Source organism: Lissotriton helveticus, chromosome 3_1, assembly GCF_964261635.1.
Source record: "Lissotriton helveticus chromosome 3_1, aLisHel1.1, whole genome shotgun sequence".
In the NCBI taxonomy this organism is placed as follows: Eukaryota; Metazoa; Chordata; class Amphibia; order Caudata; family Salamandridae; genus Lissotriton; species Lissotriton helveticus.
Window position 1 is genome coordinate 1,498,437,863 of NC_136061.1, and position 1,153,433 is coordinate 1,499,591,295.

The following is a 1,153,433-nucleotide window of genomic DNA, read 5'->3' on the forward strand; positions in this document are numbered from 1 at the left end:
GTATTTCTCAGAAGCAAGAATGCTATACAGAAAGGGGTGCCACATCCACATGTGCTTCCGTGGCTGGATGGCTGGACTATTCCTATCGCAATGTTTCATATCACCGTCTATTGCGGGGAAATAACTCTGTGTTAACGTCCTATTCACATCACGGTGGTAACATGCAATAGTTTCCTGATAACATGTCAAATGTCCGCGATAAAGTCACCGGGAGGGTGATAAAAATGTAAACCCGAACGTGAAAAAAGTTGCGATGGGCCCAACAGCGATAAAAAAAATCAGCAATAATCTTCACCAGGCCTGCAATTCACACATGTCAGGTGGGAAACATCACTATATAAGTAGAAAAAAAACACAAACAAAACCAAAACAACTGCGAAGCCCAATGGAGGTAGCCTGAGCAAGTACAGAGGACAACCAGAACCCCACAAGCCCCAAGGAGGACCAGCCTGGGACTTAGGGGTCAGGGAAGGGCAGGGAGATGAAGAAGAAGATCAAGACGCGGTTCAGTCTGCAGGAAAACAGGATCCTGATAACGGAGGTGATATAACACCATCAACTACTATTCGTCACCTCCACTGTGTCATTGGCAACAAAAAATGGAATATGGCAATCCATTGTGGACAAGGTGAATGCAGTCGGAGTGCTGAGGAGGACAATGGAAGAGGTCAAGGGGCGCTGGAATGATGTGAAGCACAAAGCCAAGCAGAATCTCGCCAACAATCAGAAGGCAGCAATGCAGACTGGAGGTGGGAGTCCAGCGCCACAGGAGGAGCTGGATGAGATGGAGGAAATGGTGTCTACAGTCATCAGTGTGAAGATGGTGGCAGGAGTTGGGGGTTCGGACACTGCTCAACATGACCTGACACAACAGCAACAGGGTGAGTAACGACCAGGGACTGGGGGGACGAGGGGAGATGGACACAATGGCACACATGCACAATTAAGTATAGCACAGTGCACACCCACAATGACTCTGGATCATGTCCCTGACCCCCTTAGCACACTGCAGCACACCTGTAAATAGCAAGTAGGCCCCCGTCAACTATGTGCCCAGAGGGTGCCCTTCCCACACACCACCAATCTCACAACCAACCAATGCACATGTGCCTTACCCAGCAAAGTGGCGTGTCTGTGAGCAACACTGACAATGCAAGTGACACTGCATGACGAATAGCATTGCTGCAGTCAATATATCATGAAATGTTGCACGCCACAACACTGAGGTGGCTGAGTGTGGACCACATCTGTAAAGGAGCAGGTCACACTCTGACATATCCACATGCGCAAACAACCACTGACGTCAACAACACATCTGGGGACAAACCATGCCCAGACTCCCAACTCCCACCAAGAGCCCAATGTACCCAAGTATGCAACATCTCAGCACTGTATAGGCACAGAAGTCAAAGGCACACCGCATAAAAGGGATAAGGGGCAGCAAAATCATAGCTGCAGGGGCGACTGTCTCAAAATGCAGCACACAAACACACATAACATTCAGAGCACATCAACATTGACAACAATGTGGTACAAATTGCAACACATTTAGAACAGAGGACACAACTGGTGCCGCTTGTGTATAGAAACTGGCCAATCACATTTGGCATAGCAGGGAAATGTCAGTTGATAATGTACAAGTGCAAACACACATCGGTGATGTTGTTGAAATGTCCACTGTCAAATAGGCAGCTCCTCCCAAACAGTCACAATGTACACTGTCATGCCGTCTGTATGTAAACATGTACAATGCGTCAACATACATGTGAGCACAATGTTAAACTGCATCTACCCTTCACATTGCAGAGGGAGAATCAACACCTCCTGCAGAGCATACCCAACAATTCTTCACTGATGACGAAGAGGACCTCCCCACCTTCGACACAGATGCCCTCCAAGAGCTCATGGACACCCTCAGCACCCCACCTCCAGGAGCAGGGCAGCCCAGTCACATTGATTAGACCCCACCCCTGCACAGACCACACAGCAGGAAGCACCCACCACCACGGCTGCCTCCCAGGACCCCCACGAACAACACATGGCCTTACAACGCCATGTGTAGGGGTGCCAGTAGAAGATGGTTGAACAGGCGTGGTGGGGTTTGACCTCATGGCATCCAAACTAGATGCCATACGTGGGTGTCTAATGTCCCATCAGGGACCACTCACAGTCCCTAACGGACACCCACAGTCCGCTCCATGCTCTCCAATGAACCATGGCTAAAATTGCAGGAGTCCTGACTCAGAGACAAGAAGAACTGTCTAGTCAGAGTAGCTCCAGCGATGTCAGCCGGGAGTTGGGACAAATGCGGAGGATCATGGAGAACATGGAGTGGACGCAGGCCGAACGAACGACTGCCACAGGTGCACACCAGCGAGAGGTAGCCGGGTTCTTCCATGCCCTGCAGACCCTCATCATGGCATTGCTGCCACACGGCCTGGCACGGATGAATGCAGCTGCTATCACTTCATCCACATGTCCGCCCCTGAAGTGTCAGTGCCACACAGTGCGGCAGACATTCTCCCTCCGGCCCCTAATGTGTCACTGCCACACAGTGATGCAGACAAAACAACACCACCCACATGTGAGGCACATGGTACATCAGAGGACGAAGATGCAGAAGATTCTGCCTCAGTGGTAAGAAGGACGCAGTAGCATTCACCTGTTTCTGCTTGGTTCTGCCCTCTGCATCATCACCTTCCACTGTCCCCCGATACACTCTGCGACACTCACCTTGGACCTCGGCATGGGCTGCATATTCTGTTTGGTTACCAATGACACAGCAATCAGACTGCAGACTGAACTCTTCCTCTTCCGGTGAACTTGTCATTCCCTATAGGACTATGGCTGGCCCTCCACGGGGCAACAATGTAAAGTGGGGTTTGCATGACCCGGTACTGCTCCAGCTGCAACACTCCACTGAATGTGCATTAAACATTCAAATTCACACAGATGTGTCATGTATATGATCATTCAACTGTGGATGTATGGATGAATGTAGGGTCAGTAATTCCCCTTACGTCCATGTTGCCCATGTTGTGGCACTTGTGTCGCAGGGTGCAACATTACCGATTGCGGTCTGGGTCACGCCGACACTACAACAGAGACACACGCATTAGTTACTTCCTGGTCCAGCCCAGAACGGTACCACACCCAGAGCCCCGGGGTCATTGATCACACCCCTACGCTGGACTGGCATACCCCAGGCCAGCCCACTCCGCTTACACTTACAGTGGGGGACGACAACACTACATGTCCCAGGTCTTCCCTTTAGTGATCTGCTGATCACAGTACTAGTTGTCAGCATGCCACAGCCACTCCCTGAGGGCTGGTTTACACCCACACCCCACCCATCCAGCACAGGCATCACAGGACATATGACCCTGCCAATAAAACGGGCCGGGCGCACATGCTCGAGGCCATTTTCACTATCTATCTGAGTGTGTCCGTGTGGTGATTATTTATGCAGGAGGGCCTAGGGCCCTACCACATCACATTCCCCACTGCCGGAGGTGACATGATGGCTTCCGCACCACGAGACTCAATCATAAAGGGCCCATGACTTGCGGTGCAGAGTTGGTGGCAGCCGAGGAATTTTGGCTGGCACGGGCCTACAGCCACGAGACGGTGACTTCCAGTGCACAGAGATGGTGGCAGCCGAGGCAATTTGGTCGGCATGGGCCTACCGCCACGTGGCGATGACTTGCGGTGCACTGAGTTAGTGGCACCAGAGCTGAGTGGGTGTTCAGCCTGCGATGATGAGTAGGCCTTGATATGCCGTCCTGCCAATCAAGATTCGATTTGAATTATGAGCCCAGCTGGACCGCAGTGTACGCCGAAGTCAGCAGGCTGCACAGACATGACTCTGAAGCACGGTGCATCAGGGTGCGCTGGGTGCCTGTGGCGCGGAATCCAGCGAAGGCTGAGCAGGTTGCACCGGCATAAGGTGGGCCTTCTTGGAGACACGCAAGTGGTGGCAGATGAGTATTGAGGCCTGGGTGTGTGGTCATCGCTGGGCGGTGGACCGGTCTGGGGACCAGGGCTGGGGTGCAGCAGGTGCACAGGGTCGCGTAGGCACCACCGGTCACGGCGGCGCCGTCGTGGCTGGGTGGGGGGAGTGAAGGTGCATGTGTATCAAGCTGATGCAAACCGTGATGCTTACAGGTTTGAGAAATCCTGCATCATGAGACCATAACAGAAGTTTGTGTGACTGTAACCTTCCTTTTCTTTCCTATGAAGGTTATGACCGCACGTACTTCTGTTACGGTCTTTTTGAGCAGGATTTTTCCTTCATGTAAGCATTCCGGTTTGTCCAAGTGCTATACACTGTACCAGATTGGGTTTGTGGCTATACTGATTCTTGACCATTGTCTCCATTTGTCCAACAGGTTTCTGAATACCGACTTCCGGGGTAAGGAATTGTATTGGGGATTTCCCGCAACATATGCAGTTACTTAATTCCACAAGTTGCCCTGATGAAGTTCCCTGTTGGGCGTTGGCTGTGCTTTTCGTTTAGTTTATTTGTGTATTTGTAATAAAGGACTGTTTTTGCACTACTGTTGACTACTGGACTTCATGACCGTGCGCACCCCCATTTCAGTTACTACAATCTTGGATCTGGGGAAAGAGGCCTCTGGCAGCGGCGATAAGTCCTTGAGAATATGCCCCCGATTTCGCTGTTTGAGTAGATCTTCTGTTTGAGTAGATCCTTTGGACAGATATTTTTGGGTGGAGAAGCAGCATCCTTTATAATTCAGAAAGCAAACTATAGCTAGTATCAGAGCCCTTTTATTTGGGTGGACAAGAAGGAGGGAAATCATCTGCTAAAGAAATCAGTGTATAGGCCAAAGGGCCTTGTTCTTACTCCATTAGTCCAAACCCAGTCATGAATCCCTCTCAAATTCAAAGGATGAGCAGAAATGTGTTGGTAACAGTAGCATCTTTTAGTAGCACGTAGTGCCACGTCAAAGTGTATGTATGCATACACTTTGTATGTATGTATGCATCTATGTGAGTTGTGTATAGCGAAAACCAGGGCAAGGGCAACAGAGCACTACAAGGGCCCAGAAGACAAGATTAAGATACAGAATATTTTATAAAAATGTAGGGGATACAGATGAATAACTAATTAGCAAAGGGAGAGGGGATTTTCAGCAGTGCAGTGGGGTAGTGCTTCTGTAATGGCTGAGTATTATGTGCTTGCATGACCAGATGATGTGTGGCTTAGAAAATGATGCGGGCAGGCAAATGAACACAGCAGAGTTTCATGAGGGTAGGGCTGATGAGGACAAATGTCATCACACCTTTGATGAGGCATGCCAGAGTGTGTAAAATTCCTTTAGGGCAACCAGTGTCATGTTCAAAAGGCTCTTGAGGATAGCACTCACTTGTCTTAATCCAATTGCAAGAGTTCAATTGTTTGAACAGCAGTTCTGAAATTACGTACATGGTGGAACAGTTTCTCTGTTTTTCGACAGGGAGAGCTGCTACCACACCATCTTCATCTTTTTAGCTATGGGATAAGTCTATGGTGAATCTGCGTAATTTGTATTAGTTTGTTGTTGGGGGTTGAAACCAGGTTTGGACTAGTAGTTGTTTGTTGTTAGCAAGCAGTAAGAATTTGGTCTTTGCAGGATTGTTTTTCAGGTTGACACTGAGCATCCAAGTATGAATAGATGAAGGCAGTGATTGATCAACTGAATGTTAAGAGCTGAGAAGATAGATTTTCATGCACTGAGGTGTGTCTCGTGAGCAAATTGCTGATTTCTGATGTGATTGTCACTGTCCATGTTTGATTATATACATTTAGAATACTATATCCTAAATATTTTACTTCAAATATATATTTATAAGTATAGATTTTCTATACTTAACTCCACAAGTATGTACATTGTTAATGTATGTGTCATCAAGACATGTAGATGTGGAAACAAGAACAGCAAATCTATACTTACCTATATAACCATTACTTCACAATATTCTAACTGATGTTCTGGGGGTCCATGTAGTGTTCAAAGTGATGGGGAGCAGGGTGTAGCCCTTGGGTACTCCACAGGTGATAGGGCCCTTCTGGCATCTTGAGGTCCTCATCTTGACAAGGGGGTGTCAGTTAAGTAGACAGAGAACCAGTATAGCTTAATACTGACAAATCCTATTAAGTATAGTAGGGTACGAATGAGGGTATGATGGTCAACTGATCTGAAGGCAACTGAGAAATGTAGAAGCATTAGGAAGCAGGGGTCCCCCTTGTCTGTAGTTGAGAGGGCATATTCTACCCCTTGGATGGTGTCTGTTTCAGTGATGCAGCATTATCTGAAGACTCATTTTGAATTGTTTAGGAGATGATTTATGCTGGCGTTTTCTGGCAGTTGAACATAGACTTTTTTTCTGCGAGCTTGCTGATGAAGAGTAGATGTTATGTAATGTTAAAAATACTTGTTACACCAAGCGGTTTCCTGGCGCTGAGAGCGGGAGGGGCGACAGTTACACAATAACAGCAGATGGATGATGGACCAGTATGTGACATGATCATCTGGGGCTTACCATTAGGCCTGACTTGGGTATACAAGGAATATTCCACAGTTTTTCTTGATCAATTGCAGCTTCATACTGAAGTGCCACTATGCGTAGAAACAAACTTACATACTCAAACAACACTGACTTACACACTTACTCAAATCTGTTACCAGGGCTTACATTAAAAAAAAAAAGTAAAAACACTTAAAATGAACTAGAGCTAAAACAAATTGTGGGTGTTTTTTATCCTTGCTACATCTCCTTTGGTTATTGTCGATGTTTAGGGATGCCACCAATTGCATATCTCCCATCATTGAAAAACTAGAAAGATCAGAAGAGGGATATTTTGAGTATAAAAATTTGATTTTCTTTTGCTCATTGAATACTCTTAGTGACATGGATTTTTCAGTTGGCCAGACCTGTTAAAAAAAATAATAAATAAGATAAACAGGAAATGATCCATCCATGCAAATGGCTGGCAATATTACATAACGTTTTGCACTGAGGGAAAAGAGAGCAAAATACATTGTTCATGTTCTGATTTACTAGTTGTGTTAAGGGAATTGAGAAAAAAGGAACTAGGCTGAATTTGAACAACTTCTGCAACTGTGAAATAAACACATTTCTTTTGCTTTAGGCACAGGTATGTCTTACATGTGTAAAACATGTGTGGGGTGTTGTTTCTAACGAGCAAACTTAGTGTACATATCGATTTTCTATGTTTTGTGTTCTGATGTGAACCTTTCTATTAAAAGCCTCTATCCTCCTTTCGTTATGCAAACAGCAAAAATGCTGTATAATATAAATCTTCATTTTTTTGGGCCGTAGTGCAAAATGTTATGCAAACTAGAATAGGGAATGGATAAGTATGCAGGTATGCAGTGTGTTATTTCAAATAATTTGCTACATTGGTTCTCATGACCAGTCTACAAGTCTGTTCCTTGTCTCTGTCCAACCAGTGGGCTGCGGCCTGGCCCTGGCAATAGACTACTACAGGGCAAGTGTCGGGGAAGGGCACGAAGGAGGGAAGCAAACACCTTTCCCAGACATAACAAATACATCACCTTCTCCAACATATCCAAGACATGACCAAACATGGTCAAAACATAACCCAGAGAAAAACAAAGATTTAAAAAAATAGAAGACACATAACCCTTAAACACCGGGTGTGTCAAGGCCCCTCTGAGTTCGCTGTGTGTGATGGTTGGCATTTCGTATCCACTCACAATATGAGTTATCTTTCGTTTATCATTTGTTTTTGGCATTTTTTTTCTGGCGAAGGCGGAAATGGGATCCCCTGGGGCAAGATTGGCTCAGCCTCTGAAGATACATGTGCTACAGAATCCAGATCACTCTTCGACTCAAATGCCCCGATTTACAGATTTTCATGGGGTATTTGTGCCCCCTCACTCCACTCCTGGAGCAGCTGCTACTTCTGACAGTCTTAAGTGGAACTACTTTCCAAACCCTCTTGAGTGGTCCTCCCAAGCGACAGAGCACTCTGATGTCTTTCCACATCACAGCTTTCTCGGACTACTTTAGTGTGAGGCTGGAAGTTGCCTATCCCATTGCAGACTATTGGCACAATTTCTGAATCCACCTTGTGGGTACATTTGGCACGAATTGTCTCTGCATTGGCACTCTTTGCTGAAAAGCAGCTCTGCTGGCGGTTTAAAGATACCCTTTTTTTCGTGATGCACACTGACCGGATGCCCTTGCAGCGAACACGGCAAACCGCCTGGCCTAGGGGCATGAGGCGATCCTTCTGCTGGGCTACTCCTCTGCGTTTTGGAAGCGTGGTAACGGCTTAAGTTTTTAAAAACAACGCTGGAATTTTTTTAAAGAGTGTGTCATAAAAAAGTGGAGTTGTTCCCTCGCTCTTCGTAGCAGAGTCATTGGTTCTACTCAGGACCGCTGCAGTCTGTATTCTTCTCCCAGTCCAAGCTGTCCTCGCTCTGTGACGGCGAGGGCCTAGACCGCAGTCCTTGGAACCGGCGGCACTCCGGACAGACCCGGATGTGAGTGCAGCCCCGTGCCACAAGAGCCGCCTCTTGAGCAAGTCTCTGGGCCAGCGGGTCAGGCCCACTCCCCCCACACAGTTTGCCGTTGCTGAGAGTGGTGGTGGCGCGTGCACGGCGCTCCTCCTGTGTAACGGGCCGCGTCCTCACCACGCCCACTCGCCGGCGACGAGGCTGGAAAGTGTCTCTGCAGAGGATGATGCTTTGCAACTCAGTCGCCATCTCCTGACACACTGACACCTGCGGGACAGAAGAGGAACAGTTATGACGTAGGTACTAAGATCAGGATATGTCAGAGAACAAAAAGTATACAGAACAGTTACCGTATCTATAGAATTGCGGCTACAGGTGCACACACAAGATTAGAAGGCCTACCATAAAATGAAATTGGACATGTGGTGGAATATTTTCCCAAGAGATTTCCTCCCCCCCTATGAACAAAGTTGTTTCCAACATGAAAAGTGTAACTGGCCATTAGACTGGCAACTCAATACAAAGGTCTTAGCCTGTAAATAAAGCAGCAAGGGCAGAACTAATAGTATTGGCTGCACTTCCCACTGTATTTAGATCTCTCATTTAATTTGGGGGATACATAGTAGACACGTCCTTTCTCCTCTTAATTTTGCAACCATTGTCTACCAGCAAAACGCATTGAGAGACATCTAAAAAAATTACATGGAAGTCAGCATTAATAATACCGCAGCATCCCGTGCTTATACCATTGCATGTTTGCTCTTAGTACCTAGCAGAGCATAAATCTGTAATCTGATTGCCAGCCTTTTTTGCACTCTTTTGTGATAGATTCATGATGCCAGGGATAATTCACTCTGTATTCTGCTGTTCTCCTTTCTTTATATTAAAGACCCAAAGTCCCTATCTAATGATATTCCAGAAAAAGTTTTTAAAAGTTGACATCTGCTACCTAACCTTTTCCCTCCTGAGGCGGAAAGCCGGGAGGTCTCCTCTCTTCCCTTTGGCAATTTTAAATCGAGTGTGTTGACTTTCGTGTTAGTCACTTTTAATTGAATTTCTCTGCAGCTTAGGATCGCGCTTGTGCTGTAAGCGTGCTGCTGCCTTGCCTCAGACTTCCCAGCGCTTGTAAGCGCTTCGCCTGCTCCCTCCTCCTTGCTTGGGGTTTCAGACCGCCCTCGGCTGAGTATTGACGCCGAGCGCTGGGATCTGACTTTGGCTGACATCTTGGGGGTAGGACTCTCCGCCCTCGCGCTCTAGTAGCGCTATAAAAGGGAACTGCAACATCTTGCGTGTGATTAACATCTGCTACCTAACCTTTTCCCTCCTGAGGCGGAAAGCCGGGAGGTCTCCTCTCTTTCCTTTGGCAATTTTAAATCGAGTGTGTTGACTTTCGTGTTAGTCACTTTTAATTGAATTTCTCTGCAGCTTAGGATCGCGCTTGTGCTGTAAGCGTGCTGCTGCCTTGCCTCAGACTTCCCAGCGCTTGTAAGAGTTTCGCCTGCTCCCTCCTCCTTGCTTGGGGTTTCAGACCGCCCTCGGCTGAGTATTGACGCCGAGGGCTGGGATCTGACTTTGGCTGACATCTTGGGGGTAGGACTCTCCGCCCTCGCGCTCTAGTAGCGCTATAAAAGGGAACTGCAACATCTTGCGTGTGATTAACATCTGCTACCTAACCTTTTCCCTCCTGAGGCGGAAAGCCGGGAGGTCTCCTCTCTTTCCTTTGGCAATTTTAAATCGAGTGTGTTGACTTTCGTGTTAGTCACTTTTAATTGAATTTCTCTGCAGCTTAGGATCGCGCTTGTGCTGTAAGCATGCTGCTGCCTTGCCTCAGACTTCCCAGCGCTTGTAAGAGCTTCGCCTGTTCCCTCCTCCTTGCTTGGGGTTTCAGACCGCCCTCGGCTGAGTATTGACGCCGAGGGCTGGGATCTGACTTTGGCTGACATCTTGGGGGTAGGACTCTCCGCCCTCGCGCTCTAGTAGCGCTATAAATAGTTCCTCCCTCTCTCCGCGCAGCGGACGCGTTCTGCGGACGCGCCGGATCTGCGCCGGAGTCGTGCCAGAGTCCTGCCCGTCTGCGCCCGTCAGCGTCCCGGAGGCGTGTGGTGTGGCAGGTTCTCTTGGTCGGCACTTCCAACCCCCTGCAGCACTATGCTGTCATATACATCCAAGGAGCTCCATTCCCTACGCTTTGGCAATAGGTCGTGTTATTCAGTTTTTCCTGGTCGCTACAGGGGCAAACACAAATGCCCAGTTTGTAATTGGCATCTTACTAGCGTTCTCCCTCACACTACTCATGTGAATGGCTGTAGCATTAAACATCTTTGCTTACTCCTTAACACCAGGTCACTGCACAGACACACTCAGGAGATTTTCGATCTGCTCTCTACGAATGACCCCTCTTGTCTTATGCTCACCGAGACTTGGCTGAATGAGTCCTCCCACCCGGACATTGTGGCAGCCATTCCATCTGAGTATAACATCTATAGACAAGACAGAATTAAGGGAAGGGGGGGAGGAGTTGCCCTGGTTGTGAAAAAATCTCTTTCGTGTGCACTTTTGTGCACGGAAACCATCATGGGTGCTGAATCCCTTGCCTTTACCCTGTCCTTAACACCTCAACAAACGGTGAAGGGTCTCGTAGTATATAGACCCCCGGGCCCTGTGGGTTCCTTTTTTGAGGATCTCCAGCAGGTCCTGTCGGTTCTTGTCCTGAGGTCGGAGCAGTGCATATTGGCGGGAGATTTTAACTTCCACATGGAAGATCAGAGGGACCAGGATGTCAATAAGCTGTTCGATATCACGTCTGCTCTGGGATTGCTCCCTTACCTTTCTGGCCCGACACATGACAAAGGCCACACATTAGACCAGGTCTTTTCTACCTCCCCAATTGCGGTTACTGCTCTCATGCCGGTACTGTGGTCTGACCATCTTCTTGCCCATTTCCAAATATCTAGTACGGAGAAACCATCTGCCAGGGCCTCGAGACAGCTGGGTAGTAGCTACAGGGCGTATCATCGGGTGACTCCTGATTTGTTAGCTCAGGCCCTGGTGAACCATCCTCCCTCGTATACGGGTGATCTGGAGCATGATCTGGACACCCTGCAGTCCTGGCTCTCAGCTAGATTGAACGAGTTGGCTCCTCTACAGCCGCCTAGATCTGATACTAAACGCTCTACGGCCCCTTGGTTCTCGGCAGAGTTGGCCCTTTCCCGGAGACAATGCAAAGTCGCCGAACGGGCCTGGAGAGCCCAATACGATGATGAGGCAAAACAAACCTACAAAACTGTGATGAAATCCTATCATGGCTTAATCCTACGGGGTAAGAAGGATTACTTTTCTAAAAAAATTGAGGAAGCAGCCAACTCCTGTAAGGAGATCTTTTCGATTGTACGAGAATTTACGACCCCGCGTGCGACTATAGATCAGGAGATTCCGGATGAGACCTGGGCTGACACTCTTGCTAATTTTTTTACAACTAAAATTAGGCAGATTCAGGACTCTTTTTCTCCGAGACCAACAGCTGCTCCTCCTATACTGCCGAATGAGATAGTCCACCAGACGATCCCTGGTCCGGTTTTGTTGAACTTTCCGCCTCTCACGATCTCCTCATCTTTAGATCTGATGAGGAATCTCAAATCAGGATCGCCGTGTGATCCCTGCCCGGCTAAATTCCTAGCTAGAATGGCGGATGTTATTAATCCCCTAGTTAATCCCATTCTCAACCTTTCCTTGAGTCAGGGGATCCTGTCTCAATCCTGGAAACAGGCCATGGTGATTCCTCTCCTTAAAAAGTCCAACCTTGCCCCGGAAGCCCCGTCCAACTATCGACCAATTTCGCTCCTCCCTGCACTTACTAAAATCCTCGAGAAGCACGTCCATAGCGTGCTCTCTAACTTCCTGGAGTCGAATGAACTGCTCCATGCGTCGCAATCGGGCTTTCGATCCAACTTAAGCACCGAGACGGCGCTCCTGGAAGTTTCTGAGATTGTGAAGGAGGTGCAGGATGATGGGGGCAGGGTGATGTTAGTCATGTTAGACTTGTCGGCGGCGTTCGACACCGTCCCCCATGAGGATCTCCTCGCTAGACTGCAGGACATCGGTCTGGGGGGGACGGTGCTCAGCTGGTTTCGTTCCTTCTTGGCCAACCGCCGACAAACTGTCTGGGCCCCACCCGGTTCTGCCGAAATGCCGCCATTGGGAGTCGGAGTTCCTCAGGGCTCAGTCTTGAGTCCTACCCTATTTAACATCCTCATGACCCCTCTGGCGGATCTGGTGGAGTCCTATGGGGCCCGGATAGTCTCATACGCTGACGACACCCAGCTTCTTTTCACCTGTTACAAGAGCGAAGAATTCGATGGGGAAAGTATCCGTGAGTGCCTTGGGGCTGTTTTCAATTGGTTCCATCTGAACAGCCTCAAGTGCAACTCGGATAAATCCGAGATACTTTTCTTCGGTTGCCCTGTGGAACCGGATTGGCATGGTTGGTGGCCTGCTGACAAGTTCCCGCCAGCCCAGTCTTCTAAATGGGCCAAGAACTTGGGAATTAAAATCGACAACGGGCTCACGCTTAAATCCCAGGTGGCAACCTTGACTGGGACCTGTTTCGGGATCCTCAGGATGCTCCGAAAGTTTTTCCCTTTGCTGTCTGTGGAGCATCGGAGAATAACTGTTCAGGCCCTCATTGGATCCAGATTGGATTATGCCAACATTTTGTATCTGGGTCTTCCAGAATACCTTTTACAGCGTATGCAGGTGACCCAGAATGCTGCCGCACGAGCAATTTTCGGCCTACATCGCCGAGCCAGTGCCTCTAACCTGCTACAATCCCTCCATTGGCTTCCGATACGGAAGAGGATAATGTTCAAGGCCTTGACATTAGCCCACAAAGCACTGCACGCCACGGGTGCAAAATATTTACAGAAGAGGCTGAACTTTTATCAGCCGACACGTTCCCTACGATCAGAGTCTTTAGCACTCGCTGTAGTCCCACGTATTAAGAAGGCACGTCTGGGAGGGCGATCTTTCAGATTTCTGGCCCCTCAGCTATGGAATTCCTTACCATTGTCCTTACGACTCACATCCAATTTGCTGGCTTTTAGGAAGGGTCTTAAGACTTGGTTATTTGCTGGGTAGAGTTTTGTTCCCCCTTCTCTTTTGTTGTTCTGCTAACTGTTATGTTCTTTTTTAGTCTCCTTTCTGGGTCTGGAGCATAAAGCGCCGGGACACTCCTTTGGAGTAGCCGTTGCGCTATACAAGACCCATTAATAACATAACATAACATAACAGTTGCAAAAAGAAAAGGCAAGCAAATGTAACTCTCCATCGCCAAAAATCTGCCCTTTCCAATTTAATTTAAAAATTCCAGTAACCACCTGTGGTCTGCCTCCCAAAGAATTAATAAAAAAAGAATGGTGGCTGCCAGTACTACATACGAGGAGAATAAATGCATTCCACCCAAAATAGTTCACTATTATTATGGTTAAACGATTTCCTTGTGACTGGTCATTGAGTCTCTCTTTTGTGGACACTGCACTGCCATCTTTTAATACGGGCCGTTGTTAACAAAATGTAGGTCAGCTGTTAGTCTGGAGCCCAACTTTCTTTTCCTGTACTATCTTAGCTACTTCCACTCCATCCTTTTTTTTTACCAGAAGGAAAAGGAATGGTAATAAAATGGAAATATTCAGTGAATACTTATATCCCATTAGACGCAGGCAATGGGTGTTGTAGAGGGCGTTCCACCGCAACACCCATTGCTTTTTGATGCTACCCCAGGTTTACGATAACTGGTCTTACAATGGCGATACTAGGGAAAATGATTCTTTTCTTCTCGGTTTTTGCTCTTTCTATGTGTGCTGCACAGCACACTTAGAAAGAGCAAATTGCCATCTTTGATTGTTTATGTGCAGGAAGGTGTCCCTTCCTGCACATATACATTCACCCCTGCAGCGCAGACATGCTTGCAATATGGAACAAGGGTGCCTGCACTGGCGCTAGGCAGTTTTTTTTAGCACTAGAGCTAGGGAAAACACAAGGGATGCACCATATTTTTGTAAATATGACACATCCCTGCATTTTGAAAATGGAGCAAAGAATTGCCAAATTTGGCGTAACACCGCACTCCAGCATTTCCTTGTACATATCCCAGAAGGTTTGTGCAGGTTCAAAACACTGGTGGTAGAGTGGGATTTTATATACACAATATACTTGGTGCACAGGACTTTGATGTCACCATCACATTTGTGCCCATAAACTGATTTACTTCTTTTAACCTTTATACCCAGATTCTTCAATCAATGACTTCCTTGCGCATTTTACTGATACCCACCGCCTTCCTATTGCTAATGTTTTAATGAGGAAGAAAGTGCAATTAGTTTTTGCTGAGTGGGAATAGCCCTGGGCACTTCTAGCTCTTCTGTTAGATTCCTGTTGCTAACCTTCCCTCACACCTCCAAAGCACCGTTACCCAAGTCACTAGGATAATCTTCCAGAAGTAGATTTGAAACAGCAATGCGACATACCATGCTGGCGTGGGGACAAACTATTTACCTCGGTCTCCCCAGAATGTCGGACTGTCCACAGGAACTCCAGCATAGCCATAAAAATGGCCACTATCAGACCACAGATCAGGACCACAAAGATCCCTCCAATGTTCTCCATTCCGAGACCTAGGGAAAGGAGCGACATATCGTGTTACTCTGGAGAAACGTCACACGCTGGGAAAGACAGAACTAGATTGAAGTAGCAATTACTAAATAGTGTCACATAATATACACAATACACAGGCAAAAGTAACGCTCCATGGAAGTATAACTGACCACCTTCCCCACGCCTCCCCAGCACCTTGAGTCCCTCATGGGTGAGTTGCCGTGCTTTACAAACCCTGATTGATTGATTGCTTGACCTTCGCTTTAAACCTTTGACAGCCAGTCATCAACATCCAAATACATCATGTTGCTTAACAAACTTGTCTTTAAACAGGATTTTCCCCAAGAACTACTCACCATGATCCAGTCAACATTTATTTCTAATTTGTCAATTCTAATATATCCTTCATAGTCACTCACCTGCTTTGTACTGTCTGCAATCGATGAAGATTCACCGAGTGTACCATCCTTGCCACCCTTGTGACCTCTTACTACTTCTACAAAATTGGCCCTATACTAGCAGCAATTTCCTCTACCCTCGCTTCCCTTCTTTATCCACTCCACATTTTGTTAGAAACCCCTGCGGTACCATCAGCTCTCCTCTAAATTGTCAACATATTTTTTTTAATGTATGAAAGCAGAAATAGTTTCTAGACAAAATGAACTACATAGTAATTTAAATGCCACACAGAAATATTGGTCTGGAGTGCATTTACAGAGGAATTGAAGGCATGATTCATGGATAATATGTGAGGGCTACTTAGATTGTACATTATATACAAAGGTACAGATTTCATAAGCAGAATTGAGATCAGAGGCTTTGGAAGAGAGGGTTAAGTTTTTCTTATCTGGGTGTTTACTTGGCAGGGGTGGGCTTTGAGTAGGGATTCTGCATGCTGGAAGAAAGGAGGTGGTGATTAACTCAGGAGAGGACACACAAGTGTAGGAGTCTCTGTACGGAAGGCTCTGATCCGGGCTGCAGCATGCATTGCTTTAGGGGGCATTGGGGGTGGTAGATGGATGTACCGATTGTTTTCCTGACAGTGGGAAATGGGCATATTGACGTGCATTGATCTACACCAAAGTGAGGGTCTGATAGACAGCATAATACTTGTCTGGTAGCCATCAAGGCTGATGATGGGGTTGGGACTTTGGGGCGTAACAAGAAAGACTGATAGGATCATAGTGGAAACAACTATGACTTTGTCTATCAGGGTAAAGAAGTGGTTTTATGAGGCTGGGCAAGAGCTTGTTACCAGATTTCAGCCAGCTCATTAAAGTGGCGCTGAGGAATGATTTGGCTGTATGAAATTAGTGGCAACTGAAAAGTATGTCGCTGGTTAAAATCGAAATGACTTATAATTTACTATAATCTCCACCTTCGATCCTCAATTACTACTTGCCTTATTTGCTCAGCCACTACTAGCACATGATGTACCAACTATGATACTTACCACTTAAGCTTCCTAGTCACCACTTGTAGGTAGATCATCCTAGAAAAATAACAACAGGGGGGAGAGGGAGAGAAGTGGATCCAGTCTCCCTAGGCGTCATGAATAAACAAAATAGAATCCACAAGGTGGTTTGCAGTGGTCCCTAAAAGGATGGGGAGCACACCGTGTTTTTTAAATGCCCCTCACACACCAACAGGCCCCTTGGTGTCATGCTTCATCATTGGGGCCTTCGCACCCCTCTACGGTGGATAAAAAATACCTGGCACTAAGGATGCCTTTTTTACTAATACCAGCCAAGGACGGAATAAAAATATTTTCTTTTTTCTTTTTATCCTTAGTGCCAGGTATTTTTTATCCACCTTTTCACCTCACCTCACTCACATCACTCAATACACACCCTCACATAGCTCACTGTCAAGTGCTCCTACGTAGTGGTTTTGTCGTAGCACGCCGCATCCCGTAGAGGGGTGCGAAGGCCCCAATGATGAAGCATGACACCAAGGGGCCTGTTGGTGTGTGAGGGGCATTTAAAAAACACGGTGTGCTCCCCATCCTTTTAGGGACCACTGCAAACCACCTTGTGGATTCTATTTTGGTAGATCATCCTAGCCGCTGGTACACAACCAGTGAAAAGGACCATCTTTTTTTCTGCTTCCACTATCCTACACAATGTCAATAAAAGGTTTGAAGCACCAGAATTGGATCCATATTTCGTAACAAATTATTAGCACCGACCAAAATCTTATTCTTAAAAAATGAAAATCCAAATCGCTCATCCCCTGTAAAAAGGTGGATTCTTGTTTTCGCATTAAAAATGATAATATCATGACAGTGAAAGCAATGTTAGTGAGCTCACAGTCTGTAGTTGAGGAGTTCGGCAAAATAGTTGACCATATTGAATTCCATACATTAGATCTCATGTTTTTTTACACAGACTTAACGAACAGCGTATTGTGCCCCCTTTTTATGTGAGCATGTTGTAATGTTTTTATTCATGTTTTTGTTCTATGCATGTATTACATGTTAATCGTTTCTTGACACGGTGCAGATAGTCTTCAGCATCATATTTAGAGATCAATGCCCATCATCTTTTCTGTAGATCACAATTATATCTTTTGCATTGTTCATTCAGACACTGTCTTTACTTCAATCCTTTACGTCAAACTATGCTGCACAGCAATGGCAATTTAACCAGGCAAGGCAACCGGGGTCAATGGTCATCCCTGGGATCTCTTTTTTTCTATTTAGAAAAAATTATTTAATAGTCCTACAGTCTAAGGGACAGATTTAGAATTTGGTGGACAGGGTACTCCGTCGCAAACACAACAGAGTAACGGTTATCAAAGGAAGGGATTTACAGTATGCACCCTTTGTAGTGTAATGTCTGTCACCGTTAGCAAAAACCTGGAGGTGAGGAGCAGAAAAAAAATATTACCCACCCCACACTCACACACTCTGTGAAAAAGCTTTCAGGGAATAGGAGGTCATTATTATTATTATTTTTTTTAAACAAACTTTCACTTTGGGAGTTGTCTCTGAAAGCCAAAACAAAGTTAAACTTTTGGTGAATGGCCATCAAAACTGACGACAGTCATCCACCAAATTATTTTGCACATTGAAAAAGAACCACTGTGATGACGGTACCTTTCAATGTGCAGAGATAGTCGCTGGGATGGCAATCATCTCTAAATTTGATGGGACAGTATTCTGTCAAATTGGAAAAAGTCTACATAGAGGATGCGGCCTAACGGCCACAGTGGTCGACCTTGAATGCTGGGCAACTGGGTTTGTGTATGGGCAGGGACACTCAACATCCTGTGATTATGGGCAAATTACTCAATCTCTCTGTGCCTAATAAAATGAATGTGTCCGTCTGTAATGCAGCTGGTGCTCATGTAAAGCGCTCTGATGCCTTCAAGTCGAGTTCGCGATACAAAAACCAAAAAAAAAAAAAACATGCAAAATCAGGTCCTATATTTCACGTTAGCAGATTCCTCAGCAGTTCCTCAGACTTGTGGAATGAAACGCCAGTGGCTTTAGGAGCAGTGGTGAGGCCATTCTGGTAAAGGTTATAATTAATGAAGGAGAAGAATAAAGGGCCTAATTGGGGGAGAAAGCTGCAAGAGAGAGTAAGTGCCTCACTCTCCTCTATTAACATTTATTTATAGATGTTTAATTGCAAGCAAGCTAGTCATCTTCATTTCTAATGGTTCATCTTGTGTGGCCACACTACTGGATGACGCCAAATCCCATGTTTTGATAAATGTTTATTTGCGTTTGCACAATTAATTAAAACTGTTACTACAAAGGCAATAAGAAACCAATTCAAATGTCTTTTCATAGTCTTAGTAAAAAAGAGCTACTTCTAACCAGACACCATGTTTTCTCTTTCACTCTGGTGCATTTTTTAATTCTAAGAAACAAGTGCTGCTTATCTCACTTGGCCAAAAGGAAAAAAGAATCCAGGGCTGCATTAAGTTTTGGGTCCAGGCCTAGCAAGCCTGTACACCAATCAGGATAAATATCAGAAAGTATGTATGAAAAATGTTGCTTCATACCAGAAGTTTTTTTTGTATAGGTAGCGAAAAAACATGATTTGATCTTTTTTTTACCTGCAGCTCGAGAACATTTTGTGAAATAAGATAATTTGATAAATGTACCTTTTTAAACGAACATTGCATAATTGCTATCAGCTGCACTCACCTAAGTAGGGGGAGGGGCTTTCTCACCTCAAAAATCTTAAAACAGTCATTTACCATCTACACTGTGCCCACCATTTTGTTTTTTAAGGACTCATTGCTATTGAAGGGCGGAGGGTGCAGGGCTCAGCAGTGTAGGGGTTGAAAAATAAGGGGCCTTATTTACATGAAAGTGCTGCAGCGTGGCACCGCAAGCCCTTTGGCTGTGCCACGCTGCTGCACTTTCAAAGCACAGGGATGCGTCATATCTACAAGGATAGGGTGAGTGTCTGAAATGGTTTAGCGCTCCGTCCATCAACTCCTTGTGTTTGCTTTATTTGCCTTAAGTTGGCAGGGTATACCCAGACGTGGGTCCCTTGCTCACTTTGCCACTGGATTCAAGCTAGCCTGTTTAAGAAGAGTGTAACTTCAAAACTGGTCCCAGGATGGTTGTTTCCGGTCCAGGGAAGACATGGCTTGGCAGTTTGTTCTGGACTGTTCCCATGAGGCACAGGGTCAAGACTGATTTGCATATAGCTGTGTCTGAACTGGGGTTGTGAAGTGAGCTAAAGAATGATGATGGATTCAACCAAGATCTGTGCTTGAGGGTGAGAGTCTGAAAAGTTTCAGCGCTCCGTCCATCATCTCCTTGTGATCCCTTTGCTCTCCCCTGTGCTGGTGCACAATTTGCTGCCATGCACTGATGCAGCATGGTACAAGGATGCCTGCGACATGGGGATGATTGTTTACATGCAGGAAGGTGTCCCTTCCTGCACATAAACAATCTGAAATGGCATTTTTCAACTTCTATGTGTGCTGCATTTGCACATACAGAACTTGCAAAACGTCATTTTTAATGATTGTTAATGTGCAGGAAGGGGCACTTTCCTGCACATAAACAATCACCAGAGGTGATTTCCTCATTGTATGTGGGCTGTAGAATGCAGCATGTATAGAAAGAGGAAAAATACGAAGAGAAATTAATAAATTTCTCCTCATTGAGCCTCCCTATGCCTTGGAGGCGTAGCATTGAGACGCATTCCCAGGTTTACAATTTCTCGTAAATCTGGAAATTTGTCATTTTGCATGGGTGTAGCGTGGGAACACCCACAGCAAAACCCATGGAACGCCCCTTTCACACAAAGTGCTGCGTGTAAAGGGGTCGTATTTACAAGGACAGGAAAAGCCACGCAGGGTGGCTTTTCCTGTCCTTGTAAATATGGGGATGCAAAATATGCCGCCGATGCATCACATAAAGTGATGCACCGGCAGCTCAAGTGGCTTGTAAATAAGCCCCAGGGTCTTAAATGATCAAAGTCAGTGTTTAATTTGTCTGTGTGGCGGGCTGGAGCTCTCATGTTTGGGCAGCAGTACTTATGTTTCCTTAATATACTTTGAGCTAGAGAACAACAGAGAAAGGCAAACAAGTGATAATGACAAAGAAAGAGTGCTTTTGCAGGGTGCCCATCAGAGTTTTGCATTCTGTTATTTTACCTGATTTTGCTGGCTTTAGGAACCTGAGTACTCCTTCACTGTACAGTGGTAACATGCTTATGCTCTTTCCCTAAAATATCGTACTATTGGCATATACCTTATTGGTACACTTAATTTACTTGTAAGTCCCTAGTAAATGGTACTACCTGTACCCGAGGCCCGTAACTTAAATGGTACTAGTGGGCAGCAGCACTCATTTTGCCACCCACTAAAGTAGCCTTGTAAAACATTTCTCAGGGCTGTCACTGCAGCCTGTAGAGTAGTATTAAACTGCCATTTCGACATGGCAAGATACACCTTTTGTCAGGGCGAAACCTTCCTTTTTAATACACATCATTCATCCCTAAGGTAGGCTCTAAAGGCTCATAGTGCAGGGTGTACTGTATTAAAAAAGTAGGACATGCTATTTTCACCCAAAACATTAAAATGTAATATTTTTTATTCTACTAATTGGATTTTTGTCATTCTGGTATCACTTTATTTATTACGTTTCACTATATTGTTCTAAATTGGTTTGGGATTTTTCTTGTTTTGTGCTTTCACTTTATTACTGTTTGTGCGCTGCAAAAATACTTTACACCTTACCTTTAAAAAAAGCCTGACTGATTTTGCCAAACCACAGCTAATTACTCGATTGCTGCAAAACATATTTTCAAACTTACGGTGGTCAGGCTAGTTCTCCATCTAAAATAGCACTTAATGGTGACCTTATCCTGAATCTTTTGCATCCTTCTATGATTTTTAATGTTAAAATAATAGCCGAGCTGGAAAAACTTTATATTAATAAAATTAAGTTACTACTTGGCCTCTGCTCTTCACCTCCTCAGTGTAAAATTTGGTTGGAGTTTGTTTTAACCTCATTAATCTTAAAACAAATGGGAACAGTCATAAACTATATATGTGACTGGAAGATTCGCTGAAACATCATATGCAGAACTAGTTTCAATTGTCAAGCAACTGTGGTGTAACTCTGAGCATTGCTGGTGTCAGTAACACTATGGGGCATATGTACAAGGAAGTGGCGGAGTGAGGAGTTAGCCATCATGGCTTAATGCTTCACTCCGCTACTTCAGTGACGCAAGGCTGCACCACATTTACAAGGATATGGTGCAGACTTGTGTTTCCCCCTGCGCTGGCGCTACACTTAGCAGTGTAACGCCAACGCAGGCACCCTTGCATCATAGTGCAAGGGTGTCTGCGTGTAGGGGAAGATTGTTTATGTGCAGGAAGGTGTCCCTTCCTGCACATAAACAATCCTGAAATGCCACTTTGTTAAGCAGCACACATGGAAGTTACAACATTTCTTTTTTTTACAGATAGTTTATGTACAGGAAGGGACACCTTCCTGCACATAAATAGTCCAAGGCATATTGCTTTTTCCATGTGTGCTGCACAAGGCAGCATACATGGGAAATGCAAAAATGAGGAGGAATAAAGCATTTCTCCTCATTTCGCCAACTTAAGATCAGCTTTTTCCTGGTCTTAATTTTGGCGCTGCCTTCTAGTAGGGGGTGTTGTGGTGGGCATTCCACCACAACACCCATTGATTTTGACGCTGCCCCCAATTTACAAGGGCAGCGTCAAAATCAATGGGTGTTGTGGTGGAATGCCCACCACAACACCCCCTGCCCACACCTTTCACACTAAGCATAGAGTGGAAGTGGGGCTTTTTACAAGGCAGCGTTAAGCCACGATACGTGGCTTAACGCTGCCTTTTAAATAAGGCAAGACCCCTATCGCCACCACAAGGTCACTGAAAGTGACATTGTGATGGCGATAGGGGCTTATACACATGTCCCTGTAAGTCAGAATAATTTACTCCCCTTGCCGGAATGTTCAAGATTGCTGTGGTTGTCTCGGAAAGCTGACCCTGAGGGTCATCTTGAAATAGATAGATTTAGCCCACCTACAGGTTTACAAGCACTCAGGTCATACCTCTGATACTTTTTTGGATACATCTCAGAGGTATTTGTCTTGCACTTTAGATCCAGTTTGTAAGCTTAAGTACTTGAGGTTTTGCTTTTTTTACATTCCAATCGCTCAATTTGAAGGCTTGTGGAATAAGAAGTGTCACCCACTAATATTGTGTCACCTTTGTGGTTACAAGAATGAATCTTTAGAACACAGTGTGTTTTCGTGTCCACTTCTGCATGGAAGGAAAAAACATTTGAAGCCTGGTTTTATAAAAGCAAATCGTAGAACGATTTATTTTCTACTAATGACAAGCAATTTATAGGGAAGCTTGTAAAATGTCTGTTGTATCCTGAGTGCTGATGTTTTGAACAGATAATATTATTTAACATATTTGACTTGATTTGATTTATAAATTTGTATAGTGCGCGTATGCCCAGAGGCGTCTTGGCGCTCGAATTAGCATGACATAAGAGTAGGCGGGACCGAGTGATGCTCGTACGAGATCCGAGCAGCATCAGTTGGAAAATAGCCATGTTTTCAGTAGTTTTCTAAAGAACATGAGTGACATACTGCTCTTTATCGAGATTGGCAGGAGGTTCCAGGTTTTCGCTGTCCCCAATAGGAAGCTGCTGCCTCCCCAGCGAACCTGCTTAAACTTGGGTATTTGTAGCAATTTTGACTGAGATGATCTTAGATGTCTGGCTGGTACATCCAATTTCAGGTGCGATCTCAAATATAGTGGTCCTTTACCCTGTAGCGCTTTATAAGCTAGGCATATGGTTGTAATTTCTTACTTTCTCTATTCACACTGATTTAATTGTTTTTATGATTGTTTTTATGGTTTTGCCAAGCAAACCGAGGGTTAAGCACAGGTTAATTTAGTGACTTTTAGTGGTTCACTCTGATAAGGATTGTGGTTGATTCTTGAGTAAGAATTCCACCCTTCTCAACCAATAGCCCAATTTAATACATAGAGAAAGACTGTAACACTGTGGCAAGGGGGGAATGCAGGTATTAAATGGAACCTGCAATGCTGAGATAAACAGGAAGTATAGGGTGGTGGAAAAGGTGGAATAAAGGCTAGACAGGTGGATTCAAGAAGTGGCAACCTTGGTATTCTATAAACTAACCATTCTGCAGCTTTGGCACCGGGCTTCTAAGAAGAATCTTTTGGCCTTGAACGTATGTTATTTATACAAAAACATGTGATAAGGGTGATATTAGCAATTGGTATAATTTGCACAGAATAGCAAGCATTGACAAAGCCAATAGTTCTAGCCTTTACAACCTATTCGAATTGCCAATGATTTTTTAGCAACGCAGCACGGCATCTGTAATGCTGTGTAATGTGTCAAAAGTAAAAGAAAATACTTAATTTGCTCAGCCACACATAAAAAAAAGACACTGATGATTTGTTTTCTTTCTTGTTACTGAGCCGAGATGGTTCAATTACTTAAAATAAAAGAAAGCGTGCAAAAGCGTTTTCAAGCAGTCATGGGGAGTGGAACAACTATGGGAGCAATATGGGAGCGTGTGGTGGGAATGGTGAAGCAACACAAAGGAAGATGTGTGGTGAATGGCAGAACAGCAAGGGAGTGTGGGTGTGGGTGGGGAAAGCCTCAGTGTGAGGGAACAAGAAAGGAACAAAAGAGAAGGTCAGGAGCAAAATCAACACATCAATTGGGGGAAATACAACATGGGACACGTTAGCAATGGGAGAAGCATATGGGTGAGATCAAGAAGGAGAGGGTGGGGAGAAACCAACCAATGGGAAGCAATGGGCAATCTCTAAACCCCTCCATGTTTTAGGTAAGCCACAAAATGAATCACAACAGGCCATGTTTGCACAGTCTAGTAGTCTTGACCTAAAAAGTATTGCACTCCATTAAATTCCTGAAGCCATAATGCTAGTAGGCAAGCAACAATGATTTACTATTGGTAGGAGTTATGGTGTTGTGATGCAGGAAGACTTGTAGCTAGGGCATGAGCTTCATTCATTCCTAAAGAGGTCCCATGTCAAGTGGGGAGCCAGAACTGCCCTCTCCATCTAGGGAGTTTGTAGGGGAGAAGAAGAGAGACTAAGGTTGATGCAGTGGCCACGCGGATGTAGTGCTGGTGTATTACGTCATTTGTATCAGCATGGGGAGAGTCTAGTTCAGTTCTGTCTGTGAGCATAGCAAGACACAATTTCGGCATGGATGCCAGCAGTCAGGTGGCTCGACCAAGGATGTCTCCCTTACCTGCCTTCAGGCTAGGCAAAGTAGGCTAAAGATAGTAGTGGGTTCACAGCCTTGCCAGCGGCTTCCCCCACTCTCTTTGGGGTTGGAACACAAGGCATCTAGAGAAATGCCCACAGGAAGCTATGTGCAAGGGCGATGGTGTTGCAGGCCCAGTACAGGGACCGCACATCTGAAAAAGGTGACTTTCTGAGTTCATGGATACCAGTATTTCCATACCTTAATGACCAGCATTGAAGGCGGGCTTGCCACACTATGTCATGGACCACCTCCGGATCAGAATAGGCTCCATCACTGACATACTTAAAGTCTGTCTACCTATAAATCAGGCAAGTGGACCTTCAGTTTGGTAGCGAGTGTACTCTATCTCCGTTACTGTGGAGTATTCTCACCACCAAACTCTAAATCAACCATAGTATCGGCATAACCAGACATTTGAGTCTATCGGGGTACAGATTACAGGATGCGTTTGGTATGCTTGAGTTTAGAGTGTGTACATAGCAGTATGGGCTTTCAGCTTAGCAGAAAGAGCACCACAGGGGAGGGTTTTTCTGGTGGCACTGAGAGAACTCAGAAAAAGCAACATGTTAGAGCAGGGGGATAGTTGAAAGGTAGAAAAAGGAAAGTGAAATAAGAAGAAAACTGAAAGGCAGCCCTGGGCCAGAAACAGCCAGGTTGCCATGAACATGCAGAAATCTCAGAGCAATGAGGATGGAGTATCATATGGAGCCAGTAGGCCTGGAGTACTACAAAGGGAAGAACTTGGTTCATATTTATTATAAGGGAGCAAAGCTGGAAGAAGCCTTAGGGCCAATGGGTGAGTTGAGTTGTGTAGAGGTTGGAAGGGGAGTTAGTGTTCAATGTTTTGTTTAAAAAAATCTTTTTATTGGTAGTATGTATATGTTATAAGGATATTTGTAGCGCGCACAACTACTCAAGAGTATCCTGGCGCGAAGCATAACCACAGCGAAGTCAGGGCTGAACAGCAAAGCGAAGCAATTTTAATAGGCAATGTTAAAAAGATGGGTCTTAAGGAGCTTCTTAAAACACCCAAGGTCTCTAGTGTTCCTGAGAGTGAGTGGGAGGGAGTTCCAGAGGGTGGCGGCTTTGACCGAAAAGGATAGACCGCCCATTCTGGTTCGCCGGAAGCGGGGAACTACCATCCTGCGTTGGGAAGCCGACCTTAGGTTGCGACTTGGGACATGGAAGGTCACTCTTTTCCTGAGATAGACAGGGCCTGTATCGTGGAGGGCTCGATGCGTGAGTACCAAAGCTTTAAATTGGACTCTTTGAGCCACCGGCAGCCAATGAAGGGTAGCTAGTTGATGTCTTATGCTGTTTCGTCTAGAGATACCCAGCAGGAGTCTTGCGGCAGCATTCTGGATAAGCTGGAGTTTATTAACCAGATAGGAAGGGGAACCCAGATACAAGGCGTTAGCATAATCCAGGCGGGACAATATAAGGGCCCTAGCGACCGTTTCCTTAGCTGACTGGGGTAGGAGAGGAAAGAATCTACTCAGAGATCTGAGGGTCCCGAAGCAGGCGCCCGTCAAACGCTTGATCTGCTCTGCGAACCTCAGGTCTTCATTAAACCATATGCCCAGGTTCTTGGCTGGGCCACCTTCAGAGAGGGGACGGGGAGAATCAGGGGGCCAAAGTAGTTCAGTAAATTGGCTTGGGAATTGACCATACAGTAAAATCTCTGATTTTCCCTCATTACATTTGAGTTTGGCATGAGCTAGCCAGGTGAAAACGGCTGCCAAACATTTTTGTGCTGCATCAGTATCTAATGACGAGTTGCCCCATGTAAACAGAAGCTGGGTGTCATCAGCGTAGGCCATAATTTTTGCACCCAGCTCCTCGGCCAGGTAGATCAACGGGGTCATATAGATGTTAAAAAGAAGTGGGCTCAATGTAGAGCCCTGTGGGACCCCGGTCTGAACACGCCTGGCCGAAGAAGAGTACGGGGGCATCCAGACTTGCTGATAGCGGGAGTCAAGAAAGGATTCCAGCCAGGACCACGCAGCCCCAGTGATACCAATCTCGGTGAGGCGAGCCAGGAGGAGTTGGTGGGGGACCGTATCAAAGGCGGCAGAGAGGTCCAATAAAATTAGCGCCGCTCTGCCACCCTTGTCCGTGCACTCCCTGATGGCTTCCACCACCTCCACCAGAGCTGTCTCAGTGCTGAAAGATGACCTAAAGCCCGACTGGGCTGGATGTAGCGCACCAGACTCCTCAACAAAAGCGTTCAGCTGCCGAAAGACAACTTTTTCGCAGACTTTCGCCAGTGCCGGGAGCAGAGAGATGGGGCGGTAGTTGGCTGCAGTAGCAGGGTCTGCCGAAGGTTTCTTCAGGAGAGGCAAGAGTTTAGCTTGCTTCCACTGTTTAGGGACCACTGCCGATTTTAAAGACCAATTGATCAAAGTAGTGACCTCCGGGCCTACACAATCTGCAACTCCCGCCAGAACTCTTGCCGGGCAAGGATCGGAGGGGGAGCCTGATTTTAAAGATTTTAGAAGTGTTAGGATGTCCAATTGATCCACCCTGGTGAATTTGGTGAGGCAGCTGCTAGCGGGGGCGCTAGGAACCAGCTCCGGGGGGTGTGAGACAGCAGTACTCAGTGCTAATCCCTCTTCAATAAGCCTGATTTTATTAATAAAGAAGGAAGAGAGCTCCTCACACCATTCGGCGGAAACCGGGATTTTTTTGTGCTCCGCTATAGGTGAAAGGAAGCTTTGAACTATAGTAAAGATTTCTTTATCATTGTTAGCTGCTTTTTGGATCCTAGCCGCAAAATAAGCCCCCTTCGCAGTCTTAACTGCTGTGTAGTATTCTCTTTGGGCTGTACGGAGGTCTGCTTTAGTGTGTGGGGAGTATGCAACCCTCCAGAGCCGCTCGAGTTTTTTGCAGGACCTTTTTAGTTCTTTTAATGCTGGCGTATACCAGGGTTGAGAAGGTGGCACGCGTTGTAAAATATTCCGAGCCGGTTTGGAGGCAATCTCAGCCCCCCGGCTGACCCAGCTGTTGAAAAGATCCACCTGGCTTTCTAGGTCGTCAGACTGGTCGATTTGGGAGTGCATGAGAGCTTCCACCAGTCCAGGAATATTAATTTTTCGTGCTAAGGGACCTGACTGGGTGGGAGGGTGGTGGGATGACAGTGTCACACACCAGGAGAACATAATCACAGCATGGTCAGACCAGGTGACTGGCTGGGGATCTTTAAGGGCCAAATCAAAATTGGAACAAACCAAGTCCAGCACGTGACCTAGCGAGTGCGTTGGTTTAGAGACCCACTGAGTTAGGTGCGTTAAGGCCAAAAGGTCTTGGAGACCCAATGTGTCCGAGGAGCTAACAGAATCTAAATGAATGTTAAAATCACCTAGAAGGAGAAACCTTGGGAACCGTAATACCCGGTCCGTCAAAGTGTCACCCAAGGAGGTTAAGAAGGAGCTGATCGGCCCCGGCGGTCTGTAGACCAGGGTACCTCCGAGAGTAAAATGGGGAGAGATAGTAAAGGAGAAGTCAAGGGCTTCACCATCCAGCACACTCAGAGATTTATCACAAGAAAAAGCCCATGTATCTCTGAATATAACAGCGGTGCCGCCCCCTCTACCTAAGGAGCGATCCGCTCTGGCCAAACGATATCCATGTGGGACTGCTAGTGCAACCACTGGGGCACATGAGTCGGTTAGCCACGTTTCTGTGATGAATAACATGTCTAGGTTGTTGTCTCTAATGAGGTCGAATACATTCTCTGCATGTTTCACCATAGAACGGGCGTTTATAAGAGCTGCCTTGATAGAATGCTCACTTTGCTTTTTAGAGGATGAATGGGATGTACATGAGGGAAGGTGAAAATTACAGACCTTACAGTCCCATATGGTGTTGGAGCTCAGCGAGCACCTCAGCAGCCCCGCATGAGAGCCAGGGTTCAGGGCGATCAAGGAGTCGCGGCTGTAAGACAGGGGGCTCAAGATATCTAAGGGAGTAAGGGCAGCCGGACCGGCACTAGGCACGGTCCTGGCGCGGACGGGCGCAGACGGGCTTGACTTTTGCGCGACTTCGGCGCGCATTCGGCGCGCCCGCTGCGCCCGCCCGCTGCGCCCCCACCAGCACATGTTGATATATAGAAAGATTAGGGGTAGCGGGAGGCGCGGTCACCAGTCTCCGCCCTCCGGCTTGCTGTAAGGTCCCTGATTGGTCCGCCTACCTCCCCATGAGCTCTCCACTCAATCGGCACCCAGCCATGGTGGAACGGCTGGCTATATGAGAATCAATGTACAGACATCATCTTACAAACATCTATGCAATATATTGCTGCCCGGCTGTAAGCCAGGGCTCGGCAAGTGTTCAATGTTAAAGTGTTGACGGGGCATTTAAAGTTAATATGGCTTATCCAAAGGACATGATTATGTGAGCTCAACTTGCTTCTGAAATAAAAAGTGACCCTTTTCAGTTAAGAAATCAAGTTGATGTCTTTCCTTTTTCTCAAGGGACGAATGAGTGGACATCTGATCGACCAATACTAGTGGTTGCATTCCTGCTTGTAGCCTACAAATTGTGGTGATTCCCATTTTGCTTGGTAAGGATGGTTATGCCTTAGAAAAACTAAAGCTGCAGTGTCCAAATTGTATGCTGTGACATCAGCATCATCGTGACAGAAGACCTGTGGCAAGGTTCGCTGTAAGAGTTTCCTGGTTGCTTTTCTGCTCTATCAAAATGGCCGCACTTTGGTATAGTATCCAGTATCCATGCTGAGCTGCCAATACGCCTACTGTTTCTCAAAGGAAAACAAACTGCAAAATCGAGCACCTTCATCAGCAAAATGTAAAATGGCTGAAAGCTGCTCCTTTGTAGTGCTTAGGGTTCCCAGCACAAGCTGAGGTACCGTTACGTTCCCCATTTTTGTCTCTTTCCAGCTGCCAGCATTGGAGGCTTTAATAGGTTTTTTCACCTCAGGGTACTTTTAATTCTTCTGTGCATCTCCAAGACCTTGAGGCTCTTTTCACCCTGCTCACACATTCTCTCATATTTAGTCTGGAAAATGCACGCCATTATTTGAGTTTTTCCCCAATTGTAAACCCTTAGCAACACCAGTCATATATGACTTGCCATTCCTCCGCTCCTTAATCAGTTCCCCTTTTGTTGTGGGAATAATTTGCCCTCTACCCAAGTCACACTTGATCGATTTGTTTCCGTGTTGGTGTTATTGAGAAATACACATGTTAATATGGATTTCTTTTATCTCTTTCAAGTGTTATATTCATGTATATTTCCTGTCATGTCATGAGCATTTGCATAGCCCCTTCTACCATTATTAGGGCACCAAAATTCATTTTTAGTCTGGGTGTCACTGTAACATGGTTCTGGGATTTCAGTTGATCGGTTGTGTACGATTTGTTTGGCTGTGATTGTTATGATGAGTCGAGATTAGTTGAAGCTTTGATTTGATAATGGTTCATTTTGGATAAAGTTCAAGTAAAAGAATCTTGATCCTTCCAAAGGTCTTTGTACTGTTATGTACAGGGTTGGGTGTGCCAAAGGACTCTGCAGTTTTTCGTTGCGCTTAATGATAAGTATATCCATCGCCAAACCTATATGAATTGTTTTCTATACTTAATTGCTATCCAGACAAATAGCTAGGGCACGTTACTGTTCACAGTAGATGTGCTATGTTTTAGGTACCTTCATTTGCATACTTATAAAATATATGTTTTTCGGGGGATAGGGCTGTTGGGTTGGCTGCATTGTTCCGGCGTAATGGTGTATGTACTATTGTTGGAATTGGCTCTTTTTGCAGGGCTATCCCCAAACTTTTTGCTTCTTCCTCCTCTTTTGTTTCCTGACCTGTTGCTGTTGGCTAATGAACTCTAGGTATTTTACCACTGCTAATCATTGCTAAAGGTCATATGCTCTCTATATAAATTGTTATCATGATTGGTTATCCATGATTGGCATATTTGATTTACTGGTAAGCCCCTACTAAAGTACACTAAGTGTTCCAGGGCCTGTAAATCAAATTCTACTCGTGGGCCTGCAGCACTGATTGTGCCACACCACGAGTAGCACTGAAAAGGTAACTCAGACCTGCCACTGCAGTGTCTGCGTGCAGTTTTTACTGCCATGTCAACCTGGCAAGTGCACCCACTTGCCAGGCCCTAACCATCCCTTTTCTTACAAGTAATCACCTCTATGGTAGGCCCAATGTACCCCCATGGGCATGTTGCAGTGTATGTGAAAGGTAGGACATGTACTGGTGTGTGTGACATGTCCTGATAGTGAAATACTGCCAATTTCGTTGTTCATAATGAAAGGCTATCTGCCCCATAGGACAGAATGTGATATACGTTGTAACATCTTACAAGTATAACTCCCCTTTGGGACAAGATGGTGAAATAAAGTTTAGGCTCTCTGATCTCAGAATTTGATAACACATCTTTTGTAAAGAGGGTTTTTAAATTGTGTGTTTGAAAATGCCACTTTTAGAAAGTAGGCATTCTCTTGTTTGACCATCTTGTGTGCCTCTGTCTTGTTGTGAATTGACTATCTGGTTTTGGATTGACAGGGGCTGGGGATGTGCATTCACTGTAGACAGCCACTGTGGGGGTTGGGGTGTTCCTGGCCCCTCCTGGATGACTCAGAGCAGAGCTGAATAGGCCTTGGCTGCATTTAGAGTAGTGGGAGGAGTTTTCCTTGTACCTGAATACGGCCTGTCTCCCTTGCCCAATGCCGTCTCCACCTCCTGTGATCATACTGCACCAGTGAGGACAGAACTGGTTTAGACTGGGCTCAGAGACCCTTGCACAAAGAGAATACAGACAAAAAGGGGTAAAAGTAGTAGACCTTAAACCCCACAACTTTAGATTACTTCTGGACTGAAGAGGACAATTTGCCAAGGAGAAGAGCTGAAAAGCTGTGAGGAGTACTGCCACTTTGCTGTGTGCTGTGTGGGTTTGGCCTGCAGTTGCTGTTCCTGCCAAGGAAAGGACAAAGACTGGAACTTTGCTTGAACCTGCTTGAAGAAGATCTCAAAGGGCCTGTGTGTGCGAGCCTGTGTGTGCTGGCCTCCTGTTCTGAAGTCTCAGGGACACAACAACTTCACCCCAAGCTCCCCTGAACTCTGCTGCTGAGAGTTCTGACCTGCCAGGAGATGCCTGTTCCAGTTTTTGGCCTCTGGAGGTTGTTCCTGCTGTTAGGAGCTGGAAGAAAAGAAAAATTGAAGAAATCGATGCATCGCTCTTCTTGCAACTGTTTTTCCGATGCAGCACCGCTGTTTGAGAAGAAATTCCATGCATCGCCGTGCCACTGCAGAACCGACACAGCACCTGTCGCCACTGCAAGAACCATCGCATTGAGGATCGTGGTTGAAGAAACTGATGCAGCTAGTTAGTTTAGTGGTTTATCTCGATAGTCCCTCATCATATTACTGATCACCCTTCACTGTTTGTGACAGGTTCAGTGTGTTTTTAAATGTCAGTTTCAGTTTTCCCGAAAGTATCCCATCCTTGTACTGATAAAACGGTGTGCTGTGAAAAGTCTCGAATCGTGATTTGTCAGTGTGGACGCCCAGCACGGGTTTAGCCGAAGCGAAAGCGTACACACACGCAGTCCTTACGCACTGCGCATGCGTGCTGCCAACTTTGCCTGGGAGCGCGCTGCAGTGTCCGGCTCCCGTGAGCTGAGGGATTCGTGCGTTTTCGGAGCCTGGAGCAGTGTCCGGGGCTCCCGTGAGCTAAGGGAGCCCCGCATTTTCGGAGCCTGTACAAGAAAGAGCCCGGTGAGTGGTGGGGGGAGGGGTGCATATTTGTGTGTGTGCGCGCGCTAGTGTGTCTGCGTGTGTGTGTGGGAGATTGGTGTCAGGGGCAGCGCCGTAGCCTGGTTTGAAGACTACCTCGCCGGCCGCTATACCTATCTCAAAATGAACACCCATGTATCAAGGAACATGCCTCTCACTGTGGGGGTGCCACAGAGGTTGATTCTTAGTCCCCTGTTGTTCAACCTATATTTGACCCCGTTGGCCAATATTATAAAATCCTTTGGCTTCTCCACAGTGTCCTACGCAGATGATACGCAGGTGTTAATCCCCTGCAGTTCTCAGTTTCCTGACACCTATGTTAGGTTCAAATGGTGCATGGTTCACATTAGCGGTTGGATGAGTGATAATAAGCTCCAACTCAAATATAGCAAAACTGAAATCTTGCTATTTGGTAAAGCCAAAACCATTTGGTCCCAGGATTGGTAGCCTCACGAACTTGGACCCTGCCCGGAGCCTAAAGAAGTGGTGCGTGACCTGGGCATCATGCTGGACAGTGCTCTCTCGATGAAAGCACATGTCAACGGAATACTTAAACAACTGCGCAAAATCTTTAAATGGCTTCCTCTAGAGGCAAGAAAGCCTCTGTTCAGGGGCTTATTATAAGCCGTCTAGATTATGGAAATGCCATGTTTGTGTCGATCAATGAGTGTGTGCTTACTAAACTTCAAATACTACAGAATGCGGCCGCCCAATTGGTACTGGGACTACCGCCGAGGTCTGCTTCTGCACCTAGTCTAAAAGAACTGCACTGGCTTCCCGTGCGCCAAAGATGTCCGTTTAAAATCCTAAGTCTCACTCATAAACTCCTTTACGGTACAGGCCCTTCCTACCTGGCAAAAAAACTAGTTTGGTATAGACCGTTCAGAACTCTACGTTCTAGCTCGAAGTCCCTTCTTGCCCAGCCAAAGGCGCGTACCTCCAGAAATGGATTCAGGGCTTTCTCCTACCTGGCACCGCAATTATGGAACAAGTTGCCCTCCCATCTGCTGTCTCTCTCTAACCACCAAGCGTTCCGCAGGAGTCTGAAGACCTGGCTCTTTGCTTTTATTTAATTTTTTTAAATATATTTTTTATTAGACTTTGGATGACACACATTATACATTCTGCAGTTTGTTTACTCCACAAACTAAAGTTCATCATAGTATTACAGTACAAGCATTTACAGAAAGAATAAAAAGAGAAAGCAAATTACAACCAGACCGTTGTACTTCGAATCTTCCAAGATCCCCCTATTTTAAACCAAACTCAAAATTTTAAATTTTAAATTTTTTTTTTTACCCTAACCCATCCCTCCATCGAGCCAAAGGCTCCCAGATTCTTACTCCTCGAGCTCTCCCTACCCTTCCCTTCCTAGCATATATAGGTTTCTCCAAATTATATGCAGCTATTAAGTTTGCCAACCAGATTTGCATCAGCAGGGGCGTCTTGTCAAGCCAAGCCCTTGCTAAAGTTAATCTGTAGACTGCCATAACAAGAAACATAAACTCGGTCTGTGCAATATTACTTCCGTCTGGTCCAATTCCCAACAGAATCCAGATGGGGATTAAAGTTATCTGTATCCCTAATGACCTATCCAGGAACCCCTCTATATCTTTAATTAAAGTATGAAGTTGTGGACAGGTGGCGAACATGTGAACAATGTCTGCTTCAGGGGAATTACATCTGGGACAAGTCATCCCCTCAGAGCCCCCCCAATGAGCAATCCTAGCTGGCGTATGGTAGAGTGAATATAAGGTCTCATAGTGTTGGGATTGCAGGGGAGATGAACACAAGATAGTATGGCCGAGATCCAATGACTCCTGGAAGGCTTCAGGTTCGGCCCCTAATTTCTCTACCCACTTACTCCTATATTTATCCATATCATCCGGTTTGCCCCTTGCTAAGAACGCATATGCTGAGCTTATCGTAGACTCTCCACCGGTAGTTATATTCTCCATGAAGTCGTTACAAGTGTTCCCTACTGGGCCCCCCTGTTTGTTATTCAAGAAGCTCCTGACCTGTAGGTACTTAAAAAAATCTTTTCTGTCTATGCCATATCTAATTACAAGATCCCCAAACTGTACTATTCCCTCAGAATTCCTTAAATCTCCAATCTGTGTAATTCCTTTGACCTCCCAAGCAGCCATTACTGAATCAGAGAAGATTTCTGGAGGAAAGGATTTATTGTTGTATAATTTAATATACCTGTTGTATCTACCCATGCCCGTCTTTTTCAAAAAGGCATTCCATATTTTAATTGCTGCACTAATAGTCTTTGACTGTTTCCTTCTAAAATAACCTAACTCAGTGTGATACAAAAAACAATTTTCTGCCTCCTGCCCTAACACTACTGCGTATATTTCCATGGACATAGTTTTTATTTTCTGTAGGATGCCCCCCCTCCAATCAATCCCTGCATGTATCGCAGTGCAGCCGATAAATAGTACAGCCTAAAATCTGGTGCGCCCCAACCCCCTCTTTCTCTTGGTAAAGACATAAATCTATACGCTCTACGAGTTCTTCCATGAGCCCATATAAACCTGTTTAAAATGCCTTCCAACGTATTAAACCATTTGGCTTAAAAAAAAAGTGGAATCGATATAAATAAATAAAGAAATTTAGGTAAGATCACCATTTTCACAACATTGGTGCAGCCTACCAAAGAAAGATGCAAATTATTCATCCTCTCTAAGTCTTTTTTAACTTTAGCCAGTAACGGAGCAATATTGATCTCAACCACAGTATCCAAGTTCGCGGAAATTAAAATCCCCAAATATGTTGCTGAACTCACCACCCTGCTGTCAATACTCCTAGTGAAGTGATTCCTAACAATTTGAGTCTTGGACTTGTTTCGACTATAGCCCGAGACTTGGCCAAACAGATGAGCCTCTGTTTCCACCCCCCTGATAGCTGTGTCTGGGTCCGGGGTTAGTACAGCCACATCGTCAGCGTAAGCTAAAGATTTAACTGAGTAGCCATTCAGAATCATTGGTGGAATCCCTTCATTTCGTTCGAGTCTTCGTAGTAGTGGCTCAAGGTATAATGCAAAAAGCAGTGGGGATGATGGACACCCCTGCCTCGTCCCCCTTAGAATTTTAACTGCCTCCGAGTGCCCCCTATTCACTCTGATCTTTGCAGTTGGATCCTTATACAAGGCTTGTATGGCTGTTATAAAGCCTTCACCTATGCCACTCCACCTCAGAACTGCCCATAGGAATTCCCAGGCGACCCTATCAAAGGCCTTTTCGCCGTCTAAAAAGAGTGCCGCTATAGGATCACCCAGGACCCCTGCAGCATCAAACATAGTAACTACCATTCTAACATGCTGGGTCGTACCCTTACCAGGTATGAAGCCATGTTGTGATGGGCATACCAGCTGTTCAATACACCCTGCAAGCCTTTTTGCTAACATTTTTTAATATAATTTGACATCTGAATTCATCAGGGTAATAGGTCTGTATGAACAAGGAAGTGTTGGAGGCTTCCCTTTTTTTGCGATGACAATAATATCCGCACCGCCCCAGGACTCTGGAGGTAAACCACCCCGTTGTGTGTGTTGCATAATATCAAACATGTCGGCCAACATTACATTTTGGAACACTTTATAAAATTCAACCGGAATTTGGTCTGGCCCAGCTGCTTTCACTGAGGGGAGGCTACCCAAAGCCCCAGTAAGCTCCTCCAATGACAATGGGGCATCTAAGATCTCCTTCTCCTCAAGAGAGAAAGAGGGGGAAAGAATATCGCGAAGATATCTATCTATCTTGTCCTGGCTCCTTACATCCCCTAGGGAATATAATTCATCATAAAATTTCCTGAAAACTTCTCTTATCAGGTCTGGATCTGTAACACAAACCCCCTGTGGATCGAGGATCTTCTTTATGTCAGTTGCAGCTGCACGCTGCCTGGTTCGCACTGCCAGGATATGACCAACTCTCTCACTTAGTTCGTACGCGTCCTGCTTTTTAACTAGATAGCTCTCAGCTGCTTTCCTACTGAAACCTTCTATAGCATCCCCTTTGAGGGCTATGATTTTAAGCAAGAAGGACTCCAGTGAGATGTTCTGTCTTATAGCTGCGGCTAAGTTTCCTTCTTCTATGATTAGCCTTTGCCGAATTTCTTCAATTTTAATTCTTTCCCTTTTTTGTCTTGCCAACACATAGCTCATCGTTTCCCCTCTTATGTCTGCTTTGAAGCAGTCCCAAACCACCCCTGGAGGTGCCGAGCGTCTATTTGTATCCCAAAACAACTTTATCCAAGCTTCCATATGTTTCTGGTAAGCCCATCTTTTAATAAGATACGTTCAAAAGTCCACTGTGTGTTCCTGCACTGAACCATAGGGATATTAAATGTTAACACTAGGGGACTGTGGTCTGAGATAATCCTAGGTTGTTTTTCGATTTGGACACCAGGAATTAAAGATTTAGAAATTAAAAAATAATCTAATCTAACCAAAATTTTGTGGGAGGCGGAGAAAAAGGTACTACCATCCAAAAAAGGATGTAGCTTCACCCATGGGTCAGCTAAAGAATTGTGCTGAGCCGTATTGGCTAGTTCGCTATATGTTTTTTTCTTTCTCCCTGCATATCTCCCCCCCGGTTCAGTAAAATAACTTTCTGGGTCATGAATGTTGAAGTCCCCACAACATACAATGGGCTCTGGCCACTGAGCAAGTTCAGAATCAATAAACTGCCACACATCAGGGTCATCATCAGTGGAGGCATATATAGTAACCAAAGTAAAACTCACCCCTTTAAAGCATATTTCCACTATAACCCACCTACCCCATTGGTCCTCCTTTTTCCTACGAACCACCAGATCCCTATTCCTCCCCAGGATTGCCACCCCTCTAGTCCTGGTTCCTTGTTTACTGGCTGCTAATACTGCAAACCCCATCTGATCCAAAAGATATACCTGCGTTGCCTGAATGTGAGTCTCCTAGAGACATACCAGGTCGAGATGGAGAGCTCTCAGCAATCCTGCTACTTTCAATCTCTTATTAGGATCGTTAAGGCCACATACATTAATTGAAGCAATCTTACAAGACATTAGGAAACGTCAAACATGCCTCTGCTCATAAACCATCCTACAACAGAAAAAAAGTTAACGAATATGAAAACAACATTATGCATTCTTTATACATTGCCTGTACTGCCGGTACTTTATCCAACACTCAGTGAAAATGTGTGTTATTACACCAAAAAAACCAACAAATTTAACCATGTTTAAAACCCCCAACCCCCTCCCTTGCCTACCCTTCCCCTTTCCATCCCCCGACCCGCTACAGGCAAATAGGTCAAAAATGACCTATATGTGCCCGTTTCTGGGATACATCAGTAGCACCTCTCCCCCATCACCACTCACCAACTGGTAACCCCCTTAGAAGCCCCTTCTCACCCGATGACCCTTTAAGACCCATATGGCTCAAGATATTACTGCTTCACTACCGAACCAGCAATTCAATTCGATCTATTCATAGTATATCCTATTTTTTCAGCTCTTCCATAAATTGCTGTGCTTTAATCTCTGATAAAAACATTCTAACTCTCCCTTTCGTGACAACTTTCAACTTAGCAGGAAACAATAGATAGGCCTCTGATCCCAGGGCCTGAAATTGAGAAATCAACTGCCTCAACCTCCACCTCCTCTCAACCGTCACATGACAAAAATCTGGCCTGGCGAAGAATGTGATACCCTCAAAAGATCTCTTCCTATCAGGTCTCACCTTGTCAATAATCTCTTGTCGTAACAAAAAATTCCCTACGTATACTAGAATAGTTCTAGGAAAGGATGCCTGGCCTCCTCCTTCTGCGCCGTGCACCTTCTTCTGAGTAAAAGGGAACCTATGTGCCCTCTGAATCTCCCTGTCCCACTGCCACTGGGACTCTGGAAACGCACCCTGAAGTAGGTTCATTACAAAGCGCCTGGTGTCCTCGCCCTCCAGCCCCTCAGCCACACCCAAGATTCTGACATTGTTACGTCTCTGTCGATTCTCAAAATCCACCATCTTCCATTGGAGGTCTTCCGACAGCTTTTCCTGTGTCATTTTAAAAGATTGCCAGTTTCCAAGATCGTCTTCAAGCTTGCCCGTTCGCTCTTCCACCTCTGCAACTCTACCAACAAGATCATCGTACAGCTTATTCGTCTTCTTCAAAGTCAATTGTATTTTTTTAGAATCCTGCCTTGCTTTCTGGCTCACTGATCTGGCCTCAGCCTGCATTTGCTTCAGCATATTGAACAGCAGATCAAATGGGGCACTGTGCTTTGAAGAGCCAGCTGACTCCTCTTCCTGATATGTCTGGGAGGTTGCTGAGTAATCCCAAAGGAGCCGCTTCTCTGTGCACCCCGGGGAGCCTGCCAACCGTCTAAGCTGTTTTGACTGCCTTTTCTTTTGAGTGGTATCATTGCCCATATCTGTGCCTGAAGAGCTAGAACCCGACAATAGATCCTCATCAGCTTCGCTCTCTTCCTCTGAGGTCTCTTCATTAGGCTGCACTGAGTCAGAGTCTTCATTTAAGGAGTAAAAGTGCTCCCCCTCCACTGAGCCCACATAACCTTTTTTCACCACTTCCTGATCTCCAGAGCCCCCAACAGTACTCATATCTCTATTTGCAAGGCTGACTGAGCTCCCCCATGTGGCATTTGCATTTTTAGAGGCACGCAGCTCCTCCTCTAGCGAGATAATGGCACTCATCATGTCGGCTCTCCCAGTCTCACCTTTGGATGCGCTCCCCGCTGACGCCGGTGTCGTGTATCCCGATAGCAATTCAGAGGCTAATTCATTCTGCTTCAGAGGCCATTCAGCAACCTGGGACCCAGACCCAGAACCGACGATTTCTAGGCTCACAGCGCTCTGACTGGGCTGTTGCCTAGCAACATTCGGGGGAACAAACAGAGCGTCTGCAGCGTCCTCGAGGACACCTCCACCATTGCGCTGATCTCCAGGATTGCTACCGCTGTGCCTACTTGGGATACCGACACTTTGCCCAGCTGACCGTGCGGTGAAAACCTCCGACAGGGTAGACTGCCTGAGGGGGTTCTCCTTAGATTTAGTCTTTTCCGTCCTGTCAGCGGGTTTTCCCAGCATCTCCGAGTGCGTCTCAGCAGGGCTACTTAGATCGGTGCCGGAGATTGCGCTGGATTTCCCCCGTGGGTCGGTCTTCTTCTTCGACAGTGAGGCTACCGTTTTCCTAATTGCCCCTGGGTTCTTGACGGGAAGCGTGGTCTCTTCAGCCGGGAGATTTCCCCCTGTGTCCATTTTTTTCCTTTACCTTCTCCTTCCCTTTGTCGATCTTAGCAGGGCGAGGGGGCGTTTTGGCTGGCTGCTGATGCAAAGTTCTTTTAGAGCCAAGGGAGCTCATAAGGTCATAAATCTTTCTCTTTAGCCACAGTAATTCCACTAAAAATCGAGACTTAAATACCGCACTGACAGGAGATATCACACGCGTTTGCCACCACACTTCAGAGGCCATTGGGGGTCATTTATCTGATCATAAGGCTGACATCATCTTAGTAATGACGGGAGAGAGGTCTTGATGCGACCTTTCAGCACAGCCCGTCCGCGGCCATCTTGCCCCTCACAGGTCTCTTTCTGTGCATTCTTAATAGTAAAGCCAGACCTGGCTCTTTCCTAATTAATTCCCCTCACAACCATTTTTGCTCCCCTCAAGGTTGATGCCTTCTTTTTGCCAAGTGCCCTGAGACCTCTTCTGGTGAATTGTTGCACTATACAAAAGCCTTTGACATTGACATTGACATTGACATTGTGTGTGCGTGTGTCTGTGTACGTGTGTCTGTGTGTACCTGTCTGTTTGTGTGTGCGTGTCGATATCCATTGTGTGTGTGTGAACAGCCTGCCGGAATCGGAGCGCGTGTTCACGCGCGGGACCTGATCCGATTCCGGCAGACTGCATGCGCGTGCCAGTCTCTTGTTTCCTCTTGGTAGTCCTTGAAAGCTGAAACGACTGAAACGATTACAATAGACTCGCTTTGCGACAGCAGGGCTTTTCGCCCTGCAATCGCAGGCGCGAGACCTAAAAAGGGCTCCCCGCTCTTACCTGTCAACTATCGTCCGATTAGTTTGATAGATGTAAGCCAAAGATTTTTTGCACGTGTCCTACTGGGGCATCTCCAAAACTGGATAGAGGAACATAAGATCCTTACTCCCCTCCAAGCCGGTTTTCGAGCAAGGATATCAACAACCGACCAGCTACTAAGGCTACAGATGATTTTCTGGAAAACTATCAGTATAGAGGGTGGCAGCCTCTATCTTATATTTGTAGACCTTAAGTCAGCTTTTGATCTGGTCCCAAGGGACAAACTTAGGGCTACTCCATTAGACTCTGTAGGTCATGTTCTGAAAAACGGGTGAGTCCTGTGGTGGAAAATGAAAAGGCCCAGGCCAGAACGGCAGCACTTTATGGAGCCGAACTATGGGGGCATTGTCCATTTGGCCAGCTAGCCCATACTGAGAATTTATTTGCTAGACAATTCATGGGATTGCCACCCAGTACACCATCAATACCCCTACGTATGGAACTAGGGATCAGACCTATCGAGGAATTAGCTTCTTATAGGGAAGAACTGATCGATGTCATGGGGTTGCGAGGTGCAGGGAAGTTGCCTTGGCTGTTATATGTCAAAAAATCATGTGAGGACTTGGGCAGGGGCAGCTTGTGGCACAATGCAAATGAAATCTTCCAGATAACTTCCAGAAAAGCTTTGGTTGAGAGTTCTAGAGACCGTAAGTTCTCCCAGCTTGAGATGAGACCCGTAGTGGGGAGATTGACGGCTGAGTTCCTGGAAGTAAAAACAACATACATCTTACAACCAGTGTTGGACGACATGCAGCCATTCCTGGCTAAGAAGCTTTATCTGCAATTTACGCATGGAGTCCTTCCGCTGCGCTCATTTACAAAAAAGTGGGAGGGCCACACAAACGCAGAGTGACCGGTGTGCCATAACGTAGATGAGACTGATCTCCATGTGATATTTTTTTGCCAGGGATACAGGAAGGCCTGGTCGCGATGGCTACTACAGCTTTGCAGGAACTTGGGGTAGAGACATTGTCGTAACGGGTATAGGATTTTAAAATCTGACACAAGCATGCCCATTATTTTTTCAATTTCACGCTTTTTATTCACCATGTGGTGCGCACGTAGAGCTATCTTGCATAAGTCTCTAAATAGGAATGACAATTGTCTATGACATGTTTTAATAGATGTTCTTGCACAAGTTGTATTTACTTGACTCCTGAAGACAATTGAATTATTTTTAATGACCAACATGCCTGTCTTTGAATGTGTATAGACCTTTCCCCCTGAATGTTTGGGGTTTTATTCAGGCATTGTGATGATAACTGTAGGCAAATATGTCGGTTATGTAAATCTTCTTCTATTTTGCTTACTTTGCCTTTGCTTTTTTAGTCACAATTTTTATGTCTAGCGCAATTCTTAAACTTGTAATACAAAATGGAGCTAATAATCATATGGAACTAGCCTCTAAAAGCATATGCACATGCACGTTATGTCCTGCTCTATAAGATGGCAGATGCCTGGGAAAGTTCTCCCAGCGTGTGGAATGTAAATCCTTTTGTCTTGCTTTTTATTTATTGTATTTTATCCGATTTTTAAATACTATTCAATAATTGTGCTTTTATGGCCAATTGTGCCGAAATAAAAATGTATGAACAGAGCAGAACAAATACTTTATACATTGCCTTTGGGATAAGTCTGTCTGCTTGTGCCAAGCTACACAGAGGGTGAGTAGGGGTTATCTAAAGTGTGTATACCCCTTACCCTGAATAGAAGCAAAGGTCCCCATTTGGACAAAGGTACCTACCTCTGCCAACTAGAGATCCCCATTTCTGACAACTATGCTATGCACACCAGAGTGTTATACGGTCATCTAGTATGGTCTGATTGAAAAAGCAAATGTAGGTGTTATTATAAAGTTGTAGTCTAATCAGCCTTGGGTGGAACATGATGTTGGGTGTCCGATGGCAGCGTTTTATAAAGTATCAGCATCTCTCAATGTGGCTTAAAACATTCAGGGGCAGATCTACAAGAAAGTGACGCATCTGTATAGATGAGTCACTTTCTCTGCACCACCATTAGAAACCCTTGTGCCTCTATGGATGCACGTATTTACAATACGGTGCATCATTGCGCAAGGATTGACAGAAATTCTGACGCATCTGTTGACGCAAAAGTCACGCATTGCTGTTGCAAGCACGACACAACTCCAGCACTTCAGGGGAGGCCTATCCTCATTGTGTTGTGTCACTCCTTACGCCTGCTTCAAGCAGGCGTAAGAATTTGAGGCAGGGGCATCCTAGAAGTGGCGCAGTGAAATCTTGTAGATTTCACGGCGTCACTTCTACGAGGCTTTTTTGCATTGGAAAGCCCACCCTGCATACATTATACCTGACGCAGGTATAACGTGACGCAGGGCTTTACAACATGACGCATCTTCCTAGATGCATCACATTGTAAATGGGCCGCATTTTTACGCTCTGCTGCGTGACAAAAAGTGACGCAATAGTGGTGCAAAAATGGCGCAAGGGGCTTGTAAATCTGCCCCTCAATTTTTTACTTCAACTGCTTCCTGCAGGAAGCCATGAGCCTTTCAATCTAAAGCGGTATATGTTTATTTTTTGTGCACTCGTCTGTCGTACTGTATAGCCTTATAGCCCGCCGTAGAGGGCTATACCGGCTATTAAAGGCCCTATCCAGGCGAGGGCCTTTAACAAGGGAGAGGGACTTTACTAGCCAGTATAGCCCAGCTATGAAGGGCTATAATATTAGAACATTCTGCTACTAGAGGGCAGAATGTTCTAACAAAAAAAACAAAGCCTTATGGGAGCGTGAGGGGATTGGAACCCCCTCAGGCTCCCTGAAGCCTTTGTTCACAGCCAGAGCTGCGAATAAAGAAACATTGGAATGTTGGAGCTCCAGGCTTATACCAGCCATTATAAGCCTGGAGCACTCCATTGTTTTCAATGGAGCTCCCAACATTCCAATGTTCTAATGACACATATATATCAAAGCAATACATTTTGGTAATCGAGTGCTCACAGCTTTTGGATTGTGATATCATGTTATATTTCAATACGTGCAGTTTGAATTGGATGCCTACTAATTCTCACTGACTCACTGTATAAACAAGCAGTTCCAATTAGTTTACTCCACGGTTTAAGAACATTTTGGTTTCAACCAATGACAAGCTGTTGTGGTGTTTGGCTTAATTGTATTCCCCGCACAAAAAAAATAATAATAGGAAAAAATCCTGAAATCTATTTTTTGTGAAATTGTGAAACAGATTAATTAGTTACCTGTGCAATCACGTCAAAGGCAACATTTTGCTCTGCATAGTTATTTTAATAAATTGACTGTATAAAATGTCATCCAAGCTGTGGATAAGAAATAAGATAGGAGCGTGTCCATTGCTGAGAAAAAAAACTGGTCATTTAATGTGCATAGTTTGATGTCACAGGGATACCTCTTAAAGTGAGTGTAAATTTTGTACTTCAACAGTTGATTTACAAAAAAATAATTTTTACAAAAATACTTTGATGTGGGTGTTAGCGCCGAAATCTCACGGTAATCTCTCCTTGAAAAATTTAGAAAGTGTGGCACCATTACCACCTTTAATTACCATTACTTTTGTTTCCCCTTTTATCTATTCTCAATGTGATGAATCTTTGCCACCGTATTATGACTAAAAGAGCTCCTTCATAAACATGGGCAAATAATCAAAGAAAAAAAATATTTTTGTAAAAAATAGGAGTTGTGAGTAGTTGTAATGGAATTTATTTTCCAATAAAAAATTAAGATTCTCTGACTTCATTCATTAGTCAGATATCAACCAGGTTACAGAATTAATAATAAAAAAATAAGTTAGTACAGAGCATATAATAATTTACAATAAAGCGTATTCTATAAGGGAAGAATTCCTATTCTAAGAAAGTGAGGTACACATAATGTCAGTCAGAACTCATGAAGAGTTCAAGAAAAAAAGCAAGAGTGAGTTTAGCATGAAGGTAAATCAATAATTATTAATTGAAAAATCTCCTTTGAGGAGAAATAAAGCATCAAGCAAATATGCCTTGGTAAATCCAATTAATCAAAGCATACAGCTTAGGCTTTTAACAAATAGCCTGGATTTAATCTGCCCTTGTCTCAGCTGATTATGTCTCCCCTTGTAAAGCTTCATCTGAACCTGTCTGCTTTTCACCAGAGTCTGCCCACTCCACCTCCTGCAGATCTCTAAATAAAAAAGTCTGAAAGAGTCTACAAAAATCCTGCCAAAAATCCCACAACAATCCTCAGCTAGGAACACATTTATAGTTCTGCCAAATGTTTCAAAACATGTGGCATGATCTTCGTCCTCCAAACAATTGAAATACAGCATTCCTCCGAAAAGAGATCCACACCTTTCGGGTGGCTGCACACGTCATCATCCATCAGGCGAGCAAGCCATATCCTTCTCCTGACACATTTAAATCTTATTCATCTCCTAACTTTTCATTAAAGAAACATTTTTATTTTCCAAAAAGAACTTATTATTTAGTTAGGAAATATTAAAAACATTTTAGGAAAATACAAAAAATGTGTGTGCTTTACAGTTTACTCTACGCTATGAAATGAATGAGGCTTTGTTAACAGCAACTAAATATGATAAGCTTCTTTCTTTTGCGGAGAGGGAAACATTCCTTTCTTATATGAAGGACAGAGCTGAACCTTTCAAAGCAAACTAAATCACAAGCTGTTTTCAGCTCTCTCTTCACTTTAAAATATTGTGTTAATTCTGTACAAGTATATGCTACTACTGCAGGTTTAAAACACGTTTTCAAATTAAATCTACATACTACAGTGAGGTCAAGTCTAAACTAAACACATTAAAGTCGACTATGAATTAATTGTGCACGTTTTACATGATTCATTAAATTGAAAACGTCTGACTAAGGCCTCATGTTTTTATTTTAAAGCATCAAATGTCCGCTTGTCATTTTTTAAATGCAGTTTTATGTCTGAAGCTCAAGGCAGCTTTGTCATTAGTAATGCTTAAATCTATAGGAAATGTTTATGCTCTCACATGGGTAAAATGTGTAATTAAGTCTGAATTTAAAAATCATGCAATGAACATTATCATCATGATTATTAAACTTAGGGTTAGGGTAAATAGGCAAGTAAACTGCTCTGTTTGAATTCTACAACAACTTTATATTTATGGTTGGAAAAGTCAACTAATAAGTTTTGCTAAATATTCTTTTACTTCATAAACACACATCACTTTTTGCTGATTTCTTTTTTACACAAACCCAGCATCAATTGCTAGTCTCCGCTACTATGCTGATTTTGCAAATTTTGGAATTTTATGAAGTTTTAAATATTTGCTTTATTTTCTGATGCGATTAGTCACTAACAATTTCACATATCTACTTGATGTTGAAACAAGCCTTTCAATTTATAACTTCAATAAGTAATCAATGCTTATCACATCAGCAAATGCAAGTATTATACAAACACCATCAAAGAAGCCACTAAAAGAAACACTGAATCAATCCCCTGCCATATGTGCAAAAGTGCAATGCCATGAACTTCTATAGTGAAAAACTACAGAAGGTTGCACAGCACATTAACAGCACCAAGCCGGCTTTATCTCTTATGTCTGCCCTTTCCTGTAGAATGCTGCACTAGCCAGCCATCAATGCTGGATCTCTCACAAAGATTGCTGAAATACTCAACTCCCTCAAAGCAACTTCTTACAAAGATGATTTCTTCCCTTATTCTTCCTCACAGCTATCTCTGGAGATACCCTCTCAACTCGATTCACCATTGTCAACCCCTCCCTCACTCACAACCTCTTCTCAGAAGCTTCAAAGCAAGCCAGATCCTCTCACCCCCGTTGAAATCTAAACTAGTCTCTGACCAACTACCAGCCCATCGCTCACCTATCACTCATCAGCAAAATCATTAAGAAAGCAGTCTATGTTCGACTCCAAGATCACATTTATGCTAACCATCTCCTAGAAGACTACCAGTCTGTCCTCAGATTATGCTGCAGTGCAGAGACCGATTTGTAAAACATCACAGATAGAGCCCTCTTGACCACAGATCAAGATCTCCTGTGCCTCTTAATAATGCTGGACCTCTCAGCTGTCTTCCCCACAATCGACCATGACACCCTCAAATGCACTTTGGAGTCTCAAATGGGATTCACCCGCAATGTCCTTAACTGATTTTCCTCCTACCTTTCCAACCAACACCTGTTTGTTCACATTTCCAGGTTCCAAATGATCCCTATCACATGTGGAGTCTCCTACGATTCCATACTCTCCCCATACATCTTCAACAAACACATGGAGCTTCTTGGCTCTCTACTCACAATTAATAGCATCACAGTTCACTGATGAGCTGATGATACACATCTCTATTTCAAAGTCTCCTCTGCGTCAGACATAAAATGCATAGTGCCTACCTGAAGCTCAACCCAACCAAGACAGAATTGCTTTTATTTGTCAAGAACAATAAACAGGAAACAGTGCAAACCTTGCTTAGTGACATGAACCTTGACTGCTTTGAACCCCCAACTTTCTCTGAATTCCAATTAACTTGAATTGACCCCGGACACCAACCTCACCCTCAAGGAACACATTGCTAAAATACAAAGATGGTCTTGTATTTGAATTTGAATTTGAATAAGAATTTAAAAACATTTATTGAGCGCACTTATACCCAGCGGTTTCATGGCGCTTTAAGGACTACGACCAGCGGCAACAGCAGAAGGACAGGCTAGGCAGCGAAGGCTCTGGAGAATAAGAATGTTTTCAAATTTTTCCGGAACTCCAAATAGGAGGATGAGGTTCTGAGTGTCATAGGGAGGGAGTTCCAGAAAACAGGTGCAAGGGCCGCAAATTTCGCCCCGCCAGCTTTCTTTTTCTTGAAACGGGGTGTAGCCAGGAGTGCCATATGGGTAGAGCGGAGTTCTCTACCCGGCAAATAGGGCCTGATGGCTGAGCAAATAAACTCAGGGGCAGTGCCCATCCTGGCCTGAAAAGTGAGGCAACCTAGCTTGAATAGGGCCCGCTCTCTCACAGGCAGCCAGTGCAGCGACTTCAGCAGTGGGGTAACCCGGTGGAATTTGGGCAGCCCATGGATCAGGCGAGCAGCCTGATTTTGCACTAGTTGCAGGCGGTGTATAGCGTAGGCCGGCGCGCCATTATAGATTATGTTCCCATAATCGAGGCGCGAGAGCACCATTGCCATCACAATTATCTTAAGTGCAGGGAGGGAGAAGAAGCGGGATATTTTCCTAATTGTCCGGAGGGAGAAGAAACAAGAGGATACCACCGAGCTGACCTGGGGGTGTACAGAGAGTTGAGAATTGAGGACGATCCCGCGGGTTTTAACTTTAGGAACCGGGAGTGGGGGGACACCAAGTGAAGGGGGCCAAAAGGAAGGGGACCAGGGGCTGCAACCACCTCCTGTCAAGACCAACTCTGTCTTGTCAGGGTTGAGTTTGAGGTGGTTGCAGTTCATCCAGTCCTGAATGAATAACATAACGGTTTGAAAATTCTGGGCAGAGGAAGGGGAATGGGAAAGATTGAAAATTAGCTGGAGGTCATCGGCGTAGTTGAACACCGTGACCTCGAGCTGCTGCAACATAAAAATGAGGGGATAGATGTATAAATTAAAGAAAAGAGGGGATAAAGAAGAGCCCTGGGGGACGCCGCACTCCACCTTTCGAGAAGAGGCAGCGAAGCCAGCGAGATGGACAGCCTGTGCCCTGTCGCACAGGAAAGATTTAAGCCAAGAGAGGGCTGAGCCCTCTATGCCCGCCGCCTTGACACGGGTGAGGAAGATGGAGTGATCCACCGTGTCAAAAGCGGCGGACAGGTCCAGCAGGACAAGGGTTTGCGAAAGGTTGGTGTCAATACCCTCGCGGAGTCCGTCCATCACTGAGATCACTACCTTCTCCGTGGAGTGCAGAGGTCGAAAGCCCGCCTGACAGGGAAAGAGGCAATGGTTTGCCTCCACATAGGTGCTCAAAGTGCTGGTGACATGTGTTTCTAGGACCTTTCCCAAATAGGGCAAAAGGGAAATGGGGCGGTAATTGGATGGGGATAGGGGATCAGCGGCAGCTTTTTTTTAGAATCGGGATAATGACCGCTGATTTGTGAGAGCTAGGGACAACACCGTTACTTAATGAATCATTGAGGAAGGTGAGGGGGGGGTTAGGGCAAGCCGAGAAAATCTCTCTTAGGACATGGGCGGGACCAAAATCTAGGGGGGAGCCCGACTTCACCCGTCGGAGCAGAGGAAGAAGTGAGTCCTTGGTCAGCAGGGGGTTATTAGCCAAATTGGAGGCAATTGATGGAGGGGAAGTATTGACAAATGTTGACGAAGGAGGTGGTATGTTAATTTTGATCTGCGCAACCTTCTCAATGAAAAACTCATTGAGCGAGTTGCACAGATGTTGGGAGGGGGGAATCTTAGCCGTTGCTCTGTCGGATGCTGCCAGTTCATGAACGGTAGCAAAGATCTCTTTGGACTGGGACTCCGCCGCTAGTATCCTGCCTGGGTAGTATTCTGTCTTAGCCTCGAGGATGCCTTTTTTATAAGTCTGTAGGACAGAGAGGTATACAGATTTTAGTGAAGGACGATAGGCTCTCCTCCAGGCTCGCTCAGCTCTCCGTGCAGCTAATTTTTTCACCTTGTACCAGCTCTTTCTTCTAAAGAAAGTGAAACCGTTTCTTCTAGATGGCAATTTTAGAACTACTTTTCAAACCCTCACACTGCTAATCATATGGCACGTACAATGTTGGCCCGTTTAATTGCTTGTTTCCTCTTTTTGTTAACCCAAAAGTTATCTCAAATAAAAATAATAAAGAAAAAACTGCTTTCAAAAGGTCAAATCACAAATGTATATAAAATATTTCATTAGCACACATACAGAAAATAATTTGCTTCCTCAAGTTTTCCATGGGTGACCAGCTGACGATTCTCTTGTGTTCGACCAGTTACAGCTTAATACTAATGTACATAAATATAAATCTGGAAATAAATGTTGAGTATGACTGATATCATATGTTCTACCTCTCACTGTACATTGTCAAAAACAGTGACTGCATAGATATAGCCATACGGGAGGGATGCCTAACTATCTCAATCTCTGAAATTATTTATTTATTTATTTATAAAGTCTTATATAGCGCGAACGTGACCCACGAGGGTATCAGAGCGCTTTACAATAGAAGAATAAGCCATGGAAAAGGTAGTCAATACAAACAACATGTCAAATTGTCATAGTAGAGCAATAGCATCTGCAGAACATATTACATTAGACATTGTGCTATCAGCCGCACAGATCTATATCCCACGAAAAACATTAATTAGCAAACAATTGTGGAGCAACATGGGATGTGATAAAAGACATGCAGCCAGATACGTCCCATACTTGGATTTAGGACATTAGTTTGTTCATTAATAGACGTTTTACTTCCTTTTTGAATACAGTAAGGGATGTGATTCCACGCACTCTGGGTGGAAGAGAGTTCCAGATCTTTGGAGCAATCCCTGAAAAAGCTCTACAGCCTGTTCTCTTCTTTCTGAAGGATTGGGGTTTCAGAAGTAGAGTGGTCGCACTTCGTAGTAATCTCTGAAATTAACATTGTATCAAAAATGCAAACCCCTCTGATCCTATTGTTATGTGCTGTATGCAAGGCTCACCCAAGTCGTTTCATATTAGTTTATGGGTCACCTCATATGCTATAGGCCAGGTACTGAGTATAGGACATGCTAAATGCCATATTCAAAGTAAATTGGAATTAAGAAATCTACCCATAGGGTGCAGGAAATTTCACCCGATCATCCTCCAGATTATGAAATACCACCATGAAATCGGAGAATGGTGCGATCCTACTGAAGTCATTGGCCAACCCTGTAAAATTTTACGGTGACCCCTAGATATGTTATGTGTATTTGTAAAGCGCAGTATCACATGTGAGGGTATCCTTGCGCTTAGCAGCTGTGTGTGCTTCACCCTGCCTATTGTAGGTTGGTTAATTGAAAAGCCAGGTCTTCAGATTCTTGTGGATTTCAAGAAGAGAGCAGATATTGTGGCAGCCCTTGACTGCTTTTTCCCAAAAATGTACTTTGAATAATAAATATTATTTGGATCTCGGGAGTAATAGCATGACATATACTAGGTTATACCTTGTACGCTCAAAGTGGCTGGAGCGAACGATTGTGAGATCAACAGCAAGGCAACAAAACTCCAACATCTTACACGCCACTGTAATATGAAATCAAAGATATTTCAGAAGACAATTTAATGAGTGATTCCACAGCTGGCCTCCAGATATTCAGGGTCAGGTCGCTGGATTCTTTGTAGATCTGTGAACTGCTAGGTTGTTAACACCCAGGGCCAAAGTTTCCCAATACGATCTATCATTCTTCCTTCAAGCTCCTGTTTTAGCCAATAAATTCGATTTCTCTGGAAATAGTCTGCCAGTGCTGACTGCAAAAAAGGCAGATTTTTCCTTGTAGGGAACATCTCTGCATTTGTAAGGCATGGGGAACTTGGTGTGGCACAGACATTAGCCGTAAGTGGAGGGGAAAGTGCATAACATTCATGGTTTGATTGGCTGATGCCAATAATCGGGCAGGGGAGTACTGTCAGGAGAGAACAAACTGCAGCCCTGTACTTCACAGCATGTCATTGTATTTATTGCATCCCATCGGAAGTAGGGCTAGGCCACTTTATTTTAGCCTGTGGGAAGTGAAAGTGAATTCTGGGGTTACATGTCTTTTTTAGGGGCTGGGCTTCTGCTTACCACATGCCTTTAAAAAAAAACATGCAAACAGCTAGTGTTGTCTCACTGATATCCACAGACTACAGCGAGATTGCCCATCCACAAATAAGCTGTGGGCAGTTTGTGCCTCAGCTATTCTGGTATGCTGCCAGCAAGTAAGCATAAGTGTGCTAGCGTAGGACCTGTTTTCTGATTGGTTAAAAGGGTGGCCAATTGGACTGCTGAATCAGCAGCAATTTGTTTGCCACCATTTTCACCAAATTAGATCTCTGTGTATAGAGCAATTTGATTATTTGCCCACAGTCAGAATATATGGGGTTGAATATGTTTTCTTGGTCCAGTGAGGAAGAGTCAGCCTGAACATTGGTGCTTTTGTATGTTCAGGGATACATGGCACCCTCTTTTGTATCATGCCCACGTTCAACAGTTTGATGCTTTTTCAAACCAGATCTTACTTTTAAAAAGTACAAATTTCAGAAATTTTGGCTTTTTTGGTAAATCGCTTGATCAACTCCACTCACACTCTTACAGCTACTGGTTGTGCCTGTAGTGCACCTCAGTTCTGCAAGGGTATTCCTCGCAACACTGCATCAAGTGTTAGGAGCCTGTCCAATCACTATTCTAGCACCCCTGTGATTTCTCACAGACTTCCTTGAAATGCCGGTGACAATGTTACAGAATTCTCAGGTCCATTGGAAGCTTGAAATAAGCATCTCAAACAAAGGAGAAGTGTTTCTAATGGATTATATGGTTACTTTTATTTTTAGTTCATAATAATCACAACTTTGTTTCTGTACAACAACATAGGAACCAAGGGCTACATGTACGAACGTTAGAAATAGCGATTTTCTAATTGTGATGCCCTGCGAATAGCAATTAGGAATTTGCAATTCCAAATGTATACATTTTTTTGACTTTCAGTAGCCATTTGTAGTGAGGCGCAAATAGACCTACCCCATGACTATTAAAAAAGTAGGTTGCAATTTGTGTACCATTAGGAATTGCAGCCATCACAGGGATGAGCAGACCACCATATCTGTGATTGCTTTTAAATAAAGCAATCTTTTTCTTTTTTTAAACGAAGCGCATTTTCCTTAAAGGAATGGCCGAATTGCTTAGGGTTCCCAGCATCAGCTGATGTACTGTTATCTTCCCCATGTTTGTCTCTTTGCAGCTGCCAGCATTGGAGGCTTTAAAAGGTTATTTCAGCTCAGGGTACTTTTAATGCTTCTATGCATCTCCAAGACTTTGAGGCTCTTTTCACCCTGCCCGCACAATCTCCCATAAATAGTCTGCAAAATGCACACCAATATTTAAGTTTATTTTTCAATTGTTAACCCTTAGCAACCCCAATCACCTACGACTTGCTACTACCCTGCACCTTAATCAGGTCCCCTCTTGTTGTGAGGATAACTTGCCCTCTACCAAAGTCACACTTGATCGATTTGTTTCCCTGTTGGTGTTAATTAGAAATGCATCTGTCAATGTAGATTTATGTTTTGCTCTTAAGTGTGTTGTATTTCTGTGTATTTCCTGTCATGGGCGTTTGAATAGCCCCTTCTACCATTATTAGGGCAGCAAGATTCCCTTATAGTCTTTTTCTGGGACTCCCTTTGATTGGTTGTGTACGTTTTTTGTGTGGTGATTATTTTGACTGAGATTTGTTGAGGCTATAATTTGATAATGGTTCATTTTGGATAATGTTTAAGTAAAAGGAGTATGATTCTGCCAAAGGTCTTTTACTGTAATGCATAGGGTTGGAAGTGCCAAAGGACTCTGCAGTTTTTCGTTGGGCTCAGTTTATCCATTGCCAAACCCACATTAATTATTTTCTATACTTGAATGCTAGCCAGCTAAGACGGGTTACTGGTCACAGTAGGCATGGTATTATTTAGGTACCTTCATTTGCATAGTTCTAAGATTCATCAATCAATAAAACTTTATTTCGGTTTTTGTTTTAAAAACCACAAAAGTACAATTACAGTAATACAGAAAATTCGTAGTACATTAAAAATACAGATCATAACAGGATACAGAGGTGCAAAAAGGTATAATTACATCATTTCATAAATACCGATGAAGTACATAATTTATCCAAATTGTACTGACAAATTCATAAAAAGATTTCATTGAGTAAAGACCATTACAAATCCAGGCAATTTCTGTATTTAACGGTTGATTTTAAAAATTCAAGAACATGGAGAATACTGTCATTGTGCAAAAGTTGTAAGTACATCAAGGCTGGTCTGATTTGAGTAAAATTAAGGTTTCTTAAAAGTGTCACCAGAAAACGTTTACGGGGGTATTCATAAAAGCTACATAAGAATATAAAATGCAGCATATCCTGCGGAGACTTCCTGTCGCAGCCGCAGGGAGCTGCAGCCTTACTAAAAATAGAAGATCTTGGCCTAGTAAGCAAGAGATGAAAGAGATTCAGCCTAAATCTGGTCAATAAAATTTTTTCATGAGAGGTCAGAGAGCCCATTAAATAGGGCTCGGGAGATGCAGATGTTTTCAGCATAAGATATTTTCTGACACTCTGCTTCTGAATCTCAATGGCTTCCCTCTGTAGCTTCCTATCCATGAGGTAAGACAGTTTTGTTTCCTCCAGGTCTCCCTTAACAATGCTGCTAGGGTTTTCAAACAATTCGGAACAACCCAATCGGAGAAAACTAGATTTCAAATATTTTATCCATGGAATAGCCAGTGCATTATCCTGAATCAAACAATCTTTCACAATTAAGTGCGTTAGAGGGATATCAGGATTCAGCCAAAGTTTTATCCAACAGGTCAGTGGACGTAGGGAGAAAATATCACTTATGTATTGTGTCTCTAATTCTTCATGGACTGCTAGATTAGGTGTGCCCGTAGGGACACACAAAAGACGCTTCATGAAAGAATTTTCCACAATCTGGAGCTGGTCTCCTGCTACATACCCCCATATTTCACTGCCATATACGGCCGTGGCCACTGATTTGGCATTATATAATTGCAACATGGCGCCAATAGTTTTTTTCCCCAATTTGGATGCAAAATTAAAAATAGATGCATTCACCCTAGCCAATTCTCCTTTCTTTTTTTGCAGAAGCGGCCCCCAGTTTAATTTACTGTCAAAAAGGACCCCGAGATAGGAGAATGTCTTTGATATGGGGATTACTGCTTCATCTACTTTAAATAGGAAGTTCCTTCTAGGTTGATGACCTACTTGCATGACAACGATTTGGAATTATTAATCATTAAATCCCTATCTGTTATGAAGGTCTTAAAAGCATTTAGAAGAGCTTGGAGGCCCTTTTCAGTCCTCGATATAAGTACTGCATCATCTGCATATAATAGGACTGAATACCCCGGCGACCGACTCTAGGACAGTCAGCCGACACCTCCTGTAACACGCTATCCAAGTCATTGATATAAAAGTTAAAAAGAAAGGGAGCCAGAATGCATCCTTGTCGGACTCCTTTTCTGATATTAAAATTATTAGTCACGCTCAGATCTTGAGAGAATCGAACGTTCACTCTAGTATTGCTATGAAGATCTGCTAGGAGGTCAACAATACCACTGTCCAACCATCTCGCCCTCATGGACTGCCACAGCTTCCGCCTGTACACACAGTCAAAAGCTGAAGAAAAGTCCATGAAGGCGAGGTGGATGGTACCCCTGTTAGCCACTGTATATTTGCCTAAAATTAGCAAAAGATTAAGGCATTGGGTTGTTGTTGAACAACCACTACAGAATCCATACTGGGAGATGGACATGATGTTATTTTCCTCCACCCAAGTTATAGATTTTTTGTGGGATAGTACTGTTGGGATGGCTTCTTTTTTCCTGCTGAATGGTGTACGTACTATGCTGTGCACACCAGGATGGCAGGAGGTCTGTCTAGTATGTTCTGTTAAAAAAAAAAAATGTAAGTGTATAAAGTTGTTACTTCTTAAGCTCAACTGCTTCCTGTAGGAAACAATGAGCCTTTCAATCTAAAGCAGTATAAGTGTATTTTTTTTCCACCCTTACGTCAGCCTGCAACACATATTTATCGAAGAGCAAAATGTGTTAATCGATTGCTTCTTGCTTGTGGAATGTGATATTAGGTTATATTTAAGTATATGCAAATTCAGCTTGGTGCCATCTCATTCTCACTGCCTCACTGTGTTAGCAAGTAGTTCAAATTATTTTACTCCACGGTTTAAAATAATTTTGGTTTCAACCAATGACAGGCTGTTCTGGGGTTTGGCAGAATTTTATTTCCCAAAAAATAAAAATAGAAACCGTTAGAAAAAAAATCCTAAAATCTATTTTTGTGAAATTGTGAAATGAATTGGTTATCTCTGCAATTATGACAAAGGCAACCTTTTCCTCTGCAAAGTTTTTTTAAATAAATTGCCTGTATAATATGTCAACAATGTTGTTGAAAAGAAATAAGATTGGAGCGGGGCCATTTCTGACAGAAATAAACTGGTCATCTAATGTGGATAGTTTATTTAACATGAAGATTGCTCTTAAAGTGAGTGTTAAATTCATACTTTGAAAGTCGATTTTTTTAAATAAAAAACATTAATAACAAAAATATTTTGATGTGAGTAAAATGTGTAATTAAGTCAGAATTTAAAAATCATGCAGTGGACATTATTATCAGGATCATTAAAATTAGGGTTAGGGTAAATAGGCAATTAAATTGAATTGAATTCTACAGCAACTCCATTTTATTATTGGAAAATTCAACTAACAAGTTTTGCTAAATATTCTTTTCCTTCATTAACACACATCACTTTTTGCTGATTTGTTTTTTACAAAAACCCAGTTTCAGTTGCTAATCTTCACTTTTATGCGGATTTTGCAAATTTGGGAACTTCATGAAGTTTGAAAAATCTGCTCTAGTTTGTGATGCGATTAGGCACAAAAGATTTCACAATTCTACTTGATATTGAAATACCCCTTTCGATGTATATTGCAATAAGTGATCAATGCTAATCACACCAGCAAATGCAAGTATTATACCAACACTATTAAAGAAGCCACTAAAAAAACATTGCATCTATGTCCTGCCAAAAGTACCTATTTCTCACTCCACAGAAAAGTGCAATACCATGAACTACTTCTTCAGTGAAAAAATACAGAAGGTTCCCCAGCACATTAACAACATCAAGCCTGCTTTATCTCTTATGTCTACCCCTTCCTGTAGAATGCTGCATTAGCCAACCATCAATGCTGTATCTCTCACAAATATCACTGAAACTTCCTCAAAGCCACTTCTTATGAAGATGATTTCTTCCTGGTTCTTTCCCACAGCTGTCTCTAGAGATACTCTCTCGCAAGCCTACTCACCATTGTCAATCCCTTCCTCACTCACGGCATCTTCTCAGAAGATTCAAGACAAGCCAGATCCTCTCACTCCTGATTAAATATACACTAGTGTCTTAGGACCTGACCAACTACCAGCCCATCGCTCACCTATCATTCATCAGAAAGCTCATTGAGAAAGCAGTCTAAGGTCAACTCCAAGATCACATTAATGCTAACCATCTCCTATACAACTACCAGTCCGGCCTCAGATCTTGCTGCAGTACAGAGACCGCTTTGTAAAACATCACAGACATAGTGTTCTTGACCACAGATCAAGATGTGCTCAGCCTCGTGATAATGTTGGACCTCTCAGCTGTCTTCACCACAGTCCACCATGCCACCCTCAAATGCACTTTGAAGTCTCAAATTGGATTCACCAGCAATGTGCTTCACTGATCCTTCTCCTAACTTTCCATTCAACACCACTTTGTTCATATGGACATTTCCAGTTCTAAATGATTCCTGTCACATGTGGAGTCCCCCAGGGTTCCATACTCTCCTCAAACATCTTCAACAAACACATGGAGCCTCTTGGCACTCTACTCACAGTTAATAGCATCACAGTTCACTGGTAAGCTGATGATACACAACTCTATTTGAAAGTCTCCTCTGCTTGAGACATTAAATGCCTTACACAATGCCTGTGTACAGAGAAATTCACAAAGTTTTCATACATATTACTCGTACCATGATTTTAAGAGAGATGTTATTTATTCATAAACCTTCTCCCAATCCCCCCCCCCCTTCTTCCTTTCTTTTATGGGCACATATGTAAATATTGAATATGCATTATACATAGAATGAATGATAACGAGGATGTGAATAAATGACATCTCTCTTATAATCATGGTACGAGTAATATGTATGAAAACTTTGTGAATTTCTCTGTACATACGAATGCTACATAGTCTGGGACCCTTATCTATGTACCACTTGACACCCAGGTCCCAGTACCATTGGGTCAACCCTTCAATTGTAACTTTACACAATGCCTGCACATCATCCGTACCTAGATGCCCATTGCCTACCCAAAGCTCAACCCAACCAAGACACAATCGCTTTTTATTTGTCAAGAACAATAAACAGTTCAAACCTTGCTCAATGACATGACATAAACCTTGACTTCTTCGAAACCCAACTTTCTCCGAATTCCAATCAACTTAAATTCAACCCGGACACCAAACTCACCCTCAAGGAACACATTGCTAAAAAACAAAGAGGATCTGGTACCAGCTCTTTCTTCTAAAGAAAGTGAAACTGTTTCTTCTAGCTGGCAATTTTACAACTGCTTTTCAAACCCTCACTCTCTTGCATATCGATGGTGGTAACGCCTTGCTCCATGGCTTCCCAGACTCCACTCTGGCACCCCTTAAGGATATTCTTCAGGTCGCGGCACATCTCATCAAAGCCTTGCAGAAATAAGATGGCATTACTCCCATGCTTAAGGAAATCCATTGGCTCCACTTGCCAGCCCGCACCATCTTCAAATTCAGCTGCATCATTTTTAAAACCACCACGACCAGCACACCCGTTTAGCTTACAGACAAGCTTATCATCTCTGGTGGTTCTCGGCACACCCGCTGCCAGGACACAATTAACTGAAGACTAAGAAGTGCAAAAAAGAAAAAATGAGGCAACAGGTTTTTCATCTAATCACCCGGCCCTGGAACAACATCCCCTTATCCATCAGGACTGCCTCAACTCAGACCAAAGTTTCAGAAGAGTTGAAGGCATACTTTGTTAAAGAACCACACATCACAATGCATTAACTGTCTACAAACCATTCACCTCTCCTAACACTCTTTGACTTTATGCTTCTCTTTGACCATGAACAACGCTCCACTGCCTTTTGACTAGGTTCACGCTATAGAAATAAAACATACATACATACATACATGCATGCATACAATGGTAATCAGAGTATTGTTCAAAATAAAATTTAATTATAGCACCTGGAGGAGCTGGTAATTCAAATATGTGAGCAATTTGGAGAGAGGACGAGCCTTACTGCTAGAGCGGTAGACCTCGAAGCTGGGGAACCGGGTTCGAGTCTCGGCAACGGCGCTCAACATCCTGTGATTCTGGGCAAATCACTTAATCTCCCCGTGCCTAACAAAAATGAATGTGTCCTCATGTAACGAAACAGGTGCTCAAGTAGAGCCCTTTGATACCCGATGTCTCGGGTCTAGTTGGCGCTATATAAAACTCTAAAAAATATATATATATATTCTCAGATAAACACGAAGTTTGAAACATAATTTGATTCAAAATACAAGTAATTGAATGCATATGAATTAGGAAATACATGTCAGTTTCATCATTAAGAAATATGTATAGTGATGACCGTTCACATGTGAAAACATTCACTCTTGTAGCAAATACTGTTTTACAAAATTGTAATTTCAAATGTTTGTATAAACAAATAAATATTCTATCACAAAAATGTCGATTGCCAATAGTAAAATATTACATTTTCCAGTATGAATTAATTAAGCGACTGAATACAAACTATCTGGAGGTAAATAGTTAGGATCAAAACATTAAAACACATATCTCACATCATAACAGGATCTGTTCAACTTTGTGGCCAATCTGAAATCTCAAAGTATATTTAAATGTGTTTATTTATTTTTAACTGGTTATAATTGCAATGCATGCAGACTGCTAATCGTATGGCATGTAAAATGTTGGCCCGTTTTATTGCTTCTTTCTTCTTTTTGTTAACCCTAAACTTATCTCAAATAAAAAAATTAAAGAAACAGGAGTTGGCCTAACGGCTAGGGCGCTCAACTTCGGACCTGGGGATCTGGGTTCGAGTCTCGGTAACGACGCCAAAACCTCCTGTGATTCTGGGCAAATCACTTAATCTCCCTGTGCCTAAAATGAATGTGTGTCCGTCCTCATGTAACGTAACTGGTGCTATGTAAAGCGCTTAGATACCTGATTCGGTTCGGGTCTAGTTTGCGCGATATAAAACTCTGCAAAAAAAAAATATATATATATATATTCAAATGTGCAAATCACAAATTTATATAAAATATTTCATTAGCACACATACAGAAAATATTTTGCTGCCACAAGTTTTCCGTGGGTGACCAGCTGAAGATTCTCTTGTGTTCGGCCTGTTACATCCTAATACTAATGTACATAAATATACTTCTGCAAATAAAAATAAATTTTGAGTATGACTAATATCATACGTTCTAACTCTCACTGTGCATTGTCAAAAACAGTGACTGCATACATACAGTCATGACGGGAGGGCTGCTCCACTATCTCAATCTCTGAAATTAACAGTGTATAAAAAATGCAAACCTCCTTAATCTTACTGTTAGGTCCTTTAAGGTGTTGCAAGGTGGATATCTGACTATATGGTTACCCCAACTTTTTGCCTAGTGTTTAGCTGGTTTTTGACTTAGTTGGCCTGGGATCCTGCTATTCAGGGCCCCAGGCTATCTGCTCTCCCTATAAAATGGACTCCATGTACTTTAGGTACATACCTGATTGGGTATTGGGTCACCTCTGTGAGCCCCTGTATAGTGTACAATAGGTACCCAGGGTATAGGTGCATCCAAGGCCTACCAGGGGCTGCAGCATGTATTATGCCACCCCTGACTGGCCATCCAAACTGACGCCACAGGCTGATCACTCAGCTTGGGTAAGGTGGTGTAATCACCCCTTATTTAGATATAGTATATCTATATCTACCTTATATATAGACACATAGTAACCTATAAGTCACTCCTATGGCAGGCCTTAACAATCCTGGAGCCAGAGTGCTTGGTTTTATGTGAGAGGGTGCCCTAGCATGAGCTGAGCCCCTCTACAGCTTTCAGAACCATGTCCTTATAGCTGTTCTATGATATAGCCATACCATATACTCTTAAGTGCATTATAATCCTCGCGGTTAATGCTAACTTTGATTTGGCTTTATCAAAACATGTTGTGTAAGGTGTCGAACACTTTGGAATACTACCCCCCCCCCCGCCAACTCTGGCGGCGGGCCAGCATTCCACCCTTCTAGAGGGAAAAGACATGTATGTTCCTACTTTACCCGGTTAAAGTTAAACAGAGCCTCAGCATCACAAAATGGATGCTGCTGCCACCGAAACGAGTCTGACCTCCTGCAGCTGGACGAAACTCCAGCAAGGGAGGCCTGGACAATAGATTTCCTGTTTAGGGAGGTGCTAGCATCTCCCCAGACAGCCTGTAGTGCATTGGGGCAGGGTGGGTTGAATGGAAAGATGCTTTTCCAGACACTGCCTGGGGCACACATGGTGCTCCATGCATAGCTCGGTTCAAACCAGTTGCTGGGGCACTCCAGTCCCGCTCTGGCGTGAAACTGGACAAAGGGAAAGGGGTGTAACCACCCCCTTCTCAGGTCCACCCATAGGAGGGACCTAGCAGGTAATCCAGCCCCCAAAATCAGTATAAAGATAGGAGCTGTGTCTAGAGACTTTAGATTATCCTGGACTGAAACTCTGAAACAAAACTCTTGGACCTTCGACGTTCTATATCGACTAGAAGACTGAAGACATCTCCCTTGTGGTCAAGGAGTGACCACCCTGTGCAAACAGGCACCACCAGTAACTTGCCTGTTTGCTTTGTTGACGCTCCTGCTAGAACCCGAAGACTCAGCGACTCAAGAACTGGACTTCCAGAATTCTCCGACTCCGATCCACATCCAGAGCAAAGCTGAGACCCGTGGCGGACACGAGAGACGTGGGACCAGACACCCTGGACTACTTGCACTTTGCTAACAGTGCAACTACCGAGGCACCCTCGCAGTTGTGCATTGGGGTTTGAGAAGCCCCAGACCCAAGGGCCATTTGCACTAAAGCTCAGCCCTCCACACTCCAGGAGTGCAGCGTGGGGCCTGCTCCTGCATTTCAGCTCGATGCGACTTCCCGGTTGCTAGCCCGTTGGCTAGTGAGCCCTCTGCAGATGAACCTTTGAATTTACAGCACTGGCCTGGTTGCTCCAGGCTTGCCCGAGCTTCCCTCCGGAGGAGAAGCTCCCCAGACCTTGCTGGTCTGACCTGAAGCCAATCTTCACTTCCTGCGTGGATTGCGGTTACCAAGGCTTGTTGGGTCCAGTCCGGATACCGACACCGCAGTCAACTAGATCCTTCGTGGGACAGCTCGAATCCAGCTCCTGGTTGTTGTCAGTCCATCATCCCCTTTTGTATCGCTTTGTTCGCCCTAAGTGTGGCAGGGTATGCTCAGACGTGAGTCCCTTGCTCACTTGGCCACTGGATTCAAGATAGCCTGGCTGATGAGGATTATGAATCCGAAACCGGTCCCAGGATGCTTGTTTCTGGTCCAGGGAAGACATGGCTTGGCACTTCGGGCTGGACTGTTCCCATGAGGCACAGGGTCAGACTGATTTGCATATGGCATGTCTGAACTGGGGTGGCTGAGTGAGCTAAAGAATGGTGATGGATTAAACCCAGATCAGTTGACTGGGCGTGAGTGTTTGATTTGCTCAAACGCTCCATCCATCATCCCCTTTTGTATCGCTTTGTTCGCCCTAAGTGTGGCAGGGTATGCTCAGACGTGAGTCCCTTGCTCACTTGGCCACTGGATTCAAGATAGCCTGGCTGATGAGGATTATGAATCCGAAACCGGTCCCAGGATGCTTGTTTCCGGTCCAGGGAAGACATGGCTTGGCAGTTCGGGCTGGCCTGTTCCCATGAGGCACAGGGTAAGACTGATTTGCATATGGCCATGTCTGAAATGGGGTGGTGGAGTGAGCTAAAGAATGGTGATGGATTAAACCCAGATCAGTTGACTGGCGGTGAGTGTTTGATTTGCTCAGACGCTCCGTCCATCATCCCCTTTGGTATCCCATATGCTATAGGCCAGGTACTGAGTATAGAAAGGCTCAGACCCCAGGTAGTAAACACAGGGAGAGACACGGGTTGGAATTTGGTACTGATGATTGAATGTGAGATCATTGTTTAAACACAGTTTAGAATGTGCTTTACTGTTGGAAGCCGAAAACATTAAAATAGCTTTCATTACTGAATCTTGGACGGATAATGCTTCCGGACCTGACCTTGTCAAGGCGACACCACCGAATTTTGTGTGTCATACCTTGAACAGGCCCAAGGGAAGAGGTGGTGGCCTAGCGGTTATCTACCATTCCTCTGTGTGTGCGTCTTTTAGCCCTGGAGAGGTGGAGGGCAGTGAGGCTTTGGACTTCTCCTTCCATTTATCCCCCCACTATACCTTTCAAGGGTCACTTATTTACAGACCACCTTGCCCCAGAGGCCGCTTTATTGAGCAGGTGGGTAAACTTATCGAATCAGGTATCCTGGCTAGTTCCTACACCATTCTAGGAGATTTTAACTTCCATCTGGAAGCCTTCTTAGATCCTGATTCAGTTAAATTCCTAGATTTAATGAAATGCAGCAATCTTGAGCAGCTGGTATAGGAGGCGACTCATCAAGCAGGACATACGCTTGATGGTATTTTTTCAAATAATTTGCACCTGCTAGTTACCAAGATGGTGGCACTTTCATGGTTGGACCACAAAGCGGTTTTATTTGAGCTTTCTGTTCCAGAGCATCTTTCGCAGAAACCAGCCGGAAAACATAAGCTGGCAATAAGAGCGTGGAACAAAGTGGAAGCCAAGGATCTGTGTGATACCTTAAATAAGACCATAGGGGGGCCGCCCCACAATTTAGATGATGCCACTCGTCGCTTCTCTAGCTGGCTAGAAACTGCTGGAAATGAGTTGGCCCCAATAAAAATTATTTATCCCACCAAATCACGGCCTTCCGCCCCTTGGTACTCACAAGCACTCAGGGAACAAAAATTATTATGTAAACACCTGGAGAAAAAATGGAGATTAGAATATAAGGAGTCCGATAAGAAGAAGTACAAAGGCACCCTTTCTATATATAAACAGCAGATTAACCAGGCCAAAATCCAATTCTGCTCTATGAAGATCAATAAAGCCAAAAATTCAGCGAGAGAATTGTTTAATACTGTCACCAGCCTGGCTAATCCAGTAATGATTACTGCTACGCCTAGCCAGGAGTTATGTGATAAACTGGCTACATTCTTCTTTGATAAATTGGATGCCATTTTTTCCACTTTCTCTAACACAATGGTTAAGAACACTGCTAACCAAACCGTTAATCGATCCACAGAGCTGGAGATGATATTGGATACTTTTGTTCCGCCACGGTCACAGAAACTCGCGACCTTCTTAGTCTGGTGAAGTCCGGCTCCCCCTCGGATCCGTGCCCAATCACTATATTAAAGTTAGCGGCTGAGCCAGTAGCTCAACTTCTTACACCTATTTTTAATTTAATGTATTCAGAGGGACATTTCCCACGGGATTGGAAAAAAGCTTCTATTTTGCCGCTGCTGAAGAAATCAAATCCGGAATCTAAAGAGCCAAACAATTATAGACCGATATCTAGACTCCCGGTTCCCGCTAAAATGATTGAAAAAAACTTAAACATGCAATTGAGCCAATTTCTCGAGTCCTCTCAAGCATTGGACTGCACACAATACGGCTTTCGAGGGGGCCACAGCATGGAAGTTGCCCTCTTGAAATCAACTGAAGAAATAAGGACTGTTCTGGATCTAGGCGGTAAAGCGGCCCTGATCCTGTTAGATCTTTGTGCAGCATTCGACACAGTCCATCACGTATTGTTGATGGATCGGCTGCAGGAGATCGGGGTTCAGAGCGCGGCCTGGAGATTATTAAAATCATTTTTGTCTAATAGGACCCAGTAGGTGGCGATGGGAGAATTTGTATCTCATCCGTTCTCACTACCATGTGGGGTCCCTCAAGGGTCCTCACTGAGTTTGACACTTTTTAATATTTATGTGTCCTCCCTCGCACCCCTTATTCAGTCCTTTGGGTTTAGCATTACTAGCTATGCTGATGATACCCAAATAGTGGTGTCTCTCTTTCCGGCGGAGTCTAAAAGCACAGCAATCCAATTCAACGATTGCATGAACGCAGTTGGGACGTGGATGGCCCAGAACTGCCTCAAGTTAAATTCTAACAAGGCGGAGGTGGTATGCTTCGGGAATTATGCCAACTTCTGGACACCAGAATGGTGGCCAGATACTCTGGGTCCTCTTCCCCTACCTATTAAGAAGGCAAAAAATCTTGGGGTCTGGATAGATCAGAAGCTCAATTTTAAAGACCAGGTTAATTCGGTGGCTTCTGCCACGTCCTAAGCCCTGCGGTCTTGTAAGAAAATTCTGCCTCTGCTCCCGTCAGACTGTCGTAAAACGGTGATTACAACTCTCACTATGTCGAGGCTGGATTACTGCAACAGTCCGTATTTTACCATTCAGGAAGGCTCAATGCAGAAGTTACAACTCTTACAGAATGCAGATGCCAGACTGCTGTTGGGCATTCCTAAATATTCTCCAATAGCGGATGAGATACGAAAATTACATTGGCTGCCACTCAGGAAGCGCACCATGTTTAAGGCGATGTGTTTAGTTCACAAGGCCCTCTATGGAGTAGGGGCGGCTTATCTAAAAGAACGCCTTTATTGGTATAAGCCAAGCAGATTACTACGATCATCCGATGCCAAATTGGTGTATGTCCCATTTGTCAGAAAGGCCACCTGGGGTGGTAAAAGCTTTGTGGCAAATGCAACCAAAGCACGGAACAAGCTCCCCTTTCAGCTTAGAGCTATCTCAAAATTTGTATTTTTCGAAAGAACCTAAAAACCTGGTTGTTTACAGTATAGTTGACCAGCTATCTGCCTGGCTTGGTCACTTCGGAGAGATTTCACTTAGCGCCAGGACACCTATGGGTAGCAGTGTGCTCTATAAATGCCATATATAAATAAATAAATAAATAAATAAATAGGACATTCTGAATGCCACATTTTTAGTAAGTTGGGAATAAGAAAACTACCCATAGGGTATAGGAAATTTCACACGATCATCCTCCAGATTATGAAAAACCACCATGAAATCGGAGAATATTGTGATCCTACTGAAGTCTGTGACCACACCTGTAAAATTTGAAGGCGACCCCTGATTTGTTATGTGTATTTCTAAAGCACACTATCACCTGTGAGCGTAACCTGGCGCTGAGCAGCTGTGTGTGCTTTGCCCTGTGTATTGTATGTTGGTTAATTGAATAGTCAGGTCTTCAGATTCTTGTGAATTTCAAGAAGAGAGAAGATATTGTGGCAGCCCTTGACTGCTTAATCAAAAATATGTCCTTTGAATAATAAATATTATTTGGGTCTTTGGAGTAATTCCATGACATATACTAGGTTATACCTGGTACGCTCAAAGTGGCTGGAGCGAACAATTGTGAGACGAACAGCAAGGCAGCAAAACTCTGACATCCTCCAGGTCACTGTAATATGAAATCAAAAATATTTCAGAAGAAAATTTAATGAGTGATTCTACAGCTGGCCTCCAGATATTCAGGGTTAGGTCGCTGGATTCTCTGTAGATCTGTGAACTGCTAGGTTGTTAACACCCAGGGCAAAAGTTCTCTCCTCCGATCTTTCATTCTTTCTGCAGGCTCCCGTGTTAGCCAATAAATCAGATTTCTCCGGAAATAGTATGCCCTTGCTGACTGCAAAAAAGGGCAGTTTTTTTTCCTTGTAGGGAACATCCTTGCAGTTGTAAAGCTAGTGGAACTCTGTGCGACAGGCATAAGCAGTAAGTGGAGGGGAAAGTGCACAACATACATGGTTTGAATTGCTGATGCCAATAATCGTGCAGGGGTGTACTGTCAGGTGAGAACTAACCGCAGCAGTCCTGTACTACACAGTATGCCATTGTATTTATTGCATCTCATCGCAAGTAGGACTAGGCCATTTTTTTTTGCCTGTAGTGAGTGAAATTTGGGTTAACTGTCTTTTGTTAGGGGCTGGGCTTTCGCTTACCACATATCTTTAAAAAAAATAGCTAGTGTTGTCCCACAGATATCCACAGACTGCAGCGAGATTGCCCATCCACAAATAAGCTGTGGGCAATTTGTGTCTCAGCTATTCTGGTATGCTGCCAGCAGGTAATCATAATTGTCCTCGTACATGACCTTTTTCCTGATTGGTTGAAATGGTGGCCAATCGGATTGTTGAATCAGCAGCAATTTGTTTGCCACCATTCTAACTAAATTTGATCTCTGTGTATCGAGCAATTGGATTATCTGCCCACAGCCAATCAGAATATATGGTGTTGACCAAAACCTCCTATGTATTCTTGGTCCAGCGAGGAAGAGTCAGCCTGAACATTGATGCTTTTGTATGTTCAGGTACACATGCCACCCTTTTTCGTATTCTGCCCACGTTCAACAGTTTGATGTTTTTCAAACCAGATTTTTACTTTAAAAGGTACACATTTCTGCAATTTTTGTTTTTGGTTAACCTCTTCGATGCTCATGACGGCTCCCGGCCGCCATGAGTCACGGTGGGCGTGTGCTGATGATGGCCAGGAGCCGTCATGACCACGCCCGCGATCGGAATGTCAGCACTGCGGCAGAATTCACGCCGCAGTGATGAGGTCAAATCATTTGCCCAACTTTACTCACACTCCTACAGCTACTGGTTGTGCCTGTAGTGCACCTAAGTTCCTAACGGGTATTCCATGCAACACTTCATCAAGTGTCAGAAGCCTGCCCAATGACCATTCTAGAACCCCTGTGACTTCTCACAGACGTCCTTAAAATGCAGGTGACTGTGTTACAAAACTCTCGGGTCCATTGGAACCTTGAAATAAGCATCTCAAACACAGGAGTAGTGTTTCTAATGGATTCTATGAATTACTTTTCTTTTTAGTTCACAATAATCACAACTTTGTGTCTGCACTAGAACATAGGAACCAAGTGCTAAATGTACAAAAGTTAAGGAAATTTTTATTGCTTTTCCCTGTGAATCGCAGTTAGGAAATCACTATTCCCAATGTATTGAACTCTTTTGAATTTCAGTAGCAATTCGTAGTGGGTCGCAAATAGACCAACCCCATGAATATTAATAAGGTAGATCGCAATTTACAACCAATTAGGAATTGCAGCCATTACAGTGATGGTGACCTGCTTGGGTAAGCAGACCACCATTTTTTTTTATGTTTAAAGACTTTTATTGCATAGAATGTAGTTTACACAGCACTTAGCCTACAACCCCCGAGGGGTCGGCTGCGTAAAGCGCAAATCACATGAAGTATTGGCGGGGTAACACAGCCATGTGGCCGACAACCCTGGGGTCCGGCAGCGTGGTACAACAAGAAGGAAAGAGAAATAAGTTGCACACATTATACATTGTATATCACGATGTAGTGATAGGTCTGTTTTTTGTTTTACTGTTAGTGTTCATGGTGTGTCAACAGTTCTCTGGCATCGGAAACATGCTATCAGTAGTTCATGTTCTTGGGTAGTGATAGAGAATAACCATAACAGTAACTGACAGTGAGAAGAGTGGTAAGAAAAGCTAGATGTTAGTCGCATGTGATGCAGCTCAAGTGGGAATAGGTAGGTGGCGGTATAGCGCACCAAGTCAAAGGAGCAGTCTCGGCTGGCAGCAGTGTCAGGAAGAGACCGCCATGGCCCTGGTCGGTGCGTCTGTTGTCCCTATATATGTGTTGTCCTCCAATATCGGCGGTGTTAGTGCGGAGGTCAGGAGCAATGGCCATTACATAAGATTGTCCGTCCGCCTCCGGGCGTCGCATTTCTTAAGTGGTATTAGGAACATGATCACCAATAAAACATGCGCGACATGTACAGTGTCTCGCCAATAAAGAGAGAAAAGGCCCTGGTCGTGAAACATGACCAGCGTATAAACAAAAACGTGAACTGTATCAGGGGAAGGTTGGAAGAGGAGGGCAACGGAAGGGTGAGGGTGTCTGCGTGTAAAGAAGGAAGGAGGGACGCAGCTGTAGATTAGGTTCGATGACGTGGAATCGAGATAAGTCGTGAGAGCAATGGGGTCGCGGGGGGGGGTCAGCGCAGGAGCGCACCGGTGATGTCCCCCGAGCGTGGCAGTCACAACAACCACACTCAAGGCGCGGGGTCAGTTTTTGTCGAGTGGGAGAAGGGGGAAGGGTAGGGACTACTTGACCGTGTCAAGAATTGCCAGTAATCTGTAGCGTACAGGGGCTGCGTGTGTGGTTCCCCTCATATGCATGAATCGCGGCTTCTACTCAAGGGTACAATTCTTCGGCATGGGCTTGGTCACAGAGAAATAAGGGGGGAAATGGGGGGAGGGAGCAGTTGGCGCTCGGGCGCTCCGCTACGTCCTGTGTTAATGGGTTAGTCCAGGTGCAGGCCTGTTCAGGTGATACCCTGTTCCAAACTTGCCTGCTGAAATGACTTAGGGACGTCATCCCAGAGCTGCGCAATGGGGAATTTCCTGAGTCCCGCCGTCTCCTCCCGGTGTAATACTGTGCTTTCCGCCCGTGCCCAATTGGTAAAAGACGTGTACCAATGTCGGGCATGCGGCGGCGTATTGGCCTTCCATCGTTTGGTCAGGAGACGTTTGGCCGTGATCAATCCCAGGTCCCAGAACCTGGTCGGCACCTTGTTCGGCTTGGTGCGTTTATAGAGCCCTAGGATGCAGGCTTCCCACGTTCGCGGCACGTTTTCGTTAGTACATTGTGTGAGCAGTGTTGTGATCTCGTCCCAGTATGTCTGGATGGCGGGGCACATCCAGAGCATATGCAAGAGGTCCGCTCCAACTAGGGAGCAGCGCTGACAGGCGGTGTCGGTGATTGAGAAATACTTGTTAATTTTATCGGGAGTCAGATAAGCTCGGTGTAATATATAAAATTGGATGATCTTGAATCGGGGACTGCGCGGGACATTGATCGGTCCAACTAGCACCATCGCCCACTCCTTATCAGTCCAGTCTCTCCCTCTATCCGCCGCCCACTTCTCCCTCAGCTGTAGGGTGGAGGTTTGCGTGTGGGTTAGTAGGGCCTGCGTCAACCAGTGTACAATGTGGGAACCATTGCCCATAGTATGTAAGTATTGTAGGAAGGGGTGCATTGGTGGCTCTTCAGATATGTCGCCCCAGGCGGCGGTCAGTGTGTGTATGAGGGACGCATGCAATAGGAATTGCCCAGCTGGGAGATCTGTGTTAGTCGTGAGGTCAGCAAAAGGAAGTAGAGCTCCATCCGTATAAAGGTCTCCCAGGGTTTCCACGCCCGCCCGCGACCAGCTCTCCAGCACAGTCTCTGTCAGCACCCCGGCCACTCTAGGTGTGCCCAGCAGGGGGAGTATCGGGGCATACGGTGTTGTCGTTCGGGTGAGTCGCAGGCATCGTAGGAAGCATCTGCGCGCCACTGCTAAGTGCAGTTGGGAGGGGTAGGGGGCCCGAGTCAGCGGATGAAACAAGGTGCATATCTGTGTCTGGGTCCAGATGGTGGTGTCTGTGGCAGTGTCTCCCAAGTTGTTGCCACTTAGCCATCCCGACACCCATTGCAGCTGCGCTGCTAAGTAGTACAGCTTCATATTGGGGACCGCTAGGCCTCCCGATTCAGTGGGCATATATAACTTTGTTAGCGCCACACGGGGCCGGCCTGTATTCCAGATAAGACCACGGAGCAAGGTTTCTAGGTCGCGGAATATCCTGGTGTGGACATAGGACGGGGTGTTGGCAAAGTATTATAATAGTCGCGGTAGGGCTATCTTTTTGTCAGCGCTACTCGGCTAGGCACGTTTAGGGGCAAGGTCTTTCAAAAGCCTATCTGTGCGGCAATCGCCGCATCAAATTTCCCTCCAGTACGTCTAAGGGGTTCCGATATATGTGAATTCCCAAATATCGGAACGTAGTGAAGTACCACTGCAGCCTCCCGCCGCCGAGATGGATATCGCTTGCAGGCTAAAGGAGTAGGCTCCTGACCTGGACCAGTTGACACGTAATCCCGCCATATCTTCGAATGTCCGAAATATGTCAGTGAGAGATCTCAGGACATTGGTCAAATCCTTGACATACAGGAGGAGGTCGTCCGCGTAAAGCGATATCACATGGACACCGTCCGCCATCAGGATTCCCCACTCGTCTCCCTGAGTCCGGAGAATCATGGCTAGTGGTTCCATGGCTAAGGAAAACAGCAGGGGTAATAGGGGGCAGCCCTGACTGGTGCCTCTCCGCACTCGGATAGTGTCAGAGAGCTGTTTGCCTGTGCGTACACGGACCGTTGGCCCTTGGTACAGCATGTCAACCATGTCACCATAGCCACCCCCCCAGGTCGTATTTCTCCATTACTGCCCTCAGATACGGCCATTCTACAGAATCAAACGCCTTTTCAAGGTCCAATACCAGGCACCCCGCTCGTGGCCAGTGGCGGGTGGCGTATTCCTGGATGCGAAACAGGCGGCGAATATTATGAGAGGTGTGGCGCATTGGAACAAAGCCGTTCTGGTCTAGGTGCACTAGGGTGGGGACCAAGGGGGCTAGTCGCTGGGCCAGGGTAGAGGTGAGTATTTTATAATCCGTGTTCAAGAGGGCCAGGGGGCGATAAGAGCCCATGTGTGTGCCGTCTCTGCCTGGTTTGAGTATTGAGACAAGGTTGGCCTCGTTGAGTGTAGGAGGAAGGGAGGAGTCATCCGCGGCCGCAGCATACATCTTCAGTAGCTCAGGAATGAGGATGTCCGAGCCAGCCTTATAAAATTCGGCCGGTAACCCGTCCGGGCCAGGGGATTTACCGTTGGACAGGTTGAAGATAGCGGCACGAAGTTCCTCAGGTGTGAGCGGTGCCCCGAGTTCGTCCTTCTGTGCGTCAGTCAGGTGTGGCATTGGTAATGGGGAAAGGTATTCCGCTATGTCTGAATGTGGGACGTGGAGCCGGGAGCGATATAAGGCTCTGTAGTGGGTCGTGAATGCTTCGTGGATGTGGCGCTGTGTGTAGAGCAGCCCTCTCCCATCTACTCGTATCGCCGACACTGGGGCCATGCGATCCTCCTGCTTTATCAGCCAGGCCAGCAGTTTGCCAGGTTTATCGCCTATGTGGTGTGTGCGCGCTGAGTGGGCGGCATAATTAAGGTTGCGTAGGTGTTCTAGGAGGCGCGCGTGTTCCACCCGTGCTTCTGTCAGGGAGTCGCTAGCGCCATCGACCACCTCCTGTTCACGACCAAGCAGGTTGGCTTCTAGCTGTCTCTGCATGTTTCCCTGTGTGCCCAAGCCGTGCCCTCGAATCACCACCTTAAAGGCGTCCCATTCAACCTGTGGGGAGGACGCCGTGTCAGAATTATCTTCAAAGTATTGCGCGATTTGTGTGAGAAGGGAGCCGCGGAAAGCCGCATCTAGCAGGAGGGCCGGTTGAAGTCGCCAAGTAGGGATGGGCGGGTGCGGGCGCTCCCATGCAACGGTGAGGATGTGTGGGTTATGATCTGAGTGTGTGCGGCCCATGTAGCGCGTGTCTGCAACAAGGGGGAGGAGGTCAGCGGATACCATAAATCTATCCAAGCGTACATGTAGATCATGTGCGCCTGAGTAATAGGAATACATCCTTGTCGCAGGGTTGTGTGTCCGCCACGCATCGTGTAGGTCCCAGTGTGTAGCCCAGCTGATCAGCGCTTTCATAGCGCCGTGTGCCGGCGTGCCATCTTGAGGTGGGGAGGAGCGGTCTAATGTCGTGTCTAAGATACAGTTATAGTCGCCCTCCAGGATCCATGGGATACCATGCCAAGCCGCCAATGTTGTCGAAAGTCGGGCGAAGAAGCTGCCCTGGTCAGTGTTCGGGGAATATAAGGAGGCCAGTACCACCTGTTGCCCATCCAGTCTGCCTTGGGCCACTATGTATTTACCATCAGGGTCTATGTGGGTGCTTGAGGCCGCCGAAGGGGTCCCAGGACGGACCCATAGGAGCGTTCCACGGGCAAAGGAGGAGTACTCTGTGGCGTATAGTTGTCCACGCCACCTGCGATGTAGTGCGCGCACTTCCCTTCTGTTCAGATGCGTTTCTTGTAATAGTGCTATATTTATCTTATGGCGCTTTAAATAAGAGTAGATCTGGTATCTTCGTGTTGGTGTATGTATGCCCCTGACGTTCCAGGTACATATCTGGATTTCAGCCATGGTCATCGACTATGCAGGTCCTATTCTCACCATCCGACCCTGGTTCCCTAAGTGGAACTCTCCTCCGACCCCCCTGTCCCATCCCCGCCTCCAGTCCAATCAGAGCTGCATACACAGTTGGTAATGACCCACACAGGCGTAAAGGGGTGGGGAGAACAGGGAGCACAAAGAGGCTAAAAAAGGTAATACAACAGTAAATGCCAAAAGGTCGGCTGCCCAACATGCCGCCGTCCAAACACTCAAGTGAGCTGAATAAACTATATAGTACTAGGGGGTGCTAAGTGAATGGCACCAAAAGAGGTCAGGTAACAATATTGTCCACAGGGGTGGTATCGTCCCACCCCGGGCGAGTAAGGAAAGGCCTCATCCGGCAGGCAGCACCGGGCCCCAGCCCGCCCAATGACGTGGTTAAAATGTCTGTCCGATGCCATAGGATGAAAGGAAGGTCCGTGTGGGGGCTCTCACCTCCGGTGGAGCCGGGCCATAAGTCTCTAAGGTGCATGCGCCCACAGCAGAGGGAGAGTCGCCGTGGCGGCGTAAAGCAGGTGCGTGTTAAGTCTGCAAGATATTACTCACTGCGTCCCGTCGCTGCTTTGTCGCTCGGGGCTAGAGGGCCTCCACGTCCGTCGTCGTTAAATATCGCTCATCTCAGGATGAGCGAGGACACTGTGGGTACGGCAATGTTGTCCATGCACCGTGGATGGGAGCTCTGGGTCGCTCCTCGGGTGAGAAGGTCCGCTGTTGGAGGCGTGATGTCCGGTAGATCCACGGACAACTGGGAGTCCGGCAGACCGTAGATGGCCTCGTCGTCACTCGGAAACGTGTGCGGGCTGGCATTAGGGGCAGAGGACGGCGCCGGAGAGCCGCTGATCTCCGTAACTTTGCACAATGCATCTCATTGCTCCTGCAAGATCAAGTCCACTGGTGGGGAGTGTGCCGCCATCTCCTGTGTGTGGGAAGGTGTGGGTGATCTGCGCCTACGGCGCGTCTCGATCCCCGTGTGCGCGACACCGTGGAGTTGCCCTGCGCTTTCTGAGGCATCTCAGTCACTCCGCCATCCAGCCAGGCCTCAACCTCCTCAGGGCTAGTGAAGAAATGGGTTTTGTCCTGTGCTACCACTCTTAATTTGGCAGGGAAGAGTAGCGAATACTTGAGACTCGCCTGCCGCAGCCTCCGCTTCACCTCCAGGAAGGAATGTCTCTGCCTTTGCACCTGTATTGTGTAGTCGGGGAAGAACATCACCGTGGTGTTATCAATCCGGACTTCGCCGAGCTTCCTAGATTCACAGAGAATCGTGTCGCGGTCCCTGTGGTTGAGGACGCGAAGGATCAGTGGTCTGGGGTTGGAGCCAGTGGGAAGGGGCCTCGTGGGTACGCGGTGCGCACGTTCCACCACGAAGTGTGACGATAGTGTGCCCTCCGGCAATAGGTCTCTCAGCCAGTCCTCCACTCGTCGTGTGGGGTCCATCCCTTCCCATTTCTCTGGTATGCCAACCAGTCTGATGTTGTTCCTTCGCGCCCGCCCTTCCGCATCCTCAGCGCGATCTTCCAAAAATTCTACCCTGTTGAGGAGGTCTCGTATGTGTTTGTCCGCTTGGCTCACCTTGGGTTCCAGTGTCGCCACCACTCCTTCCAAGGTTGTGGTGCGGTCTTGCAGTTTCTTGTGGTCGGCCCTGAGGTGGGTCAGGTCTATCGCTACGCTGTCAATTTTAGTTTCCAGGGAGGTGCGAGTTTGTTGGAGGGATTCTTCCAGGCGTTCCACGACAGCCAGCACGTTGTCCAGTTTCCACGTGACATGGTCGGTATCCATCTTGGGCGTCTGCTTGACCAGTTTCCCTTTCGTCGACGTGCCTCCGGTTCCAGTGCGCGTTTTCACCCCCCCAGACATGGGCCAGGTGTTGCGTGAGAGTGGTTTCTGCGCTTTGAGAGGGGTCGTCACAGAGCGTGGCGTGCTGCACTAGTGGACGGTTAAGCAAATCTTCAGGAGGCCGGCGCTTCTGGGGACAGGCCGGTCACACGGTAGTGCCAGTTGGAACGTCAGCAGGTAGGTCGCGCAGCTCTGTTTTGCAGGGCCGGAGCTAGCGTTGGTGTCCTCCTGGGAGGTTACGGGATGGTAGGGCAGATGGAGAGTGCGCACAGCAGGGGTGTAGGCGCCTCAATATGTCAACTTTCCGCCTGGCGCACGCTGTCTGTCTCCGCCAGTGCAGTACTCTCAGGGGAGCGAGTGCCCAGTTGGAGGTACGTAGTACTTATCACCCAAGGGGCCCGTCGCTTCTCGTCAGCTCCCCCCAAGATCCGCGATCTCTGCTTATAGGCGATGTCTGCACGGGATTACCAGTCTCTGGGGGGGTGTCTCACCAGTGGTCAGCGATGGTGGTCTCTCCTCTCCAAGCCGGGACATGGGCCAGCACCGGGCATATCTCGGTGTGTCACGGGGGTTGTTGTCTCTCAGTAGTCTATCCTCGAGGGCCCCGGTGTCTCCAGCCTCGAGGGTCCGCACCTGTGGGGCACCGGTCAGCAGATGTCACTTCAATCTTGTGGCAGTTCAGCCCCCAGGAGCCAGCAGCACACCAGTGCGACCTGGGGGCGAGCAGGTGCCCCCCCTCCACCGCAGGTCCCGCTGGTGCGCCGGAAGCGGCGGTGTATGCGTCCGTGCGCCCGGCCACGTGTGCAGCCCAGCCGCGGGCGCGAAACTCCCGTGCAGCCTACCGGGTCTCCAGCTCCCTCGGCCCCCACACTACAACAAAATCGCGGACATACACAACAGCTTCAGCACTCAACCGACGCACGCCACGACCGAACGACCGCCCCCCACCACCATCCTCCGCGACTGGACCCCGACCAGCACCGAAGACACCGTCCGCACGATGAACTCCATCCACTCCGGATCTCCGACTGACCCCTGCCCTCACCACGTCTTCAACAAGGCCGACGCTGTCATCGCACCCCACCTGCGGGACATCATCAACACCTCCTTCGACACCGCTACCTTCCCGGAGAGCTGGAAGCACGCCGAACTCAGCGCTCTACTTAAGAAGCCATCAGCCGACCCCACCGACCTCAAGAACTACCGCCCCATCTCGCTGCTCCCGTTTCCTGCAAAAGTCATCGAGAAGACGTCAACAAGCAGCTGGCCGCCTTCCTCGAGACGAACGGATCCCTCGACCTCTCGCAGTCTGGATTCCGGGCCAACCACAGCACCGAGACTGCCCTGATCGCAGCCACCGATGACATCCGAGCACTGCTCGACAACGGAGAAACAGCGGCCCTTATCCTCCTAGACCTCTCCGCGGCCTTCGACACTGTCTGCCACCGCACCCTAGTGCAGCGCCTCAGCAACGTCGGAATCCAGGAGAAGGCACTGGAGTGGATCATCTCCTTCCTCGCCGGAAGGACACAGAGAGTCCGCCTCCCCCGTTCAGATCAGAAGCCACCGAAGTCATCTGCGGCGTTCCTCAAGGCTCCTCGCTCAGCCCAACCCTCTTCAACGTCTACATGAGCCCCCTCGCAGCCATCGCTCGCCAACACAACCTCAACATCATCTCCTACGCCGACGACACCCAGCTGATCCTCTCCCTCACCAACGACCCCACCACCGCCAGAGCCAACCTACACGAAGGGATGACAGACGTTGCCAAGTGGATGATGAACAGTCGCCTGAAACTGAACTCGGACAAGACGGAAGTCCTCATCCTGGGATCTTCACCCTCCGCCTGGAACGACTCCTGATGGCCCCCGCCCTGGGCAGCGCACCCAAACCAACAGACCACGCACGCAACCTGGGCTTCATCCTGGACTCCTCCCTCTCCATGACCGGACAAATCATCGCCGTCTCCTCGTCATGCTTCAACATCCTGCGCATGCTACGTAAGATCTTCCGGTGGATCCCCACCGAGACCAGGACGACGGTCACCCAGGCCCTCGTCACCAGCCGTCTGGACTACGGCAGCTCCCTCTACGCCGGTACCACCGCCAAACTCCAGAAGAGATTCCAGCGGATCCAGAACGCCTCAGCACGACTCATCCTGGACATCCCCCGTCGCAGCCACATCTCCGGACACCTGAGAGACCTGCACTGGCTCCCGGTCAACAAGAGAATCACCTTCCGTCTCCTCACCCACGCACACAAAGCCCTACACAACCAAGGCCCAGGATACCTCAACAGCCGCCTCAACTTCTACGCTCCCACACGCCAGCTTCGATCGACCGGCCACGCCCTCGCCGCCGTCCCCCGCTTCCGAAGAGCCACCAGAGGGGGAAGGTCCTTCTCCTACCTGGCCGCCAAGACTTGGAACTCCCTCCCGACCCACCTCCGCCTGACCCAGGACCACCTCGCCTTCAGGAAGCAGCTCAAGACCTGGCTGTTTGAGCAGTAGCGGACCCCCCCCCCCTCCCCTAGCGCCTTGAGACCCTCCGGGTGAGTAGCGCGCTATATAAATGCAGTGATTGATTGATTGACTGCGCGTCGTCCCGCTGTCCTCCTCTGGCGGTAGGAGCCGCCTCGCCACCACAGCGCCGCAGCAGGTGCACAGCGGTTCCAGGAGTCCACTGCAGCTACACAGTCCCGGCGAGGGTAGGGGCAGCAACCCGGCCTGTCTCCACGAGCGACACGGGTTCCAGCAGTGCATCTTGTAGGCCGCCACTCGAGGCCTGGTTCCTCAGTCGGGCCGCGGCCTCGCGTATACAGATACCCCGGGGCAGTGATGGGCGGGGCGGGTGCAGATCTCTAAGCGGTGTGTCTCTCCCCCGTCGCAGGTCTCAGCGGTGTTGTGGGGGCAGCGGTCCGCGCCCCGCCGTGTCCAGGCACACCCACGATGTAGCCGGCAGCACAGGGCTCCAGCACGGCCGATCCGCTGTCGCAGCCACCACAGGCCACGGCACCATCCGGAGCGCGGGGCCGCCCCGCCTCACCAGCTCCACTGCAGTTCTTCACGGCGGTGTGGTCCGATGGGGGAGTAGTGCTGCAGGGGGGGGCCGCCTCAGTTATGCAGTCCAGGGGACAGGGGGGAGCCGCACGATCGCCCCCCGTAATTGCCGCAGGCCCCAGCAGGGCTTTGTGTAGGCCGCCACTTCAGGCCCGGCGATCTGATCAAGTCCACGGGCTCGCGTAGGCAGGTAGCGACGCCCGGGGCGGCCGCAGTCCCCTAGGCAGCGCCGGTGCGGAGTCAGGCAGGCAATCAGCTCCAAAATCGGACGGTGGGTGGGTGAAGGTTGACTCCGGTTCCGCCCGCAGTTTCAACCTGCACAGGAGAGTTGTAACGGAGAATCGGCCCGGGGAAGGGGAGCTCGGATCGGAGCTCTACCCTACCATGTCTGCCTCCATTGCGCGCCAAGCCACGCCCCCGGGTAAGCAGACCACCATGTCTGTGATTGCTTTCAAAGAAAGCAATCTTTTTCTTTTTTTAAACAAAGCCTGTTTTCCTTAGAGGAAAATGGGATGCATTTACATCGAAAGAAATGAAACTTGGAAGTGTCACTTTTTAAGAGCAGGAAGTGGTCTCTTGAACCCCTGCCTGCTCTTAAGAAATACTTTTTCAACCATTCGCAAAGGAGAAGGGTTCCCTTCTCATCTGCGAATGGGGTACCACCAACTTTCAAATAGCAGTAAATGGCTAATGTTTTGCGACCGCATTTGTGTCGCAAAACATTTGTACATATCATTCCAATTCGGCATTAGGAAGGGACACCCTCAACACACCACTTTCAAATACCGAATCGCAAAACCCAAATTGCTTTTCGGTAACTAACAAGTTACGGAATCATAATTTATGGCGTTGTGCATCCCTAAAAGCATTTTTGTGGTTGCAAATGTCCAGATTCTGACAATTGGACCATTTGCGACCACAAAAAAGCTTCATCAGATGCTAAAGTTTCTGCAAAACCTCCTGACATATTACTGCATTATGATCATAGATAAGTATTTTAAAATAGCATACCTATCATTATAGTTTATGAAAAATATAATTGCACGGACCTACAATCTTACATAAAAATGTGGTGATTCACATTTGACTTGGTAAGGATGCTTATGCGTCAGAAAAACTAAAGATGCAGTGCTCAAATTGTATGCTGAGGCCTCAGCATCATAATGACAGGAGACCTATGGCAACGATTGCTGTAAGAGTTTTATGGTCGCTTTTCTACTTTATCAAGAGTGTCGCACGTTGGTGTAGTATCCAGTATCTATCCAAAGCTGCCAGTACCTCTACTCTCCCTTCACAGGAACAAAAACTTCAAAATCGAGCACCTTCATCAGCAAAATGTAAAATGGCTGAAAGCTGCTCCTTTGTATTGCTTAGGGTTCCCAGCACAAGCTGAGGTACCGTTATGTTCCCCTTTTTTTGTCTCTTTCCAGCTGCCAGCATTGGAGGCTTCAATAGGGTATTTCAGCTCAGGGTACTTTTAATGCTTCTGTGCATCTCCAAGACCTTGAGGCTCTTTTCACCCTGCCAGCATAATCTCTCACATTTAGTCTTGAAAATGCATGACATTATTTGAGTTTTTTACAATTGTTAACCCTTAGCAACCCCAATCGTCTAAGACTTGCTATTCCCATGCTCCTTAATCAGTTCCCCTCTTGTTGTGAGGTTAAGCTACCCTCAAATCATACGTGATCGATTTGTTTCTCTGTTGTGTTAATTAGAAATTAATCTGTTTATGTATTTCTTTTTAGCTCTTTCGTGTGTTGTATTCCTGTCTATTTCGTGTCATGTCATGAGCATTTGCATGGCCCCTTCTACCATTATTAGGGCACCAAAAATGGTTCTGGGATTTCCTTTGATAGGTTGTGTACATTGTTTTGGTGGTGATTGTTATGAGTAGAGATTTGTTGAAGCTCTAATTTGATAATGGGTAATCCGGGTTTCAACTCATTCTCACAGACTCACTATGTAAGCAAGCTGTTCCAATTAGTTTACTCCACGGTTTAACATAATTCTGGTTGCAACTAATGACAGGTTGGTGTGGGGTTTGGCATAATTGTATCCCCCACCCAAAAAACACATAACAATAAGAAAAAAATCATAAAATCTATTTTTGTGTGAAATTGTGGAATGAATTGGTTATCTGTGCATCTGAAAAACATTTTTTAATAAATTGCCTGTATAGAATGTTAACAAAGCAGTGGAAAAGAAATAAGATAGGAGCGTATCCATTTCTGACAGAAATAAACTAGTCATCTAATGTGCATAGTTTAATATCACAAAGCTACCTCTTAAGGTGAGTGTAAAATGGATACTCCAAAAGTTGATTTAAAAAAAAATAATAAAAATATTCATGACAAAAATACTTTGCTGTGGGTAATATGCGTAATTTAGTCAGAATATAAAAATCATGCATTGAACATTATCATCACGATTATTAAAATTAGGGTTAGGATAAATAGGCAAATAAACTGTTCTGTTTGAATTCTAGGGCAACTTTCATTTATGGTTGGAAAAATCAACTAACAAGTTTTACTAAATATTCTTTAACTTCATTAACACACATCACTTTTTGTCGATTTCGTTTTTACACAAACCCATCTTCAGTTACTAGTCTCTACTACTATGCTGATATTGCAAATTTGTGAAAGTAATGAAGTTTGAAATATTTGCTCTAGCATATGATGTGATTAGTCACAAACATTTTACATATCTACTTGATACCGAAATAAGCCTTTCGATTTATAACTGCAATAAGTAATCAATGCTGATCACAACAGCAATTGCAAGTTTTATACTAACACCATCAAAGAAGTGACTAAAAAATCACTGGATCAATGCCCTGCCAGACATACCTATTTCTCACTCCACCTTCGACAGAAGGTCCCCCAGCACATTAATAGCATCAAGCCTGTTTCCTGTAGAATGCTGCACTAGTCAGCCATCAATGCTGTATCTCTCACAAATATCACCCAAGTACTCAACTACCTCAAAGCCACTTCTTATGAAGATTATTTCTTCCATCGTTCTTCTTCACAGCTCATTCTGGAGATACTCTCTCGACTCGACTCCATTGTCAATCCCTCCCTCACTCATAGCATCTTCTCTGAAGCTTCAAGTCCAGCCATATTCTCCCACGTCTGATGAAAACTACACTAGTCTCTGAGGACCTGACCAACTACCAGCCCATTGCTCAGCTATCATTCATCAGGAAGGTCATTGAGAAAGCAGTCTATGTTCAACTACAAAATCACTTTAATGCTAACCATCTCCTACACAACTACCAGTAGGGCCTCAGATCTTGCTGCAGTACATAGACCGCTTTGTAAAACATCACAGACAGTGCCCTCTTGACCACAGATCAAGATGTCCTCTGCCACTTGATAATGCTGGACCTCTCAGCTGTCTTCACCACAGTCAACCATTTCACTCTCAAAAGTACTTTGGAGTCTCTAATGGGATTCACCAGCAATGTCCGTCACTGATTCTTCTCCTAACTTTCCAACCAACACCAGTTTGTTCACATGGACATTTCCAATTCCAAATGATCCCTATCACACGTGGAGTCCCCTACGGTTCCATACTCTCCTTAAACATATTCAACAAACACATGGAGCCTCGTGGCTCTCTACTCACAGTTAATAGCATCACAATTCACTGGTGAGCTGATGATACACAACTCTATTTGAAAGTCTCCTCTGGTTCAGACATATGATGCCTTACAGAATACCTGCACAACAGCCATACCTCAATGCCCAGTGTCTACATAAAGCTCATCCCAACCAAGATAGAATTGCTTTTATTTGTCAAGAACAATGAACAGGAAACAGTACAAAACGTACTCAATGACATGAATCTTGACTGCTTTGAACCCCAACTTTCTCTGAATTCCAATAAACTTAAATTCACCCGGACACCAACCTCAACCTCAAGGAAAGCATTTCTAAAAACCAAAGAGGATCTGGTACCAGCTCATTCTGCTAAGGAAAGTGAAAGTGTTTCTTCTAGCTGGCAATTTCAGAACTGCTTTTCAAACCCTCACTCTCTTGCATATAGATGGTGGTAACACCTTGCTCCATGGCTCCCAGACTCCACTCTTGTACCCCTTAACGGCGTCCTTCAAGTCCCGGCACATCTCATCAAATCCAAGCTGACATTTGTTTGCATCACCCCATCCTGATGAAACTCCATTGGCTCCACTTGTCGGCCTGCACCATCTTCAAAATCAGCTGTATCATTTTTAAACCCATCACAACCAGTACACCTGATTAGCTTACAGATAAGCTTATCATCTCCGGCGGTTCTCGGCACACCCGCTGCCAGGTCATCATTAGGCTGCTGGCTAAAAAGTGTAAAAAAGACAAAATGAGGCAACAGGTCTTTTCATCTATGCACCCAGGACCTGGAACAACACCCCCTTATCCATCAGGACTGCCTCAACACAGACCAAACTTTCAGAAGAGTTGAAGGTACACCTCATTAAAGAACCCTACATCACAATGCATTAACTGTCTACAAACCATCCACCTCTCCTATCACTCTGAAATTATGTTTCTCTTTGACCATGAACAGCACTCTGCTGCCCTTTGGCTAGGTTCACGGTATAGAAATACCACATCCTTTACTGTAGAAACAAATAAATACTCCATAATAAAAAAATGCTGATTGCCAATAGTAAAATATTACATTTTGTAGTATGAATTAATTTTCAAGTGATTGAATACAAACAATTTGGAGGTGAATATTTAGGATCAAAACAATAAAACACATGTCTCACAACATATTAGGATCTGTTTAATGTTTTGGCCAATCTGAAATCTCGAAGTAATTTAAAGGTATTTCTTTTTTTCATAACTGTTTTAATTGCTTTGCTTTCGGACTGCTAATCGCATGGCACTTACAACGTTGGCCCGTTTAATTCCTTTTTTTTTCTTTTTGTTAACACGAGACTCACCTCACATAAAAAAAAGTAAGGGAAAAACTATCTTCAAAAGTGCAAATCACAAATTTATATAAAATATTTCCTTAGCACAGAAAATAATTTGTTTCCACGAGATTTCCGTGAGCAACCTGAAGATTCTCTTGTATTTGACCCGTCACACCTTAATATTAATTCAAGAAATAAATGTTGAGTATGGCTGATATCATAGGTTCTAACTCTCACTGTACATTGTCAAAAACAGTGACTGCATTACTATAGCCATTACAGGAGGGCTACCCCACTATTTCAATCTCTGAAATTAACATTGTATCAAAAATGCAAACCTCTCTAATCCTAGTGTTACATCCTGTATGCAAGGCTTACACCAGTCCTTTCATATTAGTTTATAGGTCAAACCCCATATGCTAAAGACCAGGTACTTAGTATAGGACATGCTAAATGCCATATTTAGAGTAAGTTGGTAATACGAAAACTACCCATAGGGTGCCGGAAAAGAATGTTGTGATCCTACTGAAGTCTGTGACCGTACCTGTGAATTTTGAAGGTGACCCCTACATATGTTATGTGTATTTGTAAAGCACACTGTCACCTGTGAGGGTATCTTTGCACTTAGCAGCTGTGTGTGCCTTGCCCTGCCTATTGTAGGTTGGTTAATTGAAAAGCCAGGTCTTCAGCTTCTGGCGGAATTCAAGAAGAGAGAAGATACTGTGGCAGACCTTGACTGTTTTTAACAAAAAATTGTCCTTTGAATACTAAAAAATATTTAGTTCTCGGGAGTAATAGCATGACATATACTAGGTTATACCTGGTACGCTCAAAGTGGCTGGAGCAAACAATTGTGAGACCAACAGCAAGGCTGCACAACTCTGACATCCTCCAGGTCACTGTAATATGAAATCAAAAATATTTCAGAAGAAAATTTAATGAGTGATTCTACAGCTGGCCTCCAGATATTCAGGGTCAGGTCGCTGGATTCTCTGTAGATCTGTGAAATACCAGGTTGTTAACACCCAGGGCAAAAGTTCTCTCCTACGATCTATCATTCTCCCTGCAGGCTCCTGTGTTAGCCAATAAATTAGATTTCTCTGCAAATAGTGTGCTCTCTCTTTGACTGGAAAAAAGGCTGCTTTTTCCTTGTTCCTTGTAGGGAACTTCCTTGCATTTTTAAAGCTAGGGGAACACGGCGAGGCGCAGACATATAGCAGTAAGTGTAGTGGAAGGTGCATAACATACATGGTTTGATTTGCTGACGCCAATAATCGGACAGGCATGTACTGTCAGGAGGGAAGTAACCGCAGTATGCCATTCTATTTATTGCATCCCATTGAAAGTAGGGCTAGGCCATTTTTTAGCCTGTAGTGAATAAAAGTAAATTATGGGATAAACTATCTTTTTTTAGGGGCTGGGCTTTCGCTTAACACATATCTTTAAAAAACCTCCACGACTGTGAGGCTGTTTTCACCCTGCCCACCCAATCTCTCATATTTAGGGGCTGATTACGATGGAGGATTTTCCGCATCCTCCGGGCCGGCGGAAGCCACCGCCGGCCCAGAGGATGCGGAAAATCCTCTGCGGACCCACCGCCACATTAGGATGGCTGGTGGGTCCTGGTTTCAGTCCGCCGCTTTTCCGCCGCGGTTGGCTTACAACCGCGGCGGAAAAGGCCTAATATGGTGGGGTGTCTCTCAGACACCGCCTGACATATTAGGATGGCTGAGAAAACATGCTTTTCCGTGGCAGCTTCTCCGCCGAGGAAAAGCATGCGGATCTTCACCTCGGGGGCCCGTAGCGAGCCCCCTGGGTGAAGGGGGGGTGGGGGGTGCACGTGGCATTTGTATGCAGAAATCGGCAGGCACCGCGCGGTGCCTGCCGCTTTCTGCATACAAATGCAATGTATGCATTTGTAACATTGTGGCGGGTGCAGCTTGAAGCCGCACCCACCGCAATGTTACAAATAGAGGATGTGACCGCCAGGGTGGCGGTCACATCCTAATTGGACAGGAGGGAACTCTGCATGCCCATGCGGAGGTTCCCTCCTCCTCGGTGCTCGCGGATGGACTTAAGTCCGTCCGCGATCATAATGGGCCCCTTAGTCTGGAAAATGTAGGACATTATTTGATTTTTTTCCAATTATAAACCCTTAGCAAACTCAATCGTCTACGATTTGCTATTTTTCTGCTCCTTAATCAGTTCCACTCTTGTTGTGAGGATAATTTGCCCTCAATTCACACTTGATCGATTAGATTCCCTGTTGGTGTTAATTAGATAAAATTCTGTTTATGCAGATGTCTTTTTTGCTCTTTCGTGTGTTGTATTCCTGTGTTTTTTGTGACTTTTCATGAACATATGCATTGCCCCTTCTACCATTATTAGTGCACCAAAATTCCTTTTTAGTCTAGGTGCCGCTGTAACATGGTCTGGGATTTCCTTTGGTCGGTTCTGTTTGCTTTTTTGGTTGTGATTGTTAAGATGAGTAGAGATTTGTTGAAGTCCTAATTTGATAATGGTTCATTTTGGATAATGTTTAAGTAAAAAGAATTTGATCCCTCCAAAGGTCTTTGTACTGTTATGTATTGGGTTGAGTTAGTGCCAAAGGAAGTTTTTCGTTGTGCTCAGTGGTCAGTTTATCCATTGCCAAACCTACGTGAATTATTTTCTAAACTTGATTGCTAGCCAGATAAATAGCCAGGACACGTTATTTGTTCACAGTAGGCGCGCTATTTTTTTAGGGACCTTCAGTTGCATAGTTTTAAGATATAGGATTTTGTGGAATGGGCTGTTGGGTTGGCTGCATTTTTCTGACTGGACGGTGTATGTACTATGCTGTGCACACCAAGTTTTCAGGAGGTCTCTCTTGTATGTCTTGTTTAAAAAAAGCAAACGTAGGTGTTATTATAAAGTTGTTGTCTAGTGAGCGTTGGCTGGCACATGCTGTTGGGTTTCCAATGGTAGCCGATGATGAAGTATCAGATTATTGTAGCCTATCGCTACTCTCAATGTAGCTTGAAACATTCACTTCCGAAGCTCAACTGCTTCCTGTAGGAAACCATGAGCCTTTGAATCTAAAGCAGAGTATGTTTATTTTTTGTGCAGCCATATGTCATCCTGCAACACATATTTATTCAAGCACTAAATGTTGTTAATCGATTCCACACTGCTTCTGGAATGTGATATTAGATTATATTTCAGTATGTGCAGTTTCATCCGGGTGTCACCTCATTTTCACTGACTCATTGTGTAAGCAAGCTGTACTGGTTAACTAATGCGCATAGTTTAAATATCACAAACATACTTCTTAAAGTGAGTCTACAATTCATACTCCGAAAGTTGATTGTTTTTTAAAAGAAAAACAAAACAAACATTCCTAACAAAAATACTTTGATGTGGGTAATATGTGTAATTCAGTCAGAATATATAAATCATGCAGTGAACATTATCATCTTTGTTAGAAATAAGGGTCTCTAGTTGGTAATGGTTTGCACCTTTGTCCGCGTATGGACCCTTCTTCCTAGTCAGGGTAAGAGGGATACACTTCAAAAATAACCCCTGCTCACCCCTTTGGTAGCTTGGCCGGAGCAGACAGGCTTATCTCAGAAGCAGTGTGTAAACCATGTATGCATGCATGCAGTAACATTTTGAAAATACTACAAATGGACACCACATCAGTTTAGAAAAATAAGCAAATCTCTATCTATACCAAACAAGACCGAAAACGACAAAAAATCCAACATACAATGCTGGAAAATAGGTACTTTGCAAGATAACCCTAAATTGCAAGAATAGCTTGAAAACACAGTTCTTCCGAGTCGGTATCTCTGTCCGGGGCTACCACGATGCTGAAAACAAAAGAGTCTAACAGTTCCAGCTGACCACGTCGGAATGGGTCAACTATAGCGTCAACAGATTTGTAGACAGTACCTTTCACATTGCAGCCGATCCCATAGGCACGAGTCGATCAGGGCAACCGTCGTGGTTGCGATGCGAAGTGATAGCAGTGCAGCGTGCGGTACCCTCATGGCACGGTGCCGGCAGCGGCTTGTTGACGGTCATCCAATGGCGTTGGTGAGGCCAAACTTTACAATGCGGAGTGAGGCGGTGCCTGATGCGGTGCTGGCAGGTCACTTTGCAGGCGACGGACCAGGTCGATGTTTGGGCAGGCAGCAACGGTGTCGGTGAGATCCGGGCAGAGTGATGCAAGGCTATGTGGAGTGCGGTTCCCACAGGACACGGTGCAAGCGACAGCTCGGAGACAGTTGCCAGGCAGCATGGGTGAGAGCAAGAATGCGGTACGAAGTGCGGTGGTGCCTTCTGCGGTGCCTTCAGGACACGGGACCAGCAAAGGTCTCGGTGACAGAGTCAGCTGCTCTTTTCGTCTGTGGCAACTGAATCCAGCGGTTTCAGAGATGGTGCACAGAATGTTGGTGAAGTCTTTTCAGTTCCTGAGACTTCTTGAACAGGGGGCAGGCTCTACCTCAAGCCCTTTGTCAAGCAGGATACACACACAGTTCCTCTCCTTGGCAGAAACAGCTACTGCAGGCCAACCCCAGACAGCACACAACAAAGGGGCAGTGCTTCTCCTCCAGCTTCTTCCAGATCTTCTCCGTGGCAGAGGTTCCTCTTGAATTGCAAAAGTGATCTAAAAGTCTGGGATCTGGGCCCCAGCTTTCTAAAGTACAAATACCTTTGTTATCTGGTGTCAGAGAGACTCTGTGCTTAATGAAAACCAGTTCTGTCCTCTCTGGAGCAGCTTCCTAGCAGGAGGTGGAGACAGCATTGTCCAAGGCAGACCCGGCCCATTTAGGTGTAAAGGAAATCTCTTCCGCCCTACTCTAAATGCAGCACAGGTTTATTCAGCTCACCATGGAAAGGCTGGACACACCTCACCCCGCCCCCCCCCCCCAAGTGGCTGTCTCAACAGAATGCCCATCCCCAGCCCCTGCCCCTGTCACTCCAAAGCCAGGCAGTCAATACACAACCCAGCAGAGGCACACTGGATGACTAAGCAAGAGAATACCTACTTTCTAAAAAATTTATTTTCAAACCCATGTTGTCAGGACATGCCTCACACATCAGGACATGTCCTACCTTCTGCTTACACGGCACCCTGCCCACAGGGGTATCTTGGGCCTACTTTAGGGGTTACTCGCATGTAAGAAAAGGTAATGTTAGGGCCTGGTAAGTGGGTGCACTTGCCAGGTCGACATGGCAGCACTAGACTGCACACAGACACCTACTGAAGTCTGTGTCAGTACCTGTAAAATTTGAAGTTGACCCCTACATATGTTATGTGTATTTGTAAAACCGCACTGTCCTCTGTGAGGGTATCCTGGAACTGAGCAGCTGTGTGTGCCTTGCCCTGCCTATTGTAAGTTTGTTAATTGAAAAGCCAGGTCTTTAGCTTCTTGTGGAATTAATGAACAGAGAGGATATTGTGGCAGCCCTTGACTGCTTTTTCCCAAAAATTTCCTCTGAATAATAAAAAATATTGCGTTCTCGGGGATAATAGCATGACATATACCAGGTTATACCTGGCACACTCAAAGTGGCTGGAGCGAAGATTGTGAGACCAACAGCAAGGCAGCAAAAACTCCAACATCTCCGAGGCCACTGTAATATTAAATCAGAAATCTTTCAGAAGAAAATTTAATGAGTGATTCTACAGCTGGCCTCCAGATATTCAGGGTCAGGTCGTTGGATTCTCTGCAGATCTGTGAGCTGCTAAGTTGTTAACACCCAGGGCCAAAGTTCTCTACTACGATCTATCATTCTTCCTTCATGCTCCCGTGTTAGCCAATAAATTAGATTTCTCTGGAAAGTAGTATGCCCTTGCTGACTGCAAAAAAAGGCTGCCTTTTCCTTGTGGGAAACATCTCCGCATTTGTAAAGCTAGTGAAACTCGGTGTGGTACAGACATAAACAGTAAGTGGAGAGGAAAGTGCATAACATACATGGTTTGATTTAGTATGTTCATCTGTTGTGTTATCTTGAGGTTGGTAACATCGAGGTTTATGCAGTTATGGGCTTGTTTTGTGGGTATAATATGGAAGATGAGGTATTGTGTTTGTATTATATATCGGTTTCAGGGGGAGGAATATGTATCACGCTATGGGATAAGAGGTAACATAAATGAGTTTTTTGTAGGCATGTTCATTTTTGGGATTGACGTATGCTGTTTAATTATTGTAGATGCCCCTGAAGAAGGTCTAAAAACGACTGAAATGCATTGGGTGAAATGTATAAGACGGAGAAATAAAGTTTATACGTGCTTGAGAATAGTCCCGGATGGGCAATTCCTGTGCAAATGAAAATGGGTGAAAATATGAAACTTTATGTCTTTGACGTGACGGACAAAACATGGATAAAACATTGAGAATAAATTGGATGAATTTTGACAACAATATTGAGTACGTGGTTAAATTTGCTCACAAATGTGTATCAGGCTGTGCAACTCTTTCGTGACACACAATGACTGTGTCACATTCTGGTGATTGATTTGCTGATGCAATAATTGGACAGGGGCGTACTGTTAGGAGAGAACTAACCGCAGCAGTCCTGTACTACACAGTATGCCATTCTATTTATTGCATCCGATCGCAAGTATGACTAGGTCATTTTTGCTTTTGTCTGTAGAAAATGAACGCAAATTCAGAAATTAATTGTCCTTTTTTAGGGGCTGTGCTATCGCTTATCACATTTTATTTAAAAACATGCAGTTTGTGTTGTCCCACAAATGCCTATAGTCTGCAGTGAGATTGCCCACCCAGCATCAGTTTGTTTGCCATCATTTTAACCAAATTAGATCTCTGTGTATAGATCAATTGTGTTATCTGTCTCCATCCAATCAGAATATATGGTAGTGAACAAAACCGCCTGACCACAAGGAACCACTTCCAGCAAGAAAGAGTCAGCTTGAACATTGGTGCTTTTGTATGTTCAGGGACATATGCTACCCTTTTTTATATTCTGTCCACGTTCAGATCTTTCTTTGAAAAAGTACACATTTCAGCAATTTTTGCTTTTTTGGTTAAATTGTTTGCTCAACTTTACTCACACTCTCATAGCTCCTGATTGTGCCTGTAGTGTACCTAAGTTCCCCACGGGTATTCCTCGCAACACTTCATCAAGTGTCAGGAGCCTGCCGAATGATTATTCTAGAACCCCTATGATATCTCACAGACGTCCTTGAAATGCAGGTGACACTGTTACAAAATTCTCTGGTCCATTGGAACCTTGAAATAAGCATCTCAAACACAGGAGTAGTGTTTCTAATGGATTATATGAGTTACTTTTCTTTTAAGTTCACAATAATCACAACTTAGTTTCTGTACTACAACATAGGAACCAAGGGCTACATGTACGAAAGTTAGTAATAGCGATTTTCTAATCTCTATTCCCTGCAAATAGCAATTAGGTTATCACAATTCCTAATGTATGAAACTGAAATCGTAGAGGGTCATAAATTGACCTACTCCATGAATATTAATGAGGTAGGTCACAATTTGCGAACCATTAGGAATCGCAGCCATCACAGGGATGATGGCCTACTGGGGTCAGCAGACCACCATGTCTGTGATTGCTTTTTAAATAAAGCAATCTTTTTCTTTATTAAATGTAGTCCATTTTCCTTAAAGGAAAATGGGATGCGTTTAAAAAGAAAGAAATTAAACTTTCATTTTTTAAGAGCAGCCAGTGGTCCCTTAGACTTACCTGAGACTGGCCAGTGGCGTAACAATAATTGAGGGGCCCCCCTGCAAGTTATGTGGAGGGGTCCCCTCCGGACTCTATCAGGAGCTCACCAGACGAAGTGATCTGCTGAGGGCCCCCCTGGAGCTTGCCACTCCCCCCACTGCGGGGGCTCTGGGGGTCTGTGTTACACCCCTGGTTATCACCAACTTACAATTGGCGGTAAATTGCGAATGTTTTGCGACCATATTTCTCTCACAAACCATTTGAACATACCATTCCAATTCTGAACTAGGAAGGGACGCCCTCAACACACCCCTTCCTAGCATCGAATCCTAATGCCCAAATTGCAATTCGTTAACAAGTTAATAAAACACAATTTGGACTTTGAACATCACTAAAAGCATTTTCGCTGTTGCAAATGGGCCGATTATGAGAATTGGACCATTTGCGATCCTAAAAATGCTTCATCAAATGCTACAGTTTCTGCCTAAATGGCAGAAACCTCTGTCGTATTTCCGCATTCTAATCATAGATAAGCATGTTAAAATAGCAAACCTATCATTATCGTTTATGAAAAATATAATTGCAGACCTACATTCTAAGAGTATAAAATCCTTTTTAGATCTTGATTACAGGCAGATTCTAGCGGTCTGTCGTTGAAGACCTTTTGCACATACTACCAAAACATAATGCATGCTTTGGGTCATCTCCTTGCTTACCATTGGTTGGCTTTCTTTTACTCACATTTGCTTGCATTTTATTTGATGGAATTCCTTCTTTTTCTTCTTTTGTCCTTCCTCTGGAGCAAAGCTTCTTTACCATTCTTTTGGCTGAATGACATGTATATTTTCACAGATCCACCTCAGGGAACTACTTTTGTCTTTAGCATCCAGTCCTTCATGGGTGTACATGTGTTTTCTAGCTCTCTTTCCCATGAGCTGATCCTCCTCAGATCTCTTGTTTTCCTTGTCGTACATTTCTGTCCCTGCCCCTTCCCATTGCACTCAGATTTGTCCTTTTTTCAGTGATAGATACCTACATCTCCACAATACCCGCCACTACTCCTGTTCTTTACTTAACTCCCCACCACTGATCCATCATTGCTCCCCCATGCCTGTTGCATTCTTTTTTCCTTTTTTAAATAAGGGACGCATTCAATATTTGGTACACAACCCACCAATTCTCCTGGACAACGTTGACCCTGGCCTCTTTTTCCTGGCGAGGTAATGCCGGTCACTTTGGGCTTCGCATACGAAAATGCAACAATGACCCCAACTATAACAGAGATAGCGTGGCAGGAGCTCTACCAAATTATGGCAGACATCCTGCTATTCCACCCCTAAATGAGGCCCTGTGTGTTCGTTTTTAACTGGTTTACAGCTGTTTGGGCTCATGCCCTTTTTAACTCAGTAGTTTTTATGTCTTCTGTCCTTTTCCAACTATGATGGTCTTAAGTCATGATGCATGGCCTCCCTTGCAGGCCTATCGCCAATTCAAGCAGCATCATGAACCTCAGATGATCCAATCATTGACCCAAACTCTGCCCCATTCTCTCAATTGCCCCCCCCCTTCCTCTGGCCCTTTCCACAGTTGTTTTTCGAACCCTATTTGTCACATTGCGGTTATCAAGAGACACACTCCTTCCTCCTTTCTATCATGGTGCCATGGTGTCCCAGCCATTTTCCCTGTTGGAATGAGACTGTCCCCTGATGTGTATTCCACCTGCCTAGGGTGTCTGTCAGTGTGTATCTGGTATACTGGATTTTGATTTTGGCCTTATCTTCACATTACATTAGTGTGTGCACCGAGACCAAGACCTGCAGGCAGTGGGCTACTGTTCATGCCATTGGCTTAGTACATTGAGTGGTTTTGATGGCAGAGTACTGTATTTTGTGAATTCATAGAAGGGACCAGAGCTATTTATCTGTGTCACTGAAGAGGAGGACTACTGGGCCACTTGAATAAAGGTCTACTTCTATATGCTAATCCAGATCCTCGCACTAACATTCCAATTGTACGCTTTGCTTTTGTGTTTAAGTGATGGAGGTTCATGGAATCCATTTTGTATGCTCCTGGTATGGGCTTTTGCACAAGATGAATGTGAGGTTGTTTTCCCAGATAAGGCTCCTTTCGAAATTCGATTAAGCTTTTTGCTGAGAGGAGCTTCTGGTTAGTTTTCCTGTCCCACGGCCACTTAGGAAATGGTGGGAGTGAAGGGTGGTGATGCAGTCTATATTTTTCCAGGTAAAATGAAACCCTAGGTCAGGCCAGTCTTTTGTCTTTCCCCTGATCATCTCTCAGTGAGGCTGATGACAGTCAGGTGCACAAAGCTCACACCTTTGTGCCTCTATTGTAGGTACTCCAGCTGGAGACTACCCTCCTGTAAGCAGCACCACTCTGCACAATTGCTGCATCTGGGAGTAGTCTGAAGAAGACACTTTAAAGGAGAACTAATCCAAACTGGTTCTGACAGTGCAGACTTTAGTTCTAAATCGCCGCTCGACTGCCTGTATAAAACTAGGACCCACAGACTGACTTCTTGTTCCCATACCGATTTCTCTATGACCAAGGAAGGGAGTGATATGCAGAGTGTTCAAACGCTTCCTGTTCAACCAGAGCTAGTGTCTGCCTGATAGCCAGCTTCCGGAGGTGAGGGGACATCACCTGAGTTTACCCCTTGCTGTAAGAGCTGATCACCTATTCTGAAGTGCATGGAAGCCAACCAGTCTGCTGAGAAATTGAAGGATCCTGCCAACCCTGCAGGACAAGTGATTGTCCAGGAGGAGTGAGGTCCAGTGTGACCTCAGTGTGCTGAGTCTGCAGGAGTGCAGGACTATGGAGAGCAATCTGTGCATCCTGAAGTCGGTGACCTCAAGACTAAGGGCCATATTCATTACCCGGTTTACGTCGCAGCACAAACCTTAAGTCATATTTTTTAAGCCAAGCAAAGCCACTTTGCGTGACTATCAGTGCCTCCAAAAAGATGGAGTAACGCAGCACAAATAGCTTCATGGGTTGTTCTGCCATGGGTAGGCATTCCATGGCCATTATGTGGGTGTTCCCATGCAACTCCCATGGTTCTTAATGCATTCCCAGCTGGGCGTTGGACAAGGGGAGGCGTAATGAGGAGAAATATCTTTATTTCTCCTTGTTTTTCAATATTTCTATGTGTGTTGCATTCTGCAGCACAAATAGAAAGAGGAAAAAGTCTCTCAGCATTGTTTTTGACAAGGAAGATGCCCCGTCCTACACAAAAACATGCCTGCCTACAACACAGGCACCCTTGCAGCATGGTGCAAGGGTGTCCCCATTGTGCACCACTGCAAGGGAAAAGGGAAGGAATGTGCAGTCTTGGATATATAATGCACATTCCTGCTCTTTCCCTGTGATGGAGGGAACTGCCGCAAGGTGACTTGCTGCGCTGCCCCGCACAACCAAACTCGAAAATAAGGGCCTCAGTGTTTAGTAAAATATATGATTATTCCAGTCTTTAATTAGTCTGAAGGGCTAATTTAAGGGAGCACGAAGCAAGTTCATTTGGAAATTATATCCTTTAACAATCACGTTGATCTGGGTATGGAGGACAGTTTCAATTCTACTCAGAACAGATCACTTTCCGAGTACATGTATACAAACTTTTTTCCCCACTTTTAAAGCTTTGCGACGTTCTCAGCTTTAGCTTCATGAAGTGTGCAACATTTCCCAAGTTTCCTTCACTTTTTCCCATGCACTGAGTTTGCTCTACACGGAGAGCTCATTTTCATGCTAGCAGGACCCAGCAAAGCCATGTATGATGGATAGGTGAAGAGCGGTTCAAGCTACCAGTGGAGTAGATAGACCTTTTGCCACCCATGGCAGCCGTTGATTTTGCCACCTGCGGAGGCTACATGTTAGAGCGGGGGGGGGGGGGGTGCTGGGGATTCCTGCCCTTGCCACCCGGTGGCGGCCGCAGGTAAGAGCAGGGCAGGGTGGAAAGGCCACCGCCCCCACAACATGTACCGCCTGGGGCGGACCCCACTCCCCGGACCCCCTCGATGCCCCACTGCAATCTACTTCCATGTTTGTGACTTAATTCAAGCTTTGCTAGGAAAAACGACTTTGTAGAGGCAAAGAACACTGTTCCCTACAAAGTATATTTCTACCGAAATATTTAACATGAAACGGGGATAAATGCAACAGAAATTCTTCCAAAGGTCTCAATTTTCGCACAGATGTTCAAACTCACAAACTATGTGAAGTTACAAACTTTTCCACAGATCATCATAAAGTTTATGAAAAAAATGCAACCCCACACCTATTTTTAGAGCGCTGTTTTTGTTTATATTCCTACCATTATTTGGACTCTTTGCTGAGCATGGCAAATGTACCAGCTGTGCTGCTTGTCCATTGGGTATAGGAACACTCCCTCCTGGGATTCCATGTAATGTTTTCAAGACCATTAATTACTTCGGGATTGGTGTCAGAAGGTTCGTCTTGTAATAATTAATCGTGAGTCCCTGTATTTTACTTATCTTGCATTAACATTGTTTTAATCTGAAGTTTATTTCGGGGTTTTTGTGCTTTACCGTGGAGTGTTGGTTACTCCCCCTTTTTTTTTTTTTAATAAACGAACTATGTTTTTTAACCTTTTATTTTACTTAACACTTCCCGTCATCCTTATTATACTTCCCTATTTCTTTCCTTTCCGATTTCATCCCAATATTTTTTCCCAACATATTTACTGTTTCAGTGGTTTCCCCACCCCCTAATATTTTGGGGACAATTTATTCACATACCAGTCCTACAGAAAACTGAACTACATCCCCATGCCAGACAGGCAATAGACAAAGTAGCTGGTGGTCATGAAATGTGCTTAGCATAGAATGAGGTTGAGCCTGGACCTCATTGCCGCCCCTAGAGGCTCACAGATAGAGTGGAAGCTGCTAAAGTACCGACGTTTTGTGGCCCACTTTCAGTGCACCTCCTAAGAGTATGTTTGCCTCTGCTAGGTTTGCCTGAGGTCGTAGCTTCTGCATTTCAGGGATCTAGGAGGATTTCCACATGTGAGGCTTGTAATTGCTATTGGCCCTCCTTCCAACCATGGGTTACAGGGAAGGATTTAGTCCCCTGGGAACGTGATCTTCGAACCTGTGAACCTTGCGGTGGTGTTCTCTCTGGTCAGGCCTTTGCTTCCAGTCTTCTTGAAAAGTTTTCTTTGGCCCGACTTTCATATAAAGAAGATTCTCTTTCTTAGATCTTGACTTTGGTTCTATCTGGTCTCCGTGGAATCCCTTTGAATCCTTGTACAAAGTTTCCCTTAACACTTTCCATGTTCATGACGAGCTCAGCTCGTCATGAGGCACGGTTGAGCTGTGCTCATGACGAGCTGAGCTCGTCATGACGGTTGGAACGTTCACACGCGGGGATAATTTCCCCGCTGTGCTGAACGTTCCAAAACGGGTGGGGTCGTGACGAGCTCCGCTCGTCATGAGTGCAGCTTCACTGTGCCTCATGACGAGCCGAGGTCGTCACAAGCACAGCGGTGCCGCGCGCAGCCCCCCTCCTCCCCGCACAGCGGGTGGAAACGCCCCGCAGCAAAGGCTTTAAATTTCAAACATTGAAGACATTTTTTCTGTTCACTATCACCTTGACCAGGAGATTAGGTGCTCTGACATCTTAATGTTTTAAACGTCCTACCTTTGTGTCTTTCCTGACAGAATGGTTCTACCGAGGGTTTCAGGTTTGTCCCCAAGATTTTGTCCAAATTTCACAAGGAGCTTATTCTTTTAGGGTTCTTTCCTAACCTGGTCTCTCCAGAAGTTGTATCTCTGCACACTGTGGGCTTTTTCAGGGCCATGTCCATTTGTTTGGATAAGGTTTCCATCAGTGTGATAAGCTGTTTGTTAACTTTTGTACAGCTGACAAGGAGTAGCTTTTTCTATGTCCAGCTTGAGACGTTAGGTAAAATCAACCACTTATAAGGTTTAAGATCTTTCAGGTAAGGGGTTACCTGGACATATTCAAGGACGTTCTACCAGGGGCATGGCTTCCAGGGTTTAGGTGCAATGAGTCTCTCAGGGGCATCTGCACTGGAGAGACTGAGGCAGCTCCCTCTACATCTGTGTTTCATTAGTGACTGTATGTTCATTCTCGGAACACTTCTTCTTTTAATACTGGGGTTCTTTGAGTTGTATGTGGTTGAATTTATTGATTGATTTCATTTAAATGACCCATTGGTGATGCATTGCTTTTACCTTTTCGGCCAAAGCTGCGCTGCAGCATTGTTATTGTCTCTATTGAAAGGATGGGGATGAGGAAGTGAAATTACGAGGTAGTGTCCAGATGGATGTATGACGGTACAACGCGGGTTTTACACCGCAGTACCATTACAACAAGGGTTTTACAACGCAAGTCGTTACCACGACTTGGGCTGTAGGGTGCTGGACTTAGGAATAGTAAGATTTACTATTCCAACACCAGCCTACGTACAGTAGGGAAGGTGTTGGAATAGTAAATCTTTCATTCCTTAGTCTAGAGCGCCCTCCAGCGCAAGTCGTGGTAACGACTTGCGTTGTAAATGCCTCGTTGTAATGGCACTGCGGTGTAAAACCCGCGTTATAATGGATGTTCCCCTGTCCAGATTACTTATGTTAATCTCATAACTCAGATTTTGTCTTCTTCGTTCCATGCTTTGCTCCCTCCCACCTTCATTGGTGTACACAACGTTGTCCTTAGGCTTGTACCAGGAAGTGGTATGGTCTGTACACCATTATGCAGAGTAGTATGGTAGGAGTTAGGTCTGGTTTCTTATTGGTTCCGCTTAAAGGTGTAGACTTCTACACCTGCAGGGAGGCAGAGCCTCTGATAATGAAAGACCTGGACGAGGAAGGGATACATCGCAGAATTGGGATTACCATAAGTAATCTGAAGATTGTGCATTATTATAGATGTTCTTCATTCCTTATTTCATCAAGAGTTTTCATCCTGAAAACAGAGGCAGCAGTCATGGGAAGGCAAATAAACACATGAAAACGACCACCTCAATGCATATACTAGAAGCACTGTCTCCTTCCAACACCTGCTGCCTTTGTATATAATATGATTGTTGCTGAGACAGGTGGATGAGTATGGGCTTTACGCTACAGTGGTCAGGGCCCAATGGTGGTGGTGGATGCACCTTACAAATGGCTGCACCCAAGAGCCATTAACCCTTTAAGTGCTGCGCACGTTCAGCGGACGGCGCGTGCACTACCTCAGTAGTGCTGCGCACGTCCGCTGAACGCCGCGTCCCCGCCCGCGCAATAGAACGTTCCGCACCAGCGCTGAACATTCAGCGCAGCGGAGGGGTTAAAGAATACGATAGTTTAAGTTGTGGGCGGAGGTCTGTGCCTTCTTATTAGATGTCGTAAGTGGAATAATTTCCACTTACGAAATCTAATAAGAAGGGAGAGACCTCCGCCCACAACTTAAACTATTGTATATAATATAATGCCTAACCATAGTGTCATACCGTTTTATAGTGATATAAATGTCAGGTTTTACTTTTATCCTAATCTATAGAACTCATTTCATCAGTCTCAGTAGGCTCCAGCGTCATTCGGTGCAGGTAAGCGCGGTGGGCGGGAGGGGGGTGAAGTCGACAGACGATGGAATAGGGAAAATTAAATAAATAAATCATATCCCAACGTCTGTCGACGTCCCCCGCCCCACCCCCTGCGCTTACCTGCACCAACCGCCGCTGGTAGACTCAAAGGCGTATTCCAACTTGTGGCGAATTGCAACTACTCTTGCGCAACAAACATGATAATTAAATCATTTGTTTTTTTATAGCAAAAGAATGATATTAAGAAGGCGACAGGTGAAAAAAATACACAGATACCCTACATTTTAACACCCTGATCATCACACACGTTCTTCTGTGAGGCGTGGTATAGTGGGATCCGTATTAGCGAGTCTCTGGGTCAATTTCAAGGCTTGACACGTTCTGGCTAATCAGCAATAACCGTTTGAGCGAGCAGCTAGCTGAATTGATTTGGCACAAGGAATCTCAGATGTGTGGCATTGAGGGATTCCCTCCCACACGCCCAGGGTTAAAAATGCGAAGATGCAGAAACACTGCCAGTAGGGGACAGAGATAAGAATCGTGGGGTGATCCCCCGACCTTTCCCGTGCACCGGCACTAACCAGGGATCCCTTTACACCTGCCTCTGACAGCTGCTCCAAATTCCCCCCCTCCAGGCCCCTTACATCACTGGTTGCCGCAGGATCAGCAGCTGTCAGGAGTCTGACAGCATCACAAGCCTCTCTCAGGGCAGGAGCAAAGGGACTTCAACTGCGCCGCCATGACACCTACCCTCCTCGCGGAGGGCTGAGGGCTGACAGAGAGGGAACTGCGGCGGGCCTCTCCGCTGTATGTCAGCAGATTGTTCGCAAAGAGAGGGATCTTTAATCTCTCAGCTAAAAAAGAAAACCGGCTGCTTCATTATTTCAAGAATATTATTAGAAACCGCTGCATGTGGAGAAACAGTCAACATCTATCCTCGTAAGCAGCGCAGCTGCTTTTCAGACTTCCACATGAGGTGCACTCCGCGCCTTCCTGTGTTCGCCACTAATTCTAAATCACTTAATGACACCATTGAAAGAGGTCACTGCGGTCTAATGTCAGAGACATTATTCTAAGTCAAGACAGTGCCTCCCACGTGAAGCGCGCGCAGAAGAGGGGGTTGTAGAGACATCTTTCAAGCACAAGTTTGGGTTCACAGATATTCACTAAAAAAAATATGAGACCATTGCACAGAAAAATTAAGTCACTGCACAGTTCCCTCATGCAATGTGAAGCCCCACATAAGCATAGCAGTCAAACACGTGACCTCACGAACGAAAGCAGCAGAAAGGTGCCAGTCACAAGTTACAACCAGACTTCAGACAAGGGTGAGGCCACTCAAACTCCTACGAGCAAAGAGTGAGCGCTTTCAAGGCCGAAGAGTGATTGTCACTATGCAGCCAGAAAAGGCTGTAACCCACAATGACCTCTTTGCAAGAGTTGTAATTTCAAAAACATGCTTTGGACAGGGGTATCATCTCACGTGCGGCTTCAAGGCGCATGTGGAACCACAGAAACACCTCACAGACCGGATGTGTCTCCAAAAACAACCTCCTCGTGTGATTTCACAAACAAATCCCGAGTTGGAGGCCGATCTAACTAGGAACTTCCAGGCTGGAGTATGACCTAACACTTCTCAGGAAACGGTATATGAGAACACGCACACATCCAAGTCAAAAATTTGGTTTATTTACACCATGGTTACTGATGTCTAGATTCAAGTCTAGTAGAGTTTGGCTAGTAAGAATCTAGCCTCCAACTGATAGCTGGAAATCCTCCACTGTCGAGTTCCATGAGGTAAAATAAGATGGCGGCGTTCCAAGCACAATATAACATCCCACTACATTACCCCTCCCTAAATATTCCCACAACAGGAAGGTAAATCACTTTAACAACAAAGCATTGAAACTATAAAACAGTCCAGAAAAAATCTCGCACAACTATATTACAAGAGTAAACACACATACCGACTACAGTGAGTAGACCGTCAACAAAATCTTCCATCCTAGGTTGCACCCTGCAAACTCCCCACACACTTTCCATAAAATAGATTGTTGTCCTACTCACAGATTCCAAAGCTAGGTCATCTTTCTCATTAGTTCTTTCCAGAACAAACCATGGCAACTGTACAATCTTCCTATCTTTAGTATCATGCTAGTGGCCCTCGCTAGCATCATGTAAAAGGTTGCGTGTGGGTAGCGTGTGTGCACTTGAAATGCCAATGGTTGTTGGGGCAGGAGCTGGTTCATGGCTGGCAGCTGTAGATTGCTGGAGTCAGACATGGCCTGGTGTTCTCTCTCTGTTTGTTGACTACTTATGTCTCAATAAAGAACAAACCTAGAAGATACCCATTGGACAACCATCTTTTGAAACACAATGAGACAGGTGAACAACCGCAATGAGATCAGAGACCGGGAAATGTGAGAGGATGCCTCAGGCTCTTTAGAGAAGCTCACTGCAGAGCCCAGCCAGAGTTTGAGAGGGCTGGTCCTGGGCTGGCCACAGAAGATGGGGCACCAAGTGAAGCTGGTCACTGTGAAGGTGTGATTTCCTTGTATGTTGGGTGTCTACCTTAACCCAGCATCTGTTGTGACGGCACGAGGATGCTGCACCATGAGACTAGAAAGAACAGATGTGCACACAAGTTATGTTGTGCAATGCTAAATGATGGGATGAGTCTCATGTTAATATGCTCAATTTAAGGTCAAGCTGGTCACTGATGCTGTTGATTGTTCTCCAGAAGTCACGCCTCTCACTGACGTAACCTGTCACTAAGGACTCCTTCTCCAGCTCAGTGTGTGTGAGGCAGGAAGCACATGCTGAGGCAGACATTTGTATTTGTTCCAGAGGTGCGTGCTCAACGAGGCGGAAGAGCGCAAGGGCACACTCGTCATTGATATTGCACAGTCACTGCGTGCCAACATTGTCGTCATCGTTGAGGTTCAGTTTCCAGCTAGGCCAGTAATGCATGGACTGAGCCCCTGCCCATATAACAGGTAATTCTTCAAGGCAGATCTTCACAAACAACACACAAGAAGAGAAGGGAGAATTTGAATCAATACCCCAACTTTCATTGTGTTTCATCTTTGCACATATCTGCAAAGTTTGACAAGCATAGGCTAGTCAGGTTACTTTATCCTTTTATACAATAGACATGTGGAGAAGCTTGATTAGTGATTGAATCATTCCCCCCCATACAACAGTGGCAATTTGTTTATTTTAGTTTGTTGTGTGCCAGCGCGGACAACAGTGGCCATCTTTTGTTTTGTTGGATTTGGCAAGCAACAGTAGAGTTCGCAGCTGTCATTTATTCACCAAGCAGGTGGGTTCTCTTTGTCATTTGAAGACTTCAATGAAGGATTTGTAGCCTATGTGGAAGTTTTTGGAGGGAGAAAACTATATGGCTGCATAAAATGTAGATATTGAAGGTTTTAGGAGATTCAAAAACCTATCACCATTAGAGCAAAATGTAGCAACAGGATTTGATGTGTTTGAGTATGCAGAACCAACCTAAAGAAGGCTTGGGGGAGGGGATGGGGGTTCCTTCTCCCAAATCTGAAGGGTAGGGAGGTACTTCCACCTTATGGAAGATTGACAGGTGGGATACGTCCTCCCAGGCTATAATATACACACACAAAGTATCCCACCTAATATTTAAATGCAGTGCTGTATGCTATTGTTGTCAGGTGGAACACGGCCTGCCTAGAGGCGGGGTAAGGAAAGGATTGCTTTTCTTTAAATAACTCTCACACACTCTGATAGTGTCATGCTTCATCATCGGGTTCACCTTGACTCCTAAAGGTCAGGGTGGGCTCGACCATGTTCCAGGGAGCACTTGAAAGAAAAAGACCTGGGGTGTAAAGATAACAAATCCTCCGTCTTACTCCAAGCTATGATTTAGAATCTCACATCGAGATTCATTATAATGCACCGGCCATTCATACTTATGAAAAAATACTATGAATACCTACATTAGTATGGCCTTTTTAATTACAGGTTCGACTCAAAAAGAAAAAAGAACAGAGTAACAAGAATGGCAAGTATACACTTTGCCCCTAGATGCAGTGATTTACATGCATCTGTTGTGTATGAACTGGATACCGCGCAGCATGCACACACTAGGGAGGTGATTCTAGCCACCCTAATAAAAGCCCCAGGCCTTTCTGGGTCATAGAGTAGGGCTGAAATGTGTTGGTACAGGGTCATAGGACCATCAAATCCTAATACCCTCTTCACATTCTTTTTAACATCCCGACTACTCCACTAATAGAGGGATACCTTGCAATAGGCAGGAGAATTTTTAATGAATAAAGTGGCTTTTGTGGCCTCATACACAGCCAAGCCAATCTTGTTTGGGCGTCTGCTAATGGCTACATATTAAATGTATTTGGGGACCATATCGCTCGTGTGCCAGCAAGTCCACATCTCCTCTCCTGTTGCTGGTAGTCAGTAACTGCTCGTGTCTGGATCCATATTGCGCTCAACTGCTTTTTCTTAGTTCTGACCTTGATGTAGCAAACTCACAACAAACAGCCATTAAGGTATACGTTGCTTTCACTGCTCCACTATTCATGCCCAAGTCATAGAGGTCACAGTGACACCATAAGTGGCCCAACAAAGTGAAATATAACCATAGTAGCTTCAACATGTAGTTTCGCAACACATTTTCATATGTTCCAGAGCTTAGAAACTTCTAAAGATCAATGCTGTCTTAACGCATGGGCACGCTGGGCAGTTGCCCGGGGGCCCCACGAACAAAGGGGCCAAATGCAGACCAGAATTTAACACAAATTTTCCATTAAACGTTTTTATTCCTGTGAGTGGCTGTGGAGGCAGGAGCCAGTGCACTGCTTTGCTCGGGGGCCTGTAATGCTGTTAAGATGGCCCTGTTGAAGATACAGAATTTCCCCTCCAGCATTGTCAGCAGCCGTTCCCATGTTGTCCTTTTTTTTTTTGCACAGGCCTGGCCCTTCTCCTCCAAGTGCCGCCCACTTGTCAATAGTGAAAGGAGGGACACACAAGCAGTAAAAATGAAGTCTATTTACACCAAGGTAACTGAAGTCCAGAAGCAACAGTGGAGGAGGAGCTCATAACTGAGAGCTGAAACTACACCTGAATGAAGTTCCATGATGTCAAAAAATGGTAGAGTTCCCTTCCCAGCACAATATAACATCCCACCACATTACAGTGCTGTCTTATAAACAATTCTTTGGAGGAAGTGTGACCTCACAAACCCCTCTAAGGTAGAGGACTATTGATTTACAAGAACATTTCATGTACAGAAGTGGTACCTTACCAATAATTCAAAGGTCTATAATGTGTCAGGAGTTTAACCTCACAAACACCTCTTGGCCAGCTGGTCACCTCATGAGAACTTCCTGGGGCAGAGGATGGTCAGGCAGCCAACTCCCAGGCAGAAATGTCACCTCCCAAACACTTCCTGTCTCGAGCATGCCTCCGCAAAATTCTCTCAACACAAGAGTCGCCATGAAGCACTTTCTGTAAAAGTGTGGCTTCACAAAGTGAACACAAACGTGACATCACCACCTTGCCACCACTAAACTTATGGACTCATGACCATCAACCATATAAATGGGATCCCACAAACTTCTCCAATGTGTACAGGACCTGGCAAACCCCACTCACAAAAACTTCCCATGCTAGGGTGTTATTTCAAACCCAAATTTGAGTACGTGTGAGGGGTGAGCGAGATCTCAAAATCAATGGACCTAGCCACCATTATGGAATGGGGAAGGTATCCAATGTAACAAAAAACATCTCTCACGGAAATGAAGTCAGTCTGTTGATACGAGGCAAATGCCAACATAGACTGCCTTTCACAACATTGGGGTCTGGAGATGGTGGCACTGGATGGCTAAATTCAACTCTACATGCTCTCACCTGTCTAATGACATGGCACAATTGTACTTAATCAGTCAAGAACTAAGAAGATACTGTGTGACATCTCTACCCTTGGTTAACATAACATACTTGTGTAAAGGTGTTTCAGATATATGCATTGGCTTGTGGTAGAGCAGAGCTCCAGTGGTGCATTTGGGATAAGCATGGGTAGGCCTCACGTTCCTTTTACACACTCCACTGTTACCCTGCTCTATTCTATTTGTAGTTTTATAAAGCGCTCTTTTACCCAAAGGGCATCCTGTTGTTGGAAAAAAAGAAAAGGATAATGTGTGATCACTGTACACTGATCACAAATGCAGTCTAATTTGTCCCAAAAAAACGTGCTTAATACTTTCCTAAAGGAAAAAGTCTCTTAGGTCGGATTCAGAGAGGGGTAGGTAAAGAGTTCCATAGTTTTGAGACTGCCGCAGAAAAGGTACGACCTGCCGTCTAACTTGTGTAATTCCATGTATCTCCAAGAGTCCCTGTGTAGCTGATTGTAAGTTATGACTAGGTTTCTATGAACAGATCATTCGTTCAGAATAAAAGACTTGTGGCAGATACAAAGGGCCTCAGTTACAAGGTTTTGGCAGAGGGCAGTGCCACGAGGAATCATGCTGCGCTACGTCAAAAGAAAAGGGCAGGAAAGCACCGTAGAGATACGGCGCATTCCTGTCCCTTTTCCCTGCGCTGCACACAATGGGCTGCCATGCGCCAAAGCTGGCACCCTTGTGCCATGGTGCAAGTGTGTCTGAGTTGCAGGGGGATTGTTTTTGTGCAGGAAGGGACACGTTTCTGCAAAAAAACAAGCATGAGCAGTAGCATTACGAAACTTGAGCCCCCCCCCCCGCTAGACACACATAGGAGCTCTCAGGCCAGGACACTATGCTGAGGGGATCATCTGGAGCTTAACCCCCCCCCCCCCCCCCCCCCCCACCCGCTGGGGCTGCAGGGGCCTTTGTTACGCCACTGATCACAAGAGGTGTTTTCCTCTTTCTCTGTGTGTTGCAGAACAGCAACTCCTATGGAACGCCCCTTTCATGCAGTGTTGTGCGTGAAAGGGGCACATATTTAGAAGGCCATGAAAAGCCACACAAAGTAGCTTTGTGTGGCCTTGTAAAAATGCTGCGGCACATTACACCACCGGAGCATCAAAAAAGTGATGCTTTGGCAGTGCAAAAGTGCCACTAGGGGACTCGCAAATGAGACCCAGAGTGCTTAAATGTAATCCTTTTTTTCTATTGGTAGCCAATCCAATTGTTTTAGACTGTTCATTGGTGGTGCCACGATGTCAAAGCATCCACTCATGCATGTAGAAATGCGTATTTATGTGTCACATGTCTGCAAGTACATATGTCGAATACACACTGGTATATTGTGCATGTTGTACCATGGGCAAGTCAGACGGCTATATCTATGCACACCACATGATGTCACAAATATGCACATGCGCACAGGGATGTTGGCACTGATGCATCATCTCACTATGTCTACTAATGGCAGCACAGGTAATTTGACACCTCTGCACGTGCAGTCAGGAACCAGGAAGGACAACCATTTTATGCTTACCTTTCGCTCTATGATCCTCTTCCTTTGGGCACTTTCCACCTTCCCACCACTTGCGCTTTAAAATCTCCAGACGATTGTTTTCCTGCAGTTGGAGAATCGCCAAGTCGATCTCATCGCGGAAGGCGGAGCCTGTATCGAAAGAGGAAGTGTTAATCAAATATTTTCATCCACCTACAATCTGGAACGAGAAGGAGCCTCAAGGACTAAGAGAAAGAAGACTAAGAGAAAGTCCCCATCCCACATTCCAAGTCACGCCACCGCCATTCTTCCAAAAGTTCGAGAACCTTGGAAGTTCTCTTATCACCTCATTTTCAGACTCTGCAGCTTATTTTAAAACTGATGTGTTTGCTAAAAAGCTGGTGGGGCTGGTACAGAGCCATTCATGCAACTCCCTCCACGAAGGAAAAATCGATTCAGTATCCTGCATTTTCTCTTTAAACATTTTAAATCCTTTTAGGAACCATTCAGAACACACTCTTGTATTGCGTCACTCATTTGGGCTCCGCCACACCCGACCATCACCTCACAATTTCTGTTGTGCAAGAGAGCACATCCACATCACACAGTGATATCGGCTGCACGTCTATTCCCCATTCCATAGATATCCACAATCATTTTGTGTTCTAACAAGCATCCCTCAACATTTAGATGGCTATGAAACAATGTCCGGCTTAAGCACCGTAGGGCAGTCTTTAATAAATCATTACTGCCCCATGCTGTGGGTGCTATCTGCCCACCCTGCAACAATGGGTCCAGGGTGACGACAGTTAATAAGAGGAAGGGCAATAAACAGCTATTAACGCCGAACAGCCGGTGGGCAATGAGCCTACCGGCCACTGGAACTAGCAAGCACAAACCCAACCACAGTTAGTGCCTGGAATCTGAGCATTCTATTGGAGTCAATCTCAACATTCCAAGCAGATTGATAACGTTGGTATTCTGGGCTACTGTAATGCTTTTTACGTTGGTAACCCAATACTCTGACCACCAACCCCAGACACACATGCCAGCTTTGCTTGATCTTTTTATGTTAAAAGGCCGGCACACTCAGAAGCATATTTAAAGTGGCTACAATATACTTTGGGCTCCCGGTTGTATGGTATATATTTTTTTGACATTTCCGTCTGTATTTATCCATATTTATTATTTCCGTTGTTATACACATTTGAAAATAAATACAGACAAGAAAATAAAGGGTTTTCTGTCTGTATTTATCTATAAAAATCAGTAAAAACGGAAAGCAGGGAGCCTTAAATATACTTTAATTCCATTTCTGAGAAGTGTCACAGTCTAGAAAGGGCTGTTCCCCTAGTTTGTGTCCCAAGATAAGTATCAAATCATCCAGTTGTTTAAGGATACAACCAAAGATTTGCCTAGGCTACCATTACTGGTTCTACCCGTAGGCTGACCTTAGGCAAACTACCAATCTAGTGGCTACCGAAGGGGAATGGGTGCAGACACAATTTCACAGTATCCCATCTGGGTAAGAAGACAAGCATGCATTCCAGAAAACCCTCAAGTGTGTTCCTCATTGAATACTGGCCTGAAATGTGAATGGGGTAATACCCCAGTAACAAGTTTGAAATGTGATGGTGCCACCTAGGAGCGTGCGATGCATATATACATCAAAAGAATCTGCATGTCAATCAGCACAACTGGTGGTGCGAAAGTCATGCAGCAATGTGTGTCGGTCTGTGCCCATCTGAAGGGGGTCTGCTGCATACCTACTGGCATGCCGATTCCGTAGCCCTTGGTATCCAGCAGCCCTCCAACCTGCGTGAGGTTGCAGTTTCGCTGTCTGTAGTACTCATTCATAGTCGATTCCAACAGGAATGCGTAGTTGGAGTTCAGGACCCGCGCAATCCCTTCCTCTGTGCTCTTCACAAAGACGCTAGGCTGCTTGGAGTACATGTAGTTCCACATGCGCTGGTAGGTCTGGTAACGGGAGTTCTGCAACACAGAGAAAGAGAAGCACTTGTCAAACTCACAGCGACTGAATCAATACCTGGTTGGGCGGCGGGACCTGAATTTGGGACTTCGACAACCCCAACAGTAAAGGCCTGTGGGAGAGGTGCTTCAAAATGTAAATTTCCACAATCAAAAAGGTCTTGGCCAGATTATGATCTACCCAGAGGGAGACACTGGAGTAATATGAGCATTGAATACTTGGACAAGAGTGTTGACCATGTTTGCTTTGTGAGGCATGGACTTCCATGTAGGGGTGAGTGAAGAATTCCGCTCCGCCAGTGGAGTTTGCTGAGTTTTGCCCACTCTGCGCGGATTTCGGAAAAACGCTGCAAAGTAACGTGGAGTTGAGTCACTGTGAGTTGGCAAGAGCGCATGAGAAAAAATTGCGTGCTATACCTCCTCTTGGCGGGATTTCACAATGCGGGCGGTTGCGGCAGGTCACGGCTGCTCGCATTGAGAAATCTGCTGCTCGTGTTGAGGAAGCTGCTACTCAGGTAGGATGTCTACTCGAGTGGCAGAAAGCAGCAGCACCCTCTGGCACGACGCGTATTGCTATTCACACCAATTTTACAGTGCTAGGCGATCTCCTGGCGCTAAACATCAGTGCGAGCAGTGCAACTTAACAGACTCCGTTGCTGGCAGAACTCCATGGATTGCAGTGGAGTTTTTCCAGCACTTCACGGAGTTCCACGGAGTGAAGCTCCGCGAACTCCGCCCAGGCCTACTTCCATGCTGTGTATTTTTAGGTATAGGAAGCTGGCTAAGCAGACCTATCTTATGAAGAGCATCCCTTGCTAGTGCAGCTGTGAGTTCTCAGCATACCTTTGGTTGGTGTGCCCATGCAAGCTATGTTGCGTGTACTCAAATACAGCATCAATCTGTGCCCATATTTCTCAGGCTGCATCTTTCCAAACAACTTTTGATGTGACACTGCTTACCCTAGAGTTTGTTTTATGAATGGAAGTTTTTATTTAGTTTCGTTCTCTGGCATTCCTGTTGGAAGTAGGACCATGCTTTGACAATCACACACCTGAGATATACTAAAAGGAAATGTGCATGGACCTTTGGCCAACACCAAAGAACAGACAGGATTGTGCAATGTTTAACGTATGTAGTCAAAGAGCTTTTCAGTTAAAACATAATGATGTGCCATTGAACATTTTTCATTTTGCCTTTTATGATAGAGTGAACACAATAGCATTAAAAATCAGAGATGTATGGCAACCAGGCACTACTAGTTGACGCGTGAAGAACTGACAGCCTTGGGAAGGCACGCGCCAGACAAGTGGAAAGAGAGCAGAAGAAACAAACACAGACACTTGACTTCTCTGCAGTGATGAACAAAGCGCTATCAAGAATCAATACAAGCTGCCATAGAAACAGCTTTCATGGCGCACATAAATCAAGAGAGTTGATCAAAACCACCTCACGATTTCATGCTATAAACTTGCATTGCCTTCTAAGTCGCAGAAATGGATGAAAGTTTCAAAGAAGTGCAAAAGACCTCAATAAATAAAAGCTGAAAACATCAAGCATCTATACCTGTCCAGTCAAACTCATGTCGCTCAAAGCCAGATACACGATAGACGTTTGGGAGAGCCACAAGATACTTTTTCATCCAATGAATCAAAATGGAATTTATTTGAAAAGCTAGCATGTACCCTGAAAATGTGACATGGATCTTACCATCTGGAGCTACATATGAAAACCATATCTAAATCCTTAAGCGTCTCAAATAGGTAAGGAAACAGACACTCTTATCCCATACGTGTCAAACGTTACCTCCTCTCAGAGTAGGACCAAACATCTGTCTCCCCTGTCTCCAGGGGGAAACAGCCACTACAACGTGGCCGTTTCCACGAATACACTAACCACGCATGCTTTACAACGCATGCATGGTTACCACGTATAACCTTTACCACGCATTCCTTTACTACGAAATACGTAGTAAAGGAATGTGAGTAAAAGGCCGATCTAAAAAAAGGGGGCTTGAGGGGGTCTCCCCCCCCAAAAAAAAGGAGTGGGTTTTAACAAAAAAATAAAACTTACCTAAAAACGATATCCTGTGCCTATTGTCCTTCATGTGATGAGCCTCAATAACGACGTAATTACGTACGTACGTGTACGAAATGCATTTTCAAGAAAAATAGCAAAAGGACCACTTACAACTGTGTAAGAAGAAGGAGAATTACGAACATAGAAACTGTAAGTATATTATTTTTATTATAATAATTTATTAGGTTAGGCTTCATTAAAAATATATTTATAAATTTGAACAAAATAATCATCCCTGCAGTCGGTTTACCATGAAAATTCCATTATCATGCATAGCTATACAACGAAAATCGTTGTAAAGGCACTTTCGTGGTAAAACCATATGTTTATGTTTATGTTTATGATTTTTATTGCGCACAACTACCCAGGGGTGTCTCGGCGCATATCAGACTGCCAAGGCGGAGAGCTACCCAATGTATCATTGGTTAAATAACCAGGTTTTCAGGAGTTTACGAAAAATGATAAGAGTGGGACTAATTTTGATGTGCAAAGGAAGAGTATTCCACAACCTGGGGGTTGCCACTAAAAAGCGTCTGTCTCCCCAGCTAGTGGTTCTGGTACGTGGGACGGGAAGGAGGTGGGTGCAAGCTGAACGAAGGGGTCTTTGAGGAGAATAGATCCGGAAGGCGTCCTTGAGGAACCTAGGTCCTGAGTCATGGATGGCCTTATAGGCGATGCATAGTGCCTTAAACTTTATCCGGCTTTTGACTCTTAGCCAATGCAGGTGACGTATGGCCAGCGAAGTAGGAATGTCTAGCAGAACTCTGGCCGCTGCATTTTGCACCGATTGTAGTTTGGTTAGGATCTGTTCTTGCGTGCCGAGGAATAGAGCGTTGCCGTAATCCAATTTAGAGAAAACGAGAGTGGTGATCAAGGTTTTCCCTGCCCCTGAAGGGAGATATGGCAACAACTTTTTGATTTTCCTAAGGGTAAAGAAGGACGATGAGACCACCGTATTCACGTGGTGATTAAATAGCAGCTTCTCATCGAACATGATACCGAGGTTTCTGACCTTGGCAACCGGAGTGGGGGGTAGGCCCATTTCAGTGGGCCACCAGATGGAGGACCATTCCGGAGAAAGGTTGCCAAAGGTCATCACCTCGGTCTTGTCCGAGTTTAACTTCAAGAAGTTGCTTGACATCCATGAGTCGATGGCCAGCATCCCCTCCTGAAATCTTGCAGCCACGGCTGGTCCATCCTTGTGAACCGCCAACACCAGTTGGGTGTCATCCGCATAGGTGGTTAGGCGGAGCCCATGTGCTTTAATAACTCTCGCCAGATCCGCCACATATATGTTGAATAATGTGGGGCTTAGCGAGGAGCCCTGGGGCACCCCGCACGGAAGGGTGAAGATGGCAAATAAAAAGTGCCCAGTTTTACCGCCTGGGTGCGGTTGGCCAGAAACGAAACAATGAGATCCCTGGCAAGATGGGTCACCCCCATGGCTGTGACACGGTCGATCAGGATGGAATGATCGACCGTGTCAAAGGCAGCGGACAGATCCAGGAGTATAAGGACCGCTGCCCCACCCTGGTCCGTTATACTCCTGATCTCGTCCGAGGCCTTTATCAAAGCCGTCTCCGTGCTGTGGCCCTTCCTGAAGCCGAACTGGGTATCATCTAGCAGTTGATGGCAATCGATGAAACCCGAAAGCTGTGTGTTCATGATGGCTTCAAATATTTTGGCCGGGAATGGAAGACAGGCGATAGGTCTGTAGTTGACAGAGTCCGCGGGGGTCCAGGGAAGGCTTTTTTAGCAAGGGCTTGATGACTGCCCTTTTCCAGATGTCAGGGTATATACCTGTCTGGAAGATGGTATTGCATAAGTCCGTGGTAATGGCATTCCGTTGTAACGCATGCGTGGAAAAGGCATGCGTTGCAACGGAATGCGTTATAACGTCATACAACCGTCTCCAGGCAGCTACCAAAAGTTATCTGATAGGAGCCACGAACACTCTTTTGAAATTATCTTTTACTAGGTATTTCAATCCGCCTATCATAAGCAGAATAATTGTCTCATTATGTGGTTTATTTAAAAGACGCTAACTGCAACCCCAAAATAATATCTACCATCAAGTGTGGAATGTACCACACATTTTGAGGCTGATTAGAAAAAAAGGGGCGCTCAACTATGAGGGAAGTTGAATAAGGATAATATTCTCGACCTGTACAGTCAGGGCTAAATGAGCTTTAGATCCATCACGCTGGCAGCAGAATACAAAGTTCCCCAGGAAGAGTGTGACAACGTGGAGCGCGGAGTTGGTATAGTCAGTACCGTGACTGGAAGGGTTCCCTAGTCGGAACTTAGAGAGCCTCACACACCCAGAGTATTAGGTGTGGAACACACCCTTACTGGAGGGTGTCCAGTGTCATCATCGACTCACTGCCCCTCGTCAGACCGGCGCTGCAATATCTGACGGAGTAACCAAAAGGTACTCTTTTGACGGGGTTCTTTTAGTTCCTTGCCGATGGTGGGTGTGAGTGAGGATGAAGAAAAGTTTAGTCAGTGTAGATCCATCAAACATGGCCTCATTTTTCATTTTGGGTCCGATTTGACTTTTAGGTTTTCTTGAGAATGGTGCTACATGCCAATATGGCGTAAATACTCCTGTGGCTCCAACCACATGGAAGAAAACATCTACCTGAGAGTCAAGGCAGCCTGAGGAGATTGCCATGCATGTGCCTGTTCCTCCTCATCTTCACTTCCGGTCCCGTGAAATGACAAGGGTTCATCTGTCATTAGTGCAACAGACTCAAAGGCCCCGAGCCCATTACTTTGAGGGGCCCATGGGTTTGAGGAGCCCACCACACCCAATTATTACTTGCTTTTACTACCTAGCCAAGGGGATAGTGCTATTTTTGTGTCTTTGGTCAGGGCGCTTTGAACTGATGTTACGCTGTCCGCTACTTCTTATGTCTCCGATCTTCCTCGGACTTCTATCCTTACTGTTAGTTTCTCTGCTCATCTCCTTGTCATAGCGGCTCTCCGGCTTTCCACCTGCAGTCACTGTCTATCTATCAGTACCTGACCAGTCATAGGCTTCCAGTTTGTTACCAGCCCTGCAACCCTGTTGTGTCACACAGACTCCATTTTGGAATGGGGAGTTCCTGAAATTTCTTGTCATTCTCTTTTGCCAAAGCCTGCTCTGCTGACATCATCTAGTCTCCCAATTGCCTACCCGCAGTCTCCGTCCCCTCCTTGTCTGAAGCTCTATCACCTCCTTTGCTTGTTTTAATTTGCCTTTCTTGCCATAACACTCCCACCCGAAGCGTCATGTCATGGGGCCCGCAATCATTACATACATGCGTGACCAGTAAGAAAGGAAACATAGACCTGCAGGCGTGTATGTAGACAACTAAGCGGGAGCATCTACTGCTTGTATAAAGTCATTCAGCACTGCGGAAGATTTTGTTATGATGCAGTGGCCACAGAGAGAGACTTGGGCATGTCACGATAAGGCCCCTTTCTGTTTGAATGCAGACTTCAAATTAATATGTTGCGAGAAATAACCTGCCTGCTCCCTGGGGCTTGGTGAACATGGGGCCTCCTGCATTTATGTTCACAAGCAAGCAGCCTCTGAGTGACATGCCAGTGCAGAGTTTTACATTGGCGTGGAGGGTCCCCAAATATTCATAAGGGTTGTATGACATTACAACGCGGGCTTTTACCCCGCGTGCCATTACAAAGCTGTTTTTACAACGCAAGTCATTACAACGACTTGCGCTGTAAGCGCTGGATAGTGGAATAGTTTAATTTTCTATTCCAACTCCAGCCCACGTTACAGTAGGGAAGGTGTTGGAATAGAAAATTAAACTATTACTTTTCCAACAGCGCCCTCCAGCGCAAGTCGTTGAAACGACTTGCATTGTAAAAGCAGCGTCGTAATGGCAGCGCGTGGTAATGCCCACGTTGTGATGGCTGCTCACCTTCACAAGCCTCTTTTGAGACAACATTTAGCACTCTAACATTATTGACCCCGGTTCTGTTACCATTCCATTTGAAGTGTGTTGAAGCGGCAAGCGGGAGCATCCTCGCCCACCAGCCTGTGGCATCAAAGAGCTCCAAAGGGCAGGACAAGTGGAGTGCGGGTGGACTGCCCTTTAGAGTAGGGCCAACACTGATCTTCAACTATTTAGTCCCTGTCTGTAATGACACAACAAACAAAAAATTGAATGAAATGGAATGCTACCTACAGCATTTAAGTGGTTATGATTTATTCTCACCTTATGTCCATCACATTTTTGTTCTTTTAAGATCTCTTTATGGCATGACCCATGGCTGATCTCATTATTCGTTTATTTAGGCATTTTATAGAAGCTAGAAGAGCACTTTTGATGACTTCTGGTTCATGGAAGTCTTGAATGAGACATTCAAGAAGTCTTGAATGAGACACTAATTTGGAATGTGAGAGGCGTTTATGTGAAGTGTAGCCTTTTCCAATGTTGTGCAGTCATGATCCTTTTCCCGATTAATTCTCACTTATCAAAAACTTATATTTCAACCCCCTTTAAGGAGTGTCTGGCATTTTCCCTACCGGTCAGACAGAGAAAGGTAGAGCAGCAATGCCGTTCTCTACAAGCCGAGAATCCCCCGAAAACCACAACATCATTTACTTGGAAGAAGGTCATGCTGGAGCCGCCATGGATGGTCCCATACTCGATCGCCGTCTGATCCGCCAAGTCGTCCACCGACTCAATGGGCACATCCATGCGCTGGACTGTCAGGAAGGCCGCCAGGTTGGCTGTGTAGGAGGAGATGATGATCAGGGTGAAGGCCCACCTGTAAAGAGACGGAGAGGCATACCAGTAATGCAGAACATAGCGCATACTACTTGTCATCTACCTGTGTCTAAGCATCCATAATGGATTGGACCTCATTCCCATTGGGATAAAGTGATCTGTCTGGACTCACAGTTTTGGTCAAAAGAGGGAATATGAGTTGTAAACTTGGGTTGCCATGGTCAACAGTAATCATTCTGGCACCATCTTTATAGTACGGTAGAAGGAAAATACAAGGTACTGACACAGAGCTGCAAGAAAGATGTAAGTCTAGTCATGGAGTTAGGGCTGGATTCAATGTTTTTATTGCCCTTCGTGAAAATGTCCATGTACATCTCAGCGCACCGCCCATTACGCGGTAACACACACATAACTGTTATAAGCAAATGCAATGCCATTTTTTATCTTTTGTAAATACCTTGTATCTCTTCCACATTCAAATTAATAAGTGATATTGGCACTCACTCGAGGTGAAAGTATCTAAAAAGAAACTACAATTGACCGTGCTTAACATATCTAAAAGGTACGCTTTTTAATGCCGCTGAGAAAAAAAAGTAATTCTGTTTGTATTTTTTTTTTAAACCGTAATTGTTTTTGGTGCAACTGCCACCCAAAACTGTTACCTTCTTAATAAAATAAAAGCAGTGCATGCTTTTTACTCTTTGACAGTACACCAAAAGGTGCCATTGAGAAGCTTAAATGCGCCTAAATAGCACACTTGTTGTTTGAAAAATAGACATTCTAGCAACAAAACAATAAAGCTGAGATCAGTTGATTCCATTGGATGCAATATTTTGCATTCCCTGTGTTTTAGTGCAGCTCCAGTCTTGGGTACGTACTGATGTGACCAAGTTTTGGGACAGGCCTTGGCTAGAGCATGGGTTATATACTTAAGCACCAGACTCCATTTTATTCTTACAGGATGTTACACCTCTGCCAAAGCAGAGCATTGTGAAGCAATAATATGGGTCCCACATAGGCATATCAAAAGGCCAAGTGAATGCATAAAAAACCACCAGTATGAATGTCTCCAGATCTCAAGTAGCTCCTTCCGGAGTTGTCATTCAAAGCCATGCCTGCATAGGGGCTGTCACAGGACCACTGCAGAGCCGTAAGGCAGGGGACGCAACAGAGTTTAATGAGCCTTACCAGACACCGCTGACACACCGCGTGGACAGAGCGCGTGGCGCGATAGTCGATCCCTGCTGCATGAAGCCACCGACTGGGAACCAAAGGCTGTTCCCCAGCGAGTACTGGTTTACCACCAGGTTACATCTGCCCTGTGCACAGGGGTGAGGGCTGTACCACTCGTATGGTGTTAACCTGGCAACACAAGAACAAGAAGTCAGAGAGCTCGAGCCTCGTACATCACGTGCAAAGTATGCAAGCAGCAGACAATTTAACTCAACAACGAAATAATATCGACTGTAGCAAACTAAACACAGTGGCCCTGATTACAAGGTTTGAGGAGCGAAATGAACACATAATTTATGCATTCATTTTGTTGTGCATTATTATGTCATGTTTGGTTTTATCTCACTTGGTTTTATCTGGTGTGGGAGAGCCAAACACTGAGGTGATGGCTGCAGCAGCAGTAGTGAAGCCTGATTACAAATGTTTAATTTCTAGCAGAGGGAGCATTGAAAGATCCTCTTGCTAGAAAGAAAAACCTTTCCATTCCCTCCTGTACACCCCTACCCCATCTCCACTTCTACACCCCTCCCACGGGCCTGCGCATACATTTAACATCTGCTCACAGCAGGTGGTAAATATATGCAGTAAAAGTGAATGGAATAGTGGATTCTGTGTGGTTTTACAACCCAAAAATCGGTCCCACATGGTTTTTTCTCATTCCATTGGGTTTTACTCAAAATTACACGGTGCTGAGTTGATTTTATAGGACGGAAACAGAAAAATTGCATGTGGTTTCATGTGGTTTAACTGCGGACCCAGTACTGTGCAATTCTGAATTAGGGCCATTATCTTCTATAAATCTAGGGGCAGATTACTTGGAGTTCACGCAACGCAGTGTGGCAAGTCAATCTGCTGTGCTGCATTGCATGAATGGGAGTGAGCAGAAAAGTGCCATATCTAATGGGTTATGGAGCTCTTAAGCTTTCTCCCTGCGCTTGCGCACATGAGGTTGTCTAGCGCCAGTGCAAGCACCATGCACTGTGGAGCCAGGGTGCCTGCCTCTTTTTTTTGTGCAGGAAGGTATACCTTCCTGCACCACAACATTCCTTAAGGAATATTACAAGCATATTTCTCTTTCTGTGTCTGCTACAGAATGCGGCATACATATATGCCTTTCTGGTGAAGGCGTATCATTTTGAAGCATTACCAGGTTTACTAGCTTTAGTAAATCTGGGAATGTGCCAAAATCCAATTGTAGCTGTATAGGAACACCCATGCGTCACCCATGCAACGCCTTCCCAACACAAGGCAATGCAAGATAGCGCTATGCGCTGCCTTGTATTACTTTGTATAACCCAGTTATGAAGCGTTACATCACATAACGTACTGATCTGAACTTTTATGGCGGGCACCTCGGTACAGAACCTAACCTAATTTAAGTCTTGATTTATATCTTGGCTGCAAGAATACTCTATCACAACTGCCAAGATAATGGTCCGCCTACCCAATTTAGTTTTGGGTTGACCACTGGTCTAACCATAGCAGAAACGACTCTGTCTTAGCTGCATTTACACCTCTCTGATGGCCCAACAGAGTAAGGGCAATCGGAGGTTGACCTCTAAGTCCGCTCACCTGGTGGATATACAGGTCAATTTCCACTGCCCATCATCTCCAGGAAATCCCTGCCTCAAAGGGGCAGTGAAAACTGTCTAATGCTCCTCTCGCCATGGGCTTTAACTTCCATGGCAAGGGGGGCATTTAAAAAAAGAAAACAGTTTGACGAACAGCCCTGTCGTGATGATGGAGCCATGCGTCAAACTTTTAAAAAGCGTTGGCAAGAAACGCTGTGGCCACGATTCCTGCCAAAGCTTTAGAAATGACCGCCAGCTTTACTCCGTCGCCCTGATGGAGTAAAGTCCATCCGTCAAAATCCAAATCACCCCCTTAATTATAATCTCTGATGTAAAAGCTCAATTGGCTGTTGGAAATAGTTTGTGTTTTTTAACTTGCTAGATGTAGTATCCAGCTGCATAAAGTCTAGTGTTTCAATACTGATGTAACCCACACTAGACACCCACCCACCACAGGCGTCGCCAGTCAGGTGACCCTGTCAATAAAAGTGGGCCGGGCGCACGTGCCTGGGCCAGTTATCGCACCATACGATCCGTGTGTCTGTGTCCTTGCTTCCATACCATGTGGGATTGAGGCCCGACGTTACACTAGACATAGCTTACTGTTTGTGTAAAACAACGTAGTGCCTCAATTAAAATGGTCAACTCTGGGAAGTATTTTAATTTAAATGTAACAAATTGAATCTAAGGACAGTAGGATAGTCGGACAGGGGCGTTGTAGGCGTCTTTCTATTGTCATTCTACCTTTGGATTAATTCTCTACAATTCATGAAGTTCCTACATATGGACACTTGATGGCGCGAAAGGCCAAGAAACCAGAAGCCCATTACCTTGCCACTAAGAAAAGCACACAGCTGACGGCTAGGTAGGCCAGCAGCATGAACAGCCACACACCAGGGGAGAATGGGTCCAGGAAGGAGAAGTATCCAGGTTTGCGACCCTAAAAAAAAAACAAAAAAAAACCGCATTATTTAATGTTTGATCTATCCAGGTGTTTTTCAGAGCGCGAACACGACCCTGAGGGTACTCTGAGCGCTGTACAAAAAATCAATTTGCAAGCACAGAGATAAAAAGAGACATGATTATTATATGTAGATGAGAAATGATTATACATAATCATTACACATTAGGTATTCTTTCAACACGAAATATGTTTGCTTGCAATAGGGTTTGGGGGAGGGAAGTGTCCACAGCACGGATAATGGACGAAAATCCAAACAGCAATGGCTAGATGACAGTGATGAAAATCTCAGAACAGGAGACTAGAATTCTAATCCTGATTTCCCTCCTCACAGCAACGTGTGATCCTGGGAACCCCGCTCTTGATTTCCCTTTGCTTACATTTCCTCTTCTGAGAAAACTGAGCATTTAGAAAACCGCTTAATGGTGGTCTTTAAAACTATGAAAAACATATTTGATATTTACCTAATGGTCGCGCGGGCCTCCCCATAAAGGTCAGTTGTTTTGCTTGAATTTCGGGACTGTCAAGCGATCCGTTGTCATGGATACCAAATTCTATGGCGCCCTCGCAAGATTTTAGATTTACTGCTAGGAGGCTGTTTGGACTATGCTAGTGGGCCATTGTTCAGCCCTAACAACCTCGGACCGCCTGCACAGACTCAACAAAAGGGAGTAGTACGATGAAAGTCCGTTTTTTGGGATATCACTGGCACTGCAACACCATTTGATACACACAAAAAAATACAAAAGATTGTATAAAGCGCATGGCTGCATCCAAAGAGGCGTCCTGGCGCTGGAATAGGCAACTGATCAAACCAGAGGATAGGAGGGCAATACATCAAAGATATGAGGCTTCAGAAGCTTACAAAATACTAGATCCGTGGGCGCAAAGAGTCGAAGGCAACGAGTTCCAGAGTTTGGCGGTCAAGAAGTGAGTGAGCACCTTTTCTTACCTTGTGGACCTTAGGAACAGGTCAAAGTTTTTGTCCATTGGAGTGCAGTGACCGCCCCTGTTGGTAGCGATGCAGTCTTCTTAAATATAAATAATTTTTTTGTTTGCAAGCTCTGAAAGTGAATATCCGAGCTTTGAATTTGACGCGACTAACAATAGGCAGCCAATGGATCCTGTGACAGATGATCGAGCTGGGATCTTCAGGATCAACTGAGCTGCCGCGTTCTGAGTATAGCGGGTATGGTGGTAGAACTAACTAAAGGCAACTTGCACACTCTAGCTTTGAGGTTACCAAGGCATGAATCATGGATTTACAATTTTCCTCAGGAATCAGATGGAGCAGCTTTCTGACGGATTTCAGAGTGAGTAAACAACTGGCTGACACTCCTACCCAAGCATCCTGCCTGACCGCATCACTTGGGCCATTCCTAGGTGAAGAAATGCAAAAACTGGGGTGGAGTTCCCCAAGGAGTGGCAAAACCACCCACTCAGTCCCTCACCTTGGAAGGAAATCCTGGGGCTGTCCCGGTATTTAGTATTTACAAGTTTCATATGACTTGGGAACCGTACACAGGTGCTCTGCACCCCTACAGCCACTTCTCATAAATCAAAGTTTGCTCCAACACTGATACCCACCACAAAATGGACACCCTTGCTCGCCCCCCGGTTTCCTTTTCAAGAAAAAAAAAAAAAAAAACACGGTTTACTGCTTCTAGTCTGACTCAATCCCACCACCTTATTAGGGTGACCACCTGACTTCAGGATTATACAGACACTGTTTCCAGTTCTGGGCTTTTGTTTGACAGCTTAATGCATTCTGAGTGTTGGAGTTTTGTTTTACTTCCATTGAATAAATTAAACTAATAAATCAATGGTTTGTGGGTTAAAAGCTCAGGGCTAGAGATAGTGTCTATTCCCAGAGTCAGTTGGTCACCCCTCCCCTTCTATGTTAAAACTCAGAATTGTTAATGTGGGTTTCTCCCTCTCAAGTTATTACCACCCCACAGTATCCTGAATGAAAGTGATGAAGGACATGTGCTTTCTAGTGCAAAAGGTGTTAATCTCTTTTGTTACCTTGGTCAAGCTTGGCAATATATATTTGCACTATGCCAAAGACAAACTGAAGAATAACTTTTTGATATTGTATTAATAACTCTTTTGGATATCTGATTACTTATCCCAAGGCACACCACCTGAAATGTGTAACCACAGGGAAGTAAAGAAAGGGCCTTTGACAGGGTCACTGCGTATTCTCACCGAGAAGCAGCTGGAAACTATTAGAATGTTGGTGCCATGTGTTTTTATTTGGACCCCACGTGGAAGTGTGCTCTTTAACGACAGAGTCCCAGGGCGCTAGCGTTTCTCCAGCCTTAGCAAAGCCCTCAGATGCAGGGAGCTGGGCAGGTCAGTGTTGTTAATCGCTCATCCTTTCTTTCCTTGATTGGTCAAATCCAAGATCCTTCCACCAACAAAAAAATCCCATGCAGACTGAAGTATGGAGGTTATCCTTCAGCTGGCCTTAACAAACATTATATTATCAATTTTTTCCAGAGATACTGAGGTGGTCCATGGACATAGGTGCCACAAATGTGACTGCCCACCTCCTGCTCGCAGCGTCTCTTTACAGGTTCCAAATGCCTCAATGTATGGAACGTAATGGCCCTCTGACCGTGGGGCATAAAGCTTAATAACACAAATTACCAGAGGAGTAACCACGAATTAAGTAAATAAGAAAAAATGGAGACATTAAAAACCTCCTTCAGTCAGATATTGCAGTTCCCTTAGAGAGCCCTAGATCCGAATTCATGCCAGAAAGCTTCTAAGGAGGAACTGAATCCCCTACCTGATATCAGAGCTTGCCAGAGAGACTCGCCCCTTTTCATGTCATAGCTCCCCTCTCATCTCACTTTTGAGGAGATTGGGCATCCACCTATTTCCAAAGCCACACAGTCACAGGCTTCAACATATAACTGTCAGAAAAGGGCAGAGGTCGAACTGGATGAGAACTATTAGCTTTTTGTAAACATCATTCATAGCCTTTTACTTAAAAAAGGTCAAGGAACTGTTAATCTTGACTTTAATATGCTAGAGGCTGAAGGGGAAGGAGGGATCTCTTCCTGTGTACAGAGAAGCGGATGGGTGGCTAAAGGGGGAGTGGGGTGTAGTGAAGTGCCCTTTTTTGCATGGTTGCTCCCACTTTTTGCCAAACTGTTGATGTACTATGACTCAGTGTGCCCTGGGTTCTTGCCAACCAGGTACCCAGGGCCTATCTTCTTTCCCTAAACTGTACTGTTGCAAAGCCCAATTGGCAGCTCTCCTGCCACATGTAAGTCCCTTGTAAAAGGTACCATGGTACTAAGGGCACTGTGACCAGGGAAGGCCTCTAAGGGTGGCAGCACTTATTGTGCCACACTTAGAGGCCCTGTACCTTTACACACACTACCATTGCAGGCTGCTTATTTTGGTGCAAAACAAAGTGAAGAGTCGACATGACACACATCCTTGTGTGCCATTCCTACAATCTACTGCCCTGGCATAGGTAAGCCACCCCTCTAGCGGGGTGCACTATGCCAGTGATGAGGGTACAGGTGCATCAGCCCTGTACCCCTACAGTGTCTAAGTCAATTTGTAGACATTGTAAGTGCAGTAATGCCATAAAGAGTATAGGGTGCTGGAGTTTGTCATTACAAACTCCAAAGCACCATAATGCATTTACTGCAAAACTGGGAAGTTTGGTATCAAACTTCTCAGCACATTAACCCATACTGATGCAGTGTGAGATTTACTGAAATATGCATTCAGGGGACATCTTAGAGATGCCCCATGAAAAAAGACCAAACTCTTGTGTCCTGGCTGAGTGGCTGCTTGCCAGCTGCCACCACCAGACATGTTTATAGGCCCCTGGGTCGAGAGTCTGCTGCTCTCGGGGTCCTGGAAAAATGCACATCCTGGGACGAGGTGCCAAGCCTCCTCCCTCAGGATGGGCAGGGTCCACGAAGGGGAAGCTTCAAAGACTTGCCGCCTTTGTGAGCTACCCCAGGCATTTGCGGCTCCCAGCAACTGGCCCCCACCGGTTCTGACCCCACTTTGGGTGAGAGAATCAGCTGCAAAACCAAGTTAGGAGGAGAGGTGTGCCCCCCTTTGCTAACACCACCCCTCAGGTGGGGGAAGCGAGGAGAAGCACAACTCTCAGTCCCCACCATCTTGTAGATAGGGGGACCCAGCCAGCAAGAGTGAGGCTTATGCCCACCTCCCACTGGAGGGTGGCATAAAAGGTGGTGTAACCACCTCAAGGAAAGGACCCATTGGTCCCGAACTGTACCTACCTGTAACAACCCTAAATCTAGTATTAAGGGGCAACCCCAAACTAGGCCTCCTCAGACAAGAAGAAACAAGAAGAAGAAGGACTGAAGAGCTGTGCTGATGAAGAAGAGGAGGACACCAAGGGCCTTTGCCCCCTGCTCTGCCGGCCTGTCCGGACCTCGACCTGCTCCAGCCAAATCCTGCATGTCCTGCAGCCAGCAGCCCCCAAGAACCCAGAGGACCTGCCCTGCCTTCCCAAACCAAGACTTTGTCTCCCGTGAGCACCGGTTTTGCTCATTCACAGATTCTGACTCCGGCCAAATCCGTGAGTCTGCACCACTCTGCACCCAATGCCCACGACCCCAGTTTGACTGGCCCAACACCATAAGGAAGTCTCCCCAGTGATCCTGACCTGGGATCTGGTGATCCCTGACCTGCCTCGAGCCTCCAATCGACGCCTGCAGCGGCTTTCTGGAGGATCTCCCCGACCGTGACCGGAGCTGGTCAGAAAAAACAGACGCCTAAAGACACCGACGCACCCAACATCCCACGGCCTTTGGTGGCCCAACTGACAGTGTCCCAGCATCCTCAGGCATCCCAACTTACCTCACCAACCGGTGGTCGTCCTTAGAAGATCTTTGTCCCAGAGCCTGCAGTATTTGTTGCAACCGGAGAATCCCCATTGAAATCAACATGGCACCCAACGCCAAAACAGCACCCTGCACCCAGCCGCCCCTTTGCCTCTGCAGGTGCACCTTGTGTACTAACTCGGATCCCCCTGTGCCCTGAGCCTAACACCAGAAGCTTTGCTCCCACAACCTTGTGGCCTGCTCGTGAGCAGCCACCAACCGAAGGCCCCCTATTCCCAATTGGATAACATTGGGCCTCTGCACTCTGCATCCGGCTGCCCTAGTGCCGCTGATGGTGTTCTGAGAGTGCATCCTCGATCCTGGGGGAACCCTGGTTCTAACCCCAGAAACCAAGCTCTCACAACCAAGTACTTACCTGTAAACTGATAACATCATTTCCTCCCGTAGGATTGCATTGACTGCTTTTCTTTGAAAATTCTTTTAAGTGTGGAGTTAGTTTGTATTAAACCTTGAAAAACTACAAATGTACCCAAAAACATAGTTACCTTTTGTCTAGGAAATGTCCCAGTGTGATATCTAGGCATATCACACTGACTAGCAAAAGTAACTTAAAAAGTAATCCAAGAAGTAAAGTGTACAGTAATCTACAAAGTAACTAAAAAGTATTTTTGATTATTGATTTACCTGTAAATCAACCAACTGAATTTGAACCTGCATTCAACTGTAATTCACTGCATACATCTTGCAAAGTATTATTTCACTTACCTGCACCAGGCCTGACTTGGTTCTAGAAATAAAATAACTAAATAATATTTTTATACAAACAAAATTGGTCTGAGTTCAGTTTTTGAGTGTGTGACATCATTTCTTGCCTGAGTGTGTACAATAAATGCTTAACACTACCCAATGATAAAACCTTACTGCTCGCCCACACTACCAGAAATAGAGAGGAAGGTATTATCTACTTTTACCCCTGCCTACCTTTGGGGTTCAGCTGGACTCTGTGCACACTATACCTTACTTTGGTAGAGTATATACAGAGTCAGCTTCCTACAGGGTGCCCTTTTATTCTCTGCTTGGTATAGGGTATGATTTTCCACAGAAGTGTAAAAGTGCTAAGCCGGATGAGCACCGAAAGGTGAACTTATAGAGGACAATATTATCAGGAGGAAGCACCATGACTCCCTGTGGAACTATTGTAGCACAAGTGACAGATGTGAGGAAAAACACTTTATGTAACTGTACTGAATAATTTTGCATCTTGTCTTAATTAAGAGTCAGGCGACAGAAAGAGAAAGAAAATTAAGCAGATTTTTAAACATTGGCGTAGCAAGGGGGGGCGGCCCGCCCCGGGTTGCACGAGTATTGGGGACGGTGGACTACCCCCTTACCTGCGGCTGTCGCCAGCAATCTACCCCCACACCCTCCCTCCGCTCTTACACACGGCCATGGGGCATCAAATGCAGGGGCAGCCTCTAGCTACGCCTGCTCTGGCAGCTCCTGGACAGTCTGGAAAGCTATTTTGTGTGCTATGGATCTAAAGTGGAGACAAGTCTGCATTCAACTCTCCCTCAGAGTGAAGGGACGTAGTGTAATTTCATAGGTAATAAACTGAAAATACATGGGCAAGAAACAAAAAAATGCAAATTTTAGTTTTAAAATAAAATTAGACACACATTAAATTTATGAAGAATAGAAAGTCCTAATTTAATGAATACGGGCTTAATGGAAAGGAATGAGAATTGGAAACCAAAGGTTACAAGCAATACTTGTTTAATTTTTTTCGTCTGTTCTTAAAGGAACTTGAAACATGGGTTTATAGAGTTTACTAAAATGAGACAAGTGATAGGTAAAGACGAACAATACAGTACTCATTGACAAGCCATTATACTGGAAAACATGGAGACCGGCATCGGTTTCGAACGTAGGACGATCAGATTCATGTCTGATGTTCAGGGTACCCATAAGTAATACACTTACACACAATGAGGCCAGAGTTCATTTACATAGTTAGTAGTTATTCTGAAAATCTGGCATGGAACAAGCACTCCTGGACCTCCCTTGGACACTTTGGCATAGAATATGCACCCTCGAAAACCAGTGGTGTAGCAAGGGGGGACGTACAGCCTGGGTGGCACATGTTTTGAGGACGGCGGCCTCACCTGAACCCCCGCTCATACTTGCAACTTTCGCAGGGGCGGCTGCCACAGGAATCACCAGCACCGCCCCCTGCTCTTTCATACGGCCGCCGTGGGGCAGGGGCGGCTCTAGGCTCATGGCGGCCCTGTGCAGGGAGCGTTGGTAGGGGGCCCCGGAAGAGGGCATGAACGTGCGATGTCATAATTTCTCACAGTCAGAGTCAGCACAAGACTACAGTATTGGCGTGGAGGCCCCTGGGGTTTGGTGGCCCTGTGCAGGTGCACAGCTTGCACATGCCTAAGGCCGCCACTGCGTGGGGTGGTAAACGCATGGGCTGACATGGGAGGACGAAGGCCTAGCTGCGCCACTGAATAAAACATGTTCTATAAATTCGACAAACGCACAGGCACTCGTGCATGCAGGCCAACAAACATACAGGCATCAGTACACACTTAACTATCCACAGGAAGGGGGGGCTAGGGTGTACATCACTGCAGCACAGGAAGATGAGCTGCATTGGTGTACTGCCGCCGGGGAGCACTAGGCGACGCCTCTTGCAGCACTGCGTTGTGGACACTCAGGTGTGGGCTACTTGACAGCTCCCTCCCAGCAAAACGGTGACCTTCAAAGTGTGGATTTTTAAGAGCCCCAAATTTAGCAAAGGTGTTTAAACGTCAACAATCTATCTTCTAGAAATCAAATAAAACCTTTTTGGACTGTCAGTATTAAGTACACCTGGTCCTTATATTTTATGTGAAGTTATTAGAAGATGAAAGGCCATTAAAACTGTCACATCATTTGTCACTCTTTCCAACCAAGCATCTGGCACACAGACTCCTGCCCCCAGTCTCTCCCCCTCCCTTTGCATTTAATATTACATTTCTCAGTGCTTAATTTGGAACTAAATAAATAAATAAATAAAGTAAATGCCTGGGCACTTTTTAGGAGGCCAATGCAGCTTGCACCGGGCATTGTCCCTGCCAGTGCTGCCAATGGCAGAACAAACAAAACTACTAGCCATGACACTCCTACAAGTGTGACAATTTAGACTATTATTCCAGGCCACTCAAAGCTATACAAATGGTGGCGTGAGCAGCATGTATTATTCATATATAACATGGGTACTCACAAACATTTACCAGGGGGCTAAGAAGTTTGCCTAACATGTGATTGAGGGCTCCATTGATGTTAGGTGGGGGCGGTGGAGTGTAAGGTGGGCATAGGGGAAGCAAAGCATGTACATATAAAGGCTGAATTGCACACTATTAAGCAAGGAAACATGGGGTCAGTCCTGGCTTTCCCACTTGAATAAACTGTGTGATCCTAGACAATTGTTTTATTTCACTTTACCTTCTTTACCTTCTTTTTCTTCATTATCACATTTAGGAGAACCTTGCAATACATTACTTCAGGAAGTGCACTGTATGGAACCTTCTCTTGCATTGTATTTGCTAAACTATAATGTCATCCATGTATAATAGGAACCCTTGCCACTCAGGTGGTAAACATAGCAACTGACTTGCCTCTTAGTTCACTATTTGCAGTGTTGCCAGGGTGGAGGGGAAACATGAATGTTTCTAAATTCACATTTGCAAACTGACACTTTAAAGAAAAAAAATCTCTATGTACTGATATAATCTAATGTACTGAGACGAAACACTTCTGCATGTTAATGCAATACACTTTTTGAATTTTGAAGAGACTATCAGATTTTTATAGTTGTAACATGTCTTTACAAACTGAAGGTGTTCCTAAATTTAAATGGTGCACCACACCTTTATTACTTCCTTTAACTACAGTTAAGCTGCAACATCTGTTGTTGTGCTTATCTCAAAATTAGACAGACAGCACCACCATGTGGAAGACTGTCATAAGGTACCGGAGTGCCGGTGTTGAGAATTTAGTGCTGTGCCGAGCACTGGAAAGCACCTGCTCAAACTAAGCACTGCCTCCAATTAATCTCATAGCCCCAAGGAGAAACACATTTCCTATCTTCATATCCTACAGAAGGGGACGGTGCTCCTAATAACTACATTGTAACATTTATATAGCACGTACTACCCCATGAGAGGACACTGAAGCACTTGCCTACATGGCTAGCGTGTTACACTGCTTACAGTGCTTGGTTGCAAAAAATACTGCTGAGATCCCCATCCGTCCTCATTTGATGCTTTCACAACACACAGATGTGGCACCCCTATCTTGTAGCTTCTAGAGGACACCCATTTTTCAGGGTTTATAAAGACAGGAGAGCCTTTTTCTCATGAGATCACATACCTATTGTACACACTTTCTCCATTGGACATCATGCCCCCGCTCCAGGAGAAACCACCTTCTTCTCACCTCATCTTCTGTTGAGCATCTCCCCCGCTCCGCGAAGGCTCCACATTACCCATTAATGAGATTGAAAGACCTACCTGGTCAGACGCCGAGCAAGAAGCCAGCGCTATTAGAGTCCGCGGGTCAGAAATCCATACTTATTACATACATCTCAACAAGTGAAATTGAGAGAAATGACAGCGCCTTTTAAGGCTGTCAGATATGGTTATAGGTGATGCAAGCCAGGGAGTAGGCCTAGAGACGGAAATATTGGGGACAAACTAAATGTCAAATTAAAATGAGTGGCTAACCCGTGTGCCACGGTCCGGTTTTGTGCAGACTCTTAGCAAAGAGACCCTGCATTGTCTTCAGTTTTGCCTTTCTTGCATAAGACTACTCTGTCTTTGTTTTTGTGTTAAGCTGTTTGAATTCATGTACTCTACCTAGGTTCATTCCTGCCGTTGGGTGGATGTAAAAAGGTACAAAAGGGGGTGGTGATGGACGGAGAATCTAAACCAATCAAACACTCACACCCAGTCAACAGATCTGGGTTTAATCCATCACCGTTCATTAGCCCACTCTGCCACCCCAGTTCAGACATGGCCATATGCAAATCAGTCTGACCCTGTGCCTCATGGGATCAGTCCAGCCCGAACTGCCAAGCCATGCCTTCCCTGGAACGGAAACAAGCTTCCGAGGACCAGTTTCTGGCATTGCAGCCGTCTTCAGCCCGGCTTGCTTGAATCCAGTGGCAAAGTGAGCAAGGGACTCACGTCTGAGCATACCCTGCCAACTTAAGGCGAAACAAAATGGTACAAAAGGGGGTGGTGATGGACGGAGAATCTGAACCAATCAAACACTCACACCAAGTCAACAGATTTGGGTTTAATCCATCACCGTTCTTTAGCCCACTCTGCCATCCCAGTTCAGACATGTATGCACATGCAGTATTATGCAAGGCAAGCATCTTTCCTCTTACGTCACCTGAGCCTCATCATGATTTCCAGTCTCCATCTGCCGCTCTACATTTCCTTCAACATGGGGAGGGAATAAGTGGGGCAGATCATGTTTGTCACTGAACAGGAGTCGGACACTTTGTGAGTTTGCACCAAATTGTGGGGTCACTCAAAGATTTCACAGTGGAGCTCTATATGAAGAATCAGCAGCCCTCTTTATAAGCTCAGATCCCACTGTTCTTTTTAAAACTTTCCAACATTTAAAGGAGAGATAAACTGTGTTCGGCACGATCCCTTTGGGTTTCATCTTTATTGGGTGAAACATCAAAGTACCCCTGAGGAAGGCCATTGACATATTACGGTTGGTTTGAAACGCATCACTACTTATATCTTTGAATTGGATCAAAACGCAATCCCTCAGTCTATGCTCCTTGCTAGTTTAAAAATTTAATTATTAGCATATGATTAAAGGGCCTGCAATATATAAATTACAACAAAAGTGTGAAGTCATCGGTCCATTTATACAACAATTCGATTTTCGTAAAGAATTGGAGTATTAATTTGTATGCACATACTAATAAATATGTTTGCATATTCATACAGCAATTTTTACATCCTTCTGAAACTGATTAATGAAGCGTTGACTGACTTAAATCTTTACATTTACTTTCAGAGACAATGCCCCATAAAGAAGACACAGTACCCCAGAGGATGCCTCCACAAAGCGGTGAACTGCACAATAGACAACACACCCTTCCATTTTGTGGGGGCGACAATGACTTCGTCATTGCAAACGTCATTCTTGCTTCATTCTATTTCCCGGTCATATTTTCTGGCTACAATAAAGTAATTTGACAAGATATTGGAATAGCGGACTCCGCGATGGTGGCTTTAAGATCTCGCCTCCATTCAGCCACTTTCTCATTTTTACGGCACCATAAATGTCCAACATTGCATTTAGATGTAGTCAATTGTGGTCCCTACCTCCCAGACCACAATTTGTGTTGCTTTAAATTGCTGGCTGTATGTTACTTCTCAGGGCTGTCCACGCGCCTCCCGTCAATGAGCCTAGGCCGCCTTGATTCTGTGCGCCACCCTCCTTCCCCGCTCCCACCGTAAGGACTGGAAATACATTGACTTTCTTCCATTATTTCAGAAGCTTGGGCGTCAATGTCACCATCTGCCCTGCCACCACCTCTCCGTGGGCTGCTATTATCCGAGGATGTACCTCATCTGGCCCCATTGCCTCAACGACCCCAGGTTTCACAAGCTCCAGCGGGGTCGTTTCCTCTGCATATGAGCTGTCATCTTCTTCCCTTGCATTTTTTCTTCCATCAATCATCTGTCGCTATCATTTTCTGTTGTGAATGCTGAACAAAGTGTGGAATAAATAATTCAGTGTTCTCTCCGTTCTCTTCCCTTCTCCCTCCTTCCGCCCCAGCATTTTCTGCTTTAGTAATCTACCTTAATGTGGCATGGTCCTCTGTGTTTTATGGATCTGGCGATTTTCTCTGCTTTTAGAGCTTCCTCTCAGTGTTCTGTTTCCCTCCTGGTGACTCTCGAACTTCTGTATAGTGGCTGTATCTGTTACTCGGGCTAGGGGGGTTCGGGGGGGAGGGGGTTAGAGAGTTTCCAGGGGACTTCGAGTGGAACACAGAGGGATGGATGACGGTACAACGCGGTATAAAACACCGCAGACCATCACAACGCAGGGTTTACAACGCAAGTTGTTGCAACGACTTGCGTTGGAGGGCGCTGGACTTAGGAGTAGTATAATTTACTATTCCAACTCCAGTCTACATACAGTAGGGAAGGTGTTGGATAGTAAATGATACTATTCCTTGTCCTAGAGCGCCCTCCTGCGCAAGTCGTGGTAACGACTTGCGTTGTGAAACCCGCGTTGTAAGGGCACTGCGGTGCCATTACTGCGTTGTAAAGGATGTTCCCCACACAGAGGGGTCCCTTCGAAATAATTACGGGGATATCACTTTTGCCTCCTCTGTCAAACCATTTGTAAATAGGGATTTATTTTGGTCACCATTAACTAAAAATTTAACTACGGTTACAACTCGTGTATTACGTAATCGTTCTGAAAATCTTCGGCCTCCATAAACTACGATTGCCTCTGCTTTCTCCTCTACATAATTTTTTCACTATTGAATTGCATTTTATATGTTCTAGGCATTTGTTTATTCCTTAAGTAGGTTTATTATTGTTACACGATCTTCAATTGTAGATTTGAATTATATTCCCCCTTTTTCCCCCCTTCCTCGCTCCCTATGTTATTGTCAAAATGAAAATAGCTTTCCACTCTGTTTTATTGCCTGTTTTTCCCTTTCTAATATATCACAGATATTTTGTATATTTGAGGGCTATTTTGTATGTAGTTGTTATTTACTCAATAAAGCTTCTTAAACCCAAAAAGCAATAATTACAGGGGAATGGACAATTCCTAATTTTACCCCAAAGCTCACCTAGATATTTCGATCCCACAGTGTTCCCGCGGATCTCCTAATTCCAAGAGGGCTGGTACCTGCTGATACTGATCCAATGGAAACTAAGAAGGACCCTGTACTCAAATAGCTTTGCCATCCTTGTTCACTTCCTTCTAGTCAAATGTTTCACTCTGAAATGCTACTTCGCTTATTATGACCCCCTGGCAGGAGGACATTTCTGTCACTTTCTGAGGTTGTGATGACGACATCTCTTTTCCCTTTACCATTTTAATCTTTTTCCTTTGAGAAAGGACTGGAGCCTCGATAAAGAAACCCTGGTTATCTCCATAGTTCTGCTCCAGCCAAGTTCTCTAGTCACAAGCGCCACTCACTGAGATAAGCTACCATGTTACGGACAGATCTCTTCTGTAGGAGGCTGGCTGTCTTTATAGGGCACTAAAACACAGTACACTGTGCAGAGTCCAGTGAGTTCCAGATTGGGATACAAGGCAAAAGCAGATAAAACTAACACTATTTGTGACAGTGTGGGTGAGCAGTTAGGCTTATCAGAGGGTAGTGCTAAGTATTAGTTGTACTCACAGAGGCAATAAATTAGATACACACTCAAGAATAAATCTGAGACTAATTTGCAAAAATAACTATCAATTTTTATATAATTTTTTAGACCAAGAAATGTGATCTACAGTAAGTACTTTTTAAGATAGCAATTTTTAAAGTTCGAAAATGAATTACTTTTGTGCACAATTATGCACCATTGAATGCAATAGAAGAAAATAGAAAACTGCATATAAAATCATACATGTGGATCTCATGGTTCACCTTTGGAATTTAAGTAAGTAGCAAGGCCAGGCCCAATGTTTCACCAGCTGAATTTTCGGGAGCGTCCCGGAGTTGGCCAGGAGAAAAGTGCTGAGTTTGTTGGTAGCTGGTGTGCTAAGAAGAAGGGGGCCACTTGAAAATACACTGCACAAAGGAACTTAAAGGTAAGTCAGAGGGGTCCCACTCGAGTGAGCAGGTTGAAAAGGCATCAGTACCATGGGAGGAAAGCTGGATCATTGTTACCAAGGCTGGTCGGGCCGGTGAAGAGCACATATGTCAGCCGGGCGGCGTGCAACAAGATGTCCTCGCAGTCAGGAGCAGGCAGCTTGTAAAGGCGATTCCGGGACAGCTGGGTCACTCACAAAGTGTGTCTCAGGGTCTTGTTGTCTCTCGACGGATGCTTCCTCCCCGGACAGATGGAGTACGGAATGGACTCTTCGTCTCACTGTATGCTGAAGGGGGTCCGGTACTCAAAGTATTGGCATGGCTCCAGTAGGTCCTGGAGCCGTGCCACATTTGCTGGGGGAACAGATTTGACTCTCTGGAGCTGAAATACCTCTTTTGGCTTGGATGCTGTATCTGAGTCGCAAGTCGAACAGCAAGTTGGCGAACCAGACTTTGCAATTCGGTACCTGCGGTCTGCAGGGGAATGGTACCTTAACTCCAAGGGAGTTCTTTGGTGATTTGTAGAAGGCTGGAGTGGCTCTGGGTTTCTTGTAGGCCTCGCAGTTGCAGGACAAGACAGCACACCATGATTGCTGAGTCCTTAAGACAGCAGGCAAGGTTTGCCATCAAAATTCTGCCATCCCTAGATGGAGGAATAGGAAAAGTTGTGCTCCCATTACCTGCCCCACCTTATGGGTGAATGTGGACAACCCTCCTCATCAAACTCATTTTCTCACCAAATGTGGAGGAGGAAAGAGGGTTGGCATCCTCCACTATCTGGAGATGCCTGGGTTGTATTTCAAAGGTGGCATCACCTTTGAAGCTTCCGGCTTAGGAAGGCCATTCTGGCCTGGAGGAGGTTTAAAAACACCTCTGCCCAGAGCAGGCTTTGTTCTGGGCCTCTGAGAGCTCTGACCTTCACCCCATGAACAACGGCCCCAGCAACGCCGGGGATGCCTAGCTTCACCTTGGGGTGCCCTCTCACAGGGAAAGCCAGGACGGGTTCCCCAGCGGTATACAGCGCCAGGACACCACGTAACGAGGTAACAGTGCGCTTTACAAGTATACATACATTACAATGAGGTCATAAACATGTCTGGTGGTGGCAGGCTGGCGAAGACTAGTCAGAGACCACACCAGTGCTTGGTAGGTTTTCAGGAGGCCATTCAAGCTGTCTCTTGTGTGCATTTATTAATGAATCCAACACTGACATCAGTGAGGATTTATTAAGACCAGATGTTTAGCACCAAACACCTTACGGTAGAGTGAAGCCATCATGGAGCTAGAAACTCGTAATGACACGTATCCAGCACATGCACACTCTATGACTTCCCTGTGCACTTACATTATCCAAGAATGGACTTGAAATTGTAGGGTCATATCTGCTCATGCAGATATGTCCACACATGGGATATAGTGCACCCTGCCTTAAGCTATAAGGCATGCAGTTGGGGTGACGTACCTATACCTCATGCAGTGTATGGGGGCATGGCACACAGGGATGTGTGCCATGTGGACTCTTCACTTTTCTCTGCACCCAGACATGCAGCCTGCCCTGGCAGTGTGCATGGTCTTGGCGAGGAGTCCCTAGGGTGGCACAATTGGTGCTGCAGCTCATAGTGGACCATCTTCAGTCCCAATGCCCTAGGTACCAAGGGCACCATTTACTAGGGACATACAGGGGTTGCTGAAGTTGTACCAAATGTGGTACCATTTTGGGGAAAGAACACTGGTACTGGGAACCTGGTTGACTGACCTAGCATGCTACAATCAAAGTTGTATCAAAAACCAGGCAAAAAGTGGGGGTGTACTACAACAAGAACTCAATTTCCCACATCTTCTCCCTAAAGTCACTACACCGTTTGTAAAGTCTGATGTCAGACACCATTGCTGCCATTTTGGCGCGGTGCAAGATGTGATCCAGGTCCTAGGACAGACTCAGGATCTACTCAGCGATCAGCTCACCTACTGAGCAGTGTAAACCCTAAGACACGCTCATGGACTTACTATGTTACTGTTGTATGGGATGTAGTGAGTTAGGCTGTAGGGCAGAAGATGGGTCTTTGTAGATTGGGACATGTCGAGTGACTCAGATTTCTGGAAGGAATGCTGATCTTACAATTTGAACCAGGAAGAGAATATTATGGTTGAAATTCTAGACTAGAATGACAGACCTTACCATGTAAATGTGATCCAAGGTCTAGTGACCCAGACCTTAAGAATGATTGCCAGAGCTTACGATGTGAATGCGATACAGGGCCTACTGAACCAGACCCTAGGATTCATTGACGGAGCTTACATGTGAACATGATACAGGGTCTATTGTCCAAGATCTTAGGGTTCATTAAAGGAGCTTACCATGTGAAAGCGATACAGGGTATAGTGACCGGACCGTAGGATTCATTGATGGAGCTTACCATGTGAACGCAATACAGGGTATAGTGACTCAGATCTTAGGATTCATTAAAGGAGCTTACCATATGACCGCAATACAGGGTATAGTGACTCATCAGATCTTAGGATTCATTGACGGAGCTTACCATATGACCGCGATACAGGGTAGAATGACCCAGACCGTAGGATTCATTGACGGAGCTTACCATATGACCGCGATACAGGGTATAGTGACCCAGACCGTAGGATTCATTGACGGAGCTTACCATGTGAACGCGATACAGGGTATAATGACCCAGAGCGTAGGATTCATTGATGGAGCTTACCAAGTGAACGCGGTAGAGGATGCTGATGCCCAAGGTCATGAACGGTTTCGTGAAGTCAATAACCTTCTCCCTCTCGGCTGTGATCGTGAGGCCAGCGACAGCTAAGTCTGCTTTCTACAAAGTAAAAATCAATATGTCAGATCTGATCAACATTGACTCAACATCTGTTATACGTATTTATGTGGATCTGTAACTGCATGAGGGTGACAGCGTGTGTGTGTGCTTGTTTGCCTGCATGTCTCTGTGTTTATCCATGTATTTGTGTCTTTCAAAGTGGGTCTGTGTATTTGTACATATGTGTTTCAGTGTTTGGACCAGCAGTGATTTATTATGCAACCTCAATGTGAAGAATGGTGTGGGAGCTGGTGCCAGGATGCTCTGTCTGAGTGACCGTGCGCTTTGCAAGTACCCTTTTCATTCATTCATGTGTGTCAACATGTCCGTGCATGTGTCATATCAGTCTGTGTATACAGGCAAAGGCATGCACTTTATGTATCTGCGTGTGTCTACCTCTGTATGTGTGTTCATATGTGCTCATGGCCGTCCTTGCTTCTGTGTGTGTTTGCGTGTCTCACTTTGTATCGCTGTGTATCTATACATTTGTGCAGTTGTTTAAATGTCACTGTGTACATGCACGTGTGCATGTGTACGTGTATGTATGTCTGTGTGTGATTTCTGTATATTTGGATTTCTGTGTATGTACATGAACATGTGTATGCATGTTTGCGCATGTCTGTGTGCGTGCATGGGTGTGTGTTTTTAGCTATGTGACCTTGAATAAGTCTCTGTGCAGCTGAGTCCCCTTAACCTGTTGGTTTGCGTCTTTGTGTATTTTGTGCCCATCTCAATATGCCTGTTTCATGCATGTAACGGCCTCATTATCTTCAAAACAACACCGGTCATTGTGTGTATTTATGCGATTTAAGTGTTGTAGTGATTAAGATCTGCGTGTGACTTCAAAATCACAAGTAAACATGTCCCTTCGATCTGGACACACACGTCTGCCCTCGGCTTTTCGCCCCTACTGCTATCTGACCCACATACAAAGAGCACTTCCAGGAAAGCACCAAGAAATACCATTAATAGACACATGGTGGGTGTAGGTGTGACTATTTATAAACCCTGTGACAATCTTTAATTCAGCACCCAGGAAGCAGGCACTTAATTACATTGAAACCATATTATGAGACACCGCAGTCTTTTCATTCTCTGACAATGGTTCTTAGTTTATGTGGTATGTACCACAAATATGAACTTGCTCATTTTTGGGTTAAGCTTTCATACAGAATCAAAAACTGGAAAAAATCACGGTGGCCACCAAATGTTTTTTAAATGTATATGTTTCAAATTAATCTGTTCGCCAGAGGTGGAAATTTCCAAACGTGGGGCTCACACTACAACACAAGTGTGAATGTCGGATCTGGGGTCATATTTACTAGGAAGTGGTGGAGCGCTGTGGCATTAGCCACCTTGGCTTAACACCGCACTCAGCCATTTCCAAAAAGCAGGGCTGCACCGTATTTTCAAGGATAGGGTGCAGCCCTGTGTTTCCTCCTGAACTGGCGCTAATTTTAGCTGCCTAGCGCCAACGCAGACACCCTTGCACCATAGTGCAAGGGTATCCTGCATTGTAGGGGAATATTGTTTATGTGCAGGAAGGTGCAACACAAACAATCTGAAATAGCATTTTGAAACTTCTATGTGTGCTGCTTATTGATGCACACACAGAAGTTGCAAAACATATATATATATATATTTTTTTTTTTTATTGTTTATGTGCAGGAAGGGTCCCCTTTCTGCACATAAACAATCAATGGCATTTTGCTGTTTCTTGTCTTCTGCACAATGCAGCACACAGAAACAGCAAAAACGAGGAGAAATGAAACATTTCTCCTCTTTGCACCTGTTTAAGACCAGGTTTTCCCTGGTCTTAATTTTGGCACTGCCCCATATTTACACTGCCCTTGTAAATATGGGGCAACGTCAAAATCAATGGATATTGTGGCGGAACGCCCCCCCACCACAACACACACTACAGGCCCCTTTCACCCTAAGTATAACGTGAAAGGGTGCCTTATTTAAAAGGCAGCATTAACCCACGTTAAGTGTCTTAACGCTGCCTTGTAAATAAGGTGAAGCACATAGGAACGTCACTAAAAGTGATGTTCCTGTGGCAATAGGGGCTTGTAAATATGCCACCTGGTCTGTTAGCAGGAGACAAAGGGCTATAGGAGGCACCAGCCTGACGGTCCACCCAGCACCACAAAGGACGGTAGGGTGTGAGATCTTGGTTCATGCAGCGACAATCTGACAAAGCCTTCCAGAGGCGAGCATTCTTCTTAGACATGACACTGCTGGCCCTTGGGGAAAAATTACACAACAGGAACTGGCGCAGAATTGTATCAAACACAATTATACAACACAACATGCCGTGCAAATGTATTCTTTGGAGTTTCATGGTGCTACAAATGAAGGCAGGTATAACCAGTGAAACATTTATCTTCATAGTGCTTGAAAGGGTACATTATTAATTCCTAAGTGTAGTTGCCAAAAGGTAGTTATAGTTAGGACCAAAGTCTCCCTACCCTAGGAAAAACGTTTTTATTTTGCCAATAACTAGAGAGAGAGAGAGAGAGAGAAAGAGACAGAGAGAGAGAGTGTGTGTGATAGGACACAGAAAGCTCAATTTTCTTTAGCTTGTCATCGATAGGAGAGAACAAAGTACTCGTTCTGGTCTTCAGATCGTAAGGGATGTGCTGGCTTGTGTTCTAGGCATATTTGCATCAACAACATAAGAACCTGCACAACAACACATTACTGACCACATACAATGTCTTATTGACAACCATTTTTCTAACAAAAAGAAAACTATTAAACAATACAGAGTAATCTGAGGAATAACATTGTCAATGGCAACATAATAAGCCAATCCAGTCAGGGTCAGTCTGACCTATAGGGCAATCCCTTAAGTGCACACTGTGTCCAGGAACCAAGGCCGTACCCAGCTGATGAGCCCATAACTAGCGTAAAACTGTTCCTGGGTTGCATGTGTTCCTGTTCAGGTAGAACCTGGCCTGGCAGTTCGGGCTAGACTTTTTTGATTTTTAACAGGGTCCAGACAGATTTGCATATAGCTGGGTCCGAACTGAGGTGTCACGGTGTGCAGAATAATTGATGGATTGGGATGCAGCCAGAGTGATCGCCAGTGGCTAAGATTAATTCAAGTATTCCATCCATCACTGTTTTGTATACTGATTGTGTTGTGCGTATGCCCAAAAGTGGGTCCAGTGCACACTGTGTCACGAGAACCAAGTTCTACCTGACTGATAACTAGGCTGAAACCGGTGCTGGGTTACTGGTGTTCTGGTTCAGGGAGCACCTGCCTTTGCAGTTTGGGCTGAACTGTTCCAAATGGCGCAAGTTCAAGACTGATTTGCATATAGCTGGGTCCAAACTGAGGTTGCATGGTGTGCAGAATAATAATAACAAGTGATTACCAGTGGCTGGTTTTGTATGCTATAAGGCAATCAGGCAAGGGCTGGTGTGACAGGTCAGTGTGTGCACCAGTTCTGTAGCTGGTTGTAGGTCTGTTTATTGTTTGTTGGTCCAATTTTGTTGTTTATTTCCATGATATTATCACAAACATTGCCTGCAATAAGCACAAATCTATGCAGTAATTCATTCCTTGCAAAACACTTATACAGCGTGCCTGTCCATGTAATTAATTTGTGAACATGTGCCTTTTTTTTTTAGATATCTAATTCCCTAATGGTGGCTACTTTTAGATTGGTGCTTGGGCCTATTTTTTGTACAAGTCCGACCCTGAATCCGGAGAATTTTTGTTGGGGGGTGAGTGCTGTTTAAGGTCACTCCTTTTCATTTTCTCCTCGTTTTACTACACTTTTTTACTCTGTTTGCCTTCCAGTGTCTCTCTGGATGAATGATATGTAAGCACGAGCAATGTGACTCCACCGAGCACCTCCAGGGGAAGACTTGAAAGAGGTGACTTTCAGCTGCTGGCGCAGAGCTGGTGGAAGACAAGGAGTATGTCTGGTTGGGTTTTCTAGCGGAATAATTGTTCAGTAAGCAGGGACGTCACACAGCGCTTCCCTAGAGAGGCGAAATGTTACCCCTTAGTCAAGTGCTGGGGTTGTCTGCATATTCCATCCAGGGCCATCTTAACAGCATTATAGGCCCCAGGGCAAAGAAGTGCATTGGGCAATGCCTACAAAACCACAGACAGGAATAAAAATGTTTAACAGAAAAATGTGTGTTAAATTCTGCTCTGCATGGGGCTCCTATGCTCGTGGGGTCCCTGGCCAATTGTCCAGCGTGCCCATGCGTAAGACGCCACCGATTCCATCCATGTAAGGCCATCTTCATCCCTTAAGCGACTGCTTAGACATGCTGGGATGTATTAACAAAGCCCAGCAAATGATTGGTTTCTGATACTTTTTCTATGCACAAAGTCCATATGCAGATACACTCTGCACTGGATTGACACTAAGAAAATGTGTATTTACCTACAACAATCAATATGCTGTCTATAGTTCTGTAGATTCACATGTTGTACATACTCCTGCAGTGTTAGAGTGTTAGAGTTAGAATGTTTTTCTTCGCTGAAGGAGTTTCAGTTTTGAGTTGACTGGTTGCCTTCTCTCAAAAACCCATAGTGCAGTGGGATAAACACTATTTTAGATTGTGTCATCACACATTTGACCGTGCTTGCTTCCAGGGAAGTGGGTAGCCTAGATGTGAATCCACAGCACTACACAAGGTAGCTGACTGACTGCAGCGCGAGCGCTTAGCGCGCTGTGTTAAAAGTGCTATTTTAATTGTGTTGGCTTTATTTTGGTCACTTGGACCCTGTTTTTAATTTCCCCCTCACTTGCACTGTAATTTGTGGCCCCCACCGCCGTTTGGGCGGGTCTGGTTCTGGGGTGGGTGCTTTATTCCATCTTGGTCGCCATTTTGGAGTGGGGTTTTGGTTAGAGGCAGCTCGATCTGCCTGCGCTTTACTGCGCATGTGCGGACCTGGAACACCTATTTAAGGCGAGTCCTTCCTCACCTCGCCCCCTGACAAGGTAGCTGACTGACTGCAGCGCGAGCGCTTAGCGCGCTGTGTTAAAAGTGCTATTTTAATTGTGTTGGCTTTATTTTGGTCACTTGGACCCTGTTTTTAATTTCCCCCTCACTTGCACTGTAATTTGTGGCCCCCACCGCCGTTTGGGCGGGTCTGGTTCTGGGGTGGGTGCTTTATTCCATCTTGGTCGCCATTTTGGAGTGGGGTTTTGGTTAGAGGCAGCTCGATCTGCCTGCGCTTTACTGCGCATGTGCGGACCTGGAACACCTATTTAAGGCGAGTCCTTCCTCACCTCGCCCCCTGACAAGGTAGCTGACTGACTGCAGCGCGAGCGCTTAGCGCGCTGTGTTAAAAGTGCTATTTTAATTGTGTTGGCTTTATTTTGGTCACTTGGACCCTGTTTTTAATTTCCCCCTCACTTGCACTGTAATTTGTGGCCCCCACCGCCGTTTGGGCGGGTCTGGTTCTGGGGTGGGTGCTTTATTCCATCTTGGTCGCCATTTTGGAGTGGGGTTTTGGTTAGAGGCAGCTCGATCTGCCTGCGCTTTACTGCGCATGTGCGGACCTGGAACACCTATTTAAAGCTCCTCCCCTAGCGCAGCGGGATCGCGCAGCGGGCGCGTCCTCGCGTGGCCGGAGTCGTGCCAGAGTCCTGCCCGTCTGCGCCCGTCCGCGCTAAGGACGCGCTGGACGTCGCGGTACTCTGGCTAGGGAGCATCATTCTATCCCGGCTCTACCATGCTGACGTATTCGCGGGACTGCCTGCTTTCCATCGGTCAGGTAAGCCGCTGTTGCACCCTGCCTCCGGTACACCCACTGCGTGGCCCTTATCATTGCCTCTGTAATGGGTGGGCTCTAGACTCCCCGCGCCCCCTCTCAAGGACGGTTTCCTCGGAGACGCACCGCATTATAGGCATTCCTACTACTTTGAGGATCCTGAACCTAAATGTCAGGTCCGCGCTGAAGCATTATCAGCATATTTATGACCTTATTGAGGAGGAAGCTCCCGACGTACTCGCCATGACGGAAACATGGCTGCAGGACGCTGATACCGCTATTACCAATCTAGCCTGCCCACCCGGCTATTCAATATACACCTTGAATAGGCTGTCTAGGGGCGGTGGTATCGCGTTAGTGGTAAAAACTATCTACCCTTGCGTCTGGAGTGCCCTAACCATCTCTGGGTGCGAAAGTGCCATGTTCAAGGTCTCTGTCAGCCCGGAGTTTACCCTGTCCGGGATGGTCGTTTATCGTCCACCCGGCAGTGAGGTGGCGTTCAGAAATGCCTTCCCCGATATTGTTGGCCCTCTGGTTGCAGATTGTGCCAACTTTTCTATCATGGGTGATTTAAACCTGCATTTCGACACCCTCTCTGGCCTGACAGTGCGTTCCATCTCCTCTGACCTAGAGGCCTTTCAACTCCTTCAGATGGTGTCCCAGCCTACCCACTCGGGGGGGCATATTTTGGATCCCTTGTTCACCAATCTGCCGGGGATTCAAATTACTTCTGTTTCTCCGGTGGAGTGGACAGATCACTTCTTGGTGTCCATTCTATGCCCTGTCTCTGCCACTCCCTCCATCTCGTCGGCTAGATGGGTTCAGAAGAGGGCTTGGAAAAAGCTTAGGTTAGAAGACTTCCATCGTCTTCTATTAGAGGAGCCGCTGGACCTTTTGACGGATGTGGAAAAGGGGTATGACCTCTTCTGTTCTTGGATCACCAGGGCCTTGGACTCTCTGATACCTATTGTATCAACTAAAATCAACTCTAGAGAGTCCAGTCCCTGGTACGATGGCGCACTTCGGGCCCTAAAGGGCGCCTGTAGACGAGCAGAGAGGGCCTGGAGGAAAACCTATGCGGCTGATTTAAAAGCCGCATATACCAGGTCCGTTAAGCTCTACCATCGAGCTATCTGCAGGGCTCGTGCGGCCTTCTATGCTACCGAATTCCGGAACAGCCCAAATCCGTCAAAGGCTATTTTTAAGGCCGTAAAACAACTTATGGCGAAGCGGACTACCACTACAACCGTAAGCTCCCTTTCCCAATGTGAATCCCTTGCCTCTTATTTTTTGGGGAAGGTCCTAGCCATCTACAGGACATTCCCTAGCATAGGGTCCACTGTGGAAAGTATTAATCGGGTTCACCATCAGACCACACTGCTTGTTTTCCCCCCCCTTGCCTTGGACGGTTTTGACAAACTTGCGTTGCAAGTTAAATCTGGGTCTCCATCTGACCCAGTAAGGCCTGCTCTCTTTCGAGACCAGGCTTTTATGGGGCGTACAGTTGTATGCTCCCTTGTCAATCTCTCCTTGGAATCGGGAATTGTACCATCTAAGTGGAAACAAGCCGTGGTATCCCCGATTATTAAAAAGCCTACCCTGGACCCCTCTAAGCCTGAAAGCTATCGCCCCATCTCGCTGCTACCCTGGCCAGCCAAGATCACTGAAGCCCACGTCAATTTGGCCCTGTCTGAACATCTGACTCGGACCAATGCCCTCGACCCCACACAAAACGGATTCCGTGCTGGGCACAGTACGGAAACTGCGTTACTTGTGATGGTGGAACATCTCCGGGCAAGGTTGGATGCTGGTCAAACGGCGGCGCTTATTCTGTTAGATCTCAGCGCCGCCTTTGATACGGTAGACCACAGCATCCTCCTGCGTCGGCTCGAGGAGACCGGCATTGGCGGTGTGGTATTGCAATGGTTCCGCTCCTTCTTAGACGACCGCTCCTTCTGTGTTGCCATCCCTCCCTTCAAGTCCAGTTACCATCCACTGGCCATGGGGGTTCCGCAAGGGTCCTCGCTGAGTCCCACGTTGTTCAATCTTTACGTGAGGCCGCTGGCTGATGTCGCCAGGCAGTGGGGCCTCACCCTGGTCTCGTATGCCGACGACACTCAGCTGGCGGTTACGCTCAGCGGGGATGCGGAAATTGAGGCCCCCAGGTTTCAGTCCGGACTGAAGGCGGTGGCTAGTTGGCTGACAGGCAACTGCCTTCAGCTAAACGCCACTAAAACAGAGGTGTTGGTCGTCGGGAAGGGAGTGGAGCTGTGGGGTGACCACTGGTGGCCTCCAGAGTTGGGTCCCACTCCGATCCCGGTATCGGAAGTGAAAAATCTGGGGATATGGCTGGATGCGGGCCTCTCTTTTATAGACCATACGAAAAGAACTGCGGCCTGCTGTTTCGGTCTTCTGAGGGGCTTGAGACCTGTTCTCAAGTTCTTTGACGCCCCGACCAGGCAGCTGGTGATCCAGGCCACTATCATCTCTCGCCTGGATTATGCCAGCTCTCTCCTGGCTGGGGCCAATCAGGCTGAACTAACCCGATTACAACGGGTTCAGAATGCTGCGGCGAGGGCGATCGTCGGCTTACCAAGATTTTGCTCAGTGACAGGTGTCCTTCGCTCCCTACACTGGCTTCCGGTTAGGAAGCGTATTCTCTTTAAAGTCCTGTGCCTCGCTTTTAAAATCTTGAGAGGTACAGGCCCGGAAATCCTGTCGAATTGTCTGTCTTTCTATGTTCCTGCCCGTTGCCTCCGCTCCCAAGGTCTGGCCCTTGCGGTGGTTCCCAGATTCAGGCTTAGCCGCATGGGAGGCCGCTCGTTTCGGGTACTGGCTGCGTCAGCATGGAACTCCTTGCCTGTTGAAATCCGCTTGCTTGAGGACCTTCTGACTTTCCGGAAGGCGATAAAAACCTTCCTGTTTTAGTTGTCTTTGTCCCTGCTCCTGTTTTAGCTGTTTATTTGCCTCTTTTTACTTCCCGTTGTGTTACGAGCTACCTTGTCTTTGCGCCGGGACGCTCCTTGGCTGGAGTCGCTGCGCGCACAATAAATAGACGTAACATAACATAACATAACATAACATGCTGGAAACCAACTATTACGGGTAAATGTTCTGTTTACAGAATGTATAGCTGTTGATCGTGTGCTTTGCATATACCATCCATACCCCAAATGTGGTGACTTACGAGAACAGGAGGAAGACATGCAGCGGCGGCCGACACAGGTAAATGCGGTGGGCGGGGTGGGAGTCGACAAATGACGGAATAGGTATAATTAAATAAATGAATAATACCTATTCCGTTGTCTGTTGACTCCCCCCCCTCCCACCCTGCCCCTCCCCTGCACCACCCCACCGCGATTATCTGTGCCGGCCGCTGCTGAAAACATGTGCAACAATGTTTTAAGAGCTATCTTCACTACTAAGGCTTCTTGTTCAGCTCAACTGTCTGCACAATAGTAATAGTATTTGGTAAATACATGGATGGAAGTCCAGGTAGAAGTCTTACAAAGTCCGCCACTGAAACATTCCCCAATAATGTCATTGAGACACCTTTCTTATGAGTGGATATGCTCTCAGAATGTCATGCAGTGTACATTTGGCTTTGGCATAATGTAGTTTGGTTCATCTGTCTATCTATTCTGCAAGTCTTGCTTTCAATATAAGGTTTCCAAGGTAGTAGTTGAGCAAAAGCAGCAAAAAGTAATTCAAATTTCCTAATGGAATGAGTGCGGTCATCCTAGTATAGGATGGCCGGATATCTAATGTGTGCAATGATTTTTCCGCTAGTAGTTGAGGCTGTGTATTGAAAAAATAAGGCAATTCTATAGACTGATTCACATGAAAGGGCAATACTAATTTTGGCAAATGAGGGGGGAGGGGGGTGCATCACAACTCCGTCTTTGTGAACTGGTTTAAAGGGTGCCTTAACTGACAAGACTAGAAGTTCACCCACTCTTCTGCGCTGTTGTGAGTCTGAACGGTAGGACTTTAAATTGATGATGTGTTCCACATCCACAAGCCTTATGCACTGCGATGCGGCTGATATTTGGGATGAAACTATGTGTCTTTGTGGCTAAGACACATGTGGATATAGTCTCCACAGTAAGAAGCGGGCCATAACTTGCACTGCGATCATCTTGATATGAGTGGATGTGACATAGCGGTTGAGCACTCACAAGTCCAAACTGGTGTCAAGGGTTCGTGCCTTTTTTGGGACGAGGTAGTACAGAGAGGATGCACCCTGTTCAATACCCCTTCCAGTAGACGTTTGAGAGGATCATTTTTTGATGTTGTGAGGGTGTGGTGTGATATTCTGAGGGACGAATGCTCCCAATGTGGAAGGCATCAGGATGTTACATGGTTGGAGGAAGGCGAGGAAGGTCATTGCTTGGTAGTGGAGGTGCTTTTGGCTTCTGCACCTCTAGCCCTTGAGCATCCATTACCAAGATACATTCCTCTAGAATACTGTTCTTGCCTGGCTTGCTCCTGACTTTCTGGAAAATGGTGTGGTGGCTGATATGGCATATGCGTCTGCTGTAGCCAAGACACACATGATGCTGGTGTTGGAAATTAGTTTCTACTCTTCTTCAAACTCTTTGGTTTCTAAGGCATCAAGGAGATGCTGCATTACTGCTTCTATCTCCTACCTTGCAGCAAACACCTCCAACACTGGACATGGCAATTCAAATCAAAATCAAATCAAAAAAGCTTTATTCGATACACAAATGAATTCATAAAAGCAAACATTTTAAAATACCTACTACAACAATTATCTTATTAAATCTAGATAGCATTTCATTAAAAAAGAATCTTCTGTTCCGGTTAAAACACAGTCAATTTAAAAACATGATTATTTACATAGAGTTTCTAAACTTGATCACTAATTTTAAAAAACTGGACACTGCATAAGTAACATCATCATTTTCAAGCTGTTGTAACTTAACAAAAGCCGTTCTACATGTGCGGTGCCCCCACGCCCTCAAGATGGGTTTCAGATAGACCCCTCTGGGTACAGAATAAAATTTACAAAATAGGATACAGTGAATATTTGATTGCACAGAGGTATCATCACATGGGCAAATAAGCTTCTCCCTTGACCAGTTATTAGATACTGGAAAAGTTGTCAACCGAAAAAAGATGCCAAACCTAAAGCGGGTCAATAGCATGCGTGTATAACAACTCGCTTGGCTTAAGAGATACCTTTGAGTACCTTCATTAATGGTAATTTGCTGGTACTCCAGGACTGACGGTTTGGCTTTTTCCAGTTCCCATCCCTTGTTAATTAGATGGTCAGACGCCATTTTTTTCAGCGTCTTCCTGGCAACCAGTTCCATACTGGATGGCCTTGTGAAGTACTCTGGGTGGCCCATCTCAGTCAGCATGTTTCTTACGTAGGCTAACCACTTGATATTACTGACACCGTCAAGGGCGAAGCAATCAGAGATTAAATCTCTGTTAAGCGATGTCTCGGGGGTAATCCACACCTTGTGCCATAGCATTAAGGGCGCAATTTTTATCGCATCTGCAATATATGGTAAACCTAATTCGATGTGCAAAATGAATGTAGTAGTTGATTTAGGGGCGCCTAGGAGATATCGAAGATACTGGTTCTCACTCTGTTGGATTGGTTGAGCGGTTTCAATTCCCCAGAGTCCAGCTCCGTAAATGGCAGTTAAAATGCATTTGGCCTTATAAATAAGGGTCAGTTCTTTCACCGGTCTGCCCCCAGATTAGCTGCAAAGTTGTTGAGGGCGCCTATTGCCCTAGAGAAGGCTAGGTTTCTGGCCTTCACAGCTGTGTGCCAGTTATCTTTCCTATCGAACTTTATTCCCAGATAGGAGAACTGATCGGTAGCTACAATCCTCTTCCCATCGAGGAAAATTGGACAAGGAGCCCTCTTTGTCCCAGGCCCACAAGCCATCGTATAAGTTTTTGTAGTATTGACCTTTAGGCCCCGATTACTCATGAAATCCGTGAATTTCTGGACCGCCCTTTGTAGGCCGATCCTTGTTCAGGACATGATGGCAGCGTCATCGGCGTTGTTTTCCAATAGAATTTATATAGAGGGTGAGGAGAAGGGGTGCTAGAATGCACCCCTGTCTCACTCCCCTCCTAATGGGGAATCTCCCTGAACACTTCCCCAATCTACCATAGCGAACTCTGGCCCCCGCTCCTCTATATAACTCCCTGATGAAGACATGAATTTTTTCATCTATGCCCATTTCAGAAAGTGTGGACCACAATTTATTATGGTCCACACAATCGAAGGCAGAGCTCAGGTCAACAAAGGTAACAAATAGATGACCCCTTTTGGCCTGAGTGTACTTGGAGATTATTAGAGCTAAGTTGAGACCCTGCTCGACTGTCCCCTTGCCCTGTCTGAAACCATATTGTAAATTAGAAATAATATTACCCTCTTCTGCCCATATCTGGATCCTCTTTAAAATTATCCGGCCTGCTACCTTCATTAGCGCATCAAGAAGTGAAATGGGACGGTAGCAGGTAGGGTCGTTCCTATCTCCTTTTTTAAAGATTGGAACGACTATGGCTTCTGTCCAGGATGGTATGAACCCATGGTCAATTGTGTTGTTCAATACATTAGTTAGCAAAGGAGCCCACAAACTGATCTTTGTTTTAAAAACATCAATAGGGACTCCATCGGGTCCGGGGTCTTTGCCCGAAGAGCTTTCTTTGATTGCAATAGTGACCTCCTTGAGGGTAAAGATAATGCTTATCGGGAAGACGCCAGATGGATTATTTCCTTTTTCAGGTGTCGCTATCTCATTGGTGGAACTTTCAGGAGCCACAGGGTTTACTTTATCATAAAGCTGTTTAAAATGATTAACCCACGTTTCCCCGTTGATGGCTATGTCTATCGCATCCATATCTTTTTTCCGAGAATAAGTGGCACGTATCGCTTTCCAAAAAGCGCTGCTATCCCTACACTTTGAGGCCACAATCAGAGTCACCCAGGCCTCTTGTTTTAGTAGTTTTTTCCTATTTTTAACTGCTAAATTATACAAATTTCTAGCTTGTCGGATCTCGGAGAGAGATCTTGGTGTATCACGGAGGGCCTTTTTTAATGCTTTCAATGCTTTAGTGCAGTTTTTATCGAACCAGCCAGTGGGTCGGTTTGCATCCGGTCGATGGTCTCTGGTCCGTAATCCCTTTAGTTCTGCTTGGATTTTTAAAAAGGAACCCAAGATTTTTGACGGCTCCTCTAATTGTGACAGACAAATGTAGATATCTTCACCTGTTTGTGTTACTAACTTTTTTTAAAGTCCCTTGGGTTCCACCTTATCCCATTTGATGGAATAGCCATTTCTAGTAGCCAGGTTGATCTCTGGCTGATAAAGCAATCTATCCCTTAAATTCTGTTGGATCCCATCAATTTTTACTTTAAAAGAGATCGGGTAGTGATCACTAAAAATAACATCAAGGGTTTCCCATGACATTACTAATCGTGCATAAGTTGCAGTTAAGAAAGTGAAATCTATCGTTGAATTGCACCCTCTTCCATGGAAGGTTGACTGAAACAGGATGGGAGGAGAGCAAAGCTCGTTAATATAAGACAAATTAAAATGAAAAATCATGCTATTCGACATGGCAATTCAACTTCGTCGCTTCAAACAGATGCCTGCGTAGAGAGACCCAATTTTCATGAGTCAACATGCCTGCATTATATCTAATATACCTATACCCTATCAAGCCACTGCGATTCCCCCTTTGCATCATTATATCCTAGCGATGGTTACCACAGATAGTCTCGCCTTTTTATGATTTCTATTTTGATTTTATTCTTATTTGACTGCCATTAGGGTGGTTCATAATTACATCCACACAAGGTGTGCATACATACCACTTATCACACCACGCTAAGATGGCGCCTGATTCTATTAGTTTCCTCTGACCTCAATATGGCCGCCATCCACACTCCCTAAAAGACTTGGTGGTTGGCACTCTAGCTCCTGTACCATGATGTGGACGCTTGACGTTGCACTCCATTTCCGGGGATAACATCAGCAGGTACCGGACTGGTCAGTTACCTTCCCGGAACCGGCATTCAAGGTTAGGTCTTCGCCGAGTGGGTGCAAGTTGCTGTGAGTACCTACACCTCTCTTCTTTAATGCAGCTAATGAGGTAAGATTCACCAAGGTTTTATGATGCTTTAGCAGTGAAAATCACGCTGTTTTATGGTATTGTTCCCTACGTTTTAGGGAATTGACAACGTACCTCACAGGGGTCATAGGCACAGGCCGCCGCATTTGTTGACAGCCACGGCGCCGGACTGCTGGGCCTAGGGGGTCACGCTTGATCCCTCCATATCCCGCGCCTTCTGGTTCATGTCTATGCACCGCACTGTGAGCACCTAGCCTCGGAGGGCCATACCTATGGATGGTCAACGACACGAACCACCTTTCAGGGACATATTGCCCTGCTAACGCTATCACTGAACGCTGGATCCACCACGTCCCAGTCTGCCTTTCGGTTACATTCCTCATTAACTTGCTGTACCTTTGCATTACCCTCCCGATGGCCAACCCTTTTAGGACACATGTTGGATGAACGTGTCCACTTGATGCCGCAATTCCGATGGGGCCAGTCCTATACTTTATCTAGGTGAGTGGCTGCACCTTTCACTACTCTGCTGCTCCACTGCCACTACCAATGCTTTGGTTTGTAATATGCTATATTCTTTGTGCCTTTACGCCATTATTATACTGAACTTTTTATTTTTCCATATGTAATTAGTACCACATTGGTGTGCAAAAAGTTTTTGGATATCATTTACATAATTGGCGATGAGACAATCAGACTAGGATTCGTCATACTATAAGTGACTACTTGTTTTTTATATATTAGTGCTCTTTCCTAGATTGACTACTGCACCCACCGACACCGCACGCCACTGGTGCCACCGGACTGGTAATATTTAGGTTACTACACCTCATTATCAGCCACGTAGTGTAGATTACAACTCTTATTTATAGGTCCTGAAGAATTGCCGCCTGATCCTCTAGGGGACATACTAGGCAAGAAACATATTGACCGCATGACACTTTGAGCAGCTGCCTATAACATTATAATAGACAGTCGCCATCACTCCCTTTTTAACCAGGGTGGGAGACAGGATTATTAAATTAGTTGCCCTGATCCTCCCTCTCCTTGTTTTAACTCACTTTTTTTAGACACCATTACACTACACTTCTATACTTTAGGGCCCCTTACACGCACTCACCTAAACAGCAAGGATTAAAAGATCTCCGCCAAAGAGCCCTCACTGAGAGTGCCTGTCAGGTATTGCAGCACCGACCTGAAGAGGAGCATATCCAATGATGAAGTATGACACCCAGCTGGCTGGGTGTGTGAGGGCCCTAAATCCGAAAGGAGGAATTCCCCATCCTCCTTCTTGGTAGTCAGTCAATTGCACTTCTTCCCCAGTCACTTTTGGTCTCCTTAGGAACTGCATACTCCGTTTTGATCTTGCTTCTATCTCCTTCCACTGATATTTCTAGCCATTTCTATCTAACAGGTCCATGGAATGGGCAATTTGCTACAAAGTTGCTGGCCTCAATGCATGATTTTCCCTGCTTCACCTGTCTTTTTACTTTTCATGTCAAGGAGTGAGGTGTCACTGCGTGAGTATGACCCAAGTGAGAATCTAGAGGCACATGTTCAGGTATAAAAAACAGGTCTTTAGGCAACCTTTCAAATGTTCCAATAACTTGTAACATAACCACTCCAACCTTCACCTTTTGTCTTTAATGTTTTCAATGGAGTAGTTTAACATTGTTTTTAACATAGATAAGAACAGAAAACTCTTCTCAGGTTTAGATAACGTTTGTACAAGGAATTCATCCTTTTCCTCTTAGACATGTGGTGCAACTGTGGTCCTTTCAATAATGCCATGATAGGTGGAGGTGCTGTTAGGGAGAGATGTCTTTAATATGTACTACTACAGGGCTGTGACCTCTAGACTGGCCACTCTGTTACTCACCCTCCTGGTGTTTCTTTTAGTCTGGCTCTTATTATGTGGGAGGTGTGCCTGCAGAGGGATCCTCACCCAAGCCAGAAATGTATAGACCATGATGCCAATATCTATGATGGTAGGCTAGGTCCACTGTCTGTTTTTTCATCTAAAGAATTGAGAAAACGTTTAGTTCCTTCAGAAATGTCCCCCTAAATGTAATTCTATGTTTCCTGGGAAGAAATTGCGTGTCCTGTGGTCAAGGCCGGCTTTAGGGCAGTGCGAATGGTGCAGCCGCACTGGGCGCTGACTTGTTGGAGGGGGGGGGGCGCTGACCTCAAAGGTGGGCGCTGTGTATAGCAATATATTATGCTAGGAGAGATGAGGAACTTTTGTCCTGTGGTACTGAGAGATTCCGAGGAGGCAGTCATGGGGCGGAGGCGGTGCCAAAAGTGTTTGTCGCACCAGGCGCCAACAGCGCTAAAGCCGGCCCTGCCTGTGGTAGTCGGGCAATTATACAGCCCATGTCATGATCAATCCATGGCTTTCTTTGTCTTATGTCAGACTGTCAACGTCTTCAGTTTTGCAGTCCTTGTAGCCTGGGTACTGAAGACTAGCTTGGGTTTTAAGCTGATGTCGGCTCCAAAACACAATGAGTTTTCATGCACCTCCACGAATCCTTTCCTCAACTTCGATCGACCTTCCTTCAGCATTGAAGATGATTTTTGGCGTCAACTGGTCCCAATTACAGTGAGTGTTGCCAAATGAGCTTTTTTCCGATGGAGGTATTCGAACAAGGTTGGCGCTCTTGGGCTGTTCCCTTCTGTGGAGTTGAAACTTCTTTCAGGGATGAATCCATGCCAAACTCAGTAGAGTACTGGAACTGCATCTCTGCATAATGTGGACAGGAGTCCCATCAATGCTGAATAGCTTTCTTGGATCAAAATACATTGCCTGCCTAATATCAGCTTTGTTGTGGTCCCATAGTGGACAGGTGCTACCGACTCAATGTTGATCCGACCATGGAATTTTGTTATTGCAAGAGGGGCAACATTTAAATGGAGTATTTTCAATACTCTCTCCCCAAACAAGTCATTCTTATAGAACCTGGTCCGGGCTATTCAAACTGCTCCATCTCGATGCACTCTAAGCGTTTACATTTTGATGTTGTGGATGGAAGTCCTGATCATTCCTATTCTCTGGTGACAAAACTTTCTAAATTTCTCAATTGCAAGAGAGCACTCAAATCACGCCAGAATGTGATGGTAAAAAAAGAGAACCTAAGTTGGAGTCTGTGCCCTGGAACATTATGGGTTTCATGGAAGGGACTACTGGTCACCTTGAAATTGAAACTCCTTTTCGGAAGTAAAACATTTTTTTAACATTCCAATCCCTAACATCAGATGCCACAAGAGTGCACAGCATGTGAATTACAGGTATATGCGGTAAATGCTACTTTCTCTCAGTTGTTTAGAAGATCTGCTGTATGGAGACATGGAAACAGGGCCAGCTTTAGCTCTGGTTGAACTCGGTGGGACAAGTGCCCCAGCCCAAACACAGGACGATTGCCTTATGCTCAGCTAAGGTAAAGCACTAACAAGGGCATGTCTGCAAAGGAGCAGGGTTAATGTCTGAGCGCTGTAGGCCATATGCCATTCACTATTCCAGCATTAGTGCATTTGCTTGAAAGACCTTGAAAGTTACAACGCAAATACTGTCCAAGAGAGGCGTAGAGGCTGCAACAGAGATGCAACATGTTTCTGGGGCATGGTGTTAAGAGTGTTGGGTTGACAACCTCTTTGGACACAAAATAACGATCTCTTGACGGAAAGATTTGTGAGGTATCGGAGTTTTTTTTATATTAGGCTGGTTTGCCAGCAGTTTCTGAAAACACCTTCCCTTCATCTCATGGATGGATCAGCTAAAAGTCATGCTTTTTCGGTAAATAGGCCATGCCCCTTTCCATTTTCAAATCAACACCTTTAAAAAGTAGACCAACATAGATGCAGGCACAAATGGACATCCAATATAAACAGGTAAGAGCAAAACAACTATTATGCCTTCTATTCTGTAGCCAGAAACTGAAAAAACTGTTTATTTGGTAAATCAGGTTTTCAGCTTTAGTAATACGTGTTTGCAAATAAATGGATGCAGTTTGGTAACAGTGGTGAAAATAAACCAAAGTCATATTTCATAAGCCCTTTGGATGGCTTTGATTTGGGATTTTAATTAATGCCCTTCACTCCCTCCTAAAAGTTTATGATGCTAATGATGTTTGGTTTTATAGACAGCCACCTGGTGTCTATAAGAACTGTATTGGTGGCGAAACTAACTGGATGACGCATCTTCTTCAGTAGAGTTATCCAAAGGAGCTCCATGAGGCCAACTCTCGGCCAAATTTCTTGAGGTTTGTGTAAATTATTTTCTGTTACATCGATTGCCCATTAATTCTTATAAGTGGGTGTCCCGAACAGCTGCTGGACCTACGTTGGGCACGGCTGCTCTAGGCTAGGGTGATACTGAGGATCTGAAAAGAGTTAATCATGCAGCCCTCCCAAATAGTGGTGCTGACTCATTTTCACACTACTTCTGGCTCCAAGTGCCCCTGTCGAAACACCACCTCATCTTGGCTTGTGAATGCACAATCTACTTGGAGACAGCCAGCTAACTACCAACTAGCTGTAGAAGCTCAAAACGTGTCTAGAGGTGCATCTTCAGTTGAACCCCCTACATGCATTGCTTTTGTTTTTTGCAGTTTTATATAGCCTGAACTTGACCCGAAGGTATTGGAACGCTTTTACGTGAGCATCAGTTACATTACACAAGGACACATTTTTTTATTAGGTAAGTGATGCGCCTAGAATCACAGAATGTTGATCCGACGCCGAGACTCTAACCTGGTTCCCTAGTTCTAAAGTCGGCAGATCTAGCCGTTATGCCACACCTTCTTCCCCGTTTTTTTTTGAGGGGGGGTGATGGATAGGGCGCTCAAACATAATGTGCATGGTGTGAATCGTACCCTCCCCGCCCCCAGTCTGATTCAGCCCACTCCTTGGCTGTGCGCGCCGCGCCGTTATTCTCTACCTAAGTTAGCGCTCCTTACGTAACCGTGCGTAAAAGACGTGAGTGCTGCTCTCGAGGCAGCGCGAGGGCCACTTACCCGCGTGATCAGCTCTCCCACCATGCCGGTCCAGCTGCCGTTGGCCTCGGGCACGCCGTAGACGCCGTCCGCCACCAGCCGGATCTCGTAGTTGAAGCGCAGAATCTCGGCTAGCTCCTGGAGCATGTCCACGCAGAAGCCCTCGTAGCGCTCGTTGCCCTTCAGGTCCTGCTGGTTGCCCTTCAGCATCAAGTATGGGTTTTCCTGCGGAGAAACTGGGATGCGTCATTTCCCCTTTCACAGGGTTCGCGCTCTCCAACCAACCTCACCTGCGCCTCGCGCCATCACGCACCTGAGAGTCAAAAGCATAGCACGTGGTGTTTTACTTGTCCGCACAATCAGAAATAATAAAAAATATCGTGCTGGCGTTATTTTTATGGAAATTCCTCTTTGGCTTCTTTGTTTTTAATCATTTTAGTTAATAAAGTCGGGCGTCTGAGGTCAATTTGAGACCTGTGGTACTCTCCTCCAGGCGCCAGAAATCTCATTGTAATTTTACATAAAAGATAAAGCATACAAGATTTGAATGCATAATAAAAATTCGAGTTTCAAATAAACACGTAAAAAAAAATTAAACATTAACAGGAAGAGGAAGAAAACAAAAGAAAGGCTGAATTGAACTAAAATGAGGCCTAAGTGTCCTGGGACTCTTGCAGATAATCAGTTCTTGTATTCTGAGTAAACACTGATGGGGATCTGGGAAGTCAGTGCCTCTGGAAGAAGGGGCAGAGCCAGTCTCATTAACTGGCATGTGACTATCTATCCTGACTGATGGTTGAAAGGTACCAGCATGTCAGGGATGCTCACAGTTATCCTTTTAGACCGGTGGCAGCCTTTGCGCTCATCTGCTCCCTCCAATGAGCTTCCGCCCTTCACAGAGAGCGCCTCTTCAGCCTGCTTTCAGGATGCAAACACGGCGACAGCCTCTCATGCTCCACTGGCTGCTGGGAGAGTCCCCCAGCTGCTTCGGAGCCCAGCAAATGTCACTGTACATTTCCGCATGAATCATCGCCACAGGCTTAATCTGCATTGTCAGGAGTTCTTATCTCGGCTGTAATGAGAGGTCCCTGACACACTGAGTGCTTGCAGAATTAGGGCAATCACACCAGAGGGCTTCCCTGAGGAGCCCACACTTACCAAGATGGTGGTGACGATCAGCGTGGTGTTGAACAGGCTGTCCGAGATGTTGGAGGAGAAGACCCTCGCGTCCATGGTCAACCGGTCGGACACGTGCCACTGGCCAATCTAGGCAGGAATGGTTGTATTTACCAAAGAGCAGGCGAGATCTCAGACAGTATGAACTACAACAAGGTCAAACCTGATCAAAATCACAAGAGCATAAAATAACAGGGGTCCATGCGGGACCAAGCACCCGTCCATCAATCTAACCAGAACAGAACCTAGAGAAATCCTTCCTACATGTAATTCGTGGGATCCTCTAATCCCTGTATAATAGCCCGTCTCTAAAGTGGCATATCTAGCTGCGTGTAATAAAGAAAAGATGCACACACTCATCTGTATTAACTTATTACAGTTAAGTTCTGACATCACAATACCTGCTGCCAGAACCAGCAGCAGGGGTGAAAGGCAGGTCACTGAGCATAATTGCAATATCAAATGAAACAAATAAAAAAGGAACTGCCTTTTCTTTCAACTGATATGTTTTCCTAAAATGAAACAGGTTCACAAAAAGGAGATATTTATGGTAATACGTTTATTGTTTTGCACTCTACAGTTCTTTACTGGAAAGATGGAGTCTTTCCATCCTTCAACACAGCATTAAAAAAATATACATAATTTGCATGAAACTGATCCTAATACCTTTTGGAAAAAACGGCTAGTTGCATTTTAGTGTGCTAAAGTTCACAGTACATGTTCTGCTTTTTTCTGTCTGTAATGAACATGAAAGAGCAGGACATCAAGGATTTAATTAGTTTGTGGGAAAGGCGATGTTGTGACCATGTATCATGGGGAATAAACTACCCTTTGTCATACATTTAAAGTAAATTGCAAGTCACCTGGAGTTCCGTGATCATATAAAGGAAATTTGCTTTCCACCTTGTTCCTCTATATGGTCATCAAACTACTTGGTGACTTGCGATATCCTTATAATGTACCCCAGGGGCCATATTATGGAAAAAGCGCATTTTCATTTTTTGCGCCGGGCGCACCTTTAAAAAGGTGTGCCGGGCGCAAACAGTGAAAATGAGCTCTGTTACAATGAATGCGCTGCCCCCAGGGCAGCTGCAAACTCGTGCTGCCCTGCGGGTAGAGCATTCAGGTGAAAACCGGAGCAGCTGCTTTACAGCCGCTCTGTGTTGTCACTTTGCAGGCAGCACCCGCTTGCAATTTTGAAGGGGATTAGTGATCCCCTTGCAGGTGGGTGCAGCCAGTAACTAAACCCACCTGCAAGGGGATGTCTGGGGGTGTCCATTGGACCCCCCCTTTCCCGCCTCCCGGGGACAGCCATCAAGAAGTGCACTCAAAGTGCTCCATCCTTTAGGTGGTGCACTGTGAGTGTGCCTCCTGCGAGTTCCAATGCCTTTACGCCTGCGTCTGTAATACGGCGCAGGCGCAGAGGCAAAGAGATTCCCTCATTTGCATAGGACACACCATATGCAAATGAGGGAAAGCCCTTGCAGATTGCACTGGTGCTTTGTGTACACCAGTGCTATCGGTATTACATAAGGGGCCGCACAAGCGTCTTTGGCCCCATATGTAATACTAAAGTGTTCCAGGGGTGAGCAAAGCAGGCACAAACACCCGTTGCGCCCCCAGGGCACTCACTGTAAAACAGCCATGGAGGTACTTTGTCGCATAAATACTGTACAACAACTGACTCTCCTTGCTCAGCCTCTAACATTCCCTGATGTCACCACATTCTCAGGAGGAATGTTACACTTAAAGGCTTAGATATAACACATCTCCCTTTTTATAATAATAAAAAATAATGAAAAGAACATAAAACAAATAACAGAAACAATTCATCAAACAAATCTTGATAGAAGTATCTTTATTCACACACACACCGGAGAGGCTTGCGGCACAGGAGATAACAACTGACTCTCGTTGCTCAGCCTCTAACATTCCCTGATGTCACCACATTCTCAGGAGGAATGTTACACTTAAAGGCATAGATATAACAGAAGTGTTGCATCAATGTAGACTAATTCTTTCAAATAAATTGATAGGAAATATGACAGCACAGGGAAGAATTACATGTGATATATAATAGGCATACCCCATTCAAAACACCACATATCTCAGTGAAATAATGTACCTAATACTAGAGGGATCTGCTTATATCCAGCACTATTGAAGAGTCAAGAGTCCCACACGCAACATTAGGACTCATCCGCTCTCACCAACGTTGAAAACAGGTGCAGCAATGCCAAGCTAATGACAGATTGTGTGCTTCACCAATAGAAATGAACAACAATAGCTGTAAGAACATCATTGTACTAACATTGACGGGATAGCCATTACCCTGTGCTAAAGACCAAGATGCAATCCTATATCAGACTTACACCAAATTCTTCAACACACGGAATATAAATGTCTCTATTACTTACCTGTAGTTTAATTACTCCAGTTCAAACTTCCTGTCCCAGTCCTTACTAGCATGAGGTGTGTGCGCCTCCCAGAGAGGCATTCCGCTATCCACCTAACATGCGCCCTCTCTTCTTAAGATGGGAGACTCTGCTCCCGCTCCAGTCACTACATTCCAAATCTGCCAAACAAACTCATGATTAAACTACGCAAGCCCCCAACAGATAAAGCCATAGGTTTACTTCAAAATGTTGAGCGGGATGTGCAGACTGGCAGGAGGAAGGTGGACTCATGGGAATGAGATTACCAGTAATTAATTGAAGCATTACCTCCTCAACCAATTCCTCATCCTAGTTCTAAGTTGAATCTAAACCCAATGAGATATATGCAACATCTAAGGAAAGCACAACACTGTAAAGACTAGCTACACACAAGTGTAACCCAAAAAAGTGTAATAGTTAGCCCCACTAACATGTAGTTTGAATGACAACACATGATAACAAAGTCTCCGCACCGCCACCACCAGGTAGATGGAACAAGTCAGAGGGAGCAGCCCAGACGCAGCAGCACAACAGACATGCCTGTCTAAGGAAGTGATAGCCTCTAGGGAACAAAACGTTAGAAAACAACACAAGCATGCCAATCTCTCAATAAGAAAAGATGGAGAAGAGAACACTCAGAGCAAGGCGATCACAAATGAACAGGCAATACCCATGAGAATGACCACGGAACATCAAGTATTCCAGCTTCTCACACTTCAGGCAGAGGCGAGGAATATCTGAAGGAGAATGGATGGAGACAATAGTCTATGAGACTCTGACCCCAGATATCTAATCTGAAAGTTGAAGGTATTTGAGAGGCATAGGTTACGAAAAGGAAGACAAGGAGATGTGGAGGAAATAGGAGCACCCAGTACCCAGCAAAAGACAGGAATAGCAGAAGACAAACCACACCTACTGTAGCAAGTGTGTAACCTACAAAACAGTCCACACCAAAGCCCAATGAATCAGACACAGGGAATAGGACAAGGGAAGAAAGATAAAAAAGGAGGTCCCACTTTCGAGGGAAGAGAAAACTGACCAATTTCCATGCACCCGGACCTGAAAATAAGTGCAATAGAGAGGAAGTAAGCAACGGCCGAAAAAGTAAACATTTTCGTGGAGGGAAAATTAAGCACTCTGTTTAGGGTAGTTAACACCTTCTAAGGTGGACAGAATCCAAGAGAGGAGAGGAAAGCCTGGCAAAGAGTGTCCACTAGCACATTAACCACACGGAGGAAGACCCAGCAAAAGATGCCTCTGAGCACAATAATCAATACAGAGAAGATCGGTCGACTAAACAAGATGGGAACCCAGTCCAAGAGCAAATCAAGCTGGACACTGCTACATGGTTCTCAGGACCTGAGAAAATCTGAAGGGCCACAGAGGTCACCAATACATTGTCAGCAGCCGTAACCTCCACCACCCAGAGGTGAAAAGAAATCACTGAGGATGAGAGAGAGAGGCAGACAATTCACACTTTTGACCAAACCAAAGTTCGAGGTGGGACAAAAGCTAGCACCCAACCTCAGGCTCGAATAATAAGCAGGAAAGAAAACGAGCTCCAGAATGGTCAGTTGAACCTCCCTGGGACATCGTTACCGCAGCAACCTCCTTTTGACAAGAACAACAGTGGGAGAGGTGCAATGAGCAGCATACTACTAGGCCCCATCAATGAAAGTTGTGAGAAAATCCAAGCCCCTAAGCAGTCTTATCTAAAGAACAACAAAGAAAGTAGCAGTGCATATGAAAGGCATCCACAAGAACCTCAAAAACGTATACGCCTTTGATGTAACAGACTGGTCCAGAGGGTTAGAATACACAAGGACCAATTGAGGTGGATGGGTGCCTCATGAGAAGAACCATCCAAGAAAGGAGCCAATACCAACAGGAAGACATTGGGCGTTGACTCAGGCCAGAAGGGTAAAACCTGGATCGTACATGTGTAAAGATGTAGGAAATGAAGGCACTGGAAGTGACAGATCAAATTAAGGGATACATCTTGCAGATCCAAACAGCCTTCACATACTATGCCAGCACCGCTCAAAGAAGGCTCCATAAGTCAGTACTGGTGAAAGAAATCAGCAAAACACACCTCTAAACAGCTATTGAAAGCCAACACAGGTCTCCCAACCACAAAAACTAAAACAGACCTCCCCCACCCTTTCCTATAAGAATGGCACTGAAAAGAACACCCACTGGACAGTAGAACCTCTGCTGGATTAGAGCACTGCCCACCCAAGGCCAATTTGATGGCAGAGAGTTGACCAACATCTAGTGATGGAATGAATTGTGGAAGTTCATCTGATATCCCACATGCCACACTGTGAAGAACCGGTATACCAACACTGATGACTGCACAAACAACAAGGACTGTAAATCACCTCCCACAGAGAGCCCAGTGCATTAGAGAACGCTAGGAACGCCAAGTAGATATGGAAGAAGGTTGCATGCCCACACACATCCAATGAGATGGATCCTTGAAGATGAGCGATAGAAGGACCGCCTTCAATAAAAGCAGAAGCAGGCATAACAGACATCTTCAAGACCAGAAGAGCAGAATATCACTAGTTACTGGGAATCCCAATTAAACAAGGTGATCCAAGACAAACAAAACAGCTCAGAGCCCATTGGAGAGAGCTTCATGATGGCTGCCACCATAGTACAATGTTGAGCAATATCTATTCCACGATTGATCAGTGTGGGAGGTGCCACTGGTCAAGGCAGAACAGAACACCAAGATGGACAGACTAAACCTTTTCAGACAGCTGCAGAAGTTTGTTTGAGTTGGTGTCACTGACAGGCCCTGACTGAAGGAACAGGAATCCAACCATAATGCAACAGTTAAGTAGCAATAGACTCAGACAGTAGGGTGTAAGGGAATAGCAATCTCAGTAGATTAACCCAACCAGTGCAGCAGGCTGCCATTAGAACAACACTAGGTGGCAAGGAGCCTGGAATGGCAGGTAGCCAAAGAAACAAAACGGCAGTGGAGCAAGGACCACACACCCGATGCATTGGACAATAGGAGCAGGGATCTGGTGGAAAGAAAGCAGAAGAACCAAAAGGAAAAAAGTGAGGTCAACCAGACAATCAGCAGCCACAAGACTCCTGACCATGGAGCATGCCAGTTCCAATAAGCCTTGCAAAAGTAGCAAGCTAAAGCGCTCACAAATCCACCACAGACAAGGACCTCTCATAGTGAGAAGGACAAAAGAAGAATCATCTCTTGTGAATGATATCATGCACTAGAGAGACCGCTGAAACACCTTGTGAGTGAACTGATCCTCAAGTTGAAAACGGACCATGACGAAAGCAGGACTTGAAGCTATATTAGAATTTCTGGCTCCAACCAGTGAACAGCAGGCCGAAAAACCCTAACTGCTATTGTTTCATGGCCTTCCCTCTTATAGAGAGCCATAGACATCAACCACTAATCCACACATAAGTTTAGTTGCATCCGAAGCATAGGTCGCTGAAGCTGACTAAAAGCAATGAAGATGTACACGTTAGAGGTAGATTGGAGATTGTGTTGTGAGAATGGGAGAGAGCTGAAAAGTGACATAGCTACAATGACATGGCGCTCTTCAGTTCTCTGCCTGCGCTGGCACACTCGAGGCTATGTAGCGCCAACGCAGGCACCATTGCCCCATGGTGCAAGGCTGCCCGAGTTGCCAGCAGGATTCTTTTTGTGCAGGAAGGTAGCCCTTTGAGGTGTATTCCTCTTTCTATATGAGATGCAGAATGCAGCACACGTGGTATAAAGCTATTCTTCCTTGTTACGTGTTACTTGGGAAGGCGCACAATTTTGACACATTCCCATGTTTAGTAGCTTTAGTAAATCTGGGCACGTGCTAAAATCCATTTGTGGATGAATGGGAATGCTCATACTTTACCTATGCAATGCCTTCCAAAAGGAAGGTAAGCAAGGCAGTTTTATGTGCTTTGTTGCGTTACTTTGTATTTACTAAACCACGCATAACAGCTTCGCATGGCTTAGCAAATACCAAATATGGTTTTGCATTCGGGCTGCGCCACAAAAGTAATGCAACCCTGGCACAAAGTCATACTAAATCTGTCCCTAAATACCTATCAATGAACTCTCGACAAGAGCACAGCAGGGAAATGTCACAATCACAAAAACATGAGTTGCAACGGGGTGAACTCTGGGATATATGCCCACATGCATCATTGAGAATTGCATTTGAAAACGGTGCGAATCGCAATTTTCGGCCGTTTGCGAATGCATTTCTGAAATTTTGGATGCATCATGCTTTTCGCAATTTTAGGAATCGCAACCATGTTGCGATTTCTAAAATTGCGTTTGCATTTAAGAAATCGCAATTTGAGATTTCTTAAATGCAATGCATGATAATCTTTAAATAGAGAATTCGCAAATTGGAAGGGGTAAATTAGCATGAAGTTAAACTTCATGCTAATTTACAGAAAACTTTTAAGCATGCACAAGTTACATATTTGAAAGTTTTAATTTACACACACACATGTCCTTGGGGCATGTGTGTGTGTAAATGCATTTAAAGTTAAATTTCAGGGGTGCAGGGAGGGGTTCTTTGGACCCCCCCCCTGCACCCTTGAAATTGCATTCACATTTTGCAAATTCGCAAATTGAAAATCGCAAAATGTGAATGCCTTCCCATTCAGGAATCAATGGGAAGGTTTTCCTTAATTGCGATTCGCAAACTGTGAATCGCAATTAAGGAAAAATAAGGAATCGCAAAAAAAGTTGCGATTTTTTCATGCATTGCCGTTTGCAATATCTAAATTGCGATTCCTTAATTTTCGCAATTTAGGAATCGCAAACGGCAACAATGATGCATGTGGCCGATAGTCTCAAGTGTGAAACCTTCCATCATAAGGACCCAGCTCATTTGTAGATTTGTCAGATTTACACACTACTCATGAATACGGACTTGGATGAGGAAGTGGTTGAGAATCTAATGTATCTCACAGTGAGGATATACCCTAATTTAATTTAATTTAATTGCAGGTTTATATAGAGCTAGGAATCGACTCCCGGAGGAGTATCTCCACGCTTCGACCGCTGGGGAACCCGTCCTGGCTCACCCTGAGAGATGGTCCCTGATGGGTATCTCTAAGGTGCAACCAAGCATCCCCGGCGATCTGGGGGGCCGTTGTGAAGATGAGGCAAGCTGATGCCCAGAGTTGCCGAGTGTGGTTTCTGACTAGAGTAGGCACCGAGGCGAGAATTATCGAGTCCGCTGACCCTGGTCCACGACCCTGCCGCGTCGGGAATCGAACCCTGGTCCCAGGCCGTTCTCTGCTTACGGGTCTGCCGCCTCTAACCAGTGAGCCACACTTCTCCACGCAAACACTAAGGCACAGAGTGAATTTATCCATCTATTGCGAGAGGGAGATACGTGATGCCCAGTAATAAACACCACAAGCAACCTCACAACCCGCTTTAAGCACTCGTCCTATACCACAACACTTGTAGAATCATTCGCATTATGATGAAAGAATAGGCAATATGAAGAACTGTAACACTAGAACAAATCGTATCCAGACAACGAACAATCACTACAGCACAAGAAGCAGCCTCTGATCAACACTGAAAATATACAACATGAAACTCCATGCCTCTGGCTGGAACTGTAGACTGGGCACTGCAGGAAGCTACTAAAGCAGGCACTATGGAATCATCTCAAATTAAAAGTTCACAGTCAGATGTGCAATATCATGCATTGCAGTACAGGAAACAATTCTGTATTATTTACATACAGAGTGAATCTACATTAAAACTACAGCACAGGGATTTATTTTATTAACAACAAATACGAGGACCATAACTCTGTATTTTATTTCTTGCACACATTTCTAGAAAAGATGGCCACAAGGCAAATCCCACTACAAACAACCGAACAGTACCCTTTGTGAGTCTGTCAGGCGCTTGCCAGATTCTTGGAGAGCGAGGCATGTCCTTGACAGATGTTGTAAGGAGCCCACTGCTTATACTGTTGAGTACCCAGGCTGTCCAGCCTAGATATCACTTCATGTCGCTTTTTTCACCTCCCTAAACTTTCTGTTTCTTTTTCTCACTCTTGCATGTTCTTCTTTAACCCTGCTTACCCTCTTTGTTAGTTTTCTTGCCTTTTGCCTCCTTCTTTTCCCTTTTTCTGACGTTCGCTCTTTTGATCTGGTCTGATGAGGGGAAGTGAGTCTTGGTCACCAAAAATGAGTGTTGGTGCCCACCACTATCACAAATTTAGCACTGGTTTCCTCACCTTTCAACATTGAAGGACTCGAGACCAATACTGAAGCACTGGTGCAAAACCGGCCCCCACCATTGTAAAACCGGCCCCTATCCTTCCAGCCTCCTGGGGAAATGTCAGATGCCCACTGCCGCCAGTCCAGCCATGAGTGTAGGGGACACTTTGTAATTATATACTTTTAGGTCTTCCTTTTCTCTTTGATTGGCTGTTCATTCCAAGATTCCACCGGTTCACTCCGCTTCCTGGCCCTTTCAATATATAATTTTGAACTTCAACCATGGATGCAGCTTTATTTTTGAAACCTATGCCAAAGACTGATGGTGAAAAATCCTCATCGAATTGAACAACTCAAAGGAGAAATCTGACCGACTGCAAGCGTGTATAGGGTACATAGGCCTGTTAATGCTACTTGCTCCAGATGAACTGCAGTTAGATGTCCAAGGTCAAAACAGAACACATCTTTTCACTCCTGTCCAATTTACATCAGAGGTTTGCAAATCTGCAACATTTTATCGCTCAAACTTCCTCTAATGCTCGCTTAACTCCACACAAATAACCACCAGCAGAAAAAAATAGCACATAGTATTAAATAACTTTTTAGGAGAATCAAATGTGCATTTTTTGGTTGCAAAAAGAGAGTTACAATTTATGCAGAAGATGAATCTCATTTAATTTTTTCACTGTTATGTTTAGCTGATGGCGCACGCATTTTCTCGATCAGGATAAAAATGTGTACAGACTAGTATAAATTATGTACTGAATACTGTACACAATTAAAACATGGCCCATTTCTGCAGGCGAAATTGTATAAAAACAGGCTAGCTGATGATAACAGAATCTGAAAATGATCTTGAATGAGCCCAATCCAAAATTTTAACCAAATTGTAAAAAACAAAAAAGCAATTTTGGTTTGCTACAACTTGTTGACTTGTTTCAAATGTCATGGCCTTTCCTTGGTCTTTCATCACAGAGGATAAAAGAGCACTTGCATGTGTCTGATGGTCAGAAGAGTTTCCAACGACTGTGTCTCTTCTGTAGCTCTAACTGACTTCAAAATAAATTGTTTGTGGACAGGGATGCTTGTGAGTGAGACCACATGTAAGGGAATCTCCTGGTGAAAATAAGAATTTTACCCTTGCTAATAGAGAAACAAAGGTTTCAAATTCTCAAAGCCTTGCAAATTGTGTAAAGCAAAAATGTGCATAGCAACAGTGGTGGCTACAAATATTAAAATATGGTGATGTGCTATGGCGCAAAACTCTCCATATACTGCTCCTTCGGGTGTGCACCTCTCTCCACAATCAGCTTCTATGAGCAGAAATGGGAAGGACTTCCTTCCTGCTCAGTGGACATAAATAGAACTAATCAGGGAGCTGCTCTCATGCTGAGAGCAGCTCCAAGATTGGTGGGAGAAGGCCAACCCAGCGCTCATTTTGAGGCCGGAGGCCTGTTTCACAGCCAGGGGATTTCTGGCTTTACAGTGCGCATGTCAGGTCGGCTGTAGCAATAGAGCTGTCCAACCTGACATGCACACTTCAGGCGAAGCTGTAATCCTGCAATTGCAGGATTCAACCCCACCCCCTGCCTTCGCACTTTAACGTTTATCTTCATGAAGACTAGGATTGGCAAAACAGTTTGAAGCATGTTAATTCCATTAATTTTCCCTATACTGCATTTAGTAGTCCACCCTGCCCTTTTGATCCATAAGGGCAAATAAAAGCTAATAATTTGTTTTCTCTCCACAATTTGTAACTCTTTTACTGGAACTGGCAGTCATTGTATATCTAATGAAATTCCAGGCCATTAGCCAGTGCTCACCAGTAAAAACAAATGGGAGGACCTGTTGTGTATAGAAAATGGATGCTATTGACATGAGTGTTCAGAAAAGGTTAATTTTCCAATTTTTATCTGACAGCACTATTCACTTATTGCATTGAAGCTAGAGGTGGGTGAGCATGGTTTGAGCAAAAAGTCTACTTCTGGCTTAGCTGGAGGTCCTCGTGGGACCTCAAGCCTAAAAATGAACCATGCCTTAGTGTGATTTCTGGCTCCCGCCCTCTTGCCTCAATTCCTATTTTCTCGAAAATCTTCTTGTTTCAAATTAATTCAAAGTGAAATACATGGATTTGTTTAACACCCTGCACTGATGTAGCTCCTCAAAGAATTAAGGACAAAGAATTAATCTTTGATGTAAAATGAGCAAGAGAAAAAGATACCCATCTAGGAAATTGTCAAACCCACTTTCTCTGCTTGACCAAATTGTGTGATCCTAGGCAAGTGCCTTTTTTCACTTTGCCTCTTTTTCTTTCATCATCACATGTGAAGCACCTTGAATTACATCAGTTCAGGATGCTTGCTGAGGCAAAACTTTACTTGTATATGTTTTAATAGACTGTCATGTTGCTTTAGGTATAATAATTGCCTACACCACGTATGGATTACAACAACTGACTGGCCTCAGGTGCATTAAGGGCATTGCCGTAAGGACAGTAGAGCAAGGGGCCCAGGTGTTTTTCAGTGCATGTTTAGATGCTATCACCTCTAATAAATGCTACTCAATGCATTGATACCATCTAATGCACTAAAATGAAATGCTTTGGCATGTTAAAGAAACACACTTTTTTATTTTTATTTTAAAGGACCTTTATATTATTGATATCTATTGCCCAGTTTACATGTAAAATGTGTTGGAGGGTTGTCTTGAATTAAGGCTCTTAGAGCCAAGCCAGACGCTTAGCCCTGCTTTGGCTCAGCCGGGCTCTCCGTTAACTTGCTGGCTCGCCACCTCTCTTTGAAGCAGCCGGATGGTGACGTGCACCACCATTTATACATCTACTTCATTACCTAACTAGTTCTTTTTTATAAACCTCCTTCATGGATTTTTGTCTGTGAAGAAATAGTAAAACACACATTTACTCTGTAGATTATTTATATATATTAGCAGTTACAAAGGCACTACAGCAAAGTATTAATAACAAACTAACGTATATATTTACATAGCACTTGATATGTTAACCATAGCCATTTTAAAGCACTGTAAAAAACGAGGGGCATATTAGCAAAGGCGATATCGCCGCTTTAGCGGGACTTTTTCCCGCGAAAGCGCTGATATTTTTATCGCCCTATTAGCAAGATGTCGCTAACAGCAGTTAGCAACAGCTTGTAGGCGATAGCTACAGGATTGGGGCTCGTTTTGCATGTCAGCGATATTTATCGCTAATGACATGCAAAGCAGGCGTACCCAACCTGTTAGCGACTACACAGCTATTGCCTATTAGCAAAGCAGGCGAAGCGATAAAAAAACTCGCGCTACGCGCGATTATCGCCAAAACCTAACGCCTCTTCAGACCACTTCTTAACCTGTATATCCAATAGGAGGTGGATATTCAGGTTAAGTCCCCATTAGCGATGATGCATGAATATCGCTGGATTTCCAGCGATATTCACCCATTGAGCCGCTATCGCCAGATATTTTATCGCTTCGGAGATAAACATTGCTAATAGCACGTTATCTCTGCGATAATATCTGGTGATAGCCAGCGATAAAAAAAAATGCGCTAAGCACATTTAGCGATAATTATCGCTATTTGTTGCTAATACGCCCACAAGAGTTTATTAAAACTCGTCTCAATGAAACACATTTAATCCACCTGTGAAGGAGGAAAAGTCGAGTCAACCTTCCGAAATTCTAAACTGATCTCTTCAGAATACCCTCAAATCCCAGAAGAAGGTGTGCTGCCTCGAAGTGCTTTGTTAATTAGGAAACAACAATGCAAGAAGGAAACATGAAGGAGAATTTAAGCTATTGTGAAGCTCTGGGAAAGGAAAAGGTCTATTACTTTTCATTTTGTTTGATTTCAGAATTCAAGAAACTCTTTATTTTACTGTGATACTCTGATAAACTACAACAATAAGTCAATAAATGTAGATTGCTTTAGAGATCTTTAGAAGGCGCAACGCATTGCCAACATTCATTGCTCCTTACCTGTCTGAAGCCGTTCCTTGTGTACTGAAGAATCTTCAAGGCATAATTCGACCTCTGACCTTTGCTGTTGAATTCAATGTGGCCGGTGAGACCTTCCAATTCTACCTGTCCAAGAGAGAATGAGTTACAGCACCATGCTGGGTTCACCTCAACACCCCCGGGGAGCTCGACATTACCCACCGGACAGGTTGCACGCGTTTCCAGTGCATGACCCTAAGCGTTGTATTGCCCAATGTAAATTTTGCCAGATACCGCACTGTACACTATGCTACACCTACCTGTTTGGGGTTCCCATTGAGCCTAGTTAATCAACGGACAACCATACAAAGCAACCAAGCAAGGTGTCAACCCCCATTCCACCTGCCACAACAGACATATGCATGTCTTTAATCCAGAAAACCCCTTCCAGATACTCCCTTTTCTTTGTGTAAATTCATAAACCACCTTGGACAATGACCACATTCACAGCATTACCCAAAAGCAACACTGCCACAACAGACCCATGCATGCATTAAATCCACAATGCACCTTCTTTGTGGATCTTACTCAATGTATTAAAAAATGACCTACAAAACGCTGCTATGCATGGCATTAATTGATAAACTGTCTTAACAGGAATCCTAGGTGATATTAATCCTTCAACCACTTTCAACATGGGTCATGTGCCTGTGTCAACCCATAAACCACCTTCCACGAGGACCATGTTCAGGTTGTTAACCCACAAACTGCTACCACATTCACCATAGGCATTTGACAAAGGCCAAATGAAAAGTTCTCACCGATAATTCACCTAAAAAACGTCCAAGTGTATGGTGTTAACAAATAAAACATTTACCACGTGTGCTGCGTGCACTGTGCTAATCCGTAGACCACTTTTTATAAGGAGCTCATACTTGGTTTTAATCACTAAACTAACAATAGATCCATGCAATGTTTCAACCGATAAATCATCTACCACAAGACACCCCCTCTTTCCCCATGGCGTTAGGCTATAAACTACCTTCGACAAGCGAAGCATATGTAATGTTAACCGATAAATCAACTTCTCTTTTGCCGCTGTGCATGGTTTTTTCATTACACCAACTTTTAAATGTTCCCCATAATGTGGTTAACACGTAAACCACCTTCTACAATGAGTACCTTCAAAATGTAAGCCAAACATTCACATTGTACAACAATCCGATGAATTATCCCAACCCACAAATAATTCCACCCATTGTTACATGCTTTGTATTATCCTAAACAGCCGCCTTTTAAAGAGCCCATGGATTGTCTTAAACAATCTACCCCTTCAAATCTACCCCAGTGCCTTGAATTAACAAAAAACACTATTTGCATTGACCGAAATCAATTGGAACCGATTAACCAACCTTCCTGAAAACCGATGTGTCTTGTTAAGCAAAGAACCACCCTTTACAAGCCCAAGTACAGCAAGGTGTAGACGTTTTGATGGGGCCCATCCTGGCTGTTAACCCCTTAGGTCTCTCGTCAACACCATTTACCCGTAAACCATCCACGACAAGGCCTCATTGCATGTAGCAAGTGGGCCACCTCCGCAAATGCCATTGGGCCCGATGTGTAACAATATGCCACCTTCTCCAAGGCCACATGTGTTGTGTTAACCGCTAGCAAACAGCTTCCAGAGCATGATCTTAACCAATAATCTACGTTCTACAAGTAAGCTTTGCATTTTGGTAGATAATAAACTATTTTACCCAAGATTCATAATACTGGTGTACACCCGAGCAAAAGCCACAAGCCACTGCCAAAGGATTTTATCATTTTTCTTGCCTGGAAGGAGCCTGACGCTCTGCCATAGCGGACAGGACTGCCCCAGAGACTAGGAAGTCACCGCTCACCACAGAGGACACGCTCAAGACTATGAAAAGCATTGACTCAGGGGCCCAGATGGTACCACAGCTTCCACAGAGCAGCCGCCACCATCGCCCCCCAGCTCTGCTGTACCATCAACTGCTCCAGGCGCGCAACACCCATTGGGCTCACCGGGCTTCAGCCCCCCCCCCCCCCCCCCCCGTCGCCTCCTCTGCCCGGGCTAAGATGACACGCACTGAAATCATTAACTAACTGCGCATCGGAGCCGAGAATGTGATTTTTATTATGCATTCTGAGAGGCCCAGCAGCCCGAGCAGACAGCCAGCCTCTGAACAGTTTCCTCGAGTGAACCCCCCTGCCCTGACCTCTTGTTTTCCTTTAGAGTGGCGCAGAGGTGAAATCCTTGCCTGAAGGCAGGGATTCACCTAAGCACTTGATGGGTTATAAGCATGGGGTGTGAAGTGCACAGCAGGGAGGAAGGCATGGCCAGTGCAGGTGACGCTTTTCTTTTGTATGGGAATTTCTGCTGGCTCATAGCCCAGGGTGTGCTGTCTGTGCACTTGTAAGGATGTGTATTCCATACAAGTGCACAGACAGCAAACCCTGGGCTAAGACACCAGCAGAAATTAATTTTCAAAGGAAAAGCATCACCTGCACTGCCATCCCTTTGCCACTGCTGTCTGTGCACTTGGATGGAATTCACATCCACCGCACTGCTCACCAGATAAATGGTGAACAGGGCCATGGATCTTTCTATTTTCGCATCCAAGGGCAGCAGCGAAGAAGCAGAGGAGGTCCAGGCAAGGAGAATCCAGGAGACCTATCTACTCTGAGACCTTCGAGGGGCTGGATGCCAGGACGCAGTGCTGCTGATCAGCCCGACTCCACAGTATAGTATCAGAGGAGCAGTCAGAAGTTTTTTATGTAAGTTCCAGTAACTTTAATGCATTTTTCAGCACATCATTACCTTTTGGGGGTGCCAGTGGGTAACTTTAGAGTTCAGAGTGGGTGTAGGTTTTAGGGAGCCAGTGAGTAATTTTATGGTTCATGGTGGGTTACAAATTGGGGTGCCAGGGTTTAATTTTAGGGTTCTGAGCGGGTATGGGTTTTGGGGTTCCAGGGGGCAATTTTAGGGTTTAGGGTGGGTATGGGTTTTGGGGTGCCAGGGGTCATTTTAGGGTTCAGCGCGGGTATGTGTTTTGGTGTGCCAGGGGTGATTTTAGGGTTCAGGGAAGGTGTGGGTTTTGGGGTGTCAGCGGGCAATTTTAGGGTTCAGGGTGGGTATGGGTTATGGGGTGCCGGGGGAATTTATGGTTCAGCATGGGTATGGGTTTTTGGGTGCCAGAGGGTAATTTTAGGGTGTGGGGTGGGTATGGGTTTTGGGGTGCCAGGGGTGGGGGGATACTTTTAGGGTTCAGGGTGGGTGTGGGTTTTGGGGTGCCATGGGATTAATTTTAGGGTTCAGCGTGGGTATGTGTTTTATAGTGCCAGGGGTAATTTTAGGGTTTAGGGCAGGTGTGGGTTTTGGGATGTTAGGGGGCTATTTTAGGGTTCAGGGTGGTTATGGGGTGCCAGAGGGGAATTTATGGTTCTGCATGGGTATGGGTTTTGGGGTGCCTGGGGTAATTGTAAGGTTCAGGGTGGGTATGGGTTTTGGAGGGCAATGAGGGAATTTATGGTTCAGCATGGGTATGGTTTCTGGGGTGCCAGGGGTAATTTAAGGTTCAGGGTGGTAAAGGGTTTTGGGGTGCCAGGGGGTAATTTTAGGGTGTAGGGTGGGTATGGGTTTTGGGGTGCCGGGGGGGGGGGATAATTTTAGGGATCAGGATGGGTATGGGTTTTGGGGTGCCAGGGGGGCGGATACTTTTAGGGTTCAGGGTGGGTGTGGGTTTTGGGGTGCCATGGGATTAATTTTAGGGTTCAGCGTGGGTATGTGTTTTATAGTGCCAAGGGTAATTTTAGGGTTTAGGGCAGGTGTGGGTTTTGGGATGTCAGGGGGCTATTTTAGGGTTCAGGGTGGGTATGGGTTATGGGGTGCCAGAGGGGAATTTATGGTTCTGCATGGGTATGGGTTTTGGGGTGCCTGGGGTAATTTTAAGGTTCAGGGTGGGTATGGGTTTTGGAGGGCAATGAGGGAATTTATGGTTCAGCATGGGTATGGTTTCTGGGGTGCCAGGGGTAATTTAAGGTTCAGGGTGGTAATGGGTTTTGGGGTGCCAGGAGGTAATTTTAGGGTGTAGGGTGGGTATGGGTTTTGGGGTGCCGGGGGGGGGATAATTTTAGGGATCAGGATGGGTATGGGTTTTGGGGTGCCAGGGGGGCGGGTACTTTTAGGGTTCAGGGTGGGTGTGGGTTTTGGGGTGCCATGGGATTAATTTTAGGGTTCAGCGTGGGTATGTGTTTTATAGTGCCAAGGGTAATTTTAGGGTTTAGGGCAGGTGTGGGTTTTGGGATGTCAGGGGGCTATTTTAGGGTTCAGGGTGGGTATGGGTTATGGGGTGCCAGAGGGGAATTTATGGCTCTGCATGGGTATGGGTTTTGGGGTGCCTGGGGTAATTTTAAGGTTCAGGGTGGGTATGGGTTTTGGGGGGCAAGGGGGGAATTTATGGTTCAGCATGGGTATGGTTTCTGGGGTGCCAGGGGTAATTTAAGGTTCAGGGTGGTAAAGGGTTTTGGGGTGCCAGGGGGTAATTTTAGGGTGTAGGGTGGGTATGGGTTTTGGGGTGCCGGGGGGGGGGGATAATTTTAGGGATCAGGATGGGTATGGGTTTTGGGGTGCCAGGGGGGCGGATACTTTTAGGGTTCAGGGTGGGTGTGGGTTTTGGGGTGCCATGGGATTAATTTTAGGGTTCAGCGTGGGTATGTGTTTTATAGTGCCAAGGGTAATTTTAGGGTTTAGGGCAGGTGTGGGTTTTGGGATGTCAGGGGGCTATTTTAGGGTTCAGGGTGGGTATGGGTTATGGGGTGCCAGAGGGGAATTTATGGTTCTGCATGGGTATGGGTTTTGGGGTGCCTGGGGTAATTTTAAGGTTCAGGGTGGGTATGGGTTTTGGAGGGCAATGAGGGAATTTATGGTTCAGCATGGGTATGGTTTCTGGGGTGCCAGGGGTAATTTAAGGTTCAGGGTGGTAATGGGTTTTGGGGTGCCAGGAGGTAATTTTAGGGTGTAGGGTGGGTATGGGTTTTGGGGTGCCGGGGGGGGGGGGGGGGGATAATTTTAGGGATCAGGATGGGTATGGGTTTTGGGGTGCCAGGGGGGCGGGTACTTTTAGGGTTCAGGGTGGGTGTGGGTTTTGGGGTGCCATGGGATTAATTTTAGGGTTCAGCGTGGGTATGTGTTTTATAGTGCCAAGGGTAATTTTAGGGTTTAGGGCAGGTGTGGGTTTTGGGATGTCAGGGGGCTATTTTAGGGTTCAGGGTGGGTATGGGTTATGGGGTGCCAGAGGGGAATTTATGGCTCTGCATGGGTATGGGTTTTGGGGTGCCTGGGGTAATTTTAAGGTTCAGGGTGGGTATGGGTTTTGGGGGGCAAGGGGGGAATTTATGGTTCAGCATGGGTATGGTTTCTGGGGTGCCAGGGGTAATTTAAGGTTCAGGGTGGTAAGGCGTTTTGGGGTGCCAGGGGGTAATTTTAGGGTGTGGGGTGGGTATGGGTTTTGGGATGCCGCGGGGGGGGTAATTTTAAGGATCAGGATGGGTATGGGTTTTGGGGCGCCAGGGGTAATTTTAGGGTTCAGGGCGGGTATGGGTTTTAGGGTGTGAGGGGGTTAATTTTAGGGTTCAGCGTGGGTATGTGTTTTGGTGTGCCAGGGGTAATTTTAAGATTCTGGGTGAGTATGGGTTTTGGGGGGCAAGGGTGTAACTTTAGGGATCACTGCGGTATGGGTTTTGGGGTGCCAGGGGTAATTTTAGGGTTCAGGGCGGGTATGGGTTTTAGGGTGTGAGGGGGTTAATGTTAGGGTTCAGCGTGGGTATGTGTTTTGGTGTGTCAGGGGTAATTTTAAGATTCAGGGTGAGTATGGGTTTTGGGGGGCAAGGGTGTAATTTTAGGGATCACTGCGGGTATGGGTTTTGGGGTGCCAGAGGTCATTTTAGGGTTCAGGGTGGGTATGGGTTTTGGGGTGCCAGGGGGGTGATTTTAGGGTTCAGGATGGTAATGGGTTTTGGGGTGCCAGGGGGTAATTTTAGGGTGTGGGGTGGGTATGGGTCTTGGGGTGCGGGGTGGATAATTTTAGGGATCGGTATGGGTTTTGGGGTGCCAGGGGTAATTTTAGGGTTCAGGGCGGGTATGGGTTTTAGGGTGTGAGGGGGTTAATGTTAGGGTTCAGCGTGGGTATGTGTTTTGGTGTGTCAGGGGTAATTTTAAGATTCAGGGTGAGTATGGGTTTTGGGGGGCAAGGGTGTAATTTTAGGGATCACTGCGGGTATGGGTTTTGGGGTCCAGGGGTCATTTTAGGGTTCAGGGTGGGTATGGGTTTTGGGGTGCCAGGGGTAATTTAAGGGTTCAGGGCGGGTATGGGCTTTGGGGCTCTAGGGGGGTGATTTTAGGGTTCAGGGTGGTAATGGGTTTTGGGGTGCCAGGGGGTAATTTTAGGGTGTGGGGTGAGTATGGGTTTTGGGGTGCCAGGGGGGGATAATTTTAGGGATCAGGATGGGTATGGGTTTTGGGGTGCCGGGGTTAATTTTAGAGTTCAGGGCGGGTATGGGTTTTAAGGTGTGAGGGGGCATTAACCGATCCTGATTATCTGCCATTTTAGCTCCGCCCCATTGATTAACATTAGCCACGCCCCTTCTTTTGCCATGTTAGCCCCCCCGAAATGAAGACCTAGTTGCGCCCCTGAACTGCTCCATCGAAACTGCCACTTTCCCAAAGACTGAAAGCACACCAAGATCAAACCCCTGCTGAAGACGCCATCCTCAAATCCGACGGACCTCAATAACTTCAGACCGATCTCCCTCCTCCCCTTCCCAGCCAAGGTAATTGAGAAGGCCATCAACGCCAAACTCTGCGCGCTCATCGAAGTGAACCACCTCCTGTACTACTCCCAATCCGGCTTCCGAAGCAACCACAGCAGAGACTGCACTCCTCCCCACCACAGACAACATCCGCTCCCTCCTTGACCAGGCTGAGACAGCAGCCCTCTTCCTACTACACCTCTCAGCCGCCTTCGACACCGTCTCCCACTACACCCTAATCAGCAGACTCCACGACGCCTGCATCTGCGACAGGGCTCTGGACTGGATCCACTCCTTCCTTACTGGCTGGACCCAGCGAGTCAGACTACCACCATTCCTCTCAGAACCATGGATATTATCTGTGGAGTCCCCCAGGGCTCCTCCATGAGCCCCACCCTCTTCAACATCTACAAGGCCCCCCTTGCAGCCATCGTCAGAAACCATGGATCCAACATCGCCTCCTACACTGACAACACCCAGCTTATCCTCTCCCTTACCAATGAACCGTCAACCGCCAGAACAAGCTTCGACAGTGTAATGTAGGCCGTTGCGACATGGATGAAAGACAGCTGCCGCAAACTCAACTCGGACAAGATCAAAGTTCTCATCCTGGAACCTATTGCGTCAGCCTTGAACAACTCTTGGTAGCCAGCTGCTCTGGGTGCCCCCTCCCACCCGAAGGACTATTTTGCCATCATACTGGACTGTTCGCTCACGATGGACTGCCAAATCTATGCAGTTTCCTCAGCCTCTACTTCCACACGCTCCACCTGCTCTGAAAGACTTTCAGATGGATCCCCACAGAACCACGAAGTATGGTCACCCATGCACATATCACCAGCAGACTCAACTAAGGCAACGCATTCTATGCAGGCGTCACCCAGAAACAGCTCAGGAAACTACAATATGTCCAAAAGGCTGAAGCCAGACTGGGCCTCGACATCCCCTGTCGCAGCCACTTCACGCAACACCTCTGACAACTCCACGGGCTCTCACTCAACAAGAGAGTTACTTTCAAGCTCCTCACTGACGCCTACAAAGCCCTGCACAACGAAGGACCAGCATAGCTGAACCACCGCCTCACATTCCAAGTGCCCACCAAACAACTCCGATCCTCCCAACTCGCCTCCATCCCTAGGATCCACAAGACCAGAACCGGAGGAAGATCGTTATCTTACCTCGCCACCGAGACAATGAACTCCCTGCCCCTGCACCTCAGACAATCAGCGTCACTGACCCAATTCATGCAGGACTTCAAGACATGGCTCTTCGAATGATCCTCCACCCAGTCCAACCAGCAGCCTGTCTCTACCCCACCCCAGCGACCATGAGACCCTCACGGGTGAGTAGCCGCGCTTTACAAGCCCCTGATTGATTGACTAGAACCACACCACCTGGTGCCTATACTGTACACCATAGCCATGCCACTGGCTTCTGTAGTTTTCACCACAGTGCAGCCACTGGATCTGAGTAATGTGCACCACAGTCATACCACTGTGACTGCCAGTAGCCGCAGCCGACCCACCGGATGTCAGTGATGTGCACCCCACCGCCATGCCGCTCATTTCCTGTCATTTTCATTTTCACCACTGGGTGTCAGTGATGGCTTAACAGCCATGCCACTGACTGTAACCACAGTCCAGTCACTGACTGTCTGTCATTTTCACCACAGCTCATGGGTGTCTGTAATGTGCACCACGGCACTGCCAGGTATTTCCTGTACAGTTCACCTCAACAGTGTCACCTGGTCTCCGAGTGTGCAAGCTCCATACATGGGCACAGGCACAACACACCAGGCCACCTGCATCTAACACTTTGCAGTTTGCAGATAAATCTTGCCACTGGTGCTTCCACAACACCTTCAGGTATCCAGGCAACTCAATGACCGTGGTGTCCACCACGACACTGAACGCGGTGACAACACAGGGCTCTCATGCTGTGCTTTTCTGTGCAGCACACCAGAGACGAGCTAAATGACTGACATATTTATAAAGTGCAAACTACCATAACTGTGGAAACTTGAAGTATCCACCAGAGGCCTGTCGCTGGAATCTGTTTCAGTGCACCACAGTAATCCCCCTGGCCAATAGTACAGAGCATGCAAGCCCTCAGGCACACAGCACTGGGTGGCTGTACAGAGCCCCAGACCCAGAACAGAGCACCTGTAGATGTCCGTACAGTGCCACGAGCTCTGTACTCTAAGGCATAGTGCCTGGCGACACAGCTCTGCTGCCCAATGCCAGCTTGGTGCACCACAGCCATGCCAGTCAGTGCCAGTACATTTTATCAAAGCTATGCCGCTACGCGCTCTCGCGGTACACTAAATGTGTGCCCCTCAGTACCCACACACTGCGCCCCCGAGTGCCCGCGCAGCTAGGGTACCCCAGGGCACGCGCCGGACTTCAGTCCCTTCTCACCATTCGCAGGTAGTTCATGAGGCTCGTGCCGTGCTGCCAGATCTGGGCAGAGCCGCAGGACAGCGGCTTCACGCCGATCTCCTGGCTCCGGTTCAGCTCCTGGACCGCACTCACCACGGTGTACACGGCGTCGAAGAGCAGGGCCGAGGACAGCTGCAAGGGGCAGAGAAACAGGGGTGAGAAGAGGCAGGGAGCAGAGAAACAGGGGTGAGAAGAGGCAAGGAGCAGAGAAACAGGGGTGAGAAGGGGCAGGGAGCAGAGAAACAGGGCTGAGAGAGAGGAAGGGGTAGAACACAGGGGTGAGAAGGGGCAAGGAGCAGAGAAACAAGGCTGAGAGAAGGCAAGGAGATGAGAAACATGGGTGAGAGAAGGCAAGGAGCAGAGAAACAGGGGCGAGAGAAGGGAAAGCGCAGAGAAACAGGGTTGAGAAAAGGCAAGGAGCAGAGAAACAGGGCTGAGAAAAGGCAAAGAGCAGAGAAACAGGGGTAAGAGAAAGCAAGGAGATGAGAAACAGGGTGAGAGAAGGCAAGGAGATGAGAAACAGGGTGAGAGAAGGCAAGGAGTAGAGAAACAGGGGTGAGAAAAGGCAAGGAGCAGAGAAACAGGGGTGAGAGAAGGCAGGGAGAAGAGAAACAGGGTGAGAGAAGGCAAGGAGATGAGAAACAGGGGTGAGAAAAGGCAAGGAGCAGAGAAACAGGGGTGAGAGAAGGCAGGGAGAAGAGAAACAGGGTGAGAGAAGGCAAGGAGATGAGAAACAGGGTGAGAGAAGGCAAGGAGTAGAGAAACAGGGATGAGAAAAGGCAAGGAGCAGAGAAACAGGGGTGAGAGAAGGCAGGGAGAAGAGAAACAGGGTGAGAGAAGGCAAGGAGATGAGAAACAGGGTGAGAGAAGGCAAGGAGTAGAGAAACAGGGATGAGAAAAGGCAAGGAGCAGAGAAACAGGGGTGAGAGAAGGCAGGGAGAAGAGAAACAGGGTGAGAGAAGGCAAGGAGATGAGAAACAGGGTGAGAGAAGGCAAGGAGTAGAGAAACAGGGTGAGAGAAGGCAAGGAGTAGAGAAACAGGGATGAGAAAAGGCAAGGAGCAGAGAAACAGGGGTGAGAGAAGGCAGGGAGAAGAGAAACAGTGGTGAGAAAAGGCGAGGCAAGGAGCAGAGAACAGGGCTAAGGAAAGGCAAGGAGCTGGGGCAGCTGCAAGCAAGGGGCAGATAAACAGCTGTGAGAAATGGCAAGGAGTGGAGGAGATCAGAAAGGAACTGAACAGAAGAAACAGGGGTGAGAAAATGTAAGGAGAAGAGCGCTGCAAGAAGCAGGATAAGCAGGAGTGTGAAAGACACGAGCCAGTGGAAAGCTGAAAGGCACAAAAGAAACAGGGGCGAGAAAGTCAGGGGCCAGAGGAGAGCTGAAACTCAAGCACTTAACGGTAGGGAGAAAGTCATGGACCAGAAGAGAGATGCGAAGGAGCAGAAGAATCTGGGGTGATAAAGGCAAGGAGGAGAGAAGAGCTGCAAGGAACAGGAGACACATGGCAGAGAAAGACATGGACAGAGGAGAGCTGGAAAGACTAGGAGAAAGAGGGTCGGGAAAGCAGGGACCATGTATTTATTTCTGCACTTAACTTATGTTGCCTTCTCTAGCACTAACACCACCAAGTGTCATTAGAGCGCTTTGTAAAGGAGCAGGAATAGTTTACATATCATGATAAACAAACTTAATGACCAAATCAATAAAAGTTAAAAATCAAACACAGCCAGTAAACAGAGGCAGAAAAGATGACCAGCAAGACAGAGAGACCAGTAGGAGAAACAGACATGTAGAATAAGCGCTAGACAGTGGAGCGAACCAGAAAACGTAAAGTACAGAAAGGAACTAACAAATAATATATAAAAATCTAGAAACATTCAGAGGGGAGTGGGAAGGATGTACAGCAAGGTGGGGACGTTTTGATGGGGCCCATCTTTGGAAAGGTGATAGAGGTTATATATTAAATGAGTAAATCATTTTCTCAGTTTCAATCAGTGTTTTTTTTTGTAAGAGGGGGAGTTTAAGCTTCTTTCTAATAGTTGCATGAAATGTGGCAGTGGTCTGCTGAGCTGGTGGAATGGAATTGAATTCCAAATACTTGTGATGGTGCCAGAGTAGGGTTGCTTGATAGGCTGCTCTTTTTTGAAGCCAGGTGGCATTTCTCAATCCTCGATGGCTACCAGAGAGTTTCAATTTCTAAGCCAAATGCAAATTACACTTGCTAAAGTACATTCGTACCGAACAGGGAAAATGAATGTAAGAAATTGCAGAGAACTAAAAGTAAGGGGTGAACGCATGATGGGAACAGTAAGAAACAGAAGAAGGGAGGGTCCCAGAACAAGTTGTATGTGAAAGGGAGACAGAGTGGACAGCAAGATGGAAGTTAAAATGGAAGCAGGGGCTTCAGTGCCCTAAATGGAAAAGATTTACTCCAGGATACTATAAACCGAGAATCAAAGGCCAGCAGAAAGCGGCTGTAGTAATGAGGAGCAGAGTAAAAAAAAACAACTTAACCATTCATCTTTTCAGAAGTTGTGCGTCAAATACTTTGGCAACAAGGTCATATGTGCTAGTAAAAGTGTTCTTGCGTACCCAATTCCTCACAAAGAGACACCATTATCAGTCTATTAAATGGAATATAGAAGTCTAGATACTCACTATTTGGAGTACCTGTTTCCTCCAGAGAAGTGCCGGTTCTTTCCCATTAAATATATATTGCAGCAGACCTGAGAAGTACAGGCACTCTTCTTTTCAAATTAAAGAAGTGCATGTATTCTTCTGTTCAAATTAAAAAAGTGCGGGTACTCCATACCAGACAGTACCTCCCCATTTAAAGCACCGATCGTTATAAAATCATCTTATGAGGCTAAGTCACCTGTTACAGAGATATTTGCATACCAAGTAAGTTCCATGGTATAAAGGAGTAAGATAGCTATAAAGGTTAATGCACTTGCTGTAGAGATATAAGTGCAGACTTTTCACAGGTTTGACACATCCTAAAATACCAAATACGGTTCATGTGCCTGGTGGAAAACATAGTGGATACGATGAAGCACAAACATTTGCATTTGATGTACATAATTCAGGGGGTAATTAATTTTCCGCAGAGATCCGTGTGTTACCTGCAGATCACAGCACAGTCCGTGAAATCTAGATTAGTGAAGTTCAAAATCAACATGGAGGGACGACATTCGATCAGCCAGGCACAGTTTAGAACAATATTTGCTTTTTTTCTCGATAGGTCTGAAAGTCGTACACACCTATTAGTGAGATGTTCTTAGTGTGACTGCTTAGAAAAATAAATCTGGCACTGTTCCAGTGCTTGCATATATCTGACGTACAGAGAGAGGAAAAGTCATAAACCTGCCTTCACATCATAGTTTATCTCTTAAGCACTTGTGAAGTGAGAACATGCTGTGTCTTTGTTTCCATATGGCAGCGGCATCCAGCTAGCTCCCAGGCAGGATGAGGCTCCAACAAAAGGCGGGCTGATGGCCCCCTAAGTGCGTCATTTTAGTTGGGCCCAGCTGGAGCTGAAAATAAACGACCTTCCTCACTCCCTGCAGGTCGCTGCTTTGAACACGCAGCACACACAATGCGACCACCACTAAATGTCTCCAGGTGGCCACAATTCCAGCTGGGACACAGTCGGCACCTTTCACTGGGGCAGGCCCAGATCCAGGAATCGGCACAATTATATCTGCCAAAACTTGAATCCGCCCGGATGCCCCGAAATGATGAATAAGAATCAGGATGAAGAAAACAAGAGGAGCAAAAAAGGACAATGAGCAGGACAAGTATAGAGGAAAGACAAAGAATGTGGTGGCGAGGATGGGGCGGAGGGATAAAAGTTGTAAGAAGAAAATAGTTTTATAATTAGGGAAGACAGAAGCAGAAGCAGAAGTGAGAAGGGAGGCAGTCAGAGAGAAAATCAAAATAAGAAGGGGCGTTCAGACAGAACAACATGGTGAGTGGACAGTCTTAAAGGGGAGTATTGGGGAAAAGGTAAAAAAGGGAAGACAGAAGAGGCAGACGTTGTGTACATGACACATGATAAATTGAACAGGATAAACTATACAGAGGCTTTTGCGTGGTTGACCTTGTGCATAGGAAGCCTTCCTAATTTGAAGTCTTAATTTTTAGGAAACATCACAGGAACAAGATCAGCTTACAGAAGACACAAATATCTTCCAGAGCACAGGTCAGAGTGAAGGAAACACCACCTGCCATGGTTGTATCTCCTTCTTGAAATGCACACTAACCACTTCATTCAGTTTCCCCATCCTAGGCAGGCAGGCTAGGCAGGATCAAACAACAGCCTCCATAGCACAGCATCACAACAGCAACGAAGCTGGAGACTAGGTAAGATCTGAGTAGACCTCAGAGGGTGGAGCAAAGGAAATCTGGTGGTTGATGCTTTTGTCAAATTATGTGCCCTTGAAGACCACCAGCCAAGAGCGCTTAATTTGTGCAGGTTGTTACATTGGCGGACCCCGGTACTCATGTTTGGGGAGTGGTACTTATCTTTGATCTTCAAACTTTGCCCCACAGTAAGAGAGAAATACACAAACGGGAGGTAGAATGAGAAGGAGAAAGAGAGAAAAGCCGTGACCAAAGAGGAAAGCAGTGATAAAAAGAAGAATGACATAGGAGACAGGGAGTGTAGGGCGGAGGACAAACGGTGTGCGGTGGAATCAAGACTGGGTACCCTGTATATAGACAATGCAGGCATTCAATAGCATAGAAAGTCCATGGCAACCAGTGCAACACATCCAGAATTAGTGAATTGGTGACCAGGTATACGTTGAACATATAAGTTCCGAAAAAGTGGACTATGTTTTGCTAAAAGCAGGACGTTGACACACATTACTGTACCAACCTACCTGTAGTCTGTTTTAGATGAAATTACTGTGGACACTGCCTGGAGAGTAGACTTTAAGGCCAAGCCCGGTAGTCCACGAGTGTCCTTACTCGGCTAGAATTTGATCTCTCTAAGTTATCCAGGCCAGTGGTAGACACACAAAGAACCATTTTGGGGACTGTGAGGCACTCCATGTGTGCTACTAGGATCTTTCTGAAGGGCCTGCCAAATAGCTTTCCTTTCTACAGTGACTTGGTGAAAACAGACATTTTTGCAAACAAACTAATAATGCATGGAACAGCCACCAGGGGCCTGATGCCTTATCTCATCCCATTACGCCATCTTGCAGGGGGTCACCCCGAGGAGGGCACTACTCATTCACAAGCCTCATGCCTCAGGGATGTTTGGATTCCTCAGAGACCAGTCCTTTGAGCACCTCTGAAAACATGTAAATGAAAACTGTCAGCACCCAAAAAGAGGCACCAGCTGTTACTGTCCAATGGGGAATTATCTGCTAATAGGCGAATTAAACACGTACATACACACAGTAAGACAGACACCTGCTGCAGTGCCTTGGTGCTTATTGCCTAGCCGATGTAACGCTGTCTCTATGCGGTTGGATGGTATCTTCTCAATGTGTGGGGGTGAAGGTAATTTTATAGTCCACAATGGAGAGAAACACCTCCCAAGCCCCAAAGGAAACACGGCTCTCTAATACCGCACGGGAAACAAGGCCCTCCCCAGCTTTTTAGGCAATTCGTCTCAGGCCTCCCGCAGGAAACAAGGCCCGTCTAGGCCTCACAGGAAACAAGTCCTCCCACATGCCAGAGGAAACTAGGCGTTCCCGGAATCCACAGGAAGCAAGGCCCTCTCCGACCTTATAGGAAATAAGGCCCTTCAGACCTTTCAGAGAAAAAGGCCCTCCCTGACACACTATAGGAAACCAGGCCCTCCCGGAACAATAGGAAACAAGGCCCTCTCAGACTCTACAGGAAACAAAGCCCTCTTAGACTCTGCAGGAAAAAAGGCCCTCTCAGACTCTACAGGAAACAAGGCCCTCTCAGACTCTGCAGGAAACAAGGCCCTCTCAGACTCTGCAGGAAACAAGGCCCTCTCAGACTCTGCAGGAAACAAGGCCCTCTCAGACTCTGCAGGAAAAAAGGCCCTCTCAGACTCTACAAGAAACAAGGCCCTCTCAGACTCTGCAGGAAAAAGGCCCTCTCAGACTCTACAAGAAACACGGCCCTCTCAGACTCTACAGGAAACAAGGCCCTCTCAGACTCTGCAGGAAAAAGGCCCTCTCAGACTCTACAGGAAACAAGGCCCTCTCAGACTCTACAGTAAACCAGGCCCTCTCAGACTCTACAGGAAACAAGGCCCTCTCAGACTCTGCAGGAAACAAGGCCCTCTCAGACTCTGCAGGAAACAAGGCCCTCTCAGACTCTGCAGGAAACAAGGCCCTCTCAGACTCTGCAGGAAACAAGGCCCTCTCAGACTCTGCAGGAAACAAGGCCCTCTCGGACTCTACAGGAAACAAGGCCCTCTCGGACTCCACAGGAAACAAGGCCCTCTCAGATTCTACAGGAAACAAGGCCCTCTCAGACTCTGCAGGAAACAAGGCCCTCTCAGACTCTACAGGAAACAAGGCCCTCTCAGACTCTGCAGGAAACAAGGCCCTCTCAGACTCTGCAGGAAACAAGGCCCTCTCACACTCTACAAGAAACAAGGCCCTCTCAGACTCTACAGGAAACAAGGCCCTCTCAGACTCTGCAGGAAAAAGGCCCTCTCAGACTCTACAGGAAACAAGGCCCTCTCAGACTCTGCAGGAAACAAGGCCCTCTCAGACTCTGCAGGAAACAAGGCCCTCTCACACTCTACAAGAAACAAGGCCCTCTCAGACTCTACAGGAAACAAGGCCCTCTCAGACTCTGCAGGAAAAAGGCCCTCTCAGACTCTACAGGAAACAAGGCCCTCTCACACTCTGCAGGAAACAAGGCCCTCTCAGACTCTACAGTAAACCAGGCCCTCTCAGACTCTACAGGAAACAAGGCCCTCTCAGACTCTGCAGGAAACAAGGCCCTCTCAGACTCTGCAGGAAACAAGGCCCTCTCAGACTCTACAGGAAACAAGGCCCTCTCAGACTCTGCAGGAAACAAGGCCCTCTCGGACTCTGCAGGAAACAAGGCCCTCTCGGACTCTACAGGAAACCAGGCCCTCTCGGACTCTACAGGAAACAAGGCCCTCTCAGACTCTACAGGAAACAAGGCCCTCTCAGACTCTGCAGGAAACAAGGCCCTCTCAGACTCTACAGGAAACAAGGCCCTCTCAGACTCTGCAGGAAACAAGGCCCTCTCAGACTCTGCAGGAAACAAGGTTCTCTCAGACTCTACAGGAAACAAAGACCTCTCAGAACTCACAGGAAACTAGGCGTTCTATGACCCAGTTTGAAAGAATGTCCTCTCAGACCCAATAGGAAAAAGACTATTTAACACTCCACAGAAAACAAGGCCCCCTCACACCCAATGGGGAATATGGCCCTCTCGGACCCACAGAGGGAGGTCCATCTCGAATTCCATATTGAACAAGGGATTGCCAGACCCAATGGGAACAATGTTGTTTTAGACTCTATAGGAAACAAAGCCTCAAAGCCTCCACCCGGGACAAGGCCTGCTCACCTTTGTTGTTAAACTAGGCCCAATAGACTCCTGAGAAAGCATGGATATCACATCTTGGGCAAGATCCCCTCAAACGTCATATAAAACAAGGACCCCATAGAACGAGTATCTTCTTAGACACCTTGTGGAATAAAACTTCAGACTCCTTAGGAAACAAAGTCCTCTCATACTCCTTAAGGGCAAGACTCTCACAGACACCTTATGGGACAAGGCTTTGGAATCATGAGAAAACACAGCCCTCTCACAATCTGGGTAGATATATAAACATCCCACAACCTCTTTGACACCCAAGCTCCAGACTCACTAAGGTAGAAGATCCCCTTAGTACACAATGCTCTCTCAATCTCCATGCAGAACACAGCTTGCAACACCCCACATGGGATAACAACCTCACAGACTCCATATGGGTAAATGCCCCGTTGGACGCCATAGGAAACAAGGCCCTTCCACACTCTACTGGTGGCAAGACACTTTCAAACACTGTGCAGGAGAAAAAATACTGGGACTCCGAATGGGAACCAACACTGTATAACTCCATATACACATTAGGCTGCAGAGGATAGACTCTCAAACTCTCTAGAGAGTCGTGAGAGGAGCCAAGAGACGGTTACCTGAGGTTCTATCGGGGAGATGGTACTCTCAAATTTAATAGAGCAGAAACCACTTTGACTCTTCATTGGGAAGAAGACAATTCTGACTCCAAAAGGTAGCTGGTGTTCACATTCAACAGTGAGGAACCATATCTTGTACCCAGTAGGGCGAAAACCTCAATCCGACACAATAGGGAAGATGTTCCTCAAACTCCATTACATGAGAAGACACTCTTGGACTACAATATTATAAGACACTTGAACTCCACAAACAAATAAGACACTTAAACGCGACAACAATTTCTGACTCGAAAGAACAATACATTTCACAGAGGAGACGTATTCTAAACCATATTGTGGGAAGGCATTCACACTCATAAGGGAGGCAGTAGCATCAGACCACTTGAGGGGTAAAGGACTCTTAGGGGAGAAGGTATTCTCAGACTTCTGGGGGCAAGGCAGTCATACCACCAGAGAGAAGCACCTTCCATACACCCATGGACCAATCCTTGGAGTTTCCCTATGGGTCTCCAAATGGGAGAAGATGTTCTCACACAAGGGATGGCAGCTAACACTCACTTCAGAGTTCTTATTCTTTGGAAATCAGTACTCATTCTGCGAAGACTGGTTTTATTCTGCAGAAAATGATTCATATTCTGAAGAGAATACTCTTATTCTTAGGAATTCCATTCTCACTCAGAGAAAGCAGCAACTCTAAGGGGCCTCAGCTTTAACTTTTTCATACAAGAAACGGGAATAGTCTAAGGGCCTCAGTTCAAACTCTGAAGAGAAAATGACTTGATCCTCTCTCTGAGGACAATGAATCTCCTCTATGGAACTTATGTTTCACATTGAGATGGACCCTTCTCTGTGAGATTCAGAACTCTACCTGAAGTGGCCCACACTCTCTGAGACTCCGACCTCTGCATGTGTTGACTCCTGCACTATAAGAATCGGATTTCATTCTGAGATAGTTCCTACACAATAAGACTTACATTTCCCTCTGAGGTGGCTTGTATACTATGACACTTAGATCTCATTCTGAGATGGCCCCTCCTCTTTGGCAGTCTGATCTCACACTGAGGTGAGCCTTAAACTATGAATTTCATATCTCCCTCTCAGGTGTCCCCTTCTCTCTGAGGCTCAGATGGAGATGGTCCTTATACTCTGAGACCTATATATCACTCTGATGTGTACCTTACTCTAAACTGCCCGTACACTGTGGCACTCAGATATTGTGCAGATGTTGCACCTCCTTTACATGGCTCACATTTCAATTCAAAGTAGCTCTTATTCTATGTGACTTGGATCTCACTATGAGGTGGCCCATCTGTCAGAGGCTGAGATGTCATTACGAAAGCTCCGTTAACTATTAAACTTATAACTCAGCCTGAGGTCGCCCTTGCCCTATGAGACTCTGGTCTCACTCTGAGTTGACCCGTCATCTATGAGACTCAGATTGAGGTATAAGCGTCCCCACTTTAGGAGACTCAGATCTCACTCAGACTCACATCTACTCCCTCCAAGGCACACAGACATCACTCTGTATTGGTGCCTACTCCACATGACTTACACATTTTACTCTAAGGTAAACCTTACTCTATGGAACTCAGATCTCACTCTGAGGTGGCCCCTACACTATGACATTCATATCTCGCTCTGTTGTTAGCACTACTCTATGAGACTGAGGTTGTCCTCACACTATTAGACTCATATTTCACTTGAGGTATCGCCTTCTCCAAGTCAGGCCTGCTTTAGGAGATTCAGATCTAACTCATACTTAGATCTATTCCAAGGTCTCTACTGAAAGGAATTCAAGCCTCACTCTGTGTTGCTTCCTACTCTACCTGACTCACATTTCACTCCTCAACCTTACTGCTTAGATTCATATCTCAGTTCAAAGTGGCCCCTCCTCTATGAGACTCATCAGTTCCTATAAAGCGCCCCCTATTCTAAGACACTTAGGGGCAGATTTACAAGCCCCATGCGCCACTTTTACATCAATTTTAACATGGGAAAAGTGACGCAAAAGTGGCGCAAGGGGCTTGTAAATCAACCCCTTTTTTTGTCACTCAGGGGTGGTCACCTGTTCTGTGACACTTAAGTTTCGCTCTGAGGTGGCCCCTAATCTGTGGGACTCATATCTGATTCATGGCAGATTCTTATGCTAAGGGCCGGCTTCCTCATTTCACGTAGAACGCGCTTAGTTCATGACATTGGGGGTATCATATAGTGTATATTGTCTTGATATTTCTATAGTGTGGTCTTGGAAGGCTCTTACTTACGGCTGGTCCGGTGAAGGGAGCATGGTCACAGTTTTCTTGCCAGGATTGGTTGAGGGTCTGTACAAATTCTTGGTAGAAGCCATGTGATTGGTTGAAGATTGAAAATGCCAATATGTTGACACGGTCATCTAGAGTGTTGTCCAATGGTTGAAGAGAAAACTCCTGCATTATCCATATAATCAAAAAGAAGAAAGGCATATGTAATATTAGCATAGACTCTTAGAGTGCAGAGAGCAACCATGTGGTGATGAACAGAAGAGCAACAAGTGGGTTCCAAGTATGATGGGACTAACAAAAGCACAATACCACACAATCACTCTTTGATCCAGAATGAATTCAAAATATCCCAGAGATCAGTTCAAAGATCTCCCCTCCCCACAAAAAACACATCAAGGAAGGCACTCAAGTAGATTGGTGGGCCAATAAGCACCAGTAACCACATCAAGGTATCTCAGCTCATCGGGAGACTTCTGGCAACAGCAGTGAACCCACAATCACTGGAGGAAGCAGATCTGAAGCAGGGAATTCAAGGAAGCCAAGACCACTACAATGCACCGGGGAGCATGTCGACTGCACACACGATTCTCTCCTAAATCCCCAGTAGCTTATAGACACATCTAGAAACCTGGCAGCTGATTACCACAACTTGAATGGCAGCAGCTTATGAGCTCAGTTGGAACACCAGCACTTTATGGGCCAACCTTGAATCACCTGCAGCAACCGGACACACCTAGATTCCCAGTTGGTTATCGACAAACATGGAACGCTGCAGCTTATGGACACACCAGGAACACTTGCAGCTTTGACCCCGGGTAGTTTACAGATACATATGCAACTCTGGTAGCTGATTAGCACACCTTGAATCCCAGTGGCTTAAGGCATTCCTGGAACACCGGCTTCTTATGGCACACAGTGAACGCCCAGCAGCATCCGGGTATGCCTTGATCCAGTGCAGCATTCATACTCACCAGGCATATCAGCGACTGCCCTCAAACAGGGTCATAGCTTCAGGGGGGTGTTTGAGGTGTGACACCCCCCAAATAAATGCATTCTAGGCTTGGTATTTGGGTCTCGGGCCCTGCGTTGTGCCTGCCTGCCTGCCATGTCATTCTCAGATTTTCTCACTGTGCACCAAGAATAAAAGAACAACCACAGTGACCTTGGTGGTAAAAACAGGAGAGTGAGAGAGACAGAGAGATGCATCTGATGGATGAATGTCACGAAATGAAACCAGATAAACTTGAAACAATGCCAGCTTCACTGCTTGTCCAAATTGTGTGATCCAAGGCAAACATTTTATTTCACAAAACCTCTTTTTTATTTATAATCACATATGAGAGCATTTTTAATACATGAGTTCAGGATGCATGCTGTACAAATACTTATCATGTTTGATTTAATAGACTATAATGTTGTTGAATTTCTAATGAGAATATAGGCCATGGTTAGGGTTTAAATGACTACTGACTTGCCTCTTAGTTCACTAATGGCATTTCGCTAGGGGGAGAGACATTAATTTTGCTAAATTCATGTTTAAAAAACACCACATTTAATAAGTATCTGTCTATGCAGGGATATAAACTGATGTATTAAGGTAAATCACTTTCGCATGTCACAGAAAAATAATTTTTTTAACTTTCAAGACATTGTATCATATTTTTACATTACAGTTTGATGCACAATATACATGTCAAATGTTGTCATGGCTTGGATCATGTTTGGACTCTTAGAGCCAAACCAGACTCTTGGCTGGGAGCTGGCTCAGCTCACCCTATTAATTTGCAGGTGCACCAACCTCTATTTTTAACTTGGGCTTAGCACATGGGACCATCAGTCGCTTGAAAAAAGATTTGGAAATTCAAGGCATGGAAACATGGAGTCCTGTCCACATATACCCATTTTGAAAACTCTACCATCAAGGCTCCTCATAGCAATGACAAATAGGAGTGCGCGCAGTGAAAATACATTTAACATAAGTGAATCCAGGGCAGGGACTCCAGGCCATTGTGTTTGTATATGACCATAGTCATGAGCTCCCAGGGAGAACAACCATGGCCAGGTGGGATGGGCAGGGGCTTAGCTTTAGAGGAATGTTTGTGATGTGACACCATACAAATACATTCTTGGCTTGGTAGTTGAGTCTTATAACCCTGGGATGTTTCTGCTATGTCTGTGTCCGTTTTTTTTCTCTTTGGCTTCATTTGGTTAAGATCGTTTAACTTTCATCTTTTAGAATGGAACCTTAAATGTCTATAGTGACTGGCTTATCACAAAAATAGTAAATTTGCATATCTAAACACACTGACGTACTCCTTGAATGGGGGTAAGTTTAATACTTTTTTGAATTCACAAGCATTGGCAGCCAAGCATTGGCTTGGAAAGCTAAGCCAGTTTCAGTTTCCAGACATTCAGCTATTATTAAACTACCAAAAGGTAGTGGGATGGCTGCTTGTAAACAGTCCTACCAGTGGCAATCACTGGATAGCATTCCAACCCATTGTTTTTTGCTCACTGTGCCACTCTAGACAGAGGCCCACCTAATGCAAATCAGTACTGACCCTGGTCCTCATGAAAGCAGTCCATCCCAAATGCTGGTCATCTCACCCCTCCACCCTGCAGACCACTGCTCTTTTAGCTGGTAAATTTGAGGTTCACACCCCCTGAAACACAGTGACTAGGCTACGCCCCTTGCCCACAAAACTGTGTCTTTACAGATACCGAAAAGAAAAATCTGAACCGAGAGCTGCATTACAGTGAATAACAGCACAGTTTTCTGAAACCCTGTCTCAGAATTGATGTTCTTTCCTAAAATACACATTTGCAGACATCCTTCAGGCATCGAACATACCGTACGGGGAAAGTTCCCCGCATTTCATTATGTTTCCCAGCACAGTTTTTAATGTGAGAAAAATGGAAATAGGTTTATTGATAGGAAATGAATGTAGAAGGATCAGCGATCCTTATAAGCACTTGGGGTGTTTCTCAGGGGAGCAGAGGCTGCAGAGAGGATGCACTGCTTTTAACATGAGGTCTTGGAGGGGGAGATGGAGGAAGGGCGAGGAAGAGAGTGGGCGCGGGATGAAGAGACAAGAAGAAGGAAGGAGAAGAAGAGACAGAGAGAGGGGACGAAACAAAGATGGGAGAGAACGAGAGGAGGGAAAGAAGGGCAGAAGAGACTGAAAGAGAGAGAGTGCGTGGAGAAAGACAGTGGACGATATGGGGAAACAGACAAAGAGAACTAAAGAGGGAAGGCGAGAACGATGGAGAAAGGACAGAGAAAGGATTGGCGGGTTTAGAGTGTGAGAGTGATGGGGAATTTAGAACAGATAGAAAGAAAGAGGTGAGAAAGTGTGAGTAGTAAGGAGAACAAAAGACAGAGAAAGAAAGAGAACGTGAGGGGAGAGAGAATGAGAGAAAAAAATTAACAGAGAAGAGAGAGAACGAGTGATAAGAGTATTAGATACAGCATAGAGATGAACAATGTAAGAAGAGGTGAAAATAGAAAGTGAGGGTTGGAGGTAAGGTAGAACGTGACGAAACGAGTCAAAGGAGGTCAGAGGGCGCGAAGGAAGAGAATAAGCAGGCGGTGGGAGAACATGAATACAGGGGGAGCTAGCAGAGGGACGGAAGAGAGGAAGATATAGAGACAGAAACCAAATGGAAAGGAGTTAGAACAAGGGGAAGCATGAAGCAAACTAAAGAGTGTGTACCCACTATGGAAAGGGATAACGTTGAAGAAAAAGAGTCGAAAGAAAGTAGATGGGCAGGTACTGATGCTGTCATGAGAGAGTAAACAAGCAAAACAAGAAGACGTGTAGGGTAGAGGAAGAAATTAATAGGGAGGGAGTAAGAGATACGCAGGTATCCAGAGAGATATGGTCAAGAGCGGGATAGAAAGAAAGAGGGAGAAGAGGGTGATAGGAAAAGAGCGCAAGATTGTATTGTATTGTATTGTAATTGCATTTATATAGCGCTTACTACCCCTGACGAGGCGTCGAAGCGCTTATTCGGCGAGTAGCATGCTACTCCAGGACCCATAGAGGATTAGTGTTGAATTAGTATAGTGAAACATGCAAGTACATTTTAAGTGGTGGATAGGTTAGTCAGTTATTTGTATTTGGAATGATAGAAGAAGGATAGAGGAGGGCAAAGGTTTGTATTTACATATCGCTTGTTGACGCACGCTATTCAGGAAGCCTACAAAGGGTTAGTGGTGAATTAATATGGTGAAATATGAAGTAATTTCAGTGGTATTAGTCAGTTACTTGGAGTGAGAAGGATAGCAGAGGGATAAAAGGGGAAGAAAGATTTGCGTTTATATAGCACTTGTTACCCCTGATGGGTGTTGAATCGATTTTCTGGCGAGCAACACGCCACGCCAACCCATAAAGGATTACTGTAGAAAATTAGTACAGTAAAAATATAAAAAATATGAAGTAATTTGAGTAGTGGATATGTTATTCAGATATTTGGGTAGTATATAAGTATAGTTTAATATGGAATTTGAGAAGTGAACGTGTTAGTCTGTTAATTTCAATTGAAAAGGATAGTGGAGGGATAAAAGAGTGAAAGATTTTTTTATTTATTTATTTATGTCTTAGCAATAGGAGGAGGCTTTTGGATGAGTAAAAATGAGTTTTGGAGGGGAAGAGTCAGAGGAAAGAGTTTAGAAAGGTTTGTTTTAGGGATCAGTATAATAAAAGAGGTGTCAGGTGCTGCAAGGAGGGGTAGAGTAGGAGAGAGTCTAGAAAGGGCTATTTTGGCAATCATAGTAGTGATATGGGGTTTGGGATAAATGAGAGAGTGATGTAGAGGATATCTTGATAGATGTATAGGATGAGAGATACGGTAGTGCATTGGAAGGAGTAGTAGAAGAAGTTTGAGATGAGTCAGAAGGTTGGGCTAGAAGATATATTGAGCGAAGTATAGGCTGAGAAATAGGGTAGTGCATTGGAAATGCTAAATTAAAAGAAAGTGATACATTTATAGATCCATAATTACATTGAAAGTATATAGATACATAAAGGAGGTAAGTATATGTAGATTAAAGATATTGAAAGAGGCACAGGATGAGAAATAGGGTAGTACATTGGATATGCTTTTTCAGGAGAAAAGTAACAGACACACAGATCCAAGTACATGGAAGGTACATAGATGCACAATGGAAGTATGTACATGTAGACCAAAGATGATTTTTATTTATTTATTATTTTTTTTTTTTCTCTCAACAACATAATTATTTTACATGTTTATACAAAGTAATACACAAAGATAGGTACATATCTATAGTGAGAAAAATGCTTGTATACAGAGGGAAATGCTGTAAATTTCTGTTTGCGTATGGCGTTTATGTGGGGAAGAGCAAAATCTTGAGTAATTTTCTGAAGATAAGGTGGTTGTCGGTGGACCTTATGTTGGGGGCTAAAGAGTTCCATAGTTTGGCTGCTTGAACAGAAAAGGATGTGCCACCCATGGTTTTTTCCTTGTATGGTGGGATTTTGAGGCGAGATGCTCCTTTAGAGTGGAGGCTCCTTTGTTGAATGTGTTTGGTGATTTTATTCCTGATGAAGAGTGGTCCAATTCCATGTATTGCTTTGTGGGTGATACAAAGCAGCTTGAACGTGGATCTTCTGGCAACCGGTAACCAAGGTAGGGGAGATGTGGTCTCGCGGTTCGATATGCAAGAGTAGTCTGGCAGCCGAGTTCTGAATCCATTGTAGTCTTTTCATGGTCATTAAAGGTGATCCATAGTAGAGGCTATTGGCGTAATCGAGTTTGGACAGAACAAGGGAGATGGTAGCTTGGACCTTGTATGGAAATCCCAAATGAGGGAAAATTAGTCGCAGCGTTTTTATAGTAGCAAAGCTTGATCTTGCTAGTTTATCTACTTGGGCATTCATCGACAGCTTGGAGTCCATGGTCATTCCGAGGTTTCTTACTTACTTCAAAACTTTAGGCAGTGATCCCAGTTCATAAGGCCATGCGGCAAGTGGGTTGTAATGTTTCCAATCGCCGCACGTGAGTATTTCAGTTTTTGAAGCAAGATAGAAAGATAGAGAAAAAGAGGGAGAGAAGCAAGCTAGAAAGAGAGGAAGAAACATTCAATATGGAGTTTTCTCAATAAAGGGAGAGCAGGGCATATTTTTTGCGGCCATGGCTCACAAAATTAACACGCCAAATAGGTAGGGATTATGTTTAGTTACAGCCCTGAGCACTGGGCTCGTGTTCGCAATTGAAGGGCTGTAGTCTCTCAGGACCAAGTACCACAGAGACTGCCTCGAATACTTACCGGTAATCTTCGTTACTCCGAGTCCTTGTCTTCCCTGACCCAGTTCTTACCCACGAGATGCTTCTCCAACTGCAGAACATATTCCCTAGCCAACAAAACAATTCCCCTAGGATGGCCACTATTTACCCAGCCATCCTATAAACTGTAAACCATGACATCACTTCCTGTTGAAATACCAAGCACAGAAAAATCATAATATAGAGTAATAGCATAATATAATCACTCCAGTTGCGGCTGGCATTAATCGCGGGCGGGGTCTGGGGGGTCACGCGGGGAGGTAAATGTAATAATACATTTAAAAAAATTCCCTGGCTGCAGACCGGGTCCCATGTTTTCTTTGGTGGGGTCGCCGCCTAGCCAGGGGTATACTGGGAGGCCATTTTCTCCTTGTAGGCTGCATTGCAGCCTGCATGGAGAAATGGCAGAGTGCGCATGACTGGTTTGGGTGGCCCCAGAAGGCTGACCAAACAGTCATTGCTCCCTCAGGAGTGGGCAAACACTCCTCCTCTGCCCAGCCCTGCTCGCAGAACAGCCCCGCCCGCAACCAAACCCTTCTGCTTTCTCATAGAGCGAGAAGCAGAAACATAAAATGGTAATTATTACCATTTTATGTTTCTGCTTCTCGCACTGAGATAAAGCAGTGGGGTGACGCCCCTCCGCCCTAGTGGAGGAGCCGCCCCTGAATCAATCCCAACTCCAGGAGGTAGGGGCGGGAATCAGGACTCTGTCCAGAAAGACCAGGACTCGGAGTAGTGAAGATTACTGGTAAGTAACCGGGGCATTACCCCCTCATCCATCTTCCCTGGCCGAGTCCTTAGACACAAGAACATGCCCAAGCATCAAGATTGGTTGTACAAATTAGTAACACAAGGGCCACACACTGTAAATATGCCAAAAAATGAACATTTAATACAGGTGTGTAGAAAAGTGGAAACAAAACGAAATCAAGTCTGCAAAACAGAAGTCAACACATGTTCGCCAAGAAAAAGAGCAACCCAACTGAATCCTGACATGATCAAGGGAGGTATGAGGAGAACTCGATGTAGGTGCAGCACAAACATTTTTTCAAAAAAGCCCCCTGAAAAAGTCACCCAAAGCTGACACACATCGAGTCGACTGACACTGAACGAGAGGAGAAAATTGAAGCTGAGCAAACTCATAAGCCTTCACAACCACAGGCTTAATCCACCTAGAGACAGAAGACGTGAAAGGATGGGAAGTGACAAAAAATGCATCCACTTTATGAAAAGCAGAGCTCCTATCCCAAAAAAAGAATAATGCCATAAGCAGATCTAAGGTGTGCAATGCCTCCTCCTCAGCATGGATGTAATTTGGGAGCAGTCAGGGGTCACAGCTGTGACCTCTTGCTTGCTCCCTGCTACTCCTGGCACTCCCCTAGCAACGTCTGGCCTTGGAGGTGCCAAAATACGTGCCTCCTCTGAGGCCAGGGGTCGTAAAGAAAGTGCTAGGAGTAGCAAGGAGCAAGCTAGAGGTCACCGCTGTGACCCTTGACTATCCTCAAATTATGTCCATGCTCCTCAGGGGAGGAAAGGGAAGGAAACAACACAGGAAGGACAATATCTGAATCTGTGTGAAAACTAGACACAACATTAGGCAAAAAAACAGAACTAGGTCAGAAAATCATTTTATCTTCAAGAAACCTAATAAATAGAGCCACTGACAAAAGAGCACCAATCTCACAAATACTTCTACCTGAACATATGGCCACAAGAAACACCACCTTCTCAATGAGAAATTTCAAATCCATCAACTGCAAAGGCTCAAAAGGCAGAGACGTGAGAGCTTTAAGGACCAATGGCAAATCCCAAGGAGGGACAGGAGATTGAATAAGAGGATGCTGAAGAAAAAACCCACAATAGCTTTGAAGTAACAGGAGCTAGTTCAGCCACCCTTTACCCCTAACCACCTGGATTGCAGCCCAATGAGCCCTTATGGTAGAAACAGCAGGGCCAAGCACAAAACCTTCACACAAGAAATCAAGAATCCTCATGGGATCACCCTAAGGAGGATCTAAATCATGTGCCAAACACCACTTTTCAAAATTACCCCAACGACGGACATAAGATTTTCTTGTAGCAGGATGATGGGCCAAGTAAATTGCATCCGCCACTTCCCCTGAACAACCCTGCTAAAGAAGAACTAACCTTTCAGCAACCATGCTGCCAGACTCAGACGCCTGAGCGCAGCTGTCGAGATCAATGGAAGGGACAACGGAGAGGGCTGAAGTGGAAGTGACTGCTAGAAGCAATATCTGAGAGTACCAAGGCCCCCTCATCCATCTCGGAGCCACCAGGATGACTGAGGCATGGTCCGCCCTGATTTTCCGCAGGACTGCTGGAAGGAGAGGAAGTGGCAGAAAACAATACAGGAGACTGGTCAGCCGCTTGAACGACAGGACTCCCCAATGCTAACGGTGAGGGAGACAGGGCAAAATAACTGGGGCAGATGTGCATTTTCCTCTGTCCCAAAAAGGTCCAACCATGAAGCACAAAATCTGAGAATCAGCTCCTGAAAAACCTCAGGGTTCAGACAGAGGGAAACGGATGATGGAAACCTTCGGCTCAACTGGTCTGCAGGCCCATTCTCCCTCCCCAGAAGATAAGCAGTCTTCAGGGATAGGAGATTGAGCTCTGACCACAAGCAGATCCCCTGTGCCAGCTGAAAAAGAGCAGAAGCCATACCCCCTGCCAATTCAGGTACGACCATACCAACTAATTGTTCGTCACAGGTGTAACCCCTCTGGGCCACATCTCCTGTGAGCTGAAGATATAGCCAACAGTGCCCCCCAACCCGACTTGCTGTTATCTGTCGATATCACCACAGGAGCTTGGGGACCCAAGACAACTATCCTTCTCAGAAAGTCTGGATGTAACCACTATGGGAAAGTCTCCTGCATCTTCGCAGTCACTGGAATTAATGTCTTGTACATTTGAGATTGAGGGAGCCAGTGAGCCAGGAGATGGCGCACCAGAATATACATACATGGCTCCGAGGCACAGTGTTCAAAATGGATACCATCTCCCCCTGACTCCACAACAACATCCTGGAAGAGGCTGAAGTTAAGACCAACAAATTCTGCAGATGCTGAATTGACCAGAGGTGTCACTCCTCCGAGAGGAACACTTTCCTGCTTACCATGCAAAATCTGGTCCCTAGAAACTACAAATTCTGAGTGGGGCATAGATGTGATTTTGCATAGTTCAATAGGAACTTAAAAGTCTGAAGCAGATTGCACACTCCCTTGATATCTGCTTGTGCCTTTGAAAAACAATTATTATAATAATTTGAAATTAGCCAATCTTCGAGGTAAAGAAAAAGGTAAATACCATTACCACACAAGGTACCCATCAATGGTGCTAGCAGCTTGGTGAACACCCTCGGAGGTGGGAAAGGCCAAGGGGAAGGACCCTGAACTGAAAGTGCTAGGTGCCTACAGCAAAACAAACATAACGATGGTGAGGGGAAAAAATCGGCACATGAAGATATGCTTCCATCATGTCTACAGATGCCGGAAAATCCCCCTTGGTCAGGAAAGGAAAAATAGACTGCAGGGCAACCATCTTGAATGGACAATGTACAAGGATCGGATTTAAAGCCTTCAAACCCAATGCTGGAGGAAAATCACCTGTTGGCTTCTGCACCAAAAAGAGAATGGAATAAAACCCTTCTCCTTCACTCCGGAGCACATTTCCACCAAAGTCTGATCACTGTCCAACAAAGCCGGATGTCTCACCGGATCCCTTGAAAGTGGTGTTGACTTGAACAAACTTGGAGGTAGAAAATTCTAGGTGGCAACCCTCCGAAACCACACTGCCCACTGATCTGAAACCGAATGCTGCCAAACCTCCCCGAAAAACAGGAACCGATCACCAACCGGAGGCAAATCTAAATAGTTATACTCTTGAAGGAAGCTGCGGGGTGGAAGCCCCATTTCCTGCCTGGAGCCAGGTCTTATCGGGAACTGGGGCACCCCGGCCATGATCCCGACCACGAAAGGGCTGATATGCCCCATAGCTGGAGGAAAAATGCATTTTTGTAACCAACCCCGTGACCTTGGAAAGCCGACCGAACAGGAGCCAGCAACTTTTTTTTCTCAGCAGTCTTTTTAACCAGATCCTCTACCTGTTGCCCAAGCAACTTAAAACCATCAAAGGGCAACTTCATCAAAGTTAACTTCCGGGCTGAGTCATCTTTCCAAGATCCAGCCAAAGATTACACCATGCTGCAACTACTGCCCTAGATACTACTGCTGAAACACATATATTGTTAAGAATCGGACCTCCTCCTCCATCATACTTAACAAGGCAGAAGGATCCTTCTCTCCCTTCATCAGATCTGGCAGGGATTGGAAATCTTGAAGCAAATATTTGACCGCATAATTAGCATATGTTTTCACAAAAATCCCAACATTTGAAACTACATAAGAACGCTACAAAGCAGTCATCAATTTTTTGTCCACCGCATCCAGAAGGAAGGCATCCTCCGAAATAACATTGCCCTGTGTCGAAAGCCAGCCATGATGCTGTCCACCTTAGCCACTGGAGGAAGCTCTTCTGCAAGGTTCTCCTCAGGATATTTTTCAGGAAGAAAATGAGGAAAAGTTATCTTGTCAACCTCCCTATATTGAGAAGTAAGTACTTTACGAATGGCCGCACGGAGTGGAACAGGCTCAGTCTCAGATAACAAGTGAAAAAAACCTTCCTCCTCAACTCGAGTTGGAGCAGGATCAGGAAGACCCAAATTCTGCCTCAGATGGAGCAACAGAGAGGACAGCTCCTCCCCATGGAGAAAACGCCCTCTCGTACCCTCCTCCGCATTCCTCATGTGGACCCACCACCTCAGGATCCGCCAACCGGGGATTTTTGAGAGAAATAGGACAGTCACTCTTCTGCAAGGCAGCCTCCACTGCCTTCTCAGTCATGGTTTGAAACTCTGCCATAGAATAAACAGCTCCCAAAGAACCTGCTTCCTCCATATCTTCAAACACTGCCCAATCCACAAACAGAATCCACTGCCAACGCTCCAAGATACTGCCATTGTAATCAGCTGGAGTGCCGGCAATAAACTCCAGAAAACTCACAGGATCACGGCAGAATGAAGGAAACACGGGCACATATTGGAATGGGTGCCCGTAGTAATAAAATCAGCGAAGAACGCTTCGCGTTCACTGGAAAATGCCCAAAAGCTGTCCAAACTGCATAATAGATGCAGCATAATGCGCCAAACGTTGCCAACAGCGCATTAGGAACCGCTAAAGCAGGTTACTAGCAGTGCGATTAAGACAATGGCATAGCAAGGCCCGCCCGCTCGAGCAGGGCGTGAATGGACCAACTGACTTAGGCTAATACAGCAAGCCTAAACACAAATATGAAACAGAAATATACATAAATAAAAAAGAACTTCCAGTCCTTGTATCAACGTAATCATAGTCAGCTTGGGTCAATGAACAGAAGAAAAATATGACAGGAAGTGATGTCATGGTCTCCCTTTATAGGATGGCTGGGTAAATAGCAGCCACTTAGAGGAATTATTTTGTTGGCCATGGAATATTTTCTGCAGTTGGAGAAGAATATCATGTGTACGGACTGGGTCAGAGACGAGGAGGTAATGCAGGAGACAGGGCAGAAGGAACGTTGTAGCACAGTAAAGTAGCACGCGGTCTTAGACGGGATGGTGGATAGTGAGCACATGACTGCTACCTGTATAATCTCTGTAATTTGTATTTTATTTTCCGCTTTGTTCACCCCTGCATGTCTCCAACTGCCCAGAATATGGTTTATCTGGAGGTGGGCTCTGCATACCAGAAAACGTAACTGCCCATGAAAGGGAAGCTACATTCCAGTGCTAAATTGCTGTTTTTAACAGCATGCTATTGTAATTTATCCCAGCACATTAGATCAGAAAACTTGTCTTTACAGGGGCCAGTGTGCAAATGGTTCTTTCCAAGGCGTTATGTTCCAGAAGGTTCCATTGGCTACAGGCTATCCTATCCCTGTATACCCGAAGGTCCCTGCATCCTTTTAAGACTCCTTCAAAGTTTTCAGGCAATTAAGGGCTTTGTATTCCACAACGCTTTATTGCTCACTTAATTTTCCCATGAAAATACGTTTTATGTAACCAGTATCTTTACTTTGTAATTTTTTTTTTTGTGGAGCCAAATTCTTCTGTCAAACATGTTTCTTCACAAACGGAGTAAAAGCCACAATTGCTTAACAAATAGAGTTGCTTCGATTTTGTTTTTAAGAAAATGAATAATCAGCGCTTTTGTCGGCCGACCAACAATGCTTAATTATCAAGCTGAACTGCAACCAATCCCTGACACTCACACCCGTCTGTTCTGGGACGCAGGTGCTAACTCTGCTCCGAGTGAATATTTGTATCTGTCAGATCCCAGATTGGAGGTGATCTCGGCCCTCCAGGGATGAGGTAATTCGGTGGACCGCCTCCGAGCCAGAGAGAAGCACAACCTACTCCCCCTCACCACTGCTCCCTCTCTCAGTCAATTTACCTCATGGCGATTGTATCAAAACCAGCAATTGCAAACCTCGGTGGATCCATTAGCAGTCAATAATCACGCGAGATTTATTACTTTTAATTGCTGAATTGCTCCCGCTCCTTCCATTCCCTTTAGTCATCGCTAATTTCCCGCCTTCTTCGCCGGCTGATTCTCTACAGACCCCTTAAACGCTGTTTGGCTGCTCCTCCTCCTGGCTGCACTTGGCAGCATGTCGTGCTCTCGAAAGCCAGGCTAGCACAGCACAGTATCAACGTGCTCTCGACCCTTTGCCCCTCACAGTCGTTATGAAATTGGAGGGCAAAGTGTTCCACAGACTGCATCTTGACGTTGTTGGACTTGTCAACTGCATACATGCCAACCCTCCCTCCCCATTCAGGCGCAAAACTTCCGATTTCAAGGCTAGTCCCCCGCCTCCCAATTCCTGCATGCAAAAACCCGATTCTATGGCAGGACCGGAGGTTTCTGATTATGCTTTCTCATTTCTTTACTGCACAAACAGCAGCCAATGAAAGTAAAACTACAATGATAAAAAACAACATTTCCCATGAGGCTTTGAACCACGCCTCCAATATTACAACCAACCACATTAGTAACAAGCATATAAAGTATATAGACACTAATCTGGCCTCCTCTTTCTTTGCTGCTCCGCAGCCCAGATAAGTGCTCTTTACCTTATATGCTTGTACTGCTGTATGGCAGGCCTCATGTTGTAGATATCGCCTCTGGCGTGATTGTTTGCTTATAATTACTGATTTCGTGTATGTTTGCACTGTTTTTCGCACCTTGTATGCGCTGCTTATGCCGCTATTGCGACTCTTGGGATCGACGCCGCTATCGGCTCCTGTTTCCTTTCAGACTTCGGATCGGGGTTTCTCTGACCCACTCCGTGCCCCGTAGATAATTCTTGAAGCGCGTGTTGCGCCCGTAGGCCCCCGCTCTCTCCCTGCTTAGCTGCTTTGTGCGTGGCCGCCTGACTCGTGGTCCGCGATTTCGAGGGACTTGGACCTCCCTCGGGGAAGGAGGCGCACGTCGGAGCCCGGCTGAGGCCCGGCGTGCGTCTTCGGGGACTTGCGCACGCCAGTGTGCGCGCGCAGCCCGCCATTAGTGCCGATAGACGCTCTGCCCCCGGCTGAAAGGGGGAATCACGCAGTTTGGCCAGGAGCCGAGGGGCCGTTTTTGATAATAGAAAAGCAGCGTTTTCTTTCCCTTTTGCAATCGGAGGTCTTGGACATTAACCCCTAGCTTCCCAGTGACTGAGAAAGTGGGGCAATTTTTGGAAACCCTTTTCTAAGCTGGATAAGGGTTTTTTCCCTCCATTAGTCCTTGAATTGGACTTTATTCGCCTGATATTACTTGGTATTTCCGGCTCCTGCGCCTGGCACTTCCCCCTGATCGACGCCCTTGCCTGGGCTGGCAATTGTGCTTCCCTCTGGGGATTTCGAGTGGAATTTGACAATTTCCTTGTGAATATGGCAGATACAGAGTACTGCGAGGAGGAGGGTACTGCGTGCGACTACCAGGGCAATGATGAGTATTACGATGAGGAGTCCATGGAGGATATTATTGACAAAAAGCTGGACGCTAAACTAGATAAGGCCCTTTCCTCGGCCCTGCTTCCATTAGCCAAAAAATTGGAGCTGTTGGTCCCTGGTAAGCTACTTCCTCTTCCTGGCCAGGATCATTCACGTCCCCCCCCCCCTAAGAAGGTGGCTTTTGACCCGGCCTGGCCCCATGCCCAGTCCTATGATAAGCTTTATAAATCCAAGGAGTCTTCCACTGGTGACAAGGCCTTACCGTTTCCCCCCCCCCCGAAAGATACCACTACTGACACTGATACTGATACGGATTCCTCAGATGCTGCTCCTCGCAAGCGAACTAAGAAACGTAAGCATGCCTCCCCACCGGCCAACCCTTCGCCCTTCTCCTTTGACCCATCGGACATTGTACACCCTAGGTCCTCTGATTGGGTCCCTCCACCGGCTGTGGTGGAATACCTGGAAACTCACCTCCGTAAAGGTTTTGACAAAGAGGTGAGAGCACGCCTTAAGTCTGAGTGTCCTCGTCCCGATTTGGCCCACAAGGTGGCCGTCACCCCCGACATTGACACTTCCATGACTACTTTCCTCAAGAAATATAAAAAAGACCCTAAGAAAGGGATTGATCGCGCGCTCAGGGCGTGCCAAGATAAGGTCCTTGACCTTTCGGGGCCATTGGCCAAGATCCTGGAACTGGCCCTCCAGGCTCAAGAGACAGGGGAAGCCATTCATTCTGAAGTCCTAGCGGGTTGGGCGCAATGTGCCATTTGCATGCTGGGGAACGCCAACTGCGCTTTAGCTTCTGAAAGGCGGAAGTCAGTCTTGCTCCGGATTGACCCTCAGTTAGTAGAGTTGGCTTCGTCAGAGCCGGGTCCTTTGGCGGAAGGACAGTTGTTTGGGGACAACTTTGTGAAAGACATTGCGAAATTTGTTAATACCTTTGCGTCCCTTGATAAATCTCAGGCCTCCTTGAAGAGGGTGTTGCACCAGGTCTCTAATAGGGCCGGGCGTGGCAGAGGACGCTCGACCGGCCGCTATTCGAATACCAGTCCTCAAAGGGGGTACGCTCCTAGACGGGGCAGAGGATACACACAAGAGCCGGACCAGGCCGGTTTCTACCCGTCAAGATCCCGCGGCTTCAGTGGCCGCTATAATCGAGGTGTCAACAGAGGTTACAAGAATTTCGACAATCAGTCCTCTGGTAAGTCACGTGTGCCCTTTGGCCACTTTAGGGGGCAGGTTGCGTCACTTTGTGATGAATTGGACGAGTCTCACTTCAGATGCTTGGGTCCTACAGACCGTCTAGGGCTACCAGATAGAGTTGTTAGAATGTCCCCTTCAGACCTTCCCCCCTCAGCCTCTCCTTTTTTCCCTTCTAGAACAGAGTTTTATCGACTCAGAGCTGGAAGAATTGTTAGCCAAAAGGGCTATTGCTGTAGGACCCTTCATTCCCGAAGGCTTCTCCAGCAACGTCTTCCTGGTACAGAAGAAAGGAGGCGGCCAACGCCTGGTTTTAAATTTAAGAGACTTCAACCCCTATGTCACTTATCGCCACTTCAAGATGGAGGGTATCCATCTTTTACAGGACCTTCTGTTGGAGAACGACTGGATGGTCCCTTTAGATTTAAAAGCTGCCTATCTGACAGTCCCCGTCTGCCCCTCTCATCAAAAATTCTTACAGTTCCCTTGGAAAGGGCAGTGGTACCGGTACAAGGTGCTTCCCTTTGGTCTGTCCTCAGCCCCATGGGTATTCACCAAGCTCCTCAAACCGGTGATCTCTAGCCTCCGAGAGATGGGAGTGCGTCTCATTGTTTACCTAGACGACATGCTTATTCTAGCCCAAGATCGGTCCCTTCTTCTCACCCACTTAGAGTGGACGACGTCCCTGCTGCAGAATCTGGGGTTCGTTATCAATACCAAGAAATCGGTGATGATACCGAACCAGCAGATGGAATTCCTAGGGTTTCTGATAGACTCTGTGTCAGCTCAACTGCTCCTTCCTCTTCACAAGATCAGGTCCATCAAGGGGGAAATAAAATCCACTTTGACCAAGGAGAAGATTTCCTTGCGTGTGCTAGCGAGGATTGTGGGCCTTCTGGCTTCGTCAATCCAAGCCATTTTCCCGGGCCCCTTACATTACAGAGCCCTTCAGAGACTAAAAATCTTTTATTTACAGAGGAAATTTCATTACGATCACCTTATTCCTCTTTCCCCCGAGGCCCGAGAGGAGCTTCAGTGGTGGCTGGATCACATGTCAGCCTGGAATGGCCGAGCCATCTTCGGCGCAGCCCCAGATGTGGTAGTCGAATCAGACAACAGTCAATGGGGCTGGGGCGCTCGCTGTGGAGACTTTACCACAGGAGGACGGTGGTCAGCGGACAAACTCTCACTACACATAAACTGTCTAGAGTTGTTGGCAGGGTCCTTTGCCATCAGGTCTGTCTCACCGCTGAGGAGCAATTGTTGTATTCTCCTTCGAATGAACAATGTCTCGGCGGTGAGATACATCAATCGGTTAGGGGGGACGAAGTCCCGCATGCTGGTCCACATTGCGAAGGAAGTTTGGCACTTTTGCCTGGATCGCAAGATCTCTGTGGTGGCGGAATACCTTCCGGGGAAATTCAATCAGGTGGCGGATTGGAATTCATGATTTCTCCGAGACTTCAGCGATTGGAGGCTTCACCCATCGCTGTTTACTCAGATCATGACTATGCGAGGCCCCTGTCAGATAGACCTGTTTGCCTCTCGCCTCAATGCTCATCTCCCCCAGTTTTACAGTTGGAGACCGGATCCGATGGCGATGGGAACGGACCCGTTCCTACACCATTGGGGGCAACGGAGGATTTATGCCTTTCCCCCGTTTGCTCTGATCCCGAGAGTGGCGGCTTTGGTGCGCCGGCAGAGGGCGACAATAGTGTTGGTGACTCCGTTCTGGTCGACTCAGTCGTGGTTTCCCACACTGTTGGAGTTATCTGTGGATCTTCCCTTCCGGCTCCCAGTTTTCCCAACGCTTCTGCAGGACCCAGTGGAAGCTTGCCACGCCTTAATCCTGCAGAATCAGTTGACCTTAATGGTGTGGACGCTCTCCGGAGACATGAATGTCTTGCAGGTCTTTCACGAGAAGCTTCCAGCTTTATGCAGCAGGCGTGGGCTCCTTCCACCCGGAAACGATACTCTGCATCTTGGAAGAAGTGGGTGGGTTGGTGCCTTTCAAAACAGGTGGATCCCGTGGGATCAAATGTGACTGATGTGCTGAATTTTCTGTCTGAATGTGCAGCTTCAGGCCTGGCTTACAGGTTGGTTAATAATTTCAGGTCTGCAATTTCTGCTGGTCACGATCACATCGATGGTAAGCCTGTGGGGATGCATCCCTTGGTCTGTAAGTTACTTAAAGGAGTTTGTGTGGCCCACCCTCCTCGGCCCAGGTATTCCACGCTTTGGGATGTTACAAAAGTGCTTAATCTGTTGGAAACCTGGCCAGATAATGGTGATTTATCTTTAAAACAGCTCTCTGCCAAGCTTACTATGTTATTGTGTCTCATTTCATGTCGCAGAGTTTCAGATGTTAGAGCCTTAGATTTGGCTGGTAGAATGTTTTCACCACAGGGTGTCTCCTTTGTTATTACACGTCGGACTAAGACCATGTCACGCTCAGTGGAATATCCCGCCTTTCCACATAACAGCAAGTTATGTGTGTTGCAGTGTCTCAAATGCTATGAAGAGCGTACTATTGCACACAGGACGGATCCTTTAGGCCAGTTGCTAATCTCTGTTCAGAAACCCTTCAAACCAGTCGCTGCAGCTACCTTAGCCAGATGGGTTCGTTGGATTATGTCAGAGGCTGGCATCGATATCTCTGTTTATGGTGCTCATTCAACTAGAGGGGCAATGGCTTCTAAAGCCTATTTATTAGGTTCCGCTTAGAGGACATCCTAAAAGCGGCTGATTGGTCTTCTGATTCAATGTTTAAAGTGTTTTATTACAAACCTATTCCTCATGTTTCTGATGCTGTGATTGATGAGCTTTGAACCAGCATAATCAGAAGCCTCCGGTCCTGCCATAGAATACAACATTTTCTAGCTATCGCGACAAGAATTGTAGATTCTATTAAGGACACGGAGGCGAGGATTATCCCACCCGTTGGGACAGTTATGTAACTGTAAGTTGTTTGAAATGATGTTGTTTAACAACTTGTTCCCTCCCTATGAGAAATGTAGTTGGTGAGCTCCTTTTTCTCAGACTTATTTTTCTGTTTCAGGAAATTATTCCAACAAGAGTTGAATGCCTTCTTTTGATTGTGCTGCTGTTCCTTCCTGGCAGAAGATGATTCCTTCGTGGTTATGGATTGTTCTCCGTTGAGAATTCCTAAGGAACTGTTTTTCTCTCCGTTGAGAGTTCAAGACTTGGTTTATTATGACAAGACTGTTCGCGCAAAGAAAGAGGAGGCCAGATTAGTGTCTCTATACTTTATATGCTTGTTACTAATGTGATTGGTTGTAATATTGGAGGCGTGGTTCAAAGCCTCATGGGAAATGTTGTTTTTTATCATTGTAGTTTTACTTTCATTGGCTGCTGTTTGTGCAGTAAAGAAATGAGAAAGCATAATCCTCGCCTCCGTGTCCTTAATAGAATCTAAAATTCTTGTCACGATAGCTATAAAATTTTGTATTCCTATGCCTATGCTGACTTCAGCCGACAGGGACTGGTCTTGTGTGAATTGGAGTGTGCACTGCCTGTAACCTGCTCCTGCAAGCCAGCGCACAACATTTTGCCATGCTCTCGCTGCCTGCCATAGCGCTATCTTCCGTGCTCCTGACATGTAAAAAAAATATATATATATATTTACATTTCTGATATGCGATCCTGCAGCAGCACACTTTTAAGTCCCACACATGATAATAGACCCAATAGAAATCAATGGGAGAAATACATTGTCCCAATTCTTTTTTTTACATTTCCTTCTTTCCTCTTCTACAGCCACGGCCCGTGGAGGAAGTTCCGGTGGGGCAGAAAGGCGGGGCGGGGGAGGGGCAGGATGGGGGGTGCTGTAAACCGGAATATGGATAATTGGAGGTAAGTAAACAATTTAATACATAAAATGAATTTCGTAGCACGCCCTGCATCGCAAAATGCGATGCAGTGCGCTACGAAATTTGTTTTATTAATTCAATTGTTTACTTACCTCCAATTATCCATATTCCGGTTTTTAGCACCCTGCCCCTCCCCCGCCCCGCCTATCTGCCCCACCAGAACTCCCTCCACGGGCCGCGGCTGCTCTTCTAAAATGTTGACATGTGTGCCACTGGCTCTCACCGAAAATTGCAAACAGTAAAAGCACTATCTGTCGCTCTTGTTAGCAGTGTCTCCACAAAAAACAAGGGTTTGCTTCACATGGAGTCCATTCTCACAGACCTATGCAGGATAACTGGTGGCAGCAGTTCTTAGTTATGCCGAATCTGTGCTCAGAAGACACGGCTCGTACAATTAAACATCGTAGCACCGAACAGCACGGCTGGTACTCCAGCTCCTGTCTCTTAAAAACACAACCACACCCCCCCCCTGCCACTTTATCTCAATTATGCAGGTTACTACTTTTTCCGTTTGGGACGGTTTTACCGTCTTTGCCTTCCTCTGTCTTTCCGAGCTGTGGACCATATTTATAACATGATTTGCGTTGCTCTTGCACCACACAACATGGTGCAAGAGCGACGCAAACCTTAAATCAGATTTTTTAAGCCACACAAAGCCACTTTGAGTGACTTCAAGTGGCTTTAAAAATCTGGACTAACGCAACGCAGCTCAAATAGCTGCATTGCGTTACTCTGCCCTTGGTAGGCATTCCATGGGTGTTGTGTGGGTGTTCCCACACAACTCCTATGGTATATGACACATTCCCAGATCTAAAAAAGATCTCAAAATATATGCCTCCCCACGAGATGCATAATGAGGAGAAATAGCTTTATTTCTCCTTGTTACTTCCTCTTTGTATGCAGCAGACATAGACAGGTGTCCCTTCCTGCACAAAAACAATCCTGCATGCAATGCAGGCACCTTAGATGATGGTGCATGGGTGCCTGCGTTGGCACTAGGATACCAAAAGGGTACCAGCGCAGACTGAAAAGTCAGGAATATGCCGAATGCCTTAAACACAGTACATTCCTTTCCTTTCCCATTGACACAGCACAGAAAGGTGAATTGCTGCGCTGCACTTTGCAGCTATTTCATAAATATCCCCCTGAGTTCCTTAATGATTAATAATTCTCGCAAAGAGTTATTTTCAGAAAGTACCAAGCCGAGACCCCACCTTAAAGGTGTCACCATGTCTCAGACATAAACACTACGTAACCCTACTTCTAATCTAATTGCATATATTGGTGCAGATGTACTGAGCATAACTTTCTAAGTATACATCCTTCCACTAAACCCATAAACATCCCGGTCTGCGTTGCTTTTGCACCACGCAATGTGGTGCACGAGCGACGCAAACCTTACGCTAGATTTTTGAAGCCAAGCAAAGCCACTCTGCGTGGTTCTGAGTGGCACCAAAAATCTGGAATAACGCAATGCGGCACAAATCGCTGTGTTGAGATACTCTGTTCTGGGAGGGCATTCCATGGGCATTGCGTGGGTGTTTTCCAACACACCTCTCATGGCTTTTGACGAATTACCAGATTTAGAAGACCTTGTAAAACTGGGAACGCACCAAAAAGATATGACTTCCCAGGAGAGGCGTAACAAGAAAAAATATCTTTATTTCTTCTCATTACTTTCTATTTGTATGTGGGCTGAATTCTACAGCACACATAGAAAGAGGAATAGGCCTCTCAGGATTGATTTTGTGCAGGAAGGTGTCACTTCCTGTGCACCCTTGCACTGTGGTGCAAGGGTGCCTGCTTTGCCGATAGGCAGCACATTGTGAGCCAGCACAGGGGTAAAAAAACAGGAATGTGCCATATGGTGAATTCCTGCCATTTCCCAGTGATGCAGCGCAGCAAGGTGACTTTCATAAATACACCCCTGTGTGTTTTTGGCTATATTTGCTTGGAAAAGGGCTAAGTCAATCAATCAATCATAACACTTGTATAGCGCGCTACTCACCCGGAGGGGTCTCAAGGCGCTTGGGGGAAGGGGGCCGCTACTGCTCGAACAGCCAGGCCTTGAGTTGTCTCCTGAAGGCGAGGTGGTCCTGGGTCAGCCGAAGGTGGATGGGGAGGGAGTTCCATGTCTTGGCCGCCAGGTAGGAGAAGGATCTGCCTCCGGCGATGGCTCTTCGGATGCGTGGTACGGCGGCGAGGGCGAGGCTAGCGGACCGTAGCTGGCGGGTGGGCGTGTGGAAGGTCAGGCGGTCGTTGAGGTACTTGGGGCCCAGGTTGCGGAGAGACTTGTGTGCGTGGGTGAGGAGCCTGAACGTGATCCTCTTGTTGACGGGGAGCCAGTGCAGGTTCTTCAGGTGGCCGGAGATGTGGCTGCGTCGAGGGATGTCCAGGATGAGTCGGGCGGAGGCGTTCTGGATGCGTTGTAGTCTTTTCTGTAGCTTGGCTGTGGTTCCGGCGTAGAAGGTGTTTCCGTAGTCCAGCCGGCTGGTGATGAGGGCCTGGGTGACTGTCTTCCTGGTTTCGATCGGGATCCATCAGAAGATCTTGCGGAGCATGCGAAGGGTGTGAAAGCATGAAGAGGAGACGGCGTTGACTTGTCTGGTCATCGAGAGGGAGGAGTCCAGGATGAAGCCCAGGTTGCGTGCGTGGTCTGTCGGCTTGAGGGCGGTGCCCAGGGCTGGGGGCCACCAGGAGTCATCCCAGGCGGAGGGTGATGGTCCAAGGATGAGGACTTCCGTCTTGTCTGAGTTCAGTTTCAAGCGGCGACGTCTTTCATCCCTTCGTGGAGGCTGGTTCTGGCGGTGTCGGGGTCTCTGGTGAGGGAGAGGATCAGCTGGGTGTCGTCGGCGTAGGAGATGATGTTGAGGTTGTGTTGGCGTGCGATGGCTGCGAGAGGTCTCATGTAGACGTTGAAGAGGGTGGGGCTGAGTGATGAATCTTGCGGGACGCCGCAGATGACTTCGGTGGCCTCGGAACGAAACGGGGGGAGGCGGACTCTCTGTGTTCTTCCAGCGAGGAACGAGATGATCCACTTCAATGCCTTCTCTTGGATGCCGGTGTTGCTGAGGCGTTGGACTAGGGTGCGGTGGCAGACAGTGTCGAACGCGGCGGAGAGGTCCAGGAGGATGAGTGCCGCTGTTTCCCCGTTGTCGAGAAGGGCTCAGATGTCGTCGGTGGCTGCGATGAGGGCGGTCTCGGTGCTGTGGTTGGCTCTGAAGCCGGACTGAGAGGGGTCGAGGGATCCATTCGTCTCGAGGAAGGTGGCAAGCTGTCTGTTGGCGATCTTCTCGATGACTTTGGCAGGAAAAGGGAGGAGCGAGATGGGGCGGAAGTTTTTGAGGTCGGTGGGGTCCGCTGTTGGTTTCTTCAGTAGGGCGCTGAGCTCGGCATGCTTCCAGCTCTCCGGGAAGGTGGCGGTGCCGAAGGAGGTGTTGATGACGTCTCGGAGTTGGGGTGCGATGGTGGAGTTGGCCTTGTTGAAGACGTGGTGGGGGCAGGAGTCAGTCGGAGATCCGGAGTGGATGGTGTTCATCGTGCGGGCTGTTTCTTCGGTGGTCACTGCGGTCCAGGTGCGGAGGGTGGCGGTGGGGTGCGTTGGTTCGACGATTGGGTGCGAGGATGGTGCACCGAAGCTGTTGTGGATGTCGGCAATCTTGCGGTGGAAGAATGAGGCGAGGGAGTCGCAGAGATCTTGTGAAGGGGTGATGTCGTTGTTGCGGGTGCTGGGGTTGGAGAACTCCTTGACGATGCTGAAGAGTTCCTTGCTGTCGTGGGCGTTGTTGTCCAGTCGATCCTTCAGTGATTTCTTCTTGGTGGTGCGGATGAGCTGGTGGTGCTTGCGGGTGGCGTGTTTGAGGGCGGTCATGTTGTCAGTGGTCCGGTCGAGGAGCCAGGCTTTCTCGAGGGTGCGGCAGGTTTTCTTGGAGTCCTTGAGTTCGTTGGTGAACCAGGGGGCCTTCTTGCTTCTGGGTCTGCTGGGAGGGTTCTTCAGTGGTGCGAGGTCGTCGGCGCAGGCAGTCAGCCACTGCGTGAAGTTGCGGGCTGCTTCGTTGGGGTCCGGTGTGCTGGCAGGTGGGTTCTGGCTGAGGGAGGTGGTAAGCTGGTCGGCGGTGATCTTGCTCCAGCTTCTATGAGGAACCTGTTGCGGGTGGTGGTGGGTAGTGGTTTTTCTGAAGCTGAAGTGGACGCAGCTGTGGTCGGTCCAGTGAAGTCCGGTGGAGTGGCTGAAGGCGATGTGCTTGCTGGATGAGAAGACGGGGTCAAGTGTGTGGCCGGCGTAGTGGGTGGGGGTGTTGAACAGTTGCTTGAGTCCGAGGTTGGCGAGGTTGTCCAGCAGGGCAACGGTGTTGCGGTCCTTGTTGTTCTCCAGGTGGAAGTTGAGGTCACCTAGGAGGATGTAGTCGGCGGAGGGGAGGGCGTGTGGGCTGATGAAGTCCGTGATGTCTTTGCTGAATTGTGTGCGTGGTCCCGGAGGTCTGTAGATGAGGGTGCCTCTGAGGGTCGTCTTGGGGTCGGTGTGAATCTGGAAGTGGAGGTGTTCGGCGGCGGTGAAGGTGTCGTCGGCGTTGGTCGTGATGCGGATGGTGTTCTTGTGGACGATGGAGATTCCTCCTCCGGTCTGGTTGACGCGGTCCCTCCTGATGATCTTGTATCCATCCGGGATGGCGATGGCGATGTCGGGGGCTGAGGAGGCGTTCATCCAGGTTTCAGTGAGGAATGCGACGTCTGGTGATGTTGTGTCGAGCAGGTTCCAGAGTTCGACGGCGTGTCTGTGGACGGAGCGGGTGTTGAGCAGGATGCACTTGAGGTCGCTGCTGGAGTTTGGCTTGGCGGGCGCGGTGCATGTTCGGAGGCAGGTGAACTTGCAGGTTGTGCAGGTGAAGGGTCCGTGGAAGCGTTTCGGGGCGGCCCGGCAGCAGGCGGGGTTCCGGACGGAATTGAGTGCGTTGAGGTCGGCGTCGTCGTAGGTCTGTCTGGTCGTCTTGCGTCGGTGAGGGCCAGGGGTCCTGGTGCTGGGCGCGGTCCAGGCGCGGAAGGGAGCAGACGGGCTTACCTTTGGCGCACTATCGGCGCGCCCACTGCGCGTCCGCACGATCGCCATTTATGGCGAAGTGGGAAGGAGGGAGGAGCAGCTGGGAGGCGGGAGCAGGGAGGGCACAGAAGGAAAAGGGGACGTGGCCGCTAGCACGGCAGCGGGAAGCGGGGGGCGGGGCGGGCAGGCACAGGAGACAGGACAACAGCACGGGCAATAACACAAAATCAAAACAGCAAATGGGAGACAATAATGATATTAACAGAATGCAGGGAGACAAAAAGGAAACAAAATAAGAGCTACAGTACACGCAAGTACGGCGGGGCGGGGTCGGCAAGGCAGGCTCAGCGAGGCTGCGGGCAGCAGCGGGGTGAGAAGCGCACACAACAGCTGGTGGCCGTGCGGCGCGGGGGTGTCCTGAGAACAGGTCACACTCACCTGCGCCGCGCGGTCGCCATTTATGGCCAAGTGGGAGGGAGGGAGGAGCAGCTGGGAGGCGGGAGTGGGGAGGGCACAGAAGGAAAAGGGGCAGTGGCCGCTAGCACGGCGACGGGAAGCGGGGAGCGGGGCGGGCAGGCACAGGAGACAGGTCAACAACACGGGCAATAACACCAAATGAAAACAGCAAATGGGAGACAATAATGATATTAACAGAATGCAGGGAGACAAAAAGGAAACAAAATAAGAGCTACAGTACACGCAAGTACGGCGGGGGGAGGGGTCGGCAAGGCAGGCTCAGCGAGGCTGGGGGCAACAGCGGGGTGAGAAGCGCACACAACAGCTGGTGGCCGTGCGGCGCGGGGGTGTCCTGAGAACAGGTCCACTACCAGTGCCACTACCAGGCCCCAAAAATAACTGCTGCTGGCCCCCAATGGCAAACGGCAGCTCAAATACAGCACTGGGAGGAGTTTAACTTTTTTTTTTGCAGTTTTATATTAGCACGAACTTGGCCTAAGCAGTGGCAAAGTCAGTGTGTCATGGGCCCTAGCTCAAGGAAGGACATGCCCCACAACCAAACCCCATGGCTTCTGCTTTATTTTTAAAATACAGCAATAATCAAGGTTCAGTATGCCTCTGAAAGTCCCACTGCCAATGAACCTGCTGTATCAATGAAAGCTACGCCCCTGGGCCCAAGAGTATTAAAGAGCTTTACAGAACCAGATTACTACACATTTTTAGGCACATGGAGATTTAACGATTTGCTGAGAATCTCACAGATTCTCAGGGTGCGAATTCTCACAAATTGCAATTTTATGCTAAATGGTTTATATATCACACCCAAAGTTATATAAATAAAAAATAGTAATCAATCCAGTAAACTGTTTTAGATGGACTACCACAGACACAGCCAACTGGGCCCAAACCGTACGGAACTGAGATAGACAAACAGATGCATCTAACCTTTTCTGTTTTGTGAGCTAATTATGATCAATAAAAACTACCCTGAGCTACTAATTAGTGTTGTAATAGTAATTACATCAGACAAGATTAGGCTCGTGGCCTCCCTATGTTAAATTATACTCAGTGATCACCTTTGCATCAGGCAGGTTAGCCATCAGTAATGTAAAAAAAATGCTTTGTCAATTTGTAATGCCTTTACATAGGAAATACTTATCAGCCATATCTTAAATGCTCCTGGCACCAAGTTAATAATATTATTAATAATCCTCCCCAAAGCCACATGATTTATCACTGAAATATCAGCTTTAAATATAATTTGAAAATTCAACAATCATCTTAGTCCCCCGCATCCGAAGAGCGTCTTCCGGTGGCAGATTGTTCTCCCACCTCGCTGCCAAGACTTGGAACACCCTCCCCATCCCCCTAGGACAGACCCAAGACGTGCTGACCTTCAGAAGACTCCTCAAGACCTGGCTCTTCGAGCAGTAGCAGCTTCCCCCCCTCCCCCAGCGCCTTGAGGCCCTCACGGGTAAGTAGTGGGCTTTACAAATGTACTGATTGATTGATTAGTTCTAAAACGACACACATTCTAGTTTCAAATATCCATTTTTAAAATTTTTGTACACATATATTAATTCAGTCAAGCAAAAGCTTCTAATTCAGTAAGCTGGACTGAACACAGGAGAGTTACTTCTAGGCAGCTGGAGAGCTACCTGTAGCTCACGAGCTACTCATTGGAGAAGCCATTAAAACATTTTGGGAAGTCATTTTCAATATCTTCCGAAGCTATTTTTGAACCAAATCCCTAGATACTCGTTTATTCCCCTGCTTGGATATTTCCCATTGCAGGGAACAGCTAGAAGTTACCAAAAGCTGATCTTTACTGCAATGTTCGTGACTTGTTCACTGATTTTGCAGAGATGGAGGGCCTCTCTAATTCCCTGTTTAGCAGAAATGGCGCAAGACAATGAATAAAGTGTGACAGTAAGAAGAATTATAGGCGCAAAGAGTTGGTGCAGGTTTTAAATTCTCAAAGATATGGGACCTAAATGTGTATTGAATAAAAATGAGCTAGAATTTTTCTTTTGAATAATTTTATCTCGTTTGGTCACTTTAAATAAAATTAAACACATATCCAATTATTCGCCAGGTCACTGGATGCTCTTCGAAATATGAATATGAATAACTCAATATGGAACAGACTTAATCAGACTGAAACAATATCTTCTTGGTCACGGCTAAGGAACCTATTGAGTGTGTCCTGGCCATTATGCATGATGGTACTTTATGATGTGAAACACTTTTAGTGTATTATTGATACTGTGCTTTTTATATTTCCCAGCATGCATACTAAGTACCAGGCCTTCCTATTCCCACCGTTTTTATTCAGATGTGTTATTTGCTTTATATACTCATCATAACATACATGCCAACATTTTAGAAGAGGAAAGAGGGAGATTTAAAAAAACATAATCAGGAAAATGCATTTTCCCAAATTGACTTGTATTGTGGTCTGAATCGGATCTATTGGCATGTATGGGACTTGTACGTGTGCTGCTGCAGGATCGGACATCAGAACTGGAAATATAGGTTTTTTCCTTACCTGTCAGGAGCTTAGAGAAAAGGCTTTGACAGCGAGAGAGAGCTTGACAAACAGTTTGTGCTTCGGACTGCAGGGGCAGGTTGCTGGCAGTGCATATTTTGAGTCACACAAGACGAGTCCCTATTGGCTGAAGCCTGCTGAGGAATCAGGTTTTTGCAAGCAGGAATCGGAAGGCAGGAGATTAGCCTTGAAATCGGTATTCTCCTGCCTGAATCAGGAGGGTTGGCATGTATGTCATAAGGAGTTGTTTGCACCTTCAAATTAAAAATAGTAAATAACAAAAAAAGAGGATCTCACAGGATGTTGAGGTAAGGCCAAGGGTCCTACCTGGTGCCTCAGTTCCAAAAGTGGCAGTTATGGCCATTAAGCCACATCTCCTCACCACAGGATAAACAGGTCCAAACACAGCGCAGTGCCTTCGAGCAGCGGGCATTGTGAGATGATGGGCAGACTTAATAAGCTCATATTGGTGGGCAGTCTGGGGTTCCCACGCTGTGGCCACTGCACGGATATTTTACTGGTGGGCACTCTGATGAGCTGCAATTGATGGGCGATATAAGGGCTTTCTTTAATGGCCAGTTGTGGGAGACAGGCAGTTGTAGGAAGGGCAATGAATTGGCAGTATTCACTCTGATATTCTGGCACATGGGGCAACTTGAACCAGAAGGAATCTGCACTAGTGGGCATTGTAAACAGCTCTCACTGTTGGCACAGTGGAACTTATTTACAAGCCCCTTGTGCCACGGGTACGTCACTTTTTCCCATATTAATCCCTTAAGTGCTGCCGTTGGACGTCGCGAGCACTACCTTCGTAGTGCTGCGCACGTTCAACGGCCCACGCGGCCCCCGCCCGTTTTGCGGAAGTGCCGCACTGCTGCGAAATCGCGGCTGTGGCAAACGGGTTAAAAGTGACACACCGGTGGCACAAGGGGCTTGGAAATAAGCCCAAGTGTGTCAACAGGGGACTGGCGGGAATTGTGGTGAGTGGGCGCTGGTTCTCACTCGCAGACAGGGTGAGCAACTCCAAACAGGAAGCACAGGAACTTTAGCAATTGTGAAGAGTGTGATCAAGTCCTGTTGGAGGCCTGTGTGTGACTCTGGCACTGGTGGACACTGTGAAGGTTAGCACTAGAGGTCATGGTGAAGAGCTACCACCTCCCCACCCACACCTCTGATTCAAAATCTGCTCAAGCTGTGTTTAAAAAGCTCAAAGGCCATTTTAGTTGACAGAATCTAAGAATCTCAATCTGGATTCCCACAGTCTGTCTTCACTCTTCACTATCAGTGGCAGTCGAGCAGGCAGCCTTTACTGGATTTAGCAGAGACAGGCTGGCAAGGCTTTTTTATGCTTGACTGCGGTAATGGTAACCAGTGCTGGGCATGCTAGCCAGCAAATCAGTTTAACCCGCGACATGGCAATGCCCCCGGAAGATAACTGGGGCTGGTGGAAGGCTTAAAGACGGACAGAGTTTCAATTAAAGGTCTTTCATCTTCTTCAGACCAAACAATCTGCTTTGTCTCTCTTCCCTCCATTTGCCTTCTTCGTCTGGGCTTTCATTTTCAATCCCTTGCCCTGACAATCTGTCTTCCATCGTCTCCTACAGACTCTGTTCCCAGTGTTCATTCATTGCCTTAATAGACTCTTTCGTCATCACCTATACGGCTTGTTGTTATTTTTCATCTATTGCCCTGACAGACCCTTTCATCATCACCTACAAACTGATACCATTTTGAATTCCCCTCCATGACAGACCGTTTCATCATCACCTACAGACTGATACCATTTTTTATTCATCTCCATGGCAATCTCTTACAATATCATCCACCGACTGGTACCATTTTTAATTCATCTGCCTGATAGTCTCTTTCAGCATCGCCTACAGACTGTTACCCTTTTGTGGTATCTGGTTCTCAGTGCTATGCATCTTTCCTGATCTTCTGCCTTGCCTCTCAGCTAGGGTGGATGTGCTTTGGAAAGCTGGTGCATGGTAAGGTAATGGAAAGTTGGGGATGGCTGGTCGGTGGAAAAGGGGGATGCGGCTCCGATTCCTCTGCACAGTGTGGTCACTCATCACTCGAGAGGTACCCTGAAATTAGAGATAAATGCGGTGGACGCTACGGTGTCGGCCTGGTAACGAATAGGGAAACTGGCAAAAAAGTTACCGTTATATGCGCCGGACTTGCGTCTAGAGTATCATGCACACTTGTCAGTCACGCACGAGGCCCCGTCCCTGAGGGTGCTGAGGGAGGGAGGCTTTTCCCATATGCGGGACGTGTACCCCAATGGCACTTTTATCAGACAGGATGACCTGAGTCACATTGTGAATCAGTCGCTGCTCTTTCAATTCGCGATACATCGACTGCGGAACGCGGCCCGTGAACATTACACTGCCTTCCCTGATGAGCCTCCTATCCTGGTGTCGTTACAAACCGTCCTCACTGTACCTAATAACAAGAGATTAATCTCCAAACTCTATAAACTTATTAAAGATGAAACAGTGCTGGGCGAGGATAAGAGCTGGGCCAAGTGGAATGCATGTTTGGCTGTTGACATTTCTGAAGATAATTGGAAGTTCATCTGTGGGCTGACTGGCAGGTTATGTATGAATGGCAATCTCAAGATCATCCATTTTAAATATGTGCATCAGGTGTATTACACCCCGGCACGATTGTACAAATATGGGTTGCGCGACACGGCGAGGTGTGACAGGTGCGGCCAAGATAATGCAGATTTTCTACACTTAGCATGGAACTGCCGGAAGGTGGCTGCTTTCTGGACTGCTGTGATGAGTAGCTTACGTGAGATGGTAGTTGCGGATCTACCCTGTACGCCGCTGATATGTTTACTCTGCTGTGTGCCACATGTTAACGGGACAATGGCATGTTTGTGCGCCTGGCGCTGCTCATTGCTGCTCGGAGAGTGGCAATCACGTGGGGGCAGGGTAAACGGCCTCTCCTAAAGGCTTGGCTTCAGGATTTAGTGTATTGTCGGGATAGCCTCAGCGTCTATGCGGAGGAGCTGCCCCTGACGTCAAGGCCGAGGGATATATGAGAACCTCTGAGGCTTTATCTGCTAGCACATGCAGATGAGGGCATAGGCTGAACACTGGCGAGAGGCGAGTTGTGAGATGGAGGGTAGTGGCTGAGTGTTCCTCTAAGGGGGGGCGGCGTGATGGCCGCAAGAACACGGGATGTACCGAATGGCACTGTGGTTGCGCTCTGTGCATGAGAAAGCACTGTGATTGAGGATGTTCTTTCATTATAATTTTATGTTATTATTTTTTTCCCTTTTCTGTTGCATTGGGGTTTTTCTTTGTTATTCTTTGTTATGGAGCTGACATCCGCTGACTTGCATTTGCTCTGGATTGTTTTTCTATTGCTGATATGTATTGCACTTACATGGGAAGGTTTTTCTTTTTTAAGGACGGCCAGATTGTTGCTGTAAGTAATCCTGAGATGTTATTCCGTTCATGTCTGTGCTCTATTAATGCTGCGGATGTGTCTGTTGTTTTTGTCTTTTTCTTTTACTGCTGACAATAAAAAGAATAAAAAAATGAAAATAAAAAAAACGATGAAAAAGTTGGGGATGTCTGGTGGACGAGTGTCAGTTGGGAGTATGGAGTGAGCAGCAAGGGAGCTGCTCCTGGTGGGGCTTCATTATATCTACTTATCTACATCTAGAACTTCATCATTAAACCTTCATCATCTATCTACACCTCGGCTACTGGACTTATTTTCCCTTACAACACCTTTTTATTTGGGAAACTTTATTTACCACGCAGTCTGAGCCACTCAGTGCCTTTACAAAGCAGTCTGAACGACTATTGTGTCTTTACCATGCATCTCTTTAGCCATTACAACGACTTGCTTTAGCAAAAGTGGTGCTGGACTGGTGCTGGATTTTAAGTCTAACACTATCCCTACTGATGGGCAGACTGGAGTTGGAATAGAAAATAATACCAGCACTTCCTTAAGGCAAGTCACTGTAACAACTTGCGTGGTAAAGGAACGCGTGATAACGACGCATTCGCTGTTTAGACTGTGTTGTTAAGGCATGCATGGTTCAGGCATGCGTGGTTCTGTCATACAACGTTTTCATTCACCTCCCTGACAGTCTTTTTCAGCATCACCTAACGGTCTTTCCATTTTTTATCTTTTGCCCCAACAGACTCCTTCATCATCATGTACAGATTTACCATTTTTAAATCATCTCCCTGATCGTCTTTTTCATCATCGCATAAAGTGTTTCCATTTTTTATCCATCACCCTGACACATTCTCTTTCGTCATCACCTATAGACCATGTTCCCATTGTTAATCCGACGCCTTAGCAGACTCTTTCGTCCTCACCTACATCACCTCACCTGATCAATTCTGATCAATTTTTGATCCCTCTCCCAGATGGACTCTTTCGCCGTTAACTACAACACTGTGTTAGTCAACACAGTTGTTAGACATTCTTTCCTCTTGACCTCATGTATGGATTGACGAAGGGGAAACGTGGACCTGGGAAAGAAGGCGCAAAGCCCAGGTCCCTTTTTATTGTCATCCTTTCCTTCATCGTTCCACAAGATGGACGGGCAATTGTAACTTAACCGGTGTATCGTGGGCCCTAGTGCAAGGAAGAAATGTCCCCCTGTCAGTTTCAATTATAAAACACAGCAATAATCAGGGTTCAGTTTAGTGGGCTCCTCAGGCATCTGAGCCCTGGTGCCACTGCACCTGCTGCACCAAGGACCCCCCCCCCCCCACACACACACACACGTGGCACATGATCCCATCAAACAGCATATTTTGCATTTAATATGACTCTACAAACACAGCAAAGGATCAGGAAAGTGTCTTACCAGATTAGTGAAGATATAAGTGTAATACGCCGACACCATCCCCAGCTCAGACGCCTGTGGAGAAAAGAAATCACATTAAAGAACAGAGAGACAGCTCCATCCTCCAGGCTACAAGGAGCAGGCGGACAGGGAAGCCCAAGAGACACTGGGGTGGATGTCTCTTTCTAGAAACTGTCCAATAGGGCTCCAGACGAGGTGAGCAGAGAGCAATGAGGAAGCTGTCAAGATAGGAGCCACTCTGCGTCAGAGAGAGGTCTCTGTGGACGGAGGAGGGGAGGGGTGTCAAAGCAAGATAGGGGGCAGAAGAGAGGAGGAAAAGCAAGCGAGGGAGCATGGGTGAGAGCAGAGGGAAGAATAATGGCTGTGGGAGGCTGAGGCACAAGGTGAAGATGAAGGAGCGAGTGAGACATGGAAGGGGGAGGGGTAAGGCATTTGAGAGAGAGTGAGATAGCGGAGGTAAGGAGGGAGTGGGGAAGATTGGCAGCACAAATAGGAAAAAGAAATGTGGTAAGAGTTGAAACAGAGCGAAGCAGAATGGCACCAAGAGGAAAAACAAGAAAATAAGCATTGGAAATCCAATAGGTTACATTTTGAGTCCTCTAAAAAACCTGCTGTAGTGATTAAACAAGGTAAAAATGATAACATTCCGAATATATTGCATCTATGAGACAAAAAAGGTAATGTGTGATAATTAAGTTTACTTTTACGTTGTGAGATAGTACTTTGTGTACAGCAATACGCGCACTCTATAGGAGGGGAATGATACCCCAATAGCACGATTTGACAGATTAATAGTCCCCTGGAGACAGCAATATACCACTGGGCTCTAAGTATGTTTTAAACTATTGGTAACAATAAGTCTTGCAGACAGCTGCACTATCAGACAAGACCTTAAAGGGAATGAAAAGGAATTGGAACGAGAAATCACGAAAGACAGTAGGAATGGGTCAAAGAGAAAACTCATGGGTGAACAAGTAAGCAGGTTTACCAGGGAGAGGGGATGGAATGGCAAAGTGAAAAATAGGAGATGTGGGTGACCAGAGAGGTGAATGGGTGTGAGATAGTGAGGACAAATGGGAGAAAAAGGACTAAAAGCAAGTGAAAGAAGAGAACGCGATAGGAAAGGAGAGCGAGTAAGTCAGAAGGGAGGCATGAAGAAGTGGTAGTATGAGTGGAGGAGAGCAGGCGAGGGACCATGGCCTGACGTTTTTAAGGGTCTTCTCCATTCTGTGTCTATGGAAAAATATCTCAAAATACCAGAGGCAAATAACCTGTCGTCCCAGCAACACAAGACAAACTCAGAAGTGCACTGCCTACATCCTACATTAAATGATCCCAAGCAAAGGCATACGCTCCCATTGGAAACAGCAATACTAACACCAAGTAACTAGCTACCGAATGGTAGAAAGGAGCTACACTTTGTCAGAATACTAGCTCATTGTGAGGAACCCCAAACATGGTGAGTGATCGAAGTATGAAGATGAACAAACACTTAGATCTGCAGGTTCCAAACAGAGGCAAACAATGACTATGTGCAGGGTCAGTGTTAGAAATGAGGGTCTCCGGTTGGCAGTGGTATGCACCCTGTCCAAGTAGGGACCCTTGCTTCTAGTCAGGGTAAGGGGTTTACACACTCAAGATAACCCCTGCTCACCCCCTTGGTAGCTGGACATGAAAAGTCAGGCCTACTTCAGAGGCAATGTGTAAAGTATTTGTACATAACACGCACAGTAATACAGTGAAAATACTACAAATGGACACCACATCAGTTTAGAAAAATAACCAATCTTTATCTAAACCAAACAAGACCAAAACAACAAAAATGCAACATACATAACTCAAAATATCACTTTTAAAATGTTTTTAGCAGTTCTGACTATGGAACTCTGTGGATGCAGTGATTTTAGCTCAAAATACCTTTGATGCTTCAAAATCCAAGACGAAAAACAGCCGCAAAGGAGGAAAGCATCAGAAAATACAGCAATGCGTTGGTTATTGAGTCCTTGGTGAATGAATGTGTCAGTTCTGCTCACGCAGGAGAAGTGTTGCGTCGATTCCAGACTGCGAGGAGAAGCAATGCATTGAATTCAGATGCAACTCCTTTTGGCAGTGCAATGCATTGGAAACTTAGCGCACAGGTGTGATGCATGTGAAAATCCAGGTGCTGCAGGTTGATGTAGTGGTGAGACCGGCACTGCATCAATTTCCATAGCCGCAGACAGGTGATGCGTTGATTCCTTCAATTACACATCAGGGCCTACGTCGAAGTAGGAGCGGGGGTCCCGGACAACGGAGACCCAGTGCTCTGGACTCAGGCTGCCGCAGTTCTTTAGGCTGCGAAAAGCCGCTACATCAATTTTTCAGCGGCACCATGGGGATGGTTGTTTTTCAACCGCATGCCAAGCTTGCCGCGGGAAACGTAGCTGGAAAGGAGGTGCATGGATTTTCAAGTCTTGAAACAGCAGAAGCACCTCCAAGGAACCTGTACTGGATTTGGCACCACTTAGCAGGTCAGCACCCCCAGCAGTGGAGTTCACAGATGCTGCAGATCAAGTCTTTGATGGCCTTGAAACTCCCAACAGGAGGCAAGCACATATAGGTCCAATAACAATACCTCTTTTAGCATTTGAAGTAGGCATACTTCAAAGGAAAGTCTTTGTTGTTCATAAAATCCTTCCTTGTCCTGCCTTGGTACCAGACACACTCTGGGGCAGGGGGGCAGTATTGTGAGAGGCCAGGCACAGCCCTATTCAGGTGTCAGTGACAACTCCTCCCACCACTCTAGCTCAGGAAAGCCTGTCAGCCTGGTGATGGCCATCAGGATATGCAGGGTACACCTCAGCTCCCTTTGTGTGACTGTCTAGAATAAATGTACAAACAACCCAGCTGTCAGTTTAAACCAGACATTAATTCCACAGGCAGGCAGGGACGCAGAATGGTAAAGCAAGAACATTACCACTTTCTAAAAATGGCATTTTCGAGCACAGAATTTACAAACCACCTTCACTAAAAGATGTATGTTTAAATCCTGAGTTCAGGGAACCCAAACTCCAAAACTCTTTTTCCAATTGAAAGTTACACTTTTAAGATGTTACAAGGCAGCTCCAATGATAACCTATGGGGAAGATAGTCCTTGCAATAGAGAAAAATGCAATTGGCAGTATTTCACTATTAGGACCTGTAAAACACACCAGTACAAGTTCTACCTTTCACATAACATGCACCCGACACATGGGGCTACCTTGGGCCTACCTTAGAAGTGCCTTTCATGTAGAAAAGGGGAAGGTTTGACCCTGGCAAGTGGGTACACTGGTCAGGTGGGCGTGGCAGTTTAAAATAGCACTCACAGACATTGCAATGGCAGGTCAGAGACAAGCTTACAGGGTTACTCATGTGGGTGGCACAACCAGGGTTGCAGGCCCACCTGTAACATTTGATTTACAGGCCCTGGGCACACACAGTACACTTTACTAGGAACTTACCAGTAAATCAAATATGCCAGACATGGATAACCAATCATAATCACAATTTAAACACGGAGCACTGAGGTTCTGTGAATTCTGTGAATTCTGAACCCGTGGGTTCCATTTTGTGTATGGCAGCCATTTTGTGGTTGCCCTCACATAGGCCGATGATTGTGGCTGAACTAGTCTTTTAAGGACATGTACACCTTAGCTCGAGTTCATGCTGACTCCTGTTTGACCTGAGTGAACTGACCCTGTTGCCTGAAGCTGACCTTGTTAAACCAGTTCCTGCCCTTTAGCTGATCAAGATTAAGGATCAGAGCACAGGACATCATAAAGTTTTACTGCACACAAACATGCCTTATCCTACTTCTATCTGTTTCTGTTTCTTCTATTATGGTCTATTTACGATATGGGTTGTGGTCCTTTTTATTATGGGTTTGTCTGGCTTGTCTAAAGAAGAATGTTGGGTTTGTTCAATGATTGATTATGGGCCGGACAACTGTAAAATTGGTTTGTCGTTTGGCAGACCTTGCATGTCCATGTTAGGCATTTTTTGCATGCTTGCAAAAGCAAGGACTGCCCCTTACTTTTATGCTGAGTTTTGTAACCCTGAGCATATATAAGGCCTCTGTTCTCTGTACTCCTCAGACTACCTCATTCAGTTGCTACGGCTTCTGTGTGTCGTGGCCTCACTTATTAAATTTAATAAAGATGTATTTTCATATTTTCAGCTTCTGTGCCAAGTTCTTTTTTCTATTAGTAAGTATTCCCTGAGAATGAAGACTACATTTCTTCAGCACTTGCACGTTAGCACTGGTCAGCAGTATACAAACCAGCAAATACGAAGTCCAGCACACAGTCAAAAATACAGGAGGTATAGTCAAAAAGAAAGGGGAAACTATGCCAAGGATGCCAGGTCAAACAGTCAGTAATCACTTGCTGAAGATCTAACAGACAACCACTGACCTGGGGATTCTAAACAGAAACAAATAATGACCAAGTGCATGACCCACACTCAGAGGATAAAGAGTGAACAGGCACCCAGAGACCTGTGGATTCTAAACAGAAACAAACAATGACCAAGTGCATGTCTCGTAATCACAGGATAAAGAGTGAACAGGAACCCACAGATCTGGGGATTTGAATCAGAAGCAAACAATGACCAACTGCAGAGTGAGTAATCACTTGGTGAAGATTGAACAGACACCCACACACCAAGAGATTCTAAACAGAAGCAGATTATGCCCAAGAGCAAGTCTAGTAATCATACAAGACGTTTTAATAGACACCCACAGACCTGGAGATTTTAAAAAGAAGCAAATAATGACCAAGTTAATAGTCAGCAATCACAGGCTAAAGACCGGACAAACACACACAAAGAGTTGGGGATTCTAAACAAAAGCAAATAATGACCAAGTTCATGGTCAGCAATCACAGGCTAAAGACCGGACACACACACACAAAGAATTGGGGATTCTAAACAGAAGCAAATAATGACCAAGTTCATGATCAGCAATCACAGGCTAGCAGGAGGAGCCTGTCCCCAACATGTCTGCGCGGAGCTGATGCTCTGTGGTGAACCTTCTCACCAGCTTTCTGAGCGGCGTCCCGCCGCACTGTTATCCCACCCAAAATAAAGATTCCTCTTCAGGAATGCCGGCGGATTTCCGGAAGCTCAATTTTGTCCTTCTCAGACCTTATCTCATTGAGATATGAGCCTCAACATCCCTACCATTGAATGCGGCATGATGGCACCCGGGGAGCTATATGAACGCGCCCGGTACTGAAAGAAATATACGGCGTTGCCGCCAACTTTCCAGCGAACAGCACCCCCCCACCACTCGGCCCACATCCTTAAATGTTGACGTGAGGGCTAACCCCCCTGGGAATGTTTACAGTAGGGGAATACCGCATCGACCCCAAAATGGCGGATTCACCCAATCGATCGCAGCATCTACAGCCCAGTGGTACATCTGTTTCCTTCTCAGAGCGGCTGCTCCTTAAGAGGCAATCTATCTGTATTCCTCTGCTCAAGGTACCATTTGTTTGGTGACTGTTGCACTGTACTCACCATTCACAGCGTTCAGTACTAAGATGCTGCCTGTACCTCCCTGCCTATGGTGGTAGCAATTTCCCCCATTCGTATCTCGGCTGCACTCACCCGCTGCAAATATTTGACCTGTGTGCAATATGGAGCACAAATTGACAGAGCTCCTTCATTAGTGGCCCCTTGATCAGTTGCAATTTCTCAATTGCTCACCTTGGTCTGCTTTTGTTGAGGCAGCCGATTGATCGGCAGTCAAGATGGCGCCCAACACATGTTGAGACTACACTTGACCTACGGTTGTCTTTCCTACAGCATTTGATGCATTGTGTTAGCGGGATCCCATGAAGCTAACCCAGCGTCCCACCAAACTCCTGTGTCCTTAATGCCTTGTAGCTGCACCTGAATCGTAGTCATTGGATACGGCTACGCACCGTCCATCTACATACAATACACTCCTCTGAGCGAGACGTTTCCACTACTTCCGTCGCTAGGGAACCTTTTTCCTTGACTACGCCAGTGATCTCTCTCTGCGTCCTCCGACCTGGGGACGAGATGGAGGATGAGGCAGATGGCACCTCCCAGTAACACCGGGACTGATGCCTTCTACGGAACTAGGACAATGCCCCACAGGCTGAAACTAAAACTGGTTGTACTTACTGCGGAGCCTGAGTACCCATGGACGCTGCCCGGTGGAGCTGTCCTATGCAGCTCTAGTTAAGTCTGACTCTGGGTCAACCCATCGGCCGACACCAACCCAGCCGGACATAGGACATTGTTTTTCACAGTTCTTCACAGTTTTATCTTTCTCTCTCTTCGACTACTTTGACTGCTTTGTTCCACCTGGAGTACTTTCCCCCTTCAGATCTATCTGACTCTGTCTGCTTTCCTCTCCCCTGTTTACCTTTCCCCCACTACCTTCCATTCCCCATATGAGGTGTGTCTTGATATTCTATGCACTAATATCTTGTATTATTGTGTAAGCTCACGTTTTTCTCCCAAGCATGTACTGGTCACTGCAACTGTCTGATGCAATGTCCTATCTCATGTAAAGCGCTCTGATACCACCGGGTCTAGCCAGCGCTATATAAAACTTTTCAAATAAATAAATAAATAATTAAACAGGCTAAAGACCGGGCACACACACAGACAAAGACTTGGGGATTCTAAACAGAAGCAAATAATGACCACGTTCATGGTCAGCAATCACAGGCTAAAGACCGGACACACACACACAAAGACTTGGGTATTCTAAACAGAAGCAAATAATGACCACATTCATGGTCAGCAATCACAGGCTAAAGACCGGACACACACACACACACACACACACAAAGACTTGGGGATTCTAAACAGAAGCAAATAATGACCACGTTCATGGTCAGCAATCACAGGCTAAAGAGTGGACACATACACACACACAAAGACTTTGGGATTCTAAACAGAAGCAAATAATGACCACGTTCATGGTCAGCAATCACAGGCTAAAGAGTGGACACACACACACACACAACGACTTGGGGGTTCTAAACCGAAGCAAATAATGACCACGTTCATGGTCAGCAATCACAGGCTAAAGACCGGACACACACACAACGACTTGGGGATTCTAAACCGAAGCAAATAATGACCACGTTCATGGTCAGCAATCACAGGCTAAAGAGTGGACACACACACACACACAAACACACACAAAGACTTGGGGATTCTAAACAGAAGCAAATAATGACCACGTTCATGGTCAGCAGTCACAGGCTAAAGAGTGGACACATACACACACACAAAGACTTTGGGATTCTAAACAGAAGCAAATAATGACCACGTTCATGGTCAGCAATCACAGGCTAAAGAGTGGACACACACACACACACAACGACTTGGGGATTCTAAACCGAAGCAAATAATGACCACGTTCATGGTCAGCAATCACAGGCTAAAGACCGGACACACACACAACGACTTGGGGATTCTAAACCGAAGCAAATAATGACCACGTTCATGGGCAGCAATCACAGGCTAAAGAGTGGACACACACACACACACACAAACACACACAAAGACTTGGGGATTCTAAACAGAAGCAAATAATGACCACGTTCATGGTCAGCAATCACAGGCTAAAGAGTGGACACACACACACACACAACGACTTGGGGATTCTAAACCGAAGCAAATAATGACCACGTTCATGGTCAGCAATCACAGGCTAAAGACCGGACACACACACAACGACTTGGGGATTCTAAACCGAAGCAAATAATGACCACGTTCATGGGCAGCAATCACAGGCTAAAGAGTGGACACACACACACACACAAACACACACAAAGACTTGGGGATTCTAAACAGAAGCAAATAATGACCACGTTCATGGTCAGCAATCACAGGCTAAAGACCGGACACACACACAACGACTTGGGGATTCTAAACCGAAGCAAATAATGACCACGTTCATGGGCAGCAATCACAGGCTAAAGAGTGGACACACACACACACACAAACACACACAAAGACTTGGGGATTCTAAACAGAAGCAAATAATGACCACGTTCATGGTCAGCAATCCCAGGTTAAAGATTGGACACACACCTACAGCGCTGGGGAATCTAACCAGAAGAAGACAATGACCAAGTGCATTGTAAGCGACCACAGTCTAAAGATTAAAACACAAGAAATCCGACCTGAGGATTCCAAACACAGGCCTGCAATTACCGCACACAGACTCAATGGCTACAGACTGGGGAATGGCCCAGCCACAATTTGATGGAGAGCCCTCAACTATAGGCAAACCACGACCGAATACAGGGCGGTGACTCAAACATGCCCGGAGAGCTGGTGGGCCCCACGCATAGGCTTATAAAGACAAGCGACTTTGTCTGTGACCTCACTCTCAAGTCTGAGAGACTCGGGCCCTTAACGACCAGGAATCAGGAGCAAGACCCGGCCTGCTGGTTCCGGACCCGCGCCTCGCGCGATCCAAAACCTGCGTCATCGGAAGCAAGCCAAAAGATGAGAGGACAAGGCCCTGCTACTGTGGGGATTCACTGACAAGATCCCTCATTAAAAAAAAGATCACAATTCCTAAATCCTGCTGGCGGCACAGCGCGCGCAGGAAGAGCAATGAGATGCGAGCTGGTTAGTTTTTAGCTGCCAGAAACTCAAACACTCATATTAATTTGCCAATCCTGGTAAACATGTAAACCATGTCAAGAAACTATTGCTGTGACTGCCCAAGAGCACAGCGTGCATAAGCCCCTCTCACCTGTGACTAGCAGGCACTGCCTCTCGCTGTCCCTTATTTGCATTTAGAGCCGGCCGGCTTCATGCAAAACTAATTTTACCTGTGTGCTAAGAATTTTAAAACGCATTTCACATTAACTTTTCTTTCTAGAGTGATGTTGTATTACTGCGTTGCAAATCCTCTCACGCCGCTTCTTACTGCATTACAAATACTCTCATGCCGCTTCTTGCTGCATTACAAATACTCTCATGCCGCTTCTTGCTGCATTACAAATACTCTCATGCCGCTCCTTCGTGCAGTCCAAATACTTTCATGCTGCTTATTACTGCATTCATCACATGTACTTTCATACCGCTTATTACCGCATTACATTTCCTCTCATGCCACTTATTACTGCATTACAAATACTGTCATGCCGCTTCTTGCTGCATTACAAATACTTTCATGCTGCTTATTACTGCATTCATCACATGTACTTTCATACCGCTTATTACCGCATTACATTTCCTCTCATGCCACTTATTACTGCATTACAAATACTGTCATGCCGCTTCTTGCTGCATTACAAATACTTTCATGCTGCTTAATACTGCATTACTGCATCACATCACATGCACTTTCATGCCGCTTCTTACTACATTACAAATACTCTCATGCCGCTTCTTACTACATTACAAATACTCTCATGCCGCTTATTATTGCATTACAAATCCTCTCACACCGCTTATTACTGCATTACAAATACTGTCATGCTGCTCATTACTGCATCACATCACATGCACTTTCATGGCGCTTCTTACTGCATTACAAATACTCTGATGCCGCTTCTTCAAGCATTACAAATACTTCATGCCGCTTCTTACTGCATTACAAATATTCTCATGCTGCTTATTACTGCATCACATGTTCTTTCATACCACGTATTACTGCATTACAAATACTCTCATGCCGCTTCTTACTGCATTACTAGCATGTTCATGCCCCTTGTAATTGCATTACAAACACTCTTATGCAGCTTAATACTATTTTCTAATTCAGTGAAGGATGAAAGGCTGAGTTGTTGCTGCTAGGAGTGAAACTTCTGAATGCATAGCATATTGGCCCCTTCTGCCCCCAGCCCTGGTTCTTGTATCGTCCCACAGGGCTCTGGCGGCTATTGACTGGGGCGCTCAATGGTTCCCATAACCACGGGGGCTTCTCAAGCACTGACTAGCCAAATGCCAACAATACGCCTCGCTACAAAAATTGCAACTTGCGCCCATTTCCCACTACCAAGCAGTGCCGCCAAATGTTCTGAGTGGAGTTAGAAAGGTACACCAGCCCACCTTAATATATTGTGGATGTAGTGTGCTTAGATATGAATTAGAGGTCGACATTGTGGTAGGAACGTATTTATGCAAATTCGCGATTTTGGTAGTAATTTACAGCCTGTGTAAAATATGGGTATGTAATCGGAGGCGCTTACGCCCAGATGTAGGTCGCCAATAACCGGTCGGTAACGGCCGATTTCGGCCGTTACCGACCGGTATTTGGGAATTGGTATGTAGGGGGCATTTTATTTACAGAATCGGTATATTTACAGATTTGGTAAATGTACAGAATCGGTAAATATACCGATTCTGCAAATCCAGATGTAGGTGGCACTGTAATCAGTGCCACAGGCCCTTACCGAATCGTTATTTACCATGGAATACTATTCCATGGTAAATAACGAATTCCAGTATACATGCACATCTGTGCATGTACACCTGTGCCATGTGGCACACAGACATGCCCTAAGGGCATATATGTGTGTCACATGGCACACAAGCCAGAAACAGGGGTGCAACAGGGTGTCAAAGTGACACCCTGTCCCCCTTGTAAATTCGGTAATTTTACCGATTGGGTAATTACCGAATCGGTATTTGTTATTGAATCCTATGGGCTGCAAGGCCCATCGGAATCAATGGCAAACACCGATTTGGTAATTACCGAATCGGTAATTACCGAATATTACCGATTCGGTATTTTTACCGATTTATTTACCTACATATCAATTACCGAATTGTAAATACCGAATCGGTAAAATTCGGTATTTACCATTCGGTAATGTGCTATTACCTACATCTGGGCCTATGTTCAGCGTTTTGTATAGTTTTTCCTGGGTGTATCTTGACCTGGGCTAGTGTATGCCCATTTCAATTTCTAGTTAGTAGTTTAATAAGCTTCTTTACGTTTTCTCGGATTTGTCCGGGATGAGGATATATTTTTATTATCCGGGATGGAGTAAGGTAGAACCGGCTTAATAGTCTGAAAGCACGCATAGAACATTATCGGTATGGTCATCCGAGAGTTTATTTAGTTGTTTCCCATCTATATGTTATTTGTTACAGCATTGAATTCTGTTGTTTTGTTTGAGTTATTAGTATGGTGTAATTGAGACTTGTTTTCTATATATTGCTGTATATTTTTATGCCACTGTACGTATATTCTCTAGTACATATTTGTTTCATATTTTGAAGCATGTACATAATAATTATGGTTCCCTTCTCTTGTGTGATAGGACAGGCTTTACCATAATTAAGACAGGAAGTAGCATGTATGACCAATGTTTGATTACATTACATAGGCATGACAGTGTTAGGAACAGTTGTCCTCATCTCTGTCTATTTTTTAGGTCTTGGCCTGACGTAGGCAGCTCATTCGCTGCCTCATCATACGAGGCTTCTTGGAATCGTTACGATTCCAGAAGCCTCGTCCCAGCTCCGCCTTAACTTTTGATTTATGCGTGTTGTTTTGCGTCACAAATTATGCCAAAGGCAGTGCAATGATTGCACTGAAGGCATGTCACTCCCTTATTTTTGTCACCCTTTCTCCTTTTATCTATGCCCTGTGGGATCGGATCTTTTACCCGCGGAGTTACACTAGTGCCTTTATTTACTGGGGAAGCACTATTTGTTTCCCCTTCCGTCTGACTCTCTGAGAACAAGCAGCTGCCTGGCCAATCTGTTTTTACGTGCCCCATTGTATGTTTAATGTGTTTACTGACGAGGCCAGTAGCACAGCCACACCGTGTTTTCCCAGCTAGGCGAGGGCGTATTTAATGTTTTACAAACTTTAGCAACTGTACGTCTGATGCGGTATCTCACTACACTAGTGCCTTTATTTACTGTGGAAGCACTATTTGTTTCCCCTTCCATCTGTCTCTCTGAGACACAGCTGCTTGTTTACAGCGGTTGACTGGCCAATCTGTTTTTACGTGCCCCATTGTATGTTTAATGTGTTTACTGACGAGGCCAGTAGCACAGCCACACTGTGGGGCATATTACCAACAAGTAGCGATATTTATCGCTAAATAGGCTTAGCGACAATTTTCTTATCGCTGCCTATCGCTGGATATGTTAGCGGAGAAAACATGCTATTAGCAACGTTTTTCTCCATTGTGCTAAAATATCCAGTGATAGCGGCGAAATGCGTGAATTTCGCTGAGAATACAGTGATATTCACGCATTAGCGACAAAATGCTCTTAGCCATGTTATCCACCTCCCATTGGATAACATTGCTAAGAACTGGTCTGAGCAGGCGTTAGTTTTTGGCGATAGCGGGAATATTTCCATCGCTACGCCTGCCTTGCTAATAGGCGATAGCGACGTTAGCGACTGCTTTCAGTCGCTAACAGGTTGGGTTCGCCGACTTTGCATGTCATTAGCGATAAATATCGCTGACATGCAAAGCAGGCCTCAAACAGCTCGCTATCGCCTAAAAGCTGTCGCGAACATCAGTTAGAGACAGCTTGCTAATAGAGCGAAAACGGCCGCTAAACCGGCGATAATTGCCTATCGCCACCCTTGGTAATATGCCCCTGTGTTTTCCCAGCTAGGCGAGGGCGTATTTAACGTTTTACAAACTTTAGCAATCATCATTCGAACGCAGTGTCGGCTGCCTGGCCAATCTGTTTTTACGTGCCCCATTGTATGTTTAATGTGTTTACTGACGAGGCCAGTAGCACAGCCACACCGTGTTTTCCCAGCTAGGCGAGGGCGTATTTAACGTGTTACAAACTTTAGCAACTGTACGTCTGATGCAGAATCTCACAAAATTAAATAATATTATATTCATTAACCGCATAGATAAAAGCCTGAGTTAACCTTGAGGGTGTTGAGCACGTGACTCCAAGGTCTTACCAGAGAGCGCTCATCTGCCTAATTTGGTTTGCAGGCTCATGGTGTATGGTGTCTAACACAGGTGTAGTGCCAGGGGCGTAACACAGTCCCCCACAGCCCACGCAGTGCAGGGGGGCCCCTAGCTCCAAGGGGCCCCCTCGGCACTAAACTCTGGCCTGGAGAGCTCCTGATTGAGCCCGGAGGGGGCCCCCCTAAGTACCGTGCAGGGAGGCCCTCTCACTTTTCGTTACGCCAGTGTGACGTGCCTGCAGTGAGTTCCGTGTGTACTTACAGTGAAACATACAGTATGCATGTTAGGCATGTGGTGTGTGGCGTGGTGCGTGGCATATATGGTGTGCATGCAATGTTTCCTACATTTGGCGTGTTTGTGGTGGTAAGTGGTTTCTAAGGGATTTGCAAGAGAAACAGATTTGCTGAGTATAGTGCACTATGCATCCTTCACAGGTGTGCCTGTGGTCTGCATGGTATGTGTGTACACGTGTGTAGAGTATGTGTGATATCTCTGTGTTGTGTTTGATACATATGGTCTTTGTGTGTAGTGTCTGGTGGGTTGGTGTTATTTGTTTTGTATTCAGTGTGTGGTGCCCATTTTAGGTTTATATGGGGCGTGTTCTACATGTGCTGTTTACACGTACCGCTGCATGTGTATGGGTGTGTCCATATGCGTTTGTGTTGCTTACATACATTTGTGCTAGTGTCAGCGGAGAGTGCGCGAGTATAAATGTGAGTAAAGGTGTGTGTGATAAGCACGTGTGTGTATGTTTGTACTGACATCAGTATATGTGCATAAGGGCAGTGGTGTTCGTGTGTGTGTGTGTAGTTGTGTTTGATACTCCCATAGTGTCTGCATGTGTGTGGTGATGTCACTGTGTGTATGCTGATGTCAGTGTGTGTGTAGTGGTGTCAGTGTGTGTACTTGTGCCTAGTGTGTGTGTGGGTGGGGGTCAGGGTGTGTTTGAGTGCGTGTGTGAGATAGAGAGCATGTTTGTGTTGGCGTCAATGTATGTGTCTCTGGTCTGTGGTGTTCGTGTGAGAAGTGGCGCCTGTGTGTGTCAGTGTGTTCTCTCACTGAGTGTGTATATGAGTGCTAGTGTGAGATTATGCCAGTGCTTGTGTGTGAGTTGGTGTCAATATCTGAGTTGTGATGTCTGTGCGTGGGACGGTCACACATTGCGACCCCTATGTCTTTTTGTCTGTGGCTGCAGTTTCAATTTCATTTCAGATATGAGTCTGTGCACATTTTATGTGAAGCTTTAGATCCCATTAAATGCACTAATTTAGAGACAAGTGTAGTTATAATGTCCTGCGCAAAATTAGTTCTATAAAATGCGACTGGTTTTGTGGGCTGTGAACCAAAGAGGCTTGAATTCTAATCCCGGTTTCTCACTTTACGCAAAGGTGTGATCTTGCGCAAATCATCTTTTCGACTTGTGCCTCTGTATGAGAAAAATGAATAATAAACAACAAGTTAAACTGAATCTAATTGCATGTTTAAGGTTCAGCAATTGCTATCTAAGCTGTGTATAGAGACGTTATGCCAGCAAGCCCCTAAAAAACCTGAATAGGAAAACATTTTCACCTTCCCCTCCAAGTTGTCTCGAAGTCTGGGAGGGCTGCGCTTTCACACACCCCTGCACGCTTAACCGAGGAGATTGTTTTAGATCAGAATTTAGATATATAACAGATTTAGATATATAACCGTTACATTCAAATTCTATTGTTTATGAACAGTATAAACGTGGTAATAGCCCCTACGGACTTGGGCCTATTTACCATGAGTCATTTTAAGATTAATGTTTTACTCCATGGTTAACGCAACGGGATAAACAGATTAGACCTTCTTCAGTCACTTAAAAGAAACATCTCTGGCTGTTACGATTTATATTTGCTATAATACGCCACATACATAAGCGGCATACAACAAAACTGGAGTATGCACATGCACACTCTCTACTACTCACTCTGTACTACTCTCTACGACTCACTCTCTACTACTCTCTATTACACACTCTCTACTACTCTCCACTACTCTACTCTCTACTCACTCTTCTACTCTCTATGACTCACTCTCTACTACTCTCTACTCACTCTATACTACTCACTCTGTACTGCTCTCTACAACTCACTCTCTACTACTCTACTCATTTTCTACTACTCTCTATTACACACTCTCTACAACTCTCCACTACTCTACTCTCTACTCACTCTTCTACTCTCTATGACTCACTCTCTACTACTCTCTACTCACTCTATACTACTCACTCTGTACTACTCTCCACGACTCACTCTCTACTACTCTACTCATTCTCTACTACTCTCTACTACACACTCTCTACTACTCTACTCTCTACTCACTCTTCTACTCTCTATGACTCACTCTCTACTACTCTCTACTCACTCTCTACTACTCACTCTGTACTACTCTTTACTACTCACTCTCTACTACTCTCTACTACTCACTCTCTACTCACTCTCTACTACTCACTCGGTACTATTCTCTACGACTCACTCTCTACTACTCTCTACTCACTCTCTACTACTCACTCTGTTCTACTCTCTACTACTCACTCTCTACTACTCTACTCATTCTCTACTACTCTCTAATACTCACTCTCTCCTACTCTCTACTACTCACTTTCTACTACTCTCTTCTATTCTCTACTCACTCTCTACTACTTACTCTCTACTACTCTCTACTAATCACTCTCTACTACTCAATCTCTACTATTCTCTACTACTCACTCTCTACTACTCTACTCTCTACTCACTCTTTACTACTCACTCTCTACTACTTTACTACTCACTCTCTACTACTCATTCTACTACTCACTCTCTACTACTCACTCTCTACTACTCGCGACTACTCTCTACTACTCTCTACTACTTACTCTCTAATACTCACTCTCTACTACTCACTCTACTCTCTACTACTCACCCTCTACTCTCTACTACTCACTCTCTACTCTCTATTACTCACTCTCTACTCACTCTCTACTACTCACTCTCTACTACTCACTCTCTACTCACTCTCTACTACTCACTCTGACTACTCTCTATGACTCACTCTCTACTACTCTCTACTACTCTCTACTCACTCTCTACTCACTCTCTACTACTCTCTATTCCTCACTCTCTACTACTCTACTCTACTCATTCTCTACTACTCTCTACTACACACTCTCTAATACTCACTCTCTCCTACTCTCTACTACTCACTTTCTACTACTCTCTACTCACTCTCTACTACTCACTCTCTACTACTCTCTACTAATCATTCGCTACTACTCACTCTCTACTATTCTCTACTACTCACTCTCTACTACTCTAGTCTCTACTCACTCTCTACTACTCTCTACTACTCACTCTCTACTTTTTACTACTCTACTACTCACTCTCTACTACTCTACTCTACTAATCACTCTCTACTACTCACTATCTACTATTCTACTACTCACTCTCTACTACTCTCTACTCACTCTCTACCTTCTTTACTACTCACTCTCTACTACTCACTCTAGACTACTCTACTACTCACTCTCTACTACTCACTCTCTACCACTCTACTACTCACTCTCTACTACTCACTCTCTACTCTACTACTCACTCTCTACTCTACTGCTCTCTACTCATTCTCTACTACTCTCTACTACTCTCTCTCTACTACTCTTGACTACTCTCTAGTACCCTCTACTACTCTCTACTACTCACTCTAATCTCTAATACTCACTCTCTAATACTCTCTACTACTCACTCTACTCTCTACTACTCACCCTCTACTACTCACTCTCTACTACTCACTCTCTACTCTCTATTACTCACTCTCTACTCTCTACTACTCACTCTCTACTACTCACTCTCCACCTCTCTACCTCTTACCTCGTTCTACCTCTCTACCTCATACCTCTCTACCTCATGTTCTACCTTTCGCTCTACCTCTCTTTCTGCCTCTCTCTCTACTACTCTCTACTCTCTACCTCTCTACCTCTACCCCTCTCGCTACCTCTCTACCTCTACCTCTCTACCTCTCTACTTCTCTACCTCTACCTCTTTATCTCTACTTCTCTACCTCTCTACCTCTACCTCTCTACTCTCTGCCTCTCTACCTCTACCTCTCTACCTCCACCTCTCTACCTCTACCTCTCTACTCTCTACTTATCTACCTCTACCTCTCTACCTTTATCTCTCTATCTCTCTACTCTCTCATTCTCTACCTCTACCTCGACCTCTCTCTCTGCCTCTCTCTCTACTACTCTCTACTCTCTACCTCTCTACCTCTACCTCTCTACCTCTACCTCTCTACGTGCACACATATGCACATATAAATATATATTTATATGTATATATATATATGCATATGCATTTATATCTATGTATGTGTATATATATATATATATATATATATATATATATATATATATATATATATATATATACATATATATTACCTACTGGCGGTCGCCAGTAGGTAGTTATAGTTAGGACCTAGTTTCCATAGGAAATCTGCAACATTCTATTGGGAATAACTTTGGCGCCGGTTGATGACTCTCCGTGAATTTCTCAAAGAAGATGGCCCGCTCCGCTCCTTCCCTGAAAGTCTCGGGAAGATTCGTCAAGCGGGGGCCGAGAAAAAAGGGGGGTCCCAAAAAGTGTTTTCCCCATGGTAATTTCCATAGGACGATTAGACACGGCTACAGCCCGAACCGCTGAACAGAATTACACGAAATTTGGGGAAATGGTAGGGTCTGGTACGCAGATCACGGTTTTGTTTAAATGGTGTAAATCCCTCCAGTAGTTGCTGAGAAAATTAAAGTTGAAATCAATTATATACCTATAAGCGGGCACCGTGCGCGCACCTTGCAGTGCACGAGCTTCATGCTGATTGGCTGCCACTGTCTGTCAACACTCCAAAACAGAAATTGATGGCAGCCATCTTGTGTCTCAGTAGACTGAGGCACAAGAAAGCAGAAAAAAAAGTGTAGAACTCAAAAAGGGGGCAGGGTAGAAGCCTGCTCAGGCGAAAAAAAAAAAAAAAAAAAAACGAAAAATCGCGGGGTGTGCACACGCCATGATTTTCCCCCCCAAAAAGATTTTTTTTTTTGCCTTGGGGGTCCTTGTGGGAACCCCTGAGCAGGCCTAAGGGGTCAGGGTGCTTCTACCCTGCCCCCTTTTTGAGTTCTAAAACTTCTCGAGCACGAGCTGCATGCTCATTGGCTTTCAACACTTCAAACCAGGAAGTGTTGGCAGCCATCTTGTGCTCGGTAGACCGAGGCACAAGAAAGCAGAAAAACAAACGTGTAGAACACAAAAAGGGGGCAGGGTAGAAGCACCCTGACCCCCTAGGCCTGCTCATGGGGTCCCACAAGGACCCCCAAGGCCCAAAAATTATTATTAATTTTTTTTTGTGACGCAGCGGCGGTGCTAAAGATGCGCCATGGTGCGGGCTATTTACAACGTGACGCATCTGGGAGATGCGTCACGTTGTAAAGCCCTGCGCCTTGAGGAGGCGTTCCGGTGCATGGGGGGGCGTTCCTGCGCAGGAACTAAGCATGGGCGTAAAATCCGTTACGCTCGCGGATTTTTCGTATTTTCGGAGAATCCGCAATCCGCGAACTCTCGCGGATGCGGCGAGAATACGCAAAATCCGCGCGAAGCGGATTTTTTGTTTGTGTTCGCACTGCTCGCGCTGCTCGCGGTCCGCGGCGCGGGCAGGAACAATCTCGCACTAGCGAAAGTACAAAAATTACTTAGTAAAGGAAGTGGCCCAGTCTCCAACTTCCTGTTCCTGTCCAGCAAGCTCCTCCCATAGGGGTGGGGTGAAGGAAGTGCCCCAGTCTCCAACTTCCTGTTCCTGTCCAGCAAGCTCCTCCATTTCCTGGCCACTTTTCGATCATTCTTGACTGGGAAGGATTACTTTTTGTGGTTGCTGCTGGATATTTGGATTTGAGGCTTTTTGGATTACTTTTGGATTCGAATTTTGATTTCACAAAGAAGTAAGTTGATGTTGTTTGTTTGTGGTGATTTTTGTGTGTGTTGTTTTTTTTCGACTTTTTTGGGGGGAAAATCTGCAAGTTCGCGAGCTGAGGATGTTTTTGCTTGTGTTCGCACTGCTCGTGTCCCGCGCAGCAACAATCTCGCACTCGCGAAATTGTAAAAATTACAATTCTGCTGCACATGAATTGAAAACCACCAGGCTTATTTATGGGTGCATGGATGATACAACTGTTTTGTTGAAATTATTTTTGTTAACATGATTCTGGCCAGGGCATGGATGACATTGGATTGTGCTGATTTTTGTGTGTTTTAGGACTTTTTGGGGTGGTGTTGGGGGCTTGCTATGGGGGTGGGGGCCATTTTATTGTCTGGTCCCGTGTGGGTGGGGGTCTAGGGGCCATTTGTAAGTTGTGTGCTTTGTGCCATAGGCCTGCACCCACTGTGCTCTGATGTCATCCATTATGCCCAGGGGGGCCCAGAATCGGTCTGTTCGCGGATTTTGTGGGTTTTTGCCACGTTCGCGCCGTGAAGCAACATTCTCGCACTCGCGAAATTGTAAAAAATGCAATTTTGCACCGGAAAACCACCAGCAGGCAGCATAAGCCTTCTGAAAATGGATGGATGGCATTGGATTGTGGTGATTTGATTTGTGTTGTGTGTTTTCACTTTTTGGAGTAGGGGTTGGGTGCTGGCTATGTTGGTGGTGGCCATTTTGAGGCATGGTCCTGGCCATGTGGATGGGGGGGTCAAGCGGCCATTTTGAAGGCAGGCAGTGAGCTTTGAGACATAGGCCTACACCCATTGTGCCTTGCTTTCACCCATTGTGCCCAGGCGGAGTCAGGGGTACATGAAAGCACAACCCTCTGTGTGTGTGCTCTCTTGGATCAATGTTAAATTCCTGTTTCCCAAAAATTTAGCAAATCCTAATTTTGAAAATTCCATATTGTGTGGTGTGCATGTGTGTATTCATAAATGCCTACTTGCTAACTGTTTATTCAAGCGCTACATATGCAACATTTATATTTACTGATGTTCCTCTGTCTTCGTTTGCGTTTAGGTGCACAAAACTACGCATCATCATCGTTGAGCATCAGTGCCAGGAAGAAGTGCTGCTGCGGCCTGTTGTTCCCACATCTGAAGAAGATGGCTCCAAAAAGAGGTGCCCGTAGGTCCTCTTCCAAGAAAGATGTCTCTACTAAGGAGAAGAAGAAGCAAGTGGCACCACTTACCAAGGCGACTGGTTGCTCAACCAAGACATTTTTTGGGCAACAACAACCAAAAAAACAAAGGCCCACCATGAGTGCTGCACAGGTAGCCTGTTTAGTTGTTGAATCACCAACGACCAGTGATGTTGGATCATCGCAAGAAAGTAGCAGCACGCCATCAACACAGGTTTTAACTCATCTCACAAGTACTATTCAACAACCAAAGCCGCAACAACAACTGCATGGGCTACTAGTACAAGCAGAAGTACATGCGCAAGGAGCTGTCCGAGAAGGAGCTGTCCGAGAAGGAGCTGTCCGAGAAGGAGCTGTCCGAGAAGGAGCTGTCCGAGAAGGAGCTGTCCGAGAAGGAGCTGTCCGAGAAGTAGCTGTCCGAGAAGGAGCTGTCCGAGAAGGAGAAGGCCGAGAAGGAGCTGTCCGAGAAGGAGAAGGCCGAGAAGGAGAAGGCCGAGAAGGAGAAGGCCGAGAAGGAGAAGGCCGAGAAGGAGCTGTCCGAGAAGGAGAAGGCCGAGAAGGAGAAGGCCGAGAAGGAGAAGGCCGAGAAGGAGAAGGCCGAGAAGGAGAAGGCCGAGAAGGAGCTGTCCGAGAAGGAGAAGGCCGAGAAGGAGCTGTCCGAGAAGGAGAAGGCCGAGAAGGAGAAGGCCGAGAAGGAGAAGGCCGAGAAGGAGAAGGCCGAGAAGGAGAAGGCCGAGAAGGAGAGGTCCATGGAGACTTGCAAGTAGAGGTCAGTGAAGATGGCCATGGAGCGGTGCAAGTGCCCACAATGGTTGTTCTTCCAGAAGTAGGGGCACAGGAGGAAATTGACTTTGGAGCCGGGGTATCATGTCAGGAAGACGAAGCCACTCCTCCTGATGATTCATTTTCCCCCAGCTCCCCAGCAAGGAAAAGATCAAGGAGGGTGTGTAGAAGTTCCTCTTCAAGCCCCGCTCCATCAGATGATCTGGATCTAGATTGGCAACCATCTCCGACGTCTGAGAGGGAGGCACACCATGAGCTGCGAAAGGTATCAAATGTTAAAAGGAAGGGCCCCGGAAAGCTCATACTTATGGATCCGAACGTCGGACTTGATGAAGTGGTGCATTCTGATGTTGTTGAAGAGGATGACAGCAATGACCTAGTCATCACACATGTCAGTCCAGCCACACCGGCCATGCAGCAGACAGACATTTACACCCTATCCCGACGTCATGCTGAGCGTGACCCTGGCGACGTGCCACTGGTAGCACCACCAACGCAGTCAAGTAGTACCACAAGTTCAACAAAACCTACAGCTCCCATATTTTCTCCCCGGAGGGGGACTCCATCCAGCTCGACTCCCTCAAGTAAGGTTGCTGCAATAATTGCACAACCCAGTAGATGTCTGCAAGGCTCATCCACCACTGCTTCATCTGGCATTGGCAGCAGTATCACCTCGTGCGGCAAAACCAGAAGTTTCCAGTCCCCAGTTTGGAACTTTTTTAGTGTCCATGAAAAATATGATAACATAGCCGTTTGTTGCATTTGTAAGACTAGCGTTAGCCGTGGTAAGACTGGTACCAACTATGGAACCGGAGGCCAGATAGGTCATCTTGAAAGAAAGCACGCTGTCGAATGGTTTCCGCACCTAGCAAACGTCAAGGGAAAGCGATCCCAAAGGGCAAGTGGCCAAAATATACCCATAGTAGGTGTTTCATCTGAAGATGATGGGGAGGTAGAAGAAGCGTCAGACATGTGTCCGGTTGCACCCAGTACCCCTTGCAGCACCACACCCTCCGTAACACATAGCAGGCACACTGAGAGTCTGGGAGACACACCAATGCGGAAAATGTCAACACTGATCAGAAGTGGGTCGAAGAAGGCATCAGCATCATCCCGTAAATTTGTCCAGCGCACCATTTCAGCCATGTTCTCCTCAGATGCGCAATTTCAACGCAACCACCCAACTGTACGCCTCTATAACACTAAGCTGGCAAAAATGCTAGCGGTGGACCTTCTCCCTTTTTCGTTTGTCGAAGGTGTGGGTTTCCTTGAACTCGTGGCAACATTGGCCCCTAAATGGAAGGTTCCTAGCCGGTACTATTTTGCCAGGGTTGCTGTTCCAGCACTACACAAAGAGGTGCTTGAGTTGGTGGGGGCAGCTTTGCAGAAGAGTGCTGTTCACACTATACACCTGACAACAGACATGTGGACCAGTTGCGCAGCCACTGATTACATGTGCATCACTGCACACTGGGTCTCTTTTTCAGGGGTTATTAAACAGATAAATGCAGGTGGTGACTTGGTCGAGATTTTTAAGGGTGCTCGTAAACATGCAACATTAGCCATGTTTGGCATGGAGAAAAGTCATACTGCAGTCAACATTTTGGCTGACTTTAACAAAAAGGTCTTGCAATGGCTGCGCCCAAGACATTGCAAGGTTGGTTATGTTTCTACAGATAATGGCAGCAATGTAGTTAGGGCCATGGCGGACGGTTTCTATTTCAGAGTGCCGTGTTTGGCGCACTGTATCAACCTTGTTGTGCAAAATTTTTTGAAAAAAGAACTTGCAGTCGACAAAACACTGACCATCTGCAGAAGAATATGCACACATTTCAACCATTCTTTTAAGGCCCGGAAGGAGCTGAGGCGCAAGCAAAATGAACGTAGAATGCCAGTGAAAGCACTTATCCAGGAGGTGGCAACACGTTGGAACTCAACCTTCTACATGCTTGAGCGTCTGCATGAGCTGTTTCCAGTAGTCAATGAGTATTTCTACAACCTGGGTGGTGATACGATAGGAATGATACTAGCGGTGGAGCAATGGCAGCTAGTTAAAAGCCTGACAGACATGCTTCGGCCTTTTGAGGTCTTCACGCGTGACGTGAGCAGGGAGGACTGTTCTTTGAGCAAAGCTATCCCACTGTTGCTGAAGCTCGAGCACCAAGTCAAGGTGGTGTCTTCACAATTAAAGGACGTTGGAAAGAACGAAGCACATGAGTTGGCGCAGAGATTATTACAACGCCTAGTTAGCAATGAACGGCTTGTAAATATCAAGAAACAACAGCACTACATTTGTGCTACTATTCTGGATCCACGTTACAAAAAGCCATTGTTTGGCAAAGTAATAATTCCTTTTGAAACATCGGATGTTACAGAGTACAAAGGTTGGCTAGCTCAGTCAGCCATTCGTTTTGAAATAGAACGGAAGGAAACTGTAGGAGAAGACAGTACTACTAGTGAATCAGCAGGCGATCAGGCGTCCCAAAAAAGCACTTCACCATCTGTGCCTGTGGCAGAAGTGAGTGATTTTTCCTCTGAGCCGTTAACCACACCAGCAACCGTATCATCTCCACCAGGCGCATGCGATATGTCTGAAGCGAGTTGGCTAACTCAGCTAGGGTTTCCTGGTCCTAGAAAGGACACAGAAGTGCAAAGTACAGGAATCCGGGAGGACATTCTTTCAATGGTGCAGGCCTATCTGGATGACTTAACAGAGGTCAATATTACTGAGGACCCATTGGCGTATTGGCATGGGAAAAGAAAAATATGGCGAGAGCTCACCAACCTGGCTATCAATTACTTGTCTTGCCCACTCGCAAGCGTGTCTTCAGAACGTGTTTTTAGTTCTGCTGGTGGCATTGTGACTTCCAAAAGGTCCCGCCTCTTGCCCGCAAATGTGGAGCGGCTCACCTTGATAAAGATGAACCAGCACTTCATACCACCAGATTACAGAGTACGAGAATGCACGCAGGAAGAAGAGGACACCGCCCTACCCGAGGAAAGTTCTCCTCAGTTACCAGAAGTAACCCCGACTGATGAGTTAGCAGAGTATGAGGACGAGTTCTGCTTCCCTGACAGCGAGTTCTGAAAATGACTCAATCATTCATTAATTGTAAATAGTCCTCCTTATTCACTTTTATTCCTGTGTGTCTGCCTTTCTTTAGCAAGTGCTTCATCACATTCCCAACAAAACTGTAATCAACCAATAAAACAACAAGCCCATCAACAGAACTATCTTGATTTTGATGCCGCAGCATTCCTCAGGTTCACAACAGTTAGTTGACAAGAACTCAGTCCTGGTCGTCTATCCTGAGTCCTCCTCCTCCAGACTCACCCTATCCATTACCCATAATGCTGATGCCTGGATTCTGCACAATGAAGAAATGAAGGAGCCAGCCCTCAAACACAAATTACAGGTAAGATAAGCTTTTGTATGGGAGGTAGTATAATGGAGTATTCGGAGAGGCGAGAGAGTGACAGTGGTACTAGCAGCAAAGTCCTAGGGCTCTTGAATTAACAAACTCTGTGACAGGCATTTACTTAGGAAAACATTTGGCCTATTGCACGTGAACGTGTAGGCGTTATATTGCTCGCTTGCCTGTCTCAGGGGTGCTGTCTCTGGGGCTTCTAGGTTTTAGGGTTGTGTCAGCACCGCTACCACATTTCTAATGTTGATTGTTTTTGTTTTGCAGAAAATCCACGCCGGGAAACTCCAGTTGTGGCCCTGCTGCAGAACGCGTTAGGAGTCTGTGAATTCCAGGTGGAGCCAGCCCTCAAACACAAATTACAGGTAAGATAAGCTTTTGGATGGGAGGTAGTATAATGGAGTATTCGGAGAGGCGAGAGAGTGACAGTGGTACTAGCAGCAAAGTCCTAGGGCTCTTGAATTAACAAACTCTGTGACAGGCATTTACTTAGGAAAACATTTGGCCTATTGCACGTGAACGTGTAGGCGTTATATTGCTCGCTTGCCTGTCTCAGGGGTGCTGTCTCTGGGGCTTCTAGGTTTTAGGGTTGTGTCAGCACCGCTACCACATTTCTAATGTTGATTGTTTTTGTTTTGCAGAAAATCCACGCCGGGAAACTCCAGTTGTGGCCCTGCTGCAGAACGCGTTAGGACTCTGTGAATTCCAGGTGGAGCCAGCCCTCAAACACAAATTACAGGTAAGATAAGCTTTTGGATGGGAGGTAGTATAATGGAGTATTCGGAGAGGCGAGAGAGTGACAGTGGTACTAGCAGCAAAGTCCTAGGGCTCTTGAATTAACAAACTCTGTGACAGGCATTTACTTAGGAAAACATTTGGCCTATTGCACGTGAACCAACACGATGACAGTGTTCAGTTAAATGAAATTACTGCAAAACCACCACCCACCCAGCTCAAAAGTAGTAAAAAAACAGGTATGCTCAGATAAAGTTTGAAAAAGTATATTTATATCCCTAACAAAATAATCTCCCGCAAGACCCTCCCTAACCCCAACAAATAGTCCTCAAAAGTCCCCAAAAAAACCAACTCCCAATTCCCACCCCCCAAAAGTCTCAAAAAAAGGGGCAAGGGACACTCTAGGGATGCAAGCTGGTAAGTTTGGCCTTCAGGGCATCATGCTTTAGGGCCAGGGCATCATATTTTTCTTGGAGGATGGCTTGCTCTAGGCGGAGGCCCTCCACCACATTTTGAAATTTGTGCCATTTCTGGACCTCCGCCTCTAGGTCTGACACTCTGCGGAGTGCACGGCGCAAGCGACCTTTAACAGTGCTGCGAGGTGCAGCTTTTGCTGCTCGGCGGTGGCGTCTTCCGGCACGGCTCCGGTTCGCTGGAGCACTGTGCTTACCGGCAGAACGTGGGGTAACAGAGGAGGATGTAGACGATGTTAAGTTGGATGCACTGGAGTGCGTGTCATCCCCCTCGAGTTCCACCAGTCGCCGATATTCCGCAACAGTTGCTTCCAGCCTCCGTTGCCGGGCCAGTACAGCCAGCATACTCCTCGTTGGTTTGGAGGTTTTAGTATTGCCAACTATATGAAGAAAGAAAGACATAATCTGTAAGCAATGCTCTTTAGGAATATGATTAACACAAAATGATTCAGCAGGAAGTTGTGTCACAGTACAACTAGCAACTAGCCAGGGCAGTACAAAACTATTCAGGCCAGTATCATGGGCGTCCGCAGGGAGGGGCACTTGAATCACCATTTCCCTTCCCACAACTCTCTTGTATCCTTGGTTTGGTGCTCTTTCATATGAAAGAGATGTGGCAGAAGTGAGTGATTTTTCCTCTGAGCCGTTAACCACACCAGCAACCGTATCATCTGCACCAGGCCCAGGCGATATGTCTGTTTCCCACCCTCTCTCTCTCTCTCTCTCTCTCTCTCTCTCTCTGTCTCCCTCTTTCTGTCTCCCTTTGTCTCCCTCTACCTCGCTGTCTCTCTCTCTCTGTCTCCCTCCCTCACCCTCCCTCTGGCTCCCTCCCTCTCTCTCTCTCTCTCCTTCTGTCTTCCTCTCTCTCTGTCTCTGCCTCTATCTGTCTTTCGGTCCCAGCCTGCTGTAATTACCATATTGTAATTTGTCACTGGGCCACCACTGGATACACATCATATCCTATCTAAGAGTCAGATAGTACCATGATCCAGCTTACCTGTACTCGCCACCGCCACTGTCTCCTTCCTCACAGTCTGTACTTCCTCTTGGTCCGACTCCTCTAGCGCCGCCTCCTCTCCAGATTGACCCTCGGACTCCGAGTCAATGATGACCACATCCGAGCTGGCCCCGCCACCAGATGTTCCACCTACAAAGTAGATTTAAGAATGTTAGATTACACCACTCCACTAGTATTTGGTCTATGAATGAAAAAATGTGAAAACAACTGAAAAAGTAATTGACTGTCTACTCTAGTCTAAAGTAAATGTCCCTCCTTCCAGGGAAAGCTGTTGTCTTGCTTAATTTTTTTGTCACAATTGTTGAATGCTTGCTTAATTTTAACACACATTATTTTTCTCTGAACAGACAGAAACTGGACTTCTAAGGACAAGAGGAACATCAACTTGAAACCAGGTGAAAGCTCGGCTCGACCACAAGAAATTTCTACCAATCCAGTACTCATCAACTCTGCACCAAGCACTTTTCCATTTCCAACTAACTTTATTTTAATATATGTGTTTACTTAAACTTTTAATAAAGCTTTTAAACTTGAATTGACTCTGTAGTTTTTCCTCCAGAGAGTCCAGACTAGAGTGACTGAGCGAAAAGTTTTGCAATTTTTGGAAGGAGGAATCTGTGCTGCTGACACTACCAGGTTTATTTATACAGTGTGCCAAACACGCCACTCTGAAATATTATTACTCTGGTCTTTGGTGTCCATAGTTCGGTTTGTGGAGAAGTGTCCCTGCAACAGTAGTATTATGGATTTTGCTCCTATCTAAACACTATTTCGAAACAATTAAATTAGGAATGCTTGGACAACAATAGGTCCTCTATATTTAAATGAAAACTTACTGGGGCCAGCAAAGGAGCACTCGCCGCCCTGGCCTGCATCCTCCTCCTTTGGAGCCACTGCTGCATCCTCCTTTTCCGCCCGCTTGCCCCTGGGCGGACCTGACGTACAACATGAAAGAAATAACAGAAAACATTGATGATTGCTGCTTGCCGATGTCCTTGTCAACCAAATCAAACATTTAGAAAGAACAAGAACCTACTATTTCAGCCAAAAAGAGGGCTACAATGGAAGGACTGCACCTGAGCCTCTACTCTAGGGGCAGATTTACAAGCCCCTTGCAGCTCTTCTGCTCCATTCTTGCGTCAATTTTGTGACGCAGCGCCACAAGAGAGGCGCCATGGTCTGGCGTATATTAACAACGTGACGCATATGGGAGATGCATCCCATTCTAAAACCCTGCGCCATTAGGGAGCATTCCATCGCAAGGGATGGCGTTCCTGCGCAGGAACGCATGCTAAAAGTGGCTATGGGGAATATATAAAATTTCAATCAGTCATTTAGGACAATGATGCGTCACTGAAACCCTGCGCCTGCATGAAGCAGACTTACGGCTTGACGCAGCATTGCTGGAGCTGCGCCATCGTTGCAACGCAACTCCATCAAAGAGCCGCCTTTACGGCACCGATGCGTAACGCTTCGGTGACGTTTTGGGACCATGGTGTGCCGCATTGTAAATACGGCGCACCATGGGTGGTGCTGCCGTGCCACACACTTTGCAGGGATGCGCAGGTAATTGCTAATCTGACACTTACGGGCATACTTACGAGTTCTGAGCTGGACACCTCCAGATGTGCACCAGAACAAATACGTAACGCAAAACTAACCTTGCGCCACGGCAGATGCGCCGCTATTACAATGCGGCAAACCCTGGCGCAAGGGTAGGCAGATGCGTAACGCATCTCGTGACGAAATAGGGGCGCATCTCTAGAGTCGCTTCGTGGGCGCAATGCAACTATAGCAGTGCTCAGGGCTGCCCAATACTCTACATACCGCATCAGTCCTTACGCCTGCTTCAAGCAAGCAGGCATAAAGAATTGACATAGCAGCGTCGCGGAAGTGCCTGCGCTAAATCTTGTAGATTTTACGCAGGCACTTTTGCGAGGCACACATCTGCCTGACCGGCACCACCCACCCCCCACTCCCCCCCTGCGTGGGAACGCACCCATTGAGGCGCAGGCCCAGGCATTCACGTGGCGCATCTCCTTAGAGATGCATCACGTAACGTTGTACATGACTCGCAGGGATGCGCCACGTTTACGTCGCTGTGCGTCAGGTAAGGCAGTGTAAACGTGGAACAAGGGGCTTGTAAATCTGCCCCTTTGTGTCTAGCATTACGCAGTTCTGTAAAATACACTCATACTCAGCCCAATTAAATGAACACAAAATAGATAACAAATAAGCAGTGGCACCGGCACAGAGAAGGAGAACAGTGCACCTGAAATGCACAGAAGATTTTGAAATATTAATGAAAAAATTGCTACTACTACTCACCAAGACCGGGGACCTCCACTCCCAGCACGTCTAGCAGGTCACGCTCTCGGTCAAGGATGTCGGTCCAGCGGTGGGTGACCTGATTGTAGGTGCGCTGGACCCCCGTGATCTTAAAAAGGGCCCGGCACACCTGCCCCCACCGCTTCCGTCGCTCCTGGCTGTTGGTGTAACCAGCAGCAATCCTGCCGCCTGCCGCGATGGTCCTGGGGAGACGGCGCTGCACGTAAAAAACAAGTGCGCCCCCCTCCTCAGGGCTGAAAATCTCCCGGGGCACCACCATTTCCGCCCTCAATCGACCACACGGGAGCCGGGCACGGGCTGCGGTGCCCGTCTTGGGCAGCTTGACTGCTGTCTTCACCATGTTCTGGGCAGGTAAGGAGATAAAATGAAAAAGAATAAGAGTAGAGAAGAAGGAAAGTAAAAGTTTAAAAAAGTAGTTCAAAAGTAAACAAAATTAGCCTAAAACACAAAAATATAGATCTAGAAAAATACAGGGATAGAAAATAAGTTAAATAGATCAAAAAAATAGTAAAACAAGCAAAGGATGGCAGAGATATAGAGAGGATAGAAACACCATACCCAGACACATAGGAATGAATGAAAAACAAGATGGCGGCCCGATCACGTGCGCGTAAGTAAGTTCGCACGCGATTTCTCTCGCGAACTCGTGCGAACTTGTATTCGCAAGGCGCGAGTCGGGCGAGATTACACTTAGCGGGCGGAAACGGAAATACGTCACGCAAACAAAATGGCGGCGCCCATACTCAACCTTGAGGTAACTCGCACGAGTTCGCGGCCTCCACGGGCCAGTTCGCACTACAACGCGCCCCGCGAATAGGGCGAAATTACCGAAAAACGAGTTTTGCAAAAGCAAAACGAACGAGCAGGTGCAAAAGTTCGAGCTCATCATTTGTAACCATTTACCTGTAGTGCTTCCTGAAGGGGCCCTCCAGAATCCGGTTGCCTACTTGCAACTATTGTGTGACCCTGCTCTGACAGTCACAGAATAGTTACAAGTATGCCATTGCATCCTGTTAAAAAAAATTATTTACTTTGCATTTGCAACAAAAAGGAAAGGGAGCAGACAAGCAGGTGCCAGCCTTCATTAATGTCAGTTGGGGCAGGGCAGGTGTTGTTGTTTGCAAAACTTAAGGCACTTAGCAGGTGTTTGTTCACTCAGTGGTCAATCAGAGGGTGTTGTGATGACACTGAGGGTGGCATGGGTGTGCCAGCCAGAGGGTGGCATGGGTGAACCAGAGTGCCAGTGTTGACAGATGATGGCAGTGCTTTGCTTTGCCCCAATAATGTACACTGGTGAACTAGAGGGTGATGTGATGACACAGAGGGTGACATGGGTGAGCCAGAGGGTGGCATGGGTGACCAAAGAGAGTGCCAGTGGTGACAGAGGGTGGCTGTGATGAAGAAAGCTTAGCAAACAGGCTGGGCACGTAGAAACAACAAGTTCGCTAAACTGGCGACCCGACAAGTAAGTTCGCAATTTGCGAAATAGTACAAAACCCTCGCGAACTTGCAGAAACCCGTGCGAACATACACACCCCCAAAAAATCCGCTAATCCGCGAGAATTCGCGGATTTCGCGTATTTTCGCAATCCGCGAATACGCAAATCCGCAAATTCGCGGATTGCGAATCCGCAAAATCCGCCCATGCTTAGCAGGAACGCCTGCTAAAAGTGACTGAGTGAAATCTACAAGATTTCACTCAGTCACTTTTAGGCCAATGCTATGTCAAAACCCTGCGCCTGCTTGAAGCAGGCGTAAGGCTTGATGCAGCATTAGTTGAATGGGCCCCTCAGGAGCATTGCTAGAGCTGCATCGCGCATGCGACGCAACTCTAGCAATGCGACACCTTTACGGCACAGATGCGTCACGCATCTGTGCCGTTTTTGCCCCATGGTGCACCACATTGTAAATGTGGCACATCAGTGGTGGCGCACGGGTGGTTTTGCTTGTCGTAGGTTACTTGGCGCATCCCTGCTGATTTGCAGAGATGCACAATGTAACGTACATCTGCCCCTTTGTTTCAGTCACTCTTTTACTTCACTTTCTTCAGTCACTATACTTCCTTTACCTCACTCATTTGCTCAGTCCCTTACTCCATTTTTGTCATTCATTTCAGTTAGTCATTTATACACTACACATTCATTCAAAAGAAAGATGACACAGTGCGTAAGAAATAGAGCTCTTTTTGGAAAAATGAGTTAGTTCTGAAAATAACTTTGTATTTTTTTTTTCAAAGTTTTATATTTTTTTTGTTTTTTTGAAACGCAAACTGAAATCCTGAACTTCAAAAGTGTTCAACAGGAACAACAAAAAACTGAAATAAAAAAAAAATATCGCCTTTTCGTGCACACATGCTCCATGATGCGCTTTTCAACAAGCACAAGGCTCTGTTCTGAGTACACGAGAATTTCGAAGCACTTGTTGCACCTCATGTGCACCTTCTTTAAATATGGCCTCAGGTCCAGTTCGGCAGTTGAGGGAGATGGAGGTGTTGCCGAAGAAGTGCTGGCCACAGCTGGTGGCAGTTGTGTGGCCAGGTCTCTGGTGGATGCCTTCGCAAACTGTGGAGGATGAACTTGCCTCACATGCCTAATCATTGTATGGATGGAAAAGGAATATTTTTTGAAAGGGTTTCCCCTTGAAAGAACTCTGTCACAAAGGTTGCATGTGACCTTCGGCGCATTCACCTTTTTTTGGTCCTCTGGATAGCGAAAAAATTGCCAAATGAAGGATTCTTTGACTCGCCGATGAGGAACACGATGTTGGTCATCAGATTCTGATGAAGATGAATCTTGTCTGGCAGCCATTTCAAGTTCTTGTCAGTGAAGCTGGAGAGGGTCCTTCTTCCACAAGACTGAAACAGATAGTGAGGGAAATGGGTGGGGTTCCTGAAGATTCTAGAACTGAAACTACTATGAACCAATGAAAAGTGTTGTTTTCGAGTCACATGACGACGTGCGCGGGATCAAAACGTGAAAAGGAGGCAAGCTAGACACTCCCTGACCCCCTAGAGTTTCTCAGGGGGTCCCAGAAGATCTCGACGGGCCAAAAAACCCTTTTTTTGTTGAAAAAATAGCGGGGTGCGCACACCCCGTTGCGCACGTCGGTTTAAAATGGCGTTTTACCCGATTTACATAAAAGTTTCAAAACGTGAAAAGGAGGCAAGGTAGACAGTCCCTGACCGCCTAGAGCTTCTCAGGGGTCCCTAAACAACTCCGACGGGCAAAAAAAACTTTCTTTTTCTTGAAAAATTTGCGGGGTGTCAAGTCATGTGACTCGAAAACAACATTTTTCATTGGTTCATAGTAGTTTCATTGGTTCATAGTAGTTTCAGATCTAGAATCTTCAAAAACCCACCCATTTCCCTCACTATTTGCTTTATTCTCCTGGAAGAAGGACCCTTTTTGGAGCTGGAAGCAGAAAAAACAACAGGATGGCAGAAAGACAGGAAAGAACATCTTCTTCTTCTGACTCCCACATGGAATATCGCCAGCAAGCCAAGAAGGGGAAATCTTCTTTTATTTGGAAGTTTTTTACTTTTCCTGAGGGACTAAAAAAGGTAAATGCCCCTAAAGTAACGTGTACCCTTTGTGGTACTGTTCTTTCAAGGGGAAACCCTCTTAAAAATACTCTTTTTCAATCCATACTATGATAAGACATGTACAAAATGTCCACCCTGTGCAATATGCCCAAGCAGCCACAAGAGCTCTGGCCCAGCAGATTCCACCAGCTGCGGCCAGCACATCTACAGCTCGACCTCCATCGCCAGCAACAGTAGAAATGGACCTTAAGCCATATTTGGCACATGTGCATATGCGATGCAACAAATGTTTTGATGGTATTGTTTTTGGTGAACAGAGCCTGAAAGTAATTGAACGCAGCATTCAGGATCATAAATGCTCTGAAAAGAGATATATTTTTTTATATTTTTCATTTATTTTGTTCTTGTTGAATAGTTTCCAAATTGCAGTTCCTGATTTTTTTGCAAAAAACCCCCAAAAATATAAAACTTTAAAAAAAAGCTAAAAAAAAATAAAACAACAAAAGAAAAAAAAGTTCTTTTCAGAACTCATTCAATTCTCTAAAAAGAGTTACATTCCAAATACACTGTGTCGTTCATTTTTTTGTTTGAAAGCGTAGTGCATAAATGAGTGATTGAAATGACTGAGTGAAGGGAAGGAAGGGACTAAGAGAAAGAGTGAGAAAAGGGGAGTATGGTGAGTGACAAAAGAGGAGCCGAAGAGTGAGTGAAAGAAGGGGACTATAGGTAGAGGAGTGAGTTAAGGGGTATGAAAAACGAAGGGAAGGGCAGTAAAGAAAGGAGAAAAAAACAACTTTCAGTGTTTTGATGTTGTATTTATATTCATTAAAAAAACAAAGATTTTCACACATTTTATTTAGGGGAGAAAGAGGGTCTGCCATTCTTTCACAAGTATGATGTCATCAGTAATGTCATTTGAGATGTCATCAGTGATGTCATGAGTGATGTCACTGACTATGTCATGAGTGATATAATATGTGACGTCATTAGCAGTGCTTTGCGGGCGCGCCAGTTATAGTGAGTACAACTAACTATAATGTGGGAATTTCAATGGTTTTGTATGAGTAAATTGTCCAGCTAACTATAACTGATATAAAACCTATGGTTTTTTCAATGAATTGGCTAGGTTTTTTAAATGCTAATTCCTAACTATAATGTGTGTAAAACCTATGTTTTTTTCAGTGAATATATATATACATACATCATTCCATGATGCTTGGGGGGCAAATGAGGAATCTTTAAAATGCCGGAAGTGCGATTGAGAAAGCCTGTCTTGCCTCTTTTTAAACAGAGCCCATGAGTAAGAGGCTGAATGCCCTGAAACGCGTTGGGACTGAATTTCATTCCAGGAACAAAGGAGCAAAGGAGTAAATGTTAAGCCCGGATGGCAGGCAAGCTGCGTGTGCCCTCGGAAACAGCTTTCGGGCATTGTGTGACACATATACATACATACATATATAAACATATATATACATCTGCATATCTATATAAATACAAATATAAATGCATGCATACATATACATTTATGCATACATATGCATGTTATGTACATGAAAGTTTGAAAGACACTAATAAAAGCAAAGCTAAAAAGCCACCTAATTACAAACAGAATTGCTTTAACTTAAACGAGGGTGAGACCTATTGCATTTTCAATGCTTGTTTTATTTTAGGGTTATACAGAGAACTACTTTGGGCTCTTTTGTGGATCATTTCTTTGAAAGATTGTTCTTTTTTTTGACCATATATGTATTCTATCGAAACCGAATATAATTGGTCTGGGTGACCAGATTGTCATTCTAGGTATGTATGGGCCGTTCTACAGTGGCTGTGGTACTGTCATCCTGGTGGAGGCTCAGCTGGCTTAGGGCCTTATTACGAGTTTGGTGGTCCTCCTGTTGGCCTGCCCCCGTCTCACTGACAGGAGGACTGCCAAAACTGTAGTGCGCCCTCCTTCCGGATTACAAGTTTAATTCATAGAAAGCAGGCGGTGCTGAGGTGGTTTCCCGGTGGTGGGCTGTTAGACTCATAGGAGAGCCACCACAAGTATGGCTGTCCTGAAGACAGCCGTACTCATAATATGGCCCTTAGTTTTTCACCCTTTCTAGTGGTTCCCTCTTTGATCTAGTGGGACCTTCGGGGTTTCGCCATTGTTTTCCTACTTAGATGTTTCAGACTGCATTGCTACTGCTAGTTCCATGCTGGCGTTTGAAGGTAAGTATGGGACTTGGCCTCTGTATGGTCTGGAGATTGTATGCACAGCTTTTGGCTATAGTATATACATTTGGGTTGAGAGCACACTATGGTTCTCTTGAGCATGGTGTCTACATATGTTCTTTCTTGTTTATTCCATACACTTTATAGGTGGTTGGTATCTACGGCAAGCATTCATGTCTACAATATGAGCATGGTGTATGCACACCACTTGTTTTGACTTTGTTTTAACCTTTTGTCTTAGGGTACGAGTACAGCAAATTCTATTGAATATGGGTAGCTGTGTTATTTAGTAATTTGGGGCATATATATATAAAATATTACCTTTGGACACTCCTATCTGCCCCCCAGTTTTTTTATGTTTGCGCCCTGAAGAAGTTGGCACCCGCGTTTTGGGTTTGACTATTAAACGTGCATCAGGACTTATTGAAATTGATCCTGAAGCCCACAGTATATTTGAAACAACATAAAGAAAATTAGAAGATCCCCGATGTGATACATTGCAATCTTTAGGTCTTTGAAAACCTAAATGAATTGAAAACTATACTAGCATTTATTTAGATTGTAAACAGATAATAGGAAGCATACATATATGCATACACCATTAAGGGCTAGATACCTTTATGCATACATTCATGCGTAATAATTTACACCAATATTTCTCGTTGTTAAACACTTCAGCAGGCAAGTTAAGGGCATATAAACCCCTGTCACTGCTATTGGAGTAACACGGTCCACTGAAATGATATGATTCTGCAATTGCATCCTTTTTTTTCATAATTATGGATTTGCAGCGTTTGCCACATAATCCATCAACTGCTGCATAATCTGCCGATTTTAAAAACAAAGAAAATGTTTCTAGCTCGGTTCAAAAGTTACTAAAAATGTGGCGAGGAGTTTGTGCTCAATGAAAAGCTCTTTGCAAAGGTTAACAGGTTATCTTTCAGTTGAATATTTCTGTAGTTTGTTGTCAAGGAAAAACTAATGAGGTGAAAACTTTGCCCAGACAGTATTACAAAGTGTTGAAAAATGCCAAAATAATGAACTAATACTATGAAAAAGTGTGGCATTATGCCGCACAATTTGACTTTTCTTGCAAAATAATTTAGCTATACCTGCAGCATAATTTAGTGTTCCTCTGGCACATAATTCCAGTGGCTCTAGGTACAGTTTACACCATATAATTAATAAAAACCTCAATAATAAAGATTTTTTAAATTGTGTTTCACGTTAAAGTATGAGTGAGAAAGTCAACGACTTTCTGGATACAAGAAGTTTCTAGGTCCTTAAAAAAATACTGTCGCTATGCCTAGTGAAGTGAGCACTCCTCATTTTTCCTATGGCGCACATTCAACAATAACTAGGCCTCTTGGCGCCTTTCAATGCAGACAATGTGCCTGCAGTTGCAGGTTTGCTCATGTAGGGTCTTCTGTGAAACTGTCTGTGGACAGACCTTTCATAACAGGCAGGGCCACTGGAATTATGCGACATGAGAGCACCACATTATGAGGCAGGGTTATCTATATAAAAACAGTAAGAAAAGGCAAATTATGTGGCAAAATGCGGCATATTTCTTGATAGCATTACCTCAATATTTTGTAATTTGTACACATGGTAATATTGTCTGTGGAAAGATATCACCTCATTAGTACCAGTGTAAAAACAAATACAGAAATAAGCAGCTGAAAGATTTCGAGTTAACCTTCGTGAGGGGTCTTCCGCTCAGCGCAAACACTCACAGGCACGTTTTTAGTAACTTTTGATCTGTTTGAGCTAGAAACAAAGGGGCAGATTTATGAAGGCCTTGCGCCGCCGGTGCGTCATTTTTAACATGGGAAAAAGTGACGCACCGGCGGCGCAAGGCCTTCATAAATCTGCCCCAAAATGTATTCTAAATTCTGCAGGTTATGCAACAGATGATGGATTATGTGGCAATTGCAGCAAAGCCATAATAATGCAAAAAAAAAGTCACAGCCACAGATTCGCATCATTCCAAGTGAGTAGCTTTTGCAGCAAACCTGACAGCCGCGGTCGGTAGTGGGAGTACCTGCCGGGCGGTGAATGGGGAGGGGGAGGGGCAGGGTGGAGGTAGTAATCTATGGATTACGTAGGTTTACAGGTAAGTAAACATATAAATAAATAAAATGAATTTTGTTGCGTGCACTGCATCCCCAAATGCAATGTAGTGCGCGCAACGAAATTCGTTTTATTTATTTATATGTTTACTTACCTGTAAAGCTCCGTAATCCATAGATTACCACCCCCCATCCTGCCGCTCCCCCTCCCCACGTCACCGCCCGGCAGGTACTCCCACTACCTACCGCGGCTAAAAACTGGCAACGTTTCCTGGTGAGTACCAATATTTCCATGCAAGTGGCAGTCAACACTTAAAATGAATGTGCCCTTTTCTCCAGAATAAACTTCAAAAACAAAATCTTGGTGATAAGAAAAGTGGATTGCTGTTGCTAATCCATTTTCTCTCAAAACAGTTCGAAGAGATGCAAAAGTTCCAATTTGTATGTGAAAACGCAGAAAACATTTTTAACTGTGGGAAGCATTCATAGTATTGGCCAGAATTACTGCTATTAACAAGAGAAAAACTTTGCAACTTCGCAAACCTCTAATATCATACGGAGATTGCCTGTAACATTGCACACTGTGCAGCAACTGGCCAACAATGCTCACCATTTGTCCATCACACACAGTCCACTAGAAGACAACACACACCATCCATTGATGCTCTATTGAACACTGCCACTCAGCAACCCCCCTCTTATTGTCTACCAATGGTCAACCACTCAATGTAGAACAAAAAACAAGGATAAATTTTTTACTAATCAACTATCATACACTTCACGAATGGACGACAGCACAATGCCCACAGATAAACCACCATACACTGTCAAACAATGAACCATAAGAGCTTATCGACCAATGGATCACTGCACCCTGTCAACCTATGATCAATTACCAATTAACCAACCACAGATTAGCCTACATGCTCCATCAATAAGACATAACACTCTGACTACCAACAAACCATTGTACAAATTCCACCAATGAACCATTACATCCTGCCCAATAAAAGGCCAACACAAACCACCTCCATTGAAAGTCACACACCTTTCATCAATGAGTCATTGCACAATGTTCACTAGTAAACAACGACATACTCTCAAGAAAGGCAAATGTCCACCAAAGGGATATCTATCAATTAAACCTCAGACTGACAATAAAGAGACCAGTACACATTGTCAAAGAACAGATAATCATGTACTCCCCGACAGGGAACACTGTCCAAAAACAGGCTACCAAACACTGCCTACCAGTGCAAAGCAGCACACTATTCACCAGTGAACAACCACTGATTGTTCACCTATGGACCATTATGCAGTGCAAACAAATGGATCAGTACCCATTGTCCTATGGTGGACCAAATACTGCTGTAAACCAAACAGACATCACAGAGTGTCCAAACTGGGTCATGACAGACTGACCCCTAATACCTTATGTCACACTGCCCAACAACAAACCAATGCACTTTGACCAATAACAGGCTGGTCACCCATAATCCTTCGCACACTACAAAAGAAGAATGAACACTGTCCATTATTGGAAAGTCACATGCTGTCCACCAATGGACCATTACACACTGTGCACTAACAAAGACATCTCACCAGAAGAGCATTGGACACTGCAAACCAATGAAACACTGCCCACCGATAGGATGAACAGCACTATTACTAGACCACCTACAGCACAACCTTCAAACAATGACCACTGCATACTAGATGTAAGAGTACCTTTGCACAACACCAATCCATCAACCACTGCTCTATGCTCTAAAACATGTTCATCAATATGCCGCACATCCTGCCCAATGTAGCACTGTACAGTGTTCTCCAACTGTGGGTCATGGTAAAGTGTTGAACATGAGTCACTGTTCACTGTCCAGCATTAGCCCCTGTGCTATCATTACCCTTTTGACCTTTTTTTCTCCTCACCTGCTCTTGTTATCTTCACACTGGGTCCTTTCTTCACACCTAATTAAAGATTTTGGTAAATACCTAGATTTGTGTTTCGAGTGACTGATGCTGTGTCTCTGGCAGAGCCAACTGGAAACCCGTAAGCAGAACAGCTACTGTCTCGTGTGAGTCAGTGCTCACAGCAAGGTCGCCCATAATGATGATGTTAAAGTCTAAATTTTCCATGATAATTGACCTCAGTTAATGTTGAAAAAATGTGCCTGACACTAGAAAATGTGAGAAATGGGGGTCTCTAGTTGGCAGTGGTTTCCATCCTGTCCAAGTAGGTACCCTTCCTTGTAGTCAGGGTAAGGGGGTTACACACCCACAATAACCCCTGCTCACCTCCTTGGTAGCTTGTTACAAAACAAGACCAAAATGATAAAAATCCAACATACACAAGCAAAGATACGAATTTCTTAAGAATAAAGCAAAAATACAGTTCCATGAAGTCCATAGCCCCAACTGGGGCTATCACAGCATCATGACCAACAAATGCAACAGTTCAATGCGACCTCAATGCAGACGAGGGCTGGCTACGGCATCCGGGAAGACCCACAAACAGTACCTTGGAAATTGAAAATGCCTTGAGGACCTTGCGATGAAGTGTAGCAGTCAGGTGTCGTCAACGTTGCGGGCGTCGGTGCCGCAAGTTGGTGCCAAAGTCGGAGAGTCTTAAAGTCACACGCGTTGCATGCCAAACTCTGCGCGAACGAAGTCAGGAACGCTGACGTTGGCTGTGCCAGGACAGCGGTGTTATCATGGTGGTGCATCCTTCACTTTACAAAGAGGTGTCTGTGGTTTTGGAGCAGGCAGCAGCGTGGCATCAGTGCGGCGCTGTCATCGTCGACGGTGTTGACCATGGCTACAGTGCAGGCAGTGGAGTCGGTGACGGCGCAAAGCATCATAGTTGGGGAGACCAGGGCTGCAGTGTTGTCAAAGTCGGTGTCCCTTGTCATGGTGCAGGCAGCGGTGTCAATGACAACGTGAAGCAACGTCGTCGGTAAGACCAGGGTTGCAGTGTCCTCAATGTCAGTGCTGTGCTTACTCTGAGAGCAATGACTATGGCATTGTTGCAGGCAGTGGCATAGGTGACTGTGTCGGGAATACTTTTCTTGAGGTTACAGCCCAGTAAACACCTCCAAGGGCCCAGAACTGGAATTGTCACCTCTTGGCAGGTCAGAACTCCTACCAGTGGAGTTCAGATGTTGTAGATGAAGGTGAATACTTCTTAACAGGAGGCAAGCACACATAGCCCTTGAAAAAACTTGACAAGCAGGATCCACAGCAAAGCCTAGTCCTTTCCTCTCCAAAGCAGAAGCAGCAACTGCAAGCCAACTCCGCAAAACAACACAAAGCAAAGGGGAAGTACCCCATCTTACAGCTGTTAAGCTCTTCTCCTTGGCAGAGTATCCTCTTGCTCCAGAAGTGTTGTAAAATTCTGAGGTTTTAGGTCCAATACTTACACCCCTTTTGTTCTTTGAAGTAGGCCTTCTTCAAAGGATTGTCCTTGTACTGGATTCTAGTTCTGCCTGGTATTGGCTCAAGGCCCTACTGGCCAGACACATCCCAATTCAGGTGTCAATGACAACTCCTCCCACCACTCTAGCTCAGGAAGACCCATCAGCCTGGGGATGGGCCATCAGGGTATGCAGGGCACACCTCAACTCTCTTTGCGTGGCTGCCTATAGTGAATGCACAAACAGGCCCCTGTCAGTCTAATACGGACATTGAATCCACAGGCAGGAAGAAGCACAGGATGGTTAAACAAGTAAAAGCCCACTTTCTAAAAGTGGCACTTTCAAACACACAATTTAAAGGCCATCTTTACTAGAAGATGTGTTTTTAAATTCTGAGCTTATAGAGCCCAAACTCCAAAGCACTAGGGGTTTCCATTTGAAAGTTACACTTGTAAGATGTTACAGGGCAGCTCCAATGATAGCCTTTGGGAGAGCTAGTCCTTGCAATCGTGAAAAACATTTTCAGTATTTCACTATCATGAAATGTAAAACACATCAGTACATTTCCTACCTTTCACATACACTGCACTCCGCCCATGGGGGTACATTTGACCTACCTGAGGGGTACCTTGCATGTAATAGAAGGGGAGGTTAGGGCCTGGAAAATGGGGCTCTCACCAGGTTGACATGGCAGTTTAAAACTGTACTCATAGACACTTCAATGGCAGGCCTGAGACAAGTTTACAGGGCTACTCATGTGGGTGGCATAATCAATGATGCAGGCCCACTAGTAATATTTGATTTACTGGCCCTGGGCACACACAGTGCACTTTACTAGGGGCTTACTAGTAAATTAAATGTTCCAATCATGGACAAGCAATTAGAATCACAATTTAGAGTGCATATGAACTTTAGCACTGATCAGCAGTGGTAAAGTTCACAGAGTCTGAAAGCCACAGAATGATCGTCAGAAATATAGGAGGCAAAAGCCAAAAAGCGAGGGGATAAACCTGCAAAAAGGGCCAGGTCCAACAAATGTGTTTAACTTTGTCATAACCAAAGAGAAAACCATAGAAAATGTTTCTTTAAAAAATAAAAAAATCATGTAGTTTGAAACCGTAGGAAAAGATGCTTTCTTGAACGTGAAAAATAAACATGCATCTTAAAAAAAGCTGTAGGCCCTCATAATTAATGTGTTTCTACAACAAACTTCTGTTTGACATTTAAATAAAATGCCTTTTATGACTACTGACCTAATTATCCAACTGCAAAACCGTTAATCACTTTAAAATGTGCTGCTCTAAGGGAAATGCATTTCTTTGTTTGATCACACCATATGATTTCCTTATTTCTTTAAACAATGTATTTCACTATATTTTATAATGAATAGAGTATTAGTAATGTTAAGCTCACTGAAGGTACTGTTTTGCAAGGTCTCATCAAGACTTACTGATATAAATGCTTCACCGCTTTAGACTAGCCCTTTGTCAACACAATGGGACACCGACAACAGCTAAAAGAATAGGCCTGTAAAGGTTATCATGAGAACCTTCCATCATGTATCTAGTGCAAGACATTTAGAGACTTTTAGATAACTGTTCACTGGCATGAATGCTTATCGTGGGAAATGGGAGGTGAGACAACCGACCATCGAAAGACCCATTTCCAGTGAACAAGGATGACTTAACCCTGCTGAATTTTGCAAACGCTTCGTGTTTTCATATATATATGTGTTCCTAGTTAGAGTAAATTCCAATTCCAATCCTTTCCATGCCATATACCCTCAGTGCTTTATGAATTATTTCCCTTATTCTTGCCTGGATTTCTGTAAGCTACTGCTAACGGCGATTTCCTTTTACTTTTTGTGGGGAAATTTTCTCCTTGCGTTGCTCACACCTACTGCTGTGATTCATTTCTTTTGAAATATTCAAAGCTGCTACTGCAACTTGTTGGGGAACTCGGATGAGTTGCTGGAACTGCTCTTAATGGGGAATTCATCCTTTGACTAACTAAAAGTTCCAGATTCTTGCTCTTTTCCAAGAGAACTCTATATGGATTCTTATTCAGGTTCGGACTCTTAGACTAAGATAGTGACTATTTCCTGTATGGAGCACACTGTCTATATCATGTTGACTCTAATGAAACCATTTCTCATTATTTCTGTAATTTGACTAATATGAATAAAAAAGATGAAAACAAATACTAATTTCTTAATTAGAAATAAAGCTTTGAAACGCTTTCAAAACTCTCCTCATAGACTGAAAATTAAGATACTGACAATAGATGAATTTACTCGAAATCTAATTTATTACAGCTCCGTTCTGAAACGGTGGCAAAGATCCATTTACCTGAAGATGGAGGAATGCCAAAAATAGGAGGCCATTGCTGTAAGTGCTTTGGGTTTGCACTGGTTACCAATTGGCCCCTTAATTTTGGGCGATGACAATGATAAAGACAGGAGTCCCGTCAGAGTCCACCTCTATGCATACATCTTCCTCTGCAGTGTTCAGAGTGTGTCCTTTTTCAAACAGAACGCATGCATTGCTTCTCTCTAGTATCACCAGCCAACCCCTCAATGACAGGTTACGCTTGAGGAGAGCTACAGAACGAAAGGAGGAGGGGATGGAGAGAGAGAGAAAGAGTGAGATAGAGAGCAGTGGAGCGGGAGGGAGAGAGAAATGGGGAGGAGGGAAGGGGAGAAAGACAGAGACAGACAGCAGGGGAGTGAAAGAGAGAAAGTGAGAGAGTGGATGGGGAGAGAGATAGGAAAGGGGGGGCCGCTCGGCCCCCACACACACATGGCTGGGCCCGCCCCCCCCCTCCACCAGTCCTGGTTGGACCGCGCGTCCCGCCAGTTGACCCGGAAGCAGTTTTGCGCTTCCGGGTTGAGGGGGCGGGATCGCGGCGTAGAGGGGGTTTAAGAGCCTAGGGAAGCTTGGGAAGCGGCCTCTTTGTGCCCACGCTCCCCAAGCTCGCTCCTCGCCCCGCTGTGGGGCCTTTAATTTACCCCACCATCCGTTCCCTTGTAGCAGAATTCTGGTGAGGACACTGGTAGGTATATGGTGCAACGCTATGCAATGTCGTAAGAATAAATGTTTTTCTTCCTTAGGCCTTTTTTCCCCGTTTACAGGCAATGTTAATATGTATATGTTTTCTGGGTGTGTTCTGCTGTTGCATTAACTCTTTTCCTTAGGCCTTTTTTCCCTCTTAGATTAGTAATGTCGTATTTATTATGTGGGTCTGGCGGTAAGGTCATAATCGGTGAGCAGCAATTTAAGGTCCTTAGGTGGGGGCGGCCCCATTCACGAAAGGGGTCGCCCAGGGGGAGGGGCCATTGGTCTCTCCCAGAACTTCAGGGGCAGGATATCCGCTTGCTTGGGTGCGGGGGAGGGGAGTCACGCTTTCCTCAGGCTGGTAGCCACCCCGCACGTACACTATGACGTCATTAAAGGGCGCGAGTGTAAGGGCCCTCCTGTTATGGTTAAATAGAGTTCACGGAGCGCACGAGGGTAAACGGGCCCTTGTTGCGCATGCGCATCTCGGACGTGAGAGCGTAGCTGGGTAAAAGGATCTGACACCGGTTAGCGACCTTGCCGTAGGACCAGAAATTATTAAAATGCAAATTGATATCAGGATGTTAGATTCGGTTAGGAACCACGCTGTATTAGACATTTGTTAAGGTTAGCCCACCATACCTGTCTAAACTGGATGTAAATCTAATGTCTGAATTTTGCATTTAATAATTATGTAAATAATGTTATTTTATTAATTTTTTAATTTTGTTTCATATTTTAATAAATACGGCCGGGGGTCTCGAGCTCGAGACCCCCTGCCTTCCAAAGAATTCTGTTGTTGGTCTGATAAGTGTGTAATTGTAGTATGCATGTTGAGGGGGGGGTGGGGTGGCCGGCAGTCACAGACCATGGGAGAAAGAGAGAGAGAGGAGGGAGAGAGAGAACAAGGGATATCGATAGAGAGAGAGAGAGCAGGAAAGTGAGAATGGGAGAGAAAGAGAGAGAGATAGCTGAATAGAGAGTGATCGAGAGAGAGAGAGAGTGAGATGATGAGATGGAGGTTGAGAGGCACAGAGGTGGAGACTAAATTATGCGTAGGAATTTCATGTTTGTCTGCTGTTATCACCCAAATAGAAATGGATTCAGAACACATAATTCATAGAAATGATGTCATAACCTTGAATAAGTGCCTATAAATCACGGAAATGGCACCATTCTCTGGAATTATCGGTTCACTCAACGCAGAGCCAAGAAAAGTAGCCCCATACCTCCTCCCACACAAGCAACTAGTCTCCAAGCATGAAAATACATTTGAGTATTCAAAACAGCAAACTCAATGTAAACAATTTACTTAGTGCGTTTAGCGCTCTGTGAAAGAAGTGCAAACAAAAGGTAAGCATGTCATGCACTAGGATGTGGATTGTTGGATTGCAAAGCAGTAGCTGTCAGAGCCCCGCTCCTGCAATCAATATATGCTTTTAAAACAGCAATTGAAAAATATAAAAAAAACTCCACTTGAATCCACCTTTTGGCTAGCATAAATCAATCTGCTTTTCCATTCACCTCACATTCTATAGACCCACAAACAGCACACTACAATATTCCACTTACTGCTTGCAATAAAAATGGCTCTCTGCTTAAAAACATAACCTTCACACAACGTAACAATAAATATAGAGCTAGTTGTACTTAGCCTTCGGGTCTGAAGTCTAATTTGCCGAATCAGCCATTTGCGACCTCAAAAACGCCTCTCTGTATGTAGAAGGCACAAACTGTGATTCGGTAACCTGTTACCGATTCACTGTTTGGTTTCGCGTCCAAAGTTTGAATTGGTATGAGGAAGGGGGATGTTTAAGGCGTCTCTTCCAAAAGCTGGTGTGCATTGACATGTTTTCCTGTTTTGCAACTGAATTCCAGTCACAAAATATTACACTTTTTCCAACTTCCTCAATGGAGGTGGTAATCCATTCTCAAACAAAACGGGTTCCCCAAGGGACCCTTTCCCCTTTGTGAATGTTGACCAAAACATTCTTTAACAGTTGGCAGTGGTCTACTCTTATCAAATAAAACATACAATTTTCATTTCTTTTAATCGCATCCACTTTAAAAATAGTGATTTATTTAAAAGTAATCACAGACTATGGGCCAGATGTACATTGCACTGATTGCAAAATACAGGTCGCAATTTGCGCATTTGCAAACAGTGTGGTAATTTGGGAACCGGCATATGTACTAATAGATCATTTTCCAAATTTCCAATTCCTAGTCAGTCACAATTTGACCTACCTCACGAATATTAATGAGGTAGGTCGCAAATTGTGACCCACTAGGAATTGTAACCATCATAGGGAAGATGGCCTGCTGGGATCAGCAAATCACTATAGCTAAGGTGTCGGAAAGACCCGCAAAACAGTACCTTTTAGAAATGCAGAGCGTCGGTGACCTCTCGTTGAGCCGGCGTCGTTTCCAGATGTCGATGCAGGAGTCATCAGGCCTTTGAAGTCCACGCTTTGTAAATCATACTCCTCGCGGTTGAAGTTGGGAGTGTCGGAATCAGTAGGCGTTGGGGCTGCAGTGCGAAGTGCAGCGATGTGGCGTACTGTGCCCTCAGTTCATGGTGCATGCAGCGGCTCAGTGACAGTCGTCCAGTGGCATGGGTGAGACCAGGGCTGTGGTGCAAAGCGATGCGGTGCTCGTCGCGATGCTAGCAGGTCATGGTGTAAGGAGAGGCTTCATGGTTGCGGAAGCGCTGTTGGCGGCTGATGAAATGGGGTGGATGGCACCAGCTTCGGTAGGCCAAGGATGCGGTGCGGAATGAGGGAACTGAGTAGTGTAACTTACGAGTGGTGCCCTCAACCCACTGCGCAAGCCGCAGCGTTGATGTTGGCATGCAACATCGTCGTCGGTGAGACCGTGACTGCAGGATGGTGCTCCATGTGCTCCACGAGCAATGTCCACAGGTCACAGTGCAGGCAGCGGCATCAGTGGCAGTGTTACAACATCGTTGGGGATACCAAGGTGGCAGCTTGAAGCAAGGCTGTACTAGGTGCGGTGCCCACAGTTTACGTGCAAGCAGTGGCTCAGTGACGGTGTTGGGCGGCATCGTCGGTGAGACCTGGGTTGCGGTGCGAAGTGCGATGATGCCCTCTGTGTTGCCCTCTGCCGTGCCTTCAAGTTAGGGAGCTGGCAGCGGCGTCGTTTACAGCGTCGGTTTACCGTTCTCCTCTGTGGCAGCTGAGACATCCAGTTCCAGAAGCCGGTACCCAGAAGAAGTGGAAATCTTTGATTTTCCCTGAGACTTCCAACAAGAGGCAAACTCTACATCAAGCCCTTGGAGAAACTCAAACAAAGAATTTTCAGAAAGTTCAGTCCAGTCCTTTCTCTGCCCAAGACAGAAGCAGCCACTGCAGGCCAACACAGCAAAGCACACACCAAAGTGGTAGTCCATCCTCACACCTTTTCTAGCTCTTGTTCTTTGCTGGTTTCTGAGTCCAAAAGAGTTCTAAAGTTTTGGGGTCTGTGCCCCAATATGTGTACCACAGTTCCCTTTGTTCTCTTGTAGCAGAAAGTCTCTCTGCTTAGTCCAAGCCAGTTATCCTAAGGGAGAGATAGCCTTTCGATTGTGAGAAACTAAATACACTATATTATACTATCAGGTGATGTCCCCAACACCAGTAAATGTCCTTCTTTTCACATAGACTGCACCCTGCTTATGAGGGTACCATGGTCCTGCCTGAGGGTTGCTTTACATGTAAGAAAAGAGAAGGTTTAGGGCCTGGCAGGAGGGTGCACTGGCTAGGTCGACATTGCAGTCACAACTGCATGCAGACAATGCAGTGGAAGGTCTGAGAAACCTTTGAAGGGCTGCTAGTGTGGGTGGTACACCCCGTATTGCAGGCCCGCTAGGAGCATTTTTATTTGCACGCCCTGGGCACATACAATGCACTGTACTAGGGACTTAAAGGTAAATCAGATAAGCCAATCATGGAAACACTAATCCATAAACACAATTTACATGTACAGCATATGCACTTTAGCACTGAATAGCAGTGGTAAAGTGCCCAGAGTCCTAAAACCAACAAAAACAGGAGACCAAAAAGCAAAATGTCTGGGGGTAAACATGCTGAAAATGCCAAGTCTAACATGTTCCATGACAGTCAGTAACACATTCAATGCACACTTTCCTCACAGACTACCCATAGTCACAAAGTACCTGACCAGTGGCTGTGCCTCTGTGTTATGGAGAGCTTTTCTTTTTTTAAACTTTGTTTATTAATTTTACAGCTGAGAGCAGTATACAGTCAAAAAGAAACAATCAACAACAATGACAGAAAAGGTACATAATGACGGAGAAACTTAGTGACTGCGTGCCCGATGGGCAATGAGACACAGCAGCTCGGGTATTTCTAGAGTCAATCAGTACACAGCAATATAAAATTAAAAAAGACAGCGAGCAGTTGGTAGTGATTACATAGAAAGGTGTGCACAACGGTTACCACGAGTGGGCCACATCATAGTCTGTTCAAAGTCACATGGGTGTAATATGTATAGTGGTCATATAACAACCTCCCCGCTAACCCTAGGATTGTGTTTGAATGTTAGGGGCAAGCGGCTCAGCGGCCAAAGGTGATGTCCTCGTATCTTGGGGGATTCAGGGGCCACCCTCTCAGAGCGCGTGTTAGCCCATGCCACGAATGGGGCCCATATGTCTTTGGGTCTCGATGCCATGGGCATGAGATCCCAATATGCCAAAAGCATTTCCTGGCAATATGTAATGTTGTGAATCCAAGTGTCAACTGTGGGTGCCCGAAGTGAGCCCCAGTGCATCGCGATTCAACACTTGGCCAGGAGGATCATCATGGCCGTCAGATGATTCGCCCCCGGAGGGGCATCTGCCATGTAACCTAATAAGGCTATCAGCGGAGAGCGGTCCAGCCGATTCCCCGTTACCTTATAAATTATGTCAAAGACTTCATCCCAGAAGCGCAAAATGGGTGGGCAGGACCACGCCAGGTGGAGGAAGGATGTCTGCATGTAGGCAGATCCCAAACATTTAGTTTCAGGTCTTAGACCCATTTTGAACAGATGTAATAGCATCCGGTAAAGTCTGTGAAGATATTTCAAATGGATGAGTCTCAGTTTGTAATTGAGAGAGAGGTATTGGAGTTGTGAACAGCAGAAGGCCCTGAGCCTCTGTGGGTGGTGGGTTCAGGTCAGCGCACCACTGCTCCAGTGCGTTGGGTGTAACGATCGGTGAGGTATATGTGTAGCGTTGTAAATGCGTGTGACCAGTTGCTTGGGCGACGGGTTCGCTAATATATTTTCTAGCAAAGCTAGCGTCGGCGGTGTCGAGGGGAAGGTAGCATTAGCCTGTCTGCAGTTTGCCCGGAGCTGGTAATATAAAAGGAGTTCCAAAGTCGGTGTCTGGGTGCCGATGGGGTCCAGTGGCCGTGCTAAGAATATCTTCTCTGGATAGAAGTCGTCAAAAGAGGTAAGCCCCATCGGACGTGCACGTTGGATAGAGCCGGTGTCATGTGGGTGGGGGGGGAGCTCGGGTGATGCGCTAGTGGCATCGATGGTACGTACAGTAGGGAAACTCTTGCATGTCATCTGAGACCCTCCTGCAGGGTCTCCCCAATATTTATCTCTTTGTTAGGTCTTTTGTAGGTGTAGTAGGTGGCAGCTGGCAATGGAGCAGAAAAGGCAACAACCTTTTCAATCTCCACGTGAGGCTGGAATGGGATCGGATGAGCCCAGTAATGGAGGTATTGAGCCTGTGTGCTTAAAGCATAAATCTCCAGGTCCGGCACTCCCAGCCCACCCTGTGCAAGTGGCAGTGTCAGCACCTCCCATTTGATATGTGGTTGTTTACCCGCCCAGACGTGTGTCAGTAGAAGGGACCGCAGTTGCTTAAAGGCGACCACTGCGCCTCTACCGGCCTGGTCGCCCCCACGCTCTTCCTGCCTCCCGCTCCTGTACCTACCTGCTTCTGTGCCTGCCGCCGCCGCCGCCTGCTCCCTCCTCCCTCCTCCAGCGCCCCAGCCGCCGCAGGGCCGCCCGCACCCGTTTTTCCCGCCGCTGCCAGCTCGCGGCCCCGCCCCCCCGCCAGCCGATTGGCTAACCCGCTCCCACCTCCCCGCAGACCCTCCCTACCGGCTCCCTTCTTAAGGGGACCCAGACTCCACCTAGGGAGCGACCACTGCGCCTCTACCGGCCTGGTCGCCCCCACGCTCTTCCTGCCTCCCGCTCCTGTACCTACCTGCTCCTGTGCCTGCCGCCGCCGCCGCCGCCTGCTCCCTCCTCCCTCTTCCAGCGCCCCAGCCGCCGCAGGGCCGCCCGCACCCGTTTTTCCCGCCGCTGCCAGCTCGCGGCCCCGCCACCCCGCCAGCCGATTGGCTAACCCGCTCCCGCCTCCCCGCAGACCCTCCCTACCGGCTCCCTTCTTAAGGGGACCCAGACTCCACCTAGGGAGCGACCACTGCGCCTCTACCGGCCTGGTCGCCCCCACGCTCTTCCTGCCTCCCGCTCCTGTACCTACCTGCTCCTGTGCCTGCCGCCGCCGACGCTGCCTGCTCCCTCCTCCCTCCTCCAGCACCCCAGCTGCCGCAGGGCCGCCCGCACCCCTTTTTCCTGCCGCTGCCAGCTCGCGGCCCCGCCCCCCCGCCAGCCAATTGGCTAACCCGCTCCCGCCTCCCCACAGACCCTCCCTACCGGCTCCCTTCTTAAGGGGACCCAAACTCCACCTAGGGAGCGACCACTGCGCCTCTACCGGCCTGGTAGCCCCCACGCTCTTCCTGCCTCCCGCTCCTGTACCTACCTGCTCCTGTGCCTGCCGCCGCCGACGCCGCCTGCTCCCTCCTCCCTCCTCCAGCGCCCCACCCGCCGCAGGGCCGCCCGCACCCATTTTTCCCGCCGCTGCCAGCTCGCGGCCCCGCCCCCCCGCCAGCCGATTGGCTAACCCGCTCCCACCTCCCCGCAGACCCTCCCTACCGGCTCCCTTCTTATGACGCCCCCAGAGCGACCACGCAGCGGACGCGCGCAGCGGACGCGCGCAGCGGGAGCACCGAATGAGCGCCGAAGGTGCGCCAAAGGTAAGCCCGTCTGCGCCCGTCCGTGCCTGGCCCGCGCCCAGCGCCAGGACCCCTGGCCCCCGCAGACACCAGCCCTCCCGCCGGACCTACACCGCCACCGACCTCTACGCACTCAACGCCGGCAGACTCCCGGGCTGCTACCGAGCCATCCCGAGATGCACCCGCGGACCCTTCTGCTGCAACGCCTGCAAGTTCGCCTGCATCCGGACCTGCACCACTCCAGCAGTGCCCAAGACCTCGACGAACATCAGCAACAGCCACCTGAACTGCATCCTGCTCAACACCCGCTCCGTCCACAGACACGCCGTCGAGCTCTGGAACCTGCTCGACACCACAGCCCCAGACGTCGCCTTCCTCACGGAAACCTGGATGAACGCCTCCTCAGCGCCCGACATCGCCATCGCCATCCCGGACGGCTACAAGATCATCCGGAGGGACCGCGTCAACCAGACCGGAGGAGGCATTGCCATCATCCACAGGAACTCCATCCGCATCACGACCAACACCGACGACACCCTCGCACCCGCCGAGCGCCTGCACTTCCAGATCCACATCAACCCCAGGACCACCCTCAGAGGCACCCTCATCTACAGACCCCCGGGACCACGCACACAATTCAGCGAGGACATCGCCGACTTCGTCAGCCCGCATGCCCTCCCCTCCGCTGACTACATCCTCCTCGGGGACCTCAACTTCCACCTGGAGAACAACAACGACCGCAACACCACCACCCTGCTGGACAACCTCGCCAACCTCGGACTCAAGCAACTGGTGACCACCCCCACCCACTACGCCGGACACACTCTCGACCCCGTCTTCTCCTCCAGCAAGGACATCGCCTTCAGCCACGCCACCAGACTCCACTGGACGGACCACAGCTGCGTCCACTTCAGCTTCAAAAGGACCACGATCCACCACCACCAGCAACAGGTTGCACGCAGAAGCTGGAACAAGATCACAGCCGATCAACTCGCAACTTCCCTGAGCAGGAACCCACCCACCAGCGCAGCAAACCCCAGCCAAGCGGCCACCAACCTCACGATGTGGATCAGCGACTGCGCAGACGACCTCGCCCCTCTGAGGACCCCGCCTAACAGACCCGGCAGCAAGAAAGCCCCATGGTTCACCGACGAACTCAAGAACTCGAAGAAGAACTGCAGAGCCCTTGAGAAAGCCTGGCGCAGAGACCCAACATCGGACAACATGACTACCCTCAAGCTCGCCACCCGAAAACACCACCAATTGATCCACACCACCAAGAAAACTGTATTCAAGGAACGACTGGACAACAACGCACACAACAGCAAGGAACTCTTCAACATCGTCAAAGAGCTCTCCAACCCCAACGCCGGAAACAACGACATCACCCCTTCGCAAGACCTCTGCAACTCCCTCGCCTCCTACTTCCACGACAAGATCACGGACATAGACAACAGCTTCAGCACTCAACCGACGCACGCCACGACCGAACCACCGCCCCCCACCACCACCCTCCGCGCCTGGACCCCGATCAGCACCGAAGACACCATCCGCACGATGAACACCATCCACTCCGGATCTCCGACAGACCCCTGCCCTCACCACGTCTTCAACAAGGCCGACGCTGTCATCACACCCCACCTGCGGGACATCATCAACACCTCCTTTGACACCGCTACCTTCCCGGAGAGCTGGAAGCACGCCGAACTCAGCGCCCTACTAAAGAAGCCATCAGCCGACCCCTCCGACCTCAAGAACTACCGACCCATCTCGCTGCTCCCGTTCCCCGCAAAAGTCATCGAGAAGACCGTCAACAAGCAGCTGGCCGCCTTCCTCGAGACGAACGGATCCCTCGACCTCTCGCAGTCTGGCTTCAGGACCAACCACAGCACCGAGACCGCCCTGATCGCAGCCACCGATGACATCAGATCCCTGCTCGACAACGGAGAAACAGCGGCCCTCATCCTCCTAGACCTCTCCGCGGCCTTCGACACCGTCTGCCACCGTACCCTAGTACAGCGCCTCAGCAACGTCGGAATCCGGGAGAAGGGTCTGCAGTGGACCATCTCCTTCCTCGCCGGAAGGACACAGAGAGTCCGCCTCCCACCGTTCAGATCAGAAGCCACCGAAGTCATCTGCGGCGTTCCTCAAGGCTCCTCGCTCAGCCCAACCCTCTTCAACGTCTACATGAGTCCCCTCGCAGCCATCGCACGACAGCACAACCTCAACATCATCTCCTACGCCGACGACACCCAGCTGATCCTCTCCCTCACCAACGACCCCGCCACCGCCAGAGCCAACCTACACGAAGGGATGAAGGAGGTAGCCGAATGGATGAAGAACAGCCGCCTGAAACTGAACTCGGACAAGACAGAAGTCCTCATCCTGGGATCCTCACCCTCCGCCTGGAACGACTCCTGGTGGCCCCCCGCCCTGGGCAGCGCACCCAAACCAACAGACCACGCACGCAACCTGGGCTTCATCCTGGACTCATCCCTCTCCATGACCAGACAAGTCAACGCCGTCTCCTCGTCGTGCTTCAACATCCTACGCATGCTACGCAAGATCTTCCGGTGGATCCCCACCGAGACCAGGAAGACGGTCACCCAGGCCCTCGTCACCAGCCGACTGGACTACGGCAACGCCCTCTACGCCGGAACCACCGCCAAACTCCAGAAGAGACTCCAGCGGATCCAGAACGCCTCAGCAAGGCTCATCCTGGACATCCCCCGTCGCAACCACATCTCCGGACACCTGCGAGACCTGCACTGGCTCCCGGTCAACAAGAGAATCACCTTCCGTCTCCTCACCCACGCACACAAAGCCCTGCACAACCAAGGACCAGGATACCTCAACAGCCGCCTCAATTTCAACGCTCCCAAACGCCAGCTCCGATCGACCGGCCACGCCCTCGCTGCCGTCCCCCGCATCCGAAGAGTCACCACAGGGGGAAGGTCCTTCTCCTACCTCGCCGCCAAGACCTGGAACTCCCTCCCGACTACCTCCGCCTGACCCAGGACCACCTCGCCTTCAGGAAGCAGCTCAAGACCTGGCTGTTCGAGCAGTAGCGGACCCCCCCTCCCCAAGCGCCTTGAGACCCTCCGGGTGAGTAGCGCGCTATACAAATGCTTTGATTGATTGATTGATTGATTGATTGTTAGAGGAAGTGTAATGTTGACAAAAAACATACAGGAACTTAGGTAGAGTGAGAATTTTTGCTATGGCAATTCTGCCGGCCAACGTAAGCGGCAGTTAGGCCAATAGGGCTATTTTACTTTCCAGCCAGGTAATCAGCCTGCCATAATTAATTCGCCAAATCTCCTGTACCTCTCTGCTGAGCCGTGTCCCTAAGTATTTAACCGCCCCTACAGCCCAAGTCAAGCGGAAGTCCATGTCAAGCGCGTTTGGAGCCGGCTTCAGGGGTAAAAGCGTTGATTTGGCCTAGTTGACCTGCATGCCCGACATGCCGCCAAACAGGTTCAATGCAGGGTCGTGAATGTATAGCGTGATATCATCGGCATTGATATGATCAACCCTCTGTCTGAAAGGTCCAATCCTCTAGCCGTATGGTGCTGACAAATCCTGGCAGAAAGAGGCTCCATCGCTATTGCGAATAGAAGTGGCGATAGAGGGCACCCCTGTCCCCTGCCTCGCAATATAGGGAATGAGTCAGATCCCAGGTCATTAACCTTGAGTCTAACAGAAGGGTGTGTGTAAAGCAGGTAAATTAGCTTAAGAAAGTTGGGGCCAATGCCTATTCTAGACAGTACCGTGAAAAGGTACGGCCATTCGAGGGAATCAAACACTTTTGTTGCGTCCAGGAAGGCAGAGAGGGCCGGTAAACCCAGGTCCAATTAAAGGAGGATGGAAAAAAAAGTATGTATGTTATGTGCAGTAGATCTCCCTGGGATAAAACCGGATTGGTCCGGTCTGGCAATAATCGTGAGTAAGGGTTGTAGTCCATTGGCGAGCAGTATAGCTAGTATTTTAACATCAATATTGATGAGGGAGAGTGGGCGATAGGAATCACATTTATTAGCTGGTTTGTCCAGTTTTAAAATTGTGATGATCACAGCCTCTCGCATTGTTGGCGGAAGGTGGCCTCCCTCAAGTGGCTCCTGAGATACCGCCAAGAGATAAGGGGCAAGCACGTCAGCATATGCCTTATAGAAGGAGGCTGACAGCCCGCCCAGACCAGAGGCTTTATCCCCAGGCAGACTGTTTATAACCTGCGTAATATCTTCCACCGTGAAGGGCATATCCAGGTATTCACGGTGGGCGTTGCTCAGCCACACTAGTTCGATGGATTGTAAATAGGCCTGCAACTCTGGTTTCAGGCTGCTCTGTGTGGCATTGTAAAGGGATGCGTAGAAATCTTTTAATCTTTCCAGCGTGGCAGTCTACCCACGGACAGGGCTAGAGTCATTGTCAAGTAATTCAGTGACATAAGATGAGTTGCGAGGTTGCCTAACTGTGTTCGTCAGGGCTCTGCCAAGGCAGTCGCCCTCCCCATATCTACGCACACAAGAGTTCTTCCCCAGGAAGTGCGTCTCACGAACTGCTTCTGTGTCATATTCGGAGATTTTCTCGTGCATAGTTGCCAAGTTTATAGGCAGTCTGCTCTGAAAATATAGAAGTTCCGTCTGATGAATCTCATTCTCTCTCCCTTCCAGGGTGGACCTGATAGACTTTAGTACCCCAGATTGTTTGGCAATGCAGGTCCCTCTTATAACGGCCTTGAAGGCTTCCCATAGTGTGGAGGAGGAATCAACCGATTTTTCATTAGTGGCAAAGTAGTGTAGGATCTCCGTACACACCTCAGCACAAAATGCTGCATCATGTAATGCGTGCGGGGGCAGTCGCCAGCTGAAAACACGTGCCATAGAGATCAATATGGTCCCGCTAAGCAGGACAGGGGCATGATCTGAGAGGGTGCGCGGCATGTGTGTGATGTTCGTGGACCAGGACACAATATCGCCGGATACCAACCAAAAGTCCAGGCGGGGCCATGAATTGTGGCATGCCGATATGCAGGTCCCCTCCCTCACCCCTGGGTGCCAGGCACACCATATATCTATCAGCCCATATTCTTGGGATATAGTAGTGAGAGCGTAGGTATCTTTGGGATGCAATTGACTGTAACTCCCCACCCGGTCAAGAGAATCCTGCAGAACAGTGTTGAAATCCCCACCCCACACCACCATCTCTGCACCCAGTAGTGTGATCTTTGACCAGATAGTTTCAAAGAAGGTAGGGTCGTCGACACTGGGGACATAGACGGCAACTAGTGTCACCCTAGTTGTGTGTAGTGTGCCTCTCAATAGGACATATCGTCCCTCAGGATCAGTGACAGAGTTGGTGGTAGTCCAGTACACACTTCGTCTGATCAAGATTGCTGTACCACGTGCATAATTAGAGCACGCCAAGGAGTGTGTCTCTCCCGAGTACCTGTGATGGAGTTTGGGCTCAGTACTGCTCCTTAAGGTGCGTTTCTTGCAAAAACCAAATATCAATCTTCTGCATAATTAAATAGGCGTGGCGTGGACTAATCTTGCAGTTCTACGATTATTGAGACCACGTATGTTCCAGGTCAGGAACTGAATCGCCGTCATTTGTTACAGTTAGTAGCATGACTTGCGTACTGGGAGTGTGCCGTGAGCTGTGTGTGTGTTACGGAAAGCTTGATGAAGGCGTCCTCACATAGTCCTTCAATGTTCTCAATAATTTATACTGAAGACAGAGAGCAATCAGATTGCGTAAATAAACACACATGACTCCTTTCTGTAACTTTACCACTGAGCTTCAGGCCATCAATCTCTTGCAAGTCCAAAAATACAGTTCTTCACAAAAAGTAACAGATGAATCATGCCCCAAAAGCAACATTTATGTTCAGTTTTCGGAAAACACTGTAAGAAAATTCACCACATCTGATTAAGGCAGTCAGTAATGTTAGTATATGGCCTGGCGCCAAGAGGCCACCAGGACTCCAACACGCACTACTGAGAATGAAATATTTCGTTTGTCAAATTACCAATCAATTTTATCCAATATGGTTCATCAAAAAATTCATCACATTACAGTCATTGTAAAGAAATACACTTTGTAAATTGTCAATTTCACATTACATTTGGATGACAAAAGTGCAACTTTATACATCAAGTAGAAAATACAAAAACACCCAATGCACTTCGGGGCATCAGCCCCTTCGTCAGGGGTCTGTAAAAAAACCAAAAAGGAAACCTTATTACTTTCGGTGTCGGGGAGAGTCAATGCTGCCGTGTACTAGCTCTTATATTATAATGCTTACCTCGTGATTGCAAGTACTGAATGCTACTATGTAATATGAAGCATTAAGAAAATTCTATAATGAAAAAAGAAAAAAATGTTTTAACAACGACGTGTTATTTAAAAATAAGTAATGACCTTAGAATGATAATCATATTTGTAAATTAGTCTCCTCATATAGGGAGTCCTTAGATTTACCTGATCCTCCTTTGAGTGTATAGAGTCTGTGAAAAAATAATAATAATCACAGGCTTTTAATAATTGGGCTCAAAAAGTATATATAAACTATGACATTTCAATGTCATTAATGTTGTATGAAGCTCACCTGTTGTTTTCTTAAATGTGACCTTAATCCATCATATCTGTAATATGCAAATAAGCAAATTTCAATATTTCTTGTCACTTACTTCAAAAAGCGGTATAGGTTTTGTGTAAAGGAGCTCGTTTTACCTGCAGGGCTTCAGTTAAAGCTTGACCCCGCTTTTTCGCCTGTGGACAATTCTACCTGTGAAACATTGAAGTCGAAGAAATCAATGCACCGCTATTAAACGTGACGCTTGAAGACTCGACATTCCCTACTAATCTACCTCCATCCGCTTACCTGCGGGTTTCTGAATTTAAGACGGTTCCACTTCGTATTTTAATGACTCTGCGTGAAAAAAGATACACGCAGGAGTTAAGCAAACTAACGTGAACTCGGCGAGAATATTCACCATTAAATACTCTAAAGGAGTTTGGCTTACCTATATAAACGCAATTGGTCTGTTATCTGCACGACCGGAGGCATCAGTGTCAATGCTCTATCCAGGTTACGCTGTTTATAAAAAAAGTCCCTTCTCTTCGTTACTACTCTGTTCAAAAATGGAAATAGGACTGAACGATATGCAAGCGCCATCTATTGAGTAGTATTTTACCGCATTATGATATGTCGTGAGTTTGCTCTAATGCATTGAATGCTCGTTAATTCAAAATTAAAGATTTAGGAAGCCATTTCTAAATGGTGTTTTACCTCGTTTTCAAATTTAAAAGGTTGAGAGTCTTTGAAGCAGTAATTTAAAAAAACAGGACAAAGCGAACGAAAAATGAACAAAAAATAACAATTAAACCTAAAGTAATTACAAGCTATGCGAACAACATGTCGCCTGCCTATTTACAGTCTGGTCAATATAAACATAGGGTGGCATACTGTGGTCAGATCGATATTATGTGTACTCTCTGTTGGTGTCATGTGCATATTAGTATCACTGTGTGTTCGTGCCCCATGAGGTCTTGTATACTATGGGCTTATATATCGATGTTCAGTGTTTGCTTAGTTTGCTTATAAAAAGCAAGCCATATCCATTTTGTCATTTAACCCAGTTGGGGCCAAAGTCTGGAGTTTCCGAATCCAAAAAGCTTCCCTCTGGAGTAGGATTTTTGAGTTTTCAAAGCCTAATCGTTGTGGGAGTGATTCTATGATTTGAAATCTCAGTTGCGCAATAGTGTGCCCAGCCTCCAACCAATGTTTCGCAAGTGGTGATGTCAAGTTTTTGTTCCAAATGCGGCTTTTGTGCTCCGAAAGCCGCAGTTTCAGTTTGCGTTCAGTCTTTCCGACGTATAATAAGCCACAAGGGCATTTGATGGAATAAACTACGTGCTCGGAATTACAAGTTGTGTTGTGTCTGAGTTGGATTTTTTCACCTGTTCGTGGGTGTAGGAGGATATTTCCAGCTATTACATTGTTGCAATTTTTGCAGTTAAAGCATCGTGTAGTGCCTTTGTATACTTCTTGTTGCAGGGTGGTGCCCATATTCCGTGTTGGTTTGTTCAATAGCTCTTTCAAATTCTGTGCTCTCTTATACGCAAACAAGGGTTTATCGCTGAACAAGGTTCCAAAATCCTTTTCCACTTGTACAATCTCCCATCGCTTCAAGATAATGCGTTTGATATCTCTGGATGCAGTGGAGTATTTAGAAACAAACACCATTCTTTTATTTTCAGTCCGTATTTTTTTCTTTAAAAGATCTGCCCTAGGAATTGCTTTGATCTTGTCCATATGTGCTTCCAGCAGTTTTTTCGGATAGCCTCTGTCTAGATATCGTTGCTTCTGTTCTTCGATATGCTTATTACAACTCTCTTCATCGGAAGATATTCTTTTAATCCTCATAAATTGGGACACTGGCAGGTTGTTGATGAGATTTGAAGGATGGAAGCTTCCATACAATAAAGCGGTGTTCTTATCTGTAGGTTTTTTGTAAAGGGTGGTGATGATAGAATTGCCTTTAAGTTCTAGCCATACATCCAAGAACGATAGGGCTGTCTTGCTGATGGTGTGTGTGAATTGAATTCTGGGATTTGCAAGATTTAAACTCCTGATGTTATGAATTAAATCTGCAATTGGTCGTTTCCATATTATGAAGATGTCATCAATAAATCGCTTGTAATATACAAGCCCCTCTTGCCAAGTGTGATCTTCAAGAATATAATCCAGTTCGAACTTAGCCATGAAGATGTTGGCATATATACAGGCCCCCGGAAAACCCATTGCTGTCCCCGTGAGCTGTAAGTAGTAGTCATTTGCCCATGAAAAGTAACTGTTTTCTAAACAGAATTCCAACAGTTGTAGAATTAAACCTTTCAATTCTTCAGGCTTGTCATCCCGAAGTAAAGCCCATTCCATGGCTTCTAGACCTTGCCTGTGGGGGATGGATGTGTACAATGATGTCACATCTATTGTACATAGTGTCCAGTCCATGACTCCTTCTGTGTCAATGGTTGACAAACTCCGTAAGAAATCCGATGTGTCTTCCAGATAAGTCGGCCAATTTCGAATGAATGATTGCATGTGCGCATCAATGAAAATGCCCAAATTTTAAAAAATCGACGAACAACCAGATACTATCGGCCTGAATGGGGGTTTTTTCAGATCTTTGTGTATTTTTGGCAAAAAATATATTTTGGTCTCCTTGGGTAGATTTGTCTCAAGTAGCGTTTAGTCGTATTGTTCAACCAACCTAATTCTTCTGACTTGTCCAGAATTGCATCAAGATTTTTGGTAATTTCAATAGTTGGATCTCCTTCTAGTTTGACATAAGTATTCACATCCTTTTTTTTTTATTTTTTTTTTTAAATTTGTTTTATTGTTGCATCAAAGTATACGGTACATCGTGAATAAGCCGCTGACGTGGCCTCAACATTCAGCCATGCGTGCAACGTGTTTTGCGTTTAAACAACTGGTACAAATATCCATTTCCTCCAAAAATCAGTACATACCATGCAACCATGTGTGTGGGTCAGAAGACCATGAACTTGTAGAGCAAGGAGGACAGTACATGTTAACAGGAGTATAATGTCCCGTCTCAAAGGGCGGTGGAGCGGGGCCTGTATAGTCCATGTAATGGTGGTACCAGAAAACGGGGGGGGATAAAACCGTGGGGGGGAAGCGTGTATGCGCTAGTGTGGTGGAAATATCGGCGGTGGGCGTCGGGGGGGGGGGCGGGGAGAAACGAGCCCAAGGGGCTATTCATCTCGCATTCCAGGAGGGTGGGAAGTCAATCAGGATGCAGGGGGCATCTGGAACCTGCCTCAGGGGGGGGAACAACAGCCAGGCGTAAACGGTCTTCACGGGTCGGGGGGGGGAGAAGGAGTAGGGGGGTCATCCATTCGCGTGGATTGTCGAAAACTGTAGAGAAGCATGGCCCATTCCATGGAAATGGGAAATTTTCGTGCGCCCCTGGCTTCTTCCTCTCTAAGAGCATCTTCCTCCGCCGCCGCCCATTTACTGACCGCCCCCGTCCATGCTGCTATAGGGGGACCTTCCGGGGATCGCCAGCGCATGGCTATGCATCTATTCGCCAGCAGGAGCGCTAAGGACACGAAGCGCCTATGCACTGGGGCTTGCTTAGGGACATGGAGGATACCTAATGCACTGGATTCCCAGGTGGATAGTGTAGTAAGGCCTGTCAGGTCAGACAGCGTGTTGTGTACCGCTTGCCAAAAGGAGTGAAGGCCTGGACAGCTCCAGAACATATGGCGAAAGTCTGCGGCAGGGGAGCAGCATCTGGGGCATAAGAATGGTGTGGAGGGATAGAACTTCTGTAAGCGCGCTGGGGTGAGGTACGCCCTGTGGAGGATATAGTATTGGATGTTCTTGAAGCGGGCATTCCTAGAGACGCGTTTAGGGGCCTCAAGCGCTTTAGTCCATTCCGAGTCATGCAGTGCGCGACCTATGTCCTCCTCCCATGTAGCCCGCAAGGTTGTCAGAGGTGCTTGTGAAAGTTCCCGAATGGATTTATACAGCCAGGTAACTAAGTGGCGTCCCACCCCCATACGCAGGACAGCGTGTATTACTGGATGCGTGTCTGGCTCGCCAGTGTAGAGGTTAAAATGGGGTCGGTATCCGGCAATCAGCTGTCGATACCTGAGGAATTGGCCCGGGGGGAGACCGTATTCAGCGGTCAAGCGGTCAAGTGATTTTAAGTGGCCTTCCTCAAATAACGATTCCAGATCCGTGATGCCGCAGTGCGACCATTCGGTGAAGAATGGCGCCGTAAAGTAGGAGTCTTGCCTGGGGCTGCCTATCAATGGTAACAGCGGGGAATACGGAGGCCTATGAGGGGACAATCGGTGGATCCGCATCATGCACCGGCGCGCTACCGCCACCTGGAGGGGGTACGTACGTCGTGGCTTGGTTCCCGGGAGAAGAAGACGGGTGAGTTCCGGGGTTGCGATTCTGCCCGTCGAAGTGACAGTCTCCTGAGGGTAACGATCCGCCGTCCAGTATGACAGCCATTGGAGTTGTGCCGCAAGGAAATATGACTCGAAGGACGGAGCTCCGAGCCCTCCCAGTGTCGTAGGAAGTTGAAGGGTTTTCAGGGCGACCCTATGGCGGCCCTCGCCCCAGATAAGGGTCCCTAGGAGGGAGTCTACATCGCGGAAGAAGGATCTAGGCGGTACTACCGGCAAATTCGTGAAGTGGTAAAGGAGTCGGGGAAGCATAATCATTTTGGCTAGAGCTATTCTTCCTATCGGGGCCAGTGGGAGCTTATTCCAAAAAGCGACCGCCGGGCGTAGACTGGCAAGTGCCTTACGGTGATTCCCCTCGAAAAGGTCAGCTGGGGAATGATACAAGCGGACACCAAGGTAACGGGGGGCTTCCGCGGACCACGAGAGGGTGTGCGCTCCGAGCCCGACCTCCCGGGGGGGTAGGTTCGGGTGTAAGGGGTAAACTGTGGACTTGTCCCAGTTTACCTGTAGTCCCGAGGCCTCTGCGAAGTCCGCTAGTGCCGTTCCTATAGGGGTCATGTCCGTTTCGATGTCTCGGACGTAAATGAGAAGATCATCCGCGTACATGGATACGCAATGCGTACTGTCTGCAAGTGGAATGCCCCATTCCATCCCTTCCTGGCGGAGCCGAACCGCCAGCGGTTCGACTGCTAGCGCAAATAAGAGAGGCGACAGGGGGCACCCTTGTCGCGTACCTCGCCGAACCGCGAACGCCGGTGATATGCGTTTCCCGATACGTACCCGCGCGGTCAAGTCGGTGTACAAGAGGCGTGTGTACGCCATGAGTGTTGGGCCGATATTCAGGCGTTGCAAGATCGAGAAGAGATAGGGCCAGGTGAGGGTGTCAAACGCCTTCTCCAGGTCCATAATGAGGCAGGCGGCGCGGGGAAATCTGTCACGTATCTGGTCTTGAACGTGGAAGATTCGGCGGAGGTTCTGGGAGGTGTTCCTTCCCGGAACAAAGCCGCATTGGTCTGGGTGGACCAGCGGGCGTATGATCTGCGCATAACGGTCAGCCAGAATTTTCCCCATAATTTTACAGTCAGCCGACAGGAGCGTGATGGGGCGATACGACCCCATGTGGAGTGGGTCTCTGTAGGGTTTGGGAAAGGTGACAATCACGGATTCCCGCAGTGACTGGGGTAATCTCCCTAGATGAAGAGACGTCTCGAGCACCTGTGATAAATGGGGGACTATTAGAGGCGAGAAAGTCGAGTAGTATTCCAGCGGGAAACCGTCCAGTCCCGGCGCTTTATTCCGGGACATGGCACGAATTGCCTGGGTAATGTCAGAGGGTTTTATCCTGGCGTCGAGGGCGCGCTTGTCTATGTCCGAGATTTTGGGCAGCGTCAGTGGGTCCAAAAAGCGGTCCACAGAGAATGGGGAGGATTGGGTCGGGGTCCCGTACACTTGCGTGTAGTGGCGCTGGAACGCCAGGAGGATCTCGGCCTGCGAGCGTACCAATACACCATCCGGGTTGATAATATCTGTGATCGGCTTGAGTTCGGTGTCCTGTTTCGCCATCCAGGCTAGTAGCGTTCCAGTCTTGTCCCTGTCCTTATGAACCCTAGAGGCGTAAGCCCTAAAATTGTATCTGCGGAGGTCAGCGCAGGCAGTCTGATACTCCGTCTTCGTCTTGGCCATGAGTACAGCGTGTTCCTCCGAGTCGTCAAGCCGCTTAGTAAGCGCGGCCAGAGATTGTTCCGAGGTTTGGAGCGCCCGTTCCAAGGTGCGACGCACTCCCACCACCTGTTGGATGCATTCCCCTCGCGCCACCACCTTAAACGCATCCCATTCAACCAGTACCGACGATGCCGTGTTAGTGTTGTGCGCAAAATAATCGCGGATACTGGATTCGTGAGCGTCTCTGAATACTGGATCTGAAAGGCAGTCCCTAGGGAGACGCCAGGTGGGGACAGGTGGGTGCGGGGGGCGCCAGGTTAGACGGATGACATGAGCGTCATGATCCGAAAGGATCCGACCTAGGTAATCCGTGGAAGTGATCTTAGGGAGGATAGGTGCAGAGCAGAGGAAACGGTCCAGGCGGACCCTAAGGTTATGTGGGATCGAGTGAAAGGAATAAACGCGAGCCAGTGGGTGTAGGTGTCGCCATGCATCAGTGAGTGCCCAGTGCGTGGTCCATGCCCTGAAGAGTTCTGCCTGTCGGGGAGCCGGGGAGTGTGCGGGAGGAGAATGTGAGCGGTCCAAGGTGGGGTCCAGCGTGCAGTTATAGTCACCTCCCAACACCCACGGGACTGCAGTGAACTGGGCCAGAACGCCCGTGAGGTGATCCCAGAATTTATCCTGATCTATATTGGGGGCGTAAATGCTGCCAAGGAGTATACCCTGTCCATCAAGTATTCCCTCTAGGAGCGCATACCTGCCCTCTCTATCTATCACCCGTCGGAGCTCTCGGAAGGGAGTACCTGGCCTAACCCAAATTAACGCGCCGCGTGCAAATGCTGAATAGTGTGTGGCGCAGAGGGTCCCTCGCCATTTGTGCTGCAGGCGAGAGAGTTCAGTGGCGTTCATATGCGTCTCTTGCAGGAACGCAATATTGGCTGACATACGCTTAATGTATGAGTAGACAGTGTAGCGTTTGCTGGGCGTGTGCAGGCCTCGCACATTCAGTGTGAGGATATTAATGTCTGACCGTGAGTCTGCCATTCATACGGTATCAAGAGTGGGAGAGGGACCCCCTTGAATCCCCCGTCGGCCGCCAGTGTGTATGCGTCTCGAGTATTTCTAATGCGCCATGCTTCCACAATCATGGGGGAGGGACTCAGGGAATTAACCGTAAACAGAACTTTGGGTGGGAAACAGTCCCAATACTGAGGATATTTCACCGGAGGTGGCATATCCAAACAAATGTCCCACTAGGGGAAAAATACAACGGGTATCTGCGGGGGTGGCAGCGTGTGTCGCTGCTGGGCCTGTGCGCGGGTCGGGCTCTGGTAGGATAAGCGTCTATCGCTCGCAAGCGCTCACAATTATTAAACAAAACAGTCTAGGCTCCTAGACTTCGCGCAACACAATAGGTCACCATGAGAAGGATATAACAGTGGAAAGTTATTTCATCATGAAGAGGTGCCAGGTTGAGTGGCCAGGGTAGCGTCCGAGGTTTGTATCATAACAAGGGGGGAGGAGATCGGTCCAATTCCCGACATCGTTCCGTCGCTGTCCCGGTCTTTCTCTGGGGTGAACAGGTGTGGATGACCCTCCAAATCCGACACCATGGGTGACGTGTGTAGTCCAGTCACCGCTCTCAAGGCCTCTCGTCGTTCTTGCATGATTTGCGTAAGATCGGGTGAGCCCGTAGGGGATGAAGCTTGGCTTTTGGGGCGGCCTGCTCGAGTGCGGCTCGCACCTCGTCTCCTGGAGCGTCTGAAGGCGTTGTTGCGTGCTCTCTGGGGTCCAGGATTAGGGATTGTTGGGCAGTGGAACTCAGTCCATTCCTGTGCTTCCTCCGCCGTGTTGAAAAAGAGGGCTTTCCCCTTGTGTAGTACTTTTAGGCGGGCCGGGAACAGCAGAGAGTATTGAAGGTCATTTGCGCGGAGGCGTCTTTTGACGTCGAGGTAGGTGGAACGCTGTTGTTGGATCTCTCGGGCATAGTCCGGGAACACCATAACGTGTTGGTCTTCCACTTGTAGGGGGCCCGCCGTCCGGGCCGCACGAAGCACCGCATCGCGGTCCCGGAAGTGTAAGAATTTAGCCAACATGGGGCGTGGAGGGAGGCCCGGCTTGGGCGCCCGGGCTGGGACCCTATGTGCTCTTTCAATGGAAAAAAAGGCCGACCTTTCCGCCTCCGGTGTGAAAGATTTGGTCCAGAGCTCCATGTACGTAAGGGGGTCCGAGTTCTCAATGCCTTCCGGCAAGCCCAGGACGCGGATGTTACAGCGTCTCGAGCGCCCCTCCAGGTCCACCGTGCGTTCCTCGAGGGCCGCCACGCGGTGCAGGACTTCCTTCAGTTCCGCCTCCTGTGTTTTCATCGCAGGTTGCAGCTCGGTCACAATCCGTTCTCCGTCTTTCACTCTGTCCGCCAATTTGCGGTGGTCGTCGCGGATTAGATTGATGTCCGTCGTCAGGACGCCCAGTCTCTCCTCCATTGATAGGCGGGATAATTCGATTGCCGCCAATACTTGGTCCAATTTTGCCGAGAGTGTGGGGTCGGTCTGCGACGCGTTGGCTTGCGTCCATGTTCTCGTTTGGGGCATCCTCTCGGGGGCCGTCTCGGGGATAGTCGTTGTCTGCGTGGGTCTCGGCTTCCCCATGAGTGCAGTTAGAGATGGGGGGGGGCTTGCCCTCCGCGCGTTCCGCAATCCGTAAACCACCTCTCCTCAGTATATCTGGGTGGGCAGTAGCTCAGGGTAAGTCGGGCCCCTAGCCTCTCCCGGTCTCGGGGCGGACACTGCGTTCCCCCCCTCCAGGGAACCTCTGCTAGGGTAATGCGCGATAGCGAGGGGGTGACAGCCCAGGTGTCAGGAGATGCACAGCAAATGGTGACTGCTCCCACCGTCCAGGTTTCTCCGGGGACAGGGTGCCTGGCAGCGAGGTCCGATCCCACCCCCCCAGGCGATCCCGGGGGTCGACGAGCAGGTGACCAGGGCCCGGGAGGGAGGAGGGGGTCGATGAGCGACTCCGGTATGGCGTGTGAGCGTCCTGGGGTCAGTGGAGCACCGCACTTGCAGGGTGAAGTCCGCGTCGATCACGGCGTCTCGGCCTCTGCGGGCGCCATCTTAAAGTCAGGCACTCGGGTCCACTGGGTCACGTAATGCGGCAGAAGCGTTCTGAGCTTCCCCCCCCCCCCCCCCCTGACCAAGGGCCGGCGCCGTCCGCGACCCTTCGGCGGGCCCCAGATGGGGTAGGATGCCGCCGGGTCTCCGGCACCGAGGGTCACAGGAGGAGAAAAAGGGGGGGGGGTCGTCACTCACCGCCTTCCGATGGGATCGAGGTCGCCTGAAGGACCCAGCGGCATACAGGTGGTACCCCCACCGGCGTCCGTCAGCCAGAGGTAGTGGGCCGATCAGTGCTGGGGTGGGCTCCCAGTCGTGCAGGAGCGCCGGGTTAGTGGATCGTCGGGACGACGGCCGCCATCTTGCGTACCCGGCTGTCACCACAAGAGTTCAGATGGCGTGGTGCAAGGGCTCGTGAGTCGGTCTCTGCGCCCTGCGGTGAAGTCCTGGGGTCGCCAGTCGTCCTCACTGCCAAATGCTGTCGCCTCGAGGATAGTCCCTCAGTGGTTCCCCCCGCTGGTAGAGGGAGCCGCGCCCGCCATCTTAGAGACTCGGCGCCCGGCTCCGGTTCCGATGTGGGACGGGACGGTGATCAGCGCTCGTCCGCAGCCCCCGTAGTGTCTCCAGGGGTCGCCTACAGCAGGTAAGTCTCAGAGGAGCAAAATGTGCGGGCTGAGGCTCCCGGCGATCTTAGGAAATGGGCAGGATGCTAGCCCGATCGCGGAGCCTCAGCAGGACACAGCCGCCATCGTGGCCTGCCAAGCCACGCCCGTGCCACGTCTTATCACATGATCGTCTATTTGTGTCAAGTATTCACATCCTGTACACGTTCAAATCCCTTCCTTTCATAAAAATCCGAATCCATTATTATGAGTCCTCCTTCTTTGTCGGCTTTCTGGATAACGATCTCTTTTTTGTTAATCAATGTTTGGAGAGTACTGTATTCAGACCTTGTTAAATTATTGAGTTTCCTCTTGTATTGAATCTTGCTGAGATCAGCCTTGACTAGCAGCTCAAAAGTTTCCAAACTTTTGTGAGAAATTGGAGCCATAAACGTACTTTTAGGTTTAAATTTGACAGAAGTGTTGTCTTCATTCTCAATGGGGTTTAGTATTGTAAAGAAATGCTTCAATCTCAAAATCCTCATGAACTTAAAGAGAGCTATTTCAGTTTCTAATTGGTTCATGTGGTAAGTATTGACAAAAGTTGTACCTTTATTAAGCAATTTTTCTTCAGACTTCGTCAAATGATGATTGGAAATATTGATCACGAGGTTTTCGTCTGACTCCGTAAACCCGTTTTTTTGTTTTCCCTTTCCTTTTCCTTTTCCTCGTCGCGTTTTTTTTCGCTCACTAGGGTTGATATGTCCGGTGGTTTGCTCTGGGCATGGCCCTTCTCCAAAAAAAGGTCAGATGTTGATGCTGGTGAACTCTCTGCCCCAGGAGTCGGGTCTTGCTGTCTTGGTTTACGTAATTGCTGTTTATCCATGGGTTGTCTAGTCGAACTGGTATCGCTATCAGATACTCCACTCTCTTCAGATGAAGCTGCTTGTTGCTTCTTACCAGTGTACCTCCTCTTTGCATATATTTCAGCCCAAGTATAAGCTTCATTTAATTTATAGTCAATGGTATCGCGCTTAAACTTGAGCAGTTTTGTCTCCTGTAACTCCTTCCCATATCTGTCAAGTTTGATTTCTAGATCTTCAAGAAATTTGTTCCATGGCTCATCCTCCATTCTCGTGGACAGTTCTTTCTTGGCATTAAAAATCTCTTCCTCAAGATCTCGAATAGTTTTAGCTAATTCTTCAATCAGAAGTAGTATCAGGTCGAGTGAACACTTGTTAAGTATTTCGAACCACTTCTCCATGAATTGGGGATTATTGTTCAGCCTATATAACATGGGTCTGATAGCTAGCCGTAACCCCCTTGGGATTCGTCTCACACGGTGATACTGTATTAGTGTTGACGCGTGTAACCGCTGGTTCAGTTCGCGTCTAGTTAAATATTCTAATTGTTTGAGTTGTTGTGCAACAGATCCTCCTTGAACATCAAAAGTCTTTGTTTCCTTGATTAATTTATAAATTTGTGCGGCCTCTTCCACAGTATATACCTTGGTATTTGCTCTATTATCTGTGATTCCAGCAATTGATTCGAACGACATCTTATCGTGGTGCAATCTCCCGTGTTGCAGTGGAAAATATAACAATGTATGAGAGCGGGTGCTGCACTCAAAATGATAAATTTTTATATGTTTGTGCGGTATGTGTGCTGTGTTAGACTAGTGCCTGCACACTGACGTAATATTTGTATATGATTCAAAAAGGGGGGTGGTGATGGACAGAGTATCTGAGTTAATCAGAACACTCCTACCCAGTCAACAGATCAGGGCTTGATCCATCACCGTTTTTTAGCTCACTGCGCCATCCCAGTTCAGAACCTGGCTATATGCAAAGGGTGCAGTGAGCAAGGGACTCACATCTGAGCATACCCTTCCACGCTTGTGGTGGCCAAAATGATTCAAAAAGGGGGGTGGTGATGGACAGAGTATCTGAGTTAATCAGAACACTCCTACCCAGTCAACAGATCAGGGCTTGATCCATCACCGTTTTTTAGCTCACTGCACCATCCCAGTTCAGAACCTGGCTATATGCAAATTAGTCTGTCCCTGGCCCACTGCATCAGGATTCAAGCAAGCCGGGCCGAAGACAGCTGTAATGCCAGAAACCGGTCCCCGGAAGCTTGTTTCCTTTCCAGTGAAGAATTGGCTTGGTAGTTTGGTCTGCCCTGTTCCCATGATGCACTGGGCCAGGGACAGACTAATTTGCATATAGCCAGGTCCTGAACTGGGATGGTGCAGTGAGCTAAAAAACGGTGATGGATCAAGCCCTGATATCTTGACTGGGTAGGAGTGTTCTGATTAACTCAGATATTCTGTCCATCACCACCCCCTTTTTGTAAGTAATATTTGTATATGGCCTGGCGCCAAGAGGCCACCAGGACTCCAACACGCACTACTGAGAATGAAATATTTCGTTTGTCAAATTACCAATCAATTTTATCCAATATGGTTCATCAAAAAATTCAACAAAAGGAGTGGTGGAGGGTCCTAGGGGAGTTTGTTTATAGACCGTGAGAGTACCTAGTCCCCCAACTTGACAGCAAAAAACACGAGAGGTACTAAAAGTCTAGAAATCAGAGAACTACTGGAACCTAATAGTGTCCCATATTAATGTTCAGACCACACTGTTAATCTAAACAAGTGACAATGTCATGCCAGAGAAGTAAGACAGAGAAGATACAAAGTCTGAAAGACTAGAAAAAGTACCCATCAGCCCACTCAAAAGTGGAATCTCGTCATCTGGGTTGTTCAGTGTTGGAGACAGGTGTCCTGTAGGCTCCTCCTCAGGGAGAGTCTGAGGTTGCCTAATGATGGACCCTGGGATCAAGCATCCAACCAACAAAAGACAGTCTGTGAGCGGAAGGGGCAAAAGTTGCAGTGCTCAAAAGAAGAACAGAAAAGGAAAATAATCCTAGTGATTTAAAAATACCTACTTTGATGACATAAAGAAACTTTATTGGGTCTGACCATCAAAGTGGTATTATTAAAAGCAGTATGCTGATAGCGTGCAAGGAATTGCTATCTACCATGAATGTTAGTTGGTCGACATGTTTCAGCCTAGAGCGGCTTTCTTCAGGACCTATGATTTGCTACTGCAACACTTACTTATCGTGTTATAAGACGTGATTTACAACCATTCTCCAATTGATTAAGAGGGAAGATGGTATATCTTCTCCCTCATTGTGGGGAGAAAAAAACCTCACCTCACCTGGCGACAGCTCAGGTTGGAAGGAGGCCACGCACTCTCCGTCGTTGCCTCGGATTGAAAACTGAGCCGAGGGGGCTCAGTTTTCGGCTCAGTTTTCAATCCGAGGCAACGACGGAGAGTGCGTGGCCTCCTTCCAACCTGAGCTGTCGCCAGGTGAGGTGAGGTTTTTTTCTCCCCACAATGAGGGAGAAGATATACCATCTTTCCTCTTAATCAATTGGAGAATGGTTGTAAATCACGTCTTATAACACGATAAGTAAGTGTTGCAGTAGCAAATCATAGGTCCTGAAGAAAGCCGCTCTAGGCTGAAACATGTCGACCAACTAACATTCATGGTAGATAGCAATTCCTTGCACGCTATCAGCATACTGCTTTTAATAATACCACTTTGATGGTCAGACCCAATAAAGTTTCTTTATGTCATCAAAGTAGGTATTTTTAAATCACTAGGATTATTTTCCTTTTCTGTTCTTCTTTTGAGCACTGCAACTTTTGCCCCTTCCGCTCACAGACTGTCTTTTGTTGGTTGGATGCTTGATCCCAGGGTCCATCATTAGGCAACCTCAGACTCTCCCTGAGGAGGAGCCTACAGGACACCTGTCTCCAACACTGAACAACCCAGATGACGAGATTCCACTTTTGAGTGGGCTGATGGGTACTTTTTCTAGTCTTTCAGACTTTGTATCTTCTCTGTCTTACTTCTCTGGCATGACATTGTCACTTGTTTAGATTAACAGTGTGGTCTGAACATTAATATGGGACACTATTAGGTTCCAGTAGTTCTCTGATTTCTAGACTTTTAGTACCTCTCATCAAAAAATTCATCACATTACAGTCATTGTAAAGAAATACACTTTGTAAATTGTCAATTTCATATTACATTTGGATGACAAAAGTGCAACTTTATACATCAAGTAGAAAATACAAAAACACCCAATGCATTTCGGGGCATCAGCCCCTTCGTCAGGGGTCTGTTGAAAAAACAAAAAGGAAACCTTATTACTTTCGGTGTCGGGGAGAGTCAATGCTGCCGTGTACTAGCTCTTATATTATAATGCTTACCTCGTGATTGCAAGTACTTAATGCTACTATGTAATATGAAGCATTAAGAAAATTCTATAATGAAAAAAGAAAAAATGTTTTAACAACGACGTGTTATTTAAAAATAAGTAATGACCTTAGAATGATAATCATATTTGTAAATTAGTCTCCTCATATAGGGAGTCCTTAAATTTACCTGATCCTCCTTTGAGTGTATAGAGTCTGTGAAAAAATAATAATAATCACAGGCTTTTAATAATTGGGCTCAAAAAGTATATATAAACAATGACATTTCAATGTCATTAATGTTGTATGAAGCTCACCTGTTGTTTTCTTAAATGTGACCGTAATCGATCATATCTGTAATATGCAAATAAGCAAATTTCAATATTTCTTGTCACTTACTTCAAAAAGCGGTATAGGTTTTGTGTAAAGGAGCTCGTTTTACCTGCAGGGCTTCAGTTAAAGCTTGACCCCGCTTTTTCGCCTGTGGACAATTCTACCTGTGAAACATTGAAGTCGAAGAAATCAATGCACCGCTATTAAACGTGACTCTTGAAGACTCGACATTCCCTACTAATCTACCTCCATCCGCTTACCTGCGGGTTTCTGAATTTAAGACGGTTCCACTTCGTATTTTAATGACTCTGCGTGAAAAAAGATACACGCATGAGTTAAGCAAACTAACGTGAACTCGGCGAGAATATTCACCATTAAATACTCTAAAGGAGTTCGGCTTACCTATATAAACGCAATTGGTCTGTTATCTGCACGACCGGAGGCATCAGTGTCAATGCTCTATCCAGGTTACGCTGTTTATAAAAAAAGTCCCTTCTCTTCGTTACTACTAATTTGAAATTAAATTAAATTAAATGAAATATTATTAAATTTAATTAATTTAAATTAAAAAAAATAATATATATTAAATTAAATTAAATAATATATTTAATTAATATAATTTAATATAATTAATTTAAATTAAATGAAATTAAATTAAATTACATTACATTAAATTAAAATAAATAATATTAATTTTAATTATTTAAATTAAAAAAATTAATATATACTAAATTAAATTAAATAATATATTTAATTAATATAATTTAATATAAGTAATTTAAATTAAATGAAATTAAATGAAATTAAATTAAATTACATTAAACTAAATTAAATAATATTAAATTTAATTAATTTAAATTAAAAAAATAAATATATACTTAGCAATACTTACGTTGTAATGGTATGCGATGTAAAGGTACCTGCGTTGTAAAAACAAGCGTTGTAAATACATGCGTTGTAATGGTTTTTGCGTTGTAAAAAATTTGTTGTAATGGTATGCGTTGTAAAAGTATGCGTTGTAACGTCATACATCCGTCACTGGCATGTATTTCAACTAAATGCTGTCATAGAAATAGTATTTTTGTAATGCCTAAACATTGGCCCCCATATGACTAAACTTTGTGAATCACTTTGAAATCAAAATATGTTGGGACACAAATATCTCCTGGATAATAAATGTGTTTACCTCCCCTGATTGCCTGCATGCATGCAAATCTGGTACTCTCATTTTTATTTTGGTCCTGGCATCATGCTAATCTAGCTAGTGTGGCAAAGCTTAAGCCTGTCCCTAGCACTGCAAGATCCAGGACCTGCCTTGTGACCTAGAGGGGTGTACCAAGTATGCCCTCGTAGTGGACGGAAGACTATTTTCCTGTCCAGGGTAGATGGAGAGGCGGTGGCATTGTTTTCGGCTTTCTAGTGTTTTAATTGCAAGTGAGTGTGTGGCCTACTGACCTCTCTTGTGTTAAGTTCTGCTATTATGTCAGAACCTAGCGAAGAAATCATGTGTACCTTTGGCCCACAAGAAAGTCACTTTTTTGACGTTGTGGTGGCTGTATGTGGCTGCGCATACTTAAAAGACCACCTAAAGCCACTTTACGTGGCTTTTCATGGCCTTGTAAATATGTGCCCCTTTTGCGCAGACCTCGCGTGAAAGGGGCGTTCCATGGATGTTGCTGTGGTTGTTCCTACGCAACGCCCATGAAATCTGAAGCATTCTCAGATTTACGTGAAATCGTAAACCTGGAAATTGTTGTTCAAGGTGAGGAAGTTTCTAGGTCAGCTCTGCCCTTTTTTCCGTCCCTGTTTACTGCTTTAGAAAGGCTGATGACAGTCAGGTAGGGAAACCTCACACTTCACTGTGGCATGTGATGGGTGCTCCTGGTTGAAGACAGCCTCATTCTTATCTGCTGTGAGAAGTATCACATTACACAAAGGCTGTTTCTGGAGAGCAGCCTGAGAAAGACACTTGAAAGAAAACCTCCCCAAACAGGTTCTGAAGTTTCAGGCAGCAGATCCACATCCCTTGTCTAGAAAATGTACATGAAATGGGACACACACATCCCATTTTGTTCCAATTATGTTATTATTGCCCAAGGTAGGGCGGTGCTTTGCTGAGTGCTCGAAGTTTTGCTGTATAACCAGAGTTAGTGTCTGCCTCACAGCCAGTTTCCCAGATGTAAGGGGAAATCAACTGATGTCTGCACTTACTGCTGGAGGAGCTGAGGGTCTACTTAGTGCCTAGAAGCCTGCATGCCTGCTGAGAGAGGGAAGGAGTGAGCCTGTCCCCGCAGGGGAAGAGATTGTCAAGGAGGTGATGTCATGTGTATTTCCGATGAGTGGATCAGCAGTAAAAGCAGAGACTATCAGAGAGCAAAGCCATGTACTTCTTACCTGAGAACTGACTGTTTCAACCAGACATGGCCGTATCCACCATCCAGGGCAGCACTGACTCTGTGCTTCTGCCACTGCACTGTGCTACTGTGAACTCAAGTGGCCAGAGAGGCGACAAATGTACCTCACTGCTGAACGCCTGATTGGCCTGGGAGGCGGTAACTGCACCTCGCAGCTGTGATCCCTATTAGCCCTGGAGCCCATACCTGCACAACCCCACTGTGAAACTGATGGGCCTGAGAGGCTGCCCTATTATGACACTACTGTGAACCTGACTGAAGAGACTACCTCTGTTGGGGAGGCCAGGCTTCGACACCCTGAGCCGTATAGCATCCAACCAGGGACATCGACGTCACTGAGTGGCTTCCCGTCAACAAGAGAATAACGTTCCGCCTCCTCACCCATGCACACAAAGCCCACTACGACCTTGGACCAGAATACCTCAACACGCGCCTGTCCTTTTACACCCCCACCCGCCAACTTCGATCATCCAATCAAGCCCTCACCGCAGTTCCACGCATCCAAAGATCCACCATGGGGGGGAAGATCCTTCTCCTACTTAGCGGCCAAGACCTGGAATTCCCTCCCCACCCACCTCCCCCTCACACAGAACCACCTCTCCTTCAAAAAACAACTAAAAACTTGGATATTTGATAAGTAAAGCTCCCCCCCTCCCTCAAGCGCCTTGAGACCCTCTGGGTGAGTAGTGCGCTATACAAATCTAAACTTGACTTGACTTGACTGAGTGGCACTGGCTACTACGGGAACAGACTGCGAAGACCAGCAAGCAGGCACCAAAAGCCACCCACCACCAACAGAGCACACATGCTGAGACTTGCTCAAAGGAAAATTACCTGAAGTAAACCCAGGGTAAAATTGAGTGACTGGATTGCTCTTGTAAACCCTGCGGGGTTGTTGATAATCTGAACTTGTGCCTAATTTATATATGCTATAAGGTACAGAGGTCCCTAGCTAGCAATGAAGCAAACAATACACAGGGAACAAAATAATAATGCCCAGTTAGTGTTGAATCGATTGTTAAAATCACATTTATTATTAAAGACAACAGAAACAGCAGTGTAGGGGTGCCAGCCCCTACAGGGCACACTGTACAGTTATCAACACACACACAGGCAGGTTTAGGTGACACAGAAAATACAATGATCAAGGTCAAAACGTATTCTTTTACAACACTTCTGCACCCATATTAAAAGCACATTTGGTTGCTGGTATCAGAGTGTTTTAAGTCGATGACGTTTTGATCCCTTCATAATGATGGTTCCATCATCAGGACAAAACAACGCTTGCCTGGGATGAATGTACACAAATCAAAATAAAGGCCAGGGAGTGGGTCTTCCATAAATCACCCTCAGATAAGGAAGCCAGGGGTGGAAAACCCCAATTTGCAAGGCTTGCAAAGGCACTCCAGGAAGCAGGGTGCCCTAACTCGAAGGAGCTCCCCCAGTAACACGGGGGAACTAAGGTTTACTGTAAAAATGGGAAATATTGATTGCCTGTTGGCAACAAATACGGAGTAACCGCGAGGAACTGCTGGAATCAGGAAATCAACCACGCCCACGGAGGCAACGAACCACTACACTATTTTCAGAGCATAACATTCTGACATCCTTATATTCACTAAGTTACAAGAAGGTATATTCCAAGGACGTATTAGATGTGTAATATTGTAAGATTTTAAATAATCAACACAATAAACTACTTTGTACTTTGTATATTCCAAGGACATAACGCCAATACCTCATGCAGCACTACATAAAAGAAGCTGTCAATACTACAGTTACCCTCTCAACCGTGACACTCTATGCACTGATCATAAACCTGACGAGAGGAGAGAGTAGGAGAATAAGTGAGGGTGGGTAAAGTAGAGGATCTGGAGATGAAAGGAGGAGAAATGAAATGAGAGGAGGGGAAGGTAAGAGTCAAAACTATATAGAAGATGAAGAAAGAAGGAGGGAGAGGAGAAAAAGAAAGTGAAAGAATGGTGATGGGAGACGGAGACAAAAAAGGTGTAAGGGGGATTGAAATGAGAAGGATAGCATGAGCAAGGATAGAAAATGAAAAGAGATGAAAGAGAAGAGGCTCATAGATGGAAGAAGTTGACAGAAGATGCGGGGTCACAGGATCTGGCATTTCCATGACAATCCTTGACTGCTATGCTGCCTGTGCACGGTCTAAGCTGCTGGTCTCGGTGAAGGTCTCACTGAGTTGGCCTTCGCTTCATTAGAAGATCCCTCTGCTGCCAGCAGCATAGTTAGTATTCAGGGGACAGTAACCGTCAGTGTGAGGGTGCCAGTCCAAAGCCTGGCTCTCATACCGGGAGGAGGTTCCTGAAGAGCACGATGAGGCATTTTAACCGAGTCCTTGACCCATGACAGGCTAGACTTGAAGCCAGGTGCATGCTGAATTATACCTGCTGTTGGTGTCATCTGGCCCACACTACGCGTAAGGGCAATGCACCATTCCATTCTGCCATCTGATGATTTGTAATGCCGTCCTGCTGAAAGCTACTCATCCAGCAAACTTATTCCCAAAGATCCATCGCTATAGTTGACTCCATTCAGAGATCCTACATCGAATTACTAATGACTGAACGCCGGAAGCTGGGCAAGGTGGAACTACGTTTGTCAAGAGTCTGGGGGCTAACATGACGCTAGGGCCATCGGGCCCCTGGCCAGAGATGGCCTTTCAGGCACAAGCCTAGGGTTGTGGTGAATTCCGTCCATGGGCAAGGCTGTCATTGATGCAGCAGGTTTAGTGGCATCAGGAAGTAGGAGGCGAAGCGCCTATTACAACCCAATCATGAGTTCTTTAGCTACGCAAACTTACCTGTTTGAATGAGGGCCTCTGACACTATATCTAGACGAGAGGCCTCGTCTATTTCATTGAGGTTGTGCATTATAGAGCCTTGCTTTACATTTAAGCAGTCTCACTTGCTCTTCAGATTCTTAGGTCATTCTCAAGCTTTAAAGGAAGTCAGTCTTTCAGTAGTACTATGTTGATCTCTGCTAGTGGTGCCACCACAAATGTCCTTTCTTTCTGAAGACCTCAAACTTCTGGTCACTCACGTTTGCCTTTGTACTGTGTGGAGCAGGAAGACTCCGTCTCCATTGAGTGGTAATGAAGAATGAGCGGTCCGCTTCCACCAGATGGAGACGGGGATGTCCTTACTTGCCTGGTTGCTCTCATTGTTGAGTTGTGAATTAATTCCTAAGCTGCTGTCACTGAACTCAGATGACGGTGGCTTTATGTTTGGTTCCTCTGCACCCTGGTTGGTGAGTGAAATGCTTCTAGTTGGCGCATCGTGGGAAATTAGCTTTTGAGGGCACTGTGGGTTCTTTTTTCCATCTAGAGCCATTAGGACATGGTGTTACGGCCAGAGCTGCGACATTGGAGCTGGGAAACCAGGTTCAAGTCTTGGCGTCAGCTCAACATCCTGTGATTCTGGACAAATCGCTTAATCTCCTTGTGCGTCCCGAAAATGAATGTATCCTTGTGTAATGTAACTGGTACTCATATAAAGCGCTCAAATACTTTCGAGTCTAATTTGCGCTGTATAAAACTGCAAGAAAAAACAATGTGAAAAGGTGTGACAAATTTACTTCTGAATTACACCGAGAGTCAGTAGAACACTTTTACGGTGTGTTTTTATACGATGAGAGAGGACGCAAGGCTGACAAAAAGAAAACAAGAGACAGAGAGAGTAAAAAAGAGAGAAACAGAGAGCAAGTCAGCTAGTCAACTCTCTTCTGTCAACAGTCAAAAGGGCACTTTTAAGGGGTGCTTATATGATTACACATAGGTAAATGAGCGAAATAGAGGAGAAGATGAGAGAGGGGCAGAAGGTGAGAGGGAGAAAGAGAAAAATCAAGAAAGAAAGGGATAGCATTAGCGAGAGAGAGAGAAATAGCAGGGCTGATTTTAGCATAGGTAGCACCTGGTGTGAAAATATTTGTTGGCGCCACCCACAATGACCTTCTTCTTCAAGGATTCCCTCACTTCCACACAAAAATGTTGCTTCTCATCTCTCCTAAACCACTCTCTCACATTTATTTTATTTTATAGTGCTACTCATCCCAATTCAGACTGTCATTGCGTGATACATTCTAATGTGTAGAAAATGTTACTTAAGAGGAACTTCAGGGTGTAGGATTCACATGCCTCATACATAATGGTGCTGGGTATAGAGAAACAAAGTGTCAGTTTAACTAAACTTTATGATGAACAGAAACCAAAGTTGTTGTGCTGCGCTGTGTGAAAATGAGAGAGCACAACAGCTCCATATCTACTAAGATATGGCGCAGCTGCTCTGTCCTGTAGCGCTGGTGTACCTAAGGCGGTCTCGCGCCATTGCACACACCCTTGCACCATAGTACAAGAGTGTGTAAATCATATCTTGCATTGGCTTTATACCGGAAGGGTAGCTCCTAGCATAGCATTCTATACTTTGACAAAGTTTAATACATTACCACTTTGTATGGGTGCTGTACCGTGCAGCAGCAATGCTAGGTGGGAAAGGACTGCAGAAGATAAATGCTTTCTACGACTACACCTGCCTGGAGGAGGTATAATTTTTTTATGCAACTCCCTTTCTACCAACTTTAGTCGATAGGAATTAGCATCAAAATCCATGGGTGAATGCATGGGACTGTCCATGTACCACCCATGGTATGACTCCTTAACATAAAGTAGCGCATAGTGCTACTTTGGGACTACTGCCCAATTCAGGTTTTGAACTGGAAATGAAGCCCAAAACAACACTTTTCACTAGGTTTGCATCTCTTTTTTGATGCAAACTATATATTGTTAGTTAATCCACTCCATAAACTGAGGATTTGAAAGGTAACGCAAAGGTTGGGGGGGCGTCATAGTAACACAATTGTACTACTATCCAAAGGAACCCTTTTTAGCAATTTTTGAATATTTTAGACCCAGCCATATGCAAATCAGTCACCCCGACTGGGACGGGTATGCCCAGACATTGGTCCTGTGCTCTCCATGCCACTGGAGTTAAGCAGTCCTGGCTGATAAAACCGGTCCTAGGATGCTTGTTTTCAGTCCAGGGAGGGCCTGGCCTGGCAGTTCGTCCTGGACTGTTCCCATTGGGTGCAGGGTCAAGACTTATTTGCATATGGATGGGTCCAAACTGGAATGGCATGGTGAGCAAAAAACACATGGATTTAGGCCCAGATCTCTGTACTGGGGTTAATGTATGACATTGTTCTGCATTCTGTCCATCAATTGTTTTTTTGTGCATTTCAATTTGCATGAAGCCCTTTGATGGCAGTTTATAACTCAATGTGCTATGTTAGAAGGGTTGTAATCTATGAACTCGAAGTAGCAAAAGCATCTCTGCCTGTGACAAAAGCAGTAACTCATTGAACTAGCTCCATAAAATACTAATCTGTGATCTGCATGTTACACATTGGGCTTTGCAGCAGGACCGTTAACCACCTAGGCTACTTTACCATGAATCAAAACTGTGATAAAAAAAATCACAAATCTCTCCATCAGAGCCTGAACCACCACAGTTACCATGCAGTTGTAATTATCCCCCGAAAATGTGGCACACAAAGACCTCTGCAGGCTGTACTTTCTCCCCTCAGCCCGTCCTGCAAAGGGTGTCCTTTCCAGCTTGCTGTCCAATGCCATGGCACTGGTCGCACCACCTTAAATGTGGCCCTGAGAAATAGACTGACAGAGAGACACTGAGATGGGGAAGGAAGTGGTCGCCTTTAAAGCACTCTTCACGGATGTGTGTTTCTAGGCGCTCATCATCTTAAAGCTGGCAATTACCAGGGAAGGAGTCAAGGAAAAGAAGGCAGGGGGAGAGAGAAACGCATCAGAAGAAAAGCCAGGGTGGAGGACAAGAGAAACAAGGCTAGGAAATTGTGGGAGACACTATAAAAGAGAGAGGCATGAGAGGCATGGAAGGGAAGGGAGTGCAAGAAGAAGGCGAGACTGCGAGGTGAGGAAGGGTGAACATGAAGGGAGAGAGAGTCAGATAATAGGTGCCTGTAGGGTCATAAAAAAAGTATGAAATCAGAAAGAACCTATGTCTTAACTAAGATTTTCGGAAAGTTAAAGTAAGTAGGAAAATGACATTTTGCGTTGAACTTAGCATTATTATAAGGTAACAGGGCCTAGCCCTTCTAGACCCGCAGTAACCACAGGCAAGTGACACGATTCCATCACATGGTGACAACCCGCAGACAGATGAACAGCTGCTGAAATGTTGTAAAGAGCCTGCAGGAAATGATGTCCCAGGGTGAAAACAACACACAGCATCATTCGGCAGCCCACAGAAGGTGGGAGAAGTTATTTACTTCATACTGCATAATGGGAAACCTTCAGAGCAACTCTACGTGGTATCAACAAAGCTGGCCCATTTCGCATAACAGCTGCTAACTCAAAAAAACACGACTGTTAGCAGACAGGTGCCTGTGTAACAGCAGGAAAATACCAGGGGGTGGTGGCATCCTGCTAAGCCACAGAGGAATCCGCCAAGCAAACAGGATTCACCCCAACACCAGCAGGCACACCTGAAAAACTATAAAGCAAGTGATGGCAACAGCGGTTCAACAATGAACAAAACGGTGTGTGCTTGTTTCGTGTGGATTTTTTTATTTTGACTTACCAGTACATCGGGTCATTGATTTTGGATTTGAAATTAGCTTGGATTACAGTTTAGTTGAACTATTTTGTTCCGAATTCGGATGGTAAGCATGTATAATATATGGGATTCTGCTATCCCTGTATAAAGTACCTGTCTCTAATTTCTATGTAATAGGCTGCTTTTGATGCACATGATCGCCAATTATAAAGAAATGGCATCAGAACTCAACTGTAATAGATTATTACACTCGAGTTCTGACATCACACTGCCTGCAGGATTAAAGCAGCTGTTTAAAGAATGAAAAGAAACATTGCTTTTCTTGTTCCTGCTCTGTATTCTAGCTGTACAATGTCAAGCAGAAAATAGATATTTATGGCAGCATGTTTATTTTTTGCACTCATTAGGTAATATTGGAAAAGTTAGAATCTTTCTGCATGTTTCTGCTGCGTCTTTTTTTAAACTGACTTGTAATACACTGATTCTAATATATTTTTGCAACACTTATCTAAGAGCTTATTAGATGTGTTTAGTTTTGCACTATAGATTTTATTTGTATTCAAGTTTACAACCATGCTCTCTCTTTCATATGAAAGAGCCGTGCACCAAGGATTAGGTGGATTATGAGAAAGGTGATAGTGTGACCATGTATTATAAGGGATAAAGTACTCCCTGATGCATATGATAAGAGTATTGTAAGTAACCTCGGAGTTCCATAACCTTATGAAGGAAATCAGCATTTGGCCTTATTCCTCAACATGGTCATGAAACTCCTCCATGCTTTATTAATTTAATCAAAACAGTTCCAATAACTTTTATTTAGAAAAATGTTCCTGAACAAATGAGTTGCTGAAGGTTGAAAGGGAGGAAGACAGGACTCCTCTACCATGAAGTGAGCGAAGGGAGAGGCAGGTAAAGAAGAAACAAGCCTTCTCTCCAGGGTGCTTGCTGCCTGAAAGAAATGTAAATGTATGTGTAAACCAATATAGGCTTTAATTGATAGAATCTGGAATTTATTATTTTGATGGAAACCTAAACAAAAAGATTTGCACTAGATACAATCAGGTTGTTACTAGAAACATAACTTTTGAAAGCACTGCAAACATTTAAAAAAATGATTTTGCACATTTTGTGACAGTCTATGTTGTGTGCAACCTATCTTAAACACATTACTTATATACAGCGCTTTCTGTTGGAGGCTGGAACCTTGTAGCACTATAAATGCATGTCACTATTTCCCCAGTGTCTGACTAGATTTTAAATCAGCGACCATTCGGTTATACCTATAGACATCTGATGTGATTGCATTTTCCATCTGATCTGTCTTACCAGACAAAATGCATTTCACACAGGAAATTTAAGTTGCATTTATTTAAGATTTGTACATTATATATAGGTGAAAGGCCAACAAAAATGTTACAAAATATTTTGTTCCTTTTTAGCCATGTCTCTGACCCCACCCCCCTAGACTCGCTTACCCTGCCCCCATTGGACCCAGGATCACAGTTCCAATACTTTTCTTTATGCACTTTGACCACTGCAGGCATTACAGGACTCATGGATATGGTCCTTCTTGAAAAGCATTGCACTGAGTATCAGGTTTTGATGGTCATAAAATGGAGTACACATAAAGAGTGATAACAAAATAACAATATAAATCATATGCAGAGTCACTATCAATAAAACTGTATTCGATCTAGTTAAATGACATAGATTATAAAAGTGTACAAATTTAAAAAGAAACAATTTAAACATCCTTTTATAAAATTGACACAAACTGATGGTAAAAGGAAACCTTTATGACTCTGCCAAGATAAACTTCAAGTGGCTCTAGGTACGTTATTTAATCATACAGCGGGTCTTACCCAACCTTCTTCCATTTAATTAATAAAGAAATTAAAAAGGCAATTAAAGGAAATAGCTTATTTAAAATTGTACAAGTAAAAAATAGCAATAATTTGATCTATAATGTTAAAATCTCAGATCTAAGAAACATGATTAATCCTGCAATTAATAATGGGAGCTCGAGGGAAGAAATTATTTTAATCTAACACATTTCTCCTTTATAAATGGTGTCTGTTGCGCAGACTGGCCCACAAAAAAGATGCTATACAAAAAAGACATAGGGATCACAAAGTTTCTTCATAAAAAGGAGAGCAATTCGACAATGGGTAAAATAGTACCGCCTTAGGAGAGGTACAATATATCTGAGTCTCTGGTCCCTGTAGTATTTACAGAAAAAAAGATGAAGGTCAGATTGCGTTGACAGGTTATCACCAGGACATTGATCCAGATCACTGTGACAGTACTTTTTTACTGGGAAGGCCAACATCAGGGAGATCAAGTGTGTGGGAAACCTTAAGACAATAAACCTATGTTGTGGGTTATTTACTTCATCCAGATAAGAGTATTCACATTCGTTTATACAAGGAATTTGGTGATAGGATTGTGCTACTGTTTTAGCCCGGTGTCTCTCCTTCCTTGCATAATCAGCCTTGGCCAAAAATAGGGACTAAAGTTTCTTTTTTGGGAATTTGGAGCAAGAACCTGGGTTTGTATACAGTTATGAGACCCCTATTGAGTATAACGTGGTCTTAACATACTCTAGCCAGGGAATTCTATGTACATTGTCTAATGACAAACAATTTTGTAGAATAGCCTGGTTGACATCCACAGTGTTTCTTCTCCAAACCGAATGCCACAACATAATCGGTGCAAGTTTTATTATATCGGTAATGTATGGCAACCCCAATTCTAAATGGCAAACATAAGTAGAATCCAATTCTAAATGGCAAACATATATAGGTCACTAGAATAATGCGTTTCCGGATGTTTTTTTCTACACAATTATGGATTTGCTGCAATTGCCATATGATTCATCATCTATTGCAAAATCTGCCTATTTTAACAAAAAAATGTTTCTAGTTCAAATGGATCAAACTTTTCTAAAAATGTTGTGATGTGTTCATGCACAGTGGAAGGGCTTTTGCAGAGGTTAAGTGGTCATCTTTCAGGTGCTTATTTCAGTGGTACTAATGAGGTGAAATATTTGGCCAGACAGTAATAATGTGTGTTAAAATAACAAAATAATGAAGTAATACTATCAAAAAAATTGCTGCATTGTGCCACAAATTTATCAAAAAATTCGCTGCATTGTGTTGCATAATTTGCCTTTTTTTGCTGCAAAATATAGCCAATACTGCCACATAATTTGATGCGTCCCTCCCGCATACTTCCCGTGGCAGTGATCATATGTTGGTTGTGTCATACTCATTTTAGGAATTCTGGTAAGTTTTCAGGTGATATTACCCTTTGAAAAATGCTGCCCTTGTGTTAAGATTTGATGAACCATGTTTAAGAAGAAACCGGTTCTAATAGAGGTTATTGAAGAGGCTCCAGAAGCTAAAATGAAAGCAAATTTTTTATACGTTCACACTATTTTCCTCAGCCATGTGAGAATAAAGGCTGATATGCTGAGTAAAACATGTACTTCCGACAGCAGCAGCTGACTGTCACTTGATTCCCTGCTATTCATCTGCAGCTTCACCACAGTATTCTAATGAGGAACTAGAGTGCTAACATTCTATAAGTATGGCAAAAGTGTGGCACACCTGAATCGTAGTGGGATTTCCTGCAGAGGATACTGCAGTAAATGTACAGAATGAGGTACTACTATTTGTCACAGAAGCTAATGTTAGTGCTCTAGAAAGCTAAACTTAGGACACATTTTCCAAGAGTTTCTCAAACATCTGCCTAAACCATTTCAGTAAAACACGCTGGCATGCAGAGTGAAACAAGTGCTTCCAAAATCAGGGGCAGTCGGTCAGTTATCTACCTGGTAATCAACTGCTGGGTCATACTAGAGTTCTAATGAACAACCAGAGTGCTAACATTTTGTATTCAAGTCACAATTGAGACACTCCTGGGCGTCATTTTGTTCTAACAGAAGCTGTTGAATATCAAGTCTATCCGGAGGAGCAGGCTAAAGTAAATGTGCTTTGAGATATTAATGCAAGCATGAAATCAGGGAGTACAATATGTGAGGGGAAGGTTTTTATTAGTTTGTGACACAATGTATTTTTGAAGCAGCCAAAATATATTTTTTAAATGTCTACATAAGTACAGCATCTCCTTTCCACCTCCGTTTACTTAGCCTCCCCATCTTATCAGTCACTTAACAGCTCCCTAATTTTAAAATAGTAACCTTTTGGTAGAACAATATATACATATTTAAACAAAGGATAAAGGGCCATATTATCAAGAAAGGGCGATACATTATCGACGCTTTTATCGACAGGAAACTGCCAGGGCATATTATCAAGCCCATTATCGCCGCTTTAGCTGCAGTTTCCTGCCGATACGAGCGGCGATAATGTCTTGCCCTTTCTTGATAATATGGCCCACAGTGTTGCTGTAGTTAGATTATGTGCCAGAACCTAAACCTATGCCAATTAAATCCCCAGAAATTATGTGTGTATATATATATATATATATATATATATATATATATATATATATATATATATATATATATATATATATATATATATATATATATTCACTGAAAAAACCATAGGTTATAGACCATATATAGTTAGGAATTAGCATTTAAAAAACCTTATTTTACTCACACAAAACCATTGAAATTCCATATATAGTTAGTTGCACTAACTATATATCGCGCACCCGCAATCCACTGCTGATCATGTCACATATTACATCATTCATGACATGGTCAGTGACATCACTGATGACATCACTGATGACATCTCAAATGACATCACTGATGACATCACTGATGACAACATCCAGTGACTGTATTTTTCTGTAAAGTTAAAATATGTCTTGAGTGGATGTATAAGTGTCTGGATGAAGGATTTAGTAGGTGCATGACTGACTGTATGAGTGAGTGATTAAATGTGTCTCACTGAATGCATGGGTTAGTGACTAAACTGTCTTAATTTGTGCATCATTATGTCTGTTGTTCTGTAAACTGCTGCATGTGTTGATCATTAGCTATACGAGAGGCTATATGTGTTATTAATTGGTTGCCCAAGTATTTCTATGGGAGATTGAGTTTGTGTGGGGGTGGCTGGAAGGTGTGAGACTCTATGCATAGATGTGTGAGCAGTTGATTCACTAGGTGTATGAGTTCAAGAGTGCATGTGGAAACAGCTACATGGGCAGTTGACTGTGTGCATGAGTGTATTGATGAGTGAATGGATATCTCAATGCTACATGTCATAGTAAGTACATATGTAAAACACAGTACATGTGAGAGTTGGCATATATAAATAACTGTGCATGAGAGCCACTGAATGAGTGAGTGGTTGTATCGATCATTGTGAACTTGTATCAGGGATTGTATAAGAGAGTAAATATGTGTTAGTATATGTTTCAATAAGTAAGGTGTGTTTAACTGTATAGTTGAAGAAATGGAGGTGAGATTGTTTCTTTGCATGACTGACTGGGTGTGTGAGTAACTCCATGGATGAGTGGCAGTGTGTGAGTGTCTGTATACACTGAGTGTATCTAAGGTTATATTAGAGTCTGAAGAGGTTTATCGTATTAGCACAAGAATGATGTCAAATGAGATGTCATCAGTGATGTCATCAGTGATGTCATTTGAGATGTCATCAGTGATGTCATCAGTGATGTCACTGACCATGTCATGAATGATGTAATATGTGACATGATCAGCAGTGGATTGCGGGTGCGCGATATATAGTTAGTGCAACTAACTATATATGGAATTTCAATGGTTTTGTGTGAGTAAAATAAGGTTTTTTAAATGCTAATTCCTAACTATATATGGTCTATAACCTATGGTTTTTTCAGTTAATTTTCAAGGTTTTGTAAATGCTAATTCCTAACTATATATGGTCTATAACCTATGGTTTTTTCAGTGAATTTCAATGGTTTTTTAATAGCAAATATCATAAGCTGTCGAATGTCAAGTACGTGGTAAGTAAAAACATTTTCGTGTTTATGCACACTGATCTGCTTTGAATGCTGCCCCCCACCCCTCATTTCTATTAGGAGTACTCTCTCTTTGCAGATAGTGAAGGGTAGTTAACGCAGCCCTTTGCCCCCTTTGTAATCCGTCGTGCCTGCTTCTCTCTCCATTTGATTGATTGTTCTCTTTGGTTCATTCTCTATTTACAAACAAGCACAGAGTCGCAATACTCTGTTTAGTCTTTGCAGATAGCGAAAAATCGTGTAAAAAAACAAAAGGAATCGAGCAAAATCAGTAGGCCACTAATGGGATCTCTTTTTGACCTCGCTAAAATAGAAACATTAGGAACAACCTGTTGAAAATAGCAATGCGTATGTACATAAGCGGCGTTCATTTGTGTTCACAGTACCCCTTGTTGATTGTTTCAATCGAGCATTGAATTGTTCGAAGTTAATTCTCTTAAGGATCTTCTCTACCTGCAAACGAGGAAGAATAGGAATATTCTCTCTCCCTTTGCAGATAGTGAAGGGTAGGTAACGCAAGCCTTTAACACGTCGTACCTATTTCATTCCTCATTGATTGATTGATTGTCCGAACATTGACTGTTTGGGAATTAGTTCTTTTTGGAGGTATTCCCTGTTTGCAAATAAACGTAGGAAAATCTTTGCAAGTAGTGAAAGGGTACGTAATGCGGACCTTTCTCCCCCGTTGTAATCTGTCATGCCTATCTACTCCCCACTGATTGATGCACCTTTTTCACCCGGACCATTTACTAGAGATACGTCATCTGGCCCGACCAGAGAGCACCCCTAGTGAAAAGGACATATGCAATAATAACGAAGTGATCACTGTATCCTGTTAACAGAAACTTTACCATGAAACAACCTGGAAAGAAAAAAATAGGAAAACGAAAATCAGTAGGCCACTGATGAACATGAACTTTTATTAAACAACGAACAAAGAAACGATAACATAACGTAATGATAAAACCTATTAATGTCCTAGAAACAAGAAAACGTTAAAATATGCCAGTGGTGAGAGACCAGAAAAACAGTAAGAGAAACCAAATCACCCCTCGCTGTCCCACCGCCTGCCACGCCAAAAAAATCGATAGACTAGGGAAAATGCAAGTCAGTAGAACATCCGCCCCCACTCTGGAAACTTCCAAGGTGGGGCAGGGTTCCGGCTACGCCCAGCCGGGAGCAGCCCATATAAGGCAGGTCCTGCTGCCACGCCTCGGCCAGGAGATCCTAACGTAGGGTGTAGCCGGAGGAGAGGCCGAGGCCAGCGGGACCCGGCCAGGGGATTGCCTTTACAACGCTGAACAGTTGCAGGGGGGGGGAATGTCTCCTCGACCCTCCCCTCTCTCTCCCAGTCCGGCCGCGGTGGCCCTTGAGAGTTGCAGGTAGTCCCGCCACATGCTCTTCCGGTCCGGCCACCAACGGTCGGGGGGCCGAGGCCGACGGGATCCGGCTGCAGCCGATAAACCAAGAAACCCGTTCATGGGGCCAGAGCCAGGGGCGTCCGGCCGACATCTACCGGAAGCCCGGCCCGAAGACGGACGGGACACTTCTTCTTTCTTGAATAATGGCTGCGACAACACTGGGGGGGGATGTCTTGCACATGCCTCCGAAACCCCCCCCCCCCCTCGTCCTCATCGCCTGGTCCGGCCATAACAAATCTCAAGCGAGACGCCGTGGGGTGCACTGGGAGGGAGAGACGGTGCGAACAGGCCTCTCCCGCCTCCCCAGGTGGAGGCTTCCCAGCTGCACCCTCAGCGCTCCAGGCGCCCGGAAAAGGGTTCTTCCACTGTGGCCATGCTGCAACGTCTCGCCCGGCAGGGTGGAGCCCGTCCGCTCATGTGACCCCGCGATCGCCGGTAGCTGCCGAACTCTCAAAATGGCGGTCGACCTGGCAAGAGCGGGCCCAGCATAAAGAAATGGCCCGGTCACTGGTTGACTCCACCACCGTAGTCCTCCACGACCTTGAAAATTCTAGAGGAGCCGCGGGAGTCTCCGAACCCCGATGGGGAATGGCTGCCATGATCGCCCGTGGAGTGACGAAACTGTATCCGCGGGACGTCGGCGCTCCCATGCTGGCGCCAGCCTCACTTTGAATTACTAGAATCCTGCAGACCTCACTTCCGGTGAAAGCACAGTGTGACCCGGTAGGAAAAATTATTGCACCCCCTCCCCTTTTTGACTGATAGTTCAAACCACCGATCCTTTCCTTTGCCCTTTTAACGGAACTTTGGACTGCCTCCCCCTCTTTTACATTTTCTAGAGAAAACAAAACATTAACCACTACATTAGCATAGCAGTTGACACCAGAACTGTTTTCAAATTGAAAACCAACAACATCTTCAACAGAATCCTTTTTGTTTCTGCTGTGACCCTGCTACAGCACAGGCATTGTCCCCAGCAGTAATTCTGCAATGCCGGTAAGAATAGCTGTGGTGCCTACTGGACTCACTCACCCCCGCGGCGCCCCACGCCGTTTTTTGCTGGGCGGCAACTTACTAGACATCACTTTCGTGCCATCTAGATTTCAGCGCGTTCTGCTGCCTTGGAACTATTCGCACAACAGACCGCTACTGACAAGAATATTTCATTATTGGTGCTGTCAATTTCAATAAATCTATTGGATAATTCAAAAGAAATTGCCACGGTCTCTTCGTTGTTTAAATGTTTTTACTGTTTTTGTTTTCTTGTATATATTTATATGTTATTAAAGTTTTATATTCCTACTACTTTGTTGGAGTGCTATATATTTTTAATGTGACACATAATTGTAAAAACTTTGATGTACAAAGAGTCATTCCTGGAATCTTCCGCTTCAGGCTCGGTCCCCTCCCCAATCACAATACAGGATGGTTTTCAGATAGTAGGAACACGTGTGGTGTGACGGATCTCATCGGGTGTGGGCCTTGATCTACTATAACTCCTTTGAAGAGGGGTGATTCTTTACAGCTGGGGCCATAAACTACATCTGCAGGGCTAGCTGATAGCCTGGACAATCGGACACAGAGAAAGAGGAGTGTCAGAGGGTGCGGTAGTGAATAGGGCGAAAGGGAGGTGTCGGGCGGGCACAGAGTGTGATTCTCAGGGAAGAGCAGCGCAGATGGGGGGAGGTTTATTGCCCATGCATAAGACAGAGAGCGGTGGTGACCAGTGCCTAGGGAAGATGCTTGCGTGGGTGAGGAGCCATGCTACGAATCGACAGCGTGCAGAGAGTGGGTCTGGTCAAGACATCTAAAATGGCTGCCGTGCACGACAAAAGTGTGGCATTTCAAAAAAGGCAAGATGGCGCAGACAATGTTTTTCAACACTTCCTCATTTCCTTCGAATCGAACGTTAACAGACGTTGGGGCATATTACCAAAGTTAAGCGATATTTATCGCTAACGATGCTTACCAACCAATTTTTTACCACTAAGCATCGTCAGAAATTATCGAAGATAAACCTTGCTATTATCAAGGTTTATCGCAAATGCGATAATAAACGATAACATGGCTAAGAACTGCTCAGGGCAGGTGTTACTTTTTGGAGATATTCGCGCTTAGCGCGAATATCTCCAAAAGTTGGTAATAGGAGATAGATATCTTGCATGTTGTAATGCAAGTTATTGTGGTATATGGAACTCATACCATAATCTCTCAGGAAAGCAGAAACTGATCCTTTTGGGACCGCCTAAAAAGGCCTAGGGGGTGAGGAGTACTCTACTTTGCCCCCTTTTCACGTTCCGAACTATTTTATTTTACTCTCTTCTGTAATTACACAAAATAACAGCGATAAGATGCATCGGAGACACACAGTGAGAGAAAGGAGGCCGGAGATAAAGAAGAGATGTCAAATACACATTGGAGATAATATAGTGGCAGAAGGCAAGTAAATATGAGTAAACTTACCATGTAACATAAAAATGTTGCACTCTATACTATAAGTCTCATTTTATACTACAATCACTTCGCTACAACCTCATAAATTAAAAATAAAAATGAATAATGTCTCAAACAATTTTTGATTTCTAAATATAAATTTATTCTTCAGAATTTTCTAAATTTGAAAGAACTAGTAACATGTCCTCATCAGCAATGTCCTCATTAAAAGTCTCCAATGATGATTCTTGTAACTCTATGGTCTCCAAACACTCGATAAATTCGCCATCAAGAGATTGATCAAAAAAATCATTCAAGTCATCTCCTCCTTGTGACAATATTTCATTATTGGTGCTGTCAATTTCAATCAATGTAGTGGAATCATTCAAGTCATCTTCTCGTGACAATATTTCATTATTGGTGCTCTCAATTTCAATCAATGTAGTGGAATCATTCAAGTCATCTCCTCCTTGTGACAATATTTCATTATTGGTGCTGTCCATTTCAATCAATCTAATGGAATCATACAAGTCATGTCCTCCTTGTGACAATATTTCATTATTGGTGCTCTCAATTTCAATCAATGTAGTGGACAATTCAAAAGAAATTGCCACGGTCTCTTCATTGTGAGCCATTTTATTTTGAAATTGCTTGCTGTAAATTGCAGAAAAAAATAATCACTTTCATTTATCGTTTTTAGTAATACATAATATAAAACTAACTTCATCAAGTATTTAGTATAACAGAAGGACTGCAAATAAATAACAGAAAACATTTTTCAAATTATCTTCAAGTGTACAACATAGTTCCCCTTACAAATTAACAACTCACCTTTTTAAAAGTAGCAGAAGTGTTAGTACTGTGTAAATCAAACACCAGAAATTCACCACCAAAAATTCCTCACAAATGTACCTCAGACAGTAGTATCACAAAATGGCTGTGGTTTCCTCTCATTTGACATATATACATAACCAATTAACTTTCATCACACACAAATACAAAACCAAAGTAACATTTTAATTGGTTCTAAATTTCAACACTTTCAAATGTGTTTTCCCCATGCAATTTTCCATAGGACATTTACATACGTCTACAGCCTGAATGGCTGAACGGAATTACACCAAACTTGACAAAATGGTACATCAAACCTAAGAGGTCAGGAAGGATCTACTATGCCCCCTTATGGTCATTTCCCCCTTCGCTTTGGCCTCCTCTTGTCTCTCAATCCTACCGAGAGACAAGATGGCGGCCGCTACGGACTGTTTGGAATGTTGACAGACGCCGGAGAACCAATCAGCTTCGCAAAGCTCCGTAACGCGAAAAGTACGCGAAGCGGAGCGCTGTTACAGATATATATCTTTTTTTGAACGTTAATTTCTCAAAATCCACTGGAGCACATATATTGAGACCTAGCAAAGGCACATCGGGCTACCAGTCCCTAATATTTTGCCAAGTTTCGTGCAAATCCATTCAGCCGTTCGATTATTATTATTTTTTTTTTTTTTGCCCCGCGGAGCCCTTTTAAAACCTCCACATCAAACGTAGGGGGTCAGCGAGGATCTACTATTCCCCCTTATGGTCATTTGCCCCTTCGCTTTGGCCTCCTCTTGTCTCTCGATCCTACCGAGAGACAAGATGGCGGCCGCTACGGACTGTTTGGAATGTTGACAGACGCCGGAGAACCAATCAGCTTCGCTTCACAAAGCTCCGTTGCGCGAAAAGTCCGCGAACCAGAGCGCTGCCCGGTCCGCTGTTACAGATATATATCTTTTTTTAAACGTTAATTTCTCAAAATCCACTGTAGCACATATATTGAGACCTACAAAAGGCACATCGGGCTACCAGTCCCTACAATTTTGCCAAGTTTCATGCAAATCCATTCAGCCGTTCGGGCTAAAAGTGAGGCCAACCGCCCTATGGAAAACGCAATGTTAAAAACACGTTTTGGGACCCCCCTTTTTTCTCAACCCCCCCCTTAACGAACACCCCCCAAATTTTCAAGGGCTGATCAGAAACAAAATGTTCCATTTTCCTGAAAATTTCAGCCAATTCCGTCCACAAACGCCAAAGTTATTAGACATAGAATTTTCAAAAATCCCATAGAGAAAAAATCCTAACTATATATACCTACTGGCGACCGCCAGTAGGTAATATATATATATATATACTACACTGTGGAAGTCAATTGAGATGTCATTAATGATGTCATCATTGATGGCATCAAACCTGTCATCATAGATGTAATATGTGAGGTCAAAAACAGCGCATGGTGGGGATGCACGTTATAGTTAGCGCAGGAAAATATAACTGGTGAACATCAATGTTTTTTTGGGGGAAATTTTATTTAGAAATATATGGAACTAAAAACAATCAGACCTGACAGAACACTCAGTAATTCCAAATTAAATTTCATCCGACCCAATTGTATGAAAACTAAATAAACTCATCAGATGAGACACAACCTTACACAACAGTACCTAATAGGTAGCAAGATAAATGTCTGTTCTAAACAGAAAAATGTGATTGCCTTCTTGGTCAACAACCTCTTGCCCCTGGGTGTGGGTAGAGCTCAATACATTGATCAAACTAAAAATAAGTACAGATTCAGTTGTACACCCTACAGTTATTATCACCCAAATATATAAAAACAGACTGTAGCATCTTTCTTTGGTTTTATATTTTAAATACTTAAAGTAGTGTAAGGGTTTATATGATATCACAAGAGCCAACATGTTTTTCTCCCACAGTCATCCTTTTCCTGAGCTCTGAACTAAGAACATTAAGTCACTGTGTTCAAAAGTTAAGCTTTCCCTCCTAATCTGGGGTGTATTATACACTCTTTCACATATGATAGTAGCATTACATCTGGTTTGAAGTCTTCAGCTCGAGAGTCCTTTTTGTTAAAGAAGGCTAAGCAGTTCAATTTGAGTAAAAACCTTAATGCAAAGTATCTGTAGGCATGCTGTCTTTGAGCACCAAAAGAATATTCTGACTCTGAGGTAAAAGTGAAGTGAAAGAAAAAGAATAGCAGCAGGGAGAAGCAATCCGTTTTTTTCCTCAGTGGATCTCGTATAACACTATGAAGATGCCTCTATTTTAAAATGGCTTGCATAACTTTTTATTTGAAGTACTGAAAGCTTAACTATTGAACAGAGTGACCTGGTGCTCCCAATTCCAGAGCTTTGAGAAAGTGCGAATGGGGATGAAAAGTGTTTTGGCAGCTTTGATATGAATCTGCACAGCGCTGGTGTGCATTAAAAAGTCATAATCACAGACACGCTGAAGACTACTTCTATTGTTATATCTGCGATAAAATTAAACAATATAGGTAGTGCAGGGACGGTGGAAGTATCTGGACAATCGCCTCTGTGGATCAGTGCAAGGGTTTCTCTGGTGGCAGCAGCTGCTGGTGAAAGAAGTGAAAACACAATGGCCAGTGGGGCAGGAAACATGCGATCCAATCCCATACAAAACAGCAGCCTGTGATAAAGAGAGTGCACAGCTACCATTGTGAAAGGAAATATGTATAATAATAATAATAATAATAATAATCCACATTTGTAAAGCGCACAATCACCCGTAAGGGTCTCTAGGCGCTGGGGGCCGTCGGGAAGATTAAGCAAGCTATTGCCCAGAGTCACATGGTGCTGGGCTAACCTGCCGCCGGTGCCGGGGATCAAACCGTGATCCCCAGATTCCAGCGTCAGTCGCCCTGGCCGCGACGCCACACCTCTTCCATCAGTGCTAGAACGTTTACTGTAATAGCAGACAGTTGTGAGGCTCAAGATTGCACAACTGCACCGCAGTAGTGAAAAAGTTAGGAATGGCCTCTCTGTTTTAAACCTGTTTAGGTCAAGCCTGGGCAGCACATGCGCTGCTCTGCGGCATGCGGTTTTCGAGTATAGACTTGAAGCCCCGCCCACTCTCCGCCCATATTTGACATTGGCTTGTGTCAATGTCCTTCGTAAATGCTGGCTTCTGATTCGTTGATATGCTTGTGTGTCCCTCCTTAGTACCGCCTTGTCATCATTTGTAATCTCCCAGGAGGACTAGCCCTTTTACTTCTCTTGTTAAACGGTATGTCTTATTTAGTCTGAAAGCACTATATTCTTTTATGAGTTTCTCCTACCACAGACACGACATGCTTTCATGCAAAATTCAGCTCGCCATGCGTGCTTTCACTATCCAAGCAGCCTGGGACAATGGCAGCCGCTTATTTGAAACAGGGGCGTAACACAGGCCCCCGCAGCCCACGCGGTGCGGGGGGCCTGAAGCTCCAGGGGGCCCCCTCGGCACTGCACTCTGTCCGAAAAGCCCCTAATTGAGCCCGGAGGGGGCCCCTCTACATACCTTGCAGGGAGGCCCCCTCCATTTTCGTTACGCCAGTGATTTGAAATGAAATAGGTCTTGCATTTACAAGAGTTTGACCTATTGGCATTGTAAATGGCAATGCCTTTTATTGATATGTTAATTAGCAAAACAGATCAATAAAAGGCATTGTCATTTACAATGCCAATAGCTTAAACTCTTGCTAAAATACCTCTTGTATTTTGTTTGCTAACGATTGTCACTTTTGCCTCATGTAATGTAACGTTTGCTTTTGTAATTTGTTCACTTGTAATGTTCTCATGTATCAGTTCTTTTCCTATTGTGAAGCGCTCTGACACCTTCGGGTAATGTCCGCGCTATATAAAATCGCATAAATAAATAAATAAATGTGAGGAGACCTATTGCATTGCAAATGCTTGTTTTTCTTTGAGAGCACTCTTGCCCAAATGACAGAGAGGTTCATAAATCCTCTCTGCGAGCCTACAAACTCCAAGTGATAATTGAGAAACAGAGTTATTTTTCCAATCTGACCAGCTCCCTCTCCTCTTCTAGAGAGCTCTTTAAAATCGCCGACTCTCTATGCTCCCTACAACTCCCTGACCCCGTAGTTAGCTCTCAACAACTCTGTAACGATATTTCTAATTTCTTTCATAGCAAAATCCATGACATACATGTCTCTCTTGAAGCCCACTGTCGTGCTCTTGACCAAAAAATTCCATCTGACATTTCCAGTCTTGATTCACTAGGCAAAGATCCTTCGTGCCTACTCACGACATTCCCATCATTATCCCTTGAATCACTGAACCTACTATTGGACAGGACCAAATCGGCTTCTCCCCTTGATCCGATACCGCTTAAAAAACTGAAAGAATGCAGAAATTGCCTCCTTCCTCCCTTGCTTCAGGTCCTTAACCAGGCCATTTCCCAAGGATCTTTCCCCCCTATTTGGAAGAAAGCAATTGTCAAGCCTCTTCTCAAGAAACCATCCCTGGATCCGGCCTTGCTGAAAAATTTCAGGCCGATCTCCCTCCTTCCAGCACCCGCGAAGATGCTTGAGGCACATTTGAACTTCCACCTGTCCTCCTTCCTTGACTCTTCTGAATACCTGGATAACACACAACACGGTTTTAGAAAACACCACAGCACAGAGTCCGCCCTTACCTGTGTGGTCGATAACATCCGACGTAAGGTGGACTCTGGCCAAACTACTGTTCTGGTCCTTTTAGACCTCACGGCCGCGTTCGACACCCTATCCCCCGCCATTCTTACATCTCAGCTGAGGGAAGCTGGTGTCACAGGACCGGCCCTGAGCCTCTTAAACTCCTTCCTGACTGAAAGGGAACAGAGAGTTATGCTTGGGAACCACCTCTCCCCTGCCAAGTCATTGCAGTGTGGGGTGCCACAAGGGTCGGCCTTGAGCCCGACCCTGTTTAACCCCTTCGACACTCATGACGAGCTGGGCTCGTCATGCAGTAGCCTCCCAGCACGCTCATGACGAGCCCAGCTCGTCATGAATAATGGGTTTTTGTAAATCCCAGCGCAGCAGCAGAATATGATGAGCTTCCAAGTGGTTAACATCTATGTGGCCCCCCTTGCAAGACTGGTTAAATCTCAGGGGATGGAGGTGGTATCCTACGCAGATGATACCCAGATCATGGTATCACTAGCCCACACCTCTGTTATTACAGCTGCCGCTAGTTTCAGGGTATGCATGCAGTATGTGGCAGACTGGATGCCTATAAATTCCCTCAAACTAAACGGCGAAAAAACGGAGGTGTTGGTCTTTGGGAAGAGTCAAAATCTGTGGTCGAGCGAGTGGTGGCCTTCTTCTCTTGGCATCTGCCCCACTCCCTCCCCTTCTGCCAGAAATCTTGGAGTATTATTTGACACCTCGCTCTCTATGTCCCTGCAAGTCAACAGGACCGTGGCCACCTGCTGGGGCGTGATCAGGACGCTCAATAAAATCCGCGGTTACCTATCCCCCCAGGCGCGTAAACAGGTTGCAGTCGCCCTGGTTGGCTCAAGGCTGGATTACTGCAACTCCCTGTACATGGAAGCCAATAAAGGCCTGATACATCGTCTGCAGATTCTCCAGAACGCTGCAGCACGCTTTGTTTTGGATCTCCCAAAAGCATCTTCAGCCACCTTAGCCAGGAAGGAGCTTCACGGGCTCCCGGTGCAGCACAGAATTGCTTTTAAAATTCTCTGTCTGACCCACATAGCATTGAAGGATGGTCCTGCCAGTGCTATCGGATCTCTTCTTATGCTTTATGTCCCCACAAGAAACCTCCGATCTGCGGGACTCTGTCAACTGGTTTTTCCTCGTTTCAAACTTGCCAGATGGGGCGCCAGAGCTTTTTCCGTGGTTGCTCCGCAGCTGTGGAACTCCATTCCCACAGAAATAAAAACGCTCCCGACCATCGAGTCTTTCAAAAAGGCTCTCAAAACCTATTTTTTAAAGAGGGCCTACCCATGAGCAAATAGGACTTCGTAGTTGTGCTAGCTTCTGCATTTGATTTGATTAGGCGCCTTGACGCCCATTGGGCTTAGTCTGCGCATCTACAAGAATTGTTTCATTCATTCATTCATGTGGCGGGAAACGGGTTCCTGGGAGGGAGAGTTTTTCCCTAACAGCAGGGCAGAGATAAAATGAAAAATACAACTGCCATTGGGGCGTGGTATTTGTTCGACCAATTATAGGCCTAGAGAGCAGGCACTTGTGGCGGAAGTGAAACATTTCGCTCCCCAACACCCAGACAAGGAATCCAGATCATTTTATGAGCGCTTACAATGTTGAGACGGTGGTTAGCACAACGAGTGTGTAAGTGCCCATTGGACAGGGCATCTGGAGTTGTGCATACACTTCTACAATAACAAGAAACTGCCCCAGAAGACCTAAGTGTCTATCACAAATATGAAAGTAGAATGAAAAAACCTCAGAGCACGAAAGAGGGAAACAAAGTGAATCGCCAGAGAGAATAACCAGCGCGAAGAAATGTTTTCGGGAAGAAGTTCAAGGGAATGTATTATTTTATTAATTCACACATCTGAACTCTAACAGCACGACCAAAATAACTAGGATAGAATCAAATACACATTGAAGCACACAACCAGAGCGGTATCCCGTCACCAGCTTGGTAAACTGAAAATCTTTGATTATACGAGTTTCGTTCCTTGATTAACATTTCAAATCTACTCTAGCTCTCTGTAATATTCATAATTGAAATAAAATATGCACCCAGCAAGCAAAACAAAGAAGCATGTTTGATCTTCAAGCTAGCAATTAGTCTGGAGACTGTGGAGAATGGAACACAGCTTCCTGGGGTTAGGGGGAAAGGTGTGTGTGTGGGAGGGGGGGGGCGGGGGAAGGGTAGAGGTGGGCTGCAATTTGCAGAGGACCAAGCAAAGAGGTGAGTGGCTGGAAGAAGCACGAGCAACAGACCATCAGGGAAAGAGGGAGCGGGGATACCTCAGCTCCTAGACATGCCTCAAGGCAGCTGAGATCCAAAATCAGATAAAAAAGGTTATTGACGGCCACATCTGTGCAAACCACTTGAACTTTTTACTTATCGGCGCAGAGAAAGCGATATGCTGCTTCTGATCCGTCCACGAAAGCCACTCGATCAGAAAAAGAGTTCAGCAGATCCGATGGCCAGGGAAAGAACGGAAGCCAAGAATAATAAAGCAGTGGCAAAAACAAACAGATGGGAATCGTGCACAGTGAATGCGTCCCTCGCGCACACACAGAACAGTTACAAGCAGGGGCAGCAGCTGATCAGGATGCTCTCGCGCTGTGGGTGCTGACGTCATCTTTAATGTCATGTCAGGCAGGGAGGCGTGGCTTCACAGATGGCGTTACCTCCTCGTCCTATCTCCCCGTCCCATTCCTGATGAAGTGAGTTGGCACTTCCTCCTAGGATGATGTCACCATCACGTGACTACAAAAGGGGGAAGTGCCGGAAGAAACATCCTGAAATACCAAAGACAACAGAACGAAACACATACAATCACCCATAGACACCCCAAACCAGGGAGGGAGGGAAGGGCTCAGGAATGGGACGGGGAGACCAGGACTCGGAGTAATGGGTATTACCAGTGAGTAACCGGGCATTGCACTGCACGGGGGGGGGCGACATGCACACCTCAGTCTCCCCCGCCTAGCCTGCAGCGCATCATCTTGGTCTCCGGCTCTTCTGGCTTAAAACAAGGCCCCGCCACCCAAGAAGATCGGGAGCCTATCCTAGGCCCCGAGAGGTCACGAATTAGTTGGAGTTAAAGCAGAAATCTCGTTGTGGGATTGCAGGTGGTATCAGTCAGTGCCCGCGTGCTCTGGTATCCCGAGGCCTAATCGTGAGTGGGATTACTTTCTATTAAAGCACGGACACTCGAAGGTGGCTAATGTAACATGTATTCTTTTCTGTCCACCAGCACACCCCAGGGCCTGTGGCTAGAAAACTGCTTACTGGGTACAAAGTTTCTCAAGTTAGAGGGCATAATAATGGACGCAGCCCAGCTCTCCATGCACTAGGTCATTGTTTCCTGCATCAGGCTACCCACGGAGCTGGGAAGGGGTGTGAAGCAGTGACAAATAAGATTGCACAGAGGAGGTTTTCAAAGTTAAATATCGTTGTAACCAATAGATGTTTTCGGACATGACACTGGCTTTCAAAGCCTTTGGTTTGGCACAACCAGGGGCACTCAGTGAATGTTTCTGGGACAGAGCAGATGTACTGTTCCTTGTATGGCTAATCCTTCCCCATGGCCTCTCATTGATGACGTAGATATGACTCCTGTGTCCCTCTGTACTGCTTTCTCAGACAGCAGGACTTTGTGATCTGACCTCCTACTCTACAAAAACTTTTCCTCCTCCAGGGGTCACACAGTAGTTGGCTTCCTACCTCACGTTCGGAGTCAAGATGCACTTTTAAGAGAGTTCAGGTCCCATAAATTCTTTTCCTGACTTGGTATGGGATAAGGCAGCCAGCATGGCTCGCAGGTGGGAGGGGGGAGAACGCGGGGTGTCGCGCAAGGAGTAGGGTGGAGGGGCCGTGACTGTGGAAGGGAGCTTCACAACATAAAAAAAAAAAAAAAAACTTACCTTTCCACCAGGTCCCGCATCTCTGGTCCTGCTCCTGCTTTCCTGCTTCTGACTTCAGGAACAGGAAGCAGGCAGCCAGGCTCCCTCCCCTCAGCCAATCACAACACTACAATGCAGTGTTGTGACTGGTCTGAGCACACGGCGCTCACGCAGGGACTGTAGGGTGGGCATGTTCTCTATGCAGGCTATAATGCAGCCTGTATGGAGAAGGGGAAAATTGGTTTGTACCAAAACAGTTATTGCACACTTAGGTGTGGACAAACTACTCCTCCCCTGCCCTGCTCCGTGAGCTGAGCAGCCCCGCCTGCCCACAAACAAATCATAAAACGATAATAACTTAAAGTTATTATCAATATATATTTCGTTTCCACTGCTCGAAAGTAGGAGGTCAACGCTGCTCCGCCATAGTGGAGGAGCTGCTACTAGGGCAGTCAGACATTCCAACCTTGATGCTCAAAATCTAACTCAGACACATGACTGTGGGATCTCCAGTTCCGATCAAATGTATCCCGGCACACTGATCTCACTTACTACCTAGTATTTATACTTGACTGGCCAACACTTATGTCAATTACAGAACCTCTCTCTTTTAGATTGGATCTGGTTTGGGGAGTTGACGTGTTTCACGGAGGCCGTCCCCGCCATAGTCTTTTGACCTGCATGATCAGCAGAGAAAGGGTGTGGAGTTGAGTGTGCTCTTGATGTGAAACCAAGTCAAAAGTTAGAGAGTGTAAGACAAAAGAGGGGCAGGCATCTCACCAAGGCACTACTCAAAACTGTCTGTAGTAGCACATATGAGTTAGGGACAGCAGAAAGAAGTCGGGGAGGGAGGTCTGCCTTTGCACTTCAAAGAACTGTCACGCCCACACTCCACCTACCGGTGCTTACCACGGTTCAAATAGGAGACTGTGGAAGGGTCCAGGCAGTGGCGTAACGGAATGTGATGGACCCCGCTGCAAGGTAGGTGGAGGGCCCCCTTCGGACATGATCAGGCGCTCTCCTGTCAGGGTACTGTGCTGAGGGGGGCACCCGAAGCTTGGGGCCCCCCCAAGAACCGAGGGGGCTACGGGAGCTTGAGTTTCGCCACTGGGTCAATAAAGAACCTGATCAGGCTCTCCTCTAGTCTCCATTTTGTCGGCCGTCCATAGATAGAAGATACAAAATGAATTTCTATCCTCATAGAATAAAGTACAACAGACACACTCCAAACTTGTCTTCCCTCATACGGAGAGAATAAACCTGCACTCTCCTCCTGTGTCCTACATGGATGAAGCAAAGCACCCTATTGAGGGGACTAGGCATGCCTTTAAACAGGGAAGTCCAACCAGCATCTGTCCCTCTGAAGGCTCCATCTAAATGGTTAAATCCCCTCTGCTGTAATTGAATGCTGCAACCAAGCTAAGAACCTCTCCGCCCAGTGAGAGGACCCTAGTTACTCTCAAAAGAAGGGGCCGACTTTGAAGGAGAACACTTCATAATAAAAGACAATGTTTGGGCACAATTAAGTGTGTGCTGCAAAGAGAGAGAGAGAGAGAGAGAGAGAGAGAGAGAGAGAGAGAGAGAGAGAGAGAGAGAGAGAGAGAGAGAGAGAGAGAAAAGTCCTTCATTTGGAGTCTTTATGAAAAGGCAACTATTTTTCTGGCCCCTTACTCCTCCCCTGGGTAGAAGGCGAGATGGGAGGGCAGGCACAAGCCTACGGAAAGATGAGTGCAAATAGGAATTGCACACAGAACACCTGTGCCCATTCCAGGGAGAGATCATAATAACATAAGCATAATGTATTTTTTATCATTTTTGCTGATATAATGGTTCACAGTTTATTATTTCGCTCAGCTGGGATTCAAATGCTTGAACTACAAGCCACACGGATATGAAGCATGAGCATTTAACTCTCTCTGCTGTCGAACCAATTTACGATGATGAACGATGAAATATGCATTAGCTATGCAACTAGTTGCACACAGGCGGTTTGCTCAGTATGTCTGTGTGTTCGAAATGTAGAGCTGCTCCTTCGGTCAGCAACTGCGTTGATGCGAGGGCTCATTTCATTCTGATATTTGCAGTTTCCCCCATCAAATGTGTGGACTTTAAGTCCCAGCATTCAAAGTTTTATTAGAATAAAGGCCAGAAGTGAGTGGAGGATGGCGTCAGGCATTACAATGGGTCTGGATTCTGTACCATATATATATAAGGCTTCCAGTTTTCCATTTTTACAGATAAATAAAGACAGAAAACAGTCTATTTCCTGTCGGACTATATTTTTTAAAAGTGGAAAAATACAGAAAATTGTACTTCTTGTAAGTGACCCTCCTTGTTGTCCTTAATGAATTCCAGACCAACGGCTAAGCAGATAGACACAATGGGGATTTAAAAACAGAATCAGATTCCTTTAAATACAGACATATGTTAACACATATTTGTATATTATGTTAATATTTACCTGTCGGTGTAGTATTTTGTTATATTTGGCTGCTTAATTTGCTAAAACGTGACGGCATTAAAGTATGAGTGCATCTTTATCAGTTAAATAAATGTGGAAATATACAATTTTTAAAGCTCCATTTACTCTCAAAACATGAAATAAATACGGATAAATACTAATAAAATGGCAAAAAAATATGGATAAACGGAAATGTTAAAAAAATAAATACCATATAATCGGGAGCGCTACTTATATAGCACAGGTCCACCACAGCTGTTCTTAAAGTTTTGACGTCAGTCGACCCCTTGTGATGATGTGAGGGGCCACAGCCTAAGCAATTTTAGCACTTTGAACTTCAAATCAATACAAAACAAGCATACATCAAACAAATACATAAATTATGGAATATATGTCATTTATTGCATACACAAAAACACGTGATTTTAAGCAGAAGGTTGCCACCAGGGCTGCTGAATGCTAGGTTTGCTGAATACCTAGGCTGCTACACCGTGATTATACCCCATACCTTTTTCTTCCGCCACCCTACACTTCTTGTCTCACTCCTGCATGTTCTTTTTCATCACTGCTTCCTCCTTTGTAACTGCTGTCCTATTTTTCCTTCTCTTTTTGTCTTTCTCTTTGTTACTTTAGATCTAAGTGTGATGATGAAACATGAGTGCCAGTCCCTAAAAATGAGTGCCAGCACCTACGCACCTTCGACCCGCAGCAGAAAGTAAACACTGCGGATGTCCCTTTTATGGAGTTTGCTGTGAGAGTTTTATAGGTGCCACGTAGGTGGTGCCATTTGTGAGTTGGACGGTGATTTGTGTATTTTTTTAACAAACTTACTTCGCATTCTGGGATTTGAAATGAGTCTTGTGCGTTGGCTGGGTGCTATGAGCATCAGTTATTGGGAGCAAATGTGGAATGATCGTGCCTGTAGGTGCTGTGTACGGATGTACTTCGTTACAACACATGCTTTGACAACGCATGCCTTTACGACGCAACTTTTACAACGCAAGTCGTTACAACGACTTGCTTTAGGGGGCGCTGGATAGTGAATAGTTTAATTTACTATTCCAACTCCAGTCCCTGTGGATAGTAGGGAAGGTGTTGGATAGTAAATTAAAACTATTCCCTACCCTATCCTACAGCGCCCCCAGCGCAAGTCGTTGTAATGACTTGCGTTGTAATGGTTGCGTTGTAAAGGTACTGCGTTGTTAAAGTTGCGTTGTAAACGCTGTTCCCCGCTGTGCACACGTTACAGTGCTATGGACTGTGTGTTGGTGTGCATCTGTGTATCTGTTTTATATGGGCTCACTCTTAGTGAATACTGAAGGGAGAGCCTGGAGAAGACTGTGAGACCCGGCCCTGATGGGCACTGAACTGTCAATGTATCTGTATTACTGGAGGAAAATCAAGATGACACAGAATGTAAATAGACGTAAAAATCCCATCATGCAAAGTGCTGCTGGTTAAAAAACAACGAGAAGCTGAAGGTTTCCTGTACTTCTTGGGCATGAATCACTTTATGTACCTCATGTAATTTCTGAAGAAGTCTTTATCAGGCTTGTCATTTCAATGATGTATTTTACATTCGACTGTAAGTATACGACGTTGTGCTAGTTGTGTGAAGAAAGCATGACGGTAGCGCGTTACTGTAATAAGTATAGGAAATGAAAGACATATACAACCCTGACTGCTGTCTTCATCAACCATCAGAGCAATCACCCGAAGAAAGCAGGAGAGGAAAATCAGATTGTGGTGAACGCCGCATATCAGTCATGTTCAAATACTGCGACATTTTTTGCACATAAACAGTACAATCCAACCCAACATGGGCCTGTAATCGATGCTTATTATTGCTTGTGGAACACTCTTTTGATTTTGCTAAAATTATATGTATGGTGTACCTACTCAAATGATTTTCCTGTCAGTCCTTTTCATCCCTTGGCCTTCTGTTGTGTCACTCACATTTTTAGGTTTCGCCTGTACAGCACTTGAGCTGAGCTTGAGAAACCTATTGTTTTCAACATTAAAGACATCCCGCCTCCTCACTTTCCTGGCTTCTAATTGGTCCCTGAGTGTGCCACTTAGCTTTCCTCCATTTCTATTCCCTGTAGCATATTTTCCTGCATTTACCAATGCTTGTTCCTCATCTGTTTCTTTTGTCAGTTTCCTGCCGCCGAAATACTGTTAACATCTGCTTTGGTGGAACTATATTTCCATAAAGGTTTGCCTTTTACTCTTTCAGCATATTTACGGAACAATTTATCACCCGGAGAGATTAAGTGATTTTCATAGTATCACAGGATGTTACACGGCACCGCAGAGACTAAAATCGGGATCCCCAGCTTTCGAGTCAGCATCTCTAGCCGCTGCACCACATCCTCTCCACTTCCGTGTTATCTGTCAGGGATCTCTTTCCTTCTCCCGGACGACGATTGATGAAAACAGCTCTATATTAATTACACAGGCGAAACTGATGCATTACCAATTCTTGTTCTTCCACCCACTACGGCATACCGCATGAAGCAGTGGGTCAGCTCACTTCAGTAAATGGCTAAATTTCCAGTAAATGACTGCATTCTGCTCTTTCACAAAGAACACATCCACACAAAAAGTAGTTTCCTATATGCCAGGGACTACAATGACTAAAATATGTTTTTAGATACCAAAATGCATTTTTTTTATTTTGCCTGCAGTCCAAGTTTTCTCTTTTTTATACTGGCAATGGTCCACGAGCTCCCCTAACAATAATGTTTTACAAAGACCATGACAAAACAAAACAAGCACTGACATAAGCAAAAGGCTTGCAGCCAATGCCTGACCTACTGCTTTGACAATGCTTGTTCTAATTCAAGTCACAAATTTTAAGGCCTAATCACCAGGGTATATTCTCCCAACCCACACCAGGATGCATTCGGAATGCTAGAACTCGTACCTCTGACAATGTGCCTAACTCTGCAAATGTCTAACTAATGTCTCTTAATTTAAGGGTGATTGAAATGAAACCCAAAGACAGAAGACAAATGTGAGACAATACCTGTGAGTGCACATAAACTAGGAATGTGTGATATTAAAAGCAAAGCTAAACATTTCTGATTGGGGACATATGGAAAGGCACATCAGTAAACAAATCTGTTGATGAATATAGTGGCGACCAGATACCAAGTTTGAAATGTGTGTTGTTGTATGGACGCAAAGATTAAGCATTATGAGTACATTGGAAAATCGACAGCTCCATTTAAGACAGTGAAGTGGCTCAGGGCCTACAATGGCTTTTATAGTCCTTCTGCTTTAGCATTCCAATGGGTGTCTTTCTCTTTTCCCAATTTTAATTTATAATATTTAACCATAAGTGTGTGGAATGTTGTAATAGGCTTTTATCTCTTCCACCTTGGGCTATGATGGATGTTGAAGGCCTTCTCCCTTTGTAGAGGCCCTTGCCAGAGGCTCATGCCAGTACTGACATTTCGGGCCTTTAACAATTGGTATAGACCATGGCAGCGGGCCATAAAGCTATAAAACATATTTTTTTATGGAGAAAATATTTGCAACCTACTGTGCTCACATGATGATCAGGTTCTGAAGTAAAGATATTAAAAACCTATTGAAAGCTTTTGTTATGGCTGTTATTTAGGAGGTGGATGAATACATGGGTAGGGCTCTGATAATGAGGCTAGCATCTTTATAAGTGAGTTCAGTATCTATATGAGTGATTTATCATCCAATTTGCAACTCAAGTATTTAGGGGGCACTCATTAAGTGCTGTCTTTTTTAATGTGAGACAATTTTAAGTTTAATACCAATTAGAACATTGGAATGTTGGGTGTTCCAATGAAGACAATGAAGTGGTTTAGGGCTAATAATGGCTGTACAAGCCTTCTGCTCAACACAACAATGTTTGTTTATCTGTTTCTCCCTTTTTAATTTAGAACATTCTGCGCTCAGCAGGTACAATGTTCTAAAAACCTTATAACCCTTCTCGGTGATTAATTTGTAAAAAAAATATGTGCTAGCACCCTCATCAGGACACCACTGCAGCTTGCACCACACATTGCCCCTGACAGCACTGCCAATGATAGTACCAACAAAACTACTAACCATCACAGTCCTACAAGTGCAACAATTAAGACTAGTCCAGACCCCCAGAGCTATCGAAATGGCTTAGATGGCAGGTATTAGTCATTTTCAATCTATATTGAATTAATAAACAACTGTTTTTGTGCTTATCTCTAAATTAGAGAGACATTGCCACCCAGTGGCAGACTGTCCCAAGTGCCGGTGTTGACAATTATGTGCTGGTGCTGAGCACCGGAAACCACTGGCTCAAATTAAGCACTGGGCTTCTGCCTCGGGCTAGACCGGTTAGTAAACGCCCTCTCCCACTTTGGTTTAGGGACTTTAATAACCTGTATAACCCTCAGCAGTGGGTTAAAAGGCTATATTGATTGTTTCTAAGAAGCGTTAATTTGTATACAGGGAGAAACAAGGAAAAAATATAAAAAGTGAAAAAACTGCTTGGGATATCAGCACCGAAAATTCGACGCAGATGTTATCTTCTACTGCCCAAGGAATCCACCCGTTCGTCACTTTTTTGATTCATCAGTTGTTTGGTTGCAGCTCGCGGTCTCCCATGGTTAAAGCGTGCAAGAGATAGCCTGTTCCCTGGAAAGGAAATACCAAACTCCAGTGCAGAGCACAAAACAGGCAAAAATCAATCTCCCAGTATAAGCAGACACACATGCTCGATATTCCACAAAGGGTTAATTAGACAGCATTGCCAAAAACAATATATTTTCACAATTACGAGCCAAATCATACCTGCTTCATAGCAGTTTTAAAGGTAAAAAAGCACTTTTATCTCTCAATATAAAATACCACTTTAACCTCTTCGCTGCGGCGGCTATTCCGCCGCAGCGCTAAGGGGACGGGGAGGCCGCGCGGCGCTCATACGCTGGTGACGGAACCGCTCCGTCACCAGCCTCGGGTGCGCTGTGCGGATGACGGAGCGGTTCCGTCATGGCCCCGCCCACTCAATAGAAAGTGCAGCGCAGGCGCAAAATCAGCGCCGCGCAGGCACGTCGGGCAGGCCATGACGGAACCGCTCCGTCATCAGCACAGCACCACCGCGGCTGATGACGGAGCGGTTCCGTCATCAGCATCAATGCGGTTAAAAACATGCACCAACAACAGCCAAATGACAACAAAAGATACCACGGAAACGAACAAGAACGTTAACCACTATAATAACACCAACCCACAGCAGCGTCACTGTGGCACAGTGCATCTCAGTAAAACAGGGATAAGAATGTTTACAATATTACTTAGATACAACATTTGACTGTTACCCAGCTAGCTAAGGTGGCTAATTAATGGATAAAAAAATAGTATACTCATGGGAAACAAAAAAAAAATCACCAACACAATTAGAGTGTTTTGAGATCTAAGGACCAACATAACCTCATTACCAGAGAAATAACCATAGCCGCATAAAATTAGCTTTAACCACAAAATCAATGTCATGAAAACTAAGCACTAACACTACCACAACACCAAACAAACTTTGAGCCATTAGAACTTGCAATTACCAGAAGTGTCCTGCACACAGAATGTGGGTCCTGATGAACAAAGCTATTTTGAGGTTGCAAACCCATGAAGTTTGCAAAATCACAGGGTTTGCAATTGAAAATGGCTTTTTGCTATCTACCAAAGCTATTTTGCAATTGGGTAAAGCCTTTCCAAACTTAACAAGCATTGGCATAGCCAATAGGTCTCGCCTTTGGGACCTTATAAATGTTAAGTTATCCAGCACAATATCCTTGGTGCAACAACATCAACTGTTGCATGGCTAAACCCTTATAAGGTCCCAAAGGCGAGACTTATTGACTATGCCAATGCTTGTTCTGATTTCAGCTGGGCTGAGGAGATCTTGAGTTTTGGGCGAGTATTTCGGTTAAGAAGTGCCTTCGATAGTGTACTGAGAGGCAGTTGGAAAGCAGGTAAATCCTATTTCTGTATAGCTCAGGGTAAATGGCAGTTAAATAGATGAAAATCATTTCAAATCAGAGCTCATCAATTAAAATAGATGTCCTGTACCATTGTAACTAAAGGTTTATAAAGAGATCAGCTAAACGTCAATTAAATTCTGCAATATTTATTGGTATTTAACAGCTATTGGATAGCTATGAAGAAAGCAGATTTCATACAGGTTATGCTTGAAATAAAGCATGACGATAGGTCAGCTGACTGAGTCAATATTTGTAATGTAAGTAACTTCCAATACCTTCCGTAACTGGACAAAGAACACCTCATCCGCTCTGTGTTTTTTTCCAATCTGGATGGCGGTGACAGTCTCACCGCCTGTATCAGTTACTCTTCTCGGGGTGCAATGAAAAGCACCATGCGTGCTTCAACAGAGTTTAGAAGTGCTACCACAGCACTCCCACCCCAACAGGCCTACACTGGACAGGGGCGTAACAAAACTTGAAAGGGCCCCCTGCAAAGTACATGGAGCTCCCTTCCCCCTGCCCCTACCCCCTCCCCGACCCAGTCAGGAGCTCTCAAGCCAGGGACGCACTGTGGGGGCTAATATTACGCTACTTACACCTAGTACCCACGACTAGCGAGCTTCAACTTTAGGACCACCTAACATCCGGGAGATTAGCAACCAACAAGCTACGGTACCTGTGTAAAACCCCACCATCGTAATGTGTTTATTATATCACAGATATACTGCAAGTCCAAAGCGATGACATCACCTGACTTGAAATCAAGAAGGCAAAAAAGGGAACACATTCCCAAGCGATGCAGGCAGCCACGACCTGAACAAGGCCATACCACATAATCGCCTTTTGCATTCACTCCTTCCCTTCAAAAAGAGTCTGAACACAACCAGGAAAAATGCGGCCATTTTAACCATCGTTTTCAATCATCCCCGCTAGCCCCTCAATGTGCACAGTCCGTTGCTTGCTGGTTTTAGTCTATGCAAGCTCGAAGATCTACAAATACTAATCAGTTTTGCGGGGATAAAGGTCAGCACTCACAACAGACACAAGGGGAAACAGACACGAAGGATCATCCGTGGTTATATGGTATCAGTACAGAAAACAACAGACAGGGTTTACAAACGTGACGTGAATCTGAGGCATTGGTCAGCTAACCCATTGTTGTTTGTTAGCCAGCTACGGTGCCACGCTGACAATCTACATGACATATCAACATGCTGTTAGTTTTTGATGCGCCCACTGTTAATCCTTAACAGGACAACGTAACACGCCCAACGTATGGCATCTTAAAGGGCCATTCACATGAATAATGTCACAATGGGGCTCAAAAGCCAAGCAGACACCATCAAACAAGCGCTCTAGAAGTGCCTGCAGCTGGGGATTGTATGAGGTGCTGGGCTCGGTAAAGATGCCCATTTTTATCACTAAACCAGACAGCCCCTTTAAACAACCTGTTTAAACAGCCCTCTAGCTGCCACTCACAGTCAAAGATTGGCACAGCTAAAGGATAGCTCCTGGCAACTCCAACATACCCATGGCAAAGAATTTTCACCCCAACAACCGAAGGAATGCCATTGGAAACAAGGTATATGTGGCGTTAAGACCAGAGCTGCTGACTTAGAAACTGGGGAACCAGGTTTGAGTCTCGGCCTCGGCTCAACATCCTGTGATTCTGGGCAAATCACAAACTCGCCGTGCCTAACAAATAAAAATAAATGAATACGACCTTGTGGGTAACGTAACTGGTTCTAATGTGATGTGCAATGTAGTTTGTGCTCATGTAAAGCACTTCAAACCCTTCGGGTCCAGTTCGTGCTATACAAAGCTGCAACAAATAAATACAAATTATATGGCACTGGACCTCTTGTCATGGGGAGAGCTCAAGCCAACCTCTTCCACACCTGTTCATTGCACAAGCACCTGCCCGAGTACTGCAGACACCGGCTAACCGATAAAAGTCTCTAATTTTGCTGTCATAGTTTTGAACATTACTGCAGTGAGATTATGGAGAGCCAAGGGTCTGTAATCGGACACACACAGTACCACTAGAGAGAAAAGGTGCAGTCAGTGCCACTCCATAATTAATCAGCAATCCGCAACACAGTACCACCAGAGAAAAAAGGTGCAGTCAGTGCCACTCCATAATTAATCAGCAATCTTTGACAAAACCAGTGTCCCACCCACCCTTAAAAGTCACTTCAATGACTTGCAATCACCATGCGGCAAATTCTTTTCAGATTGACCCTGGACTCACTGCATTGTTACAAAATTAAATCACCAGGTACAAGCCAATCAAAAAACTCCCGTCGGTTGGAGAGAGAGAGCCAGGAACAGAGTTTGTTGAGCGGTGCCTTTATATCGCGATTTCTCCCCAAAAAAAGTGCCTAGAGTGTTACGCCGCCAGTGAAGCCTCCAGTCTACGCGTGCACATCTTCTTTCCGTCTGCGTGCACATCGGCACCCGTATTGATTCCAAAAGGCCCTTGCATGGTGAGTGGAGCGCATTTGCTCCGCTAACGCCAAGCGAGACCTAATAATGGGTCTATTCACTTGTTTGAAATTAGGAAGGAGTTTTCAAGGGTCATTCAGTTCTAACTGTGATTGCAAGGAGATGTGTGAATGGTTTGTGACTGCAATTTATGGCTGCACACAATTGATAACTTACTGACTTTTCACAGGAGGCAGTAACCAATTCACAAAGGGGAAGCTGTCCCCATTGGCTATCTTTGCCTTTGGAATTTGTGTCAGGCGGCCTCGAAGGCCACTTCTAGCACCATGTAATGTTTATAAAAAAGCATCATTTACTTTAAGGAACAAAATGCTTTACGAAACACAATCATTGACAAAGCCAGTAGATCTGGCATTGGTCTGCTCTATGTTGGATATTGTTTTTAATTATTTATTGCAAGCCCATGTCTCAAAACGAAAAAATATAAAATATAAATACGGCTTTCATAGCTTTGCAATAAACATTTTAAATAAAAATTCACTGTGTGTCCATTTTACTAGCGATGTTTTGTAAAATAACGATCCTTTCAATTGTGCCATGCATTTTATTATTATGATCACTATTGTTATTAGTGAAGGAGACAAGAATGGATCACTACTAACCAAGCAATCAAGTTGCAGGCAGCTATAATGTTACTTAAACACTTTATAACGTTTGACTGTAGACAGAAAATAAATCACCATCTAAATGGGCAAAAGTGCAAGCATAATAAATAGCTATTATTTAACGCTGATATACGAAATTAATTTTAAAAAATAGGTACACTTTATACCAACATTATCATGGATGAAAGGAACTATTTTTAGGCAGAAGTTAACAATGAACACAGGTTTTGAGCAGTCACTCAAAGTGAAGGGAGCTCTTAAGAAATTGGGTTTCTGGGCTGGCAGAGGTATGCGCCCTGTCCAAGCAGGAAATCCAATACTAGTCATGGTAAGTAACAACACGCCCTAAATATTCCTGTGCTCCCCCTCTGGTAGCTTGGCACAGAGCAGTCAGGCTTAACTTAAGAGGCAATGTGTAAAGTATTTGTGCAACTCTTCAAACAGTAACACAGTGAAAACACTACAAAAAGAATCCACACCAGGTTAAAAAAAAGAAAAAAGAGAATGATTTTGAAAATAAATTATGACAACAACTGAAAAAAACAATAGGTTGAAGTTGTCATATTAATTTTTAAAGAAAAAACTGAAACATAGTGCTTAGAGCAATAAGCTCTTAAATGGGATATCTGGTTGTGCCGGACCAGGATAAAGTCAAAAGTTCCTGCTGAACACGATGGAGCATGGGTCGGGTACAGGGACCCAGTTAGGCCTGCTGAACAAAAGTACCACTGCATAGTCGTAAACGAAGATGTGAGGTGTAGTCAAATCGATGCATCAGTGTCGAGACGCAGTGGACGAGATGCGTAAATTTTCTCCAAACAACAGCGGTGATGCGTCGGTTCTGACTCCGATGCGCTGGTTTCGAATGCGATGCACTGCTACTGCTCCTGCAGCAGAGAATGCATAGGTTCTGAGGGCGATGCGCTGATTCCAAAGGCAATGTGCCGGCCGTGCGTGACACAATAACAAGGATGCGCTGATTTCAATCCACACAAAGCCGAAGATGCACTGTTTAAGAGCCACACAAAAGCAAAGATACACCAGCTCTGATTAGGATGCATGGGTTGGTTTGAAGAAACACATTAGGCCTCACTTCCAAGGGCCCAGGACTGGGTAGTACCACTTGGCAGGGCAGAGTCCAGGTGCAGATGCAGTTAAAATGGATGTCTTTTAGGCCCCTGAGACTACAATGGAGGCAAACTTACGAGGGCGAAGAGCAGACGAGGCCCGGGTGGGATAAATGTGAAGCAGCTCCTTACTGGATTTGGACAGGACCGGCATAAATGCTATGGAAATGTATAGCTTTATTGGAACTATGTACAAAAAAGTGGTGTGGTATCATGTCATAAACTGCCCAAAACTAATAAATAGATTTATTTAAAAAATCAGGAGGCAACCCAGCAAGCCCTTAGAGTAACTCTGGGTTTAAGTATTGCAGTTCCAGTTCTTATCTCCCAGGCATGGGAACAGCAGTTAGCAGGGTAAGACAGCATGACAGGACTCGGGCATAGCAGCAGTCCAGTCCAGCAGAGTGGCAGTACTTTCAGCAGCACATCAGTTCTTCTTCCTGATAGAGAGGTCACAGGTCCAGAAGTGAAGTGAAGTAGTGGTGTCAGAGGTCGAGTACTTATACCCAGTTGTGCCTTTGAAGTGGGGGAGACGGAGACTTCAAAGAATGGTCTTTGCAGTGCACAGAGGCCCTCCCTTCCTGCCCTGGCTCCAGACTCACTACGGGGGCGGGAGGGCGGGGTGGAAATCCTTTGTGTGGGGATGGGACAAAGCCTATTCAGGTGTAAGTGTGGGGCAGTGTCCAGCTCCTACCTCCCATCCTGCCCATGATGGCCCATCAGGATGTAGAGGGCCCATCAGTCACACCTAAGCTCCCTTTGTGTGTGACTGTCTAGTGGGAATGAGCAAAGCCCAGCTGTCACTCACACCAGACGTGTATTCAGAGACAGGCAGAAGGCAGAATGGTTAAAATAAGAAAATAGCAACTTTCTTAAAGGGGCATTTTTAGACTTGCAATTGAGTATCCAACTTCAATTGTGTTTTTAAATTGTGAGTCCAGAGACACAAAACTTGAAAAATCTATCTCTTCACAATTGGGAATTACACTTAATAGATGTAATAAGGTAATCCCAATGTTATCCTATGAGAGAAAGATAGGCATTGCAGTTGTGAAAAACGAATTTGGGAGTTTTTCACTACCAAGGCATAAACCTAAAAGTAGATGTCCTACCTTTTAAATACATTGCATTCTGACCTCTGGGTTACCCAGTGCCTACCTTAGGGGTGATATATGTATGAAAAGGGAATGGTTAGGCCTCGCAAAAGGCATATCTTGCAAGGTCAAAATGGCAGTGTAAACTGCATAGACAGGCACTGCAATGGCAGGCCTAAGCCATGGTTGGAGGGCTACTTAAGTGAGAGGTACAATGAGTGCTGTAGGCCCACTAGTGCCATTTAATGTACCGGCCCTGGGCATATGTGGTGCACTTTACTAGGGACATGTAAGTAAATCATATCTGCAATTGGAAATAAGCCAATATTACCATGTTTAGAGGAGAGAAATGTACTTTAGCACCAGTTAGCAGTGGTAAAGTAAACAGAGTCCTAAAGCCAGCAGAAACGAGGTCAGGAAAACGGTGGAGGTAAGCAAAATGTTGGGGGATGACCACCCTAAGGATGTCAAGTCTAACAGGACTCAATATGTAAAGTGGGCTGGTCCATTTCCCCCATGTGTTATGCTGGAATAAGTAAAAGCAAAATGTGACAGATGATTTAACAGACCAATGGATGAAGCTCTCTTTCCAAACGTACCTCTAAGTAGGTATTGTATTTATAAATTTTGGGAAAAAACGAAATGTGGGGTGAGAGAGTCCCAAGGGCCAAACATAAAAAAGTTTCCAATTATCAAATGCAAATGCAGGGATTCTGCTGTTTGTTGCAGGCCACCATATCACATGGGATCTCAGCAACCTGTGTAATTATTATTCATCAAACAAATCACTTTGAAATCCCCTACAACTGGAGAGTTTGTGACATGACATGTTAATAAATAGGCCTCATCAAAACGCAAACTACAGATCACTAATGATCAGTGTGAAATTTGCAACCACTACTTGCAACCTTTCTCTTTCCCTATGACAAATACATATTTTAACACATTAATAATCCTCAGTACTAGAAAATCTAGTCACAGATAAAACATCAGCAAAAAATCAGACCAACACAGTACTAGTATAACAAGGTACTTTCATTACCTCACAGTCAAAAGACCTGTCACTAACACCACCCCAGTAACAGTAAAAGTAGCCATTGTCAAAATTGCAGACCAATCAACCAAAACATCCTTAGCCAAAGAAAACTGGCCACCAATATAACTTTATCGCATACAAAACTAGCTACCAAGCAAACCAACGATGATAAAACTGAACAACAATGTCTTAGCATAGACAAAACTACTATCCAATACAACCCCACTCTAAAAACAATTACCACTTCCTATCCAAGTATGAAGGCACTGTTTTGTGAAGCAGAACCTGTGCTTCTTTATGTCATGTCATAAAAATAAAGCACCAGAAGAGAAAATGATTTTGTTTTGAAGACGGATGTTTACCTAAATCTTCTTGCCACCTACTAACAATCCTATAACCAACGCTAAACACAGTCAATCCCTCAACATGAGCAGACTAAATATTGTCAGCAGCTGCCAAACTAAGCAGCAATACTGTTTCGGAATTAGAAAAAATTACCCAAGAAGATCAGCAGCCTTGAAAAAGCCTAAAAACAAGTAAACCTAGCCATCATAACAACTCCAGCAAATAGACAATACGTCAGTGCAATCTTAACCATCCAATGCCACAATCTCAGCAATATTACAGCCAGCTGCTAGTACAACTTAGTAATAGAAACATGAGCCTGCAAAGCAGACTAAAAACTAACAATACAACCTTCTTTAACCCCTTGGCTGTGGGGTTAATTTTTCCACGGTGCGAGGGGCTGTGTGGGCGCAGAGCCGCGGTGCTCAGGACGGCTCCCGACAATCATGAGTCATGGTAGTCATGTGCTCATGACGGCAGGGAGTCATCCGAACTCCGCCCACTGATTAATTCGCCCGCACAGGCGGGGAATTAATCGCGCATGGGCGGAGCGGCAACGTTCGGACGGCTCCCGGCCGTCATGAGCACATGACTACCATGACTCATGACGGCCGGGAGCCGTCCTGAGCACGTAACCAGTTAAAGAACTCCATAGGAACAGTGCTAAACAGTACTGTCTTATCAAAATCAAAACACACCTAAGCAACAGAAAAACTGACATCACAACCGGTAAAACTAACTGCCAGGGCAACCTTAATACTCATAAATCAATTGTACATCTCAATTATAATAATAAAAATTAAAGAGCACTGGCCAAACGACCATTTATCACAAGCAAAACTAGTAATTATCAGAAGTTCAGCATTAAAAAAATATGCATACACACAACTCCTGCCTAGAACATTGTACATTCAAAACACGCTCTTATTTTAATTAATTGCCAAAATACCAAATAACCTCTGTTTCAGAAAAACCTACCAACATCATAGCAACAATATCACATTCACTAGCTTACAACACTATCTAAACAGCAGCAATAATAATGCACCAACACAAATGTTGCACTGCAGGAAGAAATCCAACCAAACAAAATCTTTGTTCTTACAAAACTAATAACCAATAAATTACCAACTCAAAGATTATCCCAGCAAAACTATTCGTTAACAGAACCTAAACACCAAAAATAAATCTCATGACTACACTGGTAGCACCAACAACATAACTCGCTGATTCAACCTAGAACCTGCAAAACTAGCCATCAACACAAACTCAGAAAAACCAAACCAAAAACACAATTTCAGCACCAGCAAAGCAACTTAACAAGGCAAGTTACGCACAAGGTAAACTATCTACCAGCTCGGAGTGGGAGGATTGTGCCCTGGTTGTTCCTTGGAGGGGAACAGTATAAAAGTAGCCCGTCATCTCTCCCATGATTTCCAGAGTGTGTGGCACAGCTCCTGTGCAACGGTAGGGAAGGTGTTGGCTTCTAAATCCAACACCTTCTGCCCCCTAAAGCAAGTTGTTGTTCCTGCATTTTAATGGTATGCGATGTAAAAAACGTTCGTTGTAATGACCGTGTTGTAATGGCATGCGTTGTATTACATGCGTGGTAATCAATGTTTACTCTTTGAATGGTTCAACAACAACCATATATCTCATCAAATTGCAATATGATTTGATGGCTTTGGGTCAATCATCCTGACCCAATGCTTCAATGATCAGCAGGACAGTCAAATTGTGGCTGTGAAGGTAGTCAGAGGTGCTCCACTGCATCTCAAGAATAATGCTTACGGATCCAACATTTTGCCTGTCTTTTGGAATATTCGACCTGCACTTAGTATAATCTCAATCATAGCGCCAGAAACCTATTCAAACCTGTACTCAAGCACTGCTACATTCAAGGAATGAGCACGGATTCATTTCAAGATGTAACCACAGACAGAGCAGATGGATTCTAAAACAAAAAGCTTAGACCTTTCTGACTTTAAAGAAACTACACACAATTTATGCAAAAACATTCATGCTTCTAAACCACGCACTGATATTGGTATGTAGTTAAACACGTTTGCTTTGTAAGGATCTGTCAACAGCTGGTGTTTTCTGGGCATTGGGCCTACATCTTGAAGGATTGAGGAGCCGAGCCACCCTCCCTTTCTAGGCGCCACTCTGCAGAGTCTAAGATTCACAGATGGCAAATTAGTGCTACGATGAAAGGCTGGGAGACAACACCTGTATTTCAGGAAAAAAACAAAGACTATATCAAAGAAAACACATCTGTGCAATTCTGGCAAACAGGGACTTGTAAAAGGCAGGCATATCTTTGGGAGCAATATTTATGTTGGCAAATTAAGCACTGATCTGCAACCTGCGTATATTGTGTTAGGAACAGGAAGTACCAGTTCTGACCTGGAAAAGGATGGTCACCATCTTGGAATGGTCTTCCACATATACTGAAGCACTGCAGAAAGATAATATAATCGAATGGGCTTATCTTTCTATCCTATGTTCAAGACAATATAGATATAACTACTGCCGCAGGCACAAGTTATTAAGAATAAATATCTATACATCTTTTATGTGTGAACTGCATACAGATCAAGAGAGCTCCACACTTTCTGTAAGAGCTGAGTGTGCCACTACAAGTACTCTGAACAACAGTCACCAGCATAGAACGTGACTTCCAAAAAGCACTTCCAACTGAAGACACTAAGGGCCAGAAGTACATAGGTGAGAGTTTGCGATTACCAAATAGCGAATCTTTGCGATTCGCAATTTAATCATCTCAAACACCCATGTACTAATTTGTCTTTGACACATTTTGTGTTTGTCTCAATGGGTTGCAAATAGACCAAACTCATAAATATTAATGAGGTAGTTCTCAGTTTGCAACCCTTTGAGAATCGCAAAAATCACAGGGCTAATGGCCTGTTGAATTCAGCAGACCACAATGTCTGTGATTACTTTTCAATAAAACAATTTTTTTAAAGTGCAGCCCACTTTCCTTAAAGGAAAACACGATGCATTACAAATAGAGAAATTACAAGTTTTATTTTTATTTTTCAAGACCAGCTCTTAACAAATGTTTTTACCATCATTCACAAAGGGGAAGGGGCGCCTTGGGGACCCCTAACCATTTGCAAATGGGTTACAACCTCCTTGAATTAGGTAGTAAACTGCGAATGTTTTGCGACCGTATTTCGGGCACAAGACTTTCACACATGCCACTGCAATTTGGTATTGGGAAGGGACGCCCTAAACACGACCCTTCCTACTACCAAATCGCAAACCCTATTTGCAATTTAGGTTACTAAATCGCAAATAGGGCTTAGGACATAGAAAAAAAAAAATTCATTCACAAATGGACCCCGACCGCTATAGGTTTGTACATCTAGCCCTAACAGTTAAAAAGTTGACAGGCGAGATGTTTGGAGGGAGCCATGACATCCAGTATTGAATGATAAAGGTGCTAAATCCCAATCTGTATAAATATTCTTTGAAATCTTTTGCCATTTGTCAACCGTAGCCCTACAGGTAGGAGAGGTGGGACTGGGTTTTGGGGAGGGATTCGACAGACGACTATGAGGGGAATTAATTTTTTTGTAATTTTCCCTCGTCGTCGTCTGTCGAAATCCCTCCGCTCCCAGCTCCACCGCCCAACCGTTCTTACCTGCACGGGTCATGGCTGACATTTGTATGCAAAAGCCTTGACTAAGTCACTGCATTTCATTGTATTTTGTGTTTGTTCATATTTTGCATTACAATGAATCATATCTTCTCTGAATAATAGAAAGGACTACCCAAGGCCAAAAACCAACATTACTAGGGGGAAATCTGATAATCAGGATTTCATTTTTGACATAATGAAACTCTGATTGGTTCTATTTTGTAAAAACAAAATTCAAATATGCATTTACTTGACGGATAAACATATTTCAAAATGTCTACCAGAAAGGAAAATATACAATTGCGGGTATTCAGAAAGACTTTTAGCAAGCGCTAATTTAATCGCTAACATTTTCAAAGGAGAGTGCTATAGCATGAAGATAATCACATATTTAGAGAGAAAACATACTATTTTTAACACTGGTTTACCGAAAGAAAGCAAAAGTCCAGGACAGTGCCATTAACGGTGGTGAGAACACATTATTGCACATGTGCAAATGCCCTTAAAAGTCACAGGAAGAGCACGACAAACAAAAGATTTATTTGACGATGTTCAGAAGCAACAAGAAGAGAACGCAAAAGATTACTGTTGATGCTGAAAAGCATTGGCAAAAAAATATGAAAAAAGAAAACCCCAGTGCAGTGATGAATACACATGCGTGTGTAACCAAGCATGTGCATGGATAGAAGTGTCATGATGATAACATGACCTCAAGGCAAAGACCTTTAAATGTGCATACTCACTAACCATGTGCTGCAAAAGCCATTTTTTAGGTCTCGCCTAGCGAATGCAGCTCATGCGCGGTTTGCCTTGGCGAGACTATTGTTGTCCGTTGGGTGCGTGAAGGGAACAAAACATGTGAGTGCCCGGACAGGCGATGTGCATGTGCACGGGGACAGGAGATGTGCACTCCGTACCCATGCACATCTCCTGTCCCCGTGTAGGGCTGGCGTTACACAGCGCGCACATCACGCGCTTTCACTTTACCTCCCCCCGTTGGATTCACGGAGACAACTTGCTTAAAAACATGCTATCACATGTGTATTTTGGTTTCTATAATAAGGGTATGTGTTATTTCATGACTGCAAGTGAAAACCGTGACATGTAATATACCAGGTAGACCTTATGTCTCACTCACTGATGAGCAGACACCAAAATGCTCACACTGCCATCTGAAACCTCTGAAAATTGCACTAATCCTCCTTTCCATGTGCCCCACAATTGTGAGGTTTAAACGCTTTAAAATCTTACAAGTTGTAAAAACAATTACGCCCATAATTTAAAAAATAAGCAGAATGCGGCCTTCAAAAGAACGTGAACCTTTAACACTTCACAGCTAAATGGGGCCTTGTGCTGCAGCCGGGAGGAGGCCGGGTCTGAGGAAACACAGAGGTGTCCTGTGAATTTGTTGATGCCAGTTCAGACGGCTGTTTATTTTCATGATTTCATGGAAGAATTTTTATTTAATGAGTGGTTTAAACACTAATATAAAGCGCAGTTTCGACCCTATAATTACTGTGTCAAGAGATCCTAGCTGAAACAGCAGCAGCTGACTGCAGAAATGTGATTTGTGCCTGATTTTTGCCAGGAGGATCGCCCCCAGAAAGGTCAGTAGCAAGGGGTCCATGCTGCCCGGCAGAGCCTTGCAGTCACCCAGGTTTCAGCAAGCATGAAGCACCGCGCTGTAATTCTACTATTTGCTGTGGGGCACCCCATATATAACATATAACGTACACAAATCGAATGTTTTTGTTTTTACAGCTACGAAATTCTGTCATTACAGAGTAACGTGTCACCTCTTGTGAGTGTTTCTTTACCCTTGAAATTCCATTTTGGGCTGAAATGTAATGCTGCAGGCGAGTGGGCAGAACATCTGTGGTAGGTAAAGGAATTAATAATATTAGGGCACCAGATCTATTTATTAGGTCTTAGTGATTAATTGCAGTATATTAAAAAATACAGGATTTTACGCGGATCTCTAAACGCTCATATCTAGTTGTAATATCGGTGTATATATTTGTACTGGCCAAATAAAATGTGTTATCAATTCCACATAATCTGCTACGGAATTGTAAAACAGGTTAAGCAAATGGTAAATTAAAGCATTACACAGTATTATTTGTTAGTACGAACATTTGGAAGCAAGGGGAGATATTTGCCTTGTTATGGTTATCTTTACTTTTTCAGTGCTGGCTATGCTAGCACCCATGCTGAATGTTGGCTGGTATTTTGAAAAGGAAGAGCGCTTCCAGACGGGCCTTCCTTGCTCCAGCTGCTGAACAATGAAATTCTCTGCTGAAGCAAACTTATCTTGCTACACCACTTTGTGGCATCTTCTATTGCAAAATGAAATCATTCTCTGAAACAACATACTCCTGCCTATTACTGATGCTACATAGGTGGGATTTCCTCTTGCATAGAAAACACTATCCTTAAAATCTAAATAATTCTTGTTATCACTGCTGTAAGAAAAATGACTCTTTTGCCCTGTGACCATAACTTTTCATTCCTGCTAAAGACCCTTGCCAAAAAATCCAAGTAAAATTGAAATGTGTTAACAATGATCAAACTGATGGTATATTTGTAATTTTCCCTGTTGGACAACGATAATGTACGTGTGCCCACATTGCTCACTCTGTGATGTAAATATTATTCTGTATACATAATGATTGTTACTTATTGTTTTCTAAGCACATAAGGAATCTCTCTATGAGGTCGTTAGTGTACAACTTGAGTTTTAATTAGTATTGATCAAAAAAGTGGGGTAAAGTTACTTATACGGTTTTGTGGAAGTAATTAATGTGCAGTTATATTTTTTTCCTTCGTCCCTTTCGGACACATATAGTTAAGAACCAACATGCCAACCCACTTCATGTCAATGTTAAGTCATAGCAATTTTTGCATACGAAAGTGTGGGGCCAGTGTCTGAGTTTCCGTGTACCACTCCTGCTCCCATTCACATAAAATCAAGTTAGATCATGTCACCTTGCAAAACTTGGGAGCGTGTGTTCTTCTTGGGGACTTTCCTTTGGTTTCCCCATTAAAACTGTGATGTGCCACTCACACACAAACACACATACACACAGCCCAATTCATACTCCCCTTGTGCCACTAACCAGAAGTGACATGACATTGAGAGAGAATGTAATATATTCTTCAAGGTTGGACTTTTGAGTAGGAAGACAGAGTTTTAAATATAGTGTTATGCACACATTATTGTAGTTCATTAAAGCAATGCTATTGTATTCCACTGATAAGGTCATACAACCGCATGAAATGGAGGTGTACAATTTGAACATCAGAGACACACCCCTCAAACAGGATAAATGTGAGTGCATGGACCATCGACCCTTCCAGCAGAAACTGCGTGACCTAATGACCTTCAACACCAATATTATTTATTTTAAATCACAGCTCACACATACAGATAAGGCTATAGCCAGACACCACTTGACTGCTAAATGATTTTGGTTACCAGGTAATTCCCAAGCAAACACCTTTATGGTCACAACAGAAAGGAGCAGTGCCCCGATTAGCCAGGATAATGCTTTTTTGGTGGAGCCTGGGCAGCTCAGGCGCTGGTCTGCGAGGCATGCTGTATTCAGGAATGGACTTGAAGCTTTGCCCATTTTCCGCCCATCTTTTTAATTGACTCCTGTCACTGTCCTTTGTTAGCTGTGGCTTTTCTTTAGTCGATAGGCTTATAGTCACTCCTTAGTACCGCCTTGTATCATCTTGTAAACTCCCATAAGGACTGGTCCTCTTACGTGTGTTGTTACTCAGTAGGCTTTAATTACAGCCTCCGAGCACTATTTGGTTAAATGGTTTTCTCCTGCCTGCTGTTGCAGGCAGGACATGCTCTCTTGTAACACTTTCTTTTTTGTTTTTCATAGCAGAGCACTCCTCAGATGATATAGTGGTTTGTTGTTTGTGGGGCTGAATGCAGCCGCATGTTTTTTTGTCTTCCTATTTGTTCACTTTTTTGTCTTAAAGTGCCCCATTCTGAGCTTGGATTTTAATGGCGGATGTGCCCCTTTCTTTAGACAGGGCTTGTCTAAAGAAAGGGGCTTGGACACCATTAAAGTAAAAGCACGGCATAGAGCGCTTTCAGCAAAAAAAATCATTTGTTTGTCAACTTGACAAACAAATACTTTTTTTTTAGTAAAAGTGCCCCATACCGTGCTTTCACTTTATTGGCACCCACACACCTTTATTTAGATGCGGCTCGGCTAAAGAGAGGGACGCTGCCGCCATTAAAGTGAAAGAGCGGCATGGGGTGCTTTTACAAACAAGGATCTGCAATGCAACAGGTCTCGCATTTGCGAGAGTTTAAGCTATTGGCATTATAAATGAGAATCCCTCTTATTTATTTGTTTTCAAAGCCAACACATAAACTAAAGGCATTGTCATTTTACAATGCCAATAGCCCAAACTCTCGCAAATGCGAGACCTACTGCATTGCAAATGCTTGTTTTATTTCTCGTTAACTGGTCCAGGCTCCCGTCTTGGATAGGTAAGTTTAATAAATATATACAAAAAGTGTCTGGAGACACATTATTTAACAGGCATTGGCAAAACCAGATGATCTGGTACTACTCACCAGACTTTTGGGCTTGTCAGTGCTTGCTTTGTCATGATTGTTGCAAAATTTTACAGTTAGGGAAGCTGCTGGGCCTTCCTCAATGTAAAAAAACAAACATTGGGCAAAGCAAAAATATATTTTGGTTTCAGAATGCACTCCTTGTCATAGTATTCCCTAGCACCTAAGGAAACTACTTTGTGTGTGGATGAGCTCCTTGTTAAGTGGCAGAACGCCATCACTCGCAGTGAAGTTAGCCAATGAATGAAGTGGGCTGATCCATTGCCTTGTGCTCTATGCAGTAGCGAGCAGAAGAAACTGTGAATGACACAATAGCAAACCAATGGATGAAGAGGGAGGGGCCAAAGTACGTTATCCATGTCATTTTAGAAAAATAAAAAGGTACTGGATAATGCCACTATAAAAAGGAGTGATCTGAAAGCAAGTTGGAGGGACAGGGTAGCTGCGGCAGAGAGGGTGGGGGTGGAATGCATGAGCAAGTAAATGCAGATGAGTCACAGGAGTAACAGGGATCGATAGGAGCACTGGAGGAGAAGGGTGGGTTTAAACTTATAAGAACAGTGAAATAGGAAGGCCAAATATGAGATGAAGGGATGGACTTGGAGGTGGAACAACATAGATAGAGCAATGATTGGTACATGAACGGAGAAGTAGCACACAGGGGAGAGAGCTGAAAAACACAAGCTCTGCCATAGCTTGTTGAAAGAAAAAGAAAACAATTTTCCCTGCTTTTGAACTGCGGAAAGATACAAGTCATCTATTCAAAAAGATGGTAAAGAAGCTATGGTCCAAGAGACAGACAAGTGCAAGAAGAGGAAAGAACATCTTTGAATAATATCAAACAGTTGAGATTGACAGGAAAGGCAACCAATGGACCACCACTGGGCAGACCCAAAGCCCTCTGTAACTATTTGCATTGGCCACAATAGGTTTTCAACAATAGTCAGTTAAAATCTGTCTGAAGGCAAGAATTCCTCTGAATCCCTCCTCCTCCTTTCTATCCCTCTTTCTAATGCGTTGAAGAGGTCAGCACTACGCATTAACCGACATAACATTACACAACACAACACAACGTAATGTAACATAACATAACGTAATGTAACGTAACATCATAACATAACATAACTGCAAGTCAGATATTTCAATTCAGAAAGTAGGTTGATGGTTTAATGCAAGCACATATTGGGGTGAGTTGCCTGCACGTTTCGGGATATAATATTAGTAAGGTAGCTCAGCAGTATAGTTCAACAGTACAGAGATGAATGTATAACCAGAGCCACTTCAATTATGTGGCAGGGGAGGGCTAAATTATGCGGCAGGGTTGAGTAAATTATGCAACAAGAAAAGCTAAATAAAATGGCGTAATGCAGCACATATTGTGATAGTTTTACTTCAATATTTTGTCATTTTTACACTTGTTAACCCTGTCTGGGGATTGCCTGCACCTAATTAGTACTAGTGTAACACCAAAATATAGCGATAAGAAACAGAAAGTTGCCCAGATAAGCTTTGAAAACGTTCATCCACTGCGCAACAACACGTGTTGCTGCATTTTTTGTAACTTTTGGACCGTTTGAGCTAGAAACAAACTTTTTTTTGTTAAATTCTGCAGATGATAGATTATGTGTCAAATTGTGCACATCTATAATTACGTGAAAAAACGCCACAGCCGCACAATCACATAATTCCAGTGGCCCTCTGTATAAACTCCTGGTCAACATTTTCGTGCCCAGTCTGAAAACCAGTATGTTGATGGCTCTACTGCAGAGATTTAAGTATTGGGTCTGAAACCAGATGCCAGAACAACAATCACTGACGCCTCCAGAGGCACATGAATGCGAGGAACTCTCTTCATGAGGAGGGAGGGGACATGCACACTGGAAGCCAGGGCTGTACATTCAGCTACATCTGTCACATCATTTGCTGAAAACAAGCCTCATTTTCGTGGTGCATTAACAGGAAGTTATAGCCGAGCAAGGGTCATCCTCCCAGGCAGGCACAATAAGAGTTGCACAGTATAGGATCAGTCAATACGGTGTATGTTCCCAGCCTAGAACTTGTGAGGATCTGTTGCTGCAATTTGTGGCATTTCCCTATCACCCATTCTGGTGCCATGTCTTTATATGAGCCCCACCACTTATATGTATGTGGGACAATTGTATGCGGACCCAAACGGCTCACAATTAGGCCTGACTACAATAAATGACTTTTCTAAGAATGTGCAAAAACAGAAGAGAGTTGAGTCTGAAGCGTCAGTGGCAGCCATTTTGCTGTGTGCAAAAGCTGTGTCTGTGTTCTTTGATTTATTTGACACCTGCCTTCTTACTTGGAAAATGCAAGACATATTGAAATCGTCAAGCAACAAGCATGCTTCATGACTAACCCTATGGAACTAAACGTCCGGGCTACACCCACCTGTGGTGAACTTGGCAATTTCTTCCACAAAAAGACTAAGACCATTGAGCTCGACATCCAATTTAAGAAGGCTCTCCCACAACTGGATACTAAATGTTGCAAACAACTAAAGGGCCATTTTAATACTCCTGGGGAAGTCACAAAAAACAATGCCTCATGGCACACCTTCTCGCCAATCTCTCAGCAAAATATCTATAACACTCTTCAAGCAATCATCCCCCCAATCACTTCTCTGACCCTCTTCCTCCTGCTCTATTCAAAATGATAAAAACAACTATCCCACCACTATGGGCAAAAATTGTAAATGCCTCTCTGAAACAAGGCGCCATACCAGACTGTCTTAAAATAGGGCAGGTCACACTTATACTAAAGAAATCCAACGCCCCCCCATCTGATCTCAACAACTACCGCCCTATATCCAACATTCCCACTTTGGTGAAACTGCTGGAGAAATGTGTAAAAAATTCAATTATACAACCATATTGAGAATAACAACCTCCTAGGCAGTCACCAATCTGGCTTCCGTCAAGGTCACAGCACAGAATCTGCACTCACAAACATAATGGATGACATACTAAAAATGCTTGACCCCAACGAATCATGCCTAATGATACTTCTTGACTTATCCTCCGCCTTTGATACGGTCAAGCATGACAACCTATTGTCCCTACTGGAACGACGGATGGGCCTCTCGGGCACAGTGTTACAATGGTTCTCCTCCAACCTAAATAACAGAACACAAAGAATCAAGATGAAGAACTCACTCTCTCAACCCTCCGTGGTCACCCTGGGTGTTCCACAGGGATCAGCCCTATCACCTATTCTTTTCAATCTATTAATGGAACCCCTGGCGAATGCATTGAAATCAATGAATATTCTATATCACCTGTATGTGGACGACACCCAACTGTATTTGAAAATCTCCACTCCAGAAGACTTCATTTCCCTCAACGCTATTCTACAGAACACGCAAAGCTGGCTCACTAACAACCACCTCATGCTGAATACCAAAAAACACAAATTAATTCTCCTCTCCCCACCGAATCACGCACCTAAAATAGACCTGTGGTTGATTGACCTAACCTCCTTTAACTGTAATCCCCTCATCATTGACTCCGCAAAATTCCTAGGAATCACCATAGACAAACACCTGAATATGCAGACGCACATCACTAATGCCACTAAGGGAGCTAATCACAAGTTGAGTATACTAAGGAAACTCAAACCCTTCCTCCCGCAGGCCGACCTAAAAATGGCAGTGCAAGCCCTAGTGCTACCAAGATTAGACTATGGAAGCACCACTCTTTACGGTCTCCCCAAATACAAGTTGGCTACGCTGAGGGAATCACTTAATGCTGCAGCAAGTCTGGTATCAGGAACAAAGAGAAATAGCCACATCTCTCTGACCCTAAAAGCTTTGAACTGGCTGCCATATGAGGCAAGAATATACTTGAAAGTTGCCTGCATGACCCATAGAGCATACATAACAACACACCCAGTTACTTAGCCCTTAAGCTAGAAAGGTCAGGAGGATGCAGACAGCTACAAAGTGCGAGTACTTTACTGCTGAAACCAAAATACTTCCATAAGAAAAGAACTGGTTGCAGGGCTTTCTCAGGGATTGCACCAAAGATTTGGAACTCCCTACCTCCAGGGGTACGTGGAATCTCTTCCTTTACTGCATTAAAAAAAGAAGTAAAAACACTACTAATGAACAAATTCACATCCTAAGACTTAATTATATGATAACATTGAGTCACCTATACAATCCTCTTATCACTGCCTACCTCTGGTGGAATGGACGAGAATATTATCTGTACGTTTATCATATCCACGTAATGCTCAATAACTGTATGTAGTGTAATGCTCTATTGGCCGCGGGTCTCCTATATTATCCATATACTACATTTCGACGGTAGACTGAAGGGGAATATATATGTATGTTTATTATCACAACCTCCTAACGCTTAATAACTGTATATAGTGCAATGTTCTGTTGGCTACATGTCAGCTATGTTAACCATATACCGCATACCTCATTTGTACGTAATGACGAATACCGAATGCTTGTATACTACCTCATCTTTTTATGTGTTATACTGTATACTGTAAAGCGCTCTGATACCCTCGTGGGTCATGTTTGCTCTATATAAAACCTTATAAATAAATATGCATGTGACCTGCATGGTCTGTGTTAATCCTATGTACCGCCTGCATGTGAAACGGACGCTAAGGGCCGGTCCTCGTTTACACCCGGGATGGCCCCCACTTGAACTGTGTTTGGCCAGCACCCACAGGACCGACATCTGGGTGTTTGGTAGTGTGGGAAGACTGGAAGTGGGGTGAACGGATTTGTTATTTTGAAAATACCCCTAAGGGTACAACATTGACATTGGCCGGGCAGAGCAGTACCTCACTCGAAGCCACAAAGGAGTCTGGGCACTATTTGGAAGGTGTGTATGGGGTTGGTGAGATTGCCTATTGAAAGATGAAGCTAATGGGTTGCCGAAAAGAGCTGTGATCCGTGCCCACCTTGAATTCCTTTGTCAAGCCTTGAAGGGCAGGAATTGGGAAGGTTACACTTGGGCTTGGCTTAGTATGAATCATAAAAAGGTACATAGGGGTTGTAGGTGTGGGGGCTGGTGCATAAACTCAGCACACCCCAGCCTTTCAAAATTCAGACGGGATACTCTTTTCAGGGGAACTTGTTCTCATTTTTAACAATGAATAAAATATAGATCTGCCCAGTTTGAGTACCCTTATTTTCCCCACTAATCTCCCAATGGTCTTCCTTTATTTTGTGCCAATATATTGACCTGATCATTTGTGTCAGTATACCTTCATTTACATTTCTTAAGAACCTTAAAAAAATATGGAGTGCGAAGAGGAAACCTAGATTAAATTATTTGAGGGACCTCTGTACACCACTGTGAACACTCACAATGATTTCCAATTGAACCCTCACAAAGACTGACATAAAAGTGGCATTAGGGTACGTGGAGATGAAGTAAGTTTACCACAATCCCAAATTGCTTCCAAAATCTGGGATACAATTACAACAGCTGGTTCCACAGTTGGTAATTTAACAATTGGGCTCCATCTTACCCACACTGCTCCTAATCACTGCATTGTACTGGTGCGTGATTGATGAAAATACTGGATGATTCACACCCATTTACTAACTAGCTCCCTCTCTCTCTCAAAGTGCATTTTCCTAAAGGCTGTTTTGTGCATTTAGTTGTGCTGTCAGTTCTCTGTTTCTTAATAAAGTTGAGCAGGATCTCAGACTAATGTCACCAACGAATGCGTGGAGAGGACATCAACAAAATGAGATTCTGCGAGAACAGATGCATATCTGCCCTCATTTTAGGCCTTATTTTATTCTCTAAGCCGCAAAGAGGAGACATGTTCAATGAAAGCTTGTCTTGTTATTGGTAAAATAAGTCCCCACTTAAGAGAAGACACGCTAAAATGTACCTTTCAGATGAGAACTCTGAAATACCCCTTATTTGGTACATATCTTGCGAACCTGTGCTGTAAACTATCGTCCCCTAAAATTGATGGCCAAGGATGAAACACTGGTGTGTTGGGGAATCTGAGTTTAGGTCCAGTTTTTCCCTAAGATGGAATGCTTGTGTGAACCCAAAACTTTCCAAAAAAGTATACTTCATATTTGCTTGTGTAATTAACTTTGGGAGCCAAACTTTAAGGGCAAACGTAAAAAAACATCTACTCCAGCATTTACAGGCTCTCCTTTCCATGACTGCATTATTTAGCCATATATTCTCTCACTTTGCTATGATCCCAGTAGCGGCTGTTACTGGACCCAGGGGAGGGATAAAAAAGATTTTTTTTAAACCACTTACCTGTGACGAGGCCACCACCTCTCCTCTGTCCTCTTCTTCCTGACTCTGGTCCTGAAGCAGAATACAGGAAGCAACAGGAATCACCGTCTCCTAGTCTCCCCATAGCCAATCACAATGCTGCAATGCAGCTGTGTGATTGGCCTGAGCACTGTGGAACGACGCTCAGCCAGGGAATTGGGGACCTTGGCATGTTCTCCACACAGGCTGTAATGCAACGTGTTTTGAAAAGATGCGTAGTGTGCATGAATGTTTGGCCGGCCCGAGAGTGCCGGACATACAGTCATGTGCACTTAGGAGAGGGCAAACCACTCCTTCCCTGCTCCTCTGTCGGTTGAGCAGCCCTGCCCCAAATGCAAAGCTGCAGTAGAAGGAAACATAAAATAATAAAGTGAGTTATTAGCATTTTGTGTTTCCTTTACTTCACTAATGCAAAGCTGTGGGGCGACGCTACTGTGCCTTAGCGGAGGAGTCGCCACTGCATGATCCCAAGGTTACTGCTTACTTTAAATGCAGCCTAATGCTCTTGCTATTTCTCAGAATATGGGCACAGTCACTACTTTATTCATGCTTCCAGCTCTTCAGTTGATTAGCTAGTCTTGCTGAAGCAGTGGATTAGTGATAGACAGACTATTTGCATGATTCTAATGACTATCAAAAGTACCAAAAATAGCACTACCTCACATGCAAATATTGACATTTCATCTACAGTTTTACATCCTCAGATTACATGCTAGCTTATAAAGCTCCCTCCCGCGATACTCATAAAACCACACACAAATATTGATCTTGGCCTTGCTGCCTCTTTTTACTTTCTTTTAAGGGACCCCTACTTTCTGTCCAATACGTGTCTCCTCTCTGAGCATAGCCTACTTCGTGTCTCACAACTCCTACCTTGATATCTATCATTGTCTTTTTTGCAACTTAACTCCACCTCATTTCATAGAGCACAATCTCTCTTTATGTGCAGCCATACCTCTGCAACATAACAATGCTCATGGCCCGATTTAGAGTTTGGAGAGGGTACTCCATCACACATGTGAAGGAATAGCCTGTCTGCCAAATCGGTGTCCCCCTTTCCCTATTTAGGGTTAGGGGCACCTCCAGGTGTCAATCAAAAGATCTCACTTTAGCTCCATTGATGGAAGGTGTCCTCAGATGGCCCAACAGAGTAGGTGCTGTCAGAAGAAGGCCCTTCCACTGCCCTTTCTATTTAGAGTGCATGATGTGATGTCCCTTTTTAGGTCGAGCCTAGGCAGCATCCATGCGGTGTCTCTCGACATGCTGTATCGCCTCTGTGGGCTTTTGGCACGCCCATCAATTTCCATTGGTTAATTTTTGTTCCATCATGAAATGTGGGCTTTTTATAAGTACTTTGGTTGTATTTGTCCCTCCTTTGTATGCTTGGTTCCCTCCCATGGTGACTGACCCTATTGCATGTACTCTACACTGCTGTCAATTTATGCTTGTTGCGGCGCACTGTTTTGTTTTTCCATTCATTCATGTTATAGAAATTGCTGTTTTCTGTGCTTGGCGAGCGAAACATGGAAAAACGCTCTGCTGATGGCATTAGGAACTAGGTGAGCAGGGGCATGTTTTTTTAATGCTTTTGTAGCCCACATGGCTTTTGTTGCATAAGCACACACTGCTTCAACCACAGCTTTTGCTGCATGATCAGTGCGGCGCCCGCTTCATGGACGCAGCTGCACTACATGTTTCAGCATGCTTCAGCAAGAGGCTGGCTTGGGGGACCGCACCCCTTTCTAATTGGTGCACACTTGTTATCGATGAAAGCATTGTGTTTATCTTGATCAGTGTGGCACCTACTTCCAGATGCTGCACTTAATGTTTCAACATGTTTCAAACACTTGTTATATTTAGCTGATGATCAGTGTAGCTGCCGCACTTCATCTTTAGGCATGGCGGTCTTGAGCACACACTGCACGCACCCAACACAGCTGCGCTCCTCCTCATAAACTCCTGCAGCACTTTGGATTCCCAGAAGTATAAAGTACCACAAACTTGGTAGCCATCATATAGTAATTTTGCACATCTTCCTTTCTCTAACATCTTTACGGATCTGTGTCATGACTCCAATGCTATGTCTATAAGACATGTTGTTTCCCTCATGTGTCCTATCTCCATGGGCACTGCTCAGGCAGAGTCGCAGTCTGTACCAGCCTGGTAGCGTTTCCTTCTGGGTTGTAACATCATGCAGGGACACCAACCTTAGGTGGTCCGCTCACAGGAGGGAGAGCAATGTGGAGACGGCTGTAGTGCCGGGGGTGAGGGTGCCTCAGCACCACATTATCTGTCATTGTTGCAAGGGGAAGTTCAGCCTGAAGCTGCCGGTAAGAATACGTGGAGGAGAGATGCTTATGATTAGTTAGAGCGCTCTATGTCTAGTGTGTTTAACCACTGCTCCTGTCAATCAGTTTCTTATAAAGTGAAAGGGTTGAAACACTTGAGCGTGAAGCGTGTGAGGCACGTCTGGCTAGCCGCAATGAAGGTATTGATCTGTAGACAAAACGGTAGATCTCATGACAGGATTACAACCCTGAAGGATCAATAAGACTGCTACACAGTCAGTATGATGTGACTGACTCCATACCAGCCTTTGTTGCCTCTCAGGTCTGCTTCTTTCTTATATAGTTTAGGCGTAGTAGTCCATAGCATCCTGCATGGCTACCTTCATGGTTGTTCGCTATTGTGTGCCCCTTTGCATGCAGAGTGTCTGTTCATCTGTTCTGTTCTCTTTTCCCCTAAAGGCATTTTAATTATCACCAACATGCTTATATTTTCTCACAGCCTCCAATGACTGGTGGTGGCGACATTTGGAAAGAGGACAAGGATTGAATGGGCCTTCAGACTGAAGTTTCACTCTTTGCGTGTTGTGTGCCCTGTGGATGAGTGTGGCGGAGTGTGGCCCGGGGCAGTGTGAATAGCTGGCACTCCTTTCACTCGCACCAAAAAGCACACCAAGTCTGACAAGCGCTTCAAGGTGATTCTGTCCATAACCTGCCCAATGAAATAAAAGCAACCATTCTTATCCTGGCATAATGCTACCAATGACTCCATGTCGTCCACAGCGATGTGCCCCGGGGTTTTTATTCAACCACCTATTGCATCTGGGAGTTGTGGTTAAGTGATTGTTCACGTCAGTAATCCAATTTAAGAACGTCAGAAAAACTATAATTTTAACAGAACAACACAGCCCTTTAATTCTAAAGATATTAAATGAAACATTTATTAGAATCTCTTTATTTAATACCGATATTTAAAATCAGATACTGACCACATAAAACTGTAATCTCTGTTTGTATTTATTTTCATTGTTGCTATTATTTAGCAATTCACATGAATGCATATTTCTTCCTGAAACACTTTGCGACTAATCCTGCAACACTCTTCAATAAAAGGTATTCTTTTATTTATGTATAATTAGGTTTCATTTCCTTGTTGTCTTTTACTGTCAATTAAACTTTCCACATATTTTCGGTGCCTTTAGGGAAATTGAACACTAAGGAGTATGACCCCTCCGTTTGATTTTCAGTTAAGCTAAGGCATGGATTTAGGGGTTTAACTTAGTGTTTCTTCAAATTTGTAAACCTGGAAATTCTGTTGCATTTGTATTTAGAACCAGTCACTGATACAATAGATCTGGAAACAATTTACAAAAAATGTAGCCGTCTTCGGATACCATTTTGCCATGTGAAGCATCTTGCAACACTCTCCCTTGCACTTCCACCAACCATGTCAACTCCATCCCCCACACACTCACTGCCCCTCTCATCTCTCCCTCACACTGCCACGACCCCCTCTCATTTACCAATCTGACTTCCCCCTCTCATCCCTGTCACTCCCTATCTCCTCTCTATGCTGCCTGTTCACACATACTAAGCATTCCCATGCCTTTCAAGGTGTCCGTCGCTTAAACCCACGCTCTCCTCCTCTACTTAGGGTGTGTTCTGCATACACAGGTCCTCCCTCTTAATGCGTCTGATGCCTTCTGTCCCCTTCTTTCTCTCTTTCTCACATACTCTTTCTGCTCCTCTGTCTCGAGTTCATTCACTACTTTCTGCACAAACTGCCTACCCCTCTCTATCATCCTTTCTGTCTAATCTGTGCAGCTCTGACCCCTATCTAGTCACCATGCCACACAATTCCACTATACAAATACACTCAACACACAATTCCACCCTACACAATTCCACAACTAACTATTCCAATACAAACCCATATAATTCCACTCCTCACCACATACATCCACCACACTCTAAACCAAAACACATAGGTAAAAGGCATTGTCATTTACGCCAATATGCCCAAATCTCCTAAATGCGAGATCTATTGCATTGCAAATGCTTGTTTCTGTCTGTCACAACTGCGGAAACCTGGTGGTGAGCGACAGAAAAAAACACAAATAATGACCCCACAAAAAATTCCCTGTGTGTGGGGATCATTAGTATTGTTTGTAGTTCAGTAGCAAATTACAGCTACAGCAGTTTTTTTTCTTAAAAACAATAACTTTAGTAAAGTTTGATGACCAACTGAGGCCAGCTCCAGACTTTTTGTACCTTGCCAAGAACCACCGTGATGGCGGTTTAGGGCAAGGAACAGAGATCACTTCTGGGCCAGCAGTGATATTTAAATTGGACGGTATTCCTTCCGGGTGGTGCAGGCAGTATCCTATACCACCCTGATTGAATGTTTTCTGCCCGCCAAACAATAAAGCAGGCCTTTAATCTCCTCTTACCCGTCAATTCCACCAACCAACTTCATGTACTCACATAGCACTCGCTTATCATCCCACTTAATTGGCATTAGTTAATCTACTACAAAGAAATTCGAGTAAATGAATGAAATAATTTTTCTTGAGAGCACAAGACTAAGCTCAATAGCCAACAATAACTAATGAATTAACTACTAACATTGGGTTCCTGAGTACGCACCGCAAAATGCTTCAATGCCCTGTCAGGTTTGGTAAGCGCTATATAAATGCAATTACAATACAATTACAAGAAGACAAGGCAACCTAACACACCACATCATAACACAACATAACAGTGAATTTCACCTTAACCAGAGGAAAGTTAACGATGAATAAATAACCTGAACATGTAACGTCATATTAAAGAAAAAAATCCAATTTCCACAGTATAGCTTTATACATTAGCAGTCCACTGGTGTCCCTAATGACTGTAGCTCCTTCATACACTCTCCAGAAACTCCCAACTAAATATTTATTGACTAATGGAATCATATTTCCATTGATTGCAATTTAAAAATATGTGTTCAGGAACATTATTATAGCTTCTATAGAAATAAACAAAATACTTATCAGAGCAGCAAAATAATTGCTGATGGTCAATTCGTTTAGCTGGTGGAGTAAAAAATAATACACATTTGAAAAAGAAACAATGACAAAGCCCTAATAAAAGGGCCACTAGCAAATAATTAAATAAAAGTGGTGCGAAGAAGTATAACATGTTTGACACATATATGGAGGTGATTAAAATGCATAATAAGCAAAATAAGAAACGCCTTTGAAAACAATATTATCTAAAATTGTGGAACACATCATATCTATAGTATAAATCATTCAGTTCTAGAAATCAGTAAAGAAAATTTGAGAAAAGTAGATCACTGACAGGGGGTTTAAAATTCAACAGACGCAATTTTCAAAGACCAAGTAGACAGTATTTTACAAAAGTGGCACATTCTGGAGCGAGACATTAAGAAAAACAGACACACTTAATAGTCTTGTCATTACAAGTAAGATCAAACATTGCTTCTGGAACAAAGCAACTTTTCAACTTGAACCTATAATTTTGCCATTTCCTGGGGACTGGTCAAGACTAGAGGATTAATGAGATGGCTGCTTAAACACCACTAGTATTGCCATGAATGCAAGTGCTTTTGAATAGTTGATGGTTTTAGGCACTAAATAGGTCATCATACATGGTCTCTGTTGCTCATCTTTGCACTCAGGCACCCATTCATCCATCCACCGAGTCATTCTTGCATGTATCCTCTGACACAATTCCATTAATACACAAACTCACCAACATATGCAAGATAAATGAGCAGAATACACCTAGAAAAAGAAAACATGCTGGCATCTGAGCACAACAGGGATATGTTTGCAATAATTAAACAGGGTAGAGTATGTAGCCTATTGACTAGGACAGTCAACCTCAAATCTGGGGTACCGGGTTCGAGTCTCGGCAATGACGCTCAACCTCCTGTGATTCTGGGTAAATCACTTAATCTCCCTGTGGCTAACAAAAATGAATGTGTCATCATGTAACATAACTGGTGCTCATGTAAAGTGCTCTGATACCTGATTTAGGGTCAAGTGTGCGCCATATAAAACTTTGGGGAAAAAATATAGCAGCAGGTGCCCAGCTTGCATTAGTGTTGTAAGTAGTTTATTGTTATTTTAAAGTGCTTGCATGGTCACCACGTTTAGAACCAACATGTTGGCTTTTTGGAGGGGTAATAGAATGATAGACTTGGACAACAGCATTCCGTAATGGTTGCCTGGTTTAGAGGAAGTGGTCACACAAGATGCAACGCACTGCAACAAATGGCCTGTTAGCACTGCCCAGGGAACTGTAATATCCTAGTTAGAAAAATTTAAATAATAAGAGGGGAAGCGAAGAAATGAAGGAGAACTATTAAAGGGAAAATTGGAAAGTAAAGGATTGACCAACCAACCGTGATACTGAAGCACCCTCATTCTCATGTGGATGTGGATGTGATCAGAAAATGGAGTTATTCACAAGGCAAGAGTGTCAGTGGCTGCTGTAAATTGAACCATTACCCATGCAGAATGTTGTCATGGATGGAAGATGAGCATAAATGACACTCAGAAAAGCCAATAGTAGAAGAGCGCTAACCATAACACCTTCCATGTATCTATATGAATATTGTAAGAAATGTGCCCTTTCTGCAAGATCACCACAGACTGTTTGCCTTTTACTCATCTCTGTGTTTTTGCTGGCTCTAGTTATCTGTGCACTTTGCTCCTGGTAACCAGTGATAAATGGCATGTGCTTCCCCCTTTCAACATGGTGAAATTGCCATACCCCTAATTGCCATATTTATCTTACTTCTAAATCCCTTGTATATGATACCAAGTGTACCCAGGGCTGTTAACCCCTCTACTGCGCCCGCAATTTTGTGGAAGTGCCGCACTTCCGCAAAATGGGCGGGGCCGCGTCGGCCATTGGCCGACGGCAGCACCAGCGAGGTAGTGTTGCCGTCGGCAGCATGGAAGGGATTAAGCTAAATGCCACTAACGGAGTGCAGGAATTCTTGTGCCACTACAATGACAGTGTAAACACGACTGAAGGCCTACCATTCATAGTCTGGCTGTTGCAGTTTTAAACTTCAAATCTGACATGAGAAAAATAGGACTAATGAGGTTGGGCCCAGAAACTGTATTAACTTCAAAGAGGCTTCTTCTCTCACAGCCAAATCTTAGCTGCAACCTGGGCAGGGCCATTCTTCTGTCCACCCCCAACCAGGCAGGCCCCAATCAAAGAGAGCCTCTTTTTGACACTGTAGTGTAAAATCTTGCTGGAGTGTGAAATCCTGCTGGACAGAGCTGAATGGGTTTTAGATACAACACTGGAGGCTCACTTCATGAAACGAGAACAGGATGCCAAAACAAATCTTGTGCATCCACTACCTGGTTGCTCGAATGCCCTGCTATGCTCTACCAGGCTACTCTCTCTGGGTATATTGGGGGTACAGTGACTGCCCCAAACTGGATTTTAGTGTTAGATGTGAGAGGACACTAGGATTAGAAGGGTACATTCCCAACATACCACCCACGCCCTCAGAGCCTAAGTTTAATGTGGCCGAAGACTTCTGCCATTTTGAAAATATGGAATGTGGGTAAGGTTGGCCCTGGGAACTTTTACCCCATTGGTTAGGGCATGCCAAGTATTCATCCATTAGTTTGCAAAAGGCATAAATATTGCAATTTCAGGCACCCACTTCAGAACCCTCCTGAACCTGTGGAAGACCAGAAGAGGATTGAACCTGCTGGCTGGGACATGAGAAGAGCATAGATGTCTGGACTTGTTCTCTCTTGTATACAGGACAAGGAATTGGACACCAAGTGTCATAAGGCTGACCTAATGTTAAAGCTACATGGAGACAACAAGCTTCATGAGACTTTTTCCTGCAACTGCCCAGCTGACCAGTGTCAACAGGACTTGGACAGGGTCTGTGTTGGCCTCTGTTTGCCACCCGGTGAGTCTCTTAGTGTCCTCCCCGAGTACCTGGGGAGGGGGGTGCTAAGCAGTGTAATCCTGTGGTGGATTGGGGCTTAAAGGACTAAACTAAATTCAGAAGGTAAAATTTTGAGCAGGATGAACCTGGTTGCTGTATCCAACCAACGCTCCATCGCAGTCAGCGTCAAATTCCGCCTTGGTCCCTGTCTACTGCAACCATTGACTTTATTAATCTTGGAGCTAATTCTACTTAAAAAATGTTAAATGTATATCTCCCATTTCCCTTTATGGATTTTTCTTATTTTTGTGTCATTTTGTTAATTAAAATTACCTTCATTTTTTTGATTGAGTTAGCGATTTTATTGTTTTGCATTGCAACTTAATTACTGTTTTGGTACAGCACAAATGTTTTACAGATTGCTCTAAATTAAGCCTTTCTGCTCTGTCCCAAACCTACCAAGAGCTTAAGCTCAGGGTTATTTAGTGACTTTGAGGGTTCACCCTTACATGGAGTGTGATTGTTCATTGAGGTGGGTAGTCACACAATTCCATTCAGATATATATTTAAATATGTGAATGTATGTATTATTTAATGATTTTCTATTACAAGACCCTAGGAGATAGCTAAGCCCATCGGGACCCTGAAGAGATTCTATAAAAAATTATTACAGTGCAAATCTTCTATCCCTAGGGTTTGTCAAATGTGGTGACCAAAACCAAAATCCTTCCCTACAAAGGTCTTCTATGAGATTACAAAATACCTGGCTACAGGACTTTACAGCATAAACCGATCAGAATTTGGGCATCCGAAATATTTGTCCTAGTGAATCATTCAGGCATGTAGCTGTTATCATTGGTTTGTTACCAAAACCAACTCAGGCCTAATGTCTTGCGCTTAAGCTTTCCCATAAAATAACTATCGGGGATACAATCATAAAATGACAAAATTATACAAAATTACAATCGGCATAACAAAATACTACCTAACCTGATAGAGTGTAACAAGGATTTTCACAGAGCAATTTTTCTATACCCACTGTTTGTCACAGGGGGTACCGAATACCAAAACCCTTTCCTACTATGGTAATCTGTGAGATTCTATATAACAAAATACCACAGGTAGACTTTAATACAAAGTGATAAAAATCCACCCTTAAATGCCCATTAACTATAACCTATGCTTTTGAGAATAGATATGCCTAGTCTACTGCCTTTATTGTAACCTTTTAGGGTTATAACATTTAATTTTAGCTTGTCACCATAACCCCCCAGGCCTCCTGTGTTGGGTATAAGCTTTTCCACAAGCAAACCATCAAATGCCGAGTTATAAAATTATAAATATGTACACAATTACAGTCGTCATAACAATATAAAATGCCTCCTAAAATAGCCTAATTTTCGTATTGTACATCTTCAATCCATACGGTTTGTTTGAGTGGGTCACCAACTCCACAGCCCTTGCCTACTCAGGTAATCCCTGAGACTCCATGCAATGCCTACTTAAAGGCTTTAGCACAGCATAATAATGATCAATCCTTAAAAATCAATAGCCTTTAACACATACTTGTCTGGAGACTTTGTCATAACGGTTCATAATAAACAGATCAAACCTGTGGAGTATGGCATAACTTCTCCAAACTAACCGATACAACCTATAGACTTTACCATTGGCTTGACACATTACCACAAGCTATTCAAGTTCACATACACTGACAACCAGCATCCATACCGTTATAAAATTACACATATGTAGAAAAATAGATTACAAAACCATCGCCAACCTCTCTTAATAGGGCCAAATAAGAAACATCTGAGTGAAAACTCCCAGAGATTGTCACATAGGCGCTCAACACCAACACTCTTACCTACTATGGTATTAAGTGAGATTACATGAAACAAAATAACTCTCTATAGCCTGTAACACACTGTGATGGCAACACTTTGTTAGAGACTTACTGGCTTAAAGAACTGCTTTTCACAATAAATAAGCTAGACCAATTGCCTTTGTCATAATGTTTCATAATAAGCACGCCGGACTTATGGCAGCAGACTTAGCACTTCCCGGGGCACCAATCAGACCTATAGCTTATTGCCATAACCAACTCAAGTGTACTGTTCTGAGTGTACACTTCCCCACCAGGCAACAATCAGGCACATAGTCATAAAATTACAAAGGTATACATATGAACAGGTGGCTAAGCAAACTACTATCTCTCTTAAGGGAGGGCTAGCAAGGATTTTCATATAGAAAACATTCTACATAGACAGTTTGTCATAGGTGATAACCAAAACCAAAAACCTTATCTACTACCGTATTCTGTGAGATTCCATGTAACAAAAATCTTTTCTTCAGGCTTTCATAGACAGTAATGAGAATCTACCCTTAAATGGATTTATGTTAACGTATGCTTTTCACAATACATTTGTGGTACCTACTGCCTTTATCATACCATTTCATAAAAAACAGATCAGGGGCACATTTATCAAGCTTTCACGCAGCACAACGCAGCAAGCCACCTTGCTGCGATGCAGAAAGGCGAAAGGAAAGGAGTGCACCGTATTAAACATTATACGGCGCATTACTGTCCTTTCCTTGCGCTGGCGCACAATGTGCTCCCTAACGCCAATGTAGGCACCCTTGTGCCATGGTGCCTTTGCTGCAGGTAGGATTGCTTTTGTGCAGGAAGAGACACCTTCCTACACAAAAACAATCCTCAGAGGCATTTTCCTCTTTCTAAGTGTGCTGCAGAATGCACACAGAAAGAGGAATCAATGAGATGAAATAAAGATATTTCTCCTCGTTACACCTCACCTGGGGAGATGTAGCATTTTGACACATTCTGAGGTCTACCAGTAATGGTAAAGCTGGGAATGTGCCAAAATCCATGGGTGGATGCGTGGGAACACCCATGCTCCACTCATGGAACATTTCCTTGGGGAAAAGTAATGCAACGCAGTGATTTGCGCTGTGTTGCGTTTCTCTAGAATTATCAAGTCATGCAGGGCTACACAAGGTGGACATGCGTGCCTGGATAAATCTGACTTAGTTATTTTTGATCACATAAAGACAGGCCACAGCTGCACTAAAACTAAACACAGTTAACTGAAATAAGTGGGATCTGTGTCAGCAGCATCCTGGCAAGTACTTCTTCAGCAATATTAATATTAGAACAGCTGAGTTTCTGAACATCAGTACTAGCTCATAGAAACGCCACGAAGAGCTCTTCCTTAAACACATCACCACTGATAATAACTTCACCTTACAAGCCCGATCATCTTTTGTATGAAAAAAGTTAACAAATATGCACACTTAATGCATTTCACTAGGAAAATGTGACTCTGCTTGGCATATGTACTACAGAACACTGCAGGCCGAAATTGTTCAGAAGGCCAAATCAAGTTAAGATAAAGAACAAACGGGTGCCTTGGAAAAGGAGTAATGGTTTCCCTTCTTTGAGGTACTGCTGCATAATGCCATATAGACAAAACACCCTCAAACCACCCGCTTCCATGATGACAAATTAGTTATTTGTGTCCCTCTCTGTAAGTATAATGCCCTGGACTGGATCCACTCCTTCCTTATGAGCCGAACACAGCGAGTTCAACCACCTACTTTACTCTCAGAACCTAGAGAGATCAACTGTGGAGTGCCCCATGGCACCTCCCTGAGCCTTACCCTCTCAACATCTACATGGCCCCCCTCGCTGCCATCGTCAGGAACCACGTACTCAACATCGTCCCCTATGATGACGACACTCAGCTGATCCTCTCCCTCACCAACGAACCCACAGCCACCAGAATCAACTTCCACAGAGGGATGAAAGCTGTTGCAACCTGAATGGAAGAGAGCTGCCTCAAGCTCAACACGAACAAGAACGAGGTACCCATCCTGGGACCTGCCCCTTCAGCCTGGGATGACTCCCGGTGGCCCGCCGCACTGGAAACCCTCCCCACCCCTACATACCGTGCACCTAACCTTCGCATCATACTGGACTCCTTGCTCACAAAGACCTGCCAGATCAACGACCTATCCTCATTTTGCTTCCACATGCTCCGCCTGCTGTGAAAGACATTCAGATGGACCCCACAGAATCATGAAAGAAGGTCACCCACGCACTCATCACCAGCAGGCTGGACTTCAGCAATGCACTCTACGCTGGCATCACACAGAAACTCCTTCGGAAACTACAGAACGTTCAAAACACTGCAGCCAGACTGGTCTTCCGCAACCCCCGCCACAGCCACGATTCCAAACACCTCGAGAACTCCTCTGGCTTCCAGTCAACAAAAGAATCACCGTCAGGCTCCTCACACATGCCTACAAAGCTCTCCATGACGCAGGACCAGCATGTCTGAGCCACCCCCCTCATTCCATGTAACCGCCAGACACCTTCACTCCACCCAACTGGCCCTGGCCACCATCCTATGGATCCACAAGACCAAAAATGGAGGAACATCCTTCTCCCACCATGCTGCCAAGACCTGGAACACCCTGCCTAAGGCAATCCCTGTTGCTGACCCAAATCAGGAAGGATGGGAAAACCTGGCTCTTTGACTGAACCCATGTGCCCAGACGGATCAGCAGCCCCCCGCCCTCCCCAGCACATTGAGACACTCACAGGTGAGTAGCTGTGTAATATAAACCCCCAATTGATTGGTTGAAGGCTTAAAAAAGAACCTGGACCAGTCTGAGGGCCTCAAACCTAATGTGTTTTCTAGGTCTATTTACAACATATCTAAATTAGACTCTTCAAAGCGAGCCCACCAAAACTAAACTCAATCAAAACATTTAATCAATTTTGTATGAATAGAGCAGAGTTATGACTATACATGACCTTATGAGAACACTCATCTAGGGATTTCAAACATGGATCACAAATCACTGCACGGAAAACACCACATACCTAATACACCATGAAGACATCAATTAATGAGTTATCCCCAATATATATTTATTAACCTCTTCCATGCTCATGACGGAGCCGCTCCGTCATGAGCCTCGGTTGAGCTGTGCTCATGACGGAGCGGTTCCGTCATGGCCCGCTCGGCGCGCCTGCGCGGCGCAAATTCCGCGCCTGCGCTGGACGATCTATTGAGCGTGCGGGGCCATTGCGGAACCGCTCCGTCATGAGCACAGCTCAATCGCGGCTCGTGACGGAGCGGCTCCGTCATGAGCATGCGAGCGCAGCTCGGCCCCCCGCCCCCCTAGCGCTGCGGCGGAATTGCCGCCGCAGTGAAGGGGTTAATCAAGAAGTCTCATTGTGTTCCTCCTTAATTATATACAGGTGTTTAGAGACTAAAACTATTGAACTATAAAAACCTGTCAATTACATTTTATTACACCAAGCAGACTATGTACGTTTTCACCAACATATCCACAGGACCATCTAGATCCATGTTTCCCTTTTAATAATTCCTCGAGTATTATTTTTTGTTATACAAGCCAGCCGACAATTCTTTCCAATTCTGTGAGGACTGGCAATGTACCTTTTCAAGACATCCTCCTGATCCCTCCTCTTTCTCCGGTCTCATACTACTCATCTGCGTTCCCATTTATGCCACATTTTTTCTCCTGCCTGTTCTTACACTACTCTTCTCCCTTTTGCCCAGCCCTATGCTACGAAGCAGATGCTCTGCAAAAGGTCTTCTATAAACGTGCAATGAATAAACACATTTCCACATCAAAAGCCCCAGGGGAAGGAACAAGAATACAGGCGATTCATTACACAAATATCACTTCATGGGCAAGAACCCAAATCCGCCCCGGTAGATGATATCACACTTATTCACTTATCCCCCGCTAAGCTTACAAGACACAAAACCACTCATGGAAGATTAAGCAAAAAGACTTTGCATAAATTATATAACATGCCACATCAAAATTCAAACCTGCAATTAAATGAGCCACCAACAATCTCCTGTTTTACAGGAGATAATTACCCTGCAAAATGTGTGGTTTTCATGGTATTTCTCTCAGTTTTTTAAGTTTGCAAAAGTTGTGTAGATCAATTGGTTTAGAGGCCTTTTATTAAAAAAGGATGGGGGAGGGTAGCAGCAGTGTTGCCCAACTTCCCTGAGGTAATTTGGTAGTACAAGTGCATTACAGGATCCATTTGCTGAATGATGTCAAAATAGGCCTCAAAACTAAAGCAGATATTATGGAACAAAGGAACATTTTGAAATACAAGTTGTTGCAGATTGTTAGGGATGCAGGACTAGGTAAAGAGATAAATGTTTACTCTCCACAATGGATGGCCCCCATATAACTGATGTATGCTGGGGCAACGGTGAGTAACATGAGAGGGATATGCGTGTGTCAGAGGTAATAGAGGGCAAAAGAGCAAGGACACTGAAAAAAGAGGCGAAAGAATTGGTGGTGGAACATAGAAAGTTAAGAGACCTCTATAGGAAGTGCTTAGTTTGTTAAGTAATAAGTGCTGGTGCTCAAAATTGTGCTCTGATGCCCAAGACCAGGGCTACCAAGGGTTGGATTTCCAGATACCAATGATGCTTAGTTTTGAATACTACCCCTGCATCTTTAATTCACCATCAGACACTCCATGCCTCTTTATCTCACACTAGCAAGTTCTTTTTCACACCTTCTTTCTCCCTTTGTCATTGTTTTTCAGTCTTTCCCTTCCACCTTGTTTTGCTTGTTTGTGCTTTTTAATTGCTCTAGATCAAAGTGTGTTTAGGAAAAATAAGTGGCGGTCCCCAAACATGAGTGCAGGTGAACCTCACCTGCAACCACTGGCTCAAGCTAAGCACTGACTATAAAATAACAAAAATTGCCCAAAAACCTTTGTTCTCTGCCTCCCAGAAGCAATACATGGTTCCAATGTTTGTTTCTGCCATCAGGATTTGAACCTACAAACAAAAAGAGGCAAGCACCCAGACTGCGTAACAGGGGTGAGTAGACTAAATGATACACACAAGGCGCGTGTGGGTATTAAACATCTTCAGAGACATTGGTACATGTGAGGATTCCCTTCAAACACTGGCAAAGGTAAGAGACTGTTGTACCAGAAAGGAACATGTCTTCATGAAAAATGTTGACATAATCAGAAGCAGAATTAGAGGTGCTTCGTTCCTGGCTTATTTCTTACAATCCTTAGCTTTCTTTAGAAATATTACAAGGGAATGGGTATTGTTTTGCTGGTAATTCCTCTATAAGCATGCCATATAATCCATCATCTGCTGCATAATTTACAGATTTTTGACAAAAACAATTTTGTTTCAGCTCAAATGGATCAACGGATACAAATGACGCTGCTGTGTATGTTAACGCACTGCGGAAAGTCCTTTGCAAAGGGTAAATGGTCACCTTTCAGTTCCTGATTTCTGGTTTTAGGTGTTAAATTGATACAAATGAGGTGAAACCTTTGCCAAGACAGTGCTAACATGTGTAACAAGTACTGGCAAAGCCAATCAATCTTCTTTCCTTTTCCAATGCTCAGCGAGCTGCAGGATTGGATTTGCATGCAATGCATGTGGTCTCAGGCACCATGGAGGTACATTTTTTGTACTGGAAGTTATGTTTTCTATACTTCTATGATAGCTTATGACTACCACTGGCTTTGCCAGTGCCAGATGATTTTGGAACCCTCCAGCAATTGCAACATTAATGAATGTTATCAACATGGCACAAATACAGGGTGGTGGGTGAGAAAAATAGTCAGAAGACAATGGAGCAAGGTTGATCTGGAGCAGCAGGAACAATAACAAGAAAGGGGCAAAAGGCGAAACATGTTCAGAAGACGGTGCACCAAGCTGGTATTTGGAGCAACTGGAAGAACGAACAGACAGTGAAGACGGGGAATAAAATCTTTCAGAACACAAAGGCATAACTAGGAATCTAGTGCAACCAGAAGAAGCCCAAAACAAGAATGAGCAGGGATCTGGTGCAGTCAGAAGGAAAAACGACCAGAAGAGGAGACCAATGACATAAAAAGTAGCAGAAGGAAAAAATAGTCCCCTGACATCAGCTATGTAATGATACAACACCTACAACCAACAAGAAAGAGCTATGTTCCAGGGATGAAGCAAAGAAGGAACAGGTTGAAAAGCAGCTAATCCAATGCTGAACATTGAAATAGACAATAATGCCATCACAAGAATGGACACCATGTACATGGAAATATGGAATGCAATGCTGCCGGCACAGAAGAGCAAAAGCTGTCTATAGCGAGATCACAAAAAGACAAAATAATGAAGTAAAACTGTCGCAAAATGAGTCACATTATGCTACATCATTTTAATTTGTTGCTGTATAATTTAGTCAACACTCTCACACAATGTAGTCCACTTTCGCTGAAGGATTTCATTGGCTCTGTTTATAAGGCTTATTAAATTAACTCCATCTCCAATTTGCCCAAGCCACTTTTATAGGACCGCATTTTATTTCTAAAAAATTTAAATCCGAGATGCAAACAATCTTGAATCCTTTCCAGTTTAAATGCTTTTAACCTAAAAGGAGATGCTAGTCTCTTTCCTTCTTCTTTTATAACTGCCAATGATTGTTGTAGAGTGCTTTGAAGGTTACAGTTTTCAAAGAACATCAGAAACCATTTCACAGCTATATCCTTGCTCCCTTTTTAAATAGAAGAATGGATGTAGAAAGATCTATGGTTCTCACTAACCCATTTAATACAATTGTGTATTTAAACAACATGTATCCTGCTTTTGTTGAACTGCATTATTAACATAAACCAGCAGGGAAAAAACAGTCAAATGTCTTCACTGTATCTTCCTTAATCATCACTACTCAGTCTATACCTTACTCTCATCTGATTCGTCTGAGTCTCAGACAATACATATTTACGTAAAAACATCTTACGGAAACCCATTTTTCCAGTCGTCCGGAGTATAATATTGCCTTAGATAGCTTGGTTACAATTGACCAGAGATGTTGGTCAACAACCGTGGAGCTCATTCACATTCCATGTATAAACAATAAAACTTCTTTTGCATATGTCATTGAACCCAGGGTCGCAATAGCGGGGGACCTTCGCTTAATCTAATCTGTAAGTATTGTGAACCATTTTCTGATCATTCCAATTCAATAAGAAAAGATGTTTTATTGTGCTTCCCAGGTCGCTCTACTTGTAATCAGCAACCCACCTATCCTCACCATAAGATTGTACTCTTGAATATTGAATAGAAGAATATCGTGGTGCACTAAATTGGTAAACGAAATATCGAGGGACAAAAAGCCAAAAGGTAAGTGGAGTTAGGGGAGAGGATGTGGCCTAACGGCTAGAGCGGTCGACCTCGAAGTAGGGGAACCGGGATCGAGTTTCGGCAGGGACGCTCAACATCCTGTGATTAGAGGCAATTTACTCAATCTCTCTGAAGCCTAACAAAATGAATGTGTCGGTCTGTAATGCAACAGGTGCTCGTGTACAGCGCTCTGATGCCTTCGGATCGAGTTTGCACAATATAAAACTTTAAAAAAACAAAGTGCAGAGAGGTTAATATAGATTTACTATTCTTATCTCCACATCTATGTACCTTGATGATATAGATATATCATAAATGTGTTCATATATAGAGTTACGTATAGAAAATCCATACATACTTACCTTTCAATACTTTGTGCCCCAATATCATGCCTGTGATATTAATGTTCGATGATATCCTCGACTCGATAGTCAGGCTCATAATAAGTTGTCAGCTGTTGAATACTGCTTTGTCTCACGTGACACAAGTCTTTTGAAGGCTCCTGTGTCTCGATCCTTATTGCTGTTATCAAATCCTCCCAAAACCTTAGCTAACACATCAGCTTTATCTTTTTATTAGACATTTGTTCATTTACCTTGGAAAGCTGTGTCCTTTACCTCAGTTCTGATGTGGCCCTGTACCACTCCATGGCAAGCCCTTTAAACTTCCTTTTTAAATTCTTGTCTACAGACAGTTTTAGCTGTTTGTTGTGACAAGTTTTGTCACTTGTATATTAAAATTCATTCATATGAAGGGCTTTGGGTTGACCCATTGCTTTTGATAGGATGGCTTTCTTGTCTATGTCATTTCCAGGCTTCTTATTCAAAGGCTTTCGTCCCTATTCTTTGTTTGCTCTGATTCACTGGCACTTCCCCTTTACTGTGTTCTTATGGGTGAATTGTGTCCAGCACTATATGGGGTCAACTGTTTTCTTGCTTTGTACCTCATGTGCTGCTTGCGCCCTCAATTGCCCCATGCGCTCCGTTTTGCACACCCCTCCTACCACAGCTATTCCATTGCTCCCTACCAGCTTCTTAATTTTTGAAAAATTGTTTAAACCCTTACAACCCCATTGCTCCTCTGCCCCCTGTGGTTCTCACTAGTTGGCGGTATTGATTTCCACCCTGCCCCTCTGTTGCCCTCACCTTTACCGGTTGTGTTCTTGTTCAACTCTTTTTGGAAGGGCCTGGCAGCTGCAGGTTGATGGTCAACTCTTTTTTTCAACAAGCCCTTTCACACCTGTTGTGTTCATTCTTTTATTTACCTCTCCAAGGTCAGAGTCCACTATTATGGAACAGCTAATTTAAAAAAATGGTGGTTGCGCAATGCCATATGTACACGCAAGAGTGTATAAATCATTACCTTGTGCCGCCAAAGCTGTCATAACGGATATGCACGCATACGTCATGTCGCAAGCACAAGTAGACATCATTGCTCTTTCTTTTACTATGCTGTTCAGCATCAGCGAAGAAGTCTTTTTTTTTCTTTTTTGCCAATGCAGAACAGGCATAAATGCATTAGCAGAACCAGTAGGTCCACATTGGTTTTAAAAGGCAAGACTGATTGGCTTTGCCAATTCTTGTTTCCTTGGAGGTTTTGCTGATTTGGAGCAGATGCTCTTGAGAATCATGACACATTGCACAGAATCCATGGCTAGTTCTATGATCATAGACATCGACAAGTCAAAAAAAGAATATATTGTTCCTAAACTTCTGCAAAGTACACAGCATATACATATGCCCACCACCTAAGACCATGTCAGAGTAGAGTAATAATTGTGAAATATGTAACACTAAGGTCAATAATGCAACTAGAGGCAGGAAAAAAGAAAGTAATGTCAATGCTTTGGCTCACACCTGATGAATGGAGATGCTTGTCCATAATACCGAGTAAACTGCATACGTTTTTAGCGTTTTTTATCACAAGTTACTTAGTAGGAAAACACAATCAAACTGTCTAGAATGTTAACTTTGTGAGGCTCTGAAAATATCACCAAAGAGGAATGTCCCTGAAGGGTGAATTCAGGATGAGGGCAGACTCAAGACACAAAATGAAGTCTTAGGTAGTCAGTAGAAGTCTCTTTGGAAGGGCAAATTCACTAGACAGAGACATCTTGCAGTACTGTTGGTCAGCGTTGTGCCGGTACAACAGTGTAAAAGACACTTCTTGTTTGTCCAAGAGAAGGAAACAGATACAGGCTCGATGACCATACACTCGAGACTAAAACAGATTGAGATGACAAAAGTAAAACCCTAGAGTAAGCAAGCACTGACTTTAGCTATATCAGACTAGGTAGCCGGTGTAGAAGGACAGAGGTTCTGAGAGGCCAATTTGTGCGGGGAACAATAACTTGGGGATACCTGAAGAGGGCAGGCTTTAATGTAGGAGATATAAGGCTCTGCAGAAAAGGTGATATAAGGGGTGCCTAAAATGGCCACACTCAACAGTGATACTGTGAGAGGGTAGATGCCTAGTAAGGTCAGTTTTCACAATGAGCTTGATATGGAAGATGCCACACAGGCTAGGCTCTCCGGGGAATGTGATGTGATGAGAAAAGGAAAACAAGCATTGGCATAGCCAATAGGTCTCGCTTTTCGGACCCTATAAGTATTTAGTTATGCATGGCTAAACACTTATAAGGTCCCAAATGCGAGACCTATTGGCTGTGCCAGTGCTTGTTCTCCTTCTTGTGGGTGACCACTGCGCCCAATTTTGGAACAGTTACCCTTTGTTTGAATTGAGATTAACACAGAGAATACAGGTACTGGAGCACAACAAGCTCCTAGTCATCACTTTGTTCTTGGTACATCCCCTGAACCCATCACATCGCTTCAAAGCAGCGTTGTGATTGGTCTGAGTGCCGTGGTTCTGTACTGAGCCAGGGAATGGGAGCCTGGACATGTTCTCCATGTAGGCTATAGTGCAGCCATCGTGGAGAACATGCAAAGTGCGCTTGACCGTTTGGCCGCCCCAAAAGGGCCTGCAAACATTCATGCTCTCTTGGGGTGGGAAAACCACTCCTCCCCCTGGTCCTCTATCATCGGGCAGCCCTGCCCGACAGCAAACCTGCCACAGCAAGAAAAAATTAAATGATAATAACCTCGAGTTAGCATTTTATGTTTCCTTTATTTCATGACTGCAAAGCGTTAGGACGACACTCCTCCGCCTTACCGGAGGAGCCGCCACTGGTTGAAACAGAACAGGGTGCTGTTACAGAAGCCCAGGTTGCTCAAGAGCAAGGTGTTGACAATGATTTAGAAAAACAAAATGATAGATGATTATGCATATATTGATTTGGAAGTAATGAATAACAATGAATGGGATGAAGACAGGTTATTGGTGATTGTCAATATGGACTCGGGTTCGGCAGAGTGTGGGGAAATATTGTTACAGGAAGAACGTGGGGGCGATGATTGCTGTTGACAAGGTGGAGGATGCAGTGTTGTGACCTCAGGTTTTGCAGTGTTTAGCACAGGCCTGTTAAGAGGCCTGTGCCAGGGGTGTGCGGAGATGAATATTCGGTTTGCTGCCTCTGTACCCGTTCAGGCAAACCAGTGTGTTGGCACCGCTGGCTGGTAATAGCATCATATAAAATAATAAAAGAAGAAAGGACAATAGTTTGCGTACGATCACTCAACTTGTTGAAGTAAGCATGCGATGATTAGAACCTTGGCCCCTGTGGTCCACAATCAACAATTTACTTTATCATATGCTTATATTAGTAGCCTTGACTTACCAACAAGCAGTCTGAGTAAGGCAGTTCCACTGCAGTCTAATTACTCGCTTCCAGAATCCACAGCAGGAAGCAGCAGGCCGTGTTTCCACTTGTGATTAGAGGCGCACGGTGATAATGTGCATGTAATTCTCTTTAGCCGGGTACTCAAAAATATGTACGTGTCTCTCCTACGTTATCAGGCAACACAGTAAGTAAGTCCTTTAAAGTGTGCTTAAATGCCTAGCCCCAGGGTGCAAACATCAGTGCAATAGTCAGTCAAGTCAAATTATCTTTATTCGGTTTCCATAATTTGTAGAAAACCATAAAAGTACATAAAATAGACAGTATCTTTACAAAATATAAAATCAGTATAGAACATAATATACATTTGCAAATTCATCAGTTAGTTGGGCATATAAAATCAGTGCAAACATGCAGTACATTTGTGAATTCATGAACTAAGATTAGGACGGTGTTTAACACAAAATTTCAGAAGCATGCTATAGGTTTGGCATGTAGTTCGCTTTCCATAAACTGGAGAACTAAAAAAGCTGGGCGACAACCTCGTAAACCCAAAACTCTAAGTAAAGGGACGATCCATCGTCTGCGTGGAGCAATATAAAATTTGCAGAAAAACAATATGTGGATCGAGAATTGTGCAGAAATGGTATCACACGGGCAAACAGATAAATTCGTGGACCAGTCATTCTGTTGGGGAAAGGAAATTAAACGGTGAAACATGTTAAACCTAAAACGAGTCCGCAAACTTTTTTCGTACTGGTTCAGGTTATATGTTAAGTTTGGTTGTACAGAAAAAGTAGTCTGGATCGACAGTGCAATAGTCACTTCCTGGCAGCTGTAAACCGACCTAAGCCACCTCTCCAGAAAATTTCTGCAAAAAGCATCCAGCCTGCTGACAGAGCCCAAGACCGGATCTGTAAACTACACGTCGGCTAGCTAGAAAGAGGGCAGGCGTCAGCGCTTTGTGTCTCAGCTTCACTGTCGCAGTGCCTATTTTAGCATAACTACAGACAAGCCTGAGCACCAGGAATAAATATCATGAAAGGTGCTCATAATCTTTCGCTGAGGTTTTACTAGCAACGTGTCTAAGCAGCAATGTGCGTGGCTCCAGAATGCAGATAGAAATGTTTCTGAAGCTAGGCCATGCTGGCACGCAACTCCAAACAGCATACACAGGTAAGCAGGAGCAGGACAACTACTTTTTAGTGTTACTAACATTCTCGTTTTGTTTTCCAGGGTGTGACTTGAAGCTGTTTCTTCACACAAGTACAAAGAGAGGATAAAAACTCGTCCCCAGGCCCCTTCATGCCCAGGCGTCTTTCTGAGGGTGTTTAAGGCGGGAGTGTGGCTGCTCTTTGAGTTCCCTGTCCCCCTCCAGGCACAAAAGTGAAGAACAAACAATCTCAGCAGTGTCCCATCCCCCGCTTTCACCCCCAACAAAACCTTTTCTTTCCCGTCACCGTGTTTCCTGCACCCCGCACCCAGATGGAACTCCGTGGCTTCAAAAGGACCCAGATGCACTTCTTTCGTCACTAAACTGCGATGACGAAATGCCCGGTATGATGATACATATTCTATATTTCCTGATAACGCGCCAAACAACCCACAAAAATGTCCTCGCCAATAGGTACCTGCCCAAAGCGTTCAGAATGTGATTTAAAGAAATAGGGCGCTAGTCCTTTGGGTAGGCAAACGCACTGAGACAGAAATATGTCCTCATAAGATGTGCCTCGACTGTTTGCAGGGTCCAAAAATCTCAAACTGTGCCAGCTAGCCCTATATAAAATGTAAATTATCATCACCAATAGCGGCAGTTCGTCAGACTCTCACCACTAGCATATCACAGACTTTGTACAGAAGTGTGAGCTCAGATTGCACGTCTATGCTACAAGCTTCACTTTGGCAATAAAACCATCAAAGGCATCCAAAAGATACATGAAACAAAAATATTTTAAATTATGCATCGCCTCTTCAAGAAGAACAAGAACTTAAATAAACAAGCACGCGGCAGCAGGGGAGGGGGCCGGCACGATTCCCTTGCGGGAGCGTGCGACCATATGGCGCCGCGTGCTCCCGCAAGGAAATCGCCAGACGTGCATGCGTTGCCATTGCAAGCAATGCAACGCATGCACGTTTTTGCCCCCAAAGCTGTGCCGATGGCATTAGGTCTCTCTCCTATGCAGCGCATGCGCGCTGCATAGGCGAGACCTAAACAACCCAAGCTCTGAAGGGTTTTCAGATTTGGGAGGAGCCAGTACAGGCCAAGCTTTGCAGGAAATGTGATACGAGGAGCCCAGGAGGAGGCCAGTCTCTTTCGTAATGTAGCAAATAAGCTACCAAGAAATGTCAGCTTCTGCAAGAAATGTAATAGGAGAGAAGCCCAGAGAACCTGAAGTGTCAAAATATATGTAGTAGGAGATTGGCCAACATACACAGGAAGCAGGATCGGGGAGAGTCCCAGAGAGGCCAGGCATTGCACCGCAATGCAGCAACGAAATACCAGAAACTGAAGAACGTATTCTACTTCACTGTCCAAGATACAGTAAGGTGTTAGGCACATAATTTCTCTGCATCTACAAAAAGAAAAAGGATTCCCTCCCAACTTGAAAGATCAATTGTGCATTAGAGAATTGATCAAAGGAGTAATAGCATTAATTGTTTAATGTTTAATATTTCTATTGGTGTCTGTGGTCTAATATTTGTTTTCATATCACCAACATTGTGGGTGTGCCTGAGACAGCAGGATTTTGCTTCAGCAGAATTTGTGGAAATCCATGATTATTTGACCTGTCAGCCTTAGGGGGATTTTCCTCCAAACTGTTTGCCTTCACGCTCCTAGTTTGCTGAATTTGTTTTGGTTGACTTTAGGGCTCTGTGCGCTTTACTACTGCTAGCAAGTGCTAAAGTGCTTGTTCTCGCTTCCTAAAACATGGTACAATTGGCTTACAACTGATTGGCATATTTAATGTACTTATAAGTTCTTAGAAAAGCGACATACCATATACTCATGGCCTGTAAATTAAATGCTACCAGTGGGCCTGCAGGACTTGTTGTGCCATCCACTTAAATAGCCCTTTAAAACATGTCCCAGGCCGGCACTGAAGCCTGTATGGAGTTTTAAACTGCCAATTCGACTTGGCAATATAAACCCCTTTCCAAGCCTCAAACTCCCTGTTTTATTGCATATGGGTCACAAAAAATGTAGGCCCTAAGTAACTCATAGGGCGGTGTGCATTGTGATTAAAAGGCTGTACATGTACATTTAGGTTTTGCATGTCCTAGAAGTGAGAACGTCCTAAATGAGTTTTTCACTACTGTGAGGCCTACCTCTCTCCAAGTATAACAATGGGTTGCCTTACTGCATTTAATAAGTGCTAACTATTGACTGGGAACAGGTAACTATTTCATGGTTGGTGTGTGAGAAATTATAATTTAATGCCTCTTTAATGGGAAAGTAGGATTCTAGGTTACAATTTAGCAAATTTCAGAAAGCTGGCATTTTCCTTCCCTAGCTATTTGGTGCCTGTTGCCTGCTCCTGTGTCATATAGATGGGCGTAGTTGGCAGTTGAACCTTGTTTATTTCTCCCAGACAGCCACACATAGACGGATTATGTGTGCCAGGCTCGACCATGACTGGCAGAATGGGGGGGCGGCGGAGCTGGGCACAGACCCACATGCAACTTAATAGGTTGTGCTCTGACTTCACACAAATGACTTGTCACCCCTTCATTGTTCATACAGACTGCCAGGGCAAGGGAAGAAGGAATTTTCCAGCACTTCAAACTGAATTCTCTAGAAACTTCTCCTACTTCAAAGAAGGCATGAGGCATAAAAATAGGAACCTCAGACCCATTCTTCAGTTCACCTTTTGGACAGCCAAAAGATTCTCAAAGGACTACCTGCTTTTGTGGCTTGCTGTGTACTTCAGAGAACTGCTTTGTTGCATCTGGAAGGACTGTGTTGCTGAGTAAATACTGTCTTGAACCCTCAGAGGCCTGCCCTGCTGCCTAAGCCCTGTTCCACTTCTTAAACTCAAGCCTATCAGAGTGACCCCAAGGGCTAGTTGTCTGACCGCCTGATCAGAGACTCAGGGACAGAAAATTCTCCAACCATCTTGAACCCGCACCTGGACCCAACCTGAGTGAGTGCTAATCCTCCGTTTGGTGTCCCTCCACTCCCAGATGGTGTTGTTAAGGGTACACAGATAGTCAAAAACACAAAATCACAAACTTGGGACTTGGATAAGCTTTGGCTAAAAACTGCACTGAGAACCAAGAGGAGACCAGAATCAACCTGCTCATCTATCTGCCCATGGTGCAAAGTCCACCTGACTTTGCAGTAGGTCCAGTTACGTTCTTCTCCGGAGCAAATCCTGTTCAGCGGTCCTTATCCAAAAGACCAGAAAGAGTACACCATTCTTGCTAGCTAGGTTTCCCCATTTGGCCGTGTGGAATTCTTGGCTGCTGCATCCTCCAGCCTCATCCCCTGGAGATTTTTGACTTCCAAAAAAGAGACTAAGACTGAACGTAGAAATCTTCAGTGTGACTTCATCCAGTGGCTCTCCGACTACAACGCCTCCTCCTCAGACACCGTCAGCAGCCCTGACCTGCTGAACTTAACTTCTCAAACTACTTTTTGTACAAATGTATTCTAAGTCTGAAAGTAAGCACTGACCGGGAGCAATCCACTTTTTGTATCCAACTCACAGTCTAGTCCACCGCAGTCAGCCGTATTTTTCGAGTTTGACTCAGTCTCATGTGACTAGATGTCTGCAGTTGGCTCTTTGGCCTTTTAGGCACTAGATTCTACCTTAAGCTTTAAAAATTCATAACTCTGGTTCTACTGTTTGGATTTTTGTCATTTTGGTGTAAATGTATTAATATTTACTCTATTTATCTAAATGAGTGTGGGATTTTTATTGTTTCGTGTTTTCACTTAATTACTGTTTGTGCTGCATTAATACTTTACACGTTGCTTCTAAGTTAAGCCTGACTGCTTTTGTGACAAGCTACTAAGGATTAAGCACAGGTTAATTTAAAGTCTTTTGTGGTGCACCCTGACTTAGATTGTTGCTGTTGCTTGAGCAGGCTTAATGCTGCACTCAACCAACAAACAGCCCAGTTTCTCACTAGTGAAATAAAGACATTTCCTAACTTTATTGTGTAAAAACAATTGTATGAGGAAAAGTCAGCGTGGGTTTTTAGAGACATAAAACTTCATTTTCAGAAAATGTATTTTCATTTGAAAAACTGAACAATCATTGGCAGTTTCAGTATTTTATATATACAAGACTACAAAATCAATTTAGAAAGAAGAGCATTTTGCACCAAAAATAGGAAAATGTCTCATGAAGTGATACAGACTAAAAAATATAACTTTGCAATTTCATACAGTATAAAATGATAACTTTGGCTGCTAAAATGCTAATTCTTTAGAAGCCCCAAGAAAAGCTCGAGGGGACAGAAACAACCCGCTCTGGTTTGATTTCTCTGTGAAATATTAAAATACATACAGAATAATAGAAAATAAAGAGGGGAGTCTTGTTCCCTGCTGACCGCAGGCCCAGCCGCGGCCACGAGGGGCGGGTAGGGGTTGGGTGATCAGACACAGAAAGGTTAAAATGGCTTTCACACAATCTGTGCTCTCAGAAATAAAAGACCGGGCTCATTAAGCTCCCTGGTAAACAAGGGGCGGCTGCTGGAACAGAGGCTCAATAAGGTGCGGGATTAGTTACTAAATCCTGGCAGGGCTGAGAGATGCGTTTCAATGCTGAACACATAGGACTGGGAAATGCATGGCCAACTGCAGCTCTCTTGAGGTATGCGGGGCTGTGTTGTGTGGCTTTGTGTCTGTGCAAACTGAGGGGGTGCGTGTGCCTGCATGTGTGCAGGACAGGCCTGTGGTAGGCTGGATCTTGATGTGCGTGTACCTATGCTTGCCCTGGGGGTTTGTTTGGATTCTGCATGCATCCTTACTGGCTTAATGCACGTGCATGTGTGAACATTTGTGGCATTGTGCATAATGCTACATGTGTGTAGGTATCCCAATGAGTGGGAGGTAACGTTTTTTTCACATGTGGACATGTGCACGCCACGTTTGCATTTGAGCTGTACTCGCGTGTAATCAGGGTGTAGCTCTGGGCGGGGCGTTGGGGTACGACACTCCCCAAATAGATGCATGCTTTGGTTGTTTGTTGGGTCTGGTGGGCCAGAGTTGGGTCTGTTATCTCTGTGTTCGTTTTTCTCCTCCTGAACCAAGAATGAAAGAGAAAAAAGTCACCTTTAACCTCAGCGAAAGACAAGACACAGAGATGCCTATCTGGTGGCTGAATTTCAAAATGTGAAACCGGCTAACCGGGATTCAACACTGGCTTCCCTGGTTGTTCAAATGTGGTGATCCTAGGCAAATAGTTTATTTCACTCAGCCTCCTTTTAATTTATTATTGCATATGAGTGCGCCTTTAAATACTTGAGTTCAGGATGGGCACTGCACAAGTACCTCTTATGTTTGATTTAACCCCTTGCCTGCGGGGCTAATTCCCCCGCTGTGCTGGGGGGCGGGGGCACCCACAGCGCCCCGGTGCTCATGACGAGCTCAGCTCGTCATGAGCCACGGTGGCCGTGTGCTCATGACGAGCTCAGCTCGTCACGGCCACACCTGTTTTTGTAGAACGTTCAGCACAGCGGGGGAACTAGCCCCGCGTGCAAGCGTTGCGGCCGTTATGATGAGCTCAGCTCGTCATGAGCACACGGCCACCGTGGCTCGTCATGAGCATGGGAGGGGTTAATCGAATATAATGTTGCTCCATCTATTTTAAGAATCTAGGCCACGTTTATCGTGTACATGACTAGTGACTTACCTCTTAGTTCACTAATGATTGCATTTTTCCTGAGGGACACATTTGAATCTTTCTACAAACTATCACTTTTGATAAATGTATGTCTATGCAGGGATATAATCTGATGCACTAAGGTAAAACGCTTCCTCGTGTTAAAGCAATACACTTTTGAATTTTTTTAAAGAGATTGTATCGTATTTGCACATTATGTTTGTTGCATGATATTCATTCCTAAAGATTTTAAGGCCAAGCCAGACCCATAGCGAGCCCTTTTATTTGCCTGTGAGCCCTCCACCATTTGCGACTAGAGCTTAGTGCATGGGGCTGTCAGTCACTTTATAAAATGATTTTTAAAAGGCAAGGACTTGAAACATGGAGCCCTGCCCACATGCACTGATTCGACAACTCTACCAGCAAGGCTTCTTGTAGCAGAGATAAAGAAGAGTGTGTGGACACAAAATACATTTAAAATAAGTGATCCCATGGCAAGGACTCCAGACTGTTGTGTGGTACTTGAACATGTATGCAAACTGATTCATGAATTCCAAGGGGAAACTACCTGGCCCATTTGGGACAGACAGGGACGTAGCTTCAGTGGGGGTATTTGTTGTGTGACAGTCCCCGAAATGCTTTTTTTGGATTGGAATCTTAAATAATATATATATATATATCTATATATATAGATATATATATATATAGTGTTTTAACAAAAAAGAAGGGAATCTGCATCCAAAGAAGTACTCTTGAATGGGTGCGATGGAGCACGATTTTTGATAATAAAATCTGCTCGATTAAATCCACTCTAAATGCATGCCTTTTAAATAACATACGCAAAACCACTAATGAAACACAAGAGTTTTTAACATGAGAAATGTGCACAAGGCACAAAAGATGATTTTTCTTAGCTAAATAATGTGAATTATGCTAACTGAATGATGTTATTCTGTTTTCTTAACTGCAGAAATATAAACGACAAAAAGAAAAGACTTTTTTATCTACGTGAAAGTAGTGTAGGTCTTTAGAAGTTATTCTATGTTTGCTAAATTAATGTAGGCCTCAGAATTGCCAGGGGATGTTTTTTCTGTGCTCCTGTCCCTCAAATGTTACAAATACTTCCTTATAGTATAGATATTTAGCCTGTTTATGAAAATCTTCTAGGTTTCTTTCCTGTCTAGGCCAGGGATGTAGATGACGAATGTAACTGTTATAATATTCTAGATACATTTGTAACAAGGTTTTTTTCTCTTTCTCTCTTGGAAGTTGTACAATATTTAGACAAAGAGTGTTTAGAAACTAGTAGTAAAGTCACTGTCAGTAGATGGTCATACCACTGTGAATAACCAATATAGAGGCTTGCTGAAGAGAGATAATGCAACATTTTATCAGAAGAAAGGAAGTAGCGTGCTATAAGGTAAAGTGTTCCTTGGCTCGTTCACATGACTGGTGACCCGTCCTGCAATCTTGTTGAGGCATGTAGTGCTGATTCCTGATTCTCTAGCTGGCAAAACCTGCTGATCCTAGGAGACTATCCTATAGACTTTGCACATCCTCGCCTGGTGATGCTGCCTTTGCTATACTCCAATTGCCGTGGAGTTAGCTTTTCAGACTAATTGCACGCTGTGCATTAGTATTTCATTTCGTAAGTGAATCGTTGTTTCACTGATGTTTTCTTTCTCTCTCACTCGTCTATACCTGACGTTCTGATGTTTCATGAATACTATGTATTAATTATTGTGAATCTATTTTGTACTATTATAAACTGAATAATAACGTTCTAATTTGTGTTTTGTACTTGACCATTCAATTTATGATATAACAAGAAGAACTAATAGAAAATAATAGTGTTTGCTTTTATTATTGAGTTACTGAGTTATTTTTGATGTTGTTTATAATGACCTATGTTTAGCGTATTTCTTTACTGTAGGTCCTGGTGGAGAAATAGCATTCGATCTTTCCTTATTTAGTCCCTTTTATCTCTACTAGAGATTCATCGGAGGACCTTTGATATTGCTAATCAAGTGATAATGACTTATGGGCCCATCATTAGAGTTATGCTTCTGATTTTTATATAATGGTTGGTGTGGATAAGTAAGCAACAAAAACCCCCCAACGCTTCCAAGGCATCCGGTGCAAATGTACTACTTTTAGGAATTTGTGAACACTGGCAGTAGTAGGCTTGGAAACTGTGGCACGCTCAAGTTTCCAAGCATACTACTGGCTATCAAACACCCAAAAGATGATGTGATAAATGCTTGAAAATAGTCAAACCAAGGGCAATCGCTCAGGGTAGCATTCCAACTCATCGTTTTCGCTCACTATGACTCTCTAGAAAGAGGATTCCACCTAATACAAATAAATACTGACACTGTTCCTCATGAAAACATCCTGAACCTTGATCATCTCACCCCTACAACCCACTGCTTTTTTAGTTGTGTAATTTGAGAATCACATCTCCGAACTCACTCACTAAACTATGAACCTGTGAGTAATATACTCTGCAATTACGTATAGTCAGGAAGATTTGTAGGACTGTAAATGTATGTGTATGTGCAGCCAGTAACAGCCCTGTATACTATATGGAGCCAGTTCCATGGAATTGTTTTTTTAAACCATGGGTGTTTAATTATACATGTCTGTATGTCCACACATGTCGGCACTATGTCACATATCAATTCAGATATGCGAGCTAAATGTTTTCACGCAGGGGAATGCATGTATCAATGTGCTTACAGATGTGGGCTGTGGGAAACAGAAGGCATGCATGTACATGGTTTTCATGTATGTATCTTCAATTATTGAAAATTTGTTGTGGATGATGGGTATTTATATTTTGCATTTTCATGCATGTGGGCTTTATGATGTTCGCCTGTACATATAAATAATGGCTGTAAGTATGCAAGCAGTTATATGATTTTCCTGCAAGCATTTGGCTTTAACTGGCTGAGAAATATTTCCATGACCTGCGCATGTGTGTGTTGAATTCAGTAGGAAATGTAACAGGCAGTGCCACCAGAATCATTTGCTCTAGATCATGGGTACTCGCAAACATTGTTCTAGGGGCCACAAAGTATGGTCTGTGGTGTGCCGGAGGACCGCATTGATTCCAGCAGGGTGGGCGAGAATCTTTGCGGGGAAGAGGTTAAGGTGGGCATAGGGGAAACCAGAAAATCTGAGGTCAATCTCGGCTTCCCTACTTGATCAAATAGTGTGATCCTAGGCAATTGTTTTATTTCTTTTTGCCTCCTTTTTCCTCATTATCACATATAAGAGAACCGTAAAATAATCAAATTCAGGATGCGTGCTCTACAAAACCTTCTCCTGTGTTTGATTTAATAAACTATAATTTTATCAATTTTTAGCAACAACCAAGGCCACACAGGAGGGGCCACATGATCCTGATGATTTACTAACTTGTCCCTTAGCTCACTAATAGCATTGTCAGGGTGGGAGGAGGCATGAACATTTCTACATTCATTTTTAAAAACTATCCCTTCAAAAAATACTTACTAATGCACTGATTTAATCCAATGTGTTAAGGTGAAACGCATCAGCAAGTTAATAATATACACTTTTATGAAATTTGGAGTGGCTTTTATCATATTCTATACACATTTAATGCTAGATATCTTAAAACTAAATGTGGTGCTAAAAATAGTGGTGCAGGACAACTTATTTGTATCTTTTCTTTTTATTCATTTAGGTGTAAATAAACGTTTAACAATTTATTTAACATCTTTCTGAATGTTAGTGCTCACAAGAAGTTACAGCAGGCCAGTGCTGTTGTTCTGCAGGCATGTAAAGGTCAGGAGGGCAGCATGTGAAGGTTAGGAGGGGCGCAAAAGGCCCCTGGACCGTACTTTGCGTATCACTGATGTAGATGAAGTCTCTTTTGAGACTGTCTCATGCCCTTGGACCCGTATTTACTCAAACGCTCGTATCCTATAGCACATTTGGGCGATTAGGAACGTAGATGAGTCCTACCCTGTGGTGAGGCATTTTAAGCAGCATCATGATTGCAATCCAACCCTTTTGCGATACACAGTGATTGGCCAGCTAGAGAAATCACAGAGAGGAGGTGCTAGAGAGAGAGCAATTGGAGTGTAGGTATATCCTTACACTGAATACATGTGAAACTGTTGGTCTAAATGTCGTTGAAGAAATGTGTTCGAGGCATGTGGGCTGCTAAATTCATATCTTAGCATTAGATCGCCGCCTAGTGTTGGGTCCGGATGATCGCACATTGTTGTCCTGGAAGAGTCTTCGAAGTATCCTGAGATAGGTGGCTCCTCCCCTGGACTACAGTGCGCATGGGCATCGGCTCCATCCCCAGATTGTTTTTTTCCGCCATTGGGTTCGGATGCGGTCTCGACCTCTCTCTGTCGGAACCGAGAAAAACTAACTTTTTAAGGCCAAAAGGCCTTGTTTTCATAGCGTCGGTATTGTTTGCGCACGGTCTCGAGTTCTTCCGTCTCTTGGAGTCGGATTCAGCGGTGTTTTTTCACTCTTCGGACATCGAGGCCTTCTCATCGCGACACGACTGCAACTTTCCAACATGGAGCGGAGTCCGTTTAAGTTCTGTCCGCTCTGTGGGTCCAAATACCCACATATAGATTTGCACCCCGTCTGTAACAAATGCCTTTCACCAGACCATGACGACGGAAAGTGCAAGGCCTGCGCACAATTCAGGTCTAAGAAGACTCTCAAGCTTCGGCGCGCGGTGCGCCTGGAAGCCAGACAAGCGGCCCCGGATCCGGAAAACATTTTCGGCGACCAAGAAGAGGAGGACCAGAGTCATCATCTCCAAATCTCCCCGCCCGAGACGGAGGTCGAGGCGGATCCGGTAGACGACGACGGAGTCGTGGGTCAAGGCCTTGCATACGTCGAAGAGGTAGGGGACGTCGAAGAGATTTATGGGGCCGCGGAAGATAGCTCAGGGGACGAGCTATGCCCCGAAGGTTACGAAGATCACGATCGGGTCACGGGATCGCCTGTTGGCCTTACCCAAGACCCCGTACCGCAAGCCACGGCCCCGCCTTCCGGCCTGGCCACGGACACACTTGTTGCGCAGCACATTTCGAAACCGAAACGAAACCTACGGTATCGACAACACCTAAAATGGCCGACCCGAAAACGAAACCGAAACTTATGGACTCGAGCGTCCCTAAAATGGCGGCCGTACCTATAAAAGCTACCGCACCGGCTACTTCATCGACTCCGTCGGCCTCCGGTCCACAGAAGTCGAAGAAATCGGTCGATTCCACGGGGTCGAAGTCGGCGCCAGAGGAGGGATCCTCTAAGAAGGGTGGTCGGCACGGGTCAACCGCTGCGACACCGTCCAAGCACGCCAAAGCCAGCGGCACGGCTCCGGTTCCGACTGGGACTTCGTTAGTCGGACGCGTGGTGGACACGGAGGCGACACAAGCACACGGATCGAAGGCTGGCACATCTGCGCATCGGTCCAAGGACTCTGGGTCGGCGGCGGCAGCATCTTCGTCCAAGACTCAGAAGGGCCAAGACGTCGGATCCGAGGGGAAAGTCAAGCCATCCTCGTCGACGCAAAAGGCCACTGCAAGTGAAGCGTCCCTCATCGCCTCTTCACTACAGTGAATCAGGGAGAAGGCCGCTGCTACGTCGGCTCCGATGCCATCGCCACACACTCCGGCAAAGCCTGCGAGTAAACTTCTTTTCCTTCTGCCACCAAAAGAGGCGCCGAAGGCCTTTTCAACGAAATCGACGCCAAAGAAGTCGGATTCTTCAACGGCAGGGGCACTTTCAAGTCGGGTACTCGACTCAGAAGAGGATTCTGAGCGTTTTATCGACGCCGACACAGGCAAATTGACCCTTTACAAGAGGAGGATCACTTCAGAGCCAGTGGACTCCTATGTCATCCCCCTGAAGAAGAAAAGGCTTCCTCAAGACGCTTCAAGCCTCATAGAACCTATCCAGCCTCCTCCAAGGAGGAGCCCTACACCCTCACCAGATCACTCTGAGGGTGAGGGATATAATGAGGATGACCAATACACCTTCCCCATCAATGAACCAGATGCACAGCCAGATTCATATGATGACATTGGTGACCAAGGCACCCAAAGTGTGGGGCAAGACCCACAGCCTTTCAGTGCACGTGCATCCCCAACAGAGGACTCTGCAGGTTTTCATGCACTCATTGAGAGGGCAGCTGCTAATCATGATGTGGACATGCATGCTGACCCAGTTGAAGAAGACTTTCTATTTGACACTTTTTCAGTCTCTGAAAGATCAGTGAAGACGCTGCCTATGCTCAAAGGGGTCCTCAAGCATGCTGCGGACATCTTTAAAGAGCCTACCAGAGCGAGAGTGGTCAATCCACGTATCGAACAAAAGTACAGACCAGCACCTGCAGACCCTGCATACATTCGGGGACAGTTGCCACTGGACTCTCTTGTGGTCGCAAATGCCAGGAAACGGGCCAACTCCCAGACGACGGGTGAAGCTCCTCCCCCGGACAAAGAGTCCAAGGTGCTAGAGGCAGGAGGCAAAAGAGTAGCTGCACAAGCTGCCAATTTTTGGCGTATTGCAAATACACAAGCACTCTTAGCACGTTACGATAGGGCGCATTACGACACCCTAGAGCAGATTATACAACACCTGCCTCCGCAGTTTCAAGAGGGCACCAAACTGCTTATAGAGGATGGAAAACTGATCTCCAACGCAGCCATCAAGTGTGCACTTGACGCCGCAGACACAGCAGCTAGGGCTATCAACACTAGCGTCATGCTAAGACGACAAGCTTGGCTCCGCATATCGGGGTTTAAACCAGATATCCAGACAACCATACTTAATCAGCCAGTCAATCCTGATAGACTGTTTGGTCCAGATGTTGACACCACCCTAGAAAAAATTAAAAAAGACACCGAAACTGCTAAGTCAATGGGGGCCCTACAGTCACAACAGTTTCGTGGCAATAATTTTCGTCGCTCAGGTGCGCGTGGAGTCACCAGAGGACAGATGGGTCAACAATCGCAATTCTCTAGAGGTGGAGCACAATCCTCGTACACCAAACAGAACAAGGGGGGTTACCGAGGAAACAGCACCAGAGGACGCAGCAGAGGGAACAACAACTCCCGCTCCTCTCCCCAAGCAAACAGTGACTCTCTGTCACTACCCCCCGACCACTTGACACCTGTCGGGGGGAGACTGCAGCAGTTCCTGCCCGTCTGGAGAAACATCACCACAGACAGGTGGGTGCGACAACTAGTCCAGTACGGTTATTGTCTAGAGTTGAAATCCACTCCACCCAACATTCCACCAAGGCAAAGGCCTATGTCCGCAGAGCACTTGCACTTATTGCAGCAGGAAGTAGTGGCGATGCTGCAAAAAGGCGCAATCGAGCTCGTGCCAGTGGGACAGGAAGGCACAGGGGTATATTCCCTGTACTTCCTTATTCCAAAGAAGGACGGATCTCTCAGACCCATTCTAGATCTACGTCCCCTCAACCTGTATATACTGTCAGAACATTTCCATATGCTTACACTGCAACAGATTCTTCCCTTGTTAAACCAAGGGGACTTCTTAGCAACCTTAGATCTCAAGGATGCTTATTTCCACATTCCACTACACCCGTCCCACAGGAAATACCTCAGGTTCACTATCCAAGGCGAGCATTACCAGTTCAAGGTCCTACCCTTCGGAGTCACCACAGCCCCAAGGGTGTTTACCAAGTGTCTGGCGACAGTAGCAGCGCACCTCAGGAGGCAGAACATCCATGTCTACCCCTACCTGGACGACTGGCTCGTTCAAGCCAAGTCGGAACAACAGTGCGCCGCGGACATGTCGACTACCATTCACCTCCTTCACAATCTAGGTTTCTCGTTGAACTACCCAAAGTCGCATCTTCAGCCGGCACATGTCCGGCAGTTTCTAGGTGCGACGATCAATACCCTGACGGCCATGGCTCAACCAAACCAAGTCAGGATAGACAGCATGCAGTCTCTAATCCAGAAATTCAGACCACAACACTCCCTTCCAGCGAGAGTGTTCATGCAGTTGATAGGCATGATGGCCTCCTGCATCTTCATAGTCCCTCACGCACGGTTACATATGCGCCCGCTCCAAGAGTGCTTAGCAAATCAGTGGACACAGGCTCAAGGACAATTAACAGACCTAGTGTTGGTTACCAGTCGGGCATACGACTCTCTGCATTGGTGGACTCCACACAACCTTTGCAAGGGCCGACTGTTCCAGGAGCCAGTGCCACAGATTATCCTGACAACGGACGCATCTCTCCAGGGATGGGGAGCTCATCTGCTCACTTACACAGTGCAGGGACTATGGACGACGCAGCAACAGAAGATGCACATCAACTATCTGGAACTGATGGCAATCTTCATGGCGCTCAAGTCCTTCATTGTACATCTGTGCAACAAGGTAGTGTTAGTCCGGACGGACAACATGACCGCGATGTACTACATTCAAAAGCAGGGGGGCACCCACTCGCCACAGCTGTCTCATCTGGCTCAGGGCATGTGGCGGTGGGCCATTCAGAGGAACATCTTCCTCATGGCAGAACACCTCCCAGGCAAGGACAATCAGATGGCGGATCTGCTCAGCAGATACAGCCATCAAATGCACGAGTGGGAGTTACACCCATCTGTACTCCACCCGTACTTCCAGCAGTGGGGTCATCCGGAGATAGACCTGTTTGCCACAAAAGAAAACGCAAAATGCCAACACTTTGCCGCCAGGTTTCCTCACCCACAGTCGCAGGGGAATGCGATATGGATGAACTGGTCAGGCAAATTTGCGTACGCTTTTCCGCCAGCCCCTCTGATACTACTGGTGGCAAGAAAGCTAAGGCAGCACGCGATGACTCTCATCCTGGTTGCTCCAACGTGGGCGCGCCAAGCGTGGTACACCACGTTCCTCGAACTCTCAGTGGTGCCGCATCAAAGACTGCGCCTCACGCCCAGACTTTTGACGCAGAACCATGGAGAAATTCAGCATCCAGATCCGCAACAGCTCAACCTGGCGATCTGGCTCCTGCGGTCCTAGAGTTTGGATACCTTAACCTGCCTCCAGAATGCATGAACATCATCAAGGAGGCAAGGAGGCCAACTACCAGAGCATGCTATGCTGCAAAATGGAAGCGCTTTGTCATTTATTGTACAGCCAATTACATCAACCCGCTAGATGCATCTATCCCTAACATCATTTGCTATCTGTTGCATCTTTACAAGTGCAATCTAGCGTACACTTCCATTCGGATACATCTATCCGCCATAGCAGCTTATCTTCAGAACAGGCAGCATCTCTCTGTCTTCAGGGTGCCTGCCATTAAAGCTTTCCTTGAAGGTCTGAAACGAGTCATTCCCCCAAGAACACCACCAGCTCCGGTGTGGAACCTCAATGTGGTCCTCACCAGACTGATGGGACCACCATTTGAGCCACTGCACTCGTGTGAACTCCAGTTCCTAACGTGGAAAGTAGCTTTCCTGATAGCTATTACGTCACTGAGGCGGGTTAGTGAGCTACAAGCGCTCACAATCCAAGAGCCTTTCATTCAAATTCATCCAAATAGGGTAGTGCTACGCACTAACCCCAAATTCCTTCCGAAGGTGGTGTCACAGTTTCATCTCAACCAAACTATTGACTTGCCGGCATTCTTCCAAAACCCACAAACGGTGGCGGAAAGAATGCTCCATACCTTAGATGTACGGAGGGCGTTGATGTACTACATAGACAGGACACAACCCTTTAGGAAAACAAAACAACTTTTTGTTGCCTTCGCACCACAACACAAAGGCAACCCTATTTCCAAAGCAGGAATAGCCAGGTGGATTGTTAAGTGCATCCAAATCTGTTATCAAAAGGCCAAGCGCACTTTAACGATACCCCCAAGGGCGCACTCCACACGCAAATTGGGGGCATCCATGGCTTTCCTAGGGAACATTCCTTTAGAGGACATTTGCAGAGCAGCCACGTGGGTTACACCACATACCTTTACAAAACACTACTGTGTTGATGTGCATTCCAAGCAGCAAGCTGCTGTAGGGCAGGCTGTTCTCAAGACACTTTTTCAGGTTTCTGCAGCTGGCACGGGCAACCGCCGCTGATGGAGGAACTGCTATGTATTCTATGCTAAGATATGAATTTAGCAGCCCACATGCCTCGAGCTGAATATGCTACTTACCAGTATGCATCTGTTCTTGGCATGTAGGGCTGCTAACATTCATATCGCCCACCCTCCTCCCCGGTGCCTGTCGCAGCTGCAGATGTACTATTGTATTCAGTCATTAGCATGGACATCCTTTACACTTTTCACTCCATCTTCTGCCACAATGGCGAAAAACAATCTGGGGATGGAGCCGATGCCCATGCGCACTGTAGTCCAGGGGAGGAGCCACCTATCTCAGGATACTTCGAAGACTCTTCCAGGACAACAATGTGAGATCATCCGGACCCAACACTAGGCGGCGATCTAATGCTAAGATATGAATGTTAGCAGCCCTACATGCCAAGAACAGATGCATACTGGTAAGTAGCATATTCAATACTTACCTGTAACAATAGCAAGATCTGTACCTGTTTCTATAACCAGTTTAATGTTCTTAACATTTGCAGTTACAAGTGGAGGGTGAGAATATGTATACAGAGGGGTACTAGCTAACATTAACTTGGGACTTATACATATCTTTTGTATTTCTTATTTTTCAGGCCCTGGTTAGAAGTGAATGTCTCATTGGAGTGTGGATTTCAAGCTCAATGAGAGTGATGTAAAAGAGCTGAGATATCTTTTCTCTTTTTTCAATTTATTTTCATTCATTAGTTTTATTTTCTTGTAATTTATTGTCTTTCCCTATTGCAATTTAGTTATTAGGAGAATTATAACGTACATAGCAGGGATTATAGGCTTGAGTATATCTTGCACAGTGTTTTTAATTTGGTGGAGGGGCAGAATTTCACTACAACTCAGTATTACTAGACCCAATGGGGTAAGATTGATTAAAACAAGAAGGAGGTACCCTTTTTCAACTGGAAAAGGGAGGGGGTGTATAATACTACAAACATTAAAGAGCTCCCTTTCTCTGCTTTTGTACAAAATGAGGCTAAGTGCCTCTTACAGTTTTTATTGTGAGATATTTACCCTTCTATTTTTTATTTAGTCAGTCTACTACTAACCTACTTTAGACCGACTAAATAAAAAATAGAATGGTAAATATCTCACATTAAGAACTGTAAGAGGCACTTAGCCTCATTTTGTACAAAAGCAGCAGGGAAAGGGAGCTCTTTAATATTTGTAGTAAGATTGATGATTACCATCTTGAGCTTGCAAAATGTCAGTTTAGCCTCCCCGTATTAAGCATAACCATAAAGTAATTGGGATTGTCAAGGTTTGCCCAATGGGGCATGAGATGTTCAGATGGCATAAGTATTAATAGAAATTGCTTCATTTTGTTTTTTCATTCGCCAATGTTAAAATTCAAGTTATTAGTTGTAATCGAATGTGGCGCAACAAACTGTTATTATTTTTAAATTAGATGTATTTTGTACTCTAATTGGAACAATTTTGACGTTCTTTCTGTCCAAAAACATGTTACAATATGGCCGCTGCTATGTGCAAAGCAATTAATGAGATGCACATATACCCTTCTTTTATGTTTAGCTATGTTTGTGAGTTTAAATTATGCATGGTAACTGCAAGTCATCCTACTGTGCAGGACAATATCTACAAGTTATCCAATATTTGTACAATGTGTAATATACAATATATAATATACATTATCTGCGAGTTATCCTACTGTGCAGGACAATATCTACTGAACGGGTTGTCTCCCACTTGAGGCATTTATTGGCCACTGATGCTAATATACATTGGTGCGTTTTCGGATCTTTCTACGAGTCTCTTGACTCTAACTACTTTTAAGATTGTTCCCGTTCCTATTTGTGACACATAAGGGCACCAATATTTGACAGATACCTAATGCTACGTAGTGTGCCCCCTAGCTACGTATCTTCGATCTTGTGTATTATACGAGGCTTATTCCGCCCAAGCGTCTCTAAGTACCATTTCCCCTCTCGACGTACATTGCGATTTTTTCTAATCATTTTACCCTACTTTTCTACAAAACGATTAGAGGATTACGGAGCTTATTTGTGTCTACTGCAGTCCATGTTTGAGTCTTGAAGAAGTTGTCTACACGACGAAACAAGTGTCGGCTGTCTGCATCAACGTGACTTCAGCATTTCAACAATACTATAAGCTTTATTGAAATTTCATATATGGACAATATTTCAGTTGGATTGTCATGTATTTGGCCCATATAAGACTGCGCATATATTTGTTTTTCTCCATTTGCTTGTTTGTAATTAAAATTGACTGACAACAGAGTCAGTCTCTAAAACAATTTTGCTGTGCTCTATATTGTTTAAATTATATATACATATATATATATATATATATATATTCACTTAAAAAAACAAAGGTTACAGGGACGTTATAGTTAGGCTGACATTTCACTTGTGCAAAACCAGAGAAATTCAGCAGTTATAGTTAGCTGATCTAACTATAACTCGTACCGCCACAATGCACTGCTTATAACCTCACATATTACATCACTCATGACATGGTCAGTGACATCACTGATGACATCATTGATGACATGTCAAACGACATCACTGATTACATCACCCTGTGTTTAAAAAGCAAAGTGTGCTCCGCTTTGAGCAAGCGAGAGCATAATGCTGTTGCTTGCTCAACATGGAGCACACTGTTTGCTATAGCATGGAGGGAGCATGCCATAGCAAAGTGCATTGACCCGGGGTGAGCGCCCAGGCAAATTGCTTGAGCCAGATGTGGGGGTGGTGGTCCTTAGGTCCATGTAGGGTTCCCCCCTGCTTTATTCAAATTTGCCACAGGAAGGTGGTGGTCCATGGGGGGGGGGGCTGCAGCGGGCCACCTTTAATTATTGAGTGGTGCATTTCCTTGCACAAGCTCATATTTTCTCATGAATGCTTCACAGCCATAGATATATCTATCTTTGCCGTCTTAAATTTCTCAAAAACTACTCAACGTGATTACACCAAATAACAAAAACACAATCTGTAGAACAATATCTACCTTTCTGCCAAATGTGGTGTAAGTCTTTCCATCGGTTCGGGCTGTAGATTCAACAACACATTCCTATAGGAATTAACATTACAAATGCACCCTTTTTTTGTTCCACTATTTCTCAGGCCCCACTGCATGGATCACTCCCAAATGTTTCAGGGCAAACAGAACCTACATTTACACGTTTTTGGGAAAAGTTTATGAAGCTTGGTCAAATTACGCCAAAGTTATAGGCAAGTAAAAAAATGTTTTTCGTATGGAAACTTGAGCCTAATTTTAACTACCTACTGATGATCGCCAGTAGTTAATAAATATGTATATATATATATATTCACTGAAAAAACCATAGGTTATAGACCATATATAGTTAGGAATTAGCATTTAAAAAACCTTATTTTACTCACACAAAACCATTGAAATTCCATATATAGTTAGTTGCACTAACTATATATCGCGCACCCGCAATCCACTGCTGATGATGTCACATATTACATCATTCATGACATGGTCAGTGACATCACTGATGACATCACTGATGACATCTCAAATGACATCACTGATGACATCATCCAGTGACTGTGTGTTTCTGTAAAGTTTAAATATGTTTTACATATTGAAGAATGAGTAGATGTAGAAGTGTCTGGATGAAGGATTTAGTAGGTGCGTGACTGACTGTATGAGTGAGTGATTAAATGTGTCTCACTGAGTGCATGGGTTAGTGACTAAACTGTCTTAATTTGTGCATCATTATGTCTGTTGTTCTGTAAACTGCTGCATGTGTTGGTCAGTAGCTATATGAGTAACTATATGGGTTATTGATTGATTGCCCAAGTATTTGTATGGGAGACTGAGTGTGTGTGTGGCTGGCTGGGAGGTGTGTGACTCTGTGCAGATCAATGTGTACTTGTATCAATGATTGTATAAGAGAGTAAGTATGTGTTAGTATATGTTTCAAAATGTAAGGTGCTCTATGTTTAACTGTATAGATTAGAAAATGGAAGTGTGATTGATTATTTACAGGACTGACTAGGTGTGTGAATAACTCCATGGATGAGTGACAGAGTGTGAGAGTCTGTATAGGTGTATGAGTGCATATGATAGTGTTGTAAAGATGAGTGATTGTATGTATGAATGATTGTATGGGTAAATGAGTGAATGTGTGTGTAAACATAGGAATCACTGAGTGCGTATGTAGTAACTAGTATTGGTGTGTCAATGGTTTCAAAAATTATACTCTGTATTTAACACTGGGTGTAACAGAGGTTATATTAAAGTGTGAGGAGATGCATTGTATTGTCACATGAATGATATCATCAGTGATGTGGTCATTGATGTCAAATGAGATGTCATCAGTGATGTCATCAGTGATGTCATTTGAGATGTCATCAGTGATGTCATTTGAGATGTTATCAGTGATGTCATTTCAGATGTCATCAGTGATGTCATCAGTGATGTCATTTGAGATGTCATCAGTGATGTCATCAGTGATGTCACTGACCATGTCATGAATGATGTAATATGTGACATCATCAGCAGTGGATTGCGGGTGCGCGATATATAGTTAGTGCAACTAACTATATATGGAATTTCAATGGTTTTGTGTGAGTAAAATAAGGTTTTTTAAATGCTAATTCCTAACTATATATGGTCTATAACCTATGGTTTTTTCAGTGAATTTTCAAGGTTTTGTAAATGCTAATTCCTAACTATATATGATCTATAACCTATGGTTTTTTCAGTGAATTTCAATGGTTTTTTAATAGCAAATATCATAAGCTGTTGAATGTCAAGTACGTGGTAAGTGAAAACATTTTCGTGTTTATGCACACTGATCTGCTTTGAATGGTGCCCCCCCCTCATTTCTATTAGGAGTACTCTCTCTTTGCACATAGTGAAGGGTAGTTAACGCAGGCCTTTGCCCCCGTTGTAATACGTCGTGCCTGCTTCTCTCTCCATTTGATTGATTGTTATCCAAGTATTTACTGTTTTAGAATTGGTTCTCTTTGGTTCATTCTCTATTTACAAACAAACACAGAGTCGCAATACTCTGTTTAGTCTTTGCAGATAACGAAAAATCGTGTAAAAAAAAAAAGAAAAGGAATCGAGCAAAATCAGTAGGCCACTAACGGGATCTCTTTTTGACCTCGCTAAAATAGAAACATTAGGAACAACCCCTCATGACAAATACAAAACTAGTGAAATGAACTGAACTCCACACAATGATGGCTGCAAAACAGCTCGGCTCCGCCACCCACCCCGCCCAAAATAACGATAAAGAGCGGCTGCCATGATTGGTTGCGGAATGGCCACGATGGAGCTACGAAATGGTACTGCTCTCATGCTAACCCCAGCTTCAGTCTGAAACATCCAGAAACACTGTAGACTACCAATTCGATCAGTTCCGGTAGCGCCCCAATGTAACCCGGTAGAGAAGAACTAGCCCTCCCCTCTTTGACTGATGGCTCTTGTTGCCTGTCCCTTCTGTTGTCATTTAACAGAACTATTTAGCCTGCTGAAAGGGGTTGTGTTCCGACCGCTGGTTGGTGGAGACATTTTGACTATATTCTGGACCTGCGTTGTCGCGTAATGCGTCATATGACGCGCCGCGTTAGCGCATCCGGAAGTCATCCGGGGCGCGCAGCGCGTAACGTAAGCATAACAAGTCATGTGACTTGTTAATAAAACTTTTCATTGGTTCATTTTACTTTTCTTATTCTAATGATGAAAGGCTTGGTCATATGACCTAAAAATTACGCTTTTTATTACTTCCGAACATTATTTTTTCTTAAATATATGTTATAATGTTCCAGGCTAATGTACTTTCCCGGAAAATTTACAACTGTCCTGCAAGTAAAATATATTCTTTTTTCGAAAAAAAGAGCGTTTCTTCGTCCCATGACGGAGCCGTTGAGCAAAAGAGGGTCGACCTGCTGTCTTAGTCGCCGATACGCCTGAATATGAGATTCTTATCGATCACTTTATGTTGCAGGAATAGAAAACACAACAGCCCTTGACCATTTATCTTTACTGCGTTCCTTCGTATTATACCTTTTACCCTTCATGTAATTGGTCTGCTTTATTTCACTTGCCTTTTAATGATTCTAAAACAGTGACTATTATTAAAAACTTTACCAATGTATATACTACTACCATGTTTTCTTTTAAAAACCTTTATTGTGAAAATTTCATTATACAAATACGAGCCTATAACCACGTGGGCCTGCCACAGAGCAAACTGTAATCGTATATGATGAGTAGACATTTACACTGTAGAGGAACGTAACGGGCGGGCCATTAGGTTGCAAGAACTAAGGTGTCTAACAGTTACGGAATCGGTGGACGTACATTTTATAATTAAAATACGACAGGGCCAGTTACAATAAAATTATCTAGATATACATTTGCGGGCAAGTACCATGGGTGACGTTAATTCGAACTTTCAATAGTACAGTAATCAATAACACATCAGAACTTAATATCAATAGGGATGTCGAAATATTCAATCAATTCTCGTCCCCGCCCGCCATGTGCTTCAAAACTGCATACGTATCTCGTGATTTCAAGGTTCTGCAACCAGTACACAACAAGGAGTTACGAGTCCCATTTATTCCGGCGCCATTTTGGGCGAGGACGGGCAGGTCCAGGATATAGTCAAAATGTCTCTACCAACCATCGACTATGATGATGTTCATATGCTGTATTTATTAGAGTAACACTCATCTGTCCACATGAAATTAATTTGCCACAATCTAAACATGTCATTTTAATCTTTCCAAAGTTCTTCTAAATATTTGGGACCGTTTCCCTTGCCTCTGATGCTGTCAGTGCCACTTCTTTGATGAATGTACTAGCAGGTCAGGGGTTCTCCTCCAAATCTCTCTTTTATGCAGCACTATAATTAATTGGTGCCACCTCTCCATATGACGATGCATGGTATAGTTACCATAACTATATTTTTTTTCGGTTCCTCTGGAGAGTTCATCGTGGCAGATGAAGCGTGTAACGTACCGGGCATTTACCTTTTTTTGCATGTACAGGAAAGGAAAAAAAAATCGAGCGTCCGAGTTCTAAGGTGTCCCAGGGCCATTTTAGTGGACCAGGCCCAAATCCAAAGAACAGGCCGCCATTTTGAGAGTCCTGTTGCAGCCGCCTGTCGCTGTAGCATCAAGAGCAGCCGAAACTCAGCTGAATGGCAACTGAAACGGTAAAGGGGCGCCCCACTACAGCAGACGAGCCTCCACCTAGGAAGGCCCGTTCACGCCGCCTCCCCCCCCCCCTTTCGGGCACCCCACGCCGTTATTCGGAGCAGTATTGTAGGATGGCCACACCAGTGCGGCAACTTGCTAGACATCACCTCGGTGGTAACCGAATCTCAACGCCTTGTGGTGTCTTCTATTCAGAAAACATTGTTATGCTGCCTTCGACCTATTCGCCGCAAGTGCGCACACAACTCAACTGCATAGCTTGCTAGACACCACCTCGATGCCATCCGGATCTTGGAATCTCAGCGCCTTTTGGTGTCTTCTCTTCAGAAAATATTGTTGCGCTGCCTTTGGCCCCATTCGCACATCGGTCCGCTACTGACGCCATCTCACAGGCTAATGGGGCGCCCCACGCCGACTTTCAGCATTGTAGGATGACCACACCAGTACAGCAACTTGCTAGACATCACCTCGGTGCCATCCGGATCTCGGCGCCCCACTGCAGATGAAGTGCCTCTCAACTATGAAACCACCACGGTGACATCCGGATCTTGGCGCGTTGTGCTGCCTTCGGCCTATTCGCACATCGGTCCGCTACTGACGCCATCTCACAGGCTAATGGGGCGCCCCACGCCGAGTTTCAGCATTGTAGGATGACCACACCAGTACAGCAACTTGCTAGACATCACCTCGGTGCCATCCGGATCTCGGCGCCCCACTGCAGATGAAGTGCCTCTCAACTATGAAACCACCACGGTGACATCCGGATATTGGCGCGTTGTGCTGCCTTCGGCCTATTCGCACATCGGTCCGCTACTGACGCCATCTCACAGACTAATGGGGCGCCCCACGCCGAGTTTCAGCATTGTAGGATGACCACACCAGTGCACCTTACTAGACACCACCTCGGTGCCATCCGGATCTTGGCATCTCAGCGCCTTGTGGTGTCTTCTATTCAGAAAATATTCTTGCGCTACCTTTGCCCCATTCACACATCGGTCCGCTACTGACGCCATCTCACAGGCTAATAGGGCGCCCCACGCCGAGTTTCAGCATTGTAGGATGACCACACCAGTACAGCAACTTGCTAGACATCACCTCGGTGCCATCCGGATCTTGGCATCGCAACGCCTAGTGGTATCTTCCATACAGAAAATATTGTTGCGCTGCCTTTGGCCCCATTCGCACATCGGTCCGCAACTTAGACATCACCTCGGTGCCATCCGGATCTTGGCATCTCAGCGCCTTGTGGTGTCAGTCAGAAAATATTGTTGCTCTGCCTTTGGCCCCATTCGCACATCAGTCCGCTACTGACACCATCTCACAGGCCAACAGGGCGCCCCACGCCGACTTTTACCATTGTAGGATGGCCACACCAGTGCCACAACTTGCTAGACACCACCTCGGTGCCATCCGGATCTTGGCATCTCAGCGCCTTGTGGTGTCTTCTATTCCGAAAATATTGTTGCGCTGCCTTTGGCCCCATTCGCACATCGGTCCGCTACTGCCGCCATCTCACAGGCCAACTGGGCGCCCCACGCCGACTTTCAACATTGTAGGATGGCCACACCAGTGCGGCAACTTACTAGACACCACCTCGGTGCCATCCGGATCTTGGCGCGTTGTGCTGCCTTCGGCCTATTCGCACATCGGTCCGCTACTGACGCAAACTCACAGGCCAACGGGGCGCCCCACGCCGACTTTCAGCATTGTAGGATGGCCACACCAGTGCTGCAACTTGCTGGACACCACCTCGGTGCCATCCGGATCTTGGCGCGTTGTATTGCCTTCGGCCTATTCGCACATCGGTCCGCTACTGACGCCGCCTCACGTGCCAACGTATTTTCTCCGCATTTTATACCCTATGCCGCATAACATGTCATGTGACTTGTTTATAAAACTTTTCATTGGTTCATTTTACTTTTGGTTTCCTAATGATGGAAGGCTTGATCATATGACCTAAAAACAACACTTTTCATTGGATGAAAACTTTTTTTTTTTCCCAAACGATGAAAGCCCCACCTTGTTTCTGGATGTTTCAGACTGAAGCTGGCGTCAGCATGAGAGCACCACCATCTCGTAGCTCCGTCGTGGTCATTCCGCGAGCAATCATGGCAACCGCTCCCCACCAGAAGCCTACAGGAGTCGGGGGCCCCCAAAACTTTTCATGAATCCTCAAGGCGGAGGGGACGCTTTCGAGAATGGGGTCCAAGACCTAGCAGACAAGCGTCCGATTTCCAAGGTGTCCCAGGGCCATTTCAGTGGACCAGGCCCAAAAAGAAAAGAGCCTGACGCCATTTTGAGAGTCCTGTGACAGCCGCCTATCGCTGCACCGCAAGAGTGGGCGCAACTCAGCTGAATTGCGGCTTTTGACACAGTGGACCAAAAACGGACGGAATGGCAACTGAAACGGTAAAGGGGCGCCCCACTACAACAGATGACACTCCACCTGGAGAGGCCCGTTCACGCCGCCTCCCCCGGGGCGCCCCACGCCGTTATTCGGAGCAGCATTGTAGGATACCAAAACCAGTGCGGCAACTTACTGGACATCACCTTGGTGCCATCGTTCTGCTGCCTTGGAACTATTCGCACAACAGTTTGCTACTGATGACCCACCCCCCGCGACGCCCCACGCCGGAAATCTGGACGTTGTGCTGCGTTGGGACTATTCGCACAGCCGACCGCTACTTCGTTGTTTTTCCCTAAAAATGTTTATATGTTATTACTATTTTTGTTTTCTTGTATATATTTATAAGTTATTAAAGTTTTATAATCTTACTACTTTGTCGGAGTGCTATATATTTTTAATGTGACACATAATTGTAAAAACTTTGATGTACAAAGAGTCATCCCTGGAATCTTCCGCTTCAGGCTCGGTCCCCTCCCCAATCACAATACAGGATGGTTTTCAGATAATAGGAACGCGTCTGCTGTGACGGATCTCATCGAGTGTGGGCCTTGATCTACTATAACTCCTTTGAAGAGGGGTGATTCTTTACAGCTGGGGCCATAAACTACATCTGCAGGGCTAGCTGATACCCTAGGACCAGCCTGGACAATCGGACACAGAGGAAAAGGAGTGTCAGAGGGTGCGGTAGTGAATAGGGCGAAAGGGAGGTGTCGGGCGGGCACAGGGTGTGATTCTCAGGGAAGAGCAGCGCAGATGGGGGGAGGTTTATTACCCATGCATAAGACAGAGAGCGGGGGTGACCACTGCCTGGGGGAGATGCTTGCGAGGGTGGGGAGCCATGCTAAGGATCGACAGCGTGCACAGAGTGGGTCTGGTCAAGGCATCTAAAATGGCTGCCGTGCACGACAAAAGTGTGGCATTTGAAAAAAGACAAGATGGCGCAGACAATGTTTTTCAACACTTCCTGATTTCCTTCGAATCGAACGTTAACAGACGTTGGGGCATATTACCAAAGTTAAGCGATATTTATCCCTAACGATGCTTAGCAACGATTTTTTTACTGCTAAGCATCGTCAGAAATTATCGCAGATAAACCTTGCTATTATCAAGGTTTATCGCAAATACGATAATAAACGACCGCAATGCATTAATATCGCTGAAAACTCAGCGATATTCATGCATTACCGAGCTAATGCTCTTAGCCATGTTATCCACCTCCCATTGGATAACATGGCTAAGAACTGCTCAGGGCAGGTGCTAGCTTTTGGAGATATTCGCGCTTATCTCGAATATTTCCAAAAGTTGATAATAGGAGATAGCGATGTTAGCGACTGTTTCCAGTCGCTAACATCTTGGCATGCCCACTTTGCATGTCATTAGTGATAAATATCACTCACATGCAAAGTGGGGCCCAAGATGGTCGCTATCTCCTACTAGCCGTCGCTAACTGGTGTTAGCAACAGCTAGGTAATACAGATATAATTTTATCTCCGCGAAGCGGAGCGCTGTTACAGATATATATCTTGTTTTTGAACGTTAATTTCTCAAAATCCACTGAAGCACATATATTGAGACCTAGCAAAGGCACATCGAGCTACCAGTCCCTACAATTTTGCCAAGTTTCGTGCAAATCCATTCAGCCGTTCGATTATTATTATTATTTTTTTTTTGCCCCGCGGGGCCCTTTTAAAACCTCCACATCAAACCTAAGAGGTCAAGGAGGATCTACTATGCCCCCTTATGGTCATTTGCCCCTTCGCTTTGGCCTCCTCTTGTCTCTCGATCCTACCGAGAGACAAGATGGCGGCCGCTACAGACTGTTTGGAATGTTTACAGACGCCGAAGAACCAATCAGCTTCGCAAAGCTCCGAAGCGGAGCGCTGTTACAGATATATACCTTTTTTTGAACGTTAATTTCTCAAAATCCACTGGAGCACATATATTGAGACCTAGCAAAGGCACATCGGGCTACCAGTCCCTACAATTTTGCCAAGTTTCGTGCAAATCCATTCAGCCGTTCGATTATTATTATTATTTTTTTTTTTTGCCCCGCGGGGCCCTTTTAAAACCTCCACATCAAACCTAGGGGGTCAGCGAGAATCTACTATGCCCCCTTATGGTCATTTGCCCCTTCGCTTTGGCCTCCTCTTGTCTCTTGATCCTACCGAGAGACAAGATGGCGGCCGCTACGGACTGTTTGGAATGTTTACAGACGCCGGAGAACCAATCAGCTTCGCTTCACAAAGCTCCGTTGCGCGAAAAGTACGCGAACTGGAGCGCTGCCCGGTCCGCTGTTACAGATATATATCTTTTTTTGAACGTTAATTTCTCAAAATCCACTGAAGCACATATATTGAGACCTACAAAAGGCACATCGGGCTACCAGTCCCTACAATTTTGCCAAGTTTCGTGCAAATCCATTCAGCCCTTCGGGCTAAAAGTGAGGCCAACCGCCCTATGGAAAACTCAATGTTAAAAACACGTTTTGGGACCCCCCTTTTTTCTCGGCCCCCCCTTGACGAACCCCCCCCAAATTTTCAAGGGCTGCTCAGAAACAAAATGTGCCATTTTCCTGAAAATTTCAGCCAATTCCGTCCACAAACGCCAAAGTTATTAGACATAGAATTTTCAAAAATCCTAACTATATATACCTACTGGCGACCGCCAGTAGGTAATATAATATAATATACATATTAGTTACAGTAAGTACCATTTTTCCATAAGAAAAGCTTTTATTGACTTGCCTATATCCTTGGCGCTGGTTGAAGAATCTTCACAAACTTTTCCAAAAAAAGAGTGCCAGTGAATCTTGTGCATGGAAAGTTTCGGGGTGATCATTGAAGCGGGGGTCAAGAAAAAGGGGTGTAAAAAAGTGTGTTTTATCATGTTAATTTCCATGGGACCTTTGCGCATGACTGCAGCCCAAACCGCTAGATGGAATGACACCACATTTAGCAGAAAGGTAGATTTGGTTACTCAGATTGTGCTTTTTTAGTGATATCTGTGGCCGCAACGACTACGCAAAATATAATGAGTTTGTGCAGGAAAATGAAGAGTTCCGATTGGCTGCCAACACTTCAACCAGGATGTGTTGGCAGCCATCTAGGGACTTCAGCCGAGTCCCAAAATAAAATGCAAAAAAAAGCAAAGGGGCAGGGTAGGAATACCCTGACCACCAAGCCCTGGGCTTGGAGTCCACCTGCGACCTCCCCATGGCTTAAAAGCATTTAAAAAGAAATTGCTGTGAATTCACACTATTTGCATATTAGCTGAAAAAGAAAAACAAACCGAAAGAAAGAGGCAAAATAAAGGTCGGAAAGAGGCGAGATAAAGGTGAGAAATGAGCAGAAAGAGGCAGAATAAAGGTCAGAAGTAAGCAGCAAGAGGCAGAATAAAGATAAGAAAGGAGCAGAAAGAGGCAGAATAAAGGTCAGAAACTAGCAGAAAGACGCAGAAAAAAGGATAGAAATGAGCAGAAAGAGGCTAAATAAAGGTGAGAAACAAGCAGCAAGAGGCTGAATAGAGATCAGAAATGAGCAAAATAGGGATCAGAAACGAGCAGCAAGAGCCAAAATAGAGGTCTGAAATGATCAGAAAGAGGAAGCAGAAAAAAGGTAGGAAATGAGCAGAAAAAGGCAGAATAGAGGTCAGAAAAGAGCAGAATAAGGCAGAATAAAGGTCAGAAACGAGCAGAAAGACAAAATAGAGGTCACAAACAAGCAGCAAGAGGCAGAATAAAGGTGAGAAATGAGCCATAAGTGGTCAAATAAAGGTGAAAAACAAGCAGAAAGAGGCAGAAAAAATGCTTGAAATTAGCAGAAAGAGGCTAAATAAAGGTGTGAAACAATCAGTGGGAGGCAGAATAGAGGTCAAAAACAAGCACAATAGGCATCTGAAACAAGCAGCAAGAGGCAACATAAAGGTTTGAAACAAGCAGAAAAAGGCAGAATAAAGGTCAGAAGCTAACAGAAAGAGGCAGAATAGAGGTTAGGAAAGAGCAGAAAAGTCATATTGAAGGTCAGAAATGAGGAGACAGAGGCAAAATAATGGTCAGAAACTATCAGAAAGATGCAAAATAAAGGTCAGAAACGAGCAGATAAAGGCAGAATATAGATCAGAAGGGAGCAGAAAAAGCAGAATAAAGGTCAACAAGTAGCAGAAAGAAGCAAAATAGAGGCCGGAAACCAGCAGCAAGAGGCAAAATAAAGGTCAGCAATGAGCAGAAGGGGTCAAATAAAGGTGAGAAACGAGCACAAAGAGGCAAAATAAAGGTCAGCAACAAACAAAAAGAGGCAGAATAGAGGTCAGAAACTAGCAGAGGAAGAGTATAGGTCTGAAATGAGCAGAAAGAGACAAAATATAGATGAGAAACAAACAGAAAGAGCCAGAATAAAGGTCAGAACCGAGCAGAAAGAGACAAAGTACAGGTAACAAACAAGCAGCAAGAGGCAAAATAAAGGTGTGAAACGAGCAGAATGAGGCAGAATAAAGGTAAGAAAGAAGCAGAAAAAGGCAGAAAAAGTCAGAAACAATTAGAAAGCGGCAATACAGAGGTTGGGAACAACCTAGAAGAGACAGAATAATGGTCACAAATGAACAGGAAGAGGCAGAATAAGGGTCAGCAACGAGCAGAAAGAGGCAAGATAAAGGTGAGAAATGAACAGAAAGAGGCAGAATATGTGTCAAAATTAGCAGAAAGGTGGAAAAAAAGGTGAGAAACAAGCAGAAAGATGCAAAATAAATGTCAGCAATGAGCAGAAAAAGGCAGAATAAAGGTCAGAAACGAGCAGAAAGAGGCAGAAAAAAGGTTAGAAATTAGCAGAAAGAGGCTAAGTAAAGATGAGAAACAAGCAGCAAGAGGCAGAATAGAGGTCAGAAAAGAGCAGAATAGGGATCTGACACGAACAGCAAGAGGCAAAATTGAGGTTTGAAACAATCAGAAAGAGGAAGCAGAAAAGGGTAGGAAAAGAGCAGAAAGAGGCAGAATAGTGGTTAGAAAAGAGCAGAACAAGGCAGAATAAATGTCAGAAACGAGCAGAAAGAGACGAAATAGAGGTCAGAAACAAGCAGCAAGAGGTAGAATAAAGATGAGAAAGGAACAAAAAGAGGCAAAATAAAGGTCAGAAACAAGCAGAAAGAGGCAGAAAAAGGTTAGAAATGAGCAGAAAGAGGCTAAATAAAGGTGAGAAACAATCAGTGATAAGCAGAATAGAGGTCAGAAACAAGTAGAATAGGGATCAGAAGCAAGCAGCAAGAGGCAAAATAAAGATTTGAAACGAGTAGAAAAGGCAGAATAAAGGTCAGAAGCGAGCAGAGAGAGGCAGAATAGAGGTTAGAAAAGAGCAGGAATGGCGGAATAAAGGTCAGAAATGAGCAAAAAGAGGCAAAATTAAGGTCAGAAACTAGCAGAAAAATGCAAAATAAAGGTCAGAAAGGAGAAGAAAAAGGCAGAACAAAGGCCAGAAGGGAGCAGAAAAAGCAGAATAAAGGTCAAAAACTAGCAGAAAGAGGGAAAATAGAGGCTGAAAACGAGCAGCAAGAGGCAAATTAAAAGCAACAAGCAGAAAGAGGCAAAACAGAAGGCAGAATGAAGCACACAGAGGTAAAATAAAGGTCAGCAACAAGCACAAAGAGGCAAAAATAAAGGTCAGCAACAAACAAAAAGAGGCAGACTAGATGTCAGAAACTAAGAGAAAGAGGCAGATTAGAGGTCCGAAATGAGCAGAAAGAGGCGGAATATAGATGAGAAATGAACAGAAAGAGTCCTAATAAAGGCCAGAACCGAGCGGAAAGAGGCAAAATACAGGTCAGAAATGAGCGGCAACAGGCAGAATAAAAGTGTGAAACAAGCAGAAAGAAGCAGAACAAAGGTGAGAAACGAGCAGAAAAAGGCAGAATAAAGGTCAGAAACAATTAGAAAGAGGCTAAATACAGGTCAGAAACAAACTGCAAAAGACAGAATAAAGGTCACAAACGAGCAGAAAGAGGCAGAATAAGGGTCAGCAACGAGCAGAAAGAGGCAAAAAAGGTGAAAAACAAGCAGAAATAGGCAGAATATAGGTCAAAACAAGCAGAAAGAGGGAGGAAAAAGGTGATAAACAAGCGGAAAGAGGCTAAATAAATATCAGCAATGAGCAGAAATAGGCAAAAAAAAGCTGAGAAATTAGCAGAATTAGTGTGAATAAAGCTCAGAAACAATGAGAAAGAGGCAAAATAGAGGTTGGAAACAAGCTGCAAGAGACAAAATAAAGGTGGGGAAACGGGCACAGAGACAAAATACAAGTCAGAAACTAGCAGAAAGAGGCAAGATAAAGGTGATGAATGAGCAGAAAGAGGCAGAATAGAGGTCAGAAACGAGCAGCAAGAGGGATGATAAAGGTCAAAAACTAGCAGAATGAAGCAAAATAAAGAGGCATTATAAAGGTCAGAAATGAGCAGAGACAGGCCAAAAACGAGAAGAGAATTGCTGAGACCTCATTGGAGGCCCTTCCCTTTCTCAGCCACTCTGCACAGGGGCCTCCTGGCGCAATACTGGATGAGGAATGAAGCCAACTTGGCTGTTGAGGGTCAGTGGGGTCAAGAACCCTATATGTTGCCATAAGCAAGACCCCCACAGCTGGATTGCTGAGACGTCGTCAGAGGCCCTGCCCCATTCCTCAACCACTCTGCACAGAGGCCTCCTGGTGCACTACTGGTTGGGGGATAAAATCCCCTTGGCTGCTGAGCGCCAAGAACCCCTATTGTTACCACCAGTAAGTCCCTTACAGCTACATTACTGAGATGTCATCAGCGGCCCTCCCCCCTTTCTCAACTACTCTGCACAGGGGCCTCCTGGTGCACTACTGGTTGGGGGATTAAGTCCCCTTGGCTGTCGAGGGTCGTTAGGTGCCAAGAACCCCTATTGTTGCCACAAATAAGTCCGCCACAGCCAGATTGCTGAGACATAATCGTAGGACCACCCTTTTCCCAGCCACTCTGAAAAGGACCCGACTTCCTGGCGCACTACAGGTTGCAGCTGTGGCCGCTCGTGCTCGATCATGCTCACTTATGGCACAAACATGTTATGCTTTATTGCTGAGTTAATGGTAACTCTGCGTTAACTGCAGAAGGTGGAGTTGCCAAAACGCAGCTAACTCTGCGAGCAGAGCAGAATTTTAAGTCCAGGCCTAGTTACCATTCACAGACCCACTCAGAGACTCATGCACCCACTCACAGATCCACTCAAACATTCACACACCCACTTACTAACCCACTCAGGGACTCACCTATCTATACAGCCACTCACACACCCACTCTCAAAGGTTACATGTTACAGTTAGAAAAATAAAATGTAAAAAACCTTAGAAATTCTTTGAAAAAACCAAAGGTTACAGGTACATTATAGTTAGGAAAAAACATTAAAAAATGTTAGAAATTCACTGAAAAAAACCAAAAGGTTACAGTGACATTATAGTAAGGAAATAGAATAAAAAAAACTTAGAATTTCATTGAAAAAAGAAAGGTTATATGGACGTTATAGCTAGGCTCAGATTTCACTTGTACAGAACCAATAGAATTCAGCAGTTATAGTTACCTGAGCTAACTATAACTTACACCGTAGCAATGCACTGCTTATGATCTCACATATTACATCACTCATGATATGGTCAGTGACATCACTGATGACATCACTGAATTACTTTATAAACATGTGCCCTGGGGTGATGGTTGTCCCCGTGGCATGGTAGATGCTACATAGGCACCACCCCATACATAAAAAGCATTGTCCCAGGAAGGTGGCTGTCCCCGGGGCTTTCATAAGCCAGGGGAGGGGGTCCATGCACCCCTCCTATTTTTATGGTATGCACCCGGAACCTGGCTGACCCAGGGGGGTTTATTTAAAAACAAGTGTGGGAGACCACGCTTGTACTCCTACCCTTACCCTTTTTCTTTTTTTTTTACATTGTATTGTGGGATTCAGCTGAAACTGAGTCCCAACATGGCTTCCAACACTTCCTATTTAAAGTGTTGGCAGAGGTGTTGGCAGTCAATCAGAGCTCTGCATTTCCCTGCACACACTCAGTATTGTTTGCACAATACAGCCACAGATATCCTTATTTTCCCCTTAAATTTCTGAACAATTATTCAGTGTAATTCTGTCCAGTGGTTCGGCTGTAGGCGTGTCTAAAGCTCCAATGGGAATTACTATGGGCAACACACTTTCTTTTACCCCCACCTTTTTCTCTACCACCACTTGACGGATCGCCCCAAAACTTTCCATGCAGAACAATATTCACTGGGGCACTTTTAAAAAATAATTGGTGAAGATTCATCAAACGGAACTAAAGATATATGCAAGCCCAAAAATTATTTTCCTATGGAAACATGGTTCTAACTATAACTACCTCCAGGCAATTGGCAGTAGGTAATATATGGATATATATATATATATATATATATATATATATATTCACAGAACAATCCACTCCAGTCAGGCTAGATAGAAGACCAGCACGCCATACCATTGAATTTCAAGAGTGTTTAATTACAGCCCCTACCCCCACAACAGACGCGTTTCGCCAGAAGGCTTCGTCAGTGTTCACCAAAAAAAAAATATATATATATATATATATATATATATATATATATATATATATATACAAGCAACGGTCCCGCTCCCCATTTTAGAAGCAGGCGCCGACACCGTGGATGATTCAACACCAAACGTTTAATTCAGAAGGCGGCCCTGATGCGTTTCTGAGGACATACCACCTTTCTCACATAGTCGGGCGCCATTAAAGTTACTAGTTTTATACATACACACAGATAGGGTTGTCATGGTAACCCTGTCAACTTCATAGAAATGGAAGATCACTTGTACATATTAAATATAAAAAGAAGAAAATTTAAAGTAAAGTAAAACGACCACAGGCGTGACATATTGGCCTAATTGAAAATTTGTGGTAAAATGAAACTTGCAGATACTTTTTATCAAAATGTACTTCAGCCACAGTTCAATACTCCAGTTTTGCTTTTCCATTATCCATGGAATCACACTAATATAATATAGAACTGTTACAGGTTGTGCTCATAGTGAGCAATTATTATACGTGTTTCATACACACTCACACTCTCCTGTGTCTAATATAGAGACGACTATTAAGCCCAGTGGGCCTAGACCCCGGTATGAGAGTACAGCAGCATAGATTTACTGTTTTTTTTCTCAAATTTTACCTCTACATTAAATGTACACAGTAGCTTGTCTGCATCAGGTACTCCTGTCAAACACCAGGACACTACATTTCCAAAGAATACAAATAAAATACACCTAATAAAAAGTGTGGTTGGGTAAGATTTAAGTAAATATACCAAGCACCTCTGCCTTCTGGATTGGGAGTATCGAGCTAAAGATGTACAGTTTACTCTTTATCAGAATTCAATCCCTGTGGTATTTTGGTATTCCGCATCAATATGTACCGCGATTCTAGTCTCCTTAATTGAAGCTGTCTATTTCTTCAGGGGTTCTTATGGACAGCATCAATAACAAAGTATACTAGATCCTTCGCATCATCTTGATGGCCTTGATTTATATGTCTTACTACCGGATAGCTTTTATCATCATTAGCTATAGCTCTAAGGTGTTGCAGTATCCTGGTGTGGACCTTGTGTATTGTGCTACCCACATAGCGTTTGTGGCAAGTACACTCAAGCACGTAAACTGCAGAGTAACTTTTGCAGTTATATGATCCTCCGATCTCAATAGGTGTTTCTCTGAGGGGTGACTGTATAGTCTTCGTGTTACGATCATACTTACACGCCTTGCATTTTGAGCATTTCTGAAATCCTCTATTCGCTCTCAGTCACTCAGAACCACTCCTGCCCTGCAGAGAGTTCTGTACAAGCTCTCTGCACATAGATTGTGCCCTTCTAAAATATATAATTGGGGCACAGGGGATATCAGGGCCTATTATTGGATCGCTTTTCACAATTTTCCAATTGCTATGTAAGATGTTTCGCAATCTGGAATGATAGGCTGAGTATCCTTTGATAGGAAATACTGGGCCAGTGTCATTGACTGTTGCTTTCTCTTCAATGTACCAAACAACATATCCTCTCTTTTTTTGTTTTTCACTTTTGCTTCTGCTGACATCAGCCCTACCTGGCTGTAGCCTCGCACCTTTAGTCTTTTCAATAAGTAATGTTGTACTTCGCCCAGTGCCTCTTCATGACTGCAGTTGCTCTTCATGCGCAGGCATTCTGCATAGGGGATACTGTTCTAAAGTCTAGTAGGGTGAAAGCTGCTAGTGTCTAGGATAGAATTACCTGATGTAGCCTTCCTATATGTTCTTGTCTGGATGCTGTTATTCTCTACATATACCACTATATCCAAAAAGTGTACTTCTTTTGTGCTAATGTCACATGTGAACGAGAGGTCAGATCATTGCTATTTAGTCCTTGTGAAAACATCTTTGCTGACTCTGGTGACCCCTTTCACAAAATGAACAAATCATCAATAATCTGACCATTCCTGTGCATGGTTAACCATGAGTACCTGCTCCTTCCACCAGCCCATCTGCATATTAGCATAGCTGGGGGTGAAGCAGATACCCATGGCCATCCCCTGAATTTGTTTGTAAGTATGTTGTTCATACATGTAGAGGTTATTTTCAAGACACCACTTGGCCATGCTTATAAGCATAAGTGTATGCTGATGTAAATAAATAGGTCTTGTGCCTAAGTAGTGTTTTAATGCTCTGATTCCATCGATATGTCTGATACTTTGATAAAGAGCCGTGGCATCTAGGGTCATAAGGACATAAGACTCATCCCAAGATATATCATATATTTTGTGCAGGAAGTCTCCAGTGTCCCTTATGAAGGAGGGTAGATTGCGTGCATGTTCCTGGAGGAAGCGGTCAATGAATCTTGATGTGTTTTTGAATAGCCCACCTATAGCCGAAATTATAGGTCGGCCAGGTGGGTTTCTTGATTTCTTATGATCCTTGGGAATTAAGTATAGGATAGGTGTAATTGGGTAGTCAATTTTTAGATAATCTTACTCTCCCTTGGAGATCAAACCCAAACCCCTCCATCTATAAAGTTCAGCATAGAATTTCTCTTTTATCCCCTGAAGACTCATTGAACCAACCCTACAGTAGCGCTCCCTATCCATGTACTTTATTGGTGTACATATCTAGAGGCCGGAGTACAATATTGCCCACTTTATCTGACTATCTTACCACTATGTCTTGTCTGTCCTGAACTTTCCTAACACATGAGTATATTGAGTTCTGAGACTGTGTTCTGTGTGCAATAATTTACTACTGGATTCAATTGCAAGTTGTTTTAAACCACTTATAACATTCTCTGCAAATATGTCCAAAGAGGCTCGGGCATAACATGCAGAAAGACGTATTTGCGTCTGAATAGAGTTTGTACGCTGCCATATATATCTAGTCCCATTTCTGCGGCTAGTTCTTCCAAGGGCCGGGTCATCTGCTGTATTCCCTTTGTAGTTCATCCAGTTCTTGCAATAATGACATGTCCTCATCTGCCAGATATCTCATTAATGTGATATTCTCATTGTCCCTCTGTATTCGACTTGTCTTGCCCTAGAAATATTTTTGTAATTTCAATTTCCTCATAAAACGCAGAAAGTCAATTCTTGTTTGTGTATAATCAAAATTAGTAGTGGAACAATATGACAGTCCCAGTGATAAACTGTTTTCTTCTTCTTAGCTTAACTCTATATATGAAAGATTTATAACTGCTGTCAATATTCGGCTCGCTAGTTAATTGATCTGTGTCTGTTTTGTTGTTTTCTTTGAACCTCCCTCCCCAGCGTCTGCCTTTTCTATTGTTTTTCCTCTTCCTACTTTCTCTTTGCGCTGTGGCCGAGGCCGGAGGTTGAAAGTCCTGTCTAGCTGTAAAAAGCGTAGCTCTTCGACCGCTGATGGTACCTCTTTGCCAGTGCCCACACCACCAGTAGCATTACTCTCCTCAAGATCTATAACTACCTCGGAGCTCTAATCTGAGCTGGTGTATCCGCTTGCTTGTTGGATTGTGGGTTCTGCACTCGCTAAGAGTTGCTGATGTCTTATGTTATCAAAATGTCTTGTGAAGCTGTAGATCCTCCCCTTCTGATAGTCCATCCTAACGTGAAGGAATGTAGTTGCTTTCCACTCTTTAGTAGACTGTTCATATTTCTGCAGTCTACTGGCCATTTCCATCTGCAATTTTGCCGCTTCTTCTTTGTGAGGGACCTGGTCTAGTTCTTTAAGTATAATATCGGTTTTGGTCATAATAGCTTCTCTGTCGCTAACCTCATATATAATAAGTATTCACAGAATGCGCTGAGATGATTCAATGCTGTTCTCCGCCCATTCTTTAAGCATGTTAGGGTCAGGGTTTTCGTAGGTGGGTGCTACAAAGATCCTTAACCCTCTTGGAATCCTGCCCACATTGAGATATCTTTGGAATGACTTGCACTCCCACCATTTTGATATTTCGTTGGTACGTAGCTTCTCCAGATTTCGCAGATGAGACCTCAAGTTGGTCCCTGGCGATTTTGGTCTAGTATTCTCTCTCGACCCATCTGGAACTGGAGTGCAGTCATCATTGAAAACTTCCCCAGCTGCTCGCTCCCCCAGCCATTCATCAGCCATCCTTGCTGAATGTGTGGTTACGGTGTTCTCCACTCATTGTTCAAAGTTCAGCAACTACCTCTCCCATCAGCCACCTTACTCGCGCTTCTGTGAACAGACTTGGAAGAGCTTACCTGGCGTTCTGATTTCCTTGCGGCTTTCTCGATACCAGCAGTTTTCTCTGACGTCTGTCACTCAGCTACTCAGAGTATGTGTCAGCTGCAGGGGGATTGTGGTTATTGAAGCAATCCCAAGCCACTTTTTCCGGATACGCGGTGCACTAAAATATATATATATATGGAGATATGGGATTCATGCCAGGTCACTTCATTCACTGGCCCGTTAATGTGTCATTCACATTTTATTTCCACCCACTACATCTTGCAGCTTGGTGTAGCCCACTTTGGATGATTTCAAAGTGAGTGATAACATTCTGTCCTTTCACAAGGACCACATAAACACATAAAATAGTTCCCATAAGTGCCATGTACTTCTTTGGCAAGGTGTGCTTTTTGAGACAACAATGATTTTATTTAGATTACAGAGGGAATGGCAGCTCCCCAGCAAAAAAGGTTTGCAAAAACCATGCGAAAACAAGCATTGACAAAGTCAAAAGTCTAACAGCCAAGGCCTGACCTCTTGGATTTGCCGACGTTTGTTTCTTTTAAATTTAAAGACATTCCTGGTGCAGTGTTCTTACAACACCAAGGGCAAGGTGAGGATTGTAGGCCATATTGTGACAGTGGTTTAACCTGTATCTCAGTGCTTGTATTACAATAAAAGGGTGGCAGAAAAAGCCTAGGGCTCAGAGAAGAGGTTGGCAGTGAGACAAGATTAATGACTGACCTTGTTTTTTTAATATATAAAAATGTCTCCAATAGGGAGTTTTGATTTATCACTGAAATGACAGATTTCATCCGGTTCTCAGTAGAAGTGTTTATTGATGTCTTGTAAAACACAGCCACAAAGCTGGTCTGAGCCCAGGGAAGGCCCATAGAACAGGCACCCTTTGACTATTGCAGAAGAGTGGCAACTATCTTTCCAGTACGTCGAAGACAAGTGGTATTGTAAATGCCTAGGCAAATAGTTTCCACACCAGGCAGTAAAGAGCCTGATTACTCCTTTGCAAAGAATTTATTTATACATATTATTGTGTTTGGTGATGTCTTTTTTTCCGTCTTTGCCACCCAGCAAGGATAGCATTGAACCATACTCATAAAGGAGCCCAAGAGAAGAGTAGGACAAATGGAGCTAGGCCAAAGGACCCATAACTACCCCACCCCCACTGCTCTCTCTCCTCCAAGTTTCCAGTGTTTCTGTGTCTTTGTGTGACTCTTTTTGCATCTCTACTGGTGAGGGCATGCCACACTTTCTTTTTATTTTCATGCTTTCAAATCCTGGCAGCTGTGTTGCTCAGCCCCTTAGAATGAGAGTGGACAGAAAGACTCATGAAGTTACCTCTAGGTATCGCTTGAAAAGATCCATAGAGAAGCCCCTAGAAACTACAGGCTTGTGCCTCAAAGCCTTGTGCTCGAAATACTGAAAGTACTACCACTTCACCAGATGGTGATAGCCAAGTCTTTTGTTGGGACCCCATTTCGTGAAAGAACCTGATGAAATGTTAAGTTTGGAAGCCTTCTTACTGTTGTACCAGAAACTTTACGTTTCAAAGTCAGCACCATCCCCTTTCTTATGGTCTGGCTTGAGAGCACATCTGTAGCCAGCCAAATATGTTAGAATCACCAAGAGAGAGATTTTGTTTCCACCCACATGGAGGGAGCCAGGAGTACATGCTTGTCTTCCAGCAGCTCTGATCGTTTTGTTTATTTAATTTGAATCAAAACAATTTAGAAACGTTGAAGATAATGTTGCGGACCCGAAAAGCATACACAATATTCAATACATGTACTGCTAGGTACAAAAGAATATATTTTTTATTTTTTATTTTTTACTCTTATTTTATACAATAATCATATATTAATGTCATGTAAAAACAGAGACAACAGAATATAATGTAGGTAATAATAACCTCTATATATAATATTTAGACATTTGATGTCATCAATTGTTCTAGACAAGAAATCAATTGTTCTAGGCAAAAAATACAGTAATATCTCTAGTGTCTAAAAATCATTGAACATTTATCAAAATATTGCACCAATGTTTATTTAATTGTTGAGATAAAGTGCACATTCATTAGGCATGGCTCTAGAATTGTTAGATCCTACGCGCGTTTCGGCTTGGAGCCTTCATCAGGACGCCATGTATGTATATCTTATTAAACCTTTGTTATGTTTTAGGTTCTAATAACCTCTAAAAGACTTCAAGTACAGTGAAAATCTAGTACGCAAAGTTCTTGAATTGATTTCTTGTGTTAAGAGTGTAGTTTTAAGGTTGGCTGTGGCGATGTCTGTAATATCCTGCCTGTGTATTTAGTCAGCAGGTCATGGTATATCAACTCGTATATCGTGCACCAAGTTCGATACTTGTATGGTCTAATAGGCAAAAGGTGCTGTATGCTGTACGATCCCAAACAGCTACCGCTATGGAAACCTTAGGGTTCGTTGTATGATGTAGCCACAAGCGTATTTAAGCTTCTTTACAAGTAAGCGGAGAACAAGACTCGTCCGTCCGAGTCTTAGATGTAGAAGAGTTTATATCTATGGAGGAAATCTGGAGTCACCGGGGATCCGCTCTAAGTAAATCCTCCGAACATGATATCGCCTAACCTGATGGACACCGTCAGTGGAAATGGTGACTCCAGATTTCCTCCATAGATATAAACTCTTCTACATCGAAGTCTCAGGTGGACGAGTATTGTCCCCCGCTTTCTTGTAAAGAAGCTTAAATACGCTTGTGGCTACATCATACAACGAACCCTAAGGTTTCCATAGCGGTAGCTGTTTGGGATCATACAGCATACAGCACCTTTTGCATATTAGACTATTAGAATAGGAACAAAAAAAATAAATATATATATATATATATATATATACATATATACTTTTGTACCTAGTTGTATATGTATTGAATATTGCGTATGCTTTTTGGGTCCGCAACATTATCTTCAACGTTTCTAAATTGTTTTGATTAAAATTGCTTGATGCACCCTGATTTAGGAACTTAATCAGGGGTACCCTTTTTCTTACAAACCATTTTGTTTATTTATCCAGCTGCCTGAGCTTGAACTTTCAGGGACACATGCTTGGAATTGTAATGTACATAAAGTGCTCTAAGATAACTCTACAATATATTGTGCTTTTCTCTGGCAGCAACACAGATGGGAGGAGGGCAGTCATTAACCTATAAGGATTTTTAGGTCTGGCTTGACAGTGCAACTTTCAACTGACCTTTTAACCTACACCAATATTATTCTACAGTTGTTTTCTTCCACACAAACCCATATTCATTCCCATGATATCAACTTGTGATATTTCACATTACTATACACATTCTTTTAAAGCCAGACCTATTGGCATTGCTGATGCTTGTTACATTAAAGGAACTCTCAAACGGCTTTGACCCAGATTCACCAATATTGTCCTGCAAGTAGCTGTGACATGCACTTCACCTGCTCTTGACTTTCCAGGATTAGTCAGACCCACTGACAAAAGCTTTGTGACAAGTGTAAAATGTTATGAGAGCCAGAGCCCACCTCAAGAGCCCTCCACATTAATCCAGAGGATGATCAGTCCTTCTCGGTCTGCAGCCTCGCCTGCTCCCACAGCAGTCCTTCACCGCAAGCTCCTGCTCATCTGATACATATGCTGAGAACAATGGTGGGCATCACTGGAGACAACAAGCATATTCTCTCACCTCATGCTTTTTTACACCCTCTCAAGAGTACTGAACAACTGATATGATCTATGATTGGAGAATGTTTTTCTTTCACAACTGACTAACTTTCTTTGTCACAAGACCAAACTACTCATGCCCTCTTGCAGCCCCGGCTCCTCACAGATCTCCAGTTCTACCCAAAAAAGAATCATATATGCATTTAGAAACTTCTCTGGAATTTTGTCTATCTACCACAGATACTAATAAACTCCATGAGAAAGCCTTAGGTACTGCTGCAATGCACGTGGGGAACAGCCTTTACAACGCGGCTGTTACACCGCGTGCCGTTACAACGCGGTTTTTTCAACGCAAGTTGTTACCACGACTTGCACTGGAGGGCGCTGCAGTACAAGGAATTTTTTAATTTACTATCCAACACCTTCCCTACTGTACGTAGGCTGGTGTTAGAATAGTAAATTAAAAAATTCCTAAGTCCGCACCCCTCCAACGCAAGTCGTGGCAACGACTTGTGTTGAAAAAACCGCGTTGTAACGGGACGCGGTGTAAACGTACGCGTTGTAAAGCGATACAACCATGCACGTAGACAAATAGAGAAGGAATTGTTCTTGTAGGTTAAATTCTGCTTCCCACTGATACTAATACAAATTCGCAGGAAAGCATTATGTAATGGTGTAAAGCAGGTAGGGAAATAAATAAGAAATTGTTTTTATAGGTGAATTGATTCTCCCACAGATACTAATAAACTTCGATGAGAAAACCTTTTGCAGTGCTGTAGCACTGATAGAAAAAATACAGAAGAAATTGTTTTTGTAGGTGAATTTTATGAAGTATAATATAATCTCTCTGGATTGGTAGTTTGTGATGAATAGTGATGTTCTAGTGTCTGTGAATTTATGACAAACGAGGTGTCGTTTTAATGTCAAATCTGCTAGTGTTTTTTAGTTTTAGTTTAAGCATGCTATCCTTCCTTTTCTTTACTTTTTTATTTAAAGTTTGTATTTCTAACTGCATTACAATAAAAAAAATGCAACTACAATATACTGAAAAGCGTTATAGCAATGATTCCAGTTGACTTCTAATAAATGATTAAGTTTGATGCCTTTCTGTTATTTTCAACATAGATCTTTTGTTGCTTTTCATTAATAGCTATTTCCTATTTTTATAAATTACTTTATTTACCCCTTTATTTCTCAGGGCCTCATTTATAAAGAATTAATGAGGCGCGGTGCCGCAAGCCATTTGGCTGCACCACGTTAATTTCGAAGCACAGGGATGCATCATATCTACAATGATATGACAGATCTCTTTGTTCTCACCGGCACATAATTAGCTGCCATGCACCGACGCAGGCACCCTTGCACCATGGTGCAATGATGCCTGCGTCATGGGATGATTGTTTATGTGCAGGAAGGCACACTATCCTGCACATAAATAATCTGTGGTAGCATTTTTCAACTTCTATGTGTGCTGCATTAGCACACATAGAACTTGCAAAACGTCATAAAAAAATGATTGTTTCTGTGCAGGGAGGGACACCTTCCTGCACATAAACAATCACAAGAGGTAATTTCCTCATTCTGTGTGTGCTGCAGCATGCAGCACACACAGAAAGAGGAAAGAAAACGAGTAGAAATTAATATGTTTCTCCTCGTTGCGCCTCCCTACATCTCCCCTGGGGAGGCGTAGCATTCAGGCGCAATTCCAGGTTTACTATTTCTCGTAAATCTGGAAATATGTCAGGTTCCATGGGTGCTGTGTCAGAACCCCCACATCAACACCCATGGAACGCCCCATTCACGCAAAGTGCTGTATGCCAAGGGGCCATATTTACAAGGACAGGAAAGCCACGCAGGGTGGCTTTTCGTGTCCCTGCAAATATGGGGCAGCAAAATTCAAATGTATTGCAAATGTGCTTAAAGATTAATGTTTCTACAGCATATCTGATGAAGCTCAGACTTGAAGAATTAGGCGCTCATTCTAATTAGCGAGCCAAAGGTAATCTGAGTAATCATTTAACCAGTAAAAAAGTAGAAAATAACAAAGCTTAAAGTAACGTTATAGTTAGGTGAATATGTCCATAAAAACAGAAATTCATCAGTTATAGTTAGCAGAGCCAACTATAACTTGCGCGCCCGCCATGCACTGCTTACGACCTCACATATTGCATTATCCATGAGATGTTCTATGGTATCATTTATGACATCAATAAAGACATCATAAATGACATCTTTGATGACATCACCCAACTTTATAAACTAGTAGGCATTAGAGGCATTAAAGTGCAAAATAGCTCAGAATAATATGAAGAATCATTAATGCCATCTCAGATACAACTCCCTTAACTGCAGAAAGCATGTGTTATGTGCAACATTGACCCTATACCATACACTTCACTGGTAGCCTAGGTCACATTAACAATCAACTACAGATATATGAGAAACCCTTATTGCACACGGTGTTCAATATGTATACAAGAGTTTAGAGGAATCCAAGTTTTCAAAGATACTAAGCGTTTGTACCAAAATTAATGCCCTACTACAGTCGGCTTTTACCCGTATCAAACCCCTCACAGTCACTGAACATACATTGAGAACTTACGTTAAAATGAGTCGAAGAGTGGGTGCAGTAAACAGTGTTTACTCTATGGCGAGAGTTTACTGTTTACCACACTGTTTGCAGACAGTGAAACTCTCAAATTAAACAAAATAATTGACATTCTATGCAACACAAATGGAAAAAGGCACTATTCACTTAACATAATCAAGGTCTGGAGGTGCTAAAGATCATACTACCTTGAGCCTTCATAATGTGGAGAAAACTTTACAGATAGTCCATATTCTGAAGCAAAACAAGTACATGTACATAGGGTAGTACCTGGTGCACACATGTTATGTAGAAGTTGCCATGCTGAGACGATTCAAATAACTTTCTAGGCTGCTTACTATGTAGAATCTTTGCTCTGTTAGAAACGTTTTCTGTATGACCAAAAAATGTGTGTTAGACGTACTGGTCACAAGTTATTACCTGCCATCTGCACAAAGAGTTATTCTTCAATTCAAAGATTTATAACATATTCAATACTTCTACACACCTATGATGCCTAAGAAGCATATGGTTTTGTAAACACTTGCACCCATTAGCTGGACCCAAGTTGTACAAAATTAGGTGGCCCAGTAATATGGTGATAGCATGCCACTATGTAAATTATGAAACAAACACATTCATTTGAGATGCCATCAGTGATGTCATAAATGACGTTATAGAACATGTCATGAGTGATGTCAAATATGATGACCTAAGCAGTGCATGGCGGGGGCACAAGTTATAGTTAGTGCTGCTAACTATAACTGATAAATTTCTGTGGATTTTGTTAGCTTAATGTTGTCATTGACAAACTCACCTAAAACTATAGCTTTACTTTAACCTTTAGGGGCTTATTTACAAGGCCCTTGCGCCACTTTTGCGTCATTTTTATCATGGGAAAAGTGACCCAAGAGTGGAGCAAGTGCCTTGTAAATCTGCCCCTTAGTTCTTTCAGTGAATTGCTAAGGCTTTTTTTTTTAAAACAAAAAGAGATCTTTTATCACACCCAACAATAATGTCATTTTAACATTTGTTTTTTTCAGGGAATTTTTAGGTTTTTTAATGTAAAGTAATATTTAATTATAATACGTAAATCAAACCAACAACAATGCACGACTGCAGCAAAAGCCCTACAGTCAGCCCCCCACATGCATCCAACCAAACACTGTGTACAGCCTTCGTCCGTGCGCTGTGGTGGGTTGGCCACAGGGCCAGGGCCTAGTGACCCCATCACCAGGGTCCTTTTTTTTAAAGGGGGGGGCGCATGGTCCCCCTCCCAGAGTCTCATTAGACTCTGGGGACCCCATCCCCCAGGGCTGCTGATTTTTATTAAAGGGGCGAGGGCATGCATGGCCACCCTCCCCAGACCAATTTCAGCCCTGGGGAACTCATCACCCAGGACCTGGCATGATTAGGGGAGGGGCATATGGTCCCCTCCCCCAGCAGATTTAGGCCTCCGGCTTTCCCATTCCTCAGGGCCCGGTGTCCATATCTGGAAGAGGTGGCACGCAGCCCCACTCCCTGGGCCGATTTTGGCCCTGGGGACCTCATCCCCTGGGGAACGGTGCACTTTTTAAGGGGAGGGGAGCACATGGTCCCTCTCCCTGGGTTGATTTTGGCCCTGGGCACCCATCCCCTGGGAACGAGCATCATTATCAGGGGGAGGGTGGCACACAGCCTCCTCCGAGGGACACTTTTGGGCCAGGGACCCCATCCTCTAGGGCATAGTATCATTGTTTGGAAAGAGGGGCATGCATCCCCCGCCAGAGGCCAATTTTGTCCCTTAGACCCCATTCACAGGGCCTGGTATCACATTTACAGAGAGGGGGCATGTGGCTCCCTTCCCCAGGCATATTTCAGCCCCAGGGACCCTATGCCCCTGGACCCTGCACAATAAAAGGTGGGTGACCTGGTGCCCTCCCAGAGCACCCACCATAGTCTTGCTGGGGGTCACGCGGGGAGCCACAAGGCCCCCCTGGCCGCAGCTGGCTCCCTGCATACAACAGGAGTCGGCATTGCCTAGGCCCACAGAGAGCATCTACTAATGCTGCTGCCTGTGGTCTGGAGCAATATTCTGATCTGTTTCCCTCCTTGCATCACTGCAGGCAGGGAAACAGATCAAAAGTCCTCTCCCAGCAGGTGGGAGCAATGTTAAGCTCCCGCCCACTGGGAGCAGACTTGGTGTTTGCTCCAACTTGGCATGAGTTTTAAAAATCCTCAACTAAGCGAGAGCAAACAAAAGTTTCCCTGCCCGTGCTGGTGCGGGCAGGGAAATTGCTATGTCCCGGGGTGGGTTCCCCAGGATGTAGTGTTAATATGGAACTGGATGTATTTATTGATAAAAATGAAATACTGTCTGTTTTCATACAACCGCCCATTGTGAACTCTACACCAACCTAAACGCGCAAATATGTAGTTAGGCAGGCTCTGAGACCCAGGTCCGGGGATTGCTGATTGCTAGGTCACCGGTGAGAGGGTGCTTAGTTGGCAGGCTAACACTCGACAAGAAACTCTTGATCAATCCCACAGATAGGTGCAGCGACATTACAATGTTCAGAAGAGAATGAACCAATAAAGAACACATAGCCAGAGGGGGTAAGCACGCTTCCAAAACACCATAGTCAGAGGCCACATGAGTTAGGAACACATAGCCAATCAGGACCTAGCACACATAGTTATCATGCGCTCTCCAAGCTGCACATCTGGACACATTCACCACTGGTCACACTGTCCACACAAGGTCGAGACCCACCTGCAGTTCACACGGACCCTCAATTTATTACTCTAAATGCAGCAACCAGCATTCCTCGCCATATATGTTATGGAGGAAACTTTTTATTGCTTACTGTATTTTGTATAAAAGATGGATACCAACCTGATGTAAATTGACACAGTCCTCAGACATTGTGTCTGTAACTGCTCTCCTGGTCACATCATTTAATTAAACAAACTTTTCCTGTTTTGCCAAACTCCTCTTGTCTTCTTTTTTTTAACAAATTCTATTTTGAGCAACATTTTGCCGAGCCAGATAGAAAGATTGTCACCTAGTACCCGACTGCAGCCGAAGGAAGGTGGACGGACAGATTCACGTTTGCGCAATGAGAAAGGTGGGCAGACACCACAATTGATTGGAACTTCTGCTGAATCCCAGGGCGGATGTCAGTCCTGAAGCAGCTGTCACAGAGGGTAAGAAACTACTTCCAAACATAAAACATAGTCTAAAGCTTTTGGCATATGGTAAACTAGGGAGAAGAGTAAAAAGATAACCCTAGCACCCTGCCACTGACGGGGTTTGGCATATTACCTATTTTATATGTCCTAACTGTGTGCAGAAGTAAGGTGGTTTCAGAGGCGATCCCGTGGAAGTCACCTTTTTTCGATAGTTTAGCAAGCTAGGAAAGGTGAATTGTGAATAGCTCTTGATAACTCCCAGGACCCTATTTTTGTGATACAGCTATCCTGATTGGGCGGAGTTGACACATCAGTCTCGTAGTTTTTAAGTTTAATATTTTCTCTGTACTAAAGAGGTCTCTTAACACCCTTAGTATCTGAAAGGAGTTTGGGAAGTGCATCTAGCTTAGACCTTGAGCAATAAATCAAGGGGGATTTCGGACATTGGGAAAAACTTGGACACAGGAAACTGGGCATAACTGCCTGTGGCCAAGAGGTGCCGATGATACCAGAGTTATTATGATACAGTGTCTATGACTATCACCTTTGTCTAGGAGCAGATATTGGCAGACAATCCAGCTCACATAGGAACGTGTTCCCATGCAAACCTTCCCTGTTTTAGAGGATAATCTGTGTAGCGAGTGTGCTAACCTTTTGGACAAAGATCATTTTTCTGTCAACTATTATCAAATTGTAATGTGTATTTGATGATGTTGTGCTGATTAATAATTGCCAACTGTATTAATGTGCAAAAACTGAGATCATGGAGATGCTATTTTAACATACTACATAGTTGCCCTATGTTGTAATACTACATATGCATTTTATCTTGGGTTTTTATAGAAATGTTATTGGACTAATCAGAGACATGTTGCTGCAGATAAATGTGCACCATGTACAATCCCTACGATTAGACAAACGAAACCACAAAACGTTATTTGAAATTGTATGTATTTAAATTACTAAAATTGTCATTGATTCCCCATTGAAACATGAAAACTAGATTCCCCACGTAAATAAAGAAATGTAATAAGTAATGCCAAGAGTGGCATTTATACACGCAGGCACACACATTCCCCTGGCCTAAAGGGGAACATTTGACACAAACATAATTGAGCACACTAAAACACATATAAAGACCAAATATGCAGGTCAAAAGAGAGACAAGAGAGAAGCTTTATTAGAATTATGGGCCCTCTTTGAAGACTCTAAAACCAATAGCCCTACAGTGAGATTAATGAATAAACCATCAGAACCTCCCCCACCTTAAACAGGGAAGGATGTCTTCACACCAGTTCCCCCTGCATTAGAATATTCAAACCCAGCAGTGATAGAAGCCGATAAGCCCCACCGAAAGGACATCTAGATCTAAGCCAAAGAGAACCAAAAACCCAGCGAGCTCAAACACTGCCAGCGCAGCCCAAATCCATAAGGAGGGTCCTCCAAAAGCTTGACTCCCCATCTTCAAAACTAAACATGTGACCCCTCAAAGGCAATTGAATACCACATCCCCACCAGTTCAGGCGGGCACAAACAAGTGTCAGGGAATTTTGTGGTGATTCTTAATAGCGACTCAGTGAGCTCGTCAGAGGAAGAGAGTGCCAGCCCCCGGGAAGCGATAAGGGTGTAGCCACAGGGCTTGCTCAGGTAGACAAGGAGGAAACGGAGGGTAAATTCGGAAGTGGAGCCGAGTCAACAAAAGCAGCGTGTAGCTCAGAGCAAAGGAGGCAGGCCAAATGGTACAAGGAACAGAGATGTGAGCTCTTGCTTGTGAGAGAAAAGGCATGCAACCAGGAGTTACAGCAAGAGAAAAGGACATCACGCTCTTTACAAGAGGATAGAAGAGCATAGAAAGATCACTGTGCAAGCCTTAATAGGCTCCAGATTGGACTATGCCAACGTCCTCTATTTAGGCCTTCCGGACTATCTTGTCCAGCGGGTGCAGGTTGTGCAGAACTCTGCGGCTCGCGCTATCTTTGGCCTCCATAGGCGAGCTAGAGTGTCCGGTTTGGTGCAGTCGCTTCACTGGTTGCCCATCCGGAAGCGGATTATGTTCAAAGCGTTGACCCTGGCTCACAAAGCGCTTTTTGGCTTTGGAGCTAAGTACTTGCAGCGCAGGCTTGTTTTTCACCGCCCGGTTCGATCTCTGCGGTCGGAATCTTTGTTTCTGGCCGTGGTTCCCCGAGTGACGAAGGCCCGTATCGGGGGGCGCTCCTTCAGTTTGAGGGCCTCTCAGCTCTGGAACACTCTGCCTCTGGCTCTGCGTCGCACATCTAACCTTCTCCTGTTTAGGAAGTGCCTTAAGACCTGGCTTTTTAACCTTTAGGTTGCTTTTTATGTCTCCTGTTTATGTCTGTTTTTATGGTGTTATGTTCTTTTTCACTGAGCTGCCTTAATAAAGCGCCGGGACACTCTTATTGAGTAGCCGTGCGCTATAGAAATTAAATTTAACATAACATAACATAACATAACATAGTGGAGACAGGTACAGGGGGCAGCGCTGGGATGAAATGGAGGTAAATGAAAGGCTACTAGCAGGGCTGAGAGTTACACAGATCCGGGCAACAAGGAGAAGGGCTGACCAAGATACAAGGTATCTAGAAAGCCTAGTACTTACTCTCCCGCGACACAGGAAAAACGAAATGGCTCCTTTGCGTGCACACAAGGAGAGCAGCAATAAGGACATGTGCTGCTTCACACAGGTGCACAACAAAGATATACCCACCCTGATGGGAGATAATAGCAAAAGAGGAAGGCAAGACTTTTGTGTACCTGTTTTATGACCTATTAGCAGACTGGACTGAGGAGAGGGACAGTATAACAGGTCTTGGCCAAGGAAAGGATCATTTGAGCCCGAGGACATAGCAGTAGTGGAGGACTGCATCAGACATGAAGGAAGAAACATGAACAGGAACTTCCTCTACATGCAGCAATGCCTTGCAAAAATGGGAGTGCTATGTTGAGGATAAACCTGTACAGCCACCTGGATCAAGAATGTGCCCATTGTTGTAGAAGGGCACGGCGGGATTATATAAGTGTCATCGGCCCAGATGGACAAAGAGGGGTTAAGAACAAAGTTACGGTCATTGCTGGATGGGGAAGGGAATGGATTGCATGCTGCAAGAAGAACACTGCATTTATTAACCTAGCAATAAGTGACATTAAGAGCTTATAAAGCAGCCCAATTGGAGAACAGACAAAAATGGTGTTCACCCAATCATCCATTCCAGCAATTACGTTAAAAGACACCCATCATGACGGGGATGCATGTAATTCAGACAGGCACCGGATATGGACCGCCCTTAGAGAAATATTCCCTGACCGCCCTCATGTAGGAGTACTAATGGAAGAAACCATGAAGCCTGGGGAAGGCATCAATGGTTTCCTGAATAGAATGAGGGAAAGGTGGGGAAAGGAAAATGGACAGCCATCCGCCAACACGGGCACACACCCTGGAAGTAAATACAAGCTCACATGCTCCACTACCATAAGAAAAATTCAGAAAAGAATAGAGGGAAGCAGGAACAGACACACTTAGATACTACAAAAATAGAGCAGCATAAACTGAAAAAGATTGCCCTCGAGGGAGCAGCGATGACCGAAGCCGTAAAATTAGCGCAAGAGTCAATGGGGGCAGCACCACAAAACTTTAGAGGGTTCCAAACAGGCTATGGTAGTAGAGGCCAGGGAGGCTGGCCACAATCAGACATTAGGGAGTACTACTACTGCCATAGGCAAGGTCACCTGGCAGAGAGATGCTGGCTAATGGCATAGCATGAGCAGCAAAAGCAGCAGGGAATAAGAGTCCGCAGCCACAAAACCCGGTACAGCAGGATAGGGGTTAACGTCCCTCCTAAGTACCAAGCACAGGGTAATCAGAACACAGCATACACTCAGTTGCAGGGAAACCTGCTGAGTGCCATACAACCGCAGCAGGGATAAAGTATTTGGGCGAGCATGTGGCAGCAGCAACCACAGATAGGGAACCCAGCACAACAGGAAGCGGGGCAACAACCCTGGAAAGGAAGGGTGACAGTGTGGTGAGGTAGCACCTTCACGCAACCACAGAGCCAAAATACGCAGTAAAGTAGACTCCCCCAGCAGCAAGCTTCCTTCCCATTTTACAAAATTTCAGCCCCTGTGGTGAGTTCTCAGGGGCTTCTTGAGGCTCAGGGAGGCGGCACCACACGTCCCTCCTCCCCATACATAATATATATGGCCTAATTGTGGGTTCCTTGGGGCCTTTAATGGCACGGGAGGGGGGCCACAAGTCCACCCTCCCCACCCATAATATATTCAGCCATGGGGTAGGCACGCCGGGGCCTCTGGAGGCTGGGAGAGAGGGGTGATGCTGTCCCCTTCCACATTATGAATACAGCCCCGGTGGTGGGTTCCTGGGGCTTATAGTTAATATATGCAGCCCAGCCACAATTTTTCTTGGGTTTTTACCTGACCAAACAGCACATTATGCCTTTCTTTTCTTTTTTTTTTGTCCCCATGGAAGGGTCTCTCTGGGTCACCCCATGGGGCCTAGGGGAGTAGGTTATCCCTTGCCTGCCCCCTTATATAAAGAGAGATTTTTTAACTTCAGGACAGGGGACTAAGTTACTGAGTCCTGTAATTTTGCCAACAATATTTTCTCATGTTGCTGGTAGCTAATCAGAGAGCTTGCTCTCACAGGACCATGACTCCCCTAATGTCTCCCCTAATGCCAGGAATGCGCATGCGCAGGCTCCCGCACATGAACAGTTTCAAAGAATAAGGCGCCATAGACAGGAAGAGATGTCCCCGCGTTAAGGTAAGTGTTTTAAAGTTTATTTCAGGCTTTAATATTTTTAATATTGCGGGCGGGCGGGCAGGTGGCCAACTTCCGTTCCGCCCCGAGTGTGCGGAAATTTGCCCCGTTTTTCCGCCTTCTTTTGCGGAAGGGCAAATTTCCACACATTCCGTGGGCGGAACGGAAATGTCCGACCACCCCTAGTTAAGAGCAGTCCTGAATTCAGCCCAGCAACCACTTGGTTGTCCATGAAGACTGTATTTTTAAAGTGTAGCTCTTGCCGAGCATGTAAATTTGAAGTCAACACCACTGAATACGTCACAGCATTTAACAACAAACCTGTTAAGATTAAAGGGTATTACACGTGTCGTACTGACCATGCTGTCTATGTGTTTGAATGCACGTGCGGACTTAAATATGTGGGGAGCACCAAGCTCCAAGTATTCAATAGAATATTACAATATCTACGAGCTGTCGTGAATTCCGATCCGAATTACCCGTTGGCAAGGCATTTGAAATTAGTTCACCATAATAATCTCAGTGAACTCAAGTACTTTGTGATAGGGGCTGTCCCAAAATCTAGACATGGTGGCAACAGGGAAAAACAATTGCGGCAACTAGAGTCACATTTCATCATGGAGCTAGACACTAGGATTCCTAACGGTTTAAACATCAGTGAGGGTTTTCACAATTTTCTCTGATTGGACAGAAGAATGAGCAAATATGTAATTTTTAATAATTATTCATTTTTAATTCTTTAAGTGTCTGCTGGTTAATCTTATTCCATACAGAATATATTTAGGCAATCTATAATAGCAATAATCTTTCATAGCTGTTGTCTGTGTAATATTCTGTAGGTTCACGGTTAAGCTAGTATTGTAGGACCTAATGTACTAGAGTAATATTGGGCATATGTAGTATTCGTTTCAGCTTTTTGCATTTTTTTAGGAGGTAGGGGGATTTATATTATCAATATTGTGGGTTTTTATTAATGGTATAATCGTTTTTTATATGTATTTTTATATTTTATATTTATATTTTATATTTTTACATACTGTGTGTGTGTGTGTATATATATCTAAATCTAATGATGGACACCGTTTAAGATCAAAGATTTTTTTAATTGCAACACAAACCACTGTATCTATGTACTCAGCTGCCCATGCCAATCAATGTATGTAGGGAGAAAAAAACGGATGCTAGAGCATCAGCGAGCAATTAGGAATCAGGATTTCACTGATTCTGTGACAAAGCACCTTTATGATAAACATGACAGTGATCCTGGCCCACTGATGTTCTTTGCCATTGGCAGAGTTTCCCCTAACATCCGAGGAGGCAACAAAGTACTGTACCTTAGGGGCTTGTAATCAAGATACATCCTGGACCTGAACACGAAATTCCATATGGCCTTAACAGGGATAAGGAGCTAGAGGTCCATCTAAGCTGAATGATTAACTGACATATTGCCTCGCTCCCTTCCCATTCTTTTGGATTATGCCTCATGCTGTTGTAAGTATCGAAATGTGAATGGGTCTTAAATATTGTAATAATAATAACAATGGGAAGTTGATTTTAGAGTTCGCACCATTGCACTTTATATAGAAGGTTGGTCCCTATTTGTAATTTTAGGACACCTGGCACATTTGCACTTTAGACAGATTTTCCAGTGAGAGATTAACAGAACCATTGGGTACTGACTATAATGAGGTAATTCGTAGATGTTTGAAAAAGAGGAATCCATGTCACAAGATGTAGCTCTATCCTTATCATTAGAATATCTTTCCGCTATATTAGGATTGTATGGGCTTGCAAGCTTGGGTTATTTTTTGCATTTAGTCACTTTATATATGCATAGCAGTTTTTGCACAGTTTAAATTAGGTTGGAAGACAGGAAGTGCAATATAAGATGGGAGATTCCCGCTGTATTCCACTTTACATATTGTGATGTTATTTTCCAGTTTATAATTGTGTGATACTTTGGCACTTTACGTATACAGATTTTGCACATGTATAGTTATTTATTGTATTTATGGGTGGGATGGGATGCTTTTTTTAAAATGAAATGTAACGTTGGGATGATGAAGTAACCTATAATGATCCATATAATACATATTTTATCGAATTTCGATGGGGAATTGTATCCTACCATTTCAAGTACTGATTCATTTATAGACACCCATACAGTGTTAACCTAACAATATTTATATGTGCTTGCTTTCTGTTGATACGAGAGCGTTTATGCTATGCATATTGTCATATGTTTTACATCTGGTTAGCATTTTTGACGCAATCCACAGATTATGGGGCACTGGCCCTAGAGCTTGCCTCCCTCCTCTGATTCCCGGTCCAGGGTTAGTTAGATTGTTATGATGGTGCCAAAGAGGCTTGGTTTTACATATATAAAAATGTGTTAAAAAAGTGTAAAATGTATCTTCTGTAAGAAATATATAAAAATATGGAAATTGTATTGAAACACTAAGTGTGCATGGTGAACAGTTTACATTGGTGGGAAAGCATAATGAGAATGGTTATGCTTTCGTTTATGTCTATTGTACTGTGCCTTTAAAAAAAAAGAATCTAATGAAAAAATTACTTTGCAAAGGCTGTCTACATCCGAAACGCGTCAGTACGGACATCGTGCCATGACAAGTAAATAAAGAAAATGCTGCTTATCGGGAGTGCCTGCATTTGCTCTTCTTTGTGAGGGCTGCTATAAGAAAAAAACATAGGTTTCAGGGGTGTTATCGTTAGCTGGACATTTCACTCGTATACAACCATTGAAATTCCCCCTTTATAGTTAGTTGTACTAACTATAACTCACGCGCCCGCAAACCACGGCTGATGATGTCACATATTAAATCCTTCATGACATGGTCAGTGACATCACTGATGACATCTCAAATGACGTCACTGATCACATCATCCAGTGAAAGTGGTTTTGTTTGTTATTTAAATATGTATTATATATATATATATATATATATATATATATATATATATATATATATATATATATATATATAATAGAGAGAGAGAGAGATTTAGTACCAATGTGATTGACTGTCTAAGTGCGGAATTTTAAGTGTCTCAATATATGGGATAGTGATTAAACTGTATGAATACCTGTATCACTCTATCTCTTGTTGTGTAAACTACTACATAAGTTGGTTACTACCTATGTGAAAGTCTACATTAGTTATTAATTAGTTAAATGAGTATCTGTATGGGATAGTGAATGAATGTGTGTGTGGTTGGGTGGGACGTGTGTGACTGTGGAAAGATGTGAAAATAGTTGATTTAGTAAGTTATCCTATGGGTAGAAATTCACTTAGCAGGTAAATAGTGTTATCGTTACCTTTTCTTACTCAGTGGTGGATCCTGGATACAGCACTGCTGCATCTCCTCTAAACAGTTGAAAGAATGCAAATTACCAAAGACGCGTGGAAGCCCACGTCTTTTAAAAAAAAAATATCACTAGAATGCGCGAATCATACGTGTACCACGTGATTTTTCCCCAAAAAAGAAAACAAATTAGGGGCCCTGGGAGACCTTGTGGGACCCTTGAGGAGACCTAGAGGATCAGGGTGTGTCTACGCTCCCCCTTTTCACATTTTAAACACACATTGCACACGCTTCTTCAGCCTCCCTTGTACCGAGACATAAAATGACTGCCAACAGTTTCTAGTTTCGAATGTTGACAGCCACTTGACAGCCAATTAGCCTCCAGCGCATGATCGGAAGGGTGCGCTTATGGTACGATGACAATAAGCGAAGTATACTTATAATTTTTTTTTATGGGAAGTGGGCCGTGTGGCCCCTCCCGTGCTTCCGGGCACCGGGGACCCCAGTCCCCGGGCATGGCTAATTATATATTAGCGTATTATTATTTTATGGAGGACGGCTGCAAAGCCCCCCTCCTGAAGCCACTTCAAGACCAGGGGGACATCCGAACTCCATCTATGTATGTACCCCGTAGGAGTTATCTTCACTTTGCGCATGCATGTTTGTGGTAGCGCATGCGTGGTAATGTTATGCATGCGCACAATACGTACCACCATCTGGCTATGTACCCCTAACGTTTTTCATTTTATTTGCGAATGCTCAATTACAATATGCCCAATCACAGTTCTCACACCCAGTGACATCATGCTCCACCAATCATCCTTCTGCAAAGCATTTATAAGCTTGCAACCTTCTTGAACTTTTCCTATTCCGCAGTCACAGCCATTGGGCGTGTTCATTAAAACCATTCTGCGATAAGCACTTGTGTATTTCATGTGTTTGCAGACAGATAACTGTGTTATTGTCATGTTTTACTAGAATTCGTAAGCATTCTGTAATCAACCAAACGTAAAAAAAGCATTTCCTCCCAATTTTATTGCCCAAATATGTGATTTAAAATTGAACAATGTATGAGTTATAATTTTTCTTGCTTCTATAAATATTTTTATAAAATATAAATCTGCATTGTGATAGTATTAAAGACGTTTCTTTCTGAAACCCATTTCTTATTTCAATGCTTGTTACACGTTTTCAGCCTATAATTCAGATACAAAGTAAAAATGTTGTTGTTTTTTTTGTTTTTTTTGGAAACTTGTCTTTTAATTTTCCTTGCTATTTATTTCTGAATTTCTAGATCATGGAAGTCCAAAAAGGGTTCTATCAGATCAAGCCCAGGAGTTTGTGAATGAAGTGAGTGACCAATCTCGGCCTAACATTTGTATAATGCAATACTATTTCCTATTTTGCTGTCCAAATATAACCTTCTGATGATTAGTTTTCATCCCCAATCCTATTGAGAACAATTGTTTTTATGAACATGAAAATTAATCTTGGACATATGCACATCATATACATTTTTAACTCTTTTTTCAGTTACCACAATATTACATAAGTCAGCAGCAAGTTACCAACATTGAAGAAAGTATATCTTTCTGTTCCAGTTCATTTCACCGTTGTCTCAAATATGGCATGAACTAGTTGTATGAAGCCAAAGAGATTCACAAATTTTTAACGGACAACTTTAAGGTAAATACTTACAATACGACTACTCAAACGAAGTTAAAAAGTAACGGATATAAGTACTTGAGGGGTTTTCGGTGGCAGATAATCTCAAATTCACACTCGTACGGATATGTTTGATACAGGGTAGATCTCAGTAAAACTAAAAGATGATTAGGTATTAGGATGGCATACAGAGCTCCCAACCTTCTTACTTTTTTCTTTAAGGGTTGGGGACGAATATTAGGCTGTGCAGTAGAGGTTGACGGTGTTACTCCACTGGTACTTTGTCCTCCTCATGAAGCAGGAGGAGCCTCTCTCAATCTCCTTAACTCTTCCCTTGAAAAGTTGACCGGATTCTTAGTCTGCAAGTGCTTCCACATACTTGCAGTTCCACACCAGTCCTCTTTATTGGGGTCTCCTCTTGAAAGCAGTCTTGCATATGCGGCAAGTAACTTTTCTTGCATTCACCTTTTTTAAGACTTGGTGTCACTATGCATTGTGTCAAATGCTTTATTAAAAATATGCAGAAAATGTTCCCTTTAATTGTTGTTAACGTCTTTACAAAAGAATTTGAAAGGAGAAAGTAGGAGATGAATAAAAGAGGTAGGACGTTATATCTCGAACTGCAAAAATTGATAAAAAGAGTGGACCAAAGTCTGCATGTACAATGCCAGTGGAAGCATTTCAAGAACACTGCAAAGATTTTTTAAAATATAAATATCGTCAAGTGTTACTTTGACTTGTAATGTTTGACCTCATTTAGTCACATCAATCTAATTTTAAACACTAATTTTCTTTTTTGTTTTGCAGATTAACTTTAATACTTCTTTTGGACTCCATATTATAAGTTGTTTATTATATTGGTTTGTTAGTTATAGTTATAGTTATTTATTGTATTGTTATCTTTTAGTTATAGTTCCAGTTATTGTTTTAATAAAAGTTAATTAAATAAGTACATACGTCTGGGTTTTTTTGTGGGGTAGCAGTCATCAATAGAAATGATATTTATAATTTGAAGTTTAATTCTGAGGCTAACTCATTAGCAACATAGTGTGGTGAACTTTTAACCTCTGTGCTCACGTAAGTGCTACATGAACTTTTACTATGGTAACAGGCAGAAAGGTGTTTGGGGTAGGGTTAAAAGTTACTGGCTGTACAAAAACCGTTATATTTACCTAGGATCTTCTACATCACAGAAAGGAAAGCAAAGTAAAACAAAAACTGTGTACCAGATTTACAACCCCCTTGCATCACTTTCGCGTCCAACCCCCCCTACAAAATTACAAGTATGTGAGCTTCAACGACCCCCCTCAAGCCCCGGGAACCACCACCCCCTGAAATTTGTATATTACGGGCCAAAAACTGCGAGGCCTATGTTTATATTTATTCACATGCCACCTTGCGTGATGCACCACTAGGATACAGGAGGCCTTCAGCCCCAGGAGCCGTAGCGTCAACCTGACCAAAACCCGGGATAAAAGCTGAAAGATCAGAATCAGACCCTAAATATCCCGAACCCGCTGTTCGGAGTGAAAAACCCAAAACTGCGCCAAGTCCAGAACCTCTCCGATGAAGAGGAGCTTCTGAGAGGGGCACAGGTGCCACTTCGGCACGTTGATGGACAACCCCAGCAGGTGCATGAGGTCGACCATAGCCTGGAGGTGGGAGACGACTGTCTGAGGCGAGCCCGCCTTCAACATCCAGTCGTCGAGATAGGGGAAGAATGGAACACCTGATCTGCGCAGATAAGTGAATAAACATGTGAATAAATCTTTCTACTTTTCTATGAGACTATAGAATATTGTCCATATACCACAACAATCTGCGTTTCAATATGCATGGCATCTATTAAAGTGATAGAGTACATTTTACAGATGAAGGAAACCGAGTCCTCCTCATGAACTTTAGACTCTGCATCGGTACTTACTTGTAATTACTAAAATCTCTCAAGAAACACAAGGGCTCTTTCTAGAATCACCCAACATCTATACACATAAGCTTGATATATATCTCAAAAATACATGCTTCATTTTTTTCAGCGACCAAATGCGCGGATCCTAAGCGCATCTTGCGACTTTTTTGTAAAAAAAAATTCTTACTTTTTTTGCCCAACGGGTCCCTATGTCACCCACTGAGCAGGCCTAGGGGGTCAGGGTATGTCTAACCTGCCCCAGTTCACGTTTTGCCAACATATTTCGCAGACTTCTTCACCCTCGCCTCTACCGAGGCACAAAATGGCTGTCAACAGTTCCTGGTTTCGAATGTTTACAACCGCTTGACAGCCAATTAGAAATCAGTGCCTGATCGGAACGGTGCGCTTATCTTACGAGGCCAATCCTCACGCAATCCCCGGATCCTCCGAGCGCATAGATATATAAATTACTTTAACCGTAATTTTCAAAGAAACTACTGAACAGATTGACACCAGATATGCCAAAGGCACAAGTCGGAACTGAGTACTACCTCTCTGCCAAATTTGGTGTAATTCCGTTCAGCCGTTCGAGCTGTAGCCGTGGCTAAAGGTCCTATGAGAAATTGCATGGGAAAAACGTGTTTTGATACCCCCCTTTTTTCTCAGCCCCCGCTTCCCCAAACTTTCAGGGAAGGAGCGGAACTGAGCTGGCCAAAAGTTTGGAAAATGTCAAGAAGATTCATCAATCGACGCCAAAGTTATTGGCAATAGAATGTTGCGGTTTTCCTATGGATAATAGGCCCTAACTATAACTACCTATATATATACATGTGATCAAGGCTCCGCTGAGCCGAAACGTCGGTGACTCTTTCTGCCGAATAAAACTTTTTACACCTCGAGGTCCGTGTCCGGAGTCTGCTTGCTGTGTTGCACGAGCGCGCGAGTTTGGAGACAAACGGTGTACAGGATATATATATATATATATATATATACACACACACACACACACACACACATACAGTTAAAGTGCAGTTATTGTTGTGGTTTACAACCAAAAGTCTACTGGAATTTGCAATATATAACTCTCACAAAGGTCATGGAAATGAGAGCTCACATACCAAATACAATACAATTCTCATTACTTTGTCCTTGATTGATTTCAAATGTCACAAATAATCATACAAATGAGATTACATATCATATATCTGTTAAAAGTATGAAACATATGACTATGAATCAATCAATCAGTCTTGTAGAGCGAACTTGTCACCCCATGGGGTCTCTAGGCGCTAGGGTTCTGTGAGCTTTGGTCGAAGAGCCATGTTTTGAGCTTCTTCCTGAACTCTTCCAGCAAAGGGGCAGCTTGAAGGTGGAGGGGGAGGTCGTTCCAGGACTTGGTGGCGAGGTAGGAGAAGGAACGACCTCCGCAGTGACTCCAGCAGATGAAGGGGATATGAGCCAAGGTGGGAGAGGTGGAGTGGAGCTCCCGGGTAGGTCGGTGATGCATCAGGTGGTGGTTGATGTTGGCGGGCCCGGAGTTGTGGAGGGCTTTGCAGGCATGTGTGTTTGAAGAGGCATTTTGGGAGTGGTGGTGACTTGTTACTTCATGGTCAGTTGACTGTCCAGGATGATTCTGATGTTGCGTGCGTGGTTGGACGGGTGTTGCAACTTGGTATGACCCTTTACCCCTGTTTCCCCCCTCCCTCTTTACTCACCTTGGTATGAACCGCACTGACAGCTCAGGCGCTCGCTATCGAATGTTGAGATAGCAGAGGAGCCCCATGATGATAAGCTGACGGCATCTTTGTGTGTGATTACTTAACTTATTAAAGTAACTTAAACGAACACTGCTTCCTCCTTACCACATTTGTTGGCGACGAGGTGAGGAGACTGTGCCAGGGACAGTGGATGCCGTCCCCCTGGAGTTATTTTCGAGAGCTTATCTGATGAAAGGATTTTTGGACCTAACCGCTATCTACTGAAGGGAGCTAAGTGACACATTTTACAGTGATTTAGCGCTAGCGGAAAGGACATTGGCGTGTGAATTAAAGCACATATATTTTCAGTGCTGTAATTGGAAGTCAGCGTCCGCATGTCATGGTGTGCTTACAGCGTAAATGATAGAAGGAAGGAAGTGGTTTTCGTGTGTCATCTCAGGCACAAAGGGGGCGAATGGTGGTCGGCGCGGCGAAATGGAAAGAGCCTCGCTTGTGGTGGCGTTTGAAGTCGTGGGAAGGAAGCGTAGGAGGCGAGCATGAGTCGGATGAAGGAACGGGCAGTTAATGATTGACACCCGTGTGGTGTTTCTTTTCGTCAATAGTTCAAGCGCCGGCATTTGTGAGGAAAACCCAGCCACTTCATTCCTGACTGCAGCGCAGGGCAGCGCGTCTGCAGAGAATCTCAAGGAAAAGTCTTCCGGCGCCATTCTGTTCATTAGACAATTTCTGACTTTTCGAGAGCATAAGGATTAACTGTTGTTTCGAGTAACTCAGGGTGCAGTTCTACAACGGAATGAAGTTAAAGGAGTAGCCTTACCCACGTTAGCATCAGCGTGCGTCCGACAGGAACTCTTCAGTCAGACGCTCTTCACAGGAAGTTCCCGCCTCGGGGAGGAGACCCGCTCCATTGGTTTTGAGTGACTATTGCCATAGAAAAAGAAAGAGGACTTGTAGAAGTAGTGTATACCTGCTATTGTGAGAGAAATCTACCTTTGGGGTGGGGATTTGGTGTTTTTGTGGTAAATGAATATTTTTTTTTCATAAGATTTTTCGCAAAGGAAGTGGTCCCCTAAGGATTTCACCCTCATATTTAATCTGATAGTTCTTTCCAGCTAACTTGCAAGGAGTGTTGGGATATACTCACAGTCGTATATGGCAATGGCAGGTGCAGGAATGAGCCAACCTCCACCTTTTCTGAATGAATTGGGGGAACCAGTTATTCCCTGGAGGAGGTGGGAAGGCATATTTAAATCGTATCTAATTGCTATTGGTGGAAGTAATTATACTAACTTAAGGAAACAGCACATACTTCTCCACAATTTAGGCACACATGGTAGGAAAATTTATGAGGATATTACTGGAAGACTGGTGGAGGATGATCAAGAAGAAGTAGTGGAGGGTGTCAATGTATATGAGTGCACGTTGAGGGAACTAGAGGCACACTTTAAAGAGAAAATAAATGTGGTAATGGAAAGACATAAGTTTTTTAAGAGGGCACAGAAGAAGGAGGAGAGGGTGAGCGCGTACATAGCAGTGCTGAGAGGATTATCAGCCACATGTGAATTTGGGCAACTCACTGACTCGTTGATAAGAGATCAACTGGTGAGATGTACTAATGATACAAAAACACAGGAGGAATTACTCACTAAGAACCCTAATTTAGAGGAAGCCATCAACATAGCTAAGGGTCTAGAACACACTGCACGGTGTATGAGAGAAATGAAACCGCAGGAGGGGACTAACAAAGAGAGGGCAGAGAACAAGGTCCACCTGGAGGGAGAAACTGTTTGCAAAATGGGGGACAAGAGTAAAGAGATGGTTAGAAGTAAGACAGGAAATATGTTATGTTACAAGTGTGGTAGTCCGAATCACTTAGCCAACAATTGGAAATGTCCAGCGAGAAATGTACAATGCAGGAAGTGTAATAGGTGGGGACACTATTCAAAAGTATGTAAAGCACCCAGCAAGACAGTACATGCGATTGAGGATTATCCTCAGGAAGAGGAGGGGGAGAAATCTTATATTTTTCAGGTAGAAGAAGAGGAGGAAAATAATGATGACATATATCCCAAATGTGATGTTTTACTTGATGGTATAGAGTTCTGTATGTATGCTGATTCATGTTCCCCCTACACTTTGGTTGACAAAAAGGTATTTGATGACAAATTTGCTAATCATCCTGTCAAATTGATGCAGGCAGATATCAGTCCAAAGGGGTACAACAAGGGGAAAATTCCCTTAGAGGGAATGGCAATAATGAGAATTGCATTTAAAGACAGGCACACGGTGGGGAAGGTGTATGTGTCCACCAGTGGTTCGACCTTATTGGGCTGGAAACACCAGAAGCAGTTGGGCATGAAACTAGACCCAAATAACAAGGAGCAAGTATTACTGATAAATCCAGAAGGCATATCAGGGGACCTCACTGAAGAATTTAAGGAGGTATTCAGCGAAAGGCTAGGCGTATTTAAAAACTACATGCACAAGATTATTCTTAAGAAGGAGGCAGTACCAGTAGTGCACAAGACTAGATCAATACCGTTGCGAATGAGAGAACCGCTTCAGCAAGAACTTCAAAGGTTAGTCAGTCAAGGAGTCATCACCGAAATTGAGAGTTCGGCATGGTTGGCTCCCATTGTGATCACGGCAAAAGATGGAGGAAACAGCATAAGACTCTGTGTGGACCTGAGAGATCTAAATGCAAACATCCTGGTGGATAGGTTTCCACTTCCCAGAATCAGTGAAATGTTGAGCACCATCAGGGGGGCCAGATATTTTAGTGTCTTAGATCTTTCCTCTGCATATTACCAAATCAAACTACATCCTGAATCGCAAATTTTAACGGCCTTCACCACTCCTTTTGGAAACTTCAAGTTTCAGAGAATGCCATTCGGTTTGGCGTCGGCGGCTGCTGCCTTCCAAAGAGTCATGCAACATGTGCTGAAAGACTGCAAGAAGACCATCTGTTTCCAGGATGACATATTGATCTATGGAAGTAGCGATGATGAACATAATGAGATGGCAAGGAAGGTGTTAGAGAAGCTGAGAGAAGTAGGATTCACCACCAAACCAAGCAAGTGCAAGCTAGGAGTAAGCTCGGTGGACTACCTTGGACACACCTTGTCGGAGGAAGGCATAAAGCCCAAGTACGATTTAGTCAAAGCTGTGAGAGACGCCCCCACACCCAAAGGCAAGGAGGAGATACTATCTTTTTTAGGGCTTGCTGAGTACATGGCTAAATTTATCAAGGACTTTGCCATGGTCTCGCAGCCCCTAAGAGAATTGATTAAGAAGGATAGTGTTTTCGTGTGGGGAAAGGAACAAGAGACATCCATGATGAGCATAAAGAGGGCAATCATTGAAGCCCCATACATTGGAAAATTTGATCCAAATGGAGCCACTATCATATCGACAGACGCCAGCAACAGAGGCATTGGGGCGACACTGGCGCAGAGAGAGGGAAGCAATATCAAAGTTGTGGCCTTTGCATCAAGGACCCTCACTTCATCAGAAGCTAACTATTCGACCATCGAGAAAGAGGCTCTGGCGGTGTATTGGGCTATCCGCCATTACAAATTCTTTATATGGGGAATTCCGTTTGAAGTACAGACGGACCACAAACCCCTGGTCTCACTCTTCACAAAGAAAGACATGGAAAGCATGACACCCCGTATAGCCAAATGGGCTGTAGGACTACAAGCATATAATTTTAGGGTGACATATATTCCAGGGCAACAGAACAGGATTGCAGATTTTTTATCGAGAGCACCAACCAAAGAAGAGGAGGAGGAAGAGCAGAGCGGTGATTCCATTCTGGAGGTGAGCCTAGCAGCAGTGGAGAAGAATGCTTGGGTAACCCAGATGGAGCAGGATGAGGTTATGAAAAAAGTGAAGGAACACATCCTCAGGGGATGGCCAAAGAAGTGTAAAGACATGGAGAGCGACATCCAGCCATATTGGAATGTGCGGGAAGATCTTTCCATAGAAGGAAATTTCATACTCAAGTCGGGGAAGCTTGTTCCGCCGGAGGCATTAAGGAACCAGATCGTGGAGCTGGCGCATGAAGGTCATCTAGGCCGCAGTTTGAGTAAAGCTAGACTGCGCATGGACTACTGGTTTCCTGCGATGGACAGTGAGATGGAAGACAAGGTGCGTGACTGCTACGCATGCAGCCTAAGCGACAAGTCTAAAGTCACTAGACGGGCACCATTGTCACCAGTGGAAGTTCCAGAGATTCCCTGGGACAAGTTAGGCTTCGACATAGCTGGGCCTGTCCATGGCAAAGGGCCCCAGGATTGGTACTTACTAGTTCTGGTGGATTACTATTCCAGCTGGATCACATGCAAGATGGTCCACAACGTGAACACAAGGACGATCATTGAATTCATGAAGGAGGTGTTCTCAAGAGAAGGCATTCCGAAGACACTGGTAACGGATAATGGGGTGCAACTTATCTCCGAAGAGATGAAGGAGTTTCTGAAAGACTGCTCCATAGCCCATATCCGCACACCACTCTATTGCCCCAAGGCAAATGGCAAGGTGGAAAGAGTTAACCGCATGTTGAAAGAGTGCATGCAGCTGGCCAACCAGGCTGGGGAAAACATCGAGGAAGCAATAAGAGACATGTTGTGGGCATACCACACCACACCGAAGTCAACCACAGGATGTACTCCTTTCGAGTTACTGAGAGGGAGGAAAGCTGGAACGAAGCTGACCCCTAATTGGATGGGAAGGAAACAAACAGAGGAAACCGACCCCAAGGAGATCAAGAAGAGGATCGAAACCAATCAAAGGAAATACAAGGAGTGGTACGACAGGAAGTGGGGAGTCAAGGAGAGGGAGTTTCAGCAAGGACAAAACGTCTACATCAGGAAACCGGAAAGACTAAGAAAAGGGGATGAAAAGTATTATGCCCCCAGTACCATCAGTAGGCCAAAGAAGAACACTGTGGTCATGGAGGATGGAAGGTTATGGAGCCATGACCGGGTGGTGCCCACAGAAGGGATTGAAGCTAGGTCAGGCTTAAGAGGAATGGAGGGTGGAGACATCAAGGATGGGGACAGACAGCACAGAAAGAGCGATAGACCTAGGATCCCACCCCTGTGGCATAAACAGTATGTAATGAGATCCTGAGCTACTATGTTAATACTGTATTATGATTTGTGGGTCTGCCGTGATTACCTGTAACGGCCAGGGTAGGGCGGTAGCTTCGCCCCCAAATTTTCCCTTACCCGTTTTCTCTCCGGTGCTCATTACCTGTTTCCTTCTCACCTCATTTTTCTCTTTCCCTAGGGAGGATGATGTGTTGCAACTTGGTATGACCCTTTACCCCTGTTTCCCCCCTCCCTCTTTACTCACCTTGGTATGAACCGCACTGACAGCTCAGGCGCTCGCTATCGAATGTTGAGATAGCAGAGGAGCCCCATGATGATAAGCTGACGACATCTTTGTGTGTGATTACTTAACTTATTAAAGTAACTTAAACAAACACTGCTTCCTCCTTACTACAACGGGCTTGCTGTGGGGCTCAGTTTTGTGGGCCAATAGGTGTCATCCCAGGGAGAGAGCTTGTTCCCGAAGATGAGCACCTCTGTCTTGTCCGAGCTGAGCTTAAGGCAGTTGGACTTCATCCAGGTTGCCATGCCAGACATGGTGTTTTGGAAGTTGTATATGGTAGTGGCATGGTCTTCTGTGAAGGATTGGAGGAGTTGTGTTTCATCAGCGTATGAGATGATATTGAGTCAGTTGGTGCGGATGATGTCTGCTAGTGGCATCATATAGGTGTTGAAGAAAGTGGGGCTGAGAGAAGGTCCTTGAGGTACGTCACAGAAGATGTTTTTTGTGCAGAGGAGAAAGGAGGTAGAAGGATCCTCTGTGTTTGACAGGAGAGGAAGGAGGATATCCAGTTGAGGTCATTGCCTTGGAGACAGATGTGGTGGAGTCTAGTAATGAGGGAGTGGTGGGGCATGGTGTACAAAAGCTGCCAAGAGTTCGAGGAGGATGAGTGCTGCTCTTTCACCTTGGGCGAGGAGGAGTCTGATGTTGTTTGTTGCTGCGATCAGGGTGGTCTTGTGGTGTCATTGGACCGGAAGCCGGATTGGGAAGTATTAAGCACGTTATTTTATTTGAGATACTCTGTGAGTAGGTGGCTGATGTCTTTCTCCAGGACCTTGGTGGGAAAAGGGAGTAGCAAGATAGGGCGGTAATTCTTGAGCTTGCCAGGGTCTGCGGAGCGTTTCTTCAGGAGCAGCTTGATGTCCACGTGTTCCCATACATCAGGGACTGTCGCCGTGGTGATAGAAGATTTGAGAATCTCTGTGAGGCTGCTGCTGATTTATTTTCTTTCTAGGTTGAAAATGTGGTGCAGCAGGAGTCAGTGGGTGCTCCAGAGTGGATTAACTTCATGATGGTGATGATATTTTGGATCAAAAGCTGCCTGCAGTTGATGAGTCGGTGGCTGAAGGTTGCATGAGCTGGTGTATGTTGGTGGATGAGGCTGATGGGCTGTGGGTCGAAGTTGCTGTAGATGTCTGTAATCTTGTGGTGGAAGTAATCCGCTAAGCTGTCGCAAAGGGCCTTGGAGGGGTGGATCATGCTTCTTGGTGGCGGCTGGGTAGGAGAACTCTCCATCGATAATGAAGAGTTTCCTGGCATGGTTCACGCTTGCCTCGATGTGGTTTGGGAGGGCATCTTTCTTGGCCTTTCTGAGGTGGTGGTGGTAGTTGTTGATGGGTGGACCTTAAAGTTCTGAGGTCAGTGCCGGGCTTGTTGGAGCACCAACATCTTTCCAATTTTTTGCAGTCACGTTTGAGGGTCAGTAGGTCGGGAGTGAACCAGCTGACATGTTTGGTGAGTCTGCTGCTAGTGGTGCTCCTCATGGGGGCAACAGTATCAGCAGCAGTAGAGATCCAATTTAGGAAGCTAAGGACGTTGAATTTGAGGGTGTTGGAGAGATCGAGCTTGGTTTCTTTGGGGGTGGAGCTCCAGGGTGGTTCCGTGACTCCAGTTTCAGCAGGGCTGAGTGTGCGGTTTGGGCGGGGGTTCTGGAGAAGTGTATGATGCTGTGGTGTGTCCAGGTCAGCTTGGTTGCATGGGAGTACTGTATTCTGTTGCTGGCGGAGAAAATCGGGTCCAGTTTGTGTCCTGAGATGTGCATGGTGGTGGTGACCAGCTGCGAGAGACCGATGTTGCTCATGTTCTGTAGGAGGATGGTGAAGCTGGTGTTATAAGGGCCTTGGAGGTGAAAGTTCACGTCGCCGAAGAAGATGCAGTGTTCGGAGTTCATCACCAGGGGTGAGAGGAAGTCTGGGATGGTGTTGCAGAAGATGGGATGGGGGACCGGGAGTCTGTAGGTGAGGGCTCCTCTGATGACAGTTTTGCATCTATTCTGATCTGAAAGCTGACGTATTCCATGATAGGCGTACTATTGTCCTCCAAGGTTTTGCAGTGGAGGGTGTCCTTGTGGATGATGGCAATGTCTCGCCTGTGTCAGCCTGTGTGGTCGCGATGATGCATCTTGAAGCCAGAGGATGTTATGGTGGCGATGTTGGTCATCGATGAGGGGAGAGCCATGTCTCTGTGATGAACATCACGTCGGGCGAGGGTGGCAGTGGTGTTCCAGATTTCTGTGGCATGCTTGCAGATGGACTGGCCATTGAGCAGCGTGCAGTGGAGCGTTGACTTGTGGGCGGGTGGCAGCTGGGTCAGAGTCGCGGGGGTCTTGACGTCACAAATGAAGTGACAGTGCTGGCAGGCAAAAGGTCCTTTTGAAGTTCTCGGGGATGCGCTGCAGCAGTTGGTGTCCTTCCCGGGGCTGAGAGACCGTATCTTTCCGGCGGTGTATTGGTGGAGGATGGAGAAGACAGGGTCCCTGCCGGTGGTGCGGTCCAGGCGTGGACGGGCGCAAATGTGTTTGCCTTTGGCACGCTAGCTGCATGCAGCCACTGCATGGCAGTGCTGCTGCCTCCATTAAGTAGGTCTTGGGGGTGAGAGGGGTGCTGGGAGGTGGGAGGTGGGAGGGGTCAGTGGAAAAACAGCAGCGAAACGTGCAACGTTGTGGGGACAGACTGGTAACAGGGGAGCAGGTTGGCTAGCAGGGGAGAGGCCGCAACAATAAAAACAGTAAAAACAAAGTAAAATACAATGACCTTTGGGGGAAAACACAACAAGATGCACAAAACAATGTCACAGAGCAGGAGGGAGAGGAGGGAAAAATTGGTCGAGCGCTGGAGAGAGCTCAGGACAGCAGAGGCGTCAGGGGGGAGCTGGTGCTGGACCAGCTCAATGGGGCCGCGCTGCAGTCTCCACTAAGTAGGTCCTGGGGGTTAGAGGTGTGCTGGGAGGTGGGAGGGGTCAAAGGAAAAATGGTGGAAAATGGTGCAGCACTGTGGGAGCTGACTTGTAACCAACTAGGACTGTAATATAATTTATTGGTATTTGTATGTGTGTAGTTATATTGTGGTTTTAGGTGTTGTTACTTATTGGCAAAATGTCTGTGGCAAATTTGCAGGACTAGCTGGAAGTAAAACTATCTGTACACTACACAACGCTGCAAGTTTTTCTATAGAGGTTTGCTAAGCTGTCAAAAAAATAAGCATTACAACTTTCCACTCGTTCCATTCCCAATTATCAGGTCCACCGACATTATGCAGCAGGGTTGACTAAATTATGCTGCAAGAAATGGCAAATTATGCAGCATAATGAGGCATAATTTGCAATAGAATTATTTCATTATGTTGTCATTTTTAGGTCGAGCCTGAGTCGGCGCACATGCACTGGTCAGTGAGACTGCTGTAGTGGAGTATGGAAGAGATGCTCCGCCCACTTTCGCCCAATTGTGTCATTGGATTGAGTCAGTGTCCTTCCTAAATGCTGGCGTCTGATTAGTAAAGAGGATTGTTAGTCCCTCCTTACTCCCTCCTTGTCTTCATCTGTAATCCTGTGTGCTATTTTTGAGAAACGTGACAACGATCAAAATTAATCATTGCCAAAAGGAGGAGTTTTGAAAATCGATACAGATTGAGTAGCCTAGGAATTCAAAATGATTTTGGACTCCATTATAGTGATTAGATTTTTTTTTAATATTCTTCAATACTGATTTTTAACTAGCATTATTTTATTCACTTATAATTGTGAGGTAACAAGGACCAAACTCTCGGGACGATCCATAAGAAATGCTAGGATTTTCAGTTATGGCGATCAGGATTCGCAGTTAAGGCCTCAGAAGGTGTATATGGCGTGTCACAGGCCACTCTTGTCAGAAATGACAATGATGTCATATCACTTACTACAGTGCTTAATTTGAGCCGATGGTTGCAGCACCCAGGATAATGTACCTCATGGATAAATACTTATAAGGCCCCACAGGCGAGACCAATTGCATTGCAAATGCTTATTATACTTGTTAACTTCTTCTGGGCACAGGTTGCACCCCATTGGCACCAATTTAACGCCTAAATATACCAATAAGCAATGAAAAGGTGACTAGTCAACTCTTGCAAATGGCCTTCCACTGTGCAGCAACATGTTTTTCTGTGTTTTAGTGACTTTTGAGATGTTTGAGCTAAACACTTTTTGTTAAAATCTGCAGATTACACAACAGATGATGTCTTAAGTGGTAAATGTGGCAAATCCACTGCTATGCGAGTAATGTTAATCGCATAATTCCAGTGGCCCTGACAATTACATATGGCACTACAATACTGGTGATAGATTCCAGGTATAAAGGGTGGACTCTACTTTGTAGTACTGTGTCTGTACCTGTAGACATTGCTTTTGGGTTTGCAGATGTCTGAACTAGCTGTATGTATTTAGGTGCATTAGAGTGATTTTATACCTTGTTATAGGCTAGCACATATGCCTACATTTAATGTTGGCTATATGTTGTTGTTATGTTATCGTATGTTAGCTAATATTTATAAAGTACACGGCTACTCCCAGGAGTGTCCCGGCGCTGAGAAAACGGAGACCATATAACATCAAACAAAACCATTCCACTGCTACGTGCTCACAACTGAAAGAGCCATGTTTTCAGACTCTTCCTAAAAGTAAGGAGGTCTGGGCTCTGTCTAAGGGAGAAGGGAAGGCTATTCCACAGCCAAGAGGCCACTGCTTGGAAGGATCTATCCCCTACCCCAGAAAGCAAGACCTTTGGAGCTGATATCAAACGCTGGGAAGAAGATCTCAGAGTACTCTGTGGAATATAAAGTTGAAATCTTTCCTCAGGTACGGGGCACCAATCTTAGGAAATGCTTTAAAGACCAAAACCAGGGCTTTAAAATGTATTCTTTTCCGGACCATAACCAGTGTAGCGAGAAAAAAAGAAGCTAAGTTGTGTGAATCCTGGGCCCTGTCAGAAAAATGGCCCTGGTCGCCACATTCTGAATCACCTGTAGTCGGCCCAGGAGGTATTCAGGGAGGCCGAGGTACAAGGAGTTAACATAGTCCAATCTAGACACTACCAGGGCCTGGACCACTATTCTTCTATAAGCGACTGAGAGCAAGGGGAGAAAAATCCTCAGTATTTTCAGCACCCCGAAACAGACCCCAGCCACCGATTGAACTTGGGTCTTCATAGAAAGGGCCACATCCAATTTGACCCCTAGATTTTTCACGGTGGGAACTGAGGACGAAGGAGGGGACCATGTCCTGAGGCCACCAGGTATGCCACGCTTCATACGGACGTGAACCAAAGAAAATAATCTCTGTATTCTCCGAGTTACACTTTAATTGATTGCGACTAAGCCAGGAGAAGACTTCAGGGAGACAGGTATTCATTAAGTTGCTGTTGAACTCGACACCCTTCTAGCACGTAAACAGCAACTGGGTGTCATCAGAATCTGACACTATTTTGGCCCCAAATTTCTCAGCGAGAAGGGCAAGAGGGGCCATATACAAATTAAACAATGTTGGGCTCAATATAGAGCACTGAGGGACCCCAACATTCATACGTGGAATCGCAGTGGCGCACGGGCGAGACCAGATAGATTGGGAGTGGTTGGCAAGGAAAGACGCGAACCAACTCAATACCGTGCCACCAATACCGCTCTCCATAAGTCTTTGCAGAAATCTATTATGTGGCACGGTATCGAAGGCTGCAGAGAGATCCAGTAATATCAAGATCACATTCCCTCCTCTATCCAGCGTGGCTTTAATAGTCTCCGCAACTTCACGCAGGGCTGTTTCTGTGCAGAAGCTAGCTCTGAAACACTACTGGCTAGAATGCAACAAGTGATTTGTCTTCACATAATTCGTTGTGACTTCATTGACGTATTTCTCCTAAACCTTGGAAAAGAAAGGCAGGAGTGATGTGGGCCTGTAATGGCTGGCAGCTTCGGGGTTTGCCGTAGGTTTCTTCAACAGCGGAAGACTTTTGGCATGTTTCCACGTTTGTGGCATGAGCCCTTCCTGCATGGGGGTGTTCAAAATAGGGTTAACTACAGGGTTACTCACTTCCGCTATAGAAGACAATACTTTAGCTGGGTATGGATCAGATGGTGAGCCAGACTTCAGAACTTTCATTAGCACTAAAGATTGCTCCAAAGTGATCGTAGGAAACTCCATAAGGGAGGCATTGGTGCAGGGACACACGTCTAATGGAGGTCCACCAGCCGCCTCCAAATCTGTCGACTGAACTACAAAGGAGTCCTAGATATTTTTAATTTTTTCGTAGAAAAAACGAGGCATGCGACCGGTCCAGTTTCTCGTGAGAGCAAAGGGTGGGTTAATTGACGTGGGGGCAGCAAAACATTTTACAATATTAAAAAGTACTTTACTTTTGTTGCCTGCCAAATACATTTTTGTTGTGAGAAAAAGTTTATTTCCCTCACGTACTTTCTTATAATGTTCTTTCAATGCTAGTTTATAGATAGCTTTATCAGTAGAACTATAATTTCTCAGCCATTCTCTTCCAAGGTGTTTACATGCCCTTTTACTTTCCCTCAGGGCTTCCATGAACCAAGGGGCAGAAACTCTGGTGGATTTAGGGGCGGCAAGTTCCAGAGCCTGGAGTTGTAACCAACCCTCTAGGGACTGCACATCCTGTTCTAGATTGCCGCTTAAGGAAATCGGTAGGCGACTCATGGCGCATTGTATTGCCTCTGGTGTAATCAAATGAAAGGGCCTGAAATTATAGCTGACAATGGTATTGCCCAGTATTAGGGACCATGCAGGCTCTCTACGGATTTTAAAACCGACCAGGTGGTGGTCTGACCAGGTTAGAGTGAATGAATCTTGTTAGAAGAAAAAACCTGATCCAATGTGTGCACTTTGTCATGGGTGGGAAGACAGACATATGAAGTCAGGTAGAGATTCACATAACCTCGTGGAGTCAGGATCCAATGGCTTGTCCATATGGATATTAAAATCACCAAGGACCAAACAGTGGCTATACTTGGCACCAATAGGGGATAAGATGTGGCAGATGGACTCCAAAAAATTCCCCGCCGGTCCAGGAGGGCGGTAGATTACTACTCTCACAATAGATTGGTGGGCCGAGATAGTCAGGAGAAAGCCCAAGCTCTCGGCCCCCTCTATCTCCAAACTTGCTAAAGGCACACTGCTAAGGGAACTCTTAAAAATTAAGGCTAAACCTCCGCCTCTCCCAGTAGGGCGATCCTTCCACATGATCTGGTATCCCTGGTGGATCGCGTTTACAATAGTGGGATTCGAGGCATCCATTAGCCATATTTCTGTAAGAAATAGCAGGTCAGGGGAGGAGTCTGATAAAAGATCATAGATTTCGAGTTCATGTTTTTTTATAGAGCAAGCGTTCAGTAAGGAAGCCCTCAGGAAGTTAACTGTAGCCTCCAGTCGAATACTGAGTAAACTTGTGTCAGAATTAACACTGCATTCACCGAGGGAGGGGCAAGATACCCAGTCACAATCTTTGCAACCCTGGGGGGCATTATTCCCCTGCATATCAAGGTGAGGTCTGCAAACCACTCTCTTGCCAATGTCTAAAAGGCAATCTCTGCCGTATAGGATTACCTTGGGCGGATCGGACGCAAAATCGGCAACGTAACCTGTCCCGGCCCCCTCCGGGATGCTGATCGGCACAGATGGGCTTGCCTTAGGCGCGCCTGCTGCGTGCAGCGTTTTTTTTTGTAGTGGCCAGCGTTAAACAACTAGACTGCACCGTCCGAAGGAAAGATGGCGATGTCGCTGGGGAACCGTCTAAAATCAGAGTTCGATTCCCCCTCCCTCATCAAATCAAGCTTCTCAATTGAAATTCCCACACAAACGAAAAACAGTAAGAGAAATTAATTAAAACAACGATCACATTTTTAAAAGATGATTCCTGGCAAAGTGCAAGATGTGCAAAGCTAGCGACATCATAAGCAGGAGTCAATCAGTGTTTTCAAAATTACGGGGTTGAATGTACATCATCTCTAATATGTACTGGCTACATATATCTAAAGGACTGTATGTTTTTTGGTTGTATTTTGACAGGCTCTACGTCTGAGTGTAGATTGCAGACTGCTTTCATGTATGTTGGACTTCTCGTCCAATCTTACCCCAAAAATGCACCTGGATTTCAAATCGTGCGCCTCTACCCATCTACCTCTTGTCTTTGCATCCGCCTCTTTGCAGAAGCAGATTTACAAGGCTCAACGGAACTACTTTGCTGCTTCATTGACTAATGTTCTGAAGTTTAAAGGGCTCGTCAGGCCTGATTGTAAAGTTGCCTGTATCTCCTTTACCTATGAGCTGCAAGACATATTTGTCGCCATAGACAAAGCATGGGTAAAACTCTTTCAATCATCATGCCCCTTGTGACTGTTTATTGTAAGAGTGCAGAAGGTGTTACCACTGCATAATGTTGTGGTACCCATGATACCAGCCTCTGAGTACACAATGTAACGATCACTGTCAATACATGACAGTTTTATTCCAGTATAGCATGAATGAATGTGTTTATTGTATTTGGTTAGTTAAAACCTTTACAACACTACCAAATGAACATCATTAATGTAAGTCTGCAGTACAAATGTAGCATAAAACAATTTGTTTAAATTATATAAAATTGAGTAGAATTAACCCGTTCCGGGATAAAATCGGAACCACTCCGTCACGAGCCACGGGCGCGCTGTGCTCATGACGGAGTGGTTCCGTCACGCCGCGGCCACTCCGCCCACGCGGCATTAATTCCCCCGCTGCGCGGGTGAATTGATGAGCGGGCGGGCCGTGACAGAACCACTCCGTCATGAGCACAGCGCGCCTGTGGCTCGTGACGGAGTGGTTCCGTGACAAGCATAGCGGCATCGCGTGACCACCAGCGCCGCGCAGAATTACCGCCGCGGCCAAGGGGTTAAATAAAATATCACTTTCATTGGATGCCTCGCGGCTGTTAGAACATTCTAAGTGCCATTTGCTGGTTTCCTACAGCTAAATTTTCATGATTTAAACTATTTACTTTTCTTAATTAACATTCACAATCACAGATTTCATATAAAAAAACTCTAAAAACAACACAGTGTGATATAATTTGTAAGTAATTGGTTCAATCGATGCCCCACTATTGAATTTTGAGGTAAACCTATAAAAAGTAGCTACGGTGTATAATACTGTGTTAAGAAATCAATTAAATTGATCTTTGCTGTGAAAGCTAACAAATTCATTTCTTTGAGATAATGAGAATATAATGTGTAACACCTGCTGATCATCAATCGTTGGTCAATAATTTTTATTTAATATGTTTTCTTTTCACTTTCTTATTAAGTCTGTGTGTCCCTAATTGATTTTGAATAATAATTTATATGATATGTTGCACTAGTTTCAAGTCTGTAACCTTCAGAAAATAATTTTATATTATCTCGAGAAGGTTAACTCTGCTGATAATGTAGATATTTGCAATGAAGAAGTGACAAACTACTAATAACAAGGTCATAAAAAACGCTTTGGCAGAACATTGTGAGTTGGCAGTCATGTATATCACACAAAAATAGCAGTGTTTGGTAACTGCATCCGGAATAAGAAATAAAAATCAAGCTATAAAGTTGTACATTGTCTGAGAGCCTCATTTAGTCGTTTTAGTATTAAAATTCAACATAAAGCTTGCCGAAAATGGAAAGTTGATTGGCAAGATATACAAGATAATTTATTCATCCGAACAGATTTCGAAAATGGGGATTTTGCAATGAAATACATTGTGAAAATCCCCATTTTTCACTTGGATACTTGCTGCTGGAAAGATAGTTCTTACAAGAATTTAACACAGCTACAGTTATATCACTCCTAAGATTCAAGTTGATGTACACGTCAGAAGGTGGTGTGCTATTATTTTAAATGTATGTGTATGTTGGTGGTGCACTGATGCCAGGGTTGCATTGCAGCTGTCAGCTTAATTTCAGTCAAATTTCAACATTTTTTTCAGGAGGAATGTGTGATCTGCCCCCGTTTCGAGGGTTCCCCTCCTTCCCACTGAATCCTTCTGGCTCCTGTACACGTGCCCTTCCACCCTCTCAGTGCTTAGTTTGTGAAAAAATAAGTTGCGGCACCCTTCTCAGGAGGCCACTGCAGCTGGCACCACCCATTGCCCTGTCAGCACTGCCAATGACAGCATCAACACAACTACTAACCATTACACTCCTCCAAGTGTGGCAATTTAGACTATTCCAGCCCCCCAAAGTTATGAGAATGGCTTCGGGCAGACATTAGTCATTTTAAGGTATATTGAATGGACAAACAACTGTTGTTGTGCGTTGTACTTGTCTCTAAATGAAATAAACAGCACCACCATGTGACAGACCATCATAAGCTCCGGTGTTGACAATTAAGTACAGGTGCTGAGCACCGGAAGCCACTGGCTCAAATTAAGCACTGCACCCTCTTCTCCTGCTCTTCCATTTTTCTGATCCATGCATTAGACGCTACTCCATTTCCATGTTTGTTTTTAGTACCTACAGTGACACCGACCAAGGCTTTTTTGCCACCTCTATGAAATCAGAAGAGAGGTCTTTATACTATGAATATACAAATGTCTCAAAAGCACAATTTTGAAGAACATGTTTTAATTTATTTTTTTCATTATTTTAATTTTTTTAAACTCTCGTTTTTGATATTTTAATCGGTTACACTGTCACTGGGGATACGTTATCCATGTTGATTTCCATCAGAAGCTCGTGAAATTGAGACATCTTAGAGTGAGTACATATAGTGTAGTGTAGCCTCTTGGTGGATACTGTCAGCAGCCCCATCAATTGTCGCACTCAAGGAGCCTGCTGCCTTCCGGCAGATAAAACAGAAAGTGCCTTGTCACACCAGAGAAGGAGTGCTAGGTGGGAAATCCTTAACCGCATTGCTGCGGCGGCTATTCCGCCGCAGCGCTAAGGGGGGCGGGGCGGCCGCGTGGCGGCCGAATGCTGGTGACGGAACCGCTCCGTCATCAGCCGCGGTTGGGCTGTGCTCATGACGGAGCGGTTCCGTCATGGCCCCGCCCGCCCAATAGAACGTGCCGCGCAGGCGCGAAATCAGCGCCGCGCAGGCGCGGCGGCCGGGCCATGACGGAACCGCTCCGTCATCAGCACAGCCCAACCGCAGCTGATGACGGAGCGGTTCCGTCATCAGCACGGAAAGGGTTAAGTTGCTAAGGAGAGGAGGCACTTTTTGGTAGGTAGATACCCCCTTCAGTAGCTGGGATGAGTCGGAAGCCCTGACAGCTCCGTCATGTGGCTGGAAAGCGACTGCCACCTACAAATGGGCTTCATTCCAAGAAGGGTGAATGCTGAAGGTTAAAGCGATGAGGAGAAATCCTCCTCTTTTCTGATGAATATCCTTCAGGACAGTGCGTACTGTGTAAAAGAATATGTGGACAGTGCTGTTGAATGTCAGGGTGCCGAACACCAAGTCTGCACAGTTTTGATTCCAACTCATGACTCTTTAATCCATCACCAGATAGGCCTGCTCATTGTTCTCACTCTTTCAGGTTATTTTCATCCTTGCTTTCTTTCTTTGCCACTGTTTTCCATCCTTCCATTCCTCCTTCTTTCCCACTTTTGTGTTTTTCTCTCTCTTGCTCTGGGTCAAAGTTTGATGAGGGAAAATAAGTGCCGGTGAGCCCCACATGTAATCACCGGCTCAAATTAGGCACTGGTTCAGGCCCAGCTGCTCAGTAGCTTGTTATTAAATGGCAACTCTTGCCAAATCATGTTACATTGCATACCATTTTTGCTATATATCTTCCATATTGTGCACCACCTGTTAGTTGCTAACCAACTTGAAGTCTCACTTGGATTTTGGCTGATTTGTCACACGAATTTGCTTGCTGGTGGTGTTTGCTCAGTGGTTTTTAGTGCTGCGTAAGTGCTGCTCCCATGCCAGTGTGCACATTTTTCACTCTACTGCTGCTCCATACAACTTATGTCACTAAGGCCTATGTGAAAGTGCTGTGTACTACACAGTAGTTCTACAGCCATTGCATCCCTGTAGCTGTAAAGCATACAGGAGCATAATAGGGAAGAAGTGATAAGCTTTACTAGTCCTTTATCTAGTAATAGATGCTGACTCATGGTCTATGGCCCAAATGTTGACCTACGAGAGCTACAGAAAATGGGCCCGGAAAAAAACATGCAGCCCATATCCACACGAGCCCACTCTCAACCACCTTTAGGTCACATCAGTGCCAAGAACGTGGACACAAGCAACCAGGCTTGTTCAAGTTTGAACACCTGTAAAGATGTGAAACCAACACCAAACAACCAGTCACCCAGACAGCTTCCCATGTTGAAATCACGAAAGGAATTGCCTACTAAATGTGCAATGTGCTGGCTCTAAATTAATCTCTGAGAACAATCAAGCACTCTGAAATGCTTTACAATCCAAAACAGGGCTGCCAATAGTGCCCGACTTTAAGCTGAGATCTACGATTGAAGACAATTTCACCACATAAAGATCCAGACTATAATGTAAAGGAGTCTGCACCAGTGGTTAAGTATCTTAGGCCCAGATGCATGAAGCTAAAAACCGCTCGCAAAGGGGCAGATTTTCATAATCTGCCCATTTGCGACCGGTATTTTTGCATTTGGGGCGCATCATCCCAAATGCAAAAATCACAATTTAAAAAATCGCAAAATTGCGATTACTTAAATTGTTATTGCATTTAAGGAATCTCAAATTGAGATTCCTTAAATGCAATGCATTAAAGTTAAAAAATTAGCGATTTCGCTAATAAGGGGAGCAAATTACCATGAAGTTGAACTTCATGGTAATTTGCAAAAACTTTGAAAAATGCACTAAAGTGCATTTTTCAAAGTTCCATTTTACACACAGACATGCCCTTAGGGCATGTGTGTGTGCAAAATGTACCCATATAGGGGTGCAACAGGGAGTCCTTTTGACACCATGGCACCTTGTCTTCCCATTCATTCCTATGGGCCTATAGGCCCATAGGAATGAATGGGGAGGTATTCCTTAATTGGGACTCGCAATTTGCGAGTCGCAATTAAGGAATTTTAAGAAATCGCTAATTTTTGTGTGATTTCTTCATGCATAGCATTTTGCTATTCCTTATGAGCGAATCCTTATTTTTCACTAATAAGGAATAGCAAAATGGGTGCTTGATGCATCTGAGGATTAGTAAAGAAGTAAATAGTGCCTATGGAAGGAAATGTAGCTGTGGCGCGTCATCATTTTTTTTTTTTTGTAAATAATTTTTATTGCAGACAGGAAGGAAACAGAACATAGTATCAAGCTGTACACGCTGTTGTGACTGCCCATCCACCCAACCCCGTAATATCCATCAACAATCTTTACACAGCCTTAAGGCCCATATCCCGGAGGCTGGGCGGCGCGTTGCTTGGTGATATTCACCCCTGGCAATCTCACAAGGGATAACAGGGTCATCATTCGGTCAAACATCGGATATCTGCTTTTCAAAGATTTTCTCCCCCCCCCCAACTCCCCAGCTACCGACAATCCACGTTGTAGGACACCCTGCAGGATTGAGCTCATCAGAACTCCAAACAGCTCCCTCCAGTCCTACCCCCCAGGTATCTCACCAATGTGTTAAAACACCCCGGATTCCAAAAACCTAATTCAGCATATCAAATACCCACCTCTCGAGCCTAGCGGTGAGACACAATACCCCCTCACATCCGTCCATCCATCAGCCGCGTCATGTCTGTATCCCATGTAGACCCCCCTCCCCTAACTGCAAGTGGTGTGGGCCCCATTAAAGTCAAGGATCTAATCCACTAACGAGTCCAGCACGTCCTCCGTACATGCACTATGTGGTACCCGGGAAGGTAACGTAAAACCCCACCAACTCATTCATCCTCAGGTTCTAAGCTGTTCTTACATGTCTGCACCAGGTCTTCCCACGCTCTCACTCCCTCCAAACACTTTTCATTGGCCGATCGAGTTGCCTGCCTACGTCTAAGCACACCTTCACTACTGGCCCATTTGCACATCTCATGCGCCCACCTTCTAACAGAAGGGCCTTCCTTCGCCTTCCAGTGCCAGGTTATTTCCCTCTGCGCTAGCATAAGTCCCAGATCAATAAACTTACTGGTTACCTTGGTCTTCCTCGTATGGGGGAACCAAAGCAACAGGCAGCTCGCCATATCGTACTCCACCTGTCTGTCCGTAGCTCCATTCAGCAGGTCCCCTACGGCCGTCCAGTAGTGCCCCAATTTGGGGCAGTCCCACAACATATGTTCCAACTCTACCTCAGGCCTCAAGCATCGGGGACAGGCCGCATCTTGGACATGGAAATATTTCTTCATTTTTCCCGGGGTGAGGTATGCCCTATGCAACAAAAAAAAATGCACCTGCTGAAAACGTGCATTTCTACACCCCTTCCAGGTACTCTCTAATATCTGAGCCCAGGTCACATCCGGTATGAGCTTCCCCACACTCTCCTCCCACTTCTGTTTAAGTGTGTCCAACGGCGTCAACCCCTCCTGTAGCAAACGCGACTGCAGACAGGTAACCGCCTTGACAGTGCCCGCCCCCATCACCACATATTGGCATGCCAGCGCAGTCTTGGGTTCCGACTGCCCTGATCTCCAATGTTTTTTCATGGCAGACACCACCGCCATGTGCAATAGGAAACCCCCATCCGGGAGTCCAAACTGGGCCTGTAGTGCCGGGAAGGACAATAATTCTCCATCAGCATAGAGGTCACCGACCATCTGGAGCCCCAACTCCTCCCATTCCAGCAATCTTGACCAGTCCCCCCCATGTGGTAGCGCCGTCAACATGCCCAAGGGGATTTCAGGTGCAAATGGGCGGGGCCCCCCTGCCTTCCGCTGACTCCTGTTCCAACACAGCCTCAGGGTTCTGTCCTCCGATGTCAAGTCTTTCAATTCTAGTTTTTGCTGCATAATGATGTAAGAAAGTATATGCCTCTGCGCACCCGCCCCACGGTCCTCTTCCGGTCCCCTGAATTCCCTCGCAACTTTCTATGTGAGGATCTGCAGCTGAGCTGCTAAGTAATACAATTCAAAGTTCGGGACAGCCAATCCTCCGTCTAATTTGGGCCTGAGTAGCGTGTCCAGCGCCACTCGCCTCCTCCCAGACCCCCATTTAAAATCTATCGTGAGTGTCCTCAGGTCCTGAGAGAACCTGGGGGGTATCCAGAGGGGGAGGGTACGGAAATAATATAAGAGGCGAGGTAGAGCCACCATCTTTAGTAGCGCCACTCTACCCAACACCGAAAGGGGCAACGTAGCCCAGAACGACACACAGCCCCTCAAAGCTCTGATGCAGTGGCCCACATTCCCTTCTAGCATGGCCTCCAAGTCATGATAAATCCGGACCCCCAGGTAGGTAAAACACGACCTCTCCCATAGCAGTCCTGGGGGCAGTAGCGGCTGCTGCATGTCTGCTCTCAGAGGAAATATACACGTCTTACCCCAATTGACCCTGAGGCAAGAAAGCGCCCCAAAATTCGTCAACAGGGTCACCGCTCCCTGAAGAGCCACAGTTGTATCTTCCAATAACAGAAGCAAATCGTCCGCGTAGAGTGCGATATGGCGCAGTACCCCAGCACAGATCATGCCGGTATAAGGTTCCCCCGTTCTAGCTCTAGCCGCTAGAGGTTCGATTGCCAGCGCAAACAGCAGAGGTGAGAGCGAGCAGCCCTGCCTTGTGCCCCTTCGCACCATATATTGCGCTGAAATAACAGGCCCCAGTCGCACCCTCGCCGTCGCTAATGAACATAAAATGGCTGTCCATTTCCTAAATCGTTCCCCTAGCCCAAACATCTCCAGCACCATATCTAGGTAGAGCCATTCCAGGCTGTCAAATGCCTTCTCCATGTCCACCGATAAAACAGCCGGGGACATGTCCTCCTCCAATCTGCCTTCCAACACTCGTATCAACCTACGTATCTTAGACGAGGTATTCCAAGCCGGTATAAACCCTGCCTGATCCACATGCACCAAGGCAGTCATATGGGGCAAGGGTCTCGTGGCCAATATTTTACTCAGTATTTTGTAATCAACCGTTAGCATCGACAGCGGCCTGTACGAGGTTACGTCGCTACCCTCCCTTCCGGACTTTAATAGGGGGATCACCAATGCCTCCCTCATGGAGTGCGGCAGGTAGCCTCTCTCCGCAGCCTCATTATAAACCTCCACTAGTCGCGGAGCCAGGGCATCCACATATTTTGCATAAAATTCTACCGGGAGGCCATCTACCCCTGGCGTCTTGTTCCTGGCCATTTGCTTAATTGCCACGCGTACTTCCTCCAGCCGTATTTTCCCGCCTAACCCCTCTGCATCTTCTTCCGCCAACTGCGGCAACGGAGTCTCTTGCAAAAACTCCATTATCCCCACTTCTTCAGCGACCAGATGACTACTGTATAATGACGTGTAGTATTTCAAAAAACAGGAAAGGATCTCTGATTGGGAGTACACCACCTCCCCCGTGTCAGTTCTAATATGTAAAATCGGGCACCCCCCTGATACTGGTGATGCCAATTTTGCTAAAAGTGTCCCCACTTTGTCCCCTTCCGCATGAACTTTCACCATGTATTGCCTATAATCAAAACAGCGCAACCTCTCCGTTTCCACTGCCACCCGCTCTTTGGCCTCGGTCAATCGTTCCTGCATTCCCGGCTGCTCAGGTCTTTGTAGTTCCAACTCCCTCAGCCCTTCCTCCGCTTTCGCCACATCAGCCAACACCACCTTTCGTTCTCCTGAATGGCTACTAATACAGAGCCCCCTCATCACCACCTTGAAGGCGTCCCATTCCACCCCTCTGGACGTAGCAGTACCCTCATTCCTCGTAAAATAGTTGTCAATCCCTTCCTGTATTCCGTTGCTAAAGACCAGGTCTTCCAGGGTGTCCGGTCGCAACCGCCAGGTGGGTATCGCAGTTCTCTCCTGCTGCCACTGAAACGCCACCACCTGAGGGTTATGATCCGACAATGTCCTGGCCAGATACTCTGAGCGGATCGCCAATGGAGCCAACTCTCGACTACAGAGAATCGCGTCAATCCTAACATGTAATTCGTGCAGTGCAGAGAAGAAAGAATAGTCCCTGTCATCTGGGTTGTGCCCTCTCCAAACATCCAGTAACCCCCATTTCTCCTGCCAGTCCGCCCTCAGTTTCGCTGTCCTACGGACCAAGGAGTCAACCAACGGTGGGTGCGACCTATCAAGCAGCACATCAGTTATGGAGTTAAAATCCCCCCCATTATCACCGTACCAGCCAGGGCATGAGCCAACGAACCAGACAATTTATCCAACCTGGGTTGGTCCGTATTCGGAGCATAGACACTACAGAGCACCACTTCCCTTCCCCACAGTCTCCCTTCCACCGCCACATATCTGCCCTCCTGATCTATCACAGTGTTCGTCATCTGGAAAGGAGTCCCCGCTCTCACCCATACCAGAGCTCCTCTCGCATACGCCGAATAAGTAGTACCAAACACTTGCCCCCTCCATCTCCTTTGTAAGGCGGTACATTCTTGCTTAGTCAAATGGGTTTCTTGAAGGAACGCAATATGGACCCCCCGTCTCACCAAATAAGCGTGCACTTTATGGCGCCTTGACATGCTATACAATCCACGCATGTTCCAGGTAACACATCTCAATTCAGGTAATGTCCCCATTAATAAGGCACGACGCACTCTCCCCAATCCAGTGTTGCCAGCCCACACCAAGAGCTATAAATCGAACCCCCAAACTAAGTAACTCAACACCCATCCCCCTCCACCCAGAACAGGACCCAATAACACATTATCAGTCCCCATCCAAACCTCCACAACAAACACACACTACTATCCCGCAGTCACCACCACAGGACGCCTTAAGGGCTACAAAGAGGTGGCGTAGGCCCGACATGAGGCGGGTCGCAACTCAACCCCCCACCCGTCCTCCCCAGAGGTAACAGTGCAGCCAAACAGTCATGAGGGCCCCTCACGAGCACAGCGGGCGCTCCCCCCATCCAACAGTAGTTACCCTTGCAGATGTGGCGAAAGTCACAGTTCGTCAGCCAGCCTGGGTGTCAATTCTGGGCCCTTGACACTGTCCGTTTCCGAAAACTCAGGACCCGAATGTTGCCTGTCCTCCCCAGAGTCCGTGCCCCTAGCCGAGTTCTCTGTCTGTGATCCAGTGAATGCAGCAGCGGCCAGCAGCGCGTCCTGTTTATCTGCCGCTAACTGCGTGGACTGGGGGCCTTTTTTGGCGTTTCCTCTGTTCCGGATCCTCTTGGACCTGCGCATTCTCGGTTGTTCATATCGTGTGTCGGACCCATGAGGCCTAATGTCCGTTCCCGCTCTATATGTCTCCAGCCATGACCAAGCTTCACCCGGTGACAAGAAAAACTGCGTCACCCCCATCCACGATGATTCGCAGCTTCGCTGGGAATAGCAGCGAATATTGGATGCCTTCATTTCTGAGTTCCTTTTTGATCGCTAGGTAGGAGGCTTTACGTCTCTGGATGTCCTGAGTATAGTCCGGGAACAACGTCACCGGACAGTTCTCCACCTTAAAGGGCCCGTTCGATCGTGCATTTTGAATTAACAAGTCCCGGTCTTTATAGTAAAGCAGTAAGACAAAAGGACCAGAGCAGCAAACCAGGTCATGCACAACGATTCATTTGGTTCCTAGTTAACAGTGGTGCAAACACTTCTGACATCCGCTGCCGTAGGATGCGTGATTAATGAGAATATCGAGACAGAATAGAAGGTGCACTCTAAGAAAAGTCAGTATCAGGAATTGTTTTTTTGTGTAAATTCTTCTTTATTTAGAAATTCTTTCAAACATCATAGGCACAGCCAACGCGTTTCGTTCCACTCTTTGCCTTTTGGAACTTCGTCAGGGCGATAAATAATAAACTTGAGACTCCGAAGAGAAAAAGATTCAAAGTACGATACAGTTCAGCATAGTAATCTGTACAGGCCGGACGTGCGTTCAGTTTCAAAATTTGACCAGCCTCTATTCGTATTTCAAACGTCGAGGTTCCCCGGAATATAATCCCAGCCCAAGTGCCTGAGATCAGTGTAGGAAACGTAAAGTACAAAGTGCCGAACCTGTGATATGGTATCGACTGTCAGACCCTCGGCATGCGCGGCGAGGGTCTGACAGTCGATACCATATCACAGGTTCGGCACTTTGTACTTTACGTTTCCTACACTGATCTCAGGCACTTGGGCTGGGATTATATTCCGGGGAACCTCGACGTTTGAAATACGAATAGAGGCTGGTCAAATTTTGAAACTGAACGCACGTCCGGCCTGTACAGATTACTATGCTGAACTGTATCGTACTTTGAATCTTTTTCTCTTCGGAGTCTCAAGTTTATTATTTATCGCCCTGACGAAGTTCCAAAAGGCAAAGAGTGGAACGAAACGCGTTGGCTGTGCCTATGATGTTTGAAAGAATTTATAGTAAAGCACCCTGGCCACCACAGGTCGGGGCGGGCGACCCTGCAGGGGCGGTTTGGCCGGTACTCTGTGCGCCCTTTCCAGAGTAAAGAAAGGCGATAGGCCCTCAGGTGCCACCCTCGATTTGAACCAGTCTTCCAAATACGCCACCATGTCCGTCCCTTCAATTTCCTCTGGCAGACCCACGACCCGTACATTATCCCGTCGATTGCGACTTTCGGAGTCCTCCGCCCGCCATTCCAGAGTCGCCAGACGGTGCAGTGCATCTTCCAGCTTGCGTTCCACCGTTACCACCGCCGGGTTCAGTTCCAATATTGTGGACTCCGCATCTTTGACCCTATCCACCAGCTTCGCATGGTCCGCTCCCAGGAGCCCCAGTCCAGTAGCCACTTGCGAAATATCCTGATGGAGCGAATTTTTTGTCGCTTCAATGGCTTCTAGAATTTTATCCAGCCGGTCGGCCAGCCGTTTCTCCGCCGGTGTGGTCTCCGCTTCTGCCTCAGCACCCCTGGCGCCGCCTGCAGCCTCTGCTTCCTCCGTCCCGCCTTTGGGTTTCATTGCCATAGTGCCCACAATCAAACCGTTGACCACCACCAGCTAATCGTCAGCTGTACCACTCTTCTAGGAGGGGAGGGACCGCGGACCAGTCATTCAAGGGAACCAGTTTCTGCGGCCTGCGTGCCACATCCTCCACTGATAGCTCGTGGGTCCAGCACTCTCTAGGTCGGCGGGGGTCCCTATACGAGCGGCCTCTCACCACAGCTCGGGGCTCCACTGGCACACCGCCCACCCCTCAAAATGGCCGCTGTCCGTTAAGCCTCTGGGTGGTGGACAGCACAGCCCACCGGGTCCGAACTGCGGGACATCTCCAGCACAGTCCCCAGTCGGATACCAGCCCCGCACCCTCCGTATCCGGGCTGGCGCGCACTGTCCCTCAGCTGCAGGCCGCTCAGCAACTCAGCGCGGCCTCGGATTGCAGGAACGAACGGAGGCCCCGCTCCGAAAACGGTTCGAAGTGCTTGGTCGCCGCCTGACAGGCGAGTCTCACAGCTTCGGGTCACGCCGATACCGGATCCAGTGCGGTCTGCGTCGTCGGCCAGTGTAGGAGAAGCAGCACCCTCTAGGACCCTCCGTCCCGGTCTCAGGCATCGAGCACCGCCGCCATCTTGCCGCACCAGTGTCGAACTCGGCCACAGCAACGATCGCCGTTACTGCTCACCTCGCTGCTCAGGGAGCACCTCCGCTGGATCGCGGAGTCCTCAAATGTTCATACACCCGTAGATGCAAAAACGGCTGCACCACAGGTCGATTGTACAGGAGAATTGGCGGGGATCTGGCCCGGAGCTAAGCGCTCACGCCGCCTCTATCATCGGCGTCCTAGCCACGCCCCTCCTGTGGCGCGTCATCATGAACCTCATTTTGGGGTCACTTGCCCATTGCGACCCCTGGCACCATGCTTGCTACCCCTAGTCTCTGAGCTTGCTGAGGTTAACACAAGCAATAAAAGGAGGACACATCGAAAAGCTACTTTTTCTCCATTAACAGAAAATTGCTACTTGGCTCGTAATTTGAAACCGAATGTTGAATCAATGCATTAGGCTGGGGCCTTGCTTTCAGGACCAGGGAGAGGCCTCCTTCCAAGGGGCTAAAATGATACATTTTACGAGACTGCAACTTGGAGTGGAAAATCCGTGTGGGAGAACAGCCACTTCCAAGGAGAAATGTTACAATGAAGACACAGAACCCAATATGAGGGTGAGGGCTCTCTCCTACCCAAACCCTCACCAAGGGACCAGCGATAATAATGCGGAACGAGTAGTGCCTGCACTTTCCTGTGTGCGGGCCTTCAAACTTGCAGTTGGCATTTCAACTCTACAAGATCAGGGGGCTACAAGACCGATAGCTCACTCCCCCTGATTAATCCTGGCACCCATGCTTGATATCTGGAGCACAGGTACTTCCACCAGGACAGACCCTGTCTCATCTCGAGACCTCACTCAACAACAATGCAACACTATAGAAACCATAACACCAGGAAGCGTCTGGTGAGGGTGGAAGAGAATGAAAGATGATGACATTTCCTTCCTTATGTTGTTTCCTTAACTCACAGAGTATTGTAGGCCAGGCATGGGAACCTCATTCAGTTCAGGATTCATGTTGCATTCTGCTGCTTGTAGTTCTGCAGTGTAAGAGGGGAAACAAAACTACAGGTAACAGAATAGAATGGTGAAATCTGCACTGTGCGCCCTACTCATGTCAGGCACTAGGAACGTGCACGCTCTGACTTACTTGTATCTTGTAAAATTCCATCTGCCAAGCGCATTCCTAGTGAATACGGCTCATTACATCGCGATGTATTACATCGCATGCTTTTACAACGCGGTCGTTATAACGAGCGCGTTGTTAGCACGCAATGCATTTACATTACAAACCATTACAACGACTTGCACTAGGGTGGCGCGCTGGACTTAGGAATAGTATTAATTACTATTCCTACTCCAGTTTGCGCAACAGTAGGGAAGGTGCTGGAATTCTTTTCCAATACCTCAGCGCCCCCTAGTGCAAGTCGTTGTAATGACTTGCAATGTAAATGCATCGCTTAGTAACAACCACGTTGTAATAGTCGCACAATGTGATGACAGCGTTGTAAACGCTGTTTCCCTTCCCAGTACCTCTTTGGAAACATCTGGAGTTCCTTTGTTAAGTTTTACTTGTGCACATATGGAAGCATGTACACTAGAAAGGTATTGGTTGTTGACTCCTCACGCTATCATAATTCAGGCCAGACTCTTTTCACTTACAGCACAGCCTCACTTGTTCCATACATTACTAATCCAATATTAATATTACAATTGAGATCTAACAATGCACCTCAGTCATCACTTGCATCCTAATTGCTGTCAAATGACAAATCTTTCCACAGAGAAGCTCTTGCGATGCTTCTCCATCCTGACTCATACTGTCCATGTCTCTTCCAGAACTAAAAGGTCCAGAGTGCTCTGACAATGCATCTCTGACCTCACTTGAACCATTCTTGCTGTTCCATGATTAATACGTCCATGGATCTCTCAAAATGCATTTCTACCCTCACTTGCACTTTACGGTACTATCGCTGAACAAATATCCGCGAGAAGCTCTCGTAATGTATCTCTGTCCTCTCTTGTTCCATGGAGTGCTACCTCAGGACTACGACCTCCGCAAAACACCCGCAATACATATTTACCCTCAGTTGCACTATCCTTTTTAGAAATCCACAGAGCTCCTGTGAAGCAGCTCTGCTCTGGCCTGCACTACACACAGCTACCCCCTCAAGACTTCCACAAAGCTCTCGCTATGCATTTCTACCCTGACTTGTATCTTGTATTGTTACATCAGTGCGGTTTTTCAAGGAGCTCATTCATCACATCTCTACTCTGCCTTAAACCACCAAGACCTATTCTAGTACATTTTGTACACAGTTGTATTGCTATTCCAGTAAGACTTCCACAAGCTCCAGCAATGAATATCTAATGTGACTTGCAGCATGAACCGTTGTCTCACTTCTAAGGCTTCCGGTGAGTGCTACGGGCAAACACTTCGCCTGATCATGCCACCCGACAAGAACAAACTTAAAGGTAGAACACATCTACTCTGTACAGTTGGCACAATTATGAAATTCCCTCCTGTCTGACATGAAATCATTTGGAGTTCGGTAAAATTGTGTGAATGTTCAGTGCTTTACGGTATGTGGTAATTAGAAATATCAGAAAACACCACTTTTATAGGCAGTTATTGTCTATAAACTATCTGAAAGCAGGTGCAACACCCTTGAACTACTTTATGCAAGGTTACTAACACTATCACTTTCAAAACAAGACACTGGGCACTTGGCAGCTCAATGTTCTTCCCGCTATGTATCTCTGGGCCCTCTGTTGGTGGAAAAGTTTGGACCAGAACCGTGTCCAGTCATATCCTGCCCAAAGTAAACACATCAGGAGACATTTGCAGATGTGCACCATTTCTCATAGACTTGCAGTGCCTCACTGTCCTTGTTTGTGAGCACCTTAAACACCACACACTTTCCAAGGAGAGCCAGGATAGTGAATAGGCTTTGTTTTGTTTCTGTCAGTGAGCAGGCCGGGACCTGATTTAGAGTTCTACCATCATGTAAAACTCCCACCCATGGAAGAAGTGGCAAAAAAGAGGAGACTTAAATCCGCCAAACTATCCCTAATGTGAATTAATATTTTGACCAGTAACTCAATGTGCCCCCACACTGGTACCTTAACCAGGAGCCTGAACATGTTTTACCACAACACATCTACAAACTGGTTTCAGGCTGGGGAACTCCAGGAAAACCTGGATGGTCCTCAGAGGCGACCAAGGAGATCTCTCAGCACTGTGTAAAACTATGTAAAAGTACATTAAAAAATTGTGCTTGTGAGGCACTAGTGATATTGTAGTTGAAGGCCAGAAAACAGTTAGCACTTTCTGTCCCCCCCCCCCCCCCTTTACATCCTTCACATTACCATACACTGCTCCTGCACTCCTTTTGTTGTTTTCTCTCTCTCTTTCTCTCTCTCCGAATTTCACTTCCCACCTTCCTCAGTTCACACTTTCTATCTTTCATTTTCTCTCTTACTTCACTTACTCCATCTTTCCACTCGCCACCATCTTCTCTGTCAGTCTGTCCTCAGTCAACCACTTTTTTCTTTCCCTCCTCTCTGCACCTGTTTTGCTAGCTCTCTTTACTCCTTCCTCTGACTGTTCTGTCTTCTCTCCTTCCTAGTACATCTTCCTCCCCCTTCCTGTTTGTCTTTCTTCAGTCCTTTTCCATCTCTCCTGTCTCCTTCTCACTCCAAATGCATCCCCTAAATTTTACTTTTATATATCTTTCTCCTCCCTTCACCCACAGCGCTCCACATTTGTGGCCCAGTTTTAGTCTAGTGGCCAGGCTACCCCATCGCAAACACAACAGCCAGCCTGCCTCATGTAGACTGAGACGGGTGGACCTCAAGTTCTACGTCCACTGAGCCAATTGTGCAGGGGCTGTCAGAGGAAGGACATTACCCTGCATGCCCTATATAGGGGGATGTCTGTCGTTACTACGCATGCTTTTACAACGCATGCTTTTACAACGCAAGTCGTTGGATAGTGAATAGTTTAATTTACTATTCCAACTTCGGTCCCCGTGGATAGTAGGGAAGGTTTTGGATAGTAAATTAAACTATTCCCTATCCTACAGCGCCCCCCAGCGCAAGTCGTTGTAACAACTTGCGTTGTAAAAGTTGCGTGGTAAAGGTAGTGCGTGGTAAAAGTTGAGTTGTAAACGCTGTTTACCTATATAGGGTGTAATTTTTTTTGTCCGTCACCACAAGGACAGTTTTGTTTTTCAGAAATAAACTCCTGCAAAACAACGAAAAAAAGTAAGATTTGGTGGATGACCATCAAGATTGATGGCAGCCATCCACTAAACATTTTGTACATTGCAATGGACAGTTATGATAGCAGTTGCTTACAATGTAGAGAGACGATCGATTAGTGGGGGTCATTTCTAAATTTAAGGGATATTAGTTTATCAGGATGACATCGGCAATGTCCTCCACCGTCTGTCAAATTCGAAATCGTGTCCTTTGTCTTCTTCACTTCCTCCTCCACTTTTCTCTTCAAACTTTTAAGTCAGTCTGCAGTTCCTGTTTTGTTCGTCGGTATCCCTTGTTATTCCTCTTTTCCTAAAATATCAATCTTCTCCCATTGTCTCTCTCCTCTCCTTTCCTGTCTCTCTTGTTTTTTGCCTCTTTCTCATCTTTTTGTCGTTCCGTCCCTCTTTCCATTCTATCTCCATCACTGTCCCTTCCTCCAAGCCATTCCCTCTTTTTTTCTCTCCCCACTCTTCCTTTAATGTTTCCCTCTCCCACATCTAATATCTTTCTCCACTGTCACGGATGAGATTACTTAACAAAAATAAATCATTTTGCCCTCCGTGTCACTCACTTGGACTACTTTTATGGGCTAATTTTGTAAAAGTATTTAATTTGTTCAGCCTGGTGATGTCATTCATTTGAGAAAAGAACATGTATGTAGATTGTCATGTTTAGTATTATTCTCTAAGTTCTAGTTATTGAAGCTTTAGAAACCACTGTGCACAGATGAGAGCAAGGTCCCTATTGGTGAGTGAGTTCTATGTGCACACAGGTGTGTGGTGTTAGTTGGATGTAGGGGGTAGGAGGAGCTACACACAGCTAATGGAGGTAAAGGTATACGCAAGTAAGAGGTAGCTAAGTGCCCACAGTTGGGTTGAAGAGAATGACTTACGGGCACACACATAAGGCTAGCACATGTACACAAGGGAAATGTGGCTTAGTGAACATAGGTGCCAGTAAGGAAGGTGCATGCAAGCGAGGGGTGTCTAGGGGCACGCAGTAAGAGTGTGAGAGTTGGGTGTGCAGGTGTATAACACATGAGGCGTGGCTGAGTTCTGCATATGAGGCTAACTTAATTTGAATACAGTGTCCATGAAAGATCCATGCATGCTAGACCCATAACAGATCCATATCAAATTTTTATGATAGTCACATAAAATACATTAACGTGTAATTAATCTAAATGCAGCCTATTTAGAGAGTCTATTGTTATTCTGAATCTCAAACACTCCTGGGCCTATACTGGCAACACAAATCAGTTAATAAACTAAACATGTCTCTCCCAGAATAGGCATCCAGGTTTCCTGTGCAGGTAGGTAGTTGTGGTGGATGAAGGGCAAATAACTGGAAATTGTATGTGAGATGAATATGAGCATTTAGTGAGCCATGTTTACCTGGGCCTGAATCTGTGGAGTCTGTGCATATGCTTGCTGTGATGGGGGCTACACTTGTGTTCCACCCAGGGCACCCTCTGTTTAATGATTATTTTCTCACAAGGCATCACTGGGCATATGAGGTTATGCCTGAGTATATTCTGCATTTGTTTTTTTTGCATGTATACCTTCTGCCTGGGCTTTTGAGGCTGTATTTGAGCATTCAAGTCTTCTCTTAAGTATATTCCAGTTGTGCCTACAAACATTATGGTTGTGGTTACCAAATGATGGCTGTAACTGAGCATTCAAGGCTGTGCCTGGGTTTCTGAAGTTATGTTTAGGAATAAGATGATTGAAGCTGACATGTTGTGTCTCTTCTCCTTGCCAATGGTGGCTGTGCTCCTGGCTTTTTGTAAGTACATCACTGAGATATCACAACAGTGGTCTAGTCAGTATTTCGATGGGATCTAATATGCACTTTTAGCTACTTTAGAATCCTTTTTAATCACTTATTGTAGGTTTTTCACTTCAGTGATGTCACATCTTGTAATGCTAAACGGTGATGTGACTTCCCGTGATGTCACCAGGGTCAAAGTTTATATAACATCACTTCCTGTGATGCCACCTTGGTAGAAAAAGGGCATGTGATGTCACTTTCGCTTCCCCTGGCATTTTGATTAATTGACGCCCATGTGCGTCATGTAGCAGTATGGCTTGGATGGGGACAGTGGTTAGACTGTTCAGGGTTTTAGGGAAGGGCAAGTACAGGAAATTGTATTGATGAAACTGCAGAGATTATAGGAGGTATTGGGGAAGACAGTGTTGGCACTAGTGCTTGTTGGGGAAGGAAAAGAGCCGGAAACGAATGTACCTGCCTCCAGCTTACCTTCCCGACATCCCAAGACTGCTCCTATTCCCACGGTTCTCAGAGACGCCACACAGGAAAATAAGCGAACTATTCTCAAGAGTGAAGAATCCAGACCCAGTCAAATAGAAGAATGTGAATTGTCAAAAACAAAGCCACCATTTTTGAAGACTTTTTGTGAGTTTCAGTGAACATTTGAATGTTTAGAATTTGCAAAAATATCAAAATGTGAAAACATGGCAGAAATTAGTGGAGAGTTGCAGAATTCACGAAAAAATTACAAATGTAGACAAAGCCCACCAAAGAGTAAACACAAATTCTCTTTAAAAACGAGAAAACAGACAACACTGTCTGTACTGGTCGTTATATCTAAAGCAGCACTGTGGGAAATAATAAAACCTCCCATGAAGCAATTAAATAGTGGATTTCATTCACATGCATCGTTTACAGGTCCCACTGCAGCTTGATTTCACAAGGGTTATGACAGATAAAGTGTACTGAGTTCTCTGATGAGATGAGCAGGTAATAAAGTCTGGGAAGAGAAAACACAGGGTGATAATGGACAGAGCGCTGAAACATTTCAGACACCCCCATTCACAGATATGGGTTGAATCCATCATCGTTCTTTATCTCACTTCGCCACCCCAGTTCAGACCCAGCCATATGTAAATCAGTTTTGCCTCTGCTCCTCATGGAAACAGTCCAACCGAACTGCCAAGCCAGGTCTTCCCTGGACCGGAAACAAGCATCATGGGACCGGTATTGGATTGTTGGATGTTGTCTATATTGATTCTACCAAAACATTATATCTTATTTCACATAGAAGACTCCGAAAGAAATTGAAGAATTAGGTTGTGAATTAGGGCAAGAACTGCCGAAGTGGAAAGGAAGATAACATGTGTAATGTACTGGTCAGCTCCCAGGCCGATCCTCTTCAATGGCAGCAATCCAAGGTGAGATATGCCTATATCACCATCAGCGGAAGACCGTCTGTGCGCCATATTGAGAGAAAGTTAACAGTGCTAAACAAGCATTGGCATAGCCAATAGGTCTCGCCTTTGGGATCTTATAAGTGTTTAGCCACAGCTATTGGCTTTGGCAATGTTTTTAAGCTATGTTACCCTACCTAGAAAAGAAAGTGTTTGATGTACCCAATGATTGAAGATCTGGTGAGGGTGAATTTAAATGATACACAGACCGTAATGCATAAGCACATGTTAAAAGTGCTTGTGCATGAAGCAGAGAGGCAGTGAAGTTTGCGAACTTAGTTTAGTGACTCCCTCACTGAACACCATACTGCCCCACTGATAGAAACTCGCACTGCCTTCAGCTACAACAAAAGACAACATTTCCAGCAAAAGTGTTTCTTTCTCTTTTGGATCCACTTCACAAGGGAATTAATGAAGGGAAGGAGAGGAAAGAGAGTTTATTGAAGTCACACTTTTATTTAGCAAGTGAGAAGGAGCGAGAGAGAGACAGAAAGAGGGGGAAGAGAGGAGCAGCTGACAGTCACAGAAGGAGAAGAAAGTGTGCGCTTTTCAAGACTACAGAAGTATGACACTCATTTTTACAAAAAGAAAACCTACATTAACAACAATTAAATAACTGTCACACATGTTGTAATCAGTTGTAACATGTTCATTAGTTTGCCACAGTATATGAGGACCATATTGAGCTACGGGACAATTGAGTGATAATAAATTCAAAGTTTACACACAGAAATCACTTTGATTACGTATGCATAGTCGAGTAAAATTAAACTGACAACACGTAGCGTAATTTGTTTTTACACAATGTACTAGCAATATTAAAATTGCCTCGGTTTTATCGCTCTGTACATTTCTTTTAAGTTACTGCCTACATCACATCTGTGGCTAAAGAAGAGAAATAATAAGCCCCATTAAACCTAAGCTTTGATTTCTATGGGTCAGGGGGTTTGTGCAGTGATGGGTTTTGGGGCTTGTTTGAAACGCTTTAACTCACTACATCGACCAGGGATTAAAGGTCCTCTTAAATAAGTGTGTGACTCTTTGAGCTAGCTAGTTGTATGCACTCCGTGCACACTCGCCATCAACAGCTTTGACTCACAGTGAAGCGTTGCGGCTACCCTGACTCTACATGGCACCACTGGTGTTTAGAAGGGCCAGGTAAAATATTTAACACCTCACAAGCAAAATAAAGTTTAAAAAGCACACAATAACAGTGTGTACCTAGGGTGGGAGACGCATACATGATTTGAGTGCGTTTTCCATATGATTCAAATGTGTTTGAAACAAGTGAAAAACAAAGTGGAGAATGGGAATATGAGGGAATAAATCTGAATAATTATTATCGAAGAAACGAAAGTGAACTTAAGCCTGCCGGACTTCAGAGCAGGTTGATCTATTCTAAGTTCACCTGTGGCACCGGCGCCGGGTGGGCTGCACTTGAGTGTTGGGTACAAATTGGAAGTGAGGGCCACTGAAGGGGTTAGCTCGGCAGAGATGGGCAATGGAGGAGTACAAAACTGTACAATTTAGATACTGCAAAAATTAAAACAAAGGCTGTTAGACAAGTAATACACGCACTTGTGCGCAGACATCCTTCACCCGCTATGTGCCCTACTATGTACAATGAAGGTACCATGTCAATCGCATACTAGCAACAAGCCCTCAAGTGTTTATGAACCACCGGTGAAGCTGTCTTGGCCCCTAAGAGGCGCCAAAGCCCTGAGCCTAAGCAGGTCCACCACACTCACTCTTTAAGGTGACCCTGCCTCCAAGCATGCCACGGCCCAGCTCATCTCTTGAGTAAGCACTAGCGTCAGAGAAAATGCGACAGAATTTACAGAAGCCTTGCCCTGGTGACCGAGGCTTGCAAAGCGCAAAATTGCAAGCATATGAAATGCAATAGATCTCGCAATTAATAAACTCTTGAAAATGTGAGACCCAGTAAGTGGTTGTTTGCAAAAGCGCCACATGCAGCTCTTTCAATTTAATGACCACTGTGCGCCTTACCTTAAACATGGCTCGTCTGAAGAAAGTGGCGTGACCGCCTTTAAAGTGAAAGTGCCGCATGGGGCGATTTTTACAAACAAAAGTTAACCAGGAATGCGCGTGAGAGAGAGGAGGAGCAGGAGGTAAACCCGGGAGTGGTGTGTGCGCGCGCGCGCGCGCGCAGTCTGCTCTTTTTGGAAGCACATACTCGTGCTTGTGGCGCCCCCCTGCTCGCTCCCGCAAGGTGGATGCCGCCACAAGCATGAGTGTATGCTTCCAAAAAGAGCAGAGCGACGGCTAAAGGTCCTCCTAAGCGGCGCAGGTGCGCTGTGTAGGCGAGACCTAAAAAGCCGAATGCTGAAATCCAATGAAAACGAGTGGAAAGCGGTGCATGTTTGGGTGTAGGAAGTTCTGAGAAAGCAAGCTTGCAGGATAACGATTTTGAGATTCCATGCCACGCAACCTATTTCCTGAAATTGCCAAAATAAATGGCAATCAGCAAATCATAGAAAGCAATTCAGTGAATGCCTTTTATATTGAAACATGCGTTCTACAAGTTTGTTTTTCTGAAAAGGTGACATAAATCTTTCGTTTTCTCCAGACTCCATAAGTGCTGCACTATTGCCCCGTTTCTTTCTCTCATCTCAGGAGGCTCCGTTCATAGGGGCCTCCCTACTCCATCCCCTCTCCTATCACTTCTCCTTCATTCCTGATCTCTTACCCCATTATTCCTATACCCTCATATGTTTTCATTCTGTTTTGTAGTGTAGTCCCACCCTCCTCTTTATATGCACCTGCCCATCTATGTGGACTCCCACCCACCTTTTTATGCCCACCCACCAATCTCTGTGTTTCTTTATTTCCGCTTCCCTCAAATCTCTTTTTCCCCTCTTCCTCATTTTTTCCTGCCTGTAATTTCTTGTCTTTGCCGTTTTGACTCAGTCTGGCAATGTGCGCTTCTCTTTTATTGAGAACGGAGTTAAAAAATGTGGACAGTTGTGACCCTAACTCATTCTTTTTGCTCATTTTCTTCGTTAGTTATACATTTTTTAAATATAGTTTCCCAAGTTTAACATGTTTTGTGCACTCTTAAAATGTTTTATCTTCTAGGCAAAATATTTGATAGTAGTTCTTTGATGCTTTTCAGTTTTTCTCCCCTGTGGGCATTTCCATAAAAGGATATTCTCGTAAAATCTTTTTTGCCATTATGGGTTCTCATATGTTCTATTCGCATGATTGTTTTTCTATTAAACCACCGACTGCTACATTTACAGCCCTGGAATGAAGCCAGATAGGAGGGGAGGTAGTGATCAAACAGGAGAAAGAGAGCTTTGGGTTATGATAACATAACCACAGTCATTAGAAGTGTGAGAAGACCGAGGGGGAGGAAACAGAAAGCTGAGAGGCATAGTGAGAGGCATAGTTAGCAGGAAGCGGAGGATACATACACTACCAGCAAACAATCATTGGCAAGAACTCATTTTAAGTTTTATGGACATCAAGTCAGGGGCATTGTGAATAGTCTGAGCGTCGCATCAGGAATATTGTGCACAGTTCTGAAGGTAAAGTCTCTGCTATAATGCACAGTTCTAGGATACCACATTCAGCGTGTAGTGCCCGGCACTGGCGTTCACACCTAGGGTGCTATACAGTTATCAAGGTCATATGTTCAGTATGCTGGCAAAAATTAGAAGTGAGTTCTTGGTATTATGCATAGTTCTGGAAACCACCTTTTGAGTATAGATCTAAGTACTGGTGCCCCCCACAAGTTTCTAGTTGAAGTCAGCTCACGTGAAGAAGAAGGTCCCATTTGGAAGGCTTCCCTGGGCGCGCTGCGTGCCATTATGCATGCCACAGTGCCATTATGCATGCCACTATGCCCTGTTGCGGACTCCTCGGGAGAACCGCCAACGGAAAAGAGCGCCCAGTTCTGGATGTCTCTTCTGGAGCATCCTGGCTAGTCCCTGAACCGTACTCCCAAAAGGGGCAAAGACCGCATGGAGACAGTAAAAAGACTATTGAACAAAATGTTTTAAATGCAAAGGTCCTATCTTATATGTGGGCGATTACAGTAACAAAGAGTCACGCATGAGGAAAAAGAAAGTATCGATGCTATGACGCAACGTGCACATTTCCAACGAGAATATATACACTCAAAGGAGCAAATATGAGGCAGCAGAAGAGTAGTGCTCTTTAAATCCAAGAACCTGAAGTGCTTAAGTTAATTTATCAAATAAAATAAATATCCTGGTGTCTCGAGTTTTTCTCATGTGGCCACCACCAACTTTCTTCACTGAAAAGGCCACTTCCACCACGTACAGCCGAGCTGCACCCTCCCTTATATCTTCTACCTGTGCTCTGTTTTCCATCCCTGCTACCCACCCATGCTCCAGTACCTTGTCTTCACCCCTCTTCTCTCTTTCCCTTTTTAACCATGATCTGTAACCTTACCCACTCTGTTTCTGATTCGTCCTCTCTTCTCTCTCCGTCATGCCCCTGCACCCTTTCTCCTCTCCTCTAGCTCTATTCTTCCTGTCCTCTATCCCTCGTGGGATCTCTATCCACGGTACCCTGCTTTGTCCCCTCTTCTACATCTCTGGTTTCTACCCCTTTTTTCTCTCCTCCACACCTGGTCTGTCTTCTCTCTCCACATGGCTCATATGCTGTACTCCTTCTATTCTACTCTGCGGCCTTTTATCTTTCTTCTCTCTTTCTCCTGTCTCCTCTCGATCTTGCTCTATGTCCAGCCTTCAACCCCGATCTTTCTCCTGAATAAAGCCTGCACATCTTTTTCGTGCAGTGTTCACTTGTGTGTGTGCTTCCTATTGTCTGCCAGTCTTCCTTTTTCAGGATATATACTGTAAATTATTGTTACAATTGTAAAATAGCCATAAGACTCAGGCAATAGAAGGACACTCCTTGGTAACACCTGCATCAACTCCTCTGCCTTCCCACGTAAGCCTGTAGGATCGTGGTGAATTGGGCAGTTAAGTTAAATATCGATAAGCATTGGAAAGGCCAATAGGTCTTGCCTTTAAGAACTATTGGCTTTGCCAATTGTTTTTAGCCATGCTCCACAGCATCGCCGATAATATGCAGCATGGCTAAAGAAAAGAAAATGACACAATCATTTTTTTTCCACTTACTAATTTGGATTGATAAATTATAAAAACAATATAAATAAGAAGCACAATTTTTTGTTTTTGAAGCATGGGTTTGGGGGATACAACATGGATGGAATGGGTGGGGGAAGCAACACAGAGGGTGCGGTCGGGAGAATCATGATGAGGAAATGGAGGGAACACAGTGAATGGGGGTGGGGAGGAGAAACAGCGGGAAAGAGAGAAGGAGGGCGCAGGTAGAAGACGCAACACAGAGAGCAGGGTGGGGAGGAGAAGCACCGAGAGAGGAGGGCATGGATGGGATAAGTATTCAGTAGTGGCTCCTCCACTAAGGCGGAGGAGCATCGCCCCACTGCTTCCGCTGCAAGCTGAATAAAAAAATAAAATGATAATAATGTTTGTTATTATTATTTTGTTTTTTGTATTCAGCTTGCAGCTGAAGCCAGTTGGGAGGGGGGATGGTCTCCCCGCGTCACAGGGGGAAGAGTGGTGTCAGCCCCTAAAGTGCGCATGATGCTTTGGCCAGCCGTTTCTGCCGGCCAAAGCGGCATGTGCATGTTCTCCATGCAGGCTGCATCACAGCTTGGGTCAAGAACATGCACAGGCTGCCAGCCCCTATCTGAGCGCCGAACTATGGCCCTCAGACCAATCACAACGCTGCTAAGGCAGCTTTGTGATAGGTCAGGGGATTCTGGAAGAATGTGTGCTCTCTGCCGAGTGCAAAACACATAAGATGATAGACGGAATGTTGCACAATGGCAAAACATTCACCCCCAGTCACAGATCTGGGTTTAATCCATCGTTATTTTGCTCACCAAGCCACCCCAGTTCAGACATAGCCATATGCAAATCAGTCTTGACCCTGTGCCTCATGGGAACAGTCCAGCCCGAAATGCCAAGCCATGTCTTTCCTGGACCGGAATCAAGCATCCTAGGACCGGTTTCTCGCTATCAGCCGTCTTCAGCCAGGATAGCTTGACTCCAGTGGCTTAGTGAGCAAGGGACCCACGTCTGGGCATATGGCCATGTCTGAACTGGGGTGGCAGAGTAGGCTAAAGAATGGTGATGGATTTAACCCAGATCTGTTGACTGGGTGTGAGTGTTTGATTGGTTCAGATGCTCCGTCCATCACCACCCCCTTTTGTACCACCCTGCCGAGTGCAGGCAAGAGGACAGAGGAAGAAGAGGCAGCGTCTGCCGGCAGTAAAAAGGTACGTTCTATTTTTTATTTTATTATTTCCCACTTCCTCCATCCGTCCCTCGTTCCCCCGCCCCATCACCCCTGTTTAGTAGCAGTCACTACTGAGTAACATGGATGGCGTGGATGGGTAGGAGAAGCAACACACGAGAGAACATGCAGAGGGTGGGGAAAAGCACATGGGCGAGAAAGCAATGCGGGAAGCACCCTTGGGCAAGTGCAACATGGGGGTGTGGAGAGAAGCATGCAGGTGACATAGAGCAACATGGAGTGAAGGTGGAGAATACTACACAAGGGAAACAACTCTCGCTCACTTAGTGCTTAACCAAAAAGAAAATATCATAGAAGCAACCGATCAAAAAAAGATAGTAAAGAGGCTGTGCTCCTTGGGCGGGACAAACACTAGATGAACAAAATGGCAGACAAATAAGAAGCAGTCAAATGAGAGTAACAGGAAAGCCAACCATTAGTAAGCAGTGGGTTGGCTCCAAGCCCAGAAATGTTCTCTGTGAGCTCACAATATGTCCTTTGCAATATGTATTTGATAGGGTCGACCTAAAAAGCCACAGCACAAATGGACATTCTAAAACACAATTCTGATCGAGACAGCGGTTCTCTGAAAAGGTTTGACTAGTGTCACGGTTCATGGGCTTCACAATGATTCCATTTTCACAACAGCCAGTAAGACACGCTGGTCAACATTATAAAAAGCTTAGGTTATTCCAGGGGCTGTAATAGTAGCTATTGTTATTTCCCATGTCACTGGTACTCATTGCTTTTTTTAACTTTCTTTATTTAAATAAAAATTAAGGACACAAGCTGATAGCACTTAGTAACTACAAGCAGAAGAACATTGAGCATGACCATAAGCAGAAAAAGTATAACAGAACGTCATTACAAACCACCTGAGGAGCCATGGGGGCCAGGGCGTGGGGGAGTCCAGCAGGAGAGACCTGCACAATCATCAGGGCAGTCCGCCAGGGTCCAGGAAGGAGATGACAAAGGACCTGCCTAGCTATTGGGCAGCAAGAGTGGGCAGCAGGGGTGGGGGATGGCTCTCCCAGGAGCGGGCCATGGGTGAGTAAAGGGAAGGGAGGCGGGGCACCAACGTGGCGGTCTGTTGGGGCATCAAGAAAGGGGTAGCATACGGCAGAAGGAAAGGCCAAGTGTCTCTCAACAAGACAAGTCATCACTTTGATGGTAGAACAAGGGACCCCTGTGTTCCTGCTGGGTGTTCTAAGCATCAGCCCTGTGTGGGGTCCTCTCCATGAACATCCCAGGCAGCGTGACACTGAGAGGCAGACGAGATTGGGCTGGATAATGGATTTGGGTAGAGGTCCATGAGACGACCAGGCAGCGTGACAACCTGGAAGGTATGGTGGAAAGGCTGCGGATCAGGCATCTCGGAGAAAGGCTCCACATGAAATTTGTCATAATGGTCGATGAGTCTAGCAATGATCCTTTCAATAGAAGCCATTTTAAAACAATTCCTGCAGTCAGCCCCCAGGTGACAACACATGGGCAACTTCCAAGTCTCAGGATACAGATCTTGTCAGTGGCCAGGGCCATAGCTAGCCACCTGAGCTGTTGGGTCATGATGGCTGGACATTGGCGAAGTCATGGAGGAGGCTGTCTGTACTTTCAATACCCCAGTGAGGGGCACTGTCTGTCTAATTGTTGTGGTGATGGAGTACCCGAAGGAGCAGGGCAGTCCCAGAGTAAATGAACGATGTCCCCCTCCAGCAAGTCAAACCTCTAGCACATTGTAGATGGGAGAAGGGAAGACCTCTGGAGTCTGAGAGGTGACTAATGCCAGCGATGCAGTACCTTGAAATAACTGAATTTGAGGTGGGCATCCCAGTCTGACTAGCATTCCTTCAGAAAGCGGAATAGAGAGTTGCCGGACTACCAATCTCCGGTTCAGCCCTGATACCATCCCTTTATAAATGTAAATGTACAGGAATTTATATAGCGCAAATCACTGAGCGGTTTCTAAGCGCTTGCTTAGGGAACCCGTCCTGGTATTCCCCTGTGAGATAACCCCGGCAGGGTATCCGCAAGGTGAAAGCCAGGCATCCCGCCGCGAGGGGCCGTTGTGGAGATTAAGCAAGCTATTGCGCAGAGTCGCAGAGTGTGAACCCGTGAATCGAGTAGGCACCGGAGCGAGAATTGTCGAGTCCATGGACATTTTAGGACTCAAGACCCCGCCAAGCCGGGAATTGAACCCTGGTCCCGGGCTGACCTCTGCTTCCAGGTCTGCCTCCTCTAACCAGTGAGCCACACTTCTCAGCTTTATAGGTGCCCCACTTCTGTGGGTAGTATAGCAGTGGTAATGAGAGCAGGGCCAGCAGGTTTGAGGGGGTGTGTGGGGGGAGGTACGGCAAAGGCAGCACTGCAAGCGTTAGTAGTCCCAAAAGTGGCTCGCAAGAAGGCCGTACCGTAATTAACCCTCTGTGAAGGGTTTGTAGACCCCATTCTTGGCCAGGTCTGATTGCTGGTGGATACCCTTGGATTCAAATGTTGGCAGTTCGGCTCTGACCCCGGATCAGCAAAGAGGCTTTACACGATAGAGAGGCCTGTACATAAATGGAAGGGTGGATCTTCAGCAGCAGGTGTGCCTTCCGCCACAGATGGACTGTGGTGACCAGAACAGGATGGGTTGCAATCAGTCTGGGCGCATCTCCAGTGTGCAGCATTTTAACACCCTTAATATGATCCGGGAGGGAGGACTCCAGCCACACCCATCTGGGTATGTCCAAAGTGGTTTGTATGGTTTATTTAAGGGGAGCCAATTGAGTTGCCAGCCAATACCAGTAGATGTTTGACAGCCACATTCCGCCCTGCTCAGTGGCCACATAAAGCTTCTCCAGCTTCAGTTGTGGCTTCCGACCTCCCCGTAGAAATGTTTTCAGGGTTTTCTCAAGAGTGTCAATCAGGCAAGCAGGGATGCGGAGTGGGATCATGCTAAATTCTAGGCATCACATCCATTGTGAGCATTTGCATGTTCCCCCAAAGGGAGATGTTAAACTGGGACCAGCGGGCCATGTCGGCCATTATGCTTGTGTGTAGGGGTTCCAGGTTGCATTCCACCATGTTACAGAGACCCAGGGTGACTTCAATCCTGAGGTATCTTATGGAGGAGGAGGACCATTTAAAAGGCAGACCTGCAATGATAGTCAGAGGTGTGTGGTCTGGGAGTTGGAGGTCCTCGCTTTTATCCCCATTTATCCTGTACCTAGAGAGAGGAGCAATGTGTGATCAAAGTGATGAGAGCCCACAGAGAGGTAGCAGGATGAGTATCCACATACATAGCAAGTTTGTGCTCTCTACTAAGGAGGGGATGCCTTGAATGTCAGGGGAAGTGTGTATGGTGATTGGCAGGGGTTCCAGGGCCAGAATGAAGAAAAGAGGGGACAAGGGGCAACCCTGTCTAGTACCCCTGTCGACTTCAAAGGAGGTAGAGGTATTGCCTTTACAGGTAACTATGGCTGTGGGGTGATAGTACAGCCTACTGGTCGCAGGACTATTACCCCATAGTCCTCTCACCCAGGGCACCAGGAAATGGCTGATACTTCAGCTAATGAACTTCAAACGTGATTCTGTGTTGCTTTCAAAAATAGTTCAATCAAATTTATTCATCATCACTTTTCCATATATTCATGTTGTATTCACATATATATTCTTTTCTTCAACAATATTTTTTACTTGTTCCCAATGTTATCAATTCCAATGCATTTCGGTGCCCTCAGCACCTTCATCAGGGAAACCTGTGAGATTACAAATAAAACTTGCTTCAACCTGTCCTGTTCGCATGAGCAAAAAATAATAACGTAAATGCGTGTTAGTATTATGGCGGTGTTTATTTACAAACTCCTGTGTTCTAACGTGATGTTAATCATTACGCGCTAACTGAAAGACGCTCGGTGCTCAATTATTATCGTGCTACACTTTGTTAGCCTTCCATATCTAGTATACTCAGAACGATGTGTAACACGTTTGTTCAAACATTTACTAATAATGCCACGGTGTTCATAAGCCGCCCAAACGCTTGCCTCTGGCTCTATTTTTTAACTTGCGCTATACAAGATCTAAATAACACGTCGAATTCTCTCACCTAGTAGTCGTTGCTCTCAACTCAAAAACGCTTACGCGAACTCCGCTGTGATTTTCCTGACGTCGGGGTCAAAAGTGCTGGTACTTCTACCAGGAACTGGCGCATGCGCAGTGCTACGCGTGGCGTGTTTTTTTTTTATATCAACTAGCTTTACGTGAATGAACAACAGCAGTCCTAGGCGCTACCACCATAAGTTAACTATAGTTGCTACTCGCCAGTGCCATGTTTGAATGCTGTAATAGCCTGTAACAAGTGTATGTGTTGATAACCCCTGTTTTTGGTCATGGCTTATATCAAGAATGCATTATAGAGATAATCAATAATCACAATATACATTATAAATAACACAAAAATTCTGTTCGGTCATTAAGCCCATCGGGCTTCAAGCTATTTAAGTGATAGATCCAGTGATTCTCTCTCTTGAGTAAGTTCTTCTTGTTTAAGGGGCCCTCAGTTTTAGGGACCACTTCCAGTATACAAGCCCGCAATTGGCTTATATGATGGTGTTTTTCTTTGAAATGAACGGCTAGAGTTGATTTCACGGATTCTGTTCTCATGTTGCTTTTATGTTCTGTTAAGCGTGTTTTTAGTTTTCTTTCAGTATGTCCAACATATACCGAACCACAGGGGCATTTTAGCATATATACTATATTCATTGTGTCACATGTTCCACTAACTTTTAGCGGTATTTTAAAGCCTTTCATCGGGTGGGCGATGACACTCCCCTTCATAATGTTGTGACAACTGCTGCAGTTCATGCATGGGCTTGTTCCACGATATGTGCTCTGTGGTGCTCGTTCAATAGGATATTTCAACATCTCTGCCAAGTTTTTCCCCCTAGTGAACGCAAATAGTGGTTCTTCTGAAAAAATCCCTTGAAAATCAACCTCCAGTTTTAGTATTTGCCAGTGTCGCCTGATAATGGTTTTAAACTGTCAGCTAACATTGGAGAATTTACTTACACATGTTATTCTCTGTGTGGTTGATTTCTTTTTGTTCTTGAATAGTTCATCCCTGGCATCTGAATCAATCAAGCACTCACACCCAGTCAAATGGTCTGGGTTTAATCCATCACCGTTCTTTAGCCCACTCTGCCACCCCAGTTCAGATATGGCTATATGCAAATCAGTCTGACCCTGTGCCTCATGGGAACAGTCCAGCTCGAACTGCCAAGCCATGTCTTCCCTGGACCGGAAACAAGCTTCCCAGGACCGGTTTCTGGCATTCCAGCCGTCTTCAGCCCGGCTTGCTTGAATCCAGTGGCAAAGTGAGCAAGGGACTCACGTCTGAGCATACCCTGCCACACTTATGGCGGCCAAAAGCGGTACAAAAGGGGGTGGTGATGGACGGAGCATCTGAATCAAGATCAGTTGACTGGGGGTGAGTGTTTGATTTTCTCAAACGCTCCGTCCATCATCCTCTTTTGTATCGCTTTGTTCGCTCTACGTGTGGCAGGGTATGCTCAGACGTGAGTCCCTTGCTCACTTGGCCACTGGATTCAAGATAGCCTGGCTGATGAGGATTATGAATACGAAACCGGTCCCAGGATGCTTGTTTCCGGTCCAGGGAAGACATGGCTTGGCAGTTCGGGCTGGACTGTTCCCATGAGGCACAGGGTCAGACTAATTTGCATATGGCCCTGTCTGAACTGGAGTGGCTGAGTGGGCTAAAGAATGGTGATGGATTAAACCCAGATCAGTTGACTGGGGGTGAGTGTTTGATTTGCTCAAACGCTCCGTCCATCATCCCCTTTTGTATCGGGGTGCGGAGATGCAGCAACTGGGATCTCCTGAGCATGCAGAGTATGGTGTGAGTGGGGGTGGCCGCCGTATTTCAGTTCCTACCGTGTGGCCAGCATTAAGGGAGACAAACCAGTGGGAGACCATGTGTATGTGGCCACCAGTGTTCACGGTGGTGTGGTGTGTGTCACACTGACCTGTCGCAGCATGAGGTCAAGGGCAAGATATCTCTTCTGCATGAGTAGCTCATTCAAGTCAGAGGGTACTGGGACTTGTGCCTCGAATGTGGCTCCCTGCGGGTAAGGCGAGACTTGACCCGAGCCACAGACGGGTGCCACAACCTCCCCATCATTGTGATGTGGCTCCATGCAGGCGGGGGCAGCCCTCAGCAGGCAGGACACACTTTTCCAGGAGGTACCACCCCTTAATGGTGGCAGGAAGTGGACCGGTCGCCGCACTCTGGCGGGAGCTCAGCTATGGAGCTGCCATATTGCCCGGGCATCAAGCTCCAAACCCCACTGGTACCCATTTCACATACTTCATAAAAATCAAAGACTGAGTCACAACTGCAAGTCAGTGATAAAGACCTTTAGGCTGGAGAGTAGACAAAAGAGTTTTTCTGTAGCTTAAAAATGATTCATCACTTTGCGAACCACTGGCCAGAACTTTGTTTGCTTCCAGTCTCCTGCCCGCCTCCTGTTCAAATCACAGTCTGTTAGGAACTCTGACCCCTACCATCTGATTCGAAAACTCTCACAGTTTTCTACCCTTTTTGCCTTTTGCTGTCTACGTGGCAGCCCAAGGGCCTTTGCATCATCACAAGTGGCCTTTTGGGAAATAAGCACATGCTAAAGTCTTTTTTCACCCGGGATCAGCAGTGACGCCCGCAGATGCGCTTGTTATATGAGGGGTCTCCTGGCTGTGAGGCACTGACATGTATGGGTAAACTAGGTAACATGCAGGGACACAACTAGACTTGAACTTCGAAGGAAAGGGCTAACAGGTCAACAACTGGAGTCGGAGCTAACATTTCAAATAATGGGCAAGAGGTATCTTTAGAGCTAATACAAGAAATAGAGTGATAGTGCATTTTAAATATATTGGTCACACCTAGTACAGTTATAACAAAATTTTTTTAGTGGATTTGGCAATTTGTATAGACTACTGACAGAGATGTTTAACAAAACGACTGAGAGAGACAACCAAAAAGCAGCATCTACAGATTTCAATCCAAAGCACTTTATAACCAGTTTTTGCAAAGTTATTTTAAGATGACAACCCTTTTTGACATTTCTCAGAAAAATTCCTTCTGTGAAATGATGAGCTCATGAATTATTTCGAATCCCATCTTCAGAAAGACACTCATGCCTGACTGTTGATCAAAAGAAAGAATGTTTTTAGTCTGCTCAATGGTACATTGCAACACATGTTTGTTTGATGTCACACACATGTAACAGGTCTCAAAATATTGAGCTTGGTGGTTTTTCGCACCTAATTTCAGGATGTGTGACTGACAAGTCTCAGGATTGCTTCCTAATGCCTCTTCTATTCCTCGTGAGACTGAATACGTGAATGGCAGTCAGTTGGCAATATTATCACCTGTTAATTACTCTGCCAAGAATCAGTGCTATTTTACATCAAAAAACAAAATAGTTGTTATAGCACCCCACAGTGAGCTATTCACATATGAGATGACAGAGCTGCATCGATGGGAAAAGCCACCAGGCCTAAGAAAAAAGGCAAAAAAAGAGTTACCTTGAAACAACTTTGCACGATTGATGTTCTAGCATGCAAAGGAATTAAGTATTCCTTCGACCTTCAGACACATAAAATAGGTGGCTAATTGGCAATGTTCTGAAAGAGGTGACTCCAACATAGACAGTATAATGCCACTTAATAGCATATGTTATAATAACAACAGCCTTGCTTTCAATTGCATTCTGAAGCCTCAGCACATAAAGTCCAAATCCGCTGAACTATCACTGTTGTTTTTGAATCATGCAGTGGCAATATGCATTGTAGAATGCAACATTTGTTTTAAGTTTCTCCAAAATTCCTTGGAGAAGAATGCCCATATTCTCTATAGAGGTGGCCCCTATATGTGTGTGCAATTTATGGTAATTAGCCTGCCCTGGGTAGAGAAAGAGACAACCTTGAGCAGGCCACAAGACAGTCAGAAGGCAGACAAAAAGATTGCCAGTTTTTCATTGTAATGCACACAGCAGTGTATTCATTGTGCTGTGCTTTCACGTTGGTGTCAGTCACAGTCACAGTTTGACTGTAAAATAGTATTTCACATTAATGTTCCTACCAAACCACACTAGTCTGAAGACGTAGGACACAACAATGCCAAACCAACACAAGGGGAGTATTGGTGTACTTCCTGTGCATAAGACACCATCCTGGAGAAAGAAGACACAATGCATCGGTTAAAGCAAATTATACATCTGTCTTACAAAGCACTTTGAGAAACTGATCATAGAGGCTGCCGCTTTAGGGGGGAGAGATGTGCTTTTGGTCAGACATAAATATATGTTCAGGCTTAGCATAGCTGAGCTATCAATCCACATCAACAGAGTCTACAGTTTATAGACACCTGAGCTTTTCCTCATGTGAAAATGCTCTATCTCGGAAGGACAAGGGTCTAAACCTATTCTTTTAGCTAAATTTCTTCTTAAATTTGCCACCAGCCCTGTGTTTGATGGCTGAGGTCACCCACTAATTATACTGGAAACCTATACAAACCTATAGGTCTTAATCAATACCGAAACCTATAGGTCTTAATCAATACCGACACGTTGTTGCTTTCTCCGATATTAGCCTTTATTTACTAGGTCTAAAACAACATTACTAAGTCTGCACGTCTTACTGCTCTATGCACACTGTATTTGTAATCTATACCATATGACGTTAAGCGCTCTGATACCCATGGGTCATGTCCGCGCTATAGAAAACTGTTAATAAATAAATAAATACAAGCAAGATATAATTTGAGCTGAGTTACATGAATGCAACAACGCTCTAAGACATCTTGGCACTGAACTGACTAACTATATCAGAAAAGATATTAAGATAATCAACAAAATAGATGGCTTTTAAGAGCCTTCTTAAACACAGAACTGTCCTTTGTTTTGCGCAGGTCAAGACTGAGAGTATTTTAAATAGAGGAAGCAACAAAAGGGAAGGAATATGCTCATTTAACCCCTCTCAAACCTTTTCTAAATTGGGGGACTGATAGCAGGATGAAAGAGCCAACGTGAATGGCTTGGCTACCCCTGACTGCAAGCAAATAAGCAGCGTGGTGCCTGCTTCCTAATAGGCTCTGTGGACAAAATGGAGTGCCTTATAATGGAGCTTTCTAGAAACTGGCAACTAGTGCAGCTTATGGAAATTCAGAGAGAATCTATCAAATTTCCTGGAAATTCATGACAAATCCTGCTGCCATAATCTGACCGCCTTGCAGCTTGTACGTAGCTAACGCACGACACAAACTTTCAATGGCACTGAGTAAAAAGAGGGGGTTTCTTCAAGACCTCCTGCATTACAGTCTGATGGAATCTTGAATTCTTTGGCTCTTGTTGAAGTTAAAATTCGGTGAAGTATCCTTCAGTTTATTTGTAGATATGGCTGGATTATTGAATAGGCTTTTCATCCCTAGTGATCTATTTTAGGCACTTTTAAGGGGCACACTATGGCTCCAATTCCAAGTTATATGATATTGGCGAGGAGCAAACTCCGCATTAGTAATTACCAGTACCGCGTGGTAACAACCCACCCATACTATGCAATAATGAGTTAATCCCCAGGGAATGGGGAATTACTGTGTGGACCAGTATTTATCTGGTGATGTTTCACATGGTATTTCCATTTCCGTGAGGTTTAACACGCACATTTGCCACCTGCTCTCAGCAAGTAGTAAAAGCATGCAGGGGGCTGTTTTAAGGAAGGGGCAGAGGGCAGGGGTCACGGAAGAGGTCCAGATTACAATTCAGCTTATTCCCTTACTGCTTTTACCTGCTGGACTTTCCTGTTGGTAAAATTGAGTTATTTGTTCTTGTCCCAGTAAATCTAGATGAAAGACCAATGGTCCTATTATTGTGTGGAATTTACTTCTAAATGGGAATTCCACTATACACAGTTTCCAATCAGGACCCATGTCTTTTATGGGCACCTTGCATGTGGGATGATTAGGCAGAGCGAGTGTACACCATGAGGCATGAGGAGCATTGACAAGACAAAGAAAGCCTTTTTCTACCAGAAAATGGCTTTTGGGTGACCTGATTGGTTAATGTGGGAGGGATCTACAGGAAACAACATTCCCAATCTTTTTTAATTTTTAAAATAATATTTTCCATACTTCAAAAAACAGCCATTCCTAAACATTACACCTACAGATGACTCAGGTTGAAAGGATTGGAGGGGGTCTCATGTTCTATGAAGCCCAGGGAGAGGCAGACAATGAAAGAAGAAACAAGCCTACTTGCCAGGGTGCCTGCAACAGAAAGAGTCAGTATTTGACTTTCATTGATTAAGGTTTCATGTGGCAAAGGTTTATTCTTTGTGAGAGGTAATGCGACGGTGTTATCAGCTGCGTTCTGTAGTGCGTTCTTCTAATGGAAACGTAAAGGTTTTCACTCGGTACAGTATAATAGCACATTGTTAAAAATCTATGTTTAAATTCAGTTGTAACACAAAGTAGCACTATACTAGCCCACTGAGAGTTGCATGCCAGGTGGCATGGGCAGCCGGGTCACCGAGGCTACACTCACATGCTTACACATTACACTGGTAATAGGCCACAGGTCTCATGACTTCAACTGCGCTATGTTACTCTGGGTAACAACATGGGCAGTTGGGGATGCAATATATGTATTTTTCTGCCTACAGGGTAGCAGGCAGATCTGTGCCAGGCTGGCAGCAGTCTGAGACTATCATCTTCCGTGTGAGCTCAGTGTTAGTCAGGGCAGATGGAGTGAGGGGTAGTAGTGCCATAGGCCATGCCAGCAGGTTTAGCCAAGATAAGGTAGCAAGTGCCACATGTGCTGACCTAGGTGCATGACTAGCCCCTCCCCAGCTCATATCACATCAGCCAGATGCACGTGGTGGTTCTGATTAACCCCTTCCGTGCGGGGGTAATTCCCCCGCTGTGCTGGGGGGCAGTGGGGGACACGTACCGCGCCCCTAGGCTCATTACGAGCTCAGCTCGTCATGAGGCACAGCGCTCGTGTGCTCTCAGCTCGTCATGACCATACCCGTTCCCGTGGAACGCTCAGCACAGCAGGGGAATTATCCCCGCGTGTGAGCGTTCCACGGCTCATACCGAGCTGAGCTCGTCATGAGCACCGGAGGGCCTTGCCTCATGACGAGCTCAGCTCGTCATGAGCATGGATGAGGTTAAAAAAGATTTTTGTCCTATTCAGTCCCTTGACTTCCTCAATAGACCCACCAAAGCTCAGGCATCACACTGAGAAAAGCATTCTCCTGCACCACTCACAGCCCGTATTTTCCCACCCAGGTAACTCACTTTGCAGAGAACACATCCTACAGGGATACCAATTATGTAATTTCAATTTAGGGCAGTGCTTAAACCAGGGCGAGCATCATGAGAAACAGGACCAGCTATTTAAGGTGGAGCCTACCAAACAGCGCACGCTGCTTTAAGTGAAAAAGACCTATTGCTATCTTACAAAGCATTTATAGTTGGTTTTAAGCCCACCCATGCCCTATCCTTGGTTGGCTTAAGTATCACTCTAATTTGCTTGCATCTTGTTTGATGGCTTGCCTCATGCATCATGCATTTGCCCTTCACCTGGAGCATAGCCTCTTTACTTGTGATCTTCCACTGCTCCGTTTAGGGAATCTTTCCTTTTTGCTTAACCACCCAATGACAGTGCATGTGTTTTCCAATTGTCTTCCATGTGCGCTTCGCTCCTCTCCACCCTCCGTGTTGCTGTCTCTTTCACCTGTGTGTGATCCTTTCCTCCTCTGCTCCATTCCCATGGTGCGCTTTGTTCTTGTGCTGCTCTATACCTCATGTGTATCTCACTGTTTCATTTTTGTTGCAGTTGCTGCTACACCATAATAGGAGTGTTCCAGTGTTTCTGGGCCTGAAATTACCAGGTCCAAATACAGCAGAACCAGTTGTACTGAATGCAGGTCCTCACCCAGTAAGACCACAGCAAGAGAGGGGCTTGGGCAGTGAGAACAGTCACAGACAGGCGTCTGTCTGTCCCCTCCAGCAACAGGGGGAAGCAGACGAGGCTTCCCTAAGCCAGGTTACAGATTCCTTCGCCCATACTCCAAAATGCCCGCTTCCACGAACCCACACTATACAGATCCCCTTTCCCACCATAGTAGAACAGGTGCCCTGTAGCAGCAGAATAATGACCAGAATCTGGAAAATCGTGGATTTTCACCTAGTGCTCCCAGGTCTGTTTAATTGTTCCCCATGAAAAGAACTATAATTGTAATAGTCAGATTTTGGCGGGAGAACAGCAACTGGATTCAGAGATTCTAGACTGCCGTAATCCCCGCTCCTAAATCTAGCTAACTGGTAATGAGGCCACAAGGTGTTATGCTGAAAAAGCTTGTTGTATCACAGTGGCTGTTGTTTTCACTGGTGTTCGGAAATTGTCCCGAGGGTCATGCATATGAGTTCTTCTTTAAAGCTTTTTTTAATCACAAAATCTCTGAGTTTGATGAAGAAGGTCAAGAAGTTGGTGTAAAGTTGGGAGAGGATGTAGCCTTATGGCTAGAGAGGTCAACCTCAAACCTGGAGAACCAGGTTCGAGTATCGGCAACGACGCTCAGCATCCTGTGAGTAAAGCGCTCTGATAACGGATATCTCAGGTCTAATTTGTGCTATATAAAACTCTACTAAAAAAAACAAATCAGTTGTTCCACAATTAGCTTCCACTGTTTCAGGGTTGTAGCATACTCACTGAAATTTGAGGAGTGTGAATCTCAAATTTACCAACGAAAAAAGCGGTGCGCCTCAAAGTGGAGGGCTGAGATGTCCAAGGTTTGATGCAGATTATTTCCATGAGGAACTGGGGCAGTACTGAATTGCATGAGGTAGGCCTCTGTCTAGAGTGGCACAGTGGGCAAAAACAAATGTGTTGGGACGCTACTCTAATCTATTGCCACTGGTTAGACTATTTGCATGCAGTCATCCCATGACCTTTTTGGTGTTTGAATAGCAGAAGTATGCCAGGAAATTTAACACTGGCATGGCTTTCGGAACGTACTACTGCCAATGTTTGAGAATTGAAGGCCTAAAGTCAACAGTTTCGCCGACTAGCTTCAACTCCTCAAAAAAGTGAGTCGGAACACAAGTCACATAAAATGTGGTTGTGTCTGTTAGTATTTTTGAGGTTGGAGGGGCGCTTTTCAAACTGCGAGCTTACACAGGATTTTTTAGTGTCTAAAGACTTTGGTTTTTTTGCAGTAACAACAAACTGTGTAATGAGCCCTCTCGATTCTTAGATTAGAAGGTACACATTTACCTTTCCAGAATCAAATGAATACATATTCCATTTAGGTTGTGTGTATATGCTTCTTCAGAATACAGATGAGGAAATGGTGATCTCTATGGTTAGACTGGTGTTTATTTGCACATCTGTCCTAAGAGGAAGGCCATCCTTTACATAATGGTGTGAGTTTATTTGCTTTGAAGAGCTTTTTGGGAGATGCCACCTGGCTATCTCGAATTGATAATCTCTGAAAAGGATTGACTATATTAGGGTTGCTAGAATGAGTATGATAAGGACTGACAATGTTTATACCTTTGTGCTCTATTCTATGGTTTCCCTTTGCTTCACCTTACAGAGCGGACCTCTATTTCCTGAGCTAGGTCCAGGTGAGGTGAGGTCCAGTCCCCGGTCAAGCTGGGTGAGCATATACAATGATTTTGAATGATTAGTAGTATAATTTGATGAAACAAGTAAATAAAAGAGCTATACTGGAGTAATGTTGATTTTGTTTTCTCTAGATGCCATCTGCATTCTTTGATGCGGAAGATTAGTACACATAGGTTGTATTTGTTCCACCCTCTTAGTATGCGTGTACTTTCACTATTAATAGTTTTTCCTTACAAATAATCATTTTTTCACTTTAAAGTTAGTACATCTGCAGTAGCAAAGTTTGAGAACAGAGTCCCTGAAGAAAGCCGAGGTGATTTCGTCCCGAGTGGCTGAAACATGTTGGCCTGATTTTTGCAGTTATTTGTTGAAACTGCCCCTTGCACTGTTCTGTTTTTAACCAGGGGGTGAGTCGATATTTATAATAAAATGACTCACTTTTTTGTCTCATTACCCTATTTTAATCATCACTTTTTGTGTTTTGCACTGCACTTAATTCCCTTGTGATCTGTAATTTAGAAACACATCATATGTTTCACTTTCGAAGTGATTTTGGGTTTGATCCAATCAAGCTAATTTCCTTTTGTGTGGTAGATAGTCTCTATGATCAAGAGACACACCATGCTGAGAGGTGGATGACCAAATGATAAGATTGATCACCACGATAAATTGATGGGAATCAAATAAGTTGCTTCTGGATCTCATCATTGATCACTCCATCGTGGCTCTCTATTTCCTTTGTTTCTTTCTTTTTGGGCTTTTATGTGACTTGTGTTCCGACTCACATTTTTGAAGAGTTGAAGCTAGTTGGCGAAACTGTTGACTTTAGACCCCCAGTTCTTTTATGTTATTTGCATTGTAGTATAAGGGGAAGGGAATCTGGGCAGGTCTTTAAATATCCCTTTGACCTCATACCTCTCTGTAGTGTTTATTAATGTTTGAGAATTCCCAAAAGTGGTACATTTGTATAAGCAGTGCGTCTATAGGTGCAGATTTACTACATTTTGGGTAAACCAGCATAGTAAACTGGGCTGCTTTGCGAATGGGCCACACCTTTTGCCCCCATTTAGGAAGCTAGATGCTGGTTTTTGACTCTGATAGTACACTGGGACCTTCTAACCAGGCCTCAGTGCCAGTGCTCTCTCCCTTAAAAGTGATGTGAATTGGTGCACCCAATTGGCAACGTACTGTGCCCCCTTATAAGTCCCTAGTATATGATACTAGTGGTACCCAGATCAATGGTGGTAAAGGGGTCGTAAGGGCTGTGCCACCCTGTGTTGCCCAAGTAAAAGTATGTCTGCAATTCTACAGTTGCATTCCTGCAGAAGCAGCCTGTCTGCTTGAGAGTCACTCTGCATTCATCATGTGCTGCAGAGCCACACCACTGCCTAAATGTAAGTAAGTTACTCTTAATGATGTCCTCCTAAGCCCAGGAAGTAGAGTGTATTATATTAAAGATGCAGATATATATGTATATAGATATAAATCCCTAATGTAACCCTGTAAAGCAAGGTTCTACCATATTTGACTGGCGGTCCATAGAGTAACATGGGCTGGCTGCTGAGAAAACTCAAGATACGCAGCTCAATTATGGAACGACCGAATTGTCTCGTGTTTGGTTTCAAACCCCATGCTTTTTCACCCCAACATGATTCTCGTATCGGGGGTGAGCTGGCATGCAGGTTTGTGCCACCCTCAGTGGGTGCCCACCTAAGGTTTAGTGCTCCAGTGCCTTGGCAGGCTTCCCCAAGACAAGAGTCTGCCCTTCTGGTGGGATGTGCTAGCCCATGATGGAGATAAAGGCCTGGGAAGGAAGAAGGTCACACCTCCTTCCTTCCAGGATGGCTAGTGTTTACAGTCATCCCAGTGGTGAGCCTCAAAGGCTTTCACCGCCCTTGATGTGTAATTACTTGTCCCCCACTTGAGGACAAAGCGCTTCCCGGCTTGTCCATGCAGACAGACGGGAAAATTAGGTAGTCAGGAGTTGTGCACCTCTAAAAGACTATGCGAGGAACAATCGAGAGAGCGTGGACTATGAACGTGGTACGTCCCTATTCCCTGGTTAATACTAAAAAACAACATGGACGGACTCACTGGTGAATCCTTAAACAAGGACGACTCTGCCATACGTATTGGAGTGCCAGGAACCACATGGTTTTTTAAGAATAACCCTCACCCACCTCCCTAGTTGGTGGGATGCTTCATCATCTTGTTCCCAGTTGGGCAGCCGAATGCTACCCAGCTGTGCTTCAACGCCTGAATTACAGCAGAGCGGGTTTTTGTTTTTGTGTGAATAGTGCTCAAAAAAGTGGTGAGGTTAAAAATGCCTCTGGGATTCCTTGCTGACAAATTTTTTATTCACAGCGGCCCAGGACATATTAAAAATAAATCCTTCAGGGACTGGCCGACATATTTCAGCCTCGGAAAACAATTCAGGAGGCTTTCTTCAGGACCAATCAAAGTGAAAAGAATATGCAATGGCAAAAATATGCCACATGTATTTGTTTCAGCACACACGCTAAGGTGTGCTGTGCATGCAGTGGTGTACCCGTACTTACGGTTCCACTTTCTGTTTAAAACCTGTAGGACAATAACACAACATAAAGTACAACAAACATAGAGACTAGTTACAATCGCTCCACTTGGACTGGCTACTGAGAAAACTCGAAATAGGCAGCTCCATTATCGAACAACCGAATTGTCTCATGTTTGGTGTCAAACCCCATGCTTTTTCACACAAACATGACTCTCATATCGAGGGTGAGCTGGCATGCATGTGCATGCCACCCTGAGTGGGTGCCCACCAAAGGTTTAGTGCTCCAGTGCCTTGGCAGGCTTTTCCAAGACAAGAGTCTGCCCTCCAGGTGGGATGTGCTAGCCCAGGATGGAGACAAAGGCCTTGGAAGGAAGAAGGTCACACCTCCTTCCTTCCAGGATGGCTAGTGTTTACAGTCATCAAGGCGGTGAGCCTCAAAGGCTTTCACTGCTCTTGATGTGTAATTACTTGTCCCCCACTTGAGGACAAAACCCTTCCGGCCTGTCCATGCAGACAAGCGGGAAAATTAGGTAGTCAGGAGTTGTACACCTCTAAAAGGCTCACCATAACTCTAGGGTGTGCTAGGAGGTCTGTACAGCCAAAGAAGTGTTCTGTCATTTTGGCAGACCCTAAAATAGTGAGTTCTGGGTAGCATGGTGACGTAAACCTGCAGGATGTTGTCACTGCAGGGGTAGGTTAGCCGCAGGGACCAGTAGTCCATTGGCCTAAACTAGGATTTAAAGGGAATCCCCTGACAACAGAACCTCAGGTCTGCACAAGATTCCACAGAAGGACGCCAAGGGGCAACTAATTATTGACAACAGGTTTTGAACTCTGCCGGAAAGCACAGAGCGAACACTTAAGTTTTCTGAAGAAATCATATACTGGAACTATCTGAACAACTTTGGTTGTTGGCTGAAACTCAACTCTCTCATCAAAAGAGACTCCAGTGGATGCCAAAACTTTAGTCACAGTGCCCTGCACTAGTGGGAGCAGTCCCCTGCAAGTTGCAGGTAAATTGTTGTGCTGTGTCACAATAGGTGCCATTCACTGGACCTGCTGCGAGCTATCCTGAAAAAAGTGTTGAACTGCATGCGGGGAGTTGTAGTCAGGCTCACAATAAGTTTGGAGCTGCTACCATACTCTCCCCAACCTCCAACCATTGAAGTAGCTGTGGACTACTTTTGCTGCAGCCAAGGCTTGTTGATCGCCAGCCCAGTGACCAACCCCTGCAAGGACATCTACACTTCGAGCGCAAGTCCTAGCAAGAGCGACCAATGTCAGCAACTACCCTGCCCTGCTGCTGTGATCCTGCCTCCTCAAGGTGACGACGTTGAGTGTGTGGCAAAGCATCTTTGGCACGACCCTCCTGTGATTAACAGCTGCCAGACTACCGCTGCACCCAGATCTGCCGGACGTGGTAGTAAAATCCCAGCTGTGGAATCTGGGTCCTGGGACCTCAAAGGCCTATACTTTCCAAGGGTAGAGTGTAGATCCATTGATATGTGTTTTGCAGAGTGCTGCATCTTTTTGACAGCACCCGCGGATACCGTCTGCATCAAGGACAGTCAAGAAACCTCTGCACCCGGGCTCCCTGGGCAAGGTAAAGGAGAATTGACTATTGAGGCTTAGTCTAGGGACCTACTAGAGTTAAACTTCACAAGAGTTCCTTTGAACTCACCCTGCAAGTGAATAAATGTCATCTGTATTTTCCCCATTCATTTAAATGGGACCAGTATGACAACTTAAAGAGCATCCTTTTATGAATGCTTTAAAAATCCACAATTCTGGTTGTATGTACGATACAAAGTTCAGATTGGTGTCTATATTTAATATAAACATACACTCTATTTTTATACATTGGTGTTGGATTTCTTTCGAGTCATCTCAACTGCTTATGCACCATAATGGTACTGTAAAATGCTTTACACATGTTCCTCCAGCAATGCCTGACTGCTCTTTGCCACACTACTAGGACTGAGCTAAGGATTATTGTTGTTGAATCCAAGAATCACCTCTATGTATTGTGAGAATATTGCATGGTAAGGCCTCCCAGCCATACCACATAATATTCCACCGTACAACAACCAGTCACTATATATATTTGAGATCTCAATAAAAAAATAAACAATTTAAAGTCTTTTAATGAAAAGCAGACCCGACTTAGTGTCACAGACCCAACTACCAAACAAAGAATGCATTTGAGGGGTTTCCCACCCCAAACACTCCTTCCCAGCCCATCTTGGCTAGGTCGATCTCCTTTGGAACTCATGACTATGGTCCCGAACAACACAGTGACCTGGAGTCCCTGCTCTGCAATCACTTATTTTAAATGTATTTTGTGAGAAAGTGGCTCTATATATACTGGACAATAATGAAGTACATTGTGTATAGAGTCCACCAACCCCAAAGGTATAACAGAGGTTAAAGTCAGGACAGACCTTACTCTCCAAAGTGGTAGCTTGGTCGAGCAGTAAGGCAGTACAGAGGGTAGTGCAAAGCATTTGTTGTACACACTCAGTCAGCAAAGGATTTCACACACTCAAAGACTGAACTCCAGGCCAATTGTTTTTATATCAAAATATATAGTTGTTTTATTTTTAGAACCAACAGGCATAAAAATATACTTTTCTAGATATGAATACTCTCATGTAGTTACTTTGCAAGGAAGCAATAAAGTTTGTGAACACAAATAGATACAGGGGTTGCTGAAGGAAACACAAGTCTAGACACACTTTAGCATTGAGCTCAATGGGTTTTTCAGCATATAAGTACAGTTGATTACCCTACAGATTACTTTTGTAGTTCTAGAACTAGATCCCAGATTCAGTCCTGGGGTCTAAACTGAAACCAATTTAGTAAAACCGTTTTAGTTACTGTAGTGAATTTGCATGAATATAAAGCTGTTTTAAAAGTTGACACTTAGAAAATTTTCAAGGTAAATCTGACAATGTTATCCAATGGGAGAAAATTCAGATTACAGGTAAAGTATGATCGCTTTACTTTTGTAATCCAGTACTGAGCTCTTCTTTTCGTATCGGGATCTAAGGAAGGAAGGTTCAGGGAGCCCCTAAATACTGAATTTAGGGGCGTTACAGGTAGTGCAAGGACAGGGACCAATGGGTCCCTGTCCTGGAGTGAGTACACCCACTAGCCTGCTCCTCTCCTGTGGGAGGGGGGCAGGAGCCTAGCTGGGATAGGGCAGGGTTCCCCATCTTCAAGATGACCGGAGCCCGGGGTTGTGCTTCACCTCGTCTCCCCCACCTGAGTGGTGGGGTTGGCACAGGCTGGCACCCCCCCTTCCTGACATAGTTTTTCCCGCCAGTCTTCCCGCCAGAGTGGGGGTCATGACTGGTGGGGGCTGGTTGCTGGGTACAGCAAATGGTCTGGGGAAGCTCACAGAGGCGGCATGCCTTTGAAGCTGCCCCCTGCCCATCCTGGGGGAGGAGACCTAGCACCTCACCCAGGATGTGCATTGTTGCAGGCCCAGGAGAGCGGGGGCTCTCCTACCCAGGGGTCCAGCAACATGTCTGCTCTGTGGCAGCCTCTGCAGCCACTCAGCCCAGACGTGGATTGTAGGTTAGGTTTTCAGGGGGCATCTCTAAGATGCCCCTGGTGCATTTTACATTAAATCCTAAACTGGCACCAGTGCAGGTTCAATGTGCTGAGAAGTTTGGTACCAAACTTGTCAGTCTTCAGTGTAGCCATTATGGTGCTGTGGAGTTCGTAATGACAACTTCCCAGCACCATATACTCTTAATGGCATTACTGAACTTACAGTGCCCAGGAATGGCCCTGGGTACTGTGGTGGCACAGGGCTCATGCACCTGTGCCCACACCTCTGGCATAGGGCACCCAGCTAGAGGGGTGACTGAAGTATGCCAGGGTAGTGGATTATGTGGGCATGGCACACAGGGATGTGTGCCATGTCGACTCTTTGTTTGGTCTGTACTCAGACACTCAGCCTACAAAGGCAGTGTGTGGGTGTCAGGGTACAGGGCCCATGAGGGTGGGACAATAAGTGCTGCAGCCCTCAGGGGTCTTCTCTGGTTACCATGCCCTGGGCACCTAGGGTACCATTTACTAGGGGCTGACAGATGGCTGGAGATGCCAATTAGGTTTTAGTTTCAACACAGTTTTAGGGAAGGAACACAGGCCCTGGGTACCTGGTTGGCAGGAACCCAGGGCACACTCAGTCAAAGCACATAAGCAGTTCAGAAAAAGTGGGGGCATACCAATGCAAGAAAGATGGCACTTTCTCACATATTTTCACTACAAAACCATTCTTTGTCTCTGCTATAAGAAGCCTTGATTGCAAATCAGTGCATGTTGTTAGGCCTCCATGTTTCTAACCTTTGCCTTTTAAAAGTCATTTGGTCAAGTGACTGACGACACCATGCACTAAGCCCCAGTTGAAAAATGAGGAGGGCCACTGACACATTAATATGTCAGCCTGAGTTAGCGACCAGCCATGGATCGGGCTTGGCTCCAAGACTCAGTGCACAAGCCTAGCCATGAAATCATTTGGTATGCATGTCATGCAACAAACATAGTGGTAGTTTTTAGAAACATTCATGGCTCACCCCAAATGACAATGCCATTAATAAGCCGAGATGCACATTAGCAGTCATGTAAACCCTAAACGTGGCCTAGATTCTTATTAGAGATGGAGCAACATTAAATTGTATTAAATCAAATATATGAGGTGCTTGTACAGAGCACATCCTGAACTCAAGTATTTAAAAGTGTCCTCATGAGAGATATTAAAGAAAAGTGCGCACTGTGAAATAAGATATTTGCCTTCAATCTCATCATTTGGACAAGCTGGGAAGCCGTTATTGATTCCAGGTTATCGGGTTTCACATTTTGAAATACAGCCACCAGATGGTATATGTGTCCCTGTCTCTCTGGTAAACATAAAAGATCACTGTTCTGTGTTTCATTTTTGGCTCACAATAGGAAAAGCTGACACAGAGACAACAGACTGGACTTTGGGCCTCCTGACCTAACTACAAAGCCAAGAATGAGTTTATTTGGGTGGTGTTACATTCCAAACACTCCCCCCTCGCCCCCAAGCTATGCCCCTGCTCTGTTTACATGCATATAATGCCTTACTTATTGACACTATGGAGATCCATTTCGGAGCTTCCGTTTCTTGGATCAACACAATCCCACCGATCACCCTACTCTCCTGAACTGGGTATCACAGTCCAAGCTCTTATGGCGAAGTTCAGTGGCATTGGCTTGGAAACTTCATGCCCACATTTTCTCACATTCCTGGAGTTTTGAAGCCTCTCTGCGACAAAAACTAAAATTGCTGACCACCAGAGGGGAGTGAATTCGTGAACATTTGTTTGTTAAATACGTGAAGTTTAGGAACAACTATGCATAATAACTGTGGCGGAGCTCGGGTGTCTTGGGCCCTAATGCAAGTCATGGAAGTGGGATCCTAATAACCTTATTTAGTAGTAAAAAAACGACTGTATTTTGGACGCGGTGGGCTCCTCAGGCTTATATGTACCGGTGCCAATGCATCTGCGGCATATTGGTAGCCTTGGCCCTGCATAATAATACACATTATATTTGAATGTGATGTGACAATTGAATGGGAGGATATACCTCATGTTCAAGAGTCATTCGAGATACAGCGAGGAAATCGGGGCCAGGAGAAATAGCTTATCAGCTGGAAAATATTAAGTACCCACAAGAAATGTTGCTCTTGAACCCGTCTCTCATGAAACAGAAATCTTAAAAGGTGATGCCTGCAAAAAAAAATTGAAATTATATTAAATTAACAAAACTTGCAATTCATTAAATTTGAAGCGTGTAAAAATAGTGACAACTTTATGTTACCACAGTTCATATCTTCACACACTCTAGATTTAGTGAACAGCTGTAGGTAGTCCAATACCGGTCGGTAACGGCCAAAATTACTGAATTTCGGCCGATACCGACCGGTATTTAGGGTTTGAGATGTAGGAGGCAGGTTTAAGGATTCAGTAATTTACCGAACGGTAATTTAAATACAGATTCAGTAAATTACCAAATCCTTAATGTAGGGAGCACTCAAGTGAGTGCATTTTTCATTTAAGGATTCGTTATTTACCACCAACTACAAGTTGGTGGTAAATATCGAAAACCTTTAAAAAAGCAATTTTGTGCTTTTTTGAAAGTGCCATGTGGCAGACATACATGCCCTTAGCAAGTAAAGAAAATGTGACTGCACACCTAAATTCTAACAATGTAATCCAAAAGTGGGTTCAATTCAAAATAATCTTTGGGTTGTGTGCGTGCTACCGTGATGGAGAGAAGGATCAGACCCCTGTCGATCTCTAAGTGTAAGACAAATAGAAGAAGGCTGTGGAGTCACCACAACCTGAAAACGGAGCACAGCATAGAGTGTCGTCTCAATATTGTTCTGTTGAAGTTAATACACTTAACTCACATTGGGCTCAAGGGCACATACATTTAATTGTACCTTTGTTCATCTCATATTGAGTAACTTTTTTTATGTGAAACATAATTCATTGTACATTTGGGTGAGACATTGCACATTCGTGTACGTTATATCAAGTCCCAATATGCTAGAAACTTGGTATTACATAGTCTTTCCGTATTTTATACTTCACAGAGAGTTTCGAGGGTATCTCGGCAATACTTCAGTGTTTGTCATCAAACACACAGTTGACTCGGACGCAGTGAACGGTAAGCCTTCACGTTTATAATGTAGACACTTGGTAAACTTATGTATAATTCAAGTAGTTTTAACATAATGTTCACACATTCACATTTGTTACAGCGGGCTTTCGACGAAAGTCAATATTTCGGACTCACCCATGAGTTGAGCGAGATTTCAACAATAGAATAGCTTGAGCGGCACGTTTGGCTACGCTACATGTGTACACTCCCCTTTCATTTCATCAAGTGGTAAGACGATTCAGCCATCAATATGAGGTGTTCACAAAAACCTACTAACACATATTTTAGGTCAAACACGCACTTCTCAGAAGTAATTGCACTTCATTAGAGATTGTTAGATTACTTGGGTTACGAACAAATCTTTTTAATAGTCGGGTGAATCACTTTTACCGGCACGCTTGAGATCCCTTTCGCCTTTTTTTTCATACTTTTCATTTCTGTCTTTGAGTGCAAATTCTATTTTCAATAAATGTAAGTAGTTAACCGGTTGGTCATGTGTATATTGGTACCAATCTCTGTTTTTCTTACTAATTGAATTTGTAGGTTCCTGTGGATAGAACATTTGGACATTTCCAGTACTTTACGAACATTTGCTACATCCCCTGAAGAAGGGTTTGTGCGTTGTTGAACCCGAAATGCATTGGGATTTGTATTTAAGATTGTATATTAGCTAATCATTTAACAATGGATTTGTACATTTGATTCAGTTGACAGCTTATGACTGTAGTTTACAGTGCAATTGGTATCCCTTTTGTTTTGAAAATGTACAATGAATTATGTTTTACATAAAAAAAGTTACTCAATATGAGATGAACAAAGGTACCATTAAATGTATGTGCCCTTGAGCCCATTGTGAGTTAAGTGTATTAACTTCAACAGAACAATATTGAGACGACTAGTGTCTAGTCCATAGGAATGCCATAGGAATGAATGGGAAATACCGATTTGGTAAATACCGAATCGGTAAATACCGAATATTACCGATTCGGTAACATTTACCGAATCATTACCTACATCACATTTACCGATTCCTAAATACCGAATCGGTAAAATTCGGTATTTAGGAATCGGTAATATGTGATTACCTACATCTGGCCCTAGGTTTTACCATATCTTCTAGTAAAAGCCACAATGAGAAAACTTTGGTTTGTGGTTGAACCTCGTGTTGGTGAGAGTGAAGGCCTTTGCTACATGACTTCCAGTCTACCCTGAATGACAAATGGAGAACACATCTGCTGTTCACCTTAAAATACATATTGATCGTATTTAGGATTGTTAGATCATGTCCAAGCACAGAAGCACCCTAATGAAAGAGAAAAGGCAGAACTGCAAGACTCTGTAAGGATCCCATTCTAGAAAGAACTCATTGGTGATAGATCAAAACCCACTTAAGAAAACTCCCCAAACATTTATGGGTAGAATGCTTGAATTATTCCCAGCCACTGGTCATTGCTCCGGTCCCATTTCGTCCTATTGTTTTTTGCCCACTTTGCCACTTCAGAGACCAGTCATATGCAAATCTGCCTTGGCCCTCCTACCATAGTAGCAGTCTAGCCAACACTGTCAGATTAGAGAGGTTGCCCTGAAGATGCAAATATTCCCAGATTGCCCTTGCTGGACCTCATCAGTGAATCCAATGAAACCGACAGCACAGGACACACCCTTCTTACTTACGCATCCCACTTCAAAAAATAAAATTGATTAGTGAAATGCTGGTAATTACAAGGGGCTGCATTTTTCTGCCAACTATGCCACTCTTAACAAAGGCACTTCATATGCAAATGAAATGTATGCCTCCTGCAATAGGAATAGTTCAGTCTTAAATGTCAGACCAGATTCCCTCTATATAGCAACACTTCTGAACCTCAGACAACAAATCAAAACGTGAGGATGTTAAAATGTAGCCTAATAAAAATGCATTAGAAACTTGCTGTTTATTAAAAATATCGATTGACATAATTATTTTTTTGTTTAAATCTGTGTATTGTATAGTTCCATTATACAATCTATTAGCACAATCAACAGTGATTCTCAATGCTGCAGTAATAGTATCTCTATCACAGTTTTTCGAAGGAGGATACAATGCATTGTCGTTGGAGATAGGGCATATAACTCAATAGGATTCTATGAAAACAGGAGTTTGAGTATGCATGTGCATGTTTCAGGAAAATTACGATGGTGCATCTATGGAAGACAGGGGCATATTATCAAGGACCGGTGTTAAAATTATCGCCGTTTTATCGGCAGGAAACTGCCGATAAAACGGCGATAATGATAATACGCCCTTGTTAATTCCCATAGAAGCCCATGTTCTGATGTTAACATGGGCTTCTATGGGAATTAACAAGGGCGTATTATCAAGCCCATTATCGCCGTTTTATCGGCAGTTTCCTGCCGATAAAACAGCGATAATTTTAACAACGGTCCTCGATAATATGCCCCACAATTCGGTTGCTGGAGTACCAGAAGTCATAAGAGTGAACATCATGTAATGTCCGAAGTAAAAAGTATATTTCTGTCAGTAACGGTAATAGCAATAATAATAATAATAAGAGTTCTGGCCACTAGATCATATCCCTCCCTCGTGCGTTTTGATCTGTTTTTTTTTGCGTTTATCATCATTACGGTTACAGCACAAGCAAATGCAAAATGAATAGTACAATACAGAACAGCTCTGGTGACAATTGCTGTTACTGCATGGCAGAGGGGATTGGGTGGCGGGCCCAACTTCACAGCTATTACATGCTGTTAGCGGGGTCGCAGATCGACGACCAGCGGAGGCGACATATGTCTTGCCGCTGGACGCTAAAGGAGTCGCCTGCTAATAGAGTGCGTCACGCAGGCGCGCAACACCGATTGGACTCAAAGGGCTTCAGCTCCCCCTCGTCGTGTGTGACAGCCCGGGATGAGACAGCTTCCCGGGCACACACACAGCCGCACCCGAGTACTTCACAGGGCTTTAAAAGACCATTTGCACGTTAAACAGGCCTTGTTGTTGTTTCACCCTTCTAAGAGCCCCTGCAGCTCCACTCTGCATGTTGCTTAACCCCTTAAGCGCGCCCGTGATTCTGCGCCTGTGCGGCCGTTTTGAAGAGTGGGCGGGTTCATGACGGCCCCCAGCCGTCATCAGCACATGTCCACCGTGATGCATGACGGCCGGGGGCCGTCATCAGCATGGAAGGGGTTAAAGATTCAGCCCCCCCACCGAAATTTTTTCTTAGCCCCCCCCCCCCTCCCGAAATTTGGCTCTAGTTGCGCCTCTGAGTGCATGTACTATTATCCTGCTGCAGCGCTGTTGGGGGGGGTTTGAGTGGTGAGGAAAGCGGGGGTAATTGTGAACAACTGGGTGGGGGCATGGGCTAGCGGGGCACCTCCAAACAGCCAAAATGTAAATCATGATGTTACAGTGGTTGCAACGGCTGGCTTGTATTCTACGCAGGGCATGAAGGTACTGCACGACAACTTGTTTGGTACTTATCCACGCAGGTGCAGTGTATGGGTGTCGCGCATGCGATAGGTCATTTCAGGTTGTGCAAAGGGGGCTCCGCTGCTGCTCACGCGCTATTGGTCCAGATTCTGGCTCTGGGGTCTCACCATTATTTAGAAGCTCCTGCAATATTGTGTCCCAACTTTCTGCAATTGGGATTTTGCGAAGGCCTAATGCGTCCTCCCTGCATAGTGCAATGCCCTCCGCCGCAGCCCATACCTGCAGTGAGCGTTCCCAGGCCCGCACCGCCGGGGGGCTCGGTCGAGCGCCCTCTTTTTGTAATCAGCCTCTTTGCAACAATCAGCCCTAGCGCTATAAACCGGTAGGTGTGCATGGGTGGTTCTTTGGACATGTCTCCCCAATCTTTGTGCAGCGCAGCTATGACTGCTCATTGTATGAGGAATTGCCCCGGTGCCACCCCATAAGTGTCTAGAAGTGAGGCATAGGACAACACATTTCTATCATGATACAGGTCCCCCAGGTCTTGTATTCTGCTTTCAGCTAGGTAGCATACCTCTCGGCCGTGTTGGGGCCATGGTTGCTTGGTGTACCTATTTTTGGGAGTGCGGGCATGTATGGCTTAATGTTTTGTGTCAGGAGCAGGCTCCTGACGTCACTATAATTGTCAAAATTCTATCCATACCCCTTTTCTTTGGAAAAGGCACCCTATTGAACAAACGGATACCAACTTTAGGAAATATCGGGGTGGATCCTATGGCTGTGGCTATACGTGACCCTCCAGTGTAAGATAAAGTTGCAAAAAAATTAGCTACGGGATAAAATTATCCACTGAGAGTAATTTTCGACTACCAACAACATTTGAGGTAAGTTACTCGTAATTTTATATAAAAATGCAAGCGAATTAAGATGATTCGAATTGTGTTTTCTTAACATTTTTGTTTAACTCAAGTTGTTGTTCTTCTAGGTGGGGTATACCTTGAGAGAAAACAAAGCAAGGCCCGTGCCCCCTTTAAGAAAGCAGTGACCAAAGCCAGTGAGTTCGACTTTCACTTTAATGCCCTTTAACCGCAGTGTTTTCAATTCACCGTGGCCAATGACCAGAACTAGCTATTACTTCATGGTGTGTGGCATATTATTGTGGCGTCCAAGAACCAATGGCAGGGCTAGTACTCTTACAGTGCTCTGTAGTTAAATACATTAAACACATGAAAGTCTGGGCTGAGTTCAGGTCCTGGCTGAAGTCAAAATTGATGCAGATCTAAACGAGAATGTTTAGGGTAGCAGAGAGTACATGGACTCCTGAGATTAAAAGTCAAGAGAAATCAAAGAAATGGGGCAGATGGATGGGGTGTGTCAGTCCCCAACAAACATAAAGCAGTAGATTTGATTATTTTCTTTGAAACCCTGCAGAAAGCGTACATGATGTCTTTCCCTTCCCGCCAGAGAGGTTGGAAGCGCTCCAGCGCCAGCCCTCTCCTCGGCGCTCTCAGATCTGCTATCCGATACCTCGGCTTCCAGCTCCCTCCAGCCCACAATCCCCTGGTTACATCACGCGGCGTGGAGCAGAGCAACTCTTTGCGGGATTTGACATCTTTATCAGCCAAGGGCATGAAGTTCCCCTGGGGAGCGGAATGAGGAAGTAGAAGTGTGAGAGAGAGAGCGAAAAGGGGGTGGGGGGGAAGAAAATAGCTTTGGGGAGGGGGGAGGAGGCAGGGAGGCTGGAGAGAGCGAGAAGAGAGTGATGGTGAGTAAGAGTGGGAAAAGAGAGAAAGGGAGGGGAGAAAGAAGGTGGGAGGGAAAAGAAAAAGTGATGAAGAAGGAGTCATACGGATGAGTGATGTAATATGTAAGGTCACTTAATTATAAACTCTCTTTAACTGTTGTTTATTTCAGTCTTGGTTTTAAACCTTAATTAAGGTCTTAAAACTTAAGCTAACTATAGTCGTTTTAACCTTTGTCTTTTTCAGGGGAAAACAAATGTATATACACGTATATAATAGCTAAAAAGAGAGATATCTGAATAAGTGCATCAGTCCCTTTTAACATCCATTTGCTCAGTCTACCTACCTATCTTTTCAGTCGCTTAACAGCGATATATATATATATATGTATATATATATATATATATTCTGCAACAGAACGTGGATCGTAACTAATTGATCAAATAATTATATATATATATGTAGATATCTACATGTGTGTGTGTGTGTGTGTATGTATGTATATAATCAATACCAACAAGAGAGAGAGGGCATGAGTCGGCACTCCTATACCCCAATCAAATTTGTAAGCAACAACAGAGGAGTGACTAAGTGGAAAATTAAATAAACCAAATGGTGTTCTAAAATTTTTTTATATTGTGATGTCCATTTTCTAACTCCATACTGTGCATATGGTTGCGTGCATAAAACGTCATACACACACCCACAAGCGCATGCCTGAAGTGTTTTCTTTCTATCTCCCCGTGAGTCCCCAGAAGCCCCCTCTAAGGAGGACACCTCCTGGGGGAAATGATCACCCAAGTATATCGTAGGGGGGAAGGGAAAAATCCTTTCTTTTTATGAAGGACCCTCACTCACCACTAGTTGGTGACATGCTTCATCATTGGGTCCCCGCTGGGGTGACCGAATGTCGCCCCAGCGTGCTACAACGCCTGATTACAGCGGAGCGGGATGTGGTGAGTGTAACAGTGCCCAAACTAAAATGTGATTATAACTATGTGTGCAAAATTTAAAAAAATGCAAAGGTTGTAGCCTTTACAAAAATCTTTAATAATGGCCAACCTGCATTAGATTAAAAACAAAGTGAATGGACTACCAAGGTTCTGAGCTAAGGAACCGGAGTCCTGTTAGATATCAAAAATGGTCAACATGTTTCTGTTTTCCGGGAGACAGCAGCCGAGAGAGCAGGTATACCGCGGGGAGCCGCGAGTGCCGAAAGAGACACCGCGTGAAGTGAACCCGCGCTGTCCTCACCGAAGGGGCGAGTCAATGTCATCCGTTAAGTTTTTGGTATATTCCTGCAAATTGCAGTGAATAACTACGGATACTGTCCAGCGAATTATCATATAAGATATATTTTTTACACGTAGAGCCTCACGGAAGGGTACGCCTTAGCGCGCGCACACCACCGGAGGACTTTTTGGTAGGTCCTGATGAATGCTGAGCAAATTGCACTCAAAGTAGCAGAAACATGTTGACCATTTTTGATATCTAACAGTAATCAGGCGTTGTAGCACGCTGGGGCGACATTCGGTCACCCATTCACAGACCCACTCAGAGACTGACACATCCAGTCACAGGTGTACTTAGACACTCATGCTTCTACTCACAGACCCTCTCAGACACTCACACGCCCACTCACAGACCCACTGAGACACTTATGCACACACTAACAGACCCACTCAGACTGTCATGCACCCACTCACAGATGCACTCAGACAGGCATACACCCATCTGTAGACCCATATAGCCACTCACACACCCACACACTGACTCACAAACGACTCACACACCCACTCACCAGCTCACAAATCCACTCATTCACCCACTCAGATACCCTCAAAACTACTCACACACCAACTCATACACCCATACAGACACTAACACACCCACTCACAGACCCATACAGCCATTCATACACCCAGTCACCAACCCATAGAGCCATTAACACACCCACTCTCTGACCTATACAGTCACTCACACACCCACTCTCAAAGGTTACAGGTTGCAGTTAGAAAAACACAATATAAAACACCTTAGAAATTCTTTGAAAAAAGGAAAGGTTACAGGGACATTATAGTTAGGAAATAACATTTTAAAAACTTACAGTGACTATTATAGTTAGGCTCAGATTTCCCTAGTACAAAACCAGTGAAATTCAGCAGTTACAGTGACCGGACCTAACTATAACTTATGCCTCCACAATGCACTGCTTATGGCCTGACATATTACATCACTGATAACATAGTCAGTGACATCACTGATGACATCTCAAATGACATTGAAAAAGGCATGTGCCGAAACACATCTGTGTGGATCATCTAATTAAAGCATTGAATATCCTGTGAGCTCCCTGACTTTTGTGTGCAACTTTCATGTTTTCTTGTGAAACCTACCTTCGTGACTCAGAGGCACCCACTTTAAGATAGAAGGCATACCATCGACAACAACTTGCAAACAATTCAAGTTTGAGGATGATAAATAATTTTACTTTAACCTGCAGCAAACCGTCTAAGCAGCAGCTGGTGAAGGATGTTTGTAAGTGCCAGTCATGCTTGAAAAGTGATCGAAGCAGCTAGTCCATGTAGGATAAATCATCAAAAAGACTCTGCATATTAATCATCTATACAAATGATGTCTGCTTTGTGTGTATTGGGAAGGAAACCGATAATAACTTGTGTCATGACAAAGCAGCAGCATTACTATTTGGAGTGTAATGAGAATTACCATTTAATGATGACAAAGATCTTTGACTATTACGTGGAAATATCTCGAGTACTTTTCCATGGCCGCATAATCAGCTCTCCAATGGGAGCAACATCCGTTACTTTTAAATTGTGAAACCAGTTGGTGTTTGTTGGAATTCATAATACTGAGAAAGGCATTGTGCTGGAATAAGTTTATGTGGATCATCTAATAAATGCATTGAACATCCAGGGAGTGCCCTGTGTGCAGCTTTGATGTATTCTAGTGAAATCTACCCTTATGACTCAGAGGCACCCGCTTTAAGATTTGGCAGTACAGGTGGGACTTTGAGACAAAAAAAATATTAATATAATATATAAAATAAATTAACATATACAAAACCTATGATATTCACTTAAAAAACACAGGTTTCATGGACATTATAGTTAGTTTGACATTTCACTCGTACAAAACCAGAGAAATTCAGCCGTTATAGTTAGTTGAGCTAACTATAACTTGTGCCCCTGCAATGCATTGCTGATGACATCACATATTACATCACTCATGACATGGTCAGTGACATCACTGATGACATCTCAAATGACATCACTGATGACATCATCCAGTAACTGAGGTTTTTTTAAGTTTAAGAAAGGTGTATTGAAGAATGAGTGAGTTTATGAGTGTCTGAATGGATGAATTACTGGGTGCGTGACTGACTGTGGAAGTGAGTGATTAAAAGTGTCAGTGAATGCATGGGTGAATTACTAATCTGTGTGAATGTCTGTATCAGTCTGTCAGTTGGTGTGTAAGTGGTTGCATGGGTTGGTGTGTGGCTACATGACTGTCTATATGGGTTAATGATTGATTGTCTGAGTACCTGTATGAGTGTCTGTGTTGGTGGGTGGGGGGTGTGACTACCTGCATGGATGTGTAAGTGGGTGATTAACTGGGTGTATGGGCTCATGAGTGCATCTGCGAGGGGCTGTATGGATGAGCGAGTGTGCGTATGGCTGTTTTGGTGAGAGAATGGATGGCTCAGTGGTATATGTGTGAGTAACTACATATGTAAAAGGCAGTATATGTGAGTGCTGGAGTATATAAGTGACTATATGTGAGAGTGAGTGATTGTGAGAGTGGCTGTATGCATGAGTGTGTGCTTGTGTCAGTGATTGTATAAGAGAGTAAGAATGTGTTAGTATATGTATAAATAAGTGAGGTGATGTGCTTATAACTGTATTGGTGAGTAAATGGCAGTGTGATTGAGTCTTTGGGTGACTCACTAGGTGTGTGAGTGTCTGTATGGGTGTATCAGTGCATATATCAGAGGTTGTATTCATGAGTGACTGCGTTTATGAGTGGCTATATGGGTGAGTGAGAAGATGTGTGTCTAGACATATGAATCAGTGAGTGGGTATGTGCTAAACTGGTATTGTTGTGTCTATGGTTTCAAGAATGGTAGTCTGTATTTTAGAGTGGGTGCATGAAAGGTTATATTAGGGTGTGATGAGGTGCATCAGTTATTAAGTGGATGATGTCATCAGTTGTTTGAGATGTCATCAGTGAAGTCATCAATGATGTCACTGACCATGTCATGAGTGATGTAGTATGTGACATCATCAGCAGTGCATTGCACGGGCACAAGTTATAGTTAGCTCAACTAACTATAACGGCCAAATTTCTCTGGTTTTGTAAGAGTGAAATGTCCAACTAACTATTAACGTCCCTGAAACCTGTTTTTTTTCAGTGAATTCTGAAGGTTTTTTAAATGCTAGTTTCTAACTATAACGTCCCTGAGAGTTATGTTTTTTTCAGTGAATTTCTAAGGTTTTTTAAATGCGAACTACTAACTATAACGTCCCTGAAACCTATGGTTTTTTAAATTAATTAAAAATGTTCTTTAAATGCTAATTTTCAACTATAAAGTAGTAGTTACGTTTGCAGAGTGGTGCAGAAGGGGCCTGGGCCACCGACCAGGGCTCAGTAATTCCGCTAAGTAGGACTTACGGGAGGTACCAGGAGGTTCCAGGAGGGCTACTTGGCCACCAAAGTCCCTCAGGAGTAAAGTGAACTTCATCCCCCAACCAGTACTGTGCCAGGAGGCTTGTTTGCAGAGTGGTGGAGAAAGGTGTGCATAGCCTCTGAAGACCTCTTAGCAATCCCACTGTGTGGGACTTACTGGAGGTAACAAGAGGGGTCGTTGGTCCAAAAGGTCAACCTTGGGGGCCAACTATCCCATCTATTACCTCCAGTAAGTCCCACACAGCAGGATTGCTAAGTTCTCATAGCAGACCACGTCCCATTTCCCCACCACTCTGCAAACGCACTTCCTGGTGCCCTCTTGGATGGGGATTAAAGTACCCTTCGCTGCTGGGGGTTCATAGGGGCCAACTAGCCTGCCTGACACCTCCAGTATGTCCCAGATATTGGGATTGCAAACAGGTGGACACAGGCCATGCCTCCTTTCTCCACCAATCTGCAAACACACCTCCTGGTGCGTTCTGGGTTGGGGGATTAAGTCCCCTGGAATCCTGAGGGTCCCTGAGGGCCAACTAGCCCATCAGGTACCTCAAGAAAGCCCTGCACAGCTGGATTGCTGAGAGTGGTCTGATGCCATGCCCCATTTTTACACCACTCTGCAAACGCACCTCCTGGTGCACCGCTGACTGGGGATGAAGTCCACTTTAGTCCTGAGGTCCTCAGAACACAAGAGGACCTCTTCGCCCGACTAGCAATGCACCAAGAGCCGCATTTGCAGAGTGGTGTAAAAAAGGGTGTGGCCTCGGACCATCTCTCAGCAATCCCACTGTGTGGGGCTTACTGGAGATACCTGGTGGGCTAGTTGCCCCACAGGGACCCTCAGAATTCAAGGTGACTTAATCCCCCAACTAAGAACGCGCCAGGAGGTGCGTTTGCAGAGTGGTGCAGGGAGGGGGCGGGGCCTCCAGAGACATGTCAGCTTTTTTTTGTTAGAAGGGGGCTGTGTGCCCCCCTTCTCTTAATATTTTGTGGGCCCTGGGGATCCCATCCCCAGGGCTTGACCCATTTAAAAAACAAGAAAACAGGAAGGGGGCCATACGGCCACCCTCCGGAGGCCGATTTTGGCCCCCAGGACCCCATTCCCCGGGGCATTGCCTAGTTTAAAATGTTTAAATTATTTATACAGGAAGGGGCCGCATGGGCCCCCCCTTCCCTGGGCCAATTTTGGCCCGGGACCCCATTCCCTGAGGCTGGCCTCATTTATTTATTTTTATTATGGGAGGGGGGCCTTTGGACCCCCTTCCCTGGGCCACTTCTGGCCCCGGGGACCCCAACCCTACCGGTGCCTGCCCAGCCTTTATTTTTAATTTTAGAGGGGACCACCTGGCCCCCCTCCTGAGGCCCCAGAGACCCCATCCCCCGGGGTCAGCCTTCCATTTAAAAATATATAAAAAAAATGAAAAGGGAGGGGGCCATGCTGCCCTCCTCCCGGGCTACTTCTGGCCCCAGGGCAGCCCTCACATTGGGGACCGCAGGGAAAGCCCCAATGCCCCTGTGGTCCCTGCCATCTCCCTGCATGCGGCCAGGGTGACTGACGCTGGAATCTGGGGATCACGGTTCGATCCCCGGCTCCGGCGGCAGGTTAGCCCAGCACCATGCGACTCTGGGCAATAGCTTGCTTAATCTTCCCGACGGCCCCCAGCGCCTAGAGACCCTAACGGGTGATTGTGCGCTGTACAAATGAGGATTATTATCCTACGGGAGCCGGCATTGATTTTGGACAAGGGGAGCTGCTGACATGCAGCTCCCCTTGTCCAAAAGTAATCTGCTTTGCTTTGTGGAAGCGAGAGCAGGTGTCCTGCCCTCGCTTCCACAAAGCAAAGCAGTGTTTGCAATTACAGGTCAGGAGCTGTGCTCCCGGCCCTGTCATTGCAAACTGCAATGTCCCGGGGGGTAGGCATCCTGGAACATTGCTGGAGCTGGCCGTGGGGGGTGGTGGTCCCCAGGGCCATCTAGGGCTCCAGCAGGGAGCTACATTATACCTGCGTAAGGTATAATGTATGCAGTGTCGGCGTTCCGTCGCAAGGAAACCCCGTAAAAGTGACGCAGTGAAATCTACAAGATTTCACTGAGTCACTTTTAAGTCCCTGCTGCTTCAAAACCTTACGCCTGCTTGTAGCAGGCGCAAGGTGTGATGCAGAACAGTAAGTATAGGGCGCCTCTGAGCAGTGCTGGAGTTGCGTTGCGCTTGTGACACGACTCCAGCACTGCGTCACCTATATGCTGACAGATGCTTCACGCATCTGTCTATCCTTGCACCACTGTGCACTGCATTGTAAATGCTGCGCATCCATGGTGGCGCAAGGGGTTTCTAACGTCACACAAAATAACTGGTGCATCTCTGCTGATATGCAGGGATGCCCCAGTTATTGTAAATCTGCCCCAAAATGTTAGAGTTTGTGTTCTTCATTAGAACTCTGTGGTGAAGCTGCAGTTAATTACTAGGGAGTCAACTAACGGACTGCTACTGATGTTGGATGTATATATTTCACTCTACATGTTAGAATGTTTTACTGAAATGGATGAGGAAATTATTTGAGAACTCATAGCAAATGTATCCCGATTTTAGATTTCTAGAGCACTAACCATAATTTCTATGACAAAATGAACCGATTCATTCCTAAAAGAAATACTTTAGGTTTTACAACTTTGATTCCATCAGGATGGCATTCAGGTGTGCCATACTAAGTTATTCATTATAAAACTATGGGAAGCTGCAGTAGAACACTGGGGAATCAAGTGACAAGCTGTTGCTGCTGTTGAAAGTAAATGTTTTACTCAGAATATCAGACTTTATTCTCACATGGCTGAGGAAGCTAGTGTGAATTTATAGAAAATGCGCTCTCATTATTTCTTCTGGTGCACCTTCCATAATCTCTATCATTATAAAAAAAAGTTATGAGAGAAAACAGTTTTCTCTCTAACATGATTATTCAAATCCCAGCAGAGAGTCAGCATTTCTCAGGAGGCAAAAGAGGGAAATTCACCTGAGAACTCACCAGAATTTCTAAAATGAGTATAATACCACAAACAAATGATTTATATTGTGTCCAAAATCTTTTTCATCCTTTATAAATGCTCCTTTTTGTGACCCTCAAAACCTGTCATTCATTACAATGCATTTCAACAGGGACTATGTCCCCGAGTCCTGCATTGGTGTCCACAACATGTTGTCCATATTTGACCACTCATTCACGGGATTTGTCCCTTTGGAAGCCCCCCCCCCCCCACCCCGTTGTCACTTAGGGTGTCTGTCTGCCAGTTGAGGTGGATCCGAGTGTCTCTGCACTTTTTTTGCAGTATAGATTATTATTTATCTTTAACAAATAATTTTTTAACTTAATGATTTATGACCAGCAATTCTAATATAAACGCAAGCGCAGTGTGTTTGCGCAGATGCTCGCAGCAGATGCATGCAGCGGGCACACGCCTGGCATGGCGAAGGCAAGCTTGGCTGTGCCCGTCAGCATCTCTGCTGGGCCTACTGCCAGAAATACTGTCAGCTTGACTCCAAAGGTCAGTACAGTTTGTTTTTGTTTGTTGTTTTACTCCATTGAGCTGCTCCCATCCGTTCTATCTTAAAGAATGTTTTTTAGCTAGTCCCCTCTCTTAAGCCCATGAACAGTGGCAGAAGAATACCAATATCTGCAAATCATTCCGAGAAAGTATCAGAATCCCAAAATAGGCTTACATGTGCACTCATTAATGACTGCTTGCTGGTTAAACTTTGCTTTAATATTAAAAGACTCATTTTGGAGCTGGGTTGGACTGTCTCTTTATTAGTGGAAAGTGGCTCCAAGAAAATTCAGCTTCTGAGATGTAACAAGACACAAAACAGCAATAGCACATAAAACACGAAGGCCCTTATTACAAGTTTAGTGGTCCAATGGACCGCCAAACCCGTGGTGGTGGTCCACGGACTGCCAGACCTGCGATCCGCCTGCCGTATTAGGACTGTGGTGGTTGGACCAACACAGATCCGCTGCTGCCGCCAGGGATCCATGATCCCTGGCAGTGGTGCAGAGGTCTGAGGAGTTTTCTCACCACCACACTTTTCATGGCGGTGCAACCGCCATGAAAAGTGTGGCAGTGAGAAAACAAAGAGGGCCCTACAGGGCACTCTGTTGCCTCAGTGCCATCGGGTGCATGCAAGAGGAATATGTTGTACCCCCCTCTGTGCCTGCACCCCCAGTTCCTGCAGGACATGGACTTAACTGTCCATGCCCTGCAGGAACTGTCTTTGACGTTCCCATTGTGGTGCCTTTTTCAAAGGCACCTCAGTGGGACCACCAAACAACCGGCCGCAAAGCAAAAATGAGTTGCACTCTGGCAGGCCGTCTTTAATGGCTTTGGCGGTCTTGGACGGCAGCGTGGCGGCCCACTCAGAGACTGTCAAAGTCATAATGAGGCCCTTAGATTGTCACAATAGACGATGGGTAGGTGTCACTTGCATTTTTAGAGAAAATTCTGAGATAAATCCATATAGTACTCCACCCCTTAGTAATGCCATATGCGCACATTTTTTATTATAATGGTTTCAACCCTCATCTTTTTTTAAATGCATTCTAATCTATAGTGCATAATTTCACTGGGTCTTTTTTAAAAACTGTAGTTACTTGTTCCTTAAACTGTGGCTACCTATTGGCCCTATGAGATTTTAACTTGTATGTGGTTGACATTTCCAACAACAAGGCCCTATATCTGATTAATACCTGCACAGGCTTTAAATATGCACCTACTGAGAACGTGCCCTATACACTTAGAGGACACACATTGGATCTTATCTTTTGTCATCCTTCTAAGATTCAACTTGATAGCCTGACAGCAGTGTTTGATTGGATTATAAATTAATTTTCATCTTAGATTTCAAAATAAAATTTCCCCCAAGCCTGAGCGAAAGCATAAATAGAACCCTAGAGTACTCAACTGTTTACTACAACTGCCTACATTGATGAATTAGACCCTGAATCCAATACTACTCACACTAACAAATGTTTATCTGCATTTTTAAACACCCTGATTTCCCTTAAACCCAGTGGTGGCTGGCATCATGGTGGGGTGGTCATGGGGGAGGGGGTATGCAATATACATTTTGTTTTTTAAACTTACCTTGCAGCCTGGTCCAGCATCTCTGCTCCTGCTCTCCTTGTCGTACTCGAGGAACAGGAAAGGAAGCATAGCCAGCCCCCCTGCAGCATTGTGATTGGTCTGAGCGTCCTTGTCCAATGATCAGCCAGGGAATGGGAGCCTGGGTATGTTCTCCACGCAGGCTGTAATGCAGCCTGCATGGAGAACAGGGAAAGTGTGCATGACTGTTTTGGGCGGCCTGAGAGGGCTGGCCAAACAGTCATGTGCACTTAGGAGTTGGCAAACCAATCCGCCCCTGCCCTGCTCTGAGAACAGAGCAGCTGCGCCCACCCACAAAAGCAGCACAAGCATAAAATGATAATAACTCAAAGTTATTTTCATTTTACTTTTCTACTTCACACTGCTTAAAAGCAGTGAGGCAACACTTCTCCGCCATAGCGGAGGAGCCGCCACTGCATAAACCCATAAGTTCAAAACGAAGGTCATCCACTGCTCCCGTACACTGAGACAATAAGAGCAGCCGAGCAAAACTGTAAAAGAAGTGAAAGGTTATGTAAGAAATTAAACAACCTTGAGAGCAAATTAGCCAACAAAAATCTCCTGCAGCAATATAAAAAGCAGGTTAAAAAAGTCAAAGCTCTGTACCACCACAAAACTCAAAATCCCAATTAGGAAAGTCTTGAAATTATACTACAGCACAGCACATCTACTAGCAGTAGACACTCGTATCAGTCCTACACAATAGCTATTTAATACTTTTTCTGGCTTCCTTCAGAAAAAGATTTCGAAATTGACTCCTAACTTAGGCAAAGCAAACAAGCCAAAGGCATCAGCCATTAAATGTGATCTTTTTTGATTTTGCAACAATGGAACTGATCACTAATGTGCTGACAGCCCCCACTTCAGCCTCCCCATCTGGTGTCTGTCCAGTTTACTATTTAAAGAAGGTAGCAGACTCCATGCTTTCTGTGTTAACTGACCTCTGAAATTCATCCCTTTGTGGAGGAATAATTCCTGCCAACTGGAAAAAAGCCCTAGTCATCCTCTAATTGATAAAGCCCAGTCAGTGATGTCCAAAATCTCTCTTTTACCTCTTTGTTAACATCACAGAATCAAGGCTAAACAGACAACTTATTAACTTTTTGGAAATGCACTCGTTCCTCCACCCAGTTTAATCAGGTTTTTGGAAAGTCCTTATACCTGAAAATATCAAAGCTAAAGTCACAAATGACATCCTCCTCCTTTTGAATGATGGAGGCATGTCTGCCTTGATCTTGCTAGACTTATCGGCCGCATTTGATACAATCTCTCATCACGTCCTGCTTTAACACTTTGCATAAATTGGTATCATGAACACGGAATATAACTGGATGGTTTATTTCTTAAAAGATTGAACAGAAACAGTTTTTCTGGCCGACCACCTATCCTTAGCCAATTTAACTCTTACTGGGGTTCCCCAAGGACCAGCACTAAGCCCCACATTGTTCAATCTCTAAATGGCCCCACTAGCCCACTTATTGGCTCGTTTGGCTCTAACGGCCAGATTCATCAATGTCCCGTTTTGCGAGTCCTTAATAGCGATTATTAAGGAATCGCTATTAAAGACTCGCAAAACGGGATTCATGTAGAAATAGCAAAAATAATTGCGATTTCTACAGCTTCCTTATTTGCGATTAGCAATTTGCTAATCGCAAATAACATTCCTTATTTGCGATTAGCAAATTGCTAATCGCAAATAAGGATGCGATTTCAAGGGTGCCAGGGGTGTCCAAAGGACACGCTGTAGCACCCCCTGAAATGAACATGTAGACTGATGTTGCGCACAAACATGTACAAAGGACATGTGTGTGTGTAACATACAACTTAGAAAAATGCACTAAAGTGCATTTTTCTAAGTTTTCGCTATTTACCACGAAGTCAGACTTCGCGATTAATAGCGGCCAAAAATTGCGAATTCGCAATTCTAAAATGGTTCATGAATTGCATTTAAGGAATCTCAAATAGAGATTCCTTAAATGCAATTCCTCGCAATATAGCTGTTTCGCATTTTGCGATTTTTGCATTTGGGATGATGAATCCCAAATGCAAAAATTGCGCTCGCAAAGGGCCAGATTCTCAGAATCTGGCCCTTTGCGAGCCGATTTTCCCTTGATGAATCTGGCTGTAAGTTCTAAGCATATGCAGATGATACCCAACTTCTCTTAATGATAGATGGGAGCACAAAATGGACATTCAATCAATTTTCATCCTGCCTTAGCGAAGTTGCTAACTGGGTGAGGGACACCTCTTTGGTACTAGAAGGAGACAACACTGAGGTTGTCAGTTTTGGACACCGTAATGTTCCTTCCCAACATGACAAGAACCTTGGAATAATTTTGTATTCCAAACTCATATTTCAGACACATATTAAATCTCTTATGACCACCTGTTCCCGCTTATTATTTCTTATCAGAAAAATCCTCCCCTTTCTCACAACATCCTCCAGGAAAGATCTGGTCCAAACCCTGGTAACGATCAACTTAGATTACTGTAACTCATTACTAGGTGAACTCCATAAATATCTAGTATATAGAGTATAGATAGTACAAAAACACTGCTGCTTGAACAATTCTGAAATAAAAAAAAAGCTCACCCATTTCTACTCATCCCTGGCAATTACACTGGCTGCCCATCGTCCATAAAAAATATTTCAAAGCTCTATGCCTTTGCCATAAAATGGTGTACAGTAGCGCGCCAGGTTCATACAAGTTCTCCATATTTTCATGGTACCCCCCCATCTCACTTACTGTGCTCAAACTTCAAATATTTGTTTGTTGTGCCTAAATATTAAAGAGCTATACTACGCAATATCTTGATATCAGTTTTAACTACCAAAGCATGGAGCACCATGTCTACCCTTCTTCGTTTCCAACCAAATCTTGGGAGTTTTAGAAAATGGTTTAAATCATATCTGCTTAATATATAATTGACTTCTTGTTACATTGTTTCCCAGTCTGGAGGATGGTTTGGGAAGTACCTGGGCCCATCTTTTTGAGGTATTGTGCTCTTTACAAATAGTCATTCATTCATTCATATTGATCATATTGTGATCAGCCAATTAGGATTGACTAGTCCCTTTTAAATTGGCCAATCTGAGCATATCTGAACACCAACAGTTAAGGGCCTCCACGACCAACTGAGCCCCACTTTAAATGTTAAATTCTGGAAAACGGCTTAACAGAGTTACATCAAATCACAAAAATCACACCTACGTAAAGTTCAACCATTTTTCCTAAATTGGTATAATTCCGTTCAGCTATTTTTTTTATTGGAGAGCAAGGTTTCCTATGGGAATTATCATGGAAAATTTCACTTTTGGGATCCCCCACCTGCTTAATAGATTTGAATGAAACTTTCCATGAAGCAGCCGAGGTGGATGAACTTTTTCTATAGTGAAACAAAAAACACTCTGCCTATGTAAACTCTGGCCTAACTATAACTGCGGTGGAGACCGCCACTGTGTAACATATACAGTGGGCTGTGAAAATAGGTATATATATTTCACTCAAAAATCAGTGAAGGGTTAGCTTTAGTTAAGCAAATGTAAACCTGTAAAAACCCTGAATGTTGTCAATTGTGGTAATTCAACAACAATGCACACAGCAACTCACGCCATTCGCTATGCTCAGTACACCACTATGTCGACGTATGTGAAAAATAGCTTCCTACTAACAGCAAAAGATGACAGGCCAGGTGAGTAATGGTTTATATCAATGGTTCTCAATCTTTTGCCTACTGGCGACCCCCTCTTAACCATTACTGGAACCCCGAGACCCCCTGAATCATTATTGGAATCCTTGGTCCCCTCATTACTGGAAGTCGAGGACCCTGGCCTATGCAAAACAATACACAAACAATGCAGAAAAAAAGCATTCATCAAACAAATACACAAATGATGACACATTTTATTTAATTAACAAACACATATTAATTTAAAAAAAAAAGTTTACTTTTAATAGAAAGGTTGGAGCTTTTCTAAAATCAATTGTGGCCACTGATCGTCCATACGATCTATCTGATGAACCTGCACTGCTCCCAAGAATCAATCTGAAGATACTAATTTCATTTTTAGTCTTCGGTTTCAAATTCCTATACATTAACCTTTATTTTACATTTTACATTTGTACATTTAGCTTCTTTATTCGTATACAATGTATTAATCTGTTAAACATTATTTAATTATCTAAGAAGTCGCGGACCCTGAGGAGACTTTGCAAAATCCCCTAGAGCTTCCCGGACCACAGGTTGGAAACCACTGGTTTATGTTGCTGTTGCATTTCAACTAGTAGATTTCAGTGGTTTTCGTCTTGCATTTGCTAAACCATAACCAACTTTTAACTGTGTTTTTCAGTGAATCTCTATGTCTTTTTCATGAGGCACCTCATTCACCTGCCATCGGCTCATTTGACGATGCAGGTCTGCAGACCAGACTTTGAGTCTGCCGACCCAAAAAGGATGATAGCGGGAAGAAAGGATCCCCGTCCGGTAGGATTCCCTTATTTTCCTAAATTTGGGTAACAAAAAAGCCCTGAAATTTGCCAGTTATGTTATGCAATGACCAACACACAGCAAAACTCACTCGACCTGCCATGCTTTGCACTTGATAAACAGATTTTTTTATGAGCATGGACTAAATAGTGTATTGAATTATGTTGTGAATTATGCTTTGAATAACTGGTGAATTCCAGGGGTTTTTCTGGATTTGCATTTGCTTACCCATATCTAAACTTTATGGGTTTTTCAGTGAAAAAATATATATGCATATAGAGGATGAGAGAGAGAAATAATAGAAATTGTAAAAGAACTGAGGACAAGAGGTGTTCATGTGAAGAGTATCATATGGATTTTTCGTTAGGTTATAAATAATAAAGCCACATTTAATTTTTCTCTTCTTGTCAGTCATAAGATTCCCAAGACCTATGGAAATGCGACAGCCTATCTAGACGGTGTTTCCGTGCAAGACTGCCGTTCCCCGGTGTGCTGATGGCTTCGAGGAGGCTGTGTGCACGGCAATCGCCGGGGTTTGTTGTGTGAAAGAGACAAGCAGCTGCCCCACCCGGATGGTAATCTGATTCCCATGGAATTCTTGCGGGAATTAAATTTGTGACATCTGAATGACTCGGAGGCCATAGTACTTCAAAACTAATTACCGACCCTATTATAAAGTGTACCCTTGGAGCCGCCTGGCACATTTCTCAGTTTCACTTTGTATTTTCATATCTAGACCTGCCGCATTCCTTTCCTCGAGGGAAGAGGCATGCAATGGTTTTGCTCAGTGGACCTTGTGGATGAGCGCTTTGTTGGACTGTTGTGAGATCTGCAGACTTCCGAAGCTTGGCAGTCGCATCCTCTGTAAGCATCTGCAGTGCTTAATTTGTAAAAAATTAAGTGCCAGGGCCCTTCTCGGAACGTCATTGCAGCCTGCACCTTCCATACCCCGCCAGCAATGCCAATGGCAGCACCAACATAACAACCAACCATCGCACTCCTACAAGTTAAACAATGATATTCTCTTTTTAATGTTTTAACTTATTTTTTATATGTGTTTATATTGTTAAGGTTTTAATTGACCAAACAATAAAATGTACTTACTTACTTACTCCTACAAGTGTGACAATTCAGATTATTTCAGGCCACACAAAGCTATAATAATGGCATGAGAGGCTGGTATTATTGATTTTCAATGTATATTGACTTAATGAACAGGGTATCGTGCTCATCTGAAAATGAAAAAGACAGGGCCACTATGTGGTTGACTGTCACTAGAGCCGGTGCTGACAATGAAGGGCCAGTGCTGAGCACCAGAAACCACCGGCACAAATTAAGCACTGAATCTTTGATCTCTTGGTCGGTGATTCAAAGTCCAACAGAGATATTCATCTTTGCAAGGTCGATAAAATGTATTGTGTTAGCAAAAACTAACAAGCATTTGCAATGCAATAGGTCTCGCATTAGGAAAATTTGAGCTATTGGTATTGTAAATGGCAATTTTTTTTATTTCTGTGTTGGTTTTGGAAATAGCTAAATTAATAGCTTTGTCATTTACAATGCCAATAGTTTTAACTTTCGCAAATGTGACACCTATAGCATTTGTAATGCAATATGTGTTGTATTTACGTGACTTAGATGTATTGTGGTGGTGCTGAGTGATAATGTGGTGGTTCTGAGTGATAATGTGGTGGTGCTGAGTGAAAATGTGGTGGTGCTTAGTGATGCTGGGGTAGCGCTGAGTGATAATGTGGTGGTGCTGAGTGACAATGTTTGTACGGAGCAACAATTATAAGGTAGTGAGAGAGACAAGAAAAATACTAGATATTTACAGTGAAAGGTACAGACCTAGTAGATTAATAAGAAGAGTAAGCAGGAGGTACTGCAGCACATGTCTGTGGGCGACGAGCAGCGGCGTACACCAAGAAATTTTAAATCGCGCTTACAAGTATTTTTTAAACATACTATCGTGTAACATTTATGACATCTTTGTTATCACCGAAAATGTCCCTTACCTGAGTCACCAGCAATGAACAGTCGCGTTTGTAAAACCAACCTCATCCAACGGTAAAAAAATATATATTTTGCTTTAGTAGTATGCAGGTTTAAAGAGGAACCGGAGTCGAAAATTCCCAAAAGAGTAAACACAAAGTCGGCAATGAAATAGAGTCACTAGCAACGAACTGGCTCTTTTGTAAATCCTACGGTTAGAACAAAACTCAGAGATTGAGTTGTTTTTTTGATGGAGTGGGATGAAGCCAATCCAAAGTCAATGGATAAAATTGGAAGGAAGAGTCATCAGGACCTAGGAGAAGGATCTCAATTAGAAGCAGGGCCTTGGAATAGGACTTCTTTCTTTGGACCACTGAACCAGGGCTAATGAAGCAGTATCCATCTTATAGCTTAGGTGTGGTATTGTGTAATCTACTAGTTGCCTCCCGTACCAGGGTTTTGTCTCTGGAACCCTCCCTAAAAGGTTTAGAGCCCGAGGCAGATTGACCCAAGACTGGTTAAGAATAAGACAAACATGAGGCTGAAGAATGGCTCAAGCGGAATTCATTGGTACTGTTGGGGTACTGAAGAGGATGATTGTTGTGAGAAATAAAATTAATTTGCTGTATTTTGGGAGGGATCGCTAGTGTCAGAGATGCAGGACTGAATGTAAGCATACAGCAACTGCAGTGGGTGAGGTAATTTGTGTTTGTTACACCATCCAAACTGCTTTATTTCCAGTATTGCCACTGAGATCGTTCTGTAAGTTGCAATTTTTAATGACTATTTTTGAGAGTATTGGACAATTTGACCTTCTGTATCATTAAATGAACAATGTGGGCAACGCTGCATGTGTACCATTTTATATTTGGTCTAGGAGATGCAAAGGTGTGCACTTGGGATGTGGTGAAATTTAAGGCTGGAGATGTTTTGCATGAGAGCATCAGCATTGATGGTATTTTCCTCTTGGCCCACAGTGAGGCGGGCCTCACAGAGTTAGGGTTGGCCTCATTGCCGCGTGCAGCATGAATGTTGAAAACGAGGACATGGACAGACCATGCGAAGAGCTGCCAGTCCCAGAGGCGAAGTTTGGGTATCTTGAAATCTGAGATGTCAGGGCCCTTCCACTTCACTGGTGAACGTATTGACCACTTGAGTAAATCTAAAGGTGCTGTCATATCTTTGTTTGCCTCTTGTGTATCAGGTCAGGTGATGAGTTTGCTGAGCAGGGACAGCAGAATGAGATCATCTGCTAGGCTGCCAGGGTTAGAGGTAAAAGGTTAATGCGTTTTCGTTGAAGGATTATAGACTGACTTACAGGTGACAGAATTTACCAGAAGGTGTCATCTAAACTGTGCTTCATCTTTCAGCCGAACTGGGTAAGATTAAGCTTTTTTTCTATATTTTTTAGGAGGATATTCTAGTTAAAAAGTGGTAGCGCTGAGAGTATAGAACCAGATGTGGTTAGCTAGGGATCACTGAGGAGTAAATAGCTAAAGCTGCTATCATAGTTAAGGTTGTGAATCCTTGTGACATGTTGGCAATACCCATACAGTGAAGAGTCCACCTCTGATGAAAAGCCCAGAATTGCATGTGATAAGCGCTGTCAATGGTAGATTCAGCAAACTTTGAGCAGAAGCATGTGAGACTGTGGGTCGAACAAATGAGGCTTCTGCTGGGATTGTTGTGCCTACTCCAAGCTTTGTGACCACTTGTGGAAATGGGAGCGCAATTTCCCTCTCATGGTAAATAGGTCACAACCCTTTTGATTAGGCATTTGTCAGGTTTTCTTGTGCTATCTACTGGTAAAGAGTGAGACGTATGAGTGTATGGGGGAAGGGAGGTGCGCGTGGCTGCAAGGAGAATATGCCATGGGCGCATGGTATTGAGCAGGTGTGATTTGATGGTGAGATGCTTAGTGGGTCAGGCAATGGTGATGTCTGGACTTTTTTGCATGACTGTCCATACCTGGAATTGGAAGCTATGTCTCTTGTTTTGGTTGGTGACTTGATGTTTGTGAAGTGGAGATGTGCTCCCCTGGGTTTGCAGAGTTTAAGAGAAGGTTTCAAGTTGATGGTGACCTGCAGAAACACAGCCTCACACTCCTTGTACTACACAGGGTTCAACAAAGTACACAGGCTTCCCCATAATTCTTGGTGATAATAATAAACAAAAGCAGCAAGGTCACTGCCCCTCCCGAGAACAGTTGTAATTCAAGGCGCGTGAACTCGCGTTCCGTGGCTGCCTTACACGGTGCGCGCTCTCTGTGAGGGTGACAACGTTCAACTGGCATGCGCGGTAAAGCCGCGTGCTCGAGTCAGAGCCGGCGGGGCGGGTGGATGGAACGCTGCTGCTGATGGATCCCATTGAGAGGCAACGTCTGGAGGCGGTTTCCATGCGAAAAGCGGCGTAGCCCAGTATCCCGCACAGTATCACAACCCGCCGCTCGCACCCTAAAGGCCAAGGGATAGCCACCGCGGCCTCGAACTGGGCTATACCGGTGCCCCACTATCAGGGGCTACCGTTCCTAGAGGCTGTGCTTGGCGGGCCAGTATGAGCTTAGGGGCGACAGGCAGCCCGGCATAGACGCCACACAGCGGGAGCACAGCGTCCTGAGCAGAGCTCCCACCGGGGGAGGGCGGAGGCAGCTGCGCTCAGTATGTCTTCGTCCCTGGGGGCCCCCTGGTTTAGGGCCCGCGCCCGGCCCGAGATCCCTGACCTGAGCCACCTGACCGAGGAGGAGCGCAGCATCATCATGGCAGTCATGGACCGGCAGGAGGAGAAAGAAGAGGCCATGCTAATAGCGCCAAATGTACCGGTGCTTAATATATCGACCTCGGAAGGATTAATGCCCGAGACGGCTCAGTTTAGGCCGATCTCTGGCTCACTCAGGTGAGAGTTTACGTGACTCGCCTTGTGGGCTTGATGACCCAGAGCCCGCTCCCCCCTCCCAGATGGGTTTTGAAATGCCCAGACCCAGAACTCGGGGTTTATTTCTACGCGCAATGAACATTTTAAAATCAAAGCAAGTTCCCCAAAGTCAACCTTTTAACCGAGGAGAACATGTTACACACCAGGCAACTGTGCAACGAGGGTCCGTAGTGTTCAGCCATTAGCACCTCCCTCAGGGCAGCACTGACGGGAAGTGCAGGAGTTAAACACTTCACACCTGCAGGGGCTGACTGTTCACACCGCCCCTCTAACACCCCGAGGGCCGCAGTGCACGGAGGGACAGGGTCGACAAACCCGTGCATGCAGACCAGTGCACGGAGGGGCAAGAACACGACTGTCACCCCCACACACACCACCTAGGACAGCAGTGCACAGAGAGTAGGAACACAACTGTGCATGCAGAGCAGCAGTGCACAGAGAGGTACGAAGAAGATAGTGCATACGGGACAGGACAGTACACAAATGAGTTCTGCCTACTGTGATCACAGGACAGCCGTGCATAGTGGAACAGGCACACTGTGCATAATGGTCAGGAATGCTACAGCGATGTACAGACTTTGCACGCCATGAGAGTAGTGTAGAGTAGGGCCCCCTGCCAACAGGTGTGCGCGGGAGCCACCCAGCCACAAATGTGAGGGGAGTACGCAGCTCTAATGACGAAAGTAAACATGGCTGAGACGAGCAGACGACGTCCGGGGGCTGTGTACGAGGGCGCTGGGCAGTTTATATCTCAGGAGGGATTGATGGGGGTGCGTGCGTGTGGGGTCCGCTGCTTGGGGGAGTCAGGGGGTGCGTGTGAGGGTCAGCTGCACGGACGGGGGTCTTACCTGCAGGACACTGTGATCCCGATCTTGGTAGCCGTCACGTTGGTGGTCACCGGGTCAAAGTGCCCTATGGATGCCATGCTGCCCCTGCCTGGGCTCTGGGCGCGGGGCTCTCCCGTGCAGGCTGGGTCACGGGCGGAGCGGGGGTCCCATTATTTTGCATTTTGGTGTCACCCGGTCTGCGCACGCTGTGACGAGAGGTGCTTCCAGGATGCATGAAAATAGTTTTGCACAAGTCCGATGGAATCAGCGGGGTAGTACTACTGAGAAGTTCCCTATAGCGAGGGGGGTACGTCAAGGGTGCGTGTTGGCACCAACTCTCTTCTCGCTATACATCAACAGGGTGATCGGCTATTTTGAACAAAAGCCCACGGATGCCCCTAGGTTGGCAGGAAGGCCGATCCCCCTGTTGATGTTTGCGGACGACACCTTGCTGATATCAAAGACGCAGCAGGGGCTACAAAAGGCCATTAGGGTGTTTGAAGGTTTCTGCAAGGATCATGGCCTTGTAATTAACACCAGCAAAACCAAGTTTATGGTTATGCACAAACGAAAACACATTAGAGGCAGAGTTATTATGGATGGGGTTCAGCTTGAGCAGACCCAGGTCTTTAAGTATCTTGGCATCAATCTGACTTACAATCTAGATTGGAAACACCATACTAACGAACTAGACACAAAGCATGCTCAACTTGCAGGAGCTCTCACAAAGGAGCTTTTTTCATCTCACACTAAACCAATTAGACCTGTCTTAAAAATCTACAATGCTAAGGTGGGAGCAGCTGTTCTTTATGGAGCAGAATTATGGGGGTCCAGTAATCTGAATAAGTTGACGGTTGCACAGAATAAATTTCTCCGCAACATTACTGGGCTACCAATGTCAACCCCATTGATACCTTTAAAGTATGATCTGGGAATCTATAGCTTTAGTGACATAGCCAAGTATAGAATTGTGGCCTACTGGAGAAGGTTATGGACAACTCCGGAGCTCTCTCAGTATGCCCAAGGCTTCCTGGAGGTGAGATCCCTAGATACTGCTAATAAGATAGTCTGGTTGAAAGAGGCTAAGCTTCTATATAGGGCATTGGGTCTATCCCAAATGTGGGATGATCCACTAAATAGTGTTTTTCCACCAAAAAAGATACTTCGTGAACTCTACTGGAGTATGGTGGAGATTAAGTGCTTTAGGAATCATATTGACCGTTCTTTTACATATGATTATTTGGAGCTCAAGCACTCGCCGGCCCTAGAATTATACTGGGATTGGATTACGGTCCCAGGGGACCGGAAGAGGTACCATCAGATGAGGGTGGGGACACTCCCACTGAATGCCCTAACAGTGAAATGGTATAAAGCACAAACTCCAAGGTGCCCTTTCTGTCCGGACCATAATGAAAACATTGGTCATGTGTTATTTGCCTGCCCTGAATATAGAATACCGAGACAATCATGGCTCAAACCAATTTGCATCCAGCTAGGTATAAAGACGTCAAATGAGGCTGTCAGGATTTTAAGAACAGATTCCTCCCAGCCTGTTGTTATAGCTATGGCAAAGTTCCTTCACTGGATGTGGATAATTCGGGCACGCAAAATCTGTTTGGAATAAGTTAGGATTTCTATTCAATGCCGCACAGTTTGCATTTATTTAAGTTTCTTTTAAGTTACATTTTACGTGATAAAATATGTAATTTCCAACATATAGTTGTTGTTTTCTATCCTTGTTTGATTGGATTCTAATGAACTTAGCTGGATATTTTAAGATTAGGTAAAAATGTAAATAGGATGTTGTAAGATTGTGTAAAGATGTAAGTAGTATATATAGTAGTAGTGTAAATAGTATGAGATAGGAAGATTTTTATTATTTTGCTTTTTTCTGCTTATTTATTGTATTAACTGATGTGGATTCTGTATTTCTGTGGGGTGGGGGGATGGGGTGGGATAAAAAACAACGCATTTTATTTTTATTTTGGAAAATGTCTTTTATGATTGAAATATATCGAATAAAGACTAATTAAAGTGAAAGTAAAGTGAGTAGGGCCCCCTGCCAACAGGTGTGCGCGGGAGCCACCCAGCCACAAATGTGAGGGGAGTACGCAGCTCTAATGACGAAAGTAAACATGGCTGAGACGAGCAGACGACGTCCGGGGGCTGTGTACGAGGGCGCTGGGCAGTTTATATCTCAGGAGGGATTGATGGGGGTGCGTGCGTGTGGGGTCCGCTGCTTGGGGGAGTCAGGGGGTGCGTGTGAGGGTCAGCTGCACGGACGGGGGTCTTACCTGCAGGACACTGTGATCCCGATCTTGGTAGCCGTCACGTTGGTGGTCACCGGGTCAAAGTGCCCTATGGATGCCATGCTGCCCCTGCCTGGGCTCTGGGCGCGGGGCTCTCCCGTGCAGGCTGGGTCACGGGCGGAGCGGGGGTCCCATTATTTTGCATTTTGGTGTCACCCGGTCTGCGCACGCTGTGACGAGAGGTGTTTCCAGCTGCGCGCATGCGCCTGGAGCCACACACGTCATCCGGCCTCCCATTGGTGGATCTCGCAGAGCGAGCTGGGTTTGTAGTCTGCTCTTCTCGTGCACCTGCCCTGATCTCTGCGGCAGCACGCGCTATGCGCATGCTCTGACGAGTAGTGTTTCGAGCTGTGCGCATTCGTCCTCGGTCGGTGACGTCATGCGGCCTCCCATTGGCGGATCTCGCAGAGCGAGCGGTGTGTTTGGAGTCTGCTCTGCTCGTGCACCTGCCGCAGTCTCTGCACAAAGCTCGCGCTTCACCCCCCACGGTACCCCCCCGAGCCGAGGAATCATGGCCCAGCCCGGTGCAGAGAAGGTGAGTGAGGGGGGCAGTGAGGGGCACGAGCTGCGGGCGAGAGAAGGGGCCGAGGCTACTGGTGGGGGAGCGTGGCTCAGTGGTTAGAGGCGGCAGACCCTGAAGCTGAGATCAGCCGTGGACCAGGGTTCGATTCCCCGCCTCGGCGGGTCTCGGGCTCATAAATTCCACGGACTCGACAATTCTCGCTCCGGTGCCTACTCGACTCACGGGGTCACACTCTGCGACTCTGGGCAATAGCTTGCTTAATCTCCACTACGGCCCCTCGCGGCGGGATGCCTGGCTTTCACCTTGTGAATACCCTGCCGGGGTATCTCACAGGGGAATACCAGGACGGGTTCCCTAAGCAAGCGCCTTGAGACCCCTGGGTGATTTGTGCGCTATATAAATCGAAATACATACATACATTCATGGCTGCGTGGGGGCTATGGGGGGCAGAGAGGAGCTGTGGGGTGTGTGAGGGTCTCTGGGGGAGCAGAGAAGACCTGTGGGGTGCGTGAGGGACTCTGGGGGAGCAGAGAAGACCTGTGGGGTGCGTGAGGGACTCTGGGGGAGCAGAGAAGACCTGTGGGATGCGTGAGGGGCGTGCACGCCGCCAGGCTGGACGTGCGCGTCCCCAGAACCGAATCGCTGCGCGTGCCCCGGTTTTTCTCCCTTGAGAGGCATCTCGGCAACAATACGTCTCAAGGGCGAGACCTAAAAACCAATATTGTCAATAGAGCCAAGAGAATCTGCAGGGGTGAGTGAGCGCTGTACAAAAACATGTGAGGGAATATTTACAATAAAATGTTCATGCACAGTGTTACTTAAACTTGGTAACGCCGTGCTTTTACATTTTTTAAACACAACTGCCTAGTCCCAGCACAGGCACCCATGCACCATGTTGCAAGGGTGCCTGAGCTGCAGGGGAGATTGTTTATGTGCAGGAAGGGACACCATCCTGCACATAAACAATCTTTTAAAGGGAATTTCTGTTTTTATATGTGCCATAGAAAGAGCAAAATACGAGCAGAAATTAATTCCTCTTATATCGCCATCCTAAGATTAGGTTTTACCTGACCTTAAGTTTTTGTTACTGCCTCAGCCTAGTAAATATGGGGCACCGTCAAAAAGCAATGGGTGTTGTGGCAGAACACCCACTGCATCATTCATTACATGCCCCTTTCACACTAAGTTAAGCGTGAAAGGGGGCCTTATTTACAAGACAGCGTTAAGTCACACTAAGTGGCTTAATGCCGCCTTGTAAGTAGGCAGAAGGGGATGCCGCCACCAGAACGTCACTAAAAGTGATGTGCTAATCGCGATCCCCTTGTAAATATGCCCCTTGTTTTGGTTTGTCATTTTCAATGTCTAGCATCTTGATTGTGCCTCTCTTGGTAGTGTGTTCAGTAGATGTGTCATGCTTCCTTCATCTTTGAGTTAAACCAAGTTAGTTCCTTGTCCCGCAAATCTATTACCTATGCCCTTAAAAGTTCTACTGTAATATATTTGTCTGTAGCAGTATAGACTCAGAGTATAACATTCTGTGGTTTTCTTAATTTTTAATTCATTATAAATAAATGTTTATTACACACCAAGAATCCTCTATATTTTAATTTCCACTTGCTGTGAGTAAAGAAAAAGAATGTAATGAAAGGTGATTTTATAATTGAAGATCACTTTAGATTCGGAGAGTTCCAGACTGGGTGGGTGAGCAAGCTATCTGTCACAGGGAAGGCTGGTGAAAAATGTGCAAAGCTTGAAGGTAGATTAAAAATTAAAGAGGGCTGACAAAGAAAAAGAGAATAAGGAAGAATGGAAAATAAAATGAAGAGAAACCCTAACTAACCCCCAAAGACCACATCTCTGCAAAAGTTGAGGATATGTGTGATCAATTTTCATGCAGTGTGTGTCTGCAAGTAATCAGTTGGTGTCATTTTGACACCATCACCCCACTTCGTCTTGGCTTCAGCATCAAAAATCCCCATAAAAGGTTGAGGAATGAGGTTGCCTGGAGTTTGTCAAGTCTCTATGGTGTTCTTCCTTTGGGGGAGTCATTTGACCATAGAAATATTATGTTCTGTCAGTAAGAGCCGAGGAAAGAGGCTTCTGGAAAAAACAATGTTTCACTCACCGACCTTCCTTTTGTCTTTCTTTGGGGATCTCGGGTGCAATACTGTCTGACACCTCTGAGAGATAATTCTACCGTTGCCCTAAGTTGCCATGTTCCACTTCTGTGGGAAGAGCGAGCCTGGAGGGAATCAAGTTGTCCTTCCTTTGTCTCCACCTATTCTCTGTTTTACCAAAGTCACCTGATTCAGCTGTGAAAAGGAAACCCTGACTGGGTCTTTTGAAAGGAGAAAGCAGGTCACTTTGCCCTGTGCCCGAATGGCTCTAAAATACTGGATCTCAGATAAACATATTACTTGGGGGCTTTGTGCTGGATACTGACCTAGAGCCTGATTACATGTGGGTTGTCCTTTTCACAGTCCTGCATAAACCCCTTTTTGCACAGGGGTTGGAGTTACGAGTTTGGTTGTATTTACCACAGCCAATAGTTATCGCATTTGTCTAATACCTCAACCTTCAATACATTTCAGCAGGTCAAACCTGCTGAAATTTAACAGGGGAAAGGTGTACAGCATTTGCCATACCATACAGATTTTGGTGCATTAAACACCAAAATCTGCATGTTATCACCCAGATAGATGCTATTTATCACCCCAGTAAATGAAGTACCCTGTAGTATTGTTATTTATTAGGTGCGAAAAATAGCAATTATACTCCTAATCAGGCTCTGAGTCTCACCTAAACAGTTATCAGTGTAGGCTTAAACTCACTTGACATATAACCACATGATATCTGCAGGTTAGGGTATATCAACTTTTTATCTCGTGAACGACCCGTAATTTTTGTGAATACTATAAATCATTACTAGTTGTATGACACAAAGTGTTTCTGCTTGTGGGTTTTCACATTGAATCAAGACTTTACCACCATTATTAAGAGATGTTATGTGGAACAACAATCACAAATATCAAGTTCCAGAGTTGGAGAGAAAATGGTTCCAAGGGTAAATTGCAAGAAAATGGTGCATAAGTTTTAAGACCTACCAACAGTCATGCGAAAGTGATGCCACATTGTGGGGAAAAAATGTTGCCACGGTTAACCTTAGGAAAAGTTGGAGGCAATAGTTTATGTACAAGTACTCCAGTAACTGGAATCTACATGAGACTAAAAACGTTTCACACCAATACTGCAGCAGCTCCACAGAGGAGATCACAGTTCTTTCCACGAAGCATCATGGCCTAAAGTGGATTAATACCAGAAACCTTAAACTATATGGATGGTGGCTTTGAGGGAGGGCTATTTGCCTATTTGGAGAAATAGAGCCCCAAGAGGTGACCCTTGCTTCCTGAGCAGACATTATGTACCACCAGAAGCTTGACATTCTATTCAGCCATGTTATGAATAGAATAGGTACTACTAAAGCTAGAGCATTTACCCGCTAGAAAGCAAGTTAGTCAGCCAGAAGTTAATGGCAAAGGCACCATTGTAGCAGTGGAAGACACCAGTGTGTGCCTGGTGTCATTGGTGCCTCATCCTCGTGGATAGATCCCAGAGATCCCTTCATAGTCATACTTAGGGGCTTATTTAGAGTTTTGTGGATGAATTACTTCGTCATAATGTGATGGATGTACAGCCGGCTGTATTACAAGGGGCATAAGCTATAGTGCATTTGTACTACAGTGGAAGGGACATCAGCAACCTATGTGATGTTGTATCCCAGCGGCCAAACTCTTAATATGGCCCTTAATGGTTTTCTTTTATTAAGGGGTTCAGGGATGTCAAGTAGGAAATTGACAGTGGCAGGATGTGCAGAAGAGAATTTACTGTCTTGATGTTAGTTGTGACAATACTCCATCAACACCCAACAGGGGAATCCACCAAGTTTCACTAGTGTTACCTGTGCCCACATTTGAGCACCAAGGCATCCCCTGAGAAAATAATGAGGGAGGGAGGGAAGGACAGGGGGAGGAGTGAGAGACAGAAAGAGAGCGAGGGTGAGAGAAAGAGAGCGAGTTTTTGTCTGTGTGTGTTTTTGTGTGTGTGTGTGTTGAGAGAGAGAGCGTGTGTGTGTGGGCATACAACAAGCCAAATAATTTTCATTGCCCAACACAAGGTAAGTAAAAAAGATAAATGTATAATTAAAAAATGAGACAAAAAAATAAGATGGATAAAGCATTCAAAAGGTAGGATGCAATCAAATGTACCCTTTAGGAGATAATGGGTGATCAAAATAACTAGTTAAGAAAAACTCTGTTTTCAAATATACCCACCGGACAGCAAATCTTTGTGAATAATTCCTATTGAAACCAATCCACACAGGCTGGTTGGGTGGGTGGGTGTAGTAAGTCTTCAGTGGTTGCTAAATGTCTACCAATTAATGGGGGTGCAATTTTATTTTCACAGTATATTCATTCTGGCTGTTCACCCAGTAGGCCGTCCAGTTGTTTGCTCTTTCTGTGTTCTTTTCTTCTCCTTTTTGTTACTGTGTTATGTTATTGTGTTGTAGTTCTCCTTACTTAAAGCGCCGGGACACTCTTTTTGAGTAGCCGTGCGCTATATAAAAAATAAATATAACATAACAAATATAACATAACATAACATGTAGTCTACTATCTTCAAAATTGATTCCCAAGACATCAGCTTGGTGTCAGAGTATTTCTAATGTGGTTCTCTCTTTGGACACAAGATTACAGTTTACAGAATCCTAGAGTTGCCTATCAGATTAGCCTTGCCAGTCACTTATCTGATTCTAGACTCTCTTGAAGCTACTTTTTGCGAGGGTCTGGCAGTTGTCAGTGTATCAATTACCCCCAACCAACTGCTGCCACACTACCCTTTATTTGTGGCAATTCCAATTAACTCTAAGTCCACATTGTTTCAGCAAGATACAGTTCCTCTGCAGAACCCAGCACATCTAGCATCTCTACAGCTCACTTTCTTCCCTCAGCAAACAACAGTTGTCTTCAAGTACCTAGGCTCAAGCCCAGTCATGGGAGTGGGCTGATCAGTTCTGCACAACTCTCTGAAGCGGGGATTATCTAGAGGCAGGAGATGCCCTCCACTGGACCACAGCAGAGACAACCTCCTTCTCTTCTTCCACAGCATGAACCCTCTCTCTTGTTGTACTTCTCATGCTGCATCACACTGGACAAGCTACTAGGGCCTTCCACCTCTCAGGCTGAAGCCTGGGATCCTGACTTTGTGTCAGGTCAGTCTGCATGTCATGGAAGACTGTGCATAAAAAAGTCAATTTACACAAAAAAACAAGACTGAGAAGTGATGAGGTAGGGCGACAGAGTAAAGAGATCACGAGAGACAAGGACAAGCAATGAGAGGGTAGGAAGAGAAAAGTGACGCAGAAGGATGAAAGGCAGAAATAAAAGAAGCGAGGAAGGGAGAAGAGAGGGAAGGAGGAGGGAATGAAGGAAGCAAAGAAAGGAGAGAAAATAGAAGGAAAAGAATGCTGCTAGAGATGAAAGCGGAAGGCGGTCGTAGACTGGGAGCTAAATACAGCCCTGGAAAATGTTTCCGTGCCTGTCCATTATTGCATGCACCGAGTCAGTGCAGCGAGTGAGCCCGGCCGCATCAACGGGAACTTGGGGAGGGAGATCACAGAAGCGTGGGAAAGGAAAGTGTATGCTTTCTCTCAGGGCTGGTTGTCAGGCTGCTTCGCTGAAGAGCCTTCCGCCCATCCGTCTCTAAAAGTCCTGTCCCTGCCAGGGGTATTCCTGAGTGCCATCAGGCCTGTCACTGAGGGAGGACAGATTAGCAGAGGAAGGGAGATGAGTAAAAGGGAGGAATTAAAGGAGGGGTAAAATGGAGAGATGAAGAGAGGGGGCAGGAGGGATAGGGAAAAAAGGCCGTACGGTGGAAGTAAGAGGATTGCATTTTGAGGAGACAGTGAAGGGGACAGACACACATGGGAAAGGAACCAGCATACAAATAAGCAAAGGGAGGGATGACAAAAGAACAATGTGAAAAGAGGAGTAGACGGGTGCATAGAGAGGGCAGGAGAGGCCTGCGCGCGAAGGGCCTGTGTTCTGGAGCTGTGGGCAGTCACCATGGCAACAGGCTGCGCTAGGCCTCACTGCTGCGAGCGCATGGATATCTTTTATTAACTCAAAACACAAAAATATGCATCTGTTGATCTCCCCCCAAACCCCTCCCTCGTCTCTCTCCAATACCTGAGGACTGAGGAGAAAAGCGAAGGTCAGAGTTCAACGAGGACAGTCATGCCCGAGCGAGGAATATAAAGAGTCACTCAATTATGAAAGATAGCTGAGGGCGCCTGCGCCGCATAGATAAGAGTCCCCAAGAGGAGCATGGCGCCCCCCCTTCCTCACCGGAACATATTCACTCGTGGTTTGGTGTCCAGAAGAGACTCCAGTCACTGGGGCCTACAAATGACTGCCAGGGCTCTTTGCTGTCTCAGCGTGACCTCTCTCCTAACCCTTTCCGGGTCAGAGGTGAGCCCAGTCAGACGTGTCCCCGTGTGCGAGCAGGTGGCTGACGAGCGGCGCGCGCCTCCTCGGTCTCGTGCCGGGGACTGCCTGTCACGTCACGCGGCATCTCGAGCGAGTCGAGGGGGCTCAGTCTGCGATCTCGGCAGAAGCAGCCTCCCTCCCCTCATGCTGCAGGCATGACAGGGCTCCGAGAGCTCATGTCGCAGGCAGGGGAGGCCTTGCGGAGCTCAGTTTGCAGGTGGAAGACAAGTCCTCAGCTGTCAACGGATGTGCCAGACAGGGCCCTCTTTATCTCCTTGTGAGAAACCTCAAGCCACGATAGATAGAGGGAGGCTCCCGTCAGCAGGGCAGTGCACCATCATGTCCCAGCTGAGGGGATCTGGACCTCAAGACACATAACAGGTGACTTAGACTGTCAAACATGCGGTGTAACATGAGCTGCACCATCATGCCATATAACACATGGTGTGGTGCAACCTGCAATACAGCAAGTGATATATAATCTAAACAAGAGGTGATATAGACAGCCCTGCCATCTTACAAGTGAAGCAGACATTTATGCCAGGTATTGGATGAGCCTAACCATCATGCATTGAAGCAGGGAAGACAGACCACCATGCTATAGCTTGGGGGAGATACAGCTGGAAATCACTGATTAACCGACTCCAGATAGTCCAGAACGTAGCGGTCTTCCTTTGTTAGATATGAGATATCATCATGAGCAGATCTCTGAAAACCTTTTCAAATCTGAACTGGCTCCCAGAGGACACACAGTTTTGCTTTAAGGCACATTGTCAGGTCTACCGGGCAGTTACTAATGTGAAAGGCCCCGCTTAACTTCAGGGCAAATAGAAATGGTATCCTCCACCTCGATTTCTCAGACCTAGCTCTCTCTATTCCTTCTTGCTCCTCATTGGACACAATGTACTTGGCATGACCGCCACTCATTTCCATTGGATGCGCCCATGCTCTGGATTCAGCTTCCTGTTCCTATCCAAACAGTCAAAGATCACTCGCATTTCCACAGGCTTGAGAAGATCCACCTCAGGGGTGACTTCAGGGGTACTGGGCACTGACCTGGAGGGGGAGGGCGCTGTGTTTAGTAATAACTTACGATTTAAAATCACCTGCTGCAGACTTCCTTATGTGTCCAGGTCAAAATAACTATTGTGATTAATGTTTCTGCTAGAGAGAGAGATGGGAGTTTTGTCCTAGTGGCAGTTTTGACTCGCCATAAAGAAGCTGCAAAGAACAGGTCTGTATTTTATGCGGATAGCTGAGTGGGTTAGTAAAGCCAACCTATACCAGTGCTTTAATACAAATGGAGTGTATACGAGAGAGGGAATATGGAGAGACGAGGGGCACTTTTGCCGGGTGGTAGTGAGGGAATCCGAGGAGGAGATCTTCGGGAGGGATGCGCAAAAAAAAGGTTGTCGCACCAGGCGCCACCAGCGTTAAAGCCATTCCCACTATAATTTCCTTTCTTGCTCTAAGCATCAGAATTCAACACCAGGCTTATAAAAGTAAAACCAATAAACCATTACGCTGCGTAACAATCCGTAACAGAGTGATTTTTGTTGCAGTTATGTGTAGCGCAGACTTAGACAATTTTTAAGAGAACCAGATTATGTTACACATTTTTCTGGCACAGGGAGATTAATTGATTTGGCTAGAAACACTGTTAGAAACTCTAACATCTTGGCCATCTCTCACACACTCTTTATTATGGCAAGTCAGACACTCATTCCACAAGCAGGCCTACACACTCTGAATGCATATGTCAACCAGCACTGGCGTCACAGGACAGATAATATATTGTGATATTTCCGGAAAAAGAAAGGACTCATCCTGAAAGCCAACAATGCCCTTGGGTCACCAAAAATATGATTTGTCATCTCAGAGGACAGATAAAAAAGGTCTCCTTGTTTAATGTGACAGGGGATTGGATTCAGGCAGGGAGGCAGACAGCAGTTTGCATCTCTTGTCACAGAAGGAACAGGACTTTCATTTTAGTTAACATGTTAAAGAAAATGCTTTTAATGTCAGCGTTCAGATGAGATAGGTCTTCGACTGTTCACTGTATATGGCACTCAAGTCTTAGCTGTTCTGTTTTCCACGTGCACTAGTCGCATTTTGGTAGGTTATTATTTTATTTAAATATTTATGTAGTGCACTGGTAAAAAAAACAACTAAAAGAGACCTTGAAGATAGCTGAAAAGGGCAGATTAAGTGAAGAGCTAGGTTTTTAACTTCTAACGAAAATAAGCTGGTTTGTCTCATGGCAATCGTAGAAACACAGATGCAAACAATAAAAAAAGCATTAACAAAGCCATTAGGTTTGACATTTGCACTGCTTGCTATTGGCTTTTCCAATTATTGTTTGTATAATGTGGAGTGAGAGCAGGCAAAAGCAAAATGAATGCTACTGAAAAATGGTTGCTTTCTTTTCCGAAGCAAGCATTTCCAGATGCTTTTTCAGGCACTTGCTCCCCAGTGCAACAGGACTGCTCACAGACTGTTAAACGGCCCCTAATGCATTTCAATTAAGGCGGAAGGGCACACCTAATCAGAAAGAAAGAATGGGGAAACCAAAATAATCCCATGGGGCGATTCAACATGTGGTTGACAAAGTCACAAGCTAATGGAGGTTGCAAGGCAGAAGTAGCCAATGGCTGAAGTAGGCAGATCCCAAGCCCCTTAACGTACTTATAGAATACAACAGGTTTGCCATGAACAGTGCAACTACCACACACGTCCATAATCAACAGCCTTCTCATATGGGATAGATGGTAGTAGAGTATGTGCCGTGTTTCACCATGAAATGGGTCATAATTGTTAACGTAACTGGTGTTATCAGCACCTACTAAGTTGTCGAGCTAAGGTTAGGCTGAGGCAAATAAAACCAAAGTTTGCCTGAACTTGCAAAAAAAGTTGTTGAGAAAATATTATTGCACAGGTGTTGAAAATGGAGGGGGTACAAGAGGTGAGACTCATGAAATCAAAGCGAGGCGCGGAGGTGCTCGTAGATCTAGATACGTTCTTGTTGGAAACCGGCTATTTCTGGTAGGCTAAGGCTGATGCCAAAGCCAGGCAGAAACCACCATTCCAGTCAGGGCAAGGAAGTCACACGCCAAGATAACCCCTGCTCGCCCTCTAGGTAGCATGGCGCGGGCAGTCTAGGCTAAACTCGGAGGCGATGTGTAAAGCATTTGCGTCAGCGCACCACAGCAACAACATACTAGGTACACCACAAAAGAGACTCCACACAAGGTTATATTAAAATAACTTTTGTATTGTCAAAACATATCAGATAGAAATTACACATGTACATTGTGCCAACTGGCACGGCAATATTCACAAGGGATTATTTACAAGACAGGGCCACATGGGCCACTGTCTGAATCAACACTTTGCAGATATAGAAATACTTGTCAGAAATTAGAATAAAAGTATATAAACTTCACTGTAACACAAGGTAACAGTTATAGATCACATCCAGTAACTACTGGGAACAGGTAAGTACCACCTACGCAACCCTAAACTCCTTGGGAGACTGTCACGCAGGGGACCAGGACCTTACTAGGACCACCGGTACTAAGAAAGAAGAACCACCTAAGTATCACACAGCATTTAGGGGTCTAAGAAAGAATACATTACTCATGATGCAATAAACCTACATTCAGAGGAGTAGGAAAGACAACCACCTAAGAATAAACACATTTAGGGGTATAAACCAGAACACCTTACCCATGATGCATGAACACATTCAGAGGAGTAATAAAGAGAAACACATGAGGCCTAAAGCATTCAGAGGTGTTAAGAATAAAGCACATGATGCAATAAAATACATTCAGGGGTGCAGCGCAAGAAGACACAGGATGACTAAGCATTCAGAGGTGCAGCGCCTGGAAAGAAAGACACATAATGCATAAACATTCAGAGGTGCCATAACATAAGTCAATAGCGCAAAAACACACAGTAGGCAATTACTATTAAAAGCATAGAAATCGCATTGCGCCAACACTACATAAGCCACTACCTGTGGCAGTCCCTAGGCCAACTGGCCTTGTGGGGCAAAGATGCCCTGAGTCCAAAGTCAGGGTGCGCTGCCATGCAGCGCCAGTCTCAAAGTACAAAAAGCCTAAACGTGGCAGCTGCCCACAAAGTGCTGGACAGCTGGAAAACAACAAAACTGCGCCAAGGCCCTCACTGGCCCTTAGGCGCCAACTGCGCCACTGCTGGAGCCACACAGGCTCTGGGCACATCGCACATGCCCCAGACGTTGGAGCTCTCAGGCTCAGCAGACAATGCCCCCTCGAGCCTTCCTGGACTCTCCAAGCGTTGGGGCGACCCACTGCCAACCGGGGCCGCCCTTGAAGCCCTCGTGGCTTCACACTGACCATGAGCGCGAGCTCGCGCTACGGGGAAGGGGCGGACACCGACAATGTGTCCCGGCGCCCCTCCCTGCTCTTCTGCCATCGTGGGAGCCATCACGTGCCCCTACGGAGCCTCTCGGGGCCCTCAGATAATGCCCCAGGCCGTCTCAGGCTCTACACACCGTTGGGGCGGCCCGCTGCCATCCGGGGCCGCCCTGAAGCAGTGCCTCTAAACCGGCACCAACACGAAGCAAGGCGGGCCCTCAAGAGCCCCTCGTGGGCTCTGTACTCATGGTGGGGCGACCCACTGCCATTCGGGGTCGCCCTTACTCGGTGCCTCGACCGGCACCGCACGGAGCTTCCTGGCATGTCCCCAGAGCCTCTCAGCGGTAAATCACTGCCATACGGGGCCGCCCAATCTTCAGGCCCACAGCTGGTGCCTCGCATCGGCACCACCACAGCCTCGCGGAGCCCCCCCCAGCCGCTTGCACTCACCGGCTGTCATCGGCGGGGGCTCTTCTCTGCCGGCCGCCCTCTCGCTCTTCCTCCTCAGATGCCACCGGGCTCCCTCAGCTCACGGGAGCCCGGCCGACCTGCCGCCATGCGTCCTCTTCTCTCCCGTCCTTCCCCGGGCTCGCGGTCGCCATTCCTCGGCACCCGGGCTGCGGGGCGGGACTTCCGGCCGGCCGCGCTGGGATTGGCCGGCCGGCCAGGTACTTCCGGGTCGCCGCGGGAAGCGCGGCGGCCTGATTCAGGCAGGCAGGCGGGCAGGCATTAAAGACATCGGCGCGGGCAGCCGAAATACAAGTACAGATAAGCGAGGTGGGCACTCGCAATGTAAATAAAGCGCTCCCAGCGCTAAATGACGACCCACAGCGCTATAATCCAAATAAAGCGCTCTACAGTGCTAGAAATCAGGCAGAGCGCTCCCAGGCGCTCAGGGGGAAGCACAGCGCTTCCTGCAAGCAAATGCAGCTCCTCCATGCTGCAACACGGTCCCAGAGATTCCAAGGGGGCAAGCAAAGTCCCCCCATCAGCCCAGCAAGGCAGAGGGGTCCCCCAGGAGTCCAGGAATGTCCATCAGAGGTCCAGGAGCTGGGCAGGGCTCAGGGATTCCCTGACCCCAAGCATCAGCATGCCCCTGGCAGATTCAAGTCAGAAAACAAGAACATTTTGGAAGGGGCAGAGCCCCTTCTTATACACAGAAAAAGCTTTGAAGCCCTTTGAAGTCATTGTGTAAGCGAGCCCTAAGCTCTGGGTGTATCTGGTTTCCCTCTCCTGTCAGCCTCAGGTCAGAGGTGACAGGGGGCCATCAGGAGGGAGAGCCATCAGGGGTGGGCTGCCAGGCACGGCTCGGCACCACCAGAGCTCTTTCCACTCCTCCCTAACAGCAGATGGGGGGCCTTTCATCTACGGCTTGACTCAGACCCCCTCCTCCAGACAGTCCATCTACCAACAGGCCCAGGCATGCCTGGGCCAGGCCCATCAGCCAATCACGTGCTAGCAGACTCACTACACAATTATGCCAACTTCTAAAAGTGGCGCTTCTGGACTAGATACAGCCATGCCGCATACACCATTCTGCAGCATTCATTCTCACGAGTTCATACATATCAAACTCGCCCCTGCACTCCCCATGCATCAGGAATCTACCATGGGCATACATATTCCCCATTCATTCCTATGGGAGGGCAGGTCACTCACCATCCATACACAGAAAGCACACGCACTTTACACTGTACCACAGTGAAAAAGTGCGCAGAGGCCTACAATCACCAATCCAGGTTCCAAAAACAGGCTAGGAAAAAGCAAAAAGTCACGGGGTAAACCTGCCCAAAGGACCGGGTCCAACGCATCCCCTTCCAGCCAAAACACAGGGTAGACCAATCACTACACTGATGGTCTTCAATGCTTTGGGCGACAAAACCACGGAGACGGGCCTGCAGGGCAGGGCCACCTTACAGTTTTTCGCCACTCTGAACCCACAGGGATTTCCCTCACAAAAGCTCTCTGACACAACTAGGATACCACACTGGTACACACTAGTCATCCACAGCCAGGACCAGGCCCTAGGCCACCCAACGATCACAGGTCCTAACCAATCCACAGAGTGGGGGCAGAAGCCCCTGGCACACAATAGCCAATCTCCACTCTCTCTCTCAGGGTAGCTACACTACCACTGATCCTACACCCTAGGGACCACACCCTCAGGCTGACTAGAGGTCACAGCAAGAATGCCCGATCCGACCTCTACTCCACCAATGTTAGAACTGGGGGTCTCTAGTGGGCAGAGGTAAGTACCTTAGACCAAGTAGGGACCATTGCTTCCAGTCAGGGTGAAGGAATAACCCTCACAGGGAAGCACTCACCAGAACACAACTCTCCTACCAGATCAGGACCTCACTCCGTCACTGGTCTACCACCTGGAAACGATTCCACTTCTGAGGTACAAAGCACACAGCACAGTCCCTCTTCAAGCAGGTGGGGGGACACAGCACACAGCAAAGCCCCCTTTCCTCTACCTTAGTGGAAACAAAAAACTGCATGTGGGCCCCAGAACACACAGCAAGGGCCGCCTCCTCAGTCTCTTCAGTTGATCCACCTTAGTAGAGACTCCTCTTGACCTAGAAGTTTCCTAATCTCCCAACCTAGGATTTACACCCTTAAGTTGCACCGGGGTCAGAAGTACACCGTCCTTCTGCACCCCCTTCCAGTTCCACTATCACAGGCACAGTATGTCTCAGGCTAGACAGAGCACACGCCAGCGGCGTAGCAGCGACACACTCTCCTCCCACCGGGGTCAGAAGTAAGGACACCGTCCCTCTGCACCCCCCTCCAGAGTTCTGCACCCTCCCACCTGGGAGCGGTACCCCTGGAAGCCAACAACCGGTCAGGACACTGACTACAGATGCCCTTCCATCCAGGTCAGGCTGAACCTGAACCTGGCCTCCCCCGTCCTCGGGGAACAACCTCCAGAGGCCCCCAAATGGTCAAGCACTCTAGACGGTTAAATGTTCAGCGAGCCAGGACTTCTGCACCCTCCACTTAGGAGCGGTACTGCCCAACACTAGGACCGCCGGAGTTCTGGTTACAGAAACTCCCCGTCCTCTAGACACAGGAAGATCCTCTTCAAATGACTTGTAAGTACAGCCTAGGCCCCTGACCTGGCGCTCCCTTAGGGAACCCTCCAGGCCCTGAGATAAGGTTTCGGGCTAACGTGGGACACACCGTCCCACACTCACTCCGCCTCCACTGAGACAGGACGTGAGCCCCTACACCCCTATCATCCTAATGGGACATAGTTGGGCTACACATGAACCTCTTCACCTACACAGGATCATCAGATACACAAGCCACTACTTTTAGAATCACTTTCTAATGTCTCTGCACGACATCCAGCACACCGCCAGACATCCACCTTCTTGTCCAATGCCTCTGCAGGATCTCCTGCACACCACCAGAGGTACACCTCACGTGCAAGCTCCTTAAAAAAAACCTCACACCAACTCCTCCAGTTCAAGACACCACTCATCCACACACTCCCCCTCCAGACTGGTGAGACAGTTCCTCACTGCCTCTGACTCTCAAACTGTCACTCTCTTACTGAGCACCAGGCACCATACTCTGGGAACTGGGAATGGGAATTCACGCACTGGACACATTTAAGCTGCCACCACTGGATCCTACCATACTGGGGAATCCAGACACACACACTACACTCAGGGAATAACCACCCTCCTGAGCAAGCAATTTCTCCTCCACCCTCCCTCTCTTCCATCTACCCACACAGGGACAGGAATAGGCTTGGACACTGGACCCAGCAAGGGATTCCTAACCTATGGGAACCTCCCCTATCTCCTGGCGTCCCGCCCTGTCATTTTCTCTCATCTGCCACTAAACATAAAGCGCAGGAACACCATCTGAAAATGACACTTTTGAGGAAAAATAAAATCAAAAACAATAATCCCAAATATGTGACTATCTGAAAAACGCAGAGTTTTTGTAATGTAGCCAGTTGTCGCTATGGCACTGGGCAAATGCAAGTCCAAATCCGCACCGCTGACCCACCAATGTTGGAAACCGGCTATTTCTGGTAGGCTAAGGCTGATGCCAAAGCCAGGCAGAAACCACCATTCCAGTCAGGGCAAGGAAGTCACACGCCAAGATAACCCCTGCTCGCCCTCTAGGTAGCATGGCGCGGGCAGTCTAGGCTAAACTCGGAGGCGATGTGTAAAGCATTTGCGTCAGCGCACCACAGCAACAACATACTAGGTACACCACAAAAGAGACTCCACACAAGGTTATATTAAAATAACTTTTGTATTGTCAAAACATATCAGATAGAAATTACACATGTACATTGTGCCAACTGGCACGGCAATATTCACAAGGGATTATTTACAAGACAGGGCCACATGGGCCACTGTCTGAATCAACACTTTGCAGATATAGAAATATTTGTCAGAAATTAGAATAAAAGTATATAAACTTCACTGTAACACAAGGTAACAGTTATAGATCACATCCAGTAACTACTGGGAACAGGTAAGTACCACCTACGCAACCCTAAACTCCTTGGGAGACTGTCACGCAGGGGACCAGGACCTTACTAGGACCACCGGTACTAAGAAAGAAGAACCACCTAAGTATCACACAGCATTTAGGGGTCTAAGAAAGAATACATTACTCATGATGCAATAAACCTACATTCAGAGGAGTAGGAAAGACAACCACCTAAGAATAAACACATTTAGGGGTATAAACCAGAACACCTTACCCATGATGCATGAACACATTCAGAGGAGTAATAAAGAGAAACACATGAGGCCTAAAGCATTCAGAGGTGTTAAGAATAAAGCACATGATGCAATAAAATACATTCAGGGGTGCAGCGCAAGAAGACACAGGATGACTAAACATTCAGAGGTGCAGCGCCTGGAAAGAAAGACACATAATGCATAAACATTCAGAGGTGCCATAACACAAGTCAATAGCGCAAAAACACACAGTAGGCAATTACTATTAAAAGCATAGAAATCGCATTGCGCCAACACTACATAAGCCACTACCTGTGGCAGTCCCTAGGCCAACTGGCCTTGTGGGGCAAAGATGCCCTGAGTCCAAAGTCAGGGTGCGCTGCCATGCAGCGCCAGTCTCAAAGTACAAAAAGCCTAAACGTGGCAGCTGCCCACAAAGTGCTGGACAGCTGGAAAACAACAAAACTGCGCCAAGGCCCTCACTGGCCCTTAGGCGCCAACTGCGCCACTGCTGGAGCCACACAGGCTCTGGGCACATCGCACATGCCCCAGACGTTGGAGCTCTCAGGCTCAGCAGACAATGCCCCCTCGAGCCTTCCTGGACTCTCCAAGCGTTGGGGCGACCCACTGCCAACCGGGGCCGCCCTTGAAGCCCTCGTGGCTTCACACTGACCATGAGCGCGAGCTCGCGCTACGGGGGAGGGGCGGACACCGACAATGTGTCCCGGCGCCCCTCCCTGCTCTTCTGCCATCGTGGGAGCCATCACGTGCCCCTACGGAGCCTCTCGGGGCCCTCAGATAATGCCCCCAGGCCGTCTCAGGCTCTACACACCGTTGGGGCGGCCCGCTGCCATCCGGGGCCGCCCTGAAGCAGTGCCTCTAAACCGGCACCAACACGAAGCAAGGCGGGCCCTCAAGAGCCCCTCGTGGGCTCTGTACTCATGGTGGGGCGACCCACTGCCATTCGGGGTCGCCCTTACTCGGTGCCTCGACCGGCACCGCACGGAGCTTCCTAGCATGTCCCCAGAGCCTCTCAGCGGTAAATCACTGCCATACGGGGCCGCCCAATTTTCAGGCCCACAGCTGGTGCCTCGCATCGGCACCACCACAGCCTCGCGGAGCCCCCCCCCAGCCGCTTTCACTCACCGGCTGTCATCGGCGGGGGCTCTTCTCTGCCGGCCGCCCTCTCGCTCTTCCTCCTCAGATGCCACCGGGCTCCCTCAGCTCACGGGAGCCCGGCCGACCTGCCGCCATGCGTCCTCTTCTCTCCCGTCCTTCCCCGGGCTCGCGGTCGCCATTCCTCGGCACCCGGGCTGCGGGGCGGGACTTCCGGCCGGCCGCGCTGGGATTGGCCGGCCGGCCAGGTACTTCCGGGTCGCCGCGGGCAGCGCGGCGGCCCGATTCAGGCAGGCAGGCGGGCAGGCATTAAAGACATCGGCGCGGGCAGCCGAAATACAAGTACAGATAAGCGAGGTGGGCACTCGCAATGTAAATAAAGCGCTCCCAGCGCTAAATGACGACCCACAGCGCTATAATCCAAATAAAGCGCTCTACAGCGCTAGAAATCAGGCAGAGCGCTCCCAGGCGCTCAGGGGTAAGCACAGCGCTTCCTGCAAGCAAATGCAGCTCCTCCATGCTGCAACACGGTCCCAGAGATTCCAAGGGGGCAAGCAAAGTCCCCCCATCAGCCCAGCAAGGCAGAGGGGTCCCCCAGGAGTCCAGGAATGTCCATCAGAGGTCCAGGAGCTGGGCAGGGCTCAGGGATTCCCTGACCCCAAGCATCAGCATGCCCCTGGCAGATTCAAGTCAGAAAACAAGAACATTTTGGAAGGGGCAGAGCCCCTTCTTATACACAGAAAAAGCTTTGAAGCCCTTTGAAGTCGTTGTGTAAGCGAGCCCTAAGCTCTGGGTGTATCTGGTTTCCCTCTCCTGTCAGCCTCAGGTCAGAGGTGACAGGGGGCCATCAGGAGGGAGAGCCATCAGGGGTGGGCTGCCAGGCACGGCTCGGCACCACCAGAGCTCTTTCCACTCCTCCCTAACAGCAGATGGGGGGGCCTTTCATCTACGGCTTGACTCAGACCCCCTCCTCCAGACAGTCCATCTACCAACAGGCCCAGGCATGCCTGGGCCAGGCCCATCAGCCAATCACGTGCTAGCAGACTCACTACACAATTATGCCAACTTCTAAAAGTGGCGCTTCTGGACTAGATACAGCCATGCCGCATACACCATTCTGCAGCATTCATTCTCACGAGTTCATACATATCAAACTCGCCCCTGCACTCCCCATGCATCAGGAATCTACCATGGGCATACATATTCCCCATTCATTCCTATGGGAGGGCAGGTCACTCACCATCCATACACAGAAAGCACACGCACTTTACACTGTACCACAGTGAAAAAGTGCGCAGAGGCCTACAATCACCAATCCAGGTTCCAAAAACAGGCTAGGAAAAAGCAAAAAGTCACGGGGTAAACCTGCCCAAAGGACCGGGTCCAACAGTTCTCAAAGTAAGTTTTTGCGGCATGACAGAATTTAATTTCAGCTCCTCTTCTTAGACTATAGTTTTGAAGGGTTGTGTTGTTTGAAGGTGCCTTTTTTATCTAACGTTGCTCAGCCTGTTTCATGAGATATGTATGTCCTGTAGAATAAGGACCTTTTCTCCACAATTCTCTGCAATTGTGTGGCTATACTTATCTTTGCCATCTTCAGCTTAAGTGTCTGTCCCTTGTAGTTTCACCTTCTCAATTTTGTCTCAGACTATGTGTGCTCTGCCTGGAGCTGTTTCTTTAGACTGTTACCAGCATGTTGATGCTTTCTCTACCGCTCACTTCTATCTCCGTCTTCTACGTTTGACATAATGTGTGTTTACTTCCGTTTTTAAGCTTGTTTTTGTTTTCTCTGCAGTATCCAGCTTATTTGTTCCCTTTCATTTTACAGTTACACCTCTAGGTGTTTCTTTTGACCTTCAATACCAACTGCCATCCACCATCCTTTACCACCATCCAAGAAAGCTGCACCCTTGCTTACCCTGCTAGCTTGCCCCGGGCTTGAAAACACAGAGAGCCCTTTTTTAACCTTGACAGGTTTTTTAATCATCACACAATCACCTACTGTTATATTCTTGTCCCCTGGATAACTCTTCCTATCAAAATTATCTTTCATCCTTAACTGCTTTGCCCTGACTTTGTCAATGATTTTGTTTGCACTAACCTTTTTTTCTGCCTTATCAACCCTTACCCCCCCACCCATCCCCCCTCAGCCATGACGGAAGTAAGGTTGTGTGTGCCTTTCTGCTCCTTAGAAGTTCAAAAGGAGTAACTCCAGTAGTGCAGTGTGGTGAAATGTTATCATTCCATACCTTCTCTTCCAGAAACTTCCCTACATCTATGCCAGAAGCCATAGCTGTCTGAATACCTTCCTTCAGAACCTTATTATCCAGCTCCACGAGTCCATTTGAGGCCAGTGAATACAATGCCACCTTGCAATGTTTTTTATATATTGCGTATTCAAAAATTAGCACATTTTCTCTGACACAAAATGTGTTCCATTACCTGTAACTATAGATCTAGGAGCTCCCGCCAACAAAAATTACATTTTCAAAAATTAATTTGTATTATCAGTCTCCAGTGTTTCCCAAAATTTGTAACACATCCATTTCGAATAGTAGTCCACAGACAAAATTAGGTATTTCATTTCAATTGGTAACACATTGTACGGCCTAAGAAGTCCAGCCCAATTTTCTCCCAAGCTGTCTCAGGGAACTGAGTTGGATGCAATGGAGTGTGAGCAGCCTTCCAGTGTTTATCCGACAGCAAACACTCCTCGAAATTACCCACTAAACTCCTGACCTAGGAGTCTATGGCAGGCCACCAATAGTGTTGCTCTACCCTCATGCTTGTCTTGGTAACCCCCATGTGACCCTGATGAGCTACCTTTACGATGGAATCCCGCAAACCCGCTGGGGGAATGAATCTGTCTCCTCTCACGACTATGTCATCCTTCACTGAATGTTTATCCGACACTTGAGCAAAATTTCTCAAGACCCCAGACAAACTTCTTGCTTCCGGCCATTTCTGAGAAGAATACTCCAACACCTTGGATAATATATAATCCTTCCCAGTAGCATCCCTCCATTCAATTTCTGAAATGACTGAGCCCCAGTTCTCAATCGCATCCACCACAGCCACACACTCCACATCCTTCTCAACTAGATCCTCCTCATCATCATTCTCCATCGACATTCTAGATAAGCAATCCACATGGAAATTCTTTCCTCCTGGAACGCTCCTCATCTCGAAATTATACTCCTGTAACTTCGATACCAACCTGGTCAGCCTGACTGACATGCTGCTACCATTAACCCGGCTAAAGATGAAGGTTAGAGGCTTTTGGTCCATGCAGATTTTCAAACCTGTGACCCAAAATGTACATTATAAATTTTTGAGCCACCCAGACACAAGCTAACGCCTCTCGCTCAATGGTACTACAGTGAATCTCGAACTGCTTCAGAGATCTAGAGGCAAATGCAACCGTGCGCTCCCTGCCATCCACCCACTGGCTGAGAACAGCCCCCAAACCTCTCAAGCCTGCATCTACCATTATAACTGAGGTACCATCATCTCTAAAAGCATGTAGTGACTGGGCAGAAACAATTAGAGCCTTCACTCCTGTAAAAACCTCCTCAAGTTCCACTGACCACACAAATGTTTGACCTTTCTTGAGCAGTGCACGTAATGGTTCCACAGTCTGTGCATAGTTAACCACTAATCTGGCATAATACTACGCTAGTCCCAAAAAAGAGTGAAGCATATCCTTATCACTGGGAGCCCTTGCATCTTTTATTGCCCTGATCACTGAAAATGTGGGTTTTGTGCCTGCCTCTGACACCTTGTGTCCCAGATACTCCAACTCTCTCACTCCAAACCTGCAGTTATCCTCCCTTATGGCCATGCCTCTTTCCCCCAGAATAGACAACACTTTCCTTAGAAGCTTGTTATGCTCTTCCAAACTCTTTGCAAAAATCAAAATATCATCCAAGTAAGCTCACACTCTCTATGTGTTCTTAAACAACATGTCCATCAACCTCAGAAAGATGCTGGCTGCTGAAGCAAGGCCAAACGTAAGTCTCAGGAACTTATATGCCCCAAAAGAAGTTACAAAAGCTGTTGGTTCCTGAGACTCCTTTGCCAACGGCACTTGATGGTAGGCTGATTTCAGATCAATTAAGGAGAACCATCTGGCCCCTCCCAAATTTGCCAAAAGGTCCTGAATTCCGGGGAGAGGGTGGCAGTCCACTACAATGTTCTTGTTTAGACCCCTGAGGTCCGCACACAATCTGATCTCACCAGTTTTCTTGCATGCTATCACAATGGGCGCAACCCATTGTGATGACTCAGTGGGTTGTATAATACCCTGAGTACATAACCCCTCCAACATGGTTCTTAACTCCTTTCTCACGCTCAAAGGTACTGGCTGTACCTTGTGCATAACTAGTTAGGCCCCAGGAAACAACTTAATTTTATGTTCCACTCCTTTTACCAGACCCACCTGATCACTGAACACAGAACGGAACTCAGCCAATAGTTCCTTTGTGTCTATTCCAGACTCATTTATGTAACACACTGACATTTCCCTCACCCTAATAGGATTGTAACCCCCTGGTACCAAGTACAGACCCATTCGAGTTAATCTTTCCTTCCTACTATGTTCTTTTCCTTGAAAGCCACATACACCTTAGGGCAAGTTTCCAGACCCATAACCTGTACATTGGCCATAAAGAACCCCACCATGTCAATGTCCTTCTCTCCAAATTCTTTGGGGTTTACATCAGATTTGGATAAGGAAATGTTTTCAACCTACTTTCCATGGAATGTTGAATTACTCAGGATCGTTATGGGTGACCCCATATCTGCCATAACCTGCAACTCTACTCCATCAATGACAGCTGTGCACAAAGGACCCTTTATCTGGACAGCCTCCACCTCATAATCCAATGTTAACAACAGATTGTTTAGGGATTGTGAGCATAGGTCCACTTCCGCAAAGCACATCTTTGTCGGCTTCTTCTGACTTCTGTATACTTTCTGAAAATGCCCAATCTTTTTGCAATTGGAACGTTTGCCCAAAGCAGGACACCCTAAAGAGTTACTGAAATGAAATTTAGAGCCACACCTATAGCAAAAGTTTTGCCCTTTTTTTGTAAATGCTTTTGCAACTTATCTTTAGGGCCTCCCGCATACAATCCTTCTTCAAAGAACTCTTCCTGAGTTGAAACCAAATTAACTTTAGATGGCGATCCCAATTGCATTGCCTTCATCGAAATGGCAGATCTCTCAATACTCAGTGCTAAGTCGATTGCCTCAGACAGTGATGGATTTTTTACAATTAAGTAATCTTTCTTTAATTTTATGAGATACGCACTAAAATATGAACTGGTCTCTGATGTAGTCATCCAATTATGGACCAAATCCACAGAAGGTTGCCAAGGATGTATGACGTTACAACGCATACTTTTACTCCGCATACCATTACAACGCGGTATTTACAACGAATACCGTTACAACGCATAGCGCTTAGAGGTGCTGGATAGTGGTAAGTATAATTTTCTATTCCAACTCCAGTCCCCGTGGACACTAGGGAAGGTGTTGGATAGAAAATTAAACTTATTCCCTATCCTAGAGCGCCCCCCAGCGCAATGCGTTGTAATAGTATGCGGAGTAATGGTCGCGTTGTAGTGGTAGTGCGGAGTAAAAAATGCGTTGTAACAGGTGTATACCGGTTGCCAATACCCTCAAAGCTGATATGTATTCCTCCACTTTCTCTTCTTCCAATCGTTTACTTTTGTAAAAATCATGTCTTTCCAAAATTATGTTTGGTGTGTCAGAAAATAGTTTTTTTAATCTGGCTACCGCTTCCATATAGATATTGCACTGTCTATCTCCAGACTGCCCTGGAGGATGAGGTATCAGGGGAAAACTATCACAAATATGCTGTCCAGCTTGACCCAGGCTTCCAAACAACAGGGCAAACTTACGTGCAGGTGTATACTCTGTCACATCAATGGGTACAAAATGTTTTACAAATAGCAGCCGCGGTCGGTAGTAGGTGTACCTGCAGGGCGGTGATGTGGGGAGGGGGAGGGGCAGGGTGGGGGGTAGTAATGTATGGATTACGGACCTTAAGAGGTAAGTAAACATACAAATAAATAAAACAAATTTTGTTGCGTGCACTGCATCGCATCTGGTCACCGCCCGGCAGGTACTCCCACTACCGGCCGCGGCTGACAAATAGTCTAAACCACGCAGACCACATCATTGTAGGTTTCCCCAGAAACGGATGCGGTTGAGTGATCTGATGCGGGGTTGATTTTTTTTCTTGATGAAGGGGTAACTTATTTTAAAACAATTAACTCAAGATGATAAACTACGTGCCTTAGAATTTTTCTCAGACCCCGCAAAATATAACAACGAACAAATCTCCATGGACATTCCAATAACTAAAGATAAAAGCCAGAATGCAAAAACAAACTAAAGAGTCTTACTTTTAAGTTCTCCCGGCCGTTCACCAGGACACAGCCCCCTCAGATGCCTTGCCTTTGGCGTGTGAACAAATGTTGCTCCACTGACAGGTGATCCACGCTATCAGCAGCTAAACCCCTCCAGCTGTAATATGTCACGGTACACGCCGATGTGTAAAGAGTCAACAGGAGCAGCCTCACGTCTGCACGCGCTAGAATGCTTGCGTTGAATGCTGCTTGTCTGCGCACGCTAGCCTGCTGCATTAGGCATACAAGCGCATGCCCGAGACGCTCACCACCGGCTGGAGAAAATGTGGGACCCTGCCTCTGCGACTTCTGGAGCGCGCACGGAGGCACGAGAACGCCACTCACCGCACAAGCCGAATTCAAGGTAAACTTTGGCCTTCCCTGGTCTTCTTGTCAGCAGTGAAATAAAGTCCTCCGCTCTCACTCAGCAACCACAGACAGTGGCGCCACCTTACCAAATCCCGTTTGCACCAAGTAGCAACACAGCCATGCGAAGGGAATGCCAACGTATCTGTGTTAGCGATGTGGACCGGCATGGCCACTGCTCTGCCGTCTACGTGTACTCGAAAATTACTGAGGCTGTGGCACCTGCCCTCCTGTGCCCGACCGCCAGTCTCGTGAACCAGACTCCAGCTTTCAACGCTGTGATGAGATGAACCGACTGTGTGAAATTCGTCGGTGGTGGGCTACGTAATTCCCAAATCGTCGCCAAATGTGGTAAGTATAACGTATCACTCCGGAATCGTAGTTTAGTTTAAAGTAGTACTTTATTCCATGTAGGCTTCACCCACAGCATGAAGCATGAGGCTGGTCTGAAGTTCGATCTGCATCTGTCGTTGTACATAGAACTCAGCACCACCACAAACTCCATGCATGCGCTATCATTGTTGCACCATAACATTCTTGGATAATATTCTTTGTACTTAATACACACCACTACAATCCAGATTCTTAGTTCCCTTTCATTTTACAGTTTCGCCTCTAGGTGTTTCTTTTGACATTCTATAGCATGTTTGTCCTTCACTTGCACCTTCCTTCTCCCTCTCTCTTCAACTTTCCTAGACTGCTGTTTCTTCCTGGTGCTATTTCTCATTTCCCTATAGCTGGGTTGTAATCTCCCATGGAACAGCATGCTGTCTCTGCAGCTCCATAAGTTTGTTTGTTTACAGCTTTGACAGATAAGTGATTTTTCTTTTTGTCTATTTTTTTCTCTTTTGCTACTTGTTTTCACTGCCTCTGCAGCTTTTCCAATAACTCTTTATTTATACCACATTATTAATCCTTTATTTGCAACTGTTCCACTTTTCCATATACAGATTACTTGTGCTCTTTAGGCAGGTTCTACCACCCTCTCTTAACTATCGTTTTTTCTGTGATTCCCAACCAGTAGTTTCTTTTTGATTATACAGGTGTGTTTATGTTGTCTCTGATTCGTCCTTCTGACTTTCTTCAATTGAAATCGTCAAACAAAAGTTGCTTAGCTTTTGCTTCTTTTTTTATACTTACTCTTAGTTCCTCTTTACCTTGTGGAAGAGGTGTGGCGCAGTGGCCAGGGTACCTGACTGCGGACTACGGGGTTCACGGTACGATCACCGGCGGCAAGTTAGCCCAGCACCATGTGACTCTGGGCATTAGCTCGCTTAATCTTCCTGGGGCACCACTTCGGAGGTAGCTGTGCGCTTTACAAATACTGGTATTTCATTTCATTTTAGAATTCAGGGGTGATTAGTCTCCAGCTGTGTATATTAATGTTTGCATTCGTGCTTTTGCTTTGTTTCACTATCGTTTTCTTATTTTGTTTGCGTTTAATTTTCCTGTTTGTCTTTCGTTCTTCTGTAACTTTGTCTGTATTCTCTGCTTCTCGCCCATTTCTCTTTAATTATCAAAGTATGTGTCACTTCTATGCTATTATTTCTTTTTGGTTGTTATGTCTTTTCTGCTTTTTATGTACAGCTCTTTAACTATCAAGGTATTTCTACGATTCTCGTGCAGTTCCTCTGTTGTATTTACAGTGTATATGTGTAATCTGCTGCTTTTTCTCTTTATTGCTTGCTGCTTGTTTGTGCTTGGATTTTCCAACCTGTGTGTTCAATCTGCAGCTGTTTTTCGGTAACTTTTGTGTTGGGATTGTCTTTTCACTTGGTTTCGCTTTAATTTTTCATAGTTTACTCGTATCTACCTGGAGCAGTTTTTCTTTCTCTTTTGCTTCTTGTTTCCACTTTCTCTGCAGTTCTTCATTCATCATTATAGTCACCTCTTATATGTTATATTTCTTTCAGCAATTTCCCTAACTTCATGAGGTATTTTATTCTTTTCCAAACTCTGTCTTGATATCTTTCCCATTAACAGTCATCTAACATTTTGCAGAGCCCTTCAGACTCACCATTTTGCTGAAGTTTGTCTTTCCCAGTTTCGCCCTTGAGTCTAGAAACAGTTTTAGTGCCAAGATGCATTTTGCATTCTACAACTGTTTCACTCACATACTTGTATGCTCTTTCGCTGCAGCACTTCTTCTTAACTTTTCACACCATTTACTGGGTTCTTTACAGGAGTTCTCTTTCTGTTTCTTGTCAATGTCCACCACTGTGCTTCTCACAACCTCTATGATTCTCGTGTAGAGTGCATAGGTATTGCAAAAGCCTCTAATTCCTATATTTTGACTTTTCTTGCCCTATCTTTTAAACCAAACCCAGCTCTCGACATTTAGTTTTATTCTAAGTGTTCATTTATTCATTTTAAACTATATACCATGCCGTAATGATACTCTTCCACTACAGTGTTTGCCCTCTCCCTTCACATCCTAAGTTCCCCGTACCGTCACTCAGAGACTGACCGGCCGTAGCGGGCAGGGGGCATTTTCCCTGGTGGGCTGGAAGGGTGGGAGCTGGTTTTGGATTGGAGGGGGCGATTTTTTTGTTATTAGGGGCCGGCTTTGCAGCAGTGCTGCAATGTCGGTCCCTGCAACAAAAGTAGCAGTGCTGGAGGCCAGTTTAGTTAAGCACCTCCTGAATCCCCACCTCTCACGCCCCTACTGGGGGTAGGTCTGATAGAATTGCCAGGGCTGCTTTCTGTTCTCAGTCTGGCCCTGCAGTCACTATTTAGGACTCAGCTGGTCAGACCTACTGGTTCCAGTATATATAAAGGCGACCTTGGGTCAACCCTAGTTCATGATTGGATGGCTCCTTTGTCCATCTCATTAGTCTCCTCTTGAACCAATTGCTTTCCTTCCTATTCATGTGTTTGTGCTGTTCAGTAGCATTTGGGTATCTCAGGGTTCTGACTGGTTAACTTGTGTCCTTTCACTGCTGATGTTGCTTGAATTCAGAACTTCGTTTTTCTAATAGTCTAAATACATGGGAGTGAATGTGTGCTCTTGATCTGTCTCCCCTGTGCTGCTTCCCCACTGCCCTCACTCTCTGTGTTGCTATCCCACCTTTTCAGCCCATCTGCTTCTTCTTCTGCCCCCACTGATCATGTTCTTTTTAAATATCCCTTTTAACTTTCTCCTCTCTTGCCGCATGACACTTCCTGTTTATGGGTGCTCCATCCCCCCCACTTCATCTTTAATTTTTTTAATTAAAAAATTGGTGGCCGCTGCACTATATGTGTTACTCAATGTTAACATGTTTTTTACCCATTTTAAGATGGACAGCGGTGAGTGTGCAACCTACAAAAAGGGTTTTATTATAGTAACAAACCCATTCAAAGCTGACCACTGCTGATGTTTGCATTCAACATTTTTTGGTCACTTGCACCCTTGAAAAGGAAGACTTTGTGATCAGACTACACTGAATCACTGTGAATTTAATTATAATCAGGGGTGTGTCAAATTAAAACTTTGTTTCACTCTTCATGAAGAGGGGTGATGTTTCCTGATTTCACCAGAGGCAAAGTTTACTTACAACTGATTCCAGGCAGCCTGGCACGCTGTGGGACATCATCCAGTTGCAGGGAATGATTCTCCAATGTCACTCAGTGCTGCTCTTAGCCCGAAGTGGCTTTGGGGAAACACAATAGATGCTGCAGGCAGCTACTTAAAAAACATAATAATATTTAATCATCCAAGTGTTATTTTTATCCAGCCAAAATTGGGGATTTTTTTACTTTAGAGATTATGACTTCTGTGCCTGTTCTTTTCCAAACTTTCATGTATGTTTCTGGGTAATGGGACTGCTGCAAGAGCTATTTTCAACAAAGCTAATCAGGTGTACAGAATTTCAATTGTCAGATAGATCCAATGGATCTAATCTAGCTTTTTTTTATCCATTTCATGCTAAACAGACTGTTTTTCTAAAGTTGGTTTTAGGTGTAGGTGATATTTATTGCAGCCGATAAAATCTGATAACCATGGGATCAGAATTTATCAGGTGTGATAAATGCCCCTATTCTAATTTTTTGGGAGAATAACGTCGATTTTGGTGCTTAACGCACCAAAACACTGATATTACGGTGTATAAAGCACTGTTTTCCACAGCTCAATTTCAAAAGATTTGACCGGCTGAAATTTAATGAAGGGTGAGGTAGTGAAGACAGTCTGTAACTACCAGGTGACGTAAATACTACCCAACTCAGAATTTTGCATTTCGCACAAACAGAAGTTTAAGGATGGGTACAAAAATACCGACCAACTAAGAATGAGGGCCTTAGTGTGTCAGGAGACATTGTCTGTCTAATGGCACAACGCCCGGGTCCCACTGGTAACTTTAATGTGTCAGTTGGATACACATTGCAAAGCTTTTTACCTGAGAAGAACTTTTGGTCAGCAGTGTTTTGTTAAACTGCTCACATCAGGGGCTCTTTTGCGAACTCGAGCATAGCATGGGGTATATGCTTTTTGCTTAGTCTGTAGTCTTTAGTCTTTATGAGGCCAGCAATGGGACAAACAAGATTTTCTCCAGTCAATGTTACATAAGGATTTTTTGCACCAGAACAAAAATAGAAGAGAAGTTTGTTGTGATCGCTACAGAAATATTTGCAACATTTATTTCTGATTAATATTAGATAGGTCATGCTAACGTACCAATTAATAACTGGTTTACACAAAAAAATGCTTTAAACTATTTTACTTTTTAACAAAAAAAATGATTTTGCCCTAATATTGGTTCATCTTTCACATCTACAAGAGAACTTCTCCATCTTCACCCAAGAGAACACATTACTCCATTCTTGCAATCACACCACTATCTACTTATAGATAGAAGCCATGGCGGCCGCCACATACAAAAGGTAGTAGGGGAGGGGGGCATGCGGGAGGGGGAGCACGGACAGGAGAAGTAAAAAAAAACAATCTTAAGTTGATGGCCGCGACCCGCGTCGCACCGGCTGCTTTCTCTTCCGTGTCTCAGCAGGCGCTGCTCTGCAGCGTGGGAATTGGTCTGAGCAGGCTTGAAAGGCACCCAGTTCACATCCGGGAGTTGGGGAGTTTCTCCAGCCCGGCTGCTCAATGCAGCCGTGCTGGAGAAACCTAAGTGCCCAGGAGTATTTTGGTCAGTCTGAGACGGCCGGCCAAACACACATGGGCACTTAGAGTGCACATAGCACTCCTCCTACTACCCCCTCCCATGTCCCAGCCCCACCCCTCCCTGTACATGCTGACTGAGGTAGCTGCTTAAAAATAAAAATGATAATCAAATATCGTTTTATTTCTTAGCTGCTGGCTCTGCCAGTGGGGTGATGCTCCTCCGCCATTGCGGAAGAGCCACCCCCGGATAGAAGGGCACTTTTCAAATCAAATTCAAGCAATTCAAAGAAACCATAACACTTCACTCTAGGCTTGCACATCTTATCATTATACCACATTACCATAAGAAATACATAAGAGGCACTTCTTTCTCAATACAAGCCGCCAAGCTTTGGAACTCACTACAGGCTTAGATTTGAAGCATCCAAGAGCATACACACTTCAGAAAACAGTTGAAAACATGGCTATGTCTTAGATAAGTACATCATCCCAAAACCCTGGGATAGAACCCAAAAAGATCATAACACCTTCAATTGCAATCTAGTTTACAGCACACTACTTTCTGTATCCAGAAACTAAGAAGGGCTGACATGTGGCTAGCCTGGGTAAGATGTAGTAATGCCAATTCACATATATATTACCTATATATTATATATATATGCCTTTTTATCCTATATCAATATTAATACCATAACAGTCTGTGGCCATCTGCTAACTGTAGCTCAAACCTCTTCCACTCTCATAAGACATATCTGCCCTCTGTCTTGTCCATCACCTTGTTATGTACCAGCCTGTAAACAAGTCATCGCCTACTGAGAAGGCAAAGAATAGCTGAAGAGATCTGCCACATATTGATGGAGGCTTTAATTTAGTCCCATCAATGGAGGTGGTATATTGTTTTTGAGGGGTTTCTATTTTGAGCACTCATATAGATGATTAATGACTAATATTTTCTTTATATACAAGAATACATACATATCCTGAATTGACTCAATTGTACTTGAAAACAAGTTCAAATGATGTGTAGAAATGTGTTTATTAATTTGTTTTGGTTATGCCACATTTCCCTCTAAAACTCCATTTTAGACAAGATGGATGCCATCTCTGCCACTCACTCTTGCTCCTGTACTTCTCACCACGGTCAAGCTGACATGTAGTAGTGTATTTCTATTGTTTTGATTACAAAGCTTTCAATTAACTGTTCCCTGTTCCTATGATTTGCTAATTTCACAGTTTCTCTAATTCCGTATTCAAGAATTGTGTATAAGAACCCGTTCATTTTGGCGGTGAGCCAGATTTTGAGAAGACTGTCCTGTTCTACTAGGGATGCTGTCCGACTTCCCTATGATTTTCCAGGTCATTTGGGACTTAGATTATTTTTGTGATGTTTACATACTCTGTATAACTTTGCATCTAAGAGCCTTAATGGGGGTTTACTCTATATTGCTTATTCTTAAATTTAGTAATAAAACCCATTAACTTTTTATTGATGTAGAATTGCATTATTGAGTGGGCCCCATTACGTATTTGGACTGTTTTAATCTGCTAAATGATGTTTGGGAAGGTGCCTTGATGTGCAGTTCAGTCTGTGGGAAAAACGCGGAAGGTACATTTTCAGGGTGTTCAATTTTTGGGGCGTATAGATTACGGGGTACAGTTTTGCTCCCCACACAGGCTCCTACTAGTTGCATACTATAACGTCCTCCTTACCTCCCAAAATGACATTAAGATATGGGATGATAGTAACAAAGTAATTCCCAAGAGATCTCACAACCACTTCTCTCTCCAACGAAGCAAAACTATTAGGTTTGACAGCTCAGTTCAGAAAGCATGTAAGTGGACTATGATCATAAGAAAAACCATAAAGTATATGTGACAACATTTCAAAACAGGAAAGAGAGAGAACGTGAAAAAAATTGAGGTAATGTATTTCCTCTATTGATTTACGTTGAAACAGAGGCAATTTTAGCTGAGAGACAGCTAAAATAAAGCCATTTTTTATTGTAAAAATAAGGAGTCTCCCTCCTGAATCGGGTCTGTTGGCATGTATGATGAGAGGACCTGCAGAGCTACTGAAAACCATAAACTGCAGATCTGTTTCCTGTATTTCTTTTTTCCATCACACTGCTAAGTGCTAAGTCCCTATAACATGATAACCACACCATGGTAGTCATCGGGTATGACAGGAAAAACCTTCTCAATTTGGATAAAAAACAAAGACAACTCCCTTCCAATCACACATTCTACTTAAAGTCAAAACTTTGTTTATTCGGCATGAGCTATAAAAGACACAATAAAACATAGAATCATCACAGTCGCTGAACCACAATACATTAATAGGTGATACAGCATAATAACAGTATTTAAGGTGTGATCAACAAGAGAGCCCCTCATACCTTTTCCTAACTAGAAGAACCCTTCTAATAAAATTTAGAACCGCATACAAATACTCTACTGTGCAAAGATTCTGAAAGAAAACCAAACCCTCCTGGTACTGTCTCAAATTAGAACTGCACAAGACAGGAACCAGGAAGGAGAGCCTGGGCTCTGCATATAATGGGCAAACATATTATAAAGTGACAAGTGCTTTGTTTACTCACATTATTATACTGATATGGGGGTAAGTCATGCGCCCAAAAACATTGCATAGGAACTGTGACCTTAAAATGTATGATACTTAATCTATAATAAGCAAGATAGCAGCGATAAGTGGGGTTTAGCATCCGGATGATTGTGGTTCTAGGTTCCTTGTAGTTAAGACCACAGAATATCTTCCCACTAACACCATGGTTTGCACCCTCTTCAACTCCAATTCCATAAAGTAATTTGGGTGATATTGTTTAACTTCATCTCTGCATTTGAAAGTATTAGCTTGGGGGTTATCAAACAACTCTTTCCGGCCAAATAACTCAAAGGTTTTCCTCAGATATGAGTTTGCCCCATCCAAAGATAATCAATCATTGAGGCAGGTTCTAACTGAGGTTGCCTTCGGATTTCCCCGCTTTTGATCCACAACATAAGCAGAGCTAGGCCCATCAAGTCCTCCAAAAAAGGGAGTCCTAATTCCTTGTGACAGATAAAGGTGGCCGTCCCCAGGGGGACTTCAAGGAGCCTATGTGTAAAAGAATGTTGTACACATTGAAGGATTCCTGCATTTATATAGCCACATAGTCCTGCACCATATAGTCCAGCTGAGATTAATTTACTTTTTTATAAACTAACCAGCTCCATGATGAGTTTTTGACCTAACCTATGAGCAAATCTAAAGTTTGCGTCCATGTTCCTTCTTGAATTGCTACAACCTTGCTATTAAAAGAGAATTCCAGTTAAAAGGACTAAAAAGGGTTCCCAAATAGTTAAAATCTTTGACCTTATCTATGTGTCTTTTCCCCATAACGAAACATCTTGACCTCATATTGAGTTTCCCACAAGTCATAATAAATGATTTGGAATTTAGAATACACCCCGTGTCTTACCCCCCGTATAGTTCTAATTGGGGGGAGGGGGCTTCACCATGAAGGCCACAGAGAATTCTTAACTGTCAAGTCCTGATGTAAGTGTTTGATAAAAGTGAGTGATTGTTTTTCAACCCCCATATTTCCCATCAGGCCCTTAACTTTGATTGATTAGACAGATCAAAAGCGCTCAATAAATGAACGAATGTCAGTTGCAGGGTTCTTTCCTTGGGCATAACATATTTCCCCGCCATCATATAAAGATTTAGGCACTGATCTACGGTACCAGTGCTGGGTATGAATCCAAATTGTACATGGGAAAGAATCTTATTTCGTTCACCCCAGGTTCCCAGACATGACAGTAGCACTTGTCCTAAAATCTTTATGCTAGAAACTAGGACAAGATTAGCCTGTAACAAGATGGTAAATCCCTAACCCCTTTTTCATAAATCTGGGTTATAATCGCTGTCTTTCAAGAGTCACGGATTGGGCCCGTCACAGCACTCCTATGAACATTTGTTAGCAGGTGCGCCCAAAGATTGATATTACATTTAAAAATATCAGCGGGACACCATCTGGGCCTAGTGCTTTCCCAAGGGCAAATATTTAATGGCAACATCAACTTTATTCGTTCCAATTTTAATTTTGAGGCCTGTACACATTTTCCATACAAATAGGTGTCATTTACTGGAGTGGCAGATAACAGCTGCCTATCACCTGAATTGGAAATTTCCGAGAAGTGGGACGCCCAAACATCTGCTGGAATCAACGCTTCCACATTCGATGCGTCTCGTCTGTGAAAAAGGAGTTGTTAACTATTTCACAAAATGCATTGTTATCTCTTGTCTGAGCAGCTACCACCCATGCTTTAGAACGAATCTCATTCTTCCTCTCCTCCACAATGTTTTTAAATGACCATCTTGCCATTCTGATCTCATCTAAAGATCGTGGATGGATTTTAAGAATTGCTTTTACCTGCTTATGGGCAGATGTACTTGCTGCATTAAATCATCTATGTGGCGGCCTTTCTCTCACCAGTTTAATTGAGGTCCTATTCTCAGAGATAGACCCAACCCGCTTGAATGGTATGACCATCTGCCTCCTCCGATGACAGTTTGAAACGGAGACCCTATTCTTACCCACAAGCTCTCTGTTAAAAGCAGTTGAGTCAATCTTAGTCTATTCGATTTTTTTAACCATTATTCTTAGAGTACTCTATCTTAGAGTGTTTATTCTTTACAATCTTTTTTGACTGGCTATTAAGTGAAAAGGTCAATAGGTTTCGGTCACTCTCATACTTAACAACAACTTTAAAGTCAAGGACAAGTGGAGTAAGTTCAGCTGTTAATAAAATACAATTAACCCTGCTACCTTTAGAGCTACCCTTAAAGGTTGGAGCACCTCTTTTCGCCTTGTAAACCAAATCATTAGCAAAGTTTATATCATGCTTCCGTATAAGAATATTTAGGGCCTCCCCATCCAATATATGCTTAACATATGTAACATTTCCATTTTTCTGGTTCATAAAACCACAGACCCGCTCACCTCTGTGATGCAATAAAAAATATTAAAATCCCCAACACATAATAAAACCACTCTGCGTTTGAAATTTGAATTTCACATAAAAGTCATCTAAAAAAAGTCAAATTGCTCTATCACAACAGAGGTATTATAGTAAAGGTTTACCAACCGAATATCAGGCTCAGAGCAAAAAGCTAGAAGAGTCCCCAAAAAGAAAGGAGAAGCCAAAACTATTGAGGATGTAAAGGCAGTAATCGTAGTTGACATAAAAGTATCAAGGCCACCCTTCTACTCAAAGTAGCCTGCTGCCCATGTAACACGTGCTTCAGTGCCCACCATAAGGGCAGTAAGCTCAATATAAACGCTGCAATACAATAGAAAGTGGAAAATATAAATGTATTCCCTGCTTTCTTTTGTAAACACAGCGGAAATAATGCAAATTCCCTTTGCTTCGTTTTGGCCATACAGTTGAAATCTTTATGTGGTATAGACTAGTACAAACCAGTATTCATTCTATTGGGTAGCTTGTGACTAGGGCTAGGTGAAATGCAATTTTTCTCAGTGGGTGATAATTGGAAACAATTTCTGAGGCAAATACAGATTTCTTTCAGGGATCCTCTTTCACTTACAAAAGGCTGAAAAAAATAAAAAACACAAAAGCACGTTGTATTCCACAGCAGTGCACAAACTGTATGATCAGGGGTATCAGACTGCACATAATTGGGCGACAGTCCCGGCTACAACTTTCTTGTTGGCCTCTCAGCTGCAAGCAAACATTGTTTTATCACATGACCCTAGTCTGACTGGATTATATAGGGGCCAATAAGGCCACGTGCTATTTAAACAATTCACATTGGTCAACTTTTCAACCAATAAGAAAGTCTTGTGTTACGCCTATTCTAATTGGCTGCCCATCAATATAGCTGTAGGTAGCCACCACCTTTCTGGAGTTTGTGTGGGTCAGAAAGGTTGGGGCACCCCACAGAGCAGGTTTTGGATTACACAAAAAAATACATACTGCTCTGCTGGTGGGTTAAACAAAAGTGTGGATTTTACCATGTTCTTGTTTTGGAAACAATTTTGTCCAGGCTCACTTTTGACAGCAGCAGATTGCTATCAGAGATTGCTTTCCAGAAAATGAGTCACTGCATTACATTCACATGCCAGAGAAAGGTCAGGTCAGAATGATTGTGGAAAACAGACTTTTTGTCGAACACAGTGCATTGATGTGAAACTCCAGTGGCAATCAGAAAGCAATTTGAAAGGAACTAATCTTTATACAAGGTACACTTCACAGGTGCCCCGAAGGCAGAGTACATTTTAGGATCAGAGGCCCCCTAAGGAGACGGTGAGCAGCAAGGTGGGTATGGTGTGTGTGCCGGGTGGGACAAGCCTACATGTCACAGACCCCTACCGGCTGAATACAACTGCCTCTTTCCAACCCATGGAGGTGACTGCAGGAGGCCAGGTGCAGCCTCAAACATCTCCGCAGTAGAACACATGCAGCAATGCAAGAATATGAAGAAACAGCATGTCACAGCAGTGCAGGCAGCAGATATAGCAAAACATGGCACCACAGCAGCTACAGGCAGAGCGAATTACAGCATTCTAGGTGTGAGAAGACAGAGCAGGCCACGACATTACAGTGGGTACAGGTAGAGTGAATTACAGCATTCTAGGTATGAGAAGACAGAGCAGGCCACAGCATTAGAGCGGGTACAGGTAGAGTGAATTACAGCATTCTAGGTATGAGAAGACAGTGTAGGCTACAGCATTACAGGCAGGGTGAATTACAGCATTCTAGGTATGAGAAGACAAAGCAGGCCACAGCATTACAGCAGGTACAGGTAGAGTGAATTACAGCATTGTAGGTACGAGAAGACAGAGCAGGCCACAGCATTACAGCGGGTACAGGTAGAGCGAATTACAGCATTCTAGGTACGAGAAGACAGAGCAGGCCACAGCATTACAGCGATTACAGGTAGAGAGAATTACAGCCTTCTAGGCACGAGAAGACAGAGCAGGCCACAGCATTACAGCAGCTACAGGCAGAGCGAATTATAGCATTCTATGTATGAGAAGACAGAGTAGGCCATAAGCATTATAGTGGCTACAGGTTGACAAATTACAGCATTCTAGGTATGAGAAGACAGTGCAGGCCACAGCATTACAGTGTCTTAGCAGAGCGAGTTACAGCATTATTTCTAGGTATGAGAAGACAGAGTAGATCAAGGCATTACAGTGGCTACAGGTAGAGCAAGTTACAGCATTCTAGGTATGAGAAGACAGAGTAGGCCACAGCATTACAGCAGCTACAGGGAGTGAATTACAGCATTCTAGGTATGAGAAGACAGAGTAGGCCACAGCATTACAGCAGCTACAGGGAGTGAATTACAGCATTCTAGGTATGAGAAGACAATGTAGGCCACAGCATTACAGCAGCTACAGGGAGTGAATTACAGCATTCTAGGTATGAGAAGACAGAGCAGGCCACAGCATTACAGCGGGTACAGGTAGAGTGAATTACAGCATTCTAGGTATGAGAAGACAACTTAGGCCACAACATTACAGCATTCTAGGTATGAGAAGACAGAGCAGGCCACAGCATTACAGCGGGTACAGTTCGAGTGAATTACAGCATTCTAGGTACGAGAAGACAGCGCAGGCCACAGCATTACAGCGGGTACAAGTAGAGCGAATTACAGCATTCTAGGTACGGGAAGACAGAGCAGGCCACAGCATTGCAGCGGGTACAGGTCGAGTGAATTACAGCATTCTAGGTATGAGCAGACAGTGCATGCCACAGCATTACAGTTTCTTAGCAGAGCGAAATACAGCATTCTAGGTATGAGAAGACAGAGTAGGCCACAGCCTTACAGTGACTACAGTGAGAGCGATATACAGCATTTTATGCATGAGAAGGCAGAGTAGGCCAGAGCATTACAGTGGCAACAGGTAGAGCGAATTACAGCATTCTAGGTATGAGAAGACAGAGCAGGCCACAGCACTACAGTGTCTAATCAGAGCGAGTTACAGCATTCTAGGTTTGAGAAGACTGTGCAGGCCACAGCATTACAGTGGCAACAGGTAGAGTGAATTACAGCATTCTAGGTTTGAGAAGACAGAGCAGGCCACAGCACTACAGTGTCTAATCAGAGCGAGTTACAGCATTCTAGGTATGAAAAGACAAAATAGGCCACAGCATTACAGTGTCTAAGAAGAGCAAGTTACAGCATTCTCGATGTGAGAAGACAGAGTAGACCACAGCCTTACAGTGGTTACAGGTAGAGCGAATTACAGCATTCTAGGTATGAAAAGACAGAGTAGGCCACAGCATTACAGAGGCTACAGTAAGAGCGAATTACAGCATTCTATGTATGAGAAGACAGAGCAGGCCACAGCATTACAGTGGCAACAGGTAGAGTAAATTACAGCATTCTAGGTTTGAGAAGACAGAGTAAATCATAGATAACGAGGGACCCCTACAAACAAAGAATGTCACAGAATTGGTAGTCCTCCGCAGAAAAAAAACATAGAATTATAGGAACTTTCAGAGAGAGGAATCACCTCAACACAAGGCTATGCAGGTTCCGGATGTATGACGTTACAACGCATACTTTTACAACGAACACCTTTACAACACAATTTTTATAACGCAACATCCATTACAACGCATTACAACGCATTCCATTACAACGCATGCCATTACAACGAATTTTTAAAAACTACCTTTACAACGCATTCCATTACAACGCATACTACCTTTACAACGCATACCATTACAACGCATGCCATTACAACGAATTTTTAAAAACTACCTTTACAACGCATTCCATTACAACGCATACTACCTTTACAACGCATACCATTACAACGCATAACATTACATTGCATGTATGGTAAGTATTGGATAGTGTAGGGGTAAAAATTACTATTCTAACTCCAGGGGGTGCAACAGTAGGGTAAGTGTTGGATAGTGTAGGGGTAAAAATAACTATTCTAACTCCAAGGGGGTGCAACGGTAGGGTAAGTGTTGGATAGTGTAGGGGTAAAAATAACTATTCTAACTCCAGTGGGTGCAACCGTAGGGTAAGTGTTGGATAGTGTAAGGGTACTATGCGTTGTAGTGTTACGCTTTGTAAAGGTATGCGTGGAAGTCCGGCATAATAAAACAGTGGAATAGACGCTAGGCAGCGCCATTGTAAGATATGTTTATAAGACGTCCTATCAAAATAAAGAAAAGCCCTGAAGAAGACCTTGTAAAACTTGGAGTTTTTGGTCCCTTCCATATAAGGTCGAAACGCGTCGGCACCAAACTGATAGAGGCTCGGAGTAATTTAAGTAAAAGTAATATGGACCCCATTAGGGCAGTCGGGTAAAAACATTTATGTTCCTCCATAATAGATTGTGAAATCAATTCTCCGACCCTATATAGGACCTGAAAATTGTATACTTCGAGGGCTTAGGTAGTTTTGGTCCCAGTAAATGCTACTGAAAATTTAGGACTCTAACAATTTAATTGCAACATATGGTAACAAAGTGGTGACCAACTGTATATATAAAAAATAAGTTTTGTTTTTTTGTAAGGACATTATTATTATTTTTGTAAAGACACTCTTATTATTTTTTGTAAAGACACTGTTTTGGTTTATTTAATTTTTGAGATGTAGGTGGAAATGTAATATTCAGACAAATATTGTGCATATAAGTGCAAGTGTATATAAGTACTTTCATATATAAAAAGTGTGTTGATGTAAAAATAAGATTTTGGATGTAGGAAACGTCAAATAACAAAAGATTAAAAGTAAAAAATATAAATAAATCTGTCGCCCAAAGTCAATAAAAAGGACTTTTGCAGGCCAAACAAAGAATAGTTGTGATTTATGGTACTCAGAGGTATCTGTTCTTTAAACTTTAATTTAAAGTTTATTCAGCACTCATTTTTTGGCTTGAAATGTGATAAGTTTATATGTGCAAAAAGCAGTATTTTAGTGACTTCAAAATTGTCCCTTACCTGAAAAGTAGAATCTGAAAGCTAGGAGGTGTGGATTGTGCCTGTCTGTATCCAACCAGGTTCTGAATAGAGGAGTCACTGCAGTCAGGACTTATGGTCACATTGCTCCTCGATATGTTTTTTAGGAGTTGTTGCATCTGTTGCTGTGATTGGTACTTCTATATGACTAAGGGCCTAGGGTTTTAGTTCTGATAGGTTGTTTGGGCTAGGGTTCTGATTGGCTACTAGGGTTAGAGTTTCCCCCTCAATTTAGGGATCAGGGCCCTGGCTTTGATTGGCTGTTAGGGTTAGGGCTATGATTAGTTAATAGGGCCAGGTCTCCCATTGGCTCTAGGGTTTAGGGTTAGGGTCCTGATTGGCTAAGGTTAGGGTTCCATTGGCAAATAGGGCAATATTAAGCATAGCAGGGCATTTCAACCTGGGTGTCAAGACTAAGGGGGGAGAGGACAAGGACAGTTGCCTGTTGGGCTGGGCAGAGAGGACAAGGGCAGTTGCTTGTTTGGTCCTGTTCGGGTCAGGCCTTAGGCCAGATACACTGCCAAATTTTAACTTATGAGCTCCCATCTTAAGTCCTCGACATCCGCCAACATCCAAACACAATATTAGCAAAGGCATTCTACTCATGAACCACATACAAACCTCATAAAGATTTCATATTCCAAATAGCCCTACTAAATCTTCCCTCATGTCATCTCTCTCTTGACTCATCTCAAACCTCATTTTTTAATCTGAATCTCTTTCTCCCTAACTCCCTTTCTACAGGCTCTTCCCTCCACCATCTCTCCTTTACTCATCCCAGACCTCAGCTTAATACTATGATCTACCAATTAACACTTCTAGTTTTTTTTCCTCTTCTATCCCTCCATTACTCTATTCAATCTAACTAACAGACTCAAATTTCCTCTGCTCAAATTAACTTGTACCTCCTTATACTAATACTATACTCATATTTCCCTATACTATTCCACCACTAAATCTTTTGGGTTCCGGAGTAGGGTGCTAGTTGCCAAAAAGTGCTTCAATGCCTCGTCAGGGGTAGTGGGCGCTATATAATTACAATTACAACACAGAAAGTGACAGGACCCTGTGGGCAAATGAAAGCACAGAGTTACAGAGACTTGCAGATATAGCAAGTCTCAGCATTATGGACACCAACAGGCAAAGCAAGTCGAAGCATTAAAGGAATCTATGTACTAAGTAATTTGCGAAATTAAAGGGATCTATCTACAGAGCAATCGCAAAATTAAATTTATCATACTAAACACGTAACGGAAATTCTGAATCTACACACAGAGCAAGTCCCAGTATTCCAGAAAACAGATAACGTCATAACAGCGCTAGCGGCTGCGGACAGAACAGGAAACATCAATTTGGGGCCCTGCAAGCAGAACAAGTCACAACACCACAGGACCCTTGGATAGAATCGATCACAGCATCTAACGACCTTTACACAAAGATTTACAGGGACTAGAAGGAGTACAGGTCACAGCATTATTGGGCTTAGTACCGAGAACAAGGCACACCACTGTAGTGAACACGTGACAGAAGTAGGAATTACCTTTCATGACCTGCGTACAAGACAAGTCATGGATTGCGGTATCTGTCAATAGAGCAAGTTTAGAAGGCGCCTTCAGACACACCGTGTCACAACATTACTAGACTACCAAATAAGTAAGGCAATCTCACCTTCTACCTTAAATTGTCAGATATGGATGATGTTCTCCAGGAAGTTTCACATAATCGAATGTGTATGCGATGGAAGGTGAACTCTGGGGGGAACACATCTTATAAAAGGAGTAGTAAGGCATGTCCCCTGGGATGTTTTGTATCGGATGCAACTGGTGGTGGGTGAAGGTTGTGCTTTAGAAGGATCATGCCTAATTGAAGATGCAGTAGGTGATACTCGAATCCTGAAGGATTTGTACCTGTTGGACAGGGTTGCATGAAGAGCGTGAGTACTCGAGAGTCATTGCTCAATGCTGATATGGGTTTATGGAGAACATACTCTTTGTCCTTATGTGTGGTAGGTGGAAGGTGAGAGTTGCTTTTTGCTTGACAGTGTGATACCCAGAAAGTGACTGCTACCTCTGCTGGATCTGGTGGCTTAGTGGACTAATGCGTCCACTACAGGGGCCTTTGTTTGTCCTCATGGTCACAGGTACAAACTTCAGCAGGTCCATTAAGCCTTTCGTCCTTCTAAGGTCGATAAAATAAGTACTAAGCATCTCTTACTCAGTGCCAAGAAATCCTTGGGTGGATTTGCGATTTACAAATACATGTTATGCTGGATGGGTTGGGTGGTGAATGGTTACTTTCATGTGGAGGTGGGAGTGAACAACTACATTTTTTCTGAAAATGTGGGTAGTGGATGGAGACTGTTACATCTACAAGCTGGTGCTGGAGGTAGACCGTGGATGTTACCTCCAGTCAGAGAGCGTTGGAAGTGGACAGGGAGGGCTAACTTCTATAGATTGTGTGGGTCAAGAACAGCAACCACAATCTTCTACCAGAGTATTTGGAAGAATGTACAGCTACATCTGTGAGATTGTGTGATTTCTGTTGTAGGGTGGTGGAGGCGAGTGGTGAGCCCAGCCTGCTGACCAACGGTGTAGTAGAGAGAAGGGGAAACCCTACCTTTTGTAGGATGGTGTGGGACATAGAAGCGTTGGCGTGTACGATGATGGTGGATGTCTTGTCGTCCCGGATTTCTTTCAGAAGGGGTGTAGGGTCACGGCGGTCATCCAGCATCCGTACAGACAGACAGTCCTTCGAAATGAGAAACTGGCGAAGCAACTTCTCCAGGTTTAAAAGGCCTGTGAGAGGAGAAGCAGGAGACAAACTAGAGCATTTAGCTAACAGTTTTAAACAATAAAACCAGTACAGCAGTCATTTAAACGTAAATACTGTAAAAGCAAAGGTTGCCAATACTTGTATGTTTATTCATACAATAAAGAATTGTTTTGTTATACTCTATAACTATTTTAGGTGTTCAATACCGAAACTAGGCCTTTTAAAAAATGATAAAACGTTTTCGAAACCGTTTTAAAAGTTTGGGATTTTATGCGAACTTTGTTTTAGATTTACTGTCATTCCCTTGTGAAATAAAAAACGTGTTTTTATTGAATTCTGTGGAAACAAAATCTTAGGAACATCCACAATATCTTGATTTTTTTTCCTCAACTTCAGGAATAGGATGTAATTTGCATATACAGAAACCTCTTGGCCACAACCTGATTCTACTGGGAAGAAAGTTATTTAACAGAAAGGCCGTGCTGCACGTGCTTTTGCTGAAGCACCGCACCAAAAATAGCCTATCGCATGCATATTTCTAAAAAAAGATCCAATTATCTCTCTTGCAATGTTTTTCTGCACAAAATTAGCTCCTTTGAAAAAGTCAATTTTTGAGCTTTATTTCTGGCGAAATAAGTGGAAAATGTTTAAAGATCTTTGATTTATTTTTCTGGAAAGTCGGTTAGAAAAACGGCAGAAGAAGTTTTCCTTCCAAAAATTATTTTGCAGATATTTTCACAAACTTTCTTTTTGGTTCTTCATATTTTTCACTTAGTTAGCTACTTCAAAATGGTCAACAAAGTTTTCCCCTCAAATGTTTTTTCACAAGTTCTTTTTATCTAATCAACAGTATATCCCCTTTTCCGTCTTTCTGTTTTATGTCTTTCCTCTGAGTCTTTTTCCGCTTCCTTTGTGTGCTGTAGAATGTAGCACACATGGAAACTGGGAAAAATGAGGAGAAATAAAAACAATTCTCACCTGGGAAGGCATAGCATTTTGTGCATTCTCAAGTATACTAATCTTAGTAAATCTGGGAATGCGCTTAAAACCATGGGTGGTACAAAAGGGGGTGGTGATGGACGGAGCATCTGAACCAATCAAACACTCACACCCAGTCAACAGATCTGGGTTTAATCCATCACCGTTCTTTAGCCCACTCTGCCACCCCAGTTCAGACATGGCCATATGCAAATCAGTCTGACCCTGTGCCTCATGGGAACAGTCCAGCCCGAACTGCCTAGCCATGCCTTCCCTGGACCGGTAACAAGCTTCCTAGGACCGGTTTCTGGCATTTCAGCCGTCTTCAGCCAGGCTTGCTTGAATCCAGTGGCAAACTGAGCAAGGGACTCACGTCTGAGCATATCCTGCCAACTTAGGGCGAACAAAAGCAGTACAAAAGGGGGTGGTGATGGACGGAGCATCTGAACCAATCAAACACTCACACCCAGTCAACAGATCTGAGTTTAATCCACCCCCTTTTGTACGTCTAAAACCATGGGTGGGTACATGGGAACAGCCATACTCCACCCATAGAACGCCTCCTCGCTGTAGAGTAATGCAAGGCAGCCATGCGTTACTTCAGATTTACTCAGCCACATGAAGCCACACAAAGTGGTTTTACGTTTCTCAGTAAATCTCACTGAAGCCCTTGCAATACCTTGTGTGTCGCAATGGCAACAATATGTCTTCGCAAATCTGGGCCATAGTACTTAATAAAAATCCGAAATAAATAATAAAATAATCTTTCTCTTGCTTCCTTCACTCCAACAGGAAACACTCCACTATTTCATGCTCATCCTTTGTTCTCCAGTGCTGCTTTCGTTTCTCCGCCCCCCCCTCTCACTATCTCATCTCTGTTTAGGGTTGTGGGTGGAAATAAATGTAGGTCACTGAGGCTTATCTTAACAATTCATGTCTTTAAACTAAACAGTTTCTCACAAAGTTCCAGTAACCTTCTTTTTAGGGATTCAAGGAGGTTGAGGCAGGCTTTTATTTTTCCTATTATCCAGATCCGGATCAGAGATGATGTTAAGCCTCCAGTCACAATTTACTCTCATAATCTAATTAAGAACCTTAATTTATATTCATTAACTTAATTTTTGAACTCAAACAACCTTTCTAAAATGATTTTATAGGCCGTTGTTTCCCGAATGGTTATTTTCTTCATAAAGAGGCCTCAGCAGAAGGGGGGGGGGGTCTAATTAGAAACCTTCAGTCTTTGCTTTGGGGTTTCATCAGAATGAGGAAGAGCCCTCACAAGCATTACCTTAAAATGCTTCAACTGTCTAGAATAAGGTGAATTCATTGTGGACATCTGAAGTGGCGTGTTTTTATCACACAGAATGACGTAAACAAAGTTAGTCTATATGCAAAGATCTGCTTGATCAATATGGATCCATAATTCTAGAAACAATGAGGTAAGGCGCATTTTCAAGTACTTGTGAACACGTCTATGTTGATAGCATGAAACTTGGTTCCACAAGATTTTCTTGTAGGTACCCAATCACCCAACAGGGAGCCATCCGTTTCAGTGAAATAACAGTGTTTGTATGGACCATGGAAAACATCTCTCAATATGAAGCCCTACCGCTTTTGAATATAGACAGCGACACTCACACTCTGCTTTGGCACAAATTAGGCAGGCAGTGGTGCTGTTGAAGAAGTGAAGCAGGGAAGCAACAGCAACACTGACATCTGTGTTACTGGGGTGGAGGTTGAGGGTGGTGAATCTCTGAAACTGGAACTTCAGGAACTCTTCTGGGCCAACTTTGACATGAGGAACCTGGAAATAAGAGGAAGAGCAGTGGTCAGTGGTGACTATGGTCAAGGGGGTGATTGCAGAAAGTCAGCAGAGGATTCAAGTGGGTAATAAGGACTACAGAAAGTGGATTGGTTAGTGAAAAGGGGGAAAAAAACAAAATAGAAGGCAATAGAAGAGATATGGGAAGACCAGGAACAGCCGCAGCCCATGCGATGGGGCCATGTGTGGGGGTATTTTGAAGGACGATGACGAGGGAAAATTAATTATTTATTTAATTTTCCCTCGTCATCGTCAGTCGAAATCCCCCACCGATCTTACCTGCACGGGCCGCGGCTGGCCAGGAGCAGCAGGAGACAGAGCAGGAAGTCCGGGAATGGTATAGTAAGACTCTTGATGGAGGACTGGGTGAGAAGGCAGCAGTAGAATTTCAGGGTAAAGGGCAGTAGCAGAACGTGGTGGGCATACCGTAGGATGACGAGGTGGGAGGTCAGCAGAGGGCTGAATGGAAGAACAAAAGTGAGAAAACCTGATAGGAAAAAGTAGTAGATGGACAGGTTTAAAGCCTAGCTGGAGAAAACAGAGGGAGGACAGTGGTAGGGACAAAAGGTATGAGTGTGGTATCAGAGAAATAGGGTGGTTGAAGACATGTTTGGAGCAGGATGGCATGATAGCAGTAGAGTACAGAGTGGAAGATCCAAAGTTTGTAGAGAGAGAGGACAACAGTAGGTAGACAGTGCGAGAGGGCTTAATTAAGCAGATAATACAGGAGATTAATAGTAGGATGACAGGGTTGTAGTAAATGGGCAGTAATATGTGATACAGTAGATTGGCATAAAGGCAACAAAAAAGAAGTGTTTGGAATTGGCATAGGATTCACTGCAGCCAGGGGCTGATTTGAATCACTACATCACCTCACTCGCCTAACCCATTTTTGATACAATGCCAGATGACTTCTCTGATAGGTTGCTTTAATCATAGAATGAAGGGCTCCTTCCATTCATGTCCAAAGTATCAATCAATGTCATATGGCTGTCAAACATGAGAAGAAGGTTTAAAAATGTGAAATCTCGATTTAATGTCTTTATGTTTTGCCCATTATACTTGACTCTGTATTGTATGAGATATTGATTGGATGATGACTCTGTTTTTTTTCTGTTTTCAATAAACTATTATTTAAAAAAAAAAAAAGTGAAATCTTGAGTAACGGGATGAGCTCCTTCTAGGCAATTTTGTTTACGAAATTCATTGAGTATTTCATAGAATTCTTTATTTGCACATTTAGCATTTTGAATTCTGTCGGAATAGTACCTTTTCTTTGCTTTTTTGATTGCTGACTTGTGTAACCTGTAAATTTTCTGTAGGTGAAGTTTGTCTTGATTGGCGTTTGTTTTGAGCTAGGCAGGTTGCAGATTTCTAATTTGTTGTTTTATGTTTTTTATCTCTGTATTTCTCCAAGGTGCCTGTTTTCCTCTGTTCTGATGTGTGGTTTTGAGTGCTATCAGGATGTCAAAAGCTTCCTGTAGCGACTCATATAGTTTTTTAACAGAATTTATTGTTTCCAGATCTGTACTTGATGTTAGTTGTGTTTCTAAGTGTTCCAAATTCAGTTTGTTCCATGGTCGATAGGTGGATGCATGCAACGTGGTTTTAGGCGCGTCGCTTAGTGTTGTTTTATGTTAGAAAGAAAGCAAATGGTGGTCTGACTGTGTGACTGGAGTCATAGTTTGAAAGGTAACTAGTTCGGTTTTAGCAAAAATGACATCTAGGATGTGTCCAGCGTTGTGTGTGGGTTTGTGGACGATCAGATGCAGGTTCATTTCGCCTAGGCTAGCGATTATTGTTGTTGGATGGGGCATATTGGTTTTTCAAACCAAATGTTGAGGTTATCCAGAATGCATAGGTTGAAGTGTAGTATTATCAGGTTTGAAACTGTGTCTAGAAGTGTGTCTGGGAATGTTTCTGTGCTAGGTGGAGGTCTGTAAAGGAGCAGGAAGTTACAGGAGGAAGATGGTGTAGGATTGCATCTGGTGAAAAGGCCTCACAATTCTTTATGGAGACGCCGTCCACTTTAGTGATATGTAATGTTTGCCACAACACAACAGCTAGGCCACATCCATTTTTGCCTATATGATTTTAGGTGTTCTTTTGATAGTCTATTGGTATTGATTCAAGCAGGACTGGAGCCATATCATCTCCAACCATGATTCAGTTATGAATAGTATGTCTGGTTTTGCATCAGTGAGAAGGTCGTAGATGTGATGATTGTCTTTAGAGAGTGATAGAGCAGTTATTAGTAGACAGTTGTGAGAATGTGCTTTGGCGATAGTGTGACTTTGTTTTGTAGAAGAGTGATCAGTATTTTTTGGGCATGCTGAAGGTGTGTCTTTAGTGTTGGTATTAGCTGTATGAGAATAGCAATAGTGGAAATGTTCTATGTTGTGTTCCTCGTCCAGCAGTGTTTGAGAGTAAATTGGTGCACAGTGTTGTTTTTGTGGTGTAGCGCAAGCTCGTGTAAGGCACAGCTTTTAACGCATCCTTTGTTTTCTACTGCATCTATTGTTTTATACTGAATCATAGGACTATTTTTAAACGTTTTAACTACTTATACGTATTTTGCTCGTACTTACCAGCACTGAGCTTTCTCACTCTCCGGCCTGTCACGTGGGCTCCTGCTTGAGCAGAGGGAGTGCCACGTTGTTCTTGCTGTGACTGCCGCCATCTTAGTTGATTCTGGTTGGCAGTCCAGCTGTAATTATCACTTCCGGAGGAAACATATTTAATCTATGGGAAAAAGGATGCGCAGCGGACGCGCACAGTAAGTGCGCTGCTGGCTCGCATAAGACAGGCATGTCTGTGCCCGTCTGCGCTAAAACCGCGCTAAGCACCAGGGACGCTACCCAATTCTCTATTTATCCATGGGAACGCCAGCTTTACACTGGTAAGGACCTGCGCAAGCTAGATACTTTTCCAGCTAATAGGACCAAAGATTGTGTTTGCCTAGACGTGATTAATCTACCCTCAAAGACAGCAGAGGCATGTCCTAACTGTGGCTTCCTCTTACAGTCAGACCTGGCACCCCATATACCCTTCCCTCCCAGTTTGCCACTAAAGTTAAAAGGCATTAGTGCAACACGTTGTGCTCTTATTAACTCCCGGTCTCTAACTAAACATAGGTTAGATATTGCTGAGCTGATTGAGGCTCAGCAATTAGGCATACTGTTTATCACTGAAACTTGGGGTGATAAGGCCGCTGGAACGGATTTTTGCTTGGCCGTTCCTCAAGGTTTCAAGGTATTTAGACACAATAAAATTGAGAAAAAAGGAGGTGGAATTGCGCTGATTTAGCGCAACACCTATAAAGCATCCTTCAAGGCCATACCTTGCCCAGACTGTAAAGCTATTTTTTTAACCTAAAAATAGACAGTTGTCTTGTATTTAAAGGGGTTTTACTCTATCGTCCACCAGGGGGGAAAACGGGGTTCCTAAACACAATTAAATCCCTGCTTGAAACCTATGCTATTGAGGATCCAATCAATTTTTTAGGTAATTTTAATTTCCATACTGAAGATGGCTTGGACTCAAATACTGTCTCCCTTGGCGATCTTATGACTATTGCTGGTTTAAATCATATAGTTATAGGCCCTACACATCAGGCGGGTCACACCCTTGATGGTGTCTTTACCAATATTGAACTCATCACAATCAAAGAGATTCTGCCTTAAACATGGACAGATCACTCAGCTATCATTTTTTAGCTACTCAACCCTCCCATGAACTTGACTACCAATTCAAAACAACTCACTAGGACTTATCACAATTGGAAACAGGTGGATGGCAACATACTCAATGCTCAACTGTCTAATGCCCAAAAGAAACTTCCAGAAGATGTGGAAATAGCCTCTCTTCAATTCAATAACTGGCTCTCATACGCAGCTGACAAGGTAGTCCTGTATAAAAAAAACTCCCAACAAGAGAAAATCACCCACTGCTCCATGGTTTTCGGAAGCTCTTAGAGCCAAGAAACAGGAGTGTAGATGACAGGAGAGACACTGGAGAGACAACTATAATGCCAGCGATCTCTCCAACTACAAATCCCTACTGGTTGAATATAAAAGCATGATAATGACAGAGAGGCACTCATATTTTGTTAAACTAATTGAGGAGGCAACAAACTCCAGCAGGGAGCTCATTCAAGTAGTAACTGAGCACTCACAAGATTTTTGCAACATATTAGCGCAACACTTTCTGAAGAAAGTGGAGCAAATATATGTCATTTTTTACACGAAAACATGCTCAGGTAAATGTGTCCTAGCCAATGTGGGCTCGCCTAATGCTGCAACTTTTTCTGAACTTAACCCAATTACCAATGATAAGATCATTACTCTAAACCAGCAGGCCAAATTGTGCTCTCCCTACGACCCTCCCCCCCCCCCAATATGTTCAAGCAAGCCCCTGAGACGTTGCCTCCCAGTCTTACCACTATCTTTAATTCCACGTTTACTCAGGGAGTTTTCCCCCACTATTTGGAAAAGGTCATCTATTTTGGCACTGCAAAAAAAAAAAAAACCTCGATCCCACCAAACAGAATAAATACAGACCTATTTTTTGTCTGAAAAAGTTATGAATGAACAGTTAACTTACTATCTGCTTAACAACAACTGTCCAGACGAAACCCAGTTTGGTTTTAGGCCAGAACATAGTACAGAATCTGCCCTAATTAAAGCCACAGAGGAAATCACAACAGTATTGGATACTGGGGGCGCTGCCGCTCTGATTTTGCTCAACCTGTCGGCGACCTTCGACACAGTTGATCACAATGTGCTGCTTAAGCGTCTGAATTCTATCGGCATCACCGACAAGGCTCTCACACTGGCCTCTTCTTTTCTGTCTGGAAGAATGCAATCAGTAGCTTTGGGTAGCTACGATTCACCTTCCTTTGTTCTTCCATGTGGTGTCCCACAGGGCTCATCCTTGAGCCCCACTCTTTTTAATATGTACATGTCTGAATTGACAACACTTATTAGATCCTTCGGATTGGCACTGAGCTCATATGCAGAGGATACACAAATTGTTATGTCTGTTTTCAAAAGTACTCTTCCACTGACACCAAATTTTAAGGACTGCATGCTGGCAGTTAGTTCATGGATGAGCTCTCACTGTCTTAGACTGAATTCAGATAAATCTGAAATAGTCATTTTTGGCAATTTTTTGCCTTTCTGGTCACAGAGTTGGTGGACAAATGAATTGGAGGAGGCTCCCATCCCAGCCGCCAAGGCAAAGAACCTTGGCGTAATTCTTGATAACAAACTGAAATTAGAGGCACAGATTAATGCCATCTCCTCATCTAGTTTCTTTCTTCTTAAAGTAATCAAAAAAATATTAACTTTCATTCCTGTCGGGGCGTGGCCACGGAGGCGATCGGGATGGTCGCCTCTGAGTGAAGCTCCTCCATGCGGGCTCCCGACGGCGATTAATAACATGTAACCCGCTGTCGCTGGCCCCCACATTGCTGACGATCCGAATGTGGAAATCGCCCTGACCAACTGGGTGGCTCCGGAGGCCACGGGAGCGTCCTGAGTGGTGTCTTCGGCGGAGGTGAACCAAGGCCATCCGGACCTTGGCGCCATCTTCCCTCTCTGTGCCGGTGTGATCGGTGAGTGCGGCGCGGTGCTCTTCTGCCGAGCCTCCGTCCCGCCGCGCGCTGGGTGTAGGCGCTCGCGCTTGCCGCTGGTCCTCCCAGGGCTCTTGGGTGGGGGCGCCGGTCTCCGGGGTGCGACCGCGGCCTTCGGGCCTGTCCGCGCGCTGGAGCCGGGGCCTCGATTTTCGGGCCTGCGGCGGGACAGGGGCGGGGAGCGGGACCGTCCGCCCGGTAGTGGTGGGGGTGGGGGGCAGTGGCGGTTGGGGCGCTGTGGGGCGCTGCCTTTTTCCCACAGGCGGCCCCGCCTAGACACTACGCGTGGGGACTCCCATTTCCCACCTACCCTCCTGTGCTGGACTCAAGGGTATGCTCAGACATGAGTCCCTTGCTCACTGCACCATCAGGATTCAAGCAAGCCGGGCCGAAGACGACTGCAATGCCAGAAACCGGCCCCGGAAGCTTGTTTCCTTTCCAGTAAAGAATTGGCTTGGTAGTTTGGTCTGCCCTGTTCCCATGATGCACTGGGCCAGGGACAGACTAATTTGCATGTAGCCAGGTTCTGAACTGGGATGGTGCAGTGAGCTAAAAAACGGTGATGGATCAAGCCCTGATCTTTTGACTGGGTAGGAGTGTTCTGCTTAATTCAGATACTCTGTCCATCACCACCCCCTTTTCTGAATCGTTTTGGCCACTATAGGAGTGGAAGGGTATGCTCAGACATGAGTCCCTTGCTCACTGCACCATCAGGATTCAAGCAAGCCGGGCCGAAGACGGCTGCAATGCCAGAAACCGGTCCCCGGAAGCTTGTTTCCTTTCCAGTAAAGAATTGCCTTGGTAGTTTGGTCTGCCCTGTTCCCATGATGCACTGGGCCAGGGACAGACTAATTTGCATGTAGCCAGGTTCTGAACTGGGATGGTGCAGTGAGCTAAAAAACGGTGATGGATCAAGCCCTGATCTTTTGACTGGGTAGGAGTGTTCTGCTTAATTCAGATACTCTGTCCATCACCACCCCCTTTTCTGAATCGTTTTGGCCACTATAGGAGTGGAAGGGTATGCTCAGACATGAGTCCCTTGCTCACTGCACCATCAGGATTCAAGCAAGCCGGGCCGAAGACGGCTGCAATGCCAGAAACCGGTCCCCGGAAGCTTGTTTCCTTTCCAGTAAAGAATTGGCTTGGTAGTTTGGTCTGCCCTGTTCCCATGATGCACTGGGCCAGGGACAGACTAATTTGCATGTAGCCAGGTTCTGAACTGGGATGGTGCAGTGAGCTAAAAATTCGGTGATGGATCAAGCCCTGATCTTTTGACTGGGTAGGAGTGTTCTGCTTAGTTCAGATACTCGGTCCATCACCACCCCCTTTTCTGAATCGTTTTGGCCACTATAGGAGTGGAAGGGTATGCTCAGACATGAGTCTCTTGCTCACTGCACCATCAGGATTCAAGCAAGCCGGGTCGAAGACGGCTGCAATGCCAGAAACCGGTCCCCGGAAGCTTGTTTCCTTTCCAGTAAAGAATTGGCTTGGTAGTTTGGTCTGCCCTGTTCCCATGATGCACTGGGCCAGGGACAGACTAATTTGCATGTAGCCAGGTTCTGAACTGGGATGGTGCAGTGAGCTAAAAAACTGTGATGGATCAAGCCCTGATCTTTTGACTGGGTAGGAGTGTTCTGCCTAATTCAAATACTCTGTCCATCACCACCCCCTTTTCTGAATCGTTTTGGCCACTATAGGAGTGGAGGGGTATGCTCAGACATGAGTCCCTTGCTCACTGCACCATCAGGATTCAAGCAAGCCGGGCCGAAGACGGCTGCAATGCCAGAAACCGGTCCCCGGAAGCTTGTTTCCTTTCCAGTAAAGAATTAGCTTGGTAGTTTGGTCTGCCCTGTTCCCATGATGCACTGGGCCAGGGACAGACTAATTTGCATGTAGCCAGGTTCTGAACTGGGTTTGTGCAGTGAGCTACAAAACGGTGATGGATCAAGCCCTGATCTTTTGACTGGGTAGGAGTGTTCTGCTTAATTCAGATACTCTGTCCATCACCACCCCCTTTTCTGAATCGTTTTGGCCACTATAGGAGTGGAAGGGTATGCTCAGACATGAGTCCCTTGCTCACTGCACCATCAGGATTCAAGCAAGCCGGGCCGAAGACGGCTGCAATGCCAGAAACCGGTCCCCGGAAGCTTGTTTCCTTTCCAGTAAAGAATTGCCTTGGTAGTTTGGTCTGCCCTGTTCCCATGATGCACTGGGCCAGGGACAGACTAATTTGCATGTAGCCAGGTTCTGAACTGGGATGGTGCAGTGAGCTAAAAAACGGTGATGGATCAAGCCCTGATCTTTTGACTGGGTAGGAGTGTTCTGCCTAATTCAGATACTCTGTCCATCACCACCCCCTTTTCTGAATCGTTTTGGCCACTATAGGAGTGGAAGGGTATGCTCAGACATGAGTCCCTTGCTCACTGCACCATCAGGATTCAAGCAAGCCAGGCCGAAGACGGCTGCAATGCCAGAAACCGGTCCCCGGAAGCTTGTTTCCTTTCCAGTAAAGAATTGGCTTGGTAGTTTGGTCTGCCCTGTTCCCATGATGCACTGGGCCAGGGACAGACTAATTTGCATGTAGCCAGGTTCTGAACTGGGATGGTGCAGTGAGCTACAAAACGGTGATGGATCAAGCCCTGATCTTTTGACTGGGTAGGAGTGTTCTGCTTAATTCAGATACTCTGTCCATCACCACCCCCTTTTCTGAATCGTTTTGGCCACTATAGGAGTGGAAGGGTATGCTCAGACATGAGTCCCTTGCTCACTGCACCATCAGGATTCAAGCAAGCCGGGCCGAAGACGGCTGCAATGCCAGAAACCGGTCCCCAGAAGCTTGTTTCCTTTCCAGTAAAGAATTGGCTTGGTAGTTTGGTCTGCCCTGGTCCCATGATGCACTGGGCCAGGGACAGACTAATTTGCATGTAGCCAGGTTCTGAACTGGGATGGTGCAGTGAGCTAAAAAACGGTGATGGATGAAGCCCTGATCTTTTGACTGGGTAGGAGTGTTCTGCTTAATTCAGATACTCTGTCCATCACCACCCCCTTTTCTGAATAGGACTCAAGGAGAGAGACGCTCCCACACTGCTCTGGTCACAGTGAGTTCTACTTCGCCGACGGGCTCTGTGGCAGCGGGACACGGTGGTCCCTGTTCCTTGACGCTGTCGGTGTGAGGAAGTGGGGCTGATTCTACACACCAACGCTTGGTCACTACACCGCCCGGTCAGACGCCGCACACTGAGGCCTGGTTCGACGTGATTCTACCTGAGGCCTGGTTCTGCCCTGATACATCCTTCCACTCCGTATGCGGGCACGCACTCTTTCACTGGCGCCAACGCAATTCTCACTGCCTTGGTCATGGGGAAGAGGGACCCGAATCAGCAAAAATTAAGATTTGACAAGACGTCCCTCCTTGCTACAGACCCTCCGCCAGGCTCATCCGCCGGGGCTACCGGCTCCGCAGACATGGGAGACACCGCCGCCATGGTAGCTACCATGATGAGCGAAATGCGCGCAGGTTTCAAGGCGCTCGATACCCGCTTCGACAGCCTAGACCAGAAGATTGCTGATATGGGCACCAAGGTGCAGGCCCACGACAGACGACTGGACTTGGCTGAATCCAGGATATCTAATGCGGAAGATGGTGCCTCCAAAGCGCTTAAACGACTGGAAAGAGTTGAGAAAATTCTTAAAGACGTGGCCATGAAAAATGAAGACTTGGAAGCGCGTGGTCGGCGCAACAATATCCGAATCCTTGGTGTGGCGGAGACGACTGCGACGGGTTGTTTTGACACTTTTGTTGAACACCTCCTCATTGAACTGTTCGGCAAGGACACCTTCACGGCTGGCTTTGTGGTCGAACGTGCACATAGGTCATTGGGTCCTAAGCCTCGCCCTGGTCAACCCCCGAGCCAGGATCATGAACTTCCGAGATCGAGACGCCGCGCTTCGCGCCGCCCGCGAGGCCGGCGAGGTACGATGGCAGGGCAGCGTCTTATCCTTCTTCCCGGATTTCACGCTCATGGTTCAGGAGGCCCGCAGCAAATATAATGGGGTCAAAGCAACTCTTCGTAATCTTGGTTTAAAGTACGGTATGTTGTATCCTGCCTGCTTGAAGGTTGATGTTAACGGCAGATATCGCATCTTTGACTCCCCCAAGGAGGCTCAGGACTTTTGTCAAGGTTATAGACGGCAGGGCTCCCCATCGGCTTCTGGATCCGCAGCACACTCACCGGCCCGGAATGACACACAGTCCAGTGCAGACCTATTCGCTGAGACCGGCCAAGGCTGAAGGCTCTTTATTGGCTGATTTTAGGGACCTGTTCACAGTGTTGCTGATTTGATGTGGCCTCTTTTTTCTTTGACACTTGTTCAATTGTCACCACTACTGAAGTCGCTTTGGTTGGGTCACCCGCATGGTGTGGCGTTGCTACCCCCTATGGCGTATGCCCACTTGTCTTACTTATTTGGGGTTTTGGTTTATTTGCTGCATTTTCAATTAATGGCACTGCCATTACCTGTTAAGTTTTGTACCTCACGTCAGCGCTTGTTTAGGGTTTGCCTCTCTGGGGACACTGGGCGGCTGGGTGGCGGGTGGAGGGCGGGGAATGTTTTATTTGTTTGGTCATTTTTGATTGTGAGTATTGGTGGGACTCATGGGAGTGTACTGTTCGATGCAAGCTTGATTGTCCTTCTTTTTGGTGTGGCGCTATGGCCAGGGTAGGTTTGCAGTCTGGCCCGTCCAGACTCATGCTTATGTCATGGAATGTTCGTGGCTTGAACAATACGCGAAAGCGCAAACAGGTATTGAACTATGCGGCACGACACAAGGTTGATGTCCTTTTTCTGCAAGAAACTCACTTGGCGCAGGCAGACGCTTCCTCGATGGCTCAGGGATGGGGGGCACACAGAGTTTTTTTGAATTACAGTAGATATGCCAGAGGTGTTGCAATACTTGTGCACAGACGTGTTCCCTTTGTATTAACTGGTAGCAAGTCAGATGATGAGGGCCGATATGTGCTGATTACTGGTGTGCTGTTGGGGTACAAGATTGCACTAATGGGGGTTTATGGTCCTAACGTGGATTCTCCCGCTTTTTTCAGGTCCTCCAACTGACGCTGCTCCACTCCGACATAGATCTATTAGTGATGGGGGGCGACTTTAACCTATTAATGAACCCGGGTAGAGACAGTACCTCCCCTTCCCCGGACTGCAAGAGTCAGGCCAGATCAATACTTGCAGAAATTTGTACACATTTTTCCCTAATCGACATAGAGGCTCGACTGCACCCGAATGTTCCTGAGTATACACATCATTCAGGCTTCCACAACACTAGTACTAGAATTGACTATTGGCTCCTCTCCCCTGGCATCGCTGGCTGGGTGGAGGGCCTCTCCACCCTGCCGCGCACGCTGTCAGACCACTCTCCCGTTGTTTTGACTCTATTGGTCCCTAGGTTGGGTGGCTATGAAAGACAGTGGCGCTTCCCTGGCACAGCCCTACAAGATCCGTGGCGCCATTGATGAGCACTTCGACATTAACACCGGCACAGTGGGTTCCTGGGCCACGCTATGGGAGGGCTTCAAGGCCACCATTCGCGGGACATGTATTGCTAAACACGTGGGGGCTCTGCGGGAGATACGCTCCACCTTGACCCGCATTGAGACCGATATCTCTGCACTAGAGAGGGAAATACTTACATCCCCATCGACATCCAGGGAGGCCAGACGACTGGCATTGCTGTTGGAATTCAGGGACACTGCAGACAGGGAACTGCGATTTCTGGGCAAACACTATACGGGACGTCAATATGGTGAAGGTGAACGACCGGGCAAACTGCTTGCGCAGATGCTCCGTCCTCCCCACCAAGCGGCCTATATATCAGAAATTGTGGACACGCAGGGCAGACGACATCACTCCACTCCTGCTATATGCAACACTTTCTTGTCATGCTACAAAACTTTATGCACCTCCTCACTTGTGGGTGAGCGGCGCGACCCCGGCCCATATCTGAATGAGATTGCCATGGTATACCTCGAAAAATATGTGCAGGAATTTCTAGCCATACCCATAACTCCGGAGAGCATTGTTGAGGCCATTGATTCACTGCGGGGCTCCTCGGCCCCGGGCCTTGACGGTTACTCTGCTGATTTTTACAAGGAGTATAAAGAGGAACTTGTACCAAAACTGGTAGAGGTCTACGCGGAGGCTCTTGAGTCTGGCGTTCTCCCTCCCACGCTCCGGGAGGCTGTAATTGTCCTTCTTCCCAAACCGGACCGCGACGCCTCCATTTGCAGCTCTGCGGCCATGTTTTTTCCATAACTGAGGACCAGCGATTTACGGACCGAACATTTATGGACTCTTTCACACTGACTAGGATTAGATCCATGCTGCGTGCTGAGTTTCGCACATTCCCACTTCCCCCTGCGGACGCTGACATGCTCACATTCATAATTCAGAATCAGACGGGAACGCATGTGGTCTCGAAGCTCTACAAACTCTGCTTGGCCTCACTTCCTTCCTCGGATGCAGCGGTGCGGACCGCGTGGGAAGGTGACCTCGGCACCCAGATTATTGACGACCAATGGGCGGCGTGCTGCACTGCCACTAGGGAAGTGTCCATTAACAGAAGACATAAACTTATACACTTTAAATTTTTGAGGCGGGTTTATCACACTCCGGCACTTGCTCATAAGATAGATGCCAACAAGCCGCACTCCTGCCCCAAATGCAGTGCCCCACAGACTGATTTCGCCCATCTGTCCTGGACGTGCCCGCTTTTGCAGGAATATTGGCTCCAGGTGCACAAGATTCTGAGCGACATTGTGGGCCTAACATTGGTACCCACTCCGGAAATAGCTCTGCTTGGCTATGTGGTCAATTTTCGGCGCCCACTCCGTAAACTGGCTGCCATTTGCTTTTTATTGGCAAAAAGAGAGATAGCGTTGCTCTGGTGTGCTAGACGTCCCCCCACTGTACATGCTTGGCTCCGCAGCCTGGCCTATTGCAACATTAACAGCGTGGAATACTCTGAACAACTTCCCTCAGCTTCCCGACCATTAGACATTTGGGGGCCATACCGCTCATATGTTGCGAAACTTACCCAGGAAGCGCAATCCCGGGCGATTGGCTCCATTATGCCGGAAGGTGTGGGCTAGGATGGTTTGTGGGAGGGCGCTGTGCCCATCCGCTCCGCTGTTTCTTGGGAAGGCACAGCATGACCGCACACTCGGCAGCAGATGGTGGTGATGAATGGGAATAACTTGTGTGCTGAATGTATAGACTTGATTTGTGCCTATTACGCGGCTAGTAGCGACTTCCTCCTTTAGTACTACCTGCTGTGGCCTGTCCTGCGGCAGACTGTAATGATGCTTGCATTCTCTTGCTAATTGTCCTCAACTCAACAAAGTTATTGTGCTAATTGCTCTGCTGCTCTGTTCTCACGTACTCACAGCTATGATTTCTTTCTTACTTTTAGGTTATTTCTTTATTTTATTTCATATAATGTCATGCTTATGGTTTTATTGAAAGCGAAAATGGAAAACTGTAATGTGATATGCTCACTTGCCATGATCCCTTTGTGCGACCGTTGGTTTACTGTACACTGCTACAAATGGGGCCTGTTGGAGGCTTATTCGATTTTTCTTTGTACAAAAGTGGATTGCTTATTTTGCTCAATAAAGAGATTTTAAAAAAAAAACCACTTTCATTCATCTCGACAGCAAGAAAAAGGTGATTACCTCACTGATTTGTGCCAAACTAGACTATTTATTTATTTATAAAGTTTTGTATAGCGCAAACAAAACCCTGAAGGGTATCAGAGCGCTTCACATAATGGAAGGGAAGAACAAAGTAAAGGGGACATTGCAGAGGGGGTCAGAGAGAATAATATAATGAACTAATGGCAATGTACCAGGATGAGAACAAACATTACTTAGTAGGGTATGACAGACAACCCTGAGCATTACAGTTGTTAGGCCAAAAATAGTGCAATCAGGAGTCATTTAGAAAGCAGACCAACCATGGCCATTTAAGGCAAGAACTTGTTCATTAGGATTATTTTTACTTCATGTTTGAAAGCAGCAGTGTAGAGGATTCTGCGGATTTCCAGTGGAAGAGAGCTCCAGATCTTCGGTGCCGAGCCAGAGAAAGCTCCGAGCCTCGTTCTCTTTTTGTGAAAGGTCTGAGGTTTCAATAGGAGAGGATTTGCACATCTTGATGGTCTACCCCCTCCTGATAGCTCTAGTGTTTGAGCCAGGTAACCAGGGGTTTTGAAATGGAGGGCTTTGTGCATCAAACAAGCAATCTTTAGTAGTATTCTTGCTTTGTATGGTAACCAATTTAGGGTTTTATCTTGGTATGCCTGAGTAACAACTTAATAAGGTGCAAATGACCCTGAATGCAGCCGCTAGGCTCTTGCTGGGAATTCCTACATTTCACTCAGTCAGAAACCACCTGCAAAAGCTGCACTGGCTCCCAGTTAAGAGCCGTATCATCTCTAAGGTCATTTGCATTACCTACAGAGCACTTCATGATACTGGTCCTAAGTTCCTGAGATGCCTGCTTTACTGGTATGCCCCTAAGAGACATCTTCGCTCAGATGGAGATAAATTGGAATCTGGGAAATCGAGTCCTGAGAGAGAGATACAAGACCTCCTACATTCTAAACCAAGGTACGGAGCTGATTAGACCCTAAGAGAATTCTTGGAATAGATTCTTAGCAACTAATATTAAAACTAGGCTACACCTCACTTACTTCTTCCCTTGTACTAGACCTAGGTTAGGTACACCCGGGTAGGCATATTTTAGAAGCACCAGTTGAGCACTTTTAGTCATTATTTATCACTGTATGTATTTTATGCATTTTAGGTATCTTATGGCTTAGAAACCATATCATGCTTTTACAGTACTATTTTATAATACTCTTCATATTATATGCTCTGTACTTTACAGTAAGAATTGGGATTGCAGCAGTTCATTTCTTATGCTTGAGAAAAAAGAATGTTCAATAAATACCCTTTTATTGAAAAACGCCCATCTCTCTATTTCTCTGCACCACTGGTGAAACGAAGCATGCACGATTGACTGAGTGAAATAACTATCTATTGTTTCCGCGACTCTAGAGATATATTTCGTATTCTTGGGGAACAAAGTTGTCATGTTTTAAGCGGTTGTCAGAAACTAATCCCTTCTTGTTTATTTGAGAAAGATTCTAGTGACATCTGAGCTAGCTGGTACACACACAATTAAGTTTAGTATATTCGGTAGAGACCTAGTTGACTTCAGTCCTACATCTAATCTACAGGATACACTATTCCAATGCACAGAGCCTATTGGGAATATAGGAACTACACTACAAGGGTAGCCTGGAAACACCGGAGCTGGGTTTCTCGACCAGAGAAAAGACAGAGTCTCTCAGTGCGTCAGCTGGAGGGTCGGCTTCCTTCGGCACTTGCTGCAGCAGGGCGCGTCGGGCAAGTATCTAGTGTGTTTGTTTGGACAAGTGTGGGAATATTTATACCTTGAAGGTGACAAGTTTGACGTAAGATTGGACATAAGAACGTCATCAGATACTTAATTCTCTGAAAACTCCATGATTTCTTGGATAACTTAATATTCATGCAGGGGGAAGTCCCTGACCGCTGAAGGCAAGTTTTTCCAAGAAATCATTGTAGATTTTCGGAACTGGTGGAAGTAGCCAAGCCGTATTAGGACTACTTGAGCTATGTCTTAATATGGTTATGATTTCTATGCCTATATAAGGGCGTGAATCGGGAAAATTACACTAGGGTCCTAAAACACTTTACAACAGCAACTCCTAGATTTTTCAAAACCAGCAGGGGTGGCAGAAGCTTTATGGTGGCAGCTACTAAACTGTGGAATGATCTTCCTTTCTCTATTAGAAATATTCCAACCTTGACTGCCTTGAAGGCCCTGAAAACCTGGTTATTTAATAAATAGGGACCCTTGTCTTACATGAGCCTGCCTACCCTGGATTTTAGCGTCAAGACACCTCTGGGTATTCGTGCGCTTAATAAGTTATTAACAGAACATAACATAACCTTGCTGTGCAGTAGACATGGAGATACAAAGTTGTGAGGTGGGGCACGTTGCTCATATTGCTTACTGGTGTTTAAAGCGGAAGGTGTATGAGTCAGGGGTAGTAGTGCAGCATGTGGGTCATGTACTAAGTTTCTAAATTGTCCAATGGATGAAAGGCGGTTGAAAGAGAGTTGCTATGTTGCTGTATGTGTGTTAGGTGTGGTGCAAGAGAAAGAGTGGCATTTGAATTTGTTCATTTGTGTAGTTTGAAAGGTGGGTGTATGTCTGTATTTTGTGACGGAGTGAAAGCAGATGCTGATGTATTTGTTTTATGAGATGGATTTGTTTGTATAGCGTTGTTTGCGAGTGGAAGTTGTAAGGTAAAGTGGTGATAATGTGTTTGTGAGTTGAGTGTATGTTGTGTGTTGGAGGGGATGAAGTAGAGTTAATAGTGTTTGTATTAGACTTGTTTGCCACAGGTGTTAACATGTGTGGTGCCGTGGAGTGTATATGTTGCGCGATTGTGTTATTGTGGTTGAAAGAAGAAGAGGGTGTTGGTCGGATAAATGATGGAAGGCTGAGTATAGGTGTGTTAGTGATAAAAGGGGGTCTGTTAGGGCTAATTAGATTGGGTGTGTGTGTGTCTGGTTTGGTTGTATATGAGTATGGTGTGGAATGGGGTTGTGTTAGTGATGAGTGGGTTGGTTAGTGGTACAGGATAGAGTTGTGTACTGTTCATAAGTGATGGTAGGAAATTTGTGGTAGCTGGGATAGAAGGGTATATGGGTGTGGTTTGTGCTGAGATATTGTATTGTGCATAGGGTTTGCTTGTAATACACAAGTAGAGAACATGTGTTGTGAGTGTGTTACTATGGTCATGGACGGTGTAGGGTGTCTGCTGATGAATGGGAAAATGGGGAGCATTTCTGGCTCTAGTCCCGACCAGTCTCAAACAGGCTCAAACAGGCACTCACGCTTCTCCTCTCCACTCTTAGCCTTGACAATCGGGCTGAGATGCCCTAAGCCTTGGCCTTTTATAGCCCTTGTACTCAGGTGACCCCTTCAGCCAATGCGAACCCTAGCCCTAACCCTTTCCAATTACAACACTAACCCTAATCCTTAGGACCAATAAGAGACCAAGAATTTACAGCCAATCATAGCCCTAGCCCAAACACTCAATCAGGCAAAAAACCATAAACCCTACACCCAATAGAAAGCCTAACCCCAACCCCAGTACAATCGCTGTTCCCAGCAGCCAATCATAAATGAAACCCTAAACCCAATCTCCAATAGAAAACCAAACCCTAGGCCTAGTCCGAAGCCTAAACTCAGCAACGAAGTACACACGAAACCCTAAGCCCCATATCCAATAGAAACCCTAACCCTAGTCCCAACCCTAGACTACGCAATCAATCACACAGGAAACCATAAGCCCTACGTCCAATAAAAAGCCCAGCCCCAGAAACCAATCCAAAACCCCAAACCTATCCACCAATCAGATCACAAACCCTAAGCCCTACATCAATATAATCACTGACCCAGGAACCACTCAGAAACCTCAAATAACCAAACAATGAGAACACTAACGCTAATCCAATAGAAACACCAGATGCAACCACCAATCACTTCACACATGTACCATCCAATAGCAGACTATAGAAGGTCCCTGCGACCTCAGTCAAGGTTTGCCGGCCAGGGAGTTGGAAGCTGCTATTCTATTCAGAATCTCTTAGGAGACAGACAGGCTCAATCCATACTTTGGACTTCTGCAGGTAAGGGCCTGACAAACATTATCCTCAGTATAAAAGTTTACTCACTCTCCTAGCCAAAAAACAAGTGCACAATCCCTACACAACACATCTTAAACAGCTCCCAGCAGATTACTGCTGTCTCAGAGCACCCATTTTCACTCTCTGATGTAGAATATCCCTGTTGCTGGAAGGGGCCTGGTTTCACTCACTTGCTAACACAAAATGGGAGCTGGGGGTAGATTGCTTAACATTCAAGTCTGAGCACAGAGCAAGGGAGAAATTAGGAGGAAAAAACAGATAGTCAAGGGGATGGAGAGGGGAACAAACGACAATTTTTGGACGCCAAATCCCACAATTCAACAGGTTAAATAAAAACAGTCACGGGCAAGTAAAAGCTACAAGTTTAAACACAAAATAGGTGAGAAATGATGCAATCACAAGCAGGTTAAAACTACCATTTTTAAACTGTAACAACCACAAGTCAAAACGTTTAAAAAAATAATGCAATCATGGGTAGGAAAAATCACTTTTTAAATTTTAGGAAAGAGACAGCACTAGTTTGCCTCCTTTGGTTCACTAGAGTCTGGGGCACAAGGAAACTGCAGCTCACAAAATGAAGGTGAATGTTTTGGGGTTCACCCAGCAACCCCTTAAGGGCCCTGGGCAGGTTTGGGAGGAGGGCTCAGGGTTGCCTGGGAGCTGGGGAGCTAATCAGCAGGCTTGGTTTGATGACCCTGGAAGGCTAGGAAGCTGCGCCTCTATTCAGAATATCCTAGGAGACAGACAGGCTCAATCCACACATAGTCAAACACTTCTCAGTGAGTCAATACCCTGCATCCTATGACAATTTAAAGATAGAAGTTGATCAACTAAATTAGTTTATAGATCCTCTGAGGAAGGCTGACACAACATGTAGGAGGAAGCTGAAAACAAACATTTCTGAAACAAAATCATAATAATTAAGGAAATGAAAAAACTGAAAAATTAGACTAGTACAAAAACTTAATAAGTTACTGTCTTTCCTACCTCTTTTTCTCCACAGATGTTACTGATTATTGAGCTGGATGCAGGACTTGAGGATGGGCCAAGAACAGCTACCACCCCCTTTGGAAGAATTTGGCACACTGCAAAAAGAGAAAAGATTAGGAGATTGAGAGAAATTGCAGGTTGGGTTTTCAGTACAATGAAGAGAGCAATACAAATAATTGGGAATGTGGTCCCCTCACACGCTTGCAAGATAGTGCATCAACGGTGCACCCAAAACTTTATTCGTCACCTACAAAGAAAGAGAGACCCTTCTTGCAATAACCCAAAAACACCCTCACTTTCTCTCATACAAGGGCTCCAGATCAACCTCCCCAGCACCTGTGGTCCACGCAGCACTGCCACGTTTGCCTACAACTCACAAATAGACATGTCAGACCAGATGTCTCATGAGCCCAGGGATACCAGGGGTGGCCAAAAAGACAGAAAACTTGCTAGGAAGATATCCAAACATGATTCCCCCACCCCAGAATCATAGCCTAAACTGAAATAGTTGCTACCCCTACTGTGGAACTCATTATGCAGAAGCGCGATGCTCTTCATATCCTCGTGCAATCAACTAAACCTAGCACATACTCCATGCAAAATTACCTCACACATCTTTCCCCATCTGGGATTTCCACACAAGGTCAAGGCTAGCATCTCTTTTGTTCTGTCCAAACTTGATTACGCCAATAGCCTCTACCACAGATCACCTCTAACAACTATGAAAAGATTACAACGGGTTCAGAACTCTGTTGCCAGACTACTCCTAAATATTAAACCACAAGCCCACATCTGCATTGAAAGCCCTGCATGGATTACCGGCTACCAGAAGACAAACAAAACAATAAAGATAGAACACTCCACATGCATTCTCTTTCACACGGTACACATTTTATATAAAATTGACAATAAACCTCCTAACAAAATACACTACTTCACACATTCATCATAATGTCACAATAATAACCTCAAGTCAGAGGGCAAAACAATCTGCGTAGAGAAATGGGAACAACAAAACATTCTCTTAAAAGGAGATATAGGTTTGTTTTCAGACCCAGCGCCCTCCTCACAGTGCATATCCAAATTTGAACTCAATGACATTGACTTCTATACTGTTTTAAAGATAAACGCTCTTATCGCCATACATGAACCCTGATAACACCTGACCTTCCTTCAAAACTGAATAGAGGGAATATAGCTTCTAAAACCTATGCTTTACTAACTCCCATAACTTCTTACCTAACCGATTCAATACAAGTTAAGTGGAAATACTACATAAACAAATCGAACACCATACAGAATCCGCCCCTGGACTGGCCATCCATCTGGACAAAACAAATCTAATAAAAGCACACCAGCACCAACTCAATGTAGACTATGGACGGGGTACATGACACACTGGACCCATACAACCCATATAAGCTAAGTCTTTCTGACTGATCGAAGCAATGGGTGACTTACCCCATGTGATACTCGATTGTACCTACACCAAAAACTTTGGTCCAAACTTTGGGTCCTTCATATCAAAGATCCTTCAGATAGACTGGACCCCTGACCGTGCCTCTATAGCATTGGGTAGTCTTCCCTCAGAACTCTCCAAATGCCTAGACTATGAAAGCTGTCTCTTATGGAACATTCTAATATTAATTGGCTTTAAACCCATCCTTTCAGAATGGAAAGACCTCTCCAAACTTTCCTCCCACACTTGGTGGGAATGAGACTCATTCACCAGGGGCACCAGCATCTCATTAAACTCCTTCCTAAAATCTCCCTCAAATAAAAAGCAAAATATCTGGCTGAAACTAGTATATACATGTCGAAGACTTCATCACCGTAGATGCCACCCCATCATCCTTTTCCCCCTTCTTCTCACCCTTTCCCTCCTCCCCATTCCTGTACCCCCTCTCCAATCCACCCCATCTGACCCCATGCCCCACCCACCCTCCCATTATATGCCCCTCCTCTATGCTTTTTGCTTCTACTAACCTTCCTATCTCATTAACTTCTACGTTGGTGGTAATTAGCGAAATCCTTTAAAAAAGCACTTTCTTTAAAGTGCCATGTGGCACACATTGATGCGCTAAGGGCATGTATTTGCGCCACATGTGCACACATGCACATTTCAGGGGTGCCACAGGGTGTTCTTTTGACACCCTGGCACCCTTGAAATAGCGCCCGCTATTTGCGATTTTCTAATAGCAAATTGCAAATAGTGAATATCTTCCCATTCCTTCCTATGGACCTCCTAGCCCGTAGGAATGAATGGGTAGGTATTCCTTATTAGTGAATCTCAATTTGCAATTTGCTATTAAGGAATATTAAGGATTCGCTAATATTTTAGCGATTCCTACCTACATTCAATTTTGCGAGTCCTTAAAAGCGAATCGGCAGAATTCGCTATTAAGGATTCACAAATTTGATTTTACCTAGATCTGACCCCTAGTTGTTTCCAGCACGTTTTAAGCTAAGAAGTTCTCTATAACACACACCAAGCACATAACTAAATTACTCATCCCCAATTTAAAAATCATGGATTCAACTGGTCTATGTTCATAGTATTCTCCTAAAGTCACTATTCCTGATTCTAACAATATTTCTATTTTGTTCTCTGCACACCTCAAAAAAGATATCTTCTATTGCAATTTAAAATGAAGAAGCTCGTGTTGAAACCTCCTCTTTGCAGAGCTCTGCTAATTATTCGATTAGGGATGAGTTACATACTGAAAAATGTTTAAAATGCAGCACATTCAGTGCCTGAACAATTTTCCTGTACCGTGGAGACTCGTGTTATTGTTCGTATGCATAAGGAACTGAGCCTAGGAAACTCAAAATTCTCAATACACTGTCAATCAATAACTCTAAAAGATACAGTAGCAAAGATCATCTCTGTAATTATGAACACATTTTGAAACTCTTGTCTCTCAAACTCAAGGGACTAGGTAACCAATAAAGATTATGTGTAAGAGTAATTATATGCCTAAAGTATAGCATAAGGGAAGAGTTTACCAAAAGAAAAGGGGAATAAGAGAGGTGGTCCTCCCATAAAGGGAAGCATGGAAGTACCTATTAAAGATAGTGACTAAATGGGGGAAAGAGAAATGAAATGTTAAGAATAAGGAAAGGGAGGTTAATACAGTGGATTTCCCTCCTAAATTTAAAATATTAATTCCAAAATGCACCTCCCCCAAAAAAGCATCATAAAATCAAAGGTAATCTTACAATTAGAAAGCTGAAGCTAATCACTTTGAGATCAATCTCCAGTGATTAATACTCCAGAAAAGCAGCTAGATCTATTCTGTCATTAAGCTATGTCTATGCTGCCTGATAATGGCCCTTTAAGTGAAGATGTCAACACAGATTTCACGATCAATGTGTGAATGATTCATAAGCTCAAGATCAATAAAAACGATATATATAACTGTTAAGAAATAAGCAACCAAGTAATATGCTCCAAATTTGCCATCTAAGGGTTCTAGTGACATCATAAACTATAGGGCTGAAAGCTGACTTGGTAATAAATGTCATCAAAACCTTAAGATAGCCATATAAGACCAGATTTCATATGCTACATGTTATGTATTAGTTTTATACCATAATTTAATAATTGATGTTAGTACTCATTAGACAGATTTGCAGCATTTGGGCCTCTTCCTTTTAGTGTTCATTGTTTGCTTAAGACTGCAATGTCGAAGTTTTGAGAAATGTTTTTTTTAACTAATGGACTAATATTTAAAATGTGTTTTTATGCAACAATGTGTAGTATAATAAGTCACATTATAAATGTAAAGCTGGATGGTAAAGCAAATAAAAATAAATTCTAAAATGTGCATTTCTTTCACAGTACATTGACACTATGGAGTAGGTTAAATAAGACATAAATAAAGAACATAAGATGCATTGTGGTCATTGCAATTCTTTGTTGTTAGGATTCTCAATGTACAATCTTTATTTTCACACACTGGGGTGGATTCATTGGTAGATGCTTACATCAAAGATGGGTATGACAGGGTGAGCTTGTCAGGTGTGCTGATTAATGCTCTGACCGCAGCACTGTCATTGTGGAAGCATATCTATACATATATGTACCATGGGTAAGCCTTCATTATCTGTCTGTCTGTCTATCTATCTATCTATCTATAGTTGCCAGTGTGGAGTTATGATTAGGTCATAGCTTCCTTAGAAAGATCTTTTTTTGTGTCACTAATACCTTTGGGCCGTTTGACAAATCTGGCACCGTTTCACAACCTTTATAAAAAACCATTAATACACCTTGGCTCCTTCATGGAGTGTCATGCACTGATCCATCAAGAGGTGGCCAAAAAAAACATGTGAGGGGTACCACAACATTGATTTTCCATGCTAATTCCCATCGGAAACTTGGCTGTTCAATACAGAAAAAATGGTTGAATGGAATTGCACCAAACGTAACAAAAAGTTAGAATTCTATGCAGAAAGCATGCTATTTTATGATTTGGTATACACCCATTTAGCTTCTTTCGAGAAATTAACATGACAAGGGCTTGGGTTGTTTATGAAGGGGTAAAATACTAAAACAAAAAAGAGGTATATCTTGACTGTTGGTCCTATGGAATCCTGTGGTATATAAACATTATAAAAATAGGTCCTGCTGGTGCCTGTGCCGTGGTACCCTGTGGTCTCATTGGCTAGCTGCAACTCTGAACAAAATGTTGCGGCAGTCAGTAAAGAACATATGGACTTACTCCCTATGCCCAGTAATTGTTTTTGAAAAAGGGAATAAGGGGGCAGTGTTGGGACACCCTGATGCTCGAGGCATTTGTGGGGAGGTCCAGAGGGACACCGCTAAGATTAAAGTGTGTTTCTCTCCTGGCCGCGGGTTTCACGGAACTCCTGCGGGACCCACTGCGGCACTCCTGTGAGGGCTTACCATACTCCTACAGGAGCCACTGTTCAAGCTCTATCCTTATGGTACATTGTACCATTCAAGTGTAGCTTGTGTGGCATCTCATCACCATAGGGATGAAGCATGAACTGCTGCTCCGTTCCCGGTACCCCAAAAAGATTTCAAAAAGGGGAAAGTGAATGCAGGTTTGGAGCTAATAGTTGAAAGATGTGTGCAGAAGGGGTAGGCTGCTCATAGCAGATTGGGCCCGGGTGGTCAAACCCTTACATTAGAAACAACTCAGAAATTCGCTGCAAAAAACAAATGTTAAATTATGTTTTAGTTACGTGAGATGAGACAAAAACTCATGTTTAAAAACGAAAATAACCACTAAAATGTACAAGTTATAGTTTCCCAAACTAACTATAACTTGCTCCTTTGCCATGCAGTGCTTATGACCTCACATATTAAATAACGCATAATACAACACCAATGACGTTAAATGACATCATTGATAATGTCATCCACTCATTGGCACAGCGTCCTATATGGATTGAGAAATTGAAGTGATTGAACATCCTACACCCGTGGGCAATTTTCTATCATTAATCACATGCGCATGTCAGTTCACCCGCATTCGGTGGATGTAACCCTCTTTTTACTGGTTTTTACCCAACAAACAACCCCCCTCCAAATAGTTTAATGTGGTCACTTCTTTTGAAACCTTGAACACCCTCCAAAAACAGTCTGTACACTATTCCCCTTAACATGATCACCCTCTTAAAACTTCACACAACCCACAATTTTAAATCGAAAGGTTGAGAGGTATGCATTTACAACTCATTAGACATCTTCTGCTTGGCCCTATAGACAACCCGACGTAATGTGCTTAAATACACAATGCACATTCCTGAGAGGAGAATAATGGTATACAATCTCAGAGCCATGCTTACAACCTCAGTGTGAGTTAAATCACCTGTAAGTTCCTGGCCCATATATAGTACACTACTTAACGATCTGCAATGCCTAAAAATCTTCAGCGAGGTTAAATGAAATGAAAATCTACACCTTATAAAGGTCTTTCTTATATAGCTTTTGCACATAGTACTTTGTTACAACTATTTAACATGGGCACGTGCCCAGATAACTCCTGGTAGAAAATCTATTGTCAATAAAAGCTTTTTCTTTTTCTTTTTTTTTCAATGATTTTTTGACATGCTTTGGCTTTAAGAGACAACCTACATTTAAAGAAACTATAGAGGGGTGTACATAGGGCCTTGCAGAAAGTGTATCAGTATTAAATACATACCTCTTGTAAAGTGTATCAGTATTAAATTCATACCTCTTGTGAATGAGTGTTCATTTGTTATGAAATAATGATTAATTTAGGCGTGCTTCAGTTAGCACTAGGCCACGGTGACAATCATTTGTGAAATGCTTCAGAAAAGTGCATGTTTTTTAGGTGTGTGAGCGTATCATGTACATGTCTTCTTTATTTAAGAAAATCAACAAAAATACAGATTCAGCTATGGTCTGTCCTAATACAATTTATAATAATTTTCTGTTCTCTCCAGAGCGAAAGATGTTTTTTCTGGTACAATTTTCAAAGTTACTTAGCTGAAGCTCTGCTGGTGTCTAACAAGCTATTATATTCCTGTATTTCATATTGTAAGATTTCATCTCCTTAATTAAATACGCACAGCTTTAACCAATAATGTGCCTTAGGAAGTAGAAGTTACTAGGGCTGTTGTAGCAACTAATAGACTGATTGCTTGTTATGAATTAAACATTTTGAATCAATCCTTCTACTTAATATCATGCTTGAAATGTGAGCACCCTCTGTCTGTGAAACATTATAAAAGATATTATTTTGGAGGAGAGTCATTGCTCTTTTGGGCTTTTCTTTAAAGACAGACTGTATGCCATTCTATTTGCAGATCTATTTAGATGCTTATGCTTATTCTTTATATTAATTAAATAACTACTGCTCTATTTCTGCATTTATACTACATTTCAATAAACCCACAAGGTTTATAAACTTCAGAATTTTGTTGTGTACCAATTTTCTTTATAGCTGTGGATTAAGTCTGTGAGAAACACAGATAACCCATTCCTGCTAAATTACCCACTGAACTTCTTAATCAGAGCATCAACACTGCCACCTCTTGACTTAAAATTGAGGATTATGGGAAGTCTATAATGCGGTGATCCTGTTAAGGTGAATAAAGTAAGAACTCTTTTTTGGAGGGCGTTGAAGATTAAGAAAGAGGATCAGGAGGTGACCTCATTAGAAGTTAAGGCACTCTGTTTGTTAGGTGGCTGAACACTTGTAAAATGAGGATATCATCCACCAAATGTGGGTGAGTTGACAGATGTGCTATGTTTCCGCCATGTACTCAAAGGTTATTCCCATTATCACTGGTGATAGAGCATTAGACACAGGAGTGCTCTGTTGAATTACTTCAAGTCCACAGACCCTATAGGATGCTGTCACTATAACCGTTTAATGTAACCTCTAATGTAATTAATTATGCCATTGAAGAGGTCATCAGTGTTAGACCTGGCCCTTTTTGCAGGTTTATCCCCAAACTGTTTGCCTTTTGCCTCCTATTGTTTTGACCCTGTTTTTATTGGCTATAGGATTCTGGGCACTTTACCACTGCTGATTAGTGCTAAAGTGCATGTGCTCTCTGTGTAAATTGATAGATATGATTGGTTATCCATGATTGGCATATTTGATTTACTGATAAGTCCCCAAAAAAGTGCACTGAGTGTGCCAGGGCCTATACATCAAATGCTACTAGTGGGCCTACAGCACAGGTTGTGCCACCCACCTGAGTAGCCCTGTAAATGTGTCTCAGACCTACCACTGTGGTGTGTGTGCACTCCCAATTTTAAACTGCCATGTTGCCTTGGCAAGTGCATCCACTTACCAGGCCCTAACCTTCCCTTTTCTTAAAGGTAAGGCACCCCTAAGGTAGGCCCAAGGTACTCCCATGGGCAGTGGGCAGTGTATGTGAAAAGTAAGACATACACTGGTGTATTTTACATATCCTGATAGTGAAATACTGTGTATTTTGTTTTTCACTATTGAAAGGCTATCATTGTAGCTGAGTTGTAACATTGTACATGTGTAACTTTCAATAGGGACAATATGGAAAAATGGAGCTTGGGTTCTCTGAACTCAGAATTTAATAAAACACCTTTTAGGGAAGGTGGTTTTTAAATTGTGTTTGAAAATGCCACTTATAGAAAGTGGGCATTTTCTTGCTTTACCAATCTGTGTGCCTCTGGTTGTTTGTGTATTCAGTGTTTGGTGTTGGAGTTACAGGTGCTGGGGGTTCAAGGGGGATTGAGGTGTGCCCTGCTTTTCCTGGGTCACTTATCGCTGGGCTGAATAGACCTTGTCTGCATTTAGAGTAGGGGGAGGAGTTTTGCTTGCATCTGAATAGGCTGTGTCTCCTTTGCAGAATGCTGCCTCCACAGCCTGTGGTTATGCTGCACCAGGGAGGACAGTACTGGCTTGGACTGGGTTCAGAGACCCTTGCCAAAAAGAGAACAATGACAAAATGGGGTATAAGTATGAGACCTAAGACCCAAGGACTTTACGTTACTACAAGAGGACCCTGCCAAGAAGAAGAGCAGAAGGACTGTGTGGGGAGCGCTGCCTTTTCTGTGTGAGGGGTGGGTTGGCCTGCAGTAGCTGCTTTTGTCGGGGGTGGAGGAAAAGGACTGACTCTTTTTTCCCAGCTGTAGTATCCTGCTAGTGAAGAAAATCTCCTAGGTTTGTGTGTGCTGGCCTCCTGTTTTGGAAGACTCAGGGACATTAAAGTCCTCCTGGTTCTTTACATATTAGAAGTTTCCTTGTGCTTTGCTTATTTGAAGCTTCCTGGTGCTTACTTCCTGGGAGCTCCTTGTGCTTACGCCTGTGTCCCTGTGTGGTTTGCTGGCCAAACAAAGCTTCAGCTGGCTTTAAGCTTACTGTTCCAGGGCGGGGCCCCATCTGATACAGGACAGAGCCGAAATCTGAGGAAGTCTGCGATTAAAGTGCTGCCGACCGTCAGTGTTTCTAGCACAACAGCCCTCGGCATCTCCAGGTAACCAGGGTTCCAGAGGAAGGTGCAGCTCGACGTACCGAGTCTGCCCCCATCAGCCGCTACAGGGCCTGCCCCGCCTCTCCAGTGAGGGAGAGCCAGCAGCAGCAAAGGAAGGCCCCAACCTGTGAAGGGAGGAACCTGGCAAACCCAGAGGACAGCAAGTAACGCCTCCCTCTGGAGCTGGAAAGGGCGGTGAGTGCCGTGTGGGCCCAGCGTAGCCCTGTCCCGAGCTGCGATGCCTGGGCAAGGCTTAGGTGACATAGTGATAGTAATATAATGTATTTTACCTGCAGTGACAAAATAACAAGTATCAGTTTCAGGAACTGCACATTATGTGCAGTAATGTTGTTTTTATGATGTTTTCTTGATGACTTATCAGTATGGCTTTATTGCACTACATGGTTTGCAACAATTGCCTGGAGGGAAAGTAATATCTCTGATGTTTATGACAATGGCCTAGTTGGCAAAGTGATTTATGTGATTGTGATCTAATGTGTTTTATGTATAATACAACGGATATTTTTATATAACCTTGTGTGGAGTCTCTTTTGTGGTGTGCCTAGTATGTCACTGGTGTGTGTGTGTTCCGTATACGCTTCACACATGGCCTTCACTCATTGCATCTGGGATAAGCCTGACTGCTCTGCCAAGCTACCAAGGGGGTGAGCTGTGGTTATCTTGGGTGTGTAACTCTCTTACGCTGTCTAGAGTGGTGGGTTCTGCCTGGCTTAGGTGCATACGCTAGCCAACCAGAAACTCAATTTCGAACAATCAGTGATGTCATCAATTATGTCATTTACCATGCCAAGAGTGGTATATTATGTGAGGTTATAAGTAGTGGATGACGGGGTACAAGGTATAGTTAGTTTGCTAAATTATATTACACATGTTAGTGGTTTCCTGTTGCTAAATGATAGCTCTTATTACATTTTTACATCCAACTATAATGTTAATTTGACCTTTGGTTTTTCAATACATTTCTGTTTTTGTAACGTATGGTAAGACCTAATTCCCATACCTAACTATAATGTAACTTTAAGTTTTTTCTGTTATTGCATATATCTATACTACTATTATAATGAGAGAGCTGAAATCTTTGAGGCGGGTAAACTCAAGAAGTACAGCACCAATCACAACACCCAATACACCATGTAAAGGGTAGTTGCAGCAGATGGACATAGGCTATATAGCTGGCCACCATATACATTAGAAAGGTCAAAGAACCTTAAGGGTAAAGTAGTCCCTTGTGGGCGTTGGCGTGGGCGTGTCAAACTCCACTTGGGCGTTGGCGGGGCGTGTCGTGGTCGTGTCATGTTTGTGGTCGTGGCCGTGTCAAACTCCACTTGGGCGTTGGCGTGGGCGTGGTCATCTCAAACTACACTTCACATTATTAGTTTGTGGGCGTGCACCGTTCTCAGAGGGGCGTGGCAGAACAGCGATGTCAGAGGGGCGTGCCACAAATTTAAAAAAAAATGGCCGCGTACTTCACTAGCGCGCCTTTCAGAAGGAATGTGCAAGCCCATTCACGCTCCAACTTCAAAACAAGCTGCGTCGCATCAGGCGCCGTTAATCATATATAGTGCGAACCAACCTTTGTGGGCATAAGCGTTAGGGTTGTCACACGGGGAAAAAACAAAATTATAATAAAAGGGGCGTGGCTTGCACCAGCAATGTGCGCGCACATTCACGCTCCACCTTGCCGTTCTCATGACGCGACATTACTGATATATAGTGCGCCGCTAACTTTTTAGGCATCAGCGTTGTCATAGGGGGTTGCACTACAATTAAGTAAAAAAAAGGGGCACGGCTTGCGGAAACATTCACGCTCCGCCTAGCCGTTCTGATCACTTCTCACACGTACCTCTCCAAACAACAAGCTGCGACACATTCACAAATCTTTCACATACTGCCTACAATTTACACTAACAAAATAAACCGTCACTCATTTTGTTACGTTACATTTCTCACAATTGGCTGCAGGAAGTAAAATAATAAAGGCCCGCACAAGCGCAACATTCACTGACCGCGACTTTCACGCTCCAACGGCTCCAGCGGACACTGAAGGCAGGCAGCGTACAATACGATCAAAGACACTTCTCAATTGACTTGGACTACGTGGCTCAGATGGGGCCTCAAAACAACCCTCGCAAACACGGGATCACGCAGGGCACTCTCAGCGTACACACGTTAAAGTGAAAGACAACGCGCGGGGCCTCAAACCAGCCCTCACAAGCACGGAATGACGCCGGACACTGCTTAAAGCTGAGGACGCACACACCATGAAGGAGCTGCAAATACGGCCCACCTAACAAGACACATATAAACAACGCACTTACTAACACTGCATGCAGAACCAGACAAACACCTTAAAAAAACATTACAAAGTGAAGGGGTACAGTCACATTAACATCAAACACAACGCACTTGCACACACAAAAGCTTAAAAACTTAAAGCTGCGGACGCACACAGAACTAAGGAGATGCAAATACGGGACAGCTAAGGAGGCACATATAAAAAACGCTGTTACTAACACTGCCTGCACAAGCGGACAAAGAGCTTCCAAAAAAATTAAAAACTCACCTTAGCCGATAGGAAGATGTAAAACAGCACGGGGAACATCAAGGTTAAAAGACACATAAAATTACTCTGCCTTTTTGCCATACTGACGTAATGCTGCGTAAATAGCACTTTGCGTTAATGGAATTAGTACAAACAAATTTTATTTAAACACACACTTGCTCAGACGCTCATTATGAATTACGTATAGCGCAGGGATCACTTGCTACGCTGCCTCATACACACATTAGCACAACAATAACTATTACAGAACACTTAAGGTCAGCCGTAGTATCATTCATATCTTTTTTATCAACTCTACTGCAAGGGACAAATTAAAATGGTGAAGAGGAAGACACAACTTTCAAGGACAACATATAAAACACGGGCACAAAGGCATAAGCGCATACGCGAAACACAGCAAACAAATGAACAAATGTTAACAAACATCTCTGCTCCCTCAACCTCTGCTGTTTCAAATGAACAAACTATGCGCCGCTCAGAACGTCTTGCTCACAGGAGTGCAGACGCCACAACATCCACTACTACAAACACAAACAACATTACAAAGCACATACCTCAGACTTTCAGTCATACTCACCAGCACAACACACACAACGTACCTCAAACACAAAATTTACAACACACAACACTGCAACCTGAAACAGAGCTGTACACACTCTCAGATCGGCATTCCAGTACAACCCACTTACTGACTACATCAACAATCCACATGTAAACATTGGGAATATGGACAATGTCTGTAAGAAGTGCTACGCACTTAAATGGAAAGCTGAACCTCAAGGCCTTTGCTGCTCCTCAGGAAAGGTAGTTATCAACAATATTAAAAATCCACCTCTACTCATTAGACCACTACTTGATGGCACTCACCCACTTTCAAATCATTTCTTAACAAACACACTCCGTTACAATACTCTACTTCAAATGACATCCTTTGGGGCAAATGAAGTAAGGGAAGGAAATTTCATGCCTACTTTTAAAATACATGGCCAGTTATACCACTTAATTGGCAGTCTGCTTCGACAACAAGGTAAGCCTCCACAGTTTCTACAAATATATTTCCTATCTCAACAGCAACAAATAGACGCCCGGTCACACATGCTGCCAAATTTAAACAGACAGCTTATTCAAGAACTACAAGACACATTGCACAATCATAACACCTACATTCAGTCAATGATTTACAACTATGAGATAAATTTACAGGAGGAAGATTTGAAAATTATTATACACGCAGATCAACGTCCTGCAAATACACATCCTGGAAGATATAATGCACCAACAAAGGATGAGGTTGCAGTTCTTTTAGTCAACGAAAACAAAGGCCCACGCGACATTGTCTTACATAGCCGAGACGGACAATTACGTAAAGTGTCTGAATTGCATAGATCATATTATCCTTTACAATAGCCCATTCTATTCACTAGAGGGGAAGATGGTTATAGTCTCAATATACCACAAGCGCACTCTGTTACTAACAAAACAGTAACATGCATGCAGTACTACGCCTATACTCTTATGGTTAGATCCACAAGTTTCAATACCTTGCATTGGTTCCGCAATCTCTTTAATCAATACATTGTGGATATGATGGCAAAGATGATCACGGTAAGACTCGACTTTATCCGCCGCAATCAAACACAACTACGCGCAGACAACTACATCAATTTAAAAGATGCCCTTAATCAAGATCAAACCATTCATGCTTTAGATATTGGACAACACGTTATTTTCCCAGCTACCTTCACTGGCTCACCAAGGTACATGCATGAAAAGACACAAGATGCTATGACATACATCAGGCAGACCAGATTTGTTCATCACTTTCACATGCAATCCTGAATGGCCAGAAATTAAAGCTCAATTATTCCCAAAACAAAAATCATGCGATAGACATGACATCGTCGCACGTGTTTTCAATTTAAAGGTGAAAGCACTCATGAAAATAATAACACAAAAAGCTATATTTGGATCTGCTAAAGCTTACATATTTACTATCGAATGGCAAAAAAGAGGACTGCCTCACGTACACATCTTATTGTGGCTTGAACCAAAAATACAGCCAGACGAGGTTGATCTCATTATATCCGCTGAGCTGCCTCATCCTATCAACGATCAACAACTTTTTATGATCGTAAAAAAAAAACATGTTACATGGTCCATGTGGTGAACACAACATTCTTTCACCATGTATGAAAAACGGGATTTGTACTAAGAAATACCCACGCCCTCTCACTAATGAAACTGAAACTGGTGTTAATGGTTATTCCATTTACCGTAGGAGGAGCCCTGAACATGGTGGACATGCAGTCACAATGACTGTTAGAGGACAGGAAGTCACTGTCAATAATCAGTGGGTGGTTCCATATTCACCTGTACTGTCTCGCACTTTTAAAGCTCACATTAATATTGAATACTGCCAATCAGTTAAAGCTATAAAATATATTTGCAAATATATTAACAAAGGATCAGATCAAGCAACTGCTACTATTGAAAACAACCACAATGAGGTAGAAACATATTAGCACTTCTGAGGCAGTGTGGCGCATTCTAGAGTTTCACATTCATGAAAGGCATCCCACTGTCTCACATCTAGCTGTTCATATACCAAATGGACAAAGAGTATACTTGAAAAAACATGAAACACGTAGCACAAAACCTAACACCCACAACACTTACAGCCTTCTTCAAATTGTGTGACACAGACACTTTTGCTAAAACCTTGCTATGCCAAGAAGTACCGCAATACTATACGTGGGCTAATTCAACATTTACACGTAGGAAACATGGCCAGGACGTATTAGGACACCCTGGGGTAAAGAAAGACTCAGCTCTTGGTAGAATGTACAGTATTCACCCAAACCAATCAGAGTGCTTCCACTTACGTATTCTTTTACATCATGTTCGTGGGCCCTCAGGGTTTAACAGTGTTTTAACCGTTAATGACAAATTAATGCCTACCTATCAGGCAGCGTGTAAAATACTCGGACTCATTGAAGACGACGAACATTGGAAACATACATTAGGTGATGCTGCACTTTCCGATTCACCATCAAAGCTACGTCAGTTGTTTGTTACTATTCTGTTGTTTTGTAACCCATCTGATCCTATGACTTTATGGGACGAATACAAACATCATTTATGTGAAGATATACTACACACTAAGCGTCAACAAACACATGATAACTCAATGCCAATGACTAATGACTTTTTTTAACCAGGGACTAATAGAAATAGAAGACTCGCTCTATGTACTAAGAGAGAAATCATTAACAGATTTCAAACTGCCGGCAACAGAGAGGTCAATCCATACACCATACAACCACACAGAAATCGGAGATTCAATACACAACCTACATGAATATCTTGCACAACATTTGCCAAACTTAGTTCCTGATCAGACAACAGCAATGTTCAGAGTGTAGAAACAAAAAAAGGAAAACTATTCTTCTTAGACGCACCAGGAGGAACTGGAAAAACTTACTTAATCAACCTTATACTTGCAAAAATACGCTCTTTAGGACTATTGGCTCTTGCTGTTGCATCGTCAGGAATAGCAGCTACTTTGCTTACTGGAGGCAAAACTGCACGTTCTACTTTTAAAGTACCTTTAAGTGTTTCACTTGAAAAGGAATCTACATGCTCTGTACGCAAAAACAGCCCTTTAGGCATGCTGCTTTAAAGGGTGTCTCTTATCATGTGGGACGAATGTACTATGACACACCGCGCACATATAGACGCCGTGAACACAACTCTAAAAGATATTAGAGGTTCAACTCTAATAATGAGTGGTGTAACTTTTGTGTTTGCTGGTGACTTCAGACAAACTCTTCTTGTTGTTCCAAGAGGAACACGTGCTGATATACTAAAAGGTGAACAACCTTTACAACGCACCTTTTACCACGCAGTGCCTTTACAACGCAAACCATTACTACGCATTGCGCTGGGGGGCACTCTAGGATAGGGAATAAGTTTAATTTACTTTCCAACACCTTCCCTAGTGTCCACGGGGACTGGAGTTGGAATAGTAAATTAAACTTTTCACTATCCAGCACCCCAAAGAGCTATGCGTTGTAAAGGTTTACGTTGTAAAAACCGCGTTATAAAGGCATGCGTGGTAAAAGCATGCGTTGTAATGTCATACATCCATACTAAAAGCATGTTTAAAAGCATCACACCTCCGGGACTCAGTACAAACTCTCACCTTACGCACTAACATGAGGACACATTTAGGAGGTGGAGATACTCACTTTGCAGATCTTCTACTCCAAGTTGGTTATGGAGAACTACCTAACAGTAATGGCAATATTAATATTCAAAACTTAGGTACGCCTGTCTCTAACTTAGATGAACTCATACACCATGTATACCCCGACATTGTACATGTTCTTACTAAACACCACCAAGGGGTTTGTGAAAGAGCTATAGTTGCACCCAGAAACACCACCATATTAATGAACACATACTACTAAATATCCCAGGGGAGGCAAAAGTCTATAAATCCATTGACACAGTATTAGATACTCAAGACGCCTTACATTATCCACAAGAATTCCTAAACTCACTTAACCCTTCCGGACTTCCGCCTCAGTTACTACAAATTAAAGTTGGCATTCCTATTATGCTATTACGGAACCTACATCCGCCCAATTTATGCAATGGGACATAAAAAACAATCAATTTATTCTATGGCCACATTCAAATGAAACCAAAAATGTTGTATACCGTGAAATCTTACAATAAATTACAATTTCGCATTACAAACATTACACACATAACATTTCATCCCCTGACAACGTCGGGACGGGCTGCTATTACTGATATATAGTGCGCCGCTAACTTTTTAGGCGTCAGGGTTGTCATAGGGGGTTGCACTACAATTAAGTAAAAAAAAGGGGCGCGGCTTGCGGAAACATTCACGCTCCGCCTTGCCATTCTGATCACTTCTCACACGTACCTCTCCAAACAACAAGCTGCTCAAAACAGCCATCGCAAGCACGGGATCAAGCAGGGCACTCTCAGCGTACACACGTTAAAGTGAAAGACAATGCGCGGGGCCTCAAACCAGCCCTCGTAAGCACGGAATCACGCCGGACACTGCTTAAAGCTGAGGACGCACACACAACGAAGGAGCTGCAAATACGGGCCACCTAACAAGCCACATATAAACAACGCACTTACTAACACTGCATGCAGAACCAGACAAACACCTTCCAAAAACATTACAAAGTGAAGGGGCACGGTCACATTAACATCAAACACAACACACTTACACACACAAAAGCTTAAAAACTTAAAGCTGAGGACGCACACAGAACTAAGGAGATGCAAATACGGACAGCTAAGGAGGCACATATAAAACACGCTGTGAAACATTACACACATAACATTTCATCCCCGGACAACGTCGGGACAGGCTGCTTGTATGTATATATAATTTACAACAAGGGGTGGTGATGGACAGAGTCTCTGAATTAAGCAGAGTACTCTCACCCAGTCAAGAGATCAGGGCTAGATCCAACACCGTTTTTTAGCTCATTGCACCATCCCAGTTTCAGAACCTGGCTGTATGCAAATTAGTCTGTCCCTGGCCCAGTGCATCATGGGAACAGGGCAGACAAGACTACAAAAGCCAATTCTTACACTGGGAAGGAAACAAGCTTCCGGGGACCGGTTTCTGCCATTTCAGGCGTCTTCGGCCCGGCTTGCTTGAATCCTGATGGTGCAATGAGCAAGGGACTCACATCTGAGTATACCCTTCCACGCTTAGGGTGGACAAAATAATTTACAACAAGGGGTGGTGATAGACAGAGTCTCTGAATTAAGCAGAGTACTCTCACCCAGTCAAGAGATCAGAGTACTTACCAATTCCCACATGATGAAATCCCACCATTTGGGTGGGCTGATGGGACTCACCCAAACCTCTGTGACTCAACAGCTTTTTCGCCTACATCTACATCCAACTGCTCCACGGTCGCTTGTATGGACACACACCACCTCCAGACCTGGTCTGCTCTTCTGTGTGTTATATATTTAGGTTAGGGGAGTGAGTAGACAGGTCGTTAAATATTCCCCTCGACCCTCCACACCCTTGTTTTTCGAGGATCAAAGGATCCTCAATAAGACAAAAAATACTAGAATAAGTGCATTTTAGGACTTTCTGCAGTTTGAAGGAGTAAAAATAAACAATTTAATAAACACACGTTGTTTTAAGGCTTAGAAGGTAGTATGCTTAACCCTAGTGCAAACCTAGAACTACACTATTTTCTTAATTCTAAAAACTCCAGTGCATTTCCCTTCATCCAAACAGCGAACCTCATTGTAATACAGCATTAGAGCCCAACGTAGCGGGCTCTAACAGCCATTAAAAGCCCGCCCCCGCGTTAAACAAGGGCGCGGGCCTTTACTCGCCAGTAGAGCCCACTATGGAGGGCTCTAAGGCTATTAGAACATTCCACCCCCAGAGGTCAGAATGTTCTAATTTGTAAAACAAAGGCCTCACGGAGCCCGAGGGGGTTGAAATCCCCTCGGGCTCTGTGAGGCCTTAAAACAAACATTGGAATGTTGATGCTCCAGGCTTCTAATAGCCATTCGAAGCCCGGAGCACTCAATTGTATTCAATGGAGCACTCAACATTTCAATGTTCTAATAAATGTTGGTATATCATGAGCTTACTGATTTCCAACATGTTTATATTAATACAAATCAGTCCTCTACAACAACCAGCCCCTATTTATTCAACCATCTGCTCACTATTGCCACCTACTGATACAGAGTTCATACAACAGTGGAACGACAGTGGAGGCTTTTACGTACTGGTCTCAGCTGTCTCATATTCACTGTCTCTCAGAAGTTCAAAGATGTCCACTTCCAGTTTAGCTTTGCCTTGTCGTTCAGGAATCCGGTTTATCCGATCCTTCGCAAGCGTTATTGAAAGGCGCTCTCCTCTGCTGCACTCCATTGGGTCATCCAAAATTGCAGCTATGAAGAAAGAGAAACACATCAGATATGAGCAAGAGAACATTCCACATTGGGCTTCATGACATTCTATATTTTTTAAACCACACTTTGGTTGTGGGAGGACTTTTGAAGCTATTTAAAACAAGCATTAGCAAAGTCAATAGGTCTGGAAGGCAAATCTGCGATTTTTAAAGTAAAAATGATTAAACAAATGAAATGAAACCAGAGATTAGCCTACCAGTCTTAGCAGTGGAATGGACTACTTTCAAGGTGGGTGAAAGAAAGAAGAGCAAATACACAAATTGCGTTAGCCTTCACCCATGAAAGAAATTATTTTCGTTTCTTAACAGCCGGCATTCCTTCCTAGAGACAATAAGTGAAGTTGGAATGTAGCCCCAAGCACTGTCTCTGTGAAAACATATATGCATCGCAGTGCTTGGGCTCACAAGCATGTACTTCCTTGTATTTGCTTATTACAAGTGACTGAATCTGTCATTGTATTATAATAGGCGTGTTCTGGCGTCCAAACGCACCTATACAATACATTGTAATACAGGGTCGGTGGAGCGCCGCCCCCCGCCCCCCTGCTTAAAGATGAAAAATAAAATGATAAAAAAGACATTTTATCAACAATTTATTTTTAACTCACGTCATTGGCTGTCAGTGTGAGTCTTCATCGGGGCGGAGCCACTCAATCCTTTTGTGACAGGCTTGGCAGGGGGAGGAGTGGTGGGCACTTTAAAGTGTGCATGTCACTTTGGCTGGCCGTTTTAGGTGGACCAAACCGTCATGCACACTTAGGCTTCTCCAACCCAGCTGTGTTGCACAGCCGGGTTGGATAAATGCCTCAGGCTCCCAGACACAGTATGAGCAGCAAACCAGGCCACTCAGACCAATCCCAGGTCTTCTCTATTTGTGAGAATAGTATTCCCAGCATGAGAGAAGCGCCCGGATTGGCACTGCGCAGTGAGCAGCAGGAGTCGAGGATTGGGAGAGAGGAGCAAGGTGGCGGGCGGCAGAGCAGCAGGTAAGTGCAATTTAATTATTTTTTTTGTATTCCATTTTTTTGTGTTCCCTCAACCCCACCTACCCCCACCACCAAGCAATAGGAGCAGCTGCCACCATTCTCATATTATATAGTAATATAGTATCTGAGACTGAGAGGCATTTTATAGCTCGGTCATGGCCGCGTAGTACTATCCTGGATTGTTGTGGAAAATGCTATCCTATTAGTTGTGCATGTTTGGTATGCTGAAGGTTTACAGTGTGGCTCCTGTGGGTAGCAACGAGATGTTGTGTCTGAGGGCCAGAGCGGACATCCACGGGGAGTGGGACTGCCCAAAGACCACACCACCCAGGTTCCAGACACCTTTCTTCCTGCACATGCGCAGTCAAGAGTCATCATGTCCGTGTCCCTGGAGCCTTCTCACACGGCTGCCTTTTATTGCACATCAGTTGTTAATTCATTACCCATGGAGGAATCTAATAAAGCCAAGTCTGTGCAGACTCAGCTGTGAGCAGCTGTTGCAAAACATCTTCACAGGCGCTCCGGACGGTAACACTGTTTACCCAGCCTTTGCCGGCCTGGAACACAAAAGCTCTCCAGCTGCCCTGTGCACACAGGAAGGGGCTGTTGTGACCTGCCTTCTGCCAGGCAGCAGGGACAGAGCAAGGGGCACCTGGGCATCTGGCGAACCAAGATAGATTAGTAGGAAACAGTGTCAGTGGCACATGCAGCTTCTGTGTCCTAAGGAGTGATGCCAACAGAAATGGCTGATTTAGAACTAGACAATACTGTGGTTTTTGACAAAGTGATAAATCTAGTAAAGTAACACAAATAAATAGATGTTTGAGAATTCCTTTCGTTTTGCTGCAAAGGCGTGTTTCCTGATAAAAATGAATGCTTGAAAACATGTTTCAATAAGCAAGGCTGGCATGAAATTCATCAATGTCCACAGTGAATACATATATATGTTTGTGGAGGTTTTAAGCAGAATTGCAGTTCATTTTAGCAAAATAAAGTATTCTGAAAGTCCCATGCCTGAGTAACTAACATCCGTACAGTCACTGAGAACAGTCAACCGCCCTTGTGTATAAGTGAAGAAGAAACTTTCTCAACAGAGAGGACGTGGCCTTACTTGAGCGGTCGACTCGAAGCTGGAAAAAGGGGTTCAAGTCTCTGCAACGACGCTCAACATCCTGTGATTCTGAGCAAATCACTTAGGCCCAGATGCATGAAAGGAAAATCTGGTCGCAAAGGGGCAGATTCTCAGAATCTGCCCCTTTCCGACCGGTATTTTTGCATTTGGGACGCATCATCCCAAATGCATAAATCGCAATTTAAGGAATCTCTAAATTGAGATTCCTTAAATTGTGATTGCATTTAAGGAATCCCAAATTGAGATTCCTTAAATGCAATGCAACAAAGTAAAAAAATTAGCGATTTTGCTAATAGGGGAAGCAAATTACCATGAAGTTGAACTTCATGGTAATTTGCAAAAACTTTGAAAAATGCACTTTTGTGCATTTTTCAAAGTTTCATGTGGCGCACACACATGCCCTTAGGGCATGTGTGTGCGCAACATATGTGCACAGATTAATTTCAGGGGTGCAACAGGGTGTCCTTTAGACACCCCTGCACCCTTGAAATTGCATTCTCAATTTGCGATTCGCTAATTGCTAATCGCAAATTGAGAATGTCTTCCCATTCATTCCTATGGGCCTCTAGGCCTATAGGAATGAGTGGGGAGGTATTCCTTAATTGCGACTCACAATTTGCGAGTCGCGATTAAGGAATATTAAGAAATCGTAATTTTTTTAGCGATTTCTTCATGCATAGAATTTTGCTATTCCTTATTAGCGAATCCTTATTTTTCGCTAATAAGGAATCGCAAAATGGATGCTTGATGCATCTGGGGGTTTATCTGCCCGAGCCTAACAAAAACTAATGTGTCCAACTGTAACGAAACTGGTGCTTATGTAAAGCGCTCTGATACCTGATATCTTCGGGTCGAGTTTGCGCTATATAACACTCTATATATAAAAATTAAAAAAATTAAAACACCACATCTTCACCCATGGCTGCTACTCATATGACCACAGCCACAAAGGGACTTCCAACCTCGACTAGTACCCACATTTCCAGAGTCACACAGAACAGTAATCCCCTTCACACTGATACACACAGTGTTCATAGTAAATTCTTAAATATATTAAATAAGAGATCATGCATGGGCGCCACACCCAGGGCCATCACATTGGAAGGGCAGCCAGGCTGCTCCACACTTTTTCTGGAATCTGCATTCCTTTTTCAACATCTATGCAAAGACAAGCATTTAGAATGCAATGGTCTCGGCAATATTATAGGTAGAGCTATTGGAATTGCTCATTATTTTTTTTAATCTTTTTTGTATCCCTAAATAAATGGCATTGTCATTTGTATTGGCATTAGCTTTGTTTTTTGCATATGTGATACCTATTGCATTAGCAGAGAGAGAGTGAGGTAGTGAGAGAGAGCGAGTGAGGTATCGAAATAGAGAGCGAGTGAGGTATTGAAATAGAGCGAGAGTGAGGTATTGAAATAGAGAGTGAGGTAGATAGAGAGTGAGGTAGTGAGATAGAGAGTGAGGTAGTAAAGAGTGAGGTAGTGAGGGAGAGGCATGTTGTGAGGTAGTGAGATATAAGCATTTTATTTTTTTATTTATTTAGTTTATATAGCGCAAACAGCTACCCAACAAAGGGTTTCCCGGCGCTTGTGATTCAGTAAAGTGAGTTTGGACAGCTGACTTAGATGTTGAACAGCCAGGTTTTTATGGCTTTCCTAAAACTGGTGTAGTTAGCCTCTGAACGCAGAACTTGTGGCATGGAGTTCCACAGGGAGGGGCCAAGATAGGCAAAGGATCTGCCTCCCATGCGTGACAATCTTATTTTAGGCACAGCAAATTTATTCGCTGTTGCAGATCTCAGCGTTCTGGGTGGGTGGTAACGTTGCACCAGATTTAGCAGATATTTAGGAGCTTTGTTTGCTGAGATTTTATGCATAAAGCATAATGATTTGAACTTGATTCTGCTCTCAATTTTTAACCAGTGTAATTCTCGTATGAGTTTGGTGGTGGGTGCATGAATAGGGATTTTACCTAACAGTCTTGCAGCAGCATTCTGCACAGTTTGTAATTTACGGACTGTGGCTTTGTTGGCCCCTAAGTATAATACATTGGCATAATCCAATCGAGATGTTATAAGGGCGTTGATGACAGTTCTTTTAGTGTGAGCTGGTAGCATCCAGCATATTTTCTTTAGCCACTTCAAGATGACAAAACAGGTGGCTGATGTTTTTATGGCCTGCTGGTGCATACTAAGAGTGTCATCAACCACAAAGCCAAGGTTACGGGCCTGGTTAGTTGGAGTAGGTGGAGAGCCCATTTCTGGGGGCCAGTGTTGGGGTCCCCAGAGTTCTTTATTTTTTCCTAGGATTATGAGTTCAGTTTTTTCACTGTTTAATTTTAAGAGGTTATTTTTCATTCATCCAGCAATTTTTGTAAGCCCTGTTCTCAAAATAGAAGGATCATTATTGTCTGTTGGTGGAAGGGAAAAGAGAAGCTGAGAATCATCAGCATATGAAAACATTATCAATCCAGAGTCTTTAGCAATTTGTGCAAGAGGGCTCATATATAAATTAAAAAGTAATGGGCTTAAAATTGAGCCCTGAGGGACGCCATGTTTAAAAGTATAGGTATCAGAGTACGAAGAGTTTGAAAAAATTTGAAAAGTTCTATTTTCAAGTAGGGATGTGATCCAATTTAAAGCAGGGCCACAGATACCCATTAGACGAAGGGTTTTTATTAGTACCACATGTGATACAGTGTCAAATGCGGCACTGAGGTCTAAAAGCACCAGTGCCACTGTCTCACCCTGGTCTATCATTTGACGAATATTTTCAGTGACACCTAGGAGAGTGGTTTCTGTAGAAAAACCTGCTCGAAAGCCAGATTGATGGGGAGGTAACAGGTCGTGTGTCGTTATATAATGTGAGAGACAGCGGTGGACGTGTTTCTCTAGAATTTTGGCAAAAATAGGCAGGAGAGATATTGGTCGGAAGTTTGCGGGTACCTTCGGGTCAGCATTGGCTTTTTTTAGAAGGGGATGGATCATGGCATGCTTCCACTCCTGTGAAACACATTCTTCTAGCAAGGATTTATTTAGAAGGTCTGTGATGGTAGATAAGGCTTTCCTGCTAAGTAGTTTTAAGATTGAGCAGGGTAGAGGGTCTTTTGGCGAACCTGATTTAATGGTGTTTAGAAGTTCGATGACAGTGTCAACGTTGAGTGTAGGCCAAGCACTCAAAGAAGGGGAGGTGGTAGTATCAGAGGGGATGGCGGTATTGGTCTCTTCACTGTCTGATCTATTAACATCACTACTGTCATGGTGATTTTCCTCATAATTGTCCTGATTAGGTTGGATGGCTTGATAGATTCTATCAACTTTGTCGACAAAGAAAGCGGCAAGTTTATTGCATTGAGTTTTATTTAGATCAGGAGGGGAAGGTGAGGTGTTAGAGCCAGCTAGCTCTTTGACTGTTTTGAAGAGTGTTTTAGCTTGATTTAAAGCTGCAGTAATTTTTAAGCAGACAAAGTTGGCTTTTGCTTTGCTGCACAGCTTTTGGTATTGGTTTAGTTGATTTTTGTATTCATTTTTAGCTTCCGAGGAGTAGGACTTTCTCCATTGACGGTCAGCGTTCTTACATTTGGTTTTTTCATGTTTTAAAGAGTCATTGAACCACGGAGCGGGAGGACGTTGATAAATGCCTTTTAACTTAGTCTGAGGGAGACAGAAGTCGATGGCTGTTAGGAGCCATGATTGAACAGAGATGGATAGATTTTGTACTCCGGAGATGGTACATGGTATTGTATCTTCTAGCAGGGTATTAAGAATGTTAATATCTAGCTTTTTCCATTTTCTCACCATGACGGGCATCGCCATAGGAGGGATATTAGTTGTAGGCGTTTGAAAGGAAAATTTGATGGGAAAATGGTCGGACCAGGGAATAGGTAAAGCTGGGAAGGTGTTTAAATTCAAAATATTAGAAAAGATTGGGTCAAGTAGATGACCAGCAGTATGGGTAGGGCCAGAATTTTTGAGAATCAAATTGAGGGATAATAAGTCATCGATAAGTTCCGTAGCTTTAGAGCAATGTTCATTGTCCAGGTGAAGATTCAGATCACCAATCACTGTAAAATTGGTAGTATTCATAATGAACGGGCCTAGAAGTTCTGAAATATTGTTTAGCCAGTTTGAAGCAGCACCAGGTGGACGATATATGAGTGCGCCGGAAAAGGTAACGTTGGGTGAGAGTATGATTTTGAAAGTGGCGCCTTCACACCCTGGACATGGGAGATTTGTAAACTCACAGGTATATACTTTTTTAAAAATAACAGCTATGCCTCCTCCAGTTTTTTTAATTCTGTCAAGGCGTATAATTGCGTATGAGTCAGGGAGGGCCATGGCCACATCTGGTCCGGAGCTTGCATGAAGCCAGGTTTCAGTGATGAACAATGCATCAGGGGCTTCATCCAGTAGAAAATTAAAAATTTCTGTTTTATGTCTTGGCAGAGAGCGACAGTTCAGACTAAAGAAGGTAAATACTTTAGAGTTAGATGTCGCACATGTAGCATTGGTTTGGGTCTCAAGCCTTTTGATTTTAGTGGCATTCGTTGTCAGTGAACAGCCGTGACAGATGTTATGGTGTCTGTATAAGTCTAATAGGCAGCAGTCCGGTAGTCTAAGCGTACTTAACGCTAGGAGTTGTTCTGAGCTATATTTTATATAAGGAGTGATAGTAGAGGCACTAATTGTCTGGTTACTGTCACCTACCGGTAAAGTCGGTTGGGGAGTAGGTGTCATGGCCGCTGGGCGCGTCCGAGGCGCGGACGGGCGCAGACGGGCTGACTCAGGCGTGACTCCGGCGCTGGTGCAGGCGCGTCCACAATTCGCGTCCGCTATCGCGGAGAATGTACGTTTCCTTATGTAGTGGTGGCTAGAGCGCTGTTAGGCTCACGCCCCTACCCAAGATGTCCTCCGTATTTTTCACAGCTTACAGGTGAGAGATCGGTATTCAGCCCGAAAATCGGCTGTCACCGAGTAAATGCAGGCTCACGCTCTATTTTGTGCTAATATTAGGCTAGTGCAAGTGAGGTAGGTAAATTAAAATAATCCGATTTAAAAATGCTCGTTTTCAGCAATCAATCTCTGTAAAATGTGCAGTCCAACTACCTCCCGGCTATTTCGCCTCAAGAGGGGTCCAAAGTTTACAATATGCAAGGAATCTTAGAGTGATGTTGTGATGTAGTGAGATAGAGAAAGAGATAGTGAAAGAGTGAAAGTGAGTTAGTGAGATAGAAAGAGTGAGGTAGCGAGATAGAGAGTGATTGAGGTAGTGAGTTAGAGAAAGAGTGACGTTGTGAGGTTGTGAGCTAGAGAGTGAGGTAGTGAGAGAGTGAGGTAGTGATGTTTTGAGAAAGAAGTTGTGAGATAGTGAGGTAGTGAGATAGAGTGGAGTAGAGAGTTATGTAGTGAGAGATAGGTAGATAGAGAGTGAGGTAGTGAGAGACAGAGAAAGTGAGGTAGTGAAAGTGAGGTAGAGGGATGTTCTGAGGTAGTGAGATAGAAACAGTGAGTGAGTTTGTGAGGTAGTGAGATAGAGAGAGAGTGAGGTAGTGAAAGAGAGTGAAAGTGACTTAGTGAGATAGAAAGAGAGAGAGTGAGGTAGTGAGAGAGAGTGAGGTAGATAGAGTGAGGTAGTGAGATAGAGAGAGTGAAGTTGTGAAGTAGTGTGTTAGAGAGATAGTTACTGTGGTAGTGATATTGTGATGCTGTGAGAAAGAGAGAGTTGAGTAGTGAGGTAGAGATTGAGGTAGAGAGAGAGTGAATGAGAGATAGTGTAGTAGTGTGTGAGGTAGTGAGAGAGATAGTGAGTTAGTGAAAGAGAGTGAGGTAGTGTAAGAGAGAGTGAAAGTGACTTAGTGAGATAGAAAGAGAGATGTTGTGACGTAGTGAGATAGAGAAGGATTGAGGTAGTGTAAGAGAGAGTGAAGTGACTTAGTGAGATAGAAAGAGAGAGAGAGTTAGTGAGATAGAGAGTGACGTAGTGAGTTGGAGAGAGAGAGTGAACTTGTGAGCTAGTGAGATAGAGAGTGAGTCAGCGAGAGAGTGTTGTAGTTATTTTTTGAGTGAGTGACTTGTGTTATAGTTAGGTAGTGAGAGTGATATCGAAATAGAGTGATGTTATGGAGAGAGTTAGTGAGAGAGAGAGTGAGATAGTTTTATAGATATAATTTGAGTAGTGATGTAGTTATTTTTGTTTTGTGGGAGAGTGAAGTAGATATAGAGCGAGGTAGTGAGAGATAGAGAGAGTGAGGTAGTGAAAGAATGAGGTAGTGAGGGTGAGAGTTGTTGTGCTGTATTGAGATAAAAACAGAGCGATGTTGTGAAGTAGTCAGCTAGAGAGAGAGTGAGGTAGTGTATGAGAGAGTGAAAGTGAGTAAGTGTATTTGAGAGAGAGAGAGAGAGAGTGCGGTAGTGAGATAGAGAGAGAGTGAAGTAGTGAGTTAGAGAGAGAGTGAAGTTGTGGGGTAGTGGGAGAGTGATGTAGTGAACTTTAGAGAGTGTGTGTCGTGATATAGTGAGAGAGAGATAGTGAGATAGAAATGGAGTGAGGTAGTATATAGAGAGTGTGAGGTAGTGAGATAGAGAGTGAAGCAGTGAGTTAGAGAGAGAGAGTGAAGTTGTGAGGTAGTGAGAGAGTGTTGTAGGGAATTTTTGAGAGAGCGTGTCGTGATATAGTGAGGCAGTGAGAGTGAGATAGTGAGATAGTAATAGATAGAGTGAGGTAGTGATGTAGAGAGAGTGAGGTAGTGAGATAGAGAGAGTGAAGTTGTGAAGTAGTGTGTTAGAGAGATAGTTACTGTGGTAGTGATATTGTGATGCTGTGAGAAAGAGAGAGTTGAGTAGTGAGGTAGAGATTGAGGTAGAGAGAGAGTGAATGAGAGATAGTGTAGTAGTGTGTGAGGTAGTGAGAGAGATAGTGAGTTAGTGAAAGAGAGTGAGGTAGTGAGAGAGAGAGTGAGGTAGTGAGAGAGAGTTCGAAGGGACGGTATAGTGGAGCTGAGGAGAGAGTGAAGGGATGGTGCAGCGAGAGGCTGAGGAGAGTGCATCAGTGAAGGACGGTACCGTAAGAGGCTGAGGAGAGAGTGCAGCAGTGAGTGATGGTGCAGTGGAGGAGTGAGGGCTGCAGCCTGGATGGGGGCGGGGCTGAGCAGAGAGTGCAGCAATGAAGGGACGATGCCATCAATTTGAATATAACACGATGCAGCTGCGGGACAGTCTCAGCTTGGTGGTGCCTGCTGCAGGATAGGTCACACCACGTGAGTCCGGGCTGAACACGGCTGCCAGAGTTTAATTTGTGCCTTCAGCCTTTCATAACGCTTCCCCCGATGGTACCCAGAGGAAGAGTTTTAAAAGTTTCACCAGGCCTAGTCAGCGCTGCCCAGCCCTGCAACCTGAGCAGTCAGCGTAATCCTTTCAGCAGTGTCTCAATTGAATTAGGAATTGTTGCCTGTGGTCCATTTGGATCTTCTTAAGGAGCCTTTCAAAGTTATTTAACTGCTCGTTAATAATTCCCTCCTAAGATTTGAGGGTCAGAAAGAACTGAGAGATCCTGACCATGCAGACCCACAAAACTGAAGCTAATTTCCAATATCATGTATTAGGCATACTTATTAAAAGATCTACCTGCAGAGAAATACCAGCTTTCAAAGAAAAAATAACCTTTTTATAGATTACCAAAGTGGATTGTGTCCTGGCCCAGCAGTGAAAAAGCATTGAGTCACACAGAATAATATTAACTACTGTTGACTCAAAGTAAGTTGTGTCGTTACAGCTATTTGATCTTTATTCTGTAGTTGACACAGTTCACATCACCCTATGCTTTTACTTACTCTTAACAACATGGGAGTTCTAAGAGCTGTCCTGAACCAAACTGACTTTCCTCTCTAGTGGCATACCACAAAATAATGGGGCTCCCGGCAGAACGTGACGAGTGGCTCCAGAGACTCCCACGTCACCACTCTTCGTATGCTTTTAATTGAATGGGAGTCCCCTGAAAGGGGGGGGGGCTGCACCGCTGGGACTACAGAGGCCTTTATTACACCGCCGTTCTTCACTGATCGATAATTGATCTTTTTACTGCTACCCTTTTCCTTGGCACTGTTCTGACCTGTTCCCCCTAATGATTTGGGGTTAGCGCGGCTGATCCCCTAAGTCCCTAATGATAACTGTGACATTCTCACAGAAAAGGGGGAATGCTCTCGTGAGTGCCCTCCGACCAGGTACATAATATACCTGAGAAAAGATGAGACCACCCCACACTCTATGAAGCTTCTGAAGGCGCTTCGGCACACTTTCACCTTCATACTATGCATTGTTTTAATACACACTACAGAAGGGATTCTAAAAGAGTCCTGGGCAAAACCACTAATGCATTTTGGAGATGTGCTCTCATAAACCCCACAAGTGTCCTCCAGCAAGTTACTGCCCGCACCTTCAAGGGTTCGAAGTGAAGTGGTACACTCGTCCCTTCCTGGGTGTGCCCAGAGCTGCTGTAACTCACTCTAGTTCGGCGTGATCACTACATGTCTTGAGACTCGCTCGTTAAGTCTTGAGCAGCTAATGTACTCTTTGCTGCGAAAACATTACAAAACCTTGTGCCAGCCGTAAGAGCCCAATGAATAACCCCCACAACCCTCGGTTACTCTCGCCCTCTTCTTACGCCACCTGCACTAGTACCGACTAAAGGGGTGCTTTCACAGCCCTCGCTCGCGCCCCCTGACGAGGTGTTCTTACACTACTCCACCCCTATAGAAGTACCGACTGGAGAGTTACACACACACATATGCTCCCATTAATGCCCTCCGAAGAGATGGGATAGTGTCCACACAGAGACACACTGCCGCCGATGCGATGCCCACGGCTAAAAATGTGCTACACGTTTCAAAGCCAAACTGTAGCTTGCTGAAGTGGCTGCTTAAGATAACATTCGCACTCAATGGCCACAACACGCCAAACCTTGCGCATATATAAAATGCGGGCCAAATGCTGTCAATGGCAATTCCCAGGAACTCGAACCCTGCGAGCTCCCAACGATCAATAAAAACGGGCGACACAACCGCACTCAGTTGTAAAATGCACACTTCCCCAGCCAAAATTCACTCTGCCCCCACACTTAGCTGAAATCGATTTGAGCCTTCGACGGTGCTCGAATGCTCGTGACTCGCCGGTCGTAACCATGTTCCAGAGCCGATCCCCGCGTAGAAGCGCATCGCTGGTGGAAACCATCCCCTACGCCTAGAATGGAACCTGCAGTCACCGGTAGAAATATGGGACAAAAGGATGCGTGGGCGTCCAATACGCTGCTGGAACGACTGCCGATTCGATTTTCTCTTGCAAATGGAAAAACCTGCAAAGAAGAAAAAACAAAAAGTATACTTAAGGGCCTCCAACGGAGGCCTCCTTACTCGGCGCCGGCTGAGCAACAATGGCGGCCACAAAGCTTACGGCATTTTTCGGATTTGGGGGCGTGTTTTGCTGTGCTGAGTGACAGACGACGTCACTGTCTAAAGAACAGCAAAAATTACGCCCCCAAATCCGAAAAGGACGGGGCTACATCGGAGTGACGGATCTCTCCTCCAATGGCTGGCCTCCGTTTAGGAAGCCAGCCAATGGAGAAGAGACGGGGCAAGGAGGCGCGATCTACTGAGCTACTGAGAGACATTAATTCTCCGGACCGGAAGCTGCTTCGTAGCTTAACGGTCCCTCGACCTAAAAAAACGGCCTAACCTGTTAACCTCATGAGGTAGTTATTGCAGCAACACCACTAGATGGAGCCACATTCTGTGTTTTCCATTTCCCAAAACTACTTGTTTCCTTAATTACGGGGTTCAATCAGATGGCAAATCAATAATACCCCTGGATAATGTTTGGCCCCATTCCCACAAAAGCGTCTAGCATGGTTGACAACCAAAACACGGAACTCTGTCAGCAAGCAATGCTCACAGACGCATGGCAACTTGGGTCATAAAGTTAGGTGTCCTGATGGAGAGGGGTAAGTCTCACTTTTGGACACACACCAAGGATTGGCCAGTGTCACCTGGAGGGGCCATGTCACCTCAATTCACTTTGGATATATAGATATAAATTGAGTGGGCTTCTGTGATTATCAATAATTTGAACAATTTCGGATGCACAAACATCATGAAGACATTTCTAATCAGCAAACTGCAAGGATTAAGGAGGAAAGTCTCTCTGCAGGGTCTAGTCAAGTGAGAAGAGCTGAGTCTCTATTAAAGCACCATGGTGAACATCACACGCGAATGTTTTGGAATGATGAGAGTGAGAACTAGAGAAATCAACTTGTTTAGTATAACTTCATCTACAACTTCAAAGGTCTCGCGCTGTAGAGACATCACAGGAACACTTGCTGGCTCTCCTTGGTACACCAATATTGTTTGACCTGGGGTCTCCAACGTGATATAGCCCTCAAATGCGTGCTGTTGGTGTGTGTTGTAGCAGTGGCGTTGTAAGGTCAGGTGGTACCTGGTTTAGAAAATTTCTTGTCACCCCCCACCCACATTAAAATTATTAAAATAAGGAAATAAAAGATAGTTACACATATTTTTGCCATTTTGCCACCCCCCTCAGTGCCATTTTGTCACCCCCTTCAGTGATGACCTCCGGGGCCGCCCGCACCCACTGCACCCCCCTTCCTACCCACTGTGTTGTAGTTCAGCATGACAGAGTTTCCCCTTTGTACTAGCACCATCTGTGTACACAGATCCATTGCAGCAGGGACTGCAGTAGGAAAAGCTTGCCCTTGAGGTATCTTCTCAACTGAAGTACTTCTACTCCACTTGGGACAGAGCGCCTATATCCGAAGGTGGCACAAGGCAAGTTTTGAAATCATGTTCGTTTAATCATTGCCCCCTCTAATAAAGCAACCCAGGAGTTTGCTGTTTGGGCCTTTACAGCAGTTGTTTTAAGTAGGGTGCTTGGGGCATATCAGATTCCACAGGTGGATTTTCAGCCGCTGGCGAATGAGGTCTGTCGTAAGGGTTGAAGGGCACTTTGCCAACCACACTCAAAATGAAGAGCTAATATGTACCCACAATCTCCTATCTGGGGTGAATCACAAAGTCAGCACAGGGGGGCAACCGTTTCTGCTGGATGCCCAGCTAAATACAAAAGAATGGTCTTTTTTTAGTCGTGCCAAAAGACAACTTTAAATGCCTAACCACACTAATATTTTTAAAACAAAAAAAGTATATATATTATATTTATATATGATATCATGTTTATATATATATATTTATATATATATATATATATATATATATATATATATATATATATATATATATATATATATATATATATATATATATATATATATATATATATATATATATATATATATATATATATAGAGAGAGAGAGAGAGAGAGATGGGTGCGGGGCGCAGGGGTTATTCTGTCCTCTTCATCCATCACAATTTGCTTCTGCTCACTGCAGTCTACAGCAAGGAGCAACTGATCAGTGGTCAGCTTACAGCAGCCATTGTCTGTCTGCACTGTGAGTGACAGCATTTACTCTTGTACATTTAAATATCTATTTAAACAGTAGTTGGCTTCAGTAGTAAGGCTTGTAGGCCTATCTCTGCTTACATTTCTAATTTCATTCGATTTTTTTTTAATTTTTTTTTGCAATAGCTAATTTTTTACACCATTTTTTATTGTGTATTATTAACTTTTGACATCAGTTGTTGTACCAGGATAAGAACAAGAACTGGTAGCGTTCGCAAACATGTACATCACCATAAAACGGTGGTATTTTTACTTTTTGTTACTTTTATCCTTTATTACATATGTTAGCAAAAAAAATAAAGGAACAAATGCAAAATAGTCGGCTTACCAACACCAGAAATACTGACTTTTCCAATGTTTGAATTTCTTTTGCAAGAAAGCAGCTTAAGCTTGGTGTTAGGACGTTCTTAGATTGTTTAGCGTAGAGCACTTTTCTAATCAGTAATCTGTGCAAACATAATCCATTAAAACAGCTTGCTCACACCCAATAATGGTTAGATGCAGTTTGTCCATAATGATGCTTCGCAGTATCTATCTATCTATCTATCTATCTATCTATCTATCTATCTATCTATCTATCTATCTATCTATCTATCTATCTATCTATCTCTGTCTGTAGGTCTGTCTTGCCTGTCTTGTCTAGTCTGTATGTCTGTCTGTCTGTCGTGTACGTAGTGCCAGAGATCCGAGAATATACAATGAGGTATATCGGAGTAGCTTACTAGAAAGATTGGCTCCAAAAGGCAATCACGTCCACATAATCTCTTGAGACATCTGAACGAATCAGAACAAAGAGACTGGTTGAGTCAGTAGCTCAAAGTATTTATACAATGCACTTTAACAAGAGTGGTCTTTAGGGCTAAATGCGAATGTCAGAGCCACTGAGTTTGTCCTGAATATACTCCATCTCTTACTGCCTTCACAGCCACAAACTCTCTTAACCCCTTCGCTGCGGGGTGTTTTCCCCCCGCTGTGCGGGAGGAAGTGGGCCGCGCGCGGCGCCGCTGTGCTTGTGACGAGCTCAGCTCGTCATGAGGCACAGTGCAGTTGCACTCATGACGAGCTGAGCTCGTCACAGCCACACCCGTTTTCGAACGTTCAGCACAGCCGGGAAATTATCCCCGCGTGCAAACGTTCCAACGGCTGTGACTCGTCACAAGCATGGAAGAGGTTAAGAACATCACTCGACCACAGACATGGATTGTCACCTCCAGTCGGTAATCGTCTTACTCTGCGACACAGCCGTTGAACAACTAAAGTACTCACACATTTACACAGGACCGCACATTTACATGGCATGCCCATTTTTGGACCGCTTTATAAAAACACTAAGTGATACAAAGCAATAATACTTTATTGATATAACTTTGGGTGAAGTTAGGGTGAAACGTGGGTCTGGTTGGAAAGTCTTCAATATACTCATGGTATCCATGATGATGACAGCAATTTACAGCGCACATAGCTACTCTACGGAGTGTCCCGGTGTGAAAAGCATAAGTCAGTGCACAACAGAAGTTAGTCCGGGACAAAATGTCAGGTTTTAAGCTTTTTCCTAACTCTGCAGTATTACTCACTGCATGCACCTCAAAAGGTAGTTGATTCCAAGCAACTGAGCCCAGATATGTGAGAGATATTCCACCCGCTCTTGCACAGTGAATTCGGGGGATCACTGCCAAAAATGTGTCAGCCGATCTCAACTTTCTGGGAGGATTATAAAATCTAAATCTGGCTCTGAGGTAAGAGGCCCCAAGTTGATACAGAGCACCATGCACTAGAGCAAGAGCCTTAAATGTAACTCTTTTCTGAATGGGCAGCCAGTGTAGTGTCCGCAGGTAGGGTGGGATCCGTGTTCTCCCTGGCACATTTAACAGAAGACAGGCATCTGCATTTTGGACAGCTTAGAGGATGTCCAGCAGATATTCCGGTAACCCAAAGTATAAGGCGTTGCCATAGTCGATTCTGGAAGTTATCAAAGCCTGAAGGACCAATTATTGTGCTGGAAAGGACAAAAAAGAAATAATTGTCTCTAGGTACTGCATGATGCGGAAACAGGTGCCCACCAAAGCTTTAACTTGAGGCTTTAAGGACAAGTTGTTAACATGTCAAACACTGAAGTATGATAGTTTTAGGGCTTGTTTAATTGGACCAAAATTCTGGACCAAAACTTACAGGTCTAGAGGTTCCACTTGTGGCCCCTGTGGCTGCTTCTCATGTGGTCCCATGTAGAAGACAACGGGAAAGAAATCAGGGATATGGCCTGAAGCCACTCTCCCAATTTCCACGTTTTTAAAAACACAGGACAGTAGAAAGTGTTGTCTTCCTACAAATGAGCACCATGCCTGAATTCTGAAGCTTGGGGGCACATTTACTGATATTTCATGAAAACACAGCGCAGCAAGGGAACTTGCGCTGTGTTGTGTGAAAAGAAGAGAGCAGAAATGCTCCATATTTACAACGATTAGGAGCATTTATGCTCCTTCCTTGCTCTGACACACTGTGAGCCAACGCAGGCACCCTTGCACCACAGTGCAAGGGTGCTTGCATTATGGGCAGGATTGCTTTTGTGCAGGAAGTGACACCTTCCTGCACAATAACAATCCTCTAAGGAATATTCCTCTTTCTACGTGTGCTGCAGAATGCAGCACACATAAAAAGAGGATGTAAAGATGAGAAATAAACATATTTCTCCTTGTTACGCCTCTGTTAAGTAGGTGTCACATTTTGGGGCAAAGAAGGTTTACAAGTCTTTGTAAACCTGGATTTGCTTCAAAATACATGGGTGGATCCATGGTAATACCCATGATCCACCCATGTAACGCCTACTCGATGCAAAGTAACGCAAGGCAGTGCTATGTGCTGCGTTGCTTTACTTTATTTTTTACAAAGCCATGCAAAGTAGCTTTGCGTGGCTTAGTAATTCCCAAAAATGATTTTGCACTGGGCTGTGCCACAAAAGTGACGCAACCCTGATGAAAAATCATAGTAAATCTGGGCCTGGGGGACTACTGTGAGCAGGTGAGAAGAAAGAAGTTCTCAACATTGCAATCTCCATGAGGGGGTAGAGACAGAATGCTTAGAAGGCAGAAAAATGTGTGATTTGATCTTCATCTACTACATTGACAGTGTCTCTCTGTGCACCTCAAATGTACTTGACTAACATTTGGTGTAGGCCTTTAATGCTGACCACCGGTGTGTTCAAATAAAAGATACAGTTCCAAGTGCAAGCTCTGAAAGCACGTAAAGTAATAATAAAGTATGCAAACATACTTTGCGTAGGGACAACTTGCACCCAAGATGTGACTCAAACATTAATGTGCAGAATAGAAATGCATACAAGGCTTGTGCACGAATGAGTCGTGCCTTTGGACATTGAAGTAAAAACTTGGGTGCATGTGTCATACTTGCGTACCAGCAACGACATCTCCCACAGGGCAGCCTTCAAAACCTCCCTCAACCTCTACCACCGCCTGCTGAGGGCAACGAAGAGGACAGCCCTTGTTGCATGCATCGAAACCAGTGCCAACAACATCAAGGAACTTTTCAACATCGTTAATGAATTCTCCAACCTGGCTGCCAGGGAAAACAATATCACACCGTCACAAGAGCTGTGCGACAACCTTGCCCACTTCTTCCATGACAAGATCACAGCCATATACAGAAACTTTGAACCCCAACCCACACCCACAACTTCCTCCACACATACACCACAACCATAGCTGGCATGAACCACAAACTGACTACTGGAACAACTTCTCCAACCAGGACAGAATGTCCAACATGAAATCTACACACTCGGGAGCTCCCACAGCCCAATGCCCGCACCACATCTTCAAACTGGGAAAACAAAGGATCGGTCAGGAGCTCACCACCCTACTCAACTTCTCTATCACAACAGCAACATTTCCCAATGCCCGGACACACGCCAAAGCCAGACCACTACTCAAAATCCCTCTGCCGACCCCAGAAAACTCAAAAACTACTGGCCAAGCTCCCTGCTCCCGTTCCCAGTGAAGGTACTGAAAAATATCATCAACAATCAACTCATGACACACCTGGAACAGATTCCAAGCCAAGGCGGTGGTTGGGATACGCACTCTAATTTATTAAGTTTACTTCAGATTTTTGCTGGTGGGTGGTGCCCGTGGGGTTAGACCCCCTGTACCAGGGTTGAAAACAATTGATTTAGTTGCACTGTTCCCTCGAGAACAGTGTCTCCCCAGAGCACTCAGTGTCAACTTCAATGATGTTTCAAGGCACGTAAGCAAAGTTCATTACGTTTTTATTATTGTTTTTCTCTTTCTTTATACCATGATAATTCTCATGTTCTGGTGCAATGTCGCTGAACGAAGAACACAGAACGCGCTGAACAACCTATCTCGACTCGTTTTTTCACCGGCGGTAACTTTCACTGACGGACAAGTCAGACGTCAGACACAGGAATGTACGCGGCCCCTGAGGAAGGGCTACAGCCCGAAATGCATTGGGCCAAATGAGTTAAAAGTTACCAGAACATGAGAATTATCATGGTATAAAGAAAGAGAAAAACAATAATAAAAACGTAATGAACTTTGCTTACGTGCCTTGAAACATCATTGAAGTTGACACTGAGTGCTCTGGGGAGACACTGTTCTCGAGGGAACAGTGGAACTAAATCAACACCTGGAACAGAAACAGCTACTCAACGCCTCCCAATTTGGCTTCCACAGTAATCACGGTACCAAAACCACCCTGATCACAACCACAGATGACATCTGAACCCTCCTTGACCAAGGAGAAACAGTAAGCTTGATCCTCCTCAACCTCTCTGCAGCCTTCAACACTGTATTCCACTACACACTGATCGAAAGACTCCATATTGGCATCCAAGGGGATGCGCTCAGATGGCTCACCTCCTTCCTCACCCGAAGAACCCAGAGGATCCACCTCCCACCTTTCACCACTGAACCCAAGGAGATCACATGCTGTGTCCACCAGGGCTCATCCCTCAGCCCCACGCTCTTCAATGCATATTTGACCCCACTGATCCTCTCACTCACCAACAACCCCACCAGAACCAACTTCCACAGATGCATGGCAAACATCACCGACTGGATGAAGAACAACTGCCTGCAGCTGAACACAGACAAGATAGAAGTACTGATCTTTGGCAACAGCAGCAACATATGGAACGACTCCTGGTGGTAATCAGACTAGGACCCGCACCCACTCCCTCCAACCACGACAGAAACCTTGGAATCATCATTGACAACACACTCACCATGAAATCACAGATCAACATTGTCTCCTCCGCCTGCTTCCTCACTCTGCGCATGCTACGTAGGATCTTCATGTGGCTATACCCTTACACATGAACTGCACCGTGAGGGAAGCCCTCATCAACAGTGAACTGGACTATGGCAATGCTCCCTATGTAGGAATTGCCGCATACATTCTACAGAGACTTCAGACCATACAGAACGCAGCAGTCAGACTCATCCTCAGTCTTCCCTGATGAACCAACATCACACCCCACCTCAGGAAACTCCACTAGCTCCACTTCAGAAGAGATGTCAATGAAGCTGCTGATCCACGCACATAAGGTTCTACACAACCAAGGACCCGCCTACATTAACCACTGCCTGAACTTCCACCAACCATTGAGAAGACTACACTCTGCTTCCTGTTCACTTGCCCATTCTCCCTGCATGGACCGAAGCAGAAGTGGAGGACGCTCCTTCTCCCACATCACAGCAAAGACCTGGAAAAGCCTCCCCACACACCTCCGGACAACCACCTCACTTCTGGAATTTAAAAGGCCCTCAAGACCTGGCTGTTCGAATAAGCCTCTGGGGCCAGCAAGTGCCTGGATACCCTATTGGGTGATTATCAGCACTTTATAAATCATGATTGATTGAATGATTAATATGGGTCAGTAAAAAAGTTGGTGCTATGCACTAACACGTGAGGCGAAACTCAACATCAAAAATATTGCACCTTTTCTTGAAGCACAGACGAAGCATAGCATGTCATGCTGCTAGCTTGTTTTAATTCAGCATTTCCTTTTTAATGCTTTATATGACCACTTGTAGAGGAGTGTCTGTTCATTTCTCAATATCTGAGTGTGCCAGGACACAAATGTCTTGTTAAGCTAGCTGCCTTGTGACGAAGAGTAGCTACTGTGCATCGTCAGCAGGGCTGGGCTAACCATATGGGACATAATCCAGTGCGTGATTTGTAAGAGAATATGTGCCAAAGCCCAACGTTTTGTTCAAAAGCCTAAACTGGTGCTCTCAACGGTCGGGGTGCAGAATACTAAGGCTGCATAGAATTGATTCCATCTCATGCCTCTTTCATCCACCCTCAGACACTACCTGCTTCTTTATTTCACTTTTGGAGATTCTTTTTCTCCCCTGCTTTCTCTCTTTGTCACTGTTTTTCTGCCTTTCTTTTGCTATTTTTTTCCCCCTTATGTTTTTCTCTCTCTTGGTTTGGAGTGAAGTCTGTTAGGAATAAACAAAAATGAGTGCGGATGACCCCAACTGCAACCACAAATTAGACACTGGCACACGGAACCCAACTCCCCAAACCTGAAAACCTAGTATGTTGGGGACTAGAGACTGTTTTTAGGGGTGAATGGCAGAGGATCTTCATCTATTCAGACTGGCAAAAAGCCCCAAGGAGACACACACAGTTTTCTTGCATACACACATACAATTTACCCCCTTCCAAACTAGCCTTTAGATGGTCGGACTGACACACCATGGTTCATCGGGACATTACGGGGCTGGTATGAACACATTTTCCGGGGCTGCTATTAGGTTACAGCCTAACAGTGCAAATCAGCATATTGCTCAGTCATCGCCTGCCCTAACCATGTTCTTCGCAGATGAGCAGTGAGTTTATTGATCACCACTTGAAAGACCAATTACAGACATATGCTTAAATCTCTCTCTTTCCTAGATCCCTGGGAGACCAGTTCTGAGTTAATCTTCTGAAAAGTGTCCTGCATGCAGGCGATCAGCGGGCTGGTAAACACCGGTCACCCTTACAGCTCTGCGGTTTGTGCCCAATTTCACCTTGTCTGTCACAGTAACTGACAGGCTCATGCTGAATAATCAGTTGTGAGGTTTGCGGTGCCATGGTATGTCCTCCTTCAAATCCTTACTTTGTGAAGCGCTAGAGTGAGGAAAATCTGGACTTGAAATAATGGAAATTACTGTTACATATCTGGAAATAATCAGAAATGTGATTATGGTTAAAAGATAGGATGTGGGAAGATAAACATAGAGTGAAACAAGAAAGAGGTAAACAGAAATTTATGGTAAGGAGAGGGAAAACAGGGAGATAGATGTGTGGAAAAATTGAAGCAGAAGAAAGAGAGGAAGGAAAAGAGAAAGATCCAGAAAAAGAAAACAGACAACACTAGCGGAAAGGGGAGTGATACAGCAAGGCAGTAGAGAACCAAAAATAGAGAGAATGGTAAGAGATGGGAAGATTGGCAAATGGGAGTGTATGGGGATAAGGAAGACAAGTCTAGTGGAATGGATTTGAGTGAAAGGGAGCAAGAATTGATGAGAAAGTAAGAGTGTAGAGAAAAAAAAAGTAAAAATGTCAGGAAAAGTGGGTCGGACATACAGAAGAATAAAAAAAGGATTGATATCTCTTCTGGGATTGCAAGTACTGAGAATGGGACTACTCCAAATCAAAAACAAAACATACTTTAACCATAAGAAAGAAATGCTGGACCTTAACACTTAATTTTATCCCAATTTTAAACCTAACCTCAACCCAAATCTTATCACCAGCATAAATGTTGGCCTAACCATAATGCCAAACCTACATTTTACCCCGACCCTGAATCTATATCCAACCTTAACTGTATCCTTTAAACTAATGTTAAACCCAGACTCTAAAAGCAAGTCAACCCCTTAGCCTACACCGATCCTATATTTTACACTATAGCATATCCTACCTCAGCTCTAACAGTGCATCTTGTACGCAAGATATTCGAAGTAGTCGTATCCCAAGTAATGGTAATGTAGAAGTCACGCTTCCATTGTCATTCAATTTGAGGTAAAGCAGAATAGCGATAAGGAGGTAACACGTGGGAGAAGATGAGGGAATAAACAGGGAAATAGAAACAGAAACATAAAGACCGCGGTTGTAAAATGTTGGTCGATGTAGGCTGGGTCAGCCAGATTTTCAGTTCAATTCACTATGTAAATAAATCCCATTTCAATTCATTACATTATAATCTCCTTTGGATAACCTAAGAGCATTGCCTTTATTTGGCTGAAAGACCAACACTGGACACCACTGCTATGGAAGGAGGAAGGGGAACCTGGATGAAAAGGGAGAGGAGAAAGGGCAAGCAAGAGAAAGTGGAAGAAATATAAAGAATGGGAAGAGACAGGTGTAGAGAAAAGAATGAAATGAAGAAAAAGGTAACTAGAAAGATAAAAGCAGACAGAGAGGAGGCGTAGATAAACAGGGGAAGAAATGGGCTGAGATATTTCACAGCTAAGAATCCATTCCACCTTTAGTATTTGCTCTTGTTATATTATTTCAATATTTTTTCTTCAGATGATGTTAGATGTTTGGGGGTCATTTACGAAATGGCAAATGCCACAAATAAGTCACCCAACCTTGCAATTTCCTACGCCACATTTAGTTATGGGGCAACCACTAGATTGGCACGGGCTCTCAACCACAGAGCTGAGTCCAGGGCTATTGCCTACTTGGCAGGTTGGTGGGTCACTCAATAAGGTCTAAATGACCCTCAAGGTGCTTCAATAGTGTTTTTCAATATTTCGTCTTTAGCTACTGCATCTGCATACCTATTGAGATCTTCTTTGCTGGTCACAGTGGATTTTGAGCAGTGGCATATCGTAAAACGACAGCAGAATATGATGAGGGACCCGAGTGTCACATATTACACAGATATTCCTTAGCTTTGGACTGAATGGGGCCCCACCTTGACGGTTTGGGACCCTCTATGCTGAGGGACTCCAGGGGCATGCATTTCATCCTTGATTCAGGGAAATTGGGGAGTGGGGGTTGGTTGTGGCAGATATCCTTTCATGTATGGCATCCATAATTTAGTTTTCATTGTCTGTTCTTGGAAGTTTATGGCGCTTTCTCAAAAATGTAGAAAGCTGTTATTGCATTTTAGTTGAATTTTACATTGTGAGTTAATGTCCCTGCACTGAGAACAATAAAATGCACAGTAAACAAAAAGTGATCATGAATGATGAAAAGTGTGAATGAAATAGACACATAAAGAAAGAAAGGAAGAAAAAGAACATGAAAAGAGGCTGAGGAAAAGAGATATAAAGGAGAAAGGGAAGGACAAAAGTAAGGAAGAGGAAAGGAGGAAGAAAAACGGGAAAGCAGAAAGGAAGAAAAGAGGAAAGAATGAAAGAAGGCTAACAAGGAGAAAGAAGGATGAGGGGAGGGAGGAAAGAATGAAAAAAGGAAAGAGGAAAGGATGAGTGTTGCAAAGTCATCCTGTGCCACGGGCAACCCCCAACTTTTTGCTGAATGGTACTAGTGGTAACTGACTCTGACTGACCCTGGGCTCTGCTGACCAGTCCCAGGGCCAGTGCTATGCTGAAAGAGACACATTAGAATACAGTTAGGGTACACAATGGTATGGTGGGGTACCCCTGTGATTGGCAGGACCTACCCTATAGGCTCCTAGTATATAATAGGGCAGGGGGATTGAAACTAACTAGAAGTACCTAGTACCCTAGGGCATGGCAGTTTAGAGGCCAGCCGCTCTTTTGCACTTGCATGTGTGCATTGCTGAAGCCTGGGGTCAGTTTAAAAGCAGCACTGGGTGCCAGGACTGCTTTAAAAAAGTAAATGATGCCTAAACTCGAATTTGGGGTTTGGGGCACTTAAAATGGATAATATACAATGTGTTGGCATATTAGGAACCCCCAGGGTCTCCCATAGGTGTTCCAGGGGTGGGGGGGTCAGATATGTATAACATTGTGGTAAAGTGCTGCTCAAATTCGACTTTGATGCTAGGAGCACTGTGGAGGGAGGTTCTGCAATAGTTCTACCCCTAAAGTCTCCCCTAGTTGCACATGTAGTGGGATTCCTCTAGATATAAGACAAGTACTTATAAAATATGTTTTTGTAAGTCCTGGTGCTGGAAAAATTGCCCAAGTCATTTTTCCCATTGCAAATCCCGTTACATAGGTTAACATGATAGGACGTTTTTGATTAATAACTCTTGATAGGACAGGGCTAGGAATACAATTCGAAGACTTCCCAGAATGGTATTAATAAATCCAACAATATCATATTGTTGAATTTCTCCTAAAGTGTACAGCCCAGAAGTTATAAGACTTTCTTGTTTGTAAATCCAAATTCAGCATTCCAGTGGTCCTCCCTGATTGGTCATAGTTAGGTGGATTAGCCAGGCTGCCTTGTGGAGGTGACAAAGAGCCCCTGGGGTTAACCAGCCCTGCTGGCAGGGCAGTGTGCTGTTCCATAGGAATGCCAGGCCAGGGGGAGGAGTCGTAAACTATGTTCTTCAAAGAAGAGAGCAGAGAACAGTATCATTTACAACTCTGAACTTCCCACCTTAGGCAGATGGTAGGATTAAGGAAGGTATGGGCAGATGCAGAGGGGAGAGTCTAAGTAAATTAGCCATACAAGGGGTGTGTTTAGCCAGCTCTTACCTCCTTGCTGGAAAATCAGCCATTATGGATTTGGACGATTTGATGCACTCTGGGACAAAATAATGCCACACTCTACAGGATGTGGTCATATCTTGGAGTAGTTACCCTGCTCCCATTGGTCAGAGGTGACCTCCTGCTTGACCCAGAGAACTTGGAATAAGTATCTGAGAGGGGTAGAGCCCTCCAGATTTGCTGCTTGAAACGTACTGAAGCAAGACATTGCCAAGCTGAGACGTTTTGCTGTGCAAAGATTTCTAAGGCCTGACCTCTGAAAACTGCCCCATCTGAAACTACAGCCCTCTGGATTATTTTGCTGAAAAAGAACTAAAGAGTGGACTCCCTGAAATCTACAGGTTAAAAGAGCTCATCTGGAACATCACCAACTAAATCTACACCTTGGAGAACTACCAGTGGATTTGTAAGGGTTTTGTAGCAGTGGATTGTGGGAACTGATGTCCTCAACTTTCAAGGACCGTCCTGGAGCTTCCAGACCCTTGGAGTGAGTTTGAGACACTTTGGGACACTTTGAGGAACTTCAGGAAGAAGTTCAAGAAGTTTGGAGAACTTTGGAGCAACTTTCAAAAAAAGCTCCATACAGGGACCGACTCAACCTGGCCAGCCAGGCCGCCTGCCTTCAACTGCGAGCTGGCCAAGTCAACCAGGTTTATCCCGCTACAATCTCCATCACTCCAACTTCCAGAGATTGACCGGGACTAGAAGAAAACTGAAGCCAGTGAACCCTCACCGGATCCGGCTACATGGGGAGCATCAAGAGACCCCATGAGAAAAAGCTCCAGAAAAGTTTCTAAGTCAGCTCGTAGAAAATGTGACCAGGAGCAACCGCGAACGCCAAGCCACCTGCCTTCCATCGCGTGCCGGCCTGGATTCCTGGGTTGCCCCGCTGAAGCGATCATGAAAATGTTCTCTAAGTCTGCTCCAAGAAAGTTGACCGGGACCTCGTCACAAGTCAATCCGGAGAACCCTCACCGAATACGGACTGTCTGGGAGCTTCTAGGGGCCTCAAGGAGAAACGCTTCAGAAATGTTTCTAAGTGTGAAGGCAGAAACTGAGACCGGGACCTGCCGCGAGCTGTAGCCTTTCAGGGCTCCATCGCGCCCAGCCTGAAACTTTGACTTTAACCCGGTCTATCGCGAGCAGGTATCACAATATGGTGCTATAATCTTCTGAGGGCTATATTTTATTAAATCTTTGAAAATTCATATCGCCGGTTTCCTACATTGGATTTTTGATATTTTGGTGTCATTGTAAAGATAAAAGATGTTCCTATTTTTATAAATTGGTGTTGGATTTTTATTATGTGTTGTGTCGTCATTATTTACTGAATTGGTGTTTTTAAATGCTTTACATGCCTGTCTTTGAAGTTAGCGATACAAAAGGGGATGATGGACGGAGTGTTTGAACAAATCAAACACTCACCCCCAGTCAACTGATCTGGGTTTAATCCATCACCATTCTTTAGTTCACTCAGCCACCCCAGTTCAGACATGGCTATATGCAAATCAGTCTGACCCTGTGCCTTATGGGAACAGTCCAGCCCGAACTGCCAAGCCATGTCTTCCCTGGACCGGAAACAAGCATCCTGGGACCGGTTTCGGATTCATAATCCTCATCAGCCAGGCTATCTTGAATCCAGTGGCCAAGTGAACAAGGGACTCACGTCTGAGCATACCCTGCCACACTTAGGGCGAACAAAGCGATACAAAAGGGGATGATGGACGGAGTGTTTGAACAAATCAAACACTCACCCCCAGTCAACTGATCTGGGTTTAATCCATCACCATTTTTTAGTTCACTCAGTCACCCCAGTTCAGACATGGCTATATGCAAATCAGTCTGACCCTGTGCCTTATGGGAACAGTCCAGCCTGAACTGCCAAGCCATGTCTTCCCTGGACCGGAAACAAGCATCCTGGGACCGGTTTCGGATTCATAATCCTCATCAGCCAGGCTATCTTTAATCCAGTGGCCAAGTGAACAAGGGACTCACGTCTGAGCATACCCTGCCACACTTAGGGCGAACAAAGCGATACAAAAGGGGATGATGGACGGAGTGTTTGAACAAATCAAACACTCACCCCCAGTCAACTGATCTGGGTTTAATCCATCACCATTCTTTAGTTCACTCAGCCACCCCAGTTCAGACATGGCTATATGCAAATCAGTCTGACCCTGTGCCTTATGGGAACAGTCCAGCCCGAACTGCCAAGCCATGTCTTCCCTAGACCGGAAACAAGCATCCTGGGACCGGTTTCGGATTCATAATCCTCATCAGCCAGGCTATCTTGAATCCAGTGGCCAAGTGAACAAGGGACTCACGTCTGAGCATACCCTGCCACACTTAGGGCGAACAAAGCGATACAAAAGGGGATGATGGACGGAGTGTTTGAACAAATCAAACACTCACCCCCAGTCAACTGATCTGGGTTTAATCCATCACCATTCTTTAGTTCACTCAGCCACCCCAGTTCAGAAACCGGTCCCAGGATGCTTGTTTCCGGTCCAGGGAAGACATGGCTTGGCAGTTCGGGCTGGACTGTTCCCACAAGGCACAGGGTCAGACTGATTTGCATATAGCCATGTCTGAACTGGGGTGGCTGAGTGAACTAAAGAATGGTGATGGATTAAACCCAGATCAGTTGACTGGGGGTGAGTGTTTGATTCGTTCAAGCGCTCCGTCCATCATCCCCTTTTGTATCGCTTTGTTCGCCCTAAGTGTGGCAGGGTATGCTCAGACGTGACTCCCTTCTTCACTTGGCCACTGGATTCAAGATAGCCTGGCTGATGAGGATTATGAATCCGAAACCGGTCCCAGGATGCTTGTTTCCGGTCCAGGGAAGACATGGCTTGGCAGTTCGGGCTGGACTGTTCCCACAAGGCACAGGTTCAGACTGATTTGCATATAGCCATGTCTGAACTGGGGTGGCTGAGTGAACTAAAGAATGGTGATGGATTAAACCCAGATCAGTTGACTGGGGGTGAGTGTTTGATTTGTTCAAGCGCTCCGTCCATCATCCCCTTTTGTATCGCTTTGTTCGCCCTAAGTGTGGCAGGGTATGCTCAGACGTGAGTCCCTTCTTCACTTGGCCACTGGATTCAAGATAGCCTGGCTGATGAGGATTATGAATCCGAAACCGGTCCCAGGATGCTTGTTTCCGGTCCAGGGAAGACATGGCTTGGCAGTTCGGGCTGGACTGTTCCCACAAGGCACACGGTCAGACTGATTTGCATATAGCCATGTCTGAACTGGGGTGGCTGAGTGAACTAAAGAATGGTGATGGATTAAACCCAGATCAGTTGACTGGGGGTGAGTGTTTGATTTGTTCACGCGCTCCGTCCATCATCCCCTTTTGTATCGCTTTGTTCGCCCTAAGTGTGGCAGGGTATGCTCAGACGTGAGTCCCTTCTTCACTTGGCCACTGGATTCAAGATAGCCTGGCTGATGAGGATTATGAATCCGAAACCGGTCCCAGGATGCTTGTTTCCGGTCCAGGGAAGACATGGCTTGGCAGTTCGGGCTGGACTGTTCCCACAAGGCACAGGGTCAGACTGATTTGCATATAGCCATGTCTGAACTGGGGTGGCTGAGTGAACTAAAGAATGGTGATGGATTAAACCCAGATCGGTTGACTGGGGGTGAGTGTTTGATTTGTTCAAGCGCTCCGTCCATCATCCCCTTTTGTATCGCTTTGTTCCCCCTAAGTGTGGCAGGGTATGCTCAGACGTGAGTCCCTTCTTCATTTGGCCACTGGATTCAAGATAGCCTGGCTGATGAGGATTATGAATCCGAAACCGGTCCCAGGATGCTTGTTTCCGGTCCAGGGAAGACATGGCTTGGCAGTTCGGGCTGGACTGTTCCAACAAGGCACAGGGTCAGACTGATTTGCATATAGCCATGTCTGAACTGGGGTGGCTGAGTGAACTAAAGAATGGTGATGGATTAAACCCAGATCAGTTGACTGGGGGTGAGTGTTTGATTTGTTCAAGCGCTCCGTCCATCATCCCCTTTTGTATCGCTTTGTTCGCCCTAAGTGTGGCAGGGTATGCTCAGACGTGAGTCCCTTCTTCACTTGGCCACTGGATTCAAGATAGCCTGGCTGATGAGGATTATGTATCCGAAACCGGTCCCAGGATGTTTGTTTCCGGTCCAGGGAAGACATGGCTTGGCAGTTCGGGCTGGACTGTTCCCACAAGGCACAGGGTCAGACTGATTTGCATATAGCCATGTCTGAACTGGGGTGGCTGAGTGAACTAAAGAATGGTGATGGATTAAACCCAGATCAGTTGACTGGGGGTGAGTGTTTGATTTGTTCAAGCGCTCCGTCCATCATCCCCTTTTGTATCGCTTTGTTCGCCCTAAGTGTGGCAGGGTATGCTCAGACGTGAGTCCCTTCTTCACTTGGCCACTGGATTCAAGATAGCCTGGCTGATGAGGATTATGTATCCGAAACCGGTCCCAGGATGTTTGTTTCCGGTCCAGGGAAGACATGGCTTGGCAGTTCGGGCTGGACTGTTCCCACAAGGCACAGGGTCAGACTGATTGCATATAGCCATGTCTGAACTGGGGTGGCTGAGTGAACTAAAGAATGGTGATGGATTAAACCCAGATCAGTTGACTGGGGGTGAGTGTTTGATTCGTTCAAGCGCTCCGTCCATCATCCCCTTTTGTATCGCTTTGTTCGCCCTAAGTGTGGCAGGGTATGCTCAGACGTGACTCCCTTCTTCACTTGGCCACTGGATTCAAGATAGCCTGGCTGATGAGGATTATGAATCCGAAACCGGTCCCAGGATGCTTGTTTCCGGTCCAGGGAAGACATGGCTTGGCAGTTCGGGCTGGACTGTTCCCACAAGGCACAGGTTCAGACTGATTTGCATATAGCCATGTCTGAACTGGGGTGGCTGAGTGAACTAAAGAATGGTGATGGATTAAACCCAGATCAGTTGACTGGGGGTGAGTGTTTGATTTGTTCAAGCGCTCCGTCCATCATCCCCTTTTGTATCGCTTTGTTCGCCCTAAGTGTGGCAGGGTATGCTCAGACGTGAGTCCCTTCTTCACTTGGCCACTGGATTCAAGATAGCCTGGCTGATGAGGATTATGAATCCGAAACCGGTCCCAGGATGCTTGTTTCCGGTCCAGGGAAGACATGGCTTGGCAGTTCGGGCTGGACTGTTCCCACAAGGCACACGGTCAGACTGATTTGCATATAGCCATGTCTGAACTGGGGTGGCTGAGTGAACTAAAGAATGGTAATGGATTAAACCCAGATCAGTTGACTGGGGGTGAGTGTTTGATTTGTTCACGCGCTCCGTCCATCATCCCCTTTTGTATCGCTTTGTTCGCCCTAAGTGTGGCAGGGTATGCTCAGACGTGAGTCCCTTCTTCACTTGGCCACTGGATTCAAGATAGCCTGGCTGATGAGGATTATGAATCCGAAACCGGTCCCAGGATGCTTGTTTCCGGTCCAGGGAAGACATGGCTTGGCAGTTCGGGCTGGACTGTTCCCACAAGGCACAGGGTCAGACTGATTTGCATATAGCCATGTCTGAACTGGGGTGGCTGAGTGAACTAAAGAATGGTGATGGATTAAACCCAGATCGGTTGACTGGGGGTGAGTGTTTGATTTGTTCAAGCGCTCCGTCCATCATCCCCTTTTGTATCGCTTTGTTCCCCCTAAGTGTGGCAGGGTATGCTCAGACGTGAGTCCCTTCTTCATTTGGCCACTGGATTCAAGATAGCCTGGCTGATGAGGATTATGAATCCGAAACCGGTCCCAGGATGCTTGTTTCCGGTCCAGGGAAGACATGGCTTGGCAGTTCGGGCTGGACTGTTCCAACAAGGCACAGGGTCAGACTGATTTGCATATAGCCATGTCTGAACTGGGGTGGCTGAGTGAACTAAAGAATGGTGATGGATTAAACCCAGATCAGTTGACTGGGGGTGAGTGTTTGATTTGTTCAAGCGCTCCGTCCATCATCCCCTTTTGTATCGCTTTGTTCGCCCTAAGTGTGGCAGGGTATGCTCAGACGTGAGTCCCTTCTTCACTTGGCCACTGGATTCAAGATAGCCTGGCTGATGAGGATTATGTATCCGAAACCGGTCCCAGGATGTTTGTTTCCGGTCCAGGGAAGACATGGCTTGGCAGTTCGGGCTGGACTGTTCCCACAAGGCACAGGGTCAGACTGATTTGCATATAGCCATGTCTGAACTGGGGTGGCTGAGTGAACTAAAGAATGGTGATGGATTAAACCCAGATCAGTTGACTGGGGGTGAGTGTTTGATTTGTTCAAGCGCTCCGTCCATCATCCCCTTTTGTATCGCTTTGTTCGCCCTAAGTGTGGCAGGGTATGCTCAGACGTGAGTCCCTTCTTCACTTGGCCACTGGATTCAAGATAGCCTGGCTGATGAGGATTATGAATCCGAAACCGGTCCCAGGATGCTTGTTTCCGGTCCAGGGAAGACATGGCTTGGCAGTTCGGGCTGGACTGTTCCCACAAGGCACAGGGTCAGACTGATTTGCATATAGCCATGTCTGAACTGGGGTGGCTGAGTGAACTAAAGAATGGTGATGGATTAAACCCAGATCAGTTGACTGGGGGTGAGTGTTTGATTTGTTCAAGCGCTCCGTCCATCATCCCCTTTTGTATCGCTTTGTTCCCCCTAAGTGTGGCAGGGTATGCTCAGACGTGAGTCCCTTCTTCACTTGGCCACTGGATTCAAGATAGCCTGGCTGATGAGGATTATGAATCCGAAACCGGTCCCAGGAGGCTTGTTTCCGGTCCAGGGAAGACATGGCTTGGCAGTTCGGGCTGGACTGTTCCCACAAGGCACAGGGTCAGACTGATTTGCATATAGCCATGTCTGAACTGGGGTGGCTGAGTGAACTAAAGAATGGTGATGGATTAAACCCAGATCAGTTGACTGGGGGTGAGTGTTTGATTTGTTCAAGCGCTCCGTCCATCATCCCCTTTTGTATCGCTTTGTTCGCCCTAAGTGTGGCAGGGTATGCTCAGACGTGAGTCCCTTCTTCACTTGGCCACTGGATTCAAGATAGCCTGGCTGATGAGGATTATGTATCCGAAACCGGTCCCAGGATGTTTGTTTCCGGTCCAGGGAAGACATGGCTTGGCAGTTCGGGCTGGACTGTTCCCACAAGGCACAGGGTCAGACTGATTTGCATATAGCTATGTCTGAACTGGGGTGGCTGAGTGAACTAAAGAATGGTGATGGATTAAACCCAGATCAGTTGACTGGGGGTGAGTGTTTGATTTGTTCAAGCGCTCCGTCCATCATCCCCTTTTGTATCGCTTTGTTCGCCCTAAGTGTGGCAGGGTATGCTCAGACGTGAGTCCCTTCTTCACTTGGCCACTGGATTCAAGATAGCCTGGCTGATGAGGATTATGAATCCGAAACCGGTCCCAGGATGCTTGTTTCCGGTCCAGGGAAGACATGGCTTGGCAGTTCGGGCTGGACTGTTCCCACAAGGCACAGGGTCAGACTGATTTGCATATAGCCATGTCTGAACTGTGGTGGCTGAGTGAACTAAAGAATGGTGATGGATTAAACCCAGATCAGTTGACTGGGGGTGAGTGTTTGATTTGTTCAAGCGCTCCGTCCATCATCCCCTTTTGTATCGCTTTGTTCCCCCTAAGTGTGGCAGGGTATGCTCAGACGTGAGTCCCTTCTTCACTTGGCCACTGGATTCAAGATAGCCTGGCTGATGAGGATTATGAATCCGAAACCGGTCCCAGGAGGCTTGTTTCCGATCCAGGGAAGACATGGCTTGGCAGTTCGGGCTGGACTGTTCCAACAAGGCACAGGGTCAGACTGATTTGCATATAGCCATGTCTGAACTGGGGTGGCTGAGTGAACTAAAGAATGGTGATGGATTAAACCCAGATCAGTTGACTGGGGGTGAGTGTTTGATTTGTTCAAGCGCTCCGTCCATCATCCCCTTTTGTATCGCTTTGTTCGCCCTAAGTGTGGCAGGGTATGCTCAGACGTGAGTCCCTTCTTCACTTGGCCACTGGATTCAAGATAGCCTGGCTGATGAGGATTATGTATCCGAAACCGGTCCCAGGATGTTTGTTTCCGGTCCAGGGAAGACATGGCTTGGCAGTTCGGGCTGGACTGTTCCCACAAGGCACAGGGTCAGACTGATTTGCATATAGCTATGTCTGAACTGGGGTGGCTGAGTGAACTAAAGAATGGTGATGGATTAAACCCAGATCAGTTGACTGGGGGTGAGTGTTTGATTTGTTCAAGCGCTCCGTCCATCATCCCCTTTTGTATCGCTTTGTTCGCCCTAAGTGTGGCAGGGTATGCTCAGACGTGAGTCCCTTCTTCACTTGGCCACTGGATTCAAGATAGCCTGGCTGATGAGGATTATGAATCCGAAACCGGTCCCAGGATGCTTGTTTCCGGTCCAGGGAAGACATGGCTTGGCAGTTCGGGCTGGACTGTTCCCACAAGGCACAGGGTCAGACTGATTTGCATATAGCCATGTCTGAACTGGGGTGGCTGAGTGAACTAAAGAATGGTGATGGATTAAACCCAGATCAGTTGACTGGGGGTGAGTGTTTGATTTGTTCAAGCGCTCCGTCCATCATCCCCTTTTGTATTGCTTTGTTCCCCCTAAGTGTGGCAGGGTATGCTCAGACGTGAGTCCCTTCTTCACTAGGCCACTGGATTCAAGATAGCCTGGCTGATGAGGATTATGAATCCGAAACCGGTCCCAGGAGGCTTGTTTCCGGTCCAGGGAAGACATGGCTTGGCAGTTCGGGCTGGACTGTTCCCACAAGGCACAGGGTCAGACTGATTTGCATATAGCCATGTCTGAACTGGGGTGGCTGAGTGAACTAAAGAATGGTGATGGATTAAACCCAGATCAGTTGACTGGGGGTGAGTGTTTGATTTGTTCAAGCGCTCCGTCCATCATCCCCTTTTGTATCGCTTTGTTCGCCCTAAGTGTGGCAGGGTATGCTCAGACGTGAGTCCCTTCTTCACTTGGCCACTGGATTCAAGATAGCCTGGCTGATGAGGATTATGTATCCGAAACCGGTCCCAGGATGTTTGTTTCCGGTCCAGGGAAGACATGGCTTGGCAGTTCGGGCTGGACTGTTCCCACAAGGCACAGGGTCAGACTGATTTGCATATAGCTATGTCTGAACTGGGGTGGCTGAGTGAACTAAAGAATGGTGATGGATTAAACCCAGATCAGTTGACTGGGGGTGAGTGTTTGATTTGTTCAAGCGCTCCGTCCATCATCCCCTTTTGTATCGCTTTGTTCGCCCTAAGTGTGGCAGGGTATGCTCAGACGTGAGTCCCTTCTTCACTTGGCCACTGGATTCAAGATAGCCTGGCTGATGAGGATTATGAATCCGAAACCGGTCCCAGGATGCTTGTTTCCGGTCCAGGGAAGACATGGCTTGGCAGTTCGGGCTGGACTGTTCCCACAAGGCACAGGGTCAGACTGATTTGCATATAGCCATGTCTGAACTGGGGTGGCTGATTAAACCCAGATCAGTTGACTGGGGGTGAGTGTTTGATTTGTTCAAGCGCTCCGTCCATCATCCCCTTTTGTATCGCTTTGTCTTTGAAGTTAAGCCTGTCTGCTCGCAGCCAGGTTACCAAGTGTTGAGCATAGGAATAATTTTCTAAGACCTATGCTGAGTACTACCATGTGATAGTGGCCTTATTGCCAGTGGCAGACCTACATTTGCCCCTACCAATAACCCACTTTCCAACAATGAGAAAGGACACGAGGAAAGAAGGAAGAAGAGAAATAAAGAAAGGAAATAATGAAATAATGAAAGAAGTGGATTCCCAAACCCACCTATAGACACCTTTGGCCCAATCTCCGTTACTGGAAGAGTGTACTCAGGGGGCCCACCAGCTCCTTCAAAAATACCACTGAGGCTATCTGAAGACGTCCACATAATGTCATACCTTCATGGATACAGAGCATACTGCCAGAGCTGCACTCTGAAAATTCTGAAAACAAAAGGCAATACTCAAGGTCACTCAATTTACCCCACTCTGATGAACAGGTCCCTCCAGCAGGAATTATTAACCCAGAGTCATCAGACCAGCGTCATCATTGTCTTCCCACGAGCCGAGGACTGAGAGCGATAAACAGTTTCCTGCTAGATGTAGCCCTCGTCAATTTTCAACGCCTTTGCTTGGGGCTTTCAGTCGAGATGCGCGCAATGAGTTATTTTAACTTCTGACTTAATCTGCTCTACAACATCGATGAGGCTTCTACAAATAGGACCTACTCGCTCACCGTATGGGTTCATGAGCACCATTTGCAAAAGCGTTAGCGCATGGGAAGCCGTTACCAGACCGCTCTCTTGAGGATTGAGCTTCACTGTGCTGCTCACAATTCAACACATAAAAAGGCCCAATTTGAGGCATTTCTAGGGCAAGAATGGGAGTACCTATTGCATTACTGCAGAGGGGTGCCAGGTTGCAGGCTGCATTACTACAGAGGGGTACCACAATTGATACCTGCATTACTGTGGTACAGTGAGGTTTGACATGTGACTGCCAATGCCCCAGCTGATTGGTCTTTAAAAAGCCCGACCTTTTGGGGTGTATGATGACTTTTCATGTAGGCAATAGTGTCTCTGTAACAGTGCAAAGGCCGCAGCATTAATTTCTAATGTTTCAGATGCCTGATATAGAGATGGCGGGATAGGAAAGTTCTCTGATTTCTTGACTAATGCCAAATCTTGAGGTGAAACCACCAGTGGAATCTTATCCACCTTGAGGGAATCTATAGTGGAAGAAATTCTACTTGTGGTTCTCCTACCAGATTTAGCATTTCTCCAAGAAATTGGAGGGTTTTCAGTTACCAGCAAGCTCAAAATCTGGCCGCCCATTGTGGAGCACAGTAAAGATGCAGTTGAAAGTGCTTACTGCCAAAGCACAAGTTCCATGCAAAGGTTTCGGAAATTGATGAGAGTCATACAAGGTGCAAACCTGTGCATGGTTCCCAGGACTCAGAGTAAGCAGTCACTGGTGAAGCTGGCCCAATTACTCTGTTGGGGAATCTGCTAGCTGAAGAGACCCGATAAGTGGTCTGTGTAGAAAACCACTTATAAAGTCACTAACCCATGCATGTTCTACATTTTGACTCCCTCCTTCGAACACTGCAAGAAACGTACATGTATTGGCCTTCAAGAAAGACTGATGCTAATATATGCAAACAGATGCGTATAGACCGCGGAACTGTATAAGGTCCTCAAAAAAATCCAATCCTTTATGACATGTTTGAGAGAATTGTGCAGATAAAGACTTGACATTAAGATCATCTGTTAGAAATTCCCTCTGGAAGAAGACCTGTGGTGATATTTTGATGGAATAACATAAGTCAATGTGGCACTCTTGGAAGTGTCACCAGCAATAAACACCTATGCCAATCACAGTTCCTCACCTTTTCATCAATAGCATCAGGTATTAATGCAACCAAAACAGTAAAAGTAAAACACCAATGTGCGCCATGATCAAAACTGTATACTCTAGTTTTGATGACAGTACTGGCCGGCAGACACCAGCAATTGGCGTATACATTGGGCTCAATGACACAGTAGGCTGTGTCTGCAGAATATATCAATGTATCAATAACAGTGCACTAGAGTAAGCAAAAAAAAGAGTGTCAATACCAATACATAGCAAAGTCAAGAACAGAGCACAATAACATTACCTGTAGAATGCCCGTTATCAGGGATATCATAGTCAGGCATCAGTAATAGTGTACACAGCGGCATAGGCAGCATAAACCATTATCAATAACACCGTAAATCTAGATAAAAAAGCACACTCACTCTGCAAATACCAGGATAAATCAGAATCAGTAAAAGGGTATACTCAGCGTGGAAGGGTATACTCAGATGTGAGTCCCTTGCTCATTGCACCATCAGGATTCAAGCAAGCCGGGCCGACGACGCCTGAAATGGCAGAAACCGGTCCCCGGAAGCTTGTTTCCTTCCCAGTGTAAGAATTGGCTTGGTAGTTTGGTTTGCCCTGTTCCCATCATGCACTGGGACAGGAACAGACTAATTTGCATATAGCCAGGTTCTGAACTGGGATGGTGCAGTGAGCTAAAAAACGGTGTTGGATCTAGCCCTGATCTCTTGACTGGGTGAGAGTATTCTGCTTAATTCAGAAACTCTGTCCATCACCACCCCTTGTTGTTAAACAGTTTACAAGGGGGTCAATAAGATGCACCAATGTCAATAAACATGGCGAAGACCCTGTCAATAACAAAGTACAGTAGTGTCATTAAAACATACATCAGTGTCAACAACAAAAGGTGACAACCTTTAAAACAAAGTCAAACACACACACCTCAGTGGACAGTAGTATGCAGCAGCATCAGTAGCATCACAGACCGCATTTCTAAAAGATTGCACCATCATTACAAAAACAATACGTTAAGAAATCAAATTAAAGTGGATGATTACCTATATGTACCAAACGACATGGTGATTTTGACTAATCGTGGCATATGTCATCCCAGTGATCGTAAAGTTATTAATCACAGTCTATTTCATTACCCTCTCCACCAAAATATAAAAGAACACCGCCTGAGGACATAAAAAATCAACATATCGTTCAAATTCCACAGACTGCATATAGAGCGACAGAGATTTATTTCCCGAGAGAGACGATTATTCATATGACTGTATCAAAAATGCCATCTGGTTACCTAAATGAACATCCACGTCTTGATAAGGGAGTCATGTAGGTGAGGATGAGTAATTGACAACACTGATTAAAAAAGCACACGTTCAATGACAAAATTACTGCCCGCGTTTAAAATTCACGCAGGAAAACTCAGCACCTGGGCTGCCTGATTTTTTCACAAAGCACAGCATGGTTGACTTTCATTTCATAGATGACTTTATTGTAAGTAAACATTACAAGTACTGCTTGGGAAATGTAAAGCAGCCAATATCTTAAAGCTGTGGAATTGAATTTAGGGTTAGGATAATTGGATCCCTGTGGAAATGGAATAATTCAGAAACATAGTACTCCGGGACCAGTAATGAGAAACCATGTGTAACGTTATATACATTTAATACTTTCTTTTACTTTAGTAAAAACAATTATGATGAATGCAAAATAGACACAAATGTCTAATAAGGCGTCATACTCCCCTTAGCCTAGCACTAACTGTAACCCTAAACATTAAGGACCTAATTACGAGTCTGGAGGTCCAGACTCATGATGATGCGGTGGTGGCGGTCCAGCTACCGTCGCACCGGCGTTCTGACAACCCCATTACGACTTGGGCAGCAGGACCACCATGGGACCGCTTCCCTGGCGGTTTGCTCAGCAGTCCTGAGGCTGCAATAGGCTTGGCGAGACCGCCACGGTCCCACCAAGCATATTAAAACTTTCCTCTCCGCCACGGTTTTCATGGCACAACATGTGTGCCCCTGCGTGCATGCACACCAGTTCCTGCACTGTACAGATTTAACAGTCCATGCCGAACAGGAACTGTGTTTGGAGTTCCCATTGCGGTGCCCATTTTTAAAGGCACCCACTGTGCATCGTATTAAGAGTGCATTGATGTCACTGGCTCTCTAAGTAAAGAGAAAGGGAAATCTACCACTTTTTTCCAGGTGTTCTGCCCTGTGCAACTACAAATTCCTCCTTAAATCCTAAACTACCTTAATCTTAACCTTATCCTTGCTCTAACCCGATACCTAGCTACCAGGTTTACCTTACACTAGCTCTAACACTAAGCCCATTATCATTACACTGAACCTAACCTCTGACTTAATCCAAATTGTAATTCTCAGCCTAAATAGATGCCGTCATAGTGGACAGTCAGCGAGAAATATTAAAAACAAGCATTGAGAAAGTTTATAGGTCTTGTCTTTTGGTGGATTTTCCATTTTGCCGCTGCCAGTACTTTTTGCAAGTGCAGTTCAGCATGAGCACAAGGAAATGAATCGTTGTTCACCAATGAAGAAAAGCACCGAAATAATATCCACAGTAGGGTGATGACGTATTGACACATATGCATCACAATTGATGTGTATTCATGCGCCATGATGTGGCAGCCATTTCTTTTTACTTTTAATTTAATTTGTTTCAAGATGGTGAACATCTATCTTGGAGTGTTAAATAAAAAAGTAAAAAAAACATAAGTGCAAAAGTGCATCAAAGATAATTTAGTGGCCAGTAGCAAAATGTATCTGCCAGGATCCCCAAAATAGAATATTTGTTTTAAAAAACTAGAAAACAATCTGAAATGGTGTGGAAATATCAAGAATTTGATGGGTAAGGAGTAGCGAGTGAAGGCCACTGAGAAAAGAGGCCAACAGGAAGTGGAGGGCAAGCAACAGAAGTGGTGGGGCAGTTAGAAATTTAAAAAACTGCATAAAAGCAAGATGGGATATTGTGAGAAATAGCAAATGATTGGCTGTGGAGAGGGAGACAACATAGAAAGTATGTAAGAAGGGCATTTGAGGGATGGAAGCAGCCCATGAAGGAGGGTGGAAGAAAACACACCACACGCCCTTCTATGAAGTTCTTGAAGAATAAAAACTCTAGCTCCATTATTATAAGTGGTGGATGGATTCAAGTCATCCAATTAAAAGGATGGTAAATAAACTATGTTTCAGGTGAGGGACAAACACAAGAAGGAATGTGAATGCCATCAAATTAGTAGCAAGCAAATGTTATTTTGTTATTGGAAATGGAGAATGGGTGGTCATTGTGGGACAAAAAATAGAAGTGCAAACTTTAACATATATTTCAGAATTACGCCTTTCCTTAAAAATTAAACTTTTTTAAAATAAAATAATTTCTTTTTTTAATGGGTTAATTAAGCATTGTAAATGTTTTTTAATAATAAAAAATTGATATATATATATATATATATATATACAATAAAATTGTTGTGCAAAAGGGCGAGATATTGCGTGCTTCCTTATTGCAGACCCCATGATGAAGAGGCGGAGGGGCCTCGAAACGCGTCGGGACATGGATTGAATATTGGAAAAAGGGTAACAGAGCTGCAAGAGGCCAACAAGCTGGAAAGCTGGGATGTCGAGTGTGCCCTTCGAAAGCACAAGTGCAAGTTGTTTATTTAGATGTTACACACGGCTGTCCTTGGCCATGCGAAGGAGCACCATCTCCGGTTGTGAAAAGGAGTTTGCAACGCGGAGTGGCTGAGGCTGAGCACTTGTCAATTGGCGTTCAGCACGACATTCCTTTTGATGAAGACACCTCTGTTCTCCTGATTCCATCCTACTAAAGGAGAATATAGCGGACATATTTAGATAAGGAAGCACAAACCTACTTAAGGATTATTGTTTACTTACACCCAGGACTACAATTACCATCATGCCTGATGAAAAAGATTATAAGCCGCGCCCACTGAGGGCGGTTTTTCACAATAAAATTGTTGTGTAAAGGGGCGAGATATTGCGTGCTTCCTTATTGCAGACCCTATGATGAAGAGGCGAAGGGGCCTCGAAACGCGTCGGGACCTGGATTGAATATTGGAAAAAGGGTAACAGAGCTGCACGTGGACAACACCCGGATGGCTGGGATGTCGAGTGTGCCCTTCGAAAGCACAAGTGCAAGTTGTGTATATATATATATATATATATATATATATATATATATATATATATATATATATATATATATATATGAAGAAAGCAGTCCAGGTTCCGAATAGATGTCGGAACCAACGGTCGGGACCTCAAAATACCTCGTACCCAGCAGTTAACACAGCCTCAAAGAAAGTAAATCCACCAGTGGAGAACAGGGAAGACGTAATTTATTTAGGATGACGCGTTTCACTCTACAAGAGAGCTTGTTCACACAGCGCGCCAGAAACAAAAAAAGTGTTTATATAGTAAACAAAAACAAAGGACCAAAATGAAAATCACCAATGCTACACGCCTTCTCCAAGTAATAAGCACAAAGAATGGACTACAAAAGAAACGTGATAAGGAACAAAGTAACAGAGAATGTAACAAGTTGAATACTGAAAAGCTCACGGTCACAAATATTTACATGATGTTTAAACACACTAGAATGTATCAAGTATTAATACTATATACACAGGAGTAATTTAAAAAAAGGGAACAATGTATTTACAACAAATAATGACGGCAAATGCCATAATGACCCTTCTGAGGCAAGGCTGTTCAAATGAACAAGAACAATATATATATATCATAATGGAATTTCCAGCTCCATATGAGCCTCCTCTGATGATCCCCAAAGATTTGGCCCTGCTTCAAACATCCTGTTTAATCTGTTTAATTTTTGTCAAAACAATAGAGCAAATACTTTTAGAGGTTTCTGTTTCTTGGCCAAACAATTTCCTAGTCTGTAAGAAAGGAACTGGTTCAGAGTTAAAGATTAGACTTCCTACCAAGTAGTTCATTATATGCAGTGTGTGTGTCACACATTGAACTGGCTTTCAAATTATGCATGGAGTTCGCACTGTCAAGTGATCTGTTAGGGTGAAGACTTTGTTGAAAACACGAAACTGTCTCGGGTGCTAGGAATTAAAAAAGGGACTTCTGACAGGTGTATGCCCTTTTATGGGTGCAGAGAATTCTGTCACAGGTGCAGAGATCTCCACACATTTAAATGTGTCTCAAGGGTTATGATTGAGGACAATCCTGATGTTTAGAATTTTGGAAATGAAATGTCCACAAACAAGTTCATTGTGTATTCTCAAACTACTATCATTCCCTTATCCAGCCTAAAAAGGGTTGAATATTGACATCATCCAAGGGCCAGAGTAAAATACTTTTTCCATGCTGGGAAGGGAAATGCATCACCCTCAACTTTGTTTCCGCCTTGGAGAAAAAATAGTGCATTTGCACAGGAGATTCCATTGCTCCGGTATAGAAATTACTGCAATTGGGACCTCCGTGCAGAGGGGATGTTTGCCTAACAAGTGGTCCAATTCACAAAGGTAAGTTTCCATGTGTAGATATGCCTAGGCATTGATCTAGACCTTCACCTAGTTGAAAATTCCAACTTTGTTTTACTATTGACCATTTCCAAATGGAGAATTATACACAGATATAGATTTAAGAATCCACACTCTCTTAAATGAGTTGATGGTGATCTCTACAGCAGAATTTATAATCATAAAGTCACAACTTTCTGGCTGTCTGGAGGTTGCGGTTTCCGTATAGGAAAAGACATGTTAAAAACCATATAATTTAAAAATGTAAATACAATATAAATAAATGCTATTGACACAGGCCTACTAAAAGAAAACATTCTCAACACCCCCATCTTAAAAATGTCAATAAATACTATTGACCTAGGACTACTTAAATAATTATTTCTTATATATCAGTGAGTCACCATTACTTTAGAATTAAAAACACCTACCCCAACTAACTTTAATTTGTAACAATCTTGATCATAAGTTAGATTATAAACTACGTTTAAAAATGTGTTTAATTCAATCTTAAATTAATAATTTATGTAGAAGTAATTTACATTTAAGTCTACTATTAAAGGTTATTAAATTTAAAAAGTTATTACTAGGAAAAATAGTTCCATTTATTAATATTATTTCCCAGGGCAGTGGTTAATTTTACAAATATTATTCTACTTTTTGTTGAAAAAGCAACTGTTCAAGGACGGCCGGTCTTGAGGTGCTTCTGGTTGAAGGGGAAGGAAGGAGCTCTCCTCTACTGTGAAGTGCGAAAAGAGGCATAAATCCAAAGAATAAATACACCTTCACTCAGGATGCCTGTAAGAAACATTTGTGTGCGCAGTTGGTCAATCAGCAAATCTAAAGGTTGCATGGGAGCGAGTGTAAGGCTATAATTGATGGAGTCATTTGAAGCTTCATTGAGATAAAGAGTTATTCTTTTTGAGAAATAATGTAATGTCTCACCAGCTGAGCTCTAGAGTACATCTTTCTAATGGAAATGTATTTCAACTGTGTGCATTAGTTACAGTCTGATTGCTTGTTACTACAAAGGCATATAAAAGAGATCGCTGAGCATTTTGTGACAGCGTATCTTCCTCTATGTATAAAGCTTTTTTTAAATAATGACCTGCTTATTCACAGTACTTTGATTTGCAGTCTGGGACGTCGAGTCTGGGACCTCAAAGTTCTATAAAGGTTTCAGTTTTGTAACAGTCTAGTTGCACACAAAGTTATCTACAGTGATTGCTTTAACCAAATGAGTTTGCATAATGTAAGAGTGTATTTTCCATTGATTACTTTAACTTGCATTTATTTTTTAATTTAAGGTCTGTGCCTTATATTTTCCATGCATTTACCTGAAGGTGAAAGGTCAACTTGTTGCACAATATTTTTTACTTTTCAGCCATGTCTCTGGTCCAGCACCCACACTCACTGACCCTGGTCCCATTACACACAAGATCACAGTTCCCATCCTTTTTATTACGCACTTCAAATACTACCCATGAGTAGTTTGTGTTAAAGTCTTCATCCATTGATTTCTTTAGGAGTGGTTGGCAGTATCCATGGCTGGCCTTGTTTGGTGCTGGACTCACTTCAAGGTTATGTTACAATATATTTAATCCTGTATTGTCACTATTGGAGCTTTAGTAGAATTAAAAGTTTATTTTGTAAATTCAAATTGTCTTGCTCTTTTGTGAGTATGTGTTTTGTATTAGCAAGTCCCTTCCTAAACTCCTCCTTATTTTTCATCTTCCATTTAGTAATAAATATTGACAATGTTCAAGCCATTTTCCCTTGTTCCTCCCACATTTACAACAAATACCTATGTCTGTGAAGATCTCTGTACATAAAAGAGTAGGAGAGACATAGGGGGAGCTCACTGGCTGGACATTTGTGAATTGAAGTTTGTAGAATGTCAACAGTGGTACTCAGTTACTAATGCAATTTGTGAATGGAACACAAGCAAATCACATGATTTCCCCAAAAGCTTTCAATGTGGATCCCTTAAGTAGTTTTGTGAATTACAGAAAACGGAAAACTACCTTCTTGTGAATAAGCCCCTATGCTTTTAAGGTACATATTTAAGACTGCATCTGTCCTATTTCGTTATAACTTGTAGGTAATACAGTAGTGCAGTTGGCTTGAGAGTGATCTAATTAAAAATAGGATTACTGTATGGATGTAAGAATGTCGGCTCACTACAGTCAGTGTAGCTGTAGGACTATGCTATGTTTGCTTATGACGTTTCACAAAAAGGGCTGGTGAGTATAGTAATATCCTGTTCCTGCTCCTGACTACACACCACAGGCAGTGGAACTATATGACTATAACATGCCTGCTCATATCTGTTCACGGCAGGCCCTCTGAGTACAGGAATACACTGTGCTTGCTTCTGACTGTTCACTAGGGGTCAATCCTGTGCACGGCTACACTGTGTAGGTAGTGTACCTATAAAAACACATCATGTTGTTTGAGACTGCACACAACAGGCAGCAAAACCATAAGAATACACGTTTCCAGCTCCTGGCTGCTCACTACAGGCAATGTGACTATTCAAATACACAGTACTGTTCCATGATTGCTCTCAATAAGCCGTGTAAATATACAAATATATTGTGCCTGTGAAGACAATAATACAATGTACCTGCTTATCACTGCTCAGCACAGGCAATGCCAATATAATATAAGACTGGTGGTATGGGGGCCAGCCGACCGGAGGGAGGTCTGCCCCCCGGTAGATTGGAAGGGGAGGGCGGACCGGTGGACTGCCATTTTGAAGTATTGAGATGCTCAGGCACAGCCCATTGTAGATGAAGGGCTATAAGGCTGGCTGTTTTGGGCTTGCAGCCATTTAGGTTTGGTGACCTGGTGGCTGGGAGTAGGATATCATAGCTTAAAATAGTTTTTGTGAAGTAGTTTTTGAGAAGTTTGCGGCAGTATTTATAGTGAGGCCTGAAGCAGTATCTATAGTTAGCGCAGGTTAGGTAGCAGCTTACCTGTCATGGAGGACGAGAGCATTCCCTCTGTTGAAGGTGGCAGGGTGGCTCGACTTGGTGGTGTCGAAGGCTGCAGGACTGGCGCACCCAGCGAGGCGGGCGGTGGGGGCGATAGCTGCAACAATTGCGGCATACACTTCACCGAAGAGAGGCAGGGCAGATAAGGTAACCACAAGGGCCGCTTGTATGTCAGAAGAGCGGCCCCACAAGGGTCTACACGGGCGGGGCAGGAGCGTCTAATGAAACTCCTGCGAGGGTTGCAGTGGTCGGGCCTGCATGAGGCCTGGTAGGGATGAGGCCTCACAAGTCTGCATGCCTAAGTGGAGGAGTTATGTGGCCCCATGGCGCGGCGCATGTCGGCTGGGGGCTGCGAGTGAAGTGCTGGATAGAGCAAAACCCGAGGGCAGAGGATGGGGCGGAAGTAGCAGGGTTCAGCATGGGAACACATTTGAGGCGCGTGCTGAGCCGCATGACGGGAGCAGGGAGTAGGGAGGAGAGGGGGGTTCAATCGACTCTGACTTGGAGTGTGGTGGGAGGGTGGGGGTGAGGGATTCCCCACAGGATGGTGAGGCCCAGGAGGCGGACAGGGGGGCACTGGAGGGATATGGGATTTTCTATAGGAACAGGAGGGGGAGCAGGGCCCACATGGTTGGGGGATGAAGGGGACATGGAACAGGAGGGGGGAGGTAGAGGAGGTACCAGAGGAGCTGGAGACAGCATGGGGCATAGAGGCATGAGAGGGCGTGGATATTTTCCAATCTTGGAATGAAGAGGTAAGAGGGGTAGACAGAGTAACCCAACTGGAAGCGTACATGCACAGAGATAAAGGGGACCTAGAAAGGGGTAGAGGGAGCTGAGGGCCGGCACTGAGGGACACGTCAGGTGTTGGGATGCAGGCAGGGGGGAGGCAGAACTCAGTAAAGGGTCTAGTCACAGCCATGCTGGAGTGGAGTGGGGATGAGAAAGTGGGGGACGAAGCAAGGGAGCAGGCGATCGACTTTGGGAGGGAAGGGGGACTGGCACAGGAGAGTATACAACAGGGTAGGAAATGAAGGGTAGAGCAAGTGGGTTGTTGGTATGGTACCAGCACACCAGACCAAACATTTGTTTTGCAGGGCGAGGAGCAGCACAGCACGGCAGACTCAGCAGAGCTAAGAGCAGCTCATTGGCGCCAAGGTGAAGAGAGGGCTGGACCCAGAACAGCACAACTGATACCGGCGGGGGAGCCCATCGCGGCCAGCATCAGTAGGCCCAGAACAACATCACTGGCCCCAACACCTGCAAGTCTCGGTGGACCACCAAGACAAAGAAGATAATTAATCAACAGGTAGCGGTGCCGGAAGAGTACCAGAGGGTACAGTTGGCCCCACCGGATAATAAGAGGTGTGCAGGGGGGGGGACCAAGTAGGGCCCCTCAGGTATAGGTCTATAAGGGTCAAGAGTGGCTCCTAGAGTTGGGTCAAAAGGCACTGGATTTTGATAAAAAGGCCTTGAAGAAGGCGAGTTACAGGAAGAGGATGAGCAGGACGGGGGCCATGCTAATGTTTTCACCAGTGTGTTTCAGACACCAGCAGACAGGCCAGGGAAGGCTTTGGGCCTGCGGTGAGGCCAGCAAGAGCAGCGGAGAGCATGGGGCCACTAGCGGGGTGGACTGTAACATTACAGGCACCCTCCTTGGATCTAGGTAAGGCCAAGGGTGTGAAGGCGAACCGTATAATGGTCTCCATTGGTATATGGGGGAACTGCAGGAGGGAGTAGTGCCATGAGACCCTCAGATGATATGTGTGCTCAATAAATGTACTTGACTTGACTTGAGAAGGGGGTAGGCTAAGGAGAGGGAAGTACGTCATGGACATTGAGGTAGGTACAAGTGAGGCAGGGGGCACAGGGGGGACTAAAGTGGAGGATAGTACAAACAGTGAGAAGGCTACAGAGGAAGGAGATAAAAAGGGGACAAGATAGAAGAGCCAGAGAGTAAGGAACTGAAGATTAAGAAACTCCAATACATGTGGGTTACGAAACCTCTGGGGGCACATTTGATGCTGAAAACAGAGGAGCGCATCAGGAAAGGGGAGATGTGCTTAGGCTCAATTTGATGAGGAGTTTAGAGCGCACCTGGCATGGGACCCAAAGCAAAATGGGGGGAGCTGGATTCAGATTTGTGGCAACACGCAATGGGAGCAGTGAAAGCAGGGAAGACCATATTTACTGCCAGTGGACTGCCTATAGTTTACAGGCTCTTTTAGGGGTGACCTGCCCGGCGGAGGGTGGGTGGCACAGAGAAGAGTAAGCCAGGAGCAAGGGGGGCTTGCTGGGACGTCAACGAGGGCTTGTGCACACACGAGTTTTGTAAATTTTGTCATGAATGCTTGAAGTGTGGGGGTCAGAATGCACTGGTCAATTGCTTTGGGGTAGGGGGAGGATACCATCAAGGAGAACAGCAATGGCAACAGACAGGAGGTAATACCGGGGATCACCAATAGCAGTTTTCAGATGCTCGGGGAAGAAAGGGACCCCACGGACCTTGGCCAGAGAGCTCATACCCCGGTTAGACATGAAAAACTGGAATAGGGGCTGCAGAGCTATGAGGATCAAGGGGCAGTGCGGCTTTTACGGGAGAGGTTTCAAACAGGGTTTTGGTTGGGGTACAAGGGTCCAAGGTACAGGAGATGGGCAGTGAACCTAAGATCAGCCACAGAGCATAAGCACATAGTGTAGGACAAACTGGATAGAGAGGTGTGAAAGGGGACAATGGCAGGTCCGTGCGAAGATTGGCCCATGGAGTGATTGATCGTTTCTCCCATCGGAGTAGTGCTTTAAAAGGAGTTAGGACAGTACAGACTGATCCAACCTTTGTCATGGCCGGAAGGGAATTCGGTCAATGACTTCATTGATGAAGGAGTGGCCACTGTATCTTACTTATCAGTTGACGTGGCCATGTCACTGGTAGTGTCGGCGGGCGCAGCTGCAACAATGGCAAAATGTGATATATATATTGGTGTTTCGATTGCTTCCAGTCCATCCAGATTATTGGGAACTTCTAGGTATCCATTTTGAAGGAAAATGGTTCGTAGAAAACACACTGCTGATGGGCTGCTCTAATTCCTGTGCATTGTTTGAGTGCTTCAGCACGTTTTTGCATTGGCTGTTTTCACGGTGCACAGGGCACCAATTGGTGATGCATTATTTCAACAGTTATTTCTTTTTGGGCTCCCCTAGCTCAGCGGAAAGCCAGAAGGCACTGGAAAATTTCCAAGAGCTGATGGGAGAGCTTGGGGTGCCGCTGGCACCGGAAAAGACAATGGGCCCGACTACAGAGCTGTCATTTTGGGGAATCGAGATCGATTCAAGGGAAATGCAGGTGCGTTTGTCACAAGATAAGGAGGAGGAAAGAAAATTGTTGCGAGACATGTTGGCCTGGGAGAAAGTGAAGGTTAAAGAGATCAAGGTCCTCTTAGGTCACCTTAACTTTGCATGCAGAGTAGTGAGGGAAGATAGGACATTCTGTAGGAGATTGGGGCAAGCCTTGTCAGGAAAACATTTACCTCCCCATCACATTCGGCTCTCAGCCGGAGTTAAGGACTACATGAGGAAGTGGCTTGTGTTCTTAGAGTCACTCAATGGAATTCTGGTGGCAAGGGAAGAAGACTTAGAATGGGATGTGCAAATGTTTTCAGATACGGCAGGCAGCTTGTGTTTTGGGTAGTTCTGGCAAGGGAGGTGGTGTGTAAAGCAATGGCCAGCACAATGGCAGGACGGTGGCAGGAGCAATGCTTTCCCCAATTTTTTCCCTCAGGGTTGCAGTGGCACTGCGGGGGGAGAATTGGCTCACAAGAAAGTGCTTTTCAGGGTGGACAATATGGCGGTGGTAGAGATTGTGAATCAACAGTTCGCCAGGGATGAGCAGGTGTTGAAGCTGTTGAGAGTATTTTTCTTGGTTTGCTTGTGTTGCGGTATCTCATTCAGAGCATTACACGTACCCGGTGTGGACAATAACATAGCGGATGCTTTGTCTCGTTCACAGTGGGGGAGATTCCGTGGGGTAGCCAAGGACGCCGCTAGGACCCAGATGCCAACGCTGCCACATTTGTGGTACATAGGCAACATAGGATGTTACAATTGGTGGTAGGGTCACTGGCGGAATCCACTATGGTGGCATATAGCTTGGCTTGGAAAGAGTCCTTGCGGTCAGGCATCCAGAGGTATGTTGAAAGGTGGCTGCAGGCTGAGGATGTGATACAATTTCTACTGGACCTCATTGACAAAGGCTTGTTGAGGGTCACAATCACCAGAAAAAAGCAGGTATTGCTTTCATGGGTAAGCTATTATGGGGCTACCCTCCAGCGACAGGGGAATTGGGGAAGAGAAATTTGGAAAGATGGGCGCGGGAACAAGACCTGGGGAACAGGAATATGCTATCTTGGCAGATGTTGCGTTGGGTGCTGGCAGTGCTGCCAGAGATATGCAGGAATGAGGAAGAAACATGTCTGTTTTCGACGTTGATGGTGTGGATGTTCTTCAGGGTATTTCGAGTGTCTGAACTGCTGGGGAAGAAAGGGGTAGGGGGAGTCTTGTGGCAGGACGTGTTCACGCACAGCATTTGGGTACAGATGAGTCGGTCTAAGACAGACCAGAGGGGACAAGGCAAATGGGTTGTCTTACAGGTTTTGGAATCCTCCGCGACTTGCCCGCTTCAGTGGGCATTACAGTGGTCCGGCTTGGTAGGTTGGATGGGGGGTGGTTTTCAAACATGCTAAGGGGGACAGAGTGACCGCACATCAGCTGTTGTTAGTATTGAGGAAAGCCTTGCAACAGTTGGGGGTGGACGGATCAGGATATGGGACGCGCTCCTTCAGCATTGGGGCAGCATCATAAGCGAGCAACAGAGGGTGGAGGAAGGAGGAAATTATGAGTTTGGGCCGCTGGTCATCAGATTGTTACAGGCGCTATGTGAGAGGGGTAGAGTAGGATGTGTGCGCGGTGAGCAATAATATCTGAAATTTATGCTATCTTTTCTCGTTTCAGGTTCTGTGTCCGGCCCTGAGATGGAGTAAATGGTTATTTGGGTTGTGGGGAATTCGTTCATAAAGTGGGCTCTAGTTCGGTTTCGACAGAGCTATTTTGGTCAGAACCTTCGATTCAATGAACGTTTGTTTAACATTTCTTGGAACAAGTAAGGGGGAATGTGCTGGAAGGAGTTGGTCCCATCTTTAAACAGAATGTTGGTGGGCGGTAGGTGCCCAGATATTTTGTTTTGCACCTTGGAGAAAACTACCTGTGCAAGTAAAAGGGTGTAGTGTTGATGCACAACATGAACAAGGACTTAGCTTCGGTTAAAGAACAGTGGGAAGGTTGTTTTGTGTTATGGATTGAGTTTGTGTCATGAAGGGTGTGGCGAGGTGCAGTTAACCCAGGTGCTGTGGACAGGGCAAGGCGGAACGTGAATGCTGAAATGGCCCGTTTTTGAAGGGGTTTTGTCTTTGGTAGGATTTGCCAATCTGAGATACGCTTTGACTCAGTTACATTTTTTAGGGATGATGGAGTACACCTATCTAGGATGGGCATGGACTTGTACCTTTTGGAGATCAGAGATGTGCTGACCGTAACTTTGAATGTGCTGCAGCAGATGGGCAGAGGACCCATTGGTTAGAGCGACAAGGGGAGGGGGCGGCGCAGAAAAATGGTAGTGAGCACAGACGGCACATACCCCTTTTGATGGGTGTCGGGGGTTTGCAAAGTTTGCCAGAGGTTGGAAGAAATTTGGTTGGCGTTGAAAGTTGGGAACATGGGCAGAGAAAGGTGAAATGATGTATCTTCCAGAGTCAGGAGGAAGTTATTTGATGGTTTATTATGGAGACAGATAAAACACATCCATCTTATCAACCTGGGTCGTAACTGTCATCTCATGGAATCCGGAGCACAGCAGTGTTCCTGATTCCATGTATGACACACAACACCACACATTCCCCTTCGTAATGAAACAATAATAGGAACACTAAGAATCACTTAATAACAAGAACTAGCTAATATTACATTTCAAGAAGTTATGAAAAGAAAGAAATATATAAATACAATTATCTGATAAGCAACATATAAATTTCTCAAATTGAATTATTTATAAAGGTGATAGTCTTTTGACCATACTGGAACATGACATTTTCTTTGTACACGATGAACTAGTACATTGTCTTTGGTGGAACAGGAAGAATTAACTTCAGGGGAACAATGAAGAGTTGTTGAACCTGAGAACTTCCTCCAATTACTTGCACTATTGGAAGACCTTAAGCCAGAAAAAACCTTTGACTCTGGAAACATATCCTTGGGCCATAACCACCTAGGAACCTTAACAACCCTAGATAAGTTCCACACATTTCCATCTGAAAGTTCGACAACTTGCCTTCCTACACGCGTGACCATTAAAGGATTGGAATACCGAGACTCACCAGACTTGACATTCCTGCATTTCTTGACACAAACCCAATCATTGACACTGAACTGAGAAGAACCACCACAAGGAGCACAATCAACGTCAACTGATTTCCTAGAGCCAAGCATTTTCATCCAAGGTTGAGATAGGTTAGAACCACACCTCCTCCCTCTCATCTTTTCAAAAGGAGATAGATCTCCCATGCTCCTGGGTGTGTTTCTATAACACCACAGAATTTCGCTAATGGTTTGTTTGTAATCTTTTCCATTTTGCAAGGCAAGTTGAAGACCTTCTTTAAATACTCTGATCCACCTTTCCACGATGCCGTTACTTTTCGGATAATATACTGACACGCGTCTATGTCTTATACCATGACGCTCCATAAACTCTTTCATCTCCGAGGATACAAATTGCACCCCATTGTCAGTAGTAATTGATTCTGGAAAACTCTCCCTTTCAAATACTTCGTTTAAGAACTTGATCACAACACTTGATGTTATACTGGTAACCATCTTTACTTCAGGCCACTGAGATAACTGGTCTACCAAAATTATTGCGTACATCACATTCTTGTTAAATGACAAAGGACCAGCAATATCCAATGATACACTTTCCCAAACACGTGAAGGTCTAGAAATGGGAAACAATTCACACTTAACATGTTTTTGAGATTTATCACTTAAACAGCAATCTAGACAGTCTCTAACCTGACGTTCTATGCTTTTGTCCATTGCTGGCCACCAGAATTCACTTCTTATCCTTCTCTTCATGGATGTCATCCCAGGATGACCTTCGTGAGCCATGTCTAAAATCTTGGATTGCAAGTCATGAGGAACCACTAATTGCTGACCTCTAACCAAAACATCCCCTACAACGGACAATTCTTGAGCAACATGAAAGAAAGGAAGAAATTCATCAGACAACAACTCTTTACGTGGCCATTGTGTTTTTACAAATTTGCTCACATCACCAATAATTGAATCATTATCACACGCTGACTTCCATGCATCCTCATCAATACAACCTTTGGAGACTTCACATATTGACACTACGTTATCTTCATCTTTATCTTCTTCCACAACATTGTCATCGGGTACAGGCAATCTAGATAAACAGTCAGCTAAGACATTTCTAATGCCAGGGATATATTCCACTTTAAAATGAAAGTCTTGAAGCTTGTACTGCCATCTGGCAATTCTTGAAGTTGCTTTACCACAGCCCTTGGTAGTGAATAAGTCCACCAACGGACGATGGTCAGACCATAGTTTAAACTCAGTGCCATACACATACTTCCGGAAGTATTCAATGCCCCACCAACAAGCTAGAGCCTCCTTTTCTAGTGTGGAATACTTGCTTTCAGCATCTCTCAAAGGACGAGACGCGAACCCAATCGCCACTAATTGACCTTTTTGACGTTGCATCAATACTGCACCAACACCTACATTACTTGCATCAGTGATAATAAGTGAACTGTTAGCAGTATTAAACGTTGCTAATGCAGGTGCAGATATGATATTCTTTTTTAGCAACAAGAATTCTTTTTTGCAATTGTCATTCCAAACAAATTGAACATTTTTTTTCATTAAGTTCCTCATGTTTACAGTCTTGTCGGAAAACAGGGGAATAAACTTTGAATAATATTCTGCAAGCCCCAAGAATGATCTGAGCTGATCTTTGTCTACAGGGTCTGGAGCTAATTCTATTGCCTTGACTAAATTCATTTTCGGGGAAATGCCCTCTTTACTTATGGTGTGACCCAAATAGTCTACAGAAGATACACCAAATTTACATTTTTCTTTCGTAAGTGTTAGACCACTTTCTTGTAATACACATAAAACTTTATACAGAATTTCGGAATGATCAGATTGATTGGATGCAAAAATTAAAATGTCATCCTGGAAATATAAGACATTGACGAAGTCTTTAAAAAGATTATGCATGATCCTTTGAAAAACGGAAGATGCTGATATTAGGCCAAACGGCATCCTCTTGTATCTAAAGGCACCCTCCGATGTGATGAAGGATGTCAAATGCTTACTATCCTTGTGTAATGCTATCTGATGATAAGCATTTGACAAGTCTAAAGTGGAGAAAATTGATGCCCCTTTCAACTTTGTGAACATTTCATTAATATTGGGGAGAGGATGTCTGTCTACCCAAACATTTCCGTTTAAATCCCTTAAATCCACACAGAGTCTTACTTTGCCGTTGGGCTTGTGAGCGACAACGACTGGGGATAACCAAACAGAGGATTCTATCTCTTCAATGACGTCTAAATCACATAACTTTTTAAGTTCAGATTTTACTGCATCTCTCAAATGTAATGGGACATTCCTTACTTTGTGAACTTTTGGTACAGCATCTTCCCTTAGTATGATTTTGTGTTCAAAGTTTTTCAAAAGACCCAACTTGGAGGTCGAAAAAACTAAAGGAAATTTTCTTTCACATTCAGAGCCGAGATCAGACTCTACATTCATAACTAAATCAGAATATCCTAGTACCTGTTCAGGATGATTGGGATCTAGCTTTATCATTAAGTCCCTTTGTTGAGGCCAACCTAACAAACAAGAGCCATCTTTGGCTACATAAACCTTTGAATTAATTGTTTTACCTTTAAAACTAAGGGATGTTGTAAAGAACCCTAGAATATCAATGGGTTTTTTGCCATATCCAAGTAATTTTACGTCTGGAGGGGATAATTTTAGATCAGGAAATTCTTTTACCCATTCTTCACCTATGAGAGTGCGTTTTGCCCCTGAATCGGCCATGACATTAATATCTTTCCCTCCAACATTTACGGTGCAGTAAGGTGAATCTTTTTCACCAGCGTTGACTTCGTATACTGCAAAAAGAAACTCTTCTTCTAAATAATCGTCTTCAATTTCATTCACACGTTCATCTGAACTTCTTTTTTGATTAAAACTCTTATTCTTAAACTTATTCTTATTCCTACACATTTTGCTAAAATGACCTTTCATTCTTCAATATCTGCACATTTGACCAATTGCCGGGCACTTTCTGTCATTTGCTAAGTGATCTGGATTACCACATTTAAAACATGCAAATTCCCTCCCTTGTTGGAATTGTTGTTTTTTGTTTCTGAAAGATTTTTCTTCAAAATTAGATTTTTTCACAAGGTTGATTTCGGCAATGTTTTTTTCTGCTAGTTCTTTCACTCCAAGTTTCATATTCTCAAAACGATGAGCGATATCCAATGCTTTATCTAAAGTCAAATCCTCCGTATCTAAAAGTTTCCCTTGAAGCTTGGTGTCAGCAATTTTGTGAACCATTTGATCACGTAGCATCTGATCATGAAAGGTTGAATACATGCATTTGGATGCTAAAACTCTTAAGTCGTTCATGAATGAGTCAACTGATTCATTTGGTAATTGACCCCTACTCAAAAACTTGTGACGTGCAACTACTATGTTGACTTTTTTTTTATATTGTTTATCTAATTGTTTGATTGCCTCTTCAAAAACATCAATCGTGTTATCGGAAGTTGATACACCATCAGTAGGCAAAGGTAGATGGCTTAAGACATGCCTTCCTTCCGCACCCAAACTGTGTTTTAAAATGGCTAATTTACGCTTGTCAGTGTAGTCTTCTCCTCCAATAGCTTCTATATAGGCATGAAACCCTTCTTTCCATCTCTTCCATTCTAATATAGGTTCGCCTGGATTAGGTAGAAATGGTGGCGGTGCTGAAAAACTTTCCATTATAGTGTTAGTATAGTATTTAAAATATTAGGATGAATAAAATTATTATTATTTTTTTTTTTTTTTTTTTGTTTAATTTTTTTTTTTTTTTTTAATTAAAATTGTAGTTTCAGTATTTTATAATTTTCATTTAAATTTTGTTGCATTCCGGTGTATTTAGATGCAGAATTATGGGTTTGTTTGGTAAAAACGATCAAAAACGATCAACTTCGTGAAGGTAGAAGTTTTCTTTCCATAAAATGGCCGCCGTGCGTTAAATTGTGACGTTATGACGTCATACGCATGTGTACTGGGATGGCTGGATTCGTGGTGTAGACGTCGGCTTGTGCAGACGCTGGTCGCGCTCAGGCTTGGCTCGCGCTGACGCTGGTCACGCTCAGGCACTGGTCTCGCGCGTTGTCTCGCTCAGGGTCTGTTACGCGCATGCGAACAGGCTGAATTAGCGCGACTCACCGGAGAATGTTGATTTCTGTTGAAATTGCTCAGCCTCTTCCCATAATTACTCACAAGAATGGCGATTTCACTGCTATGAAGCTCAGGTGGATGGGGAAACAGCGCTGACACCGCTGTTAACAGTTCGTGATCCTCCGCATCAGACGAGGTGCAATGATGCAGGTAGGGACTCCAGGTTGAGTTGTTGTTCTTCTCCAATCGTCGCCAGTGAAATGATGTATCTTCCAGAGTCAGGAGGAAGTTATTTGATGGTTTATTATGGAGACAGATAAAACACATCCATCTTATCAACCTGGGTCGTAACTGTCATCTCATGGAATCCGGAGCACAGCAGTGTTCCTGATTCCATGTATGACACACAACACCACAAAAGGGTTGGCAGGTAGTTTAAGGTTCAGTTGTAGACGTTTGGTTATTTACAGTTTCAGAAAGGCAGGCATAGGATGTAGCTTTAATAGAATTGTATGTTTTAAGTGCAATACATTGTAATGTTGGTAATATGTTAATGGCAGGATGGGGGCATGTTGAGGGGATCGTAGGGGTGAGGCCGGGATCAGGTGTCAGTTATCGGATGTACAGCGAGTATTGTAAGGAAGTTGCCAGGTATGTTATTGTAATGTGCACCTGTTTCAATAAAGTGGCCTTTTTCACACACAAAATGGTTTTGAGGCTGGCCTGCACCCCTCTCTCCCAATGCACCGTGCCTGCTCCTAGCTGCTTAGTGCAGTACACACTATACAACATGTTTTATGTTTACCGTATTCATGGCGGATGTAGAATCCATCAGCGAGACAGTGTGACAGCGAGACGTTTGCCAGATTCCAAACGGCCGTCACCGTGACAGGGATGTCTCTCACGTGAAGGCCATCTCAGCCACGGCACAAGCCAATTTACAGAAGAGGAAATGATCTGGGGTGGGAATTCCCTAATACCGTACTGCTTGGTGGAGGTGCAAGAAATACACCCCGAAGGGCCGCCAGACAACGGATGCCAACATTACAGAAGCCTATCCCAAGCTGGGAATACCCCCACTATGTAACCAGCACTTGAATGGGTGTTCGGTGAAAGACCTCTGTGGTTTATACAGTGATCTTTCGTGGAGCTGGCATTGCCAAAAATGTTGCAGCTGTCCACCCTAGATTGGGTGATCAATTCGGCGGCAAGTCTAGTGGCAACTAAACTGCCCCAGCAACGTTCTGAAGAGAGAGGCCAGTAAATGTTCTGCCACTGGAAAAGTCCACCTTCCTCCTCCTTCTAGACAGGGTAAATGACACACAGGACAGATGGGACTCCCAGTTTGTGGCAAACGTTCCGTTACAGCCCACCTTAGAATCTGCCCCCCCCCCGACCCCACAACACTATATGACGTGTGCAATAGTTATGACTATGCCTGGTACTGTCTTGTATCTATATCTGTACATGGTACAGATAAGTACAATAGCTATGCTGTAATTATGTGGTTGTACCTGGCATCTGCATGTATGCCACGTGGGGCACATATAGATAGCTAGATTGCAAAATGGGAATATTACGCATGATCCTCACAGAAGGTGGAGCATCCATGTGCTTACAGCAGTTTATGTGATGCTGTAGCAATGTGTACACATGCTATGCACACAGGAAGAGCTGCTGTTATTAACCGCTTCGCTGTGGCGCAAATTCAGCCGCTGTGCTGTGACATTCCAATCTTGGGCGTGGCTCGGACGGCCGTCGTGCGCACACTCCCACCATGACTCAAGCACGGAAGAGGCTAGAACGCACTGTCTATGTGGGCTGCTGGCAGCATGCGCAGGGATACTATGCTGGTCTTTTGCAGCACAATATATGCCGGCCTAAGCTTGGCTCAAAGGGCCCAGTGGAATTTCGAAATAGAAAGAATATGTGGTGAGGTGAAAGGAAGGAAAGCAATGCTTAATTTGAGCCGGTCTTTGCAGCAGGTGGAGTGCACTAGCAGTACTTAATGTGAGCCGGTCTTTGCAGCAAGTGGAGTTCATTGGCAGTGCTTAATTTGAGCCCGTCTTTGCAGCAGGTGGAGTCCGATGACAGGGCTCAATTTGAGCTGGTCTTGAGCTGGTTTTTCGCAGCAGGTGGTGTCCACCTGCAGGGCTTAATGTGAGCCGGTCTTTGCAGCAGGTGGAGTCCGACGACAGGGCTTAATTTGAGCCTGTCGTTGCAGCAGGTCGAGTCCACCTGCAGAGCTTAATTTGAGCCAGTCATTGCAGCAGTCCACCAGTAGTGCTTACTTTGAGCCGGTCTTTGCAGCGGGTGGAGTCAGCCGGAAGGGCTTAATTTGAGCCCGACTTTGCAGCAGGTGGAGTCCACCTGCACTCATATATGGTGGCCAACACCTATTTTTGCTCAGCAGACTGATCCAGATCAAGAGAGAGACAAACACAAAGGTGGAAAGAAGGAGGAAGGGAGAGACGGATAAACAGTTACAAAGGGAGAGAGCAGGGATGAAACAGAACCTGAAAGAGTGAAGCAAACAGGCAGGGAGTGTTTGGTGGTGGATAAAAGAAGAACAAGGTGGAATCAAGACTAAGCAGTTTTTGTATTTGACACCCCAGCGTTCTGTAGCGCCTGCCTGGCCTTCTAAGCAAAACGTTACTCTCTGGCACTTACTCTTTTACAAATGAATCACTGAAGGAACGTGATAGAAGAAATGAGCCCAACACATTGATTGTGGATGGAGCAGTCTTCCCAGAAATGCATGTGTCTGCCCTGAGAGAGAAATAGTGCATTGTGGGTAGTTTGCATGGGGCATCCATTTGGCAGCTATGGAGAGGCAGAGAAAGGATGATAGGGGAGAAGAAGGAGAAGACGGCAGGAGGTAACAAGATGAAAAGATGTCGAAGTTGTAGTAGAGCAGTGACGCTGAGTAAAATCAGAGCACCACTAAACATCATGGTACACTGTTCTCAAGCTACACGGACACGAGAAGATGGGTGCCTTGGAGATAGGTGACTGCCTCTTCCGTTGTCCACAGTATCTAGGTTGTATGTTCTTACAACGAACTCCGTTGTAACGCATGCCTTTACCACGCATGCGTTACAACAGAATGCTATTTTCACGCTTATGCTTCTCCACGTATTTTTCCGTGGTGACGTCATACGTAGTAAATAAAAAACGGCCGTTTCCTTCGTCTGCGACGCCAATTGCCTGCACATCTCGACTAAAGGTTAGTGTTTTTATTGGGGGGGAGCCCCCACCCCCTTTTTTTATTTGTACCCTTTACCACACATGCTTTTACTACATACCTCGTAGTAAACGTATGCGTGGTAAAGGCTTTCGTTGTAACCACGCATGCGTTGTAATGCATGCGTGGTTAAGGTTTTCGTTGAAACGGCCGCGTTGTAGTGGCCGTTTCCCCAGTATCTACAGTCAGTCCTCTTACGTAGCCTCGCCCTAAGTGGTGGGGTGTAATTAGCCTGACCAAATGCACCTAACATGCTGAGCAAGTCAGCTTCTACAAAGGCCTTGGGGGAGGTAAGGTCAAAGGCCCAAGCACATTATGTAATGAGTCCCTGTGGTGCATTTTATAGTACAATAAAATAAAAAAAAGATTGCTTTTATTGGCAGGTTTTATCGTTCCAAAGGGACACTTCTGAAGTATGCCAACTGTTTCACGGTGTGCTAAGCAGGCTGATCCGCCACAGTGGAAAACGCTGCCCAAAAAACTATTAAAACATTGAGGGAAAAATTAAGCACTTTCGGTCTCATTTTTAATTTAACGCAACCTTTAATCAGCTTTCGGTGGGTACATAGTATCTTTCTGCATTTCTGCTTTCTACCCCCTTTCATTTTCTCATTCTGTCACTTCCAAGTAGATTCGCAGGGATTAGTTATGACTTAAAATCTACTTGGGCAGGGCAGTTGGCAAAATGAAAGGCTGAACAAATCCCAGGATCTCAGACAATGGTGAGCAGGCCACAGGCTACAGCGACCTGACAGGCTCTCAATTGTGTATGCAGAGCATGTGGCATAGGCCTTACAGGTTCCCACTGCCAACCTATCCCTTAAGTTACATGAAATCTACAGGCTCAGATCACTAGCAGCAGTGACAATAATTTCAGAAAGATGAAATCACTATAGATGATTAAATGCTTTCATGTGAGTCACGAACTGCCACACCAGCAATAAATTTAGAAAACTCTGCATAGCTATCACTCAAAGAAATTTAAAAATAGTGCTGAAATGCAATCATCTTGCCTTCAAACATCAAGTACACATTTTCTGATAATGCACATATTTTCTCTGAAATGCCAGTTTTTCAATTCGGGCAAATAATCTCAATTTCCTGATTAAAAAGTGTTTTGTCTGTAAATATCTATTTTTGTCAGCACATAGAAGGTCTGTGTTCTAGTAAATGACTGACAGCACAGAGCTCAGAGCAAGAGGGTCTGCCAACACCCCCCCCCCCCCCCGTTTCTAGCAGGACGCGTGTGACTGAAAGCACGTGCAGCAAGTGTAAGCGCAGCGCCCAGAGACAGAGAGACTGTGTCATTGCGCGCCTGTCTGTAGCAGGAGGCTTTGACCGGCAACACGTGCAGGCTCAGCGCTCAGAGGCAGGGGTCTGTCATTACGCGCCTGTTAATAGCATGGTGCAGGTGACTTGACTGTAGGTGCAGGCAGAGAGCCCGAGGAACTGTCGTCACCAGCCTGTCTCTAGCAGGATGCATGTGACTGACAGAACGTGCAGGGACAGCGCCCAGAGGCAGGGGTCTGTGATTGCGCCTGCCTCTAGCATGGTGCATGTGACTGACTGCACGTGCAGGCAGAGAGCCCAAGGGTCTGTTATTGCGCGCCTGTCTCAAGCAAGATGCATTAGATGGCAGCACGTGCAGGCACAGCGCTCAGAGGCAGGAGTCTGTCATTGCGCCATTTGACTGACTGCACGTGCAGGCAGAGAGCCCGAGGGCCTGTCTCTAGCAGAAGGCATGTGACTGACAGCACGGGCAGGCACAGCGCTCAGAGGCAGGAGTCTGTCATTGCGCCTGTCTCTAGCAGGTGCATTTGACTGACTGCACGTGCAGGCAGAGAGCCCGAGGGCCTGTCTCTAGCAGGATGCATGTGACTGACAGCACGTGCAGGCACAGCGCTCGGAGGCATGGTCTGTCATTGCGCGCCTGTTTCTAGCAGAAGGCATGTGACTGGTGGCACGTGCAGGCAGAGCGCTCAGAGACAGGGTCACTCATTGCGCGCCTGTCTCCAGCGGGGTGCATGTGACTGACAGCACGTGCAGCCAGAGCGCTCAGAGACAGGGTCACTCACTGCGCGCCTGTCTCTAGCGGGATGTATGTGACTTACAGCAGGTAGACGCGCAGTGCTCATAGGCTGATGGCCTTTCATTACTTGCCTGTCTCCCAGCACAATTTACGGGGCATTCTGTACCATGTTAACAACTGAGCTTTCCAGCAAGAGTAATGCCACCTGCCTGTGACCAGCACAGTACGTGCTCCTCTCAGGCCGCATGTACAGGCTCAATGCTCACAGGCATGGGGTCTCTCACTGCATGCCTGTAAACAACACTATTAACACGACTCCATTGTGTGCCCCGTTCCTGCTTTATCTCTGCCATTTCTTGCTTGACCCCACTGTTTCCCTCTAATTTGTAGTGTTTTTTGCAGACTTCCATTGAATGCCCGCTCTTGCTTGATTTCTGCCATCTCTCTGCTCGACCCCACTGTCTCCCTCTGGTCTCTGGCCCCCTCGCTGCCCACACACATTGCTTCCCGCCTCTGCTCTCCCGGCCCCTCCCCTCTCCTTGCGCCCGTTCTCCCACCCGTTTTTCCCGCCTCCCATCAGAGCGACCCTCCCCTCCCCCACAAATGCAGACCACTGCGCGGTCACGCAGTGGACGCACGCAGCGGGCATGCCTCAGACGCAAAGCGGGCGCGCCACAGGCGCACCGCTGGCACGCCAAAGGCAAGCCCGTCTGTGCCCGTCCGCGGCTGGACCGCACCCCGCGCCAGGACCTCTGGACCCCGCAAACCCCACGACGACGACCGCCTTTGCTACGACTCTAGCACCCTCCACGCACTCAACACCGGACAATCACGCACATGCTACCTGGCCGCCCCGAAGAGCACCCATGGACCCTTCTCCTGCCGGAACTGCAGCTTCACCAGCACCCGGCCCGCCAAACTGCCAACCAGCGAACCCAACTACCTCAGATGCATCCTTCTCAACAGTGGCGTCACTAGGGTTGGTGTCACCCGGTGCCGGTAACTCATGGTGTCACCCCCTCACGACTTACCGCTTGGACCTCCTCCGCTCCGAGTCCACCAGTGGACACAGATGGCAAATATATATATATGTTCATACAGTTTCTCTTTACTGCGGCATGTGATGAAATCACAGAACCATATTTTCATCTTGTGATTGACTGTCTCTTTCACTTTAAAATCTGGTTCCTCTCTTCTCTTTGTGGGCACGTGAAAGGCGCAGCATGAATGCTCTATTTTCTAACTGGCAACCCCATAACACCGATTTTACCTCCAACAGACCAGAAACCCAAAAGAGAAATGGCACAGCCAGTGTGTACCCAGAGAAGCAGGGCCCCAACCGAGGGAATGACCAAAATAACAAATCACAAGTCAGCAGAAACACAAATCCACAGCCAAAAGCACAGGGACATAAAAGCTGCCACTGCCAGGATGGACAATAGGGCAGCAGGATGAAGACCGGCCAGCAAAGCAGGCACATTTCAGCCAAAGCAGTTCACTTCATAGTATACGTATGAAATGAACTAACTGTGAAGTGACCCACCTGCAAGTGAAGTGACGAGTTCAAGGAAAGGCCTGGCCTGCTCCCTGCCTTGAGCAATGAATCATGCAGCCTGACGTGTGCAACTGCAAGCACAATGCACTGCCCGGGTCAGGACTAGCCTAGGAGGCTGGAAGGGTGGGGCCGGACAGGGTCTTCCGGTCTTCTATTTATTTATGCGTTTTTATATAGCGCAGACTTTACCCAAAGGCGTCAGAGCGCTTCACAATAGGAACAGTAATGAAACATGAGGAGAAAATTACAAGTGAACAAATTACAAAAGCAAATGTTAAGTTACAAGAGGCAAAAGTGAAAATTGTTAGCAAACAAAATACATGAGGTTGCAAACGGTGCATTACAGGAGGAAAAAAAGTGACATGTGTGCAGGTTACAAGTGCTTAAAAGATAAACTATGACTGAAGGCAGGCTTTGAATTTTCCAATCCCTGAATGTAAGAGCTTCACATCCACTGTCTGAATGCCAGATGCATTATCTACATAAGTAATTAAACTAATAACAGTGCATAAAAGCAAATACTAATGAGTCTTTATTATTAAAGGAACACTTGTGTGAAAAATTTGAATAATGAAATACTGAGCAAAAAGCACTGTTTCTAAACTTATACCTTGCAGTTAGCATGCAATTCCTTAAAGATGGTTCATAATTCATTAAGCAGGTATATTACAAGGATGGTAACCTGAGACCTATCTCACTCAAGAATGTCTGCAATGAAAGCAGTAACTCGGTGAGCTTCCAATGTAAAATACAAATCTGTGACCTGCATGGTGCATGCATTACTTTGCAGCTGGGACATCACATTAACTCTGTCTCTTTATACTTTGTATGAGTCAGGCCGGCCTGTAACTAGGCTGCACACAGATCTCGCTAGCAAGTGTATTCACCACCAAAGTTATCTTACAGCTACAGTGCTTTGAAATTTGTTGGGTAAACAAAGATCTCTGCGCCAGGTGTCTACAGTCTAATCCCAATAAACTATTTTAAAGTGAAGTCTGCTCGAAAGAAAACAAAGTACAATTAGAAGAGGTATAATACTGCAATATATGGTAGACACTCGAGCACAAGAACAACCGTTACGTTCGTAGGCAATGGTGGCACTTCTGCAAGTATAAAAGCAAACAAAATGCCATTACCGCGTAGTCCCCGGCAACACTCACTCGAAAGATCTGCCAAGGTGCCCTTTTTGTCAACTGGAGAGCATCGTTATATTCCCACCCAGGTAGATTTGTCCACACACCCACTGTGTTAATCTGAAGAGGATCAAGTGCACAAAATCTGATAGTCTTTCTGTAGAGCATCACCCCCATTGGGCACACCATGAGATGTGCCTGCATTCCTATTGTGCAAGAAGGAGCATGGGTTACACCTTTTGTGAAACAAAACGCCCACTGTACATCCAGACAGAACACGGTCTGTCTAAATAACCACCTTAGACATCCGTACTACTTTACAAAAGAGACGATAAACACTGCGGAAACAACACCCTCCGTTTAGCATTATAAACCCATAGAATGTGCGAATACCGGTTGTATTGAACCTGCACAACATTGTGTTCACAACGATTGAAGGGATCGATCAAGTACAGATGGGGGGAGAGAGTTGTTTCTTCGCCTAGATATTACAGGGGGGCTCCTTCATGTTTAGGCACAGGGAGGAAGATGTGCGATTTGGCCAGAATGAAGCTCCGTGTGTTGGGCCCGGCTCCCTGCCGAGATCGCAACCCGGCTCTTCAGCTTCAGGGCCGTCCGCCCTACAGGGCAGCGTGAAGCAGACAGGTGTCCGGCAGTGGGCAGTGGCGCATGATGGTGGCTGAAAGGTGGGCTTCAATGGTTACTGCTTTTCGAGTGGCCCCAACTCGAGACCTTGTAGGGGCTGGGATGGTAAGGTACCCCACTCTAGCGAGTCATATGGTGGTGCCCACTGCCTGTGATACTAACTGTCTGAACCCCCCACCCCAATAACGGCTTAAGAAACGGTGGGGACTGGGAGTCCTTTAGAATTAGCATGCAGGCGGCAGGCCCCGTTCCTGGTGTTTGGCAGGCTCCCTCTGACCGGCTGGCGGCTGGCACCTGGCAGAGTAGTACAGCAGGAAAGCACTTCCAATACATGAGTTGCACTTGCACCCTTCCTTTAGAACAACAGTCTCGACATGGCTGCAATTGTTGGGAGGAAGTGCGCAGCACAGAAGGCCTAGCTGAATGCTAAGAAGAAAGTCTTTCTTTTGTGTCAGTTCTTCCACATGCCAGCCTGGCTGCAGCTTGGCGGTCTAAGATTTGTTCATTCACATGTCCACATCCAGGGTGTTGATTTACAAGGTGATCTCTTTCAGAGCCCTGCGCTGATTACTAGGTGATGAGAGCTTGTGAGAGCTTGTGACTCACTGACTACACCGTGTTTTCAATCAGTATTCAATCACAAGTCGCACTTAGCACTAGTAGCAGGGGGCACATCATGGGGGGCCTGGGCTCAGGCCTATCGTGACTGTCTGCCCAACTAAGGAAGGAAGAATTTAACCTTTAGCCTGGCCCTGTGACCCGCCCGAAGAGGGCCGTGTTTTCGTTCCTTTGTGCAAGTAAAAAAAGCATGTACTCTACTAACTGAATCATGATTGATCAGTTCATTTCTGTGCCACTGCACTGCCACATTTTTAAGTTCAGTTCATGCAGTATACTATCTAAAAAATAAATATTATTTATCTCTCTCTCACCGTCCCATATTTGAAGGGGAGACTGGAGAGACCACGACGGCGCCGTCACGAACCCAATCGCGATATCATACCTAAAAATGATGTGGTGGTCTCTGGAGTCTGGTGATGTCGTCATCGGTATTAATTTTTTATTCTCACGACGACCGACTCACCACTGCGCATCATGCACTCTCCTCTGGCGGGCGCGTGACCGCCGAACGCGTCAGAGCAGCAGGTGCGCACTGAGCACAGCGCGCAGGGGCTGTCCCAGGGCCGTCATTGGTAGCGCAAATTAGATTGACGGCCCTGGGACCCAAACTGCTGGGTACGCGGCGTACACACGCCGCAAGCATCCGCATCGCACCCACCAGCGACGATCCTGTCGGGATCATCACCACACAGACACATCATAGTACATGTACATGTACATCAGGTTCTGGTGTGAAGGTGCGGTGCGTCGTGCGTTCTTAGCGCGGGGTGGCGGCGTGCGCAGTCACAGTTTACTAACTTACTAGATTGGTGTCACCCCAGATGGGGTGACACCCGGTGCGGTCCGCACCCCCCGCACCCCACTAGTGACGCCACTGCTTCTCAACACCCGCTCCGCCCGCAAACACGCTGTCGAACTCTTGGACCTACTTGACACCAACACCCCGGACGTCGACTTCCTGACGGAGGCCTGGCTGAACCCCTCCTCGGCACCAGACATCGCCATAGCCATCCCGGAAGGCTACAAGATCACCCGCAGGGACCGTACCAACGCCGTAGGAGGAGGATTCCCCATCGTCCACAGGAACACCCTCAGAGTCTCCACCAACACCGACGACACCCTCAGCACCGCCGAACACATGCACTTCCAGATCCACACCGACCACAACACCACCCTCAGAGGAACCCTTGTCTACAGACCCTCAGAGGCACCCTTGTCTACAGACCCCCCAGACCCCGACCACAGTTCAGCGACTCCATTGCTGACTTCGTCAGCACTCACGCCCTCGCCTCCACGGACTACATCCTCCTCGGGGACCTGAACTTCCACCTCGAGAACAACACGACACCAACTCCACCACCCTGATCGACAACCTCGCCAACCTCGGACTCAGAAAGCTCGTGACAACACCCACCCACGTCGCCAGCCACACGCTCGACCCCATCTTCACCGCAAGCCCCCACATCACCTTCAACCACACCACCGAACCCCACTGGACTGACTACCACTGCATCCACTTCACCTTCAGGAAGCCCACCACCGCACCCAACAGATGCCTCGGCGCCGCTGGAGCAAAGTCACCGCAGACCAACTAACCACCACCCCTACCCAGAGACCACCTGCCGACCCCACCGATCCGGACACCTCCGCCAGCAACCTCAGAAAATGGATCGACGACTGCGCCAACAACCTGGCCCCACTCAAGACACCCTCCAACAACCGCACCAGCAAGAAAGCCACCTGGTTCACCGAAGACCTCCAGGCATTCAATCGTACATGTTGAAAACTGGAGAAAAACTGGATCTGCAAACAAACACTGGACAGCAACGCAGCCCACAAGGACGCCACCCGCAGACACCATCAACTCATCAGAGTCGCCAAGAGGGCCTCATTCAAAGACCGTCTAGATAACAACGCACACAACAGGAAAGAGCTCTTCAACATCGTGAAGGAACTCTCCACCCCCAGCTCCAACACCAACGGCATCCCGCCCTCACAAGACCTATGCGACTCACTGTTATGTTATGTTATGTTATTAAACATTTATATCACGCACGGATACTCAAGAGTGTCCCGGCGCGGTTGGTGAACCATAACAGCAGAGCAACGAAATTAGATGAGTTAGTTAAAAAGGAAGGTCTTCAACTGTTTCTTAAATAGCATGGTGTCCTGAATGTTACGCAGCTCCAGAGGAAGAGAATTCCAGGCCTCCGCAGCCTTAACAGAAAGGGAAGTACCCCCTAGCCGAACCCTGCGAAAACGGGGAACAGCAGTCAAGCGCAGGGTGGCAGAGCGGAGATTTCTGCGAGGGGCGTAGAAGGAAAATCGCTTCTGGAGATAGACCGGGCCTAGACCATGCAGGGCTCTATGAGCCAGCGTAAGGGCCTCAAACTGGATTCGGTGGACCACAGGCAGCCAATGCAAGTCTCGTAAGTCACTGGCCACCTTCTTCCACCATAAGATCGCCGACATCCACAACAGCTTCAATGCCACGACCGCCCCAACAGCCATCGCCCCCACGAACACCAGCTGCCCCAACCGCCTGCTCTCCTAGACCAACACCAACGACGAAGACACCAGTGAGATCATGAACACCATCCACTCCGGATCACCGCTAGACCCATGCCCTCACCACATCTTCAACAAGGCCTGCACAGGCATCGCACCCCATCTCCGGAAAGTAATCAACATCTCATTCGAGACAGCAACCTTCCAGAAAAGCTGAAAGCACGCAGAGATCAACGCCTTACTCAAGAACCCAAGGCGGACCCCAAGGACCTCAAGAACTTCCGACCCATATCCCTGCTTCCGTTCCTGGTGAAGGTCACCTAGAAAATCGTCAATAAACAACTGACCCGCCACCTCGAGGAGAACAGCATCCTGGACCTATCCCAGTCCAGGTTCCGCAGCAACCACAGCACCGAAACCACCCTCATTGCTGCCACCGACCATATCAGAACCCTGCTTGACAACGGAGAAAAAGCTGCCCTCATCCTCCTGGACCTATCAGCTGCCTTCGACACGATCTGCCACCAAACACTGAGAACACGCCTACATGACGCCTGAATCCAAGGGAAGGCCCTGGACTGGACCACATCCTTCCTCGCCGGCAGAACACAGAGCATCCGCCTCCCCCCCTTCCACTCCAACACCACCAAGATCATCTGCGGCGTACCCCAGGGCTCTTCCCTCAGCCCGACACTGTTCAACATCTACATGGTACCCCTTGCCCGCGTCGCCCGACAGCACAACCTCAACATCATCTCCTACGCCAACGACCCCCAGCTGATCCTCTCCCTCACCAAAGACCCCCACACCGCCAAAACCAACCTCCACGATGGAATGAAGGCTTTCGCCGAATGGATGAAGACCAGCCGACTGAAACTGAACTCGGACAAGACGGAAGTCCTCTTCCTCGGCCTCATCCTTTCAGCCTGGGACAACTCCTGGTGGCCAACAATGCTAGGAACAGCCCCGAAACTCACCGACCACGCACGCAACCTAGGGGTTGTCCTCGACTCCACCCTCTCCATGACTAAGCAGGTCAACGCCGTCTCCTCCTCCTGCTACAACACCCTCCAAATGCTCCGCAGGATCTTCAAGTGGATCCCCACCGAAATGAGAAAAACAGTCACCCAGGCCCTCCTCACCAGAAGGCTGTACTACGAAAACGCCCTCTATGCAGGAACATCGACCAAACTCCTGAGACGACTACAACGCATCCAGAACGCCTCGGCACGTCTGATCAGCAACATCCCCCGCCACTGCCACATCACACCCCACCTAAGAGACCAGCACTGGCTCCTCGTCAACAAGAGGGTAACCTTCAAGCTCCTCATCCACGCACACAAAGCTCTCCACAACACCGGCCCAGCATACCTCAACCGACGACTCAGCTTCTACACCCCCACCCGCCAACTCCGCTCCGCTCCGCTGGCCTCGCCCTCGCCACAGTCCCCCGCATCCGAAGAAAGACCGCAGGCGGCAGATCCTTTTCCCAGCTCTCCGCCAAGACCTGGAACACCCTCCCCACCAACCTACGGCAGACCCAAGACCTACAGGCCTTCAGAAAACTCCTCAAGACCTGGCTCTTCGATCAGTAGCAGCATCCCCCCCTCTCCCCTAGCGCTTTGAGACACTCACGGGTATGTAGTGCGCTTTACAAATGCCTTGATTGATTGATTGACTCCATGATATCATGCACAGTGGACACGTGGAGAGAGAGGGCCTGTCATTACCCCGTGCTCATTGCTCAGCGTGTGTAACTCTCTGGAGCATGAGGAGGTCCAGTGCGCTGCAGCAGTGACAGTACTGTTGCCCATGACCAGTACAGTTTATGTCACTCTGGACACCGGTGGAGGCAGAACGACAGGATGATGGTCCATCACTGCTTGTCTGACTCCAGTACAGAGCCTTTGACTATCCGGCAACAGGCTGGGTCCAGTGTTCACAGGCGCTCGAGCTATTGCGACGTAGCTGGTTTCATCACGCTATACGTGAGGTACTGTCATTGCTTGCCTGTTACTAACATGGCGGCTGTGGCCTTGGCAGCATGTGCTGCCACAGGGCACTCACTCCAAGAGCGGTGATATTGTTACTTGTCTGGGCCCAGCACAGCATGTGTGACCCTCCGCAGCCTGTGCAGGCCCACTGCTCACTGGATGGGGGTTGTTGTATATTCTTACTTGGTGTCTGTAGTCCTTTCTTAGTGTTCCTACCTTCTCTATCTCCCATAGTACCTAAGTGGGTGTTCTATCTGGTGTGTGACAGGGGTCTGTCTGTGTCACTGGCCGCCTGCCCCAAGCACAGTGCACGCGCCTCCCTGGCAGCAGGCGCAATCACAGGGCCCACAGGTAAATCAGCGGAACTAACAGATAAGAGGGGCAATTTTACACTGAGCCCAGCACACTAGAATGAAGTATATTATTATAACCATCATTTCGGGATCAGGCTGATGGAAAATGTCATTTGTCTTCAGCACACACTTCATCTTCTCGGATCAGAGAGAAACAGGGAGAGATGAGAAAAGACAGGGGCTGGAAGGAGATGCTGCAGATAAAGCGGGAGTTGCTGGAAGAAAGACTGAGCGAGAAATGAAGAGGAAGACTAAGGAGGAGCTTGTAAAGTGGGAAAGAAAATGAAGAAACGGAAAGGAAAATGGAGAAAATAGAGTGTGGTGGAAATCAGGATTCGAAAGTAAGAATCGAGAGGTTTGAGGGGAAGGAGAGAAAGGGAGGAAGTGCAAGGAGGGAGAGGGAAGGGAAGGATGGAAGAACGGATGAAGGAGGAGGACAAAGATGTGATAAAAGAAGGTGGTGGAATGAAGGGTGAGAGAAAGGAAGAGGAAGCGAGAAAGGATGAAGGCAGAAGCAGGGCTCGAGTCGGGGTACCACGCGGGTGGACGGTGTCCCCCCACTTATTTTACCGGGAGCTCGATAACTGGAGCAAATGGAGCCACACATTCACTCTTTGGCCTCTCTAGGGCAAGATCGGAGCCCATTCAGAACGCTGGTAACGCGCTGGCTTCTCTGATGCAAACGCATCTAAGGGGTGAGCAAGGGGAGGCAATGAGTCTGATGGTGCAAGCCAACTTTCCTGACGTCAATTCCTGCTGTGACGTCAGCGTCCCCCCACTTCTTTTTTAGGACTTGTGCCCTGGGCAGAAGCATAAACGGAGGGGGAGCAAATTATGGAGGACGAGGGAGGAGGTGTGAGAGAAACGAAGTTAACTCGTATAAAGAGATATGGATGCCGATACAAGGACGAGAGGGGAAGAAAAGAAGAAGATTAAGCAAAAAGGAGAGGGCCAAAATGGGAAGCCAGCAATAGTGAGGAAGGAAGCAAAGGGAAGGAACAACACGAGGTTGTATAAAATCGGAGAAAACATGGTGAGATAAAAAAGGAGAGGGACCGAGAGACAAGAAGAAAGTGAAGGGCATAAGAAATAATATCGCAAACAGAGGTGGAGTGAAAAAGTAATGGGAATAGAAAGTTTGGGGGAGTCAAGTGAAAATGTTGGTGGAAGAATATGGAGGTAATCCTGGAATACCCACAGGCACTACAGGTCATGCTCACCCTCGTGACGTCACAGGTTCACTAGACAACTTGTCTATACCGAGAAGCGTTCAGATTTTTACTGCACACATTTCAAAGGATCCAAAAAACCTCAGCAAGATTACTATTACAAACAAACATTGGCAATGCCCCCAGGGCTTGTGTTAGCAGCCGACCTTTGGCTTTGAAAATGTTTGTGAAGGGTTTTTGTAAAACTGTACAAGGGTACTTCTTTCTGTGTGCAAGTGCACATTGCGTAAAAGGTGGGTGCTGTCACTTACAATGAGGTTACAGCAAATGGCTGAAGAGGGTGGAACCTGTGCCCTGTGCTATACTATGCAGTGGGCAGAACACAATTGTGAATTACACATTGGCAAACCAATAAATGAAGCGAGTTGGCTTAAAACCCCCATCTTTCAGAATATTATGCATACAACTTTATTAAAATCAAAAGGTCTTGGCTACTACCAGACCTAAAAACAGAGCCATCCAGGGTAACGGTCCTTGGTATCTACAAGCTGAATTCCACCGATATGACAGCACATAATATTTGCTTGAAACTAGCACTTAATATAACCATTGCAACCTACAAGAAAAAACATTGGAGGAATAGCATTCACAGAGTAGTCTGCAAAAAGCTGGAACTCCTTGCCAGCTAAGATATGAAATGTAAAAGACCACTTAACATTCAGAAATTACATAAAGACCAGGTTCATCATAAACAGACAGTCCAGGACCAACCTAACCTCTGGACTCTGCAAAACCGAACAATTCTGAATACAGAACCAATCCTTCCACTCAAGAATTCTCCATGACAATCACCATCAACCCTGTAGCATAACACACATAGTACTCGGTCATGCTTTCAATGAACAAAACATCTGCCACTCATCGCTACAACCGGATGCATACTGCTTGATTTGAATACAGTTCTATACCTACAGAGTCCAATCTCACCAGTGCTTAATTTGAGCCAGTGGTTTTCGGTGCTTTTCATAAGCGTCAGTTAATGAAACATTCATTTACTCAGAAATTAAGTGATTTGCCCAGAATCACAGGATATTGAGCCGACGCCAAGACCTGAACCTGGTTCTCAAGTTTCGAAGCCGGCAGCTCTGACCATTACGCCACATCTCCACCTCACTTTCATGGTTAGTAGTTAGTTCTGTTTTAGGTGGTGCCAACAGGAGAAATGGGCTGGTGCAAGCTGCCCCTGACGGAAGCCTAGGCACTTTTTTACAAATTAACCGCTGAATCTAGCCCCCAACCTACTTCAATACTGGACACTAAGGGGCGGACAAAAACCCCGGGAAATGGGACCGCCCGCAATGTATGTGGCAGTCCCACACATCCCATTAGGATGCGCCCGCCACACTGGTGGGCGCATCCCGCATTTCTGACATTAAGGCGGGCGGTGCTAAAAGCACCGCCCGCCGCAATGCCAGAAATGCAAGTTGTGCGTTTGACAGTACAACGTGACAGGCACCATGTTGTACTGTCAAATGCACGGGGTACCATAGGTACCCCCATGTGCACCCCCACCCCCCAGAATCCCTGGTGGCCCGCTAGGGGCCCCCAATGCTGAGAACCGCATGCCTTTCTGTGGACAGCTTTTCCGCCCGGTCGACTCTTCGACCGGGCGGAAACCCAGGGGACTGTCTTTCCCTCCGCCGGGGTCACCCCCGCCATGGTAATGTGGCGGGGGAAATATACATGCGGGCGGGGGAATAAGTCGGACGGATCACCACAGACCGCATGGCGGTGGCGATCCGCCCGACCTACTAATGGGCCCCTAAATCTCCTTGAACTGTGCTACTACGAGAAGAGCTTGCTTCCAAGCTGGACTGTAAAACAGCATCCTGGTAGATCCCTCACCTCTTACTCTATGATACCCTAAAGAATACACAGATGGTCTGCCTTTTACTGCTGCAGTGAGCTCAATAAAGGGGTTAATGGTTCGACCGTCACATGCTTAAAGGAATAAAAACTCATAGAGGTCCTGCAGAGTAGCTCATAGTAACCGACTAAAGTAAAATGCATGCTGAGTCTCTACCTCTTATTCCTTACCACATTGAACATCATGATCTATCACAGGATAAAAACACCACTGTGGTCACACACACTTAACACTTTCGAGATAGGTTACTTTGCAAATACAACAGCCGGGCAACCGAGCAGTCTCTCATGGTGTAGCGTGCTACCCGTCTGACAATGTGCTTTGGAACCTTGCAAGTAGGAAGTATTATACAAATGCAAATAAAATTACAGAAGAGGAAAAAGAGAACAAAAAGGGAAGGAAAGTGAAGGAGGAAGGTAAATGCAAAGAAACCTCAGAGATAGAGGGGCAAGAAGGGAGGAAAAATGGCCAAGCATGGAAGAAAGTTGGCAAGCACAAGAGAATAAAGGAAAGGAAGACATAAGTATGAGTTGCACATGGGAAACAGATCACCCAGTTAAAGGGACAGGATTGCGACCAGCACAGGTCCCACATGTCCATTTCCGTAATGTTGTCTAGGGTAGAGCTTCTTCAGGCATTCCCAGCCTGACGTCTATCTATGAATCTTTTCTATGATCCTAGATTGAGTAGGCGGGATCATAGTAGCTCTAAAGGGTATGGATCAGTGATGTGACATAGTCACTGCTTTGGAGTAAGCCGCCTAGAATTACCAGTTGGTGAAGGAGAACATTGGTGCTACCTTAGTACATGGACCAGGTTGGATATTTCATCAGGTGGAGAGGGGAACAGTGCAAAGGACATTTAACATATGGTCACCACTTACCCTACGTACAGCCTGATGCAACAAGCTTGATCTCAAAGCAGTTCATGTATTTGCACATCACATGCTTTGCAACCTGCGGCTACAGCAAATAAAAACAGTTTTGGCCTACGTATCCCACATGGTTGTCCTGTGTTCCTTTAGGTTGATTTGCAGGTGTAAAATCAGCAAGACTGGGACCTGATGAAAGTCATATCCTTCCACTACACCACATGGCCTCTCCCTCCAATAAACTCCCAATGGCAGAACATACAGAACACATGCCTACACAGTACACACCATCATAAACCAACTACATTATCACACACACCAAAAGGTATGTTGATTAAAAAGCCAAGACTGGCTGAAGGGGCTGCACGTGGCTTAGTGGTCACTTAACAGCGAAGATGCAGTCACATTCAACTTCCTTTCCATTTAGAAGTAGCAGTTTCACAATTTATAGGAAGCTGCAGAAAAGACAGGCGTGGCACTGACAAATGCAACACAAATATATGCATGCACACCATTAATGTATTAAAAAGGTACCATTTGAGATGTTATAGGGCTTCATACTTTGTACTTCGGCTGATCACGTAGACCATTTATGCTTTCCCATGCACGCATACGGTTCTGAAATTGTGCATCTGCCCTCGAAGGTTGTCCATGGGGTTGTCCATGAATAGCACATGCACAATATAGTGAGACTGCTATTGTATGGGATGCTGGGTTTTCCCTATGGTTGAGTCTGGAAGGGGTGGTTCTTGCTAACCTGCTGGTCAAACCCATGGGAGTATGAGATATTGAATTGAACCTAAGTCAGCCTGCTTGAGGCTTTGGTAGACCACCTGCAATGTGGAGACCCGCGGGACTTCCTTGGTGTTAGCAAAGAGCTTGTGCATGTGGGAGTAGACATCTGGTTGAATTGTAGCGAACGTTAGATTTGATTCTGGTCTAGTTGTTAAGCTTGTTATCGGTGTAATTCTGGAGTAGGGATGTTAATTTGCTGTCTAAAACAGTCAAGGTAGGTATGTTGCAATTTTTTTAGGGCACCATTCTCCCCCTAGTAATCTACAGGGCTGGACTGGCCATAGCAGGCACCGGGAGCTTCCCCAGTGGGCTGGAGGGGTGGGGGTTGGTTTTGTGGCTGTGGGTGCCGTGTTTGTCACTGGAGGCCAGTTTTGCAGCAGTGCTGCAATATCAGCCCCTATAAAAAAAGAAGTAGCAGTGCTTCTTACTAGCAGACCCTCGCCACCCCTCTCCCCCTCCCAGGGTCGGTCGAGCAGCAATCTGCCAGGGCTTGTTGCTGTTCCTAGTCCGGCCCTGGTAATCTATCAATGCCTGCGCCCCCAGTTCCTTGTGTACTTGTGTCTCTGACTCCATCGTCTTTCTCCAGAGCTTCCTTCTCTAGCTATGTACTTTTCTTCATTGCTTACAGAATTTGTATAGCACAATAACACAAGCTTCACCAATCAGTGGCCTTGTTTCCACACTATCTCTTGCAACCTAAAGCAGTATCGACTAGGGCAGAAAACAGGCCTGGGCACCAAAATAAAACTGACCCCCATTAGTGAATTTGATCCATAAAAAGTGGTAAATGATTGTAATTCGGGCAGTTCTGAACTTATAAAGACATGCTGTATAACTGTTTTGCAAGGTATGGAAGTCTGCATGAATTTGAGCTTGCTGCAGGCAATGTTTGTTTTATTATCGAGGAGATCAACAGTAAAAGCTGGCCCAGCAGACCATAAAACAGGCCCACAAACATCCACAGAACTGTCCCACACATTAACTTGTCAGACCAGCTCATCGGGCACTGCCGGATTGCCCTATAAGCCAGTCAGACCATGACCTACATGTAACAGAGATATCAAAGCAAGCATTGGACTTGCTCATCCATAACTCCTAGTCTCTGAGACTCATAAGTAGGTCCATTCCGGCCCTAGAGTTTATGGTGCACAAGTTGGACATATAGAAGTATGCCCAATCACACCTCCCCCTGTGTTGTGTGACCGTACACTCTATTTAACACATTTATTGTGCCCTTGAACAATGTAACACCTTTACATCTTTACATGTCCTTTCCCTTAGAAGCAGGCACCCTGGCACCAGTGCACTCAGGTCAGGAATAAACGGTTGCCGGGGATTAAAGGAAGTTTTTGTCCTCTTATTCCCACCCTTCCCATGCTAGTTAGTCATACAGCTTTATTTGATCTTTTTAAACGGATCATAAAAGCACAAGTTATCTAAAAATTCCAACACAATATGTACACATATATACACATTTAAAATAGGAATTAATCAGTTGCCATGATCCGGGTAAATGCATATAAAAACCTTTATGATTTAAAATTAATTAATTAGTTGTTGCTACTAAAATGTCGTCCCACATTTTTCCTCTCCCCATACAAATGGCTAAGTGTGCTTGCCAAAAGGGTTGGTTCTACATGACATTTGGCATTAGATATGGAAACCCACACATGGGGCTACATATTCTACAGAGCTGTGCTCTAGAAGTAGATTGTAACACATTGACAGTACGTCATGGGTGACACCGGCATCGAGTCCCAGGTTTTTGATCAATAGAACTTTACATGCCGATGCTTGCTGACTGGTACAGACATAAGAGGTAAATAACTGGCGAGTGGCAAAATTCACAGTGCTGCTGCTTAAAGTGCATGACCTTGGGCATGGGCGAGCTAGGCCCAGACCTGGGGCATGAATATTCTGAGGGGCGCAGCAGGGAGCTGCCTGGCTTAATGTTATGCAAACAGCAGGTCATCAGTGCAACTTGGTCTCAATCAGGTCCCATTAAAGACTTTGTAATCAGCCCTTAATGTACCTCAGCATAATTGTTAGAACCCCAACAACACCCTCAAAAATGTATATTCCTCACACCTCCTGCTGTCACACTGCAATGATCCCGCCCCCACAGCAAACAACAAAGTTCCTTCCCACCCAGGGCACTGTCCCGGTCAATCCGATTTAGGACCGGCCCTGTATAGCTTTGAGCCCAGGGCGGAGACGACCATTACAACGCGGTCTTTACACCGCACTACCATTATGACGCGGTCATCACAACGCAAGTCGTTACAACGACTTGCGCTGGATGGCGCTATTTACTAAGGAATAGTATGATTTACTATTCCAACACCTTCTCTACTGTTACGTGGGCTGGAGTTGGAATAGTAAATCATACTATTCCTAAGTCCAGCTCAAGTCGTTGTGATAACTGCCTTGTAATGGTAGCGCTGTGTAAACACCGCGTCGTAATGACATACATCCAGCCCAGGGTGGCCAACTGTTCTGTTTAGTGCGGGTTTGGCACACATTTGAGTGGTCTGATCTGTTTCACACACTCAGCTGGTGGGAGATGCCAAATGTCCAGTGTTAGCTGCTCTCAGCTATTTCCCTGATGGGACACCTAGAGCTGCTGACAGGGTTTCCAAAACTCACTATTTCAGCTATATCTGAGCTGTGAAAGAGGTGTCTATCTGGCAGTCAGGGAGGAACGGCAGTAGTGGAGAGGTTCTGCATAATGCTCTCTCTGGGAAACAGCAGGATGGATGCTTCACAATGCAGTTTCAGGGACACAGTGGCTTTTAGAGATGCTAATAGTGTATGTGGCGACATGCAGTTAAACAACTCTGAATGTATGCATAAGCTCAGAATACACCCTTGGTGTCTAACACCCCCATTGAGGCTCCTTCAACTTTTAAAAGGCGATTGCCCAAGTGTGTATAATTTAGCTAGATGGGCAGGCCAAGATTAGGAGCCATGTCTCCTGGTTCCAGTGTCCAGGCACCCTGCTGGATCACAACTGGGGTGGCAGTTATTCTGATTGAAAGACTAAGGGATCAACTTCACTGGGAAATGGCAGTATATTGTGGGCCATGCCTATATTTAGGATTTAGTATTGAGATCAAGGATATTTTGGTTAAGGGGTACAGCCAAAATTAGATCTTAAGTCTAGTGTTGGTGTTTGCCCACCTTCTAGGGGTCCTGTTGAGATATATTTTACAGTACTTGCTACATCTATGGTGCCAACTTCTAAGCACTTAAATATTTTAATATAATGGAAAAAAGTAGATTGTGCAACCATTTATTTAGAGCATTGGGCAGTAGGTGGCTACTCGGCAGTGTCTGGGTGGATACCGTTGTTTGCCATTGGTGTTTCAGATTGTAAGACGTTTTCATTCCATTTGGATGATGGAGTTATTTATTTTGTAAGCTTGTCTCTTGAAAGATGCCAAAAGGAAGCAGTCAAGGCTTACTCCAGAAGATGGCAAAGGAGATGGCACCGCAATACATTTTGGTACAGTAATCAGACTAGATAAGCTCAGAATCCAGTTGAGTGATATGTTGTGAAGGGTCTCAGCTAAAAGAGGGAGCTATGGAATAAAATCCCAAAAATGAGCTCCACCGTTCCTATCCCCTCTATTGCCCTACAAACATCTTAAATGAGCTCAAAGTGTGTCCAAGTGTCTCAATGCATTCCAAGTATCTACATGTGTACAAATTGATAATGGATAGTTGGTCCTCCCTGTGTGAGCCACTTGTTAGCCATGCACTGATTAAACATGAAGGTTACAGAATAAACCACCACTTGGCTATTAGTTTATCTAGAAAACACCATCACCAAGAAGCTCTTTTGTTTGGTGCAGGGTAGCTCAGTGTGTTAAGCACTGCCTGATTAATTTGTGTATGAGCCCCACCGCACACTTTGTATTCCCTGTAGGGACATACAATTCATTGTTTCCGTTTCAAAACGTTTGATTTTATTTCTATCATCTCTTCTTGCAGCACCATGCTTGTCAATTTTCATTCAAAAAGGGGGGTGATGATGGACAGAGTATCTGAATTAAGCAGAACACTCCTACCCAGTCAAAAGATCAGGGCTTGATCCATCACCGTTTTTTAGCTCACTGCACCATCCCAGCTCAGAACCTGGCTATATGCAAATTAGTCTTTCCCTGGCCCAGTGCATCGTGGGAACAGGGCAGACCAAACTACCAAGCCAATTCTTTACTGGAAAGGAAACAAGCTTCCGGGGACCGGTTTCTGGCATTACAGCCGTCTTCGGCCCGGCTTGCTTGAATCCTGATGGTGCAGTGAGCAAGGGACTCACATCTGAGCATACCCTTCCACACTTGTGGTGGCTAAAACGATTCAAAAAGGGGGGTGATGATGGACAGAGTATCTGAATTAAGCAGAACACTCCTACCCAGTCAAAAGATCAGGGCTTGATCCATCACCGTTTTTTAGCTCACTGCACCATCCCAGCTCAGAACCTGGCTATATGCAAATTAGTCTTTCCCTGGCCCAGTGCATCGTGGGAACAGGGCAGACCAAACTACCAAGCCAATTCTTTACTGGAAAGGAAACAAGCTTCCGGGGACCGGTTTCTGGCATTACAGCCGTCTTCGGCCCGGCTTGCTTGAATCCTGATGGTGCAGTGAGCAAGGGACTCACATCTGAGCATACCCTTCCACACTTGTGGTGGCTAAAACGATTCAAAAAGGGGGGTGATGATGGACAGAGTATCTGAATTAAGCAGAACACTCCTACCCAGTCAAAAGATCAGGGCTTGATCCATCACCGTTTTTTAGCTCACTGCACCATCCCAGCTCAGAACCTGGCTATATGCAAATTAGTCTTTCCCTGGCCCAGTGCATCGTGGGAACAGGGCAGACCAAACTACCAAGCCAATTCTTTACTGGAAAGGAAACAAGCTTCCGGGGACCGGTTTCTGGCATTACAGCCGTCTTCGGCCCGGCTTGCTTGAATCCTGATGGTGCAGTGAGCAAGGGACTCACATCTGAGCATACCCTTCCACACTTGTGGTGGCTAAAACGATTCAAAAAGGGGGGTGATGATGGACAGAGTATCTGAATTAAGCAGAACACTCCTACCCAGTCAAAAGATCAGGGCTTGATCCATCACCGTTTTTTAGCTCACTGCACCATCCCAGCTCAGAACCTGGCTATATGCAAATTAGTCTTTCCCTGGCCCAGTGCATCGTGGGAACAGGGCAGACCAAACTACCAAGCCAATTCTTTACTGGAAAGGAAACAAGCTTCCGGGGACCTGTTTCTGGCATTACAGCCGTCTTCGGCCCGGCTTGCTTGAATCCTGATGGTGCAGTGAGCAAGGGACTCACATCTGAGCATACCCTTCCACACTTGTGGTGGCTAAAACGATTCAAAAAGGGGGGTGATGATGATGGACAGAGTATCTGAATTAAGCAGAACACTCCTACCCAGTCAAAAGATCAGGGCTTGATCCATCACCGTTTTTTAGCTCACTGCACCATCCCAGCTCAGAACCTGGCTATATGCAAATTAGTCTTTCCCTGGCCCAGTGCATCGTGGGAACAGGGCAGACCAAACTACCAAGCCAATTCTTTACTGGAAAGGAAACAAGCTTCCGGGGACCGGTTTCTGGCATTACAGCCGTCTTCGGCCCGGCTTGCTTGAATCCTGATGGTGCAGTGAGCAAGGGACTCACATCTGAGCATACCCTTCCACACTTGTGGTGGCTAAAACGATTCAAAAAGGGGGGTGATGATGGACAGAGTATCTGAATTAAGCAGAACACTCCTACCCAGTCAAAAGATCAGGGCTTGATCCATCACCGTTTTTTAGCTCACTGCACCATCCCAGCTCAGAACCTGGCTATATGCAAATTAGTCTTTCCCTGGCCCAGTGCATCGTGGGAACAGGGCAGACCAAACTACCAAGCCAATTCTTTACTGGAAAGGAAACAAGCTTCCGGGGACCGGTTTCTGGCATTTTTCATGACAATGCATAATTTGGAATCATGATTTTGCAATGTGAGATAGAGGGTAGGCCACCTTCCTCCTCCTTCCTCCTGTGTGTGAACTGTATTCTTAATGTTTCGCAGTGCTGTAAGGGATGCATGAGAAATGAGATCTTTTCATCCCTTTTTTCAAAATACTTGGGAAGTTTTTTTACTTTCTGCAAAGTATTCCAGGACCGAAGTTGGATAGTAAATAGGGCTCCTGAGCTTTTTTGTGGAAATCGGCAGGTACCCCAAATATTCATGGAGTTAGAACAACACAGTCAATGCAATCCACTGCTGCTCATAGGATGGTCAACATATTACTACACCCCTTCCCCAGCAGAAGGCTTTATGATTGTACATGACTATTTTTCAGCAGTAGTCACCAGTGCCTTTACATTAAAATGTAATTGCACCAAGCCATTATGAGGGAAATGTATTGGATTTTGATGCAATGTAAAGCAGCAGTCAAATCTGTTGTGCTATTCTGCATCAGCAGGAGAGAGTAAAATAACACCACATGCACTATTTTTCTCTCCCCCAGCACTGACACACTTTAGGCTGCCATGTGCCAACGCACACACCCTTGTATCACAGTGTAATGGTGAGCAGGTTTTGTTAAGCATAGTTTTTTTCCTGGAAGGGGATGCTTGCAGAACAAATTCTATGCTTTATTGCCGTTCCCACTTTCCATGGGTGCTGTACAGTGTAGCACATATGCAAATTGAAACAAATGTGGATACTTTTAAATGTTGCTTCACTGTTTCACCTGCCTTGGGATGTGTAATTTTTTGGTGCAAGCTTTTGTTTGCAAATGTTAGTAGATAGGGCTTTGCATCAAAAATCATGGTTGATTGCATGGGTATGCCCATGTACCCTCTCATGGAACGCACCCTTGATGGAAAGTAGTGCATAGCGCTAATTTGCTTTACTTTAGGCAACTTTCCAACACAAATCATCATTTGGTTTGGAAAGTAAATCCCGACACAACATCTTGTGCAAGGTTTGCGTCAATTTTGTGATGCGAATCCCACAAACAACGTGTTAGTAAATGTCCCCCTATATATTTTGAAGGCAATTAGCACTGTGAGGACAGGGAGATTCTCTATTCTTGCTGGCCTGGAATGTACATCAGGATTGCTGGGGTGGGACTGGATTTAGAGGTGGAAATATGAACAGACAAATGTGTGTGTTGTGGTTTAATAATTAGATACAGCTTCTTGAAAGGCGTGAAGCCATCAGGAATGTGCAGTGGCAGTTGGGAGGAATCAGCTTACTTGCCTAGTCCCTTGTGGTTGCTCTGTAGCCTAAATAAATTGGATACTAAGGATTTATCCCTTCCTTGGGGGAAGTGGACTCACCATGTTGTGACAAATGCAGGTACTAAGCACCTCAAGCACCACCAATCACTGGAAGCTCTCTCTCAGCAGGGTTTCTTTAACTATGGCAGATACAACTTTTATATGTACTGTGCAAGCTTCGAGTATTGATTCAAAAAGAATTGTAGCTGAGATTTAATTTGATTTGAGATTAAGGCTTTCAATGTTATCTAAACACCGAAGTGCAATGGATTCTATTAGCGCAAGCTTTTGAAAACTCACTGCTTGCTGTTTTGTGGTGGTAGAATGATCAGCAAGCTCCTTTGCTCAAATCAAATATTTGTATCCTAACTTGTTAACCAAAACATCTCAAAGTAACATTGTTCAGGGAGCTCCATAATCTAGGGTGCATGCAATATCATCACAGTGAAATGTATGGAACATGCTCTTGAATTCAAGGGTCACGTCAAGGTGGTGAACCATATTGGACTTTGGCATGGCCCGTGCATGTTTTGGGAGTGGTGTTAGCCCAAGTTGCAAATGGTAAATGTAAATGCCAGCATTTGTAAAGCGCACAGCTACCTCCAACGGAGGTGTCCCGGTGCTGGGGGCCGTTGGGAAGATTAAGCAAGCGACAGGATACCCTTCGGGTGACAGTAAGTGCGGTACAAATAGGCGATACATACATACATACATACATTGCCCAGAGTCACATGGTGCTAGGCTAATCTGCCACTGGAGATCAAACCGTGAACCCTGTTGTCCGGAGTCAGGCACCCTGGCCGCTGCGCCACACCTCTTCCACAGATGGTGACATTGGCATTTGTCTCATGCTCTCTCAAAGGGCTGTAAGCAATTGCTCAGTGATTGAGTTACTGACATTGGACTGCATATGAGTTATTCACCATTTCAAGTTTTTCCTCTGGGACTTCCCAGTCAAGGTCAGTAGTGATCATCATCTACGTCATCAGGAGGTGGATTGAGGGGGTAGCAGAATTTAATTTCACTATAGATTGCTTACAAGAATCGATGAATAAGGCAGCTGATTGCCTTTCCAGAAAACCTATTGAGGGACCCATGGCTTTTTAGTGAAGCAAAACCACTTTTATGGATCGGTGAACAGACTGTAGATAAATATAATAGGAGTGGGACGAAGAAATGATTGGACATGATACCCGGGCCAAAGAAAGGAACTGGTCAGGGCCAGACTGGGAACCACACCCAGGACTGGCAAAGTGCTCGGCCGGCCCCCCTCCCCACTCGGGGGGATTAGAGGTGCCGCCGAGCTCTTTTCCTGGGGCAGGTTTTCGGCCGATTTTGTTACAGGGCCGATTTTGCAGCTTTGCTGCAAAAACGGCCCAGTAACAAAAACGGCCCCCAGGGGCCCAAAAACGGCCCCCACCTGTGCGGCGCACCGGGGGATTGCCCGGTGCCCGCTATGGCCAGTCCGGCCCTGGAACTGGTAGTTCAGGAGTGACCCACTTATGAGTATTTGACTGATGCTGTAAATCAGTTCTTGGCAGTGAGGTTAAAGCTAGCATTTTTGAAAGAGGTGTTGTGTAGAAGAGACAGGTCTAATCTCCTTGTCCAGTTTAGAGAGGCAGTTGTTAATTTGGCTCATGAGGACCATTTTAAGAGGAACCTGACCAAGGTTTGTCTTAACGAGGGGCAGTCTAGGATGGATCAGAGAGTAGACAATGTGGTTAAGGGATGGTCCCTCTGTACACAGAATGATAGGAGCAAGGAAATCAGAGAAGTGCTGCTGTCACCTGTGGAGGTTCCTAAGGAACCGTGGTAGGTCTTAGTGATATATAGGGTGCGCCTTTTCGATCTCCTGGAACCCTCAAAGAGGTATGTGATATTGATAGAGGACTATGCTGCAAAATGTGTTGTTGAGAAGTGTATGAGTTCCATTAGCATGGCCACAATCCTTAAGTTTATGACGGAGGACTTTTCCAGAGAACAGATTCCTAAGATTGGTGTCGAACAAAAAGGTCCAGTTAATCTCGAGGGAAATTAAGGATTTTATCGAGGAAGTGGCCATCACACATCAAGTCACTTTATATTGTCCATAAGTCAATGCCTACTCTGAAGAAATCAATAACCTAGTCAAGAGCTGTGGCCGAGGGCTGTGGTTCTGAGAAAACCACTTATGTGTGTGTTTCAAGAAATGCTCTGGGCTCATAGGACAGTGCCCAGCAGTGTAACAGGAGTTTGACCTTTTGTGAGTCTGCTTAGGCATTTACCTGGCACCAAGCTGAATCCAAAGTGGATGGGGAGTGGTTCTAGGAGAAAGGAGATGCAAATGTTTCAGGTGTCTTTAAAGATTAAGAAACATCAGAAAAAGTACAACCAATGCTTTGTTAAGTGATGTAAAGTGAAACAGACAGGTTGACAGGTAGGAGACGAAGTTCTGTCAAAGAAATATTGCAATGTCTAGGAATGAGGGACAAGTTTTTCATGCACAAATCAAGAAGCATGGGGTACTGGTGGGTGGTGGTGAAGTGTAGAGTAAGTCCAGGCTGCTTAGCCCGGGACTGGTTATCCTCGTCCATGGACCTGGAAAATTTGAGGTCTCTGATCTCTTCTGCCTTTTCAGGAATGTATGCCCTCTTGTCAAGCTTTTCACAAGGACCACTGACAGGTAAAGGCACTCGCCCATATCGGTGTTTGGTACAGCCGTTTCTGGTATGTGTCCTAGTGCTCTGGATACCGCTGCTTGCAAATATTAAAGTGAGCAACGGTGATGTGATAATACAAGGCAAAATCCAAACAAACCTCATGAAACAAATCAACATTCTAGAGACCTATTGAGATTCATAGTGCTGCAGGATTGGGTGCAGAGCATTGTTTTTCTTCAATAAACAGGACTCATCCTGTTATCATCCAGCCCTTAAACGTCTTTGGACAGTCTGCTAAAGACTGCTTCAGTTTTAACTAACGAAAAGTCAATGCCCCAATCCTAGGACATAGGCTGGAAAAGGCATTAATACCTGTCCCAGATGCACCCGATCCCAAAGCTTGAGAGGGTGGAGGAGCTCCACAAAAGTTAAATTAAAAATGGGGCAATTTTCCAGTCGCGGCTGCTGCCAAGAAGCAGGAGTGGGGCGGGTGGGGGGGCGAAGGGGCGGAGTGGAAAATTGGGTAAAAAAAAAAATCACTTCCGTCCCGGCCCGCTGCCTGGCCCGCTGCCTGGCCGGCCACCGCCACCTATTCTATGTCCCAATTCGTCCTCTTCCTGTCTTCTTGTAAGAAACAGGAAGCAGGAAGCACCAGGGCTCCGACACTCCCCGCAGCCAAACACAACGCTGCAATGCAGTGTTGTAATTGGTCTGAGCACCCTAACACGTCGCTCAGTCAGGGGCTGGATGGGTGGGCAAGTTCTCCATGCAGGCTGTAATGCAGCCTGCATTGAGAACAGGGAAAGTGTGCACTACTGTTCTGGGCAGCACAAGAGGGCCAACAAAACAGTCATTGCGCACTTAGGAGTTTTCTGCCACTCCACTCCTCCCCTGCTCAGCAGCCCCGCCCCCTTACACACGCTCCAAAAATGTGTTATGTTTAAAGCTGTGGTGGGGGCAGGAGACCTTGGCTGACGGATCACATTTCACCAGATGCATAGATTTAAGGTGATTTTCGGTGCTGCCTTTCAAATAGAATTCCATGATCAATGAAGTTTGGAGAGACTCACAGTACGGCATCTGCGAAAGGTACATTAAACAGGAATTATTGTTATTGTGAACATGGGGACTTAATGGTTTGCATTGGCAGTGTCGAATGTCCAAAGGATCAAGCTGCTGTAAGTTACAAAACGTGAAAGAGTAAAGACAGAGCCAATAAAAAATGCATGCCAATTTGCCTTCAGTCAGTGTTGCAGGGGGCAGGCCACTGATTGGGCTGGATTTAGTACTGTAGGAGTGCGCGTGCGTAATTTGTTTTTTAATTCCACGGCCCGACACACATGCATGAGTTGCTACGCATCGGCACGGACAGCTCAGCACGAATCCGATGGTACTATCATTTGAAGCAGCCAGCATGTCATGCAGTGTGCAACAGCAGGCCTCTTTTCAATAAAGCAAACACAAGGAGATGATGGCTGGAACGCCGATACTTTTCAGACACTCACCCCAAGTCACATTTCTGGGTTGTATCCATCATCATTTTTTAGCTCACTTCGCCACCTCATTTCAGACCTAACTATATGCAAATCAGTCTTGACCCTGTGCCTCATGGGAACAGTCCAGCCCGAACTGCCAAGCCAGGTCTTCCCTGAACCGGAAACAAGCATCCTGGGACCGGTTTCAGGAAATCACCCTTCATCAGCCAGGCTAGCTTCTGACAAACATTTGAGCACCTGGACTTCACATTTTACAAATTAAACACTGCCTTGGAGCAAAGTTATGAGTGTCTGCCATGGTTAGACACATATAGGTTAAAATACCCTAATGCCATACAATTGGAAATGCCAGGATTTAGAAAGCTGAAAACCTTGCAATTTTTATTCCAATTGATGTCCAATCCGTGCTCAAAACTTACACCTATTTCTTTTCAAATCATATCACGAAATTCTTGCAGACCTTTAGTAAGACTTGTTCAGAAATCTTTTCTTTTCTAGAACTTTCTGAAAGTGCACCGACGTCACAAGCTCTGGCCAGGCCCATAGCCAACACCGTAGTACAACGTATGACATAATTCTGTTTCAGATTAACCCTTTGCCCACCGAAAACGTACCACAGCCCACTCCCACTCTACAAGGTTATTGGGTCAGTGAAGTGGAACCGCTCTAGCACGCCAGAGACAAGGCCACTGCAGAAAATAATTTGAACGAAAGCTTAGGAGCGTGTAAGCTCCTGGGCCCTGATAAGGGAACAGGGACTCGCTCGCCCTACAAGTGAGGCGAAATAGGGTGAAGTGGGGTGCACGGCGCCGAGCCGCCTTCCCCGCGCCGCGTTCCGGCTCGCGCTAAAGAGGATATGGAATTAGTTCAACGAATCCATCAGCGACAAGGGGCCCGGTTCACACTGATAAGCTTAATTAAACAATTTAGCTATCCATAGGTTCTAATTCGGGTTATAAATAATCCTTCCGCCCTGTTAATTAGTTAAAAACCGACAGGGTCCTTATTAAATCAATCCCTTCGGCCTCAGTGCAAGCCCAGCTTGACTCACAGAAACTCACCTTCGCAAACTCCACAAACAAGCATATCTCCCAAAGGCGCCATTTCAGTGGCAGTGACCTCTGTTTCTAATGGGTTTTAAAAGCCTCACCTATAATTGCGCCGTAAATGCGAAGGCAGATAATGTGGGTGAAAGGCAATTATCAGCTATCAACGCCCAGCAGCGCGTGCGTAATGAGACTAATAGCAATCATTTCCCACAGATCTCCACGTGTGCCTTCGGCCTCACGTCCCTGCTTCACAATGTCACGTGATTCAGGAAGGTTTAGGCTGTAGTCACAGAACAGTAGTTAATGCCTTGACTCGCGGGCATTAATAACTTTTCCTGTCGGGCAAGAGTTGTCCTAACTTGTAAATGAGCAACCGTGATTCATGTCTACAGAGGAGGGAAAGAGAAAGAAGGGGACGGTCAGACTTTGAAGCATAATGAAGATCAAAGGAGAGAACAAATCCGAACATGATTAATAGTGTTCTCATGATTACAACTGTTCTTAATATTAGCATTATTATCTTCATCATTTGTATCATTATATAGCTAATAATGTTACATATGTTTTATTAAAGATAATAATCTGTCTCATCCTCAAGGCTATTACTGTTACCAGTAATAGAATAATTGCTAATAGCTTTATTATCATTTTAATCAGTCATTTAACACACGAGTTACAACGAGCATTTTATTTTACTGCTGTTATCAGAAATTCGCTTTCCTCAAATCAAACATTATTTATTTAGAGGATCCCAATCTTCTGAAAGGCTGGTGGCGGCATGCACTGGAGCACACCTCTAAGCTGTCACTGGTACACATGCCTTTGCAAAAGGTGCATCCCCCACTGAGCTACTTTACCTGCTAATGGATTGCTTTGTTTTTCCGCAAGCTGAGTTTTACTTGAACTTAGTTGTCCATTGCAATTTAGCTGAAACAGGGGGTGGAGTCAAATGTACAAGTCATTACTACCAAAAAGAAAAAGTAGTAGGTCCAGCACCAGACATGGCCAACCAATAATATTGCTGCACCTTCCCATAGAAAATAAAGGAGGTAGGGAATTTAATTAAAGCAAACAAAACATAATGTTAAAGTAAGTTATTATATTATTTTGAGTTTTATATAGCGCTAGCTAGACCCGAAGGTATCAGAGCGGTTTACAATTTAACAAATCATCTCTACCCTGACCTGAAGCACCCCTATAATTTGAGCATAGCCAGCCTCACTTGAAGCAGTCTTACAATTTGACAACGCATCGCCAGCCTGACCAGAACCTCCCTTATCATTTGACAACGCATCTCCGGCCTGACCAGAAGCTCTCTTACTTAACAACACATCGCCAACCTCACCTGAAGCACCCATATATTTTCAGCATCTCAAGCCCAACCTGAAGTACCTCTATAATTTTTACCATGCATCTTCAGCCTCACCTGAAGTACCCCTGTAATTTTAATTATTGAATTATTATTTTATTTGTTATTTAATTTTTTTTTAAAAAACAATGAAATACAATGTCCTTGCGCTCTATAAGTTGTAATTAACATAACATAACAAATATACTCTAATATTACAAAACGTATTTATTATTATTCGATCATCTTGCTTGAATTGATTAATTAATGCAGTATTATTTTTTATTAAAATGTAATCAAATTACTTTTATTTAATTCTGTACATCATTTTTATTTATTATTAATGGACAATACAAATATATTTCTTATAATTTAGGAATTAATGTAAACTTCAAAAAATTATTTGAATATAATTTAATATTTTTTAATTAATTACATATTTTATTCAAAATTACATTAAAATCATTTTAGCACTGTTTAATTTGTACTATATTTAAAATAAATGTTTAGCAATATATTAAAAAGTTTAGTAAACTTTTTAATTCCCTCTAAACTTTACCATTGAGAGATCTTCACCCTGACTGAGGAGTCTCCCTATGGTAAAATGTCGGAAAAAGTAAAAAAAAAAAAAGTTAAAATATTTGATAATAAAATAATGTATATGTTTAGACTTTTTTAACATTAAATTATATTTATTTATATTTCTAACTACTTTAAATAATGTAATTTAATCTAGCATTATTTCCTATGGGTTTTTATTTAAATACCTACGGCCTTTATTTTCTATAAGAGGGTGTTGCAGTCCTAGCAGTTGGCCATGTGTGATTCCGGACCTACGCCAGCTCTGAGCTGGAGTAATTTACTACAGTTGTGTGTCTGTTTTTGGCTGTAGTAACTTGCACTTTATGGGTAGCAGTTGTCTTTCTTGTGTGTGAGTAGGTGCAATTTTCTCCCTTAACCTCTCCCTAACCCTCTTTAAACTCCCCCTTACCCCTCTCTAATCCCTTCCCATTTACTAGTGAGTGTACCTTTTTTTTCTCCAGCCACTCCCCCCAGTCCCTCTTACATTTACTACTAAGTATTAAACATATGTCTGAAGGTCTTCCCATAGAAAAGCTATGAGAGGTGGAGGTTGAGGTGGAGATTTACACTTGTAGTTTTGTGAATATCATTTTGTAGTAATTTAGTTGCAGTATTGTAGTACTACTACGCATACTACAAAATGCAGTTTGTGAATAGGTCTCTATGTCTTTTCTACCCTATGCTATGGAAAGCTCTACTTTTTGGCCCTCACAATTTAATGCTTTTTCTTGAGCCCCACTTCTACACCCGCACCTGTGGCTCACGCGTTGTTCTTACGATCAATCCACAACACGTAGACTCCTACTAGATGCAAAGAAACATGTCACGCTCCCTCCTGTCATTCCAAAGGCCGTTTTCTAGGAATGCCTCATTTATGTGTCTAACATGTACCGGGGAACTGGTCTAAGGTACAAATTCACATTCTCTCCTTAGCACAGCACGAGCAGAAAGTAACAGGGCGACAATCATTCATCGACAACACTGAAGAAGAAAGAAGGAATTCCTCCCATTTAAGCCTTTGCTTACAGATCATCTGCTGACTGAAAAGAACAGGCTATTCATCACAGTCCCTGGCTCTGTAGTGAGCATCCCCAGCCAGATGAACTGTCTGAGGACAATTGCAAGGAAGGACATGGTGACCTTCGCAGTCCAACTGGCCCTTTCAGAACTAAATAACAAGAGCATGATGGCAGCACATGGCCCCTAATCACCAAACATCCACCCCCCCCCACCTCTAGAGGCCATTGGGAACATCTACAGTACCGCTCTGGAATACACAATACAATGCTAAGGGGGAAAGAGCACTTACTGTGACATTCACATATTTCGCTGAAAAAGTCAGAAAAATAAGCTCGACGCACGCTTGGTGTTCACTTGAAAATCCGGATTTTTGCAATATTTTACATGATCGGGCTATTCACAAAGCGAACTTACACTTGTGAGCAGTTTATATATGTAAATTTACTCCTACACTTTTGAGTAACTGGACTACTTTGGTCTGTTCACAAAAACTGGGTGTAAAATTGCTCTGAAGTGTAGATTTGCATGTCTCCACCCAGTGACAGTATTGTTTTCTTTTGTTCTGCATTTAAAATAAATGTAGAAAATGTACAACAATATTCAACATAAAAATATTTTTCCTAACTTTTTCAGAGTTTAGTATTTTTTAAAAACTTTTATCTATATTTTACCATATGAACATCTCTGTCTGAGTGCTGACCAGTAGTGGCCCGTGCGGGTAATCGCGATGAGGTGGGGCAGGGCAGGGGGTGAAAGTGACAAATGATGGGATACGGAATGTAAAGTAAAAAAGAACAAGCATTTCAATGCAACGTCCCGCCTTTGCCAAAGTTAGAGCTATTGGCATTGTAAATGACAAAATTTTTATTTATGTGTTGGTTTTGAAAACAGATAAATAAATGGCATTGTCATTTACAACGTCAATAGCTTAATCTCTCGCAAATGCGAGACCTATTGGATTTGCACCCACACACAAACAGAGCCCCCCACACACACAGAGCCCCCCAACACACAGAGCCCCCCACACACACAGAGCCCCCCACACACACACAGCCCCACACACACACACAGAGCCCCACACACACACACACACACACAGAGCCCCCCACACACACAGAGCCCCCCCCACACACACAGAGCCCCCCCAAACACACAGAGCCCCCCACACAGAGAGAGAGCCCCACACACACAGAGAGCCCCACACACAAACACAGAGAGCCACACACACACACAGAGCCCCCCCCACACACACACAGAGCCCCCCACACAGAGCACCCCCCACACACAGAGTCTCATACACAGAGAACCACACACACAGAGAGCCACACAGCGAGAGAGCCACACACATAGAGCCACACACACACAGAGCCACACACACATAGCCACACACACACAAAGAGCCACACACACAGAGACACACACACAGAGCAACACACACACACACACACACACACACAGAGCCACACACACACAGAGCCACACACACACACACAGAGCCACCCAGACACACAGAGCCACACACACACACACACACACACACAAACACAGCCACACACAGCCACACACACACACACAGAGCCACACACACACACAGAGCCACACACACACACCCAGAGCCACACACAGAGCCACACGCACACACACACACACACACACACACACACACAGAGCCACACACAGAGCCACACACACACAGAGCCACACACACACAGAGACACACACACACACACACACACACAGACACACACACACACACACACACACACACACACAGAGCCACACACAGGGAACAGAGGCCTGAACAAACGATCACAACGAGGGAACGGGGGGGCAGAAAAGCAAGCACAACGAGAGAACCGGGGGGGGGGGGCAGAAAAGCAAGCACAACGAGGGAACAGGGGCGGGGGCAGAAAAGCAAGCACAACAAGGTAACAGGGGGGGCGGAAAAACAAGCACAATGAGGGAACAGGGGGGTAGAAAAGCAAGCACAACGAGGAAAGGGGGCAGAAAAGCAAGCACAACGAGGGAATGGGGGGCAGAAAAGCAAGCACAACGAGGGAACGGGGCAGAAAAGCAAGCACAACGAGGGAACAGGGGGGCAGAAAAGCAAGCACAACGAGGGAACGGTGGCAGAAAAGCAAGCACAACGAGGGAACAATGGGTGCAGAAAAGCAAGCACCACGAGGGAACAGGGAGGGCAGAAAAGCAAGCACAACGAGGGAACGGGGGCAGAAAAGCAAGCACAACGAGGGAACGGGGGGCAGAAAAGCAAGCACAACGAGGAAACAGGGGGGGCAGAAAAGCAAGCACAACAAGGGAACAGGGGGGCAGAAAAGCAAGCACAACGAGGAAACAGAGGGGGGGGCAGAAAAGCAAGCACATATCCGATCAACCTCCTGAATTCCAAGGTGGAGGAAACAGATGATGTTACCATAGGCTTAACGCCCACAGTAATTAGGCAAGCGCGTTATAACCAACTAAAACATAATAACAAAATGATATGACAGTTGCTTCAACCACATCAGAATTCTCTCCTGTACCATGCAAACCCTATCGAACAGTCTTGGTATTACATGTTCGTGCTTTCAAGATGTCTCATATGTTACTAGAGCTTTATAAACCCTCTTTTCCCTAAGATATAGTATATATAAAAAACACTGTATATTAAGACCTTGTTTTTTTTCCCATAGACACATATATATTTGAGTCCTAAATGCCTTCTGGTGTTAGAGTGGTAACAACATGAGTGTGTCTGCAGCCGGAAATGAAAACACAAAGAGGCCCGAGCTGGTGTTAGAGCCTTTTAGTCAAAAGCAATAAACAGTTTTGACAGGGGCGGTAGTTGGGGGGGGGGGCGATGGTTTCATATTGTGTTGGTCATTGTGGGTAGCTTGGTGTGAAAGTGTGTGTGCGCCTACTCTCGTGCTCAGACAGGCATCAGTAATGTGGGGTGGCTTCTCTAAGGAGATGGTGTGTTGGAGGAGGGTGTCAGTGGGCAGCTGTGGGGAAGGAACTCTGGGGGAGAGCTGTGTGTGGGGGTGATCTAGATAGAATATGTAAAGCTTGGGGCACACTCCCCGTTAGAGCCATGTCTATGTTCCTGTTGGGAGGGGGTCTCTTACAGAGGGAGAACACGGTGATACCAGGAGCTGTGTGAGGAGGGGGTCTGAAGACAGGATTTCAGGGATGGGCCCTTCTTGTTGTCGCGGTATCTATGTTTGTTATTGTTGTTATTGTTATTGTTAATTTCGATTTATAGCGCGCCCAATCACCTGCAGGCCTCTAGGCGCTTGGAAATCGATGTCATACAATAACTTGGTTCACTCCTGAGAGAGATGCAGCTACAGAACTACACTGTGGTCAAGGCTCTTCTAAACAGCAAGGTTTTCAGAGACTTCCTGAACCGTAGGAGATTCATCTCCCTGCGTAGCCCCTCAGGCAGCTTGTTCCATAATTGGGGGGCCAGGACAGAGAAGGCTCTCCCTCCCTTAGTCACTAATTTGTAGCGGGGGCAGACCAGTAACTGAGCGTCTGATGATCTGAGTGCTCTTGTCGGGTTGTACACTTCCAGGCGGGCTTTGATATAGGCCGGCGCATGAGGAAGCCTCTTACAGAGAGGTGGTACGGGGGGCTGTGTGTGGGGGTGGTATGGAGGCAGACTATGGAGCCAGCCTAGTTCTCAGGGAACCTATTCTTACGTTGGTTGGGTGCCTCTTCAAGATGAAGAATAGGGTGGTACCTGGGGCTGTGGAGGTGGGGAGGGAGAGAGGCTGCACTCCTAGTTGGAGAGAGGTCTTGCCTGTGTCTGTAGTGAGCATCTTACACACGTAGAACAGGGTGGTGGGGGGCGCTATGTGGGTTATGGGTATGGCAAGGTGTGTGTATGAGGGGGTGACTCTTACCTATGTGAGACATGGACACTGTGGCGTTGCCCGCCTTGGGGTCGTTGTAAATGACCACAGAGGCGGCGTTCCTGCGGGCGGCGTTGAAGCCCTTTTCCTTAAAAGTGCAGCCCCCTAGGCCACCAGTGCGATCCACGAGCTGGCGACGCCCTCCTCTTCTTCGCCGGAGGATGGGGCTCCGTGTACTCCGTGTCTGCAGCACAGCCCTCCAGGGCATCAGGGGGCGCCTCGGGGGCCAGCGCGGCACTCAGGACCCCCACCAGGCCCTGCAGGCTCTCCTTGTGCGAGCTGTCCCCGTAGCGGCCGCTCTCCATGCTCCCCAGCACCGTCTGGTTGCTGAGCGGGTCCGTGTAGGCCGTGTTCACCAGCGCCGTGTACCACTCCAGGTAGCGGCCCAGGCAGGGCGCCGAGCAGCCCAGCAACAGCAGCACGGCGGCCAGGGGGGCCCGCACCCCCGCATTGGCCCTCGGGGAAGAGCCGGGGCCCTGGTTGAAGAGAAGCAGTGAGGTGGGTACAAGGCAGATGGCGGCGGGAGGAAGGCACCGTTCCCGGAAGTGTGAGAGGAGAACAGATCACACGGGAGGAAGGGAGCAGGAGACACAGCCGAGCACCGCGGAAGCCGGGCACCGGCAGCCCAAACTGAAAGCCTGATAGGAAGCTTCCTGCTGTCAGAACAAACACACAGCGAGCAGGGGGAGGAGACGTGAAGAGGGGGAGGCCTGGAGCAGGCCTGCACGGCCTGAGAGGGAGGGAGGGAGAGCACGGGAGTCCCATTCTTCCCTGAATACTTTTTTTACAAACATTTTTTTTATTGCATTCCAAACAAGAGAGGAGCGCTCCACACGGCCATCTTTCTCCGAGGCGATGCGGAAATGCCTTGGAGAAACGCACGGTAATTTTGGGATTCGGGGGCGTGTTTTTCTTTCTCTCCTCTTCCTATTGGCTGTAATGTAAAATTCCAGCCAATGGGAAGAGGAGAGAAAGAAAACAGAAAGAAACGAAAAAACACACCCTGGAATCCCGGCTTAAACGGAGTGACACCCCTCTCCTCCAATGGCTGGCCTCCGTTTAGGAAGCCAGCCAATGGAGAAGAGGGGCGGGTTCAAGCCCCACTCTGTAAAACATAACATCTCCCCAGCGAGACTGCGCAAGTGTAGCCTTCGCTAGGCGGAGACCTAAAGAGCACGTTGCTCACAACACATCGCGATGTGGTTTTACTTATTTTACAATCCCTATTCCTTTGTTTGTCACTTTCACCCCCCCCACCCCCCTCACCGGCCATGCCCAACTGCGCTTTCCTGCACGGGCCGCCACTGCTGCTGACAGATTTTTTCGAGTGACTTACTTGCAGTTATAGACCACGTGATAGCACCTTTGCAGTACTTGATAGCATTTGCTTGCCATATAATGGCACATCTAAGGAGGATACCTTGGAACAACTGCAAAACTGCAAAGGATGGTACCCTCTGGACATATGATTGTACTTTCTGGCCTATGATCTCATATTGTGAACATATGGGTCTTCTGTGACCCTCACACACTCAAATACTGACTCATTCCCTTGCACACAGTATTTTTCACTTTTTATACTCTCGTGATATTGTTCATGGCATGGAAGTGAAACCTAGATCCATGGGAGTAGCAGGCGCCAAATATAACAACACAGACTTTGCAGGCATCTGAAACTACTGGGAACAAGAGAGCTACTGCAGGGAAAACAAGCATAATACTTAGAGGTGCAGCAATGTCATTCATTTATCGATGATTTAACATGTTAATCAGTATCATCAGTGATGTCATGTGTAAGGCTGTAAGGAATGCTTGGCAACTGAGGTTGCAAACAAATCATATAAACTAAGGGGCAAATTCATGGGATTATAACTCAACGCTGTGCAGCAATTCACCTTGCTGCACTGCACTGCACTACAGGGAAAGGGCAGGAATGTGCTGTATTTACTGCAATAAGGGGCATTTACACTGGGCTGCCTAGCTCCAACGCGGGCACCCTTGCTCCCTGGTGCAAGGGAGTCTGCATTGCATGCAGGATTGTTTTTGTGCAGGAAGGGACACCTTTACCACATGTTGAAAAGTTTCCACAGAAAAATATTCTGCTTGGATTATCCTAAACTCCAGGATATTTTTTTTTCTTTTTTTCAAATACTTTTTTGAGTGAAATGCTATTACATCACAGTTGCCCTTATACCCAATGCATTTTTTGCATCGGAATCTATGTTTTCAAGACTGCAATGTAGGAAAACATGCAGTCTCTCTTTTAAAGGTAGGAAAAATTTAATGTTTTCACATTTTTCTGAAATATTTTCTTTTGGGTCAAATTGCTACATATAACACCAAGGCCCCTACCAGGATGTCTGCTTTCGCAGGGCAGGCCAAGCTCTTACTTTTATGCACCTTTGGCGTGTAGGGTGAGTTAACTTAAACAGACATTTCTCTGAGTTAGTGTATTATTTACGCCACTCAGAAACTGAAAGAGTCAAACCCTGCTCATGGTTTCAGAGGTTTATAGGTCAGTAAGGGAATTGGTTGGGAAGGGTATTTTTAGAGTTTAGGGGCGGGTAAGGGTATTGGGTGGTAAGGGTGTGTTTAGGATTTAGGGGTGCTTAAGGGTATTGCGTGGTAAGGGTATTTTAAGGGTTTAGGGTGGACAGGAGTATTGGGTGGTACAGGTGTTTTTAGGTATGTGGTGAGGGGAGGGGTATTGGGTGATAAGGGTTATTTTAGGGTTGTGTAATGGTATTGGGTGGTAAGGGTAAAGGTGTTTTTAGGATTCGGTAAGGCTATTGGGTGGTAATGGTGTTTTTAGGGTTTAGGGTGGGTGGGGTATTGGGTTGTAAGGGTGTTTTTTAGAAATTAGGGATGGTAAGGGTATTGGGTGGTACTTTTTTTAGGTTTTTAGTGTGGGTAGGTGTATTGGGTCGTAAGAGAGTTTTTAGGTCTTGGGATGGGTAAGGGTCTTGGGTGGTAACAGTGTTTTTAGCTTTATAGGAGTGGGTACAAATATTTTTAAGGTTTAAAGTTTAAAGTGGGTAGGGGTAGGAGGTGGCAAGGGTGTTTTTAGGATTTAGGGGTGGTAAGTATATTGGGTGCTAAGTGTATGTTTAGGGTTTAGGGCGGGTAGGGGTATTTGGTGGTATGGATGTTTTTAGGGTATAGCGGTGGTTGAGATGAGGGTATATATGCATGTATGTTTGTGTGTGTGTGTGTGTGTATATATATATATGAACAAGCTCCTTTTAGGAGTGAAACGCGTCATGGACGACACCATGTCTTTTTATTTCATCTGTGTGAAATAAATACTTATTTTTCACTGGATAATATCGTTGCTGATTCTTTTTGCCTGATTTAAAAGGAAAAGTCACGTTAAGAGGTCCTTACCTGATCTTCTTTTCACCGCGGACTGGTGAAACAGGAACATTGTTATATATATATATATATATATATATATACATATATATACACACACACACACACACACACACACATATATATATAGAATACAAGCTCCTCCTTGGATTTCACAGCGTTCCGGGCAGCAGCGCACGCTGGCAAACGAGGGAGACGGACCACAGGAATCAGCAAAGGTGATTTATTGTTGCAACCACACAGAGAACAGCTACGCGTTTCAGGCTAACCCGCCCTTGTTCACACTGCAACATTACAACACATGAAATGCTTATTTTATATTTGCTCAACCATGTTGACACCCACTCTTAGTGACATCACCAATCACGTGATACAAGAATAAAAAGCGAAGAAATACTACTACTTGTAGTTGAAGCAGCAAGGATTTTTACACATTTAAACATTTAAATGTATAGGATAAATCCCAATAGGACAAGATATGTAGTAAAAATCGACAAGGAATAATGTTATAAGTTTAGGAATAAATATAGAAACTATGTCTAGATATTATTTCATACAAATGGCCAAAATAATTGATGATAACAGTATTAATAAATATTTATAACTTCACCTAAAAGACTCTAAAGTGAAAGAGTCTTGTAGACATATGCTGAATGCCAAAAACTTGTCAATAACTACAACCTCCATGCGCAAAATACAGCCAAGCAGCAATAAAAGGACAAAAGTGCAAAAGTTGTGCAGATATATGTGCAAAGTAAGCAGGAAAAAGTGTAAAACTGACGATGTCAAGAGACAATATCATATTCATATTAAGAGCTTCTCAGATCCCTGAGATATAATCGCTGCAAAGTTTCTATGACTTTCATCTACCTCTTAAAAACAGTCAGTATCAAAAAGTATCAAAAAAGTTAAAAACCCACAACCTATAAATATAAATATATAATACATATATGTACAAAACTTAATACATATAGAATGTTGCTGCAATATCATAAATAGTAGTATAAAAAGGTAATCAGAAAATACATACTATGTAGAAATATAATATTGCGAATATTATCATCAAGGAATAACACAATAATCATCACAATAAATATGTAAAATAGACAGGTATAAATAGAGAGATACAGGTTGGTCACAAGGGACAGAATAAATTCATTATGAATAAAGTGCCAGATAGAAACATCATAGTCCACCACCAACTCAACCTTCAGTAGGGAACCTAACTGAAAGGGAGCGTGTATACTGGGGTGGAAAGGACTATAAGAAAAATCTACCAGTAACTAGAACCCTTTACAAAAAATGGTGCATTTCTTCTAAGTTGTTTAATCCATAAGTATCATTTTAGTTTCGAGCTGCCTTAATAACAATTCATGGTCACCTCCTCTTTTTAATTGGGGAATTGCCCCCACCACGAAGTATTTTAGACAAGACAGGTCATTGTTATGGACTCTTCTGAAGTGGCGGGCAACCGGATAAGCCGGATCATTATGCAGAATTGCCCGAAGATGTTGTAATATCCTGACATGCACCTGAAGTTTGGTACTGCCTATGCATTTTAGGCCACAGGTGTATGTCAGGACATAAACGGCGTGATCCGTTTTGCAATTATAATTGCCATTGATAGATCTAGGATCAGTACAGAAGGGGGTGGAGTAGTGAGAGGTATTGATCCAAATTTACAGGCACGGCAGCTTGAACACTTAAAAAAGCCTTTCGAAGGTTGAAGCCAAGGGATTTTGGATTTAAGTTCAGGGGCTGCTTTGTCCAAAGTAGTACCCATACTTTTAGCACGTCTAAATGTAATAATGGGGTTACTGGATAGTTTGTGATTCACACAGGGTCACTTTGAATAATAGGCCAAATCTTTTTCATTATAGGTTTGAGCTTTCTGTCTTCACTACTGAAAGTGGTTATCATATGTGGGCTATCATCTCTTGACTCAGAAGGTGCCTCCAATGCCAAATCACTTGAAGAGCTAGAAAATAAGCTCTCTCTAGTTCTAGATTTAGCCTTTTCTATGGCCTGCTTAAGGATGTTGTCAGAGTAACCTCTAGCCCTGAGTCGTGTCAGCATATCTTTAAGACAGGACTCAAAGTCATTAGGAGAGCTGCATATCCTCTTCAGTCTTAGAATCTCCCCATACGGTATGCTGGCAATTGTGTGTTTAGGATGCATACTAGACGCATGGAGAGTTGCATTCCCTGCAGTGCTTTTTCTATGCAGGGCCGTATTGATCTTAGAGTCTGAGATGTAGACTTCCACATCAAGAAACTGTATCCTCTGTTTATCAATATGGGCAGTGAAATTAAGATTGAGGGAATTATTATTCATGTGTTCAACAAAAGATAAGGCCTCCTCCTTAGTCCCTTTCCATGCTATAAAGATATCGTCTATATATCTCAAATAGCATTTGACATTGTTATTCATCCATTGGTGGAGATCAGCGGCAAGGACCTACTCCTCCCACCAGCCAACGTGCAAGCACGCATAGCTGGGGGAGAAACAGGCCCCCATCGCTACTCCTCTTTATTGTTTGAAAATCTGTTTGCCAAAAAGAAAGTAATTATTATTGAGGCACCACTCTATGAGACATACAATAACTTTATTGTGCTCATACAGGGCGATAGGTCGTTTGGCCAAGAAATGTTTGATGGCGGAGAGGCCCTGTGTATGATCAATGCTAGTATATAGCGCTTCTACATCTAGTGAGATCAACCACATATCTTGATCCCAATTGATGTGTTGTATCTTGACTAAAAAGTCGCTAGTATCTTGTACAAAACTGGGTAAGTTTTTCACTATATCTTGAAGAAAAAAGTCTATGTATTCTTCTGCTTTTTCTCCCATACTTTTTATGGCCGATATCATTGGCCTCCCCGGCACTGGTCTAATGGCTTTATAAATTTTGGGGATTAAGTAGAGGGCTGGTAATACAGGAAATTCAACGTACATAAACTTATATTCCTCAAAGGAAACAAGTCCGTCTCTTATCCATTGCCCCAGCATTTTGTGTAGGATTTCTTTAGCATTGTCATAGTCTTTTGATGTCGATTTTTTTGTAGCAGAGGGGGTCACTTAACTGTCTTGTAGCTTCGTTCACATAATCTACTTTGGGCCAGATGACCAAGTTGCCCCCTTTGTCCGATTTTTTGATTACTATTTCATGATTTTCTCCCAATTTTTTCATTAATTTCACATATTCCCTTTTTATGTGAGTGGTTTTCTTTTGTCTCTTATTGTTAGTCCTTAAGTATAATTTTTTGATATCGTTGGTGACGCAATCGTGGAACACATCAATCGCGTCCTTAGGCATTACAGGCATAAATTTAGACTTCCGTTTAAAGGGGGTCAGCCCTGCTCCCTTTTGTGAAATCGAAATTTTACTTAGCCTGTCTTGAGTGGCTGCATCCATGTCACAATCTTGATCGTAAGTAGGATTGTTTAAATCATTAATGTCTAGAAAAGTATGGACATCAGAGGCTGACAACAAATTAATATTATCTGCATCGTTTGCATCACCGGTGTCTGAACCAGGGGCGGCGTCTTTAGCTGATTTCAAGGCAAAATGTTTTTTCAGCTTGAGCTTACGTATAAAGCAAAAAAGGTCGATGCGAGTCATTGAATAATTGAAACTTTGGACGGGACAATAATTCAAGCCTAAAGATAAAAGCTGTTCTTCTGCTTTGCTCAAAGTGATGCTTGAAAGATTGATTATGGTGTTATCAACTACCGTCTTTTCACCCACACTTTCTTCTTTTTCTGCTGTTGGGTGTTGTTTCCGCTTACATCTCCTTTCTTTTCTGCGTTTGTTGCGCCTTTGCCTATTTGCTCTTTTTGTTGCCTCGGTCGCAATGTTTGCAGCCTCTCTTAGACAATAAAATCCATTTCTTGTTGGAGATTCAATCTTGTCAGTCGTAATAAGTTTAAATCCGACAGGGAAGAGTTTGAGTCAGTGCTGGAATCGCTGGTTACAGAGGCTGTTTCAACGCTTACTTGTTCAATGTTAGCGTCATCTTCATGCAGAGACACGATTCTGCTAGGTCCGGCTTCAGCGTGCGATATTCCCGTTGTATTGGGATTAACACTTTTTTTGCTACTATATTGTTGCCGTTTAGCTGTATTGTACTTTCGTGAGAACGTAAAGATCCTTCAGTTTAGGTAATCATCAGCGTCTCGTGTGAATTTTGTAGCCTTACGCAATTTAATTTTCTCTTCGTGTTTTTTTAGTCGATGATTCATTGCTTCTGTTAGCTTTTTTATTTCTTCCAATTCCGGTCTAGATTGTAGCTCCAATTCAATAGATTTAATTTCTTCAAGTATTTTACTTCGGTCGATAGCCGCATACTTAATGAGGATACAAACTAAGTTCATGGACGCCGCCAAATTACTTTCGCCCCATTCTTGTAACATTGCCGGGTTTGGCCTGTCAAAGCTTGGCGCCAAAAGAATCCGCAGACCGCGCGGAACTCTGCCTACCTCCTCATATTTACTCAAGGACTTGTGTTCCCACCATTTCGTACACTCCGATTTTTTTAGTTTCTCTAAGTCTTTAAATATAGGCTTTAAGCTTTTGCATTGTTCAGTATTTTCATTGCCATGCAAGGATGTTTTAGCATTGATTGTGGCATTTTTTGATCCATCAAATAGATTAATTGCTGCTTTTTCACGTAATTTTTCAATTTCATCTGACATTGTGACAAAAACTCTGTGTGCGGTTCTGGTCACGTTTAGAGAGGAAATGCTGCCCTCTCTCCTTTGAATATAGCTGTTCGCTAACTTCTCCACCAGGAATAATGCTTCTTTCACTCACCGCGCGTTGCCGGCGAGAACTGCTCCGTGCGCCGGGTCCTCCGACACGACCCTCCGTTACAGCTCCTACCGTAGTCACAGCGCGGCTTCAGTAAGTTCCAGCAATCCCGGGGGTAGCCACCATAATTTCCCACGGGAAATCCGAAAACTGTGATTTGAAGGCGGCTACCGGCTTTAGGGAGAAGGGGTCCGTTACGGAAGCAAACCAACTTCCGTTATCGTATAGAATACAAGCTCCTCCTCGGATTTCACAGCGTTTCAGGCAGCAGCGCACGCCGGCAAACGAGGGAGACGGACCACAGGAATCAGCAAAGGTGATTTATTGTTGCAACCACACAGAGAACAGCTACGCATTTCAGGCTAACTCGCCCTTGTTCACACTGCAACATTACAACACATGAAATGCTTATTTTATATTTGCTCAACCATGTTGACACTCACTCTTAGTGACATCACCAATCACGTGATACAAGAATAAAAAGTGAAGAAATACTACTACTTGTAGTTGAAGCAGCAAGGATTTTTACACATTTAAACATTTAAATATATATCCGTGAGCAAGGAGCAGTCAGCTCCAATATGCATTGGGCGTTTTTGCTGTATAATAAAATGATCACGTTCTAAGGAATTGGGCTGCAGCTGGTCTCTTCTGTCAAAATAGCAATTATGAGGAGGTGATTTTGGAAGATATATATATATATATATATATATTTATATATATATATATATATATATATATATATATATATATTTGGGAACTAACTTGAGTTCTCTGCTTCTTTTTTGCGTAATTTATGCAGCACTCTATGCCTGCAAGGGTATTGTTTTGATTGAGATATATTTGTATATATCTCAATCAAAACATTACCCTTGCAGGCATAGTGTGCCTCATAAATTATGCTACATGAATTATGTAAAAAAGAAGCAGAGAACTGTGGGTAGTTCCCAAGTTTAGGTGGAAAGCAGCTCCTGTATAAAGCACCGTCAACAGCAGCGGCACTCTGAATTTGCTCACCCCAAATGTCTGCTTTTCTATAAGCTGCAATACTGTGCCTGGAGTGATAAATGGCTTTTGTCATTTTATAGCTCGGCATGGATGGCACTGTGTTAATCCTATGCTTAAAGACTTTGCTGTAGAAATGGAAAACTAATTTGTCCCTTTCTATCGCGGTGTGGATGGCACTGTGCTAATCCTTTGCTTAAAAACTTTGATAGAAAAGCAGACATTTGAGGTGAGCAAATTCAGAGTGTCGGCGGTGTCGCTCCATTAGGGGGACATGTTTCGCAAGGGGGGCCACAAAAGGAGGCAGGTGGTTCCCCCTCTTTGTTTCAGAAGGTAACTTTGGGTTCAATGGCTAGGTGTATTGATTAGTATCAATATCACTGAAACAATACTTGTTTGAGAAAATGTGGCTCCAAAATATTTCACTACAAGGTCTATCCAGAATTGAGGCTCTTCTGTATTAAAGCGATGATCCCTTGCATCTGCGATGTAGTACGTTAAAGAGCCTGCCCTCTTCTTTGCTTGTGGTGGTGTGATGAGCAGATGAAACGGCACTGCTGGGAGAGCCTCGAGGAGCCACGGTGATCGCGCCAAGTGGCCTGCGGCTTCTGCTTGGCTCCCAATGACACTGATGACATTGGGGCTCCCAGGCCTACTCTCTATTCTATTGAGTCAGCCGTTCCAGCTTCAATCACAGCCCGCCTTACCCCACACACCAGATGTCCCTGCCATCTGCATCTGTCCAGGCAGGCATGCCAGCCTGACTGCTTCGACATTCCAATAATGCAAGGAGGGGACTTGATACAATTATTCCCATGGTGGTTAGTCCCTCTCCAAGACCCAACTATCTTGGTGCCAATCAATGCGACTGCGCCAATTTTGTTTAGTCTACTAATCAGCAGTTATATCCACAGTGGACAATCAGTCCAGTTCCTCTTCATTCACAATTTCCAAACAATTACTATCAGTAACCAAAGTTTTGTGAAGCGTCCAATGATTCTTTGTTGCCTTATGGATTTTACCTCTGCGCTTTGGCAATTTACCACTCAAAGTCAAGCAAAACAACTGTGGTTATTGCTTTCTTGTTTATTGTTTTTTTCTTACATGCTGTAGACTTTGCTTCACTTATCAAGGCTTTTTGAGTTAATTTCTTGTGATCATTTCATCCTATGGGTATCTGTTGGTAGTGATTTGACATCACGCTAAAGGAAGCATGATGATTTGCCTTGCCAATTCAAAATTGCGATTTACGAAGTATTCTTTTATAGCAATCCATATTGTCAGTGCATAGACATGTGGGTGGACTATATTGCGCATGTAAAGGCAAAACTGCGATTTACGAAGTATTCTTTTATAGCAATCCATATTGTCAGCGCATAGGCATGTGGGTGGACTATATTGCGCATGTAAAGGTAAGTACCGAAATCGGAGGACTTGTGCAACATTTGTGGTATTGGTAACAATTGCACTGACAATTTTGCACAAGAGCACGCCACTAAAGCCTTACGAAGAAAGAAGATCCATTGCCACACATGTATAATGACAGGATACCTAAGACATTAATGGACTGCATTGTTTCAGGAAAGTGTCAGTAAAAATCTGATATAACAAACACCACAACAACAACAAAATCAGAATCAAAGAAAGTTCTGCACAATTCACCAATCTCCCTGTGCCTTCTCAACTTCCTCTGCTGATGATCCTTCCAAATATTAGTCTGTCCAAAAACCTACCAATCAAATACCTCCATCCGCATTTAATCATGCCAGTTCTGGCAAGCATCTTGTTATGTGGGTACTCAAAAAGCTTCCTGTCCACTGTTATTGAAATATTTTGGATTTGATCAAGATAACGTTTTAAAACTAGGCCTATCGCTGTGTGTTGTGTTAACTTTAATGTTGTTTGGTACTGCCTCATCCTTTACACGTATTACTTGTGGGGTTACCTGTGCTTGCATCTCAGCTACCAGGGTAGAAGCAGAGTTTCCCATTCAAATGTGTCTGATAAGTTGGTAGGCGCGCCCTTATATCAAATTAACAACACAGCTTGTGACTGGCAACATTTCAATGGATGCTAATGAACCCTGTCAACAATAAAAATCATACTTGGAAACCAGCAGAAAGAACAAGAGGCATATAACTATTTATATCAGTGTTTCCCAAACTGTGGACTGGCACCAATATTTGGGGAGTCACGATATCCAAGCAATAAGTAAGGTTGCCTTTAAATTCTGTATTTATCTTGTCACATTTGTTGCCCTTCACAGACAGAGGTCGATTGTCAGCCTAAGTTGTTTTCTGTTTTTTTTTAACATGAGGACTTTTGTTTACAAACTCCTCTCACTTTGAAGTCAGAGAAAGGAAATTACAGTGAATTATGTGGCAATCTTGCTCGGGTAAACGAAGTGTGAAAGGAAAGGCTGTAGGATGCCATTTTTTTTGTAACATACTACAAAACATAAGTACCTGTAGATGAACTGTACACATTCGGCAGTTAGGAAAGCAAAAATGAAGCATTTTTTTGGGTAATTCTGAAGTGTGATGGAAACAAAGATTTTGACAGGATCAGAACAAATCAAGGCAATTTACTTGGTGATGCAGAAATAATATTCACTGAAACTCATTTTCCACACATTATTATGTGTGTGCCATGTAGGTTTATCAGTAAAGAGGTATGGCTGTGAAAATGTAGTGGCTAGCTAGACCCCTGCGTTTGGCGCTGCGGCTGTATGTAAGCGCGGGGGGGGGGGGTTCCTGGCGACTCCTTCGGTGAATGCCCTGCAACGGTCGCAGGTAAGAGCGGGGAGTCTGAGGGAGGCCGCTGCCCCAAAACTCGTGCTGCACCCCTTTGCTATACCACTGCCATTTCAATGAAAAATGTGCTGCCTGTAAATGATGCTGCCACGCACTACCTACAGTAAAAACATTTGCCTTCTCATGTTCATTAACCCTTTCGCTGCTGCGGCAATTCCGCCGCAGGGCTAAGGGGCGGGGGGGCCGCGCGGCGCTCCGACGCTGGTGATGGAACCGCTCCGTCACGCCCCCTCGGGTGGGCTGTGCTTGTGACGGAGCAGTTCCGTCACGGCCCCGCCCGCTTAATAGAACGCGCCGCGCCGGCGCGGCGAGTGGGCCATGACGGAACCGCTCCGTCACCAGCACAGCCCACCCAAGGGGCGTGACGGAGCGGTTCCGTCACCAGCGTGGGAGGGGTTAAAGCTAGGTGGGCCATGAAAGTTTGTAATGCTAAAAAGTGGGTTGTGGTTCTAAAAAGTATGGGAAGTGCTGATTTATACCATTACTGTAGACCACTACAACTCTATGGCAAGCAGAATCACGTACCAGGAACCTTAATATGACCTAATCAAATTGGTCCTAGACTGCTAAATGTGATAGGATGCACTCTAGGAAGTCTTAACTTTCACAGCTCTTGAGGCACCATCTTCACACGCCAGACCACAAACAAATACAGTAGGTACCACCATCATTATTCGCCACTGCCATTCAAACAGTACTAGTGGCTTGGATGTCCAATGTTGGCGCTTGATGGGGTTCACAATAGGAAATTAGCTTGAAGGTACGCCAAGGATCTGGTCCTGATTAAAGTCAGGTTCTGATTAAAGTCAGACCTTAGCTAAACACAATAACTCTTAATCAACTGTTTCACATATTGTAATGGGGAAGTGTCTGCAGAGTTCCCCAGAATGGATCAAATTAGATGTAATTCCTAACTTTATTTCCTATTATTCTCTTCTATACCTAATCTAAGTGCCTCCTGTGTCTTCCTCCACCATATTCCCTGACCCAAGTACAAGCAAAAAGAGGCTTGGTAAGTTTAGGAGTAAGTCCAAACAGCCCCTGCAATAGTGGTTGACCTCCCATGATATGTAGATATGGCCAAAGAAGGGGTACTACACAGGAATGATGACAACCTGTGACACCTAGAGGTACCTCCCAGTACTGGACATAATACACCCAGTGGTTAATTTGTACAAAAATAAGTGCTGGGGCTCTATTCCTCCCATTTCTCATGTTAGTGCCACCTAAAACAGAACCAACTACTAACCATGAAAGTGGGTAGAGGATGTGGTGTAATAGCCCGAACTGCTGACTTCAGGGTTGGGCAACCAGGTTCGAGTCTTGGCGTCAGCTCCACATCCTGTGATTCTCAACAAATCACCTAACATCCCTGTGCCTAACATGAATTAACGTATCCTTAACTGTGCCTGTGTTGATTTTGCTGAGCTCCGGAAACCATCCGCTCAAATTAAGCACTGGTGCAACCTCATTAGAAGGAAAAGCAGAACGCAAATGAAAAACTTAAACATGAAAGCTCAGTGGATTAATCCACTTGCTGCAGAAATCTAAGGGGACAGTGGAGCTTCAGGCCTACGGGTCCATTGATGACAGGGCTTTAGCTGCCTTTTGCCTTTCTGATGTTGATAGAATGAGTAGCAAATAGTTGGGTTATAGTAGCACATAAACCTTTTGCAAGAGACGCAGTCGCAAATGCAAGTGGTAAAATAATAACAAAACTGCCGAAATTATTATTATTTCTACCAAGAAAGCACCAGAGTGCAGATCCTGCCAAGTGTAGAGGAGCAAGCAAACAACCCTAGGTATCAACGAGGCAACAAACCCCATGAACCGTAGGGGAGCAAACCCCATGAACAGTAGGCAGCAAACCCCATGAACAGTAGGGGAGCAATCCCCAAACCCCATGAACAGTAGGGGAGCAAATCCCATGAACAGTAGGGATCAAACCCCATGAACAGTAGGGGAGAAAACCCCATGAACAGTAGGGATCAAACCCCACAAACAGTAGGGGAGCAAACCCCATGAACAGTAGGGGAGCAATCCCAAAATCCCATAAACAGTAGGGATCAAACCCCAAGAACAGTAGGGATCAAACCCCATGAACAGTAGGGGAGCAATCCCCAAACCCCATGAACAGTTGGGGAGCAAGCCCCATGAACAATAGGGATCAAACCCCATGAACAGTAGGGATCAAACCCCATGAACAGTAGGGATCAAACCCCATGAACAGTAGGGGAGCAAACCCCATGAACAGTAGGGATCAAACCCATGAACAGTAGGGGAGCAATCCCAAAACCCCATGAACGGTAGGGGAGCAAATCCCATGAACAGTAGGGATCAAACCCCATGAACAGTAGGGGAGCAAACCCCATGAACAGTAGGGATCAAACCCCATGAACAGTAGGGATCAAACCCCATGAACAGTAGGGGAGCAATCCCCAAATCCCATGAACAGTAGGGATCAAACCCCATGAACAGTAGGGATCAAACCCCATGAACAGTAGGGATCAAACCCCATGAACAGTAGGGGAGCAATCCCAAAATCCCATGAACAGTAGGGATCAAACCCCATGAACAGTAGGGATCAAACCCCATGAACAGTAGGGATCAAACCCCATGAACAGTAGGGATCAAACCCCATGAACAGTCGGGGAGCAATCCCCAAACCCCATGAACAGTAGGGGAGTTTGTGAGCACGTTATCAGAGGCCATATTTTGTGATAGTATTACTTCACTGTTTTGTTATTTTTACACATGGTAACACTGTCTGGGAAAATATTTCACCTTATTGGTACATGTTTAATACCTAAATACAGCTATAATCAATTGAAAGACGAGCAGCCAACCTTTGCAAAAGGCTTTCCACTGAACGACATGTGTTGCCATGTTTTAGTAACTATTCTTCCATTTGACCTAGAGACAAAAAATCTGCAGATTATGCAGCAGATGGTGGACGATGTGAACAATGCGACAAATCCATAATTATGTGGAAAACACTGTGGGCTGCAGAATCGCATAATTCCAGTGGCCTAGAATATAATGCCTAACATTGCTAGCACATCGAAGGAGTTCATTAAGTGGTATTTTTGGACTGGAAATATTAAACAAAAGACTTACATGCACGTTTAATGAAATAGATTAAGAACAGAGTGTGAACTTTTTAAATGTGAGCTATGGGGAAATAGTCTGGTGTGCAAAACAGGGATATAAATTATATCTAGTTGAAAGTGGCAGTATACAGCAATCTCATCAGACCAAATGAGGCGGGCTAATCATTGGAGAAGTGGAAAAAAAGAGGCTTCGTTAAATGGGGAGTGGGTGAAAATTGTGCTGCAAAAGCACATGGTGGGAAAAAAGACAAAATTAATGAGCTACAGGATTACAGTGGGGGATGGGAAAACTGCAACAACAGGAAGGGGAAGAAATAAGTAGAGAAGGAGACCAGAATAATACAGTTAAAAAAGGAAGAGAACATGAGCCTAGAGAAGAGAAGCGGTTGTAGAAAGAAGAACAATTATTCCTAGCGTATGGCAGGTCAACGTTTTCAAACCAACCAAATGGGATATAATAACGTAAAATCTAGTTGAAAACAATGTGCATAGTCAATGGGTGTCCTCAAAATATCACCTGGACCCGGGTCTGATTTGCCTACCTTATACACCCAAGGGAGCTTTATTAGAAGATGCAACAACCACCTTTGTACCATTTGTAGTTGAAACAGCTTCACTTCAAAATTGGTCTTTCATGTTATTGTCCTCTCCCAGATAGTGGATCCTATGAGGAAATATTCCTCCTTAATTTGCTGACGTAGTGGTGGGCTGACCAAGGGCAAATTGGGGAGGTTTTTAAACATTCCTGTGCTGCTGAAAGGGTGGTAATGATGGGACAATGCCAGTGGCGTAGCTAGCCCTATGATTGCCCATGGCAGTCCCTCTAATTTCCACCCTGCGGCTGCCGCATTGAAGAGCAGGAGGGTTGCTGGCGATTGCCACCCCGAACCGGCAGGTAGGAGCGGGAAGAGGACGCCGCCCCCAAAACTCGTGCCACCCGGGGCAGACCAACCTCCCTCAAACCCTCTTTGCTATGTCCCTTGTCAGCTTCCTTACAGGGACGCGAACAAAGATACTCCTTCAACAGTGGCCGTGCGGAAGAAAAAAGGCAATATTTTCTGGAAATGGTTTTAAAGGCAATAATAATAAAACCTTGGGGACAACCAGGCTGAAGCAATATTGTACTGTTAAGAGGGATCTGTGTGTAATTGGATGTGTGCTGGGTATTGTTTAACAAGGCAGAGAAAGCATTGGGCTTCCTGGTGGGAACTGCTGGAGTGTAGAAATCGTTCAATTAAACCTTGATCACAGAATCTGTCCTTGTGTTTAGTGCGAGAGCGGGAGATGGCAGGAGAACAATGCTTTGCTCAAAGAAAGTGCCAAGTGCTTTTCCAAGAATAAAACGTGTTCTATGCTCAGGGTACAGTCTGAATAGAATAGCCTGGCCCACCTGCATAAAAGGTCTTGCAGAGGAGTTTAAAGGAAATCATAGGCACAAGTGCACAGTCCAAACAATGTGAATGAATGTTTAGAATATAAGAGCCTAAGAATGACATCTGAATTATGCCAAGGGCAAGGCGAGAGAAGGGGAAGGTTAAATAAGGCAGTAGGATTACCATAGTAGCAAAGAAAAGTGAAGCCTCACCTGGAGTACTCTTTCCAAATCTGATGTTAGGTTCCCAGCTCCACAAGGTGCCTCCTAAAAATGGTGACAGGTTCTGAAGGTCACATCTAGAGCACTGTATTCAGTCTCGAGACCTCCTCTGGGGTACTGTGTTCTAGGGGTCACATTTGACATGTCATTCAAACAGCTGTTCAATTACCGAGGACAACTGCACTGCGCATTATAGGCGCAAGTCCTCCTGGGGGAGGGGAAACCATAGAATAATTCCCTCTGGAAAGATGCCTGCTGGATAGGCACATGACCACTAAGGCCATCTCCATAACATACGGCACACTCATAACAAACACACTGAGAGGGGAACAACCTTTACAACGAAACCCTAACAACGCAGTACCATTACAACGCAGGTTTTAGAACGAAAGTCGTTACAACGATTTTCGCTGGAGGGCGCTCTAGGATAGGGAATAGTTTAATTTACTATCCAACACCTTTCCTACTATCCACGGGGACTGGAGTTGGAATAGTAAATTAAACTATTCACTATCCAGCGCCCCCCAATGCAAGTCGTTGTAACGACTTGCGTTAAAAAACCTGTGTTGTAACGGTACGCGTGGTAATACCAAGCGTTGTACCGTCATACATCCCATTGAGAGAACTGAACAAACTTTGAGCATACTAGAAGGCGGATGTAGGAGAAATAGATGACAACGGCTGGAGGGAAGTCCTACAGTTCCCCGAGAGGTGAGGAAAGTGGCACATTTTCATCTGATCCAAAGTAAAATATTGCTCAGCATATTGTACAGTAGAATACTATTGCACAAAATAGGAAGGGAAACAGACGATAGGTGTCTACGAGACTGTGTCCAACAAGGATCCTTCTTCACTTGCTATGGGATTGCCCCGCACTAGAGATGTTTTTGGCAGAGGTGCGGACGTCTTGAATCAGCAGTGGGTACACCGACAGAGAGGCAGGCAACCCTGGTGTAACTGGGAGTGTGGAGGTACTCAGACTTGACAACATACCACAAAAACCCCTGGACAGCCTGGGCTACCTACTGGCCAAAAGAGAAATTGTGCTGAAATGGGGAAATACAGACAGACCAAGGGTGTACGACTGGGCGAAAGAATTGTAGAGGTTCCGAGCCCTGGAAAAACTGGTGTACAAAGACTGGGGATGCCCCAGGAATTTGGGAAGATATGGGATGTCTCGGTCACGGTGGGATGCCAGTGAATGCAGCTGAGGGGGGTTCAGACCAAGAAGGGATGGGAGAAATTATAGATCATGCCAAGGTCAGGAGGGAACCGACGGGGCCACACATCGATGAGAGAGATGGGCCAACACCCAAAAAACGGTTATGCGGCGATATCACTAGGATTTTGAGAGACTCCGGGTTGGAGAGAAAAGAGTGGGCGGGGGGCAAACTGCGAAAAATGTTATGTTTAGTAGGTTGTAGCACATATAAACACAATCAAATATGACATAAAGAAACAAAAAAAATGGTCCATTATAATAGCAAAGCATATAGTTAAAATAAATGGTATTACATGGGAAATAAACATTGAAAACTGGTCTAGCTGCCTATAAAACCAGCCCAAAACTGCCAAAAACACAGGCTACAGACTTATCTGTCATACAAGCCCATCGGGCACTGCCTGATTGCCCAGTTGGCCAGTCCGACCCTGCTGGAGAACACATCAAAAGTATTGAACCAGTTACTAGAAGCAGCTTCTGCAGGACTGTGTCAAGTTCCAGGACCACCTCTGAGATTTTGTATTAAGATCAAGCGGCCTCTTCTCAAGGATTGTGTGCGGCAAACACTTTTGAGGCAATATAGACAGATGGATAAATATAAATTGGGGACTGTCTAAGACACTAAATCCAGAATGTGTGCAGAATAGCTGCTTTGATGTACAAATTCTAATTGTATCAGAAATAGCATTAAACTAGTGTCCTATGCATTAACCGAGTGCAAAATTGCTCGACAGGAAAACATCACTTGCATTTGAAGGTGTCAAAGCCACCATTAAATCATTTGAAAAGTTCAAGGACATAAAAGCAGAACCATTGGCCAAAAAACAGCAACACCAAAATCGAGGAGAGGAAGAAGAACAGGAACATGAGGACGACGAATAGGAAGTAAATAAATTCAGTGTGATGTCGAAATAATTATTAGCATCCAACTTCATTGTGCTCGTATCACCGACTTGAGAAAGTTGGGCTCCTCGTGCTCCTTTTACCAGTCTCCAGGTTCCAGAAAGCTTTGCTCGTGACACATTAACCGCGGCCAGGGCTTAACCATCTCATTATGGGGTGGAGTGGTATTTGCTCTGAGTTTTCCCAGGCCATGCGTCCCTGCTGTCTCAGGCCTGCAGCGCAGACAGCTGCCAGTCAGTCCTATCCGTGACGGCCCTTCAGATGGGCCGTTCAGGCAGGATTGACGTGACACGTTGACAGTTTGCACAATTGTGTTCTGGAGGATTGAATAAAATATTAATTGTGATGGGGGAAGGAAGACGGGAATGCTCGAGAGAGGGCGCGAGCCCACAAGAAGAAGCGGGAAATACGTCGAGCGGCAGCCACGGGGCTCGCGCTCTTGCGCAATGCAGAAGAAAGCGCGCGAAACAGCCTGCTGACAGCGCGCCCTCCCGCAGCCATCTTAAAAAAAAATCCAAATGACGGCAGAACATCATCTGGCAGCTCAGATCCATCAATTGTAATTATGTGCAGTGTTATTACTCGCGAACTAGGCCCAGTGGCGGCTGGTGAGGTTTCTGAGTGGTGAGCTGGCTTGGGGGACAGGCGGCATTTTTTTTGGGAGGCTGAAAACCAAAGAATTGCACATTACATGATGAATACTGCTGTTTTCACGACGGAACAATGTATATGATATATTTTGGCTAACGAAGGGAGGTAAATCAGGAATTTAGTAAAATGCTTCTTTTGCATCTGCTTCTGTTATCAGCCATGGTAGTTAGACAGGCAGAGGCAGGACGGAGTCGTGCTGCGTTCGCCATGTTCGAAAAGACCTTTTTATATGATATATAATTACTGTATCCGATGGCGGAGTGACTCTGGCCCTGTGCTTCTGAACGCCAATGTCTCAGGCCGTATGCCAGTGACAAACGCACGCAGAAAGTCTTGAAACTGCAGTAAACCTGCACTCACCTCGTTGGCCCGTGTGTGCAGAATGAACATGTGATACAAGCTGTTGGGGGAAGAGGGGCACACGTCATGTAGAAAAGCCCCGCAGCTTAATTGTGAGATGGCTGCTCCTGCTCCTAACATGGGGGCACATTATGATGGCGGTTTTCCCGCATCCTCCGGGCCGGCGGAAGCCACTGCCGGCCCGGAGGATGCGGGAAAACCGCTGCGGACTGAAAAAGACCCCCCGCCAGATTAGGATGGCTGGGGGATCGTTTTTCGGTCCGCAGCTTTTTCGCCGCGGTCGCCTTCCGACCGCGGCGGAAAAGCAATAACATGGCTGGCGGTGTCTATCAGACACCGCCAGCCATATTATGATGGAGTAGAAAGTATGCTTTTCCACGGCGGCTTTTCCGCCGTGGAAAAGCATACGGACCTTCACTTCGGGGGCCCGTTGCGGGCCCCCTGGATGAAGGGGGGGTGGGGGGTGCACATGGGGGGCACCTATGGTACCCCCTGCATTTGCGTGGACAAAGCGGCAGGCACCGCGCGGTGCCTGCTGCTTTGTGCACGCAAATGCCGTGCATGCATTTTTAACATTGCGGCGGGTGCAGCTTGAAGCTGCACCCGCCGCAATGTTAAAGATTAAGGACGTGACCGCCAGGGTGGCGGTCACATCCTAATTGCACAGGAGGGAACTCCGCAGGCAATGCGGAGGTTCCCTCCTAATCTATGGTGGCGGACGGACTCAGGTCCGTCCGCCATCATAATCGGCCCCTTAATACTGAAGTGAATTCCATCACCCATCCGCTGCTGAGGCACAGTGTCGAGTTCTGCTAATATAGCACTTGTAGTTGCACGCTTGTGCTTCATGGCACTCTGAATAATAGATGCTACATTATCTGAGCCAATGGTGCTCACTTTATTGACCTGAAAGGCTGAAAGGCTGGGCCAGTACTATTGGGAATGGGCTAGTAAGTGCAGTTATCACATAGTTCTTCGAAGCAGGAGCAGACAGGCGGGCTGTGGCTCTGATGGTACTTGACGGTGGACACCTAACAGTGTGTGTGTGGACACAAGTGACGATCTGGGGACGTATACAATGGTGCGTCCCATGCAGGCCCGGCTCCAGGAATTTTTATTTGGGTGGGCCAAGGGTGAATTTGGGTGGGCCACTGCGGGCTCGATTTGTCGCATATATGTCTGGGCAGGCCTGCTTCAGGGCCCTCCTTTATCTCTTATTAGTCTTACAAGGCCCAGTAAAACTCACTCTTTTCCAAATCTCTTTCTAAATATTATCACTCTCAAAAAGTGTTTTTTCCATGTAATGTTCCTTTGATGGGAAGAGGAGGTTTCTGAGGTGGCAGTATCAGGCAAGTGACACTTCACTGGCTCTCTCTGTGCGAGCCTTCAGGAAGAATCCTTCTTCATTACTACCTCCACCTGACCCCGGACTCTGCAACGCTCTCCCTTACAGGCTTGATTATCCATTACTCCTCTCCAGTGCACCTTTTCGCACAGCTGACCTTGGGCCCCAGCCCCATATCAGGCACCATTGGGCTCCAAATTAATTTTCCCCAGTAAAAACATTAGTAAAATCACCTTCAAACTAAAAACATTGAATATAACAGTAAATATATTTAGCACGCACTTTAAAGTATGTTCCACAGAAGCCCTTGTGACCCGACTCTTAATTAAATAAACAAAAACAGAAAGGCCACCACAGGGCCGGCTTTAGCGCTCGTGCGAAACTCCTTTTTTGTGCCCCACCACTGACCTCCTTTGCCGTAAATACCTTTACTACCACCTTCCAACAGTGCCCCTCATCTCTCTGTAGCCCCTCCCCCTCATGACCTCCTCCTCAGACTCCATGGGCCCCCCTATTGACCTCCTCCTCGGATTCCCTCACTGCCACTCACCACCGGTGCCCCTCATCTCTCTGTAGCCCTGCCCCCTCATGACCTCTTCCTCAGACTCTCTCCCTACCACCCTCCACCAATGCCCCTCATCTCTCTGTAGCCCCTCCCCCTCATGACCTCCTCCTCAGACTCCCTCACTGCCACCCTCCACCAGTGCCCCTCATCTCTCTGTAGCCCCCGCTCATGACCTCCTCCTCAGACTCCCTCACTATCACCCTCCACCAGTGCCCCTCATCCCTTCCTAACTCCCCCTCCACCCTATGACCTCTTCCCCTGATTCCCTCACTGCCACCCTCCATCAGTGCCCCTCATCACTCCGTAGCCCCTCCCCCTATTGACCTCCTCCTCGGATTCCCTCACTGCCACCCTCCAACAGTGCCCCTCATCTTTACGTAGCCCCTCTATCAAATGCTTTTCATTTCTTGTATAGTGCTACTCATATCAGTGTAGTGTGTGTCAATACTTTACAACACACACATTATACAGAGACAATGAATCATACAAGTATGTAAATCAGTCTACAGGGAATGTCACATAAGCCACTGAGGATTACAAGGTGTAGGAATCATGTGTCATCCATACTGGTGCTCAGTATATTTTAAGAAGGTTTGGTCTGGGGAAACACAACCATAGGATTTAAAGAGTATTCCATGAGGGTCAGCTTTACTGATAAAAATGTATATCTGCCCAAACATACTCATTTTACCAATATTAGAATAATGAAAGACTGAGGAAGTTCTAACTATATTACAAAACAAAAAAAGCGAAGTTCTAACTATACCATTCATGTTTGGTGACAATTCATTGGTCACTGTCCTATGTTAGAATTGTAACTTCTGAACTGCAAGTAACACAAGGATGTCTATGGCAAAGGCAGTGACCTACTGAGCTTCCACAAAAATACAGTTCATCAGCATTTAAAAACTACTAACAGACAAATTATTGCTCTCCAGCAGGATCATTAATTACCAGCGTTTTGTATTGTCTTATTGTTGTCCTGCATCAGCCATGATAATGATAGAAACTGTTTAAACAAAGTAACACATTCTCTTACCTACTACTCCATTAGTCAAACTTTGTGTCACAACCTGATGTGATAAGCAGCTGCAGGGGTCAGGAAAGGTGAATAGGAATAAACACACTTCTTTTCTCCTACACTTTATAGAAAAAGAAATTTCCACGCAGCAGATTTGCCATGTGGAGATGAAGGGGTGAAAAATAAACTAAGCCTTGTTAACATGTTAATGGTCTTTTAAAGACCTGTGAAGTGCTCGGGTGCAGCTGCGATAATCTCTAAAACTGTCTGTGTGTGTGTGTGTGTGTGTGTGCGCCCGGGAAGCTGTCTCAGCCCGGGCACACACACACACAGACAGTCCTTTGAGCCCAATGCGGCTGCGCGCCTGCCTTCAAGCCCTCACTGTGAGGGCCAAGGCTCCTGTTTGGGTGGGCCTGGCCCACCCGCTAGAACCGGGCCTGGTCCCATGATGGTGACATCACTTCTCAGCTCTGCGCTGCCACCAGACTTACCTGTGGTGCGAGTGATTCCTGATAAAAGGCCCACTGTAATGAACTCAAACGACCGCCTCATTGCTGTTGTTACCGGGGGAGTGAATAGCTCTAAAAATTACTGCAAGCGCTGGGACAGAGGCTTGCATGGACTACAGATCTCCATGTCAGCATTCACATCCACAATGTGTTGTCCAGGGCCGGACTGGCCGTAGCGGGCACCAAGTGTTTTCCTGGGGGGCTGAAACGGTGGGGACCGGTTTTGACCAGTAAAGGGGGGGTTTGTTACTGGGGCCTGGTTTTGCAGATTTGCTGCAATATCGCCGCCGTAACAAAAGCAGCAGCAGTGTTTCCCACCAGCAACTCCTCCCCCACCCATCCCGATGTAAGTGCCAGGGCTGGTTTGCCTTCCTAGTCCGGGCCTGGTGTTATCAATGTGACCCCCAGCACCACGTTTATTTTGTTACTCCAAAACCTGCCCCACCGTGGTTATACTTGCACTATCCTGCTAAACAATTGAGACGCCGCCTGCTGCCCCGAGGGCAGTACTTATCAAGATACCCCTTGAGGGAGAATTTTCCATTAATGCTCCACAAAACCTGTGCTTCCAGTGCCCTCCCTCTCTCCACTACTTACTCCTTTATCGAATCATACCGGGTTTAAAACACAGTATTGCCCCATCCACCCGCACCACCACATTCCAAACAAGCATTTACAATGCAACGGTCTCGCCTTTGCAAAAGTTAGAGCTATTGGCATTGTAAATGACAAATTGTTTATTTATGTGTTGGTTTTGAAAACAGATAAATAAATGGCATTGTCATTTACAATGCCAATGGCTTAATCTCTCGCAAATGCCACCCACAAACACCCACACAGAGCCACACACATACACACACAGAGCTACACACACACACAGCCACACACACACACACAGAGCCACACACACACAGAGCCACACACACAGACACAGACACACACAGAGCCACACACACACACAGAGCCACACACACAGACACACACAGAACACACACAGAGCCGCACACACACACAGAGCCACACACACACACACAGAGCCACACACACACACACAGAGCCACACAAGCACCGATATAAGTCTCAAGCCCTCTCATTCACAATTTTACATCTACATGGACATTGACAGCATTAATCGTCCACATAATGCAGCCCCAAACATAATGTTGAGTGGGTTTCCTAGCACACTGTTATTTTGGGACTTGCATAATGACATGTTTAAAAAAAGCATGAAAAGTAATTTAGGCTAAAAAACAAGAAATAAATGGTGGAGTTACACATGACATGCCTTGACTACTAGCGACCCTCCTTATGTTAATTCCATTTTCGCAGGTATCCTAGTACACTATTATGAGACTTGCAGTTTGGCTATTAATATTATGTGTCATAAATGAATGAAAAGTGATGTAGACTCAAAAGCAATAATTTAATAGTGAGGTTACAAATGACAAGGGCTCACAAAGCAGCAGCCTTGTAACTGATTTCCTCCTGCAGGACAGGAAATACACCTCACCGTGTTCATTCCATTTCAAGAAGTACAAAAGATTAACACTGTGCTGCTCTTTCTGTGACTGAGCACAGATAACATGCTAGGTAATCCCATTATGGCCTCCACAGTGCTCGAGCCAGCCCTGGTTGGGAGTCTTAAGCCCCCAACCCCACCATAACTTGGGGTCTAGTAGCGCCCCTAGCAGGAATTTATATATGCGTTTATATATATTGCGCAGACTTTACCTAAAGGTGTCAGAGCGCTTCACAATAGAACCAATTACATTACATAAGGAGTGTTTGTGCTTAAAAATGATCACTTTTAGTAAAGACCTCTTAATGCAGCAATACAATAATGATGTACTAAATTGCCATGCGCCTGCATGTTAAATAAATATACATGTTTTCATATTTTTACATAATGTTTGTTGTATGATTTACATGCCAACTATTTCTAAAGGCTCGGCTCATGTACGGGTTCTTCTCTCCCTGCTAATGCGTTGGCTCGTCCACCACTACTGAACATTATTAAACTATCTTTATTTATAAATCACTCGACAATACCGATTAGGGTAGTATATTCGTACGTCTCTCACTTGTACATTTGCAACTCGATGTTGGATAAGGAATATTTTGAGAGCTCCGCAGATGTCGGAGAAAAAGAAGATGCCAAAATCCCCTAGAAACCGTTTGCTTCATTCGCTCGAAGAGGATCGTATACAGTAAATATTTTCTATAATTACTGCTTTTCGGTTCCCGGTCAGGCCCTAGTAGACATCCGCCTCGAGGGCCAGTTGTCAGTACCACTAATTTCTCAATCAGACTACCCGAAGGCAACTCCGCAGCCACAAACGATTGCTTTCGTGTACCTCTCCTTCCTCCCTCGCCTAACCCACCCACAAACACAGGCAACAGACCGCAGAGATCTGTTTTCAGACTGGGCCATATTTTACTGCCGAGTATTCCTGACGTCATCCAACAGCAAAGGTTCAGCCGGCTCGGTGTTGGTTACACCCACCACTGGACATAGACCAGTTGAAACACCACAGCCAATGAACGGATCGGAATAGTGTGTAGCAAGTGCTCTTAAGTAGCAAAAATGTGACATGCAACGTGTTACAAACCCTCTAAATAATCTCCAACTGATTACCTGTTTCCTGATTATTGAGCTCAAGCCAACACCAGGCTGAAGACTCGAGTGGTCACATGTCTCTCCTGGCTGATGCCCATTAACGGCATTCGTACAGCCTACTCTACTACTAACAGCCCGTCAGCTGTCTATGGTGATGCGCTACTGTCTCACTGCCCCCACCTTTCCCCATCTATCATATCTTAATGTCCTGTGTTCATATTCCCCATTGTGACATCCCATGATAATATCCCCCATGGCCTACACTCCTCGTGTTTACCATGTAAACGACACACTGCCCATGTGCCCGCTCCCACATCGTACATTGCCCGCTGGCATTTCCCGCTGCGCCGAGCGCGCTGCATATGCCCAAAGATGCAAGGCGGCCCTCAAATTGAGGGGGGGTCCGGAAGAAGTTTGCAGTGTGTTTAGACACCGCCCCTTCCCCCTTGGAGCGGCGCTGCCCCGATGGTGAAGGCTGAAAGCTTGTCTGACCAGAACTGTATTTTCCAGCGGTATACAGGGCGAACCCAACACGGAGGTAGAGCGCTTCTCGACAGCACCAGCCACATTATATCTGGACACATGCGTGTTTTAGTCGGAATGAGATTACCTGACTTGCCCAGGGTCACAGGGTGTGTGTGGTGATGCAGGGACTCAGACCTCTTTCCCCACCTCTAAAACAGCAGCTCTGGCCGCGAGAAGAATTTTCCCGCCTCACCAAACCCCCGCTGGGGGGGCGCTGCCGTGTCCTGTGACTCAGCGCCGCAGTCGAGCACATCTGAAATTAGGCGTCCGTCTCCATGGCCGGAAGAATGTGCCTGCAATCGCACTGGCCCCCCAGAACCCTGATTCCGATGCTGGTGGCAGAAGCGGGGGGACCCGAAACGTTAAGGTGAGGCCGGCGCTGCAGCGTCGTGCATTTGCCACCACCAGCAGCCCCCTGGTCCTGGCACCAGGCGAGCGTGCCGACCTCCGCCCCCGGGGGGTTGGGGGGAGCCGTTAAGATTTTGATTGGCCCCGAGGGCCGGTCTCAAGCTGCAGTACCGTGCGGGCCAAGGGCAGTTGCCAGCACCAGCGACCCGCCTGCCCTGCCGCGGGAAAACATGCCAACCTCCACCCCTGTCGGCCCACCATGGAGCAGGGTAGCATTGTCCCACAATCACATAAGCCCCGTAGTGCACATTCACCCAGGCCTAGCCTCCGCCACCCGGTGCCTGGATGGAAGGCGCCCTAGGCAGGCATGATCCCACCCAGCACAGCTCCTCACGACACCTGGTCGCCTTACTCCCGCTGCTCACATCTCCCTCCTGTCTCATGCTTAAAAATTTCACTGAAATATCTCCCCACTCTTCTAGTGGCTCTCTGTCTGAACTCCGCGCTCTACTCTTCTCGCCCTCACAGTGATCCATGCAACACTTAAACAAGCGCTCGCCATTTGTCTTTAAGCCCCGTCCTTTTCAGACTGGGGGGCATGTTTTTCTTTCTCCCCTCTTCGCCATTGGCTGGAATGTAAACGGGCGGGTTTTTGACTGTTGTTTACATTCCAGCCAATGGTGAAGAGGGGAGAAAGAAACTAAAAAACACGCCCCCCAATTCGAAAAGGACGGGGCTTAGATCGAGAGAATGTCGTCACTGCGACCTCTTCTCCAATGGCTGGCTGCCGTTTAGGAGGCCAGCCAATGGAGAAGAGGGGCGGGGCTTAACCTCGCTACTCAGAGACATTAAATCTCGCCAGCGATACTGCGCATGTGCGCAGCCTACGCTAGCCGAGACCTAAAAAGGACAAGCTCTCACCGTTCGCACAGCTGAAATTTCCTATAAGCGCTTCCATCACATCCTCTCACACTTTACTCTGATGGTCGTTTCCTTTTTTCCTTTTCGGGGGATCCAGGGAGAGTGCTTAATGGAGCGGCCCAAGGGAGCGCGATGCCTCTGTAGATGAAGCCATGTACCAGGTGAAATGCTGCGTAGGGAGAACCCTATACGGTGCAGAGAGGGGGGGGAGTCCAAGAGAAGCCTTATAATGTCGCCCGCCAATTATACCAATCCTGATATTGCTTTCATGTTGTTTGTATTAGTGAACAGCATGGCAGCAGCACCCACATTGGATAGGGCAGGTAGACACAGTGTTCACATAGGAACATGGAGACTGTGTTGGTGTTGCCTCAGTTTACTTGTAAAGCATAGGTTGAAGAGAGCTAAAGTACTCATGTCAGATTGGCTGTGGAAAACGGACTGGCCAAACAGACATGCGCACTTCTTTTCATTGGGTGGCTGCCAATCATCACTCTTGGAACATCCCATGGTATGTCATTGGGTGTCATGACTGTGGTGAGAAGTCACTGCCGGCCTGAGATATTTAAATTCACTTTAATTATGCAAAACGAATACAGCGAAGCCACCATAAACAAAGGGTGGGGGGTCAAGTGGGGTCGCATGGGAGGTGTTGAGGGGGTGGTGTAGAAACACAATTTTAAAAAAAACGTACCTTTTGTCACCTACCGCCTCCAGCATTGTGTCTCGTCGCACCGCCTCTCCTCTTCCTGCCTAGTCCCAGCAGCCCCAGGGACAGACTCCCTGTCCAATCCCTGCGCTGCAGAGCAATGTGGGGATTGATTTGAGTAGGGAGGAAAGACGCCCTGCTCAGGCCAGGGTATCTGTGAGGGTTTCTCCAGCCGGCTGCCCAATACAGCCGTGCTGGAGAAAACCTAAGTGCGCATGTGAGTTTTGTTCAGCCTGAGATGGCTGGCCAAACACACATTAGCACTTAGGAAGTGGAGGGCACTAGCACTCCTCCTCCCCCTCCCATGCCTTGGCCCCAACCCTCCCTACACCGCTGGCTAAGAGCCGACAAATGCAAAATAAAACGATGCAAGAACATCGTGTATTTTACATTTGCTGGCTCTGAGCCAGGCAGTGGGGCGACGCTCCTACGCCATTGAGGAGGAGCCGACAAGTGAACAAATATATATGTTATGTGCGATGGCTGGCACGAAGGGGGGATACACCCTGGTGCTACTATGGGCGCGATGCCCCTAAGGATTAGGGCGTGTCATACATTTTTATGGATGTCAACAGTAATTGAATTAATTACGATGTACAAGAGGGGTATGGGCAGTAGGGCTCAGATATACAGGGTAGATGCAAAGGGTATCATTACAACTGGCCTCTTATTTCTGGTGGGGCCAGCCGTGCTTTGTCTTTGTCTCACTCTTGCAAGTTCCTGCTTTCTCCCTTAGTCATGATTTTTCAGTCTCTCTGTGGCTTCTCTTTCTCCTTTGTGTGTTTTACCTCTTTTACTCTGTGTCAAAGTCTGATGGGGAAAAATAGGTGCTAGTGCCCAAAAATTAGTGCCCATGGGCCCCACCAGCAACCATTGGCTCAAATTAAACACTTAGGGCTAGATGTAGGTAATTCTATTTTACCGACTCATAAATACAGAATATTAACGATTTGCTATTTATGAATCGGTAAAATAGAAGGAGGGAGATGTAGGTAAAATCTTTATTTGATTTACCGAATCTGTAAAAATTGGTATTTATTTACCGATTCGGTATTGCCCATTGATTCCTATGGGCCTTGAAGCCCATAGGAATCAATGGGCAATACCGAATCGGTATTTACCGATTCGGTAAATACCGATTCCTGCAAGGGTGCAGGGGGGGTCACTTTAACACCCTCTAGCACCCCAAATACAGGCACGTATAACATGTGGCACACATACATGCCCTAAGGGCATGTCTGTGTGTCACATTGCACCGGTGTGCATGCACAGATGTGCATGCACACCTGTATTCGGTATTTTACCACACAATAGGATTGGGTGGTAAAATACCGACTCTTACGGGCCTGTGGCACTTTCTGAAGTGCCACCTACATCTCATTTACAGAATCGGTAAATTTACAGATTCGGTATTTTACCGATTCTGTATATTTACCGAATCGGTAAATTTACCGATTCTGTAAATGACATGCCCCCTACATGCCAAATCTTAAATACCGGTCGGAAACGTCCGAAATCGGCCGTTACCGACCAGTATTTTGGCTCCTACATCTGGCCCTAAGTGCCAATATCAACAGTTACCAGTCTCATCTGAATTAAGAGATCTGCAGTTACTCAGCGGATCCCTTTACCTTTTCCAAAGAAATTAAAAATTTCAATGGTAAAGTATTGGGTCAAAATGAAGAATTATAGATTCCCTTAGTGTTTGCTCATTTGTTAATGAGCCCTTAAAATCTAATTTGTAGTAGGCTGGATTATTCCCACCCTTCGAACTTACCAGAACCCCCGGTATCTGTAGCTCAAGTAGTAGGGACAATCCAGTCCATTTACGGTGGCACTCATTATGAGGCAAGAGAGTGTTTAAGACTCATAGAACAACATAGGACGGAAAGTGGAATAGCAGCAACTGATCTACAAAGAGGAGAGATAAACCTCATTGTCACAAGATCAAGACTTCACCCGATATTGGAGAGAGCTAATTCTCAAGCAAAAGGAATTGCAGACCTCCTAATAACACCACTTAAGAAGTAGATATTTTGAGCTAAGATTCATAGAGTTCCAAATTCTTGCAGCACAGCCGAAAACTAATGTGCTAGGGTAACACGATTCTTAAAGGCTGGCCTCTCCAGGAAAAGAGTCTGAGAGCTCTGCAAGGATAAATGCCAGCCTTAGATGTTCAATTTTTGTATTAAATAGAGCGTGTGTGCAAGATGTTGGAAATACAGATTCTTTTGTAAATGTACCTGGTGTGAATTGGTAGCAATGTAGAGAGAAATGACCAGGGAAACTAGACAGTAAAAATGACAGCTGCCTAAGAGAAGATGTGAAAGCAAGTCAAGATTCTCCAAAGGTCCCAGAGGCTATACTTAACATCTATAACCCTAATTGGTATCCAGCTTTATATTCTCTGTCCCTGTCGCTTGGCAAAGGAATATAAGACCTGAGTCGGTTTCCTAAATTCAAATGTGTGATGTATTAATGTAATATAATTTGCCGGTATTGTGATATCTCTGTTGAAAATCCCTATTCTTCTCCTTTTCTTTAGGCCTCTTGGAGCTCCTATCCGCCGGCAATTTTGAAGTGAAGGAAAGGAAAATTCTGATAAATCACTGTTATGGTTTACTTGATTTGGTCATCTCTTTTTGGTGATGTTAGTTCTGGGAACCTTTTTTCTCTGCTAAGGGCAGGATGTGATTAGTAGAAGCAAAAAGGAAAAGAAAGCGAGTAATTCCCCAAAACAAAACAATAAAGTTCTCTTGATATTACCAGTACTGAAATGAAGAGGCTCTTTTGGTCTATTCCTTCTAGGAAGGAATAAATAATAACCAATAAGCAAACAATATTTCAATGTATCAGACTATCCTGGTTTAGTCTGAATATACCCGTTTTAGCAGGTTATGAGCATTCTTTCTCCACCCCTTCCATTGTTTTTGAATTGTTCTGTTGTATCCCACCTCAGTTGAGGAAGCGTTCACACACCTGGCAAAGCCAAGCTCCTCCGGGAGCTTGGCAGGAAGTGAGGCTCTTCCGGTGTATCAGACTGGTCTCCGGTCCCGCACTCGACGTTGGGTCTTTCTCCCTCTGCACGGAGTTCACGGCACCTGGCAGTAGCGGTTTAGCTAACACTGTTCTTTTGGCCTCCTTACTCTACCCTTCAGGAATTCTCTCTCTACTCTATGTCTCCTTTCTCGCTCTCCCAAGTCACCACATCCTTCTGGCGTCTTTTTTTCCACGTTGGATAGCTGCGCCTCCTTCCCTGCACTGATGCACAGGTCCGGAATGGTTGTTGTCCTGCTCCGATTTGCCTGACTTCCGCTTCATGTTTCCCTGCCATATCAATCTTTGAATATAAAAAGGGCGTAGTTGACTCCAGGGAGTTTAAAGAAATTTTGCAAGTGATCGTTAACAAAGCATTTAATGAAGGGATTATCAATGAAAAGGTTAAAAGATATCTATACAAACAAATCCCAGGTGTCCGACCCTGTATATACTACCAAAAATACACAAATATCCAGTCAAACCACCATGCAGGCAGATCGTGTCAACTCAAGGAAGCCTACACGAACCAGTGGGCAAGTTTCTAGACCTATATTTGCAACCGAGCGTCATGGCAATGAGAACATTCATAAAAGACACCACACTTCTTGAATAAACTCAATCAAATTGACATCACGGAAGATGAAGAGATACTGTTATGCACTATAGATGTAAATTCACTATATGTGTCAATTCCTCTCCAACTAGGAATAGAGGCGGTTGAGTACGCATTACTGTACACAGAGTATGAAGAAGGACTAAAGTTATTCCTTATGGAGCTTCTAGAATTCACCTTATTTCATAGCTATTTTAAATGGCAAGATAACTGGTTTCAGCAAAAGACCAGAACTTCTATGGGCAACTGTGCTACACCATCGTATACAAATATTTTTATGAATGGCTTTGAAGAAGATAACATTTTGTCTGTGCAACCATGGAAAACTCAGTCAAAATTATTTTTAAGATTCATTGACGACATCTTCATACTATGGAATGGTACGACAACAGTACTCGTAGAGCAACTCAACAAACTCAATCAGGTTGACCAGCGGATCCAATTTACACATGAAATACAGAAACAAACCATCACATTTCTGGATTTGAAAATTACTAAAACACCAGCTGGATTGGAAACAGACTTATATAGGAAGGAAACTGACAGAAACAACACTCTTCCCTTTGGAAGTTTCCACCCACAGCCTCTCAAACAACATTTACCATATACACAACTACTAAGAGTAAAAAGAATTGTGTCAAATCCAGAGAGAAAAGAGGAACAAATCAACCACATGTTACACAGATTCAGGAGACGTGGCTATCCTGATCAAATACTGACGCAGGCTAAGAATCGTAGTTTATTAAAGACTAGGGAAGAACTACTTACAACCCAAAAAGAACATATCAAGGAACGAACAACAGTGGTCTCGAGATACTCTACGGTGACTGGTCCATATAAAAATATCATTAATAAGCCCTGGTCTATCTTGAAACTCGAACAAGACTTCAACCATATTTTTGACCAAGAACCCATCTTTGCATACACCGGGAGTAAAAATGTAGGTGAAATATAAAAAAAAAATCCTGTTAGTCTACCATCACAAAGCACACACAAAGGCACGATCCCATGTTGGAATTGCAATATTTGTAATAACATCATGAAGGGATCATTCATCACCCACCAGATGAAAGGATATAAAATCAAATTGAAGGTGAATGCCACATGTGACATATCCAACGTGATTTATATGTTAAAATGCCCTTGTGGAAAACCCTATATTGGTCAGACAGAAAGGAAAATAAAAACACGCTTGAATGAACACAAAAGCAACATAAGAACTAAACAAGCGAAATCTACAGTCGCACATCATTTTGTTGAAGCTGGTCACAACATCAGTCAGTTGAAGTTTTGCGTCTTGGAAACAATAGATAAATATGAAGGAAGAGACAATCATAATTTCTTGTTGCAACGAGAAAACTATTGGAACAACCACTTGAACTCCATGAAACCCAATTTGATGAATGAACGTATGGAGTTCCAATGTTACCTATAATTAAACCCATTATTACATACGCATAATTTGGATTTTAACCTATGCTCATCGAGCAACATTATAGAACATTATTGTATTTGTGATTAGTGTGTTGCTTATGTCTGTTACCTTTATGTTTCTTCTATTGCGTCGGCACATTGTGATTAACAGGTAACTTATGGATTTTATCACACCAAGTGAGCACTTAGTACCTTTTACGGTTACTTCTATACACCCCACACATTGTGTACCATGTTTCACATGGTGAAGCCAGCTCGCACTGAGCACCCATTATCACCTTGCTGCAACCCGCACTGAATAACTTTATTAAGACACCAATGGGCATTGAGTCCTTTCTCTATCCCTACTAACCAACACCCGAACGTCATCACGGCAACGTCATTCAAATCGCATCTCCAGGCCGGTTACCCTTATACATCGTTACGGACGAAATCAACATGGACGGCGATTAAACTTGAGCCTTCCACATCCTAAGAGACCGGTAAGCGAAGCGATATGACCACCATATGGGATTCACCATTTTTAACAGCACTTTTTTAACTGCACCATTTCTCTTTAAATTGCCTGCGCGTTCGAGAACCCACTGCACCTTTCAAACTTCATGATATTCAACACCAGTTGTCGCTCACATTTGAGAGTAACGGCACACACACTTATTGACCGAACATTGTGAAATTAACTCACAATTCTTTTACGGACGCTCCACGTCACTCGAGGGTTAAGGTTGTCCACTCATTGACTGAGCTCTGTGAAATTAACTCATTATTCTTTTAAGAACGCTCCCGTCACTCGAGGGCTAAGGTTGTTCGTATCTCACTTTTGTAATCAACTATCAATGGCATTCTTCTGCTTGATAAAACTTACATTAGTTCACATTTAATTTGTAGATTATCCCCAGACGAAGGCCAATCGGCCGAAATGCATTGGGATTAAAGAACTTTGGGATTTATGAAACCTGTATACCAGTAATACTGCATTCTGGGAATTGAAGTTTAAACTTCTTGGCAAAAAGGAAGATATAATATTGTGATGTAACAATAATATTAAACATTGAAGCCAAAGCAAGTTGTGCGTCTTATTGAACAATACAATAAAATGTTGAAATCTTTTTGAAGGACTCTTTTACTTGTGCCCGGGGGACATACCCCAAGTACATGGGGATGCAACCAGCATTTCTTCCTCCCCAGGATGGGGACAGTCCCTCTAAACTTACTGTCAAGAAGTCTCTATTAAATTATGTTCCTTTGCTGCTCACTGGTTTATACTCATTTGGATTTTGGTTTTTGCCTGATTAGGAAGGGTCTTTAGTTCCTTCTACCTTCGTAATACCAAAGTCCATGGTACACTTGTGTAGAAAATGTGTCAACACTCCTAACAAGCATTTGCAATGCAATAGGTCTCGCATTAGGAAATGTAGAGCTATTGGTATTGTAAATGGCAATTTTTTTTATTTCTGTGTTGGTTTTTAAAATAGCTAAATTAATAGCTTTGACATTTACAATGCCAATAGTTATAACTTTTCGCAAATGTGACACCTATAGCATTTGTAATGCAATATGTGTTGTATTTACGTGACTTTGATGTATTGCTATTACAAATAACAATGGCTTTTAAATAATTAATACTTAAATAAAAGTTATTGTAATTTATAATAGCAATAGCTTAAACTTTTGTAAATAACTTTTGTGAAGATTATGTTCAGTGTATTTTATTGTGATGAAAATCCAAGAACAGAAGTGAAATATTAACATCTTTCGGTGACATTTGTAATAAAGCTTGAAACATTGAGAGAACATATTTGAACCAGTTGTTGTTGAATGGTTGCACCTGTAGGTTGATGTTGTGGTGGCGCCGAGTGATGGTGTTGCGTTCAGTGATGGTGATGCGCTTCCTCAATGTGTGTACAAGCTTGATATATATGCCCTCATTGCCCCAGTATCGCAAAGTACCGTAATGAAGTAACAGAAACTGAAATATGTATTCAACCTTATGTCTCCGATTTGGGAAACTGCGGGTGGGGGCAGATAAGTGCAGCATGCGCAGATTTACAAAGGAGTAAATTAAAGAACAGGACACGATGAAGCACGCGGCCTATTATAAATGTGAAATGCGCTGTGCTACAAAACATTTAAACGTTCCTCGTGAGTGTCTCCATTATTGAGCACACGGCTATAAATTGTAGTAGGACAAGCAACAGGAGACTCTGCAGACCTTTGTTGCATTGGGGATTGCTTTACTGTGTATAGAGGGGTAGGGTTGAGGTCGATGCCATTATTTGTAGCTGTAAATATTGGCCTCCTGATACTTAACAAAGTTTGTAGATGCGCAACGGTTAAATTAAAAGTGACATGCTAGAACTAAACAGTATTACTTGAAATAGAAAAGGTGCTTCCTGAATGTGTGTACATGCTTGACCTATATGCCCTCATTGCCTCGGTATCGCAAAGTACCGTAATGAAATAACAGTAAATGAAATATCTATTTAGACTTCTATGTCTGATTTGTGAAACTGCGGGTGGGGTCAGATAAGTGCAGCATATGCGGCTTTACAAAGGAGTCAATAAAATAACATGACACGATGAAGCACGCGGCCTATTATAAATGTGAAATACGCTGTGGTACAAAATATCTGAACGTGCTTCGTGAGTGTGTCCATTATTGAGCACAGGGCCCATTGTAAGTCATAAATGCGCTGTCATTAAAAAAATGTAAAGGTTCCTGCAATGCGCTGTGAGAAAACAAAAGTTAAACGTACGGAAGGAGTAAACTTAAATAAATAACATACTATGATTAAACACGCAGCGTACTGCAAGTCTGTATTGCGCTGTGGTAAAAAAAAAAGGAAATGTGCCTCTCACTGTCTCCATTAATGAGCACGCGGCTTATTGTAATTCTGCAATACGCTCATCTATGTTAAGTGTAAAAAAATCCTGGAAAACTGGAGGTACGCTTTAGGTATGTACGCCTGTGAACATTAACAAAAAAGCTGTGTATGCTTAACGTTACTAGTTGCTGCGCGGCTATCTCCTGATAATTCCCCCTACATTCCAATGTCTCCAAGTGCTGAAAAAGCGCGTCGAAAAAAATAAAGAAATCGCCGCATTCAAATGTCGTGACCTGTTCCCGAGGAGCGCGACTCGATCGCTGCCTCCCTGCCATGCTGTAATGATGGCATGCCTTAAGGTGTTAGCATTTCCTTTTTTTGTGAAAGGTGCAGCAATATCCCAAAACTTGGAATGAAATGTATCATACTTTGTAAAGCAACTTACCCGGTGCAAATGGTCAGACGGAAGGTAATCCAAAACTTCTGCGCGGTGTAGATGAACGGCCGATATGTTTAGCAATGGGTAAAGGCTTCACTTTAAGTACAGGTTGTAGATCAGATAGCTGTCTGTAACGGTCATAAAATAGCCGCGAACACATGCTAAGGGAACGTATAGGCAGTGTGTGAAAATGGCCAAGTGTTAATAACAAGTGATAAGATGTGCGCACGTACTCAGGGAAACGAAACTAAGCGTGGGGGCAGGACTTCCGTCTTGTGCGCGAATCAGCGCACAGGAGTTTGTTCAAGTCCCCGCCGGGCCGCCGCGCTGCCTGCGACGACCCGGAAGCGGTTGGCCAGCAGGCCAATCCCATCGCGGCCCCAACGGGAAGTCCCGCCCCATCGCGGCGACAGCGAGAGAGAGCTGCCCGAGGAGCCACGAAGGCTCCTGATTGAGTCCCGGTCCCGAGATGGGGGACCGGGTGAAGAGCGGCCGGGCGCATGGGGAAGGCGGGGCTCTCATGTGGTGAGAGAGCCCCGCAAAGCGCTACCGCCGCCCGAGAGGCAGAACCGCCGTCGAGCACCGCCAGAACCGGTGAGTGTGTTGAGGGAGAGGAGGGGTGAGTGGGGGTAGGGTGTATATGTGTCCGTGTGAGTGTGTCTGTGTGTGCGTCTGTCTGTCTGTGTGCGCGTGTGTCCGTTTAAGGGGAGGTGCGTGTCTGTATGCAGTGTGTGCATGTGCGCATGCGTGAGTGAGGCTTTCTTTGTGCATGGGAATACGAGGCACGGCGACGTGCGCGCTCCCGAGGTACAATCTCGGCAAGAAAAAGCGCGTGGCACTTTGGTGTCCACATTCCCAAATACGGGCAACATTAGTTGTCGAAGCAGACTGCAATCAATGCTTACGCATTGAATGTAGGTCGTGCTTCGGCCTAAAAATGGTTAAAGTCCTTTTTCTATAAGATTCAGACATGATGGAGTGGAAAGCTAGGGTGTTAAGCAGCTTTAAAATAGAGACTTTATGTTACAAAATGTTACATAGAATGACATTAGTATGGACAAAAAGACTTAAGAGCAGAGTATACTTTTGGGGCAGTTGTTTAGTCTTCATCAAGTTCCTCACTTCAGTATATAAACGTTTTAATGTTTTCAAAGTCCTGAGCTAGGTTGCACCACCAACATGTGTTTTGACCATATGGCTTTAAGGCAATGGTGCAAGGAGATGCTTCTTCCTGTACGTAGGTACATTCCTGTGTCCTTGTGTTAGAATATGTTGTGCATAGTCCATTGTCAGTCTTTTATTGGATCTTCATTGGATCTCAATGAGTCTGTAGTGGGTTTTCAGTATCTATCTGCATTTTGGATTTTGGTTTCTGCCCAGCAGCAAAGGCAGGCGAGTGAGTATTAACTTGTCGTGCCACTGCAATACTCCCAATCAGAAACATCATTCATCCTTTTAAAAAGATGTCTGCAGTCATTATGTCTACAACTTGCTTTGAATGGCAGGTCTTTCCAAGCTGGAACATCATTAGCCAGGCACAGAGCCACCTTGGTCCTCCTTGACAGTGAACAATGCGTGCAATATCTGTGCAGAAATCCATCGCTACCTTCTCACTCATGATGGACAACAGAGAAAAGACAGTTGACCAGCCTCTCTTGTAGGGTAAGGACCAAAAGATCTACTTCATGACCTCCATCTGACGCAAAGCAGGGGTAAGAGGTGGGGTGCATTGACTCGGGCAGGGTGAGTGATGGAAGTAGGGTGACCAACTGTCCATACATTTCATGGACCATCCATTATTTTAGTATGATATCGGTAAGGCGTCCGTAATTTGGGGTTCCCAAATTACGGACACCTTGCAGAAATCATACTAAAATCAAACTAGGGAATTTAAGGAAGGTATGCTGTTCCCCTGCGAGAGGCCCCATGAGTTCAAAAGTTTTCAATCTGGGCCTCTCGCTCTTCTCTTTTAAACTGTGGACTGAGGCTACCTGCAGCAGCCCCTCCCGAACTTCCCACATATGTGGACTGGCCCATTGTCATTCTGAGACTGCAGCTGATTATCACATATAGAATGACAATGGGCACTATTGTAGTACCAGCATGTACCCCCCTGCAGTTACATGCACAAGTTGGCAGGCACCGCGGGGTGCCTGCCACGTTGTGCATGGGAATGCACAACATGTTAATTTGGCATTATGGCGGATGCTGCAGTAAGCAGCACCTGCCGCAATGTAAAATATGTGGAATGCGACCGTCAGGGTGGCAGTCGCATCCTAAATAGGGGTGCGGGATTGCGGGCGGACTGAAGTCCGCCCACCATCCTAATAGGCCCCTAGGTGTTTTGACTTTAAAGTCAATGTTTAACCAGTGGCAGCTCCTCCACTAAGGCGGAGGAGCGTCGGCCCACTGCTTTTCAGCAGTGTAAAAAAAAATGAGAAAGAAAATGATAACTCAATGGTATTTTCATTTTATTTTTCCCTGCTGAGGCAGTTTTGCTGGGCAGGTTGGAACTGGGCTGCTATTCTCACAGAGCAAGGGGAGAAGTTGTGGGTACTCTGTGCATGACGGAATTGCTGGCCGTCTTGGTCCGGCCAAACAGTCATGCGCACATAGCATGTTCTTCACCAGGCTGTATTACAGCCTGGTGGAGAACATGCTCAGGATCATAGTCCCCATCTGAGCACCAAACCAGGGAGCTCAGACCAATCATGATGCTGCTAACAACAGCGTTGTTAATGCTTAGGGCAGCCTGTGTGCTTCCTGCTTCCATTCTTGCCAGATGCGGAGAGAGGATGGAGGAGAGACGCGGTGACAAGGTAAGTTTATTTTTATTTTTATTCACCCTCTGCTCTGCCACCTCCAATCTGTGCCAGCTACCACTGTGTTTAACCCGGGTGATTTCTGTGTAACATGTGCAGTCTCCCACCATCTTGTAAGCTGGGACGTCAGGGCAAACAAAAGGCGAAATCATATTGCCCTTATCTCAGAACCTGGAGGAGTGCACATGACAATGGAAGAAGTCATAAGACCTGATTCACAAACAATATTGAAAAGGTTGGAATTCGATGCATCACAGAATTGTTTTCCAATTCTTCTACATTTCCAGCTTTTAGAAGAGTCACAAAAATACCCAGGAGAATGCAATTAACCGCATGAGTGCGGCGGCTTATTTCGCGCTGCGCGGCTTTTTTTTTAAAAGCCGCGTTACATGACGAGCTCAGCTCGTCATCAGCGTGCGAGCGGCACAACTCATGACGAGCTGAGCTCGTCATGAGCGTCGAAGCGGTTAAATATATGGGAATCATAGATTTCAAATGACGCAGAAACTGGCCAACCTTACTCCAGAGGAATGCCCACATGGATGGAAAATCCACTGTTGTATAAGAAGTGCAAAATACATTGCAATTCAACCTTTCTTTTCTTTCATGTGGGAATGTTTGGGAATTTGTTTTCCATTATGGGGCAGATTTATTAACATTTGATGCAGCGCAATGCAGCAAGATAACTTGCTGTACTCCCCTCTACTGTTCTCAATAGCGTTAGAACCCCTGGCATGTAAAATAAGTCAATGAGCTAAAAAACGGTGTTGGATCTAGCCCTGATCTCTTGACTGGGTGAGAGTATTCTGCTTAATTCAGAGACTCTGTCCATCACCACCCCTTGTTGTAAATATGTAAAATAAGTCAGCACTATGCACACACTACCTTGCGATTTCTACTGCGCCCCATAAGTATATCATTGTATGCTGATGATATGGTCCTATTCCTCCGCGATCCTGAAGATAACCTATCACCACTATTACGAGAATATGTTCAATTCGGGAGGCAATCGGGACTGCAAATAAACTGGAGTAAGTCTGCTGTGCTGCCGCTGACGGAGGGTACAAAAGCTCCACAAATGGACTTCCCACTGATCTGGCAAGATGAGCCCATTAAGTACTTGGGAATATGGGTACACAGAGATGCTGAATTGGTAATTAGGCAAAACTATGGAGTCGCGATTGACCATATGGAAACACAAATAGCTAGATGGATAACACTACCTCTTTCACTTGCAGACCGCATTGCCTTAATAAAAATGGTCCTCTTGCCAAAATTACTGTACCTATTTATTAACATACCGATAGCGCCCCCGCCCCCGATATTCACTAGGATACGAGCAAACTTTATAAAGTTAATCTGGGCTGGTAGACAAGCCCGAATTAGCCTCAAAAACTATCCCTACCTTACAGTGCAGGTGGCTTTGCAGTACCGGACGTTTATCTATATTACTTCTGCGCCTAAGCGCACTTCGCATATTATTGGTACCACCCGGTGCAATACTTACCACACCTTGCAGTTGAAGACGGGGACGCCTGTCCAATACCGTTACCTTGCATATTACTGCATAAACGCACCCATTTGACGCCAAAGGAAATAAACACGGTGCGCACTACCTCTCAGGCATGGTAGCGCATCAGTCACCCGGCGCAGAAAACTCCGATATATGCTCCCAATTACCCACTGGCTAATCACCCCGAGCTCTCTGTTACACTAGAAAAGAACAACATGTCACTGTTGGCGCAAGTAGGCATTACACACCTAGGGGATTTATACCCAGGCGGTACTTTTATAGCACATGACAACCTCTCATATGTTAGAAATCAGTCACTACTTTTTTGGTTCATGTATCACAGGCTACGCGCAGCTGTCAAGGTGTTATACCCCGACTTTCCTGCCGAACCACCTATTCTACAGCCGCTAAAAGCCCTAATCGCGGCTACCACCCATTCACATATAATCTTTCGCGGCTACCACCCATTCACAAATAATCTTGCGATTATACAGGCTGGTGCAGACAGAAATAGGCGCTGACACTCAGGCGATGCGTGCCAAGTGGAATGTCTTGCCCCTCTCACCGATGATGACTGGACACGCTGCTGTACGTTGACTACATTACTCACACATAATGGCAACCTTCGCCTCATACATTATAAATATATGCACCAAATATATCACACCCCTGCCCGTCTGTATAAGCATGGGTTGAGGGATAATGCCCATTGTAAGAGATGTGGGGCTGACCAAGCAGACTTTACGCATTTGGCATGGGGATGCAGGAAGGTACAGGAATACTGGGTGAATGTAATTGACCACTTAAATTTGATGTTGTCATGTACATTGTCTGGTGCACCGAGAGTATGTTTTCTAAGCCTTGATATACCATTGCGATCTGTCAACAAGAAGTTAGCAGCGATCATGCTATTGCTTGCTAAAAGGAGAGTAGCAATGCATTGGGATAGTAGAAGGTCTCCCACAGTGGAAAGTTGGACCCTAGACGCGATATACTGCATTGTATTATATGCGGAGGAACTCCCAACTGCTTCCAAACCATCAGATATATGGGGGCCCCTCACGGACTACCTACGCGAGCATCCGGACTTGCTTAAGACGAACAATTGAATTCTTGAATTGATTGACTTTTGGGCTATTGTTTACTCTTTAATCGAATTGTTATGATTACTGGCCTCGTGGCACATGGTGCAGTGAAATATGGATATGTTTTAAATGCGATGTACATTATGTGATTGTGGTGTGAAGTGACCGAAGTTTTGTATTTTCTTTTTTGATGAAAATCAATAAACAAAAAAAAAAGATAACTTGCTGTGCTGCCTCGAATGGTGAGGGCTGCTACCAAGTTATGGCGCATTTCTGCTCTCTCTTTGAGCTGGTGCACTAGTGGCTGTCACGCGCCAAAGCAGGCACCCTTGCACCATCCTATGAGGCTTTTTCGACTTTCTATGTGTGCTGCAAAATGCTGAAACAGGAATAAACGAGGAGAAATAAATATATTTCTTCTCATTATGCCTCTTCTGGGAAGATGTAGTATTTTGACACATCGGCAGGTTTACTATTATTAGTAAATCTGGCATGCGCTAAAAGCCATGGGTGGATGCGTGGAAACACCACACTTCCTTCATGGAATGCCTTCCTAGGGCTGGTCCACAGAGAACTGGGGATTAACTACTTGACAGACTTGTTATCCCTAAGGCCCCTCATGATATGGCGATCCATCTGGCTAAAGGAGGAAGACAGCTTTTAATAGATCTGTTATAGAGGACTGCCTCGCATTAGATGATTATTTAAAAATTCCCTGGTTAAAATACATAGTCCATAGTTTTGGGAAATTTTTGACATAAACATAGCGGTTGATCCGCGTGCTGCTTCCGCATCACCCAAAAGTGAGCTGACGTCAGTATTTCTATTGTACAGAACTAGGAGGCGGTCAATCAGGATTGGATTACTGTCTTCTACTCTGTTTTATAACAATTACATTGTTAACGAAGGCTATCCTTCATATCTATCCCAGGTGACCCGACCATCCCATAGATTTGTACTCATTAGACTTAGATTCGGGTTGGTACACCATCTGGTGGCATTTCCCCACCTCAAAAAATATCCGACCGGACCTTGCCCATGTGATGGTCTATCTAAGCAGAGCACCTTGCACTTTCTTATGATATGTAAACTTTACATGAGTTTTCGTATTGCCTATTTAAAACCTTTGTTTATTAAATATGGGCTCCGTTCTATTAATGATGCAATTAAATTAATTTTTAATATGCAATATTCAGATGTTTGCTCTTTTACTGCTACATTTTTATACCAATCAATTAATGCCAGGAAAAGTATGATGTTTTAATTCGCTTGTATGCACATTTTGTCTAATTCTGCAATATCTGTTATTTTGTGTTTTTCTCACATGCTTTTATGGTCATTTTTATATGTACCGAATAAAGCTTTAAGAATTGAATTGAATTGAATTGCCTTCCCAGGGCAACATAGCGCAAGCCAGCAACTTGCACTACCTTGCACTACTCCAGATTTACAAGGACACGCAGAGCCATGCAAGGTGGTGTTGCCCTGGTGCCACCTTGGTGACACATGGGCAATGCAAGCCCCAAGTACATCTGGACCTAAATTGACATACCTCTCTATCCTTTGCTGTTAATAATTATTATTGTGTAAACCTGTAAAAAATAATTGGAGGGGTTGTGAATACTCATAACTCTGTGTATTCAGGGAATAGAAAAGCACCTCTTACACAGGTTGAAAACATAACCATCTCAGATAAACAGTACAACATCAGAAGCCAGGGCATTACCAGGCTGAAAACAAGGAAGTGAATCACCACTGCCACACCCACCCTTATGTGTTACGTTGCCTATCACCGATGCCATCCCATCCATATTTGTCATGTTGCCTATCACTGATGCTACCCCACCCATATGTGTTATGTTGCCTATCACTGATGCCACCCCACCCATATGTTTTATGTTGCCTATCACTGATGCCACTCCACCCATATGTGTTATGTTGCCCTTCACTGATGCCACCCCACCCATATGTGTTATGTTGCCTATCACTGATGCCATCCCACCCATAGGGGCATGTTGTGTATCACCATTGCCTCACCCACCCATATGTGTTACTAAAAAGAAACTAGCGAGTCTGCACTTTCCATTTATCATAAAACATTCAGCCTTAATTGCACATACCTCTTTATGAAACAGTACTTTTTGAGCAAAGGATATAAATCGCATATGACATAAAAGGATTTATATTTAGGCGGACAGGATATCCGTCAGTGTTGTGACAGAGTAACCCATCCACCGAGAACTAAATTTGGCCCCTAGTGTTAGTTGCAGTCTTAAGTTAAGGGTACATGGCTGGTTTAGGGTTAATTTCAGGGGTGTATTTAAGCTAAGAGTTATATCTAGGGCTAGTGATGAAATCAATGATAAGCTTACTCTCGATGCTAGATTTAGATTTATGGTTAGAATTATGATGAGATTCAGAGCTTAGGGAAAGCATTAGTAATAGGGTCAGGGCACTGGACTAGGGTGTGTTTAGATTTATCCTTAGGGCTAGGGTTATGTATAGTAATGATTTTAGTTTTAAGTTAGGTGCTAGGCTTAGACTATGGTCCTCATTCTAAGTGATGGGCTACATTTCAATCCCTCTGCAAACGCTTGCATACGCAGGAATCTGAATTACGAGTTCTGTGATAATTATCACACTCCCACAGTTTTCCCCTGATAGATTTTGGCAGGTCAAACCTACTCAAAATGTCCTAGTAGTCTCCCCAAGAACGGGGAGAGTCAATGTTATAGAGGGTGCGTGAGGTCAGTGGATGCAAGATGGTGGGTCAGCAGGCATTAGCCTCTTTGATATGGCCTGCCACTTTGCTTCAGATGTCTGCGTCGTGTGCAGGTGTTGCGAGCACTAGTGGTGGCAGAGGCGTGGTCACAGCGACCAGCCCTGTAAGGAGAGCAGTGAGACAGGGCTCACTGTTTTTCATCCTGCCCTCCTCACCATGTCACTGCCTCCAGACTTTGCAATTCACGCAGCCCCTCACTTCAGAGGCTAATGTGCGGATGTGTCTGCTCTTTGTTCCTGTGGTCCTACCTGCACCAAAAGTTTCCTGTGGTCTTGCAACAGCACCAGTTGCTATTTTGGAAAGTATTTTGCACCGGGTTCAGTGCTGGATAATACTACTAAAGCAGATAAACTTTAGACCACCAAAATGATATATACAAACAACACAACTAATATAGAAAAATATATTTAGTTTTTATTTTTCTTCTTATTTTTTTATTTTTCAACGTATTTCAAGAGAGAAAAACATTCATAAATATACTTGTTACATATAGCTTATTCTTTTCATAAAATTTGAACTTTAAACATAATTATTCATCTTTGAACCACAGATTGTTACATGAGACATGATTATACATCTTTGAACCACCGATTGTTATATATTATGGTATAACCTGAGAAAATCTGTGTCTCTAGTTGCTATAAATAGAGTAGTCAGGATAAATCTACAATGAATTACCTACTCTCTGTTAAGCTAGACAGAAAAAAAGGGAGAAAACAATAATATTTTTTGCCAATTATGAAAACATTGGTTATAGTTGTTGGCTACCAACGCGTTTCGGCAAAGCCTTCTTCAGGGTTTTCACACCAGTGGTTACTCTATCCAAAGGAGTGATACTTCAGATCAACATCTAGGGACCTGGCAAGTGAATCCGGGAGTTTTTTTGACTACCTCATCGATTTTGACACCTTCTTTAACGTAGGATTCGTTCAATAATTGGCTTGATAATTCCAATCGACAACTTGATCAGTCTGTTGTATCTCTCTTGAATTAAAGGCAGCTCATATTATATATTGATATTAGGGTGTCTCGCCTCGTTATGCACTTGATTGAGCAATGATAATCAGACCTTTGGAGCTACATGCAAGCCCATCTGACTCCAGTCGATTGCCAGACAATTATTGAATGAATCCTACGTTAAGGGAGGTGTCAAAATCGATGAGGTAGTCAAAAAACACTCCCGGAAAAAAATAAGAAGACATATAAAAAGCAAAATATATTTTTCTATATCAGTTGTATTGTTGTATATATCAGTTTGGTGGTCTAAAGTTTATTTGCTTTAATAGTATTATCCAGCACTGAACCCGGTGCAAAATACTTTCCAAAATAGGTTTTTTCCCTGTTAGGGTAGTATCCTTTCTTTCAGGGGCCCTGTGTTCTTTCCAGAGTAAACAGCATCAGTTGCTCCTTTAAGAGCCGGCGGCGACAGGGAACTTTTTTACAGCGGACGCCGGATACGTGACATGTGCTGCCCCCACTCCTGACTTGTACTAGGGTGCATTGACTTAGCACTTTTTGCCGCTATCTATTTATTTTTTAACGAGGGGTGCCACTAGTACCTCCTCTCCCCTTACCAACCTCCTGACAGGCTTTTCTACAGGCTTTTCCCCACCTACAACTGCAGCACTATTTAATAAGGCACTGTAGTGGAGGCGGCAAAATGTCAGTCAGCACGAAAAGTGTGACACAAAGTTTGCATTCCCAAGGGTTTAGCAGGGGTGGGGAACACCCCTCTCCCTACAGAGCCTGCTGTGAGAGAGAATACAGCAAATTGTAGCATTGCAAAAGAAAGTGGCCAGGATGTTAGGGTTGTTGTCCTTGTATTGGCTATAGACAACACCGAAGGAACATCTATTAATGCAGACTGTCCATCCACCAGTAATGGTACACAGTGGTAGTGGTCAACAATTAGTGACTCCTCCAGGTTCTCAACCAGATTAACGCCCAGATTTACTAACATTTTGCACCGTGGCTGCTCCACTTTATTGGAGCAGCCACAATGCAAGTCTTATTGGTGATTAAAAAAGTCCCACAAATCAGATTTGCATGGCCTTACAAGGGATTTCACCCCAAAAGTGACTTCAAATCAGGGAGGCATTCCACGAGTGGAGCATGGGTGTTCTTATGCATTACCCATGGATTTTGATGCACTTTCAGATTTACAAAAGTGAGTTAACATGGAATAGCGCCAAAATCCAATGCCTCCCTGAACCAGGCATAACAAGGACAAATATCTGTATTTCTCCTTGTTATTTCATCTGTCTATGTGTGCTGCATTTTGAAGAATGAGGAAAATGTCTTTAAGAATTGTTTTTGATCTGGAATGTATTCCAACCATGCTAATTCCATGCTGCAATTATTGGGCCCATTGATAAAGCTAAAGCTAATATCTAGTCTACTTTTAGGTAGGGTTGGGAGAAACGTTTCTGTTCTGCTGCTGTAATTTGTGGAATTTTGGCCACTCCCCGTTACTCTTAATTCGGAGTTCTGACTATAGTCCGCCAATTGCCATGTGGTAGCATTTTTCTCCAGTGAGGCTCCAGAATACGTGAGCTAGCAAATGGGTGTGAGATTTGGCGGCCCCTAGCGTGATTTTCTAATATGGGCGGTCGCCGGTGTTTGCGAGCGGTCACAGTCATAGGGCCGCTGTTCGAGTAGATTTGCTACCACTCGAGTAGATCTACTTGAACAGCTGCAAAATCAACTTGAATGGTTGTGATGACTTCTGTGCTGACTATCAGCACTGCACACATAACCAGCGCTAAATTGTAGCATGAGTTGCACATTTTCCACCTGTTGGCGGAATTCCGTGGCATCTCGCAAAGTTCTGTAACCTTGCAGAATTCCATGTAGGGAAACTCTGTGAATTCCACTCACCCCTATGTTCAGGTTGTTGCCAGTCCACCCAGATGATTTCCCCCATTTGGATTTCCAGTTCCAGGGATTGATTTATTTTAACAAATGAATGCTGATGGGCTTTTCTGTCTACTGCTCCTATTTTGAGAGGTTCCGCACATTTTTGGAATGCGTGTTAAAAAAAATGACGGATTCCCCATAGATCTTGCACTAATTGGATGACTTTCTGTTCCATAGACCCCAGCACCAGGTCCCTATGGGGAATCATTTGCAGCATGTGTGAAGCTGCTGGCCAGTCTGGGGGTGCCACTGGTACAAAAAGAAAGTCCTGTGGGTCCATCAAACCCTAACATTCTTAGGGATTGGATTCGGTGGCAAGAGTTTGCAGGGTTCATCAGGAAAAGATGATGGTTTTGAAAGATTCCATACAAGTATGTTTTGGGACAAAGAAGGTGACATTGCATCAGTTTTAGGTGTAAGTAGGACATTTTAACATCACACTTCACATCACACCCATGGGTCGCCCCTTTTCTAGACCAATCACGCCTAATGGCTAGTGCGGTCAACCTAGAATATGGGGAACCAGGTTCGAGTCTTGGCAATGACGCTGAACATCCTGTGATTCTGGGCGAAAATGAATGTGTCCTCATGTAACGCAACTGGTGCTATGTAAAGAGCTCTGATACCCGATACCTTGTTAAGTTCACGCTATATAAAACTACATTAAAAAAATAATAATTACAGCAAAAAGTTAAAACATCAGAGAACCTTGTTGTCAGTGGAGGTAAAGCAGGATTCGAGAATCTGGGTGGCTTTTCTGGAAGGAGTTAATAGTCTCTTGTATGGCCTGCTCCACTTAGGTCCAGACAAATGTTGGGTATTTTCACTGATGCTCCTGGAAGCATAGGTTTTGGAGCAATTCTTGGGTGGGAATGATGTGTGCAGAAGTGGACTACTGAAAAATGTGTGTCTGGTTTGGTGACACACGTGTTTTAAAAAAAAATTTGCTTTCCATTTTGTAGCCCTGATGGTGCAGTCTGGTCCTTTTTGTGAACGGCCAGGGTCTGATAACATGGTGGTGGTGGAGTCCATTAATGAGCAGCATTACTGGTGTAAGATGGTGCTCAGGATGATGAAAGAGATCATTCTGTTGCGCTTGAAGTACAATGTGACATTTAAGGCTAAGCATGCACCGGGGTGATGAATAATGCTGCAGATGCTCTGTCTCATTTCAAGTTGCAAGAATTCATACATTTCCATCCTGAGACAGCAAAAGTACCCACTCCATTCCCAAACAACTATGGAAGCTTGGCCCCCTTTTCTATCACACCTCGTATCAGCCAGTGTTGTATATAATTCCATTAATACCTATGAGGGGTCGTTCCAGTGTAACTTGAGTTTTATGAGACAAGCAGACAAGGGGAAGATGTTTTTTTAAGTATCTTGGGTTGCTTCCCTCTCACTTCTGAAGAAGGGGGCCAGATCAGCTGCCCATGTGAGGAAGCACTTGTCAGTGCTCTCTTTGATGCAAATTTACAGGAGCCTGGGATTTGGTTTGTCATTAAGAGGGCTATTGGGTGTTGGTAAAGACTTGAGGGGGCAAAACCAGATACAAAAAAACCTTTTGATATTGGCAAGCTGGGGGTCAATATAGCAGGAGTCATGGGGCATACTCATTAGAATTTGAAGTCCTCCTCTTCAGGTTGACCTTCTGCCTGGCACTTTAGGTGGGAAGCTAGTAGCTAAGTCAATATCTTTCATTCATGAGGGACTGCATTTTAAAGGAATTAGTTGGACTGGGGTACTTTACATTTATTTGCCTTTTTCCAAGTCCCATCAAAAAGAGCTGGGAGAGCATGTCATTCTCAATTGCGCCCCAGGGTTACATTATTGCCTGGTACAAGTGGTGAGTGGCGGCTACACCACTGGGATTGGTAAGGACACTATTCCACCATACTGGTGGAGTTTTGCTTTGTAGGTTTCAGTTCACAAATGTACTGGAGCTGGTGTTGGGGGTAGTTGGCAGCTAACTTTAGCTTGCATTGTTTTTTGGATTGGCGCAGCCACTTAAGCTGCAGTCTCTGGTTTTTACGCACACATGTTTGACAAGATTGAGAGGAGAACGTCGAATTGTTTCAAGAGTTAGGTTTACCTCAACATGGTGTAATCTTTGTAATTTGTTAATCTTGTGTTATCTATTCCTTCTCATGTTTGCACATGGAGGTTCTATGCCTCAGCAGGAAGAATTGGTACTGGGTTATTCATATGTATGGAGGCTTTGGGAGATGTACTAGATTGGGGGGTTTGTAGAGCGACCCAAAGAAGCTTGGTTCAGGATGAGGTGGTATGACCAAGGAGGCTTGCGCATCAAGAATCTGAGGATGGTCGTCCCGAAGGATATTTCATGGAGGCTTCTGCTCCGGGGTCTAGCTATTCTCTACATGACAGCTAATGACCTGGTTGAACATGGTCACAGTGATCTGTTGGATTTATTAGTTGCTGAGTTGTCATACTTATCTGTGCGCTGTGATAACATAGTGATAGAATGGTTCTACAAAGTACCAAGGCAGGTGCGGCATGGCGGTCTCTCTGTCAAGGCTCTTAACAAATCTGCAAAGTGACTGAACCGAAAAAGACTGAGACTTCTGAAGACACCTCAACGTAGGTGTATCCCAACAGTTGCATCAGGGGATCAAGGTTCTTCTCCCTGTTATGGTGCATTTGCCCGCTGTGGGCAAAGACATGTTAGTGAATACACTGTTTTCATTCACATCAAGTCATTTCACAGATTGAGGAGGGGGTGGCAGATAGTAGGTGAACCATGCTGGCCCATAAGGAGGTGAGTTCATAGTTAGCAGGGGCATTTCCTGTTACCTTGGTATCTCACAAGAATTAAGGCACATAGAATACTAGTTTCACATGGACCTCAAAGGAGGTGTTTACATCATTTCAAAAGCTTTACTTTTACTAGGGGTTGGGTCAGTCACTTACTTAGCTCCTACTGGCCTTCCATTCCTAATGGTAGCATTAATTGTTGGTAACCCTTTGGAGTGGTGGAGGATGCAGTCTGCACTAGGGGATCAGGTCATTACTCAGTTGCCTAGCCCATCTCTTCATTGAGTACTGGCGTACCCCAGGTGGGATGGGCATCTAGCATGAGTTATTAGCCTGGATTTGAATATGAGTGGACTCCATTTGATCTGAAGTGGACCCTGTAATAGGTAAGGAATGGTTAGGGATGCCAGGGAGACCAGTTGAGAATTCAACCATGAATTCATTAAAATGTTATGACGCACAGGGAGTTACTGGGTTGTAGGTAACTTGATGTCTAGCAGAGTATGCATTTGGGGAAAGAAGTTTGTACAATTTTGTAAATAAGTGTGCCTCTGTGTGTGAATGTGATGATTTACTTTTTGTTAATAAATGCGCCCTGAGATGATGTTTCCGAACCAAAAACAATAAATGGGTCTCAGGTTGTTATTTAAGGAAAGTGAGATCATGTGGAGAAGGAAGGCGGTGCTCCCTGCTATAGGCAATCAACGTCTTACCGTCAAAACATTGGGAGGGGGGGTGGTAAAGACCTGTAAAAAAGGCCAAACATGGGAAATTCAGTGTGGTAAATACTGAAACCATGGGCAATGCCTTATTTTCAACGTAATAAGTATTTACTAGAGGTGGGCGGAATGTTTCATTACGCCGGGGGAAGTTTGTTGGAATTTGGTGACTCCATGTTAGTCTTGAAATGCGAAGTGGTATCCAAATTACACCAATCGCCACAAGGCACAATTTTTTCCGTGAGGCTCCAGAAATGCGTGCTGGCATCCATGTATGAGAGCAAAATTTGGGGGTTCCATAGCACAATTTTCTAACACGGGTGGTTGGAAGCAGTCGGGGTCAGACGGCTGCCTCTCAAATAGATTTGCTGCCACTCGAGTATATTTTCTACTGAGCTGCCTCAAAGTCAACTCAAATGGCCACACACTCTTGCACACCGTATGATGCTGTTCTCAGTGATTTTTCAGAGCTGCTAGCGTAACTGGCAGTAAATTGCAGAGTGAGCAATGCAACGTGCATATTGTCCTCCCACTGGTGGAACTTCGAGGAATCTCGTGATGTTTTGATCTAACTATGCAGAATTCCATAGAGTGAAACTCCGCGAATTCCGCCTCCCTGGTGTTTACCACATGTGCTAAATACATCACACCAGGGTAAATACCTCAACATATTCCACCTCATTTATAATGAGGGTCTTAGTCTTAAAGCTACCACCAGGATTAAGTCCAAGTTTAAGGCCGATGGTTAGGATCTGGGTTGGTTCATTATTTTTGTTTTTTCTGTTGCTCTCTGTGTGTTTTTCGTGAATGTTTTTAAGTCTTAGAGAGAGGATCATTGTAATATATTTTTAAGTGTTTAAAAGTATTTTGTTTCATTTTCAATGGAATTGTTAAGGTATATTTCTGTCTTATTATTTTGGCACATGGCCGAGCCCTTTAATAATTTATAAATATTAAAAGGACTCTGTAGTCCTGGAACTATTTTAGCCTGTTGCTTCTTTTTTACTCTTTTGCCACAATCTCACATCACCTATACTACCCCTCAAATATTTGTCATTAATAATGCTGGATATTTTCCCAAAGAGACTACAAAGAAAATAAAACGAGCACAAGAGGCTCAAACCGAGCTATCTACATCCCTGGACAATTATATTGTGCAAATGTGCCAGGAACCTAAACCCCCATGGGCGTTCTTGGAATCTATTCCCCAAACTTCAGCGGTATACAAAATGTATCTGCTCCCTCCCTCTTCTCAGCAAACTCCGCACGAACAGCTATAATGGACAGCCACTATTATAGCTGAATTCCTCCTCGAAACTGATATATTCAGACTGACAATGCTCATCTGCCTTGTCATGACACACACACGCGCACACACACACACACTGCAATTCAATTTATTTCTGACTTAATTTCTTGAGAAGGGGGGCGCAGAGGCTCGAGTTCAGAAGGGAGATGAGCAGGAGAGTGTCTGTGTCCTATTCACAGAACAGATGGATGGAGAAGATTGACAAAACTGGTTGAAAAGAAAACCATATTAGCTACCAGGACAGTATTACTTCAGTAAGCGTTAATGCAGCATTTATATGCCATTCGACCAATTATATTTAGAACAATGCAAGGTACATGCTCTAGGTAGCTGGCAATGCTTTGGTATTAGAGCAACAGGATTGGCTAGATGCAGGCAAAAGATTCACATCTTCAGGCACTGGCCAATGGTCAGGCAGCGTTGAAAGTGGCGATTATATTTAGGAGTGGACAGGCTTATTGGCGGAATGGTTCCTCCTTTTGCGAAATTTGCAAACTTTCACGGTAGCCCTAGCAAGGTTTTGCGATTCTGAGATAATTTTGACTCTAAACAAACACCGATTAGCTAAAAAATGTAAACACTTTTTTCTCTGCATGTTTACCTTTTGCAGAGTTTCTTTGTGCACTATTGCACTGTGCAGGAAAATAACTCTGTTTTCTGCAAAGCATTTATTATGCATGCAAGTAAGATGTTCATTTACTACTTATCGTAATCACTGATTTTCTAATTATCATAAGTGACTAATCCAATGTAGAAATCTGGAATATGAAAGGATATGTTGTGTGTTGTGCTTTGCCACTTGGTGTGGGCTGGGCGAAATGTGTGAGTCCAAGCGGGTCAAGGCACAAGTATTGCCACATGTATGTCAAAGGACCCCAGCACCCACTACAAAGTAAAAGTTACTAACTAGCTTCTATGGTTGGCCACAAAAGAGAGCTCGCTTATAGGAGGGCCTTGCCTAGTTCCAGGCTACCCTCCCTTCTAGTATTGCTGATTGCATTTACATTTTTCACAGCAAAATAAGATGTGTATCATTTCACATTACCTACACATACTTACAGTATATTATAATCAAGGATATCCCATTACTAATGTAAAATGAATAGTTTTTGTGCACTTTTATTCTTATCTTGGTAGGATCTGTTCAAGTATTGCTTAAATAATGATCATATAAACCACTGCAAAAGTAAAGCATTGTCCCAGGCCTCTGCTATTCACAGATTGTACAAGTGTTGTGGGAAAAGGTACCTCAAGCATGTCTTTTCAGTTTGCAAGACGAAAATACCGCCCACATTGAGTTATGCCTGTGAAGTGAAGGACATGCGGCATTGGTCATTTTTTTTATATAATCAATTAGTGTATGTGGCGTCAAATCTGTAATCTGACTTTTTGGGCAAATCCATATGCTTTTCGACTTGAATTAGGGTTACACTTCATGGCTGTGCTTGATATGGCAGCTGTTTTGAGGTGGGGAAATAGTTTATTAGGAAGTGAAATAGGGTCTGTTCGAGCCTAACTAAAGCACAATTGTTTTAGATTATGAGAGAGAAAAGTGCATTTTATTTCTCCTATATAAAATCACTGGAAATGTTTGAGATTGTCAAGAATGTGGATCCACCAGTTCCAATTTTTTTTTTTAAGTGTAAGAAAAAAATCATTGCACTTAATGAATAGGAAAGGGATATTTTGCGTTGCTCAAGCATGCAAGGAATAAGATTATTATAGAAGGTAATATTTGTAAAAAAAAAAACAACAACAAAAAAACACTATCTCCTATGGAATCTTCCACATGGTGTTCAAAGAATTATCTTTCTTCTATGGATAAACTTGCTTCCTTTATTAGTTATCACAGTATTATGGGAAGCCACTCCAAAGGATGAGAGGCTTTGTGATCTATGCCTCAAACATGAACAAGACCTAAATCATGTCATTTTTGTATGTTCCTATCTTCCCTCTGCACATTGCCACTTATTGAGACTGATCTTTTTGACCCATAATATAATCTCGGCAGCTGAGTCTTGTCAATGTTTATTTCTTTACTGACTGAAATGGCTTGTGCAAAAATGTTAATTAATTTAATATGGTTTTTAAACGTGTTTTATTTCTGTATGTAGATGTGTAATGGTACTTTGCACTTTTTAATTTGCAAGAATCACAAACTTTATGATGCAGATATATACTTTATTTGCACTCCATATGTTGTGACCTATGTTGATTGCATATTATTGCACTTTACTAATGGAGTGGACTGAACTGTTTATTCCTTCTTTGCAGTTACATGTTCCAATTGCACTTTATTTGTTCCTCTTTAGACAGTTTTGTGTATTTGCACTTTTTACACCCATCGGGCCGTTTATGACCGTTTACTACTGGTAAAATGCTTTTTAGGCATGTACCAACCTTTTTTGCGAGCCTGTAATCTATTCCTGACTCGCAAAATAGAGTTTGCAAGTCGCTATTAGCAAGGATTGTGTTAACGGTGTCCCTTCCTAATAGCGAGTCACACTGGTATATAGAAATGTTTTGTGACTAGGAATGCGGTTGCAAATCATTCGCAGTTACCACCAACTTCAAATTGATGGTAAACCATTTACAAAATGGGAAGTGGTCCCATAACGACTCCATCCCCATTGTGAATGAGGGTGACAACATTTTTTCAGAGCAGGAGGCAGTGGTCCCACAGACCACTGACTGCCCTTAAAAAATGAAAATAAATATTTTTCCTTTTTTCCTTTTAAACGGAAAACGGGCTGCATTTGAAAAAAAAAAGTTGCTTTATTTAAAAAGCAAACACAGACATGGTAGTCTGCTGTCTCCAGCTGGTCACCATCCCTGTGTTATTGCACATTCCCAATGAGTCGTAAATCACGGCCTGCCTCTTGAATAGTGATCAGGCAGGTCCCTTGCGACCCATTTCGGAATCGCTAATGTGTCTGATACACATTATTACATTTCATTTTGCAAGTCTTTAAATGTGAGTCGCACAAAAAATTACAATTAGAGACTCGCAAAATGAAAAGTTTGTACATCAGTCCCAAGCACTTTATTGTGAATGCCCTGCATTTTTTACTGTTTTGCATATTTGCACATTTTAGGAGTATACTTTTTTTGTACTTTAAACAAGAAAGGGTGAGATAGTACATTTTATTTACAAAGTTATAAATATTCTCTGCAATTTTTTTTTCTGGGAATGTTTTATTATGTTGTAATGCTGATTATTTTAAGTATACATTATTGTTTCTTTTTTTTGTGGGCCTCAGTTGAGTTCCAAAACATAAATAATAATAAAATTGAATTAAATAGTTCTGGTGTCCTGATGAATACCTAGATGTGAGAGGGTGAATTAGAGGGCTGATATGTGTTGACTAGACCGATATGCAAGGCCCGAACAGAACTGCTTGGTAGGGAAAAGGTGTCAATAAACTTTCACTTAACCATCCGCCACATAACGTTATTCCCTTAATCCTAAATTAATATGTATTATAAAAGAAAGCTATACAACAAAAGCACATTAATGATTAAAAGAACATACAGTCTATTTATTTGCAGTTTTATGTAGCACAAACTCGACACATCACAGGGAGATTAAGTGCTTTGCCCAGAATCAGAGAATGTTGAGCCGACGAGAAGACTCAAACCAGTTTCCCCAATGTCAAAGTCAGCAGCTCTGGCCACAACGCCACACCCGCTTCCCTTTCCAGTGGTTACATGTAATGCACAACTTGTCACACGCTTCTTCCTGAGAGCTCATTAGGATCTCACCATGGATCGGTGCTTCTGACTATGTGGTGGAATTGACCCCATGATGAAGCGAGCTGCTTTAAGTGGGCAAGGGTTGGCTTTCCTTTTAAACCTCAGTATATGAGGGTATCATGGAAGAATCAGAGCAATTTATCTGGTCAGACCGAGAGCGACCCTCTCCTTCCTCTCTATGGGCCTCTGTTGTCTAGTTTGGGAAATCTTGTGCAGAAACATTTTGGTGGCATTAAGTAAAGATGTGCAAGAAATAAATTGTCACAAATCTCCAGAATGTCATACAAAAGTGGCAAAATGAAAAGTTTCTACCTTCACCATTTCAGCTTTGCATGGGCCATTAAGAAGGTTGCATGAAAAAAATAACAATTTCGAACACCCCAAATTATATTCCATGGGCCTCAACTCTGAAAGAATAGAAGCTAAAAAAAGATCTGATGTTAGGATGAAGATCTCAAACTGAAGTCAGAGAGACTCTATTTGGGCCTTTCAACCTGTCACTTCAAGGCTTTAATAAGGAATGCCCTCAAGGAGTGTCCATTACTTATCACTGGGAAATTCGGACACTAAAGGATTCAAAATATATTGAGTGTGATAAATAGCACCTAATATAGGATTTGCCCTTAAATGGTTTGCTTCAAAAAAACAAGGGAACCCTAAAGGTATAGCGTAGGGACCTTGGGCATTACATATTACAAAGAACAGTGGTCCCTATGTGCATTAAATATACAGTACAAAATAATCATATACTCAATCAGTAATATGTCTTCTGTCCGTCCGGACAGGATTTAATAAATTCTAAATCCAAAGATGAAGTATTTTACGAAAAAGAATGTCAAGTGGGCACAGCCGTGACCCTCAACATACAAGACAAAACAACAGAAAAGCAATGTAAACAAGGCAAGGGAATAAGTCTGCGTACTTGTACTTCAGTAAGGCAGGCATAAGTTACAGAAAAACACTCCATTGCATTTTGTAAATTTTGACATAGATAATGTGCATATGGGGTTTAAAAGTCGACGACGTTTCGATGCCTATAGAAATAGAGGCATCATCATCAGGACAAGAATTGGCACTATTGTTGTCTTGAACAAAAGCAATATAAAATGCCTTTCAATTACATTTACTGATTACCCGGTCGGGCAAAGCAATATGGACCAGATCGCCACTCCCGCCATAGTGCCGTCGCACTCCTCAATTGCCAGGTAGCTATTACGCTACGCCGCCATTGCTGCGCGAGAGTCCCGGCAATACTTTCGTACCCACGAATATTGCTTTGCCCGACCGGGTAATCAGTAAATGTAATTGAAAGGCATTTTATATTGCCTTGTTTACATTGCTTTTCTGTTGTTTTGTCTTGTATGTTGAGGGTCACGGCTGTGCCCACTTGACATTCTTTTTCGTAAAATACTTCATCTTTGGATTTAGAATTTATTAAATCCTGTCCGGACGGACAGAAGACATATTACTGATTGAGTATATGATTATTTTGTACTGTATATTTAATGCACATAGGGACCACTGTTCTTTGTAATATCTTAAATGGTTTGCAGCAGGCAGATTTCTGTGTCTTCCACTCCAACATCAGGTCATACCTACCAAAATTGACCACCTGGTCAATTAAGGCATGTTTGACCTACAAAATTTAAAGTTGCAGGGTTGCGATGGTTGCTGCAAAACTTGTGGCCTTTCTTTATGAAGTAAACAAGAACAATTCCCAACAGGTTTAATTAAAAGGCAATTTTAACAATGTATGCACTTCGCATTACATAAATAAGCAACAAGGAGTCACTAAGGTTTTTTGAGAAGGGGTATTATTCACCAATTGAAAAAAGGGGTTCTTTCACATGGCAATACAGTTAGACAGCACTGTACAGAACAAATCATGTGACAACCCTATGGCACTTGGTGAGTAGTGATATATACAGTTGGTGATGGTGAAAGTGCAAGTGCTAAGGTGAACAGCGTGATCGGCGCATAGTGACAAATTATAAAACAATAATGGCTCCAAAAGAACAAGTTGTAGTCACTTAGAACATGATTGAATGAATTTTAACAGGAGCACAAAAAGTAATATGCGCCATATAATTATGCTGTAAAGTCAACGGCGTTTCGATCCCCGTGAGTTGGGATCGTCATCAGGACAGGGTTGTCGATGAGGACAGTGCTGCAGCGGGAGAGAAGGGCGAATGAGTCAGGGACCAGGGAGGGAAGCGCGGTGAAGGGCAAGTGAGGGGTGACTGGAGTATGCACAACTAATCTGGGAGGAAGAGCGGACTGTGCTGGTGTCAAGGGAGCGCGAGTCAAGGCGCGACTTGGCAATAAGAAACTATCAAGGGGCGGTGGACAACTATAATTAAGGCAAGCGCGAGTGACTGGTGACTGACGTTATATAGGGTGTAGACAATTAAGGTGGTGTACACCAGCACAGTCCGCTCTTCCTCCCAGATTAGTTGTGCATACTCCAGTCACCCCTCACTTGCCCTTCATCGCGCTTCCCTCCCTGGTCCCCGACTCATTCGCCCTTCTCTCCCCCTGCAGCACTGTCCTCATCGACAACCCTGTCCTGATGACGATCCCAACTCACGGGGATCGAAACGCCGTCGACTTTACAGCATAATTATATGGCGCATATTACTTTTTGTGCTCATGTTAAAATTCATTCAATCATGTTCTAAGTGACTACAACTTGTTCTTTTGGAGCCATTATTGTTTTATAATTTGTCACTATGCGCCAATCACGCTGTTCACCTTAGCACTTGCACTTTCACCATCACCAACTGTATATATCACTACTCACCAAGTGCCACTGGGTTGTCACATGATTTGTTCTGTACAGTGCTGTCTAACTGTATTGCCATGTGAAAGAACCCCTTTTTTCAATTGGTGAATAATACCCCTTCTCAAAAAACCTTAGTGACTCCTTGTTGCTTATTTATGTAATGCGAAGTGCATACATTGTTAAAATTGCCTTTTAATGATACCTGTTGGCAATTGTTCTTGTTTACATTACACACCCATCCCAACGTGGTCTATGGGTTTCCTCATGTTGCTTCTACACTTTCTTTATGAAGGGCTTACACCGCCGTTGCATCACTTTTTGTGAGGCAGCGAAGGCATAAAAAATGTGCCATATTTACAAAGTGACGCATCCAGGCAGATGCGTCACTTTGCAAACCCCTGCGCTACATTATACCTGAATCATGAATAATGTATGCAGGGTCAGTATTCCAACATAAAAAAGGCCTGTAGAAGTGGTGCAGTGACATTTATGGAATTTCACTGCACCACTTCTATGAGTTCACTGCGTCAAATTCTTACGCCTGCTTCGCAGCAGCGTAAGGACTGACACAGGCCCTTTAGCATGGGACTCGTCCATGTGAAATGACACATTGCTGGAGTTGCGTCTATTTTGTAACACAATCCAGCAATGCGTGATTACTGTGCCACCATATATATCAAGATTCCTGACGTATCTGGTCAATCCTTGCTTCATTGAGGGCTGTACTGTAAATACAGTGCATCCAAGGTGTCGCAAAGAGGGCGCAATTCAAAGTGTTGTATCACTATTTTCAACCAGCAATGCAAATCTTTTCATAAGTGAGACCCCGTAATTCCAGCATGCAGTCGCGGCTGGTGACATTTGAAAGTGGTGCGGCGTAAAAGTTGTGGACGGCGCACAGTGGCGAGCAAGCTGAAGGAGTCCTAAATGTCAGAATGTCACGTCTCTAGAAGGCCTAATGAAGACACAGAAATAACTGGAAAATGTACGATGAGTTTTCTCACTATGAGTTTTGAGTGTAGCTACATCATAGTAGAGCGAGGGGTGGATATTTATCTCTAAACTCAGGTTTCCTTTCTTCACAAGAGGTGTGATCCTGGGCAGGTCACTGCATCTCCCTCTGCCTCAGATGCATCAGCGGCCATTGCAGCAACTTGTCAACAGGGTCCTCAATATGAACTGTTGCTTAAAACGGGGCGTGTCCTGTGTAGCTGCTGCTGGGTACCACCACCCCTTCCCCTCACCAGTGTTTACAGTAAGGAGGCCTGAATGCACCATCTGTGAAAATAATGACGACGTCACTGTCATCAGGGGAAGGGAGCGCCCTAATGCATGTTCAGTAACAAAACCACAAGTTGAATCCAAGCACTCTGCCAACTTTCTAGAAGCAACCCGAACAACAATATATTGTTTATCAGACATCAAAGAGATATCAACCGCTAACTAAAAGGCAGGGGTAAAGTCAATAAACTTAACTTACCTTCCTTCCCGCCTTCAAGTTCCGACTCCACACTCCCGAGTCCCGACTCCCGCCGCCGTCCTGTCTTGAATTTCCCATGGTGCTCGTCGTCACGCTCACGCAGGCAGCCTCCCTCCTCTCTACCACCACACACAGCACAGGGCTGTGATTGGTTCAGCCTGCTGCCCTACCTACGTCATTTCTCTCTGTATGCTGCAGCATACAGAGAGCAGGGAGAGTGGGAGGGGTTACTCGAGGGCAGGGGAGAGCGGCTTGCCCACTGTTCTTAATACAGTTAATACTGTCTGTTTGGACAGCCTCTCAGGCTGCCCAAACAGACAGTATTAACAACAGTGGGAAAGCCACTCCCCCTGCCCTCGAGTAACACCGCCCACTCTCCCAACCAGGAAGGAACTTCGGCTTTCTCGCCGTGCGAGAAGGCAGAAACAAATGGTAGTTATCTACTATTTATTTCTGCCTTCTCGCACGGCGAGAAAGCAGTGGGGCGGCGCCCAAACGCCCCCATGGAGGATCTGCCACTGCCAGTATGTGCAGGACTAGGAGTTAATAATCGTGGCCTTCGTTGCATTCTTTCCCCTCCCTACAGTCAGTAGCCAAGTCAAAAACAATGTATCCAATTCAAATTCAAATTCAAATAAGCTATATTCAGTGTAACATATAAATCATAATACCACAATGTTATCACATATGATTCTAAAAATACGGTCACATTAGTATTACATAGTTAAAAAGAATGTGAAATCAACAATTAAAACTCAAGTTCTCAACACACACTATTTTCTGAATTTGATGACATTTTACAAATACCTTACTAAGAACTGGTAAAAATGTCATATAATAAGAATTGTAATATAATAAATCACGTGTTAAAATCCAGGTTCATATTCCATAATGTTTTTCTAAATTTAATCACACATTTCAAATACATTGCTAGTGCACCATTAAACATTTCATAATTTAAAAGTTGCAGTGTTATGAAAGCAGGGCGCCATTGTCTCATACCCAAGATCTTTAAAATGGGAACAATCCATCTTTTTTTAGGAACTGCATACATTTTGTTTTAAAAAGAGTGTGCAGTGTAGACTGCTGAGACAAGTTGTCACATGGGCATAGTCCAAGAGTTTTTGGCCAGTCAGTCATGACTGGTAAACTAGTTAGTCTATGGAAAATTCCCAGACGAAAATGAGTTAACAGCATCCTGTCAAAACTCTCACCTACATACACGAGATATGGTTGTATGCCGTAGCATGACATTATAATTGGTTTTCCATTATAATGGTCTTAACAATTTCATTTGAGAGTCTAATTTACTCCAGGTGCGTTAAGCACTCAGCCTTTATCATTTTTCTCGGGATTGATGTAATGCTACCCGGGTCGGTGAAATATTCTGTGCGACCAATGTCTGTCATAAATCTCCTGATGTACTTTAACCAGGAGATACATAGCACCCTATGTAGCTTTAAGCAGTCAGTTATGATGTCCCGGTTAAGACTTGTGTATGCTGTAGCCCAGATTTTATGCCATGATAAAATTGCCTTCATTTTGATTAAATTAGAGATGTGCGATATCCCAAACTCTGCGTGACGCATCCAGGCAGATGCCGCACTTTGTAAACCCCTGCGCTACATTATACCTGCGTCAGAAATAATGTATGCAGGCTGGGCATTCCCCCGTAAAAAGGGCTCTTAGAAGTGGTGCCATGAAATGTATGGGATTTCACTGCACCACTTCTACGAGTTCACTGCGTCAAATTCTTACTCCTGCTTTGCAGCAGCATAAGGACTGACACAGGCCCTTGTGCATGGGACTCGTCCATGTGAAATGACACATTGCTGAAGTTGCATCTGTTTTGCGACACAATCCAGCAATGCGTCATTACTGTGCCACTAGATACATCAGGATTCCTGAAGTATACGGTCAATCTTTGCTTCATGGAGCGCTGTACTGTAAATACGGTGCATCCAAGGTGTCGCAAAGAGGGCGCAATGAAAAGTGTTGCATCACTGTTTTCAACCAGCGATGCAAAACTATTCAAAAGTGAGGAATTCCTGTATGTGCAGGACTAGGAGTTAATAATCGTGGCCTTGGTTGCATTCTTTCCCCTCCCTACAGTCAGTAGCCAAGGCAATAACAATGTATCCAATTCATAAATGGAGGATACTTCAGCATCTATTATATATGCCGATTTGCAAAACTTCACTTCTGTAAAGCTCATAAAATTATTGGAGAGCTAATTCATAAAATATGCAAGGATTTTTAAAAGCAACAGTAGGAGAAAATCTCAGTAAAAAACAAGATTTACTGTATTTGTAAACAAAATAAGTTAATTATCTCTGGAGTCTAGTTGTTTTCACTTACATTACTGAGAAAAGAAATGATTATGCTGCTTAGTGAAGGCAAAAATTGTGCCAGAGGCATAGTTAGAAAAAAAACATGCAAATCATAAAATTGTAAAATCATGAATTTAGGTCAACGGCAATAGAAAATTATTATTTATACATCCCCAGCATAAATTATGGACAAGTTTCAATTAAATTCAAGCCACTCTTTTGCAGCTTCTCAACTAGTAAAGCCTTCACTAGGTTGTTCGCTGTTGAATTGTTTTGGTCCTATTTCCATTCTACAATTTCGAGCTAGTTCATAAAAAAAACAATTACAGGGCTGGACTGGTCGTAGTGGGCACTGGGCATGTTCCCGGTGGGCTGAAACGGTGGGAGCCAGTTTCGGGCCGGCAGGGCTGCTTTTGGTACAGGGGGCCGGTTTTGCCGCAGGGTTGCAATATCCGCCCCCTGTACCAGAAACAGCAGCAGTGTTTCCCACCAGCACCCCCTCCCCCACACCCTCCCCCTGCCTGCGGCCATTCAGACTTATCTGCCAGTGTCGGTTTGCTGTCCCAGTCAGGCCCTGAACACTTACACACTCATTCTGAGTTGTACGCAGTATCGCATCTGTTCATTTCATGTAGGATTACATCCACGAACAGTAAGGAGATTTGCTGGGTGGGGGCCCTGCGGGTTTCCTCATTCTTGACAAAGAATTGTGAAGGAAGGTATGTTTAATAGAGAAACTAACTGGAATTGAAAACTCGGGGCCAGTATTACAACTAGGGCTCCCGTTTTTATGGTATTTATTTTTTCAACATTTCCGTCTGTATTTATCCATATTTATTTTTTGGCCATTTTATATGTATTTATCCATATTTATTTTGTGTTTTGCGTATAAATGAAGTTGTAAAACTGTACATTTCCATATTTATTTAACTGATAGATGCACACTCATAATTTGATGTCTGTTGTGTTTTAGCTATTTTAGCTGTCAAATATTACATACCAATACATCCATTGGTAAATACTAGCATTATACCATTAATGTATGTTGACATATGTCATTATTTAAAGAAATTTCATCCTGTTTTTTAATTTCCCATGCTGTCCATAGTCTCAGCTGCTGGCCTATAATTCATCAAAGACAGCACGGAGAGTTACTTAAAAAGAGCACACTTTTCTGTGTTTATCCACTTTTAAAAATAAATGCAGACAGACAACATATTGTTTTCTGTCTGTATTTATCTGTAAACATCTGTAAAAACAGAAAACAAGGAGCCTTAATTACAACCCCTTTTTACCGCCATTCTCTTAAGGAAGACAGAAGGCAGTGCTTTAAAAGAAGTGCTCGTACTCACTAATTTGATTGGGTGGGCCTTGAGGGGCAGCTAGGGTGTGTCTGGGGGTGGGGCTGTGAGGCAGCCATTTAACAATATCAATATTTTCTTGCCGTCTATCAGAGACTGGTGATCGTTGAGCCAAGTACTGCTTTTTCAGCAAAGTTTTTACACAAATTTGCAAAAATACACCTGATTTTGAAAATGGCACCTAACACTCATTCTATAGCACAACAAAAAGTTAAAGATTAACCATTATTGAGAGGAAGCAGCCTCATGAATAGTTACAAACTGTGTCACCATGAGACCCACATTCTAATCCAACCTTCCGCCTCCACCCACCACCCCCTGCTTCTGGACTTGAGTGTAAGATGGGATAAGTGTCTGCTTGTCTCTTACAGTTCTGCCACAATGTGTGGCCTTTAACAGCAGGGATAAGCGCATAAACATACATAGAAGAACTTTAATAAATATGGCTGCGGTCCCATTTATGTGTGCTGTACCTCAACTCACTGTCTCCTGTCTCAGCCATGCCGCAGAACACTCAGTTCCCCACACCTACATTTGAATTTTGTGTGTATTGTGAGGCATGGCAGGCATCAGCCTCTTTGTCATATGTGCAGTACCTATTTTTTTGTAGTTTGATATAGCACAATTTTGGCCCAAGTGAATCTAAGAGCTTCACATGACAATCGGACATTTTACATTAAAGCATACTTTTCTTTTAAGCAAGGGTGGTTAAGTGAGTTGGCCAGAATCACAGGATGATAAACTAACACTGGGATTTGAACCTGGTTCCTCAGTTCCAATGTCAGCATCTCTGGTCACATCTCCTAATTCCTGTTGGATGCCAATTAGAAGTTAACATTGCAGCAGCATCCCAATGCCGGAAAACAGGAAAATATTGAAGAAACCCAGGGCAAAAAACACTGAAGCACCCCAGCACTGGAAAACACTAAGCAACCCAGCGCCAGAAAACACTGGCTACTGCCTGTCGGAGCGCCACATTGACATGCTCCATCTGACAGGTAAATTTTTTTAGATCTCACCTTGGTAGCTCTTGCACTGTCTCTTCAAGACATGCTGTATTCAGGATAGGGGCATAAAGCTCCTCCCACTTTTGGCCTATCTTTTTAATTGGCTCCTGTTACTGTCCTTTGTAAATGGTGGCTTTTCATTGGTCAATAGGCCTAGTAGACCTTCCTTAGAACTGCGTTTTCTCTTGTTGTAACCTCCCATGTAGACTGGCTCTGTTACGTGTGTTGTTACTCTAGATGTTTAAATACAGCCGCAGAGCACTATTTTGTTAAATTACTTTCTCCTGCCTGACACGCCCTCCCCCAGCGCTTTTTCAAATTTTATTTAACCAGCGTGGCACGCCTCAGATGCAATAATGGTGGCCGCACCTTTCTTTTGTTATTTGCGGCTTGCCGAACTCAGCTGCATGACTTTTTTTTTCTATTTCATTACTTTTCTATAATGGCGGCATGCCCCATTTTAGCTTTAAACATCTTGAGCTAAAGCTCAGGTGTCGCGATTGCTTCAAAAATAAATAAAAAGAAAAAAAATGTGTCCCACAAATTTTTTTTTATTCTTTACTTTTTAAGCAATTGCAACACCCACACTTTAGTTTGAGATGTTTAACGCTATAGTGTGGGTGCTGCCATTGTAACAAAAGTAAATAAATAGAAAAAAAAGGCGGGCAGCCACCATTTCTTTCCCATTTGTTTACTTGTAGCAATGGCAGCACCCGCACTTCAGCATTAAATATCTTAAGCTAAAACGCGGGTGCAGCAATTGCTTCAAAAGTCAATAGATAGAAAATAATGTGAATGCACAACTTTATTTCTATTTATTTACTTTCGTTACAATCGCAACAGCCTCACTTTAGCTTTAAACATTTTAAGCTAAAGCACGGGTGCCGCGATTTCTTCAATAATAAAGAATTTGTTTTTTAAAATGCATCCCCATGCCTTTTTTCTATTTCTTTGCATTTTAAGCAATTTCTGCACCTGCGCTTTAGCTTAAGATATTTAAAGCTAAAGCGCGAGTGCCGCCATAGTAACAAAAGTAAATAAATAGAATAAAATGCAGCTGCATACCTTTTTTTTTACTATTGCTTAAAATTGCGCCCATGCGCTTTAGTTTTCAACATCTTAAGCTAAAGCACGGGTGCTGCGATTGCTTAAAAATTAAATAAATATTAAAAAAAAAATTTCAATGCATTAGCTCTCGCATTACTTAAAGTTTCAGCCACTGGCGTTGCTTCATTATTAGCAATGCCAACAGCTCAAACTTTCAGTAAAGCGAGACCTATTGCATTGCAAATGCTTGTTTCAGCAGCTTTTGCGCTGCATGTACCCAGGCACCTTGTAGCCTGCGCCCTGTTGTCACTAGGAGTACCGGCACTCTCCTTGCCCAGGAAAAGTTGTGTTACTCAGGGGAAGAAAACTGAGAAGTGCTGGTACTCAACACTAAACGAAGGCTTTATTGAGCTAAATCTGCTGTTTGAGAAGGAGGAAGACCAGTGGCGGTGCGTCCATTGGGGGCGTTGGGGCGTTGCCCCACTAAGCCACATGGACGACCGCCACACAAAAATGTAATTCAATGTCAGTCAGTAAAAAAATAAAAGTTATCTGGCAGCGCAGTCTCGCTACCGGGACAAGCCCGATTCAATCGCAGGGGCCGGCGCGGAAAAGGAAGGGGGCGGGGCTGCGGTTTGAGTGAGTGCATCAATAATAGTGCAGCAATGCAGCAACAGGGCGCATGTCCGTTTTTGGGCTGGTCATTTTTATGACCAGCCCGAACATGCGCACAGTAGTACCTTCCCTTTACAGTTACGACTGGCGAGGGACCCGAGGATGCTGCTTCATACTGCAGCCCCTCGGGTCTCATTATGGGCGGTGAGTAACCCTGCTCGTAGCCAATCCTGGCGCTGCGCTGCAGTGGCGCTGCTAATGCAGCGCCAGGATTGGCTGAGACACCAGGCAGCCTGTATGTATGGGTGCCGCGCGTGGTGGCACTGCCGCACTTGTATGGCCAATCACTGTAGCTTATGCGAAGCCATGCAGTAGTGATTGGCCATACTCGCAGCGCAATCCGGCACTTCACAGCCCACTGCCACACGACGAGGAGTCATGAGTCGCACCGCACGTAGACCTCATGCCTATGCCTAGGCCCTAGTTATTAATGAATAGCAACTTTTCCTGGTCGCATGCTGGGCAGAGCAGTGGGTGGCTGCACACACAAGGCGTGTCTGGAGAACATCCGTCCAGCCCATATCAGGCCGTCACCCAGGAACTCCTGTTCATTAGAAGTGAGTGTGTCGAGCAGGTGGGCACTCTGTGGTGGAGCTGGGGTCTGTGGTGGAGCGGGGGTGTGAGAGACCGCAGGCACTGCAGTGCACACATGTGTCTGGACACAGGAAAGGCTCATGTCCCAGTCCGAGAGGCGCCTTGACGAGGCGTGTGTGCTATTTTCAAAGAGGGGCAAACCGAGGCCTTCGATTAATAATCCAAGAGAGACATACAACATAAAAAAAATCCCACAAGACATGCGTCACGTAAATATGCAATATCAAAGTCAGAGCGAAGCTGACTTGTTCGCTAAGCTGTTAATGTTCAATCACAAGCGGCAGTGACGTCATGGGGGGAATTGCAAGCAACGAAAGGCAGTGCCCCCAGGTCATGAGTTTGTTAGTAAAAGGACAGTGGGACTATGACTACTTTGAACTCGGCGGGAGTTGGGCAGTTCACAAGGTAAGGCCCAGGCGGGCATTTTTTAACTTAAGTAGGCCCGTTTAGCCTTAGGGCCTTGTCGTCGCATGGATTGATGTCGGGGTGGGGAGGGGGGCAGACAGTACATTGCCAAATATTTTAGTACAGTTCTGAGTTCAACAATCGCATATCTTTTCTTTGCCCTCCATAAATGGAACGAAACGTTTATTCAAACGCTGTATTATTTCTGTGCATTGTAAGAAATCTTTCACTGATTCTAATCAAACAATGGCGAATGTATGCAGGATGTTTCTCTGCAAGTATGAGATGTAGTGCAGGGCCCAAAGTTGTTTCTAATATATGTGCTTGATGTAGCAAGACCATTTGTTACATATGTATTTATTGTGATTTTATGTGCAATCACTTGTGTTAGGCTGATGAGATTGTCCATTTCGGTTATAAGGCACCTAATGGACCCTGGATGGTGGAAGAAAAATCCTTTATAACAATGCAATGTTTCTCTGAGGTGTCATGCAATCTAAAATCTACTTACTGTTGTGGAGGGTATTGCGAAGACATTTACGATCCTTTGTAAAGGGACAGATAGCAAGCCAAACATCTTTGGTCACTTGTGCATAGAAAATATTAGAAAATCTAAAATGTAATTGTTCTCTTGTTGCATTTTGAAAGTAATGTATTGCATTTTTATGTGTTATTCCATACAAGATTTTGCCTTTCCTTTAACACAGCATATTATGTAGGCATACAGTTCAGGGCTCTGCGTGAAATAGTTACAATGAATCCGCATTGCCAAGAAATGGTGAAATGTACAAAGAATCTCTCTACCATCTATGCTGCCTTTAAAAACAGGAGAATACAGTAGATTTTCTGTTTATCGTTCTCAGCTCTGCCTGTAAGTGCAGCTGTACGCAAGGCAGTAGTACTAAACCTCAGCAGTGTTAAGATCCCACACCACTAGCAGGAAAACTAAAGCTCTACTCATTTCATTGGCCAAGTTGCACCCTAGGTCACCTATGGAATATGCTTAAAAGCAAATATGACTATTTGGACACCATCTGTAGTTTATATCTCGCTTCTTCTAGACCTGTACACAGTGTTATTTATCTGAGTTGCTAACCAGTTCTGTGTAATCTTGTTTTATATGAGGTACTCCGCTACTCCAGTCCTGGCTATATAAATACAGTAATAATAATAAATAAAAGTTCAGCAATCATAAATAAGCTGTGCTGAGCTTAAATCGTTAGCTTCTGTGTGATTCCCTTCAGCATTGTTGCCAGAATCTCTTTGAGACATATTGGACCACAAATGAACAGCATCCAGACTATGCATATTTTTTTGAAAACAAAATGGTCCCCACTGGGAATCCTGACATAAGGCTATAACAATGGTTTTACAAACATATAAGCTGTTAAGGTGATATGACTGAAGTAAATGCTCATATGCTACTATCTAGATTTTGTTTAAAGATCTTTGTCCATAGATGACTTTGGGAGCCATTATGACAGTTACTTGTGGCAAAATATAATAAAGAATGCGGTGGGCTTAGTGTGATGGGAAGGAAGTGGGGATGAGACAAAAGTGTGGTTGTGAGTTTAGGCGGCAGGGGCTGAAGAACGAAGGCAGCAGTGGCTGGGTGATAGCTCAGCATTAGTACATGTGAAAATAAATAGATTCATTTCCACTGGTGGAACAAAGCAGATTGAGGCACATCTTAATTGAAAAAATGTTATGTAATAAGGAGTGGTGAAAATGGTCTGAAAGAGCAGTGAATTAACAATAAAAATGGGAGTAGGAGAACTCGATTTGTGCTCACGTCAATGTTTGCCCACTTGCCCAGAATGCATAGACATTCATACTGGCAGGAAGGGTGCACAGTACATTTTTGCTTTCTAAAATTTACTTTAAAATTCACCATTTGCCCACTTTTTTTCAAAAATTTCTCAGTGGAGAACCCCCTGACCCCTCCTTCGGTTGTTAGGGCTTGCTCGCTCGCCGCGGTACACTGCATCTAAAATGTTACGCTCCCCACTTTCAAATGTCACCAGCCGCCACTGAGGAAGACCATTAGCGCCTAGAAGCCTCTGGTCATCAAAAGCTTTTTAAAAAATCAGCACTATAGCATAATGTAGTAAGACATAGCATGACACACCATTGCATAACAGTATGACATAATGTAGCTCAACATAGTAATATAACAGGCTGACATTGTATAACAACATAAAAATAACAAAATACTTTACATAGCATCACATAATATGACATAGCATAATAGCTACTGGACAATGTTTCATGTAAGATTTGGGCTTAAAGGAGACGCCAAATCTATACGTTCGTCTCCTGTTGACGACCTACCCGCTGGTGGCGAAGGGTCCCCGCGTCAGCTCGTGATTTTATTAGACCTGTCAGCAGCACTTCACCGCTGCTCACCTTTGACCCCACCATTCTGTTCAAAAGCCTCAAGGAGGTTGGACGGATCCACAGCTCAAGCCGAGGGGGTTTCTTTGCAGTTGGTGGCACAATATCCATTTTGGGAAAAGAAAACGTAATCCGTGGCTTTGCCTCTTTTTCATCTGACGCGGTATCCCTCGCGAGTGGGGTCCCCGGGGACTGCTCGCTGTCACCGATTTTATGTAATCAGCACGCCTGCCCCTGTCACTGCTGATTGCCTCCTTTGGCTTTGAGACTAATGGGCACTCGGAGCCCTCCTTAGACAGGATGCAGGTTGGGGGTCATCAGCGTTTTCTCAGAGCTGCTGTCAGTGAGAGGCTGCTAGTAAGCTACTTATGACTTTATGCGGATGAAATAGATGCTCTGGCGTCCTGTGACAGGAAGGACCGCTGCAAGCCCGGATCCTGTCTCCAAGTATCCCAAAGGTGTCTCGCGGCTGTCTAGAAGGTGCAGAACCTTGGAATTTAGAGCGCCTATCAAGCTGTCCAGGTTTCTAAATAAGCACAGATGGTCAGAGCCGGCTCTATGTTAAAATATATGCAGGCCCCTATCTTTTATGCACACCATCAATGGACACAAAAGTGTGCCGGACTACAGAATGTGGCCTCAAACATTTTCTTTTTGTTAAGGGAAAGGGAGCGCCTAATTATAAAATAATATTTGGCTGGGGCTTGAAAATATTTGCACCGTGAATTCTCATGTTGGCGAGTGCTTCCTGTTCCTTAATATTCTCTGGCCTTTTTTTTCTTTTTAACCACCCTCCCAGAACAATTACATGTTGGTGCCTGCTGTTTTGGGTTGTGGTTTGAGTGTCTAGGGGGAGGGCGCAATATACATATATAAATATATACTCCTGGTTGCATTGGCTCCTGAGGAGTGTTAGCCACAGCCGGCTCTGTCATGGAGCGAGCCCACCATGTCAAAGGCCATGCCTTGCTGCTGACAAAGTTTTAAACAACTCACCAAACAAAGAGTGCTAGCTGTCTCATTAACTGAAAATTAATTGAAAAAGCCCAGTCTTGATAATCACTATGGTTCAGAACGAGTTTTCATCTTTCACTAGTCCATTCCCTCTTCGGTCCAAACTTATACTGGTTTTTAGGTCTAAACTAAAGACAACTTTTGGCTTTATCTCAAGACCTAATGTGTACAATACCAATACTTGGAGTGAGATTTTAGCCAGGCCATTGATCAAGGTTGGTTGATTTTCTTCTTATTTAATAGATATCCTCCCACTTCCTATGTTTGTCCCTCTCCTGAACATAACACTTTTATCACCGTTTTAAATGTTGATATGTATCCTTTCACTGCATGCATTTAGGGGAGTACTTTTTGTCTTTCAGCACTCACACTTCATGAATGGGAGACGCAGCAACAATTGATTTTTTCCGAGTTGCAGATGTTCTCCATCATCATCAACAAGCATTGACAAAGAAATGATCAGCGATTGCCTTTGAGAAGAATCATTTATTGGCTTTGCCAATGCTTGCTGCTTACTGAAAATAAACAAAGTTTTTTAATTCAGCAACATTTTGTGATATTCCTGATTTTCACTCTTTCGCGCAGGCTGTGAAGTTTTAAAAGTTCACCATTTTATATCTGCCACTGCAGAGTATTTACTTATTGAGTATAGTGAGGTTAATCCTACCTCTGTAAGTCAATGTATGCAGAGTTTGTTTCCGCAGCTGTCCTATTTGAAGAGATACAAAAGTGGATGATGGACGGAGCGTTTGAACAAATCAAACACTCACCCCAGTCAACTGATCTGGGTATAATCATCACCATTCTTTAGCCCACTCAGCCACCCCATTTCAGACATGGCTATATGCAAATCAGTCTGACCCTGTGCCTCATGGGAACAGTCCAGCCCGAACTGCCAAGCCATGTCTTCCATGTACCGGAAACAAGCATCCTGGGACCGGTTTCGGATTCATAATCCTCATCAGCCAGGCTATCTTGAATCCAGTGGCCAAGTGAGCAAAGGACTCAAGTCTGAGCATACCCTGCCACACTTAGGGCGAACAAAGCGATACAAAAGTGGATGATGGACGGAGCGTTTGTACAAATCAAACACTCACCCCCAGTCAACTGATCTGGGTTTAATCCATCACCATTCTTTAGCCCACTCAGCCACCCCATTTCAGACATGGCTATATGCAAATCAGTCTGACCCTGTGCCTCATGGGAACAGTCCAGCCCGAAATGTCAAGCCATGTCTTCCATGGACCGGAAACAAGCATCCTGGGACCAGTTTCGGATTCATAATCCTCATCAGCCAGGCTATCTTGAATCCAGTGGCCAAGTGAGCAAGGGACTCACGTCTGAGCATACCCTGCCACACTTAGGGCGAACAAAGCGATACGAAAGTGGATAATGAACGGAGCGTTTGAACAAATCAAACACTCACCCCCAGTCAACTGATCTGGGTTTAATCCATCACCATTCTTTAGCCCACTCAGCCACCCCATTTCAGACATGGCTATATGCAAATCAGTCTGACCCTGTGCCTCATGGGAACAGTCCAGCCCGAACTGCCAAGCCATGTCTTCCATGGACCGGAAACAAGCATCCTGGGACCGGTTTCGGATTCATAATCCTCATCAGCCAGGCTATCTTGAATCCGGTGGCCAAGTGAGCAAGAGACTCACGTCTGAGCATACCCTGCCACACTTAGGGCGAACAAAGCGATACAAAAGTGGATGATGGACGGAGCCTTTGAACAAATCAAACACTCACCCCCAGTCAACTGAGCTGGGTTTAATCCATCACCATTCTTTAGCCCACTCAGCCACCCCATTTCAGACATGGCTATATGCAAATCAGTCTGACCCTGTGCCTCATGGGAACAGTCCAGCCCGAACTGCCAAGCCATGTCTTCCATGGACCGGAAACAAGCATCCTGGGACCAGTTTCGGATTCATAATCCTCATCAGCCAGGCTATCTTGAATCCAGTGGCCAAGTGAGCAAGGGACTCATCCCCTTTTGTATCACTTTGTTCGCCCTACGTATGGCAGGGTATGCTCAGACGTGAGTCCCTTGCTCACTTGGCCACTGGATTCAAGATAGCCTGGCTGATGAGGATTTTGAATCCGAAACCGGCCCCAGGATGCTTGTTTCCGGTCCAGGGAAGACATGGCTTGGCAGTTCGGGCTGGACTGTTCCCTTGAGGCACAGGGTCAGACTGATTTGCATATAGCCATGTCTGAACTGGGGTGGCCGAGTGAGCTAAAGAATGGTGATGGATTAAACCCAGATCAGTTGACTGGGGGTGAGTGTTTGATTTGCTCAAGCGCTCCGTCCATCATCCCCTTTTGTATCGCTTTGTTCGCCCTACGTGTGGCAGGGTATGCTCAGACGTGAGTCCCTTGCTCACTTGGCCACTGGATTCAAGATAGCCTGGCTGATGAGGATTATGAATCCGAAACCGGACCCAGGATGCTTGTTTCCGGTCCAGGGTAGACATGGCTTGGCAGTTTGGGCTGTACTGTTCCCATGAGGCACAGGGTCAGACTGATTTGCATATAGCCATGTCTGAACTGGGGTGGCCGAGTGAGCTAAAGAATGGTGATGGATTAAACCCAGATCAGTTGACTTGGGGTGAGTGTTTGATTTGCTCAAGCGCTCCGTCCATCATCCCCTTTTGTATCGCTTTGTTCGCCCTAAGTGTGGCAGGGTATGCTCAGACGTGAGTCCCTTGCTCACTTGACCACTGGATTTAAGATAGCCTGGCTGATGAGGATTATGAATCCGAAACCGGTCCCAGGATGCTTGTTTCCGGTCCAGGGAAGACATAGCTTGGCAGTTCGGGCTGGACTGTTCCCATGAGGCACAGGGTCAGACTGATTTGCATATAGCCATGTCTGAACTGGGGTGGCCGAGTGAGCTATAGAATGGTGATGGATTAAACCCAGATCAGTTGACTGGGGGTGAGTGTTTGATTTGCTCAAGCGCTCCGTCCATCATCCCCTTTTGTATCGCTTTGTTCGCTCTACGTGTGGCAGGGTATGCTCAGACGTGAGTCCCTTGCTCACTTGGCCACTGGATTCAAGATAGCCTGGCTGATGAGGATTATGAATCCGAAACCGGTCCCAGGTTGTTTGTTTCCGGTCCAGGGAAGACATGGCTTGGCAGTTCGGGCTGGACTGTTCCCATGAGGCACAGGGTCAGACTGATTTGCATATAGCCATGTCTGAACTGGGGTGGCCGAGTGAGCTAAAGAATGGTGATGGATTAAACCCAGATCAGTTGACTGGGGGTGAGTGTTTGATTTGCTCAAGCGCTCCGTCCATCATCCCCTTTTGTATCGCTTTGTTCTCCCTACGTGTGGCAGGGTATGCTCAGACGTGAGTCCCTTGCTCACTTGGCCACTGGATTCAAGTTCGCTTGGCTGATGAGGATTATGAATCCGAAACCGGTCTCAGGATGCTTGTTTCCGGTCCAGGGAAGACATGGCTTGGCAGTTCAGGCTGGACTGTTCCCATGAGGCACAGGGTCAGACTGATTTGCATATAGCCATGTCTGAACTGGGGTGGCCGAGTGAGCTAAAGAATGGTGATGGATTAAACCCAGATCAGTTGGCTGGGGGTGAGTGTTTGATTTGCTCAAGCGCTCTGTCCATCATCCCCTTTTGTATCGCTTTGTTCGCCCTACGTGTGGCAGGGTATGCTCAGACGTGAGTCCCTTGCTCACTTGGCCACTGGATTCAAGATAGCCTCGCTGATGAGGATTATGAATCCGAAACCGGTCCCAGGATGCTTGTTTCCGGTCAAGGGAAGACATGGCTTGGCAGTTCAGGCTGGACTGTTCCCATGAGGCACAGGGTCAGACTGATTAGCATATAGCCATGTCTGAACTGGGGTGGCCGAGTGAGCTAAAGAATGGTGATGGATTAAACCCAGATCAGTTGACTGGGGGCGAGTGTTTGATTTGCTCAAGCGCTCCGTCCATCATCCCCTTTTGTATCGCTTTGTTCGCTCTACGTGTGGCAGGGTATGCTCAGACGTGAGTCCCTTGCTCACTTGGCCACTGGATTCAAGATAGCCTGGCTGATGAGGATTATGAATCCGAAACCGGTCCCAGGATGTTTGTTTCCGGTCCAGGGAAGACATGGCTTGGCAGTTCGGGCTGGACTGTTCCCATGAGGCACAGGGTTAGACTGATTTGCATATAGCCATGTCTGAACTGGGGTGGCCGAGTGAGCTAAAGAATGGTGATGGATTAAACCCAGATCAGTTGACTGGGGTGAGTGTTTGATTTGCTCAAGCGCTCCGTCCATCATCCCCTTTTATATCGCTTTGTTCGCCCTACGTGTGGCAGGGTATGCTCAGACGTGAGTCCCTTGCTCACTTGGCCACTGTATTCAAGATAGCCTGGCTGATGAGGATTATGAATCCGAAACCGGTCCCAGGATGCTTGTTTCCGGTCCAGGGAAGACATGGCTTGGCAGTTCAGGCTGGACTGTTCCCATGAGGCACAGGGTCAGACTGATTTGCATATAGCCATGTCTGAACTGGGGTGGCCGAGTGAGCTAAAGAATGGTGATGGATTAAACCCAGATCAGTTGACTGGGGGTGAGTGTTTGATTTGCTCAAGCGCTCCGTCCATCATCCCCTTTTGTATCGCTTTGTACGCCCTACGTGTGGCAGTGTATGCTCAGACGTGAGTCTCTTGCTCACTTGGCCACTGGATTCAAGATAGCCTGGCTGATGAGGATTATGAATCCGAAACCGGTCCCAGGATGCTTGTTTCCGGTCCAGGGAAGACATGGCTTGGCAGTTCGGGCTGGACTGTTCCCATGAGGCACAGGGTCAGACTGATTTGCATATAGCCATGTCTGAACTGGGGTGGCCGAGTGAGCTAAAGAATGGTGATGGATTAAACCCAGATCAGTTGACTGGGGGTGAGTGTTTGATTTGCTCAAGCGCTCCGTCCATCATCCCCTTTTGTATCGTCCTATTTGAAGAGCTCTTAAATTCACAATTCATTGCACAGCTGCGGAACAATAAGGTCCTGATTATAAACTTGGGGTTAAATTTTGATACCGGTATAACTATTTTCCTCTCACAGATTTTAACGGGTCAAACATGCCGAAACTAATCAGCAGTGCTTCAAATGGGCCGGTCCTCACCGGTACTGAGTAACGGCACTTCTAAATTTTCTGCTTTTGAGTACCGGAACATTTTCTTGTCTCAAAGAGAGTACCAGTACTCATGGGGCAGCAAGCCAACTCTGAGCAATTTCGCATGTAAAGAAAGAAGCGTGACACAGCTGAGTAGCTGGTCCGTTTTCGTGAAGCACTCAAGTGCTAATCTCCCTCTACAATCTGCTAATTGAGTAACACCCATATGTATTCAATCTGAGCAGGTAGGGAATGGAGACAATTGCACTGTAGGTGTGCGAGAAGGGCCTGCTAAGAGGCACATCTCCTGACTCAAACCTAAGAGTAGGCTTCCTGCTGGCATAGCAGAGTAGGGCAGATCTTGACTGGAGCCAGATCGAGGAGACAGGTGGTGATGATGACGCTGTAGCACAGCTGTGGGGGGGTCGGGAAATCAAGGTGTAGTAATGTGTACTTCAGGATATGCAATCGTAAAACACATGAACTAAATACCCTGTCTGCGTGCACAAGTGCTTCTATGTCCTTGTGCATGTTCTTCTTGTAAGCGTGTTGTCTGCAGTATGCATATCTGCAGACCAATTATACCTCAAACAAATTAAATGTGTGCCTCTGAACCCGTCCCTTAACATTGCCCATAGCCCCGCCCCATAGCCCTGCCCCCCCAACCCCGCCCCCTAGTCCACATCTCAAGTGAGTACCTGCACTTATTTTTTTCCATTTAAAGCACTGCTCATCAGTGAAATGCAGAGAAGAGGACAAAACCTGCAGGTTCCGATGCATTGAATACTGATTTCACACCCTGGACCTCATTTCCAAATAAATAACTAGGAACAGAAGGTTTCTGTTGCACCTAGTAAACACCTCATACTTGGTTAATGGTATTTACCGGATCTGGTAAATGCCTCTTCATCTTCTAGTCCACTTATAATCATGGCCTTACTATATTCTGCAATATATACCTTATAATAAATAATTCTGTGAAGATTGAGATAAGGGGCCTGTGATGTACATTGCAGCATATGTTACGATTTTCTTGCAGAATTGGCAAAGCATAAAACTTCACAACCTTTATGAAGTTTTAAAACCTGTCTCTAAACACCTGTGGTTGTTGCAAGAATTTTTTTTTGCCGCGTCACATATCTCTAGTTTGTACCTCAGTAGAGGGGTTCAAGAATAGCGGACTGGTCTTCCAGTACCTCTCTCTCTCCCGGCGCTTAATTCGAGGCAGTGGTTTCCGATTGCTCAACACCTGCACTTTAATTGTCAACACCGGCACTTATGACAGACAGCCGCATAGTGGCGCTGGTTGTCTAATTTTGTGATGGGCGCAACAAAAGTTGTTTAATAATTCAATAGACATTACAAATGACTAAAGCCTGCCACACAAAACTATACAAATAGCTTGGGTGGCAGCCTGGCAGGAATAAGTCATTGTTAATGTATAAAAAATCTGAATTGTCATTAGTAGCGCAATGGGTGGTGAAAGCTGCAGTGGTCTCCTGACAAGGGCCCGGCATTTATTTCTTTACAAGTTAAGTAATGATCTCTCCTCTCTAAGGGCATCCTTCTATTTCTTAGTCTGTGAAGAAGAGACGTTAGAGGGAAAGTGTCACATCGCTAGAAATGTGTAAAAGAAATTACACAACGCAGTGAAAGGTGGTTTAATAGTTTTCATCTTTATTATCTGACTCTTTGTTCTCGCTCAAATCGCAGAAAAAATACTCGAGGGTTTTTTAAAAATCTGTAATTTGTATGTTCTCAGTTGTTGCCATCACCCTCTTGATCCAGCACTATCATGATTTATTTATTAAAACCTAGGCCACTGACATTATGTGGCAGGGGAAGACCAAATTATGAAGGGAGGTGGATTACAATATGATTAAAGAAAAGGCAAATTATGCAACAAATGTTGTGAAAGTATTACTTCATAATCTAGTTATTATAACACTTTAACACTGGGTAAAGGTTTCACCACATTAGTAACAGTTAACACCCAAATATGGCAAAAAGCTACTGAAAAATGGCCAGTAAACCTTGCACATATTCTTTCACTATGCGGCAAAACGCGTCGCCACGGTTTAAGAAACTTTTAATCCATGTGAGCTAGAAATTATAATTTTTTTTAATCTGTAGATTAAGCTTTTAAAGACAGATCATGTTGCAATAGCAGCAAATGCATAATTATGCAGAAAACATTGTGGCCACAGAATTGAATAATTGAAGAGGCCCTGATTAAAACGTACCCTGTTGCAACTCAGACCTTCTTTAAACAGTACGATGTAACAGCACGTTTTTAATGTTTCACTTAAGTAAGCACACTGAGTCCAAAGTGTGGTGGGTAAACACTCACAAAAATCATTCCCCACTTTTGACCAGTGTCAAAATGACATGTTTGTAGAGAGGACAAGCCAATTAGTACTGATACAAGGGGTAGGTAGGAACACAGGCAGTGGGGTGTCAGAACATTGAGGACATAAATATTGTGCTACATGAATATCAGAGTGATAATCAGTGCTTAATTTGAGCCGGTGGTTTCCAGTGCTCAACACCAGCGCTTATCATGAGCATTAGTTAAGGACAAATGGTAGGCACTGGGAGATTAAGTGAATTGCCCAGAATCACAGGATGTTGAGCCAATGCAGAGACTCAAATCTGGTTCTCCAGCTCCAAATGTGGCAGCTCTGGCCATTATTATGGGGAAATAAACACATGGGCACGGTGTTTTACGCAAAAAGCAGGCACATCAATTCCAAACATTCATCAAGATAACATTACTTTGAAAACCACATACAACTTGGTATTATATATACTTCATTTATTTTTGCACTTTTTTTAATAAGTGTATACTCTTTTTTTCTTAAATTACTAACATATATATCCAAATGTTAACAAATTGTTTTGAGCAACACACAGAATGTATTTCTCTTTCTATTTAAATTTATATAACATTTTCTTACATTCTGGAAGTCAATATCCTAAAACTCACAGTTGTCATATTTCTCTATTCTTTGTTGCTCTCAAAAACATTTACATAATATCTGTGATCATATAAGCAATATTTAAAACCATCCATCAAAGTGATAGTATAGGAAGATTGGCAGTTTGTTGAACAATGATCATATAATCAATATTTTAAAACCATCTATCATTATAATGGTATGAGGAGACTGGCGGCTTGTTGACATCCTACGCGCGTTTCGGCATAGGCCTTCGTCAGGACGCCGTCACAGTTGTTACTGAAGGGCATGTACAGAAATGCACAGCCCTGGTCTTCTGTTTTATGGCAAATCTTTTGGTTGCTGCCTTGGTGTTGCTTATCGACTTTTATTTGTTCTTCAGAGGTGAGTGGCTCTTTTCAAATTCTTTCCTGTGTTAACAGGATGTCTGTATGAACGGCAATATCCGGGCCAGTGCCCAAGAATGATTAGGGTCGTCCCTCAGACTAGAATTAAACGTACAAGGTACTTAGTACTCGTTTGTCAGAATAGGCAAACAATCTGCCCAAAATTGATTAAGGTCGTCCGACAAACTAGATTTGAATGTACAAGGTACTTAGTACACACTTGTCAGAATAGGCAAACAATCCTTAGTCATGTTGATGCTGGTTTGCCTATCTATAGATCTGATTTGTGCAGTCGGTAAAGGAAGTGATTGAGATACACAAGAGCTTTCAGTCTATTTCCAATCCTCCTTAGTTTCGTCCGTATCAGTTGCTGAGCTTCACCTGTTGATAGACACCGAGCTCTGGTCATTATGCCACATCCTCTTTCCACTTTCATGGTTCTGTTTTGGGTGGTGTTAACAGGAGAAATGGGCTGGTGCAAGCTGCTTCCTGGCGAATCCTTTACAAATTAACCACTGGCGGGAATATCGGAAACCAAATTATCATAAAGGTAAATTTATATGGGTACATTTAAATGTATTTGTCCAAACTTCACATATACTTTCAAGATACATATAGTAAAGTGTACATTCTGTTAGTACTCTCCTTGGACAGAGTCAATCACAAATCCGACTGGGCTTTTGACCCAGTCCTACTTACGACTGCCTTTTTTTGTGCCACCACCCTGTTGGGAGATCTTTGGCCTCACGCACAACGATTACTAATAATAAATTGTAAACTGCATCAAAAACTATTTGCATTTTGAGATTCCTTATTAGGAATCTACTAAAAGGTATTCAGTAGACGTTGGTGCAATCTGCACAAATACCACTAACGAAAGCATTGGTGTGTTATGCCCCAAGCTATTTATTAATAGGTTGGTTCGCAAAATACGGATTCTCATTAATATGTATGAGTTAGGTCGCAAACTGAGACCCACTACAATTTGTTAGTCACAGGAATGGTGAACTGTTGGGGTCAGCCGACCACCATGACTGTGATTGCTTTTACATAAAGCAGTCTTTCTTTTAATACAGTCCTTTTTCCTATGAGGAAAACAGGGTGTATTTAACAAATAAAATTAATAAAGTTACAAACATTTTTTAGGAGCAGGTAGTGGTCTCATGGACCACTGCCTGCTTCTAAGCAATATTTTTTCAACATGAGTAAGGTGTCCACTGGAGACCTTTTCTGTTTTTGAATTGTTAACACCAGTAACAATTAGGTGGTAGAATAGTAGTTTTGCGAAAGGATTTCAGTCACTAACTTCAATACCTAAGTTAAGGAATCAGTATTTGGAAGGGACGCCCTTTACATGCCACTTCCAAATACAGGTTCTGTATTTAGGCTGAACCCCAAATTGTGAATATATAACATATTAATGAATCACAGTTTTGTTTTTATACATGTAAAAACACAACCTTGCTGTCAAAAAGGCTCAACTTTGACCTTTGCGACCTTAAAATCGTTTTGTCCATCAGGCCCCCCTCCTGCTTAACTGGCAGACCCGTCCTCCTCACGCCCATTCTACATAATGGAAACATTTTACTACAATTTAAGCAGGGCCACAGGAATGATGTGGCAGGGTTGATTAAATAATGCAACAAGAAAAAGCAAACGTTGCTGCATAATGCAGAATATTGTTTTATTGTATTACTTAATTATTTTGTCATTTTTACATAATGATAATACTGACTGTGCAAGGGTTTCGCCTCATTAGTACCAATTTAACGACCATATCCATAAATAAGCTACTGAAAGATAACTGGTTAACTTTTGCAAAGGGCCTGTCTCGGCGCGTAAACACGTATCGCCATGTTTTTAGTAACTTTTGATCCGTTTGTGCTAGAAACTACTTTTTTTGTTAAAATCTCCAGATTATGCAGCAGATGATGGATTACGTGGTGAATGCAGCAAATCCTTTATTTTACGGAAAAAAAGCTGCAGCCGCAGAATCGCATAATTCCAGTGGCCCTAAATAGACAAAATGCCTATGTTTGGTATTGTGAAGTGCAATTAGCTCAACATGGCGTTGCACAATATGACCATAGACAGGGATGGTGCTCTGTTAAGGCACCTGCAAGCAGCTGCCTTACCTCACAACCTCGAATAGCCGCAAGTGGGCAACAAATTAGTCTTGAACAAAATGACGTGTTGTTACAGAAAAGGAAGGTTTGAGGTAAAGGCCTGAGATAAATAGGACCAAGACTAGAGGAAACAAGACTTCTGGACTGAGCTTTCCCCTAAAAAAAATGCTGGTAACAACAATGCATTTATATATATTGTGACATATGTTGCTGTTTGCACGCAACGTATTTAAGAGACGTTTTAGTATCACACAATAGGTTTGTGTTAGCTTCAGAAGAATGAAAGGCTATGTTGGCCCTGCTGAGATGCAAACACATGGCCTCTAATCACAACAGATATCCCAGCTCCAAAACCGCGTAGACATTCTTGCAATAGTTTAAAATTCAAGACATCTCTCAAGTAAGGTTCATGGCCCTGTCCCTTCCTCACTAACGGTTGTCTCATGCCTCACACCTCCATCTTGGCCCGCCTTCACCCACTCCCTCACAGAGGGATCTCAGAAACAATATTGGTCTGATTATTTTTAATTTATACATTTTTCCTGAATGTCACAAAGACTATTGAGATCAGAAGCACCAAGGAATACACTGGGCACTGGCACGTTTAAAATGGACGTTCTTTTTGCATAAATAATTGTGCTCAGTTTATAGGCCGTGGAAGAAGGATGAATGTCTTGGATGGTCCCGAGTCCAACATGGGAGGAACATTTATGTAGAGATACCTGCAAAGCGAGCTTGGTCCTCTCACTATATTATGCTGCGCATTTAAATCATGCCAAAGTCAGTAGGTCTCCGTCTTTTGGCCTTTTTCCAGTATCAGCTACTATGGCAACCGTGATCCGTTAGTCTCAGTATCGCCTGGGCAGAATGCTACCTCAAACCCTCTTAGATCTTTCTCGAACCTCGTCATTCGGCTATTTATCCCAGAGGACCCAATAAATAAAAAGTGCCCAACGCCTATCCGCAGAGACCATGAATATTTTCCAGTGCTCACCCACCGGCTCTTTATCAAATATGGCAGAGTTATGGAATTATTCATCCCGCCTTGTGTCAGAGCCGCCGTCTCCAAGGCCTCTGGGTATGTCTCGGCATTCGCCCAATGACGCCGAGGGATCCCGGCGAGAGCTGGGCTTCGAGGGAGCCATTCAGTAGATGCGTGTGACAATAAACAGCGCACACTATAAAGATTATCATTGCAAATGTATCGTTCAACACAGCGCCTCCTGCTGGAGACGCCGCGCAAAGCCGTCCCCGGTTATCGCTAGGCTCCGGAGGCTTCATTTTTATACACTTTCATTTCCTCCATTAATCTTGTAATGTGCGTTTAAACAAATGTCATTTATTCTGCCGCTCCTCTCTGTCCCCGACGATGCTTCCCTCTCCCCCCCTGGAGAGCGGAATTTGCATTTTTTCCTCCTTTTATCGGCGCGAGGGGCCGCACTCCGCTCGCCGACGAGGCCTCCATAGTCAAAGCATTTTTTTCAAAAGCCATATATCAAAGGAGGAGATAGCGGGCACGAGCTGCGGATGGTGGCTAGAGACATAGGTCAAAGTTCACCAGTAATAAGTGGTATTGTTCTGAAAATGAAAGGTTGCGAGAGGAGAAAAGTGCGGCATTTAATACGGGTAAAGAATACTCTGGCTATTGGTAGGCCTTAATACGAGAGCTCTGACTTTAAAATAACAACTATTATGATAATGATAATAATATCAAGAATAATACAATAGTAATAACGACAATAACAGTAATAACCGCCATAATGTTATCCTTAATAATAGTAATCACCTCCCTCTCTCTCTCTCTCTCTCTCTCTGAGAGAGAGAGAGAGAGAGAGAGGGGGAGGTGTTTACTATTATTACTATTATTATTATTATTATAATTATTATTACTATTATTAACCATGTTTCTCTCTCTCTCTCTCTCTCTGAGAGAGAGAGAGAGAGAGAGAGAGAGAGAAACATGGTTACAATATTTCCGAAATTAGAAGTACATTTCATCGACTTCCAGTCGTTAATATTTTGAATCGACCCAACAAGGACCCATTAGTTTACACAAAGACCTCAGCATCGGGATGGTTAGCCTCCTGAGCTATCCAAGATAGTGTATGTAATACACTTTCAATGTATTTTCTGATTCATTAGAAGTCAGGTCCCCCCAAGCCTTTCAAATGACACCTGCTGACAATCTTCAAACTGCCATTTCACCATGTGGTAAAAAAAAATTATTAATAAAAGCAAAACTCAAATACAGATTTGACCAATGGGCATACACATCTTGAAAGAACTCTGTGATGTCGTTACACTACCTGGAAACAATATTGTTGTAATCTCTTTCCTGTCATGGTTGTCAATCAATCAAAGTCTTTATTTCGACGATAAGTCATAAAAGACAACAATAATATACAAAATTTCAGCTGGTTAAAAAATACATTTAAATAATCAAGAATATAGAATCATTTGTTGCAAATCCCAGCAGGGGAGTCCACTACCTGGAAACAATATTGTTGTAATCTCTTTCCTGTCATGGTTGTCCCTTCCTCCCCTGCACCTGGTTCTCTAGTAGACTCTCCCTTGAGAGCTTATCTTAAATGTTGGGATATCAGATATTAGCGTTTCTTATTTAAACGTGTATCAGCCCCTCAGTTGTGTCAATTTGTTACCAATTCAATAGTGTTCGTTTTATCCTCCTTACTTTAGAAGAATGAAGGGTCCAGTCAGTCCACAACAAGATTGGACCCTCAATCTGCAGGTTAAAGAACCAACCAAGACAAGTGTGTTTAGCACACTGGGTTAATACAATCTAAGAATGTCAAAAAAATGGATCAATTCATTATAATTCAGCATACATATATTTGACAGCACAATCCAAAAATATTCCAAGTATATAAAATAATGTAATGAATCTAAAACTGTCTGAAAAGTTCATTAAACACACCACACACCACCTAACTCCAAGGTAATCCAAGTCACGTACCACATTATCAGAACATTATATCAATAAATCCCCATCCTAAAAGCGCCGGGACTACGTGTACAGAACCTAAATTCCAGTTAATCACCAGCATTACCGAGTGCCATTTTCCTTTCCTAGTTTTTATCCTTCTCAATTACCGTTTCAGCATTTAGAGTGTGCCAGGCAGTTATCAATGCTTGCTTTGGGGGTACCTTGCTATTACAAAGGTCTCTAAATTGGCTTCTGCAGTAGGGGGGGGGGACTCAAGCATTCAATTTATCCTCCATCGCCAATTAATCTCACAAACTTTCTCAAACTTCTTGGTTTACCCCTCACGCCTGCAATACCCAGCCCTGCCATCTTACTAACCCTCCCAGGTTTCCCCTGATAATGGTGCCAATATCGCCCTGACACTTTTTTCTTACATATTAAGGGCATTGCCCACTTACACCCACCCCCGCCATGCTCTTCATGGCATACAGGGAAGGCCTAAGATTGAAAAGAACATTTCTAGATGGCCGTTATTGAAAAGGGAACTTGCTTAATAGACATACATTCTCAAAAGCAGAGCGCAATTATCAAGGCGCACCGAGTTCTTTAACATTTTGGGGCCTACATTTATTTGCTGCAATCTTAAGCTATTGCAATGAGATTTGATTTCATGATGGAGGTTTAAGCAACAATTGATCAAAGGCGGAAATATTAAGCAATCAGGGAGCCTTAAAGAGGGTCACAATAGTTTCCAACGGGCGGCTAAATGGGCTGGGGCTATGTCAGTCACAAGTCAGACTAATATGTCAGTAGTAGCATGCCTGTTGATGACCCATCCAACATCTTACTGGTTAACACTGTAACAGAATAAGCCAGCTCAAGCCCCACTGAGCAGCAAAACTGTGTAGCAGTGTAATTCAGCTACTCAAAAACAGGTCAAGACACAAGCAAGATAATCCAGCTACTCAAAGAAAGGTGAAGTCATAAGCAGGATAATCCAGGTACTCAAAGACAGGTAAAGTCACAAGCAGGATTCTCCAGTTACTCAAAGACAGGTAATGTGACCAGCGAGATAATCCAGTTACTCAGCGACAGGTCAAGTCACAAGCAGGATAATCCAGGTACTCAAAGACAGGTAAAGTCACAAGCACGATATTCCAGTTACTCAAAGACAGGTAAAGTCCCAAGCAGGATTCTCCAGTTACTCAAAGACAGGTAAAGTCCCAAGCAGGATTCTCCAGTTACTCAAAGATAGGTGAAGTAATGAGAAGGATAATTTCCTCCAGCTCAACGTAGGGAAGACCAAGATTATGCTGTTTGGAGATGCACCATTGCTGTGGTCACCAGATTGGTGGCCGGAGGATCTAGGGGGTCCTCCAGAGCCCAAGATTGTGGTCAAGAACCTTGGCATACACCTAGACCAGGAAATGACCATGAAAGAGCACGCTGCAACCACCGCAGGCTCCTGCTTCCATGTACTTGGCCTGTTACGGCGAGTCTTCCCCTTCCTCCCCTTGTCAAGATGGAAAACTCTCATCCAGGCATTGGTGCTAAGCTGCTTGGACTGCTGTAATACCCTTCTGGTCTCAGCTAATGAGTCCTCGCTGAGCAGATTACAGGTGGTCCAAAACACAGCGGCGTGCCTCGCCTCGAACACTTCCCCCAGAACTGTCTCTCTTCCTCTCCTACAACAACTTCACTAGCTCCCGGTATGCAAACAAATACAATTTAAAATATGCTGTATTGTGCACAAGGCCTTGAACGGCAAAGTTCACAGCTATCTCGCAGGAAAATTCAATCACTACAGACTTTTTAGGCCACTCTGCTCTGGAACTAAATCTCTGCTTCTTGTACCGCGGTTCAAAAAATCGCGACTGGGTGGAAAACTTTCTTTCACCTAGCCTCTCTCTACTGGAATCATCTCCCTATGTTATGTTATGTTAATATTTATTTCTTAAGCGCTCGTACGCCCGTGGGCTTCATGGCGCTATCGGGGTGGAAGACACAACACAATGCCCTATAGGACACACAACACACTGCTCTATGGGTAAGCTTGTCTGAATAACCACGTCTCAAGAGAGCATCTAAAGGTAAGAAGGTCTTCACACTGTCTTAGAGGCAGTGGTAGAGAGTTCCAGAGGGTAGCAGCTAGAAAATGGAAACAGCTGCCACCCTGCCGTTTCTTCTTAAACAGAGGAACAACTAACAGATCTTTGTGAGCGGAACGAAGGTCACGTGAGGGGGCTACTTGAATACAATTTTCCTGATGAATTTGGGACCCTTGCTCTGCAGGGCCTTAAAGATAATGCAACCTGCCTTAAACGCAACCCTTGAGCCACAGGTAGCCAGTGTAGTTTTTATAGGCCAGTTCTAATGGACTGCCATTTAGGTTGTTTACAAATAAGTCTGGCCGCCTGGTTCTGAACAAGTTGCAATCTTTTAAGCTGACCCGCTGGAAATCCCAAGTAAAGACTGTTTGAGAAATGCAGTCGGGACAGAACATGGGCAATATTTACCTGAATAAGTGCAGAGTATGTTAATAGGTGAGCTATTTTTTTTATCTTTCTAAGTTGAAAGAAACTTGAAGATACCACTGCCCCTACCTGACCTTTGAGTGACAGATCTTCACTAAGCGTCACTCCTAGGCTCTTGACCGTGAGGGATTTGGTGGGTGGAACCCCCATGTCAGGTGGCCAGAAGTGGATACCCCAGCTGAGTTCACTTTTCCCGGGCAAGATCAATTCTGTCTTGCCCAGGTTCAGTTTGAGGTGGTTCAGGTTCATCCACCTCTGAATGTGAATCATAGTGTTCTGAAATTCAGTCACAGAGTCTGCGGAATCTAAAGAAAAGACAAGTTGAAGATCGTCCGCGTAATTAAAAATAGTGACTTTGTAGTTTTTTAAAGAATGTAATAAAGGACGTAAGTACAAATTAAACAATAAAGGGGACAGAGAGGATCCCTGAGGGACCCCGCAAGTGGACGGGGTTCTGGGAGCCGTGAAGGTCCCCAGTCTCACTGATTGCGTGTGTCCAGCAATGAAGGAGGTTAGCCAACTCAAAGCGGAGCCTCTGAGGCCGGCCTGCTCGACACGGTTGACAAGAATGGAATAGTCAACCGCGTCGAACGCGGCCGACAGGTCAAGGAGCAAAGGGCCTGATGGACATCCTTATCCGCATTAGATCTAAGAGTGTTTTGAACTGCAAGAATCACGGTCTCTGTAGAATGACATGGACGGAAGCCTGCCTGATTCGGCTACAGATATGCCGAATTTTCGATGAAATTCGACAGGCAGCAAGAGACATGGGCTTCCAAGATTTTGGACAAGTAGGGCAAGAGGGAGATCAGCCTATACTTAGTCAAATCATGTGGATCAATACCGGGTTTCTTTATCAGGGGGATTAGCAGTGCGTTCTTAAAACTGCTGGGTACCTTGCCCTGCAAAAGTGACTCATTTAGGAAAGAGAGGATGCCTTGTGGGATAGCTAAGCCTATCTCTCTGAAAATGTGAGGTGGACAGATATCATCGGGTGATCCAGACTTAACACGGGAAAGGAGTTCTGAAAAGGTTTTTATATCAATAAGAGGAAGGGTATCTAATGTAGTGTGATTGTAAAGAATGTCATCCAGTGGGGCCGGGGTAAGGGAGTTGTTTATGCTCTGTTTTATAGTGATGATTTTGTCTATAAAGAAATCGTGTGGGAGTTACAAGGGGGGCTGTTCTGTCGCTATTACATAGGTCATTCACTATGTTGAACACATCTTTTGATTTGTTCTGTGAGTTTAACATTTTTGCAGAGAAGTAATCAGTTTTATGTTTGAGAATGGTCTTTTGGTAGTTTTTTCGAGCAGAACAGTAGATCTCTTTATCTTGTGGTAAGTATTTAGTTCTCCACTTCCTTTCTTTTTGACGTATCTCGAGCTTTAGCTTCTTTAGATCTGGCTATCCATCTGCGGCAATGCCCTGATCACCTCCAATTTAGAAGGCTCCTTAAAACTGCACTGTTTATCATGTCCTCCCTCTAGGCCTACTGCAGCACCTCCATAGCGCGGAGATCAGTGGCGGCTCCTCGAGGGAGTGCAGCAGGCGGTGCAGCGGGGCCAGGGAGGGGCAGGTTGGGGGGTACTAAACTCTGGCATACAGCCGAACCGAGTTAAGTACATAAGTAATTGAATAAAAAGAATTACATTGCGCACGCTGCTTTGCTGATTGGGTTGTAGCACGGGCAATGTAATTTGTTTTATTTATTTATGTATAGACTTATCTCTGTTCGGCCATATGCCAGAGTTTACTACCCCCCACCCCGCAGCACTCCCTTTGGGGGTGATTCAGGCGCTCATAAATAAAATAAATAAATAATGCAGTTACTCAAAAACAGGGTGAAGTCACAAGCAAGATACTCCAGTTACTCAATGACAGGTGAAGTCACAAGCAGGATACTGCAGTTACTCAAAGACAGGGTGAAGTCACAAGCACAATATTCCAGTTATTTAAAGACAGGTGAAGTCACAAGCAGGATACTTCAGTTACTCAAAGACAGGTACATTCTCAAGCAGGATAATCCAGTTACTCAAAAACAGATTAAGTCATAAACTGTATAATACAATTACTCAAAGACAGGTAATATAACCAGCAGGATAATCCGTTTACTCAATGGCAGGTGAAGTCACAAGCAGGATTCTCCAGTTACTAAAGGACAGGTAAAGTCACACGCATGATAATCCAGTTACTCAAAGACAGGTGAAGTCACAAGCAGGATTCTCCAGTCATTCAAAGACAGGTGAAGTCACAAGCAGGATAATGCAGTTACTCAAAGACAGGTGAAGTCATAAGCAGAATACTCTAGTTACTCAGGGAGGTGAAATCACGAGCAGGACAACGTAGTTACTCCAAGACAGGTGACGTCATAAGCAGAATACTCCAATTACTCAGACAGGTGAAACCACGAGCAGGATAACGCAGTTACTCCAAGACAGGTGAAGTCATCAACAGAATACTCCAATTACTCAGACAGGTGAAACCACGAGCAGGATAACACAGTTACTCCAAGACAGGTGAAGTCATAAACAGAATACTCCAATTACTCAGACAGGTGAAACCACGAGCAGGATAACGCAGTTACTCCAAGACAGGTGAAGTCATAAGCAGAATACTCCAGTTACTAAGACAGGTGAAATCACAAGCAGGATAGCGTAGTTACTCCAAGACAAGTGAAGTCACTAGCAGGATAATCCAGTTACTCAAAGACAGGTGAAGTAATTAGCAGGATAACACAATTACTCAAAAACAGGTAAAGTCACAAGCAGGATACTCCAGTTACTCAAAGACAGGTGAAATCCCTCGCAGGATAATGCAGTTAATCAAACACGGGTGAAGTCATTGGCTGGACAATCCAGTTGCTCAACGACAGCTCACTAGCATCATAATCTAGTTACTAAAAGACGTAAAATCCCTAGCAGGATAATCCAGTTACTCAAAGATGTGAAGTCACTAGCAGGATAATCCAGTTACTCAAAGATGTGAAGTCACTAGCAGGATAATCCAGTTACTCAAAGACGTGAAGTCGCTAGCAGGATAATCCAGTTACTCAGAAACAGGTGAAATTACTAGCAGGATAATCCAGTTAACCAAAAACAGGTGATGTCACTAGTAGGATAATCCAGTTACTCAAAACCAGGTGAAGTCACTAGCAGGATAGTTCAGTTTCTTAAAGATAAATTAAGTCACTAACAGGATAATCAAGTTACTCACAGTCAGGTGAAACCACTAGTAAAATAATCCAGTTACTGGAAGACGTGAAGTCGCTAGCAGGATAATCCAGTTACTCAGAAACAGGTGAAATTACTAGCAGGATAATCCAGTTAACCAAAAACAGGTGATGTCACTAGTAGGATAATCCAGTTACTCAAAACCAGGTGAAGTCACTAGCAGGATAGTTCCGTTTCTCAAAGATAAATGAAGTCACTAACTGGATAATCAAGTTACTCACAGTCAAGTGAAGCCACTAGTAAAATAATTCAGTTACTCAAAGACAGGTGAACTCACTTACAGGATAAATAATTTACTCAATTTGAAAGCTGTGCCTTCGGCTGCATGATTGAATACACAGAACATTATATAACCAGGACATAAATGTCTTAGGGCACAGACAAGCACAGGCACAAAAAAATAATAATATCGAAATACCACCTAGTGTCTGGGTCAGAAAATGGAAACAATCTGGATAAAAGAGGAGGAGAAGTGTAGTTGTGGCTAATCTACTAATTTGTTTACGGGGATCGAGTTTAAATCTCAGCTTCAGCGCTTAACTGAAAACTGTGTTCTTCTGGGCAAATCACCTAATTTCATGTAATCCTAAATTGTATATCTGTGTAATGTAATTGTGTAATTTCAAGACGTAAGTTTACACTTGACCATTTAAATAAATCCCATTTAGGTTGATTTTATATACATTAATTATGTGGATATTATACATATCTGGCGTCAATGTGATCCTCTTTAATGTGTGTTGGACACATCTGTCTCTTAGGTGCATGCTAAAGACTGCAGTAGTTCCAGTTTTATAGGTCAGCAAAACACTTGCCGTCCCCTATTGGCCACATTAACAAGTTGACCATTTTCTCCAACCCTTCTAGCCAGGTTTGCATGTGAATGACTGCCTGAATATAATTGCCAGGGAAGTACATGGATCTATATTTTAACCAGTATGGCATGTGATGAGATACTAATGTCCCCTGGGTCCAGTGTAGAGTGTGCTGCCCTGCACTACTTTGCTGCAGTCTCTGTGTGTTTTTGCTTTTACTGTTACTTCAGTGGATATAACCATCACATGTGTTAATTGAATTTCTCTCTGTTTATGTGGCTTGAGACCTATGCGTTTGACCTCGAGGTCAAAGTGCACTCCTCATTAAGAGAGTGACTTCTGCCTTCTTGCTGACCTTCCTGGAACAGATGGTCAAGCCATCATGGTTTTATAGTGGAAGGGTCAGGTCTCTATATATGTATCCTTCAGGGTTTGGATGCCTTCCTTACCCTCTTTAATAGGATCTGTAAACTCCCTTAACCGTGCCTATCACTCTGTCTGTGTGGCAAACATATGGAGAGGACAAATACGCTTGGTGTGTGTGCTGAAGATATATGTGTAGCCTCTGCGTGTGCTTGGCTGAGTCTAGCAGGAAATCTACGCCTGCGCAGGTGAATGGCCTACCCTTTGGAGGGCTTTGGCTGAAGCTTTCAGGATCTTGGTATGAGCTGGAAGTCTCTGCTGGCTTCAATATATGCTGAGTGGGATGCCTTATTCCTCCTTTGTAGTTTGCTCCCTGCTTCCCCTGCCAAGGTGCTCCTGCAAAATTCAAGAAGTGCACTGTGACCGATTGGCCAGCTCTGGGGATAAATACTATTTAAAAAAAAGTCTGAATTACAGGATTTCTTCTCAACCGTTGAGACACCACACACCTATGTATTTGCTCTATATCTTGAATCATTGACCGCCAGTTCTTCTTTCAGACTGGGATCAACCCATGGCCAGATTCCCATGGGGAAGTTTCCTTGAGAAAAGGACAGTCTAGCTGCTGTGGAGAATGGGGTGCTTGGGTGTGCTCCTGTGGAGGACAGCCCTGGGTTGAGGAGGGTTCATCAGCCTAGCTGCTTGAGCGCCTGTGGAGGGCTGTCCCAGCAGTAGCGGTCACCTGCTATGTACCACAGTAAGCACCATCTGTGGTTAACTCTGTGTAATATAATGTAACATAGATTTGTAGAGAGCAAAACTTGTCACCCAGGAGGGTATCCAGGCACTGACTAGGTGCGGGTTCTGCAAGAAGGATCAGTTGAAGAGCCAGGTTTTCAGTTTCTTGTGGAAATTCATACATGACGAGCTTACATGATGTGCTTGGGGAGGTCGTATTGGGATTGGGCTGCCAGGTAAAAGAAGGCCCTGCCTCCTGTCTTGCTTCTATGAATGCTGAGGGTGAGGGCGAGTTCGAGTGAGGCAGAATGAAGGTTCCTGTTTGGTTGGTGGAAGTGTAGACGGTGGTTGAGGTAGATGGGTACCTGGTCAGGACGTGCCTTGGCGGCATGTGTGAGCATCTTTAACTGGCAGCATTTCTGAATGGGGAGCCTGTGTCGTCTTTGGAGGCGAGGTGTGATGTGCGTTCAGCAAGGAAGGCTGAGGATTAGTCTGACGGCAGCGATGTGGATGGTTTGTAGCTTGTGTGGCAGGTGTGCAGAGATATAAATACAACAAAGAAGGAGTGGAGAGAAAAGTGGATTCGGTCTCCCCGGCCACAATATAAATAAACAAAAGGAATCCACAGAGATGTGTTTGGTATGGTCCCTACAATGGTGGGGTGCACACTGTGGGCCAGATGTAGGACACCAAATACCGGTCGGTAACGGCCGATTTCGGCCGTTACCGACCGGTATTTGACATGTAGGGGGCCTTAGATTTACAGAATCGGTATATTTACCGATTCGGTAAATTTACCGATTCTGTAAAATACCGAATCGGTAAATATACCGAATCTGTAAATCCAGATGTAGGTGGCACTTCAAACAGTGCCACAGCCCATTACAGATTCGTTATTTACCATGTAATACTATTGCATGGTAAATAACGAATCCCTGTGTACATGCTGTGCATGTACACCTGTGCCATGTGGCACACATACATGCCCTAAGGGCGTGTATGTGTGTAACATGGCACACAAGCCAAAATCAGGGGTGCAACAGGGTGTCAAAGTGACACCCTGTTCCCCTTGCAAAATTAATAATTTTACCGAATCGGTATTTACCGATTCGGTAATTTACATTAATTCCTATGGGCCTGTAAATTACCGATTTTTTACCTACATCTGATTTACCGAACCTAGAATACCGAATCGGTAAAATTTGGTATTCTAGAGTCGGTAAATCAGATTTACCTACATCTGGGCCTGAGTTCTTTAAATACCCCTCAGACACTAAAAGGGCCCTTGGTGTTATGCTTCGTCCGCGACGCGTGTGCTCCCCACCTTTGCTTCGAATCATGTTGATGCAAAAGAGAGGTATTGTACATTAAATACAATAATACCTCTACCACACCCCTTTTAACAATACCAGCAAGGAGGCCCAATAAAAAAAAAAAATTTCGACATCACATGCCAGGTATTTTTTAACACTCACACGTTAATTCACTCCTGACCCCACCACTCACATTTTATCCAATACCTTCACGCACCACACATAGTGTTTACATCAGTGCTCCCGCGTAGTCGCTGCTTAGTAGCACACCGTATGCCGTAGAAGGATGCAAAAACCCCTATGATGAAGCATGACACCAAGGGCCCTTTTGGTGTGTGAGGGGTATTTAAAGAACACAGTGTGCTCCCCACCATTGTAGGAACCATACTAAACACATCTCTGTGGATTCCTTTTGTTTATTTATAGATGTACAGAGATGCCTTAGTAGAGGGCATTGCCGTAGTCGAGTCTGCTTATGATGAGGGCCTGACTTACAGTGTTTCATGTGTCAGAAGGGAGCCACTTGATGATTTTTCAGAGTATGTGAAAGCAGGCGGAGGTGAGGGCATTGATTTGATGTCTCATTGTGAGATTAGTGTCCAGGATGATGCCCAGGTTTCTGGTGGGGTCAGAGGGTGCCGGGGTGGGGCCTAGTTCTGTGAGCCACAAGGTGGGGTCCCAGGGTGTGTTATTGTGTGGGGCCCAGGTGAAGGATCAGCTTCTACAAGTGACTGTGTTGAGCCCCATTGTTAGTGACCCCCTTTCTGCATCTAGGTGCTTTCATTTGGACTTTTTTGTCACCCTGATCCTTCCTTCTGACCTGGAAGAGGATTGGTGGGCTAACCAGATGAGACTGTCTTGAGAAGAATACCACACACCGTGTTAAAATACATGCCCTTACAGAGACATTGCTATTTAAAGAACTTATTTTTGACTGCTATATTCTCTAGTCGATGCTCCCAGGTGATAATGGGTCCTGAATGCGCAAAAAAATGTGTCACGTGCAGCAGCTTTAGAAATAAGTGGCTTTTTTCACCTGTGATGCTAAAATATCACAAACTTGTCCACTGGTTTCTAAGATATTGGCTTTTTATCATGCACCACTGGCAGTCCCGGATTACCAAATAGGCTAAGTAGGCACCGGCTTATGGGCCCTTTTCCTTTTGGGGGGTCCCCGATAACAGACCAAAATAATATTGATTTGACCTTGAAAGAAAATTACAGTCAAGCTTTCTTAAATTGTTTCCAAAAGATAGAAAAAAAATAAGCGAAATTTAGGCTGCCTAGGAGCCTCCACAGGGTTTAATTTGGAACTGACCGCCAGGTTCTCTGTGTGCATGCATGTGGGAGTAACTGGAGTCTTATTCTGAACACCCATGAATCTGCCCCTGGGCCACCATGACATCCCCTTGTGCCAAGAATGGCACGTATAATTGAGACTGGACTTTTTTCACCTAGCTGGACAAGCGTGAAAACTTGTAAGGCACGCAGGAGCTTCAGAAATTCTTCCCCAACCCCCGAGGCGTATAATTTATTCTCCTAGCTGATTGCAGCACACCTGGGAAGCCTCCCTGTCCACGGCCACAGCACTTGTTCCTGATGATATGGCCGCCTTTCAGGAGAAATGTCTACTGTCCGGGACTATGCGGGAAATGAGACGGTTGTAGTGCTTGCACATGGTTTAGAATAACATTGAACCAAGAGGCAAGCACTGGTCCAACTACAAGAAAGAGCCTTTCCACTGTGTAGCCCTGAGACTAAATCAGCAAGGGGTCCTGCATTGGGTAACCCTGTGGCAAGCACACCGTCAAAGACATTTTGACACTGATCCCTAGTTTAGAATTGACTAAAGAGTTCCTGGTTAATTTGTATGCGGTATGTAGTACTTAGTTGTGTGTGAATTAAAGTACTTTTTCGTTTTCAAAGTAAGAGCACTGAGATGGTGGCAACTCTCCTGGCCAGCATACCATGGAATGGCCCCCATCCAGCTCCACTAACAATCTTGAATATATAAAATCTCTGCACCAGTTCACTTGAGTGACAAGATACGTGATTGGTTCTGCCTCAGTCCTATACGCTCCGAAGGTATGTCCAGTATTGGTCCATGAGTGGCAGATCCCGCATAGACTTTCGGGAAATTAAACTCTCTAATATTTTGTATGTGTGCATTGAGCCCAAGTGGATATCATAAAATCCTGCCGTACATCCGCCCCTCAGTGACAATGTTGGACAATGTTGGGCACTACAGGCTCAGCGCCATTGTGCAGTTTGCGAAACACCTACTTTCTCACGAGTTCGACTGCCGCTCTGGTGACACTACTTTGAGTGTCTAAAGACGTGCCCTAATGAGTGGACCTAGAACAGGGACTTGCTGAATACACTATGGCATTCGTAAATACATTCTCAATATGAAAATAATCTGAGATTCTTCTTGGACCCACTTGATCTAGAAAGAAAGAATTTATCCAAGAAAGTGTGCCTACATATTCTGCAGTGAGTTCCTTGAGTCTGAGGAGAACTATGAGGATTAAGGGCTACGAGGAGTGAAACTGTTTCAGTAGTGTGCGCTACATAAATGTGCCCGCTTTCTGTCCGTCCATCCATCTATTCCGAAGCTAATGCACACATCTTGTGCCTGCTGGACATCCGTCGTTCATCATTTACACATGACCGTGCCTCATGGCAAAGTTCTTGTCTTCTAGAGTGGAGTAGAGTGTCGGAGTGGAGTACCGTGTTGTACAGTGGAGTGTCATGGAGTGACACAGAGCATAGTGAAGTGGCGTAGAGAGAGTTGTGTTGAGTGGAGTAGAATGTTATAGAGTAGAGTGACGTAGATCGGTGTAGATTGTGGATTAGTGGAGTAGAATATAGTGGATAGTAATGGCTTAGAGTGGAGTAGAGTGTTGTAGAGTGGAGTGGTGCAGAGTAGAGTGTCAGAGTGGAATAGCATAGAGGGTCAAAGTGGAGTGGCATAGAGTGATGTAGAGTGGAGTGAAGTAGAATGGAGTCATGTGTCATAGAACAGAGTGGATTAAAGTGACATGGAGTGGTGCAGAGAGAGTTGCTTAGAGCATCGTAGAGTGGGGTAGTGTCGTAGAGTAAAATAAAGTGGAGTACAGTATTGTGGAGTGTGATGGAGTGGAGAAGAGTCTCATAGTGAAGAAGGGTTTAAAGGAGTATCATAGAGGGGAGTATCGTGGAGTACAGTGTCATACAGTGGAGTGTTGCAGAGTGGAGTAGAGCGGCCTTGAGTGTAGTAGCACAAAGTACAGTGGTGCCGAGTAGATTGATGTAGAGCGCAGTGGCGTGGATAGAGTGGTGCAGAGTAGTAAAGTGACACAGCATAGATTGCAGTGGCATGGAGTGCAATGAGTAGTGTGGCGTAGGGTGGAGTGGCGCAGAGTAGGGTAGAGTGCAGTGGCGTAGAGTAGACTATTTCAGAGTAGAGTGAAATGGGATAGAGTGGAGTGGTGCACGATAGAGTGGAGTTGTGAAGGGGACAGTGAAGAGGTGTAGAGTAGAGTGGCATAGAGTGCAGTGGAGTAGATTAGAGTGCTGTAGAGTGCAGTGGCATAGAGTAAAGTTATGCAGAGTAGAGTGGCGGAAAATGCATTAGCATAGAGTGGCGAAGAGTTGAGTGGTACAGAGTAGAGTACAGTGGCATAGAAAGCAGTGGTGCAGAGTAGAGTGGCATAAAGTTCAGAACTGGAGAGTACAGTTTTGCAGAGTAAAGTGGCATAGAGTGCAGTGGTGTAGCCTGAATTGGCATACAGTGCAATGGCATACAGTAAAGTGGTACAGAGTAGGGTGATGTAGAGTTCAGTGGTGCAGAGTAGAATAGAGTGGCATAAAGTGTTGTGAAAAGTAGCACAATGATGTATAGTGGTGTAGCATGCAGTGGTTTAAAGTGCAGTGGCATAGAGTAGAGTGTTGCAAAGTAGAGTACAGTGGTGTAATATATATAGGTGTAGAGGGCAGTGGCATAGAGTAGAGTGCAGAGTAAAGTGGCATAGAAAGGTGCAGCATAGATTGCAGTGACGTAGAGTGGAGTTGAGCAGAGTGGAGTAGAGTGGCATAGAGTGCAGTGGTGTAGAGTAGATTGTTTCAGAGTAGAATGCAGTGTTGCAGAGTAGAACAATGCAGAGTATGGTGGAGTGGCCTAGACTGAAGTGGTGTAGGCTGCTGTGGCAAAGAGTGCAGTGGTGCATAGTGGAGTGAGGTAGACTGTACTAGTGCAGAGTAGAGTGGTGCAAAGTAGAGTATAGAGGCATAGAGTGATTTGGCGTAGAGTGCAGTGTCACAGAGTGCACTGGTGCACAGTAGATTTGCGTGGCGTTGAGTTCATTGATGTAGAGTGCAGTAGAGTGGAGCAGAGTGGAGAGCAGAGCATAGAGTGCAATGGCACAGACCAGAGTGGCAGAGAGTGCAGTGTTGAAGAATAGACTGCCATAGAGTGCAGTGGTGTATAATAGAGTGGCATAAAATGTATTGGTGTAGCGTGCAGTGGCGTAGAGTAGAGTGGTAGAGAGGAGTGGTGTGAAATACAATGGTGCAGAGTAGAGTGCAGAGACCTAGCGTGCAGTGGAGTAGAGTGTTGCAGAGTAGAATATAGTGGCCTATAGTGCAGTGGTGCAGAGTAGACTGGTGTAGAGTGCAGAGGCATAGAGTAGAGTGATGTAGAGTACAGTGGTGCATCATAGATTGCAGTGGCATAGAGTGGAGTGGTATAGAGTAGAGTACATTAGTGCAGAGAGTAGTGGCATAGAGTGCAGTGGCATAGAGTAGATTGTTTCAGAGAAGAGTAAAGCGGCATATAGTTGAGTGGTGCAGAGTGGAGGAGTGTGGGGTAAGGTAGTATGCAGTGGTGTAGAGGAGATTGTTTCAGACTAGAGTGAAGTGTCGTAAAGATAATAGTATAGAGTGTCGAAGAGTGCAGTGTCATAGTATGCAGTGGTGCAGAGTAGATTAAAGTGGTGCAGAGTGGATTGATGTAGAGTGCAGTGGTACCGAGTGGAGTGGTGCAGAGGTCAGTGGAGGAGAGTTCAGTGCTGCAGAGTAGAGGGTGCAGAGTGAAGAGGCACAGAGTGGAGTGGTGCGGAGTAGAGTGGAGTGGTGCAGAGTAGAGTGGGGTGGTGCAGGGTACAGTGCAGTGGCCTAGAGTGGAGTGATGCAAAGTATAGTGGCATAAAGTGTAGAGGTGTAGAGTAGAGAACAGCAGCATACAGTCCAGTGGCAATGAGTAGAGTGGCATAAAGTTCAGTGGCAGAGAGTTCAGTGCTGCAGAATAGATTTTTGTAGAGTGAAGTGGTGTAAAGTAGAGCAGCATAGAGTGCAGTGGCAAAGAGCGCAGTGGCACAGAATATGGTAGAGTGGTAGAGAGTAGTGACGTAGAGTTCAGTTGTGCAGAGTAAAGTGTAGTAACGTAGAGTGTTGCAGAGTAGCATATAGTGGCTTAGAGTGCAGTGATGCAGAGCAGATTGGCATAGAGTGCAATGGCATAGAGTGCCGTGGTAAGAGTAGAGTGCAGTGGCGTAGAGTGGTGTAGAGTAGAGTGATGCAGAGTGGAGTGGTGCAGCATAGATTGTACTGGCGTAGAGAAGAGTGGAGTGGCACAGAGTGTGGTGGCATCGGGTGCAGTGGCGGAGAGTACATTGTTTCAGAGTAGAGTGAAGTGGCAGAGAGTAGAGTGGTATAGAACAGAGTGGCGTTGAGTGCTGTGGTACAGAGTAGATTACAGTTGTGTAGAGTGGATTGGTATAGAGTGCACTGGCTTAGACTGAAGTGGTACAGAGTAGAGTGCAGTGGTGCATACAGTGGCATAGTGTGCAGTGTTGCAAATTCAAGTGGCAGAGAATGCAGTGGCACAGAGTAGAGAGGAGTGGGTAGGTAGCATTGGCATAGAGTAGAGTGATGCTCAGTAGAGTAGAGCGGCATAGAGTGAAGTCATGTAGAGTGGAGTGGTGCAGAATAGAGTGCAGTGACCAAGTGTGGAGTGGTGTGGCATAGTGTGGAGTGGTGCAAAAAAGTGCAGTGGCATGGAGTGGTGCCGAGTAGAGTAGAGTATGCATGGTGTGGTAGCACACTACCATTATAGACAACACATCTTCAATTGCAATGACCATTACATTTGCACACCTCTATATAATAAGGGGTTTTCCCTCTATAACCCAAAGAGCATCTGGGAAAAATATATATCAACACACAAAGTGACGCTATGGGACCAATTAATTCTAATAATTGTTCAGGACAGGTTTATGAATTACCCACCCAACCTGAGAACTTCATCTAGATTAAATCTTTACAATTTATTTTGTCACTTACTGCCCATTACCTCAACAAATCAATTATATCCAACGGATATGTATTTCTCATTTTGAATTTTGTTTTATTTGTTCCAAAACATTTTTTTTTATTATTGTATCTTCATTTACTTCACATACTTCCTCTTTTTTGTGCTATACATATAAAATTATACTATTTACATATCACACAAACAATTTACCAAAACATCTACAAAGCAAAATAGAAATGAAAATTTAAACATTCACATATAATTTCACAATAGCCCCTCTTATTTATATGGATGCTCTATATCATGTTATCTCGAGAGCATTCCTCAAAAATACAGGTACACCTTATTAGTGCAGTATTAAAGAAATCAGTAATTTTGATCCTTCTACTTCGTACTGCTGATTATTATTTGTCATCAAATCTAAATTCAAAGGGTGTCCTTTCCAATGGTTGTCTTACATTTGCACAGGCATACCATTTTACTGATACAAGTATACAGTGCACAAACGATAATGTGTGGAAATGACGTTACCAAGGGCACTGATTTGCTTTGATCATATTAAAATATTTGTTTACATCACACTCCAGAATTACACAAAAATGTGCGTCATTTGTGCTTTTCTAATTTTAATATATTCTATAATATCTGCATAGTTCATTTACAGAAAATGTAATTTTGTTGTGTGCAAGAAAAAAAATAACATGGCATAACCTTCCTCCAGCACACCCCCAGTAGCCAGCATGACTGTCACAAAATTCCTGTCACTTTGAAGTCAGAGAAAGAAAAGTTAACAACAATATCCCTTGGATGACAGACCCTGACATTTGGCCTATGTCTCTGAATGCAGCAAATGTGGCAAGATAAGACAAGATTTAAAGGCCTGTTTACAGAAAACATGCACTGGGAGTAAACAGTACAGTAATTAAGGAATGGGTCATGGAAGGGACACACTCAAGCTGGACAGCCTAAAACAAATAAAGCCAGCAAATAGAAAGCAAGCAAATGTGAGTTACAAACCACAAAGCCAATGGTCAGCAATGGGTGGAATTAATTCCCATGGAGGCTTTCCGAATGTCCCCCAGGATGTCGTTAGCAAACCAGGCAGCTGTGCTGTCTGGTAGACTTCGACCTAAAAGTGTGCAGCTTGGACTTGCGCCAGGCTCTTGTTCTCTGTTAAAATATTTTGTCCTTTTGATGACACATTGGCAGGCACTGCTGGCAGGCCGGGCACCAGGTCCAGAGACCCGTGAGCTAGTACGCGTATGTGGGCGCTCTTTTACAGTATTCTCAGTAGTGAGGCCAAAAGCGTGTTGGCGCTGCGTTTGAATAACTGCCCACAGGTAAGAGATCCCTTTTTGGCCTAAGTTTGAAGGCCTCCTCTCCAGACAGTGCTGCCACTTGCTCCCTGTGGATAGCTGCTGTTGGAGCATCAACTGTACCCCCCACTTTCTAATAAACAAAACAGGTAACTCCTCTTTCTGCCTCTGTCTTCTAACCTCCTCTACAATACCCAATTACTTCTCCCTCCATCCTTTATCCTGCTCCTGCCCTTCCTCTCTGGCACAGTGTATCATCTTTCTCCCTCTGCACACCACCTCCACATTTGTGGGCCATATTCCCCCTTTTCTCCTGTCACCCTCTACCATCGCCTCCTTTCTCAGCACCCTCTCATAAGGCCCTCTGCACTATTTTTCTTATGGACTTCAGTCTTTCACTTACCAACTTACCTTTGGTTTCTGTACTGCTTCTTAATGCTTACTTCTTCTGTTTCTCCTCTCACTCCTACCCCTTATTTCTTGCAGCACTACTTACCTCTTCTGTTTCTCCTTTCTCTTCTCCTAATTACTTCTCCTTTCGCTACTTACCACTTCTGTTTATCCTCTCACTTATACCCCTTAATTCTCTCATCACCACGTAGCTATTCGTTCTCCTCTTACTCCTACCACATATTCCTTTCATCACAACTTACACTTATTTCTTCCATCACCACTTACCACTTCTGTTTCTCCTATCACTCCTAGCCCTTATTTCTCCCACCAACACTTGACTCTTATGATTCTCCTCCTGCTCTTTGTCAAGTTTCATCTCCCATCTCTTTACCTCTTCCATTTATTTTCTCACCCTTTTTGATTGCTTTTGCTCCTCGGTCCCTCCTACTCTCATTCACACCTTTCCCCTTCTGTATCTCTTCTCACCCATTACACTTCTCTCTTGCTCCCATCAACTCTCACTTCTTGCTCCTCTTCTCATCCACTACCTTATCTATCTCTCCTCTCCCCCTTAACTCTTCTATTACTCGTCTTGACCCTAAGTTCTAGTTTCTTCTCTCATCCCCTACCTCATTAGTTTATCCTCTCACCCATTTATTTTTATTGTCTCCATTGCTCATACTTGCTTTGTTTCTTTCTTTCTAGATATGGCCTTACAGTGTGGTCTGTCGGACCGTCACTAAAAGTGAAATTTTGGTGGCGCAGGGCCCTTGTAAATGAAGAACCTTGTCTTTTACCTCATAGGTTTCTCTTCTCACATGTTAACTTCTCTGTTTATCACCTTACCCCTCACATCTTCTGATTTTTTTCTGTAATTACGGTCTAATATCATTTCTTGCCTCTTCTGCGTGTTTCTCGATTTTGTTTGTTTTCTCACTGTCCCTTGCCATTCCTCTCTCTGCTTTGCTTACTCTTTAACTCCCTCCATTTCTCTTCCGTGCCTCTCCTTTCCAGCTCTCCTCTGCCTTCCTTTATCTCTCTTTCCAAACCCTGCTCTGGCGGCCTTCCCTTATTGCATCCCCTGTGACTACCTTCTTGTTCCTTTCTCCCCTTCCCCCCACTATCACACTCTACACTTTTGTTCTCATCCATTTCCCCCCTCCTGTGATGACTTCCTCTGATCCATGCTCCATAGTTCTTTCATTCCCTTTGCCCCCCCACCCTCCCACCAGAACCCGCGGACGATAGTGGAGTACCGGCCGGGCGGTGACGTGGGGAGGGGGAGCGGCAGGGTGGGGGGGTAGTAATGTATGGATTACGGACTTTAAAAGGTAAGTAAACATAATATTAAATAAAACGAATGTCGTTGCACACACTGCATCACCAAATGCGACGCAGTGTGTGCAACGAAATTCGTTGTATTTATTTTTATGTTTACTTACCTTGTAAAGTCCATAATCCATACATTACTACCCCCCACCCTGCCCCTCCCCCTCCCCACGTCACGCCCGGTACTCCCACTACCGGCCGCGGCTGCCTCCCAGCCTCTTTGGTTATGCCTCCAGTCCTCCACTGGGATCTCGAGAGCCCTGATATTGCTGAGTGGCTAGGGTCAGTGCCTCCTTAACGCATGGGCATGCTGGGTAGTTGCCCGGTGGCCCCACGAGCATAGGGGCCCCATGCAGACCAGAATGTAACACACATTTTCCATTAAACGTTTTTATTCCTGTGAGTGGTTGTGGAGGCAGGGCCCAGTACACTGCTTTGCTCAGGGGCCTATAATGCTGTTAAGATGATCCTAGTTTGAGTGCACTTACAACCTGCCTCTTTGCAAGAGACGCAAAGCTCCTGTCTCACTGGGCTTCTGGGTAAACCTGTGCCTGCCTGTCCCCTGCATCCAGTCATCCCATTATTTACATGTTGCCGCCGCTCGCATCATTACGAGTCGAGTGTTCAGTTATGTTAAGCAGGAGGCGCTGCCAGCGTGTGCTGCAAAAGGCAAGCAATTAATTAAAATTTAAAAAAAGAGCTGCTTGTGTGAAGATGCAGCCAGTCTGAGGTAGCACAATTAATCAGACAGCTCTCAATGTTTCCCAAGCATCGGTAGCTCTTCCAGTCCAGGCTTTTTCTTTGCATTCAGGGACTTGTAGTCTGTGGCCCGGAGAGGGTGTCCTAGAGATAGCCAGAAAATTAGCAAGGTCAGCAGAGCACAGCCAATGGTCGGCTCTGGCTCTAGGAGCCTTTGCACAAGCCGAGCCTTATCAATCTCTGGCATGTAACCCAAGCAACAAAGATAATGATAGAATAAGATAAAGTGTCTTAAAAATTCAAAAAATTGAATTTCTGTAACACGCAGAAGCGTTTCATCTTAGTACATTAATGATCTCACTGCATTGGGAAGTATTTACTAACAAGCATTGGAAATGCAATAGGTCTCGCATTAGAAAAGTTGGAGTTATTGGTCTTGTAAATGACATATTTTATTTATTTGTTGGTTTTTAAAATTGCTAAATTGATGGCTTTGTCATTTACAATGCCAATAGTTATAACTTTCGCGAATGTGACACCTATAGCATTTGGAATGCAACATGTTTTGTATTTACGTGACTTAGATGGCAGCTCTGGTCGTTAGGCCACATCTCTAGAGAGCAGGAGAGTGCAGCAGGGGAGAGAAGCACAGCAATGCAATAGGTCTCGCGTTAGGAAAGTTTGAGCTATTGGTATTGTAAAGGACACATTTTTTATTTATGTGCTTGTTTTGAAAATAGCGAAATTAATAGCTTTGTTATTTACAATGCCAATAGTTTTATCTTTCGCAAATGTGACACCTATTGTAACACAATATGTGTTGTGAGGGTGAGTGAGGGTGAGGGTGAGGGGTTGAGGGTGCGGGGTTGAGGGTGAGTGAGGGTGAGGGGTTGAGGGTGAGTGAGGGTGAGGGGTTGAGGGTGAGTGAGGGTGAGGGTGAGGGTGAGTGAGGGTGAGGGGTTGAGGGGGTGAGTGAGGGTGAGGGTGAGTGAGGGTGAGGGGTTGAGGGTGAGTGAGGGTGAGGGGTTGAGGGTGAGTGAGGGTGAGGGTGAGTGAGGGTGAGGGGTTGAGGGTGAGTGAGGGTGAGGGGTTGAGGGTGAGTGAGGGTGAGTGAGGGTGAGTGAGGGTGAGGGTGAGGGGTTGAGGGTGAGTGAGGGTGAGGGTGAGTGAGGGGTTGAGGGTGAGGGGTTGATGGTGAGTGAGGGTGAGGGGTTGAGGGTGAGTGAGGGTGAGGGGTTGAGGGTGAGTGAGGGTGAGGGTGAGTGAGGGTGAGGGTGAGTGAGGGTGAGGGGTTGAGGGTGAGTGAGGGTGAGTGAGGGTGAGGGTGAGTGAGGGTGAGTGAGGGTGAGGGGTTGAGGGTGAGTGAGGGTGAGGGTGAGTGAGGGTGAGGGGTTGAGGGTGAGTGAGGGTGAGGGGTTGAGGGTGAGTGAGGGTGAGGGTGAGTGAGGGTGAGGGGTTGAGGGTGAGTGAGGGTGAGGGTGAGTGAGGGTGAGGGTGAGTGAGGGTGAGTGAGGGTGAGGGTGAGTGAGGGTGAGGGGTTGAGGGTGAGTGAGGGTGAGTGAGAGTGAGGGTGAGTGAGGGGTTGAGGGTGAGGGGTTGAGGGTGGGTGAGGGTGAGGGGTTGAGGGTGAGTGAGGGTGAGGGGTTGAGGGTGAGTGAGGGTGAGGGGTTGAGGGTGAGTGAGGGTGAGGGTGAGGGTGAGTGAGGGTGAGGGTGAGTGAGGGTGAGGGTGAGTGAGGGTGAGGGGTTGAGGGTGAGTGAGGGTGAGTGAGGGTGAGGGGTTGAGGGTGAGTGAGGGTGAGGGTGAGTGAGGGTGAGGGGTTGAGGGTGAGTGAGGGTGAGGGTGAGTGAGGGTGAGGGTGAGTGAGGGTGAGGGTGAGTGAGGGTGAGGGTGGGTGAGGGTGAGTGAGGGTGAGTGGGGGCGAGGGTGAGTGAGGGTGAGTGAGGGTGAGTGAGGGTGAGGGTGAGCGAGGGTGAGGGTGAGTGAGGGTGAGGGGTTGAGGGTGAGTGAGGGTGAGGGTGAGTGAGGGTGAGGGTGAGTGAGGGTGAGGGGTTGAGGGTGAGTGAGGGTGAGGGTGAGTGAGGGTGAGTGAGGGTGAGGGGTTGAGGGTGAGTGAGGGTGAGTGAGAGTGAGGGTGAGTGAGGGGTTGAGGGTGAGTGAGGGTGAGGGGTTGAGGGTGAGTGAGGGTGAGGGGTTGAGGGTGAGTGAGGGTGAGGGTGGGTGAGGGTGAGGGTGAGTGAGGGTGAGGGTTTGAGGGTGAGTGAGGGTGAGGGTGAGTGAGGGTGAGGGGTTGAGGGTGAGGGTGAGTGAGGGTGAGTGAGGGTGAGTGAGGGTGAGGGTGAGTGAGGGTGAGTGAGGGTGAGTGAGGGTGAGTGAGGGTGAGGGTGAGTGAGGGTGAGTGAGGGTGAGTAAGGGTGAGTAAGGGTGAGGGGTTGAGGGTGAGTGAGGGTGAGGGGTTGAGGGTGAGGGTGAGTGAGGGTGAGTGAGGGTGAGGGTGAGTGAGGGTGAGGGTGAGTGAGGGTGAGTGAGGGTGAGGGTGAGTGAGGGTGAGGGTGAATGAGGGTGAGTGAGGGTGAGTGAGGGTGAGGGGTTGAGGGTGAGTGAGGGTGAGGGTGGGTGAGGGTGAGGGTGAGTGAGGGTGAGTGAAGGTGAGGGTGAGGGTGAGCGAGGGTGAGGGTGAGTGAGGGTGAGGGTGAGGGTGAGTGAAGGTGAGGGTGAGGGTGAGCGAGGGTGAGGGTGAGTGAGGGTGAGGGTGAGTGAGGGTGAGTGTGATGGGAGATGTATATGGGCATATAACGAGAAAGCGAAAGTGAAAGAACAGGTGATGTGGAGGACTCAGAGGTAATCAGAACGGGGCCGAACGCAGAGGAGATGGCTTCGAGCTCCAGTACACCACCCTGGCAGCAGGTGTAAGGTGGCTGAAGCAGACAATGCGCATCTTGACGACGGAGAAATCCCATTTCAAAAAGCATCCAGGGCCCTGCATTATAGCTTTGGGCTTTGCTGACAATCACTGATCAGGAAGTCCTTTGCTAACTGGTAACGACCTCTGCTACTGGACGCAGCCTGTGGTGGGCACATTGCTTGTACTGCAGAAAAAGACAGAGTTTAAGCAGCACGTGAGAAGATACCTCGGGCTGCAGGTGGGAGCAAAGTACAGGCCCTGCACCCTCCTCAGTCTGCATGCATGCACGGAGCTTGAATTGCCGTGGCTCTGAGATTTTGGTGGCTTACTGCAAAGTTGCCAGGTTTTGCATGTATGTGCACTGAACACCAGGTTTGTAGAACTGAGCTTTGATTTAACAAACGAGTGTCTTCTGGGAGTTGTAGTTTTCGTGTGCCAATATGTAAAAAAAATAGGCTAATCTCCATGCCCGATAACTATCTGTAGTAGAAAATATCAGGAGTAAGAGAGATGGTGATCAGCACAAATGAACGGCTGGTAACCTTATTTGTGGCACAGAACCGTTTGCAACCAAAAAGATTGGCTTTCTGGATAAGAAAGTAAGGTTAGCAATAGGCAAAGAAAAGAGACTGCTAGAGGCACACACAAAAGCCAGCTGCTGCTGTGTGTAGGACCACCGGTGAGCCCAGCCTGCCTTGAGCATGTAAACACACTCCATTCAGCGTCATCGGAGTGCAAAGTTCCCAGAGAAACAAGAAAGGAAACAAGACGGAAGGCATTGCAGTGGGGAGGGGGGGAGGAGAAATGCACACGGCGGGCAGGGGAGGGGGCGGAGCGGGGAGAGCGGCATGAGGGTGTGAAGCAGCCGGGGCCTTTGAAGTGAAGCTAAGCTTCACTTCAAAAGGTGTGGGAGGAATGCGGCTGAGGGAACAGACGGCGATTTGGTGATGTGCACGCGCATTTTAGGTCAATGCGCTTGCGCATTGACCTAAAAGCCACGGGCACAGCAGCAAATCGCCACAGTTAGGTAAGCTTTGTTTAAAGCCCTATAGTCTCGCTTCTCTCAATGCGCATGCGCATTGATAGGTCACGAGACCTAAAAAACAGAGAGGGCCTCATTTATGAGGCCTTGCGTCAGTTTTGCGCTTCTGATGCGTCACTTTTTGTGACGCATCGGCGGCGTAAAACATGCCTCCTGTTGCGCACTATTTACAAAGTGACGCATCTAAGCAGATGTGTCACTTTGTAAACCCCTGCGCTACATTATACCTGCGTCAGGTATAATGTATGCAGAGGGGGCGTTCCCCCGCAAAAAGCCTCGCAATAGTGGCGCAGTGAAATCTATGAGATTTCACTGCGTCACTTTTAGGATGCTGTTGCGTCAAAATCTTGTGCCTGCCTCACAGCAGGCGTAAGACTGACGCAAGCCTTTTCACATGAGGTTTTCCCCATGTGAAAGGATGCATTGCTGGAGTTGCGTCACTTTTGTGACACATTCCAGCAATGCATGACTTTTGCGCTTACAGATACGTCAGAAATACTGACGTATCTGTAACTCCTTGCGCCATGATGCGTCATACTGTAAATATGATGCATCATTGGTCTTGCAAGGAGGGCGCAGTGAAAAGTGACGCATCGCTGTTTTCACGCAGCGATGCGTCACTTTTCATAAATGAGGCCCACAGTCTTTAAAGATGAAATGAGGAGTATTCCTGCCTCTGCCCTGTTGGCAATGTTGCTGAGTGAACTAAGAGGCAAGTCAGGGGTCATGCGTACCCTCTATGTGGGCTAGGTTCTTATTAAGTCCATTACATTCCCTAAAAGATTTTCTTCTGTATGGCACACAACCTAAACTCATATATTTGAAAGTGCTCTCAAACGTGATAATGAACAAAAAGGAGGCTCGGTGAAATAAATTATTTGCCAAGGATCACACAATTCAGCCCAGGTTTCCAGTTTCATACTGTGCAGTTAAGCCACTGGATGGGTAACTGTTTCTGACTTCATTGGTTAATGCTTTGTCCTTAATTCTTGGAAGGAGAGTTTAGAGTGTGGGTGAAAGGCATAATGCACATTGTATTTATGGTATGGCAGTTTTACATAGTGCAAATCTGGCACAAAGACGTAAGAGCACTTCTCAATAGACACACACTTTACATGTCTGCTTTTTTAGCCAGGAATTCACAGCCGAGGAAGGATTAAAACCTAGCCCCGTGTAACAAGCACAGCAGCTGTAGCCAATAGACCACATCGCCTCCCATGAAAAGCTCTGCTTGTTTAGGGCTCGAGGTTCCAAAAGGTCCTCGAGCTGACCTAGAACGGTTGTATGTTGCTACAACGCATTCCGTTGCAACGCATGCTTTTTCCACGCATGCGTTACAACGGAATGCTTTTTTAACGGATAACCATTCACCACGAATATTCCTTTACCAAGCATACCTTTACGCATAACTTTACAATGATTTTTGTATGCTTGGTAAGGGAATACTCTTGGTAAAGGTTATACCCCTTACGTGACTCTCCATCCCCAATCCTTCTTATTGTTACCCCTTCCCTTAACCCTTTTATATATATTTTTTTTATAATACTAAAATTCCCCTTACCTCTTCACGTCGTCTCCTCTCCATCTTCCGTGGTAACGTCCTACGTCGTAAAGAGGAACCGGAAGTTTCTTTCTGTTTCCTCTTAAACTACGCCGATTGCCTGTACTTCTCGACGTTTCTTCAGGTGAATATGTATTTTTGGGGGGGAGACCCCCAAAGCCTCCTTTTTTCCCTACGTTTTTTTTTGGGGGGGTGGAGACCCCCCCAAACCGCCGTTTTCTAATTTGTCCCTTTAACACACATGCCTTTACTACATATCTCATAGCAAAGGCATGCGTGGTAAAGGCTTTCGTAGTAACCACGCATGCGTTGTAATACATGCTTGGTTAAGCCTTTCGTGGAAACGGCTGCGTTGTAGTGACCGTTTCCCACCTAGAACCTGGTCTATGGATCGAGTCTGGCTTGAGCTTTCAGTGGTTCGCCCACCTCTAGTGTGTTGTGGTCCTTAGTGCAAGCAACCAAAATGTCTCCTGACCGCTGCTCGGGTAGTAAATTACAGCAGGAACCAGGCTTAAGTCCCGTCGAGCACCTCGTCCTCTGTCCGTTTGCACCTGTTACATCATTGGTAGGCATGCCCTGCTTGTAGTCCTATTTACACTATTGTAAACCAGGGCAACAGTACCGGAATGTGATGATAATTCATTTGGAATTAGGAAACTTAAGAGCTCTGCAGATATTCTTCGAAGGAGCCTTGATTTTGGATTGCATTGATTGATTTTAGATTGAAAGCGCACTCTAAGGGTTCAGGCCATAGGTCCACCGGAGGGCTTTTCGGCTGCCGTGCTCTAAAACGTCACTTTTAAATCACATCCAGGAGATTTCCCTGCTTTTTTTCCCCTCCGGAGTTATACATAGCGCAAATTCGACCCGAACATATCAGGTATCAGAGCGCTTTACATGAACACCAGTTTCGTTACAGACGGACACATTCATCTTTTTTTGCTAGGTACGGGGCGATTAAGTGATTTGCCCAGAATCACAGGGTGCTAAGCGTCGTTCCCAAGTCTCAAACCAAGCTCCCTAGCTTTGAGGTCGACCGCTCTAGTCGTAAGGCACATCCTCTCATTAGAAGATTGGTGGATTTGGTATGCCATACCAAAGTGTGTCATGCTGCCCAGGCATTGCTGCTGCTATTAGGTGGAAGACCCTGCACCCCTAAAAGAGGCCTGTGCTTATAAATATGAAGCCTTTAGACATTTAGCGAAATTGTCATCCAAGAGTTAAGGTGCCTGCAGAAGCCTGTTTCTCAGTGAGTACCTATAATCGGTTGCTTAATTTGTAAGAGCATAAGTGCTGGGGCTCCTGTTGGGAGGTCACTGCAGCTTGCACCAAAGACTGACCCTGCCAACAGCCAATGACAGTACAAACACAGCTACAAACCATCACACTCTCACAAGTATGAAAATATATACTATACCAGGCCCCACAAAGCTGTAAGAATGGCTTGGGTGCATTAGTCAATTTAAATGGAACTAATAAGCAGTTGTTGTTGTGCTCATGCCTAAATCAGCAAGACAGCGCCACCTTGTGGCAGACTGTCATAAGCCCCGGTGCTGGCAAATAGGTGCCAGTGCCGAGCACCGGAAACCACCGGCTCAAATTAAGCACTGAAAAACCCACACTTTCTGGGAAGTCAGACTTCTGTCTTTTGGTCATTGATGCAGCTCTGCCATTGGGGTGCTGACCCCCTACCTCTATTTATTTCATACTTTTTTCAAAAAAAAAGGTAATTTGACTGTTTATATATACATTTTGTTAGATTGAATTAACATGCAATACGTGGATATAGTGAACAAAGTGTACTTATTAAGTAATTAAAGTATTGCACTCAAATCATTGTCCGTTTCTAGTGATGAAAGGCAACAAGAAAGGGATGCTCATCAGGTGGCTGTATTGCACAATGCACAGCCTGGGTTTAAATCCCAGCTTCTGTACTCAACTAAATTGTGTGATCCTACACAAACTGCTTTACTTCACTTTGCTTCATTTTGATTGAGTTTCAAACTGGAGGCCACCTTGAGAAATTCAGGATATTCACTGCACAAACCCTCACTTAAGTTTGCTTTAATAGATAATAATGTTGCCCCACTAACGTTATTGGCCATATGTTCAGTGCACATGACAAACTGACATCTCTTGGTTAATTCCTGACAGTATCATCAGGGCATTGGAGGCATTGGCGGTTGCATGCGAAGGAGAGTGGTGGGCGGCAAAACAGTAAACTACATTAACTTCATGCAGATATGCATTAAATTCTCGTTTTTAAGTTAAAATGTTTGTCTTTAAAATGGTAATGTAATGCATGCCGGCGATTTAGGGATACATACTGACAAAAAATAAATAGAAAAATGAATAGGAAATAAAAATCACTTACCTCCATCCTCGCTCTGGTTCTTCTTTCCTCCAGCGAGCCCCAGCCTCGTCCTCTAACCAATCCCGATGCTGCTCTCATGCTGTCTGAGCAGTGCCAGGATTGGTTGGAGCCAGCTCTCTTAACGCTCCAAAGAACACAGGAGGCCTTTGCGCGGTCTCAACCCAGCTGTCCAAGACAACTGGGTTGAGAGGTTTAAAGTGCTTCCAGTCAGCAGCGGCCCCGCCCCGTCCTGAGACTCAGTTCAGGAGGGGGGTTTGCAGAGTCAATGTTTATCACCATTTTATTTTTCACTGGGGACATTTTAACTAGTGTGGTGACTAGCGCCTTAGCGGAGGAGCCGCCCCTGATAGGAGGTGGGGAAAGGTTCATAATTAAATCTATTTGTTTAGCACGCCAATCCAGAGACGTGATTTTTATTTATTTATTTATTTATTTATAAAGTTTTATATAGCGATATTGTGCTGAAGTAAAATACATTTTCTTTAACTTGAAAGTATTTATTATATTTTACATTATGTTTGCTGTATCATTTACAGTTCCATATATTTAGATAGCCAGCGTGTGCTTTGGATCTTAGGTCATGCCAGATCACTGTGCTTGGCAGTAGCTCGGTTCTCCTCATGAATTTGCAGACTGGCCCTCCCCTACTCCTCTTGAGTGCAAAGACTGCCTTCTACTTCATCCAGTTAATCAGAATCCCCCCCCCCCTCCCCGCTCCTGCCAGTTAGTTAAAAGCCCTGTAGCACTTTCACAGGCCATTTACTTGCAATTAGAAAGGAAGCTCTCTCTGCTGTTACTTGCACCACCACGACTAATTTCGGAAAAATAAAACTATTTCGATGAAATAAAACTCAGAATTCACCAACACCTGGCACTTGAGACTGAGCCGTGCTGCCATAGGGTGTGCACCCTGAATATTGACACCAGAATGTCGATGGCATATACTATTGAAGCCAATATATCTGAAATAAATATCAACCGTTAAGTAAGTCTAGATTTTCTATACCTAACTCACCATATATGCACCCTGGCGACCTATATCTTCAATGTACGGAAATGTGGAGGTAGGAATAGTAAATCTATGCTTCCAAATATGCACTTAACTTTCAATACTCTGTCCACGATATTCTTGTAGGTCAATATTCTGAGGTGTCAATATTCAGTAGTACAACCTTTCAGAGGAATGTGAAATGATGGACAACAGTTCCTTAGGTTTAATTTGCATAGGTATTGTATATTTAACCTGTTTGGATTCATTATCTTAAAACACATCTTCAGGTGACTAAACCACAGGGGTCTATAGGACAGTGCATCCAGTAATGACACCTGGGTGGAGTTCCCTTGTCAGATATGGGACTTGTAACTTTGATCACATTGTTTTTGTCACGTAGCTTTGGTGACCAGGACCAGAACCTAGTGCAGTGCAGGTTAGAGCAGCCAAAGGGCACAGGAATGCAGGAAAGTAGACTAAGAAACAAACAAAAATATTGACTTTCAATATAAGGGTCTAAACAAAATGTCGCCTTGCCCATATCCCCACTATTAGGCCTTTGGCCTCAAATATTCTAGAACTGGAGTGAGAATACTGTACGGCTAAATGCTACAGTAGATTGGAAGTGAGTTTGTCTGGCTGTTTTAAGGAATTTAAAACAAGTCAACATTGTTGTAGAGATTTATGTATGGTTTACATAGGGTGTACTTGTAAAGTGAAAACTCACCTGTGGCTCTCTTGGTACTCAATAACAGCTTTTTATTTTTACTCGACTTAATGATTATGATTTTGACAGTCAATTTTTTCCATTCAACATTCTTAGATGGAACCATGAGAGTGTTACACATGCTGTAAGAGGACCATACTGGAGAGAGAGAAGACGCAAATAATCAGTAAGAGACACTTGGCACCCACTGACAAAGTCTTTAAATCCAATGATGAAGCCTGGTTGTCAAGAAAGGAACTTCAGTGGGAGGACCCAAGACCCAATTAGAAGGTCAAGTATCAAAGGAAAGGACTCAGGGCCTATTACGGGGTCCTGACAAGCCAGAAGACCCAGAAATCATATGAGAGGACATTTGACCAATGAGAACATGTAGTATTAATTGTGAGGACCCTGGATCCAATCATAAAATGTAGTATTCCTTGAGAGCACCAGTGACCAAAAGAGAAGGTATACAATCCTCTGAGAGGAATTAGGATCCAACGAGGGAGCCTAAAACCTATTAGGGTCTAGTATTCAGTGGAGGACCTAGGATTCAACGAAAGAGTCTAGTACCCAGTGAAAGGGCCTACTGTCCAATGAGAGAGACTGCGATCCAGTGGAAGTAGCTAGGATCCAGTGAAATTCAGTGAGATGATGTAATATCCATTAAGATGGCCAATAAAGCAATGAGGGTCTGAGATCCAGCGAGAGAGTCTAGCATTAGTAGAGAGGATTCAGGATCCAATGAGAGGGTCTGAGATCTAGTCAGAGAGTCCAGACCAGCAAATGGATCTAGGGGGCACGGAGAGGCTCTAGCGTTTGATGGGAGGTCCAACTATGCGAGACAATCCAGATAAAAGGCTTCATTAACCAGCGAGAGATCCCATAATTCAACGAAAGGGCCAGGGATCCAGTCAGACGGCTTGAGATCCATTAACTGAGTCTAGTATTGAATGATTGGTTGTAGGGTCTGTTGAGAGGGTTCGGCAGGGAGCCCTGTGCCCAGACAACCGGAGATGCCTGGGCGAGCGTTGACAGGACAACGCTGTCGCATTTACCGGCATTATCACAGCAAAAGCCTCGCATTGAGAACAAAGGAGGGCGAAGGAGCGTCAAGCAAGAGGGATAAAAGGGAGTTTTAACTGGGAAATTCAAGCGATGTGACATGGAAGTAATTGAAGAGGCGCGCGGCAGCAAGACAGGCCTGTCTCACGCTCACAAAGTGATGTGACTACAATGAAGAGACAGCATCATCGTCTCTGTGATGGCCTCGTTTAAACTGTGGGAGACTGGCGGGAACTGAGGGGATTCCAGGACCTTACGCAGTTTGGCGTACAACTGTCTGATGCAGCAAGAGGAGGGGCGACAAAGGCTCCATGCCAATCCACTGCACGCTGTCTCACTTTCTGATTGCTCAAGAGAAAAAGGTGGGATAGTCCCAAAGCCCATTCAATGCTTGGCATCTCACTGGAAAGGGGTGGCACAGGCTACTGCCTATTCATTACTTGCCTCGCACTGACTTCTACATGGCACAGGCTCCCTGGTGCAAGAGGAAAGGGCTGCATGGCTCCATGTACATTCATTTCGTGGCCTCTTGCTGCAAGGGAGCAGGGGCACCATGGTCATACATTATTTGGCCTCTCGCTTTCTGACGAACATAGGAGAGTTCTTCATTTTTCGGCCTTTTCTGCCTGACAGATCAGAAGGGTGTGTGCCTACAGCCATTAGTAAAGCAGCCCCTCTTTGCTTTAGTGCTGCAAAAGTGAACTCAGTCTCCATATTCATTCCTCTCTTGGCTTCTCCCTACACACTCCTCAGTGCTAAACATTAGTGGGGACTGCACACCACTTTAGGTGATCCAGGACTACAGTGACGACTTTATGATGACGTTACGTGATCCAGGACTACAGTGACGACTTTATGACGTTACGTGATCCGGGACTACAGTGACGACTTTATGATGACGTTACGTGATCCAGGACTACAGTGACGACTTTATGACGTTACGTGATCCGGGACTACAGTGACGACATTATGATGACGTTACGTGATCCAGGACTACAGTGACGACTTTATGACGTTACGTGATCCGGGACTACAGTGACGACTTTATGATGACGTTACGTGATCCAGGACTGCAAGGATGACTTTAGGATGACGTTATGTGATCCAGGCCTACACTGACGACTCTGTGATGATTTTATGATGACCTGCATGTTTCCGCCTGATCTCACTGATTGATTCTACAACAAAGATCCTGGGAGGAGTAATACTGAGTAAGTTAGATGGTTGGGCAGAGGCAAACTACTTTTTTCACCAGTACAATATGGTTTCTGACCTGGTTTCTGAATTGTGGAGCAAACCCTAAACCTCACACTCCCAGGCAAATCCAGGGGAGGTGCCTTACATAAGGCTTTTATTGACAACTCATGTGATTTTGACCTAGTTGACAGGGGCATGTTGTGGCCCTGATGGCCCAGGCAGGTGTCAGTGCTCCTCTCCTAGACCTTGTAAAACGTTTACACCGAGGCTCCACAACAAAATTCTGCTATACACAAAATGCAGGGCTGGCTTTAGCGCTTGTGGTGCCCAGTGTGACAATAACTTTTAGCGCCACTACCCCCATGACCTCCTTCTTAAATTCCATCCCTACCACCTGTCAAAAGGGTCCCCCATCTCTGCATTGCCCCTCTCTGCATACATTTCAATTGTTTTAAAGCGCTGGTAAAGACTGGTTTTACTAATCCACTCAGCTATTCACTTTAAATACAGATCTGTTCTGTGCAGCAGTCATAAACTATCTGAGCTACTTTATGGTGAGTCAAAACATCCCCTAGACAAAACTCAACCTCTCTCTCTCTAGCAGAAACATTAATTACAAGTTAACTTGACATTTTTATTGCTGCCTGAAATCTGAACGCCCATGAAACTCTGCCTCAGCTGCTTTCAAATCATCAATCAATCAATCAATCAGGTGTTTGTGAAGCGTGACTACTCACCAGTAAGGGTCTCAAGGCGCTGGGGGTGGGGTTGCAGGTTCCAGTACATCAAGGAGGGGGTCTGTCGAAGAGCCAGGTTTTGAGGTTTCTTGCAAAGATGGGGATCGATGTTATCTGTCTGAGGTGGAGCGGAAGGTCGTTCCAGGCTCTGGCCGTGCGGAAGGAGAAGGAGCGTCCTCCCGATCTAGTCTTTCTGGTGCGGGGGACCACGACGTAGGACTGCTGGGCTGATCGTAGGGTCCTTTGGGGTGCGTGGAATTTGAGTCGGCTGTTCACATATGCTGGTCCGTTGTCGTGGAAGGGCCTTGTGAGTCATCTTGAAGATGACTCTAGCTTCGATGGGAAGCCAGTGGAGTGTGCGCAGGAGCTGGGAGATGTGGCAATATCTTGGCCGGTTGAGGACCAGTCTTGCGGCAGCGTTTTGGATGTTCTGTAGGTTGCGGTGAGGTTTTTGTTTATTCCAGCATAGAGTGTGTTGCCGTAGTCGAGCCTGCTGGTGACCAGGGCATGAGTGTCAGTCTTTCTGTATTGGAGGGGGATCCATTTGAAGGTCTTACGTAGGAGGCGAAGGTGTGGAAGCAGGAGGACATGACGGAGTTGATCTGGCGGTCCATTTTGAGCTCTGAGTCCAGGATGATTCCCAGGTTGCGTGCGTTGTCCGTGGGGGTGGGCGGGCTTCCGAGGGCGGGGTGCCACCAGTTGTCGTTCCAGGCATCGGGCTTTGGACCCATGATGAGTACTTCCGTTTTGTTGGTGTTTAGATGTAGGCAGCTGTTTTACATCCATTTGGCGACGGCTTCCATGCCTTCTCGAAAGTTGTGTCTGACGGTGTTGGGTACGTTGGATAGGGAGAGGATGAGTTGGGTGTCGTCTGCGTATGACACAATGTTGAGTCCATAGGTTCTGACAATGGGGGCTAGTGGAGCCATATAGACGTTGAAGAGCGTAGGGCTGAGGAAGGACACCTGGGGGACTCCGCAGGTGGTAGGTGTAGGGTCTATCGATCGCTGGCTTCAGGGTGTCGGGGTGGTTGGAGAGGGTTCAGTGTGTAGGTTGTCTTCGTCGACGTTGTCGTAGATGCTCTTAATTTTGTGGTGGAAAAAGGTGCTGAATTTGTCGCAGAGGTCTTGTGAGGGAGGGATGTCAGTGGACTCGCTGGTGGGTTGGGCGAACTCCTTGATGATGTTGAAGAGTTCTTTGCTGTTGTGTGCATGAGTGGAGATTCTCTCTTAAACCGCTTTTTTTCTCATTTTTCTGATGAGTTGGTGGTGAGTGTTGGTGGCGGCTCTGAAGCTGTTGTGGGATTCTGTGGATTTGGTGTTCCTCCAGGCCTTTTCGAGGCGGCGGCCAGTGCGTCTGGACTCTGGAAGTTCGTTGGTGAACCATCTAGCTTTCTTGGCGTGGGTGTTGTTGCTTTCTTGAGGGGGTCTATGGTGTTAGTGCTGTCGGAGATCCATCTCTGCAGGGTTCAGGCTGCAGTGTTGAGGTCATCGTTTACCATGATAGTTGGGGTGGAGTTGCTGAGTGATGAGGTTAGCTGGCCGTCTGTGATTCTGGTCCAGTTTCTTTGTGGGAGCAGGAGCTGGTGTCTGTGGAGGTAGGTGTTCTGAAGGTAAAGTGGACGCATCGATGGTCCGTCAATGGAAGTTCGGTGGTGTGGCTGAAGCTGATGGAGTTTCCTGTTGTGAAGAGGGTTTTGAGGGTGTGTCCTGCTGAGTGCATGGGTCGGTCACGATCTGGCAGAGTCCAATGTTGTGGAGGTTGTCCAGGAAGGATGTGGTGCTGGGGTCCAGTTGGTTGTCGAGGTGGAAGTTGACGTCTCCCAGTAGGGTGTAGTTGGTGGATGCAATGGCATGCGGGGAGATGATGTCCGTAATACAGTTAGCGAAAAGTCCGCAGGATCTAATCATAACTTATTCCGAAACAAGGCACCCCCACCTGAGGTTAGTGCCCTCCCTCCAGCTCAGCACCCAGTGCTGCTGCACCAGTTGCAATGCCCTAAAGCTGACCCTGGCAGAATGGGGACTGTACTGGCTCGATCAAAGTTGCCAGAGGGGTCATGCAGGTCTGTATATTAGCCCCCTTTTTTATTTTGTATCAATTCTTTGGGATATGTTTTAAAGTCTTTTAGCAAGGATGTCCCTAGAATTGGTTCCAAAGCAGCCCGGGCATTGCTCTACGCTGATGACGCGGTTCTTTTAGCATTAACTGCAAATGGTCTTTAAAATTTATTCAACAGCTTTTATGAATTTATGACCAAACTTAACTCAAAGTGAATCAGTAAAAAATATTCATTATGACCTGTATTCCAAAGAACAGTAAATCTAACTGCTTTTACTTAGGGGGGACTCCCATTGAAAAGGTAACCCGCTTTTAATTATGTAGGGATACTGTTGGAAGCGAGTGGAACATGGGATAGGCTAATGAACCAAAGAGTGCAAAAAATGGGGGCAGTTTGCAACACAATCTTCAGATTGGGTAAAGACTAGGCCACAAGCCTATCGAGGAGATGAACCGCTTTACAAATGCGGGAGAGAGGATGTGGTCTAACGGCTAGGGCGGTCACCTTCAAATCTGGGGACCCCGGTTTGAGTCTCGGCAATGACGCTCAACATCTTGTGATTCTGGGCAAATCACTTAATCTCCCGTGCCTAACAAACATTATGGTTTCCTTGTGTAACGCAACTGGTGCTCATGTAAAGCTCTCTTATACCTGATACCTTCGGGTCAAGTTCGCGCTGTGTAAAACTCTGGGGGGAAAAATGCAAATGCCTTTCAGCTGGCACATTCGGAGATGGAGTCTGGGGCTATGCTGTCCCCGGGAAATTACAGGCAGCAGAAAACAGATTTTAATGGAAGCTTTTAGGCACCCCAAAAGTTACATCGAGTCTTATCTCCTGCTTGGAACAGGGCATGGGCTTTGTGGAGGGCCTAATTAACATGGCGCCTTTATTACTATTGATAAAGCTATGGCATAACCCCAGAGCAGAGCTTTCAAGGCGGGTGTTGGCTTAGATAACAGGCCTCCTATTCCATGGTTGGTTTATGTCAAAAATACCTTTCATACTCTGGGACACAGCCATTTTTTTGACATTCCTGAAAGTATTACTTCAAATTCAGATGAAATAGTCAAACGAGGCTTTGAATCACATAGAGAGGAACTGAGATTTAAAACATCATTTGACATGAGGTCAGTCATCAGGTACATGCACAACTTAACCACCATAGACATAGAACGCAATCTATCCTGGACTGCCAAACTAGAACATAGATTTTATTTGACCAGGCTGAGACTCAACATGATCCACTTTTTCTCCTCTAGAAGGCACCTAGAATGCCTCTCTGCCATGCAGCCCATGTGACGCGATATCTACCCAATCCACAGTGCACTTTATGCTTTTTTGCATCCTGTACCATGCTTTTAGACTGCGCTCTTTATGGTCAATACTTCTGCACAAGCATTTTACCTCTTATAAACAAGGATTAATAATTCTACAAAGTTTAGCTTCACCTGAAATTTGCACTGCTGTACTCAGTTACATTGTAGCTGCTATTAAACTGAGGAAAAATTGTGCTTTTCAAATTGTTTCAGGAGGCAGTCTTTTATTGTGATGTTAATTGTTTTTTTCATAAAATTATGTAAATTGCATATGTTTTAAGTTTAATCTGAACTGTCTTTAAACTTGTGCTTTTATGGTCATTTGTATTGGTCGAAGAACGATAATTTTTATTTCGACCTTTTCAGATCCAGGCCTACCAACCAAACTGCACTTGCGATGTGAGTGGGCAGGTTCCACCATACTTATGTATACACTGCTTAATACTTGGGCATAACCTGCTTCCAAACACTCTACACCCTGCATTTTGTTATATAATGAAACTAAGGCTCAGAACGGTAAAGGAATTATCCAAAGATCACAAGGTTTAGTAAAGCAAGAAAGTTGGAAACAGAGATTCACGGTTCCAGCAGTGGCGGCCATCACAGCTCGCGGGTGGGAGTCGGGCTCGAGCCGTGTCGTGCCGGCTGACCCTGCGACAGGTACTACCAGCAACAGCCGACAAGAACTTCTGACAAAACAAGCAAAAACACCACAAACATCAAAAGCACTGGAAACAATCTTCATCGTTACCAGCGGAATAGTCAAACCCAAGACGGATTTAGGCCCCAAAGACATAGGATATTGACATTTGATCCTGCAAAACACTGTGTCACTGTTGGCTGAATAAAAAAAAAAAAAAACTTACCTTGTCGCCGCCGGGTCCTGCGTTGTCTCTCCTGCTCGCCTGTGTCCGATTCCAGGTCGGCTAGCCTCCGACCCCTAAGCCAATCACAACGCTCCGATGGAGTGTTGTGATTGGTCTGAGCACCGTGACACGGCGTTCACCCCGGGGCTATAGGGGTTTGGATGTTTCTATGCAGGCTGTAATGCAGCTTGCATGGAGAACAAGGGAGTGCGCATAACTGTTTTGGGCGGCCTGAGAGGGCTGTCCAAACAGTCATTGTGCACAGGAGTGTTCTACCACTCCTCCTCTGCAGCTCTCCCCTGCCCCCTCACGCACTGCCGCAGCAGGAGTAAAAATAAAATGATAATAACATTCTCTTAATATCATTTTATTTTTTCCTTTCTTTGTTGCTCCTGGCAGTGGGGCGACACTCCTCCGCCTTAGCGGAGGAGCCGCCACTGGGTTCCAGGTTCCACAACCAACAATTTCTCCCTTGCGTGCCTATGGTATGACACTTGACAAGACGGGCTAGCCCACTGACCGGTCTCATTATCCATTGCCCCAAAGCCCACTTCAGAGCCCCAGGCCTCTCCTCCCAGGCCTGCAACACTTTCATGATCTTAATTCAAGCCTTCATCTCCCCAAGCCCTCCCCGAGTCGGAAGGAATTAATCTCCCGCGTGTCAGCGGGGATTAAATGGGGCCGAGTCCATTACTAAACATTAAACAAGATATTTTCAGATGACATTCATAATCTTTTGAAGGCTGAATTATTAGAAATGGGTCATTTTTCATTTGCTCTGGGTAATTATTTATCATAACTGTGATATGTTCTGCTCAGGTCTGTCAATGGAGGGAGCAGAATTCTTATTTCCCAATTGAATTTTTTGAAGCAGGGAATCCGGCTAATATCAGAAAATACATCTAAAACCCATTCTCTGGAACTTATTAAGCTCCTGCTGCGAGGAGGTGTAGGATTATGTGTTTATCTTCGCAAGCACACGCAATGGAAGCACAAAGACACGCACACGCACCGAAACACACGCATACGGCTGATCATATCTAGGACTATTCTGTGACACGTATGAAAGACCATGAGCTCTCATAGGCAGCCATACACGTCATTGAAAATGCTTTTACTATCAGCTAATCCGACTGTTAAAGGACTGCGTTCTCCCCATACACAAACAATGAGATCAAGCACCTTCAGAAAATTGACCGAACCATGTTTAAAAAAAAATCTGAGAAAGTGATGTTAGGTATATTAATCGATTCCTTATGAAAATGTTGACTGCAAAACAAATACACAATACTATAAACTGCAAAAATATCCATTCTACATAAAATTCTCCTACCACTATTTCAATCCTTTATTGTGGCTAAATTCACTCCCCACTTTTGTAGGACTGGGTTAATTAACAATTGAGACAGCAAGTGCTAGATAGTGGGTTTTGAGGCATGGTGACATGTTTATAGGGAATTATTATGTATTGTAGTTATTTTGGTAGACTGAATGTGCAAGTGTTGCAAAGACCCACTAAATAAACTATTACAATACAGTCAAGTGGTGGTCCCTATGTGTCAAGCAAGTCTTTGGTGCAATATGAGGAATTTGAAGAGATAAAATTGAGAGACTGGTAGATGCACTCAATTATATGCTTAATGTTTTCAAAAAAAGTATTTTGAAAATTATACAACATGCTCTCTTGGTGTGTCCTCAGTCTAAATGAACACCAATGTCACCATAATCATCATATTAGCTTTAGTTGGATCAAAACAGATCATAAAAGCACAAATACAAATTTCCTTAAGAATAATTACAAGTTATAATCATATACATCCATATATATCACAACGCACACCCAACTCCACTACATATATTTTTTTGTGCAGGGGAAAAAGCAGCATACGATTCATGTAAACTGTCAGCGCAACTAAATTTGAGTCAGACAATACACGTTTATAAGAGATTCATTAAATTATCTGCTCCAACCAATACATTAAAAACAGCTGAAATAAAACCCTAAAAATTGCATTCAAATATGAAACCCAGGTAAGTAAGGAGAACTTCAAGTACAAATTTATAGCATTGGTAAATAAGGCAGGTAACCTTGCCTCTTCTTCATGCTCACATGCTCATCCTAGCAATCCATGTAAACGGAAGGGTGACTACAAAACCATACTGCCTGGAGGTATCTCACAACAGCAAAGACCACCAACCTTTAGGATACTAAGGTCTTCCAAGTGCCTCCTTGTACCCAGTTTCCTGCATAAAGGCTGTAGCCATTTTCTCTGCTGAGGGCAGAGGAAATGCATATGCAGGACAAAAAAGAGCAAATGTTCTATAGTTTCAGACAAGCCCATACACACTGGACACTCAGTGCTTTTACATTTTTCATGATTGCATTATGCACAGTATACCCTTGTATGGAGAGTCTGATACCTAAATTGCAAAAACAGTCTTCGGGCCCAGGGGGGTGTAACCTCATCAATCGCTGGGGCAGCTTTCTTGGAGACTGTTTCCGCTGCTTTTATCCAGACAGTTGCAAAAAATAATAGTGATGGTAGGATGGCTTTGTAAATGAAAAATTTATCTTTTTCTGATTTTTATATTTTTTTTATATGAGATATTTTTCTCTTATTCGGTTTAATGGTGGTTCAATGCCCATTAGTTAGTTAGTTACCCAATGTTAGACTAATGTTCTGATTTGTTTCCTTTGCCTCAAATTGTAAAGCGCTCTGATATCCTTCGGGATCAAGTTCGCGCTATATAAAACTTTATAAATAAATAAATAAATAAATTAAAGGTCATCAACAATCTTGACGTATCATAAGTCAGAGAACAATCTGATGTGTGAATCTGCATGGACATAGTGGCTGTTAATCTGATTCATAAGTAGTCGAAATTAGGAACCTGCTCTATTGGGACTGTGTCAACATACAGGTTACATCTATACCTCTTGCTTCTTTCTGGGCGGAAAATCCTTAATTTTATTTTGGAACTATTCCGTTTTAGCCCCGTTTATCACAAAAGGAATTTTAATCAACCAATAGCTGTTGAAGACCCTTAAGTGATTTGGAGATCATGAGAAAGGAGAGTGGGGTGCAACACAGCCATCCCTATCCAGACGTCTCACCACATCATAGATAAAAAGTGAGAACAATGTGGGGCTAGGACACAGCCCTGCCGGGCCCCTTGTCAAATTCAAATTAGGGGTGTGAGCTGCCCCTGTTCCCCCTACTGAACCCTGGTCTGATTCCCTATGTGGAGACATACTAAGATAGCCAATATATTTGGGGGATACCCATCCTGTCCAATGTTGACCACAACATAGCTCTGGGGACAAGATGAAAGTCTGCACACAAGTCAACAAAGGTAAGAAAAAGTTGGCCTCTGTCGACTGCTACAGTCTTCCAGTAAAGGCAATTAAAACAGAAGACCTGATCAGCCATGCTTCTTCCCCTTTTAAACCTTGCCTGGAATTCAGGTAGAATCTATTCCCATCAATCCAATCTTGCAGGTGCTTTAGAACTTGCTTACAAAAGATCTTCTGTGAGGTGGCAATTAAGTTAATGAGTCGATAGCTGCTCGGGATGCTATGCTCCCCCTTCTTATAGTTTGGGATGATTTCAGATGAGTGCTAAGACATGGGGATCTGCACTCACTTCACAATAGCATTTGAGAGATGATTCAGGTAATATCCCCAGATCTCCGGATTTGATTTGTACAGCTCATTTGGAATCTGGCCTGGGTTTTTCCCTAATAATGTGGAGTTAATAGCTTCCACGGCCCCCCTAAGGTCAATCTCCAGGATATTTAAGTTTAGCAGCCAACTGATGGTCGATATCCACCCATGCCTCAGAATCATTGCAAGAGTATAGGTTGCTAAAATTGGATATCCAATCTTGCAGTTGGACAAAATAGTCCACAGACTCCTTATGCTTATTAGTTTTCAATGCCAAAGTGGCCCAAAAATCTACATTGTCCTCTAGCATCATAGCGTTAATCATCTCATCTCAGCGAGCCCTCCCATTTCCTCTCCAATTCTTTTTTTTATATGTGGCTCTACATTTCAAAAGCTGCTACCTACCCCTAGCCTTAGAAGCTAATAACAGTTGTGTTTTGGCCAGTCTGCACGTATTGTTATACCATGGGGCTAGCTTCTGAACCATATAATTATGCTTTATATCTTGCGCCAGGGACTTCCTTGTACTGTTAAAAAGTTTCTCATGGGTCTTGACCAAGAGCAAGCCTCTATCTTCCACAGCAAAGGTATCCAACCTCATCACCTGTTCCTTGGCCAGAATATTGACCAGCTCCAGGGCCTCCGGGTGCATCTGGACCTAACCCTATTTAATAGCCTAGGTTCTAGTGATTCCGCGGTGGTCTGTTCGTGCTTTATACTCTCTCGCAGCACATGGTTTGGCAGCTTATCTAGGACTGCTAAAACGCCGTCCTATGCCCTGTATCTAGGATACTAATATATATCTCTGGGACAGTCCGCCTGTGAAATCTGTATTTACTACGGCCCTTTGTGACATTTCTATTCCTGGCTAGGAATACTTATACTAGAACCGGGTCTTATCATACTGGTTAGAGTTTTTCCATTCAACTTGACAGTACCATTGCAAGACTTATCGTTCATCATAACTGCCCTGACGAAGCTCCTGCAGGAGCGAAACGCGTTGGCTGTCTTGTGCACTTTGAGAAATAAGAAAATAAAAAGAAAAAATATTTTTTGAATAAACTTCTGGCTCCGTTGATTGACTTGAAATTTGGTGCTGCCTCCATTTACTCTTGACATCTTACGTCTGGGACTCCAGTGGGACCTAATAACAGCAGGTCCTGGAGGTTTACAGCACAACTATATGCAATACTTTTTTGGGACTCTGGAAATTTGAGGTGCTTGTCAGTTGATCCGCTGTGGGACATTTTTCTTTGGACTATTTAATAGCCTACCCGTTATTGGACGGTTCAATACTCCCAAATTCCATTTGGTCACGAAGTGGCATGATGGTAATAAAAAGCCCCGTCAACAACAGACTAAGGGCATTGTAGTTACTGTCAGACTCACCAAACAGTAGTCAATGCGACTAGTGATTCCTGGCATATTAAAGGTGTGCCTACAGCCAACTTCGGATATAGTCCAAACATTAGCTGCTCTAAGGTTAAAAGTTAGTGTTAGAGCAAGTAACTGTGCACCCCTCAGGGTCTCGTTTAATAGCAGGTAATCTATACTAGGGATTTTCCATTTTTCATCCTGCTCTGCCGTTAGATCTGGATCGAATGATATGAGTGGTTCGAAGGAGGAATTCTAATCACCTGCAACAATAAGCTCCCCTTTGCCCTTATAGTTTGTTAAGAAATCCTCTAGGTGGCTTATTGTCTGAGTTCCCTCTCTCCTCTTGACAACTGTGTTATACATATTTATCATTACCTGGGAGTTGCCATAGCTAAAATCCACCCTTACAACCAACAAATCCGAGAGTTAACATGTAAATGCCTAATTGAGCATTGCAACACTGTTAACCCCCAAGTTGCCAAGACCCCTGAAGGTCTGCCTCTAGATAATTGAGCTACATGAGCTACATGGGAAGGTGATCCATATGCTCCATGTCACCTGGAACAAACATATATCATAATTATCTATGAACAGAATTTCTGATGGCCTATTTGCATGTTTGACTGTCACTGCCTGTCTACGCAGGGAAGTGGCTACCCCCACACGTACCAAGGGTCCTCATAATCATATCAGCATTTGAATTCTCTACTACTACATTTGGCCTCATACTTCCCAGGGGCTCTAGTTTACTGGATCCCAGCCCATGCCAGGTAGCCACTTTCAGGGATTACCCTAGTTGGAGTCAGTCAATCACTGACCCCCAGCCTATTGAAACCAGCAGAGACCTGGCCTGGCAGGCATACTGGATCTCATAAGCGGATCTATACTTAATCTGGATTTGGGTCGTGGCACCACAAATTCTACAAGCATCCATAGCTAGTAGGCCGCTAACCAAATCCTGACTCTTCAAGCACCAATACTATTGTAACATCGCTGGTTCCATGAACTGCCGACCAGTCCCAAGACGCACTGTCACGGGAAGGCGTGCAGGCTCAATTCATTTAGTACTCAATAAACAAGTTAATTTCCTGATTTTATACATGTAAATCTACAGTACTTTAAAATGTTAACAATTGTATTCGTTCAAAACAATGTGTTTTCTGCGGACAATACATCCATTCCTTTTGAGCAGATTCTCTCAAATACATTCATAGCTTGCAAGAGTTTCATCTTTCCTAACTAGAAAACACAATGCATCAACCTGACCCTTCATCAGGTTTCCCTACAACCAAGATAACAAGTCATTTAGATATAACCTGTTATGGGATCCAGTACGCCACACCATTGTGAACCAATATACACCAACATGCAAAAATTACGAAGCATACATTAACGGCAATGGTATCTTGCTACCGTGAGAAGTCACAGTATCAACAACACGGATGAGCCGCTCATACAGTTAGAGTGTTTCTCGAATGTTAGTGAAATTGCGTGTGCACCAATTAGTACATTATAGTGTTATTGAAGAACACTATAATGAAGAACAACCAGACGAAACTAGATCATGCAAAGTCTCAGCAAACCTCATTAAGCCATCGATATGTATGTGTGAAAAAAATACTATTATACATGATGATGAATGAAAAAGTGCACAAAAAAAAGTCACAGATAACCAACCTTCACCAATTTGAAAAGAAGCAAAAGGTAAGTGCTCTTGAAACTTTCAAAAGCCACGTGCCGGCAATCAAAAACTATCAAGTTATAGAAATGAGTTTGGCTCGTCCTGCCAATAATCTTTGTGGAACCCCAAATGAAAACTGGTGAGCGCACGTCTGCCTAATGGGATTCTATCAATGCACACTTATTGCATAATCATAAATGTTCGAACTGTCATGATCCCTGAAGCGCACGCATCTGGAATCCGATTGGTGCACCTGTGTTTACTAAAAGTAAACCCAAAGGGGTTAAGCCATGTTTAAAGGTCCAAAACCTTGTGAATAACACTTGATTTAGAACACAATTTAGCAATTCTCTCTAAAATAACAAAAGCCCAATGAACAAATCTAATTGCATCAAATATACAAACTATTGTAAATACCAATAAAGGTGCCATTTTGGAAAGGAAAAGCTGATAGAAGTAGAACCAGGACACGTAACTGACAAAACATCAAATATGAATTCTTATAAAGGTGACATTACTATGATAATATAACCTGGAACAACAATGCATCATGAACAATATTATGTGTTTAAAGAAAACATGACTTTTCCAATTTGTCATTCTTACCAATTGGCTGTGGAGTATCCAATCTCCTAATCCTCAAAAAAAATCTTTGCAAGAGTTTTTTTATGATGCTCTAAATTGAGTGGAGATTTGACAATTGCTAAAATCTGAAATCGAAGTTCACAGATATTGTGACCATGTTCAATCCAATCTGTAGCAACGCTGGAATTGTTAATTGATTTCTAGTGTTGATTTTGTGTTCAGTGATTCTCGACTTGATTTTCCTTTCTGTTTCCATAATATATAAAATGCCACCGGGACATTTCAACCAATAAACTGCATTTTTGGTATCACTGTCTCCAGAATGTTTCAGTGTGATAGAAAAACCTTTCTTTGGGTGCATGACAGCGTTGCCAAGTATGCCATTGTTTCAATGGATACAATTGTATCATGTTAGTGCCTGAAAATTTCTTAACGGCAGTATTATTATTGAGAGTTAAAATCTCGTTGATGTTGTGTGAGTGACTGAATGCAAATAAAGGTTTTACAATTAATACCCCATGGAAATCCGGTTCAGCTTGCAGCAATTCCCAATGCTTATTTATATTTTTTAATAGCCAAATATTTAGTAGAACATTTTGAAACAAAAACCATCCTGGAAGATTTCTTTATGGGGCATTGAGGCAACATAGGTTACAAGGGTACCGGGAAACACGTAACAAGTGCAGCACCTGAAAGGTCTGCAGATGCTACTTTAAAACATTTTTTAAAGCGGGCGGGCAACTGGGAGGATTCTCTCTTTAAGCAGCATTCAATTGACTCATTACAGATGCGAATGTTCAATGTCCTGAAAATGGGACATAGCCAGAATTTTGTGTGGAGTGATAACTTGTTGCAAAGGCAGACCACACAAATAAGGGATTCAGATCCCGTATTATATAGAGTCTGCACTGTTTACCCACGTCCCCGCACCTCGTACTATGCCAATATGTTTTGCGGGGAATCACCCAAATCTTAGTCTCATCAGTTGCTTCACCAAGCCCAGAGAGAGGAGCTGGGATAGATCCATTGGCAGTGCCCCAGGGACATATGGTTGGCTGCCCAACAACCATGGGATATCTCCTTCAACGCCCTCCTACCGAGGTCTCCTGAAATCATTATTTTTGCTTTAGTAAGAGTTTCGAGGTCTGCTTTAGCAGGAGATTGACAGACTATAATTTGTGGGCTCCAGGTTGTTCAGCGAGGTAGCGCAAAACTGTGGCCACGAGGAATTCACCTGTATTATTATCTGCCAAAGAAGATGTTTTGAATGTCCCGGGCGGGGCTCCGTTCAATTTTAAGCAGTAGGATAAAAATTGAGCAGTCAATAGCAAACGCTATTTTGTCAGGTTGAATTCCAGTCGCATTTGAGCTTGCACAGAAGCCTGGTAAGGAGCTTTTCTTAAAGCACTTGATTTGAACTCTATCCAGCCAGTTGGCTAGTCTGCTTTTGAACAGCGGCGCACCCTAGGATACTGACAGAGTTAGGTTGCTGGTGACCACCTTCAGTAGGGCTCTTACATCTAGGCAATGCAGAAACCTATGCATTTTGCAAAATAGAGTTGTGAGACCCTGTTGGGTCTTAACATATGGCATGCATTGGCCTCTTTCATCCAGCCAAATCCCTAGGTATTTGTAGGATGAAACCTTCCCGACAGTACCTTTTTGAGGAAGCCTGGACCCACTCTTGACTAATTTGCAGCCCACTACCATGAACTCTGCCTTAGTTAAGTTAACGGATAGATTGTTTAACCACAGTAATGGGCCTGTGCATCCTGTGATCTTTTAAGACCAGTTCAGGTCTGTTGTGAAATACCTCCTATTATATGAATAGTCTGAGCCAGAATGAGGCATAACACGTGGTTTCAGAATTACTGCACTGAATTCTGCATGTGTTGAATGCAAAAAATTGTCAGACTTTTGCTGGTGAAGTATATCAGGCGAACATTTCAGGAGTATGGCAATTAACGCAGTACTTAGAAATCCATCCCCTGCGTACATTCATGTTTGCACACAGCGTAAATTCACGTTTGCCCACAATCAGAATTTTCCCGACTACACGTAATCAGGGCTTTACTATTTACTATAAAAAATAGCTTGCATATAACCAGTGCTTAATTTGAGCCAGTGGGTGTCGTTTGGGGCCATCAGCACACATTTTTGGGGGCAGGCACTTATTTTTCTGCATTAGACATATACCAAGAGCAAGAGAGTGAAAAACAAGCAAAGCGGAAAGATGAAGGAAGAGAACGACGGAAAAAACATCTTAAAGGAAGAAATCCTGCAAATGTGAGCTAAAGGGGCAGGGATTGTCTGGTTCTGGATAACCCAATTTGTGCTGACCTTAACTTTAGCCTATGTATTCGAGTACAGAGAAATGATGGTGTTAAGCAGGGGAAGAGGGATAATGCAGTTTTCAAAAATGGATATGTATGGCATAAATTGTAACAAAAGTCAAAATGTTCATGCTGTAGAGCCAACACTAAATACTTTGCAACCTTAACAAGGCTGCAAACTTTTCCATAGAACTTCACAAATGTAGCAAAAAAAAGTGCGACTTTGCACACCTCAATCAAAACTTCTAAAACAGATGCAATGTAAATAAACCGGCATATCCACTTTGTTGAGTTTTTGTGTACGTGTGTCATTTTTCAGGAACCATTGCATTACACTGCGCTGACGAGGATGATTCACGTTCATCATTACACTTAGAACATTGCCTGAAATCAGTAGAGATATGAGAGTTCATGGAGACTTAGGCGGGGGAGTAGTGATGGTGAAATGCTCGTTAAAGTGAGGACCATTAACGTTAACGAGCCTTTCAAGAAAAAAAAACCATATTTTTATATTAAAATAAAGAAGGATTGTAAATGTTTACAGTCTGACAGTGCAGCTGTCTGAGATTATGAGCTGAAATATATTTATTGTTTTTACTGCAGCACCAATACTGAATGAAATACAGATGAGAAAAGAAGACGCATTCCTCGTCTTACAACCTAGAAGATGCCTTCCTTCCTTAGTGGGGCAGGTTCACAACACAGTCCCTAAACAATCAAATCTCTCCAAAAGACCTGCACTACCAAACAACATACTTGTGACTTCATCTAAGGCCTCGGACAGAGAAAATCCAAGTACCCTACACACTTTTACTACAAATTACTTGGAGCTTAATTACGACTTTGGCACTGCAACGCCAACTTTGCACCGGCATAGCACCGCCTAAGCCGTGCATGGTCCGCCCACCAGATTACAAATTCAACTTGTGCCTGGCGGGCCTTTCTTTTGCCGTTCCCACAGCGGTGCCCTGAAATCGGGCACCGAAATGGGAACGTAAAAGAGTTCCAGCAAGGACTGTGAAATCCATGCCATGCTGGAACTTGGGGTGCATGCAAACGCAAACATGGGGGGGGGCACATGTTGTGCCTCCCTGAATGCATCCCCTTGGCGGCTGGAGCATGGGTGCCCTGTAGGGCCCCCTTTGTTTCCCCACTGCCAGCCTTTTAATGGCAGGATCACCTCCATGAAATGGTTGGAGGTGGGGAAACTCAGCTTGGCAGACTGCGGCGGTCCCCAGTGGTGTAACAAACGTTTAAGGGGCCCCCCTGCAATGTACACGGAGGGGCCCCCGCTCCAGATTTAATATGGAGCGCTCCTGCCTAAGTACTGTGCTGAGGGGGCTGTCTACAGCTCGGGGACCCCCGCCGGGGATGCAGGGGCGTGTGTTGAACGGCGGTTCCCTGATGTGGCCGTCCGAATGGCCGCCCTGTAATACGGCAGCTGCTGGACCGCCACTGCAAGTCTGGCGTCGACAGACCACCAGACTCGTAATCAAGCACTTAGTGATCTTGAAGGAAGAAAGTCACAGGAAAACTTCAACAATCCTAATTTATCTAAATTGTATTTCTAATTGCATTTATATAGCAATTACTACCCCAACAAGGCCTTGAATCGATGTACAACGGGCAGCACACTTTTTCAGGACCTACGGTTAGTGGTTAGTGCAATGTTATTGGTTACTGTTAGCTATTGGGATTATTCTTGTGCACGCGAGCAAACCATTCCATGTTGTCATTACAGTTACTTTGTTGTGGACTAAATTAATAGGTGCTAGTTCCGATAATCGGGGTAGGGGTGTGAGCTCAAGCACGTGGTTGGAGGGATTAATGAATGAGTCAGAGGAGATTGGGTATTGGTAGGTTGCATGGGTATGACTCAGAGGGAGGAGGAGCAATTGAAAAATTGTTAAATGAGTTGTGGGAAATTTGCTGAAATATAATAATAGAGAATAAGGCAAGCATGCAAGTGATTGAGTAGGTGTGCTCAGAGAGAGGACGCATGCAGAGGATAGAAGGGAAGGAGAGGGACACTATGAAGAGAAAAAAAATGTAAGGCAACAATCGGAAGTTTTAATTAATTATCAGTTTTTCATTCGGGATTTATGTGGCTAGATAATATATTTGAGACAGCATGCAGTCCGAGGATGCAAGACTGTAGAAAGAAATAACATTATTTAATTGTGAAGATTGTCCTACACCAGAATCGGGAAAACCATCTGTCCGCTGCCAGGCCACTGATAGACCACCGATCATGCCAGGTCAGTTAATCAGCTCAAGGGCCGAAAGTGAAAAAATAATGTATGGAGGCATATATCAAGAGCTTTAAGCTGTAGGGCTCAGGGCATAGCAAACGTCCAACCATTTGTACAGTGCAGATGCACATCTGGAAACTGGCCTCTATGGATCTGGGGTTCTTATTGACCAAAGTCAAAGTGATATAGTGTACAGCTTTGCTTCCTGACGTTTAGATGTGAATCAAAAAGATAATGGGCGGCAAGACAGGAGTAGATTAATGTATTTTAGTGATGGAATTTATTGTCAAATGCCACAGATCTTTGTGGAGCCCTCCTGGGTGTTGAAGGGTGTTGATCTTTTGTTTTGCTAGGGGCTACAATTGTCCATTATCGGCTTCAGGGATTTTTTTTGGTTAGCTGCATTCATTTCCTCTTTGATGCTTTGATGCCATTCTGTGTACATGCATATGCGGGTATTTGTCAATCTACATACTTTGAGGTTGAAAACGTTTAGACAACTCGTTGACTTGGGGCCGTGTTGTGAACATGACAATGTCAGAAGCTGTGTCAGTGGTCAGTAGTTTTGCTGTTCCATGACAGCCTCAGAAGGCATATCTGAGCAGTGCTGGTTGTGTGTACTATGTTGTGTTCGACGTGTTCTGCTGGGCCATCCTCCAGGGCGGTTACATATGTACAGCACAATTAAGCTAGGGGGCAGACCCCATGTTCATCACAAGCATGTTATCCTCCAAAGATAGCAAGTCACAGCGCCCAGCAGCTTCTTCCTAGTGCTTAATTTGTAAAACGAAAACAAGGGCCTACATTTTTTTCAGAAGCCGGTCTGCATTGCTACTGAACGTTGAGGTTGTGGAATACCAAGGCTGTTCAGCCTTGATTCGCTTCATGCCTCTTTCATCCACAAGCAACCTTATGTCCACCATTTTCATCTGGTTGTAAGAGATCGCGAGCGATTGAAAAGTAGAGGGAGAAAATCTGAGAAAGAGATACCGAGGTAGATGTAATAAGAGTGTGTGTGTGTGTGTGTGTGTGTGTGTGAGTGTCTGCTTGCATGCATCAGTCTGGGAGCGTGTATGAATGTTTGGTGACTCAAATTGAGGCTGTGAAATGGAAGGTGGTCTTTAGGAGAGATAAAAGGCCCAGAGAATCTCAATGGCATGAAGGTCTGGTGCTTCTTCTCCTGGCAGTCGGCATGTACCACTGCCAGCTGCGTCTTCCTGATCTCCGATACATTTGCATGAGGCTCATACAAGCTAAGGAGTGTGCTGGCTGGAGGAACAAAGCTGGAACACAAATGTTCACTTCCCTTCATTTCCATAGGTGAGCACAAGTTTAGGAAGTGAGATGAACCAGGGTTCCAGAAGGGTTCCTCGGGATACAGAAACCCCTGAGCTGCCACTCACCCATGTTGAGGAGCCTAGGCTAGGCAGCTGGAGTGTAGTGATCCACCTTAAATTGCCTAGATGTTTCCTGTAGTAAAGTCCCTATGCTATTGGCCAATGAGGGCCTGGATTCTTGCGGTGGTGTTTTCAATGTGAGTCCCGGTTGACAAAGTGAGGAACCTGGGAGTCATGTTCGACAACCGTCTGAACTTCCTTCCACATGCCAACCAGATATCCTCTTCAGCCTTTCATAAACTTAGGCTCATCAAAAAAATTCTGCCCTTTTTACCTGAAAACATGGCGAAAATGCTGGTAAGCTCCCTGGTGCTCTCCACCCTAGACTATTGTAATGCTTTGTTTCTAGGGGCCCAGGAGAGAGTGCTAACAAAAATGCAGTCTATACAGAACGCGGCCGCCAGGCTCCTAGGGCGAATCCCCAAATTCCATCCGGTCTCACCCACCATGAAACAACTCCATTGGCTTCCGGTGAGGAAGAGGATTAAGTTTAAAACCTTGTGCCTGGTATACAAGGCTTTACACAACGCTGCCCCAGCATTCTTCACCCAGAACCTTACTCCCTACTGTCCATCTAGAGCACTGCGCCTTCCAGCTCCCTGGACCTGGTGATCCCCCGAACTAAATCTGTCAACTGGGGTGACAGAAGATTCCTTGTGGCTGCTCCAAAACTTTGGAACACACTGCCTCATTCGATCAAGACCAGCACGTCCCTCTGGTCTTTCCGAAAAAACCTCAAAACTTGGCTTTTTAATCAATGATCTGCCAGTCCCCTTGTTGGCCAAACATTGCAGTTACTTAGCGCCGAGATGCCCATGGGCCTTCGTTTCGCGCTTTACAAATGTTTAAAATAAATAAATAAATAAATAAATAGTGGAAGGACCCAGCGCTCAGAAGCATGCCCAGCGCTTGAGACATTTTCAGGACCTTTCACTGCTGGGAGAGACTGATCGGGTGAGTGAGTGATTTCGCACAATGCAAAGCTGTGCAGTGCAGAATAGTGTTCATAAAAGAGGAGAGTGTGGCAGGTCAAAGAGTGAGTACAAGACCATTTTAACCCCTCCCATGCTGATGACGAGCTCAGCTCGTCATCAACCACAGTGCTCGTGTGCTGATGACGAGTTGAGTTAGAACGCTCACACGCGGGGATAATTCCCCTGCTGTGCTGAGCGTTCTAAGGAACGGGCGTGGCTGTGACGAGCTCAGCTCGTCATCAGCACACAAGCACTGTGGCTGATGACGAGCTGAGCTCGTCATCAGCACCGGGGCGCTGTGCGCGCCCCCAGCACAGCGGGGGAATTACCCCTGCAGAGAAGGGGTTAAACATGTACAGCTGAATAACCGAGCAGCTGAGTGATTCTGTGAGTGAATGAATGAACGAAAGAGTATAGGAGGGACAACAAAAGCAGGCAGGAGCGAAGGAAAAAAAGGCAAAATGGAGACGCATATAACTGTAAAAAGTACTACCCCTTCTCTGTTCCCAGACTCACCAATTCCAAAGAGGCACATGCAATGTGTGCCTCCCTGAAGACTGAGAGATCTCACAATTGAACCCTCTCTTTCTCTAATTCTCTATTACTTTCCCCCTTAGCCTCTCCTTGTCTCTTAAACAAGCAGAGTTAAAAAAATGAGTATACTTTTGATAATTTACTTAAGACCTCCTTCTCACCTAGGCTTTCCTATTTGTGTCATTGCATTTATATAGTGCTTACTACACCCGAGGAGGCGTTGAAACGCTTTAGACCAGGCAGCACGCTGCTCCAGAACCCAAGGTGGGCAGAACATTTAGTGGTTATTGGTTATTGTTGGTTTTTGTGATTATTGTTCTGCTCTGAAGGAGACCGTGCCATAAGAGCTAGAGGAGATTGGGTATTGCTACGTTGCTGGGTATGCCTTTCAAAGGAGGGCAGGTTGTGTGCTTTGAGGTGAGATGTGGGCAATTTGCTGAAATACAATAATAAAGATTAAGTCAAACATGCACATGACTTAGAGTAGGTTGTATTCAGAGATAGAAGGCATGCAGAGGATGAAAAATAAGGAGAGGGTCATTCAGAGGAAAAGGGTAAGTGACAATCAGGAATTAGTCAAGGTCAACATTTTCATGAGGAGTTTTAGGAGCACAGACTTTTGAAAAAGCTTGCCTCTGAGGATGTAACTATCTAGAAAGAAACTTTATTTGAGTGTGAGATAGTTCTTTATTTGATAGGCCCTTGAATCAGGCAGTCTGTCCACTGCCATGCTCCTGTTAGACCACCACTTCAGAAAGGACAGCAATTCAGCTCAGGGGTTGGAAGTCTAAAGTAAGGGCTGGGCAATGGAGTAGCTAGGAAGGGGCTGAAGGGGAGGTCTGCGCCGGATGGCACTTTTTTGGGGGGCGGCGATGATAAGCAAAGTAAGTTTTCTTTCTCTTGTCGTCGTCTGCCACCTACCTTCACCCCGCTCGCTGTCTGTCGCCACCCCCCCACGCTTACCTTCATGGGCGTCACTGGGTGACAAAGTCAGGGATCGCCCCCGGCGCCAAAAGCTCTAGCTATGCCACTGTGGCTGGAGGCATATATAGGGAAAAAGAAATAGCTTTAGGCTGTGCTTTAATAAAGTAGCTAGCTCATGATAAAAGCAATGTTGGAGAATACGCGTAGTAAGTAATGCAAACATCGAAAAGGATATTCTGCAAACGCTGGAGTGGATGACTTCTGGTGTTTACCCTTAAAGTTTGCCTCAAAGAATTATTAACCATTTCATTTGGATGCCCCTAGTTTACTATGGCACAGGACTGGCTGAGGATTGCTTCCCAGACAGGGAAAGTGCATTGTCTGCTTTATTGTAAGTGGCGAGAGGAGAACCATATACTGAAGTGAGGAGGGAGAATTCCAAAGGCCTATGTTTACCAATGAGATACTCATTAATATTCCTGAACTCTATGATTTGGTAGATAGCAGGCTTAAAGGGTGGAACTACAGGCCTTTCCTTTTTCTGTCCCTCATTGATGCTTTAGAAAGACCTCACACTTCATTGTGCTCATGTTGTGGATATTTTAGCTTGGAGTGAGCCACAGTGCTTCCTGCTGTGAGAGATATCAGTTTACACAAATGTTGTGTCTCCAGGACAGCCCAGGAAAGAAATCTGAAAATGAACCATCATGCCCCAATGTGCGCTTTACAAAACAAATGTAATCACGCAGACGCATTCTGCATATACTACTAAGTAATGTAATGTGATAATATAAACAAAAAAACATTCAAGGCACTCCAGGACAGTGAAATAAAAAAGGGACTGATTTAAATGATGGAGAAGAGGGAACTCTGGTGCAACAGCGACAGAGTTACCTCCCAATAAACATTATGGACTGCCTCCCTAATTTTGATGTGGGCAGACCATAGCTTGATGGCGGCAGAGACTACTCCTTCTCCGTCGTAGTCAAAACTCCGCTGACTGCCCAACAGAGTAAGGGCTGTCACAGAATTAGCTATATGTCCACCCACCTAGTTTTTTTCAATGCCTGTAACTGCCAGAAAGAATCTGGTGGTAAGGGAAGCTAAAAAGTGCTCAATGCCCCCCTTGCCATAGGAGTAAACTCCCACGGTGAGGGGTGAATTTTTTTTAATTTTCCATAGGAAAATCCTGCTTTGGGATTTTCTTTTTGAAAATAGAAAAAACCGGTAACTTTTCCAGACTGCTCGGTCATGCAGTGGCAGAGACTGCCTTGACAGCACTTCCTGGCAATTCTTGAAATGTCTGCCAGGCTGACGGACAGTTCAAAATTTGATGGGCGGAACCACCGTCAAGGCAGCGGAGTGATTTACTCTGCGGCTCTGACGGACGATGGGACATCCACCAAGCTAGAAATTGGACCCCAAGTCACTGAAAGCTCCGTGAAAAGGAGGGAAGTGCTAGAAGAAAGCTGAGAAGTAATATTTAAACATGGCATGCAGGAATACCTTGCAGCACGAAAAAAACTTAGAGGCAATTTCCTCTTTCTATGTGTGCCGCAGAATGTAGCATATGTGGAAAGAGGAAATAATGAGGAGAAATAAAAATATTTCTGCTCTTTAGGCGTCTCTGTAGTAGGCATGCCATTTTCAAGCAATCTCAAGTTTACTGGTTTAGTAAATCTGGAATAGTGTCAAATTACATGGGCAGATGTTTGGAAACGTACATGCTTGGGCCATGGAATGCTTACTTCAACTAAATATAATGCAAGGTGGGGCAAATAGCCCCTTGCATGGCTTTGTAAACCTTACTAAAGCCTTTGTGCGCCTTGCCTTGTCTTGCCTGAAGCAAGGACAACGCAAAGACTTAGTAGATCTGGGCTTTGGTTGCTAAAATATCAATCTTGTGGCAGACCTACCAAGCCCTTTCTGGGGACCCACTCACGAAGTTGCTCTCTGTTTCCTCTGTCATGGGCTCCCCTGGGCCATTATCTGTGCCTCCTTTGTCACCCGTGGCTATGTGCCTCACATCTGACATTTATTTGGGGGGGGGGGGGGGGTTCAGTCCCCACAGAGCAGTGGTCTTCAAATGTTTTACGCCGCACCCTCCAAGTGGAAAGAAAAAATCAGTGGGGCCCCTTTGGAAATTTTCACAATTATTCTATCATATTGACAATGTTTAAATATATCTAGACTTATATAAACATTGCAGTTATGTTCTGTTACTGTTTTAAAAATGCAGTTAAATACATGATTGCTAAACAAACTGTTCTGGTGAGTCATACCTTCTTAACATGTAAAAGTATCCACACTGTTATTATTAGAAATGGGGGTTTTGAAGAATATTTGGAGTCCCTTCCCTTTTGACACATCTCCCAGCCAAGATATAAATGACAAAATATGCCAGTAATGGCCCATGACAAAGCGGCTTACTACGCTCATTTGTTTCAGCTTAAAACAAAGCACTGCTATCAGCATAATGCTTCTTTTAGCCAGAACTGGTGCACCTCCGTGTCACTTGAGCCCCCCACCCCCAAGTGGAGCCCGCCCCCCAGTTTGAAGACCCCTGCCATAGAGGTTTTGTGGGTGGGTCCCTAACTACAATCCGCTGAGATTCAGTGTATCTACATAATCCGTCTGATGAGCTGCCCATTTGGGCCCAACCCCAGCAAGGATGCTTGACAGCACACCCATCCGAAACCCCCAGACTGAGCAGAGCAGTGTGTCAACACGCTTGATATAATAGATTCAAACCAGGGATACAGATTTAAAAAAAAAATTCTCACTGTCAATCTGATCTGTATTGTACAGTGCTGTCATACATATTGGTTTTAGCAGCGCTAAATCAAGAATCATTAAGTAAAAAAATGGGTAAACAGGGAAAAGTAATTGAGGAAGGTTCATGGAGTGTCACAATGATAGAACCTTTAACCTGGGCAACTGAGGTATGGGGGGGAATATGAAGGTCTCAATCACTGAATGTATTCAGAATTATTGACCAGGCCTGGAGGGTGCTAAGGTATCTGATCAATTCTTGATTTGTTCAAGAAAGAAGATGAGTGGAAAATGTGTGCAACAATGGAGGTGGAGTCTTAGGATCCAACTCTTTCAGGCTTAGCCAGTGCTAACCTATTTTAGTGTACACAATCCTGTGTGCTCTCAACCCCACGTGTGATAAAACGTAGGATTAATTTCTAAATGCACCCAAGCGTCAGTGAACAAACCCCCATGAGGACACACCTCCAGGTGCACACAGCCAAAAACACACAGGCCTAAATCAACCCATCAGAGGGGACACATATACCCCAATTGCACACAGCTCTGGGTCCAAAGGGGTCAATGTGCACCCACCACAAGTAAACCCAAATGACAATTTTGTCCTATCCTGAGTGCCGTCCACCCCTGCGGTACACAACCTTAAATGCACCCTACTCTACATACACCCAAACACAAGTACACATCGGGGTCTACCAGGAGCGGCCCGTGCAGGTAAGAGCGGTGGGGTGGGGGAGAACTCAACAGTCGATGAGGAGGAAAAAATAATGAATTAATTAATTTTCCCTCATTGTCATCTGTCGAATCCCCCCCCCATCCCGCCCCAACACTCTTACATGCACAGGCCGCTCCTGGAGTCTACACATTTTAAAGTACATACAGCAAAAAGGCATTCATTCACAATTGGCCTACTCCAAAGTTCACTCATCATCATGTGCACACATGCCTAAGTGCACCAAACCTTAACTAAAAGCAACCACCTAAGCATACAAACCCAAGCACATGCAACTCCAGTTCTCTCCAAACCTATGTGCATCTAACCACAGGCGCATTCACCTTCAAGTACAGCCAACCTAAAGTACACCCTGCTGAGAGTCCAGATATTCTAAAGTCCACACAACACAAGTGCACTCAAGTGATCCAAATCCACTCAACTCTAACTGCGCACAAGCCTGAGTGCATCAAACTGCAAGTGCAACCAATCTCTATAGCACGCAACCCAAGCATGCGTAACTCCAGGTCCCCCCAACTGTAGGTGAACCCAATCAAAAGTACATCCACCGAAAATTGCACCCAACCAAAAGTGCAGACAACACCTACTGCATTCATCCTAAAGTGCACTAAACTCTAATTGCATTCAACTCCTAGTTCTCCCACCCAAAACATTCGTACGATCCCTAGTCCATATAAACCCAAGTGCGCTTGGAGTTAATCGCATCCAGCCCTAAGAGCATGCAATCCCACGGTTACTCAGCTCCAAGCATGCCTTACCCAACTCCAGATCCATTCAACCACTAATGATGTAAAAAGTATGCACCGATATGGAAATATGCAAGAAAATGTGGACTACAGCATTATCCCATGAAGAGCATTGGGCAGTCTACTGCAGAGGCTACAAGTAAAGTGCTATGCAGTAATGGAAACCCACTGTGCCACAGACAACTGAAATGTACCTACATCCAAATGTAACTTCTGCTTCACTTCATGCTCTATGTGTTGAAATGCAAGATATAAGAAAGAAAATACACTTGATCAGGCATTAAAGGATACTCTACCGTGCAGTTCTCCTATTGAAATTGAGGTGTGATAAAGAGTGAAAGCATCAAACAGCCACTTAATATAAAAAATATTGATACTGGATGTTTGCTGTTTGTGCACTGATGAACTTCGACCTTTGAAATGGGACAAGCATGCAACAATTGAATTGCTATTTTAAGTCCCGGCCACCATTATTTGCTATGGGAGCGTGTTTCAGTACCTGTGAGTGGCCACGTGTAGTCCTGGACTTCCTCCCAGGCTGAGCTGAAGTACATGTACTACTGATTTTGAGGCCTTCTGGGCAGTGGTAACTTTACAAATGTAGTTTGTGAATAGCAATGTGCTTACGCCTTTGTGTGTGGGTGTTTCTATTAGCATGTTCTTCCATAAACCCCTCCTTACCCCTCCTTAAACTCATTCTTTCTCCTCTCAAAACACCTTCAGTTTTGTAGTAAATGTTCAACAATTTTGCAGTACTCCTCTGGGTCCCTCCCTCACATATAATTTACATAAGTAGCAAATTTACATGAGTTGAGATCTTCCCATAGAAAAGATAGTGGGAGTGGAGGTGGAGATTTACCCATGAAAGGTACTAAGCAGTACAACTGTAGGGCTACTTTATGTAATACAAAATGCAGTTTGTGAAACCGGCCCAAAACGTTCAATTTACTCATTGCCACATATCTTCCTTGACACAGACTAATAGCAGAGTCAACTGATTAGTGGTTCCTGAGATATTTTGTATATGACAGAAATATACATTTAAACTTTATGACTTTGAGTGTACACAAAGGGGCTTGACTTTGGGAATTACAGTGTAAATGTGTGTCTAAAGGCCCAAAATGAATACACAAATAGTACTATATATGCAAATATGGAGGTTTGTATCATAAAGAGCATAGTACAGCGCAGAGTCATCTAATTGAAAAGTGCAGGGTTGGAGGCCATGGAAACCACTGCGCGCAGTTGCAGCCAGCTGGCAATGCTTCAGCTGAGAGAAGAGAAAGCTTTTTAGTTCACGACCATTCCACTCTTGGCATCTCAGCTGGGTCTGCCTCCGACCGTGCCAAACTGTGACACTGGTTGTGATGTGTTTTGTGTGAAGTGGAGACCCGCTGACGTTGGACCTAGACTGAAGCCGCAAGCTCACCTCCCAAAGGCTGTCAGAGAATTGGCAAGAGGTGGGCTCATGAGGCCTGCAGGTCTGGATCATCAAAGCACTGAAATCAAATGTTTATGGATTCATTTATAAAGGCCACGAGCAAAGGCGACGCTGATTACAGAGCTTTGAGTCTGCAAATGAGGCACAGATCCAGGGAGCAGTGTGAGCAGATCTTCACGCGCGGAGAGCTAAATAATAGAGCTGATAGGCAATAAGGGGCTATTGTGCCAGTACCTTATTTGGGATGTGAAGGAAACACAATCCAAAGCCATCTGTATGTGACATCAATTGCATTGGTGAACTATATTTAATCAATTGAAGCAGCCAGTTACAAGTAAGCAACTTCTGCAGCCAGTTATCGGGAACCTAATTCAGAATTTAGGTAACCAACGATAGCAAACATTTATATATTTTTATTTATATACATCCTTTAGCAGAAGACAATAGTATTCAACCAATGTTAGGAGCTGTGTACAGATGGCCAAAGGCAGTAGCTAATTTCACGTGGACAAAGTCAAAAAGGGAGCTCGGAAAGCGGTTAAATTATGATCTGTTTCACCTTCGAGAGTGAATCGATTTCAGCAGTCGACTTAGGGCATTGTCTTTCAGCACTGAATCAATTGAAACCTCTTTGAGCATTATAGCTATGAATTAAGAACACCTCACCCCCTTTGTACACGATAAGTATTCTGCAAGTCACAAGTCAGGAGTTCCATGACCATATAGAGGAACAAGGTCACCAAAGGTCGAGTTGCTTTATAAGGTTATGGAAATCCAAGGAGGCTTGCAATATCCTTATCATATATAACAGGGGGTACTTTATCAAATATAATACATTTTATTTAACTTTAATTTTTTTGCATTTGCGAAATAAAACTTTTAAAAAAAAGGAAAACAATTGGTCAGTGTTATAGCATAAATATTCTGCGGTTAACAAAAGGGTCAAATGGCTTATGATAGGAATATCCCTGTTATCTAATATACAGGTAGCATGGGTCAATGACATACATCCACACATACAGTATTTGCTTTGAAGTTACAGCAATTGCCGGGATCATTTAGCTGCTACAGCTACATTTAGCATTACTAGTGCCACATATTAAGGATTGAGGTACTACTGCACAGGTTATGCCCCTAGGTCCTACGGTGTTTGTGGTGTCTGCATAGGCATAGCATTGAGCTCTTGCAAACGTAGTAGGTACGACAATAAGGGTTGCCAAATATCTACCGGTCTAGAGGCGGGAGGCTGTAGTTGGGCATACATATCATTGGTGGTGTTGCAATATGTCATGCTGTGCAACCATGTGTGGAGTGTAGGGCCAGTTTTACATGCCCACTTAAGGGCCACTTCGCGTTTAGCAAGCAGGAGAGCCATCGCTACAAAACGACGCCGGGATCTAGAGAGGTAATGGACATACTCCAGTAGAGCCAGGAGGGGTGATGGCGTTATTTCCAACTCAACCATCTTAGATATCTCTTGGAAAATTGATTTCCAATAGTCCTCTATTTTAAGGCATGTCCACGTCATGTGTTGAAAGTCCGCATTCGGGGCACTACATCTCGGGAGGCGTCTGAACGCACGGGGTCAATGCGATGTAGCTTGTTAGGGGTGATATATACACGCCGCATGAACTTAAAATGCAACAGTTTATGGTGGTGGTTCAGTGACACTTTTCGCGTTTGTGCGCAGCAATGATACCATTGGAGGTCAGTTAAGGGGTGTCCATGATCGCCCTCCTATGCAGCCCTCACCGCTGCGTCTCTACTCGGGAGCCGCGCTCAAATATAACACATGATCACACCATCATTTTTCCTATAAACAACTTAAATCTTGGTATGCAGCTCTTTCACATAAAAGAGAGAGCATGTTTCCATACATAAAGAATGAAAATAGAATCGTGCAAAAAATAACGGCATCAAAAAAGGTGTGAGATATTTGTTATAAGAAGATATTAGAATCAGTTTAATACAAGTTAATTAATTTTTGAAGGCGCAATAGCACAGAATGTGTAGAAACATGCCGAAAGATTCTAACTTTTCTATAATGTCCTAAGGAGTGCAAAAATCCAAAATGTTGGCATTAATATCTGTGTTCTGATTGTCACTGTGCAGCTAGGCAGATAGAGCAAAAGAAAGAAAATCCATGTTCCTGACCTCCTTTTCCCCTCGGCTGCTGGCTCTGGCAGCAGGCAAGGTGACATTAAAACCCCACTATAATAGTTAGTACTGTTGAGTTCTGATGTAATTTCTTTATAATTGGACACTGTGTGTGTCACAAGTGGCCTATTATAAATAATTTAGAGAGAGGTTTTTATACAGAGTTAGCAGAATCCAATGCATTATAAACAAACTGTTACCAACATGATCTCTGTGGTCAATTTCAGCAGCCAGTTAATGTCAATATCACAAGCCATTTACATAATTTAATATCAGCAGCTAATTAAAAGTAACCAATTTCAGCGTACAGTTACAGGTAAACAACTTCAGTAGCCATTTCCAAATACCCAATTTCAGTAGGTAGTTTTAGCTAACAGATAGCCAACAATCACATGGATGCTGAAGTACTTGCCTTTGCCTCTAGTAACAGGTATCAACAGTCAAGCGCATCAGTAGTTGCAGGTAATCCGTGCAACTAGCCCGTTATAACCAGGGCCACAGGAATTATGTGTCAGAGGCGGACCAAGTTATGCAGGTGGGTTGACTAAATTATATGGCAAAAAAGTCAAATTATGCTGTGTAATGAGGCTCATTGTGATAGTACTACTTCATCATGTTGTCATTTTCACACTTGGCGACACTATCTGGGAATATATTTCACTTTATTAGTGCCAATTTAACACCAAAATACTCAAAAAAGCAACTGAAAGATTACCAGTCAATTTTCCTGAAGAACCTTCCAGTATGCAGGAACACGTTGCCATGTTTTTAGTAATTTGTGATCCGTTTCAGCTAAAAACAATTTTTTTTTCAAATCCGCAGTTTATGCAGCAGATAATGGATTATGAGGCCAAAGAAGAAAAGCATAATTATGCAAAAGCGTCATGGCCGCAGAATCACATAATTTCAGGGGCCCTGGTTATAACAAATGTTAGCAAGTTGTAGGCAAATAACAAATTGAATACAATTTCAATGTATCCAATTTAAGTAGCTTATTACAGGAGACTGACTTCAGCCAACAATCCGAAGAAAGACACTGTCATTGCTGCCAGTTACAAATAAAAAATTTCATCAGCCTTTTATGAGTGTTCAAGAGTGTGTTTCAGGTACCCAAACACCTCGACAGCCTTATAGATATAGGAATAGATGTGGAATCCTTTTTCTGTCATGCCCAGATGCTGGGGTGGCTCCTCAGTAATGGCGGAGGAGCGTTACCCCACAGCCCGTGCCACCAAGCAATAAACAAAATGATAATATGACAATATTATAATTTTATCCCCTTCCGTGCTCAAGTCGGCCGTTGGCCGACGGGAGCACAACTTCCCTGTGCTGCCATCAGCCAACGGCCGACGCAGCCCCGCCCACCCTTTAGAATGCCCGCACCGCGGCGGAAAAACTGCCGCGGTTAAGGCGTTACTCATGCTGAGCCCCACAATACAATAAGTATAGGAAGGGCAAGGTTGGACCGAGGCAGGAAGGAGTGCTGTGCACACATACGTGCGCATGTGCGGTTGGCTAGCCATCCTAGGCCGGCCAAAACACACATGCGTGCTTATGTTTCTCCAATCCTGCTGTGTAAAACAGCAGGATTGGAGAAACAGAACAGGCTCCAATGCACCGTCTGAGTGGCAAATGAGGCCATCAGACTAATACTGGTGTTGTGTCTGGACTGGGTGTGGAGCCTGTGCCCTGACGGACCAATCCCCTTCTGGCTTGACGCCATCAAGAGAAGCAGCGAGGCAGCAGTGGGTGCAGAGCAGCAGGTAAGTTTTTTTAATGTATATTTTATTCCCCTCACCCTCCCCAGCCCACTCCACTCTCCACCCGCGGCTGCCATACCACTTTAGGTAGTCGGCGGCCGCCACTGCCCAGATGTGAGAGGAGTCATTGCTCCTTCTTTGTGACAAACATACTTTATACAAAGTGGAAAGAAGCCTGTGTATGTGGTACTGACTGTGGGAGATATCAAGGAAAGACAGAACTTCAGGTCAGATGCTAGAAATTCACATCAAAAAAGATGCCAGACAGATTTTATTTTTTCATTTTATGTTCCCACTCAGTAAAAATGTACTGGAGGGTAATCTATTTTATTTGAGTTTTTTTTGATTTTTTGAAAAAGCATTCATCACATTAAAAATATATGTCATCAGAAATAGTCATCAAACAGTGAAAAAATTACATTAAAAATTACATAAAAACAACAGATGTGCAATTCTGTGCAATGGTAAACTGTACAAGTGCTCAAAAGAAATATGTGTAAATTGATACAGACAACACGAAACAATACACAATCATATAACTAATGATACATTCTCATTAGGAACCAGTCCTTTCTGTTGGATAAGAAAGACAAGCGGGCCTCAAATTACAGGTGAAAAAACTGCCTGTCTTACTAGAGCCTAGGATTAAGAAAACTAATTGGGGGGTTGCACTGGGGAACACACAATGTGGATTTGAACAGCCCTAGTGGCACCCTTATTATTTTTCCAGGCTCTGTGTCAACGCGTTTCGAACCACCACGTTAGTATGGGTTCTCCTCAGGACATGGACTGGACAGATGCCAAAACTGAAAATAATAATAAAACAAGGTGGTGTAAGTGTTGTGACCGATAGTGAAACTCGGTTACATATGACAGACTTGAGACTCAAAAATCAAAGAGTATTAGAGGGGTACCTGAAAGTGACCAGATAAGTCACTGGTAAATAGTTGAAATGTCGCTCGGGTAGATGTAGCTCAATTGGAGGTTGCAGTATAATTGGGGGTCTCTCATGTGGCGTATTTCTATAACCAGACACAGGTAAGTATCAGGGAAGTCTCATAACACATGCTAAACTTGGTGTGGAAAATGTGCACGGGAGCCTACCTCAATAGAATGGCGTGTAAACCGCGGAAAAAGATCATGCGCGGTCTCCTGACATAAGGCGGGACCAGACTGGGCTGGAGCCGACCTAAAAGAGAGAAGGTTATGCTCGTTATAACTGTAAGTCAGGAATTACACGCGAGGCATACGGTGTAATGTACTATATGCTGAAAGCGGCTGGAACACTCACCGGCACGGTGGCGGCCAGCACCTGAACCCAGACGTCTCTCAGTAGGTGTCTGCTTGGAATTATTTCACCAATCTTAGTAAACCTGCACGAATGAAAGGCCAGGGTTTAAAACATGTACCATCGTGGTTCTAGCAAGGGCGTTTCACGTATAGAGAGGCAGATAGCACTTACCAAGGAATGACGAGCAGTCAAAACGATCTGTTCGTTGCACTCAGTAGCGGCGTTCAGCTTGGAAAAGTCGCGCGCAATGAGTTGAGAGTTAAAGGGACCGCGCTGGGTCACATGGGTGTCCGAGGCTGCTGGGACATGTAGTCCACAGTGTCGTGCGATTCAACCACAGAGTTGGACACGGCGCAGAAGGCCGGGTGGGAGGCTAGAGAAGACCTCGTACTGCAACACTCCCCTTGGTCATGAACATTCACCCTGTTACAATGCAATGAGACACGCCAAAACCGAACACCTGGCGGACAACAAAGCCAGTAAGAATTGAATGAGTGGGCACAGAGAATCTACAAGTTATTTATTTCAGACAGATCGTTCAATCCGGAGTGGGCTGTATCAAATTTCAGTATTAGATATGCTTCCCTCTGAGACAACCGCAAGTCGGGATCACCTCCTCCACCTGATTTGATCACTGAGAGCACAGTCCATTTCAGATCGTCCACTTTATGATTTTGCTGCTGGAAATGAGCCACCAAAGGAGCTGTGAGGATTTTGTTGTTAATTCTGGACCGGTGCTGAATGATCCGTTGTCTAACTTCTTGAGTTGTTTTGCCAATGTACACCTTTTGACAGGGACATTGGATGGCATACACCACGTACTTGGTTTTACAATTGGTGTGCTCTTCGTGCCGCCAAAATTTCTTTCCGTCGGAGAACAAAGAACCTTCAACTGTGAGGTTGCACACTGAACAGGTACCACATTTTCTATGACCCTTCACAGGAGTGGCACCAAAAATCGTGCCCTGAGTGTCACGCTTCTTTTGTGGTCTTGTTGATGTAATCAACTGTCCTATGCTGCGATTCTTTTTTAAGGCAAAAAGTGGTGATCCCACATCCGGGAGGACTTCTTCGACTAAATGCCAAGCATTACGGATGATTTTCTGTAGTGGGTGAGTGTGGGGTCCAAATGTGGATACACATACCATCCGCTGAGTTGGTGGCTTGGATCTTTTTTCCAGTAGATGCTCTCTTGGTGTCCACCTGGCTCTCTTCATAGAGTGTTTGAGAAGCTTTCTAGGATAGCCGCTGTCATGCAGTTTTTTAACCAGGGCTTGCCCGTGGATGTCAAAATCTTGGATTCTAGAACAGTTCCTTCTAACCCTAAGAAATTGTCCATAGGGAAGATTGTTCTTAAGGCTCCGGGGATGGTAGCTTTTGAAATGCAGGGCGTTGTTGTTGTCCGTCTGTTTCTGGTATAGAGTACATACCAACCCGTCCGTGGTAGCCTTGACCTCCACATCTAGAAACGGTAATGATTTGGAGTCATAGGTGAGGCTGAACTTGATGTCAGGGCTCCGGTTGTTCAGCCAAATATGAAATGATTCCAATGATTCTATTGATCCATTCCAGATGCACCAAACGTCATCTATGTATCGCAGCCATTGCTGGATATGTGACTTATACGGATTATTGTTGTACACGAACATCTCTTCGTATTGCCCCATATAAAGAATCGCCATTTCCGGGGCAAACGGACAGCCCATTGCTGAGCCTTTGATTTGCAGGAACAGCTCATCCTCGAATGAGAAATAATTTATTTTTCAACGCAAGTCCAGCGAAAGCTAGAAGTAGCAGGATGCAATCATCAGACCAGCTGACAAGGGTGGTGCAGTGGTTCTCTGGTCTAAGGAGCTGTATAGAACGGAAGGAAGAAGCCACGTATACAATCGAGAATGGTACCGCCCTATCACACAGGACCCCACAAGCCAAATATCGCAGGAAGTCAAACAGCTCGTCCAGGATGCCAGAGAGAAAGAAATACTTGGCCCCAAGGAAGCAGAGTACCTTATCAAGAAGTACCCCAGGGTGCCACATCTGTACTTCTTACCCAAAGTCCACAAAGATGCCAAAACACCGCCTGGCCGCCCCATAGTGTCTGGGTGCGACTCCGTCCTGGAGCCTATTTCTAAATTTGTGGATGTCTTTCTTAAACCGCTAGTAGTCCAAGTACCATCCTACCTGCGGGATACAATGGACTTTATTAATAAAGTTGAAATGCTACACTTCGATCCTTCCCAGCAGTTGATGGTGACGATGGAAGTTGCGTCTTTATACACGCAAATCCCTCAGCAAGATGGACTCGATGTTCTGGAAATATTTTTGGAAAAAAGGCCAAGACCACATCGGGTCCCTACTGAGCTACTTCTAGCTTTCGCTGGACTTGCGTTGAAAAGAAATTATTTCTCATTCGAGGATGAGCTGTTCCTGCAAATCAAAGGCTCAGCAATGGGCTGTCCGTTTGCCCCGGAAATGGCGATTCTTTATATGGGGCAATACGAAGAGATGTTCGTGTACAACAATAATCCGTATAAGTCACATATCCAGCAATGGCTGCGATACATAGATGACGTTTGGTGCATCTGGAATGGATCAATAAAATCATTGGAATCATTTCATATTTGGCTGAACAACCGGAGCCCTGACATCAAGTTCAGCCTCACCTATGACTCCAAATCATTACCGTTTCTAGATGTGGAGGTCAAGGCTACCACGGACGGGTTGGTATGTACTCTATACCAGAAACAGACGGACAAAAACAACGCCCTGCATTTCAAAAGCTACCATCCCCGGAGCCTTAAGAACAATCTTCCCTATGGACAATGTCTTAGGGTTAGAAGGAACTGTTCTAGAATCCAAGATTTTGACATCCACGGGCAAGCCCTGGTTAAAAAACTGCATGACAGAGGCTATCCTAGAAAGCTTCTCAAACACTCTATGAAGAGAGCCAGGTGGACACCAAGAGAGCATCTACTGGAAAAAAGATCCAAGCCACCAACTCAGCGGATGGTATGTGTATCCACATTTGGACCCCACACTCACCCACTACAGAAAATCATCCGTAATGCTTGGCATTTAGTCGAAGAAGTCCTCCCGGATGTGGGATCACCACTTTTTGCCTTAAAAAAGAATCGCAGCATAGGACAGTTGATTACATCAACAAGACCACAAAAGAAGCGTGACACTCGGGGCACGATTTTTGGTGCCACTCCTGTGAAGGGTCATAGAAAATGTGGTACCTGTTCAGTGTGCAACCTCACAGTTGAAGGTTCTTTGTTCTCCGACGGAAAGAAATGTTGGCGGCACGAAGAGCACACCAATTGTAAAACCAAGTACGTGGTGTATGCCATCCAATGTCCCTGTCAAAAGGTGTACATTGGCAAAACAACTCAAGAAGTTAGACAACGGATCATTCAGCACCGGTCCAGAATTAACAACAAAATCCTCACAGCTCCTTTGGTGGCTCATTTCCAGCAGCAAAATCATAAAGTGGACGATCTGAAATGGACTGTGCTCTCAGTGATCAAATCAGGTGGAGGAGGTGATCCCGACTTGCGGTTGTCTCAGAGGGAAGCATATCTAATACTGAAATTTGATACAGCCCACTCCGGATTGAACGATCTGTCTGAAATAAATAACTTGTAGATTCTCTGTGCCCACTCATTCAATTCTTACTGGCTTTGTTGTCCGCCAGGTGTTCGGTTTTGGCGTGTCTCATTGCATTGTAACAGGGTGAATGTTCATGACCAAGGGGAGGGTTGCAGTACGAGGTCTTCTCTAGCCTCCCACCCGGCCTTCTGCGCCGTGTCCAACTCTGTGGTTGAATCGCACGACACTGTGGACTACATGTCCCAGCAGCCTCGGACACCCATGTGACCCAGCGCGGTCCCTTTAACTCTCAACTCATTGCGCGCGACTTTTCCAAGCTGAACGCCGCTACTGAGTGTAACGAACAGATCGTTTTGACTGCTCGTCATTCCTTGGTAAGTGCTATCTGCCTCTCTATACGTGAAACGCCCTTGCTAGAACCACGATGGTACATGTTTTAAACCCTGGCCTTTCATTCGTGCAGGTTTACTAAGATTGGTGAAATAATTCCAAGCAGACACCTACTGAGAGACGTCTGGGTTCGGGTGCTGGCCGCCACCGTGCCGGTGAGTGTTCCAGCCGCTTTCAGCATATAGTACATTACACCGTATGCCTCGCGTGTAATTCCTGACTTACAGTTATAATGAGCATAAACTTCTCTCTTTTAGGTCGGCTCCAGCCCAGTCTGGTCCCGCCTTATGTCAGGAGACCGCGCATGATCTTTTTCCGCGGTTTACACGCCATTCTATTGAGGTAGGCTCCCGTGCACATTTTCCACACCAAGTTTAGCATGTGTTATGAGACTTCCCTGATACTTACCTGTGTCTGGTTATAGAAATACGCCACATGAGAGACCCCCAATTATACTGCAACCTCCAATTGAGCTACATCTACCCGAGCGACATTTCAACTATTTACCAGTGACTTATCTGGTCACTTTCAGGTACCCCTCTAATACTCTTTGATTTTTGAGTCTCGAGTCTGTCATATGTAACCGAGTTTCACTATCGGTCACAACACTTACACCATCTTGTTTTATTATTATTTTCAGTTTTGGCATCTGTCCAGTCCATGTCCTGAGGAGAACCCATACTAACTTGGTGGTTCGAAACGCGTTGACACAGAGCCTGGAAAAATAATAAGGGTGCCACTAGGGCTGTTCAAATCCACATTGTGTGTTCCCCAGTGCAACCCCCCAATTAGTTTTCTTAATCCTAGGCTCTAGTAAGACAGGCAGTTTTTTCACCTGTAATTTGAGGCCCGCTTGTCTTTCTTATCCAACAGAAAGGACTGGTTCCTAATGAGAATGTATCATTAGTTATATGATTGTGTATTGTTTCGTGTTGTCTGTATCAATTTACACATATTTCTTTTGAGCACTTGTACAGTTTACCATTGCACAGAATTGCACATCTGTTGTTTGTATGTAATTTTTTATGTAATTTTTTCACTGTTTGATGACTATTTCTGATGACATATATTTTTAATGTGATGAATGCTTTTTCAAAAAATCAAAAAAAAACTAAAATAAAATAGATTACCCTCCAGTACATTTTGACTGAGTGGGAACATAAAATGAAAAAATAAAATCTGTCTGGCATCTTTTTTGTTTAGTAGATTTGAGTGGTCCAAGCCAGTACAGACACAGGACCCAAACCTTTCCCCTTTGACTTGTAGAAATTCACATCAGACATTCCACTGTCACTGATGCTGCTCATAAGAAATCCTTATCTTGGTGACAGACACACCATTCCAAAAAACCAGGAGAAATGAAGTGGAAGAAAACCAGAAAGTATTGTTTTATGTGAAAATTCTACAAAGACCTTGTTAATCATGGCAGGTCATTATTGGCCATTTGTCTTCTTCTTTTCAAACATTAACCTCATGAAAGAAACTACTTGGGGAGTTTGACATGCAAACTGACGTGGGAAGCAGGGATTATAAGAGGGTACTTAAATACGGATTCATCAAGTGCTCATTATTTTTCTCTGTTGCTATTAGCCAACAATGTTTGAATACACCATAAAAGAAAAATGTAATGCTTTCATTAAACTTTGAAGTAAGCGTGTCAATTTTCCATAACAATGACCCCTAATGAACATTACGCCTTGCTCTTAGAGGTTGTATTTTCAAAGATAGCGATCAGGAAGTTAGAAACCAGGAAGTGACAAAATAGGAAGTGACGATACCTAGAGTGACACTTCATTGAATCATGACGACCTATGAAGTGACATGATCCAGTAGACATTTTGAATAATGGTGACATCTCTTGTGGTCAAAATAGTCTATCGAGTCCCACTCTGTACAGTCATATTGGCTGGACCCTCAATATCACAGACCGTCCCCTCCCCCACACTGCATAATCTCCAGTAATAGTGGGTACCTTTGTATGCTTACCTCCACTACACAAAATCCCTGGATGTGCATGTACCCATTACAATGTATAAGTAATTGATAGTCTGATTTATAGGGATTTTTCTTAATGATTGAAATAAGAAAAGAAAATATACACAAATCATTTTATCCCAGTGAACAAAATGTTTACCCTTTTTTAAGACACAGTAAAATGTATCTAGCAGTGAATTATTAAGGAATTTTAACCCTGTATTTCCCTTTGTATTGCTCCTCTCTGTGCAAACCATATATTATCCTGCTTGGAGAAAATGTGCTGTTGGATTAATGCTACATGATATCCCATGGAGAATACAAGGTAATTTGAAGTAAACATGTTACAATTGATCATTAGTGAGGTTCACAACGAAGGGCGGAGCAAACAGATATAGGAATGTTGAAAATAAAGCACAACATAAAGTTCTGTAAATATTGAATAGCAATATTAGTATATACATGTGGTCCAAGAAAAGAATGTTAGCAGAATCAGTACATCCAAGCAATAAAATGTGTTAAGTTTTAAACTAGGAGAGTGGAGGACATGGTGAGGAATTCCGATATCGCTAAACAAGAAGCACATATGAGAAGGGATATGCGGAGGAAAGGAAATAGATACTCTTTAAATTAATCTGTTAATTTAAGCAATAGATGGAAGAAGCTTGGAAAATTGATGGAAGGTGTACAGAATGAAAATCAAAAAGAAAGGGTAAGAGAGTACAGTTTTGGTGTACTTTCAGATAAAGAGAGGATGCACCCAGGACTAGATGAATAAGAAACATCAAGAGGATTAGTGATAGAAAGTAAGGAAAAGAGGAATTGAGTTAACTGTCCTAAAACTTGTTGTTTCTGCTAGAGGAAAAAAACATCAAGAGCATAAACTTAAAGACTGATGAGATTTACTCCAGGTCGCAGACTTTAGACATTTTTGTGGTACAGTAGGGAGATTGAGACCTAAAAGCAAAACATCATCGGTGAGGTAAGATTTGTTATCCATTTTGTAAGCAGCAAATAGGTCCAAAAATAACAATAAAGTGTCTTTGAGATGTTAAATTTTACTCAGGATTGTGTATATGAAAGAATGACTCTAATAAACAAACTGTAAAAAACCTAAATAATAAAGGAGCAAATATAGACCAGAGATGGGAAAATGTTAGGATTCAGTAGGCTCAGTAGATATTCCAGGGATTTGGATAAGGGAAGTAAAATTCATAGGATGAGGCAGGACAGAAGATACACAACTGAGACCTTAACATAAGCAGGGCTAATTGAGAATGGATTAGGAAGGGGATAAAGGGGCCGATTTGTAAAGATGGAGGAAAGGATGCTGTGGTGAAGATTGAATTTGCAAAGAGAAAGGCTACAGAGAAGAGACTGGAATGGAACGGGTGATGCTGGAGAGGACGTACGTTTTTAGACATCTTATTTTCAATGGGAAGAAGAAAGTAACTCGTTCTCGTATAAATGCCCTTCGGCGAGAGTAAACTGGGAACGTGAGTCATGTGTCCTAATATATTTTTAGAAACAGTCGCAGGGAATGAGAGTGGAGGGGAACAAAATAAAAATAAAATAATACCACTTACCTGTTCTGCCGGCCACGTCTCTCCTCCATTTCTCCAGTCCCTGAACCAGGAAGCACCCAGACTCCCCACAGCCAATCACAGTGCTGCAATGCAGCGTTGTGATTGGTCTGCGCGCCGCAGATTGGCAGTCAGATTGGAACTGGGGGACTGGGCATGTTCCACACCAGGCTGTGTAATGCAGCCTGGTGGGGAACATGCAAAGTGCAAATGACTGTTTGGCCAGGTCAAGATGGCCGGCAAAACAGTCATGGGCACTTGGAGTGTGCAAACCACTCCTCCCCCGTGCCTCCATTCCCGCTGTTCTCTAACCCAGCCCCAAACCGGAAACATTTTAAATGATAATACCCAAGTTATTATAATTTTGTTTTTCATGCTCAAAGAGCAGTGGGGCGACGCGCCTTAGCGGAGGACGCACCCCTATTTAGAAGGGAGTTGGTGTTGTAGGAAAGAATTAAAGAAATTGTCTAAGGGGATATTCATTTCAAAACTATAATTCTTTCCCTGCAGTCTCATCTTTACCCTTAAAACCAGAAGAAATCAGGATTTACCATAATCCACCTGTAAAGACAAGTCAGTTTTAATTTCGGAACAGACATACATATTCTGTTTCCCGTACCTCTATGGATACTACGAGTGTCATTTTATATTTGTGGGCTAAGTACTATTATTATTCTTATGGTTACTATTATTATTACTATTGTTGTTGTTGTTGTTAGTCTTATAATTATCATAAAAATATTGCTACTGCTACTACTACTACTCTACTATTACTACTACTACTGCTAGTGATAATAATAATAATAACATGACAGTTGTACACCACAAATTGTTGTGTGGTACCTCTGCTCATATTGAAATCCTAGGGGGCTTTGTTAGAGCAATCTGACCAGTGTAAAGCAAATGTGGGGCAAGACAAATGGACCAGATTTGATTAATTACCACTGGTTACACATGCCCAGCAATGGCAGTGTCCTCAGTTGTATTTTGGCCAGGACTCCAAATTTGAGGCAGGAGAGCTGACGTCTTTGATTCGTGGATGCCTAATGGTGTGAGTTCTTCCCCACCATATTACTGCTGATGCCTGGCCAAAATACAACTTACGACTCTACCGTTGTTAGGCATATTTAACAAGTGTAAATTAATCAAATATCGTGAGACATCTTAGGGGACCTCAGATATCACAGATGCACTAAGTCCTGAGGAAGGTCTCAATTACTTAACATTATAGAGGCTGAAACATCGATACAGTTCCACTACTTTTCTGTAATTTACTTCCCATTAGAACGGATTCTATAGCTCATGTATATATTCTTCTGATTGGTCTTGAGAGTGGAGTTGACATACATTTGCCTCACATATGATTATTGTAACAATAACTCCTACCAATGTGTGTTATTCTGTAATATACATAAAGTAAATGCAGTAGATATATTTTAGTACACCTGTTCTTCATCCTTTTTTTTATTCATTTTGTTACCCCTGGTTGATTTTGTTTATCCAATTCAATTGATTTGTATATTTGCTTCAATATGGTTAAACAAGTGATTGCATTTAATTCTCACGATTAAATACAATGCATCACATAGAATAGAAGCCTACATGGATGGACTAAATATACTCTGTTCATGAATGGCCCTCTGGTTGGCCATTGACTTTAACTGATTCTGTCACCAAAGCCTGCTAAGGGGAATTGGGTTGCCCTTCCTTTTCAACACATCTTTTTCATCTAGCCTACAAAGCTAAAACCTAGGTTGGTGATAAATCTCAAGCAAATGAACGAATGACCCTAGCTCTACACACAGTGTACAGTTTTTTCACATCAGTCTTCTCAATACAGAATATCACCTCTTGTGTAGATCTCTCATTTCTGACATGTAACAGCACGGATGAAGTGAGAGTATTAAATAAGAGCATTTACCCAATATAGCTATTGGTGGGTAGTAATTGGCTGGCAATAGTCGGTCAAATTACCAGATTAACATGCAGAGTTTGGATCAACGCCAGGGCTCGAGTAGGGGTACCACGCGGGTGGACGGCGTCCCCCCACTTATTTTACTGGGTGGACACTGTCCCCCCTGCCAAACAGCTGGACTTCACTCTTTGGCCTCCCTGGGACGAGATCGGAGCTCACAGCACGCTGCTCACACGCTAGCTTCTCAGATGCAATCACATTTAAGGGGTGAGCGAGGGGAGGCAGTGAGCCCGATGGTGCAAGCCACCTTTCGTGACGTTACTTCGTGTCATGACGTCACTTCCGGTGACAGCGTCCCCCCACTTCTTTTTTTAGGACTTGTGCCCTGATTAACGCTCATTCGTAATGAAGGGGGCACAGATGTGATTGCCATAAAGTGAAATCCGCAGATTCTTCTGTCCGACTCCCTGATAACTCTGGAAGTGCTCAGCGTGAGGCTTACACCGCCCCTGGTATCTAGAATTGTCCACGATGCTCCAACTCTATAATCACTGCACTAGTTACCGATTTAGGTCAAGTATCAATTTCAAAGACAGATACTATGCATAAGTTCTTAAATGGAGCAGGGCTGGCACAAAGGACTCCATTGATCAGCACACTCCAGTTAGGGGGAGCTGAGATCTGTAGGTACTAACCTGATTGAAAGTGAAAGGTTCCATCATCAACATCTTGGCTGTGGAAGTCTATGAGTTGTGTGCCCACAAAAGTTTGAATGATCTTTCCTTTGAACAGAGGAAAATTACTAGTTTGGCTTCGTTTCAGAAAAGCTAAAAAAAAAGCTCATCTCTTTCCCTGTGCAGAGAAGTCTATCTATTTTGCCTGGGCTTGGCTATCCTAGTTTTATGTTGCTTCAAAAAATGTTTTGCTATATTTTCTATTTGTTAACTTCAGTGAAGAGGATATTCAGTTTGGCAATAGGGGGTGGAAGAAAAGAAGCCATGAACAAAGGTTACATATTGCTTATGTTCTGGTTTTAGAACTTCAGATCTCAAGAAGCAGTATTCTTTCCTAGCTATGGGCTGAAACTGTTTAAAAAACAGAAACCCTTGCATCATATCTAGGCCCAGGGAAGACAGGTGCCCCTTCCTGAGTGATATGAAGGAAAAAATAAAGGACTGATGCATGAATGAAGTCAGAATACACAGAATGTTCTGAACATACATATCCGTCGTCTCCACGCTCAAATCAGAGCGGGGTTTACCCCTGATTGCTGCATCGGTTTCAACCGGTGCATCAGTAAGGAAGTGACGAAGTGGCCTCGCGTGGCCCAGCAGGAGTGAGCTTGTGAGTTGATAAGAACCCGAGAATGTGTAGGGCCTAACGGATCTGTTTAGAGTTTCTCAGATCAGTAGGGCCCGGCGTATGGAAACTTCAGGATTTGCTAAACGAGGATGCAGTGGATGCAGTGGGTGCCGCGTGACGCGCAGTGCCTCATTATGGATGCGGAAATCAAAGGGAGCGCCGAGGCGCCGGCTGCGGCCTGCTTTGATAGCCCTGTTTTAATTCGGCTGCCGCCGTTAACACCGCTGCCCTTAAACGAGCGTTTTGGAGGCTCTGTGTTTATCTGCGGCTGTATTGCGGCCATTAATATTTCATGTCTCTGGGGGAGAGGCTCTCGCCGACATAACAAGGCCTGCTGCGGCATTAATGAGGCAGCGGGCAGGGTTAACCCCGTGCGTGCTGGACATGGACACCGGCAGGGTGGGGGTGGGCTGCCCAGAAAGTTCTCCCGTGAAGCATTAACCCTTCACCTCACGGAGTCTACACAACGGGGGCACCACTGCCCTCTTCACGTTTGACGCCAAAGAGAGTGCTTACTAAAGGGACTTTTGCGGGCTTAACCTGGTTTCGACAACAGCACACACCTGCAGCGCAGTTTTAGCAGATTTATAAAGCGCCAACTCGACCCGAAGGTATTTGAGCACTTTACATGAAGTGCTGAAACGTGTACTGTTACGTTACACAAGGACATTCGTTTTTTGGTGCGCACAGGGAGATTAAGGGGCAGATTTACAAGCCGATTGCGCCACTTTTGCAACACTTTTCCTATGTTAAAAGTGACGCAAAAGTGGCGCAAGGGTCTTGTAAATGTGCACCTAAATGATTTGCTCAGGTTGACAGGATGTTGAGCTGACGCCTAGAGTCGAACCTGGTTCCCCAGTTCCAAAGCCGGCAGCTCTAGCCGTTAGACTACATCCTCTCCCCTTCCCTCACCTTGAAGGTGGGCGAGCCAACAAATTAACAGGGAGAGAGGAGCTAAAAAATCAGGTCTAGCTAGCCTGCACAAGCCTAGCCATGAAAAAAATATTTGACTGGAGAGTCATGCATCAAACATCATATTAGAATTTGAAAGCGCCTTTGAAATTCAAGAAAGCGTATTACTTTAACAGGCAGAAGCATTTTACTTTAGAACATCCGATTATTTGAAAAGTGTTTATTTATTAAGAGTGCGTTTTTAGACATAAACTGAGAAGCATTCCTGCTCCACTGACAGCAGGGGCACAGTTGACGCCTTAACCCTCTACTTGCCGTTGAGTTTGCACCAGGTGCTCCGTTGCAGCAATAGCTAATCAACTCTCAGACCTGTGCAACACTAGCACTTCACCTGCCTAACCCCTTCTCCTACCATTCTGCATAACAGAGACACAGATGCAGCCCGAATGTGTCACCTACCAGCGAGAGCACCCATCAGAGCCGAGATAACAGGGTCACTGGTGCAGCTTTAACCTTTCACCTACCGGTAACCGCACACTAGGATCACCAGTGCAGCCACGACCTTTAACCTTCCCCTATGGACAGCACAGACACCACAGCAACCGTAAGCATTTACCTTCCAGTAGAGGCACCCCTGAATTCCTGCTGGTGTCTAACCCAGAGACATCACTGCAGCCTTAGCCCTTCACTATCTAGCGCCACAGACCCACACAATCCTAACTCATGAACTACTTCACTCCAGCCTTACACCCTGATTACGAGTCGGGTCAGAATTACGAGTCTGGCTGTATTTCACACATCTGATAGTGATCGAATGAGGTAAATACCTCAGGTATCCTTACATTTTGGAAGGTTAAATGTGCTTAAATTTAACAGGGAAAATTGTACGGTATTTACTATATCATGCAGACTTTGGGTGCTGCATACCAAAATCTGCATGTTATTCCCCACAAACTCGTGAAAGGTGTTAATTATCGTGAACGATGAATAACACCCTGTGGTATCGTAAGTTATCAGGTGCAATAAATAACACCTAAACTATTAATCAGGCCCTTAGTCTCTACCATTCCAGGAGCTGCACAATAAAGACATCACCACAAGATGGAATATTTGACCTACGTGATTCACCAGTATGCACAGAATGAAGCCTCCCTGGCGTTCCGTATGTAACCGGGTTCGACAGATCAATGCCTGTGCTGACTATCTTCACACCTGAATATATACTGGTATTATCATTATTAGCAGAAACAAAGCCATGCTCACTGGCTCACTAATACAGGAGTCGTGGACACACTAGTATGTACTCAGAACGTAGACGTTTGAATCATATGTATGTTAAAACCATGCAGTAGCACGTGCTCACTGAAACGAATGTACTTTAAAAACACAAATGCTATGATTCACTAAAGTATTCAGCTTTCTAAATCTAGGCCTCAAGAGTCATAATCATGACCACCAGACCCTTTTCGCTCAATAGTGTGTGCTCACTAAAACAAGACATCGCCATCAAACAGGGCGTGTTTGCTTTTGTTTCATTTCTCTTACAAAGCTTCCAGTGCCTACATGTCACGTGCTTTCATGGAGCTAGGACATCATTGTAGTAAGAGAGTAAAACAAGACCCTACTATGACACTATAGTGTATGGTCATTAAAACCCAAGCTTACAGTTTACAAGCAAGGCGTTTTAAAGTGAAAATCTATCACTAATATATGTGATCATCAAAACAAAGCACTCATAGCGTCACTAGTTCTTGTGCTCATTAAAAGCAATTTCTAGAAAGGCTCTAGTGAGAGCCTATTTTTGTCACATGCCTTAGGAGTGTCAGGCCCCACCTGAGCTCTGATACTGTGCCATTGAGCAGCAAGGGGTCAGATCATACGCCGGTAAGTGTTCCTACGACAGTAAGTGTTCCCAAATGAGTGGAAATGCACTGTGCGTGTCCCGTGTGCAATAAAAACAAAAAGTGCATATTTCCAGGTTTCCTAGTGAACAGATCAAGTTATCTCAATGAATGGAGCTAGTCAGGTGACCCATAGGCTAAGCACCAAGAAGCATGGGTTCAGGAACGACTCGTCTACATAGGTGAGCCAAACTGTCTCTGCCAAAGAATGTGGTGCGTCAAATTTCATAAAAACACAAATAAAATTAAAAAAATTATAGTGAAAAAATCGCATGGTTTTCCCGTGCACCTCTTGCTTACTGCTTCTATTCAAAGAAGACACCTGCCCGAGCATAGATCCCAGTTCGTCTCCTTGACACACTGTCTGATCTTGACCAATGAATTTAACACTGCGAACTTCGGTTTCCTCCGCTGAGAAACGGGACAACGAGGCAACGCCGGGGAATACCCCCAGGCTAATTGCTTTTGGAAGATAGATGCGCATTTAATATTCCGATTCAGCCCTCCCATCAAGGACACCCGTGTGAGCCAGTGACGCACTGGCGGGAAGCAAGACCTGTCACACACACTGCTTAGCAGCGACGCGCGGGGCTCCCTGCCGATGCAATCACATTGATTCATGTAATCAATGGACGGAGCTTCATGCATCAATTCAGGTGGGGAGTCTGAAGTTGACCCCACGTCAGCCGCTTACTCCTCCGTGCTGTATTCACTCTACGGCCGTCTGGAGCCTGCGGGCAGGGCCAAAGGCCGCGACCGATACGTCGGGCTCGGCTCTCGGGCACCTTGTTAACCCGGCTGTCAATTATAGCCTGGATGACGCATCTGCGTCGCAGGACGCCGCCGCCGTCGTCGAGTCACCAATGGCAGGCGTAAGCGGCGACCGCTGCTAAGCTGCACCAACCAATCAGCACTTGGGAGAAGCGTTCTAGGTGCGCGTGCACTGCCAGCATGCATGACATGAGCAGTGGCGGTGCGTCCATTGGGGGCGTTGGGGCAGCGCCCCACTAGCCATGGACGACCGCCACTGGTGCCTGCCAACACAAAGTAAAGACTTTGTCAAAAGAAATCCGAGCGCACTGACTTAGCGCTACAGGGCCGGGACGAACCCGACAGAATCGGGCATTGCCTATGGGAAGTGGGCGGGCGGGGCTGCGGCAGAGAGAGTGAGTCACTGTGAGTGACAGCGCACAGGCAGGCCAGAGAGCGTAAGCAGCTGCAGCGGGGTCGGGGTGACTACGCATGCAACAGGCAGGAGTACTCATAATTGAGACTGGCCTGCGCATGCGTAGTACCCAGTAGACCTCGCCCCCCCCCCCCTGTAGCACTTGGAGACAATGGCAGGGACCCGGGGCCCCGGTCTCAACCAGGGCAGATTTTCTCCTGCTCGTAGCCCAATCCTGGCGCTGCTTGGCGCAGTGGCGCTGTTAAGCCTGCGCCAGGATTGGCTAAGACAGCAGGATCATGGTGCCGCGCGTGGGTGTTTGCTGCTCTGTGCAGTTGGCCAATCACCTATGGCTATATCAAGCCATGTTGAGGTGATTGGCCATTGCAGACAGTGACGTGACTCACTTCGCGCAGAAGGTTCTAGAAGTGAACTGATTTCCTCATGGAAGTTCCAGACCAGTCGATGAGCGTGTGACTGTCAGACTGACTCCCCCTAATGTGAGTAACGTAACGTTTTTATTTTATTACTGTCTGGCCGGTGGTGTTTTTTAAGCCTTGGGACAGTTTTAGCATGACTACATTTCACACGGCTACTTGTGGCTTCAAGCCTAAGTTCGGCTATTTAAGTTTTCCAGTTTGTAAACAGTTTCAGTTGACTTGCTTTGATGGGAAATAAAAACACCCGTTTCTATTGCAATGCACGCTGTGGGTCTTTGGCATGAAATCGCAACGCAATGAAATAGAACAATTTCTATGCTTTTGAGCGCAGGAATCGTTAATACACCAAGCGAGATGGTGCATAAAACCATCCTGAAGCAGAGTTAATGCTGCGTTTGAATATTTTGTGCCAACGGTGTCATCCAACCCCAGCAGCACCGTCCTTCCATTTATTGCAGCTTGTCTATGGGCCACGATCGGCCCATTGCTTAACAGGCTCTCTAGGATCTAACTATCGTTCCCCATCTCACCCGGAATCCCTCTCACCACAACTCCGGTACAAGCTTTCAATGTACCCCACACCCGTCAGTGCATTATAAGGCCAGTTTGTACCTGAAGGAATTTCTGCCCCAGTTGAGCGAATATGCTGTCAATATTGCGGTCTCTACTGTATCAGAATGACTTTTTGGTGTGAGGAAGAGTGATGACGTTGTATTGGCTCGATTTCCTACTAAGACCCTTCAGTGCATGAGCCCTTCCCTTCCTGGGATATCACAACACCCAACCTTGGTGTCGTGATAGAGCACTGCTGGGGGTAACAGTGTGACTGGGAAGAGCTAAAGCCCCGTTAGGTTGTTTTGTCTTGAAGTTAGGTATTGTTGACAGCCTCTGGACATTTAGTAAAGACAGTACTGAGGAAGAGCAAGAATCATTGTAATAATGACGACGAGTGGGTAACCGAGTCATCTGCGAGTCAAAAGAGAGCAAAAGTTTGAAGCCCGGATGAGGCACATGGGGGGGGCTAGGTGTCGATAGAAGGCCAGGAAATCTGAACTGAGAGATTTGAAAATAAGCAGGTATAGTAGCACGGGAAATTATAAGGTAGTAAAATGTGAACACATAATGGCCAATGAAATGCAAGTATATTTTCTTTCAAGTGTTAAGTTGGACGTTTTATAAAACAGCAGCACCTGACTTCGAAACTGACTGTATTTAGTGCTTTCATCTTCATTGAAAATATGGAAGTGCGGTGTTCACTATTTACAGTACCTGTCTGCTGCTGAGTAGTGCAGCTACTCACGTCAAATGTAATGCAGCATTGCTGAGAAGTACCGGTACTGTCCCCAAATTAAAGAATTGTGGGTAATCAGTAGCGTATAGTACCTACCCATTTAAAGCACTGTAGTATTTGACTAAATATCTATGATTTACTTAACACGTCTTATGAATCGGGTACGCTTATAAATGGATTGCTTTTGTGTACTGCAAAATGAGCCCGAGCACGCAGTCAAAAGGAATATCTCGGGTAAATATACCCTCTCTCGATTTCTTGGCAATAAGGATGCAAACGCTGAAATCGGTGGCGGTGACAGACAATCTCTAGAACCGCATTAAAGGCTGCTACAATAATATTTTAAGGGCGCACGTGATGAATATGTGGGAGCCATATGTGGGAGGCTGTAAAAGCAGCGCGGCCTTGGCATGGATTGTCCCGGGAAGGTGCCCTTTTTAAAAGCCAGTCTGTGAGGAAAAGACGGGTGCTGGTGCAATCGGCAGAGTGAAAAGGAAGGGCCTCGAAGGTGTGAAAAACAATTCAGGCTCATTAACAAGTAAACGGTCCTTCAAAGACCTGTGAAGTAGGAGGGTGCGCCCGGGAAGCTATCTCAGCCAGGCTTAGACCTTACTTTTAAAAATTATGTCAGTCCGTTCCCCTATTCCCCTACTTCTTTGTTTTAAAAAAGCGTCCCGGGACTGTAGGAATAGCCCTACTTTTAAGAGTGCAACTTCATCTTTCAGACTGTGTGGTTCACATTGAAAAATGCCTCTGGAGTGCCCCCGACCTCCTCCCCCTTCGCCTCTGTATCTGGGGGCCTGCAAAACAACACCAAAAGGCCACTCATTTTGAAAAGCAATTGAATGTTTGCCATAGCACTCTTTAATATTAAGCAGTACTTTGGTATATTGCCAGGCTCCCTTTACGTCGCCCCCACTCCTCTTTGATGTCTGATTGAGAAAGTTCAGTCCTTAATGCCAATCAATCCAACTTTGTGCTGTGCTTGAAGAGAGGGACGAAAACCTATTAACTGTTTAGACCGCACTCAATTGTACTTTATTGAAGAGTATGCTGTTTGCTAGATTAATACAGGGATTTCACATAGACATGATAACTAGAAATATCACCCAATTTCAGATTCTGTTCTCTGGTGACCCAATTCTAATTACAATTCATTATGAAGAGGGTTTCGTCACTTCCCACATCTCAATGCCAAAACCAAAAGAAAGGGAACGATCAGCTGTATGTTCTTCTGAGTATGTAGGGGGTGTCCGGGTAATGCGCGGAGCAGCGTGGCAGGGAGCTATCGGTAGAACTCGAGTTTTGTCAAACATTTTGAGAGTGGTGGTGCAGGCGGCTGGCATTCACGGGGTGCTGTGGGCGTTCAGAGGCAACAAGTAGGGGCTTGAGGCAAAGGTGCTGAGTAGCCTTTGTGTCTGCTGCCTGCAGTGGGGCAAGAGTGTGTGGTGTGGAGTAACACGTCTTGCAGTTAGGCAGAACTGGAGGTCTAAGATCTAATATATTGCTGGGTTTATGTCATATGCAGGGCCACTGGAATTATGTGGCAGCAAAAGGCAACTTCTGTGATGTAATGCGCCACAGTTTGTGATAGTATTACTTCATCATTTTGTCATGTTTACACTTTTACATGGCCTGGGCACAGATTCCACCTCGCTAGCGCCAGTCTGTTATCCAGATTCAGCAAAAAGGCATTGAATTAGTGAACTCTCTTGTCTTTTCAAGTGTATAAGAATACCAGGAATTACCATTATGGGGTTGAAGCAAATGAAGAGATTACATTAAATAAAACTTATAAAATGTCATCGGCAATTAACACCTCCAATGAACATATGTATCTTTCATCATTTATGTAGAAAATAATTTTATTTTCGAACAAATAATGTATACATTACCCTTTGACATCCTTTGCAAGTGCGTTTTCATTCATGCCCACGTGAAAATTTATTTAGTGACAAATTATAAAAGAAACACACTTGTTTCTTGCTGTAAAACAATGTTAACTCACTGCGACTTCGAAAAACTCATCTGATCCAAGGATGTAAGGGGCAGTGAGAGCCGAGACATCCCACCCTCCTCGTCCCCCCCAGGGTCCAACAGCAGCGCAAATCTCCGCATTTTGAATCATTCTACATTAAGACATAGGAAAACATGGACATGGGGAGAAATGGGAATATATGGGGCACTGGGAGAAAAAGGGAGACACAGAGATGCAAATAAAGGTGGGAGCAGGCATGTTTGCTGCTTCACGCCAGTAAGACTCCAAGCAAACCTCCACTTCCAATATGTAATGTGAACTTTGCGCTGCAACTGTCATTTTCTGGTGAAGAAATAGCTTCAAAGCATATGTAATCTTATGGTTCACTACAAGTGATGCTCGAGGGACCTTTCTGGGGCTGCAGAAGGACTTCCTGACACCATGCACTGATTTCCCTGCCAGGGGCAGTCAGCTAATAAATCAGTGTAATGTTATTGAAGTATGTCACTTACTTTAACATGCTTATAAAATAGTATAAAGAATGGTAAAGTGCTCTTTGGGTGATATAGATTAATCTGGTAATCATTTTAGGCGTTGCCCCATGTGGGAAATTATTGCCTGCTTCACCTGCTACTTGGCGACGACGCTTCCTTCAAATCTTCCCATGCAATATCTCTTTCCATCTCTCCATCCATACTCTCTCTTTCCTCTGCTCTCTCACCTCTACCTTTCTGATTTCTTTCTCTCTACCTTCCCGCTCCTTCAAATTTTTCTCTGGAAAATTGGGAAAATGCTAGAGGCAGCTTGGGTGGCCCTGGGCTTTCAAAACCAGTCTCCAAGGGCTCCGGCACACCGGGGTTACTGACCAGTTGAACTAAAGACCTGACTTAGACAAGTGAAACAACTGTGGGAGTAAAAGAAAGAAGCCAGTTTGTAGGTCACATACTAAAGGGAAAGTTTACCACACGTCATGTGCTGCTCTCCTATATTTTAGCCACAAAGTAAAATGCTTTTTTTTAAAATACTGGTATACGATCCTGTAAAGAGGCTGTCCTGCTTTGCTTTAACAGTACAGAAGGCATGTTTAGCGAGGGGGAGCGCATGATCTGAAAGTCGTCGTGTGGTCTGAAAATAGATTCCTGAGGCAGTCTTCGACCTATAATTGTATTTGAGGAGCGTACTCTAGCGCAAGGGGCGATATTCGTATGAAAGCACTTGCCGGGATAGTGTTCCCAAAAACTGCATACCAAGTTTACGACCTTCTTTGGAATGTCATAACTGGGGACCAGAGGGTCAACTTTACATGGGATTAACAACTGGCTTGCCTGCCATGTGTTTATTATTGACTACTGTTTGATTGTTGTCCTACTCATCACTGTAGTAGAGCTGTCTACCACCTTATGCATCAGAGTAATTTGTACAAAATAATTTTCTTACTCAGCTGCCAATGTAGCTTTGCCCCCATATGAGAGACATGGAAATAAGTTGTTATATTTTTATTTCCAGCACCTGGTAAAGCCTGACAACCTGAACCTTTACCCAACTTTTTGGGCAATTTTTGGAGAAGAAAGAAGAAGAGGCCCAACCTCCTTGCTGCTCTTTCATCAAGGTAAGGAAACTGATGATACTTTTTTGTAGCTTTGAGATAGGGCTATGTTTGTGGTCACTCACTCTACATGGTGGTTGGGGTGGGTGCACATTCTGAACATTTTACCCTGACTGGATGGAATTTAGTAATACTGAGCCTGCCCTTAGCCCTGTGCTTTGGGCAATAACGGTTGTTAAATGCACTATCTATCCTTGCCTTGTTAAAGGCCCTCAATTCAAACTGTGTCTGTTTCAGTGCCACTATGGCACACAGAGGAAGCAGGCAGTCAGGCTGTATTTTTTTCCCTATCCTGTTGTCCAAAGGGGAGCGTTATGTAGGAGAGTAGGGTCTGCTTTCCTATGGTTACCCCATTTCTTTGCTTTTTGCTTTTCTGGTTTATGACTTCGAAAGGCTGTGGGCCTGCTAATCAGACACACAGCACAGCTGTTCTCTCTCTAAATTCACACAATGTACTTTAGGTGCATTTGCCAATTGGGTATTGGGTCACTCTTGTGAGTCCCTGTATAGTGTACCATAGGTACCTAGGGCATAGGTGCACCCAAGGCCTACCAGGGGCTGGAGCATGTATTATGCCACCCCTGGCTGGCCATTAACATGAGCTGTTGGAGCTATATCACTTGCTGTCATGCACAAGATATATGTATTTGTACTGACATTTGATATTATTGCACCAAATCTTATACGTTGTACTTTGACTATTGACAGGCTTCTTTCATATTGGTACGGACAGCATCAGCAAGATGAATACGGTACAAGAGTTAATTACACGGTCATTCCATGCACGCCCACTAGAAGATAAACTACAGATAAAGAGGTTAGGACCTCATCAGCCTGACCTTCAACTCCAACAAGTTACCAAGGACAGAGGAAAATGTTACAATCGTACATTCTCCAAAACCTGGTACACAAAAGCTGATTGGCTTACAGGGTGCCCTTCAAAAAACAGACTGTTCTGCTTCCCCTGCTTGCTGTTTAATGGTGACTTTACTTGGACAAAAGAAGGCGTGTTGGACTTGAAGCATCTGTCTGAAAAAATAAAGAAGCATGCACACTCAAAAAAGCATATGGAAAACGTGACGAGACTGGGAATGTTAGGAGACGCACCGATTGAGCAGCACATCAGCGATGCATATCGACAAACAATACAGAAACACAATCAAACAGTTGATAGAAATAGACACATACTATCGAAAATAATTGATTGCATTCGTTTCTGTGGTGCTTTCGAACTGGCATTGCGAGGCCATGATGAATCGGAAGGGTCCACAAATCCTGGAATATTCATGGGTCTTGTAGATTTAGTAGCAAGCATAGACAAGGAAATGGAATCTCATTTAGCAAGTGCTACAGTCTTTAAGGGCACCTCTAAAACGATACAAAATGAACTCCTGGAGTGTATGCTAGAAATTATGAGAAGCCATATTGTCCAAGAGTTGCAAAACACAGACTTTGTGGCTATTCAGGCTGATGACACCACTGATGTGGCCACACAAACGCAGTCCGTATTAGTCTTTCGGTACCTGGACAAAGGCTATAATGTTGTGGAGCGGTTCTATGGTTTCACTCATTTAAAAAACTCCACTGCAGAAACCATTACTGCTGCTCTACTGCATCAACTCAACTTTATTTTCCCAGAGGTACATCAAAGAAAAAAACTGATTGCACAAAGCTATGATGGTGCGTCCGTAATGAGTGGAAGCCATGGTGGCGTACAGAAAAGAATTAGAGATGTCTACCCGTATGCTCATTATGTGCACTGTCATGCCCATCAACTTAATCTTATCATGCAACAGGCAGTATCGAAGATCCGAGAGACACGAATTTTCTTTAAGGATATAGGAGGCATGGCAGCATTCTTCTCACGTTCCCCAAAAAGAATGGAAGCACTTCAGGAGATTGTGAACAAAAGGGTTCCGAGGGGAGCCTCAACTCGTTGGAACTATAACGTACGTACAGTCCAACTAATATTTCAATATAGGGAGGACCTTCTGAAATGTTTTCACGCCATAGAAACCAATGAAACCTTTGATTACACAAGTCACAGTGAAGCCCGTGGCTTTGCTAGAACATTAAACGATAGAGAGTTTCAGTTCTTTCTATTTTTATTTGATAAGATAATGTTAAAAGTCGAGAGTTTATACAATCAGTTACAAGGACGAGACATAGATACTGTCTTTGTGAAAAGATGTACCACGGACTTTGTCGCAAGCATAAACAAAGTGAGAGATGAGGTTGACAATTTAGACAGCCAACTGCCAGCCGGTTCAATTTTTTCAAACCACAGGACAAACATCACCACTCTGGTACAAAAGGCAAAAGAGATATGTGACATTGTAATTGTACATGCACAAGACCGTTTTGCTTTCACAAAACATTTGGAGAGTGCCGCATTATTGGAAAGTACATACTTTGCCAAATATAATGAATCCTTCCCTGAGCATGCTCTGCATGCGGCTGTGGAGGCTTATCCGATGCTCAACCAAGAGGACCTGAAAAGTGAGTTGACAGTAATGTACTCAATGCCTGTGTACCAGAAGGCCACAAATGCCAGGTCTTTGCTGTCTTTAATTCATGAACTTCATATGGAAAAGACATTTACAGAGACAGTAGCTTTACTAAAAATAGTAATTACCACTCCTATGACCACCTCAGAGGCAGAACGATCTTTTTCCACCTTAAATAGGATTAAGACATTCCTGAGGAACACCATGCTTCAGGAAAGACTCAATGCATTAGCAATGCTCTCTATAGAGAGCGAGCTTGTTCAAAATATTGCTGACTTTAACATTCAAGTAATTGAAAAATTTGCTGCGCTTAAAGACAGACGTGCAGAATTTAGATACAAAAAGTAAATATGTTGAATGGTGATAGTTTGTGACCTGTTTAGTTGGTTCTTTTGTTTGCACTTTAAATAAAAACAATCTGTGAGGTTCTCAGCATTGTATCTTGAAGTCTGTTATAAAGCTCTGTGGTTATACTGAATAAGCAGCTACCTATGTTATATGACAGCTCATTAATAATGTAATACCTGCACTTTCACAATTGCTTTATTAACCTTCCTGCTTCCTCAAATTTTCTTGAAAATGCACCATTTTTCCACTAATTTTTCAAAATTTTCTCGGGGGGAATTCCCCCCGAACCCTCCTTAGGGGGTTCGGGCTCGCTCGCTACGCTCGCTCGCTACGGTGCAGTATGCTGACGAGTTTCTGCCCCACCACTTTCAAATGTCACCAGCCGCCACTGGACATGAGCACACTGGTCTCGTGGACATCCAAGGATCCCTTCTAGACAGTGGTGGCTGGTGACTTTTTTTAACTGGTGAGGCGTAAAATGAGCATAAAACCAAACGACAATCAGTCGCGGCTGGGGGGAGAGAGGGTGATGTTGCGCAGGGGGGAGGGGGGCCAGAAGGGGGGGAAGGGTAGGTGGGAGACAAATAAATATTAAATATTTTTTTAAAAACTTACCTAAGTCACCGCCGGTCCGGCTCCGCGCCACCTCTGCTCACCGGCCCCTTGGCGCCTGACGTCACGCACGAATGGGGACTGGCAGCCCCTCGCAGCCAATCCTGGCGCTTGGGGCACAGGTTTCTCTTCGCCCGGAGCACGCCCATTAGGGCTCCTAATGGGCATGCGCAAAAAAGTTCAAACGCAAGTGCGCATGAGTGGACACGGGTAAAAAATTCACCCTCCGTCCCCACTCATGCGCACTTGTGTTGCTTGCCCTGGTGACATGACATCATCATGTCAGTCAACATGACGCCACCCCGCCCACCCCCTTCAGACTCTGAAGGGGGTGGACGGGGTGGCGCCATGCTGACTGACATGATTGGAATGTCAGTTCTATCGAGTCCCGCCTGCCTTTACTTTGAACCTAATGCCGAGGGGGAGTTGCGGGCGGCTGCGGGTGGGCGGGGGGGGGGCTATGCTCCCACGCCCCAATGGACGGACTGCGACTGCTTCTAGAACACTCCCGGGCAACTATTTCACCAACCGATTTGGTATTTATAAAATCAAAGCCAGTCAAAAATAGTAAAAAGAAAAAGTCTGCAAAGGCTAATAACGGGCACTGCACACTTTTGTCTTGACCACCATGAAAACTATAATTATGGAACATCACACCAGTGTTTTTGAACCTCACAGCCTCTTCTAAACGTAACTTAATACAGGATAAAGCATCAATTCGAGGCATCCTTTATTCTGGAGATGGTTCTTGCCCAGGGACCAGGTATCCTGGAACTCCTTGTGGGTATTGGTGCAGGTCCTGTATGGATTCTTTCTTAGCAATGCACTCGCCCTCAACATCTTGTTAAGTTCCCAATCATTGCCCTTTGCAAAGTTTGCGAGGGGTCTGAGTTTACCTTGACCTTCACACTGCATTTTCTTTTCTGCACTAGGACAGAAGGCGGAGCATACCTAGCGTCTCATTTACAGTAGGCCAGGCCGCCTCACCTGCTGCCTGCCACACAGCCATACTTAGGAGGTTGTTGCCGCCCCAGCCAGTATTATTTACCCCAGTAGCCCCAGCATCCACGAGGTGGGTTCGCTGGTCAAACGGTAATGTTGTAGTGGTGGTTTGGGTGACTTCGCTGCACTATTTTATTTTCTGTCCACATATCCTCAAAATTCGGTTCTGTCTGTGGAAAAAGAAAAAAAATCACGATGCTTTGGGAGTTATGTCCCTCAGCACCTGTGGGCATTTTCGGGTTCTTTGTCTGGGACTGAAAAGGCTGACATGAAACAGAGAAAAAGGAAACATCATATCTCTTCCTATGGAGGGTCACACACTGGCTACCCCTTGAAGGCTCCCGAATACCGATGCGGGGGCGGTGCCAATGGCACTGTGCCATCAGGCAAACTGGCATTCACCAACCACTAATAGAGGTGAAGGATGAGAGGATTAAAAGGACAGGACTTTACCCCATAATAAGCAGATGTCCTCTGACACCTAACTGAGGCCCTTGATGAAAGCCTCAAAACACTTGAAAACTTTTATTTTTGTTCCATTGATATACATATTGATTGCAGGACCACTGCGCGCAATCATCATAAAAGTGTTCAAGGACTTATCTCAGTCTCCGAATGTGTTACAAATTTCTTATTTGACAAGTGGATCACAATTTTAATTACCCTACATTTCATATATTCAAATAAAATCTTAGGGCCTCTGAGGGATGGCCACTCTGTCACAAACGTGGTGGATATCCAGTCCAACATGTTAAAAATGCCAGCATAGACTATAATTCACTTATAATGTAGCAGCCGGGACATCCGCCACCTTTGTGACAGAATATCCTGTCCACCAAACTCTAAATAAGGACCTCAGTCTTTTTAAAGAATGTAGCCCCGACTGGGCATTGAGTTAATTGTTCGAGATCTTATAGTATGTCAGAGAGCAAGGCTTAGCTGAAGCCCTCTTTTCCGTAGGAAAGTAAGGTGTACAAAGGGAGAAACTTGTTAACCGACTGGATAGTGTAAAAAGTGTATTTTATAGAACTCAGTAGCCCATTAAACATGGACAACATGAGGGGCGTGGCTATGCAGGCGAAGATGGCGGACGCTCACTTCTAGAGCTTCATCACACAATCCCACTCATCTGGACTTTATTCCCCTGGCTCGTCCCCATCACCTGCCAAGACTGCAGGGGGAAGCAGCAGGGATGTGGGGGCACCTGAGGATGCTCTTATCAGGTGCTGTAGTCATCTCTGGTCGCTCACCCAGACACCTGAATCCCATGTTGGACGGGTGCCGTAACCTGGTGGCTAGGCCCGCATGATAGCAACCAAGCCCTTGGGGGTGTTCTGCCTGTGGACCACAGCATTACTGGCAGGCCCACTAAGACTTAACACTCCACTGCAGGCTCCCACATTGAGGAGTCAGCCTCCCTGTGCACTGGCCACCGGCCATGCCTCTCCAGAAACGGCCCAGCACGTGGCCTTGATCCAGGGCACTGCCATGGCCTGCGATACTGCAGCACCTCAGCTACATTCTGCCAGAGGCTCGCTCCTGTTGCTGTAGCACTGGGTGAACCACTGCCTTGCTCTCCACTGGGCCAACCTGAAGTACCCACCCATTGCCTTGGCCACGGCTTGTGGCATCTGCACAGCTTCCTGGACACTAGCGGAGATGTTGTCCTTCCCTGTGGGGACAACCTGGGGCCACGGCTGGGACCACGCCAAACACTGAAGGCACGTGGCCGTTCCCTCCTGCCACAGCCTCCACTACAGGCGTTAGACCCTGGTGGAGGCTCTGACTGCTGTACGTGCCCCCCTACTGACACCTCGCGGTGCGGAAGGACTTCCACCAGGCCTCAAGGGAACTTAGGGGGCACCCCAGCTATTGACTGGCCTGGACATACTCATCTTACTACCACTTTGACCACTTTCTGTGGCATTGGCCTAGGAGAACGGCACAGTGGTCCCCACCTCTGCATGGCCACAGTAATCTTAAGCCTTGCAGCACACTGAGGACCTGCTCATACAACCTCAGCGACAACAACAGTGGTCCTCGCTTGTCATCTCTTGCTGTGCTGCTACAAAGAGCACATCGTTGTGTACTGGGACTTACTGGAGCTGCTAGCTGTGAGTTCGCTCTGAGCCTGAGGATGATTGACCAGCTGCTGGCTTTACCCCCATCATGAGGTCTGCAGATTGGTTTTCATTCTTTTCTGTGATCCTCTGTTGGGCTGTGTGGAGGAAGGTATACTAAATACCACAATAATGAGCTCAAAGTCATTTGGGACAGCAGCACAAAACTCAGATGTGAGAGTAAAATTTGCTCCAAGGTATGTAATATCCCTTTATTTGTGCATCCATGGGCCAGGATTTTAAAAAGAGCACTTGCGGAAGGAGCATATATCAGCAGTTAGTGTCAGAATGTGTTAGACATGTTTCAGGCTAATCACTCTCACGTAGAGGTGTAGCGGCTTTCTTCAGGATCAACTAGTGCTGCTGCTCAAGAATGTGAAACAAATGAATGATCAATTGTGAAAAAGATGAATTATACAAAACCATCCAGTGATCCTCATCTTAGTTTGGTGGATTCACTGGTGATCCCTGAAAATGTGAACATAGAAAAAGGGTTAATCACAATTGTGCAAAAGATAGGTCAAAACATAATGGATGCATTGTGAAACCAACTGATCAAAACAAAACAGCCGGCAAACCTTCATTATGCCATGGCCATAGATCAAAAAATACCCCAAACCGTTATTACGTAAAAGCAGAGTTTCATGCTTACAGAGTTTGTAATAAATTGAGCTTACCCGCTAGTGCCGGGATGAAAGACTCACCTCAACCTAGCACGTGGCTCATGAAGAATCACCACCCTGAAGGATGCATAGGAAGTGAGAGGTAATTAATCGTCCCTTAGATACTGGTCTAGGAATTCAATTTTTACAGGGGAAAATAGACAAAAAGGGCCAGTGAAGCAAGCTACCTTTGGTAGGTGATGGATTTCATCCATTTAAAGGGTTACACCTGTGTGGCTAGAACGCTCCTTGTGACAGTTTCTCTTGTTTGTTAGACCCAAGGGTTTCTTGTTTGTGATATATACTCACTGGTGTCCCCCTGATTTTGTGTGACACCTCTCGCCGCCCAAAAGCCAGCCCCGACACGTTGACAAAAATTGGCCGCCTCCCCTCTGACACCGCAACCATCGTAGTGCACAAACCAAGGCCGTGGCAATTGGCTCAACATGGCATTACACCCGAGACACTTGTTATGGAGCCCCTCACGTCTGATGACAAATTGGATACAGTTCTCGCAGCTATAGAGAGGTTTCAGATGTCTTTGGAAAATAAGATAGACACAGTGGCCACAAACCGTAGGCTGCGGCGAGACGACTGCCGCACACTACTGACCGGGTCCGTGTGATGGAACAAGACCTGGTGACCCTCAAGCCACAAACACAAGACATGCAGACCCAGATCCGTGAGCTGCAACATCAGGTGCACATCTTGACAGACAAGGCACAAGACACTAGGGGCAGCTTGCGCAGAAACAATATACGCGTTGTGCGGGCCCGCTAGGGGGCTAAATGCCAGGATATGGAGGCGTACCTTTAGGTGTGGTTCTGTGGCTTCATCCCTGTGGCTGCCCTCTCACAATTCTTCTCAATCAAACAGGCACATTGTGTGTCGGCCAGGCACATGCCCCCGGGCTACCCAAGGCTACTAGTGGCGAGGCTCAGGCACTACAAGGATCGGGATCTCTTCCTGCACTAGGCTAGGAAGCAAGATGCTCTCACCCTTGGCAATGAAAGAGAAATGGTTTGACTGGACTACACACTTGCAGTCCAGCAGCAGCAGTAATCCTTCCTGGCTGTCAAACGCAAGCTCCGAGAGACCAATATCAAATACTCCCTTCTGTTTCCAGCCCGGCATCAGGTTCAAGCAGATGGTCTGACTCACTTCATCACTGATCCTAGAGAGGCCTGGGACTGGGCGGAATGTACCTGACCTACACCCACCAACCAAAACCCTCCCACTGCAGCTTACCGCGAACGAGGAAGATAGGGGGGGGGAGGACTCTCAGCTATCCTGTCCTCCTGACCTGGAGAAGCTGATTCAGGAGAGGTGGAAGGCCCGCAAGCTGCAGCCGAGTTATGTGACCCTAATGTGCCATTGGAACTAGACCACAATTATGGTACTAAGTCTGTCAGCGAGGGGGGGCTCCGACTCATTGCTCCTGTTCCTGCTCACCACTGGTCCACCTCCTAATGTCACCTCGCAGACCTCAGATGACATAATTTAGCTGCCACTGTCCCCCCCGCACTCCCCTGCACCGACTTTCTGCCCACTGCGGCCATACTTGGTCCCACTCCACCACACATTTGGGCAGACAGATTCCCGGAGGTCTCCGTAACTGTTGCTCACCTGTTATCCTGCCCCCCACATCTTAAACAACATGCTCACTACCCCTATGACAGCGACTACGTACTGGCAAGTTGATTGTGATGGTTATGGGCAAGACGCTATTGCGTCTTTGTTCCCTGTGGTATTTTCAGTTACTCTTGATTGTTTTGCACTGGACCTCAGTTCCGACCTGCACCTACTTGTCACCCATTTCCACGCCACCCCCTGCCCTTGCTCCTAGTGAGGGGGGCAGGATCTCCCACACACTGCGTGCCATGGCGATTGGCACTAATGTCCCCACATGGAACGTTAGAGGGATGCACGTTCTTTCCCTTAGGTATGACGTGTACTTATACCTGTGACAGAGACAAACTCACATCACTTTTATACAAGAGCACACAAGCAGAGGCTCTTTGCCTCCAGAAACAATGGATGGGCCAAGTTTACTCCACCAACGACTCTACCTATGCCCAAGGGGCCCTAGTGCGGGTCCACGCAGGAGCCCGTTCATGGGGGATGACACAGTCATAGAACCAGAGGACTGATATGTCTTCTTCGAGGGCTGCCAGGGTGTCCGCCAGGTACTCCTTGCTCAGCTATACACCCCAACACTGAACAAGCAGAGTTTTGACATAGCTTGTCGCGGATTCTTTCATACTGGGGTGGCCTCCCCTGGGTCTTTAGTGATGATTTTAACAGCGTCCTCGATGTCACCATAGATTGAACCTTCCCTCCACTCCCCCCCACCACAGCTCTATCAAATGCGCAAGCACTACTCATACGGCTACAGCACTGGCACCTGGCGTCAACGCAATGACCACACCAGGATTTACTCATTTTCCTCCCACACACATGATTTACATATCCTCATAGACCGGCTACTCAGCACGGTGGACAACCACATATTACATACAGAGACTACTTAGGCAGAATGCATTCTGACCACAATCCCCAACATATGACTTTGTGCTGGGGCTATGCCCCCTCCCAATACCCATATGGTGCCTCTAAATGATCCTCCATTTAGAGCCTCCATACACAACTCCATTTCCAAATACTTTGATGTCAACGCCTACAGTGCCTCTTCCCACCATATTGAATGGGACTACATGGTCACTGCCTGGGTAATGGCCTTAGCATGCAACAGCAGTTGACCAAAGAGATCACCAACATTGAACGAGAGCTGTTCTGCCTCGAGGGGTGAGCGCAGCTGACCCAGCCTGGGATGGGACAGCTGGGTAGGGCACTCTCTGTGCTGGCGGATTTCCTGGAGCGATTACGATTGCCTCAGTTAGGCAGCGCACACTGCTCAAACAGGGCTTGCACCTTGCTTGCCTGGTTGATCCACCAAGAGCAGGCGCGTCACCACATACTTGCCATTCATCTCGAGTCTGGCAATCCCATACATACTTAGCAGGATATAAACAAAGCATTCACACTCTACCACGCCTTTCAATACCAGTCAATTTCACAGGCCACATCGACGGACCTTACCTCCTTCCTGACCCCTGTGATGCTCCCCAACGCCACTTTGGAGCACAGGGGGGAACTGAATGGGGAAATTACCCTACACATGATTAAGAAAGCCATCCATCCATTAGCCTAGGGCACGTTTCCTGACGACCTCCCACTCGAGTTTTGTAAAGCACACGCCTCACAACTGGTCACTCACCTGAAGACTGTGTATGACACAGCAGTGCACGATTTCCACCTACACAGTGAGACGCTCTCCTGGTATCACTGACGAAGCTGGGCAGGGACCCAGAGGACTTAGCTTCCTATCAACTACTGACCCTACTTAACACCGACTATAAAAGATTGGACAAGATACTGGCTGACCAGCTGGCCCCTATAGTCCCAAAATTGGTGCACCCTGATAAAACTGGGGTTGTACCCGCCAGGAACACATCCCTTAATCTGTGGCATTCTTCAGGGTGCTTGAATATGCTCTGACACAGTGGCCTCAGTCTGGATGCATGGCACTTGAACTGCAGAAGGCCTTTGACTTCCTGAAGTTGCTCTACCTGTTTCAGGTGCTGACCCGTTACGGCCTAGATGCCATTTTTATTTGCTCTGTCAAGCCCTTATATGCCATCCCCATAACCAGGGACAAGACTGGGCGGCTCATTTCAGACCCGATCCCTGTACACAGAGGCACCCTCAAAGGCAGCCGGCTGTCTCCGCTCCTATTCTCCCTGGCAATGGAAACACTGATCCATGTGCTCCATGCACAGGGTTGCCAGTGGGGGATCATGTTAGGCGATGGCTTGCACACGGTGTCGTTGTATGCGGATGACATGCTTTTATATCTCTGTGATGTTGACACTATCCCGGCTACCATAGTGAATGTGCTTAATCAATTTTCATTAGTCTCTACTCTGAGGGTCAACTGGGCCAAGTCCTGTCTTTTTCCGTTCTGTGTTCTTGGCAGGACCGTACTGCAGTGACAGCCTGCCGCGTTTCGCTATTTGGGTATACGCATATATTACATCCTGTCTGATTTCCTGGATGGCAACCTGACCTGAGCCGTGTCCTCTATTGGCGCACAGATGGTGTTCTGGCATTCTTTACCCCTTTCAGTAGCTGGATGCATTGCACTCACCAAGATGGTGGTGTTGCTACACCTCCCATACTACTTTGCCATTCTGTCTCTTTACATTGCTAGACACTTCTTTTGATCGCTCAAACAACCTACCGGGCACTTCATATGGCATGCCACGAAGTGTAGAGTTGCTAGCTAAACTTCACCTGTCGGATTAGGGTGGCCTAAGCGTCCCAAACTTTGAGCACCACTGCCTGGCCTCCCAGCTCTAGTGAATGGCCAGATTGTTGGCCTCACCGCACGCCACACCCTACACTACTTACTGCCCTTATTGTTTGCCGGTCCATACTCTGCCATGAGGCTAATCCATTTCTCCTGCTTTATACTGGTAGGTGCGGACCGGTCCAGTTTGAGGTGTTACACTTGTTACATTGTTCCCAATATAGCAGCGTCCACTGCTCACTTAGCATTTTACATATCCACTTCTTCACTCAAGAAGCAAGCCTCCCCACATTTGCAGTGATTGTATCTTATGTTTCCTTTGAATCTTTAATCCCCTTCTAATAAACCCTATATAATTTGGAAGGTCTGTTTATTGTAAGTGTATTTCCTGCATTATATTATATTATTTGACGAAATGCAAATAAAAAAAGTTAAAAAAGAGTGAGAAAAAAATGTAATATGGACAACATTAACATTCATGTTCATTTATCAGGAATGTCTGCTAAATCTTGTATCAGTGTTGCCTTTCAAAAATGTCCACGTAAAATGGCAGAATGTGGGTAAAATGTTTTACACAATAAGAATATTGCATCAGAAATCGGTGAAGTATATGGGCTGTTAAATATTTTCATACTTGGGGCACTATAATATTGATGGTAAAAGCCTGGCTAAGTCATGGATACTGCCCAGAAAAGACTGTACATTTCCGGTCACCGAGTATTCTTTCTGAAACTGACCACAGCGTACACAGAATGGTCATTGCACATCCCCAATCTCTCTACCAATTTACACAACCATCCCAAATGTCTATGGTGAGAGCTGTCTAGTGGACTGAATACAATATTCAGATTTAACATAAAAAAAATCCTGATGTTACACTCTATGATGATATTTTTTTCCCACCGGAAGTGAACTGTCTGAGGCTGGATCTTTCAGAGTTAGCATCGGATCGGCCGCGTCAAGGCTAGGTGAACAGCTGCCTGGGAGAGTGGAGGCGGTAGGGCGAAGGATAATTCGCCTTTAATGGGAAAACTATTTACTGGAAAGCAGCGGGCCCAGCGAGTGTCTTTGTAACACCTTCATTGGACCAATCAGAGGCGTGACGCCAGGTCAGGGCGATGCGCGCGCCTGGTCCCTCGTCCTAACTACCCTCCTGCAGTCAGCAAGATGGATTTTCTGACAATCATGGAATTGCTTGGCCTATATGTCAAAAGACGTTGATCTCTGCTCATGTCGCCTCCAACGTTTGAGTGTATTATCAGTAATGAGTAACAGCTGACTAGGCCTTGTTTGACCAAGGACAGTGGGCCATGTAGGAATCCCCCTGGCCTTTGGGGCTCTAGTTAGGCACCTTGCTGGAACAAGGCATTCTCTATCCGCCAGCCACCCCGGAACCCCAATCCCTGCGCAGATCCGAGCCGATGCTGCAGAAAAGCTCTGACAAAGAGGCGGCGAGCGGCAGCAGGCGCTTGGCCAACCCGCCGCGAAAGCCTCAAAGCTTCATGCCGCGCGATGGCAGTCACTGGGGACCAGGCGGGAACGAGAATGGCACACGGGCAGAATCTACAAACGCGAGGCCCACTGGAAGCAATTCTCATCAGCAGTAGCTCATCAAAACCAATGCACAGTGCAGAATGCATATACCCAGGCTGAGCCGTGCACGCCTTTGACATGCACACAACAAAGACGTTTAAAGGATGGGCAAAGTGGGCTCTGGCCCAGGGTCCCATCCCTACGGTGTGCCCCCTGATAGAGCCAGCTCTGTTCTGCAGAGACTTGCCTTAATGATCTTTAATCATTTTATTACAGATTGTTTTAAATACGGTTTTCCTTTAATTAAACGACGTGTGAGAGTCTATGAGACATTTTGCAGAGAAATGCTGTGTACATGTTTCATGCAATATCCATAAAAACGTTTCTTTGAGATCAAAATAGGACCTCACATATGTGAAATGGGAGGGGGTCACAGAGATTATTTGCAGTAATATCAGTGAGCTGCTGCTGTGTTACAATATTGAAAACACACATCAATATCCCTGAATATTAGATGTAAACACATTTAGAATTTGGTTGAGGGTGCCTGTGCACTCAGTGACCTGGCCAAAGTGGGCATGAAAGAGCTGAAATTGGATCATAGATTCAAAATTATTCCAAACTGGGGCCCCCAAATAGATGCATATATTAAGATGCACACGCGCGCACACGCACACACACACGCACACACACACACACACACACATATATATCTATAAGGGCACACACAATGGATTGGTCCTTATTTGGACAAACAAAATTTAAATTACACCATCGTAATTAGCGTAATTTTGGGTGTTTACCTTTTTTATTCAAAATAATACCATTGCACCATATAAGTAGCCCTAAAGCCTTTAATGAAGCCAGGGCCATCTAGCAGTCCCCATATCTAATTTATAGCCAGTTCGCCGGATTGCAGCCCGATCGCAAGATACTGGGTAACTCCTTTATAAGAAACTGTAATTGTGTAATACATTGTCACATCATCATCCTCTTTGCAATCCTGTTTTAAATTTCTGATCTCTTGTCCCTTCCTTTGAACGGAATCTCTGGTTTCAGATTTGAGAAATTAATTTGGATTCTGAAGTGTTAAAAAACGCACCTAATGTGCATGAAATTTGTTTGAAGCATACGTGACGCAGTTTAAAAAGGTCACATTCAAAGCAGTGATAATCAATAAGGATTTTCAAACACACTGCTGAAGGCCTGGAGTGCAGCCAATCAGTAACACCAAGATTTCCAGTCAAGCGATGCAAGAGCGAAGCGCTGCATAGTGCTCAAAGCACCAGTCATAAACAACTTGCTAGGGCCGACAGATTAAAAGATCGCTCGGTGTATGGCAGATCTAGCAAATAAATCATGTATTTCTAGAGCACAAGTACTAAAAAAAGAAGTGGTTGACTATCTAAGTTAAGTGGGAAACAACCATCACAACGCAACTTTTCCGACGCAGTACCATCACAACGCAACTTTTACAACGCAGGTGCCATTACAACGCATGACATTACAACGCAGGTGCTATTACAACGCATGCCATTACAATGTAAGTATAGGTAAGTATTTAATTTAGTTAATATTATTTTAATTTTAATTTCTTTTAATTTCATATATTATATATATTTTTTTAAAAAATTTAATGTAATTTTTTTTGTTTTATTAATTTGTGTAAAATAATTATAACAATTTAATTACAAAGTTATATTTTTGTAATAATATTTTATTTTATTTAAGTATTTTTTTATTTTTTTATTACATTTATTTTAGAATAGTAATTTTTACCCCTACACTATCCAACACTTACCCTACTATTACACCCCTCCTGGAGTTAGAATAGTAATTTTAACCCCTACACTATCCAACACTTACCCTACTATTACACCCCCCTGGAGTTAGAATAGTAATTTTAACCCCTACACTATCCAACACTTACCCTACTATTACCCCCCTGGAGTTAGAATAGTAATTTTAACCCCTACACTATCCAACACTTACCCTACTATTACACCCCCCCTGGAGTTAGAATAGTAATTTTAACCCCTACACTATCCAACACTTACCCTGATATTACACCCCCCTGGAGTTAGAATAATACTTTTTACCCCTACACTATCCAACACTTACCCTACTATTACACCCCCTGGAGTTAGAATAGTAATTTTAACCCCTACACTATCCAACACTTACCCTACTATTACACCCCCTGGAGTTAGAATAGTACCTTTAACCCCTACACTATCCAATACTTACCCTACTATTACACCCCCCTGGAGTTAGAAAAGTAATTTTAACCCCTACACTATCCAACACTTACCCTACTATTACCCCCCTGGAGTTAGAATAGTAATTTTAACCCCTACACTATCCAACACTTACCCTACTATTACACCCCCCTGGAGTTAGAATAGTAATTTTAACTCCTACACTATCCTACACTTACCCTACTATTACACCCCTCTGGAGTTAGAATAGTAAATGTAACCCCTACAATATCCAACACTTACCCTACTATTACACCCCTTGGAGTTAGAATAGTAAATTTAACCCCTACACTATCCAACACTTACCCTACTATTACACCCCCCTGGAGTTAGAATAGTAATTTTAACCACTACACTATCCAACACTTACCCTACTATTACAACCCCCCCCCCGGAGTTAGAAAAGTAATTTTAACCCCTACACTATCCAACACTCACCCTACTATTACACCCCCCTAGAGTTAGAAAAGTAAATTTAACCCCTACACTATCCAACACTCACCCTACTATTACACCCCCCCGAGTTAGAATAGTAATTTTAACCCCTACACTATCCAACACTTACCCTACTATTACCCCCTTGGAGTTAGAATAGTAATTTTAACCCCTACACTATCCAACACTTACGTTGTAATGGCATGCGTTGTAATAGCACCTGCGTTGTAATGCCATGCGCTGTAATGCCATGCGCTGTAATGGCATCTGCATTGTAAAAGTTGCGTTGTGATGGCATGCGTTGTGAATGCATGCGTTGTAACGTCATACATCCAAGTTAAGCAGTATGCAAGTGACATCATGGCACGTGGCATCACGGCGGAAGGCATCACGGCGTGTGACATCGCACGTGGCATCACAATCCACAACCTCTCAGGAAGTTACATCACAATAAGTGACATCACATCTTAAGACCTCACACATATGTGTAGCAGGTTTATCATAGGTACATTTGATTGCATTAAAATATTTTACAAATGAAATTTTGTGTCAGGGTTGTGCTGAAAAAGTGACACAACTTTGATGCAAAATCTGGGCTTCAATTTATACATTTATTTTTTAAAACCCTGCCACAAAGGAGAAGCATGGCAATAATATGTTTGGATTTATTGGTCGCACATTCTGCATTTTAAAATATCTTGTGGGGTTATGGCACCTGCTGAAGAGATATTTGTACGGCCAGAAAATCTCTGGCAATAATAGTGGTAAAATAACTCTGGAGGTAAACGTATTGCCTGGAGAGATTTGTGTTTTGTCTATTCCCAGTTTGGAATCAAAGTAGCATAGAGCTTAATCCTCTACTGGATGGTAACTTGTCACAATTTCGAAAAAAAAGTATAGACTGGACAGAATATCGAGTTTTTCATATCGAATGGTCAGAATATCGAATTGCAAAATTATAGTGGTGCAGAATATCGAAATGCAGGTAAGAAATATCGAGTTCCACAATATCAAAGTTAGTAATATCAAATTTTTGTTTTGTGTTTTAAGTGTTAGTATATGTGTTAAAAGAATGTATTATTTTTGTAATGTAAAGAATTTTATGTTAATTATTTTTGTGTAATTTAATTCCGTAGCAGGTTGTGGGTTTTTTAGGGGAATTGGGTGGGAAGTAATTTATTTATAATATATATTTTTAGCATTATTTAGAATTAATTAATTATATCTTCATTTTTTTGGGTAATTTAATTCTGAAGCAGGTTTGGATTTTAGGGGAATAGGATGGGAAGTAATGTAATTGAAATAAATTAATTTATTATATTATTACTTTAAAATGTAATATGTAATCATTTATATTGTTAATTAAGTTAATTAATGTATTGTTAATTAATTATAAATTGATTAATAATAAGTAATTGGTAATTATGTTAATTGTGTAATTAAAAAATAATAATTAGTAATTAATTAGATATTAATTGTTAACAATTAATTTGTAAATATATTAATTAATTGTATTGCTAATTGTAATTCGTTAATTAAGTAGGTTCATTTATTAATATGCTACAATATTGTATGTGATGTTTATAGGGGAAAATGGTGAGACATAACTTAATTTTTACAAAATAAATTGTTAATTAATGTTAATTATACTGCAGGAGTGTGTATTTTAAATTATTCCCCTACGCTATCCAACACTTTCCTTACTGTTGCACTCACTAGAGTGGGAATAATAATTTTTACCCTCCCACTATCCAAAGCTTTCCCTACTGTTGCACTCACTGGAGTGGGAATAGTAATTTTTACCCTCCAGCTATCCAACGCTTTCCCTACTGTTGCACTCACTGGCGTGGGAATAGTAATTTTTACCCTCCCGCTATCCAACGCTTTCCCTACTGTTACACTCACTGGAGTGGGAATAGCACATTTTACCCTCCCTCTATCCAACGCTTTCTAGGGTAAGCAACTGGCATGGGTGTAAATTCAGGAAGATCAGCGTAAAAATTCAGGACAAAGGGTCAAAATTCAGGACAAAAATTCAGGACAGAAGGGCAATATTCAGGACAAAAATTTGGGACAAAACATAAGTTTTACAGACATATCAGAGGAGGTGGCACAATCATATATATAAGTAAATAGACAACCAACATAAATACAAGTCAAAATAAGTTTATATAAGGTTGCGCCAATCGTGCACTTCACAGTTTTTCAGTATGCGTGCAGCTTTGCAAAGCGACATCGTGCCCTTTCTGTAATCAAGATTTGTGCTAGTAACAATAAACATTAATAAATACTATTTTTGTATTTGTATGTTGAAATCTGTCTTTTAAATGTACAGTGAAAACGCTGTTAGTTATTCTATTTTTATTTTCTCCAGCATGGCGCCAAGACAAAAGCAGTATGCTTTGCACTAGTCCCATGCAGGAGAAGGCACCCCACATGCTGTCACTACAATTGGGCCCATTGTCATTTTAAAGTGCTAATCAGCTGCAGTCTCAGAATGACAATGGGCCAGTCCACAGTCTGTTCCAGGTCCGGGAGGGGCCTCTGCAGGCAGCCTCAACAGATTAAAAGTTAAGAGCAAGAGGCTCGAGTGAAATCTTTTAAATTCACGGGGCCTCTCGCACGTGAAACAACATTCCTTACTGAAATTTCCTATTTCGATTTTAGTATGATGCCTGTAAAGCATTCGTAATTTGAGATCCCCAAATTACGGACGCCTTAGAGACATCATACTAAAATGACGGACAGTCCGTGAAATTTACGGACTGTTGGTCACTCTAACGCTTTCCCTGCTGTTGGACTCACTGGAGTGGGAATAGTACATTTTAACCTCACGCTATCCAACGCTTTCCTGTAGGAAGGTGGATATCTGACTATGGTTACCCCCAAACTTTTTGCCTAGTGTTTAGCTGGTTTTTGACTTAGTTGGCCTGGGATCCTGCTATTCAGGGCCCCAGGCTAATTGCTCTCTCCTTAAAATGGACTCCATGTACCTTAGGTACATTACCAATTGGAACTGGTTCACCTTATTGGCCCCTGTAACAGTGTACCCTAGGTACCCAGGGCATAGGTGGTTCCAAGGCCTACCAGGGGCTGCAGCACGTATTGTGCCACCCCTGGCCTGGCCTCCATATTTGACACAACTGGCTGATCACTCAGCTGGGGTAAGTCGGTGTAATCACCCCTTACTTAGGTATAGTATGCCTATATCTAACCCAAAATGGACACATATGTTCCTATCAGCCACTCCTATGGAAGGCCTCTTCAATCCTGGAGGCAGAGTGCTTGGAAATATGTGAGATGATGCTCTGGCATGAGCTGAGCCTGTCTGCAGCTTTCGGAACCAAGTCCTTTAGCTGTTCCATGATACTGCCATACCATATACTCTTAAGTGCATTATGAACCTCGCGGTTAAATGCTATCTTTGGTTTGGCTTTATCAAAACATGTCGAGTAAGGTGTCATACGAATTGGAATACTACCCCCTCGCCAGTTCTGGCGACGGGGTAGCATTCCACCCTTCTAGAGGGACACGACATGTACATAACCTGAAACCCGGATAAAGTTAAACATGAGCCTCAGCATCACAAAATGGATGCTGCCACCACAGACACAAGTCTGACCTCCTGCTGCTGGGAGTCCTTCCAGCGAGGGAGGCTTGGAAAAAGGGTTTCCTGCCTTGGGAGGTGCTAGCACCACCCCAGACAGGGTTTTGTGTATTGGATAGGACAGGGCTGAATAGAATCAGACATGCCTGGGGCACACAAGGTGTCCCTGTGCATATGCCAGTTCAAACCGGTGGTGGGGCTCTCCAGCCCCAGTCCTGGCGCTAAACTGGACAAAGGAAATGGGGTGTAACCACCCCCCTTCCTGGTCCCACCCAGAGGAGGGACCTAGCAGGTAATCCGGCCCCTAGATTTGGAATAAGAGTAGGAGCTGTGTCCCAAGACTTCAGATCATCCTGAACTCGACTTGAAACTAAGAAGAAGACTGGACTTCAACATTCTGCTGCACAGAAGACTGAAGAGAATCTCCCTTGTGGCCAAGGAGTGACCACCCTGTGAATACAGGCACCAACCAGCAACTCGACGTCTGCTTTGCCGCCGCCTCCTGCCGGAGCCCGAGCCCAGAGCCCGAAGAGACCCAGACTCCCAGACATCTCAGAGCCCGATCCACAGTCCCTGCAAAGAAGGGACCCGTAGAGGCACCGAGAGACGTGGGACCGGACATCTCGGAAGACCCTCAAAAAGCTGACTGCGCAGCACCTGTATTTACAACAAGCACCTGAGGCACCCTCGACGCTGTGCTTTAGGGTTTGAGAAGCCCTGACACCGAGCAGCATTTGCACCGAAGATCAGCCCCCCAGCATCTCCACGATCTGCGTGGGGCCCTTTTGCACTTTGCCACTCGACGCGCCATCCCGGTCAATTGCCATGCAGCTAGTGGCCATCTTGGTGTTGGAAACTACAACTTGCACTGCTGGTCTGGTTGCTCCAGACTGGCCCTTGCTCCCCTGAAAAGAAGCACCCGCTCTGACCTTGCTGGTCCGAGTGTTAAGCTTTTTCCACTTCCTGCGTGGCTTGCATTAGCCAAGGCCTGTTTGCTCCAATCAAGTTGCCGACACCGCCATCCGCTAGAGGCTTCGTGGGACAGCTCGTGATCGACTCCTGGATGTCCTTGACCTCTTCGTGTCCACGTGGCTGCGGAGACAAGCTGCACCTCTTCACCTGTTTGCACCCGACATTGTCTGGTTCCATCCTGGTTCCACGGTAGTCACTGGCTAGTGACTTTGAACATTGTCCCCTCTGCTTTCAGGTCTTCACCTCTTCAGATCCACCCTTGGATCCACCAGAACTCTCCTCGACGACCCGCCTGCAGCATCTTCAGCTCCAAGCACCATCGACCTGCATGACGAAACCCGACACAACTTCGCACCTGTGCACCCGCTTCCTGTGGGTGAGGTAACTCAGCAACGCCGGTGTTCCCTCACTGGTATACAACTCTAGTGCCTGTGTCTAAAGTTTTATCCTTGTAGGTCCATCGGAAGGGTCCTATAACACTAACTTTGTAACTTTTACGCACCATTGACTTAACATTGGTGCATGCGTGCACTTTGAGCACTGCACCCGAGTCCCGCGGGCCTTTCCCGACTTCATCACTACTAGTCCCGAACAGCTCCAGCGATTCCCCAGGCCCTAGGCCTCTTTCCTTTCCCCATAGTGGTTCTTATACCACTATTTTAGTATATGGTTTAGGTGGCCCCTAGGGCTTATCCATATTGTGCAACTTTTGTATATTTAAACTGTGTTTTGTTTTAACGCATTTGCTTCTGTGCTCATAAAGAGTATAGGGGATATTTGTAGAAATAAATCTATATATATTTTCAATATATATCTGTGTGGTGTCCTTTCATTTGGTATTCAAGGGGATTGTGTATGGTAAAACAGCTTGCTTCACATGCCTTTACAGAGTTTAGCCTAAGACTGCTTTGTCCACGCTACTAGGATAGCTGGTCTATTAAGGTTGACTTACAACCAATCATCATAAGGGTTGCTTGGCATGGTACAAGGTGATCACTAGAACTAGTGAGCATCATATGCCAGGCCAACTTCTCACATTGGTGAGCAGCGGTTGGGATTTGAGCTTGCTGTTGTTTTACCATTACAATCTTTGGAGAGTATCATTTGAAAGATCATACAGGTACCTGATAGGTACACTAAAACAAGACTAGTATACTTAAGTTCTACTGAACTTAGTTGTTGTAGAGGATAGGGAGTAGCACACCCTGACTACAACTACTAGATAGGGTTAGTAGGTAAACACCAGTGTAGGTAGATTGCAACATATCCACCCACACTAGAGCAATGTCTGGAGCAGAGGGATCCACTGGACCTATCTCTGTTGAGAGTGACCCTCCAAGGGCACCATCCAAATTTGCTATCTTTACTTTTAAAGAACTGAGGCAGCGGTGTTCCTTAAGAGGAATCAAAATGGGTCCTACCCCTACAGCAGACCACCTCAGAGAGCTTTTAGACAGGTCTGAAGCTCTAAAGACCCCCAAACCAGGCCCCTCAGGGACTGGAGATGGAGGCTCTCCCACTGAAGATGATAACACTGACACCCCTGCCCCTGTCATCCAGATAGATGAGGAAGACCAGGTCACTGGAGATACTCAGCCAGAGGATGAGGAAGAAGAGGAGGAGGAGGAGGAAAGTGGGTCTGAGGATGAGAGAAATAGTCAGGTGCTAGTCAGCAGGCTTAACCAGGCTAACTTAAGCACATTTGGGACTGACAGTGGGTCCAACCCATTCAGACCCCCAAGTGGACTTAACCAGGAGCAAAGGAGGAGAAGGAATCACTCAGGTGAGTCCAATGCCTCCCAAGCTTCTAGAGGTTCTCATGGACACTCCAGAAGGGAGTTGTCTAGCCCTTTAGAGAAGGGAACATGAGGCCAAAATGAGAGAGGCTGAACTTAGGATCCAGAAGCAAGAATTAGAAGTTGCCATGGCCAAAGAGAAGCTTGCTAGAGCAAGACAGCCTAGAGAGAGTGGATTAGGATCCACTGGTGGCAGCAATATCCAAAAGGATAAAGACAGGTCCTATGACAATAGAAACCTGAGTAAGATTGTGCCCCCTTACAAGAGTGGGGATGACATCCACAAATGGATGACTGCACTTGAGAGAGCCTGCAGAGTACAGAAGATCCCTCAGGAGCAGTGGGCAGCAATCTTGTGGCTCTCCTTTGAAGGTAGAGGCCGAGACAGACTCCTCACAGTTAGTGATGAGGATTCTAGAAACTACCTGGTCCTGAAGAGTGCTCTGATTGATGGGGTAGGCTTAACCACTGAACAGTTCAGGTTAATGTTCAGAGACACCCAGAAGACACAGACTCAGGACTGGTCTGAATTTGTTGAATGTGCCACTAAGGCTCTGGAGGGCTGGTTGCTGGGAAGTAAGGTTACAGACTATACAGGATTGTATAATTTATTTATGAGAGAGCAAATCTTAAGTAATTGTCAAAATCAGCTTCTACATCAACACCTGGTGGACTCTGATCTGACCTCTCCACAAGAATTGGGTAAGAGGGCAGACAAATGGGTCAGAACCAGGATCAGGCCTAAGAACCAGGGTGGTGACCAAAAGAAAGAGACTACCAAGCCTCAAGAGAAGGGTGGGGATAAATCAAAAGAGAAGACTTCCCCAGGGCCCCAAAACTCCAAGGATGGGGGTGGGTCCCAAGACACTTCCTCTACACAGAAAAAGCCTTATTGCCATGTCTGTAAATAGGTTGGCCATTGGAAAACAGACAGCTGTTGTCCAAAGAATAGTAATAAGGAAAACATACCTCCAGGTAAAGCTCCAACACCTCCTGTCACTGTTAGCAGTGGTCCCCCAGGTGGTGGGAGCACCCCCAAGAATTTGGGTGGGTTTACCTTTGGAACGCAGGTGGACTCTGGCCTAACCAGGTCCCCAACTGATCTTGTCTATGAGACTGGCATGGGGTTTGCCAAATTCACTGATTGCCCAAATACTTTGAGCAAGTATAGACAAGAACCCCTCATCAATGGTTTGAAAGTTGAGGCCTACAGAGACACAGGGGCTAGTATCACCATGGGGGCTGAGAATCTAGTCCCCTCTAGGCAACTTTTACCTGGTGCCACATACCAGGTGACAAACATTGATAGAGTTCAGAAAAATCATCCCATAGCAGTGATAAATCTCAGCTGGGGAGGAGTCACTGGCCCAAAGAGAGTGGCAGTGTCCTCAAACTTGCCTGTAGATTGTCTACTGGGGAATGATTTGGAAATCTCAGCCTGGGCTGAGGTTGAACAAGAAACCCATTCTAGAATGGTAAATCTCCATGGAAAGGTTAGTGGGGCTGTGCTGGCCACAGCCCCAATACAAGATGTCCTTCCTGAATAGGTTGGTAGGGCTGAGCAAACCTCCTCCCCATCTTCAGTAGAAATTCTTTCTGAGAAAGTTAGCAGAGCTGTTATGGTAACAGCCCATACCCAAACTGAGTCCCTTCCTGAAAAGGTTGGTGGGGCTGTGATGGCCACAGCCCAAACTCAAACTCATTCATGTGTTGTGAAGCCTGAAACTATGGATCAGTCCACACAAACAGAGAGCATTGAGGAGGAAGAGAAATCTCCCTCCCACCAGACATTAGGAAAGGATCAGCCTCCTCAGGGAACTGATCATACCCCTGATGAAGGAACTGCCCAAGAGGTGGTTAGGCCTAGCCTGACAGAGCCCCTGATGTCAGTGGACCCTTCTCAGGTGGGACCCAGTCTGGAGCAGGTAACCTGCCCCTCTCTACCTTGCCTTAGTCAGCCCAGGGCTGCAGAGGACAAGAAGGACAGTGAGCCCCAAAGGGCCCCCTGTCAAATAAAGCACCCCCATCAGCAGATTAGGGGCACCAAAGCTGGCAGCCCTAGCCAGGTGAAAACTTAAAAAACTCCTGAGGGATCCCCCTTAAAATTAGTTAGGGACCTCCCACAGATGGATTCTGTTGGGCACAGGCAAACCTGGGACCCAAGGGGCCCAAACCCGAACTGTCCCTCCAGTAAGCCAACAGAAGGGACCCAGCCTCCAGCTTTAGGTAGCCAGAGGTTGACCCTGAGGGCACAGTGCAACTCAGTAAAGGAAAGAAAGGCCTACATGGTCGAGAGTGATTGGAGGAAGCTGAGTCCTACAGAGGAATCTCACTTCAGTACTCCACCTCAACACCAGCCTTTAACTTTGCCAAAACACACCACAGGTAGAGATTCCCTATGGTGGAGACCCTCAGATACCCTTAGGGTGAGGGATTGCTTAGTGGACCATGAGACAGGGGGTAACCAAGCCAGAGCTGGTACTTCCTTATATGGCCACTTAGGCAATAAATGCTTACCTGGTCAAGGATAGCCTTATCTCCTTTCGTTTGGGGGGGGGTTGTGTAGGAAGGTGGATATCTGACTATGGTTACCCTCAAACTTTTTGCCTAGTGTTTAGCTGGTTTTTGACAGAGTTGGCCTGGGATCCTGCTATTCAGGGCCCCAGGCTAATTGCTCTCTCCTTAAAATGGACTCCATGTACCTTAGGTACATTACCAATTGGAACTGGTTCACCTTATTGGCCCCTGTAACAGTGTACCCTAGGTACCCAGGGCATAGGTGGTTCCAAGGCCTACCAGGGGCTGCAGCACGTATTGTGCCACCTCTGGCCTGGCCTCCATATTTGACACAACTGGCTGATCACTCAGCTGCGGTAAGTCGGTGTAATCACCCCTTACTTAGGTATAGTATGCCTATATCTAACCCAAAATGGGCACATATGTTCCTATCAGCCACTCCTATGGAAGGCCTCTTCAATCCTGGAGGCAGAGTGCTTGGAAATATGTGAGATGGTGCTCTGGCATGAGCTGAGCCTGTCTGCAGCTTTTGGAACCAAGTCCTTTAACTGTTCCATGATACTGACATACCATATACTCTTAAGTGCATTATGAACCTCGCGGTTAAATGCTATCTTTGGTTTGCCTTACAAAACATGTCGAGTAAGGTGTCATACGAATTGGAATACTACCCCCTCGCCAGTTCTGGCAACGGGGTAGCATTCCACCCTTCTAGAGGGACACGACATGTACATAACCTGAAACCCGGATAAAGTTAAACATGAGCCTCAGCATCACAAAATGGATTCTGCCACCACAGACACAAGTCTGACCTCCTGCTGCTGGGAGTCCTTCCAGCGAGGGAGGCTTGGACAAAGGGTTTCCTGCCTTGGGAGGTGCTAGCACCACCCCAGACAGGGTTTTGTGTATTGGATAGGACAGGGCTGAATAGAATCAGACATGCCTGGGGCACACAAGGTGTCCCTGTGCATATGCCAGTTCAAACTGGTGCTGGGGCTCTCCAGCCCCAGTCCTGCGCAAAACTGGACAAAGGAAAGGGGGTGTAACCACTCCCCTTCCTGGTCCCACCCAGAGGAGGGACCTAGCAGGTAATCCGGCCCCTAGATTTGAAATAAGAGTAGGAGCTGTGTCCCAAGACTTCAGATCATCCTGAACTCGCCTTGAAACTAAGAAGAAGACTGGACTTCGACATTCTGCTGCACAGAAGACTGAAGAGAATCTCCCTTGTGGCCAAGGAGTGACCACCCTGTGAATACAGGCACCAACCAGCAACTCGACGTCTGCTTTGCCGCCGCCTCCTGCCGGAGACCGAGCCCAGAGCCCGACAAGACCTAGACTCCCAGACATCTCAGAGCCCGATCCACAGTCCCTGCAAAGAAGGGACCCGTGGAGGCACCGAGAGACGTGGGACCGGACATCTCGGAAGACCCTCGAAAAGCTGACTGCGCAGCACCTGAGGCACCCTCAATGCTGTGCTTTGGGGATTGAGAAGCCCCGACACCGAGCAGCATTTGCACCGAAGATCAGCCCCCCAGCATCTCCACGATCTGCGTGGGGCCCTTTTGCACTTTGCCACTCGACGCGCCATCCCGGTCACTTGCCATGCCGCTAGTGGCCATCTTGGTGACGAAAACTATGACTTGCACTGCTGATCTGGTTGCTCCAGACTGGCCCTTGCTCCCCTGAAAAAGAGCACCCGCTCTGACCTTGCTGGTCCGAGTGTTAAGCTTTTTCCACTTCCTGCGTGGCTTGCATTAGCCAAGGCCTGTTTACTCCAATCAAGTTGCTGACACCGCCATCAGCTAGAGCCTTCGTGAGACAGCTCGTGATCGACTCCTGGACATCCTTGACCTCTTCGTGTCCACGTGGCTGCGGAGACAAGCTGCACCTCTTCACCTGTTTGCACCCGACATTGCCTGGTTCCATCCTGGTTTCACGGTAGTCCCTGGCTAGTGACTTTGAACATTGTCCCCTCTGCTTTCAGGTCTTCACCTCTTCAGATCCACCCTTGGATCCACCGGAACTCTCCTCGACGACCCGCCTGCAGCATCTTCAGCTCCATGCACCATCGACCTGCGCGTCGAAACCCGACACAACTTCGCACCTGTGCACCCGCTTCCTGTGGGTGAGGTAACTCAGCAACGCCGGTGTTCCCACACTGGTATACACCTCTAGTGCCTGTGTCTAAAGTTTTATCCTTGTAGGTCCATCGGAAGGTTCCTAAAACACTAACTTTGTAACTTTTACGCACCATTGACTTAACATTGGTGCATGCGTGCACTTTGAGCACTGCACCCGAGTCCCGCGGGCCTTTCCCGACTTCATCACTACTAGTCCCGAACAGCTCCAGCGATTTCCCAGGCCCTAGGCCTCTTTCCTTTCCCCAGAGTGGTTCTTATACCACTATTTTAGTATATGGTTTAGGTGGCCCCTAGGGCTCATCCATATTGTGCAACTTTTGTATATTTAAACTGTGTTTTGTTTTAACGCATTTGCTTCTGTGCTCGAGTATAGGGGATATTTGTAGAAATAAATCTATATATATTTTCAATATGTATCTGTGTGGTGTCCTTTCATTTGGTATTCAAGGGGATTGTGTATGGTAAAACAGCTTGTTTCACATGCCTTTACAGAGTTTAGCCTAAGACTGCTTTGCCCACGCTACTAGGATAGCTGGTCTATTAAGGTTGACTTACAACCAATCATCATAAGGGTTGCTTGGCATTGTACAAGGTGATCACTAGAACTAGTGAGCATCATATACCAGGCCAACTTCTCACATTAGTGAGCAGCGGTTGGGATTTGAGCTTGCTGTTGTTTTACCATTACAATCTTTGGAGAGTATCATTTGAAAGATCATACAGGTACCTTATAGGTACACTAAAACAAGACTAGTATACTTAAGTTCTACTGAATTAGTTGTTGTAGAGGATAGGGAGTAGCACACCCTGACTACAACTACTAGATAGGTTTAGTAGGTAAACACCGGTGTAGGTAGATTGCAACATATCCACCCACACTAGAGCAATGTCTGGAGCAGAGGGATCCACTGGACCTATCTCTGTTGAGAGTGACCCTCCAAGGGCACCATCCAAATTTGCTATCTTTACTTTTAAAGAACTGAGGCAGCTCTGTTCCTTAAGAGGAATCAAAACGGGTCCTACCCCTACAGCAGACCACCTCAGAGAGCTTTTAGACAGGTCTGAAGCTCTAAAGACCTCCAAACCAGGCCCCTCAGGGACTGGAGATGGAGGCTCTCCCACTGAAGATGATAACACTGACACCCCTGCCCCTGTCATCCAGATAGATGTGGAAGACCAGATCACTGGAGATACTCAGCCAGAGGATGAGGAAGAAGAGGAGGAGGAGGAGGGAAGTGGGTCTGAGGATGAGAGAAATAGTCAGGTGCTAGTCAGCAGGCTTAACCAGGCTAACTTAAGCACATTTGGGACTGAAAGTGGGTCCAACCCATTCAGACCCCCAAGTGGACTTAACCAGGAGCAAAGGAGGAGAAGGAATCACTCAGGTGAGTCCAATGCCTCCCAAGCTTCTAGAGGTTCTCATGGACGCTCCAGAAGGGAGTTGTCTAGCCCTCAGAGAAGGAAACATGAGGCCAACATGAGAGAGGCTGAACTTAGGATCCAGAAGCAAGAATTAGAAGTTGCCCTGGCCAAAGAGAAGCTTGCTAGAGCAAGACAGCCTAGAGAGAGTGGATTAGGATCCACTGGTGGCAGCAATATCCAAAAGGATAAAGACAGGTCCTATGACAATAGAAACCTGAGTAAGATTGTGCCCCCTTACAAGAGTGGGAATGACATCCACAAATGGATGACTGCACGTGAGAGAGCCTGCAGAGTACAGCAGATCCCTCAGGAGCAGCGGGCAGCAATCTTGTGGCTCTCCTTTGAAGGTAGAGGCTGTCACGGTTAGCGGCGGACAAGAAACCCAAGTAAAGAATCCACAAGCCACTAACCTGAGGTATTCAGCCAGCGGGGACCACAGCTTGGACGATAGTCCTTCCAATGCCCAAGAACACTGACCCTCCCCGTGCGAATGTACACACCAGGGACTGTAAGTCTTCTGGGAAGGGGAAGGATAGTTGATCTGGGATATAGTGGAGATGACACCCCTCAAGGTCTGGTCGGATGTCTTCAATGGCACCACTGTTAAGACACACAAGGACACTCGATTAGAATACAAAGATATATTGGTCGCCCCTGATATCTATGATGTACTAAATTAGCGCACACTTACAAGAAACCCACGCTCTGGTATCCGGTTTATCTATGGAAGATTCTTCCGAGGGTTCAGCGGGTCTGGGCTGTTGATTCACAGCACAATCCAACCGGCTGCAAGTCGCGCTCCACAAGTAGTTTGAGTCACTACCGGTGGACTGAGTTCAAAAGTGTTTCTCAAGATACAGGTTCTCAAATGTTTAAACTGTTTCTCCACTCGGGTCAAAAGAATACAAGAAGGAGGGATTCTCCCCTCGGGTCACAGAAGAAAAGAAGGAGGTATACTAAACACTGAGTAAGCACGGCCGTGCTAATAGACAGAGGGTCTACCTCTACTCACATGAAAAGAATACAGGGTCCTATACGTCCGCCCAGCGGGAAGGAAAGCATCCGCTCTCGCACTCACTCGAAGTCCGTCCAGCGGGAAGGAAAGCGTCCTCTCTGCACACTCTCGAAGTCTGTCCAGCGGGAAGGAAAGCGTCCGCTCTGCAGCAGCAAAGAACACCAGGATAGCTTACACCTACTCGTTACGAAACCGGAAGGATTGACAAGCACCCGGCTGCAGCAAGGGAGTGGTCTTATCGGCTCCTGGGAGGCGTGTTCCGGTTAGCCATGACCCAGGGCGTTCTGGGAGTTGTAGTGCTGCCGCCCTGTCGCACTATTCTCCCTCTGTAACTGCATCTCCGTGAAATCGCTACAGAACCCCCTCTCAAGGACCGTCGACCCGGCGGTCGTCCAGGCTTCCCCGGATGTAAATGATGGAATTGTGCTAACAGGTCAGGACAATGAAGATTTTGCTCCGGTTCCCAAGTCCTTTCCTCAACCCCAAATCCCTTCCAACTCACCAGGTACTGAACTCTACCCCGGTAGATTCTGGAATCCAGCAATTCCTCAACCTCATATTCCTCCAACCCCTCCACCAACATCGGGGGAGGATGAACGGGCAATCTAGTGTCCACGGGACAGGGCAGGAGAAGGGAGACATGAAACACAGGGTGGATATGCCAGGTACGGGGGATAGCCAATTTTAGTGCCACAGGGTTGATGACCTCCTCTACGCTGTAGGGACCGATGTATTTTGGCTTCAATTTATTTATACCCTGAAGATGTATGTTTTTGGTAGAGAGCCATACCTTGTCCCCCACCCGGTAGACCGGTGCAGGACTACGTTTCTTATCGGCGTAGCGTTTTTGCGAGGCTTGAGCATCCGTGAGATGATGCATCGCATCGATCCGAACAGCCTGAAGATGCGCATGATGTTCTTGAATGCTAGGCAGCTTGGAAGATACCGGCCAGTCAAAGGGGAGGATATTTGGGTGATACCCTAGAAGGCAGAAGAAAGGGGAGCAACCCAAGGTGGAATGGTCGGAGTTGTTATATGTGAATTCTGCTAACCACAGGAGGGTGACCCAGTCCGTCGAGTTCTGTAAGGTAAAACAACGTAGATATTGTTTGATGGTCTGATTGAGCCTCTCCGTTTTGCCATCTGTCTGCGGATGGTAGCTTGTTGATAGCCTGGCATCAATTGCTAAGGATTCACAAAGAGCCTTCCAAAAACGGGACGTGAATTGAGCTCCTCTGTCCGTGATGAAGACCCTCGGAATGCCATGTGCTCTGATGAGATGCTGAAGTATAACCATGGCCAGTTCAGAGGACGTTGGTAGTTTTTCCAATGGCACAAAATGGCCCATTTTGGTCAAGTGATCGATAAGCACCAAGATTGTTGTTTTTCCTTGACATACTGGCATTTCCACTATGAAATCCATAGAGACCGTGTGCCATGGTTTAGGAGGGACAGGTATAGGACGGAGGAGACCTGTTGGTCTGGTATGTTTGGCTTTACTCTGGGTGCACACCGAACAGTTCCTGACGTATTTCTTGACGTCGTCTCGTAAGGTAGCCCACCAGAACGATCGCTCAATGGTGGCTATGGTTTTATACACACCCCAATGTCCCCCTAACACAGAATCGTGTGCCCAGGTGAGGACCTGCATTTGTAAACCAGGGTCAGGTACATACAAAGCATGGCGATAGTACACGAGTTCGTCGGTTCGTGACCGCCATTGGGGCTCTTCCTGGAGCCAGGTCTGGGCATCAACCTCCGTTAATGCCACTCTGATGTCCTCGATGAAATCCGTGGATGTTAGCAACGCTATGGTGCTTTCGGGGAAGGACCCTTCAGGCAGAATAGATGGCGGTTCCTCGGGGATGACTGAGGTGTCTTGGGTGTCTTGATTCCGTGAGAGGGCATCTGCCTTTCCGTTTTGGGGGCCGGGACGGTATTTAATAACAAAATCATAATCTGAGAAGAAAAGAGTCCATCTAAGTTGTCGGGGAGTGAGGGCCTTTGCTGTTTTCAGGAACAACAAGTTCCTGTGATCCGTGAATATTTCAATGGTATGCCGAGCTCCTAACAGGTAGTGTCGCCATTCCTCACAACCCCTTTTTATGGCAAGCAGCTCTTTGTCGGTGATGGAATAGTTGACCTCACTCGGATTGAGTTTCTTGGAGTAGTAGGCAACAGGGTGGATCTGCCCCGTTGTAGGGTGGCGTTGCGATAGCACCCCTCCCAAGGCAAATTGGGATGCATCGGTTTCCAAAATGAACGGAAGCTGGGAGTCCGGGTGGCGCAAGATGGGGGCCTGAGTGAACCGTTCCTTGAGTATCCGAAAAGACAGATCAGCTTCCTCACTCCACACAAAAGGAACGTTTTTCCGTAAGAGAGTGGAAATGGGATGGATAATCTTAGAGAAGTCTTTGATGAAGCGCCTATAATAGTTCGCAAAGCCCAAAAAGCTTTGTACCGACTTCACGTTTTGCGGGGTTTTCCAATTCGTGATGGCCTCTACCTTTCCGTTCTCCATTTGGAAGCCGTTGGCGTTTATCACGTACCCCAGAAAGGACACTTCAGTTGCATGAAAAAGGCACTTTTCCAGTTTGGCATACAGATCGTGTTGTCGTAACCTTTGTAATACTTCAGTGACATGTAGCTCGTGTTCTTGGAGCGTACGCGAGTAGACGAGGATGTCGTCAATGTACACCATGCATATGGTTTCCAGTAGACCCCTGAGCACTTCGTCCATAAAATATTGGAATGCAGCAGGAGCGTTGCAGAGTCCAAAGGGCATGACGTTATACTCGAATAAGCCGAACTTAGTTCGGAACGCCGTCTTCCACTCATCGCCCTTCTTGACCCGGACTAAATGATAGGCCCCTCGAAGATCCAATTTAGTGAAGTAACGAGCTCCTTTTATCTGGTCCATTAATACAGAGATTAACGGAAGGGGATATCGATTCTTGACCGTGATGTTATTCAAGGCCCTGTAATCGATACACGGTCTTAGCTCGGCGCAGTCTTTCTTCGGTATGAAGAACAGGGGCGAAGAGGCAGGAGAAGTGGAATGGCTTATGAACCCCGAAGCCAAATTCTCCTCGATGTAATTCTTTAGATACAGGTTTTCATGTTCGGTGAGGGCATAAACACGACTACATGGAATAGCCGCCCCAGGGAGTAGGTCAATGCAGCAATCGTATACCCTATGCGGGGGTAGCTTGGTAGCCTTATGCTTGTCAAAAAGGGAGCGAAACCCCTCATATGCCTCGGGTAGACAGGTAGCGATGCAGATGTGTTTCTCAGTACACGCCACAGCCAGGTGGCGAGCACCAGGACAATCCTCCCCTTCAATAGCAAAAGAGGAATGGCTGCGGCAATGTTCCTTACAATAGGAGGAGTTCAATGACACCGTGCGTGCGGACCAGCTAACAACAGGGTCATGTAGCGTTAGCCATGGCATACCAAGGATAAGGCGAAACTGAGGCGCTGCAATCAGATCGAACTGAATATACTCCGAGTGTTCTTCATGCTGCATGCGCAAAGGGAGCGTGTGTTTTATGACGGGGCCAGAAGACAAAGAGGAACCATCCACGGCCTTCACGTGTTCAGGTTCCGCCTTCTTCTCCCAGTCTATTCCTAGGGAGGTAGCATAGTCTATGTCCATGTAATTGCCCGTTGCTCCAGAATCCAGTAGAGCATCCGTCTGAGTGACCTTGCCCTCTGTTGTCCATAAGGACACCGGCATGTTGATGTGAGCCACTGCGGGCATCATAGTGTTTGCAAGAAGCGAGGAGATCGTAGTTTGTCGTACGTCCACCCCAGTGATCTCCACCTGGTTTGGACTTTCTAGTTTTCCGACGGCTCTCTAGTTCCCATGACGACAGCCTTTCGAGGCGCTGGACTTCTTTCTGATTGTTGGGCCCGAGCCTTACAGTCTCGGATGAAGTGTCCTCCTTTGCCACAGTACATACACAGTTTCAGCTTCCGACGTCGCTCTCGTTCCTCTGAGGACAGAGGACCTCGGATACCCCCTATCTGCATGGGTTCGCTCCCGTCGGTGCTTTTGGCACTGTCTTCCTGCGGGGGTTTTGGTTTGGGATACCATCCTCTTCCGTCACTCCTGTTCCGATCTCCTCGTGTCTCCAACAGGCGATGGTCTAATTGCACCGTTAGGTCGATTAGTTCCTTACAAGTCGCCGGCAGTTGGACTACCTGTGACAAGACATCCTTCAACTCACTTCTTAGGCCTTGGTAGAACAGTGAGGTCCGTTTCTCTTGTGGCCAATCGGTTTCGGCTACAAGACGGTTAAAGGAAGTGATATAAGACAACAGGTCTTGAGACCCCTGGCGCAGCGTAAGGAGTTCTTTGTCCAAGGATAACATATGTGTCTTTCTGTCAAACAGTTTTCTTAAGGCAGAACAGAAATCAGGGAATAGATGCAGAACCGGATCGTTCTTTTCCATTAAGGGAATCGCCCAGCTTGCGGCGTTCCCGCCCATATAAGACATCATGAAGGCTGTCTTAGCCGTGTCATCTTGGAACACCGTCGGTTTGCACAAAAAGTGAAGAAGGCACTGGTTCAGAAAAGTCTTGAATTTCTTGGGTTCCCCATAAAACAGTTCAGGGGGAGCTAGAGGTATTCCGGTATTCTGAATAACGTGCACCGTTGGAGAGTGGTCGGTGGAGGACGAAGGTATGGCTGTAGGGGAAAAGAACCCACCCCCGGCTACCATGGGGGATGTAGGATGTGATGCAGTATGTCCGGGAGGGGGAAGCGTAGCTTCTCTAATGTAAGACCCTGTTCCTGGATTTCTTCGTGACATACCCGCGACTTCTCTGCGCATGGTATTCATGTCCTTTCTGAGTTCTTGATTCTCCACTCGGGACGCATGCACTTCCTGCTGAAGTGCGCTAAAGCTCTCGAGTAACGAGGCCAAAGCCGCACTCGTGTCCATGGTCCAGGCTAGGCGTCTTTCCTTGGGCTTGTCAATCTGTCACGGTTAGCGGCGGACAAGAAACCCAAGTAAAGAATCCACAAGCCACTAACCTGAGGTATTCAGCCAGCGGGGACCACAGCTTGGACGATAGTCCTTCCAATGCCCAAAAACACTGACCCTCCCCGTGCGAATGTACACACCAGGGACTGTAAGTCTTCCGGGAAGGGGAAGGATAGTTGATCTGGGATATAGTGGAGATGACACCCCTCAAGGTCTGGTCGGATGTCTTCAATGGCACCACTGTTAAGACACACAAGGACACTCGATTAGAATACAAAGATATATTGGTCGCCCCTGATATCTATGATGTACTAAATTAGCGCACACTTACAAGAAACCCACGCTCTGGTATCCGGTTTATCTATGGAAGATTCTTCCGAGGGTTCAGCGGGTCTGGGCTGTTGATTCACAGCACAATCCAACCGGCTGCAAGTCGCGCTCCACATGTAGTTTGAGTCACTACCGGTGGACTGAGTTCAAAAGTGTTTCTCAAGATACAGGTTCTCAAATGTTTAAACTGTTTCTCCACTCGGGTCAAAAGAATACAAGAAGGAGGGATTCTCCCCTCGGGTCACAGAAGAAAAGAAGGAGGGATACTAAACACTGAGTAAGCACGGCCGTGCTAATAGACAGAGGGTCTACCTCTACTCACATGAAAAGAATACAGGGTCCTATACGTCCGCCCAGCGGGAAGGAAAGCATCCGCTCTCGCACTCACTCGAAGTCCGTCCAGCGGGAAGGAAAGCGTCCGCTCTGCACACTCTCGAAGTCCGTCCAGCGGGAAGGAAAGCGTCCGCTCTGCAGCAGCAAAGAACACCAGGATAGCTTACACCTACTCGTTACGAAACCGGAAGGATTGACAAGCACCCGGCTGCAGCAAGGGAGTGGTCTTATCGGCTCCCGGGAGGCGTGTTCCGGTTAGCCATGACCCAGGGCGTTCTGGGAGTTGTAGTGCTGCCGCCCTGTCGCACTATTCTCCCTCTGTAACTGCATCTCCGTGAAATCGCTACAGAGGCCGAGACAAACTCCTCACAGTTAGTGATGGGGATTCTAGAAACTACCCGGTCCTGAAGAGTGCTCTGATTGATGGGTTAGCCTTAACCACTGAACAGTACAGTTCAGAGACACCTAGAAGACACAGACTCAGGACTGGTCTGAATTTGTTGAATGTGCCACTAAGGCTCTGGAGGGCTGGTTACTGGGAAGTAAGGTTACAGACTATACAGGATTGTATAATTTAATTATGAGAGAGGAAATCTTAAGTAATTGTCAAAATCAGCTTCTACATCAACACCTGGTGGACTCTGATCTGACCTCTCCACAAGAATTGGGTAAGAGGTCAGACAAATGGGTCAGAACCAGGATCAGGCCTAAGAACCAGGGTGGTGACCAAATGAAAGAGACTACCAAGCCTCAAGAGAAGGGTGGGGATAAATCAAAAGAGAAGACTTCCCCAGGGCCCCAAAACTCCAAGGATGGGGGTGGGTCCCAAGACACTTCCTCTACACAGAAAAAGAAAAGCCTTATTGCCATGTCTGTAAACAGGTTGGCCATTGGAAAATAGACAGCTGTTGTCCAAAGAATAGTAATAAGGAAAACATACCTCCAGGTAAAGCTCCAACACCTCCTGTCACTGTTAGAAGTGGTCCCCCAGGTGGTGGGAGCACCCCCAAGAATTTGGGTGGGTTTACCTTTGGAACGCAGGTGGACTCTGGCCTAACCAGGTCCCCAACTGATCTTGTCTATGAGACTGGCATGGGGTTTGCCAATTTCACTGATTGCCCAAATACTTTGAGCAAGTATAGACAAGAACCCCTCATCAATGGTTTGAAAGTTGAGGCCTACAGAGACACAGGGGCTAGTATCACCATGGGGGCTGAGAATCTAGTCCCCTCTAGGCACCTTTTACCTGGTGCCACATACCAGGTGACAAACATTGATGGAGTTCAGAAAAATCATCCCATAGCAGTGATAAATCTCAGCTGGGGAGGAGTCACTGGCCCAAAGAGAGTGGCAGTGTCCTCAAACTTGCCTGTAGATTGTCTACTGGGGAATGATTTGGAAATCTCAGCCTGGGCTGAGGTTGAACAAGAAACCTATTCTAGAATGGTAAATCTCCATGGAAAGGTTAGTGGGGCTGTGCTGGCCACAGCCCCAATACAAGATGTCCTTCCTGAAAAGGTTGGTAGGGCTGAGCAAACCTCCTCCCCTTCTTCAGTAGAAATTCTTCCTGAGAAAGTTAGCAGAGCTGTTATGGTAACAGCCCATACCCAAACTAAGTCCCTTCCTGAAAAGGTTGGCGGGGCTGTGATGGCCACAGCCCAAACTCAAACTGATTCATGTGTTGTGAAGCCTGAAACTATGGATCACTCCACACAAACAGAGAGCATTGAGGAGGAAGAGAAATCTCCCTCCCACCAGACATTAGGGAAGGATCAGCCTCCTCAGAGAACTGATCTTACCCCTGATGAAGGAACTGCTCCAGAGGTGGTTAGGCCTAGCCTGACAGAGCCCCTGATGTCAGTGGACCCTTCTCGGGTGGGACCCAGTCTGGAGCAGGTAACCTGCCCCTCTCTACCTTGCCTTAGTCAGCCCAGGGCTGCAGAGGACAAGAAGGACAGTGAGCCCCAAAGGGCCCCCTGTCAAATAAAGCACCCCCATCAGCAGATTAGGGGCACCAAAGCTGGCAGCCCGAGCCAGGTGAAAACTTTAAAAACTCCTGAGGGATCCCCCTTAAAATTAGTTAGGGACCTCCCACAGATGGATTCTGTTGGGCACAGCCAAACCTGGGACCCAAGGGGCCCAAACCTGAACTGTCCCTCCAGTAAGCCAACAGAAGGGACCCAGCCTCCAGCTTTAGGTAGCCAGAGGTTGACCCTGAGAGCACAGTGCAACTCAGTCAAGGAAAGAAAGGCCTACATGGTGGAGAGAGATTGGAGGAAGCTGAGTCCTACAGAGGAATCTCACTTCAGTACTCCACCTCAACACCAGCCTTTAACTTTGCCAAAACACACCACAGGTAGAGATTCCCTATGGGGGAGACCCTCAGATACCCTTAGGGTGAGGGATTGCTTAGTGGACTATGAGACAGGGGGTAACCAAGCCAGAGCTGGTACTTCCTTATATGGCCACTTAGGCAATAAATGCTTACCTGGTCAAGGATAGCCTTATCTCCTTTCGTTTGGGGGGGGGTGTAGGAAGGTGGATATCTGACTATGGTTACCCCCAAACCTTTTGCCTAGTGTTTAGCTGGTTTTTGACTTAGTTGGCCCGGGATCCTGCTATTCAGGGCCCCAGGCTAATTGCTCTCTCCTTAAAATGGACTCCATGTACCTTGGGTACATTACCAATTGGAACTGGTTCACCTTATTGGCCCCTGTACCAGTGTACCCTAGGTACCCAGGGCATAGGTGGTTCCAAGGCCAACCAGGGGCTGCAGCACGTATTGTGCCACCTCTGGCCTGGCCTCCATATTTGACACAACTGGCTGATCACTCAGCTGGGGTAAGTCGGTGTAATCACCCCTTACTTAGGTATAGTATGCCTATATCTAACCCAAAATGGACACATATGTTCCTATCAGCCACTCCTATGGAAGGCCTCTTTAATCCTGGAGGCAGAGTGCTTGGAAATATGTGAGATGGTGCTCTGGCATGAGCTGAGCCTGTCTGCAGCTTTCGGAACCAAGTCCTTTAGCTGTTCCATGATACTGCCATACCATATACTCTTAAGTGCATTATGAACCTCACGGTTAAATGCTATCTTTGGTTTGGCTTTATCAAAACATGTCGAGTAAGGTGTCATACGAATTGGAATACTATCCCCTCGCCAGTTCTGGCGACGGGGTAGCATTCCACCCTTCCAGAGGGACACAACATGTTCATAACCTGAAACCCGGATAAAGTTAAACATGAGCCTCAGCATCACAAAATGGATGCTGCCACCACAGACACAAGTCTGACCTCCTGCTGCTGGGAGTCCTTCCAGCGAGGGAGGCTTGGACAAAGGGTTTCCTGCCTTGGGAGGTGCTAGCACCACCCCAGACAGGGTTTTGTGTATTGGATAGGACAGGGCTGAATAGAATCAGACATGCCTGGGGCACACAAGGTGTCCCTGTGCATATGCCAGTTCAAACCGGTGCTGGGGCTCTCCAGTCCCAGTCCTGGCGCGAAACTGGACAAATGAAAGGGGGTGTAACCACCCCCCTTCCTGGTCCCACCCAGAGGAGGGACCTAGCAGGTAATCCGGCCCCTAGATTTGGAATAAGAGTAGGAGCTATGTCCCAAGACTTCAGATCATCCTGAACTCGACTTGAAACTAAGAAGAAGACTGGACTTCGACATTCTGCTGCACAGAAGACTGAAGAGAATCTCCCTTGTGGCCAAGGAGTGACCACCCTGTGAATACAGGCACCAACCAGCAACTCGACATCTGCTTTGCCACCGCCTCCTGCCGGAGACCGAGCCCAGAGCCCGACGAGACCCAGACTCCCAGACATCTTAGAGCCCGATCCACAGTCCCTGCAAAGAAGGGACCCGTGGAGGCACCGAAAGACGTGGGACCGGACATCTCGGAAGACCCTCAAAAAGCTAACTGCGTAGCACCTGAGGCACCCTCGACGCTGTGCTTTGGGGTTTGAGAAGCCCCGACACCGAGCAGCATTTGCACCGAAGACCAGCCCCCCAGCATCTCCACGATCTGCGTGGGGCCCTTTTGCACTTTGCCACTCGACGCGCCATCCTGGTCATTTGCCACGCGGCTAGTGGCCATCTTGGCGACGAAAACTACGACTTGCACCACTGGTCTAGTTGCTCGAGACTGGCCCTTGCTCCCCTGAAAAGGAGCACCCGCTCTGACCTTGCTGGTCCGAGTGTTAAGCTTTTTCCACTTCCTGCATGGCTTGCATTAGCCAAGGCCTGTTTGCTCCAATCAAGTTGCCGACACCGCCATCAGCTAGAGCCTTTGTGGGACATTTCGTGATCGACTCCTGGACATCCTTGACCTCTTCGTGTCCACGTGGCTGCGGAGACAAGCTGCACCTCTTCACCTGTTTGCATCCGACATTGCCTGGATCCATCCTGGTTCCACGGTAGTCACTGGCTAGTGACTTTGAACATTGTCCCCTCTGCTTTCAGGTCTTCACCTCTTCAGATCCACCCTTGGATCCACCGGAACTCTCCTCGACGACCCGCCTGCAGCATCTTCAGCTCCAAGCACCATCGACCTGCGTGACGAAACCCGACACAACTTCGCACCTGTGCACCCGTTTCCTGTGGGTGAGGTAACTCAGCAACGCCGGTGTTCCCACACTGGTATACACCTCTAGTGCCTGTGTCTAAAGTTTTATCCTTTTAGGTCCATCGGAAGGTTCCTAAAACACTAACTTTGTAACTTTTATGCACCATTGACTTAACATTGGTGCATGCGTGCACTTTGAGCACTGCACCCGAGTCCCGCGGGTGTTTCCCGACTTCATCACTACTAGTCCCGAACAGCTCCAGCGATTCCCCAGGCCCTAGGCCTCTTTCCTTTCCCCATAGTGGTTCTTATACCACTATTTTAGTATATGGTTTAGGTGGCCCCTAGGGCTCATCCATATTGTGCAACTTTTGTATATTTAAACTGTGTTTTGTTTTAACGCATTTGCTTCTGTGCTCATAAAGAGTATAGCGGATATTTGTAGAAATAAATCTATATATATTTTCAATATATATCTGTGTGGTGTCCTTTCATTTGGTATTCAAGGGGATTGTGCATGGTAAAACAGCTTGCTTCACATGCCTTTACAGAGTTTAGCCTAAGACTGCTTTGTCCACGGTACTAGGATAGCTGGTCTATTAAGGTTGACTTACAACCAATCATCATAAGGGTTGCTTGGCATGGTACAAGGTGATCACTAGAACTAGTGAGCATCATATAGCAGGCCAACTTCTCACATTTCCCTACTGTTGCACTCACTGGTGTGGGAATAGTGAATTTTACCCTCCTGCTATCCAACGCTTTCCCTCCTGTTGCACTCACTGGAGTGCGAATAGTAAATTTTACCCTCCCGCTATCCAACGCTTTCCCTCCTGTTGCAGTCACTGGATGTGGGAATAGTAATTTTTACCCTCCCACTATCCAACGCTTTCCCTCCTGTTGTACTCACTGGAGTGGGAATAGCAATTTTTACCCTCCCGCTATCCAACGCTTTCCAGACTGTTGCTCTCACTGGAATGGGAATAGTACATTTTACCCTCCTGCTTTCCAACACTTTCTCTATTGTTGCACTCACTGGTGTGGGAATAGTAATGTTTACCCTCCCGCTATCCAATGCTTTCCCTGCTGTTGCACTCTCTGGAGTGGGAATAGTAATGTTTACCCTCCTGCTATCCAACGCTTTCCCTACTGTTGCACTCACTGGAGTGGGATTAGTAATTTTAACCCACCGGCTATCCAACACTTTGTCTACTGTTCCACTGGCTGGAGTGAGAAAATAAATTTTTATTTACACACTATCCAACATTTTCCCTACTGTATCACTTGGAGTGGAAATAGAAATTTTATCTTTTACGCAATGGAATTTTTTCAGTATTGTTATATTTAATGTAGTGCAAAATATATATATATTTTTAAAATGAATTTTAATGTTGTAATGTATTATATATAATTTATTTTAATATTTATATTATAGGTATATATATATATATATATATAAATATATATATATATATATATAAAATTATATTTTAAGTTATGTTTTTGACATTTTATAATTAAAAATATTTATTTATTGATATTATTAAGTTAATATATATAAAAAGTATGTTTCTTTTTTACATTTAATTTATTATTTATTAATTTCAACTTTTTAAAATTAATTTTAAACATGTTTTACTCAATTATTTTTATTATTTAATTAATGTATTAATTTTAAAAAATCGATATTTTTGCAAACTATATTTTTGACATCGATATTTTGGATTCAATATTTTTGCACTTGCCTGTTTGTAGACAGAAAGTCGATATTCTGATCCTCGATATTTTTACCTTGATATTTTGGTAGGTCGACATTCTTCACATCCATATTTTGTCAGTGATCCCTTCTGTACAGCTCATTATGTAACAAGAGTTGACAGATATACATTTCATGGAAAGGGGTAAGTGGGTTACTGCTTTTAACACAGAAATCGTTTTGTTGCTTGCTGTTCATAAATCGAAATCCTTCTAATATAGCACAGTGAGCTTTGAAGTACATGTGACTCCTACACGTTGTGACCCTCACAGCCTTATGTAATGCATCCTGTACATTGATTTACACACAAATGATTTATTGACAAGGTATAATGTGTACATGTGATCAGTGGTTAATTTGTAAAATAAAAAGTGCTTGGGTCTCCTCATGAGGCAGCGCTAACAGGAGAAATGTGGTGGTGCAAACTGCCTCTTGACGAGAGCCCCAGCACTTATTACCCTGGAGAGGACTTGGCCTAATGGGTAGAGCTGTCATTTTCAGAGCTGGAGACCCTGGTTCGAATCTCAGTGTGGCTCAACATCTTGTGAGTCTGGAGAATATCATGTGTCTTCTAAATAAGTGTGTCCTTAACTGGTGCTATAAGCAATGGTGCAGGTGATGAGCACTGGCTCAAATTAAGCACTGTGTGATGTAAAGCGCTCTGACACCCTGCATTGGGATGAGTAACACTATTGCTCTACACAAGAAATAAAACAGAATAGTGTTATTTAAAAAACAAAAATTGTGTAAGTACTGGGACAGACCAACACATCTGACAATTTCACACTGCATGCATATCTCTTATATGCAGGGACTGAAAAAAAGGTCAAAAGCATGCCTCTTTTAAGTACCCGTGAAGTGATAACAAGCTGTGACCCTTTGTTTCGCCTCCATTGGATTTGCATCTAGGTGTGAGGCTCCAAATAGCACCCAGCCAGAATACTCTAACAAAAGGAGTCCTGATGGCCCCTTAAATATAGCCTTTGTTTTGGACCCAGCATGAATTTTTAATAACAAAGCCCCCTGGCTGCCTGCACGTTGCAGCTCGTAACAAAAGCAGACAACATGCAGACTATGCTGAATGTGTCCCAGTGTCTGAAAATAACACTGAGGCGAGTTTCTCATATTTCTATGGGGTCCAACTTCTTGGCAGGATGGAAAGTGTCCACTCTGTGAAAAGAGTGAGTAGACACCGTATAACCCACATGTGCCCTCGACTTGAGCCCTGTTCATTATTGGTCATGTATTTTTCTGCGAAAAAATGACAGCTTCTACAAAGCCCCACTGCCCTTCTCTCACTCTGTCACGATTCATTATCCATGGACGAGCAAAGAGATGCTTATTTGCTCTCAAGGACGTGCGAACGTTGAAAGACATTTTACGTCTACAGACTTCCCTGAAACTGTATCACACATTGCATTCCAGTTCTAATCATTGACTGCCAATATGTGTGTGTACTTGTGTGCCCAAAGCTATCTACAAAGTATCAACACACATTATAGAATAATTCCAGAGACATTTCTCGTGGCATTTGTGTTTTGAGGCCACAACATTTATGTACATCACAAGTGCACATGGGGTGCAACTTTTTATGTATGAAGCACATATATAATAATCCACATTTGTAAAGCGTGAGCATGTCACCCCTTAAGGTTTCAAGGCGTTGGGGGTAATCGGGGAGATTAAGTGAGCTGTTGCCCAGAGTCACAAGATGCTGTGCCGCCGGCGATGAAACCATGAGTCAGCTGCTCTGGCTGTTGCGCCACACCTCTCAGCATGTCACTATATGTCAGTAGCACAGCAAGTTAATGAAATGTTTAAAACACACACCAGGATTTCCCCCCACATATTGTGGCCCTCATTACGAGATACCCGGTAATTAGAGGGGGAGATACCAATTGTACAGTATCACAAGTTTACTGTGCCTGAATGGAGATTGTAAATACAAAAAATACAGGACATTCGACCAACATAGCAGTAGGACTGCAATTTTGCATCAAAAGTGGGACATAGATCTGCTTAATTGAAAGTACTCACCAGCATGAGAAAAGACAGACGACAGAGAATTAAGGGTAATTAAATGCAACTTTTACTCACAGCCACATCGGATTAATCCTGTTAAATGATCCTGCACTGGAGGAACACGTGAAAACTTGCTTCCCTCCCTGCTCAGTCGACCCTCTCTGAAAACCAGGACATGTGCTAAATATGCTGAAATTTGGAAACAAGGGCTGCCCTGGCAAATCCGGGATGCTTGGTCACCCTAAACTCCCGGCACCCGTCCGGGTCTGCAGAAGTTTGTCCATACTCCCTCAGTGTCCTTTACTGTCCAGTGAAAGCAGGAGAGGCCCGTGCAGGTAAGAGTGGTGGGGCCGGGTTGGAGGGGGGATTCGACAGACGACCATGAGGGAAAATTAAATAAATATTTCATTTTCATCGTCTGTCGAAACCACCCCTCCCCCTGACCCGGCCCCACTGCTCTTACCTGCACGGGATGCGGCCGAGTGAAAGGTGAGGCTGGCATTAGGGCTTAGTCAGAGGAGGGAGCGTGAAAGATTGTGCCAGTCATAGAGAACTTCAATTGATTACAAGGCAAAAGGGTGAATGAATATTGGGTCAATTGTACTCCTATTAAAATTATACTTTAAGCAGGAATATGTCTTATTTATGATCAGTAAATTACAGATGGTAAACTGGTTAACAGTGGTGAACATTAGAAGAAGCAACTTACACACACACTGGACACTCTCTGTTTCTGTAATAATACCTCCTGTGAAATGTATACCGCCGTGTTCCGCTTTTATGGTATTGAGTTGTGACCCATGTGGTTTCTACCTAGCAATAAACAGCATAACCAAGATGGTGGCCACTGCCTATTAAAGGAATAGGGCCATGTTTGCGTACTAACTGGAATTAGTCGAGCCATGAGACTCCTGGTCATCGGAGGTGTCACTGTTATTGTTCACTAATGCTATAAGTTCAATAAACCACTGTTACTACAGAGGGACAAAAAGTACGAAGAGTTAACTCTCTTGCATAATGTTCTTCTAGTGAATTGACTACAGACCCTTGGAAGTCTCAAGTGGGTCTGCCCACTAGGGGTCCTCAAAATGTAGCCTGCAGAGTCTTGGTTACCCTGAATACGGAAGCCGACAGGGGTTGAGATATTATTGTAGCAAGCTCATTGTCTTTTGCCCGGTGACATGCTGGGGAATATCCATCTGGCAAAAAATCCTCTGTGACATCACTGGGTTCCATCTTTTTGAATAATGCAAGTTCAGCTACTGGCTGTGCCGTGCCTGGCTGCCTCGTGGGATTCTGTTGATGAGATAAACCTATGTTGTTTAAACCCTTGTGGAGGATCCTGACTTTGTTTACAACATTTTGGCGACGACTTTCCAGGCACGAGCCTGGCATCAGGGGAACCCAAAGGCTTTCCTCCAGTTTGCATTTGACAGATTAACCTACCTCTCAGTGACTTGATTTGCCAGACGCGGTAACATAGTGATTTGCCGGCACCCCGTACACCAAATATCCTCAAAAAGGAACCTGAGCTAGCAAGGCTGATAATGGGAACAATGTGTTAAAAAGAAAAGTTTATCTTGGACTGTAGAAATTCTCCTATCCTTTGTTACCTTCCGCACATCCCAGGAGTAACTACAGCACAGCACTCCTCGCCCGGCAGGCTGGAAGATCTTAAAAACCAGGATGAAACTGAGGCTGAAATTCCAGCTGATGAAGCACAGTTTGAAATGGATATTTGAAGTATCTAGCCTGTGTATAAAAGTATTTTTTTTTCTTTTAATGAGGTGCATACCTGCAGTTCATCCTAAACATTCTTCGCCTTCAGGAAGAAACCAAGAGGAAGATTGTTTTATACCTTGCTGCAGCATTAGAATGTCAGTGTTTATGTTTATTTTATGCTGCCATTTTGCAGCAGTAGTTTTGTTTCTTTATCATGTAATACTGTTTTGTGATAAAGAAGAATTGATATAAAAGGGGGAAAAGAAATCCATCCCAAAGCCAATTTTGATGTGAATGGCCAAGTCATATTGTTGATGGTGGATTCAGGGTCATTGCACACCATAATAACTACACAGTTGTATGCCAGAGTTTGGCCCAAAGGGAAATTTGGAATCCGCAGATGTAATCCTAAAAGGGTTCCAAGGAGCAGACATTGGAATGATTCGTTATATTTCCGCTTTGATCAAATTTGGGGGGCAAGAGACTAGAGGAAAAGTGTACATGATGACTGAGTGTCCACCAATTCTAGGGTGGTTGCACCAATACGATCTGCACATTGTTGCTAAACCCAAGAGCCGACTATAGGAAGGTGGAGTATTATGTAGTGTGGGCTAAGACTTCACCATGTAATACTATCAAGATACCCCAAAGATGGTCCCTTCACCATAATAAATCATTAGCTCAGTCCGGTAGTGTGGCACAGAGCAGTCAGGCTTTACTAGAGGAACATGTGTTAAGAATTTCAGAGTACCGATGTGGATGATAAATAATTGACACAACTCGAGAGAAATACGAAACCAAGTTTTACAAATAGAGTGCATTTTTATCTTAATTTAGACATGAATGGAATAACATATATATATAACCTGAGTTATAGATTTTTGAAGCAATATAAAATCTGTGCCAAATAATACAGTGACATTTTATCATTTCGGTCAATGGGAAAAAGCCACTAGCGACAATTGGTCATTTGCAGGTCAAGTTGTGTGGTACCCCTGAAGGGTAAAGGTGATGCGGGTTCCAAGACCAGGCCATGACAGTCAGTTCAATTTTATCTGGCCCATGGAGCCTGGATGCAAAGTTGTCCTGACCGCCCCTGGTGCTGAAAAGGATCCATGGGAGAGCTGATTTTACAGCTGAAGCGGTTCAGCGGGGGGAAAGAGATGCTAGTCCGCCCCTGAAGTGACCCCATCTGGGGACGTAGGTCACCATTTTCTACCCAGAACCCTCTATTCTGCCACTGCCAACAATGGCAGTAATCTAATTTTAGTATACAGACCAGGTTGCCCACCCTGTAGTGTTCCGGTATGTACACCTCCTTGACTAACTAATTATCCGCTGGTCTGGGTGCAAACATGCCTTTGTTGGTCAAAGGTTGGATGGAGCTCCCGCTAGGTGTAGCGTCATATAAAGGGGTCAGTTGTCTGACTGGCGACCAACAATCCTTGGCAGCGGCAAGTAGAACAGGAAGTAACTTCGACGTCCAGATAGCCTAAGACCAGTCTCGGTCAGGCAGTTCTAGAAGCATTGCCACAGGTGCAGGGTATCCCTCTTTTTCTTTCTGCAAGTTCTGTTGTCACAGACACAGGTCTCTTCTTCTGTCCTCTTTGATGCAGTTTGTTCAGAACTGAGGTTCTGGTGTCAGGGGTGTCTCTCAAATCCTAGATTTACGGGGGTTAGTGGTGTGGGAGTAAATGGCCAATGGGCTTCTAGTCCCTACTGCTAATCCGCCCCTGAGGTGACCACATCTGGGGATGTGGGTCACCCTTTCTCCCCAGAACCCTCTATTCTGCCACTACCAACAATGGCAGTAATCTAATTTTAGTATACAGACCAGCTTGCCCACCCTATAGGGGTGGCTAGTGTTCTCGGGGTGTACACCTCCTTGACTAACTAATTTTCCACTGGTCTGGGTGCAAACATGCCTGGGGCAGGGAGAGGGCTGTTTCCTCCTTTGGAAGTCAATCCTGATGCATATCAGAGATGGTGCAGTCTTTGAAGCTTACTGCCTTGAAGTGCTACTTCACTAGCCTGCTTGGGAGGAGGGAGGTATGACATCCTTCCTGCCTAAGCCTTTGTTCCTGACTCCTGGGAGTGGTCACACCACCTAGCATGAGGTCAGACTCCTGTCTTGGTGGGATCAAATGCGGGATGCGCAGTCTTGCCAGCCAGAGCACAGAGGAGCTGGAGCAACCAGGTGAACAACCTCTAAGGTAGCCACATGGGTGCATGCCACATGTCTCATTGCCCTCCACACAAGATTCATGTTAGGGGTGAGAAGGCAAGTTGCTTGATAGCAAACACAACATACTTAGGCTGTACCATAAGAAAGCTGCAAACCTTAGGTTTGCCAGGCTGCCAGCCCATATTATGCTATTGACCGTCTATCACTTATAGTGTCCTTTAATGGTAAAGGGCACTTTAGGGTCATAAAAACTTTCAAATACGTGCCCACACATTTTATAAAATGCAGCCTGTCTCCTGGGCTTTAGTAGGCCTTCCTTAGGGTTGACTGGCATATATCAAAGATAATGCATTAACTTTGCCACACATGGCGAGAGTAAGGACGAATTTTATCAGTTTGCATTGCTCCTGCAGTCTGCAATGGCAGATCTGCTGTCGGTAGTTTATTTGGGTCCCTCAGGGAGGCACAACCAGTGCTGCAAGCCCTAGGGACTCTGCTATCACCCATGCCCTGGGTACCACTGGTATCTTATACTAGGGACTAATTAGGGGGTAAAGTCCTTGTCAATTGATTGGGATGTCCAATTCACACATAACAGTTTTAGGGAGCGAGCACTGTCAGTGGGGTACTGGCAACAGGTTCCAGTGCAGGATCAAAGTCATAACCATCAGCATTGGAGCAAAAATTGGGGGAAGGTGACCATACAAAAAGGGCACTTTCCTACACCGACAACCAAGTAATGGTGGTCAAAGTCAAGGGCCTGGAAGACATTTTAAATACATTTAAATAGTTTTTTGAGAATAGGTTTAGAAAGGACAAGGAATATGTGCACAAGTTTAAACTCAAGAAAGGAGCGGTGCCAATAAAGCATGTGGCTAGAAAATACCAGTGGCCATAAGGGCAAAAGCGAAGGACATTTTGCAACAGATGATCAATGACAAGGTCCAAGAAAATGAGGAGGCCATAGAATAGTTATAGCGAGTGGTCATCACAAAGAAGTCAGATGGGTTGCTTAAGTTTTGTGTTGACTTGAGCAGTCTCAACTAGAGCATAGTCATGGATTACTCTCCTTTGCTAAATATAAAAAAAACTGATTCTGATGTTGCCTGAGGGGAAAATATTTTTCCGAGCTTGACTTACGGAGTGCTAACCATCAGCGCCTTGAGACCCTACGGGTGAGTAGTGCGCTCTACAAATGACCTGATTGATTGATTGATTGAAGTGAAACTTAACCCAGACTCCAAACATCTAACTGCTTTCATCACTACCAAGGGTACTTTCCAATTTCATAGGCTCCCCTTTGGTTTGTCCATGGCGGCAAACCTCTTCCAAAGGTTGATATCCAGCTTTTTGTCGGGGGTCAACAATGTAATTTTCTTATAAGATGACATACTAGTATGGGAGACAATATTGCTGAACATAACAAGATTTTAGGTGAAGTGCTGTCCAGCATTGATAATCCTTGCTTGACATTACGGAAAGAAAAGAGTGTCTTCTATTTCAGGAAGTTGAATACTTGGGGTACCTCATTACTAGGGAGAGGGGGTTAAACCAAAGATGAAATTGATAAGTGCAATTGTAAATGCGTAAGTGCCGGCTGACAAGGATAAGCTTCTGTCTTTTATGGTTTTGGTGGAGTATGATTCCAAATTTGTGCAAGATTTTGCACACAAAACAGAAGCATTGAGGGTGTTGTTGAGGAAGAGGAAGAAATTCATTTGGGGTGAAGAACAGCAGTTAGCCTTCTTACACATTATGACAACATCGCTAATGCAAGTATTTTAGTGCAGTTTCAGACAGGGTTGTAAATGATTATTTCAATGGAAGTCAGAACAGCTGGGATTGGGGAGGTTCTCTCACAAGTGCATGGGAGGGTGAAGCGGATTGTGGCATTCGCTACTCGCTTGTTGACTGGCGGAGAGAGAAATTACTCTGTCATCGAGCAAGAGGCATTGGCTGCAGCCTGAGCCACCAGTTGCTTCAAAACATTTATTTGCGAGAGTACTGTGCTTTTGAGGACAAACTATAAACCATTACTCAAGGTCCTGGGGCCAGGCGGTACAAAGTATTGTTCTTGGAGGTTGGCAAGGCTTGCAGTGATATTAGAAGATTCCAATTGTAGGGTTGAGTACGTCCCAGTGTAGAAGAACAAGGTTGCAGACTGTTTATCGAGACACCCTGACAAAGCATCAGAGGAGTGTGACTTGTATACGGAGGAGTTGGGGCAAATGTGAAAGAAGCTACGGTGGGCTTGGAGTGTTGTGTGTCCCAGGATGATTGGATGAGTGCGATGGAGAGTGATAACACCCTAAAGGTGGTGGTAAAATTGATTAAAGATGAGGTAAGAAGAGAGAGTACTCTGCCAGGAGTGGTAAATCCTTTTCACAAAGTGGTGGATGAACTGTCAGTTTAAGGCGATAATCTGGTGATAAGAGTAGAGAGGTGTGTTCTGCCTAGTCTATTAAGATTCAAGTTCGTATGTTTGGTATATGAGGGTCAACTGAGTCAAACCTTTACTCTAAAAAGAATGAAAGAGAGGTTTTGGTACCAGCTCATGAACAGTGATGTGAAGAAATGGTTGGAGGAGTGTGAGTTGTGCAAGAATTCTGAGAAGCGACTTAGAGTGGGTATAGGTGTTTTGGGAGACAAGTGTGGTTTGGGAGAAAGTTTGCTTAGACTTCATTTGTCCATTTGGTTTTCTCTCTGAACAGGAGAAGTTTGCTGCTGTCATGGTGGACGCTAAATCCAAGTGGGTTGAGGTGATAATTATGATGTGTTTCAGCATTAGGTCCACCATAGAAGTCTTGGGGGACATCTTCAGAAAGGAAGGCATTCCTTTTGTGTTGGTGACAGAAAATGGCGCACACTCACCTAAGAAGAAATTAGTTGGTTTTTGGACAACATTGCGTTGAGGCATATGTGCATGTCCTTAAAGAATCTTCAAGATGATGGATTTGTGGAGAGGATTCACATGTTGGTGAAGGGTACCATGAAGTTGGCAGGCATTTCTGTGTTGTCCATTCTGGATGCCATTAAAGACATGCTGTGGACTTATCATACTACTGTGAGTACTAACACAGGGAAGATGCCGTTCGAGATTATGCGTGTTAGGGCATCAGGGACTAAATTGGTGCCTTCGTGGATGCGTGAGTATGGTTAACAAAACAGAGTTTGGGGATGCAAGTGAACCAACAGAGGTGTTTCATCAATAAAGGGGATTGGGTTCAGGTGAGTCTTGGTGGTGTTGGTAAGGGGCTGCCCAACTTTCATGGGCCCTATACAGTGAAAGCTGTTGGCAGCAATAAGGTCAAACTGGAGAATGGTCAAACCTTTACTCTTTATTAAAGGCATGGAGAGGCAGAGGAGAAGCCCAGTAGCTGGCAGAGTTGTTTGACTTGGCTGCTTATGAGAGATAGTGAGTTTCAAACCGAACAGGGGGTAGGAGTGTAGAAGTGCCTGCGGCTGGTGATGGAGGTAACCTTGGGATCCAGGTGGAAAGGGTTGTGAGGTCGTGGAGGCCACCTGTATACTTGGGGGAATAAGTCTGATGATAGCATGTTTTTTGTTCTTCTCCGGTTATAGCTTTCTGTTCTATTTGGCGGTTTGGTATGTCCGCTTTCTTTCTGTTTTGCTTGTCTTGTCTGAGTGGTTGCTGCGTTGGCGTGGTTAGTGATTGTTCTGTCTGAAAGGGAAGAGGATGTGTTGTTGTGAGTTCATTTTCTTTTGCCCAGTGATGTCCTGGGAAAAATGCACCTGACAAGTCACCTTGTCTATCTTTTTTAATACTGCAAGTTCAGTTGCTGGCTGTGCCTGGCCTGCATGTCTCATGGGCTCCTGCTGGTGAAATAAACCTACATTGTTTAAACCCTTGTGGAGGTTCCTGCATTTATTTACAACAATCACATACAAACTCTAGAAGCTAATGAACATGAGCTTACTTAAAATTCTTATCTGGAATGTAAATGGATTACATTCTCATTCAAAAAACGAATTGATTAAGCTAGAGCTGAGCAGGTATAATTGTTTACCAGTTTATTTACTAGACATTCATGCCTCCAATGCAGAGTGAAATCACTTTCAGCAAATCGACCAAAGTATAATACCCTGTTCTCCACAAAGGAGGATTCAAAAGGGGTTTTTAATTGCAATGCTCAGGCAACATAAAGATCAGATTGTTGTTGTTGAAGAACGATCAGATGGCACCGGGTGCTGGAGTATTACAACAATAACATCCACAACACTTGTAAAGCACGTATCACCCTTGGGTTTCAAGGCGCTGACTAACAGATTTTATTGATACCCAAATCAATGGTGCTCATTTTATCGACCTCAGATGGATGAAGGGCTGAGTGGGCCCACCACGATTTGAACCTGTGAGCATGAAGTAGCACACAGGCCCCTGCAGTAGATGCATTAGTCCAATGAGCCATCAGACCAGACATAGCATTCAGAAAATTACTATTACTATATACAGACTCAATATAGATGATCCCTAACTTTTCAACTATTTAGTATTGGAACTATCAACACTTTAGAGACGTCACTAATCCTTCAAGGAAGGAAAGACTGGTAAAGAATAGTCTGGCAATGAAGAACCTAGTCAGTGGTTTGGGTCTGGTAGATTTATGGGAACAATCACTCTTAGAGACAGAAAGGCATGATAATGGTTTTACAAACTATTCCCATGACCCCCAGCCTCATAAACAATATTCAAGGTTGGATTACTTTTTTATTTCTTAAAGAATACGCATTGGACGTCATATACACAAGATGCTAAGGCGTGGATCAGCTCACAGTCCATTAGTAATGTTTCTAGAGGATAAGGTGCCAGCTGCAGACAAAAGATTAAGCTTTCCAAGGACACTCCTGCAAGGTGAAGAATTCAGGAATTATATTTGAGAAGAGATTACACTGTTTATACAAGATAATAGAAATTCTACAACACTGATTATGCTTTGGGCCGCCATGAAAGCGGGGGTGTTATTACCAGCTATACCATTGAGGAAAGAAACAAGGACACTATGAGACCTATAGAACAGTGCAGCAGATTGCCCAACTGAAAATGAAATACATCGAAACTATTAAAGCCACTGCATCCAATCATGATACAATATATTTAGAACTTCTGCAACCTAAAGTGTAGATACATATTTGTGCTAAAGAATGCACATGTTAATTTACAGAATCATTACCTAACCTATGAGCGTAGAGAATCTGTTGGCCGCACATTGCCATGCAGGGCTAAAAAACAACAAAGTAAAACTATTATTAAACATATTAAGAATGGCAAAGGGGTGTTGGTCACATATTCTGTTGCAATTTTAGAGCTTCTCAGACAATTTTACCAAAAATTGTAGACAAGTAATCAGTTATTTATATTTGATGTGTCCGACCATCTTGCATACATTCATTTGTCTACGGATTCACAGTGTTCAGATTCCCCATTCGCTAATGAGGAGTTGTGAAATGCAATATTTAACTTAGCTAATGGCAAAGTTGTGTGGATGCCATAGCTTTAGACTTCCATAAAGTCGTCTTAGAAGTAATTTTCCTGTTATGTGGATGTGGTCACTAGCATATAACATGGCAGCTCAGTCCCAACCATTTGGTAACAGACTCTGATATCTGTCTATCATGTTATAAAATGAAAAGTCTGCAGAACTTTGCGGATCATACTGGCCTATAGCCCTAGTTAATTCGGACTATAAAATGTATGCAAAATTGCTGGTGAGGGGGCTTTCCACAGTAATATCAAAACTGATCTTTGATGAACAACATGGGATTTATTCCTGTGATATTAACTACTAGCAATGGCTATAACCATTTGTGATGCTGAGGGTGGTGTAGTGGAAAAGGCAGTATGATCTTTCTTGAGAAAGCTTTTAACAAGTTGGGAATACCTTTGGGATACACTATTCAAAATGTACTTTTGTCAGAGATTCGTACAATTGATACACAAATTATATCAGCATCCTACAGCCCGGATCATCCTAATGGGAAAGGAATCCACGACATTAGCAATTCTTCATGGAACCTGACAGGGATGCCCATTGTCCCCACTACTTTTTTACTTAGTTCTGATATAAATATTGAAAGCAAATAAAAGAAGACTCAAGCATACTGCCCGTCATATTGAATAATTATCAATTAAATATTGTTCCCTGACGCAGATGATGCGGCAATCTTCTCAAGCGACGTGGAAGCAGCCATTCTGGTTATAGAAGAAATAACCGCTGAGTATGGGAATATGTCGGGATATAAACTAAACAGCATTAAAACAGAGGTCCTAATAAATTATTAAATTATGAACCAACACGAAAGATGCTCACTACAAATAAAGCAGCAAAATGCTTGGGAATATATTTTTTAACTAATATTTATGACATTTTTCATTTATATTAGCATGTGATTTTAATAATATTAAAACCTTGATGAAAAGATGGGACCCCTACCAATATCTATAATCTAAAATCACTATAATACTCACGTTTTTACACTTGTTTTGCTATCTATTAATATATGTTCCAGTACTTTTTTTCAAGAAATTCGATAGTGCTATATTGAGATTCGTGTGGGGATGTAGGGAAGTGTGTCATGCCTACAAATGCCTTAACAGTGAATTGGAGGAGAATGGATGGTCACTACCCAATTTCCTGTTCTATCAATGTGCAGCTATGGGGAAGAGACTTCCATTTTTGCTCAACACCTTAAGCAATGACAAAAAACATAATATATATTCAGTATGGTTAGACCCAAATGCAGGGGTGGCTATCACTTCATTCTGACACCAATAATTTCAGAAGCGTTAAGGTCAAGGTCATGAGGGTTACCCGCAATATGTGGCTGCAATGAGGAAAATGCTAAATATACACATAATAAATAGATATACGCCAATTGGAATGCATGGGATTCAATTTCTGCATGTATTCCAATTGACGTATGGTGCCATCATTTTTTTACGATAAGATGGCACAAACGTGGGTTGAAAAAGGGGTGGCCCGGATAGGCACTTTACACAGATCTCAATATTTACGCACATACTAGGATTTCAAGCAAGGGCACCGACTACATAAAGTTTTTTTTTCAAATGTCTGCAAATGAGGGAATATCTGATGAGGACTATTATAAGGGGGGAGTTAACTGCAGTTATGGAAATGTAATGGAGTCAGAAACTAGCACAATAAAAATGTATATACACTCTGGCACAAGCCATTGTCCAATTATAATAACCAATTAGCCAAGAATTGGACCACAGCTTTGAACGTCGCCATATCTATTGATATAATATTGCAAAGCTCCAGCCACGGTCATAAGTATTTATGAACTGCTAAATTACTAATGCTGCAATATGAATTTAACTCATCGACTATAATCTACGCCCAAAAGATTGTACTAAGAGAATTATAACCGAGGCTCAAAGTGCCCCGGATGCTCTACGCGAGCAGCAAACGAGGTACATATCTTAGCTACCTGCCCAACACTCAGGGCTTTGTGACGTTCGATAATTGGCAAATTATTGTCAATTTGCCAGCCCAGGAGTATGGCCTTTGCTGTTTTAGAAGTAGATCTAATCGAGGATATGCCATATTTTTGTTTAGGAATTTCTTCTGTTGCACCTGTGGTAGCAAACCTACTTACTGCAACCTATCGGAAAAGTCGAAGTCCACCAGAATGTGCTGAGTGGAGTATGTGCATTATTTATGAAGCACAATATACAATTTGTAGGGTAAAAGGCAGGGCAGGGAGAAGCCTGGGTTTGGAAATATAGAGCACATTCCACTGATATTATGGCTCCTGGAATATGGATGAAAGGGTAATGAGACTGATACATTATTGCGATGTAATGAACTTTGTTATGTATTTATGTAATACTTGCTATGTATATAATTACATCTTCTGCTAATAAAAGAAAAATTCAATGTCAAGAATGTTTACGTTTCTGCTGTGCTATAAGTTCTGATTAATGAAATTATGTAAAATTGATCTGTATGCACATAGGTTTTTTTATAATTCACATATGTTGATGTTTGCCTGTGATGTTATCAATAAATAGGGTCTAGTTTTTACTCAAAACCAATCCCAGTCTAGTCTTAAATTGTTTATTCTCAGGTACTGACATTTGGGGCTCTACTCAGCTCACTGATTCCGTTCCAGAGTGATGTTACCACAGTTTACACTTGGTTGTGGCTCCTATGGCAGTGATACTGTAGTATTCACACAGTACTCTTCTCAGAGTGATGTTACCACAGTTTACACTTGGTTGTGGCTCCTATGACAGTGATACTGTAGTATTCACACAGTACTCTTCTCAGAGTGATGATACCGCAGTACACTGTGTAGTGACTCCTACGGCAGTGATACTGTAGTATTCACACAGTACTCTTCTCGGAGTGATGATACCGCAGTACACTGTGTAGTGACTCCTACGGCAGTGATACTGTAGTATTCACACAGTACTCTTCTCGGAGTGATGATACCGCAGTACACTGTGTAGTGACTCCTACGGCAGTGATACTGTAGTATTCACACAGTACTCTTCGCAGAGTGATGATGCCACAGTCTACACTTGGTTGTGACTCCTACGGCAGTGATACTGTAGTATTCACACAGTACTCTTCTCAGAGTGATGATGCCACAGTCTACACTTGGTTGTGACTCCTACGGCAGTGATACTGTAGTATTCACACAGTACTCTTCGCAGAGTGATGATGCCACAGTCTACACTTGGTTGTGACTCCTACGGCAGTGATACTGTAGTATTCACACAGTACTCTTCTCAGAGTGATGATGCCACAGTCTACACTTGGTTGTGGCTCCTATGACAGTGATACTGTAGTATTCACACAGTACTCTTCTTAGAGTGATGATACCACATTGTACACTTGGTTGTGGCTCCTATGACAGTTATAATGTAGTATTCACAAAGTACTCTTCTCAGAGTGATGATACCGCAGTACACTGTGTGGTGACTCCTATGGCAATGATACTGTAGTATTCACACAGTACTCTTCTCAGAGTGATGATGCCACAGTCTACACTTGGTTGTGGCTCCTATGGCAGTGATACTGTAGTATTCACACAGTACTCTTCTCAGAGTGATGACACCACAGAACACTGTGTGGTGACTTCTACGGCAGTGATACAGTAGTATTCACACAGTACTCTTCTCAGGGTGATGATACCACAGTCAACACTTGGTGGTGACTCCTATGGCAATGATACTGTAGTATTCACACAGTACTCTTCTCAGAGTGATGATGCCACAGTCTACACTTGGTTGTGGCTCCTATGACAGTGATACTGTAGTATTCACGCAGTACTCTTCTCAGAGTGATGATGCCACAGTCTACACTTGGTTGTGGCTCCTATGACAGTTATAATGTAGTATTCACAAAGTACTCTTCTCAGAGTGATGATACCGCAGTACACTGTGTGGTGACTCCTATGGCAATGATACTGTAGTATTCACACAGTACTCTTCTCAGAGTGATGATACCACAGTCTACACTTGGTTGTGGCTCCTATGGCAGTGATACTGTAGTATTCATACAGTACTCTTCTAAGTGATGATACCACAGTCTACACTTGGTTGTGGCTCCTATGGGAGTGATTCTGTAGTATTCATACAGTACTCTTCTCAGAGTGATGATTCCGCAGTACACTGTGTAGTGACTCCTACGGCAGTGATACTGTAGTATTCACACAGTACTCTTCTTAGAGTGATGATACCACAGTGTACACTTGGTTGGGGCTCCTATGGCAGTGATACTGTAGTATTCACACAGTACTCTTCTCAGAGTGATGATACCACATTGTACACTTGGTTGTGGCTCCTATGACAGTTATAATGTAGTATTCACAAAGTACTCTTCTCAGAGTGATGATACCGCAGTACACTGTGTGGTGACTCCTATGGCAATGATACTGTAGTATTCACACAGTACTCTTCTCAGAGTGATGATGCCACAGTCTACACTTGGTTGTGGCTCCTATGGCAGTGATACTGTAGTATTCACACAGTACTCTTCTCAGAGTGATGACACCACAGAACACTGTGTGGTGACTTCTACGGCAGTGATACAGTAGTATTCACACAGTACTCTTCTCAGGGTGATGATACCACAGTCAACACTTGGTGGTGACTCCTATGGCAATGATACTGTAGTATTCACACAGTACTCTTCTCAGAGTGATGATGCCACAGTCTACACTTGGTTGTGGCTCCTATGACAGTGATACTGTAGTATTCACGCAGTACTCTTCTCAGAGTGATGATGCCACAGTCTACACTTGGTTGTGGCTCCTATGACAGTTATAATGTAGTATTCACAAAGTACTCTTCTCAGAGTGATGATACCGCAGTACACTGTGTGGTGACTCCTATGGCAATGATACTGTAGTATTCACACAGTACTCTTCTCAGAGTGATGATACCACAGTCTACACTTGGTTGTGGCTCCTATGGCAGTGATACTGTAGTATTCATACAGTACTCTTCTAAGTGATGATACCACAGTCTACACTTGGTTGTGGCTCCTATGGGAGTGATTCTGTAGTATTCATACAGTACTCTTCTCAGAGTGATGATTCCGCAGTACACTGTGTAGTGACTCCTACGGCAGTGATACTGTAGTATTCACACAGTACTCTTCTTAGAGTGATGATACCACAGTGTACACTTGGTTGGGGCTCCTATGGCAGTGATACTGTAGTATTCACACAGTACTCGTCTCAGAGTGATGATACCGCAGTACACTGTGTGGTGACTCCTATGGCAATGATACTGTAGTATTCACACAGTACTCATCTCAGAGTGATGATACCACAGTGTACACTTGGTTGTGGCTCCTATGGCAGTGCTACTGTAGTATTCACACAGTACTCTTCTGAGAGTGTTGATACCACAGTCAACACTTGGTGGTGACTTCTACGGCAGTGATACGGTAGTATTCACACAGTACTCTTCTCAGAGTGATGATACCGCAGTACACTGTGTAGTGACTCCTACGGCAGTGATACGGTAGTATTCACACAGTACTCTTCTCAGAGTGATGATACCGCAGTACACTGTGTAGTGACTCCTACGGCAGTGATACTGTAGTATTCACACAGTACTCTTCTTAGAGTGATGATACCACAGTGTACACTTGGTTGTGGCTCCTATGACAGTTATACTGTAGTATTCACACAGTACTCTTCTCAGAGTGATGATACCGCAGTACACTGTGTGGTGACTCCTACGGCAGTGATACTGTAGCATTCACACAGTACTCTTCTCAGAGTGATGATACCACAGTACACTGTATTGTAGTTCTTGTACGAATGCCCCTGCAGTATTTAACAGGCCCTCATGCCAGAGTGATAATTCTGAGGTATGCACACAGCATGTGCAAGCATAAACGTGAGGACCCCACGCATTGTGGGTACACACGTATTGTGGGTACACTTATGACAACCATGATACCTCAGTTCAGTCGGCTGTCTTGTCAGAGTGGTGATACCACTGTATGAACACAGTGGCTACATATGATAGTGTGAAGAGACTGCAGCATCCACACAGTAGGAATACTTGTCAGACTGATGACACAGTAGTATCCATTTTGTGGTAGCTCCTCGGAGAGAGATACTACAGGATTCACACAGTGGGCTCTCATGTTAAAGTGATCATACAGCAGTATATACCATTTGTGGCTGCTCCTGTAAGAATCAATGAGAACTGTTCTCAGAGGGGTTGATTTCTTAGTATACACACAATAGGCACCTTTGCTGATTAAAGATACTGAAGTATACACTATGTCATAGCTGTTGTTACAGTGATGCCACAATATTCACACAGTGGGGCCTATGTCAAAGTGATAATTGTGAGTGTAATTATAATAGTATTTATATAGCACGTACTTGAGTGGTAATACCACAGTTCAGTAGGCATGATACTGCAGTACTCACAGTGGGCACTCATGAAAGTGAGGACACAGCAGTACAATGTACACTTTAATGAAAGAGAGGTTACTAAAGTTCTGTGGACAGAGTGAAGAAATACTGCAGTGTACTTCCAAGGACACATTCATGTGAAAGTAATGATCATGCACTACATACCCATAGTTTATACTCTTATGATTGTATCGTGGTACTTTAGCCACAATTGTCAAAGGGATGGTACTGCAACGCACACACAGTGTTCACTCTTGTGATGATGCAGGGTATTCCGCCAAATTATAGCTTAAAAATATTGTGAGACACGAAGATAGTGTCATAAATAATGTGGTGTTAAAAATATTGGGAGATAGAATACAGAAAGTAAGAATATTATTTTTAAGTATGCTATATTGTTTCTTATGTAAATAGTTGCACATAACATTGTTTTTTTAATAACATTTAGTTGAGGTTTATTAATTTTTTTGTGCGAGTCATTAATTTTTTAATGTCAACTATGTTACAAATTTTTAAGTGTGGTATTGTTTTATTGATTTGGTAATATATATTTAAATAATTGTTAATTTGTATTGCGTGGGTTTGTCGGAGAATAGGGTGGGGAGTGTTTCACTTATTTATTTTTAATTGATTATATTTGTTTTATACGTTTTGATTTTGTATTAGATAATTTTTCTTAGTTAGTTAAGAAAAAAATATTGATATATTTTAATTTGTCCATTGGTAATTACTTAATTGTGTTAAATATTTCATTGTATTATTTATTATTTATGTATACATATTTCGTTTTAATAATGCTCATTATTTTTTATTAATATTTTAAAGTATACATTTTATTTTATGCATGTAAGTCGCAAATTTGTTTCTTTTTTATAAGTATTTAATTTGAAATATACAATATTATTTTCAAATCTGCTATTTGTTTAAAGTTAATATAGTGTATTATAGTTAAAGCTCGATACACTTACCATTTTATGATAATATTGCAGTTTGTCTATATTTTTTGTTGTCAATATTTATGACATTGCACAAAAAATATGTCAAGTCTATATTTATGTCCTTAATGTTTTTCGGTCATATTTTTGCCACCAATATTTTTGTTGCCGCTATTTCGTCATATAACCAAAAACAAAGTATACAACTTGTGGTAGAGTCTGTGAGATTCTATTACACTATTACACTGAAGGCTCACTTGTAATACTGCTCTATACACATTGTGCGTACTCTTGTCTCTGAGATGATACCACAATGTGTGCACTTTCGGATAGCTATTTTGAGATTTGTATCACACAGCTCTTAATCAGTGGTAGAAGTGGGCGGGATTTGAAGGGCATGGCCTGCCCCTACTTTTTTAATTTAACCAAGTCCGTTCCCCTACTTCTTTATTTTTAAAATGCGTCCCAGGACGGCAGGAATCGTCCAAACTTGAAATTCATTAGAGCCCCGCAAGGTGCACATTGAGGACGGCCTCTTCACTTGCGGGACCTCCTCCCCCTTCCTCTCTGTTTCGTCGGCAGGGGCCTGCCCAAGAACACTGTAGGAGCCGTTTTGCACTATAGCAGCATGAAAATGTGGTTTCCAATGATGCCCCTGCTGCTGCATGATTTACATCTCATTTTGACTATGTTACCTGCCTGCACCCCACTGTGAGTAATACAATTTGTCACCTCAGGATACATTGGCGGCCCCGCCCTCACCCAGACTGACGACGCCACAAGAAAAGGAAGAGGACTCCAGTGTGGAATTTGTTACAGACTGTTCCCTAACCTTAGTGCTCAAGGTGCACATTGAGGACGGCCTCTTCAGTTGCGGGACCTCCGCCCCCTTCCTCTCTGTTTCGTGGGCAGGGGCCTGCCCAAGAACACTGTAGGAGCCGTTTTGCACTATAGCAGCATGAAAAAGTGGTTTCCAATGATGCCCCTGCTGCTGCATGATTTACATCTCATTTAGACTATGTTACCTGCCTGCACCCCACTGTGAGTAATACAATTTGTCACCTCAGGATACATTGGCGGCCCCGCCCTCACCCAGACTGACGACGCCACAAGAAAAGGAAGAGGACTCCAGTGTGGAATTTGTTACAGACTGTTCCCTAACCTTGGTGCTTAAAAAAAAAAAAGCTGTAGAAATGTCTTCCTTATTTTATTTTATAGATTGTTTATTGTTGCTCTGTCTGAGTTCAGGGATGTGGTAATTTTAAAAATACTGTTTACCTTTTTAAAGGATACAACATAAAAGCAGGTCAAGGTGTCCAGTTCTGAGACACCCGAGCACCAGAGCCCCTTGTGGACCCCACCCAGGGTCGGACTCTGAAAGCAAATAGGCCCAGGCACCAAGGCCTGACTGGCTTAATGGGCATCGGGATGGAGGCTGGAGGAGTGGGAGACTGGTTTTGTTACTGGGGGCTGCAAAACTGTCACCCTGTAACAAAACCAGCAGGGCTGTCCAGCACACTAAGGGGGAGACTTACTAATATTTTGCATTGTGTTTGCGACACAAAAGTGACGCAAATCGGCGCAAAATCTTTTTTTCCCAATTTTCTTTTTAGAAATAACCGAAAAGTAATGCGAAGCTGCGCATTGCACTTCTTCGAATTACTCAGCACCATGGGTGCGTATCAAGGGTGGAGCATGGGTGTTCCCAAGCACCCACACAGGGTTTCTCACACTACACCCAATTTACTAAATGAAGTAGATTGGGTTTAGCGTGAGAAAACTGCGCCTTTTTCAACTAGGTGTACGGAAGGAGAAATGCTTTAATTTCTCCTTCCTTTTCCAACTTTTTCTGTACAAAACCTATGCTGGACTCACTCACACACCGTAGCGCTATGGCGCTAACATGTGTGTGTGGCCCACGGCAGCTGTAATGAGCATCGGCGCAAGGGAAAGGGGCGGAGTGAGCAACATCTCTGAAAATATGGTACACTCCTGCTCCTTCCCTGTCGTGCAAAGCTACACTGGTATGAGAGGCGCTACATAAAACAAATTAAATACATGTGAGAGCGGCTATGGAGAGATGAGGGGCAGTGTTGGTGGGTGATAGTGAGAGAAACATTGAAGAGCCCCAACAAGATTGTCGTATCCTGGTGCACTGTAAGGTCATCATTTACTGTGCTCTAAATGCCAATACAATTGAATATATAATAGCATGTGTTGTAGAATGCACACTTTATGTATTTAAAAAAAATAAATCTTGGATAGAGACTTCCCATGACCCCTTTGTAGTGGTCAGGCTTGCTTACTGTGTTGGCTCGCAACACACCGTACAGGGGATGGACAAAGTGACAGGGCTGCATTGGGTTCCCAGTTCAGCCTTGTGTGGCACCAAATTAAAAGTGCCCCATTTAGCAAATGAGATATAAAAACAAGCAGTGGCAAAGCCAATAGGTCTTGTCTTTGGGACCTCTTTGCTAGGACTGCTTTGGGTTCCCAGTTCAGCCTTGTCTGGCACCAAATTAAAAGTGCCCCATTTAGCAAATGAGATATCTATACAAGCATTAGCAAAGCTAATGGGTCTTGCTTTGGGACCTCTTAGGGTTATGAATTGTTTTAGCAACGCTTTTCAGCATCACTAACATACTATAGCGTCACACAAAAAAATAAAGTTGGATGTATCCTTCACTTCCCAAATGAAAATATAATTTTTGCCTTTTATTCTCAAGAAGTCAGTTTTTTTGTGGGAAGGGAGTTAGCCAAGCCGGACACTTCAAAAGGTATCATTTGCAGGGCACTTGAATGCATAATGTCGATGTTTGGGAAGCTAGCTGGCTGACATGAATGTGGAGAAGCCATTGTGGGTTTCCGTGAGTCAGATCAGATTTTCCTGAAGAGTCCCTTTATCTTCTGATTCCTACTTAACCCTTTCCTTGCTGTCCACGAGTGCAACATAGGCACTTCTGTGTACAGGAGGAGCCCTGTATTCGTGTCCTCAAAGTTTTTGACAAAAAATACTCATTGATTTCTGACCAGTGAGTGTTAAAGCGTTAAGGTAAGCATGTTGTTCATGCTTATATTTTGCATGCTTTACAAAATCTTGCATTCCCTATGTGTGGTTTTTTTTCCAGGAGGTTATTATTTTTTCCAAGCAGTGCATAATTTGAATTGAGTCACATATAGGCGTTTATAACATGGCACAATAGGGTTGTAGCTAAAGGCAGTGCATGTTTCCCTCAGTGGGGTAGACAGGTGTTCAGGGAGGAGAGAATGTGGCACTGTGACCAGAGCTACCAAATTTGGAACTGGGGAACCAAGATCAGGCATCATGACCAGTCACCCAGACCACTATCCTGAGGGAGCACATTTCCGCACTGGACTGTAGATCATAGAAGTCCTGGTCTCTTAGCACCAGCAGGTGGACCCTACCAGTTTACAGTGTGGGCTAACCTTTAAGCCCTGTCCACCACAATCCATACTGAGGTTCACCTCTAGTCTTGCAGGCAGGCCTACAAAGCAGCACAACCTAGATGAACAGACACAATGTTATTGATGTTACAGGACACTTGAGGCCAGTCCGCCTCACCCATTGGTGCCTCCATTGGACTTGTTCCAGCAGTAGTAGTGTAACTCACCAGGGATCGGCAATGCATGATTTGCATGCACACCAAACTAATGGGCATATTTATGAGGGCCTTGCGTCATGCTTGCACCATGGAAAATCATATTTATGAAGCCACACAAAGCCACTTTGCATGGCATTGAATGGTTTCATAAATATGGAGTAATGCAACACAGCGCAAATTGTTGCTTTGCCTTACTCTCCACAAGGAAGGCATTGCAGTGGGTATTCCCACTCAACTTCCATGGTTGTTGAGACATTCCCATATTTACAAGGACTTGTTAACCTGGGAATGCACCAAAAATCTTACGCCTCCCCAAGGAAGGCACAACAAGGATAAATATCTTTATTTCTCCCTGTGTTTCTCCCTGTTTTCTCCTCTTTCTATATGTGCAGCACACATAGAATAAGGATTGTTTTGTGCAGAAAGGTACACTGATGCCAGTGTGGTATTTATTGTAGAATACACTCAGAGGGCATCTTAGAGATGCCATCTAAAAAACAACCGGCCTCTGGTGGGTTCCCTGACTGGTAGACACCAGCTTACTACCACAAGACATGTTTCTGGACCCCTAGGGTGGGAGCCTTCGCTCTCTGAGGCCAAAAACAAAGTGATTCCTGGACGGAGGTGTTCACACCTCCCCCAGGTCAGAAAGAGCCATCTGTGGCAGGGGACCTTCAAAGTCCTTGCCACCTTTGCAACGCCACCCCCAGCCTCTCCTGCTATCAGGAGCAGGCCCCCTTCCTGCCTCACCTCCTTTTCGGCGGTAAGACAGGCAGGCAAAATTAGGACATCCTAGAAGATGTGTCCACCTCTGCCAACCCCACCCCTCAGGTGGGGGAGGCGAGGTGAAGGCCACTCTTCAGTGCCTGCCTTCTTGCAGATGGTAGGCCCTCTCCAATCAGGGTTAGGGATTGTGCCCACTCCCCCAAGTGGGATAAGCACACCAAGGGTGCAGTCACCCTAAGGTCAGTAGCCTATTGGTTACTAGTCCGAGGCCCCTAAAATGCCCCCTGAATACTGTGATTTGGGGGCTGCCCTGGACCCAGAAGGGAGATTCCTACAACCTACGAAGAAGGACGAAAGAAGATGCACAGCAGAGGAGAACTGTCTTGGCCCCAGCCCTACCAGCCCATCTGCAGTTTCCAGAGGTCCTGCGCCAGAGGTCATCTTGTCCTGCAGCCAGAGACCTCCAGGACCCCTGGGAGGACTGACTGCCTTCAACAAAGGATAATCTGTGAACAGCAAGCCCCAAAGAAAGAATCTGAGCCGGCTGAAGACAAAGAAACCCAATGACTGGAACCACCACTCCACCCGTCGCCTATGGCCCAAGTCAAAGTGGCCCACCAGTCCCAGCGAGGTCCCCCAGCACTCCATCGTCTAAATCCTCCATGGGTTGACCCCTCCAGGACTCCCTGACATTGCCTGCAGCCTCTGTGCGAAGAACTCCCCAGCCTTGAGTGGCCTGGTAAGGTGAAATCCGACCTCAAAAGGTACCCCTGCATCCGGCCTTGTGGCACCCTGGAGAAGAGGACCTGAGGTGGACCTATGTCTCTGAGCCCTCAAACTTACCTGCCCAACTGTTGGTTCCTCCTAGAAGACTTCTTGGACCGAGCCTGCAGCTAAAAAACAAAACAGGCAATCTCCATAGGATTGCATTGGGCTCCCGACCCCTCCTAAGTACTCTGTACTCGGCCACCCCGGCACCACTCGTGTTGTGGACTTAGTGCTGACCTGGGACCCCCTTAGCCCTGACCTTAACCCTAGGAGCTTGGCTACCAAGACCGAGTAGCCTGCCCGTGAGCAGCCACCAACCAAAGGCCCCCCCTATCCCCATAGGCTAACATTGGGCATCAGCACTCTGCACCCAGCTGCCCGCGTGCCGCTGAGGGTGCTTTTTGAGTTAATTCTTGACCCTGGAGGATTCCTTCTTCTAACCCTTGAAACTCAACCCTTAAGACCGATTACTTACCTGCAAACTGATAACCACATTTTCCTCCATAGGATTGCATAGACTGTTTTTCTCTGAAAAAGTTCTGTGTTCAGTTGTGTTTGTATGGAAACCTAAGTAACTGTGTTTTTAATGTAATAGCCTTTTACATACCCTTGTCTAGGAAATGTCCTAGTGTGATATCTACGCATATCACACTAGGTAGAAAAAGCAACCGCAAACGTCATCACAAAGTAATCAAAAAGTAAGTACAACTGTTTTTAAGCATTGTACCAACCTGTAACAAAGTCAAATTCATTCAGCTTGCATTTTCTTATCAACCTGTCTGTGAAATTACAATTTTACTTTCCATTACCAAGTCCTCCTTGGTTCTAAAAATAAAATACAATAAAAGAAGTGTTTTTATACAAACAATTGGTCTGAGTTCCTTCTTTGAGTGTGTGCTATCATTTCTTGCCTGAGTGTGCACAATAAATGCTCACCACTACCCTCCGATAAAGCATTACTGCTCGCCCACACTACCACAAATAGAGTGTAAGGTATTATCTCCTTTTACCTTTTAAGCTTTTGGGGATCCACTGGACTCTGTATATACTATACCAAAGTAAGGTATAGTGTACACAGAGCCAGCTTCCTACACTGATAATTCCAGAGTTGATACATTTTCAATTCTCAATGCTAACTACCTTGAGTAGTAACTACACAAACTACTAATATAATAGTTGTATCTCATTCATCTGATACTACTTAAAGCATCTGCAAAACCAACATGTCTGGGTTGTATTAGGTGTATATATTCACTTTTGTGTGCTATGTCTAGATACAATAACAGGAAATAAGAGGTGTCTAATGCTGGCTTCATGACATGTTGCGTGAAGCACATAAAAAATGTAGGACTACAATTTTGCATTTACCGTGGGGCACAGAATTATATAATCAATAGTGCTCCCCAAAACGTGGGGTCTTCTGTCATAGAATTTAAACCCAAATCTTATGCTCAGAAATGGTTTGCAAAAGGGAGAAGTGCTGATGAAAGAAACTGCATGGCTCGGAGACAAATGGCTAATGTTTTCACTTGAAAGAGTATTTGGGACATACTGTGATTGAAAAAATATGCCAAATTGTAAATGTATTTTAATGGCAATAACTCATATATCAAACCTCAAATAAACGTGTATCTATTGGATGCATTAAATAACGTTCTAAGCTGTAACTGGTCAGTGAAATACCAAACATACTAAAAATTGGTATGTTTTGCTCTTTTTAGCCACACCTCTGACTCCACCCACTGACCCAATCCTCTGGTCATTCCCGCCCCCTGATGCTCCGCCCACAGTTCCCCCTACTTTTTACCCCCCACTTCGACCACTGCTCTTAATAGAGGGGTAGCACCAACGGTGGTCCGTGCAGGTAAGCACGGTGGGGTGAGGCAGGCTGGGAAGGGGGGGGGAGTCAACAGACGACGGAATAGGGAAAATTAAATAAACTTATTCTATTCTGTTTTCTGTCGACATCCCCTTGCCCCACTCCACCGCGCTTACCTGCACGACAGCTGCTGAATGGTACTGCACTGTGTCCGCATAGCAAACACACCTGAAAGTGATGATACTGCAGTCCATAAACATAGTGTGTAAACTTATAAAAACAAATGCTGTGCTACAGTACAGTAGGAGCTTTTGTCTGACAGACGACACCAAAGTATACAACTTATGGTAGCTACTGTGAAATGTATACCACAATACAGTGGACACTTATGACAGAGTGATGTGCAGTCTCAAGGTAGAGATAACACTGCAGTATACACACACAGCGTGCACTATGTCAGAGTAATGATATTGTTGTACACACACAGTGAACACATTTTACAGAGATGATACCCCAGTACCATCTTCTTGCTTTGAGATTGTGTTTTTAGGGTACAGTGGGTACTCTTGTGAGAGGAATGTTACTGCAGTGTACACACATTTTGCACTCTTGCCACAGTGATGGTACCGCAGTACACATCCTGTTGTAGGTGCTGTGAAATGCATACAGTAGTACAGTGGCATCCTGTGTCAGAGTGATGATACCACAATAACACACATAGTGTGATCATCCCAGTACACACACTGTCTCCACTATGTCAGAGTGATGATACTGCCACACACACACACACACACCCACACACACACACACTGGACAATCTTGTCACAGATATGATACCTCAATATAAACTATGTGGTAGCAACTGTGAGATGTATATGGCAGTAAAATAGCCACTCTTGTAAGAGAGATGCTCCCAGTGTACACACACATTGGACATCTTGTCACAAAGATAATATCGCGTGTGAGATGTATATGACTGTATTCATTGGCTACCCTTGACAAAGGGGTCATACCACAGTAAGAGACACATTATGCACTATTGTCAGAGTGGTAGTACTGCAGCATACACACAGAGTGCATTATGTCAGAGAGTGGAGATACTACAGTGCACTCACAGTGGGCCCTCTTGCTACAGATATGATACTGCAACATACCCTGTGTGTGGTATCTATTGTGTGATTTGCATCAAAGTATAGTGGTCCCTCTTGCCTGACGGACGGTATTGATGTATACACAGACTGGACATTATTTCACAGTAAGTATACCGCCTGAGAGATTCATACCATAATATTCAGAGGGCACTCTTGTCAAAGGGATGATACCGCAGTATGCACACAGCTTGCACCATGTCCAAAGAAGACACCCATACTGGTCAAAAGGATGATACCACAGTAATAGACAAATTGTGCACTCTTGTTAGAGTGATAAAACTACAGTACACACAGAGTCTGCACTAGATTAGAGCAGTGCATTAACCCATTCACTGCGGCGGCTATTCCGCCGCAGTGCTAGGGGGGGGGGGGCGGCCGCATGCTGGTGACGGAACCGCTCCGTCACCATCCGCGGTTGCGCTGTGCTTATGACGAAGCGGTTCCGTCACGGCCCCGCCCGCTCAATGGAACGCTCAGCGCAGGCACGGAATCCGCGCCGCGCAGGCGCTCCGAGCAGGCTGTGACGGAACCGCTCCGTCATCAGCACAGCGCGACCCCAGCTGATGACGGAGTGGTTCCGTCACCAGCAGGGGAGGGGTTAAATAGGCCGGTACTTATCGGTACTTAGAACTGCCCCTCTTTATTTTCTCGCCTTGAGTACCCAAACGTTTGTTCGCATCAGCAGTGCTTAACTTGTAAACAAATAAGTGCCAGGACCCTTGTCCAGAGGGCATTGTAGCTCCCACCATTAATTGCCCTTGCATGCTCCACCAATGACAGTACCAACACAACTACTAACCATCGCACTCCTCCAAGTGTGACAATGACTACTGGAGGCCCCCGAAGCTATAACAACAGCTTGGGCAGCAGGTATTAGTCATTTTTAACATATATATTGAATTAATAAACTACTGTTGCTGTGCTGATCTCTAAATTAGACAAAAAGGGCTGCCAAGTGGCAGACTTACATAAGTTGACAATTAAATGCCGTGCCAAGCACTGGAAACCACCGGCTCAAATTAGGCACTGCAGATAAGGAGAGTATCGGAACTCAAAGGGGCCTGGCTTCCATGCAGGAGATGTTCCGTTCATTAGCATACCTCGGCAGCACCTTCAACACTGATTCACTCACAGTGGAAACCTGGGCTGAGCTGACACAGGGCGCCATAACAGCAGCTCTTTTAACCAAGACACAGCGTTCTCCATTGGCTGCTATGAAAGTCAACAGAGCAGGGTATGGGTGCAGGGTGTTTAGTTTATCCTTGAAACTTAAACAGTGAGGGCGGGGTAAATCTTCGCCTATTAGCAATTTAAATGAAAGATATTTACTGGAAAGTACATTTCTGCCATGTCCAATAATTTCCTTATTAATCTCATAGAAAAAAAGATTAATAAGGAAAAACATTTTTCTTTTAATTTTTACAAAATGGTTTGGTGTATTTAAACCCCACATCCTCTTGTTTCACATGGAAAAAGTCATAAACCAAATGTGACAGTGTTCTCCATGGAATGTGTGACACTCTCAGACAGTTCTGGATTTTAACTGTCAATGCGTTTGCATTCTGGGACTTGTCGTTTCCTTTTCTAATTATTAGGGATAAAAACATGTCAGCATACAAAGCGTTGATAGAAAAATCAAGGGTCTGGTTGAACGTGACACATACCACGAAACCACTTGAGAGCTACCAAGCCCTTCATTATATATTTTGTGGGAGTCCACACAAATATCAAAAAGGAATCTAGTCTTAAATGTATGCACTAATGATTCTAAAATATCTGAAGTACTAGAATTCATTCCTTTGTGTTTCATTTATATATACAAATTTATTTAGAAAACTAAACTAATTAAGAGATATTTAGAAGACAAATCATCATCTAAGTAAATCTGTTCCAATGAAAGACAGCCGTGCAACCCTCTAAAACAGTTTTGAACACGAACATACATGCAATTCGACCGAAGACTTGTTGTTGCACCTGTTAAATTTGTTGGGAGTGGCCACTGGCTGGCAGTGTGCGTTGATGAGATCGTATGAGAGATGGAAATTAAAAGCAAAAAGTGGATGCGTTTGCAAGTGTGAGTATGACTGAGTGTGATGGGTAAAATGAAATGTTCTACATGATATTTGTGTGAAACAATGGGCCTAACAATGGGCCTAATTACAATGTCGGTCAGAAGGACTCCAACCTCTGGTCGGAGGCTTTTCGACCGACATTGCAGGTTTAAAGTCCAACCGCTGTATTATGATGACGGCGGTCGGAGTTTAAAGCGGTCGGGGAATCTGTAGCAGTTCCAACGGGCTCAAGGAGCCAGTCGGCCAGTCGGACAGGCCTCATAATCCCTTTAGGACGACGTTTCCGCCATCGGGATTTTGATATCGGTTTCCGACAACCAATCCATGTCGGCCTTTCCAACATGGATTAACTGTTGGAAATTGACTTTGGGGGCGCATAGTAGGGCCACCTCTCCCCCTGGCCCTCCTCATTTGGCCCTGGGGGTCTCCTATGGTTCACCCCTAAACAGCCCTGTGCAGTCTGGCTGACACTGTGAGGTGCCTGCCACATGGGGCATGGATAGTTGGAAACGTCAATTTTTCTATGGGAGCTTATGCTGCTGGCTTTTTCCGCCCGCCACACAAGCTCTCATAGAAAAATTTATGTTTCCAACCGCACTGTATTCGGTCGCACCCAAATGATGCAGTTGGAACTGCCGACCTGAGGATGGACGGTTCCCATTCCACAACAGTTTCTCGACATTGTAATCAGGGCTTATGTGTTTCGGAGACAATGAAATGGCCATTTAAGTGTGTGATGGGGAGAGAGTGTTTGCGCATGTGTGTGTGTGCACGTGTGCATGCGTGTGTGCGAGTATGTAAGGGGGAAAATGCATTTACACTTTTTTAGTGTGTAGAGTAAGCATGTGTTAACAATCCATCTCTTTAATTTCCAGAGTAGCCAAGTTACAGTCTTGACATATTCAGCAGAAGTGATTACACCTGCTGCCTTGGCAGCGAAGGTTAGAAATTAGATGGCTAGAACACCACTTCAGACTCCAAACTTCGAGGCCAGGGTGCAGGGAGTGCTTTTTCATTATCTTGCTAAGGACATTGAATTGACTGTTTGGGAACCGTTGACATTTTGTGATGCTAGTTTCTTTAAAACAATGCCAGCGTTGTGTGCAAATGATGCAACAATTTTACCTTTGTGGAGACAAATATATTTTTGAATGGCTACTTATTAGGTCAACAACAGTTTTATTAATTGGGAAAGGACAACGGCCGAGGGTTAGAAGCAGAAAATGGGTGCAGCCACAAAGAGCTAAATCGGAACTTATGTATTACTTATTTAATAAGGGTGCCCCAACAAATATGACAACAAGACACATTTCATAGGAACACTGGCCTGGCTTACTAACTGGTCACAATGGCCAGCATTTCAAAATATTACGTTGTAGGGATATCTTTGTGTATCCAGCAAGTTTCAGGGTACAATGGCACTTAAAAACTCTGGTGGTTAAATCACTTGCTTGAATGATCTGCTTGCATTCTAATCAAAGGTTTGGCTCACCATAACTTTGCACAGAGAATCAATATGTCTGCTGGAAAGCACAGCATGAAACATGCATATCACAGATTTGACTCTTTTTATGTAGATAGGATCAATTGGTCACTGTTTTTGTTGAAGAGATCAGTGTGTTTCTTGCATGTCACAAGTTAAAATCCTTGACATATAGCTTACAGAGTTAATACCCTACATCAAGGATCTGCAAGCAAACAACAAGATGTATATTTAGAACCTACTGGTTTCCCCCCAATATTTTGATATTTTAAGGTTGATTAAAAAAATCATTTGGGTAGTAATAAACGCTTATTAGTAAGTGGTACATAAATCGTTATTAGTTTGATAACTCATGGACAGATACATCCGACATTCTTATAATGCATGCTGATTATTTGCATACAAAGCTTGGAAAAAACAAAAACCTATCCTCGCCCTTGTCCCGCCCTTAGCACTGTCCTTGCGCCCGCCCATCCTCCACCCCGAGTCCACAGATGCTTTTGATGAGTACCTGCAGTTATTGTTTTCCATTTAAAGCCCAGGGTTAGAGGAAAGATACTGCAGTACATAGACTGTGTTCACACTTGTCACAGTGATGAGACCGCAGTACACATTTTGTGGGAGCTGCTATGAGATTTATACCTCAGTATAGAAATCAGTCTTATAGCTGCCAAGTTTTCCAAGCCCATGCGTGATGTGCTGCTCCAGTCCAGATTTTTTTCTTTTATTTCTGAGACTTGCCGTTCTGTTTTACAAACAGTGAAATAAACAAGAATACAAGTCTCAGAATTCAAAGAAAAAACAGAACAGGACCAACACATCACTCTTGGACCTGGGAAGCTTGGCAGGGCTATCTTGTCTGAGGGACATTATCAACACACAGACTGGACATCTTGTCACAGCCAGAATACCACCTTAGAGGTTTATTCCACAATATTGGGTGGGCACTTTTGGATCCAGCACTGCTTAGCTCACAGTTTACAACTATGGAGATGGCAACAACATACTCCTTAAACTGGAAAGCCCTAAAGACATTGGGAACTCAAAAATCTTCAGTTGCCTCAGAGCCATAAATCAGCTTTCTCAAATTGAATGCCTCCAAAACGGAAATACGCACTTGTGGCTGTTGGAAAAATGATGACCCACTCTGCGCCTGATGACCTGGGAACACCTCCTAAAGTATCTAAGGAAGTAAGAAACCTTGGAATTACCATGGACTCTAAGTTAACAATGAATGCCCAAGTTGACAAATTAGCAAGATCAAGCTTCATCACCATAAAAACTCTGCAACACATTTTCCCCCATGTGGGATTTCCGCACACGGTCCAGGCTACTATCTCTCCTGTACTGTCTAAACTTGATTAAGCCAATGACCTCTACACCGGATCATCTTTGTCAACTATGAAAACACTACAACTAATTTGGAATTCTGCTACCAGACTACTCCTACATGTAAAGCCACAAGCCCACCTCTCTCCTGTCTTGAGGGCCCTACATTGGTTACTGGTTGCCAGACGATCCACCTTCAAGCTGCTTTGTATCACCCACAAAGCAATACATGGAATAGGGCCGTTTTTCATCAGTAACAGAATCACCAAATACATTCAACAAAGGAACCTTCGCTCAAGTTTGGCACCTCGCCTCAAAACCACACCATACAAGATAAAAGACCATAGGTGGAACATCTTTCTCTGTTCAAACATCCAAACTATGGAATTCATTGCGCCCAAACATAAGATCCACAGATAACTATCTTATCTTCAGAAACTGACTCAAAGGTTGGCTCTTTCCTACATAACCACCATACTCAAACACAAGTGTACAGTATATCCCTGTGTATGTAAGCATTTATAATTTGATTATATGTATGTATCTAGCTATGAGTATTTCTTTGTATAAATATATATAATAACTATTTTAGGTCTGCTTAAAAAATGTATATATTACTTTTGGTTAAATATATCTATATATTATTCTATGCTTAAGATGTTTAAAGGTCACTGCATAGTTTCTATATGTTATTTGATTGGATGCTTATGTGTCTCTGTTTCATTTATCTATCATAATATGTAAAGATTATCATAACTATTTTATCTACAAGCGCTTCACTAATAAAATATTCAGGAAAAGATCAAATAAAAAAACTGTTACAAAGTTACACAAATAAATTAGCTTCAGGTACAGCAACACTTGAAAGTCTGAGTTTATATAATACAACTTTAGATCTCAATATATTATCTTCCTTATACATATATACCCTTTCTATGTTGTCATGTATCTATAGTTTCATTACTTTACTCCTACCTTAGCAGAAAGATAAATGAAAACATCTTCGCTCTCTCCAATGCATCTCTCTATGTCGCATCCTATAGCCTTTTCAATATATCACCTACCTCCACACTCATCCCAAACCTCATTCTGCTACTGTGATTTCCCTAAGATCTTTCCTTGACTCTGCCCTCATCTATCCCTCCTTGACTCACCCCAAACCTCATTCTACTACTATGATCTCCAAAAGAATCCTTCCTAGGCTCTTCCCTTCTCTATTCCCTCCTAGCTCACCCAAACCTCATTTTACTACTCTGGTCTCCCAAACAACCCTTTCTAAATTTCTACTGCATGTATCCCTCCTTTGACTCATCCCAATCCTCATTTTACTACTATGAACTCCCGAATCCCTTTCTACAGACTCTTACCTCCTCCATCTCTCCTTTTTACTCATCCCAAACCTTACCTTACTACTATGATCTCCCAAATAACACTTTCTAGACTCTTTCCTCTTTAATCCCTACTTATCATATTCAATCCAACTAACAAACTCACATGTCTGCCCCTCAAATTAACTCATATTTCCCTATACTAATCCACCACTAATCATTTTGGGTTCAAAAGTAGTGTGCAACTCATTGAAGAGTGCTTTGACGCCTCGTCAACAGTAGTAAGTGCTATATAAATACAATTACAATTACAATACACAGTGTGCCCTCTCCTGAGAACCAAGATGAAGGGGCTCAGTACAGCTGATTGGGATGCAAGGATAACGGGCCCTTTGAACGGGAAATAGCTTCTGTCAGACTGTCACCGCGGTGACACCATCACACATGCCTTCCAATGCTGCGCTCAGGGAGCAGGCCATTTGCATTTCAATTTGTGTGTGTTCACATGAGCTTCATGAACCCTGCCTGTGTCTGGCTGTGACTCACACTATCTCTTCCCACTGTGCTCCCTGGGAGCCTCTTTTCCACTCTCTCGCTGAGTCCATTCATGTTTTCACCATACTCATTCCTATTCTTGTGCTGTCTGCAGCCTGCAGTCTCTCATTTCAATGGGCTGTGCCATCCCTCCCATTTCTCTCTTTCTTATTACTGATTTGGTCTCCTACTCATTCCCCTTCTTCATTTCATTTTTCCTCCCTCTTCCATTCCTTAACACTACTGTGCGCCTTGGTCATCTGTAACTTAAATCCATCCATCCATCCATCCATCGTTCTTTCTTTCCTTCTTTCTTTCGCTTGATAGCCCTGCTGTCCTCATAACATATGCTTACCAATTCTTTAAAATATACGAGGACTGGGCACAGTGCTTAATTTGAGCTGGTGGTTTCTGGTTCTCTGCATCGGCAAACAGCGTAAACTCGACCCAAAGGTTTATTGAGCACCAATTATAGACCCAATCATTTTTGGTAGGCACAGGGAGATTACGTGATTTGCCCAGAATCACAGGATCTTAAGCCTAACCGAGACTCAAACTTGGTTCCCCAGCTCCAAAGTCAGCAACTCCGGCCATTACACCACATCCTTTCCCCACTGGTAGGGTTTCATGGTTAGTAGCTGGTTCTTTTATAGGCGGTGCTAATAGGAGCAATGGACTGGAGCAAGCTGCCTCTTGATGACAACCCTGGCACTACATTTTTCACAAATTAATCACTGATTGGGCATTGGGTCCTTCTGGGTGAGATTCGCTCCCTCGCCTCATGCTGTTGGCTGTATAGTGTATCATTCTGCTCCTGTGGAATGCATGCTTTGTAATACACGAGGGACTATTTACATTTCAAAAGTACGCTGAATCAACACACATTAAATATTTGTCTCATAAATGCATCCTGTAGAGAAAGCAAGAATTTTTGTTCTGTTTTCACTGCAGCAGGCATGTTTTTAATGAGAACTCATAATGCAAGCGAGACATATGAGCTTTGCCAATACTTCTTTCTTTTAAAACCCCCACCGTGTATCGCCCACCCCCATTCGCAGTCACCCGTAATAGCGCCTCAGTCTAAACTGATTTCGACACTACAGGGGGAGAAAAAACCTTTAATTTCTCTAAGTGATCTCATCTGCAGTTCATTAGCAGTGCCGTGTGCCGTAAGATTATGTCTCTGCCCAGTCTCTCTCGTGCCCCCATACCCTCCCCCTTCAGGCAGCGCCAAGGGACGCACTGGTTCTGTACATGGCACAAGTCCTATAAAAAGAAGTGGGGGGACTGACCATATGCAAATCAGGGTTGGATTGGGATTGAAAATCGACCCGGGCACGCAAAAAAAAAAAATCGGCCCACATTTGCATAATGCCTTTCCCCAAATTACTGCTTCGGCGTAATCTTATAAAAAAAAAAAGCGGGGGTAAAAAAAAAATGCACACGTTAATTAAACACTGCTGAAACACACCTGGAAACAAGCGAGGCCACTTCTCCTCAGGCCCCCTGCCCCTCGCTCAGTATTCACACGTTAATGGACCGGCCCGCGAGACAAAGGGAGTGACACCTCTTGCTAAACGGAGGTAATGAGCGCCCATCTGCCTATAGAAAGGCCACTCAGACACCCACTGGGCCGCTGGCTGTTCGAACAATAGAGACAGTGCCCAAATCGCCCCCCAGGCTGTTCAAAAAAGCAGCCCACAGCTGGAATTCGGGTACCGGCCCCTCGGGCATTGCCCGAATGCCCGCGTTACCAATCCGACGCTGATGCAAATTACCTATTGACGTCACGTGCTGAACGTGTCCCGGTGTCTCAAAATTACACCGGGACATGTTCAGCATATTTCAGTGGGGCCCAGCTTCTTGGCAGGGGGGACGGCGTCCACCCTGTGAAAAGAGTGGGGGGACACCGTGTACCTGCGTGTACCCCCGACTCGAGCCCTGGTTCTAAATGTATAGCCCTCGCACGATATGGCGGTCAGCAGTGCCCACTCGTGGGACGAGCGATTGCTCTCAGACACCAGGATGGAGTTGACTGGGGAAGGACATCAATTTTTTGCTGCGATCCCTCCCGGCATGGACAGCTTTGCGACCATCACCCTGACTGCACCCCCCTCCCCCGCAGCACCATCATAGCATCAACTGGCAGGAATATCATCACAGGCCTGAGCACGCGCGGCGCCTGTCAACCCGCATCTCATTCACACTCTGTCACAGAGCCGTCACTCCCAGACCTGTCAGCCCGTCTCCCAGGCGCTGCCATCATCTCTCTCTCTCGCTCTCTCTCGCTGTCTCTCTCTGTTCCTACACTTCGTTAACTGTGTCTTTCTCAGCTTACAGGGTGTCTCTCTTTCTCATACTTTCTCTCTCTTCCCTCTCAAAGTCTCTCTTTCTCTCTGAAGTTCTCACTGCCTCTTCCAGTCTCTTAACTACGCTTTCACATACTCTCGGTTCAAGTCACTTTTTCATTCACTGACTCTCTCTCCCTCTCCCTTTCCCCTCCCAGTGGCGGCACCTCCACCATAGCAGAGGAGTGCCGCCCCACTGCCTGGCTCAGAGCCAGCAAATGTAAAATAAAACTATGTTCTTACATCGTTTCATTTTGCATTTGCTGGCTCTTAGCCAGCGCTGTAGGGAGGGGCGTGCCATGGCATGGGAGGGGGACTGCTACGTGCCCTCCACTCCCTAAGTGTTCATGTGTGTTTGGCCGCCCGTCTCAGGCCGACCAAAACACACATGGGCACTCAGGTTTACTCAAGCCCGGCTGCTCAATGAAGCTGGGCTGGAGACACCCCACAGACTCCATGATCTGAGCGGGACGTTTTTCCAGTCTGCTCAGGCCAATCCCCACGCTGCTCTGCAGCACAGGGATTGGATGGGAGTATGTCACAGGGGATGCTGGGACCCAGGAAGAGGAGAGGTGGCAAACAAGACGCTGGAGGTGGCCAGCGGCTAGAGGTATGTTTTTTTTTAATAATGTATTTCTAACCCACCCGCATGACCCTCCCGCGCAAACCCTCCTGCGCTCCCTTCAGGCAGCCACCACCCTTGTTTATGGCGGCCGCCACTGCCCTTCACCCCTGCCCTCTCCCTATCTCTCTCTCTCTCTCGCCAGGCTCGAGCTAGATGTGTGGCTGTGGCTCAGCTCATGGGCTTCTGGGGACCTGGCGCCAAAAAACGAGTTGAGCTTTCAGGGTGATGGTGGGGCATATTACCAAGCAATAGCGATAATTATCGCCATTGCTTGGTTAGAGACAATAATTTACCGCTGAGCTGTGGTGGTTTTTATCGCAGATAAACCTTGGTATTACCAAGGTTTATCGCAAATGCGATAAAAAAACGGCCGCAATGCATGAATATCGCTGAAAAGTCAGCGATATTCATGCATTACCGAGCTAATGCTCTTAGCCATGTTATCCACCTCCCATTGGATAACATGGCTAAGAACTGCTCAGGGCAGGTGTTAGCTTTTGGAGATATTCGCGCTTAGCGCGAATATCTGCAAAAGTTGGTAATAGGAGATAGCGATGTTAGTGACTGTTTCCAGTCGCTAACATCTTGGCACGCCCACTTTGCATGTCATTAGTGATAAATATCACTGACATGCAAAGTGGGGCCCAAGATGGTCGCTATCTCCTACTAGCTGTCGCTAACTGGTGTTAGCGACAGCTAGGTAATAGGGAGATAATTTTATCTCCGCTTTCTTTGCTTTTAAAGCAAAAAAAGCGGAGATAAACCCCCTTGATAATATGCCCCGATGTTCCCTGGTGCTACATCTGTCATGTACTATCTGGTTTGAATCCCGGCCTCAGCTGAACATCTCTTGAATTCTGGTCAATCTCCCCATGCCAGAAAAAAACAGAATAGGTACTATGGTCTGTCTAAAGGCAACATTTAAGGTATACATGATAATAGGGTTGGATTGGATCACACTTAGGCCGGGCTCGCCCAAAAATGTGGCCCACCTTCGCAGAGCGTCCCTTTCATGGATCAACATCTGTTAGTCTCATTGGAATCTGGTCTGAAATTTTTTGTTGTTAATTTTTTGTCGTTTTATATCGCTTGAACTTGCCCTAAGGCACTGAAGCAATGTACATGAGCACGACTTACATTGAACAGTTCATTCCTGTTTTACGTCTGGAGATTAAGTGATTTGCTCAGAATCACAGGGTGTTGAGCTGACGCTAAGACTGAAACCTAGTTCCAATGTCAGCGGCTCTAACCACAGCACCACATCCAATTTTATTACAACCCCCTCTACCCTCCCCAACAAGGCCTACAAGACACTGGGGTAGAGGTGACAACATCTGGCCCCTAGAGAGGCCATTTCTCTTACTTGCCCCCTCCCCAGCTGACAATAGTCTCAAGGCGATGACCTGTCAGGGGAGGGATCAGGAAAAGCACAGTACCCCTGCTGCTCGCAGGGGACTTAGGTAAGAATGGCCCAATGGTGCAAAATCACCTGATGCAAGGCCCCTGCGTACTACCTCCCTCCCCACACCCACCAGGGCCTAAACGTTATGTCCCAGCGGGGGATAACATAGCTTCTGGCAGGCCAGGCAACACAAGGCATGGCGCCATGGGGAGAATGTCCCAAAGGCCAAAGCAGGACCTGGACGCCAGCCTCAGTTTACAGCATCGCAGGGGAGTGACCAAGATACTGGTGCCACATTACAGTGGCCTGTTGACTGGGGAAGAAATTCAGTCTCTGGGGCCAGTTTACAGGGCCCCAAAAAAAAACCCCCAGGTGACCCTGAGACACCGGCCCATCGTCCAATGCCGGCCTTCCCAATCCAACCCTGCATGACAAATAGTTTACTAATAGCATTGTCTTCAGGGTGCTGGTAAGACTGTCTCTCAGTTCATGTTGAGAAATTGTCACTTTCAATAAATACTTTTCAAATAATCTGATGTACATATGTGAAACACTTTAGCATGTTCAAGAAATACACTTGAATTCTGAAGACACCTTACCACACTATAATACACATAGTTTCTGCAATCCCTGTCTCTAATTTCTTTACAATAGGCGACTTGTGATGCACCCAGTTGCTTAACACAAAGAAAATACTGGCTGATCAACTGTAATAACTTATTACAGTTGAGTTCTGACATCCCAATGCCTGCTGCCAGAGCCAGCAGTGAGGGAAAAGGCAGGTCAGGTCTGGAGCATAAATATAGCAGCTGGTAAAGAAGGAAAAAGAAAGTGTTTTTTCTTTCTTCTGAGCTGTTTTTCTAAAGTGCAAGTAGAAAGGAGATATTTATGGCACAATGATTATTTCTGTGCACTCATTAGCTACCTATAGAAAAGTTTGAATCTCTGAATGTTTCTATACATTCCGTGCTATTGTGCCTTTTTTTTTTAAAAAAAACACTCACTTGCATTACACTGATTCAAATATCTTTTCGCAACAAATACCTAACAGTTTTTTTGATGTATTTCATTTTCACTAGAGATTTTATTTACATTCTTTACATTTGCAAAGATGGTCTCTCTTTTACATGAAAAGCTATTCACCAATGATTTAAGTGGTTTGTGGGAAAGGTGATGCCAAGACCATATATTATAAGGGATAAATTATGCCACGATGTACATGATAAAGATATTACAAACCACCTTGGAGTTTCATAACCTTATAGAGGAACGCAGCCTTCATCCTCATTCCTCTATATGGTCGCTGATCTTCTCAGTGACTTAAAATGCCCTTAAAACGTATGACAGGGGATACTTCATCCCATAGCTAATGTAATGCTTGTTGCATGATTTACGTGACAATTATTTTCAGGGCTCTGCTCAGCTCTCCTTGTTAATTTTTCTGGCTCAACTCTCTCTGTACACATCTATAAACCTTTCTAACACTCTCAGGTTTAAAAGGCTCTCCGCCCTAAGAGTCTGTCTCTATCTCGCTCTCTATTAATATTTGTCTCTGCCTTTCTCACAATAACACTGTCTGTCTGTTTATCTCGCCCTCTCTTTTTCAGCCCTCTCCCTCTTCTCTTCCAGTCTTCTCTCGCTCTCGGATGTATGACGTTACAACGCATGCTTTTACATCGCATGCCTTTACAACGCGGTTTTTACATCGCATACCATTACAACGCATAGCACTTTTGGGTGTTGGATAGTGAATAGTTTAATTTACTATTCCAACTCCAGTCCCCGTGGACACTAGGGAAGGTTATTGGATAGTAAATTAACCTATTCCCTATCCTAGACCGCCCCCCAGCGCAATGCATTGTAATAGTTTGCGTTGTAATGACCGCGTTGTAATGGTAGTACGTTGTAAAAGTTTCGTTGTAAGTGATGTTTCCCCTCGCTCTCTTGCTAGCTCTGACTTGACTATTCTCTTTGCAATTGTCACTTTCGAAAGCTGTCATTTCTCTGGCTTTGTCCCTCTTTCGCATGAGATCTCATCTTTATTGACATGGTTCTTTCCTGTGTTTACTTTTGATTGTTGTGTTTGTTTGTGATCATTGGGTGCAGTGGCGTAGCTAGCACTTTGGCCGCCTGTGGGGGTTCCCCGTGTTTGCCGCCCCGCTGCGGCCGCATCAAAGAGCAGGGCAAGGGGGTGTCGATCAGGGCAGGACTGGCTACCGGGCAGTTTGGAATGCTGCTGAGCTGGGGGCTGATTTCGTTCATGGAGACCTGTGTGTGCTAAACGAAATTCGTTTTGCTTTAATTATTTCGAAGCACACGCAGGTCTCCATGAACGAAATCAGCCCCTACCGCAGTGAAATCAGCCCCCAGCTCGGCAGCATTCCAAACTGCCCGGTAGTCAGTCTGGCCCTGGTGTCGATTACCGCCCGAGATGGCAGGTAAGAGCGGCGGGGGGGGGAGGCTGCTGCCCCCAAAACTCATGCCACCCGGGGCAGACTGCCCAGCCCCCACCTTTGCTACACCACTGATTGGGCGACCGGACTCTCCCCCGACTTCTACACTGCTGAGAAAGGAAATGACGACAGCATCAGAGAAAAAATTGAACGCTTCTGAGATGAAGTTTCCAAGGTAAGATTTTGGTATTGGATATAAAACTTCCATCTTTGGTAATGTGATGGCTGCAGGAAATATAGTGATTAAAATGCTGTCATTATGTCAATGTTTCATCCTCGGAAATGAAGTGTAACTGCGCATGGCTGGAAGGACAAACTGTCATATCTCATATTCATTTGGCTGAATTTCTTTTTCCCTGCAGTGTCAATCGTAGATCCAAGAGTCCTGGGTACATGACACATTTTCAGCCACGTAAAATGAATTTATTTACAGTGAGTTGAAATGGGATTTATTTAAATAGTCATAAACCTGAAAAACTTCATTGGAGAAAACACTCTCCGATATCTCTGCTTTAGTCAAATGTAAAAGATTGTAATTGCATTTATATAGCGCTTACTAGGACGAGGCGTCAAAGTGATTTTCAGCGAGTTGCATGCTACTTTAGAACCCAAAAAGGAATAGTGATGAATTAGTATAGAGAAATATGAAATTATTTTGCGCGGTGGACCTGTGAGTGTTATATGGGTTGAAAAGTATAGCAGGGGGATAGAAGAGGTAAAGTTTGCATTTATATGGACCTTGGTACCCCTGATGAGGCATCAAAGTGCTTTTAGGAGTTCATGCTACTCCGGAACCCAAACAGGATTAGTGGTGAATTGGTATAGGGAAATATGAATTTAATTTGAGCGGGGGACATGTGAGTCTGTTAGTTGGATTGAAAAAGATAGTGACGGGATAGAAATGGGAAGGGTCTAGAAAGGGTTTATTTGGAGATCATAGCATCAGGAGCAGGTTTGGGATGAGTAGATTTCAAGAGGGCTGAACCCACCAATGGGGTATCATTGCATTGATGTGGTTAGGGGTGGCTGTGTGAAGACTAAATACAGAAAAGCAGATGCCATGGGAAGAGGCTGGTTTCTCGACTGAGGCTTGGGACCGACGTGCCCATGCAGGACAGATGTTTAGGTCTCGAGATGCCTGAGCTACCCATACTGGTGGGTTCAGCCCTCATGGTATCCCTGAAGGAAGGTATGTGTGAATACTAGATGCAGATGCCATGGGAAGCGACTGGTGCCTTGCCTGGGGCTTGGGGTCCTACCTGTCCATGCAGGACAGACGTTTAGGGTTTCAGAGTGCTTAAGGTACCCCCACTGGTGGGTTCAGCCCTCTTGGTATCACTGAAGGAGGGTCTTTGTGAGGATAGGTAAGGAGCAGCAGATGCCTTGGAAGAGACTGCATGTAAAGACTGACAAGACCGTCAGTTTATGAGAGCCCAGATTTTCCTATGCGCTCGCCTACATGATAAGGAGTTCTGGCCTGACTATGTATTAGATTAATGTGTGAAAATACCTTTGTAGGATCACTTTCAAGGTACCAGATAGCCATAAGAGTGCTGTATACCCAGGAAGATGTGAGACAAGGTAATTTAATAGTCACCAAAATGTTATGTCCTGATAAACCTGCAGTAGTAAGCAATGAAACATGATGCCACTTAGAGCCTTATTACAATGGCGGTCAGACGAATGTCCGTCCGCCATCCTATCGGGCAGGTGTCCGACTGACTACATGTCGGTGGTTCCACCTGCCCAATTATAATGTGGCAACAGAGTCGCTGCATTGCGGCTGGAAAAGGGCTGCAGCACAAGCCACAATGCAAAAGGGCAGTTTTCAAGCATCTACGCACCGTGTGGCTGACACCATGTGGTGCCTGCAACATGATGCATGGATATTTGGGGTGGATCCTGGACCACATGTGCCCCCTGACTCAAGGGCCCCACAGGGTTCTGACACAGGGCCCCCACAGGGGATGGGGCCCTGTTAGGACCCACCAAAATCACTTTCTGGATGCTTGCTCATGGCGGTGGGAATGCCATGATCAGGCAGTCGAAATGGATATCCTAATCCCTACATCAGTGCCAGCGCAGCCACAGCCCCAGTGAAGGGATTAGGAATCCCATCATCATCCCAACAGGCTCCTTGAGCATGTTGGAGGCGGAGGTCTTTCCCCAAGCCTAACTCTCTCCGACCGCCGGAATCGTAATCAGGCGGTCGGACCGATGGCATAGACAGTCTGACCGACATCGGAATGAGCCCCTTTGTTATTATTCAACCTGTAATTTGTGCAGGGTTTTGGTGCTGGCACGAGATTAATAATGGATCTGGGCCCGATTCACAAAGTCCAACTTTAGACCAAAAATGTACATGTGTCAAGTACTGAGTGTGTCATAACATGACATCTGTGCGCTGTTTCGATATAGACAACAGTAAAAACAAGTTTTGATGAAGCCAATAGGTCTCGCCTTGGTAATCTGTTGGCTTTGCCAATGCCTTCTTGTGAATCTCTACAGCTGTGTCCAGGCCCGGACTGGCCATAGCGGGCACCGGGCGTTTCCCCGGTAGGCCGCTAGGGTGAGGGCCGGTTTTGGGCCCCTGGGGGGCCGTTTTTGTTGCCGAGGGTCAGCAATATCGGTCCCCGGTAATAAAATCGGCCGAAACCGGCCCTCGCAAACTGCTCGGCTGCACTCCCCCTCACTCCAGGGGGGGTGCAGCTGAGCAGTTTGCCAGGACCGGTTTCTGTTCCCCGACACTGTGCAACATCGGACTAATTGTGCAAAATAACAATGGTTTGGGATGTGGCCCAAGTAATCAAAAGTGGCTGAGATTAATTCAAGCATTCCATCCATCACATTTTGTATACTTAAGTGTTTCGCCCAAAGTGGGACAGGCATATCCAGACGTGGGTTCTGTGCCCACTGTGCCACTGGGCACAAGCTATACCCGGCTGATGAGCTCTAAGGAGAGCGAAACAGGTCCTGGGTTACATACGTTCCAGTTCGGGGATTACCTGGCCTGGCAGATCGGCTGGACCATTCCCATTGGAGCATGGTCAATACTGATTTGCATATTGCTGGGTCCAAACTGAGGTGGCATGGTAAGCAAAAATAATGATGGATTGGGATGTGGCCCAAGTAATTACCAGTGGCTGACATTTATTCAAACAGTTCCATCCCTCACTTTTTGGTGTTTTTTATGAACCAATCTAAGATGGCATAACACAGCCACTTGGATAGGTAAATAAAAAATGTTTGTACGAAAGTGCGCATTTGTAAATAAAGTAGGACAGCTGAGATTGGGAGGGGCATGTGGAGGAGAGAAGGAGAAAACTGGAAAACACATAAACATTCATGGAGTGCTTAACCATAAAGAAAAAAGAGTTCCCTAAAAGTGAGCAGTGGAAGGATAGAGACATGCAAATCAGGTAGATGGTAAAACGGTTATGCCCTAGCGTATGGACAAACACATGACGGACTAAGCTGGGGCAAGAAAAACCAATGAATTCCAAGAAAGCAAAGGAAAGTGTCAATAAATCCAACCAATGGTGTGCAATAGGTGGGCTGTAAACCTCTGTAAGTTCTTAGGAAGCCCATAATGGGTCTTTCGTGATCAGACAGCTTGCGCACAACATAAAAAAAGGAGGCAGAGATCCCTTGGAGGTCATGGGTTACAACTCTAGAAATCCTGAGTTGATTGGTCAGATAGGGACCGAGATTCAATAAAAAACTGGAAAAAGCCTTATTTAGACAGTTATTGGAAAATTAAAACATGCTCCTTTTCTTTGTAGTACAAGTCACCGCTGAAAAACCACCACCTACCAAAATGCTCTGGAGAAAATGTCTCCAACTCCACAGCTAAATAGGTCTCTTTCTTTCCTCATGATGTGGGGATTCTAGGATATCAGGGATTCACTCTAAGGCATTGCAATGCCATTCCTTCTCTTGAGCCACAGTGGGCAGCTTCAGTTTGTCTTCCTTCCTTCAGTTCCCGGCAATGCCCCCTTTTCTAGACATTTGTACTCGTGGTGGGGTATCTTCAAACCACCTCATAAGGGGAATTTCTTTCACTACACAAGGAAATCTGTCTCCTCTACTCCATATCCTGGAGACTGGTCCATTATAAGGACTATCCCAGAGGATCCCTGCAAATGACATGGTTGTCTGGGACTCTCTTCACTTTCAAAACTGATGTGGAGGAGTGTGGCTCACTGATTAGAGCGGCAGACCCTGATGCAGAGGTCTGGCCCGGGACCAGGGTTCAATTCCCGACGCGGCAGGGTCCTGAGCCCAAAATGTCCACGGACTCGATAATTCTCGCCTCGGTGCCTATTCTAATCATGGGGTCCCACGCTGCAACTCTGGGCAATAGTTGCTTAATCTCCACTACGGCGGCCCACCCGCTGCGGGATGCCTGGCATTCACCCTGGGGATACCCAGTAGGGGTTATCTCACAGGGAAAAAGCCAGGACGGGTTCCCAAGGCAACCTTGATGCCTTCGGGTGATACGTGTGCTATATAAATCGCAATACATTTACATGTGCCACTTTAGTTCAGGAAATCAAAATGGACTCCTCAGTTGCTACAGTCTCATTCAGCATGCTCCCTTTGAATATAATATCATTTCCATCTAACATGCCACTTTTTTTTCAGGATATCAAAATGAATTTTTAAGTTGCAACAGTCGCTTGCTCCGCACACTATCTTCTGTTTATCACACATGTGCCATCCATGTCCCACATGGATGGAGTGAAGGAGCCAGTTGTAGTGGACTGCCCCATTTAAAACACAGAATAGACGAGTAGGCATATCTACCTCAAAGATAACATGTGAAATATCCTCTTATGTCACTAAAATCAGTTGGTGTCACAACTGCTAGTCTTCTACAGCTCACTGAACGGTTGTATGACATTACAACTGTGGCAATTACCATGCACGCCTTTTACCCTGCATATGCCTTTACCATGCAGGTTAATATAAATAAGGTAAGTTTGATATATATATTTCTATTTTAAATACCCTTTACAAACTATGTCCCTAACCAACCGAAAACCCTAAAATAACTTCACCACCCTTTATCCCTACCCAATCCTAAAATAACGTTGACACCCTGTGCCCTCTAACCACCTCTAAACCCTAAAAACACCCTTATCACCGAATTACCTTACCCACCCCTAAACCCCCAAATCACCCTTACCTCCCAATGCCTCTACCCACCCTTAAATCCTAAAAAACACCCTTACCACCCAATATCATTACCAACCCCTAAAATCACCCTTACCACCCAATGCCCTTACCCACCCCAAACCCTAAAAATACCATTACCACCCAATGCCCTTACTCACCCCTAAACCCTGAAAATACCCTTACCACCCAATACCCTTACCCACTCCTAAACCCTAAAAATACCCTTACCACCCAATTTCCTTAACCACCCCAAACCCTAAAAACATGCTTACCACTTAATTCTCTTACCCATCCATAAACACTAAAAATACCCTCACCACCCAATACCCCTACCCAATCCTAAAACGTAAAAATGCTCTTACCACTCAATATCTCTACCCACCACTAAACCCTAAAAACACCCTTGCCACCCAATTCCCTTACCTACCCCTAAACCATAAAAATAATCTTACCATCCCGACCAGACTCATCCCTAAACCCTAAAATACCTTGACTACCTTATACCTGTATCCATCCCTAAACCCCTACCCATCAGGGCCGGACTGGGAACAGAAACTGGCCCTGGCAAACTGCTCAGCTTCACATATCCTTTATTTCTTTTTAAAGTGCATAAATGCGGTCATGGCCGAGTCGTTTCGGGCGGAGCCTTCCGCCGGGCCTTAGAGTTTCAAGGGTAGCGTGTTGTTTTAAATTGACATGCCCACATCCCAACACCTGTTAAAAAGTGACTGCATTCATCTGGGGCCATATATAAAAAGCAAGGACTCCTTTCCCTTTGTAAATGTTGGGAAAACATTTTTTGAGAGCAGGCAGTCTCATGGACCACTACCTCTATTAAAAAATTAAACAAAACATTTCATTTTTCATTGTTGAAATGTATCCTGTTTTTCTGTAAGGAAAACGAGATGCATTTCAACCAAAATAAAACCTTTATTAAAACACAACCACAGACATGGTGATCTGTTGCCCTCACCAGGCCACCATTTCTGTGATGGCTGCGATTCCTAATGGGTTGCAAACTGTTTTCCTACCTCATTAATATTTATGAGGTAGGTTGATTTGCGACCCACAAGGAATCGCAAGTATGAAACAAAACGTTTCATACATAAGGAATAGCAATTTTCAAATTGTGATTCAGAAGGAATCGCTATTTGCAAATCGCTATTCCTAGCCTATGTACATCCAGCCCCTGGTTTCTCCCGACATCTGCCATTTTGATGTTTCTCATTTATATACACTCCATTGCAGGAGGAGGGAGAGGCCAAATAAAACAGACATTATTTACATTCTGCGTTATAGGGCCTGAATACGAACTTGGTGGATGAGAACCTCTGCCACAAACTTGACAGATAGCCTGTCTGTCGTATTACAAGTTACATAGGTTATAATAGGATTGTAATTTGGCGTACAGGATATCCGTCACGTTTGTCCGCCAAGATCGTAATCAGGCCCTTAGTATTTTCAGGTATGGTACCTGTATATACAACATGGGCGTTACTGTTAACAGTATCAGGATATGATCTGTGACAATATTTTACAAACTGACACATTGCGCAACTTGAAGTAAACTTTCACTAACAGTTATACTTTCTGTGCATCACTTTTACAACACTTCATATCTCTTCTTCTTCAAGCACATTCCTTTACCACGCTACAGTGCAAACTTTATAAAATACCTTAATTTCAAAGATTGTGTGTGAAGTACACAATTTCCGGAGAAAATATCTCCTCCATAAAGTGGATCAATAAAATGCAATGTGCTATGCATATATCTCTCCTCCAGGTGGATTAATTTGCCATATTAAAGTGCCACCTTCATAAAGTCCTTAATCTCAAAGTAGCTATGACTTCAGAAGGGGTCCTATTAGGAGTCATCCATGGTATGACTTTAATATGAATGCAAAAGAGGAAGGAAGCATACCAAGTCATACCATTTAGTACTATTGATAGTGTTGTGATAGTAGCTACATAAGACAATATTGCATTAGTGACCACCTTAGGCAAGATTATCAGCCGTCATCACCTCGGTGCATTGGGAAGGGTTGCCAGAAATAATGTAAAATGGCTCTGTCATTTTGGAATGCTTCAATGTCAGTAATACATGCCATCCACAGGTGCAGTGCCCCTGGCACAAAAGTAAGAATGTTAATAATAAGTCTCCCTGCATGATTGATCACTCACAAATCAGCTTCAAATATCTTTTCGAAATTCCGGAATGTTTCTCCTAACATCAGTTAATGAGTTCCAAAAAGGCGCCCAATTTTGTCGTGGAATGCAAGTTTTTGTCATACATATATTAATTTAACCCACGCAAAAGGTTCCATTTTAGTAAGTTTGGACGCAAACACCAGCGCTACTTGCAGGTAGGTACCTGGAGAGAACTACCTGTTGCTCGCGAGCTACTCGTTGGAGAAGCCTTTAGGTGGTGTTTCTTTGTTGTTTTTTTGTGTACCATATATTGGCTAACCAGTGTGTAATAAGTTTATTTCTGTGTGATGTCTACCAATACATATTATGTTTACTTCTTGAGGAAAAGATTACTTGCAATTAGTGATTTCGTTTAAAAAGGCAATTGGCTAGAATTCCGCGTGCTTTGGCATGCTTTATAGGGACAGATTTTGGCTAAAGTTTAATTAATTTCGCTACAGGAGCGAAAAGGGCTACAGGGCGAGACGGGCTAGGCCAACATCTGTTCTTGTGAAGCAGGTTTCTTCACTGAGAAGCAAAATCGCGAATCACATCGCCTGGATGGTGCATACACTCGCTAAAACGGTCCTCTCTCTCATCCCCCCATCACCATCGTCCCTCCCTCCCTTTCTCTCTTTCTCTTTAACGACTCCCGCCGTATTTGACAGGGCGGGGCGCTGAACAAAGATGCGTGTGGTCGTATGACGTTGTGTCTGCCTTTTCTATGACCTTTCACCCTTTGCGTCCTTCCACTCCCTACAGCTCCGTTATGCCCTCAGTAATTGATAGCAATATTCTGACATTACCATCTTCCGACATTACTGTAACCAACGTGTGACCTTTCAATTTTCTTCACTTTATAGTTTGCAGGAAAAATGAGATTTGTGTCCTTAATTCGGACTTTGTACGCGCAGCCTGGCAGCTCTCTTCTTAGGCCCAAGAGTGCGTCCATCCAACAGGGCTGACGCCTGCACGCACAGGAGGGGGCCAAGGGACAGTCACCGCTATTGAGCGCCGATATCTCCCTGCCCCCTGCCGGACGATCAGCCACCTGCACATGAACAAGATATCCATGAGATAAGAACCCGGGCAGTGTCCAGGGCACAAGGCTTACAAAAATAAGTGGGGGGACGCTGACGTCACGAAAGGCGGCTTGCACCATCAAACTCATTGCCTCCCTTTGCTCACCCCTTAGATGCAATTGCATCAGAGGAGCCAGCGCGTGAGCAGCGTTCTGAATGAGCTCCGATCTCGCCCCAGAGAGGCCATAGAGTGAACGTGTGGCTCCATTTACTCCTGTTATCGAGCTCACGGTAAAATAAGTGGGGAGATGCCGTCCACCCGCGTGGTACCCCGACTCGAGCCCTGGCAGTGTCCATACCTCACATGCCTCCTGCAGGTGCTGCGGTGCTTGTCTGTGCAAGGCTCGAGGAGACAATGACCCGAAGGTGACCCGGCCTCTGCTGAACATTCGAACACCTGCAGGCCCACAAGGCAGCCACGCAGTAGTGGTCGGTAGACTCGGTGCTGTGCTCCACCAACTACTCCAGCCAGGGCTTTAAGTGGGCCGGGTCTCACCAGGTCTGAGCACCAGCAGTTTTTTAAAGGGGGCCTCGAAACGGGTCTCTATTGGGCTCTGTTTTGTGCCCTGGCACAGGCGGTCCATTTTTTACGGACTGCAGTGACTGCAGGCACATTGATGTGCACTGCTCACTTTTCACTAGTAGAGAAGTTACTGCATGATGTCATGTCAGGTCAGTGTTGTAGAGAAAGCGAAATTCCTTAAAGAGAGTCCTTTTCTCTCTGGATTTTCCTTCCTTTTTTGTAACTCAGGAGCAGCAACATTGGCGTGGTGCCATCAGGGCTTTAGGTAGAAGCTTTTTGAATATTCTATACAAGCCATAGTTGCTGCTTATTTCTGTTATGCAACTAACTACCATTGACAAAGCCAATAGTTCTGCCTTGTTGTAGGCATGATGTTACTTGTTGTGTCATATATCTGGAGAGACACCCCCCCCTCCGTTTTCTCATCCCACTTAAAGCCCTGCCTCCAGCTATAAACGAGCATGGTCTCCCGAGGCAGTGACCAAGAGTGAGCCGAGCTCTAGAACCATCTCAGCACCAGTGCACGAATGAGACATCCACGGGGTAGTGACCAGCACTGTCAAAATCCCTTCCTCGCAGAATGCTCCACATCCTGTGAATGAATGAACAGGGCTTCCCTGAGCTAGTGTTAATATATGGGGCAGGCGCATGGTGTTACCAACAGAACATTTCAGCACCTGCTCTTGTGTGAGGTATGCACGAGATGAAGAGCAGTACTGGTGTCCGCGCACGTCTGGCTCATAAATGACAGATATGCATGCTTGTTGAGGATCCGTGCACGCGGCACTGCTCGCTCCCTGAGGTCGCGGCATCACTCACCTTTCCCGAGGGCAACCAGGTGCCGCCGTACCTGCATGCATAGCAGGCAAGCATTAGTTTCAGCTTCCCCCACTCCCGGTCAGTACTCGCCTGAGTCCCAGTGACACTTCAGACGCAGGATGCCTGCGTGGTGGGTGCTGCATTCCTCTGGTCCCAGTAGGCACCCTTCCCAAGTGCAAGCCGGTACCTTCATGCATAGAAGCCATGTATAGTGTGCAGCTTTAACCCATCATGAGAGCTTGGTGATAACTTCAGACGCAGGGAGCCTGCTTGGGGAGGGGACCACTCCACCTCTGTCGTCTCAGCAATCAAACCGCGTAACCGCCTAGTGACATCTACAGGTAGAGGTGGGCGACCACTGAAAGCTCGAGCTCTGAAGCCTGGCTCTGGCTCAGCTCACGCATAACTATCCAAGATTTCATGGCTTCTGCCTGCCTCACTTCCTATACCCTCGATGTGCCATTAGGGCCAGAGGTGCCGACTTTAGAACTGGGGATTTCGTGGATGGGATATCATATGGGAGAAACTTGTTGCCTGGAGCTTCCGTTAAACCTCCTTAGTGTACTTAAATCCTTGCATTCCGGTAACTGGGCCCAGGTGGAGTTAGACAAGTCGGGTCGGTTATCACAAAGAATATCCATCGAGAATGGCCTCCGGCAAGGGTCTATTTTAGCACCCCTGCTTTTTAGTCTAATTTTAGCTGACCTTCCCACCTTCATTTCCCACTCTAAGTCTTTTCCCCCTAAAGTCAGGAAACATCATATCGACTATCTACTATCCGCAGAAGATCTGTTACTACTGGATTGTACCCCAATTGGTCTTCAGAGGGAACTAGATGCTCTAGCAACTTATAGTAAGCAGATCTAGCTTTGCATTGACCTGGAAAAGGCCAACATCTTACTTTTTGGAAAAACTTAAAGAAATTCAGTTGGTACTTAGACACACGGGAGGTAGAGCAAGTCAACCAGTATAAATACTTGGGTCTGACCTCTAGGAGGAATTTGAACAGGGGCACACATCAGGATGACATTAATCAGAAGGCCCTATTGCAGGCTACTTGTCTATCAAGATTTAATAGTAGATTTGGGGGGCTGTCCCATACTCAACTACTGAAGGCTTACAAAGGGAAGATTCTTCCATTGGGTCTGTATGGAGGAGAGTTTTTTTCCCTTGATCTGACATATGAATAGGACAGATTAGAAGGGGCAGTGCTTAGAAGACTTTCATCACTCCCTCAAGGCACCATGGTACAGGCCATAAGGAGAGAGTGTAAGCTGGTCTCCTGGAACCTGATGGCCTTTGCTCTGGCACTAAGATATTTTAATGCACTCTCGGACGTTGATGAGATGTCTAAAGTATCCAAATTGTGTTGAAAGAGATTCAGGGCAGTGAAAGATGGTGGGCAAAGGATGTAAGAACGAGATGAACTGCTCTCAGGATCCTCCATACAGACAGTGGTACAATTACATTCCGGCCCCCCTTCTAAGGCAAGACTGCATTGATAAAGTTTGTTGCTTTGGTGTCTGAATCTAATTACCTATTCTATCTCAGTAAGAAACCATCTATCAGTTTCTCAATCTCTACTCTGGGTCAGTACTCTGTCTTTCTCCACTTGTTACAGTTATCAGATCCAGGGCTGCAAAATGAAATATGAAGGGTCATGGTGGGATTTAATCCAATACACTCTTCCCACCCATAAAGGCCCAGGGTTCAGGATAATAGTGTTCCTGCCCCTACCCACTGAATGCAAATTGTCCCTTACTGCATAAACGTATGGACTGCATCTTTTATTTTCACAAATCAAATGAAGTTTTTAAGACCTCTGTTTTTTAAATATGATACTCTCCATAGAAGGAAAGCTGTGTAGTTATCAGAAATGAGTTATTTAGATGTGGCAGTTGGAATTGCTCAGTTTTTATGGTCAGTTAAACAACATTTTAATGATGAATTATAGTAGGAAGGGGGTGTCAAGTAGTTAAGATGGGGCCCTTTTATCAATTTTAATTGTTAAATATGTTTTTAGAATGTTTTATGGACAATTGTCTAAATAAACCTATTTTCTACCTACCTTCCCAAGGTCAAACTGGTACCTTCATGCATAGAAGCCATGTATGGTGTTCAGTTCTCACCCTTCTTGAGAGCTTAGTGATAACTTCAGATGCAGGGAGCCTGCATGGGGAGGGGATCACTCCACCTCTCTCGTCTCAGCACTCAAACCGCCTAACCACCTAGTAATATCTACAGGTAGACGTGGGCGGACCACTGAAAGCTCGAGCTCTGAAGCCAGGTCTGGCTCAGATAATGATCCAAGATTTCATATGGCTTTTGTCTGCCTCCCTTCCTATACCCTGGATGTGCCATTAGGACTAGCGCTGCCGACTTTAGAATTGGGGAGCCAGGTTCGAGTCTGGGCGTTAGCAAAATATTCTGTGATTGTTAGCAAATCTCCCCATGCCCATAAAAACAATGAATGTGCTCTTGAGTTCCTGTCGAGATTGCACTATATAAAAATTGCAGAAAATGCATAGCTCTGACATTACCTTAACATGTGGAAAGATAAATCGATACCCATCCACCGGCTAAATTATACAAAGTAAAACCAGAAAACTTGGATATATTGCAGCTTCCCTGCTTAAAATGTGTGATCTTAAGCAAATGTTTTATTTAAAAAAACCTCCCTTTTCTTCATTATCACATATGAAAACTTTCAAATATGTGAATTCAGAATACCAGTTGGACAAAAACCCACTGTGCTCTATTTAATAAACTATATTGTTGTTCTTTAATATTCTGGACCACATACAGAGATTACACGATTAGTTCACTGATTGTTCATGTTTAAAAATTACCACTTTTAATAAGCACTTCTCATTCCAGTCTGATAATATGACATATTAATGTCAAATCTTTCATATGTTAAACAAATACTCTTTTTTGAATTTTAAAGAGAGTTTAATATGTTTTACTTGATGTTTGTTGTATGATTTACATAGCAAACATGTTCAGGGCTCGGCTCGTGCATGAGCTCTAAGAACCAAGCCCGACGCTTGGTTTGGCTCTGGCTCGGCTCTCCTTGCTACTTTGTCGGCTTGCCCACTTTGACCTACCGGCACCAGAAGCCAGCATGGGAAGGGGCTACTTCCTCCCTCATGTCTCTGAACTTACTCCTCCTAAACACCTAGTGATACCTACAGGTGCTGGAATCCTGCATGGGGATAGGGCTATTCCACCACTCTGGTCTCAGTCCTCTCCTGATCAAGGGCACACGTTCAGCTAGAGATGCCGGGGCCACGCATTGGCTGATCCCCTTCCTCTGGTCCAGTATTACACTCTTTCTCACAGAGCAAATAACTGAAGGTGACACATATACATACAATAAACTGCTTCTCTGTTATGGCCACAGCCACAACAGACATCTGTGAGTACAGACTTCTGCTTCCTTCAATGGCCTGTCTCTTCATCTGTCTGTCTAGCCCCCTAAGCACCCTTCTGTGTGGCTTTTCAACTTTGTCCTTTCCAGGTGGAGTTCCTACAAAAAAGAAAGAAGTCACTTCCAGACAGGACTTAAGTATTCCAATCCTTGGTACATGGGCTAGAGTGGGGATGCCTGGATTAGGCTGAAACAAGTGTATAGTATGTCTTTAGGGTGACCAACTGGCATGGGTGTAAATTCAGGAGGGTCAGTGTAAAAAATTGAGGACAAAGGGTCAAAATATAGGACAAAAATTCAGGACGGAAGGTCAAAATTGAGGACAAAAATTTGGGGCAAAGCATACATTTTACAGAGAAGGTCGCACAATAGAATATAAGTAAATAGACAACCAAAATAAGTGCAGGTCAAAATAAGTTTATATAAGGTTGAGACAATCGTGCACTTGACAGTTTTTCAGTTTGCGCACAGCTTAGCAAAGAGACATCAGGCCCTTTCTGCAATCAAGATTTGTGCAGGAGAAGGCACACCACATGCTGTCACTACAATAAGGCACATTGTCATTCTATCTGTGATAATCGTCTGTAGTCTCAGAATGACAATGGGCCAGTCCACAGTCTCGGGAGGGGCTGCTGCAGGCAGCCTCAGTCTACAGATTAAAAGATAAGTGCTAGAGGCCCCGAATGGAAACTTTCAAACTCATGAGGCCTCTCGCAGGGGAACAACATACCTTCCTGAAAGTCCCCGATCTGATTTTAGCATGATGTCTGTAAGGCGTCCGTAATTTGGGGACCCACACCTTTCAGACATCATACTAAAATAATGGACGGCCCGTGAAATTTAAGGACTGTTGGTCACCCTAAAAGTTCTATGTAGAGTGATGGTTTGCTGCCCCTTAACTAACAATAAGGTCATATCCGATGCCTCTTGAGGCAACATGCTCCCAAAGGTGGTGGGGTACCAGGCATCTGCCCAGAAATGTCTCCCTTAACTCTGGACTTGCCAAGTAGGGAGGTGTTGATTTTGAGCACAGAAAGCTGAACATTTGTAAAATGTCAAGAGCTTCACTGGTGTCTTGTGCTAAAGCTTCTTGGCGGGAGAGTGCGGCTGAACATTAATTCTTGGAACCAGACCTGCAGTGTAGATGAAAAGTAAATGATGATAGTGTTGGATTGAGGCCTTTACTTGTGTGAAAGGATAAGACATTCTCATGATCAGTTAAAATTAGTATAGGGCGCGCATCCCTTAAAAATGGCACCATTCACAAAATTCTTTACATTTATTTAACTCTCTGGAAATAATCATTTTACTCAAATGTGTATACTTTTCCTCTGCTTCGTGGAGTTTCTGTTTTAAAACAACATATTGTGAAAGTGTACATTGTCACTGCTGCTTCAGTGAAATTGCAATAAGGCAACGTTTCATGGCTCTGAAACTGTTGGGAAAGGCAGGGAAGGATCAGAATGCAACAACCTTGTGTCAAGGAGGAATACTGTGGAAAATCTGTTCCTACATTAATCCCATCAAAACTAGGACTTGTCCTTTGCCTCTTGAATAGTAAACTCTAGTTTGTTTTTCAGAAGGTCAGTAAATAAGCTTCTCTGACCTTTGATACAGTCAAATACGTTTCACATTCATTCCTTGTGGATATCCTGAAAAAACGTGACTGTTTTTTTTTATTAAGTGGCTTTTTCGTAACATTATATTGCTTTTAAGTAATTGATTGATTTGTTTAGGGAAAAAGAAAGAACGTTATGAAATTACGTAATGATAATAATGAGTAAACACATGATCTAATTGACTAGATTTGGTGCAGATGGAACAATGTCACGGAAAGTAATCCGTCTTGATGAGACAACTGGCCTAATGGCTAGGGCGGTTGACCTTGAATCTGGAGAACCGGGTTCGGGTCTCGGCAATGACGCTAAACCCCTGTTTAACAAAAATGAATGTGTCCTCATGTAAGGCAACTGGTGCTATGTAAAGTGCTCTGATACCAGGTCAAGTTCGCGCTATATAAAACTCTGTTAAAAACAAGCATTTGCAATGCAATAGTTCTCGCATTTGCGAGAGTTTGAGCTTCTGGCTTTGCAAATGACAATTCATTTTATTTGTGTGTTTTGAAAACCTGCGAGGGCGCACTTTGTACTTATAGTCATTGCTTACAAGATGCAAGGATGCCAATAACTGTGCTTCTTTTACTGCCACCCTTGCTTCTCATAAGCAAGGACTAGAAGTACAAAGTGTGTGTTTACGCACCGCTTGCAGCTTTTCAAAACACATAAACAAAAGGCATTGTCATTTACAATGCAAATAGTTCAAACTCTCTCAAATGCGAGACGTATTGCATTGCAAATGCTTGTTAATGTTAGTGCTGAGTCACGTAAACAGCAGCCCAGGGTTTCTATTGACCAGCCTGCTCTGACTAACTATCACTGCATTAGATTGGAGATAATATTGTCACACATTTCTTTAAACAACTAACATACAGTCTGGGACTGTTGACTCAGGGGACTTATGCATCCACTTTAGAAACCTGTGTTTGACCTCATGGCCGCAGGTTCAGATGCTAGAGGGCCCACTAAGGTGTTCATCCTTCCGAGGTCGATAAAATTAGCACAATTTTTACCTATAAAAATATATCTATTTTCCATGAAGGTGAACTTTAAAACTACATGTGTTATGTCACTTACATTTGTGTGGACACTCATGTATTCAGACTCACCCACGCAGTATTAGCAGTAGTTTCTTATAAGCACTACATTTTTGTGCCAATACCTTCACGTCTGCCCACTTACGCTTGCGTTTTAGCCCTGCTCCGCACTGTATTAAGTATAAAGACACACACACACACACATATATATATATACACGACAGACAGCACACACAAATCACTCAAACACACACACTGACACAGAAAAATGCTGACACGCACCAGTGCTTGTCAGGGCGTCACTGCTGGCATCCACACGCAGGTCCTGTATGTCCCTCACTGGTGCACACCAGGGTTTGCCCATATATATCGTGCATTGTATGACATGTGTTGACACAGCCCTTTCTCTGCACATTGTAGGACCAAAATGGTCACTGTCCTAGCAGGATTGTAACTTCTGAACTGCAAGTAACACAAGGATCTATGTGACAAAGGCAGAACCCACTGAGCTATCCACATAAAATACAATTCATCTGCATTTAAAAACTACTAACCGACAAATGATTGCTCTCCAGCAGGATCATTAATCACCAGCGTTATCTGGGCATTTTGTATTGTCCTGCATCAGCCATGATAATGATAAAAACTGTTTAAATGACGCACGAAGTATGTGTCCTGCTGGGCCTGTGCAGATTTCCAGGAGCTCTACATCAGTGCGGGTACTAGGGAGACTGTTGGCTAATACTCATGGCGGGGGACATGTGCTGCTGTTATTGTCCACTGACACACAGAATTCAATGCAGCTCAATGGTGCAATTTAATGGCACTGGTGGTGCCCAGCAAACGTCACATCCCTCCCAGCCCGCTCTCTTCCCAGCTGGCACACTGGACTCCGGTGCCTGCCGCTGTGTCCTCTGTTTACCCAAGCTTCCGCCCTCTGATGCCTTTAATTAGCTGTGGCCGCGCGCAGCGTTTCTGCCTAATTGTTTTTGGTTTTTTTGCAGAGTTTTATGTAGCGCGAACTAGACCCGAATCGGGTATCAGAGCGCTTTACATAGCACCAGTTACGTTACATGAGGACACAAATTCATTTTTGTTAGGCACGGGAGATTAAGCGATTTGCCCAGAATCACAGGATGTTTTGGCGTCATTACCGAGACTCGAACCCGGTTCCCGTGTTCAAGTGCCCTAGCCGTTAGGCCAACTCCTCTCCCCATATATATGTATACTTTTGAATACATCCATCTATGCAGATACCTCACCAGACAACCTGGCGTCTTCTCTGTAATCCTAAAATCTTATTGTTGGACCCCACTCGCTTCTAGGCTCTTTACATTTCCAAGACATTGTTTCTCTAGGCGCTCTGTGAATAGAGATTTAGGGTAAACATGGGCATAGAGGGCGAACTCAAATCTGTTGTTTTATTTTGCAGACAGGTCATTAACAGGGCATAAATTAAGGCCAAGAACAAATGGAGAGACCAGCAAATAGCTAAAAAAAAATAAAGGCAACGAGACCCGAGACCGCGGGAGGATATGGAGTAAGCTACCGCCTAAGACTCTGGAAGGGTGCAAGCTCCCACTCCAGACCGAGGAAGGGTGTAAACTATTACATGAGACCGTGGAATGGTGTAAACTCTTACCCGAGACCGTGGAAGGGTGTAAACTCTTACATGAGACCGTGGAAGGGTGTAAACTGCTGCCCTGGTGCGTGGAAAGGGGTGTAAATCATCAGCCCTGTAGCAGCATCCCTCCCATTCACTTGTTTAAGCTGTGGTCCTGCGTCTCTACCCAAAACTTCTAGAACACGGAAGGCCTCCATTCCGAGCCACTTGCCCCGTCGGCTCTGCGGAACTGAGTGAATAACACTAGCACACGATATTGTTTTCTAGTGGCTCACTGCCTGCCTCAGATAAGGAGTGTCTGGGGGTGCCTACCTCAGCCCTTCCCACCTCGCCTCGTCCGTTCACTCTGTGCAGTTTAACCCCCTCCCCGACCCTCTGATGCACACGGTAAGGTCTCGAGGCAGCTCCCGCCTCGCTCTCGGGACCCCACGTTTCACCTGGGCAGGTGGCAACAGCATATCGCACCAGCTGACCCGTGACTGGACAACTCCAAGGGTGGGTGCTGCCCGCGGAGACCGGCTTCATCATAGATGCCACCCCAGAGCACACGGGCTGCGCCCCCACACACGTGCCAGCCTAAGAGGGGCACAGTTCTGTAATCAGACTGCATCTACACGGACTAGAATTGAAGGAATGACGCTTCACTACAGCGCTCTGGGGAGTCAGCCTCGAGGTGCTGGCTGAAAAGAGCCACCGCGTCATGCTTCTGTCATCAGAGACCAAAGGCGTGAGGACACCGAGGGCGGGGCACCGGAGGGGGCTGCAGATGACCCTAATTATATCATTAAAGATAGGTATTCTCAAGGCCACAAAATCAGTGCTGGGAAAACCGAGCCCCCAGGCAGTCTGGAGTGGAGCGTTACCGGACCAAGCAGCCTGAAGGAAGTCAAATGCCAAAGGATGTTAATGAGGCGCTTGCAAACTTTCGAAGCGCCAGTGCCTGCCCCCCTTGTAAGAAATACTGTGACTGAACCTTTCCGGCCCGGCTCGTGACGCCCGCCTAGTGCCATGGTGAGGGTGAAGATTGATTGCAAAGTGACTGACTGCAAGGACACTAGACTCACCTTCTCTGGGATGCCTCCTCGCTCAGCTTTGCCTCTGTCACGCACACTTTTGGTGGCGCAAGCCCCCCCGCCACAATGCGCATGAACACCAGCCCCACCCTAAGACTGCGCAGACGCGGCTCGGCTCCCGATTATTAAATGATTAAAGCCTGCTACACCGGGTCACAGACACGGGCGGTGCAGCACTAGATTCCCTGAAAGCATTATTATGCAAATAGTTATCCCCGCACAGAGCGGGCGACCAGAGTACACAAGAACAAGTCGGCCTGGAGCGTGCCTTGGAAGAGATGCGGGAGGGCAGGAGCGTGATGCCGTGAGCGTGCACGTTGGCATTCCCTGCGGCTCGCGCGTTCACAGACCGGTGTCTGCTCGTGCACCGGTCTATACCACTTGGGGAGGCAACACAACGACAATAAGGCACGCTAGCGGCAGCGCTTCGTGCTGCAACGCCAGGCGAGCCCTAAAAAACTGTACTACACTCATCGCAAAACGAGAACGACACTTTGACAAAAAGACAAACTATGATAACATATAATGTTTTTTTAATTACTTTCATGATAAATGAGGAATTCTATTGTTCATTATAACTTGGCCTTGTGAAAGTGACCAATGGGCACTGTAGGTCAGTTCATAACACTATTTTGGCAATGTCTAATTTTTGTATATCAGTATAATAATCTCCTTTTGACTACAAAATTCGCTTATCTGTCCAGTTCTGTATTGATGTCCGTGACTATTTTATTCTTGAGTTCATATAGTTACTCAACCTTCTTGCTTATGGTACATTTTATTGTGACTGAATATTTTCAATCAGTAGTGATGACATCAGTGTACTGACCTCTTATTTCTACTGATGTGACCAAACATGGAATTACCAGTCACTAGGAATGTGATCAATTGATTTTACTTATAAATTATGTAATCTATCCTGCATAGGAGGATACTGACGTAATCAGTGATCGTCTCTGAGATTTCAGGTACGAAGCATTCTGGGAAAAAAAGTTAATATTGTACCATTTTGGGGACTTTCATTAAATCCATTATCTAAGCATGACTGGCTTATTGACCCATCAAACTGTAACCAGGATATCCACAATTAATTGAGGCACATTTTCACAATTTGGCACAGATTCCGTGTCTATGTTTTGACCAAAATGAAAAAGCATCTGGATTTTATTGTTCGGTAGGCTGATGAGCCCACCCATACCATATTTTAACAAAATGAGTCTGTATGATCAAAATCTTCCATTTATTGTCCAATAATGTTACCTTGACTAATATTTTAATAATACTTCAAGTAAAGTTTTTTAATCAATGACCAGGTTCCTACTTTTATGAATGAATGAATGAATGAAAAGGCATTTATAGACCGCATGCATACTCCTGAGAGTGTCCCGGCGCTGAAGATAGGAAATCCTGCCAGCAGAAAATGATTGTCTTATTCAATTTGTTGGAAAAGCCGGGTTTTTAGCTTCCTCCTGAAAGCAGGAAGTTCTAACGTGGCCTGGACTTCCCCTTGGAGTTAATTCAAGGCCTTTGAACCAGGAAAAGAGAAAAAACTTCCACCAGTTCTGGTCCTGCGTATTTTAGGAATACTGTGTGCAGATCGCAAAACTCTGGGAGGGGCATACACACATATCCTCCTCCACAGGTATACAGCTCCATTCTGATGAAGAGTTGTAGGGGGCAAGACCATTGGCTTAAAAATAATGCTCTTCTTCATGGGGAGCCAGTAAAGCACCCTCAGATGTGGAATCATATGAGATCTTGGAGCAAGATTAAGAATTATTCTGGCTACCACATTCTGGACCACTTGTAAGCGAAACAGAAGATTGGTGGATCACTACCCTAAACTGAAACTTGCAGGTAAGCAGTGGTTCTCACATAGAGCCGGTGAGAATCATTCAAGACAAGCAGTAAGTCTCTATTCTGCATGACAGGCTAAGCCATATTTGGCACTGATGCATTTTCATGGACAGGCCTGAATGTGACTAATAAACAGCTATAGTTAGCTGCAGTGATAAGTGACTGTATCCAACTAGCACGTTTCCGTCGATGAATAGAGCAAGCCAATGTAGTCAAGTAAAGACTGTGGAATCAGGAATCTACAGTCAGATCCCTGTGCTCCCACTTCACCACATTTTGTAATCCAGGGAAAATCACGTGTTCATTCTTTGCCTCCGTTTTTCTATGAGCTAAAATGTGAGTAGTGTACGAAATTCCTGAGGACAAAAAAATCACATTCCTTCTTGGTATAGTTTGTGCTCTTAAGATAGGGTTCCATCAAGTGAAACTCCAGGATAGAGCATGAATTATCATTGTCTGTGTGATGCAACTGACAGAGGGGACTCAGTAATCCTTCTTGACTGATCGCTTATCACATTTTGTGAAATCGAAGGGCCTCCTTTGATTGAAATATCTGGTGTAATAACATCAGCTTGTCACCATGAAAGCTCATCTTGCATTACTGCGGTGGGAAGTTCTGCTCCATTACAAGCAGCGTGTTCTTGAATAGAAAGCCTTGCGGTTCAAGGTGGCATGCACTGAGGTATTTTAGTTAGGTCCACTTATCGAATGTAGCCAGTTCCTTGTGGCTCCAGTAGCATCACACTCCCTATCTCAGGCCATTTACCAAAGTGTGGTCAGAGCCCACAGTTTTAGGACTAAACTCCAGGGTGGCAGGTCTCATAACCCAGGAGCAGCTCCTCCGCAATGGAGGAGGAGCGTCACCCCACTGGGAGAGCCAGCAGCTAAAAAAAAACCCTGATATTTGATTATTGTTTTATTTTTAAGCAGCTGGCTGGCTCAGCCACCGTGTGTAGGGAGGGGCGGGGTGGGGCATGCAAGGGGGTAGGAGGAGTGCTATGTGTACTCTCTAAGTGCACATGTGTGTTTGGCCGGCTGCCTCAGGCCAACCAAAACACACAAGCACTTTTTGGTTTCTCCAGCCCAGCTGCATTGAGCAGCCGGGCTGGAGAAACCCCACAGACTCCCTAGTTTGAGCAGGGCATCTTTCAAGCCTGCTCAGGCCAATCCCAGCGTTGCTCTGCGGCGTGGGGATTGGGCACGGAATCTGATGCAGCCCCAGTGTCTGCTGGGATATGGAAGAAGAAGCACCTGGAGCAACGCGGGACGCGGCAGTCAACTTAAGGTACTTTTTTTTTCTTTCACCTTGCGCTTCCCCTCCTGCGCACCCCCCTCCCCCACCCCCCTACCTTTTGCATGTGGTGGCTGCCACTGTCAAACCCTATGTGGAAAAGTTACCGCCTGAGTCAAATTTCCTGGACAATTACTGATTCACCATTAGTCTAACCTGTACAACAGCATTACAAAAGACGAGCACTCTGTATGGGCCACTATATTTGAATTGATGCAACGTGCAAAGGGCAAAATCACAGACACACGCTTAAATTACTGTTGAAGGGGATAAGTGATTCCGTGACCAGGTTGTTGGGTTGTGGAATGCCAAACCACCAGTGTATGTTCTTAAGCCATGTGCTTTCTCTTGCTCTATGTCAATTACATTTTCTTCCAAATTGAAAGACTCTACCTCCATATATATATATATATATATATATATATATATATATATATATATATATTTATATATATATATATATATATATATATATATATATATATATATACGTATTCGCAAAAGGTTATTTTTCAAATAGTTTAGCTATACTTCTGAGAATTAACCAACTTCCAAAACTGACCCCCCTCTTCTCTCCAAGCATCCTTAAACACTCTTGAGTAGTATTTCGCTGTTACAAGGAAAATTGTGGGGCTTTACCAGCACACCTAATATCAATTATTAAGTCTTATATATTTAAATTAAGTCCATGTGTGTGCACAATCTCATTGATTCAGCTATAGGGACATTCTCAACAACACTATTCCAAAGTAGAAAATCCAGAACAAGTAATGATCTTGCTGTTCATTAGCCTTTATTCCAAAATCAGTTTCTCCCTAATAAAACGCCCAGCACACGACTTGCCGACAAGTGTTTCGTCTTACAAAAGACTTTTTCAAGGCATAAGACTAGTGCATATCACAAAAATCAGGACCAAATATTGGTATCCAGTTTAGAGGCAAAAGAACAGTCCCACTGCCATGGGTGTCGAACCAATAAGTTGGGCAGCGTCTCTCGCAGTGAAATTACGTGCACTCGGTACCGGAGGCACGTAATTTCACTGCGAGAGACGCTGCCCAATAGGTTACTGCTTAACATGGTGGGACCGGGGTATAATCTTGCACAGCATCATTAATATTTTGTTGTTTCGCATCGGCGACGGCACTGGAACAGGAGTAGTCAGCTATTTATACTGGTATACTTTACTGATTGGATTTGAAGGAGAGGAGCTATTAATATCTCCTGTAGAATGGTCTGCGACTGTGCATCACAATAGGTGTGGCCAGCCACCTATATTGGTAAATTCCATCTTTTGGACTTGAAGGAAAGGAGCGATAATATCCTTATTGGATATTCCTTTCTGCCAACTTTATTGTAACTTATTGGTTCGACACCGATGGCAGTGGGGCTGTTCTTTTGCCTCTAAACTGGATACCAATATTGGGCCATCTATTTATTGGGAGATCTGTGAACTTACATTCTGATTGTGGTGCGACCAGATATGGTCCTCACTTGGTTCCTGATTTCTGTAGTACGTCATTTGGTCCTGATTTTGGTGATACGCGCTAGTCTTATGCCTTGAAAAAGTCTTTTGTAAGACGAAACACATGTCGGCAAGTCGTGTGCTGGGCGTTTTATTATGGAGAAACTGATTTTGGAATAAAGGCTAATGAACAGCAAGATCATTACTTGTTCTGGATTTTTTTCTTTGAAATAGTGTTGTTGAGAATGTCCCTATAGCTGAATCAATGAGATTGTACAAACACATGGACTTAATTTAAATATATATGACTTAATAATTGATATTAGGTGGGCTTGTAAAGCCCCACAATTTTCCATGTATTATTGCACATCCAGGTGTGCGAATAACACCTTTAGGTAGTAGGTGTTTTGGGCAAACTCAGCACCCATACTCAATATTCTATAAAACTAGATACTTATATTGCATGCTTTTACTGTATTACATCACAATTTGGTAACGAATGTGCGGACGTTTCCCTGTTAGGGAACACTACTACCTAGTTCTACTTATCTTTTGCATAGTATTTTGCTGTTGACTGATGACTTATGTCAAAGAGCCCCAGTGATGGAGACAGTCGGAGAGCAAGCCTCCACCTCTGGCTTACATTTGCAGTCCCAGTGCTCCCCCTTTTGCCTTTAAGTGGCTGCCAAGATCTGCTTATCTGCTTTTTATTATGCATGATGATTTCATGGCAATGCAGACGCTACAATTCAATTCCTCAATCACATGTTCAGTGTGAGCGACAGCACAGGTGGGTCCTCAGTGCTACAGAACACACCCAAATAACATGTAGCGCTGTGGGTCCCTTCAGGCTGTCAATCATTCTCATACCAGGCCTTCCTTGCAGAGCGGCAGTGTGAAGAAGGCCCAGCTGCATGCAAGAGCCATGCTGGGACTGAGCAGACAGGTAAGTAAACAAAATAAGCATAGGCAAATCCACCAAGTCTCACTTTGGGACCTGTTGGATTTGCCAACGCCCTTAGGCGATGCTGTGCAGTGCTTAATTTGTAAAAGAATGAGCGCCAGTGCACTAAGCTCTGCTCAGAAGCCCGCAGCAAGTACAATTAAATGCCGGCCAGCTTAATACCAAGGCTGCATAATCTTGAATTGACCTCATGCCTTTTTAATCCACTACCAGACACTCCATGTCCATTTTACTACTCTAGCTGGTTGTTGCTTTCTTCTTTTATGATGGTTTTTCCGTCTTTCTCTTCCTCCGCCTTTCCACTTAGTTTTTTCCTCTCTTGCTCTCCATAAATTCCTGAAGCAGAAAAATAAATGCCAGTCCCCAAAAAAAAAAATCCTGGGCCCCCATGGTGCAACTTCTGGCTCAAATTATGGACTGGCTACACAGCATAGTCAAACGGTAAAAAAAAAGAAAAAGGCACTATGATGCGTCCACATAGCCTCGACTTTTTGTAGGACTGTGGGCCATTTCATTTTCCTTTTTTTACCAATTTGTAAATTAAAAAAAAACAAGTTGTGCAAAAGCACTTTCTATAAGCCAGAGGGGCCAGCAGCAATTTGCTGCCTATAAAAACGAATACAAGTTTTTTTTTAAAGATGATGGGTGTGGGAGGCAATGAAGGAGCGGAAGGGGGAACAATGGGAGTGGGTGGTCAACGGAAAAAGCAGAACATATTTTGGAGCAACACAGGTGAGGAGAGAAGCAAATGAACAAGAAAGGAACACGGAGTGCAGGGGAGGCAGAGAGTTTTGGGGAAAGAGCACACAAGAGAGAGGTGGTAATGTGAGGGAGACAGCAACATGCAGTGCGGGGCGGGTCTCACCAAGGAGAGAAATTACAAAAACATGCACTGTCATGGAGTACTTAAGCAAGAAAATGTGCTTTTCTAAACATGAGTAGTGGATGGCAGAAGGACCAAGGCCAGCGAATCGGGAAGATGGAAAGTCATTGATTAAAAATCAAGCAAATGAGAGTGACAGTAAAGCCAACCAATGGTAAGCAATGGGTGAGGTTAAAGACCCTGTAAGGTCTCTGTAAGCCCAAAACAGTTTTGTTAGGCTTGACCTAAAAGACAAAGAGATGGGAGATTACTGTACGACTGATCTGGGGTGTGTGTAAGTGTCTGGGTGCCTGCATGTCTCTGCATATCAAGTGTATGCGTGTGTGTATGTGAGGGATGTAGAAAGTAGTGCATGCAGTTGATAAACAGCAGCTCTTTTCGGCTTGGCCGGCATTCTGTTTATGTTTAACCGTCAATCTGTATCTGTAATATGCTGGCTAAGAGCAGTGATACTGCCAGTTTTATTTACACTTTGTCTTGGAAAGCTTCTACTTGTTTAGCACCTGTTCGGTCCATGTGCTTTCTCTCTAAAGGATGTGTTAAGATTGTTGTCTTCTGCAACAGTTCAGAGCATGCATCATTCTATGAAGTATCCCCCTGTGATAACCAGTCATTACTGCAGACATCCAGGTGTTGGTCTTTTGTATACCTGTTGTTTTGACAGCACTTTTCAGGGGACCAAAACGAATACATTCTGTTAGCATGCATAGCCTTCCAAGTGCTGAAATGCTTTGCACCATAACAAGTCAGTTTTCCCAACCTGGCTCATTGATTGCTTGACGACATAAGAGAACATGCGCGTTGCTTTCCCTAGGTGCCCAAGTTAACCGTTTGACCATGTTATGTGGAATGTATGACGGTATTTCGCATGTGTTTATCATGCATGCCTTGGGAATGCCGTCATTAGAATGAACGCGTCTTTAGCACGCAGTCGTCTGGACGCAAGTCGTTATAACGTCTTGCCTTAGGGCAGTTGCTGGATTTTGGAATAGTTTAATTTGCTATTTCAACTCCAGTCTACGCAACAGCAGGGAAGGGTTTGGACTTTAATTCCAACTCCATTCCACCAATGCCCCCACATAAGGCAAGTTGTTGTAATGACTTGCGTACACAACAAATGCGTGCTTAAGACATGCTTGTTCTGCTGCTGGCGCTGTGAAGTCACAGCATGATTGGGCCTTTGTCCTAAAGGACGTTTCCCCATCATGTCATCTTCATTTGTAAAGTGAACTGTCACCTGAAATGCTATCTTGGTGCTGAGCAGGTGTACGTGCCTAGCCCTACCTATGGTAGGTTGTTTAATTGAAAAGACAGGTCTTCAGCTTCTTGAGGAATTCAAAAAAAGAGAAGGAGGCTCTGATTGGGAATGGGAGGGCATTCCTTGATTTAGGAGCAATGTAAAATAACAGCCATCCTCCTGATCTGGTTCTGTGTTTGTGTAACATGTGTGTGAGTAGGAGTCCTGAAGAGCAGAGGTGATGTGTGGTGTTTAGACAGAATATCTGAATCAAAATTATTGTGGGACAAAATATCCAGTAAAGAACATCGAGGACAAAATTGTTTTGAAGGTCAGTTTCTATATGGATGTAAAGGTTTACAATATATAATTCCACATATACGTCCCTTGAGGATATAAATATATATTCAAGATACGTAGTTGTGGCGTTAAGAATAGTAAATCTATACTTACCTATTTGCAATTACCTTCTCGTTATATATTAGTCCTTGATATTTTTGACACGATATTCTGTCCACACAATATTTTTGGATCTGATATTCTGTCAGTGACCTGACTGGGTGGTTGGTGGAATGAAATGCGACTGTTGAGATAGTTATGGCCTAAGTTGGGTAGTGCCTTGAATGTGTGTGTAAGGAGATTGAAATGAGCATATTTGTGTATCAGGAGCAAGTGGAGCTCCCTGACGTGTGGTGTGAAGTGAGTTCTTCGTGGGAGGTTGAAGATGAATGTGGCTGCCAGGTTCTGGATGATTTGTTGTCTTCTGGTGAGTTCCTTGGCAATCCTTGCATAGACAGTATACCCGTAGTCCAACTTGCTGGTGACTATGGCATGATTCGCAGTTTTTCCAATGTTGCTTGGGAGCAATTACAAGATTTTCCATAGCATCTTGAGGGTGTGGAAGTAGGATGCAGTAAGGGCATTGACTTCTGCGGTCCTGTCCAGTTCGCTGTCGATGATGATTTTGAGGTGCGTGGCATGTGTCCTGGGTGTGGGTCAAAGTTCGGCCAACCACCATTTGAAGTTAGATGATGAGATGCTCTTGCCAAAAATCACGAATTCTGTCTTGTCGGTGTTGAGCTTGAGGCAGTTGGCTTTCAACCAGTTAGCATCTTCAGTCATGCAGGACGACAAACTTGTTTCTTGTGTTGGGGGTCCTCTCCTGAATAAGTTGTGTGTTGGTAGCTTAGGAGAGGATATTGATATAGTGTGTGGATGATGTTGACCAGAGGGATGCTGTATGTGTCAAAAAGGGTAGGGCTGAGTGATGAACCTTGAGACACTCCACAGCATCTTGGAGCTGCATTTGAAATTCTTCTATACTTTTATCTAATTTGTTAGCGTTTTGCTTAGTGCAAACATGTTGTCTTTTAATCTCTTCTGAAGGCTTTAAGACCTCGAGGAATGTGGAAATGGAGGAAGGAGGGATGGACAGCACAAATGTGGTGAATGGGAATTCAGAAAGGAATGGATGGAAGAAAAACTGTAATTGCGGACACACAGGTCCTTCATTTGTAGCTTATTCACTTAAAGTGGCTGCCTCCATTCATCCCAGAGGCCAACTTGCTTTTAGAAACCTGTTGCTCTAGAAAAATTACCAGTTGGGAACTGTAGCGGATTGACTCATGAATAGAGGTCCTGGTATTTAAAAAATAGAATGTACATCTAAGATGCATTTGTCTGTTAAATGAAGCGTGCTCATGGTGGTAGTGAAACAACTTTGGAGGTTCTGTGCAGAAGTGGAGTATGAGAAAGAAGCACAAAAGTGCTATACCATTCAGTACAGCTATACAATGTCCTTATGTTCCATTTTGGGCAGTGTAGTGGGCCAGAAAGCATATGGTATAAGAATTGTGTATGTTTATCCTGGGTGGAATTACAAATGCATTCACCTATCTGTGCATATTGTTTGTTATTAACCCCTTCCATGCTCATGACAAGGTCAGCTCGTCATGCAGTACACTGGAGCTGTGCTAATGACGAGCTGACCTTGTCATGAACAATGGGAATCCAGACTGGTCAGCACCCAGCGGGAATTGTCTTAGCACCAATGTGGTTAATAGATGGCAGGAACATATTTGTGCCACCAAGAGATACAAATCAGGCGTTATACTATCTAACATAACTCTGAACTCAAGCCATGCAAAAGCTTTTCAGAAATCGGTTGAGCAATGGCTGACATTAAATGCAATTTGGCACATGACTAGAACTTGCCCCAGTTAGTTTAACCAGGATGTTATTTGCTGTGTTCCGATAGCATGATCAACTGATCTGTTAAAAGAGCTCCATCACCTCAGCTTTGGACCTTACAATGTTTATTAGTTCACTCTTTCCTCCTCTTATCGCTCCCAGAGGACCTGTGAAGTTTACAGCTATTGATGGTGCCTTCCTGTCCTGTTACTATTATGTGGTATTATATGATTTATGCAACCGCATATTTTGGGTGCATTGCAGTCTTTATCTCTTCCACCGCCGATTGCTTTGTGTAAATGTATGAGATGAGTTTGCTTTCCCAAGCTCAGCTCTTGAAAGGTGTATTATGCCTCGTCAGGTGTTAATGTGTCACCTTCAACAATATCCACCTTACTGGGTTTCCCTCTTGCTTACCTTTTTTTAGGTCGAGCGTAGCGATGGACCTGTTGCCGGCGTGTTTGGGGGAATGTGAGACAGCTTTGGCGCACGAGCCTCGCTGTCTCAGATTTCCCATCGAGGGCGCGCACGGCGCCGTGCACATCCCTGGGCCCTGCCTCGCCATGCAGTCGCGCGCGCACACAGCCACAGCCACACTCACACTCACACACACACGCACGCACGCAGGCAGGCAGGCACGCACACACACACACACACACACACACACACACGCACGCACGCAGGCAGGCACGCACACACACACACACACACACACACGGCATACACACACGCTCCCCCCCCCTTACCTCACCGGGCTCTTTTATTGCTGGAATCCCTGTTTTCTTGTGGGTTCTGATGGGCAGGGGCGACGCGGCCAGGGGCTCCAGTGCTGCTACGGCAGTCCCTGCGGTGCACGAGCTGGTCAAGACGGCGGCTGCGCAGGATTCGGCTGGATGACGTCAGCTTCCTTCAGCCCGTCCTCCTTATTCATTGGCAACTTCAAAGAGTCGGAAGTCAAGTCTTGTACTCCAAAGGCGCAGAAACCACACAACGATGACAAAAGCAGCTGGAGGCTTTTTTTCGAGTATATTTGTCTTAGGGCGCCGCGGAGCAATAATTCGCGTTTGATCAGAATGGAAAACGATGACGCAGCCCTGGCCGGCTCGCTAAAAGCTGTAATTGACATCTTTCGGTGTATTTTTGTTGGTTTCCGAAATTACTGCGTGTGCGCGAGATGAATGAATGTGCATGTCTGTGCAAGTACTTTACTACAGACTGCGGTTCTTTGATGTTTGTGTAGCCCACGTGCCATCGTAGGCTTCAGGGCGGGCCTCGAACTCGTTCAGAGCGACTAATGATTCAGGAATACATTTTTTTTTTTAATTCGGTGGATTTTTAAGCATATGTTATTTATTTTATTTTAACTTCTTTTCATTATTTTAGTAGAGGGAATGTTCCTTTTTACTATTAATACAGCTTTACTGCTGTTATGCGGTCGGGTCTAAGGATTTTGCAATGGGATTCACGGTTAACAGTTCAGACTTTGTCATTGTCTTGCTATTACCATAACAGGTATTTTTGAACCAGACTAAAACGTATTTATGAAATCAAGCATTTCGGTCTGAAGGACTGTAGACTATTACCTGGTGGTACAACATGTTATTGGTGCTAGACGACTGTGTACATTTCTGCCCATCCCTCTTCTAAATCAATGCTTTTAAAGCATGCCCTTTTAAACTGGTCGGTGGTATTTTTAAATATTCAGCTATTTTTTTTAGGTCTTATTCATTTCTGTCTCTACAGTGCATTTTTTTTGTTGTCAAGGATGTTGGAGAGTGAAATGGTTAATAATATACAACTGAAATCAGATTACGATTCAATGCATTTGTGTCAGTCAATTAAAACCATTACAAAAGGATAACAAGCATTTCCAATGCAATAGGTCTCGCATTTACGCGAGTTTGAGCTATTTACATTGGAAATAACAATGCAGTTTATTTTCGTTTTCGTTTTAAAAACATAAATAAAAGGCATTGTCATTTACAATGCCAATAGCTTAAACTTGTGTAAATGCGAGACCTATTGCATTGCAAATGCTTGTTTCATCTTCCTGTTCCTTTTAGTCAGTTTTATTGCCAGCTCTATGATGTTGTGGCATGCAGCCTGGCCTCCTCTTTCTTCTTTCTGCGAGGTCATTTCCATCTTTGCCACTTTTTCCATCAGTGGTAGAGATAGTCATCTATGTTCCAGGGGCCTCAGGGGAAAAGACAATTGCATTGGATGTTTGACCAAGTTTCTGTTTAGGTCACAGAGGGGGAGGGACTAGAGTGTTTTTATCTACTGAACCTAGGGCCTTAGTCTGCAGTAAGGTTTTTTGCTTCAGTGGTTTTGTGAGAGGTATTTTTAATCGGGGCACCAAATGTTTTGAGGAACCCAGCCAAGAAGGAGTCTGGGAGTTCTCAGAAGACCCATCTTCAGGGGCCAACCTGGACTTGGGGTTGGAAGAACGTGGACCAGAGTGGGGGATGAGCAGGAAAGACGTGTGAACAGGTCTGCGGTGGGATGATTCAACGAATGAATCCCTTATTCCAAAATTAAAAGCATGTATTTAAGAGAAAGGTATGTATATATCCACAAACTGATAGCTGGATGTTTGCAGTGAGTGACAGCAATTCAAACTGAGTTTGGGAGACTTATTGCTGAATATTTCCAGTGGTGCCACAGAGCACTTTCTGCAGCAAATGCTATTTACACATGTTAACATTTTTCTGGCTCTATATTGATTAAGCATTTTAGGACAACGTGACTCCTGCTGTTTAATGCTTGATCCCATCCGGTTTTTATTGGTGACTTTGCTCTATGAGACGTTAAGATGTGTCTACCTCTCCTTTTCGCAGCCTTCAACTGTAACTTCTGAGTAACATCGCTTTTTTACCGTTCCCCATTCAAGGGGATCATCAGTTCTAAAGTATGAAAGATAACCAACACGTAAGGGAAAAGACGAAAAAAGGAAGGACTGAAGAAACGATGAATGAACAATGAAGAAAGGTGCTTTATAAACTGAAAGAATGAATACACCCCTAACATCCCTGGTGAGTGTTAGACACAAGGACAGTATTGGACTATTTCATGGTCCCCCCTACAAAGACCCCCGCCCCCACACTCCGGACCCAGTCAGGAGGTATCAGGCCAGGTGCCTGCCCCCTGTGCTCAGTACAGGAGGGGGCCCCCTGGAGCTCAGGGGCACATTCACACCGCGGGTCTGTTGTTACGCCACTGTGCAAGCTCTTATTTCTTTAACTAGTTGAGGAAAAGCTTAAATTCTTAATTGGCCCCATTTTAGCATTTTGTTAGGTTAAGCCTGGGCAGCGCATGCGCTGCTCTGCGAGGCATGCTGTATTAAGGTATGGACATGAAGCCCCGCTCACTCCCCGCCCAGTTTTTTCATTGGCTTGTGTCATTGTCGATTGTAAACGGTGGCTTTTCATCAGTCAATAGGCTTAGTAGTCCCTCCTTAGTACCACCTTTTCCCATTTTGTAACCTCCTATGAGGACACCCCCTGTTACGTGTGCTGTTGCTCTGTAGGCTTTAATTACAGCCTCCGAGCACTATTTTCTCAAAGAGCTTTGTCCTGCCTGCTGTTGCCAGCAGAAAAAGGCAAGACTGCTCTCTCCTAACGCATTTGCAATGCAATAGTTCTGGCATTTTCAAGAGTTCAAAGTGTTGGGATTGTAAATGACAGTGCCTTTTATTAATGTTTAAAAAAAATACATAAATAAAAGGCATTGTCATTTACAATGTCAATAGCTCAAACTCTCTTAAAGGCGAGAACTTTTGCATTCCAAATGCTTGTTTTCTCGGGGGGCACGAATCTCCCTCGGATAATTACAGCTTGCTTACTTCCCTCACTTGGTCTGTGCAATTCTTACTGGTTACCAGGCCCGGACTGGCGGTTGCGGGCACCGGGCAATCCCCCGGTCGGCCGCATGGGTGGGGGCCGGTTTTGGGCCCCAGGGGGACGATTTTGTTACAGGGCCGTTTTTATGCAGCATAGCTGCAAAAACGGCCCTGTAACAAAATCGGCCGAAAACCGGCCCTCGCAAAGAGTGCGGTCGCACCCCCAGGGGAGAGGGGGGCCGGCTGAGCACTTTGCCAGGGCCGATTTCGGTCCCCCGTCCGGCCCTGCTGGTTACTTACATCCCACCTCTGTCAGGCTTCACCAACTTCCACAGTGAAGGGCTAGACTTTAATGTAAACCCTCCTGCACCCCTTGTGTGGAAATTTCAACAGATGCAACCAACCATGGAGCCCCTTCAGGAGCATGTCTCCTGCCCCCTCTCCCCCCACCCCAGGCACAAAAAAGCTGTCACTGCCAAGGATCCCAGGCTTAATCAGTTTGCTAATGACAGGTTTTCATCATTCTGAAGAAATGATAAAGTTAACAAGGAAATTATACCTGTTCTTTTTAACAATTAGAGTGTTCATTATCTAGTTATAGGTCGTCATTATTAGGATTATTGATAGGAGTGTGCAAAGGTTTTTGTCACCAGGTTCATGGTGTTGGCATTTTAAGTGACAAATCCTGCAAAAGCTGCTCATTGCCACCCCAAAAAAAAATCAGGAAAAAATCTTCACAAAAAAACGCATTTTGTGGGAAATGTCACACCCGTGGAAGTCCTAGAAAACTCAAAAGCCCTGCAGGCCAAATTTTTTATTTCATCCACCTTAAGTCATTAGTATCGACTGAAATGAGTCAATTAGAATGTGGGTCAGAATTCCATGCCCAACACATGACTTTTTGTCCTTATTTTATTCAGGGCCATAGCATGATAACAAAATTTTAAGTGTTTGTCTCTTTGAACACTTAAACTGAACCCATCCAAGCATATATTGTGTTTTGTCCTGTTCCTTTTGATTCTTCTGCTTGATTTAGTGTTCTGTGAACATGTGGATTTTAGGAGATTTTTTAAATTAAGTGATTGCATTGCGGATGTAAATCATTGCTTGCTTTAACTCCCCTACAGTGGATCTCTTATTTATCGGTAATTATCAACTAGCTCAACAGAGTAAGGAGGTGACACTAGGTAGCTTAGTTGATCCCACAGATTAGCATGGACAAGTAGACTTAGTGCACAGTGAGGCAAATGGGCAACAGTCCACTTTGTCCCCCAGTTCAGCACGAGGGAAGGTTGCTTGGTAAACCCCAACCCATGGCTCATTGACTTTCAACGTCAGCCAATTTAGAGAACCTAAATAGGTTGGTTAGGCGCAACCTAAATAGAACCTAAATAGGTTGGTTGAGGCGCAAAATGGAAATCTACCAGTAGTATAGTGGACCGTCAATAAATCCTCTCCTCGAATTCTGTACCTTGGTATCCCTGTGACATGACACGACTGACAGTCCTAGGTGAAACCCAACTGATGCAACATCTGCTTTAGTCCTGTCAATTATCTAAAGATGCTTAAAAAATGTGCAGGCAAACTTGTAACACGCAGGCATGAAGGCACACCACATAACTCTCTCAAGCCGCAGTACACTTGTTTGCATGGTATAAGCAAATTTGGAGCATCTGTGTACTCAAATGTACAACTAACAACTTTGCAATTTTTTATAAAGCATTGAAATTCTAGAATCATGGTTCATTCTTGTCCTGTGTGACATACTAGGGTGATCTGAAGTTTTAGTTAACTGCACTGTCTATGCTGATACATTCAAGCCTTTGTCCATAAAGGGAAAAGTGCAACCACAAATTCCAGAATGCAAACTGCTATTGGCCAGATAGTCAGGACTGGGGTGACACATGACAACGATTCACTTGATAACTGGGCAAAATCAGGTGACTGGAATATATGTTGTGCAGAAGGATGTCAATGGATGGACCTCGGAATAGATGCAAACATGTATTTTTTCAGAGTCAAGGCAAAACCCCTCCCCCTGATAGCAATTCAGGAGAACAAGTGTTATTTACTGTAGTCCTACAAAATTAAGTAGCGGCAAGAGTTGTACATTCACCTTACATATGTGTCAGTATATGGACAGAACAATGCTTCCTACTCCCTTGCCAGAGGTGCCCACAACCACTCATCAGAAAACTTTTTGGGGACTCTTGGGTTTAGAGTTTTCATGTCCCCATTACAAGTAGGGTCGTCCAGCAAACAAAGTGCACTGCTGCTATAAAGCTAGGACTGTGTGAAGGTATTGCACAGCCACTGGTGAAGAGCAAAGTTTGCAAGGGAGAAATTGTCAGCACATGGGAATAGGGAAAGTATCCCAAATATTTCAGAGAGAAATATGTTTAGAACTATTTTCCTTGCCATTACATGAAAATCAGGATTATTGATTCTTGAATAAATCACAGATTTACATTATGCAGCTGCAAACTGGCCTCATGTTAGAGAGATGGCCTTCACCCAGTCGTGGTTTCTCAGCTATCTGCACTGTGCATTCTGGGACTTGTAGTTTCACTGTTCCTACAGGCACCAGCATTCGTAGCGCTGATGGATTTAAAAAACACAGGACAAGCTTAAAGTCACGCTCACTCTTCATTTGCAAATAGCCGACAGATTTGCAGCCGTAATGGTTCTCACCTCTATGGCCTTTGCCGTCCCCAGCAATAATTGCCTTTGGATTGATGTCTGAGAGGCAGTGCCATCTGTCAGCGGTGATTAATTACAAACATTGATTGCCATTTATTTGCAAGGTGAAACTGTTTTGATGAGCACATTTGCCTTTTACAAATTGTTCTTGACCTTTCACACTAAGCTTCATATGCTAGAGTTCATGAATTTTTAAAGAGGGCCCCCGTGCTGATGTCACACGTAATCCCCAGATATGTAATGTATTTACTTTTTTTTATTATAAGGCGTACATCTTAGAGAGGTGTCATTTAATTCCCAAATGCAGTGTTACATTTAAATCAAACCATAAGGAAAGTAATGTACTAAACCAATTACAATAAAGTCACAATACCACATACATACACAATTAACAAACTAAAAACAAGAAAGAGAAAACACTTTCCATACCCTCAATTCACAGCCACAATTCTGTTGATATTCCCAATACGTCCATAATCCAGCGTGGCAGCTCCTTGAAACACTTTTGTCACTTTACATGGTTTGCTAAAACGAGTGCCACCTTGAACTCTCTCAGGTAAATTCATATTTGCCAAAACACAAATACTTATGGGCATAGGTTTAACAGTTTGTGAAGAGCAAAATCTTTCCTTTATGTTTGAAGATGTGAGTCCTTCAATCTAGACCATTTCTTCAAATCTTCAGAACTCAGAGAGTTCTAGCAGTCCACCCACCTAACGAGGACATACTGTGGTGTAGGGTTCATGCTTTTTGAACACAATAGGGCCTACCCGAATTTGCCTCCACTTATTTTTAGGTTGTGCCTAGCGCAGCGCGCATACGCTGCTCTGCAAGGCTTCTTGTATTTACTGTGTGGTTCTGACTCCTCCCATGCATTGGGTTGGCTTTTGTGTGTGTATTTTTAGAATCAAAGCCTGCAGATGGCTAAAGGTGGGTGTATGTCCCACTTTTTCTGAAAGGTTCACTCCCACGGCGTTTTGCCGCGGGAGCGAGCAGCGGCGCACAGGGCGGCAGCTGTAGTGCCTCTTTGTCTCCCCTGCACCACTCCCCCTTGTCTCCCTGTGCCCGCCCCACCAATCCTCTTGAGCTGCTTGTTATTACAATACACTGGCCTCTCGCAAACGCATGCAGAACCTACTGGCAGTGCTTCCTGTGCTGATAGAAAGGGTTAACCATCCATGCCCTCAGCACCCTTGCCTTCGGATGCGTTGGTACATTGTTTTCCTAATCCATAACTAATTCACAGCCCTTCCTTACAAATTGAAGAGCTGTTACTGCATTTAAAAATGTATTTGTGAAAGTTACCTGTTTTTCTGTGCTTATTTGTTGTTGACAAGGCAGCTTGGCTTTCTATTTAATTTCTTATTTAGGTGTGAAGGGTTTCTTTGTTTTCAATAGGGTGCGCAAATCACTTAACCTTTACGTGTAAACAACCTCCATGTATGCCAATCACAGCATTGATAGAGATCTTTATGGGTATGCTAATTCTCTCATTAGTCAAGCATGACTGTCTCCTTTCTTAACACAGTAACAGACTATTTAACCCGTTCTCGCCACTCCAGACTCACTGACTCTAATTTGGTGTTGTTCGGGTGGAAAAAACAACGTTACTGCAGATGGTTTAAAAGGTAAAATGTGTATTATTAAGCCTTCAGGCTACTTTAGCATGTAAGCTGATTATAAGGCTCTTACGCCTTTGGTTTTTTTTTTTAAAGCAAGAAGGGTTCGACAGGAAGTTTGGAGTGACGGACGATTGATTAATTTGTAGTTGTATTTAGAAAGATAGCTATGCTATATGAAAGGGAAAGTTAGCATAGCTGTAAAGATTGCTCTCCCCGCCACGACCTGCATATGTGTGTCTTTTTGTTACGTAAACATTGTGTGGACTGCTGTAAATCACTGGTTGTGAAGCTTCCCACCGGGACTAAAACCTATTTCCTAAGCTGCTAAGTTATTGGTTGGGGATAGCAAGCCACATTTGCTGTTCTTTATTGTTACTCAATAGAGAAAGAATTACTGGGCTATTGTTGCCAAGATGTAAAGGATCAAACCAAAACGTTGTGTTTCCTTACAAAAAAAGCTCATTTTAAACACACCCAAAGCAACATTTACGATGGTATAGAAAGTTGTAGCAATTTTTTTTGTGCAATCCATGATGCGCTAGGACACTACTCAATGACATACAGATCAAAATGCTTACACTTTAGGCATGAACCAAATGTAATCTGCATATATAAAATGACAGTGTTAGACATGTCTAATAAGAACTCCCTTCTCTAACTAATTAACTGTTCTCTGCCATTTGCTGGGTTTCACATTTTCCCCTTTCATAGTGCAAGGTAAGAGAGCAGCATAGCTGTGATGCCAGATAACCATAAAAGGGAGAAAATGCATTTTTAAGTATGTGGGGAGTGCTCCAAAGGCAAAAAAAAATTTACTTTGTATGGTGCATTGCAATTCTGTGAAGGCCTTTTTCACTACATTCACTTTTCTGTTAAGCTTGTTATGGTATATCATAGAAGAAAATAACTTCTTTGCGTAGCTACACAGCTTTCTATGAGCAGTGTTGCCTTCAAGCCAGTCATGTACGCAAAGCCACTGCACACAATTGCACTCCAACAACGCCAACAGAAGCACAGTACCACCTTAGTACCACTCAGCCCAAGCACAGCAACAGCACAGACCACCTCCTCACCAGCACACCACCTCTGCACCAGTGCAGCATCACCGCACTAACTCAGCATCAGTGCAGCACCACCACATCAGCATCAGCACAGCATCCCTCAGTGCCACCACAGCATCACCCAGCACCACCTCAGCACCAGCGCAGCACTACCTAAGCTTCACTCAACACTACCACCTCAACACAGCACTACCTCCACCTCAGTGCACCACCAACTCATCACCAGCGCAGCCCTACCACAGGATCAGCACAGCACCACCTCAGCCGCAACACAGCATCACCAGCGCAGCATCACCTGAATATCACCTCAGTATCACTCAGCACCATCTCAGCATCACTCAACACCACCTCAGCATCACTCAGCACCACCGCAGCATCATTCAGCACCACCCCAGCATCACTTGGCACCCCCTCAGTATCACTAGGCACCACCTCAGCATCACTAGACACCACCTCAGCATCACTCAGCATCACTAGGCACCACCTCACCATCACTCGGCACCACCTTGGTATCACCTTGCACAAGCACACCACCACCTCAGTATCACTCTGCACCACTTCAGCACCCTTGCAGCACCACTCCAGGATCAGCATAGCATCAATGCAACACCACTTCAGCATTAGCACAGGACTACCTTAGCACCAGCGCAGCACCAGCTCCACAATACTAAGCACCACTTGAACACCAGAACTGCACCACCAAAGTATCACTCAGCACCACTTCTGTATCATTCACTACCACCACAGCATCACTCAGCACCACCGCAGCGTCACTCAGCAGCACATCAGCATCACCTGAGCACTACCACAGCACCACCTGAGCCCTGCATCAGCACAGTACCACCTCCTCATCAGTGTACCACCACCAGCAGTGCAGCACCAACTCAGCATCAGAGCAGCACTACTTCAGCTGCAGTGCAGCACCACCTCATTATCAGCACAGCATCATCTCTGCACGAGCGCAGCACAACCTCCACATCAGTGCACCACCACCAGCACAGCCCCACCTCAGCACCTGCGCAGCCCGACCTCAGCAGCAATTCAGAACCAATCCAGCACCACTTCAGCATTAGTGCAGCACCACCTTGGCACACAACCAACTCAGCATCACTTAATACCACCCGAGCACCAGTGCAGCTCCACCACCTCAACATGACTCATCGCCACAGCATCAGTCAGCACCACCTCATCATCACTCAGTACCACCTAAGTTTCATTCAGCATCACCTCTGAACCAGCACAAACCACTTCAGCATCACCTCAGTATCATTCAGGATCACCTGAGCATCACCTCCGCCCCATCACTTTGCACCACCTCAGTCTGCCCTCGGAATCCGGCATCTGTTGATTCTCCCCAATGTCCCTCCCCTGCTCCTATTGTAATTGAGGTACTATTTCCCAACCTCCACCCTCCCGTTGTTTATGTATGTCCCACCCCCCTCCCCAATAACAAAAAAACCTATAAAAAATAAACATTAGAACAGGCAGGGAAAGTTGCTAGCATTACATGGACAAAATAACTAGAACACATTTTTTGTGCTAATTCTGGTTTTATTAGGGTCGTTCAGTTGTATATAATGTTTTGTTGGTTATGTGTAGGGTGCCAAAAATGGTTATCATAACTTTTCAACATGCTGCACAACCTTCACAATGCTCTACAGCACAGCTTAAAGACATTAAAAAAGTCAATAGCTCTGCCTAAACACTTATAAGTTCCCAAAGGCGAGACCTATTGGATAATGCCACTGCTTGTAACTGCTTGATTTCAATTGTTGCCACAATGATAAGCAATTTAAATATTCTCTTTAAGTGTTCTGTTTAATCTTCCAACCATGTCATTGGTTTCAGAATGATATAGGGCACACTTCTTATGTGTTATGCCTCTACCCACCACAAAACCTTCCATTACTTTTGATGATTAACTGTAATCCATTGTCTGTAAGATTAGGTTTGGGATTGCCTCTCCTCGCAACAATTTTGGTTCAGAATGTTATGACCACAGTGGTGTTGATCTCATCAGTAACACCCACCTGCAGTCATCTAGACGGAATATCCATAAACACCAATAAGTACTTGGCAGAATTCCCAACATTAACGGGTCCTACGATACCCAACGCAATCTCCTCCCAAATCTCTTTAGAAATCTACCAGCAAACCATGGGAGATCTCATTTTGATGTTCTTATCACTCATCCTGCACTCACTACACTCCCTCACCAGTCGCTCAACAGTTATATTCATTCTAGTATATCAGTAAACCCACCTAAACGTTTCTTTAGTCTTAAAAATCCCCTGATGATCTGAGATGTATTAAATAGTTCATCAAAACACTTTCGCAAACCCAACAAATCTTTTTTTTTCTTTCTAGCTGTCATCCCGTGTTAGAACAAATTGACGAAAGAGATTTGAAACATCATCCTTCTCCAATTCAAGTAGCCACTTCCTGACACTCAACCTAATATAATATTGGAAACTTAGATTTTTGTCATCTTTCCACCAAGTAACTTCTTCAACATCCTGATCACTGGGTCAACTGCCATCCTAGACAGACAGTCAGCAACCGCATTGTCTATCCCTGGCTGGTGCGAGACTGCCAATTGAAAGTCCTGGAGTGCCACCAGCCATTTGCAAATGCGGGATTAAAATGCAATCCAGGTCCTTTCTACCAAAAACGTTTTAATTCTTTTTATTTTCCAAAATAGACAGACAATGGTATCACATAACATCCCCTTCAGCAAAATCACATGGAATATATAACAAATAGTCAAATGTATTCCTAACATTCAAATACTTCAGTGTCTCCATATGTCTGAGAAGAGGTCAAACAATATCAAAAACAAGCAAAAGAAGGGAGAAAGAGAAAACAAATACAAAGGAAATGAACCACATCCTTACACATGATATAATCCTAAGTTACACAGTCGTGTTGGGGTAGTGCATCCTCTTCTGGTCACCATTCAGCCCACCCCCCTCATCCTCCCGCATCATTACTTAGCATCAGTCACTCTTATTCAGTAAAAATAGACGCAGTGGCTCCCAAACGTCTCTCGGCCTCGAAATTGTTGGCAATTCTTCCGCATATGTTTCCAGGTTTTCCCTACAGTAGACCAGGTCTTCTAACCAATGTTCGACTTTCGGTCGACATCTGCCCCCCACACAATCGCCACTCGCCGTGTCTCCAGTAACAAAGCCAGTCGCACAAATCTACCGCTCACTCCCTTAATGTGTAGTACGCAGCAAAGCAAACAAACAAGCGGAGTGCACTGAAGCTTCACAGGCACCATGTCTTTTAAATTTCTCACGACCGCTTCCCAAAACTCATACACCCATCTACATCCCCAGACTAGATGCAAAATATCTGCATTCTCCTGTCTGCAACGCATACAGTTATCAGACTCACGCAGCCCGAACCTATGAAAACGTGAAGGAGTGTAATATACCTGATGTATGTATTTAAAATGTATGATAAGTAAATTCCCATTCATGCTGAGAGTCCCCATCAATTCACATACATATTTCCAATCCGCCTCCAGGATCGGCTCGGGTAAACTAGCATTCCTTCTCTCCCAACTCGAGTCCGATTCATTTATGCTTTCATCTTTAATCATCATGTAGAGTCTGGATATCAACTGTTTATTAGTAGGCGTGGTAAGTGCAAACTGCAAGGATAGCAACGTGGTGGGTTCTTGTGGGTAAGTGGTGTAGTGCACCCTGGTCGCCTGTCGCAATCGATGTATTGCAAATCTGAATAGCGATGACTGATTACTAATGTATTGTAGAGTGGCCTGCGTGATAAACGAGCCATCTGAATAAATATCTAGCATTCGCCTGAGTCCCGCCTCATGAAGTAAGCGCTTCGTGAGTTACCGGCATCGCAGCGTGATGCTCCAGATACATATGCGGCGCATACAACGGCAGTTTCCGTGCCAGATGCCCTATCTTCTGCCAGGCGGCTATAGTGGTATCCACTGCATTTATTTCCGTTCTCGGGGTGCCACGCGTCCGGTGAGTAAGCATACTGTGCAGCGGAACCGGAGAAGCATCACCTTCCTCCACTGCGACATGTGGGGTATACGCATGTGGTCTATACCAATAAAATATATATTGAGCCTGTGCACTCAGATAATAAATATAGAAATCCGGTGCTCCGAACCCTCCCTTCTCATACCCCTTAGTGAGAACTGACCATTTCACGCGAGCACTTTTGCCGCCCCACACCAATCGCAACATTAGCTTGCGAATATTATGGAAGAACCCCATTATTAGTACCACCGGGAGGTTAATAAAGAGATATAGGAACGGTGGTAAGACCACCATCTTGATAACTGCAATGCGGTCCGCCAGTGACAACGGTAGTGGGATCCACAAGTCTAACTGTTTCTCTAGTCTAGTTTATGCTCTTCCATAATTCTCCCGAACCACTGTGTTTGGATCTCGGTGAATCCAGACTCCAAGATATTGCACCGGGTCAGTAGACCACACTAACGGGAACTCCATATCCGGTTGCACAGTGGACTCCGTCAGCGGAATAAAAGGGATTTATCCCAGTTGATACAGAGGCCCGACAGACGTCCAAACCTGACGTACTCCCGAAGCAGCTGCGCCAGGTATCTGGAGGGTTCACGCACAAAAAGTACCATGTCATCCGCATACAGCGAAATGGCTACTGGACGGTAGTCAAAATTGAGTGCCGTCTCCCTGTGTCTTTGCCTAATGACACACGCCAATGGTTCCAATACGATTACAAACAATAGTGGAGATAGCGGACAGCCCTGACGTGTACCCCTGTCTATATTAAATGGTTCAGAAGTCAACCCTCCAATACGCACCCTAGCAGTCGGTTCCGTGTAAAGCACCGCTATCCGCTGTAGGAACAAAGGTGGGAAGCCCATGCGCCGCAGCACGAAATGCATATATTGCCATTCCACCGAGTCGAACACTTTGGCAGCATCTAATGATATGGCCGCTGTTGACAAGCTCAGTTTGAGTACGTGGAACATGGAGAAAATAGTTCGTAGATTGTGCGAAGTAGATCTCTCAGGTATAAAACCCGACTGATCTGGCAACACCAAGCACTGCATCAAAGGTTGCAACCTGGTCGCTAAGATCTTGGCCAGTATTTTAGCATCTATATTGATCAGCGGCAGCGGACCGTAAGAGTCACACCTGTCTGGTGGCTTATCTTTTTTAAACAAAGTAATTATCAATGCTTGTCTCAACGACGGGGGCATTTCCCTGATTCATGCGCCTCAGCATACATCTCTAGGAGGTGCAGCGCGAGGAGGTCTGCATATTTCTTATAAAATTCCACTGTGAGGCTGTCTGGCCCGGGTGCATTACCATTATATAATGCCGAAATCGCTGCCTTAACATCTTGTTCATCTATAGGCGCGCATAGATATTCCCTATGTGTGTCCGACAGCCAGGCACACGCCACATTCTCCAAATATGCCTCTAATTCTGACTCCTAAGCATCACCCCGCGATGTATATAGATCCGTATAAAATTCTCGGAACCGCTCCGTGATGTGAATTGGATGATGATGTTCCTCCCCATGCGCGTCCATGATCCTATCTATGTGCGATTGCTCCAGGCGTTTCTTAATCTTAAACGCCAGTGTACGCCCTGGTCTTCCCCCCTCCTCATGACGCCGGACTGTGTGTCTGCGCGACAGGTATTTTATCTCCCTGTCAGCCAGTTCGTCATAATCTTTAAGCAATTAATGTATGCGAGCCAGTGTGTCTGTCTCTGGTGCCACGGCATACCTATGTTCCAGTTCCCGCAAAGAGTCCTCAGTATTCTCTAGTTGCGTCCTTATGTCTCTCAATATACCCACAGCAGTGCTAATACACACTCCCCTTATCGTGACCTTAAAAGCCTCCCAGAGCATCAAGGCCCCATCAACAGTGCCTTTGTTGATTGCAAAGTATTGTTCTATAGCCTCCCGCACTGTGTTCTCATATATCGGATCAAGCAGCGCCTCACACCGCAACCGTCATGTAAAGGGGCGATGTACAGCTGTCAGGATCTCTTTATCCAGCTGCACAGGATTGTGATCCGATAGAGTGCAAGGTAGATTCGCCACCCCTTCCACCTAGTCCATGACTTCCGCTCCCAGCAGCCAGTAGTCCAACTGCGGCCAGCTCTTGTGCAAAGGTGTCGCATGTGTCCCTTCCTTCACCAGGGAATTCCTCACACGCCACACATCACTCAGACCAAATTCCTCCATGGCGCAAGCGATACTCCTGGCAACCTTAGGGGTGCGATGAGAAATGGGATTGGACTTATCCAACTCAGGATTTACATACATATTCAAATTCCCCCCACCCCCCATAATACAGGAGCCTCTGGCCAGTCTCTCAATGCCCCATACATGCAGGAAAAACAGGTTGGATCATCCATAATTGGTCCATACATATTTATTATAGTGACCAACCTGCCACTCAACTTACCATGCACCACGGCACATCTGCCCTCCTAATCCAGATACGCACGAACCGGCTGAAACGCTACCCCTCTCTTAACCAAAATCATTGCACCTCTAGCGTACGATGAGTATGACGCCGCCAACTTAAAGCTCGCCAACCTCCCCGCAATGCCACGTTCCATGTGCTTTGTCAAATACGTTTCCTGCAGTAGGGCTATATGTACCAAATGGCGATTCAGATATGCCAGCACCTGTCGTACTTTTTTAGGTGAGTTGAGGCCTCGGACATTCCAGGTCAACATCCGGCATCCTTCACCCATCACAACCACAAGCGTCTCCCATCTGTCCCAATCGCGTTATAAGCTCCTTTCTACCAAAAACTTCCTGGAAAGGTTTATGGTTAGCCTTCACAAAGTACTTGATACCCCACACAAATTACTGACATTTATTGATTGCCCAATAAACAGCCAGGGCTTCCTTTTCAACCATGGAATAGCATAACTCAGCTCCTCTGAATGACCTAGACGCAAATGCTATGTTGAACTTTTCCTGATTTTGTTTCAAAACGGCACCAAGCCGCTTTTCACTTGCACCCGTAACTACCAAGCAAGGTACCACAGGGATGAAACTTTTTTTTCAAAATTATGCTGATGCAAGACAGCTTTAAGGTCCTCAAACTCCTTTTGGCCAAGAGCTACAGGAAACTTTAGGATCAAACCATAAGTAAAATAATGTACAAAATCGATTGCAATAAAGTCACAATCCCACAAGATTCTATCTACATTATCCCTTGGAGCAATATTCCTATCCTAGGGCGAATTCTCAACACAGTCCTCTATAAGGCAGATGGGAATTTGTCCAGCACACAAAAGATATAATTCATCTCTTTCATTTAACTATTTAGCTCAGTTAGAGCTTGCAGCAGGGTTTAAAGGTGAACTGAACTGGGACTGGTGTCAACTCCTAAGCAAATCAAATTAAAGTTCTCACATTTTCTTTGCTTGAAGTTTATCACAGTGTGACTCTGTGTGTCGGGAAGAGGGCTTCACTGGAAAAACTTCAACCCCAGACGTTTTTGTGTTAAAGGAACAAGGTCAGGATGATAGCTTAAATCTTACATCAAACCTTTCTCCAACTCTCCCTAAACTTTGATTAAGACAAACTCACTTCTCCTCCCAATGGACCAAATAAACTTCAGGACAACAGGGAAGTAGTCCAGTGTGGCTGGATAGTCCCTCCTAAAACCTACATGCGGTGAAAATCGAGTTTGAAGAATTTTCCTACCAAAGAGTTGTAAAAATGGGTTACACCAATAATGTTGCATTTTAAAATGCAGGCTCCTTCTGTATCTGCAGAAGATATGGACGGCTGGGCTCAGGTTATCTTTTTAAATGTTAGTGAGGAAACAACTATCATTTCGGGTTTGAACACTATGTAAAGGTGCAAAATGTTCTGGGAACATTTAACACTCACTTTCTAAAGTGTTAAATCATGAATTTGCTAAAACTCCTTTCATCTTCATTTAAACACAGTCATACACCCTATTGCAGTCGCATCTACTGCCTACAAACAGGATACTTTTATATGGTTGTGCTTTAACCAAGCCCTTATATTTATATATTTATTTATTTATTTTTTCACACAGCTTGTCCCGTCACAGGGGAAGCACTTTCAGTCGGTGCCGGCGTTAAGACCAGGACAGTGTCTCAGTTAATTACTCCATACAAAGAAATATCGCAGCACACTTCTTGGTGGTTTAAAGTTGATTTATTTTCAAATCGCGAGCAAAACTCCTACGCGTTTCGAACCGTAGTCCTTGTTCACGGCAATGTTTTACAAGTGTCCCTTTTCAATTTCACTATTTATACAGCCCCACCTCTGTGTTTGGTGTGGTGCATGTTGGGCCATGCAGTGTACTTTTCAATAAACTTTATTGTGCGGATTTTGTATACACACTAAAGTGTCATGATGGTGATAGTGACTTTATGCGGGGATGCAATTGTATTACTCCACACACAGCGTTTATCTAAAGTTAGAACTAACGCGCTTTTATCATTCAAGGTGCAACTGTGAATGACTTGCCAATGTCGCGATAGCGTTTTCATTGGCTGTGTAGGTAATTAGTTGACTAAGTGTCTGATCGTGTTTCTAGGGCTGAGTGCCCTTGGCCCCCGCTATGCACATCCCACCATCTAGACTAGTTGTTAAAATATATTGTTCTATGGCTCAGATGCAACACTTTCCACTGCAGTTTCCCCCAAAGAGAGCTTCAATTTGCCTCAGTCGGGTTCTAACTTTAGATAAACGCTGTGTGTGGAGTAATACACTGCTACACTCTACTCCACTCTTTGCAACTCCACTCTACAAGACCCTACTACACTCCATGCCACTATAACACACTGTACTCTATTCTAAGCCCCTACACTCCACTGTGCAACACTCTACTCCACTTCACGACACTTCGCAACACAGAACTTCAATAAACTGTACAAGACGCCACTCAAATTTATAACAGTTTACTCAACTTTGTGCTAGATCTGTGAGAGTGCTCTCTACACCACTGTAGTATACAACATGCCACTGCACTCTATGACACTTTAGTCCACTGTATGCTAAGCCACTCCACTCCACACCACTCCCATTCACTCTATGACAGTACACTTTACAATGCTACACTATAAGACATTCACGGATGTATGTCATTACATCGCTTACCAATACCACGCGCGCCATTACAACGCGGGTATTACTACGCGATGTCAATGACAGCGACAAGCCATTATATCGCAAACTTTTACCACGACTTTGCCTTTACCACGCATGCCATTACAACACAAAGGCATGCTTGGTAAAGCTATACTTGGGGTAAAAGTTTGTGAGGTACGTGACTCTACCCTACCCCTGCACAACCCTCCCCCGCCCCCCAGTCCTCTCCCTACAATAACACTACACTACCCTGCACGATGCCCCGACACTACCCTAAAACACTACACTACACAAACACTACCCTAAACCCTAAAACACTACAAGACACAACCACTACAACACTACCCTAAACACTAAAACACTACACTACATAAACACTACAACACTACCCTAAACCCTAAAACACTACACTACACAAACACTACACTACTAACCTAAACCCTAAAACACTACACAAACACTACAACACTACCCTAAACCCTAAAACACTACACAACACAAACACTACACTACCCTAAACCCTAAAACACTACACTACACAAACACTACCCTAAATCCTAATGCACTACACTACACAAACACTACAACACTACCCTAAACCCTAAAACACTATACTGCACAAACACTACAACACTACCCTAAACCCTCAAACACTACACAAACACTACCCTAAACCCTAAAACACTACACAAACACACCAACACTACCCTAAAACAGTACACTACACAAACACTACAACACTACACCCTAAAAGACTGACACTACCCTAAAACATTACACTACACAAACACCCAAAAACGTAAAACACAACCCCACACAACATAAACATTACAACACTACTTTCACACTACCCTAAACCCTACAAAAGTAACCCCCACCCCAAATGCAATTCCACCTTACCTCTCCTTCCTCATGGTACCTCTCCAGCGTCGCCGTCTCTGCTCCCGGTTCCTGCTTCCAGCGTCATCTGAGGGGCGGTGCACGTCGTTGTGAGGAAACAGCCTCACTTTCCTCACAACGATGTTGATAGCCATTACATCGCATGCGTTATAAAAGCGCATGCGATGTAATGGTATGCGTAGTAAATGCTACGCGTTGTTCCATCGCATGCATTTTAACGCATGCGATGTAATGGCGGCGCATGGTAAAAAACACGTAGTAATGGCTGTTTGCCCCTCCAGTCTACTCTACGACACCCCGGTTAAGAACTCCAGGTCAACGACACTGGACTCTACAATTGAAAACAAATTTGTCTTAAAATAAACATTTAATTCCCTGAAAAAATCTAAGGTTAAACCTTTGTTGCAGTCAGGAAACATTTATTTATTATTTCTATACAAACCAAACTTAAACTACACAAACGTTAGAAATGCTGGGGATTATTTAGAAGCACCTTGCGCCACCGGTGCATCAGATGCACTGGCGGCGCAGTGTGGTGTTCCATATGTAAGAGGACATGTAAAGCCACCCTGCGTGGCTTTTTGTGTCCTTGTAAATATGGCCCCTTTTCACACAGCACTTGCGTGAAAGTGGCATTTCATGGGTGTTGCTGTGGGTGTTCCCACGCAACACACATGGATTCTGCAGCATTCCCAATGTTTTGTAAACATGGGAATGTGTCAGAATCCTACGCCTCCCCAGGGGAGGCATAAGAAGGTGCAACAAGGTAAAATACTTTTATTTCTCCTCGTTTTGTCCTCTTTCTATGCGTGCTGCATCCTGCAGCACACATAGACAGAGGAGAAGACCTTTCGTGATTGTTTTTGTGCAGGAAGGTGCCCTTTCCTGCACAAAAACAATCATCTCCGCAACTTAGGCACCCTTGCACTATAGCCAATTGTGCACTAGTGCAGGGGAGAGTTCAGGGAACGTCAAATTGTTGTAAATCGGACATATCACTTGGCTCCAAAAGTAACGCAGTGCAGCTCAGCCAAATGGCTTGCAGCATTACGCTCTGTTACTTCCTTGTAAATATGGCCCGCAAAAGTTATAGTTATACCATAAATTTCTAATTTACATACCAGCTTTAAATAACTATAACTTTATTTATTCTTTCTACACAAACAAATCTTAAACTACAGAAAATGTAGAAGTTCTAAAGTTATACTTACACCGTTTATTTAGAATTTACGAAGAACCTTCAAATTATTAAAACACATGCACTTCCAGAGACAGTGTATTCAGCTCGGTAGCCACAATACATTAACTATATTTCACCAGTCTACCATTCACTCTGTTCTTAAAAATAATGTGATTGGCAATGTTATAAGTGTTGTTGCAAATGGTATTCTTTTAGATGGCATAAACCCCTGTAAAGGCAGCTAACCTCACACTGAGCAGGGCCTTCGGTCATGCGCAGTGGGGGGATGGTCATCATTGACGTCATTTGAGATGTCATGTCATCAGTGGTGTCATAAATAATGTCATAGATCATAATGTGTGAGGTCATAAGCAGTGCATGGCGAGTGCGCAAGTTAAAGTTAGCAGAGCTAATTATAACTTGCACACTGGTGAATTTCCTTTTTTTTTTAGTTCATAACATTAATGATGTCACTGACATATTCACCTAACTATAAAGTTTAAGGATTTTTTTAAAACAAAAACAGGTCTTTTTTATCACTCCTTACTATAACGTTACTTTAACATTCGATTTTTCAGTGAATTTCATGTTTTTTTTTAACGCAAAGTAATTGTTTTCCACCATACGTAAAGCCAAAACCCCTGCCGCGCATTGCCTGCGGCCTGGCTCTGCAACCAAGTCCCAGCAGGCAACCAACCAGACCGTGTGCAATATAAGGTTGGTCTTGGGACAAAATATATGATCAAATTGCTAATCCCATATACATGGTTGATTGGAAACAACATGGGTACTATCCCTATACGAAATATAGGTAAATATAAATAATAAGACTAAATTTTAGGCTTTTGAAACCCATAGGCAAAGCCCAGGAGGCGCGTGGCAAACTGAGTGGAGGGCCAGCACAAGTAAAGTGATCTGTTGATCATCATCAGCAGATAACATATTACATACCTAACATGGTTCTAAGGCAATATGCCTGACTTCTGACGATAAGTATGACACGTGATTTGGACATTTCAAAGTACTTAAACATCAACTCAAATTACACTTAGGATACACAGTACTGCTACCGACAAACAAGAAAATCACCTGTATAAAGTTTCAATTATATTTTATGAATGTATGGATAACTATGGCACCAGCACTTTATCGGTTATTAAAGGTTGTCAATCATGAACTGAGAAGGTGAAATATCATAATTACAATTATCATCTTTTCTTTTCTATGCTCACAATACGATTACTACGGTGTATTGGGTGAATTCGAAGTATGTCTTCTATGTTCATGAGAGACTCAAGTCCATTTTTAAAAGGGATGGAGCACTTGGGTTGTAATGGTTGGAGAAAGGCGGCATGCCACAACGCGTCACCATCTGTACGATTTAGTAAAACGGTGGAATTGGATAATCCGGAATGCCGTCTGTGTGGTTTTTTTTTTAATGTGGAGGAAGATGTAATCCCTAATACAAAACGGAAACTGTCACCTCTACACAGCATGCACATTCAGCTAATATACCACTAATGATACCAATGAATGCTAACTTCATTTAAGTGAGGGAAAATGGCCACTGGTCTCAAGGTCATGAGTGGTCTAGAGTACCAGCGCTTGGATGACAGATGCCTACTTCAGTAGTGCACTGAAGTAGGAATGATCAATTCCCCCCTCAAACAAGCAGGTTTATTATATTAGGGTGCTTTAGAAGTTGAACGTCCCATAAGGGCATCCGCAGGTGGAAAGGTGCATTCGCTTGTGTCCAGCAGGTCTCTTCCATCTGCCTGACAGCTGTCGAAATCCATAGGAGGACATGCCTCCCCTGGCCATAGAGAGAACCATGAAGCCTTGATGGATGCATTGCAGAACCTGAGTGAGCGTTCCTGCGAGCAATCGAAATGATAAATCTCAGCAGAGCGTCTATCGGCTGCACACTCTGATGAACATAGAACAGCGCTATACATCTCCGAAATGGTTGGTGAGGGAGCCATCGGTGAGTGGTGAACTCTTACCTCGCCACGGGCCATTTGCCTGGAAAACTATTTCTAAGGAAAGGTCAGTCTGTGCAGAGGCGACTTTCCCCTTTCTTCACTTACAGTGATGTATTGGGTTGACTGGTATAAATATTGCTCACGAACAATCAAAGGCTGTGGAAATCCAAAACTGACCACTGACAAATGAGCCTACATGTTCTGAAGGTGGACCACATAAATGAAAACACAAACTCTGCAATCTATTCTACACAGCTACAGAGATACACAGAAACATGTGTGGCTGATTAAAAAGCCACACAGGGGAACATTGACTTCTAAAGCAGACTAGGGAACATATATACTCCAAAATAAACATCTACAAGATTGGACCACCACTCTATTCAAGTCAGAGTCAAATTTTATTTATACAGACCCAACTAAAGTCAACAGAGATTTGAGATAATGTTTTCTTGCAATAAAATAGAGATAGAAATATTTCATTGAATTTCACTGCACAGCATGCAGAAGATGGGTATTATGTAGCTTTAATACATTTTAAAAATACAAAACCAACCACATTCCTTGGGGAAGAAAACAAAAGTGTATAGATTTCTCTAGGAGGTGTTATAAAAAGGTAATAGTTACCTATGACGCTCTGTTTCTAGCTCCCAATAGCAGGGGAGTAACTTAGTGAGATTCTGGGTTTCTGAGCCTCCAATTCCCCAACTAAAAAAGCAGTGGGCTGCAGGGTGGAGGGGTGCGATGACCAAGGTTCTGCATGGACTGTTGCTATGATGAACATTTGCCATTTATATTGGACAAAAATCTTCAATTTTTTTTTTTAAGTCCATTTTTTACCATGTTGAAGAGTTTTACCTTAGTATATCAGATTATATCACTACATAGACAGATCCTTAATAAAAGTGAAAACAGAAACTTAAAACCCTTAATGGCCCTTCCAACCCACGACAATGTCATTAGTGCACTAAGAGTAAAGTCAGAAGTCATGTGAACCTTAAATATGGCCTAAATTCTTCTTACAGATAAACAATATTATAGTCTATTAAATCAAACATAAGAGGTGCTTGTACATTGCACATCCTGCGCTCAAGTATTCAAAAGCGCACTCATATGTGATCATAAAGAAAAAGAAGGGGCTGTTAAATAAAATATTTGCCCAGGAACACACAATTTGGTGAAGCAGGAAACCCGCAAGGTTTCAAGTTAATCTGGTGTCAGATTTTGAAATTCGGCCAACAGATGTACATCTGTGTCTCTCTCCTGCTTTACATCACAGGTCACTGTGACCTACAGGTTGCAATACATTTCTCACAAAGAAACCCATGTTTTAATGTAATACTTTAGTTATGTATTCCTTCCTGGGCCAGTATCCAAAAGATTGACTATATGATAATTTCTAATATTTTTTTAATATAATGTTGCATTAAAAATGGAACGCTCAGAAGCGACATGTACACAATCAATATACACAATCAAATGGAAAACGCTTTCTGCTTAGTGCGCAGCAGAGGTTCTGGGAATTAAAAACTTGACGCAGGGCATATGATCACTGCGAGACGCGGACCCCACCTAAGAATGCTTGGTACCGTCCATCGGGTGCATAACCCAGTGTGCCGCCAGGGGACACCAAACACAAAACTACCATCCAGCGCTAGAAACCTGCTCAGGGTTATAATGAGACTCTGCAGGGATGGCCTGGGGGAGGAAGGAAGCCATTTGTTAATCTCTCTCCTCTGAAGCAATCTATCTCAGCAGCAGGATTCTGAGCAATAATTCCCAGTCTGTCTTCGGGGCCTCGTCCCGCTCCATGCCGTTCGGAGCCATCGATCCGCTCTTTGTTTGAAATCACTTAGACTCACTGCCACGGACGTGCTGGGGGTGGGGCCCGGGGGCACGGTACCTCTTGCAGCCGCCACGCGCCCTGGGATGGCCGGGTCAGGAAGCGGTGGGGCTAGGGTGACCAGAATTTTAAAGTAAAAAACCGGTACATTTCACAAAAATAGAAGAAGGACTGCAATTTTACTTCAAGCGATTAGAGCGCCCCTCAGTAGAGAATTACAGAACAGGCAGAAAGAACATACACACAACGCAATTTTTAAGCCCAGGAGATTGCCTGTTAATTAAATTGCTTTCTTGAAACAACTAACTACCCCTGCTTTGTAAAACATAAAAAACACCTCCCACCGTTTTCAGTCGACCCTCTCCAAAAACAGGGACATAAGCTAAATTTCTTGAAATTTGCTGGGACAGCTGGTTAAAAACAGGGACCATCCTGGCAAAACGGGGACGCCTGGTCACCCTAGGTGGGGCGGATACGTGGCTTATGGGGGGTCGACTTCAGCGACGTGAAATGCAGTTGGTGACCCCAGAATCACAGGTCTTCTGTGTAGGGGGCGAGGGGAGCGGCGGCAGCGTTCTGAAGATGTCCCATGTCCCTCCTTTGACATGTTCTCCCGGATTTAGGCTGGGGCGCATTTTGGGACTCAGTCCAACAGTTCTATTTATGTTTTTGAATGATTGGAGTTGGCTTTTCTCTTTAGCTGAGATAGAAAATATTTCTCTCAACTGCATTCCCATTACATTTTTCCTTGTGATGTTTCTTACCTCAATGTCTGAGTAGCCAAGCACTAATAACTGAGTGGACTGTTTAGCATTTGACGGTTCATCACCTCTATTTAGAGTAGGGCAAACCATCATGTTCCTGTTGGTGGAGGCCAGGGCAGCTACGTCAGCATATACCATAGACAGGCAGAATAACAGGAATCTAAGTCACAGGGTCTAAGTAACTTAGACCACCCTTCCTATTTAGGGTAGAAGTTATGGTGTATTTATGTTCTATTCTGAATCGCACAGTTTGGAAGTTTGTTTTTTGGAAAACAATAAAAATGTGCTGAGTGACCACAGGAGACATGGCAGCCACTGCACAAATTTCCAGTGCCTTCAGAGAAGTTGCGATGAGCGGCTCCTTTGAAGACACAAAGATGTCAACCAATCAGTTGGCGATCTCTAAATATGGTGGGCAATGATCTGTTAAAGTGCCAGGCGTTATAACATCCACCAATCAAAGAAGATAGTGAGATACCCTCCAAAGCTTAAGTAACACCCTCTATTCTTATGTTTGACTGAAAGGTGTTAGCGCACATTTTAAATCTGGCAATTTACAGTACCAAGTAGAGAATGGCCCCTTGTTTGTAGAGTCTCGTCGCCACTGTAGTTTTTGCTTCCTATATATCCCTAGTTTCTGATCATGGTCATTCACGATGGCTATGTAACACAGTTCCTGTCAATGGAAAATTCAGCAAGGACTTGAAACACAGTGGCTCTTTTGGAGGAAGATGGGAGATGAAGAGCAGTTCAAACTAATATATGGTATGTCTGGTGGCACTGGTTGCTAGGCTTAATCAGGAGAATTGACTCCTATCTAGCAAACTTGTAGTATCTTGTAGTAGAACCAATAAGTACTATGGACTAACACGTGATTTTTTTTGACACAGGGTGGCAGGATAAATGGTTTCGTACATTGTGTGTTTTTGTGGTACTGGGTGGCAGAATTAATCTGCAGAATGGTTTCCCGTGTGGGGCAGCCAATTTTACGGTACTTGCAGATTTTAATATTCATCTAGATGACCCCTCCAACCATATAGCCAGTGAACTACTATCAAGCTTCCTGGCGATCCAACTCAATCAAAAAGGATTTGCCTCCACACATGTTAAGGGTCACCTTCTTGGCCATGTATTTAGCAATCTGCCCAACCTTGTTGTAGGCACTCCTACCCCACTCCCCTGGACGGATCATTTTTTGATCCCTCTAAGTTGGGAGACCGTCGTGCTATTGTCACCCCAGAGAGCAGTACCGACTCTGGAAAGAAAGTGGTCAAGGCTCTACCCAATCAGTGGACTATAGCGCTTGATAATACACGGCCGCTAAGAGATCCTAATCCTGATCGTGCCCAGTAGTAAGTTCAATGCTTGGATCCAAAGTTCCCTTGACTTAGTTCTCCCTAAGGAGCCCACCTACAGGAAAAACAAACAGAAAACAGCCCAATGGTTTTCCCCTAAATTGAGAGATTTAAAGCATTCATGTCGGAGACTGGAAAGAAGCCGGAGACAAAATTTCTCAGAGACTAGGAAAGTGGAATATAGGAAAGCAATCAGGCTATATAAATCACAAGTCAAAATTGCCCAAACTACATTCTAGAAGGAAAAATAAGTACAGCCGCAAACTCACCCAAAGAGATTTTTCGCATTGCCAAATCACTTATCACCCTACCTCAAAAACCTTTACTAACAGAAGGAGCACTTACAGGATGCAATAATTTGGCAAACTTTTTTCACCCAAAGATCCAAAAGATTTATATGTCCTTCCCTATCACAACACTCGAGCCCATGGTGACCGCAACAAGTAGCTCTAACTCTATTTCCAAATGCTTGTTAGAGCAATTTCCCCCCCTAGATGGGGATTCACTGGATTCGATCATCACAAGATTAACCTTAGGCTCTCCATTGGACCGTGCTCCCCCGCAACATCTCACTTCAGTCATTAATGCCATTCGCCGTGTTATCCTTGATATTCTGATTTCATCTATTACCTCCGGTAAGGTGCCCAAAGCTTGGAAATGCGCGATGGTCAGGGCCCTTCTGAAGAAACCCAGTCTGGACCAATCCAATCTGGCCAACTATCGCCCAATTTACCTCCTCCCTTGGCTGAGTAAGCTGGTTGAGAAGCACATCAACACCATATTGGTTGACTATTTGGAATCCAACGGGCTGTTGCATGATTCATAAACAGCAATTCGTCCTCAGAATGGGACGGATACGGCCTTATTAGCAGTAACAGAGGAAGCAAGAAGGTTACTGGACCAAGGAGGAACAGCAGCAATCATCCTCCTGGACCTCAGTGCCACGTTTGACACTGTTAACCATTACATCTTAGCCCATCGACTTAAAGGCATGGGAGTGTCAGGCACAGCACTGACTTGGTTCCAGTCCTTCCTCAGCAACCGCTTCTTCCAAGTCTTTGAAGGAGATGTGGTGTCCTCTCGGTTGACTCTCAGCTGTGGGGTTCCTCAGGGCTCCGCCCTGAGCCCCCCGCTTTTTAACATCTACATGAGTCCCCTGGCGGAGATTGTCCATCCAATTGGCGTTAAGATCATCAGCAATATAGACGACACTCAGTTAGTGGTAGCATTGAATCACTCTGAGGGGTCCTCTAGCACCCTAGGTCCTTGCCTAGAGGCCGTGGCTGAGTGGATGGAACTCTCCTGCCTCAAGCTCAACGGGGATAAAATGGAGATTATGTTCCTGGGCAACCCTCCGTCTTCCATCCGTGTCCGGTATGCCTGGGCTCTGCTCCACTTCCAAAGGCACAAATCAAAAGCCTTGGTATGTAGCTTGACAGCTCACTTGATTTTAACCACCAGGCCACCAAGCTGTCAGCCACCTGTTATGGACTGATGAGAATGTTGTGGAAAATCATTCCCCTTCTCCCCTTCCAGGCTAGAAGGATTATGGTACAGGCCCTTATACTCTCCCGCCTTGACTATGGGAATGCCCTATATGTCGGAGCTCCTCAATTTACCATTCACAAACTGCAAGTAACTCAGAACTGCATAGCTCGCCTGCTTCTCCAGATTCTGCGGTGGCAATCTGCTAAACCAGCATTAAGGAGTCTTCACTGGCTCCCTATTCCTGCCAGGATACAGTTGAAAGCCATGTGTCTAGTTCATAGAGCCATCCAGAAGACTGGTCCGACTATCATCCACTCCCTGGTCACCCCCTATTCTCCCCACAGAACCCTGCACTCCAGTTCCTTATGCCTGGCCACCCCCAAGAAAATCCAAAGATCCAGATGGGGTGGACGCTCCTTTTCGTTTAATGCTGCAAAGATATGGATACCCTCCCCCTCACTGTACGTAAGGACAACAACCTCTTGACCTTCGGAAGCTCTTAAAAACCCACCTCTTTATGACATCCCCTTAACATCACGGCTTCTGCTCTTTCTGCCTTTCTATTAAATAGCGCTGGAAGGCCTCAGGGTAGCCATGCGCTATACAAGTACAATTTCTTTCTTTCTTTCTTTCTTTCTTTCTTTCTTTCTTTCTTTCTCATTCACACAGCATATAGTGGTAGGACTGATCAGCAGTAGTGGGTCATATGGTGGCTCTTATACCACCAAGTGGGTGGGTGATTGTTAATTTAGACCAGCGTCTGCCAGTCTTTTGTCACAATGTGGTAAGAATAATTGGCAGTATAGACTCACATGTGGAGGTTATTAGCGAAAGTGCAAAAAAGTTTGACCAGTGGTGTGGCCTCAAAACTGAAGATTGTTGTGACACAGGGTTATAGGATTGATCTCCAGTGTAAACTAATGTGGCAGTTCTTATGGCACAGTGTGGGGATGATCTACTGGGAATAATGGACAAACAAGTGATTGTTCTTGTGACGGAGAGTTTTAAACTACAGAAGTAGACCAGTGTGTGCTATTTGTTGTGGCAGGGGATGGTGGGATAGAGAAATAGGGCAGTGTGTGAACGTTCTTACAGCAACTGGAGGTAGGTAGGTAGGTAGAGACTTAGATCATTGTGTGTGACAGTTTTGAGGTAAAATTGCTTGGTAGACTGAACCAGCTTGTGATGCTGCTTGTGGTACAGGTTAGTACAATTGCTAGGCAAGGACTAGCATGTGGCTGCTCTCTTGTCACAGAGTTGTAGGATAAATTACCAGGTCGAACCCAATGCAGGGCACAGTTATCGAGTACCTACATGATCATTTGAAAATTGAATCTAAAAAGTCCAACTTTCACTGCTGAGTGAGGGAAAGCCCTATAGGTGTAATCATTAAGAAAATAAGTGATGCCACATAACTATTTGTATGTAAAAGCTGGTTGGCTTTACATATTAATCAAGAATAATTAGAATTTAACTTGTGTGTAAGTGAGATGTCGTGATCACATCGGGAAAACAATTGTGCTTTCTCTGTGCCCCAGGAGTGAAAAACGGCTTATGGCAATACTCTCGCCGGGCAGCTAGAGAAAATAATAGTACACCACAAGATATATAAACCATGAGAATGTGCATAAATGTATATAATCCACAAACTGCTATTTTTCAAAATATGTTTTTTAATGCTCAACTGCACAATTGAAAACAAAGCTTTAGGAACTAGTTTCAGATTATCTTAAATGTGTTTAAAAGCGGAATGCTACCTTCAGCAAAGGCTGCCATAGTTACACTCAGCATGCACATCTTCATGCATAAAACTTGTATTTTGAAGACTGCAATACCACTGTCAACCTACAGATGTCCTTGCAAAATAATTCATATTACAGTAAGGTAGGGGAGTGGGAAGTATTTACTTTTCCTGTGAAATCAGCAATGTGAACTCTGGCGAATCTGAGTGAACTTTTCCTGTGAAGGCAAAGTTTCTTCACCTGACTGTGTTGATAATTTCCTACTGCAAGATGTCTCATAAGGAGGCCATTGCACAGCAGGGAACAGACAATCAGTCAGCAACCCACCCGATTCTCTAATAGTAATGAGGTACAGGTGAGGACAACAGGAGACGATGCAGGGGTTGGAGGACACAGGAGGGTTGGAAGTGCTCTACAAAGGGGACTTTGCTGGAGTCAGAAACGGTGGAAAAGAGGCAGAACTGGTGGTGAAAGCAAGCATCTGGTAGTGAAGGCTTTGTCAGGGGGGCATCAGAATATAGGACGGGGACAGCTGCTAAGTGCAAGAATGGCCCCAGTCAGACATTTGTACTTTAAGGTGGCACGTTAAATGTAATAAACAAATTACGAGGTTATTCGTGATGTCATATGCGTATACAGATAATAAAGGCTGCTACAATAACGCTCAGTTGCAATACACAGTCTCCATCATTATGTTATGTTTATATAGTGCATGTACACTTTTTTGGGTTTGCCAAAAAAGGGTCTCTTTAGAGGTAAAACGAGTCTGCTGGTCAACCAACCAACCATAGTTAAGGGATATCGTTGGGCGGCTGCTTCTTAGGGTGTTCACGGTTCTTTGCTATCAAGTTAAAACTGTGCCCTAAGTTAAAAATCAGTTGAGGTCTATTTTCACAAAACTCTCACAATGGGCACCCTGGTGAACTATGTAAGGAAGAACATGTTTCATTAATCGAAAATTAGAAAAGTAATTTTCAATAGGACTGTACTAGTGTTTCCTCATTACGAGAGTACTCAAAAAGTTTGAAAATGTATCTTGGTTTAAGGAAACACTGTTATTTGGTCATTTCTTTATTCCACTCGATCAAAGTTGAAGAAGGAAATGGGTTTAAATGTATTTGGTTATTAAATAAATGTATTCACAGTCAGGTTCTAGCATTTCTCCAAAGGTGGACTCAGATATGTGCAGACAGCCGTCAACATTGCTCAACTTTGTCAGGGCCTTCTGAAAGTCACCCAAAGTTTGTCTCAGTTCTACACTGTGTGGGCACCTGTGCAAAGTATCCCGTCCAAGGATTGTCTCACCACACGTTCATATTGTTTCTCAAACTACATTTGATCACCCATTAAGTACATTTAGTGAGCTCTTGGCAGTGCTGTGCCTAGAGATAACTTTGCATCTATAAGGACACTATGTACACGTATTCACTCGCTCACAATCTTGAGGTTGAGCTTTGCTAATCTAGGATGTTCCATATATGGCCTAGAAGAGAGTCTGATGAGGACAGCACTATTTATGGGGTCTGTTCACTTCCCTTAAAAATGGAACCCCATCTATATAGGCCATCCACTTGGATTTCTAGATCATATTCTATTTTCTTAACCATCTAGGTCAACCTACTTGACTCAAATATGCTTCTTGTCCCCATGGACCTGGTACTCTTACCTCCTCATCCGAGTATTTCCCTTTAGATGTAAAGATCCAACCTCCATTTCCACAAAAAAGAAGCCACCACTGTGGATGCATCAAAAAGCACGCAGGATAAAACTTAGCAATTTGTATTAAATGATCTTACGAATAGCCAAAAACAGACTAGGGTTTCCTAAAGTTAGATCAGCTTGAGAACACGAACTAAAGTGGCTAAACCAACATCTTCATATATTTGACTGCCGATCCCCTTGGAGATCACCCATAACCTATTTCACCCACATATACATTTGAACAATAGTCACAAGACCCACCACACTTTCTGGAACACCACCATGAGGAAAACCCTCACATTCAAAATCACTCCAGGTGGGCCAGGATTAGTCTACAACTTCCCTCCCATGAAGGATCCTCTATTGGCAAACCCACAACTGCAGAGCTACAAGATGCCAAGTAATTACTGATTGTGCACTATATGACAACAGCAGCATAACAACACAAGAGATGTGTGGCACCATGGATAAGGATTAAAGACCGCCCCTCCTCCAAACTTGACAATGGCTCCCATCCAAAGTAGCATGTCTATCGAAATCCCAGAAATCAGTATTCGATCCCTTGAATCACAGTCTTATTTGCTCAGCGGGGAAGAGCGAGGTTTGCTTTGTCTTGTGTCTTCCAATTTGCTCGCTGTCTGAGAGAACGTCTGTTTGTTATTGTGCGCTAAGATGATTAGTCGCATATCTCCTGCTCTGGGAAGCCACTGCAATTATTCCTCATTACTGAGCAATTGGCAAACACAGACATATCCGTTTTGTGGTAGATTGGCAATGGCTTGTGCTTTACGCATCAGGATGTGGGTAGGAGAGGGATGGTGACAGAAATCAGCTATGAAACCGCTCTTTGTGCCTTTTTTATGAGGCTCACAGCTTGGTAGTGTCTGTAATTCTCACCTGGCGGTAGTTTTCTAAGTGCTTTGTAATATCTGGAAGGATCTTCAGTACACATCCAAGCAGTTGCCCAATTTGCAATTGCCAGCTTTCCGAATCACAAATAAAAGACCTCTGCCATATACAAGGCTGTCTGTCTTTTTGTTCGAAAAAGAGTTCACGAAAAAGGTATTCCCTCTCGAATGCATTTCCAGGTTCAACCCTTTCGTGCCAGATTCCAAAGAGCTCTTCAACCCCCTTTGACATGAAATGTGCAGTTATTGATTATTATCTCTTACAACTGCTCTCTTTGATGTCCCTTACAGTTCAATACACACCAGTGAAATAAAGATCCTTCTTTTTAGTGGGTTGTCTAGTTGAGGTATCTTGAGAACCGTCAGCATATTACCCACTGTATGGGGGCGTGGCTGACCGTGGCAAGTTCGCGGATGCAAGCTTTGTGAGCTCTCAGCCCGATCTGCAATCTGGTGCCAACCATCCTGCCATCATGGAACCAGCACGTCAGCTGTGAGCTCCAGGCACAGCAAAGCGCCCTTGGAGCCTGCAGGAGCTCGGAGAGCAGCATTATGTGGCCCTGGAGCCCAACGGGTTCACTGTGAAAGAGTGGAGCCTCATGGTGGCTGCCTGTGGGCCGGCTTGATCTGGACAGCGGGCCCGCTGCGGTGGAGTGGGGGCTCGAGGGGTGGCCCCTCCTGTCTCAGTGGAGATCCTCCCCCCATGGCATCCGTATCCTGCCCTGCAGAGGGGGCGGCTGCCAGGGAAGGCCTGAAATCGAGACGGAGCAGCGTAGTGGCCTGCATGGCTTGGGACTGCCAATTCCGCTGCCTGAGGCAGGCACTGCGGCGCAGACCAGGCTGGCTGGACGTGTGTGGACCATGCTTGTTGACAGTATTGGTGCAAGCGGCTTGAGGTGGATTCGGTCCTGACCTACCGACATGGGCCCGGAGACTTGCCAGAGATCCCCTAAAGTCAGCGAGAATCTGGGGGGATCTGGACAGGCGGTGGCTGGGGCTGCCCATGTCTCTCTGCCCCCTTTTCCTGCTTATTCATTAGGGAGATGCTTCAAGCACTGAGGAGCAGGGAGGTGGGAGTCGGTTCCCTAGCTCTGGGATGGCTAAACCTGCTCTTGTGAAGGTCCAAGGCCAGTTGTAGGGGCGGTGATACTTCTGATCTTCCTCTCCCCCTCCTGGTTAGGAGCTAGGAGGTTGCAGCGAGCACGAGAGGGATGACATGGATCGGGCGTTGCCTGCTCTGGGGCCCCCCTCCTGACGCCATAGCGGGGTGCAGTTGGCGGCAGCTTGGCTGTCCTTGCATGCTGGCTCTGGGCTCATGTGTTGGCATGGCCTGGGAAGCGGGAAGATTTTGGACCCTCCTGGAACCCCCCGCTGTACTGATGCCAATGCCTATGATGGTGATTTGAATCCCAGGCTTCTTATCCCCTAGAGGAGAGGACTGCGATCACGAGAGTGGGGTCCTCAAGACTGCATCATCGCACCGCCTGGAAGCACATCACGCTGAGTGGCTTGAAAGTAGATTGACAGTTCTGCTGCCCACTGTCAGCATTCTGGATGGATTGTCTGCTCTGAGGCGGTCCCCGTGAATCATGGGGCGGCAAGGAGGATCTAGGCCGCATTCCCTGGGCCACCAGGATGTGAACCACCTTGGTGAGCGGAGAGATGGATGAGGTGGACTATCCACAGGTGACAAATTTGACCAAATACTAGCCGCCATTGTGGAGACACGACAAGACTTGCATAATCACATAGATTCAGTGACATTAGATCTGAATCTGTTTCGGGATAACAAGAAGAAGCTGGCTGGCCGAGTGATGCAGATGGAGGGCACTCTTCAGGAACTACAACCCAGTGTGAAGACAATGGAGGGTCAAATCTGTACACTGAGAAGGAGCTAGAGGATGGGGCCGAGGACTCTGATGGCCATTCCCGCCAGAACAACCTTCGGGTTATGGGGCTTCCAGAGGGAGCAGAGGGCCCAGACCCAGTCTCTTTCTTTGAACAGTGGCTGGCACAGGTGGTGGCTCCATTGGTTCTCTCTCCACAGTGTCAGAATGAGAGAGCGCACAGGGTCCCGGGGAGACGACCACCGCCGGGATCCCTCCCTAGACCGGTGATGCTTCACCTATTGAACTTTAAAGACAAAGAGACAAGACTGAGAGTGATCAGGGGTGTGGGCTCACTACACTACCAGAATGCCCACATTTACATTTTTTAGACTACACCTTGCTGGTGCAGCGTAAAAGAGCATTCTTTTTGAGTGTTCAAAAATGTTTGAGATGGGATCGGCCTCAAGTATTCACTGCTATAGCCAGCGAAGCTCAAAGTGATAGCCAATCAAGCAAGCTATTTCTTTATGGAACTAACAGATGCCTGGGAGTGGGTAGAACAGAGAAGATATGAATCATCTACTCCTACCACGCCAAGCCAGCAGACAGGGACAGAGAGGAAGGATCACACTGGGAGATGCCATTATCAGGAGAAGGCGATATCCCGAACGGAGAGGGCTTCCTCTCTGGAACAGAAGCGAGACCAACAGCAGTGCACGTTGCTCGATGTGCCGCTCCTAATGACGGAAGGCCGCTCACCCGCCCAACAAACTCACTGATGACTTGCTATCTGACAGTGGATCACCTGATGCACCCAGCAGCACCAACTCACTTATTCTACCGATTGTCACCCCACAAACAGCAGACAATGATCTGACCACCTATTGTTGCTCAATTGGTTATGTTGCTGACACTTACTGCCAGGTTCATTTCGAGAAGCTCTTGTCTATGGGCACACTTGCTGGCTAAGATTACGCTTATCCTTATTGCAAAATGTTGATGTTATGATGGATTGGACCACACTGACTGTGTGGTTAGGTTGTGGGCTACCTGCTTTCCCTGACTTTTGCCTCATTTTAGGTGTTCAATCTCCTGGTGTTGTAGGGGTTAGAGCAGTGAACCTTAGCAGATGGTGCCCCCAACCTTCTTTTTCTTCTCTTTTACCTCATGTGGTCCTACTCATCCCCCCTGGACTGGGGGATATTTTGTGGGGCCTGGTGGGAGAATTCTCTCGTAATGGGTCTGTTGGTTTACGGTTTGAGTGACTGCCCATTTGTGCCTACCTTGGGAGGGGAGTTGGGAACTTCGTATTTTATGGTTATGCAGGACACGAAACAGGTTACACATGGGCTCAGAGCTCTCCACCGGTACCGTTTTTTATCCGCAGAATGATGAACCTCAGTGTCATCACCTGGAACGTACAGGGGATGGGGCCAGCACACAAGTGACATCTGGTTCAGCAGTACCTTTGCAGGTGTGAAACACATATCGGGCTGCTGCAGGAGCCACACATGGCAGGTGGTGAGGATTGCCGCTTAACAAAGAAGTGCAGCACAACATACTCTGGGTTTGCTAGAGAGGTGCTAATTTGGATCCGTCCAGCTGTCCTTTTTCGGCCTCTGATGGTGGAAAATGATCCTGAGTGGCGCTACGCTTTCATGGAGGGACAGCTATTCAATATTGCTGGGTAGTGTCTACACCGCGAAAGTGGCGCAGTCTGCCTTCCTAGCCCGTAACACTGCCCACCTCATGAGATGGGGGCATATTCCTAGGTTAATTGGGGGAGATTTTAACAGTGTGCTAGACCCTGGGCTAGACGTTCCCACCCCGCCGTCCTCACCTGTGGTGACAGCTGCACTGGAGCTGTCACAATGGATGGCACATTGGTCCCTCCTAGATTCCTGGTGTGCACTTCACCCTGTGGCCAGGGAATATTCCTGCTATTCCCCACCACATGCCTTACACGTCCAATTGTATCAGATCCTTTACTCCTTGACAATACATACACATGTAATGGCTGGAGAATATTTAGACTGCACCTTCTCTGATCATAATCCCCTTCTCTTACACCCACCTATACCCACAGGGCGCCTGCAGCTGGCAATGCTGGAAGGCAGTAGCTTCAGGGATCGAATGCGCAAAATGCTGAAAAGCTATTTCACAGATAACTGGGGCACAGCAACGTCCAGACAGATGGAGTGGGAGAAATTCAAAGTAGTGTTGCGGGGGCACTGTTTCAGCTCTGTGACGCGGGTGTGGGTGGGTTTACATAAATATTTGAAAGTGTTAGAGACAACCCTGAATGCAACCGAGGCAAAAGCGTGTGAGGCCTCTGCAGAACATCGCACCCTCACTGCTGCCAGGGACTGCCATGCCCAGCTTGTGGCGCAGTTGCAGCCACTCGACTTTAGGACATACCAAGCCTGGATCAATGGGGAGGGAGACAAAACTGGCCAGCTCTTGACCTGGCTCCTGCGCATTGTAAAACCACAGACACCTATCACAGCAATAAGACAATCCCCAACAAATATGGTCTTCACCCAGCCAGAGATACAGAACGCATTCACAACATACTACAGAGCTCTATATGACCCACTCCCAGTTGTCCGTACAACACACATAAAGCCTTCTTGAGGAGCTAGAGTTTCCACTATTGATTGCGCAGCCTGAGAGGAGTTACAACTGCCCATAAAGGAACAAGAACTGAGGGTGGCAATACGGGGGGGTAGCCACCTGCAAGTCCCCGGGCTGGATGATCTACTGGCAGTATTTTCCAAAGTATACAAGAGTATACTAGTCTCCAAATTATTGGAGATTTACCAGGAATCCTTGGAGGGAGGACAGATTCCGCCAAAACTCGGGGAGGTTCTTATAATATCCCTACTGAAGCCTGACAAAGACCCACTTGATGTGACATCCTATTGCCCCATGTCAATACTCGCCACAGATTATAAGGTACTTAGTAAAGTGATCGCTGGTCGCCTAAAGGAACATATGCCCACGCTGGTGCACTCGGACCAGAATGGCTTCATACCTGGTTGTTTGACCACCCTAAACATACGCAGACTATATAGAATACTAGAACAGTCTCCAATCTACTGGCCCTTTGCCCCCTGCTTGGTAATAGACCTAGAGCGTGCATTTGACACCATCGACTGGGAATACAAGTTCACAGTTCTCAAGCAACTGAGGCTTCCGAGGAGGCTACTTTGACTCATGTACCTCTTTTACACAGGTTAATGTGGGACAGCTCATCTCGGCCCCTTTCGAAATAAGTTGAGGCACGTGCCAGGGATGTCCGCTGTCCCTGCTTCTATTTTTAGTGGCAGTAGAATTGCTGGCCCAGCATCTGAGACGCTCAGGGAAGGAATGGAGCACATTTATAGGGACTGAACTAAATGCAGTCTCCCTGTGTGTGAATGATGTCCTCCTGTATATTCAAGATATCCACTGAGGACTTGGAAGCATCAATTCAGTGTTTGAGCACTTTAAGAATGCTTTAGTGCTGAGAGTAAACTGGGATAAGACCTGCCTCTTCCCACTGAGCTCGACCTGCCTGCTGCAACTTCTTATGGCATGACCCAATCAGGTGCTTTGGGAATCGACCATGTTCCGATATCTGGGCATTCGTATCTACGACGATGCCCGTGACCTGCTAGAATGCAAACTGATGAGAGTAATTACCTCCCTGAGACCGAAGATAACTTTCTGGAGTATGCCACCCCTCACAGTTCAGGGGCAAGTTTAACTCTTAAGATGGTGATACTCCCCAGGCTCCAGAACTTTCCAGTTGCTATCCGATTCTATACATTCTGGAGTCTGCATGGGGATGCTGGGCTTCTTTATGTGGCATAAAGGGTGAAGACGAGTGGCACTGAGGAAGCTTCAAATGCCTGTTGCTCTGGGGGGCCCAACTTCAAGCAGCACAATTACAATGGCCATCATGATGGCTGGCAGATCAACATTGGCAGACTTAGGCTCCTCCTCAGTGGACCGTGCCACTGAAATTGTAAATGAATTGCTGCTGCCAGATGGTAAACTTCCCTCATAACCCAACATCTTATTGGCTATCGCACATTCCAACTACACTAGAAGTCTCCATTTGATGCCGGCACAGGCAACTTACACACCAAAGATTAGAGTACGATCTATATGACCTTTTAGGAACTTGCTCGGCAGGAAGGGGGTGGAACACTGGGAGGCGGGGGGAGTAGACACAGTGGGCTCCTTATTTCATGATGGAACTCTTGTGCCCTTCAAACACCTGCACGAACATTATGGCAATCCCCCAGGTCATTACCTAGCACACAGCACACTATAAGCGGCATTACAGCAACTTTGGAACATCACGAGTGAAGGATTAGAGACGCATCCATTGCTATATGCGGTCCATGTGTTGGGTTCGGGCCAGCACCTCATCCTGTGATTCGCAAGCTCGATGGCCTCCATCTCACAAGACTTGATGCAGCCCACAAAACTGCATTGGGAGCAAGGCATTGGCTGTGAGATCACTCCTAAAGAATGGGATAGTGCGCTCATCTATCCCCATAAGCGTTCCCGCAATGCGCAATTTCAATAAATCCAACACAACATCTTACAAAGGGCCTACCTCACCCCGAGCGACTGCACCCAATGTATGGAAGCTCACCTGTATGCCCTAGATGTGGCTCCAGTAACGCGTATATGGTGCATCTGTTCTGGAATTGCTCAGAGGCATAATCATTATGGGGGGTGATCTTAAATACCTTAGCGGAGGTTACGGGTCAAGCGGGTCTTGGCACTATGGAGGCTGGAATGCAGGGCGATTGTTCCCCATGGATGTCACTGTAACTGTATTCAGGGCACTACTCCATTGGAGCATTGTACATGCATTTCCTGAACCAGTTTATGACACTTTACTTAGGAATGCATATTGCCATTTTTCCCATGCAAAAGCTTAATAAAACCTTTTTTTTAATCATTATCCACTGTACGCACCAACTCTGAGTCAAGCTTAATAATAGGATATATTGGTGGTTGAATACTCCAGTGGACTTCTTTTTCTACTGGAGTCTTTAGACATGCAGTTCTACTGACTCCAGGCCTAAAAACTCGGGTGCTTTGCCTTCACCAGGCACTGCTACAACCTGTATACGGGCCTTGCTCAGATTGGTGTCGTTCGATAAGTCAGTGTCCCACCAGTAAGCGTTCTTGCGCTTGAAACTGCCTCAGTGCCATTAGTTGCTTCATTTCTAGAGCCGAGCAGCTGCCTCATTTGCTTAATTTCTAGACCAGATGAATAGCATTAATCTGTGTCTCCTGGCACAGTGTGTAGTATTCAGCTACCTGCATCCAAATGTAGTACATCAAACGTACTAGTGTATTAAATGTACTCTTATTTATCAGCCCCACTCTACCAGTCGCAATCACCTACCCTCTCTTCCCGTAGCTAGCTCCAAACTGCTGATAACTGATGTAGGGGTGGCAATTTGGAAAGGAGGATTTTGCCAACAGTCTTAACAACACAAGGCGGGTAAAAAATCTCACAAACAAGGTTTGCGGAAAGAAAGGCATAAAAAAGTACACATTTTCAGGAGACTGCAGAAAAGAATTTCCAGCAATTGTTTTCCAGAAAATTGTTGTATCGCAAAGCTGCCTGGGTCCAGACACGTTATTGCACTTTCAGAGTGCACCACTATGTGGGACATTAAGAGACCTTGCTTGTGGGGACCAATGAACCATTAAGTGCCTTCTGAAGGAAGCTGACATGATCCATAATGATGATAAACAAAGTTGAAGTTCAACCATGAGGTCATTTGACTGTGGAGCCAATGTAGTGACAGCTTTGAGATCCATGCCAGTGCGCTGGGTCTGGACTTGACAGCCCCTAAAGGAACTACCATACTACAATATGATGCATCCTGGCACCATTTAAGACCAATGCTCAATGGTCAACCGCCCAGACCACAAAAGGGGGGAGTCATTAGAGGAAGAGTGGTCAGATGCAAACGGGTAACAAAAGAAGTCAAAGACCGAAGGGTTAACTGCTTGGAAAACTAGACCGCTAAAGAGACATCCTCTGATAGACAGTGGAGTGTCAACAGTGCCTGCACAGCTTAACCTCAGCCACCATGACTGTTGGATAAAGAAGGTCCAAGGCAGAAAGCCCTGAACGCTTTGACCCTCAAATTTTGCACTGAGCTGTTCCGGAGTCAGCAGTAAATGGGAAGTCTGTCAAAAAGTGAAATTTGAATATCAATTTCGCACTTTAAGTCAATTTGGCAATGTGTACTGGTGAAAGAATGGAACGTCTCTGTTTAGCAATGTGCCCATGGTGGAGACGCACAGAGGCTTTAATGAGTGAAAAGAGGCAAGGATTACTCTGTCCGCACAGTCCCTCGTTTACTATACTTCCTTTAATTGTTGGCGAAAACCCTAAATAGGGTGGATGGAGCTGGCAGGTTGAGATCTTTCAAGGCACGGCCTGCGCATGCGCCACATGCATCAAAACATCCTTCCCCCGCACCGAGCCAGTTCACAGCAACACAATGGAATTCCAGTAGGGAAGAAAATACACCCAACTTGTATTTTAAGATCATAATGATGCACTATTATGAGGTATTTTTAAACTTGTTGGTGCCCCCATCCTGGTCATACTCGCTGGTAACCCTTTTGCTGCCGTTCTATGTTTTCGGGGACTGAACACCAGGTTCCAATGCTGAAGGCCACAGAATCTTGCTTAATTGTAAATGCCACTGTTTTTTTAACCTGTCAACCAGGGATGCCCACCCACTCATGAGGTTACAAGTCAAGTACAAGAGTCGTTTAAGGCATGGGCAAAGTGTGCCCTGACCCAGGACCCCCACCTTTTTTTAACCCGTTGCGTTCTAATGACGAGCTCAGCTCGTCATGATGCACGGTTGAGCTGCACTCATGACGAGCTGAGCTCGTCACGGCCGTTGGAACGTTTGCACGCGGGGCTGATTACCCCGCTGTGCTGAACGTTCGAAAAATGTGTACGGCCGTGACGAGCTCAGCTCGTCATGAGTGCAGCTCCGCTATGCCTCATGATGAGCTGAGCTCGTCACCAGCACAGCGGCGCCGCGCGCGGCCCCCCTCGCCCCCCGCACAGGAGGTGAAAAACTCCCGCAGGGAAGGGGTTAAGGGGCCCCATCATTAAGCTTTCAGAACAGTTCCAGACAGTAGCAAAACACAAAAAAAGATGGGGCTCCCTGCACAATATAAAAAGGGGCTCCAGGTATCCAAAATCTCATAAATATTCAAAGGCTTTGCAGTGATTGGAGGCCCCCTAAAAGACTTGGGTCCCCTTAAATGTTTGGGTGCCAGTGAAGAAGGTTGTGAATGATCAGATCATAGTTGCTAAGGGCTTGAATGAGCTGAAAATGTTTAACAAATTCTGAGTTTATCTGAGCAGGGGGGCCCAAATTATGTTTGGCCCGAGACCCCCAAAATTCTTAAGATGTCCCTGAGTGTCACGTGATATATCAAACATTCGTATCAAGGAGTCAAGCCACACAGCCTCAAGACGTGACAATCACCCAGTCAAACCCGCAAGGTATTCTGAGATGAAATAGACGGGGAAAAGCTCCGTCCCCTTCGCAGATGGCCTATCTCAGTATAAGATTCGCATGTTATTTATGCTTCTCAGCCTGCAGCGGGCAGGGCAGATCATAAATCGTGCACACGCTCTCCCCTCAGACGAGACTGGTGCCCAGAACAGTAAATGATGTCTTTCCAATACAGACCATGCTGACTCCATCGCTAAACACTTCCCACAAGGCAGTGCGGCTCGCTAGTGCTGATCACACATCTTGTGCTCTGCGGGAGGACGAGCATCTGAGATTCGGGACACTGGTCAGCATCCCGGGAAGGACCGACAAGCCCGATTGAAGGGGCAGAAAATTCGGCAACACAGTTCACGAGGGTCTGGTTTTCAGAATAAGTTGACTGTTTAAATTATTGACGTTTTGATCTTGCTTCTGTTGTAAAAATTATGCAACTTTGTGGTTCACCCATCAAAGGTGGCCCTCTGTCGAGTAGAATGATATCCATGTTAGGTTGTATGAATGAAGCAAGTTAGCCCACTCTGCTTCCTGTTGGTAATTTTTCTGCAACACTGTTTTTTCCCTGGAGTGTTCTCTCACAATAAAGTAGTTTCAGCAGCCAGCTTTTTTTACTCCTAAAAAGCCGATGCTTTGCAAACCTTTTCACCCACTTTTTTAAAAATATAGGGGCATATTACCAAGGGTTGCAATTGGCAATTATCGCCGGTTTAGCGGCCGTTTTAGGCCGCTAAGAGGCGATAATTCTATCGCTCTATTAGCAAGCTGTCGCTAACTGATGTTAGCGACAGCTTTTAGGCGATAGCGAGCGGTTTGGGGCCCGCTTTGCATGTCAGCGATATTTATCGCTAATGACATGCAAAGTGGGCGTACCCAACCTGTTAGCGACTGAAAGCAGTCGCTAACATCGCTATCGCCTATTAGCAAGGCAGGCATAGCGATGGAAATATTCCAACTATCGCCAAAAACTAACGCCTGCTCAGACCAGTTCTTAGTCATGTTATCCAATGGGAGGTGGATAACATGGCTAAGAGCATTTCGTCGCTAATGCGTCAATATCGCTGTATTCTCAGAGATATTCTTGCATGTTGCCGCTATCGCTGGATATTTTAGCACAATGGAGAAAAACGTTGCTAATAGCATGTTTTCTCCGCTAACATACCCAGCGATAGGCAGCGATAAAAAAATCGTCGCTAAGCCTATTTAGCGATAATTATCGCTACTTGTTGGTAATATGCCCGATAAATTTCTGAAAGGTAGCCAGGTTTTGAAAAAGTCCTGGATTTGCAAAAGTTGGTCAACTTCGTTCGCACATTCCTACATGTATCTACTGCTTGGCACTTTCCTCTTATTACTAAAGATAGGATGGGCAACACGTTTAACAAAGAGATCTGAGCTAGAGCCGAGCCAAGGGCACGTCTTGTTTCTAAGAACCAGCGCATGAGCCAAGCCATGAAAATGTTTGACATGTAAATCAAGCAGCAAACAGCACGCAGAAATTATATATGTTTCTTCAAATTAAAAAAAAGGCTAATTCTTAAAATTGAGGGAGCCTTTCACCTTTGTACATTAGATAATATCATCGCATTGAAAGTGGCAGTTTTTAAACATGAATTTAGAAAAACTTATGTCCCCCCACCGACAATGGCATAAGTGAACTAAGAGGCAAGTCAGTTGTTATCTGCACACATTATGTATCCTAGTTTCTTAGTATACATGGAGCGACATTATTGTCTATTATAGTCTATTAAATCAGACATGAGAGGTTTTTAGAATAGCGGACATCGTGAGCTGGCATATTTCAATGTGCTATAATTTGCAATATTGAAGAAAAAGAAGGCAGAGTGAAATAAAATATTTGACTGAATTTTCTAGTAATTTCTCACACAAAATCTAATTTCGCTTTTGTTTGCTTGTGTTATATGTAAAAAAATTGCAAAGTTATTCACAGAACTTTATGAAGTGAGCCAAGTCTGTTGCACAACTTGATTGTCAGAAAATATTGTAAAAAATCATTTAAAAAAAAGGAAACTTTAACATGTCATAGAGTCTTTTTTAAAAACTTTTTTAGGTCACAGAGTGCAATCTTAGAACCAACCACTAGAAGTCCCCCTACTCCAACTGCAGAACATCCAGCTCTAGCTCAGAGTGCTTTTGAAAAATATTGTAAGCTGTCCTGGGGTCATGTTTTTATAGACACAGGAGAGTTACTGTTTTTTTTCTTTTGTAATGTTGCAGCAGGGCTGCTGCTCTGCCTGCAGTCCCCCACAACATTAAAAAATGTTTGGTGGCGTCCCTGCCTCATCCAAAGGCACCACCAGCAAGGAAATATGCAATTCCAAAAAATCCTAGCACATTATGGGGCGCTCCATGCTAGGAGCAGTAAATAATACATGTTAGGGATCCTCTGTGACCACCTGGGGCACCCCACAGCATTTTGTTTCATTTGTTCTTATGGGTGGAGCCCCAAAGCTCCTCAGCCCCATCAGCTCCCCTGCCTGAATCCATCCCGGGTGCAGCGGGAGCCGGCATTGCTCCCACACAACAGTATCATCTTAACTTTTGCTCCAGCCATGCTACACACACACACACACACACACACACACATATCTATATATATATATATTCACGGAAACTCCACAACACCTCTGGCAAGCAGTCCTGCAACGTCAGCGAGAAAGGAGATGGACCACAGGATCAGGTGCAGTGATTTTATTTTGGCACAGAGAAAAACAGCTACGCGTTTCAGGCTACACGAGCCCTTGTTCACGCTGCAAGTCAATAAAGTTTTTGTTGCTTTTTTATATGTATACATAAAGGTGCTCGCCCATAATAGTGACATCATGCATCACATGGTCATAGAAAGAAAAAACAAACTATTAGAGGTATGTTTTCTTATAAAACAAAAGGTAGAAATGATTCCATAATTATTTCAGCATAAATGCAAAACCTAATAAATGTACTTAGGTCCATAATAACATAATATTGATGGATAAATCCAATATTAACCTTGTCAAACAATTACATTGTATCTGTGTAAACACAAGACAAGTTTCCTCAGAACCTAGTTGTTGTAAATCATTCCTACCCTCCATGATTATTCTGTACATGGGTGACTTAAGTATGCTATATTTAGCATGACCGTAATGAAATGCAAAATTTGGCAAAGCAGCAAAGAATTTAAAGTGCAGATAGTTGTGCAAAATGTTTTAAGTGCAAAGAAGACATCTTAAATATAAAGTGCAAATGACTGTTTGATTTAAGAAGCATATCAATATTAATAACTAAAGTCCATTACAGAGCCCTGTAACGGATTTGTTAAAATCATATACATTACCTTCTAAAATTCATCAAAACAGTAAAAATAGTGCTTTAGAAAATGAAATGAAGGGGGGTTGGGCCAGAGGGAAATGAGAAATGGAAAAGTAAGAATATATTAATATATATACAAATATACACATACCAATTATTTCATTAAAATATTTCATATAACAAGACAAGAGATACAAAGAGATGTTCAAATTGATACTATATACACATAGATTAATATCCAAGATATCAAAATAGTGCAAAAATAGTATAAAAATAAATTTACATTGATGTAGATATTAATTCAGCTTAAACGACCATACTGCTGTAATGTATTGCATTACCCACCCATTATGAATCTTCATTATTAGGGAACCTATTTATTGAGAGTTTATGGTACAATACGAATGGGGGAAGCAATAAATAAAATAATATAAAACATGAGATGTGTATGGAAGCTAGCTGTAAACATAATAATCATCAATTTATACAAAACTGTGCATTTCCTCAATATTATTCAGTCCATTTGGCCACTTACTATCAAACTCTAAAATCATTTTAGTTTCCAGTTGTCTCATTAAGCGCTCACGATTGCCTCCTCTTTTGAGTTTAGGAATAGCTCCCACCACATAATATCTAAGACAGTCCAAATCTTTATTATGGACGTCTTTGAAGTGGCGGGCCACCGGGTAGGCTTGATCGTTATGAAGTATGGCCCTTAAATGTTGCAGTATTCTCACGTGCACCTGTAGCTTTGTACTTCCTACATAATTTAAGCCACAGGTGCACGTGAGAACATATACCGCAAATTCTGTTTTGCAATTGAAATTGCCTCTAATGGGTACTTCATTTAGCCGAAGGGGGTTGAATAGGTAGTTTTATTGAGACCAAATTTGCATGCACGGCAGCTAGTACATTTCCTAAAACCTCTATTAGTTTGTAGCCAGGTCAATTTTTGCTTTGTTTCCGGTGCTGCCTTATCCAAGGTAGACCGCATGTTTCTGGCTCGTCTAAAGGTGATGTTTGGAGTGTCAGGGAGTTTACCATTGAGGATTGTATCAGTTAAGACAATTGGCCATTTTTTATTAATGATGGCTCTTAATTTCCTATCTTCACTACTAAAGGTTGTAATGAGACGTGGACATATGTTAACATTGCCTGTTTTAGGTATCACTGCAGAAATCACATTACTAGGTTCTGTTTCCACATTAATCACATCAGTCTTTTTAAATAGACTGCCTCTAGATCGTAATTTGGCTTTTTGAATAGCTGTTTGCAGAATAACATCAGTGTAGCCACGTGCCTTGAATACATATATATATAGCGGCAGGTTGCGTGATTTCACTCCATTGGTGGGCGTGGCGCCTATCTACAAATAGGATTGCGGCATGGACTACTTTTTCGAGCAGCAGAGTCGCCTGAACACTTTCACTGGCATCTGAGGAAGGCCTAATCCAGGCCGAAATGCATTATGCCCAACTACAGCTTTAAATAAATGGTGTCTCCTGTTTCCCCGCTGAGGTCTCTGCTTCTGCTAATTTTGGGAGAAGATGGAGTTTTATATATATATATATATATATATATATATATATATATAAATATATATATATATATATATATATATATATATATATATATATATATATATATATATATGTATCCGTCTAATGATAAGGTTTTGGACCCATATGAATGAAGGATGTCCCTGCTGTGTGTGTGTGTATATATATATATCAGGACCCGAGCATATTACAGTATAAATATTTGCACATTGCCTATTTTGCACATAATTATGCACTTTCAAAGCACTTATGCACTTTAGAAAGTTAGCACGTAGCACTTTATATGTATTTTATGCTGGGATTCCTGAATTGGAAAACTAAACTGGGGAAAAAATTCTTCTCACAGTTATGTAATTATAATGAACGGGGTTTGTTTTTATCTATTTATTTCCTATAAGCATGGTTTCAAAACGGGACAGTACAATAGATCAGTGCGCTTTTCCTTTAAACTTTTTTAGTCATCGATGTTATTTAATCTGTTGAAAGTCACTCTTATAAAATTTGAATCCAATTGTATTTTACATGTATTAAGAAACTTTTTGGAAACTTTACTGTATTTTACATCTATTTGGAAATTGCATTGCTAAGTGTAAAAGAATGGTAGTATGTTTTCCATGTTTATTAGTAAATTTGCACAGGTGTTTTACGTTAAACACTCGCTTCCACTTTAAAAGGTGTACCCAGTCAAAAATACGCTGTCATGTGATCAAGGCTCCGTTAGAGCCGAAACGTTGGTGACTCTTTCTGCGTAAATAAAAGCTGTTTATACCTCGAGGTCCGTGTCCGGAGTCTGCTTGCTGGGTCTGCGCGAGCGTGCTAGCTGGGAGACAGACGGTGCACAGGATATATATATATATATATATATATATATAGTCCATCATTTCCATACAAAACAACGATCCACCACACCCAATTGCTTGAAGCAGATTTTAATTCAGCAAATGCACCACTCACTGCGTTTCAGAAACAAGGGGACTATTGTTTCCGAAACTCGTTGAGTGGTGCATTTGCTTAATTAACATCTGCTTGAAGCAATTGGGTGCCGTTGATCGTTGTTTTGTATGGAAATGATGGAATATGGATATATATATATATATATATATATATATATATATATATATATATATATATATATATATATATATAGATAGATAGATATATATATACATATATATATAGATAGATAGATAGATAGATAGATAGATAGATAGATAGATAGATAGATAGATAGATAGGTATTTCACTTGTAATTGTTCTAAAGGACAAAGGAAAGCAATGGTACCTAGGTTAGGCTAAGACATCTTGTAGAAACAGAAGGGACTTCCTTCATTCAAATGCGTCCAAAACCTTATCATTAGACGGCTGGCAGACAGTCATTTGCAATGGAAATATGAATTCATGCAGTGCATCAGGGAGGATGTTGCATTACAATTTGGCCGTACCTTCAGCTTAAAAGTAATATATTTGCCTTGTTCCCTTGAGTGCAATTAACCTGGAGTATTCCACTGTAGCCAACACTGGCGACGATGAAATGGTAATGTGGGTCATTAGTGAGATTTAGATGAAATCGTCTGGACTTGTACTGTTTTTATTTGAACTAATGCTACTGCACGTGACCAACAAGATATATAGATACACTCCATTGGGCAAAATATGTATGATGTATGTAGGTGCATAGAGTGCGATATGTTGTTAATTGTCATTGTTGAGCACAGGCATGGGCCATGAAAAAATATATATATTAAACAGTGAGGCTCACCACTAAGTAGCTTCCATAGGAAATACATTTTTTGGTTTGCTTATAAATTTGGCACCATTTGACAAATCTTCACACACCTTTAAGAACAACTTCCTGAAAAGTAGCAAATGGTTCCAAAATGCATTTCCCCCATGCAATTTTACATAGGAAAATTGAATAGTGATACAGCCAAAACGGCTGATCCGAATTAGAAAAACGTTAGCAGAAAGCTACATCTTGATACAGAAAGTGTGTTTTTGCAATTTGGTATAAATCTGTTTAATGTTTTAAAGAAAATAAGGTATAAAACGTATGGAACACTGCATGACCACAAACTCAAAATACGAAGTCTGAATGGCAGGCTGCAACCTAAAGACAATAATACAGTTGCTATTTTATAACTCTGAGACTCAATCCCTGTGTTGTAGGAAAAAGAAAATAAGGAATAAGGAGGCAAGGTATGGTACACTTGTTGGGGGGGTTAGGGTCCCCTTGGGATCAGATTAAAATATTTTTTGGGGGGGTGTCGTGGTAGTATTACGATGACCCGTGTGGCCCCCTCCCCATGAAAATTTGCAGAAGTATGGCTGGACCTCACTTCTGCAATAAAAGAAATGGTGGGGACCTTGGGACATTGCATAACCACAGGTGGCCAGGTGGTAGCCAGCAATGGGCGGTGGGGTCCAGCACCCAAACCCCACACTGCACACAGCCAAAGGCTATGTGCTGTTGGTATAGTAATGTATGATAATAAAATATTATTTTACGTTAAAAAAACTATAAATTCACTGAAAAACCAAAGGTTAAAGTGACATTATAGCTAGGTGAAAATGTCAGTTAAAAGGTCATATTTTAAACTAAAAAAACACTAAACTTCAGTAGTTATAGTTAAATAAAGAAACTATAACTTTTGCCCTGGCAATGCACTGCCTATAATTACACATATTACATCACTCATGAAATGGTCAACAACATCATTGAAGCCATCACTAATGGCATCTGTAATAACATCACTGATGAGAGCACTGTGCATAAGGTAAGATAGTATTACCCTACCTAACTATAACATCACTATACCCTTTAGATTTCTCAGTGAATTTAATTTTTTTCAATCATATTCCCCCAACTATCTCACTGAGCACAGCTTTTTTCAGTGCACAACCATGTCTTGAGCTTAAACCAATGCTGACGGCCAGTCACCTGCAGCACATGGCCTTCACCTGGTGCAGGGTGGCATTAGTCACAGGGCCTGGCCTGCAGCCAGGCTCTGTACCCTGCTCCCCATTTGAGGCCAACACCTCAACATCCACAACCTTCATCTGTGTGCAGAGTGGGATGCCTTGGGAGGCCTACCCAACACGGACCTCCAACCCACATTATCCTTGTTTTTTAATTTTTTTAATTTTAAGGTTACTGCAGAACTCTAGTGATACCGCAGTATTCTTGCAGTAACACAGCAGAAGTGCCACCTACAGTACTACAAGACTGTGCAAGCTTCACTTGCTGAACGGCTCCTGATGGAGTTAGGCAGTACTACAAATGGGGCTGTGCTCTGCGGGAGTACTGCAGGACAAGAAAACAAATATTTTGGCCTCGGAGGCAGGGGTCCCTTTGGGACTCCACCACTCCAGCAGTGCCCGGGGTCCCCTTTCTTATGCCTTTTAAACTTTTATTTCAGAACATTGGAACCAAGACTCTGAGTCCTGTAATGGCAACTGCAACATTTTTCTTCATGTTGTGGCAAGCTAATCAGATACTTCGGTTTCACCGGACATGACAGATGGGAAAAAAGCCCTCTAGGCCAATCATATGGCTCTATTTTGTAAAATGACGGGACTCCCATTTGACCAACTGTTCAATTATCACTATAATTTTAACTCCTTCATGACCACCCCAAGCACCACTGTAAATGCAAACTTCATGAAAAAAGATGAACAGATTTACACCAAATAATGTAAGGCATGCTTTTTGGGTAAAACGATAACTTCCTGCCACATTTGGTGAAGTTCTGGTCATCAGTGATTTCTGTATCGCTTCCCAAAATTTTCTATGAGAATTAACACGGAAAAATGTTAATTTGGGACCCATTTTCTCGGGCCCTCTAGATGGATCACCTCAAAACCTCAGAAATGAAGCTGAGGTCACTGGAAGTTTTCTGGGGAAAAATATATACGTAAAGATTTGTCAAACAGAGCAAAAATTGTATACTTTTCCTACTTTATATATATATATATATATATATATATATATATATACATATATATATATTACCTACTGGCGGTCGTCAGTAGGTAGTTATAGTTAGGACCTATTTTCCATAGGAAATCCGCAACATTCTATTCCCACTAACTTTGGCGGCAGTTGACGAATCTTTGCGAAATTTAAAAAACTTTTGGCCAGCTCTGGTCCGCTCCTATCCTGAAAGTCTCAAGGTGATTCGTCAAGTGGGGGAACCTTTAGTCGCAGCTACAGCCCGAACTGCTGAACGGAATTAAACCAAATTTGGCAAAGAGGTAGTCCTTGGTTCAGACTCGTGCCTTTTTGTTAAATGGTGTAAATCCCTTCAGTAGTTCCTGAGAAAATCAAAAGTAAAATCACATATATTTCAATGGGCGTGGAGGATCTGCGCACCCCGAGTGCACCCTGCTGAGCATGAGCTGTATGCTAATTGCTTGTCAACACTCCGAAACAGGAGCGTTAGCAGCCATCTTGTGCCTCGGTAGAACTGAGGTACAAGAAAACAGAAGAAACAACTCGCAAAATGCAAAAAAAGGGGCAGGATAGACACACCCTGACCCCCTAGGCCTGCTCAGGGGGTCCCACAAGGACCCCCAAGGCCCCAAAAATGGTAATTAGCCCCCGGGGTGACCAAGTCCCAGGGGCAATATTCTTATGTGAATGGGGCCCAGAGGGGCCCCCCAGCCCTGGGGACCGCCACCCCCAGGGCTTTATAAAATTATGTACGGGTGGCTCACAGCCCCCCCAGCCCTGGGGACCGCCACCCCTGGGCCTTCAATATTCATGGGGGGGGTCTCAAAGGCCCGCCCAAGCCTTGGGGACCGCCATTCCGGGGCTTCTTTAGCATATATGCGGGGGCCTCACGGTCTGCCCCGCAGCCCCAGGGACCGCTACTCCCCGGGCTTTTAAAAAAAGAAAATAAAACTGTGTGTGGGGGACTTGAGCACCCCCACACCCCTCGGGGACGCCACCTCCCCTGGGCACTAATTATTGTAACTAGGGAGTCCGTGACGGACCCCAAGCCCCGGGGAACACCACCCCTCTGGGGCTTTGTAAGTGGTTGGAGGGGGGCCATAGGGCCCCCCTCTTGCTGCCTGTCATGGCCCTGGGGGACGCCACCCCCGAAGGCCAGCTCCTGCAGTGTCCCAGGGTGCCCAACCCGGGACACTGTTGTTTGCAATGTCAGGGCGGGAACCTCGCGGCTCCCACCCTGTCATTGCAAACTGCTTTGCTCCTTCAATGAAGCAAAGCAAATTGCTTTTCCACAAGGAGAGCAGAATGTTAGCTGCTCCCCATGTGGAAAAGCAATGCCGGCTCCCACAGGCTTCCGCAGGAGGCGGGGAGCCGTCTGGGACCGTGGGGGGATTGGGGTCCCTAACGAGAGACCAGGCCCGGGAGATTGAATTGAATTGAATTGAATTGAAACAACACTTGTATAGCGCTATCTACCCGGAGGCCTCGTAGCGCTTATGACAGGAAACTTATCTAGCGAGGGCTCAAGGCAGATCAGCAGGGTGTAGCATACAGGTGTGTTTTCAGGGTTTTCCTGAAAGAAAGATGGGGTCCCCGAGGCCAGAAGTGGCCCAGGAGGGGTGCCACGCAGCCCCCCTCCCCCAAAAAAGGAGAAAAAAACGAGGCAAAGCCCCAGGCGATCGGGTCCCCGGGGCTAAAAGAAGCCTCAGGAGGGGGGCCCGTAGCCCCCCTCCTTGAAAAAAAAAAATTAAGTGGCCATGCCCCGGGGGATGGGGTCCCCAAGGCCATAAGTGGCCCGGGAGCGGGGCCACGCGTCCCTCTCCACCAAAAATATTTTTTAAAACGAGGCAGAGCCACAGGGGATGGGGTCTTTGGGGCTAAAAGAAGACTCAGAAGGGGGGGCCACGCAGCTCCCATCCTTGGTAAAAATATGAGAAATTAATTGGACATGCCCCGGGGGATGGGATCCCGAGGCCGAAACAGTAAAGGAAGGGGCGCCACAAAGCCCCCCTTCTAAAAAAGAAAACAAAAACGGCATCTCGCTGGATGCCCCGCCCCATCCCAACAACACTATGCAAACGCACCCTGTGGCACATTTTAAGATGGGGAATTTTTCCCCTACAATCCTGAGGGTCCCTGGGGGCTAACTAGCCCACCAGGTACCTCCAGTTAGCGCCACAGGGCTAAGTTGCAGAGAGGTGGTCTGAGGCCACGCCCCTTTTTACACCTCTCTGCAACACAGCTCTGTGGCACTTACTGGAGGTACATGGTGGGCTAGTTGGCCCCCAGGGACCCTCATGATTGAAGAGGAATTCATTTCCCAACTTAAAACGCACCAATGGCGTGGTTGCACAGCGGTGAAGGGAGGGGGCGGGGCCTGAGGTGACATGTGTGCAAACACGCCCTGTGGTGCATTTTAAGTTGGGGAATTAATTCATCCTCAAGCCTGAGGTCCCCTGGGGGCAATCCAGCCCACCAGGTACCCACAGTAAGCGCCACGGAGCTGCATTGCAGAGTGTTGTAAAAAGGGGCATGGCCTCTGAACACCTCTCTGCAATGCAGCTCCCTGGCGCATACTGGAGGCACCTGGTGGGCTAGTTGGCCCCCAGGGACCCACAGGATTGAAGAGAAATTAATTCCCCAACTTAAAATGCAACACAGGGCGTGTTTGCACACATGTCACCTCAGGCCCCGCACTCTTCCTTCACCATTGTGCAAAGGCGCCCCCTGGCGAGTTGTAAGTTGGGGAATTAATTCCCCTTCAATACTGAGGGTCCTATAGGGCCAACTAGCCCACCAGGTATCTCCAGTATGCGCTAGGGAGCTGCATTGCAGACTGGTGTTCAGAGACCACGCCCCGTTTTACACCTCTCTGCAACGCAGCTATGTGGCGCTTTCTGGAGGTACCTAGTGGGATAGTTTGACCCTAGGGACCCTCAGGATTGAAGGGGAATAAATCACCCAACTTAAAACACGCCATGGGGCGCGTTTGCATAGTGGGGAAGGGAGGGGACGGACCTGAGGTGACGTGTGCAAACACGCCCTGTGGCGTATTTTAAGTTGGGGATATAATTCCCCTTCAATCCTGAGGGCCCATTGGGTCTAACTAGCCCACCAGGTGCTTCCAGTAAGCGCCGCTGCGTTGCAGAGAGGTGGTCCAGGCTGTGGCCCTTTTTACACCTCTCTGCAACGCAGCTCTGTGGCGCTTACTGGAGGTATCTAGTTGGCTTGTTGGACCCTAGGGACTCTCAGGATTCAAGGAGAGTTAATCTCCCAAATTAAAACGGGCACAGAGCGTGTTTGCACAGTGGTGAAGGAAGGGGACGGGGCCTGAGGTGAGGTGTGTAAACATGCCCTGTGGCGCGTTTTCAGTTGGGGAATTAAGTCCTCTTTAATCTTGAGAGTATCTGTGTCCAACTGGTCCTCCATGTACCTCCAGTAAGCACCAGAGAGCTGCGTTGCAGAGAGGTGGTCCGAGGCCATGCCCCATTTTACACCTCTATGCAATGCAATTCTGTGCCATTTACTGGACATAACTGGTGGGTTAGTTGAACTCCAGGGACCCTCAGATTCAAGGGGACTTCATCCACCAACTTAAAACGCCCACAGGTCGTGTTTGCACATATGTCATCTCAGGCCCCCCGACCCTTCACCGGTGTGCAAACGCACCCGTTGGCGCATTTTAAGAGGTTGTTTTAATTCCCTTGCCCTATTATATACTAGGGGCTTACAGAGGAGGTCATGCTAATAACAGGGGTACCCCAACGCATAGTGTTCCCTAGTGTATGTATGTGTTTTAGCTGTATTCTAAGTGTCTTTTAGCATAGCACTAGCTCTAGGACTGGTTAGTCAGAGTCAGTTACCTCCAGTACCCATCTGAAAAAGTTGAGGGTACAGGATGATTTTGCAACAGGGCTCTTTCTGCTCCTCTGCTTGTTTGTTCTGCACGTCTTCCTTCTTCATGAATTTTTCTTCGTCTTTGAGGACTTCTGTTGCTTCTTTCTGCATTTCGTTTTATTCTTTCTATGTGTTTTTCTTCTTTCTTCACATGTCCTACCTCTGTAGGCATAGTTAGAAACTAGCATTTAAAAAACCTTTGAAATTCACTTAAAAAACCATAGGTTTCAGTTACATTAAAGTTAGAAATTAGCTTTTAAAAAACCTTTGAACTTCACTGAAAAAAACATAGGTTTCAGGCACGTTATAGTTAGTAATTAACATTTAAAAAACCTTAGAAATTCACTGAAAAACCATAGGTTTCAGGAATGTTACAGTTAGCTGGACATTTCACTCATACAAAACCATTGAAATTCCACTATTATAGTTAGTTCCGCTAACTATAACTTGCGCGCCCGCAATGCACTGCTGATGATGTCACATATTACATCACTCATGACATGGTCAGTGACATCACTCATGACATCACTGATGACATCTCAAATGACATCACTGAGGATCCTTCATAAAAATACATAAAAAGATAGAAAAAACATGAAGTTAGTGAATTAAAAAATCTATCTAAAATAGAAAAACATAATGCAAGGTGCAGCGTGCTGAAATTAATAATGTTGAACATTTAGGAATTGTCATTTAAAAGAAATGGCCAATTGATGCAGTGATTGACCATCATGATTGAGATTTATCTGGTCCCAGATAAATGTATAACCATGTGTGAAAATCCTTGCTCGTATTATGTCCATTAGGATTCTCTGTATTGAGTTTGAGGATGTATCTTGTCTCAAGGCATCTGAGTTTAGCCTCTCGATCGCCTCCTCGTCTGCAAGCTGGTACGCAATCAATTAGAAAATATTTAAAATCCTGAAGGTTATTCGCATTCCTTTCCTTAAAATGGCATGCGATGGGGTAAGTATGGTCTCTGTTTGTAATTGCCCTCATGTGCTGCAGTATCCGCATGTGGGCTTGCAACTTGGTGCTGCCCACATACTGCAGTCCACAAGGGCAACTCAACACGTACACCACAGATTCAGTCTTGCATGTCAGAAATTTCGTTATTTTGATAGGATCAAATGTAAACGGGGAGATGTTTGTAGTAGTATTGACCCCATGTTTACAGGCCCTACAGTTGGTACATTTAAAGAATCCTTTCTTGACAGTGAGCCATGTTGTGGGATTTCTGCCTTTCGGGCTGCTTCTGACTATAGAATTCCTCATGGGTTTGGATTTTCTAAAGGTGATACTAGGTTTAATTGCTAGAGACTTGCCAATGATGGGGTCTCCATGTATCACACTCCAATTTTTATTGAGGATTCTACGTAAGGTGTGGTGCTGCTTGCTGTATGTAAGAATCAGTCTAGTTTCCATCTGAGTGCTATCCTGACCTCAGGGAATTTCTGAAGCTCTGTTGGTTAGCAGATCTACCCTTGCTTTGCTGTTAGCTTTAGAGATGGCCATATCAATTGTCTCTACTTTGTAGCCTCTCTGCAAGAATCTTGCTTTGCTGAGTTTTTGTGCTGCTAACAGATCCTGATCGTTGCTGCAAGTACGTTGCATCCGCAGCATCTCTCCATATGGAATACTCTGGATGAGATGCTGAGGATGATGACTGGTTGCATGCAACACACTGTTGCCTGGAGTGGGTTTGCGGAATAGTTTTGTGTCTATCTTATGATCCTTGATGTAAATCTCCACATCAAGGAAACATACAGATTCCTTGCTGATTGTAGCTGTAAACTGCAAGTTTAGGTTGTTATTATTCAGATCCTGTACAAACTCCTGTGCTGATTCAATTGTACCACGCCATATGACAAACAAGTCATCTATATAAAGCAGCCAAACCTTTATCTGGGTATCAACTACATTTTTAAACTCTTTTCTCAGGATCATTTGGTCCCACCAACCCATATATATATGGTAGGAAAAGTATATTTTATAAATATATATATAGAAGATCCCCCTGGCAGGCCCATTATCTCAGCGAACAACAGTCTTAAAAACACATCCATGTATTTGGATTACTTTTTACTTCCCTTTTCCTCGACCTGCCCTGATACTGTAGGGATAGTACAGATTTTATTACTAAAATTCATGACATCCCATGGAAATAGAGCTACGTTCTGGTTACCATTGACATTGTATCACTCTACTATACACCTGTATTGACCATGATTTGGGCATACAAGCTTGTGAATATTTTTTTCAGGGGCAAACCCTTGTATCTATATGACCATACCATGATGTTATTAAGTATGTTGCGCTTCTGTCTTGAGAACAATTTATTTTTATTTGGTGAACAATGGCATAGACAACTCACTGGCACAGCGATGAGAAGCTGTTTTGCGCCCAGTTATGCCAGCATATTCATGAGTTGGTGGAGGGCACAATACATTTGAATGGATGCCAATGAGATCTGAATTAAGCATTTAGAATTCTGGACGAGTTACATAGATGATCTCTTTATTATCTGGAATGGGCCACAGAAAACCTTCCATGCAAATAATAATTTAAATTTGAAATTCACACAAAAATTACATACATCAGAGATGGAGTTTTTGGATGTCCTGGTTAAGTTGGTGGGTGACACTATGCAAATTAGCCTTTTTAGGAAGGGCACTGTAGGAAACAGTATATTGCCTGCCAATAGTCACCATCCTCTCAGCCTCAATTAGAGCACTCCTTTTGGGGAAATGATGCAGTCCAAGCAAAAAATCTGCACACCGCAAACATTTAAGGCAGAACAGAGTAAGTTGGTTGGTAGATTTGTGGCCAAGGGTTACCTGAAGAAGATTTTGAGGGCAGCCTGTGAGAAAGTGAAAGTGCAGCCCAGTAAGAGGTTGTTACTGCCAAAAAAGAGAAAGGACAAGGGCTTGAATATGGTCAAACTAATAACTACATACAACAGTGAATCTAATAAGATTAGACACATGTTGGGGAAGAATTGGCATCTGGCGAAGTCGGACCCATTAATTGGAAGCTTAGTGAGTCCACACACTATTGTGACCTACAGAAAGAGCAGATTGATGAGAGACTTATTGGTGCATAGCTACCCGAGTAGACAGGTTAGCACTGGTTCCAGGCTGAAAGAACAACATAGCTTTTACAAATGTGGAAGGGTAAAGCTTGAGAAGCGCCTGAATTGCCGTGAGCAGTCTGGGCTGATGCTAGCCCAGGCACAGGGAGCCTGTAGCTTTTCTCCTACCCAGCTGTGCCATACAGCTGGGTTGGAGAAATATAAGTGTGCATCTGTTTGAAGGGCCTAAGATAGCTGGCCAAACTGACAAGCACACTCATAAGTGCCCACTAATCCTCCTTCTGGCTATGGCACGGCCCCACCCAAGACTCCATGTCTTACTCAGGCTGCTCAGGCAGTGATAAATAAAATGATAAAAAATGTTATTATCATTTTATTTTTTATCTGCTGGCAGTGGGGCAATGCTTACGGAGGAGCCGCACCTGTGCGTATCTTCTGTTATGCCCCTGTGGATGCCAGTATGTGGGCAGTACCATCTTCCCAGTGAAAAAAAAATATTGAAACCCCTTTGTGCAAGCAGAAATAAAGATCCGAGTTACCCTGTAGCACATCACTGGCACCAGGTAAGTCAGCATAGTACTGATCAATTCTCGTTTTTTGGAATTGACAGGGTCCCTATGAACACACAAGGAGGGGGAAGAGAGAAGACTTTGAGAAGGATGGAATTAGAGTACACTGTCATGCTTAACAGTAAGCACCCCAGAGGTCTCAACTTCGATGAGGCACTTCATCTGCCCATTCAATAATGAGACAATGTTACAGTACAGGGATTCACACTGTTTGTTTTATCTTAGCCGCAGACTGGGGGTCTTGGGATCGTTGCAGCCTCACATTTCATTATGTCAAATTCTTTTGCGCCTTTATTTGATTGTATATTTTTGTTTCATATGATAATGATAAAGGGATTTCTCATTTTTGATGTTTGCGGTTTGTGGGAGCACTTACGCACCATTTGTGGGAAATATGAATTGTTACACATTGTATTATTTTCCTTTCATTTTGTGTCCAATTTTTGTACATGGGCCACTGGATCAATTATTCCAGCCATAGGCAGAACCTTTGAGACAAATCTAAATATGTTGGTCATTTCCTCTGGGATCTCGTTAGGAGTCTCCCATCCTTTGTTCAGGATACGGGAGACTTCCTACAAAAAATATATGATTTACCATGGGAGGACGACTATCTCTTCCTTATTATTGATGTAGCTACCCTCTACACAAGTATCCAACACCAAGATGGCCTGAGGGCAGTGAGTCACTTTTTGGGGGCCAGACCTTTAAATCTCTGGTGCCATACACAAATGTTGCAAAAAATTATACAGAGATGTCTAGAAAGCAACTACTTCATTTTCAACAACATTTAAAAAAAGAATTGTTGCATTACGACAATGGGAACCTGCTTCACCCCCAGCTTTGCAAATCTGCATTTGGGCTGGTGGGAGGAGCAGGTGATCCAGGGCGAACATCAGCTAGACTGGGATCATCACATCATACATTGGAGTAAATACATCAATTACCTCTTCATTGTGTGGAAAGATACAGAAGAGGCTGCAAGGGGATTTTTGAGGAAGACTTAGGTCAAAGACCTAAACCTTCACTTTACAAGTACCATGAGTAAAATGGAGGTTAATTTCCTTGAGCTCACAATATACGTAGAAAACAACAAATTGGAGACCAAACTGTATAGTAAATCAACCTCTGGTAATACTCTATTACATTCCAGCATCTTCCACCCCCGTAATGTAATTAAAAACATCCCCTATGATGAAAGCTTACGGGTGAGGTGAAATTGTAGCAAGTTAATCAAAGAGAATACAGCACTAGAGGACCTTACCATTAGATTCAGAGCCAGAGGTCACACATCCACCAACATAGAGGAGACCAAATCTAAAGCTAGGTTGAGATCGAGGGAAGAGCTTTTATTCAAAACAGACAAGCCAAATGAAATTCATTCACATTTCAGACTCATCACAACTTTTTATAAGCACGTGGGAGCAATATAAGTGTGGCTCAATGGTTAGAGTGGCAGACCCTGATGCAGAGGTCTAGCCCGGGACCAGAGTTCAATTCCCCACCTCGGCGGGTCTTGGGCTCAAAAGTTCCACGGACCTGATAATTCTCGCCTCGGTGCCTATTCCAATCATGGAGTCCCACTCTGCAACTCTGGGCAATAGCTTGCTTAATCTCCACAACGGCCCCCACAACGCTAAGGATGCCTGGCCTCCACCTTGGGGGTGACCAGGAGTGGACACCTCACAGGGAAAGCCAGGATGGGTTCCACAGCGGTATTCGTACAAGCGCCTTGAGACCCTTGCGGGTGAGTAGTGCGCTATACAAGTATCAATTGATATACTCTATAATCCAGAAGTATTGGCACCTAATTAGGAATGACCGCCTCCTAGGCAAAGGGGCACCACGACCAGGGGTAACTTTCAGAAAAGCCAGAGCGATGAGGGAGGATTTGGTGAAGAGAAGCCCTGAGAGTAGCAAATCTGTAAAAACAACTTGGCTGAACCAGAGTGCAGGCTTTAAAAATTGAGGAAAATGCAAGGATTGCCAATACAGGAAGAGTGTTACAAAGTAGAAATTGCCTTAAGTTTAAAAAAATAAGCAAATAAAAAGTCGGTTTAACTGCACAACTGGCTATGCAGTATACATCCTTCAATGCCTCTGTGGTTTAATTTACTTGGGGAGTACCAAACTCCCTGTGCACAAAAGAATACTCCAACACTTAAGAGCCATAAAAAATGGGGACCAAGCATACACGGTAGCCAGGCACTTTGAAGGAGTGAATGGAAGTGCAGTGTCAGGAGTAACCTAGTATGTAGTGGATACAATTGCACCAAAAAGAAGATGGGGTGACAGAGAAAAACAACTAAGGCAACTTGAATCCAGGTACATTTTGGAGTTTAATGCAAAGACACCAGGAGGCTTTAATACGGAGGTAGACTTACACACACATTTGTAATAATCCATACTGCATACTGACCCATCAATCTTTGTCTTATCGGACAATATACAAAATGTTAGTGGTTACTGCACCTAGTTTTAGTTTATTATTGGGCTTACACTATGCACTGTACATACTATCAAGCAGCAGTTATCACACATCACATGCAAGTCAGACTCATGTATATTCACTTAGATCATTTGGTTTCTGTTAGTATTTGCCCCCTTGGGTGAAATTTCATGCATCCTATTATGGGATAAGAAGTTGGTGTGAAGTTGAATAGGTCATGGTTATCGACCCCTGGCGTGCACTCGTGATGAATGAATATCATGAGCGCTTGTCACGAGCCCCCACCAGGGGTTATTAACCATGACCTATCCACTAGATGGTTATCACATAGTTTGCACAACATCTCGGGTAGCCCAAGGACTTAGGGGCCACCATGAACACATACAGAAAACTTTATTGACACAACGAGTAAACAACATTTTGGACAACCTCGTTTCACGAACCCAAAAAAATAAATTAAACGAATTTCGTTACCCGCGCTGCATCACATTTTTCGGTACTTACCTGACATCATCCATATACCGCATTTTACAACCCCCCCACCCTGCCCCTCCTCTGCCTGATGTCACCGCCCGATGTAACACCCTGCACGAGCCGTGGCTGTTCACGAAACAAATTTCTATTACTCGAATGTGCAGGTAATATACTGTTTAGAGAGCACAACATAGCTGATCGTACAGATGTGAAAATTAACTGAATCTAATGCGGTCCGAACCCCTATATGATATGTAAAAATTGTGTGCAATTTGAATTATGGTTCTTGGAGCCCGTGTTGAGGGTTTGTTGTCTATGTCCAATAGTGCATTGAGCAATCTTATTTATTTTCATTGACCACACAACAACTCTGGCCCGACAGTAAACAATTCACAACGAACCATCATTATAAGAAATGCCCAATTACACTGAGCCTTAATGCCCTAGCAGAATCAATTCACTATGCTGTAATGTATAATTAACCATTACAAAATGGATGCCACTTTAATGTTGTTTTGAAGTGCATAAATATATTGTCCTCTGTTTATGTCCTTGAACTTGTATGTAAACATGCGCTGATCCAACACGCCAGTGTGTGATATAGACTGCCTTGACAGTCGAAACGCGTAACTGGCAATAAATATATGGTAGTGCAGACAACCTGAATGTGCGCCTACTTGGTCTTATGGAAAAATGGAATTCGCCGGAGGGCCCCACTGGCGAAGCGTACCACCTATCTACGGGCTTGCATGGGGGCAAGAAGGAGCAAATAGAGTGATCGTGTTTTTGTCTATATATATATATATATATATATATATATATATATATATATATATAGATAGATATATACCACACACCTCCTAATCAAAGAAAAGAAGTGCGCCCGACCAGACTTCAAATTGGCTGCATTTTACCGAATAAAAGTACCTGGCAACCTTGAAGTCTGGTCGGGCGCACTTCTTTTCTTTGATTAGGAGGTGTGTGGTATATTAATTGGAGGTTGTTCGCCCCCAGCGACCTGGCCGCCCGAAGAAGTGTCCATGCTCTTGCGAACAAAACGTGTGGCAATATATATATATATATATATATATATATATATATATATATATATATATATATATATATATATATATATATATATATATATATATATATATATATATATTTGAGATATAGAATAGGTCTCTACCTCCCAGGGTATGCTTATATATCGTGCTTGGATTTCCCCCAATGCACGACTTTCTGACCATGTGTTTGACCATCCTATTTGACCTTCCTCCCTGCTCCTTGTTTGATAGTGAGATGACAGCACTACTATGGGCTATGGGCATTAGTTGGCACTCCATCGTTGTCGCTCACCTAAGTCTCAGGGACAAGTGGAGAACCTGTCCTATGGGGCAGCGCTGCTACCGTACCCCATGAGATCAAAAGCAGCAACCTACTTGGCATTTGGTAATTTAGAGGCCCGGAGTATACTACATTTCGGCAATGCAGTCATCACGCCCTACACCATCACGGGCTAATAGGTACACACACATTACCTATTTCAAGCCGCTGCATCATTCAATATTTAACAGGCACTGAGAGACTTCAGTTCACAAGGAGCACCACACACTAGTAGATGGAGTTGCTACACTCTAGAAAGCGGCACGCTCATAATAAAGGTGGTGGTGCATGACGGTCTCCAATAAAGGGATGGGGCTGCACTTAGTGCGGCCACCAAGACCGCACAACATACCTGGTAGTAGGCACAACACCATATTGTGACTTTGAATATTGCTTTACATGTTTGCATTTCTATTTGCTACTATGAATTATTTTGAGACACAAATGAGAATTATATCCTTGATTATTCTAACATGTATGTATTACTCAGGATTATTATGTATATTGTGTACATTTACAAATGGCAGCCGTTCAAGGCTCTTGTTTTCTCTCATCACTGACGTGAGTCTTTGTACTTTGCTGTTGACCAAGTCGATCTAATTGGTCACGTCTGCCTCTTTTCCCTATCATGAACAAGGCTACAGCCGATCCGCGTAGGTGAGGCTACACTAGGCACATTAAATCTACACAAGCTTTCTTGAGTGTTTGAGTGATCCTTTACGGTGGGGACATATGACTCCGATTCGAGGGCTACTGGAGCCCAACTCAGACTGCAGCAATGAGCAGCCCCTGTTGTCCGGATCTTTTATAAAGGTGGTTATTGCAGTTGGCCATTGAAAAATCCTTTTTTACGTTGCTTATAGCTTTCACGCCATTTGATAACCCTGCATAAACACAAAACTTTCCAGACAAATAAAAGTGGCTACATGCAGATCCATGTAAGGAGGAATAAATTGGCTGTCAAAATATCTGCGGTCTTCCTTTCAACTCCAAAAGGATACTTTGGCCTGTGTCCATTTCTGGTCAGCACACCGAAACTTGGGTTCTGAATACTCTGATTGTCTGGATACAACTGGAAGACTTCTGGCACAGCCTTGTGTTACATCCAACACAATTTCATATACATTTTCTATTGTTCTCTCCCATATATATATATATATATATATATATATATATATATATATATATATATATATATATATTCACTGAAAAAACCATAGGTTAGAGACCATATATAGTTAGCTGGACATTTTATTGACATAAAACCAATGAAATTCCATATATAGTTAGTTGCACAAACTATATATATCGCGCACCCGCAATCCACTGCTGATGATGTCACATATTACATCATTCATGACATGGTCAGTGACATCACTGATGACATCACTGATGACATCTCAAATGACATCACTGATGACATCACTGATGACATCTCAAATGACATCACTGATGACATCATCTAGTGTCTGTGTGTTTTTGTAAAGTTTAAATATGTTTTACATATTGAAGAATGAGTGGATGTATGGAAGACTGAGTGTGTGTGTGGCTGGCTGGGAGGTGTGTGACTCTGTGCATATCAATGTGTACTTGTATCAGTGATTGTATAAGAGAGTAAGTATGTGTTAGTATATGTGTGAAAAGTATGGTGTTCTGTGTTTAACTGTATAGATGAGGAAATGGAAGTGTGATTGATTCTTCACAGGACTGACTAGGTGTATGAGTGCATATGATAGTGTTGTAATAATGAGTGACTGTATGTATGAGTGATTGTATGGGTGAATGAGTGAATGTGTGTGTAGACTTAGGAATCAGTGAGTGCGTATGTAGTAACTGGTATTGGTGTGTCATGATGTCATCAGTGATGTCATTTGAGATGTCATCAGTGATGTCATTTGAGATGTCATCAGTGATGTCATCAGTGATGTCACTGAAGTATGGTGTTCTGTGTTTAACTGTATAGATGAGGAAATGGAAGTGTGATTGATTCTTTACAGGACTGACTAGGTGTGTGAGTGACTCCATGGATGAGTGGCAGTGTGTGAGTGTCTGCATAGGTGTATGAGTGCATATGATAGTGTTGTAATAATGAGTGACTGTATGTATGAGTGATTGTATGGGTGAATGAGTGAATGTGTGTGTAGACGTAGGAATCAGTGAGTGCGTATGTAGTAACTGGTATTGGTGTGTCATGATGTCATCAGTGATGTCATTTGAGATGTCATCAGTGATGTCATCAGTGATGTCATTTGAGATGTCATCAGTGATGTCATCAGTGATGTCACTGACCATGTCATGAATGATGTAATATGTGACATCATCAGCAGTGGATTGCGGGTGCGCGATATATAGTTAGTGCAACTAACTATATATGGAATTTCATTGGTTTTATGTCAATAAAATGTCCAGCTAACTATATATGGTCTCTAACCTATGGTTTTTTCAGTGAATTTTCAAGGTTTTGTAAATGCAAATTCCTAACTATATATGGTCTATAACCTATGGTTTTTTCAGTGAATTTCATTGGTTTTTTAAAAGCTAATATCTATAGCTGTAAAATATATTCTTTATTACGTGACGTATCACGTAGCCACGTAAGACGCCTCATGACGCGTCGCATAACCGTGACGTATCGGCTCTGCAGCGCAAACAAAACCCGTAACGTAAGCGTGCCGGAGCACGCTTACAGATATATATATTTTTTTAACCTTAATTAGACAAAATCCACACGTGCACATATCTTGAGGCTTTGCAAAGGCACATCAAACAAACAGTCCCTACAATTTTGCCAAGTTTGCTGGAAATTTATTCCCATATTTTTTTTTTTACTGTTTCTCTTGGTTTTCCCCTTGTTACGCTTACCGAGACGCTACCCGGTACGCGAACCGGACGCTCCAAAAACACAAGATGGCGGACTCCCGTTACGCTGCCGGTTAGCTGCCCGGTTCGCGTACCGGGAAGCGCCTCTACCGCGAACTTTAATATCCCCCTCATCAATCCTAGGGGGTCAGGAGGGGTTTACCTTGCCCCCTTTCCTTCATTTCCCCCTTCTTTTTTCACCACATCTTGTCTCTCGAACCTACCGAGAGACAAGATGGCGGCCGCTCCGGACTGTTTACAATGTTGACAGCTACGCTGCCGGTTAGCTGCCCGGTTAGCTGCCCGGTGAGCTGCCCGGTGAGCTGCCCGGTTCGCGTACCGGGACGCGCCTCTACGGCGTAAAATCGCAAAAAAAAATGTTTTTGTTTTTTTTGCCCCGCGGGGCACTTTAATATCCCCCTCATCAATCCTAGGGGGTCAGGAGTGGTCTACCTTGCCCCCTTTCCTTCATTTCCCCCTTCGTTTTTCACCACATCTTGTCTCTCGATCGTACCGAGAGACAAGATGGCGGCCGATCCGGACTCTTTAGAATGTTGACAGACACCGGAGAGCCAATCAGCTTCGCTTCGCGAAGTTCCGTTACGCGTCAGGTACGCGAACCGGGGCGCTAACCGGAGCGCTGTCACAGATATATATATTTTTTTAAATGTTAATTTCTCAAAATCCACTGGAGCACATATATTGAGACATAGCAAAGGCACGTCGGGCAAACCATATCTACAATTTTGCCAAGTTTCATGTAAATCTATTCAGCCGTTCGAGCTAAAAGTGAGTCCAACCGCCCTATGGAAAAATGAATGGGAAAAACGCGTTTTGGGACCCCCCTTTTTTCTCGGCCCCCCCTTGACGAAACCCCCCCAAATTTTCAGGGGCTGCTCAGAAACAAAATGTGCCATTTTCCTGAAACTTTCAGCCAATTCCGTCAACAAACGCCAAAGTTATTAGACATAGAATTTTCAGAAATCCCATAGAGAAAAAATCCTAACTATATATACCCACTGGCTATCGCCAGTAGGTAATATACATATATAAACATATATAATCTGCATATCTATATAAATATAAATGCATGCATACATATACATATATGCATACATATGCATGTTATTTACATGAAAGTTTTAAAAACACTAATAAAAGCAAAGCTAAAAAGCCACCTCATTACAAACAGAATGGCTTTAACTTAAACGAGGGCGAGATCTATTGCATTTTCAATGCTTGTTTACTTTGGTTCTATCAAGAAGGCATTCAGATGTGTCACACATTTGCCATGAATTCTGAATGTTAGCACTCTAGTTGCTCATTAGATCACTGTAGTAAAGCTAGTGCTCACCAGGGAAGTCTGCTGCTAATCATGGTTTGCAGCCATTTTCCCGCATTTTTTATCCCGCAGACTTTCAGTCCGCATACCATTATCCCGCAAGGTCATTGACCTCGCATACCATTATCCCGCATTTTTTCAAAACGCATGTGCATTTATCGCGCATGCCTTTACAAAGAATTACGTTTTAAAGGCATGTATGGTAAATGCATTTGCGTTGTGAAAACCACGATGACGAGAGAGGTAAGTGGGTTTGTGTTAATTGTTTCGTGGGTTAGTGATTGTGTAGTGTAGTGTAGTGTTGTGTAGTGTAGTGTTGTGTTAGTGTAGTGTAGAGTTGTGGTGGTTGTTTAGTGTAGGGTCATGCTGGGGGTAGTGTTTTAGGGTTTAGGGTTGTGTTGTAGTGTTTGCGTAGTGTAGGGTCATGCTGGGGGTAGTGTTTTAGGGTTTAGGGTAGTGTTGTAGTGTTTGCGTAGTGTAGGGTCATGCTGGGGGTAGTGTTTTAGGGTTTAGGGTAGTGTTGTAGTGTTTGCGTAGTGTAGGGTCATGCTGGGCGTAGTGTTTTAGGGTTTAGGATAGTGTTGTAGTGTTTGCGTAGTGTAGGGTCATGCTGGGGGTAGTGTTTTAGGGTTTTGGGTAGTGTTGTAGTGTTTGCGTAGTGTAGGGTCATGCTGGGGTGTAGTATTTTAGGGTTTAGGGTAGTGTTGTAGTGTTTGCGTAGTGTAGGGTCATGCTGGGGGTAGTGTTTTAGGGTTTTGGGTAGTGTTGTAGTGTTTGCGTAGTGTAGGGTCATGCTGGGGGTAGTGTTTTAGGGTTTTGGGTAGTGTTGTAGTGTTTGCGTAGTGTAGGGTCATGCTGGGGTGTAGTGTTTTAGGGTTTTGGGTAGTGTTGTAGTGTTTGCGTAGTGTAGGGTCATGCTGGGGTGTAGTGTTTTAGGGTTTTGGGTAGTGTTGTAGTGTTTGCGTAGTGTAGGGTCATGCTGGGGGTAGCGTTTTAGGGTTTTGGGTAGTGTTGTAGTGTTTGCGTAGTGTAGGGTCATGCTGGGGGTAGTGTTTTAGGGTTTAGGGTGGTGTTGTAGTGTTTGCGTAGTGTAGGGTCATGCTGGGGGTAGTGTTTTAGGGTTTAGGGTAGTGTTGTAGTGTTTGCGTAGTGTAGGGTCATGCTGGGGGTAGTGTTTTAGGGTTTAGGGTAGTGTTGTAGTGTTTGCGTAGTGTAGGGTCATGCTGGGGTGTAGTGTTTTAGGGTTTTGGGTAGTGTTGTAGTGTTTGCGTAGTGTAGGGTCATGCTGGGGGTAGTGTTTTAGGGTTTAGGGTAGTGTTGTAGTGTTTGCGTAGTGTAGGGTCATGCTGGGGTGTAGTGTTTTAGGGTTTTGGGTAGTGTTGTAGTGCTTGCGTAGTGTAGGGTCATGCTGGGGGTAGTGTTTTAGGGTTTAGGGTTGTGTTGTAGTGTTTGCGTAGTGTAGGGTCATGCTGGGGGTAGTGTTTTAGGGTTTAGGGTTGTGTTGTAGTGTTTGTGTAGTGTAGGGTCATGCTGGGGGTAGTGTTTTAGGGTTTAGGGTAGTGTTGTAGTGTTTGCGTAGTGTAGGGTCATGCTGGGATGTAGTGTTTTAGGGTTTTGGGTAGTGTTGTAGTGTTTGCGTAGTGTAGGGTCATGCTGGGGGTAGTGTTTTAGGGTTTAGGGTAGTGTTGTAGTGTTTGTGTAGTGTAGGGTCATGCTGGGGGTAGTGTTTTAGGGTTTAGGGTAGTGTTGTACTGTTTGTGTAGTGTAGGGTCATGCTGGGGGTAGTGTTTTAGGGTTTAGGGTAGTTTAGTTGTTTAGTGTATGCTAAAGGCATATTCGTTCTAAAAGTTTTCGTTATTTTAATTTGCGGCCTAATAGTACATGCGGGATTTTTTTTGCGGACTGATGGTATGCTGGATTTCGTCATATATTCGCTAATCATACTTTCTATGGTAAAATGAACCCCCTCATTTTGTTCCTTTTTAAATTAAATGTTTTAAGAGTTACCACTTTATTCCAATCAAGATGGCTTCAGGTGTGCCATACCTTTGTAATAAGTAGGACTGTTAGCACTCTAGTTGTTCTTTAGAACACTCTGGGACATTCTGTCATTGGGCTATAGTTGGGCTACATCTGGCTGATATTTGGGCTACATTTGTTTTTTTTGTCTCTGGTGGCCATCTTTGGGCTACATTGGGCTACATTGGGCTACATTGGGCTACATTTGGGCTCCAACATATATATAGCCCAATGTAGCCCAATATATATTTTTCAAAGTTAATTTTCGTAAAAACCACTGGAGCCTATATCTTGAGACATAGCAAAGGCACATCGGGCTACCAGTCCCTACAATTTTGCCAAGTTTGGTGTAAATCCATTCAGCCGTTCAGGCTAAAAGTGAGGCCAACCGCCCTATGGAAAATTGCATGGGAAAAACACGTTTTGGGACCCCCTTTTTTCTCGGCCCCCCCTTGACGAAACCCCCCCAAATTTTCAGGGGCTGCTCAGAAACAAAATGTTCCATTTTCCTGAAAATTTCAGCCAATTCTGTCCTCAAACGCCAAAGTTATTCGACATAGAATTTTCAAAAATCCCATAGGAAAAAAATCCTAACTATATATACCTACTGGCTATCGCCAGTAGGTAATATATATATATATATATATATATATATATATATATATATATATATATATATATATATATATATATATATATATATATATATATATATATACACACATATTACCTACTGGCGGTCGCCAGTAGGTATATATAGTTAGGATTTTTTCTCTATGGGTTTTTTGAAAATTCTATGTCTAATAACTTTGGCGTTTGTGGACGGAATTGGCTGAAATTTTCAGGAAAATGGCACATTTTGTTTCTGAGCAGCCCTTGAAAATTTGGGGGGGGTTCGTCAAGGGGGGGCCGAGAAAAAAGGGGGGTCCCAAAACGTGTTTTTAACATTGAGTTTTCCATAGGGCGGTTGGCCTCACTTTTAGCCCGAACGGCTGAATGGATTTGCACGAAACTTGGCAAAATTGTAGGGACTGGTAGCCCGATGTGCCTTTTGTAGGTCTCAATATATGTGCTCCAGTGGATTTTGAGAAATTAACGTTTAAAAAAAGATATATATCTGTAACAGCGGACCGGTTAGCGCTCTGGTTCGCGGACTTTTCGCGCAACGGAGCTTTGTGAAGCGAAGCTGATTGGTTCTCCGGCGTCTGTCAACATTCCAAACAGTCCGTAGCGGCCGCCATCTTGTCTCTCGGTAGGATCGAGAGACAAGAGGAGGTCAAAACAAAGGGGGAAATAACTATAAGGGGGCATAGTAGATCCTCGCTGACCCCCTAGGTTTGATGTGGAGGTTTTAAAAGGGCCCCGCGGGGCAAAAAAAAAAAATAAAAATAATAATTGAACGGCTGAATGGATTTGCACGAAACTTGGCAAAATATTAGGGACTGGTAGCCCGATGTGCCTTTGCTAGGTCTCAATATATGTGCTCCAGTGGATTTTGAGAAATTAACGTTCAAAAAAAGATATATATCTGTAACAGCGCTCCGCTTCGCGTAACGGAGGTTTGCGAAGCTGATTGGTCATTCTGTCACTGGGCTATAGTTGGGCTACATCTGGCTGATATTTGGGCTACATTTGTTTTTTTGTGTGTCTGGCGGCCATCTTTGGGCTACATTGGGCTACATTGGGCTTCATTGGGCTACATTCGGCTAATTAGCAAATAGCTCATCGCAAACTAGGAATGGTAAAGAATCGCTATTTATTCCTTAAAGTTCGCTATTTAGGAAATGCAAATAACTTTGATGATACATATGGCGGTTCATCTCTAACAAGATAAGAAGCATAGGGATAGATTTATGATGACTGGCGCATCACCAGGGATGTGTTAGTCATTCTGTGCCGCTGTTCCGTCACCTATGGTGTGCTGCATTTACAATGCGGCGCATCACGGGGCAAAAACAGCACAGATGCGTGATGTATCTGTGCCGTAAAGGTGGCGCATTGCTGGAGTTGTATCGCAAGTGTGATGAAGCTCCAGCAAGGGTCGGGGGTGCCCCTGTCGCAGGGTTTCTGTTCTCACACAGAACTGTGGACAGAGGATTGGAACCTCGGCGAATTAGGGTGTCCCAAAACTCACGTTAGTAATCAAAAACTATTTAGCAAGCTAGGTACAGTGTCACATTGGATATAACAAACTCTCAATGTTTAGACAATCCAGAATATGAACTTATAGTACCTCAGGATACGTGGAACTCATGAACAGTCGGTCGTTATATATTTCTTAGAAACCAGAACATGGAGTTAAGAAGAACACATGTGTATTTGAAATGTTTATTTACTAATGCCGTCTTCTCAGGCGTAGTACCTTAGATAATAAAAGTACACATATTATCAGTAGCAAAATTACCAGCATAGTTACTAGTACATAAAAAGTGAATGGTGATAGTATGTTAACATGCTGTAAATGAATAAGAGTTAGCAACACTTATAAGCAGCCGCGGGCCGTGGAGGGAGTTACGGTGAGGCATGGAGGCGGGGAGGGGGAGAAGCAGGGTGGAGAATACAAGTACACATATTATCAGTAGCAAAATTACCAGCATAGTTACTAGTACATAAAAAGCGAATGGTGACAGTATGTTAACATGCTGTAAATGAATAAGAGTTAGCAACACTTATAAGCAGCCGCGGGCCGTGGAGGGAGTTACGGTGGGGCAGGGAGGCGGGGAGGGGGAGGGGCAAGGTAGAGAGGGCTCCACCCTGCTTCTCCCCCTCCCCGCCTCCCTGCCTCACCGTAACTCCCTCCACGGCCCGCGGCTGCTTATATCTCACCCTCCCTAATACACATATTATATTATTTGCTAAGAAGGTCTCTTTGTGTTGGTTTAGGGCGTGCCCATACTTTAGTGTCTTAGATTTGAAGGAATCACATCAGCATACACCAGCTCTCTCTTCATGTGAACCGCATCAACTGTTGTGTATGTGTGTTCGGCAAAGCAATATAAAACCCGCCTCATGCCCAGAATTGGCAGAAGTTGCACTTATGTTATGAGTATGAAGTCGTGGAGATCAGACCTCATAACAATTCTGTATCGTGTTGTTCTTGAAACTTTAGCACTCGCTGTACAGATATAGTTTAACAAGCAAAGCAGATAGTAGAGCAATAACATATTATTCTCATGTAAACCACGATGAACTACTAGGTGGAAAGCTAAAGCAACAACTAAATGTCGTGTGCAGAAGTTGCAAAAAAGGAAAAATGGCGTTTAAACCGGTAATGAGCCCATGCTAACTTAACACGGTGTAAAGATATCCAGGACCTAGATGACACCTCCTCATGATCCGGAAACGAACTGAATAAGATAATAGAAGTGCCATCTCATGAGAGCAGATTGCAAGTTTATATGTGGACGGTCCGCAAGGTAAAGCATTAAAAACTAGGAAAATTCAATGCTAAAGAAAAATAAAACAGCCAAGTACTTTATCGAGTCTTAAGCCAATAGGCAAGGTAAATAATAAAAACTTGACAATTAAGTCAATGAATTGTCAATGAAATGCTAGTACTCAGCATATGAAACATGAAAAAGGTCTATGACATAACTGTGTATGCAAAATAAGCTGCAACAGCCTCCAACAGGAAGTCACCGTCTTCATCCGAAAACAGTTCAGCCATCCAATTTAAAAGCGGAAAAGAACATACGTGCTCTCCCAGCACCGGATCCTCTATCACCATCAGAGGACAGCTCGGTGGGTTTTCAAGAAAGCTGTGTTCCAAGAAAGACTGTGCTGCCGCCAGTAAATTCCAGGGACCAAGTAGTCCATGCATCAATGCCACAGCCATAATCCTTTCGCCAGGACAAATCAACTCGTGAGTAATGATAGGAGTCATCAGCTGATTAAAGTCGACGTCAGGAGAAACCGGTCCGCAGAGACACAAATCAATGGCCCAATCGAAATCACAGGTCAGGCAGTGAAATACAGGCTGGACACAGGTGAAGTAGGAGAACCGAAAAGATAATCCATATGCCGTGCTTAATATCGCCAACGGCATTGTGCCATAATATTCTAGCATGCGATTGCGGAACAGTGTCAGCAGCTGCAGGGTCGGAGGTTGCATAGGAGGGACATCCATATTTAAAAATGTAAAAAAGTACAAGAGCGTCCGCTGGTAATGCAAGTAAAAATGCAATCCACGAACCAGAGTGGAGAAAATGGAATGAAAGGGAGTAGGGATGACTCCAAAGATTTTCTCAAATGAAGTCACGAGACCACTGGTAACAACTTTAAAAAAGTGTGCCAGGGATTTTGTGGAGGATGCGTTAAAGATAGTCGGAAACATGTTGCTGAAATTGAAAGGCAAACCTGTGTACGGGTGTTCGCTATGTGAAGTACGAAAGTTTCACGGGCCGAACTCAAGGCCACCTCTCTCTGAGACAAAAGAGCTCTTATTCTTGTCATGCTGTTGAAACGTGTCCCAAGGTTGGTATTTGTGGCCAGATTGAAAACTCCCTATGTTCATGTGTGGGAGGAAATAGAACATTTCTGCAGCAAATAACCCGTTCACTTACTGTTACGATAAAAGGAATACTTTTAATTAACTCAGAACAATCTTCATTATTGAGCATCAAATAACTACCATTTTCCAACAACTTGAACGTGGGGATGATAGCAGGAACTGGCGTGCCTTGCATCACGCAAGCCATATTTGGTCGCTGTTTGTTGCATGAATCGTGTAACTGTATGTGCCTACACATTAGTGAATGATCTGGCGTCTCAGTGCATTCCTCTCCATTCAGATAAACTTCTTGATCATCTTTGAAACATCTGTATGTGTATGGAAGCGACCAGACCTCATGAACAAAAGCACTACCTAAAGGTTCATAAAGACCTATTGGTATATATTTCATACAATTTGAAAACTTATATAAAGCAAAAGGCAGCGTTATTAAACCGTCGATAAGGCATGTTGCCAAAAAACCCGCAATCCTCTGCTGATGATGTCACTGAGCATGTCATGAATGATGTAATATGTGACATCATCAGTAGTGGATTATGGGTAATAGTATCTCTAGTTTACTCCCCTATAGCTGTCTTTCTTTTAACATAAGTGTGTGTTTCCTTCCCTTATACTTACTGTTTTTGGTTCGCTTCCAGTTCGCGTACCAGCGAGCGAACTAGGAAGCGAACTAAGAGAAATAGAGGTTGGCACAGTTCCAAATATTGTACCAATTTTTTAATAACGGGGAGGTAGTTCTGAAAAGAACTTTTTTTTTTATTTTTCTGAACATTTTTTTACTGTAAGGTTCCCGATTCGCGAAGCGGGAACGAAGAAAAAAAAATATTTAAAAAAATAATTATTCATAAACATATAAAATATATTTTTGGATTTAAAGAAGAATAAATTTTACAGCTACAGATATTAGCTGTTAAAAAACCAATGAAATTCACTGAAAAAACCATAGGTTATAGACCATATATAGTTAGGAATTAGCATTTACAAAACCTTGAAAATTCACTGAAAAAACCATAGGTTATAGACCATATATAGTTAGGAATTAGCATTTACTAAACCTTATTTTACTCACACAAAACCATTGAAATTCCATATATAGTTAGTTGCACTAACTATATATCGCGCACCCGCAATCCACTGCTGATGATGTCACATATTACATCATTCATGACATGGTCAGTGACATCACTGATGACATCACTGATGACATCTCAAATGACATCACTGATGACATCATCTAGTGTCTGTGTGTTTTTGTAAAGTTTAAATACGTTTTACATATTGAAGAATGACTGGATGTATGGAAGACTGAGTGTGTGTGTGGCTGGCTGGGAGGTGTGTGACTCTGTGCATATCAATGTGTACTTGTATCAGTGATTGTATAAGAGAGTAAGTATGTGTTAGTATATGTGTGAAAAGTATGGTGTTCTGTGTTTAACTATAGATGAGGAAATCGAAGTGTGATTGATTCTTCACAGGACTGACTAGGTGTATGAGTGCATATGATAGTGTTCTAATAATAACTGACTGTATGTATGAGTAATTGTATGGGTGAATGAGTGAATGTGTGTGTAGACGTACGAATCAGTGAGTGCGTATGTAGTAACTGGTATTGGTGTGTCATGATGTCATCAGTGATGTCATTTGAGATGTCATCAGTGATGTCATTTCAGATGTCATTAGTGATGTCATCAGTGATGTCACTGAAGTATGGTGTTCTGTGTTTAACTGTATAGATGAAGAAATGGAAGTGTGATTGATTCTTTACAGGACTGACTTGGTGTGTGAGTAACTCCATGGATGAGTGGCAGTGTGTGACTGTCTGCATAGGTGTATGAGTGCATATGATAGTGTTGTAATAATAAGTGACTGTATGTATGAGTTATTGTATGGGTGAATGAGTGAATGTGTGTGTAGACGTAGGAATCAGTGAGTGCGTATGTAGTAACTGGTATTGGTGTGTCATGATGTCATCAGTGATGTCATTTGAGATGTCATCAGTGATGTCATCAGTGATGTCATTTGAGATGTCATCAGTGATGTCATCAGTGATGTCACTGACCATGTCATGAATGATGTAATATGTGACATCATCAGCAGTGGATTGCGGGTGCGCGATATATAGTTAGTGCAACTAACTATATATGGAATTTCAATGGTTTTGTGTGAGTAAAATAAGGTTTAGTAAATGCTAATTCCTAACTATATATGGTCTATAACCTATGGTTTTTTCAGTGAATATATATATATATATATATATATACACATACATATATATATATATATATATATATATATATATATACACATACATATATATATATATATATATATATATTCACCGTAAAAACCCAGGTTTCAGGGACTTTATAGTTAGTTTGACATTTCTCTCGTACACAACCGGAGAAATTTTGTCATTATAGTTAGTTGAGCTAACTATAATTTGCACCCCCGCAATGAACTGCTGATCACTTCACATACTACATCACTCATGACATGGCCAGTGACATCACTGATGACATTTCAAATCACATCACTGATGATATCATCCAGTGACTGTGTGTTTCTATAAAGTTTAAATATTTGTTATATATATATGCCAAGGTGTATTGAAGAATGAGTGGGTGTATATGTGTCTGGGTGGTGGATTTAAAAGGAGTGTGACGGACTGTATATGTGAGTGATGATTAATTGTGTCTTACTGAATGCATGGGTTAGTCACTAAACTGTGAATGTCTGTATCAGTCTGTCTGTTGTTGTGTAAGCTGCTGCATGGGTTGGTGGGTAGCTACACAAGTGTCTATATGGCTTATTTATTGGTTGCATGAGTATCTGTATGGGTGCCTCCGTGTTTGTGTGGGTGGGTGGGAGGTGTGTGACTTTCTGCATAGATGTGTGAGTGGGTGATTTACTGTGTGGAAATAGCTGTATGGGTGGGTGAGTGTGTGTATGGGTGTGTTGGTGAGTGAATGGATGTCTCAGTGGTATATGTGTGAGTAACTACATATGTGAAAGGCAGTATATGTGAGTGTTGGAGTAAATACATGACTATAGGTGAGAGTGAGTGATTGTGAGAGTGGCTGTATGAATGAGTGTGTGCTTCTGTCAGTGATTGTATAAGAGAGTAAGTATATGTTAGTATCTGTATGGATAGGTGAGATAGTGAATGTATAACTGTATAGGTGAGTAAATGACAGTGTTATTGATTCTTTACATGACTTGCTAGATGTGTGAATAACTCTATGGATGAGTGGCAGTGTGTGAGTGTCTGTATAGGTGTATGAGTGCATATGATAGTGCTGTATTGATGAGTGACTGCATGTATGAGTGACTGTATGGGTGAATGAATGGATGTGTGTGTATACCTAGGAATCAGTCAGTGGGTATGTAGTAACTGCTATTGGTTTGTCTATGGTTTCAAAAATGGTAGTTTGTATTTTAGAGTAGGTGTATCGAAGCTTAAATTAGGGTGTGAGGAGGTGCATACAATTATCAAATGGATGATGTCATCAGTGATGTCATAAGTGATGTAATTTGAGATGTAATCAGTGGTGTCATCAGCAGTGCATTGCGTGGGCGTGAGCTATAGTTAGCTCTACTAACTATAACGGCCGAATTTCTCTGGTTTCATATGAGTGAAATGTCCAACTAACTATAACATCCCTTAAACCTATCTTTTTTTCAGTGCATTTCTAAGGTTTTTTAAATGCTAATTTCTAACTATAACGTCCCCGAAACATGTTTCTTTTTGTAATGTCAAAGGCTTTTTAAATGCTATATTCTAACTATAATGTTCATTAAACCTATGTTTTTTTCAGTAATTTTGAATTATTTTTTGGTGATATTTTGTAACTTTAATATCCTGAGAATATTTTTTGTAATTTTTTTGTGTTTGTTATTAAAAGTATTCTATGTAGAGAAAAGGTGTAGCAAACTCTGAGAATGTATGTAGACCCTAGACCAACGTATAACAATAAATACTGTACAGCATCCAAATGAATATATACTGAAACAATAATATATCCAAAAATCTTAGATCTTTTTATTTAAATTATAGTATATTTTCTTATTTTTTTCATTTTTTCTTATTCATTTCATGTCTTTCATTAAAAGCATTTGTCAATTTTATAAATGGCATTCAAATTCTGTGAATGAGGATTGTTACAAATTGAACAGTGCAACAACAATCAGTGTAAACAAAAAAACTACATAGACACAATATCATAAACAAAAAAAGAGAAGGTGATATACGATATAGTCAGTCGTTGGAAAATTGGATGAAGGCAAAGCGGTTTAATGGTTATTAAAAGTATATAATGTCTTATTTTTTATTAAATACTAAAATATATATATATATTTTTTTTAGAAAAAAGTGGAGTTGCGCACCCATGTGTACCTATCTCGATGGGTGCGCAGATTCAAACCGCCATATTGGTGAAGTCGTGAAGGATGCGTGTTTCAGTCAGCCCACTCCTCTAACGCTTACAGGGAAGGAACGACAACGCTACATGACCCAGGTCTTTCCTGTAGTGATCTGCTGATCACAGGTCTAGTTGTCAGCATGCGACAGCCACTCCCTCACGGCTGGTTTACACCCACACCACACACATGCAACACAGGCCTGCGATGATGTGTAGGCCTTGATACACCATCCTGGCAATCAAGACCCGATTTGAATTGTGAGCTCAGCTGGACCGCGTGTATGCCACGCAGAGATGACTCCTCGGCGCGGTGCAGCAGGATGAGCTGGAGGTCTGTGCCGTGGAATCTCGCGACGGCTGAGAAGTTAGCGCCGGCAATACACCATTCTGGCAATCGAGACCCGATTTGAATTGTGAGCTCAGCTCGACTGCGTGTACCCACACAGACATGACTTCTCGTCACGGTGTAGCAAGATGAGCTGGGGGCCTGTGCCTCGGAATCCAGCGACGTTTGAGGAGGTTGTTCCAGCACGTGGTGGGCCCTCTTGGAGACACGCCAGGTGAGCATTGAAGTATGGGTGCGCAGGGTTGGGCAGTCATCGCTGGGCAGAGGACTGGTCTGGAGACCAGGGTTGGGATGTTTGCGAAAGATGTAGGAATCATGCACACTGCCTGAGAAGTTTGCGACAACATTAGTGTACAGGACCCGGTGGTCCAGCTTTGCCTGCAAATAGTTAGAATGCGTGTGGTTTCTGTGTCTGCAAGATTCATCTATCCTGGAGGATAGCTCTGTGCCCCTAGATTGTAGGAGGTCTATAACTTTTCCACTCTGTCCCCCAATAATTATATTTGACTGCTCATCTGATAAGGAGGAGCTGAATTTGAAAGTAGTGAATGTGGCATGTTTGATTCATTTTGGAATATGATAATTAGTTTTAAAAAAATACGTGTGTTTTTTCAGGTAAAACTTATAAGAGTGAACAAAGATTTTTATCTCAGGTAAATGATGTTTTCAAGGCTTTGAAGGTTTCATGAATTTCGAAAAAAATGTAAGATTTCAAAAAACATTCACAAGACAAAAATCATGGGTTCTTGTTCATAGTTGCCCTAGATTAGATAATTTTTTCCAGTTTTACTTCTAGTAATTTTTTTAATTGCTTAAAACCCTTTACAAACATCCTTTCTAGCTGCAAACCAACTCCAGAAGTTATGGTTTCCTAATTCCTTTAAATAAAATTATAATAAACTGTGGATGAAATATACAAAATAATGTCAGAGCGTGGTTTTACTCCAAAAATGCTAACGCCACACTCTGACATTTTGTAAACCCGGGGATTACAAAAATACGGTACACCCCTGCATTTTTTCCCCTAGCACTGGTGCTAAAAAAGCTGCCTAGCGCTAGCGCAGGCACCCTTGCGCCATGTTGCAGGGGTGCCTGCACTGCATGGGTGATCGTTTATGTGCAGGAAGGGACACCTTCCTGCACAGAAGCAATCTTTAAGGTGATTTACTGCTTCTATGTGTGCTGCATAATGCATTCTACAAAGTCATGAAACAATTTTCTTGATAAACTAATAAACAAACTATAAAATAGGGAGTGTGTGGTGTCCCCTTAGCATGTTGTATCTACTGCTTTGTAAGTAGCGTCTGCTTGGGAACCAGCCCAGGCAAAAATATTCAATCCAGTCTCTCTCTCTCTCTCTCTCTCTCTCTCTCTTTCTCTCTCTCTCTCTCTCTCTCCCCCTCTCTCTCTCACTCTCTCTCTCCTGCTGTAATTACCTAGAGGAGCTGGTGAAAGTGACAGAGACAAGAAACTACCAGATGAGGAAAAGAGGGTCTGAGGGAGGTTTACAGACCTGCATGGATAACTCCCCAAACCGTTTACATTAACAACAGAAAATCCGCGGGTCTCAAGACAAAAATATATAGATAGATGTAGGGACTGTACATACCCCAGGAGAAAACAATAAAAGAGGACTCTCCGTTAAGAGGACGGAATCCCATCACTCACCGAAATGGCATGCTTCATCATTTGGGATCTCCTCTTGGCTGCACACTAGTGCATCCAAGGAGCTACCACTCCTTGCTGATGTTAAGGAGGAGCTTGTGGATGTTTTGATATAATCCAGGGCTAGATCACCTAAGATCGATGAAGCATAAGGCAGTGTGGTGACAAAATGTAGTGCAGTGTGTATAATAAGTGTATTTAACCCGTTGACCGCGGCTGGAATTCTGCCGCAATGCGGTTGATTTATGACTGGGCGTGGTCAGGACGGCCCCCGGCCGTCCTCCGTACTCGCCCACCCTGACGTCGGACGGCCGGGGGCCGTCCGACGCGCGCAAAGGGTTAAAATTGACTACCAGGAGAGAAATACGTTTTATTGGGTATCCCGTGGTGTCAAGGGTTATAAAGCAGTAGTAGAGCAATCTAAATAATTGTGCGAGCGTGCTAGGTGAAAAGGTCTACATGTTTCAGCCAATCTATATCTTATGTTAAGCATGGCTTTCTTCAGGACCAAGTAATAACTACTGCACAATAATTATAGTGAAAAGAAAAGAAATGACACAAACTGTGTAGAACGATACAACCTTATACCGTGTAGTATTTTTATGTAGGCACTACCGGTATAGGTGTTGCACTCCCGTATCAAATCAGGAGGATACCCACCGCTCCTGGCAACAGCTCAGGGCGTGAGGCAATGCTCTAGTCTAGTCCGTCGTTACCCCGGGCCATCTTCTGGGTATTGCAAATGGCTACATACAAAATACATAAAAATGTTAAGGTAATCCATGTCAGTAATGTAGTTCCTGTTTTCTTGCATCCCTTAAGAGTGTATGCTTTTTCCAGCACATTGTATTTCTGTAGCTTTTTTGTGCAACATACTACTGTTGTATAGCGCGGACTGTGAGCTGAGCCATCTCTAGGCATCTGTGTGAGTTCAAGTTGCGATTGAGAGCTCTGGAAATGAGGCTGAAGGCAGTGAGAGTTTCTCAAAGTGCCTGACAGTGGCTCATAAGGGTGTTAGGAAAACATGTTCATCTCCTCCTTGGCCCCTTTGCAGAGCACACAGAGCAATATTCACGCGTGACAGTTGTAAATGTGATTCTATGCGAAGCTGAGCGAAGGAGGTACACAGCTGTCGAAATATTGACAGGTCAAAAGTAAAAGATAATGCGCTGCTTACAGGTGAGTGGGTGTGTTGTGTGTGTAGGTGGATGCTGAAGAGAAGGAGATGCGAGAAAGTGCAGTCAGGAGAAAGTGGGAACAGGGCACCGAAGAGTAAAGAGATAAGGAGTGAAATATGCAGATGGAGGATTTCAGACACATGTGGGGAGAAAAAGAGCCTCGGTGTCTTAAAGAGAGACCGCAGAGAAAGGTGTTGTGAAGGAGAATGGGAGTGAGTGTGCCACTCCAAAGACCCCTATCATTTTCACAGCCCGTAGTAATGTTTGTTATCAGTCTCCTATTTTTAACCTGATTTGTATTAACATGTGAATGAATTATTTTATTACTTGTACAAGTTTAATGCACATTTTTGTAGTTATATAATTGTCCCTTTTATTGCTGAAATATTGCTTTTATGGTTTGCTACTTGTAAAACCGAATAAAGTATTTTGACTATGACTACCAGTCCCATATTTTCTTAATTGGAGCATTTTTCATTCTAATTATTAACAAAATAAATCATTGTTGTTTCTCATTTATCTGATACTGGTAACAAGCACTGACAAGGCCAATAGGTTGGCTTTTTTTCAGTCGGATGACCATTACTGTGTGATGTGGCTGGATGAAATAACATAATGCTCAAGGACGCCAACATTCTGGTTGTGTAGTATGCTATAGGAAGAGCAGAATTTTAGCTTATAGTTTTAAGCCTTTCTCCTTAATTATATAAGCTGTACATGCTGTCAAGTATTCCTAGTTACCCTTCTTAGACCATGCCATCCTTTTTTATCCCACTTATTACCGTGCCACAATCATTGCCTGCAGCAAGCACAAATGCATACAGTCCACCATACCTTGTAAAGCATCTTTACACTGTGTCTGTACAAGTTTCAAACTGCCCCATTTTGTAAATGTGTGGCACCTTTTTGTCTTTCTCATTCCCTAATTAGAGTCATTTTTATTTTGGTTCTCCGGCATCAAACAATCAATCAATAAATAGCTTTATTCGCAGGTATAATAACATCCATAAAGGCACATACAACATTACATCAAGAAATAATTGATAAAATACAGATCAAGCAATAGTTAAAAAGTTAAAACGTAAACATTTATTTTAAAATAATTTTAAAACAACCTAGACCTGCGAACTCGAACAGCAGATTTTTTTTTTAATTGCATTTTTCCCATCCCTGCCCAACTCTGAGAGAATGCTCAAGTCTAAACCAAAAGAGATTCCAACAGGAACATTGCCCGCGCTTGTCCCAACCCCACTGAGAGACACCTCCTACAGGGATTGACAGGCAGTCACTATTTATAAGCCCGTGACATTATCACTTGTAAACCACCCAACTCCCCCTTGCAGAAACATAGGCCACTATTAGGCTACTTTATCAACTAGAGTTAAAATACACACTATTGTTAACAGTTTCAGTCATTAGCATGTATTGATTTAGAGAACCAATCAGGAAGGCTAATCTTCCAAACATTGTGCCTTAATCAAAACTGCGGCAAATGCCTTAATTCTGCAGCTGCCGGCAAATTCGCACCATATTTGAGCAAGTCATCATCTGTATACGAGAGGAATGGAAATCCCAAAAAAGTAAGATCAGTGACTCCAAGGATCGTCAGGCAGGGCAGGGTTGGACTGTTTGAGGATCATATGTGACTACTTCTGTCCCTGCCTGGCAGGTCGTTTAGACACACTGGCTTTTTGTAAACATTGGAAGCCCTAATAACCGGTCAGCCTCTAATACATCATTCTACCAATCAGAAGCGTGACACATCATTGACCAATGCAAAGAGAATATGATGACACAGCCCAAACCGCAATTGCGACCATAATCAATGATGCGCAATCAGGCTAATGAGGAAATTGACCACTGAGCCGACTAGAACGTTTATGTTCTAATGATGCCTCTCGCAATCCAATCCATGACACTTATTGACCATTAATTGCTTAAAAAGCATGACCCGTCAATACCCCTGCATATTTATGTTGCATTTCTAACCTTGATCCATCGACGACAATAGCCAACCCAAAGCGACTGACGCAGACTGCCATTAACTGACCGCTATAGCTCCTCCTTCAATTGCAAGTTTGTTAAATGCAGTCACGGAGACCAGGTTGTACTTACCGATGCGCAATGAGCTGGGGCTGCCGGAGATCTTCATTAGCCACAGCAGCAGCAGCACCAGAGGCGCCAGGACCGGGGGCATTTTCTATGAATCCTCATGGAGCCCTCTGGTGATCTGGGCATGACATAACTTTCTGAAAATAAAGAGAGAGACAGGATACCTCCATTAGTGGAAATCTACATCTACTCCAGGCCCCAAAAAAAGGCATGAAAAGGTCAAAGCTGTCTTGAAATGGGCCCCGTCTCTATCAGCACCGCTCTCTCATGACCACTGGTATCGATGAATGATTCATCGTGTTCCCTGATTGGCTGGTGGTTCCTTATTCTCCTCTTCCTTGATTTATCTAAATCTGGCAGAGAGAGCAGCCCCTCTACCTATCTCCCAGCAATACTCTTCCCGCAACTTCTCTCTCTATTCCACAAATGCAACCCAAATTTAACATTTTCCCACTGGCAACAACTTTCCTCTAGCTAAAGAATGAATCTGTCCCATCAGCCCTATCCCTTTCCTGGTGAGTCCATTCCCTCTCACCACCTGAACCCAAGCCCCTCTCTCCTTAGCACAGGGTTGTTCTTTGCAATAAAGTCTCTTATGGCCTCGCCAACCATTCTCCCATTAACTCCTTCATTGCTTTCCTACACCCCTTTGTCTCCAAATGAGTGTCTGCTTACACTTAACACTTACACTGTGCTGTCAACACCTCCATCTCCCACAGCAGCAATTCCATCTACTCAGTCAGCTAATTTCGCTTTACATTTACGACACCACCTCTATCAACCCCTTCCTCTTCTGACCACACCTTCGTCATCATCAGCAACCATTGCTCTCAGTGTTACCACCGCTCCTCTAATCAATCAACACTTCTCCGATCAACTTATCCTTCTCCTAATTCTCTTACTTTTCTCGATCCACCCCTTCCTCAACACCAACCGCTTTTTTTCCTGGTCAACCCTTTCCTCTTCTTATCAGTCTGTCACCCCTTGGCACAATCACCTTTTTGTGGGAAACGGCATTAACTAAAGCCATGTATGCCGTTTCCATGCAATTGGAACGCCGCTGGCCTTAACCACACACATGCCTTAACCATGCATATGAGTGGTTAAGACAGTCAGCGATCTAGTTACAGAGACCGGATTGGTGGGGAGAGGGACAGGAAGGATCATGAGAGGAGGAACAGGGATGCACCTTGGTAAGTAGAGCTTGTGGGGGGGTAATTTTCATAGGCATGGGGTAGTTTTAGTGCTCACGGCAGGGGGGAAGGACAGTTTTCAGGGTGAGGAGCCGTTTGAGGGCTCAAGGGAGGGGGCTGGGATCGGGGTCGTTTTTTTGGGTTGAAGGCCATTTTAGGGCTCACGGCGGTGGGCTGGGGTCGGGGTCGTTTTTTGGGCTGGGGACAGGTTTTAGGGTTCCGAGTGGAGGGGCGGTTTTTAGTGCTCAGAGCAGGGGGGCTGGGTTGTGACCTTTATCACGCATGCCCATCATGCCTTTACAAATATAATTTTTGGGAAAGACATGCGTGATAAAGGAATGCGTGATAAAGGCATGCGTGATAAAGGCATGCGTGGTAAAGACGCGGTTGCGGTTGAGACCCATTATTGACGCATGCTTTGTTGAGGGGTGCGTTGTTCTATCATACAACTCCTCTTGGTTCCCTGACAGGACCCTAAAACAAAAGTTGAATTCTACTTATGTCAGCATGCGTGGCATCAGTTTCCGCTCGACTCCCCGCCCCTCAAAATTACTTCCCTCACACCTTCATCTCTCCTGTTCAAAACGCTGGGCCGCAATTGATGCTTTGCTCAGCTTTACGCTAAAAGTTCAGCCACTGCTCACACCTGTCATTTGTAAGCCTTAATATCTGGGAGGTATCTCCTTTCTTGGCTTTAGCCTAAATCAGACTCACAATCTATTTTGTTTCATTGTTTTCTTTGTTGTTCTGGCTTTTAAGTATTCTTTTGGCTAACGTCTTTCAGTTTGGTTATTTAAATGTTTTCAAAGCCCAGGTAAATACATCGGTATCTGAGTGCTGGACAAAACCGTATTCGCTTCCAGCCAATTCTAAATGTTTCTAGTCACCATCAAATGTAATATTGCCGTTCCTCTCCACTGTCCCTACCTAGACCAGTTGACATTTGAACTAGGCTGGCAGAATAATTGGGATATTTGTTTCACATGCAATATGTGAAAATCTTGTGAACTGTCTGCGTTTTACGCATTTTGCACGTGGATGGAAGTACGCATGAAAATTGCAAGCGAGGTATGCCATCGTGTTTAAAAAGAATCTGAGGTAACATCTCAGTGAAATTGCTTACACATGGGGCGTATTTACAAGCCCATTTCACTACTGGGGCGTCACTTTTTCCCATATTAAAATGTTTAGTCGTGCAGTGAACATTGATTGTACAGCTCAAGGGACTGTGGTACACCCACAGTTTCCATGAGAAATTATTTGTATAAAATCGAATTTCTTACAAGTGAAAATCATGAGAAAAACTGGGAGCAGAGTAGAAATTATGTGAAAGACGAAATGCCTAAAAATCAGGAGTTTACCTGCATGAAAAAAAAATGTCCACACGTACTTTTTACCCATTCTATATGATATCAATGCAACTATTAAGATCCAATGGAGGTGCAGGGCCACAGGGACCAAGAGTTTCATGATGCAATATTGTTATGTAAATCCTAACAGACAGAACTTGCAACAGCTCCACTGTCATAACTTATCATCCTACTGTTCTGATCCATCACAGTGAGCCTGATTCACAAAGGTAAACTTTCACACTTGTGTAAGTTTACTATTTTCTTGCAATTTAGAAACTTCAAGCTAATTGTAAGCCTACGACTGCGGAGACTCCGCACTTAAAAAGATAAGCATGCCTTCCACCACCCTTCTGTGTCGCGCCCATCCCTCTCCACTGATGCACCCTATCACACAAATTGACCCTATTAGGTCCTTAATTTCTGATCTACACTAACCTATTAATGTCCCACCCCGTGCTCTTTTCTCTCCACTTCTGATCCACTCAATTCTCAACTTCTCCCATACACTCCTCTCTTCCTCGCTCCGTATCGGTGTCCTCTTGTGTATTGTCCCCTTTTCGTCCACTCTACTCCTGGTAGTGTCTTTCTGCATTTCTCTGTAGTGACCAGTGCTCCTCCTTACCCCAGAGTCTTGCCTCATCACCAGTTTGAGCGGAGGAGCTTCGCTCCACTTAAAAAAAAAAGAAAGCCCCAGATGAAAAATACAATGGTAATTCATTAACATTTTTGTTTTCATCCTCCCATCCTGAACCAAGCATCAGGACGGAGGCAGGCTGCTGATAAATGACAGTAGCAGGGAGGAGGGTGAGCGGGGTATGCACTTTTCAAAGTGCGCATGTCCCTTTGGCTGGCCATCTTGCCACGGCCAACCAGACATGCACAGGTTAGAGCAAGTGCAGGCCTCCAGATCGCTGTGGAGCACTGAGTGAGGCCACTCCCTCCACTCAGGGTTATGCTCTTACAGCATGAGAGCAGAGCTAGGATTGGTCTAGGGAGTTTTCTGGTGGCCGAGTTGCTGTAGCAAGAGGCCCGGAGCAGGAGTAAGGTAAATTTACTTTTATCTTAATTTAAGTTTATGTGTGCCTGCGAGCGTACAGGTTTATTTTTATATTTATTTATTTTATTTGAGCACACGTGTCCGCCTCCGTGGATGCCAGCCGCCTCTTCCAGCCACTCTATATCATCAAGCTTCTCTCCACAGCCACTCTGTAAACATGTTGTGTTCCCTATGAGTGTCCAGCACTGTCCCTCAGGACTGTCTTACTCCAGGCCTAATCTGTGTCCCACCCAAATACACACTGCTGCCTTTGGGGCCTCCTCTGACTTGTTCCATTTTCATTTCCTTGCCCTTCTGCAATATCCTGCTGCACTCAGCCAAGACACGAGCCTACTGCACTCGCCTTCCGTCACTCAGAAAAGCCCCTCGAGGTGGGCTCAGTCACTTCCCCTGAGGGTTCTGCTCCGCATAATGTCCACTGACCCTCAGTGTTACACCCAGCCCTACCCCTGAGAGCGCTTCCGCGTCAGGCCCCTCAGATACTCCCAGTTTAGCTCCTCCGCTCTAGCACTACTATTTCTCATTCCCTGTTAGAGGGTCTTGCATTCAAGCAGAGGACAACATTTTGGGGGCTATGAGGAGGATGGAAGTTGATCCATCAATGTTTGAAATGGTCATGCCAAAAGGCTGTATTTGTACATGATAGTGTCTAATTACCCATCAAGCTACGTCATGCAGTAACAAATGACCAAGAGTTCAGTGCTCACTGCTGGGATATGTGCGTGGTAATTGGACAGGTCAGTCCAGGCCTCATCATTCTGATTTCAAGCAAATGAGTAAAATATATTTTTTGATTGGGTTCTAATTTATTCTTGCTTATATAGTTGGTCTAAATAAAGCACTTTAGTAAAAGTGCCTTATAAATTACCTAATATAAGTATTGTTGTTTTATTGTTGTTTTTGTTATTAAAGTGTATGCTTTTTCCTTAATCTTGATACTTGTCTATCTCCCACCAACCTTTCTCAGAAACCTCCATACTTTCCCTGAAGCTCTACCCTGACACATCAAACTCTCTATGTACCCATGAACCTATGGTTCCCAGCATTATTTTCCCATAAACCTCTTTTTTAATTCGCCACAGACAACGACGGATGAGAGAAAGCCATGGTACACCATTTTCTTAATTCTCCCTTCTACACAGGGTTGACTCCTCTTTTTGAGCGGAGGTGCGACGCCCCACACGCGAAAGCTGAGAAATAAAATGGTAACAAAGTTTATTTATTACCATTTTATTTTTCAGCAACCAACCCGCCTTGAAGTAAGTTTCAGGATGGGCGGGCCAGTGCTGCTGAGTGGCAGCAGGGAGCTGTGCACTTTAAAATGCATATGACTCTTTGGCCGGCAGTCTTGCGACACCCAGCCAGACATGCACATTTTAAACTTCTCTAACATAACTGTCTTAGACAGCTGGGTTAGAGAAAGCGCAGGCCTTCAGTGCTCCTGAGAGCGTGGAGTAAGGCCGCTTCCACCAATCCCGGGGCTGCTCTCATGCCTCTCATGCTGGTGAGAGCAGCACCAGGAATGGTTAGTGCAGTTTCCTGGGTCCCACGTTGGAGCCTGCCTGGAAGAGAGACGACGGGTGGAGGAGGACGTCATGTCGCACCTCAGGGTACGTTTATTTTGCATCCCCGCCGGCCTCACCACCCTCCGTACATGGCAGCTGCCACTGCTTCTTCACCATCTAATCACTCACCATCCAGTGTTCCGACAACCCCTCCCCAAGTTTCTCAGACATCTCTTCCACAGCTTGCTTCCTCTTGCAACGCCCTTCACCCCATGAACACCCACCACTGCCTACTATCTGATTTTCCTCTTTGCTGTCAGACACGTTCTCAACCATAGCTCTCTGCGTTTTACTACGAGTTACCTCACGGGGAAACTTCTCCCATCACAGTAGTCCCCAGCCAATGAGTGACGCTTTGCCCTCCTGAAATGAATTTAGAATCTGACACCCTAATGCACGTTTTCTTTACAACAATGAGGCCTGTTAGATCTGTCACTGAGAAGGTCGTACGCGTATGCAATGTCTGCACGTCGGTACACACTAGAGTATAACATCAACCCCTTTCTCTCCATACACTTTCATATCCATTTCTAACACATTTTTAATTCATATCACGTTTCTCGGAATATGATTGTCCACCTCTCAGCTTTTCTTTTTTGTTGAAGCGATTTTCAATTTCACTGTCAAATTCACTAAAACAAAACCCTGTGTATCTCAAGGGCGATAATTGTTAAGACATATACATGTTTCAACAAGATCATTTAAGACCATTTCCGAAATACTCAAGAGAGTATAAAATATTTGCCAATTGGAGATAGAAATTATATTGAAAAAAAACACAAATTATCCTGGAACCGTTTTCAGAACTTGAACTAGTGATAGATTCCCACAGACAGAGCACAACAAAGCCCAGGTGAACAATGACTAGCTGGGAAAATTTAGATATTTCTGACAGATCTCATCAAACGTGTAATACGTTCCATTGCTGTCAATTGTGAGATCTCCTCAGATCTCCCCTCTACCTACTCCTGTCTCCTTTTCTCTTTTCCTCAAACCTACTTCTCTTCTTGCTGGCACCAGATCAATCCGCCCTACCACATTTTTTTTTTCTCAGCGGAGATGCAATTGGCCGCAAGCCCGGGTAGCAGCACCACAACGAGCTGCCTGCCAAGGCCCTGTTTTTCTTTTAACTTTGTTTTTTTTAATTTTCCAACAGCAATAAAATACGAAAATACAAGATGCTATTTATCACAAGCTGAGTAGAATCCATTGATTCCCGAACAACAATTACAGTGGTGCATCGGAGGATCTCAGAGGAACACCACGCTTATGTTCTTCAGTTAGTTTTATGGGGACGCTCATAGATTCTCAGCTAAGCGAACAACCGCCTCGGGTTCTCGCTAGCCCGTGGTCGTGATGCGAGTTTGATAGGTTAACAATGTTCCAGCATTAAATGCTCCAAACAGGCAATGCTCGTCAAGGACCCATCTTGTCTGCTCTCCTTCAACCTGACTCAAAGCTCTCAAAGCGGCTGCACAGAAAGCTTCTATCTCATTTTTTCTTAAAAAGCACTCACATATTTATGGCGCTTGCATAGCAAGCCTTAGATCATCAAATTCAGAGTGCACTTTTCAAGTGGGAGGCAATTTCCTAGACAGATGAGAAGCCTGGAAACGATCTTACTTTCTGCTTAAATTCATACCTGATCTTAAGGGGAAATTGATAAACAGATCTTCGGTAAGTTCAACGTGTTAAGTTTTGACATTGACGCTTCTGCCTCCTGACGATACTTATTATGGGTGCACTTGATTTGGATACGAGTTACCCACCACCATTCCACATGGATCCAACCTGCTAAGACCTATCCCTTTGACTCCCACCTCTTGTCCAAATAGGTCAAATCTGTTATCCCATGGCCTTCCTCATTGGTTGCCACACTCCTTCCCTAGTCAGTCTGAAAATGTTGATTAATGCCTCATGTGCATCAGGAATGACCTTCAATTCTCCAATTTATCTACAGAGGCAAGTCTATCCCCAGCGCTGGAAAAAAACATATTAAAGGTAGCAAGCAATCGGAAGAAGCAGAAGGGAGATCCCCACCACACCTGCCGCCTGACTGGAACAGGATCGTTCTCTAAGAAGAGGGGAGAAAAGTCAACCGGTGAAACCTTCTAATGAGCATGATACAGGAGCCTCACTGGCCTAACACATGGCTATCGATTACTGACGTAGGTCACTGTCACACTGTGCGAGGAGATCAATGGATGATGCTTTGTACTCAAAGGTGTCTATTGGATCTTTCATAATGAGGTTATTATCGGACTCTCTGTCACATGTTTTCTTTACCTCAATGTGGCCTGTTAGTGCTTTTATTCTGAAGGTTATCAATAAAGTAACCTAATTTCTGCAAAACAGTAAATGCCATATAGTATTGTATGCCTTCAGCTCCAAAAACATCAGCGCGACTCGTCTGCACACCCATAAACATCAGTCTATAACATGCCTATAACAATAGAAGCATTAGTGTATAGCAAGTCATCACCACTGTAAACATTAGTATGTAGGATGCTTGCATCACTGTAAACACTAGTGTAGAATATAAGAGATAAAGTATGCCTTGCAGTACATTTCAAGGATATTGTATGTCACTGAGGAAACCCATAACCATATAGAGAAATTAGGCCATTTGCAAAATAAGTGTGAGTTCCGTTATAAGGTCATGGAACCCTGAGGTGACCTGCAATGTCCTTTTAATATACAGCAGAGGGTATTCTATTCCTTATAATACATGGTCACACTATCAGCCTTCCCACAAACTGCTTGAATTCTTAGTATCTTGCCATTTCATGCTTGTTGTATACACACAGGATAAAAGCAGAATCTGTACTGTACTTAACCATTTTTGCCAAAAGCTGTTAGGCTAACTTTCATGTAAATCAGATTAAAAATACTGTGTTGAAACATGCAGAGCATCTATCTTTCCTACAAAGTCCTATGGTGTGAGAAAAAAATAAAACAGCAGTGGGTAACATACTTGTTTCCTCCTAGAGATCAAATGATAAAGTGCTTACACCACAGTTAATATTAGTCATGCCAAATGAGAGAGGGTAAAGACAACAGGTCAACATGCTGGTGCTTTAACAGACATCTGAATATAACAAGCTTGTCTCTTCACAAAAGTCTGAGTACAAGGTGCTGCACCTCAACAAACATCACTGTGGAACATATTAAGACCACTGTAAACATCACTCTATGATATGCCAGTATCTACATAGCCGCAGCATTTAATGGCTGCACACATACAAGCAGAACACATCATGCCTTCACCTGTGTAAACGTTAAAATGCTGCCGCTTTACAAACATTGGACTATTACATGCCTGTACCCCCATATCACAGTAAAGCTTTTCAGCACCATTACAAACATCATAACAATGTATAACATCCCAGAACCTATATAAGTATCTCAGTGCAGCATGCCTGCATCTCTCCAAACACCATGGTACTTCATGCCTGCATCTGCATAAACATCAGGGTATTCAGGGATTCAAGTACAAAATGCCTGCACTTCTGAGAAGCTCCACACTAGCCGACTGACTTGCGACCCTGGGTTTTTACATTAAGGACGCAGGGATTGGCCTTTGGAGTGCCCCTTACTAAATTAAATGACTGAATGATTAGAGGTCAATATTCGGGCTCTTTGAGTAAGAGAAATATGTTTGGGGCACTTGGCACTCAGAGATACCGGATGGGCTAAAATTTCGTTTTTGTCCTGATGAAGACCCCAGTGCATCTTCCAAGTCAAATAGATTGAATAAGGGGTCGCAACATCAACACTTGACGGAATAGTAGGGTGACGATAGTAGGGTGCTAACAAGTGGATCACTGCCAAGTTTTTGTGAAAACCTTGTCAATTCACTTTATTTCATGTCAATTAATTTGTGTGAGTAGCGATGGGTGCGTGACCTCTTATAAAACGCATAAATGTTGCTGAAATAACTCCGACAGAACCACACGTGCTTATACCGTGCAGTTAGTAAACAGCAAAGTAAACCAAAACTGCACCTCTATAAGCATCCGAGAATACCAGTCAAACATGCTGGCGCCTCTGTAAAGATCGGACTAGGGTATACGAGGCTTGGACCTGTGTACATATGTATGTATAATGACCCCGCCTTATGCCCCCCCTGCCACCTCCATGGGTATCAGCACTTCGTAAGCAGAAGAGCAGTAGGCAAAATACATGCTAATCCATATGCATTGAGAATAAAACAGGTTTGCTTTGTTTATGGTCTTTAAGTGCACAGACACCCAATTACGACCATTTCAGGGCTCCTGAGCGACAGTAAACAGACAAAAAGAGAAAACAACAGTTCAGTTCCAAGAATACAGCCAGTCTCTGCTGGAAGAGTAAAACTACACAGGATAATAAAAAGCGTCGACTCAGCCTGCATTATGCTAACCAGTTCATCTAAATCGCTCAGGTCTAGGCCATTCCTATGCTCTTACACCCAGACTCATATTAGTGATATATAAAGCCACACATATATTATATTTTTAAATACATTTCCATCCACTCATAATTTGTCTGGGAGACGGTGCCACGCCTACTAGGCAGGCTCTGTCTACCAAAACCTTTGTTTTTTTCAACATCCTCGGTAGCCCTGCGGCTGCAGGGTAGAAAAGCAGCTCTCGCCACATGGTAATACCGCACGTCTCAGAGATCTTACTGCTGATAGGTCAGTCTGACGCAACCGGCGCCTGTTGTTCTGCGCCTCATAATAAACAGTTCATAATGCAAACGAGGCCTGCGAGGATCTTCGTGCTAATTGCGGTAAAAGCCCACTGCACATAAAAGTTTAATTCGATTTAAAACTCGGAAAGGCCAGTCTTATTAAATAACCAGGCGAGACAGATTAGCTTTTTTTTAACGGACCAGCTAAGCAATTTGGTAAGGCGTCTCCTAAAGAGATTTCTAACGTATTCCATTAAGGTACCAGACGAGCGGAAATGAACCGGGCCCCTGAGAGGTGGAGCCGGGGTAATGTTTTTCCTGGTCTGACATCGCTTGAGGGGTCCCTCGGTCTCAAGGCCGCGCTTACCGCCTGCCACCTGTCACCGCTGACCGATACCTACGGAAGTCAAAGATGGCGTCTCTCCATTTTCGAACATTCTGAATAGTATGTTACTCAACACGTGTATACATCATAAATGGAATTAAAATCACGCAATGATATGTTTTAAAAATAACGGGCCATATTATCAAGAAAGGGCGATACATTATCGCTGCTTTTATTGGCAGGAAACTGCCGCTAAAGCGTCAATAATGGGCTTGATAATATGCCCTTGTGAATTCCCATAGAAGCCCGGGTTGATAATATGGCCAACGTCTCTATTTTAGAGCACTTTGTACTGTCGTAGATTTGACTGCCATAAATACACATATTGATTTTACTTGTATTAATTTATTGGTATTGAATTTATTGACCCTGTGAGATCGAAAGGTTGAGTTGGCCTTGCTGGGATTTAAACGAGTGACTTGCAGATCACATCAGAAGTCCGCAAAGACCAATTTAATCTCTGAGACTTGTTCCTGGGTAACTATTAGGACATTGCAAGGCACAGAAAGATCACTCTCCATATGGAGGCCACAGGAAGAGGCAGGGATATCTTAAGGTCGGGCCCCCTGGGCTGAGATTTAAGATCTAATCTCAGCTCTTCTTGGCCAGGTCACTGACAGTGCACAGGCACACTCCTCCTAATTGTAAATGTTTTTACATCTAATATTCAGGGATAGAGACGTGTTTTCAGTATTATAACACAACAGCAGCTCACTGATATTATTAAAAATGATCTATGTCGCATCCGCGACCCCTGATGACCCCGAAATGACATCCATGCAGGCAACATGAGGTGAGAAAATAGGATCTCAGACTTGTTGGTAAGCACCTCTGTGTGGTCTGCCAACTTTAAAAGAATTTCTGATTGATGCGTCTGTAAGCCTTGATATTTTGAATGCGAGGTTGTTGCGGACGAAGGATGTACAGGTTCCCTCAAATCCAAGGATGGAGGCAGCTGGGAGGTGGCGCGACGCAGTCGCGGCTGAGATGACTTGCGTGGAGGGGGTTATGGGGGGGTTTCGCGCGGCGGGAATTTAAAAAGAAAAAAAACTTACCTTACTGGGTCCCACACCGCCTCTGCTCCTGGCCGGGTCCAGCGTTTTCCTGCTACTTTCCTGCTCTCCTGCCTCCAGCAGGAACCGAAGGCAGGAAGCCTCCCTCTTCTAAGCCAATCACAACGCTGCAATGGCAGCATTGTGATTGCTGAGGACAGCGCCCAGCCGGGTGCCTACAAGGAGGCCATTTTCTATAGAGAAAATGCAGAGTGCGCATTTAAAAATACCATTTCATGTTTCTGCTTCGCGCACATGCTCCTCTGCCCTAATAGAGGTAAGTTGAACCAAGATAGGGGTCAGGCCCAATAGACAGAAACCAGGTAGGGCCATATATAACATTATAAACATGAGATGACCTGGTGTCTTAATTCATTAACAATAACAACCACACTATATACTTTTTACCCCACCACCTAAAGTGTATAGTGTGGCTGTTATTGTTAATTAATTAAGACACCAGGGGCCATATGTATCAAGCCGTTTGTGAATCGCAAAGGCCGAAATTCGCCGAATTTCGGCCTGTGCGAATCGCAAACGGCCTATTTGCATGTTTTGGTATGTATGTAACATTCGCAAAATAAGGAATAGCAAAGATTTGCGATTCCTTATTTTGCCATAGCATTTAAGGAATCGCAATTTTGCGATTCCTTAAATGCTATGTATGTACCATTTTTGGGTTGCGAATTATGATTAGGAATTCCCAAATTACCACCAACTTGTAGTTGATGGTAACTTGCGAATTCTTCCAAAAATGCACAATTTGGCATTTTTGAAAGTGGCATGTGATGCACACACATGCCCACAGGGCATGTATGTGCGCCATATGCACACACATGTACATTTCAGGGGTGCAGCAGGTTGTCTTTGAGACACCCCTGCACCCTTGAACTAATTCTCAAATTGCGATTAGCAAATTGCGAATTCGCAATTTGAGAATTATTTCGCAATCAGAGGCCCATAGGAATGCATTGGAAATTATTCCTTAATTGCGAATTCGCAAAATGCGAATTCGCAATTAAGGAATCGCTAAAAAAAGCGATTTTCTTCATACATACCATTTTGCAATTCCTAAATAGCGATTCCTTAAAAATCGCTATTTAGGAATCGCAAATTAGTTTGTTGATAGATATGGCCCAGAGTCATCTAATGGAGGTAAGTGCCATGGTCCTCGTCTGGAGGCCACTGCAGCTTGTACCACCCACTGCCCCTGCCAGTGCTGCCTATGACTGTACCAACCCAACTACTAACCCTCACACTCCTACAACTCAGACTACAGCAGGCTCCAAAAGCTATAAGAATGGCCTGCGTGGCTGGCATTAGTCCTTTTAATGTATATTGAATTAGTAAACAACTGTTGCTCTGTTCATATCTATATTAGTCAAACAGTGCCACCATGTAGCAGATTGTCATAAGTGCCTGTGTTGGAAATAATGTGCTGGTGCCTAGCACCAAAACCCTCTGCACAAATTAAGCACTGGCTCAAGTACAGGCCTAGAGTATGGGACTCAATCCCACTGGAGATGCGGTGCCAAACATCTATAGAACCATCCTTACCTGTGTTTGATATGTACTACTTCATCATTAAGATATCAGGACATCTAAACCAAAACACGTCTTAATGAAACACTAACCCTCAATAACACAGCAAGATGACAAGTTGGTCTTAGAAAAAAAGGGAGCCCTCTCAACCAATCTTGGTGGGGTCACCTGCCTTAAAACTATACAAAATTAATGATAACATCTATAATTTAGTTTCAGTTCTCCTGTTTCCCTAGGGCCCATTTACCCAATTCCATTGAAAAACAAATTAATTTATAATGTAATTTCTTTGGGTAGGGAAGCCACCATTCATGGCACTCCTAAAACTTTAGTACTCCAAAGACTGAGGGGTGCTGTTGTTCCAAACCGTGAAAACTATTATAATAACTACAGGTTAGAACTGGCCATATTACAGTCACCATCCACAAATCATACCCAAAACACCAAGATCAGTGTTTAGGAGGAAGCTATAATCAACTATTTCCAGTTGAATGTCATGTGCCCCATGAAACCCCACCCCAAATTATTCCCACAGATGTGAATAAGAGGCCTCTAGAAGCTGCTTATCTCCTTGAAAGGGGTATACAATTTCATAAGAAGGTTATCTAACTCACACTTATGGTTTAACAGAAAAGCCCAGTGGATATGGAAAACAAAATATGTTGATCTTGGATTTATAAGGGCATCTTATCAGGCGGTCAAGCCTTTTACATGGGATGCCTTGAGTCTTTTGTCGAACTTAAACAAAATGATCTTTTTCCACCACAGAGTTTATACAACAGAACACATTAGATAGGGTGTTTGCTAAAGTTGAAATCATACAATTCAAAGAACAAAACTGTAAGCCTGCAATTTAACAATTTGACATTCATGACACAGTGCCACCTCGTTCAATTAGGAAAACAAGACAATCTATGATATCGTCAAGACACATCCCACGCAAGAAAACGTTGATGTGACAGTTTGGAAGAGAATTTTCAGTTCTCAGTTTTGGCCTCCCTAAACCACTCAGGGCCTAATTACGATGTTGGGAGAACTTGCGTCCACCCAACACCCTTGCTGTCTGTAACCGACCAATCATAGGACGGCGGTTCCGACTGCCGGATTTGGATAGGACCGCCCTATGGGCAGTCGGAAACATCCATTTCCCAATGGCAGCTTGTGCTGGCGGGAGGAAAAGGCCTGCAGCACAAGCTGCCATTGGGAAATGGATGTTTTCAAACATCCCTTCACCGTCTGGCAGGCACCATGCAGTGCCTGTCACACGTTGCAGGGATCTTTAGGGGGGCACCATAGGTGCCCCACAGGCCTCTAAGTGGAGATTCAGGGGGGAAGAGACACTTGTCGACAGCTTCTCCAATTCGGAAAGGCAGAAAAGAAAAGGCTGTCGGAAAGTGCCAACATAATCCTGACAAGTTCAAAAAAGAATATGAGGTGGAGGAAGAGATATTCCAAAATAATTACATCAGAGTACATTTAATTACTCTAGTGCATAGGGTCCTAATCCCATCGAATTTGGGTTTATTTTTTAAAAAAAGTCACATTCATAGTTCATTCTAAGTCACAACAGTAATTTATTTCTTATTTCATAACTGGTTGGGACTATTAATCTTTTTACATTTATTCACCAAACAATTTTATAGATACTCAAAACATCAAATAAAACATACAAAAATAATCAAACTCATTTCCTAGACCCCAATATTCAATCCTGACAGCAGGGCCGAGTCTGGCTCCGCTGTCATTAGGGGATTATGGTGGCTTCCGATGATCCGACGGGCACCTTGAGCCCATCGGAAGAGCATCGTAATCCCCCGCAGTTTTCACTATGACTGCCATCAACCTAATACGGCAGTCGGACTGAAACCTACGATGTTGCACAGAAAGCCTCTGTTAGCTGGTCAGAGGCTTTCCACCCAACATCGTAATTGGGCCCTTATTGCTCACACATCAAGTCTTTAAGCACCCAAGCAAAGTTTGTAAAGCAAGCAATATAGACTCCGATCAATGTCAAAGAGGTCATATGAAGAAAGCAACCCCAAACCCAACTTCTTCCTGTGCCTGGCATCTACCAACGATTGGTTTAAAATCCAGAACAGCAGTAACAGTATACCACACCTAGGTGCCTGCATCAACATACTAGACTTGATCCTAGCCCCAGTAAGATGCACTAAAAAATCTCTACCAATAACAGCTAATGATCGGACCAGGACCAAATGTCCTCATTGTATGACCATTTGTGAAATGCTTTATGTCACATTCACCTCTTGGAATTCACAGCAGGAAAAGATGTAGGTGCCAACTTCTACTGTGAAAATCCTTGGTCCTACCTGATCCTTTAAATTAAATAAAACGGCACTCAAAGAGGTTAAGTATGCAGAAACCTATACTTAATACAGAACAGAAGAACACTTGTGACGGTAAACAATGTTTACCACAAAACTTTTTCCCCGCAGGGAATCACAACGCGGTCGTTACAACGATGTTTTAATTCCGCATACCATTACTCCGCAAGTCGAAACAATGACTTGTGGAGGGGGGGTAGGTGTTAGATGTAAAATCCAACACCTCCCCTACTGTCCGCACAGACTGGAGGTGGAATAGTAAATTATACTATTGCAACATCCAGCGCCCCCTCTCCGCAAGTCATTGTTAACGGCTTGCGGGGTAATGGTATGCGGAATTACAACGCGGTCATTGTAACAACCGCGTTGTGATTTCCTGCGGGAAAAAAGACTGCGGGATAACGACACAGATTTGTTGTGACATCTTACCATTGATAAGACGTTTCTTTGTAAAGCCATTCCAAAAAAGCCTCTTATAATATTAAACTTGTGTTCAGTCCACTCTATCTCAGTTAAAATGTTTACTCTCTCTGCCATGGCTTCTTGCTCAATCATATATGTCTCTAGAAAATAGACTTTGTATTGTCCATGTGAGGATGAAGATATTATCTTCTTCATCCCTGTATTCTTTTCTCTCTCTCTTCCCTCATATCCCCCTCCCGTCTGTCTCCCCACTCACAGAAAAAAATATTGTTTCATTTTAATTGTTGTCATCACAAGAATACTCCTTTAATAATTAGGCCTGGGAGAAATGTAAATTATGTTGGTGAGGTGAATAGATATTCTTGGTGTCAGAAGCACCAGTCAGGAGGTTACAGGTCACACATTTAGATCTGCGCACACAAACACACACAGGGCCTCGTTTATATTCTTTTTTTGCCGTAGGGCCTGCTGCTGCGTTGCAGTACGGCAAAGGAAGAGGGCAGGGATGCGCCATATCTATTGGATATGGAGCATTCCTGTCCTTTTTCCCCACACCAGCGCACAATAGGCTGCGGTGTGCCAACGTAGGCACCTTTGCACAATGGTGCAAGGGTGCCTGCGTTGCAGGGATGATCATTTTTGTGTAGCAAGAGAAACCGTCCTGCACAAAAATGATCACAAGAGGCTTTTTCCTCCTTCTATGTGTGCTGCAGAAAGAGGAAAAATGAGGAGAAATAAAGATATTTCTCCACGTTGTGCCTCCCTTACGCTTCCCTGGGGAGGCGTAAGTTTTGGGCGTTGCCTCTGACTTACGATTTCTCGTAAATCTGGGGCAGTGTCAAAAAGCCATGGATGTTGCTGGGAATGTCCTAGCAACATCCATGGAACGCCCTTTTCAGACAGTTTCAGCATGAAAGTGATGTTCCAGCATGCAAAAGTGCCGGTAGGGCCTCATAAATGAGGCCCACATACTTTTTATGGGCACTGCTGTGTTTTTCATTTGTCTTACACAGTAATTTCCAGCAGCGGTCGGTAGTAGGTGTTCCTGCAGGGCGGTGCCGTGGGGAGGGGGAGGGGCAGGGTGGGGGGTAGTAATTTATGGATTACGGAATTCAACAGGTAAGTAAACATAAAAATAAATCAAGTGAATTTCGTTGCTTGCACTGCATTACAATATGCGATGTAGTGCACGCAACGAAATTCGTTTTATTTATTTTTATGTTTACTTACCTGTTAAAGTCTGTAATCCATAGATTACTACCCCCCACCCTGCCCCTCCCCCTCCCCACGTCACCGCCCTGCAGGAACACCTACTACCGACCGCTGCTGGTAATTTCAGGACTTTTGCGTCCTTGAGGATGGGGTCCAATAGAACTTGACAATTTCCTCCTTTGAAGGCTTCTGATTGAAGATTTGGTTTTTGCAAAAGTTGGGTCACTCCAGTGGTAAACACGTTTCTGACCAAAGTACACTTTCCTTGTGCAATTGCCTACACTACAGCCCATGAGCAATTTGTGCAACCAGGTATCCATCTCACCAGCAGGAATTATGGAAAACACATATGCACCTAGGTTAGGGATGGTAAATCTTTCTGGCAGTATCTCTAATGTATTGAAATTCCAGGAATCACAGCCCTTGCCTCTGCAAATGTGACCCAGAATATCCTAATGCACCAGATTTTCCCAGCCAGGGAATTAGGGCAGCATGGAAGCAAATTAGAGATTTGAGTTTGCTCCTCACAAGACAAAAGGAATGGACTGTTTTAATAAGGAGCTCAGCCTTAAGTAATTTGGAGAGTAAAGGTGTGGGGTCTTCAAGAAGTTGGATGCATTTTGTTTTCACAGATGCGAAACTGTGTGCCTTTTCAGTTTAGCTATTTTGGCATCCTTAAATACCTGGTAACATTCTTAGTGGAACACAAATGTTGTTACTGGTTCAGTGTATTGCACTGCAAAAACACCAAAAATCCACAAAAAAGGGAATTTTGTGAAGCAGAACAGGTGTGTCACTTGGAGGAGTGCAAAAATGACTCTACCCCGAGAGATGTGTTAGGACTGCACCTATATGGATTCTGTGATTAATGTTGAAAAGGACAGTGGGGGTTTTGCTAAATTAAAATATCCTCAAAAACTAATAAAATATATGTGTGTTTAGGGATGTAACTGATAGAATTGTGGTGCTTATGTAAATATTTCATGAGAAATATCTGCCAAAGCGTTTACAGATAAGTGGTATATAGAGCTGTTTACTAAAAGAATACTCATATTATTAGTGTGTCAATTACTAAAGCATATGAACATGTGATGTGTTTGTGTGTAGAGAAGTGCACATAATGTAATTCGTGTACACGTTAACTTAGCCTAACTTGTGGGCCAGAGATGTATTTGAATTCAAACTCACATTCCAGTTCTCCATGAGTTGATTCCTTGTGTTTCAATGAAACCTTTCACCAACCGCTACCTGTAAGCATTCCTGGTGGTCTATTATTCCAGTTAGTCTATGGTGGGGCTCATTATGCAGGACAGAGTAGGGTGTAGGGAGCATAGAGCATGGAGTAAGATATTGATCTGTGTTCCACACCAGCTTTGTGCTTCCTGCACCGACCTAAGGGGCCGATTAGGATGGCGGTGAATCTGCATCCTCCGGGCTGGCGGAAGCCACCGCCGGCCTGGAGGATGCGGATTCACTGCCGCGGCCACAGACATCACCCACTGCCAGATTAGGATGGCGGTGGGATTGGGGTGGGACCAGCGGCGGACGGCAGGTCCGTCCGCCGCTGATCCGAGGGGTGTGGAGGGCTATTTGGTGGCGGTGTCTGCAAGACACCGTCAGCCAAATTAGGATGTGCATTGACACATGCTTTTCCACGGCGGATTTCCTGCCGTGGAAAAGCATGTGGTCTTTGGTGTTTGGGGGCCCCCCGGGTGTCAGGGGTGGGGGGTGCACAAGGGGGGTACCTATGGTACCCCCCAGCATCTACATGCACAAAGGCTTTGTGTATGTAAATGTAAAACATGCATTTTTAACCTTGCGGCGGGTGCTGCTTTAAGCAGCACACGCCACAAGGTTAAAGATACGGGATGTGATCGCCAGGGTGGCGGTCACATCCTAATTGCACCGGAGGGACCGCCGCTGCCCCTGCGGACGGTCCCTCCACCTCGGGGGTGGCGGACGGACGCAGGCCCGTCCGCCATCCTAATAGGCCCCTATATGCCATAAACAGGAGGTAATGCCGCATGTTTCTCTTTTCCCACACCTATCCGCTCTCTCTGCAGCAGCTGTGGAGGTGAGGTGATTCCGCGAAACAGGCCTCAGTACTCCTCTGCCAAGTACTGAGCTCACAGAGTTATTGAACATCCGGGGATCATAATGCACCGGCAATTTCCATATCAGCAGCTTATCAAGTTTGACTTTGTGAAGGACTATATATATAATGGAGCTCAATGACAAGTCTTAGAATCTCAACTGTTTTGAAAATGTAGAGACCGTCGTGCTGTGAATCAACTGCCCATCAGCCGCAGCCATGTAGGTAAGAGCGGTGGGGCCAGGTTGTGGGGGGTTGTGTATCGACAGACAACAACGAGGGGAAATTAAATAAATAATTACTTTTCCCTCCTCGTAGTCTGTCGAAATGCCCCCTCCCCTCTTACCGGCACGGGCCACGGCCCATGCGCACTGCAAGCTCAATTAGGAATACACAGAAATTCAGCAGGGTAAAATTGGAGAACAACTACACAAAAACTAACTTCTACAAATACAGTTGCAAAAAATAAAATAAAATCTTGGGACAAAACCCATGTATTGTTTCTGTAACTTACTGCTTATTTTTTCTAACACACATAATGATGCATATGTTAAAAAAATAACCTACATTCTTAGCTAATGCAAGACCCTTTATCAGAGACCACAAGGAGAAATGAGATATCAAGATTTTATTCAAAATTATTCCCAAGAGGAGTTTGGATATGTTTTTTTTAATTCTTGGCTGAATTTTCACTCAAAAACACAATAAGGAAAACAAGCTGTGTATGGAGCAGAGGAGGGCAATAAATAGCCGCGAGGTTCCGTGCATGCTGGTTCACTGACACAACATTGATGTACAAAATATTGATGTAAAAAATATTGATAAAAAATATAGACAACAAAAATATTGACTCTTATACTTACAAGGTGAGTACAAAAATATCAAATAAAAAATATCGATGTAAAAAATATTGATTAAAATATATAAATATATATATATAATAAATTAATATATACTTAATATATTAAATATGAATACTAATTTTAACAAAATAAATTACATTTAATATACATTTTTTTAAAAAACCAAATAAACTTAATTGAAAAAATAAACAAACACACAAAATAATTTATATATATATATTTACTTTAATATAATTAATGAACTAATATCTTTAATTTATTTTAAAACTTTAAAATGATATAAAATTAAAATATATATATCTATATATATAAATCATTTAAAATATAAAAAGAATTTTACAGTAAATTAAAACATTAAAGTACGAAAATATATTAACTTAAATAAATGTAACAGTAGGGAAAGTGTTAAATAGCAAAATGAATACATTTACTATTCCAACTCCAGTGAGTGCAACATTAGAGAAAATGTTGGATAGGGGAGGGGCAAAAATTACTATTCCCACTCCAAAGAGTGCAAGAGTAGGGAATGTGTTAGATAGCAGAGGGGTAAAAAATACTACTACCACACCACTGACAAAAACAGAAGGGAAGGTGTTGGATAGCAGAGAGGAAAAAATGATTATACCCACTCTAGTGAGTGTAACAGTAGGGAAAGTGTTGGATAGCGGAGGGGTAAGAATTACTATTCCCACTCCATTAACAGCACCAGTAATGACAGTATTGGATAGCGAAGGGGTAAAAATTACTATTCCCACTCCACTGAGTGCAACAGTAGGATAAGTGTTGGATAGCGGAGAGGTAAAAATAAAAATTCCCACTCCAGTGAGTGTAACAGTAGGTAAAGTGTTGGATAGCGTAGGGGCAAAAATTACTATTCCCACTCCAAAGACGGCAACAGTAGGGAAAATGTTGGATAGCGAAAGGGTAAAAATTACTATTCCCACTCCACTGAGTGCACCAGTAAGATAATTGTTGGATAACGGATCGGTAAAAATTACAATTCCCACTTCAGTGAGAGCAACAGTAAGGAAAGTGTTGGATGGCAGAGGGGCAAAAATTACTATTCCCACTCAAAAGACTGCAACAGTAGGGAAAATGTTAGATAGCGGGGAGGTAAAAATGTAGTATTTCCACCCCACAGAACGCAACTGTAGGATAAATGTTGGATAGCGGAGCGGTAAAAAGTATTATTGCAACTCCAGGGAGTGCAACAGTAGGGAAAATACAGGATAGCAGAGAGATAGAAATTACTATTCCCACTTCAATGAATGCAACACTAGAAAAAATGCTGGATAGTGGAGGGGTAAAAATGACTATTCCCACTCCAGTGAATGCAACAGTAGGGAAAGTGTTGGATAGCGTAGAAAAAAAATACTATTCGCACTCAAAAATTTTAAAAAGGAATATAAACAATTAAATAAAATAATAAAAATAAATAAACAATATTTAAAAACTAAAAATAACAAATATTAAACATCTAAAAATAACACATATTATAATGTTAATGACATATAACAAAAAACTACAAATATTATGAAAAATAAAATAATATATACATTTACAACAAAAAAATCTTTTAAACTACAAAATATTTACAAACAAAAACATTGGTTTAAACATAAATGTCTTTATTTAATTTCCTACCTATACCACCACACCAATAACAAAACACGTCTGCATTTTTAATAACAATTATTTACATAATTAACATAATGAATAATCAATGAAAAAATATTAATAAAAAACATTAATTGACTACACAAACTTGAACACTATAATATCCACAACATACACACAAATTAAACCATAAAATAATAAAACACAATTAAAACGTATTTTAAAATTAAAAACTATTAATATTAACAACTAATATTTACATAATTAAAATGTATTTAATACCCACCCTTTACCCCTTCAAAAGTAAAAACAACACACACAAAAATAAATAATTACCCAAAATAAATATTAAATAATTAACATTAATTAACAACTATATATTATTTAATTAAACACAAATTATTACCCACCCTTTACACCTATAAAACCACAACACATACCTAAAATTAATTACACAATTACCAAAATGATTTACAAATTAATTAATTAAAATTAATTAACAACCAATTATTAATTCATACATTGAAAATAAATTACTTCCCCCCTTTACACCTATAAACACCACAACGCACACCCAAAAATTAATTACACAATTAACAAAATCAATAACCAATTAAATAATTAAAACTAATTAACAACCGATTATTAATTAACTAATAATCAATTACTTTACACATTTAATACTATAACAACTCCATTAAATAACTATTAATAAACAAAAATTAATCAATACATTTAATATAACTAAATTATGGCATTTAGCATGGCAGGGGGTAACGCAGCAGACGGAAAGACCATCCGCCGCTTTTCTGCCGGTAGGCAATCGTCACGATTGCTTAACGTGCGGAAAAAGCATATAATATGGTGGTGGTGCCTTGCAGGCACCGCCATCCATATTATGATGTTGGTGGTGTTATGCCTTTCCATGGCGGAGACCCCGCTATGGGAAGGCATGCGGGAATCGCTTTGGGGGCCCGTTGTAGGCCCCCGTGGGGTGGGGGGTTGCATTTGAGAGGTACCAACTGTACCCCCCTACATTGGCATACACAAGGTGGCAGGCACCTCACGGTGCCTCTCACATTGTGCATGCCAATGCACGACATGCATTTTCTACATTGTGGCGAAGCTGCTCACAGCACCGCTCGCCACAATGTTGACTATGCTGGATGCGATCGCCAGGGTTGCTGTTGCATCCAATTGGCGGGGCGGGACCACTGCACCACTGGCGGCCGCTCCCAACACCGCTAGGGTGGGGGGCGGACTTCATAATGGACCCCTAAGTCTGAAAGTTCCAGGCTTAAGTGATGCAGAAATTGTGGGAGAGAGAAAAGAAAACCACAGCAGAGGGGTGGAAAATGCACACTATGATGAAAACCTTCTTTAGGGGATGACAGAAAACATTTCTAGAGGTAAAGGAACATTGTCTACTTTTTTACCCCAAAGTTGACTCTAATGATAACCATTAGTTTATTATCTGAACCTTTTCTCAGCTTGGAAGCTCTTCAGGGGCACTACCTGACAAAATTGGCACAACAGACATAATCATATTGCTATTTCACACTTTCTGGCCGCTCTGAATTAACCATAAGGGTTTCTTATCATTCAGCATACTGTTTTGTCAAAAATAATAAATATAGGACTAAAAAAACATAATACTGATATGAATCTATTCAATCAACTGTTCAGACATGTAAATTTGATTCAATAACTTGGCCCTCCTTTTGTAGAATGAGAAATCAAATTTGTAAATTGTGACCTTGACCAATATTGCATTAGTAGGAGGAACAATAAGCATATCATAATCCTATACTAGCAAAGGAAATCTTCAATATCTATCAGGAACTGTCTACTCCAGATGCCCTGAAAAGCAACCCATGACCTTCTCCACAATGCTTTGAAAAACTCACTGGGTTCTTTACCTTCAAATTTGCCAAAATCTGCAAATGCATCTTCTGCTTGCCAGAACTCTCCCCCTAAAGCTCCATAATGTCTCCCCAAATACAAGCATTTTCCATCTCATGTCAGTTCTGGGGTATCACTATGGTGATCGCGTTAAAGGCATCCAAACACTATGGGCCCCTGCTGAGTCTCCTGCCTCAAAAGGCTGCTCCCCTCTATTGTGATGCATGAAACAAACGTATTAAACTACTCACTCCATTCTGGAATTATCCAACTCTTCAAAAGATGACACTGTCGCTCACCTTCGGAAAACCACCTTCTTCAGATCTAAACCTTCTGCTGAACAATCGCCCCCTCTTTAACTTTCCAGTCCTCAGAAGTATCTTAGAAAGGGATGTGGCAAGACAGCTTGAAGAATACATGGAACTTATCTAGCTTGTCCACATGTCAGTCAGTATCCACAGCTGCTAAGTGTATGGAACCAACCACAGCAACATTAAGGGGGAGCGCCTTTCATGGACAAGAACAAAAACAGCCCTTATGCTTTATAGTCCATTTACAGCTTAATGATCATGAAATGCTATTGGCAAGGCTGGAATAGGAGGTGCGCATATCCATTCCTGTCCTCTCGCGAAGACAATAGTTTCGCACAAACTTCAGTGAAATAGCCAGGTAGTTCAGTCCACCTGTTTTACCTTTGACATATGGTGCATCACAAGGCTCATTCCTCTAGTGTCTATTGTTTAACATCTGTGCATGTCCCCTGGCACAGCTACATGATCAGTAGCATGTACATTTTCAAATGCATGCTGACAATACCCACCTCAAACACTTAACATGATTGATACCCCAGTATGGACGCAAGCTCCCCACACTGAAGGAGAACTTCCTTAACGCTGATCATGATAGGGTTGGATGATCAGCCGACTTTGCCCCTATCAACGAACAGGCTGGCCATACTCTTCTATCTGTTTCTTCTCGCTAGGAGAGAAATTTGTAAACAATGGACAGTCGCTATACCTCCTCGAGGGTCGGACTGGCTCCAGGCGGTTGAAACTATTTGAAAAATGGACATAGGACGTGAGACCCGTATGCATTCTAAGATCTGCAATGAATTTTTGAACTGGAATGGAACTATAAGAACTTAATCCCACGTGTCCTATGATTACACCTGAGTGATACTAGCAACCAGGTAACTTGGCCGGCTGGGAAGCAGGACTATTGCATTACTGCTAAAAGCCTGGAGCGGTACAGGTCAGATGCCAGGCTAGACTCTTCAGGAATGGTGCCTATGCTGAGACCCTAGTCAAGGGAGCCACTAAGTCTGACTCTGTACCACCTGACCATCCCCCAGGTATCAACACCCCGGGCCCTGTTTGAAAATAAAGAACCTGGTGGTACTCTGCAGCACTGTCGCTACGGGCATCAATCTCCGAATCTCCCTCCTCCAAACAACAGGACCTTCACCCCAAACTAGACACTGAGTGGTGCTGACACATCTTTGGACTATGCTGAATTCATTCGCACTGGTCTCTCCAAGGAATCCAAGCGCAGTCTACAACGGATATGGAGCCAGGCAGCCACAATGAGCCTAAACCCCATGAAACATGACCACATTATACCACTCTGAAAGCATCCCACTGTCTCCCAGAAGATGCTCTGACCAGATTTAAAGCTCTATGTACTGCCTGCAAACGATGCCAAAACAAAGGCATTGAGCACCTGCAGAAACTGGCTCAACACTATGGGGTCCATTAGGATGGTGGGCGGCTATGCCCGCCCGCCACCCTATCGGAAAACGGGACCGCCCGCCTGAAGGGCGGGGGTCCCGGGGGTGCCATTAGGATGTGCCCGCCACAGTGGCGGGCACATCCTGTGTTCTCAGCATTGTGGTGGGCGGTGCTCTCTGCACCGCCCGCCACACTGCTGACAATACATCACAGCATTTTCATTTCGAAAGCGGCAGGCACCGCGCGGTGCCTGCCGCTTTAGAAATGAAAATGAAGGGGGGTACCACAGGTACCCCCCGTGTGCACCACCCCACTCACCTTCACTCTGGGGGCCCGCAGGGGGCCCCCAGAGTGAAGACCGCCTGCCTTTCCGCCACGGAAAGGCATTGATTGCACTCTTGTCATTGTAATATGGCTGGCGGTGTCTCATAGACACCGCCACCATATTCAACATTTTCCGCCCGGCCGCAAGGCGACCGGGGCGGAAAAGTGGCGGGCGGTGTTTTCTTCCGCCGTGGTCCCCCCGCCATACTAATATGGCGGGGGGAATTCAGGGAAGGATGTCGGGCGAGTTGCCCCCGCCAGGCTGGCGGTGGCTACCGCCAGCCTGGCGGGGGCAATCCGCCCGACATCCTAATAGGCCCCTATCTACCAACCAGAAACCTCCATTTCAAAAACCTCTCCTCCTCCTAACAATACTAATCGAGGCAGAAACACTGAAGCTGATGCTGGGTCGTCCCTGGCCCTAAGACTTGTGGAATACTTTCAATGTAAACTATGGAATGCCTGGAACCCTAAATAGAGATATGAACCAACTACATGTTGTTTCTGAAGATTTCTGAAAATGGAACAATGTAGATTTGATATATCTTGATTTTTGCATTTTTCTAGTGCAGTGAGTAAAGAACATTGGGGGCCAGATTTAGCAAGGTTTTGTGTCTCCCTTGTGCCCGGCAAGGGGGCACAATGGTGATGCAAAACCCAAGTGAGATTTATCAATGTACGCAAGGCCACTTTGCGTGGCCCTGCATGGCTTGATAAATCTGAAGTAATGCAAGACAGCATAAATCGTTGTCTTGTGTTACTCTGTCCCATGGAGGCATTGCAAGGGTGGAGCATGGGTATTTCCATGCATCCACCCTTGGATTTGGGCGCATTCCCAGATTTACCATTAGTAGTAGTCCAGGGAATGCGTCAGAATTCTATGCCTCCTCTGGTGAGGAATAACAAGGAGAAATATCTCACACATAGAAAGAGGGAAATGCCTCTCAGAATTGTTGCAGAAACAATCCTGCCCACAATGCAGGTACCCTTGCAACATGATGCAAGGATCTCCGTGTTCGTACTAGGCGGCCAAAAGTTTGTTAGCACTAGAAAAGGAGAGGAATACACCGTATAATTTCAGCCGTGGTGTGCAGCTAAGAGCAGTGGGGCGGTGGGACTGGGTGGGGGGTGATTTCGACAGACGACCACAAGGGGAAAATAATTCTGTTGTAAATAGAAGTCCTTGAGCCAGGAGTATAAATAGGTTATCTTTATTCACTTTGAGTTGCAGATCAAGTTATTAAGATGAAAAGGTAAAACCCCACCAGGAGTGACCTCCCAGTCACTCAGCCTGTCTGCACCAACTGCCAGTTGACACACAGGCCAAGCCCCCAACATTCCATGATGTCACCAAACATTCTGGCAGTGACACCATGTGAGCCACAGGGAAATCCCAGCCAGGGAAAAGAGACATAGATAAATATACCAGATTCTTTATTTAAATTTCCCCCGTGTCGTATGTCAAAACCACCCCCTCCCCCAATCTAGCCCCACCGCTCTTACCTGCACGAGCCGTGGCTGTATTATTTTAAATAAGGAGCATTCCTGCCTTTTCACGATGCGCAAGGCAGCAAGGTGGATTGTTGTGTTGCGCCGTGTGAAAGATTGATATGCCCTAAAACCTAGAAACTTGGGGCCTCATTTATGAAAAGTGACACATCGCTGCGTGAAAACAGCGATGCGTCACTTTTCACTGCGTCCTCCTTGCGACACCAATGATGCGTCATATTTACAGTATGACGCATCATGTCGCAAGGAGTTACAGATACGTCAGTATTTCTGACGTATCTGTAAGCGCAAAAGTCACGCATTGCTGGGGTGTGTCACAAAAGTGACGCAACTCCAGCAATGCGTCCTTTCACATGGGGAAAGCCCCATGTGAAAGGGCTTGCGTCAGTCTTACGCCTGCTGTGAGGCAGGCGCAAGATTCTGACGCAACAGCGTCCTAAAAGTGATGCAGTGAAATCTCATAGATTTTACTGCGTCACTATTACGAGGCTTTTTGCGGGGGAACGCCCCCTCTGCATACATTATACCTGACGCAGGTATAATGTAGCGCAGGGGTTTACAAAGTGACGCATCTGCTTAGATGCGTCACTTTGTAAATAGTGCGCAACAGGAGGCATGTTTTACGCCGCCGATGTGTCCCAAAAAGTGACGCATCGGAAGCGCAAAACTGACGCAAGGCCTCATAAATGAGGCCCTGAATGTACTCTAATTTCTGCTTTCTTTCCCTGATCTGTATTTCTTTACTCTGACGTAACTAAACGGGTGCATGATGCTCATTACAAAGCCTCTGAAGAAGTTAATTGACAGATGATTCTACCAGGATCACGGATTCACAAGTAGGGGAGGCATGTATTCGCCAGAGGAGGGCCCCTACCCAAGCTTCCCAACCCTAAGGAAGATGCAGTACACATTTAAATGAAATATGACAACGGCTTGCTGGACTTTCAAACGGAATATCTTTTTCATAATTTGTAATGCAGTCATCCGCGCTGGAGGAAATAAATCGCGCCACTGGCGCGCAGAAGGAGAGATTTATAAACTGAGGGATAAATAGGACAATCAGACTGAGTAACCAGAATTGTGCAATGGGCGCTAGATACCCGCAGCCTGGAGAAACCGAAACATGTAGAGCCTGGAACACACTATCATCAATATTTCATTGCTAGCATTATCTGACTAAACAATTGTGTCATCTTGAGCAGCAAGGGCCAGGCGCCCAGCGCATCCATGCATGCAACCTGCAAGATGGCGGAAGGGCTGCGGCAAGTCTGGATCACCATAAGGTCCAATGCAGCAGCAGCAGTGCGTCATTTGAGACGGTGGTTGCCAGTGGAGGCCACCAGCACTCATTTTTGGGGACCTGCGCCTATTTTTCCTCATCAGACACTAGAAAACCGGAACCTTCACGAGCAGAGGCGCAACTAGAGCCACATTTCGGGGGGTGGGGGCAAAGAAAAAATTTCGGGGGGGGGCTGAAACTTTAAGCAGTAGGTAGAGTGGCGCTGCAGGGGCTCTTAGAAGGGGTGAAACAACAACAAAGCCTCTTTAACACGCACTTGGTCTTTTAAAGACCTGTGAAGTGCTCGGGTGAGGCAGTTTGTGTGCCCGGGAGCTGTCTGATCCCGGGCTGCCACACACGACGGGGAGGGTTGGGGGGGGACTGAAGCCCTTTGATTCCAATGGGTGTTGCGCGCCTGCTCACCAGTGATATACAGGATCGGAGAGTGTCTGGGATTCTGTTAAAGAGGGATGAATTGGTTTCCAGGGATCTCCAGTTTGGTGGTCACCATGCTGATATTTAAAAGCACCAAAGCCCGGCTTCTGAGCAGCTCTTTCGGCACCGGCACTCCTCATTTTACAAATTAAGCACTGATTAGCAACAATAGCAGTAGCAGTAGTGTTAACTGCTAGGCTTGTTATCTTCATTAATACTGTTCTGATTTACTCCTTTTTTTTAAAAATTGGAGGTATTGTTAGTATTGCTTATTGTCATTACATTTTTATTCATAACTAGTTCTGTTTTTTTAGTACAACAACAGGTGCAGTTTCTCTATTAGGGCTCTGGGGCTGTGCCCCAGCGAAAATTCCTACACATTCCTAGCACAAATATTAAATAGATCGATTTATTTTGAGAGACGACTTTGTCTCTAAACAAATTGTTATATTTAAGTATTGGCTGTCTGTCCCAGGCTGCCTATCCTGCCTCACTGAGAAGCAGCAGGCGGAAGCCAGGCACTAAATTAACTTTAAGAACTGTGGCGCAACGGAGGGCTTACCGTTCTAAAGCCCTTCATTTCAATTGTGAAGGAGTTACGGGCTTCAGTTATGTGTTCTTTATGTTAGATATGTATGCCCTTTTTAGAAAGCAATTTACAAAAAGAGGCCTAGCCTCTCAGTACCGCACCTATCCAAATGTAGGGTGCTAGTCTAAAGAGTGGTGCTTAGATCAAGTGAGTACAGCCTCCTGGCGGATACAATCCGCACATTTATACACAAAAGAGATCCGCACCCACTATCTATTGTTTTTCCAAATGATGCCTATTCTAATCAGAAGTTATTTGATTGCAAATGCTAGATTCAAACATTATTTAGTAAACATAGTTTATCTCCAAAGTTCATTAAAGTTTCTTCAGACATGTCGTATGTCGAAAATTCTTTATTGACAATACGCAAAATTGTTCACATCAACGTTTCCTACTAGGTTTACTACATAATGTTTGAATCTAGCATTTGTAATTAAATAACTTCTGATTAGAATAGACATGTATGCCCTTTTTCTCTGCATGTCTCACCCATCTGCACATCTTCAACTGCTTCTCTTTCCTCTTCAGCTCCCTCTTTTCACTCCTCCCACTATGCATTTCCTTGCATCTCCCTCACTTCACTACTTCCAAACATATACTGCGCTCAGTCATTCAAGTACTTTATTTCCTTTTGCTCTGTAAATATTTTGCTATCTGTATCCCCTCTTCACACACATTTTCTTAGAATTTCAATTACAACTGGAATACATGACTATTGCTCTGTGTGCTCTGCAGCGGGGCCAGCCCGCTTACAGGCCCTTTGCTTTGCCTTCAGCCTCAGCCAGAGTAATGAGGTGCACAAAATAATACAGAAACACAACATGATGAAATAGCGAACACTCTTGGAGAATGCAAGATTAAGTTAAATGTGAAATAAGAGTGGAACTAAATAGCTGGCATGCATTGCCTAAATGTTTTTACCCTTCATTGTTTGTAAATCAATCCACGTTTTTGGCATCAATGTTAAGGGCATGAAGATAGGGACAGTTTTATCACCATACAGCAGATAACTGTCTTTACCAACAGCACATATTAATCCCTTTGCGCTTTACTCGGTTATTTGGATATTCCCTACACTGCTGCTACACTGGTTTCAATAATAAGAATATATGTGCATGTTCCCAGACAGGTTTTTCATGTTTTACATAAGTAATTTTTGCTTTTAACTGCAAGCAGCTGATGTTGGTAAAAAAAAGGGAAACTCTGCAGCCATTTATTTTGTTTTTATTTATTAAGGAGTTTTATATAGCGCTAGCCTGACCCGAGGGTATCGGATCGCTTCACAAACAGTTTTTGAGCAAGATTCATATAATAAGCAGTATTCTACATATACATTCGGCAGTCCAAGTGTGCTCAGCAGCATTGAGGTAGTATGTGAGTCCTGAGATAACCTCATAGAGTGCACATTGTCTTGGGGATGATACAATAAAGCAGGATTCTACATATAGGTTCAGAGGTCCAAGTGTGCTAAGCAGCATTGAGGTAGTTCGTGAGTCCTGAGATAACCTCATAGAGTGCACGTTTTCTTGAGGTTGAACAAATTAGGGGGGGGGGGGGCAGTTGGGGGTCGAATAGCAGGGAGGAGGTAATTCTTAGAGCTACCATGTCAGGAAGAGACGACGAGCAGGGAATAGCGTTTTGATGGCGGCTATCCATTCGGGAGGGAGCGTTCGAGGAAAAGGACTTTAAGTTGTTTTTTAAATTTTGTTTAGGACGAGATAGTCCTGATACCGACTGGGATGGTGTTCCAGATTTTGGGCGTGTTTCCGGTGAAGGACCGTGCAGCAGTTTTTTGTTTACGTGTTTTCATGGGGATGAGTAGTAGGGTGCTGGAGCTCCTGAGGTTCCTTGTCTGACCAGCCCTCTTGAGTTTGGCAGACAAATACTCAGGGTTTCCTGTGTGCAGGGCTTTATGTGTGATGCAGGCAGTACTGTAACTGGCACACAGTTCGAATGGGAACCAGTTTAGTTCTCTGAGTGCTGGTGAGATGTGATCGTATTTTCTGATTCTAGTGCCCATTCTAGCTGCTGCGTTGAGAGTAGTTTTGAGCAGAGCTAGGTGAGATTTTGTTGTACCAGTGAGGGTGGCATTCCCATAGTGGAGTCTGGATAGCACCAGTGATAGGGTGGCTTGTTTGAGGTCGTTGGTTGGGATGAATGGTTTTATTTTGTTCAGTAACTTCAGGTTGACAAAGGCACTCTTTGTCGAGTTCTTGATGTGATTGGCCATGTCGAGGTTTGAGCCTAGGGTAATTCCTAATGATTTAACCGAGTGGGTCAGAGTGTCATTGCATTAAGAGCATCCAAAGCTTTTAACCATTCTGAAATATGAGGTTTCTCCTTTTTGTTGGAGATGAGGAGTATTTCAGTTTTGTCTTGGTTGAGTTTTAAGTGGTTTAGTGACAGCCAACGTCGGATTACTTTTAGAGTGACATTTAGTCTGTGAATGTCATGAACGGAGGAGGTTTCAAGATAGATTTGGGTGTCATCTATATAGAGGTGGAAAAGTATGTTAGCATTTTTTAGTAGGGTGATGAGGGGTTCCATGTATATGTTGAACAGTTGAGGTGAGAGCACTGAACCTTGGGGGACGACCCTGTTGACAGGGTGTAGGTCGGAGGTAAAGTTTTTTATTTTGATCCTTTGTGAGTGGCATCTAAGAAGGAGGAAAACCAGCATAGGACCACCTCATCAGCTCCTACCCTTTCTTGTAAAGCCTTGATGAGAAGTTGGTGATCAGTCATGTCAAAGGCTGCAGATAGTTCTAGGAGAGCGAGGATCGCAGTCTCCATGCTGTAGCCTTTTCTGAAACACGATTGGTGGGGGTCAAGAAGGTTTATATTATCCATGTGCTGCGTCAGTTGTTGGAGGACGCATTTTTCAAGGATTTTGGATAGGAGTGGGAGATTGAAGTCAAGGCCTGTTTTTTTTAGTAGTGGCGGGACTTGGCCAATGTTGAGGCATTCAAGTATGATGCCGGTTCTCAGAGAGCTGTTAATGATCTTGTACCAGAACGGGGCTATGGAGAGTCTCCGTTTTTTGGTTAGTTCGGAGGGAATTGGGTCAAGGACATGAGAGGCTGGTTTGGAGGAGGAGATCAGTTTGAGGATCTTGGTTTCCGGGATGGGGTTAAAGGACTTCCTGGTTATTGTGGGGTGCTTGGGCGAGCTATCTACTGTCACTGGAGGTAGGTTTTTGCAGACGAGGTTGACGTTGATGTCCAGTGAGAGCTCAATCTTGGTGATTTTTTCTTCGAATAAGTTGTCGAAGTTGTCACACAAGTCTTTAGAGTCCTGTAGGGAGGATTTCGGGGGTTTGGAGGCTTGTTGTCTGATGATTTTGAACAGTTTGTTGGGCCTGTTTTTTGCTTTGTTCAGGGCGGCGCAACAGAAGGTGGATTTTTCTATGCTGATGTGTTTTTGGTATTTCCTCAGGCTGCTTTGAGTTGTTCGCGTAGGCTTGGGGAGAGGTTGCTCCTCCATAGTCTTGCTGTAGCTCTTAGTTGTCTCCTTTTATTGCTAATGTCCATGTTGAACCAAGATCTGGATGGGATGTTCCTGTTTTTTTTTAGTTTCTTGATCTAGAATGGATGTCATGTTTGTGTTGTAGTGGGCGGTGAGTTCTGTTGTGGATAGATCGTCTGTGGAGGCAGTGAGGAGAGAGTTAACCCTTCCCTCTAGGTCAGTCATGTTAATCTGGGTGAAGTTACTAGTCCATGTCAGAGGGTCTTGGGTGGGGGGTTTAGGTGTGATAGGCTGAGTGAGGTGGAAAAGGATTAAGTGGTGGTCGGACCAGTCCACTGGCAGGGTGTGGTCTATATCGTGACAGTGTCGTGCTGGGCTTCTTTGTTGTGGGTTTCCTCTAAGCAGTGTTGGGTAAGGTTGTTGCTGTGAAGCAGCTCCTTCAGGTTCTGGATTAGCGGGTTGTTTTCTTCATTCCAGTGAATATTGAGGTTGCCCAGAATAAGGTTGTTCATATCCCGGAGAGAACAGTGGGCAATCAGGTCGGACAGGTGTTAAGTGAATGTGGTGGTGTTGCCTGGGGGGTAGTAAATGAGGTGGCAGATGCGTGTTTGCGTGTTTTATTGTTGCTGGTGTTGATGATGGCGGCTAGGCACTCAAAGGTGTTGTAGGTGAAGGAGTCTATTTCTGTCACTGAAATATTGTTTTTTTGGACAATGGCTATTTCCCCACCTCTTTGATCCTTTCTATCTTTGTTGGTGATAACAAAGCCAGGGGGGACAATGGTATCCATGAGTGGAAACGAGGAGTCATTTAGCCATGTCTCTGTGATGAATGCTATGTCTATGTCGTGGGTGAGGATGGGTTCCGCTAGCTCTGTGGGATGCTTGGTGGCTGATCTTCAGTTTATGAGCATGCAGTTTGTGGGGGACGTCACTGTTGTGTGTTTTATCGTTTAGGGGACCGTGGAAATGAGACTGCGTCTGGCCGGGGACTAGGGGATTTTGCAGGGGTCTGTTCACTTCCCAGTCCGGTGATCACCTGTATTTTGGATTGGAGGGTGGCAGTAATAAGATTGTGGCACGAGGAAGTGAGAGCTGCCACTTCACTCGCAGAAGTGTCATCTCTAGTTCTTTTTGGTCTCTGTGTCTGATGAGAAAGGGGGGTAGAGATCCCTTCCAGATGGGGAGCACTGGGAAGCCTCTGTTGAGAGAAATAGGGAAAGGAAGGGTAATGGTGTGGCTTTAGGGTGGCGGAGAGGTTGGTAAGGATTTCACTAAGACCCTGGATTGTGGTGGTTATTTGGCTTTCAAGCAGCGTGAGCCGCTGTCCAGTCAAGCCATCTTCTGCTAGTTCACTATATAACAGTAATTACCATCTGAGGTAGAATGTAAGGCTATGGCAGTCATACATGTTTCTTAATTTTCAGGGATATACCAACCATTGTTCATGCCCAGGAAGCATTCTGTGGCTGGCAGCTCCTTGTCTCTAAGCTACCTTTGGTTGTCATTTCACTGTAACCCTATTACAGTGCACAGGTTCAACACTCTGAACCTACAGATTACCAATGGGGGGAGCGTCTAACTCACTGAGCCATCTACAGTTTTTTCAAAGCATTTAATTATGTGTTGCATATTCTGTCATAAAGTTCAGCAAGCATTTACAAATTTCCCCCTACCACTGTTTAGCCAGGGTAACTTTGCAGCGCAGTAAGTGGGGAAAAAAAAGAGCTGGGTAGAAAGGCGTTTTCAATGATTATGTATAGATAAGGACATTTTGCTAAAAATGTTCATTTGAACCTGAAATGTGCTCTGTGCAGGCTGCCTTGCTACCTAGAATCAAACTGAAACTTGGGGCAGGAAACTGCCGCTAAAGCGGCGATAATGGGCTTGATAATATGCCCTTGTGAATTCCCATAGAAGCCCAGGTTGACACCAGAACCTGGGTTTCTATGGGAATTCACAAGGGCATATTATCAAGCCCATTATCACTGCTTTAGCAGCATTTTCCTGCCGATAAAAGCGGCGATAATATATCGCCCTTTCTTGATAAAATGGCCCTAGATGTCTGCTGCATGGGAGGGCCTAATGTATGGGGCCTCATACTAACAGAGAGGGGAATACAACTCACAAACAATAAAATAGAAGAATTTGGAAATTTAGTGTAATTTAAATGCACAGATAACAATAATTCAGCAACTAAAGTGAGTGCCCACAAGATATTTGGATCAAATTCTCAAGGGAACAAAAACCCTGCTCGTCTTTAGGATCAATTTCAAGGGGGATGCAGCAGCTCCACTTCTAAAGGGGCCAGTGAGGTGCAGTCATGGTCTGGGGTGTCACAGTGGGGGAGGTTAGTGTGGCGAGGGGTCTCAGCACAATATACATAACCCAAGATTAGCATTATAACACACCATTACTGAGGACAAGGCATCAAATCACACAAGCTTGCATCCACTCCTACGTGTGACATGTAAAATTGGAATGGAGTGGGATCTATGCCTGTGAATGACAGACGTCTGCCTTCACACAGGGATGAAGACTCCGAAGCCCAAAACCATTACGCCAAAAGCGTCGCTGGCCTACAGTGGATACTGCCTTAGACCACAATGGAAATGAAGGGCTTTAGAATGGTAAGCCCTGAGTCGTGCATCACAGTTCCTACAGTTTATTTACTGCCTGGCTTCTGTCTGCTGCTTAGGAGCAAGGAGGGGCAGGAAGCCTGGGACAGACAGCCCAGTCTTAAATTCATTGATTTGTTTAGAGATATGGCCCTAATAGAGAAACAGACCCTGAACAGACTTACAATTTCAGCAGTGAAACTTTTCCAAAGTTAATTATTTATAACAAATCGTTGTTGTTACTCATTTATCCTAAACAGCTAACAACTGACAAAGCCAATCATGCTGACAGGTTTTAGGTGTATCTCAGTTGTTGTGTTATATGGATGCAATAACATCCCAGAGAGAAACCAAAATACTGGTCGGGTCGCACACTATGGGAATTAGAAATGCATTTTACATGTTCCTTTATAGAGGGCCCCCACTTTTTTCATCTCACTTAAAGACCTGTCTGCACATATTTCTATATGACTGATTGCAGCCAGTAGCTGTGGGTGCTTCCCGAAGCCTTGTTAGATCATTTTCTTCCAAAGTTGATGCTGCATGCATTGCAAGACACAGGGCAAGCACACACTTTAAGGGGCCTGAATTTGTGGCGCTGTACAATTTGCACATTTCAGTAACTGTCTAACATATTAATACAGTGAGCTATGGGGCAGTTACTAATGTGTTTATTATTTCAAAACTGTACGCTCCCACTGCTTTAAAAGCCAAGCTTTGTCACTAAATTCATTTGCATTCAAATGCATCATTTGCCAATATTCTTTAAAAAATATTCTCGGGGGGGAGAATCCACTCTGGAGCCCACGCTTGTCCATTAAGCTTGCTCACGTCGCTCGCTTCATAAAAGTCATACCCAACTTTTATACCTCACCACTTTCAAATGTCACCAGCCGTCACTGAATTATGTATTTGTAAATTGTAGTGTTGTAATTATTACCAATTCCCCCCAAAAATATTATTATTATCATGATTGCTGCTAATACTAACATCACACTAATTATTTACTGCTGCATTTCTAGTTGTCTGTATTATTAGTATTGTTTATATGTATTGCTTTTGAGGATGATAATGCTATTTCAACCAAATTTATTATTGTGTTTTTTTTTCTCAATAAACAGCAGGTCAGCATCATTGATAAAATCATTGTCCTCATATTCCTTAATATTATTATTGCTGTATTACTGTTGGTACTAGTAGTAATGCTAGTATTAGTAACACTATTAGTATTAGTATTAGAGTAGCATCAATGACTCCCCAGTGGAAATTGTGCTGAAGGATGCATGATTTTAAGTTTAAGTTGTATTTACAAATGAAGGTTGCTAGCACGCCCACAGCTGTAAAAGAGCAGAAGCTGTGAAGGGTACAGTGAAGGGTGCACCTGGGAAGGGTGCAGTGAAGGATGCAGTGAATGCTGCAGTGAAGGCTAAAGTGAAGGGTGCACCTTGGAAGGGTGCAGTGAAGTATGCAGCGAAGGACACAGTTAAGGCTGCAGTGAGGAGTGCACCTGGGAAGGGTAAAGTTAAGGCTACATTGAAGGGTGCACCTGGGAAAGGTGCAGTGAATGGTGCAGTGAAGGCTGCAGTGAATGATGTATTTGGGAAGGGTGCTGTGAATGGTGCAGTGAAGGGTACTGGGAAGGGTGCACCTGGTAAGGGTGCAGTGAAGGATGTAGTGAAGGCTACAGTGAGGAGTGTATCTGGGAAGGGTGCAGTGAATGGTGCAGGGAAGGCTACAATGAAGGGTGCACCTGGGAAAGATGCAGTGAAGGCTACAGTGAAGGCTGCAGTGAGGAGTGCACCAGGGATGGGTGTAGTGAAGGCTACAGTGAGGGGTGCACCTGGGAAAGGAGCAGTGAAGGATGAAGTGAAGGCTACAGCGAATAGTGCACCAGGAAGGGTGCAGTGAAAGATGCATTGAAGGATGTAGCGAAGAGTGCACCTGGAAAGGGTGCAATGAAGGATACAGTGAAACTTGTAGCGAAGAGTGCACCAGGGAAGGGTGCAGTGAAGGCTTCAGTGAACAGTACACCTAGGAAGAGGTGCAGTGAAGAGTGCAATGAAGAATGCACCTGGGAAGGGTGCAGTGAAGGATACAGTGAAGGCTACAGTGAAGGGTGCACCTGGGAAGGGTGCAGTGAAGGCTACAGTAAAAGGTACACCTGGGAAGAGTGCAGTAAAGGATGCAGTGAAGGTAGTAGCGAAGAGTGCACCTGGGAAGGGTGCAGTGAAGAATACAGAGAAGCTTGCAGCAAAGAGTGCACCAGGGAAGGGTGCAGTGAAGGCTGCAGTAAAGAGTACACCTAGGAAGGGATGCAGTGAAGAGTGCAATGAAGGATGCACTTGGGAAAGGTGCAGTGAAGGCTGCAGTGAGGAGTGCACCTGCGAAGGGTGTAGTGAAGGCTACAGTGAGGGGCGCACCTGGGAAAGGTGCAGTGAAGGATGTAGGGAAGGCTGCAGAGAATAGTGCACCAGGAAGGGTGCAGTGAAGGCTGCAGCGAAGAGAACACCTGGCAAGGGTGCAGTGAAGGATACAGTGGAGCTTGCAGCAAAGAGTGCGCAATGGAAGGGTGCAGTGAAGGCTTCAGTGAACAGTACACCTCGGAAGGGGTGCAGTGAAGAGTGCAATGAAGGATGCACCTGGGAAGGGTGCAGTGAAGGATACAGTGAAGGCTACAGTGAGTGGTGCAGTGAGTGATACAGTGAAGGCTACAGTGAAGGGTGCTCCTGGGAAGGGTGCAGTGAAGGCTACAGTAAAGGGTATACCTGGGAAGAGTGCAGGGAAGGATGCAGTGAAGGCAGCAAGTCTAAGGAGATTTTTAAAGTCCTTAACGAATTCACTTCCGACCCCAGGACACTTCCGACTCAGGCCCCTACACAGGAATCATGTAACGCGCTGAGCACTTTCTTTGTTCAAAAAATTGCCTTGATCAAAGACACCATCCCGACTACCCTTCCTGGCGCTGGCTCTGTCTCTTCCCCCACAATGCTCTTTCTTTTACGCTTTTCCCCCCATTAGACTCTTCCGTTTTGGCCACACTGGCCACCCGTGTTAAATCTGGATCTCCAGACGACTGTTGCCCCCCCCCACCATACTACGAAACATCTGTCACTCTCTACCCGACTGTATCCTTCCCCTGCTGAATTCTTCTCTGTCGTCCGGGACGGTACCCCGCTCCTTCAAGGAGGCTGTGCTGGTGCCTCTATTGAAGAAGCCTGGGGCTGATCCTGCCGCCCCGGCGAATTACCGTCCCATCTCTCTCTTGCCTTTCTTCTCTAAAATCTTGGAAGCCCATGTCACCACCTGTCTCTCACAGTTCATCGAGAGCTCCAACTTCCTTGAGACCAATCAGGCCGGCTTCAGACCCGGCCACTCTACGGAGACTGTCATCTTGGCCGTGTTGGATGCCCTGAGAGACGGTGCTGACAAGGGTACCCCCCAGGCCTTGGTCTTATTAGATCTGTCGGCTGCTTTCGACACGGTGGACCACAACATCCTTCTCCACCGTGTCGAGCAAGCTGGCATCCAGGGCCTGGCGCTGGCATGGGTCAAATCCTTCCTGACCGGGAGGTCTCAGACCCTCAGCCTGGGCACTTTTAGAACTCCTCCGGAGCACTTGCCCTGTGGGGTCCCTCACGGCTCCTCTCTATCCCCCCTTCTTTTCAATCTTTATCTTCGACCCCTTCTCTTTTCCTTGAGGCAGTGGGACGTCACCGTCTTTAACTACGCGGACGACCTGCAACTCATCTTTCCTCTCGATTCCCCTTCTGCTATTCCCAACTTTCAGGCAGTTATGTCCCATATCTCATTGTGGATGAGCCAAAACCAGCTCAAACTGAATCCCGGAAAGACGGAGCTTCTTCTCCCTGGCAAGAGCTCTACTTACTGGGGTCCACACTTTTGGCCGGTAGAACTTGGCCTCCCTCCCACCCCTGTGGCCTCGGTAAAAAGCCTAGGGGTCACTATCGACTCGGGTCTTTCCCTCGGGTCCCAGTTGGGGACAGTTGTCTCCTCCTGTATGTTCCAGCTGCGCAGGATCAGGAAGGTGGCCTATCTCCTCACTCCTGAAGCCCTCCTGCAAGTAATCATGGCCCTTGTCCTCTCCCGCTTAGATTTCTCGAATGCTATCTATCATGGTCTGCCCAAAACATCTCTTTCCAGACTACAATTCGTTCAGAATCAAGCGGCGAGATTGGCCTTTGGGATTCCGAAATGGCAATCCGCCAAACCCCTCCTTTTAAAACTGCACTGGCTCCCGGTCATCTCGAGGGCAGCCTTTAAGATCGGCTGCCTCACCTTTAAATCTTTATCTGGTTCCTGTCCTGCTTTTCTGAAATCCCTCATCAGGACCTACAGTCCCTCACGGAACCTGAGATCCTCCCACCTGCACCTCTTACTCACTCCCCCTGTCAAACTCTGCAGATCTGGAGGCCGGATATTCGCATTTCTGGCCCCCAAACTTTGGAATTCCTTCCCCCTCTCTCTCAAAACCTCCAACTCCCTCACCCTTTTCCGTAAATCCCTAAAAACTTGGCTCTTTCCCTGATCCAGCTAAAACCCTCCTAGCCCCTCAGTAGTCTGCCAGCGCCAGGAAACCCACGGTGTCAGCGCGCTTTACAAGCTCCCCTTACAATACAATACAATACAGTAGTGAAGAGTGCACCTGGGAAGGGTGCAGTGAAGAATACAGTGCAGCTTGCAGCGAAGAGTGTGCCAGGGAAGGGTGCAGTGAAGGCTGCAGTGAACAGTACACCTAGGAAGGGGTGCAGTGAAGAGTGCAATGAAGGATGCACCAGGGAAAGGTGCAGTGAAGGATGCAGTGAAGGCTGCAGTGAGGCGTGCACCAGGGAAGGTTGTAGTGAAGGCAACAGTGAGGGGTGCACCTGGCAAAGGTGCAATGAAGGATGAAGTGAAGGCTGCAGCGAAGAGTGCACCCGGAAGGGTGCAGTGAAGGATGCAGTGAACGCTGCATCGAAGAGTGTACCTGGGAAGGGTGCAGTGAGGGCTTCAGTGAACAGTACACCTAGGAAGGGTGCAGTGAAGAGTGCAATGAAGGATGCACCTGGGAAGGGTGCAGTGAAGGATACAGTGAAGGGTGCACCTAGGAAGGGTGCTGTGAAGGCTATAGTAAAGGGTATACCTGGGAAGAGTGCAGTTAAAGATGCAGTGACTCTGTAGCGAAGAGTGCACCTGGAAAGGGTGCAATGAAGGATACAGTGAAGCTTGCAGCGAAGCGTGCGCCAGGGAAGGACGCAGTGAAGGCTGCAGTGGACAGTACACCTAGGAAGGGGTGCAGTGAAGAGTGCAGTGAAGGATGCACATGGGAAGGGTGAAGTGAGGGGTCAGTGAAGGCTACAGTGAAGGGTGCAGTGAAGGATACAGTGACTCTGTAGCGAAGAGTGCACCTGGGGAGGGTTCAGTGAAGGATACAGTGAAGCTTGTAGCGAAGAGTGCGCCAGGGAAAGGTGCAGTGAAGGCTTCAGCGAACAATACACCTCGGGAGGGGTGCAGTGAAGAGTGCAATGCAGGATGCACCTGGGAAGGGTGCAGTGAGGGATACAGTGGAGGCTACAGTGAGGGGTGCAGTGAAGGCTACAGTGAAGGCCATAGCGAAGAGTGCACCTGCGAAGGGTTTCTTTGGGGAAGACTGAATGGCGTCAGTGAAGGTGCTTATGTGAAAAAGAGAGACAGAGAGAGAGAAATAAAGAGAGAAAGGCAATGAGAAAGAAAGAGAACTAGAGAGAGAAAGCGAGAGGTGATCAGAAGTGCTTCCTGCCTTCAGCACTCTGGCACTTAGGTACGAGGTTTAGAATGGGACGGGTCTCAGAGGTCGTGTCGCCCTTCTGTAAAAGCGCGAGAACTGGCGACGTGTGATTGCCAAGTCTCTTTGCACTGGGGAGAGAGCGGTAAAGTGCCGGGCGTCATCGAATGCTCTTAGAACTAGATAAAGACTTGCTGGGAAGAAAGGCGCGTAAAATCTCTACATACCTCACGAAGAGCTGTACTTATGGAGAGGGGCGTCCGCGCATCGCCCAGTAATTGAGAAAAGGGTCTAAAAGAGGGTCTTGCAGAAAGAGCTCATGACGTGGCAGAAGGAAATCTTCGCGTGACACACAGGGCCCCATTAGTATGGCAGGGGGACTTTGTCCGCCCGCCATACCCTCGGGAACCGGGACCGCCCGCTGAGGGTGCGGGGGTCCTGCACTCCCGATTTGCATGCGCCCGTCACACTGGGGGGCGCATTGGGCATCTGCAACAATGCAGCGGGCGGTGCAGAGAGCGCCGCCCGTCGCAATTCCACAGAGGCAGGTTGTGCCTTTCAATGCACAACGTGACAGGCACCTCGCGGTGCCTACCACGTTGTTCTTTGAAAGGCAGGCCCGTGTGCACCCCCCGGAGTCTCTGGGGGCCCGCAACGGGCCCCCCAAACAGACTCTGCATGCCTTCCCGTGGCGGCAATGCTGGCACGGAAAGGCATGTTCAAGACCACATTGTAATATGGCTGGTGGTGTCTGTCAGACACTGCGACCATATTAACCCCTTTCCATCCGCTGCGGACCCCCAGCCATTGTAATATGGTGGGGGTCCTTTCTGCGGGGATGGCGGGCGGATTGCCCCCACCTGGCTGGGGGGGGGGGGGGTGACAAAATGGCAGAAATATGTGTTTAAAACACTTATTTTTGACATTTTGTCACCCCCTCAGTGATGACACCCGGGGCGGCCCGCACCCTCAGCACCCCTCTTCCTACACCCCTGCACCCTGGAAGAGGAGGCAGTTGTTCACACTGCACATGCAGGAACAACAAGTTACCTGTGTGAAAAGAAGGCTAGATCCTTGGTAAACCCGAGGGCGTCAACCTAAATTAGAACACTTGACTGTTGGGAGTTCCATTGAAAACAATTGAGTCTTCTAAGGGCCTGTAGAGGCTGGAGCTACAACATTCCAATGTTTGTTCACAGCTGTTGCTGTGAACAAAGGCCTCAGGGAGCAAGAGGGGATTTCAACCCCGTGGGCTCTCTGAGGCCTTCCTTGTACAAATTAGAACATTCAACCCAGTAGTGGCGGATTGTTCTAATAGCCTTATAGCCCTCTGTAGTGGGATCTACCGGCCATTAAAGGCCCACTCCCTTGTCAAAGGCCCTCGCTGCATCCAATCAAACACTATGCAGGAGAAGTTAGCTAAAAGAATAGCTGAGATGCTTTGTGGCAAGGAGTATGTCTACCACCGTTATATCAGACCATGACCCCACAAACAAACACACAAATGATTTGGCCGTGAAAAGAGAATTACAATAATTCTCTGTAACACAGGCACCGTGCACTATGGTGCAAGGGTGCCTGCGATGATGCTAGGCAGTTAATGTTAGCAATAGGGACATGACATTCGGTATGCCTTATTAAAGTCATGAACCATCTTCATGTTCAAATGATTATAATGGGCTTTTATAGTGTCCTGAAAGTCTAGGTTAAAACCATATATTTATTCATGATGTTATAAATATCATTTCAGATCTCTCCTTTCTCAATGGGTATGAATTTAATAATGTGGAATTGCTGAATCTGCACATATCAACAAAAAGCGTTTGATCGCCCTTAAACTGTGAGTTTACAGGTTTGACAATTTAGATATAACATTTATATTTTTGGAAAGACCATCTGTATCATACTATCATTTGCTATCCGTACAATGTAAAACACTGTTTTTATCATTTGTTTCTTTTTAAATGAATACCCTCTTTAGTAGTCTTATCAGATAATGACTAATTAGGTTTGTTTGTAAATGCCATTGTTAGTAGAGACATATTCATTTCATGTTTCTCCTCCTTCATGTGGTTGTCGATATGAGTTCTCTTGGTCCTTTGAATAATGCTTGATCCTTTAAGCTGTGAAAACATGATGTAGACAATAATACTCTGACAGCAAGAAAATTGTATGTTTTTTAGATTATATGACAATATGTAAAAAAACTCTCTCGTTGAATATGTGACAATGCCTTATTGCATAAATGTTTTTTTTTAAAATATGTAGTGTAACAATGAAATGTTTTTTCAATACATGTTTCAGATCTGTATGTGTGGCTCCTGAAGAAGGCGTTTTTTCTACGCCGAAACGCGCGTCGAGTTTATTCGCCACTACTCCACAACATCTACGATAATTATATAATTCTTTCCCTCTAGGGTGTCCTTGTTTTAAGATTAATTTTATGTATGAATTTCTGATTGTCTTTTGATTAGTGTATTGCTATCATATAGTCCCTGGTGTTCAGGGCTTTATATGATTTTTAACCCTTGTTCATTAAAATAGCAAATGTTTTTATATGATTGTGGTTATTTTTTCCTTGCTGTCATTTGTAAGTCACTTGTTTTGCAATAATTGAATTGTCTAGGAATTTTTACTCGCATAGCACTAGGGAAAACACAGGGGAGCGCTGTATTGTATTAAATCCTGCATATACATGCGATTTGAAAAAGTCGGTGAGTAGCGCTGCCAAATTTGGCGATGCTCCATGCTCCGAGATTTTCTAGTAAATATGCCTTGCAGTTTTCTTCATTCCCATCATAATGTTGACAGTTTTTCACGTGGAAGAGTGCCAGTGAGCTGACGAATAGAAAGAAAGAGCGAATCCAGGAGACGCTCTGAGGAAGACAAATGATGGCGAAATGGAGTTGAATAGTGACAATAAAGTCTATGAAAAGGTGAAGGGCGGCTGAGGAAACATGACTGACAGGGAGAGAAAGGAAACCAATGGTACAGAGAAAACCTGGAAAACTGCTAATGGTCATGAGGAACAGTGGATGGGAGCAGAGATGGAGATGGCAAGGTCCAGGCTACCATTGATGGAGAACAAGAGTGAAGGCGGCCGATGATGGGTGGGTGCAGGCTGATGACGGGACACTGTCTGGAGACAGTTGATGAAGAGGAAGAGTGAGAAGAGGGTGATGAATGCTTGGATGATTCGAAGGAAGTTGACAAAATAGAGAGGGAGGAGATTGAGAAAGAAGTGAGTAGAGACCGTGGAGGGAAGCGAGTCACAGGATGAGGATGATATAGAGGAGGGAAGGAAAGAACATCGTCATGGAGAGGGGGTAGGTGGATTAGAAGAAGGAGAAGGATGGAGAGAACGGGAAGCAGAGATTGTAGGGTTGGGGTGGAAAGCCAGAGAAACCTAACACCATGGAGCATGGCAGTGATCCTCAGCTCTGAAGAGTGGAATGATGCTGATGAACTACAGAATGCGCAGAGAGGTGAGGAGAGTGGTACGCAGACAAAAGAGGATGATTAAGAAGACTTCCAATCAAGGGTTCAAGGAGAAAGTCAATGATAAAATAATAAGCAGCCAATGACGCTGTGGTACTTCCAACAGAAAGGGCTGGCAGATTAACAGTGGGCAGGAGGGATGGGGTCAGTGAGCGGGGTTGATGGCAGTGACATGGAGACAGTGAGCAAGGGCAAAGATTGCATGGGTCTGATCAACAGGGAAAGCGACACGCAGCCAAGGAGGCAGGATGAGTGTTAGGGGGTTGATGACAGAGATGGATGTGTACCAGGGAATGATGCACAGGACGAATGATATGGAGCAGATGAGGGACAGCACTGGTTGCGGTGAGCTAGAGTGACATGGAGACGGCGGAGAGCAATCTAGCCTATGGACAGGAAGAGCAGCTTGGGCCTCTGATGGAAAGCAACAGTGGCAGTGAGCAAAGGACAGGAACAGTAGCATAAGGCTGATGCTAGGGTATGGAAGCACAGGACTGATGGAGGGAAGGAGTCAGGTGAGACCAATGATGAGGAGTGATGTAAAAGCTGGGCCATTGGACCACAGGAGTAAACAGTGGTTATGTGTTATCTAAATAAAAAACAGGAACATCCCAACCAGATCCTTGTTCAACACGGACATTAACAACGAAAGGAGACAACTAAGAGCCACAGAACGACTATGGAGGAGCAACCCCTCCACAAGTCTACTTGAACAACTCAAAGCAGTCCGAAGGAAATACAAAAAACACATCAACAACGAAAAATCCACCTTCTTCTGCACCGCCCTACACCACGCAAAAAACAGGCCCAAAGAACTGTTCAACATCATCAGGCAACAAACCTCCAAGCCCCCTGAATCCTCAATGCAGGCCTCCTAGGACCTATGCGAAAACTTTGCCAACTTCTTCGAAGAAAAAATCACCAAGATTGAACTCTCTCTGGACAACAACGTCAACCCTGCTTGCAAAAGCTTGCCCCAATAACAGAAGACAACACTTGCATGCACTCCACAAAAACATGGCAGTCCTTCAACCCCATCCCAGAAGCCGAGATACTCAAACTGATCCCCACCTCCAAACTCCTCTCTCACGTCCTTGACCCTATACCCACCCAATTGACCAAAAAACTGAAACTCGCCAAAGCCCCGTTCTGGTGCCAGATTATAAACAGCTCCATGAAAGCCGGCGTCATACCAGAATGCCTCAAAGTTGGCCAAGTCACGCCGCTACTAAAAAAAACAGACCTTGACTCCAAGTACCTGAATAACTTCAGACCTGTCTACAATCTCCCCCTCTAATCCAAAACTTTCAAAAAAGGTGTCCTCCTACAACTGACTCAGCACATGGACAGCATCAAACTTCTTGATCTCCACCAATCGGGCTTCAGAAAAGGACATAGCACCGAAACCGCGATCCTGAACATCATAGACGATATCCACAAATCCCTCAATACCGAGCAATGCTGCCTCCTCATGCTCCTGGACTTATCCGCAGCCTTTGACACGGTTGCTCACCAATTACTCATCTAGGCTCTACAAGAAAGGGTAGGTGCTGAGGAGGTGCTCCTACATTGGTTTGCCTCTTTCTTATACAGCTGCTCAAATGGGATAAAAGTCAAAAACTTTACTTCAGACCTTCACCCTGTCAGCAGGGGTGTTCCCCAGAGTTCAGTGCTCTCACCACACCTGTTCAACATATACATGGAACCCCTCACCACCATACTTAAAAATGCCAACATCCCTTTCCACCTATATGCAGATGACACCCAGATCCATCTAAAAACCTCCTCCATAGACGACATTCACAGACTAAATGAACCTCTAAAAGAAATCCAACACTGGCTGTCTCTAAACCATTTAAAACTCATCCAAGACAAAACAGAGATCCTCCTCATCTCCCACAAAGAAGAGAACGCTAAAATTTCAGAATGGCTAAAAGCAATGGATTCTCTCAACAGCAATCTTACTCTGGCCAACTCCGTAAAATCATTAGGAATCCTCCTAGACCCAAAACAGGACATGGCCAAACACATTAAGAACTCAGCAAAGAGTGCCTCCTCTCTCAATCTGAATCTACTCAACAAAATAAAACCCTTCATCCCAACCAAAGACCTCAAACAAGCCACCCAATCACTGGTGCTATCTAGACTCGACTATGGGAATGCCACCCTCACTGATACAACACATCTCTCCTAGCTCCCCTTAAAACAACTCTCAACACAGCAGCCAGAATGGTCACTGGAGTTAGGAAATACGATCACATCTCACCAGCACTCAGAGATCTAAAATGGCTTCCAGTGGAATTGTGTTCCAGCTTCAGAACTGCCTGCCTCAAGCACAAAGCCCTGCACACAGGAAAACCTGACTACCTGGCCGCCAAACTCATGAGGGCTGGTCAGACAAGGACCGTCAGGAGCTCCTATACCCTTATCTTATCTTATCTTAATAGGAACTTATAAAGCGACGGCCACCCAGAGGTTTCATGGCGCTGACTAGGCAGGAATTACACTGAGGGAAGTCACCCGAGTGCTTGCTCGTATAGCCAAGTTTTAAGCATTCTTCTGAATGTCAGGAGGTTATTACTCATCCGGATTGGCAATGGCAGAGAATTCCAACCTACCCTACTACTTATCCCTTTGAAAACACGCAAACAAAAAAACGCAGAACGGTCCTTCGCCGGAATCGCTCCCAAAATCTGGAACTCCATCCCAGCAGATATCAGGACTATCTCGTCCTTCACAGAATTAAAAAAACACCTAAAAGACCTCTTCCTCAACCGCTCCCTCCCGAACAAACAGCCGCCGCCCTGACGCAACTCCCTGCTCGACGTAGCTCCCTGACAATGTATCACTAAGAGCTGCCCCCTCCCCCCTTGACCCCCACCTGTTCCCTCCCCCCTCATAGAGGCTCAACCCAAGACAATGTGCACTCAATGAGACTATCTCAGGACCTACGTACTACCTCAATGCTGCACAGCACACTTGGACTTCCGAACCAATATGCATACTACTGCTCTATTGTATGACTCCTGCACTAAACTGTTGTCGCGCTCCGATACCCCTGGGTCCGGCCAGCGCTATATAAAACTCCTTAATAAATAAATAAATAAATAGTGTGAGGCTATTTTGGACCCATTGGTTCCAGTGCGCTTCTTAGCATCTTTTACTGAGGCTCAGGGCCTTCGCTGCAAGGTAAGCCCCGTGACTCAGTCTAAGGTCGCCCTTCATCTTGGAAGATGCACCGGGGTACCCGGGGGCACGCAGATCTTCCTGATTTCACGAGAGGCTCCCGAGTGGCAGCAATCAGGAGGTACCCAGCTGTGCCTGTGTTACCGCCCAGCATTAGCGACACAGCAAAGCTATAAACAAGCACTACCTGCTGGTCCCGACTGCGGAACCTGCGGGGCTGCAATTAGCCAGAACACGAGACACGGTCGTCCCAGCACTAGGGGTGTGCGACGAGCCTCGGCGAGGGAAAACTGTTCATCCCTGATTACACGCACAGCAGCTCAACAGCTGGCATCATCGTAAAGGAGATTTCTTCCTGTTTACCAAGTGTTACTTACCATCAGGGCACTCTGCCTGTCTGAGATCTGAAAGCAAAAACAGATACAACCATGCTGAATGCATGCCAGCAGTTTTAGAGATACCCGCGTTTGACCTTTGAACCCCTCTGTTACCGGATGTGTATCAGCTCGTTCCCTGGATTAACCTGGTGTCACCCCCCTCAGCTCAATGCCGCAATGAATCACCCCATACAATGTTACACCCATCTAACCTCCTTGGTGCCAGCGTCCATCAATCAGTAGGCCTGCCCAGTGACAGTAATACCCACCAACAACCCAGGCCATTGCCATCCACCCAACCCCGCACCGCCATGAATTTAATCTCAGATCATCCCAGTGCCACGCCTATCTTCCGTGAAACCTGCTCAGTGCATTATTCATTAATATTCATTGATACACAGTGTGATGATACATTCACTATGAATGCTGCCTTGTGCCACCAACCATTCATTATCAAACTGACATACTCCCTCCAACCATTCACTAGTAAACCTTGCTAATGCCACCGTAATGTTCATTCAGTTGCTATCCATACCACCATTCATTCAGAATCAGTAGTGCTCTGTGTCACAAACCAGTCACACTAAGGAAGGCCCAATGTTTCAATGTCCCTGTCATGCACCATCAATGCTGTCCATTGCAACAATCTGCTCCATATAAATATTGCCCAATGCCACTATCTGTTTACAGCAAAAGTCACACAAATGATGGACGGAATTTCACATTCCGTCCATCATTTGTGTGTCTTTTCCTTTCCTGCCCTAAGTGAGCCGTGTATGCCCAAACATGGGTCCTGGGCTCACTGTGCCACTGGACTGAAGTTACCCTGGCTGATGAGGGGTGTTACCCTGGACCCAGTCCAAGGATACTTGTTTCTGTTCCAGGGAGAACCTGGTTTGGCAGTTCAGGATGGACTGTTCCCATGTGGAGCAGGGTCAAGACTGATTTGCATATGGCTAGGTTTAAACAAGGGTGGCATGGTGAGCAAAATAATGATGTATTTAACCTATATATCTTGTTTGGGGGTGAATGTTTGATTTGATCTGCATTCCGTCCATCATTTCTGTGTCTTTTACTTTCCCGCTCTAAGTGTGCCAGGTATGCCCAGACGATGAGGTATGTCCCTTGCTCACTGTGCCACTGGATACAAGTTAGACTGGCTGATGAGAGGTGATATCCCAAAAGAGGTCCCAGGATGATTGTTTCTGGTCCAGGGAGGACCTGGCTTGGCAGTTCGGGCTGGATTGTTCCCATGAGGAGCAGGGTCAAGGCTGATTTGCATGTGGCTGGGTCTAAACTGGGGTGGCATGGTGAGCAAAATAACAGTGGATTTAACCCAGATCTCTTGACTGGAGTGAATGTTTGATTTGTTCCATATGCCGTGTCCATCGTTTGTGTGTCTTTTGCTATCCATTTACAGTCAGGCGTAAATCAAAATACAGTCTCAAGCTCATCCAACAGACAGTACAAATTCACTGCTTCAACTCGTAAATTCATCCTTTAAAAGCCAGGTATTAGTACAAAATACAGCCTGTCAGTGAAACCTTATTTGAATTTACCAAAGAAAATCATAAAAGTAAGGATACAGATATACACATTGTAAAAACATAAACAGATGACCTATGATAATAATACCATCACCAAATAAAACAATAGGTTCACAGTTATTTTGAACTCAGAACAGCCAAGAGGAACCACGATAAAAAGAAACATATATTAGACGTAGGTACAAGTTGTAAAAACTGTAGCGCTGATCTCACTTGCTTGAAATTCATAGGTAACAGGAGAGGCCAAATGTATTTGTGACATAGTGTGCTGAGCCTACGACAAATAGGAACATTATGAATGATGTAAAAAATAGATACGTTATCACAAATGCGCACTGGTAATTCTGAACCTTTGAGCCAGCCGCTATTCGCAAACATGATTTGGGATATGACCCCAGCAGGGCACCATCCATGGGAGTGCCATCCATTCCCAATGAGGTCACAAATTGAGACAGCCTCATTAATATGCATGAGGCATGCAAATTGCGACCCCATTGGGATTCGCAAACAGTGTCTCAGACACTGTTGTGTATACCAATTAGCGATTCGCAAATTGCGAGTTGCAATGCGATGCAATTTGCGACCTGCTAATTGGCTGGTTGTACATCTGGCCCTAGATTTGCTGCATTCTGCACATTTTTTAAAAGAACCAACAGCTATATGAATATATGGTTGACATAACATTTGTAAAAATAACAAGGCAGGTCTACAATATCTAAACGTGTGCATTTTCAAAATGGGAAGAAGGAACTGTGTAGTGTATTTTATACAACAGGCATAAAAGAACACAAAAAGCAAAAGCGTTTGAGGGGACGTGTTATCACAGAGGCATACAGGTACATTTGTTACCCCAAACAGACCTAATAGGAAATAGAGTAAATTTCTAAAAGATGCAAGTCTGAATTTCATCAACAGCCCCCGTTCTCATGAATTGGGTGTGGACAGCAAATATGGTTCCACGCCATTTATAATAAATAATAAAAAGATATTGTTGACTACAGAGTTTTTTTTTAATTCCACCTCAACCATCTGCTTTCTTCCTAAAAAACAGTTTTCAGCCAAAATATATTGGATTTCCTCATACAATTTGGATCTTCAAATAGAATGCGTCTACCCAACCATAAAAAAACGTTATTTTACGTAAGCGATCCAAGGGCTGTATCTTCCATTGTTGCAATCCAAACAGTCCCCTTGTATGAGTTGATTTAGAGATGCCTTAGGGTCACTCCAAATTTACACCCAAAGTTTCAGGGAGGCGAGCCTGTGCCACTATCCGTAAATGCTGCCCAATGGTCCCAACCTTCAACTACCAATCCTGCCAAGTGCCCCTGCCCATTCACTACTGCCGCCATCATTCACCATCAATCAATCGTGCCCAATGCGAGGATCCATATGTTGTCAATGCTTTCCAGTGTTAACATCCAATCACTTCCATACCTGCCTATTGCTTCTTACCAATCACCTATGAACCTCAGTGTGTCAATGTCACTGTTCAATTCACAATTAACCCCTTGGCTGCGGGGCACATTCCCCCGCTGTGCTGGGGGGCGGGGAGGCGCGTACAGCTCCCCGGTGCGCATGACGAGGTCAGCTCGTCATGAGCTACGGCGCTCTGGTGCACATGACGAGCTGAGCTCGTCATGGTCACACCCATTCCCATGGAACGTTCAGCACAGCAGGGGAATCAGCCCAGCGTGCGAGCGTTCCACGGAACGGGCGAGGTCATGACGAGCTCAGCTCGTCATGAGCGCCGGAGCTCATGACGAGCGAGCACCCAAGGGGTTAATTAATGGCACCCGTGCCAGAAACACACTAGCCTATTGGCCACTGTCATCCATTTTTTTTTTTTTAAATGTAGTTTTATACAACACGAATTCTACCCGAAAGTATCAGAGAACTTTACATGAGCACCAGTCGTGTTCCAGACAGACACATTCATTTTGTTAGGCACGGTGACATTAAGTGATTTGCCCAGAATCACAGGATGCTGAGAGTCCCTGCCGCAACTCGAACCCGGTCCCCCCACTTCGCGGTCGACCGCTCTAGCCATTAGGCCACATCCTCATCACGCATCCTCACTGCCAGAGTCCTTCCTCTGTTTCCCTACATTCATCGATGCGTCTTTTACGTACTGTCCCCGCCTTGTACCTCATCTGTTCACTTTTCACAGTTCAGGCTACATTGATACATTTCGCCTTCCAGTCTCTGAAGGATATCAAAAAATCCCTCAAAAGCCCCTCCTGCAGGAGCTCAAGCCGATTGTAGCGCCCCAACCTGACCCTGCCCCCTCCAGCGCTAGACCGGGAGAATAGAACTCTCCTCTCCAGCTCTCGAGTCACAGCAGCCGCATTTATGAACTGGATCTCTGCTCCCGGAGGATTTCAGGATAAATTGGTGTTTTTCAAGTGCCCCTGGGGACTGAATCGAACGTGAACGAACCTTCCTCTGGGCAGTTTACATTGGTTTCTAGAGATGAGAATAATACCGCAATTTTCGACTGGAATACCATTAAAATGGTGAACTATTGATGTAGTGGGAATACACCTATTATCACCACTTCACACACAGCCCACTTATAACATTCTCAGAACAGCTCGGAAATTACAATGTGAGAAGAAAAAGCACCAGGGAAATGAACACCCACTCCAATTGTCCAGAAATAATTTAAAAGAAAACTGTATTATTTATTCCTTCTCTCCATATCCTATATCTTTGTCTGCTTAAAATGTATTTTGCTTTCATACAAAAATCACACGGCTTTCACTCCTACTTTTATAAAAAAGAATTGTAGGCTTTAGTGTATATGTCTTAGAATGTCACTTTTTGTGATGTGGCTCTTAGGAGATATAACCTGCCCCTAACAGAAATATAGATATACAAAGAGGGTCCTCTCAGGGAACATCAAACACGGATTAAGGTTTCTAGGCCCCAGAATTCCAATTTTCAGTTTGTATTTTACTCCCTTTTCTTCTGCCACACAATGCTTTAATTCGGTCTGATTACATCTCATCTTCATTAAATGATGTTTCTCATCCTATGAAGGTGACTGAGGCCCACTTTCATTGATTTACACCCTCTTAACAAGCCCTCCTGTGGCAGATTTGTTAAGATCCTCTCATGTGAGATTTTATATTATAGTTACAGTGAAGATAAATAAGATTAATATTAAGATATAGCACGTTATATCGGTATCTATTTTTCTGCGTATTCTGAGAAAAAAAATTCTGTGTAATCCAAAACCTAAAAATAACCGGAATTTGCCAGTTATGTAGAGCTATGCAATGATAACACCCCAGAGGCATTGCTAATTATGTCATGAATGAACTCATCAGTGAGCTCATTCATGACATCACAGACTTAGGGCCAGATGTAGGACGGCAAATACCGGCCTGTAACGGCCGATTTCGTCCGTTACCGACCGGTATTTGGATTTTCAGATGTAGGGGGCTTAAAAATTACCGATTCGGTAAATTTACAGAATCGGTATTTACCGATTCGGTAATTGACATTGGTTCCTATGGGCCTCAAGGCCCATAGGAATCAATGGCAATTACCGAATCGGTAAATACTGATTCGGTAATTACCGAATGTTAAAGATTCGGTAATAAAATCGGAAAAAATACCTACATAGCATTTACCGATTTGTAAATACCGAATCGGTAAAATTCGGTATTTACGAATCGGTAAATGCCATTTATCTACATCGGGCCCTTAGTGACCAAAACTTTCACTATCATTATGGTTATAAAGTAGACTTCGAACTGTTCAGCCTGATACTGTTAACATAATTTAAAAAAATTATCCAGCCACACTGACACTTAACAGGAATCTGGACTCCTTCCACGCACAAATCATCATGGAATCACGATCAACGTATGCCTTAAAAAAACAGTATAAAGTTGAAAAGTTGGAGTATACTAGTGACCAATACTAGACGTCACCACAGTTCTGTATTCAAAAGCGAGGACGCCGTATGACTGGCTGGTACTAGCAGTGGCGGCTCGCAGAGGGAGTGCTGCGAGGCGGCGGGGCGGAGGAGGGGCAGGGTGGGGGGTAGTGGATTCTGACATACGACGGCAAGGAGGAAAGTAAGTAAATAAATAAATAAAACTATTTACCTTGCGCTCGCTGTATCGCCGACGCAGCGAGCGCAAGGTAAATCGTTTTATTTATTTATGTATTTAGTTACTCCTTTCCGTCGTATGCCCGGCTCCACTACCCCCCCCACCCTGCCCCTCCTCCGCCTCACCGACTCTCAGAACTCCCTCTGCGAGCCGCCACTGGGTACTAGATGTACCTAAACTTGAATTAGATGACGGAGCATGGCCGCAGTCTTACTGAACATTACTAGATGTTGTTGCAGACATTAAGAGGCCTATTTACAAGGGGATTGCTCCACTGGAGCATCACTTTTTACGGCGCTGCAGTGGCGCAATACAATGCTCCATATTTATAAAGCGGCACTAAGCAACTTTGCATGGTTTAACACCACTTTGGAAACATTGTACCCTTTCACGCAGGTATCTGCGTGAAAGGGGCGTGCAATGGGTGTTGCTATGGGCGTTTCATGCATTGCTTTTTGACGCTGCCCCAGATTTACAAGGATCTGTACAGTTGAGGCAGCGCCAAAAACTAACGCCACTGAAAAGCAGGCGTTAGAGTGGTGCAACGAAAAGAAATACTTTTATTTCTCCTTGTTTTTTGTTCTTTCTATCTGTGCTGCATTCTGCAGTACATATAGAAGGAGCAAATAGCCTTTAATGGTTGTTTAACAATTATTCCTGCAACGCAGGCCCCCTGGCACCATGGCGCTATGGTGTCTCTATTGGCACTTCTTTGTCTATTGGCACTAGGCAGCTTTTTCACCATCGGTGCAAGGGAAAACACAGGGGTACGTCATATTCTTGTGAATATGAAGCATCCCTGTGTTTTTTAAATTATACAGTGTGGCACCACTAAATTGCTTGCAGCGCCGTGCTGCGTCATTTCTTTGTGAATATGCTCCAGAGTGTGACAGAAAGGCTGTGGTATCCTTCCAAAGTGTCCTTAAAGGCACACATTGTACTGCCATGTTCCCAAGATGGTCTGACCTACAATTTAAAAGTGGCATTGTGTGTTAAAATACTCCTAAACTATATCTTAAAACTTACATTTTTTGCAAAGCCATCATAAGTATAGGTAGTGACATGACATTGGTTCCGAAGGCTGTCAGGGACTGCTTCACCTCAACTTTACGAAACCTGAGAGAATGGGGGCCCATTTTCATTTATTGTATTAGTGCCCATAAAACCCTGGCTGTACCACTGCACTAAAACCTGTCATCATATACAAAGTAATAGAAAAATGGAGCTAAAAATTGTGTGAAAAAAAGGTCAATGAGTTTCGCAAAGCGTGATGATCGCAGAATTTAAAAGAACTGATGGGTAGTTTTAATGTTCTTTCGTGGAGGTGAAAAACCATTTTGCAACCAGGAGGGGGCAGTGGGTAAACTGGCAAAGTTGGAAGCCATTTTTTGTGATAGGCCTTATTATCACTTTCCAGTAGGTCCACTTGACACTCACAGCCTCTCAACTTAGCTTTCATCCTTCAACAGCAAAAAACCTTTTTCCACTCTTCTCACTGTTCCACACACCCCTGAATCTACCGTCTACCCTGTCCTCTGCCAGGTGTTGCCGGTGTTTCACAGCCATAGGGTGTCTCACCTTCCCAGGCTGAAGACCATGCATCTTGAACACAGATCATTTGTACATACAGTGGTTGAGGGAACTGGTGGTAATATCTGACTCCAATACACAGTTACCTATTAAGGCCCTGATCTCTAGTTGGAGTGTACAGAGGTAATGTTAAAATTGATGGGTGGGGGGGAATGGAAGGCGTTTTACTCTGTCACAAAAAAATTGAGGAGTGATGCTTCACTGCCACTGCAGCAGAAACCTCATGAAGTTTTTCCTTCCGGATCTACCGGCTGAAAAAATTGAGTCTGATTCTCCCACACCAGATAAAAATGGTCGTGGAAAAAATTCTACCAACCCAGAATCAGAGAGAGCAGAATTCTATGCAGCAATTTTGCTAACCTTGATTCAGACTTGGGGCCTATGTGTCCTCCTTAAATAAGGCCATACAGGAGGATCCTACCTTTTGGGTCGGTTTTGTTAGCCTATAACTTTGAGCCCTCTTTATCAGTTGACACATCATTTATAAATGTTCCCAAAACCTATTGAAACTGCAATTTAATTATTGAGGAACTTTGATGAATATATTGGGAATAAGTACCAGGTCACCATGAGTCATTGTGTTGTAGTGTGATCAAGTAATTCCATGGATGTAAATCAAGGGGAATTAAAAAAAATGGTATGTGTTCCATTTGTTTTGAATCTATAATTGTCTGAAATGACTCTGCTGATTACGTATTTTTCCTGAGTACTGCAGGTTGGGAGATGGGAAGTGTGAAGGGCGGGGCTACAGTTTTCATTGCTTAGGTGAGGAAGTCTCTAGGCAGGACTTTTCCTTGTGTGTGTCTGACTACCACTACAGGAAGGCTGAATGACAGCAAGAAGCAGAATCTCTTAATTTATTGTGCCTGTGTTGTGGGTGCTCCAGATTAGATACAGCCCCAGTGCTACCTGCCATTAGAAGCATTGCTTTACACAAACCCACTAAAATTGACTCTGTTCTCTTTCATCGCATCCTGATCATCCAAGGGGAAGAGGAGGAGCATCTCCAGCACAAACATTTAAAGTACAGCATTCCTATTCTGGGTTTTCCTTCCAACTGATTCAATAGGAAAATGTAACCATATTTATTTTAATACTATTTACTCAGGGAGATGGTGGTGTGTGTGCACAGTGGTGTTCTTGTGGCCTACAGTGATATTGTAACACATGCAAATAACATTTGCTTCTACAGTTTTGCATTCTATCTCAGAAAGTCTCCACAATATTCCTAAAAACCCAGCGCAAAAAAACAACCTTGACTTGAAACATCCGATTGTCGACTCTCCTTTTTCTTTCCAGTGACTCTCTCCTTTATCCCCATCCTCTACATGCCTCCGCTCTCTGAGTACAGCCTACTCTAAGCCACATGCACGTTTGCATTAATCCTTACTGTTGTATCTCTGCAAACTGCCTACACCTTCTTTCAAAGGCACCAACCTGCCCTTTAAAAGTCACACTCCTGAACCCTAACATCACCTATTAATACCATCAACCGATGCACGAAATTCCCACATCCCCCTCTCCCACTACAGATCACACCTAACTTCCACCAAAGCAATCTACTACATAGAAACTGGAGTAAATCCAAGGAACGACTCCTGTAGAGCGCAAGAGTAATCCCAATCACCAACAATAACTACAAAAAAAACACTAAAGCTGGGACCTGGAGTAGCGTGCTGCCCAGCGTAAAGCACAATAATGCCTCATCAGGAGTAGTATGTGCTATATAATGCAACAATTCAATAACCCCTGCTAAGACTGACACCATCACACTCCGCAGTCGTACAGTTGACTGTAGTTCATACAGGCCGCCTAATAATTCCCTTTACTGCTGGACACTCATACAGATAAGACACACCTGCTCAGGGTCATATCCATCACCCAGTGGTGTACTGCTCCACCGTAAAGAAAACACCCATTACCATCTGATCAGACATGGAAAACCTTCAGAGATCCGCCACATGCCGCTGGCCAACAGGCCTCTAATTTAGTCCATCACCGCGGTTCGCAATTAGCCACATATTACCATCACTTAATGGCAACTCACCATTACACACATACACGCTACAAGGTGCACGATGCGACCCATGTAGGCAAACACTTTAGTGCCCCACATGGGGATAGTAAGCGCTATATAAATGTTGCAACACAATATAATATAGTGATTAATGCAGAATGGTGGCAGAATATGTTGAAAGGGGCCCCTGAGACCCCCATATGTCACAGATAGTCCTACTCTTGAGGATGAATGAGGGGGCCCCTTAAGGGTTGGGGGCCCTCTGCCCTCCAAGGGCTGCAGGAGCAGGCATTACGCATCTCTTAAACTATCGGTACATTTTTCCTCATAGTTCGAAGGCGCACTTCACCTTCTACGAATTACGGTCTTTGAAGACAGTCGTATTACATAAGATTACGCAAACGTGCACGAGGAACGTATTTACAGAGACGCCTTCCGTGAGGGTTCCACTTGTGTGCAAGTCTCCACAGCCAGCCGTTCTGGCGCCTCCTTGGCTCAGCGCTCCGGCGGCGAGGTCTCCTCCGGTGCTTGGAGCATAGTTAAGGTTATTTATATTAGGAGAGCGTCCCTGCCTGCCTCCCGCGCTCCCTCCACACCGCTCCTCTCTCAATTCAATTACGAGCTGGCGCCGTGACCGGAATCCGCAAGCGCTGACCAAGTTATTACACATCCATAAAATTAACAATATGTAAAAATGGCATTTCATACAATCTAATTAAAATCTGATATCGAACCCAGACGCGGGGACCGGTTCTAGATACAATTTAATTGTTTATAATGCCTGTTCTGATGCCGACAGATGCGATAAAATAGTAATTCCCAGGTGAACTTCTCGGCGGAATATAATGCAGTCCTTTTGCGGCAGCCAGTGACGGGCAGGCACGCGACAGGGCGAAAAAGAGCCACCCACAATAGCAGACATTCAGTAAACAACACCGCTCGGACCGGCCTATGTAGGGACAGCGAGAACAACTACTACAGACTGACCAATCTGTGAGGGAACCGACTCATGCAAACATACTGAGGCGAGTAACCAGCGCCCACTGAGGTTTTCCAGCACAAAGCAAGGATAGGACAGGCCCACATCGAACCCACTATAGGAACCTGCCTATTCACCCAACAATCACATGAAACTGGCGCGTAATGAGTCATCCAGGTCAACAAGGGGGATTGACATTGGCTATCTGGTCAAAAAAAGTGCCATGAGACTGGTCCCTAACAGAGACCCTAAAAGAGAAGGCCATCTGGGAGAGAACCTCAACTGGAGTGGTCCATACAGAAACATTGAGACCAACAACCATGGAACAGGGTTGTCCGTCAAAGGAACCTTGATAAGCCCAGACTCTAATAAGCAAATCCTTTGCAGAACAACCAAATTGTCAGCATACTGGAAGTGCAGGGCATGGTGGAAATGAACCACCCACGGCAGCACACATATAGACTAGCTGTTGAGCAAGCAACCAAAATTCAAAAACGCTCATTAATTAAAATCAAGAAAAAACAGGAAACCGGTCTGCCCAGCAACGTACTGAGTGGTCAATACCCAGTCTGAAATTGAATGGAAACCAGGAACTGGTATATACAATACGAATGAAGCGGAGGGCAAGTCCCGCCACTAAAACAACAACAATGCACATCACAGAACTCACAAAAGACGGGTCCACACAGAGACTCCAAGTGCAGAGACACCAGAGACCGGTTCATTCTGTAGAAATAAAGAAACACTCAAAGAAGACCCCTAAACTGGACCATTGATCACAAAGCTATAAGACTGGTGTAAAAAAAGTGACTTAGCACAAACAGAATAGATCAGGGCCATTTAGGGCACAGTCATAATACTGTATACAGCCACCCAGCACATTACCAGTGGAACCGAGCCATTCACCACAAGCCCATTGGACTGATGTAATTGAAAGCATCCAGGTCAGTAGCAAAGCAATTATCCAAATGGCAAAGGTCCATCAGTCGCTGGAAGAAAAACAACTTCCTCCGTAGCAATCGTCGAACTGGGCTTCCGCAAGGAACCATCAAAGGGCTGGTCGCACCGACATAGCTGTCGAGGGAACCATGGAAATGAGCTATCTGCAAGAACCCTTCCAGAATTTGTTTAAATGGAGATCCGCTGCATAGCAACCATGAAAATAGGCTATCTTCAAAGAACCATATTCAACACGTCATGTGGACAGATCTAGCACAGAAACCGAGGAAATTGCAACTCGGCAAAGTGACCCCATAAGGCCCATGCAAATGGAATTATAAGACTAGAAGAAAATGACAACAAAGGACATTTTTACCACAGTCCCATGAGCAAGAAAACGGATAAGCACGCGTTTATTCTGGGACCGGGTCAAGGGTAGGTTCAACCTGCAGATGAATGTGCTGTGAGAAAGCACGGCCAAGGAGGTTTCCTCAGAAAACAGTAATCAATAGTGAGGCACATGGAACTGTGGTAAGGGTTTGTTGGTAAAGGAGTAGTGGTAAGGGTTTGTTGGTAAGGTAGTAGTGCTAATGCTTTGTTGGTAAAGGAGTAATGGTAAGGGTTTGTTGGTAAAGGAGCATTGGTAAGGGTTTGTTGGTAAGGTAGTAGTGCTAATGGTTTGTTGGTAAAGGAGTAGTGGTAAGGGTTTGTTGGTAAAGGAGTAGTGGTAAGGGTTTGTTGGTAAAGTAGTAGTGGTAAGGGTTTGTTGGTAAAGGAGTAGTGGTAATGAGTAATGTGAGTGGTGTCCTTGGTAAAGGAGGAGTGGTAATGGTTTGTTGGTAAAGTAGTAGTGGTAAGGGGTTGTTGGTAAAGGAGTAGTGGTAAGGGTTTGTTGGTAAAGTAGTAGTGGTAAGGGTTTGTTGGTAAAAGAGTAGTGCTTTGTTGGTAAAGTAGTAGTGGTAAGGGTTTGTTGGTAAAGGAGTAGTGGTAAGGGTTTGTTGGTAAAGGAGTAGTGGTAAGGGTTTGTTGGTAAAGGAGTAGAGATAAGGGTTTGTTGGTAAGGTAGTAGTGCTAATGCTTTGTTGGTAAAGGAGTAGTGGTAAGGGTTTGTTGGTAAAGGAGTAGTGGTAAGGGTTTGTTGGTAAAGGAGTAGAGGTAAGGGTTTGTTGGTAAGATAGTAGTGCTAATGCTGTGTTGGTAAAGGAGTAGTGGTAAGGGTTTGTTGGTAAAGGAGTAGTGGTAAGGGTTTGTTGGTAAAGGAGTAGTGGTAAGGGTTTGTTGGTAAAGGAGTAGAGGTAAGGGTTTGTTGGTAAGGTAGTAGTGCTAATGCTTTGTTGGTAAAGGAGTAGTGGTAAGGGTTTGTTGGTAAAGGAGTAGTGGTAAGGGTTTGTTGGTAAAGGAGTAGAGGTAAGGGTTTGTTGGTAAGATAGTAGTGCTAATGCTGTGTTGGTAAAGGAGTAGTGGTAAGGGTTTGTTGGTAAAGGAGTAGTGGTAAGGGTTTGTTGGTAAGGTAGTAGTGCTAATGCTTTGTTGGTAAAGGAGTAGTGGTAAGGGTTTGTTGGTAAGGAAATAGTGCTAATGCTTTGTTGGTTACGGAGTAGTGGTAAGGGTTTGTTGGTAAGGTAGTAGTGGAAATGGTTTGCTGGTAAAGGAGCAGTGGTAATGAGTAATGTGAGTGGTGTCCTTGGTAAAGGAGGATTGGTAATGGTTTGTTGGTAAAGTAGTAGTGGTAAGGGTTTGTTGGTAAAGGAGTAGTGGTAAGGGTTTGTTGGTAAAATAGTAGTGGTAAGGGTTTGTTGGTAAAGGAGTAGTGGTAAGGGTTTGTTGGTAAGGTAGTAGTGCTTTGGTGGTAAAGGAGTAGTGGTAAGAGTTTGTTGGTAAAGGAGTAGTGGTAAGGGTTTGTTGGTAAAGGAGTAGTGGTAAGGGTTTTTATTGGTAAAGGAGTAGTGGTAAGGGTTTGTTGGTAAGGTAGTAGTGCTAATGCTTTGTTGGTAAAGGAGTAGTGGTAAGGGTTTGTTGGTAAAGGAGTAGTGGTAAGTGTTTGTTGGTAAAGGAGTAGTGGTAAGGGTTTGTTAGTAAAGGAGTAGAGGTAAGGGTTTGTTGGTAAGGTAGTAGTGCTAATGCTTTGTTGGTAAAGAAGTAGTGGTAAGGGTTTGTTGGTAAAGGAGTAGTGGTAAGGGTTTGTTGGTAAGGTAGTAGTGCTAATGCTTTTGTTGGTAAAGGAGTAGTGGTAAGGGTTTGTTGGTAAAGGAGTAGTGGTAAGGGTTTGTTGGTAAAGGAGTAGAGGTAAGGGTTTGTTGGTAAGGTAGTAGTGCTAATGCTTTGTTGGTAAAGGAGTAGTGGTAAGGGTTTGTTGGTAAAGGAGTAGTGGTAAGGGTTTGTTGGTAAGGTAGTAGTGCTAATGCTTTGTTGGTAAAGGAGTAGTGGTAAGGGTTTGTTGGTAAGGTAGTAGTGGAAATGGTTTGCTGGTAAAGGAGTAGTGGTAATGAGTAATGTGAGTGGTGTCCTTGGTAAAGGAGGAGTGGTAATGGTTTCTTGGTAAGGGAGTAGTGATAACTGTTGGTAAAAGAGGAGTGGGAATGTGTTTTAGTTATAGTTCTTAGGATTAACGTGTAGATCCACTAAAACAGATACCCACTGTATAGCTTCCATATGTGTGGTTCATGCGGCAACAACTAGCCCCACAACAATTGAAATGCACTGTCAGGTAAATAACCACCAGAGGACGAGGCCACATGGAGATAGTTAGAAAAGCTGCTAAGAAACTATGAGGCATATTTACCATTACCTATTTATATTTAGCCAAGAAGGCTAATGCCGCACTCCAACAGTTTCCAAACACAGGGGTGCACCGTATTCACATGAATACGGTGCACCCCTGCCTTTCCCTTAGCACTGGTGCTAAATGTAGCTGCCTAGGACCAACGCAGGCACTCTTGCACCATTGTGCAAGGGTGCCTGCGTTGCAGGGAAAAATTGTTTATGTGCAGGAAGGTGTACCTTCCAGCACATAAACAACCAGTAATGGCATTTTGTAACTTATATGTGTGTTGCAGAATGGAGCACACATAGAAGTTGTAACTCTTCATTTTTTAGGTCTCACAGACCTGCGTTGAGTGCGCATGCGCCGCTCGCTCTGCGTGGCTTCTTGTAATCGGGACATTTCAGAAGTGGAGTTTAAGCCCCGCCCATTATTCTAATTGGCTGGCGTAATTGTTTATGGTAAACGCTGGCCTCCGATTGAAAATGAGGCTTCTTTGTTAACGCCCTGTCTCCTTTTGGGACAGCCCATACGGACTGGATCTTTTACTTGCGGCGTTATACTGTCTCCTTCAATTAGTTGGTAGGCTCTTTCTTTTTGTCATTCGGCCGCGAAGCGCGATGCTGCAGCGCTATGCGCTCTAAATTCTATGTTTTTTTATTACTTTATTGAGTGCGATGCCCGCTAGGAACACCGCGCTCACTTTATTTATTTATTTTTTCGCTTCGTCCACTTCAGGGACACCGCGCTTTGATGGGCCATGGATGTGAAAACTTTGGGCAAATGTGTGTCTCCTCTGTGGAAGATTGATATCCTTGTTTACAGAGTGCTGCCAGGTGCAGACGATGAATTCAGACCGTGTAACAGCGGCAGTGTGGACACAGGCCGTCAAACTGTACCAGTAAATCAGAATCTGTACAAACCTCCAGGCTCCCCGCCCCCTCTCCTCCAGGGCGGAATCTATGAGTTTTTCCCTCTCTACATCACTGTACAAGGGGCCTGGTGGCACTGCACTTCCCCAGTTGAACCGGTCCCTGCTGCTGGCTCACCTGCAAGGGAAGACCAGATTGCGCCTTGCACCGAGTGAACCCTGTGGCTTCTGGGAGCTAGCGCACTCCTGTGCATTCTAGGCGGGCTCCCAAATTGCGAGTGGAGCTGAACTGCAGGAACGGGCCTGCAACTTTCTCAAGAAAGGCTCAGATTAATTTTATCTCTTTCTCATAGTTCCTGGGAGGATGGGCCAGTCAGTCGACTGATTCACCGGAGACCGCTTCTTTCACAGGTAAACGGCCTGTTTCCTGTATTTTTTGTAAAGTTTGTATTCGTTGTTATACTCAAGCATTTAGACATTTCACATTTATTTACACCGGAGGTGAACTGTGTACTTGAAGGGGTGTCCTAAAAGACGTTCTATGTCTCCATCACCTTTGATTCGGTGGCTTGGCCCTCGGGCTGTGCCATATGCTGTTTTGTATGCTGGTGACGCAACGGGCAGCACGAACCAGCCAGCCAAAGGATGGATGGCACATAACTGTCCAAAACTAAATGTACTTAGAGAAAGTTCCTGGTCCCTGGAAAAGATCCTGTGTGCTGGGACCACAAGGTCTGGCCGACCGGCCTAGGTTATTTTCGTTTTCTGGTGGCTAAATAATAACAAGCCTTTGCAATGCAATAGGTCTCACATTTACGCGAGTTGGAGCTATTGACATTGCAAATAACAATGTCTTTTATTTTTGTTTTCATTTTTAAAACATAAATAAAAGGCATTGTCATTTACAATGCCAATAGCTAAAACTTGCATAAATGCGAGACCTATTGCATTGCAAATGCTTGTTTTTAAATGATTGTTTATGTGCAGGAAGGCACACCTTCCTGTACATAAACAATCATTCATGGTGTTTTGCTCTTTCTATGTGTGCTGCAGAATGCAGCATATATAGAAACAGCAAAAACGAGGAGAAATGAAGCATTTCTACTCATTTCTCCTTGTTAAGACCAGGTTTTCCCTGGTATTAATTTTGGGGTTGCCCCATATTTACCCCACCCTTGTAAATATGCGGCTGAGTCAAAATCAATGGTTGTTGTGGTGGAACGCCCATCACAACACCCACTGCCCACCCCTTTCACACTAAGGGGCCTATTAGGATGGCGGACGGACCTGCGTCCGTCCGCCACCCCAGAGGAGGAGGGACCGTCCGCATGGGCAGTGGCGGTCCCTCCGTGCCAATTAGGATGTGACCGCCACCCTGGCGGTCACATCCTGTATTCTTAACATTGCGGCGGGTGCTGCTTGAAGCAGCACATGCCGCAATGTTAAAAAATGCATGTCCCACAACCCCGAAGAAGCGTGTCACCGTCGCATCATTGATGTCGCCGCTCGCTGTAGCTGTCGCATTGCACCGCATCAAGAGAAGCATCTCACAAAAAGGAAGAAGCGTGTCGCCGTCGCAGCTGCTGTAGCTGTCGCATCGTGGATGTCAGTACATAAGATAGGGGGAGGCGGAGGATTTAAGACTAGGTCGCCCTCCTTACATGTATATTCAAAGTAAACCCAAGTTATTGGGTTTTCAGACCTAGCTTAAGACTGTGGCCTCTGACCAATGTGATCAAGAAAGAGCCTAGAAGAAAGAAAAATGTGTTTCTTGAGTCCCCTCACTCACCAGGGTTTCCCCACAGTGACATGCTTCCTCATCGGGGGCCATGCCAGCTCTCTCAGCTACGGTCGGGGGAAGGATGTAACAGCGACAACAATCGGAATGAGGGGGGACGGAGGAACAAAACGGACAAACAATGAGGAGAAATGCGATCAAATGGACTAACGCCAAGAAGACTCTACGAGCTGGGGCGTGCTACGACTTGCGGAATTACATATGAGCACTTTTTTGTGGAAGACTGTGTGGTGCAGTGTGAGGTGGAGTGGGTAGAGTGATTAAAAATACCTTACTAGTGGGCCTAAACAACTTTATTCTTGCTCCTAGGTAGGTATACTTAAAATGGGGTTGACACTGTGAAACTTGACTTAATTGGGAAGGAATTCAGTGTATGGTCGACATGTTTCGAGCTTCCCCTAGCTCTTCCTCAGGACCACACAGGGACCAGCCCTGTGTTTGCCACTCCTGTAAACCTTAATTGGAAGATAATAAAGACAGTGAACAAGTGAACGCTGCTGCTAATAAAGCATGTGTTTGTTATACATACGATCGCTAATTCTCGTTGTATATTTGGTAATGTGCGTGATAGCACTTCATGATCTCAGGGGGGGGGTAGCGGTGTCTCCTTTTGAAACAATCTTCAAGCTTGGCGACGCCGCATCTGGGCACCTATATCTCTACCCCGCCGGACCGCATCTTCAGATGGTAGGAAGGTGGTGTTTCCCAATTTGTCAATACCAGAAGCATCCCACTCTCCAAGACAACTCCAGTTCCCTTTGTGCAGCAGCACCAACATGTGTTGTAACAGTATGTTAGGAGAGTAGGGGGATTGTGTCCGGGTCTTCTGTAAAGAGCACAGCCAGCAGTGTGTAGCAATCACCAGTGTTCTATGGTCCACTGGTGTAGTGTGCTTGAGCTTCAACAGAAGTTAGAATAGTCCAGATATGACTACTGTATCACTTTTCCAATCCCATGCCTTCCTGTCCTAATGAGACATGCTGCCTACTCCTGTGCAAATCCTCCTCAGAACGCCCAGCCTTAGAAGTGGAACATGCCGGTGTATCCCTCCTTTCCAGTATTGAACCACACAGCCTCTAGGTGATAGCCTCAGTAGAAGTGAGTCAGTCTTCCCGGTCACACTCACTTCTAGAGGTGAGAGGCACGGCTCGCTACACTTGCCAATTTCAGGCCACCCAACACAAGAGGATCTGGGCTCTAAAGCCATGTGCCAGGATCTCTCCCATTTTAGGAGAGACATTGCAGGTATGTGACTGCAATTCCAATACCACTCATTCTAGATTTTAAAATCTCTGTAGCAGAGTGCTACAGTCCCAAGAGCTAGCGTATACTTTTTAGGCAATCCAAATAGCAAATAACTGAGTTCAGGTGAGTGAGTGAGTGAATGGACTGAGTGGAGTGAGTGGAGTGAGTGAGTGGGGGAGTGGGGAGCACACTTCAGAGTGTCTCTGCCTGTAACAAGATTGGCCGACAGTAAACCACATATGTTTCTGCGAAAATGCCAACATGTCCTCTGTTTAGGTTAATGCATTCTTACCCAGGGGCTTCTTCTACATCACACCTCTAATTGTATCCCAAAAGCTTGTTTTGACTGCTAGAGAAGCCAGAGAGAGCAGCCTGGCCCCACTTCTCAGGAAAAGCCAAGAGCAGCAGAAACAACGCTGACCAGAAAATGAAACCCGATGGGATAAGCTGCAATACTTTGGAGGGACTGATGAGCGCCTTGTTCCTTTTGCAACTGAATAACTGTGTATGACTAACAGGTCTTTAAAAAAAAAGGCTCCTTAAAGACCAGGGGCCTCATTTATGAAAAGTGACGCATCGCTGCGTGAAAACAGCGATGCGTCACTTTTCACTGTTCCCTCCTTGCGACACCAATGATGATGACGCATCATTGCGCAAGGAGTTACAAATACGTCAGCATTTCTGACGTATCTGTATGGCGCAAAAGTGACGCATTGCTGGAGTGTGTCACAAAAGTGACACAACTCCAGCAATGTATCCTTTCACATGGGGCAAGCCCCATGTGAAAGGGCCTGCGCCAGTCTTACGCCTGCTGTGAGACAGGTGTAAGAAATTGACGCATTTGTGTCCTAGAAGTGGCGCAGTGAAATCTCATCGATTTCACTGCGTCACTTCTACGACGCTTTCTTGCGTCAAAATGCCCCCCTTGCATACATTATACCTGGTGCAGGTATAATGTGGCGCAGGAGTTTACAAAGTGACGCATCTACCTAGATGCGTCACTTTGTAAACATGGCGCAACAAGGCGCATTTGTTATGCCACTGGTGCGTCACAACGCACAGCCTCATAAATGAGGCCCCAGGGTGTCTTTGGATAATAAGACGCTCAATGAACAACAAACAGAGTCTTGGCCAAAAGTTCACATTATGGAAATAGACGGCAAAAGCTCCGGAAGAGGAGGGTCTCTGCAGTAGAGCTATAGCTTCGAGAAATCAAAAGAACCTTGTGCAAAAGTGGAGCCTGACGAATGGTGAGCCTTATTTAACAAGAGGAGCCATGAACAAGAGACACAGCAGTGAGCAACAAATGAAAGCTGGGGGAATAGGATGTTCAAGTTTGCAGAACAAGAGGGGCACTTTGAAAACAGCTAAAGATTGGGAAGCAAAGGTATCGTGAGCTGCAAGCGAAGCCTTGAGGAACAGTAAGAAATGCGGAGAGGAGAAAAGGTGGAGCAGTGAACAATAGACACAGGCTTTAGCAACGAAAAAAAGCACTGTGACACAATTTGTAAGCTATGGAGAACAGGGAGGGGCACTGGAGAAGAGACGGATCCGTAGGGAATCGAGGGAATCTTGGACAGTAAGTGGAGCTTTAAAGAACAGTGAAAACATGGCGAACAGGAGAAATCATACACTGAGTCTAGTTTTCGTCTGTCAGATTCCTTCTGACAGTGGTGAGTTTTTGGATACCGAGGCGGTAGCCTCATTACTCCACATTCATTTTGAGTTTTTTAGTCGCTGTTTAAGTTGTCTTATTGATGTGTGACGCTTTGTCACAGTTGAGGTTGTATCACAAGGTCAGCTCTGTGATGCAGAGAAACCATGAACAACAGACCCAGCATTGGGCAATACATTCAACCTTGTCACATAGGTTGTAAATCTTTGGTAAAGATGACCTTGGAGAACAGCTAAACACATCTAGAATGGAAGGACCTTAATACAAAAGGTGACTTCTTGGAGACTTGTGGGATCTTTGGAGAAAAGGAGGAGGCTAGAAGAGGCACCCACAACTCAGGAGAGGCGCGCAGATGCCGGCGAGTCGGGGCCCGAACCGGCTGCAACCTTTTGATGGAGGTCGGGTCAGGATTGGCAGGCCGGTGCGTTGATATTTGCACATTGATTGCGGATTGGCCTGAAAGGGAGGAGGGCAAGTGGTGCAAGGAGTGCTACCATTCTAGAGCTAGCTGCCACTGGCCTTACAAAAAGGGGGTGGAGAGACATTGTTGAATTGGATAAAAGGTTTCACGATTTTCCAAGCAATCATTGTGGAATGTATTCGGAACTTGGGGGCTCAACTGGTATGCTACCAGAATAGAATAGTGTGCGCACATGATGAGTTTGGTGGCACAGCCTGGAGGGACTATGACAAAGAGTTTAGAAGGATTAAGGACACTGGCCTCCCGCTGGCTTGGGATCAGATTGATGTGAACACCTGGCTACACTTTATGAAGCCCCAGCAGCTTGATGCTACCCCTAGTCAGCCCTTTCTGCCGGGCGCGGGGGTGAGCGGCAGCCTGGAGGGGAGGGTGAGAGGGGTCATGTTGGGATTTCAGTGTGGTGGGTTCCTTTGAGTCCATCCCGCAAGAGGATTTTGTCTGCTCCGCTCAGGGGATGGTCCCCAAAAAAGACCCTGGAGAGACCCGGTTGATACACAACCTATCAGCACCTAGGGGTCTGTCTGTGAATGAAGCCTTTGATGGAGCGTTATGCTCAGTCAAGTAGGCCTCTGTTGATCAATCGATCAGGAGGCCTCAGGAGTTTGGGCCTGGGAAGCTACTAGCAAAGTCAGACATAGAATCCGGCTTTAGGTTGCTTCCCGTGCACCTTGATGATTTGCATCTACTGGGTTTCCAGTTGAGGGCTCATGTTCATTTGACAAGTGCATGTCCATGGGCTGCTCGATCTCCTGTGCATATTTTGAGAAATTAGGCACTTTCTTTGAATGAGTGTTCAGACAGAGGTCAGGGCACCTGTGGGTATTTCACTACTTGGATGACTTTCTGCTTTTTCAGCTTTCAGTTCTGTAGAGTGCTAAGCAGTGCCCTGAGGGCATCAGGTTTAGACCCTACTGGGTATGGCTCACATTTCTTTAGACTTGGGGCCACTACCTCTGCAGCAGGGATGAAGCTGGCAGGGCCTACGGTGGAAGGCATTGGGTGTTGGAGATCTGACAACTTCAAGCGCTATGTGAGATTGAACCTGCTGAAGGTGTATTCCCCTAATTCATCTTCTCCTTTTGCATTCTCCTGTTGAGGCAGGTAGAATAGCGTGAGGATTTGAAAGAGCCACCTGATACCTCAGCACCACCTGTCAACGCAGGACCAAAAGGGGTTACAGAGGTGCTGGTGTTGGGCCACTCGTATGTGAGGCATTCAAAGGTTTTCTATTCTGCTGGTGGATTTGCAGCCAGGGCAAAAGAAGCGGTATATCGGCTGAGCTTCTGTGGTCAAGGAGGATGGCACTTGGCCCATTTGAGAACTGCATTGGACAAACTCTTACCCCAGTGGTATACGCACCCAGGGATTATTATTATTCATCTTGACGGCGATTACTTAACAGAGATTGGAAGCAGAGACTTGTTTTAGTTGGTTATCTCGGAGATTGGTTGGCCCACGAAAAAATTCCTGAAACTGTGATGGCATGGTAAAATATTGTTCTCAGATTGAATTAGAGAGGTGATAGCTTGATCAGAGCCATCAATGATTCTGTGAAGGGGGTGAACAACACAATTGGCAAGTTGTTTAGGTCAGTAGTCTTGTCATCAATACCTCATGGTTGGATCAAGGGCGAGTGTTTTTTCTTGCAGGATTGGGTCCACTTATCTAAGAAAGGCAACAAAATGTTGGTGTGGTTAGTTCATCGCCCATGCTATGGTGGGGGGGGGCAAGATAGTAGGTGAACTATGCTTGTCTGTATTCGGGTGAGGTCATGATTGGGGGGACTGTTAAAGTCCATGTAAGGCATCCTTCTAGACCAAAAATAGCAGCAGCATCAAGGGGCCCTCTAAGCTGTGCTGGCAACAAGTCAAAAGGAGGTTGCAGGGGTGCAGGAGTTTGGGGTTGGTCGCTGAGATACCAGGCACGGTGGGAACAAGCTGACACAGGCCTTTGGGGGGAGGACGATGGGTGTATGGGTGGCCCGAGGTAGGTATCCTAGCGGGCAGACAGGCCCCTTTCACAGGAACATCCTGGTATAGGAGGTCTATGAGTGGGGTCCATTTTATTTGTCAAGGGTTTTTGAGAGGAAGGGACACTGGGACCACTCATGATCTCACCCATAAAAGTATGTTTTACAGGATGCACAGGAGCAATCTTAGCTATGATTAGATAATTCCCATGTATTAGCTTCTCTCTTAAGGCTAGGACTTCATTTCTGTAAGCAAAGATGTAAAATTGTGGGGTACTGTGCATAAAGTTTTGAAAATGTTATTGTATATATGTGTAAATTAATGCAGCCAGGGGTCTTATGACCCCTAACCCTAAGAACTTGATTGGTGATCTTGTCAGTGACAAGGGTGTGTTGGGGCAGGTGTATGTTGGGGGGGAGGGGTGTTTCCCAAAGGACATCAGCAATTACCTGGCAATATGGCAGAGGGTCCCCCAACTCGGGGGAGCCGTGCATATGTATTTTTTTTTTTTTGTACTTGTATAGCGCACAGCTACCCGCAGTGGGTTTCCCTGTACGAATACCGCAAGGGAACCCTTCCTGGCTTTCCCTGTGAAGTGTCCACTCCTGGGCACCTCCATGGTGCAGACCAGGCATCCCTCGCGTTGTGGGGGCCGTTGAGGAGACTAAGCGAGCTATTGCCCAGAGTTGCAGCGCGGGACCCATGATCAGAATAGGCAATATGCCGGTGAGCCAGAGCTCGAATTGGGGTCGCGACGTTAGCCACCGTGACCATTTGGCGAAGGTCGGGCAGGATTGGCTTGCCGGGCGCGACACCAAACACTAGAGTGCTTCCAGGGTCGTTCCCAGCAACGCAGTGGCCATGCTCCTTAAAAGGCACTGTGAGGAGGCAAGCAGGTCTCTTTTCCCGCTCACCAGCATGAAGGACACCAGGAAGGATCCCCCTGCCGGCTACTCCCTGCATTATGTTTTCCACACCCACAATCCCCAGAGCAAACAGCTCCGGTGGGGGGAGTGCTCGGGTGTTGTGGCTTAACAGGAGGGATAGTTGTATGGTTATGCAATGTTACATGGTATGATGGGTTTTTATTTGAAGTCATGGTAATTGCTTTTCATGTCTAACCCCCATTTTTCTGTTGCAGGTCATGTTTAGTATGTCGTATTTATGTTGGTCGGTGGGTGAGGACATGATTGGTGGGATAGTTTAAGTCCATGTAAGGTAGGTATCCTAGCAGACAGGCAAGTCCTTTGAAAAGGAACATCCCGGAATAGGAGGTCGGTGGGTAGGGGTCCTCCCATTAGGAGGGACCCATAAGAGGAAAGGACACTTGAAGCAGTCATGATCTCACTCGTAAAAGTATGTTTTCCAGGATACACACGAACGATCTTAGCATTTAGTGAGGTAACTCCCATGTATTAGGGTCTCTGTTAAGGCTAGGGCTTAATTACTGTTAGCAAAGATGCAAAATTGTGGGTTACTGTGTTTAAAATGATGAAAATGTGTTTGTATACATGTGTAAATAAATACAGCTAGGGTCTTACGACCCTTAATCCACAGAACTTGATTGCTGTTCTTGTCAGTGACATGGGTGTGTTAGGGCAGTTGTGTATGGGGGTTTTTTCCTAAGGGACATCGGCGATTACCTGGCCATATTAATTAACAAAAGGCAGAGTTTTGGAAAAAGAAAAGTTCCCCATAGCACATATGTTCCCACAGATGGAGTCAGGGGAAAGAAGGGAAAGATAAGAGGACCAAACCTATATTAGAATATTCTGGCTGTAAACCTCTAATGGTACAGGAGGACATTAGAGAATAGCGAATGCTATAGGAGACAGGGGGAACCTTATACAATAGCAGGACACTTGAAGAACACAACAGGTGAATGTTTGGACAATAACTGTTAGCCTGAAGAACATAACAGGTGCATCTTTGTACACCAGGTGCTAACTTGAAGAATGCAACAGATCGGACAACAGGTGCTGCCTTGGGCAATAGGTGGTAACCTAAAGAACACAACAGGTTTAGCTTTGGACAACAGGTGTAACCTGAAGAACACACCTGGTGCATTATTGAAGTACAGGTGTAACCTGAAGAACACACTAGGTGCATCCATGGACAACAGGTTTAACCCGAATAACACAACAGGTGCAGCCATGCACATCATGAGGTAACCTTAAGATACACAAGATGCTTCCATTGAAACAGGTGGCAACGGAAAACACAACAGTTCATCCTTGGATAACAGGTAGTAACCTGAAGAACACACCTGGTACATCCTTAGACAACAGGTGAAAGCTGAAGACACACCTGGTGCATTATTGGAGTACAGGTGTAACCTGAAGAACCCACTAGGTGCACCCATGGACAGCAGGTGGTATCCTGAAGAACACACCTGGTACATCCATGAACCGTAGGTGGTAACCTGAAGAACACACCTGGTACATCCTTAGACAACAGGTTTAAACTGAAGACACACCTGGTGCATTATTGGAGTACAGGTGTAACCTGAAGAACACACTAGGCACATCCATGGACAGCAGGTGGTAACCTGAAGAACACACCTGGTACATCCTTAGACAACAGGTGTAACCTGAAGACACACCGGGTGCATTATTGGAGTACAGGTGTAACCTGAAGAACACACTAGGTACATCCATGAACCGCAGGTGGTAATCTAAAGAACACACCTAGTACATCCTTAGACAGCAGGTGTAACCTGAAGACACACCTGGTGCATTATTGGAGTACAGGTGTAACCTGAAGAACACACTAGGTGCATCCATGGACAGCAGGTGGTAACCTGAAGAACACACCTGGTACATCCATGAACCGCAGGTGGTAATCTAAAGAACACACCTAGTACATCCTTAGACAACAGGTGTAACCTGAAGACACACCTGGTGCATTATTGGAGTACAGGTGTAACCTGAAGAACCCACTAGGTGCATCCATGGACAGCAGGTGGTAACCTGAAGAACACACCTGGTACATCCATGAACCGCAGGTGGTAACCTGAAGAACACACCTGGTACATCCTTAGACAGCAGGTTTAAACTGAAGACACACCTGGTGCATTATTGGAGTACAGGTGTAACCTGAAGAACACACTAGGTGCATCCATGGACAGCAGGTGGTAACCTGAAGAACACACCTGGTACATCCTTAGACAGCAGGTTTAAACTGAAGACACACCTGGTGCATTATTGGAGTACAGGTGTAACCTGAAGAACACACTAGGCACATCCATGGACAGCAGGTGGCAACCTGAAGAACACACCTGGTACATCCTTAGACAACAGGTGTAACCTGAAGACACTCCTGGTGCATTATTGGAGTACAGGTGTAACCTGAAGAACACACTAGGTGCATCCATGGACAGCAGGTGGTAACCTAAAGAACACACCTGGTACATCCATGAACCGCAGGTGGTAACCTGAAGAACACACCTGGTACGTCCATGAACCGCAGGTGGTAACCTGAAGAACACACCTGGTACATCCTTAGACAGCAGGTTTAAACTGAAGACACACCTGGTGCATTATTGGAGTACAGGTGTAACCTGAAGAACACACTAGGCACATCCATGGACAGCAGGTGGTAACCTGAAGAACACACCTGGTACATCCATGAACCGCAGGTGGTAACCTGAAGAACACACCTGGTACATCCTTAGACAACAGGTGTAACCTGAAGACACTCCTGGTGCAATATTGGAGTACAGGTGTAACCTGAAGAACACACTAGGCACATCCATGGACAGCAGGTGGCAACCTGAAGAACACACCTGGTACATCCTTAGACAACAGGTGTAACCTGAAGACACACCTGGTGCATTATTGGAGTACAGGTGTAACCTGAAGAACACACTAGGCACATCCATGGACAGCAGGTGGTAACCTAAAGAACACACCTGGTACATCCATGAACCGCAGGTGGTAACCTGAAGAACACACCTGGTACGTCCATGAACCGCAGGTGGTTACCTGAAGAACACACCTGGTACATCCTTAGACAGCAGGTTTAAACTGAAGACACACCTGGTGCATTATTGGAGTACAGGTGTAACCTGAAGAACACACTAGGCACATCCATGGACAGCAGGTGGTAACCTGAAGAACACACCTGGTACATCCTTAGACAGCAGGTTTAAACTGAAGACACACCTGGTGCATTATTGGAGTACAGGTGTAACCTGAAGAACACACTAGGCACATCCATGGACAGCAGGTGGTAACCTGAAGAACACACCTGGTACATCCATGAACCGCAGGTGGTAACCTGAAGAACACACCTGGTACATCCATGAACCGCAGGTGGTAACCTGAAGAACACACCTGGTACATCCTTAGACAGCAGGTTTAAACTGAAGACACACCTGGTGCATTATTGAAGTACAGGTGTAACCTGAAGAACCCACTAGGTGCACCCATGGACAGCAGGTGGTATCCTGAAGAACACACTAGGTGCATCCATGGACAGCAGGTAGTAACCTAAAGAACACACCTGGTACATCCATGAACCGCAGGTGGTAACCTGAAGAACACACCTGGTACATCCATGAACCGCAGGTGGTAACCTGAAGAACACACCTGGTACATCCTTAGACAACAGGTGTAACCTGAAGACACTCCTGGTGCAATATTGGAGTACAGGTGTAACCTGAAGAACACACTAGGCACATCCAAGGACAGCAGGTGGCAACCTGAAGAACACACCTGGTACATCCTTAGACAACAGGTGTAACCTGAAGACACTCCTGGTGCATTATTGGAGTACAGGTGTAACCTGAAGAACACACTAGGTGCATCCATGGACAGCAGGTGTAACCTGAAGAACACACTAGGTGCATCCATGGACAGCAGGTGGTAACCTAAAGAACACACCTGGTACATCCATGAACCGCAGGTGGTAACCTGAAGAACACACCTGGTACATCCATGAACCGCAGGTGGTAACCTGAAGAACACACCTGGTACATCCTTAGACAGCAGGTTTAAACTGAAGACACACCTGGTGCATTATTGGAGTACAGGTGTAACCTGAAGAACACACTAGGCACATCTATGGACAGCAGGTGGTAACCTGAAGAACACACCTGGTACATCCATGAACCGCAGGTGGTAACCTGAAGAACACACCTGGTACATCCTTAGACAACAGGTGTAACCTGAAGACACTCCTGGTGCATTATTGGAGTACAGGTGTAACCTGAAGAACACACTAGGTGCATCCATGGACAGCAGGTGGTAACCTAAAGAACACACCTGGTACATCCATGAACCGCAGGTGGTAACCTGAAGAACACACCTGGTACATCCTTAGACAACAGGTGTATACTGAAGACACACCTGGTGCATTATTGGAGTACAGGTGTAACCTGAAGAACCCACTAGGTGCATCCATGGACAGCAGGTGGTAACCTGAAGAACACACCTGGTACATCCTTAGACAGCAGGTTTAAACTGAAGACACACCTGGTGCATTATTGGAGTACAGGTGTAACCTGAAGAACCCACTAGGTGCATCCATGGACAGCAGGTGGTAACCTGAAGAACACACCTGGTACATCCTTAGACAGCAGGTTTAAACTGAAGACACACCTGGTGCATTATTGGAGTACCGGTGTAACCTGAAGAACACACTAGGTACATCCATGAACCGCAGGTGGTAACCTGAAGAACACACCTGGTACATCCTTAGACAACAGGTGTAACCTGAAGACACTCCTGGTGCATTATTGGAGTACAGGTGTAACCTGAAGAACACACCTGGTACATTCATGGACAGCAGGTGGTAACCTGAAGAACACACCTGGTACATCCATGAACCGCAGGTGGTAACCTGAAGAACACACCTGGTACATCCTTAGACAGCAGGTTTAAACTGAAGACACACCTGGTGCATTATTGGAGTACAGGTGTAACCTGAAGAACACACTAGGTGCATCCATGGACAGCAGGTGGTAACCTGAAGAACACACCTGGTACATCCTTAGACAACAGGTTTAACCTGAAGACACACCTGGTGCATTATTGGAGTACCGGTGTAACCTGAAGAACACACCTGGTACATCTTTATACAACATTTGGTAACCTGAAGAACAAACCTTGTGCATCCTTGGAAAACTGGTGGTAACCTGAAGAACATAACAGGAGTCGCCTTGGACAACAGGTATAACCCGGATAACACAACAGGTGCAGCCATGCACATCATGAGGTAACCTTAGGAACACACTAGATGCCTCCATTGAACAGGTGGCAACGGAAAACACAACAGTTCATCCTTGGATAACAAGTAGGAACCTGAAGAAGACACCAAGTGCACCCATGGACAATAGCTGGTAACCTGAAGAACATACCAGTTGCAGCTTTGGGCAACAGCTGGTATCCTGAAGGATATACCACGTGCATCCATGGGCAAAAGGTGGTTCCCTGAAGAGCACAATAGGTACAGCCTTAAACAACACATGGAATCTCGGAGAAAAAGTACAATCTAGAAAGCAAGAAAACATTTGGGAACAAGTTCCTCTGAACGCCATGTACCCTCCTGCACCTTAGTCACAATTTACTATTCTGGCATGGGAGCCTTTCTCTACAATTCTATGTTTCCCTTTCATTCCATTTCCCCCTCTCTAGTCTTCATTTCCTTTTTCCATTAATTTGTCCTTATCCTTCTCATTTGTCTGAGTTTCTGTTGCTTTACTTTTTCTCTTAATTTCTAATTTCCAGTACACTGATCTCCAAAGTTCTCCTTTGCTCTCCCTCCTCTGCCCCTTTGTCATATTCCACACTTCTCTCTACCTCATCCATGCATGTATCCCACATCAACTTTCTCTTGCAATATACCCAAATTGCCCATTACCTTCCAATTTGAGGTTGTCCATGGACCCCTTGGGAATAGCTGACAATAGGTCATGCTATTTCGCAGAGCTCTTTCCCTGCAACCTCCTTGTAGTTATATGAAAAACCTTAATTTGAGAAAGTTGAGAAGTTTTGCGTTTTTCGTGAATTTCTTGAAACTTGTGCCTTTTGCTGCAGTTGTGATTCAAGGGGTAGATAGGAGAATAGTTCTGCATAAATTTGCAACAGAAATGCTTTGAAAAGATGAATTAGAAGTCTGCATGCATTTTTGATATGGCTTTGTTTAACTAAAGTGTTTTTTCACTTGCAATGTGCAGAAAAACTTTGGGTAGATGAAGGTGACCTTAAACCTTGAAAGTACTTAATATAATATGCAAAAATCGGGAACTTTGCTGACATACAAAAAAACACAGCCCTAGACATTTCTGCAGGAAAGGATGCTAAAATTGTCTGCGGACGGACAACACATTCAGGATTGCTGTGTATTTCTGAGATTGCAGAAGGGATAGGGGAGTTATAACAATATCTAAGCTGCGCTGCAGTGAATACCTTTAGCTGGACGGCAGGGGGAAGGTACTAAAATGTAAATAATCCCCTATTTTTGCAAAACCTCTCGGAACCCTTGCGCAGTAGAAAATTGTAATATTTTAGAGACTTTTGCGCGTGCAGTAAGTTTTGATTTCTCTTGTGCAACACAAGAGACTCCTTTCTTCTTTTTTTCGCTGTGTTTCTTGGCAAAAGAGCGTTTTAAAGTCCCTCTGACAGACCCAGTGGCTGAAACAGTAGAAAGACGTCGACGCTGCCAGCCGCGAGGGGCAGCAGCGTCTGAGTGGTAATGAGGACTCGAGACAGCGCCTCCTCGGTGGCCTCGCCACAGACAGTGACGCGTCCGCCCACGCAGCCCTCTCTCCCCGCACATCTCCTGCTTTTTACCTCTCTCCCCCCCTCCTCCCAGGTGGCCTGGCTGATGCAGCCATGAAAGGGCCAGGCAGTCGGTCTGGAGGCCTCGCTGCTGACGTAGGTGATATTTACAGAATGAAGACGATTTTAGATAAAACCCCTTGTCTCAGGCAGTGTTGAAGAGAGCCGTTTACTGTTCCCAGCTGGGTGGGTTCCACTTGTGCAGCGGGTGCAGTGGCACCGGGCAGGGCCGGACTGACTACCGGGCGTTTTGAAATTCTGCCGAGCTGTGGGTTGATTTCACTGTGGTGGGGGCTGATTTCACTGCGGTGGGGGCTGATTTCGTTCATGGAGACCTGCGTGTACTTAGAAATAATTAAAGCAAAACGAATTTCGTTCAGTACATGCTGGCAGGCCCGGACTGGCAATAGCAGGCACCGGGCAATCCCCCGGTGCGCCGCACGGGTGGGGGCCGGTTTTGGGCCCCTGGGGTCCGTTTTTGTTACAGGGCCGTTTTTGCAGCATGGCTGCAAAATCGGCCCTGTACCAAAATCGTCCGAAAACCGGCCCCGGCAAAGAGCTCGGCGGCACCTCCAACTCCCCCCGAGTGGGGAGGGGGGGGGGGGGGGCGGCTGAGCACTTTGCCGGGGCCGGTTTTGGTTCCCAGTCCGGCCCTGCATGCTGGTCCCCATCAACGAAATCAGCCCCCAGCTCGGCAGCATTCCAAAACGCCTGGTAACCAGTCCGGCCCTGGCACCGGGATCCAGAGGCCTGAGAGGCTCACTAAACCTTGATTATTGGCTGCGTGTGACAGTGAGAACAGTTAAAACATGTGTCAAGATGAGATCATGGTGCCATCCCTGTTTTTAGGCACTCCTTTGGTTCTCCCAAAAGTGAGACTCCAAAAATTCTTGTAAAGAATTGTTTATTCATTCATCTGTATTTTCATCATACTTCATGTAGAGTAGTTCAAATCAACTCATCTCAATAGAATTTTCACAATGTAAATGTATTCGAAATGCTCCATGCTCCAATGCATTTCGGGCGGAACATGCCCTTCATCGGGGAGCTTCTGTAACAAAAACGAGACATAGCGCTAAGGATGGATTTCCATCATGTGGGCTAAGTGATCAAAAAGACAATATACGCAAATGCCGGAAATAAAGATTACACTGGACCGTCATAAGAAAAGTAGGGAAGGCAGTGTACGTTAGGTGGTCGGAGTCAATGAAAGTGAGAACGTTGGAGTGAACTAACGCAAATTAACACAGCATTGTGTCAAGTAGTTAACGCTACGTGAGCTAAAGGCAATGTGGGTCAAAATTATTCATGTGAAAAACGCAAGTCTATGTGTGTCATATCATGCGGTTACCATGAGTGTATTGAGACGCTAAGCGTATTCAATATAAAATAGGCAGCATGGGAACAGTGACCAAGCTCCATTTCCTTTCTTGCACCAGGGTCAATGGCACACTGGCTAGTTATGTCACTGCAGCTTGCTGTTTCAGAGCGCTGCTGAGGGGGGGCTCACAGGAACATGCATCAAGCGTTTAAGAATTTGCAAAAATTGCGAATCGCAAAAAAATAGCAATTGCGATCGCAATTTACCATGTCGCAATGCATTAACCGTATTTTTGCGAAAATGTGTACGTTTTCGCAAAAATTAGGAATCGCAAAATAATTCTGAGAAAACCCTTGCGAATTCTTATTTGCGATTCTCAAATACAGAATCGCAAATAAGGAATCGCAAACTCATTTCTTGATGCATGTGCCTGTCAGTCTCTTCCTCATGTTATCCCCCTGGGCAATGTCCTGCATTGATCCTTCCTAACGCCTCCCTTGACACAGCTGCTTCAAAGTCTTCTCTCTCATACTAGCAGTGAGCGTCGCAGATGTCCCAAACATCTCCCATCACTGCTCCTTCAAAGATATTTCTCTTGCAGAGCCATGCGGAGACCCTTCAAAGTCATCTCATGTCAGATCCCACTGCTGAGCTGCCAAATGTCTCCCATCACTGGTCCTTGCAAGACATTTCTTTCATCATAGCCCCTTCAAAGATATCCAGGGCCATTGGAATTATGTGGCAGGGAAGCATCACATTATGAAGCAGGGCTTACTAAATTATTCAGCAAGAAAAGGTAAATTATGCGGCATAATGTAGCACATTTTTCATAGTATTACTACATTATTTTGTGATTTTTGCACATGGTGATGCTGCCTGGGCAAATATTGTGTCTGATTAGTACCAGTTTAACAACCAAATGCAGATTTAAGCAACTGAAAGATGACCAGTTTTCCTATTTGAAGGGCCTACCACTGCACGTGAACAAGTCACCATATTTTTAGTTGTCAAGTCAAGAGATACTTTATTTCGGCCTGATAAGGCCATAAAAGCACAGGTAAAACATACAAAAATACAGTATAATCAATACAGCTACGTCACCATATTTTTAGTAACTTTTGATCAGTTTGAGGTAGAAACTATTTTTTTGCTAAAATCTTGATATTATGCAGTAGATGATGGATTATTATGCAAATATGTGAGATCATGCAGCCGCAGAATTGAATAATTCCTGTACCCTGAATATATCTCATTCCATACAGACACTCCAAAGACATCTTTGACACGCCAGAAACCATCACTATCTACCACACTTTTCTCTCATCACAGCTCCTTCCATAACATCCATCTAATCACAGCCCATTCTGAGATATCTCTCTCATGCCAGAGCCCAGCGCGGATCTTCCAAAAATCTCTCACCATGGCACCTAAAAAGACCATCTCTCACCTAACAGCTCCTTCAAGGTTATCTCCCCCATCCAGAGCCTGCCCTGGATCTTCATTGACATTTCTCCCATGCCAGTGCCCATCACTTAGCTACCAAATAGTACTCCCATTTCCTTGTTTGTGGGCCCTTCAAATGCATGATTCTTTGAGAACAGCACAGCACTCTTCACAGCCTTGCTCTCATCACAGATCAGTGCAAGACACCCCTCTTATGCCACACCCAGCCCTCCTGTATTTTACATATCTCTTCAATTGCCCAACACAACACCTTCCAAGGCATTTCCCTTATTACAGCTCCTTGGAGGTTATTTCTCTCATTCCACAGACATCACAGCTCATTCCAAGACATATATTTCCTCACAGGTCCTTCTACGAAGACATTGCATCCCTTACAAAAAAGCAGCACAGCTGATTGCAATGCATGTAAACACAAAGCCTTTTCAGAATATCTGTTGCATCAAATATTCTACCGGGATCAATCAATCAATCAATCAATCAATCAATCAATCAATCATATCATTTGTAAAGTGCACTACTCACCTGTGAAGGTCTCAAGGCGCTGGGGTGGGGAATGCTGCTACTGTTCGAAAAGCCAGGACTTGAGGAGTTTTCTGAAGGTCCGCAGGTCTTGGGTCTGCCGTAGGTGGATGGGGAGGGTGTCCAGGTCTTGGCGGCGAGGTGGGAGAACGATCTGCCGCCTGAGGTCGCTCTTCGGAAGCGGGGAACTCTAGCGAGGGCGGCGGAGCAGAGCTGGCGGGTGGGGGTGTAGAAGCTGAGTCGTCTGTTGAGGTACGTTGGTCCGCTGTTGTGGAGTGCCTTGTGGGCGTATGTATCTCTCTCCACAAGAACATCATCAAAGCTCTTTCTAAAATAGTTGTGTCTTCACACCTCTTTCCAAGGAAACTCTCTCCTCCCAAACACAGTGATTCTATCTCTACAACATCCTTCTCGTTGCAGCCTCCTCGCAGACACCCATACATCTCTCGTGTCATATCCCCTCCCAAGACATCTCTCCGATCAAAGCATACTCCAAGGCATCGCTCTCATCTCAGCTAAACCCGAGATGTTTCTCTCCTCGCATTCTCTTGCAAGATGTCAATCTCCCCAGCAGCGGCCTTGCCTCGGACCGAGACATCTCTCGAATCAGAGACTGCTGCAAGGCATCTCCCTTCTCACAACTTCTGTCAAGAAATGTCTCTCTTCACATCCGCTTACACTATATATATCTATATACACACACACACATATATATATGTATATACACACACATATGTATGTATACACACACACATAATATATATATATATATATATATATATATATATATATATATATATATATATATATACACATATATATATATAGCACCTTCTAACAAGACCCCATCAATGCGCCTTCCAAGATATCATCTTATGACAGCTGTTTACTAGGCACATCTCGCATCACATCACCTTCAAAGACACCTCTGTCATCACAGCCTCTTTAAAATCATCTCTCTCTGGTCCCGCAGTCTATCATCGGCTCAGTGTCACCGACCGAACCCCTGTTAAGGTGCTGGAAGGTGCGCTCACTGCATCTGCTATTTGTTTTCTCCAGCTGCTAGCTCCCTTTTGCTGATCCCTTTCAGGGATGCGGTGTGCGTGGGGGGGGGGAGGGGGTCAGAGAGAATCGACAAACCACCCTCTGGTTTCAGGCTCCACCTGATGAGCTGACATTGTTTACATGAAAACGTAGTATGGGGTAACCCAGTATCCCTCAGAACCTGGGCAGTACTATTTAGATACAAACAATGGTTCTGTCGGGTAATGTCACTTTCAAGTAAGAAGCAAATCTTTCAACAGACAACAGACATATGCGTTATAAATCAACATGTCCTTTGTTTTCATCAAAAGAGATTTTCATCAAAAGAGATTGACCCCAGTAAACTGGTCCTATGGGAAAGACTGGGGTCAAGTAACTTTAGTCTACTAGGGTCTATCACATGTAAGATATGAACGACAAATTGAGCAAATACAGTGATTAGAACTGTTTATGACCCCTACTTCTTTGGTTGGATTTGCGTTTGGTGATTCTCTTTTGATGAAAACAAAGGATATGTTGATTTATAACGCATATGTCTGTTGTCTGTTGAAAGATTTGCTTCTTACTTGAAAGTGACATTACCCGACAGAACCACTGTTTGTATCTAAATATGACATTGTTTACAGACACGGGCTCAGGCCTGCTGTGTGACCGCAGGAGCCAAACTGCCAAAGGTTATAATTGAAAACTATTCAAATGCAAGTGGAAATCTCCGGTCATTGGTAATCACTCTGGCTCGCATTTCCTTCCATTGCTTTTCAGCTCGTCTTTGCAACTGCAGACCGGGACCAGCCAAATGTAAATCAAGATTGGCACCACTTCTAAAAGGACATCCCGCCGGAATAGTAGGCCCTGTACCTCTCTTTGGCAGAGGCCAAGATGCCCTCACGGATGAAATCCAAGATGGCTGACACCGTCTGGGGTTGCTTGTGTTCCTATTCAAAAAGGGGGGGGGGCCAAAGCAGTTCAAGTAATACTGTTCTTACTGGGGCCAGACCACCTCTGGTATCCATATGGTTGGTGCCACTGCCGGACTGAGAACGCCAAACCAGTCCTGGCAATTAATGCGGACCAGCCCTGCTTTTGTTACAGGGGGGCGATATTGCAGCACTGCTACAAAAACAGCTTCCAGTAACAAAAACAGACCCCACTGCTCCAAAACTGCCCCCCACCCTTCCAGCCCACAGGGAAAATGCCCGGTCCTGGCTACACCCAGTCCGGCCTTGGTTGGTGCTCTCTGTTTTGGCACAGCGAGCAAAAAAAGATGTACTGGAATGAAGCTGATTGTAATTACAAGTGGCTTACATAACATCAAGCATCCCACCCTCCACTTTTTTTGTTTATTCTCAGTGAGGCGCATCCTGACGGAAGAGCCAACTCACCGGGTTTGTGTCTGTGCTGAGTGAATCTCTAGAGAACACCAGCTGTAGTTGTGTGTGATGGAAAGTTCTTCAACTCTCATTCTATTTTATCACGATCAGCAAATATGCCTTGTGTAGCTCAACAGAGTACTTTGGTTCGAATGTGGTTCACGGGCACATTCACAGTTTTCACTGATCTGGGATTCTTTTGGCCAATAGGAATAAGTGAACCGCTAGCTGCGAGTTGAGACAGAGGGAGGAAAGCAAACTAACAGCCAGAGCTGCCCACTTCGGAGCTGGGGAATCAGGTTCGAGCCTTGGAGTCAATTCAACATCCTGTGGTTCTGGGCAACAGATGAAATCACTTGAGGCCTCATTTACAATATTTTGACGCACGGCAGCGCAGCAAGCCTTTCTGCTGTGCTGCAGTGCGTCAAAATAAAAAGGCAGGAATGCGCCGTATCTACAAGATACAGACACTTCCTGTCCTTCTGCCCTGCTCCGGCGTGCAAACAGCAGCCGTGCGCCAGCGCAGACACCGGTGCGACATTGAGCAAGGGTTCCTGCGATGAGGGGATGATTGTTTTTGTGCAGGAAGGGATATCTTCCTGCACAAAAACATTCATTAAAGGCATTTTCTCTTCTATACATGCTTAAGAATGCAGCACGCACAGAAAGAGGAAAAAACGAGCAAAATAAAAGTATTTCTCCTTGTTTGCGCCTCCTTATGTCTCCCCTGGGAGGCTTAGGATTCTGACGCATTCCAGGTTTACAAAATGTTGAACATCTGGGAATGCGTCAAGTTCCATGGATGTTGCGTGGGAACACCCACAGCAGCACCCATGGAGTGACCCTTTCACGCAGAGTAATGCGTGAAAGGGAAACATATTTACAAGGCCATGAAAAGTTCTGCAGGGTGACTTTACAAGGCTGCGTACATATGCGGAAGCCCATCGCGCTGCGTCAATTAAAGTGACGCACCGGCAGCTCAACGGGCTTGCAAATAAGCCCTGTGATTTCCTTTGCTAAAAAATACAAGCATTATGAAAGCCAATAGGTCTGTGCAGCATGGATAAAGTCTAACATGGAAGCCTTGAAGTGAGCACCACGTCAATTTGTAGGTGCATGCGCAAACCTACTAAATGACACAGGTGCTTTGAAGAAAATTAAATGTGCAAAGTGTTTTGTTTCTTTTATTTACAGTGAGTAGGTGAAAAGAAGCAACCAGGAGGGGGGGTACAAGCAACATGGGGTGGGGTGGGGAGCCAAATCAACACAGGGGAGATTGGGGTGGAAGCCAAAGCAATACGAGGGAGGGAGGAGGAGGGAGAAGGCAAAGCAACACGTGGGAAGGCATTTGGAGGGCAGGGGGATCGGAAAACCACACGGGGTGCAGGTGGAGGGAAGCAACATAGAAGGTGTGAGTAAGCAATGGGAAGAAGCACACAGGCAAGCGCAAAAGAAAAGGAGTGGGTAGAAACACGGGCAACAGAGAGCAACATGGAGTGCAGGAGAGAAAAGTACACAAGTTTAACAGTACGAAAACACATGCACTCTCATGGGTGAGGAAGAGAAAAAAAGTCAAGAAGTGGAGATGCCAATCAGCCAAAGCAAAGGTAAAAAGGCCATGCTCCATGAGTGGGACCACCTCCAAGATTGACAAGGTGACAGACAAATAACAAGCAGAGAAATGAGAGCAGGAAAGCACCATATTTATAGAAATAAGGCACTCTCCTCCCCTTTCCCTAGTACCGGCACAGAAATGTGCTACCGTGCGCAATGCACACTCCTGTACACCATAGTGCAAGGGTGTCTGTGTGAGTCTAGCCTAGGGTTTGTACTGGAAGGATACCGTTCCAGCACAAGGTACTATGCTTAGACTAACTTTAAAACGTTTCCCACCTTCTATGTCTGCTGTACAGTGCAGCACAGATGCAAAGTCGGAAAAGAAAGGAGAAATAAAAGCATTTCTCTATAATAGCGCCCAGGGCCGGACTGGCCATAGCAGGCACTGGGCAATCCCCTGGTGCGCCGCACGGGTGGGGGACGGTTTTGGCCCTGTACCAAAATCGGCCGAAAACCGGCCCCGGCAAAGAGCTCGGCGGCAAATCCACCCCCGAGTGGGGAGGGGGAGGCCGGCCGAGCACTTTGCCAGGGCCGGTTGTGGTTCCCAGTCCGGCCCTAATAGCGCCTGACTGAAGTGCTATTTTTTTTACTCAAAACCCTGTCTACTTTGTTTAGCAAATAGGGTTTTGTTTCAGAGACCCTGGGTGGTTGCATGGGAAAGCCCATGAACACTCCCTTCAAGCTAAGTAATGGAAAGCAGGGATATGCACAACTTTGCGCTACTTTCAAGTGATTTCAAAGAGATTTTCCAGGGCAAAACCAGTTGTACGCTGGAAAGTAATTAGTAAAAAAAAGATTTATCATCAATTTGCATCCCTTTTGTGATGCAAACACGTCGCTAAATCTTAGTAAACATGCCACTTTGATGTTATTTGCGTAAACAGTTTTTGAGCTGGTGATACACTTAACCTACATTTATTACTCAACATATTTGACAGGATCAGTCATTGAAGAGCAGTGATATAGATTTTTCTATTCTCTGCCCCTTTACATCTGTTATCAAGTAGCCCATTCAGCCCAATGCCACTAGGGGCTTCAGCTACTCTTCCATTACTCTAGTGGTCAATACACCTCAATTTCTCGTGCCAGACCTTTTCCATTTGAGCTATTATACTATGCTAGTATTCAAAACATGTTCTATTTCTAAGAGTTGTAACCTACTCCAAGGAGTGCAGGATCCACATGCACATTCCAGTATTAACACCGACTATGAATATGATTGTCATTTGGATACATTTTATGTCAACTTTGCATGTTGATGTCCTGGAAATCTGCCATGTATTCAGCCATCCTGGTCCTATGTTGGACACTCATCTTCTAAATGTTTCCATCAGAGACGTTTTAAGGCATGGGCAAAATGGGCAATTGCCCAGAGCCCCCACCTTTCAAGGGGCCCCTTGGGGAAATTAACATTCTCTTTTTTTACCCCTGCCTATTCTATTCCTATATTTAAAAAATTCCTTGGTCTCTGTTATCTTACTGATTTTTAGTCCTAGGGAAAGCCTGTTACAACTGTTTTTGTATAACCTTGTATTTGTTTGTTGCAGATTTATATAGTGCAAACTCTGCATGAGCACCAGTTATATTACACAAGTACACATTTAATTTCTTTTTTTGGTAGGCAAGGGGAGCTTAAGTGATTTCCCAAGAATCACAGGGTGTGGAGCCGACCCCGAGGTTCGAACCTTGGGCCTCAGTTATGAAAAGTTTGCATCGCTGCGAGAAAACAGCGATGCGTCACTTTTCATTGCGCCCTTCTTGCAACCCCAATGATGCGTCATATTTACAATATGACGCATCATTGCGCAAGGACTTACAGATACGTCAGTATTTCTGACGTATCTGTAAGCACAAAAGTGACGCATTGCTGGAGTGTGTCACAAAAGTGACGCAACTCCAGCAATGTGTCCTTCCACATGGGGAAAGCCCCATGTGAAAGGGCTTGCGTCAGTCTTACGCCTGCTGTGAGGCAGGCGCAAGATTTTGACGCAACAGCGTCCTAAAAGTTACGCAGTGAAATCTCATAGATTTCACTGCGTCACTATTACGAGGTTTTTTGTGAGGGAACGCCCCCCCTGCATACATTATACCTGACGCAGGTATAATGTAGTGCAGGGGTTTACAAAGTGACGCATCTGCTTAGATGCGTCACTTTGTAAATAGTGCGCAACAGGAGGCATGTTTTACGCCGCCGATGCGTCACACAAAGTGACGCATCGGAAGCGCAAAACTGACGCAACGCCCCTTGTTTTTTTAGCTCTAAAGTCGGCAGTCTACCCGCAAGACCAATTCTCTCCACAGAAGATAAAATTTAACATGTTATTTAGTCCTGTCTGTCATCAAGCAGGCTTTAATTAGCACAGAGTACGTAAAACAGTCAAATTGGTTCCATACCAGGGCTTCTAAAATATGTCTTGCCCAGGCCACCAAAAGCCTAAAGATGACACTGGTTTCCATGCGAGGGAGACAGCTCATGTCACGGCTGCCGGCTTCAGAAATTGGTAGAAACTGAGGAAGGAGGCCGGAATCCAGGCAGCCACACACTGCAGGCGAATGCGCCTCGTCGGTGAAGAGTGCAAGAACCTTGACAGCACCGACGTGGCACCTCTGTGGGAACCAACCAATCTGGTTGACATGGTCTGTGCCCCATAGAGGCGGCCACACGCGCGGATCAACCAGACAAAATACGTGTTTGCTTATGTTAACTGATCATGAGTGAATGCGGGAATCCATGTTCGCCGCGGAGAGGGACACCGCGCTTACCGCAACAGATGCCGCGTCTCCCAGTGCAAGGGCGGGAAATGCAGGAACAAGAAATTGACGAGGGACGGAATACAAAATCAACCGGCAGCTTTATCGCAAACTCCACCTACCCGAGCACAATTTGCCTTTGTGTCATTTTTTTTAATTTTCGCAAGGAGATCCTCAAATGAACCTGTTCTCGCGTGTGATCTCTTTATGTCCACTTAGAGCTAGGGCTTTAAGTGGGCCGGGTCCTGCCGGTGCTTAGCACCGGTAGTTCCTTTAAAAGCAGGTGCCAAAACACAGGTCCTATCGGGCTCTCTATTTTCGCCCTCACTCTCAGAATGGGAAAACAAGTCTTAACTGTGCCCCAGTTCACTGTTTTTGCTGCAACTTTTAATTTTTTGCAGTTCTATAATGCAAAACTCGAATTGCTTTACATGAGCACCAACGAGGACATATTCATATATTTTTTGGAAGACATGGACGATTAAGTGATTTGCCCAGAAACGCAGGATGTTGAGCCGATGCTGAGACTCAAACCTGCTTCCTCAGCTCCAAAGTTTGCAGCTCTAGCCATTACACCACAACCTCTCGCAAGAACTAAAGTATTTTTAATATTATATACAATTAATGCCTTAGTTGAATGGCTGCATGTAGCTTATTTATCTCATGCAACTAACAACCTTTGACAAAGCCAATAGTCCGGGCTTGTTGTAGGTCTAATATTACTTGTTGTGTTACATATGTAGAGGCAAAAACAGAAGCATTGAAATACCAGTTGGGAAGCACAATATGCTTAGCACAGATTTTTTGCATAAATGTTTTAAGACAGGCCCTTATTTATATCGACCACCCCCCTTTGAGAGACCCCCCAGTTTTTTCATACCACTCAAGCCCTTCTTAGAGCTACTTAAAGCGCTCCATCAAATGACACAGGAAGTCAAGTCGCCAACAGTATCAGTTTCCCACTGCTCCTTCTGGAGCAAGCCACTCCACCTTCAATTTTGCTGAACTTTCTCACCAGAAAATGTAATTTCCTGTGGACCATGGAGTGTCCCGTCAGCATATGTTGGCCCAATTGCTAATCAGCACGCCACTAACTTGCGGCGACGCATGAAATAGAAAGCACTCTCTGTGGCTCCCAGGAGGACGGTGGGACGCGCAGTGAGCCCACAGCTTAATTTCAGAGCTGGGCATAGGGAACTTGATAGCTGATCTCCAGGAATTAAGTGATTGCTTCATCTTAGACCAACTTGGTATGTGAATTATCTAAACTGTCAATCAATTGTGCGTATTGACTCTCCAAAACTTGCAAGGCCAATTAATGGTGTTATCTATTTTTAGGGACAGTAATAACTGAAGATGCTGACTTAAAAAAAAATGTTATCCTCTATTCCACCCTCATATTATTCCTCCCTTACATCCTCAAAGCAATTAGTGATGCTCTCAACAGTCAAAAAAAATACAGGCAGATCAATTTATAGCACAAACTACTGCATTGGCAAAACCATTCAGTTTGAAACCACACAGGGACTCAAAGTCCAAAAGTGTAAATGGTTGTGGAATGAATTGTTGAATGATGCTATTGTAGTACTGCACTTTTTTATACAGGTAGTAACCAATTTACAAATTGCAGCTTTAGTAGAAAAAAAGTCTTTGTGTTATGAAGTACTAATAAAGATAAAATACAATGGGGTTCACTGGAAATACTATTTATCTTTCAGGGTCACAAAATTGAATTGGTGTTTGGCTCAATTTTGCCATTTGGCTATATCTTATGAAAGAGAAAACAAAGATGTCTCAAAACACTCCCTTCGATTATAGTCCAGGAGAAAGAGTTATCAAGCCTCATTTCACGCATCGAAGAAGAGAATCTACAAAGATGTCAACCTGATTCTGCCTTACTATTTTTTAAATTAATGACAATCTCTGAAGTTTTTTGTATGATAGATTATCTCTGTTTCAGGTTCTACAAGCCCTCTCCTAAATCTGTCCATTTTCGAGTTCCACCGGGATTGGTCATTTTCCCATCCTTTTTCAACGACAAATGGAGGCCAATGACCTTCCCGCTCCAATCCGTTATGGTGAGTTTTTTCATGTACCATGATCTTACCCGCCTGTCATAAGGCTAAAGAACCAGCTGTGATGTCAACAAGCAGATTTGGCATCTCTCCTAAAAGTAGTCAGACATTGGATGAATAACAATTACCTGTTCGTCTCTTTTCCTCATCCAAGTAATTACTTATGAGGTGACTCCCACCTTGGGACAAGAAAACTCCAGGAAAAATGCTTTGAATAAATCCCTTAGACCCTGGCTCAGCAGAATGTCATTAATAAACTGGCATGTCCAGCATTTTCTTTAATAGAAAATAAGATGTGAGGTTCCAGGCTTGGCTTTCCGATATTACCACCTTATGCTCTTCCCCTTTTTGGTTGACGTCAGAGAAGGGGATGCATCACTAGACTATTGGTTTATGGGAGTACGTGAACGGATCTTTGCCTCTAGCGACAAGTGAAATGATGTACAGAGTACTAGGCCTCTGGTGAGCGATTCACTGGAAAATCGTTGTTAACAAGAATTACCCCTCCATGGCGAATGGGCATGTGCCCATGACTTGAGTGCCCAACTGTTATGAATTGGTATCGTAACCTTTATTTTGGCCTTGTCTTTATGTTAAGCTAGCATGCGTGCAACAGCCTAGGCATGTCCTTCATAATGCAAGGCCCAGCCCCTGTTTTGTGACCTTGAGATGAATGCCAAGCGAGCTCTAACAGTGGGTATTAGACTATTATCCATGACCTGGTGCACGATGGTAGGGTACCTTGTTTTGTGACTCGGTAGTGTGAATACACATTTTTCTCTCTGTTAAGGAGAAAAAAGCCCACTGGCATCTCTTGTGTAAAAGTTCACTGGTTGTGAAAACCAGAGCCTTGCACTGACATCCTGAGTTCATGTTGAGTGTGTGAGTGTGTTGCAAATGTACGATAGCAGGTCTCTATGGGCCAGATGTACGACCATCAGGGTTTGTGACTCGCAAACTGCAATTTTTACTGACTCGCAATTTGCAACTCGCAAAACCTGGTGTACAACAATGTCTGAGACACTGTTTGCGATTCCCAAACGGGAACGAAGGGCACCTGCCTCATTAATATTCATGAGGTCGGTCGCAATTTGCGACCCATTGGGAATGGCCGGCACTCACAGGGATGGTGGCTTACTGGGGGAAGCAGGCAACCATGTTTATGACTGCTTGTTAAATAAAACAGTTTTTTTGTTATTTTAAATGCAGCCTGTTTTCTTTAAACAAAACCAGGAGGCTGTTCCCCCATAAAATGAAGGACCCTCTTTACAAAGAATTAACGCAGCACAGTGCCGCAAGCCATTTGGCTGTGCTGCGTTATTTCCAAAGCACAGGGATGCATCACATCTACAACAATATGATGGATCCCTTAGCTCACCCTGCGGTGGTGCACAATTAGCTGCTATGTGCTAATGCAGGCACACTTGCACCATGGTGCAAGGGTACCTGCGTCACTAGGATGATTGTTTATATACAGGAATGTGTCCTTTCATGCACATAAACAATCTAAATTGGTGTTTTTAAACTTCTATGTGTGCTGCTTAAAAACTGCATTTTTTTCTATTAATGTTTATGTGCAGGAAGCAACACCTTCCTGCACATAAACAATCACAAGAGGTGATTTCCTAATTCTATGTGTGTTGAAGAATGCAGCACGCATAGAAAGAGGGAAATAATGAGAAATTAATACATTTCTCCTCGTTGCACTTCCCTACGCCTCTCCTGGGAAGGTGTAGCATTCAGACGCATTTCCAGGTTTACAATTTCTCGTAAATCTGGAAATGTGTCAGGTTCCATGGGTGTTGCGTGGGAGCACCTACGGCAACAAACATGGAACGTCCCTTTCACGCAAAATGCTGCATGTTAAGGGGCCGTATTTACAAGGACAGGAAAAGCCACGCAGGGTGGCTTTTGGTGCCCTTGTAATTATGGGGCACCAAAATGCGCCTCCGGTGCATCACAAAAAGTAATGCACCGGTAGCGCAAGGGGCTTATAAATAAGACCTGAAAAGTTTTCTTTTCATTTTTTTCAGTGTGGGCAATGGTCCATGGGACCACTGCCTTCTCAGACAAAATGTCGGCACCCCCAGTCATAAAGGGGAAGGAGTCCCTCAGAGACCCCTTCCCATTTGAGAATGGCTTACCACCAATTTTAAATTGGTGGTAAACTGCGAATGTTTTTGCGACCACATTCATGGTTGCAAAACAGTCCTACATACCAGTGCGACTCGCTATTAGGAAGGGACGCCCTTGGCGTGCCCCTTCCTAATAGTGACTCGCAAACCCTATTTTGAGAGTCGGTAATAGGTTACCAACTCGCAAAATATGGTTGGTACATTTGAAAATGCATTTTACAGATTGCAAGCGGCCCATCGTACATCTGGCCCTATATGTTGTGTGAGTCTGAGTAATTGACCCAGTGGAATCCATTTTGGAAGCCCCTGGTCTAGTATGGCAGAAGATGGAAGATGAGGAAAGCTTCCCCTAGACAGCGAAAGTGCAATACCTGCAATCCTGTGGCTGGATGCTGTAGGCCCAGCATTTGCATAAAAGTGGGATCAAACGACCTAACTTTGTTCCCGTTTCAAGTTATTTTTGACCAATGGAGGGAGTGCTCCACAGAGTACTCAGAGCTGCAGTGCAAACAGCATTGGTGAATTCCTGACAGTCTGTCTCCCACAGATTAGGGCACATCGCTTGGAGTCTGCACTTTCTGCGGGAAGAGTTAAAAGTCTGACCGAAATCCCTAACAGCTTGTGTAAATGTGAATGTGATGTTCTGCATGAATCGACCCCAGCTGGGGTATCTCGGCGCTTGTACGAATACCGCTGTGGAACCCTTCCTGGCTTTTCCTTGTGAAGTGCCCACTCCTGGGCACCCCCAAGGTGAAGCCAGGCATCCTAGCGTTGTGGGGGCCGTTGTGGAGATTAAGCAAGCTATTGCCCAGAGTTGCAGAATGGGACCCATGATTGGAATAGGCACCGAGGCAAGAATTATCAGGTCCAAGGAAATTGACCCCAAGACCTGCCGAGGCGGGAATTGAACCCTGGTCCCGGGCTAGACCTCTGCATCAGGGTCTGCCACTCTAACCATTGAGCCACACTTCTCCATGCCTGCCAGTGTGAGAAGGAAGGAGTGTCCATGGCCCAGCAGGAGGAAAGACTGTCCAGGAGGAGACGTCCAGCATGTTTTATGTGTGAGGAACACCCAGAGAAAGGTGATTTTCCCAGACAGTGAAGACCGGAGTGAACTTTGCCGTGAAGGGTCTGGCCACCTCCCCGCCTCCCCCCACGCAGTCTGTCTGAGTTTCTTCTAGAGTGATACACATGGAGACTTTCCAAAGCCAATTGCATCCATCTCACCCAACAATCAGCTGTGAGGTCTGGGACTAGGGCTGCTGATGTCGGGAATTAATGTTGCATTGACCTGCTAGAGATCCAGGGAGCCCAGATCTGTCGATAAAAAACCTGCACATCGATCTGCTAAAACTGAGCACCTGTCTGCATCTGGCTGTGGAGCCGCTGCAGCCAAGGATCAGTGTTGCTGTGCAGGCCTGCTCTGCCGGCTGTATCCTGCAAGCTCTCTTCCAATGCAAGGCTGACACCATGCCCCTGCAGAGGAGGAACCAAAGCAGCAAGGGTGAGAGAGCAAACTACTCCAGCCACAAACGCTGGAATGCATGGATGAACAGCAGGCAAACATCTTGCCCACACCTGGAAGCAAAGGCTAGCACATGCAGAGACTGTCACCTAGTGGTGGGACTTTTACTGTGAAAGACATTGAACTGGCTTGTGCATTTGACCAGTTAGAGTCTTTGAGGCCTTCTGAACCTATCCCTAATAGATGCATATTTTGGGGGTCGCTAACCAAGGGATGCCCACCATAGCGGGACGAGTATACCAGAAAGGGGGTGTAGCTTCTCACTGATAACTGCAACTTAGATTACAGATCTATATTGATGTCCTAATGTGCTGTGTAATATTTAGTTGAACAAAAACAATAATTGATGGACAGAATGCAGAACAATGTCATGCATTCACCCCAGTACAGAGATCTGGGCCTAAATCCATCGTTTTTTTGCACTCCACACCACCCCAGTTCAGACATGGCCATATGCAAATCAGCCTTGATCCTGTGCCTCATGGGAACAGGCCAGCCCGAACTGCCAAGCCATGTCTTTCCTGGACCGGAATCAAGCATCCTAGGACCGGTTTCTGGCTATCAGCCGTCTTCAGCCAGGATAGCTTGATTCCGGTCCAGGAAAGACATGGCTTGGCAGATCGGGCTGGACTTTTCCCATGCGGCACAGGGTCAAGGCTGATTTGCATATGGCCATGTCTGAACTGGGGTGGTGTGGAGTGCAAAAGAACGATGGATTTAGACCCAGATCACTGTACTGGGGTGAATGTATGACATTGTTCTGCATTCTGTCCATCATCTGTTGGTTTTGCATTTTTTAATATTTAGTTGAGCCAAAGGCCCTCCACCTTTAAATGTTTTGCTCACAATGGGATGCATTTCAGAAGTAGTGTGCTAACCATTCTGTCTCACACATACATTGTAGTTTTCCTTCTATTCTTTAGGCTGCAAATCTTATTCTTTCCATTGCAACTTTACAGTCACAGAGGGTGTTGTTAGGACGTTCCTGGAGACCTGTGAAAGTCTGGAAGATGGGGAAGCTTTGAGAGCAAAGCCATTGGTTCATTCCCTTGCTCTCGTTAAGATTTACCGCTAGTTTAAGGGCCATAGAACAACTAGCTATTTGAGCCTTTAGAGCCAAGGGACATATAATTATTGATAATTAAAGTAGACTGACATATCAAGCAGTGTTATGTATCCACAGAGGATGCAAAATACAGCTGCTAAAGTATTTGATCACATTTGTTCCGCTGTATATCCTTGTGTTGGTTACCATGAATGCCTCCCGTTGTTTGTAATCTTTATGCATGGTCCACTAAGACTTTATTGATCCAGGATCTGTGTTTCTTAGAGAAAAAAATCATATTATTCCATGTTGACCAGAAGATCCGGTCCAGAAGTCCATTGGAAATTCACTTTCCTTCCCATGGAAAAAAGGTGGGCTTGTCGCGTGCAGGTGGATTTTGCATGGAATGCCTTGCCTCTCAATTATCATCTTGAAAAAGAACAAGTAGAATTTTATAAACACGTTTTAGGAGATGGCTATGTTTTGATAATTAGGTGGAGGTGTTTTGCGTCATCTACTTTTGTTCCCTCCAACATCCTTACAGTACTCATCTATGGTAAACAAGAGCTGTCAAAAAAACATAATGGAAGCCATAGTAAATTCCAGTTTTGCCTGGCTCCAAGGGAAATATCCCAAACCCCCTACCAAGTAAATTTGTTAAAGATTTGATCTACCTTTGAACTTTGCTGCATGGCAGAATATCAACTTGAAAAACGTCATGGACAATATTAACAACTAGGTTATGGTGACAGAAAGTGTATATAGTTAAGTATAAGTGTTCTTAACTCTTTGTATGTGAACCTTAAAGGTACTTCTATGTGGATTTAGGTGTACTAAACCTCTACTTACCTTCACTATCTTGTTGCCGTTAATATTCTGGACACCGTGTTTTTGCTAGTCGATATTTAAAGGTCGATTTTCCAGTAATAAACCATAAACTTTCTAAAATTGGTCATTCCTGCACACAGATTTTCCAGACAGCACTGTTTTTAGAACTTTATAGCAAATGGCTTTGGCTTTACTACGATTCTCCTCCGCGATGGATCCAAGGATGGAAAGGTTTGACTCCACGGGTAGTCAAGAATCCATCAACTGCATCTAAAAAAATCTATCTGACCAAGGAAATTGTCAAGATCTGGCCCTATCGTGGTCTTTAGACACCCCTCTATCCTGCAATCGGCTTGCCGTCTCTTGAAATCGCAGTTTTTCTGCGGTGAGCCTCTCAGCCTGATCCCCAGGGTGCAGGGTGAGAAGATAAGATGGCAAGCATCCATGCAGCACCTAGGCCCTTCTCGTTACCGCCCAGTCACGGCTCTAACGTCTCATCTTCAAATGCAATTACACACCCCGGGCTCCATGAAGACGAGCTTCAAGTTCATTGTAATT

General features: G+C 44.9%; 1 protein-coding gene across 1 annotated transcript; it reads right to left on the reverse strand.

Moving 5' to 3' along the window:
• Positions 1-7,105: 7,105 nt before the first annotated feature.
• GRIK4 (glutamate ionotropic receptor kainate type subunit 4) lies at positions 7,106-603,699 on the reverse strand. Its single transcript, XM_078683930.1, has 18 exons — positions 603,571-603,699; positions 585,216-585,313; positions 566,582-566,747; positions 563,810-563,988; positions 219,236-219,289; positions 186,896-187,057; positions 176,464-176,616; positions 167,258-167,362; positions 154,572-154,679; positions 153,435-153,638; positions 134,445-134,558; positions 117,896-118,005; positions 115,450-115,623; positions 114,136-114,301; positions 107,224-107,449; positions 105,500-105,628; positions 15,057-15,175; positions 7,106-8,774 (listed from the first exon to the last, which is right to left on the reverse strand). Coding segments are annotated over exons 1-18 (2,625 nt in total). The 5' UTR covers positions 603,572-603,699; the 3' UTR covers positions 7,106-8,417.
• Between the last annotated feature and the right edge of the window lie 549,734 nt (positions 603,700-1,153,433).

Bases quoted from the DNA above. Each gene is read 5' to 3' on its own strand.
- GRIK4 (XM_078683930.1), bottom strand. The intron at 115,624-117,895 runs GTAATGGGCTTC...TTGTGTTGCCAG, and splicing joins GTGCTTTTCTTAGTGGCAAG to GTTAACACCATACGAGTGGT. The intron at 105,629-107,223 runs GTATGCAGCAGA...CTTTCGATACAG, and splicing joins CGGAATCGGCATGCCAGTAG to GCTCCGCCTTCCGCGATGAG.